Source organism: Pseudorca crassidens, chromosome 13 (genome assembly GCF_039906515.1).
Source record: "Pseudorca crassidens isolate mPseCra1 chromosome 13, mPseCra1.hap1, whole genome shotgun sequence".
NCBI classification, from domain to species: Eukaryota; Metazoa; Chordata; class Mammalia; order Artiodactyla; family Delphinidae; genus Pseudorca; species Pseudorca crassidens.
The window spans coordinates 2844167-3997599 of NC_090308.1; the positions used below are offsets into that span (position 1 = coordinate 2844167).

The window sequence follows — 1153433 nt, forward strand, 5'->3', positions numbered from 1 at the left end:
CAAGTGCATTGTGCGATGTGCGTGTGTGTGCGTTTGCACGTGTGAGCACATGTGAGCACGTGTGTGTGCGTCCGCTCCCCGTGCAACCCGGCAGGAGACGGGGTGGTCATGTTGGTAACGAAGCAGGTGGCCCGGGTGGGCTGCTGGGCGCCAGCCCCGCGGTCTCTCGCGGGTGTGCCACCTGCCACCTCACGCCCAGCTTTTCTTCGTACGGTAATAAAACAAGAAGCTACGCTGTCGGTCGTGAGCTCTGCAACCTAATTTCATCTTCCCTCTTAGTTCCTAACCTGCGTGTGTCAGCCGGTGGGACCCCCCCCACGCACACATCTCTGCCATCGTTTTGGGGCTGCTTCCCCAGCAGGTGAGGGATCTTCCCAAGATCCTACAGCCTCACAGTGCAGGTGGAGCGCTGAATTTCAGGGTCAACAATAACGCCCAAGGAATTCTTTCTCCTGCTCAGAAAACGCCAAGTGGAAGAGACTGAATTGGAGAAAGCATCTCTTACATCCGATGTGTGTTATCTTCTATTGCCACTGTGATAAATTCCCTTAACCTGGTGGTGCTGAACAATTCGTTATGTGATAGTTCTGGAGGTCACAAGTCCGAGATGGGTCCCATGGGGTGGAATCAGGGTGTGGGCAGGGCTGCATTCCTTCTGGGGGCTCTAGGGGAGACCTTTCCAGCCCTTTCCCAGTGTCCCTCCAGCCTCAGAGCCAGCCGCAGGGGCCAAAGCTACGGTCCTCACATCTGTCACCCACCTGGAGCACCCAGGACACGCTCCCTTCTGTAAGGCCAGCTGGTTAGCAGCCTGAATTCCCCCTGCCACCTCAGCTCCCCTTTGCCCCGGCACCAGCACGTGACATCTTTGCGGGGCCCGTCACTCTGTCTGCCGGGCCAGCGAAGATCTGGCCACACGTTTCAGCCTGTGTGTGGTTCACAGGGGGACGAGATTCAGGAGCTGTGTCGCTTTGGGGCTTTGCTTTCTCAGAAGCTGACAAGTTACCTGCCACAGTCTCGTGGATGCCGGACCGAGACGCGAGACTCTGGGTCAGAGCCCAGCCACCCCCATAGCAAACAGCGAGACCCTGTGTGTGTCAGTCCCCTGGCCCCCCGGTCTCACGGGGGTGGTGGAGTGTGGCCCAGGCCGAGGGTTGCCCAGAGGGCTGTGTGACAGCCGGGGCCCAACTTGGGAAACAGCAGTCATTTATAAAGGGCTGCAGGCAAACAGCCATCCTTTGCCCGGGATGGGGACGCAGTCCTGTCTCCCCGGCTGTGCAGTGTCTCGGGGGATGTCCCGCTAACTCAACCGCAAGCGCACACATCCGTCTTTTGCAGGATGTAACCTAGTCCTCCAGGTGCCTTTCATGCAGAGCGTTGTATCTATACTTGCAAATCCAGCTTGCCACTTGTCCTAGGTAATGCCAACCCAGACCACTGGCCGTATTTGCTTCCCAAGATGCTGGAAACATGGGGCGGGTAAGGGAGCCTCGAGCCTGGGCTTCTGGTTTCCGAGGCAGCCCCCGGGTCACCCAGTTATGCCGCCCACCGAATCCCTGGCGTTTTATCCGGCCTGTGACCTCCTAGGTAAAATGAGTAAATCTCGTGTACGAGGGCAGATGGCAGGGCAGCTTGTGACTCAGGATCCCGAGTCAGAGGCTGGGCATGGGGTCGGGCTCTGCTGCCAGTGTGGTGTGGACACGTCCCCATCCCAGGGCTCGGATTCCTTGGCCGTACCAGGGTCGGGGCACCTCCACTGACGGGAGGACAACCGCCCCAGCTGCTTCAGCTTGTCAGTGCTTTCACATAGTGACAGTCATTTCATCCCTGGCATGTGGAAACTCAGACTAAACAGATGACCCCTCGCAGCAGAGATTCGCTCAATCAGAACACATCTCCTGAGCTTGGACCACACTCCCATCGCTGTCCTGAGAGGTTCCTCAGCCACAGGGCAGGGCCCTCCTCTGGTGACGCTAAGCTTCCAGCAGGGGAGGAAAAGCAAACCAGTAACGGCACATAAACGGTAGATGCCAAGGTGGCGAGCGCTCTGAGGGAAAAGCAGAGCGGACCGAGGGGACTTGCCGTTTTATTCAGGAAGGGAATTCAGAACGTGCACTGATCCTTAAGATTTGCTGGTTCTCCTCAGCAACAGATGTTACCAACCTTTCAATGTTGAGCCCATGACTTCTGAATTTTATTTAATTGATTCCCCGATAATGGCTACAATTCAGGATCCAAAATCAAGAACACTCGTTTACGACGTACGTCCAGTGTGGGCACGTGTGTGTCCTTTACCGTGGTGAGGAGAGGCATCAAATAAATGTTTGGCAGAGGAACCACCTTCACTATGCTGTTTTCATCACACCTGAGCTTGGGCGAGAGAGCCACGATTTCCAAACCGCAGCTGTGGTTTCAGCTCCGAAACGTCATCGTTGGCAGCAAGTTCCATTTATTTCGGTGTTTTCCCCAAATTGTATCACACGGGGTTTTCTCTCCTGAGGGAGTAGGAAGCCAGTTTGGCCCCTGACCTCAGCTCTCCTGGGTTCTGCTTTGGGCTGAGGGACAGATTGTGAAATTGGAAACTTTGATCACGCGGAGACACGTCAAAACCCACAGACTTTCAAACCCTGCTTCTTCATGGACTTGGAAACTGGATCGATCAGGTTTGTTTTTAGTCCTAAATAACAGTTGAATAAGTAAGTGTTCAGACTGAAGAAAAGATTTTCTTAAGAGAAATTGAGAGCAGAGTTAAGCTCTTCACATAACTTTAAAACACATTTTTAGAGCCTAAGGTTTTGCTAACAACGTAAACTCTCGCCTAGTTACAAAATATCCCCAGTGAAACCTGGAAAGCGTCCAAGGAAACCCAGACTCACATAGAACTCGATCTAAAAGCCTTTGGTATGAACAGTAGTGAAAGTTTAATGTCTAAGCCCTTGAGAAGATTAATGATAAAATAATAAACATTGGCCTCACAGGAACCGGACAAGCGACTGTCCCTGACATTTTAGACAAAAGGAAGCCAGAGGTCAGTACGCCTCCCAGACTACAGTTCACAGGCTGGGACTCAGGCTCCCACATCCCCCGAACGTTCTAGTGACTCCAGACTTCCGTTTCCTCCAACAAAACCTTCCAGGACCCCCTGCGGAAATGGGAGAAGGCATTGACCCCTGGGCGGGGGTCTCAGCCTCCTGACGGCTGATGGAGGCGCTGAAAGGGGAGGGCCCACTGCACGGGGTGTCCAGGGCTGTCCAGGAAGGGCAGAGCCCTGAGCCACTGTCCGGGAGGTTCTCCGTCGGACGGCTCTCGATCTACTGGTTCATTCACACAAACATTTCCTGACACCAGCTCTTCGCCAGGCACCAGGGAAGCAGACAAATCTCTCTGCCCTCCATCAGCCCTTTTCCTAGTGAGGGGAAACAGAAGAAACAAATCACACAGAGGATGTGGCTCTCAAACGGTACTGAGCATTGTGGGAGAAACAGAGGACAAGGTGGGCAGCGCTGGGCAAATTCAAACAGGGTCGGAGAAGGCGTCACCGGTGGGTCAGCACGCGGCAGTGGAGGGCAGGTACTGCAGGGCAGGGAGGGTCACATGAGTTCATTTCCTCCCCCCAAAGCTTCACTACAGCCTCGGGCACAGAGCAAGGGCTTTCTGTGAGTTTGCAATTGTCACAATGTGCCACTAGAGCGCAGTGTTGAAAGTGTCCCCTCCCTCCCCAGCACCCCTCCCAGATCGCTGCTTCCCTGGGACGGTGCGGGGATGGCAGCTGTCCCCAGTCCTGCCCCTGGTTCCTTATACCCGGTCAGGGACTGCCAGCCTGAGCTCTCGGCAGATCTGGGCGTCTGAGATCTATGTCAACGTTGCCAAAAGCTGTGTGAGAAGCACAGATTGACACACCAGGAACCTACACAGCAACACGTCAGGCTCCTCTGGCTTTGGTTGGTTTTACATTAACTTTAATTATCTCACACATAGGGGAAATTTTACAATTTCACTTTTAAAATGCTCCTGGAGAGGAGCAGAAAAGTTACTTAACAAATATATCTTTATTAGACAGTCTTTCTTAAAACAGGTCTATAGGAAAAACAATTTCAAAAAAGGTCTTTGATGGTGAAAATGGCTGTGAATCAGTGACTCTGGTAACCACCAAGGAGAGACGCTCAGACAATAGATTTGGACACACCTGTAGCTTTAAAGCAACCCTGTGATTTCATGGATCGGCCCTGTTGGAGAAGCAGAACACCATGCGTGGCTCTAAGTTCCAAAACCAACCAGGTCCTACCCTGGCTGGACACCCAAGCTGCTGGCCACTACAGGCTGCTCGTTGCCACGCGGACATTTGCCAAGCACTTCATCCTGGTTCATCAATCCTGAACTTGCGTCTTCACCCCAGCCTCCCAACACTTGCCGCTCCTTCCTGATCCCCGAACTCAGTGGAGACACTTTGACTCACACCATTTCCAGAGGATCCATCCAGAGATGGACCCATCCTTTGGTCCAGAGCCTCTCCCCCAGCCCCTCCCGCATCAACCTTCAGATCCCGCTGGTTCGTCTCCTGAGCCGGGGCTTCCTTTCATTCCCGTTATCCCCGCTTCTCTCTGCTCACCTGGGCAGCCGCACTGACCTACTGACTGGGCTCCCTGCTGCAGCACTGCCCCCCAAGCCCATTGTCCACGCTGAGGCTTAAAATTCTATCAGCAGACAGTGGCGCCCGTAACCCTTCACTGTGTTAAAGGAAAAGCTTCAGCAGCTCTGGTTCTTCTGGAGGAAGTCCAGCCTATTTATCTGATATTTGACCCCCATGACCTTGGCCGGTGTGTTCTCAGCTAATCTCGAGGCGCACCCTGCCTTAAGTTGATAATTCCGTGCCGTCCAACAGGGTGCGCTCCCATCACGGCTGTCTATTTAAATTTAAATTGCTTAAAATTAAATAAAAGTCCAAATTCGGTTCTGTGGCCGCACCGGCCACCTTTCAAGTGCTCCACGGCCGCAGGAGGCCAGGGCTCCCGGCTTGGACAGCCCAGATTCTAGAACATTTCCATGAAGGCAGAAGGTTCCACTGGATGGCACTGTTCTAGTACATTCGTCAGGAGTCTTAGTTACAAACAAGAGGATCCACTTTAGCAGGTTTAAGCAGAAAGGGAATTATTATAGAGGAGTAAGTACCTTGCAGAACTTTCCGGAGAGCAGGCCTGGAAGCTGCACGGCCAGAGACAGCGCACTCTACCCCCTCGTCCCAAGGCTGCTGGCAGAGCCCTGGTGGCTCCCTGGCCACCTGCTGCGCCCAACGCCCTCCCTCACCAGCATCCGAACTGGCTGGGACTCTGTCTTCCTTTTCGTCCGGGCCTGTGTCTGGCGTTCTCTGCCTCTGGCAGCTCTCACTGTGTGGTCCCCGGTCCCGCATCAATATTCCCCACTGGGCGAGCTGTGCGTGGGGGCCTCCTCCCTCCCCACTGTAGCAGGAGCCCTCGTCCACCGCCGCCTCCTCAGGAGAGGTCACCACGCGGCGACAGCTCTTGGCCTGCGACGCAGCCTGGGGGCATCTGACAGACCGGCTTGATAGAGCCGCATTTGTGTCCCCGGGGAAACACTCTCCCCTCGCTCCCCACTTGCAGCACCTAAAGGCACAGGCAAAGCCAAGACACCGGTTGCTCATGGCCCACTGGGTCCCACCAGCACCTGCGCCCCTCCTTCTCCAGCCCCTGGGGCCCGACAGAGAAGAGCCCCAGAACTGCGGTGTCTCAGTGCCCACCGCCTAGGCCGGGACCACACCCCAGTCCCCGCACGGTGACCTCTCCACGGGCGGCCCCGGCGCTGTCCTACCCTGACACCGCCACAGGCCTTAAGGAAGCTGGGCAGGACCCTGAATCCCGGAGGCATGAGCCTTCAGGCAGAATTCCTCAGGCTGGGGGCTGAAGCAGCAGACAGTTCAGGGGGCCGGGGGTCTAAGGTCGGGGCGCCCGCCCCCTCGGTGTCTGGTGGGGACCCGCTTCCTGGTTCAGAGAAGGCTCTGGTCCCTTCGTCTTGTAAGAGCCCCTCCCCGCATGATCCCGTCTAACGCTAAGCCCCTCCCAGAGGCCCCCCTGCACATGCCATCACACGGGGGTTAGGGTTCACCGTATGGATGGGAGGGGATGCGGCATTCAGCTCCCCGCGCCCCCTTGCTCTGAGCCCCTTGGGCAGAAACGACACTGGGTGGGTCCATGGTGACGGGCGCTCGGTGAGCCCACGGCTGTTGTGTGAAGAAGCCTGATGGGGGCCGTCTGATCGCACAGGGCTGTCTAGGAGCTGGGCCCACTCAGCCAGTCGGGGGGGCCTCCCTGGAGGCCATGCAGAAGGTGCCAGGGGGCGGAGACACCAGCTGACACGACACACCTGTGCTGGGCGACCCGCCCTGTCCCTCACCCCGACTCCCAGCTGTTTCTCTAACAAAAGGAGTTTTGGTCCTCTCTGCCATCTCCTCTGCCCCGACACCCTTTCCTGGCGGCTCCTGCTGGGGACTCAGGCCTCAGCTTCTCAGAGACGCTTTCTCCCATGATCCCACCCAAAGCAGCAGCGGGCCGCCTAGCCCGCCCTGTCCATGGCCTGCTCTATCTCATCACCCTGCCTCCCCCTCCTGGCGCTTGGCAGAAGCGCATTAACTCGTTCTCTCTGTCTCCGTGTCTGTCTGTCTGTCTGTCTGTCTGTCTGCTGGAATGTGAGCAGAGTCCTCATCTGTCTGAGTTTCCCTGAACCTCAGGTGCGCCACCTGGCATCTCCCGGGCTCTCAGGCAGCACCCGTGGGACGGATGGAGACTGGAGGGAGACCAGCATGGGAGCAGCGCAGAGACGGTGGGGGGGGGGGGGCGCCATGTAAGATCTGGGGTCACTAGATAGAGAAAACCTCCCCCTTCCGCTCCCCACCCCACCCAAAGTCACTGGAAGACTTCATGTCCACAGCCGGTACCAGCCGTGTGTGAAAATAGAAAAGCACGTTCCCTCTGGCACCTGGAAGTCACAGGCTCAAACCCTGGGCTATTCTGAGCTGCGTGAGGACCGGTCCTGTCCCAGGGGCTTCGGTGAAGGGAATGTGGAGTGAAGTTGGGGCCGTCCTGTTTCTCCCCCCAGGAGGGGAGCTGCGTGACACGTGGGGACCACGGGAGGTGCCTCACGGGTTCCCTCTCTCTCTCGGTGGAAACGTCCAGAGTAACTCTTATTGCTGTTGCAGGCAACGCCTCCTTCAGCTAAATGACCCGAGGACACTGGCATTTGCTTGATAGCATAGACTCCTGTAAGGCTGCATCTTCTCTTTTGAAGTGTAGACCTAGGCCGAGGATAACAGGCGAGGACAGAGCAAATATTAGCTTTTAGATTCGCCACTCAGAACTGCAATCCAGACCACAGGGCATGACCCATGTGGAAGTGTCTTTGAGGTCAAGTCAATAGACTTAACCCAGTCAAACTTTAACCCATTTTGTGGGTGAAAGATTTCTGAAGAAATTGATTGATCTTATCCTGGGTTTCAGTGTTTGTGACTAGTCTGTGTAACCACATTATACTGATAGGGTATGCACTTCAACTATGCCCCAAGGCCACCAGCTACTTCCATCTCTGTCCTTTTTCCCATTTTGAAGATGTGTTAACTGAGGCCTAGTTGGAGCCGTTAGAATCCAAGCTCCCAGCCCACTGGCTTCAGGCTGAGATGAGGCACCGCTGTGGAAAGCTGGCAAAGCTTGTGGGGTGTTCTGCAGGTAAAACAAGGAGAAACCAGGATGGGGCATCAGAGGAAATGATCTGTAATGTGTCTTGAAGAAACTAGCAACCGACACAGCAGGGTGGGCGCTGCATGTTATGATAAAGAAAATTCATATTCATGAAAAATTGGTGACAAGTTGCCAATATTATGTATTCAGAATACACCCATCTTTCAATCGCTCGAAACATCATTTAGGTTTTCAAAAGGTAATAATAATAAACGGATCTAAAACGCACCTAAACATGTCAAATATGGAACGAGATATGAAATGAAGGAAGATGGCATGGGCTGGTCCAAGGCTGAAGCCATGTACCAGGCCAGCAGCTGACTTGCAAAGGTAGAAAGAAATGTTGCCAATTCGTGGCCTGGAAAATAGAGCCCAAGGCGGGCATTTTGGGGTCTTTTAGAGTGTCAGCTACAGGTGAAAAAAAACGGGTGTAATTTCTAACACAATGGATGGCGCTCCAACTATGTTAGCGGAAATCAGGAATTTTGGGGAATTGTTTATTTATTTATTTCGGCTGCACTGGGTCTTCGTTGCTGAGTGTGGACTTTCTCTAGTTGCGGCGAGCGGGGGCTACTCTTCGTTGCGATGTGTAGCCTTCTTATTGCAGTGGCTTCTCTTGTTGTGGAGCACGGGCTCTAGGCCCACGGGCTTCAGTAGTTGTGGCACGTGGGCTCAGTAGTTGTGGCACACGGGCTTAGTTGCTCCACAGCATGCGGGATCTTCCCGGACCAGGGCTTGAACCTGTGTCCCCTGAATTGGCAGGCGGATTCTCAACCACTGTGCCCCCAGGGAAGGCCCTGGAATTTTAAAACATGACACTGATGTTTCTCTTATTGCTTTGTTCCGTTGCGTGATGCGTATTGAAAATATTTGCATCCGGTTTTCTGAAGCAGACACTGCAAAGAGTGTCATAAATAGTTTTTCTTTTAATTGTTCCTTAAATGTGTGCCAATGCTATGACTCATCCTCAGTTTAATGGATTTGTTGAAAGAACCCATTAAGGACGAGGAATGTAATGATGTGTGCCAATGCTCACTGGCAGAGTTTTACTCCTACTTTACCTCCAGTTCAAGGATTTCTTGAAATAAAGGGACTATTTGCCAAATATTCAGTAATCAAAGGCAACAAACAGCTGTGTGATTTGGGTTTTCTCCCCAGCATCACACTGCATATGAATGAGCTAAACCTGAAGCTTAAAAACTTCACTTAAAACGTGAATTTAGGGGGGACTTCCCTGGTGGTGCAGTGGTTAAGACTCCGCGCTCCCAATGCAGGGGGCCCGGGTTCGATCCCACATGCATGGTGCAACTAAGAGTTTGCATGCTGCAACGAAGACCCAGCACAACCAAATAAATAAAAAAATATTTCTTAAAAAAAAAGTGAACTTTTTCACATTTGTGTCCTAGCTAGACAGGTATGAGAATTTATTTGCAATTGAAATTTTTGGACTACAGATCAATAATAATGATTTTACAAAGCTTTCCTAACATGAATACATAGGCAGAACATTTTAATAGTAATAAACAGCATTATGTAAATTAACTGCAAAAACTACCCTCAAACTAAAGAGATGCTTTTCCATTTAGGCAATAACTAACCTTTTTTTTTAAAATTAATTTATTTACATTTTATTTTTGGCTGTGTTGGGTCTTTGCTGCTGCACGCAGGCTTTCTCTAGTTGTGGTGCACGGGCTTCTCATTGCGGTGGCTTCTCTTGTTGTGGAGCATGGGCTCTAGGCGCAGGCTTCAGTAGTTGCAGCACATAGGTTCAGTAGTTGTGGCTCGCAGGCTCCTGAGCACAGGCTCAGTAGCTGTGGCGCATGGGCTTAGTTGCTCCGTGGCATGTGCGATCTTTGCGGACCAGGGCTCGAACCCGTGCCCCCTGCATTGGCAGGCGGATTCTTAACCACTGCGCCACCAGGGAAGTCGGGCAATAACTAACCTTTGACGTTAAGGTTAACACGACTGAGCTGAAACAAGAGTAGGTGAATTTAAATTGAACTGATGTAATTTTGAATTGTCAATGCAAATGCAAATGTTAAAGGAAAATGATTTCTTTTCTTTTTTGGTTCAGTTTTGGAAATTTTTTCAGTATGTTTGGAACAACTTGGGTGTGTAAATATACTTTTTTAAACTGTAAATGCTATGAAATTTAAATACAGATCAAATATTGCCAATGAAAATTTAGCATCTGAATTAAGATTAATTATAAGTGTAAAATACACACCAGATGTTGAAGACAGTACAAAAGAAGAAAATAAAATATTTCAGTGATATATGTTATTGATTATTTTTGAAATAATATTTTGGATATATTGGGCTAAATAGATGCATTATCAAAACTAACTTTCTCTGTTTCTTTTTACGTTTTTAATGTGGCTACTGAAATACTCAGAGCTTGGGTTGTGGTTCCTGTTACACTTCTACGGGGCACTGCTGATCTGGACCGTCCTCCTTCCTCAGGCCAGGGAAGAGAGGGCTTCCGTTGTCCTGTTGTCCTATTAAAATGTTCCACTTACTGGAGAAGCTGGGTCACTCCCTCACTAGTTTCCCTTGACTAGTTCTTCTAGCACCTTCATTTCCTGGGAACTCAAAGATGGACCCACATGCCTAATCAGATTCAGGTTCAAGATGCGGGGTGGGGGGGTGGGGGTACTGTAGGCCAGGTGCTGCCGGGAAGCACTTAAGAGTCAGCTGTGATGCTGAGTAGGTCCAGCTGCATCCCTCCTTGCAAATTTGCATTTTCCCCTTTCAGACCAGCAAATAATCCCTGGGATAACACTGCTGCCCTGCGAGCCCCAGTTCCCGTTCCTTTACTGAACAGGGTTAGCGTCCTTGATGATCTTTGTCTGAATCAATATTTCACGTGGGATTACAGACTGATGTTCTTTTAATTCTGCCATTCCTTCATATTTATTAGCTGGACTCATTCTGAAAAGAAGAGCTTTCCTTCATGACTAGGGCTGTCTGAAATAGTTCATACAGATAAATGCTTCTTCCCCTTTAATTACCAAGAGTTGGTGTACTGATTATGACAAAGGGGTTTCAGGATTTTTGCTGTTTGCTTTTCTGTGCATCTTTTTAAAGATTTTTTTTCTGTTAAGTTTTAAAAAATAACTTTATTGGGATATAATTCACATATCCTACAATTCATCCCTTAAAAGTGTACAAGTCCATGGTTTCTAGCATAGTCACCGATGTGCAACCATCACTACAACCAATGTTGGACCATTTTCATCACCCCAAGAGGAAAGCGTAGACCCATTAGCATCTCTGTTTCCCCAAGCCTCCCAGCGGAGGCAGCCACCAGGCAACTTACTGTCTCTACAGATTCGCCTACTCTTCACGGAAGTGGAATCACAGGACGTGTTCCTTTGTGTCTGGCTTCTTGTACTTTAGCAGTGTTTGCAAGATCTGTCCATGTTGTAGCACCTGTCAGAACTTCATTTCTTTTTATTGCTGGACAATATTCCATCTTATGGATATTCCATATTTACCTACTCACAGCTGATTAGACATCTGAGTCGTTTTCACTTTTTTGCTATTATTTACAGGGCTGCTATGAGCATTCGTACACAAGTTTTTATGAGGATGTATGTCTTCACTTCTCTTGGGTGTATACCTAGGAGTGGAATTGCTGGGTCACATGGTAACTCTGTGTTTAATCATTCAAAGAACTGCTAGACTGTTTTTCAAAGCAGATGCACCATTTTCCTTTCCCACCAGCTGTGCACAAGGGTTCCTATTTCTCTACATCCTTACCATTTTCCATTTTTTTTTTTTTCATTTTCCATTTTTTGATTGTAGCTATACTGGAGAGTGTGAAGTGGTATCTCATTATGGTTTTGATTATCATTTCCGTGATTGCTAATGATGTTGAATATCTTTTCATGCGTTTATTGAGCATTTGTCCATCTTCAGAGAAATGTCTATTCTGATCCTTTGCTTATTATTTAATGGGGTTCTTTGTATTATTGAGTTCTAAAAGTTCTTTAAATATTTTAGATACAAGTTGCTTGTCAGGTGTATGATTTACAAAAATCTCCCATTCTGTGGTGTATCTATCTTTTTGTTTTTCCTTGACAATCGTGAACTCACAAAATCGCATGCATGTTTCCATTGTCTGTAGTCATTCTTTTCAATACTTAGCCTGTCTGTGTTTAGCCAGGGGGAGACCCTCCAAGGACGACTTCCTGTTCTGTCAATACAACACCGACTGTCTTCAAGAACGTCCTCACAGAGGTAGAATTTCAGGTCAGTGTTAGCTGGAGATGAGAGAGGACTTCCCAGGCCCCTGTAACCACTACCCCAGAGTCCCTCACAGGGCTCAGGGCCAGCTCCCCCTGCAGGCTCCTACCACCAGCTAAGCCTGGGTCGGAGCTGGGAGCTACCCTTTGGGTGGACCTGGTTTTCCCCTAACCTGATTTTCCACATATACAGAACCAAATGATCGTGCAGGAGAAGCAGAGATGAGCACCCCCCACCCCCCCACCCCCCACCCCCACCCCCACCCACCCCCGCTGGCGAGCTCTGACCCCTCCGACCTTCCTCCAAGGACAGAAATCCACACAGATAACCTCTCGCCACCTTTGTCCTTCAGGAGAGTAGATAATGCTCAGAGGATTAAAGGGTGGTGCAAGGTACAACCTCTCCCTAATAATAATAATAAAAAAACAAACAACCCAGTAGCAAAAGACAGGAGGGCAGGCGGGAGCCCTTCCCAAGGGGGACGCAGGGAAGGAGAACTGGACATCCCCGCCCTTCTACAGCACAAGCACTGCCGTTGCACACACCGTAAGTAAACACAGCCCGTACTAACAGAGCTGGCCATGAGAGTGCTCTGAACCCGGGGCCAGCCTCCCTCCAACCTCTGGCTTCAGCCATCTGTCAAAGCTCACAGTCTGTCCTCAGCCAGCTGGGAAGCTCTGAGCGCAGCCTCGGCGGTGACTGCCTTTCCTGGACTCGGATGGGCATGCGGGTTCCCACTCACTGCTAGGCCTTTGCAGTCACTTTCGCAAACCTGGGGTTCAAAGTAGCCAGTGATGTCTGCATCTTCACCTCCCATACTCTGTCCGTGCAGGGACCACGGAGGGTTGGGCCTTTCTGAAGATTTAGGAAATAATGTAGCTGGGTTTATCTACTGTTATGTTTTCTTATACATTAGCCCATACTGCCTGCTCCATATTTAAAGCAGCAAAGATACTGTTACATGAAATCCTCTTTGTCCCAACATCTGAAATAGTGGAGAAAGTATGGCTCTCAGAGTAAGAGAACTGGGTTCAGATCCCAGGTTAGCTACTTCGTAGGACATTTATATATTCCTTTATCCAGTATATTCCTATACTTAAATACTCCAGTTGACATTCCTCCACACAATGGGAAACCAATGGAAAGCTCAAAGGCCCAGCTGAGGTCCAAATGGGAAAGCTGAGTCCTCGAGGCCGGCCGAGAGAGGACAGCAGGAATTGGGACAGATGACCTCAGCAGCCTTTCTCCAAGTGCTGTCCCTTGACAATGAGGCGCAGGGCTCCACTCTGGACCTCCTGAGGCTTTGAGGTTGGGGGGTCTTCTGACAGCTCAAGTTTCAGAACCACTGCTTATGAGGGAAAGAAAAATATTAGGGGATAAGACTGAACCACTGAGATCCAGGAGCCCCTTCTCACATGGCAGGGGGCAGACACAGTTTGGTTTTATTTAAAAAGCCCTTCAGTTTCCTTACACCCACCTTCTGGGTTGATGTGAGGAGGAGAAATTACATTTGAAAAGTGCCTCTTGGGACCTCCCTGGTGGCGCAGTGGTTAAGAATCCGCCTGCCAAAGCAGGGGACACGGGTTCGAGCCCTGGTCCGGGAAGATCCCACATGCTGCAGAGCAACTAAGCCCGTGCGCCACAACTACTGAGCCCGCGTGCCACAACTACTGCAGCCCGCATGCCTAGAGCCTGTGCTCTGCAACGAGAAGTCAGCGCAATGAGAAGCCCGCGCACAGCAACGAAGAGTAGCCCCCGCTCAACGGAACTAGAGAAAGCCCGTGCGCAGCAACAAAGACCCAACACAGCCAAAAATAAATAAACAAAGTGCCTCTTGGTCAACAAATGGGAGGTATTAATAATATTATGAATAATAAAGACAGCTTTGGTCCTGCTAGGTCGTACATTCCTCTCTCCACCATAAAGCACCAGTGGAATCTAACGGCCTTCCTGGTGTTATTATGGGATTGCAACATTGCGTATTAAGATATACTTTCACAGAAGATCAAGGTTAGGTGTGACCCATAGACAGCCTAACAGGAAATAAATCTGATTCAATGAAACGATTGCTATTTTAACTCTCAAAGGCATTTTGTTTCTTCTTTAATGCTTTTTATTTTGAATAGACAGCATATGTTCATTTTACACGCTTCAAAAGGAACAAGGGTATACAGTGAAGTTTCCCTCCCTCCCTCACCCCCTTAGCCCTCCCTACAGGTAGACACTAACATTTCTCCTCTATCTTTGGAGACAAATTTATACGTTCTTTGTCCCTATGTACAAATGACTGGCATACTTCACACAGGATTCTGCACCTTGATTTTTTTCCCTATAAATTTTAAAGATCTTTCCATATCAGCACACATAGTTCCCTTATTCTTTTAAACTACCGCATAGCATTCGATGATGGAATGGATGCACCACGATTTATTTGACTCTGTCCCTTTGGTGGATATGTAACTCATTTCCAATCCTTCCATATCAAAAATAATGGTGTTTACATTCCAACTGAAGTCCTTGCTAGAGATGCCCAAGGGTCTCTGCCCCCATGCTCTCATCCGGGGCATTTTAGATGAGGCGGCCGTCTACAGTTTTGGCCAGGGTAAAACATTTACAATAAACAAAAACAAAACAAAGCCCTTAACAGCCGGAGCCTCCCACGCCTCCCTCTCCACGCGGTGCGCCCCACACGTGGCGCTGCGGTTCCCGCGCTGGTCCAGAGCTAGCGGACCTGCTCTCCGGCACGTGTAGCGGCAACTGCGGACGCAGCCCGCGCGCCGCTGCTGCGCTCCTCCCGGCGCCCACCTCCAGTCTGGAGCCTGCAGGCCCGGGCGGCCGCGGGGGCTCGCGGACGCTGCAAAGGCCCACGAGGTGCGGGCGGCGGGTAGTCCCGCGCGCCCTCGGACAATCACCTGCCCGCCCGGAGCGCGCCAGCGCGGGTGCCTGGCAACCGCCAGCCAATCGCCGCCGGACCCCGGCCGTTTTACGGCAGCAAGCCTCGCCCCCACGCGCTGCCGAGGGGCGGGGAGGAGGTGTGCGGCGAGCGCGAGCCAATCCGTGCCGCCGCCTCCCGCCCTGCGCCCTCCCATTGGCCCAGAGTCAGGTGGCGGGCCGCGACCGTACGGTGGGGCCGAGCTGTCGTGAGGCACGCCGGCGAGCGGTTGCGGTGTCCGCGCTGTCCGCTCCGCCGGGTGTCATTGGGCTCCGAGGAGCGGCGCCCAGGGCACCGCGGGCGGCCTGGTGTCTGGCACGGCCATGGCGGGCGCGCTGGTGCGGAAGGCGGCGGACTATGTCCGGAGCAAGGACTTCCGGGACTACCTCATGAGGTGACGAGTCCCCGGGGCCGGACCCACCGAGGGGTCCGGTGTGCGGAGCCGACGCCGCCGGGACGAGGGGCCGCGAGGGTGCGGGCAGCGGGGTGGGCTCCGCGCAACGGGGCGGGGATTCCGGGGCGGCGGGGCGGTGGGTTGCGGACAGCGGGGTTGGGGCTCCCGGCCTTGGGGCGGGAGTCCAGGCAGCCGGGCAGGGTCCCGGGGTAGTGGCGCCTGGGGCTCCGGACAGTGGGGCAGCGGGGCGGGCCGGAGCCCCGGCGGGGGGACCCCCACCCCGGCGCGGGCGGGCGCCGAGAGCGGGCCCGGTCCGGCGAGTGGGGCCGGAGCTCCGGCTCGCTGCACCTGCTTGGCAGGTGTGTGCCCAGGTGTGCGGCGGACCTGCCCCGGGCGCGGGCTGGGAGGGCGCGTCCCGGCATCGCTCGGTGGAAGGTGAGCCGCAGGTGCTCCTTTTCCGCGACAAGGGCACTGAGCCTGCCCGGTCGACCTCGCCCTTCGGATTTCGCAGCTTCAGGACGTCAAGCGTGGGACGGAATCAAATCTAACATACGAATATTCTGCCAACCAAGGGCATACTTTTTAATATTCTGCTTTCCATTAAGTCTTTATTTTCAATGAGAAAGAAAGGGCAGTGGCGGGATGAAAAGCCTACTTCCTATGTTTTATTTTATTATTTGGCTCCGCCGCTCGTCAGGCGGGGTCCTAATCCCGCCCCCCCACAGGGGCCACCTGCGCTCCCTGCATTGGAAGCGCTAGTCTTAACCACTGGACCTCCAGGGAAGTCCCACTTTCTGTATTTTATTTTCGCCTGTAATCTTTTTACAGCTAGCTTTTTATTTCATTTATTTAATATAACTTTAAAACCGTTTGATATAGTTTATTTAGGTGTATACATTTTAGTTTTTCTTTGTGATTTTTTTTTAAACCTAGGTAAGTGTAGGGCTGCAGTATTTTTCAACAGGTTAGTGTAGTAAAGAGGTGAAGTGATGACAGCTGAGGAGAAATAAGTATCTATAGGGTACAGTATGAAGGCAGCTTCATTTTACCAGTAAAAGAAAAAAAAAGGATTTTTTTTTTAATTCTGAATTTTATTGCAAATACTGTTTGCTTGTAATTTTAAAGGGCAGTAGGGTAAGAAAAATAATTGTTTGCCACGTGGTAAATTTGGAAACAGAAGCTTCACTCTTGACTTTCCAAAAATGAACTTTGTGTACTTGCATAGGACCATGATTAATTAGGACAGATGTTTAGTACTGTGGAGCAGAGTATTTATCAGAGTAATGTGCTGGGGAGATCGGAGGAGAGTAGTCATGGGAGGCTGTGTTATTAGTCCCTGCAGTCAAGTTTCTCTATGACTTCAAATATTACCTTAGGTTTCACTAATGTTTCTCCTTTGTATGAGCCTTCCTAATAGTTAAGTACAGCTAAGGGTAAAACTGTATGATGTAATTAAGAATAAAGTCTTATCCATATTAGAAATATGCTGATGATTACCTAACATTCTATTACACAAGAAGAATTTGTAAAATATATGTATTTTCAATGAAGAGAGTTAGCCCTGCTTTTCTACATGTATGGTTTTTTTTACTAGACAGGTGTCTGTGAGCCAGATATTTCAATTGAATACTTTGATATATGGTCTAACCTTTTTTCAAAGATTAAGTTCATGTAGCTTTAATGTTTACATGCCTTTTCTAGTATTGCTTTTATTGTATCAAGCTCTGACTAAATGAGGAAAAAAAGAGAATTGCAGTGTCCAGGAAAGTGCTGCCTGGTAGGACATCCAGCTAGGATTCTGAAGAATGACTTCTAGCCAAGGGATCCCCAGCAGTCAATCCCAGTGGACTTTTGTTACCCTGTCTGTGAGATGGGTTTAATGACAGTGCCCTATCTGGTTGGGTTGTTGAGAAAAGTAAACCAGATGAGGGATGTGAAAATACTTGGAAACCCCAAATCACTACGTATTTCTATTATATCTTGCTATTTTTGTAGCAGAAACATTTTAAAAAGTGTACTCATATGGGAAAAGTTAAAATCTTCAGTGTGAGTGTTACTGAACAGAACTTGAGTCTGTGCACCCGACGCACAGCAAAGCCGGTCTCCTGACACTGGTTGTGGGGAAGGGAAGTGCAGCGTTTACTGCAGGGCGCCTGCCAACCAAGGAGAAGGGGCAACTCATGCTCAAACTCCCAGATGGCTTTCAGGGAGGGGTTTTTAAAGACACATTAGGAGTGAGGGTTGCGGGATGCGTGATCAGTTTGTGGACTTTCTTCTGACTGGTAGGTGGTGAGGTAACAGGGTGATATTTTGGGAATCTTTATGTCAACCTTCTAGTTCCAACTAGTCTGAAGGCTACCTCTTGTGGTGGGAATGTAGTGACCATCCTCCACCTGGGTGGGAGCCTTAGTTCCTGCAGAACAACTCAAAGATATGTGTTAGATTGATATGTGTATCCCTTCAGGAGGAACTAGGGCTCTGTTTTATCGCTGAACTATTGTTTAAGCTATCATTACTTTTCTTGCTTAACTGCTTTTCCTTCTTCCTGCATTCCCTCACTTCCCTCCTTAGCAACTGCTTGAGTCCGCCCTTGGGAACTTGGGGAAGGCCTGGAAGACTCAAGCCTTTTTCTACAACAAGAAACGGGGGGCACAGAGGGGCATTTGTACTCAGGAAGGCCCTGCAGGGTCCTGCTCAGTTTCATGAGGCGTAAAGCTCTGCGATTTTGACTTGGAAATCCTTCTGTGGACTGAACAGGTGAAGTGAGATGTCCACTGGCCTTGTCTTCCCTGCTGCTCCTGGCAGCAGTAGGATTTCATGCCAGCCTGCAGAGCAGTGATTGGGCTGATATCAAAACGCTCAGCAGCAGCTCATTTATTAGCTTTTTCTCCAGAAAGGAGTCACTTCTCCCCAGCATTTATTAGAGGAACGTTTCCCCTGTTTGGTCCTCTAGTCTTCTTGCTTACGGCCCCTGCTTTGCTTTGGCAAATAAATAAAGCCATAAGGAGACAATTTCATATTCTCTTCCAATCAGAGACGGGGCCCTGTGCCTTCTCGCCTTGTCAATCATTTGCACTCCTGAACAACTCAAGCTCTCTAGCGTTGTTTTTACAGCCTGCCGAAGGGGTGTAGAGGTTTTCCAAACTAAAGCTGCTCTAGAATTTTTAAAGTCATTTTATTAACAACATAGTTGAAGTTTTTAGCAAAAATTTAAAGTCATATTTTACATAGATTATAACCTCCTGTCAATTACATTTTATGGATAAGACTGAAATGTCTTTCTTACTAAAGTGAATTTCCAAGTGTATTTTAAAATGTTGATTTTTTTTTTTTCATTGAGGAACAGGAGTTAGAACAGGCTGTAACCAAAGGCAGTGTGTGGACTTTGATTGGATCTGATATGGGAAAAAACAGCTATAAACGGCATTACTGGGACAACTGGGGCATTTAACTTGGGTCTTAGTATTAAACTGTTAAGTAATTCCTGACAGTTTTTGTTGGAAGCGATGGCAGTAGTATTACACCTATAGGTGATGGGTTTGATGATGGGTTTGCAACCCAGCCCATTTGCTTTCCAGCTGTGTAGTCTTGGACAAATTGCTTGGTGTTGGGGCTTTGGTAGCTGTTTGACAACACAGCACAGTGCTGTGCATATTACAAAAGTAAATGTTCTCTTGTTATTGTTATCAGTATTCCATGTTTAATCCCTGGGCTCCCAGTGCTCCTTCTGATGCCTTCCATCCTTCCTTTCACTGATTTCTTCTTACTTACTTTAATGAAAATCTTGAATCAAGAACTTCCTGGATCTCTATTATCGTTTTGTTTTGTTTTTTTTAAATAAACTATTTCCTCACATACGTTATTGGTGGAGTAAAAGAAGATAGCTGTCTCTTTTTTGCTCTTATTCTCCCTCCTGAATTTTGGTTAAGAAAAATAAATTAGATGAGCAACTAAGTTTTCAGGTAGGATGTGTGTTCTAGTGGCTGAGTCGGTCAAGGTCTGTGTATGTTTATCCTAGAGATTTACTCCCCCCCCTCAGAGAAGTGAACAGAGGTGTACGTGCACATATGTATTTGGATATATGTGCAAAGAATGCTTGCTTAGGTAGAACCTAGATCACGAGTATTTGAAAATCAGTTAATCAGTCAGCATGCTCTTGTAAATCTGAAGTGAGTTGGCTGTTGGCAGTGAATATTCTCCAGTTAATGAGGTTATCTATTCTAAGTTATTTTAACTTCTTAGTTTCCAGGAGAGCTTTAAGAATTTATATTTACTACCCAAGTGAGAAGTTGCAGTGGAAAACAGGGAGTCTTTCACAAGTTATAGGATATTAGAGCTGGAATGGACTTCAGACATCAGGTAGTCCAACACTTCACCTGCCATATGGAAAAACAGATCCAAACCAGGCGGAAAAGTTGAGACCCTCTGGACGCCAAACCTGTGAAACCAAAACAGGAATGTCATTAAGATGACATTAAGATTTAAAGGGAAATGGTTATGCACAAAAACCTTTGAAAAGAAGGTTTCAGGTACTTTCTTTGCACCTACTTTTCCTGTGTCTGCCTCCCTTCTCTGCCATGCTGCTTGCATACCCGCCCCTGGCCTTACTTCCCTGCCATGTAAATGACCTTCAGAAAGTTACTGAGGCTGAAAGTGTTGAAGCAGAACTGGCCACAGGAATCTCTTTTCTGCCGTCCAGTTTAGTTTTGACCATCTAAATACAGTTGAATATCACACATTCTGATTGTTAAAACTCCCTCTCATTTTAACTTGGACTAGAAAATGAGGTACAAGTTGCTGAGCGTAACTGAAATGGCAGTGAGCGTTTTCAGCCTGTAGGAGAACTGCAGTCTCGAACGTCTCCAAGCCTTACCCCGCTCTCAGTGATGACATAAACAGACTATGCTAGGCTGCCACTTAGATCCTTTTAGTACTGTGTAAACAAGTTATAAATTACTCACAGTACTTTCAGAGAAAGCTAACAGTTACTGTCAGTAATTTTAGGAAAGGAAGAAACAGATTGGCAATGCCGAGAAGACATTAAGAAAATAAAAATGAGCTTAGAAGAAACCTGGAGCCAAACAAACAGTATTCCAAATTAAGGAGAAACAGAGGATAAAGTTTATGCAGGGTAGTCATCCTCTGTCAACCTCCATCATCATTCTTAACGGGGGAGATCGGTTTTTCCTCCGCAAGAATTCAAGGTCATAAGTGAACCAAGAAAACCCTTATGCATTTTGAGGTTGTTTTAACCTTCACTGAAACAAAATACAGGCAACATACCGAATAAAGAGAAAGTCAAGGGTATTTTCCACACAGTTTTAACATTATTGTCCGCCAACTGCAGTTTGTGTTGCTCATAAGTTTACCTTTCTTTGGAACAGAAGCTAATACATACTAGGAAGCTTTTCTTGTCCGGTTTGGCTCTGCGCAAATATGCTTCTCAGATTTTTTGCCTGAGTACTTGATGCATGTTTTGGACAGTTCTGACATAGAATTAAGGGATGCTGAGTTGTGGCTTTTTGTATTTCCCAGGGATGTTTAGAATAAATTTATTCTCAGATTGGCTTATTGTCATTAAACCACTATTAAAGTGATGTGATCAGCTTTATTTTTGTGGTCACTTTCACATAGGACTTTGGGATTGAGCAGAGTATGATGGCAGAAGTTATTCCTCCTTCACACTCCTTTATAACCTGCCTGTTGTAAAATAGGGTAGAATTTGAACTATTGCACAACTCAAGGAAAGAGTCCTGAATTGAAAACTCAATTATCTCCAAGCTGACAATTTAGATTTTAAGAAACACATCTTTTAAAATATTTTTGTAGGAAAAAAATGTGCCATTGGTAATTTACAGATAAATAAAAGGCCTGTGTTCAGATCCTGAACAAAGGAGAGTGACACCACAGGTGACTATAGTCCATAAACTACTGGATCCTGCCCTCTGACCTGATAAGGGACTCACCCTCTCTGCCGTCCAAACACTGTGCTGAGCTTGGACTTGCTGTGAAATACAATCTTGGCAACGTAATTTGTTACCGCAGTTGAAACATTATCTATTAAAACAGTGCACTTAACATTGAAAGACAGACTCTTTCTAGGCTGTTCGTATTTCATAACAGAACCTATTTGAAGTATATTATTAGCATCGTCAACAACTACTCTCATGCTGGAGATTAGAACCTCCTTGACCTCTGCATCAAAACAACTAGCGGAGCTGTTTGGACGAGACAGTGTGTATAGAGGATTTTATCATTTTATTTCAGTAATTCTTTCAGGAGCTACACTTTCAAGAGTTTGCCTTGTCAGAACAATTAAGCTATATCCTGAAAAGAAGAAATGCCATCTCAGAAGTAAAATTAATTCGACGTATTTCTGAATGGTATTAATTTTAGCATTCAGGAAAACAATTCACTTAACATTAGAAGACCTTTCTCTTCATTCGTTCAGCAAACATTTTCTGAGTGCCTTGTGAATTCTGGGTACCACTTGGGCCAGAGTTTCAGCTGTGAACAGAATATGGAATTACACGCCTATTTTTAGGAGCTTACGTTCTGGTGAGAGGCTGTTGGTAAGTAAAAACGGAAAGTCCGTTGCTGGTAGAATTCTGCAGCATTGTGCTTCTCTCCAACTTGTCATTTTCAAAGAAATGCCCCCTATAAGCCTGTGCTGTCCAGTCTGAGAGCCACAAGCCCCAGGTGGCAGGGGAGCTCGTGGAGGGTGCCCAGTCCAAGCTGAGCTGTGTCGACACCCACCGGATCTCGGAGACTCAGTGCCGAAATAGAATGTAAAATACGTCATCAATAGGTTGTTATTGATTACGTAAAATAGTTAGAAATGTTGGAATAAATAATAAAATTAACTCCTGTTGTTTTTCACTTTTGTTAACATGACTTCTAGAAATTTTTAAATTTCATGTGACTCCTGTTCGTGACTTGCATTATATTCCTGTTGGATAGCTCCACTCTAAGGATTAAGTTTACGTTTCATAAAATTAAGGTTTACTTTCATTAGGTCAAAGTTATTGACCTAATATCACTAGATCTTCTCAAGAAAAAAAAAAGAATATGTGCTCCTAGTGTTGTAGTTCTGTTACTGAAACTTGAACACATGTATGAGGTTAAAGTAACCGAAATCTTACAAAGCATCTGATCTTTTTTTTTTTCCCCTCATGTCTCTCCTGTCTGAACCTCGGTGACTCCTCACAAAATAGTACGGTAAGAACCTGTCGCTACTTCATATCAGGCTTCTGCAGACTTTCTGCATTAACAGAGTATGGACAGGAGACAGCTATCATGCCACATCCTGGGACCTTGTGGGTCCCGGGCTAAGGGCACCTCCAGTGACCCCTTGGTCCTCCGGTTCCACTCTGGACACTAACTTCTCTGCAGGACCAGTGCATTGACTGATGAATATCTGACAGAGCACAGACCAAACATGTATTCCAGGAAAGGGAAGTGAGAACTAGAGTCTTGTACTCGATAGAAAAGATGTATTATTAACTTTCTGTGGTTAGATATTTTAGTAACTAGTGTTGAAATTATCTTTACCTTTTATGTTCTTTTTATGAAATATCTCAAGTATATCTCAATGCTTATAATCACAAGTGTATATATAGCCCTTAACTTGCAGAACGCTGCTTCATATAACCCTACACTCACCACAGTAAAACTTTGAATACTGTCTTGTGACCAGAAGTCCCCCGGGCTGCCTCAGGTTTCAGATTTATGCCGTGGCCTCTTACTACCTGGCCGCAGCTGTGAGCGCAGACGCCTGGCCTGGCTGAGCCCCTCAGGGCAGCCCTGAGTGTGTGCATAATGCGGGGATCTGGGGGCCACCGTGCAGAGTAGAGCAGAGCGGTGGAAAGTGATTAAACAGGCAAGCGATGGGAATAGACTGACGTGGTCAAAAAAAGGAGGAGAGAAACATCACTGGAGTAACAGAGAGTTAAAAGTGAAGGGACACAAAGGGAAGGACAGGAAGGGAAACAGGCGGGTAGGTGAGGAGGGATAGATACTCCATCACCAGAGGTCTGGAGGATGAGGAAGGGGGAAAATGGCCAGGCTTCATCTAGGCACAAGAAGCATTAAAGTGTCAGCAATGAGTAGCTGAGACAAAATCCAGTCTGAAAGCAGGAGGACTAAATAGCCTTCCCCAGAACCTCAAAGATTCTTTATACCAACTGTGCCTGAGGTGCGGCGTCCATAACTCAGGTGTGAGATTGTGCAGTACTCACCATGCTGGCAGTAGAACAGCTCTGACAGTTTTACAGCTATTTAAGGCAGAGGCCTCATGCTTACATTAAACACGTTATGTAAATGTTTCAAAATATTCTTAAATCATGACGAAGGTAATTCTCACTTATTTTTCTTGCATTTCCTTGTTTCTCATTCTTACGAAGTTTTTGGATTTTAATGACTCTTGGTCAGTATTAGAAATGCAGGTCTAGAAAGGTATTTTGCAGTCTGCGTTTATCTTAAATGCTCTGATAGGCAGAAATAAAGCACTGCTTAATGTTCTGATAACTGAAAAGGGTCTTTACCCAACAGTGTGTGGTTTCCTTCATATTTTATTTTATTTTTTGTTTTTCACTTTTTTTGGGCCATGCTGCACTGCTTTCGGGATCTTAGTTCCCCATCCAGGGATGGAACCCGGGCCAGGGCAGTGAAAGCACCAAGTCCTAACCGTTGGACCGCCAGGGAACTCCCTCCTTCATATTTTAAAGCATTATTTGCAAATCGTACATAAATAAAACAATTTTTAATTTAATGGGGAAAGCCCCTGGACTTATTTCAACCTCAGAAGTTAAATTAAATTGCATGTTGCTACTGTTCAACGTGGACAACTTCATTTCGGTACCCTGGGATGGCCATGGTCGTACATGAGAAACTCCTGATCCATTTCTTAAATATAGGCTGTTCCTATTACTTCAAAATTAATTTTCAGTTTAATTTCTCATTATCTGGGGGTCTGAGTGTAGATTTTTAGGTTCTCTGATCTTCATATAGCTCGTATGAGCTGAAAAGCAATTTCTTCCCTTATTAAGTTACTTTCTTCAGAAAAAGTATCCAACTTAGGGTCTGCATTTTAAGAGATGTTGACAAATAAATACCTTAATGAAAATTTGAAAAAAGTTTGATAGATTTAAATGTTACATTACGAGAATGGTTGTAACAGGTTTAAGTTGTAGCAAGAGTGACTTGTGTAAGAATTTAATCTCATTTGAAAATTCTCTAAACGGGACAGTCTGAGATTACTTAGTTGTGATCTGGAAGCTGGTAGGGACCTTGGTAAAGTGCCCGATCCCTTCTGGTTTGGGGCTCTCACCTTGTGAGAACTGCTGATTCATAGGCACATGCTTGCACACTGAACGCCTGCACGGTAACCTTCCCCAGTTAACCGCACACTTCACGTCACTGTTTAAGAGAAGTTGTAGCTGTTCACGCTCTGTCTTCACTTTTCCTCTTCTTTCTCCCCTCATTTTTTAACAGCACTTTTGGGGCCCAGTAGCCAACTGGGGTCTTCCCATTGCCGCCATCAATGACATGAAGAAGTCTCCGGAGATTATCAGCGGGCGGATGACATTTGGTAAGGATGCAGATTGGAATAACTGGGAGGCTCTTCATATAAAATCATAGCATAATACAGCTCCTGCTTACATTTCAAGTGCGTAGCACCAGACACTACAGTCACCATTAGAAAGTAACGTAAAGCGCCTGACGTCATTGATGGGTGTTACTCCTCATGGTAAGGAAGGAAAAGGGTTACTGTAGTTGGAAGTATTTGTTAAGGTCCCGTTTGCCTTTCAGATGTAGTCCCCCTAGTTAAGGAGTGTGTCCTCTTGAACTTTATGTGGAAAAAGGATCTTAAAGTTTACTTGAAGTCCTGATATTTGAACATAAAACTCGTTGAGGGGATTAAATAGCAGTTCTTTCAGATAAGGGACTATAAACCACTCTAGGGGACAGAAAAGGAGGCTAGAACTGATGTCAGTTTACTGACATTATGTTCTTTAACTGTTTAAGTAATAAGTAACAATACGTAACGGGAGCAAACCATCTGATGAGTTTCCCATTCATGGAAGCATCTAAGCAATAGCTTTTATCATCTGTAAAGGTTTTAGCAGAAAAGGTTCTTTTTTTGAGGCAGTTGCCCCTGTCAGCCCTCAGCTGGAGGCTGCAGGTCACTGTCCTGCGTGTCCCCGCAGCCCTCAGCTGGAGGCTGCAGGTCACTGTCCCGCGTGTCCCCGCAGCCCTCTGCTGGAGGCTGCAGGTCACTGTCCCGCGTGTCCCCGCAGCCCTCTGCTGGAGGCTGCAGGTCACTGTCCCGCGTGTCCCCGCAGCCCTCAGCTGGAGGCTGCAGGTCACTGTCCCGCGTGTCCCCGCAGCCCTCAGCTGGAGGCTGCAGGTCACTGTCCCGCGTGTCCCCGCAGCCCTCAGCTGGAGGCTGCAGGTCACTGTCCCGCGTGTCCCCGCAGCCCTCAGCTGGAGGCTGCAGGTCACTGTCCCGCGTGTCCCCGCAGCCCTCTGCTGGAGGCTGCAGGTCACTGTCCCGCGTGTCCCCGCAGCCCTCAGCTGGAGGCTGCAGGTCACTGTCCCGCGTGTCCCCGCAGCCCTCTGCTGGAGGCTGCAGGTCACTGTCCCGCGTGTCCCCGCAGCCCTCAGCTGGAGGCTGCAGGTCACTGTCCCGCGTGTCCCCGCAGCCCTCAGCTGGAGGCTGCAGGTCACTGTCCCGCGTGTCCCCGCAGCCCTCAGCTGGAGGCTGCAGGTCACTGTCCCGCGTGTCCCCGCAGCCCTCAGCTGGAGGCTGCAGGTCACTGTCCCGCGTGTCCCCGCAGCCCTCTGCTGGAGGCTGCAGGTCACTGTCCCGCGTGTCCCCGCAGCCCTCAGCTGGAGGCTGCAGGTCACTGTCCCGCGTGTCCCCGCAGCCCTCAGCTGGAGGCTGCAGGTCACTGTCCCGCGTGTCCCCGCAGCCCTCAGCTGGAGGCTGCAGGTCACTGTCCCGCGTGTCCCCGCAGCCCTCAGCTGGAGGCTGCAGGTCACTGTCCCGCGTGTCCCCGCAGCCCTCAGCTGGAGGCTGCAGGTCACTGTCCCGCGTGTCCCCGCAGCCCTCTGCTGGAGGCTGCAGGTCACTGTCCCGCGTGTCCCCGCAGCCCTCTGCTGGAGGCTGCAGGTCACTGTCCCGCGTGTCCCCGCAGCCCTCTGCTGGAGGCTGCAGGTCACTGTCCCGCGTGTCCCCGCAGCCCTCAGCTGGAGGCTGCAGGTCACTGTCCCGCGTGTCCCCGCAGCCCTCAGCTGGAGGCTGCAGGTCACTGTCCCGCGTGTCCCCGCAGCCCTCAGCTGGAGGCTGCAGGTCACTGTCCCGCGTGTCCCCGCAGCCCTCTGCTGGAGGCTGCAGGTCACTGTCCCGCGTGTCCCCGCAGCCCTCAGCTGGAGGCTGCAGGTCACTGTCCCGCGTGTCCCCGCAGCCCTCAGCTGGAGGCTGCAGGTCACTGTCCCGCGTGTCCCCGCAGCCCTCAGCTGGAGGCTGCAGGTCACTGTCCCGCGTGTCCCCGCAGCCCTCTGCTGGAGGCTGCAGGTCACTGTCCCGCGTGTCCCCGCAGCCCTCTGCTGGAGGCTGCAGGTCACTGTCCCGCGTGTCCCCGCAGCCCTCTGCTGGAGGCTGCAGGTCACTGTCCCGCGTGTCCCCGCAGCCCTCTGCTGGAGGCTGCAGGTCACTGTCCCGCGTGTCCCCGCAGCCCTCTGCTGGAGGCTGCAGGTCACTGTCCCGCGTGTCCCCGCAGCCCTCTGCTGGAGGCTGCAGGTCACTGTCCCGCGTGTCCCCGCAGCCCTCTGCTGGAGGCTGCAGGTCACTGTCCCGCGTGTCCCCGCAGCCCTCTGCTGGAGGCTGCAGGTCACTGTCCCGCGTGTCCCCGCAGCCCTCTGCTGTTACTCGCTGGCGTTCATGAGATTCGCCTACAAGGTGCAGCCTCGCAACTGGCTGCTGTTCGCCTGCCACGCCACCAACGAGGTAGCCCAGCTCACCCAGGGCGGACGGCTGCTCCGGCACGAGTAAGTAGGTCCCGCTGAGCTTTGTGTTCTGAGGAGCTGGGGAGGCCTGTGTCTGTCGTGGGGCGGGCTGTGACTGTGCGGCTGGGGAGACTCGATGCAGAGCAGAAATACGCTGAGAAGCGACTGCGCCGTTGAGACAGTGCGATGAGAATTCACTTATCAAACATGAAAATTAGCATGAAATAGGGTATTACTGTTCTTATGACATCGTGAGTTGAAATACATGTTAACGTAAAGGTGTCTTCTTAAAGCCCTCCAAGGCCTTCGAGGCTGGCGGTGAAGTTTTGTTTCTCATTGCGTTTGTCTTTGTGCTCCTTCCCAGGATGTCTAAAAATGCCTCAGCATAACAATGGAAAATGAAGAACCGGCTTCTTGAAGGGGTGGCATTGCCAGCTGCTGCTGCTGAGTCACACATTCCACCCTAGTGAATAGTCTTGCTAAGAGAAATATGCAGAATGCTATTTTTACTAACCAGACGATTCTTCTAGAAATAGCAGGGAGTTCCCAAACCCACTCTCGGCTGCCTTACAAGTACTGAATGTTTTACTTCTCTTCAGAAAGCATAGCTCAAATATGCGATCAATGTAATGATTCCCAGTGATGGTTTTATCTGCAGTAATATGTATGTTATCTGTTAGAAGTTACCTTATGAAAAACCGAAGAGAACAAAATTTGTAACCATCAGCATTTAAGTACTCAGAAATCCTGACCTTTCGTTTAATGACCATGAGACAGCTGGCAGCTGGCCACATAGCTAAAATCACATTGCCAGTGTTTGAAAAGGTATTTGTATTTCCATGCAGTGTGTATATTGAAATGCTGTAAATTAATGGCAATAAATGATTTAAATATTTGTCAAATGAGCATGATTAAATGCCTTATTAAGAAACTGAAGAACTATATCCCTAAAAGGTCAATTACAGGTGAAATGTGGAACTCCTTGAAAATGATTCAGATGGCTAGGGAAGTGACAAGCTGGGGGCCAGTTTCGGGAAAGCGTCCACATTCCCAGCTATTCATAATGCGCTCTTGCAATGGGCAGATATTAGAAAAGGCACCCAAGCACTGCGCCTAAAACTGCCCCGCACTAGCTGACTGCAGGCTGCCCGGAAGCATCCTGGGCTTGAGTTTCCCCCCGAGGCAGGTCAGCTAACGTCTGTGCTGTTTCCAGGGAAGCCATGGGGCTTGCAGGCCCACAGCACGTGTCGACGGCCTGGTGGCCAGCGCCGCGCTGGGCCCCGGGAGTGGAGGCTGACCTCTGGGCAGGGAGCCAGCTCTGCGGGGCAGGGGTGGACCCGCGGCCCGAGAGCGTCCTGAGAGCACAGTCCTCACGCCTCAGGTCACATCACGCACTTAGTTGGAGTTTTTCAACCTTCACCGTGAACGTGAGCACTGTTTCCCATCTCCTGGCAATAGTGGACGAGGGCGGCAGGCGCAGGGCTGACGTCGGCGGGTCTGTGTCCCAGCACCTCCTCAGCTAGCCTGTCCCCTCTGAATCATTTCTGTCACTTTTTCTTTCCTTCAGAGGCGTTACACCGCTTTCAAAGCGCTTTCGGATGCGTTCTTTGAGCCACACGCAGCCCTGTGAAGCCGGACTGGTGCGCTTCCACACGGGGTACAAGGGGGTGTGCGTGGCGGGGCCTCCTGACACGCGGCTGCGTCTGCCCCGCCACCCGGGGCTGGGGGCCCTCAGGCTCATTCCTCCACAGCTCACTGGAGTTGAGGGTGGTTGAAAGCAGCTGGCGATAAGAGCCCAGATGGGTTTAATTCAGTTAAAACCGTGCGTCCTGCTTAATCTGACATACAAGTAATATAACTGGTGAGAAATTCAAACTATACAGACGCATATAAAGGAGCCACCGCAGCTCGTGCCTTTCTTCCTGTCCCGTCTGTCCGGAGTCACCACTGTTACTTTTGTGGTTTTGGATCTTCCGCTTCCCTTTTCACCTTGGGAAACTCGTCCTACCTACCTGTCTCTAGTGCTAAGTGAGGAGCAGGGATAGCCCGCGGGGGTCAGCCGGGCTGGAAACCGAGATGCCGCCCCAGGCCCGGGACAGATGCCGCCCCAGGCCCGGGAGAGATGCTGCAGAGATGGGAGCAGGAGAGGGCCCGATAACGTCAGTCGACGGTCTGCTTCCCTGAGCTGCTCTCACACCTGGTGAGGAAATGGGGCAGAGGCCAGCAAAGTCACTAATGCTCTGAATGAACACGGATGAGCAGGGCGTGTGCGCGGGCAGAAGGTGTGCGGGGAAGGGGTCCCGTGGGAGCCGCAAGGTGGACGGCCCACATCAGAGAGGGTCCTGAGGGGCCCAGACAGAGGACACGGGTCTCGTACCCTGGCAGTTCCCTGATGGGGTCTCGGGAAGCCCCCAGCTGTCCTCTTTCTCTGAGCACAGTGTCCCGAGTACTGGCAAGGACAGAGGCAAGGATTCCAAGTGAACAATGAGAAAAGGTGGGGCAGGGTGTGCAGTGTTCCACGGCTGGCATCTGACCCCTAATTTCCTACAGCGTCGACACCAACAGGAAAAACTGTGCTCTGGAACAAGATTTTGTAAAGGTTCTTGGTTCCTTTAAAGTGACCAGTGTCTCATTAGCAAACAGGACACTTAAAACAAGTGGGCGTTCCATTTATAAGTGAAACCCTCTTCAAGCAGACTGACCAAACGACATGAAAACCTCGTTGCCGTGGGGACTGGACAGGAGCCCTCCTGGGAGCACCGACTCCAGGGCCTGGGCAAGCTCGGTGCTCTTCCTGGGAACTTAAAGAGCTCTGTCTTGTGGAGACATCTGAAGTGTGTCATCACAGCATGGTGGTCAACACTGTACATCAACTATACTCCAATAAAGTTAAAAGAAAAACTGTGGCTCTTCGGTCTACACTGTGAGAGCAGTGCCTGCTCCCTTCAGGGTGTCCTCAGGGCATCATACCTGAGCATTGGGGGTGTATTAGTAGAGAACACTGCCAGCAATGTCAATACGTAAATACGCTAACAATGAACAGGAGCTCACATTTACAGTAACAACAGCTGCACGGCTAAAACGTGAAGACACAAGGACTGGGCTGATGCAAAATGTAATTAAAGGCCCAATGGTCCTGTGACCGGGCAGGACCCGATGGGGCCTTCCTGGGACAGGCCCCTCCCCCAGGTCCTCTTCATCAGCTCCGCGCTGAAGTACCCAGATCATAGTATCTGATGCACCTTTCCCGAGTTGTCTTACAGATGCTAAAACCGCCACCAAATGGAAGAAATTAACTACCTGACGACCATGGGCACTAGCCCCCAGCCCTACTGGCACCTAAGGATTGATCATGTGGACCCCTGTGACCCCGCCCTGTGACCTCACCATCAACCAGTCAGAACTGTGCACGAGCTGATCACACACCCTGGGAGCCCCCTGCTCCCTCAGCTGGCCTTTGAAAATGCTTTCCTGAAATGCATCGGGGAGTTCGGGTGTTTTGAGCACAGCTGTCTGGACTCCTTGCTCGGCGCCTGCAGTGAACGCTGCACGTTCCTTCCCCACAGCCCGGGGCCAGTGGCTTGGCTGTACCGTGCGGGCAAGTGGACCCAAATTTGGGTCGGTAAAAATACATTTCCAGATTTTTAAATTACCACATATAACGTTGTCTCTAAAAATACTCAAGATCTCAAAATACTTTTCATTTCAAATAATAAAATACAGAGAGAGTTTGAAGCTACGAATGCACTATGCCGCCTCCATGATAAGGGACACTGACTGTCAGGGCCAAAGCGCCACGAGGGCTTCAGCCAAGGAGCATTTCCTTTCTCTGACAAGTCACGGGACAGAGGTGACCATCGTGAAGTACGTCCTGCACTGCCCCATCTTTCCCACCCACAGCGTGGGTCCTGGGCTGGGACGTGTACCTCCCCGGGAGCAAAGGGTGATAAGCGTCGGTGGTGACAGTTGCCACACGCCTCCCTGCAGAGCTCAGTGACTCCTTTTGTCTTTCTACATTTTCATCCAGGATTTCTTAGTCGTTTTCTCAGGTGCATGTGTAGGGAAGGTTTGCAGACAGTAGCGGGAAAGCAGCAAGAGTTGTTACAACATCTGAGGTCCTGACACCCACATTGCATCAGAGTTCTTCCCAGTCATTTTGAGGCTGGAGATAGATGGGCTCCAGGCGGGGCATTTACAGCCAGCCTCCCGGTTACATTTCCTGAGGCGGGAGGCAAGTGGGCTCCAGGCTAGATATTTACAACCAGCCCTCTGTTTGTACTTTGAGATAGAAATAACAACAGGACCAGGGTAAATAGTTGGATTTTGCCTCCTGAGGACACTTTAAGATAACAGTCGCGGCAGGAACAGAGAGGAGCTAACCCTTGTTTGAGTAACAGATCCACAGGTCACGTATCTCCCATCCTTGGGGCAAGGGAGGCATTGCGCATGTGCAGAAAGGCTCCTTGGGGGTCAAAAAGGAGGGGGCACCACCCCATAATATGTGACGCCAAGGCCCCCCATAGGCCTCTGGGCTGGAATCCATCTTGGAAAAAAGTTGCACACGCACGGTGGGGAGGGTCCTAGGGGAGGTCGGGTGTGGAGAAAGATACCAGATAATTGGCCTAAGGCAAACAAAGACCTGGAAGGAGTGTCCTGTCAATGACTTAACCGCCTCTACCTCGCTCCTCCTCGTTGGTGGGGGACACCCACACCCTTTCCCTCCAGGGGTGCATCTCTGCCCTGCTTCTGTCTTAACTAAACAAACTGCTTCTCTGTGTGCTCTCCCACTTGTTGTTGTGCCGTGTCTCTAATAATAAACTTGTGCCTGCTTTTACAGTTTTTGCCTCCTTGAGAAATGCATTTTTCTTTCTTTTTCCCATCAGCATTGTTTATTTTTTTAATTAATTTTTATTGGAGTATAGTTGCTTTACAATGTTGTGTTAGTTTCTACTGTACAGCAAAATGAATCAGCTATACGTATACATATATCCCCTCTTTTTGGATTTCCTTCCCATTTAGGTCACCACAGTGCATTAAGTAGAGTCCCTGTGCTATACAGCATGTTCTCCTCAGTTACCTATTTCATGCACAGTATCAGTAATATATATGTGTCAACCCCAGTCTCCCAGTTCCTCCCACCCCTCCTTCCCCCTTGGTATCCGTACATTTGTTCTCTACGTCTGTGTCTCTACTTCTGCTTTGCGAATAAGATCATCTGTACCATTTTTCTAGATTCCACATGTATGCGTTAATATACAATATTTATTTTTCTCTTTCTGACTTACTTCATGACACTCTCTAGGTCCATCCACGTCTCTACAAATGACCCAGTTCCTTTTTATGGCTGAGTAATATTCCATTGTATATATGTGCCACATCTTCTTTATCCATTCGTCTGACGATGGACACTTAGGCTGCTTCCATGTCCTGGCTATAGTGAATAGCGCTGCAGTGAACATCGGCGTGCATGTGTCTTTTTGAATTATGGGAGAAATGCATTTTTCAGTGGGGAGAAGAGCCAGGGAAAATTTGCTTGTCTGGTGGCTTGCTGGTCTAGCAGCTAGGATTCCTGGTTTCCATCCAGGCTACCCAGGTTCAATTCCTGGTCAGGGAACTAAGATTGCGCTTCAAGCCACCAGCCACTGCTGCCTCTCTGAGATCAATTTCATTGTCTCAAAATAATTTGTTTTTTCGGGCCCAGGAGAGAGCCAACAAGAGCAAAGCTTGGTGACGGGGGGGGGGGGGGGGGGGGGGGGGGGGGGGGGGGGGGGGGGTGCGGTAGCCCCAGGCAGGGCCCTTGCCTTGGAGCCATGGGGGGTGGGAGGAGGGCGGAGGATGGCCTGGGGGGAGGTGTTGGCCAAGGGGTGGCCACGGGGCTCCCAGGATTGTGATGGAGCTCCCAGCTCCACAGAAAAGCTGCATGAGAATCAGCTACCCTCCCTGAGAGCTTTACTACAAAAGCTGATCTCAAAGCCAAAGACCTGCTTGCTGGCAGGCACCTCGGGCAAACGTTCCTTAGGCGGCGGGCACAAAACGGGCTGTTGGTCTATATTCCTGATGGAGCCCGGCTCTGATTCCTCTCAGTTGCTCTGAAGGTCCAGCTGAGGCCATCGAGACAATATTTCAGCCCCAACTAGTATTTCTCACCTAATCATTCATGAGGGCCGCTAGACAGTGGTGTTCTATGTCCAGTTATCAGAGGGCCTTCTATAAACTAGGGCTTTACTCCTTTAACTAAGACTATACCCTAACCTGGACATGGGCCCTACTGAAAAGGCAGGATAAATACTCAATTCTTTCCTTTTCTGCCCAATTTTTAAAGTATAATTGGTTCAATAGCTGTTTCAGTTGTAACACATTATTTTGAATTAATTTTTCTGGCGTTTTCCCTTTTGAGCATAACAGATTCACGAATTTTCATAGATTGAAAGTGTTTTTATCAACAGTGTTTATTATCATTTTTTGGCTCAATTGTCGTAACTTTGGCCACTGGGAGCCCCCCTCCAGGTCTCTTGGGCTTTGATCCCATTAAGCCTCCACGTTTCCTGGCACGATGCCTCCTGCCCACTCTGAATGTTCGCTTCCCCACCATGAGACATTTCTACGTGTATGGGGAGCGCGGGCTCCATGTATATGGGGAATGGGGTTTGCGCCCTACACACGGGCTCTCCGTACCCACTTGCTGCTAGAGGTACAGGGCTTCTTGGCCAGTTCAGCGCACAGTACTCAAAAGGACTTTAAAAAGAAATCATGCATTCATACTGATACTTCCCTGTCAATTCTACTATAGTACCTCTACTTAATTTCTTTCACTTTCGTAATTGAATCTTTTATACTGAATTGCATTATTTCTAACACAAACGTTTCGTTACTTACTTGCTTTACCCAACAATATAAAGAAAAATGGTTTCTCAGTCACACCATTATTACTGTAAACAATGAAACTACTGAATACAAGCCCGAAATTTCCCTTATTCTTTGTCCTTGGAATGAACGTCCCAAGTATGTAGATTCCAAGTAATCGTTCTAAATTCACTTAAAATAATCTTTTGTCTCTGCTACGCAAGCATTTCCCCAATGTAGAGTTCAACACAGTTGTTCATATTTATTTTCAATGTGAAGGCTCTTGCATTCTAGCGGCTGCTAGTTCTTAGAAGGTGGCAGCTCCTGGCTCGTGTTCCTAGTACAGGAATTGGAGGCCAGGCTAACAGTTAAATGACTATCGGGGAAATTCCATCTCTATGATCGCTTCAATTCTCCAGTGTAGACAGTGAAGTCTGTCTACACTCATGGGTTCTGGCTGAACAAATCAACTCTACCTTTTCCTACTTAATTTCTAGTACTGTTACAACCTACATAGTTTAATTTTTTAAGCTTGTACGGACGTGCAAGTTTTATCTTGTGCCCTTTTTGAGCTATCACTTTTCTCTTTAAATAGAAATAATAATATCCAAATTTTCTGCATACCACGCTCTGTATTTTCACACCAAGGCTTACATTATATACATTCAAATAATTCTCAGTTAATATTTTCTTAACCGCATGCAGTCAGTGTTTAATTTTCTTGTAGGGAGATTTTGAGGAGACACATGGTCCCAAGATTCCACAGGGTAAGCAAAGGCAACACATGTAAAAACAAGCTCTCTTTATTTTTTAAATTTTTGTCTGAAATCCTCTCTTCACTCAGAAGTCAGAATGCAGGGTTTGCTTTTTTAATATATTTTCTAGCACAATCAAATACCCTCTAAGTAGTTCACCCACCTCAAACCTTATAGTGACTATAGTTATGTCCTTTAAAATACAAATAAAACACAAGAGTTTAGCCAGACCACATGTGCTTAGTTTGCAAGAGCAGCATCACTTTTGACACAATTTTTGCCAGAAGTCAGGGTAAAGGTCCAAGCGAGCCAGCTGGAAGTCTAATGTGTGCAGCAGTGACTTTCGCTGCAATATCTTTGCTTCTGGCCAAGAGTGAAACAAGAGCACGGGGTGAAACACGTTCAAACAGGCTCCAGTCACCTGCCCTGGGCCTGCCGAAGTCCTTCCTCTGTATTTTTAAACCAGCACTACAGATATAATAATCTGCATTATTATATAGATGATAATAACAGTCTATAATGGATGGATCCAGTCTTTCAAGTTTTGCTTCATTTAAATCCAACCACATTCCATTTTCTTCTAAAAGTCTTTCTAATTAAGCCTCCCTGGCAGCTGGGAGGTTTGGAGGGCTCCCTCTGTGCCACACAGCCTCCCAGGTGACCCTGCGTTTGGAAGCGAGCATCCCAGGAAGCAGGCTCTCCACACAGCGTCCACTTTGCGGGTCCACGTGCAGCTTCCGTCACTGAGAAGGGGCGTCAGTTCCGGCAGCAGATGCCCAGGCTTTAATCAGGTGGAGGCCGCTTTCTCACTTGTCCAGTCACATCGCACGGTCCAGGTGTTGGTCCTGGAAACATAGTCTTAAAACTCATTTCCATTCTGCACGATTCCGTGGTGGACCTCAAAGCATTTAGTAAATCCCTTTTCTGCTTAAACTGGTCCAAGTAGATTCCACTGTTTGCAATCAGCAGCTCTAACCATCCTGAGACAAGGAACGTGACGTCTTAGGCTTTATGTCCACAATTCCTGATGAGACATCAGTGGAGCCGTGGGCATCTGGAAATATCCTTTACGATTAGCCCAGTGTAATGTCTTCTTAGGGAAGGCCAGGGGATGGGGCTCCTGACTCCGCAGGCCCAGAGTGCCTAAGGCTGTGAAAGCACTCAAAAATTAAAATGTACTGGAGACAGAGGTGCAAAACAAAATCCTTTTTAAAAATTTGCAGGAATAAATATACGTCTCACATAGACTGAAAGAGCTCCTGTTGGCAGGATAAGTTACTCTCTGCATTTGACTACAATGAAGAGTCTGGGAGTGAAAGAAATTACAGCAGGAGTCACTGGGACATAGATGGAGGAAGGGAAGGGAGGGAAGGAAGGAAGGGAGGGAAGGAAGGAAGGAAGGGAGGGAGGGAGGGAGGGAGATATGGCTCAAATGGAAAGAATTCATAGAAGACCAAGTAGGGGACAACAGAAAATCCACACCTAGGGACTTCCCTGGTGGTTCAGTGGTTAAGAATCTGCCTTCCAATGTAGGGGACACGGTTTGATCCCTGGTCGGGGAACTAAGAGCCTGCATGCCTCAGGGCAACTAAGCCCCCGTGCCACAACCCCCGAGCACATGGGTCACAACTACTGAGCACGCGGGCCACAGCAGAGGATCCTGCCTGCTGCAGCTAAGACCCAACGCAGCCAAAAATATAAATAAATAAATATTTTAAAAAAGAGAAAACCACACCTAAAAGTGTTACAGCAAAACCCAAGAATATCAAATGAAAGAAAATTCTAAAAGCTTCCAGAGAGAAAGAAGTAATCATCTATAAGTGGGGTGACTAAACCACCTGTAAGTAAGCAGAGTATTATGATGTCTCAGTTTACGCAGGATCATCCTGGTTTACACCGACCGCCCAAGCTTAATTACTGGTAGTGCCCTCTTCACTCTCAAATGTGTCCTGGTTGAACGATAAATTTTATCTTCACCCTAACCTATAAAGGAGTAAGAGACAGACTGGTAGGGAAATGGTACAAGGGGATACTGGTGTAATGGTTTTAAAGTAGTAAAAGTAAAGAACTTTGAATGTCAGGTTTTTTAATCCAAATTGTCACTCAGATGTGAGGATATAAGTATTCTCACTCATATAAAGCCTTAAAAATGTTATCACACAGTGGAAACGCTCTTGAAGGAAGGATTCAGACAAGAAAAGAGACAAATTCAGGAGACTGCTATAAGAGGTGTGGAATTAAGGATAATCAAATGCTTAGGTAAAGTCCACTATAGGACCCAAGTGGGAAACAGACTGTCCATAACAGTCTAGAACTAAAATCTCAGCACTATGGGGCTGAGGGAAGAGGGAGACCAAGGGACATGATCGTGGGCAGAAAATCCTGACTTATAAGGGCACAATAAGATATTTCTAAGTTTACTACTACAGGTAAATATGCATAATTATAGGTTTTAAGTAGAGGGTAGCCACAGTAAGAACGAAAATATAATGTTTAACTTTTTAAACTGGCAGAATACTCAAAATGACCAAGGAAAACAGGAAAAGAGAAAAAAGGAAGCCAAAAAAAATTCAATAAAAGCAAAATATGAAATAAGATGAATCCTAGTATATGGTCACCATAATAATTATAAATAGATAAAACTTACAAATATAAAAGATAAAGACTCTCAGATTGACTATTAAAAAAAATCAATGTCCAATAATATGATGTCTAGAAGAGACATAATTAAAACAGAAAGATACCGAAAAATTGCATATAATGGATGATAAAAATACAAATAAGATGTTAGCAAGTGGAAGTCAATACCACATTAAGAAAATAATTCCCCATGACCAAGTGTGACTTATTCCAGGAAAGCAAAGTTGGTTCAATATTTGAAAATCCATTAATATTATTCACCTATTTACAGATCCAGGAAGACATCATATAATTACAGGATCTCCACATCATATAATTACATCATATAATTACAGACATCATATAATTACAGATGCTGTAAAAACCTTGGAACGAAATTCAGAACACATTCCTGATCAAAATTACTCAATGGATTTGAAAGACGGTTTCTTTTGTTGTTGTTGTTAATAAATTGATTGATTGGTTGATTGATTTTTGGCTGCATTGGGTCTTCGTTGCTGGGTGCGGGCTTTCTCTAGTTGTGACGAGCGGGGGCTACTCTTCATTGTGGTGTGCGGGCACTAGGTGCGCAGCTTCAGTAGCTGTGGTGCATGAGCTCAGTAGTTGTGGCTTGCGGGCTCTAGAGCACAGCCTCAGTAGTTGTGGTGCACGGGCTTAGTTGCTCTGCAGCACATGGGATCTTCCCAGACCAGGTATCAAACCTGGGTCCCCTGCATTGGCAGGTGGATTCTTAACCACTGTGCCACCAGGGAAGTCCCCAGATGCTTTCTTAATATGAAAATAATAAAGATAACATACATATTCCTTGGTCCTGAAGCCAGCATCTTATTTAATGGAGAAACATTAGAGGCATTTTTACTAAGATCGAGAACAAGGTTAAGGATGCCCAGTATCTCCTCAACTATTCAACACTGTATAGGGATACTAGGCAATGCAATTAGAGAAGGGTAATCAAGTACAGGTGTAAGGATTGGTAAAGAAGTAAAAACTCTCTCTTTGGGCTTCCCTGGTGGCGCAGTGGTTGAGAGTCCGCCTGCCGATGCAGGGGATACGGGTTCGTGCCCCGGTCTGGGAAAATCCCACATGACGCAGAGCGGCTGGGCCCGTGAGCCATGGCCACTGAGCCTGCGCATCCGGAGCCTGTGCTCTGCAACAGGAGAGGACACAACAGTGAGAGGCCCGCGTACCGCAAAAAGAAAAAAAAAAAAAAACTCTATATATGATATGACAATATACCAGGAAAACCCTAGAAAATCAATGACAAAACTAACTCAATAAAATAATTTAATGTAGTAGCAAGATATAGACCTCACATACAGAAATCAAGAGTTCTTTTACACAAACAATAACCAATTGGAGGACACGGTAGTAGAGAAAACCCTATTTACAAAAGCAACAAAGGAGATGAAATACTTAGGAATAAAAAAACATGAAATATGCAAAAACTATAGGAGGAAAACTTTAAAGTACTCTGGAAAGACACAAAAATAGACTTGAACAGATGGAAAGACACCACCTGTTCTTGGATAGGATGATTCAAACTTAGAAAAATGTCAGTTCTCCCTAGATTAACTTATGAATGCAGTAAAACCCCAATAGAAATAAAAATATCCATAGGCTTTTTTTATGGAGTTAGACAAGTTAATATTAAAGTTCATTTTGGGGACTTCCCTGGTGGAGCAGTAGTTAAGAATCTGCCTGCCAATGCAGGGGACACGGGTTCGAGCCCTGGTCCGGGAAGATCCCACATGCAGCGGAGCAACTAAGCCCGTGCGCCACAACTACTGAGCCTGTGCTCTAGAGCACGTGAGCCACGACTACGAGCCCACAAGCCACAACTACTGAAGCCCGCGCGCCTAGAGCCCATGCTCTGCAACAAGAGAAGCCACCGCAATGAGAAGCCCGCGCACCGCAACAAAGAGTAGCCCCCGCTCACTGCAATTAAAGAAAGCCCGCGCGTAGCAACAAAAACCCAATGCAGCCAAAAATAAATTTAAAAATTTTTTTAAAGTTCATTTGGAAAATTAAACATGTAAATATAGCTAGGAAAATACTAAAAAAGAAAAACTATGAGGGTGGCTTATCTCTGCCAGAAACCTTTTAAGTTACAATACTGTGGTGCGGGGGAATGAGCAGACAGAGACCAGTGGCAGAGAAAAGGAAGCCCAGGGATAGATACAAGCACATATGAAAATTTAATATACTCAGGTCACTGGGGCAAAGAATAAGTCAGATTGAAGTGGATTCTCAATAGCAAAACAGGACACCAGAGGACTTTGATAAAGTAAGAGAGTGGCATGGACATATATACACTACCAAACGTAAAATAGATAGCTAGTGGAAAGCATCCGCATAGCACAGGGAGATCAGCTCGGTGCTTTGTGACCACCTAGAGGGGTGGGGTAGGGAGGGCGGGAGGGAGACACAAGATGGAGGGGATATGGGGATATATGTATATGTATAGCTGATTCATTTTGTTATAAAGCAGAAACTAACACACCACTGTAAATCAATTATACTCCAATAAAGATGTTAAAAATGAAAAAAAGAAGAAGAAGAAGACAGTCAAAACTCTAAAAAAAAGAGGACTTTGATAAATGTTGCTGGGACAACTGGGTAGCCATTTGCAAATAGACATTGTCACAGTCCTACGTCACACCATACAGGAGGATAAACACCAAATGAAACAAGGACATAAGTGGAAAAGGAAACCATTCAAACACTAGAAGAAACCATGGGTGAATTCCTCTTTAACATTAGTGGACAGAAAGGCTTTTTAACTATGACTCAAAATTCAGAAGTAATACAAAAAAAGGTGATAAATTTGACTTACCAAAATAATTTAAAAATTTTGCATGGCAAAAGCACTATATGCAAAGTCAAAAGGCAGCTGTCAAGCTGGGAGACAACATTTGCAACTCATGTTACAGAGAAAGGCTAATAACTATAATATATAAAAAACTCTTTAAAATTGAAGAACAAAAAACAAAATTGTGATACAAAAATAGGAAAAATACACCATCAGACAATTCACCTAAAAGATATTAAAATGGTACTTAAATGTATGGAAAACATGTTCACACTCACTCATAATTAAAGAAATCAAAATAAAACAACATTGAAATATTTTTTACCTGTCAAATTGGTCAAAATAGAAATGCCCAATGATGCATCGTGTTGTCCAGGCTGTGGGCAAACACACTCGTACCTGTGACTGGTGGGAATGCAAATCTGTGTAATCTACCTTGCGGGGGAATTCAGTGATGCCCAGCAAACCTACACACACGGACTCTGGCCCAGCAATCCTCTGCTTTACCCTGAAGATTCATTCTGTGACAGGCAGGCTCTGCAACGGCTCCCCGGCATCCCACCGCCTGGAATTCAGGCCCCCGTGCACTCCCCTTCTTCGAGTGTTACCTGGACCTACTGACTCACCTCTAATGAACAGAATGCGGCAAAGGGATGGAATGCCACGTCTGATATTAGGCTGCAAAAAGCCTGTAACTTGGGTCTTGTTCTGTCTTGCTCGCTTGCGCGGATGGAAGCCAGCTTCCCGTGGATGACCTGGGAACGGAGAGCAGCCTGCAGCCAGCAAGGCTCTCAGCCCAGCGCCACCACGTGACTGCATCCTACCAACAGCCGCGTGAGTGAGCCTGCACCTGGGTCCTCTCAGCTGAGACCGCCGCCCTGCTGGAACCTCGACGGCGCTCTGGGACAGACCCGAGACAGATGACCCAGAGAAGCCGTGCGTAGATCCCTGACCCCCGGATTCCGTGAGGTGATGAACGTTCATTGTTTTAAGATATTATATTTGGAGGGAATTTGTTATGCAGCAGTAGATAGCTCATAACTCCACATACACTTATGTATATATGTATGTGTATGTATGTGTATATAGTATGTGTATCTATATATGTATGCATTGTTATTCATTGTAACATTATTTGTTATGGAAAAACATGTAGAAAGAACCTAAGTAGTCATTAAGAAAACTGCAGAATACACTGTAGCATTATGCAGCTGTAAAAAAAAAAAATGACCTCTAAGAACCGATATGGATATTCCAGAATATAGTGCTAAGTGAGAAAAGTGAAATACAGAAGGGCACCTTAGAATACCAGCCTCATGTAAGAGAGGAGGGTGACGCAGGAGAATACGCATGTATCTGCTCTTTGTGCAAAAGAAATGCAGAAGCACAAACCAGAAATTAATGAGATTAGTCACCAGCCAGGGAGGTGTGGGAATGGGGTGGAGACAGTGAAGGGAAGGGAATGAGGAGAAGGAGGTGAGGGGAGAGAGACACCTCTGTGTGTCCTTTGGTTCTAGAACAACTCCCTCAAATAAGTACTTAAAGTCAGCCAGGATGTGGGGTAGCCCGGGTGTAGTGCACAGGTTCCAGATGAACCTGGCTGTGGGGAGACTGGATGACACAGGCAGTGAAGCGAGTGGGGAAGAAAATCACTAACCCGTTACGTTTGGAAAACGGTACATCGACTACACGGTGACGCTCAGGACAAAACGATCCACATTCAAATATCTCACTCTCGTTCGGAAATGTGATTCCCAAGGAGTGAGGGTAAGAAATTGTGAACTGAATTACGTTTAATCTAGGATTGAGCAAATATGTAAATACACCACGGATGATAAAAGCCAGGTTTCTCACTGTCAGAAAAAGACAGTTATGAGCCAGGCAAAGGGGAGGACAGGATGAATGGGAGGTGTAAGAATCAACTCATGTTGTCTATATATTGATCCAGTTCTGTCTGCTTGGGTGGCTGAGGGTCAAGGACACCCAGGGGCAGCACAACCTAGAGGTCAGATACCCGCTTCTAAGTATGAGTTTCCAATAAAAGAAACAGTACTCCTTGGAAAATGGTCAACTCCAGCGTGGGGTTAGGAAAACACACGATGAGCTTGGAACATTTTTATGGTGCCAGAAATTAAGGAAGTGCTGAAAAAATCATGAGGGCATATGTTGAAAGAACACAGGAGCCTGCTTGAAGAGCCCCAGTGGCCAAATCTGGGACAGTTTTGGCAATAAAATAATGATAGTAATTACTAACCCATAGAATAAAATCAATACCCATAAGTCCATAGTCATATCAATGAAGAACGAATGAATGAATGGATGAATGAACGAATACACACACACATACATACATGCATACATACATACATGCATACATGCATACAGCAGAGAAGGGACAGTTCTTCCTTACAGTAGAATTACAAAGGTAAATGTAAATGATGGAAATAGAAAATTTCCCTTAGGCTGACACCACAGTAATAATGGGCCTAGGCCAGAACCATCTACTGGTGCTAAACGTGGTGGGTGTGGGCATGATGAGGAATCATAGCTGCAGTCTCAGTGTATCTCCTCCAAGGTGTGTACCAATTACAGATGGGAAAACAGTGACTCTACGGCGAGGACACGCGGCTGACGCCACTGGAATAAAGTTAACAGAAGAGTCGTCCCTCATTATCCGAGGCTGATTGGTTCCAGGACCCCCCTCGGACACCAAAATCCGCAGGTGCTCAAGTCCCTTGTATACAATGGTGCAGTATTTGCATATAACCCATGCACATCCTTCTATACTTTAAATGTCTCTGGATAACTTACAATGCCGATTAAAATGCCAATGCCGTGTAGTTGTAAGTACGATGTAAATACTATGTAAGTATTTGCTGACACCTGAAACTTAAGGTTTGCTTCTTGGAACTTTCTGGAAAAATTTATTTTTAATGTTTTCATTCAACCTCAGTTGGTTGAATCCACCAGATTGGGAACCCATGGATACGGAGGACCGACTGTGTCTGTAATAAGACATATCAGCACACGTCTTTCCGGACAGGATGCACTGAGAATTCTGCGGTATTCTTGCCCCAGAATGCGTAAGCTCAGTGTAATTGTGAGGCAATATCAGATTAGCCCAAAGCAAAGGACATTCTACAGAATCACTCGCCAGGACTCTCCCAAAGTGCTCAGGTTGTGAAAGAGGAAGGAAGCCTGCAGACCCGCTAGGGGCTGCGGAGTCGTGGCCGCTGAACCCATTGGGACTGGGTCCCGGACACAATGAAGCACGTTAGGGGGACAGTTGGAGAAACACGAATAGAGTCCACAGCTTAGTTAATGGTGTTGCATCCACGTTAATTTCCTGGTTTTATCCCTGTGGTCTGGTGATGTAAGATGTCAACATTAGGGAGAATTAGGTGAAGGGTATGAGCAAACTCTACTATAAAAATTATGACATTATAATAACAAGTGTATAGGAAGCACTTAAGACGCTCTGGGTACTTTACATGCCACTATGTTCCCTCTTCCACAGATAGAGACTGGACACAAAGAGGTTAGATAGCTTGTCTGAGATCAGTCACACAGCACGGGGCTCAGGGTTTGAACCCAGGTCTTTAAGACCAGAACCCACCACCCAACCACTAAGCAACATGGTCAACCTCAGTCCCCAGTAATCGTGGAACGTTCACCTAAGACAAGTTCTGTCTGACGTGTTAATTGCCAGTAGTCGCAGCAGCAAAGACATTTGTCTTACTTTACTTGATCTCAGCTCAAGTTCCATAAGAAGAGTACGGGCATCTGCCGTCCAGCTGGAGTTTTCCTAACTGGAACTCAGATAACACACAACAGTCAGAGAAAATAATTTTCATCCTGTGGAAGCAACACAACCAGTACGAGAAGAAGTCCTTCCAGAAAGCCTGGAGCACAGAGCTGCCCTCCCAGGTGCAGGCCTAACCCTCTGCGCTTTCCCCTGTTTACACTGGCACTTGTGGGCTGGTCCCCAGGCAGAGGTGCAAGATCAGGGCCAAAAGAGATAAAGGGGATGCGGCTTCCCTGGTGGCGCAGTGGTTGAGGGTCCGCCTGCCGATGCAGGGGACGCGGGTTCGTGTCCTGGTCCGGGAGGATCCCACATGCCGCGGAGTGGCTGGGCCCGTGAGCCATGGCCGCTGAGCCTGCACATACGGAGCCTGTGCTCCACAACGGGAGAGGCCACAACAGTGAGAGGCCCACGTACCACAAAAAAAAAAAAAAAAAAAAAGAAAAGAAATAAAGGGGATGGAGTCTCCTAAATATGAGTTAGAAAGAAAGAAAGAAAGAGAAGGGCGGGGGGTGGGGGGCAGGGGGGCAGGGGGGCGGGGGTGGGGGGGGACGGGGGGCAGGAGGGAGGAATTTGTATGTCGTCAGTTTTAGCAGCCAATGAAATATTTGGGGTTTTCAATAAAATACACAAATCATTAAGATCTCCTATGCCCTCCACCTGTCTGCAGGGAGGACCCTGCTCTTCCTGTGTTAAGTTGTGATGCCCCAGGGACACAGTCACTGGGTTGGGCTGGAAGAGACTCTGCCCCCGGCTTTGGGAGCAAGGAGCACCTGAAGGAGAAGGTGGAAAGCGCAGACACCTGCTTCTCCTCCCGGATGCAGGTGGTTCCCAAAGCGGCTTTGCCCTCCTCGGCTCTCTCCAGGCTTGAGACTCTTCTGTGGCCAAATTACGCCCCCTTGTGGCCTCACAGATTCAAACCCTGAGGTCATGGAGTCGTGATTTGTGTTCAGCTAACGTTTGTTGTAAGGAATACAACAACACTTTTAAAAACACATACATCCTCCTTATTAGAATCTCCCTTTCGCCTCCTAACATACACATGAAAACCTAGGACGAAAAGCTCACACGTTTCTGAGATTTAGCGTCTGGGCCAGTTCAGGCAGGGCCAAGACTGTCGGAAAACAAAGTGTTTTAGATTGTACAACTTTTATTTTTTTGTTTGTTCGTAACCAACCCTTCTGCAAGAGTGATTAACAATGAAATTCATGCAAAAACAAATCTACCCCTTAACCACCTTCTGCTTCCATAAATATCTCTGGACAGGAAACGCAAGTGTGAGTGAAGAAGACCCTGCATGTCAGGAAGGATGTCTGGGAACCGTCCTCGTGACCTCTCTCCCACTCAGGCCGAGCAAAATGAGCCAGTCTCGTCACCAACGGTCTGTTGATGTGGGTGACGTTTGCTCAGCTCTTAACCAGCTGTAAGACTGCAAGAATGTTACTGAATGAGGATGCTTGCCTTATTTATTTAAAAAGGAGGAAAGATGAGATAATTTCTAGTGAACTGTTGGAGTTATAACTTTTTGTTCGTTCATTCATGCAAAAAATATTTATGGAACATTTACTATGTTCCATGACTCTCCCAGACTCTGGGAATACATAAAGAAAAGGAAACAAACAGAATGACATCGATGCGGTACCTGAGTTCAACAAGCTTACCCTGAGGGGAGCTGTTCCCCCTCTTCACTGGGAAGAGTGTACAGTGTCATGGGCAGGGATACCACAATCACAAGTCCAGACTCTGATCCTAGGAAAACCATGCAAAGAGCTGAGGAAATCACCTTGTACCTGCTCAAACACCTTATAGCTTATGGAAAAATGACCCTCTACTTACTGCAATACACCAACCGCCGGGTAAAGCTGGAGAGCCCCCGTGGACATTTAATCCAGGTATACAGGTGTGCTCCCATGGCAAAGGTTCTAGAAGGATTATTGAAAGGCTAGTTAGAAAACTAGTGCACACATCTCTGGGTTACCCTGGCTTTTATAATAATTGTCACAAATCATCCCATTTACATCAACAGAAACTCATATAAGCACCTAGAATGGACAGTTTGCCGTTTAACTTTTTAGGCACTTTTATCAGCATCAGTTATATTTCCTGCACTTGCAAGAGCTTTTTATACAACATATGAAAAGTCCCTGCCTAAATTCCTGTAAAATACATTCACTGTTCCGATGATAGGAAAACAAAGACAGACTTGACAATCGTAACAGACGTCTAATACATTTTCTGAAGTTGAAATATGCATTATTTTGGCGTAAAGATAGCTTGTGATTCAGTCAGCCCACGTAATGGAGTACCAAGAAGGAGAGTGCTGGGTGCTAAGTGAGACCCCAGCTCATGCATCTTGGATGTTAATATTCTTTGTAGCAGCGCAAAACAGATGTTTCCTTTTAATCTTTGCTTATCTTAACACAAATTTGCAATTCATTTTCTTAACCAGGGAATAGAATTTCCAAAAGATGCAATCAACGAAAAGTGCATGAAATAATATTATTTCTAAGCAGAGACATGAAGTAAAAAAAACAGCAACAGAAAACCTGCACAAGGTCACAGCACCTAAGAGGCCAGGCTGGAATATAATTACAGGTTTATCCAAATAAATGATGCTAATACCCATCATCACTGAGCAAGCGTTCAGTGTGTAGCAGGCGCAGTCCAAGATCACTACTTCACAACATCCCTATCATGTCGGTACTATTATGATTCCCAATTTACAGAGAAGAAAAAGGAGACAGAGACAAATATGAAGTGAACGGGTCATATAAGTGACAGGATTCAGAGACCCAACATTGGTATAAGCGGTGCCCAAGCTGTCTGTAAACTGACTTCCTCTTCAGCCAAACCAGCTTCAAGGACTCTGGGGTATGGGTCTAACTCAGCGCTCTCTGTTCCCACATGAGTCCCCCTGTGGCCAATAGCCTTTTATGGCCACGGCAGCTGTAGCTGCATCTCCCCGCCCCACTCACGCTGGCCGGCTGGCCATGGCTGCTGCTGACGGTGGCTTAGCTCCTGACACTGACCTTGCAGGTGGCCCCACGGTGGTGCTCACTTCTCCTTGGTTCCCAGGCTGACCGCCCCTCTCACACGTAACCTCGGTGAAGCCACTCGAGTGCTGGCTGAGTCCTCTTGGGGAATGGCCGCCTCACACCAGGTCACGCCTGTCCCCAGGGGCAGTCCTGTCCAGTGACGGATGGACGCAGAAGTGGAGGCCTGGACCTTTGCCCTCATGATGGGTTGCCTCGCGGGATGGGCTCAAAGCCTCTGCCTAGACTCTATCCCATTGTCTGGGTGCACACCTGCTCCTGTCACGCCCCTGCTGGGGCTGGTCCTGCGTCCTGCACACAGACACCTGCCGCACTGTCTCCATGGGAACCCAGTCGGGGCAGGTGGTATGGACCTGACCTATCTGTAAGGGAGCCGCACGCAGGTGTGAAAGCCGAGGGGCTGTCACCTGCGTTTCACTGGTCAGCGGGATGGGAGCCACATCAGAGTAGGAGAAGGGATGCCCGCCGAGGGGGGCCGAGGCTTGGGCTCTGCAGAGAGAGTTGAGATGCAGAAAGAAGAACAGAATCGATACAGATTTGGAAAGTAAGGTCTCTGGAATTCGGCAGCAAATCCTTGTTTTTATACAAGTATCCCTCCAAATCCGCCTCCTGAATAAAGCTGCCTCGGGATCTCCCTGTTTCCCTAGTGGAGGCCAGCGCTTGCACACTTCGCTGTGCATCACCCGAGGGGCCCGGTAGCGGGAAGCCCTCACTTCAGGGCCTGAGGCTCTACGCTTCCAAAACAGTCCCAGGTGCTGCCTTCAGGGGCCACGAATGTCCAAAGTTAAAATTCACCCTGTGCTGTCTTGCTTGTGTTCATTTATGATTAAATATCATTTCAAAAATTAATTTGTAACTTCTTCAAGGGTGAGATAGTATCTTTTTCTTCTCTGAACAAAATAACAAGTACACAACAAATGCACGTTAATCTACTAACTCCTTAAAAGGCAGATTGGGTTATTTTTAATTGGATAGTCATTTAGTTGCACTGATACACACTCTTTTTCTATAGATTGCATCCTGGTCGCAGTTACCATGGGAACATATTTTAACCATTCGTGTAATACTGCAGTCATGTTTCCATCATCCAGTAGGGATATAGCAAATGGAGCAGGAGAAATAAATGATCAAAATGCTGGATTTACCTTTGCTTTTAAGCAAGCAACATCCAAAACTCGTTTATAGCTGGTTCACTCATTCAAAGTCGTGTGAGGGTCCCTTGCTTTGAGGAACTAGTAAAGGAGTTTCCTGAAGACCTCAAATGGACATTAATAGGGTGACTGGAAGCTCCATTTACAGCAGAGCTGTGACCTCAGCAGGGATTTTATGGCTGACAACACCACCTGTTGACAGAAAGACAGAGAAAGAGCAGAGTTCTGTTCTTACCTACCAGGCTCTCTGCTCTCTCTCAGGAAACAGGATTTGGGGGTGGCATTTTCTCTCGTCAAGGGGTTTGAGTTGCAAAAACTTTTCCCCTGGGGAATTCCCTGGAGGTCCGGTGGTTAAGACTTGGCCTTTCGATACAGGAGGTGCGGGTTCGATCTCTGGTCGGGGAGCTACGATCCCACATGCCTCGGGTCCAAAAAAGCCAAAACATTAAAAAAAAAAAAAAAGAAGTAATATTGCAACAAATTCAATAAAGACTTTAAAAATGGTTTACATCAAAAAATCTTAAGAAAAACAAAAAAAACCTTCTCCCCTGGAAAGATATAATGCCAACAGATAATCATAAAAAGAATCACCTTTGTGTCTTTCTTTGGAATAACACATTTGAGCAAAATTAAGAAGCAGGATATTTTCCAAAAGAGCAGATCTTTGGGGGACACACCCCTTCACTCAGCACTCAGTGGTTCACGCGGCTCAGTGTGTGAGAAGGGAGCCTGAGGGTCAAAGCACACTGCACACCACTTAGCTCACACATGGCAAAGGTTGGATCTTCTCCTCCTCAGTAGTGGAGGGAGGCCCCGTGAGCACCCACGGCGGAAGAAACGCCTGGCTTATCTGGGCCGTTTGAACGCTCAGCTGTATCTTTCTAGACCTCGCCAGCCCGCTGAAGGGACAGCTACACACAGAACATGCTCAACACATAACTGTTCATTTATTGACACCTAGATTTACTTTCACCCCTACAATGAACTTTAGACGTCGTATTGAGGCAAATTATGTCTCAGATCCTTTAAACATGCTCTCGTTACTGTTACTCATGTATTCATTCTATAAACATCCTCTGAGCTTCCATCACGGGGTGGGGTCTGGACACGAGGCAGTCTAGCGGGATGACCGACCTCGGCCAGGCAAAGCTGGGGAGAGACTGGTGACCCTGCTTAGGGATGGACAGAGCATGAGGAGGGCTCTGGGCTCGGACCCCTGGCCACGTCATAAAAGGTCCGGGAGGGCTCCCCTGAGGAGGAGACCCAGAGGTCAAGTGGGCATTGGCCAAGAAAGGAAGTTTGGAGGAGTTGGGGGTGGGCCTTGGGGGACATGGGAGGCAAGATTTCAAGCAATGAGAACAGGCCTGTGGATGCCGCAGACGCTGAGCACGGAGGCCTGGCTAAACAGGTGGGTCTCCACGTGTGTTTACATGGTGTGCGTGCAGGCATGCACGTACGTGTGCCCCTGTATGTGTTGTGGAAAGAAAGATGTGGTGATGTGTGAGGCTGGAGAGAAGAGCCGGGGCTGGGTCAGGACCAGCTCTGTGCGTTTCTCTAATCTACCCTGCCCTTTGTTATCACGATAGTGCCCTTTACTCTGGGGCTGGAGTGGAGTCCTTGGAGGTTTTTCAGCAGAGGAGTGAGATGAATAGATTTACAATGACCTCCACGCCACGTGTGGAGAACGGCCGGCTGCGGGGCCAGACGAGGGTTTGGCTGGAGCTGACGTCGGCCACTTCTGTGCCGTGTGCGTCCTGGGACAGTGGCGCTGCCAAACCACATGCTGTTTGCCCGCCCGTCTGCCTTCCCCTGGGTGCGGGAGCGGTCTGGCGATCATCTCAGGGGCCCTGCTGACCCGGGAGCGTGGCGACGGCGCCCACCTCCTGTTCCAGCGGGACACTCTGAGTGTCGCCCTTATGGCAGGGCTTGTCAGGGCGCTCGCTTTGTTTCCAGGGGTGTGGTCGGGAGGCAGAAAGGAATGAAGGTCTCTCCATCCCCACCCCTGCACAATGACAGCTGGTCCCCACCCTCTGCCTGGGGCAGCCTCACGGCCTTAACGGGCAACCGACTTGGTTCACTCACAAAGCATTCTGGGGCCTCAGTCCTCAAGGAAGAAAAGCTATTGTGTTGCATTTTGTGCCCAGCTTTGCTATCATGTCCAGAGAAGGGATTAAGGCAAGCTTATGAGACAGTCAAGGGCCCATGATGAACTGTCACCAGCTCTCTCCCAACTCATGGCTGCTGCACTCTTTCTAAGGCCCTTCTAGCCGCTCAGGGGCTCAGATTCCAGTGTAATTTCCTACCTGAATTGTCACTGGAGAGTGTCTGATACATTTTTCTACAAAGTACTGTATGAAACTTAAGAAATGGGAATAGGAAACTTGAGATGTTTTGTACTGTCTTTGTTTCAAAATGCTTAAAATGTTTCCATGGGGAAGGGTTCCCGCAGAGGCTCACCAGGTGTTACCTCTCCTAAGGCCCCTCTGGGAACCCAGCCTCTTTCACCACAGTCAGCTGGTGAAGGGGTGCTGGTTTGTGCGTGGGGCCCCTTGGGGGCAGAGGTCTTGACGTGGGATGGAGTGGCCTCTGGGGGGTGGGCTGGCCCTGGGCTTGCCTCCGGAAAGGACCACGTCTCCCGGGGGGACCTCAGCTTCCCTGACCGAGGGCTCTGCTGGAACTTGTTGTTGCTTCCTTCACTCGGGCTCCCCTGCGGGCTGGTGAAGGGACAGAGGGAGGGTGGGTGGAGGGAAGAGGGAGGAGGGACCATCGCAGGTGCAGAGACCCCCCTCTGGCGGGCCTGGAAGGAAGCGGGGACTCTCATCTCGGGGCCCAGGAAAGATGTTCTCAAGCTTTGCATCTCACCACTTGGGACCACCTCCTGCTTGTCCGGCTGCCTCATGTTTGGATAGGCCATTGCCTCTGGAAAGCCCTGTGGCTGAGAAGCAGGAAGAGGAAGGAAGTAGGAAGCTCCCGGCTTTTGTTCTAGGATTCTGGGCACGAAGTACAAGCTAACTTCGGGCTTCCTTACAGACTGTTCACTAGGATGTGTCAGACAAAAAAAAAAAAAAATGCAGGGTGCAAATAGGAAGAATCTATTTGGGGTCGTAAGAATTGCAGTCTGGGAGACAGATTCAGGGCAACCCCAAAGGAGTGTTCCAAGGAAGAGAAAGGATCAGGGGCTTCTGAAGACACAAAGCCAGGAAAAAAGAAAACAAGCCAGGAGGCTGTTAAAGGTTGCCTGGCAAGACCCGTGACTGACAGTCGCAAGTGAGAGAAGATTTGCCCTTAAGGCATCGTCAGTTGTTTTAGGGCAGGGGTCCAATAAGTAGATAGACTGTCTCAAGTTATTTTAGGGTAAGGGTCCGATAAGTATCTTGCATTTCTGGCAGGTGCTCTGGACAACTTCATCAGGTCAAAAGGTCAGAGTCCATCCAGGCTGAGGCATGCACGTCACCTTCCTCCGTGGCTTCCTGGTTCCAGGTCACAGAGCTCTCTGAGCAATAATGACTCCATTTAGATTTTCCTTTCACAGATGGGAAGGGAGACAGGGACCCAGAGCAGACATTAGACACGATGAAACAACAGTGATGGTTAGAATCACAAAACCCAGCATTTGTTCAGCACTTGGCATGTGGTAGGCCCCGTCCTTACACCTATAGTCAATCCTTGTCATCTGCAGGTTACGTCTGATAAAGTCGCTGCGAACACTGGTTTACGAAGACTGAGGCCCCACTCCTGCAGACATGGGTCAGGGTCCTGCGAGCCTCTGACTGCGCGTTCCTCAACTGATCAACCCATAACCTTGTCTGAAGTGATTCTGTTTAAAAACTTCGTATTCAGTATGTATTATTCATTAATGTGGAACTCACAGACATCAGCGTACAACAGCCTGAATGAAGCTTCTCTAACACATACTTTTTTTCCATAAGCCTTCTTGTGCTTAGGACCCTAGACAGCACTTCAGCACTAGGCTTGGGGGCTATTTTAAACAGTGAGATCACCAAGAAAAGGCACAAGTATGTGAAAAAATGTAGCAGTAAGCAGACCGCAAAAAGGGCGCCTGTTTGCAGTATGAGTTGAAAACAAGAAGGCACATCACGGCCTTGTTCCACCCCAGCCGTGATGGTGAGTGTTGGGTGACTCACTTTTCACTGTTCTGCACATGTCCTGAGTGACTGCGAAAGTGCTTGCAAGTATTGATCTCGGGGTTACAAATAAATTTTGGCATGTAGGTGAATTTGTAATATAGAACCCCTGAATGATGAGGGTCGATTGATGTATTATTTAATCCTCATAACAACCCTGCCAGGTAGGCACTATTATCACCTTGATTTTCGCACATCAGAAAGTGAAACAGGAGTTTAGGTTGACTTGCCCCAAATGTCACAGCTACAAAACGGGGGAGCCAGGATTCTAACCCAGGCAGTCTGACTATGGAGCCTAGACTCTTATTCAATTATCTCCATTGGCTTATGGCTTCAGTAAATTTTGTGTGGTATTTTTTAGGAAACGAAGCTTGGCTCATAGGGCATGAGAAGTGAAAAGGCCCAAATCATATTCTTAAATCTTCAATATTCTTTTCTAAGTAAAATTTCTTACACCCAGGTACAGGTTGAAAATTATGAAATTGCCCTTTTTAGGTTAAACACAATTGGACACTGGCAAATTCCATGGCTCAACCTCACATATCCTTGGAAAGCTTTCTCCCCATTAGTAGAGGTATCAGTTTGTTTCGTCTTTTTGCATACGCAAAACTAAAGTTACTATACTTCAAAAGGAAAAAATTTAGGGAATGTATAGATGTACTCTTATTATAGAAGCACACAGGTTTATTATTTCATAGCATTTTTTCCGCTCCATTTTCTGATCTTTTTAAGTTAAGGACAAAAGAATAGAATCTCACACTTCAGTATAAACAGGCCAAATATAAGTATTTTCCACCTAAAAGATGCTGAACATTGGACTGTTTTATCAGAGCAAGTGTATCATCTGTGTTTCTAGGGGTCTTACCATGTGTTTTCTATCTCATTGAGATTAGATAAAATTCTACTGAAGGCAGTAAGGATGGGCAATAAGCGCCTTTGGGGCTCCACCTTTTAATTGTTACATTTTAGGGAAGGACCGGAGTAGGTGATGTAATAAAACAGAACAGCAGGCACTTCATCACGATCACACCAAACTGGAAAGCAGGAGTGTATTTATGGAAAACTCCTGGATTCTCTGGAATTCACACTGTACAGGAAGCCCTAGTTCCTCATCTCTCCTTAGCAAGGTAGAGAATAAGAGAGAAAATAAGTCACTACCGGCAGACTGAGGAGACGGCTGACTAGTGTCTCCGATAAACCACCTTATCGGGGTTTGGATGCCAGCTTCTTTTATAGCACAGAAAGGGGTTAGAGACGAGGAAGCAAAGTAAAAAGGCCATACGTTTTGCAAATATTCCCTGGAACTGCCAGCCTGAGTGAGGGGATGTGTTAATGTCTTTTTTTTTTTTTCTTTTTGGCAGCCATCTACAGGTGGGCGGGGTGAGACTGTCTCCCTGGGAAACGAAGAGAGGCTCTTTAGTTTAACATTCAGGCAGAGGGGCAGGGTTCCCTGGGGCAGGCCATAATATATGTATATGATTACACCAACAAAAGCGACGAAAAACAAAGGCTGAAATCAAAGAAACAGACGGAACAGGGAGTCGGATTTAGCTCTTCCCTGTTACACCACCAGCGCCCAAAGCCTGCCCCTTGTTCCCGGACTCCCTTCGAGCGGAGATACTCGGCGAACGGCAGTTTAGAACGGAATCCCTGCCAGTATTGGCACAAGGGCCCCAGCCTTCTTCTGTCGGGCCTGGAAGCGGGTCTAGGGCATGGGGCCTCAGTACTGGACCTGAGTCTGCAGACCTAGACTTCTAGTCCCGGCACTGGAGCCCGGGTCCGCAGGCCTGGACGTGGGCCCAAGGCACGCGGCTTCGAGGACACTCGTGAGGATCCGCGTTCGTGGGTCTGTTCATCCAACAAGCAACGGCTGTGCGCACCTCTGGGTCCCGACTCCCGGAGGTCGGAGGCAGCGACTGCTGAACCCGAGCGCGGGAGACCGCGGCTCTCCGCGTCCTTCCCTGACAGCTTCCACCCCGCGGGCCGGCGAGCAGCTAGCACAATGTGGACGCCATACCCCACACACCCCCGCCTGCGACCACAGGGCCCACACAGGCCAGCGGCGGAACCCGACGCGCATGCGCACGCTGCTACGGGGGCCGCAAGGGCCGCGCCGACGTGCCGGAAGCGGGCTACCCGGACTTCCGGTCGACCCCAAGAGGTTCCGGTTTCGGGTTTCTCGGCGGGCGAGAAGGGCCGTTGCGGCCCAGGAGCAGGGCCATGGATAAGCTTCGGCGAGTCCTGAGCGGCCAGGACGACGAGGAGCAGGGCCTGACTGCACAGGTAGGGAGCCTGCCTCCGGCCTCTGGGGTGAACGTGTGTTGGGGCGGGGCCGCGGAGCGTGGGCAGCGGGCCGCTTCTACCTGCAGAGGTGATGCGGGAGGGCGCCACGGGCCTCCCGGGAAGAACTTGGGGCGCTTTCCAGGTTTCCATGTAGTCTACAGAAGCTCACTTTGAGACCCCCCCCACCCCCAATTTGGCCTTGCGACTCTCAGGAACGTACTTCGCTGCATGTCTTCCTTTCCCAAATAACCCATTTGCCCCCACGCTGCTCTCCCCCAGCCTCCGCTTGGTTTTCTGCGCCTGGTGTGGACTTTGAACTCGGGCTGGCAGCGCAGTAGCTGTGCGGGTACTCGTCCTGCCAGCTGCATAAGCTGAAATCTTAAAGCTTCGTTGCATCTGTTAGACCCTGGAATTAAGTGAGGTGTTGTGAGTGTATGTTTTTTGGAAGGAGGGAGACTGGAGGGAGAAAAAAAAAAAAACACAGGTCATTGAGAAGTGAAATAATACTGAATGAAAAGTTGTCAGTTGAGCCCTCATAAGCGGTTTTTTTAAAAAACAATCCTTGTCTGCGTACTTTACCCACGAGACTTGAAAAGGGTTACTTCCTTTAAAAAGAGGGATAAAAATAGTGCAGGAGGAACTGCTTTGTAAGTATCTTTGTCATTTGCATGCAGACAAATTCTTGCCTGCCTGTCACAGAAGTGGAACATTTAAAATGAAACGGTATTACATAAGAACCTTTTATTTGTCCCTTCTCTTGTCCTAACTTCCTTCCTTGTTATAAACAGCACCTCTTGTGAACAGGATTCTGGACTAGTCTGTGAGGGTTCAGAGACTGAAAGCCAGGCATCTGCTCTAACCAGTTTGGCGAATCATAATGGTAATACAAGAACCCATAAATGGTAATATGAGAAACGTCCATTAGGCAGCAGTGGCTTACCCAGCTCATTTATTTATTTTATTTTATTTTAATTGTTTTATAAATTTATTTATTTTATTTTATTTTTGGCTGCGTGGGGTCTTCTTTGCTGCGCACGGGCTTTCTCTAGTTGTGGCGAGCGGGACTACTCCTCTTTGCAGTGTGCGGGCTCCTCATTGTGGTGGTTTCTCTTGTTGAGCATGGGCTCTAGGCGCGCGGGCTTCAGTAGTTGTGGCACGTGGGCTCAGTAGTTGTGGTGTGCGGGCTCATTAGTTGTGGCTCGCGGGCTCAGTAGTTGTGGCTCACGGGTTCTAGAGCGCAGGCTCAGTAGTTGTGGTGCACGGGCTTAGTTGCTCTGTGGCATGTGGGATCTTCCCAGACCAGGGATCGAACCTGTGTCCCCTGCATTGGCAGGCGGATTCTTAACCACTGTGCCATCAGGGAAGCCCCCAGCTCATTTATTAAACCACTGTTTTATGCTTCACGTTATGCTTTAGGTCTGTGCTATACAAACAGTAGCCCTAGCGACATGCGGCTATTTAAATTGAAGTTAAATAAAATTTAAAATTCCTTTCTCAGCCATACCAACCACGTTTTAGGTGCTGGGTGGGCAAGTAAGTTAGTGGCTGATGCATAGGACAGTACATGCTTGGGGCATTCCATTGCAGAAAGTCCTGTTAGACGGAGCTGCTCTAAACCTTGGGGGCGTGAAGGTGGTGGTGCCACTTCTCTTGAGCCCACTCTCTAGAGGGGAGAAAACTTATGTAGAGAAGTCATTGACCAAAGATTGGAGTGATTGACTGGAATGGACAAGTGCGTTGAGTTCAGAAGAGGTGATCATTTATTCATTCAACAAATATTTTGGCGCCTGCATATGTTTGGCTCTGTTCAAGATGCTGGTGTTATAACAGTGACCAAAAGAAAGGCCTCCCCTACATGGAACTTACATTTTAATTGGGGAAAACAGTTAATAAACAAGTAAATATAAAAGTATGTCAGCCAGTGATAAGTGCCATGGAAGAAGGTAAAGCAGGTGGATGAGGTTGGGATCATCTTGTTGTGTTGGATGGTCAGGGAAGATGTGTCTGTTAGGGTGACATTACAGCATAGATCTGAAGAGCACTGGGATATCTGGGTAACCTGTACAAGTAAATATCTCCCAACTCATGCAAATATAGATCCTGAGAACAGGCTCAGCACGTTCAAGACCCGTAAAGAGGCCTCAGGGTGTCTGGAGCCAAGGGCCAGGGAAGCGGGAAGGTGGGAGGTGGGCTCCAGGTCATGTGGGGTGTTGCAGGACACAGTAAGGACTTCAGCCTTTACTCTGAGTGTGCTGAGGAGCTGTTGGGTTTTGAGCAGAGCGGGCATGTGACTGCCTTGGATTTTAAAGGGTCGCCCTGGCTGGTCTGTGGAGAACAGACTGCAGGGGCAAGAGTGGCAGCTGGAGCCTGGTCAGAGGGCTAGGGTAGTGGTCCTGGGAAGAGACCTGGGTCAGGGAGGTGGGAGTGACGGTGGCTTAAAGTGAGAGTGGCCAGCCTCTGTAAATGGTCCGAGTGCAGAGCTGAGGGGTTGGGTGTGAGAGTGCTGCTGGAGGGGCCCGGGTGCCTCTGGTTTTGACCTGAGCCGCTGGAGAGATGGAGTCGCCCTTGACTGGGACATGGAAGGCACACGTTGGGGGGTCATCTGGATGTTGAGTGAGATGCCAGCTAGCATCTGAGTGCAGGTTCTAGAGCTCATGGGAGGAAGTACTTGAGATAACCAAGGGATTGTGGGTAAGTAGAAAAGGGAGAAGGCCCAGGGTTTGACCTCTGGAGCTTTCAGTGAGGAGCTCAGGAGACTGGGAACCTGGAGAAGGCCAGGTCCTGGCAGAGACAAGCTCAGCAGCTCAAGCAGAGCCACAAATGAAGGGGCTAGTTCACCCGCAGATCACTTCCTGCGATGTAACCAGCCCGGGGCTAAAACCAGGGACGGGGTGGTGATCTGGGGTCTGATGGGGCAGCGAAGGCCTGGAGTCAGGCAGTTTTATGGACTCTGAGGTCGGGGGAGGAGGGTGATTGGGAGGGCTGAGGGGGATGAGTCAGGAGGAGTGTGTCCCCTGTTGGACAGGGAGCTCTCCTAAGGGCCTCAGACAAAGAGCCTCGGGGCTGGGGGTGCAGGGAGGTGAAAGGGCAGGACCAGCCGCTGTCCTTGCCTGCAGCTCCTCTCAGGGGCTGTGGGCCCGGCAGCTTCCCCCACATGCCTTTTTTTTTTTTTTTTTTTTTTTGCGGTACGCGGGCCTCTCACTGCTGTGGCCTCTCCCGTTGCGGAGCACAGGCTCCGGACGCGCAGGCTCAGCGGCCATGGCTCACGGGCCCGGCCGCTCCGTGGCACGTGGGATCTTCCCGGACCGGGGCACGAACCCGTGTCCCCTGCATCGGCAGGCGGACTCCCAACCACTGCGCCACCAGGGAAGGCCCCCCCGCCGCGCCTTTTAACCAAGAGCCAGGCCCTCACCCCGCACTTAGCACCCAGGAGTACCCAGTAGGTATTTGTTGAGTGAATCAGTGAATGACTGACTGAGCAGAGGCTGGAGGGTGAAGTCAGGCTTTTTGTCTGTTTAAGATGGAAGAGGCTTACGCGTGTTCACAGGTTGATGGAAGGGGGTCTCCGCAAGAATGTGGTTCACTGTTGTACACGGGGAGAAAAGCCAGCTGTGTCGGTTCCCTGGGACGTCAGGGGGCTTGGCCTCTGAAGCAGGGCGGCCACGTTGGCCTTTGCCCCTGTGCTGTGGTCCGGGGCCAGGAAGGGAGGGTGAGTGTTCCTAGGGTGAGCTTGGTGTTTGGCAACAGCAAGCGGTGCAGGGCATCCCCATGGGGCTTCCGTGTTCTGTGGGAAATAGAGGCAGTGTGTCTGCTGACTGGGGAGGTGCCAGGGCAGGAACTGGAGGTTGAAATGGAGGTGGGTTGGCAGGGTCAGGGGGTGACAGTGAGAAGGCAGGTCCGTGTGACTCCACCCAGAGGAAGAGGAAGGAGGGCTTGAGTCATGCCAGGGTTTTGCTGGTGGATAGAGCAGAAAGGGAACTTGCGCTTTTGTATTGAAGTAAAGGAGGGGATAAAGGGGCCCGAGAGGCTGCGAAGCATCCAGGCAGGAGCCCTTGAATCAGTGCCCTGGGGAGGATGTCGCAGCTGGAGAGCAGTGTGGCCTGGACTTGGAGTGATTTCGGGGAGTGCGAGTCCCAGGGTCTCTGAGTGGAGGGGAGAGCAGAGGCTGTCGGAGAGGAGAGAGTGAGGAACAGAAAGGCTGGGCTGTCAACGTGCATGTAGAAAGCACCCGAGACTCTGCTAGGATCTGGGGCAGGACCTGTGGTCGGGGCTGCTGAATGAGAGAGGATGCCTGGGAGAGCGGTGGGTGACGGCGATGAGGAGCCTCTGAGTAGGGGAGGGGACCCCTGGGGAGGTGGGTCAGGACCGCACTGGAGGGGCCGTGGGCGCCTGCTTCTGTGCTCGCTGTCCTCTCGTCTTTATCTCATCGTCCACCACTGTCTCTGGAGGAGCAGTTCTAGGAATTGCATGTATGCGGTGGTTGCCTTTATTCGAGTGGTGGTGGCCCGGGAGCCAGGCCCAGGTGCCCACGCTGTTCCCTTGTGATGGTGTCCTTCTCCCGGCTTCTCCATCCCCTAGGAAGGCAGCTCGTATCTGTGCCATGGGTTCATTCATTCACCTGTAATGTTGGTGCTGTGGTGAAGACGTTTTCCTCCATTGTTTTCAACTTTTTTTTTTTAATAAGTTCTGGTTCCAGGTGAGGTTGATTTATTGCAGCAGGAAGAGGGCACCGGCGAATGGGAGAGTCGCTCCTGCTCTCACGAGGTTTATTCTTGGCTTCCTCTTCCTTTGATAACAAATAAGTAAAATAACTGGTGGCCACTTCAATGTGTGTTTCTTTGCTAAGACTAAATTTACAAGATCAGAATAGTTGCTGGTTTTGGTGGGCTCCTTCCTGATCCCGTTGGACAAGCACGTCACACCTACAAGCACATGTTAACGCGGGTCTGCGGGGTCAGGGCTCCCTCCGTCTCCCTCATGGACAGGGCAGTGCCTGGTTTTCTTGCATGGTGGGCACTGTATCATTTTCCCAATTGGGAGTTAGGGAATCTGTGATTTGTTTCTGTATCCTGGGCAATCTGAGGGGCTTGCAACAAGTCATTTGCTTGTGGATCAAATATTCCAAATTTACAAATGGAAAGAATTTGTTACATGTTTTGATTTAAAGATCACTTGGCTGATGGTAATGAGAGGAAAAATATCTACTATTTATACAAATGACTCTGCTTAATACTGAGTTGAACTTAAGAACAATGGGGTGATTGAAACTTGTAAAGGAAGTAAAAACAGATGCTTCTTCCACTCTCATAAGTCCTCACGTCATCGTGTATTCGCACTGACCACTTAGAAACCCTGCTTACTTAGGGTACCGTTTCTCCTTTTTTACAAACCAGTAGATTCCCGGTGCGATACGCAGTCTTCAGGGTTTATTCTGTTCTATGTGTATTCTACCTAATCAGATAAAAATGAAATTTAGATGTTTTTATAGGCAGGTTCATTCTTTGTTTAAAAAACAGTGATCAGTTTTAGTATAAACAGATGACATTGCTGGAAACAAGAATGTCTGTGGATTAAAGCAGATTTTAAAAAATATTTAAAATGTGTTCAAAAGTGATGGATGTTACATTGACAGAATCTTTAGTTGTTTTTATCTGCTTTTCATGCTGCATAAGGATTCACAGATCAATCTATTGAGGTAAGGAATTTTGAGCTTTTGCATATAAAACTTTGTATTTTTGCATCATTATTCTTGAAAATACATTATAAGCATGTGGTCTTTTAAGTATATGATAATGCAAGTTAATAATAATTTTGGAATATAAATCCTTATTGTATATTTCTAGTTTCTTGAAACATCTGTTGTTGATACTTTTTCAGCCTTGTTGGGAAAATGAGTTTTAATGGTGTACTTAGTAATGTAAATGTGTACTTACCATTTGCAGCAATGTAGATGGACCTAGAGAGTATTAAGCTTAATGAAGAGAAAGGCAAATACTGTATGTTATTGCTTATATGTGGAATCTAAAAAATAAAACAAATGTGTATAACAGAACAGAAGCAGACTCACAGATACAGAGAACAAACTAGTGGTTACCAGTGGGGAGAGAAGGGGGAGGGGCAATATAGGAGGAGGGGATTAAGAGATACAAACTGGTGTGTATAAAATAGCTAAGCAGCTGAGACGTACAGCACAAGGAAATATCCCCGTTATTTTGTAGTAACCTTAAAGGGAATATAGTTTATAAAAATATTGAATCACTGTGCTGTACAGCTGAAACTAATGTAATATTTAAATAATATAATAATATTGTTAGTACTTCAGTTACACTGTACTTCAGTGAAAGGAAATGTGTGCTTAATCGTTACTGTGTGCCGCGTCATAGTGTGACGTGTGTGGAGTGCGGCCCTGTATAATCTGGTTGGAGTCCACGTGACATGCGGGGATGTTGTCCCCCTGCAGTTGATTCGCGTGCGTTCCAAAGTGCGTTTCTAATAACGGTTGTGAGGACGCCAGGGCTTCCGTGACTTGTAGCTGAGGTTGTCAGATGTGCCCCGTGGTAGACGCTGCGGGGGCTCCCCAGGTCCCAGTCACTGGGCGGACGTGCCCGCCGCCCTGCAGCTCAAGCTGTCCTCTTGTGCTCACGCTGTAGCTCCTGCAGCAGCCTGGGCCCTCCGCCCTCTGCCTGCAGCCAGCCACCAGCTGCTGGGAGGAGGGTTCCAGAAGGGCGGCCTGGCCTCAAGCGGCACAGACAGTGAGGTATGGTGTTCACTGAGCTCCAGCTGCAAGCAGGGCCTCACTTGTCCCTCCCCTTCTCTGTCCAGCTGCCCTCCCTTGCCTGAGGGCTCCCCCCCCGCCCCGCCCCCAGAGAGGTTCCGGCAGGACAGTCCCCGTGTCAGGCTCTGCGTGTAGGGACTTTGCCCAGATGCCCTCGGACATAGAGGTGTTGAGAGAAGGTGTGTGTCTATGAGTCCACCTCAACACCTGTCAACATTTTGCCCGTCTTGTTTCATCTTGCCCCTACTTTTCAATCAATGAGTATTTTATAAGGTACCCCATAGCTTATGTCATTTCATCCACATCAGTGCTTCTCCTGTCCCTAACAGGTGAGAGCTTTCTAAAACCGTATAACACAATAATGCTGTTATCTCACCTGGCAAAGTTGACAGTGACTCCTCAGGACCGTCTCATTCCCAGACCTGTTGATATTCCCCTTTACGGCCATGGAATCGTAATGTTCTTAAGACTACAATGTGCAGAGTAAAACAGATTCATTGTCTATATTAACATGAAGCTTTGCTTTAATGTAGTATAAAGCATCAGGTCGGCAAGTGATGATTTAAAAACACGTTCTGATTCCCCTTCTTTCCTCAGGTCCTGGACGCCTCGTCCCTCAGTTTCAACACCAGGCTGAAATGGTTTGCCATATGCTTCGCCAGTGGCATCGTCTTCTCTATTCTTGTGCGTTAAGGCTGTATGTTGCTCCGTAATTTCTATTTTGTGTGAGACTGATCATTCCATTTAGTCCCAACATGCAGTCCACTTTATCTGGACTGTTCTGATGGGACATATTTAGTCCCCTGAAATAAAGGGGTAGAGATCAATAAAAAGATGCAGAGATTAATATTTTGGGGGGTTTATGGATTGTTAAAATAATTTCATTTAAGAAAGATCAGTGTGTATTAGGGGAGTTGCAGTCAGTGATTTAGATGGGATTTAGATTTTTGACTTGCCATTTATAAAAAGAATACTTAAGTAGAGTGAGATTTACTCAGATGTATAAAGAAAGTTATGTAATGGCTCATTTATATATACTTATATGCAAATAGGCAGAAGATTCAAATTAGCAAATAACATTGAAAATTAACTACTTTTTAAAAAACTATATAGAGACTATATATTAACACATTTATACATAAACTTTATAATATATGTATATTCTATTATTACTGTTCTATTATTACTACAGTAGCACATTTATATTTTAATCTATTACAGTGGTAAAATTACTTTTAAATAACTATAATATCTTAACTCAGGGAACTGGATTACTGTGGCTTCCTGGTGGCATAAAGCTTTTTGCAGTGTTTTATACCCTTGGAAATATTGCTGCCTTAGCCAGGTATGTACAGAAGTTTGGCTTCTCAAAATATTTCATTTGCTATCATTATCAAAATTTTCTTTTCTAATAGGATATATTTCTGTAGATCTATACATACTGTGAATTCAAAATTTACATTCATTCAGTAGATACTTAGACTCCTGCTGTGTGCCAGCTGCCATCATAGAGTGTTCATGGTGGGAATAGCCAGCATTTGGAGGTACTTACTGTGTGCCAGGCCCTATCCTAAGTGTTCTGTGTCTGTCACCCCATTTGTGAGGTGGGCACTGTTATCAGCCCATCTTATAGCAGGGTGTAGTAGCATGGGGCGGGGGGGTCACTCCCCGGGGAGGTGCCTAGTGAGGTGACCAGGCCTGGTTCCCACCCGAGAGTCCTCCGGAGCCCCGGCTTGTAGCTGCCTCGGCGAGGGGACCGTCAGATGCCCAGCCGACCAGCGGCGGAAGCAGATCGGGGGTGGCAGTGCCGGGCCCAGGAGTCAGACAGGGCCACACGGTGGCAGTGACTCTGAGGACTGTGCACTGGGCGCTCAGGGAGTCCCCCCCGGGGGCCTTGGGTGCATCTCTGGGGGAGTTGATGTCTGTTAGTGTAGTTGTCACGTTTACGAGCTCTCAGCTTTCAGAGGTGAGCTCCTGCCTCTTCAGGGACGTTCTGCATCAGAGGTGCTGCCCAGTGCAGAGGCGTGAGCCGTGGCCAAGCTCGGTCCCCTCTCCTGGGCTCGCCCCGATGCCCCTCCTCAGACCGCAGCCTGGAAGAGGCCTGAGGGCGCAGTTGCACACTTTTGCCCTTAGACAGTGCTTGTGGGGCTGTTCTCCCCGTTATGACGGGGAACGTGCGTAGAGGTGAGGAAGCAGTGGCTGAATTGGCACCAACGGAGAGCGGGCTGCCTTGTCAGCCTGGACCGGCTCAGCGGTCGCGCTCACCGGCACTGTGAGTGATTTGTGACAGGCGTTCCTGTGTCTCAGAAGACAAAAGGAGTAACGCTTCCTTCTAATGTTAAGGAGAAATGCAACAGACTCAGTGAGATTTTCTAATTAAACTAACATAGGATTTCTTTTCTTAAAAGTACTTATTTTTACACAGCCGGACAAGTTAATAGCTCCCTCTCTCATTTCTTTTATTTGTTTCAAATAGTACATGCTTTTTAATGGGACCCGTGAAACAACTGAAGAAAATGTTTGAAACAACGAGATTGCTTGCAACGATTGTTATGCTGGTAAGTAAATAATGATACTTTTAAAAAACTTTTTCCGAATTTTTTTTTTCTTTTTGCATTACTTTGTGAGGTACTAATGTTATAATTCTCTTGTTGAATGTGACAGTCACATTCTTCAGGCTGTGTGTTTAAAGAGTTTGGATTCGTAGCATTACCTAAAATGATTGGCTGGGTGAATCCTGTTTTCTTTTGTGTATTCTAACAGTGTGGCTCTGTGTATTGCACGTGAAAATGAGAGCTGCATGTATTTCATTTTCAGGCCCCATGGAGCACCTTAATGGACCCCTGTGTGTACTTTCTGGAGGGTGGGCCTGGAAGACGGGTCACTTCTGGGTCCATATGAGGCTTCTCAGGGAGAGTTGGCTTAATTTTGGTGGCCTGTCACCTGGCCTTTGTCGCTCCCCCGTTGGACTGTTGCACAAATACCTAGGCCTCTGTCTCCACGCCTGCCCCACTGCTTTCCCTGCCTCTCCTCGTCTCTCCCCTGCCTCCTCTGGGGGACATAGCTGTGGAATGACAGTGCAGTCTTTCTGTGTGAAATCATAATAACAGGTTGCTTTGTAAAGCTAAGTAAAACAGAACTTACTGTGCAGGAGCGGTTGTACTGAGTCCTGCGGTGGCGGCTTGAATTAGTAAACATTAGCGCAAGCATTCATAAATCCATAACAACAGCTGCTGTCACTCTCATTCATTCTTGAAACAGTCTCTCTGTTGGCTTAGTCAACGGGTGATTTATTACGTGCTTTCAGTTTACCAAGGAATATATATTGCAGCAGTCACAGACTTTAATACTCAGGGAATATATAAGGACAGCTAGAGTAAGCGGTCTCATTAATTTTGTTCTCTAGTGTGTTACCATGCAAATGAATGCAGAATAGTGTATGCATTTTTGTTAAGCTTTGGAAAAGGCTCAAATTGATGATTTTTCTTTCCTTTCCTGTAGTTGTGTTTCATACTTACCCTGTGCGCTGCTCTTTGGGTAAGTTACCTCAACCATATCTGTTTTCTACTAACTGTGTGGCCCCTCACCAGGTAGACTGTCATCGCACCATCATTTCCAAGGAGCTCAAAGTCTGGTTTCTTAAAACCCACCAAAGACTGGGTGTCCCTAAAACCTAGTTAACAGCTAGGCTTGCAGTGGATTCTGCCACCTAAAACAGACATAAGTGAGCTCGTGCTTGCGTCCAGGTCAGACTGGCCCCTCTCTCAGGCCCAGGGCCGTGAGAGGCCCTCGCTGAGGGTCTGCGTGCTCTGTCAGCTGTGCTGATAGCCTCGCTGTGCTGTGGCTCTAGGGTGGGGGGTGCATCGTGAGCATCAGGGTGTCCACACAGTGAGGAGAAAGGGCCGGAAAACAAACCCAAACAGATTAACACAGAGGGACAAAAGGACTTAAATTATTCTTGCACCACTTATGGATGAGGTGAACGGCTCCTCATTAGCCTTCAGAGAAGTTACTTTATTACAATTCAGTTTACTCGTCGATGCTCCTGATTCTTCATTACATTTGCTTATTGTTCCTTATCCACCTCCAAAGGGGTCTGAGGAGGTTCTTGAGCTCCCAAGAACACTGCACACTTTAAAGAAGATGGGGTGGCATACGACACACTGCAGAAACGTTCATCAAAAATGTTCTGCTTTTAATTTTGATGATTTAAGGACCGGACTTTAGTTATGCAAGAATGCACTTAATACATCATTTCCCAGTGATAACTTAAAAGAATTTTCGTAAACAGTCTTCGCATTTCCCTATGGAAAATTGATTTCTGGTTTGGAAAGGTCCAGCAGTCTGTTTATAAGCAGTAGATTAAAAATAAGTGAAAAAGTAAATAAATAAAAATTTAAAATAAAGATGGACAAGAAATTCTAAAAATAGATCATTTTAAAACAACTGTGGAAACTTTATCTTACATTATTCCAGAAGATCACAATAAAATACAATTTTAGTTCAAAAAATAACTCAAGAAAATGAACAAGTGTGAATGAGAAGGATACGTAAATTCCACATAGGATACAGATCTAATAACCAAGTGGGTATTTTAGAAAGGTTAACCTTGACTTAAAGGACCTAACATGAGAGAGATTTAACATTTTCGGCCTGTGCACATTTATTTCATTAATGTTTAATGCCATATACTTAGCAGCATTTGAATAAATGGAATCAGAGGATTCTAGAAAGAAGATACAATTTATAGATATGTAATTCTCAGATCTCCTGAATCTTAAATTTGTCATACTAGGATTTAATGAAACAAGTTGGAGCTATCGTTTATATTTTTGAAGGGGAGGAACTGAACTTGCTTGTGAAAAATATTTTTTAAAAAAATGTTTAACTCATTATTTCTTTGTCTTTGCTGTTGTCAGTGGCATAAGAAGGGGCTGGCCTTATTATTCTGCATATTGCAGTTCTTGTCAATGACCTGGTAAGTCTTACACTAAATAGAAAGTTAAAATTTCCTAAGCAGTGCCATGCATTTTGTTCTGAGCCTGTAAGCCTAGGAAGGTCATTGGCATTTTACCGGGTCAGGTAAGCCTGTGCCTTGGAGGGGAAGGGCCTCCTGAGAGGTCAGGTGCCTGAGGTCTGCAGTGTGTCCTGGGGGGCCTAAATGTGGGAGAGCTGAGGAGAGTTGGGGGCTGTGCTTGCCCAGGCACACAGGGCTGCGTTCACTTCTCTAACGTGTGAAACAGAAATGCAGGAGGTGCCACACGAACCCTGAGGTCCAGGCCGAGCCACAGGATGAGCCCGAGGGCACGGCGGGGAACCACTCACTGCCTGGTATTGCTGAGCACCTGCCGAGTGAGTTCGTTCTGGTGCCGACTCCTCAGTGAGGCTGCTCTGCCCTTGCCTCTCCCTGAGGCGCCCTCCCCTCTGAGCGTTCAGTCACACCGTCCTTCCTGATCGCTCCCTCCCCAGGCCACGTTCAGGTCCTGGGCTGACGGCCCAGCAAATACGATTGAGTTGAATGTGCCCTCCTTGCACGCTCCCGCGTCAGACCAGAAAGGTGTTCTTCACGTACAAAATATTTCTACGAGTGTTTTTCCTTTTTCTTTAGAGCTCAGTCTTGTTTGCTTCCTTGCAATCGTCAGTAAACCCCTTCCTGACTTTGCTGTTTTAAATTTCTCCTTTTTGATATCACCCAATCTGAGATCAGTGGTTTTTGTTTTTTGTTTTTTGTTTTTTTGCGGTACGTGGGCCTCTCCCTGTTGTGGCCTCTCCCGTTGCGGAGCAGAGGCTCCGGACGCGCAGGCTCAGCGGCCATGGCTCACTGGTCCAGCCGCTCCACGGCATGTGGGATCTTCCCGGACTGGGGCACGAACCCGTGTCCCCTGCATCGGCAGGCAGACTCTGAACCGCTGCGCCACCAGGGAAGCCCCAGTCTTTGTTTTGATGCTGTTTCTGCCTTTCCGCTGATGGAATGTCAACAGATGTTAAATGCAGTTCTCTGCATGTTACAAAAGAACCTTATGATGTTGTTTTACTCTTTTTCAGTGAAATGTGGAAAAATTTAAATCTTTGTTATTTTCTATTAATATGTTGCTTTTTATTGTTAATCTGTACTTAATGATTGCTTTATCCCTGAAGGAGAGTGCAGTTTATTCTGTTATTTTATAGTTTTTATTTTTAAAAAATAACTTGAAAAGGGTAATACAACAGGCTTTTTATTACAGCAGGCTTCAGCAGGCATCAGAATCAGAGTTTTTTTAAAAGCACATTGCTTACTGAGACGCAGTTTCTCATGCAGGAGGTGTGGGGGGGCAGGAATCTGCGTTTTTAACAAGTTCCCCGGTGATGCTGTATGCCGTCAAGGGTCATACTTTGAGAATCACTGTGCAATAGTCTACTGCTTCATTTTTTATGGTGTTAGAATATGGCCATTTGGCAAAAAGGAAAACATCATTCAGTTTCAACGTTCTTGAATTTTTCTTGCAGGTATAGTCTGTCGTACATCCCGTATGCAAGGTGAGCTTGTTTCAATTCTGTCTTGTTTCTGCTCCTCTAATGCTCTTTACACAGATACGTGAATTTTAGTAATTTTCATATTAAAATGTGATTTAAAAGGCTGATTTTGGTTGACTTTGTTCCCAGAAGGAAACTATTTTTTAAATGAGTGGAATAGAAGCTTGCCATATCAAGAAAAAACATGTTGAACAGATGTAACAGGTAGGCTAGGAGTGTACTTCTGATTTACCACCTGAACATTTGCAGTTAGTGAATTTTGGCAAGAGATTCTAGATCCTTCCGCGACTGCAAGTATTCAGTAAATAGGATATGGAGACTTCAGCAAAAATAAATTCTACTTAAAAAAAAAAGAAAGTTAATGAAAAAATGAATCTGATATAGAAATGTTTGTTTTAAGCCAGTAGAAACATATTTATTCTGTATGTCAGGAGGTAATTGCCCTTTGTATAGCAAGAGGTAATTGCTGTTTTCTTGTATCTTTTCAGAGAAATGTACTAATTTAATTATGGAGGAAAAAACAAATACTTAATTGCAGTCTTAAATCTGACCGATTTGGAGGAATATTCTGTTGAGGCACAGCTTTGTTTCTTTGTGAAATTTGGAAACATAGGTTGCATATGAAAAAGAGCAGAATTGTATGCCTGATACGAACAGTGAAGGAAATTGATAGCAGTTCTATTTTTATTCAGTTTCAAATGGATGATTCTTTTTGATGAACACCTAAAAGGAGAAAAAGCAAAGCAGGGTCAACTAAAGGAGAGCAGGCTTAGAACAGGAGCGCAGAGGTAACTTGCCAGTCCTCAGGACCTTGGCTGGGAGAGCTCTTGCTGTTTCTCAACGAGGGGAAAAGGTGCCCCAAATGATGTCCACTGCAGTAGAGCTGGAGCTCACAGCCAGGGCAGGGCGTCTGGGCAGTGACCACCCTCCCCAGAAGTGTCGGGCCCTGCCCTTGAGAGCAGCATACAGTCTGTCCGTACATCTCCAGTCTGTTGGTGCTCGCCTTAGCAGTCCGTATTCATATAACAACAGTTCAAACTAACTGTTGTGAAGAGACATGTGAAAGGCGAATGAGGTTTTTCACATGAATTTTTTTGGAATTCTTAGGGACACAGTTATAAACGTTCTGCTTTTTAAAATCCAGTTCATTGTTTCTTTTTAAAAATACTTTCGTTGTTTTGGGTATTTACATTTATTTCTTCATAATAAAATTAGCATATGTGTTGTTTAAGATTTTGAAATAAATAAATACCATTTTAGCAACTAACAAATTATTTCCATGTCTCAGTTCTTGATTTCAAGTGATATTCAACAAAGTTTTAATTATGGAAAGGTACTGGGGGTTCCGCTGAGTTCTGACGGGAAAAGGTGATCGTGTATTTGTCTCTCGGCAGGAATCTTTTTGCAAGTTCACTCTGGAGGCAGGTTATTATATTGTTTTTCCTCTTTTGTTTTTTCACCAGGGATGCAGTAATTAAATGCTGTTCTTCTTTGCTGAGTTAAAATCAGAAACTCTTTGAAAAGACCATTTGAAAGCTGATGTTCTGTTTTTGGTGAAGTATACTTTTCCTGATACAGTAATCACTCCAAAAAAACAACTGCACTGACCATTTAAGACCATTTTGTATACTGATAAAAACTACATGCTAATTAAACTGTTAAATGCTTGTGATGTTAAATTCATTTTGTGTCATTAAGATGCTCTTCCAGAGATAAGGAGATTTTAATCATTGCCACTTGTAAATGATTTTTAGCCAGTTTTTTTAATCTTTTCTAAACAGCATCTGAGATGTGTATATTTAAGGGTAAACCTATGCTGCAAGATATATTCAGCTTTTTTGGTGGTTTTAAAATGTCTACATTTTAAAAATATCTTATTAAAATAAAAACTTTAAATGTGAAATTTTTTATAAGCTAAAAATTGCTAATTATATGTAATAAAAATAATATATAAATCTTTATAATTTTGAAATAAACCCACACTTGGGAAAAACATTTTCTTGATCAAATTTATGTTTTAAGTGGGTGGTACATTGATTCAGTTGAATAAAATTTAGTTTGGGCACTTATGCAATCTTTCTGCAGAAAAACGAGTAGGATACAATCTCTGTCCTAATAATGGGGCTGAGCACAAGTCTGTGAAGGATGAGAGGCCGAGTAACAGTGAAAGCGTTTATCCATCAGTGTGCTGTTCAGGGTGCGAGCCCGGACACAGAGCCGGTCAGGACGGCCGCCCGAGGAGGCGGGCAGGCGGGGCGGAGCAGAGGAGCGAGGAGGGCTGACCGGCCAGGTTGGGTCGGGGAAGCCGGCCGAGAGGAAGGAGCCGGGCCGCCGAGGAGGGAGAGCCTGCGTGGCCTGCGCCAGCTCGTCTGCAGGGAAATGGCCCGGGCCCGGTGCCGGCACCACACCTCCCTGGGCAGAGGGAAGGCGGCCTCGGTGAGGAGAGCGGGGGAGGACGGGCTCCCGGGAGGGTGTGGGAGAAGGACTTGCTGAGTCGGTGAGGGGTCTGCTGGGGACCAGCACGAGGGCTGGGCTGGTGAGCAGAGAGCAGACACACCCTGTCCTGGACGGGGTCCTCATCTCCAGTCGAGCCCACGGTTGGAGTCATGCTTTAGAGCCACGTGTCCGCAGAGCCGACTGAAAGCCCGTTGCTGTGTGGGTGCAGAGGATCCCGGGACGGTACAGAGCAGCTTCGGGTGAAGACGTGCTCCGTGGAGGTGGGGCGTGGCCTCGGGACGGGGGGTGGGGGGGGAGGGTCACTGAGTCCGCTGAGATGGTGCGGGAGGGAGGGACAGAGCCCTGAGACAGCCGGGCTGCGGCCCCTCGGAGCTCTCCGGCTTCACAGGGACCCTCTGTCCAGCCAGGCGGCAGCAGTGCAGATGCTCCTGGCGTCCCCCCCGTAGCTGCTCCGTGTCCCCCTACAGGGGGTGGGGGGACAGTTCAGTGAGCTTCAGAGCCTGTTGGCCTGGGTGGGACACGGTGCACGTGTGACCCCTGCAGGAAGGGACGGCGTCCGAGGTCTGCCCGCGCCGCGCTGGGCCCTGCCTTGCGTGGAAGTGTGCACCAGTCTCTCGTTACTTGCAGAATTCCTGTCAGACTACTTGCGGCAGCCCTTCGGCAGGGGGGGTCCCCCTTGGGAGGGGGCCTGTCGTGGTCGGAGGTCCGATCCACAGCAGGATCATCGCCAGAGCGGCCCTCACCTCCGGGTCACCGCTGGCCCTGCGGCCAGCCGGCAGCGCGCACGGAGACCACGGCGGCCCGGGCACCTGCCTGCGCCTCCCTCTCGGCCTCCCCGAGAGCAGTTCGTGCTGCTGCGGTCCCCTGGCGGGTCCCTGGGGAGGCTCCCCTCGTTCCCACACGTATGCAAACCTTAAGAGTTCCTGTGTCCCATCGCTTTTGCCAGCTCCTCAAAGGCACTCCCCCCTGAACTTACAATCTGCCGTAACCCCTGAGGGGCCTCCGCTTGAGGCCGCGGCAGCCGTCAGGAGGGGAAGCGGGGCTCGGTGACCTTCACCAAGACTGCCCGCAGCTTGGCCACCCTTTGGAGGACAGCGTGTCTCGGGCGTGGGGTGGCCCTCCCACGTCTGGCTATTCGAGCTTGGACAAGGTGCTTACCTCTGTCAGCTTCCATTTCCTCATCTCAAGAAAATGTCTAAACATGGGGTTCTACCGGTGTTTCCCTGGCAGGACGGCTGGGAGGAATAAAGGAGTGAGCAGTGCCTGGCGGCAGCCTTCTATACACGGACCATTCAGAAAGCCTGTGGGCATCTGTTGGAAAGGCTGCTTTACACTCATCTCTGCGAGCCTTTGGGACACAGTGCATTGTACCCGAGGGGCCCCAGAGTGACCCTCAGGACTGCGGGAGGGGACGCCGAGCCCCACAGGCCCGAGGGCATCAGGATCGCCGTTTAGGAGCTTCCGCGGGAAGCGGTGCCAAGGGTGTCCTGCTGGAAATGGCAGCGATGACAGGGCTTTGGGGTGGCCTCTCAGGTCCTGGGGCGTCAGTGGCTGGCGTCCAGTCAGGAACTGGGCTGGGAGATGACGGGCCCCGTGTGGCAGTGTCCACAGAGGACCCGTGGGGGTCTGGGAGAAGGACCCGCACCGGAGTCGGGGTGGAGCAGGGCGAAGAGACAGCAGCTCCTGTTTGCAGATCCTTCGTCTTCTCTCTCCCCGACTCGTGTGACCCGGGAAGATGGGGACTTCGCTCTGTTCTTCTCTTCCAGTGGTAATTAAGCCATCTCTTGACATATGAACTAGCCGTGAAAACATCTGCAAGGTCATTTAAAATCACGGTCTGCTTCTACAAAGCCGCTTTAAGCCTGTCGTTGCACCTGCAGTGCTGGATTGGGGGTACGGGACACGCACGGGAGTCGCGGCCCACGTGGGACTGTCCGCGTTAAAGAGCGCCGTCCTCAGTGGCCTTCTCGCCATCCTTAATTTAGGCACTTTTCTTTCAAGTGAATTATTTAAGGAACAGCTTACAGCGAGATGCTTTTGTGGGGTGAGGAAGCACATCACGCCACCTGCCTCTCGTGGAGACTGTCTAGTGCTTGTGTTTAACGTGTCATGGGGTGCGTGGAGGTGAGCAGGGGTGCAGTCACACAGAAGGGTTCCGCCCTGAGAAAGCACGCTCACCTGCGGGTAATGTGGGCGGCGAGGCCCCAGCGAGGCACACCTGCCCAGGTGACGGCAGTGGTGCCTCCACAGGGCCGCTCGGACCACTGCTCTTCTGTCCTCCACCCGCATTTCTTTCACTCCACCAGGACTGCAGCCACCTAACTCCATTTCTCCATTCCCGGAAGCATCTGCTGGCCTGGGGTTTCTAAGAAAGCGTTCATCTGCACACACGTTTCAAGCACAGGATAAATAAGACTTACAGCTGCTGCTTCTCCCTGCCCTATGGGAAGACTCTAAGTACATTTCATACATCTAAAAACCTGAGCTTTGCAAGAAAAAGGGGTAATATAAACTGAAGGCGTATCATTTTTAATAGTACAGCTTGTGACTTTTCTTCCTGTATGATCTCATGTTTTTACTTGCTTCCCTTTTTTCTAGGTTGTTACAAGAAGGAACCAAGTATTAAGTTTTGCTTTCAATGGAGGACATGATGATGGTGATGGTTGGCGACATCAGAGAGGTGTTCCTTGTGCCGCCTGGCAGGCAGTGTAGCAGTTCTCAGTGTGGCCCAGGCCAGCGACATGCCTGGGCGTCCCGGAGACCCTTTCAGGGTCCACTTTGGTAATTACCCCGACACTGCACTGTTCACTCTACCGTGAGTGCACAGCAGAGTCACGAGGCTGTGGGCGTGCGATCGCACAGGGATGGAGCACAGAGCCTGCCACTCATCTCTGACTTGTTTTAGAAAATACTATTTTCATTAAATGTATTAGTAAACATTTTTTTTAAAGTCTCGGTTTAAATTCTTTTTTTTTTTTTTAAATCCTTAAGCCAACTATTTTTTTTATCATTAAGTTATTTTTGGCTGTGTTGGGTCTTCGTTGCTGCGCGCGGGCTTTCTCTAGTTGCGGCGAGCGGGGGCTACTCTTTGGTGTGGTGCGCGGGCTTCTCACTGCAGTGGCTTCTCTTGTTGCGGAGCATGGGCTCTAGGCACACGGGCTTCAGTAGTTGTGGCTCGTGGGCTCTAGAGCGCAGGCTCAGTCGTTGTGGCTTGCGGGCTTAGTTGCTCCGCGGCATGTGGGATCTTCCCGGACCACCGCTCGAACCCGTGTCCCCTTCATTGGCAGGCGGATTCTCAACCACTGCGCCACCAGGGAAGCCCCTCGGTTTAAATTCTTAACAAGGTTAACATCAGTAGATAGAGGCCACAGAACAGAAGCTCTTTGGGTCCTGAGAGTGTAAAGGGGTCTTGAGACCCACTGGCGCTGAGTGGTGAGCGTGCTTTGGGCTCTCACTCCCTGGACGGGTATCGCCCCCGCCATGCTCTGGGGCTATTTGGGTAAACCTTCGTTTCTTCATCTGTAAAATGCAAGTGTTACTGCTGCTTCTCTCATAAGACTCTCAAGAGGTTTCAATGCAGTAATCTCGATAAAGCAGATTATTATCTTAATGATGGGAAAAAAGAAAGACTAAAGCAAATAGTATCTGAACAATTTCCTAAATGTTTTCTACTCGCGAAGGCTTTCACAGTAACAGACCAGTGTCACAAGGAAAAATGGAGGTGTTTTCCAGTTATTGGCCAAATTCTCTATGTCTCAGTAATAAAATAGGATTTTTAAAACTAGAATGAGCTTTCCACATTTTAAAATTCAGATTTAGTTTTAGTTCTAGATGTTGGATCTAGAACATTTACTTCTCGCTCTATTAAGTAAAATGCTTTGAATTAAAATATAGAAATGGAAAGAGGGTGTAACTGGAAAAATAAGATTGATTTATTTTCCTTTTTGAAATTTTTCTGAACATTGAAGTATATGCCTTAGTGGAACCAAGAACCTAAAACATTAATGAGGAAAATGAAACATTTCTTGAAATAATGGCTAATTTCCTGGTATTATGGTGCGATCACTGGCTGTAATTTAATCAACTTGTAACTCTGTGGTGATGACCAGTTGATCACACATGTCTGTGTGATAAAGAGCACACGTCCATTTTGGATGTATCTGTGGGGTCCAGGTGTGAAGTGGGAGCATGTCTACAGCCATTATTTGCAGAGCGGGGTCATCATACCACAGCCTCCATAATTTTCAGTTCAGTTTCAAACCTGTGGACCAGTAACCCTCTATAGTTTTACGTGGGATATACTCCTGGATATGCTCTTCTTGGTATTTTATTTTAATGATTGAAATATTTTCTGCATTTATTTGACTCATCCTGGAAATACTTTAAAGGGTTGTTACAGTGAAAAGTCTTTCTCCATACACTGACTGCTACAATAGTAGGAGAAAAACTTACCATTAATTTCCAAACAGTGGAAAAGTATTGTCCTTGTTTATTTGAAATTTGAAAATAGAATAAACATAATTTGAAAATTAAATATCATAAGTAAAAATTGTGGACAGTTCAAATACATATATTTGATTTTTCCTTTCAAATTAACAAGCTTATTTGAAATAGTAAATTTCACATCCTCGAGGTGAAATGTAATCATCGTGTTTTTTGGAGATCAGCTCTTTCTGATGATCCCAGAAACATGTTTGTGCAACTGATAAGCTTACCACAGTATTCTAGTGCTAAGTTGTACTATTTAATATATAAACAGTTTATCCCCAATGTTGTGTTCTGGGCTTGTTATGCAAAATCCTATGTAAATTACGAATTAAATTGTACTATATTTCTTGACTAATCCCTTTTCCATCTGAACGTAAGTTTGGCAGTCTTCTCCTGGTGTGACTTGCCTTACTGGTAACCGTCACCGGCTAGCAACTCAGCCAAACAGAATGTGTAAATAGATTCTTTAACAGCCAGCTGCCCGTGACAGTGCCGAGACCCGTGCTGTCTTCCCAGGCTCCCTCCCAGGCCCTTGCTGGGGTTTCTAGTTTCTAATTTTAGAGGGGCTGGAGGTTTCAGGTAGAAGAGGTCGCGGGCGGGGACCAGTAATGCTGTCATTTGGGTGCGTTGGCAGAGTCTGCGGGCCGGAGTCCCTTCAGAAATGCTAACTCCCCTGTGGCTCCTGGGACAGCAGACCACCCGCCACGAGGCACGGGAACTCCTCTTCCCCCATGGGTCGGGGGGACTGTGGGGCCTTCAGCGGGGAGGGGGCAGAGGAATGCCCTTCCGACTTGGGCGGGTGATGGGGGGCAGGCACTCAGCATTTACTCTCCTGCCTCAGAGGTCTGGCGGATTATAGCCTCCCAAGTCCCCAGGCTTCTGGGCTGGGACAAGACATGGGGGGGACTGGGAGAATCCCAGTGACCAGTCTGGTCAGATGTGCTGGGCAAACTGAGGACTCTCACTTTCTCTTGGGGGAAAGTGCTCAGTCTCTGCTGGTGTGGGTGGTGGAGGCTACTTACCCCCATCACCCCTGCCCAAAGACTGTCCTTCTCCGTTAGTGTGATGGCTCAGACGCGGCTCTGGAACCCCGTTGCTGGTACTGAGGCTCATCTCCATCCCATTGGAGCCGTGTGTTGTTGGGAGGTGTTTCCGCACCTAAGCCCCCATTTTCTAGTAGATTGGAGATAGTCAGAGGGGTCAGGAGAGTGCCTGCCACGTAGCACGTCAGTCACATCCCTTAGCTGTTATAATTATGAGATGCCAATCCACACTCACCTCCGACCCTCACCCTTCAACTGTCATTACTTCTGAAGCAGCCTAAGAATTAGGAAATCGGAAGGAGAGAAACCCAGTCGCTGATGCGGTTACAGCTTTTGAACTGCTGGGGACCCTACTCAAATCGCTGGGCATCCAGCTACCGCTGGGCTGTGCCTGCAGAAGTGGTACCATAGCCCCCTCCTTGTCCTCCGGCCTCCAGCCCACCCCCACCCCCCCATCTTCACTGGCTTCACCTCATCTCCTGCCCTCCACACTCCCGGCAGGAGTGTCCACCTGCTGCCACGGCTAACATACCTAGTCCACACCCACCCAGAAATACCTGGAATAAAATGCACGTGTGATTTCGGGACCTACGACACATATCTTATGACCTAAACGGTCTCAAACGTATTCACCCAGGGCTATGGGAGGAGACAGGTTGCCTCGAGGCCCTGGTGGGGAAGGGGAGAAGGTCCATGTCTGGAAGCTGTGTTTGCATATTTTATGGAGAAGAGGTAAACGGGGGGTGGTGGGGTGGTGGTGGTGGTTTTGAGGGTGCTGGTGGAGATGATGGGGCCTAAACCTACCCCCACCCCCAGCCGTCATGAGAAATGTTTCTGGTCACCTATCAAGTTTCCTTCTTGGGGTGCCTGACCCAGTGGGAACACATCAGAGTAGGCAGGGGGGAAAGTGACCGGTGCCCTCGTGGCCACCGACCACAGAGAGGTGCCGGTGCCACGACAGGAGCGTTCAGAGAGCTGGGCGGGGCCGCTGGGGCCGTTGGTCACATACGAGTGTACCCACATTTGAATGCTCTTAGCTAAGCTGGGGCCATGCCCCACACAACCTACTTACGTTCCTGGGTTAGCCCAGAAGAGCATATCCTATGGAAAATGTTTTTTTGCAGATCTAAACAACCGACAGTTCTCCATAAGTAATGCAGGGACTGCTTGTATGAAACTTTGACTTTATGACGTATTGCTCTGTAATTATTCACTGAATTATTCATGTATTCAACAAACGTTTGAATATCGAAGGAGTGTTTTCGTGTCTCTACCACTAGAATCTAAGTTGACGGTGAAGCTGTCTCATTCATTCTGAACCACTGCTGCAGCAATAAATACTCTCCTTTGCTCACAGGAATCACTCCTGAAAAGAACTTAATGTCTGGTACTTCCTATATCATGATTTCACTGAAACTGGTCTATTTTGCCTATTCAGGGAAAACTAGGTTTTTAATTTTAAAATGACAGTCTTTCAGCAGTGGCATCAACATTATATAAAAGCAAAAGCAGGAAGATTCCCTGAAATGTCTTTTCCCCACCTCTGAGCTCCAGCCAGCTTTCTCCTCCGACACCGGACTGCAAGGCCGGCCCGGCCAGAGGTACCACCCGCCGCCGCCGCCTGGCCTACCATCTTAAAGGCACCGAGAGGCTACTCAGGATTTTCTCTCCAACGTGCAAGGACTCCGCCTAGGGCTTAGGACACGCCCGGCTCTCCCCGCCTCTGGTGGATTAAAACTAGCCCCTGGCGGTGGAAGGCCAGCTGGGAGCCTCGCCCGGTCCAGTCGCTCGTGACACCAGCCGGGCGCAGCGGCTCCTCGCCCCGCCGCGTCCTCGGCCACCGCGCTCGGCTCCTTCTCCCGCCGGCGCGTCTGGCTCGGCGTGGCCCGGGCGGACGGTGCTCTGCCCGCCGAGCCAGGCGAGGAGACCCGAGTCGGGGCAGAGCCCCCGGCCCCAGAAGGGAGGGAGGGAGGAAGGAGAGAGGGGTGCCTTGGCGTGAAGCCCTGGCTGTGGGCGCCGGGACGTGAGGAAGCCGGAGATGCTGCGGCCGGACCGAGGTGGGTGCGGAGCGAGGACGAGGGCCAGACCCCGGCCACCCACGGGGAGGGCTCTGAGCCCCGCGCACGGAGACTAAAGCCGCCCCTCTCCTTCCAGGGCGCTGACGACCCGCCGGCCTGGCAGCACCATGCCGTTCCCGCCCCTGCAGCCGCCGCCGCCCACCCCCGCCCCGGGGGTCCCGGCCGCGCGCCCACCGCCCCGGAAGCCGGGCGCCACCCGCAAGGCGGCCGTGCCCGCCTGCGCCCCGCCGGGGCCCTTGCCGCCCGCCGCGGCCGCGGAGAAGAGACGGCCCCCCGAGCGACCCCCGGTGGTGCTGTCCAGCTCCTGGCCCTCCGCCACCCTGAAGAGGCCGCCGGCCCGCCGCGACCCCGGCCCGGCCTCCCCGCGCGCCCCGCCCCCGTCCGCGCCCGGCCGCCCGCGCGCCCCAGCTCCGTGCACGCCCCGGCCGGCCGGCTCCGGCGACGGCCCCGCGGGGGTCGCCACCTCCGGGGCCGGGCCCGACGCAGCCCTGCGCTTCTCCCTGAGCCTCACGCCCGAGGCCGTGCTGGTCATCCAGCGGCGCCACCTGGAGAAGCAGTTGCTGGCGCGGCCCCGTCGGGCGGCGCCCGCGCCCTCGACCGACGCCGGGCGCCCGCTCGCCCCCTGGCCCCGGGCCCGGGCCGCAGGCCTCGGCCGCCGCCCGCTGCTGCCCAGCGGCCTGCAGGGCCCCGACCCCGGCCCACGGCCCGCTGACCTGCGCCCGCTGCTCAAGGTGTCGCTGCTCAACGAGCGGCACAAGTACGACGACGTGGAGTACGAGGAGGAGGTCGCGGCCGCCGACGAGGGCCTGGTGCGCAAGTGCACCGAGTGGCTGCGCGGCGTGGAGTCGGCGGCCGCCGCGCGCGAGCGGGCGGGGCCCCTGGACGCGCTGCCGCACCTGAGCTCGCTGTGACCGCGCCCCCGGGGGGACTCGGCCTCGCTGACGCCCCGCGCCCCTCCCGGCAGCCGAGGGGCCCACGCGGGACGCGGCCCACCTCCCGCGGGGGCGGACGGCCGCCGACCTCTCCCTGCCGCACGCCGGGGCCTATGGGTCTGCCTTCTGCACCTGCGGGCCTCTTCCACGCCCACAGGTGTCCTCGGGGCTCGTGGTGGGGGGGGGATGAGCGGGGGTGAAGGTGCCTCTCAGCTCCCACTCCTAAGGTTCGCGTAGGTCCCGGAGACCCTCCACGGGGCGCGGGCCCCCGTCTGTGGGTGTCGCTCTGCGGGTGCGCTACGCCAGGTGCCCTGGTCCGAGCAGTGGGTGACAGCCACGTGTGGGTGCGGGGCGAACCAGGAGGGTGGCCGTCTGGTGCAGAGCTGGACATGGTGCTGCACTTAGGATTTTGCTTCTGCTGAGTAGAAACATGTCCCGGGGACTGGAGGGTCTGGGGGCTCAAGTGAACCGAACTTCCCAACGGGAAGGGGGAGGGTAGTGACCACCAGGAAGGTCCGCCTGGAGAGTGGGCGCTGTGACGGGCACAGTGCTCGGTGGTCACAACACTGACTCGTGGGGGCTTTCGAGCCCATGTACACACACTCACATGCTTACACTCACACACACGCACTCAGCTCTCACACTCATACTCGTGCTCTCATGCACACTTACCTCACACTCATGCTCCTACAGGCACACATCCTCACACTCACACTGGTTCACATGCATGCTCTTGCCGGCAGTCCTGTCTCCACTCACAAACCTCACACGCGCGCGCACACACACAAGGCTTTCTGAAGCACAGCTGCGGGAATTGTTTTCAGCGTCTGGGGTAAGGTGTGAGCCGGAGCGAGGCTCAGCTTCTGGAAAATGCATCCTCTGTACTTGAAGTGCTGCTCACAAATGTCTTTTGTGCTACAGAAAGGAAGGGTAGGCAGAGGGAGGGGGCAAAGTGCAGAGAGCTGGACCCAGACGCAGGACAAGATGTGCCGGGCCAGAGAGCCGCTTGTTTAGGGAGAGAAGTGGGGAGTGCAGAGCAGATGTGTGTTTTCAGTATTTTTAACCGCTGTGTGAAAATCAGTGACGTGGTGGCTTTGTACATTTGTATATAGTGATTTGAGAAAAGGAAATTTCTATTATTTGAACAAAGGGTGAGACTCTTCTGCCTTTCAGGGGTCATGTTCTTCTCCACTAACTCCAGGCTGATTTTTCTAGATTTGTTTTTTTCCATGCATCTATTTCACTCGAAGGTTGAGAAGGGGGAAAAATGTTATAATCAGATAAAGCTCGTTATAGAACAGTGTAATGTATTACCTCAGTTTTGGACTTATTTTGTAAAAGTTAATGACTAGTTTGATGTTTATCTCATTAGACTTTAATGTGTCAAGTCTTGATTATATTTACATTGAAGCTTTACATTTTTAAAAACCAGTTTGTATTTTTCTTGTGGAGATCTCTGCTCTAATCTCGCTCTCTCGGGCCAGGCACAAGTCTAGGTAGACACGGAGCATCTAATTTTGTGGGAGCTAGATCAGCCGCCAGATGAGATGCAAAACCAAATACCCCGCCCGCTGAATAGCTTGCCTCCTGTTTGAATGCACAGAGCTAGACCGTCTTTTATTTTAAATGAGTGTATTACTACCAGAGAGGCAAAGTCAGCAATCGTTCGGAGGTGAAATTAAGACACGTGTCTCATGAATGCTCCGGGCACCCCCGGTGGCGTCTGCAGAGCTGGGTCCTGGGGGAGAAATGAAAGCTCGTTCTGGACGTCAACCAGCAGGTTGAGAGTGAACTGTGAATTCAAGGTGGGCAGAGTCGTAACTTGCTCTCATTTGCACTTAGCGCAAATACCGGTGATTAAGAGGCCCAGGGTCCTGCCCATCGTGACGATAACAGCATTTTAAAGACTTTGCTAAAGGAATCGACGTTTGCAGAGCATCTTTCTGCGTCTGCCCGTGTGTGTCTGGGTCCTGCTGCTGCTCATGCGTGGTCTCTGTGCCCCTGTGTTATCCTTTGTCTGTTTCCCTCTCCTCACCCTCCCCCCTTCTCTGGGCTCCTAGCCCCATCTCGCTCTTAACTGGCAGCAGTAAGACATCACACACATTTTTCTCCCTTGCGACGTCGGGTAGAGTTGTGTGCCTTGTTCGTCACTTTAAAAGCAGATGTGTGGAACGTTTATACTACGCTGGTTGACGACCCTCAGTAAAACGCGAGAAAGCTTCTACACATGACACGTGACGTCTGTTCATGTTGTAACTGATGTTTTGAGGATGTTTTCTAAGTCACTGTGCTGCAGCTTCTTAATGCTTAAATAAAAGAGAAATTTGATGACTGTATTTCTTTTTAGGAGGATATTAAACACTGATCAGGAAGAGATCACCGAGATATTTAGAGATCTTCTGAGGGAATTCCCTGGCGGTCCAGTGGTTAGGATTCAGTGCTTTCACTGCCAAGGGCGAAGGTTCGATCCCTGGTCAGGGAACTAAGATCCCACAAGCTGAGCAGCGAGACCAAATAAATAAATAAATAAATAAAGTTCATCTGAGATGGTCTCTCCGTGGTGCTGCCCCACCTGGGGCTCTGGAATTTCCAGGGGTTGGCAAAGGGTCATTGGCCTTAATTACTTGCCAGCAGTGACCAGGATTTTAATAATTCTAATGCTAGTCAAAGAGTATTGAAATAAGGTTGGCAACGGTACTCAATCTCCTGTCGTGGCACAGACCCCCCCATGAAAGCTGTATTCAAATATACTCCTAAGGATATGTTGCAGAGCGTCTTGCTGGAAAGCAGGTGCATCTTTTCCGGAAATAGCAGATGCCAGAAATCAGAAACTTCAGTTTTGTGGTTTCACAAGAAATGATACGATTCTGTGGAAGGTGGTGACCTGTGGGATCTGGTTCCATTAAACTGACTCTGAAATTGTAATTTTGTACCTTTGATGTTAGCATGAACATTTCTGCGAACTGTGAAATGAGCAGTAAAAACACTTGCGTGTTACAGACCTGCGCACAAACGCCTTGTCACCAGTGAGGGGCCCAGCGTGACCTGGTTCAGACCAGCACTGCCTTTGTCCAGATGCTGCCCGGTGAAGAGGGCTGCTGTTCCCGTGGCCTGGCATGGTGGCCCTGTGCTCAGCTTAGAGACTGAGCACCTCCCCAGTTTGGTCCAGGAGAATGTTCACTTGGAGGTCACAGGTGGCCTTTGGAGCCGTCCAGCCTGCTGTTCTTTGTCAGCCATCTCTCATTAAATTTCTGCGTCTCCATCTCTTAAGTGTTATGGGGATAAGAGGACACGGTGGATCCTGGTAAGGATTATGCTGAGGTGTGTGTGTGAAGCGTTTGGGACCACACGGTGCATCCCCAGCTCAAGGTCAGCTGTAATTACTACTTCAGAGAATCTTTACTCTCCAGAAACATGATTCTCTGGCACTTATGTGTGCAAAATCAAAACCCTCCCTGGCTAGAGTATTCCGAGATTTTTCTCTCTAACCATTGAATGCACATGTGTGGCGAGGGCTAAAGATTTATTTCCCTGAGGAGTTTAAAATAAAAACCTGTCTTGTGGTTCACCTCCTTAATTCAGACTTACTTCAAGCCAAACACAAAATTTAGCTCTGAGCTTCCTGGTAGCAAAGGCAAAATTTAAAGTAGTGAGCTGTTCATTTCCATATCTAATAACAAGACACACTAACACATTACAAGAGACAAACCTTTTCTTAGAGGAAACTATTTCTGTGTTATGTATATATTTGTATTACATACAATATGGTAGACCGAATCCTTAAATGCAGTTTCCAGAAGATGCATAAATGTTCTTCATATTACTCTTAGTTCTTAATGAAAGCCAATGGGATAATTTAGTTGCATCCTCAGTTGGGCCGTCCCACGTGATGGAGGTGGATTATATGGAAACCTGAAAAAATAATAATAGAGAGTCTTTAGGAAGTAGTTTTAGAGCTGCTTAACTATTTAGCAACAACAAGCCTAAAACACCAGAAAATTGTCTGCAAATCAGCTCCCAAGCTTTTTGGTCTCAAGACCAAAACCTTTAAAAACATATTATGCTTAAAAGTTATTGAAGGAGGCCAAAGAGCTTAAATCTATGTAGATTATATTTCTATCAATACTTCTTGTATTAGAAATACAAGCCAAGACCCTAGAAGAATCTGGGGACCCTCAGAAGCCCCTGGAGCCCGCTTTGAGAACCACTCGTTTCCACCATGTGTATCCTCAGTTCCTGCTGCCTGTCATCTCTGCGGGGGGTGGAGGCCTACGTCTGAAATCCTGGGGAAGCATTTGAAGACACAGACCATCCAAACCCCATCTAGATGTCCTAATTCAGCAGACCTCAGGCGGGGCCGACTCAGACAGCAGGACCAGCTTCGGGGCAGCTCGGGGCCCAGCAGCCTCAGACAGCAGCTCTCGGGGGCTCTTGCTCCGGCAGAAGGGAACCTGGCAGCCGCGTGGCCTGCAGGGACCACCGTGGGCGACTCAGGCCGACTGCGTGTCGCCACCACTGCCGCCGCCCTTCTGCGTTCTGAAACCCACGTGCGGTGTTAGATTCCCTCTGCCTGAAATGGCCGCAGCGCGCTCTACCTGGTGGAGACGCGCGGGAGAAGACAGAGCCGGGCCTTGCGGCCTCTGCGGGATTCCCGGGGGGGCCTCCCCATGTGCCCCAGGTGGAGCCTCTGCCAGTAGGAGGCTCGGGATGCAGCCCCGGCTGCAAGGACACAGCAGCCTTCTCTCCATCTGCAGATGTAGATGAGTCCTAGAGGGGAAAGCAACTCACACCAGCACCTGTACCACCACCCAGTTGTAGAGCTGACCTCATACCCGGGTCTCCGGATTCAACTTCTTAACCTTCACACAGAGGGTCCAGTGAATGTGGAGGGCACGTGGGCGAGCGTGGGGAGGACCCTCACACGGCGCCCCTTCCAGGAACCTCCCTCGGTGGGTTTTGGGAATCTTGAATTTTCCGTGGAGCATAGATTTAAAACCTTTTATAGACAAAGATCACACCAGAAATCAACAAAGTAGGACACTTACAATAGAGAGAACTTACAAAGCCCTAAGTTGGTTCTTTTTAAAGATTAGTTAAAATGAGGGGCTTCCCTGGCAGTCCAGTGGTTTAGACTCCGAGCTTCCACAACAGGGGGCGCGGGTTCGAACCCTGGTCCGGGAACTAAGATCCTGCATTGCTGTGCAGCGTGACCACAAAAAAAAAAAAAAAAAAAGCGTCTAGTGTGACTGATCAAGAGAAAAAAAACGCACAAATCGCCAAGATCAGAAGTAAGAGGAGGGATTTAACTGCAAATCCCACAGATTTTAAAAGGGCAGTTAGACCGGGAGACAGAAGGAGGCCTGCCTTCCCACCCACCGCCGGCAGTGCTGGTCAGAGCAGGCGCTGGCCAGCGTGTTTTCTTAGTGTTTATTAGTGTTCGCTGTTTATTTTAGAAAAAGTTCCTTTCCAAGGTCAGTATCTAGTTTGCGGAACAGTGAAAGCACCTGATATTTGCATGTCTGAGGCACACGTGTTTATTCTGCATTGTGACTCATTTTGCTGCAAGGAGGATTTTGCTTGTTTCCTTAAGCAAAAGATTAAACAGAAAGCCTCCAACGTACAGTCACAAAGACGCTGGAAAAAGTCACTTCCCTTCTGCAAGGAGCGCCTGGTTTGCGGCCACGTCACTCGCCGTGCGGGGCCTCTCCCGTGCCCTGGGCATCCCCCCTCTCTGCCCCGGGGCCGCTCGGGCTCACTCTTCCCCCACAGCAGGCTGTGCTCTGTCGAGCCACTGGGTTGAGTCTCTGCCCTGGTCCCTGGCGCTGTGATCTGCCTGCCTGCAGCCCTGTTTTGCCTTTTTATTGCATCAGTAACAACACTAGCCTTCATTTCCGAGCTCTGACATTCATCACCAGTTTGGATGAAACACTTTGGCCAATTTTATAGACAAAAGGGGCACCTGTGATGTGTCCCAAGCACTCAGGTATGAGTGGCAACAACCAAACTGTGGCCGGTGCTCCCCGCGTGCTGGGGCGGCAGAGGGGGGTGTGCCCGCCCCTACCCCCGGCTGCTGTGTCCCACGCCCACAGGGAAGCGTCCAGGGAAGTCTGCCCAGGACACCTCCTGACCTGGACTCTGTAGTTTCACGAGTTAGTTTCACTCTGTAGTTTCACGAGTCGGGGGGGCCACACCCTTCAGTTATGATGCTTGTGAGGTGTTACAGTCACCTGAGACCCACGGGTGTGTCACACAGCGGAGGGGTTGGGATGGGGTGATGTGGTCTCCAGGCCAAAAACATGAAAACCTTATCCCAGGGACTTGCTGAAAAGGCGCTCTTAGAAGAAACCAACTTTCTGGGTGAAAGAGAAAGCAGACCCTGAGGGAGACTCAGTGACCCTGAGGGTCTCTGTGTCCAGGTGTCACCCGGTGATGCCGGTGGGCTGGCAGCACGGAGCCCAGTGCCTGGCCCATCCCTGGTCCCCACGTTCTCAGTGACCTCTTCGGTCACTGCCTTCCCGGCTTCCCCCTCTGGACCAGGGCGATGGGAGCTCCGGCCGGGGGGCCGGGCCTGGCACGCGGTCACGCGGTGCTCGCCGTCATTGGGCACAGACCCCTGGACATGACCCCGCTGACTACAGCGCCGCACCAGCAGAGAAGGCCCAGCCAGAGAGTGCTGGAACAGTCTCTTAGTGGTGGGGACAGGCCTTCCAACAAAGGGCTCACTCATGACCAAGCACAGCCAGTACCCGCTGCTGTGCTGTCCCGGCGCCTGCAGAGAAACACCACGGGTGATGGAAGGGCCAACGACAGACGATCAGATGATTTCATCCTTGTTATAGAGCACAGCTGTCCTGGGCAGACTGGCCGGCGGGCGCCCACCGCCCCACGGTCGAAGCCACGTTAAGGAGATGGTTTCACCCGCGTCCCTCACTTTCCATCTCCACAGAAGGCATGTCTGAAAGTCAGGGGCACCTTTTCAAGGACGCCTGTCTGTTCTCAGAGCCTAGCAGCTCCTGGCAGAAATTACACCCCCTCTTCCACTAACAACAGAATAGTTGACCAAATTTTAGAAAAAGTGCCCTCAAAATGTTAAATATGCAGCACAAAGAGAAGGGACCCCTCATGGGTAGAAAGGAAAGACGAACAGATGTCCGGGCGAAAACGGAGTTGTGATTACATGAGTGAGTGATGCTTTGCCATTTGTGGTCTTCTAGAATCACCAGTAGATCCTCGTTAGGAAAGTAAATGAGCTGGGAAATGGCCGGAGTTGGCCTGGGGTACAGATGCTCTGCACCGCCCCGTCACTGAGCTAGGAGTGCACGCGCTTACTGTCAGTGGCGTGAAGATTCTAGTTCTGCCCTAAAACGCAGGTAAGTCTACATACAGCTGTGCAGGCAAGGCCGACAGGGGCCTCTCCTGTCCAGGAGAGTGGCCCGTTTGCTCCAGGACAAGCTGTGGGACGTTTTCTCCCAGGGGGTGGAGTGGGGAACACGATGCATCTGAGGAGGTGGAGGGTGGGCGGAGCGTCAGGGCCAGGAGAGGTGGGATGCAGGATCCGGACAGCCGCGTCCACTGTGGCCGTCGTGTCTGCCAGCCCTGCAGGAGGGGCAGGAGAAAGCCAGTGAGCAGGGAGGGGGTGGGCCCGCCGGGGGCAGGCTCTGTAACGTGCCCAGGGGTCCCCGTGGCCCACCCTCCTGGGAAGGGCACAGGCCAGGCGCCCTCCAAAACCTCCCTCGCCCTCATCCTCCGGGTCCAAGCAAACTCTCCAAAGCTTAAGGCAGTTCTGATCCCTCTGTACGGAAAACACCCTGAGTCCGTTTCTCAGGAAACACACCCAAGTCAGTACCATGACATCATTGTTCAAACATATATTTGAGCGTAAGACATGTTTGGGGGCCCCATTCTTGGGAGGGGCGTGAGCAGAGGCTCCGGGCACGCCTGCTGGCGGGGCGCCCGCCTGGGAGCATGCACGCCACGTGTGTTCAGATGCCGGCCCATTGGCCGGGGTGACTGGTATGTCCCGGGCGGCTCTTTCCTTCTGCACAGCAGCACAGCGAGGCTGGCTGTGCCTCAGAGCCCTGACTGTCCGTTAACTGTGAAGAACCATTAACATCCCACACTGAACCGCAGAGAATGAAGGGCTTGTTCGCTCAGCTGGGGCCGCAGAGCCCACTGTTTCCAGAACGTGACCGCTCGCTCTGGTCGGTATTGGTGCTCCTTCAAGAGATCCGGAGCCCCGGTGCTCAGTGCCGCGGATGCCCCCCCAGGGCACGTGCCATCGTGATGTGCTGGTGCTACCAGGCACACACCCAGGGGTCTTCCGGGACCTTGAACGGGTCACGCAGATTTACTCCTGCACGTCGCTGAGCTGTGAGCGGTGTGTGCTAGTGGGTTATGCTGAGCTGGCTCGTGTTCATTTCCCGGTGGTGCTGGAAGGACCCAGAAGCTGTCCCACGTACCATCTGCAATCCCAGATACGTGACGGAGACAGCGATTCTCCCACGTCAACTGAATAGCAGGCGTCGCACAGGAGGATGATTCCGTCGCAGCTTGCTTTATCAGATTTTTAAAAATTATAAAATTACACATGCTGATCGTGACCAAAGATACCAGATTTTTAAAGAAAAAGTTAGGAGTCTGTGTCGCCAGGATGAACCCAGACTGGGTTCCTTCCAGCTTTCTCCACTCGACCTCAGATTTGCTGTTATCTCTGCTGCTGGGGTTACTAACCTGTGCATTTTGCAAAATTAAAAAACTGAAGACAGATGAAATTATGTGGGTTTTTTTGAAAGCTTATTAAAAATATTCATCTGATATTAGAAAAAAAGACTCCCCCATTTGCCCACCAAAAGACTTTGATGGTTACGGGTGTGACTCAAAGGGGCCCCGGGCCCCGGCCATGTGTCAGCAAAACCCTAGGCAAACGTGCTGGTGGTTGTCAAGGTCTCAGCCACTGGGCTGCAAGCTGCCAGGACAGTGGGCTGTTTGAACAGCTGCCCTGGCCGTACTTCCCTGGGGGCCTCATCCGCACCCGTCGGGAGGAGATGGAGGGGAATGCAGTTGCACAAGCACCACACCCACAAACTCCGGGCTTTCCAGGGACGTTCTGCTTCACTGAGGTTCTTCCCCCACGTCGACTTTACCTCCTGTTGGGAGAAATCGAGGGCCACTGCCCAGGTCAGGCCTCTTTCATTTTTCTCCCTCCTCTTGTCTCCTCTGCCGGCTGGAAGGATCCGGAAGGCCCCGATGTACTCCTCCAGAGTAGCCCCTTCCAGCTCATTGCAAATAAATAAGGGACGCTCCGGTGCACAATAAACACAGAGGGAGGAAATGATCGCCTTTGTTCAGAATTCTCTCTGTGTCTTGGTCAAATAATAATATCTTAAAATAACAAAACCACAATAAAGAATGAGCCCAGGGCAGAGTACATACCTGAACTTGTGGATTAAAGCCACCATGGAAACAATCATAAACAGGAGAACCTTTCCCAAGGTCTCCACGATCCCGGCTTCTCAAGAAGTTGGTTTTATTTGCCTATCAACTAATTAGACTGCAGGACCCTCTTCATTTGGCGTTTCCTTTCTCAAAAAACTTAGTATCTTATAAAAGCTTACGATCAAGTACACAGCTTATAATTTACAGTGAACAGAAATACTAGATTTCCCTGCATAGCTATGCAATATTAAAATCAAAAACATAAAGGATCAGTTGGGAGCAAAGACGCAGGGAAGGCTCCCCACGATCCCGTGATCTTGGTCAAAAAGATTAACTCTCTCTTGTCGTCCCTTTTCTTATTTTCTTCAAGCAGGGAAAGAAATAAGATTTAAACAAAAGTATTTCATGCGTTATGTGCTTGGAATTAAATATCAGTTCAAATCTGAACACTGCTGTGGTTCAGATTGAAATTGGGGTTTAATTCTAAGGATGAAAGAGTTTGGATTAACCCTTCCCTAATCTTCCTGTTGCTTTGGAAGTCAGGAAGAACCACGTTTTTCCCCTTAATTAAGATCTGATTGGCCTTCTCAGCTCCTCTAAATGCATTTATTCATACTGTACTCATATTTAACTCCCACCTTAAGTGTGAGGGTCCAAGGAGATTTTAAAGGACAGGTGCTAACGTAGGGGCAGGGGCTGGGAGCTGCTCTGCGCAGGCGCCTGGCTCTGCCCCTCAGGGCTGTCCTAGAGCCGGCAGTTCAATCCCTGGGGCTCCCTTCGTGTCAGGGGCTCTTCTTGCACAACCTCCAGCCCCCAGCGGCTCTCCCGCTGCACTCGTGCTAATGAAAGCAGACGTCACTGTCACACCTGACATCTCAGTGCCCCCTCCAAGCTGGAAGCGTCCCGGCACCCGCAGCAGAGTTACCTCCCTTTCTGCCCCGCTCTCCCCTGACGTGGGCCGTATTCTGCCTTGAGTTGGAGCTATTTTTGCACCGTTCTTTTCTCCCCTCTTAGACACATCCCCGCCAAGGGCAGGAGCTGGGAGCTGTGACTCATCGCTACACACAATACCGGTCCTGTGACACTTGCTTGAACGTTGTCAGTGTGTAAAAATGCCTCTTGAATGAGTGAATAGTGAATGAGTGAGTGAACGCCTTTTGATTAAATGAGCAATCCATCTGGCTCAATTCACTAATCAGAAATCGTTCGTACAACACCCGTAAAAGGGGACTTGGATTCTCCTTTCTCAGCACGTGGAGAAATCTACAGGCAGGTAGGACCACTGAGCAAACGCTTCCGGAGAATCAGCAATGAAATGCTGTTGCTCTGTTCACCAAGTTTTCTACCCACTAGTTCCGACCGTCCCTCTGATCTGTTAGAGTTTTAGGTGGGGTGGGACTACCCATCACCGATAGACGTTAGCTCTCCAGTTAGTACTTGAAAACTCGCCACGTTCACTCTTCAATTATCTTTCACATCCATCTTTACCTAAAGTATTAAGTAGCCAAATGAGATGGTGATCTGACGACTTCTCAACATGGCAGCAAGAGAGCTGGTAACTCAAAAATCAGTTCACCGGGAGCCCCTGTCCCAGCCAGAGATGTGGGTAGACGAAGTGAGGTGCTTTCTGCCCACAGGGTCGTGATGTGAATGAGGGCTCCGGGCCCCGGGGTGGACAGGAGGATTTTGACTTTATTTCTTTGGTATTGCGTCCTGCTAGAATTAACACTGGAATTCCTACTTCATGGATCCGCTAGGCATAATCTGCTGCTCTGCTTGCCCCTGAGTGGCTCCCACAGTCTGCAGAATGTGGGGTTGCTCTGTGGCTTTCCAGCTCTTGGAAGTGACCAGTCAAGGGTTATCTGGGCAGGAACTACACACTCAGTCCAGTTATTAAGTAAAGACAAACAACTTTTTAACTTTGGTTTTCACCATCCATAAGAGCATTTAAATAGGGATATGGAGAAAGCAAAATCTACTTGTAGGGTTCTTTGGTTTCTAAAAATAGAAGCTAACTTTACTTCAACATGAACAAAAAGAGAGTTCTGAGAAGGTTATGGACTCTGAAAAGAACGGAAGGGAGAGGGGTGAGAGACATCTGTGATGGAGAGGGACAGGTACAAACTTCCAGCTTTAAAATAAACGAGGCTGGGGGGGGGGGCTTCCCTGGTGGCGCAGTGGGTGAGAGTCCGCCTGCCGATGCAGGGGACACGGGTTCGTGCCCCGGTCCGGGAAGATCCCACGTGCCGCGGAGCAGCTGGGCCCGTGAGCCATGGCCGCTGAGCCTGCGCGTCCGGCGCATGTGCTCCGCAACAGGAGAGGCCACAACAGTGAGAAGCTCGAGTACTGCAAAAATAAATATAAATAAATAAATAAACGAGGAGGGGCATGTGCGGCATAGGGAATACAGTCAGTAATATTGGAGCAACTTTGTATGGTGATAGAAGGTAACTAGACTTATCGTGGTGATCATTTTGTAATGCATAAAAATATAAAATCACTATGTTGTACACTTGCAACTGATACAATATTGTAGGATTGTAAGTCAATTACACTTCAATGTAAAAAAAAAAAAAATAGAAAGAATGGGAGGAAAATCTGAGGAACCAGGCTTTGGAGAGGGCGGGACCAGAGCAGGCTCGGGGATCCGGGGCGCAGGCACTAATGGGGAGCCCGCCTTGGCTGACTCTGTGTCACGCCCTGCAGGATGCAGATTTTGGGGAGAAGACGGCTGTGGTTTGTCCTCACCCAGTGGGGGTGGGGAAGTGAGGATGTCTGCCCACAGGAGGGCAGGGTGGATGCCACCGGCCACTGCAACTCAGTGACGCAGAGCACCTGCTCTGCGCTGGGCACCTATGCGCATTGTCTCATGCGGTGGCCACGGGCATTCACTTACCAGATGCAAACATGTGCCGGCACTGGTCTGAGAGCCGGGCGTGCATCACGATACCCCGGCTCTGAATCCCCGGCTGCCTTTGCTGTATTTGGAGCCGAGCCCAGTCTTTCTCCCTGTCGTGACAGTCTTGACCGTAACACAATAGCCCCGAACAGCATCTTCCTTACCGCTTTCACAAGTGCCAGAATAATTTTTTCTTTAACGCCACACACGGTATGTATATGAACTCATTGAATTATCTTGACACCTTGTGAGGTAGGCGCTATTCTGCAGACATGAAGACTGAGGCCCAGAAAGGCTGCTCAGCTTGCCCACTGTCACACAGCAGTGAGCGTGGGAGCGAAGATTCAGCCTGGGCCAGTCTGCTCCTAACTGCTGCTACACGTCCAGTCTCACAGGATTTAAGGATGGAGGGAAGGGGGCTTGTAGATTTATAATCGATAAAGAAATCCCCTTCCAAACGGTTCTGTTTTTCTTTGAGTTGTTAGATCGCGCTCTGCCCTTAGAGTCCCGTGGACAAGGTTTGTGTGGGGTAACAGGAAGCCTCCATTTGAGGGTAACTGTTCACTCTTCCCAGCTGGAGTCAACAAATTAAGTGCAAAAGGGAGGAACTTCAGATGTGTTTCCTGCCACCAGAACCTTCGCCCCTCCATGAATGTGGGTCCACTCAGAGCTTCCCGGCTCCCAAACCTGCCCAAGCCACACTCCTCACCCTCCTGATGCCAGGATTCATGAAAGCACCTGAAAGGATGGAATGATGTGATTGATTGAATAATAAACAGAAAGTGACTTCTATTCCCATACTTATTTAGCCTGATGAGGTATTACCACACTATATTTTTAGTATAATTCTCAGTATCACAAATGCATGCAGCTTTTGAAAATGCAAACACTGGGGGTGTTCCCCACTGCTTACTAATTTCGAGGCAAAACCGAAGGTCCAAAAGCTCAAGGAGCTTTCTTGGAGGAAGGAATCTAACAAGAGCAAGAAAGTTATACAGCAAGGACAAACCAGCACTAAATACCCACATGAACCGGCAGCTGTTGGTAGAACGGTAAATGAGAACAAGGTGTCACCAAGCACTGCTCGTGTGTTGTGACAGCCGGCTATGGAGACGCGCAGTCCACGGTGAGTCCTGGGCCGGGACTGGGGCCGCGCGCACCGGGACTGGGGCCGCGCGCACCGGGACCGACCGGCTGGAGCTGCGCCCCAGAGAGCGCAGAGGGGGGGTGGGCACGCGGGGCACCAGGAGGGCGTCTGGGGTTGGGGGTGGGGGGTCGTCGTCAAAATCAGGGCTGGAGCGAGGCGTGAGGAGTGTGAAAGGGAGTGGAAGAGAGGAGATGGGAAGGACACGGGCATGGGCGCCTTGACCCCTCCCGGGTGAGGCCACCTGGGCACCCTCTGTGCTGGCCCGGGAAAGACTGCTGGCCTGTTTCTCTAGGGAATTAGGAGATTAACATCACGCATGAAAATGCTGCAGCAGGCCTGTGAGGCCTCTTTATTTAAAATAATAGCACCGTGGAAAAACAAACATCACCTTGTTTGGTAGCTTTTGGATTTGTTTTTGTTTTGCAACGGAGATTAGATTGTTATACTCCTCTAATTTTCATGAAAAAAGATTCAAGAAAAAAAAAAGAAATGCATTATATTCTTAAATACTCCTGGCAATAACATGGAGGGTTTGGGGTTGGTTTTTTGTTTTTTTTTTTTTGAGTCATTAAAATGACTTTTAAGTGGCAGTGACATTAAACTATCTTTTTCCTTCCCAGCTGAGTTAATGGCTGTTCTCTGTCATGGGCGGGTGATCTGTGTTCAACCCTGGCTGCCCCTGGGTAATTAGAAACAAAACAGAACAAAACAAGAGACAACGCCCGGTGATTCAGAATCCCGGGATGGCCTGGACATCAGGCTGAAACTGCCCAGGTGATTGTAATGGGCGGCTAGAGTTGGGAATCTCTGTCTAAAACTTTACTTCCCACACTAACCGCCCTGCCTCATGTAGTTCTCTAAATACATTACACACACCAGCAACTTAAAACCCGGGCGTGTATTATTTCCTTCCTCACCATCATTTGTAGAGGAGAAACCTTGGAAACGCAGGTCCCAGGAGAGCGCCATGTTCACGGTGTAATGGGGGTGGGAGGGGAATAGAAAGATATGCAGGGGAATTTCAGTTCCCGATACAAAAACCCGGGGAAGCAGCGTTCTGGCTTTCAGTAATGTTGAAACTTGTCCAAGGCAATGGGGAGAAAAGCCACACATTTTACTGAACAAAACAGAGCCCAGTCGCCTCCAGCTGGTTAGGGGTATGGACAGGATTAGCCCCTTAGAGTGTGAAGCCACAAGGTCCCAAGATATTGACTGGGACTCCCGGCCTCCGGCAGGTAAGGGGTTCTTCCAATCCCATTTAGAAATTAGGTAACTGAATTTAAAGGGAGGCCGAGCAGTCCCTAACAGATCAGAGTGTTAATACACGTCAGAGTCGGGGTCAGAGTCCCAGGGGAGAACCCCTGTCTTCCCACGTCTTGGTTACCTGAGCTTGGAGTTGAGTGGCCAAAGTCACAGTTAATGGCAGACCCTGGACACTGGCCCCAGGCCTCCCGCCTTGCAGGGCCCTTTCATCACTCCAGGAGCCCCTTGCCCCCAGGCCTTCTCTGTGATCGGGACAGACGACAGAGCCTTGAGGGACCCCTCACGTGCACCCTGACTGCTGGAAGAGCTCCTGAGAAGCCCCTGAGTTTCCCTCCGCTTGAAGGTGCTTCCCTCACGGACCAGATCATCTTCTTCGTCATCGTAGGAGCACACGTTATTATTGAATGTTCTCCTGTGGGTACCGAAGAGGTACCGAAGGTCAGCCTTGACCTTCTGACCAGCCCTCCCCCTCCCCCCGGGGAGACTGTCCAGGAGGAAACCGTGTCCGTAGAGTAGCAGCCGCTTCTCTTTCTTCATCCTCCTGTTGGCCACCGTCCCAGCATGGTCTGCGGGGAGGACGGTGGAACTGGGGGTCCTTGGAGTGGCTGTGACCCTGCTCTGGTGTGTCACACCTTGGCGAGTGTCCTCAGGAAAACCGATCCGACTTTGTCCTCTGTCTTCACAGCAGGTGGTGGAGCCCCTTCTGGGTGATGGCGGCTGACTCTCACTTTTACCAAGAAATCGCATTTCCCTCTCTCCCAGTGGCCCCTGCCGCGTCACTCTCATGAACTGGTCATATACTGGATAACTGGCAACAGAGGAAGTAAGTATATTCCAGTTATAGAAATGGAACGGTGCCCCCCTGTCTTCCCCCCTTCATTTGTTTGGGACTGTCTCCATGACGGGCTCTAATAAGGTCAGATTTGGGATGGGAGAAGGTGTGTGGAAATCCAGGGCAAGGCGGGAGTCGTGGAGAGCTGGACACGCAGAGGCACGCGGTGTTTGTGGAGAGACCGGCACTCAGCGACACATCGGAGGGTCTCTGCTTGCCGAGCGGCTAGTCGTAATGAGATAAAATGTTGATGTTGATTTTAACACAATTACAACTTGTTCCCAGCGACAGGTAATATTTTGTGTGTTTGTAAAACGCTGGGCTTCATTCCAAGGCCCCCTGAATACCCTGGTAAAACAGAAATGCCAAGTTCTGCAAAGCTTTGGCGATGACCCTCCCAGCTGGTGCCGAGTCCCAGGGCGTTAGCAGAAGGCATGTGAGTGAAGGTGGGCCTAGAGGGGTGGTGTAAGAATCAGCAGAGCATCTCTGAATTGTATATGATGTTTTTGGAGCTCTGGATGTGGCCCTTCTCAGAAGATGTGGGCCCTGGAGACCGGAGTTTCTCTAACTGTGAACGTGTAATCTGTGAAGAGACCAGATGGTTCCAGGCTCCTTCCCGCATTCTCCCTGTGTTCCCGGACCTCACGGAGGACATGGGTGCTCCTGAGGGTATGGGGCTCAAATCACCCATCCGTCCCTAAGCTGGGCCTCTTCCTCTGACCTGAAATGTCTGCACGTAAGTAGGTGGAGACCCACAGGATCTGGGCGGTCCCTGGTCACATGGGTGGAGCTCCTGAGAAACCTGCAGCTTGGCCTGTGTGTCGGGCAAATGGAAACATCTTGACCGAGGTCCCTTGAGATGGTGCATATCCTACTCTGGAAGAGGACACTTTCCAAAAAGATGGCTGAACCGTTTCCCGGTTCCTGGTCCCCTACCTAAGACGAAGGCTTGAGGTTACATAGCCGGGGGCTGGGAGGCTTCATCTGGAGATGGTCGTTGGTGTTCTGTGGGTCCCGACATAGGGGTCACGGCGGCTGCTCTGGTGGAGACAGACCCTGCCCCACCCCGGCCATGTTGAAGCCCCCCTTAGGTGCCCTCAGGTTCGGAAGTCAAGCTCGCTCCCACTTAGGAATCAAAGGCGCTGCAGCGGCTCCCGGGACACAGGAGTGGCTGCCTGTGGACCCTCCCTCACAGTTCACGACCCAGTTCTACGTCCGCTCATTCTGTCCAGTTTTACACCATCAACCTCAGAACAGGCGGCTTAGGTTTTCCTTTCTGTGAGCCTGACGCTGGGTCATGGGCTCTGTCCTGTGACTTGCCAGGCTGCGCTTCGCCGACGTTCACACCTGAGTCCCCGCAGGAGACACCCTGTGCCTCCGGCCCGCACGCTGTGACCGCAGGCACGGCTCCCCTTTCCCCGCCTCCCTGCAGACAGAAGCCTCCGTTTCCCTCCCCGCTGCAGCACACATCAGCTGAGATGGATCACGCCATGCTACCCTGGATGTCTCCAAGTTCAGTGTGAATACATTTGCAAACACCCGGGAGGGTTAGAGCTTTGATCCTGTGGTGAGAGTGTCCGCTGAGTGTGGTCCTTCTGGGGTGTTGATCCCTACAGCTCGGTGGTGGCGCCTGAGTCACCTCAGCCGCAGGCCAGGCTGCCGCCTCCTCAGCGTCTCCCTTCGAGGGGCCTGGGGCTGGCGGAGGAGCCTGGCAGGGACGGTGCTTAGGGCAGAGGAAAGAACTGTGGTGCAACTTGGTGACAGTCCGCCCGGGCACACGCTGGCCAAGGCCCAGTGCCCGACTTCAGGGTTGGGGGCCGTGCCCCCGAAGTGCAGGCCCAGGAGGGGCAGACAGCAAATGGGAAACAAATAAGACCATCCACCATCCTCTTCCTCCTTGTCACAAGGAATTGCTTCTCTTCTCTTCCACGTGCCAAATACACTGCTTCCTCCCCAAGGGAGACACTCCCCGGGCTCCCAGGCTCCACGTCCAGGACTGAGGATTCCGAAATCCCAGGGGCAGTGCTGCCAGGGGCAGAGGGATGGAATGTTCCTCGATTAGCTCCTGCGGCTTTTCTTCCTGGAAGTAGGTCCCAGGCCGTGTTCTCTGGCTTTTGGCTCAGCCTTCTGGAAGGTTCTTCATTTTCCTGGTAGGGAAACACCCGGGGGAAGAGTAACAGAATATCAAACAAAGAGTTCACTCTACCACATCAAGCTTTGCCCCATCTTAGTACTTTCATTCTATGCTTTTCCCCCTGAAGATTGTTCTATTAGAAGTGAAATACTGATCTGACCGATTTTCTACAAACTATTACTTCCATCGATCAGCCCATTATTTTATTATTATTATTATTTTTTTTTCACGGTACGCGGGCCTCTCACTGTTGTGGCCTCTCCCGTTACGGAGCTCAGGCTCCGGACGCGCAGGCTCAGCGGCCATGGCTCACGGGCCCAGCCGCTCCACGGCATGTGGGATCTTCCCAGACCGGGGCACGAACCCGCGTCCCCTGCATCGGCAGGCGGACTCTCACCCACTGCGCCACCAGGGAAGCCCAGCCCATTATTTTATACGGTATCTTTGCTTCTCAAGTTGTCGGGTGAAGAATCAGGTTTTTTCTATTCTCAATTTCAATGAAAATTTAAAAGACCTACAAAATGCAAGGCAACGTTTTCTCTTATTAATTTCACAGGTGTAAAATATCTACATTCAATTTTCTAAGCAGTTTCTCGTTCCTCACTGTCAGTTTCTGTACTTACGGCCCATGAACCACGCTTGAGCATCATTGTTCTGCTCTTTGTGCGTTTGCACATGGCATAATGTTTAGAATCTTCTAGATGTGACTTTTTTGTGTGATTAGGAGACTGAACTCAGCTCCTGACAAACTGAAGGAGAGAATTTCTCTGGATTAGGAGACTTGCACGGCACACTTTTTATTGGACCTTTGCTTCAGGCTTCACCGTACCTCTATCATTAAGCCCCACTCTATTTAATATTCTTCTGTGTTGTTTTCAGTTAAATCATTCGTTTTACACAGTTCCCAGTCATTCTTCCTGCTTATTTCATGTGCACAACAAGTGTGGGCTCGTTGGATTTAACCCCAGAGGTGCGTGTGTCCACCACAGCACCCATCCTTTGCAGGGTCATTTTCCTTTTTTCTGACTCTGTTTTGGAAAATACTTCCTTAGCTTTGGGATGAGGCTATAATCTAATCCATCTTCCGTTTACTCTGAAAAGCCAGCGTGGTAGTACAGAGGCCAACTGTATTTTGGGGCAATAACCGTCTTGCCCCATCCACGATGCTATGACGTCCGCTGAAAGGGTGACTGCCGCCTTGCTGGTGGACTGGAACGTCCAGATTTCCCTGGTTTTATGTAACCATGCATTCTTTTCACTTTCCTTCTTAGTAATGACATTTATGGAACAAATATTTATTGAGTTCTTTTTAGTGCCAGACACATTGAGTAACAAGGGCTGTACCAGTGAGACTCTTGGCTACAAACAGTAGAAACTAATTCTGAGTAACTTTATAAAAAAGAGAATCGATTGGAGGGGCGGTAAGCAGCTCACAGAGCTGACAAGGGGTCTAGGTAGCGAGCGGGACAGAAGGAGACCGGGTGTGGGCAAAGTCATAGACAGGGACAGTCATCTAGCGCCACGACTGACCCTGCTCCGCTGGGGCGCGGGAGCCCCACTGTATCCTGGCCACCACATCCTCTGCGTCACCCCCTCGGGAATCACATTTCAAGCCAAAGCTCTTGTTTGGGCAGGTGCAGGTCCCACGCCCGGCTGAAGCTGCCAGGACCGGGGATTTGGAAAGAAGGTGGCGGGGGCTTTGACGAGCACGGTGAGTGGGGACAGCAACCAACCATGGGTCTTGTTGAGGGTCTTCCCCGGGGACAGCGCTCAGGGGAGTCAGGGGGCCTCATGTGTCCTGCGGAGGAGGGGACGGAGCCCCCAACCTCCACGTCGCTGATGCTTTATTTTATTTTATTATTTCAAAAGAGTAACCAGATTGCAGACTTTATTCTATTCTACAGAAAGGTTAACAAGAATCAGGTGGAAAATGCTGGCTAGTTTAAAGATTAGTACCAAAAAAAAGATACACTGTTGTTTTAAAAAAATTCCTTCCCTTAAACACAATTACATCACCAGCAAAACGGTCCAGCGAGTTGTTTGAAAGAGATAGGGAACAGAAGAAGAGTATTTATTCAGCGCAACTTTGAGTCCAGACACTGATGCCTGAGGCTGGAGAGCTCTCGGCGCTGGTGGGCGGGTGGACTGCCCCGCGTGCTGGGAGATGTTGACCAGCATCCCGCCTCTGTTCACTGGACGCCACAAGCGCGCCCCCGTCCTCCTGCCTGCGGCCTCCCCACCCCACTCGAGAGTTTTGTTAAAGTGTTAGGTTCCCGTGCCCGCGTCAGAGCTCCTGGAGCAGAACCTCTGGGATGTGAGGTTAGACCCTGTCTTTTCAACAATCTTCCCAGATGATTTTACACACGTTAGAGTCTGAGCGCCGCAGAGATGGGAAGAGCTTGGAAAGGAAGCTTTGTAAGTGCGCACGGAGAGGGTGATTAGATTTCCCTTCTGGAAAGATCGCTCTGGCAGGCGGAGGAATCTAGGCAGGCCGCTTAGAGAGGGTGAGGGCCGAGACAAAGGGCAGCGATGCACCTGGAGCAGAGGGACTGAACCTGAACGCTCCTGGTGGGGGGATTTCACAGGATGTGCGGGTTGATTACGCGCAGGGGGAGGTGTGTCCGAGCACCCCGTTTTCTGATTTGGTTGATCGTGTGATGTTGCCCGAGACAGGGAATGTTGGTGTGCGGGGGACCCTCAGGAGAAGAGAAGGAGCTCAGGTGTGGACACATGGGGCTCCGGGGACTGACGGGACCTCCCGATGGATGTGGAGTTGGGGTGTGGCCCCCTCAGCATCCTGGGGGTCACGGCAGAAGGGCCAAGAGGGCCGAACAGAGCCCTGACTAACCAACTGCACGTGGGCAAGTGGGAGGACCCACGAGGTAGACGGAGGTGAGAGGCCATGGAGACAGGAGGGGAACCAAAGGACCAGCAGCTGAGGGAGAAAACAGGGGAGGGCCAAGGGGTCGGGTGCCACAACGAGCTGGTGGGAGAAGGGCCAGTGGGTCTCACACTCCGCGGATAATTAGTGGCCTTTGCGAGAGTGGTTTCGGTAGAGCTGCGAGGATAGAAATCAGATCACAGTGGCAATAAATAAGAGGCGAGCTGGTGAAGGAGGTGAATGTCATCTTTAGAGGGAATAAGACAGTTGACAGGGGTAGGAGGGGCCTGAGAGGCAAAGGAGGGTTTTTGTTTTATAGCTTTTGGCTGTGTCACTGACATACGATCCACTGCACTTACGTAAACCCATGTGCTTTGGTCAGTTTTGACGCATGTGTGCACCTGCGAAACCATCGCCATGTTCAAAACAGTAGATGTGTCGTCACCCCCTAAATATCCTTGTGTCCCTTTGGAAGTCCTCCCCCTTATCCTCCACTGATTGGCTTTTTGTCACAATAGATTAGTGTGCATTTTCTAGAATTCTATCCAAGAAGTATCTTCCCACATGCACTCTTTACTTTTTTTATTTTTTTATTTTTGCAGTACGCGGGCCTCTCACTGTTGTGGCCTCTCCCATTGCGGAGCACAGGCTCCGGACACGCAGGCTCAGCGGCCATGGCTCACGGGCCCAGCCGCTCCGCGGCATGTGGGATCTTCCCGGACCGGGGCACGAACCCGCGTCCCCTGCATTGGCAGGCAGACTCTCAACCACTGCGCCACCAGGGAAGCCCGCACTCTTTACTTTTTTTTGTCTGTCTTTTTTTTTTTGTTCTTGGAGAATCGGTCTTGTTTCAGGGTGCCAGGTGTATCAATGACTTACCCCTTTCCACTGCTGGGTAGCTTTCCATTCCGTCGAGTGGCCTACGAGCTCTGCTGTCTACGTGCCTCTTGATGGGCACTGGGTCATTTCCAGTCGTTGGCTGTGACATGTAAGGTTGCTATAAACACGCATGTACACAGAGGCACATACACTTTCTCCTGGGTAAATACCTAGAAGTAGAAAAGGGCTTCAAGTGGTAAATGTACGTTTAACTTTTTAAGAAACTGAAGCTGGTTTCCAAAGTGGCTGCACGTTTCACATCCTCACCAGCCAGAGGCAGAATTCCACGCCCTGGCCCACACTTGGTGTGGCCGCCTGTTGACGTTTAGCTGTTCTCTTAAGGCTGTGGTGGCGTCTCACCTTGGTTCTGATTTGAACACCGTCTTCATCTGCCAGCCCTCGGTCTTCTCCGGGAGGAGCGTCTATTCACATCTTTTGTCCGTTTAAAAAACTGGTTGTTTTCTGATGATTAGCCTCATTCTAATCTTAAGGAGTCCCTGAACTCACTGAAAAGGCATCAGATATTTGACGAGGAGAAATCAGACTTAGAACATACTACGCTTACACAGATGCAGCTGTTGGATGTGGTTTTCTTAAACAATTTCCTTTGTCTCTGGTATTTTTGTCCTTATGAAGGTGTCTTCTTTCCTCAGTGACTGAGAGATGAAAATGCAGATACTAGATAGTGAAGATGAAGCAGGCTCTGAATAGAAATACTGAATCTACGTCTCGATGAGACCACTTTACAGTGGTCCCCAGGGGCTGCTTTTGTGGCCCTTCTGTCTCTGGAACGTGAGGAATGGCACTCAGTGCCCTCTCCTTTCATCTTGTTTCCTCACCAGCGAGGCTGGGGAACCCCGGCCCGAGGCTGCTGTCCAATCCTGCGCCACAGGTTCAGGCTGTCACCAGGGAAACAGGGACTGTTTTCTGTTTTTTCCACTCCCCCCGCTCCAAGCCCTGTAAACGCTTTTCTCATGTAACAGGAAAAAACACGACAGTAGAGCTTTGCCTGCTGATGAGAATCGCTGGGCCCCGGGGCGGGTCTCCTGTGCTGGCTTCGGCCCGGGGGCTTCCCATCGGGCTCCCTCCTCCCCCGGGTCTGTGGGTGTCAGGGGCCGGGGATGCATGGAGCCCCCAGACAGCGGGTTCTCACAGGCCCATCGGGGAGAAAGACAGGCTCCTGCAAATGTGGAGACTGCGGGAGCGGTTTGCCATGGCAACCCAGGGAAAGGCCAGGTCTGCACAGGCACAGCCTGATTTCTGTCTGCTCGGTGGGTGAGAGTGTCCTCTCGTGGTTAGAGGGTCGCGGGAGCCTCTCCCGGCCCCCTCACACCTTCACTGTGACCTGCAGAGGAAATGTGCTCTACGCTGGGACTGTGTGTGTCTGAAACAACCAAAATGTAATGATACCACCCTCACCCTTACTGTGTGAAATGCAGTCTCTTCTGCTCTGTTACATTTACATTTTATAGAATATATGTTACATTGTTTTCTCTTCTATTACATTGCAAAATGCTGGCCAGATCCCCTGAATTGGATACGTGGAGTGAGGGGTTGCAGACTTGAGGTCTGGAAAACTGCCCGAATTGACGTGCTTGCGCCGGGCGCGGGGGGCTCAGGCTTCCCTTCTCTCCGCGTCCTGTTTGGCTCTCCTGTCCTCAGCTTCGAGGCCTAGCAGGAGGAAGGATCAGCTAAGGGAGGCGAACAGCCCACGATTCTGAATTCACGCCTGTTGGTTCACAGACTTCCAGGGGGTCAGAGGCTCGCTTTCTTTCTTTCGTCTTTCAGGCGGGGGGAAACTGAGGCACAGACTCACGGCGTGCCCTCCTGTGGTCCCGGCTGAGGTGGCAGGGCCTGGGCAGCCAGGCCGCGGGCTTCCCCAACATCCACTGCTTCCCCTTTCAGGGAGGAAGGAGCGTCCAATTGCAAACGAGAACTTTGCTTTCCAACCCTGAGGTTTTAGTAAAGTTAAGGCTGAAATACATCAGCCTTTAACTGGTCCGCAAAGGCACCAGAACGTCATTGCTTTCTTTCTTTTGCTTTTCTTGAAAAACATTTTGTTTTCAGGGATAAGAGTTAATATTTTTAGGATTTCCAAGTCTCCCAAAGCAGGTCACCTCAAAGTTTAGAAAGTTTTCTGGGGAGATTTCCTCCAGTTTAGAAAGTTTAGGTACATTGTCAAAACATTTTTGTCTAGGAATGCATTTCAATTTCTCTTTATTTTTGTTTTCAAAATTGAGTTCATTCAATTTAAATTCTTCTGCTTTCTTTTTAGAATTTAGTGCTACAAGCTTCTAGGTTGTAGGTAATCTACATGGTAAATCAGGAGGGGCCCAGAGCCATTCGTATAATTACTGACTGAAAAAATAAAACTCTGCAAAGAAGCACAAAATTATGAGAATTCTCACAGGAGTGTAATATTTATTTCAAATTGCAAAAGCTGGTTCTGTGTTTTCCTCTATTTTTTTTCTACCCTGTCTTTTTTTTCTTTCCCTTTCTTCCTCTCTCTCTCTTTCCTTTTCTTTCTCTTCCTTCCTTCCTTCCTTCCTTTCTTTCTTTTTCTTTCTTTCTTTCTTTCTTTCTTTCTTTCTTTCTTTCTTTCTTTCTTTCTTTCTTTCTTTCTTTCTTTTTCTTTCTTTCTTTCTTTCTTTCTTCTTTCTTTCTTTTCCCACTTAATCTCTTTCCTTCCCATCTATCCTTGAGGCTGAGTATGACTGTCTGTTTTGAAATGGCAGCAATATTTCTCTTTAGGCATTGGTATTATAGTCCAGTTAAACATCCAAGCCATTCACCTTTCTGTCTTTTTCTTTTTCACCCTCATCACCCTCACAGCGATGAGGTCTGAGCTGTCCAGAGACCCAGCACGGGCAGGAATTCTGATGAAATGAAACGGAGAGCACCATTTACAAAGATTCCCTCTAAAGTGAAAATATAAAAGGTCCTGGAGTTTAGCAAGGGAATGCTGAGTTTGGATGTGACAAACACAGTCGATAATAATGCCATCTTTCTTTGGGGAAACAAGGCGTTCCTAGGGGTGTGTGGGAACAGCTGCAGTCGGCAATGACCTCACTTCTCATGGGAGGGGACAGGGGAGGTGACTGGCTCCCGGCCCATCCACCAGCCTGGCTCCCCGGCCACTGGGCTGTGCTGACCACCATCAGGAAAGATGACATAGTACCTGCTGGAGACAGAGCTAAGCAGCAACCCCACGATGAGTCAGTGGCTTTTTTTTTTATAATAACAAATGTTTTTTGTCAGTTTTACTTTTTAGTTTCTAATTTCTTTTTTTTAAATATCTTTATTGGAGTATAATTGCTTTACAATGGTGTGTCGGTTTCTGCTTTATAACAAAGTGAATCAGTTATACATATGTTCCCATATCTCTTCCCTCTTGCGTCTCCCTCCCTCCCCCCCTCCCTATCCCACCCCTCTAGGAGGTCACAAAGCGCCGAGCTGATCTCCCTGTGCTATGCGGCTGCTTCCCACTAGCTGTCTATTTTACGTTTGGTAGTGCATGTATGTCCATGCCACTCTCTCACTTTGTCACAGCTTACCCTTCCCCCTCCCCATATCCTCAAGTCCATTCTCTAGTAGGTCTGTGTCTTTATTCCCGTCTTACCCCTAGGTTCTTCATGAGTCATCAGCTTTTTTTTTTTTTTTTGCGGTACACGGGCCTCTCACTGCTGTGGCCTCTCCCATTGCGGAGCACAGGCTCCAGATGCACAGGCTCAGCGGCCACGGCTCACGGGCCCAGCCGCTCCGCGGCACGTGGGATCTTCCCGGACCGGGGCACGAACCCGTGTCCCCCGCATCGGCAGGCGGACTCTCAACCACTGCGCCACCAGGGAAGCCCCGAGTCATCAGCTTTTAATGTAGAATCCACCGACCTGTCGTGAAAGGCCAGCTGATAACAATCCCTTAGGAGCAGAGGCCAAGGTACCTAAGTGCTAATTGCTTAGAAGCAAGTGTCGCTCTGATCCCCTCTCCACACAGGACTCAAAGTCCCCCCAACTCTCTTGCACACAGACAGCTGCCACTTCCCTCCCCAAGTTTCAAGAACAGCTTGTGGGGCAGAAACGGGATCTGCAGTTTGTGGTGGAGTCCTTGTCCTTCATGATGCGAAGTGACCTTGGCCGCACGGTTCCCTCTGCTGGGAGCACCGTGTCCCCATGCAGTGTCCCTGTGCAGGAAACTGGCTTTGCAAATGTTTTGGAAAGCGGGATATTGGCATTTATAGTTGCATAAATTCTCTTTCAAAGCAACAGTTCAATTTGTCAAACTCTCACCAGACAGGGAACTGGGTCTTGGAGCTCTGGACTTGTGCTACTACGGAAACCTCCATGAAATTTTGAGTCAGTGGCATTCCATTCACTCAGAATCAGTATCTGATGCCGAAAAGAAGAAAAGGATCGATGTGAGAGCTGAAATCCTCTTCGGTTACAGCGTTTAAGAGTCACAAACATGTTCATGCATGTTATGTAATCACTGTTGTTAAAGATAACCGTATTACTTCAGGAATTTAGCTCCAGCACCTTAAAATTTACAAATTACGTACTCAGATAAAGTTTTTTCAAGAAAGTTAACTACAGAAAAAGGAGTATTTAATACTCTGTCACACAGGAAATAGCATAATAATTATAATGCTTTTAATAGCCATGCCTTCAATTAAGACTATTTTCTTCTACGAAATACCGTTGGTATGAAAATCTGAATGTTTTCGTTGGTAGGGGACGAAATAGAAATACTGAAAAGTTGAAAACTGGTTTCCTGGCAGTGAAATGAAGTTGCCAAAATCCAAGGAATCTGGACTCGAGGGGCGTGTGGACGGTCGCCAGCGGGTGGGGCGTCCCGTCTGCTGTCTGTTGTCGTTTCAGAGATGGCGCCTGTCCTGTACATCCTGCGCTACGGCTACATTCATGGGTTGGGGTGAGAACCTTGCTTGCAGGGAAGGGACTGACAGGCACCTGGTGGAAACAAACCACTAGAACCACAGACAGAGGATACGTTCTCTCCCTGGGGTCAGGTGGCATGTTGGGAAATGGGGGCGGGCGGGGAGGGTGATAAAGGGTTAAGGATGGAGGGATAAGGCTGCATCCGGAAGCCAGCTGGGAACGGCTCCCTTTCTTGGGCTTCTGCAGGGAACAAGGCTGCCATCACAGAATGTAAACAAAACCAGGGAAGCGTCTGACCACACCAGGGCACACGTGCACGCGCGTGCACACACACACGCACACACACGCACACACACACGCACATCCTCAAAGAGGGAAATTCGGCAGCATAACTGAAGCTGTGTGATCCAGAAGGAGATTCTCCTCCAGCACGAGACAGGGTGTCAGTTTGCTCACAACGACACGCTTTGGGGGTGGGTGTGACACTGCACAGCTGCACGCGTGTGTTGCACGCAGAGCTGGGGGGCCCAGAGCCTTGAGCACGTCAGGGAGGCCAGTCCGCCAGGACGGAGAGGACAATGAAGGCTTCCCTGAGGAAGAGGGAGTCGAGCAGGAGAAGCCCGGTGATCTTCCCTCCCGGGCACAGAGAAGGGCGGTTGAAAACACAGAGATAAGAGAGGGCTGCGCATGGGGGCGCGGGATGGGAGCTGCTAAACGATTAGGGACCACATTAGGTCACACTAAAGCATTTGGGAGCAGCAGGCCACGGGATATTTTTTAAATGGGGCGCTGATGTGATGTGGCCATCGTCCTGGAGACACTGCTCTGAGGTCAGGCGTGGGCACTGGTTTGGAGACCAAGGGCCGGAAGTCCAGGTGGCAGGATTTGCCCAGGTGAGCAAGGCCTGAATTGAGGTGGTGTCGAGGGATGCAGAGGGGATAACGGGTCTCAGAGGGTCCAGATGCAGAAGTGACAGAGCTGAACTGGTTGAGGGCCAAGGAGGGAGGGGCCGAGCACGGTCACCAGGCTCCCGGCTCCGATGCCGCATCACCAGGGGCTGTGCACCCGGCAGGAGCACGCCGGGGACGGTGTGTGCCTGTGAGTCAGTTTGGGCCGTGTTGCCTTCCAGATGTGTCTGAGATGTCCAACTATTTCCACCCAGTGACTGTTACATATTGAAGAGAGAGAAGGTGAGACAGTGTCTGGAGGGCGGGGTGTCTGGAGAATTCCAGTGACAGCGACAGGACAGAGGAGGGCTCTGGGGGGCTGGGGGTTCCAGGTGGGGGGCAGGGGCCGGTGTGAGGATGGAGTGAGACAGAAGTCACTGGGTGAGAGTTGGGTGTTTGGGTAACAGCATCAGATGTGAGATAGGGACCAAGAAGCATCCACAGATTAACTACATGCAGATCACCAGTGTCCTTGCAAGAGCCATGTCCGTGCACTGCGGGAAGGAAGACGAGACTGGGGAGGGTGGACAGATGGACAAGAGACGTGCGGCTGGAAGCAGCTGCGGGGCCGCGCTCTCAGCTTCCACTCTGCAGGGAAGGGAGCAGCTGCCGGGGTCACGGTGCGGTGTATGCCGGCTTTCTTTTCTTTTTTTCTTTTTTTTTAACATGGAAGAGGTTTGAGCATGTTTAAATCATGATGAAGAGAAACGCAGACAGAGAGGCTTACGGCGGGAGAAGACAGAGCGAGGCCCCGGGGAGGTGGGAAGGTGGGGGCACGCCTGTGAGGAGGGGGGATAACGGGAGGGAAGAGGAGGCTGGAGGAGGGGCCGGGTCAAGGCGGGCGCGGCGATGGGACGGGGAGTGGAGGGCTCTGCGGGGGGCCGGCTTCTCCCTGTGAAGTAGAAACTGAGGTCGCATCATGGGGGGGGTGGTGGTGCGCAGCCAGCAGAGCAGGGAGGAGAGAGGCCGCAGGAAGTGGACTTGGGAGCTGGAGACCTCGCTGGGCGGTGGGATCACGAGCCCCGCAGCGCGGGGACCCTGCTGCGCTGCAGGCTGGCCGCGGGGAAGGTGGTCGGCGGGGTCCGCGCGCAGATGCGAGCGCGAGGACGGCGGCGGGCTGCGTCAGGGGTTCGGCCTGGCCACCGAAGGTGCGGACAGCGGCCCTGGCGCGGGCGAGCGTGGAGGGCAAAGGGCCGAAGGGCCGAGGACGGAGGCAAAGCAGGGTGCGCACGCGGCGTGGCCCGGAGCGCTGCTTCTGATGGAGGCTCTCCAGGTGACAGCGGAGGAGGGGGAGGCGGGCAAGGTGCAGGGGGACAGGGCGGGCCTTGCCGAGGCAGACGCGGACGTCACCCGGATCCCCGTGTGGGACGGGCTGGCCAGGAGGCCAGCAGGTGACGAGCCCACCTGCACCGCTCACACTGAACCGCTGGCGTCTCTCTGCCTCGCTGACCAACGATGGTGCGAAGCGGGGCCCAGGGACACCAGCCGTCCACGTGCTTCTGGGGGATGTCACCCACGATGGACTCTCTCTTTTTTTCAGTCAACTCGTTAATTTATTTTGAGACAGTAATAAAGCCATTGCGCGTCAACATAAATTTTTTTACGGAAAAAACCCGCTATATTTTCCAAACCAAAGGAAAATGGCGTTGTTTTATGTTTCTGCAGATTTCTTTAAATGTCTGGCTTAATAGAAAACAGCCAGATTCTCATACCTGCTTCTTCGTTTGATCTGTTAGAAAATCATTTGTCATAAAGCCCCTGGAAAACCCTAATGTGCACTCACGACGGGATGAGAGTGAAAGAAAGAAGAATTTCTGACCGTGGAGAAAATTGGTTTGCTCTCCTGGACTACTCGGAAGGGTCTTGGGGATTCTGGCGACACTGGACCACGTCCTGAGGGCTGCTGGTTCACAGTCCACTACTCTCCGTGCACTGAACTCTCTTAACGACTGAAATGCGGGGAGAGAAGACAGGTGCAGCCTCTAGAACTAAGGGGATCCTCAAAGGAGAGGCAAGTTGAAGATAAAAATGGATTGGGGGGCTTCCCTGGTGGCGCAGTGGTTGAGAGTCCGCCTGCCGATGCAGGGGACACGGGTTCGTACCCCGGTCCGGGAAGATTCCACATGCTGCGGAGCGGCTGGGCCCGTGAGCCATGGCCGCTGAGCCTGCGCACCTGGAGCCTGTGCTCCGCAACGGGAGAGGCCACAACAGTGAGAGGCCCGCGTACCACAAAATAAATAAATAAATAAATAAATAAATAAATAAATAATGGATTGGGGACTGCTTTACCCAGCAAGTGGTGAACTTCCACATCTTATCCCAAGACTCGCAGGCCACAAACAGACGACAAACAAAACAAACAGAAGCCTTAAGAAGTATTTATTAATTTAACAGGAGACGAATCTGTGATAGACTAACATCTCAGAGACATTCCTGACGTCCTTGGTTGGACTGTTAGAGGACGTCCCCGTGCCCCTCATCACGGTCCCTCTGAGCCACGGCCAGGGCTGCACTTGTGCACTGGACGGATGCAGGATGGGGACCCTTTTGTTCTGAGCCTGTGGCCGCCCCTCTAGAAGAAGAGCCGGCCAGTGTCTCGAGGACATTCGTGAGGTAGGGGTGGCTTTCCCAGAAGCAGCCTCCATGTGTCTCTGGCCCTTCAGGTCTCCTGTCTCCAAGGTGACAGTGCGGCCACACAAATGGAATTGCAGTTTCCTTGATTTGGGATCTCAGTACTCTTTTTTTTCCTCAGAGTTTAACAGTTTAGGTTTCTCCTTCCTTAAATTAGTGGCATTCATAGCACCGACCCTCAGGTCAAAATCTGACACAGAATATTCTGTGATTTTAAAAATAGCTTCCCCCAGCCAAATAGACAAAGGTACCTGAATTTCAGATATGGGTACTCTATTAGTTTTCTGTAACAAAGTGACACAAATTGGGTGTCTTCAACAGCAGAACTTTATCGTCTCATAATTCTGGAGAGCGAGGTATGGGCAGGGCTGGGTCCCGCTGAGGCTGTGAAGGAGAATCTGCTCCAGGCCTCGCCCCCGGCCCCAGCGATCCTCAGGGACCCTGAGCTGTAGGTGCATCTCCCCAAGTCCGCCTTCACGTTCCTGGCGCTCTCCCGCATGGGTGTGTCTGTGGCCAAGTTTCTGCTGTTTGTAAGGACCCCAGTCATATGTGATCAGGGCCCATCCTGCTCCAGTATGGCCTCATCCTACCTACTTACATCTCAGCCACCCTATTCCAAGTGAGGTCACCTTCTAGGTTCTGGGGGTTAAGACGTCAACATTGGAATTTTCAGTGAAGGCAAGTCAACTCGTCAGAGTTGCAGTCCAATTACTGTTGCCATCTTTCCTTTATGAACTGTAGCTTGTTTTTTGTGTAATGTGTACCCGGACCTCAGATTTTCAGAGGTTAATTCTGTCATCAGCAGCGGGCTCTGTGAGAGTTACGAAGTTAAAAAATAGATTTCTGAATGCCTTGGTCGTGCTGGCTTTAGTCCTGTTTTGACCAGACCACCGTGTTCTGATGCAACACTAGGAAAGAAACGTTTGGGTTTAATGTGATGATGATTTCTTTTCGTAAACCTCTGTGACATCATTTGGAACCTTGCTGCTTGTGAAATAGAAGGTCTGGGTATATTTGTACTTTAATTATGTGTGACATTTCCCACCTGTTGTATCTTAAGATTTTTCTTCCTCTGAAGCCCTCCCATTTCTGTTACCAGGGCGAAGCCCAACACTTGTCAGGAAGAAGTTTATGGAGATCTCAAGGACTTTAAATAATTACCTTAAAAGCACAGATTCAAGTTTGACATGAAAAGATTTCAATTATATTATGGTATTTCATGATCAAAGTTTAAACACATTCCTTTAAGATGATCAGAGTCGCTGGGTTACTTGAACTTGAAGCTACTGCCTCTCATTTTCTCCTCTGACGGGGTTAGGATCATCACGAGAGTGACGAGGGTTTTCATCAGCTTGTTGGGTTTTCTTTCTTCCTCTGAGCAGTGTAACACACGTTCAGCTCAAGGAACACCATGGTGCCCCTTCTGTGTGCCAGGCTGTGTTCTGGTGGTAGAGATGCAACAGGTGAACAAAACGCAAATCCCAGGTCTGGTGGGCATTGATTCTGGAGGAGGGAGACGGCCAGGAAGTCAGAAAAGTAAAACATTTATGAAACTACATAAAATCTCGGACAAGTAAATTATATATATAAAAATAGTTTGCTAAGATGTAATAAGCAGTATGGAGGAAAACGAAGTAGGGATGCAGATAAGGACCAGGGGTGGGGAAGGCCCAGAAAGGCACATGCTGAGAAGGGGGCTGGAGGGGCCCACGGAGCAGACGCCACAGCAAGGGCAGTGGGCGGCCGGGCTCCGTGGCCTGAGCCTGAGCTGGGGAGGTGTAGGGGCGCAGGTCACAGGGGCAGAGGAACTTCCATGGCAGCAAGCCTCAGGGAGTAAAGGGGCGACAGAGCTGTGTTCTGGAAGGGCAGCGAGAGGGGCAGCCCGGGGACCGTCACGGTGGGAGTGGGCTCTCAGAGCCTCTCTGGAAGAGCCCATCCCAGAAGCTCGCAGTGTTTGTCAAGCACCAGCTGAGTTTGCAACCTTGTGTGGGGAGGATGGTCCAGGGAACCGACAAAGTCACTCTGAGCAGGAGATGATCTCTTCCCGTGGGAGGAGGACACACATGTACATGTCTGTGCGTGCACACACACACACACCCCACGCGCACACACACACGTGCGCACACGCACACTTAGACAAGGTCAACACTGCCAACCTGGATGAGCTACAAAACCATCATGTAAGATTCGATAATGGGCCTCACGACCATTGATTATGTTTCTGATGTTTGTGAAAACATTGGAAAGGGAGGCACAGAGAAGGAAACTATGTTACGTTCCCCATTCTCGACCCAAAAGAACACCGTAACCACAACCAGCTGTCTCACTAACTAGAGTGGCCTAATAAAAGAGACAGACGGTAACAAGCCTTAGTGACGATATGGAGAAAGCGGAGCCCTTGCACGTCGCCGGTGGGAATGTAAAATGCTGCAGCCGCTTTGGAAAGCAGTTGACAGTCCCTTAAAAAGTTAAACATCAAATCACCGTGTGACCCAGAAATTCCACTTCTAAGTATATACCCAAGATAATTGAAAATATATGTTCACGCAAAAACTCGTACATGCTTTTCATAACAGCATTATTCTTAATAGTCAAACAGTGAACACAACCCAAATGTCCATCTAGTGATAAATGGATAATCAAAATGTGGTCTATCCCTACGATGGAATACTAGTTGGCCATAAAAAGGAATTAAGTTCTTATATATCTGCTACAACACGGATGAACCTTGGAAAAGTTTCACCTTTTGCTAAGTGAAAAACTACATCTGATTCTATTTGTATGAAATGATTCTATTCGGATGAAGCATCCACAACAGGAAAGGCTATTGTATTAGTCCGCTGGGGATGCGCTAACGAAAGACCAGACGGGGGCGCTGAGACACTTATTTTCTCACAGGTCTGGAGGCTGGCGCCCCAAGATCAAGGTGTCAGCAGGTTTGGTTTCTCCTGAGGCTTCTCTCCTTGGCTTGCAGACGGCCGTCTCCCCGCTGTGTCCTCACAGGGACTCTTCTCTGTGCACCTGCATCCTTGGGTCTCTCTGTGTCCGAATCTCTTCTTCTTAGAAGGGCAGCAGTCAGACTGGATTAGCGCCCACTGTAAGGGCCTCACTTCAATGATCCTCTCCCAAAGGCCCATCTCCAGATATGCTCACATTCTGAGGTCCTGAGGTTAGGACCCCAACATGTGAACTTGGCAGGAAGGAGGAGGGCACAGTTCAGCCCCTAACATCTTCTGAGACAGGAGAGACAGTGGCTGCCAGGGGCGAGGGGGGAGGGGCAACAGGAGTGACTGCTAATGGGGAGGGGCTTCTTTTGGGGGCAATGAAAATGGTCTAAAACTGGTCCTGGTGACTGTCGCACAGCCTTGTGAATTTAAAAGGGTGAGTTTTATGATATGTGGATTATATTTCTCAATTAAAAAAAACAATATTCTGCTAACCTCCAGAAGAGGTTAATATAGGTGCCAGTGGGAGAAAAACAGGAGAAATAAGGACAAAATTACGAAGAAAGTGTTTCCTGTAGCTCTCCTGGACCTCCTGACTGTTTCCTGGTGCCTTTGCTGAGCCACCTGCTAAGGACTCCATGCTGTTGCCAGGCTCCGAATTCCAGGAAGGAAAAAAGCCAAGAAATAGAACAAAGGTTCCGTGGTGGCTGAGCTCCCCGGGCCCAGCCCTGGTGACGGCTTCTGCGGCAGAGCGGGTCTGGACTGCGGGCTGCTGTGCTTGGGAAGACATTCCCTCTGCAGCGTCCCATACGCCTGGGTTTCCGCTCCTCTCCTTGTCCACAGCCTTCTTCTTTTGTAAAGATCATCATTCCTGTCCTGAGCCCATTCTGTGCCCCAGACAAGCCCGGAAGGGGGTGGTTTGCGGAGCCCTCTTCTGCTTGATAGATTCCCCGGGCCTTGGGGCAGGAGGGCCTCCCTCTGGCGCTGGCGGCTGCCTCTGTCATCTGCCCGCTCATCCTTCTGGCTGTGAGTTTGCACAGACTGAACATCCCAACATTGTAGGGACCACACTTGTTAAGTGTGGGGAAAAACACAACGTGAGCCATGTCTTAGAATAGAAATTATCCTGATCCAAAATTTGATACATTTTTTTAAATGTGTGACTTAATACGTCATGAATCTTGAAAGATCTAAAACAGCGAAGGGAAAGAATGTCAGCAAGAGACATTTTCATGCTGCTGAAGACAAAGAAAATACAACAGGTCCTGCCGGAGCAGGTGGTAGCCATTTGTGTCACAAGTTGAACTTGAGGTCTTTAATATTTGTCTATTTAATATCCTCGGTCCATATGTGACAACACGGCCATGATTAGTGGCGGAAAATATCCCTGTGCCTTTATACTAAAAGCCGATAATTCTGGCAAAATTAAAACTTTCTTTGAGAATATAAATTTGCACCTTCTAACCTTTCAGAAAAAGGTCACTTTACATGAATGCATGTGAAAAATTCACACAGCTCTTGGTCATCCACAGTCACAAAAGAGAACATGAGTTGAAGTCAACCAATAATGTGGAAAATCCAAAGACGTCGCGTATTTTAAATTCTTTCCCTTGCTGTGTCAAGATTTGCGCTAAGTAGCAGAGGGAGCGGCGGCTCCTTGGTCCATGGCGCCCTCTGGAGGAGGAAAGGGGAAGCGACGCGAGGCGGGCAGGACGTCGAGGTGCAGCAGATGTGAGCAGGTGCGCTCCTGGGAAAGCCAGCTGTGTCCGCAGGCGGGATCTCAGGCTGTACAACCGCTCGGGGGTCCTCTCAATTTCAAGTTGAGAAACTCGCATCCAGAGAAGAGGCTGTGTCCACCCTGGCTCTTTGAGGCCAGGACCCTGGAGGGGGGAGACCCTAGTCACTCCCCCCCAACCACCGGCGCTCTAGCGGGACTTTAGGGCGCGGCAGGCAGGTCCCAGGATTGGATGGAGTGAGCCTGAGGTCATCCCGGAGCTTTCTATGTTCTTTTTTTTTTTCTTGCGGTACACGGGCCTCTCACTGCTGTGGCCTCTCCCGTTGCGGATCACAGGCTCCGGACGCCCAGGCCCAAAGGCCATGGCTCACGGGCCCAGCCGCTCAGCGGCATGTGGGATCCTCCTGGACCAGGGCTCGAACCCGTGTCCCCTGCATCGGCAGGCGGACTCTCAACCACTGCGCCACCAGGGAAGCCCGCTTTCTGTGTTCTTTATGAGGGAGCGCCAGGGTTTGCAGCCCACGTGTGTGGGTGGTTTGGGAACACTGGACGATGTTCCAGAACACTGCACAGAGTGAGCCAGCAAAGGCCAGAGCGGGGCTCGGGTGAGGCTGAGGGGTGTGACTGGACGGCAGAGGTTGGAAGCTTGTTGGAGCAGGTGGTACCTGTGTTCGTGTTAACAAATTGAATTTGTGGCCTTTAATATTCCTCTAGTTGATTTCCCGGCTCACATCCTGCCCTGTGTGGCTCGGGCAGCGTTGCTTAACCCCTCTGTGCTGAGGTGTGTATGACTGGAAGTTAGGCTACTACCCACACCTATTATACATCTTGGGTTGCCCTGAGGGTTTAACGGGTTAATTTGTATAAAACACTTGGAACTGTGCCTGCACTCGGCACACGGCTACCACGAGGAAGCTAAGGTCTGTGAAGGTGGTGATGATGAGAGTGTTTGAGCCAGCCTAGCGAGGGTTCTGGGGGCACAAAGGCGATCTTGTCACACAGCGCGGAGTTCAGTAAATGTATTTAAATGTATTTAAAAAATGTATTTGCTAAATTTTATTTGCTAATATTTTGTTACAGATTTTTGTGTCTACAGTTGACCCTTGGACAACATGGCTTTGAACTGTGTAGGTCCTTCAATGGGTGACTAGTTAAACAACCAAACTGGAATATTATTCAGCAGTAAAATGGAATGAACTATGGAGACACTCAGTAATTTGGGTGAATCTCCAGAGAGTTATGCCGAGTGTGAAAAAGAAGCCCCCGAATGTTACATACTCTATGATTCCATTTCTATAACTTTCTTCAAATGACAAAATTATAGAAATGGAGACAGATTTGTGGTGGCCAGGGGTTATGGCGGGAGTGGTGGCAGGGAGGGACATAGATGTGGTTACAAAAGGGAAACACGAGTGATCATTGTGGGAATGGAAACCTTCTGTATCTTGAGTATATCGATGTCTGTATCCTGGTTGTGATAGTGAACCATAGCTTTGAAAGGCGCTATCATTGGGTGAAATTGTGACGCTATCACTGAAAGACGCGATCGTTGGGTGAAATTGTGACGCTATCACTGAAAGACGCGATCGTTGGGTGAAATTGTGACGCTATCACTGAAAGACGCGATCGTTGGGTGAAATTGTGACGCTATCACTGAAAGACGCTATCGTTGGGTGAAATTGTGACGCTATCACTGAAAGACGCTATCGTTGGGTGAAATTGTGACGCTATCACAGATCTTGCATCGTGTGACTCTACAAATAGCTCAAAATGGAAAGTTTAATTAGAAAACAAATTATATATGTACAAATGTATAAAATATATATAAATTATGTAAGATATATATTTATATATGAAATGCTTTAAAACACTCCTGAAATACACACAATTAGATCTGAACAAATTGGAAGACATACAATATTCTTGTATAGGAAGACTCAGCAATACAAAGTTGTCAATTCTCCCAATTTTCAAAATATTATGTAATTCCAAATAAAAACCAAAATTTTTTCCCCTGAAGGTAGATAAATTGATTATAAAGTCTACATGAAAAATAAACAAGTAAGAATAAAGAGGAAAACCTTGAAAAAGAAGAATTTAGTTTGGGGGACAGGGCTAGCCCTTCCAGACATTAAAATACACTATAAAGTCTCTATACATAGAGCAAGGTAGGATTAGCACATCACGGGAACAGAACAGAAAATCGAGACGTTGACCCCTGTGCATATGGAAATTTAGGGTGATAAAGGCATCATCTTAGATCTTAGTGGGAGAAAAGATGGGCTTTTACTAAATGATGTTCAGACACATGGATAGCCTTTGGAAAAATGTAAATTACATCCATATTATCCCTTACTGTACTCAGGATAGATTCCAATGCTTCAGAGATTTGAATGTCAAAAGTGAAACCACTAGTACCTGAAGAAGTGATTGGTGGTATGTCATGTGATCCTAGGCCTATACGTGTGTAGTGCTAAATTTTGAGGCCGATCCTACCACGGAACCTGTGTGGCGTTCCCATCGCTAAGAGCTGTGGATTTGACAGTCGGTTATGTGTCAACTGCATGGACTCAGCACATTTCCGTTCGCTGGTGCCCAGGCAATGAGCGTTCTCACTGTGGTTCATGGCACTGGGTATCCAACATCCTAACTCTTCAAAGAGGAAGAGACTTCACTGAGGTGAACTTCCTCAAAAGTGAAAGGATTAAAAAGGACAAAAGCAACAAGAAGTTAAAGTGCAGTTACACCTTTGATTTAAATAACATTGCTACTCCCCAACTCTGAAAGAGATAAAAAAGGTCTTGATCTGAGACAGAGTACCGCTTTTCTGGGTTGGAGTGTTCCCGAGCGTGGTGGATGACAGCCCGCCGACCACCAGGAGAAAGTGTGTCTCAGTTTTGGAGAGTGAACGTTTCTTCAAGTCCTTCCTCCTATGTTTCCCTGAGTGAGGCTAGAGAGCAATCTGGGAGGTCTTGGCTCCCTCCTGCTTTCTTTCTATCTTCTTCCTGGGCCCAAACGTGTCATTTTTTAAGGTTAAGTCAAAGGGATAAATGTAATTCTCAAAGACGACTGTAAATTACCCACGGCAATAGATTGTGTCCTACATTATATTCTTTTTTTGACTATTTGATTATAAAATAATAAGGCTGATGTTCATGCCAGCTTAAGGGTATTAACCTTATTTCTTTATAATTAAAGCTTGTTTATATAGAACTTTTCTTACCAGAAGAATCATCTATGATGTAAAATAAGAGGGTAGAGACAAATTTTATTTTATTTAAAAAAATCATATAATTAATCGACCTTATTGAGGTGTAATTTACACACAACAAAAATTCACCCATCTTAAGTGTACCAATGGATGACTTTTGACGACTGTATATCTCTGTGGACCTTCACCGTAATCAGGATACAGAATACTCTATCCCTAGTGAGTCCCCTGTGCTGTGGGCATTGTTTTAATGATTAATTCCTAATTCCGGAACATTTCTTTTAGCACGACCTTGAGTGCCGCAAGGACAAGCACAGACTCAGAAACGCTCTGTGTGTGAAGACGCTCCATGAGCAAATGAAGACGCAACGGGTGCAGATGAAACGCCCGACCTTGAATTGCAACAGGACCTTGAGAATCAGAAGAGAAAGGGATTCTGTTTCCCGTCGTGCTTTCAGGCTGGATTTGTTTACGGCCTTTAACGTGCTTTGGGAAGCGACTTTCAGGCTTTCCATCCTTAGCACGTGCCTGGTTACATTTCATCTATTTTGTTAACATGCAAGCCCTTCCAGTTGGGTTTTATTTAGACCCATTTCCCAGATGAGAACTTGGCTGGGACAGGTTAGAGAATCGACCAGGGGCGCAGCTGGCCGGTGGCAGAGCCAGGGTTTGCTCCAGGCCCGTTACTATTCCTCACTGCCTTTGGCAGAATGAGGTCTCAACGGCTGCCGTCCACCCCGCCTACTCCCTCGTCCGTCCAGGCCCGGCACCCCTGTGCCCATTCAGAGTCAAGTCCGTCTCTGAATCCCTTCTCTGTCTGAGTTTCCTTCTCAAGGCTCCCCAGACAGGCTGCCCGAACATCTCAAACATGTTCAAGCCCTAATATTTATTCCTCCCTAATTCAAGGTTCTTCTCAGCAGACTGTGTGCCCGACGGCGGGAGGCCTGGGCCTACCCGCCATCCCTCCGGTTCAGGGAGCTTTCGTCTACTTCCGGCAGCACCACGTACACAGAACCGCTTGTGAAGTTTGCCGGCCTCGGGTCTCTTGCCCATCACCAGCCCCCAAGCCCCCAAGTTCCGAGCACATGGGGGCCTTCTCTAGAGGACGTGACGAATGCACTTTGAGCCTTCGTGGAGTTTACTTGGTGCAGATGAGGGACAAACCATGTAAAAATTTAAAGCAAAGATAAAAAATAAATTGGACAGTATGATGGGAGAGGATACATGCTGTGAAAAAATACAGGGCAGGTTAAAGGATATTTGGGGTGCTGGGAGGGGCTGGCCAGGAGCAGCTCCTTCCCGTGTCCCCTGTGGGTATCTGGGTCCGACCACCCCAGGAGAGGAGCGGCGGGTGCGAAGGCCCTGGGGTATGTGTGGTGTGCAGGGAACAGTGAGGACACCAAAGCGTTTGGAGAGTAGAGACGCCACGGTCAGGGGACGGGGCACGGATCACGTGCCTCCAGGGCCCAGAAGGGACTCTGGCTTTGTTCCGGGTCAGACGAGGCACCACTGCAGGGTTTCCGCAGAGAGTGGTGCAGACCATTAACGAGCTCACAGTTTATTCCCGAGTTTCAGAATCCAGTCTGATGCTTCCAAGTGTTTTTGCCTCTTGCTGTCTGGGTGTCCTCAAGTATATTTATCTGTGCTGTGTTTCCTTTGAATGCAGCACACTGAGGGCAGGAGTGTGTCTGGAACGCGCCCGTCTCCTAAGATGTGATAGCACCTTTCTTTTTTCTGCTGCGCCTCGAGGCTTCTGGGATCTTAGTTCCCCAACCAGGGATCCACCCTGGGTCCTCAGCAGTGAAAGTACCAAGTCCTAACCGCTGGACCGCCAGGGGAAGTCCCTGGCCGTGCACCTTTGTGAGGTTGTGGGGAGACATCACGTCTCAAGAGAATCCAGTGCGCCCCAGGCCACAAAATCCACATTTATTAACTGTGCTGGGCAGGTGGCTCTTGGGATCCGGACCCCACACAGGGCAGTTGACAGGCCTTGGCAAACGGTGGAGGGAGAAGAAGGGCCCACAAAGAAACAAGTGTGTCATGAATGAGCTCTCTGTCATAGGTTGTATTGGGTCCCCTCAAAGAAAGGTGCTGAAGGCTTACACCCAGTAACCCAGATATAGGGTCAGGGAAGGTGTGATTAGTTAGATGAGGTCGTCCGGGAGGGGGACCCTTATCCAGTGTGATTGGCATCCCAATAAAAGGGGAAACCTGGACACAGGCCTGTGAGGACAGAGGCAGAGAGGGGAGGTACCTCCAGGGCCTGGGGTCCCTGCCGAAGACTGTCTGCACCACCGAAAGCTGGAGGGGCCGGAAGCATCCTCCTCTAGGGCCTTGGTTTCACACTTCTGGCCTCCAGGACCACGAGAGGAGCCGTTTCTGTGGTTCTAAGCCCCCGTCTCTGCTGCTTTGTCAGGGCGCGCTCAGAAACCACTGCTCTCTTGAGTGGAGCGTGGATGGCCTCCTCGGGCACGTGTGTGTTTGCTGGGAAATCACACAAAACCTCGGACCTGCCCGGCAACTCCTTCTCTCTGTCTGTATCCAAACCTCATGGCTCTTCCCCGTATGCGGAACCTGTCCCTGGGGTCACCTACCCACGGCCCCGGTCCAGGCCACGTCCCCCAGACGACGGTAGCACCTCATTACCGGCCCTGTTTCACCTTGTGCCACTGCGGTCCCATCTCTGTCGGGTAGCCACACTCAGTCTGGTCCGGGCCGCTCACCGTTCTGGCGTCCTTGCTACCTCCTGGGTCCACAGGTGGATCCCAGGGTCAGAACTTTGCCCAGACAGCCGGCTTCCTTCCCCCTCACCTTCTCATCTTTGTTCCCCTTGCTATGCCTGCTCAGCTGTCCTCCCCACGCCCCGGTTCCCCTTCTGCCCCGTAGCACCGGCCACCCTCCCAGGCCTGTAACTGACTTGGTATGTTTCTCACTGGTTGCCCCACCTAAACTCCACCGGGGAGGAAAGGGTTTATCTGTTTAATCTGTCTCGTTCCTCAGTGCTTCCCGAAAGCCCGCAACAGTGCCTGCCACAGAGGAGGCATTTAAGAAATGTTTGTGAAGCAATGAACAGCTGCATGAATAAAACGGAATTAGAGTTTCTCCTGTGTCTATAGCTTATAGCACGATGTAACCTGTAGTTAAATGGCTTTTATATCCCTACCAGGGAGCAGTTCTGTACAAAGACAACTGCAAAACAAACAAACAAACAAACAAAAAAACCAACACAACTGCACGACCTGAAAGCGTGGGTTTCCCTCACCTCCTCACCCACAACCTGACCCACAGGCCTCACCCTGTGGAGCTGGCTAGGCTTCCTACTGGCACCGATGAGCATAACTCCGTCATCCCGTGTGTAGCACAAACTCCAGTTTTCTTCCCCCTTTTTAGGAACAGTGCGAGCTTGCGGGGGGCGGGGGCGGGGGGCGGTCTGAGAATCTAATGGATGCTGAGAGCCGTGGGTCTCCGAGTTTGGTCCTCGGACCAGCGGCATGGACGTCAGTGGGAAACGCCCGCCCTGACCTGCAGAATCAGAGCCTGGGGGCGAGGCGGGGACGGCAAAGGGTGGGCGGAAGCTCCAGGCGATTCTGGTGAGGCCCCTGGTTCAGAGCCCTGCTCTCGGCGAGCGGAGTGGGGCTAAACAAACACCGGCACCTGGGGACTCTGAAGGAATGCTCACACCTTCAGAAACCTCCTTGATGTGGAGGTCATACTGCAAAGCTCTTTGCTCGCCACCCAACTGGAAGGCAAACCCGGAATTCGTTCCCAGGAGCCCCCAATACCGCCCCCACCCCCACCCCCCTGACAGGCACCTTGATGGGATTTAAAAAATACACCCAAACCCCTTCTGTTGACAATACTTCGTGTCAAATACCGCTGTCCTTTCGGGAGGCTCATTTGCATTCTATTAATATGTGCATAAAACGTTGTCTGGTCTCGGCCCAAATACACAGCCTGGGAAATCAAAGGGAACCTCTTCCCACCTTTTGCTGGCTTCCTCCTGAACAGTGATTTGTTCTAAAACAACTTCCTCGGGAATTTCCTTCCCAAAGAAACTCCTCTCCATTTTAAAGGAAAATGACCCCTTATTCCCGGCTCCTTAACCAATTTCTGACAGGGAGCCCTAATGAGAGCGGGAGTTTGCAACTGGCGTTTTTCCTGCCCTCCTTTTTAAAGCCGTAGGTGAGACCCTTTAGAAAATATTCTGAGGAAATTTAGTGACTACAAAGGACTTGCATTTTGTGTGGAATTTATACGAACACCTAACTAATGCTTTTATTTTGGGGCGGGGCAAACAATTACTGAAATGCGGTAGACTTTGAACCATGTTCCTATGAGGAAGTTATAAAAAGATCTCTAACCAAATACTTATGGACATTAAAGAATAGATTTCCTACTCAGAATAACACGCCATGGTTAAAGGAGATTAAAAATGGTTCCGGAGAGTAAAAATAGAAAAAACCATCAACTTTTAATGCAAAGGTTTAAAGTGTTTAATAACGTTCAGCAAATATTGTCGGTAAAATTTCGATGCTTCCAAGAAGTTAAAATAGGGGGGGTTTTGGACAAAATCTTCCTGTCTCTGAGACTGATTTATTGAAGATCCTAAAGACGTTAGTGGACTTGTTTAGTTACGTCATCTTTCTCATGACCGAGGATGTGAAACTCTTAAAATTTGTACAATTGCAGAGTTAGATGCAGCTTAGAAATCATTTGGTCCAGCACTTTATTTTCCCAGTAGGAGAGTGCGGAGGGGGGTCCCTCCCAAAGTTCTTTCCATGCTCAGCCCTCTGTCTGATCCAGATGCTTCAGAAATCATTCCTTTTTTGTTACAATGTTTAACAAGTTTTTAATCACTGAAGGAATCATTTTCTTACTGGTTGGAAGTGAATGGGATGCACATGTACTGTATCAATATCTGCAATTCACCAGGATTTGGGAGAAGTGATGCTGCCCTGCTTTGCATCAATTTCATTAAGGCTCAACCCCATGAAAAGTGCCTGCACTTACTTGTAAAACCATCCCTTGGACTCTAAAGTCTGTGTTAACTGGACTCTGGAGAGGGGATCTGAATTGCAGTATCCCAAGTTCTGGGCTTTCCGCCCCGGTTTCCTGCTCTGTAAAGCGGGATGTGACTGGGGGGCAGGCCTCAAGGGCTGCATCAGATGATGCCTGGGCTCCTTTGCTCCACTTTCTGAGATTCTCTTCCTATACTAAACCTTCTTGTACCACGACTTTCCTTTGGTCACATTGTCCTTACCTGATTTTCATGGAATTTCCTTAGGCACAAAAGCTCTGTTTTAAAACACATTTTTGTAATTGACTTTTGAGGGATTGGACAGATTTTATACCAAGAAACATTAGAGTGAGTTTCCAACTTGGAAAATGACTCCCCGTTGTTGCCTTGTTTGTGTATTTAAGATATGATTTACATCGTACCTCGAATTTCCAGACTATATGTCTTTGGTACGATGAGTCATGTCTACAATACAGACCTATTTGAGAGGGATGTGGTGTCATTTGGCAAAAGGCAAAACAACTGCTTTTGTTTTATTTTCTATAGATAAGCTAAATATCTTGGGCTGAAATACAAAAAGGTATACTTCATAGCACAGTGAGGTCCACAGTCATTTTCATCATCACCGCATACATAGCGCCTGATTGATGCTGGAGGAATGAACAGAAAGATGAGCGGGGGAAGGTAATGGGTTGGTACATAGGGCTTTGTAAGGAAGGAGGAAAGAGGAGGACCTTTTCAATCAGCTCAGGGAAGGACTTGTATTTTCCAGTGAGAAGCGCCAACACCCAGAGCCAGGAGTAACTTGTTCGGGACCATCTGGTCTCCCCGCCAGGGGCTCGCAGACTCACTGGGGAGTTAGTACATGGCACATGGACAACGACAGCAAGCCATGCCTTTATTTCATTATCTACTTAATTACACTTACACCATGAATATATTCTAAGTTTTTAATGAATGTATGTTGGTTTGAATTAGTTAACATTAAAAATGGGTAATTTCCTCCATAGTATATTTTATTGATTTCTTCTTTCAGCATTTCCATTTTGAAGTTCTTCTGCCTAATTTCATTAGGATGTAATGACACCTTTTAAGGACATGTGATTTGGAGTTTTATTGTGTTACATTTGCTAAATGGCTAAATTTGAATTTGTTTTTACTTTTCGATGGTTTTGATTTTTTCCTTCATTGGAAAGATCTAGACTTCCACATTTAACCAAATTAATAGATATTAACATCAAGCAGACTGTTGAAATAGAATTAGTGGGAACTAGGGCCACACCTCACTACCCACGGCCTCTCCCACCCTCCGCCAGCCCCTCACATGTAGATTCTCTTACCATGTGTGTCAAGAGGGGCCCACGAAGGGGCTTCCTGGGCGCCGCCATCTTTGCTGGGAAAATTCAGCGCCCATTCTTTTTCTTTTCAAGTAGCTGTGAGCATGTATGCCACTTATTTGTCTCAAGCATAGCGTAGCGGTGGTGGCATTTGTTGTTAGGAGGATTAAGTTTCTAGAGGAGAGAGCTGGACCAATGCAAAGCAAGATATTTTGGGGAGAGTTGGCGACAGGCATCAGCCCGTCGATTCTCCAGGGACTGTGATGCCAGGGCTCTTTTCAATGAGCTGGACAGTCATTCCATACACACTGCCAGTGCTTTTTTTTTTTTTTAATTTTAAGCAGCTACGCTTAAATTAATTAAAATTAATTAAAATTTAATTTAATTTTAATTTTTTAAGCAGCTATGCTGCTTGTAGCTTGAGGGATCTTAGTTCCCCAACCAGGGATCGAACCCATGCCCCCTGCAATGGAATCGTGGAGCCCTAAATACTGGACCGCCAGGGAATTCCCATGGCCAGTGCTTTGAATGAAAGATACCAGCCCCGCCCTAACCCAGTCCATAGAAGAGGAGGTTTCCCAACCTCCACTCCCAGAAAAGAAGAACCTGATATAAGAAGAACTTGTCCTCTCAGAGAGTCAGTAATTCCCAAGATGAAATTGATAACTTAAAGCATATTAATATAATAAATGTGAATAATTTAGTAGGAACTGAGGCTTATGGGAAAGTGCTAGCATTTGGCAGACTTTGATGGGTTAGAAATAGCGTATCATTCATTGTTTTCAGCAAACATTTTTCAGGTGGGCATTGTTCTAGTAATAATTGTACTTGAAGACATACCAAACAGATAATAAAAATATATGTATCAGTAATGGAAAAAAGGATTATAATTAAATTATTTCTGGTACCAGAAATAATTGAATCGTTTTCAAAATAATAGAAAATTCTATTTCTTTTGCTACTTTGCATACATTAGGTGAACAACAAATATTTGTTTTATGGGCTTTGCTTACAAAACACTGAAAAAATTGATTTTTTTTTAATCGAAACAGTGCTTTGTGTCAGGGAATCTACAATTTCCTGTGGTCTTGAACTCAGTGGAGAAGGCTATGCCATGAAAAACTACATTGTAACCCAAAAAGAGAGTAATCAGAATTAAATCGAGACAATCCATTCAATACAGTACCATTATTATTTTCATTGCTCTCAGGAGAGTGCTTTTTGCTAGTCATGATGACATTAAATCTGCCTTTATTATTTTGCACAAATGAATGCCTGAGATGTGTGCATATGTATATGTATGTGTGTCAATACATGTGTGTAACTTTTTTTTTTTTTTTTTTGCGGTACGTGGGCCTCTCACTGTTGCAGCCTCTCCCGTTGTGGAGCACAGGCTCTGGACGCGCAGGCTCAGCGGCCATGGCTCACGGGCCCAGCCGCTCCGCGGCATGTGGGATCTTCCCGGACCGGGGCACAAACCCGTGTCCCCTGCATCGGCAGGCGGACTCTCAACCACTGCGCCACCAGGGAAGCCCCCCCGATGTGTATAACTTTTAAAATCGTACTGCAAAGACAGAACAAGATCAACCCTCTCTATCACATCGTTAATACATCCCTGAAGCATCTGTGATCTCTCTCCCACACAGGATTAACTATCCAGCACCCTGAGCCCTTCTGAACTTTACTGATTATAGGAAATAAGCTCCACGACCTTAAATAAACAAAACAGATGTCATAGAGTCCATGTACTGTATATAAATTGATATTGATAAAATTAATAAAAATATAGTAACAACAAGCACTTCTACAGGTCAGACCACCTCTAAGTGCTTTTATGTATCAACTAACTTGGCTCTTACAAAAACCATGTCAGCTAGACACTGTTATTTTCAACTCCATTTTACAGATGAGGAAAATCGAGGTACCATGAAGTGAAGTAACTTGTTAAAGTGATGTAGCTTGTAAATGGCAGAGCTGGGATTTGAACCCAGGCAGGATGCTCTAGATTTTAAGCTCCTAGACACTGTTTCAGTTGACCTTCCAGCCTTTCAAATTGCCTTTTGTATAAAGGCATTCATGTAAGCTCATGCATTTTCCTGGTAGGCAGGATATCAGGACTCTATGGAGACGTTTTATTTTCTGTGCAGTTGGCCAACCAGGTATCTGATTTTGTTGCTGTTGTTTATAACTATGGTCATGATACTCATAGGCTTTTAAAAACTCTTATTTCTATCCAATTCTAACAGATATGTATCTGTTTTCCAAGCCCATGACAGATTAGAAGTAGAGAATTAACATGGTAAGAGGATGCAATAAAACAGTAAGAATGACAGTCTCAGGGCCAAAAAAACCGAGAGAGAAAAAGGCAACCAGGATGGTTTGCGTAGCTCCTGAGATTGTCAGCACAGTAACGCACAGAAGAGTTATTTGTGGACCTAGGCATGTGGCTGAGTTGTGAGAAATGTTTCTCCCTGTTTGAAATCTAGCAAGGCCCTGGGCAGGCCTGGCCTGGGCCCTCACGCACCTCACAGGCCTTTGAGGTGATGAGGAGGCAGGGACCTGAGACTCTGGGGCCCACAGGACCGCAGGGGCACCTCAAGACGAACCCTAGACTTGAAGGATTGAGCCGCCGACTGACAGACAGCAGGAAAGAACAATCGGATGTTTAAGTCATTAAAGTACCTTCCACCTTCCCTTCTCGGAACTTAGGACCGGAGCTGCCCCTTAGTTGGAGACGGCAGAGCTGTGAGCACGTATAGGGGCAACCCTGCCCCTCCCCCTCAACCCAGTGGGGACGAGGCTTGGGGAGGGACACAATGGGCGGCACAGGGAGGGCAGCGGCCCCAGACGGGGCCAGACGGGGCAGCCAGGGGGACAAAGAGTGGCACCTCTGTCCCCAGAGCAGGAAAATAGGCCTCTGGGGACCTGGCCGGCCGTGGCAAACCAGCCACCGGAGGGGGGCGGGGTGGCAGCACACACACAGCGGGCAGGGCTTCGGGGCCGCCACGGGGACAGGCTCGTGGCTTCGGAGAAAGTGGAGAGGGTCCAGCGCCCGAGCGTCTGCGTGTCCTTGAGTGGCTCCCACTCCCTGCCTTCTCCACTCTCTGGACCAGGTTAGAAGGTGAACCCCCTACTCCCCAGTGAAGTCACGAGAGGGAAACGGCCATTATACAGTGCTAATTATCCGTGTGGAATTGTGAAACAGGCTGCAGGAATCAACCGCAGAAAGAAATCCCAAGTTACATAGGCCGAATCTGTAACAAACTGGAGTAATAAACCAGAGGAGGGGGGAAGGGCTACAGAATAAATGCCTTCCCTTAGGTTTACTCTTCACACACCCCAGTTTCAAGCCAGGTGAACAGTGAATAGCACATTGGTCTTTTTTTTTAGTGGATCAATTTGTTCATCTCAATGATGGAGAAGTTAATTTTTGCCTATTGGATATAAATAATAGAGTCAGAGACACAGCTGTTAGATTTAACCCAATAACATTATAAAAACCTTTATACACAATGAAAAGAAACTTCATATAATAAGAAAGACACTGAAATCTAAAAATAATAAATGTGAAAACAGGATAAAAGTTTACATCCAAAATGTATATGGATTGATACTGATAAACATATAACACACTTGGCTAATCAGATATTCAAGGGATATTAACAGTTCCACATCGACAGCAACAACGTGTGTTTACAGATTATATGAAGCCTCATGACCCCACAGTGAGGGACAGAGGGCACATGGCAGAACCAGGACTAGAGCCTGGACGTGAGGGAATAGAAATAACAGACTTCTACATAAAAAAGTTCAACTCGGGCTTCTCTGGTGGCGCAGTGGTTGGGAGTCCGCCTGCCGATGCAGGGGACGCGGGTTCGTGCCCCGGTCCGGGAAGATCCCACATGCCGCGGAGCGGCTGGGCCCGTGAGCCATGGCCGCTGAGCCTGCGCGTCCGGAGCCTGTGCTCCGCAACCGGAGAGGCCACAACAGTGAGAGGCCCACGTACCGCAAAAAAAAAAAAAAAAAAAAAAAAGTTCAACTCAACTGGTAAACTTAAATTAGAGTCACTTGAGTTATAACCATTTTACTATCAAAGTAGCCAGAGTAAAAATCCCCACCCTGGGCAGGCCACGGGGGACCAAGTAAGCAGAGTCCTCATTCTGGGGAGCAGTCTGGTCATCAGATTGTGCTGGGCAACTGTCCCCACTCTCTGATGCAGCAGTCCCACCTGTGAAATGATCATCTGGGGTAGACAGAAAATATTTGTAATAGCGGCATTGGTAACAGCCGAGATAGCAATAACTCTATGTCTAATCATTGGTAAACACACGTATCACATTGCATTACACTTAGTTTGTTTTTTTTTTTTTTTTTCGGTACGCGAGCCTCTCACTGTTGTGGTCTCTCCCGTTGCGGAGCACAGGCTCCGGACGCGCAGGCTCAGCAGCCATGGCTCACGGGCCCAGCCGCTCCGCGGCATGTGGGATCCTCCCGGACCGGGGCACGAACCCGCGTTCCCTGCATCGGCAGGCGGACTCTCAACCACTGCGCCACCAGGGAAGCCCTACACTTAGTTTTTCACATGTTTGTCTCCTGGCTAGATACAAGTTTGAGGGTAGGGACCCTGTATTGATTACTTTTGTGTCCCCAGCATTTAGCAGGAGCCAACACATAAGCAATCAAAAGATATTTATTGACTGGAAATTAGCCGAATCCAGGTAGCTAATGGGATGTAATAATGTTGTCATAATAATTATGTAAAACCTACATTACTTGGAAATGTGCACACAATATAAGTAAAAAATCAAAACACCAAACTGTGCACACCAGCTCCACTCTGTAAACTACAGGTGTCGATGCCCATCACAAGAGGACGCATGGGGCAACTCAGTCAGACCAGCCTGCATTGGGGTCACCGAGAGACCTGGTTCTAGGTCAGTTTTCCCACCTATGAACCAAAATGTCCATCTTGCAAGGTTGCTGTGGGTTCATATTGAGTTCAATAGATCCAGAGCACAGAACAGGGTTTGGCTCATAATATGTTCAATACACAGTTGTCGAATTAGGTAATGAAAGCAGAACCCAGCAGACTGTAGGGGACTTGGAAGGTGCTCAAAAGTGGAAATCACTTGGATTATTTTTTAGAAACATAATGTGAAGGGTTGATGATTTAGTCTTTTATGTTTATTTTTTGTAAAATTCACTATAATAATACACAGAGAAAAAGAAAAAGCCAGGGAAGGAGCTGACGCATTTTTGAAAAGAACAAATGAAAAATGAATGTAATGTTTTAAACTTTATTCAAAATCCTGTTATCTGGGCACCCTGACAATCCAGCTTATCTCAGTCCTTTAAGCCTCTGAATGGCTGAAGTTTTACTTCTTAGATTTCTGGAGTAGAAAAGGGCCTGATGAATTGTTTTTAATTTATACTATTGCCTGAAGGAATCTGATGCGGCTTATGGTAAAGACACACAAACACATATAATGATACCTTTAAAAAAATACCAAAACGAATTGAATGTTTAGGACATTATATTAAATCATCGCTCATTCCACAAATGTTTGCGTCCTCAGCACAAGAGGTTATGACACACGCGCACGACAGCAAGCCCCTCACTGCCCTCTCCAGGGAGGTGCTCTTGCAACACTTCACATGTATCAGTTCAGCTGTCTTCACAACTGCATGGCGTGAGTTCTGCTATTCCCCTTCCCCTTCTGCAGATGAGAAACATGGAGCACGCAGAGGTCAGGTATGTCCCGGAAACCCAGCTAGAAAGCGCGGAGCTGGGAGTTGGGCTCAGGCAGTCTGGTGAGGGAGGCCACATTCCAAAACTCAGGAGATTTCTCAGGAATTCAGCCCAGGGGAGGACAGAGGCACACTGGCAGGCGACGTGTAAAGTAGACATATGCAAATGACCTTTGCGTGGAAGTGAAGATGACCTCACAAGACCACCAGCTGATGTTACTCCGGGTACACGGCTCGCTCGTTTAAAAAGCAGCTGCATCTGTTCTTTAGTTCAGCACATTAGTCCCCTAGGGCTGCAGAACATGTGGCCACACACTGGGCGGTTGATACAAAAGTTTAGTCCGTCACAGTTCTGGCGTCCGGAAGTCTGAAATCGAGGTGTCAACCTCTCCAGATGTGGTAAAACGTATTAAAATTATATAATATATAATATATATATAAATTATAAAATTATATAATTATAAAATTATAAAAGACATAAAAAACATTATGTTTGGGAGGAGAAGCCAAGGACGCGACTGTACAAAGTTCTGATGAGGCCTCAGAAGGACACCAAGGTCGGGGAGTCTAGTCACACCAGGACCTTTTCAAGGGGTTAAGGGGGAGCCTCAGAGCCTATCAACCGATCCTGGGGCCTCTAAGGAGCTTCAGGGCATCGACCCAGGGTCATCGCAGCAGGATCCAGACAAAAAGGGGTCTTCTCCAAAAGATCTATGAGCGAGGTCTTAGTTTCACGGAATGAACCCCATTGAAGTCCATGGGAGACACACGACGTTTCTGAGAAAATTACTTCTGCAAAAACACTGGCAGCTTGGGCATAAAGGAATGAGGAGAGTACAAAGCCCCCAAATTCCACTGTCAGGAAGCAGGCTGAGAAGCTACTCAGCTGCACACCTGTGCTACCTTTCATTTCAAAACAAAGGAAAGACTCCGAAGGTGGAGCCAAGAACCTGGATGGTGAAGCCATGAGAATTATCCTCAGGCCTTAGGCTTAATCAAGGAACTTCCGAGCTCACCCATCCGGCTTCAGAACTGCTCTAGAGCAGAGACTCCCCTTTACCTTCCTTTTTCTCCTCTTCCGAACTGAACTGTCAATAGTCCTCACCTGCTGCATGTACATTGTACATTGCGTGAGTTGAGGACATGACTTTTCAGTTTCACGGGTCCGTAGATGGGCAGAAATTGAACTTAAAGATTATTCCCAAGAGGCTTCTCTGAACTTTGACCTGATTTAAATGAAGAGATTTGGGACTCTGAGTTGATGCTATAAGAGATAAGAATCTTGGGAACCCTGGCAGGGGCTGAATGTCTTTTGCATATGACAGGGACATGAATAATAAAGGCCAGAGGGTGGATGGTGGCAGACAGACTCTGAGGTGGCCCCCTGATTCTTGCCTCCTGGTACTTAATGCCTCCCCTGAGTCACAGAACAGGACCTGTGACTTGCTTCTAATCAATAGCTCACGGCAAAGGTGACAGATATCGCTCTGTTGACCATGGTACAATCTACAAGATTCCATCTTGCTAGTAAACGCATTTTCTCTCCCTTTGTTGATTCTGAAGATGTTGGTGACCATAGTCCCATAACTAAAGGAAACTGGATACTGTCAACATCTTCATGAGCAGTGGTATGCATGCTTCCCCAGTCAGACCTCCAGATGAGAACACAGCCTGGCCAACACCTTGTGAGACCCAGCAGAAGACCCCACTAATCCATCCCTGGACTTCTGACTCACAGAAACTGGGAGCTCATAAACATGTATTGTTTGAAGCTGTTACAGCTGTGGTCATTTGTTACACAGCAACACATAATTAGTGCATGCAATTTATTCCTTTAACACAAGTAAAGGGTGTGATGCCAATAAATGGCAAAAATTTCAATGGCTCTATGATCATTAGTTTGCATCACTATTTTTATTAATCTGAGTATATCTTTAGAATATTTATAGCCCAGTTAATTTATGAAATAGATAAACGTTAAGATTTTAAGACAATCTTGCACATAGTCGTAGTTTTTCTGTAGTTTTTAGCCCTTCAGTTTTAGTTGATAGTTTACTAGATCAAACGTAGACTCATGGGGTGTAAAAGGGTTACTTATTGTGCTTTGATCGCCTACTGTTTACCAGATAGTTCCAGGCACTTTCCAGCCATGATCTTATCCTCCAAACAATCCTGGGAGAAAGATATTATTACTAAGTCTAGTTTAAAGCTGAAAAAACGGAGGGTAGGAGATGTTAAGTAACTTGCCCACAAGGGCAGAGCTTGGATTTGAGCCCAAGTTAGGTGTACCCCCCAAACTTATGTCCTTTACATACATTATGCTGTTTATTTTTTTAAATTTTAAATGTTAGAGAGGTAGAAGATTCTTTTCCCTCAGTTTTATTCATCTATTAACTTTTACCAATACATTTTTTAAAAGGAGGATCTTTAAATAGTTTTAAATTTTCATAATTGTGTTGAACACATGAGTAGTGGAAAGGCAAACACTTTCCTTTATTGTTTCAGCAACTTTTCCAAGTTCATTTTATGAAGCTAGCATTATTTTGATACCAAAGCCAGACAAGGATGCCACAGAAAAGAAAATTACAGGTCAGCATATGTGCAAAAATCCTCAACAAAATGCTAGCGAGGCAGGAGCTCCTTGGTGGCCTAATGGTTAGGGTTCTGGGCTTTCACTGCCATGGCCCAGCTTCAGTCTCTGGTCGGGGAACTGAGATCTTGCAAGACACGTGCTGAGGTCCCCCCCACCAAAAAAAAAAAAAAAAAAAACTAGCAAAGGAGAGAATATTTGCAAATCATATATCTGATAAGGGACTAATATCCAAAATATATAAAGAACTCATACAATTCAATAGTAAACCCCCCAAACAATCCAATTAAAAAATGAGCAGAAGATCTGAATGGACATTTTTCCGAAGAAGACATACACATGGCAACAGGTACAGGAAAGAATGCTCAGCATTATTAATCATGAGGGCAATGTAAATCAAAACCACAATGAGATATCGCTTTACACCTGTTAGAATGGTTATTATAAAAAAGACAAGAAATAGCAAATGTTGGTAAGGATGTGGAGAAAAGGGAACCCTTGTGCACTCATGGTGGGAATGTATATTGGTGCAGTCACTATGGAAAACAGTACGAAGCTTCCTCAAAAAAATTAAAAATAAAACTATCATATGATCCTGCAATTCCACTTCCAGGTATTTATCCAAAGAAAACAAAAACACTAACTCAAAAAGATATCTGCACCCCCATGTTCATGCAGCATTATTTACAATAGCCAAGACATGGAAACAACCTCAGTGTTCGTTGATGGGTGAATGGATAAAATAGATGTAGTACACATATACAATGGAGTATTATTTAGCTATCAAAAAGAATGAAAATTTACCATTTGTGACAACATGGATGGACCTCAAGGGCATTATACTAAGTGAAATAAATTAAATGTAGAAAGATACTATATGATCTCTCTTATATGTGGAATCTAAAAAAATACCCCCCCGCCCCCAATCAAGCCCATAGATACAGAGAACAGATTGGTGGGGAGTTGGAAGGTGGGAGAAATGGGTGAACTGATTTTTTTTTTTAGTAAAAAAAAAAAAAATGTAGCAAAGATTTAATTCAACTAATTAGTTAATAAGGGGATAAGTTGTTAAGACCGATTCAAAAGAGAATCTCACATATGAAGATTTATGTAGTGGCTGGTAAACAGTGAGTTCTCATTGAGAAAGACAAACCTACAAAAACATAAAGGCGCAAAAACCCAGAAGACAGTAGAATCGCCTTAGTGGGGAAATAACCATGCTGCACTGCAATTCCTTTTAGGATTATTTAGTTAAAGTGATATGTGGTTTTAAAATAAAAAGTGATTTGTGGCTATCTCTCCTTAAACTTTACCAATGTTCATATTTTCATATGTATCTATAGATTTATGATTAAATATCTTCTCTTCTTCCTACAAAGGGAACTTATCACATATAAAGAAACCATAAAGAATAATTCTCAAGTCTTAGGTGATGCCTAGTGAATCCTTGCTTGCGGGAGCATCTAATGCAGATTTTTCTGAAATTTACCGTAAGCACTTTCTCACTTTCTTAAAAAAATGTTTAAGGTAAACAGGCTTAAAAGGCAGGTTCTGTTGGAAGCTCCTTTGCATAGCTCTCTAGGTTTCTAAGCCCATCTCCGTGTGTGGTCTGGTGCTGAACACGGGGAGGGAAGATCCTGTGGGTTCCCAGGGCCCAAGTACCCGGGGGCCGAGGCGGACGCGGCAGGGGTTTGACTGGGACGCCCGGGCTGACCGCGGGGTGTCGCTGCAGCAAAGACCTGGCCCATCGCCGAGGCCCGGGCTGGGCCCCGCGGAGGACGCACCGGGACCGCGGGTGCCGCGCCACCTGCCCCGGCGCATCCGCCCGAGTCCGGGGAAAGAACAATCGCTCCGCAAATCAAAGCGAGCTCTAAGGCATCTTAAATAGTTCAGACGGCAGAGTTAAAGTGAGGCCGTCAACCCTTGCTTGACAAACCCATGCTACTTGAAAAAAAGTTTTAAAGAATGGTTTAAAATTTAAGGGCGCACAAAGGAACATTTGGTTATTCAAAAGGACTGATTTTTACGAGAAACTGTTTCAAAAGACTCTCTGGAACGTGCGCTGGTACTCACATCTCCGAGTCCCTTTACCTGGGAGCTGGTGGAGGCCCCTCCCCCTCCCCGCCCCCTCCGCTGAGGTTTCCACTCGCTGCCCGGCAAGGCGTGCGAACGTGCGAGATCAAGGCATCCCAATTTTCTTTTCTTTGTCCCCCCGGGGTCCTCTTATTGGGGACGACAGTAATTGCGGCTTCTAATGGCTCGACTTGAAGGGGACAGAAGAGAGCGGCAGGTTTACGGCCGCCAGCGGGGCTCCGGGAGGATTGGGGGCCGCGGCCGCTTCCTCGACGGGCGGGGCGCGCGGCGGGCGGCTGGTCCCCGCTGCGCGCTCATTAGCGCCCACTCTGCTTAATGGCTTCCTGTGGCTGGATGTTTACTTGTCATTTGTTTTCGCCTTTGTTTCCCAGCTACTGCACCTCAGACTGACCGCGACTTCTCTTTCCTTCTCTACAGCGCGCTGCTGGAGCTGGACGGGCGCCCCAGCGCACAGCCTCCGCGCGCACAGCCGGGCGCCCCGCGGGTACACCGCGTTCCGGCGCCTACCTGGTAGGACACGTGCTGGGGCTGGGCGCACGGCTGAGAATCCCGGGACAGGCATTCACGCTCCGCAGTATTGTGTGTCCGGCCTCAAATGAGCTTCATCGTCAGAGTGACTCAGGAATCGGGGGTCCCGGGCCCCCTCAACGCTTCTGGGGCAAGGCTTTGCTCTTGGAGCCCCTCTGCCCAGGTGTTAGGTGCAAGCAATGCCGGCCCTCATCAGCCCCTCGGGGTCACGTGAAATGCTGGGAGCTGGACACTAGGAGAGACCCGACCACCACGGCCCCCAAACCCTTTACGCTCTTGGGGAACTGTCCGTGCCAAAGCGCGGACTGGTGATGAATCTCATTCCAGACCGACACTTCATTTTGAGCAGAGTCCTGAGAACAGCCCCGGTGAAGGAGAAAGCTCTTCTCTGTAAGGGACCTACCTGGAGGGGCCGCTGCCCTGAGTATCTGAGGAAGTCCAAGTTGTCCACATAAAACAACCTCATGTATTAATAAATGAGGAATTGCTCTAGACATTAGACTGAAAAAATTGTCTGATCGGTGCTGATGTAAGCTACACTGGCAGCCTCCAAAACTTATCCCCCAACTTGACTTGAATGGAAAATTCCACCCTCAAGTTATAAATCCTTGGGTAAATTAGAGGGTTCTTCTGGGGAGGTACTATTTTAAAGAAGTTATTTCATAAATCTAGTTATACCTCCTAAAACAGCCCTTATCAGTTTGATGTGTCCCCCAATTTCTAAGAGATGAAATGATATTTAAAAGAGGTGAGACTCCTGGTGCCTGTTTTCTATGAACCTGGCAAATACGTCATTTATCACAAGCAGCATATTCCTATGGGACAATTGGTTTACAGTGTATGGTAATTCTAGCGTCTCCATGTCAAAGGGAGATAAAGCTAGAAATTGAATTTTAAGGGAAAGATACCTTTATCTACTTCCTCTCATTGCCCTCAAGCCTACCCACCCCTTTCTCCCTTCCTTTCCTAAAGCCCTCCTCTCCCCTGTCATCCTCTCCAAAGAATTCCCCTATATTAACTCCTAGTTACCACTACCTAGGATTAAAGAAAGAAAGGAAAACAGTTTACTACCCCTCAAATTGTTTCCTTTAGTTTTTAAATATAAATACCCCCTAGAATTAAGGGACAGAGACTTTCAAAGACGTTATTTTTTTGGTGTCAGTTACTGTTGAAAATAACCCTTTCCTAACTAGATAGCTGCCAGTTATCCAGATGTTATCCTTTGGTGCTTAGAAATGGGATTTTACATTTCTAATTACCCACTGACATAATTTGCCATTAAAAATGTCACTTTGCTATATATATGTATCAGTATACATACATACTGTTCTTTTTGAAAATAAGATTGTACGGTTGCAAAATGAACTGACCGAATGTGGAATCTTGAAGAACATGAACGCCAATGAGAAGTTTTGGAAGCTGATTCAGGAGGAAACTTGTGGAACAGAAACCAAACAAAAACTCCAGAATATAAAATCAAAAACTACAGTTCAGAGGGAGAACAAAACTACACGTTGTTTTCCCTCAGTACATTACTTGGGCTGCTTCTCTCACCAAAGAAGAAATCCATTTCACTAAAAGTGGAGCACGCACTTCTTGCTCAGAACTGCGCACAAATGCAAATTGCCTGAGTGATGAGAAACCAGGGTTCCCAAAGCCTGCTTGAAGTTTGAGAACATGAGGTTTTCAAGTAAGGCTGCAAGGAAATATGTAAGCTAACTCTTCTTTATTGAGTCATATAACGCTAGTAACATCCCACAGCATCACTTATGCTAATGGAAGCATACTTTTTCAGCAAGTACGAGGTTGCAATCATTTGGAAATAAGTGAAACTTACACCGGCACCTCTGGGTGGCTTGTGGCTCGTTTGGATAAACTGGTTGGTTCAAATGACCTTCATGAGAACCTCATAGAGTTTGGTGGTTGAGTGCCACCTTCCCTTAGGTCTGCAGTATTCTATGATGAAACCCTCTGGATTCTTGCATAAATATTTATTAACTGCTCACCGTGCCAGGACTGGTTTAGGCAATGTAGATACATGGGAAACACGACAGGCTGATAGCCACTGATAGTTTTTCTATGGACAAAATGCTGAGGCAAAGTATTTTGAGGTGCGCATCACCCTTTATTAACTATGCATTCACGTTAATGTCCTGCATGAATATTCTAGTCTCTCTTCTCTAACCTACTGATAAATGGACTATTTCCTGCCATATCAGTAAACAAAGGATGTAGCTCTCTCAGGGTTACTTGACATGCTTCCTCCCGGGCTTGAAGTCCTAAAAATTCCCGCTGAATAAAACATAACTCAAGTTTTAGGTTGTGAATATTTTTTTTTATTTTTATGTTTTGGTTGTGAATATTTTTTAAGTTGACACTACGTTCCGGGTTTTACAGGCAGTATTATCTTTCACATTACCCCATATATGGTTGTGTGCTGTTTCCATAAAAATGTCTAAAGAAATTTTGCTCAAACTTGCATATTTCTTAAGTAATTTGTGCATTTAATCCATTTAACATGAAATTCCCAGAGAAGATTTCAACACCGTCAGTTAGAGTGACTTTTTTTTAGAATGGAAAAATCAAGTGCAAATTTTGGAGTGGTGTGTTGAACTTGCAGCCCTCCTGAAGGGAGGGGATGGCATGCCGGCTTCTGGGGAAGCTCCTCTGAACAGACAGTTATGGAAAGGAGCCAGCGGTTTGATCCCGGTCAGGAAGCAAAGAGTGCGGGACCCAGCCTGGAGCTGGTCGCTGTTGAATGCAGGCTTATGCATGTTCACGCTGACCTGCCCATTTCTCTCTGTAAGCAGGACGTAATCCTGGTAACTCAGGGTGTACCTTTTTGAATGGACACAGAAAGCTGGGCTACCTGAACAAGGGTTTTAAGTTAGAGGTAGAAAGTCAAACAAAAACACCTTCCTCACTACTGAGACCGTGTATGTGTGAAGGTGAAAGATGCAAGTTCTTTTGTGTTGTGTAACAGACCAGTGTGATGAAGGGGTCCTCAGTACCGCTGGGAATCTCAGTCATCGTTGGCAATCAAAGATGTCACAGTTGGGAGCTGAGGCTTAGGTGTCCACCATGAGGGAATCTGAGCACCAGGTTGGCAGCCTGTTCATAGACACTCACAAAAGAAAAATTGTACATTTTCTAGAGAGTACAGGACTTTGATCTAAATAGGTGTCTACAAACGTTGTTTACTAAATTTTGGGATTAAAAAATAATTTATTGAAGTATACTTGATTTACAATGTCCTGTTAGTTTCAGGTGTGCAGCAAAGTGATTCAATTATACATATATGTATATATCTATTATTTTTTAGATTCTTTGCCCTTCTAGGTTATTAAAAAATATTGAGTATAGTTCCCTATGCTATACAGTAGGTCCTTAGTGTTGGAATATTTAAATAGTGTATATAAAATGTGGTGTTTTTTTTTGTCTCTACCGAGATACGTTTCGTTTCTCTCAGAATTTTAAGAATTAAAACGCATTGATATATTTTTTGACTTTTATACAATGATAAATTTAAAAATCTACCAGCAGTTATGTTTATAAATAATAATATTAAATACTGAAATACCAGAGTAAATCTTGAAGAGTTGAAAGGACAGTAAATTTCCAGTTTTGTGCCAAAAGGAAGAACTTATTGTTCAAATGTTAAACTTGGTCTTAAATATTAAGCAGTATATGTCAATGTGAATTCATATTCTTTTCTGTTTATAAGGTAATGAAAATGTATCATATGAAATGCTACAATACACTACTACAAGAGCAAATAGGGCCTTGATAATGAAATGTTCTCTTTCCAGTGTCTTCTCCTAGGAGAAGAGGAACTGGGCTATTGGTCAATGCTGACCAGAGGAAAGAGGTGAGATTTCTCTTATTGATGAAAAGTGTGTTTTCTAATACTATATTTTAATTTTCATTTGGGAATAGTTCTTTGCATGTCTACTATGTTCCAAGCTTTTTAATTACTTAGAATTAACATATTCATTTCGGAGAAGTGGTTAGTGTAATAAGCGTTTTAAAATTCTTACTGTATGCAGAATAATGTTTTGCATCATCCAAGTAGTTTCATTTGATTGATGTAAAAGAAGGAAGTCATGATCCCTGACTCCAAAGAGACTGTAGTATGTCTGGGAGAAAAAACATACACTAAACGTGACTCAAGGAGAATGATGAAATCACCAAATAGAAACGCGTTTAGAGAGAAAGAAAATAAATTATTCTTATCCTTTATTATATAAAGTCAAGGTGAAAACAAACTAAGGAGGTTTCCTATAGATAATAGGTTTCAGTACAGTCTTAAAGGATTTGCTTTTCTAGAAAGGAGAGGGCTCGTCCCGTGTGTCTCTGGTGAGTTTAGGTAGTGTGGTCTCTAAGTTCCCAGCTCCACTACTACCGGACCTGAGAATGGGTTTCTTCTGATAGGATGTGTGTTTTCCATCCTTCTGCCTTTGCTGTCCTGTGCATCGCCGTTCCCTCCCGAGTGGCATTTTAACTGCTATTCCAGAGCTCAGATAACATCTTCAGCAAGAAGCTAGCATGGCCCGGCTTAGAAACTGAAAGACAGGAGAATCTAGGATAGAATGTGAAATATCATGAGCTGTATTTTCATACCTGTACTTCACCGGTTGGGTTTCAAAATGAGATAATTTTTTTGAGTTGGTTCATAGTGTTGGATTTTTATTTGCATATTCAGACATAGCAGCAAGGATAGAGGGACCCCTCAGGTTTGGAGTAAGACAGTCTGGGTCTGACTCCTTGCATGGCTCCTTTACAGGCATTCTGAGCAGGTCCTCAGACCCCTGAGTGCATCTAGGAAGTGGTGATGATCATGCCTATTTCATGACGTTACCATGAGAAGAACCTTAGGGGCAAGTGCCCGGCACACATTCGTTTAAAGACAAAAGTGAAGAGTGTATGCTGTTTAAAATAGATTTTACTTTGCCGTGTATGGTTTTTATCAAATTCTTTTTCTGAACAACTTGTTATGCTGTGTCCTGAACCTTTTCTTCACCAGAAAACTGTGTGGGTGTCTGTGGTACCCAAAGCCGTTGGTGGAGGGCAGGTGTTTCGGTTTGTCTCTTGTCCCTGCGGTGCGCTGGTGGGCCAGCGCACCGGTCTCTGGGCCCTCCTAGAGGAGCCCGGTGGGCCGGGCCTTCGCACCCGGGTGTCAGGAGCACAGCCTTTTCCATTGCTAGACAGGGCAGGATTTGGGGGCCGCTCTGTCAGACGGTTGGAGACGGCTGAAAGTTTAATTTGCAGCCAACATTCGTCTTCTGCCCTGCATTCTCTGGAAAGAAGACAAGATGCTTTCATGACTGCAGACTCAGAACTTCCATTTAACACTTTTCAATCAAGATAAACCTTACATATTAGACTAGGAAGGGTGGTTTTCTCAAATAATGTTAGAAATGTGGAGCTTTTGAAAAAATATCATGATCCACCTGAAAGTAAGGCTTTATTGTCTCTGCAGAAATGAAGAAATTAAAAGTGTTTTTGATGTTAATGGTTTCTGGTCACCCCTCTGCATTCAAAGAAGAAATGAATGAAGTTTCTTTGTCCACATGTACATGCATGTGTATAGAAGTATTTATGCTGGCAACAGTGGGAAAGGTTTTGGTAGGCAACTTATAAGATTTCATGGAAGTTTCAAGACAAGGATGGAAATGCCCTTTAAAAAATCCCCCCAGAAAAAAAAAAAACTGGGCTGGATGGTAAGGCTCTAGAAACTTCCACACAGGAAAGACTCAAACAGGTGACCTGAGCCTGGGAAGACATGTTTAAGGAAGCATAAGTGACCTCATACACTTGGGGTTCTCATGCAGATTTCATATTTAATTCATATTCCAATGAGCATATTTCATATGTATTTCATATTTATCTTAAGTAGCTTCAGAGACCATACTAGGACCAGTGGGAAGTAATTACAAAGAAGTAAATTCCAGTTCAATATAAGAGGAATTTTTTAATGACTAAAGGTTTATCCTTGGTCCAGGCTGACCTTTGGTAACTTGGGAGTGTGGAAGCCTGAAGCGGACACTACCATCCCCTTTTCTCCCTAACTAACCCCCTTCACCCTGCCCACCCTGGAATTTCAGGTTTGAGATGGAGTTTCACCTAAGTGGATGCTAGGTGAATCCACCTCAGTGGATGTTTCTTCCAATTCAAAGTGTATAATCATCTAAATACAGAGAAAAAACAACTAGAAAAATAAAAACACACAATGTGGAAAACAAACACACTAAACAGAAAACCCCTGTACAGAAGACTGCATATATACACTAGTTCATAAACCAGAAACCATGATACACATGTAAGTGCTTGTTAATGTGTGATCCTACAATTAGAGTTTTCCATTTTATAGCTTTCTAGGAGATGGTAAGAATTTACATATATATATTAAAAAATAGCTGAATTTAAATAAGACTTACAGGCTTCAATCTGTGATATTTACAGTGCTATGGGAAAAGGCTTTAGAGAATGAACTAAAAATAAAAAGTATCCTACATATAATAGTATAATAAGGAGCAAAATGGTTCTTATGTTTTTTAATTAATTAATTTTAAAAATTTAATTTTTTTTTTATACAGCAGGTACTCATTAGTTATCTATTTTATACATATTAGTGTACATATGTCAATCCCAATCTCCCAATTTTCATCACACCACCACCACCCCCTTTCCCCCCTTGGTGACCATACGTTTGTTCTCTACATCTGTGTCTCTATTTCTGCCTTGCAAACTGGTTCTCCTGTACCATTTTTCTAGATTCCACATATATGTGTTAATATACGATATTTGTTTTTCTCTTTCTGACTTACTTCACTCTGTATGACAGTCTCTAGATGCATCCATGTCTCTACAAATGACCCAATTTCGTTCCTTTTTATGGCTGAGTAATATTCCACTGTATATATGTACCACATCTTCTTTATCCATTCATCTGTCAATAGGCATTTAGCTTGCTTCCATGACCTGGCTATTGTAAATAGTGCTGCAATGAACAATGGGGTGCATGTGTATTTTTGAATTATGTTTTTCTCTGGGTGTATCTCCAGTAGTGGGATTGCTGGGTCATATGGTAACTCTAGTTTTACTTTTCTAAGGAACCTCCATACTGTTCTCCATAGTGGCTGTATCAATTTACATTCCCACCAACAGTGCAAGAGGGTTCTCTTTTCTCCACACCCTCTCCAGTATTTGTTGTTTGTAGATTTTCTGATGATGCCCATTCTAACTGGTGTGAGGTGATATCTCATTGTAGTTTTGATTTGCATTTCTCTAATAATTAGTGATGTTGAGCATCTTTTCATGTGCCTCTTGGCCATCTGTATGTCTTCTTTGGAGAGATATCTATTTAGGTCTTCTGCCCATTTTTGGATTGGGTTGTTGTTTTTTTAATATTGAGCTGCATGAACTGTTTATATATTTTGGAGATTAATACTTTGTCCGTTGATTCGTTTGCAAATATTTTCTCCCATCGTGAGGGTTGTCTTTTCATCTTGTTTGTAGTTTCCTTTGCTGTGCAAAAGCTTTTAAGTTTCATTAGGTCCCATTTGTTTATTTTTGTTTTTATTTCCATTATTCTAGGATGTGGCTCAAAAAAGATCTTGCTGTGATTTATGTCAAAGAGTGTTCTTCCTATGTTTTCCTCTAAGAGTTTTATAGTGTCTGGTCTTACATTTAGTCTTTAATCCATTGTGAGTTTATTTTTGTATATGGTGTTAGGGAGTGTTCTAATAAAATAAATAAAATAAAATAAAAAAATTTTATTTATAATAAATAAATAAAATAAAATAATAAAATAAATAAAATAAATAAAATAAAACTGTCCAGTTTTCCCAGCACCACTTATTGAAGAGACTGTCTTTTCTCCATTGTATATCCTTGCCTCCTTTGTCATAGATTAGTTGACCATAGATGCATGGGTTTATCTTTGGGCTTTCTATCCTGTTCCATTGATCTATAGTTCTGTTTTTGTGCCAGTACCACACTGTCTTGATTGCTGTAGCTTTGTAGTATAGTCTAAAGTCAGCAAGTCTGTTTCCTCCAGCTCCTTTTTTTCCCCTCAAGATTACTTTGGCTATTCGGGGTCTTTTGTATCTCCATACAAATTTTAAGATTTTTTTGTTCTAGTTTGTAAAAAATGCTATTGGTAATTTGATAGGGATTGCATTGAACCTATAGATTGCTTTGGGTAGTATAATCATTTTCACAATATTGATTCTTCCAATCCAAGAACATGGTATGTCTCTCCATCTGTTTGTGTCTTCTTTGATTTCTTTCATCAGTGTCTTATAGTTTTCTGAGTACAGGTCTTTTACCACCTTATGCAGGTTTATTCCTAGGTATTTTATTCTTTTTGTTGCAATGGTGAATGGGATTATTTCCTTAATTTCTCATTCTCTTGTTGTTAGTGTATAGGAATGCAAGAGATTTCTGTGCATTAATTTTGTATCCTGCAACTTTACCAAATTCACTGATTAGCTGTAGTCATTTTCTGGTGGCATCTTTAGGATTCTCTATGTATAGTATCATGTCATCTGCAAACAGTGACAGTTTTACTTCTTCTTTTCCAATTTGTGTTCCTTTTATTTCTTTTTCTTCTCTGATTGCCGTGGTTAAGACCTCCAAATCTATGTTGAATAATAGTGGTAAGAGTGGACATCCTTGTCTTGTTCCTGACCTTAGAGGAAATGCTTTCAGTTTTTCACCATTGAGAATGATGTTTGCTGTGGGTTTGTCATATATGGCCTTTATTATGTTGAGGTAGGTTCCATCTATGCCCACTTTCTGGAGAGTTTTTTTATCATAAATGGGTGTTGAATTTTGTCAGAAGCTTTTTCTGCATCTATTGAGACGATCATATGGGTTTTTGTTTTGTTTGTTTTATTTTGTTTTTTTGATCATATGGTTTTTATTCTTAATTTGTTAATATGGTGTATCACACTGATTGATTTGCATATATTGAAGAATCCTTGCCTTCCTGGGATAAATCCCACTTGATCATTGTGTGTGATCCTTTTAATGTGTTGTTGGATTCTGTTTGCTAGTATTTTGTTGAGGATTTTTGCATCTATATTCATCAGTGATATTGGTCATTAATTTTCTTTTTCTTGTAGTATCTTTGTCTAGTTTTGGTATCAGGGTGATGGTGACCTCATAGAATGAGTTTGGGAGTGTTCCTTCCTCTGCAACTTTTTGGAAGAGTTTGAGAAGGATGGGTGTTAGCTCTTCTCTAAATGTTTGATAGAATTCACCTGTGAAGCCACATGGTCCTGGACTTTTGTTTGTTGGAAGATTTTTAATCATAGTTTCAATTTCATTACTTGTGATTGGTCTGTTCATATTTTCTATTTCTTCCTGGTTCAGTGTTAGAAGGTTATACCTTTCTAAGAATTTGTCCATTTCTTCCAGGTTGTCCATTTTATTGGCATAGAGTTGCTTGTAGTAGTCTCTAATGATGCTTTGTATTTCTGTGATGTCTTGTAATTTCTCCTTTTTTATTTCTAATTTTATTGATTTGGGTCTTCTCCTTTTTCTACATGAGGCTGGCTAAAGGTTTATTAGTTTTGTTTATCTTCTCAAAGAACCAGCTTTTAGTTTTATTGATCTTTGCTATTGTTTTCTTTGTTTCTATTTCATTTATTTCTGCTCTGATGTTTATGATTTCTTTCCTTCTACTAACTTTGGGTTTTGTTTGTTCTTCTTTCTATAATTCCTTTAGGTGTAAGGTTAGATTTTTTATTTTGAGATTTTTCTTGTTTCTTGATGTAGGATTGTATTGCTATAAACTTCCCTCTTAGAACTGTTCTTGCTGCATCCATAGGTTTTGGATCATCGTGTTTTTGTTGTCATTTGTCTCTAGGTATTTTCTGATTTCCTCAGTGATCTCTTGGTTATTTAGTAATGTATTGTTTAGCCTCCATGTGTTTGTATTTTTTACAGATTTTTTACTGTAATTGATACCTAGTCTCATAGGTTGTGGTCGGAAAAGATGCTTGATATGATTTCAATTTTCTTAAATTTACTGAGGCTTGATTTGTGACCCAAGATGTGATCTCTCTTGGAGAGTGGTCCATATGCACTTGAGAAGAAAGTGTAATCTGCTGTTTTTGGATGGAATGTCTTATAAATGTCAATTAACCTATCTAGTCTATTGAGTCATTTAAATCTTGTGTATCCTTAGTAATTTTCTGTCTAGATGATCTGTCCATTGGTGTAAGTGAGGTGTTAAAGTTCCCCACTATTATTGTGTTACCATTGATTCCCTCTTTTATAGCTGTTAGCATTTGCTTATGTATTGAGGTACTCCTATGTTGGGTGCATATATGTTTATAATTGTTATATCTTCTTCTTGGATTGATCCCTTGATGATTATGTAGTGTCCTTCCTTGTCTCTTGTAACATTCATTTCTTTTTTTTCTTATGTATTTTTTTTTTGTGGCTGCATTGGGTCTTTGTTGCTGCATGCGGGCTTTTCTCTAGTTGTGGTGACTGGGGGCCACTCTTTGTTGCAGTGTGCGTGCTTCTCATTGCGGTGGCTTCTGTTGTTGTGGAGCACGGGTTCTAGTCGCGTGGGCTTCAGTAGTTGTGGCTTGAGGGCTCTAGAGCGCAGGCTCAGTAGTTGTGGCACACGGGCTTAGCTGCTCCGCGGCATGTGGGATCCTCCTGGACCAGGGCTCAAACCCATGTCCCCTGCATTGACAGGTGGATTCTTAACCACTGTGCCACCGGGAAGCCCCACTTTCTTTATTTTATTTATTTATTTTTTTTGTGGTATGCGGGCCTCTCACTGTTGGGGCCCCTCCCATTGTGGAGCACAGGCTCAATACACGCAGGCTCAGCGGCCATGGCTCACGGGCCCAGCTGCTCCGCGGCATGTGGGATCTTCCCAGACCGGGGCACGAACCTGTGTCCCCTGCACCAGCAGGCGGACTCTCAACCACTGCACCACCAGGGAAGCCCACATTCTTTATTTTAAAGTCTACTTTATCCGATATGAGTGTTGCTACTTCAGCTTTCTTTTGATTTCCATTTGCATGGAATATCTTTTTCCATCCCCTCACTTTCAATCTGTATGGGTCCGTGGGTCTCTTGTAGACAGCATATGCATGGGTCTTGTTCTTGTATCCATTCAGCGAGCCTGTGTCTTTTGGTTGGAGCATTTAATCCTTTCACATTTAAGGTAATTATCAATATGTACGTTCCTATTACCATTTTCTTAATTTTTTTGGGTTTGTTTTTGTAGGTCATTTTCTTCTCTTGTGTTTCCCACTTAGAGAAGTTCCTTTAGCATTTGTTGTAGAGCTGGTTCGGTGGTGCTGAATTCTCTTAGCTTTTGTTTGTCTGTAAAGCTTTTGATTTCTCTGTTGAATCTGAATGAGATCCTTGCTGGGTAGAGTAATCTTGGCTGTAGGTTCTTCCCTTTCATCACTTTAAATATATTGTGCCACTCCTTTCTGGCTTGTAGAGTTTCTGCTGAGAAATCAGCTGTTAACCTCATGGGAGTTCCCTTGTATGTTATTTGTCATTTTTCCCTTGTTGCTTTTAATAATTTTTCTTTGTCTTTAATTTTTGTCAGTTTGATTACTATGTGTCTCAACATGTTTTTCATTGGGTTTATCCTGCCTGGGACTCTCTGTGCTTCCTGGACTTGGGTGGCTATTTCCTTTCCCATGTTAGGGAAGTTTTTGACTATAATCTCTTCAAATATTTTCTCAGTTCCTTTCTCTCTCTCTTCTCCTTCTGGGACCCCTATAATGTGAATGTTGTTGTGTTTAATGTTGTCCCAGAGGTCTCTTAGGCTGTTTTCATTTCTTTTCGTTCTTTTTTCTTTATTCTGTTCCATGGCAGTGAATTCCACCATTCTGTCTTCCAGGTCACTTATCCGTTCTTCTGCCTCAGTTATTCTGCTATTGATTCCTTCCAGTGTATTTTTCGTTTCAGTTATTGTATTGTTCATCTCTGTTTGTTTGTTTTCTTTAATTCTTCTGTGTCTTTGTTAAACATTTCTTGCATCTTCTCGATCTTTGCCTCCATTCTTTTTTTGAGGTCTTGGATCATCTTCACTATCATTATTCTGAATTCTTTTTCTGGAAGGTTGCCTATCTCCACTTCATTTAGTTGTTTTTCTGGGGTTTTATCTTGTTCCTTCATCTGGTACATAGTCCTCTGCTTCTTCATTTTGTCTGTCTTTCTGTGAATGTGGTTTTTGTTCCACAGGCTGCAAAATTGTTGTTCTTCTTGCTTCTGCTGTCTGCCCTCTGGTGGATGAGGCTATCTAAGAGGCTTGTCAGTTCTTATCTTATGTTAAAGCAATAAGATATGGTCTAGGAAAATGACTACAGTAATAACACTACATATTTATTAATGTGATATTTCAAGCATTGTGCATGGATTATCCCAATCAGACCTGCACAAATCCTGTGAAATGGTATACCTACTATTTTTTAGTAAACCCATTTTGCAGATGAGGAAATGGAAACTTAGGACAATTGATAACTCACTTGCCCAGGATAACCAGTTAGCACAGCATGGACCCTGTGTCCACGGACCCAAATCTAGCCTGTCTCCAAAGCCCATAGATGTAGCCACACTGTTGTATCACTGTTGTACCGTTCTAGGGTAGAACACGAAATTACCCGATGATGTACAACAAATGCACAGAGAAGGAGCTTATGACCAGTGAGCATTAGTCCACCGACTTCATTATTAACGTTAGTTAATAAAATGATATAAAGTACATTACAAGAAAAGACAGCTACAGACCAATATCTCTCATGACATAGATGCAAAAATTCTCAACATATTAGCAAATCAAATCCAACAAAGTATAAAAAGAATTGTACACTTTGACCAAGTGGGATTTATCCCAAGTAGGCAAGGCTGGTTCAACATTTGAAAATCAATGCATGTAATTCATTAGATCAACAGACTAAAAAGAAAAATCACATGATCATGTGATCAGTATCCTGCAATTTTGTATCCTACAATTTTGCAATTTTGCTATATCCTGATTTTCCAGGATCAGTAGATGCAAAAAAAGCATTTGACAAAATCCTATGCCCATTCATGATAAAAACTCTCAGTAAACTAGAATTAGAAGAGAATTTCCTGAACTTAATAAAGACTGTCTACAAAAATCTACAGCTAAGATCATAGTTAGTGGTGAAAACTCAAAACTTTCCCTGTGAGATCAGGTACAAGGCAAGGATGTCCTCTCCTACAACTGCATTTCAACATCATACTAGAAGTTTGTTTATGCAATTAGACAAGAAAAAGGAAATAAAAGGTATACAGATTGATAAGGAAGACATAACTCTGTCTTTGTTCACAGATGACAGGATAGTCTATTTAGAAAATCTGAAAGAATGAGCAAACAAACAAACAAAACACCTGGAACTAATCAGCAGTTATAGCAAAACTGCAGGATACAAGGTTAATATACAAGTCAGTTGCCTTACTATATACCAGCAATGAACATGTGGTATTCGAAATTAAAAACACTATAGCATTTACATTTGCACCACGCAAAATGAAATACTTAGGTATAACTTTAACACAATAGGGACAAGATCTATATGAGGGAAAGTGCAAAGTTCTCATGAACAAAATCAAAGAACAATAAATGGAGAGATATTTCCAGTATCTCACTGTTGTCAAGATGCCAGTTCCTCCCAACTTGATCTATAGATTCAGTGCAATCCCAATCAAAACCTCAGCAAGTTTTTGTGTTGATATCAACAAACTGGTTCTAAAGTTTATATAGAAAGTAAAAGACCAGAATAGTCAATACAATATTGAAGCAGAAGAACACAGTTGGAGGTTTGACACTACCCTATGAAGCTACAGTAGTCAAGGCGGTGTGGTATTGGTGGAAGAATAGACAGATGAATGGAATGGAATAGAGAGCCCAGAGACAGACACATAAATCTAGCTAACTGCTCTTCAGCAAAGGGATAAAGGCAATGCAGATAAGCAAAGATAGCCTTTTCAATGTTCATGCTATAACAATTGCAACATGCAACAAAGTGAACTTGGGCATAGGCATTACACTTTTCACAAAAATTAACTTAAAATGGATCATAGACCTAAATGTAAAAGGCAAAACTGTAAAACTCCTAGAAGATAACATAGGAGAAGACCTAGGTGACCTTGGTATGGTGATGACTTTTTAGATGCAACATCAAAGGCACAATCCAGGAAATCACTAATTAATAAGCTTGGCTTCACTAAACTTTAAAACTTCTGCTCTGTGAAAGGCAATGTCAAGAGAACGAGAGGGCAAGCCACAAGACTAGGAGAATATATTCGCAAAAGACAACATCTACTAAAGGAGTGTTATACAAAAACATATAAAGAACTCTTAAAGCTCAACAATAAGAAAACAAACAACTGCCTTTTAAAAACGGGCTAAAGACTGTAGTAGACTCCTCACCAAAGAAGATATACAGGTGGGAAATAAACATGTGAAGAGATGCTCCACGTCATATATCGTCAAGGAATTGCAAATTAAAACAATAATGAGCTATCACTACACACTTATTAGAATAGCCAAAATCTGGAACGCTGATAACACCAAATGCTGGTGAGGATGCAGAGCAACAGGAACTCTCATTCATCACTGGTGGGAATGCAAATTGTACAGCTACTTTGGAAGACAGTTTGGTGGGTTCTTACAAAACTATACATACTCTTACCATACGACCCAGCAATCACGCTTCTTGTTATTTACCCAAAGGAGTTGAAAACTATGTCTACACAAAAATCTGCACATGGATGTTTACAGCAGCTTTATTCATAATTGCCAAAACTTGGAAGCATGTCCATCAGTAGGTGATGGATAAACAAACTGTGGTATCTGCAGGCAAAGGAATATTATTCAACACCAAAAAAATAGAGCTGTCAAGCCATGAAAAGACACAGAGGAAACTTAAATGCATATTACTAAGTGAAAGAAGCCAATCTGTAAGTGTACATACTGTATGATTCCAACTGTATGACATTGTGGAAAAGGCAAAACTAGGGAGACCGTGAAAAGATCAGTGGTTGCCAGGGGTTAGGGGTCTGGAGAGATGGATAGGTGGAGCACAGAGGATTTTTAAGGCAGTGAAAATACTCCGTATGATATTATAATGTTGAATGTATGTCATTATACATTTGTTCAAACCCATAAACCACCAAGAGTGAACCCTAATGTAAACTACAGACTTTGCGTTGAAGTAGGTTCATCCTTGGTAACAAATATAGGTCCCTGGTGAGTGATGTTGATAAACAACGAGGCTGTACCACATCTGTACCTTCCCCTCAATCATGTTGTGAACCTAAACATGCTCTAAAAAATAAAGCCTTCATTAGAAACAAAACAAAGCTATAAACCGTAGAACACAACATTTATTTGTATGCTGAAAATAAGAAGGCTTCTTTCTACATTTCCCAATTTAGAAAAATGATAGAAAGTGACTCTCAAGCCCGAACGTCCATTTCTGATCACTGCTTTTGGCAACGTGTAAGTATTTTCCCCTGGAGCCTTTCTGCACAAGGACCCTTCAGGTGAATTTGAAGCCTGGTGGGTGCAGCTCGCACGGAGCTGTGAGAAAGCCTCTCGGCCTTTCATCTGGCCCGTGGGTCTCTGCCGGCCTCGAGCTCCTGTTTGGTTTGCCTGCACCCCGGCAAATATATCTCCGACTCAATATTGTTGCTCCAGAGCTGACCTAAGGAGGAGACTGTTCACAGAAAGGCGAGAAAAAAACAAAGCTGAAATGAGGCAAGACCCCTCTTAACATGAAAAGGAGAAGCGCCACTTGAAATTAAATTCAAAATGAGTTTAAGGTGGTCCCTCTGGCAGTTTGTCAACAGAGAGGATAAATGAGTGTGAGCAAGCCAGGCTTTAGAAGAACGACAGGGAGGAAATTAAAGAAACAGAAAATAAGAGTGGGACGTGGCCAGCCCGCGTAATTCATGCTCGTATCTGTGGCCTGCAGTGTGGGCAGTTGTACCATTTTTGCCTGCGTAGTTTCATGTTTTCTTTCTAAGACCACATTGCACTGGGTTGTGGTTTCTATGGGCGAAGTGATCCAAGCGGACCTGTGAGCACGGTCGCCGGTATGAGGGGCCAGGCGATGTTTAACCAGTAAGCCTCACAGAAATCCCCGAAGGGATGCCCTTGAGATGCTGAAACCAGGTCACGTGGGTGGCAAGCAGCTTGGCCCACGTGGCCATAGGTCTCCTTTGAGAGGCCTTGTGTCACCTCCCGGAAACCCAGACACCAAGCAGCCTTGCTTTTCATAGACACGACAATTGTACTTTCTGCTGCTTGGGGGCAGCTCGGAAGGCCTGGGATGAGGCCGCCTGTCATGTTGGTGGAAGTTGGGCCCCTCCGCCAGCTGCTCAGTGCTTGCATTCTGACACCTAGCCCTTGACCACGTGGGTGGACTGGCTTGGCCGGGAGTGATGTAATGTATTTGTGTGCGCAGATGTGGGAGTATGAGCAAATCTGCTCCTTTTTATATTTGTTGGGTTAGATCCTGCACCCCCATCAGAAAGCAGCACACCCGACCCCATACCTACACGGCATCAGAAGTTTCCAAGAGCGGTCCTGACCAGAGCAACCCCAGCGGACTTTTAGAAATGCAGATTCTCAGGCGCAGAGCACACTCACTGAATCGGAAACTCTGGGCTGGGGCCAGCAGTCTGCTTTAACAAGCCCCCCCTGGTGATTCTGATGCAGGCTCGAGTGTGAGAACCAGGGCCGCGGCCAGCACCCTGCTCGGGGGGTTAACTGTCCCATTTGCTTGTAGGAACGGGGTCCGCTTCCGGACTTGCCAGTGGGCGCCTGCTCGCCTTTAGGCGATGCGCACCAAGGCTGGCCTCTGAAGGTGGGTCTTTTCCATTTTGCCCGCCAGCCCCAGGGGTGGGGGGGCTCTCGCTGCTGCCCCCGCCCCATGCCTTTGCTGTAGGACACCTGCACTCCAATCAGCCGTCAGGTGGCCGGCCTCTGAGGTGTTTCCTTACTGGTGGCAGTGGACTCGGCCTGTCCAGTTACCCGGCGACCAGTGGAGCGCATCGTGAGAAATTCATTGCTGGTTAAGCTGTTGCCCGCTGTGCTAACGCCGCCGACCCTGATTCATTAGCACGAGTCTGAGCCCTGGGGGCTGCAGGGGCGAGCCTGCGAGGTGCTCTCCTGCCGGGAGGAGCAGGGAGAGGAGGAGACTTCCCTGGGATGTGAACAAGTGTGTGTGGGAATCCCGGCTCCGCACTCCCTAGAATACAGGTCCCGGGCCCTCCCAGCACAGGGCGGTGACCAAAACTGGTTCCCAGAGGAGTTTGCGTGTGCTTCCAGATCACATGAATTGCACACACGCTGAATCCTCTGCAGGCCTTCGACTTTAGTCTCACACCCTGTTATTACTGATAACAGCTGCCGACAGCCCTCCCACGTTCTACCCAGGATTCCACGCGCCTTTAGGGTACCCGGTGGGCTTTCAGCTCTTCCTCTGCTCAGTTAAGTGAGATCCGTCGTTTTGTCTCCACAGCACGAGACGTAGAACTGGCACCGGCCAGGCTCTGTGTAAACGCTGTCCCGGGAGAGGAGAGGAGAATTAGCTGGAGAGAAAGCATGGGGAGGGAAGGAGAGGGGAAAGTAGAGAACGTAACACAAGATGCAGAGCAACGTGGCAGCGTTTCAGCCGTCTCTGCTGTGCGGCAAAGTGCCCCCAAGCCCAGTGGCTTCAAACAACACTGGCCTGTTTCTAAGCGCTGTTTGGGGCTCAAGTGGAGGGTTCTTTCATTGGTCTCCCCGAGGTTCAATCACGTGGCTGCATCTAGCTGGGAGCTGGGTTGACTCTATTACATCTGAGATGGCTTTAGCCTTCTTTCTCTCTGTCTCTGTCTCTCTTTTTGTGCCTTTCTCTCTCTCTGTTTCTGTCTCTGCCTCTCTCTCCCTCTGTCTTTCTCTGCCCACCCCTTTCTCTCTCTCTCTCTCTTTCTGGCAGGGCATCCATGTTTCCTAAATGGTGCCTGTCTTCTAAGAAAGAGGCAGCTGAAACTGGCTGTGCTCTTCAGGCCTGGGTTTGGAAGTCTCAGAATTTCACTCTGTCATGTTCTGTGAATCAGGAAGTCACAGGGCTGCCCAGGTGCAGAGGAGGGAAATCCATCCCACCTCTTGATGGAAGCAGCCACATGTCTGTGCAAAGATGGAGAAGTTGGGGCTGCCTCTGGAGACCAGCTCCCAGGGCTGCCAGCCTGCTCCTGTGAACTCCCGGCCGAAACCCTCCCATGGCTTCACGTGTCGTAAAAGCCGAGGTCCTGCCTCGTCTGCAAGCTGACTTGTTTATTTGCTTCTTGTCTGCTGTCTGTCTTTCTTCACCTGGATGCAGGTTCCTTGTGGGCAGGCATTTCTATCCATTTGTTGCCTGCTGTCCTCAATGCCCAGCGTGGTGCCGGGCATGTAGGAAGAATTCAACAAATGTTTCTTGAATGAGTAAAAGAAAGTGCACATTCGAGTAAATCCAGACATATGTTTTTATCTAATTGCCAGATTGTATTCTTTTTTCTTGTGAGTGGCAATACTTTATTTTGGTGTAAAGACAGGAAGCTGGAAAACACACTGTATTTAAAGCTTTCTTGGTCCCCCTTCACACTGTGGAAACCCCTCCCCCCAGAGCTAATCTGTCCAAACTCAAATACTTAAAAATTACAGCAGCAAAACAAAAGCGTAGAAAACGTAAAACTAGATGGAGAAGGTAGCCGGGCCAGTAGTGTCACTTGGTGTGGACGACTGAGGTGCTGAACAGGAGCTTCTGTTTCTGTTTTTTTCTTTTCTTTCCTCCTTTCTCTGCAGAGAGGGCATCTGAAGTGGCTGGTGCATCCAGTTGACAGTGTCATAGATACCGCTCTCACTTCCGCTCACCTGCGAGTTCAGCATCTGTGAACTGGCTCTGCAGCCTTCTCTGGTCTCCAAGGAAACCCTAGAGATACTCTCAGGTGACATTGAGAGCAGATTGTATTTTATAAGCATGCCCTGAAGGATGCTGTATAAGACAATACCCCGTGGGACTTCCCTGGTGGTCCAGTGGTTAGGACTCTGCGCTTCCCCTGCAGGGGGCACAGGTTCTATCCCCGGTCAGGGAACTAAGATCGCACATGCCGCTCAAAAAAAAAAAGACAAGGCCCTTAACTTCTGGTTGTTGTGACATATGTGAGACAGAAAACATCATCCTGAGTCTGGCTGGGTTGAGGTTTTGAAGAAAACGTGTAACTGAGCTGAGAGCCCAGCATGACTGGAGGGGGGTCCCACGTACCCTGGCTACCGCAGTGCGCAGAACTCAGCCTGCACGGGACAGTGGGGCATCGCCTGTGCCGTCATCCACAGCGAACGATGACACAACACCCAGGCCCGCGGGTGCTGGAAGGCAGCACCGTGTGGGACCAGACTGGGCCTGTTGCCTCCCAGGATTTATCAGAGAAGCTTCTCTTCCTGTTAAACTAGTGCTCAATCTTAGAGTGATGGCTCTCGCCTTCCCTGGTATCTTGTTAATTTGTGAATTCTTATCAAGGGAATCTTTTTTTCTCCTTTTTCTGGTTGGTAAACAAAAACGTGCCAGTTTTAAGATGAAATGTTAATATCATATAGCAATAAAGTAGCTTTAGCTCTCCAGGGCATCTCCAGAGCTGAGTTCTTTCCTTCCGTTGCCTTTGTTTTGGGGGGAGTGGTAGTTAAGCCGCTCAGCTGAGAACCTGAGTTGAGTCTATTCACAGAGTACGATAAATGGCAAACACCAGGTTCTAATTCTCGAAGCTTCGTCCGTGACATTTTGTTCAACATTAGGGCCCTTACATTTGGGAGGACCCTTAGTTTTTACACTACAGGGAAGATACCTGCTGATGTTTTCAGACAGGATGGAGGTAAAAACAAGTGATAGTAATAGTGTATCTAGGATGATAGTAATAAGGAATTCTTTTTGCTTCTAAAACACCAAGGATGTCAGAAACACGGGAGAGATTCTTTTAGAAGACCTTTATCTGGCCATTCTCCACTTCTTTTTTTTTTTCACTTCTTTTAAATTGTCATTTTTACCTATCTTTCACAATTTTGAAGACTTTATAGTTTAGCGGTGAAGTTTTGTCAATCCACTCGGTTAGAGCACACACTCGCTCTTAGTGGATAATGTTGAAATCTGCATTTTCCTTAAATGTAAATGGAAAAAAATATTTGTTGTTGATTTATCAGGAATAATAAAACTTCTCTAACTTCAAAAATGAAAAGACAAAATGATTACCATTATGTTAAATATAGTCTAATTTGATTTGACCCAGTTTTAATGAATCTGAAATTGCAAAGTATATTAGTTCAACTTTTCTAATGATAAGTTATTTTTCTTGACAGTCTGTCTGTCCATCCTTATTTTGACCAGAGGGCTGTGCCGAAAGCATATCTAGATATTCTAAGAAGCAGTAAAAGAATACGGCTTTTGGATACTTAGTTCTATGTTTTACAAATGTTGTTCATCGCTAATATTCACATAAAAGAACTTCAAGAACCAGAGATAATTTTCCTCTAAAAATGACGCGAAATAACAGTACATTTGGGGCATCTTATTATGTGCAGGCGTTTGCTACATGTGGAGAAACCAGACAGATATAAAGACTACATTTATTTGAGAGGGGGAAAAGTTATGTCAACTACCAAATACCAAATAGACATGCGACAATACGTTTTTAACTCCAGAAATATTGAAATACATGATAATATCTCCAAATAAGAAGTGTTTTATTTTTGTGAAATGCTTTTGTGCAATGAGGTGTCTCTTCTTCAGAGCTCACCGGCTGTTGGAATTGAGGATTTATTGTTCTTTACAGACCCTGATGTCTCCCCCAGCATCAGCACGGGAGCTATCTCAGCAGCCCCCTCCCTGGGTAAGTGACAGAAGACGCCTCAGTGCGGCCTGGAAATCTTAAGGTTATTTATCCACTTGATAACCAAACCAGGACTGAGTGTGCTGAAAAGCGGTCTTCCTCCCCAAGATGTTCACTGCACAATCTCTAAGTTTGTGGGCTTGATAATTACGCTGTCCCTGTGACGGCCTTTTCTCTGTGGAGATGAAGCTGGCTGTGTATTACTGTCTGTGTGCTTTGTCCTTCATTTTATCAGCATCCTTCATCTGTACTTTAATACTCACCCTAAACGGTTCTTCATTAAACGTGGAAGGAACACTTTAGAATGATTTTTGCAGATGCTGCTAAGAGGTAAAAATACAGAGCCCTTTCTGCAGCTCCCGTAATTGGACTTGTAAAGAATCTTGGAGTTCCAGGGTCCCCCAGGGTTTGGACAACCCCCTAGAATAGACAGAAGGGGGGTGTGATAGGGGTTTTTCCCCCCCGTTTTTCTTGCAGTTTCAGCAGGCAAATCACCCGCTGCAAAGAGTTTCCTCCTTTTTCACGTTGTAAAATAAAAGGTGGAGAGACTGACTGGCTTTTACAAGATAGAGGTGGTGTTGGCGTGAAAAATAAAGTTCCCTAAGAAGAGGCTGCACGCTGTCCCTTCTAGGACGAGGTGTGGACGCTGTGAGCCGCTTCCCGTGCCTGAGCCCGAGGGGCTGAGTCGTGGGTGCTCAGGCCATAAACAGCCTTCAGGGCACTTAAAGCATCTGCCTTTTGTGGGCGTCGCAGAACGCACCGGCTTTCTCACCGCCGTCTGTGCTTTGTGTCTGAGTCTCCCTTTGAACATTTGCCTTGGCTTGTAAACACTGCCATTTATTCACTTCCGGTTTCAAGTCGATGCCATTTTGCCAAATGCGCTTGCGGTCTGTCCGTTCCTAAAAAAATCTTCATTTTTGTTCACCAGACTCGGCTTTTCTTGCTGGTTTTAGGGCCCCCCTGAGAGCGGGCACTTCCGCTGATGACGAGGGCGAGGATGGAGGCCTCTTGAGACCTCACATTCAACCCCAAAGCCCCAAGTTAGAGTGCTCTCCAACCAGCTTCAAACGCAGTTTTCTTCGTTGTTGACTCATCAGGGCTGAGTCAGGGCAGAGGAGGTAGACCCGGTGTCCCCGCCCGTCATTTACAGGGCATCTGAGAAAACGCATTGTTTCAGGGTTTGTTCCTGAGAGAAACTCACCTCCCTACATGGGCTGCTTCCTGGAGGATTCCTCCTTCTTCTGTAGTTCGTGCTTCATCGATTTCTTCATTGTGTGAGGTGAGCAGAAATAGGTCTAAAGATGATCCTGAGCTGCAGTAGGAAGCTGCCTCTGCTTCATGTCACCCCGTTGGCCGTCTGCTCCTGGCTCTTTCTGCCTGGCCACAGGGGCCTCCTGTTCTCTCAGCACAGCAGACATCCTCTTACCCCAGGGCCTTTGCACTGAAGTTCCCTTTTCCAGGAATGACTTCCCGCAGACTTCCCCACGATACTCCCTCACTTCCTTCTGGTCTTTACTCAAAAGGCCGCACCAAGGAAACCATGTGATGTTTCCTCACTGCCTCCACGCCCTGCCCGTATTTAAATCACCTTCGCCTGCCTTGGTTTCCCTTCTCAGCACTTAACCATCATCCAACATAATACACGTTTCATTTATTTATTTTCCTTAGTGTTTTTCTCTACCGTCTACCCTCGAGCATCTTTCTCACTCTGTTACATAGTGTTTTCTGTAATCCCCAGTGTCTTAGAAAAGTGCCTGGCATTCAAGAAATACTTGATGAATAAATGAAAAGAGTCGGGAATTTTCTAAAAACTGTTATTTTCCTTGGCAATACTTTTCATTTTCTTTCATTACACGCAGTCTCTGAACCATAAGCCTGGACACATGAAGACATTTAGCTGTGGACGTGATCACTGGGCTTCCCGGCATTGGCCACGCGGCCCCTCTGTCCCTTCCACCTGTCCCCCATGCTGTCCTTCTCCACCTGTCCAGACGTTTCCCTTGGCCAAGCTGGCGCCTCGCTGCAAACCCTCCCCCATGTATCCCGCTGATGACGTGCGCTCTCCCCTCCAGTTTAGCCCGCACGAGAGGCTGTACATGCCTGGATGGGGTGGGCCGCTTCTTCTGCTTCAGCTCCGGCCCAGGGCTGCCAGGACTCCTCTGCCAGGAAGCACCCGGGGTGGGAGTCCTCATGGCTGGCCTGTGAGCGCACAGCTCGTCTGCTTAGTCCGTGGGGTTTTATCCTCAGCCTCTCATCCCCAGGAGAGCGCTCAGCACGGCACCTCGGACGAGTGTGATTGTGATGATGCTTAGCGCTCAAAGACGGTCTACAAAAGTCACCTTCCTTTTCTAAGAACTTGTCTTTTGGTCCAAAATTCCATTTTAGGAAATCTCTTCTTCCTTTGCAATGAAGAACATGCCATGGCTTGAGAGAAGTGATCAGCCTTTATACTCTTTCATAAGCAATATTAGACCCTCTGTGAGACCTAAATGTGGGCCTTTAGAATGGAAGGAATAAGGGCTAATATATAAAATGAAGAAAAAATAAGTGGTGATAATCATCTCACCAGTGCTGGCGTCTGTTTTTAAAGTGTTTCATTTTCCTTTGGGAATATACTAATTATTATTCAGTTATGTGGATTCAATTTGGAGTGTTTTCACTCATCTTGTTTTCTTATTTAATCCGTGTATGAGACTGTGAATGTTTTTAGGCCTGAACTAGATCTTTTTGTTTTTATCTTTATGTATCTACGTTCTAGCACAGTTGCAGGTACAGAATTAGTAGGACACAATAAATATTCAGGTATGAGGAACGAGTGAATGAATGTGTGAATGAATGAGTCCTAACCCACCATACTGGGTTACGAGGATGATCTATGATAACACGTGTGGCAACATCTTACAAGTTGTCACCAGCGTCGATGATATCGTGGGGCCCTTCATTGGGACCTGTAGATTCGTGGTTTCATTTCAGGGCAAGGTCAGCAACTTTTGAGACACAATCCCTACCGCTGAGAAGGCTCAAAATTCTCATTCTACTCAATCAGGATGCCAAGAGAGAGGTAGGAAAAATCTTCTTTTAAAGCTTACTTACTGCCTACGTATAGGATTTTCTCAATTATGCCTAAGAGCACTTCACTTTTTTAGCTTTGTTGGAAAAGTTTTTAAACTGCAAAGTGCAATATTGTTGAATTATTCTGAGTCAGCCAGTCGTGGGCTTTGAACCTGGTTCTTCCAGTTGCCTGTTGCAGACCCTGGGTAAGTGCCTTCTGTCTGCTGCATCTCAGTTTTCATATCTGTAAAATGGGAGCAGTAATTCCCACCCCATTTGGTTATTAAAGAGTTTAATTAAACAAATTAAATCATACGAAGTTCTGCTCACAAACTTACCACCCAATGACTGTGTTTGCTTCTTTTTTTATTTCTCCAGCTGAGTTCAATTAAAAAAATAATACCCCTGGGCTTCCCTGGTGGCGCAGTGGTTGAGAGTCCGCCTGCCGATGCAGGGGACGCGGGTTCGTGCCCCGGTCCGGGAAGATCCCACATGCCGCGGAGCTGCTGGGCCCGTGAGCCATGGCCGCTGAGCCTGCGCATCCGGAGCCTGTGCTCCGCAACGGGAGAGGCCAAAACAGTAAGAGTCCCGCGTACCGCAAAAAAAAAAAAAAAAAAAAAAAAAAAATCCTGATAGGAGTGTGAAGTAAAGAATTGAAAATAGTGGAAAGAGAGCATTACACTGTACTCTACCTCTGCTTATAAGTTTGTCGTCAGAATAAACTCAGTATTCAGGTGATGCTACAGCCACTTTCTCTAATTGTTTCATAAATGTAAGAAATGGTCCCATGTCACATCGATCCAACGCACAATTTTACTCTTTTACAGGTAGAGCTGGGATGGGAAGGTTTAGCTGATGGGCAATAGATGGGTGCTGACCATCAAAGGTGAGGCCGGCTTTCAGTGTTTCCATAAGCTTTCCTACACCAGGATCTCCTTGCCTGAAGGGGCGCCTGGTTTCCTGCCGAGGGGAGTTAGCTGCTTGCCCGTCAAATACAGACGGCATTCTGCTCACTTAGGCGGTTTTGCTGAATAAGAAGAGTCACGTTCATGCTCCTCAAGATTTCTTTTCCTCAAATTTCTTTGGAGCATTTAAGGAAGTCGGCGAGCCTCTTTTGTCCTCAGATTTACTCCAATAATCTTTAAATAATGACTTGTGTCTATTTTGTAGCGTTTCTCCCCTGAACTTCCAAGTTGGCAGAATCCTCTGGGCCACAAAAAAATGTGTCTCATTATGTTCTATGCAAAGGGATTGAACGAGAAACTCTGGGAAAGTGTGTAGCTGTAGCTGACAGGATGGCTTGCATTTATGCAGCTTTGAAAACAACATTTTTTGTCCTTAGTTTATAGCTTCAGTTGGGAATTTTACATGCAGTTGCCTAATTGTGGCAGGCAACGTGTACTTAATCAGACCCTGCTCGTCCCGCAGGTAAGTTGTCATCTATAACTCAGTGCCTGTCCCTGTTGTGTCCGGCCGGCTGTGAAATGTGGCTGCAGCCCTGGGTAGTACAAATGGCATTAATTACCTCAAACAGGCATAAGCCAAATGGAGTCATTGGTTTTAGGAACTAACCATATCCTCCACTTAGATCAAGGATCAAACTTTTATTCTGCCTACTTCCAGGAAAACACGTTTTGTTATGTTTATATTGAGCAAACATGTCATCAGTAAAACGAGGAAAGTCCCAAACAAACTTTCTTCTAATTTGATTTGCTTTCTATGCAGATGCTCTGCATATGCATAAAGAAATCCAGGCTGATTTTTTTTTTGCCTTAATATCGCAAAATGTGTAAATTCCTCTTCACTCCCAAGTATATAAATATTAAAGTATGCTTAAAAGTAATAGAAAATGCGTAAAGCAGAAATTCTAAAGATTCCAACTTTACCGTATGAGTAGTTTACCAACTGAAAGAGAGTGATGAAAAGGACAGCGTGTAAATTTATCCGTGGAAATCTAAACGGCCTCACTGTTTACTCCTGGTAGAAATCAACAACGTCTGAGATCTTGCTTAAGCCATGTAGTTTATTAGGGAGCACAGACATAATTTAGTGATTAAATAAAGACTTGTCTTCAATTATATCTGAAAAGTAGTTTTGTCCCCAGATGAAACAATCTTTGTGGTTTAACTGCGATTAGATATCATGACTCTTAAAAATGTATATTATTCAATATATGCATTTATTTTAAGCAGGTAAAATGTCTGGGTTATAAGAGGTAGCATGGTGGAGTGGCCAGAAAGACCTTTCAGAAATCAACAGCATTTGAATACTGTTAAAATGTTTAATGTACTGATGCCTTCATTAAGAAAAATGTGACATAATCAATGGTAAACCAGAAATTCAGATAAATTTAAAATGAACCTATATTAGCACTCCAATATCTGAAACCCTGAGAACTCTAGGAACAGGAAGATGGTAAGCTGGAGAAGCGTGGCCCTTCTTCTAGATGTTCTTCTAATTGAGGCCAACATTTTCTGGAAAGGACAGATGGCAGTCATCTTAGATTTTGCAGGCCACGTTCATCTCTGTGGCACCTTTCTTTCTTTCTCTCTTTCCTCCTCTCTTTCTTTCTCTTTCCTTCTCTCTTTCTCTCTTTCTTTTCCTTCCTTCCTTCCTTCCTTCCTTCCTTCCTTCCTTCCTTCCTTCCTTCCTTCCTTCCTTTCTTTCTTTCTTTCTTTCTTTCTTTCTTTCTTTCTTTCTTTCTTTCTTTCTTTCTTTCTTTCTTTCTTTCTTTCTTCCTTTCTTTCTTTTTCTCTCTCTTTTCTTTCTTTCAAAAGCTCTTTAACAATCTAAAAACCGCAAACTTGGCCCACAGGCTATAGCTGGCAGACCTCTGATCTAGTATGTTAACTTGGCGATTCTCCTTTCTGGGCTTAAATTATAGAAGAATGAATTGAAATATGTCTTGCATCTTTTGGAATCTATAAGTACCAAAGCCACCTTCTTTATGATATTGCATTCTTCTGTCTACTACAGGCTCTATTATGTTTCTCCTTATATGCTAGGATCCTACCCCGTGCCTGATACATGGTAGGCTTTCAGAAAATCCTTGCCATATGATAGCATTTCTTATTTTCATCTCATCCTACAGCATTGAAGGGTGACTTCAATTCTGAGAGATGGGTTTTATAATCAGCCTTAATAGAAATATTTTCTTGGGCCACCCCATCCCAACCCTACCAGCTTTCTGTAAAATTTAAGGTATGGACCCCAACAGATACAATTTATCAAAACTGTTTATCACCTCTATGAGCAATAGTTATGTATAGTGCAAACACATTAGAGAGTGAAAATCATTTAAAGGTATAAGATACATTCTTAGCCGCTGAGTTTTAGAATGTGTTTAAGTCCATATCGTGTTTATTTGTTGGGTATCTCTGATTAAAAATAGTGTCTCTGAGGGCAAAACCAGGACTCTTTCTTTCTCTTATTTCTTTCATGCTTCTTTTTTCCTTCATTCCTCCCCTCAAAGTGGCAAAGCACTCACTACTCAGCACACAGTGGGGGCTTAATAAATGCTGCAGACCCCTTGCGCTGGCCTTCTAGACTCTCTCCAAGATGGTTCTTCTTCTTTCCGTTCTCCTTTCTTTTTTTGCAAAAACGCTGCAACCACTTCTCCATTTCTTTAAAAAAGTATGTATTTCTCAATCTGTCAAATAAACACTATATGAACAATTTAAGATTGCTTTAAATAAATTTATTTTCTGTTTTTCCCCCTTTCTTAAAAAAAAAAATATTGGCACTAAGCCATGAGGCATAATGAGCTAGGGGTTTGCAAAGTCTGATTACAATTGACTGACACGTAGTGTATAATTATTAATTTCTTCTATCACTAAAAGAAAAGGAAGAGGGCAAAATTATTACATTCTTACTACTTAAAAAAAAATTTAAGTCCAGTTGACTTACAATCTGTTAATTTCTGCTGTACAGCAAAGTGATTTAGTTATACGTATATATACATTCTATTTTTACATTCTTACTATTAAATACCAGCAGAGATCTGCCATCTTTGAAAACACATATGATGTTTATTCATCTCTCCCAATTTAAGGAAGTAAAAGAACCTGGTCTTGTAGATCTTAGAAGCATTTTGTTATGGTACTTGGTGCTGTTTAAGACATTTTTTAAACTTGGGTTATAAATGTCAGAGTTAATTTGGCTTCCGTCCACTTCCCTCCTTCTGTGGCCTGAGTTTTGGGGGACGTGAGTCCCACTAGAGCTTTCTGCTGGGAAGCCACGCAGACTTAAGGGTATGAGGGGGTCATGAGACTCTGGCCCCCCCCATGCCCCGGCACATGGAGCACGGAAATTTTGGGAATCATTTCAGGAGCTAAAAGCCTTGCTGGGGAGCTGAGCTGAGCTGGCATGGCTCCCAGGCAGGGAAGCTCCGTCCTCCCCAGCTCCTCTCCCGTTTCTCAGCATGGGGTGTCAGGGGAATCATTAAGGGGGCATCCTGGCCTCGGCCTCCCACACCTGCCGGTCCTGGTTCCCTGCTGTAATTTTATGGGCCGTGAGGAGGCAGGTTTGACGCCACGGAACACAGTCTCTGCCAACAGCTGCAGACAAGTCAGCTCACCAGACAGTAAAATGTAAAGAGGGGGAGGGAGAGATAACCTTTGAAGTTTACAAAAAAGCATGACTTTGACCACTTCCTTTTTCCTTTTTAAATTGGTGTCCCAGGTATGTTGAGAGCAGCTATCGGCTAACTTTACAAGGAAAGATCCACTTCCTCCCAACACTTAGGGGCTTCGTGTTTCTCAGCATTTTAACTCCAGAGCTGAGTGGCCTTCATTTCAGAGACGACGTCTGTGAGAAGCAGATGAGAAGTGTGGCATTTTGACTGAGGTGTATATTAAAGGATGATGCACTGAAAATACACACCCACACGTATACAGAGAGCCCTCTGGATTCAAGTTTAAGGTTAAAGGGTACAAGCCCTCACTGAGCCCTCTCATCTTTCCCACGTGTTTACTCTGCATTGGGCCTTCAGGCTTTTGTCCTTTAAAGGAAAAACGCTAAGAAAGGGAATTGAAACTCTGGCGCTATGTTTTCCTCTTTTTTCACATCGCAATTTTAATTTCCCTTTAATGCTTTTCCTTTCTACTTTTCTTGCAGTATTTTTCTCTCTTTGTTTAAAAAAGGAGTCTGGGATTTTCGTTGTTCTGTCACTTTTATACAGTTTAGCATGGAATGTCCCGGAGGGCGTGTGTGTGTGAATCCCATAGCAATGATCTTGGGAAGACCCTGCTGGATTGTGGGATTTGAGTCTCCAGTTTGAACCATGCACATGAGAAAAGCATAAAAGATTCCTTGCAAATTACATAGCATACCTTACGTTTGGCAGCATTGTGATTTCCAGACGTCACTTCATTCATTTTAACAATGCTCCTAACTTTCTGTTTAATGAAATGTAGGCAGAAGGGATCAAATTTAGACTCTTTGATGTTCAGTTCTAAAATAAGAATTAGGGTCATTATAAAAGGCTGTTTCCAGACCAGCATAATGTTTAGAGAGAACCAAAAACACCTCACAGTTCTCTTACGTTTTCTTCAAAACTATTAAAAGGAACATAAATACTTGCATCCTTCTTTGTAGGGTGGGAGTTAACTTAGAGACCAATCCGTGGGTCCTCAGAATTCCATCACTGAAGTGCTCAGTGATGAGCACTTACAACGTAGTTGTTACAACGTAATTGTTAGACTTCAAACCAATCCCTAACTCCCTGGGACGCCGAAAAAGTAAGGCAAGTGGTCTCGACCTCTTCTGTCTGATACTGTAGCCGCTTGTCACGGGTGACAGTTTAAATTTAATGCAGTTAGGTAACATTAAAAATTTAGTCCCACAGTCGACCGGCCACATCTCAAGTGCCCAACAGCCCTGAGTGGCCAGTGGCTATTGTACCAGGCAGAGTGGGGAGGGAAAGTTCTGTGGGACAGGGCTGGCTGGTAAGTGTGTGACACCGTACAACCCGAGAAACAGCACCCAGGGCAGTGCAGGCGGCTGGGCTCCAATCACAACCTTCTTACCCTCCCCTTGTCGTTGAAAGCTTGTTGAATCACTATTACGTTATTTATCACAACAGTTCTGCAGAGTCACTGATTCCTTAAACACGTGATGAGCACTTGCTGTGATCCAGGAATTGTGCCCTAGGCTGGGGACATAAGGACAAAAAGTGTCACGCTAGTGTGCTAGGTGCCTACTGCCTGCCAAAGAAGACCAGCCAATGGACAATTCCCAAATGGAGAAGCAACTCGGACGCTGTACGGAGGGAGCAGGGCATCGTGCAGGGGATGCTTCCCAAAGGAAGCTAAGCCTCAGTGGGGGACAAAAGTTTGTGCACAAATTATTACATGAGAGCGCCATGAGGCGAAGGTTCGGAAGTGGTGTTGCTGAGTTAAGGTGCGTGATGTGTCTACAAGAACTGGTGCCTGAATTGTCTTGTTTGACAATAGAAGAGCATCCGTCTTCACACTTTGGCCAACACTGAGGCGTTTCGATATTGCAAATAAAAAATGGCTAGTTTTGCATTTCTTTTATTACCAGTGAGATAGAACACACTTGCATTATTTCACTGATACACGTTCATAGGTCACTTTCATCATCATCAGTTGGGGCGGTGCACACATATGAGTGTATTGATGGTCTGATTGCTTTTTGATTTCTACGATCTCTTCCTTGGAATGTTAACCTTGTGCCTGCCGTAGAGTTGCAAAATTCGAGTTTGTCAATTCCCTTTTAATGCTTCTATATTTTAAATTTATGGAAGCAACAGATAGTTTTAATTCTTAGGTAATTTAAAAGCTTCCTTTTTTTCCTTTATGCTGTATATCTTCCCAAAGCAAATATTATATAAACACTGACCTATATTGTGGTTCTGCACGTTGACGGCGGTGGGGATTCCTCTGAGGAGCTTGAAGAAATATGGATACCTGGGGCCCACCCAGCTGCCCAGGGAATTCCACCTTGCAGCCACGCGTGAAAGCCATGATTCACGTTTTTTTTTAATTTTTAAAATTTTTATTTATTTTATTTTTTGGCTGCGTTGAGTCTTTGCTGCTGCGTGCGGTCTTTCTCTAGTTGCGATCAGGGGCTACTCTTCGTTGCGGTGCGAGGGCTTCTCATTGCGGTGGCTTATCTTGCTGCAGAGCACAGGCTCTAGACTACTGACTTGTGGCACATGGGCTTAAGTTGCTCCGCGCGGCATGTGAGATCTTCTTGGACCAGGGCTCGAACCCGTGTCCCCGGCATTGGTAGGCGGATTCTCAACCTGTGCACCACCAGGGAAGCCCCATGATTCATATTTTGTAGTAGTTTTATAATTCCATATTCTACGTTTATTTCATGTGACATTATATTTCCAAAATATTTAGCCCTTTGTCTTAAAACCATTTGTTTAATAATCCAATCTTTCCCAACTTCTTTGGAATGCTATCTGTACCACAGACGACACTTTCAAAGACATTTGGGCTTTGTCTATACTTTCTATTCTGTCTGATTCCTGTGAGAGCATCTTACAGTATCCCATAGAATGAATCCTCCCTGGTTACTTTTATGGATGTGGAACTCATGTTTTTAATTTATTTATTTTATTTTTGGCTGTGTTGGGTCTTCGTTTCTGTGCGAGGGCTTTCTCCAGTTGCGGAGAGCGGGGGCCACTCTTCATCGCGGTGCGCAGGCCTCTCACTGTCACGGCCTCTCCCGTGGCGGAGCACAGGCTCCAGATGCGCAGGCTCAGTAGTTGTGGCTCTCGGGCTTAGTTGCTCCGCGGCATGTGGGATCTTCCCAGACCAGGGCTCGAACCTGTGTCCCCTGCATTGGCAGGCAGATTCTCAACCACTGCGCCACCAGGGAAGCCCCAGAACTCATGTTTTAAATAGCACTCATCAAGTTGGGTGGATTAAGTAGAGGGGACCTAGAAAGTCATGGTCTGAATATAATAATCGATAGAGCCATCTGGATTGGTTGGTAGTGAGTTAATATTAAAAGTTGGTTTATTCTTGGCTCATTCAATGCAAATATGTTTAAAGCTAAAATGCATAGTTCATTAACAACTTTTGACGGGGCCAAGGACTTCTCCTTTGAGGTTGGGTCTGCTGATGAGTTTCCTGTGAATTTTCTCGCGTCACCAACAACTTCAATGCATTGTCCACGTTTTAGATTTCTGGTTATGTGATTACCTAAACACCCCCGGCATCCAACCTGACTGCAGAATCCTTTTCAGACTCTGATACAGTTTTCTCGATTGACCCAGTCCGTTGGGGTCTTTTACTGTTATCATGTCTTCCCAAAGCAGTCAGCACGGCGGTTCTTTTTGTTTAGAAATAATTCCCTCTCACAGTCATAGTTTTCCAGATTATGTAAATAGTTCACTAAATTATAAAACTCTGATTATAACTACACTTGGCTTCAGTAGGAAACAAACACAGATGACCCCTGATAACTGTCACCTTGATGGTGGATAGAGCCACGTGGTCACACACGGAGGTCCTGCCACTTGGCTCAGGTGGCCCTGGTGCCTGTTAGTACATTTCAAAGAGCGCTGTGGGCTAATCTGGTTGGGGTTTCAGGGAATTTCGGGGCGCGTGAAGTGGGTGTAGCACGGTGTTGGGAAGCCGTGGGGGAACCAGTGCCCCAGGGGCTGGGAGCATGGATGTTACTTCCCTCCCCACCCCCCCACCCCCGGTCCTGTGCCCACAGGGTGAACTGCTGGGTCCTCCTGAGGGTTCAGTGTGGTAACACCAAGGGACTGTTATGGAACCAGAGCCCTGGGGACTGCCCCTCCCCTCACTCTCTTCCCCCACCCCCATACCTAGTCCACCCGCAGACTTGTGTTTTATACCCCAGACTTCAATGTCGCTGAGGTCCAAGCCTTCTCTCCATCTCCGCATCCCACGCTGGGCCTGGCCATTGTCATCTGCACCCAGACCAATGGCCTCTGCATCCACTCTTGTCCTTGTGATGTGGATTTTCATTAGGATCGTGGCTTCAAAACACACCCAGGATCATGTCAGCCTCCTCTTCAAATATTTCAGTGCTGTCCTGGTGCTCCTAAGATAAAGACGAAAACCCTGATCTTGGTGGGCCCCATGCCCTCAGCTCCCATCTCGCTGGCCTTTGGGCCCTGAGCTGGACGGAGCAGCTCTTCACGGGGAGCCTTGCGCACACTTTTCCCTTCTGCTCCCTCCTCCTCCGTCTGCCTCCTTAGAAAACGCTCATCCTTCGCAGGTGGACCTCGTTCCTGGAGGAGCCCTTCCTCTGCCCATCGTCCCCCTGCTAGTCTAGGTTCTCCGGTGGGGTCCCCATTCTGCTCACCCACCTGCAGCTGCGGGTGTATTTCTGTTTGGTTGATAACATCTGTGTCCCCTGAGGAGCTCTGGGCTCCTTGGGGACAGGAATCCTGTTGCTCGCCAGTGGGCCCACCACGGCTGGCACAGGTCTCAGCAAACGCTCAGATCAATAAATCGTTGATGGAATATTCATCAGAGTGGACGAGAAATGTAATAAAGCCTGTAACAGAGTCTGACGTGTAAGACGCACTTTCACACGTATATTTCCTTTTTCCTGTCCTTTTCGTCAGTCAGACAGGATCATGTTACCTATTAAACGACATAAGCAGCTTTGGGCCAACTGCCTTTGATGTGGAGGGAAATGAAATGGCATCTACCTTCAAAATGATTTCTAGATCATGCGATATAAGCGAACCTGAGAATATGTCTTATCAGATACAAAGACAGTACATTTTCTACAGAAAAGTGGCAGGAGGATCCTACGTTAGCACTGAGTCAACTGCTCTCCATAAACCTTCATCCTCAGTAGCAAAGCGTCACGGTTGCAGACGCTACCAAATTGCAGCTTATTTTTAATTATATTAGACTTTTTTCTCCCCTGTGGAGAGCACGGGGAAGCCAGGCTCCCTTTGATCCCGGGTAGGTATGTTAATGCTAGAACAACAGGAAGCCCCGCCGGACCGGATTGCGTCCCACCCCCATGGCCACCTTCACCCCGCCTGCTGCCACGCCATTCATCTACTCGGCCTGATTAAGGAAACCAGCTCCAAAGGGCCCAGGCCCTCGGTCGTATCGTATCTACGTCAGCTGTATCCTTTCGCAGGAAGAAAATACTTTAAGGGAGAAAAGTTTAAGTGCTTCATTGGTTAATTTGAGTCAACAGTTAGTCTAAGATCTGGAACTTTTAGTTTCTCTTTTGCAGGGTCTGCAAACCTTTCTGTAAAGGGCCGGGGCGGGGATGGGGCACGTCTCACTCTGCTGCTGGGAAGCTCTCAGCCCTGCCTCGGGCCCTCCCCGGGGGCGCCGCTGGAACCACACCCCGCCTTGATCCTCCACAGGCCTTCCCCAGACCGCACACCCATCCTCCCAACTGGAAGATTCCACTGGCGGGCCACCACTCCCAGTCCCGCCCAGCTGCCTGCTGGGCTAAGTCGGATCCCTGGAGGGGGGTTGGCGACCACCCTCTTGTCTCACTGGCCCGAACTTTGTCTCACCCTCCGCCCTCTGACTTTGGCATTTACATTCCAGGCTTTAAGGGTTTTCCCACCACTTAAGTCTTCTTTTTTCTCCCTCACCTGTTCAAAGCGTTCCGGTCAAAGACCACCCGAAGCCACACTCTCTCCACTGTTTCCCACCTTCCCTTTCCCCCAACAGTCCAGCTGCCCGCTGAGAACACGCATCTCCCTTTGCCGGGTCCACCTGGCGTTCTCCTCACCCTGTCTTCTCCTCCTAGCTGCTTGCAAACCCCGACAGTACAGAACACTTGTATTCCTTTTGCATCTTCCCCAGATATGACAGGTTCGTTAAACACGGAATGAGCAGAATAAATCACTGTTCGTGACTTCATGTGCAGGGTTTGCGGATTTGCATCCCCTGCGGTGGCCCAGGGAGGCCTGGTCACCAGCCGCCGTGGTTGCCTTTTAGGTAAAAACTCCCCGGCAAATGGAAGCATCATTCAGAAACGTAAGCCTGGGAGTCAGTGCCCTCCAAAATAGGCTGCTCAAAATTTCTCATTTAGGGGAGGGAGAAAACATCTATCCATAATTTTTTTCTAAAAATAAAAAAGGAATTAAAGGTAACCCATTTAATATACAGGCTGACCCCGGGCTCACTGTCCTGTGTGTCAGTGGGTCACACAGCGCCAGGACCGGGCCAGGAATTGCGGGACCTGGAGTTTATACAGTTCTGGGGACAAAAGTGGGATTTGAGGAACTCTTTACCAAAAAGAATTCATACCGGTAAGTGAAGTACCCTGAGGCCACCCAGTGCCTGGACGGTCAGTCTGAATGTATTGGTGGGCTATTGGAGGTGACACCACGTCGAAATACTTCTCTGCAGGTTGGTGAACAGCCTCTGCTCCCAGGAAATATTTCCCACGTCCCCCATTCAGACCACAGTCCAGCAGCTGAACCCCAGGGACAGCCAGCTTCTGGTCGAACTCTTAGGTATCTGTGCAGTACCGTTTTTAAATCACTTTGAATATCACCCATGGGTGTATACAATAAAGATAAATTCTTAAGAGTAAATAACTTCTTAATTTAAAAATTATGGAAAATCAGTGAAAATGCAATTGCTGATGTAGTGACAGCTTTGACAGGAATTACAGAGAATGAGTCTGGGGCAAGGTTATAGATGCAGCGTCATATGTGAAAGTAATTCATTGCATCATTCCTAGGTAAGCTCACGCAGAATGAGTGGAATCCAGAAACGGGCAAAGAAAAGTAGGATATCGTTAATATGATTATAAAAATAAAACATAAAATATGTCAGGATTGTTATAATGGCATGTGTCACGACATGGGCCCTGACCGTGACACTCTCGTACCCCACAGAGGTGGTTACTGGTTCCTTCTGAACGGAGCACTTGGAAGATTTCAATGTTTGATGAATTATATACCTTTCTCCTACACAGGGAAAGTGTTAGAAATTTGCTGACCTTTTCTGTGATAACAAATGACTGCTAGATTGCTACCTTTTAGAGTTAAAAAGAAAAGTCTAACTAAGATCCTTCAAAGCAAAGATAAAATTATCATATTTTATTATTATTTTCTGCGGTACGCGGGCCTCTCACTGCTGTGGCCCCCCCCCATTGTGGAGCACAGGCTCCAGACGCGCAGGCTCAGCGGCCATGGCTCACGGGCCCAGCCGCTCCGCGGCATGTGGAATCTTCCCAGACCGGGGCACGAACCTGTGTCCCCTGCATCGGCAGGCGGACTCTCAACCACTGCGCCACCAGGGAAGCCCACATTTTATTATTTTTAACTGAAGTCCATAGTTTGCATCGGGGTTCGCTCTTGGTGATGTATATTCTATGAGTCTTGACAAATGTGTAATGTCCTGTATCTACCACTTGAGTGTCATACAGAGTATTTTCACGGCCCTAAAAATCCCCTGTGCTCTGCCTATTCATCCCTCCCACTGCTCAGCCCCTGGCGACTAATAATCATTTTACTGTCTCCGTTGTTTTTCCTTTTTCCTCCTGTCTTATAGTTGAAATCATACAGTCTGTAGCCTTTTCAGATTGGCTTCTTTCACTTCGTAATATGCATTTAAGGTTCCTTCATGTCTTTTCCAGGCTTGATAGCTCATTTCTTTCAGTGCTGAATCATATTCCTTTGTCTGGATGGACCACACTTTATTTATCCATTCACCTACTGAAGGGCATCTTCGTTGCTTCCAAGTTTTGGCTGCTATAAACATCTGTGTGCAGGTCTTTGTGTGGACATATGTTTTCAAATCTTTTGAGTAAATACCAAGGAGTATGGTTGCTAAATCATATGGTAAGAGTATGTTCAGGTTCGTAAGAAGCTGAAACTGTCTTCCAAAGTGGCTGTACCATTCTGCACTCCCATCAGCAGTGAAAGGATCCTGGTCAGCATCTGGAATTGTCAGTGTTCCAGACACTGGCCATTCTCACAGGTGTGTAGTGGTATCTCATTGTTGTTTCACTTTGCGTTTCCCTGATGACATATGATGTGGAACATCCTTTCATATGCTTGTCTGCCACCTGTATACCTTCCTTGGTGAGTTGTCTTTTAAGATCTTTGGCCCATTTTTTAATTGTATTGTTTTCTTATTGTTGAGTTTCAAGTGTTCTTCGTATATTTGCAATACAAACGCTCAGATATGTTTTTGCAAGTATGTCTTCCCAGCCTCTGACGTGTCTGTTCAGTCTCGTAGCAGTGTCTTCCACAGAGCAGCAGTTTTAAATTTTAATGAAGTCCAGCTTATCAATTTTTTCTTTCATGGATTGTGCTGCTTTCAGTGTAGTATCTCAAAAACTCATTGCCAGAGCAAGGTCACCTAGATTTTCTCCTATGTTCTCTTCTAGAAGTTTTATAGTTTTGCCTTTCACTTTTAGGTCTCTGATCCATTTTGAGTTGAATTTTTGTGAAAGGTTTGAGGTCTGAATCTACATTTTTCTCCCCACATGGATGTTCAGTTGTTCCAGCATGATTTCTTTTTTTAAAATTTATTTATTTATTGTATTTTTGACTGTGTTGGGTCTTGGTTGCTACGCGCGGGCTTTCTCTAGTTGCGGCAAGCGGGAGCTACTCTTCGTTGCAGTGCACGGGCTTCTCATTGCGGTGGCCTCTCTTGTTGCAGAGCACAGGCTCTAGGTGCGTGGGCTTCAGTAGTTGCAGCACATGGGCTCAGTAGCTGTGGCTCACGGGGTCTAGAGCGCAGGCTCAGTAGTTGTGGCGTGCGGGCTTAGTTGCTCCGCTGCATGTGGGATCTTCCCGGACCAGGGTTCAAAGCCGTGTCCGCTGCATTGGCAGGCAGATTCTTAACCACTGCGCCACCAAGGAAGCCCTAGCATGATTTCTTGAAAAGACTGTTCTTTATCTGTTGAACAGCCTTTGCTCCTTTGTCAATGGTCAGTTGCGTGGGTCTGTGTCCTGGCTCTTTACTCTAGTTCATTGATCCATTTTTCTGTTCATTCACCAATACCCCATTGTCTTAACTTTTGTAGCTTTACAGTAAATCTGGAAGTCCAGTAGGGTCAGCCCTCTGACTTTCTTTTTCTCCTTCACTATTGTGTTGGCTATTCTGGGTCCTTTGCCTTTTCATATAGACTTTAGAATCAGTTTGTTGATAATCACAAAATAGCTTGGTAGGGCTTTGATTGGGATTTTGTATTGCATCTATAGATCAAGTTGGGAAGAACTGATGTGCTAATGGTATTGAGTCTTCCTACCCATGAATGTGAAATCTCTCTCCATTTACTTAAATCTTCAGTTTCTCAGTTTTGTAGTTTCCCTCATATAGATCTTGTGCATATTTTGTTAGATTTATCCCTAAGTACTTTTTTCAGTGCTAATGTATTGTGTTTTTAACTTTAAATTCCATTTGTTCACTGCTGGTATATCAGAAAGCTGGCTTTTATATATTAACCTTGTATCCTATAGCCATGGTATAATCACCTAATTCGAGGCATTTTGGGGGCTCAATTCTTGGGATTTTTTTACATAGACAGTCAGGTTATGCATGAACAAAGACATTTATTTCTTCCTTCTCAACCTATATACCTTTTCTTTCCTTAAGCCAACAATACAGTGTTGGCTAGGAGTGGTGAGAGGGGAAATGCTTGCCTTTTTCCCGTTCTTAGGGGAAAAGTATCTAGTTTCTCACCGTTAAGCATGAAGTTAGCTGTATTTTTTTTTTTTTTTTGCGGTACGCAGGCCTCTCACTGTTGTGGCGTCTCCCACTGCGGAGCACAGGCTCCGGACGCGCAGGCTCAGCGGCCATGGCTCACGGGCCCAGCCGCTCCGCGGCATGTGGGATCCTCCCGGACCAGGGCACAAACCCGTGTCCCCTGCATCGGCAGGCGGACTCTCAACCACTGCGCCACCAGGGAAGGCCAGCTGTAGGTTTTTGATGTTCTTTATGGATGAGGAAGTTCCCTTCTATTCTCAGTTTGCTGAGACTCTTTATCATGATGGCATCTATCTCATCTATTGATGTGATGTATTCATTGATTTTTGAATGTTGAACCAGCCTTGCCTACTTGGGATAAATCACACTTGGTCATGGGTGTATACTTTTTAAATACACTGTTGGATTTGATTTGTTAATATTTTCTTGAGAAAGGTTTATTTTATTTTATTTTGCCTACAGCTATTAGTTTGCTCCGGCACTATTTGTGGGAAAGGCTATTCCTCCTCTATTGAATTGCTTCTGCACCTCTGTCAATTTGATAATTTCATTCTCTAGTCTGTTTCATTCATCTGTGTGTCTAACCCTTACCAATATCATACCAATATCATATCAATCATAGTCTTGATAATTGTAGCTATAGAGTAAGCCCTAATATTGGGAAGAGGGATTCCTCCCATTTTCTTCTTCTTTTTCATTTTTGGGGGACTGTTCTAGGGTCTCTCCCTTTCTGTATAAATCTAGAATAAACTTGTGTAAGTTTACAGAAATTTTGCTGGACTTTTGATAGAGATTCCATTAAACCTATGGATGATTTTGTGGAGAATTGACTTCTAATACATGAGCATGACAAGTCTCTCCAACCATTTACGTCTTCTTTGATTTCTTGTATCAACATTTTGTTGATTTCTATATTTGACTTCTGTTTCACTTGTCCATTTTTAAGATATACAGATGTAATTAATTGTGTGTGTTTGCCTGTGTCCTGTAATCTTACTAAGCGCATTTATTAGCTCTGGGAAGTTTTTTGGTAGATTGCTTGAGATGTCCTACACAGACAACCACGTATCATCTACAATACAGACGGCTTTATTTCTTCCCCACAAATGGGGATGGCTTTATATCTTTTTATTTTTCCCTCTTATTGCACTAGAACATTCCGTGCCAGGTTGAACAAGGGGGGTGAGCACAGGCATCCTTGCCTCATTTCCAGTCTTAAAGGAAAATAATTCAGTCTTTAACCTTTAATTGTGATATTGGCTATGGGCTTTTAGTAGATACTCTGTATGAGGCTGAGGAAGTTCCTCTCTATTCCCAGTTTGCTGAGAGATTTTATATCACTGGTATAGAATTTGTTCAAATCCTGTGTCTGTATCAATTGATTTCTCAGCCTGTTGATATGGTGGTTTACGTGGACTGATTTTTGAACATTGAACCAGCTTTGCATGTCTGGAAATTCTACTTTTTCATGGTATATTAATTTTTTTATACATTGCTAGATTGGATTTGCTAATATTTTGTCGAGAATTTTTGAGTCTATGTTCATGAGAGAGATTGCTCTGTACATGTTTTTGGAGGGAGGCTGTCTTTCTCTGCTTTTGCTGTCAGGGTAATATTAACCTCATAAAATGAGTTGGCAAACATTCCTTCCTCATCTATTTTCTGGAAGAGATCGTATAAAATTTTGTGTTAATTCTCACTTAAATGTTAGATAAGATTATCTTGTGACACTCTCTGGGTCTGGGGATTTATAAATTCGATTTCTTTAACGGTTTTGAGACTTCTAAGGTTACTAAGGTTATCTTTCTCATCTTGCCTGAGTTTTGGTACTTTGTGGGTTTTGAGAAATGATCCATTTCTTCTATGTTGTCAAATTTATGTGTATAAATTTTACAGTATTCCCTTACTATCGTTTTGATGGCTGAAGGATCTGTGGTGATATTTCCTGTTTCATTCCTGATGCAGTGATTTATGTCTTTTTATTTTTGTCAGTATTGCTAGAGGTTTACAGATTTTATTGAGTTTTCTTAAAGAGCTACCTTTTGTTTCATTGATTTTTTTTCTATTGTTTTCCTATTTTCAATTTTATTGAGTTACACTGTTATCTTCATTATTGCCTTCCTTCTGCTTGCTTTGGGTTTCTTTTGCTTTTCTTTTTCTAGTTTTCTGAGGTAAGAACTTAGAACATCATTTTGAGATTTTTCCTTTCTATGTATGCATTTAGTGTTATAAATTTCCCTCTTAGCTGCATCTCACAAATTTTGATATGTTGTGCTTTCATTTTCATTCAGTTCAATTTATTTTAAAATTTCCTTTTAGACTTCCTCTTGGACCCATGGATTATTTAGGAGTGTTGGCTACTCTCCATGTTTGAAGATTTTCCTTTTGTCTTTCTGTCATCAATTTCTAGCATGACTCCATCTGTCATTGATTTCTACTATGACTCCATTATGATCAGAGAACAAACTCTGTATGATTTCAGTTTTTTTAAAATTTGCTAAATTAAAAAAAAATTATCCAGGATATGGTCTGTCTTGGTGAGTGTTCCATGGGTGCTTAAAAGGAATGTGCATTCTGCTGTTCTTGGGTGATGTTGTTTTATGACATTGCTCAGTTCTTCTGTATTCTTGCTGGTTTTCTGTTTAGAGGTTCTATCAATTGCTAACAGAGGGGTCATGAAGTTCCTAACTGTAAATGTGGATTTCTCTTTTTCTTCTTTAAGTCCTTTCAGTGTTTTCTTCATGTTTTTGAAGTTCTGTTGTTTGGTGCATACATATTTAGGATTGCTATATCGTTTTGGTGAATTGATTCTTTACTCATTGTGCAATGTCTCTCTTTGTCCCTAGTGATTTCTTTGCTCTGAAGTCTACTGAATCTGATATAATGTAGCCACTCCTTTTTTGATTTTGCATTATATATCTTTTTTCACCCTTTTACTTTCAAACTACTTTTGTACTTAAATTTGAAGTGAGTTTTGTGAAGGCAGTGTATATTTGGGTTGTGTGTTTCTATCCATTCTGCCACCCTCTGTTGTCTAATTGGTATATTTAGACCCTTTACATTTAGAGCAATTATTGAAACTTAGGGCTTAAGTCTGGCATTTCAATTTTTGTTTTGTTTCTTCTGTTTCTCATTCCTCTGTTTCTCTTTTCTTGCTTTCTTGTGGATTACCTCCACATATTTTAGAATAGCATTTTTATTTATTTATAATGTTTTCGATCATATCATTCTATATAGCTTCCTTAGTGGTTGTTCTAGCTATTACAACATATATAAGTAACTCATCACAGCCTCCTTATATCAACATCTTACTACTTTGAGTGAAGTATTGAATGTTTACTCCCACTTGGGTACCTTTAACCCTTTTCTACTTTTTAAATAAAATTGTCTTATGTATTTCCTCTATACACATGGAGCACTGCATCAGGTAGTGTTAAGTGTTATAATGTTTGCTTCAACCATCAAATCTAATTTAAGAATCTCATGAGAAGGATAGTCTATGATTTTTACCTCTATTTTTACCCAGTGAATTAAACTGCTAGAGTTGCCATAGCAAAATTCCACAGATGGGGTAGCTTAAACCACAGAAGTTTATGTCTCACAGTTCTGGAGGCTGGAAGTCCAAGGTCAAAGTGCCAGCATGGTTGGGTTCCTGGTGAGAGATCTCTTCCTGGCCTACAAAGGGCTTCCCTCTCCCTGGGTCCTCACATGGTCCTTCCTTTGTGTGAGAGCACCCCTGGTGTCTCTTCCTCCTCCCAGAAGAGCACTGGTCCTATTGGGTTAGGGCCCCACCCTTATGTAACCTTACTTACTATTTTAAAGGCTCTATCTCCAAATATATTACATTGAGGGTTAAGGCTTCAACATAAGGACTTGGGAGGAACATAATTCAGTCCATAACACTCAACCATTTCTTTCCCTTTCTGAAAAAAATATTGAACATCTCAAGAATTTGTGTATCATCTTGTGCAGGGGCCATGCTAATCTTCTCTGCATTGTTTCGTTTTAGTATATGTATTGCCAAAGTGATCCTTCCAATAGTTTTTTGAATACTTAAATAATTCTTGTTGATTGAGTCTGTTTCTCACCATAGAATCTGTTTCTCACATAGATTTTTTTATCTTTATAATATATTGAATAGATTCATTTTCAAAAGCAAGTTAACATCCGCTTGTCTATATTGACTAAATTTCTACATGTCCTTAAAACATTATAACTTTACCAGTGTATTGGAGCAATTGGTGAAATTTAGGATGTAAATTAGATAATAGCGTTATAGCAATATTCAGTTCTTAAATTTGGTCATTTTACTGAGGTTATATAAGAGAATGACGTTTTTATTGGGAAATATATGATGAAATATTTAGGAGTAAACGGTCATTATGTCTGTAACTTTCTCTTAAATGGTGAACTAATAATAATATAATTATATGTATATGTACATACATGTATACATATAAAAACATATGTAAAGAGAGAGAAAGGGAGACACAAAACATGTATTTTATGTGACACAAAATGAAGTATGTTTACAATTGATACATCTAGCTGAAGGACTTATGGGAGTTCATTGTACGATTCTTGTACCCTTGTATAAGTTTGAAATTTTTTCAAAATAAACAGTTAGAAAAACCTTAGAGTTAAAAAGATAATTCCCTCTCAACTTTACCTGGGGATATCATAGATTCCAAGATAAAAATAGCCTTAGTTCTATTTTTCTTCAGTATATTAGCATTACTAGTAAAGATAGAATGAAAACAAAACGACAGTGCTAACTGCAAGTATAATCAATAGTCAGTATTGTTTCCAAGCACAGAAAACAGTTCAACAGAATTTGGTATTTTTGATTCCCTTGGACGGTCCAGTGATATTGTTTAAGATGTACGGAACCTGTGGGAAAGCATCCTCTTCATAAGCCGGTTGACAAGCTTGTTATGAATTAGAAATCATTTGAGACAGAAACCGTAGGCAAATGAGTTCTCTGCAGCTGAAGATTGGAAGAAATCCAACTAAGCTCTTATACAGATATGGCAGCAGATTGGATGGTACTCTGATTAAAGTGGGTAAGCCCATGAAACATTTGTGAACAAGAGCAAGTTTCTGGAAATGGAGGTGACTGATTTGATCCCTTCAGTGCAGGCAAAATTTCAAAATGGGTTGAGAAAATGAATACAGGTCATAAAGGGAAAGCACGTTAAGTGACCTAAGATCTAGACTGCAATATCTAGACATATTTGAGAATGTTTATAAACTCTGAGATACAAAGAATTCTAGACTAAAACAAGGAAATAAAATATTTGAAAACCTTTACTTTTGTTTTGCCTGGAGGGCTGGAAGGATAGGCCTACTGGGGTGGGAGAGACGGGATGCTTTCTGGCAAGTACACTGATCCCGAGGCTAGACAGAGCACACATTTGGCTCCAGGACGTTGGGCCAGTTTGAGAGGGAAGGGACGGAGCAAAACCAGACAGGCTGACCTGGTCCTGAGTCCCAGGGGCAGCGGGTTAGCACAAGAGGATCACAACTAACCAGTTTCACTGAGCATCTCGTGTACTATGAAGTTTTCTTCATCTGGGTACCTTGTACCCCAGAGCAATACCAGGGTACTCTTAGTAAGGAAGAAAATGGGTGACAGGTGTTGGGTGGGCAGCCAGCAGTGAGGCCACCAAGCGAGAGTCCTGGCCACCCGCCGGGCCCGGCAGTGACTCCACACTGACACCGGGCAGATGGCCGTGAGGCGCCTGCACCTGGTGCTCGGAATGCTTGTAGAACCAGCAATGAGAGGAACCAAAACCAATAAGCAGAAAATCGTCAATACTGTTATAGATCTGATACACTGCATTCATACTTAACCAGAGAACAAGAGACCAAACACAGCCGCTGTCATTCTGCATAAGACGCAGTGACACCATCATAATTCAGAGAGATAGGTTCTGGCATCATGAAACCAGAGAGAAGACGCACACATCTTAAAACCGGGGATGAGAAGTTATTACTGAAATTTGGGTCTTGGCCACCCTGGGCTGCATTTGGAATCTTAGCCTTAAATTACAGGGGACCTTGCCCCTTGGCCTGGTACAAAACGGTGAGGCAAGTTTCCCACTTTGTACATTGTGGTGGAAATTGGAGGGACACAGCTCGGCTGACAGTGTTAATAAACTGTGTCATTGAAGGATATTTGTAAAAAGATATCTCACATTTCCCTCTAGGGGCCTTCTTTCTCGGCTTACGGAGCGGAGGGAAAAGTGTGAACAGCGAGAAACTGCAGACAAGTGACCCCGAGGCCCAGAGAAGGTGAGTTGTGTGCGTGTGTGTCCTTCACTCTCTGCTGGACCCTCCACACTTCCCCCCGCCCCCGCCCCGCCGCCCTCCCTCCCGTCCACCTCCTTCCACACTGGGCCCCATGTGGATTCAGCTGGTTCAGCCTGAGAGAAGGCCTGAGGTGGTAGTGGAGAAGAAGAAAAGGAAGGTCACAGACAAATGCTTTTCTTTATCATGAGAGTACCCTCAAAGCCTGGCTGAGGGCTGAGCAAAGGTTCCCGTCCTATAGGTGTTCCTAGGGGGCTACCTTTACTGATCTGCAGCCTCAGACTCAAAGCCAGACACATTGGCTCAGTTTCCCAAAAGCATGTTGAGGTCACGTTAGGATAACCTGAGCCATATTTGAGCTTCTTAGGGTGCATGTGAATTCTTGAAACTTGTGGAATTTAATGAACAAACTTTCTTCCAAAGGCTTACTGTCATGGATTATGAAAGCTAGCATTGGACTCTGTTTAATTCATTTACAGGCTGTAGGTTAAGGGTGTAGCCTCCAGAATTCCCCTAAACTCAGAAAAGGGTCAAAGACCCACACCTATAATATGCACTGTTATATGCACAGATGTGCAAACTTACAAGCACACAGGTGCGTCTCTTGTCTGTCCAATGAGGGAGTTTGAGAAGATGATCTTCGTAGAGACTCATTCAGACTGTAAAATGCCATGAATATACCTGTCTAGAAATCTAGGGACCAGATACCACCACCCCAGTGGGACAAGTAAACTGGAAACACACACACACACTTACTAATGCTTTTCATGTGTAAAACGAATCTTGTCCTATCGCTAGTATAGTCTAGCTTTAAATCTGATTCTTTAAGCAAAGACTATAACGGTAGGTCGTATGCACATGATCTGGGGCTGTCTGAAAGATGGACCCATCTCTTTCCTTACTTCCGGTTTCTCTTCCTGAGTCATCCTTGGCTGAACGAGTGTCCCCCAAATGTGCTGGACCCCAGTGGTCACTGGGGGCCCCTGGTAGAACGTGCAGTTCTAGGCCTTTGCCTGAAGACTCTGGTTTAGTTGGTCTGTGTTGGGACCCAGGAATCTATATTGTTATCAAGCTTCTCAGTGAATTCCTGTGACGATTAGACAAACTTGAGAAATCCTGAATCAATGCACCTGGCTGTGACCACTGGTGCTGATTCGATCTGGCAGACATGAAATTAAAGGATGTTTCATGATCACAGAGCTCCTTCCTTGGAGCACTGAATGAGAATGAGTTCTGAGTTATCCATAAAGTGTCCTCACCAAGGTCTTAGGGTTTGAAAATGCAACACTATGCCATTGATTTCTTAGTCCTTCCATTCTTCTGCCTTGCTGGTCCTACTTGTTTCTTGGTTTATTTTCATCTGTTTGGAATTTTCTCTAACCTGAAATTCTATCCCATGGGACTACTCTAGCTTTCCAGCTATTTCTATGTTTTTTTTTAAAATTTCTCCTCATCTTCTACACTTACAGTGATGTAATTTACATCACTATTTTTGGATTTTTAAACTATTGTCTCAAATACTGCACTTGATACCACCCTTAATTACGCGATGCTAAATAATATCTTTTTGTGTGTACCAATCTTAGCCTGGGGATCTAGATGTCTGTCAGATGTTTTTGCTGTCCAATGGCATCAGTGTTATCTTGCCAACTAATTTACACTGGAAGGCCAAGGCAGAGAAGTCTAAGTATTCATAGCATACCGAGAATATTTTGACATGCATCCAAAAGCATTATAAATGTAAAGTATGGAGAATAACTACTGGGTTTATTCATCATAAGAAACAACGTTACCGAGTCCGAGCTGTACTGCTCTGCACGACGGGCCAATAAATCGAGAGACGAGCTGTTGGGACAAGGAACAGCGACTTTATTCAGGAAGCCGGCAGACGGAGAAGGTGGTGGACTCGTGTCCCAAAGAACCATGTTGCCTGAGTTAGAATTCCGGCTTCTTTTATACTAAAAGGGGAGGGAGTAAAGTCAAACACTTCCTGGTTCTGGTCCACCTCAGGAGGGAATGTGTTAATTTCTTCCTTCCTGCAGTCATTCACAGATGGGCCTGGTCATAATGTTTCCTGTGAGCTAAACAAGGTATTTTAGCTTAATGCTCATGACCTGCAAGGCAGGGTTCCCAAAGATGGGCCATTATGTATAATTTAAGCTTATTGGCAACATCGCTTTAGTGATTAACTTGTAATAGAAGACAAAGGTCCTTCCCTATCACAACAATGCAGGGCACACTGACTGTGTGTAATACGTGAATCTGTGCATTAGAAATATAAAGAGGGATAAGTGCCCTTTTAGACAGTCTTAAAGTCTAGCCTTGGAGGTAAGACATGAACATAAAAAATAAAACATTTCTTTCAGAACAAGACTATGTGTAAATCAGATGAGAAGGATTCTCGAAGTAAAAGGTATCTTGGTCACTTACATCAGATGTGTTCTACTTCCCTTGCTAACATGCAGTTCTCCAGGAGGTAGGTCCCTTTCTAACACATGCATGAATGCCTATTCTGAATACCTTTTGCACAGTCATATTCATGGTGTTTTCACAGGTATATGAAAGAACTGTCACTCCACAATATGGTTTCAGTACTATTTCCCAGTAAAAGAAGCATCATAAATAATCCATAAGAAAGTAACCAGCATAGTGTAAATCTGAAAAGTAAACAGAAGTAACCCCTGTCCTTTGAGGTTGCCGGGACTGTAGCGGGGGAGGGTAGAGAGGAGAGAAAGGGATGGCTATCTTGGAGGATCATGTAACAGCTCCCTTGGGACTGCAAATTGTTAAAGCCTCTTAACTCATGCAGATCTAAAATCAGCGTTGCTCCCACCAAACACGCAAGATTCCAGAATAGAGCCGAGTCCAGCCAATGCACCAGGGGCTCGAGGGTGTAGCCCTCGGCGAGCAAGGCGCCCCAGCTGGGCACGGGGTGGGTGCAAAGTCTACATGTGCACGACTGCGTGATTGGTGGGTAAGGTGAAAAAGCAAACGTTGAAAAGACACATACTGTGATAATGGCAGCGAGGCATAGAGACTGAGGAGAGAAGTTTTGAAAACCTCTGTGTCATCCCCCCGATGCCTCGCCTGCCGGGTCCCCGAGTCCCACAGCGCAGGCGCCCACACGTGGCGCGGCGTCTGGTGTCGCAGGAGCGGCTGTGACGTGGAAGGGCGCTCGGGCGGGAGCGCTAGCCGACCTGGTCAGGGCCGGGCTAGCGTGGAGCTGCAGTCAGTCTGGCCCGGGTCCCCATGCGTGTGTGTGCACAGCCCCTCACCTGAGTGGGGAGGTAGGCGCTGGTCCCCCTCTGCCCTAAGACCGCACTCCTGAGGACGCAGCGTGCAAGGGGCACACAGGGCAGAGCCTGGTCACGGCCCGAGCAAGCGGCAGGGCTGGAACCTGGATCATCGGCCGAAGCCTGGCTGTCTCCAGCTACCCCCGCAAGCAAGCAGAGCACTGGGCTGCCTGGTGGGAGGGCCTGGGGGGATGCGCCGCAGCAGCTGAGGAGACACCTCCTTTTCTCCTTAAAGCCAATGGGATCGAGGCCACCTCGGAATCAGGACGAATTAGGATGATGGCAGCCAACCCTCAAACTGCCGCCTTTTCCAACAAAGAATTCCAAAGCTGCTTCAGAGGGGTTCACCTCTTCCTGGATGTGCAACAGGGAGAAGGGGCGTTTCCGCAGAGATCCTGTTCCTTGGGTCAGAGCTTTGCTCAAATTGAAGGTCCTCTTCCCTTCCCCAGAAGCTGCACCCTAAGCAGGCTGCAGCCCGAGACCACCTCCGGGAGGTTTCCCATGAAGCAATTTCACAGACGTCCAGCTGGAAGGATCCTGCAGATTCTTGGGCAATGGAGTGACTTTCTGGTCATTTGCAGAGAAAAGTGTCTCCCTCTTTTAGTGGCCAATTCAGACCCCCGCTATTAGCATTTGAATCAGGCAGCCGTGCTGTTTTGATTGAAAAGAGAAACCCAGCCTTTGTTGTTGCAATTCAGGGGCGTAAGTAATTTTCTACCCTCCTTTAATCAGGGCAAATAGTTGGGGAAATGGCAATATATGGGAAAAGTGTGGTCTGGCCTCGGAAATGCAAACGCAGCTCCTGTCCCTCCCGCAAGTGACAGCTCCCAGGAGATCAGAGCCTCCCTTGGCCGGCTGTCCTGTCCATAAGAATTCGGCTGAATGTCTTCAGAATATTCTCTTTCTTTGGGTTAAACCAACTCCAATAATTACAGAAACGCAGCAAGACATGATTGAATCATGGACGGTCAAGGTCTCCTTCTCAGTCCGCTGATCCATTTCCTGCACACAAGGGGAGAAGCGGGGAGCTCCATGGCGGGTACTAATGTGACACCAACGCTCTCTTAGAAGCCAAGGCCCCAGCTCCTGGGAGCAGTTTGTAATATTTAATCTGTGCACTTGGGAGACACCCTGTTCAATTTTCTAACGAATAAGAACTGCAAAATTTCAAATTTAAAAAGATTGCAAGACCAGGTTTTCCAAAACCTTCACATGCCTCATTGTTCCTTTATTTCGCTCACATTTTCCCATATTGTGTACGTGGAAATGTGAAGATTTCAGATTCTTAGAAGCGCAGATGACTAAGGACAACCCATCTGGGGGAAAAAATGGTCCTTGCAAAGTTGAGTTTGCAGCCAAACTCAGAGCCAAGGTTAGCGGGACTCCTTACTTCTGCACCAGATACTGCAGCAAAGGCCACCACCCTTGTGGGAAGCTCCTGGCGGCCCTTCGGGGCCTGCAGCTCCTGGGCTGCAAGGATGACAGGCTTGGCCATATCCCCACTGAGCATCCAGCAAAGGTGCCTGTAAAACACCAGAGGTCGTGTGAGCCTGAGGCCCCAGCCCAAGGGAGGGGCCCAGGACCCCTGGCCTTGGCTCCAGTTGGGGGACCAACACAGGCAGCGATTCCGAAGCTGCCCAGCTCCGCTCTGCGTGGCTCTGCTCTGCGTGTTCAGAGACGCAAGGAGATGCTTCTCCCCTCCTCTACCCAAGACCCGGCTCGCAATTAGGAGAAACTGCTCCCGGCATCACAGTGGGCCTTCAGAGGGTATCCGTGCAAACCAAAGCACGTTTTGTCCACTCTTCTAGCTAAAACATTTGCTAGCTTCCTTTACTGCTCCACTTGCCTTTGGATGCAGGCGAAGTCCCTCGTCTGAGACTGGGTTGACTCACTGCCTTTACCTCCCCTTCTTGCCCACAAATCCATCACCCCTTCCAGGAAGCCTTCCAGGATGCATTCCCTCCACTCATTAGCTCCTCCTAAGCTGGGGCTGAAATTGCCCTTCTTCCACGTACATTCTTTAGCTGTTTGAGCTCTGTAAGAGCCTCAAAGGCAGGTACCGCGTCTTCTAATTATTGTGTGTCCTCCCATAAGCCTGAGTACTTTCCCAAGGAAAGCAATTTGTCAAACAGCTGTTCCCCAGGAGGGATAAAAGGCTGTGTTTGTTTCTGCCTCGGTGTTTGCTGTATCGTGTGTACAGAGGCAGACGGCAGGCAGGGCGTTCAGGCATCTGTCTCATCCCAGTGTGAGGGGCACTCATGCCGAGGGAGCCTGACTTGCCCCCCACTGCTGGCGCCCCCCAAGCCTTGCCGTGCGCCCATCTCGCCAGAGCTCGCCCGCGGGGCAGGCGGTCGCCCTGTACTTTGCTTCAGCTGTTCTGGCCTCACCAGGAGAAGCAACGCAGAAAGAGAGGATGAAGCCCCGGGGCCTAGCCTAGGGCCACCACTGGGAGCTGTGACACTGGGCACTTGTCTCACCAGCTCTAGGGTCTGTGTCCTCACAAATCAACCGGTGACGATAACCGTTACACCGCGTTCTCTAGAGCTGCTGTGAGCACGAGGTGAGAGCGTGTGGGGCCTGCAGCTGCCACTGCGGAGGGACATGTCCTTGTCACCATCCCTGTGGGGTCCGAAACTGTGGCCCCAAGGGTAACCCTTGGGTCCTGGCCCCCTGAAGGGACTTCCCCATGAGACCGCGGCCTCCTGGCCTCTGTCCCCATCTTCCCAATCCTCCCAGGATGCAGGCAAGGGAGGGAAGGCACAGCCTGGTGACAAATATTGCATCTGTTATTAGCATTGAGAGGGAGGCGGCAGCTAGTGAGGCCGATGGTGTTACAGGCACCGGGCAAGCACCTCTTGTACGTGTGTCCCTTTGTCCCTCTCTGAGTCACTGGTGTTGCAGACCAGGAAGCAGGCTCAGGGGCTCGTGAGTGCTCTCGTGTCCACAGCAGTGAGCAGCCCACCCAGGCGGGGGGACAGGCGGGAGAACTGAATCCTCACCCCCTTCCGGGAGGCACCCCTCCAGCCATGCGCTCTCCTTCAGCCCCAGACTTCCCGGGTTTAGGCCCAGTTTGTGCCAGGCGTGATTACTGATGCTCTAGAGGAATAAAAGGAAAGCGCAGTTTCTTGGGCTATAATAATGGGTGGATTCAATATGCTTCACACAGAATCCATATAACGTCCACACGTGAATGCACACTGCATGGGGTCGGGAAATGCTTTCTTCCCCCCCCAACCCCCTCGTTTGCTGTTGCTTCTTTCAGGATGGGTATGAGCCAGCGGCTTCCAGCGAGGAAAAATATTGAGGCATCCTAATAACAGCACTGTGTGTTCAAGGCGTGCTGAGCCTGACAGCTTGCTTCTGTGTTTGCTTTTCTCTGTTTGGTGCTACCTTGAGCAGACTGCTGGAGAGGAGCGGCCAGTTTGCAGATGTGGACCCAGAGGGCAGAGCTGGCGGTGTGGTCAGTGTTGTCTTGGTCTGGAAGCTGCACAGTGAGGCTCTGTCTTAGATCTGGGGTGGGGGGCATGGGAAGGGGCGGCCACAGCACAGTACCCTCCTGGCTGCGTGTCAGCAGACTGTGTGGTGAAAGTCCTGACACATCCAGGGGGGCTGCCTGGAAGCAGTGGCCACCATTTATAACTAAGCATGAAAGCACGTCCATGTGTACTGAACTGTGTTTCCATTCTGGGTCTTGATGTGGTGACCAGAGGACAGAGACATTAGTTTTGGTCTTAGAGACATAAAAATCTAATCTTGAGTCTAATTTACAAACAAAATGAAACCAAGCAGTGCCCGCCTTTCTGTGGTCTGATTTTCCTACCACTTTTCTCCATGGACTTGTACAGCCCAGCGAAGCTGCCCCTCGGTAGGCGATCACAGACGGGACGAACCCTGACTTGAATGGTATTTCTTAGCGATAAGGTACTATCTTCTAAAATATCAGGTAGTATACGATGAAAATTTGAAATATGAATAAATACACATTTTAGTGATTGTTATTAGTCCAACTTGACCAAATTCTGTTTTAAAAATTATTTCTCACATTTTGAATGTAATGAAAACAATAACCACAGAAATCATGTTTGCTTCCGATAGCCGGGTCCCGTGTTCCCCAGGGCACACAGGCAGCGTGGGGTGCGGCCCCAGGGAGGTGGCCAGAGGGCCCCCGTCGGGCTGGTCACCAGCCCAAAGCACGGCCTCCCCTCAACTTCCTGGGCTTCCTACAGCCCAGCCAGTGGGAAAAAAGATTCCAATCAGAAAACAAGAAGACACCAGGCGGCCCTGGGTGGCATGTGAGTAGTCTAGAAAAACACCAGAAATGAGAAATATTTGAAAAATAACAAAAAAAAAGAACAAAAAAGCCCTGCTGTTTTTGAGAAGAATTTGGTAGAGAGAGGGGAAGGGAACTGAGAGGTTCTGGTTTAATGTGGCTCCTCCTTAATGTTATTTTATTTTTATTTTTAATTTTGGCTGTGCCTCACGGCCTGCAGGATCTTAGTTCCCCCACCGGGGATCAAGCCCGGGCCCACAGCAGTGAGAGCCTGGAGTCCTAAGCACTGGACGGCCGGGGACGCCCCTGTGTGGCTCCTGCTTTCGATCTCAACCCAAATATCACTTCCTCCAGGAAGCCTTCTGGGATGCCGTAGGGCAGCAGGGGACACGCACTGCCCTCCCATGGCCCTCACCCTTCCCATCTGGTGTTTTCCTCCTCTCATCACCGTGGAGTGATGGATGCTGGCTTGTCCGTCTGCTCCCCTCCTTTCTCCCTCCCCCACCCCACCCCATGTTGGCAACCCAGCGAGGCGGCAAGGGCTGTCTTGGTCCCTGCAGGGTCTCCTGCTTCTGGAATAGTAACTGGCCCACAGAGGAAATCAATTAATTTTTCCTAAATGAGTGAGTAAATGAGCTCCTTCTGGCTCAGTTTTCCATCTATAAAATCTGTGTAATGCCCACCCCCCTCCTTCTCGCCCAGAGGCAGGATGGCGCCGCAGGCCGGCAGGACACGCCTGGTTCAGCTCCTGCCTGACCCTTTCTACCCATGTGACCTTAGTGAGGCCCGGCCTTGGTGTCCTGGTTTCGTGCGGTGGGTACAAGGATACCTACTCCAGGGTTGCTGTGAGGATGAACTCAGCAAGGTAGTTAAGGTGCTTACATAACGCCCGGCTCATGGTACAAGCTCTTTGACTGTCCAGTACGTTGTACAAGATGGGTTGCATCCATTCAGGTGGTGGTGGTGGTGATGTTTCTAGTGTACGATGGTGCACGTCCTCCATGCCAGGTACAACCTTTCCCAACAACCTCGTAAATAACCGGAAGGGGAGGCTTGGGCTGCCCGCTGGGGCCCCATGGGTGAGCCGGCCTCTGACTAGAAGCCCAATTGCAGCCTGGTCGCTGATGGTGGCCGATCGCATCTGTGAGTCCAGATCGACGTTAGTCCCGTTTGACGTGGCAGGCACGGGAAAGCCTTCAAGACAAGACCCTGGGATTCAGTCTCTTACTACTTTGCTCTCTGGTCAACTCCCCTAGTCTTTTGGGGGTCCTTATCAGATGGAGTGAAATGAACAGAATTCAAGTTTTAATTAAGGGACCTTGCACTGTAAAGAGCCCCCATCAGTCAGAGGCCGAGGCCTTGCAGAGAGGTCGGGAAAGCCAGGATTCTGGGGGCTCCTGAGAAAGCCGGCCCACTGCTGGTGAGGTGTCGGAAGCTCCCCTCCAGTCCAGGCCGAGCCTGCCTCTGCCCTCCAAAAATGTCACGGATGCCTTGCTTCTGGGCACGCAGGTGCAGACCCATCACTGAAGACAGGACAGGGTCATCTGCTACCAATTGTCCTCTAGGCGCTGTCTCCTGGGGAAGCCTTCAAATTCTATCCATTTATAGGTGTTTTACAGATATTGACTTCCAGTCAGCACATAACAGCAGATTTGGATTCATCAGTCATTAGTTTGTTTGGATTTTCATGCAAGTTGCGGCAGAGATGATTTTTTTTCCTACACACACAGACACACATACACACGTACACATACACACCCTTATTAGTAACTATTTGTTTTTATTTCTCTGATAATTGATTTTGGTGAAGATTGATTAATTCGTCTTGCTAGAAACAGATGCTGTTTTATCTATTTAGCCAGTACCTGTGGTTCTCAAATCATCTTCCCAGGCAGGATTGTTGAGTATGAAATGCTAATCCAAATTTTATATGCTTTTTCCCCAAAATTTTGGAGAACGTTTCCATAATTTCCCCAGTGGTCAAAATTTCCAATTTGAGATATAAGAGCCTTGTGAAGTTACATGATAAGGATAGAAAGTAGGAATATTGGTAAGGGTGGATAGATACACAATGAGAAAATTTACAGGTAAAACAGTCTTGAGAGAACCACTGAATTGGTGAATCTATTGTCAAACTTAGAGTAGACCAGGGTGCTTAACATCAAATTCAGAAACTTTGGGGGTGTAACCCCCTTAAAATATGTTGTATATGATTATGTACATATGATTTTCTTGGAGACAGGATTCATAGTGTGTGTGTGTTTTAAATTAAGTTTTTAAGGAGGTCTGTGATCCAAAAAAAGTTAAAATCATGAAGTTTTATCCAACGAAGTGGATAAAACCTTTTATTTGCAGAAAAAATTATACATTGGTATAGTAACCATTGTTAATATTGGTACTGCCACCATTTAAAGAGTTTATGTATAGAAAAAATGATTGAAATACAATTTCTTTTCCAGTTTTGTTGAGAAATAATTGACACGCATCACTGTATAGGTTTAAGGTGCACAGAACGATGGTTTGACTTATGTATATTGTGAAATGTTTACCACAGTAGGTTTAGTTAACATTCATCATCTGATATAAATACAATAAAAAGAAAAGAAAAAATCTCTTGTTACGAGAACTCTTAAGATCTACTCTCTTAACAATTTTCCTAAGTATCACTACAACTTTCTTATATACCACACACAGCAGTGTTAGCTATAGTCATCATGTTATACATTACATTCCTAGTGATCATGTTATACATTACATTCCTAGTGCTTATTTATCTTATAACTGGGAGTTTGTCACTTTTGATCAATTTCTTCTAATTCTCCCTTTCCCGAAGTCTTGCCTCTGGTTCCACATATAAGTGAGATCACACAGTATCTGTCTCTCTGTCGGACTGACTTCACGTAGCATCATGCCTTCGAGGTGCATCCATGTTAAGATTTTTTTCTACGTTTTTTTCTAGGAGTTTCATGGTTTCAGATCTTACATGTAAGTCTTTAATCCATTTCAATTTGATATTTGTGAGTGATGTAAGAGAGATGTCAAGTTTTACTCTTTAAATGTGAATATCCAATTTTTCCCAGCACCATTTATTGAAGAGACTGTTTTTCCATTGAGTATTCTCGGCTTCATTGTCAAATATTAGTTGTCCGTATATGCTTGGGTTTATTTCTGGATTCTTGGTTCTGTTCCATTGGTCTATTTATCTGTTTTTAATGTCAGTACCATACTGTTTTCATCACTATAGCTTTACAGTATAGCTTGAAACCAGCAAGTTTTATGCCTCTTTCTTTGTTCTTCTTTGTTCTTCTTTCTCAGAATTTCTTTGGCTATTTTGGGTCTTTTGTGTTTCCGTATAAATTTTATGAGTTTTTTTCTACTTCTGCAAAAAATGCCATTGGAATTTTGATAGGGATTGTGTTGAATCTATAGATGACCTTTGGTAATATTAACATTTTAACAATATTAATTCTTTCAGTCCATGAACATGGGATACCTTTGCATTTATTTGTGCCTTCTAAGTTTTCTTTCATTAACGTCTTATAGTTTTCAGAGTAGATATCTTTCATCTTCTTGGTTAAATTTATTCCTAAGTACTTAATTGTTTTTGATGTTATTGTAAATGGGATTGATTTCTTTTCTTTTCTTTTCTTTTTCTTTTTGTGGTACACAGGCCTCTCACTGCTGTGGCCTCTCCCGTTGTGGAGCACAGGCTCCGTATGCGCAGGCTCAGCGGCCATGGCTCACGGGCCCAGCCGCTCCGTGGCATGTGGGATCCTCCCGGACCAGGGCGCGAACCCGTGTCCCCTGCATCGGCAGGCGGATTCTCAACCACTGCGCCACCAGGGAAGCCCTGATTTCTTTTTCAGAAGGTTCGTTGTTAGTAAATACAATCTTTAAGAGAAGGCTCTGTCTCTTTCCTTTAGGATTAACCTCCCGGTACACGTGAGGGTTGAGCCTACTTCTCCGGGGATGACCACAGTACCCAGGACCACAGTACCCTCGACCCTGGAACAAGCAATTCAGATACACCATGTTGTGGTTGGCTCCTGTCTTTTCTCTGCCCAGAGACTTAGAGGATGTAGTTCCCCAGGAGATCAAAGAACAAGTTAGAGAGGGATTAAAAGCAGGAGATGCCAGAGGATGAGAGACTGTGGTTGGAGCAGGACACTGAGTTTAAGATTTGAGTCCGCACAGTGCTGAACAATGCCTAAGGGCAAGAGTGTGAGCTCCTGCCCTTGGTGGAGTGGGGGTGAAGGTCACTGAGATTTCAGGGATGCTGAATTAGAAGGGTCAGCAGCCTGAAGAGATGGAAAACCCAGGATAATGGCAGGGGGAAAGTGAAGGGGCATGAATTGTTTCCCAGTTCCTTGGTGAATAAGAGCCAACAGCCAAGAACTGCAGTGGGGGGTGGCACATCTCCAAGGCACTTTGCCTTCAGAGTTCGTACATGTAGTTTTCTCCCCTTTTTGCTTCTAGGAGGCTAAGACAGCAAGTCAATACTGGATTAAGTATGCAGATTGAGAATGAGACTGTAGTATCCTACCTAGAAGAAAAGGATGAAGACATGCTGAAACTCCCAAAGAAATAATTAAATGGCAGATTTCCTTTTCTTTAATTCAAAGTTATGAAAGCAATGATGGTACCATCAAGTAAATAATAATATATTTATTATGAATGTGACATTTCCATGGAGAAACCCAGAACCATGAATAAGAACCAGTAGAAATAAGAATCAGCAGAATTAGATTCACACAAAAAAATCAAGATAATGGAAGTTATCAGATGTGGAAAGTAGAATAAGTATGACTGATGCAGTTAAATAACTTTCACAAACGAATTTTAAATTATGAGTAAAGAGCAGGAGACTATGAAAATGAACCAAATTTGTTTGAAAAAGGAAGAAATAGAATTTTTAGAGTGGAAACAACAATAAAAAAAAATATGTAACAAGTGGGTTAAAGAGTAGATTAGACATATATATGAAGATAGAATTAGTGAATTATGTAGATCAACAGAAATTACCCAAAATACAGCACAGAGAAACAAAATGGTGGTAGAACATATAACAGAGCGTTAAGGGACATACAGGCCAGAGTAAGAAAGTCCAACATACGTTTCATCACAGTTCCGGTGGAAGTAATCAAGAGGATGGGGAAGAAGCAATATCTGAAGAAAAAAGTCTAAAATTCCAGAATTGACAAAAGACACCAATCCTTAGATTTATGGATTCCAAAGAACCACAAGAGCAATAGATAAAAAAACAACAGGGCTTCCGAAGTGGTGGCCCAGTGGTTGAGGGTCCGCCTGCCGATGCAGGGGACACGGGTTCGTGCCCCAGTCCGGGAAGATCCCACATGCCGCGGAGCGGCTGGGCCCGTGAGCCATGGCCGCTGAGCCTGCACGTCCGGAGCCTGTGCTCCACAACGGGAGAGGCCACAACTGTGAGAGGCCCGCGAACCGCAAACAACAACAACAACAACAAAACACCAAATGTAAAGTGAAGTTCTTTAAAGAAGCCAGAGAGAAAGGACAGATCACTCACAAAGAAATAACAATTAGAAATACAGACGACATCTCAATAGCAACAGTGAACAAATCATTTTAGTAAGAAGAAATAGAAAAATCCAAATAGTCCTGCAATTATTAAATAAATTGAATCCATAATTTGAAAACCCTCCCACAAAGAAAATAAGAAAATTCTAGGCCCATATGGTTTCACTAGTGAATTTCATCCAAATATTTAGGGGAAAAATAATGTCATCTTTTCTAAGTAAACTCCCCAGAAAATGGAAAAAGAGGGCGCGTTGTCCATTTCTTTTTGCGATACCTGCATAGCCTAGAAGGAAAAAAACAGGCTAATCTCACTCAAGAATGTAGTTGCAAAAATTTTAAACAAAATATTAACAAATTGAGCCCAGTAATATATTGTTTATTTCAGTAATTTCTGCTCATAATGAAAGTGATAGCAAATTATAAATAAGAGGGAAATTCCTTAATCTGTTAGTATATTTTTAAAAAAATTGTAAATAAATAATGTACTTAATGGTGAAATGTTGAAACTGTTCCTTTTGAATTTGGGAACGACAGAAAGATGCCTGTTTATTCCTATTTCTCTTCAAGCTTGGACTGGAAGTTTGACCAGTATAATAAGAAAGAAAAAGAAAAGCCATAAAGTTCATAAAAGATATAAAACTGTATTTTTTAATAGAAAAACACCAACAGAGAAAAGCAAGAAAGTAATTATTATAATTTTCCGGAAAATGTTTAACTTTAAAGGGGAGGTTGGGGCCTGTGATTGGGAAGCGAACCCTCTGGGGTGCTGCGAATGGGCTCTTTCTTGATCTGGGTGGGGATTACTAAGTGTTTGTATTATAATGAGGTGTTATATGAGGTTTTGTAAAAAGATGAAAGTGTTTACATAAATATTATTTAAAATGTGTGATTTTATAAAATAATTTGTAAAATATTCCATTTACAATAGCAGTAAAAATTAATTATCTAAGATTAAATTTGGGGAAAAAATGTGTAAACCCTTTATGAAAAAATTATAAAACATTTACTGCGAGACACTGAAAAAGACCTAAGTAAAAGGAGTGTCATGCTCATGGAGAGAAATACTCTATATTCAAAGATGTCAGTTCTCCCCAATCGGATCTTTAGAGTTAATGCAATTTCAATAATTTTTCATGGAATTTGACAAGCTAATTCTTACGTTTATGTAGAAGAGCAGCCAGTTGTAACAGACAAGACACACTGGAAACAGAAAATAGTAAGGGCTGGGGCTTGTCCTACATGTCAGGCCCTAACTTAAAGCCCTAGAACAATTAAAATAGTGCTTCATTGGCACCAGCATAGATAAAACCATCCATCAATGAATTAGAATAGGGAGCCCAGAATCCGAGGGCCCAGAATCAGATGCAGAACAGAAACTATTTATGGCAGACTTATTGCCGATCTTCAGTGAAACAATGGATGATTTAATAAGCGGTGCTTAGACAATTGATTTTCCACATTGAAAGGGGATCTCTATCTCATCTTATGCACAGAAGTCAGTTCTGAGTGGTTTAAAGTCCTCAACTAAAAAGGCAGGGCTATACAGCTTTCCAAACATGAGAGACTATCTTGGGAGTTGGAATGGCTCTCTTAAACAAAGGCACAAAAACCATAGAGTGGAAAGGAAAAGTGTGACACCTTTGACCATATTAAAATTGAGAATTCCTGTTGGCAAAGGGTATCATCAAGGACATGAAAGACTAGTCATTAAGGGAGAGAATGTTTTACTATTTATAAAATAGCCAAATGATTAGTATTAGCGTTACAAAAAAACCTCCTGTAATTGAATTAAAAAAATTCAATGGACAAATTCCATACGATATCACGTATATGCTATCTAAAATATGACACAAATGAACTTATTTACAAAACGGAAACAGACTGACAAATAAAGGAAACAAACTTACGGTTACCAAAGGGGAAAGGGGGTGGGGGAGGGGTAAATTAGGAGTTTGGGATTAACAAATACAAACTACTGTATATGAAACAGATAAACAACAAGGACTTACTCTATAGCACAGGGAACTGTGTTCAATATCCTATAATAAACCACAATGGAAAAGAATATGAAAAAGTTATATATATGTATAACTGAATCGCTTTGCTGTATACCAGAAACGAACTCAACATTGTAAGTCACCTATAGTTCAATTAAAAGAAAAGAAAAAGATTCAATAAGATGCTCAAAATCCTTAGTAATCTGGGAAGTGCCTTTTGAAACCATGACATTCTTTTTTATACCCTTCAGATTGGAAAAATTGTAAAATTCGACAATATCAAGTGTTGGCCAGGATGCAAAGAAAGAGGAACCTTACTCACTGCAGGTGGCGTATAAAACCGGTGCAACATCTTTTGGAAAACAATTCAGCCAATTCTATAAATACGGAAGGTGGACCTTACCCAGAAATTCCCTTTCTAGGGTTACAGCTCATCTATGGGAACTCTTACTCACGGGCATCACAAGATGTATAAATTTATAGCTGTATGCAAACCTCAGCAGATAACACTGTACAAGTTCCCACAACGATACACGTTTTTCTTTCAGTGCCTTTATTTATTTATTTGGCTGTGCGGCATGTGGGATCTTAGTTCCCTGACCAGGGATCGAACCCCGGCCCCCTGCATTCGAGACATGAAGTCTTAACCACCGGACCGGCGGGGAAGTCCCTTTCTCAGTGCCTTTAACCTCATCAATTCCTCTAGCACCCAAAGGAAGTAGCTACAATAGTAGAATGGTCTGTTTTTAAAAGCCAGCCTCTGAGGTTAATGATGATCTTGAAAGTTATACAAGTTGACAAAAAGTGAATCAGGCAAAGTCCAAGAACACAATTTGAGTCTTCCTACTTACTTCTCTTCTGGAATTACTGTAGTCCACTAGTATAGCTTGGAGTTACAGTTCCACATGAACTCTGTGACCCTGGGGAGACTTCTTCACCTCTCTGATCTACATTTTATTTTATTATGAAAATTTTTAAAAGAAGGAGGATAATAATTCTGTCTTGCATAGGGTGCTTCGGAAGCACAATTAGGATGATGTATTCAGGCTTAAGCACTATTTAGCCTTTGCTTTTCTCTCTAATTACCAGCATCTCCTGCTGGATTGTGAGTTGTTTAAGGATGAGATGTTTTCCTCCTCCAGTTCCTATTATATTGTCATCCTTCGTATTATGAAACTGTTTTTTCAGATTTTTCAAAGTATTTAAGCCAACCAGTTCCCCTCCCCAAACCACACACACACACACACACATGCACACACACACGCACACGCACACACACGCCACATTCCATTTATAAATAGTTTTTTGAACGTGGTGGGTAGGAGAGAGATAAACACATTTGTTTCCACTTGCCATATATTTAACCTAGTTTGGTGGAAACAAGATGAGTTTAAAGTAAGACAAACCAGAAATCCAGCTGCTCTCCATTTTTCCCTCCCTCTAGAGCCTTAGTTTCCTGAATATAAAAGAGGACCTCTCACCACCTTGCAAAGCTGATGTCTGGCTGATAACATATGCGGGACTCCTCGCATATAATAGACCCGAGGTGAATGTTACTTCCTCCTGCCTGTGTTCTCGGGCTGGGACACTTGGACCCTGGAAGCTGTGTGAGTTGAGGTTGTAGAACGTGCTAATCCTAATTTCCAAATGGGTTTTCCCCCTCAGCGGCTTCTTTTCAGCTGGCAAGGTCCCCGTGGTGGGAACCATTGACTGGGGCCCTTTTCTCACCGACATGCCAAGCCCTCCCCTTTGTCCCGTTTTTTACTATCAGTCTGGTACTTGATATGGAGGGAGGATGCATCTTAGCTCCCCCTTCTTGTCGTACCAGCCCCCAGCTCTCCCTCGGGGCGCCCCCCATGGACACCCTCCGGCTCTCTGTTCTCACCCCAGCTGCGGCATTTCTGCTCAGGGCTCCGTCTGTCTTCCCGTCTTTCCCCCTCCCCCAGATAGGCCTTCCCCAAATATCCTTACAATATCTCTCCTTCTCCCTTGTTTTCGTCTTGGTCTATGGTATTTATGGGAATTTCTACAAGAAGTCTCTAAAAGTGCCCCCAGAGTTTCTAGGATACAGTGCAGACCTTTCTAGAGTTCTTCCTATCTAGTCCATGAAGATCCCAGAATCCCACCGTCTCAAAAGCCTGCCCAGTGCCCCACCCCCATACCTGCCTGCTGACCTCTGCCCTCCGGCGTCCTCTTCCCAAACCACAGGGCACCTAGCACACCGGCCTCACCTTAAGCTTTCCCGCCAGACTTGGCCCTCCTGTCTTAACGTCCCCTTTGTTCTTATTAAATAGGTGATTGGGTCTTTGGAGTCTCCACTGTCATTAAAAGTCCAGTCTCTCTTAGTTGTCCTCAGCTTTGCTCCAGAATCAAGGCACTGCATGCTGTTTTTTCCATAGAAAGAGCAGCCTCCCTCCCACTCCTGGGCCTGGGACCTTGTGCTCTCCCTGCTGCTTCCTCTAGGAAGCGTCAGGCTCCTGAACCTCTGGGCTCAGAGCCTGCTGTGCCAGCCCCTCTCACAGCAGCAATCACAGGCTGGCCTCATTTGGGACATAATGTCGGCCTTTCCTGTTGAATAGTTACACTGGGAACCTCAGAGCTGGTCCAGCACAAGTAGTGTATACCAGTCATTCCCAAATCCGTTCGTGTCCCGCATTCTTTCCTATAAGAGAATTGGTTTGGGACTTCAGATTTATTCAGTGTCAAAGGAGGATTTTCTAAAATAAGGTATAGAGAAAGGAGAAATGCCATTTTATAAGGTCACCGATTAAATGATTGGGTAGAGTTCCCGGGCATGATTTCTTGAGTAACTTTATACCCGAAATGATGTTCCTACTGCTTCACCCTCACTGCTTCCCTTGGAAGAGCTGATTTCTTTTCATTCTTGGGTCTCATTCTGTACACGACTCCGCAGGGGACCCCTGCTTTACCGTCTTCAGGACGCTGGGCGATTCAAGTCAGTGAGTAGTGACTCAAGAAAGGCCGCTCCGGATCCCGTGGCTCTTGCATTTTCGTGAATGTTAAGGGTTCATGTGTCGCCCATGTGTTGTTAAAATGCCCCCTAGCAGGTCTCCAGGGAGGCTTGAGAGCGGCTGGGCCCGTGAGCCATGGCCGCTGAGCCTGCGCGTCCGGAGCCTGTGCTCCGCAACGGGAGAGGCCACAGCAGTGAGAGGCCCGCGTACCGCAAAAAAAAAAAAAATAATAAAATAAACAACAACAAAAAGCCCATGCTGGGAGCATCCCAATTTTGCCAATCTAGGCACTCAACAGCAGGAGTTCAGTGCTGGTTCGAGTGAGTAAGACAGACCCTACCCTGCACCTCGCCTGCCCCACAGTGTGGCTGAGGGGTCCCTGGAGCAGCCGGCAGGCTGGGGACCCCCGGGCACCCCGTCCCAACGGAGGAGAAAGAAAAGAGCAGGGAGCCAAGTGTGAAGGGTGAGGGGCAGTGGGGTTATTCCTAGAACTCAGAGGAGAAGCAGCCTCTGGAAATAATAATCGGCAGGAAGCAAAAGATGAATTCAGAAAACTGGCCTTTTCAGTGAGACACAAAAGCATGGCTTCTAAGAAACAGCACCTCAAGGAGCCAGGGGATTGTGATGCAAGGCAGAGGCGAGGGACTTGGGGGATCAGGACTGTCAGAAAACCGAGGCGACAGCAGAAAAAGAAACAGTTCATTGGAGGCAGTAAAAACCAAAAGTGACGGAGAAAAGCAAACTGACAGAGTGGTGTGGGAAAAACATTTCACAAGCCACTTAATACATGCAGAAGAGGCTAAGGGATGAAACAGTGGAGAAGCTGAGAACAGGCAAGGAATCTGATTTGGAAACACAGATAAGGTGGAAACAGAAGGACTGAAATTGTTACCACAACGCAGGCCAGAGCTGAAGACGTGGCTGAAAGGGCTTTCCCGGCCTTCCTGGAAAAACGGGAGAAAGACATTCCACCCTGAAGACAAACTATGAACTACGAGGCCTGAGAAACTCAAGAACCCAGGAGAACAAGCTACCGGCCACAGAAGGGACCATAGTCCAGCCACCTACAGATTTCTCTTCTGCTGCCTGGGATTCCAGGACGGAGGCAACTGCGCTGGAGTTTTACAGAGAAAAGTCACAATCCCAGGCGTTCAGCCTCACCAGGCTTGTTTGTTTGTTTTTGGTGTGTGAACGCCCATCAGGAAACCGTACACTGTCATCTGTGACAAAGCTTTGTGGCCGAGAAAGTATAGGCAGGATGGATTTGGTCTGGAAGCACTTCCTCGGGCTAATAATCCAACTCCACACCTGCCAGGGCCACACCCTCCCGTGCACTTCCGGAGGGAGGTCTGGAAGCTCAAAATGAGAGCCCGACTGCCCTCTTCCTGGGGCTGCAGTGACGGGTCAGCCAGGTCCAGGGCTGGGACACTACTGGGAAAGGCTTTGAGAAACAAGTCTTTGCTCTCTTCCACAAACCAGAGATGCCCCAGACAACCCAGTGGCCTTTGAAAACGTTCAATGCTGTGGAGTCTGAGGAATTATACTGTGCAACTTTAAAGACCATAACAAAATTCAGCGGGTTCCTTTCAGTGGGATAGACAGAAAACCCACTAGTGACAGAAAAGATGTGCTATCAAGCGCCCTTTATATGTTGTCTTAAATTTAGGACGCAAATGCTTTTGTTAAGTCTGCTTAACCAGGATGGAAGAAGGGCTCACCAGAAGAACAGAATGAAAAAAAAAGTTGAGGAAAACACACCCACACATGCAGTGATCAGCGCTTGAGGTTTGCATTTGCATATGCGCGCGCACGCGCACACACACACACGAGCACACACGCATCATGTATCTACAGACATGTACATCCATCATGTGTCCAGTATATTCTACAGGGAGCACAAATTACCTAATCAAAAATCAATTTATTTTTTAAGGAAGAAGAAAAAATAAAAGAAGGAAACTGGAGGGCATGGCGGGGGTCCCACAACGCTGTCCCTGCCCTGACTGCCCTTGAGCCTGTTACGGCACCATTGATACCCGCTCCCACAAGACAAATGGTTTTGTTGCTTGAGAGGAGGGTGGGTCTGGGGAAAACCGCCTCTCTGGGAAATGAGGGGTGTGTGTGTGTGTGTGTATGTGCTTTTTTGTAAAATGTTTCCCAAGTTATTGGTGGAGCCTAAGGCGTTCACTTATTTTTCTGGACCGGCTGGCTAGACTTCCCAACGGGAAAAAGACCTTGGGAAAGAAACATCTGGGGAGCCCTGGCCCCTCCTCCCCCCAAGGAAGCACCTTGTTATTAACTGGGAATTCTTTATAGCTGGGCGGGAGGAAGTTTTTGGCTGTAAACTGTCATGCACGGCAGCCTTCATTGAAAGGACCCGGAGAGCGGAGACGCTTATCCTGAGAACCAAGAACAAAGATCCAGAAAATCAGGCACAGAGGAGAAAGGAAAAATACTAGGCGGTGACAGCCCGGAGACCTCCCCAGCTACGGCGCAGCCCCTAAGCCCCCGCGTCTCGCCCAGCTGCGCGCTGAGCTTCCCGCGCGCCGCTCTGGAACCCTGGACCTTCCTTCTGGAGGGAAGAAATGTCGCTGCTCACGTTTGAGAGCTAACATCCTTTTCTGCCGGGGCTTTATTCTTATTTGTCCTTCCCCCTCCCGTTTGTGGAGCCGAATTGAAATCGGAACCACAGTTACTGGAGCGACCTGGTAAACCCGCGGGTCCTCACCCGCGCTTCCAGACTTTGGGAAAATCGACCCCGAAACATCAGCGCCAGGAGAGCTCCCGCCTCAGGGGCCAAGGAGTGTCCTAAGCTTCGCTCCCGGCCGGGGGTTTTAGAGACCCTCAACTGCCTGGCACCCACGCTTCTTCCCCCTCCACCTCACACCCACCCCCCTTTATTCTAAGTGCGCAGGCTCGGGAGGTCTCAACCGCACAGATGACCTTTAGACATCTTTAATTTCTCCGGAAAGCCCCCCAAAGCCTATGGCCCGAAGAGCCTGGTGGAAGGCGACTCAGCAGGGTCCGGGTGCCGGGAGCAAATGAGGTCCTTTTGCTGCCTCTTTCCAGAAGGAAACTTTCCCCCTCGGGTCAGCTCCCTGGGCATTTCCTTGCATCCTAGACAACAACAACAAAAAAACTGAGAAATGCGACAGTGGCGGGGTGCGCCGGGCCTCGCGACTCCGCAGGCCCCATCTGGAGAGGGGCGGAAAGGTAGCCGGGGGAGCGCGCTCACCCCTCCCCAGGGGGCTGCGGGCGCGCGGTCCCCCGGCATTCTCGACCCCGGAGAGAGCCCGGCCCCGCGCGGGGCAGAGCAGGGTTAGCGCGGGGCGCAGATTCCACGACCTCCCCGCAGAGCCAGCCCCCTTGCTAAGTGCAGGGTTGTTCGGAATGGGTGCCCCGCCGATGCGTGGCTTTTCCCAGAGGGCGTGAGGTGGGGTGAGCGCCGAGCAGACGCGGGGAACCGAGGCTGGGACCACGCGCCCTCTTTACCGAGGCGCGCAGACCGCGTCCCGACGCCGAGCATCTGCTGCCGTTCCCCTTCCTGGGCTCCCGTTTTAGGAGGAATGTTATTGTCTGAAGAGACCCTATTGAACTATTTCCTGCTCTTTGTCACCTTTCCTTCGCTCTCCTCGCGGAGGTTCTCCCCGAAAGGTGATAAACCACTCGAGCCGCGCACGGCCGGGCGCTGCGGCCGGCCGGGTGGGGAGACGCCCCTGGAACCCGGCTCGCCAGGAACGCCTGGCCCGCCCCCTCCCACTCTCACCTTCCGCGAAAGCAGAGACCAGAACCCACAGAAGTGGAGCCACCTCTCGGGTTACACTCAGTGCGCGCACAGACCTCGTCCTCAAAGTCCTGCTTGGATAAGGGGGGAGCGAGGAAACATCCCCCAAGGGGTCGTTTGGTTGATTTGGGCCTATCATCTCCCTCTCGGGGCGCTGGATGGGCCCGTGGGCAGAGACTCCGAGCGTGGGCCCTCCCTTTCCAGACAGGCGAGGGCTGCGGAGAACAGGGGACGCCGGGTGGGCTGATCCATGGTCGTGGGTGTTAGCGGAGTCACCTGAAGCGCCGCGGGCCGAGGGACGTGTCGGGACGGGACCGGGCTCGGTGGCGGGCTGAGCTTTCGGAGGAGCGGAGACCAGCCCGACCCGGGCTAGGCACAGGGCTCGCCCTTAAGCGTGGCTGTGCGCGATGGTCGCTGGCGAGGGACGGACACAGGCTCGGGCGCAGGTGAGAGCCGCGGTGCGACTCCAGGCTGGCACACCTGCGGGGTCCTGGGTGCGCTTCGAGAGAGAGAGATAGATAGATAGAGAGAGAGAGAGAGAGAGAGAGAGAGAGAGAGAGAGAGAGAGAGAGAGAGAGAGAGAGAGAGAGAGGAGAGGGAGAGAGAGAGAGGAGGGCCCCGCGCGCGAGAGCTGGGGAGCTTCGCGGGCAGCCGGGCAACTCCTCGGCGAGGTGCGTGCGGGGCGAGCTCGGGAGCCCTGCCCATCCATCCCCACGCCGTCCGTCCCCCATCCCCTCCCGGCTTTCGGGGCCAGCCCGGCCGCTTTGATGGAGGTGCAAACATTTGGAGGAGGGCGGAGGTGTAGGCGCTGGGCCGGGGCTCGCGGGGCCTGGCTCCGGATTTACAGAAGGCAGGCGCGGGAGCCCATTGTTGGCCCCCCGCCTCCGCGGCGCGCCGGCTGAGTCTGATATGGCCGCTCGCGGCCAATGGGCAGCGGCCCTGGCACTTCAAAGGGCGCGCGGCCCAATCCGCCGCGCCCCCTCGGCGGCTCCCGAGGCTCTATTTATGCCGAGGGGTGATTTTCTCTCTCCAGAGACCTCCTCCAGTAGCTCCTTGCGGGAGTTCAAGTGGAATAACCTTCCCCCCCTTCCCCCGCCCCTCTCCCCCGGATCTCTATCCTCGTCCTCCTCCCAGGTCTGTGCTGGCACCCGGGCGCCTCGCAGGTCTTGGCCCAAGCGGCCCCTCTTCCTGGAAGAGCGGCCGCCTACTGGGGCGAAGGTGGCTCTCGGGTAGCAAGTCGGGGCTTCGGGGGGCGGTGGGGAGGAGCAGGCGGGAGGATGAGCTCCCCCGGCACCGACGGCGCGGGGAAGAGCCTGCAGTACCGAGTGGACCACCTGCTGAGCGCCGTGGAGAGCGAGCTGCAGGCGGGCAGCGAGAAGGGCGACCCCACGGAACGCGAGCTGCGCGTGGGCCTGGAGGAGAGCGAGCTGTGGCTGCGCTTCAAGGAGCTCACCAACGAGATGATCGTGACCAAGAACGGCAGGTAGGCGCGCAACAACCCGGCGTGTGCCACGCGCTCGGGCGGGCCGGGCAGCCGGGCTGGAAAGTTCCTTACCTTCCAACACTTTCTCCCGGTCTTTTTGCTCATTTCCGCTCAGACTGGGGAACAGACCCTTGTGGCCCCTAATTGTCCCTCTGGGACTTCTTCGCGTAATCCTCACTTCTGGGCATGAGGACTCCCGGGGGACTCCCTCGAGCCGCGCCTCGCCCACGCTTGCCCCGCGGGCTGGACCCGAGTGCTGCAACCCTCTGCCAGGTCCTCTCCCGCCCTGCCTCTGGAGGCCGGGGGTGGGTAGTGAGGAGGGCTCCTGTGGATCTAGGAGAGTCCTGGGAAGGGGGGCGCTCGGGCGTCCCCTTTGTAAGTTCCCAAGGGGGCTCCTCTTTGCTCCAAATGCAGATGCCCCTGGCTTCTTCGTTCTAACGGGTCAGATCCGGGGTCCTCCAGCTGCGCTCCTTCCTTTCCAGGAGGATGTTCCCGGTGCTGAAGGTGAACGTGTCTGGCCTGGACCCCAACGCCATGTACTCCTTCCTGCTGGACTTCGTGGCGGCCGACAACCACCGCTGGAAGTACGTGAACGGGGAGTGGGTGCCAGGGGGCAAGCCTGAGCCGCAGGCACCCAGCTGCGTCTACATCCATCCCGACTCGCCCAACTTCGGGGCGCACTGGATGAAGGCGCCGGTCTCCTTCAGCAAAGTCAAGCTCACCAACAAGCTCAATGGAGGGGGCCAGGTAGGTGTGATGGGGTGCGGACACGGGGCGGCGGACGACGCGAGGAGGGGCCCCCCGAGACTCTGCACCTTGTCCCCGGGGAGTCTTGGAAGGGCGCTGCGCTCACGGAGGTGACATCTGCCTTCCTCGGTTCAGCCTGCAGTGTTGTTTATAGTAAACTGACGACGGTAACACCAAGGCCTGGAGAGCGGGGAGAGGGCGCAAAGCCTCCCCTTTGAACACTCAGGCAGATCTCAAGTTTGGGGGAACTTTTGCGTCCTAGCCCTCAACTTTCCTAGGGGTAGAGAAAATACCAGTCTTGATAGTTAAACGGTCACTTTAGCGCTGAATACGTCCACGTATTTACTGCGTGGAGTCTGAACAAACTTGTAAATCTGTCCTTTTCTACAGAACATCTTTACTTGGGGATTGTTCCTGGGAGACCCGGTGTTCCCGTAAGCTGCGATCTCGCTCAAGCATTTAAAGCTGTCTGCAGCTGCCCTGGAAGCCTTAGAACTTTACTCTACCAGGTCAAAGCATTTCGTGATGGGCATTCATTGCCTTTAATGGTGTGCAGCATCTCACATTCCTTTTCCAAACTAGTGGTGAGAGCAGCACCTAATGGGAAACCTACCAACTTCAACAGGAAAGACGTTTTCCTGCGAGCTGCAGGGTCTTCTGCATCTTGGATGTATTTTTCTCCTCCTCAGCAGGACACGTGGATGTTTTCTTGTCTTAACGGTAGGACTTTGATGATCTCCATTCCCGTGTTTATGTCTCTCAGATCATGTTGAACTCCTTACATAAGTATGAGCCTCGAATCCACATCGTGAGAGTTGGGGGTCCGCAGCGCATGATCACCAGTCACTGCTTCCCGGAGACGCAGTTCATAGCGGTGACCGCTTATCAGAACGAAGAGGTGAGAGGGGCGCGGGCAGCCCTCGGTCTGGCGAGTGCTCTGCTGGAGGTTCCCGGGAATGCCAGGAGCCTGTGTGATGATTGTACTTTTAGACTGATAATTAGTGCCCTTTCAAGTAATTTACCGTAACTATAAAATTGGAACAGCGGGAGAAAAGTTTTAAAATAAGTACTCATTCAAGCACTTTCCCCTTTAGTTTTCCATAAAAGTGTCCACTACTAAAGGCTCAAAATGAAAAGATGAATAAAACATTTAGGTTAAAGGACTGTAAGAATTTAAGAACAGGACTTCAGAGAAAGGGGCGGGGGGCCTCTCCTTACTCTGGGAATCTTCCTAAGAGGGTTGGGGGCATCCCTCCAAATCTGTGGTGTGAGGAGTCACCTAGATACAGAATCCAGTCTAGTGCCTGTAAATTCATATCTAAGTCTGACCCCAAAGGGCAGGCGGTTTGTGATTAGCGGGTCAAGGTGTCGGTGGGTGTTGACTGCCAGCTAGAACCAGTCACTGTTCCCAAGCAGACCCGGGTTATGTTCTGAGCCCTGTTTGTCTGGTTGATACACACAGCATACTGTCAGCAGGAGGTTAAACGTATTGTGAATGCCACTCGGAAAGTCAGCCTCTAAAAGCTTTCCATGACTGTGCTCTTCTTTATAAAATATGCTGATTCCTCGGCTACTTCAGATCCAAATAGAAAGCTATACCAGGAAATAATCTGATTGCATTTGAATACTTAGAGGGGGCGCTGGGGGTCCCTGATTTCTTGGGGCCCGATTGAATCCTCTGGCGAATGAGCAACCTACTAGTAAACGCAACTTCTTGTTTTTCAGATCACAGCTCTTAAAATTAAATACAATCCATTTGCAAAAGCTTTCCTTGATGCAAAGGAAAGGTGAGAGAATTCTAACTATACCCTTTGAGCAAAGAAGTGTGCAGAAAGCTGAACTATTGCTGCAAATACTGTGTCTGAATGTCCTCCTTGACAATTCGCTGCACTTCTTTGGCAGAAGCCATCACAAGGACGTGATGGAAGACCCCGGAGACAGCCAGCAGTCTGGGCACTCCCCATGTACGGTTTGTTGCGCTCTGGCCAGATGTATCTTGTTTCAGGGGCTAGCCTGCTGGGAGCTGGAAGCTGGGGATGGAGCAGACAGGGCTTCTGTGTGCCCTTGGGGAGCACATTGCCCTTTGCTGTGCGAGGCACCGGGCCCTGTGTGTTGATGCTGTTATGACTGGTCCTCAACCTACTGGCCCTCAGCCTCTGCTCCATCTGGGCTTGCAGATGCTCCCCCAGCCCACAGGACTCCCGACAGAGAAGCTGGGGAGAAGTTACGGGGGTTCTTTTGCTGTGCTTCAAGGCAGCTCCAACCATGGCCTGGATGGGTGTTTACACCCTGCTGTGTTGGACAAGAGGAGAGCCCGGCTCGTATCCACTTTGAGATGGTTTCTCTTTTTGTTAATGACTGAAAACTGGAGGACCGTGTTTGGGACGATGCTTGTGATCACGTGTGGTTTTCCCCTTAGCCTGCTTCGGTTCTGGGAATGGCCCATCAGCTCATGCTGGAAGCAGTGGAGCATAGGATGGGAAAGTCTGCTTTAAGTCTAGCTTCCTTTAGGAGTTCCATGAGCCAGCGAAGTGATGCAGGTCTGCAGCAGAGTCCGTTAGGAGGAAGGGCTGTGTCTAGCCCTCCTCTCCACGCAGGGAGGGGACCCTGAGAGAGGAAAGTTAGTGTTTGCTGCCCACTTCAGGAGTCTGGACGAACCAGCGTGGCACCCTCCTCAAACTGTGTGTGTTTCTTTCTTTTTCTATTTCTTTTTCTTTCTTCCTCCCTCCCTCCCTGTCTCCCTCCCTCCCTCCCTCCCTCCCTCCCTTCCTCCCTCCCTCCCTCCCTCCTCCCTCCCTCCCCCCTCCTTCCCTCCCTCCCTCCCCCCTCCCTCCCTCCCTCCCTCCCTCCCTCCCTCCCTGTCTCCCTGTCTCCCTCCCTCCCTCCCTCCCTTCCTCCCTCCCCCCTCCCTCCCTCCCTCTCTGTCTCCCTCCCTCCCTCCCTCCCTCCCTCCTTGTCATCTTCTGGACTAATTTAGCAAACAGCTCTCCTAAGTGGCTCATGGGCTGCCGCGTCATAGAGCAGAATATGAACAACGGCTTTGGCAAGTGATGGAGCCCAAACTTTGTGGCCACATCTGGACCTTCCCCTCATTTGAATGTTGTCTGAAGAATTGTTTGTAGTTTGGGAATTGGAGCCAGAGTTGTCGTCCTCCTAGTGGTTGTTTTTCTGATTTCTTTTTTAAAGTTAAAAAGGAAATGGAGAAGAAATTGGCGTTTTAAAGGAGGGCAGGGCAATGTTGGAACAATGTTCTGATTGATGTGTAAGGCGGGGAGAGTGTGGGCCTAAAGCAGAAGAAAGGTGAGCGGAACACGGGTGCCCCTCCAGCCAGGACAGCAGCCCCTCCGTGCTACGGTGTGGGGTGGGACGAGGGGGACGAGGGCCTCCGCTGCACGGCTCGCCCTGTGTGTCCTGAACGCGCCTGGCTCTGAGTCTGAATTCTGTCTTTTTTTACATTATATTCAAGCTCAGGAGGTAGGCCCTGAAAGCTAACCTGCCTGGGCGAACGGAACATCCCGTAAGAGGCCGGGAGGATTCTGGGTGTTTAGGAGGCTTCAGGCTTGGCTGAGGTCGGGGTCAGTCTCCCAGGGTTTCGGCTGTCCTGTGGGTTTAGAAACCTTGGCCAGCCTGAGGCACCTGAAGACTCCGCTGGGTCCTCGGTGTTCCCGAATCCTGAGCAAAAGATCTGCCACTTCCTGGCCTCTGCCCTCCCGTCTTTTGGTAGTTTTTGTTTGTTTGTGTGTTTTGGGGTTTTGGGGGGCCATGTCGCTCAGCCTGTGGGATCTTAGTTCCCTGACCAGGGTGAACCTGGTCCTGGGCAGTGAGCTCGGAGCCCTCACCGCTGCACCTCTGGGGGCTTCCCCTCCTGTCCTTTAAATAATGGAAGTGGTGAAAAGTCAGGCACTCAGCATTCTTCTCTCACAGCAGGGGGGTGGTTGATTCCTGGAACCAGCACCCTGTGTCCACCTGCCACCCCTCACCCTCAGTTTGGAGGCCCCCTCTCTCTTCCCTCCACGCACGGCTGTGAAAGGTACCCGGCCCTGAGGAACCACCGCCCAGCCCCCTACCCCAGCCCTTACGCGCATCGGAACAATTCTCCAAGTAAGTCCTGAGCGGAAGCAGGCCCGGGCTTTGGGGGTGGCCAGAAGACCTCTGGAAAGGGAAAGGCAGTCTGCAGGGCTCCAGAGGGACCTTCTTTTCATGTCCGTGTTACTGCTGGCTCGACCACAGAGACGTCCAGTCCAGGGGGCCTTTGGGGCTGGAAGTGGCCGTTGTTGCTCCAGCGTTCTTACTCCAGGACTGTGGGCCCATGTCTAAGCGCCCAGGTTTGGATATTTCATGAACCCTTCGAAAGTGATGATGTCGGGCCAGCCAGGCACTCGAGTTCCTAGCTTGACTGACACACGGGTGTTTCTCCACGTATGGTACCCGGGTCAGCAGCCCCAGTATCATCTGAAGAGCCCCCAGATTCACGGAATCAGAAGCTCTAGGGGTGGGCCCAGCACTTGGTGGTTTAACAAGCCCCTAGGCGACCCTGGTGCAGGCTCGAGTCCTGTGATCAGCGGGCCAGACCGTGAAGACCCCTGGACCTAATTCTCTCTGACACCGTGGATGCCCAGACTTCATGTTGTCTGGCTCCAAAAGGAGGGAAGAAGTGAATGAACACCATAAAACAATGAAGCAATTAAAGCTGATTGGAAATGAAAGGAGCTTATTTGGGAAGGAAATAGTTGTCCAACCAGAGGCTAGAAGATCATATTTTAAATTTTGCCTGGTTTCTAAAGCCCTTTTAATTCTTAAGAAATAATCCTTTGGGGAAAAGGCAGGTTAAAATTGCATTGATTTTATTTTTAAAGGTAATTAATCCTCAATCCTGTGATTGTAGGATTCCATTTCTACAGGGCAGCTGTTGATCTAATGATAAAGAAAAAGCCTGGGGACTGGAATATATTCAAATATATACATTGGACAATAAGTATTAGCCTCTGATGACCAATTTAGCAGGCTAGTGGACTGTTTTCTCTACCTGATATCGCACACATTTTGTTTTCAACGTTGGGTAGCTCCAGCTATTGGTAGTATTTCAATGCACTTTGTCACTCTTGGAAGATCCCATCGGTAATGACAGTTTCTTACATCCCGTAGCGTATTCTGACAGCTCATCTGCGTGTTTGTCCATGCTCCCATCCCACGACAATTGGTCCAGCCTTGGAATGCCTGCCCACACCAGCATGCTCCCCATGAGTCCGAATGCTGGTTCTCCTACGGGCTCTAGGTAACGTATGTCTGGGGAATGATGCAAACTGTCCCGGGAGTGCCTATGACTTCATGCCGTCTCATTCACTGGCCTCTATTCTGCCCTTCACTTATGGGTGTTGAGTTTTTGCTTATAACTTGACCGTTTAGCCAGGTGTGTCCGGGGACCCCAGGTTACATGAATGCTGTGAGTTCCTGCTTCAGCCTGTCCTCTGGAAAGACCAGTTGCTCCCTCAGGCTGGATGGGAGCTGGGCTGTGACGCAAGGGAACCAGGAACCCTATCCTGGCTTTGCTGTTTACTAGTTCTTGTGATGGACAAGTCTCTTGAGCCTTGTTTCTTCAAGAAAAGGGCACTAGATAACCCCAACCTCAGCCTGTCTTTACAGGGTTATTGGGGTCAGTAGGTGAATTTTGCAGAAATGTTTCCAGAACCTTTTTTGACAGGCGGATTTAAATTAAGGAAATAACTTTGTTGGATTTCTGTGGATATAGAATCAATGTTCTTAACGTATATGCTGGGTAACTTGTAAAGAATGATGACTATTTTCTTAACTCGAAAATTATATAGAGAGAGACTGGCTTAAAGAAATCAAGCCGGTCGGTAAATGTACTGCATTTCTCCATAGGATTATTACAGTAGAGAACTAAAATAACAAACTAGAGGTCAGTGCACATTTTCTAATGAGGAAATGGACTCAAAGATATTAAATGATTGGACAAGTTGGCTTACAGCAGACTGAGTCTGTAGACAAGGCATCTTGACCTCAAAAGCAGAACAGTTTCTGTGTATAGAATATCGCTATTTGCCTAAGATCTTAATTCTTTACTTTTAGGAAACAATTCCTTTAAAATAAGAATCTAATTGTCTACTGTTAAAAGTAAAGCAAGCAATACATAATCCGGGGCTCTTCCAAGGCTCTGAAGGCATCTAGAAAACTGCTGTAAATTGGATGATCTGTGGGTTACAAAGGCCCCCCCCCCGCCCCGCCCCGAGGATGTTAGAGGTTGTCAGTGTATCTCGGAGCCTTGTTTCTCTGCATCTGTAAAATGGGGATGGTAACCTACCTCACTTAACTCGGGCCTGTTTGCACGTTCAAATGCATCTGAAGTGCAGGACATGGCTTGGTGAACTGTATAGCCCACGACAGCGTATAGTCTCATTATTCATTTATAAAAGGATTCTACTATAAGAGAGAGACATTTTCCTGAAACAAAATTGTAGCCTAGTGTCATGCTACTCAAGCCTGTGTTCCCAGACCGGGGGGTTTAATACCCATTTCCAATTCCTTCTTTCAGAGATGGGGAAACAGAGCCTCAGAGGTGGTCGCAGAACAAGGCTAACGTGATAAAGCTATTTAATTGGGGTTTGCTTCCGGGTCTCACTGCTGGTGCACTTCTTCCTGCCGTGGGTCAGGCTAACTAACGTGTGCTGAGATGTGCTGCCCATACAGCAGCCACTGGACGCTCACCCTCCACCACTCGGTGTTTGAGAAGCCTTTCGTCCCCCTCGAAGGAATCACTGCAGGGTGGGGGGCGTGCTAGTTAACGGATACTTAAACACATCCTCTGAAACATCTGATTCAGTATATCTGAGAATTTTGGATTCTGAACATGAGCAAAGCTGGAGTGTTTTGCTCTGCCAGGAGTTATGTCTACGTCAGCAGCCTTTTTAACTATTGATTGATTTTGTTCATTGTTAATACATGAGACAATAACTTCTGTGCACATCAGAGTGTGGTTTAGTGACACAGAGGAAGGGGCCCATTTGAAAGAAAGCTGCCATGTAACCCACTTATCAGGAGTGGGATTTGGGGGGCTTGTTTTCCCCTCCTGCAGCTGACCTGGAGCCCCTTCCCAGGTCTCTGACTTGTCTGTTTTTCCATTTTTCCATTTCAGTCAGTACCCCAGCCTGTGGTCCGTGAGCGGCGGCACTATCACCCCCGGTGCCCAGGCCGCAGGGATATCCAACGGGCTGGGAGCCCAGTTCTTTCGAGGTTCTTCTGCTCACTCTGCCTCTCTCGCCCATCCAGTCTCCGCTCCCTCCTCCTCGGGATCCCCACTGTACGAAGGGGCCTCCTCGGCCACAGATATTGCCGACAGCCAGTACGATGCCTCCGCCCAGGCCCGCCTCCTAGCCTCATGGACGCCGGTGTCGCCTCCGTCCATGTGAGCCGGAGCCTGTGTCTTAAAGATGCAATGACTTTCTCGTGGCAGCAAGTCTTGGTTTGATTGGTAGGCTCATGGGGAGGGGGAAGGGAATAAGGCCTTAAAATAAAGAAGAAGAGAATACACGTTCGTTCGAGAGCCGCACTGACACCACCTTTGTTCATCCTCGGTGGTGGCAGTGCCGTCCTGGGTCCTTGTGTGCTGCAGGTGAATTCAAGCGTGCAAGCAATGCAGCTGGCCTAACTCGCCGTGATTCACAGTAAAATGACTTGCTAGCATGCAGAAACTTTGTTTCTCGCAGAGCACGTAGGTGACTCTGGCACATATGTAAACTCCACTGGTCCTACTCTAGTGAGATAAAAAGCACACTTTTAATTCTCTTCCTTGTTGCTTTCAAGTAGCCTTCAGGTCCCCCTTGCGGCAGGGGTCGCAGTTGGAGCTGAGCTGTGAAAGACAGAATTAAATCATAGCTGAGGACGGCAGATTGTAGTCAAAGTGGAAGTGTCCAGCTCTGCCCACTAGCATGTTTATTTTATGCATATGTAGCTAATCTCTTGTACTGTTAAACCTACAACTGTTTATATTTTTCTCCTGATAATGTAGCCAAAGACAATCAGCAGAAGGCATCTTCTGCAAAATAAAGGCGATGTGCACATTTGGTTGGTCTAGTTATTGTTCAGACTTCTCCTCTTTCGGAATGAGATTTTGCTGTTTGTTGTAGCTGGTGGTTAAGAGCGTCCTGGAGAAGCCTTTCAATCTGTTCCAGACTTTAATATTTGACCTGATCAGTTGCAGGACTGGAAGTGAAATTTGCATGTATTTATTTACTCAATGCTAATGGCCACAAAATGCAAACAATGTTAAAAGATTTTCCAGAGAGTTCAATAGTCGGCACTGAATCACGAATAGGGTAATGGCAGAATGTAGGACATACAGACGCCATAAAGATTAATACGGGATGTCTACCCCATTCTAGCAAAAATACACAAAATGAATTGACAAAATGTTACAGTTTATAAATGTAAAGTGTAGTTGCCACAGTCATTTAAGCAATATGGCCCTTGTAAATATCTTTCCTGCAGGTAAGATTTCCCAGCAGGGAGTCAGAACCGCTTGTGCTAGACTGGGGCAATTTCTCCATCTAGTGGCAGAATCCCTCCTTTAATCCTACTGGTTCAAGCTTGATACTCTGAACCTCTGCTTTCTAACTTAGAATGTAAGTGTAAAGGGCTGTATTTTTACTGTGTGTGTGCCTGCTTTCCAAGTGGGACGTGCTTCTTGTAAACTGTTTGCCGCTTAAAGTTTTTCTGGGTTTTATTCCTACTAGGTTTTATTGCAACTCATGTAGAAATACCCCAGATCAGAAGACTTCTTGATATAAAAGTATTGGAAGAATATTTTTTAAAAAACCAGTGCCCAAGTAGGACTGGGAAGTAAACTGGCCTCAGTGGTCTGGCCCCAGGCGTAAAGTCTACTGGAGAAGGGTGAGGGGCCTTAGGGAAGGAGGTGAGGGGTGGATGGTACACGCTGCGATCCCGGGATCCTGCAGTGCAGGTGTTTCCCAGGAAGCTTGTCTGTCTCCTCCATCACCCTGACTGCTCTCTGAAGGCTGGGACTATATTCCAAGGACCTTCCCCAGCCCCTGTCCCTTCCCGGGCCTTACAGAGCGCTAATGAGCAATGACTGACCTGGGCTCCAAGAGGAGCCTGGGTCCACTGAGACTCGGATGCTGCGGCTTCTTGAGGAGCTGTTCCCAGGAGCACCGCCGGGGGACGTGGCCCTGCCCCACACTGGGGGCTGCGGGGAGACGGAGTCACACAGTCCTGACCCCAGGGACCTTCTACTTAGGGCTTTGACATGGTTGAGTTTCTAAAGGTGACCCAGAGTCCAAATTCAAGGAGTTCCTATTTTAATATACCAAATAGCATCTTCTCAGCTACGCAGCGGGGCAGTGGCAGCCGCATAGCCCCAGGAGCCTGCAACTTGGTACAAAAGGCCTGGATATGAGTGTCCATTTGCCTCCCTTGCTGTTGGGACCCCAGGAAAGTTAGTTACCGCTCCAGAAGTTCAAGTTCCTTATCTGTCAAGGTGGAGAAAGAAAAAACTGGATGGTGTTAAAATGGATCTGTTTTATCCTGAGCACACATCAGGGCCTCAGTTTGTCCCATCGGCCAATTGAAAAATGCTGTGAAATCGATACAAGAAGAGACTTAACCTATAAGGTACCAGGAATTTTCATCAACAGCATACAAAGGAAAAGGATTGTGTCACACAAGAGCAGGGAAAGAGGCCACCAGGGAAAGGAGAAGTAGAAGTTACTGGAATGACAGTATCTGAAGAGGATTTCACGTTGTTGGGAGGGGTGCTGCATCTGAGCCTGGGTGACAGCAGAGACAGCAGAAGATGGCCACAAATAGATAGAGGACAGCTTACGCCCCTTTTATCCTTCCCTGCATTTTAACCTGTAATTACTGTCTACCACGGACGGACAGAAGACCTGTGTTAGCAAACATTATTCTTAAAATAAAATTTGGCTTTAAAAACAAGAAAGGGGACTTCCCTTGTGGCGCAGTGGTTAAGAATCCGCCTGCCAATGCAGGGGACACGGGTTCGACCCCTGCTCGGGGAAGATACCACATGCCGCAGAGCAACCAAGCCCGTGCACCACAACTACTGAGCCTGCGCTCTAGAGCCCGCAAGCCACAGCTGAGCTGGTGTGCCACAACTACTGAAGCCCATGCGCTTACAGCCTGTGCTCCGCAACGAAGAGTAGCCCCCCCACTCACCGCAACTAGAGAAAGCCCGCGTGCAGCGACAAAGACCCAGTGCAGCCCAAAATAAATAAAATATTTATTTAAAAAATAAACATAAAAACAAGAAAGCACTGTAATTACAAAGACATTTATTAATGGGAATAGCAAAATCCCTTAGAAAACCAAAAATACAAGTAAAGCAAAACAAAACCTACAGCTGGACACTTCCATGTGAGCAGGTGCAATGTCCCATGGGTGAATGCATGGGAAGGGGCCCTGTAAGACGTCCGATCCCTGGTATAAGGGCTGCAAAGGAGCACCCACACCTGCTTTCTCTGCAGCGCGTCTTCCTCTGGTGAACGTTTGTATGGACACGTTTTCCCAGATCCTCAATCCATATTTCCTCTTTCCTAAAGCTGGTCTGCTTGAGAAGGGCCTTGAGGTGGAGGGTCCCCCTTCCCAACCTCTCACTACTGCCCCTTTTCCACTTAGAAGAAAGGTTTACGGCCCACTCACCAGCATCTTCATTGACTCAGGTGTAAAAACCTCCGGACATCAAACGAAAAGACAGTTGTTCAATTCTAAGGCCTCATAAAGGTTCCCAAACTCCCCTCCCCAGTAGATCCCACCAAGGATCCACATGGTAGAGGGTGCTCGCTTCCCGCACCCGAACACACATCACTTCTGGCTCCTAGCTTTAAAGTCCCGGGAGAGGATAACAGCTGTCATTTTGGTGCTTATTATGTGCCTACCCCTGTTCTGAGTGCATTGCTTGTGTCACTTTGACCTCCTAAGAAACCTCTCCTCTTCTTACAGAAAAGCAGATGGAGGTACAGAGAAGTAGAATGTCTTGTCCAAGGTCAGGTCGTACAGCCAGCGAGTGGAGGGTAAGAGACGCTCCCGGGAAATCTGAGTGTGGGGCCCCTGCTTGCTCCGGTGTGCTTGGCCCAGCAACGCGAGTCAGGCGCGCTTCCCTGGTCTAATCACGTGGGACCACGGAGGCTTGAGCGGGGTGCACGGAGGTGCCTGCCACAGTACTAGGAGAAAGGTCTGGTGAGCTGTTAGAATCCCAAGAGGCATCTGATACCTTGATGACGGTGTGCACCGGAGACGTGGCTTACCCTGCCTTACAAGGACCTGAGACTGGATGCTGAGGTGTAGGTGGGGCTAGGGCGCAGCGACCAAGATGCTGAGGTGTGAACGGACCGTGAAAGAGTGAGAGCTGCCCGTGGGCCTGCAGAGCATCCAAGCGAGGTAGTGGGTCGCCCCGAACCTCCACGCGCTGCTGTTGCCCAGCCCACCCCCAGCCCTCCCTCCCTCCCTTCGCAAGTCTGTGCTGAACACACCTTATGTGCCAGGCCTGGGCATGCCTGTCGGAGGTGGTGAGGGAGTTTGTTACTTTACCCAAAATTGTGAAGATATCCTCCAAGTTTTCTAGAATTTGTGTGGTTCTTAGTTTTATACTTAGGTTTGCTCTGTACCACACATTTTTTTTTTCTGAGTATGGAATGAGGTAGGGGGTTACTTTTCATTTTTTTTTCCATGGAGATGTCTAGTTGTTCCACCTATGGTTGTTAAAAAAAAATGTTCCCTTCTACATTAGTTAACGAGTAACTGGCCATACAGGTATGGGTCTATGCTTGACTTTCTATCCTGTTCCAGTGATCTGTTTTCCTATCTTTATACCAGTGTTTCACTGTCTTGCTTTTTAATTAATTAATTAATTAATCATTTTTGGGCTGTGTTGGGTCTTCGTTGCTGCGCATGGGTTTTCTCTAGTTGCGGCAAGCGGGGGCTACTCTTTGCTGTGGTGCACGGCCTTCTTACTGCGGTGACTTCGTTTGTTGCAGAGCACGGGCTCTAGGCGTGGGGGCATCAGTAATTGTGGCACGTGGGCTCAGTAGTTGTGGCTCGCGGGCTCTAGAGCGCAGGCTCAGTAGTTGTGGCGCACGGACATAGTTGCTCCGCGGCATGTGGGATCTTCCCGGACCAGGGCTCAAACCCATGTCCCCTGCATTGGCAGGCGGATTCTCAACCACTGCGCCACCAGGGAAGCCCCTCACCGCCTTGTTTTATAATAATTCTTGAATTTAAAGAGTGTAAGCTCTCCAACTTTATTCTTCTTTATCACTTTATAATATATATATACACATACATATATATATATCTTACAAATGGTTATTATTTTTGGTTTAAACCATCAATGTATGATGTAATATTTACCCTTTCTGGTAATCTTTACCTTTTCCTTCAGATCTGGAGTTCCATCTGGGAAATTTCTATTAGCATTTCTCATAGGATGGGAGGAATCCTTTCAGTTTTGGTCAGTGACTATCTTTAGTTCACTTTCAATTTGAATAATATTTTTACCAGGTATAGAATTCTAGTTTGTTTGTTTGTTTATATACTGTGGGTGTTTTTTGGTCATTCCCTTGTCTTCTGGCCTCCACTTTTTCTGGTGAGAAGCTGGACGTCATTCACATCACTATTATATATTGTGCTATACCTATGCCTTTTTTCTCTGATGCTTTTAAGGTCTGTTATTTATCTTTTGTTTCCAGCAGTTTTACTACGATGTTCCGAAGTTTATTTTTCTCTGCATTAATCCTGCTTAGGGTTTGCTGAGGGTTTTGTATCTACGAGTTAGTGTTTTTCACCAATTTTGGGAAATTCTTAGCTATTGTCCCTTGATAGGTTTCCTCTGTTGCATTATCTCCTCTTCCTCTGGGACTCCAATTATTTGCATGTTTGATGTTGTCGCACAAATATTGTTTGCTCCTGCCTGATTTTCCTCTACTTTTTTCTCTTTTTATTCAGTTAGGATGCTTTTCATTGACCTGTCTTCGATTCACTGATTCTTTCCTTTGCAGCATCCAATCTACTATTAAACTTATCTAATGAATTCTTTATTATTAATTGTTTTGTTTCTAATATCTAGCATTCTAGATACTGGTTCTAATTTCTAGTGTTCATGTGTCTGCTGAGTTCATGTGTTCGTGTGTCTGCTGAGTTTAGCTGTCTCTTATACATGCTATCTTTTTCCACTGGATTCCTTAGCATTTTTAACATAACCATTTAAAAGTCTCTGAAAAAAAAAATAAAAGTCTCTGACTCTTAAAAACTCTCTAAAACTTCTGAGTTTATTGACAATTTCCTTTTTTAAAAAACATGGGTCTCTTTTCGTTACTTTTTCACGTGTCTTGTAATTTTCCATTTTCTGCTGGATATTTTTGTAGAAAAGACTAGTAGAGGCTAAAGTAAATACTATTTACCTCCAGACAGAGGCAAGATCTTATTTGGTCAGGCTGAAGTGAGGGGATAAGCCAGTCTGATCTGTCATTCAGTGCAGTGTGGGTTTTGTTGCCGTCTCACTTTGATCCAGTTCACTGCTGGCTTTTACATATTTTGATGGACGGGTCAGCAGAGCCTAGGATTTGAACACTGGCATGGTTCCAGGGGCTGTCTCAGCTGTTTCACATCTGAGCTGTGGCCCTGCAGTCTTGAAAGTCTCAGGACACCTAAGAAGGGATGCTCGCAGCTCTCTTGGGCACCTCTGGCCTTCTGAAAGGGATTCCCTGTACCTGGGTGAGACCCACCTGACTGGACTCACTCTCAGCTCTCATTCCCTGACCAGCTTTTGCTCTCAGCACCCAGTGAAGTGCTCAGTGGAGGCCTATGGGGAACGGCTGGCAGTTGGGAGCAGAATTGATTCAAGACTCCGGCTACTCAGGAGTCTATGTAGCCCATCCAGCTCATGTGCAGATGTAAAAAATTTGACTATTTCTTCTTACCTTCAGCCATGGTAGATTCATCCTAGTGTTGCCATCCGTTGTCACGGATGCGAGCATTCTTGGGTGTCCTCCCTTCTGTGAATGGCTTGTCACTTTCTAGACTTTAGTTCATTTGCATATCTTTGTGTCCTCAGAAATCTGAACAAATTTTGTGATTTTGTAGCTTATCTCCTTTTTCTTATTAAGTTAAAATCAGTGGTCTCAGGCAACTTGTTTTTTATTCAAAACAGAAGCAAAAACTCCTCTGATGTGTCAATGTGTTATTCCCCTATCAAATGCTTTCCTTTTCCTTTCCTCTGACTTTTTTTTTTTTTTTTTTGAGATTTAAATGTCTAGGTATTGAGCTGATTACATTTTCATTGCTCATCTTTACATAAAATGAGATTTTTTTCCTGGCCAGCTATTGAAAGGAAAGTATAAGACCATGCTTTACACTAGCAGGAATTTCCCTTGTTCCCCAGATGTGTGTGTGTACACATGTGTGTGTGTGCATGTGTGTGTATGAGCATGCATGTCTCTAATGGAGATAGGTGAAAAAATGTACTGTACTTATGACGTGGTGTCACTCTTCTGTCTCTATGACACACTTATTCCATCCAATATAACCTGTCTCTGGATATCCTCACTTCCAATTTAACTTCTTGATTTTTAAATTCCTAATGATCATAATTTAAGTCTGAAGTTCTTGAGCACTTCTTTTTGAAGCATATAATTTAGCATGTAATTAAATGTATAGTAATTTGTATTGCAGTCTGACTTTCATGGGTTACGTTAACCACGTTATCTGAGTTTCTGAGGCTTCATCCGAGCAATAACCCAGCTACTATTGACTCTCATTCTCAGGCACTGAGGTAGTGTTCTGGATTCCTTCAGATTTCCCTCTCGTGATTTTGCAAGTCCTTGGGACAGTGCTGTTTCTCCACTGAACGGTGTCGCCAGAGCTGGCTTTAGCCCATATGGAATCCTTGTCATATCAGAGTGAAGACCTGCTCTGGACTGATGCAGCCATGTTGGGTGGGCAGCATGGGGTGCAAGCTGGCTTTCGGCCACAACTCTTCTCTCCCTGGTGCACTCAGACAGACACATCCTGCACTGTTATATACAGTACCTGCCTCACCTGGAGACTCCTGTAGTTTTAAAGATCTGAATGTGCGGCCAGATTATTACATCAAATATTATTACATCAAATATTACATTATTACATCAAATATTACATCTCTGGCTGAACACCGAAGGCTTTCACTGAAGCTGTCCTTGCCTGGGGGCTGCCAGGTTTGCCTTGGAACCCTTGCGGTGTCAAAGGTAAAGGATGACTGGCATATGTGGGGAAAGTGCGCCCCTCTCACTTTTGTATTTCGCTCTGTAAGAGGAGCTCCAATTTTTTTTTTGTTTGTCCCTTAGGGTTTAATAGAATTTTTAGTGAAATGTTTTCTTTTTTTCTAATTCGAAAAACCCTTACAACTGTCTTCTGCCTAAAGAGATATTCACTACAGCACACAAAATGACAGTTAACACCTTGTTCCTGGGTCAAGCCCATCACACCGGGCTCTTCAGCCGTCATAGAAATCAGCTTCTACCAGAGCCTTGGTTAAACAGGTGCCGGTATTTGTGCATGCAATTAGGTACAACTTAGTGCCCCAACACTGGGCCGTGCAGCAGTATCACTCCAAAATCCACTGAAAGCAGGTTGCACGTAGGGGGCCTACACCTACGTGCCTTTCACTCCTGATTCTTCCTTGCAGCCCACCAGAATTCTAAGTCCACGTGGCTCAACGAATATTTTTACTTGATTTAATGTATATGGGATCTGAGGCTCTGATTAGAATTTATTTATACCCAAGAGGAGTATGAGTTTTGCAAAAACCACATGGCCCCAAATAGTCCTGGGTAAAGTTGGGCCTTCTTTTTGCATCCCATAATGAGAAACTGGTGAGGGGTAGTCCAGGATTTACGATAAGGCTTCATGTTGCTGACAGGAGCCCAGATTCTCTTCTCTGCTCCACAGTCTTTGCCACGTTGAATTTAACCCTTATGTTTTCGCCTTGTTCGGGGGGCTGTTACATTTCCAGGCCTCCAGTGCGGGAGGCTGAGAAAAGCTCTACAGACAGCTTTTATAATCTCTGTGGTAACGACAAACAAAGTAAAAGAGGGCTGAGTAAGCTAAGAAGATGTGCAGATTCCTGAAGCTTCTCTAGGAGATGGAGCTTCCAATATGACACGGGTGTTGAAATGTTGACAAGTGATGGTGGTGGCCGAGGGAGTATCTTTCGGGTCCTTCACGAATGATACCACCGTCTATATAACCTTTTGTCCAGCTCCTTCTCAGATGGTACTACATATTGTAGCTTCAACCTCATCCCTTTTCATTGCTTTGAATTTATGCCTAATTTTCTAGAAGCAAGAATTCTGCCTTATTTTCTACTTAGTAATGTTGCTTAATAATATACTAGAAGACAGACCAAAAATGGTTTGAAAAATTACAAGAAGTGTAGAACAGATTTCTTTCATGACCTTGCTCTTCAAATAATCTCCTCCAGCCCAGATAGGGCTTCCAGAGTACTTCTGACTATATCACGTTCTTTTAGGCAACTTCCCTCAGAACGTGGACATACCATTTCTACGGCAATACTTGGACATGCTATTTTCCTGTCAAAGACCAAGCTTTGTTAAAATCACTTTTGTTGATTCATTTTACAGAGACAAGAAAGCACTCCCCCGACACAGAGCTACGACGTCTCTCTGGTAGGAATCGGGGCTGCCCTGAGGCCAGCACACGCGGGGACAGGGGGTGCATAGCTCCGATCTCCCGCTGCAGGCTGCATCTCCGTCCAAGTTTTGTGTGTGTGCTCTGCTCTTAGAGGCCCAGTGTGTAAATGAATGCCATTCCTCACCTATGTAGGAGAATTTTCTCATCAGGAAAAACACATAGTTCAGACAGCGTTGAGGAAAATTCCTTGGGTTTGAGTGATTGATGGAAGGTGGGCTGAAAACCAGGAGGTGGTGCGTATTCCAGTTAAATGGTACATGTTTTTGAAGAAAGTGGCACAACTTCAGAGTGTCTAAAGGGCTCGTTTTTGACATAGATAACTAGCTGTAATTGAACCATGACTTATATCTGACTTTTTAAATAAAGTGTCTCATAAAAACAATTGGCATTCGTGTGACTTGTTTTTAACACGTATTTTCATATTAGGGGAAATGAATACCCTGAGGAATATACCCAGAGAACAGTATTTCGTGAACTAAGAGTGTTTCTGAGATGCTTTACATTGTTATTCGATATATTGAGATGAGATTAAAGAAAGAGCACGCAAATTATTTTAGAATTAGAAATAACCTAGTTTTGCTGTTTTCAAAAGAATGCTACTATGTTGAGAGTATTCAAAAGCAAGAAGGGACTGCATTTTTAAGAATCTTGTATTAGAAACATTGTAAGCACTCATGAAATATGAATTATTTGTTTGCAAGTTTTAGTTTACTGTACTACCAGAAATAAACTGTTTTGTTGTGTTACTTAATTCTGGGCTTCAATTTTTGGTTTTGAAAATGTGTCCACTATATCTGTGTAAGTTTTGCAAGGAATAGATTAGCATAATGGCCTTAGTCTTAATGAATAGCTTCATGTATCTTGTTTCATTTCTGCATGAAGACTGTTATGGAGAAGAACACTGAGTATAGTAAGATAAATTCTATTTTCGAATGGTTATTCCCCTCATGTCTTCTACCTTGGTCGGAATTAGCTGCTTTCTGTAACATGGATGGTTTTTCCCTCTGTTCTTCCCTTACTAACTTCTCACCTTCTGCTCCTTTCATAACATCTCTTCCATAGTTTAATTTTCTGTTTCTATTACAGATATTGACCTTTCAAAAAGTCAGACAGAACCTTGAAAAAGCGTGGTCATCATAGCTCACAGACTCACTCACTCTGTAGACTCACTCTGTGCCAGGAATTATACCTAATAATGTGTTCTTATTTTCTCTCCACACTAACCCGTTGGGGCAAGCGCCGTTCCTACATGCAGTTTATACGGCAGAGCCCTGGGACCTCAGAATACAGCACATTCCCAAATTCAGATGTGAACTACAGAAAACCGGAGGAGGACAAAGGGAAAGCAACATGTCAGTCTTATGCTGGACAGTGAAATGCCCTGCCATAGCTATCTGTCACCACAACAACTTTGATGGGGTAGGGGTCACATAACTACTTTTATAACCTTGCCGCATCTTGGAGTTTTCAGACGCTAGGCCAAGCTTACTTACTTAACGGGTCGCTGAAAGTGAAACCCAAGTCTGTGTCTGTCTCTAAAGCCCGTGACCTTTCCACTACTTCTTGCCCAGGATGCTTGCAGGGACAAGATAGTTACCATGGGACGTGGTCCCTCTCACCTAATGTAACTAAGTTAAACTTAGATTGTTGGATTAGTCATTTTAAAGGTCATTCTACATAACTCTTTTTTTTTTGTTTTAAAGACTCATCTCCCTTTTTATATTTTATTTTATTTTATTTATTTATCTATTTGTGGCTGTGTTGGGTCTTCGTTTCTGTGCGAGGGCTTTCTCCAGCTGTGGCAAGCGGGGGCCACTCTTCATCGCGGTGCGCGGGCCTCTCACTATCGCGGCCTCTCTTGCTGTGGAGCACAGGCTCCAGACGCGCAGGCTCAGTAATTGTGGCTCACGGGCCCAGCCGCTCCGCGGCATGTAGGATCCTCCCAGACCAGGGCTCGAACCTGTGTACCCTGCATCGGCAGGCAGACTCCCAACCACTGCGCCACCAGGGAAGCCTCCTACATAACTCTTTAAAGTGTAACAGTGTATGCTTCAAACGGGATGACACTTGGCTCAATTGTTCAAAATTTCTTACCGTCTAAGTTTAAAGTATTATTGTGAAATCTGTTTAGTTCTTTTCTGTATCGTGGTAAATTAATGCCATGGGTAATGCATTTGAAAACAAGTTCCAGTGAATAACACTGAACGTCACAGAAAAGATTTAAAAAATTCCTGAAGATGTGATGGAACCATATTTACTGAGATGGTTTTCTAGCTTCCTGTAGGTATAAAGCCACAGGGATTTTTACCCCTGGTGTCCATGTGTTCTCGGGCGAGGTGATCAGCACAGGAGAGTGACTGCACGAGCCAGAGTGGTGGCTGAGTTACCTTCTGTGGATGACGAGGTGGCCAGGGTGTCTAATTGTTGCTTTCTGTCCCGCTAACTGAAAGTTGGGTGGGCATAAGATTCTCCCAGGGCGCATCTGGCACTGGTGTGGATATTTTCTTCATGTCATGGCGACGACTCATGAAAAAGTTTCTGATGCAATTTTTAGGAAGAGAACATGTTGAGTTGGAATTCTTTTTTTTTTTTAATTTTTTTTTTTTCTTTTTCCTTGCGGTACGCGGGCCTCTCACTGCCGTGGCCTCTCCCGTTGCGGAGCACAGGCTCCGGACGCACAGGTTCAGTGGCCATGGCTCACGGGCCCAGCCGCTCCGCGGCACGTGGGATCCTCCCGGACTGGGGCACGAACCCGCGTCCCCTGCATCGGCAGGTGGACTCTCAACCACTGCGCCACCAGGGAAGCCCTTTTTTTAATTTTTTAAATTTTATTTTTTTTATACAGCAGGTTCTCATTAGTTACCTATTTGAGTTAGAATTCTTTAAGATGGATTTCTCATTTGTTTCCAAAATACCTTTTAGGCCCCATAACTTTTAATTAGATGTGGCTGGCAGCGTAGAGTCGTCCTTCTGCGTGTGGGTGGGGTGGCAGTGGATCAAAAACGTCAAGGGGAGGAGGGTGATATACGACTCTGCCTACTGCAGTCCTGACTGTGAGAATATTCCCTCCAGACGAGGCAGACAGAGCCCATGTGTGTTCTTGGACGCGTGGTTACTCAGGAGGGTAAACAGCTCTGACTGCAGGGCTCCTCAGGCTGGTTGAGTGACTTGCAGAGGTAACTGTGCACAAGTTAATAGTGGGCCCTTGTTCTGGAGGCTTTACTAGGTTGAAGAAAAGTCTTCCAGTTCTGAATCCAAGGGCAGTGGGGGCAGAGGCGCAGTGGGAGGGAGATGAGCTGGGGCCTGGGGCGTGGAGAGAGAAGGACCGCCAGCACCCGGGGCTGAGACCTGGCCTTTGCCTGACTTTCGGTCCTAAGGATAAACGTTGCGATATGCAGCATTGCCCTCAACATTTCACATATCTTACTGTACTTGGCCGGAGCCAAATAGCATAGCTGTTGTGCATGTGGGTAGTAATTGGTTGGGATTGAATCCACGCTCACCCAGCTCCACAGCTGGTGATTTTCTGTGACTCTAGGTGGTCTCTCTTTCAAGTGCAAAGCACGGGGCAGATAAGGAAGTAATAATATGAAGCTCACAGTGCCATGGGACAGACATGAATTGAACTTCAGTGACTATATGCTGAGCCGCTCTGCTCACCCTCCGCACAGCCCACCACTGCTACCGCCTGACCTGCTCCTTCTTGGTCCTGCTGGCTCTCCCCCAAGCCCCTCAGAGACTGACCCCTTCAGAACTCTCTCCCGCCCCCCATCACTCCAACAGTAATTTGACTTCCTTACTTTACCTCTTATGTAAAGACTTTTTTTTTCCTTTGAGTAAAACTACCAGGATCAGAGACTCTTGTCCTGTGTGTCTGACCTGCAGAAACATTTCGTTTGGTCACCTAGTTTTAAAAATAATTTGAATTTAAATGCCTTTTCCAGGTAGGTCCCATCAATGCCTGTTACTCTGTTCTGCTTTTTTAATTAATTAGCTGTATCTTCCCGGTTCTTGCAAACACTGAATTGAGACCCTTTTATATACAGTGTCATCTGTGGAAAAGAAAAAGTCATTGTCTCACTTCAGACGGTGGTCCCATTTCTCAGGCGAGACCATTACCAGCTTCTTGCTCGGTTGTACTTCGTTTTCGGTGGTTTTTTAATTTTTTATTCTTTTCAGTATTGCATATGTTAGGTTTTGCCCTTTGATTCGATTTGAGAGTCTATATTTTACAAATGAGATTAATCAAATGAAACTAATCTCATTTTATCCTCATTGTTATGGAGGATGTTTTTAGTATTTTGTCATGATTTTTACATTACATTTACTATTTTTATTGCTTATTTAAATCATGTTTTCCACTAAATCGATCTGTGTTTGTTTTTGTGGTTGTTTTGTTTTACTTGTGTACTACTAGTAAGCTGGACATTTGTATTTTGTTCTAGCAGTTACATTTTTTTTTTTTTTGGTACGTGGGCCTCTCACTGTTGTGGCCTCTCCCATTGCAGAGCACAGGCTCTGGACGCGCAGGCTCAGCGGCCATGGCTCACAGGCCCAGCCGCTCCGTGGCAGGTGGGATCTTCGCGGACTGGGGCACGAACCCGTGTCCCCTGCATCGGCAAGCGGACTCTCAACCACTGTGCCACCAGGAAAGCCCTAACAGTTACTTTTATTACTATCCATTTATACTTCCTGTTCTGTCCTTTTATATTTAAGTGACAATTTGGCTTGGTAGAAAATTTATCGGTCACATTCTTTCTTAGAAAACCTGCAGATAGTTTTCCCCAGATGGATGGACCGTTTCTCGGAATTACTCTGGAGCCAGTCTGATACTTTCCTCTGACAGGTGACTTAGTCTTTTTTGTCTGGATATTTAAAGGTTTCTTCTTTACGTTGCTTTTCAGTCACTTGTGAAATGTTCGGTGTCTGTTTTTCAGTGGCTGCTGTGGACTTTTCAACCTAAAGAATATATTTTAAAAATTTCTTCTAACTTGTTGTGTATTTCTGTATAATTTATAGCTTGATAGTTGTCCTGTTCTTTTGGTTCCCTGTTTTGGGGCTATCTGTTATACATTTGTCAGGCATTATATGCATGTCATTTGCACTCATCACTTTTACCTTGACTTCTTTGAATCGTTATTCATTCCCACTCTATTCTGCTTGCTTCTGAATTGTGTCCTAAACCTCACTCCTGTGTCCTAAGCAGTTTTCCGTCCGCTGCCATCCCCATCTGAATTTCTTTGTGTATTACAGACACACTGACTGTAGTTCCAGCAGTCTCTTTGACCTTAGATGGGAGCCTTGTGACAACAATAATAGAGAAGAAATCTAGAAGGACCTGGGCCTCTAAGACATCATGGACCTTCAGTACAAGCCTTGAATTGCCTCCCTCGAGATTTATACGTTAGAGAAAATTAAACTTCAATCTTTTCAATCTATTGTAATTTGAGTTTTCTATTTTATCTAGTAAAACTTGTCTCTTACCTGATATGACATGGATGCATTACAAATTACCTAATTATGGACATTTATCTTATCTGTAATATCTTGCTGCAAAACATTGCTGAGAAAAATAAAAGAAGATCTAGGTAAATGGAGAGATACACTATGTTAACGGCTTAGATTAGAAGCCGATATTGTTAAGACGCTGGTTCTCCTTAATTTGATCTATAGATTCAAGGCAAAATTTCAATTAAATCCCAGCAGGCCTTTTTTGTTAGGTGTTGAAAAGCTAATTGTAAATTTTAAATGGAAATGAAAACGACCTAATATAGTCAAAGTAATATTGAAAAAGGACAAAATCCTAAATGATTTCAAGACATATCATAAAACTACATTAATCAAAGCTGTGTGTTACTGGCATAAAGATAAAAAAGATAAATTAAATAAAAACTACAAAAATAGATCCACATATCTATAATCAGTTGACAAAGGTGCAACGGCAATTCAAGGCTAATCTCCTCAACAAATGGTCCTGGGGCAATTGGTAGCCATATAAAAACAAAAACAAAAGTGTAAACACCTACTTCTCACCATTTAAAGCATCAACTTGAAGTAGGCCCCAGGCCCAAATGCAACAGATAAAACCATAAAACTTGTAGAAGAAAACAGAGGAGACAAGCTTAGTGACCTTGAGTTTGGCAAAAATTTAAAGAAATTTAAACCCCAATGCCACAAATTGTAAAAGACAAAAAAATCAATAAGTTTGACTTCCTCAAAGTGAAAATGTTTTCTGTTTAAAATACCAATACATTGTTATGAAAATGAAAAAGCAAGTCACAGCCTGGGAGAAAATATATATCCAGCAAAGGACTTGTACATATACAGACCTCTTACTGCTAAATTATATGAAAACAAACAACTCATTTAAAATGGACAGAAGATTTGGACGGACACTTCACAAAATAAGATATATAGATAAAAAATAAAAATGAAAATACACTGTATATAATTATTATGGAAATGCAAATTGAAACTACAATGAGAAACCACCACACACCTGCTATCATGGCTAAAATTTAAAAGACTGACTGGAATAAGTATTGACAAAGATTTGGGAACTCTCACACACTGGTGGTAGCAATGTAAAAGTGTACACCTACTCTGGAAAATGTTTGGTAGTTTCTTTAAAAATTAAAGACATGGGCTTCCCTGGTGGCGCAGTGGTTGAGAGTCCGCCTGCTGATGCAGGGGACACGAGTTCGTGCCCTGGTCCGGGAAGATCCTACATGCCGCAGAGCGGCTAGGCCCGTGAGCCATGGCCGCTGGGCCTGTGCATCCGGAGCCTGTGCTCCGCAACGGGAGAGGCCACAACAGTGAGAGGCCTGCGTACAGCAAAAAAAAAAAAAAAAAAAAAAAAAAATTAAAGACATATCTATATGTGGTCCAGCTTTTCCACTCCTAGATATTTGTCCAAGAGAAATGGAAATTTTGTTCCACAGAAATACTGGTGTACAATGCTTACAGAAGCTTTATTTGTACTAACTAGCAACTGAAAACAACCCCAATGTCCATCAACAGGTGAATGGATAAGCATATTTTGGGTGTATCCACACAATGGAATACTACTCAGTAATAGCAAAGAATAAACTATCTATACATGAAATAACACCGAGGAATCTAAGTATAATTATGTTGCATAAAAGCAGACAGACAACAAAAAGGACAAAGTATATTTTTCCATTTATATAAAATTATATAAAATACAGTTACAGAGAACACATCTGTGGTTGCTGCAGGGTGGAAGTTGGGAGGGAGAGATAGCTCACAAAGAAGAAATGTTTGGGTGTAATGGACATGCTCATGACCTTGATCGTGGTGATGACCTCACAGGAGCACACACACGTCACAACTCATCAAACTGCACAAATTGAACACGTACAGCTTATTATATGTTACTTATATACCAGTAAAGCTGTCTAAATTTGAAACAAAAAGAGCTTTCAGATGTGCAGTGGAAGGGTTTGGGAGTGCACAGAGCAGAGGAGAGGGTCTGGGTGAGGACGATCTGGGTGACAGAGTGACTTGGTGTGACAATCTCTTGGAGGAGTCAGCTCAAGCTGGACGGTCCTGGGGATACTGGCCACACCTTTGTCCTGCAGAGGCTGGTGTGGCCCCCCCAGGATGCAGGAGGGCAAAGCCTCCGCAGGGCACTGCTCTCAGGCAGGAAGGGGGCTCTGGGACCTGGGGTGGTGTGGGTGCAGGCAGGCGGCTTGGCGTACCTGGGGCAGGGGTCAAGGAGGTGATCATGTGATGGTCACTTTACATACCACATACATACTCACATACATATATACATGCTCATTTAGGCATACACACATATCCATGCACATAGGTACATATTCATATAGGCTCACATGCACACATATATTCATATAATGTACATATACTTATCTTATACATATACATAATGTACATGTTAATACACACATACATATTCATAAACATATATACATATCCACACACACATATATTTTAATTTTTATTTTGTTTTACTTTTTCCCAACCAAAAGCTTTATTTCGGCAAGGGTGAAATTAAAAGGAAAATAGCGATAAAGGTGCTTTAACTGTGAATAGTGTATACAAGTGCACAAAGAATAACACAAAGAATAAAATGTTTCTTGCTATTTTAAAAGTTCATCTGTCAGGAAAACCCAGTTAGGAAAAACTTAATCATTGCATTTTTAATCTTTATTACAATTAATGAAGTGGTTCTCTCCTCATTCTGCCATTCTGAGCAAGATACATTTCGGAGATAGGAGGGAATTTGCACAGTAAAATTCATAATTAATACTACGTAATTAATGATGAACACACGCAGCCCTGATCGCTCCCTTGCCCGAGTCTAGAAGGGGGAGGGACTTCCTCGGCAGCAGTCCTGTGAGCCTGGCCCCGTGCCCTTGATCCTCGACCCTGTACGGCCGGCCTGGCTCGGCGGAGCTGATGAGACTCACTGCCCACAAAGGACCCTCCTTAGCCGGCTGCGGGCTGAGCCTTCCCCATGCTCCCGGCACTCCCGTTGTCCCCACGCCTCCAGACGGCCCGTCCCCTCCACTGCAGACCTGGCATCTGTCACGTACACCGTCCTCCGAGCCGTGACTCAGCTTCTGTACGTGCCCCACGGTGCCCCTTGGAATTCGGGGGTGACACCTTGCCAGGGTATCCCACGCGCTCTCACTGCGGCGCTGCTCAGATGGACGGGACAAGAAGCTTATGTGTCTGAGAAGCAGGTTGGCTTCATGGAGACGTGCACAAACAAACTGTTATGTGTTGTTTCTAAGTTGTTTGCCCTCCTCCAGGCCTACGAGACCTTGGGGCGATGGGAGGGGAAGTCGGCTGTTTCGGGAACTTGCTGATTTTCACACAGCTGTCATACTCTGGGAACACTTTTTACCTGGGGGAGGGGGCAGAAAGTTGATCCCAGTAACTGGAAAAATGACGCATCACTCTCGCAGGCTTCCCAGGTGCAGCCTCACAGCAGCAGGGACAGAGCTGTGCTTGGTGGGTGACACTCCCAAGTCTCCCACCTGCTGCAGGAATCCTGGCTCCCCTGCTCCCATATTCCCTCACTCCAAGGAAGCACTGTGGAGGGAAGTCTCAGCCCAGCGTGCCCCGGGCAGTCATCACCTGTCACTGCTCTGGCCCCGGGACTGAGTACTGTCACCACCGTCACCGCGCCCTGTCCTCCATAAAGTGATGCTGGTGGAAACGCAGCCGCCCGAGAACTCTGTGGGGTGTCAGAAGGGATGTTGCCTCCCCTGCTGCCCCAAGGCACTTGCACTCCAGCCCCAAGAGGGAGATTTCCCTGGAAGAGTGAACAAGATTCGATGCAGCTGAGGCGCCAGGGGCAGGGCGACGGCGCGGGGTGGGGGTAAGCGTGTTGCTCAGCTAGGTCAGTTTGCCCCACATGCAGCAAAGCCAATGCTGAGATGCAGAGGTTTGCTGCAGAAAAAGGGTTGAAACTCGAGGTAACCATACGAGGAGATGGGAGAACAAATCTCAAATCACTTTCCCCCAAGCTCCCCGGGCCTCAGACCACCCTTTTTCTTTTTCCCATAAGTATCCGGAGCCCTTTGCCTTCTGGAGGAATACTTGAGATTTGCCCAGATGCAACCGCACTACAGACTTCTTCATGGGTCGCGTGCTCAGAAAATGGCAGCGTTAGCCAGCTCTGAGGGTGGATTTTCTGGCTCTCTGACATCAAATGGTCACCTGTCAGACACTCGCATGTGCCCAGTTGGAGGGTAGATGGGTCCCAACCAGTCTTAACCAGCTTGAACTGGAACTGGACACAGCTAACTCCAAGTTCCAGAAAAATAACTCAAGCAAACATCTTAATGTTTAGACTACATGCCTCTTGGAGGACATGCAAGTTTTTGTGAAAACACAGAGCTCAATCAGTGAAGGCAGGTTCATTATTTATTAAACCAATTACAGTTTAATGGATCTAACTGATGACTACCCTGACTTTCAAGAGTGACACCCAGGTCAGTTACGAGGGAGAAGGGAAATGATGGCAGGATTAGGGGAGGTAGTGAACACTGGGGGAGAGCACATCAGGTGGGAAACAGACGAGTGTAGACATGTCGTTTGATGCAGCTGTGAGGTTTACACATGGATTTGTCAAATACCATTTTAGGAAGTCTGAGCTGGGTATATAAATCTGGGAGTTGCTGTGCACGGGTGGATCATGAAGTCAAAGAATGGATGAGTTTCTTAGCAGACTTTGAGGTGAGGCACAGAAGAGGGTTCTGCATGGAAATCGGAGGGACTTTTTTTTTTGACCAAATCGTGCGGCTTGCAGGATCTTACTTCCCTGATCAGGGATTGAACCCTGGCCACGGCAGTGAGAGAACGCCGTGGAGTCCTAACCACTGAACCGCCAGGGAATTCCCCAAGGAGGGACTGTCATTTACAGATCAGAAAGGGCAAGGCGCTGGCAAAGACCACAGGATGGTGACATGGAAGGACTAAAACAGCACTGATGGACTGACAGATGAGGGAAGAGAACTTCAACGGGGACTTAAGCCCCGCCCGGTATGATGAGGACTAAAATGTGGAAGCAAATCCTAAGAACCAGGTTTAAAAGAAGAATTGCTAGAAAAACAGCTCAATTTTCCTCCTGTTTATTCTTATCCGTCTGCAAATCTGCCGCGGCTATTCACCTTGCTCTCTGCAGTGTTTTATTGGATGCTCGATAGCAGTACCCAGAATCAGGATGCCATACGAACCTTGTGTGTCTGGTCCAGGGTCCATCCCGCCCCGGAGGCCAAGAAGCAGTTAGTAAAAGCCAAGAGGAAGCTGAGATGACTCCTCGTAGCTGTCCCTCAGGGTTGAAAAAAATACGAAGGCAGTCTGGCGGTTTGAGGGATTTGGGTTCACTACTGTTTCTTTCCTCTCGTTTTGGCTCAATCCACATCTACTCCTGTCGATAAGAAAGCGTAAAAGCTGGGAAGATTTTGCTTGTGTCGCACAAAGATTAAAGCAAGAAGCAAATAATGGTCTCCATAGGAATCTAGAGACGTAGGAAACGTCTGGGGGAAAAATGGTGCATGGTTGCTAGGGACTGGCTACTGTTCTCTGTCGAAGCTGTGAGTTATCAATTCCGACAAAAATAGCTCACAGGAGCCTGCTGAGTCTGGGCAGAGAATCTCACTGCACCCTCCTGGATGGGCACATGGCATCTCTCTGTGAACCAAGACAGCTCTAGGCACGGGAATCATGGTTTTTGAAGGATTTTCCCTCCTTCTCCATCTGATTCCCCTTTCTTGCATCGCAGGGACACAGGGCATCCCACAGAAACACTCTTTTCCTTGGAGGCAACCTGCAGTGGAGAAAAAAGTACCACCGCAAAGCAAAGGTATTTGCTGACCCTGTCAAGTTTTTCAAACCAGAAGCTTGAATCCTGGATCCTGTGGGAAGTTCCCAGGACATTCGTGGACTCATGACGTTGATTGCAACCATTTTTGTATTGTCTTTTTTCTGTGCACTTTCTTTTTCTTTTTAAAATTTTTATCGGAGTATAATTGCTTTACAATGTTGTGTTAGTTTCTACTGTACAGCAAAGTGAATCAGCTATACGTATACATATATCCCCTCTTTTTTGGATTTTCTTCCCATTTAAGTCACCACAGAACATTGAGTTCCCTGTGCTATACAGCAGGTTCTCATTTGTTGTCTATTTTATACATAGTATCAATAGTGTATATATGTCAATCCCCATTTCCCAATTCATCCCACCCCACCCCTTTCCCCCTTGGTATCCATATGTTTGTTCTCTGCATCTGTCTCTGTTCCTGCTTTGTAAGTAAGGTCATCTATACCAATTTTTGTGCACTTTCCTTTTAATAATTTGTTATAAAAACATATACAAAAATTTCAAAGAATAATGCAATTAGCACCTAATATCTATCATGCAAAATAAAGTCACCTCTCTAAACACCTTTCTGATCGTATTCTCCACAATCCTGACTGCAGGGAACTGTTCTGAATTGTGTTCATTTCCAAACAAACACCTATTTTTTGGCTATTATGAATAATGCTACTATAAACATTTATATATGTTTTGTGTAGACATATGTTTTCATTTCTCTTGAGTATATTCCTAGGAGTCACACTATACAGTCACACTATATTTAATGTTTATTTAATTGAAATATAGTTGATATTATGTTATAAGTGTACTACATATTGCTTTGACATTTGCATACATTAAGAAATGATTACCAAGTCTAGTAACCATCTGTCCCCAACCAAGTTATTACAATATTATTGACCATCTTCCTTATGCTGTATATTACATTCCCACGGCTTATTTATTTTAGTTTGTTATTATTTTAATTTTTATTTATTTTGGCTGTGTTGGGTCTTCGTTGCTGCGTGTGGATTTTCTCTAGTTGCGGTTAGTGGGGGCTGCTCTTTGTTGTGGTGTGTGGGCCTTTCATTGCAGTGGCTTCTCTTGTTGCGGAGCACGGGCTCTAGGCACGCGGGCTCAGTAGTTGTGGCGCACGGACTTAGTTGCTCCATGGCACGTGGGATGTTCCCGGACCAGGGCTCGAACCCGTGTCCCCTACATTGGCAGGTTGATAATTAACCACTGCGCCACCAGGGAAGCCCTGGCTTATTTATTTTAAAGCTGGAGGTTTGAACATCTTAATCTCCTTTACCTATTTTGCCCAACACCACCCCCGCTCCCAGCACCCACTGTTTGTCTTCTATTTCTAGTCATCTGTTTTCATTTCGTTTGCTTGCTTTGGTTTTTGACTTCCACATATAAGCGAGGTCGTGTGGTATTTTCTAGAACATATGGCAGTTTGTTATTTGTTGTCTTTCTGTTGATAATCATTCTGACAGGTGTGACGTGGTATCTCATTGTGGTTTTGATTTGCGTTCCCCTGATGAGTATTGACGTTGAGTATCTTTTCATGTGTCTGTTGGCCATCTGTATGTCTTTTTTGGAACAATGTCTATTTAGGTCCTCCACCCATTTTTACTTTTTTTTTTTGATGTGCAGTAGTAAGAATTCTTTGTATATTTTAGAAATTAACCCTTATTAGATATATCATTTGCAAATATGTTCTCCCATTCAGTAGGCTGTCTTTTTGTTTTGTTGCTACTTTCCTTCACTGTGTAAAAGATTTTTAGTTTGATGTAGTCCCATTTGTTTATTTTTGCTTTTGTTTCTCTTGCCTGAGGAGGCAAACGCAAAATATATTGCTAAGACTAATGTGATAGAGTATACTGCTTATGTTTTCCTTTAGAAGTTTTATGGTTTCATGTAAGTCTTTAATGGTCTTACATTTAAGTCTTTAATCCATTTTGACTTTATTTTAGTATATGGTGTGAGAAAGTAGTCCAGTTTGATTCTTTTGCATGTAGCTGTCCAGTTTCCCAGCACTGTATTGAAGAAGCTGTCATTTCTCCATTGTATATTCTTATCTCCTTTGTCATAAATTAATTGACCATATAAGTGTGGGTTTATTTCTGGGCTCCATATTCTTTTCCATGGATCTGTGTGTGTGTTTTTGTGCTGGTACCATACTGTTTTGATTATTGTACTTTTGTAGTATAGTCTGAGGTCAGGGAGTGTGATTCCTCCAACTCTGTTTGTCTCTCTCAAGATTGTTTTGGCTATTCAGGGTATTCTGTGTTTCCATACAAATTTAAAAATTATATGTTTTAGTTCTGAGAAAAATTTCATTGGTGTTTTGATAGTAATTGCATTGAATCTGTGGATTGCCCTGGGTAGTATGGTAATTTGAGCAATATTAATTCTTTCAACTCATGAGCATGGTATATCTTCCCATTTGTTTGTATCATCTTGAATTTCATTCATCCATCAGTGTCTTATAGTTTTCTGAGTACAAGTTTTTTACTTCCTTGGTTAGATTTATTCTTAGGTATTTTATTGTTTTTGATGAAGCTGTAAGTGGGAATCTTTTCTTTTCTTTTCTTTTCTTTTTTTCTCTTTGGCTGTGCTGTGTGGCTTGTGGGATCTTTAGTTCCCTGACCAGGGATTGAACCCAGGCCCTCAGCATTGAAAATGCAGAGTCCCAACAACTGGACCACCAGGGAATTCCAAGTGGGATTGTTTTCTTAATTTCTCTTTCTTATAGTTCATTGTGAGTGCATAGAAACGCAACAGATTTCTGTGTATTAATTTTGTATATTGTAACTTTGCTGATTCATTTATTAGTTCTAATAGTTTTCTGGTGACATCTTTAGGATTTTCTCTATATAGAATCATGTCATCTGCAAACCGTGACAGTTTTACTTCTTCCTTTCCAATTTAGATTTCTTTTATTTCTTTTTCTTCTCTGATTGCTGTGGTTAGGGCTTCCAATACTATGTTGAATAAAAGTGGTAAGAGTGGACATCTTTGTCTTATTCCTGATCTTAGAGGAAATGCTTTCAGCTTTTTACCATTGAGTATGTTGTTAGCTGTGTGTCTGTTATATATGGCTTTTACTGTTGTATGCTCCCTATATACCTACATTCTTGAGAGTTTTTTTATCATAAATAAATGTTGAGTTTTGTCAAAATCTTTTTCTGCATCTACTGGGATGATCATATAATTTTTATTCTTCAATTTGTTACTGTGTTGTATCATGTTGATGGATTTGTGGATATTGAATCATCCTTGGGATAAATCCCATTTGATCACGGTGTATGATCCTTTTAATGTATAGTTGGATTCAGCTTGCTAATATTTTGTTGTGGAATTTTGTACCTATGCTCATCAGTGATGTTGGCCTGTAATATTTTTTGTACTGTCTTTTTCTGGTTTTGGTATCAGGATGATGCTGCTCTGAAAGAATGAGTTTGGAAATGTTCCTTTGCTACTTTTTGGAATAGTTCATGAAGGATATACTAACTCTTATTTAAATATTTGGTATAATTCACGTTTGAAGCCATCTGCTCCTGGATTTTTGTTTGTTAGTAATTTTTAAAATTACTGATTCAATTTTGTTACTGGTAATTTGTCTGTTCATATTTTCTATTCTTCCTGATTCAGTCTTGTGAGATTGTATATTTCTAAGAATTTATCCATTTCTTCTAGGTTGTCCATTTAATTGACATATAATTTTTCATGGTAATCTTTTATGATCTTTTGGATTTCAGTTGTATTGGCTGTAACTTCTCTTTCATTTCTGATTTTATTTATTTGAGACCTCTTTTTTTCTTGATGAGTCTGGCTAAAGGTTTATCAATTTTGTTTATCTTTTTAAAAAAGAATTCTTAGCTTTATTGATCTTTTCTACTGTTTTTCTACTCTTTATTTCATTTATTTCTGCTCTGATACTTTTTATTTTAGGCTTAGTTTGTTCTTCTTTTTCTAGTTTTTTTTTAGGTGTAAGGTTACATTGTTTATTTAAGATTGTTCTTTTTTCCTGTGGCAGACTTGTATTGCTGAACTTCCCTTTTAGAACTGCTTTTGCTGTGTCCCATAGATTTTGGATCATTGTGTTTCCATTTTCATTTGTCCCCAAGTATTTTTTGATTTCCTCTTAGATTTCTTCAGTGACCCATTTGTTGTTTAGTAGCGTATTCTTTAGCTTCCATGTGTTTGTGGGTTTTTTTCTTGTAGTTAACTTCTATTCTCATACTGCTGTGGTCAGAAAAATGCTTGATATTATTTCAATTTTCTTAAATGTACTGAGGCTTGTTTTGTGGCCTAGCATGTGATCTATCCTGGAGAATGTTCCATGTACACTTGAAAAGAATGTGTATTCTGCTGCTTTTGGATGGAATGTTCCATATGTTTCTATTAACTCCATCTGGTCTAATGTGTCTACTGTTTCTTCATGGATTTCCTGTCTGGATGATTTGTCCATTGATGTAAGTGAGGTGTTAAAGCCCCCTACTATTATTGTGTTACTGTCAATTTCTCTCTAATGTCTGTTAATATTTGCTTTATGTATTTAGGTGCTCTTATGTTGAGTGCATATGTTTACAATTGTTATATCTTCTTCTTGGATTGATCTCTTGATCATTATGTAATGTCTTTCTTGTCTCTTGTAACAGTTTTTATTTTAAAGCCAATTTTGTTTGATATAAGTATTGCTACACCAGCTTTCTTCTGATTTCCATTTGCATGGAATACCTTTTTCCATCCCCTCACTTTCAGTCTGTATGTGTTTTTAGATCCGAATTGAATCTCTTTTAGGCAGCATACAGATGGATTTTTTTTTAAAATCCATTCAGCCACTCTATATCTTTTTATTCTTTTTTAACATATTTATTGGAGTATAATTGCTTTACAATGTTGTATGAGTTTCTGCTGTATAACAAAGTGAATCAGCTATACGTATACATATATCTCCATATCCCCTCCCTCTTGCATCTCCCTCCCACCCTCCTATCCCACCCTCCCTATCCCACCCCTCTAAGTGGTCACAAAGCACTGAGTTGATCTCCCTGTGCTATGCAGCTGCTTCCCACTAGCTATCTATTTTACATTTTGTAGTGTATATATGTCAGCGCTATTCTCTCACTTCGTCCCAGCTTACCCTTCCCCCTCCCCATGTCCTCAAGTCCATTCTCTATGTCTGCATCTTTATTCCTGTTCTGACCCTAGGTTCTTGAGAACCTTTTTTTTTTTTTTATATTCCATATATATGTGTTAGCATATGGTATTTGTTTTTCTCTTTCTGACTTACTTCACTTTGTATGGCAGACTCTAGGTCCATTCACCTCACTACAAATAACTCAATTTCAGTTCTTTTTATGGCTGAGTAATATTCCATTGTATATATGTACCACATCTTCTTTATCCATTCATCTGTCAATGGACACTTAGGTTGCTTCCATGTCCTGGCTATTGTAAATAGAGCTACAGTGAACATTTTGGTACATGACTCTTTTTGAATTATGGTTTTCTCAGGGTATATGTCCAGTAGTGGAATTGCTGGGTCATATGGTAGTTCTGTTTTTAGTTTTTTAACTCCATACTGTTCTCCATAGTGGCTGTATCAATTTACATTCCCACCAATGGTGCAAGAGGGCTCCCTTTTCTCCACACCCTCTCCGGCATTTATGGTTTGTAGGTTTTTTGTTGATGGCCATTCTGACTGGTGTGAGGTGATACCTCATTGTAGTTTTGATTCGCATTTCTCTAATGATTAGTGATGTTGAGCATCCGTTCATGTTTTTGTTGGCAATCTGTACATCTTCTTTGGAGAAATGTCTATTTAGGTCTGCCCATCTTTGGATTGGGTTGTTTGTTTTTTTGATATTGAGCTGCATGAACATTTCTTGTAAAGGCAGTTTAGTGGTGCTGAACTCTTTTAGCTTTTGCTTGTCTGTAACTCGTTATCTCTCCTTCAAATTTGAATGATAGCTTTGCAGGATGGAGGTATAGAGGGTGCAATAGGTCTTCAAGTCTGTGGGACAATATAACTCTTGGTCAAATGTAAAAAGTTAGGTATGTATATTTTAATCCATAGAACAACCACTATAAACACAAGGAATATAGCTGAAAAGACCATAGATAAATTAAAATAAAATAGAAAAAAATCAGATTTTCCCAAAGAAAGGAGAATCAGAGGAACAAAACAAGAAAATAATAATAAAATGGAAGACAAAGACCCCACTATTTCAATGCTTACATTAAATGTTGATGGTCTAAACATGGTAATTAAAAGCCAGAGATTGTCAGAGCAAACTATGTGCTGGTGACAAAAGACATACTTTAAATATAAAGACAAAGATAGCTTGAAAGAAATGGAACAAAAAACATACACCATGAGCAAGAATAAGTACGATATAAGAAAGCTTGAGTGGTTGTTGTAATAGCAGAGTATTACCAGAGACATTTTATTATCATCATAATAAAAAGTAACCATTCGTCAGGAAGACTTAGCAATTAAATATGTATATATGCTTAACAACAGAGAGTCAGACACATAAAGCCAAAATGGACAGAATTGGGACATATAGACAATTCTGCAATTATGGCTAAGAGTTATTATGCCTCTTTCTGCAACTGGTAGAACAGACTGACAAAAAATTAGTAAAGACACAGATGATTGAACAATACTATCTACCACCTTTATCTAATTGATATCTATAGAATACTGTATTGAATAAGTGCAGAATACAAATTCTTTACCAGTGCACATAATACATTCACTAAGATAGGCAATATGTTGGCACATAAAGCAAGTCTCAATAAATTGAAAAAGATCAAAATCTTGCAAAATGTATTTCTGAACACAATGGAATTCAGTTATAAATCACTAACAATAAAATATCTAGAAAACCACCCCCCCAAATATCTAAACAATACAGTTCTAAATAATTCATGGGCCAAAGACAAAATCAAGGGGAAATTAGAAACCATTTTGAACAGCATGACAACAAAAGAAAGAAGCTTATATCTGTGAATGCTTAAATGAGGAGTCTGAGCTTGGGGAGTCTGAGGTCAATGGGTGAGATATGGAATTAGCGGCCATTAGCATGCAGTTGTAATGGGCCAACACACACTTCCCAAGGAGAAAGGCAGAGGCCACACATGGACCTTAGCGAACACTGATTCTAAGGGATGTGCACAGACACAGACAGAAAGGGAGGTAAGAGAGAAGCAGGTGAGCATAGGAGATCTGATTAGCTTCTGACCTAGTTCCGCCAGCCCATGGGCCAGCACAACAAGAATTATCCTCATCTGGAAAACAGCTGTGAAAATGCAGTTCCGCTGTGTCTTCCGCTGCAATAGCCTAAAAGGCCACACGATGGCGGAACAACATCGGCAGTGCTTCCCAGGGCCCAGTGTCATAAAATGCTTGTGTGTTAGCGCACCCTCTTCTGTTGTGTGACCACACACTCATCCACTTACTACGTCGCTTATTGTTCTGACAAATATTTATGGAGTTGTTGCTATGTGTTAGGTACAAGCACTACTACTGAGGGCAAGACAGTTTACTCCCCACATGTGGGATTGGGGTGCAGACAAAAAACCGTAAGTCAAACAGGATAATTTCAGAGAGCAGTAGATGTCTGAGAATAATAGAAATCCACCTTCTGGACAGCAAGTAGTGCTGGTGGAGAAGCAGAGCTGTAGGCGAGACTTGGCTATCACTGTATGGTCAGGACCTGCCGTTCACACACTGACGCACAAATGTCCGGGGCAAGCAACACACACACATCTGACCATCGAGGCTCATACTCACCTTTATTGCTCTTGTCACCCTTCAACACTGAAATAAACAGCTTTTATTTTGCCTAGCTGTGGTTTGACTTTCCTTCTGATGTACGAATCCAGTTTACCTGTCTGTCTATCTATCTATCTACCTACCTATCATCTATCCATCTGTCTGTTCCCGTCTGCCCATCCATCCATCTCTCCATCCATCCATTTAGGGCCCCATTCCACTATCGACCCCCCCACCACCACACACACTTTAGATGCCACTTACATCTTCTTGGGGAGCGTCCCTCTATGTGCTGCACAGATCCTCTCAGGCAAGCAAAATTCAGAGTTTAAATCTACATAAATTGGGACAGGCTCAGTGACAGGAGAGTGGAGAATAAGAAATCATATCTTGGGTTGCAGTTGAAGAAACTTGGGCTGTTATCTAGAGAAAAGAAATCTCAGAGTTTCGGGGCAAAGTCAGGGCAAGGTGAGAGCCTTCCATACCTGGAGTGATTGTGTGAAGGGCAGGGATGGGGTTTGCCCTTGGTGACCTCAAGTGCAGAAGTGAAAACGGCTGTCAGAAGCCGGTTTTGATGGGATACGTGATAGAGCTCTCCACAGTGTTCGGTAGGCAGGGTGCACTGCCCTGCATGTGGGCATTTAGAGAGGGATATGGGGGGTGGGAGAGGTCAAACAGTGGATGGCAGTTCAACCAGGTAACTTTTGAGATGTCTTATCAACCTGAAATTATCTGATTTTTAAGAGAAAATGAGGGCTTCCTGGGTGGCGCAGTGGTTGAGAGTCCGCCTGCCGATGCAGGGGACACGGGTTTGTGCCCTGGTCCGGGAAGATCCCACATGCCGCAGAGCTGCTGGGCCCGTGAGCCACGGCCGCTGAGCCTGCGCGTCCGGAGCCTGTGCTCTGCAACGGGAGAGGCCACAACAGTGAGAGGCCCACGTACCGGAAAAAAAAAAAAAAAAAAGAGAGAGAAAATGAACAAGTCAGGAGTAACTAGAAAGAGGAGTCAGGAAAAGCAGTCAGACAAGATGATAAAGTTGGAGAAAAGCAAGAAGGTACGAGACGGGGTCAGGAAGCCAAGGGGAGGGGCTTACACATATGTACTAGTAGCCAGATTGCAAGGGGCCAAAGAGAGGGGCCGACGCAGGGGCTAAAGAGCAGACAACATCTTATAAACGTGTGCCCAGCGGGGACACGTTAGGCCTGGAGCTGGAGGGAAGGCAGGAAGGAGAAAGGGGTTTTTGTCTCTTTGTCTGTTTGTTTAAGGATTTTGTGAGCAGAGGGGATTTACCGGCAGAGAAGATGGACAGGGAACCGCTGAAGACAAGTGATCATGGAAATACTCAGTTTATCAAGGAAGAGACCTGTTGGTGTTAGGGGGTATTCTTGGCAAAGGTCAGTGCTGTCTGTGAGGTCACCACGGTAAGACAGTGTGAGAAAGGCGGCCAGGAAGCACGGCAAGAGGAAGGACTAGGGATTGAAAACAGAACCGAACCTGGATTTGAACCCTAGCTCAACCTCTTCAAATTGTTGGGATCTTGGGCGAGTCATGTAACTAGAGCAATCTTGGGTTCCCATCAAGTAATATTCAAATGATTGCTATGATTTATTGAATGTTTATTGAGACCCAGCCCTATGCCAAGTGAGCGCTCCCCACGTGTCAGCTCACGGAATTCTTAACACTGCGCGTCTGGTAAAATGATTTCCCGAGGTCGCAAAGCTGACCCCAAGCACTATGGGATATGGGGCCTCCCTAGCTGTCTGCCTCACAGTTGTTCTAAGGGTTAAAAAAATCTTTAATATTCAGAGTAGTTGTGATTATTGTGCTGGGATAAATATGTTTTATTTTATATTACTTATTGTTTCTTATATTACTATATAGCCCAGTGTTTTTTTGTTTTTTTGCGGTACGCGGGCCTCTCACTGCTGTGGCCTCTCCCGTTGCGGAGCACAGGCTCCGGACGCGCAGGCTCAGCGGCCATGGCTCACGGGCCCAGCCGCTCCGCGGTGTGTGGGATCCTCCCGGACCGGGGCACGAACCCGTGTCCCCTGCATCGGCAGGCGGACTCCTAACCACTGCACCACCAGGGAAGCCCTGTTACATCTTTTTGAATGACCTTGAAAAGATCCTGCTGCTTGTTAACAGTTCACCAGCTGCAGCCACGCTGACTTGGTCCACACACAAGCATCACGCAAAGTGCCGGGGAAACACGGGGTCTCAAGCTCCCGAATCCGGGGCTCTACCTGTTTCACCTTTTCTCACAGTGAAACATACTCTTATGGTTCTGGTGTCTCCTCCACTGCTGTCTTAGAGGGATGGCAATAGCTAGGTATCTGTCAAGAAAATAAATAGTGAGTAGTTTATTGCTTTAAAATATGCAACCAAAGCAAAGAGTATAAAATGCAACCTTAAGATGAGTAGGTAACTGAAGATGTGTTTCACAACCTGGTAAGTGCTATAGTTATTAAAAAATGTTATGCTACAGTGCTTTTATGCACTTTTTCAAACATATTTTTTGAGCCCATAATGTGTGTCAGTGGCCTTGCTACATGACAAGGGTAGAATGATGAGCAGATAAAATGGTGTATGTCTTCACGAAGCTTGAAGTCCAGTGGGGCAGACCATATTGGTCACATAATCAATCAACACAATGTCAGACTTTAACGGTGACAAGTGACATGGAGAAGAATGCCCAGGTCAGTGATGGCTTCAGAGTGAGGTGTGACCTCATCCAGGAGACCAAGCCCTCAGGGAACCAGTAAGTGAACTAAAATCTGTTGGATGAGCACAGCTGATTCTTTTAGAAGCTCTGAACCTCATTTTAGGGCTGATTTCGCTCGTTTATTCCCCACTGGTCTTTTGCAGATTACGATTTGCGATCTTGAAGGAAGGGGAGTAAAAACCAGAATTCATCCAGGTCGTTGAATTTCCCTAAAATTACCAACCTTCCCTCCAGTTTCCCATAGAACTTGCCCTTCCTCCACATGTTTAGAGAGTGCTTTATAAAAATCGTACTGTCTTTTTAACGCAATGTAAACAACTATATTGCCAATTATACAGATAGCACATCTATATGAAGAAAATTCAAATGAAACAGAAAATTAAAAAGAATAAATTAAAAATCATTAAAAAACTCGTAGCCACTAAGATTTCAGTAAACTTTCTTTCCAGATCTGTCTCTGTACAAGAACAGACATGCTATATTTTTAAACTTTATTGAAGAAAACTGACAGACACAATTTTATATATGTAGTGTACAATATGACGATTTGATATACATACACAATGTAGAATGTGTACCTAGATCAAGAATTCACACATCCATCACCTCACATAGTCAACTGTGTGTGTGTGTGTGTGTGAATGCTTAAGATCCACTCCCAGCCGCTGTCAAATCTGTAATACAGAATTATTAACCATAGTCACTAGGCTGTGCATTGGATCCTCAGAACTTATTCTTGTAACTGAACAATTATATCCTTTGAGCTACATCACCCAATTTCCCCTACCCCAGCCCCTGCTAACCACCATTCTATTCTGTTTCTATGAAATTTTATTTTTTTAGTTTCCACATATAACTGATACCACCCAGTATTTGCCTTTCCCTGTCTGGCTTATTTCACTGAGCGTAATGTCCTCCAGATTCATCCATGTTGTTGGAAATGGCAGAATTTCCTTTTTTTTTTTAAAATTCCAGTGTGTGTGTGTGTGTAAATATATTAAATTTTCTTTATCCAGTCATCCATTGAAAGACATTTAGATTGTTTCTGTGTCTTGCCTATTGTGAATAATGCTGCAGTAAACATGGGATTACAGACGTATCTTTGAGATCCTGATTTCACTTCTTTCAGATTTATACCCAGAAGTGGAACTGCTGGATCCTATGATAATTCTAGTTTTTACTTTTTGAGGGCCTCCATACTGTTTTCCATAGTGGCTGCACCAATGTACATTCCCACCAGTAGTGCACAAGAGCGTTCCATTTTCCAGCACTTGTTATCAGCAGCACTTGTTATCTCTTGTCTTTTCGATGATGGCCATTTTAACAGGTGTGAGGTGATACCTCACTGTGTTCTGATTTGCATTTCCCTGGTGGTTAGTGGGGTTATGCACCTTCTCATGTACTTGCCGGCCGTCTGCATGTCTTCTTTGGAAATGTAGGTATGGATGTGTTGATATCAATTGTGGCTCCGCGCTGGGCAGCCTTCTTCGTGGTACAACACGCCAGGTCGGTGTTACAGATGGGTGTCATTCTCTCCATGGCTGTGTCGTGGTCCACGGGCAGGGAGGCAGTCCCACACTGCGGACATGAATTCACTGACCCTTTGCAGCATACGAGGGCTGCATTTCTCAAGATACCTTCTCACCTTCCGGAAGTTTAAAAATCTGGTGCCCTGGGACCTTCTTATTTCTGGGAACTCATTTTTCTTGTCCCTTCTCTCTCTAAGGTACTGCAGATAAAGAATTTCACCGAGAGGAATCATGGGAGAAAAAGAGGAGACTTGGGTGAGGACACCCCAGCAGGATGAGGACGGCGCTGGTAGGAATCCTGCAGGCTGGCCGGCTTCCCTCACTGGAGCGCACAGCAGCCCTGGGGCTCCAGGTAGAACACGAAAGCCCACACTATCGCTGCCTTTCGCTGCAACATAGCCTTGGTAAGTTGTATCTTTCCATTGCAGTAAAATGATTGGTTTTGTAGAAAGGCATTGCACGGGTAATTAGGTTTTAAGAGAAAGTGGGTGAAGACGGACGGGGTTTGCTGGCTTGTACTCTGTTAGCCTGCGGGACGTGCCTTCATGTGTGAGAAATCACATCCCTTTGCTTTAGGAGGAAGCTTTTAGCCAGGGTTTTGTAACAGGATCCCATCCAGGTTCCAGTGCTAACTCTGCAGCCCACTTGGTCAGAATAAAATGGGGTATTTCCCTCACTCACGTGTTACTAGTTAAGAGCAGTCCTATAGGTGTCATTAGTTTTGTTTCTTTTTTAAAAATTTTTGTGTTATATTGGAGTATAGTTGATTCACAATGCTGTGTTAGTTTCAGGTGTACAGCAAAGTGGTTCAGTCATATATATACATGTATCTATTATTTTTCAGATTCTTTTTCCATATAGGTTATTACAGAGTATTGAGTCTAGATCCCTGTGCTATACATTCGGTCCTTGTTGATTATCTATCGTATATAGTAGTGTGTATATGTTAATCCCAACCTCCTAATTTATCCCTGCCCCCCTTTCCCCTTTGGTAATCATAAATTTGTTTTCTAAGTCTATGAGTCTTTCTGTCTTGTAACGAAGGTCACTTGTATCATTTTTCTAGATTCCACATATAAGTGATATCATATGATATTTGTCTTTCTCTGTCTGACTTACTTCACTTCGATAAGTTTGGTTTCCGATTTATAGAAAACTTCCCTTCTGGGGAGTGCAAATGTGTTTTCTGTTTATCCTCTTAATCTCTCCTGAGAGATGTTTGGTGATTTCCGACGCAGGGAGGTGAGCTCAGAGCCCAGGGTCCCAGTGACGCACGGCACCATCTGTGGCATCCCTTGAAGTTGGTTGATAATAGGAGTCACGTAAAGCCTCGCAGGTTTGGAGCTCTTTGGTCTTTTTTTTAAACTTTTATTTTATTAAAAATTTTGCACACGGTAAAATTCACCTGTTTTTTGGGGGGGGTACTGTCCTATGGGTTTTCACACATAATGATGCCTGTCACCACGACACAGACAGGATACAGAGCAATTCTCACACCCATGAATTCTCTCCCGCTGCCCCTAATCGCTGGCAATCCCTGACCTGTTCTCTGACCCTAGGGTTTTGCCTTTTCCCAAGAGTCGTATGAATGGAACGGTGGGGTGTGTGTGACACGGCTCCTCCTGTTCTCAGCAGAATACTCTTGAGGCAGGCCCGTGCCATTCTCTGTATCAACAGCTCATTCATTTTTACCACTGAGTCGTGTCCTTGGTGTGGACGGACCACAGTGTGTTCACCCATTCACCCACTGAAGGCCATTTGTGTTGCTTCCAGTTTCTGGTGATTATGAATAGTAGTGCTATAATTATTCATGTATAAATTTTAGGTTTTTGATAAGGTTTTTGTTTCTCCAGGAGAGATACCTAAGACAAGCTGGGCCGCATGGTCAGCAAGTACTCACCTCCGTGGGAGACGGGCCTTTCTAGCCACTGTCCCTTCCGCATCTGCGCCTTCCTCGGGTGACCTCGTTCATTCCATCTACACACGAGAAGGCTCAGATCATGTCTCCATCTTTTGAAATGCAAGTCTGATTATTCCACTGTCTTATTCATGTCTCTTCTTGACCACTCGAACGTGACTGTCCACATGGAGCTCTCCCCGCCTCAGCAAACGGCACTGCCGTCACCCAGTTCCTCAGGCCAGAAGGTCCCCCCGGACCCCTCCCTTCCACTCTGCCTCATCTTCACAACAGCTCTTAAAACCACCTACTTTCCTCCCTCTCTGACTTGCCATCCTGTCCACACCACCAGCGTGTCTGGAGCTGCATTATCACAACAGCTTCCTGATAAGTTTACCTGTTTCCATTCCTGCTTTGCTTACCAATCCAGGCTCCAGACATCAGCCAGAAAGAATTTGTAAAGGTATAAATCAACCACACTATGAGATGCCCCAGCTTCAAGCTCCCAGTGGCCTCCAGTGAATTTTAGGCTCCCACCCTCCTGTCTGCCTGCAGCTCCTAGTATCTGTGCTCCCCTCACTGAGCCCAGCACTCCGGACTCTGTCAGGTTCTAGAACCGCTGCGTTCCTGCAGCAGGGCATGGCGAGGGGTGGGACCCCGTCTCATTGCATGGCTTGCCTTACTCATCCTTCAGGCCTTCCATAGCCACCCCGGGCTACACTCCCAGCAAAGATCGCCCTGCCATTCTCTATTGGAACCTACTTATTTACTTCTCTGGACTAAAAACAATCTGTCACTACTCAATTCTCTTCATTTTTGTTTGTTAGAATCGCTAGACTCTGTGCTCTGTAATGTGCATTTACTTCTAAGGGTATTCAATTCTACTATAAAAGATGAGTAAGTTCGTAAACCATAGGTAAAAAACTTCTAAGGTATTTTAAGAATGGAAAAGGAGCTAGTTAAGTAAAAATTTGTGTACGTGGGCAGAGTTCATAGGTTGTGCTAAGTATAGATAAGTAGTTAGTAGCATGAGAGTGTTAAATAGCAAATAGACAGCTAATATTCATGAGTAGCCTGGGTACTGAATATTCATAGTACATCAAACATACAAAGGTCTTAAATATTCATAATATCCTGGACGATTATATGCAGAATATGCGTGATGCTGAATGCCTACGTCACTAAATACACATGAGCACTTAACATTAACGAGCCCACGTATCAGTGATGCCACGTGCCCTCTTCCCAAGGAGCACAATTAAACCCATAGCTGTTCCTTGGGCTAACTGGTAAATCACAGCCAGGCATACTGGCCCCCGAACTCACCTAATGGAACAGCAATGTGTTATTGGCCTGAGGCACCTTCTTAGTGTGGGCTCCCTTGCTCAAAATTCAACTCTGGTCCTTATAATGGCATCATTAGTGGGAAAGTCTGACGCAGCAGAGTGGGCGGAAGGGGGAGAGAGAGAGAGATGTATAGAAGTACAGATGATAGACAGATAGATAGATAGAAAGATACACGGGACGGAGGGAGAGACAGGGAGATAGACAGAGAGACGTATAGCTATACAGATGATGGATAAACGGGATGGGGGGAGAGAGAGAGACAGACAGACAGATAGATAAACAGGAGAGAGAGAGACCACCACGTACCCAGGTTTCAGGTGGTGCGACCCACCTGCTTGCACCTTATCCTAACTAATGCTAACTTTCCCCACCTCTTTCCATTTACTTCTTGCCCTGTGTTTGTAACTGATGTTAGTAACCTGTGTGACTTGAGCATTTTATTCTGCCTGTGACCTCCGGTATAGCTTACCCAGTAGTGTGCCTGGAGGCTGCCATTGCGTCCAGGTGATTTCCTACATGACCTGCTCTCTGGGGGCGGGGTGGTCAGCTGTCTTCCCCTCTTTTGCATCCCTAGCAGAGTTGTAAGAGTCATTGTGGTTGAATCCCCAGCAAACAGCCATTCTCCCCCCAAATACTGAGCATGAGCTGGTGGTGGCAGTCTCGTGCTCTTTTAGGGATGGGCTGTCGCCCCAACGAGATGGGAGTCTGCTCGATTGCTTTGGGAAAGGTATCTCTGTTCTCAAGAAAGACATGCGCTCCTTCGCTTTCCAGGGTTGCCGTGGCGAGATCTGACCCGTGGAACTGCTTTGGTCATTTTGTGACCAAGCTAAGAAGAAAGCCAATAGCAAGGTGTAATAGGAAAATTTTGCACCGGACGCTTGTTAAAAACAGCAAGACAGATTTTATTTGAGCTCCTGACTTTAGTACAGAACTGAACTCAACTCTGAATGCAGCAAAGACACCTGGGGACTGATAGCTTAAGAGCAGAGTGAGGGGCTCCGTGGATGGGAATTTACTAAGAGGAGCTTGACTAGACATCAGGGTGGGGATTCTCAATAAACTGACTTAGCAGGAGTCTTTGATAAAATCGGGTTCAGCAGGCCAAGGGCAGGCAGGCCACGGGCAAGGCTGGTCAAGACGAGAGTTCAGAGGAGACTGACCGCAACTGGTCGAGGAGAGGGTCTTTGTCAAAGGACAGCAGAGTGGAAAGATCTTTCCATCTGGGACCTTGGGTCTCAGACGACATCCCTAAGAGATTGTGGGCTAATCCCAGTGTATAATTAACCTCTGGTGTTCTTGTCATATGAGATTATAAATTCCTTATATTTTAAGTCACCTTGAGTCATGTTGTTGTTATTATTATTTTGGTTGTAGTTTTGTTTGTTACTTGTAGCCAGAAACATCCTAACTGATAAAACACGGCTTGCCACAGAGTAGGTTGTTAAATATAATTTGGGGTGAATAAAAGAATTCTCCCACATAAATGGCGTGGGTATTTAAAATTAATTTGCTGAAGAGAATTTTTAAAAATCAGCATGTGTATTCTTGTAAAAAATTTCAATGACTTTTATTATTATGGGATTAGACATCTTATATATTAAAATTTTACCAGTATATAGGCATAGAAGGTAAAGACCTAATATACTTACTTAAATTGTTTTACAAAGTATTTTCCAATAACATGGTTTAATTTGATTTGCCTACTCCTGAAGTATGCAGCATGAGTTTTATTATTAAAATAATGATTTTCACTCACTCTTCAAATATTTATTAAGTGCTTGCTGTACATGAACGTGTTGTGCTGGGTGCTGGGATGGAAGGTTGAATTGGACAGTCTGACCCAATGCTCATGGCATGTGCTCTAGAGCAAACTGACATGGTTCTCATGATGGTATGTGTGGGCGGGGGTCATGGAATAACTTCACGTGGTGTGATATTTCGTTAAGACCTAAAGCATGAGAATATGACTAGTCACACAAATAGTTTAGTTGCAAGGATTCCAGAGAGAGGAAACACAGTGCAAAGAGCCCTTGAGGAAAAATACAATTCGGCGTATTCTAGGAAGTGATGAAATTCCACGTGAGTGAGTGAGAGACAGAGCAAATCAAGGAGAGGGTGGAGAGGTGGGTCAGGGCTTATCCAATAGGCAGGGTCTTAAAGGCCATGATAAACAATTTAGGGAAAAGAGATGGGCTGGTGGGGGAGGGGAGCACAGTGAACGCAGAGGACATGTTAGGGGCGGGCAGCCCTCCCTGTGAAAGATGAGAGCCCAGGTTGTAAGGCCTGGAGAGGGATGAGAGGTGGACCGGCATTCATTCTGGGAGTTGGCGTGCCTGGGTTTGCTGGGAATTGGGTGTGAACACGAAGAGAAAGGGGCGGGGAACTGAGCTGTTTCTGTCTGTTTCTGTCTTGAGTAACTGGATGAACAAAGGCCCTGCTGACTGAGCTGGGGGGACTGGGTGTTGGGTGCATATTTTAGGGGAGAAATCCAAAGAGTTTCCTTTCAGACACCTGAGTTTGAGATGCCTGTGATTCCTGTTGGGTAATCAAGTGTGAAGCTTAGAAGAAAGTGTGGACTAGAGATGAACGTTTAGAGCCTCCAGCGTGAAAATGGTAATTGAATTTCTGGGACAGATGAGAAGAAGGCTTAGAATCAGGCAACATTTAGGGCTCAGGAAGGGGAGCAGAAGCCCGCCAAGGAGAGAGCGATGGAGCTGCTGTGCAGGTGGGGCATCCCAGGGGAGAGCCAGAGGGAAGAGGTCAAGGGAGGAGGGGTTTCCAGCTGGTGTCAGCTGGGAAGATGCTCCTCCAGGTAAGATCAGGACAAAAACATAACAAGATGGAAGGTGTGGTGAAAACTGCGAGAACCATGTCCGGGCATGTTGGGGATGGAAGCTAGACCCAAGAGAGACCAAGGGTACATGGCCCAGAGTGTGCAGACAGAGTGTGTACAGAGTGTGTAGACAAACCCATGGAAAGGTTGTCCATGAGGAAAACAGGAGTGGGGTGTCAAATGAAGCAACAGCGTTTAGAATGTGCTGTCCTGGAGAATGACTGTGTCCTGATGGGAATCGTCCAGTGGAAACAGAGAAACTGCTAATGTGGGACGTCCCTGGGATGTGCCTGGGCCGGGGCCCAGGCCACGGATGCGACGTGCTGGGTCCCTGTTGACAGCCAGCATGATAAGTCTCAAAGCCATGCTGATCGGCCCCTGATAATCCCACTTGCAGGTGAAGAAAACAAACTCGCAAAGAGATTAGTGAATCTACCCCAAGTTATGCAGTAGCGGGACTCAGAACTGGTTTGCTCAGCCTGGTCTTGGTCTCTCCGCTCATGGTTCCTGCAGTGACAAGTTTACTTATGAACAGTCAGCCACAGAGCTTCCCTTGAACCTTCTCAGATGAGAAACCTTCTCTGCCCGTGCCTGGGCCCTGCTCCCCCCGAGCCACAGGCAGACGCGCTGGGTGGGGACACTGCTGCCATCGTGCGAGGCCATCGGGAAGGGGGCAGACCAGGTAAGGAGGTCCCACCCAGCCCTCACCTTGGTCACACTGTCCTCCGGACTGTGGAATGAAGGAGGTCTGCATATTCTGGGGGGGATCCTGAACGCGAACCTTTGGCAGACTGAAAGGAGTTTTCGTTATTTGAGATCAGAATGTGTGGAATATTCAACTGGAATAAATGAACAAATAATAGATGGAATCCATGTATTCAACTGGAATAGCTTCAAAATATGACCAAAGATCAAAGTGAATGCATTGCAAACTCCGCTGGTAATACTTCTCCAAGCCCACAGCTACTCTGATTTAATTCTAAGGTACTTAAAAGTAAATCCATGATTAGCCTTGTGTGTGTGTGATTTTTGGGGTGGCCTTTGGAAAACAAATCTGGACTCAAGATTCCTTCCTCCCTCCCTGCCCCCTTCCTCCCTCTATCCCTCCCTCCCTCCGTCCCTCCCTCTTTCCCTCCTATCCTTTCCTCCATTCCTCCCTCCCTTCCTTCCTTCCCACCCCCGTTTCTCTGGGAAGCTAAAGAGCTACTTGGGAAACTGGACCTTGGAAAGCTGACTCTATAATTTATCTTTTCCATCTCTACCCCTCTCTTGGCCCATCACATTTTTTTCTGAGTCTGTGTTTGTCATGATAAGACATTCAAATGAAAAAGGATGATTCCAGATCGTTGTCAAATAAAAATTGTCAAATTCACACTAAGTCTTATTCTGTGTTCCCTCTCAGTGTTTGGAGACGGTGAGGAGGGGTCCCCGAGGCTGGGTGGGTGACAGAGGAGCAAAGCTCCAGGTGGAGGCTTTTGGCTGCCAAGTCCTGTCTATTGTATGTCTGTCTGGATCAAACCATTTACTAAAATTTTTGGATGTTACCTGAGATTTTCCAAAAGGCAGTTGACTTTGCTCATGTTAGGAATTAAATTTCCAAAGCGGGAACGTGTGTCTCCTGCCATTGGCTCAGTTCTTTCAAACTCAAAGAACTAGAATCATTGTTAGTCTGCCCATGTAAATTTTTTAAAATATTTATTTATTGCCCATGTAACTTTTTATAGCAGGGCTTTTATTTCACACACAACCACGCGGGCTGAAAACATGATTAGAATCAGTTTCAATTTAAAACTGAAGTGAGAAATAAAGGCCTCTCATCTCAGATGGGGGGCTGGCCTGAGGCCTAGGTGAGGTCACAGACAGTCATTTTTCACTCAAATTTAAACCGGAAATTGTGTCATCTAAGTTGGCATCTGTAGGACGCATTTGCACTGAACTATGAAAAACACACTTTGCTGTTGTCAACAAAAGTTTCCACGGGGCTAGGTTTTCTGCGTTCAGAGTTTGAAAAATAATTGGGCAGAAACGTTGGTGATCTGAATACGCTGAGTCTAACACGTACATTAACTATGACCAGCCTCTTCTGTCCTTCCTGGACACACGTGCACACTCACACATGCACACACACACACACGCCCTGGGGCAGTCCAGTTAGGCTTGTTTAACAATTACTTCCACGTCCTGAGGAGCAATGCCCTGTATGTTTGGCCCTTTGGAATCCTGGCTCCGCCTCTTGGCGAGAAACTTCCAGATCCTTCCTGATTCTTCATGTGTTTAACTACAAACTGGGGATCGTATCTCCTCCCCCTAGACTATTGTGAAGGCTGTTTGACAAGCACCATGCCCTTCTTCCCTGCTGAACCTCCTCTGAGTTTTGGGGGCGCCCCACTGCAGGGATGGACTTGGCCACAGTTCCTCAAATATCCACCTCCCCGGGTCTGAGGGGTGGCGCGGGCACATCCCAGAACTCTTCAGATCTCAACCCTGCTACGCGGTTAGGATCCACTCCTCCAAGCCCAGTACATTTGTCTTCATTCAGACCGATAGGATGGCTAAAAGTCAACTAGGTGGTACCTCGGAGATAACACTCTGTTTCCTTTCCTCCTGGTCACACGGCTGGACCAGGGTCGCTGAGTTAAGGAGCCACGTGCCTGAGTTCTCCCTGATGGGTGGGGTGACGTCCACACTACAGCCTGGTCCCCACTCTGCCAGCCCCCCACTCTTGCCCATCTGTCACCTGAAGGCAGAGGACCCAGGGCCCCTGGGGTTCCAGGGGAGGGAGGAGCCGTGAGCCACCAGACGGAAGACCCTGGGCCCTGGAGGGACCACGTGCAGCCCCCAGTGCCTCGCCAACCAGGGCTGGATGTGACGCGGCAGTGACACGGGTCAGACTACCGGGGCCGTTATTTTCTGAATCAAAGGCGAGGATTTACAATCTCACTGAAACATGTGCTAAAAGGAGCAATGAGGTAAAGCTTTGAAATTAGGACTCTTCTGGGAAATCCGGGAATACGAATAACGTTCCTTTTCTCAGCCCTAACTAACTGAACGTCAGCCAGAGGCATGAACTGGATGGTACACTGAGAAACTTCCACGGCTCCTCCTTGCCGTCCCATCTTATCTCTAATAAAAGAATTTGCTGCGGTTTGACTCTTGAGAGTCATTTTGGCATTTGCATATTTCACTTTAAAATGTATTCACTGTTCTTTCTTCCCATCTGGGAATGGCCGTTGCTGCCCCATCACCCTGCTGTTCACCGGGTGGGCCCCAGATGAACAGAATCAGCATCTCCCGGGGGCCGGTGGGAAATTCAGAATCTCTGTTCTCACCCCAGATATGCCAGATCAGATCCTGCATTTTAACAAGATACTCAGGTGGTTTGCATGCACATTAAATTTAATGTTTTTTTCCTCTCTCACAACACTCCATAATGTGGTATCTGGTCACCCGTTCTGTGAACTAAGAAATTGAAGCTCTTAGAAAATGTATTTCTTCCCAAGAACCTTATTCCTAGAATCAGAGTAGTTTTTTTTTTTTTTTAATAAAGAAAACATGGAAGCTGTTTTATTAGACTGTAAGGTTGACATAGATTTAAACCAACCCTCACCGTACCTTCAAGTATGAGAGTGATGGACGGACACTATGTAAGGCTGACATACAAGCCCAAGAGTTGTAGGTACCAAAGGCCTTTGCTTTTTATTCCGAGTCTCACCATCATCTCGCTGTCTTTTCTCTGATGCTCTGTAGCTCCGACCTACCTGGAGCCCAGAATAAGTTGATTTGTGCTTCTTTCCATGAGAGCGCAGAACAGTCTGGAAACTGCAAAGCTGGCCACTGATGACCTGAAATGTGGCCACTGTCACAGCCCCTGCCTTGCATGCTCCCTGTCCAGTGGGTGCTGGTGCCCACACTTCCCAAGAGCTTGGCCCCAGAGCAGGTTACCCCTTCCCACCCATGCTGGGGACAGAAATGGCTTTTCTCTGCCTCAACTCTCCTGGAAAGAAAAGGTGATCAAGTGATTCAAACCATAGCAGATGTCCACCTCTATGCTGGCCCTGAAAAGCGATTTGGAGGCTTGTAAAATGACCAGTCATGTGCCATGACTGATTTGAGGGAAGTTGGGTTGTTTATTTTTCCAAGTGGAGGTTCTACCCACGTTTCTGGAAAAATCTAATAGCTGTGTCTCTTAAAACATAGGGCCTCTTGCTCCTACACAAAAGGGGTGAGTCAGCACTTTACCAACTGTCATAGCTATGGGCAACCTTTCAAAGCTTTGGAGAGGCAGTCGATTTTGTAATATTGATTCCAAAACTCAGATTTTTTATTCCTAAGCTGTTTCAACAGTCAACAAAATTGGCCAGAGGAGGCTGCTAGCTGCAATATGCTTAAAGATATTTAAGGGTTGCATCTTCTGTTAAGAAAATCAGACACCGAAGAGAGAAAAAGGGAAAGATAGAAGATTGGCAAAGACATGTCATTTGAGGTTCTTAATTTTACAAGAGCATGTAAGAGGAGACCTTGGGTGATAGAAGTTCCATAACAAACATGATATCACTTATATTTTTACCTCTTTCCAGAACTAACATTTATAATAATACTCTGTGTGTGTGTGTATATCCCCTAAAAATGCAGAAATTGATCTCTCATTTTAAAGTAATTCTGCAAGTTTGCCTGTCTAATCGGTAAGCAGTAAAGCCTGGATAAGTACTTGTTGTTTTAAAAGTGTATGGTTTTGATAATTCAAAAAGACACATGTATCCCAATGTTCATTGCAGCACTATTTACAATAGCCAGGACATGGAAACAACCTAAATGTCCAGCAACAGATGAATGGATAAAGAAGATGTGGTACATATATACAATGGAATATTACTCAGTCATAAAAAGGAACAAAATTGGGTCATTTGTAGAGAGGTGGATGGACCTAGAGTCTGTCATACAGGGTGAAGTAAGTCAGAAAGAGAAAAACAAATATTGTGTATTAACATATACATGTGGAATCTAGAAAAATGGTACGGATGAACTTATTTTCAGGGCAGGAATAGAGACGTAGACATAGAGAACGGACATGTGGACACAGCAATGGGGGGGATGAATTGGGAGATTGGGATTGACATATACACACTACCATAAAACAGGTAGCTAGTGGGAACCTGCTATATAGCGAAGAGAGCTCAGCTCAGCACGCTGTGGTGACCTAGATGATTGGGATGGGGGGGTGGGAGGGATGTCCAAGATGGAGGGGATATATGTATACATATAGCTGATTCACTTCATTGTACAGCAGAAACTAACACAACATTGAAAGTAATTATACTCCAATAAAAAAAAGTATATGATTTTGAAAGATCTAACGCTCTCCCCAGTAGCTCAAAAAATATAAGGGCAGAATACTTTATATGCTTATTAACACTTAGATTTTTAAATGCTTGATACAGATAAAAACTACCCCTTACTTAAAAAAGAAGTCAGATGGGTGTGTTACTCTATTGCTACTCAGCAGTTTTAAATCTAATTTTCCGTTTCATTAAAGAGAATATGGTACAATTCAAAATAAAATTTTTTATTGATGTTGAAATCTGAGGGTAAATTTTTAGTAGAAACAGCAACTCAAGCACTTTTGTATTGATGCAAACAGAAGGGATCTTTGCCATGTTAAAGCTACCAGAATTTAAAATCCTTAGATTAATCTTTGTTATTTTGGAGACTAACTTATTCACAATTAAAATGCAATTGCCTGCAGGAGATATAGCTACTCGGTAAAGAGCTCCACACATAAGGAACTTGTCTGGTATATTTGTCAAGGCTTCACCTTTTAGTTGGTGCCTTGAAATCTGCGCTGCCCATCACTCTAAATATGTTTGTAAAAGTTTCAGCCAACAGCAGGGCACGGGCGTTCACTCATGGGCTGTTTAAAAACCAACAACCCACACCAAGAACTCCACTCCCGACAATGGGGTATGATGTTTCCCAAGGGAATTACGTTCAAATACAACTTCTGTGCATTTCAGGACTCAAAATTAACTTTTCTCCTTTTCATGTCTTTACATATTTTTCCCTACTCTTTTCTTGGTGTGTTTTTCTATTTAAACATTTTGATCCTTTCAGGTAACAGGTGTCAGTCCCCGTGAAACCGGCCCTGCCATGATTTGGAGGGTTGTGTCTTCAATGTGTTGTTAGGATTCCAAATTATAAAACAGTCATAAAAACACCCATTAGAAAAGCTTACGCGCTCTTTTAAAAAAGTATAAAACCACATTGATGAATAACATTAATTCATTGACGAATTTGAAATATTTTGCATCTTACCACATGCCAGGAGCTGTCCTAGGGGGGATTGGCCTGAGGACAAATACCCAGTTTACCCTTAAAGATGTCACATATCCAGAAACGGTAAACACTGAAACGACCAGATAGCAAAAGAGTCATTAAGAAGAGTTTACTGTGCACGTAAGTGCAGTTTGCAAACTAGGAGCTTTCAAACCCCAAACTGATGGGATACTCAGAGGCATGACAGCACAGGGTGGCTTATGAAGAGAAAAGGTGGAGGTTGTTTGCCCTTTACAGTGACTGGTTACTACAATGGGCAGGGGATTCGTTAAAAGTGATTATCTTATACCATTTTAAGAAGATAACCTAAGTTTCTTTTATGAGTATCAGAGACACTCATAAGAAATAACCTAAGTTCAGTTTTGCTTACGTTCATGAAACAAGTTAGATTTAGCTTGGCTTACCTGGCCTGCTTGGTTTTGTCTGCTTGGGAGGGTTTTAAGCCTAGGCTCCCTTTTCTTTTATTTTAATGGGGTTAATGCTCTATTGGAGAGACGGGCTTGTGAATAAAGTTGATGTCTGTGAACAGCGCTGTGCTGGGGGTGTGGACCTGGTCACGTCTGCTTAGAGCTGACTTGCTTCTTGGGGAGAGAAGACGAAATAGCAAATGCGTGGGTGTTTCCCACACACTTTGTCTTTGCACTGTGCCAGGCACTTGAACTTTTACAATCTGATTTTAGTTTGAACAATCTTGGGAGGTGGATACTATTTTCATTGCTATTTACAGATATGGGCAAAGATGGTACTGAAGGGACACAACATCATTTAACTAGTAGATGCTAAGTGCCAAGTCCTGACCTGAATGCCAAAGTCAAAATTATTTTAAAAAATGTTTAATGTGTATTCATTTCTTTTTCCTTTTTGCGTATTCATTTCTATTATAGAAGCAAAGATGTTCATGAAAAGATTCAGAAAAGCATAAAGAAGAAAAAAAATAATCTAAGTTTCCACCAAACTATTTTCTTGCGTAACTTTAATGTTTATATGTTTTATATACATAACTTTTAAATTCTGACAGCCACGTGGTCCACTTGCATTCAAACAAGCACAGTCTAACAATGAGTACAATAATTTGAAAGGAAATCCATTCTTTAAAAGTCTTCCTTGAAGCCCGTGAAGAGAGGTCATGGCAACACTGGCTCCTCCCACAAGACCTCTTTCATTGTCAATTCTTGTTAAATGCTGTTGAGGTGCACGTGTGGGTTCCATAAAGGCAAGTAAAATAGTCAAACTTTATTGTGTGTGACCTTGGGGAGGTCTCAGAACTTGTCTACTTATCAGTTTCCTCATCTGGAGGGGGTCTACTGACGATTAACGAGATAAGTTATGAATAATGCCTGACACAGGGTGGAGATTCAATGTATATTGTTCTATTCCTGGTTTCCCTTCACTCTTTCTTTCCAATAGTTTTTCATGCTGGATTATTGCACAGTACATGGATGAAAAATAATGTAGGTCACAATCCCTCCACAACACTCTAGTTAGCGAGAAAACATATATACAAGAGTTAAGAAGTAATACATAGCTATCTATGATTACAAAAGAAGTATAATGACCATTTCTGCATTCATAGAAGGTCCTGACATGCTCATCCCTTTTGCAGTAATTCACTTAATTCCTGCTCTGATGGGGCAATTGTGCGCTCTAAGAATCCAAGAATCTTAATTAGAATTGAAGGTTGTACTGGGTTGAAAAGTGTCCTGAATTATGAACGCCTAGAACCTCAGAATGTGAACTTATCTGAAATAGGGTCTTCACAGATGTAATTAGTCAAGCGAAGGTGAGGTCATGCTGAAATAGGATGAGCCCTAATCCAATGATGTCTTATATGAAGAGGTATATTCGCACATAGATACACAGAGAGGGGAAGACCGCATGAAGACACAGAAACACACAGGGACAACACGTGACAACGGATGTAGAGATTGGAGTTATGCCCTCACGGGCCATGGAACGCCCAGGATTGCTGGCACCTGCTGGAAGAAGCTGGAAGGATCTATCCTTAGAGCCTTCAGAGAGAGCAGGGTCATGCCGACATCTTGATGTTGGACTTGCAGCCTCCAGAACCATGAAAGGACAGGTAACTGTTGTTCTAAGTCACCCGGGCTGTGGCACTTTGTTGGGGCGGCCCTGGGAAACCGATGCTGAGGGCCTCCAGCCGGTTCCCGCCCGTCCGCAGCTCCCTCACCCCGTCCTCCTCTTCGCCTTGTTGCCGAGCTTTTCTCCATCTGGATGGAGTTTCTCTTCCTACGCTCTCTTCCATCCACATCTCTAGCTCTTCTATGTATTTAGAGGCTCTTCACTAAACCCGCTAAATGCAAGGGCTTTAGAGCAACTATTTCAAAGTCAAGTCCCTAATTTTGGGCAGATGCGTGTCTTTTGTGAGGGTTGTTTTACACAGTTCTTTACTGAAAGGACTTCCTGGCTCTGTAACCACAAATAACTGTGCTGTCCTTCAGCATGTCACTAGTGTCCAGGCAACAGCCTACACAGCCCTTTGATTTATTGAGTCAATCAGGAAGTAACAAGGCTTAACAGTAGATGGTTGATTGCTTTTTTGGATTTGGGGAGGAGGTGGTCTTCGTGGGTATTTGGAGATATGTGCTTTACATTTTTCCCAGTGTGGAGCTCTTTTAGTAATCTAATGCCCTTTGGCAAACTAGCCCAAAACTCAGCGGCTGAAACCAGTAACCGATGGTTTGCATAGGACCCTTCAATCTGGACTGGGCTCAGCTCAGCTGTTCTTCTGCTCATCCTACTTGGTATCATTCGTGTGGCTGCAGGATGACTCCACTCACATAGCTGGTGCTTCTGCTGGAACGGCGGTTTCAGCTGGCAGCTGGCCCAGCCTCTTTCTCTCTGTGCGTGGTCTCTCCAGCAGGGTAGCCATCCTTCTTTCCATGGTGTCAGACTTCGGTTACATCTCAGTGAGCAACTAATAAGGGTCAGGAGCCTTCAGGCCACGTGGTTGTACCCCTGGCTACTCTGTATCCTTCGCAGTGCTTGTTTGCTCTTCTGGTTGTAAGACAAACTGCATAGAAGCCTTGAACCAAGTCTTCATTACAACCAGTTCTTGAACCCAGCCTAGACTTTGTGGGATGGTCTCATTTAAGCTGAAATCGCCTTGGCCATTCTCTGTGTTGTAATCAACCCACAATTGCTTTCTGAGGAAAACTTTGAATCCATCTTTAGATACTGCTTCAGAGCTCCTCCCTATGAGGGGGAGTTGGTCCTCATAGGACCAACTGAATGGTCCAGGGATGGTACCCATCCTGCATATTGACTAGAGGGTATGCAGTCCATCAATTTCCCCTGCTAGACCTTCAGAGAGCTGTGGGCTTGGGTTGCATTATTTTGACCCCCAATAGAATGTCTTTTACCCAGTTATGCTTTGGTTGCTGTGCCTTAAGTCTACATTAGGAAGAGCTGTTTTCCTTTCAAGCTTTTCTTAATGTACAGAAGTTGTCAAGGATACTGTTCAGTACATCACAAAGAATCATCCCATGTTGGGGCTCAGTTAGGTTAACTTGTGTTTCTCTGGAACAACTAATTTTTAAAAATTTTGTTTGTGCTGACAGTTAGGCAATTGATTGTATTTTCCTCTTTTCATTGGTTGATTGGAAGTATGGAACCAAATTTTCAAGTGTTCAGCAACTTATGATACCTTTTTTGTGTACTGACCCTGCTTCCACATTTATTTTGTTTTCTCTCCTATTGTCTCATGTCCCCAAATTCTTATTATTTATTTCCAATTATATAGATATTGTTCTTTATCTTTTTATTCTCATGACTTCTGGTACGGTTTCTTGGGCATGGTAAGTACTTTATGATACATTTTCATTGCCTCTCTTCTGCCAGGCATACTCTCCTCTTACTTAGCTGCCTAGAAAATCTCAAATTACTTTCCATGTTTTAGTTCAACAATGGTAGATAAGCTTTGTGAAGTTTTCACAACTCTTTCAGGAAGAGTTAGGTACTCATTTTCCTATGTAACATGTATTTCATCCCTCACCTCCCAGCCCGGAGGTCTGACCAGAGTGTTATTGCATCACAAATACATATATATATATGTATATATATTTTTTCTTGGCGTGGGGTCGCTCGGGATCTTAGTTCCCTGACCGGGGATTGAACCCGGGCCCTTGGCAATGAAAGCGTGGAGTCCTAACCACTGGACAGCCAGGGAAATCCTGCATCACAAATATTTTTGGGAATTCCCTGGTGGTCCAGTGGTTAGGACACCACGCTTCTAATGCAGGGGGCACAGGTTCAATCCCTGGTCAGGGAACTAAGATCCCGCGTGCCATACAGTGTTGCCAAAAAACAACAACAACAAAAAACAACAGGGGCTTCCCTGGTGGCGCAGTGGTTGAGAGTCCATCTGCCGATGCAGGGGACGCGGGTTCGTGCCCCGGTCCGGGAAGATCCCACATGCCGCGGAGCGGCTGGGCCCGTGAGCCATGGCCGCTGAGCCTGCGCGTCTGGAGCCTGTGCTCCGCAACGGGAGAGGCCACAGCAGTGAGAGGCCCGCGTACCACACAAAAAAACCCCCCAATATTGTTGAATGATTGATGGAGTGATCATAGTTTTTGCTGGGTGTAGCTCAGACGTGATCTACTTATCACATAACTGAGGAGTGCAGGGGTTCTTTTTTCAGTGATGACAGCTGTTAACCCTCCCCTTCTATCCCCACCAGCAGCCCCCAGCAGCCCCACCAAGACGGTACCAGAGAAATTCCTATGTCCACATCTGTATTGACACACATCAAACGGAAGCCTCAAGAAGCCAGTTATGGCTCAGTGCTATTTGCTTTGTACCCCTAAAACTTTGAGCCAAACTAAAAGTGTATCCATTATAATAGGAAGTAATGACAATTATAATGTAACTTTTGGTAAAATGTGCTTAGGTTTCCGGTTCAATAAGTTGCTCTCGGCTGTGTGCAGGCTTTCAGTGCAGTAATAATTTGACAGCCATGAGTTCCCTGAGAGCTCCAACAGTTGGTTCTTTATCCCTTCTCATGTGCAATGCCGAAATTGTAGAATGTGTGATATTTTAAACTAGTTATTTCTACGCGGTACTGAAATATATCATAACCAGGCTACAGGCTGTGAGCTGAGACCATTCACACCTCCCACATTTAGCATTTTCTTGTGTTCCCATAAAGAACTGGTTTTCAAATATAGGAGGAAAAGAAATCCATGAAATCGGAAATATTTACAAAATTCGGAGGTACATATGATTCTGGTTATTTTAACTACAGAAGTTTTGTTCAGGAGAAATCTGTGGAAAAAATGTCTGATGGTTGAAATCTTTAGCATTCACGTATTTATGCATTCATGATTTTAAGAAATACCCTCAGTTTCACAATACTTAATAGTGCCATATGGCTGCTTATTAGAAATTGCTTAAGAATATATGGTCTGAGATAACTTTCTATAAAAAGGGGGAAAAACCCAAAGAAATGGCTTGCTTTTTGAATAGTAGCAATTGTTGGAATGTTTAGTTTGTGTCGAGATGCTGAAACTTTTGTGTTTTCTATAGCTCTAGAAGAGTATATAAAACAGCCATGTAGGTAGCCACTATTTTATCATCAATAATGTGGGAAAACTGCAGAGGAGTTTTATTATGTGGTAGAAAGAGGACTGGGTGGGCAGCTGGGGACATGGGTTTAACCCGACGTTGACCACTGCCCTTTGAGGTGTGACAAAATGGGCTCCAGACACTCCCTTCTCTGATGATCCGTTGATTCCATCAGCGGAGGTGACTCCCTGAGTTCATTTTTAATTTAGAGATTTGAGTGGGCATTTCCTCAGCTTTAGGTGCTGGTACCAATGGTTCTTGCTTAACAAAGAAAGGTGCAAATCGAGGAGGGACAGCCCACGGGTCTGTGGGCATCGCCACCTGCAGCCCTGGCCACTCAGGCCCTTCAGTCAAGGGGTCACAGAGACGTGCCCCTAGAGCGATGTTCCAGGACCTGGTGACCTTGCGTCTGTTAGAGCCGCCCATCAGATACCAGCTTGACAAGCCAATTCTCACCTGAATGAAAGGAAACTGCACCAGTGTGTGCTGAAACGTGTTCTGGGTTTAAAATGCCACCTGGACGACAGCAGACATCTCTCAATTTCTAGACCAAGATAGGGAAAAAGCAGAAAACTCAAAAGACCTCTGACTGGAAGATTTTTGGTCACATTCTTTTCCGGGGACTTATGAACCCTGTAATTGATGGCTTTGTTTCCCTTTCTTGAGGGAATAAAATGGAATTTAAAAACTATATCCATTAAGGCAGTTAGACCAAGATCTGAGTGTTCTCCCTGAGACAATAACTTATACGCAATGCAACAAGGGAAGAAAATGTGTACTCTTGGCAGAATTCTGGTGAGAAGCCTGCTGTTGTCCAGAAAGTCGGCTTGCTTGCCGACTGCGTTTCAGCTGGATGGGGCGGGGTTGGGGGCGGGGGGCGGCGGGAGCTCCCCTCAGTGCCTGACCGTCACCCCAGCCCACTGCTTCTGCCCCAGGGGGCACAGAGCCCAGCCCTCTGAACAGTTACTTGATGGTCTCTCGAGGTGCTGGCTGTGTACAGGAGCCACTGCCCAGTTTTCTGCCCCCTGGAGCGGATTCTGTGGGTGCTGCTACACGTGGGGTGCTGCTTCGGTGAAGTTGCCCCTGGAGCGATTCCTGATCAGTGGGGCTGAGTCTAACCCTAAAGACAGAAGGCAGCTGCAAAACAATGATGGTACCGACCTGAAGGTGGTGGGCGAGATGGTCAGATGGTGCAGTTGACGATAAAGAGCCCCGTGCAGGAAGCGATCCCGTGAAAGCCTGAAGGAGAGTCAACTAAGAGCAAATTCCAGCTGGATCAGACCAGCCAAGCAAAGAAAATAGAGGACGCACTGTGTTTCACACCAGACAAAGGTATCTAGTAAATAAACGAACTAACAAGAAGCCCCCAAAGCCCAGACAAACAGAAACCTTGTTATTTTATCCAGAGCTGGGAAAGCCCGGACCATAGTATATGGCCTACTGGGACACCACAAGTTGGTTGTACCATATTCTCACTGTGACAGTTTTTCCTAGTCTTTGATTGTCTCCAACACCTACCCCATGATTTGACTCGACATAAAATAATTGGTGTGTATGTCCTCAAGTATAAAGCTCTCTTTTTATCCCTTAAATTGTCAACTGTATGTTTTGATCAACAGCAACTATAAATGAGGTGAGGGGAAAAATTGGTTCTCCAAAAATACGCTCTTTTCTTCAATAGTGACATGCTTATTCAAATTTTTAATGTTTTTATGTCAGTAAGTTATTTTCATCTCAGTGTTTAATGATAAACACAAATAAAAACCCTTTATACATTCCTTGATAGATTTTGCTTTTAATTTTTTCATATATTCCTGTCAATTGTAGGGCATTCTCTGTCTTTGAATAGGACTAAATTATCCTAACAAAGCTGATACGGAATAAATTCTCCTTCAAGTCAAGCATCTTGTTGAAAAATTGTACAGGCCACACATTCTTTAAAAAATCAAGTTCATGAAAGACAAAGAAAATCAAGGAGATGTTCCAGATAGAAGGAGGCTAAATAGACGAGACAAGCAGACGTGGCACGTGATCCGGGATTGGAGTCCAAACCAGCACTTTGTCTCCTTGTTTGTTTCTCCATCAGCAGCATTAGTGGGACACTTGGAAAAATTTAGAAAAGGTCTGGAGATTCGATGTTAGTCTGTACCAAGTTTACCTCCTGATTTTAATCATTGCACTCTGATTAGATCGAGCAAGCACTGGTTTTTAAGAAATGCGCACTGGGGCTTCCCTGGTGGCTCAGTGGTTGAGAGTCCGCCTGCCGATGCAGGGGACGCAGGTTCATGCCCCAGTCCGGGAAGGTCCCACATGCTGCAGAGTGGCTGGGCCCGTGAGCCATGGCTGCTGAGCCTGTGCATCCGGAGCCTGTGCTCTGCAACGGGAGAGGCCACAGCAGTGAGAGGCCTGTGTAGTGCAAAACAAGAAAAAAAAGAAATGTACTCTGGAGTATTCATGGGTAAAGGTGGCATTACGTCTGTGGCAGTGTGTTTGTGATGGTGGCAGGTGGAGTTCTAAAGATAAGGACCACCAAGAAAATAAGAGAAAAGATGCAAATGCATGATGTTAAGACTGAGGGTTGCGACACAATCATACGTAAAGAAGAGATCAAGAACATTATAAACATATACTCTGCACAATTCTATAATGATAAACTGGAAAATTTAGTCAGAATATCAAGTCAAATTCTCAAGAATCAGAAATTGCACTCATGGACTTCCCTGGTGGCTCAGTGGTTCAGAATCTGCCTGCCAATGCAGGGGACATGGGTTCGAGCCCTGGTCGGGGAAGATCCCACATGCCGCGGAGAAACTAAGCCCGTGCGCCACAACTACCGAGCCTGCGCTCTAGAGCCCACGAGCCACAACTACTGAGCCCACGTGCCACAACTACTTAGGCCCACGCGCCTAGAGCCTGTGCTCCGCAACAAGAGAAGCCACCGCAATGAGAAGCCCGCGCACTGCAACTAGAGAAAGCCGGCGTGCGGCAACGAAGACCCAATGCAGCCAAAAATAAATAAATAAATTAAAAAAAAATAATTGCACTCATTATTAAGCTTTACTAGTGATTCAAAAAGTACAGGTGACCATGAGACACCGGTGAGTCTCTAAGTGGCAGTTTGCTTATAATGAGGGAAGGCAGGTAGATTTCACTAGGGCTTTTGGCTAGAAAAGAGGCAATCCAGACAGCTGCCGAAATCTGATCAGTTCAGTTCAAGCTCTGCACCAGGCAGTGTGACTCATAGAGGAACATAAAGAAGAGGGCGGTATGTGGGGGGAGAGGGATAGAGCCCTACAGACAGATTATACAAGAGGTAAGTGGTCCACTGAATCCCTTGACCAGGGCCTCTGAAATTGTTTTAATCATACTTTCAGCTGGCACCCAATTCACACACATAAATATAACACTTAAAAAAATCTCCCTCCTCACCAAAACGCTAAATCCCAGATGGCTTTATTGGTAAGTTCTATAAACCTTCAATGAACAATTAATTCCTACTTTATAATGTTATTTCCTGCCAAAGTTAAACTGACAAAAAATTGCACTTTTCATTCTATAGCTAGAAAAGGACAATTCAAGAGAAGAAAATTATAAGTCTAGTTTATTTTGAACACAGTTGTAGATATCTTAAACAAGATACAGCTAAGAAAATCCAACAGCATATTAAAAAAGACACAATAATTATATGACATTTTCACGAATGCAAGATGGTTCACCATCAGGGAACATGTCAGTGGAACTCACCACACTAACTAAGACTCAAGTGTAAAACACATGATTATCTGAGTTGATGTAGAAAATGTTCTTGGTAAATTTGACACACATTTGTAGTGAAAACTGTTAACAAACTAGAAATAGAAAGAGATTTCTTCAACTTGTTAAAGTTATATACCTTGAAAGTTATAGCATACTTTAAACTTATGAAGGTCATTTTAATATTTCCTCCAAAATTGTGAGCAAGAAAAAGACATTCAGCACTACCCCTATTATTTAACATTTTTACTTAAGCTCCTGACCAATGTTATAAGGAAAGAAAAAGAAATAAGGATTGGAAGGAAGAGATAAAGCTGTTGTTATTTGAAGATGATATAATCATTTATCCCCCCCAAATCCAACTATTAAAACTAGGAAAATAATTCACCAACATTTTCAGATACGAGACTTGTGAAATCTTAGCATCTCTCTACAATGACAATACTAACTGAAAAATATAATAAAAATACTATTCCAAATAGTAGTCAGAACTCTAGAGTACATAGGAATGAATCATTAATGCATAGATATGTTATAGAAAAAATATTAAATGTTAATGAATGACATAACATGAAATGGAGAAATGGGGAGACAATCCGTACTCTTGGACAAGACCTATTAATGTTACAAAGATGCTAGTTTTCCCCAAGTTAAAGTACGAATCCAAGACAATTCCACCAAAAAACTCCAGTCAAATTTTTTCAAGGGATGCAAAAACATTACTGTGAAATTTGTATGAAAGAATAAAGGTCCATAAAGGTAAGTAAAACTTGAAAAAAAAGTACAAATAGGGGAGACCTGCCTCACCATATATTAAGACATACTACAGTGTTAAGATCCTAAAAAATATGGGACTTCCCTGGTGGTCCAGTCGTAAAGAATCCGCCTTCCAATGCAGGGGACACGGATTGGATCCCTGGTCAGGCAGCTAAGATCCCACATGCCGCAGGGCAACTAAGCCCGTGCGCCACAACTACTGAGCCTGTGCGCCTCAACGAGAGAGCCCGCGTGCTGCAAACTACAGATCAAAGTCTACTCTTCTTACTGCATTGAAATCTTTAATAATGTGAGGACAGCTATGATTTCTTTTTAAGCTGAACGTTACCAGTTACTTGAGCCTTGCCCAATCAACAACGATTTTGTTATTCCCTGCCCTCACCCCAGGACTCGGGCTGCTCATAATGGAGTTTATGCAAGTTTGCCAACATCCCCTGAGAAGGGTGCCCGCAGACCCCACTGCAGATCTGGGTGGAACAGCCACAGCAGGATTAACATCTCCTTTCCTTCTGGAAATACTTTTAATGTAGCCCAAGAGCACAGTCAAACTTGGGTTTTTGGTCAGTGGATTATGCCAAAGTTGCCCCTGGAATTCTAGAGTTTCTTAATCCCCAAATTTCTTAATTATAAACTGATGTTAAGTTGTGCTGTCCTGGTGCAGAATTCAAACGCAAGACTTGATATGGTACTTATTAAGTTTCATTTTTTGGGATTTAGACCAATATGTCAGACTGCCAAGGTTTCTACTTTTTGTTTTATTTGGTTTTGAAGCCAACCTACAAATTTTACTATCCGTGAGAGCTTTCCATATTGAATAAATGCTACACGCAGATCATTTTATTCCAAGACTGGTTTCTAAGACTGTAGACCGTATTAAAAGCTTTGTGGCGTTCCACTGGAAACCTCCTTCCATATGGCGCTATTCCATTAACCAGTGCACCAAACTTGCGATGTATCCACCAATCTGTACGGTCGTCCAACCTTTATAGAGATGGTTTCCATTAATGAACGAGGACAATGCATTCAAAAATACCAAATGTACTGGGAAGTGAAGTTCATGATCGTTAATGTGATTTTTATTATACCTGAAAGTAATTTTCTTTCTGTAGGAGAGTATGTCTGAAATTATAATGGAAATTAATGAGAAATGTGACTCAGTGTGTAAGCTTTCACTGACACTTTCTGGAAAAGCCATGTAAAGATGTACAGATGAGATGTGGATGAGTAGAGGAGCTGCTAGACACCGTAGAGCTGTTTCTTTAAAAAGATTTCAATGGAAGTCAGATTCAAAGAGCCCGAGAATGAACAGAAGGATCTAGAAAGAGGAGGTATCCATACATTCAGGCAGGTCTGAAGTGAGTAACAGGGAAGCTGGTTTACTACTCCTAACCTGTTCAGCCTGATAAACATTGTTCAAATTAATGCTCTACTTTATTTAAAGGAACAACAGGAGGAAAAAGAAGGGCTGATTAAAGTCACAGATTTTAAAGGAACAAAGGTTTGGGGTGACAGTCCTCAGAAGTTGGGAACAAAATGGGCTGAAATCTTAGAAGAGGTGAGACTAAGGGTGAGCTCATAATTAAACAGGGATGAGACAGAGATAGAGAAAACCAGGGAAGATAGCAATTGTACTGTCCGTCTTAAAAACTGATCAGGACATGCCTGGAAGTTTCCCAGAATAGGGTGAGTGGGGGGAGGGAGGAACATGGAGGCAGAGAATGCACGCTGTGGAACTGTCCCTGAGAATATGGGCGAGAGAATTCCCAGGGACAATGGCGCCATGTTGCCTGCTATGCAGCAGGAACGCTGAGGACCCAGGGACCCTGGGCTCGCCGGTCAGCCAGGTAGCTGTCCATAAGACTCCTTCACTCTTCCTCTTCCTGTTTCTGTTTTTGGATCTTAGGCACTCATGTCCCCTAATTAAACTAGACAGCCAACATAGCGGGAGAAATGTCAGATTAAAGCAAATGCTAGAATAAATGAGATTCTTTAAGAAAACATTTCCTATTTATATCATGAACTGTGTTAGTTTGGGGTTCCCCCCCCCCACTCAATTATACACTAAACTCTCATGCGTTTTGTTGTGTGATTTTTCTATTTGATTTATTTGCACACTATAGTGACAAAGAGGTATACTGTTCAACAAGCCTAACCAAGGAAACTATGGGTCTTCACACACAAAGTGAGAAAAAATAAATTCATAGACCTTAGCAAGCAAGTGAAGAGAACTGGTACATCAGTTGTCATAATCCTCCACTTTGCACTGCTCGACAGCTCTTCTCTGCAAAACCCTTCATCCTCCTTTCAGATAGAAAACCTAAAACCTTAAAAGGATGGGTTCGGGTATTCTTTAAAAATTAACATTAATACCTTGAGAAATAAATGGCTAACTAAAAGTGTCATGAATTGTTACTATTCACACTCAATTCCCATCTTTTTCACTGACCTATTCACAGGTTGAGAGTAAGACAGAAGGGTCTAGAAAGGTCACAGATTTCCTTGTTGAGGAAACTGTAGGAGATGAATTTGAACACTGAGAAGCAAAAGTTAGCTGATAGGACTGGGCAGAAAGAGAAGCGCATGGGAGGAGGTGGAGTGGGGGCTTCTTCCAGGCTGGGCTCTGCCAATGACGTCAGCAGCCGTGAGTTTCCCCAGCTCGACCAGCTGGGCCGCCCAACTGTGCAGGCCGTGGGGTTGGCGTTAAAATATTTGGATACGGCCGAGGAGTGTGAACAGACTCTTAGAATCACAGACTGTTTTTAGCAGAAGCCCTGGAGATGCAATTCCTAGGAGAAAGGATGTTGTCCTGAATTCATTTTTGTCAGTTATATAAATCAAACGATTCTTAATTTCCAATCAGATTTGAATTTAGGAGTGAGGTCTAGGAGTTAAAACCTTTTTTTTTTTTTTTTAATATTTATTTATCTTTGACTGCATTGGGTCTTCATTGCTGTGCGTGGGCTTTCTCTAGTTGCAGCGAGCAGTGGCTTCTCTTGTTGTGGAGCACGGGTTCTAGAACGCAGGCTCAGTCGTTGTGCACGGATTAGTTGCTCCGTGGCTTGTGGGATCTTCCCGGACCAGGGCTCAAACCTGTGTTCCCTGCATTGGCAGGCGGATTCTTAACCACTACGCCACCAGAGAAGCCCCTAGGAGTTAAAACCTTTTGAAAACAAATCATTTTGGAAGTTCTTGTTTTAGGGCTCAACTATGTGACCTTCCATTACGTGCATGAGAATGTTTTTTAAAATGTGGGTAGCATTTGGAGAGAAAGCTAGTCAAGCTCAGTGAGCCCGGGTCTCCACGTCAGCCGCTGACGGAGCGAACAGTTACTGAGCGCCGCCTGTGTTGAAGGCACCCAGCGTACATCCGTGAACAGCGAGCAGAACTCCTGCCCCTCCTGGGATGGAGAGCCCTAGTGGAAGGAAAGAATAACAGAAAAGAATAACATGAATAGGTGAACTGCTTCGTATGCTGTAAGATGGAAATACTACGAACGACAGAGCCGAGTCGGGGTTTGGAAGAGGTGCTGGTGAGGGCTGGGATTAGAACGATAGAGTGTGGGCCTCACTGCTGGACAGTTATTTGGGCAGCAGTTTGGAGAGGGTGACAGAGTGAACCATGCAGGTGTCTGGGGAAGGTGTTCCAGGTAAAGGCCCCCGGGTCGGACCACACTCAGTAGCACTGGGAGATGTGTCCACGGAGGGGTCGGGGAACATAAGGGGCTTTGCCATTGTAAAGTCTCAGCCTTTGACTCAATGGAATGGAGCTCCGCAGAGGGTTTTGAGCCGAGGAGTGATATTATCTCATTTACATTGTTGAAGCATCACTTTGGCGGAAGTCTGCCGCACACCAAGGCAGCGGCAGTGAAAGGGGAAGAAGAGTCCAGGTTCCGGATACACTGCATTTTGGAGGGGGAGCAAACCGGAAGAGGTGGAGGGATGGGTGTGGGAAGCGAGAGGAAAAGATGAGTCAAGACTAGCTCAACGTGTTCGGCCTCGGCTCCTGGAGAGAAGGCGTTTCCATCAGCAGAACTGGCGCTGCAGTGTGATTCTGTCACCCGCTCTGCATCAAGCATGGTGCCACATGCCAGCTGAAGCAGGAGCTAGGTCAGTATTTTTCCATCTCAGGACATGACCAATTACAATTCAGCGATTCTCAACTAGAATTTTAAAACTTCAGATCGAATGCTGTGGTGGGTACTCAGATGCCCCATGACGTGCCTGGGAGTGCCCTCAGCTCAGAGCTGCCTTCCTCACCGGGTGATACCTGTGACAACTGTGATACCTTGCTTAAGGAGGAGCACGTGGCCAGGGCCTGGCTGATGGGGGCACGGAGTCTGAGCTCTTGACTTCAGCTGGGTAAGCAGGAAGGATCCACCTAGTGCCAGGGCTCCCCGCAGGATCGGCCGAGGCCCCGGGGGAGAAGAGCTCCATCTTCTATTCTGGGAACTAGACGGATATCAAGGGTCAAAGCCTAGTGAAGTCCAACTGAGGATACGCTGGGCTCGCCAGGAGCATAGAGGGGGTGTGGGTGGATGGGGAGGGGCGCTAGGATCTGAAGATCTCTGCTGGCAAGGTCCTGGGGCATAGGCAGAGCAGGGAGAGGTCTGGAACCACCAAGGAGGCTCTCTGGGGCTTTCCTTTCCACAGGACATACAAGATGATGACCCAGGGCAGTAGCTGAGGTCTCCAGGTAAAGTGTAGGTCACCTCACACAGCAGGGCATGTCGTAGGCTATGAAACATCCCCATTTTATGCCCAGAGGATTGTATTGCCTATGTGACATTTTCCAGCGAACTATGGGCCATAAACCCACAGATTTTAGGTTTGTTTACCACAGGTTTACATTCAGCTAAAAACATTCAACAGTTAATGACTCCTCTAGAAAATGCCATTTGTCATGAGGTCCAGTTATCAGCGTGTTCAAAAAGAGATCAGACTGGGTCACCTAACTTTTTCCTTTTCTTTTAGTGTCTCCCTGCTAATTGCCTACTGTACCTGGAGCGCTTTGCCGTGACATAAGGTGTAACACCCTGGCAAGGACCCCAGAGGACAGTGGAAACATACAGCTAGACTGACCTGGAATTTTGGAAAAGTGATGGATTTTTCTATTAAGTGAAGCAGGAATGCCAGAACTGCCATGGTAGATGATGGAGGGAGGGATCTTAGAAAAATGGTCACGAGTGGCTATCCAACCGAAGTCCAGAGCGCCCACAAGCTGCTTATGTTTTGTGCAATGTCCAGAGGACACCCATTCACTATGTAAACACAGGAAGTGCTGGGAACTTCCAATTCTAACTCAGATGGAGTAATAGGAACTGGATTTACCTTCTCAACTAAAACAACTATAAAACCAGACAAACTGTAAAACAAGGTTTACAGGTATTGGACAGTAGGCAGCGCAGGAATGAGAGCCCCGGGGAAAGGAGACAAATGAGGCTCCAGAGGGAATTGATTTCCTTGCTCTTTCCATCTTCTAAAGCCACATTCTTTGCATTACTTGACTCATGACCCCTCCCTACATCTGCAAGACCAGCAGTGTATCACCTTCAAATCAACCTCTGCCTCCCGGTCACAGGGTTCTTGTGATTACGTTTTAGACCCATCAAGATAATCCAGGATAAGATTCTTAACTTAATCTCATATGCAAAGTTCCTATCACCATATAAGGTAACATTCACAGATTGCAGGACTTGGATTTCTTTGGGGGCCATTATTCAGCTTACAACGACCATCCAGATTGAGAGCATTGACCTGTGTAGTAGACTCTGTCCAACAACAGCAGTTTTTCAAGTACAACTAAAACATTTATCAGAAAAGACTATATTCTGGGCCATAAAGCAAGTTTAAATAGATTTAAGAGAACTGAGAGCATAAAAGCATATTCTCCTTTCACAACAGCAAAATACCAGAAATTAATAACAAATTATATTGAAAATATCCAAATATTTGGAGACAGAACAACACATTCTAAATAACCATGGATAAAAGAAGAAATCACAAAGAAAGTTTGAAAATACTTTAAATTGTATAAAAATGAAAGTACAACATGCCAACATTTGTGGCATTCACATAAAACTGTGCTTACAGAATTTTTTAGCATTAAATGCTTATATTAGCAAAGAAGAAAGGTCTTAAATCAATCCTAAGCTTCAACTCTAAGAAATTAGGAAAGAAGACAAGTTAAACCTAAGCAAGAAGAATGAAGAAAATGTTAAAGAGAATAGATCAGTGAGATAGAAAACCAGTAAAGAAAACCAGTGAAGCCAGAACTGTGTTATTTGAAAAGGTTGATGAAATTACTAAACTACAGTATAATCAGACTGATTAGAATAAAGTAAAGAACACAAAGTTGACCAAAATCAGATATGAGAGAAGGTCATCACTACAGAGCCTACAGGCATTGAGGGGATAATAAGGGAAGTACTTTATTTCATAGGAACTAATATGTCAACTTACATGAAATAGATTCCTTACAGACAGGAGCTACGAAAGTCACTCAAGAAAAAATTGATAACCTGAATAGCTCTATAACTATAAAGTAATTAAATTCTAGTTAAAAATATTTCCACAAAAACACCCCAAACAAGCAAAACCCTCCAGGCTCAGGTAGCTTCACTGGTGAATTCTATGATACACTTAAGGAAGAAATAGTACCAGTTGTACACAAATTCTTCCCGAACATGGTAGGAGTTGAGACACTTCCTAACTCCACTTAGGAGGCCAATATGACCCTGACACCGAAAGCAGATCAATATACCTCATGATCAGAGACCTTAACCAAATGAATGCTGCCTGTTAAAAAATATAATACATCATAAATGGGTGGGTATGATTTCATGAAAGTAAGGTTGATTTAACGTTTGAAAACTAATTAATATAATTCACCGTATCAAAGGACTAAAAAAACCCACCATATGATCATCTTAATAAATTCAAAAAAGATGTTTACAAAATTTAATATTCATTTTTAGTAAATAAGATTCTTGGAAAACTAGGCATATACATTAATTTTATCACATGATAAAGCACAGCGATAAAAAACCTACAGTAGCCAACATTGTACGTGATGGTGAAAGACTGAATGCTTTCCCCCTAAGATCTGAAACAAGGCAAGAAGACTCACTCTAGCCACTTCTGTTCAACATGATTTTCGAGGTCCTACACAGGCAAGGAAAAGAAAAAAAGAAGCATATAGATTGGAGAGGAAAAATTAAAGCTGGCTTTCTTCACTGACTACACGATTGTCTACAGAGAAAAATCCCCAAGAAACTGTGAAAAAGCTACTAGAACTAATTATTTTAGTAAGGTTGCAGGTTACATGAGCAGTACACAGAAATTAACTATATTTCTGTATGCTAGCAATGACTGATTGGAAATTAGAATTTAAGTGTGAGCCTTTACATGAGCATCAAGAGGTGAAATACTGGGCTTCCCTGGTGGCGGAGTGGTTGAGAGTCCGCCTGCCGATGCAGGGGACACGGGTTCGTGCCCCGGTCCAGGAAGATCCCACATGCTGCGGAGCAGCTAGGCCCGTGAGCCATGGCCGCTGAGCCTGCACGTCCGGAGCCTGTGCTCCGCAACGGGAGAGGCCACAACAGTGAGAGGCCCACGTACCGCAAAAAAAAAAAAAAAAAGGTGAAATACTTAGGGATAAATTTAACGAAATGTGTCCAAAACCTCTATACTGTAAACTAAAAAAAAAAAAAAAAATAGTTGAAAAAAATTAAAGACCAAACAAGTGTAGAGAGATTCCATATTCATGGAACAGAGGAAACAATATTGCTACGATGCTTCCTTTCCCAAAACTGACCTATGCTTTCAATGCAATCCCAATCAAAACCCAGCAGGTATTTTGGTAGAAATCAACAAGCTGATGCTAGACTTTATTGACAAATGCAAAGGACCTGGAAAATCCAAGATAGTTTTTAAAAATTATGACAAAGTTGGAGGACTTACGCTGCTGATTTCAGGGTTGTTACAAACACATTGTGGTAGACGTATGTAGTAGAATTCTATCAGGCAGGATAAAGGAGCAAATCACTCCACCCGAACATGGCTGAACCCCAAAATCATGAAATTAAGCCAAGGAAACCAACCACGAAAGGCCACATACTGTTTGAGTCATCGCTATGAAGTTCTAGAAAAAGCTGAACTGTGGTGACAGAGACCACATTGGTGGTCTGGGGGAGTTGGCATGGGGGTATGGGAACTTTTTGAGGTAGTAAAAAATTCTAATCATGTTAAAAATCCATGAATTCTACACTTGAAACTGTTGAATTTCATTGTGTGTAAGTTACACCCCAATGGAGTTGATTTAAAAAATAAGGAATGCCCTCGTAAGAGGAGCACCAGTGCTACTGCAAGTCTCTGCCCTAATCAGTGACCCCTAAGTGGTGCTATGTCCCCAGCAGCTGTGCTCTATGGGGCTGGGGACAGGGCAGGAAGGACAGTGGTCCCACCACCATCTTGACCCAGTGAATGATCCCAATATCTCAGTGGAACGTGTTTGCGACGTTCTACAAGTCCTGGTTCCCAGAGGGCAGACATTTCTGAATTCCCATCTGGGGACACTGTGAGAGTCCTATGAAAATTCAAGCTGTGACTGTCACCCAGGTGTTTCAAGGTCGTGGTACCAAGAAAGCAGCAGGCAAGGAAAGAGGAGCTGAGCTGGCCTCTGGGAATTGACGGATCTTCGGGAAGAGCGAGGCTGTGGCTTCGCGTGGGGAGGGAAAGAGTGTATTTGTTGTTCAGACGAGCCACTCGTGCTCCTATGCTCAGCTTTTAAATTGAAAAAGATTAATCTTAAACTTACAAAAAAGTTGCAATTCAGAAAATACACAGGATGGTTTTTTACCTGCATCTATTGAGAGTAATTTGCCAAATTGATGCCCTGTTACCCCCTAATACTTTAGTGTGTATTTCCTAAATATAAGGGTATTTTCCCACATACCCACAATACAGCCATTTAAAAAAATTAAAGTATAGTTGATTTATAACATTGTGCTAGTTTCTGGTGCGCAGCAAAGTGATTCAGTTATACATACCTACATATATTCTTTTTCATATTCTTTTACATTGTAGTTTATTACAAGATATTGAGTAGAGTTCCCTGTGCTAGACAGTAAGTCCTTATTGTTTATCTATCAATATTTTACATATAGTAGTTTGTATCTGCTAATTCCAAACTCCTAATTTATCCTGCCCCCCTTCCCCTTTGGTGACCATAAGTTTGTTTTCTACGTCTGTGAGTCTGTTTTCTGCTTCGTAAATAAAATCAGTGACACACGCCTTCTACCTGATCTGCAGACCTCAGTCAAGTTCCACCAGGGCAAGCTTGTTGGTGACAGTTGCAGCCCTCGTGAGGTGGCATTTTAGTGGCAGATTCAGAGCCAACGATGCAGCTGTGGTGCAGGCTTGGGGACCCCAGCTCAGGGCCGTTAGCTCCCTGACCCTCGGATCAATCACTTCATTTTTGATCTTCCTTCCCTCTCCTCCCTTTTCCTCTCTCAGCATTTCCAGCTCTGTAGAACTAAATTCCTCTAGGCTTGAAATACCTACAGTAGCTTCTGTTGTCTCGAATGGATCCTGGCTGATACGCAGATTTAAAGGATAAAAGAAAAAAGGTTTGGCTGCAAACCTTGGTGATACTCACGAGACCCTACAAAGTCCAGGGCTCCATGGATCCTTTCATCTGTCCCCGTGGTTTTCATTAGGTTTACCCGTGAAGATCTCAGTTCTCTTCTGCTCCCAGCCACTTTCCCACCCACTTTGAACTTAGCAGTGAACATGTCACTTGCTTTGACAAGAGCCATGTGTCACTTCAAGGAAGAAGGCTGAAGAGTCACTGCAGATCCTCCACGGCCCTTTTCCTCGCCCGGCTACGGTGCAAGCATGTGCTAAGTTCGGTCCCCGCTGAGCTAGTTCCTAAGTGACCACAGTGAGTAAAGACCTGCCACCTACACACAGTGAACAAGAAGCATGAGCAGGGAATACATATTGCTGTTCCAAGCCACTTAGAAACAGGAGCTGTTTGTCACCGCAGCATAACCAAGACCACTGACGCACACAGTCAGGCTGCCCCTGACCTTTCCCGAGGGCTGCTCCTCACCAGAGCACTAATATGTTTGGACTGGGCTGCAGAAATCGGCGCAGGGTTTGGTGAGGTATCCTTGACTGAAGAGTGGAATTCCCACCTCCTAGAGGTTTGTCTCCCTCTCTACATTTCTGGCCTCCACACTGGCATAAGGAAACTGTACCATCGAGGACACCTTCTCGGGGTAATGGATTTCCCTGAGGCCGGAGAGGCCTTCCCTTGGCACGTTGCAGGCTTGTTTCTTTGTTGTTGTTTGACTTTTGTTTTTTACCACAGAAGAGCTTTTGTTACTTATTTTGAGTGATTTTAAATTTTAAATAAAGAACTCAACATTCAGGAATGCATCATGACATAAAATAATCAATAACGGATCATTCCAGTCTCCTCGTGCATTTAATGATTATACATGTTTACTCTGGCCTCATAAAGATGATGAGTTTGACGGACTCTAGTTAAGATCGTCTTTGAGGAGACAGAGGGGCATGTGTCCTGTTGGTTACAACAAGCTCTTTCCAATCCCAGGGGTGTGTGGATCCTGAAATCCCTGTGACACTGCTTCCCCCATTCTTCCTGCCACTAACCCCTACTCAGATAAAACCTTCTGTCTTAGACAACTTAAAGAAGCCCGCATTCACTTTAAGTTCTCCTATGGTATTTTTTCTTCTTAATCTCAACAAATTGGCCATTGTTTATTTCACTTCACGGTGACGTGTTTAATGTCTATATCCACACTAGATTGTAAAGACCAAGAAGAGAGGGACCACGACAGCAGAAAATAGTTCGCCATGGTATCTTCATCACCGAGAGCACTCCCTGGCACACAGTAATTGCTCAACCTGTATTTTGTTGAATAATTTAGCTGATTAATGAAAAGGCAGGACATACTCATTCCCTTGTGCCTCTGTTCATCACTTAGCATTGCAATACAACTTAGCGGCTGTGTGGCTTTAGATGTGTTGTATAACCTCTCTGAGCCTAGGTTTCCTCCTCTGTAAGATGGGAATAATAATAATACCTACCTCTAATTGGCTTTTTTCTCCCTGCCCAGCATATGAACACACATCCTTTTGGATAGTAATGGCTTATATTATGAGTCGTGGTGGAGGCAACCCGCCTCCCCCCAGAGAAGCCCTCAACCCTGGCAGCAAAGACAAGAGCACATAACCTAAGCCCACCTATCAGATGCTCTCGGCCAAGCTGCTGAATCCCGAGGGGAGGGTCACAAAGATGGAAGGTGGGTCAGGATGGACAGCAGAAGGGGGTCTTAAGCGGACCTACTTCTTGGAGGTGACATTGGCCCCATCCCCGGACCTCGACTGGTTTCTGCTCATTGAGCCTTTTTTCCCAATCTTCTCATAGCTTTTATGAAATACACAATATGCATCCGAAGTATTCCCTTTCTGTACGTGAGGCACTCGATTTTCATGAGTAACGGCCAGGACCCCTGACCGTATGAGACTTACACGATCATGCCAGGAGCACCGTAACCTGGTGTCTGATAAACGCTCGGTACCTGTTAGCTTCTGTGTTATCCACAGGCTGCTCTGCCTAGAGATCCCTCCCAGACACCAGGTGAACAAAGAGGATAGCCCTGCGTGTACTGTCTCACTTCTAATTATACAAATGGGACAAAATGGCGCGGCTGAGACCGTTTACCTGCAGAGCCACAGTAAACATTCCATTTTCCACGTGTCTATTTACGCAATCAATACAGTCATTCAGTAAATATTTACAGATGGCTTCTGTGTGTGACGCCCCATGCTACCAGTCAATGGGAAGCAAAGCAAACAAGAAAGAATAAAAAGAAGGAAAGGAAAGAAGACAAAGAACTGGTGGGGATGGTGACCCGTGACACATCTGGGAGAGGTCTGTAGCACCTGAATGGATTCTGGTGACGTCCACCCCGGGCAGCAGCCTCATTAGCGGATGACATCTGGTCTGGGAAACAAAGCTCTCGGCCCAGAATCACCTCTGGAGGAGGCTGGCGTCCACACGAGCACAGGGTGCTGCTTCCTTACTTTGCACAGCTGGAGAACGCAGTCATGCAGCCCACTTCCTCCTGGAGATGTAGCGAAGAAAAATACGATCATAAACAGGTAGTTGCTCAAAAGTTCTCAGAGGAAAGTTATTCTAGGTTGCATATGATTATCATTGTTACTAATATTAAAAATAACGATGTACAGTTATGATATAAAGATTGACATTTTTGTCCTAACCTCAAATTACTCATTCCTAATTCTCTGGCTAATGATGAAGAAAACGTTTCTTTCCTCTCTAAACAAAATTCAGTGGACACACACACACAAAATGCCTTGCCATTTTATGGTAAATCTTTAAAGGTAGTTTTATTTAAAGCCCTTTGCTTTTGGGAAACTGAGGAGGAAGTATGTTATAGGTTATTTTCTCTCCTGAGAAAAATAAGATCTTCAAAGGTAGTTTCCAGTTTACATTTCAGCATTTAACTGAATTCCAACAGAAATATAGCTAATATCACTCCAGGTGTCACCGGCCAGGACTCTGCCCAGCGTCTGAGACCTGATTCCCAGGACAAAGCCACGGTTTTACTTTATCTAAGTCGAGGAAGAAATACAATCTTAAAGGAGGGAAGAACTTTAAATATGATCTGGCCCAGCTGCTTCACTTTACAGGTGGTGAACACAACCCCCAAAGATAGGAAGCAACCCCCCCACCAGTCCCCAAGTAACAGCCGAGGCCGCTCTCCGCTCCTCCTCCGCTCGTGCTCCGTCACCTCCTGGTTCCGACTTCTGTTCCTTCTCGTTCACATCTCCTTCCCCTCAGGTGGGGCCGGTTGCACCAGAGGAACTTCCTGTGGAAAACGTGCACGGGTTTGGGGTTTATTCCGTGTCCTCTTCTCAGCAGCTGGCGTTAGCCTTGTTGCTAACGCAGTGTCCTAAACCAGTCTCCTCATTTATCAGATTAGCTTCCCTGGTCTTTTTTTCTCAATGCACCAAAGCAAGTGACAGAGCTTTGATGCCCTGGCTAGTCCCTGGTTTGCCCCCTCTGAGGAACGCCACTGACCTAAGTGGGTGGAAAATTGCTACCCCGTTGTCCATCACGCATTAGACAAAGATCATGACACCTGGAACCATTGCTTAATTTCCACTTATTGATACTTCTAAGACAACACAAGGGTCCCTCACGTGTTTAGCTGCTTTAGGAAGACGACCTGTACAGTCATCAGTCTTCCTGAAGTAGTCTGATCGGAAACAATTTGAAAGGGACTACCTCCGCTTCGGCCGTTTCACCAGAGGTGGAAATTCCAGGACCACCCTTACACGGTGCTCAGAAAAAAAATTCTCTGCACCTTTCACCAAAAAGTCCTCTGCTACACGTTTACTGTCAGCAGGTTTTCCAGGATGCTCTCTGCCTTTGATGCTAAGCTCCCCTGGCTGAAGAGTCAGCTCCATAAACTCACTGGGGAACGTGTCCTCTGCGTACACCAGAAACCAAGCATCCCTAAACGTGGGAGTGAAGGAAGGAGGAAAATAAGTTGGATTAGTTTCTGGTAAGGATATTATTCCTGGGGACAGAATATACGCGAACATCCAAATCATGAGTTTGCTTTTATCTATGACAGCTGTGTGTGCTATAATATACAATAAACATTTGATCTTCTGGTCCCTGGCACACAGCTCCAATAAGCCTTCGGATTCCCCGAGTGCTGAGTGCCTCATGCGTGCTAGTGAGATGTGCCTCGACCCTTAGATAGCTTCAGGATGGAGCTGGTTGCCAGAAAGACCACAATTAGAGGGCTGGAACCTTCAGACCCACACGCCCCTCACCTCCAGGGAGGGGAGAGCGGCTGGAGATTGAGTTAATCACCAACGGAGAGTGATTTAATGAACCACGCCTACATAGTGAAACCTCCACTAAAAAAACCCCTAAACAACGGGGTTTGGAGAGATTCTGAGCATATTCTTGTGCTGGGAGGGCGGTGCTTGCAGCTCTACCAAAGCTCCTGTGTTGGGACCCTTCTGCACCTTGTCCTATGTAGCTCTTCATCTGGTCATTCCTCTGTATCCCTTATAACAAACCAGTGGTAGTAAGTAACCGTCTTCCTGAGTTCTGTGAGCCATTCCAGTAAATAACCGAACCTGAGGAGGGAGCCATGGGAACCTCCTGATTTATGGCTTAATGTCAGAAGGGGGACCAGTCTTGTGGGACCGAGCCAGTAACTTAGGAGCTCTGCAGGAACGCCAGGTGGTTAGTGCCAGAATTGATGTGAATTGTAGGACGCCCAGTTAGTGTGCAGAGAGAATTTGTTGGTATAAAAAAAAACCCTATACATTTGGGGTCAGAGGGTTGTGAGTAAACACAGCTCACGCCATATGCAGCATGTAGCCTAGATATTCCACTCTTAGATGTCTACTCTAGAGGTACCTTCCGTGCAGGATATAGAACGCTGCTGAGATCAATCTCATCTTATTAATAAGAGAAAACTAGGTAATCTACAAATCATAACTGTTCATCACGCTGAGTTTGCAAGGCAACCATATCACCCGAATTCCACAGACAAACACTTCCAAGAACGATGGGCACATGGACGGCTTTGCTTTAGGAGAGCAGGGGAGAAAGATGGTTTCGAGACAAGGGGGAGGAGAAATCACCTAGATGTCGCCAAAGTGCTAAAAGCCAAGGGTGGCCAGTGGGCAGCGTGGAACAGCTGGGGGTCTCCAGGCGCAAAGGTGCCTGTGCTCACTGAGCAGCCCTTTGGCTGGGCCTCCCCTTCTGCCCGGCAGGCAGGGGAAGAGCAGCCGGTGCTGAGGGAGAGGCGCACAGCTCTGCCCACTTCCCGGATCCTTTTCTCTCAAAAACAAAAGTCTCAAGTCGCAGGAAGAGAAGCGGAAAACTCTGTCAGCTCCAGGACACAAGCGAAGATCTGTGACAACCAGGGAAGGGAGAAGAGACATTTTCTACTCCTGGATAAGGGGCAACCCTAGGAAACGAATGCATGTGGCAAAGTATCAGGCACCTAGTAGATCTGCAATGAACTAGGTAAATAGCTAGGTGTTCGCCCACGTTCAGAGGCGATTTCTGAAGCCTGTGCCACGGGGAATCTTTGACATGAAGTTCTTACGTTGTACAGGCAATTCCATATGACTTTCAAATGTAAGCGTGAGATGTTTTTGTCTCCTGAGGACGCCGTGGTGCTTTTCAGTTTTCTAGTACTACTTTTTGATCTAATTGTTACTGAATATGTTCCTTTCTCTCAGACTATAAAGAGCTGAAAAAGAGGGAGGAATGAGTGTAATGTCTATTTCAGTCAAGGACAGAAATATACACAGCAATAGCTCTGCTGGTGTATTTGATTGACTCATATAACAACCTTAGGGAACTCAAGACAATTCTCTAGAAAGAGGACTTTGAAATACTGAAACCAGAATGTCCACAGGTCCTGGATCGAGCAGTGAAGCCAGGACCCCACCTGCCAAGCAGACCCCCGTAGCCGGCACCCACGCTCCACACCACACGGCCGCTGCACCCTCTGTTTCTCTCGGGCCTTATTCTGCAATAGCTGGTTCTTAAAAACTGGTCTAAACACTGAATATAAAAGAACCCACTAATCTAAAGAAATAGAAGGAAACTGTGTCAATCAGAGCAAATCCCTAAGATTCTAAATTCTCCAAGGACCCTAAAACATCCCCAGAAGGGACAGTGTCATGAAGTCAAGAAACTCAGACTGAACAGACCTTCCTTTGAGCAAAACTTATCCAGTGGATGTAGTTTGTTTGTTTCCTTCTCATCTCTTCTTACAAAATGGAATGTGTATATTTGCACACTTCTGTGAAGAATAGGAATATAAAATACGACTTCCTTTGTTTTCAAAAAGATTGATGATTTCCTGCTCTGAATATTTTTTTCTAGGTCTAGTAGGAAAACCAAGAGATTTTGGAAGTCAAGAGTTGCTAAATTTCATAAAGTTTAAATTCTTAAAATTCTGTTTTCAACCAAAAATGTAAAGCATTTTGAGATACATTTATTAATTCTAACTTTATTTTTAATAAACCATTGTTTCATATTTAATGAATCATTTGATTAAAAATCAAGAAGGGTCTGTATCTACATGTTATCTTTCAGAGGACTGAACTGTGAAAATGAGTTATTGATCTGGAAAAAAATAATATTTGATCCACACCTCACACCATAAACAAAAATCTAATCCAGATGGATTAAGAACTTAAACGTCAAAAGCAAAACTTTAAAACTGTCCCTGTCATTTGCCTGCTTTTTCTCAGGTCAATTCCCTCCTCCTTCCAAGTTCCTCTTTTTTGTTCCTCGAGGCTGAGGGGTGTTTGCGAACGTTTGATGCGGTTGGTCTCTGGGCTGTCTTACGCTCCTAAATATCTTTTCAACTCTTTCAACATCTTTGTGAGGAGTTCCCCATTTAACATGCCCTCTCTTGAGCTACCTGACAGGCACTCCTTTATTCTGACTCCACCTGCTTGACTGACACAAACTCTAAAAAGAAAAAATAAGAGACTATCATTATTCTATGATGTTGAAACAGGACTTTTGTTTACCAAATGAGACCTTAAAGAAGGTGAAAGTGAGCTAAAAACTGGGAGAATATATTTGTAAAGTGTAACCAACAGAGAATTGATACAAAGAGTATTTAATAACTCATACTAATCAATAAAAAAATGCAAAATCCAACAGGTAAATGGGATAAAACACAGAAGCAGACACACAGAGGCTGTCATGTGAAGAGCTGCTCCGTGTCACTATCATCAGGGAAATGCAAATCAAGGTCATAGTAAGAGACCTTTTTATATCCACGTGATTGACAGCATCAATCAGGTGATCAGTTCAATAGACACTTATATCTTGCTCATGAGAGTGTGCGTTTGGAAAACAGTTTGCCTACCCCAGCGATTTCACACATGTTCTCTAATTGCCAGGAATTTCTTGTTTCATTTTCCCCTGGGATAAATCTGGCATGTGCACTGAAAACTTCCTGAAGTTTAGATCCCTAATTTGGTATAATTTAGAAAACATATACCTTCTGGGCTTTCGGCTGTCTGAGTTCCTGTGGAACATTCAGAATAATGATATTAACAAACTTGAAGTAAGATTCAAAATTGTGTGACACTTGGAGAAAAGCAAGTCCCTACTGCAAGGTGTTATTGTTGTTATTTTAGTTGTTATCGTTATTGTTTTCTGAAGTGTTGTAAGGTTTTGTCCTTTGGGAATCTTGCAAAATTTCAATCCTTAAAGATCTAAGTATGACAAAAGTGCTTTGGTTGCTCGAAGAGAAGGAAGACAGATATTTTTAGATATTGATGGAGAATTTGGAAAGTGTGTCTTAAGAAGTTTTCCCAAACGTCATGAAAGAGACCTTGACACTAGACAAGGAGGCCGGTGGACAGGTGGCCCACACGCCTCCTAGCCTAGTAAGCCGGAGTCCATGCACTTGAACTGGAGAGCAATGGATCCCAAGCGGACAATGGGCTTTCCCAAATAAGGCAACCACTTGGGCTGCAGCCGATCAATGGTCTCCTTGCTTTGCTTCTGCAACTTCTCTCTAAAAACCTCCCCCCTGGCTCCTGTCAGTAGAGGCTCCTGACCACTTTCCATTTGGTGCTGCCCATGTGGATTGATGTTTGCTCAAGTAAACCCTTAAAACTTGAACGTAACTCAATTCGCCTTTTTACAGGCCTTTCTTTGTCACTGTTTGAGAGATGTTAGAAAACTTTAAACGCTTTTCATCATTGTGGCTGTGTGGCTGATGCTTCTTGGAGTGAGTCCTGCACCAAGGTGGCTGCAGGCAGGGTAAGCCCGAGCTACAGATCCACACGAGAGAGAATCAGAGCTGACCCAGCACTGGGGACCTGTTGCCCACTGATGGAATCGAGTGTGGTCAGATGTTGAACTTAGCAGACAGGCCTTCGAAGCAGCACTCTAAATAAATATGTTCAAAATACTCAAGGGGAAGTTTGTACTATTAACAGGAATTTGACAAACTCAAGTACAATGGCGATGGTGGAACACCAGCTGTGGATTCTGATGCTTCCTTCTTGAAGGTACTATTGCTGGGGTCTTTATTGTAGCTCGTCTAGACTAACTCTGTGGAATCCGTTTTCCCCATGGTGTCTTGGCTGGGTTTTTTATTCTTGTTTTCATTTTTAAGTGTGGTGCCCCAGGGGTCATCAACGTGGAGCTCAGTGGTCAGCCGATGACCACTGAGCTCCGACAGCCGAGCCAGTAGGGCTTCCACTATCTGCCAGTAGATGGGAGTGTGATGTGGAAAGCACATTCAGGTCTGTCCTGGCTCTAACCTCCAGTGGGCCCCTTTGCGTCTCCTCTGTGTGTCTGTGTAGGGTCACGGTCAGCTGCTAGATAGCTTGGGTCTCTCCAGGCTCCCCCATGGAACTGTCTCATTTCCTGGATCACCCTGCTAATTTCCTGGCTAGTCTGCTTGTCTGTTGCTTGTCCCTGTCAGGACTACAGCCTCAGGCTGGCTGACCATTGCTCCTCCCAATGTGTTTGCCACTAAGATCTCCGCTCTTACTGACAATACCACTGGGGGTAGGGTTGTTGTTTGCTTGTGTTTTGCACTCCACTCCAAATCAAGTGAGTCTCCTTTAGCAGCAAAGATGCTGGCTTCCATGGCCTGCCCCAAATTGGTACGACTGCCTCACTGATACAGTGGAGAGGGATGGGGTCAACCACAGGCACAGACCCTTCGGACTCCCACTGTTATTATCGGAGCTTCTCTAGGCTTTCATGAATTACCACTTCTCAATTTGTTATATGTTTTTGGTCAATTTTTAGAACCATGAAGTTGTTTCTTTTGTTGTTGTTTGGTTGGGTTTTTTTTGCGGTACGCGGGCCTCTCACTGTTGTGGCCTCTCTCATTGCGGAGCACAGGCTCCAGACACGCAGGCTCAGTGGCCATGGCTCACGGGCCCAGCCGCTCCGCAGCATGAGGGATCCTCCCGGACCGGGGCACGAACCCGTGTCCCCTGCATCGGCAGGCGGACTCTCAACCACTGCGCCACCAGGGAAGCCCTGAAGTTGTTTTTTAACATAATTGTGTCTAGTGTTATTTTTAATTTGTGGGGAGAGAATTTACCAAGTTCTTCACTCTACCATATTAGAAGTTCTGTCCCTTTACTACTTTCCTTAAGCTGGAAGTTAGATCATTGATTTGAAACACTTCTTTCTTAATATAAGCATTTGATGCTATAAACTTTCCTTTAAGCACTGCTTTGCCTGCATCCCACAAATTTTGATAGACTGTTTTTTATTTTTATCCAAATCAAAATATTTTCTATTTTCTCTTTTGATTTCTTCTTTGAAACATTGCATATTTAGAAGAGTGTTGTTCAATTTCCAATATTTGGGGATTTGCCACATATATTTCTGTCATTGACTTCTAATTTAATTTTGTTTTTTTCAGAGAATATACTTTGTATGATTTCAATCCTTTTATTATGGATACTTATTTTTTGGCCCTGAATGTGGTCTGTCTTGGTAAATGTTCCACATTCACCTGAAATGAATGTGCATTTTGCAGTTTTCTGCAGATGTCAGTTGAGACAAGTTGATGTTAGTGCTTGTTAAGACTCCTATGTCTTTGTTAATCTTCTGTCTCCTTGTTTTGTCAGTTATTGAGAGAAGGAGATTGCAAGCTCCAATGATAATTACAGATTTGTCAATTTTTCCTTTCAGTTTAATTTTACTTTAAATATTTTGAGGATATGTAATTAAGTGCAAACCAATTTAGCACTATGTCCTCATGATGAATTGACCCTCTTGTCATTATAAAATATCCTTCTTTATCCTTGGTAATATTCTTGGTTCTGAAATCTACTTTGCCTACTGTTAATCTTGCCACTTCAGCATTCGTTTGATTGGTGTTCTAATAATATATGTTTTTCCAATATTTTACTATTAGCCTCTCAATGTCTTTATATATATATATATATCTTTACCTTTTAATTGAACTGTTTAGACCAGATGACCGTGAACTATGACCTCTGTCCCAAACCCCACCACCTGGATTTGTAAATAAATATTGTTGGATCACAGCCACACCCATTCATTTGTGGAAAGTCGCTGATTTCTCGTTGCAAGAGCAGAGTTATGTATTTGCAGCAGAGGTCATATTGCAGGCACAAGTGTCAAATGTTTACCATCTGGCCCTTGGCAGAAATCCTTGGTTTATACCATTTACATGTACTGTGATTGTCAATATGTTTGTTTAAATCTATTATCGTGCTTTTGTTTTTGATTTGTTCCATCTATTATTTGTCTATCTTCCTCTTTTCCTGTTTTCTTTTGTATTGACAGTTTTTACAATTCAATTGTATTGCCCTAATTGGTTTATTAGTTGTTATTTCTTTTGTGTGTATGCGGTTGTCCTGGAGTCTACTGTTTATCTTAAATTGATCAAATCTACCTTCAGATAACATTTATACTACTTACTGTATAATATCGTGCATATTGGAAGGAACTTATGATTGCTTACTTCCTTTTCCCAATCCTTGTCCCCTTTGCTTCTGTTCTGATACATTTTACTTCTTCATGAGTTATAAACCCTAGAATATATTTTTCTTCTTCTTACGTTAAGCAATTAATATCTTTTAAGTTAATTTTTAAAATGGGAATTATGTTTTGTTTAAATTTTTAGTCTTCTGGGTTGAAAAGTAATCTCATCTCTTTTTCCTGCTGTGATCTTTGACAAATCTTGATGACATTTCAAATTCAAAATCCACAAATGAAAATTGAGTGTCAGTAACATTCAGTCGCTTTCTGGGTGTTTCCACATGTGATGTCTCACTCAATCCTCCTATGAGGATCATACCATTATTCATATTTTATAAATGAGGAGAGGAAGGATCAAAGAATTAAGCAACTTATAACATCAATCTCAGAAAGGCACAGATATTTGAAAACTTATCAGGAAGAAGAAACCTACTAATCATTATCACTGTCAAGTTTAGTGATTCTTAGAGGTAATGCTTTGAAAATTCAACCTTCAGTTGAGCAATGTGGGTTCTGAGTTTTTCCCTACTTGCAAGCTAACACGTCAGCCTGCCCAGACCATGGGCGTTGGTCAACGCGAAGGGGGTTTCTCACTCTCAGCTTTAGCTACAGCCAGTAGCTCAGACCCCCCAACCCCACCCCCATTAGGCAAAACCCAAAGAGGACATTTTAATGTGCAGTCGCTTGTAGTCCAGGAGAAGAACCCTGACTTAGGAAATTTAAAGCGTATGTAATGGGCAAGGGTGCCGTTCGCCGGGAAGGGGACATTACCTTTTTTACACTGGATGCTAAGCACGCCTGCTCTTTGCCGGGGACGAAGATTCTAGCTTTGTTTCCCAAGGCTGTTCATACACAAACATCCTTGAAAAGCTGTCCAAAACAAACGCAGTCAGTGCCTCCTGGGCAAGACATTCAGAGACACAAAAGACCCACAGGGAACTGTCTATCAACGTTCAGCTCTTAAAAAATTTAAGGGATCTCAGGCATTAATGTTTTTCATGATTCTAGCTTCAGGGCCATTCTCTATGTGTACATGCTGGATCATTTACATCTTGCAGGCATCCATCCTATGGTCTGAATGGTTACGGAAAGCATCCATATGGGTTGGGTGTTATGTTTTATTTCTAGATTTGTTACAGTTACTTGCTTCTATAAAACTCTGTCCTTCTGAGTTGGAATTGATTTTGAATTAGCCTTCAATAAGTTACATTCTCAAGACAAGAATGCCATGGCATTTTAGAAAGTGGACTCACAGTTGGCCTGGACCTAAACTTCAACAATGATGTGATTACACGGGACACCCAGCTGCGAGTGATGGAGGTGAGATGAAACTCCAGGCCACTCAAGTCAGCCCAGAGCTCTTATCGTTGCACTCCCCTGCCAATCTCAGGCGTGTCAACAGAAGATAATTTGTTGCTATTTGATAGTAACGGTCACTGGGCTTATTATCTTCACCAAAGTGGGGTACAGTGTTAGTAATCATCAGATATCAGATGAGTAAAGACAGCTAAAGTATAAATTCTAGATTTTTCTAACCTTAAATATACAACTTGATGTCGACATCAATGAGATTAATATGATAAGAGGCGAATCTTCGCGTTTCATCTTGTTACCCAGGCATGCTTGTATTATCTGTAAAAAACAGACCTGCATTTTGAGGTACTATATATGAAATAATCAGCATTGAACACAACCCTAGCATTTTACTATAATTTGGAAAATGCATGAGACCAATACCCTCTTTGCTTTTCTTGGTCTTTCTCTGAGAGTGTCTGGAGAAACCACATGTAGCCTACAATATATTCAGTAGTTTGATACACAAATAATTCCTATCACACAAGACTGTTCATTTTAGGTGATAACTGTATACTAAAATGTCTTATCTGTTCATTAGACGCTCTCAGGTTTTCATCTACTATGATTTTTGTAGCTAATGGAACAGGCTAAATATAAAAGAAAATGTTTACAAGATCTATTATTTTTCCCCTCACACGTGGAAAAATTTAGAACCGGGTCATTCATGAAACTTGACTCATATATACCTCCATGCAGACGTCAATAAAGGCCTAACACCCACCCTTTCTCAACTTAGCCCTTGTGATTAGAGACGATCTCTGTCACGTGCTCACCGTCTGCCCTGTAGGCAATCTGACAGGTGCAGAAGTGTGTAAAGTGAAAAGGACACACACACACATCACACACACGATCTTCTTACCCCAAAGCACCCACAATTAACACTGGATGTGTTAGATGAATTGTTCTTTCTGGTGAAAAGCATAAGAGGGAGAAAGAGGAGGGGACCTAATCATGTCACTTCCCGAACCAGAGCAAGGAATCCAATCGAATGGGCTTTCTCTTCTTTTTTTTACTTTTCTTTTTGTTTATTTATCTTGGCTGCGTTGCTGTGCGTGGACTTTCTCTGGAGCCGGGGCTACTCTTCCTTGCGGTGTGGGCTTCTCATTGCGGTGGCTTCTCTTGTTGCGGAGCACGGGCTCTAGGTGTGCGGGCTCAGTAGTTGTGGCTCGCGGGCTCGGTAGTTGTGGCGCACGGGCTTAGTTGCTCTGCGGCACGTGGGATCTTCCCAGACCAGGCCTCGAACCCCTGTCTGCTGCATTGGCAGGAGGATTCCCTGCGCCATCAGGGAAGTCCTCGGACTTTCTCATTGTTGGCTTGAGTAGCTGCCTCTGTCTGAGGAACCGACCCGAAGGCTGCCAGGACTTTACTTGCAGGAGAGATTGAGGAGTCTCCCCAGAGAGGCGGCCTTGGTCCTTAGTCCTTACCAGCCATAGGAGGTGTGGGAACAGGGGAGATCCTGAGAACATTGTCACTTGGATAAATGCGGCCCATTTCCCCCACCACCAGGATGTCATCTGCCAAAAGGCTGGGGATGACGGAAAAACCAGAACAGATATTTCACTAAAAACTCTGCGTGACCGCTGTGGCAAAAAGCCCCGCTTTGCAAAGTTTGTGACGGAAGGAAAGCGTGTCTCCTGCCGGCTGAGGTCGCAGGCCAGGCTCTGCGGCTGTGGTTTCCAGTGTGAGCGGCCCTGAGCACCAGTGCTGGGTGGGTGGGTGCGTCGGTGAGGGGGGAAAACACCCCGAGATCCTTGAGCCCAGAGGATGCGAGGAAGGGTCCGCAGATGCTTGTTGCTGCGTGACAGTTAGAGCCAATGACACTTCAGTTAAAATTCAGTGTGTCCCAATCTTGGCCGCAACTGGAGTCCCTGGGAAGTTTCTGGAAATAACCTCTGTCTGGGGGCTGGATCCTGGAAATCCGTGGTGGTGGGAAGATCCCTGTTGCTGATGCGCTGGGAACCAGAGCTCTGCGCACAGTGTGGTCCCGAGACCGGCAGCAAGGAGAGCAGGAGTTGGGGGCATCCCAGCCAGCCCTCTGGGGCTCTGCCGCTGTGAAAGTCCACTGAGAGTGGCTGGAAGCTGCCCCCTCGGGAGAACTGCCCTGCGAGGTTGGGGAGCTCTCTGCCTGCTGAGGGCAGTGAGGTACTTGCTCCAGAGCCCCCTGGGCTCCGGTGGAAGCTGGCCTCCCCCTGAGAGCACACCTTGGTTTCACTCTTCCCGGCCCTCTCCTCCTTTCCTCCTCCTGACAGCTGCTCTGGGAACTCAATCGCTACTGAGACAGGAGCCCAGCGTAAGACAAGAGGCGACACCCGGAGCTGGTGAGAGAGGCAGAAGCTGCGGGCCAGCCCAGACCTGTCCGGCACACTCCACACATGAGCAGGATGGATGCCAACATGACTGGCCTGCTGCATCCTGGAGGGGCAGGTGACAAACTCACCTGCCCTGCCCACGCACCCAGTTCTCTGGGTGAGCTCTCCTTAATGGAAACGGAAACTTTAAAGAAAAGAATAGTCTAAACAGACAGCCAGAAGCCGGTATGTGAAGGGAAAGACCATTTTATATGTTAGGCGTGGTGGGCGCAGAGGCCCTACTGTACTAGGGTTTTTGAAATTTTTAAGAACTACAGAGGGAAAAATATTGTCTGCAATTTGTGGTGGGAAAAACACAGAAAATTTGAACTAAATGTTTAACTAAATGTCCACAGAATATAACATTACACCAGCTGGTCTCCTGCAATGTAGCTAAACCCATATATATTTAATGTTGGATGTGAAGTTTTCATCTGTTTGCTCTGTAGTGGCTTGGGACCCCTGCAGTGAAGGATGCCTGAAGGTATAAAAGGTATAAAAAAAACCATAAAAAATGACTCTGAAAAGAGGAGCCCCGGGCAGCTTTCCCTGGAGGGGTGGCAGGCTGACTCAGCTCTCCCCGAACACACCCGTGGGCCGCCCTCCTCCCACTGCCTCTGGGCTCAGATTCCAGGACTTGGAGGCTGAGCGGAGGCAGGGCCAGAAAGAGGCCCCACGTGGAGGTGGGCGCTGGGCCATTCAGTGCCTCCTACTTGCCTCCTGACCTCCGGAGCCCAGTGTAAGGTGGAGAAACAGGATAAGGGTGGGGATGAGGGCCAGGGTTCTCTGTGTCTGGTTTCTGTCGATTTGAGCACGCTGCCCACAGACCAGCACCTACCTTCTCTTCCATTAAACAGGAATTTTAATGTAATCTGAGTTTGGGATGGTTTCTGCCCAGCGCCCACCATCCCCGCCAGCACTCCCTGGCTGGGGGAAGGACTGTTATGGCCGCGGGGGAACAACTTGTCACTTGGCAAGACTTTTAGAACTTGGTGTCTTGAGCGTCACATTTCTTCTTTTTTAGGAATCGGTTTATTAAGTGGACTTTAACTTTGTTAAAGTATAATTTGTACACACTGAAACACACCCCATTTAAGTGTGCCTTTTGATTAGTTCTGACAAATGTATACAACAGTATAACTGCCACCATAATCTAGTTATAGAATATTTCCATTACCCCCAAAAGTTCTCTCTGCAATAAATCAGTCCTCCACTTCCAGGCAAGCCCTGATCTGCCTGCAGTAGTTGGACTTCTCCTCTCTAAAATTTCAGATAAACGGACAAAAGTCTCTATTTATCAGATAAATATGTAATGCATTAATATAACATGATGACTGTAGATAACATTGCTGCATGTTATATAGGAGAATTGTTAAGAGAGTAGGTCCTAAGAGTTTCATCACAATGAAAAAAGCATTTTCCCTCCTTTTTTTGTATTTATAAGAGATGATGGATATTAACTAAACTTACTTTGGTAATCAGTTCAAAATATATGTAAGTTGAGTCATTATGTCATACGCCTTAAACTTTTACAGTGATGTGTGTCAATTATGTCTCAGCAAACCTGGAAGAAAACAAACGGACAAAAGTCAATTCCAAGACCATGTTGAAACAATGATGAGAGGGGACATCTTTGCCTTATTTCTAATCTTAGTAGGAGAGCTTCAAGTTTCTCACGAATAAGTATGATTTTAGCTGTACATTTTAAAAAATCAACCGTGGACTGTACTTTGTTCTTCGGAAGGTTCTTGTTTTGTTTGTTTGTTGATAATTAGCTAACCTGGAACTGAACTGAAATGTCGTTTTTGCCCTCTGCATCCGCTGATATCTCAGATAAATTCTTTTTTAATCTGGCACTTGGAGCACTTACTATATGTGATAAGGTTCATCTATTGACTGTAACCAAAAAGTTTATAAAAATCAGCTTTTATTTTCTCTTATAACTTTTATTTTTAGAATCACTTTAATTCTTAAACTTAATTTTAAAATTTACAGTTTGACATTATTATCTAAATTAGAGAAGTAAATTTATCCCTGCAGTGTTCCTTAGGGTACTTCTTCCCAGCTCTAGGATTCTGTGGAAGACAGCTAGAAATCACTGGCCTGGTTGGACTTCACCTGTGAGCTATTTCTATAGACTAACACACAACGTAGTCGCACATGAGTCTTTACACGACCTGGCACACATCAGGATGAAATAAAAGATCCAGCCACTCAGCTGGTTAATTTGTGCTCAGCACACGGATGGTCATTCCTGCTTCCCCAGATCTCGCCAACTGGAGAAGGACTGGAGGGGCAAGGGCGAAGACGGGTTAAGCTGTGGACGCTGAGCCTGCACCCAGAGTCCCTAGGGCCCAAAGACCCACAGGCCCCCTCTCTTCCTCTCCTCCCCTGGCGTGGGCTCTGCTGTGCCCAAGTCCTCCCAGGTGTCTGAGAAGCCAGCCTCACTGTTGGTGGGTCTGCCCCTTCATCGCCCCATCAGTACCCGCCCCAGGATCAGGTATCCCTGTAGCTGCAAGCTGGTTTTTGTTGAGGCTGCTAATGCCATCAGGCTTGAAGCACTGTAACCCAGACAGTGTGAGAACTCCCGACTTAGTCCCTCTGTTTCTCTTAGTTTCGTCTTTTGAGAAACTCAGGACTAGTTCCTCATGGACTGAGTTAGTTGCCATCCAAATGGTGCAACCCCAAAACATCAGTTGTGTGTTGAATCATGGCCTCTGAAAAGTTATGCTGAAGCCCTAACCCCCGTACTTGTGACTGTGACCTTATATGGAAATAGTGTCTTTGCAACCGTAATCAAGTTAAGATGAAGTCTCTTGGGTGAGTCCCAATCCAATATGACTGGTGTCCTTATAAGAAGAGCAGAGGATGCACAGAGAGTGGGCCATGCGACCACAGAGGCAGGGATTAGAAGCTGGAAGAGGCCAGCAAGCATCTACCCGGTCTCAGAGGGAACACGGCCCTGCCCACACCTTGATCTCGAACTTCCAGCCTCCAGAACTGTGAGACCATACACTTGTTTCCTCCCAAGTGTGGCCCTCTCTTACAGCAGCCCTGGGAAGCTGATCAATGCTCATTTGCTGTCATCTGTTAATGCTTCCCAAGATAGACACCAAACACCTTGGCTTTCCTTCTGCACAATGACTTCCCCACCTTCCTGTCTCCACCTCTGGAAACTTCCTCAAGGTTCCAGGAAACATCTGCTGCCCCTACTTATTCAAGAGCATTAACCCTGTAATTAATCCACGCGTACCCAGGCCCAATGACCAGTTCTCAGAGTAGTTGCTGTGATCCTTCCAGAAAGTCCCCCGTGTGCCCGCATAGACAGCGTTCCCACTGCTGTTACCTTACAACCTGTAAGAGCTACGCAAATATTAATTATGGTTCATTTGTGACCATTTGTGCTCAATTCATATCTCCCATTACCTTTACACAATGAAATACATTAGAAAGCAAATGTAATCACACTTAATCTTAAGTGGTGAAGCCCCTCAAAAATAATTGAGAAGAATAACACGTAAGGATTGACAACACATTAAAATATTTTTTCCACATAGTTTTAAACACTGTTATACAAAGAAAAGAGAAGCAGTACAATCAAGAGATTTATTTCTTCTCGGGAAGAAACACTGACACAATTCCACAGAACTCAATTTGACACTCCGTTTAACAAGAACATTTTCAGGCATGAAATCTCTCTCTAATCTTACCGTGTCAATCCTTCACACAGGAAAAAGCATTTTTAAAACACAATCCTAAAGTCCTTTAATATTTCCTTTTTTTCCCCTCCTCCTTTCAACTAATAAAATTAAAATATACCAAGAGTACGTAACTAAAGCCACGCTAAGGTAGCCAGCGGCGCATGTGTATTGCTGCAGTGGCTGGGACCTGCAGTCACTTTGATGGCAGCGGAACAAAGCACGAGGTGCAGACGTCAGCGGAGCTACAGCCCACTTCCTAACGCGCAGATTACATATCTTGCTCCTGTGTTCCCTCCCTCCACACACCGCGGAGTGTGATAAAAATGAAGATGTAGAGTGTGTACTGAAATATCTAAAGGATACGTATGCACTGAAAAATAAATTATAGGCATTACATGTTTTCTATACAGGACTACTGTTTGCTTCTGTGAGTCTGTATGCGCAAAGGATGTGCTTACAAACGCGTGCGCGCACACACTGTACAGTCCTCCAGAAGGGACAGGATGGGAGATGGCGCATTTAACATCTCGCTGTAGAACGTACATAGCACAGTCCTCATTTTGGCTTTCCCTCCCCTAAGGGCAGTGCTGCAAACGATGTCTGTTTACTGTGCGTCCCCCGGGTGCCGTGGCGCAAACCGCACCAAGGCGCCCTGCTCGCTCGCCCTCCATTTCTTAGTCTCCGCTACAGCGTGAGGAGGCCTTGCAGCTCGGCGCCGATTCGGTGGGTCTCTCCACCCGTTGGCCGCTTCTGCCCGGCCCCTTAGAGCAGGGTGTGTCCGAGTCTCCAGGGTTGGGATCCGAGCTGCGCGCGGGACGCTCTCGGGAACCGCATGGGCGGAGCCAGCCTCTAGCAGGCACCTCCCACCCCATCCGGTCCTTGGTGAATGTCAGTGGCAGGACCCGCTCCTCCGCCCTTACCAGGCGGGTTTCCTCCCCTCAAAACAGATCCTACTCCCCTTTCTCCTCTCTGGCATCCATTTACGTCTGTATCTTCACGTATTTGCAGAATGTATCGTTTCTCTCCTTTGGATGCAAAAAGTAAGCGAATAATTTTCTGGTGGCATTCGTTATGTCTGCTGCTCGAATTGTGTATCGAAATCGTTTTGCAGTAGGACCAAATTCAACTTATTTTGTGCAGTATGCAAGCTGCCTATTGGTATCTTCCACTGAAGTCCATCAATCCACAAGTTAAGATAGGTTTTATATTTATTGCACCTAACCTACTTTTGCAGTGCATAGATATTATTCACATCAGAATATGGGCTTCAACACTGAAATGATGGAGGTTATATTTGAAAGTGTCCTAAGGCTACAATGTCTTCATGCCAATTTCTTCTTTTGTTGTGCACCCCAAATTTCTGGGTACCACATTCAGTGCAAAAGATGTCATCCTGGGGGGCTTCCCTGGTGGCGCAGTGGTTGAGAGTCCACCTGCCGATGCAGGGGACACGGGTTCGTGCCCCGGTCCAGGAAGATCCCACATGCCGCGGAGCGGCTGGGCCCGTGAGCCATGGCCGCTGAGCCTCCGCGTCTGGAGCCTGTGCTCCGCAGGGGGAGAGGCCACAACTGTGAGAGGCCCGCGTACCGCAAAAAAAAAAAAAAAGATGTCATCCTGGGCATCTGTGGGTTACATCCGAATGACGCAAACGAAGCTGTAAGTACTCCTTTTTCTTTTCCTGGTGTCCTTCCTTCAGCTGCTCCTGAGTCCTCTGTAGGTGGCTCTCTCCTCAGTGTTTTTGTTTCCCTCTCTGCTGGCTGCAGTGAAACACTGTGGGGAATCGAGGAGTTGCTGTGATCCCTCTTTCAAAACCCGCCTCCCTTAGCTGGCAAGAGTTGACTTATTAACTCCTATGAAGGAAGTTCACACACATGCAGAGAGCTTGTCCTGCTGTAAAAATGCAAGGAGCAAGAGAAGTCTTGGCTGAAGCCATCCACCCGGGCACAGCAGTGACCAGAGGATCCACCTGGGCACAGCAGTGACCAGAGGCAAACAGACAAGCCTCTCCCTTGTTGCAGTCTCCGGCTGGGACCGCTGCAGTTTTAAGATGAGAAACGTCTGGAATTGGAAAGAACAGACACAACCACTCTGCTCCTGGCTGTTATTTATGGCCATTGAAGGAATTTGGAGGAATGGAGGCCACAGGTTGAGGGAAAGAGAGTTAAAATTATTATGAATTTACAACAAATTAGGCCACACTCTTTATAGCTATTTTATTCCAAGTCCGCTGTGCTCTGATGCTCACTTTTAGTTGAAGGCAGTTTGCTCTTCGTTCTGAGCAGGTAGATGTGGCCCAGGGAAGACCCAGGAGACAGAGCGGTTCTATCAAGGAAGCTCCCGGAGACCTGCTTAAGGAGTGCCCAGATCACCTGCTTGCAGAGGCTCTTGGGTTCTTTGTGGATGACAGGCCTGAATAGATGGAGGTTTTCCTAAGGGTGGCTTCCAGAGGTGGAGCTCAGTTCTGCATCTGGTCCACGTCCGAAAGCCAGCCGGGATATCCCCCCTGAGGGTCCCTACCCCCACTAGCTTGGTCCCTGGGCCTGCCTGTGAAGTTGCTGGGCTTCTGTCTGTGGTCGACCCTACAATGGAAATACCAAAGGGGCTCCTGGGACTATCCCCCTGGGGATTAAGCTGGCCTCCCGCCTTCCAGCGCTCACAGGGGCTCCCCAACTGTCTTGTTTGCCTCCAGGCCTTGATCAGGTACATCAGTGCCTATTTGTCTATTAGAAATCTGCGTGCACAGGGCATTAGCATGCAGCAGCATGCAGGATTCCTGCCGCTCCAGACTGCTGCTGCTGCTGACGTCTTTGCTCCCTGATTTGCATTCATAGCTGGTGTTCTGTTTTGTGTCAATAACACACCCACACAAAAGAAGCCGGGTAGGAGAAGCTACCGACTCTGCACCAACAGCTCCCACCGACACGACGTTTAGCAGCGGTTTGGACTAGTGGTCGGTGGGTCTGAGCCCCCCATTTGCCTGCAAATCCTGTTTTTACTCTGTTCTTGTGTGTGTGGTACACGCAGGACCCACAGCCCTGCAAAGGCTCTTCCACTGATGGCGAGGGCCGGCTCCACCGCGGTCCCCGGCACCCCAGCCGTGCTGGGTGCAGAGCTGCGGTCCTCACCTCGCACAGATGAAATATTTAAAGCTTTTTCTATAAAGGAGGAAAGACAGCTCCGCCCCTCTTTGCGCGGGGGGGCTGAGGAGGGGCGCTAAGCACGTGCCAGGCGTGATGGTCCCAGCGGTTTGATTTATGAGTCTGATAATAAAAATCCCATTAGGCTCCTCTCATTGAGAAAAAGGAGCAGGAGAAAAAAAAGCTGTGTGTGTCACCAAGCGGCATTGACGCAGGCAGCTTTGACGGCAGCAGCCGCGAGCGGGGGACGCGGGGATGGGGGCTCAGGGGGCCCGCGAGGGGCACGCGAGGGCCGGTTTCCTGGGCGCCGCGGCCCGGCTGCCCCGGGTCCGCGGCTGACCCCCCCTGGCGCTCCCCCGTGCGCCGCTGCTCCCCCTCTGTCGCCCCCGCGTCCCCTGCAGCACGCCCCCGCCTTCTCTGCTGCACCTCCCCTTCTGTAGACCTGCATCTCCTGCGGGCCCTTCCCCTCTGTGCCCCCCGCGCCCGCCTCTGCCGCACCACCCCGAGATCTGCCAACCGCCCCATATCCGCACCTGCTCTGCAGCCCCCCAAGCCACGCTGCCGACCCCCGAGCCTCCCCAGCGCCGTCCCCCTTTGCCTGGGAGAGTGCTGGATGGAGGGGGGGGGTACGGGCCTGGAGGCCGCAGGTCGCAGCCCTCAGGGGAAGGGAGCTAAGGTTGGAGACAGGGAGGCACTGCATTTCCCATGTGATCCAACGGGATGCCTAAGCCCGGGGGTTCCTGCCGCCGGAAGCCCCTGCAGACCCGCACACCCCCAGACATGGCCTCCAGCCCCTCTCCGGCAAGCCCATTGGGCATGGCCTGAAACCTACTGGGGTCAGGGTTATTTATTTTTTTAACCTCTTTATTGGAGTATAATTGCTTTACAATTGTGTGTTAATTTCTACTGTATAACAAAGTGAATCAGCTATACATATACATATATCCCCATATCCCCTCCCTCTTGCGTCTCCCTCCTACCCTCCCTATCCCACCCCTCTAGATGGACACAAAGCACTGAGCTGATCTCCCTGTGCTATGAGTCAGGGTTATTTTTATGTTAAAAAAAATTCTTCAGGATAAGAAAAAAGATGAGTGATGCTGTGCTCTGAGTGTGCCTGTTGGATCCAGGGCCCTGCTATCATCCAGGCGTGTTTCTCGTGCAAAGCTCTGGGGCCGAGCCTCCTCTGCTGGGGCCACGTGGGGACAGCCCAGAAGAAGGGTGTTGGTGGGGGAGGGTCAGATGCAGCCGTTGTGGCCTGCAGGTAAACGCCGCTTCTCTATTACAAGGAGCAAAGTTCTGCCTGAAGGGAAACATCTAAATTTCCAAATCAATGGGTTTCCATACACTCTCCACAACAGAATGGCTGGCCAGGTTTACCCTTCTCACAGCGTGCTAGAAGGTCCATCATCTACGACTGACCTCGGCAGCTACAAGTTAGCCTCAGCCGTAAATTCTGACATCTCTCCTCTCATATCCACTTGGTGTGGTAGATATATTACTCGTGATGTCCTCGTGGCATGCAACTTTCCAACTCAGCTGTAGCAGGCAGCAGCCGCGCTGGTGGAGAGAGATTCTGAGAGGCCCTCTTGTTAGAATTCCCTTCATCCCCAGCAAATCCTAAGTATTACCTTAGAATTCAATACACGAGAGTCTGATACTTGTACACCAATATTCAAAGCAGTGTTATACACAACAGCCAAAGGGTGGAAACAGCCCAAATGTTCAGCTGTTGATGAACTGAAAAACAAAATGTGGCCTATCCGTGCCGTGGAATGTCATTCAGCCATAAAAAGGAACAAATTTCCAACACGTGCTACAACATGGATGAACTTGAGGAGAGAATACGGTTAAGTGAAGTAAGCCAGGCATAAAAGGACAAATACTGTATACGTCCACTTACATGAGGTCCCTAGAGTAGGCGGATTCATGGAGACAGAAAGTAGAAGGGTGGGTGCCAAGGGCTGGGAAGTGGGGGATGGGGACTTATTGTCTAATGGGGACAGAGCCGCTGCTTGGGAGGATGAAAAAGTTGGGATAATGGTGACGGTTGCACAACATTGTGAAAGTGACCGACGTCACTCAACTGTGCACTTACAGACTGCTATGTTATGTACATATTTCACCATAATAAACAAACAAGCAAACACCAGCGTCTTCTAGAGATGCTACTTTCCCCGGGTTTCCTCCTCAAACTGTGGATTCTAAGGACGGCACCCCTCAGGCAGGGCACCCGAGTTGCAAACACAAGCTTTAAATGTACCTTCTGTTGCCTTAGAACCCACATAAGGTAAGATACTAAAAGTCACTAAGGGCTTTCGAGGCCTTTTATATCGATTTGAGAATGTTCCAGAGTGGACTAAATCCTTACACCTTCTGGATCTTCCCTGTGATAGTGCCCCACCCCCAAGGCTACTGCAGACATACATTAACGGAATGGATCTGGGGGAAGAAAAGTAATTTCCACTTTTTTGGTTACTGCTAACCTAAGTGCACTAGTGTCATACGGCTACGGTAAGATGGACTCAAATCTGGTGGCTTAAAGCAACATAAATTGACCATCTTCCGATACTGGAGGTCAGAAATCCAACCCCGGTCTCACTGGGCTAAAATCAAGGTGTGGGCAGGGCTGCGTTCTTCCTGAAGCTTCCAGGGCAGAATCCGGTCCTTGCCTCCCCCGCATTCCTCTGCTCCTGGCCCCTTGCACTGTCTTCACTGGCAGCAACGCTCCATTTGCTCCATCCCCTTCTGCCCATGGCTGGGAAAGGTGATGAAATTGAGTTGGGACCACCTGGGTGATCTGTTATTCTCCCCGTCTCAAGGTCCACGCCCCAATCGTACAGCAGAGTCTTCTTTGCCATGTCAGGTGCCACAGTCACAGGTTCTGGGGTCTAGGGTATGGACGTCTTTGGGGCCGTGGTTCTGCCCGACACACCAAGGCTCCTGTGAGGGCTCCTGATTCTATATTAAGGAATATTGCTCTAGGTGAACTCAGCGGCATCAAGTAGTTTGCTCACAACTCAATACTCAGGAGAGAAATTAAGTGAAACTCTCCTGTGTGCTTGATTTTTCAGTGGCTTCGTTCCTGTTTTAGAGCCCTGGGAGTCCTCCTGGCGCAATTGTGGTACCCTGGAATGAGTGGTGTTGACTGGGAGCTCATCTTTGCAGCTGAGACCCCAGGCGACAGTCACCCACCCTGTGTTCAGCTTGCTGGGGGGTTGGGCAACACAGGTCCCCAGGCGTGGACTCCATGGAGAGGGAAGGTGGATGCAGGGCACCACTGGTGACTTGTGTCTCAAGTCACCGAGGGTCTTGCATCGCTGGGGCTCAGGCTTGTTTATTACTGGCCTGTCACCTTCTTAAAGCTCTTAGTGTTTTTGAACAAGAATCCCCGAATCTTCATTTTGCGCGGGGCCCAGCAAATTGTGTAGCCAGCAGTGGGTGGCTGGGACACGCTGCCCGCTGGGGGTCACACGGCCGGTCCTTCTAGCTGAGCCCCGCTCATCACCCTGAGCACTGCGCTGCCCTTGCTGCCCTGAGCACAGTCGTGCCTGGATATTGACGAGGCTGGCTGTCCGGTTCCTGCCGTGGGTGCTGCATGGGGTCCAGGATGGGGCAGGCCTGCTGCCCTTCGGCACTTAGTAGTCAGAGAGAAGCGCTCTGCTGCTGTAACGGGTGACCTGACCATGAAGCCACTCGAGGCTAAGACGAGGGTCACGGTCCTGAGGCTGGCAGCTACTCTTTGTTTCGGTGCGCAGGCTTCTCATTGCAGTGGCTTCTCTTGTTGCAGAGCACGGACTATAGGTGAGCAGGCTTCAGTAGTTATGGTGCGGGCTCAGTAGTTGCGGCTCATGGGTTCTAGAGCACAGGCTCAGTAGTTGTGGCACACGGACTTAGTTGCTCCACAGCAAGTGGGATCTTCCCGGACCAGGGCTTGAACCCGCGTGTCCCCTGCATTGGCAGGCGGATTCTTTCTTTCTTTTTTTTTTTTTTACAGTCTTCCTTTGTTAGCCAACTAAGCTCAAAATAATTATCCTAGACCTTAGGGAAAGATAAAGGATAAGAACCTAAGTACTTTCCACTGGATCAAAGGTGGCTGGTCCTGCACTTTCTGGTAGAAAAATGATCTTAGACCTTCAGGAACTGTATCGGCCTCTTTGTTAAAAGTTCCATTTTCAAATAACTTATTTCTTGGTGAAGATCTTTAAAGAGGGGGCGTGGCATTCTTCTCAAGCCTCTGGGTCCTCTCACTGCTGGCTTAACATAGCCTCCTTGAGGAATCTGCCTGCTTTGGGACCGGAAAGAATATTACAGGCGAAGAGGTCAACCCTTTTATTGTATAAAGATGGAAGATACAGTCCAGAAAGATGGAATAGCATTTCTAGATTCAAACGGTGTGTTAACTGTAGTGGGGATGAAAATGAACAAAAAATGCAAATTTCTTAAATTTCAGTTAAATGTTCTTTCCCCTCATTCTCTTAGAAGTGAGACGTTTCAAAGACTGTGGACGTATAGAAACGATAGATAGATAAACAGATGGCACTTTGTCATTTATGTCTATAAATGACACACACATTTGATCCTTAAACCAAACTATTATGTAGTCGGGGAACATATTGTTTTATCCCCATTTTACAGATAAGGAAATAGAGTCTTAGTGACATCAAGTGACTTCCCCAAATTCACAGAGCAAGAACTTGACAGAATTGAGAACACAAATCATGCCTGGTTCCAAGTGATTTTTTCCAGTATATTTATTACATAATATAGAGGGATACAAGGTTCAGAATGTATGTGCTCCTAACAATGAAATATCAGAAAGAGAAATTAAGGAAACAATCTCATTTACCATTGCACTGAAAAGAATAAAATACTTAGGAATAAATCTACCTAGGGCAGCAGAAGACTTGTACTCCAAAAACTATAAGACACTGATGAAAAAAATTGAAGATGACACAAACAGATGGAAAACTATACCATGTTCTTGGATTGGAAGAATGAATATTGTTAAAATGACCGTATTACCCAAGGAAGTCTACACATTCAAGGCAATCCCTATCAAATTACCAATAGCAGTTTTCACAGAACTAGAACAAAAAATTTTTAAATTTGCATGGAAACACAAAAGACCTGGAATAGCCAGAACAATTTTGAGAAAGAAGAATGGAGCTGGGGGAATCATGCTCCCTAACTTCAGACTATGCCACAAAGCTATAGTAATCAAAACAGTGTGGTACTGGCACAAAAACAGAAATATACATCAATAGAACAGGAGAGAAATACCAGAAATAAACCCACACACTATAGTCAATTAATCTATGACAAAGGAGGAAAGAATATACAATGGAGAAAAGGCAGTCTCTTCAATAAGTTGTGCTAGGAAAACTGGACAGCTACATGTAAAAGAATGAAATTAGAACATTCTCTAACACCATATACAAAAATAAACTCAAAATGGATTAAAGACCTAAGTGTAAGACAGGATACTATAAAGCTCCTAGAGGAAAACATAGGCAGAATACTTTTTTTTTTTTTTTTTTTCAGTACGCAGGCCTCTCACTGTTGTGGCCTCTCCCATTGCGGAGCACAGGCTCCGGACGCACAGGCTCAGTGGCCATGGCTCACGGGCTCAGCCGCTCTGTGGCATGTGGGATCTTCCTGGACCGGGGCACGAACCCGTGTCCCCTGCATCGGCAGGTGGACTCTCAACCACTGCGCCACCAGGGAAGCCCAGCAGAATACTTTTTGACGTACATCGCAGCAATATTTTTTGGATCCGTCTCCTAGAATAATAGAAATAAAAACAAAAAATAAACAAATAGAACCTAATCAAACTTAAAAGTTTTTGCACAGCAAAGGAAAACCATAAACAAAACAAAAATACAACTTATGGAATGGGAGAAAATATTTGCAAATGATGCTACTGACAAGGGATTAATTTCCAAAATATACAAACAGCTCATACAGCTTAAAAAACAAACAAAAAAACCACAACTCAATCAAAAAATGGGCAGAAGACCTAAATAGACATTTCTCCAAAGAAGACATACAGAGTGTCAGCAAGCACATGAAAAGACGCCCAACATGGCTAATTATTAGAGAAACGCAAATCAGAAATACCATGATGTATCACCTCACACCAGTCAGAATGGCCATCATTAAGAAGTCTATAAATAATAAATGCTAGAGAGGGTGTGGAGAAAAGGGAACCCTCCTGCACTGTTGGTGGGAATGTAAATTGGTGCAGCCACTATGGAGAACACTATGGATGTTCCTTAAAAACATAAAAATAGAGGTACCATATGATCCATCAATCCCACTCCTGGGCATATATCCATAGAAAACTCTAATTCAAAAAGATACATGAAACCCAATATTCATAGCAGCACTATATACAATAGCCAAGACATGGAGGCAACCTAAATGTCCATCAACAGGTGAATGGATAAAGATGTGGTACATATATTCAATGGAATATTACTCAGCCATAAAAAAGAATGAAATAATGCCATTTGCAGCAACATGGAAGGACCTAGAGATTATCATACTAAGTGAAATAAGTCAGTTAGAGAAAGACAAATGTCACATATCACTAATATGTGGAATCTAAAAAAATGATACAAAAGAACTTATTTACAAAACAGAAATAGATTCACAGACATAGAAAACAAACTTATGGTTACCAATGGGGAAAGCCAGGGGTGGTGGAGACAAATTAGGAGTTTGGGATTAACATATACACACTACTATATATAAAGCAGATAAATGACAAAGACCTCCTGTATAACTCAGGGAACTCAATATCTTGTAATAATCTATATGGGAAAAGAATCTGAAAAAGAATATATATATATGTGTGTAACTGAATCACTCTGCTGTACACCTGAAACTAACACAACATTGTAAATTAACTATACTTCAATTTAAAAAATGGTTAAAAATGTATGTGCTCAGTTTAGTAGACGAGTCATAGAAAAATATGTTTATATTATATCCTGATAAGTTCATCACACCCCAAGTTGCCTGAGGATAAAGCAGTCCCTAGACCCTAATCTTTCCAGTTCAGTGAACAAAATTACTTCCTTAAAACATTTTTTTTCATTAATACAGATCTGTTTACACTTGGGAAATTTTATTTGTTTTTCTTTTAAAAAGAAAATGACTGGTGGATTGTAAACTGATGTAAACCCCTTGAAGAGAGTTCGACAATATCTAACAAGATTATGTATTTCTTTTTCTTTAATTAATTAATTTTATTTTTGGCTGCGTTGGGTCTTCGTTGCTGCGCATGGGTTTTCTCTAGTTGCAGCGAGTTGGGGCTACTCTTCTTTGCGGTGCATGGGCTTCTCATTGCAGTGGTTTCTCTTGTTGCAGAGCAAAGGCTCTAGGCATGCAGGCTTCAGTAGTTGTGGCACGTGGGCTCAGTAGTTGTGGCTCACAGGCTCTAGAGCGCAAGCTCAGTAGTTGCAGCACACGGGCTTAGCTGCTCCGCAGCACGTGGGCTCTTCCTGGACCAGGGCTCAAACCCATGACCCCTGCATTGGCAGGCGGATTCTTAACCACTGCACCACCAGGGAAGCCCCTAACAAGACTATGTTTAAATTTACTTTGCAGCCCAGCAATTCCACTTCAAGGAATTTACCCTGAAGTTATACCTTCCATAGTATGAAAATGTAAAAACAGAAAGTAACTTATTGCACTTATTTGTAATTGTAAAGTATTGGAGATTGCCTAATTGTCCAAGCATAGGACATGCACACAGTAGAGCTGCTGTCAAAAACTGAGGAAGACACTGAAAAACAATAGGGAGTGATTTCCAGGAGATGTTACTAATCCCAAACAGGAAATTGCAAAAGAGCATATAGAGTATAAGTTTTGTGGAGAAAATAAGAAAACAAACACATCTGCCACCTTTACAAAAGGAAACAGAGTTGAGACAAACCAGAAACAGTGAAATTGGTTTCTAGCCAGGCCTGGGGGTGGTGAGGGGAGATGGAATGGAAAGAATTTAGAAGGAGGGGCCTCTCTCTGTGCATTTAAAGTAGAGTTTTGACTTTCAGAAGCATATTCAAAAATACATGCTCAGAGAATAAAATTAAATCGATACGAACAGGAAGGGGAAACCCCTGAACCTGAAAGGGCAACGCAACAAAGGAATCCTGTCATCCTTCAAAGAAAAGGAAACGGAAAGTAAATACAGAAGACAGAACAAACTGAGAACTTCTGAGCAAAGTGTAGTTTATAGATCACCTGGATTTTGTACGGTACGATGTGGTGAGAGGTGCTGGGGCGAGAATGCAAAACTCATCTTGACCTCCTTTAGTTGTTTTTGTTGCAGGGGTGAGGGCAAAGCAATTATGAAACGTTCAGACACATTATGGCATTGAGCAAGTAACGAAATATGTTGATGTGGTTAGAGTGGGGTCAGGAGGGCTCTCACTGTGCTAAAGGGACGTACACAGCTGCCATGAGAAGGCAAGAAAGACTCCTGAAATATGTAAATGCATGTATATGTGCACACATATGTTTGTCTATGTATGTGTGCATGTGCATATATTTGTGTGTGTGTGTGTGTGTGCGCGCTCACTAATTGCCTAGATCTGTCTGCTGCAAGGGTCAAGAAGAAAGGACACCCCACTAGCAGTGAGCAACCTTGGTACCCAGATCTTGGTCTCTAATACCACTACAAGGACCAGCGTTCCTTGGGGGAATGGCTGATTCCAGGCTGGGGCAAGGAAGGTACAAGATGGGTCTGTAACATTTTACTGTGCCAAAAGCAGGGAAAAGCTCAGAAAATGACAGGGCATTTCGTATAGGCAGGAGCCAGCTTATGGGGCTCTCACTGGTCCTTTTTTTTTTTTGCGGTACGCGGGCCTCTCACTGTTGTGGCCTCTCCCGTTGCAGAGCACAGGCTCTGGACGCGCAGGCTCAGCGGCCACGGCTCACGGGCCCAGCCGCTCCGCGGCACGTGGGATCCTCCCGGACCGGGGCACGAACCCGTGTCCCCTGCATCGGCAGGCGGACTCTTAACCACTGCGCCACCAGGGAAGCCCTCACTGGTCCTTTTATGGACCAAATATGAGGAAATTAAGTGCATGCAAAGATGAATTATAAATCATCAGGCCTAGGACTCTGTGTCCTGAACACTTTAATACTTGCGACATCACGGATACGCAGATACATAAAGTAGTGAATGAGGGAAGAGGGAGGGTTCTTTCCCACCCCACGGCTGATGAGTGAAAGTGGAGGGTGGGCTGGGTTCCAACGCTAAAGAAGCAGGAGTGGACCAAGTTGAAATCCTCAGCTGAAGCCGATTTGGGGCGGAGTATTAGCCAGATCTTCACGTGTCTCTGCACAGACTACTTATTAGTTGCAAGTGAAACAAAAAGAGTGATTACACAGTGGAGACATCAAACAAAAACCTCATCAGGATTCAGACACCCAGTGAGAACTGGGTGGACGTCAGAGCCTCCGACATGCTATTCTGAAAAAGACACAGCCTCCTCTCTGTAGTGTTCCAGCTGAGAACGCATAATCTGAATCCAGTCCTGATGAAACATCTAACTGACCCACACTGAGAAATGGTTTATTCAGAAATGGGGGGAGGGGATATCTATAGTCTTCCAAAATGTCTGTGTCATAAAAGACAAAGAATGGTTCAGGAAAGTTCCAGATTGAGAGCATCTGAGAATAGGGCAATTAAATGAAATCCTTGCCCCTAGACTGCATTCTGCTCTGAAGGGGAGGACGTGTCTAAAAGACATTGGATCAATGGAAAAAACTGGAATATGGATGGAGATGAGATAAAAGTACTTTATCAGTAATGTTCATTGACTGAAGTTGACTACAGTGCTGTGTTTATATAAGAAAATATTCTTATTTTTAGGAAATACACACTGAAGTATTTGGGTGGTAAAGGACCAAGAGGTACAACTCACTCTTAACAGATTAGAAAAGTAGAGAGCATGCAAGTGACAAGGAACATGGAGGTAAGAGTTCATAGGAGGAGAGTCTAAGTAACAGGTGCATGGAGGTGCCTTGTACCATTTTTATTCTTGCACGTTTTCTGTAAATTTGAAGTTATTTCCAAGTAAAAGTCTAAAAAACGTGAATGATGAAATTTAAATAGTTGAAATATTTAGGATGATTAAGTCACGCTACTTATGGAACAGATATGACGTAACTAAAATTTCTGCATTTATATGCTCGGTTTCAACATCTGAACACAATCCACAGCTATACTGTCCTTCCTTTAAAAAAAAAGAGCCTACTCAGAGCTCCACTACTACCTGGCTGTGTTACATTATTTACCCTCATTTTCCTCATTTACAGCACAGCATTTTGGGGCTAGGGGATTAGTCTCATTAGTTAATTGAACGTTCCTTCCAGCTCTGCAAATCAGTGATTAGACTCTATTTAACCCATTCACAGTGTTAAATAAGCTACTTTCAGACTTTCTACATCTGCAATACCCGTTTGAAAATCATTTCCAACAACTTAGAAATTCTTCCAGGCACAGAGATGCTTGTGGTCAGCTGGTTGGTCCAGAGATCCCACCCGTGTGCGCCAAGCAGGCCACTTTGTCAGGAAGCCTACTCTGATTTTGCTTGTCTTCCCCAGACTGTCCTTGGAGGTGGTGAGAAATAATGCTCCATTATCCAAAGATCTCACTTCTTCTCAGAATGAGAAGAACCTGGAAATGCTCTTCCAAGAACCAGGGGAATGGAAAGTCTCCGTGGGACGCAGCTCCACTTGCAAGCTGAGCCTCACAGGGGTCAGGAGAAGCCCCAGGCTCCCTCAGAGCTTTTTATTCTCATGGCTCTCCTCAAGGTGTCCGGAGGAGAACAGTCATTTTGGAAGCAGAAATGTGGAGGGCGCCCCGAGGAAGCCAGGTCACCGTTGGGACGTCCTGACGGCAGTCTCGACGGGACTCCCCCTCAGAGCCCATGTGACTTTCGCTGGCCGGCACCACCGGTTCATCACCCCTTTCCACAGCTTAGACGAAGTGGCCTTGAAGCCCATAGAGTGTCCTGTAATCTGATGTGTTCGTGGGAAGGGGTGGCTGGGGTAAAGGAAGAGGGAAGCCCAGCCCTCACAGACTCGCCTCCCTGGGATGAACGAGGTGGCCTGGCTTATACACCCGTGATCCGTGAGTCTTCACCCGAGAGCCTCCAACCCCCATCTGCTCCGGCTGGCAGGTAACGTGGAGTTTCCAGGTGTGCAAGGTGGGTGACAGATGTTAAAGGGAACTTATTTGTAGCATCCAGCGGAGCCAACCTGTCTGCCCCTTGCCGTTGATCTCCCTGGACTCCTCAGCACAGCTGGGCTGAATTTTCAGATCCTACTTCAGGAGATGGGCCACCACGTATGCATCCTAGAACCACTTCCGTCTTCCTCACCTCCTACATCCTCTCACGCACGCTGCCAGCTCTGCCCACTCCTTCAACTCCGGATCTGTGAAACAGCCTCTCAGCTTCTCTCCCTGTCTCTGGTCCCAGCCCCTCTCCACCGCTCCCCAGTTGTCTTCCTGACACAAATAGGACTTTATTTCATTCCTTTCTGAAAACCCATCCAAGCCTTCAGAATACACCTCCAGCTCCTCGGCGGGGCCTGAGCCTGGGGCACTGGGCCTTCCAAACCACCGCCGGCTCCTGCCTCTGGCCCCAGCCGGACTCCTGGGTGGGGCTCCGCCTGCAAGGGCACCTCCTGCACAACACACAGCCCGGGGCCCCTTCTGCGCCCCTTCCCCTCCCCCATCAGAGAGCCTGCGGGGAGATCTGGGCCTTCAAGCTTTGGCCCCTAGAGCTCAGTGGCTGCTGAATGAATATGATGTTTGGCACATAGAGTGGATGTTCTACAGTTTCAGGATATTTACTTGCTGGATGAGAAGGGGTGTGAACACTAAAACAGGGCTGAAGGGGCTTCCCTGGTGGCGCAGTGGTTGAGAGTCGATGCAGGGGACACGGGTTCGTGCCCCGGTCCGGGAAGATCCCACATGCCGCGCCGCTGGGCCCGTGAGCCATGGCCGCTGAGCCTGCGCGTCCGGAGCCTGTGCTCCGCAACGGGAGAGGCCACAACAGTGAGAGGCCCGTGTACCGCAAACAAACAAACAAACAAACAAAAAACAACAACAAAAAAACAGGGCTGAAGGGAAGGATTGTGGTCTCTGAGGACCCAGGGCAGCTCAGCTCCCCTTTACCTCCTTGTGGCCCATGGCAGGCTTAAGGCTTGGACAGGAAAGAAAAGGCCAACAGGGAGAAAAAAAAAGAGAAAGAAGCAATGGAATAAGAAAGTGAGTGGGGAGAGAATGGAGTCACCCAGAGGTCTAACAGTGGCCTCGGGCGGGGCTCCCACACTCTCAGGTGGAGAGTTTACTTGGGGACCACTGTGGTGGAGAAATGCCCCCGGACAGTCTCTACGCTCACCTGCTTCTATTTGTCACCAAACAAATCCAGCATCTCCTGAATGTGTGGTGAGGTGAGGAACTTCGTGACGCTAAGTCTAGTTTTTAATGCAATTCTAAGCCAAAGCGAAACTCCGTGTCCTCGTGAAGCTAGCATTTCAGTGGGGAGATAGAATAAACAAGGCAAACGAGTAAGCCAGAAGGAACGCCAAGAGGAAAGTGATGCAAGGATGGGGGACAGGAAGAGAGTTGAAGTTTTAAGTGAGGTGACCTCTGGAGGCTTCTCCGAGGAGGCCCCAGAGTAAGTGTGAGAAAGAGGAAGAGAGCTAGTCCTGTGCTTCTTTAGCAGAAGGAGGTCTGGAGAGGATCCGCGGACGCAGAGTTCTGAACGGGTTCTATAAACGGCCAGTGGGGCTGGGGACCAGGGAGTGGGGCTGAAAGGTCTGTTGACGGAGGTGGGAAAAACCGTGGGCAGAGCAGGTTTGGGGTGAGGGTAAAATCAAGAACCCACTTTGCCCTCCTGAGTTTCGGATGCTTTCTAGACACCCAGGTGGCGATGCTAGTGAGACATGAGTAACATTTAGGGGAGAGGTCTGAGCTGAATATATAAATGCAAAGTCTTCAGCGCTGAGACAGGACTTAAAACCAGGAGGCGGAGTGAGACCACCAAGGGGGCAGGTGGTGAGAGAAGATAAGGGGGCCGTGGGCCACTCCAAGGTCAAGAAGTTGGGGGGATGCAGATTCATCAAAGGTAACCCAGAGGGAATGGCCAGAAAGGTAGGATGGAAACCAGGGAGTGTGCTGTCTTGAAAGCCAAGTGAAGGGTGTGTCCCTTGGAGGAGGGAACCGTAGACTCTGACCCACTTGGCTGGGAAGTCAGGCGAGGGGAAGGCTAAGAACTGACCTTTGCACTGAGCAGCCGGGGGTGGCCGCTGACCTGGGGGAGCTGAGTCGCTGAGCCAGAACATCTAAGAACATCTAAGACGGTCTTGTAGGCCTAGGTTCAAGAGCCAATGAGACGAGAGAAACCAGAGACAAGAGTCTAGGGCAACTGCTGGGAGCTGTTTATTGTAAAGGGGAGAGAAAGCGGTGGGAACAGCAGAGGAGATGTGGTCACCTCTAGCAGCGAGAGGGGCTGCGGCCAGGGCCCAGGTGGGGGGGGGAGTGGCCTTTACGGGGGTGGGGTGCAGGCGCACGGGGAGAAGGCCCCCTGAGCGGCAGCTTCTCAAACAGCCTGGGCCAAACCGGGCTCTGAAGGGCTCTGCGGGTCGGTCTCCACACTCCTGGGCTTCTGCTGTCACCCAGACCGCGCGCGCGGGTCCTGGGGTAGCAAAGGCGCTCTCGGATTCCCTCGGCCACACTGTGCTCTGGGTCCCATGGAAGGTTTCGTGCGCGTCCATCAAGCTCCAGCGGGGAGCAGGGCGCCTCAGAACTCCATCCTGCGGGATCCTGAGCGAGAAACGGGGCAGCGCCCAAACGGGGGCGCCGCGTCCCGCTCCGGGCCGGCGCGGGCCTCGCCATCCCTCAGCTCCCAGCAGCAGCACGCGGGAGACGCGCGCCCACGACCCCTGCGAGCGGGGCTCTGGTGGGGCACCCGCCCTGCGATCTTCCGCAACCCCACGCCGCGCCATGGGGTTCGGGAGCGGAGAGCGCGCCGGCTTGTGCAGCCAAGGGTGCGCACAGCGAGGTGACACCCTCGGCCCCAGCCACTGCCCTGCGCCACATGGCCGCTCCCCGGGACCGCCGCCGCGTGGCCCAGGCTGCGTCCGCGTCCCGGCTCTCCATGGTGCTGGGGCCGAGCGCAGCTCGATTCTGCGGTTTGCGTTCCAGCAGGGGCAGAAAAGAACTCCGGGGCTGGAGGAGCCAGAGGGGGCAGGCCCTGGGTCTCTTAAGGATGGTCGTTTGGGGTCCTCCCACCCGCCCCTAGGCGAGGGAGCAAGTTCCCGCGTGGGAGGAGCGCCTCCCGCGAGGGCGACACCCTGCCCACCCAGTGGTCCCCGCGCGCGGTCGTCCATCCATTCACTGCGGCTCCTGGAGCCGAGCGGCGGCCCCAAGACTCAAACCGAATCTATGAATGGGAAGAGGGAAGAGAAGCAACGTCCGTTTCCACTCCCTGCTTCTCCGCCCCCTCTGCGCCTCCCTCCCGACCGAGCGAGTCCAGCGCGAAGTGACAGGGGCAGGGGCGGGGGCACCGCGGGGGCTGCAGCGGAGGGGTCGAGTCTGGCTGGAGACAGCGCTATTTATAAACTCTGGAGCTCCAGGATAAAGAGGGCAGAGCGGAGTCCCCTCCTCCTCGAGCCCCGGAGCCTCGCCGGGCCCCTCCCCAGCGACTTTGATTTCATTACTCCCCCTCCTCCCCCCGCGGGCTGGCTGGCAGGTGCGGGGGTGGGAGCCTTCTCCGCCCGAGCAGCTTTGCCAAAGGTCCGGCTGCTGACGTCGGAGCGCCCGCTCCTGTCAATGAACGGCAGCGGCAGCCTGGGGACTGTCTGGCAACGAGGCTACAGACGTCATCGCCTCCTGTTGGACGCGGGGGGGGGGGGAGGGGGGGTGTCCGAGCAGCAGCTCCGGCTTAAAGGAAAACTCTCCAAGTTCCAGGCAGCCAGGGAGAGTCGTTCCCGAGAGCACATGCGCCCCAAAGCCCGGTGCGCGCGGGCAGACAGGCTGGCACACTCACGCGCACACACTCAAACACACACGCACACTCGCACTTAGGTTCTCTGTAGGTGTGTGGGTCCAAAGTTGCGGCCGCGGGAGGATGAGCTGAAATGGACCGGTCTTCCTTGGCGCCTAGAGCGCTCAGCGCGGCTTTCCCGGAGACCCCCAGATGGACAAGAGGGATAGAGGAATGCCACACACCGCTTAGAGTTGTCTGCTCCTTTTCAGGGGAGATCAGCGCGAAAGGCAGACTGCCCCACGCCTCTGGAATATGCCTGCCGAGTGGAGCAGAAGCGAGTGTTCTTGGAGAGGTCATGAACTTGGGCCACCTGGGCTCACTGGCAACTTGTTGTGCGCAGTTCTCAATGGAGCCCTGGACCCACGGGGCTCCGGGCCCGCCCGCTTTTTTTTTTTCCTCTTTGCTTTTTCTCTCTTTTTCCAGTGTGTGAACTTGAAGCGGAAAGCAGACAGGCGCTTCGCATACTTCGGCGGTGAGTGGACTGTTCCTTGTACCTGTTATTTAACCCTTGAGAGTCCAGAAAGACTCCAATCCAACCATTTAAAAAGTTACCATCGTTTCCCTCCGTCCTTTTCGGCAATAAGAAAGTGTGTGTGTGTGTGTGTGTGTGTGTGTTGTTTGGGGACATGACTGTTTTGGAAGAGGGGTGATGAGTGGAGGTGAGAAAAAAGAGACCTGAGTGGATAAAACCAGAAGACTCAGGGGTGGCAGAGGAGGTGAGAGGGAGGGCAGCCGAGGCCAGCGCCTGAGCGATTGCCTCCGGCTACTGCTTCTTGGACCGAGTTTCCAGCTCCAAGTTCCCTGCAAGGCTGCCCTCCAGCTGCAAACGGCCGCCTCCGCAAGGCTAGACCCAAGGGGGCCTTGGGAGGAGGCCCCCACCCTCCTGCCTCCTTTCTGGGCCTCCTTCCTCAGTTCTGAATGGGGACAAGACCCCTCCCCCTCCCCTTTCTGCCTCGGGCCTCTGTTGCCTCTCTCCTTGGTCCTCCCTGCACCTCCCCCAACCCCTTTTGCAAAAGCTCAAATGATGTCACAGAGGAGGAGGGGGTCCTGTGCCCCTAGCACCTGAAGGCATCACTATATTGCATCCTGCAGCATTTTGTTTTCTTCATTCTACCCAATTTTCCTTGTAATCCACTGAAAATATTCCCTTCCAAACACCATTAACACCCTCCCCCTCCCAACACCTCCCTTCCCAGGACACCAGTCCTTTACGGACAGGGCTAGAAGTCCCCATACCCAGCACCCACGCTATCCCCCTCCTAAATTAGAAAGAAATCAGCTGAGCACCCAAAGAGCCTCTCCTCCCTGGTGTTTTGGTCTCTTTTTCCCTCTGGGCTTACCCTTCTAGTGGAAGGAAAAAGAGGAAGGAGGAAGGAGAGAGGGAGAGAGGGAGAGGGAGAGAGAGGGAGAGAGAGGGAGCAGAGAGCCCCCTAGACGGAGGACTGCTGCTGAACTGATTGTAGGCTCTCTGCGCCGCCTGCCCGCCTGGTTCCTGCTTCCCCAAAGTGCCTTCCCTCCTTCAGCAGCAATTCCTCTCCAGCCATCTCCCTCCCCGGCCTCTCCTCCCCACCTCTTTTGCCCGTCTCTCTCCCCTCCACCTAACCCCACCTTCACTCTCCTCTCCGAGGGGGGAGGCTGGGGGTGCGGAAAGAACACCCCAAAGCCCCAGCCCCGGCAGAGATGTCGAAGAAACGCAAAGCCCTGGAGGGTGGAGGACAGTCGGGGCTCCCAGAGGAGGAGCCCACTGCCTGCTTTGAGGGCGGCAGCCAGGAGGAAGGTAGGGAGAGCCGGGCTGGAGGAAAGGAAAGGAGCCTGCAGGGAAGGTCTGGGAGTTGAGATGCTCTGCAGGAATGCTCCAGCCGGTGCTCGGCAGCTCCCTGTGTCAAGGCAACTTGAGTAGACTTTTCTCCCCACAAATGGGATTTTACATGTGCCTCCAGGAAATGGGGGGCGGGGGAGTGGGAATGTGCTGATTAGGCTGGCATTGAAGACCCAAATTTGGGTGAACTTGAAACTCTGTGTGGAGAAGGGGAGGGTGGGGTGGAGTGGGAGAGGAGGCTGGAAGAGGCTGGGTATGGATTGGGGATGGCTGGCCATTTCCCATCCTCTGCCTTGCTGTCACATACATGGGGGTGTCGAGCTGTCCTGTGGTTCTGTGGCCTGTACTGACGTGTGTGCAGGACGCCTGGGTCTGCAGAGTGGGTGCTGGTGCTGTCCCCTCATGTGTGTTGCTGGCAAGGGGCGTCAGGAGGGCTGCTGCTTCTCCCAGGCTTCTCCAGTCCAGGGATGCTCAGGGTTGCGTCATGTTGAATCCCCATCTGCTCAGGCAGCCCTTTGCATCCTCCCGAAGTTGGAGGTGAGGCTTGAGGCAGATCTAATGGTGGACTGATCTTGAGGGGAGATGCTGTGCTGCAAGCATCTGGGGACTCCTTTCCCTAGAATCAAACCAACGAAAAAGTGAAGATGGGAAATTTCCTATGGAAGCAAAAGTAATTCTTGGATATCTGATTGCCACATAAGAGCAACCCAGTCAGACACCTTTTATTTCACTTACAGTATTCTGAATTTGGTTGAAAGTAGGCCCCAATGGACTAGTCAAGTTCTTTTCTGGGCTGTAGTTCAAACACAAAGGAAATATGAACCAGATGCAAATGTTTTGTTATCGGTTAAGCTGTGGAAGGGGAGGTGAAAGGGCCTGTGGGGGAAAGGTCTGAACCCAGGCAGGGAGAGGAGCTGTGTTTTGGGGTTGCTCTTCTTTTCAGAGGGGAGCCCTGTGGCCTGCTCGGTGGCAGGGGCTGGTCGGAGCACCAGGGGACTGGGCGTGTACCTCCAAAATGGAGTCCATGGCTTTTCTCCTTTGACGTCATAAGAAATACGAAGTCACCAAAGCCCTTCCTGCTCATAAGACATGAATCTCTGTGTCCCCTTGCAACCCTTTGCATGGCTTGTGTGCGTTTTAAAGCAAAGGGTCTGGTTTTGGTTCTCCCTGGTCAGTGGGATTTAATAGAAGCAGGTGAGAGCAATGTCTCCCACTCACCTCAGAAGCGGTTGTATTTCAGTGTCTGCCCATGTTTGGACTTTCTTTGCTCAGTTGTGATCTTAGAGCAAAAGTTAGTACAGCTCTTCAATTAATTTTACTGAAAAAAAGTGGCATTTGGTAAGACATTCAAATATGGCAATGATTCTATCTGAATGGTATTTTGGTATTTTTCCATCTTTGGGGAGAATAATTCGGTATCACCATGGGTGTCTGACAAATTCATCGGCTCTATACTCAGCATTCAGTTTTGACCCGAGGTTACTCTCAAGGTGCATACTATCTATGTTCTTTTGGTTAAGCAACTAGTGAAGTCTATGGGAACTGACATGATTATCCTGGTATATAACAGCCTGGATACATTTTATGCCATTTTCTAATAATTAGTGAATGCATGGCTGGCATTTATAAAAGCAATAAGAATTGTATTTTAACAAACATTTATCGTCCTTTTGGTGGAAATATGTGGTATTAGAATTTAAAAAGCTATGTCCTGGAGGTCCTGCACTAACAGTAGCAGCAAAATTCCCACATTGCCTAGTGTGATAGGACCCGGCCGAGAATATTTTGTAAGTCATGACAGGCAATATTAAGTATTTGTATCTATGTTATTCAGAGATTATCGTAATTTTGAAGTGACTTATGGTACAGATTGGTTTTGTTAGAGCTGAAAAATGTCTACTGATTTTACTGTATCCTTTGCATTTGGCAAATAAAAATGCTACTAGATAATTGCCTATGAATATGTAACTGTAGAAACCATTAAGTGTGGGAATGCTCAAGTACCATAGGATTGTGAATGCATTTCCTTGAGAAATGGTAGTCACGGCACTCACCGGACGTGATGGAGACACATCTCGACATATGTGGGAGGGGGTATGGCTGTGGGTACTTTGACCATGGAAGATGGGGAGGCCAGGTGTAAACCAGTGTTTGAGTGACGGGTGGTGATGCACCTGCAACAAAATGGACAAGGACGCTTACACGTGGTTAAGGACCTGGATCTTATCACCTCTCCAACTCAAGGCTGTGTCTTTCCTTTGAGTCTCTCAGCCAAACTTTACAATATGCACACACTGAACAGGAGAGAAAAGCATTTACATCAGTCTCGCTGACCTTGTGTATCAGAAGGGGTTTCTTTTGAGCTCCAGCAACTTGGAAGGCCGGCGTGTTTGTTCATTTCAACCACTGAAAGCACATTACAGCATCTATTAGATCAAGGCAATTGGAAATTAAGTTTCATTGGGAGTCATTGATTTTAAGACCGTCTGTCAGCAGGTTGTCCTGGTCTAAAGTTTTAAACAGCCAGTAAGCATGCAGGCTGCCTGGAGGGAGTGGAGTGGGAACTTTGAACAGAAGAACGGAAACCATTGCCCCTATTCATGCCCTCACCCGCCACCAATCTGTGCCCCAGTCACGAGGGTAGGTGTCCACTCAGGCCCTAGGTGGCTATTTCCTGTAACGGCTCCTGTCCTGTTAATCATTTCTCTTTAGGAGATTCCTTATGAGATGAAGGTAAGACGGTGAACGGTTGTTGTGAACACACACGGATGGTTCCTTTTTCTCCCTGACTTATTTGCTCAGCTGTGGCAAGGGGACAGTGAAGTGTCCTGTCCTACAGCGGACGTTTATTTGGAAGGTCCGCTGAAGTTATCTGACGTGTGTGCGTATGTGTAAAGTCACGATCGGGACCAGGATATGGTTCTCTTGTGGGCCCCAGCTGGCTCTGTGTCCACCGTGTGTTCAGACTCTACTGATGGGAGATATTTGCATAAAATGTTAAACATACAAAGATTTTGTCTTTACAACTTAGAGAGATCTGGTGTGCAAACGGACAATGCCGGCCACAATTTTCGCTTTGCTTTGCATCTACTGTCTTTCATGGCTTTGAACTTAGACATGAGAGTGTGTTACAGCATTCATCTGGCTGTGAAGGTGATGGGTATGTATGTCGAAGACCATGTGGGAAGAGGCTCTGATGGAAACACTGAATAATTATAATTATTGATCTTATCCCATAGGAAGATACTTCTATTTTTTCATTCTCTTCACATTCCCTTCATATTGGTCCCTTTTCAAGGAATTGTTATCTACTTAGATACTTTGGTCTAATCACATGATGTTGCATTAGTTACTCTACACTGAAATATAACATTAAAGCCTATTTTCCAACACTTACCCTCTAGTTAGAAACCTGTTCTCTCAGCCCCTGTGGGCTCTTCCTAGGCTCTCGGAAACCCATTTCTGTTCTCCCCCTTCCCCACCCACACCCTAACAGTTCTGTATTGTTTTGTCTTCTGACTTTAATTCTCATTTCTCTTAAGATGATTTTTGGATATAAAATGATGTCAAATGTTTATTATTACATTCAGTTAATCTCATGAGTGTTTTAAAAGTAAGTAGTTTCTATCTTTGATGAGCTTGGTTAAGATCCTATCCAGCCCAGTCTTCTGGCTTCCTGTCACTCTGGGGTGTAAAGTCACCCGAAGGGGGCCTCTGCAGTGAAGGAGGTCAGGGGAGGTTTGAACAGAACCCATGACCTACTCATGTTTTATGCTCCTCAGGTTTCCTGAGCCACAGTGAGACTGTCTATGGGTAGCTATTCCTTCATCTGACGAGGTAATGACTGAAGTAAACATTGGTTTCTTAAAATTGTGTTCCTGTTTGACGTCACACTGGCTTTTGGGTTTTGTGGCTTCCCTGTATTATCCACAGGCCATTGGCTTTGGGGGCATCCGGAAACAGGGGCAGGGGAAGTCTTAGCAACTCCGTACCTCTAAAACCAGTTAAAGCTGAACATCTAGATTGTTGACTGCCCTACGTCTACATGACCCCCTAAAACCAGTTGAAATGATTTTTTCCGAACAGATTAATTGTTTTAGAATAGTTGATCAGATTTTTAATTATTATAAGAAAAATCTCTTAAAGGGTTATTTATAATCATTAATATGAAAGAGTGGGCTTGACCCCTGGAAGAAAATCTTGACCCCTGAAGAAAATCTCACAAGCGCACGTTCCATAGAAGCTTGATGGCGAAGAGCGTTGCAGTTCAGATGTTCTTCAGTTCTCACCTTAGTTTCTCTGGCTCCCACCAGGAAGGCCATTTTGCCCTCCAGTGTGCCAAAGCTGGTTGGCGGGGAGAGGAGAGTTTCGGGGAAAAGAAGCACAAAAATACAGAGTAGCATCCGGGGGTGAGTCCTCACACGTGGACCAGAAAGGAAGTCCCATTAGTCTAAAAAGACATGCCTGTTGCCGGGTTCCTCATCTGTAACATCAGAAGGTTGAATCAGATGACCTGGATGGTGACGTTTTTAAGACTTTGAATAGGATTGTGTGAAGAAGCAGGTAAACCATAACCGACTCCAAACGAAATGGTAACTCGCAAAGGAAGTAGATAAGCAGCAGTTCTTGCTGACGTGAAAGGCTGTGGAAGTCACTTAACATCTGCACAATTTGGACAGGCTGGTGGCTGGGGCAATGCTTTCTCTCCATTCTTTCCAGAACTACCAGACACTCTGAGCATGGTGGGGTGTTAACTGAGGGTACCTTCTGATCTATGGTTTAGAAGCAACTTTTTAGGTTGAAAGCAGTTTTGTTTATACTCTGATTTGCTAGCCCCTTCCCTGCCCCCCCCCCCACAAACACCCACCTTCCCCCTTCCCACCAGTGCAGAAACAGGATTGCAAATAAACAGAGGTAAGAGCTCTGTGGAGATATTTCCTTCAAGTGCTTCCGTGACGGAACTTAACCGTGCAAATGGAATCTTGTCTTCTTAGGTAAGCTGAAGTTATCTTCACTGTCTTGGCTGGAGGAGCAGCATTGTTTAGTATAAGAACGGCTCGACTGGGATATGAGATTCTTGTTAAAAGCTCTTTAACTTTCTGTCCTCTTCCTTGATGAATACAATGTGGCAATCACAATGATCAACATCATCATATTATATATATATACACACACACACATATATTATACACATACACGTACATATACACACATGCACATGGTAAAAAGTGTAAATATCACGGCAGGACTTACAGAAAAGATGCAAAATATGTCCCCCTCCAACCCCATTCACCTTTCCCAAAGGTCACCCACGTTACAAGGTTCTTATGACACCAACCAGAAATGTTCTGTGTGTATACAGTCGTCCCTCAAAATCCTCAAGGGGTTGGTTCCAGGACCCACTGTGGATACAAAAACCCAAGGATTCTCAAGTCCCATGGTCAGCCCTCCCTATCTTTGGTTCCACATATGCAGATTCACCCAACTGTGGATCGTGTAGCACTATATGTATTTATTGAAAAAAAATCTGTGTAGAAGTGAACTTGTGCGGTCGCGCAAGGGTCACCTGTGCAGGAGTGCATACGTGATATCCCTTTCTTACACAAACACGAGCATCCTCCACCTACTTTTCTGCTGTACCTTTCTTTATTCACTTACTTATGTATTGGAAATTTACCAGCATATATAGATCTACTTGATTTTTATTGTCTGTATAGTATTCCACGGCACAATGTAACATAACTGATAATTCTTATGGAATTAATCTTTTTATACATAGTGCTATAATAAGCAACCACGCAGTAGTTTTTTGAGCACGTGTATAAATCTATCTGTTGGTGAATTTCCAGATAGAGAAGTTGAATCAAAAAAGATGACAACAATTGAAACTCCACCAAAGGCCTATTTGCCCACACCTGCCCCAATTTTCTTTTGCAGTGATCTACTAGCCCTATGGACACTACACTTTGGGGACCTAAAAATGGAGTGATTAGCAAATGTAAGCAAACTCCTCAAATCAGTGGGATAGCATATTTGAAGTCTCAGAAGTACTAGATGTAGGGCAACCGTAGCACCATGCACTTTAGGATTTATGGGACAGTTTTTCTTCTCCAACTCTCTGTTTAGAGCAGATGTGGATACGATATTGCATTCTGTCCACGTCAGTTACTATAAATAGGCACAGGTTTGTGATTTTGCTATAAATTTATGTAATAACAGGGAAAGAATTATGTTATTTAACATATGCATTGTTATAAAATAGGATACGAATACACCTTCTGGGGAGCCCATGAAAATTATGATTGGTATAAGTATGACTCTTAAATTCTCACGTAACTGTAATGGTATGTCTGGGTTGTGTGACTTTTATACATTTTATATACTTAGATTCTTAAATATTGACAGAATATAAACTCACAAAGGGCAGAGGGGAATGTCTTAACTGGTGTGTTAAGACACTGAGCTTCATCTGGAACTGATAATTCCTGTCTTAGTCTGTTTCATCCCTGTTTTATCTGTTTTATCCCTGCCCCTAATACAATGCCTGTACATATTCTGCGCTCAATAATTTCTTCTTGAGTGAAATGACCAATGTTTCTGTAACTAAGACATCTTAAAGTATTGAGTATTCCATTTAATAGTGACCATAATAATTATACTTGTAAATGGATAGAGATAAGAAGGAATATTTATATTGAGCCGTAAAAATCTTTCATTTGTGAAAGAACACTGGCTTTGAGATTAAGCATGCACAGATGATTAAAACATAGCATCACGTATTTACAAAAATAGTTTTCCTGAGGACTAAATTGATTTTAAGGTATTAGTGCCTGGTACTCATGTGAGAGGACAGTAGGCTCATCTTCCCTCCTCCCACTTTTTATTTTGAAAAGTATTCCATCTACAGAAAAGCTACAGGATGTGTACAGTGCGTGCTGAGGTCCTCTTCACCTAAATCGCCAATGTGACAATGTGATACAGAATCTGACTCCATTTCTGATGGTGGGCTGCTGACAGCTTTCAGATCCCACCACCCAGCTTCCTGTCTGCTCCAAACCTGGGCAGGCTGATGCGACAGCCCACGTGGTCCTTCCATTGGTGCCAGTGGGAACTCAGTCCACATGAGCCCTGACTCCTACGTAAGAATCTCCCAGAACCACCTGTAACCACAGTGAAACCTGCACCTGTTGGCTCTCAAGCCATTTCCAGACATGCTTGGGGGTCTGCACTTCTCCCCTAGCAAAGCCTCGTCATGAGGGCAATAAACTTTCCCACATCCTCTTGGTGCATGTCTCGACATTCGAACCAGATTTTGGGTTGAGGTGGGTCCATCTCACTCCAAGTGATGGGGACAAGCGTTTGGCTACGTTTTCTCCTCTTCCTCCCCCTCCTCCTCCTCTTCTTTCTCTCACAACGATTATTATTTTTGGCTGAACCACTTGAGAGTTATCTGTAGACATTATGATGATCTAGAGGGTTCAGATTTATTTTCTAAGAGCAAGACGTTCTCCTAAAGGACCACAGTCCAGCAACCACACCAAGAACACTTAATGTTGATATAATATTATCTAGTGGGAGCACATGTTCACATTTCCCCAATAATAGCCCGTTTTTTTCCCCCTCAATCTAGGATCCAATCAAGAACCACACATGGCATTTAGTTGTCACATTTCCTTTAATCTAGAAATGCTCCCTGATGTTGACATGTTTGAAGGGTCCAGGTCAATAATCTTTTAGAAATTCCCGGTTTGGATTCATCTGATGTTCCCAAATGATCAGATTCAGGTTAAACATTTTGGACAAGGATACTATCCAGGTGACATTGGGTCACATCAGAGGACACATGATGTCATTAGCGATGTTAAGCTTCATCACTTGGTTAAGGTTGTGTCTGCCAGACTTCTTGCTATATTGCAAAGACAGGTAGAAACATATTCTGATAATTCACTACTTATGCCATGACAAAAAGCTCTTTCTGAAAGTATAAAATGTTGAACACTCAAATCTGCAGTACAAGTCAATTCATAACTATATAAATTTGGATTTTGCTTACATACCTATATATATATATATATTAAATGAATTATAACATTTTCAGAAAGTTCACTTTCTTAGGTGAACAGCGTAATTAATGTTAACATATATCCATACCCAGATGAAGATACAGGACACTTCCTGCATTCTAGAAAGCTCCTTGTGCTCTGTCCCAATAAAACCCCTACTCACTATTCTGAACTCTATTGCCATTAATTGGTTTTCCTTGCTTTGGGACTCACATATGTGGAATCACACAGCACATAGCCTTGTGTCTGGGTTCTTTTCTTCAACATTATGTCTGTGGGATTCACCTACGTTGTTACAGTTGTTTGTTCTTTTTGAGTGCTAAGTAATATGGTATTAATAGTCTACAATCTACTTGTCCTTTGTACTACCGATGGGTATTTGGGTTATTTCAATTTAGGGGTCATCACAAATAAAACTGACATGAAACAACTTGTGTGCATGCCTTTTGGTGGACATAATAAAACTCATTTGTTTTAAATATATATCCTACACACTCATTTTTGTAATAATTTGTGGAATGTTCTTTAGCAGTCATTGGAGCCCATCAATGAAGATGTATGGTTTTCTATAAACATGTCGAATCATGTCTGAATATTATAAACCTTATATTCATGAGAAAAATCCCTGATGCATTCCAAGCCCTTTAACATGGCAACATTTGCAATCCAGGTGTAGGATCTTGATAAATGAACTAGATCTTGTTCTTAATACTAAAAGTCTATACATAATTTTGATTCACAAATATTTGTTATTCTTCTCTACCACGGATGTTGACTTTGATTCTTATTCATTTTTTAATATATTTTAAAATATTTATTTATCTTTGGTTGCGTTGGGTCTTCGTTGCTGCGCACGGGCTTTCTCTAGTTGCGGCGAGCGGGGGCTACTCTTTGTTGTGGTGCGCGGGCTTCTCATGGCGGTGGCTCCTCTTGTTGCAGAGCATGGGCTCCAGGCACGCAAGCTCAGTAGTTGCAGCACGCGGCCTTCAGCAGTTGTGGTACGTGGGCTCTAGAGCGCAGTCTCAGTAGTTGTGGCACACGGTCTTAGTTGCTCCGCGGCATGTGGGATCTTCCTGGACCAGGGCTCGAACCCGTGTCCCTTGCATAGGCAGGCAGATTCTTAACCACTGTGCCACCAGGGAAAGCCTGATTCTTGTTCATTTAAGAAGTATATTGTGCTTGCTTTGCTGGCTCTGAAGGAGGAGGTATTGAGAAGGAAGATGAAATACCCACCAGGTATAGAGTCTTGAGGTGTAGTTGCTCATAAGGAAGATCCTTTTACTTCTGTTTGGGAAAAGCTTACCCAACTTAGGAATCTCTGCCTAGGAAGGTCCATAACTTCGTTTCAAGAAGGGAAGTATAATCAGGAGGCTTAGCTTTCTTTTCCGGACTATCCTTGAGCGCTGTCATGATGTTGATTTTTTCCTCTTTCCATTTTTCTACATCAAGACAGTCACTTGCCTGTCTTATCTGGGGCTTCCCTGGGCTAACTGTGAAGGAGAAGGAAAAAGGGACAGATGTGACTTTATGCCACCCCCTGACCTGCAATACTAAAACCCATGTTTACATAACAGGTGCTGTAGCTGGTGGAGGACTTGCAATCATCCTAACATTTAGCTCCAGAGTATCTCTCAGGAAGGGAACAATCTTGGTTTGGAAAAATGCTTTGGTGCACACCAACTGTAGAAGGTGAGACCCTGGGGCCTCAGGGGCAAGGGCTTTGGTTGCTCCCGCAAAAGGGAGAGTCGCTGAGTGTAAAGAAAAAGAGAATGTGAGAGAGAACAGAAAGGAGGAGCTGTGGGGGCCAACTCAGAGGAGGACCCCTACTAGTGGTGCGGTTGACAGGGAATCAGAACCCAGGAGTGACGGATGGTGACTGCATGTTAATTTGGTAGGTGGTGCAGGCTGTGCTCCTCTGTGTGTCCTGAATTCTTTGATAAGCCTACCAACTTCTTCAACATCTCATTTGTAAATGGAAACCAGTGCAGGGCCTGAGTCTCATGTCTGGGTTGACGTGGAGCAGACCTGAGTGTGTGGAAGTAGCAGCCAGACACAGGTGAGCCCATGGGGTCTTAAGTCCTAGAATATTTTTAGGGCTGTTGGTAGGGCTTTGAGTATCTCCAGGCTATAGTACGCTATTCAGGGCAAATCTCTCAGTCCCAAGCCCTGACTTTGAGCTGTATTTGGCCACATGTTCCCTCTAACTTGAAGTTAATTGGAACATTTTGGTTGTTGTTACAGCTTAGTCTCCTGTTCTTAATACAGTATCACCTCTGGCTTGACATCCAGCAAAAGATTGCACGGCATTGTTAAAACCCTGGTTTCACTTAGACCCAGTGGATTTTGATGACCCAGTTTAAAATCACTGGGATTGGATAAAACCCAGCTGCCTATTGTAAGCGATTAAAAGGATAACTAACACATACAAATAACAATAACTTGTAGAGCAGTAGGAGTTTCATTTAACTTCGTTATGAATGTCCAAAGTAAATATAGGGAAAAATAATTTGTTGTAACATACAAGAAAAATCCATTATCAACTGATAGCATGTTAATTTAATCCATCCCTCTCTCTACCTAATATTAAGCTCTTTTCCTGCCCATTCCCTTTAGTTTTTGTTGTTCAGTCTCTCTGATTGTCAGATTTGAGGTCATTGTCATTTGACGGTCTCAAGTGCAAAAGGATCGCAAAGTGGAACTGAAATGCTGCAGTGACAGGATTTCGTGAAATCCGTGAGAGTGATGTTGGGAACAGCTCCATTTCTGTGCTAAGTCATTGAACATGAGTTAGACTTTCATCTGAAGAAAGAAAACCGGCAAGGATTACTCAGTGTCCCCACTACAATATATTTCTATCCCATTCTGTTTTCTTTCATCAAACATCTTCTGGGTAAGCGCTTGACCTGTGCTCTCTGCTGGCCACACAGGGTCCTGGAACCTTGGGTCACTGTGATGTTTCACTCGTAGGACAAAAATGCTATCTGAGATTTTCTTATTGTGCTTACTTTTTTATAGTCTGCCTCTCCCTGTGAGAATGTGTTCTCCATAAAGACAGAAACCTCTTTGGCCATTTTTTTCCAGTTAGAGTAAAGCCTGGCAAATATTAAGTGCTCTGTAAATATTGTTGAATAAATGTATGAATGAACAATGGAATTCCCTTTTTAGTAGAACTTTTCTGTAGACTTAGGATGCCCAGAAGGTAGTGTAGAAAAGGGCTAAGGGGGACTTTTAGAAGAGCCTCCTAGAGGGACTCTCTGCCCCCAGCTCTCCTGCTTCAGCCCATCCGTGCCGAGGTCCCTGTCAGTTACAAGCGGCAAAATCCAAAGAGAACAAATCTCAGTGGAAGCCGGTTTTCAGGGAGTCCCTGGGGGGGAGTCAAAGGTGGAGCAGTGGGACCTCCAGGGCTCCTTTGCCTGCATGCCCACCCCCAAGGTAACAAGGCAAATGGCAGCTCCAGGTCAGACCTTAGGACCCCAGAGCAGAGAGGAAAGAAAACCTTGACCCGGCTGGCCTGGCCCAAGTATCTCAAAGACAGAATTTCTCGTTCTGACAGACGGGGCAGAGTCCACTTCTCAAAGAAAGTATGTGCATCAGACACAGCAACGCTACCCCTCCAACAAGTGCAGGCAGCCTATCACTGGCCCTTCTCCTACCGGGAAGTCTCCAGCTCTCCTTTTATGCTCTTGTAAAGTACTAACGCTCTCCTTGGGCGTGAGGGTCTGTCGCACTGTAGTCCTGAAGAGATGGCACTGAGATAATGGATGTGCCAATGCATGGTCAACTAAAAGTAGCCACACAAAGGGAAAGCCCTAACATCTTGTGTGCTTCTCCCACCCCTCCCCTTACAGGACCCTCCCGTTCAGCTAAACTGATACTTACTTTCTAGGAGCGCTTATGAAGTTTCCTCTTCCCAGGACTCTGCTCACCACTCAGTCTCTCTTCGTAGAACCCTTCTGCATCCTTGGAGGCCCCTCGGGACATCTACCCTCTCCGTGAGGCCGTGGTCATCTCCACGAGAAGGATGGGGGTGTCTTTCCTCCTGGGTCTGGGGCTCTGGGTGGCCTTAGGCGCTCACCACATTCTGTGTGGCATGAGGGTCATTTCCATAGTTCTGGGATCCCCGTTGGCCTGAAAGATTCTAGAGAAAAGGGGCTGTTTCATATGCATTCGTGTAGTCATTCCAATAAAAGTTACTACTCCATGCGTAAAAGTAGAGGGAAGAGATGAAGAAAGAAAACCACATATATTGGCCTTGATAAGCTCTGCATTAATTACTAGTGATAGTCTATATATGGTGTGGGAAAGCAATTTTTAAATTACTACAAACTTTTTTTTTAACATCTTTATTGGAGTATAATTGCTTTACAATGGTGTGTTAGTTTCTGCTTTATAACAAAGTGAATCAGCTATACGTGCACATATATCCCCATATCTCCTCCCTCTTGCGTTTCCCTCCCACCCTCCCTATCCCACCCCTCTAGGTGGTCACAAAGCACTGAGCTGATCTCCCTGTGCTATGCAGCTGCTTCCCACTAGCTATCTATTTTACGATTGGTAGTGTATATATGTCCATGCCACTCTCTCACTTTGTGCCAGCTTACCCTTCCCCCTCCCTGTGTCCTCAAGTCCATTCTCTACGTCTGCATCTTTATTCCTGTCCTGCCCCTAGGTTCTTCAGAACCATTTATTTTAGATTCCATATATATGTGTTAGCATATGGTATTTGTTTTTCTCTTTCTGACTTACTTCACTCTGTATGACAGACACGCACATATAGTCACCTTATCTTTGATAAAGGAGGCAAGAATATACAGTGGAGAAAAGACAGCCTCTTCAGTAAGTGGTGCTGGGAAAACTGGACAGCTACATGTAAAAGAATGAAATTAGAACACTCCCTTACATCATACACAAAAGTAAACTCAAAATGGATTAAAGACCTAAATGTAAGGCCAGACACTATCAAACTCTTAGAGCAAAACATAGGCAGGACACTCCATGACATAAATCACAGCAAGATCCTTTCTGACCCACCTCCTAGAGAAATGGAAATAAAAACAAAAATAAACAAATGGGACCTAATGAAACTTAAAAGCTTTTGCACAGCAAAGGAAACCATAAACAAGACGAAAAGACAACCCTCAGAATGGGAGAAAATATTTGCAAATGAAGCAACTGACAAAGGATTAATCTCCAAAGTATACAAGCAGCTCATGCAGCTCAATATCAAAATAACAAACGACCCAATCCAAACATGGGTGGGAGACCTAAATAGACATTTCTCCAAAGAACATATAAAATTACTACAAACTTTTGTAGCATTATTCAATAATGTAGTGGACTGATTCAAGTGGTATTTTTCAGACAGTAGAAAGTCTAAGGGTAAAACTTCTTTGCTCCAATGACTTTGCTCCAATGACTGGGTGGCTAATTTCATAAGCAAAAATGCTTAAGTTTTGACAAGAAATTCTGTCATGTTATTGAAGAAGGAAATTGCCCAGATATCCAAGAAGCTTAATTGTGATAGAGAAAAATAAAAAGAAACTTACCTGGAGAACGGTTACTCTATTTATAAATTAAGACTCGTAATGCCCAGTCATTCCACATTTATTTCGATATTTCTGTAAAGGTCCTGCCTTCACCCATCCTTGGATGGTGGTCTCGACAAGTTAATGATGTTGTTAGTTCATCTTTATCTTCCAAGGGCACCTTACTGTACCACGTACATCTTTATTTATTTATTTATTTTTGTGGTACGCGGGCCTCTCACTATTGTGGCCTCTCCCGTTGCGGAGCACAGGCTCCGGACGCGCAGGCTCAGTGGCCATGGCTCACGGGCCCAGCCGCTCTGCGGCATGTGGGATCTTCCCGGACCGGGGCACGAACCTGTGTCCCCTGCATCGGCAGGCGGACTCTCAACCACTGCGCCACCAGGGAAGACCCCACGTACATCTTTAGACTGCCAAGGACTGTTGGATGTTTCTTCAGTACGTTTGTTTTTTAAAAAGACTTCAAGCTTTTGTTAACATAATGCCCTTCTTAGTCAGCTTCAACTAACCTCAATAAACCCTCCTCGTATCTTTCACTCACAAACCATAGGCGGGGATCCTCAGAGCCCTAGATTCCATAACATTTTGGAATGGTCTCAACCAGTGCTTTTTGGATTGTGGGTAGCAACCTCTTTGTGAGTCATGAAATCTATTTTTAGTAAACCCAAATTGTATTTCTAAAAACTGAATAGAATGGGGGAAAGGGGGAAGGGGATGGGAGAAGGGCGGAGGGGAAAGGATGGGGGAAGAGAGGGGAGGAAAAGGGAGGGGGGAGGGAAGGGGATAAGGGGGAAGACAAGGGGTGGAGAGCGTGAGGGTGAGTCCCACAAGCGGCAATTATTATTTAGTGACTTGTGTGTGTGCTCATTTGGTCCTATTGTAAAAATAAATTTCATATTGTGAGTTGAAAAAGTAACAAAACCCTGGTCTAGACCACATTTGACAGATATCTTCATGACAACGGACAGCCCACAACACCAGAATTTTTATGGCCCCTTGGTGAAAAATAATAAATACTTTAAATGAATTCATGCAAATTTCTTTGGATTCAGGACCATCTGAAGAGGGCTCTGAACTGCCTGTGTTAACTGGAAGTGAAACCCATTAACATAGTGGCACCTACGGGGTGCCCAGGTGGTTTATCACATCCCTGCTGTGGTAGCTGCAGTCCTGTCTCTGCTTTACTGTCAGCTAGCACTCCTGTGTGAGCCTTGCCTCCCCAGCTAGATTGGAGACATTGTCAAGTCATGATCAACTCTTCATTCCAGTTCTTCTTCCAGTAATGAGCACGGAGTAGCTGTTCAACAAATGATTTTATGTTAATGACTGAGAACCTGGAACACACCTGAGAAGTGTGTCCCCACGAAGAGGCGGAAGGTGAGAGGGAAGGAGAACAGGAGGACAGGGGAGAAGGTCCATATTTGGGTGCTCCTGTCGGGGCAGATAAGAAGGCAGAGCAGGGAGCCTGGGACCAGCTTGGAGGAAACACTGCGAACCCCTCCGGGTCTTTGCTTTGCGGGGTGGCAATCCCCACCAGGAACTCGAATCCTTGTTTCCCAGTGACTCCACCTAGTGGGTAGAACAAAATGTGCCCCACCTTCCACGATAGAATGAAAGGCACACTTTCCTTTCTAAAATCATTTTCCCGTTCTTGAAAACTTTTCATGCCTAATTCGCCATCTTTATGTGCTTGGGGAGTAGTTATCTGCCTGTGCTTTTTAAAGTTACGTTCTTCTAGGCTTGTTTGATGGAACGTACCTTTTCACCTCACGCCCTCACAGGGGGTGGACTTAGCCTCTGTTATTTATGCCTTGACTGCTACTTTGTCTAGTCTCACTTGTTATTTTATACTTTAAAATGTTTAAAGTTACATCAGAGTCAACGTGATGGGTACATATACTTCTTTAGTTTTCTTCTTTCAGTGTGAAATCTTTCTACTCTAGATTTGATAGGTAAAGAGGTAAAATAATGAGATAAATAAATAAAAGCTCTGTGGCTGCCTACATGCCAATTTGCAAAAATTAATGCCAAATTGTCTCTGGAAACGTCTGGAGCAGCTGCGGTTGTCAGTATTGCTTCACCCCCCCAGGTCTGATGATTTAAACTTTCCATTTCTCTTTGTAAAAATTAGAGAAAATAACTGACTATAGTTTTACTCCCCTTCCTCCCATCATCAGTAAAATATATGTAAAACTTGGTTCTTAATTGGTGAAACACCATTTACAGTTTGGGTCTGAGTTGGGGTCAAGGGAGAAAGAAAAGGAAAACTTCACAGTCACACAATCACATGTTTACGATGTGCAAAGCAGCGGAGAATTGCAATGAGCGATGGATCAGAGTTTATTTTCTCAGCCCTAAGGAATTTTCAATCTTTATGGAAGACAAGGCTGTGTTACAAGAGCCATTAAGTGAGCGACTTCATGGAAGTCATTCAAAGGGTTACAGAGGTTTCTGAGAGGGAGTGATCCATTTCTCCCAGCCTTGGGTGAGTTGAATCATGGACGGCCTTGATGTGCTCATTGCGTAGTGAGGAACCATTCCTCGTGTTTAAGCACATTGGATCTTACAACCAGAGTCTAGTTCTGTGCAATTTCTTTCTTTATTTAAAAGCGATTTCTTTTTTAACAACTTGCAGTAGATTCAGTAAGGGGTCAATGCATGTTTTCCTCAATGCATTGTCTTTGCTGTAAATTTCATTCACTTATTCTTGAATAAAAACAAATGCATTGGTAAAAATTCAAAAGGTACAAAAGCCGTATAATGAAAAATGTCTTTTCTGTGTTACTTAGTCCTGCTTCAAAGTTTTCTTCATATAGATATTGCCAATTCCTCTAAGTTCATTCTTAGGTATGTTTATCCTTTGTTCTGAATTGCCCTTATAAATGTAATCATTTCTTGCACTAAATATTTTGGAGTAGTTCCTTATATATGGTGAATGCTATGGATATTTTTATAAACTGATTTTTAAATTTTGAAATAAACTTACAGAAAAGTTTCAAGCCCAATAGGAAGATCTTTTATTCCCTGAACCATTACCCTGTGCAAGTTCTACAAACTAGGACATTGTCTTACATGAACACTGATACATCTCTACCTTCTAATCTTCCAATCCTTCATGTTTTGTCAGTTGTTCTAATAACGTCCTTAATTATGAAAGGATCGGGTCCAGAGCCACACATGGCATTTGTCACTTTGGTCTCCTTCAGTCTGGAGCAATTTCTCAGTCTTTCATGGACTTTCATGACCTTTGTGGTTTTGAAAATTATGAGCAAGTTATTTCGTAGCAAGTATCTTGGGGGGGGGGGAGAATGTCTTAGAAATGATGCTGTGCTCTTCTTATGCACCTTAACAGGTGGCCCACGAATTGAATTTGTCCCATTAGTGAAGATGTCCACTTTGACCACTCAATCAACTGATTATGGGAGTGTCCTCCAATTTTCTCCATTGTAAGTTACATTTTCCCCCCTCGTGAGTTAGTAAGGAATTTGTGGGAAGGTACTTTGATCCATGTAAATGTTCTTTTCCTTTTCAAACTTTCAGTTATTAATTTGCTGATTTACATAAGTTTGTTTTTTTACTAATAAGTTGTATGAGCTGTTTGTGTATTTTGGAAATTAAGCCCTTGTCAGTCGCATCATTTGCAAATATTTTCTCACAGTCCGTAGGTTGTCTTTTTGTTTTGTTGATGGTTTCCTTTGCTGTGCAAAAGCTTATAAGTTTGAGTAAGTTCCATTTGTTTATTTTTGCTTTTATTTCTATTCCCTTGGGAGACTGACCTAAGAAAACAGGTACAATTTGTGGATTTACATGAGTTTGGACTCTTGCTTTCCTGTTTTATTCAGTGGGTTACAATACATTACTACCACTGTTCGTTTTGAAGCTCAAGTAGTCCCAGATTTGGCCGGTGGGAGCCCCTTCAAGGTGGCTTCTGTATCTTTTGACATATTTATCTCTACCTCAGTCTTGATCTCTATATCTATCTATGCTGAGAGACCAAGGGATGCACACATATATAAACGCACTTACATCTGTACTTTTTCTATACTTGTCTATCTTCAAAATATGGAGTTCATGCCAACATCTTCATTCCAATCCAGTGTCACAAGGTTCATTCTAAGTTTGCTCCTTTTCCATATTTGCATCTTTCTTCTCTGATAAAGGGAAGGAACCTGGCTATATCTGCACCTGTAGCCAGTGCCCCATAACTGTGGCTGCCCCTCCCCTGTGTGGCGCTCCCCTCATCCATCCAGCCCTGACTCCCAGATCTTGGCGCCACAACTTCTGCCCACCCTTGGCCTTGGCGAGGCTGCTTGTCTTGTTGGCCCCTGTCTCATAGCTTTGGGACTGAATTGTTCAGGAAAGTATAGGGTAGAGGAAGCAGAAGAGAAAGAGGAGGAGGGGTGAAGGACATTTGAATGCTGTCTTTGTACTCATCTACTTTACTGACTCTTACGTCCTTTATATTTGTCCTTCAGATTAGTTTTCCAAGTACCTCAGGTGGTCAGTTACAAGAAATGGTAATTTTACTTCCCCTTTCCAAACTGTGTACCTCCTTCTTCTCAGCTGATTGTATGGCTTAACACTTCCAGGATGTCATTAACATGAACGATGATAAAGACGCTATGGGAATGCTTCTTTCATTTCCCCACTTATCATAGTACTTACTGGCTTTTGGGTAGAGACAGGTAAATCCATCAGGGTGATCTTTCTTAAATGCAAACCTGATCACATCACACCCCTGTATCAAACCTTTAGACACATTGACAGATGAATAAAGAAGATGTGGTACATATATACAATGGAATATTACTGAGCCATAAAGAGAATGAAATAATGCTATTTGCAGCAATATGGATGGACCTGGACATTGTACTAAGTGAAATAAGTCAGACAGAGAAAGAAAAATGTCATATGATATCACTTGTATGTGGAATCTAAAAAACAAATGATACAAATGAACTTATTTACAAAGCAGAAATAGACTCAAAGATGTAGAAAACAAGCTTATGGTTACCAAACGGGAAGGGGGAGGGGTAAATTAGGAGTTTGGGATTAACATATACATTCTAATGTACATAAAATAGATAAACAACAAGGTCCTACTGTATAGCACAGGGAACTATACTCAATATCTTGTAATAACCTATAAGGGAAAAGAACCTAAAAAAGAATATATATATATGAATCATTTTGATGTACATCTGAAACTAACACAACATTGTTATTCAACTATATTTCAATAAAAATTTTAAAAAACAAACAAAAAACTATTTAGACAGATTCCCATTGATCTTAAAACTCCCAATGAGGTCAGATGCGCTGCGTCTCCAGCCTTGCCTCTGGTCTTTTATTTTTATGTTAAGATATTTATTTATTTATTTATTTATTTTTGGCTGTGTCGGGTCTTACTTTTTGCATGCGGGATCTTTTGTTGTGGTGTGCGGGTTTCCGACCAGGGATCAAGCTCGTGTTCCCTGCATTGGAAGGTGGATTCTTAACCACTGGACCACTAGGGAAATCCCCCATCTTTTATCAATAGCTTTCTTTTTAGTAACTTTCTTTTTAAGAGTGGACATTGAATATAGAATTTTTTTATCAAACTACTTTCTAGCTCCTATAGGTATAATCATATGATTTTTCACTTTTGATCTATTAATTATTTTCAGAACATTTTAAACCCTCATTCACAAGAAAGCTCCCGATTAGATACAACTGAGGTTTCCCATGTCATTTGGTCAGGATAGGTGACAAAGAATGCCATGGGACTGAGTCTATTTCCTTCTCCTCCCTTCTCTCTCTCTGTCTCTCTCTGTCTCTCTCTCAGTCGTGACAACTCACCATGGTTAACATCTTAGAGGCATGCCCGATTCTGCTCCTTCTTGACTAAAACATAATCAATGTCTTATGTCTTTGGCCCATTTTCTAGAAATGCATTTGCGTACGGAACTCCCATGGTGACAGTGGGTCACCGTGATGGGCCTTACTGAGCGGTTTGGCATGTTGCTAAGGCTTTCTGCTTGTGCTTCACCAGTGTGGATGACCCCACACCGCACAGCCCAATAGGCTTGGATCCGGGTGCCGTACAAAATACAACCATGGCTGTGCATTTGTTGTATTGAAACCTGACTTTATGCAGGTGCACCCTGTACCCCCCACTAATATCGAGCTTCTTGGCGAGTCATCCTCGCTCGCCTTCTTCTCCGATACCTTCCTCAGAGCTGACACCCACTGTCCCTCCTCCATCGTTTCCACTGGGACAAGGACATTGCTGCAGATCAACTCCCTTGATTTCAACCTTTTGTGTCACTTTCCTATAATTTTTGAATGACTATCAACATCTTTTACCTGCATTGTCTCCTAATCTTGGATTTCTCTGTTGGATGCTGTAGCTGATATCCGCCTGCACCGGGATTCCTGTATGTATATTTAATATTGACATCTACATTCCGTGTTTGAGAAAGGTTAGCAAGAGTATAATTTTGAGGAACGCTGTTGTGAAACCTAGGAGGAGACGGAGTTTGTGGGGAAAACAGCTACCCACCTACTCACACATTTAATGAAGCAGGGGAATCACACCATCTCTGTACAAACGCATAAAAAAAAGATTAGAGCCTGGGAAGATAATACCTGAGTAATCGCTGGGCTGTCTCTCAGGCAAAGTTGGAATTCAGTCCGAGAATTAAAGATAGACATGTAGGGGACTTCTCTGGTGGAGCAGTGGTTAAGAACTCGCCTGCCAATGCAGGGGACATGGGTTCGAGCCCTGGTCCGGGAAGATTCCACATGCCGCGGAGCAACTAAGCCCATGCACCACAACTACTGAGCCTGCACTCTAGAGCCTGCGAGTCACAACTACTGAGCCCGCGCGCCACAACTACTGAGCCCGTGCGCCTAGAGCCCGTGCTCCGCAACGAGAAGCCACCGCAATGAGGAGACCGTGCAGCGCAACAAAGAGTAACCCCCGCTCGCCGCCACTAGAGAAACCCCGTGCGCAGCAGTGAAGACCCAACACAGCCAAAAATAAGTAAATTAAATTAATTAATTAAAAGAAAAAAAGATAGACATGTTACATCCAGGAAAATGCCCCGGACATTTTTTTCTTCTGCCCTCCGTCTCATGTACAGATGTCATTTCTTAATTTAAATGACCTTTTTCCTCATATTTGTTTTAAACGTTTTTTCAATCATTCAGGAAAGAAGATTAGTAGTGATGGAGTTCAAAACTTATGGCAGCAAAATAATTTCTTTTTGTCTGTTTGAGTCAACGTTCCTTTTCTCTCCATCCTGCAGCTTGTGACACAGCCATCGGAGTGAGATTCGAAGTCCAGAGCGTCTCTGAGCCTCAGCCAGGCCCTCAGTGATTAGTGAGCCCTTTATGATCCTGACTGTGTCCCTCTGCTCGTTCAGTTCTAGGAACCATGGGCCCATTTCTTATCTCCTCTGAAGACTATACAGGGTTTTACGGCGACTCTTTAGTGCACGGGCCTCACCGCCTTTCTCCTCTTCTCCTTCCTCCTCATTCTCCGCCGTTCCGTCTTTCTCATCTATTTATTTTATTTTCTTTTGCTCTGGTGGTTGGGTGTATATTTGTAAGCTGTGTGAAATCCCTTTTGGCATAAAATCAGGAGAACGTGAGTAACTATAATGAAACAAATAGATACATTCTTATGTAGCACCTGGCACACACTTTACCTAATTCCTGCACCGTGAGGCCAGGGACATGACTGTTATCCTCCCGTCTTCCCCTGGCTACAATGCCTTGCGAAATCGTACCAAAGACTTAATAAATGTCTGGTAAGTTGTAGAGAATTGTTTCTGAGTCCATGTGGCAAAGCAGGGGACTTCCTGCCGCGTGACGGCAGAAAAAGTGAGTGGGATTCCAATACCAGTTACGTTTGAGCATCTTCGGTGTGCTGGCCTGTGTGTGCGTGTGGTGGGGGGGCAGTGTGCCAGCCCCCGGGGGCCCAAAGCCCCGTGGTGTCCCAGACACAGGGAAGTATGCAGACGGCAACGGGAAACACAGCGAGGGCACAAAATGCAAAGGAGAGGATGGCCGGGGCGGGTGATGTTAGCTCCCACGGGTCTCCCGCCTCCGTCTGAATGCCGTCTCCGTGAAAAACACAGGAAACCAGGGTCCACAGCCGAGTGAACATAACCCACAGCGACGCCGACTTTCTCAAGCCTCCACGTTGCAGCACATGGAAGAGGGAACTCTTCGGCTCTTCCTGCAGATGGTGTAATTCCCCATCCCCTACCTCTTCCCCACCGGACGCACATCTGGTTCTGAGAAGTGAGGTGTCATAGAAGTTCAAATGTCTTAGATCTCTTGGAAGATAAAGACCCATCTTTGTAGCTCTCTGGTCTGATGGCCTAAGCCGTGATGTCGGTGTTCAACCATGTTTTCTGAGGACCTCTATCTCCCTAAACTCACATATCCGATGGCATGAAGCAGGGTTGGTGAGTCGTAACAGATGATATGGTTTCCTGAACATTTGGTGTAGTTAAGGCCACACCCCAGGGACTCAGGGGCCACGGCAGCGTCCTCTTCCTCGGCCCGTCCTGAGCGGCTTAGGCGGCTTCTCGGCCCCGACACTGACCCCACCGCCTTCCAACGGAGCCCCAGCTGCATGCTGGGTTGTGGACCACATCACAGAGTCAGCCTGGGGCTCCAGATTAGAGTCCAAGGCCAAGCTCAGACTGGCCCTGGCCCAGACACTTCACCGTGGAGACGCACACCTGGGAGTCAAGAGCACAAACACCAGTCCGCACCAGCTTCTATTTTCTAAGCGGCATGACGTGCAGCCGTGTGTTAAGTGACGGAGAAATAGGCAGGTGAGGCCTTGCTAGCGAAGTCCTGGGTGGGAGCGCAGTGTCCTGGTGGTCACACCCCAGGGAAAGGTTAGGGTCTAGACTGCAAAACCCTCCTGTCCTTTTCGGACAGGGCTGTGGGTTCTGCCTCCAGAGCTCCTCGTGCCCCATAGTCCCAAGTTCAATGCCATGCTGCGTCCATACCTGGGTTTACACTGCAGACTCAGGCGAAGTCTGGTTTATCTTGTGTGTGCTCAGATCAGCTTTTCCTACCGAGCTCTCCACGAGGGCACGGCCACACCCTTCACCGTGTCACCCACCAAAAACCTGGGCCGTCCCTTTCCTTGACAGTTGTGTGGGCCCTGCCCCTGTATCATCTCTCTCCTCTGGGTGCTGACATCTTCCCCGTGCCCGGGCCCCAGCTCGGTCCCTCACTGTGTCACTTGGAAGGCTGGTTTCCCTGCTCAGGCTCACGTGCTTCCCACACCATCTCTGCGCTTCTGCTAGAGAGCTTTCTAAAATAGAACACGTCCACAGGATGCCCTGCTAAACACCAGTGGGGGGTCTTCAGGGTCAAGTTTGGCAAAGGGGTCCTTCATTTGCACTGCCCCCACTCCACCCTCTTGGGCCCACTCGTGCTTCCCACCTCTGGGCCCTGGTACCACCCTCCTCTGCACTTTCCGTCTCCTCATCTGCGCGGTGAGCTTCTCTCCTCAGTAACCACGGTGGCTTCTCCTTGTGAAGTGCTCCTTGATCTTCTCGCAGAGGTGTCTCACCCTTTCACCATCATCACTACACCTCACCTGACACACTCTTCTAATGATTGTCTGCGTTGACCTGTGTGCCCAGAACAAAGTGTTTAAGAAGTACTTTAGCTGTTACTGCGTTCACACATCTACCTAGTAATTACTTGTTTCCATGGCTGTGTCCCCTTCAAGTCTGGGCACTGCTCGGTAACAGGGGCTGGGCCTTATAAGGTTGGATATCCCGTGGGCCTTGTGCCGCAGCCGGCGTGTCGCCAGGGCTCTGTACATTTTTGATGATGACGGGAGAGGAATCACAACTAGTCTCGTGGTAAGTTCCATCAGCGTCACTCAACTGAAATTGGTTGGGTGTTTTTAAAAATTACGAATATTTCAGAGGTATTATGTCCAGATCTTCTCTCTGCCTTTCAGAAAGGAAAGTGGTAAACTGGTAACGATACAAAAAGAATAGAAAAACCAGTGATTAGAGGATAGAGAATTTTGGTCCCACGAGAAAAGAAAGGAGTAGCTCAGTTGCGTGTTCCTTGCCCTCCTGGACTTTACCTCTTTTCTCTCTGAAACAAGGAGTTGTGTGCTGTCTGGGCCACTCCCAGGTCGGAGGGACCCTGATTCGAAGCGCAGCCGGCGGCTTCCGGAGGACAGGACACAGGAGTTTCTGTGGGTGAACTTGGACAGGTTGCTCCCTGTCGCTGCAGGTCTGATAATGAGGAAGTGGGTTACATTTATAGGGAGGGTTTATAGATAGAAGGAAGCATTTCTTGGCAATAACAGAGAGAAAATAATGAGATAGCTTTGCCTGTAGATTTCAAAGAGGTGACTTCCTTGGATTGCTTGGGTTTTCACCTGCTGGGAACCCAGGTAACTACGGTGTGGCCGACACCTTGGCTGTCCCTGCTCTGCCTTCCTTCCAACTCGGTGACCTGCTGTGACCCAGGGGTTCGAATCCAGAGTTAAACGCACAGCACCTGCCCTCAGAGTGCAGCCTGTGAGGTGCCCGCACGGCCCTTGCTGAGAGAGGGCAGAGGGGCTTTACTGTGGCCCCGGTGGGCGAGGAGGTGATGTCTGGACTGGGTGAGGAAGTGCAGGGGAGTCAGCACGTTTGGAAAATTAGGAAGGGACATCTAGACCGAGAGGGAAGCCTGGAAGCAGGAGAGCAGGTTGGACGCGCCTTCCAGCGAGGCCGAGAGACATCTCTGCACTTCTCACCCAGGGCTCTGGCTCCGTCACTGATGCTCCCTGGGCCGTTTTCTTTCTCGGTAAAACCACTAGTCCGTTTTCATGCTGGATGCTTTCAATGAAACGTTCACCACAGTCGCTGGGGCTGGCTTTATCCTCCCATTTTAGACGAGGAAATTGTGACCCAGAGATGTTAGGTCACTAGTGAGAGGTCACACAGCAAGGAGGACGTAGAGCCGGGCTTTGAACCCGGAACCGTTTGGCTCTTGCTATGTTTTAAAGCACCGACTCGTCCTCCGTGAACGTGATGACCATGCACACTAGGCCTGCGTGTGTACCAAGGAGAGGATGTCTGGGGAAGTATCTGGAAACCTGTGAGGCACTTTTCAAATGTAAGGTCTTAGGAACGGAGGCAGATTTACTTTACAGCCAGAGATTTTGTGCTGCCCTGGACTCTAGTATTAAGAATGCTTTCCCTCTTTCCTTGTGTGAGTGTGTATGTCAGCATGTGTGTGAGTTCGTGTGTGTGTGTGTGTGTAAGAGAGAGAGGGAGGGGGAGTAGGAAACCACGCAAATCTTGATCAGTTACTTCAGAACGTTCATTTAAAGGGCGGAAAGGTTGGTTGCATTCTTGTCAGCAGCTGAAAAATTTCCATTCCTGGCGCTTCTCTGTATTTGTCAGATCGGGTGGTTGTATGCGTGTGTGTATGTGCGTGCACGGGGCCACATGTGCTTATTTTATATTTTAACTCGCGAAATAATCAGGTTCAATGTACAGAACCAGCAATGCTACGGGGCACAGTGGACAGCTATTGCTGGTCACATACGTGCTGTGGTACATGTGCAAAGGCTTGTCCACAAGCAGATGGACTTTGTTCCCCCAGGGAGGGTGACTGTGGTGCCGATAGTCAGTGACTGGGGCATCTTGCTATAGTCTCATGATCCTGAATTCATACAGATGATAATGAAGACAGTTGATCTTTTGCCTTTACTGGCTAGTGTAGGACTAGTTGTGATAGCATTCACTGCCCATCTGGGAGCCCACGCTCTGACCGTTGTCTTCCAGACACTTTGCAAACCACTTGCGGCTGACATCCCGTAGCAGGTGACCAGAGTCCGGAACAACTTGGACCTCATCACATCTTGCTTTAGGGCCCAATGGAAAACATCTTTCTTCATGATGTTGTCGGACTGTTCCTTCCCACCTGAGTTGTATGGCGCAGCAAAGCTGAACGTAGCCAAGCAATGAAGAGTGAGTCAGGGGTGGGCGTCCACGCTCCCGCCTGCGGATGTGACAAGCGGGAACGCAGCCCGGATGCCCGGGAGCCTCTCGCCTGTTGGTGGCCCCTGTCCGAGCAGACGCCCCGCTGGCCGGTGGTGTGGCTCCTGACATCTTTCATCGCAGGTTAAAGGTCTTCCCCAAGGGATACACCAACTCCTGATCAGTTTTCCTTGTGATGGTTGGCGTTGGCACAGGTGGTCTTGCCCAGTGGACAGGCTGGGGGCGAATGAACTGGGTTCAAATCTCCAGTGCCTCCCATCCACTATGAAACCTCGGGCAACATAAGTTCTAAGCCTCGGTTTCCTCATGTTTCTGTATCTCCAGGGCTGTTGTGGGAACGATCCTGGAGCACGGGGTCATTGTAAGGATTTGCAATCACATGTGTGAAATGCCTCGGGTAGGGCTTGGTAGCGGCAGTCAGATGACATAAAGTGACAGTACAGTAATGTCCAAGGGTCCAGGCATGAATGTTGGCTGACATCTTGGGCCAACGTCCTTCCTTCACTACCCACAAACGACCTGTTCACCACAGATAGAGAAGGTGCAGGGGGATTTCTGGAAAGGGCTTCATGGGGCTCTGTGCTCTGCAGGAGGGCACGTCTTGCTTGAGGACCTGCTGAAACCTTGTGTCTGGTGGAACCTGAGCCCAAGCCTTGCCATCCAGGCCAAGGAGCCTGTGCAGAGCCCGGGAAGCCCACTGGAGCGAGGGCTCAGGTGGACAGACCGCCTTCTAGCGGCTCCCAGGCAGGTCCAGGGGCCTCTCCAACCAGACCCGGGGGAGTGGAGGGCTGTTGACCAGGCCCTGGCATCCGCCCAGCCCGCAGGTAAGGCTCTGATACCGTGGGAAGCCAGCCACGTCCTGCCCGCCTTGCCCCGTTTGTTCGTTGTGATGAGGTGCCCCCTCATGTTCGTGTAGCCCGTTGGGGTGTGCACAGCTTTCTCCTGACTCTGCAAGGTGGGCCTCGCCCCTTGTCAACCAGGGCGGGAGCCCATCTTACAAAGAAGGAAGGCAGCAGGCCGGCCTGCAGTCACCCGGCTTGTGACCTGGTGCTCAGGACCCAGGGCGGGGCCGCCTCCACGCCCAGCTTAGTGCTCTCTCTGGGCACTCACGTTCCGTGGGTGTCAATGTTTGAATGAGAACTTTTTTTTTTGGCCGAGCTGCAAGGCTTGTAGGATCTTAGTTCCCCAATCAGGGATCGAACCCGGGCCCTCAGCAGTGAAAGCGTGGAGTCCTAACCACAGGGCTGCCAGGGAATTCCCTGTGATAACTTTTAGATGAGTAAACTTTGGTGGCTCTCAGCAAATGCGTCCACACGGATCTCCGCTGCCCCTAGCCTGGACCCCCCCCCCCGCCCCGTCCCCAGACACTGGCCCCCGGCTGGCCCTGGCTCTGGCCCAGCCCAGCTCTTCCGTTGCCACCCCCTGGCAGTGCCTCTTCTGTCTTCCTCCTTCTACCCCACAGACACATTGAAAGCAAGGGGGCAAATTCCAAAGACTCATACCTCATGCCCGCCCGTCTTCACGCTGAGCCTTCCCCTCCTGGGGCATCAGACATGAGCTTCTGTCTCGTCTTCTGCTGTCACTGTGTCCTCCTTCTTCCCTCCCTGCCTGGACTCCACCTGTCCTCTGCACACACCTCTGCCTTCCCAGCATCCAGGGGCCACTGGTTGCTCCTTTTCACTCAGATCTTCATTTTCACCTCATCTGCTGACTCACTCCCCCTCGTGTAGAAATCTGCTGGATCGTCACCTTGTTCTGAACAGCTTCACTGGATTTCCAGCTACTCCCCACCTCTCCTTTCATGACAACTAGCTTCTCTTGGTCCTTAATGTTCTGGAATTGAGTGATGGCGTGTCTCGGTGTGGGCTTAACATTTGATCCAGGATGGAATTCAGTGGAAAATAACCTTCGAATTCGAGGGCTTTCCTTTCTCAGCTCTAGACGGTGTGTTGCTATTTGTTTGCACGCTGTGTCTCTCCCATTCTCTGTTTTCTCCTCCTAGAACTCCTTCCTGCTGGTCCTTTGCATCCCTCACGTGTATGTATACTTTCCATTTCTTTATGGTGTCTTTTTGGAACACACTGCACTTTGCTCTGGGAGAGCTGCTTTGCAATAATTCTCACCACATTATTTTGGGCTTTGTATGCTATTAAGCCCTTATTAAATTTTTTTCATTTGAAGAATTCTATTTTCCTTTCCCGTAGTCTTCGTGGATTCTTGTTTCTTTCACCTGTTCTCGTTCGATTACCCCTTTTCGTGGCTTTGGAGATGCAGTCCTTGCCCTCTAAGCATTCATGCTTACAGAGCAGCCCGGTTTTAGCTTTGGGTGGTGTTCACTCTACCCTGTGTGTTGGGCTCGTTGCCGCTCTCTCATCTCAAGGGCTGTGCTTTCTTGCTAGACTGTCCCTTGCTTCTGTACATGGCGGGCTGACTGCTGGGGAGTGGGCTGAGGTAGAAGGAGTGACCTCACAAGCATATGCCCTTGCTGATTTCAGGAGCTGTGCTGCCTTGTAGGGAACCTTGGCTGCCAAACTCTCGGGGTCACTGCTTCCGGTTGTCCCCTTGGTTGTCCATCCCTGGGCCTGGCCTGTCTGCCAGGAGGCCGACAGCTGGGGAGGGAGGGAGCTGGGGAGAAGGGGCCCCCGGAGCAGCACGAGTTACTTCCAGGGAGTCCTCTTCTCTCACAGCTTTCATTACCCTCTTCATGTTCTTTTCTCTAAAAAATAGAGGATCTGGATGAAATATTACCCAGGGAATCAATTTTCTAGGCTGATTGCCACAAATCTTCCAAAGATAGCCGGTCTCTCAATGTGAATGAGGAAACTAGACATAAATTATCGTGTTTCTTTCTAGAATGGTATGTAATATGTTTCATAGGGACGGCAGTGGATAAATGGCTCATTATATTTTTATGGCAAAACACTGTTTCTTTCTTCACAAAATTATTAGAGACAGAGGGCAAAGCCAAGCACTTTGCAATGGCCCCTCTCCCATCCTCCCATCCGCACTCCTCCCCGCTCGAGAGAAGACGGTTTCTTGCTCGGCAATACGGAAACCATTGGTTGGAGGAACATTTTTTAGGAATGTCCTCACCTTGGCTTCCCACTCCACGGAGCATACTGCAAATTTACACTCTGTTCTCCACGGGCCATGCCTGCCAAGAGCAGCCTGCTAGAGGTGTTGAGCCTGAAACTCTGCGGTGCTTCCAGAAGTAACTCTGACACGTCACCACTCCACATGTGGCCCGACCCGGCTGCTGGTCTAACTCGCCGAGCCTGGTCCAAGAGTGCCTGTGGCTGAAGACTGCGTTTCTACCTTTTCCTTTCAGCCCTCCCGTGAAGGCTATCACCTCTCATTTCTCCAGAAAAAGTGACGAGAGAGGCATCAGGAAACAAAGCCCTATTCATATGTGTAGGGAGCTGAAACTTTTTCAATCATAGGCCAAAGGGATAATTATCGGTCAATACTTCTTTCCGCAGAACAAAAGTTTATTTTGGCTTTTCCCGTTCACTCTGGGCCACTTTGTCCTTCGCTCGTGTGCACGTGAATGTCCAGCCCTTCCGCTCTGGGCAGGTCCTGCTGTCTTTGGTGACGTGAGGCCGAGGGATGCGATGCTGGGAGATCCTGCCTTGAAGACGCACATGCAGCCTATGGTCCTGGAGGGGCCGGGTCTCTGTTCATTAAACCAGCGAATCCTCCTTTTTGCTTCTCTTGCAAGTGAGAAACTCTCCATGTGAGTTCTGATCTGGGAAGGGTCAGAAATACAAGTTTCAATGCTTTTCTACTGAGCTGCCCCAAAGCTAGGCTAACATGAGCTGAGTCGGGCCTGTGGTGTCAGACTTGGACCCCGGTCCCCTGCCTGGCCCTGAGCACTGCAGTGTCTCCAGGGTGATGTGGGCCTGAACTCCTTCAAACAAAACTATTTCAAACCAAGATAGAACCAATCTGTTTAAAAGACGGTTCCTGCTTCTGTGTTATTATCTGTCTCTGAACATGTTTTCCTCCTTCAAAAGCCTTTAAGCTCTGGGCCGGGGGGCTGTATCTTGCACACGTTCCTCATTTTATCCTCCCAAAGCCCAAGCACAGCGCCCTGGGCACCGGAAGCCCTTAACTAATAGGGGGTCCTAGACCCCACTGGGCTCTGGAGTCCAATTGCCTGAACGTCATTCACGTGAAGAGCTTAGCACAGTGACGGCCAGAGGGGGCACCTGGAAAATGTTAGTTTCCATTATTAGTAGGGACAGATGTTCCTTGAGTGAGTCCTTAAGCAGTTTTTCAGGGAAAGGTGTTAGAGAGAACGCTCCCACCCCCGACATCTGACAGCCTCCTGAGTGCATCCTGCCCACTGCACGATGTCTGCACCTGGAGCTGTTTTGGCAAATGCCCCCCTCCTGCACGGCAGGGCTGGGCAGCTGTGGGACTTGCTCCCGGTCCAGCTGCATGGCTGATGGTGACTTACCATCAACCTCTGGGCCGCCCATCACTCCATCAAATGCTCCGAGAGGGCAGGGGTTGAATCATGACGTATGCAGTTAATCCCTCTTGAGGAAAAGATACGTTTGAAAACGCACCACCCTATGTCTACGGCAGAATCTTAAGTTCCCTCTCACCCTTTGATTCTATGACACGGTTGAATTCTGAACCACAGCAGACATGACTTCTCTTGTGCTCAGTGGACAGAGAACGATGTAAAGAGAAAATCCTATAATTCACTGCTTTCTTGTACGAACAGTTATGTTTTGAAAATCAAGTGAGAACCGCAAGAAGATGTGGAATCTGGTGAACTGGGCCACAGTTTAAATAGAAAGTTTAAAAATATTCCTCACACGTGGATGAAGGGTTAGTTTCTCCACTCACAGAAACAAAAAGGATCCTGCAAGTGAGCATCATAGGATTTGCAGTTCTGCACGTGCTGACACTCCACAAAAACTGCTTTTCTTGTACGACTTTCATCATTCTTGTTAGGTTTGTAGAGACATCAGTAAAATTTGGAGCTGGGCAGAACCACTTGACAGAATTAAATCACAGGAAACCACAGAATTAAGTCACCCAAACAGAGGTTTTAGAAAAGGACTAAGTGAAATGGAGAGAAGCTGCCAGGGGTATTGAGTCCTTCTCTTGACTCTTAAAAACAAATGTGGAGAGGGCTTCCCCGGTGGCGCAGTGGTTGGGAGTCCGCCTGCCGACGCAGGGGACGCGGGTTCGTGCCCCGGTCCGGGAAGATCCCACATGCTGCGGAGCGGCTGGGCCCGTGAGCCATGGCCGCTGAGCCTGCGCATCCGGAGCCTGTGGTCCGCAACGGGAGAGGCCACAATAGGGAGAGGCCCGCGTACCGCAAAAAAAAAAAAAAACCGTGGAGAAACAATAGCAATTTAGGTATTTCTCATGTTAATGCAGTATTGCTCCCTCCAGCCTAGATTTGCCTGTGTATTAGTCCTGTGCTTACACAAGTTAAGGAGAGATTGCTGGAAATAAGAGGCTACTATTATGAAACAATTAAATAAATACCTAATAGTGTTGGACATTTTAAAGCTGGAAAGACCTCCGACAATATTTTTAGTCTCTCTCCCTATCTTCTGTTCAGTTTATGAATATGCCCATTTTATAAATGTGACAGTTGAGGCCCAAAAGATTAAGGAATATGCTCAGAAATCGTAACAAAGGAGTATAAACAATACGCACTTGTCTATGTAGCTTTAGAATTTTTCATATGAATGAACGCGTGTACTGTTATGTAAGCTACCAACATACAGCTCAGGGATTGGCAGCTTCCATCTTTATTTGTTGTCGTACCTTGTTTGCACTACACGTTATTACTCTACCAGGTTATTGAGGTTTTTTAAGGATACAGAGTCTTTAAATTCTCTGGTCTTCTGTAGTTCTTTTTCCTTGTCCATATTTTAAAAACACGTCTATACTGAGAAATGACTCTTGAACTCACATTTAAAATGCTTTAATATGTGTCTTATATTAGAGTTTTCTAATGTGGATTAGTGTTTGGTTTTCTATGCTTTGTGCATTGAAATCCTGGATTTTTATGAGAAGAAGAACACAGTACAGACAGAGGGAACAGCATGAGTGGAGGCTCAGGGGCAGGGCGCGTAGCCAGACTGGGGATGGAGAGATGGAGACAGATTGTAAAGATGCTGGACGTCAGGCCAGGGCATCAGGACTGCACCTGGCAGGCGGTGGGGAGGCAGCAAAGGTGTGTGAGCAGGTGAGGGACCGATTTGTTTTGTGTTTCAGGAAAGCTCTGCTCGAAACCCTGGGAGAAATGAATTGAATGTGGGGGGACTGGCAGAGGGAGACAATTCTGAAGTCATCACAAAGATCTAAGGGAGGGATAACGACGCCTAAATCAAAGCAATGGAAGTGGCAAATAAATAAGAAATGCCATGAAAGTGAACTTTTTGCCTCTTCTATGCTCTCTGTGCTTCCAGCCCTACGTTCAGAGACTGATCTTCAACATCAGAAGGTGGGAAACTTGGGTCTTGTACACGCCAAGCGACTAGTCAAACAGGAGGTTGGTTTGTCCTGGCATGTTCAGTGCACGTATTGCTGAGCAGTGATGGAAAACGGGACTGTGGTAGCCACCAGGAGATGTCATGGAGCACGGCAGCCCGTCTGAGCATCTCTTTCCAACCAGGTCTCCCCACGAGCAGCAGGGAGATCCTTGGGGGCTGCGAGGTGCTTAGACGGAGCGCAGCTGGAGCTGTGTCGAGTGTGTTTGCAGCTGTTGTTGGCTATTTATTCACCTGTGGGGTTAGCCAGTCTGATAACCAGTCCCCTCGTCCTTCCCCCTGATCTCCTCTACCACAGAGCTGTGAAGAACTGAACGCTTGCCTCGGAGCCTCCCCTGGGCCCAAAATTGGCCATGGGATGCTGCCTGGCCAGTGAGATGCAAACCAAAGAAACCCACGTAGAAGCTGCAGGGACACCGGGTGCTTCCTTGTAAAGGCCATGCTGGCGCCGCCCCTTCCTGTCTGCCTGGCTCGAATGCTGCCACACCCACTCGGCAACCGTGAGCTGACAGGGACGAAGGTGGCAGAGATGGTGTCAACACTGACGGTGGGAGGGAGGATATGGGGAGACCAGGGGTCTGAGGATGGCACCGGCGGCTGCCGCCCTCCCCTCCTCTTATCTCAGACAAACAAAGCCCCGTTGTGCAGGCTCTGAGAGCTGGGTTTTCTGTTGCTTCAGAGTGTGCTCCTACCTGACGCACAGTGGCTTTTCTCCTTCCTTGGGAGCCAAAGGCTTCCTAACAAGTAGATGTTAAGCCCTGAATATCTAGAAGCAAATCAAGGGTCCCTGTGGATGTGGACGTTCTATAAAATATGCTTCAACTGTTAAATTACCACTGCTTTTGGCTCCAGGTTTGCCAACACAATCTTAATAACATCAGTAATCACAATAGTAGTAATGTCGGATGCGGCATCTGCTGTAATACTTTTATTTTTAAAAATTTAACTCAAAAATTTCCTTCTCTCCATACAAAAACCTGCACATGGGTGTTTTTAGTGGTTTTATTTACAACAGCCAGAAACACTACAGAAGCAACCGGGATGTCCTTCAGTAGGTGGTGGATAAATAAACTGTGTTGCATCCAGACAGTAGAATATTATTCAGCACTAAAAATAGATGAGCCCTCAAGTCAGGAGAAGACATGGAGGAACCTTAAATGCATATGACTCAGTGAAAGAAGCCAAGACGAAAAGACTGCATACTGTATGCCATCAACCGTGTGACACTGCGGAAAAGGCAAAACTGCGGAGGCAGCACAAAGATCAGTGGTTGCCAGGGGTTAAGAGGGAGGGAGGGATGGACAGAGGGAACATAGGATTTTGAGGGCAGTAAAACCACTCTGTACGTGGTTTTACTATATACGATACTGTAACGGTGGGTACGTGACATACGCATTGGATAAAGCCCATAGAATGTTCAACGCCAAGCGTGACCCCCAATGGACCTAAGTTAATAATAATGTATTAATATTGGTTCAGCAACTGTAACACACGTGCCACATCAATGCCAAGTGTTAATAATAGGGAACCCAAGTCCAGGGCAGGAGGGGATGTGTGGGAACTCTCTGCACTTCCTGCCCAATTTTCTGTAAACCTAACACTGCTCCGAAAAAAGTGTATTAATTTAAGAAAATAATAAACTGCTAACAAAGAAACAAATTTCCCTTTCCTACCTCTTGAAGAAGTATTTTAGAAATTAATATTTCATCATTGAATGTTGTAAGGGATAAGTTGGGAGAGCTATGAAGTAAGTGGTTTAAAAGCACTTCTGTGAGAACAGAGAGAAGAAAGGCTCAAAGTTGCAGAGCAAAGCCATGGAGTCAAGCCTAGCGTGTAAAGTTCAGTTAGACGGCTTCCCTGGTGGCACAGTGGTTGGGAGTCTGCCTGCCGATGCAGCGGACGCGGGTTCGTGCCCCGGTCCGGGAGGATCCCGCGTACCGCGGAGCGGCTTGGCCTGTGAGCCATGGCCACTGAGCCTGCGTGTCTGGAGCCTGTGCTCCGCAACGGGAGAGACCACAACAATGAGAGACCGGCGTACCGCAAAAAAAAAAAAAAAAAAATGTTCAGTTAGAAAGTTTCAGTGAACGCCAAAATGGTAGCTCAGCAGCAACTTCAAAAAAATAGATTTTTCATTTTTCAGGTCTCTCTGTTTCGGTTCATAATTTCTCCTAATGCTGGATTTGAAATATAATATTGAGGCGGCCAGGAGAGAGGCTGCTCGGCTGTTTCAAAGTTAGGAGAGGTGTTGGGAAACACACAACTCTGGGTTAGGAATGCGCTGTGGCCACTTTTTGCTCTTATAAAAATAAGTGGCCAAGGAAACACACAGAAAAGTTTTCCTTAGCAAAGTGAGTGGAGCCGCGTTTTCGGGCCTCGTGGCCTTGGGGGACCCGGGCGAGATAGTTCAAGGCAGCCGCAGACCCAAGTCCACACCGGGCTGTCCTGCTGGGGTGGGGTTAGAGGGGTGTGGCTTCCTGCCGCTCCCAAATCCCTTAGGCTTCTGGTGACTTTTCCGTATTTCTTTAAGATGACAGAATGAAAATCTAAGGCAAAAATGTCGCAGGTTTTATTGTCATAATAATATTGAAGGACAAGCTCGATAGAGGTGGCAAGTTTCAGGGGAGGTGGGAAGTGTAGGTGAAACTGAGGAGCTGTATGATTTCCCAGTGTTTTCCCCACATACTATAAAACATAAGCAGTTCATGTCATACACTTATTACCATGATTCCAACATGGAATTCCGGCAAAATCTCATCATGATTGGGTGAACCCGGCTGCCCCAGATGCTGTGCTGTTGTGCTCATTGAGAGACACGGAATTTATTAAAGTTGGGGAGACAGGATATGCACAAGCGAAACACTAAAAATGGTGCCAGGAAGCCCATGGCAGGGGCAGTGATGGCCAAGTGGGGAGAGACCAAGCGGGATAGTGGCTGAGAGGGGGGTTCCGGAGCCGGAAAGCCAACTGTGAATCCCGGCTGGGAAAATCATTCAATTTCTCTGTGCCTCATTGCTTCGTCTAAGAAATGGAGGATACCAGTCCTCACTTCAGAAGGTTACTGGGAAAAGGAAATAATACACGTCGGGAAGTACTTGACACACTGCTGGGAGCAGTACATTGCTGATGAAGGTTAACTCTTTATTATAAATTATTAGAGCAAGTGTGTGATAAAATGCCAATTGAGGAGTTTTGACTCTCTAGCTAGAACAGTGCCTGGCACATTGTAGCTCTGCGCTAAAAGTTTATTGAATGAGTAAATGGATCAAGCATCCTTTATTAAAGGAAAGCAAGGTCCCCACTTGCATGGAGAAGGCAATGGCTTGATCTGGATCTGAAAGACTCAGAATTGTGGAGAGTTGGAAATTAAACCAGAAGAAACAACAGGTGGAGGACACTGCTGAAGGGGGTGATCAGACCTCTGTAAATGGAAGAAGTGGTGTTGGGAGGAGACCAAACCAAAAAGGAGGATCGGAGCCATTGAAGAGGACCTTGAACCTGAGGGTGAGGAGTTGGAATTTCACATCATGCACATGTGGGTGAGGTTCCAGGAAGAGTAATCTAGCATCGCTCATGGAACCAACTGGAAGGGCAGCCAACTGCTGGTGGGAACCAAGCAAGCGGAGGTACTTCAGCGGTGAGATACTGAAGATGTGAACCAGGGCGGCAGCCAATAGCTCAGAGAGTGTCCCGAGGAGGGGGTCTCAGTCTGGACAGGACCAAGTTTGATCTAGCTATTCATCCTAAATTGAAGCCTCAAAGGGAAAAAGAGTACAAAGGTAATACCCTACTAGAAGACATAAAATAAATTCAGAAACAGAGTCAGCATATTGACGTTTGTTCCGTTGCTTGTGATCTAATTTGTTACTTTACAGAGCTGGTGAGTCTAGTATGATTCTGTGTCAGTTCAGAAGTGGTTTTTCAGACCCTTCGCCAGCTGATGGGACACCACGAAACAGTGAGTGTCGCTTATGTCGGTCTCGAGAAAGGCCTGTAGGGCTTTGGTCCCTCCCTAAACTGACCTTTAGAGCTTGAAGGCATATACAATGATGTGACATGTTCGAGCCAGAGATAACCCACATCTTACATCTTTCCAACTTATATGAGCAAATAATGTACAAAGAAATCAGTAACTTTCCAAAAAGGACACAAATACTTTCTCAAATCTGGATAAGAGACCAGATCTCCCAACTTGTACTCCAGTTTTACATTATTTCATTGAATTTTTGCCATTGGTTTCGTTTACTGTGTGGTCTGCTTCACATCCGAGGATTTAACTAGATCAGACTGTGAATCACCCTTTAATACGGATTTCCCGTTTTGCAGTGCTTTGGACTTCCCAGGTTCAGCTGAAGACTGGTACGGTTTAAATTTGTTCTCATGACCACTTCCAGGCTGGCTGCCGTCTTCCTGACTCAAAAGGCCCCTTTTTGCATTCCAGATGGATCTGCTCTTCCTAGGTATTGGGAGTCTTCATGAATGCCCACTTGCAGAAAGAGCTCTCTCTGCGTGCAGAAAAAGAAGGCGCTAAGCAGAAGGAACCACCCGTGGGAAGACTTTGAAGAACCACAGCTTTTGCCAGGATGTCCTTTCTAGGGCAGTAACAAATGCAAAACAGGTAGGCGATGCTCCCACCTTAAGACAAAATTGCCAGAAAGCAAGCTCATCTCTCATCCTCTCGACAGAAAGCATAAGATAAAGGCTGCAGAAGCGCTCGGTGTGCAAACTGAAAATGGTAAAAAGACTATAAACCACGTTACAGTGAGTGAATCATGTTGGATTAAAAACTTACCATCAAACCACATAAGCCTGTTAAAACAGTTAGCGAAGATTGGACTTTTGTGTATGTAAGGATAACTGTTGAAGCATTCTCTGGGCTCTCCTACTCAGATCATAGAGCACGTTTTAAATTCTGGAAATTGGCCATATTTTATAAGTCAGTCTAACTTCACTTTTTAGGGGAGATAATATAACAATAAGGAAGTCCAGCTTAACAGCGATAAAGGAAAAACAAGAGATTGGACTAGATTCGTGCAAAATAATATTTTTTAAAGAAATCTCTTACACCAACATTCTTGTTCTTCCTCATATTTTAGCCCTTATTATTATTCTATGATTATATAATATTTTATATTTTTATTTTCCCATTTTTTTCCCCTAAGTCATTTTTACTTCCTATCAACAACAAAAAAACAGCCAGAATGATGTTGGAACTCAACAGATAACTACAAAAAAGAGAAATTTTATAACATCCGACTTTCTCAGCATTCATATAGGGTTATTTTGGTAAAAATAGGTTTTTTAATCAATTTTCTTAAGGACTGGACTGTTCATCATACTTTGATATTCAAATCATGTTGTTTGAGGACCCTACCCCATCGTCATCCTTGTTGATTCTCTCTTCCCCCATCTGGTCTGACTGTCAGCTTCCACCCTGTCCATGGAGCGTATGGTTAGGGCACATCTCTCACATGACTCACAGGCTTCCTGAAATCTTCCAGCTCTTGAAAGAATTGCAGTTTCGTTTTGCAATCCATTGGCATTGATTTCTGTCTTAACGTATCCATTAGCAAAAGTAACAAAGGCTGACAAGCAAAGGTATTGATGAGATGGTCTGGGATACACGTTCCTGTGGAGTGGGGAAGGCTTGAGTGAGGACTCAATTCCTTAGGTATTCAATTCCTTCGGGAAAATGTGTTACAAGGACTTCTGCTTTCCTACCCAACCTTGTAACTAGGGGATCAGATACCAATTTATTTTCACAACAATACTTCAAGCAAGGTATTATTATCCCCACTCTACAGATGAAAAAACTTGAAGCTGGGAAAGTTCATTGATCTGCACGAGGTCCCGCAGCTCATAAGCTGGTGGCCTCTGGAGCGTGGATGTGGATCCAAACGGGGATGACTCCAAGGCCAGCTCGCCAAGGCCAGGGAGAAGGGGAGGAGCACTGCTCCCTATCCGGAAGCAGAGGAGTGCAGCCCAGTCTTCCCAGGCGGTGAATCCATCAGTGTAGACACCACAGATGGGGCTTCCACTGGGCCTTCCTCAATTCCTCTCACCCTGTGAGGGTAGAAGGAGGGCAGGGGTGGTGTGGCTCCCAGCTCCCGCAAAGGAGAGGCACGGGGGGGTCTGACCCTCAGGCAGTGGTCCTCGAAGTCTGCCCCAGCAGCATCAGTGTCGCCTGGGAATGATAGAGATGTAAATTCTGAGTCCCACGCCCCAAACACACTCCCACTGGTGGGTTTCAGTTACCACTGTGACGTCACTAATGCAGAGTTGGGGAGAGATATACGCACACAACCAGTTCTTCCAAGGGGAGTGGGCAGTTACTTCTGCTGTCACGTGATGTCTGCATTCCTCAGATTCAACCCACTGGCAAAATTGTGCATTAAAAACCACGGGACTTAGAGTAAAATGCAGTCAGGGCCACAACACTCAAGAATTTGTAGTGACACGTAATAGAAAGATAGTAACTCAATAAAAATGGCAGCACAGTTTGTCCATGCTAGCTGGTTGAGAAATGTGTGGAGACTGTGATAGATGTGTCCCTTCGGAAAGGTCACCTTGATAAAGTCTGAAGTTTGCTTGTGGAAGTGAGTGCTTACAGTGCTGGGGCCCCGCCATGCCCAGCACCCTGTCTGCAAGGGGAAGAGAATAAGAGAGGGGGAGAGAGAAAAAAGATCCCAAGAGCAAAAGAACAGGAAACAGAGGGAAAAATACAAAATAGGGGAGAGTACAGGGGAAATTGAGAACAGGGAGGACCGAGGGGGAAGGAGTGCAGCTGATGTTACACAGAAGTAACATCAGGAGGGTCTTCTGAAACCAGACAGAAAGGGTCCCACCAGCTGCGGTGGGGGTGGCTCGTCGTCCTGGTGACCCGAGCGCGTGTGCCATTTGTGTGCTCCTGCTTCTGTCACCTGGGTTCTCAGGGATGAAACACACGTGAGCAAACTGAAATTCACGTTTCGCTCAAGTTGTTTCCTAATGTATCCATCATGCTGGGACAAATCCTCAAGCGTCAGAGCAAGCACCCCGAGCAGAACTGGCTGCATTTACACCCTGGAAATGGGCAAATCCTTCAAGTCAGGGCTGCCCCCCGCCCCCGCCCCGCCCCGTGCACCTGTTAAATCCTTACCAGCACACTGCTGGTTGTAAAACACTGAATGGAGTAGTTGGTATGTACTAAGTGCCTAATAAGTGCCTAAGAATTAATGTACTTTTCCCCAGGCGGAAGGCAAGTGGGATTCACGAAACAAACTGAAACTAGAAAGTAGACCAGGCAAAGCAGGTGCCCCAGAACTGGAGCAGAGTAGCCAGCACAGATGTGTGGGGTCCCGCTGCAGACAGAGAGGGAAATAGTAACTTCCAGAACACATCTACTCTACCATCCCCTGCAGATGCAAAGAGACACTAAAGAAAATGTGTCACAAATTTTTAGCATCTTTTGTAATTATTTTCAAGGTGAAAACAAAACAGGGAATGATAATAAGCTCCAGTGAGACTTTAATTATTTTGTGAAGATTTTTTTTAATCATAAATTGGCATTTCAAACTCTCCTGCCAACTCCCAGTGCATACATGGTTTACTACGCTTGCTTGTTGGCAAGCCCAAATGGGATATTTAATAAATGACTCAGCAGCATACATTTATCGAACAAGATTTTATGAGGAAAAACAAAATGTACGTGTTTTTAGGGTGCTTGCCATCAAGCATGAGCAGTAACATCTAACTCATAAATCATCGTGCAAACAGCATGGCAAGATGAATGCTACATGGATGCAGAAGAGAACAAAGACCACGTGAGTTGGAAGAGAATCCCTCTGCCTGGCGTCTCCCAGAAGTCATCACATATGGTGCGGTATTTGAGTCTGGCCTCGAGAAGAGGGGAAATTGCAGGTGGAAGACAGACTCTGTGTGGAAGGGCAGCAAGCCTGGAGCGTTTTCAAAGGACTGGAATAAGTTTGGTTTGGGTAGACAGTTTATGAAGGGGTATCTCTGTACCTCTTGCAAGACAGTACCTTCATGGCTGTAGAAATGGAGAGACTTCTGTTGGTTTCAGGCAGACTTGTCACACTTTCCTTATTACAGGTTTACTGTTAATGAATTATTAATAGCTCTCATTTACCGATCATCATTCTGAGTGATCATTTTCTCACTCAATCTTTACAACAACCCTATGAAGTCGGTAATATTACTATCCCTCTTTTAGATGAGGACACTGAGGCAGGAAGAGTTTAAGTAACTTGCCAGAAATCACACAGCTACTGAGTTTCAGATTTGGGGGCAAATCCCAGTCGGGGCTCCTAACCGTCCCACTCTACTGCCTGCAGGCAGTTCTCAGGTTGATGTTGGATGATGTTTCTTGAAAAGACACTATGAAGATGAAGCAATTTAAGTTCTGTGCTTTTCATAGAACACATGTTTTCATAGAAAAAAATGAGCTATTATTGCATCAAAATCTGGAGAAAATGAGCTTTATTCCTTTATTTCATCAGTGACAAAGGTTATGGAACTGTGCACATCATTAGCTCATTCCCAGTAACTAATCACGTTTCACTTCGTTCAAGACCTTTTAAAAAATGGAAGCTATGGGCTGAGGGTGGAATGGCTCAGAGCTCTAGGGAGAACCTGCAGGGAGGCACAGGCCAGAGAAGGGTCCTCAAGAAAGAGGATCAGAGCCTGGAAAGGATTGCTCTGTGGGCCATGTCTGCAGAAAGTGACGAAGTGAATCCTGGAAACATACACCCAAATGTATCAGTGCTGTAAGTGAGAGTGGGACCACCAGTCCTGCAGATTCATCATGATGGAAAACCGCACCAGAGCCTCACGTGAACTTTCCAAGAGCAAATGTATAAGAGGCAGGGCTGCTCTTTCCAATTGGTTCCACCTTCCAATAGGAAATGGATTTGGTCACTTTTCCCTGATTATGCTTTCTCCTTGGCCTGGTTGTAGGCAAGCAGCTGCCAGTACGTCTGTGTGCTCCCTGGATTAGCTTCCACTGCATGTGTTTTAATAGTCTTCCTTTTTCCACATTGATTCAGGCCAACCCTGTCTGCAAAGACTCAGTCTAATAAAAGCTTGAGTCTGGGTGCTACAGACTGGAAATGTGCTAAAGATGCCATAATATATGGCTGAAAGAGCCTTTATTCTGAATGCGAAGGAGACACCTGGTAAATCCTCTTGAATAAAAAAACAGCTGGCGCCCATGTGCTCAGCTTCAGGTGTCTCCAGCTTAAAGGTGGGTTGTCATCGCTGTGAGGTTTACCAGTTGCCTCCACGGTGCAGATGTGGGATTGTTGAGAGCTGAGGATCCTATGACCTCCTCACTCCCAGGGCCTCAGTCCCAGGGCCCAAGAACTGGAGGTGGTTTGTACTTGGAGTAATCAACATATTCAGTGGCAAAGGATGCTTCCATTGTTGGAGCTGATTCTGTCTGATTCTCCATGGAGGTCTTATGGCTCCTGTGAGGAGTAAAGAGGGTTTTGGAGCTAGGCAGACTTGGGCTACCATCCGGTCCTGAGTTATGTGAGCTTAAGCAAGTGACTTAACTTCAAGGAGGACCATTTTTCTCACCTAGTCTCCCTCTGAAGATTATTATGAAGACAAGATAATACGTGTAATATTTCAAACATTATCTACACAAAGTATAGATAGAATTTATTTTACAGGAATGAAAATACCAGAAGAAAACAAATGATAAAATGTAAACAATTCATCTGTTTCATTTCTTCTTTTTAAAAATTGAATATAGAAATTTATTATATGTATTTACACAGATATTTTTATACATGCAAAAATATGGGATCTTGGGCTTCCCTGGTGGCTCAGTGATTCAGAGTCCGCCTGCCGATGCAGGGGAAACGGGTTCGTGCCCCGGTCCAGGGAGATCCCACATGCTTGGGTACCGCAAAAAAAAAAAAAAAAAAAGGGATCTCATAATGCTGTTTGTTGATTTATAGATGTAAATATATACACATATACATGTACAGGTATCCTTCACTATATGAAATCTCATTATCTGAACTTGTTATCTGAACTCAAGAAGAGGATTTGGAAAGAAAGGGATATTCGTATACAGTACACACAGCTTTTAGGTTATACATGTTTTGTATGCCTTGGCTCAAGTGACAGTACTTCCTAGAAATATCACTAAGTAAACTGATATACTCTAATTCTTCATACTGGCTGCATAATATTCTGTAGATGTACTATATTCTATTCATTTTCCTATCAATGGTCATTTACTTTGCTTCCAGTTATCTGAGGCTGTATACAATGCTGCAATTAATATTCTTGTCTATACATCCAATGTGCTGAAGACTTTACTTCTCCAAATAAAATTTCATTTCCAATCTCTAAACAGAATTTTCTCTCCCATTTTATCCAATGTGCCCTTCCACACACATGCAGATCAGTTAACCTGTTATTGTTATACCCTGATTACTTCCAGACTTTATTTCTTGAGTACATGCTTGCAAGGGATTCAGAGACAAGTGTTTTGGAAAACTTCAGGGCTCCCCACCCTGAAGAAAGCCCCGGGCAGGTTCCCTGAACTGAAATAGTAGCCCAGGGAGGAGGGCTCCATCATCCAATGAGCACTAGGGCCCAGGGTGTCCTCACCTCAAACTCTTCCAAGCTTAGTAACATTTTAGCCTAAAGTCATCTTTCTGGCATGGTTTCATTCAAAAATATATAGCATTTCAATAAAATAGGTAAATTATATACCGAATAGCTATTTTAATGAAAACAGCAAGAGATATGAGTTGATGTCCTCTCTATTGGAGTTGAAGACTTAACCATATTTCTACAATTTATTCAGGGGTGCCCATAACTGCTAATAAATTCTATACTATAGTTTTATGAAACCGTGTTAGCTTTTGATGACCAGCTGTTCTGGTTATGTCATCGGGTTGTTCTGATTTTGAGCTGGTTTCATCTGGGTGTTTTACCTCGAGTTACCGACGTGTTCATGGTTGTGCTTCAAGGGTGCCAAAGCTCTTGACTCAGTTTGCAAATCTTCTTGACTTACTGGGGAGGCGAGAATGCAGTATATTTAGACTTTTGATATTTATAGACCAGTGTTTGACTTCTAAAGTCTTTATGGAGAGAGACTAAGAGGGAAAGAATGACTTATGATCCATCTATGGCATAGGATCTGTGCATATGTCTGGATTTTTAAACATTTATTATCTGACGTCATACAGCAGAAGCTGGTTTACAGGGTCCTGAATTTAAGACTTGACACGTAAGAATCTCTGAAATTGTCAAGACTATTGTTATTAGCACTTATGAAAAGGCCAGTTTGGCTTAGTGGAAGTAAATTATTAGTTATATCCTGTTTAGACAACTTGGGTAATTTTATTTTTAAATTGTGAATTGCTGCTCTTGACGACAAGCTTTGTGTAACTGACAGCAGCTTATTCTCAGCTGGTTTTTACCTGTTTGTCAAAATGACTATTCACTATTCTTTCATTGAATAATTACTGTTGACTCTCCGTTCATTCAACAAATATTTATCGAATCCTACTATGTGCCAAGCACTGTAGAACCTGTAACAACGTCTTAACATATACTCTTCCAATAAATAAACTCTTCCAATAGATAAATAAATAAATTCCAATAGATATTTCTTTCATAAGTTGTAAGGAATTGCTCAAAACTAAATGTATTACCTTCTCTTCCCAATTCCTCCTCTTCACTCCCTGCCCCATCTGCTTTTTTTTCTTCTTAAAATTATTACCATCCTCCAAAATTTATGAGCTGAAAACCTCAAATCTTTCCTGATTTCTTTCTCTCACTACCTATATCCAAATAATTACCAGACCCTCTATTTTTCCGCCCTAGAAAGATCTCTCAAAAATATCCCCTATAGTAAAAATTTTTAAATCTTCCTAAAAATTAAAAAAATATATATCCCTTCTCCTCAAGTTCCATGATCCTTGCCTTAGTTTAGACCAGAATCATATCCTGCTTGGGCTTTCTTGCCAACAATCTCCTCCCTTAGAAGTCCATCTCCTCTTGGGACTTCCCTGGTGGTCCAGTGATAAAGAATCTGCTTTCCAATGCGGGGGACACGGGTTTGATCCCTGGTCGGGGAACTAAGATCCTACATGCCGCAGAGCAACTAAGCCTGCGTGGCACAACTACAGAGCCCACGTGTCCTGGAGCCTGCATGTCACAACTAGAGAGAGAAAACCTGCACACCACAACTAGAGAGAAGCCCAAGTGCTGCAACGAAGAGACTGCGTGCCGTAACGAAAGATCCCTGTGCCACAACTAAGAACCGACACAGCCAAAAAAATAAGGAAAATAAGTAAATATTAAAAAAAAGAAGTTCATCTCCTCTCTACTGTCAAAATAGTTCCAAATTCAAATTTGATCCTGTCTTTCTCCTGGTTAAAACCAACAGTGGCTGCCCATTGGCTGTAAGATAAAGTCAGATCTCCTCTGGGTGCACGCGATGGCCTTTGTCGCCTAGCCCCGCTTTTCCAGAAACCTTCTACATCCTTCACATGCACACATACCTTCAGTGCTTTGGTGTCTCTGGAACTTTGCCCACACTTCTTCTTCGTTTGGAACCACTTCCTCCCATCCTTCCCCTCTTCCCTGCTCTACCTATAATCTTCTCATTCTTCAAGGAAGCAACCCAAACGTGGCCTCACTGGCCAAGTCTTCCCTGCCCTCTCTTGCTGGTGGTGGGCTTCTCCTTTCTGGAGCGACCACCTTCATGTCTCTGGGGCCCTTTTCACGTGTTGGTTTACACCTCTGCATCCACCACCAGATCGTGTACTTCTTCAGGGAAGGAGCGACATCTTATCCATGTTTGTAGCTTCATGGAAGCAGTGCCTGACACGTAGGAATCTTTCTGGACCCTGAATCTGCCACCATCTTGCATGCTTTACGTTGAGGAAGTCACTTGGTTACATGTTTTCCCCTTTAATGTAATGGAGGTATACTGCCTGTTATATATCACATGGGGTTATATGAAACGTGATAAATGCAATAATTTGTATAAAAGTGTTGCTCAAACTGAAGTTTTTATCCAAAAGTAAGGTATTATTATTATTGCTGTTGTTGGCGTTTTATCCTATTTACAGTTTTGTTACTGAAAGTCGGGTCCAGCTGCTGGCCACTCGAAAACCAATACTTGAGAGGCAAGATTGGTGGAAAGGGAAGTTTGCTTTATTCCGGAGGCTGGCAACTGGGGCAGAGGGTGGACTCGTGTCCAAAGGCTGACTCCCCACTGACCATCAGTGGGCAAGAGCTTTTAAAGGGAAATTTCCGGGGTGTATAGGAGGGGGGAGGGGACCCCATGCAGAAACAGCACAGTCAGCTCTGACAGTCATTTTGAAATTGTCATGCTCATCTTGATTGTATTAAGTACAGTTAGTCTTCAGTTCCAGGGTTGGTTTTTTCCCATTTCTTTGAGGCCGGTTCTCAGAATTGTGGCAGTTTTTGTCGTGGCTACCGTCTGCTCATCATGTAGTTAACTTCTTCCACCTGGTGGGGGTTTCAGTGTCTATAAGACAGCTCACAGGATGGGGCTCAGAATATTATCTATAGCCCTCGAGGAGGAGCTCAAGGTCCTTGACTTTGCTTAATGACTCAACTATTATTATTTTGTGTTCTTTGACTGCTTTACTTTGCTTCTGTATTTTCTCACTTCTCTGATTAAACTTATTCTTTGACTAGAGCTTTTCTACAGACAAAAGGCGGGCGGAGGACATGGGGGGAGAAGTACCATAAGGTTCTGCTTCTTTCAATATTTTTTCATGATTTTCTTTAAAAAATTTTCTATTTTATTTTTTTATTGAAGTATAGTTTATTTACAATGTGTTAATTTCTGCTGTACAGCAAAGTGATTCAGTTATATATATATTCTTTTTTCATATTTTTTTCTATTATGGTTTATCCCAGGATATTGAATATAGTTCCCTGTGCTGTACAGTAGGACCTTGTTGTTTATCCATCATGATTTTCTAATAGCAAACTCAAGGCATGCGCCCACCTCCCTGCTTACAGGAGGGCTGCTACATTGAGGGCGTGTCAAGGTCACTCCTATTGGAATGCTTCTGATGGTACCTCACAGGAATGTCCTCACAGGAATGTTCCACAAGAAATGTGGAACTTATCCCGAATACCAGGGCAAGTGCAACAGTATTCGCTGGATCAATACCAACTCTGCCCTTCCCAGAAACAAGCAAATATGAGGTGGAAGGAGGCATTTGCCCCATCCTTCATCCTTCCTGGTTTCCACGCACTTTCCAGCCACCATGCAATCTAAGCTACAGATGAGGAAGCTTTACAAACGTCTCATTTTCTTTCATTTTGTTCCCTACACCAATCCCTACACTAATAGTCAGTTATTGGATGCCTACAAACAGCAAGGCTGTGGCTGGAATTAATTTCTTGGTGAGCAACTACTGTGTGCATGGACTTAATGCACAGGGTTTAAGGCCGTCCTCCCAACAGCCCTAAGGAGGGAGGGATTATTTCCCTGGTAGGCAAGAAATCAGGAGCTCAAAGAGGCAGTCCCTTGCGGAAGGACACAGCTCTCATGGGAGAAGTTTGGCCGCACGTAGAGCTCTGTGGCTTCCCGTGCCCTCTCCCCACTGTTTAATTCCTCTTCTGTCATTGCAGCAGACAGGAGGGAAGCTTCTCAGTCACAAGGTCCAAAGCTCTCACTTTTCCAACCCCCAATACCGCTTTTGGGCGTTCGGTGTTCAGCGTCTGAGTAATTGCTTATCCCTCTTTTTTAAAAAAAAACAAAATTCAAGTGTAGTTGATTTGCAATGTCACATTAGTTTCAGGTGTACAGCACAGTGATTCAGTTATATGTGTGTATATATATATATATATATATTTTCAAATTATTTTCCCTTATAGGTTATTACAAAACATTGGCTCTGGTTTTCTGTGCTGTATAATAAGTAGGTCATTGTTGGTTAGAAAACAAAGTTATGGTTCCCAAAGGGGAAAGGGGGGTGGGATAAATTAGGATGTTGGGATTAACATATACACACATACGCATTCCTCTTTGAGGTCACAGCATCTACCATAGTCCCTAACACTTAGAAGAAGGTGCCCAACAAATGTCTGTTACTGCGAATGTGGGGGAGCCAGCAACACCGGGACCTCGAGGCCAACCCTGGGTGCCGGCACCACTAGCTTTCAAAGATGAAGACAGCTCGCCTCCTTTCCCTGCAGAGTGAGTGCCCAGCAAGAGACTTCCCCCTTGGCTCCGTCATTGTCACTCTTAAGACACTTCTTTCCTTTAGTTCTAGCAAGGCTTAAGGGCCCCTCTAGATCAAGAGTGAGGGGTTAAGCAGTCCACGGCCCTGTGCTCTGCAGTTAGATGGAGGGTGTCCGAGCACCTCCTGGCCTGACTGCTTGCTAATTCTGCAGAGGCTTCCAGAAGGTTCTGTGGCAACCACATACAAGCCCACTCTTCTCTTGGGCTCTGTTTGGTTCCTCAAACCCTATTTTAGTCTCATCCTTCAATAAATCTGCTCATAGGGTAAATAAAAATGATTCTCCTGCAGAGAACTTTGAGATCTCATTTCTGACTCAGATGAAGACCCTTGAACACGTGTCTGTGAGATACCCACAAAGGTCCAGTGCTTTTCCCCTTTTCTACCTAAGTCTGAGCCTTAATATACTTACTTTTGATATATAATGTATACGATATATATAATTATGTATTAATATTATATATAAATATTAACTATATAGCGTACCTTTTAAATATTACATATAATTTGTGTATATATATATATATTACTTAAAATACAATTAATTTATATTGTTCTCCTTAATAATATGAATGAAAGAAAAGTGAGAAAATACAGACATAACTAAGAGAAGATGCAAGGCCTCTTGAATTCCACCCACAGACCAACACATAGAATAACTGTGTACATTCTTCAGACTTTCTGCATATAGTCATTTACACATTTATATTTTTTCCAAAAATAATGTTTTATTGTGGTTACTATTTATAAACTGCCTTTAAAAAACTTACTGTCTTATAATTATCTTTCCATATCACTAACATATTTTATGTTATCATTTTAATATATACATGTGAATAATTTAACCAATCTTCTGTTGTTGGCTATTAGGCCATTTGTAACAATAATTGTTATAGCCCAATCTTTAACTGCATCCTTAATTACTTTCTTTGGCTGAATTACTGGTAGTTTAAGAGCTGGCCTAAACTTTTTGAAGGATCTTAGTATCCTTCCAATAAGTTTGTTCTATAGCTATAGTAGCTGGAGGAAAACCCAGCAACCTTTCTCCCTCCCTGAGCAGGCCCTGGTGTGCAACTGCAAAATCTGTAGAAGTGCGACCTATTTCTATTAGAAAATTAAATCCTTTTTGACGTGAAGTAGAATGTCCTTATTGGGAAAACAATGATTTGCAGTAGCTCTGAGGTTTAAAGAGTTTGCAGTGACCTGTGAAGTCATCTGAGGATAAGGACAGCCGAGTCTGCCTGAGGGTCCTGGAGGTTTGGCGCTAGGTGGGCTGACGTGTAACGTCTGATCCTCCTCGGGTGGGACACTGTGCTCTAATGATCCAGGGCTGGAAGCCTGGCTTGTTTTGTCTCTCGTGTTGTCCAGTGCAGGGGCCTGCAGGGGCCTGCATGGGGAGTGTGAACACAGGTGTGTCCAATCTCACAATCAGGATTGCTCAGTTAACTGCAAACTGGAATTTTTAAACGTCAACTGAATGTTTTTGACTTTTCCATTTAAACTGGAACATTTGCGTTGGAGAAGAATTTAGACACTGATACAAACACTATGAAAGAAATCAAAATAGCAGTGCTTTCTCAATACTAAAGGACACAAGCGCATTTAATTCTAGGTGAATGTGGTTAAAGGGTGTCTTTTGCTAGATTAGAAGGGATGGATTTAGTGCCAAGCAAGAGCTACATGACTTCTAAGCACAACTGGCTCTGTCAAAACCTCTGGTCTTGCCTTGCCCTGGAGCCTCACCTGCATGTGAAATCAAGGACCACACATCAGCAAGTGCAGCTGATCCTTCACTCACCTCGCTCTGCCAGGGGGCGCTTCAGGTGGAAACCTCAGGCAGAATGCATCTGCGAAACTAACGTCCCGGGATCGTCTCTGCACGCTGGCCAAGAAACCATATTTTTAAAACCTTTTATTTCGAGATAAATGTGGATTTTCATGCATTTGTAAAAAATAATACAGAGAGGTCCCCTATACCCCTTATCCAGTCTTTCCAGTGGTAGCAATTTGCATAACTGTGGAACAGTATCACAGCAGAAATCAACATTATATAAGCAAACCATCTTACTCAGCTTTCACAGGTTTTACTTTCACTTGTTTGCGTATTTAGTTCCATGCGATTTTAACCTATGAGTAGAATTGTTTGACCACCATCATAATCAGTGTGCACAGCAGCTCCGTCACAAGGATCTCCCCCTTCAAGAGAGACAGCTCCCTCCCTTTCTCGCTCTGACAACTGCTAATCTGTTCTCTATCTCTATAGCTTCGTCATTTCGAGAGCGTTATATAAATGGAATCTTATCCTACACAGTCTTCTGAAACTAGCTCTTTTCGCTCAGCACAGTATCTGGAGACTCATCCACGTGTGTCTGTTGCTGCGTAGTGTCCGTGGCAGGGAGGGACCACAGTTTGTCTCACCCACTGGAGGACATCTGAGTTCTTTCCAGTATTTTTATTGGACATCTGAGCACAGGTTTTTGTATGAACATAAGTCTTTGTTTTGTTGGGATAAATATTCAGGAGCAACATTGCTGGGTCATATGATAAATGAATGTTTAGCTTTGAAAGAAACCGCCGAACTACTTTCTAGAGTGGCTGCACCGTTTTGCATTCCCACCAGCAATGTAACAATGATCTAGTTTCTCTGCATCCATGCCAGCATTTGGTGTTATCACTAGTTTCTAAGATCTTACCCATCTGATAGGTGTGTAATGATAGCTCGTGGTGGTTTTCATTTGCATTTCCCTCACCGTTAATGATGCTGACGATCTTTTCATGGGATTATAAACTCCATTATCAGCACACATTGCACTTTTGTACAATGCTTCTTTCCCAGCAATATAAAAAGAAGCAGCTAGTTTGTGGCGTCATAATTAGGGTAGAAGCAGTTTTTGCTCGTGTAATTCGTGTCTGCTACCACCTCCCCAAGCCTTGAGGTAACATCCTGTTGTTTTTTTTTTCTCCTTTTTGGGGAGATTTTCCCTGTTTCAGTGGGTTCGGGTATTTTCACATTTTGCTCCCTGTGAATCGTCTCCTTTACCTGTGTAGACATGAGGGCTTGTGCATAAAGTCCGGCCCCAGAGTTTGGACTACAGGCCTCTGGGATGCTGGTTTCCCGCCTGGGGCTGTGAGGCGTGACTCGTGGGGGAGGGAGGCTGGTTCTGATGTCCTCCAGGCGAAGGCCTCCACTCTCGGCACAGAACCAGTGACTCAACCTTTTGCTACCCATTCACAAGGCTGGACCCAACGTTTCCAAGGTGGAGAACACTTCTGTGGGCCGATCTACCTCCCCCTTGGCAATGCCGTGTCGGCACACTTACCTTCCTGACTCTGAATCAATGCGGGGCTCACGGGAGGGGTCAGAGTCGGTTCAGCTTAACCCTCACATTCTCATAAACTCTCCCGTGCTTTTTCACAAGGCCACCCGAGGGGGTTTGGCTATTCTTGAAAATTCGTGTCATTGCTTGATCAGTTGGAGAGCACGTATATTGTCCTAGTTTAAAAAAAAGAGAGAAAAATGGGTCACTCCCAATCTGCCTATCTAACTATCAAATATTGAAGACACCCTTCCTTTACTGTTTTACTTTTTAATTTTAAGACACGCAAACTCAGCTGAGTAGCCCTGGCGGGACTCATGTACTCTGCCCCTCACCTGTGTTTGCACCACGTGGTTTAAGAGGGGCTGGTGACAAGGGAAGGTCTGACCGCTCATCAGCCATCGGGACGCTAGATCACATTGTTCCTGCTGCTTTGGAATCGGGATGGTCCTAACGGTAGAAAGTCTGTTTCTGCGATAACACTGATTTCATCTTCCATGTGTATGTTTTTTTCTGGTTGGCAATCAGGCTTTTGCCCTCACAAGAGTAGGATTAGAACATAGCATTTGCTTTCACTGTTACAAAGGTGATGTCATAGAAAATTGAGAAATGATAGTTTCATTATCTGTATCTTCGTGGGTTTATATATTCCAAGGGCAGAAAGTAAATATCAGTGATATTTTTCTGTGTAGATGATGTGACTCTCACCTCAGACAAATAAAGGGCATAAACACTCCAAGGTTTAATTCTTCTTTCTATACAGGTAAATATACAAATGGAAAATAATATAGTTGTTCCAACTGCATGGCATCAAACGCTTAGCACAATTAAGCAAAATTCTCCACCATTTTGAAAGAAATTCTTTTAACAGCAACTTTTCTCACCCTGGCTCCCTCTTTCTAGCTACCCCAACTCCAACAGCCCAGTTCCCGGCACCACTGTTGCTTGTGCTGACTCCACACTGCTACTCACCAGCTCAGATCCCCGTGTCCATCACTGTGTCACGCCCTCACTCGCACCCTTGACCTCCCTGCCCGCTTCCTGCCTCACTTTAGCAGGAACTTGAGCGTATTGAAGTCCATCTCTCTGTCTCCACCCGAACAGCTGAAGGTGGCTGGAGAAAACACACACACACGCACCACACAACTACACACACCGCACACACCACACAGCCACACACACACCCAACACACAATCACACACATAACACACACACAACACACAACATACAATCACACAGCACATCATGCACACAACTCCTGGGGCAGAGGAGGAACCAGCAAGGAGCCTGAGGAGACCACTGACTTTGCAGAAAACCCAGCAGAGTGTGGTGTCCTGGGACCAGAGGAAGAAAGCATCCTGCGACGGGAAGGAGGACCGAGGGCTGGTCAGCTGGCACATGCGCCGGTGGACCAGGGAGTCTGAGGACCGAGAATTCACCACCAGGGCCAGCAACACAGGGTCGGTGCTGCCTCTGACAGAGCCGGTCCATGAGGAGGTGGGCTGAGCGTCTGATGGGAGCGGAGCCCGAGAGGGAAGCGATGGGGAGAGACTCAGGCACAGACAAGTCATCAAAGGAGTTTGCGCAAGAAGAGAATAGACGGTCCGGGGGCATGGGGATCTTACCCAGACTCCTGGCATTCAGTTATATCTGCTACCAACAATGGCCAGAATCATGTCTCTGGTCCTGACTTCTCTGTCCCAATGTCCAGACTGTCCACCTGCCCGATGTCTCCACCTGGATGTCCAGCAGAGACCTCAGACCTAAGTCCGAGCCCCTGATGCCTCCCCAGACTCCCTCACCCTTCTGCCTCTCTTATTGCAGCAATTCCGTGCTTTCTCTTGCTCAGGCCAAAGCCCTTGACATTATCTTCGATTCCTTTCTTTGTCTCACATCCCACACCCGATCCCCTCAGAAAATCCTGGGGACTCAGCCTTCAGAAGCATCTGGAATCCTGCCCCTCCCTACTCACTGCTGCTTCCCGCCCCGCCCACTGCCTCTGGCACCTGACCTGCTGCCCCTAAGCCTGCCTCTCTTCTTCCACCTTGCTTCTCTACTGTCTAATCTCAAGCCTGTGCCAACCTAGGTCTGTCTCAGGCCTCAGCTCCAAGCTTGCCAATCCTCCCAATCGCACTTAAAGTAGAAGCCCAAGTCCTCGGAAAGGCCAACAAGGCCGGCCTTGGCCTGGCCTGGCCACCCCGCTCTGAACTAACCCCCGGCTCACTCTGCTACGGCCAACTGGTCTGCAAGCTGACCTTTGGGCACACCGAGCCCTCTCTTGTCTTAGGGCCATTGCACTGGATATTCCCTCCGCCTGGAGCATTCTCTCCCCAGGAATCCCAAGTATCGTTCCCTCGCCCCCTTCAGACCTGTGCTCAAACGTTACCTTTCTTTATGAGACTTAGGCCAACCGCACTGTTCATATTTCAGCTGAGCCGCAGCCCCCTGGTCTTCCTCACCGGCTCTTCCATCCACAGCACTGTCACCTTCTAACACAGCCAGTGAGGTTTAAATTTACTGTGTTATTCCTCTCATCTGACCTCACCCTCAGCTTCTAGAATGTAAGCTCCCTGAGGGCAGGGATCATGTGGTCTTTGTTCCCTGGTTTATCCCTATGTGCTTAGTAAATGAACCACCCCCAGGGCCAGGTAGCTCTCTCTCTGCTCTGTAAATGGACCATTTAAAGAGCAACATGCATCCAGCTTTAAGTCTGTTTTCACGCACAGCCCGTTGGCAGCTTAGACCTGCTTACCTTGGCTCTTACCTCTCAGCTGTTGGCGATGTTCCAGAATGGTAGCGAGGTGTGCGGGCAGGAGCTGGGGAAGCCTACCTGGGGACCCATGATCCCGAGAATGCGATCTCCGTCCTCGTGGAGAGATGGCTGCCCAGGCAGCACCCCTTAGCACCAACAGGCCCACACTTGCCCCCTGCCCGCGGGAGCTGGTTTCCAGTGCCTGACAGCCCACGTCAGAAGGTACAGGCCTTCGCTCAAGGCCAAGCGTGGTGACAAAACGAGCCTTCGGGTTATTCTGTGAGCGTATATATACGGGTTCTTTCTCCAAGCAGACTTGGATCACATAGAGGTTGGAGAAGATGCTGTGGTGTCTTGAAAATGAATTTATTTTACTAATATTGGTTGAGCATGGACTGGCACTCCCCAAATGATGGGGATGCGGTAGTGTAAGATAAAACCCCTGACCCATGGAATGGAACATTCTAGTGGGTTATGCCATGTGAAACAAGTAAGTCAACAAACACAAATAATAACCTTTTAGATAATGATAGAAAAAGGGAGGTGAGGGAGGACCCAGGGGTTATGGGCACAGAAAGAAAGGGTGGAAACATCAAAACCAGTTTTTTAGTCAGTTTCAAAATATAACAAAGGCTGATCATGCCCATTGCTGACTCTGATTTTTGTCCTGGGATTTATAGTAAGCAGGTATAGGAGAGTGTGTGTGCATGTGTGTGTGTGAGAGAGAGAGAGAGCGAGAGAGAGCGAGAGGGAGAGCCTACACTTAGAAGATAAGCATTCGATAGTCAATCAGTATAATTACACCAGGGTTAGAAGACCAGTGGCGTTGTTCTTAAAGATCAGAGTCCTTGTACAATCTCCCTCCAGATCGACAGAGTGCCGTGCGCACAGAAGGCTGTCAGTAAGAATTCTGAAGGAAGGAACAGGTGCAAGAATGCATGGGCGCAGGTAGGTAACAAAGCATTTACTGCGGAGCAGAAAGTAGATGTATGAGTGTGCTTGAGCTGCTTTGGTGTCGATCAGGAGACTTTCTCTGTAAAAGGCCAGCAGTAAATATTTTAGGTTTTATGGGCCATATGGTCTCCATTGCAACTACTCAACTCTGCCGTTGTAGCCTGAAAGCCGCCGCAGACAACTGTAACCAGTGAGTGTGGCTGCGACCCTGAAAAACTGTTCACCGAACAGGCAGAGTGCGAGCAGCAGTGTGTTTAGATTACTGTCGTTTTCTAGGGTGATTAAAGCGTATCTAATGACGCGTGATGTTAGAAGCCAGACCTACAGAGACTCAGAGACTCCAAGGCATGCAGAGAAGGGTCCAGAGAAGTATCCTTTCTACCACGAGCTTTCTGAAAGTTACCAATAGCTGGGTTTCTGCCTTGGTCAGACTTTGACTGGAGCATTAGATTTGCTTTCATCTGCACAATAAAGTGCAAGGATCAGATTGAAGAGCCACGGAGTGATCAGAGTTGTAAAAATAGGATTGTAAGGATAGCTTTGGATGGGTGACCTGGGCTAGCAAACTGCAGTCGGTGGTCAGCCAATCCAGCCAGTGGCCTGTTTCTGTCGAGCTCCCAAACGATGAACGGCTTCTACATTCTCAAAGGGTTGTAAATCGGAGGAGAAAGAGAAAGATGAGGAAGGGGTGGGGGAGGACGAGGAATAAGAGGAAGAGAACACGGAGTGAGAGACTCTCGGTGTCCCTGGAAGCCTAAACTTGCTCTTTGGCCCTTGCAGAGGAAGCTGGCCACCCTCTGACTGGAGAGTAGGAAGACCATGTTGGCAGAAGACACTTGGTCTGTGGAAGGACCAAGCACCGTCTGTTAACAGGAAATGCCAAGGGGTGCCTGGGTGGGCAGGGCTCTGAGCAGCTTCACCCCTATCGGAGCACGTGCCCCCGAGATGCCCGCACTCCCATGCCCGGGTATAGCATCCAGTGAGGCTGCCCGGCTGCCCTGCCCGAGGGATGGTGCGTGTTCACATGCTGGGTGGACAGACGTCACTGTTGGAAAGGGAACGGGCACAGGGACAAAACTCTGGCTCTGATTTCCTCTCTAAAGAACTTGGTCAATCAGAGATGGCAGGCGTCAGATCTCTGTGCTTCCTGACAGAGCATAAGGAAGAGAAAGTTTTCAGCATTAAGATGGGCTTCTAGGGAGGGAACTCCCTTATTTTCCCATGTTTATTCAAGAATAGAGTCAGGTTTTTAAACCTTGACAATTCGCCACGTCTGTGGGTACAAAGCACTTCCCAGAAGAATGTGATTTACATTCATGCTTCTGCTGTTTGGTAGGAGCCAGAGTTTCTGTCATCTGTCGTTGAAAACAGCTCTCTGTAACTTATCATGAGGTTGCAAACACGTCCCTGGAGAGAATTTGAGTCCGTGTCACTTGTATTATTCCTTCCCAGGTGCCCTCACTGCCACCCCTGAGGGAGGCTTCGCGTGGGAACGCCTGGGAGGAGGTGTGGTCTTTGCTCAGGAGTGCTTCTGGAAACAAGAGCATAGCCAACTAGGTTTAAAAAATGTAAACTAACATGCTTTATGTTTTATTGTAGGTAATATATTCAAATGGAATATTTAAATCCATTTTCAAATGCAGGTAGCTTAAGTGCAAAAATCAGTTTGTCATTCAAGCAATTCTATGAGAAAAAGTTGTAAATCTCAGCTGAACTGTTGGCAAGTAAAATAGTTATTGTTTGGAAAGAAGAATTTCTGGCCTTCCTTCTGGAGTCAGGTAATGGGGTTTACAATCAGTTAAGTATCAGTGACATTAAACCTCAATTCAATAGAGATTGACTGTGGTCCGAGGTCTATTTCTGAATGAAAACAAGCCAAAGCATTCGATTCACTTGTTTTAAACCTGGAAATGCATATGGCATTTTAATTATCCATGTTTTCCAACACTATTTGTAACTTGAGAGGATACAACCCATGGGCAGGGGCAGGGCGTATGTGGGAACTCTGTACTTCCTGCTCAAGTTTTCTGTGAACTTAAATCTCTCATTTAAAAAAGTTTACTGAAGAAAAACTACATACATGTTTGATCCCACCTTCAAAGAGTTCTGTATGAGACCATCGTGGTTAAAAATTCCTACAGCTTCTAATATGAGGAATTCAAATTTACTTTATTCAGTCTATATTTTCTTACATCACCCTGGGATTGTTGGATTACAAAGTTATTTTCCTTTTTGGAGCATTGAGTGAATTAATTTCAGTGGGCTTTCTGTATTTACTGAGCATTTATTGGGGGATGGTGAGAATGAGGCCCAACCCCCAGAGGGATAGGGAGCCGGGTCCCTCACTCGGAAGCAGATGGTTGGGTGCCTCAGTGAGAAAACACAAGCTGGAAGGCACAGCGTACTAAGATACAGATCACAGACTTCAGACCATGTAGTTTCCCCTTCAGGTGGAAATTAAATGTACACATAGATTTATAACAGTGGAAGCCAAAATCTTATTCCTAAATTTGCTCCGATTCTGCCTTAGAACTAAGCGTTAGATTTCAGCATCTCCCAGGTACGGAGATTGTGCCAGGATGTGTAGCAGACACTCTTTGCAGCCATTCTCTCTCCCTACTTCTTTGCCGCTGGCAGAATCTCCCTTTGTCCCTGTTTTTACCTCCCGAGTGTCCTGGGATTGTGGCCGCCTCCTAGTCCAGGGCTGAATTGTAATTGACTTAAGACAATCATGGTAATTCAGTTACCCCTGTTAGTGGTAGTTTAGCATGGGCCATGTAACCCAGTCCTACCCTCTGTGGCAGGAGATAGTTGCTGGGAAAATGGTTTTTTCCTAGAATAAAATGAAGTTTGGGGTGCGAGCCACGACCCTCTTCTTCCCTGGGATGAGTGCAGGGATGGGAGTTACTGCTGCCATCTTGCTGCAGTGGAAGGAAATCCAAACAGATTTCAACAAAGCTTTGACTTTGAGCTGCTGAGTTAGCCAACCTCGGAACCACCCAACCCTGAGACTTATGTGAAATACTAAATTCCAACTATTTAAACTATTTTTCATGCAATATTCTGCTCCCTGTAACTGAGAATATCTTATCAACACCAAACTTGGACAAGAGAGATGACTCTTTGAAGATCCCCATATGGTAAAGACAGAAGTGGTGGTGTCAGTTAACAGAGGACATTGTTTTAATTTATTATAACGACAGTACGGTTGGTCCACATCCCACAGAGCAAGTTAATATTTAATTTGTCTGACAACCACTCAGAAGAGACAGAATTGTTAATAATTGAAGACCAAAAGGAATCCATTTTTTGTTTTGTTTTCTTGTTTCCACAATCTTTTAACCCAGAGCCACACAGCATCACTCTCAATATAGACGAGTTTAGTGCACATACAGATCTAACACAAAGCAGGAGAAAGAGGCAGCAGAAGGAAAGCACTGGTGTCTTGTTTTCTTTTCTCTTTGTCATTAGCTTTGGCTGTTCTGTTGTCGTGTAAGATGAAGCCAACAAGAAGGCTTGGCCTTAAATTCCAGTTTTGAATCTGAGTACTTACTGACCCAGTTATAGCAAAAGAAACATGTGGAAATCAAACTTGGAATTAGGTCATGGAGCCTCATGACGCTTGACAGATATTTTATGTTTTTGTTACTGGCAGATTTTGCAGAAACATGTTTAGATCAACAGATTGCAAAGTAGAAACTGGCATTAATTCCCACAATTGCTGACAATATATTTTTAAAGAATATTTAAAGCAGAATCATTATACATTCCCACATTAATGTTCCCATAGCAATGCCACCTTGTGCAAAAGTCATTACGCATTGATTGTTATAGTTTACATCTTAAACTGGACTGAGCATTACCTTCACACCAAAATGTCTTTTACTTGTGGACTCATACATTTTAATTCCAGGACTGTCTCAGACTTTGGATTGTTTCAGAAGTACAATAAAAAAATAGGAACTAAAAACAACGGTCATCAGCATGTCAAAGGTGCTCCGATCTTTGAGCCGTGGTGTTTGAGCAGACTGAGTGATGTATTGAAGAAACAAGCTGGAGAAGCTTTGAAGTATGTGCGTGGCCATGACCTAGGCTTGTAGCAATAATCTTGGCTTTTAGGAAAGCAAAATCAGAGCACATTGGACCATGGGGTCCACTGATGCAGCATTGTCCTATCTGATTTGATGTGCAATGCCCTGGGGCCTCACCGTGCAGGAGCCTTTGAGGGCTGGCCAGGTCACTGGAAACAGGAATCGCCAAAGAGGTAGCAGTGCTCTGTCGTAGGCAGGGGAAGTGTCTTATACCTTCCTCGGTTCTGTTGTCTTGCTGCTTCTCTGCTGTAGAGAAAACATGGCCTGAAGTGTGACAAGCTGCAGCTGGGGCGGGAAGGCCTACCCTCCTTCTTTAGCCTGCTGTGATCTGTAACTCTTCACTCTAGCCTTCACATGGAATATATGGTCTATATCAGGTTTTAGGATTTCATTATATTTTCTTGTCTTATTCTCAAGTTATTTCTCATTCTATTTTATAATTTTCTTAAAATTCACTGTTTTTTTTTTTTTTCTAATCATTACAATTTGAGAGAAGAGACCCTGTCTTCTCTCTCAGCCTCAGCCTTACACTTGTCAAACCTAATGTTTGGCTGGCCTGAGAGGCTGGGTCTCATCCTCTAAGCCTGGTTCTCACACTTCTGGTTGAACATGAGCAGTTAGAGCACACATTTTCCTTTTGCAAAAGAAAGTTGGCTTTGGACGTACTCTGCAATTGTACATTTTCAACTTAGGGCTCCATGCTGATGGTTAAAAGCCCCCTTTGGGTGAATTATAAAGTGCTTAAATTATATTTGATTATTTTGGAAGAAGAATATGCAACAGGACAGTGTTTCTGTGCCTTGAAATCAGGACTGACATTCTGTTCTCTAAATTTCACTTTTTCTCTAGAAGCATCCTGACCACATCTGTCATTCAAACAAACCAGTTGTGAGACGAATTGGAAAAGAACATGGAATCCTTTTCCAAGTCTAGGTTTCTGGTCCTAAATGCACTTTGAAATACTCCTCACTCGTATAACTATCTCTTCCACACATGTGCGTGTAGGATAACTTCCTGTATGAGATTACATACTCATGGAACTATTAATAGAATGAAACCAAGATGGGTGTATCTTCCTACATGTTGGCTAATATCACTTGGTTTGAGAAAGGAGAAACTGGCCTTGGGTGGTTCACGTATCTCATCAACTTTTTCCAGAGTGGCTCCTACTGCCTGAGTTGGTGACAGTATCACTGGACATCTTCCATTTCACCCTCTCCCTTATGCCTTCGTGCAGCTGCAGCATATTCCCCCAAGATGCTGTGCCTTCATTCTGGCATCTGTTCTGCAGCTGGGAGAAATCTCCATGGGATAACATGAAGGACAACTTGCTTAGTGTTGTAAACCCCTTGAAGATGAAAGATGCTTTAACAGGTCAAATCCTGGAATCATGTTTATGAAATTGTCCTCATAACTCTTCACGAAGTTGCACTTGGTACGTTGACCGTCTAAGGCTTGGAGGCAACTTTGAGATGTGGGGACACTCAGGAGGAAATGTCTGTTTGTTTTCCAAGTTAGTTTAGCTCACTGGTGACATCATAAGATCACTGTCACCTAGGCAATGGAACATGTTGCTATGGGAACCTCAAAACTGATAACACTGCTTTAAAATGTTGACAGTTGGAAAAGCCTCCTTTTTTTTCTATGCTCACGTCAATAGAGATGCATGTATTGGGGGGGTGTTTTGTTTAAAACATTAACATTTAAAGTTTGTTAATATAAACTATTTGGAGACAAATAATTTGTGACACTTAAAATATTTAGAATATTGAAAATTTGAGAAAAGTATTATCATCTAGCTGCATTAAAAGTAGCTCTTGTGGGCTTCCCTGGTGGCCCAGTGGTTGAGAGTCCGCCTGCCGATGCAGGGGACACGGGTTCGTGACCCGGTCCGGGAGGATCCCACATGCCGCGGAGCGGCTGGGCCCGTGAGCTGTGGCCACTGGGCCTGCGCGTCCAGAGCCTGTGCTCCGCAACGGGAGAGGCCACAGCAGTGAGAGGCCCACGTACCGCAAAAATCAAACAAACGAACAAACAAAAAAGAAGCTCTTGTGTGCTGGAACTGTCACAGGCTTGGTGAAGTTAGAGTTGTTATAAGGAAGATATAAAATCTCCCTGCAAAGCTAAGAGAAACACAGACATGGTACTTCTCACTCACGTCTTATCCTGGATTTGGGCCACCAATGAGTGATTTATGCACAGACTCCTGATGCATTTCTTTTAGATTTCACTTCCCATCTCCTGAGATTTCCAGGTTTCACAATATAGTTTATTGAATCATGACAGTCTCCTTTCATGAAACCATGACCATACATGCCATATCTTCCCATGCATGTTTATGTAGTCACATGTACATGCATATGTGCATATCTATGTATGAGTGCATGTATATGTACATACATACAGTCAATTCTCCTTGTCATGGTAGGTCTGTTCTGTAGTCACCACAAACATGGAAGCAGTGAACACTGAACCATTGCTCCCGGGGGAAATACAGGTTTAGGTTCCTGCCAGCCTCTGGTCACACATTTATGTTCACTTATAAATACAAAACCTTATTTCATGTGTGTTTTTGTTTAAAGACCCCTTATTTAATATACACTGCTGTTTCGTTGACACTGAACTCATAGTCAAATGCAGTGTAACTCATGCCTGAACAGTTTATCTAACAAATGTATTTTCCCCATAAATCACTACACAGCACTTCAGCATTGGACTTGGGAGCCGTTCTAAACAGTGAAATTGCACGCACACACACAAAACACAAAAATATGGAAAAGGTGGCACTAAACAGACTCCAGAAGGGGTACTTATTTACAGTACGAGCTGAAACAAGAAGGCAGAGTGTGGCCTCGTTCAACCTCAGCTGGGAAAGCATGCATCAATCAGGAGACTCAAATTTCTCTCCTCTCTGCATGTGTCCACAAATGAGCAAAAGCACCACAAGTGCTGACTTGGGTAACAAATAAATTCTAGCGAGTAGGTGAATTCACTCGCAGATATGGAATCCGTGACTGATGAGGACCGACTGTGTGTGAACAGATATAACGTCTTCACACCCGCTGGAAGATCCAGTGGTGAACCATGTGGAAGCAAGGGCAGACCTCTCCCAGAGAGAAGATACTGCTCACTTCCTGTCCCCTGAGAGCTTCCTCTAAGCACCTGGAAATGATCCCCGCTCCCCCCGCCCCGGGCTCTTCAAACACTGGCTTTTACCCTCCTCACGTGGCACTGACCATGCACGTTGGTGTGATGCTTTCTCCAGGTGTGTGACCTGCCATCCCTTCTAGGCTGTGCAGATTTGGAGGGTGAGCCAGGGTCCCATGTCCCATGCAGTTCTCTGCTCCTGGTGGAGAACGTTTGCAATAGAGGAATGCTGGTGCCAGGGCACCAGAGGTGGGCGAGGCCTCATTTGAAAGGATGTTATAGGCCTGGACTCTCCTTTCCACGGTTTATTCATCTCTTTACTGGCTGCCCCGGTCACAGTGCCGATGACAGCGTCATGACTTAGTCCGGAGACTATGCCAGGTCTTGCTTGTACAAGCAGATGGGAGCTGGTCTTCAAGTCCTCATCTGTAGAACAAGATCATTTGTTTAGGGAAAGTCTATGATTCTAAAGTCCTTTTTGGGGAAAAAAAACTTAAATTATGTAATTTTGAGAAACTCAGAGTTATGTAACAAGGTCCTTGCATGCCATTTTAGGAGCCCTGTTCTTTGCGAAAGTGTTCAGGGAATAATGCAACAGGTACCTTTTATGTTTTCCATGAGTAAGTTGACTCATTTGAATAAAAAAGACGGATTTGTTGATGGCTTTTGTTGATGTTTTGGGTTTCTAGAGTTATGAGAATTTTTGAGTTGTAATAGCATCGCAATTCTTAAAAATCCTTTAATAGCATCAAGATGAGATAGGCTGTTCTGTTTTGTTTTTTAGTGATTGACTGGTAGCACCACTCTGGAGCATGTGCTGCACGCAGGGCTCTCTGACGGTTACTGTAATTATACCGGTTCTAGTCCTTACAGTAGGCCTGCAAGGTGCACATCAGGATTCCCATTTTTCAGATGATGAAACCAAGGCTCTGAATAGCTAGGATGTCTTATCAGTAATTCAAATCCAAGTGTCCTTATCCCAAAATCTACATTCTTTTTCTTGGGCTTTCCAAAGTGTAACACTGTAAATGCATGTTAGGTTTTATTTGCAAAATTTGGAAATTATTTTTTGCAATTTTTAACTGCAGTGTAGTTATAGGATCTTCTAGTATATGCGAATAAAGAAATTGAGGAAGTAAATTCATTTTACTAGGAACTAAAGCTTTATCTCTTTTGAAGAACCAAACTAGACTTTTTAAAAAACCCAAGATGTTATTAAAAGAAAATTTCAAATACAGTTTTAATTCTGGCAGTATTGTCTTAAGCTGGTAGACACTACGTACGTCAGTTGCTTTGTGAATCTTCCAAATAGAAAGCACTGTACTTAGCAAATTTGTCAGCAATTTATTTAGATGCCATCTGACTATCTGATGAGCAATCAAAATATTCCCATCTGTTCTTCCGGGAGAGTCTGAATGTAAACATGTCATCCCTTCAGCTCCCGGGCACTGTCTCTGACTTCCTGAGTCTTCTGCCCAAGTAGATTACCTTGTCACCAACACCCCACTCATTAAAGGTTCAGCACATCCTTGAGTAATGCCCACTCTTGGTCACCTTGGATTGGGTCTCAATCCAAGATGGGATTGTCCTATCACGTCACATCACATCACATCACTTCATATCACATCACATCATATCATATCACTCCACATCACATCACACTGCATCACTTCACATCACATCACATCTTTCACTCAACATGTGTTTGTGGAGCATCTAGCCCATGCCAGACACTATTCAAGACACTGGGGACACAATAAAGAGAAAACTAGAGTAAAATCCCTGCCTGAGGCTTACATTCTAGTGGAGAAAAGAGAAAATAAACAAGTACATTTTTAAAACAGTGATCAGTACCAAGAAAAAAATAAAGCAGGGAAAGGAGCTATTAAGTGCATGTGTCTGGGGTAGTATGGGGGAGCAAGTGTTCAAAGTTGGGTCTGGCGGGAGCAAGCTGTGTGGACCCCTAGCTGAGGAATGCTGCAGCGGGGAGCAGCCAGTGAGGGGAGAGTCCTGAGAGGTGAGCTGGGGACGCCTGGAAGGCTTCTGTGAGGCTCCTGACTCTGTGGAGGTGACGCCTGCCTCAGAGCAGCAACGGCCGTGGTGGGGGGGTGTCTGGGGCACTGGGCACACCGTGAAGCCATCAGGCACCAGGACTGCAGGGGGCTCGTGTGGTGGTGAGAGGGGGCGGGTCAGGAGGACTCCGGGATTGAAGTCCTGGGCAACGAGGAGAAAGGATCTCCCATTGACAACATGGGAAGCCTGGAGGAAGTGTGTCAGGGGTGCAGGTTTGAGCACAGCTGGGCTTGCAGTGGGATGTCTGGGTCTGGGGTTCAGGGTTGAGGCTCAGGTGGAAAATTAAACATGGAGTCACCGGCACCGATGCTATTTGAAGCCAGGGGACAGGGAGGGGTCAAGACAGGAAAGGGAAGCAGTTCCAGGGTCAGGGCCCTGAGTTTACGAGCTCTGATGATAGGGGGCAGCAGGAAGGGATTAGGACAGGGGTGGACGCAGGGGAGGAGGAATAACAGGGGAGCAGCCCATCCCGGATTTCGAGTGAGCAAAGCCCTTCAACCGCGTGTGCTGAGCTGTGCCCACTGCTGCTGGACCCTGGTGGGATGGGGACCGGGTGTCCATGGTGGACCTGGCAGTGTGGGGACGTGAGAGGGACTAGAGGGAAGAGAGGACGCCTGAGAGGCCGAGGCCCTGAGGGCACAGGAAGCCCGGCGACCAGTGAGGGAGGCCACGCACGCTGGAGGGGGGAGAGGACGGGATGGAGGAGGTCTGGAGGAGGGCAGAAGTGTGGGGCGCTGTGAGCAGTGGGAGCCCCCCTCCCCCTGGGGCTGGTGACCCACAGTGAGGCCCGTCCAGCAGCACCACACATAAGCCGTGACCACTGAGAGCAGAGCCAGGGATGGGCCCGGGGAGCTGGACACGGGCGGCTGCCAGCCGTGGTCAGTCACAGGGACCGGGTGGAAGTGTCGCGTTACCTGACACTTTCCAGTCAGGCCCCAACCAGGGTCCTCCTGCCTGGCGTCGCTTGCGCCAATGGGAGATGGAGTCCGGTTCCGAAGGAAAGGAGAGCTTTAACCTTTGATCAAACAAGAGAGAGGCCCCAGCTCTAGGGCACACACTTCCCGCTTCCCGACAGGCCCGGGGCAGGGCCGCTTTATAGGGACCCAGTCAGCGGGGAGGGGAGGGGCGGGGCTCTCGAGGGGCGGGGCCGCCGCCCGCCCCCAGATCCAGTGCGCAGCCTCTCTGCACACTGCCCGCCGCCATCTTGAGTTGCCGTGTTGGCCGCCTCTGTGCGCCCTTCGGGGCTGAGGGGCGGCGTCCCGGGAGGAGCTCACGTCTGAAGGGCCCGGAGAGAGGCCTCTCACAGTGCGCGGTGCCCTGTGAGCAAGTGACAGAAGACTAAGCACAAAGGAAAAAAAAAAAAAAAAAGGTTAGATTCTATTTTATTATCCAGATTCTGGTTTTATTTCCCGGGACGTGTTAATGGGCTTCTCCGGGGACGGTTGGGCGGCTGAGGAGAGGAATGCAGCCCGAGGTGGACAGAGGAGACCCTGGTGTCGGGAGAGCCGCGGCGGGCAGGGGGTGGCGCCGGCGGGAGTCGGGGCGGGGGGGCCGGCGGTGAGGTGTTGCGGACGGCGGGGGGCCGGGGGGATGGTCGTGAGGGCCGCAAGGCGGCGGGAGGAGAAGGCGCGGACTGAGGAGCCCTCGCTGAGAGGGCCGTCGTCACAGCGCAGGGATCTGGACAGGGGTCGTGTTTGAAGGAGGAAACCCTTCAGGAGCGCGGGGGGACTACCTGGGGGTCGTTGGGAGAGACCTAGCGTTGGCTTGAAGAAGGGGGTCGGCGCTGCTATGTATAAAGTAGGTAAACGGCGGGGACCTGCTGAATGGCGCAGGGAGCTCAGTGTCCTGTGGGGACCGGTGATGGGACAGAATCTGAAGAAGAATATATGTGTGTGTCACTGAATCCCTTTGCGGTGCACCTGGAACTAACACAGCATGGCAGATCAAGTAGAGTCCAATTAAAAAACAAGTTATTCAGGGGAGGACAGGAGCGGAGCGATCCGTGCATTGACCGTGCTGTGGTGACAGTCGCCGACTTCCAGCTCCCTGTGCGCTGGGCTCTGCTTTCCTCCTGTCCATGACGTGAATGCATCTGACCCTCCACCCCGGGGTGACTGGTCGATGCTACAGTGCGCAGATGCAAGAGGCTGTGACTCGCTTTAACCGGGAGTCTCCCCGCGCGGGGTCCCCAGGGTCTCAGCCCTGGGATGCCAAGAGCAGCCAGCCACGGGGGGACCGACTCTCCCAAAAGCCCTGGCGTGAGAGGAGCTGGGGCATCCAACCCCTTCCTGACTCCCCCGGGGCGGGGCGGAACCCCAGGTGGATGGTGGGGCCCCCCAGATGGGAGTTTCATCCCAAGGTCCAGCAGCAGAGGAGAGAGAGGAGACACAGGGGGGCTTCTAAGAGGAGGCACTCGGGGCTGTGCCCGCTGGAGGGTTCCCTCTGCCTGGAGCACCACCACCTGCACCACTTGCACTTCATAGAGCAGGTGGGACCCCCGTCTTGGAGAATGCTGGTCGGGGGCAAAGCATCGGCGTCTTCCTTTGGCCTCTTCCCATTGACCTTGGGGGGCTTGCTGGCCAGCCTGTGGCCAGGTGTGGGCTTGGCTGGCCTTCTCAAGTGAGGTCTTGCAATGGCAGGAGAGTTGCACCACGAGCTCCTGGGTGGATTCCATCCTTCAGGACCAAGGCCCAGCCTTGGGAGCCTGGTGCAGGCCCAGAGGAGCAATTGGTGGGCTTCTCGGGTCGGCCTGCACCAGCTTCCACCTGGAACCAAGGAGGTGGCCAGTTATAGATGCCTTTTCAATGTTGCTCCCGACACCTCTGTAAAGTATCAAGCCACCGCTTCAGTTAATTTTATCTTGAAGCCATTTTCTGTTTTATTTCCTATTTGCCCGAAGGGATGGTATCCTTGCCCAGCAGACAGCAGCCGACAAGGTGAGCAATCGTAAAAATTTATTATAACTTTGTAAAATTTCTCATTCAACTGCCTCCCATCGTCAACTCAAGACCTATTCACGGAGTAATTAAAATCCTACAATAACTGAAAAGCATCTTTCCTCCTGTCCTCTTTCTCTCTGTGTGGCTGGTCCTGACCAGAGGGCCTTAGTGAGAGTGCCTTCTGGTAAAGTCAGGACCTTCTTCAGAACCTGCAACAAAATTCGTTTTCCCTGAAACAGATGTGGATCCTTCTGCTGCTTCCAAATTCCAACACAACTCTGTGACTTTTGTGTTCCATTTTCTTGACACTCCAATGAATTATCGAGATAAGGCTTTGTATCAAGATAGAGAAGCCAGCTTTCTCCAGACCCTCATTTCTGCATGGAAACCACGACCCCAAATCCCAAATGCATCTATTTGGTCAGCTTACAATCCAAACAGCTATTGTCCTAAGGAAGTGCAGAGTTTGCAGGATCTGGTAACTCTCCTACAGTTTACACCTGCTCTGTTGTCACCAGTTACAGATTACAGCAGATGGCCTGTGGTATGTAGAGGAAGGTGGTAGAGGGGGAATCAGAAGAGAGAAAAGAGCAGCGTTCTGGTTCAGTTTCACCAAGCTGCTGTTAAAAGCGTACAGTTTATCAAGACTCTAGCTTGGAAAATCCCTGCTCAATTCAAAGCCATCTCCCGTCAGTAGATTGTGACACTGGAGTTTCCAGGTACTCGGATAACATCTTCTGTCTACCCTTAGGCAGACTGCCTTTCACCGTGAAAAATTGCATCTTAAACCCCACTGTCAGCTAACAAGTGTGTAACGTGCATTGGCAGCACCTCCAAGTTTCACTGGAATTTCTCATCTGTTTATCATGTGCAGGCTGTGCGTCAAAACTTCCTAATTCCCCTTGCCTGTTTGCAAGGGTTTCTGGACCCCAGCTGGCAATGGAATCCACATTTGTAATAAGCAATTCCCAAGGAAAATTAAGCGCTCTGCTTTCCTTATGATCATTGCTCTTTTCCCTGTATTTCTTCAAAATGGCCCAAGACATTTTAAGTCTGCCATGTGGCTGCTGTCTTTGACTTCTGCTCAGAAAACAGTGCCTCCTGGTTTCCTCATCTGCTGCAAATGGAGAATCTACCTTTTCCCCTCCCAGTTCTTAACCCGAGCTGTGAAGCTGTTGCTAACAGTGATTTGTTAGTCCGTGCTCTCTGGGGTCCAGGGAGAGCCCTGCAGGTGCTAAATGCTCCACCTGAGAAAGGCCAAACCAAACCAAACACCATGGCTTTACCCAGTTTTTCAAGTCCGGTGGCAGAATAGCTCCCACAGGAAACAGAACCTCCCATCAACAGCTTCAGTCTATCCGCCTTGTCTTCTCCCAGTAATTTTCATGAAGATTGCCTGGGCCTGCAAACATCATCTTACTTTTCACATGGTTCTTGTTCCTCCTCTCCCAGGTATTTAAGAGGCTTCCTCCTCTTGTTAGAACAAAACTTGTGGGAAAGTTGACCCTAGTCTTCTGAGGGTTCCTCGTGCTGTCCCCAAACCTGACAGGTACTTTTGTTAGTTTGTTAGTTTAAGTGGCAGAACTGAAGACTTTCCTCTAACCAGCCGACTGGTTTTCCCTCTGCCTCTGAGCGAGCTTCATTCTGGAGTCAGAGATTTCCAGGCACAGCCTGGTAGTTCACTAACCTCTTGATTTAGAACCCTTCACCAGGCTTTTCCTTCACCTCCGCCAGAAGATGAGCCTTAGCCATGGATGAGGACGTCTGCGCCTCGCTGGTAGCACCACTGTTTTCCTGGGCTGGAGCCTCCATCCTGGACCCATGACCGTGCTTACTGTCCAGGCTTAATAGCAAACGTGTGTTACTGGTTGAGAAACGGGAAGAAGAAGAAGGAAAGAAGCGGAGGTAAGGAACCGAGTCTCACTGACAATCCGTAAGCCACAACGTCAGAGCTGTGTGGTGGAAGTTTAGTAGAACAAATATTTGGATGGTTGGCTGAGGAATCATAAAATACCTCTGGTGCATCAGGACTTTACCAGCACTAGTTTCCAGACCCTTCTTTGCTAAATAAAGTAAATGTGTTTACTTGCACTCTAAGCTACTGTGTGACTTGGTCAAATCACTTCACCTCTTCCAGCCATAGTTTCTTCACTGTAAACTGAGAGGATGGGGGTACCCGAGTGGTTCCTGGAGCATCCTGGTCCTGAGGGAGGAAATCTAATATTTGTGGAGCATAAATACTCTTCTTTACCAATCACGGAGCATGTTTGCAGGGGCTGCAAGACAGTGTTGCTGCCTTTCAGGACCCTCTTGTCCGATGGGAAATGTGTGATGGGCTCTTTCTGAACCCCCTGACCAACCCCTCCCCGTGATTAAATAAATTCCAAAACTATTTTAAGAGACCTCAAAAAGACTGAGATGAGAAAGTATTTGTACTTTAGATGTCCCCAAAATGATTCATTTATTGGTTGATGAATTAAAAAAATGTGTGACTGGATTTATTCTGAGATCACAATTCCTTTCTTATGAAATGTTTGCGCAGCTAGAACCCATCTCTTCATTATCCTCTGGGACTTGGGTAAGAATCTCATTTGGAAGTCATTGCCAGTGCGGTGTGTGCCTGGGTCTAAGGATTGCAGACAATGGGGATTGTTCCGGGTGCGTGCGGCCTGAGCTTGGCCAAGTGTCTGAGTCCTTCTGGTCCTGGTTCATACAACTCAACTTGATTACCCACCGTCACATAGTCTACTGAAATGTTTCACCTACATACAGTGTGTCGGCAGCAGTCCAGTGGGGCCTGGGACAGCTCACGACGGAGTGGGGAGGGGTGGGAGAGGAGGCGGAGGGGTCCAGAACAGGCCTCTTCAGGGGAGCACAAGGAAGGTATCTCTCTCACCACTGACCACCTCACAGCACTGTCGGACTTTTTGAGGAAGGGAGGGGGTGGTATGGAAAAATAGCAAACTCAGGATGTGATATACACATTTATGTTTTAGACTTTTTACACGTGTAGCCATGACATTGACAATTGATAAAATGTGTTAATAAAATTAATAAGTATTGGCAAGATTCATATGTTTCTTAAAGAGAGATTAACACATGTAACTGTTAAGGACTGAGTTGCTTGGGAATAACAATTTAATTCTGTCTAGTACTTAAAACAGCCTCTCTGCGTAGATTTTATAGACATGAGTACAAAGTAATATCATTTCTTTACAAATATTCTAAAATTTAGTCTTTTCAACATTTCAAATGATTCTCCTCTATTGGTTGAAATTAGTAAGGTTTTATTATGAAATTATTATTACTCTCGAAAAGTAAAAGAATTTTGTAGTGAAAACATTCAGCTTTGGGTAAAAGGCACAACATTCCTCACAAACATCAACATCATGGTAGTTTGGAAATTGGGTGGTGGTGGCGTTTCCTTTTATACAGTAAGTAGACACATTCTATTACACAAAAGCTCATAAGGATGGTGAATAAAATAATGAAAGATGTGAAACATTTGTATCTAAAGAGGATGAAAGAATTTAGCCACATATGTGAAAGAAGAGCTAAAATAGCATACAAAACCACAAACCCATTAATTAATTAGTGACATAAATTATTCTATGGTGGTCATCATTCCGTGGAAGTCTTTGAATGGGACAGATTTCGTGCTGATGGAAAAGGGGGAAAAGATAGTACATGACTCGTGGGGTTAAATTCTTTTGGGGTGAGATTCCATGGTTATGCACAAATGAAGTACTAAGTGAAAAAAAGTAAGTGAAATTAATGGAAATTTAAACACTCTTATTTAGAGAAAAGGTAAAGTAAAAAAATAACACCTCTTTTACTTACATTTACATTTGTTTGTTTAATAATCTAGAGTATAGGAGGTCCTTGCCATCCAAGGAAACTTGGAACCTGAGAAAGTCCCCTTAGAGAGATTCTCCAAAATCAGGGACCAAAATGATTTCATAAATAGGTAAAAATATTGAGTGGAATTATATTTTGAAAAATTAAAGCAAGTCATTATATCTTACATCATTAGGTATTAATTTCAATTATGAGTTACTTCTTAGTTTTCCTTACTCTTGGCCAGTGACCTCCCTTCATAGTTTACTGCAAAAATAGAATCCACCTTAGAGACTTCCTTATCTTTTTCCTGACTTGCGTACATCCACACCCGTAGAGGTCCCTTTGTTCCCTTCTGTTAAGACATGTGAGATCCCCTTGCCCCTCCTCTGGTGTTCAGGACCCCACCCCCCTCTCTCTTCTCAAGACTTTGTCTTGCAATTCCTCTCTTCTTTACCACCAGTGATTCCCTGGACTTGATCATTCCCTTCAGCATAGAACATGCTCTTGTATCTTTCATCTTTAATAAAACAACCCTCCTGAATCCCATAATCACCTCCAGCTACTTACTTCCTCCTTTTCTGCTCCCCCTTGGAAGCAGATGTTTCCGTCCCCACTTTCTCAGCCTGGATTGTCTCCTAGCCTGTTACATCAGCTTTCATCTCTGGACTCCGAGGAGACTGTCCTTATTAAGCTCCCTAGTGACTGCGTCTTCCAAGTCCAGGGCTCACACCTCTGTCCTCTTGACTCCTCAACAGCATTTCAACATCGTTGACCACTTCCTCTTCTTTGAAGTGTGCTCTTCTCTTGGCTTCTGTGACATCTCACCTCCTATTTTCTCGCTGTTGTTCTCAGTCTTCTCTCTTTGCCAGGTGTTGGAGTACCCAGCCTTTATCTGTATCTACACTCTCTCCCTAAGTGATCTCATCCAAAACGACGGTTTTAAATATTATCTTTATGAAAGTAATTTCCAAAATTTTACCTGCACCTTTCATCTTTTCAGTGAGTATCAGACTATAACATGCAAAGTTTTCTGGGCCTCTCCACGTGGATGTCTAATTGAAATCTCACACTTAACATGTCCAAAGGAGAATTCTCACTTTGTACTCCAATTGCTTTTTTCTCTTCCAGGCTTATACATCTCAATAAATGGCATGAACCTCCAACCAAAGCTAGTAGCCATCTTTGATCTCTCTCCTTCCTTACCTGTGACATTCAAACCTTAAAGAAGTCCTAATGTCTTTACTGCCAGAATCAATCCTAAATCCACCCATTGCTCCCCAGCTCCACTACTAAAAGCCTTGTCCAACTTCTGTCTGAAGTAGCCTTCCTTCTGGTTTCTGTCCTTTTCTCTTGTCCTACCACAGTGTAGTCAGAGCAGTCAATTTTTGGAAACGGAAACCATATAAAACTCAATTGATTAATATTCTCCAATGGGATCCCAATGCACAAGAATGAATATTCAAACTCTTTACCTTACTACTTCTTATAAAATTCTATAAAAGCTAGACCCCATCTAGTTCATCAACATCCTATGACTCTCCTTCACCCTACCTCAATTTTACTTAGGAAGTAAAGCAGCAGGACTTGGTAATGAATTAAATATAGGACATGAGGAAAGAGTGTCAAAATGACCTATGTTTCTGCTTTGCTCAATTAGATAGGGTACTAGTGACCTTGACACTTGTTGCTGTAAGAAATAGGCCACCAAAAAAAGGCTGAAATACAAAAGAATTTTATTTCTCGTTCACATGACAGTGTGTTCCTGATACAGGCAGGTTTCTGCCACTCAGAGATTCAGGGACCTAGGCCCCCTTCATCCCAGCCTGCCACCCCCAGGAACCCATATATCTGCACTCAGACTGTGTAAGGAGAAAAAGTGTGGAGAAAGCACATCTGTTTGTACGTTTTGGTCCAGAAAGGACACTTGGTGCTTCCACTCACCTGCCATTGGCAAGGGCCGTCTGTGAGGCCGTCTCTGGATGCAGAGTAAGGCTGGGAAATATCCCTGGTGGGAAGCCACTTTCTAGAACTCTCTTCTGTGGATGGAGGACACAAATTCCAGTGGTCATGTAGCCAACTCTGCCACAGATAACTGTCTCTGACAGGGAACACAGACCACCGCAGAGAGCAAGTTCTGTGAGGGAGCATCACGCTTTCACATGATATCAAGCAAAGTACAAGAAAAAGAACATACTTCAAGGTGAGCTATCTATGCATATGATGCCAAAACCCACCAATCAGTTTGGATAAAAATCAGTTAGTCAACTGATAGTTTGAGACTTTGAAGCCAGAAACACAAATCTAAGGAAAATATTCATTTCCCAGAAGCTGTTTTACTTCTTACGTATTTCAGCATCACATACATTCAGCCACTGAAGCCCAGATTCAAATCATGACATACATTCTGTGGATCTCTGATGAGATGGGGTGGGTTTCCCTGAACAAAGATTCTGGAAAGACCATGAGCTTATGAGACAGAAGTGTAATCTGCATATGTGGCCAATGCACTTACTGAAAAAAAAAAAAGACTCATCTTTGTTTTACTCAATTTGGAAATAAATATTGACGACTGTTTTCTACAGCTCACACAAATGATGTAAGAAGAAGGATGACCGATTGTTAATAACAGACTGAGACTGTTTGGAAAGCAACTTTGACTACAGAATGTACAAATACCTGGAAATACTCAGACTTCAACAATGAATATCAGATCAGCTAAACCTTTGCACAATTTTTTTTTTTTTTTCGGTACGCGGGCCTCTCACTGTTGTGGCCTCTCCCGTTGCGGAGCACAGGCTCCAGATGCGCAGACTCAGTGGCCATGGCTCACGGGCCCAGCCGCTCCGCGGCATGTGGGATCCTCCCGGACCGGGGCACGAACCTGTGTCCCCTGCATCGGCAGGTGGACTCTCAACCACTGCGCCACCAGGGAAGCCCCCTTTGCACATTTTTATGTGACAGGACTGTGCTTGGCCTTGGGAACAAAGAAACGAGAAACACGTCCCCTCTGGGGAGTCACACCATATGGCAGAGAGGTAGCAAGAAAAGTTGATTATCTTAATGCCCTCTGATTATTTCTAAGGCTGAGTAGGAAAACTCGAGCAGGGCACCACAGTGCAGAAAGGGGAGGACCCCTGGCAGAGGGGGTTTCTAGGTTGAGTCTTAAAGGAACAGCTGAGAGAGTCAGGAGGCCGTTCCAAGCAGAGAAGAGAGCCAAAATCAGGACACAGCTGCACAAATCAGTGTGCAGGGCCATTCTGCACTGGTGGAGGGTGGACAGCAAAGGGTGTGGTGTGGGGAGGGGTGAGGGGGGTGGAGGTAGGCTGTGCAGGCCTGTAGTTTTGCTGAGGACCTTGGGCTTTTACTCTGTGTGCATGGGAGCCACTGGATGTCTTACAACAGAGGAGGATATGATCATTTATTATATTTTAGATGAATTGCTCTGCAAAGTGAATTTGAAGAGATACCTGGTATGGAGTCAGGAATAACAGGAAAGAAAGCCCGTCCTTTCCTGTTTGGTGTGGAGGTCCATTCGTTCATGCATGCATCAGTTCATCCAACTAGTATTTAGGGAACATCAGTGTCATGATGGGCACCTGGCTAGGTGCTGGAGATGTGACAGAAAATGATAACAGGGCCCCATCCCTATGGAGAAGGTGCTTCCAACTGGGCGAATGTTTCCCTTGTGGAATCACCAAAACCTGTCCATCATGAATTAGATTGACAGTTCAGTATGTGTGCAGGTGTGGACCACACTGGGGCTTTAACCCTCTAGATCTCACACTCCCACTCTGGGCTTCCCACTGTGTTGTCAACCATGCCCAATGACAGTGATCTGAAACACGATCTCTCTGCCAAGTAAGAGAGGGCCTGTGTCTGGCTTTAATCATTAGCTTGCTCAAAACTTTAACCAGACTCTGTTGCCAATATTGTGGTTAGTCCAGGGAATATCGAATATTTATTCCATGTAATATTTGCTGTGCTATCTGGTAACCAACTGTGTGTATGAAAAGTGCTGAAGAAAGGTGAAGTTTGCAGTTTTGCTTTGCAGATCAGTGACTGAATTGGCCTTGAGAATGGAGTTTGGAAGGAGGGTTAAACTTTTTCACTCATTTGTCCTGTACTCTTTTTTCTGTTACTAATCAGTTCTCACCGGGCTTGTAAGGTCTTCAGCTTCAGTCCCTCGTCCTTTCCTATTAGGTGTGTGTGTGCAGGAGAGAGAGGTGACTTCATGCTCCGTGGTTGGATGTCTTTACTCTTGAGTGCTACCTGGAAAGACCCCCATGTGCCTCTGAAAACCTCCCTGTGGCTCTCTCCAGCCTGAGGCTGGGGTGGCAGGCCCCCGGGTTTGGCCCAGGTGGTCGGTCGGCATCTGCAGCAGGCCTGTAGGAGTCCTGCTTCCCTCCCTCATGGCATCACAGTCCCCTTTGCTCTCACCAGCATGACTCATCAGATTGTTCTGACCAATCAGCCCTTCCAGATTAATTACCCAAGGGGCCAATGAAAAATTAGTGTATGGGGAGATTCAAAAAGAAATAGGAAAAAACCAGGTTGCTGAGCAACCCGACTCCGTAAGCAGAGGGAGATGCTATTTTTACACCGAGAAGGTGGCTGCAGTTGATTTTGTAGCAAACTCCTGGACTCAGCCAGTAGATCGACCTCCTGAAGACCTTGGAATGAGCTGCACAGCCTGGCAAACATGCACTGGTGTCCTCCTGTAGGTCTCTGTTGAAGTGGGGCCTCTTCAGAAAGGTCTCCACGTTAATTACATCCCTCAGAGTGCCCTGTGCCTTTTCTGCGTGGCACGTGTCGAAATTTGTAACCACAAAGGTATTTTTCTGTTTTTATAAAACATCTCTCTATGCACTGGACTGGAAGCTGGCCCAGGGCAGGTGCAGGGCCTACTTCTGTTTCACACTGTTTATCTCCAGCACATATTACATCGGCTGGTTCACAGTGGGTCTCAATCTTTGTAGAATGAACTAATGGACAAGTGAAAATTAAACTGATATTAGTGTATTGGATCTGATCACCATTAAACGTCATCTCTAGTCAAAAAGTGGGGGAGGATCAAGACCTCAGAGGTTTTTTTCAAGTTGCTGACAGAAGTATTTTTCAGCAATAAAGTACCTCCATTCTGGCAGCTGAGTGCTGCCCCCTAAGTTAGCCAGCATGCTTGCACTCATGGCACAGACCTGTGGGTCCCTGTGCTGCGTGACCGTGCCTGCAGGCCGCCCGCACAGAACAGCAGGGCAGTGACGGCCCAGGGGTGCCCACCACTGCGGGGCAGTAGCAGTGTGGGCCAGGGAGCCCTCTGGATCAGTTGACTTCCGAGAGGAGACCTAAGAAGTGATGGAGTGCCGGGTGTGGCAGACACAGCCAACCACGCTCGCCTCCTGGATCTCCTTCTCCTTTCCCAGCACCAAATGCTGCAAGGCCCCCTCCCAGCCCTGTCCTCTCGTGGATCTTTTCTCTCTCTGCCTCTCTTCACACACCTGTCTCTCCAGGTGGTTTCACTCAGGCTCACGTTTTTAAATCCGATCCACACACAAATATCTCCCAAATGTATATCATCCTCTGGAACTCTCCTCAGAACTTTGGCTTATAAATTCAACTGCCAGAAGCCCTGACCAAACATTAACTCTTTCTGCCTCATGCTTCCAAACCCAGAGGGCTCATCCTTTCTCTAGGCGGTTTGTTTAATTCTTGGACACTCGGGGTTGCGAGGAGGTTCATTTTGCTTCTCTGAGTTCCTTTCAGTTCTGGAACCACAAAAATAAAAAAATGCCCACATTCGTGCCCAACTGATGGTTAAACATCTCAAGGTAGCTATTATGTGTCTTTTTCGTCGTCTCCTCTGTACACATTCTCATATGTTTCCAGGTTTTTAATAAATATTTGCTACATGTGTGTTATGTGTAAAGCACGGTACCGGGTGCTTTGGTTACTGAAACGATGGTCATGGAGTCCGTCCTCTGCATCTCACGGTTCTGTAGGGACAACTGGGTGTGTCCTATATCAGCTAGGACATGGCGAGTGTGCTGCAGCAGAGACCCCAAATGCAAGGGCTCCGATCTGATGAGGTGCTCCTTTTGGGGGGTCTGGGCGGTGGTGTCTGTGTGGCTTTATGGAGGAAGCACATGGGAGCAGGAGTGTGGAAGGTCAGCAGGACTCAGACACGTGGGGCTGGGGAGGCTGAGAGACCGTGTGGGCGAAGCCAGGAGGGACTGGCAGGACCTGTGCAGGGGCCAGGAGGAGCTCGCTTTTGTGGGGTGAGGACCCTACACAGAGGGGTGTCTTAGTTCCCTGGCCGCTGTAATGAAGTGTCACAAACCGGGCAGCGTAAACAACAGAATTTTATTGTCTCACAGCCCTGGAAGCCAGAAGTCTTAAGATTCAGGTGTGGGCAGAGCCCTGCTGCCTCTGAAGACTCTCGGGGAGGATCCTTCCTCACCTCTTGCAGCTGCCAGTGGTTCCAGGCGTCCCTGGGCTCCTGGCAGCATCACTCTGATCCCTGCCTCTGTCTTCACACAGCCACCTTCCCTCTGTGCTTGTGTGTCTCTGTTTTCTCCTCTTCTAAGGACACCAGTCATGTTGGATTGGGCCCGCCCTAGTGGAGAATGACCTTATTTTAACTTGATTGCATCTGCGAAGACCCTATTTCCAAATGAAGTCGCATTCATCCGTGGGAACTGAGGGGTAGGATAGGACTCCAACATGTCTTTTAGGAGGACGCAGTTCAACCCACAACAAGTGGAGAGTGGAAGTTAGGTAGGAGGGTGGTCTCGAACCTATACTTCTCTGAAATCCAAGCTAAGGAGTTCAGACTTTATTCCTTAGGTCAGTGACTCTAAGTCCGAGCTATTCATCAGAAACAGCTGGAAATCTTTTTAACATGCAGATGTCTAGATTCTGCATCAGAATCCCCCAGATATGAAACTTTTAAAGCTCCCCGGGTGTTTTTGATACTTAACCAGGCTTAGAGCCACTCATCTGGCTGATGAGGACCAGTTGAAGGGTTTTTCCTTCTTACGATGTCGGTTTTAGGACACTTCAAAGTCTGGAACAGCCATGTATAAGTGTTTTCTAGTGTTTCCATCTTAAAATGTGGCCCTCCAAATTGAACATAATCCTCCCGCTGTTGTGTGGCCAGCCTGAGCACAGTGGAACCATCACTTATTTTGTTCTGTTTATTCTTCCTCTGGATGTGGTACTGATGGTGGTCCCTTTCACAGTAGACCGATCTGCACTTGGCTGCATGTAGAGTTTGTGGTCTGTTGAGACTCTTCCCATGTCTTTTCCACATGAACAGCTATAAATCTAGGTTTTCCCTATCCAGTACTTGTGCAATTGATTTTTGGATCCTAGATGCAGGCCTTGACATGTATCTCTGTTTAATTTCATCTTGTGGTTTCAGTCAAGTGTTCTAGCCTGTTGGGGCCTTTGTAGTTCGAGTCTGTCATTTATCATGTGAGCCACATCTCATAAGTCTGTCATCTGCAGATTTGATAAACATGTCTTTTCTGACCTGGCCCAAATTGCTACAAAACAGGTTAAACATGTCACAGAGAGAGAGACATATGATATTCCTCCAGAGACGGACTTCCACTGGCAAATACCCTTTCGGTACATAGTTCCTAAATCAGCTGTCGTATTGAACCAACTCTTAGTTAGTCAAGTCATATTTTATTCTCAGAGAATTCTTTGAAACTTCTGTCATCCAGGAGGTGCTGCAAATGTATAATTAGTCCCTGAAGTACAAGTCAAGAAGACGAAAGAGTGGCAGGCAAGGTTGACCAGGGCCATGCATACATCAGTTGGGCTCCACCGAGAAAACTCAAGCCACAAAGAATTTTTATTGTCACCTTTGAACCGAAAGCAATCAATGAGTCAACCAAGCACCAAGTGGCTATATGCTGAGAAACAAATTCAGAGTCCATATAGCACAACTTTTTTTTTTTTTTTTTTTTTTTTGCGGTACGCGGGCCTCTCACTGTTGTGGCCTCTCCCGTTGCGGAGCACAGGCTCCGGACGCGCAGGCTCAGCTGCTACGGCTCACGGGCCCAGCCGCTCCGCGCCATGTGGGATCTTCCCGGACCGGGGCACGAACCCGTGTCCCCTGCATCGGCAGGCGGACTCTCAACCACTGCGCCACCAGGGAAGCCCTAGCACAACTTTTGAAGCTAGAAGCTAGAGCATGGTATTCAGGTTGCTGCAATTCCAAACCCTATTTAAGTTAGAAAAAAATACTTGGATTGTGCAACTGCACGTGGAGATCCTTTACTGAACTCCTACTGTACAGTTGTTACGGTGCTGCATGCTCTGGAGTATATTAACATGTGGATTCCTGGGACAAGAGAAAGACATGAAGGAAGGCGGGATGGGGCTGTTACCTGTGATCTGGCTGCCCAGCTGTATGGACACATAAAGTGAGGAGTTCAGGCTCCTGAGAAGGATGGATCTGGTTCAAACACTAGCACCGCAGTTGATTGCTGTGTGACCTCTGTCAAGATCTTTAACTTCTCTGAGTCTCATTCTGGCCATCAGTTAAGTGTTGACCATAACAGAAGCCAAACTAACAAGATTGTGAAGATGAAATGAGATGTGTGGAAAGAGTCTGACTTAGGAGCAGGCCCAGCACTTAGTGGTCAAAAACGTCAACTTCTATGAAGGTTTGACAAGTAAAGGTAATACGTGATCCTGAGCCAGTAAAAGGACATTAGTGGGAGAATTGGCAAATTTTGAATAGTGACTCAGGAGTTAAGGTAGTTGTATCAGTGTTGACTTCCTGATCTTGATTATTGTACTGTGGCTGTGTAAGATTTGGGGAGGCGGAAGGACTTTATGTTCTTTCTGCAACCCTTTGCAAGTGAGTGGCTATTTCAAAATGAAGTTAAAGAGATGTAAACGTCAACCCTTTTAACATGTGTGTCTCCTCTACTCTATAATCGTCTTCTACTTAAGTGGAGAGACTGGTATAAAATGAGACCATTATAGAACAACACATGGTTGTTACAGATGATTCATTGCAGGTAAAAAAGAGAGTATAACTCACAAGCAAGAGCCCTGTGTTGTGTGTCTGGAGATTCTTCCCAAGTTCATGGTCAGCCTTCCCTTGGACAGAATCATTGCCCTGCAGTGGGGACAGGTCTTCAGTTTGGACAGGGTGGAGACACAGTGCAATTCCCCTGGATTATTTCTGGGAAGGGTGAGGCTGGACACTCACAAAAGGGTGCCCTGTGAGCGGCTAGAGGTGCCGGGCAGGGCTGCACCTCTCAAAGGCCTCACCTCCTGACACCATCAGGGGGACACAGAGCTGAGTGACGACAAACACCTGCATCCTTTGATGCCTTTGAGCCCCCAGATCCATCCACACCTGAAGCTCTGATATGAACTTATCATTGACATGAGCCTGTACATCTCAAAAGAGGTACAAAGACAGAACATAGAAAAAGAAAACTACTCTAAATGTTGAACTGCCATAATGTAATGCTACTCTCATATTGTTTGCAAGAGTCCTTCCAAACATTCTTAAAATGAGACAGAAAATCAAAACCCATTACGGAACACAATGGATGACACATTTTCAGAACATTAAAAGGGGCTGAAAATACTATCCATGGCTGTCAGCCGCTAGTCTTAGAACATGTTCAAGGTTTGCTACTTTAAAAAACCAATCTACTAGAAAGAAAATGGTGGTGGAGGGGAGGAGAGTTTCCTGTTTTCTTCTAAAATTCAAAGGGGTTAAGATAGTCTGGGACAGGGGATGGTGAATAAAACTGAAACATTGTTTAGACCTGCCTGCTGGTACCAGATGCAGATCCCTTCAGAAATATACAAATTAGTTCCCTTGTTTCTTTCTCAATTTGAAAATAAGGAGAGCTCTTCAGCTTTTTTTTTTAAATAAATTTATTTTATTTATTTATTTTTGGCTGCATTGGGTCTTCGTTGTTGCCTGTGGGCTTTCTCTAGTTGTGGTGAGCGGGGACTACTCTTCGTTGTGGTGCGTGGGCTTCTCATTGCGGTGGCTTCCTCTTGTTGTGGACCACGGGCTCTAGGTGCGTGGGCTTCAGTAGTTGTGGCTCGTGGGCTCTAGAGCACAGGCTCAGCAGTTGTGGCACATGGGCTTAGTTGCTCCACAGCATGTGAGATCTTCCTGGATCAGGGCTCGAACCCATGTCCCCTGCATTGGCAGGTGGATTCTTAACCACTGCACCACCAGGGAAGCCCAGCTCTTCAGCTTTAGATGGCGTTATTTCTAAAATAACAGGGATCTAATGTCATTACGTCATGACTCACACCCCATGTATCCTTTTAACTGTCTCACGGGTAGGGGGAGGGGTGCTATCTCATCCTCTGACTTTCTAGCTGCTTCTCAGAGCATGGCAGGAAGGTTCCCTCTACACCCAGGGACACTCTGGAGACCATGGAAATATATATAGAGGAAAAGGAGTAACCTGTTATTGTGTTTGTTCTTAAAGCAATTCATAAGCTTGTTTTTGAGGGCAGTTTCAGGTTCACAGCAAAACTGAGCAGAAGGTAGAGAGTTCCCGTTGAACCCACACACACACAGCCTCCTCCACTGCCTGTTGTATTTGGTACAATCAGTGAACATGCATGACACGTCATTAATGGTGGTTTTAATGTTTTTGTATAAGGAGAGTGAAGAAAAGTGGTTCCTGACAAAACTCATTAACTTCTCATGAGGTCTAAACATAGTACAGTCAAAAATTGAGGATTTAAAACATGACTTAGATAGCTGAAGCCATCATCACGAGGCCATTGATCTGTTATTGGTCATTTCTCACTCCCTCCCCCATCTGTCTATCTACAGTTTTCCTGCCTGAAAAGTAAGTGTCATCGACAAGCAGCCAGGCCACCTTCCTGTCTTATTTTCCTGAGGTCATGTTTTCCAGGGTTTGCTGCCGTCCACTGGAAACAAGATATAGCAATCTCTGTACTCTGCTGGGTTAAAAGTCTGTGAGATGATTTTTTATTTGCAAAATAACACAGAGCCCCTCTTGTTTCCTTGTAAATGATTCCTTAAATTACATTTAGCTAAGGTCACTGCGAGACCGTGGTTTGAACTTGCCGTCTGAAAGAGTCATCACCCTGCGTTGGGCTGGCCACCATCTCTTAGGGTATCCATGGTCCCCAGCACCCAGTGATCTCAGAGAGACAGCAGTGAGCGGTCCTGAAGAAAGATCTCAGTTCCCTGCCCAGGAATTGGACCTGGGTAGCCTGGATGAAAACCAGGAATCCTAGCTGGTAGACCACCAGGGGCTAGAGGCTAGAGGCAAAGTTTCCCTGGCTCTTGCTCTGTTTGAAAGGAAGAATGTTTCAAGGAGGCAAAAACTGTAAAAACAAGTACAGAGTTTATTATTAGAGACACAGTGCAACGTATGGGAGAGCACACAGAGAAGCAGTTTATTGATTTAAGTCAGAAGCTAGCCAGAAATACACAACCAGAGAGAAAGGGTGTGGGCATCCTCTCTAATGAGGAGCACAGTGAAGAGGTGATTGAAATCACTTATGTAGGACGGTCCTTCCGGGCTTTGTTTACCTTTGGCCAATTATCTTGTTTCATTTTTCACACCTGATTGGTCCGAGGACCCTCCCCAAGATGTGTGTGCAACTTTTTGCTAAGATGGATCCCACTGCAGAGGCCTTTGGGGTGCATGTCCACACTGATTATGGGGTGGTGCCCCCTCCGTTTTTGACCCCCAAGGAGCCTTCCTGCACATGTGCAGATGGGGAAGTTTTCCTTGACCTCAGGAGTGGTCATCTTATCTCTTTACTTCAGCACAGCTCAGCTTCTGCCACTAGCTTTGTCTTTGGAGTGTCTGAGTGAGAATGAAGCTTCAATTTTAGTCCACTTGACAAACACCAGCTGTCCAGCCCAAGGGCCCATCTATCTCCTACCTCATCAGCACACAGCAAGTGCTCAGGAAATGCTGGTAGGGGCCCATCTCTTAGGGTGTCCTTGGATTCTCAGCACCCAGCACAGAGCCAGCGCTTGGGAGTGCCTGTGGGGAGGGAGAGAATGATTAAATGAGTGAAAGAAATCATAAGCCTCCGGGTCCCCTGTGAGGAAAGGTTCCTGGGCCATTGGTCTGGGTGGTCCGTAGAGTTTCTCGATACCAGATAGTGTTCTGATTGGAGGACGCTGAGTGGGGAAAGGAAGAGAATTTCTGAGATCCTCTCCTGCACTGAGAACAGGAGAAGCCCAGGGAAGTGCCGGTTTTATCCAGGTCTCCTAGTGTGTGCCTTGATGGGTTAGCAACTCAAAAGGTACCTCGTGAACTAGGCCTCTCCCTCCAGGCTTGCTGGCCCCCCAGTCCCCACAGAAGAGGCAAACCAGGGTATCCACAACTGTTTGTTTTTCTTCTGTGGCGACCAGTATATTAATATTTTACCAAGAAATGGGAATGTCCCTGCTCAGGGATGTGCTGCACATGACCGAACACATTAAGAGACAACTACCAAGAGTGTGCTTTTGGATAAATAGCAGTTTGTGCAAACAATTAATTATCTGGGACTTCTCTCTGGTCCCTGTAACCCGTACTTCTCAGTAAGCAGTGTTGCCCAGTGACATGCATCACGGATCATGCGTTCTCTGCAGGGGTGATGTCAATCCCAAAGGGACAAGAGCTACTAGATATTACCATGGCTTGTGGAACCCTTCCCCACAAAATCTCATTCCTTACCATTTCACCTCTCTTGTTGGGTTTTCTTGGGTATCACACAGGCAGCATTGACCCTGAATTCATGGAAGATACATAAAATGTATGCAAGGTCAGGGTTCTGAAACTGTGGTAAGACGAGTTGTCTGTGATGGGAGGACTTTGCTTTATTGCTTGATCTCTGCCATGTTTATACTGTGGATGTTGTAATCATATATTCTACCTGAGGTTTTTTGTATTTCCTAAACCTGAGGATTGATGCCTTTCAAGTACTCAACTAGTTTGTCTTTACATAGTGTTCCTCTCCTTCGGGAACTCCAATTAAATGTATGTTAGCGCTTGCTTTCTATCCTGCACAACTTTATTTTCCATATTGCAGTCCTTTTAATTACCTTATCTGTAATATAATTCATAGGTGACTGTGCAGAGATCAAGGCACCTTCAAAGAGAAGGAGAAACTTGCTTGAAACTTCATATGAAACTTGCTCTTTTGAATCGGTCCAGGACTCCATCGAAGCCTTGTGATAATTTCATATAAATCCTGGTGTTCCATATCTGTATCTTTGAACCTGTATGTACCATTAACACACTACATTTCAGAGACATCAGAGGCTCATCTAATTTGTATCACCGAATTATAATCATCAGCAGCGCATCATACTGATTTTTAAAAATTCCAATGGAAGCTTGTCATAAAGACATTCACAGAGTTCTCATGTAGTCATCTCAAAAGGGCTATGATGGGGGCAAAAAACCACATTCCTGAGTTAAAACCTTCTGGTTTCTTGCAGTCAGATCCCGCTATGGATATTTAGGTTTTGAAACTGCCTTTTGGCAGGATTCGGCAGTCTTGTAGCGTCTTGAGTTGCCCTACCATGGACATTAACAATCACAGCTCGTCACCGTTTGAAGAGCCAATGTATTTGTTTACAGATTCTCCTTTGTTTAATTTGGGCAAATAAAATAGTTCTACAAATTTTGATTTCATAAATATTACTATTCTTCTCATTGGTACAGTCATGGGCTTTCCTAATCATTCATTCACTACTGTTGTGTTTGGTGCTGTAAAAAGTGAGCCAGAGGGGCCTTTATCCTCACACTGCTTCTAAGAGAGGAAATTGTGATGTGGTTAGAGAGAGGATTAATACAGCCGTGAAGGAGACACACAGCCTCCCATTCCTGTGAGATTAACTGTGGTCATGCCCACGTGGGGGCTACAGACTCTAGTCTTCTTCTGACTGGCTTGGAGGTTGCCCGGGGTTGAAAGTCAGGAACTAGTAACTCTTTCTTGATGTGTGGGTGCCCTGGGGCATCTGTAACAAAGCACCACAACTTGGTAACTTACAAATCAGACGTTTATGCACTCACAGCCCTGGAGGCCACAAGTCCAAAATCAAGGTGTCATAGGGCCACACTCCCTCCGAAGGCTGCAGGAGATGATCCTTCCTGCCTCTTCCAGCTCCTGGTGGCGCCGGGTGTTCCTGGGCTTGTGGCTGCATCCCTCCACTCTCTTCCTCTGTCCTCACACAGCCCTCTTTCCTGTGTGTCTGACACTCAAGTCCCCCTCCATAACTTTGAAGTTGCCTTGTAATGGCCTTCAGCTGATTGTTGGTGCTACCAATCTGGCAATGCTTTAAAACAATTTTCTTTTTATTGGAGTGTAGTTGCTTTACAATGTTGTGTTAGTTTCTGCTGTACAATGAAGTGAATCAGTTATATGTATACATATATCCCCTCGTTTTGTGTCTCCCTCCCACCCCCCCATCCCACCCATCTAGGTCATCACGGAGCATCGAGCTGAGTTCCCTGTGCTATGCCGCAGGTTCCCCCTCGCTATCTGTTTTACACGTGGTAGTGTATTTATGTCAAACCTAATTTCCCAATTCATGCCACCCTCCCCTTACCCCGCTGTGTCCACATGTCCATTCTCTATGTCTACGTCTCTCTTCTTGCCCTGAAACTAGGTTCATCTGTACCATTTTTCTAGATTCCACATACATGCATTAATATACAATATTTGTAAAACAATTTTCTTGTTTAGCTTGTGCTCATAGCGTAAATTTGAACCCCACACCAGGTCAGCCCATGATTACAGAGTTTCACTGGATGCGTATCTTCCCCTCAAGGAACCGAGGCCACCACGAAGTGTTCCCATTTGTGATCATTTGCGGGTCTGATTTTCATCTTGTTCAGCCTCACTGAGCATCTTCTGGGCTCTGGGTTTATGTGGGGGCCTCGTACCTCCACTCACTTCGCATGGGTGAGCCCAAGGCCTGTCTCCGGACTTCCTGGGCGGTCACTAAACCCTCAGCAGTAGCAGACACCGTTAGGGCTGCTCCAGCTCCGGGGCTCCAGGGGCAGCTGGGGTCCACACTCCCGCCTAGGATTTCACTCGTGAACTCAGCTATGCACATACAAGGATTTTAAAAACATTTTATCTAACACTTTTAGTTTGTGACAAGAGCGTTTTCAGGCTGTCTACACTATAATTATTGACAGAGATGAATGCAATTTTATTGTCTTTACAGTTTCCTTGGCACAGTGTATATAGCTCATCATAGGCTTCCAATAAATATGTGAGGAGATGATTAAACACACACGTAAAGTTACATGAAATACATAAAATCTCGTAGTTAAACTTAGTAATTTCTATCATTCCTCTATATAGGTACAGATACATTTGTGCCCCCTTATCCGTGGTTTCACTTTTTGAGGTTTCAGTTACCCATGGTCAACCTTGATGCAGACATATTAAATGGAAAATTCCAGAAATAAACGATTCATAAGTTTTGAATCATCTCTTCTGAGGAGCCTGATGAAACGTTTTCTCTCCATACCCCTCGGGACGTGACTCATTCCTTCGTCTGGCGCGTCCTGCCTGTTAGTCACTCAGCAGCCCTCAGTCATCAGGTGGACTGTTGAGATATCACAGTGCTGGTGTTCAGGTGACCCTGTTTACTTAATAATGGCCCCAAAGTGCCAGAGGAGTGATGCTGGCAATTCAGAAGTAAAGTGCTTCCTTTAAAAAGCGTAAAGGTAAAAAGTTCTTCACTTCATAAGGAAAGAAAAATAATCATATGTGGAGGTTGCTAAGATCTATTGTAAAAATGAATCTTCTATCTGTGAAATTGTGAAGACGGGAAAAGAAATCTGTACCAGTTTTGCTGTCACACCTCAAACTGCAAAAGTTATGGTGACAGTCCATGATAAGTGCTTAGTTAAGATGAAAAAGGCATTAAATTTGTATAACAAGATATTTTGAAAGAGAGACCACATTCACATAACTTTCATTACAGCATATTGTAATAGTTGTTCTATTTTATTATTAGTTGTTGTTAATCTCTTACTGTGCCTAATTTATAAATTAGATAGGTATGTATGTACAGGAAAAGACCTTGTATATATGGGGTCCGGTACTACCTTGGGTTTCAAGGATCCACTGGGGTCTTGGAACGTATCTGTATAGATGTAGATGTAGACGTAGAAACAGGTAGACATCAGACCAAAGGACATGATAGGTTAGTTCGCTTAGTCCTTCTGTCCTCCCTCTCAGCACACACACGCATCCGTGTATCTGCATACGCAGCACACGCCAGGGCTAAGAGCTCAGCAGAACACAACCACTCATCTGGCATTTCCCTGGGCTGCAGGCACACGATGTGAGAGAAGGGCGAATTGGAACAACCCAAGGAGGCTGTCACCAACCACCCCATGCGACCCACGGATCCTACCTCCACAATTTGAAGCTAGTCTCCAGTCCCTCCAAGGGGCTTCCAGGCGATTCCGAGAGGCCACCCTCCCCCAAAGCCCACCGTCAAAACCACCACACACACAGGTTTGCACCTGTTATTTGTGGGCCCCGGTTCTTAATAACCAGACTGAGATCTTTACCTTTCTTTGCTGCAGCTCCCACCTTATGTTCACCTACGTTCACCTATGGATTTTTAAAAGAGATATTAACATGCAATTTGGAATCTTAGTAAGTCTGGAAAATCACAACATACACACCTAAAACTTCCAGTTCTCAGGCTGGCTTGGCTTCTTTATTTGGTATACACTTCCATCTAGTGGTGAGCCATTGCGTAGACGTGCAGCTTACAGCCCCTGTTGTGTAGTCCCCGCAGAGCTGTGTGATTATACCCCACACAACGGCATGTATAAACCTTGTAATTTCGACACCGTATCTGGCACCGTCTTCCCTCCCTCTGTGTGTGTATCCTTCTCCTGTGTTCTTCGCTGTGTTCTTTCCAGTTATCCCCAGAGACCCCACCGCTGAACACGTTTGCAGTAATTTTCTTAAGCAAAACCTTGCACGTTGTCTTGTTCAGTTAATCTGATCCGTTAATGTGGTTGTGATCAGAGGGAGACCAGCCACGCTTGATGGGGGTTAATTCCTCTGCTCCTCTCAGCTGTGTGAAAGGGCATTTTACATGAAATCCATTACAGCAACATTAAGACTAAGTAGTTTGTATCAACTTTAGGTTTCTTTGTGAGATTCAGACAAACCCGTGTGATTCAAATTGAGTTAGGTGTGTGGTGTATTTTCAAAAAATAGTATAGTTGAAAATTTCAGAGACATCATGTGAAAGGTGGAAAATGAAGGATGCCTGGCTCTGGGCTCTAACTGTGCCGCCAGCCAACTCTGTGCTGAGCAGACCACTTAGACTGCGGGGTCTCTCAAACAGGTTGTGACTGAATGGTCCCCAGAACCCAGACCTCATTCCTGTGGTCCCCCGAGTGGTGACTAAGTGGGAGTCAAATTTGGGAGTCAAAAATTTGATGAAAGAGGCTTTTTTCAATCAAAGTTTTTTGAAACTTTGGGGAAGAAACACAATTTTTAAATGCACACCCCCAAGTCCTTCTCCCCCCACCCCGCTCCCCCAGAAGGCGGATGCCCTGGTGCAGTGCAGCACAGTTGCCTGTTCTGGGGAAAGCACTGTCTCTGCGTGGGCGCCTCCACGATCTCCAGCAGCCTCAGCGCCGATGCCAGGTCTGCAGGTCGTGTTTGCACACTGCTCCCCTCCCTCCTCTCACCTGCGGGACCACTGTGTTTGGGGGGAAGGAGGGATTCGTTCAGGCACACAGATGCTCTGGGTTCTGGTTACCTTTCTCTCCGCGGTCTGTACTGCTAGTTTATCTTGCAGCCTCCCCTCGGGACTAAGAAGTTCAGTCAGGGAGACCCGGGATTGGAGCGGGTCCGGCAACGCAGGGGGCGCGGCCTCTCTTTGGGGTCTGGACCGTTCAGCCCGCGTCACACATCCTGAGTGTGGATCGGGGATGAAGCGCCAGGTCTGCTATTTAACTTCCCACCTAGATTAACCCTTGCCACGTGCTGAACGCACTGAACACTGCACTCACCTGCCCCACGTTCCACCAGGGCCCCCAGAGGGTCGATGGCAACACGGAACGTTCCAAACCACAGCCCCGTGGCTCTAGGTCCCACCCACCTTTCCTTCCTCTCGGCCAGTTGACCTCTGGGTGAGGGAGGTGGAGGCTCCCAGCAGCCCCTCCCAAGCCGCCTGGCCCTGCGTTGCTCTCCGCTGTTCCCCAAACCTAAATGGACTCGCGGGTGGACTCAGCAGTGGGACTTGCTAGGCACGAGCACTTGACATGTGCCTGTCCCAGGCCTGAATGCTCTTCACTTCGACCTACTAGTAGCTACCTGGATGCTTGGTTCTGCAGTTCACCTGGCATTCGTGATTGATGTCACGGGCTCGTTCAACCAAGACTAACGTTGTGCTGCTATATGCTGCATATGGTGGGGGCACCTGGTCGGGGTGAGGGGCACGGATGTCCCTTAGCACAGCCGTAGTCTAGCGGACGAGTCAGACACGTCCGCAAATACGCGTAATAAAACCGGAGACGCTCCGTGAGAGATCTCTCAGGGGACCATTGGAATCAGGGTTCCTTCTCTGACATGGTCAGCGATATAGCAGGGGCAGAAGTCGGCCACGTATGCCAGTTTATTCAGTGCTGGAGTCGTGTCGCCAAGATCAGTGGTGTTTTGGCCGAAGAGCTTGTTCCTACCTGAGGGGTCTCAGGAATCAGGGGACGAGATGGAGCCAAGAGGTGAGTGTGGGAACGGGTGCTGGGGGCGCGGCCCTGCTGCAGATCCACCGCAAGCCGTGCGGCAGCCCTTCTGCCCGGGAGCTGTATTTTGCATGTGGTACAGATAATATCACTGGGCAGCATTTTTCCACATGACTTGTATTTTTGCAACAATGAGGAAAATTGTGAAGATGTGTGATGGAGTCGGGGGCAGTTGAATAGTCAGGGAGAGAAAAAAGAATAATTCACTACGGCTGTTTGGACTAATATGATCGTTATTTCCCCCACGATGTATATTTAGTCAAGTGCATTTCCCCAAACCTGGAAATTGCTTGTTGCCCTGTCCTCAGCTAGGAAACTATTTCTAAAAGGTGCGATTTGTTTGTATTTAGAGAGTGTTTTACCGTCTTGCCGGATGGAGTTTAGATGTTATTTATTTAAACATTTCTGGTTTGGAAGTGTTGATTTTTTTTGAAATTAGTTGCGATTTTCCCATTCCTAGTAGCCAGAGCATTGCTCAACATTCTGGTTGAGAAGTGAAGAAGGTACAGTGCCCTGGACAAGCCTAGAAGCCATCCAGGCATCTTGGCATTTTCTTAATGTACAACCGATTTTAAGTCTTTTAAAACTCTGGTTGTTTGCTCTTTTTCTTTTTTGTTTAAAAAAATGTGGCTTACATGGTTTAAAGAACAAAAAGAAAGGCTTATGAAACTACACAGAAGGCTTCTTGAACCTCAAAAGCTCTTACGAAATGACAAAATGATGAGTTAAGTGTGAATGGATGAGGAACACACAGATTAAATTTCCCTTGAGTTGCACATGGATTTAAGAATTAGAAGGAAAAATTTCCTGGCAAAAAGTGCTTGGCCCAGAAAGTTCGATAAATGACTTGTAGTATTTTGCTGAACCTACCCACCTGCTAGCTGAGCCTGTTCCCAATGAAAAGTCTCCACGTGGTATGATTTTATGATTGGAAACTGAAACACTTAATACCAGAGAAAGATGGCATCACTACCCATCAGCAGGCCTTGGCCCAGCTGCGACAGAGACGCTTGAGGTAGGAGCAGAGGAACATAGGAGACTTTCAGAAATGTCAGAGGACTCAATGGGTAGAAATACACGTGGTCAGGAAAACGTTAGGAATCTTGTTGGAAGTGGAGGTGTCCAGGATGAGCTGAGAAGACAGTTCTCTGCATCCAGCAGAGACCCCAACACCTTCTCATTTTGAACTCTAAAAAACAGATACATCCTTCCAGGAGCAGGGGCATCTGTCCACATAGACTAAAGCCCCACTTCTGGTACCAGTTCTGTATCAGTCTGGGTCTAATCAGGCAAGAGAAACCACACAGTAAATTGAGCAGGGGAAATTTAGGCCAGAGCAACACTTTCAAAGATCTAATTCAGTTCATTGTTGAGCTGGAACTGTGAAGAAAATACATTGTATTGATCCTACACTTACTTCCAAAGGAGGAGTCCCAGGGGTTTAGTGGCCCAAGGATGCCGTATGGCATACGGTGCTTAGGGGCTGCCCCCATAGTCATCAGTCACTAGAATAAGGCCTTTGGATGTTACCTCCCTTCTGTCTGAGTGTAAAATGGGACTAATGATCATACCCCCTTGACTGCAGTGTTGTGACAGTGTATTTGAAGTGCTCAGAAGGGTGCCTGGTACCGTAACTGCTTAGTAAATGTCACTACTACTACTTTTTCTCAGTTTCTAGCATGTTTCTGACTGAACCAGGAACCTGCCTCCTTGAGGATGGGACCAGCCAGGGCTGACTTTATCTGCACACAGGGTCCCTGCTTCCCGCCTTATATAACCTGCGATGACAGAAGGATTTAAAAGTGTTTTCCCCACCCTCCTGCCCACCATTAAAATTTCTTTACTCTTTACTTCTAAGTCTTGCCTTTTTCACTGTGTTTTTCAGAGGCAAATACTAAAAATATTTTAAAAATAGAAATGATTTTATTCTTTAAAATGAAAATAAAATGCAAACACCCTTCTGGGGAGCACACCTCGAGTTACTTGTTCCACACTTACTCCTCGGTGTGGATTATTATGTTTGAAAGCCTTCCACTGCATTGTGAAGCAAAACATGGGCTCAGACATTTGTGTGGAGAGGGTGGTGGTGGAGGAGGGGGCTTATAAAGACAGGTATGGAGGATACGCACGAGTAGTAATATATATATATATATTTTTAAATTTTTATTTATTTAATTTTATTTTTGGCTGTGTTGGGTCTTCGTTTCTGTGCGAGAGCTTTCTCTAGTTGCGGCGAGCAGGGTCCACTCTTCATCGTGGTGCGCGGGCCTCTCACTGTCGCGGCCTCTCGTTGCGGAGCACAAGCTCCAGACGCGCTGGCTCAGTAGTTGTGGCTCACGGGCTTAGTTGCTCCGCGGCATGTGGGATCCTCCCAGACCAGGGCTCGAACCTGTGTCCCCTGCATTGGCAGGCAGATTCTCAACCACTGCGCCACCAGGGAAGCCCCATGAGTAGTAATATTAATTCACAGTTTTGTTAAGGGTTGGCTCTGGGAAAGCCGCTCAAGCGATGATAATATTGTTTAGCTGTTTGAGTGGAGAAGGCACACAGAGTATGTCAGCATTTTACTTTGTTTCCTCAAATAATGTCACTAGGAAAGGTAAAGAATTCCGAAGATTCAGCACTATTGTTATTTTCAAAAGAACAATTGAAAAAAAAAACCAATAACTATCTACAGCAAAGGACGTGACTTGGGTTTTGTCCTTACTGCCTGTTCACATGGGCGTGAGTCTGAATGAATCAGTATGGTGCACAAACTGACCTGCGAAGGGCCCAGAGAAGACCTCAGACTGGACACCAAACTGGAAGCAGCCTCAGATTTGAACATTGAACTTGGTTTGGGAAATTACTGATCATGACAGATTTCCTGTAGAACTGAGGCACATTTACATGGAACACATGGAGTTTCTTTGCCTGAGGTTTTTGGGGTTTTAAACAATTCTGCCCTTCTATGTAGGATTCATTTTATATATAATTCAGGTATTACTTAGATTTCTCTGCCTATTGAGTTCAGAACCCAAGTGAAGGTCCTGACCTACCCTCCCGTTTCCTTCACCCTCCCCACAGTGATCGCCCCCACCCCCCATTCTTGGGTCTTTGCAAAAACTGGGCTGGTAATGCTGCAGCCACATGCACACCTGGCTCTCACCTGCCACTTTCTGTAGAAATCCAGTCACACGTGCATCTCCAAATAGACCACCTTCCACCTGCTGGAAAGGCAACCACAGCTCCATCCACATGGCCCCTCAGGAGGTGAGTCCAGCCCCCTCCCCTCCTTGGTGTAAAGCAACCCCACCGGCCCCTCCTCCCCACCCAGTCTTGCATGTTGGAACCCTTGTGAACCAAACTGTCTTCACCTCATATACACATAATCCATAAGTTTGGAAGTAAAACTAGCTATAGTATCAGATCACATCAGTTAATGTAAACCAAGGATAAGCAGTGCAGTGAATATTTTCAAACATGATTTCTTCCCATCCTTTTCCCCAGAGAAGGGAGAAGGAAACCATGCAGAGTGTCACATGACTTAAAGAAAAACGGATAGACGTTTATTCGAACTCTGGCTTCACCTCCTGCAACCTCTTAGCCTGGGCCTGGGTTACTTAAGCCTGAATTACTTAACTTGTCTGACCTTAAATTTTCTCATCTGTAAATGGGGGACACATTTCTACCTCATAAGTTTATTGTTAGGATTAAACAATATGCTATGTGCCACGTATTCAGCTCATAAGTCAAAACACCATAGATAACAGTAGAAATACTAGTATCCTTTTTGCCTGAGGGATTTCTCCAAAGATGACTCTTGATCCAGCTGTTTTTGTAAAGATCTGTTCCTTCCTGTGGTCAGGCCTCACAGGAACCCACAGTGTGTGCCAAAAGCCGTCTAGGAGACGAGGATGCCAACAGGCTGAGACCCGCCCATACACTGGGCGGGGCTGCGTCCCCTGCCTTCTCAGGGACAGCTGAAAACAACAGCTCTAATGTTGCACTGGGTCTGCTCTGCCTCTGAGAGGCATCTGGGAGAGTCTGGGAGGTTTGCTTGACGTTTCAGAAAGACACACTGTGGGTCCAGCGTGTGGCCAAGTGGCCTCCTGCTGCAGTGTCCATGCAGCTGCTCCACTCAGCCCCTAAGGCCTCCTGATTCTCACCTGGTTTGATACTTACAACCTCCATGGTGTGGGGAAAATATTGGTCTATGTTTCCTACACCTGCCATAACCAAAGACCGCTCATTGGGTGGCGTAAAACAACAGGAATCTGTTCTCCCCAAGTTCTGGAGGCTGGAAGTCTGAAATCAAAGTGTGGGCTGGGCCATGCTCCCTCTGAAGGGGAGGGTCTTTCCTCGTCCTTCTACCTTCTGGGGTTGCTGGCAGGCCTTTAGCTTGCAGCTGCATCACTCCGATCTCTGCCTCTGTCTTCACGTGGCCTTCCTGTAAGGACACTAGTTATCGTGGGATGTAGGACTCACTCGAATCCAATATGACCTCAGTTTAATTATATATGCAAAGTCTCTATTTCCAAATAAGGTCCCATTCACAGGTTCTGGGTGGACGTGAATTTTGAGGGAACTCTATCCAGCCCAGTCCGGTTGGGAAATACATCACAGCACGATTATCTCTGTTATGATCCACGAATCCCATAAGTATCAACAGATGGAGAAAGAAAGTATTACTTTCTGGAAAACTGAAAATAGTTCCACCGTATGATCCAACAGTCCCACTTCTGGGTATTTATCCAAAAGAATTAAAATCAGTATCTCAAGGAGGTATCTGCACTCCTATGTTCACTGCAGCATCATCCACAACAGTGAAGGAAAGAACCCAAGTGTCCACTGATAGATGAATGGATAAAGTGTGGTATATACATACAGTGGGATATTATTCAGCCCTAAACAAGAAGGCAATTCTGCCATTTGCAGCAACATGTATGGACCTAGAGGACGTTATGTTAAGTGAATAAGCACAGAGTGAAATAAGTCACTAAAGACAAATACTGCATGATTCCACTTATATAAAGTATCTAAAACAGTCAAACTCATGGAAGCAGAGAGTAGAATGGTGGGTGCTGGTGGCTGGGGGAGGGGATGTGGAGAGTTGTGGTCCAGTGGGTATAAATTTCAGTTATGCCAGATGGAAGATTTCTAGAGATCTGCTGTGCCCCAAAGTGCCTATAGTTAAAGTACTGTGCTGTACACTTCAGAATGTGTTGGGGTAGATCTAATGTCGTGTTCCTGCCACACACACCCCCCCACACACAACAACAGAGACACAAGGAAACTCTGGGAGGTATTGGTTCTGTTACCTTGGTTGTAAGGATGGTATCACAGGTGTTTGCATTTGTCCAAATTATACTTATTAAAAATGTGTACTTCTTGGCATGTCAGTTACCCCTCAATAAAGCAGTTTTTTTAAAGAAAAGCTCCAGAATTAGGAATGATTTCTAGAAGTTTCCGTAGGAGGATTTCCTTCCTTTTCCTCATGGGAGGAGGATGGCCCAGGACTTTTGCTGCCAGGGGTGATGTGCCCCCTGCAAGGCATGGATGCTGTGAGCTGTGTGGGACTTGAAACAACTCCAGTGAATCAACAAATACGGCTCAGGGATGTGTGAATCCCAAGTCCTGTTAACGCTTGAAAACTTTTTAGACCTTCCACCTAAAAATCACATTCATAATTAAAAACAAATTGCTCAACCCAAATAGACCCAAGGTTCATCTCTCAGTCTCTAAGTTGTCAAATAATCTGACAAAGATAGGCAGGGATGGTTCCTAAAGTGGACAAAAGGATGAGGACGAAGGATGGATGAGCTTCATCACCCTGTTATTTAATTCCAAGCCTTCCAGGGTTAAGCAGAAACCTACCCACTTAGAAAACCCTCAGTATCTGAAATACTTGAGCTGACAAGGGGGTCCATCCCAGTGAGCTACTGTGCATCTTGGCCAGAGTTTTGACCAGGACTTGAACCCCAGAAGGACCAGCACTCCTTACAGCAAACATGACCTTTCAGCCACCTGCCCAGCCAGCCAACGTTTCATTAAGGTTTCCATTCCTCCCACAATCCCCGGACTCTCCTAAGGGGGCAGGGAGGAGAAGAATACCTCCTGTGAGGCTTTTCACTATTGCACAACCTTTCGTTCCAGCCTTGTCTCCCTGAGCGCATACCAAGTGCAGGGAAAGGTGAGTCCTTTTCTAGTAAGTGGTCCCCACCGTGAAAGCTGCATCCCATGGAGGCTGTGGAGGGGACCCTAGCGGGGAGGGGAAGTGATCAAAGGGCCACTGACGACAAGGAACCCTGAGAGGAAATTGCTTATTTGCAGCCCCATTCTTGCCTGTGCAGTGTGGTTTCAACAGCTTTGCGTGCGTGTGTGTGTGTGTGTGTGTGTGTGAAGAATGATCGTGTTTCTCAGAGCAACAAAACCAGATTAGGACAATCCATTCTGTGGACCTCTTGCCAAGTTGGAGAGGGTCAGTCTGTGTCACTGGAGTGGGGTCTGAGGCGCCGCCTGCTTTGTGCCTGAAAAGACAAGCGCATGGCAGGTCTGTAAGGTGGGTGGGGCTGGCAGCCCCACAACTTCCACAGATGCTGCTTTTTTCGAGCTGCATTTCTCCTGTATACACACAAACCTATTTGTACTGTTTTTTGGAAGCAGGGATGGAGAAAGAAAATAGAATGGAAGGCATCTTTGTCGTAAGCCTCTTGCTCAATATTTTAAAAATGTCTATGAATACTGTTGTGTAATTGAGGTGCTGTGGCTTTGAAATTAGTAAGGCACAATGCAGCCTTCTCATGCTCAGGATGCTAGACTTGGGGGCCTTTAAACATTTTGGTAAATTATACATAATAAAAATTTACCATTAATAACACACATCACTGTGCAGCCATCACCACCGTCCATCTCCAGGACTGGATTTGGCCTAGACTTTGACGGTAGAGGTTCCAGACTTCCCAGCAATAGGAACTCCGAGTGTATTCTCTCTGGATGGATATTCCATAGACAGGTGAGAGAAGAATTCACATATGAAAGGACTGAAAGGGAAGCTCGGTTGCTGGCAGCTGCCTTCCTTCCACCTGTGATTCCTGCCCTTCTTAGTGGAGACACTTCGCTTTCCCAGGAGGCTCCTGAAGTTCGCAGTGATGCCCCTCGGTCTATGCGGCCAAGTCTCCCGGTGGCAGCCACTACGGTGAAAGCAAAAGGTCTGCTGGTTACTGCTCCAGTTCTCGAGTTCTTGCGAAAGGAGGCATGTGTGATAACTGAATAGAGAGAGTTACCAAATAAACATGCTGTTTTTATGAGCTTAGACACATGATTTCACATTAGTAAAACATTGCCTGCACTGCAGTGGTCCCCAGCCTTTTTGGCACCAGGGATGGGTTTCATGGAAGACAGTTCTTCCACGGGCAGGGTTGGGGCTCATGGTTCAGGCGGTGATGCGAGCGATGAGGAAGCAGCAGGTGAAGCTTTGCTCGCTCGCCGCTCACCTCCTGCCATAAGGCCTGGTCCCTAAAAGGCTGCAGACCGATGCTGGTCCTCGGCGTGGGGGTCGGGGACCCCTGGCCTACAGTATTTAAAAACGGTCCCTCGATTTCCCTCCACTTCTCTTGTAAGTTTTAAGTGTTGAAACAGCTCAAACTCACAGGCAGCATAAACCGGGGGAGGACCCCTGGATGCGCCCATTCAAGGTGGAGAGAGGAAGGCTTTAGCAATCTTGGTAAGGCTGGTTCTTACTGGATCTGCAGTCCAAACTGAGGACTGGCTTACAGGTTAGGGATCTGTGGATGCCCCCCTGCATTACCAGATAAACATGGATGGCCACTCCACCACCCCTAACAAACCAAAGGGTGACGATGAAGTTTAAGCCACAGCAGTTTATAATGAGGAAGCCAGGAGTATGGTGAGCAAAAAAGCCTGCTGAACTCACGATAACACCAAGGAGTGCACTGATGACAAAGTGTCCTGCCAGAAAATGTGCAGGTGCTGCTTCCCGTGTGCACAGAGCGCTGGCTCCAGGAATCCTGAATCAGCCTCAACAAATTCAGTCGCACACACAACTTAATTCACAAATCCCACATTTTCATAACCCCTTAATAATGGCTAAAATGCTTTTAGCAGCATGCAAACGGAAACCCCATGACTTGCGTGCCAGGGGGCCATAACAGACTGAGTTTGGGAGCCGTTTGTGTCCCCTCCAGAGGAGCTGCGGGCCTCACTTTGAGGAGTCTTGCTCCAGGGGTCCAGGGTCTTTGCTGCGTCTGTTGTCTTTTGGGTTTTGATGACTTAGCTTTCATCAGAGGACAGCACTCAGAAGCTTACCCTGAGTTTGCTCACAGCAGTGGAGCACACGCTTTATTGCTCAGGAAGCCTGATGGCTCAGTGAAGCCCAGTGAATATTTACTTTGGGGGCAAAACACTAGAAAACAGGCTTCAGGTCCCTGGGAAGAAGGGGCACTGAGTCCCTTTGGACAATATATAAACCAGATAAACGCCTCCATCTACCTGTTAACATTGGCGCAAAGCTCAGAGCTTAACCTGAGGTGAAATACACCAGCTGCCTGATGTGACACAATTTAGCACATTTATTTCCTTTCTCTTCTTGTCTTGGCATTTTCTTATTTATAGTTCCTCTGCTGCTGACTTCTAAATTTTTAAATATTTAAATTTTTGTATATTTATATTTTATAATTACTTCATCGTATGGGAGTTAGTCATAAATCACCTCACCACCATCAATAAACAAAATGAACACATATATACTATAGTAGCTCTGAAAACAAAATACAGGGACTTCCCTGGTGGCGCAGTGGGTAAGAATCTGCCTGCCAATGCAGGGGACACGGGTTCGAGCCCTGGTCCGGGAAGATCCCACATGCCGCGGAGCAACCAAGCCCGTGTGCCACAACTACTGAGCCTGCGCTCTAGAGCCCGGGAGCCACAACTACTGAAGCCTGCGCACCTAGAGCCCATGCTCCGCAACAAGAGAAGCCACCGTAATGAGAAGCCTGCGCACCGCAACAAAGAGTAGCCCCTGCTCACCACAACTAGAGAAAGCCCGCACGCAGCTATGAAGACCCAATGCAGCCAAAAAAAAAAAAAAAAAAAAAACCTGCTTAAAAAACAAAATACGGATACCAACACGCTATAAATATGCAGGAGTTTAGGGCAAGGTACTTCCAGAGTCCAGAAATAAAGGGAACCTTTGTGAATGCAGTTACTGAAGATACACTTGAAGTGTGAATGAAGAGGTGACCTAAGGACCCCAACCAAGAGGTCAGGACGTGAGCGGACTGGACGTATGGTTGTGTGAGGCTACAGAGGGTCATGAAGCAAGGATGCTGCGTGTCTGAAGGGAAGCGTTTCCACCAGGGGCTGGGCTGTGGGCAGGCAGAGGGCTGGGTGCCCACTCTGTTGCCATAAAGTGGCCTGTCACTGTGGACCCCAAACTACACCTTCACTTCTCCAAACCATCCCCTGCACAGCAGCTGGAGTGACCCTTTGCAGAAGAAAACCTAATCTTGGGCACCTGCTTCAAAGACTTCAAAGACTTCCTCTTGCCCTTAAGGTTTGTCATCAGAAGTTGTGAAAGACTTTGACAGAATCACATGCTATTGTATTATACAAGGGAAAATCCTCAACAGAATTAAAAGGCGAAGAACCAACTAGGGAAATGTGTTCACTATAAACAGAACAAAGGGTTTATGTGGAAGAGCTCTTACACTGTGATCTCTCCACCCCCTCCCCTCAGGAATGGACAAAGGACAGGAACAGAGCCAGGAGACGAAATATTGACTAAAACAACCAATAAGGGTTCAGCATCATTAGTCAAGGACTGAAACGTGAAAGAACCAGCTTTCCCACCCAGCAAATTAGTGATTCAGACTGAGATGTGAACTTTCTTATGCTGCTGGTGGGGATAAAACTTTCACCTTCCTTGGCAAGTATCGAGAGCCTTAAGGATATTTATTCATTTCAATCCACTAATTCTATTTCTGGGAATCTAGCCAAAAAATAGGAATGTGGACAAATATTTAAGTCTAAATTTGTTCATGCAGTATTATAATAGCAAAAAATTAAACATCCAAAAACTGGGAAATAAAGTATGATAGAATATTATGTGACCATAAAATGCCAAATGAAGGAATCTCAGTAAAAGAAAAATGTTCATAAAAGAATGTTGTGCGGAGGAAAAAAACTCAGCCCACACCACCATCTGTACAGCATGGTCCAAGTAAAACCGTTAATGGGGATCATCTAGCAGTTGTGACATAGATTTATCATTTTACTTTTAAACTATATGTTGGTATGTTTTTAGTGTTCTTTAACATGTGTGCTTTGCTTTTTAAACTGGAACAAAAATCAGTAAAAGCTGCAAATATTTTGAACGTAAAAGGATGCTGTGGGGATGTAGATAGCAGTGCCCTGAGTGGTGCTGAGGCAGCAGAGCTGACATTGCCTGGTCACGTGAACATAGGGAGATGAGAGGGTCGGTGTCAGGTGGAGAGAAACTCAAGCTCCTCACATGGCTGATTGGGTGACACCAACAACCCAGAGAAACAACCATTCAGCAGATGTCTTGAGGGGACTGAATAGAGTAAGATCAGTTTGGGAAATGCTGGATTTGAGGCCCCCAGTGAGGCATGGGCAGGTGGTGGCAGGTGTGAACGCATCTCCCAGGTATGACGCACACCTGGAAGAGAACGCAGAGGCGTGGGGTGACGAGGACCCAGGGCTGCAGCCCCTAGAGAAGGCTGCCTGGAGGGAGTGGAATTTGATCCTAGTTGCAGGCTGGAGAAAGGGGAGCCTTCCAGGGAGGAATGAGGGACATAGTCAAAGGAGGAGATCAAGGTGTTTCCACAAAATATCAAGGTCGGGTGAAGGTCTCATTAGAGAGTAGAAAATATGGAAAATTCACCTGCGTCAAGATTTCAGAGGGCTCGAATATCAGAAGTGACTGACAGCCTGGCACTCATTAGGAGCTCTGTTCAGTGCCGTGCACTCCTGCCCTTGCAAAGTCTCGACAGGGCAGCCACAAAGCAGGCTAGATGATGCCCTTATGAAGTGACTTAGTGCATGCTTCTGCTCGTGCTATTATTCCCTTATCAGTCTTATACCTAAAACATGTACATTTGTAATAGTCTATTTTCATTTATGTCTAATGAATGAAAGCAAATAAAACATCTTTTTCCATTTTTAAAACTATTAACTAGAAAACCTATTGAGAAGTCCTGCTTTCATTAACTTTGCAGCAAGGAGACCCCTCTCCTTTACATGCTGGAAGGGTTTGGACCTGGATTGATGTGTCACCGTGGGGTTTTGCAGGGTATCGGTGCCGCAAGCTTCACTGAGCGTATAGTAAGGGCCAGGGACCTGCGCTGCCTGCCTCTTCTGCGTGATCCCCACCTCCCTCCTAGAGAGGACCCGCCTTTCCCGCCTGCACAGTGAGGGCTGACACTGCTCTCACCTGGGCTCCAGGAGTGAGCCCCTCCCCCCTTATCTAAAGCCCACCAGTGCCCTTCATTTCTTTGACCACAGCGATTGGCTCAGGTGGGCGGGAAAGTCACCGAGATGGGAGGGAACGATGAGGGACGACTGTGTTTTCCTTCACAACAAGCGGGGGTACTTTAGGTGATGTGCGAGACGTCACTAGGATAAGAGGAATGCATTTAAACCCACACAGGTTCAGTAGTGGCCTCCAGTGGGACAAAGGCTGTCCTCAGACCACACAGCCAAGGGGACCAGGGACCATCACCACTGCTCACAGAGCTGGAACCCAAACCCCGGGCGTTCAGTCGAGACGGGGCCGGGAGCCAGACCTCTGCCCTGGGTCTGGGTCTCAGCATCAAAGGAGAAATTGCGTTTGCTGAGGGAAACTCCCAGTGCAGGAAGCAAATGAGGTCAAATCCTTCGTAGGCTGGAAAATGGAGAGTTTTCCACCATTACTGGGCAAGGTTGCTCCTTGGCCTTAGGCCTGCCTGAGGGGGAAGCAGAGGCCCTTGGGGGAGGGGGAGTGTCCTCCAGGGATGCCCGCGGGGGTGTTTCTGCCTTCAGATTAAGGCCTTACTTTGAACTGCATGCTCAGGAAAGATTACATCAAAATGATCTCTTTTGCTTAAAGTCTCTTCAATGACCAATTCTTTGAACTCCTTAAATGGTGAGTTCTTAACACATCCCCAAACAAGAATAATATTCCTGGAGTGTTTCTGGGAATGAGAAGAAAGCCCTGACAGCAGAGAGGAGGCTTGGGCTAGCTTGCTTTCTGGCTCGCACTGTCACTTGCTCTCCAGGGAGGGTCAGTTAACCTCTGTCTCTGTTCTGTTGAACATCTGCAAAATGGTGATAATTTATCGCTTCGTATTATAAATTCAGAGCTTGAAAGGCAGTAGTTTTCTTAAATTCATCCCTCCCCTCAAGAGAGAGCAAACATCTGCTGATCTCATTTTTAAAACACATTTGTTTTAACAGCTAGCGTTTACTTTAGGTTTTAAAAGAACTTTCCTTAACTTAGAAAACCCCCCACCAATTTGGGATTAAACTAATGAATATTCTTGCTATCAAGAGACCATCTTGATAGATGTATGTTTAGAGGAGATGTGATGGATGTGTTTTAAAACTTAGATGCAAAAATAACTGTCCCCCTTAATTTGGATGATGAAAATAAGGTGGGCTTTTCTCTTTTTATTTTGCTCATCAATCCACTGAAACATATACTATGAAGCGAAAGGGTAAATACCTAAAAATAATCCAGTATTCTTCACTACTGGATTTTTCTTTTTAAAAATGATCATTTAAGAATTCAAAGTGTGTGCGTGTTTTGACTGTTAAGTATTATGATGAAAATTCTGCTTCCATAAATGGAAAGCATAATACAAATATAGGTTCCTATTATTACCAGCCTTCCCCAAGGGACTGAGGCTGAAGCTTTGTTCTCTGAGCCCCAGCAAACAGCATTTTGTGAGAAAATGAGGCATAAATGGTATCATTGCAACAGCAAACTGGTCAGAAAATATGAACAGCCGGAGCTGCTCACTGGGCAGGGGACAGTGGGGAGGATTACTAAAAGATTGATAAAAATTGCAGCAATAATCCTACCTCACATATAAGACTTCAGATTTTACAGCTCACATAGTGTTGCATTTTCTCATTTTGTCTTCATCCCAACCCTGAGTTACAAATGTGGAGAATGAGATTCAAAGTTGGGAGCTATAGCTAATGAACCTACTTGCTTTTGGGGAAACTGCACAGTCTTTTCCTTGGTAGCAAACTTACCCACATAGTGAAAGAATTTATTTTGCATTAGGAAAAGTGACCAGGGTGCCTTACCTTGGTTCTCAGATCTGAGGTTCAATTCCTGAGACACTCTAACTATGGTGTGAATTTGTTCTGTGAATTCATTTCTTCTTTTGTGCAAGATAAGGAAGATGTTATTACTAGGTTTGTTCAAATTAATGTTATCAATGGTCATTCGCTGACTACAAAATAATTTTTTTTTTTTTTTTTTGCGGTACGCGGGCCTCTCACTGTTGTGGCCTCTCCCGTTGCGGAGCACAGGCTCCGGACACGCAGGCTCAGTGGCCATGGCTCACGGGCCCAGCCGCTCCATGGCATGTGGGATCTTCCCGGACCGGGACACGAACCCGTGTCCCTTGCATCGGCAGGTGGACTCTCAACCACTGCGCCACCAAGGAAGCCCACAAAATAATTTTAAAATCAATGTACTTTATGTAAATTATGGTGCCAAATGTTTAAAAGCATGTGTATTTATGTGTTCTCTTAATATTATTTTGCAAAAGTCTGCACAGTCCACAGTATTAGCAATTGAAATTAGGAAGTAGAGGGAAAACTTAAAACATATCTCCAATCCACTAAAAAAATTCCATCAGATTCTCAGCGGTGTATCTGTGGGTCAGTATGACGCACTTCGTTCCCACTGGGACATTCAAACTTCCTCCCAGTAGCAGACCCCAAATTCCCAAAGGCAACTTATAACCCTGTTTGCTTCCTCACCTCCCCAGAGCTCAAAAGTAGATAAGTAATTTAGCCCAAGAAAGGACACTGGTCAGGGTCAGTAGCGACATGGTTATTATTAAACTGGTAATCAGTTTCCTAGAGAGGAACAGGAAGTGGAAAAAAATGTATTTGAAACAAAGAACTGTGCACAGTTTTTAAGAGTAATACAAAAAGACAAGCGATGCAATCATTAAGAAATGCTTAGGGGACCGACAGTTGGTGTAGGTTGGGATCGGCTGCCATGGGTCCAGACCTCACACTTTATTTAGGAGATAAATCAGTATCTTCTCTAATTCTTCCAAAATGATTGGTGTCTGACATCCTCGTGTATGGATCTCAGTATTATGAGGGTAATGTTAGGAGAAGAGGTAGTTACCCTCTGTCTTTTCTCCCTGAGTCAGTGGCAGAGTTACAACAATTGGACTACAGTACAAGCAACCAGCTTGTTTAACTAAAGCCTGTAATAACTGAGAACACCACATGGGTTACATTTCTCGGTCATCTGTCACGGCCAGTTCTGTTGGGTGGTAGACTTAATGCCTGGTATACAGTAGGTGTCCAGTAGTTTATATTATTGCTCAGCTTCATGCAGGGATATTTGGTAGCCATTAGGGGTGATCTAAGTACTCACAGGGCTGATTTAAGTACTCATGGGGGTGATTTAAGTACTTCACCTTACTAGCCTCCAAAGAATTAAAATCGTAAATACCCGTTGATCAACACAGGCTGAAGCCATTTACATTAGAAGTTTACTCAGGAAAACACTCAAGTCCTAGAAACTGGCACAAACCCTAATTTTCAGTCCTTCCTGAGAATACACATTTTGTTCTTTTCTTCTGTCATCACTAGAACCAAGATAATTCCCTGTGATTTGGCAGGGGGTTGATTTCTGATCTGTTTTCTTCTGCTGTTTTCTTTTGTTTTAACTCAGAGATATTTAAGCCTACCAAATGTTTTATAACTGCTCAGACTGCTTCCTTTATTGGCTTTTAAGAGCAGGGTTTGGACTTCGGAGAAATTAAGTGACTGGTTTACGGTCAAATAGCTGTAAAGGGCAGGGCGGGAATTGGAACAGGATATTCCTGATAACTAGCCCCGGACTCTTTCTACAACAACATACTTGCATAAAGTGGCTTTTGAAGAAGCTTTTATGGATAACGTGAGATGGGCCTTTGGGTTTGGCAGCCACAGTCAGAATTTTAAATGACTCTCATATATTTGAAAGTTGTTGAGGAACTCTTGAGGTAATTAATGCCACAAACATTTATTATGTGTCTGATACATGCTGAGCACTAACTAGGAGATGCACTGGGGCTTCCAGGCAAACTAAACACAGCGCCTCCCCCAGGGTCAGGAGACCAGCACACAGAGGGGCAGGGAGGGGGTCTGCCTAGGAATAAATACGTATGTTCAATAAAAAGGCAAAAACAACCTGTGATGAACCCACTAGCTCATCGTAGATATTGTCAAATGAGGAAGGAAAGGAATATCTAAACATTACTTATTTCAGATGCTGGTATGTTTAAAATAAGCGAGCATGTCGTTCTCATTTGAAGACTAGTTCATCTCTATTTATTAAAAAGAAAACCTAATGTAATGAATTAAGCACTTAAACTAAAACTTCAAACGGGCCAACTCTTAGGCACTTGAGAAGACAAACAAAAATGGGGGAAAGATTTTTTGGAATGTCTTTTCATTCTGACTAATCCTATCTGAAAACTGAAAAACACAGAAATTGGGATAGCAAAGTAAGTGAAGCTGTCGTTCCCAATATTTCCTGTTAGATTTTTTCTCTCCCCAAAGTTACAGCCACCTCTGCACGAGATACTACTTATTTGGGATCCTCAATAGTTAAGAACCAACCGCCTCCCAGTTCTAAGAGCGGCTGCCAAACCTCTGTGCGTCACGGAGCAGAAAGGCTGCGAATGATCATAACGTCCCAGGGAGAAGAGTTCGGAGACTCAACTCAGAGCTGCGATCTCTCTGCCGGCCTTGCAGAATTCAGTTTGAGTTTGCTTTGCTGTGAGGTTCGGCTGCAGTCCCAGGCCAGGAAGAGGGCCAAGGGGGGCACAGTTGTAAGAAAGAAGAGAATTCTAAAACTCCCCATCCGCGCACTCTCTGACCAGTGCACGCTGACCGTCAATTTGGCGTATATAATCTAATCCTGCCGATTTGACATTTAGAGTTGAAGTACCAGCATTTAGAACGAGGGTGGCCTGGATTCTCTAGTAAGCATGCCTGATGTTTTCAGTTCAAGGAAAATAATTTTTAAGTGATTACTTTCGTTTCTTCCTCAAGGCACTCTGCTTTCAAAATGAATAACTGTTCTGACCTACACGTGGCTCTCAGAATCTAGGACTGGTTGACAAGCCCCGTCGTTTAGGCTCCTTTCAGAAACGATGAGTTTCTGCCTGATCTGCTTTTGCCCTCACTGTGAATTCCAGGACCTGTTCGCTGAGGGTGCCCCCACCTTCCCTCACTCCCCAGTCCCTCCGAGCGCGGCGGCTGTGGTCACATATTCTCTCAGTCGGCCTCCTCCAGGCCTTGGTACACCACGCCCTACTCGTGCGGTCACTCTTGCAGATTAGTGACCAGGCCCAGAGGCTACTTGGCCATCAGTTGCCCCTGCAGTCCTCTTCTCACCTCCAAATTATCCTAATGTGATTCTTTAAAGAAAATCACTTTTGAAATTAGAATCCTTTCAATGAAAGGATTGAAAGTTCTATCTACCCTGTCTTTTCACACTAAGATTAATAAAGTTAACTATAATAATATTTCACACAACATTGTAAATCAACTTAACAATAAAAAAATAATACTTCACATTCTCCGAGAGTTTTCTGTTTGCCAGGCACTGAGCTAAATCCTTCACACAGGATCACGTTTGGTCTTCACACAGCAACCTTCTGTGGAAGGCAGGGTTATCATCCCTATTTCATGGAAGCAGGGCAGCTAAAGCTCAGAGAAACCAAATCATTTGCCTGAAAGCACACACTTGGTAAGTGGTAGAGCCAGGCTTCAGAACTCTTTCCACAGAAAAGGTTCTACTGCACCTTCTCTTGCACAGAGGGAACCTGGTTGATAACGGGAAGATTCCATCAGTTACCCTTTCCCTGTTTACTGCACAATAAATCTGCTAAATGTTTTAGAATGAGAGTAGAAACCAAACCAGAGATGCCCCCATTCGGACGTGTACAGCAGGAATCCACAGCCTAGTGTCTGTCTTTGGTGAGACTTTCCTGCTGTGATCCCCGGACTTCAGGAGTCATCCGTGGTCATGAAGCCACGTTCAATGGAAGAGTCAGATCATCCGAAAGCAAGCTATTGCCAAGGGATTCTTTTGGGGGAAACTGCTATTGGTAAGGTCAGCAAATAAGCAAAGCCAATTCAGGAGCAGCAGCCACTTCCTGTCACCCAGTTGGTCACCCCATCGCTCAGGATGACATTCCTAAAATACTGAGGTGCTTCCAGGGTAAAGGACAAGGAACACATGTAACATATTCAGAAATCTTGAATAAATGGTGAGACTTGTTTTTTCCTAGTTTAAAAGCATGTTGCGGTAGACAGAGTAATGGCTTCCCAAGACATTCTCATCCTAATCCCCTGAACCTGTGCATGTGGTACCTTACACGGCAACAGGGAGGCTGCAGACGTGGTCCTAGATGATCCACGTGGGTCCAGTGTAGTCACAAGGGACCTTGTAAGAGGGAGGAGGGCCAGAGTCGCAGAAGGCAATGTGATGACAGAGACAGAGGTTGGAGTCACGTGCTTTGAAGATGGAGAAAGGGGCCGTGGGCCAAGGAGTGAGGGCGCCTCCAGAAGGTGGAAAAGGCCTGGAAACAGATTCTCCCCTAGAGACTCCAGAGGGAATGCAGGCCGGCAACACCTTGATTTTAGCCCCCCTACTACACAGTTTGAATTTCTCACCTCCAGAACTATGAAGATAATAAATGTGTGTTGTTTTAAGCTACCAGTAATCTGTTAGAGCAGCAGTAGGAAGCTCATGTGATGTCAGCTTGTAATGTAGGGGTGAGATGGACCTGGGCACCACGCCTCTCAGTCGTGTACAGGTGTGGAGGCACCTGGGTAACCAGGAACATAAACGTGCACTGTATACAATTAGACTCAGACATACGGTTATCATGCTAGGTACTTAAAGGTATTATTTATTCATCCAAGGTTACAAATGTATTAATTTAATTTTATCTTTAAAATGGCGAAGTTTTTGAAAATTGCTAATGGAGCACAAGCCGCCGAAGTTTCAAGCCTTAGCTTCGCTGTGGTTGGAGCAGCCCTGGAGGGTCAGCAAGACCCCTGGCGGCAGAGGAAGCCTCCACCCCAGGGTGGGACCGAGGGTCCCGGCTAGCTGTCCACCCAAGCCCAGCTCGGGCTCCGGACGTGTCCTGGATGTGCTGGGGGCTCCCCAGGCCCCTTCAGCAGCTGGGACTCCCCGCGGCCCTGCTGGTCTAAGCCCACCTCAGTCTCTCTGTTGGCCTGACTTCCATTGAATGCTGGGGCGTGTCAGGGCCTTGAAGACACCTGCCTTCCTACCCTCTTTCTCACCACAATCTTCCCTCCCCTTCAAGGCCCAGGTCAAGTGCTACCACCTCCCGAAAGCTCTCCGGACCCTCCAGTGAGGCGGGGGTGGGGGGGTCCCAGCCACCCACGATGTCTCCTTTGGCCCCTCTTTCTTCTAGTTCGTTGTTTTATACTCGACTTGCCCTGCCCACTGGTGGCGGAGCCCTGGCGGCCAGTGGGCCTGTCCCCTTACCTTCGTTTCCCCCGGTGCACGCGGCCTCCCACGAGACACCTGAAGAAGGTGTTTGACGGAGGGACTCGCAGCTCCTGAAGTGGCTGCAGGAAGCCTGGCGCGCAGGTCGCACACGACAGGCGCCACACCATGAGATGTACGCCTGACGCCGCCTCGCCGTGCACTTGCCTGCAAGTCCGCGTCCCGCAGACGGGCTGCCCCCTGGCACGCACAAGCCCCCAGAGGAGCCTGCACCCGAGGGCAAGGGGCCAGCAGAGGGGCGCCCAGTGGTGCTTCGCCGGGGCTTCCCCCAGTAACTTGCGCGATGCCCACTTTTCATGGCTTCTCCTCCTTCCCTTTTCCGCACGTCCCGACCCGCCCCCCTGCTCCCTGGGCTCTCTTTCCAAGTAAACAAGCAGCACCAAGTCGCCGGGTCGGGCACTCCTGTCATCTGAGGCCAAACCGAGGCAGTCCTCCGCACGACTTCAGCTGGACCTCCAGGCAGGTGGCAGGTTCTCAGCCCAGCCTCCCTGCCTGCGTCCCTGCCGCCCACTCACCGGTTGCCCCGGTGACCCTGACTCCACGGCACACAGAGCGAAGTGCTGCAGTCCTCAGGCTGGGAAGGACCTCACAGCTCTGAGGGCATACGGACCTCTGCGCGTCCATCTGCACGTCTGCCCTCCACACAATCTGTTTCCTTATTCACGGCTTCTGCTTGCTCAGCCTCAAGGCCTAGACTCGCCTCGGGCCCCAGCTTGTCCTGAGAGCGTGTTTCCAAATTAGCGTTTCCTGAGTGTGGGGACTGTGAGCCATTTGCGGTCTCTGGCCTTCTTCCAAGTGGCTCGGTGGTTTCAGAACACAGGTAGTAAAGCTTCCGGGGTCACAGACATTTTACAATTTGAAATGTAAGGCTGATTATCTTATTCACAGGAATCCAGCTACATTCTGAATTATTGTTGCATTCCTAAAGTTATAGGAGTGCAACAAGAATTACATTCATTGGTTTGATAAAACATGGCTGACAAAGTGAAGTTTTTTACATCATTTCTTTTCTATGTTCTATCACTTATTATGTCATTGGCATTGCTCTTTCTTTGTACATTGCTAATTCACAAAAAATGAATTATGGCACAAACTTGATATCTTGCTACAGTGTAAGCAGTCTTAACATCTATGTGAACACTGCAGTTCCAAGTAATTTCCTGAGTGGAAATAACGGAGTGAGTATGACTCCAATGTGAAAATGGACGGAATCTGCACGCAGGATGGTTTTGGACAAGTAGGTAAAAACAGACATGTTTGGAGAGCAAATATAATAGTAAATTTCCGAACTTGGGCTTTCTTCGTGACTCATTAACTCCTAGTCCTTAATATATTTCTATAATGAAATTTTATCAGCTCTGTGACACCATCAAACACTTTGTCATTTTCATCCAAACACGGTGCCTCTTCAGATAAAGCAAATGAGCACTCAGAGAACGATGCTTTGTGAAATGATCATTTTTACACTAGAGGAAAAGAAGTTGCTAGAACTACAGAGATGTCACTCAGAGTCATACTAGGCAGGGGCTACAGGTGGCAGTACTGCAGACGACTTAGTGACAGCAGCCGCCACCGTAATGACAGGGCTATATTCAGAGGAGAAGCAAAACAAGCTACTGGAAGAAATCTTTGTCAGACGGCACCGTGGGTGTCGCACAACATCAAGGGCAGGGAAAGTGGAAAAGGAGGTGCCGTCATGGGGCGTCTGGTGGAGTCACTGATGTGCAGAGAATAAGCCGGCTCACACCCAAGGACAGTGTGTGCCGCCACCCCTGTTCTTTTGTAGTTGCATGCCTGCGTCTCAGGAAAAAAGGTTCTGAAGTTAATTCATGAGCCGCGAGCTGTGCTGTAACGTGGAAAAAGTGCATGACCAAGGCCCAGCTCTGGTGCAGAGAGGATTTGCCACAGAATCAGCAGCTGCACCTGCATCCCCCCGCCTGCTTCGCACAGAGCAGGGTTGGGGGGCAGGGGGAATAGCTGGAGTTCATCCAGGTGATTCCCTCCCTGGCCAGCCTGCAGAGGGAACAAGCACAGATGTCAGACGTGGTCAGGTAATAGCCCGGAGAGGGCACCTCCTCAGCACTGTCCCTGAGGAAGGGCGGCCAGGCTCTCCACACTGATGTGTGCAGACCGTCAGTGGGAGGCGGATCCTAGGAGCATTTTAAAGGGGAAGAGGTTTAAATATTGTTTTCATGACACAGGTAATGTGCACTTCTGTGATTTCAAGTGGTTTATCTCAGTAATATATTCAGTATCTTGAGTGGCTTAAACCTGCTAAGGATGAAACAACATGGCTTTTCACGTTGGGGCCCAGGCATCAGAGCTTTTTAAGAAGGCCAGCCACCAGAGAGGAGGTGATTTCCTTCCTCATCAAAACAGGGCAAAGTGAGTATCTTTTTTTTTTCTTTTTTTGCGGTACGCGGGTCTCTCACTGTTGTGGCCTCTCCCGTTGCGGAGCACAGGCTCCAGATGCGCAGGCCCAGCGGCCATGGCTCCGCGGCATGTGGGATCCTCCCGGACCGGGGCACGAACCCGCGTCCCCTGCATCGGCAGGCGGACTCTCAACCACTGCGCCACCAGGGAAACCCAAAGTGAGTATCTTTTTAAACCATATCCACATGCTGTAATAAGCTTCAGGTACACTCTGCAAAGTCAGATGAGGAATCACTTGGCCAGTTTCCGAGCTGAATCACCCAACTTCCAGTTCTCAGTCATGATCTGCTCCTTTAGCACAAGAAGATGCATGGCCCTGGTCCAAGCTCGCCATCTGCAACCATCCTAGAGCACTTTCCAGCACTGCTGCCACTACCAGAGCACTACCAGTGAGGCCTGACTTTCCATTTCAGTAGAAGTCGGGGAAGAGAAAAGGGGTCATGGTGAGGACTGGTCTGCAGCTGGCATCACCCACCGCCGGGCTGCCTGTGGACGCTCTGGGGAAATGTGGTCTCATCATTACTTTTATCAGTAGGAAACCACTATTCCTCAAGTGGGGTTATAGAAGTATTCTAAATGTGAGGCTTTATTATTCTTGTTTCCAGAATACAATCAGAACATCTCTGATTTAAGGCTTTTGTTCATGTGATTTGTCAAAGTGGAATACACCAGCCTCCCATTTGTGCCTGATAGAATCACAACAATTCCGTGAAACCAACTCAGATTCTACCTCCTGACTGATAGTCCCCCCGACCCTCAGCACCCAGAGGGTCCACAACGGCCCGCCTAGTGCTGGCACTGCTGGGCATTACTGGGCTGTGAAGTTCCAGCAGGGCTGGAAATGCACCTTTTAACCTTTGACCTTTCCCAAAGGCTGGCACAGTGTCCAGCACATCGCAAGTGCTCAGTTAACGTATGACATACGTCCATTTATAAGAGTATATGGTGGGTAACTGATCAGGAATGGCCAGCGAGCCTTTATCAAGTGGGCAGAACCCCTGGGGGACATCCAGAACCATACATCTGACGGAACCAAGCTGATTCTTGCTAAATAAAAAATAGTTCAGTTGCTTTTCTCTGTTTTGTGACGGATTGTCAATGTAAATTTATCCCAAACCTGAATAACGCTTCGAAGAGTTTTAATACTCGCAAGGCATGATCATAACCCCCCTTGAATGTGTGATAATGGTAATTATTAGGGTAAAGATATAGGTAGAAAGTTGTCTTTTATGTGTAAATTGAAAGTTTTCTTTCCATAGTCTGTTTTCTCTTACTTGAATCTACCTGTTCACTTTCTTTCTCTCCCTTTACACACATAAACACACACACACACACACAGCTCCCAAGAGTAGTAGGACTGACTAATCAAAATGTTTGCTTAATCCAGATCACAATGGCTCACGAAGATAAACAAGTAGACGACTTTTGGTTTATGCTTAAAGTTACCTAATGAGGTGCCTGGATGTCACCAAATATTTTTAATCATTTGAATTCTGACATCATAACCTTGACCTAATAAACATTTTAATTATTGAAAAGTAAATTATTAAAAGTAAATAAAGTATGTAGTTGATAAAACTTGAATACCTTGAACCTGCTGCTTAAGGGGATACTTGACAGAAGGAGCCTGGACCATTAGAGAACTGCTAGGTCAGTCATTTCCCAGGCTGACCAGCAGAGGGCACCCATCCCCAGGCGCCGGCGTTTCCAGGCTCCACCAAACCCAACGAAGACGAGAACTGATTCCACTATGAGTCAGTTTTATTTTGAGAACACATCGTATTTACAGGAAGAATACAACTAAAGTTAATTGATTTTACTATGGTTTTACAGTATGTGAGGAGTATAACAGACTTCTCAGCTATTAACGATAAGAAACTGACTAATTCCTGGGGACTAAGAGGCATATTCTGCTCTGCAGATGTGACCCATGGACTACCCACCCACCCCCCGCCGGGGGTCCCAACACACTTTCGGGGGCAGAGGTCAACGTCTTCTCCTGACAATGCGAAGACATTATTCGATCTTTTAGTAGGTTGACATTTGCTCTGATAGGTGGATGGAGCTGCTGCTGCCCCGGCATGAATCAGGGTCTTCACCACTCTGCTCTCATTGTAAAAAATAGAAAACCGAAAGCTTCACTTAAGAATGCCCTTGAGGGGCTTCCCTGGTGGTGCAGTGGTTGGGAGTCCGCTTGCCGATGCAGGAGACACGGGTTCGTGCCCCGGTCTGGGAGGATCCGACATGCCGCGGAGCGGCTGGGCCCGCGGGCCATGGCCGCTGGGCCTGCGCGTCCGGAGCCTGTGCTCCGCAGCGGGAGAGGCCACAACAGTGAGAGGCCCGCGTACCGCAGAAAAAAAAAAAAAAAAAAGAATGCCCTTGAGGAAGCAGAAAAAATAATTAGTTTTGTTAAACTTTGATGCTTACCGAGGACTCCAGAGAACTTTTGTGTGAATTTTATCTGTTGATACTAATGTATAACCATAGTCGAAATTAATGCTGTGAAAACCATATATGAACTTATTTAAAAGAACAGAATAAACCCATTATATGTAGTATAAACAACAACATATTGCCATGAAAAACAACTGTTTTCAGAAACAGAAAAAAATTAGAGTGGCATTGGTTTACATTTTGCAAATCTCTTTAATGGCTGGCTTAATAGAAGACAGTGGATCTTCAGAAATGCCTCTGCATTCAGTCTGCTGAGATGCTGCTTGGATTGAGGTATATATGAAAGAGGTCCCAAACCAGAGAGCCTGAGAACAGCTGGTGTGGACCACAGTAAGGGGGGTGGAGTGGAAGGAGAGGATGGCCTGCTCTACCTGAAGACACAGGAAAGCTGGGACTCGAGAGATGATGTGAGCTTGTTACTGGGTGTTGGCACCAAAGGGAGTGAGTGGATGGGAATCCCGAGTCAGAACTGAAACAAACGATGGAAATCCAGACCCCCAAACCCCACAGGGGCTGGGAGAAGAACAAGCCTAGCTAGGAAGCTGAGCAGGTAGGGGCCGCAGGGGTCAACCACCAACAGGGAAACAAGGCCTGCAGCAGTTTGCTGGGGTCATGACAAAATACTACCGATGGGGCTTAAGCAGCATGGATTCATTCTCTCACAGTCTGGAAACTGGAAGTTCGAGATCCAGGTGTCGGCCCAGGTGGTTCCTTATGGGGCTGTGAGAACCTTTCCCAGGTGCCCTCCCGGCCTCTGGTGGCTGCTGGTAATACTGGGTGTTGTTGGCTCCTAGAAACATCACCACCATCTCTGCCGTCATCTTCACATGGCATTCTTTCTGTGTGTGTGCTGTGTCCAAATTTCCCTTTTTTATAAGGACAGAAGTGACATTGGATTAGGGTCCACTCACCTCGAGTTAGACCTCATCTTAACTAATTACACCTGCAATGACTCCTTTTCAAATAAGGCCACATTCTAGGAACTGGGAGTTAGAACTTCAGTATGTGGATGTGGGAACACAGTTCACCACACCACAAGGCCTGAAGGAGTCTTCTGACCCGAGTTGTTGCCTAATTCCGTGTGCTTGGCCATTGGTGTGGATGTGCAAGGAGCAGTTGGAGAGACTTAACCGGAGCAAAATCGAGGAAGGAATCATTTCCGAGGTCTCCACACAGCACGCGGCAGAGGCGTCCCACCCCTTCGTCCACCGCTCCTGCCCTCACATGATGCACTGGACCGTCCACGACCTTCACCTAGAAGTGCGTTCGGCAGGTCTGAGCAGAGGGCGTGGCTGCGTGGGAGCTGGGAGAACCCGGCGGACGCAGGTGGACACTGCCGCTGGTTTTCTTTCCTCGTCAGAGAAAAGTCCCGCCGCTGAGGTAGTGGGCAGTGATGTTCCCATCAGACCACTGCCACACCTGGGCACATCTGGCCCAATCACTCGGGGCTGAGCAGTTTTAAAACCCAGGTGACTCTCGAACAGGGAGGGGTTGGGGCGCCCACCTTCCTCGCAATTGAAAATCCAGGCATAACTTATGTGGCCCCTGCCTCCGTATGCGCGGTTCTGCATCTGCAGATGCAACAGCCGGGCCCATGTAGGACTGCAGCAGTTACACTGAAAAAGCCCATGTATAAGTGGACTGGAGAAGTTCAAACGCGGCTTATTCAAGGGTCAACTGTATTTTAATTAGTTGTCAGTAGTTCCAAGCCAAGAGGTTTTATGTAAGTATCTAGACTTCCTGACTGAAAAATCGGGAGCTCTGGCTGCAACTAGCTTGACTCATCCAGAGGTTGGGGGCCCCTGACTCTCACAGCCCCCCTTCTTCTTGGTTCTCTGGCTCTAAGGTCGTGTGAGGTGGCTTCTCCCACAGTGGAATGTGAAAGACCTGGTGTTGGGTTGGGTGGGGGTGGATGGGGCATGTTTGTGTCAAAATTGGAAAATGCTGGGCTGGGAGGAGCACGGGTTCGAGAACAGGTCTCTGTGAAGGAACTGTTACCTTGGGGTGGCTCCCGACCTGCTCCCCTCGTCCTCAGGGGAAAAGCCAAGGTCCTACAGAGGCCCTTGCGGTGGATCCCACCCCCCCCCCCGCATCCCTCTGGGCTCATCTCCTGCCCCCTCCAGCGCCCCGCCTGCTTGCTGTCCCTGGGCACACCACCTGCTTCTTGACAGCCCCACCCCGAGTCCTTAGGGTCTCTGTTCATAGGTCACCTTCTCTAGAAGACCTTCCCCCATGACCCAATTTCACGTTCTCCTCCTCAGCCCACAGACAGGCCTGATGTCCTAAGCCCCCCGGGGGACACACCCTCCCAGTTATCCCACATGGAAGCTGCTCAGGAACAGGGCATGTGGCCCAAGTTGTTGGCTGTCATAATGCCAAAGCACGAACCGTTCCGGCAGGTAGGAGGTGCTCAGTAAACACACGTCAACCGAATCAGTCTGGGCAGGAGTGAGCTGTCCTGCAGGTTGCTTTGTCTCTGTGGTGCATTTATGTCCCAAACTTGCACTTGAGAAAGAAGGAATAAAATGTCATACGGACATTTAATCAGCAGGTCTGGATGACACTCAAGAGGCAATGTGTTGTTGACTGGTGGAATAAACAAAAATCAAGAGAAATGCTTCAGTAATTGGTACTTCATCTCTTCTGAAAGGTCCACAAGACTTCAACAAACTTGACCTACACCACTGAAAAACAAATTTGGATTGAATATAATTTGTCACCAGAAGACCCAGGGAAATGAAATGAAGATTGAGATTCAGGCAAGTTTGTTTAGGTTCAGAGAAATATGACAATTCACACCTCAATGCTTCAGGTTTAAGTTAACTTTGTTCTCTCGATAAATGAAAAAAATCATCTTTTCTCCCTTAACTGCTGCCAGCTGACCCCCCGCCCCCGCCCAAACTAAACCAAAAACCCGTGGGCTTACAGTATGGGAGTCAGCTTGCTTCAAAGCAAGACTCTCTATCAGAAGTGTTGTCAAGGCAGGTCTGTGTTTCTGAAGAAGTCAGCTAATTTGCATTTGAGTGTTCTCAAACTTTTAAGATTCCTGCCCCTTTGTTTGGTCGCAATTTATCTTCTTACTGATTTTTCATATGCCTTACTAACTTGTTCATGATCTTCCATCAGATTGTTTTTATATAAGGCAGGGACTTTGCCATACTTTTGTGCTGTCCTAAGTGTTGTTTGTATTGTGTATTGTAACGATGCCAGAGAAACGTTCTTAACGGTGATAAAAATCTAGCTAATAAATCAGAAGCCATCGACCTCTGATAATTTATAGCCACTTGCGTCAGCTTAATTACACCTACTGTGTCAGCGTAAAGAACAGCTATGCTGGGCTTCCCTGGTGGCGCAGTGGTTGAGAGTCCGCCTGCCGATGCAGGGGACGCGGGTTCGTGCCCCGGTCCGGGAAGATCCTACATGCTGCGGAGCGGCTGGGCCCGTGAGCCATGGCCGCTGAGCCTGCGCATACGGAGCCTGTGCTGCGCGGCGGGAGGGGCCACAGCAGTGAGAGGCCCGGGTACCGCAAAAAAAAAAAAAAAAAAAAAAAAAGAACAACTATGTTCTCATATAGTGATCCCAACTATCACTGCATGTACTGAGGGCTTCAGCAGTGGGGTGCGGCGTTTCTCGAGTTCCTTGCTCATGCGTTGCCGTTGTGTTTTGTGTAAATCCTAAAGGGCAGGAAGTTGAATGTTAGCATATCTGGCTTTACCTGCAGTGATTAGATTTATATGTAGAATAAGAAACTAATTACTTATTTGGGAAGATGCTGTCAAAACAAGGAGTACTGCCATTGGATGCACCTATTCCAAATGCCATGGTATGTCCAACCCGTACCTGGTTGGGAAAGTCATTCAGAAAGAGCAACACCACTACTAACTGGAGGAGCCGCAGGCCTGCTCTCGAAGCCTAAGTACTAGTTTTTAATAGGACAGAGTGTTCAGGCTGCAGGATTTTCTTCCCAGGGACAGGAAGAAAGGAAGGAATGCATAGTTTTGCTTTACTCCCGCAGGGCTTGTGGCATTCACTTCTCATCCAATTTTGCTTTTATTTGGTTTCCAAATTGTCCATCTAGATTGCTCGTTTCCTCCTTCCACAAACTGCTTAAAGGAGAAACAGCTCTCTTTTTTGGAGTTCCTCAGGGAACTGTCTGTCCCTAGGGTTTGAACTGAAACTAGGCTCAGCCCTAGTTGGGGCTTGACAGTGGATTGACAGAGATGGTGAGAGGCGCGGGGGAGGGGGCACCAGGAAGGAGGAGCCCCTGGCGCCTGAAGGAATGAAGCAGTTATTGACATCCACCTTGTCCCCTGGGCCGCTTCGCACTTGCCCTGACGCCAGGTGATGGGTTGTCAGAGCCGTCTGGGTAATTTGCCACTCGGGAGAATTTGTAAGTGCATCAGTCCTCAGTGCTTCAGACAGAGGCGGGTGGAATGATAGTTCTGGGCTTCTGTCAAAATTTGGCCGAGCTTCCTAATCTACAAACCGTGGGGCATGGCTCTGGACCCTAGTTCCGCAGGGCACGGCTCTCCCTGAGCTTCTGCAGCGATGATAGCATTTACTGTAAGTCCCATCTGCTCGGGGCACCAACAGCTCATGGCCAGAAAGGCACAAAGTGCCCATTCTCTGTTAGATGCCGAAAGATGACAAAGATTGACTACATACGAGCTAGCATGTGTTCTGGAAATTGCCCTGAAGGATCTACCCTCCCCCAGATTTACTTTCCCAACTCAGACACCTCTTTGTGTTTCTTTACTCACTGTTAGAATCACTGCATTCTACAGACAGCCATAGTAGGGAATTTTTTTTTTTTTTTTGCATTGAGATATTCCTGTTTAACTAATTAGTGAAAGTCTGGCGTTCTCATACCTAGTCTTTGGTCAGATTTACTGTCTTCTTATCAAACACACCAAAGAGAATATAATGAATCACTTACGTATTTAGCAGACGTTGGCAGATTCATGCACCTTCGGAAGTTGTATGTCAAACGGTACAATTTAATCTTGTTTCGTATGTTTGGTTGATTCCGGAGAGCTTTAAAATTTCCCTTATGAGGTTTAAGAGCACATAAATAATGACCACCAGCAGCCTTTAAGTTTTAGAGAGAAACACACCCCTTGTTGAACTGACCATAGCTGTCTGAACCTACTTATTAGATCCTGACCGTTCTGATCAGCTCTAGCAGTATTTTTCCAAATAAGTGGGTTAAATGTTTTACCCCAGCAATGATGTGCATGAGCCCGGTAAGAGATACGTCGTTCCTGATACGTGTCTCTGCTTTCTTCATGGGTGAGATCAACCATACGGGTGTCGGGGGGATGGTTCCGATGCCTGGTGTTAAACACCGACTTCCCACATTTCATCGCCCTTGGTTTTCAGTATCTCAACTTTATTTCTTCCCAATCCTTTCTCATGGTCACTCAAATTTTCTCTTTTCTTTTTTCATGAGTCTGTGGTTTGCCAAGGTCCCTCCCATAAGGTGCCCTCTTTTAGAATTCCATTAATATAGCCATCATAACCTTGACTTTCGTCATTTTGGTATAATTTGTAGAAAAACATATAAAATGCTATCTTTTCTGTCCGTTTAGACTGGACTGCCTTCTGTGATAAATTTCAAATATAAAAAAAAATTGTTACTGAGTCTACATCACATCAGGTATTTAAGTTTGTACCTCCAGCTTTTGTATCTCAAGTTCACTGGAACCTTTGAATCAGACCCTGTGATATTTAAACCATTTCTCATCACATGCTTTATCTCAGAAGGTTTGTTTGCAGCATGACACAGTGACTCTCAGTACAGCCCACCAAGTAGGTTACAAGAATGCTTTAAATCGGCAGAAGTTGTTAGGTTCAGAATGATATTGTCTGTTCATGTTTCATTAACTCTTAAGCTGTTCTGATATTAAAAAAAAACATAACAGTTGATACTTCCATAAATGTTAAGGTAAGAAAATACAGCACACTGTCCAAAAAGTGCATCCAGGGTGAGTTGATGAGAATCACCTCTTGTGTTTTTTTTGTTTTGAAAAAGAAGTGTGTTGGCCACAATCCAGGCACATCCCCTGGGGACTGGGACCCACGAGTCCTCATTTTAACAAGATCCTAGGCAGTTTTCATAGTGTCGTTTCAGGCTCCCTACTCTACCCAATGATGCTGGTCTTATTATACTGTTATTGCTTTAATATAATTCTTTCAACCTCCTTAAATTATGACTAAAGAGAAAAACAAGAATTGGGGATATTCCTGGAAGATAGAATGAAATTTATTAGGTCAAATGAACAGGGTTTAAAAGCTATCTCTATCCTGCCCTATGGTTTTTAAACATATTGAACTTTTAAGTTAACTTTTATGTAAAGAACTTCAAATTCTAGCCTTATGATAACTCATAAGACATTTCCAAGCTCAGGTTCAATTAGAGGGTGTTAGATATCACAGGTTCATTTTAGAAAATGGATAACGGAGTGACTTGGAGCACCTTAGTTGCTCCCTGTTAAATCTCACTGGGGAGCGATTTGCATATTATGCAACACGCTCCTCTGAGAGTCTTCACGATGAGCTTTTCACAAGAGAGGCTGTGCCTAGAGCTGCTCACAGAACCTCAGTCTGGACCCAGGACACGTCAGCTTTCCTCCATCCTCCCCGCTGTGCTTTCTGTGTTCTGAGGCCCTTTGACCTCGGTATGAATGACCTTCAACTCCACAGCTCGAACTCGGCCCCTCCCACGTTCCGGGCCCTGGTACATATGACTATTTTCTGCAGGAATGACCTAGTTGGTGAAAATCAAAGTCACACTACAACGAAGCTCTGCTCTTGTCCCCTCCTGTGCTGTGACCCCCACAAGCCTCCCCTCTGCTTCTGACCTGACGCTCCCGTTTCAGGACCTTCTAGGCAGCTCGCCCTGGAGGCCTGGGGGCCTCCCCTTGTGGTGTTCAGAGCTGCCTCTGACCCGCATCCTCTGCCCTCCGAGGGTGGGGCAGGCCCCCATCTCTCCTATCTCTCTCTTTGGTGTCTCTTTATGGATTTAGCTCAGTGCTGCCAGGACAGGTCTCTTTAAGCGGTTTGACCGTCCACTCTCCTCCTAAGACTGTCAGTGAGCACCCTGCCCTGCAGGGATAAAGCTCAGGTGTTTATTCTGCTCCCTCCCCCCGCCCCCCGCACCCCCCACGCCTGCCACACTGACATCCCCATCCCTGAAGAGAATCCTCTCCGTGCGTCGCTTTGCCTTCTCTGGATGCCAGTCTTGGCTCTTACACCTCGGGCAGATGCTACCCTGGGCTGGGCTTCCATCCTGTCCGGGATCTTCTCCATCTTCCCAGGGCCTCCTCTTGTGCCCACAGTGGTCTCTTCGTGCCACAAATTCCTTTAGCTTATCCTGTCCACCTGCCTCATTTAGCACGGGTTTTTTTTAAAAGTCTGTGCGGGAGCCTGTCTTTTCACCCGAACTCAAAGGGGTGCTTCTACGGGGTGGGCCCTGACCCATCTTGTCTCCCACACAGGTCAGGTGCAGTGGGGACTTATGTTTTTGTGTGTGTGTGTACACGTGCCACGCCTTATCCCACGCCGTATATCCACATGTTAAAGGCACTGCAGAGTGCCTTGCGTGGGACGGAGCAGTAAACAGTAAACAGCTCTGAATAAATGAGTGACTTAGCTCTCCCAGGCTGGTAACCAGCCACTTCATCTTAGTGTTTCAGTGGCCACAGCAGAGCAGGGCTTCAGTTCACGTTTGTCGAGGGAAGACGAACACGTCTCTGCTTTCAAAGATCTCACCCATCTTCACAGCAACCTTTCAGGTAGACAAGCAGACGTGACCCAGCTTCATTGGGGAAGCAGCCCAGCTTCAGAGAAGTGGAATGAACTGTGGGAGGTTAGCCAGTGGCCAATAAATGTCACAGTGAGAACGAGAGAAGGTGGGCATTCTAACTGCGTGATATCATGTCCGACCTCGGAGGCTGAATCTTGCCTCTTCCACCGCTAGCTTGCTGTGCGACCCTGGTTACTTCACCTCTCTGTGCTGTGTGAGAGAACGATGAGGATAAAAAGAAATGATCCTGCAGGGTGCTTTGTGTAGTCCTTGGTGCCCAGTACATGCTGGATGCAGTTGAGTTAACCTCAGTAAAGTTAAAATCAAAATCATCAACTGTCCCATATCGTCTTCCAGGAGAAGGCCTTGATGAATTTCCAAAGTAAACTTGCATTCACTCTGTTATTCATTTTAACTCACTTGGAGAGTTAAAGTAGGTGGAGGCAAGGGAGTTGGATTTAAATATGAATGCCTACGTTTCTTCAGCATGTGCAAAGATTTAACCACCAAGCTCCTCGCAGTAGTAATTACAGAGCTGTGGAGGGATTCTAATGGGCACATTTGTGGCACTAAGTGGCTCATTTAATGGAAGTCACGCAGTTACATCACCAGGCTGGGTGAAAATAGAGAGATCAACGTTGTCATCTCTGCCTCTGAATTACCCGGCTTTGTCTGGCTGATTGATTGTGACAATCTTAACATTTTTTGAAATGTGTAACGTTATCTTTCAAGTTTTTAATATGTCAAAGGCAAGCACATTAAGATTTTGGTTAGATTAAGTTATCAAGTGCGTATCATTTCAAGAGGAATAGGGCCATTGTTATACTGCGGTGGCCAAAAAATTCGTTTGGGTTTTTTTGGTAACATCTTACTTTTTAAAGCACATCTATAAAATCTTTTGCAAATTGTTCATATATTTTTTTTTTTCTTTCCCCCTGTCCTATCACTTTTTCTAATGTATCTACATGAAAGTGAGAAATACTGTGAAGCTGCAATAGAATCGTGTAGCAATTCAGGTTGAGCAAAAGTCACAGCAAAGATGCAGGACTCTGGGCATAACTTACATCATATTCATAATTAAAATATTTTTTGTTTTCCATTCCAGTTACTTTCACATTAAAGTAAGCAAGGATGTAGTTACCTCTTCCTTCGACAAATATGAACTGAAGCCCTGCTCTGCTGTGGCCACTGAAACACTAAGATGAAGCGGTTGGTTATCAGCCTGTGAGAGCTAAGTCACTCGTTTATTCACAGCTCTTTACTGTTTACTGCTCCGTCCCATGCAAGGCACTCTGCAGATGTCTCTCTCCCTCTGGGCCGTTCTCCCTCCGCACCAGAGGGAGGAGGACCCCAGCAAGTGCCCAGCAACCACAGGGACAGCTCAGATCACCGGGTGCCCAGAGGGGAGGTGTAGGCCTACTCACCGCACTGTCGTGTGGTTCAAAGGGCAGGTAGCTGGGGTCACCTTCTGCAGTGAATACTCTAGTACATTCTGCTCGGAAGCAGCAAAGAGATGTCCACATGCTCAGGCTGGGCTGAGGTCCACCAAGGACTCTCAGAAGTCAGCAGTAACAATAACCAGCCCTGGCCAGCATTGGCTGAGCCCTCTGGGGCAGTGGGTGAGGACGGTTGAGCATCAGGGGCTCTTTGGAGGGTCTGCCTTGTTCCCTGCTCTGCACTTAGTCAATGTAGAGGTTTTCACTAGAGAGCCAGAAAACAAAGTGAGACTGGGTCTTGCAATGGTGACAAGCTAAAAGGAAATTGAGATCCAAAAGTAAATGAGAGAAACGGCTATTCAAAATCCTGAAATTAATTGATGGACACCTACTGTTTGCAAAATACCGAGCTGAGATGCTAAGTCTACAAATGCGAATAAAACCTGGTGGTTTTAAATACAGTCAAATATAACTGAATTTTGAATCCCCTGGTAAGGAAGAGTATAGACAGAGATTATCCAAATTAAGTTCTAGAAAGGCGGTCTCTAAGATAGGGTGCTCTTGTTGAATTTTGTATTTTAGTGTATACTTTATAATGCACATGGTATGTTAGTGTATTGATCCTTTCCTCTGTGTATCATTTGGTAAAAAGTAGACCAGAAATAGGAGTGTATTAAACTTCTTTTGCTGATAGGAATGGGCAATCAAAGTCATTAGAGTACTCTGCATTAGAATATACTAGAAACACAAATGGGCACCCCTAAGGCTCACAGACCCTCCTTTGTGTCTTCCCACATCCCTCTCCTGCAGTTTCAGTAACTTGTGAGAATGTGTAATTAATGAAGTGAGCCAGCACCTTCATCTGGCTCAGTCGTGCTCAACTGCTGTACTTCTGTGGAAATCTGCTTTTCTGATATGTTAATGACTACAAGTGATTGTTGAGGGAAGGGTAAGCAAATAGTATTTCAGGGAAAGAAGGATCAGCTCTAGAATGGTGCCAAAGGAAATTCCTGCTAAGTAAGATAAAAAACCCATGCCTTTCAATGCTCCTTTGTTGCTGAAAGGTGGTTCTTAGGCTACAGACAACACAACCAAGGATGCCCAGTCTGACTGGAGGCATCTGTGAGAGGTTGCTGGGAGATGAGGATGGAGATGAGGGAGGAGATGAGGAGGGAGAGGAGGATGAAGGAGAGAAAGGAAAGAATGGAGAGGAGGATGGAGAGAAGGATGAAGATGAGGATGGAGAGAATGGAGAGGAGGGTGGAGAGGAGGATGGAGAGGAAAAGGGAGAAGCTTGGAGAAGCAGAGGCTGAGAGCCCATATGGATCTGCACTGTGGACTTAGCAGGGAGGACCTTCTCAACTTTGCAGAATCGTTCAACCCTATGAATTGGAGACTGGAAGTACCCCGGAGTCATAGAGATCTTGCGTTGTTAGTTGACCTATTGAGAACAGGGCTGGAATAAAAGAAATCTAATTTACATTTTTATGTAAGTTTCTCTCTCTCTTTTTTTTTTTTTTGGCAGTTTCTTATACTCAAAAAGTCTTGACCACTTCTTGAAGGGAAAATTGGCAATTGTAGTCGATTTCTCATTAAAAGTTTGAGATAAATATGATAGTTCTTAAAAAACCTCTTTATAATTTATTGCACAGCTATGGTGATTATAATTCTTTGAGATCCTCTGCTGAAAGGCACTATTTAAAGCATAAAGTACTTTTGAATATTAACTCATTAATCCTAACGACACCCTTGTGGGGAAGGTAGGTGGCAAAATGACTCACCAATAAGTCAGTGGTAGAGTTTGGCATGTGGAAGAAGAGTTTCTAGACTTTTTAGAAGGGCTTTTTTTCACCAAATTAGTCCTGTCAACTCGGAAGGAGTTCGCAGGTGGGAAACCCGCGGACAGCCCCAGATGTCACATATTTTCATTCAGTCCGCATACTAGTCAGGGCTCTCGTTTGCTCAAACCAGCTCAGAATCAGGGAAGGAACCTATTGGAAGGACATCCCCTGGCTCAGAGTATCATGAGGCGTCTCAGGAACCAGGCCCAGGTCATGGACAGAGGCAGGACCAGTCTGGACCATGGGCACCTTGGATGGTGTGCAGTAAATCCTAGACCCTTGGCTTTTCTGCATCAGTCATCCAAAGTCCTAGAAGAAACATCCAATTGACTGAGTTTACATAATACTGGGTTCTGGATAACAAAAAAGCAAAGCAACAAAAGATATTTGAAAAGGGTTAACCACCCCCCATGTGCTGGGAGAAGATCAGAGCCTGTGGTTACAAGGTCCATAACAGGAGTGAGAGACAGAATGCTGGGTTGGGAGGGGTCAGGGTGGGCTTCCTGGAGGAGGTGGGATCTTACATGGATCTTGAAGGACACGTGACCATTTATCATGCAGGAGAGGAGGGAGATGCTGAAGGAATTCCTTCAGGCCCAAGAAATGGCAAGGTCAATGGCACAGATATAAAGGGGAACAGGTGAGCTTTGCTTTGTGACTGATTTGTGATTCATAGAATAGGTGGCAGGAGAAGGTGGAAGAGGTGAGCTGTGCTGGAGACCTTGGACTTTTCCTGGGAATTAACGAGTATGGCAGTAAGAATTTGATGGCATTTCTTAACAAGGACCACATGGGGAAGCCTGGGGTACTGGTCGACCACTGCTTCTTCAGGTTCATCATGTTCTGGCTGGGTTTTGAGCCTTTGCATGTGCTGTTCCTTCCTGCTGAGACACCCTTCCCTCATTGTGCCTGGCTTCTCTACATCTGCTCTGCAGGAGGGGAGGGGATAGAGCAGCCTTATGGCTAGACATCAAGCCATGAGTTTGGAAGCTGTGGAAAAGAATGTACATCCTTCTGCCCAGTATAATGCTGAGCTACTAGCACAAACTTAATGAATGTTCTTCAAATGAAGGAATGAATATTCCCACAATACGAAGTTGAAAGAAAGAGGAGAACCATCATTTTAAGAGCAAATTCACAGTCTCTTTACTCAACTTAATAACTGAATTTTGAACGCCGGCGGCTCTTTTCTTTAACCTTGACTTGAGCAAAATATCAACGTTAAATCTCAAGTGTTTTGTCAACTAAATATTCAGCCCTGCAGTGACTTGCATTCCCTGCTTTGGGGTACATAACCGGAAGCGAAATTACTGGTTCATGTCCTAATTTTATGTTTAATTTCTTAAGGAACCACCATACTATTTTCCACTGTGGCTGCACCATTTTACATTCCCACCAGCTACACACAGAGGTTCCAATTTCTCCATGTTCTCAGCAACACGTTTTTCTTTTCTTTTTTTAAAAAAACAGTGGCCCTCCTAATGGGTGTGAAGTGTTATCTCATTGTGTTGTTTAACCTCCTAAATGCTTCTCAGCTCCATCCCGTCTCTCCATTCTCCTCCGTGTCATCTGGTTCACTTGGATTGTTACAGCTGTTCCCTGCAGGATACTTTGCCTGCAGTCTTATCCCCTCCCCAGCGCTGACGTCTGCACAGTGGCGGGATGCTGGCCCTGGGGATGGGGTGGGGCGTGCAAAACCTGCCGGCCTCTGCTGCCCTGCCCCCCACGCTGCAGCCTCCAAGCCTCAGCTGCCCATAGCAGTCTGGGCTCGCCTGGATCCTTACACCGACCAAGTCACGATCTTAACGATCGCGTGTCAGTGACTCATGGGCCACAGAGGTGTGAGGCAACAAATAGGTTTTGTCACTATTCTGTCCCCCGAGCCTCACACAGTCCCAGGCACTAAGTAAATGCTTCGCAGGTGTTTGTTGATTCACCGAGAGAAAGAGTTAGTTCAGTGCTCTTCCTGACTCCATAAAGCTCGTCCCTGTTGTCGGCCGGTCCCCTCTCATAGAAGGCTGTCCTCTCTCATCCCTTTGACTTTCTCTCAAGCTGCACCTCCTCCACAGAGCCTGGCCTTCTCTGCTCCAAATACATCTCCTCCTTTGAAGAGCATCGAATCCACTCTACAGTTCACAGAGAAGAGCACAGAGGCCAGCGCACTTGTGTGAAAGGCCCATGTCCACTCACTGGCGCCATCTGGTCTGGCACCAAGTCCGCCAGCCCAGAGCTGGTCCTCAGCATTCCCCCCTCCACCCACCGTTCTCCTCCTGCCTTGGAATTTCACCGCCTGGAACCTGGCTCTAGCACTGTTCTGCCCAACGCTGGCGGAGGTCTTGGTCATATGCTAATGCTCCAACCCCAATCTGGGCAGCTGGTAGTTTGGTATCTCTGACGGATTTACACAGCACTTATTTAGTGGAGTCGGGGAGATGCTGATTCTCTATAAATAAATACAGTGTATCCCTGTATTCAGATCGAACTTTGAGCTGCACTCCATTCACTGAATGTTGCAAAGCATAAGTCATTTGGAAGTATGTTTCATGAGCATTTTTCTGTCACTCATGATAGGACAGTGTTAAATCTTATATTCATTTACTCATTCCTTGGACAGACCATTATGGAGCACTTCTACGCCATGTCCCACCCATGCAGGAGCTTGGGTTCCTCTGCGCGCAAAAGCAACCGCAGCTCCTGCCTGTGGGGCAGGGGGAGGGGTGCGAATAAGCATCTCACCAGTGAGTGTGCAGAGGGGCTGACGCGAGGTCAGGGAAGGCTTCCCTGAGGAGGGGCGCCCGAGTGAGCCCTGGCGGTGGTGGTGGTGTGGCTCGTGTGGCAGCTGACGGGGCCGGGGCGGCCGGGGCACAGGTGGGGGACTGTGGGACGAGACCTCAGGCCTCGGCACTTAGGACATTAATCCTGAGCAGAAAAGCCAAGGGGAACCCTGGACAGCATTTTCAGCCCGGGGGGCCGTGACAGGGTCAGGTCTCCCTTCCAGCTGCAGCTCAGAGAGCAGCTTGGAGGGAATTAGTGGCCCTGGAGACGTCTGGAAAAGAGGTGACAGTGATTGGACCAGGCTAGTGCCGGGGGTCAGAAGGATCTGAGACATTTAGGGGGTGGAACCAACAGAAGTCAGCGTGGGGGGCCGGGTGACACAGAGAAGGTCCAGCTTGTCCAAGTGGACGGTGGCCCGCGGGAGAGGGGACGTTGGAGGGTGTGCGGTGGGCACTGGGCTTGGTCTCCTTGAACCTGAGGTGCCTTTGAGACGTCCTGGGGAGACACCAGGTGCAAATGGGGTGAGGGATGGCCTTCAGAGGAGGGGTCTGGACTCCGCTGGAATGAGGCTGGGAGGAGCTGGGACTGAGCGCAGAGGCGACCCAGCGGCCCTGGGAAGAGGATGGAGAACAGGCGACCTGGGAGTAGTGGGAGGGGGTGTTCACGAGGCTGCGGGGGTCACCTGAGAGGCCTGCTGAGAGGAGGACTTGACATGTCCCTTACATTTAGGAGCAAGAGCTGAGTCCGTGGAGGGCGGGGGCAGAGCCAGACGACTGTGGGTCAGATCATGCGTGGAAAGTGGGGGAGTGGTCAGTGGCTGGGACACATCTCTGTGGACTCAGGGTGACAGGGAAGAGGGACTAGGAGGCAGGCTGGAGGGAGAGCCAGGTTCCAGGAGGCTCCCGCTGGCGTGTACGAAAGAGCTTGAACAAATCTAGAACTCTCAGCAGGAAGAGCCACTGCAGAAGGCGCTGCCTGTAGGTCAGAGGCAGGGCAGCTGCTGGGGTCGGGTTCGGGGCAGGTAAGAAGCAGGAGGGCCAGGCCACAGAGATTAGCCTGAAATAAGACAAACGCTCTATCCTCTAATTTAATAGAAGGGAGGAAAAAAGATGGGGATAGACATGCAAGGTGGCATGACCTAGTAGACCGAGAGGGAAGATGTGAGAAGGATGGAGAAAGTTGGATTTGCAGACAGTGAACCAGCAGGCCAGAAACTGCAGTTACATGCCAGGTGGTTTGCGGGCCTGTTTGAAGTCGTGATCGTAAGTAAGGGCTGACACCAGGGTCCCATTGTGTGTCTTGAAATCAGCCCCAAGCAGCCCCCCATGATGATCCAGAGAAAGAAGATATTGGGCTTTTTTTTTGAGTAGAGGTTTTTCCAGATGATGTGCAGAAATGGGGAGGGGTGGAGTTGAATGTCCCCGTCATGGATCCAACCTGAGTAAGAAGGAAAGGAAGGAAGAGGGAGGGTCTACGGAGTATGACAAAGTGAGAAAATAGACCAACTCCCATGGTTCCTGGGGAGATGACACTGCACAGGGGCTGGTGTTGGGGCCAGAGTCTTAGCTGACCAACCCCGATGACAGAGCTCAAGCAACGCTTCTCCACAGCTACCTCAGTTCTTCTGAGCAGACCTATCCCGGGCTTTGCTGACCAAATGGCTGCAGAAGCTCCAGCCCTCACAGCCACTAGTGCAGAGTCTGGTGCCCATCATCAAACCAAGTGCAGAGCCCAGGACGCTGTCATGTTCCTCCTAATACAGCTGCCCCCCAGGAAGCAGCCCCCCACCAGCGTGCACAGCCCCGCGGGGTCCTGTCTCACAGGAGGTGGCTTTCCCTGGAGGACAGGGGCACGTTGTGAGTATCTGCTGTGCGCCGGGGCCTTTGGCACAGCTGGCATTGTGGCCCACCTGACTAGCAGTATGATCCCTGACGTGCAGATGAGGAGACAGAGGACAGAGTCAGGAGACCTGCCTGACCTCACACAGGTGGCAGAAACATCACTGGAATCAGGACTCAGCCCTTCTAAAGCCGCCGAGTGCACACTCCTGGTGCCACACGTCACCCAAAGCAGCCACAGATTCCTGAGAAACACTGACTGGATGAAAACCAACTGCCCAGGGCTGGGGGAGGAGAAACTGGGGAGTGACGGCAGCTGGGCTTGGGGTTTCTTTGGGGCTGATGGAAGCGTGCTGCAATCAGTGGTGACAGTTGCACAATCTCGTGACTATCCTAAAACCACGGAATTGTACACTTTAAAGTGGTGAATTTCTTGGTGTGTGAATTATATCTCAATAAAAAAGTGGAAAAGTACTATGTCAAAAATTATCTTACATAAAGAATACCAAAGGTCAAAAAACATCTTAGAAAACCCTTGTTTATATCCATCATTTCATGGCTTAGCTTCCCTTCATCCAATAGGCATTCCATTAATGTGGGCTTTTTAGTAACTATAGAAAATGATGAATGGGAAGGTATGGTTTTAAAATTATTCCCCCAAAGGGTTTCAGCGAGGTCATAAATCATGGGAAGGGAACAGAATGGTTTTATGGTGTTTCTCGAACCCCACGATTACAGGAGGGTGAGGTCATCCACTCACTCCTGCAGTCCTCGGGCACAGGAAGGCACCTCAGCTTCCACTCAGAGCTCCTGGCTCTGCTCCGCTTTTACAGATGAAGAGGTGTAAGCCACGCCCAAATCAGCAGATTTCTTAGGGGGACCTCAGGACTCCTTGAGTTAAACATTATTCACGACCGGTGAGGTAACTGGGTGGGTCTGTTTTCTAAAATAACCTCTGGCAGCAAATGTTTACTTACATTTTCAAAGGAAAAACTTGAGCAAAAGATGAAACATGGAACCCACATAGTAGGAAGTAGGGAAAATAATAAAAAGGGAAAAGATTACCAGGTAAGAAAACAGACCACCACTTGAACTCTGTGGCCGTGCGTGACTCTGCAGATAACAGCGTTTCAGAATTGCAGCGTGAAGTGTGTTGGTTATATTCTTAGTAAGCATTAAAATCTCATCCGTCCGTCCAGTATTTCATTTCTCCAGGCCTTCAGATTCCTTGTTTGGAGTTTTCATTACTCTGAAGCTCTGGGAGGATGAGTTTCCATGCTCCTCTCTGGCCTTCCCAAGCCCCACTCTCTAGACGCTCCCAGGAGGCAGTGGCTTCCTAAGGGTCCAGCAACTCTGAAGACCCCGCTTTTCCTCTTAGGCCTGGGATATGGATGATGGTAGACAGTCACCATCCTGTGGCATGATTCTCTCAATGACCCATCTGGAAATAAACCTAGTCCGAAGGGTGCTGTCCGCACGGGATCCACTTTAAACTGATACAAAGAATGACCAGCAGCAGAAAGACACTGTTGCAGAAGCGCGACAACGTAGCGTGAGCATCTGTCCGCAGTCATAGAGATCAAAGGGCTGATCGTGTATTTCCAGCAGCTATGAAAGACCCTGGAGAGGCGATAAACCAACCTCACGACTGGTGAGAACTTTATGAAATGAATACGGTGGGTGTGAGATTCTTGACATTTGGAAGACAGTGCTCTAAAGTTCCTCAGAAACTAGTGAGACCTGGAGTGGGGATACGGTCTAGTAGGATCCTGGTTAATCCACTGCAGTATGACCCCCGGCTCAGAATCGGAAGGCCTGGGCAGGCAGCAAAGAGGGGAAGACATTTAGACTGGGCAGATGGTTTGAGCGATGTCACAGAGCTGATGCTTTCCCTGATAGGGACAAGATCACAATTCAGAAGAGAAAAATTTTGGGGTGTGAGAGTCACTTGTCCAGACCCTGGGGATGGCACGGCCTTAGACTGAACCGCATGGAATCACTAATATTTGACTATTTTTTGACCTACAAAAATGGCAATTTCACATTCAGTTCAAATGATTATGTCCAACGGGCCAAAGAGTTGGGTTTGTTTTATTTATTTATTTTCTTTCAGTGAGGAGGGAGCTATTGAAGGTTTTCATTCTTTGGAGTCATCAAGGAGTTTTTGCCCTTGGGAAGTTACCTTAGGAAAATCTCTCTCTACCTGGTCTACCCTTCCTTCTTCCTGTTCATTCCTGCTCTTTCCTGCGGACACTCTCCTCCTTCTCTTCCCCTTCCCCTCCTGTACACACCTGCCTGCTGCCATTCTCCTCCTGAGCAGACAGCTGTCTCCCCTGGTGCTCTCTGCTCCAGGTGCATGGGCTGATGCACCCAGGTGGCTGCAGTCTTGCAGAGACCTCTCACACTGGTTCAGTAAGCTGAGAGCAAAGAAGCCCTCACTGGAAGCCTGGTGGGAGGCCAGCCCCAGATTCCTTACCTAGTAAGGCTTCTCCAAGGCTCTACGGTGTCCAAGCGCTTAGACCAGCGGGGGAAGAAGAAAGGTGATCTCAGTGGAATCCCAGGTACCCTGTCTTTGCCTTTGCTGCAGGAGCGGATGTGCCTTTGAGGCACAATGTCTTAGAGAGAAAGGAGATCAGGATACAAAGGGAAATTGCCGGATGGTGACCGGTGGAGCGGGACCAGGGCATCCTAGACTAGGCACATCTGCAAGGCTCTGTTCTTATAAAGGGATATCCTGGGGCATCCGGGAGAGGAAGCACAGAGAAAAATGAGAGTCAAAAAATAGTTTCAGCCTCATGATTTGCTAAAATATAGCTTGAGGTCTCGGGATGGCGGTGGGGTCATCTACCAGCCCGTTACGTTGAAAAGACCTGCTTAACTGCTGACACATGCTAGAATCTTTGAGGCTGAGGACATTCCTCCCCGACCCTGGGGCTCACTCCGTTTCCTGCCCACCCACCCCTGCCCCCTGGAATTCTGTCTGCAGCCCATACGTATGGTTCTGGCATCCGTGTGCCCTCTTGGCGCGTGTGCTTTGAGCCCTGGATCCACCGTCATAGCCCTGACCTTGCACGTGGGTTCAAAAGGGACCGAAGTATTAGTGCTTCCTGCCTCCCGGGCACTGGGTTGGAGTTTGCACTGGTCAGGGTCAGACCCCACTCCAGCGACGCTTCCCTGCCGGGAGGGAGCCTGGCTGGCAGGGCTCCTCTCCACACTCCGTGGACCTCGACACACCCACCCTCTCTGCACACGAGTCCTGGGGGACAGCAGCTGGATTTCTCTCCCCTGCAGCCTCCAGGGCAGGGCCAGGGTCAGGCCAGGCGGTGTTCAGGGAGTAAGGGGTGCTGTGCTCTCAGGAGCGGTTCTGAGGCTCAGCGGGGAGCCACCTGCCCATGGCGGCGTAGTTTGTGGAAAGTAGCAGAGCTGGACTCGGGATGTGTGACGGCGAGGTCCCTGCCCACCGAGAGGCTCCCTCTCCACCGTTCTCGCGTTTGTTCCCTGAACTGGCCAGATGGGGCTCTGACTGCAGCGGCAGCCGGGAAGGATGACGAGGCACCCGACCCACCCAGGCACTCGACCACCAGGCAGTGGGGCTTCCGGAGCTGCGGGACTTTGGCGCATCTTCTGCAGCGCCCGCGGCCGCTGGGAGCTGCTCGGGGAGGAGCCGTGACCCTCGGTTAGGAGGTCTGGCCTCCGCCCTGGTGGGGAACCGAGAGCTGCGCGTTTGTTGAGCTTCTCCCCGTGTCTGGGCAGGAGCTCCCACCCCACCGGCGACAGGGCCTGGGTTTCACCTGCGTGCCAGGCCCAGGCTGCTGCCGTGGCCCCGCAGGTCAGGTGCTCTGTGGAGTCACACGGGGGCTCACACGGGCATCCGGAGCCCCTGGAAAGTGGGCCCACTGCCCACGGTGCTCTGCATCCAGTGGTGTGTTTCCTGCTCTCTCTCCAGCCACTCGGGGGCAAAACTGCCCGCTCTGATCCCTCTCCAGACTGGGCCCCTGGTGCTTGCAGGACGTGTGTCTCTACAGGTTGTCTGCCCCTTAGGTTGCACTAAACAGCATGATCTTGGCAGGACAACCTCAGCATCTTACGTCCAGTTTAAGCCCTTGGGCTAATTGCGCACCCATCTGTGAGCCCTCAGCTCCCAGTTGGGGGCCCCGCCTGTGTCTACATCTTTCCTGGGATAATGAACTGTTAGCTTGGCTCCCTGGGATCTGACACCTGACCTTCACCGGCTCTTACGTGGAATGGAAATCAGAACCTTCACAGGGCTGGCCTTTTTGTCCATTGCCGGTTGATACCTGTGCCATGAAAGGAGATGAAGAAAGCTTCTAGGACTCTGGCCTGCTCAGGTCAGCACCAGGGCAGCTGTTCCCTTGGCACCTCTGCCCCCCACATGCCAGCTGACCAAGTCGACACATGAGGCAGGGCGCTGCCTGCCCTCTAGCCTAGGGGTCCCCGCAGTTGGGCAGCTCTGCTTGTCTTGGGCAAACCTCATCAAGTGAAAGCCCCTCAGGTCCCAGTAGGAAGTAGCAGTGGGGCAGCTCCCGCCCTTCCTGCAGCCCCTCCTCCTGGCTCCCGCCCCCTCCTCTCTGTCCAATGGAAGGAATGTGTGATTATCTGTGACAGGAACCAAGGATTTCCCATTTGGCTTAAGAAATACATGTATATCTCTTTTAAAAGAAAATCGTACACTTTCCTAGTGTGGAAGTTGAAGGTCCTCGAAAACACCTTCACTTTCTTAAAGTTCCATGGTTTTCCATCATAAAACAAAACAAGCATGGTTCTGTGATGTGTCTTCTGATGTCCTGTTGGCCTGGCATTAGATGTCTTTGTGTGTTTTTTTAATTGTTTCCTAGCTTTTTTCTTTAAGCAAAAAACAACAACAACAACAACAACAAAAAAAAAAACCAGAACAAAACAATGTGGTATCTTGACAAGTGGAAGAGATAGAGAAATTTTTGAGGTACAAAAGAAGCACAGAGTACAAAGTGCCAATAAGTATCTTAGAAACCAGTAAAAAAAGAAAAAAAAAAAAGATTCCTGCAATTTTTAAATACACAGAAACATAAAATAGTAAAGGTAAATTTAAGTTAGAATTCCTATCCTGGGCAATTGTTTCTTACCAGAAGGGACTGACTTCTCGCTTGAGAGATATGAATCTGTTTTTAAAAAGTTACGTAGGCTATTATGTAGATAAAATGTCATCTGGTTGCCAGTTAGGATCAGTGACTGGACATTCTCAGAGAAAAGGAAAGGTGCTTTTCTATGACTCCTTCTCGAAGTTCAGAGCCGGTTATTTAGGTTTGAATAGAAAAGTGGATGTTAAAGATCTGACAGCTTCATCCTGCTAAGAATGAACACTTTAAAGTTAGCGTCTGGGTTCCGTGAGAATCAGCCATTTGTATCAGTTTGGCCCTGTAGGAATGGGTATATTATTGGTACAAGGAACGGAGAACTGAAGTTTGATCAGCTCTTCATTTGCTTTAATGGTCTCAGCTGCTCAGACCATGCTTCACAGAGGGGACTGGACGTCTCTGTTTTATCGTCCGCACAGAAGGATGGGTCATTAGAAGCTGGTCTGACTCCCTAGGACACTGAGTTCCAGTATCACAGGGACAATTCGTGGGCTGCACAGAGGGAGGCCCCCTTCCACTCCTGAGCATGTGGAGAAGCCACATGTGACGGTTACACGGCTTACCATGGCTTCGTAACGTGGTGTGTGGAGAGATCTGTGCTGACGTCCACCTGAATTATTTTTGGAAAGGACCAGAAAGCTGGCTTTTGAATGTATTCTAGATGAGAGCATTGCTCATTATTTACTGTGGAGGGCTGTTACTATTTTTGCTTGTTTCTCCAATGTTTAGGTAGCATGGCTCCCACTCCAGGGAGAGGGGTGGGTGGCAGGGTGAGATTCTGTCTGGAGACCAAGTTAGAGCCGGAGGAGCCTTCACAGAGGAGTCCCCAAAGCATTTCCTACCGAAAACAGTACAAGCAAGGCGACAAAGTGATGATTCTGTTTTCATTATAACTTGTCAGTAAATTTTACTTCTAGACCTCCAGTTTGAAAAAGCATTTCTGACCCACAAAATGCTCACCAGTTTTCCAGCTCTATGCAAGATACTGAATCTCCACGTCTCATCAACTTAGCTGTTAAGTAAGATTTCCAGAATATTTGCAGGGGTGGGGTCTGGAGTTTCAGCTTACTACCAGGTCTGCCAGGGAAGCAGACCCTACATTTAAATTTTTGTGTTTCCCTTCACCTCTGCAGAATTTCTTCCATGAGCGTAGTTACCTGTTAATGGAGCAAGGATTGCTTTTTTCTTTTTTTTTTAATGCTGTTGCCCTGAGCCCTGGGACGAAGAGTGAGGGTTTCTGCTCACTCTGGCTGAGAGGTTGCAGCACCCACAAAGGCCCAATGAGGGTGACCTTTCTTTTGCTGGAGAAAAAGGAAACACCTCCTACATGGTAGATACCAACATAAAAAGGGATCAGGTCTGCCAACAAAGGCAGCATTTGGGAAAAATAAATGTTCAGAAGCCTTACAGTAGGATCTCTCTCCATCAGATGAAACTCATAGTTCAGCTTTGATTTTGATCACAATCCTGACTGGGGAAAAAAAGTGAATATTCTGCTCTCACAGAGTAAGCAAGCCGGGCTGCTTTGTGAGTCTGCAGCCGATTGCAGGGATCAAATTTCACACTCCGTGTTTCTGACAGTGAAAACACGCCCCTGCCTGGGACAGTAGGACTCTTAGGAAATCATCACAGAAGGGAGCCTGTGAGTGTTTCAAGCAGGAAGGACAAGACAGGCAGCCAAGGTTGGAACCAATTAACGCCCACTCGAGGATATCATTTCACTTAGAGAGTAAATGCAGCCTAGGAGCGCCTAACTTTGCACGCTGGAGCATAGTACTCGCTTTTACAGCGGGACTGCCTGTCTGACAAAACCACCAGCCCCTCAAGGGGGCTTGACTGGGAGAGCAGTGATAGCAGGGGGCCGCTGTGCCCTGTGAGCGGGCTCTTGATGGCGCCGCAGAGCTTCCACGGGCCTGTCCCAGCCACAAGGACGGTGGGCGGGCCTCAACATCCTGGGAATGACAGGACGCTTTTCCTGCCCCGTTTCTCCTTCTGGCCTTTTCTCTTCAGGTGAGGGCCTCACCACTTCATCTTCCTTCCCTCCTCATCCCTGGCCCCCCAGCCCAGACCAGCGCTAACCCAGTTAAAATCCATCAGAGGCAGGGTCTTCAGTATCTGCTGTTTTTACAATACCTCCTAGACTGGCTAACTTGAACTCATTAACATTGATGCGTTGCCCTAAATAAGCCTTTGCCTCCTTAAGAGTGAAAGCATTTTTCTTTGTTAAACAAATGTCAGGTATTACTAAGTAAGGAGATGCTTGTGGGAGGGAGCTGGACTCCTTACCCAGCCCTGAATAGGAAACTGACCCAGCGTTAAGGCTGTGGGCACTCCCTGCCCCCACCGCCAGCCTCCTTCCCTTAGGACATTGGTTGTTGCTGCTGAAGGGTTAGTTCCAGCTTTGACAAGTCTGGTTAAAAGATGCAGCTCTAAGGAACAGACAAAACTGCATTCAGATTCTCAAACTGAAGTATTTCTGGCTGTGCAATCTTGTACATTTTACCTCAGAGCTTCAATCTCTTTATAAAATGGGAGTATTAACATTATATATAATTATAATTATATATGTAATTATGTGTGCACATACTTATAAATGTCAGATACATATATATATATATATATATATATTTTTTACCTGTTTCACATTTTTTTAAACCTTCCTTAATAGTCCCCAGATAGCATACTTATTTTTCAGACCTAACTTGCTCTCACGTTGGTATGGAATGATTTTCATGCCCTAGGCTTTGAAATTCTTCCCCACAAGGAGTTTACCTGTTTATATTCCATACCTACTGCAGAATCCAGCCCATAATAGTAGATATTCAATAAATTAAATAATGATGCTGCTTCTAATTACATTTCTAAAGAAGGAGTATGCCTTAGAACAAATCATTTTCTCTAGATAGAATTGTTTCTTTCTTGTTAGAGTTCCACTTCTTAAGCCTGATTTTGATCTTTTCTCTTCTGCAGAAGGTTGGTTCCAGCAGGCTCTGAGTCACTGGGGGAGTTTTCTGGCATTGAAATAAGATCTGTATCTTCCTGTGTTAGTCTGGACCAGATTCCTTACTTTTGGGAGTTAATGGGCAATCATTTTTTCTCATTAACCTTTAAAATGCATTAGAAAGAAAAATAGACTTAAAGCCATGTATCAAAATAAGTAATGTGTGTTTAATAATATCATCTCAATTTTTAGCAACCACTGAAATACTGTTGTAATTTGGATCCACTTAGTGACGGAAAATCCGTTCCTAAGTTTAAACGTTCCTGTGGGTTGTTGGCTTTAGTGGTCGTTGCGTCTTGGGGGAGGTGGCATGGGAAGCACGGCCGAGCGTTTCCGTGGGTTGGAGAGAAATGTTCACCGTTCGCGTGGAGCGTGGGGTGCAGGTCCGACGTCACTAGCAGAGCCCCCGCCGCTGCTCTGTGTGTTTTGACTGCCTGACGAGTGCGGGGCTGAGACATGGGCGCGGCCATTGCCGTCATTCCTGCGTTTGTCCTGGCCGGTCTGGCCTGGCGCGGGGACGCGGTGACCTTGGCCGCGGTGGAACGTGCGCGCCCAGCCTGCCCTGCGCCTGTGGGACGTGCCGGTCCGGTCTGGACGCACGCAGTCCCTGCGCCCTCCCGGGCCGGGCCGCCTAGGGCTCTGTCCGGCCCGGCCGTCGGGCCACCTCCTGGGCAGGCAGACGACCCGGAGGCAGGTGGCGCCGCCCCAGGCGGGACGGGCGGCCCCCTCCCGGCCCCTCCGACGCCCAGACTCCCCCCCCCCCCCCCCCCCCCCGTCCTTCCCCGCTCTGTGTCCTCTCTGTCCTTGCTCCCTGCCTTTCCCCTCCCAGTCACTTCCCGCTGCGCGCCCCCTCGGTGCCCCCGACCCCAACTCCCCGACAGGGTTTACTCGCGACCTTCGCTCCCTGCGGAGCCCACTCAGCACGTGACGTCGCGCCGGCGCTCACCCCGCAGGCCGGTGCGCTGGACCGAGGAGCACCGTCCGTCCTGCGCCTGCGTGCAGCTCTGGGCTTGGTACCTGGGGGTCTACAGCAGCGTGTTTTGTTTTGGAAGAAGAGAGAAGGCCAGGACATTTCATCAGCTCTGTGAATAAAGAAATCCAATTTCGGGAAAACACTGGGAGGAAGACCTGAAACTTCAAAGGCTGACACAAAGGAAAACCATTCTTTTGTAATTTTGTGATAATAGGGAGTTAGGTGTGTGGGGTTCATTTCTAAGAAGCTTGAGAATTCTTTTTCTTTTGAAACTGCATTTTGATCAAAATTATGGCTGTAATATTTTAGAATTTCTGAGGAAAAAGGGAGTTTCTTGATACTCATTTTTAAGGCCTGGCCTCATGAGAAAATCATGAAGGCGGTGAGGTATGATAAAAAGAGGGAGTGGCTGGGGCTGCCGTCTCTCGGGGTTTGAGGTTTAACTCGGGCGATTGGAAGGCGATTCTTCCGTGTGGTGGGTGGAGAGCCTGCCCCCCAGCCCCAGACTCAGGGGCAGCCACTCCTGCGGGGTCCTGAGAGCAGGCACCGTCGTGGAGGCTTCCCAGGCACGGGGACCACGGGCCAAAGATCCTAGCTGGAGGCCAGCTAACCAGCGGGAGGTCGGCCAGGGCAGATCCCGGGTCTTGCTGTTTTCCTTGTGGGCCTCGGCCGGCTTTCCGGCAGTTGTGTTTTTCTGTCGTGACTCTGTGGCCGACCAGATGGCCTGAGGAACCCAGGTGGAATCTTCTTTAGACTGCATGTACGGGCTGGGCTCCAGAGTCCCCGGCTTCAGGTGTTCCTTCCTCAAGTGTCAGGGAGCTGCAGTGTGGCTGGACTGTTCTCAGTTGGCCTCAGTTGGGGTTTGGGGACCCCACAGCTTGAGGCCCATGGCATGATGGGCGGTGGCCCGTGCCCGCAGATCACTCGTCCTCCTTGTGTTGCTAAGAACCACTTCGCCTGAGACAGGGGAAAGGGCTCCTAGGTCTCCAGGGATCTGTCTCCGTGCTGGCCATCCATGCCCCCCACGGCAGTGACGGGGAAGTCAGTTCACACGCTGCGACAGCGGTTCTACCTGGGGTGGGGTCGCCCATCTCCCACCACCTGGTGGAGCCACCTCGGGCTAGTGACTCCAGGCTGACCCTGGTTTCAGGCGAACAAGTGGATGTCTGACACCTGCTGGCGCACAGGGCCTGTGCTGGGTTCCTTCTTCCTCCTATGCCCAGTAGCCACGCCACTGGGGCAGACGGGCGTCAGGACACGGCCCAGCTATCTGCTGTGCGGCCCTGGGACGATAGCGGGCAACTGGAGCTGCCCTGAGTCGCCCCCAAACGGGCCTGGCCTCCCAGTGTGGGTGGGCGCGAATCCGGAGCTCTGTGAATTGACGAGAGCAGCGTGGATGAGAAGGCTGCTTGAGCGTCCTCGCCGATACTGTTTCACTCAGTTCGGTCAAGAGGAACGTTTCTCCATTGGGCCCAGCTGCCTTCCTAAGACGTCAGAAACTTAAGGAGAAGCTTTCGCATCTGAGTGGCTGACCCAGCTGCCCGCACACAGGCGCTGAGCCCTGCTCTGTGAACACGTGGGGTTTTAGGGGTGCGGCGATAAACACAGGAAACAAGGCCCCTGCTCTCCAGAGCTCACAGCGAGGGAGACAAGCGGTAGAACTCAGAACAAGTAACCACGTGGTGCACTGTCAGTGCTAGTCGGTGTTGACAGAAACCAGGAGTGAAGGGCCGGGGAGGGATGGGGTGTGTGTGTGAGCTGGGGTTGCTTGTGAGGAGTGTTTTCGGTAGGGGACCCTGGAACAGAGATCTGCACAGTCCTGGCACCGCCTGGAGGGAGAGTGTCGGGGCAGAAGGAATAGCAAACACAAAGGCTCCGAGCCGGAAGCAAGGACGCCACTGTGTCCGAGTGTCGCGGGGTCAGGAGGCCTGGGCTGCCTGTTGGGCTGAGGCGAGTAGAGCAGGGAGGAGCCCCTGCAGCGGTCTGGACTGGAGGAGGTGGGCCTGGCCCAGGCTGGGGGGACGTGATGAGAGTTGCTCAGACTGGAGCCGTGTTTTTAAAGTGGTTTTAGTTTGTCACAGGAACGTGCATGTTAGCACATAGACACCGTCTCCAGGCATCGACATGCACCTTCTGGCAGTGACGTGAACAGCTGAGAGCTGGAATGGTATTACTTTGCCTTTGTAAAGAGTGGAGCTGCCGCATAAAAATGTGATCTGCCCAGGTCTCCGTGGTTTTCCCTCCTCGTCCAAGGCTCTCTCATTTCCATGAGCCTGACAGATTAACCCAGATATGTCATTGTTCTGAGAGCATCCATCGAGGGGCGAATTTAAAGAAATGTCTAAATAATGCAGTAAACAACTGTGTGATCCAATAGATTTAAGATAAATAGTTGAAGACAAATGAATGCAACTGTTCAAACAATTCAGTGGGTGAGAATGAAATGGAAATCAATTTTTTGCAAGAAATAAAAGATAATAGATTGTCCTGAAAAAAAAATCAAGACATAAAGCTGCTGAAAAACTCCTTCCAAGAAACATAAAGAAGGCACCAAATACTTTGTGATGTTGACGTGTTAAAAAAGGTCTTTGAACCAGGTTATGATCTGCATACACAAATACAAATACAAATAGCAGTACGTCCTTTGTTCTGAGGTGAGGATTGAGGTAAAGTGACTTGCACGAAGTCGGGAGCCTAGGTATTTGGTGAATAAGATGAATAAGCCCTTGGAAGGTCCGGACAAGAAGATTACGATGAGCTAAACATAGATTGTGAGGAAAGTGCATTTTCAATGGTTGTCCATATGAATTACATAACAATTATGTAACTTTACCCAAAGCAAAAGCTTCTCAAATCCATATTACCCCCATCAAAAGCTCATTCATAATTTGGTCATGCTATCTGATATTTTGAGACTGATTTTTTTTGCAAGCAATTTTTTTCTTTTGGTTTCATCTGTCACCCCCCTGGGGAAAGACTCAGCCTTTTTGAAAATTAAATAACTATCAAAACTTAAATTTTACTGAAAATAATTAGTCATAGGAGAGGAGGGCTACGATTTCCAAATACCCGCTGTGTGCCAGGCCCTCTCTGTCTTCTCAAGTGACCTCCCAGCCATCCTATAAGGAAGCACTTGAGTCACCAGGAGATTGGATAACCTTCTAAGGATTGCAAGGCACTTAAACAGCAGAAACATAGATTTAACCCAGGCATTTCTAAATTCAAAATCCACGGGACTTTGAAACAGCAAAAAACTTTCAGGCAGCAGTAAAAAGGATCGCCATCAGTGAATCAGGGCATATTGGAACGTGTACATGTCATTTAAGCATATATATTTAAGTTTGAGGATGTGAGATTAAAAGGGAAAGTTTTTGCCAAGTTCAGACGCTTCAAACTCAGAACACCATCGGACTTGCTTAGACTTAAAGTTGACCTTTCTGAAGTCATCTCCTTGCATGAACAGTGATTTCCTAACCCTACCTCCCATCCTTCAGGGCTAGAATGTCATCACTTCTAATCACAAGGTGAAGACAGTCCAGTAGCTCACTCAAGTCAGGTAGCTGACTCCGATCTTTCTATTCTGTCAAAAAATATATATATATATAGACAAGCTGGAACACATTAGCATAACTTAAACTTGTCTTCTATATTTAAATAATGCCATCTCCTATGTTCTTTTGCAATATCATAATTATCAGTAATTAAAATGTTAAATGCTTCATCATCAAAGTGGTTTCCATTTTTTTTCTCCAGGCTGTCAAGACAATGATTTTTCACTTTAGTTCTGGAAGGGGAACAGGGAAGGAAAGGGCTTGTTGAGGAGAAGCAGGTAGGGAAATTGAATGTGAGGGCGGAGCTCTGAGAGGCTACTTCAACATCACTGAAGCACTGTTAGCCTGGGTCAGGAATCCGGCTCAGGATCTGCTGTTAGAATCTAAAGCTTATGCGTCTGAAATTAGTTGCTTCTGCTCTGTGTCCTTCCTTTCAATTCTGGGAATGCATCGAGCAGGGAGCAGCCACTCAATCTTTTATTTGCTGAATAGCACTAACTATGAGCGACCACCTGCCCCATCACAGCTGACTCCCAACTGTTTCGTTCTTTCTGTCACTAGTAATTTACATTTTTGAGGAAGAGAGAGGATTGGGAAGTTTTTTATGAGTTTGGAAGACAGATCATAGATCAAGCTGTCTAAGTCCACACTAACCACTCACTCTTTCACCAAGTATTTATTGAGCACTTACTATCTGCCAGGCTCTCTTCTAGGTCTTTCCACTGAGCATATAAGTGGTTTGTGCCATGCTATAAATAGTGCACTTAGAATGTGTAATACTGAGCTCCTGATTTATTTTTTTGAGAACAAATTGGGAAGCATGACAATAGCCTTCCTTGGGGTTTTCATTTTGTTTTTGGTTTCTGCAATGGAAAAGGAGTGCTTGCCTTCATTCCAGGTATACATCTGCTTCTCTGCTAGAACAGACTTACTGCAAACTCATTAAAAAGGAAGAAGTCCTGCTCTGTAGTGGAGTGATGGGAAAGCCGATGAACAAAAAGTTATTCTGGATGGTTTACATATTCACAAGTTGGTGAAGGCTGAATGAGACATTGGATCTCTAAAAAAAAAAAAAATAGTTTTCAATGCTACATTTATTTATTCGACAATTATTGATCACCTACTCTGTGCCTTGCACTTTGCATGTTGTTCCTGCTATGCTGTCAAATAAGACCCCCTTCCTGAGGGGGCTTACATTTGGGGGTGAGGGTTGGACAAATAGAAAAGAAGCACTAATCCAGAGGAAGAATATTACAGGTCACCATCCCTGGTACCACCTTGGTTACTAATTAAAGTTCAATAGAATCGATGGAACAAGAAGTTCCGTTTCAAATTATCTCACTGTAGTTTTGTTAAATGTGGTCAAATACTTGTGTCTTGTATGAGTATGTTTACAGTCATCTTGGGGCAGCTGGCTTTGTTGCAGAAACTAATAATTTAATAAGCCTCCTGGAAGTTGAGCGAAAGATTTAGGAATTACTGTAAGACTGAGATTTATTTTCTGGGTGTTGATTTCTAATATGCATAGTTATAAATTAATTTTCTCTTCAATACTAAAGTATTCTTTCCCCTTTAAAAAGCTGATTCTAAGATTCTGTTCTATATAAAATCCACTTATACGATATTTTCTTGAGCTATAAGTTTTGAGCATAATGCTATCTTCAGGCATTGTATAGTCTTAGCTACTTTTCAGTTATCAAAAGCATGAATAGATTTGTCATGCCATATGTGATTAATATTTGGTTTTAATTGGTTGAGTTGATTAGCACTTAATAAATAGCTTTTAGCCATCATCGAAGTTAAAATGTTGACAGTGCCATTAATTTGATTTACGTCTAATGGAATAATAGTCTAATGTGTATTGATTCCAGATTACCAAATAGCCTGTCAAATTTATTTTCTCCACTCACCATATCATAGTATTTTCCCCAATTTTAAAGCCATTGAATGTTACTGCAATGAATATGCAGTATATTATGACTAGTAAAGAGATTGCTTTGGACAATACGCAGTGTAGTTATGAAAGTATGTTTTCAGGGAGAGTTCATCTGAAAGTGTGATTGATTAGTGAAAGAACTGAGGTCCATTAATATGTCATTTTGCTTCCTTTATGTTAAATAGTAATTTACGTTTTGCTTTTACTGAAGTAAGCTCTTGTGCAAATGCAACATTCCATGAATTTCAGCCTGCAGGAGGGAAGTGTCCTGGGAGCCCTGTGGTTCTGATGGGGCCCCTGTTGGGTGGTGTCTTCTCTCCGGGATGCTCTGAGCCACAGGACTGTTTTTTTTTTTTGCGGTACGCGGGCCTCTCGCTGTTGTGGCCTCTCTCGTTGCGGAGCACAGGCTCCGGACGCGCAGGCCCAGCGGCCACGGCCCACGGGCCCAACCGCTCCGCAGCACGTGGGATCTTCCCGGACCGGGGCATGAACCCGTGTCCCCTGCATCGGCAGGCGGACCCTCAACCACTGCGCCACCAGGGAAGCCTGCACAGGACTGTTTTTTATACTCCTTTAAATAAACTAGAGATCAAGGTTCACATTTAATTATAGAGCTGATAACACTCACTTGTTAGAGAAATATAGACCTCAGGAAGTATGGGGAGAGAGGAGAGGAAACAACTGATTATTTATGATGAACTTTTGAAGTGATCCTGGTGATTTGTGGCAAAAGCTTACAAAAGATTTCCTGTAATAATGAATATGCACTATAGGAGATTTTTGAAGTAAAAATTAAAATAAAAATTCCTAATCCTACATCAGTGATAATAATCCTGTTAGAACCTTTTGCTACAGATTTTTGTGGTATATATATATACATATATATAACAAAAATAAATCATACATGCCCTTATAATCTATTTTTTATTTAATATAGCAAACATTCTTCTACACCATTTTTAATGGTTGTATTTGTAATAATAGACATATATTTTGCCAAATATAATTTGTAAGATTTAAAAGATACTTTATTTAAAAAATTCCCTCCTGAATTTTATATTATTAACTTGTGTTTGGGGAGTTACAAAAAAGATTTTTTAAAATAGTGCCTTGGGTTACTGAATAAAGTATTAACCAAATAGGTTGAATAACACTGAGACAACCTAGCAAACATCTCTGAAATTATTCCAGCCTATCATCTGTCCATCTATTCACTTAAAGAAACTTTTCTTTTTTTTGTTTTTTAAATTGAAGTATAGTTGATTTACAGTGTGTTCATTTCAGGTGTACAGCAAAGTGATTCATATATATATACATATATGTATGTGTGTGTGTGTGTGTGTGTGTGTGTGCGTATATATATATATATATATTTTTTTTTTTTTCTTTTTCAGGTTCTTTTCCATTACAGGTTATTACAAGATATTGAATGTGGTTCCCTGTGCTATACAGTAGATCCTTGTTGTTTATCTATTTTATATATAGTAGTATGTATCTCTTAATCCCAAACTCCTAATTTATCCCTCTCCCCATCCTTTCTTCTTTGGTATAACCGTAAGTTTGTTTTCTATGTCTGTGAGTCAATTTCTGTTTTGTAAATAAATTCATTTTTATCATTTTATTAGATTCCACATATAAGTGATATAATATGACACTTGTCTTTCTCTGTCTGACTTACTTCACTTAGTGTGATCATCTCTAAGTCCATCAATGTTGCTGCAAATGGCATTATTTCATTCTTTTTTATGGCTGAGTAATATTGCATTGGATATATGTGTATACATATATATATATATATATATATATATATATATATATATATATATATATATATATATATATATATACCACATCTTCTTTATTCATTCCTCTGTTGATGGACACTTAGGTTCCTTCCATGTTTTTGCTATTGTAAATAGTGCTGCTATGAACATTGAGGTCCATATATCTTTTTGAATTACAGTTTTCATCTTTTTCTGGATATATGCCCAGGAGTGGGGTTGCTGGATCATATGGTAATTCTATTTTTAGTTTTTTAAGGAACCTCCTTACTGTTCTCCATAGTGGCTGTATCTAATTTACATTCCCACCAGCAGTGTAGGAGGGTTCCCTTTTCTCCACACTGCCTCCAGTGTTTATTGTTTGTAGACTTTTTGATGATGACCATTCTGACTGCTGTGAGGTGATATCTCATTGTGGTTTTGATTTTCATTTCTCTAAAAATTAGAGATGTTGAGCATCTTTTCATGTGCCTCTTGGCATGTGTATGTCTTCTTTGGAGAAATGTCTATCTAGGTCTTTTGCCCATTTTTTGATTAGGTTGTTGTTTTTTTTATATTAAGCTCTATGAGCTGTTTGTATATTTTGGAAATTAATCCCTTGTTGGTAGTATTGTTTGCAAATATTTTCTCCTATTCCGTAGGTTGTCTTCTCATTTTGTTCATGGTTTCCTTTGCTGTGCAAAAGCTTTTGAGTTTAACTAGGTCCCGTTTGTTTATTTTTGCTTTTATTTCAATTACTCTGGGAGACAAACACAAAAAATGTATTGCTATGATTTACATCAGAGTGTTCTGCCTACATTTTCCTCTAGGAGTTTTATAGTATCCAGCCTTACCTTTAGGTCTTTAATCCATTTTGAGTTTATTTTTGTGTGTGGTGTTAGAGAATGTTCTAATTTCATTCTTTTACATGTGGCTGTCCAGTTTTCCCAGGACTACTTATTGAAGAGACTGTCCTTTCACCATTGTATATTCTTGCCTCCTTTGTTGTAGATTGATTCACTGTAAGTGGGTGGGTTTATTTCTGGGCTCTCTATCCTGTTACATTGATCTTTGTATCTGTTTTTATGCCAGTACCATACTGTTTTGATTACTGTAGCTTTGTAGTATAGTCTGGAGTCAGGGAGCGTGATTCCTTCAGCTCCATTCTTCTTTCTCAAGATTGTTTTGGCTGTTCAGGGTCTTTCATGTTTCCATACAAATTTTAAAATTATTTGTTCTTGTTCAGTGAAAAATGCCATTGGTAATTTGATGGGGATTGCATTGAATTTGTGGATTGCCTTTGGTAGTATGGTTATTTAACAATAATGATTATTCCAATCCAAGAACACAGTATATTAAAAGAAACCTTTCTTGAACTCCACCTGTGTGGCAGAATGTGTGTCAGGTACTGGGGATGTGGGAAGGGCGATTTGAGAGGCTTACCTGGATAAGCCCTCAGCTGGGGCAAAAAGCCTATATTGCAAAGCCACTGAAATGCAATATAGTAAGAGTGTCAGTAAAGGTTTGGGCCAAATACTATGAAAACCAGAGGAGGAGCAGTGGGATCTGCCTGATGGGGTTCAGGACAAACTGGAGTGGGGATCAAGGCACTGGATGAGGCCTGGAGGATGAGTGGATGACTACTCTTTGGAGAACTAAGGAGAATAACTGCAACCTACAGTCAGATGGGGATGTGCACAAGATGTAAGAATGTCTCTGAGAGGAGCTCTGCTTGTGGCAGTGTTGAGGGTGGATGCAGGTGATGGAAACAAGAGGCAAGAGAAACACGGATGGTGCCACTGATGAGGAGCTGAATTTCACAGCAGAAGTGGCATTTTTAAAGAAGCAAGAAGTGCTTAGGATAGAAAAACTGAGACCGGCAACTGACAAAATGTGGGCGGTGAGAGGAGGAGTTGAAAAATCGCAGCAAGGTGTGCAGATGGGGTGCACACAGGGTGAAAAGGAGTACAGGTGATGGAACAGGTTTAGGAAAGAAGATGAACTTGGCTTTGGAAATGTTGAGTTCGAGTTGCCTGCAGGACATCACACAGCCAGTGGAGAGGCAGAACTCAAGCTTAGATGGAAGCTTCATAAATGTACTTAGGGAAATGCATATATTTTTCAGCTATACATTAAGCTTCTTGTTCAGCCCCTTACATTTCATATATATTTAATCGACATTTTAAAACCTAGAAGTAAAGAAATCATGAAAAGTTTCAAGAGTTTAGATGGATTTGAAACTCAACATCTGCTAAACGTAAGTTAATACTGTCCAACAGAACTGACGTAAAAACAGGAATTTGTCTTCTATTTATCACTTTGAAAGACGTTTTCACCATTAGTATCCAAATAAATTATTGAGAACATTTAGCAACCATTTTTGGAAGCCCTTCAGATTTTGCTGCTCATTATTAAGAGAACAGGCTCATATGAAATCTGCTCTGAGTCTGAAACAATCGTTCATACAATAATATGATTCTTTCTTTAAAGTCTATGAATCTCATTTTTACATTTCCCATAGGCAAACTGATTTGATAGGACCACATCACACCTCTAAACTAAAGGCTAACCATAGTTAACAAATTTATACATTTTTTCTTCATAAATTAGCTTACCTCCTGCTTTTAGTGTTGTGTTTGGCCACCCTTACCCAGGGATTGAAAAATACTTGAACTTAAAGACTTTAACTGACTTTCTTTACAATTCCCCAAAGACATGCATTTTTCTTTCATTGCCATTACATCCAAGGACCACAAAGGAAACAAACCTAGGCAACCTAGACTAGCAAATGAGTAACGTTATTTTAAGTTTCTTTTGCTCTTTCTCCTTCTTCATCATTTCCCCCTTTTGGTTCTTATTTAGAGAGGACTCTGGGAGAAAAGGTGGTTGTATATGGGAGGAGGCAATGGAATGAGGGTGGGGATGGGGAAGAAGTGACAGCTGAGTGCGCCGACAAAAGCTTACAAATGAGTGAGAGAGACCACAAAAGGCAGAGTCTCATCCCTCCATTAGCCAGTGACGGCCTCTTTGCAACTGAGTTTCCCGTCTGTAAAATGGGCTAAGAATGCCTACCTCTGAGAGCAGGTGTGAGAAACGAATGCCGTTTATGTGTGATGTGTTCGTGTCAGTACCTGGCGAATGATCAACAGCAGGGAAGCATTATCCTAGGAAGTGGAACAAATAGGATTGGATAGGCTTGCTCTACCCTTCATTCTGCAAACGTTGGAATTCTATGGCACGTTTTAATTTCATGTGTACAGTCTCATTTGCCACCAGATCCCTGTGAGATAAACAGCAGAGCATATATTATTTTACAGATCAGGAAATTAAAGCTGAGTTTAAGCTGTTTTTTTCTAAACTCACTGGCAAAGTCAAAACTTGAACCCAGTTATCCTATTTCCAAATCCAGTGTTCCTTGCTCCGATCTCTGTCTCCTGTCTCCATTCCTGTGAGATGGCAGGGACTGGGGAGGGTTCTGTAGAACAGTAGCTCTTGCTTGCTTGATTCATTTTTACACCTATGGCCCCCATACATGATACTGCGTGTCTGCTGCTCGACCTGACGTTCAAGACCATCTTCAATCTGACCTTAATATTCAGCATATCATAAGCATACCTCTAGCTTATCACTTCCATGGGTGGGGGGCAGTATCTGTGGACTGGCTGCCCCCTCCAGTTGTCTCTTCTTCTGAGGAGCATCCTCCCCCATCCCACTGCCTTTCCCTCACTGCAGAGCAGCAGGCTGCAGTCTACACATGACCCTGCCATTCCCCGTGCCTCAGTCCAGGGGTGAGGCCCTGACCCACTGGGCCAGTGAATAACCTCTTCAGTGGCTGGAGCAGTGAGATCTGATCTCTATAGCTGCCAGTAGCCCTGTTCTCTTCCATATGAAACACTCCGGTCTGCTGTGGGAAGCAGGGTGCAAACATTGAGCAGAGCAAAGAAGAAGCAAGAGGTGGGAAGAGCATCTTGAGAGTTTTTGAGTTCTGATTTCCAGGTATTTGCCCTTCCTGTAGCTTGGGTATTGAGTTTTCCCTCTAGGTTTCTTGTCTTCTGTTTTCCTGTGACACTGGCTTATGCTGTGTTCCTACCATTTGCAACCAGAACTATCTTAACTGCTCCAGCATCGCTTCTCTCCAGCTTCTCACCACCCTGTAATACCCCATGTCCATCATTCCTTCTTAGGGGCTTCCTCCTATCTGCACTCTGCTTCCTATGCCCCTCGCCGAGTGCATCTCCACCAGGAAGAAAGCTTGCAGTTCCGTTTCCTCCGTGAGTTCTTCCCCGGGGCTGTGCTTCCCTCTCTTTCTCTCTCTCTGCTTGCGGAACACCCACGGCGCTCTGCACCAGTTTGGTGTTGGCTTCTGGTCAAAGCCTTATCAATAGATTTTGTGCTGCTTGCAATTATTTGACTGTTTTGTGTGTATCTATTTAATAAACACTTACATAGTACCTAATACTTACCAGGCAGTGTTCTAAGAACTTTTCAAACGTGAATTCATTTAACCCTCATGACATTCCTACTACTGTCCCCATTGTACAGAGAAAACCCTGAAGCAGAGCCCGAGTTCCCATGGCCAGCGAGTGGAACCCTGCACGTCAAGCAGGCTCTCCCCCGAGCGCCTGCTCCTGACCACTTCTGAGCTGCTTCTCTCTCACCAGCTGGAAGCCTTCATAAGCTTTGTGACTGTATCAGCTCCTTTAATAATATCCCCTATGGGAACTAGCAGAGGGAGGATGTAGGAAATGATTGATGGATAAATATTAAACTGAAGCCTTCCTCATGTTTCTTTATCAGGGGCTGACTCTCCTCTGGGAACAGGCAGCTTTGGGAGGGCTGAACCTGGAGGGACGAGGCAGGGAGGGGAGTGTGGTGTATGAGGCAACTCAGCTGAATGAGCCCCGGATGGGGTGTCTGATGCCTCAGCTGGACCATCCTTCATACCCTGTGGACCAGAGCTACCCCCTCCCCCACCACACCAAGTCTACGGTGAAAGGGAACAGAATGGGCTAGTAGGAACAACTATATATATACACTTTTTAAAGTACAATATTTCTATCGTTCTGTGAGCAAAGGAAATAAAACTGGAAGTTGGAAAGCCAAATATAGTCCTCAAAGACGACCAATCTCTAGATGACATCACACAGCCAGGACCTCAGCACCTTTCTTGAGCTTTGCCCTCTTCCCGGTACCCCTCCCCAAGCCTATGCACATCTGCCTCTTCACTCAAGTTCAACACTGTCATGATATCCATGCCCCAAGCTGGGTGACTCAGCTCCTGACTTCTCCCTCCCACCGATCCCTCTCCCATCAGACATGATTGATCTTGCATTCTTTCCTCTCTGGGCATTTTCCTTAACAGCAGTGTCACTGATGAGTTAATTGATTGCTAAACTATTCTCCTTGACCTCTGCCAAATGTGAGGTCTAGATTTTCCTAACAAGAGTTCAAAACCCAGCTAAAATGCCTACCCCCTTAAGAATAAAGACACCCTGCCCTGCATGACTTGGGGCAAAACAGCAGGGAAGGGATTCTTTTGCTGTTGTCAAGTGAGGGACTCACTCAGCCACTGATATTTATGGAGCACATTCATTGTTGAAGGAGCTGGGCACTGGAGTGTACAATGACGAGAAAGATTCATTCCCTGCCTGTTTTATCTGTTTCTGCATGTAACGTTGACCTTGACCGTGTTTATTCTTCTGTTTGAACAGGAAACTGGAGATAAAATCATATGCATTTTTTTTACTGTCAGTCTCCTTTCAGAATCATAGGTGCACACAGAGTCCATTTTCACTGTATGATTCTTTCATCTTTCTGGTGCCAAGGATCATCTGCAGAAATAGCTCAATGAACCTCAATATTTGATTTGTCAGTTGCCCTATAATACCAGACTTACTGGGCACAGCAGAGGAGCACAACTGATGCCTACCTAGCCTTGCAATGCAACAGAAGGAATTAAAGATCCTTGTATACTTTCCGTTTGTCATGGGCCGTCTTATTGTTTGCCCAGCTATAATCATTTTCCACATGGGTTTGGCTCTTTTCTTAGGGTTTTTTTTTTGTTTTTGTTCTTTGGTTATAGCAAAAGAACACCAAGCTGAGGAATATGACTATATGAACAGTTTTCTAGAAATTCTATATTTTGATTTCTACTGTATTGTATTCCTACGTACATAAGGAAGTAGGAATTTTTAAATCATATTAAGTGAATCAGAATTTAAAGAATATGGAAATCATGGAGGAAACTGTTGTAAAATACTTTATCAAAAATAAATATGACTCCCTGTTTTTCTCCATTGGTCCAATAATTTAACATTAGGATGAAATCTTTTCAAAAATGTATGAATCATTTTATAGGCTTTTATCTATTGTTTCATTTGATATTCATAATAATCCTGCATGGAAGGCAAGGCTGGGGTCATTTCGTCCCATTACATGGTCAGTGGAGGGGGGTTTGAAGCTGCTGGGTGGCCTGAGAAGCTGGGTGGGTAACAAGCAGTACAGTGAGAACCCAGGTAGCCTGACCACCCATGTAGTGTTCTTTCCAACCCTGGATCAGGTTCCCAGTGCTGCAAGCCCACAATCCCATACCCAAAACCCTCAGGGTCCAATGTAGTTCCAAATTCAGAATTTTTTAGATTTTTAAAAGGCAATAAATATATCACATCTTTCATAACACCCTTGGCACCCTCGTATCAATTTAGGTCAATTTGCTAGAGCCACCCACCTCAGAGAGCATGTGGTCGTTTCAGATTGGCTTCTTTCACTTTAGAAACAGGCATTTGAGGTTCCTCCATGTCCTTTCTTGGCTTGATAGCTTATTTCTTTTTAGAGCTAAATAATATTCCTTTTGTCTGGATGTATCACAGTTTATTTATCCATTTACCTACTGAAGGACATCTTGGTTGCTTCCAAATTTTGTCAATTATGAATAAAGCTGCTATAAAAGTGCAGGTTTTTGTGTGAACATAAATTTTCAACTCATTTGGGTAAATACCAAAGAGTGTGATTGCCACAGTGTATAGTAAGCTTATGTTTAGTTTTGTAAGAAACTGTCACACTGTTTTCCAAAGCAGCTGTACCGTTTTGCATGCCCACCAGCAGTGCATGAGAGTTCCTGTTGCTCCACGTCTTCGTCGGCATTTGGTGTTGTCGATGTTCTTGATTTTGCTTATTCTAATAGACGTGTAGTGACATACTTATCATCTCATTGCATTAATTTGTGTTTTCGTAATGACATGTAATATTGAACAAGTTTTTGTATGCTTATTTTCAATCTGTATATCTTCCCTGGCGAGTTGTCTGTTCAATTCTTTTGTCTATTTTTAAATTGGCTTCTTTGTTTTCTTATTGCCGAGTTTTAAGTGCTCTTTGTATATTTTGGGAAAAGTCCTTTATCAGATATGTGTTCTGTGAATATTTTCTCCCATTCCGTGACTTGTCTTCTCATTCTCTTGACCTTGTCTTTCACAGAGCAGAAGTTTTTAATTTTAATGAAATCCAGCCTTTCATTTATTTGTCTCATGGAACGTGTCTTTGGTGTTGCATCTAAAAAGTCATCCTCAAACTGTAGGTCACGTAGGTTTTCTCCTATGTTTATCTTCTAGAATTTTTACGTTTTGCATTTTACCTTTAGGTCTGTCACCCATTTTGAGTTAATTTTTGTGAAGGGTGTAAGGTCTGTAAGTTTGTTTGTTGTTATTTTTGTATGTGAATTTCCAGGTGTTCTACCACCATTTATTGAAAAGAATATTTTTGCTCCATTGTGCTGCCTTTACTTCTTTGTCAAAGATCAGTTGACTGTAGTTATGTGAGTCTATTTCTGGGCTCTCAGTTCTGTTCCATTAATCAATTTGTCTATTATTTCACCAATACTTCACTGTCTTAATTACTGTAGATTTATAATGTCTTGAATTCAGGTTGTGTCAGTTCTCCAACTTTGTTCTTCTTCAGTATTATGTTGGGTCTTTTGCCTCTCTATTATAGAGTCAATTTGCTGGTATCCATAAAATAACTTGATGGAATTTTTATTGGGATTGTATGGAATCTGTAGATCAATTTAGGAAGAATTGATATCTTGACAATATTGAGTCTTCTTATTCACGAACATGGAATATCTCTCCATTTATTTTTTCTTTGATTTCATTCAACAGTTTTGTAGCTTTCCTCATATAGATCTTGTACATATTTTGTCAGATATACCTAAGTATTTCACGTGGGCATCAATTTAAAGTTACGTTTATATAGGATATCCTTAGAGCAAGCTTATCCTTGTAGCGTATTTGTGAACTAATCTTAGTAAAAACTTATTTAACCTCTGTCAGATTCAATTTCTTCTTTGCAAGGCAAAACTCATCGTGCTGTCTTTGCAGGTTGTTATGTACAGAGTAGAAATGAATATAAAGACTCTCTAAGTGATCAATACATTGTACCATAAGAGGTAGCAATATTTGGAGAAAATATATAGTTTCAAACATTCCTGTTTTTAACTTCTGATCTCCAATTTATATTTCACTAATCATTAATTATGATATTGTCATCTTAAACTTTATTAAAGCAACTTGAAACTTTTGAAAAAGCCCCTGTTCACATTAAAAATAGCTCGGCTGATCGGTCAACTATAATCTTGCACTCCATGAACAGTACTGGTGGTGTGAAAAAAAGCCAGTGTTCTTATTTCACCTAGAGTTGTAGGAGGACACTTTCTTTCTTTTTTTTTTTCTTCAGGATCCTCAATGTTTCTTGCTTGACCACTAATCGATTTTGCTGAACTTATTAAAAATATTTTTTTCTTTAAAACACTGAACCTGGAAATTAGAAATAGCATACTTTGTGTGCACAATATATTATCATCGTCTGAAAAATATTTGTCTGCTACCTACCGCATGCATAATACAATATCTGAGTGGACAGAAAGTAAGTAGATGACAGAAAATGTGTTTGCAGCTTTCCTGTCTCCCAAAAGAACTTGAGGTTGTTTACAATAAAAACGTTGTCTCATTAAGATCAAAGACCGGGGAGTTCCCTGGTGATCCAGTGGGAAAGAATCTGCTTTCCAGCGCAGGCGAGGAGGTGATCCCTGGTCAGGAACTAAGATCCCAGATGCCGAGGGGCAACTCAGCCTGCATGCCACAACTATTGAGCCTGGTTGCCTCACCTAGAGAGCCCGCAGCCGCAAACTACAGAACCCACGCTCTCTGGAGCCCACGCACCACAACTAGAGAAGACAAAACCCACAGGCCGCAACTAGAAAGAAGCCCGCGTGCCACAAGAAGAGCCTGTGCGCCGCAACAAAAAAAAGATCCCGCATGCCACAACGAAGATCCCGGGCGCTGCAACTAAGACCTGACGCAGCCAAAAAAAAAAAACCAAAAAACAAAAAAACATCGAAGACCATGAGCATAAGACAAAATTAAATGAACAACTCCATGGAAGTGGTAAAGGGAGCAGTTTGTCAACACATTTCAATTCGGAATGGATGTTGCCTCTGAGCGCACACTCTGACCCGAAGGTCCCAGCGGCTGAGCAGAGAGCTAAGTGCAGTGAACGTCAACTCCCTGCTGTTGTCAGCAGGCAGCCTGTGAGAAGGCAGGAGACACTTCATGCCCTGGGGAGTCAGACTCCAGCCTACTGTGTACACCGGACCCAGACGGGAGACGGAAACGGCCAAGGAGAGGGAGACCACAGAGATGGAGCCCAGGAAATGAACCAGGTTGGGAGATTTCATTAAGCAGCCCTTCTAGAATGACTTGTTTATTTAGGTGAGGGCCTGGGGACAGAAAACGTACTTCCTGGGATTCCAGACAGGCCAGCTTGGCCTCAGTGGAGATTAGTGATGAAGTGAAAGGAAGGGTTGAAAAGACAATTCGAGTGCGATTGTCAGTGACCTCTTGAGTCCAGTCTAAGCAGCTTGGACTATAGCTTCTGGGCCGTTCTGTGCTGGCTTTTTTTCCTTTTAACCAGAAAAATGTTAAATGAAAATATCTTAAAAAGATTAATCTAGGAGTAGTTCCAGGATGGTGTTAGGAAAGGCACTGGGCCAGACAGCCTGGCTATGGTCGGACAGAGAGAAGGAGGTGAGCCGTGAGAGACATTTCAGAGGAAAGAAGCCATGGGGGGACAGTTACGGGGCAGAAGAAGCCAGAAAGGTGAGGGGCACACAGCAGGCTGTACTTCTGCCAAACAAGTTGTTTGAGGAAGGGAAAGAGTTTTGTTTTAAAGAGGTTGACTTTGAAAGGATGGTGGTCAACCCTCCAGCAGACAGAGGCAGAACGCAGGTGTTCAGGGCCACGCATAGCGATGGATGGTATAGTTAGGAATTACCCACGTGGACATGATAGTTGGTCAATGACAGTTAAGCATTCTGAAGAAGTAACTCTGGAGTGAATAAAAGGGCAAACGCAAGACTTTGGGGCACAAGTAGCCATCAAGACCACCAGGAGAAGATGCCCGTAAGGGAAGGGGGAAACCTCGTTCCCACGTCCCCCAGTAAAAGAAAGGCAATGGTCATAAAACAGTCAATGAGTTATCACACCTCAAAATACTTAATCAGATCCGAATAAACTTTGGGCATTTTTCTTGGACAAAGTTGAAAGAAGGAATGTCAGTGGACAGTCAGATGCTGGTTGCAGAGCAAGCCTGTGCTCTCTGCTAGTCTGTCAGAATTTAACGTTTTCTTGTAGGTCAGGAGGGAGTAATTCCTGTTCACCTCTCCCGAACCACCTTCCCTGCCAAATGTGAGGCCAGAAAGTGTGGATGTAGAAATCCTCATCCTCGGGGCAGGCTGCTAGATGCGCCTGTGGTCCAGAGGGGAGTCTTCAGAGAGACGTGGGAAGGCTGCCTGCCAAGCCTCTCACAGGTCCCGCCAGCAGATTCCATCATGTTGCACAGACAGTGAATTTATTTATCATCTAGGGGGGAAAATCAAGTCTGTTTTCTGCGGGGGGGTATTTTTGTGTTTTCGGCTGACTTGGGGAATTCATTTCACAGGTTGCATCAGTAGTTCTTTCTGTGGAGTCCCCTGCTCCCTGCACCCCATTACAGGCTTGATCCCAGCATGCATGCTAGCATTTCACCTGCTGATGGAGCCCTGTAGAAAACAAGTGGTTCAGCCTTGTCTTCTACAAATATTAAAAAGTAGACCCTAGGCATCATTGTTTACTTGCTAGGTTTGTCCACTAAGTACCCAACATGCTTGCTGGGAGCCAGACGTGGCGCTGGGCCAGTCAGAAAACTCAAGAGTGCTTGCTGGTCTGTGAAGACGGAGTGATTGAATTCCTCCTGCAGTGTGAGTGTGAGGGGCCTTTGGGAGAATCGCTAAGGGGAGAGCAGGCAAGTGGTCTGGGGTGGTGGGTGGGTGTTGCTACGGAGATGCTCCTGCAGGGGACTCGGCAGCAGCTCAGAGCTCAGGGGCGTGGGCTGTGACGTCAGTAGGAGATGGAGAAGGTCAAAGGCCGGTGAAGGAAGAGCCTTGCTTCCTAAAGGAGGGCAGTTGAACTTGACCCTGAAAGCTACAGGGAATTACAAAAGGGGGCTAAGTGGGAGAGCAGCAGGTTGGGGGTGGGTTGGATGGGGTGGGGCTAGGGCACAGCAGAGGCACTTAGGGCCACGCCGTTAGCCCAGGGCTGCAGGGGATAAAGGGTCCCTGACATTTCAGATTGCCTCTTCCGGGAGGAGCAAAGCCTCGCTTTCTCAGTGGAACGGCACGTCTTAGAGCCTCCCGGTTCAGAGCATGTGGTTCTCTGCTACATGAACTGTATACACTTACACTTTAGTCCCGTGGCAAATAATACTTAGCGTGAAATAATTTGTTTCAAAAGTCTGTAGTGTGCTAAAACTGAGGATGATTTGCTGACAGGAGTTACTTACCTCCTTAGCTGTGCCCAGTGTTGGCAAAACGTTTGATGTAGAGTGCTCTAATTATATTTAATGTCCACATTGCCAGTATTATGTCAGAGAATATTAGCAAGCAACGATGCCTTTTACTTCACATGAAAGAAAATCACAGCCTGTCCTTTTAATACACAGCCTCCATCATTTCAAATGGAGAAGAGTGCTTTCAGCTCAGCTGGATTTAAAGGGTACTTTCCACGTTGACACGTGCAAAGGCCATAGTGTAAATCAGTTGACATAGTGATGGCTTCACGTTCTGATTGCCCTCGGCAAGTAAATATGAAAGGGATCTTTGCCAGGAAATTTGAGTACCTGTATTTATCTAGACTCGTACAGAACAGCCAGAACAAGAAACAAGGTAAGCTATGAGAAGTAACAGAGATAAATGCTTCCTGAGAGTGAGCCAGAAAGGGAACTGGAATGATTTGTCAACACAACTACAGAGCAAGAGATGAAAAAGTAAACAAAGGCAGTGAAGGTGAGGCAATGGAAATTTGGCTGTGCACAGAAGGCTCCCTCGGCCTTCATTGAAGGGCTTCACTGATGGCTTTCAAAAATATGAATCCTTTTCCTTATGTTGTGACCTTCTTCCTCTCTTAGTCCTGAAGAAATTCTCAGTTCTCTACATACTGGCACATTGGAGTTAGTGGCAGGAAAAAATGTGAATGTGGTTTTACAGACACATGTGGAAACTGGCACCAGGCACACCTAACTCCAAAAACAGTCGAACTCAAGCCACACTGAGAATGTGACCATCACCGACTCCCACTGACCGGGGCAGGGGGCGACCTCCTGTGCGACGAGCCATCCGCCAGCAGTGCAATAGCTTTTGTGTCTTCAGCTCGAATCTGAATTTCTAAGAGGATTTTGGGAACTTAACGCATGATCTTTTCAAATTTCTAAAAGCTCTGAATAACTAGAGGTTGACGTTGAACTTGCCTCTTCTTCTTTCCAACTTAATGGCCAACGTTTCCATGACCATGCCACTCATTTGACCTCATGCCATCGTGGTCCCCAGTCTCCCTCAAGTCTTGGGCCCAGGTCCGCTCTGCAAACTTCCTTTTCTACTGTACGCCCGATCGATCTGCTGTTGTCACTGCTTTCCTGCCAAGAGAACAGGTTGTAATCCAGGCCTGCTGTGCTGTGCGCAGGGCAGGAAGGCAGCTGATGGGAGTGAAATAAGGAGTGATGTGTGGAACTCAGGACTTAACACTAATTTTGTACAAATGGGGAGAGGCTCAGGGAGAGGCAGAAAGTGATTGCCTCTGTTTACTAAGTGAAGATCCCAACAGATGAATCAACTTCCTGTACTGTCAACACACATCCTACTAGTATCAAAAAAGGGCAATCTGCATGCATGTCCCACATCTGTATATTTAACTTATGGATAATGCGGACTTTTTTTCTTTTTGAGAGAGAGGATCAAACACACACGTTAATAGCCGACTGAAGGACTGTCTTTCCCCTTCCTCATCTCAAGTTTTCTCTTACATTCGGACAGGCGTACGACTGAAGCTGCAAGAGTATACGCTGGTCCTAAAGAACTCTTTGTGATGGAAAGACTGGAAACTTGCAAAATATATTGGAAAATGGGCCTCACTGTGGTATATGGTAGACCATGCAGCGTGTAGTTATTAAGTGCAAAGAAATAAGGTTGTAAGGGGACAGTTTAAGCACTTCAGTTATAAGGATTTCTGTTGTTTTATCATCAACACGCCTTTTAAATTTACTAAATAAAACCCAATATGTAAAGCAGTTGATTCTGGTTCTGAAGGTGCATTTGCCGTCAGCGCATGAGGTCCTAGCAGGCTGAGGCTCCCAGTTTCTAAAGGAAGGCCCTGGAGACAGGGAGCCCCACTGAGGAGAATCCCCACTACGTAAACAGTGGAGTCTGGGTTGTGTCGGGAAGCACGCAGAAGAGTACATCTCAGGATGGAGACAAGTTTGTAAACAGGAAGTGAGCCGTAGGGTAATGAAGACCCCCAGTTCCAGGAGGACCTGGAGCAGGCTGGGTGGCAGAGTGTGAAACAGGTAAGGACGAGTGGGTACTGGGCGCTGAGACCCACATTCATGTGCCGCATGGGCAAGAAGGGTGGGGCCCTTGGACACAGGTGCTCCTCTAACATCAAGTGACACCCAGATCCTATGTAGGAATCCCTCATCATTTGTGGTTTTGCCATAGTTATGCACCCAAGACTAGAAACTCGTCTTCTACAAAAGAAGACAATATTTACTGCTCCTGACTCCAGTAGACTTATGGGTATGTCTGTGAGGTCGTTTACAGAATTGCCTGTTTAAACTCTGGTGCTGGAATATGCAGAGAGGAGGGCAAGCCCAGAAAAAGACGTTCTTATTCATCTGATCCTTTTGTAAGAGGCCAAGCAGTTACACAATCATTTTGACAAGCCTTTAACTCTTTAACAGGGGATCATGGAAATGCTCAAGACATTAAATTTCAATCCAACAGTGGCTGAATCAAATGCAGTCTCTGCTTAATAAACAATCTGGGAGGAAAATCAGCCTCAGTCAGAACACCTCAACCATGTTTCAGGAGAGAGGTCACTTACTGGGGTCAGCTTTTAGTCATTGAAAAGTCTGTTTTATTTTGGAAGTAGGTGCCTCTGGAAATCTGATTTGCTTTTCATAAAAATATCCTCGATGCTATTTTTATTATTTATCTCTGACCCATTATTTTTTATGACCCTCTGTGTCGAGTGGCCTGGGTTTTGCCGGCTGTGGAACATTTCAAAAAGTAACCCCTGGGGGTGGCGAAGGATGGCCATCTGTAGATGATGTGCAAAGTCTGCAGCCTGGCAGAAATTGACTAATTAATTAGGCCCACACTGACGTTTATATTCTAAAACTAAAAATGTTTATTTTAGTAATACTTGCTGACCACTGAAGAGATTTGAAGACCTAAAAAAAATCCTAAAATTTATTTTCAGGTCAAAAGAATGAACACAAGTATGCTGCTCGAATTTCCAAGTTTACTAAACGTGGTTCCCAAATCTAGCGGCTCTGGGTGAGAAGGGTCACTAGGCTGCTGGACTGACGGTGGACGTAAACATGGTTCCCAAATCCAGCGGCGCTGGGTGAGAAGGGTCACTAGGCTGCTGGACTGACGGTGGACGTGCTGACATCAGCACACGCTAATCTCCCAGTATGTGCCTACAATGAAGGTGGCCTCCGAGATTAAGGGTGGGCACAGAGCCGCAGAAGAGCCTCCGTGTGGGCATCGAGAAGAGCAGGGCCCTGGGGAGATGAACCATACCTCTCCTTATACATTGCTGTCCCCTTTCTCTGCCCGTGGCCCTGGGAAGGGATCAGACAGCCCCAGGAGACACCCTGACAGTGGAACGGGCAGACAGGCTTATCCTTTCACAGACCTTTGGATGTGTTAATGCAACGGCCCCATCAGATGAACAAAAACAACTGCAATGACTGAAGAGAGGTCAGGGCTTCCACGCTGGACAGACCAAAGCAGTCGGTGCTTTGCTCCGGAGAGGACAAGCGGGCGGGGGAATTAGCAAGATTGTAAAGCAACCCAGGCTGTAAGAGGTGGATCGTGGGTTTTCTTTTTCATCACATCCCAGCATTCTGGAAGTAGGCTGACACCTCTTAAGTTGGAAACAATTTCATTCATTTTTTTCCGATGGTAAATGTATGGGGCCAGTTGTTGCATGGATTCCAGAAGAAGTCGAGGAATGTGGATATTTGAGATTTCCTGCTGTTTAAGGGACCTCTTTGTCAGGCTGTCAGCCAGGGCCCCACAGAATGCCTTGGGGTTGAAGGGAGCAGAGGAAGAGGTAACACTACTGATCATGATACGTATTACTGGAGATACGCTTTTCCACTTGACCCTTACAAGAAGCCTAAACTATACAAGATTATTATTTTTCTTTGGTTAAGGGACTAGGCTAAGAGAGATTAAATCATGGAGCATTCTGTGCAGAGCTCAGGAACTGGGGCCAGCATCCTGACCCAGAGTGGTGACTGTGAGCCCGGCCTCTCCGCTGTCTGGTCCCTACAGAAAGCTGGGTCCCAGGTCCTTACTTCCTGTGTGTTGCTTTGCAGACTCTCCCAAGTTTCAATCAATTCTTTAAATGTTTAATGATGATAAAGGTGGCACATTCCAAAAAGGACAAAATTAACTTTGCCGAGTAACACCTAACTCAATAGGAATAATATAAAGACATATTGGTCACTTGCCCTGAGAGGAGACAGCCAGAAGGGGAGGGCCCTGATGCGATTTCTGTTTCAGACCATCTAGGACCCCTTCTCTTCCCTCCTGTCACCTTAAAAAGTAGCTAAATATACTTGTAAATAGAGTTAAAAGAGATTCAGGGCTGGGGAGGTGGTTGGTGTGAGGACTGGGGAGGAAGGGACTGGGTTTGGAAATGGGGAGCGAACCCTTAGGAAAGGGGGTGACCCAGATACCCAAGGACAGGACCTACCCCTCTGATACCTTCCATGGGGTGGGGGAGTGCGTCTCTCACCCCCCACTGGGAGCCTTCCCGCTTGCAAACATCCATTTACGAGCGCGGGCCAAGGAGATGCCCTCGCGGAGGGTGGCTCGGGCTGAGTCTGGTCCCTGGGGCCCTGCACCAGGTGAAGGTGGCCCAGGCCATCACAGTCGCTGCGCCATGCGCTTCCGCTTGGAACTTTCTCCTCTGGGACAGATGGGTCTTCCTCGCCCTGGGACCTGGGCGCACTGGAGGTGCTCTGCGGTTCGAAGCTCTCTCCCGCTTTAAAAGGCAAGACAGGTTTCCGCACCTGGCCCTCAGCTGTCTCTGCAGCCAGAGCCCCCAGCCCTTGGCTGCACGCCCTGCCCTCGTCCAGCACCCTCAGTGCAGGGCTGTTCCCCTAACGCCGCTGCACTGGGACTGCTCGGATCTCACCTGACATCTCTCCTACGAGCGCCCCGCAGTGCTCAGGGCTCCCTCCTCCCTCACCCTCCTGCCCCTCACTTAGGCACCCCGCCCCACACCCCCAGCTGCACACCCCAAGTTCTCAGTAGCTTCTTGGCCATTCAGAGGAAATCGACCTTGGCCACATGGCCAAGGACCCCATCTTCCCCGGCACGCTTCCTTGTGCTGGGCTCTGTCGTTTGATTCCCCTTCTGCCGGGTGCATCAGCCCTCACCACCACCCAGCCTTTGATAAAACAACGTGAACATTCCTGTCTTCTTTGTCAGCATAGGGACCAAAAACCAAACAAAACAAAATAACTGAAAGCAAATGAATGACTGAAAGTGGGAAAATTATAATATCAGGATGGAATTTGAAGCACATTCCTGTAGCAGCTGTCAACATTTTAACGTGGATTTAGAAGAAAATATTACAGTGTGAGGATGTTTGAATATAGAATGAGTCATTGTTTTGATAAAATATTTTCCGTTTAATATTCCCTATCAATCTGCCCTATCAACTCACCCTCCAAACACACCTATTTCCTGAGTTTTTAGTATTTCATTTTTTAAACCAATGTTTTTACTCATAAAGTAAAATTCAGTTGAAGGATACTTCAGTTGGTTAAACATAGGCTTGTTTTCTGTGTTTCATTTTTTTAATTGAAGTACAGTTGATTTACAATGTTGTGTTAATTTCAGGTGTACAGCAAAGTGACTCAGTTATATATATATGTATATATGTATATGCATATATATATGTATTCTTTTTCAAATTCTTTTCCCTTATAGGTTATCACAAAATATTGAGTCTATTTCCCTGTGCTATACAGTAGGTCCTTGTTGGTTGTGTATCTTATACATAGTGGTCTGTTTGTTAACCCCGAACTCCTAATTTATCCCTCCCCTCCCCCCGCCCCCCGCCTTTCCTCACTGGTAACCATAAGTTTGTTCCCTATTTCATTTATTTATTTATTTGGCTGTGTCGGGTCCTAGATGTGGCTTGCGGGATCCTCGTTGCAGCACGCGGGAACTTTCGTTATGGCGCACGGGCTTCTCTCTAATTCTGGCACGTGGGCTTAGTTGCCCTGCGGCAGGTGGGATCCTAGTTCCCTGACCAGGAATGGAACCCACGTCCCTTGCATTGGAAGGCAGATTTTTTTTTTTTTTTTTTTTTTTGCAGTACGCTCACTGCTGTGGCCTCTCCCTTGCGGAGCACAGGCTCCGGACGCTCAGGCTCAGCGGCCATGGCTCACAGGCCCAGCCGCTCTGCGGCATGTGGGATCTTCCCGGACCGGGGCACGAACCCATGTCTTCTGCATCGGCAGGGTGTCTCCTGCATCGGCAGGCGGACTCTCAACCACTGCGCCACCAGGGAAGCCCCTGGAAGGCAGATTCTTAACCACTGGACCACCAGGGAAGTCCCTCCTATTTCATTTTTTTAAGTTCTTCTTCAAAGTCGTCTACTGTTGCATTCTTGGTGTCAAAAACAATGGTTCTTTCATTTAGAAAAGGAGAGAAAAGCAGAGGCCACGGGTGTCACACGTGAGGCAGATGGGGTGCGCTTAGACGGCCCAGCTCATTCCTGTGCCAGTGTAGGGGGTGTAGGGGAGGGAAGTTCAAGTTGCCTCCTCCTGCCTAGGCCGGGTAGGAAGGGGAGTCCCCTCAGGCTAATAACTGCACCTGCATGCATGGAGCAGTGTGTGGAGGCAGGGAGATGATAAACACCCCGTCCAAAGGCATCTTGTGAATGGAATGTGCAGCACAGGCAGCCCATGAAGACGTCCTGTGAACATTTTATATACAATGTCCATTTTTAGCGATTCACCGCATGAACTCTCTCATAATTTTGCACATTATTTACTCTTTCAAAGATTTATTAAATTCCTACTTTGTTCCAGCATAGGTTGCGTGCTGAGCATTTAAAGGTGAACAAGACTCATTTCTACCTTCATAAAGCTTCTTGTCTAGTACAGAGACATAGACATGAAAATAGTTTTAAAGATATTTTTAATTTTTTTCTTTCTCACAGCCGCCCTCCTGTATTTAGTTGTGGATGTGATTAGTACTGGTTCCGTAGGGACACAGAGACATGTTGGTGAAGTTAGATATATGACTTTGGAGCTGGGCCAGAAATACATGTCTGAAGGCCCTTACACGTAAGAAAGAGTTGAAATCATGGGAGGAGTTGAGATGACCCAGCGAGAATATGTGTAATGACAAGAGAACAGAGCAAGGGTGTAATTTCAGAGATGTTAAGTGCCTGAATGATGAATTTTGGGAGGTTACCAGTTATATTGAGATGACTCATCTGGTAAGACGGGCTGCACTATAAAAAATATGCCCCTTGGTGCCACTAACTGTTGGTTTCAAAAGGTGGAATATTATCAAGTTCAATCATTCCTTCCATCTATGACTCAAGCAAGTTGTAGGTATCTGTCATATCTTCAACGTCATGCCAGACACAGCGGTTTTCTCCACCATAAAACCAAGCCCTGCCCTCTTGAGATTTATAATTTATTTGCCAAAATAAATCTAACCTGAAACAACTGAAAAATTCTATGGGATGCTGTAACGAGGGTCGCCGTAAGCAGGTGGATGATACGCTGAACAGAATTAACTGAAAACCGTGAAATCAGGAATGGCTTTACAGAGAAATTGGGATGAACGGGGTCAGGTCAAGTAGGTAGAACTTGGACAGGGAGAGGGGATTCCAGGTAGAACATGCTGGATCAAATCCCTTTTTAAATTGTATTGAGGTAACATTGATTTATAACATTATATAAGTTCCATGTGTGTGGCATTATATTTCTACTTCTGTATACAACACAGCATGCTCACCAACAGGCTCCACCATCACCATACAGTTAATCCCCTTTACCTGTTTCACCCTCCCCTCCTCTTCTGCCCCTCTGGTAACCACTACTCTGTCCTCTGTATCTGCGTGTCTATGTTTTGTTTGTTCACTTTGGTTTGTTCACTTATTTTGTTTCTGTTTGTTTATTAGTTTGTATATTCCACGTACAAGTGTACAGTATTTGTCTTTCTCCATCTGACTTAAATAACTTAGCACAATACCCTCATGGTACATCCATGTTGTCACAAGTGGCAAAATTTCATCTTTGCTGAGTAGTATTCCATTGCATATATATGTACCACATCTTCTTTATCCATTCATCTGTTGATGGGCGCTTAGGTTGTTTCCCTGTCTTGGCTGTTGTAAATAGAGCTGCAGTGAACATGGGGGTGCATGTATCTTTTCAGATTAGTACTTTTGTATTCTTCGAATAAATACCCAAAAGTGGGGTACCTGGATCATATGGTAGTTCTATTCTTAAATTTTTGAGGAGTCTCCATAGTGTGGATTAAACTCTTGAGCCAAAGCACAAGGATGGTGGTGGAGGGTAAAGACACCTGCCTTGCAGTCTCACACACGTGAAACATACCTGAAAGCCGGTGTCTTTGAAGCTAAGCTTTAGGGCATAGGCCTCATCCACACAGGCCCCTTTTAAGGCTTGTTACCTAATTTTGGAGTCATAATTCTGTAATGTTTTTCTTAAGGACTATCCCCATGATTTTCTAAGCTCCAGGCCTGACCAACCTGGATAGATCCCTGGTCACACCTTTGTGGGAGCCCTTCCCAAGGCTCCCAATTCAGATTGTCCTTTATGTGTTTCCATGCCAGCCTCTCCTAGCAGGAAAGCTTTTCACTTCATCATCTGAGTATCACTGTAGGGGCCTGGTAGAAAGTTCACTTAATAGGTATTTCAGTCCAGATGACCCTAGAGCCAGGTCCAAGTTGTGAAGTGTTGAAAGTGATGATGGCTATATTAGTACCTCCTCAGCTTGGGGATCAGAGCTGATGGAGTAGGCAGGGGGGAACCATTTTGAATTGCTGGGTGTGGAGTGGAAGTCGTGTGGGAAGAAAATGAACCCCACAGCAGGATGCAGATGGCAGGGCAATGAGAGAATCAAGGGCAGGGGAGGAGAGGCTCAACCTGAACACTGGCAGAGGTTGTCCCGTGGTATCTGGCACTGTTTATAACTTTTGGACTCTGGTAGTACAGATCTTTTTGTTCAGCATAATTATCAGTGACCATGAGACTCACCTTCATCCGTCCCTTCTCTGCATGCCCTTTTCCACTGTTGGTACCGTAACTGCCCACTTTAGTGCCTACTGGGTCACCTGTAGGAGAGGCTGTCTTATTCAAGACCCTAAAAGACCATTGATAGAAGGCCGAAACCAGAAATAACTGTCCTTTAGACAGGCTTTCATTTTGATCTTTAACGGGGGAACATGAAAGGCTTAAAGATTCAACCCTAGAAACATTTTTCCTATGGCTCTATGACAAAATATATATCAAGAATTATCTAGTAGAAACATAGTGTTGATCTGGCTTGAAAATGAGTTTAAACTTGTGACTGCTTGAATCTTTGAATCAGGACAATTAATATGTCCTAGTAATTTAGCAATTTCTTTATATCCAAACAAAATATCGCCTTAGAGTTCCTTAGCCACGCCAAAGTGAAACGATGAATGTAAAAAGAGGGGAGGGGGATGCTGTTGAAATGCCATTCACTTTGATGAAGCTGATGTGCTCAGACTCCACTCTAGCCCCCTGCATGAGGAAGGTCTCTGCAGAAAGAGACAGCGGGTTTAAGGATTCCAGAGGACAGTTCAGGAAGCAGTGATGATGCAGAGATCTGAGCTGACCAGCTGACTGCTAAAAACTCCTGCCTTTACAATGAGCCCCTGATCTGGTGTGATGGCTGTAGTTCTAGACCAGGATCCAGGACAGGGAGACTCATCCCAGCTCTGTCACGAGAGCCACTTCACCTCTCAGTAGCCGGTTGACTCATCATTGCCGTAAGAGCAGTGGTGACTCCCCTCTCTGCGTCCTCTCAGGCTGCTGCTGCCACACAAGTGGATTTAACTTGGTGCTGCAATCTGCAGATGTGGAGGACCCGCAATACTAACCACTGCACCCATTGCTCTGGGGCTACCGGATGGGACATGTGTTTCAGCTCTGCCTTGATCACTAATTGACAGTTTGACCAGGGACAAGTCCCTGCGCTTCCCTGAAGCACATCAAGCTACCACCAGGTACACAGACCATAACCCGCATCTTAAGTGGCAGGTGGAGTTGCAGCACACAGGTCACTCCTCGCTGCCGGGATTCTGGCAGAGGCTCCGAGGCCCTGCTGGCCACACTGTGCGGGGTTTCCTTTGTGGCCAGAGGGGCTTTCACTCCAGAACCCTGCGGGCAGCACGGCTGCTTCCTGTAGGTGCCCCCAGATTTTTGGCCCCCGCCTGTCTGTATCCACCTCCCATGGCAGGGTTTCCAACCCACAGGGTGCAATTCCCCAGTTTCCTTACACCTTTACCAGCAGACCGTCTCCAGGCTCCTGTGACATGACGCAGTCCATTATGAGAAGATGGAGCCTGGCTTAGGCAGGTCTCAGCCCCTGACAAGTCGCAGAAAAGAGTCTAAGCTTTCTTTTCTCCTGCTCTCGTTCACGGCTCCCAGGATGATACCATCCTGCCTGGGGAATCGCGTGAGTAACTTGCGTTTAAAAATGTTCCTTAGCCTAGTTTTACAGAGCTATTAATCCTGGATTCTGAGTACATCTGCTCAGAAAGAAAGCCCCAGGGATCTCACTCTCACACAAGGAACGACTGAAATCTGCTCCTGGAAAAGCATAAATTCCAAGACCTCCCTCCGCCTTTGTCTTTAATACGTGCTCTCACAAGAACTAAGGCGAGTAGCCCGACGGATGGCCCAGGGCAGCTGCAGGCCACACCACCAGCGAGGCGACCTGGTTACCGAAAGGAGGCATGGGCTGCAGGCCAGGAACAAAGGCCTGCGCTTCGGAGGGTCCACACTTGAGGGTTCAGTACTGATGCTCCCAAGTTAGGACCTGTTTAGTAAGGACAGTAATATCCGTGGAAGAGGGACAGAGACATCAGGGTTAGGCCAGTGCTAACCTCATCTGACACAAGTCTAAAAAGAAAATCACCATCAATTTCTGAAGATCGTTAAAGATTAAGTGGAAAAATCTCCTAGTTAAGAAGACCGTAGGGAAAAGTAAAATGTGGTGTGAACTGTGCACACTGATGCTCACCGCACACCTACTGAATGGATGAACTAATTAACAGAGGGGTGCAACACTGCTCTGTGGACTGAAATCCAAAACAGAAAGCGTGTTTCCAAGCCGCTTCTAGGGAAGAACATAGCTGCTATCTGCCTCTTCAGTGAGAGGAGGAAAATGAGGTGACGTAAGCTGTCACCAAGAAGCAGGACAGAGATTTGCCCTTAAAAATATATTTAAAAAATTTTAAAATAAAAGGGGGAGAGATAATTAGGAGTTCGAGATTAACATATATACACTACTGTATATAAAATAGGTAAACAACAACAGGGAATGACATTCAATATCTTGTAATAACCTATAATAGTGACGAATATGAAAAAGAATATATATATATATAATATATATTTATAAATATATAAAACTGAATCGGGGAATTCACTGGCAGTCCAGTGGTTAGGACTGCTGTGCTTCCGCTGCAGTGGGCATGGGTTCTATCCCTGGTCAGGGAACAAAGATCCCATATGCCGCAAGGCCAAAGGAAAACAAAAACTAAAACTAAAACAAAAAAACTGAATCACTTTGCTTTATACCCCAAACCAACAACATTGTAAATTAACTATACTTCAATTTTTTAAAATGGTTAAAAAAAAGTTTTGAAAAGGAACAGTTATCTCTAACCTCTGCTCTTCTGTGTAGGTTAGAAATCCTACCCAGGTAGTCATTAGTTTTGTAAGATTTTAAACCCACCAAAACATATAAACAAAAAGCCCTGGAAGCTGGCAGAGGTGGGGTGACCGGTGAAAGCACAGATCTATCCTGATTTTCTGTCCACGGCATCTTCTGTTTCACAGATTTTCATTCACTGCAGAAGCTAGATTAGAGCTCTAAATCGGAGACAGGGTTTGCAGGCTGCCAAGGGAATTCCACTTTTGCGGTCTTTTTTTTTTTTTTTTTTTTGCCAAAATTTAAATTGGACCATTAATGTTCCCATGGAGCCTCTTTTCGCTAATTTTTATCATTAATAATCATATCCTCACTGAAATTAATTCAGCAACTCTTAGATGCTACTGGTTTAAATATAACTTTGATGATTAATGTCATTAAAATATTATATTTCCATGTGAGGATTTTCAGCTTTTCCCATGAATGATGAGGCAGCTTCACATGTGGTGGTGGATCCCAGGCTCCTCTTTCCCAGCCACAGGCCCGCTCTGAGCCACCACTTAAAGAGATGACTGCTATTTGCAGACTTTGGACAGCGGTGTGGGTTCTGCAAACACGTGAGTGGAATCTGTCTTCTTGTGAGGTCGGGGAGCGGCCAAAATGGCCAAGTTCTGACACACGTGGGACAGAATGCCTTAACTCTGGGACCCACTGGATCAAACATCAAACATTCAAAAGTCTCTACTGACTTTGTACCTTGTTTCCCCATAATTTCTCTGTTATAGTTTTTATCCTGAGTTTTCTGTTACAAGGACCTGATTTCACAAAATCTACCTTATTCACTTTTCATTAGCAAATAGGCAGAACACAGTCAGGAACTTTACTGTGTATTTACAATTGTTCACGAAGATTATATTTTTGAGAAATGTAATGTTAATAAAATCTGAAACTTTAAAGCTACCTAAGCACGGATATTTAAAAATTTTCCAGCTAAGCACGGACATTTTAAAATTGTATATATATATATATTTTTTTTTTGCGGTACGCGGGCCTCTCACTGCTGTGGCCCCTCCCGTTGCGGAGCACAGGCTTCGGACGCACAGGCTCAGCGGCCATGGCTCACGGGCCCAGCCACTCCGCGGCATGTGGGATCTTCCCAGACCGGGGCACGAACCCGTGTCCCCTGCATCGGCAGGCGGACTCTCAACCACTGCGCCACCAGGGAAGCCCCTAAAATTGTGTATTTTTGAGTATGTATGAAAGAGTAGTGGGATGTCTGCCCCACTGCAGGGCTTCAAGAGCTATTTCTTCAACTGGATGGACGCAAAAGACAAAAATACTAACTCTATAAGCATCTCACTTCAAGCTTTCCCCAGTAATGGAATCCGACCTGAATTTACTGACACCCTCACCTACCTAGTCTGCTGTATTCTCAGAATAATTAGATTATATAGTATCACATAAAGTAGAGAAAACAGAATACACAGAAAACCATAACGAGTGAGCAAACTGCTCCGCTCTGCTCGAAACCAAAAGCATTTGGTGTGTAAACGTTATGTTTGTCTTTCAAGGTCAAAGATTAAGAATATCTTCCAAATATACATATTGTCATTTTAAAACTGACTGCAATGCTTTAATCATTTGCTAAATTTTCAGACTGTAATACTCCTGAACTTACGATCATATTAAAATTTGCTTACCATAAAAAAGAATAATTACTATGAATGATTGTAAAATATTGAGTAAATAAAACATCTTCAAACGATGGTAATACTTAGAAGAAAGAGAGAATATACACTGCTCCCCCTTTGGATGTGACTGTCACCCCCAAGTCGTCATTCTGACCATTGTAAATTACAGGGAAAGGATTTACCCTGTCTTTATAGGAGGGACTGTAGTTTACCCTGGATAACGAGGAAAAGCTCTCTATTATGAAAAATGCAAGCTCTTATAAATGTAGGATAAACGATAGATTTAGAAAATAACTATTTCGCAACCCCCAAGGAAGTAATAAATCTAACAAGGATCAAAAATGGGTTCAGAACAATTAGAGGAAAGCTGCTGAAGGACAAGATATTCTCTAGGCACACCATAAAATAATCACTCCACAGATTGCTTATTAATTGCAAATAGTAAAACCAAACCCATACAATGGGGGATCCCACGATCACGACTTAACCAGGTCATGAGACAGAGCATCGTGACAGTGTGAAGTGGACAGTATCACCTAGGAGGTGTCCTTGCCTGAACAGTTCACTCGATCAAGCCTTCGGACCAAGGTCACCGCTCACCTATTTGCACCTATTTCCTATTTCCTGCCTGGTATCCAGGTACAATTATTAATAAGGGCCCTTTTTACTCTCATAGGTATTCCAGTTAGGAGGATAAGTTATATGGTTACCCTGTTTAAATCTAACTTCTAGTAAACAGGAAATACAAGTTAAAGAAGAAGCAGTTAAATGACACTATGAGGAAACGATCAGTAAAATCCAGAAAGTGGAACATTCTACAAAAGAATTGGCCTGGTTTCTTCACAGCTTCAATGTTGTGAAAATGAGGGGAGTGTAGGGAACCAGGGCACGAGGCTTTATTGATTAAAGGCACTCAGGACTCATAACAACCAAAATGCAATGCATGAACCTTGATTGGATCTGGGTTTGGAATAACAAAAAATAAAAGTTGCTATAGAAGACATTAAGGAATAATTGGGGAGATTTGATTTTAGATATTCGAGAATAATAATTATTATTATTCTGTGAAATTTATGTGAAAGGGAGATAGTATTGGCTACTATGTTGGAAACTCACTAGTTGATTCTCACACATAACCGTATGGTTGTATATATACCACTCAGGACTGCTGGACATACTACTACTTGGCTGTACCATTCTGGGGAAAACTCCATTGGCCCAGATGGGTAGGCAAATGGCTAACGAGACTGACAAAATCTCCTCTCCAATTTTTGGCTGAGTTGAGAGGTATTTCAATGCAATCTACTTATAGAATATTCCTGGTCAAGAGTTCTCTTTTGACTGTGTTGAATTCACCAACTTTTTATGAGCAAGGGCTTCAGATGAACATTGAGAACGTAAAAGCCAAGGAACACCAAAACCCAAAAAACGAAATACATAGTGTAGCTGCAGGGCCGATCCAGAGGACAATGTGAATGAGCGTCGGGAGCGGAGGACTACAAGACAGTATTCTTTTTGACCTCAGTTGTGTACCCAGGTCACTATAAGTAAGGACATTCCCCACACAGGAGAGGAATGAATGTCAGAGACGCAGTCTGCTGAACTCAGCTGACTGCATCGGTCCATTTTCACCCCTGGAAGCCCCCCGCCCCCTGCGATGTTCCATGAAGACCCCTGAGTGGCCAGCACAGCCCATACTGGGCGCCGCTGTATGGCAGCCGATGAGGGTCATGGGCAGTAAAATCGCTGCTGGAAATGCATTTCTTTAGACAGCTTAATGGCCAAGTGAATGTGCAAAGGACAGAAGGGTTAGAGAATTTCCAGAGGGAAGAACAAAAGAAAAGTGGAGGGGAGCAAACAGAGAGACGAGGGCGTAGGCAGCCACCCTCCAGAGGGGGTGCCTTGCGTCAGGCTCTTCAGAACCACCTCCAGGAAAGTCAGTTCAGGCACCTCGAGATGACAGGAACAATAGCTGGCAGAGTGGGGTACGGAGATGCAGAAAAATTAACTCCCTTTTTGACATCGAAATGACAGTTCTGTTTTGACAGAGCTCTAAAATAAGCTCATGTCACATAAGGTTTTCTTTTATAATAGAGTATCTATATAACTTTAATTTTTTCTATTATAGGATTGTGTGTGGCTCAAAACAATAGGCAAATTCATGTTTATTCATTAATAATTTTGTAGACCATTTTCATTAGCACTGTAAGTTCCTTATTCCAGAAAGTTTCACTTACTCCCAATTATTTATGCAATTCAATGATAAAATCATTACTTCACTTTAGACCTGCCCTTTAAAGTGCAATGATGTCTGGCAGAAATCAATTCTCAGAGGATCTTATTGTTTCAGTATTAGGTTGCCTTTTGGCTAAATGAGAAATTCATTCTTGTGAGTGCTTGAGTGTGTGTGTGAGCAAGTGTGAATGTGCACGAGTGTGGGTGCGTGTGCGTGTTTGAAGGTGAGGGTGAGTTGTGGGTGTGAGTGTGCAGAGTGGAATTGCATTAACATAAGCGAGACCCTGGGTTGTGGAGGCAGCTCAGGCTTGGGATCCTGACTCTGCCACTTACCAGCTTTGAGTCACTGGGCAGGTTTTAATTTTTGTGAGGCTCTGTTTTTGGATCTGTAAAACAAAAATTATACCTATTTTACACACGATTTTTTGGAGGTAAAATGGGGTGATATGAGTAAGATGTCAATTCCAGTACCTGGCCCATAATAAACACTTAATAAATTCAAATTACTGTTATTTTGTGCATATTTCGTTTTCGTTAGATGTAGAAATCTTTCGAACAGGTCTTTATTCTCTTTTAACATTGGAGAGCTATAAACAGAAGTTAAAATGCAAAATGCCAGCCTTTGGCCCACGTGCCTAAATGCCTATCCTTAGCTCTGTTTGCAAGTTGGTGGAGCCATTGGCTAGCTCAGAAGCAGCTGCCCACTTTCCTTAAAATCACGAGTAATGGGGTGTGTGTCCCTGATGGGGCGGGTAGGCAGGGACACCCAAGGAGGAGATCCAGCAGCAGGCCTGATGAGAGCAGCTTTCACGTGGTACTAATGATCTGTAGTTGCTTAAACTGCTGTGAGTCTCAGTCTTCTCATTGGTAAAGCTCATCAGGCAGGATGGTGGGGATCCCCTCAGCTGATGGAGAGCAGTCCCTGGTGCTGGGTGAACTCCAGGGCACCATGGCTGACCTCACCCCCATGCTATAGTGTGCTGTAGCTGAGAGGAATAGCAAGGGGAAAAAACTGTCCTCTTGTCAAAAAACCTTGCATTACATTTTTATTTCTGATGACGGGATTTTTGAGTCTGTAAAGTGGAATTTTATCGTCTTCATAGTGAATGATTCCTTTTCTTATAAGGCCTGTGCCTTGTGATAGTTCTCAGTCATTAACTTATTGTAAAAAGATGACATTGATTTTTGAACTATCAGCCATGTGGGCCCAGCCCTAAAATAGATTATTCCCGTTGGTGCCCCTACTTTTTGTATAGATTTTATTTTTTAGGGTAGTTAATAGGTTTACGGAAAAGGTGAGCAGAAAGAACAGAGCATTCCTTATATCCCCTCTTCTTCTCTTCTACTCCTTCCCTGCAAAGGTTTCCCTTATTACTAACATCTTGCTTTAGTGGGGCATATGCGTTACAATTGATGAGCCAATATTGATACATTATTACTAGTTGAAGTCTATAGTTTATGTTGGGGGGGGTCACTCTTGATGTTGTACATTCTATGGGTTTTGCCAAATGCAAATGGTAGGTAATGCCATGTACCTACCATTACGATATAAAAGAGCATAGTTTTACTGCCCTAAAAATCCTCTGTGGCCCACCTACTCACCCCTTCTTCCTCCCTGGCAGCCATGATCTTCGCATTGTCTCCACAGTTTTGCCTTTCCCAGAATGTCTTGTAGTTGGAATCATACAGTATGTAGCTTTTATAGGTTGGCTTCTTTCACTCAGTAATACGCACTTAAAGTTTCTCCCTGTCGTTTTATAGTTTGATAGCTCACTTCTTTTTAGCGCTGAATAATATTCCATTGTCTGCATGTCCTAGTTTACATCCTGGTTCGTTCGTGGTTTTGGCAATTATTAATAAAGCTGCTATAAATATCCGTATGCAGGTTTTTGTGTGAACCTAAGTTTTCAGCTCATTTGGGTAAATACCAAAGAGTTAGACTGCTAGATCTTATAGTAAGATTATGTTTAATTTTGTAAGAAACTGTCAAACTGTCTACCAAAATAGCTGCACCATTTTGCATTCCCCATGTGATGAATGAGAGTTCCTGTTGCTCCACATCCTTGCCAGCATTTGGTATTGTCAGTGTTTTGGATTTTGGTTATTCTAATAGATGTGTAGCGACACAGTTGTCATCTCATTGTTTTAATTTGCTTTTCCCTAATGACATATGATATTGAACATGTTTCACATGTTTATTTTCAATCTGTATATACTTTTTATTGAGGTATATTTGATTTACCATATTATATTAGTTTCAGGTGTATAACATAGCGATTCAAAAGTTTTATAGATTATACTCCATTAACAGTTATTATAAAATATTGGCTGTATTTACTATGCTGTATGATATATCCTTGTAGCTTGTTTATTTGATACATAGTAGTTTGTACCTCTTAATTCTCTTACTAATCTTTCCCCTCCCCTTTGCCCTCTCCCCACTGGTAACCACTAGTTTGTTCTCTATATCTGTGAGTTCTGTTTCTTTTTTGTTATATTTGGTAGTTTGTTTTATTTTTTAGATTCCACATTTAAGTGATAACATAGAGTATTTGTCTTTCTCTCTCTGACTTATTTTACTAGTCATAATAACCTCCAGGGCCATCCATGTTGTTCCAAAGACCAAATTTTCATTCATTTTATGGCTGAGTAGTAGTCCATTGTATATCTATACCACATCTTCTTTATCCATTCATCTGTTAGAGGACACTTAGATTGCTTCCATATCTTGACTACTGTGAATAATGTTGCTATGAACATGAGGTACATGTGTCCTTTCAAACTGGTGTTCTCATTTTCTTTGAATTTACACCCAGGAGTGGAATTGCTGGATCATATGGTAGTTCTATTTATAGTTTTTTTTTTTTTTAAGAATTTTTTGAGGAAACTCCTTGCTGTTTTCCACGGTGGCTGTACCAATTTACATTCCCACCAACAGTGTATGAGGGTTCCCTTTTCTCCACATCCTCGCCAACATTTATTATTTTTGGTCTTTTTGACAATAGGCATTCTGACTGGTGTGAGCTGATATCTCATTGTAGTTTTGACTTGCAGTTCTCTGATGATTAGCAACGTTGAGCATCTTTTCCTGGACCTGTTGACCATCTGTATGTCTTCTTTGGAAAAATGTCTATTCAAGTTTTCTGCCCATTTTTCAATCAGCTTGTATGTTTTTTAGATATTGACTTGTATGAGCAATTTATATATTTTGGATATTAACCCCTTATCAGTCATGTCATTTCCAAATATTGTCTCCCATTCACTAGGTTGTATTTTCTTTTTTTGATGGTTCCCTTTTCTGTGCAAAAGTTTTTGAGTTTAATTAGGTTCCATTTATTGATTGTTGCTTTTATTTCCTTTACTTTAGGAGATGGATCAAAAAAGTATTGCTTCCATTTATGTCAAAGAGTGTTCTGCCTATGTTTCCCTCTAGGAGTTTTATAGTATCTGGTCTTATATTTAGGTCTTTAGTCCATTTTGAGTTTATTTTGGTATATGGTGTGAGAAAATATTCTAATTTCATTCTTTTACATGTAGCTGTTCAGTTTTCCCAGCACCACTTATTGAAGAAACTGTGTTTTTTCCATTGTATATTCTTGCCTCCTTTGCTGTAGATTAATTGATCATTAGTGTGTGGGTTTATTTCTGGACTCTCTATCCTGTTCCATTGATCTATGTGTTTTTGTGCCAGTACCGTACTGTTTTGATCACTGTAGCTTTGTAGTATAGTCTGAAGTCAGGGCGCATGTTTCAGCTCCGTTTTTCTTTCTCAAGATTGTTTTGGCTATTCAGAGTTTTTTGTATTTCCATATAAATTTTAGAATTATTTGTTTTAGTTCTGTGAAGAATACCTTTGGTATTTTGATAAAGATTGAATTGAATCTGCCTTGGGTAGTATGGTTATTTTAACAATATTAATTTCTCTATTCCATGAACACAGTTTATCTTTCCACCTGTTTGTGTCATCTTCAATTTCTTTCATTAGTGGCTTATAGTTTCCTGAGTACAGGTCTTTTATCTCCTTGGGTAGGTTTATTGCTAGCTATGTTATTCTTTTCAGTGTGATTGTAAATGGGATTGTTTCCTTAATTTGTCTTTCTGATAGTTCATTGTTAGGGTATAGAAGTGCAACAGATTTATGTATATTAATTTTGTATGCTGCAATGTTACTGAATTCATGGATGAGCTCTAGCAGTCTTTTGCTGGCATCTTTAGGATTTTTTATATGTAGTATCATGTCATCTGCAAACAGTGACAGTTTTATTTCTTTCTTTCCAATTTGAACTCCTTTTATTTCTTTTTCTTGTCTTGTTGCTGTGGCTAGGACTTACAATATTATGATGAATAAAAGTGTTGAGAGTGGACATTGTTATGTTGCTCCTGATCTTAGAGGAGAAGCTTTCAGCTTTTCACCACTGAATATGATATTTGTGATCATATATGGTCTTTATTTTGTTGAGGTATCCCTCTATACCCACTTTCTGGAGAGCTTTTTATCACAAATGGATGTTGAATTTTGTCAAAAGCTTTTTTTGCATCTTTGGAGATGGTCATATGTTTTATATTCTGCAGTTTGTTACTGTGGTGTATCACATTGGTTGATTTGCAGTTACTCAACTATCCTGGCATCCCTGGGATAAATCTCACTTGATCATGGTGTGTAATCCTTTTAATATATTGTTAGATTTGGTTTGCTAATATTTTGTTGAGGATTTTTGCATCTATGTTCGTCAGTGATATTGGCCTGTAATTTTCTTTATTTGTGATATCTTCGTCTGGTTTTGCCTCATAGCATGAGTTCAGAAGCATTCCTTCCTCTGCAATTTTTTGGAGTAGTTTGAAAAGGACAGGTGTTAACTCTTCTCTAAATGTTTGGTAGAATTCACCTGTGAAGCCATCTGGTCCTGGACTTTTGCTTGTTGGGAGTTCTTTTTTATTACTTATTCAATTTTATTACTTATAATATGTCTATTCATACTTTTTTATTTCTCACTGGTCAGTCCTGGGAGATTGTACATTTCTAGTAATTTGTCCATTTTTTCTAGGCTGTCCATTTTACTGTCATAAAGCTGTTCATAGTAATCTCTTATGATCCTTTGCATTTATGTGGCATCTGTTGCACTTCTCTTTTTTTCATTTCTGACTTTATGGGGTTTGGCCCTCTCTCTTTTTTTCTTGATGAGTCTAGCTAAAGGTTTATCAAGTTTGTTTATCTTTCCAAAGAACCAGCTCTTAGTTTCATTGATATTTTCTATTTTATTTAGTCTTCATTTTATTTCTGCTCTGATCTTTATGATTTCTTTCCTTCAACTACCTTTGGGTTTTGTTTGTTCTTATTTTTATAGTTCCTTTAGGTGTAAGTTTAGGTTGTTTATTTGAGGTTTTTCTTGTTTCCTAATGTAAGCTTGTATTGCTATATATTTCCCTCTTAGAACTGCTTTTGCTGTGTCCCATAGATTTTAGATTATTATGTTTTTGTTTTCATTTGTCTCAAGGTATTTTCTGATTTCCTGGTGGGTGGGGCTGTGTTAGTTAGTTAGTTGCTAGTTAGTTGCTTGACCTGAGGAATTTCAGTATGGTGCCTATAGGCTGTTGGGCCAGGGTGGGGCTGGGTCCTGAAGCTCATAAGCTAGAAGGAGGATTCCACAATGGTGCCCACCAGCACCAGTGTCCACGTGGTAGAAGGAGCTCCCCAAATGGCTGCCACTAGTGTCTGTGTCCCCTGGGTGAGCTGCAGTTGTCTCTTGCTTCTCTGGGAAACTCTCCAAAGTCAGCAGATAGGTCTGACCAAAGGTTCTTTCAAATTACTGGTTCTGCCCTGGGTTCCAGAGCATGTGAGATTTTGTGTGTGCCCTTTAGGAGTGGAGTCTCTATTTCCTCCAGCCCTCTGGGACTCCCAAAGTAAGCCTCACTGACCTTCAAATACAAAGGTTCTGGGGACTTGTCTTCCCAGGGCAGTACTCCCAGGCTGGGGAGCCTGATGTGGGGTTCAGACCCCTCACTCCTTGGGGAGAACCTCTGCAACTGTAATTATTCTCCCGTTTGTGGGTCACCCACCTGGGGTAATGGGTCTTGACTATAGTGTGACTCCACCCCTCCTACCTGTCTTGTTGTGGTTCCTTCTTTGTATCTTCTGTTGTAGAAGATCTTTTCTGGGAGATTCTGTTTTTTTCATGGATAGTTTTCTGTAAATGGTTGTAATTTTGGTGTGCCCATGAAAGGAGGTGAGCTCAGAGTCTCCCTACTCTGCCATTTTGGGAGCGCCCACAACTCAGTCTGTACACCTTGTCTGGTGAGTTGTCTGTTCAGTCCTTCTGCCTATCTTTAAACTGTGTTGTCTGTTTTCTTATTGTTGAATTTTACGTGTTCTCTGTATATTTTGGACAGATATGTATGTTAATATTTTTTCTCAGTCTGTGACTTGTCTTCTCCTTGTCTTTACATTGTCTTTCACAGAGCAGAAGTTTTTAGTTTTAATGAAGTTCAGCCTATTAGTTATTCCTTTCATGGATCATGTCTTTGGTATTGTATCTAACAAATCATCCTCAAACCACAGGCCACCTAGCTTTTCTCCAATGTTATCTTCTAGAAGTTTTCTAGTTTTGCATTTTAACTTTAGTTCTGTGATCCGTTTTGAGTTAATTTTTGTGAAGGATATAAGGTCAACATCTAGATTCATATTTTTGCATGTGGAAATCCACTTATTCCAGCCCCATTTTTGAAAAGACTGTCCTTTTCCCGTTGAACTGCCTTTATTCCTTTGTCAAAGATCAATCAACTCTATTTGTGTGGGTCTATTTCTGGGCTCTCTATTCTGCTCCACTGATCTATATTTGTCTGTTCTTTTGCCAATACCACACCATCTTGATTATTGGATCTTTATAGTGGGTCTTGAAGTTGGCTAGTCACTGTTCTTTGTTCTTCTTCATCAATATTGTATTGGTCCTTAGGCTCATCACTCTCACACAGCTCTTGTCCCCCTGGATTCTTAGTTAGTTCCACCTCTGTCTGTTTGGCTTAGCCTTACTCCAAGCCCTAATTAACAAAGGACACCCCACTTCCTGTCCAAAGCCAATCCCTTCCCCTAAGTGCCTGAGTATTTCTCTTCCAGTTCTGAAAGGATGTTGTTTTGACACCAGTGTCTTTTTCCAATCATATCAAGCCCCCTACTCTATGGATGCCTTTGCATATAGGTGGGTCTCCATTGTCTAAAAGGAAACACATTTTCATTGATTTTACTTCTCTGTCTGTGCCTATGAACAAGCAAGGTCCCTGAGCTCAAGGAACCAACATTCTAGTTAGGGATTGGAGTCAGTAAACAAAAAACTAACAACATGCATCTGGAAGTAGTAAGTATCAGGAAGCAACATTACCATGGAAGGGCTATGCTACTGTACAGAGAGTAGTCAGGGAAAGCACCATTTGAAGAGACAGTCAGGTCAACGAGGAAGTAAGCCCAGTGGACATCTGGGGGCACGTGCTCCAGGCAGAAGGAACAACAAGTACAAGAGAACGTGCTGTGTGTACCCAGAGGTGAGCATGGAGGCCAGAGTGGCTGGAGTGCAGCGAGCAAGAGAAGTGTGGAGGGGGCAGCAGGGAGCCAGACGGGACAGGACCCTGTCGACCAGAACCAAGGCTTGGACTGTATTCTGGGTGTTGGAGAAAAGCCATTGCAGGGTTAGTACAGAGGGGCGACATGATAAAACCTGTATTTTAAAAATATTATTAAAGATATTGTTTAGATAATAGCACACAGGAAGGCAAGGAAAAAGCAGGGAGACCTCTAAGGAGGTCTGATTCAGGTGATAGAGGATGCATTTTTAATCCATTTTGCAGGCAGAGCCAGTCAGATCTGTTGCTAGATCAGAAGGGTGAATGAGGGGAGAAGAGTCAAGGCTGACCTGAAGGTTCTGGCCTGAGCCACTGGAAGGATGGAGTTTCCATCTACTGAAATGGAGCAGAGGAGGAGGTTTGCCTGGGATCGTCAGGAGGTCATTTTGGATGGTGTTAATCTCATATGAATGTTTCATCAAAGTGGAAAAGGTGTGAGAGGTTGGATACTCGAGCCTGCAGTTCAAGGAGAAGTCTGGGCTGGAGATGTAAACTCAGGTGTGGTCAGCATGGAGACAGCATTTAAGGCCGAATGCCAGTGGGGTCCCTGAGATGGAGAATCAGGTAGAGAAGAGCAGTGGCCCCAGGACTGAACCCTGTGGAATTTGGGGCAATGAAAGGAATCCAGCAGTGGAGACTGGGGGGAAAGGTGCCAGTTCCTAAGAAGAGCCAGGGAGAGTGGCATCCTGGAAGCAAACAAACATCTCAGGGAGAGGGTATGCCACTACCAGGGGCTCCTGAGTGGCGCAGGATGAGCGCTGATGACTTGCTATTGGAAGGGGCTACAAGGGAGACCTGGACAAGGGTGTTTCACCGCGGTGGGGGCAGTGCCGATGCACGTGTGCTCCTCTCTGCACCCTTTTAGGAGATGCCCTCTCTCCCCTTGATCCAGCAAGAGGCAGAACACAAGGGGCAACTTCAGTGACATCTTTCTGTCTGACTGAGGAATTCATATTAGAGGTTGGAACCCTGCTCTGAATGGTTGGTGATTCCTAAAAGTGGTCACATTTGTCTTCAGTGGATTAGGGCAGGTGGGGAGGGGACAGCATTCCAGGCCTGAGAAACACCGCATGCCGGGTCTGGGCACATGGAGGAAGGCGGCTCTTCTGTGGCACTGACGGCGGTGTTGGAGGGCAGGAGACGAGTCCACCTTCAGCAGACAGGCAGGGCTACATGGTGAGGGCTATGTTGTCAGGCCTGTAACAGCAGGAAATCATTGAGGGTTTGTACCCCATGATGGGAGTGTTAGACCTATGCCCCGCAGAGCTGGCTGCAGAACCCCACGCGGGGGGGAGAGTGAGAGTTAGATGAGCTCCAAAGTACGAAGTCTCTGAAAACACATATTTCACTGGAGTGTGGTTGAAGAGATTCTGCTCACCATGTCCCTGCAAGGGAGAGAAGAAAGGATGCCTTTCCTAAACTCTGAGTGTGGACTGGGGAGAAAACACTATCATGTCACAGTCAAGAGACCCTCAGTATGGCAGCGTGAACTGGAGCAAAGCTGGGAGGGATGCGGGCCTGCAGAGCTGTAGAACTGCTCATCCTTAGGTAGAGGTTAGCGGTGTGGGGAACTTGTGACATCACAGCCCCAGTGGGTGCATTTAATGTAAACAGCCTCCCTCAGCTCTCACAAGGTATCATAGGACCATTTAACAGATGGGGAGACTGGGGTTGTGACAACTGCACAAGGTGTTTAGTGCCACATAACTTGTAGAAAGCAAAGCAGAGTCTCTTTGAAGTTTACAAGGAGGTTGAATTATCCCACTAAGTTTTAAGTCTTGGACTTTAAATGGATGGTAATCCATCCTTCTTCTTCTGGCATTAGGGCTTATTATAATAGAAGACCTGTGAGACTTTTCGAGGTTAAAGGGTAACATTTGCTTCAGGTCTTCCCACAGGTACCAATCCACCAGGAATTCTCCCTGGTACTGAAAAGTCCCAGCCCCAACCCTACCTGACCTCATTTGAACTTGTCCAAATGGGACTAAAGCAATTATATACCAACAGTCACCTTTACTTATCTTCATCCCATCTTGTCTGTACAGTTTCCACCTAAATCCTGTTACAGTCATCGCCACTCAAACCCAATCTACCTCGTCTATCCCAATATCCATCATTTTCCCACCCTCTGACCAGCTAACTTGGTCTGTGTGAGAAAAAACAAAAAGAAAATTACTGGGGACATTGGAGCTTCACTAGAAGGTTGCTATTTGGCTGGTGATTTTCAAGTGCACATTTAAATAAGAGATTTAGCATCACTTGCTATTTTTTACGTTTCACTCCTATTGAAAATAGAAACAATACCTTTCATTTCATCTTTTGTTCTATATTATTCCATATTGGAAGATGAAAGTTTGAATTATTTAATTTTATTCAGTTTATATCAATTCTTAATTTCCTTACCTTTGTAGAAAGGGCTAAAAATTGAAAAGAAAAGAAAGGATTTAATTGTCAAATAGAAAGACCAGTAGAGTAAGCACACAAGCAGGAAGTTAATGAAGAAAAGTAGAAAGGAGAGGGCAAACACCCACAAGGTGGACATGGGAGTGGGTTGTTTGATAAACAGTCCTGAGGGCCAATAAAGTTAGTTTTACACCACACTGAAGTAGGCGCATTACTAGTCAGATGAGCTACAGACACACTTTCGTACCTGCATTGCCTTCTCTCACTTTCTCCTGACACCAGTTCATTCACTTCATATCATCAACCTGGGTTGCTCCTGGCTTTCAAGTTAACTAGCAGGTGGAACTTGACAAGTCGCTTAACTCTTCTGTTCTAATTCCCTCTTCTCTAAAATGAATGGGGTGTAATTAGATGGACTCTCTTCCATCACTCCTGGTTCTCAAACAGTGTTTTTTCAGACTCTTTAAACTGACCTAGCAACAGCCAGTTAAAGGTTTGTAGAGCAACGATTCTATGACACTTTAGTACTGAGTGTGAGATTTCTCTAAACCAATAGTCTTGCCATGCCCTGATGCTTTCCTTCTGTGCTTCTGGGAAAGAAATCTTCCTTCTTGAAAAGAATCTTCTTCTTCTCTTCTATGATCAATGCCCATCACTCCTCTAGAAACCAGGCTTAAAAAAGAATTATCAAACTACTAAAAAGCCTCCATCTGAAAAGGTGACCTCTTTTTTATTGTACACATAGCTGTTTCTTAATATTATTCATTCATTCTGTAGAAATGGTATGAATGAGTAGAACTGTGCCACATTACATGCTATGGTAGAGGATAAAAATCTAAACTATCTGTTCCTGACCTTTAAAAAGAATATACCCTAGTAGGACTGATAGGACACACATTAAAAAATCATAGTAAAGTTATGACTGTGATAGTAACTTACATTATATTCTGTAACAGCCCCCTGGGTCTGTGCAGCTGGATGGTTATGATAAGATGCTCTCCTGTAGAGTTTTCTTATCTCCAGTTAAGCAGATACTCACCAAGCCCTTGCTAACTGAATACTTTATTTCAGATTGCCAGGTAGCCATAAAATGGTTACTGCCTTCAAGGACTACATAATTTTTTAGAGTATGTAAGTCATTTACTCATCAATTTTTAAGGCAAGAAAGTGTGTGTGAAACATCAGAGAGTATTACAAAGTAGGTGTTTAAAACCTGCGGTAATATGAAAATAACATACTAAAATCTATATTTATATAGGTCATTTTGTTCTTTTCTTTGTATTCAGCAGCATTTAAAAATTGTACATAATTTACTTTGGAAATTTGACTACATGATTTACTGGTCCACACAACGGGTATCAATTAGGTCATGAGGCATCTGTAGAGGCAGTAAAGATGTCACTGGGCACACAGTAAGATGTGGTTCTCGATGTTCTTCTGAATAGGCGTCTTAGTTTCAGAATTAGTTTATGATGGATACTACGTTATATGTGGACCCAGGGGAAATATGATGGATTGAGTTAGCAGAGTTCCAAGTTCCACAGGAAATGACAGGGGAGGGTTGGGTAATTGAGTCCAGTGTTCATCTCTGAAAGGTCAAATGAAACACAGTGAAACCATATTGATCTTTAACTTTGAGTGTAATGCTTGGACACGTCAGAGCTGCCACTGGGCTCAATCTATTTTTTGGGCAGTTTGTAATCCACTTAATCAGATTTCCCACACCTGGTCCCCACTCTAGACCCTCTGACTAGGTTATAGAGTGATTTTCAGTTAGGGTGACCAAATCAATTTCTGTGACTTGAGATGAGATAAGGTGGTGTGTCTATGGCAATGCCTGGGAGGCAGACTTAAATTAGTAATATGATTTCTCTGAAGCAATAAATCAAATTCACGGGGAGGATGACAGTGAAATCCCGGAGGCCAATTAACTTGTCAGTGATTCACATGACTTTAGTCCTTTTACTGAGCTATATGCTAACTTCGTGATTAAATTTTGAATTATTAAGAAACTTTTGATTTAAGGACTTCAAGGTGAACATACTTTAATTAGAACTTTCAGATTACACTTAGTTTAGACAGCAGATCAACTACCTTTATTCCCACATTCCTGCATATTTCTCCCTTCTGTGGACTTTTTTGCTCTTAATTTGGGACAATGTATTATTTGCTATGGCTGATGTAACAGATAACCAAAAATGTAGTGGACTAAGACGACGAGAACTTATTACCTTACAGTTCTGTGAGTTAAGCAGCTCAGCGCCGGTCCCACTGGGCTAAATCAAGGTGTTAGTAGGCCTCTTCCTCCATCTTGAAAGCCCACAACATCTGGTCGAGTTTTTCTCATGGAATATCACCCTGACCTCCTCTTCCATAGTCAAGTCTCCCACTGTCTCTCCTTCTATCTTTGCCTTCCACTTTTAAGGTCTCCTGTGATTACATTGCGCCCACCTGATAAATCCAGGATGATGTCCCCGTCTCAAGATCTGTAACTTAATTACATCTTCAGAGGCTCTTTTGCAACATAAGGTAGCATTCACAGTTTCCAGAAATTAGGACATGGAATTCATTTGGGAGGGGTCCTTATCCTGCTGACCATAAGCTCTCACCTTAATGTGATGGTTAGTGTGTGTGTACTTCATCTTCTCTACTACCTAAACCCCTGAAAGGATGATAATATTATTGTCTTTGCAACTCTGTGAATTCTTTTTTGTTCATTCTGCACCGATACCCAGGCTTGGGGCTGAATGCACCAAATAAGGAATAGCAAAGCATCACCCAGAGTTGTACCTGCCCATGGTCAGACACCAAACAAATACAGAAAGTTCAACAACAAGCAAATGCTAAGTAGAGCACAGTCAGTATCAGATATTACAGCAGAAGAGTTGAGAGTCAGAGACCTCCGGCAAATTCAGACCAACAGACGACACCAATGCGGGAAGGTGAAGCTCGGTACTGTGCCTTGTGCACGTAACCTCAGTAGTTATTTATTATGAGGATTTGGTGACTATGAAGAGCGCAGAGATGGTCCGAATAAATCCTCATAGATGATGCTGTCCTCTGGCGTGGACGTTGTTAACCAGGGATCTGCCTTCCTGGGCTTGTCAATTTGCTCTCCATCCGCCTGAGAACCCAGTGCCGGATGGTATTTGCTGGGCATCTGCAGAACTGTGCTATTTTACTTTACCATTTTCCATTTATAACTTTCACAGACTTTCTTTTTTTTTTTTTCTGTAACGCAGGCTCTAATGTATTATCTGGAAAGTGCAGCATTTCAAATTAATCACATTAAGGGGTTATTAACTGTTCTCTTATGATTTACCCGTTTTGGTTTGGTATGAAGATAATTGTTACAAACTCATTTTTGTCACTTTACTAGATTCAGCATCTCTGTTATTTTCCATATTGGAATTCATTAAGCATGAAACTTCAATTACGTTTTGAAAGAAAGTGACTGGCCTTTCTGAATATTAAAGACTATTTTATTGCATTTTCACCCTGAATGTTGAGGCAAAAAAAAGTTACTAGACATTATTATTTTTATTATTTGTCGTTGTTTTTGCTTTCTTTACAAGGCTTTTTTTTTCTCCTTTGAGATTATAGTGAACATGGTCACACCACAAGTAAAGTGAGAAGTAGGACAGAGAACGCTCTGAAGGCTGATTTGGTCATCTGAGAGCATTAAAACTGGAATGCTCGGAATAAGATTGTTTTTCTGTTTTTGTATTTTTATTATTTGTCAAGTTTCAGTTTCCTTAGACAAACTCAAGGCACTTTGCAATTGAATTCAAACTTGTACCACTTAGAGATACAAATGTGAATAATCTGAGAAGGGAAAAATTGAATATAAGGAGAGGACATAAAAGGCAATAAAACATTCAGACTTGAGGCAAGACAGGCATCTGTCCTGAGAAAGGGAACTTATTCCAAGTAGCATGGACTCTCTTATACAAGATAAATTTAAAATTCCAAATCCTTTCTGTGTAACAGCTGCTTTGATGTATTTGAATAGCAACATCTGTGTTCTCTTTGCTTTGGCGTTAGTTGATTGATTGTCTTTCCCGATGCAAAAAGGGAGATTTTCCTGGTTTTTGAGTGCCGAGTAATTTTGGATTGTATCCTGCATAATGCTTCCCATGTCTTGGGCCAATGGGAGGATAGAAAGAGAAAAGGGCAGTGGTAGTCTCTGCCCCACTCTCGGATCACAGCTCCATGGTGGGTAGAGGTGGTGAGCAGCTGTAGAGGACTTTCTCCTGAGCTGACGGCAGGGTTGAGGGAGGATCATTTAGAAGAATGGAGACCTAGAAAGTCTTGGAGACTGAAAAGAATGAGCCAGAGGAAGAGAGGTGTTGACGTGAGAGGGAGAGGATTATGGAAGGAGCAGTTTCAGAAGAGGTGGTAGAGAAGTTCTGGAATAATTTGAAGTTCCACACATTCACCATGATATGTTTCTCTTATTTCCTTATTTCCTTTGCTCGTGTTTTTCCTTCTCTATAAAATAGACTCTTCCTCTTTGCTCTGCCAGATCCCACTCACCTCCAGGAAGTTGTCACTGAGCACCTCCTCCCCCAGCCCTGAAGAGGGTAGGTGTCCTTCCCAGGTGTGCCCTTTAATAGAATGCTTCTCTGTCTTTGAACTCACCAGAGCAGTTTATAGTTGTCTGTCTGTGTTCCTGCATGCCCCACTTACTGTGAGCCCCCTGTGGGCAAGAATCATGTCTTATTCAGTTGTATGTCAACATCACTCTCTCTCTCTCTCTCCATATATATATATATATATATATATATATATATATACACACACACACACACACACACACACACACACACATATGTAGAGCACACATTTAAATTTTTCCAAAGTATAAAAAGGCTAAAAATTAGGAAAATTTGAGAATATCCATACTAAGTCTCTCTGCTTCCCTCTTCTCCTGGTGAATTACAGCGACATCCAAATAGATCCAACAAGTTCAGAAGTTGGTACAGTCATTGGCCATTTTTGCTCATTTCTGTGAAGTCAAGCTACTGCAGTAAAATGTACAAGGCAAATGAACGTTTATAAATATAATAGAATTGCTTTCACTCTAACTCCTTACAGAACACAGAATTTTTTACGTACATATAATAATTATTAGCAGTAATTGACCTTAACAATGGCATTACTCACTTTAAATTAACTTTTGTGAACTCCCTCCAGTTCACATATATATATGTTTGTTGACTGAATACAAGAGCAGATTTTGTAGGTGTGAGACTATATGAAGTAGCAGGTGAGATGGTTGTGGTGAATTGAGAATGTGGTGAGTTCTGAATGCTGGGGTTGAAGTTTCCTCAAGTGCTTATAAGGTCTTCCAAGGCAGTATATTGAAGGATCAAGATGAAGGTCACATGAGTTCTTAAAAATCATTTATTCAGAGTTAGAGCATATGATGATTCATTAATGGGTAAGTGAAATGATGCTGAGGGCCAGAAAGATGTCAGCAAAAAGGGTGGAGTGGAAAAGTGCAAGGAGGGCCCTGACCTCATCCTGGAGGTCGGTGGGAACATGGCAGGACATTGTGGGGCGCGTCACAGATGATGAAGAGAATGGAAGAGGTGTGGTGAGATCAGAATGCTATATGAGAGGTTATGTGGAGTGAGGGTGGTGTGGAATGGCCCTGTTAAATAAGCTTTTCATCCTTTAAGAGACAAGCAGGGCATGATGTATGCTCTGTGACTGTGTGTGGACTGGTGCAGGGCATAGGCAGCAGTGAATTGGAAGGTGGCAAATGGTCCTTTCTCAGCAAATCAGAGAAGGAGGGGGAAGTGGGAGAAGCAGCTTGCTGCGGCCACGTGGGAAGGTAGGAGGTGAAAGACAGCTGCAAGACAGGAACCCATACTGCATCATGACAGTTGAAAGTGAATTCAGATCTGCTAGGGGTCCAGGGATGTGTCCAGTGGCTTTAGAGGCAGCCCGAAAGTCCATCAACAGGAGGATGGAGGAATGAAAATTGTTTTATTCGCAAAGTGGAACGTTAGACAAAAGTGAAAATGGCTATGTCATCTACACTCTATAAAGTGGATGAATCTTAGAAACAGAATGCTAAGTGAAAACTAGCATATTATGAATATGCTGACATTGTTTGTTGAAACCCCAAACCAAGCAAAGCTAAACAATGGATCATTCAAGAAGTACATATATATGTGATAAAAATGGTTTCTTTTAAAAATATATTTATTTATTTATTTATTTTGGCTGTGCCAAGTCTTAGTTGTGGCATGTGGGATCTAGTTCCCCGACTAGGGATCGAACCCAGGTCCCCTGCATTGGGAGTGTGGAGTCTTACCTACTGGACCACCAGTGGAGTCCCAAAATGCTTTCTTTAAAAGGAGGTAATGATTAACCCAAATTTCAGAAAATGAGGCCCTCTGGGAAGAAGTTGGAGATGGAGCAGGGAGGAGCAGGCTAGCGCGGCAATGAGAAACCTTGTTCCCGTTCTGCGTTTGATGACTGACTCACAGTGGTCCATTTATTCTCATGCTTCATAACTTACTGCTGTGCTTTATACAGATATTCTTTTGTGTGCATTAAATATTAAATAACAATAAATGCAGATGTCCAGGGGGAAGAGACCCTTTCCATCTTATCCATCTTCTGAGTGGTTTTGCACGTCTGGTACTTTCCCTAGACTAGGGATGGTAACAGGAGAGCACCTGCCTGTATTTAACAGAAAGTTCACCAGATTTACGTTCCTGCTTAGAATGACTCAGAATCATAGTTTATCCTTCCTAGAGGTACACTGCCGTTGATCGCAAAGATGAGGCTCTGGCTGTATTCTCATGGGTTAAATCAGGGGTTCCCAACCCCTGTTAGGGACCGGGCCGCACAGCAGGAGGTGAGCAGTGGACGAGGGAGCGAAGCTTCATCTGTCGCTCCCCATGGCTCGCATGACCACCTGAACCATCGCCCCCAATCTGTGGAAAATTGTTTTCCATGAAACGGGTCCCTGGTGCCAAAAAAGGGTGGGGACCACTGGGTTAAATGATCAGTGCCTTGGTCACAACCATTCCTTAGAAAAGGGTCATATGTGAAAACTATGATAGCAGCAGAGAGAAACCGCTCATTTCTCAGGAGAAAAATCAGTCCACTGCATCCCTTGAAGACCCATGATGTTTGTCCCGTCTCCCTCTATGCCTCCTCAAATAAATTACATTCTAGGAAAGCAGCTTTCCTGCTACTCCAACACAACCTTGAGTCCACTCTCCGACCCGGTGGCCGCCCCATCTGCAGTGCCAGCCTGCCTCCATCCCACCCGCACACGCCAGTCCTAGGGAGGGAAGCCGAGGTTCAGCGGCAACTAACACTGGACCCAACACTGCTCTTCAGGAAACTGGAGGGCACCAGATACTAACATTGATTCGTGTTTTGAAGATAACAGGGGAGCAGGATCCAGATTCTCTTTCCCTTACCTCCCTACTTCATACCCACTGCTCCTTATTTTTAATTTTTATTTTTTTTAACAAGAGAAAAAACTTATTTGTATGCATTTGGAGCTTGCAAAAGAAGTAGCTCTTTTTTTCACACACACACACACACACACACACACACACACTGTATTTTATTTATTTTTATTTATTTATTTTTTTGCAGTACGCGGGCCTCTCACTGTTGTGGCCTCTCCCGTTGCGGAGCACAGGCTCCGGACGCGCAGGCTCAGCGGCCATGGCTCACGGGCCCAGCTGTTCCGCGGCATGTGGGATCTTCCCGGACCGGGGCACGAACCCGCGTCCCCTGCATCAGCAGGCGGACTCCCAACCACTGCACCACCAGGGAAGCCCTGTATTTTATTTTTACAAGAGGTAAATAAACTGACACCAAGCATTGTAAATGGATGACCACAACAAAAGCAACGATTGCAATTACCAAACACGAAACACACTCACACTATGTCATAATATTGACATTCAGTCCAGGAATCCTCCACTGCAACAGCTCCTTTACTTTGCTGTGAAAATTGATTTGTATGCTTTTTTGCCACTGAGTCCTTGTGGGATTTTTTTTTTATTCAAACAAAAATTTGTATTCAAAAATTATAATCATCCTCATCAGTTCACTCAGTCCCATTCCTTATTTTTAAAGTGAAGAGAATGAGAGGAAAAAACCCACACATACATATGATTAATTTTGTTATATGCATCCTTACGTGGAGGGAAAAATCTTGCTGGAAAAACAGCCAGGAGACTTAAGTCCTGCTGCTGATTTGAACAAACCTTAGGTAGTTGTTCACCCTCTCTGAACCTCAGTTTCCCTGTCTCTAAATGGAATGATACGTGCCCTGCTAACCCCCCTCCACTCTGCTGACTTGCCTGTGAGTTTCTCAGGGATCAGGGACACGGCCTCCTAAACGTTTTCAGAGCTGAATACAAGGCCCTCGTGGGATGGAAAGGAAGGAGGGAGGGAAGGAGAGGGAAGGGGAAGGAGGGAGGAGGGCAGTTCAACCACAGACCGTGAAGAATAGTGCATGGAAAGGCTTTGTGAACTTGAGAGAGTTCACAAAAGTTAATTTAAAGTAAGTAATGCCATTGTTAAGGTCAATTACTGCTAATAATTATATGTATATAAAAAATTCCCTGTTCTGTAAGGAGTTAGAGTGAAAACAATTCTTTTATATTTATAAACATTCATTTGCCTTGTATATTTTACTGCAGTCTTTTGAATTCATAGAAATGAGCAGAAATGACCAGTGACTGTACCAACTTCTGAACTTGTTGGATCTATTTGGACGTCACTATAATCCACCAGGAGAAGAGGGAAGCAGAGAGACTTCGTATGTTTGGTCTCAAATTTTCTTACTTTTTAGCCATTTTATACTTTAGAAAAATTTAAATGTGTGTTATTATATATATGCATAATTAGTAAGAAAAAGCTACTTGGTTTATAAAATTAACAGGACTCATTCTGAAAATGAGTTTATTTTAATTAGTGTGGATTTCACAGCTACAAAACTTTGATGAGAAACAGTTTGAGTATTTTCTTCTCATCAAGTAGAAGGTTTTGAAAATAGTTAATAAATAAAAGCATCTCAATACTATTGGCAAATCTCTCTGATTTCTTCTCAGATATACCAATGTGGTAAAATTATTTGAAGACATTGGCAATGTGAAAGCTGATTAGATTTATTATTCAAGTGAATTTTATAAGAATATGAAACCATCCCTTTCTGGAAGTAATACTAATATTGGCCATTTTTTTCTAGCTGAAAATTAAGTATAAGTCTTAAAATCTAATACTAGTTGAAAGTTGAATATGAATTAATTTTGTATTTTTGCTAACTATGAGCTTTACAGGCATACTTTAATAACTAACCTTAAAAGGTAAACCAAAATGCTTAAAATTGCTTCGACAAAATGATTTGCTTTCAATCAGAAAGAATGAAAATTCTTTCTATTAATCAGTAGCAGAGGAATAAAATATGGGCAGTCAACATTAGGACTTTTTTCTAATATCCCCAAAGTAAGATTTTATTTTCCCATTAAAGGTGCAAACAGTATGTTATTTTTTCCTCAAGGAATTAGGTTGTACGTCCTCAGAGTAGTGGGTACGTTTCATGAATAGGGGAGGTGGTGAGTCACAGGAAGCAGGCTTGTTTTCAGCTGATGATCTTTTAAAAGTTCATAAACAGCAAATATTCTTCCTGTTGCCAAAATAATGGATGATTTAAAAGTCAGGGTGTTAAATGGTTGCTAAGGAAGTGTTAACGATGGACGGTATTGTGCCGCCAAAGTGGTCGTTATGGCCACTCTACATGTTAGGAAAACGTCAGCTGTTCTGCAGAGGTTGGAGTTTTACCTGGCATCCTCTCCACGGCAGTGATTACCATGCTTGTTGTAGCAACAAGCCAATTCTGAAATGGTTTTGAATGGTTTGCTCTTGTTTTCCCCATTGACTGTGTTGTTGATAATATTACTGAGATAAACTAGAAAAAACTTTCCACTTGGCCTGCTGGAAGTATCCACATTTGTATTTAGTAGAATGTGGATTGTTTCCAAAGACCACCAATAAGCAGCATCAGCTTCCACATCACTCAGCCTAACACCATTTCCCAGGCTGCTTGTGGTTTGTCTTAACTTTTCTTTTCTAAATAATGATACGGAAAGGTGCCGAAAGTAAAGTAAAGTACGTAGCCCCTGACTGTCCTCAAAGTCATGGCCATTCTGTGTCATGCCCAAAGAGGGTTCTTTCACGCTTATTTTTTTAGAACAATTAAAGCAACAAAAAACTAAAAAAAGAAAATTAAAGAAAGTAATAAAACAGAGCTGTATTTCAGCCATCCAGAATTGTGTTATAATTTTGTCACAATAGTTCCAAGTAATGATCTTTTCCTTTCAAATAAAGAAAAAAGAAACAATCTTTTTCTTTCAAGTAAAGGAAAGATTATCAGTAACATTGGAATTTCTTTCTTTTTTAAAAATTTATTTATTTATTTATTTATTTTTGGCTGCGTTGGGTCTTCGTTGCTGTGCGCGGGCTTGTCTCTCGTTGCACCGAGCGGGGGCTACTCTTCGTTGTGGTGCACGGGCTTCTCATTGCGGTGGCTTCTCTTGTTGCGGAGCATGGGCTCTAGGTGCTCAGGCTTCAGTAGTTGTGGCATGCGGGCTCAGTAGTTGTGGCTCACGGGCTTAGTTGCTCCGTGGCATGTGGGATCTTCCTGGACCATGACTCGAACCCGTGTCCCCTGCATTGGCAGGCGGCTTCTCAACCACTGTGCCACCAGGGAAGCCCGGAATTTCTTTCTGATCCTGAGGCCCAGCCCTCTCCTGACTCTCCAGAGCAATGACTATTAGGAATTTGGTCTGTTATTTTCCAGGCCATTCTATTAAACTGTTACATACATATTCAAGAACATATATTACGTAGTCGTTCTACGTGTGTTTTAAAAATACACCTAAAAACGCATATTTATTTCTATATGTCCCTGCAATTTGCTTTCCCCCCTCAGCATTCTCTTAAAAGAGATAGTTCTAATTTCTAGTGTTGCAAATCTATTCCTAAGAACCTTGCTATTTAATAGTTATTTTTAGAGTGAAATTGAGATGAAAAGAAAGCACAAAATTAAAGATAATCGCGTCCATGTCACATCCATCTACCTTCTCACTTGAAGTTCTTTCACTTTACATTGACTTCTTACTTTACTTTTTTCTTTCTATCTGGCTTTCAGAGGGAGAGAGTGTTTAAAAGGTCTCCATTTATTGGGGGTTCTTGAAGAGACTGGTTACATGTAAGTCTGAATTTCTCAGACAATTGAAATGCCAGATCTTTTTTTGATGGTAGTCTTTCTGAAATAATGTCTTAAACAATCTCAGCCTTAAAAATAAAAACAAAAAACAAACATAAAACCCCTGAAACATGTTGAACATGCTTGTTGAATCATATGATTTAAGATTTTCCAGGGTTGGGCTTCCCGGGTGGCGCAGTGGTTGAGAGCCCGCCTGCCGATGCAGGGGACACGGGTTTGTGCCCCGGTCCGGGAAGATCCCACATGCCGCGGAGCGGCTGGGCACGTGGCCATGGCCGCTGAGCCTGTGCATCCGGAGCCTGTGCTCTGCAACGGGAGAGGCCACAACAGTGAGAGGCCCGCGTACAGAAAAAAAAAAAAAAAAAAAAATTTCCAGGGTTGAGAGCTGTTTTTCCCTGTTGCACTGATGGCCCCATGTGATTTCTTTTCTTATATCTAGATTTTATGGTGTTTCTGTCTGTTTACTTATTGTCACACTGACAAAGTCACTTTTTGCTCTCATCTTTGGTTAAGATTCTGGAAACCCTCTCCTTCCTTCTCTTTCCTGCTTCTTAATAGGCCGTTACTTGGAAATTTTGGCCATAAACTATTAAACCGAAACTAGCCTTCTATCAGTGGGGAACTCATTTAATGCCTAAATTTGAGTCAGTGGCCTCTTTTCTGTCTTATTTTTGGTTCTTGGCTGTGTCCTGGTCAAAATTACTGAAGTTGAAGATCTGAACTTTTCTCTGTAGGAAGAAAAAATAAATATTTGAAAATTAGAAGTGTTTTCTGTTTTTTAAGCTAATACTTCTATTTGAGAATATGAAAAAAGTAATGAAGCGATAGGGAACAAGTTGTCATTGCAAAATATAAGAACAGCTTTTCAAATATTGTCTCTCCTAGCAACACGAGGCAAACTTTATGCTGAACATTATTTCGATGTGGAAACTTCTAAGAGGACCCGTAATGTCAACATGCATTTCTCAAATAAGTAAAAAAGAAATATTTTCAAGAAAAAATGTGATTATTTCTTCTGCCAAGGATGGAAGAGACCAGTTATGCATGTGCATATTTTAAAAATAATAATTTGTGCTGATTGAATAGAAATAAGTAAAAGCTCATTAACTTGAACCTGAAGTAATAAAAAACCAAAAATTCAGAGGGATGCGTGCTTTCACAGATCATTTTGCCTATTAAAAAGTGATTTGGCCCAGGGAAATGATAAAAATGAGTTTGTTGAAAGAATCAGGTTTCTAGAGATGAAGAACTCGCTTTACTGATTTCTGTGAAAATGATGGTTGGTTCACAGGCAAGTCCGGGAATGTGTGCGCTTTGCAGGGCTGGGGGCTGTGCGTCCATGTCACAGTGCATGCCTCCGAATATCCCAGCATTGCTGCTTCTGAAATAGACTGTCCTTCAGACTTTTCACTCTGTCCAAGTCTTTGCTCCCCGTCAAAATCAACAAGCACAATCTTTCCTCAGTTATTATAGGAAGAAAAGGGGGTCAGAGCCCTTGCTTCCCTCTCCTCCTACCCCCGCCATTTGTTTTCCCAACTAGACTCATTTGGAGAGTAAAGTACTAATTAATATTGCAATAAGAAGTGGTCATAATCACTAGATCATAGAGTTAGAAAGGGAACCTAGAGGTCACCCAGCCTCCCATGTTTATAGATGAGGTGATGAGACCCAGTGAAGGAAAGCAGCCCTGCGAGGTCCAGCTGCTCACCACACAAAGCGGGTTCCCATCAGGCAAGGACCAACGTTTCAGAAGGACTGAATGGAAATTGGCAGAGGAGGGTCCCGGATGCCGCAGTGAGAACTTTGGATGTGATGCGATATGATGTTAAAATAGATACTAGGAAGCAGCAGGGTTTTGAAAGAGGAGTTAAAGGTTAAAGGGTGGGGTTTCTTCCTTCTTTTTGTTAGGGCTTTACTATAGGTGAAAGGTGGCTATGAAAATGTTGAGGAACCTTAAAGGAGCATTTAGTCTAATTATGCTGCATAATAAACAAAGTGCATCCTATTTGAACATGAAAAATAATCCCTATAAAATAGTTGGTAGTTTCCTTGTCAGACTTTTTCAAATCACACAATGCTTTATTCTTTGTCTTGCCAATGGGACTAAAAGCAGTTTGTATTTGTTTAAATAAGATATTATCAGAGTTAAACATCATTTCAGTTTCCCAGAAATATTTAAGGTGGATCTTTTAAAGAAATATTTTCAAACACAATAGAATATATATGGTGGCGTGAATGTTCAACTTCTGGTGGGGGAGCAAGGCGACTTCTGAAAATAAACCCAGCAGCCCTCCCCTGACGTCAGTCAGAACCCACCAGCTACACGTTCCCAGCGGGTGCACCAGCCCCAGTCCCTCAGCCAGTCAGATGGACGCAGTCCACAGTCCAGTTCCACTACAATTGACCAAGTGTGGCTGTCGTTAGGCCCCTCGTGCTGTTCTAGTGCAGCCAAGGTTACACAGTCCACGAACTTCCCAGGACTGCCACCAGCTTACAACCTAGGGCCTAATGAGGTAGGAGAGAGAAGCAGGGCTTTAAAATTTTTCCTTTTGCTTTGTTTGCTTCTTTTCTTTCTTTCTTTCTTTCTTTCTTTCTTCCTTCCTTCCTTCCTTCCTTCCTTCCTTCCTTCCTTTTTTTTTAAGTGGAGATTTGGTAGAGGTGAGATCAGGATCTTGAAATTATATTATTTGCCATTGTCATGAATGTATTATTTGTTTTATTTACAGAATTCTTGAGGAACATAAGCTTTGAGGGAGTAAGTTTTATTTCCTGTTTATTTCGTGGGAGTGAGCAGAAATCTCTCTCTGGTCACTTCACCCGTATTGGAATCCGGTTGTTGGATCTGTGACATCGGGCTTATGCTGATGAGCCTGGAAGCATTACAAGTGCGGGTTATACTGGAACCACTCACGAGCCTGTGGGGCTAATAGCAAAATGGAGCTGTGCGAACACTAACAGCTGTGAGAGGCTTTGCAGTGTGGTTTAGCAGTCGGTGTCCTGTGTGATGAGATGCAGCCCTGCCAGAACTGGTTCCTGGGCCCCCGGGGCTCTGCAGACACAACACAATGAAGCTGGTTCAGCTCCCGTGGATTTTTATACTCGCTTATTCCATAGCGACCCCCTAGAGGCTCTCGGGCTCTCCTCACCATTTAATAAATACAGAGGCTGCAAATATCTGGGGTCCTGTCATTCAGCCACAGATTGTACTGGGCACGACAGGTAAAAATATTAACAAAACAGGAGCCCTGCCCTGGAAAACTCAATCTATCAATCAAATTCTACCAACTGCAGTGGGTCGCGTTAGGAGCATGGTCTTTGGGAAAAGAATGAGGGTGTGCCTGGCAGGGAACGGGGACTGCAGGCCAGAGGGACCGACAGCAGGATGAATGCGGAGGAAATTCGAGGCAGAGGCATGGACTGGGCACGTTAGCAGCAGCGATGGGTGCGCCCGGGAAGGATCAGCCAGGGGTTCCAGTGCTGTGCTCCTGAACTTTGCATTTTCTCCTGCAGGTGATGTCTTGACATCACATGGTTAGAGAATGAAGTGACACACCTGTGTTTTAGAGCCCTCACTGTGCGGGGACATGGAGGATGGTGTAGAGTCCAGCTTGAAGGCTAATAAATATTTTTAGAGCAGAGGTGATGAAACCCAAGCCTGAGATGACACCCCTCTTGCCCACTCCCGGGAGCATGGGCTGTGTGTTGTATGAACAGGAGGGGAAGTAGGAGTCCAAAGTGACTCCATTGTTTCTAGGGTGGAAATTCAGAGCACATCTTCAAGCTTGTGAAACTTACCTAACTTCTTGAAATAAAAGACTGCCTATTGTGTATGACTATCTGCACAGAGAACATTCTGGAAGGATAAAGGGGGAAATTTTTTTTTTAATAAGCAACTATTTTATTTTTAAATTTATTTATTTTATTTTTATTTTTGGCTGTGTTGGGTCTTCATTTCTGTGCGAGGGCTTTCTCTAGTTGCAGCAAGCGGGGGCCACTCTTCATCGCGGTGCGCGGGCCTCTCACTGTCGTGGCCTCTCGTTGCAGAGCACAGGCTACAGACGCGCAGGCTCAGTAGTTGTGGCTTATGGGCCTAGCTCCGCAGCATGTGGGATCTTCCCAGACCAGGGCTTGAACCCGTGTCCCCTGCATTGGCAGGCAGATTCTCAACCACTGCGCCACCAGGGAAGCCTGGAAATATTGTTTTATCTAGGCAGTGGATATGGGGATTGGGGGTTGGCAGGGAGACTGGCATTTCCCATTTAACACCTTTCTGCGTGTTTGCTTTCTACATTTCAGAGCATATTATTTGGCAGTTCTTAAGTCCCTGAGCACTGCCTGTGGACCCTCACCAGACTCTGTTCTAGTCCTGAGAAGAAAGGACCTACCTTTTTTTTTTTTTCAGTGCTTCTGCATTAGGTTGCCTTTGTTTGTTTTCATTTGGTCATATTTCTATTGCAATGTTCACTCCTCTGTGTGTTACTCAGGAATAGAAATGGAGACTAGGACCGCCTGGAGGGGTGGGATAGGGAGGGTGGGAGGGAGGGAGACGCAAGATGGAAGAGATATGGGAACATATGTATATGTATAACTGATTCACTTTGTTATAAAGCAGAAACTAACACACCATTGTAAAGCAATTATACTCCAATAAAGATGTAAACAAACAAAGAAAGAAATGGAGACTAGGATCTTACCAGGACTCTTCTTTTTAAAAATTGACATATAATTTACATATAACATATTAGTTTCAGACATATAATTTATATATAACATATTAGTTTCAGACATATAATTTACATATAACTTATTAGTTTCAGACATATAATTTACATATAACATATTGGTTCAATAGCCAGGACTCCTTTTTGAGTAAAGAAATTGTTTTCTCTAGATATTAATATATCTGTCAATATTTTCTGGAATTATATTATAAGAAAAAATCAAAATCACATAGTAGATTAAGGATGATCTCTTTATCTACAAGGAATTATGTCTGTAGAGTTCTTTCCAATTCTCAAGATAGTATGTTGCATAAGTAATTTATTTTTGTATTATACACACAAACTCATGAAGACTAAAGTGTTAAGCAAGTGAGCAAGATAGTTTTTAGAACAGAGCACTGAGGCCCCTTTCTCTTCTCTGGTCCATGTTATAAAATGCTTTATACTCTTTGTCTAGATATCAGACACTGTACTGTTTCTTTGCTCACAGACAAACTTGCTAATGTTCTACATTTCTATCTGAATGTGATTATGTGCTTTCCAAGATTTTCACAGGGTATAAAAAAAAACTATTAGCAATTAAACTTTTGCTTAATTTTAGTTACATGCTTGGCAGCGTATAGGATATATTCAGCCAGAAGTCTGCATATATTCTTCTCTTTGGCAGAGAGAGAGGAAATGAGTCTTGAGAGATGCATCACTATTTAAATTAACCAATACAGATTACCACAGGAGCTAGATCTCAACTTTTTCCTTTTTCTGAAATAGCTTACAATTTCAGTAGACAGCCTCATCTACTCTAAAATGTATTTGTTTTTTAAGCAGATTATAGCTACCAGATGATAAAGGTGTGGCATCGGCAGGGCAGCCACCAACTACCTGTGGTTATTTAAATTTAACTTAACTAAAATTAGATAACATTAAACATTTAATTCCTCAGCCAGCCTAGCCACACTTCAAGCACTTAATAGCCACAGACGGCCACTGTGTGGGACAGCACAGATATAGAATATTCCAGCATCTCCGAAAGTTCTATTGGACAGCACTAATCTAGAGTAAGCATATGTCATAAACAGAGTCAAAAATGGAAAAGTTTCTGTAATGATTTGTGTAACGGAGGAAAAGATGCAGTTTCATGTATATTCTTTTTTTTTTAACTTTCAAAATTTTATTTTTGGCTGCGTTGGGTTTTTTGTTGCTGCGCTCGGGCTTTCTCTAATTGCTCTTCGTCGCGCTGCGCGGGCTTCTCATGGTGGTGGCTTCTGTTGCGCAGCACGGGCTCTAGGCGTGCAGGCTTCAGTAGTTGCAGCACACAGGCTCAGTAGTTGTAACTCGTGGGCTCTAGAGCGCAGGCTCAGTAATTGTGGCGCATGGGCTTAATTGCTCTGCGGCACGTGGGATCTTCCCGGACCAGGACTCAAACCCGTGTCCCCTGCATTGGCAGGCAGATTCTTAACCACTGCACCACCAGGGAAGTCCTTCATGTATATTCTTTACAGAGCGGAATATAAAGTGCACATCAGTACTTCACAGTTTACTGTGTTCTGTTTTCACTTAACGTGTAACATGTTTGAGTTTGTGGAGCTCCATGCTTGGTGTGTTTTATTTGCCTTTTTAGACAAAAGGAGGAAAGTATGAGAATAATAAGGTTAATGACGGTCACAGTGTTTCTCTGATTTAATACAGCAAGATCTGATTCAAGTTCAGACACAGCGCTCCTTTGGGTGGAGTTAGGACATTAACTGACCTTAACTGCCATTGAAGGAAAAATGATTTAAGAGGCCAATCTTGATTTCCTACCTTTTCTTCCTAGTATTCTTTGGATTTCTAACCCTCGGTTATCATAATTTTTATATGTATCATATATATGTATATATATATTTGACCCTTGAATGACACAAGTTTGAACTGGGTGGTTCCGCTTATGTGTGGATTTTTTTCAGTAGTAAATACTACAGTCTATGTGATCTGCAGTTGGTTGAATCCACGGATGCAGAACTGTGGATACGGAGGAACCACATATTGAGAGGGCTGATGATAAGTTATACTCAGATTTTCAACTATGTAGAGGGTCAGTACCCCTATCACCAGAGTTGTTCAAGGGTCAGTTCTTTCTCTCTCTATATGATATGTTGAGCTTCCAAAGCGCTTAGAAATGTTACAGGATAGGATTCTTTCTATAGGTGTTCTAATGCTATTAATGATGTTGGATAATTTTCTGTTTCCCTGTAAATATGGAAAAGTTTAAGAGCAACGTGAAGGACATTTAAAGTAAATTACTACCTTACACTATATACAAAAATTAACTCAAAAGAGATCAAAGGCCTATATGTAAAAGCTAAAGCTGTAAAACTCTTAGAAGAAAACATAAATGTAAATCGTTATGATCTTAGATAGGCAATGGTTTCTTACATATGACACTTAAAGCACAAGCAACAAAAGCAAAAAATAAATTGTACTTCATCAAAATGAAAAACTTTTGTGCTTCAGAGAACACTATCAAGAAAGTGAGCAGACCAACCTGCAGGATGGGTGGACATGTTTGCAAATCTTGTACCTGGTAAGGATCTAGTGTTCAGAGTATATAAAGAACTTTTGCAACTCAACAAATAACCCAATTTTAAAATGGGTAAAGGATTTGAATAGATATGACTCTAAAGAAGATATACAAATGGTCAGATAGCACATGGAAATATGCCCAACATCATTAGTCACCGGGAAATGCAAATCAAAATCACAATGAGATACCCCTTCACAGCCACTACGATGACTAAAATAAAAAACAAAAACATCAACTGTAGACAAGGACGGGGGAATTAGAACCCTGTGCATTGCTGGTGGGAATCTTAAAATGGTGCAGCCACTGTGGAAAAGAGTTTGGCAGCTCCTCGAAAAGTGAAACGTAGAGATAGTATACAACCCAGCAATTCTACTACTAAATATATACCCAAGATAATTGAAAGTGTATAGTCACACAAAAACTTGTATTTGAATGTTCAAAGGAGCAATATAATAATAGCCCCAAAGTGGAAACAACCCAAATGTCCATCAACTGATGGATAGAGAAACAAAATAAGGCATATCTCTACCATGGAATATTATTCAGCCATGAAAAGAATGAAGTACTAATACACAATCACAGAGGACCACATATTGTATGATTCCACGTATATGAAATATCCAGCATAAGCAAATTCACAGAGATGGAAAGAAGGCTAGTGTTTGCCAGGAGCTGGGGCACGGAAGGAATGGGGGTGACTTCTACAGGGGATGGAGTTTCCCTTGGGGGTTATGAAATGTTCTTTAATTAGATAGTGGTGATGGTTGTGGAGGCCTGTTAATACTCTGCAAGCCATTGAATTGTGCATTTCTTCTTTTGCCGCGCTACGTGGCTTGTGGGATCTTGTTTCCCCAACCAGGGATCAAACCTGGCCCCCGGCAGTGAAAACATGGCGTCCTAACCACTGGACCACCAGGGAATTCCCGAACTGTGCACTTTTAAAGGATAAATTTTATGGTATATGTATTATATCTCAAGAAAATTTTTTAAAATAAGTGTGTAATTCTTGGTTTCTCTTTTTAACACTTAGTGTGATAATATGTAAGTTTTTTCAGTGCCCTCTGACCCAGTCTTTTAGGGAACGTGAGTGGGGGGGAAAACTCGATAAGAGCAAGTGTCAGTGTGAATGATAATAGCAAAATCAAGTCCATGTTTTTATGTAGAAACATAAGAAAGCAGCTCTTTTCACTTTAGCTAAAAGTATAAATTATAAGTGGAGTGTGTTATTTGTAAGCGAGAAAATTTAATTATAAAACAATGAAGAGTTTGAAAGACTCAAGTAGTTAGCATCTTTTTTAGTCAAAATTGCATGTTATGTAATCTTTCAACGGCTATATAAAAAGAGCTCTGAACCACATAGGATTTTCACACGTCTCTAAAGTTTTAAATAAATGGAATGATTCTGAGTGCACTGGCAAACTATTAAACACATTTATTTCCACTTATTTGTCACTGTCTTTGCATTTATATTTAAATCTCTGAAGCGCCTGCTTCTCTCAGGAAGGGGGAGCAGAATCGTTGCAGAGCTGCAGGTCTGGCGGCTCTATTTCCTGGGTTATATAAAATCCCAGCCTGGACAAACTGCCTGCAGGAAGTGTTTGCCACGTGACAAATGAACAATAAAAGTAAGGGCATAAAAAATTTAAAAATTCAGCTAGTTTACAGAAGAAAACGATTGCATGGAGAAGTGACCTTAATCTGCAAAAGACTTCAGACTATCTGCTAAGGTTTCCAGTTCATTCTCTAAACTTTATACAGAGTTTTTCAACTGGGCACTGAACCGCGGTCTCTATGCCAAATTGTGAGGACAAGACGAATTGAACATTAAACTTCTTGCTAAAGCCTTATAAGCAATGTGTAACTAAATAATATAATCATATGTAAGAACGAATCTTTCCAAACTAAAAAAAGCTAGCTCTTTGTAGGCTAAAGGTTTTATTTCAAGGAAGTATTGGTGACTGTCCTACCACACATGGGATGTGCAAAAGCAGCCAGAAATACACCCCTTTCTCCTGGGTCCTGTCATCGTAACCTGTCAAGGACTGCTACTCACTGCTTTCACGAGCACACATCTCTCTACGTTTCTCTCAGTGTTATTCTGGAGACAGTTGCCCAGAGGACAGTGGAAGTGGAGTGAGTTAGGTGGGGGAAAGGCAGCAGTATGTATGGTGACATAAGAAAAAAGATGTAGCAAAATTTTTGTGGAGGTATACTTACTTGATTCGTAATCATGTATTTGTGTTCTCACTCACTTAATTTGTAAAGATCCGCTGTATGAGTGTAAGATATAATTACAGAACAAGTCTACAAAATTAGAAATTACCCCCCTTTTCTCTTCCCCACTCTCACCATCATTTTTTTTCCTTAATGTTTCTGAAATCTGAAGATCTGGTGACCACTGACAGAGTAAGTTGTAATGAACCTTTAAAAAGGCATTACTTAAAAAGACCATTCAGTGGATTTCCGTTAAAAATAACTAGAGAGAGGATCACTTACTAGGCATACAGTTACTTCTTATTGTAGGAGGTAGTTCTAGCCACACAATAGGATGTACTTTAAACTATTTATTTTATAATTTACATCTCAGTTTCCCTAGAAAGGGAGTTTCTTTACTATATATTAATTATAGCAGATAAATACTCATTTAAAAGATTGTAATATATTTTAATTATTTGCATCAAAACACTAAGCGTTTTGTATTTCTCATAACCGAGACTGCTTTTTCTAATCTGCTGTTTTTAAGCATCTGTTGGTGACCTGATGTCTTAACCTCATGTAGATCATCTTAAATTTAAAGAAAAAGTCATGCTCATATATTAAGCAAAACTGAGGGGCAATTTAAAATTGTGATGGATCCAGCAGAGAGATTGCAGATGACCAGGTGATAGAACTTTCAAGGGAAACTGAGATGTAAATTATAAAATAATTATATCTTGTGTGGCTAAGAGGGAAAAGCAAAGCTTTTTCTCTCTGTCCTTGAGAGAAAAGCAAAGCCTTTTCTCTCTGTCCTTGAGAGAAAAGCAAAGCTCCATGTCCTAGGCGCCACGGACTGATGATTTGGATCCCCAAACGGGCAGGTCCTGGCTTTACCGATCCTGTGTCTGGACAGGAACTTGAATACTACGGGAATCAGCCTTCTGTGCTCAGGTCCTGAGAGTAAGTGGCAGAAGGACAATTGTTGGGGACGTGCTCCAGGCACCTCAGCGCCCACGTTTTTGGTACTGCGCTGGGCTTGTTCAGAACCACTGAGTGAGCAGTCTCACTGTGAGTCGTGTGACCAGGTGAGGTGATCGCTGGGCTCTCTGCCGTGACCCCAGGGAGCTGCACCTGGCGTGAGACAGAGGTCTTCTGTCCTGCCTCTTCCAAATGCGGTGTGCTTTCCTCTTTCCTGTCTCTTCTTCCACAAACCTCCCTCACCCCAATTTTTTCCCTTTACTGTCTTTTGAAATATTAAACCCCATCGTTCCTTGGTTTAAATCACTGTTTATCAGCCATTCTTCCAAATTACTAGGTGAAGAACACCTTTGAAGCTTATTTGATAATGAAGACTAGACACCCTGCTTTTTTTGGGGGTAGGGGCCTCTCACTGTTGTGGCCGCTCCCGCTGCGGAGCACAGGCTCCGGACGCGCAGGCTCAGTGGACATGGCTCACGGGCCCAGCCGCTCCGCGGCATGTGGGATCTTCCCAGACCGGGGCACGAACCCGCGTCCCCTGCATCGGCAGGCGGACTCTCAACCACTGCGCCACCAGGGAAGCCCGACACCCTGCTTTTTGTGCTATATTTTAAGGAAAAGAGTGATTCTAACAGCAATGTCTTTGAGTGATGGTAGAGTGACATTTATAGAGAGAAGTCTGATGAGAAAGACTTGTTTAAACACATAGAGCTTTTTCTTCAGATGCCCGGCCGTGTGATCGTTTCCAAGGCCTTACTTCCCCAGGGCAACTGTTTATTTTACAAGTCTTATAAGTAAGTTTAATTAAGCACTTTAAAGTTGATAACTTGTAATTATTATTTTACAACATGGTGAGAGTCAGGCCCCTGTTATCATGAAATAATAATTGCTACTAAGTGATTTCATTAAGAGTGCTGTTTTTCATGAGAATGCATACACAGAAAGATTCAGGACTCTGACTCTCCTGCCAATCACAGGTCCATGTCACGTCAATGCCATTTGGTTTACTGTGAATGCAGGACACAAGCACCTCTTCAGAGAAGTTCAATAGAAAAAGAGAAGTATTTTTAGGAATTTATTTCTGCTTTGCCCTGTCCTCAATGGAATCACATCCAGAGTGGAGGGTGGGGAGGTCAGGGGATGGCTGTGTCTTTTTGCTTGTTGTTTAATATATAAGATAGACGCAGAACACTTCCAAGACATAGATTTGGACTTTTTCTTCTAACACTCCTAACTTACGGATTAACATTAAAACTGACAAAAACCGCACAAGTATTTTCAAGTGAGATTTGTGTGTGTGTGTATGGGTCTTTATTTTTTTAATTTTTAGCTTTATTGTAATACAATTGATAAGCAAAATCGTAAAATATTTAAAGTGTGCATCATGGTACACATATTAGAAAATGATTTGTAAGAAAAAATCAGGAGAATTTTTTTTTAACTAAGTGGCTATTGATACATACTGTTTTATTGAAACACATAGTACAGCTCCCACATCCCTCACTGACTTAGAAATAGAAACACTGACACTGATTGTCAGATGCCCACTGTTCTCAAAGACCAAAGACACTGACACTCATGGCTCTCTGCCACAGTGCAGCTTGGATGTGTAATTTACGTTGCTTTCAAAACCTTTTTTTCTCTCCTGAAACTGGTTCTCATTAATAATGGCTCTAAGGAAACAAGCCTTCTAATATGGCTGTGAATTTCAATTGCCTATAATACTGGTCACAAACTGCCCAATGGTTTTATTTGGACATGGTTAGTCTTTATGGAACTTCAAATATTGTTCACATATTCGAAGAACTAAAGCAGGTCTGTCTATATAAACTCTTTTACTACTTGGGGTTTTTGTTCAATTTTAAACATGAACATTCATTACTGAAACAAAAATTGACTTTTTGTAATATTTCTAGATGAAATTCAAGATACAGCCCATCTGAGAGAAGGTTGTTTGTTGTGCCACAGAAATCCTAATTCTAGATTGATTAAATGATTTGATGTAAGATAGGAGTTCAGATGGGAGTGATATATTTCTATTTTTGACCCCAAAAGGGTGACTAGCTATGTGCTTTCCATGTTTTATCTAATTAATTCTTAAAACAACACAATGAAGAAGGTCTCATTGTTATTGCCATTCTGCAGATGAAGAAACTGAAGCTTTAGGAGGTTAACTGACTTGTGCAAGTCCACATTGTAAGTGGTGTGGAGTTGCAGCTCTCTGAATCCAAAATCCATGTGCTTAGCCACCAAAAATAATAATAAAAAAACACACACAACATATGTATATAAAGTATGTTTTGGTTGTCCATACCTATAAGAACTGTTATGTTAAAATTTAAATATTTTTTTTTTCCAAAAACTACTTCTAAATCAGTGTTTGTCTCCAATAGCACACTGATTAGTATTAGTAGTATTAGTATCCCTAGTACTAGGTCTTCATTCCTCCATACCAGGAAAATGATTTGTTCTAGTTTGCTCTCTGGGGAGATGTCTCCAATCTGTTTTTCAAAAACATTGGAGGTTCAGTTGCACAGTCACTTATCAAGCGCTATGTTCCTGGCACTGCATTACAAGTGAGCAAGCTCTAGTGCCTTTGGCAGCCTGGCATGTACCTTAATTATGTCTCTCACTAGTTGGACGTGTTTGAACTTTACTAAATGATGAAAATGAAGCAAATGATTGTAGAAGAATTATTGTCTATGTTTTCTTATATCTAGTTAATTGTAACTATGCTTACTTATCTCAACATGGAAAAAACTGTGTAACCATTAACATTTCAAAGTACCACAGCATTGTAAACGCTGAGGAATTCTTTACTACTGTGAACTAGATGAGATTCTGTCACTGAAAGGAAGTTATCCAAAACTTTAATAAGCTTATAATAAATTATTGAAATTCATTTAGCTTAAATTTAAGCAAATTTGCATCCGTGGTGGGGCAAAAAACTAAACACTAAGATTAAAATTATGACTATCCTTTAAGAAATAAAACGTGTGAGTTCTGACACTGTTATTTAAAACGAAAACAAAGTTGTATACTTGGCCTAGGTAAAGGAAAGCTGTTCATGTGAGCCTTCTGTATGTGAAATAAAATTCCTCTTTTAGAAGTTGTCTGATGAGATACCATCAGGTGCCCCTCCCATCAGGAGTTTGGCCCTCTCCCCTTGTTAGTGGCTAAACTACCTGAATAGAGTCCAAAGGTGGACACTGCCCATCTGCCTACCCTAGACGGTGGTGAAGTACGTTCCTTCACCTTAACCTACCAACTCCCAGGGAATTGATGCCTAAATTTGACTTGTTAAAGATGCAATATAAGATAGCACTGACTTACTGAATACATTTCCGACAACTCTGATTTGTTTCGGTTACCTAAAATTCAGGTAATCTAGTTTCATGTCTTGCTCACAAAAACATTTCATTGATAATCAATTTAAAGCCTATGAAAATTTCTCTCAAATGCTAACAATATACTGTAATAATGCTGACCTAGTTTAGTAAAATGTGAGTTACATGTTTCAAATAGTTCTTAGTTATACATGGATACACACATTTAATGTGCGTGTTATATAGGAAATGAACAGGCATTTCCTAATGTGATATAATTTTGGTATTGACTTTCTCGCAAGAATGAAAGAAAAGGGCTTCCCTGGTGGCGCAGTGGTTGAGAATCTGCCTGCCAATGCAGGGTTCGAGCTCGAACATGGGTTCGAGCCCTGGTCTGGGAAGATCCCACGTGCCGCGGAGCTACTAGGCCCGTAAGCAACAACTACTGAGCCTGCGCGTCTGGAGCCTGTGCTCCGCAACGAGAGGCCGCGACAAGTGAGAGGCCCGCGCACCGCGATGAAGAGTGGCCGCCAGTTGCTGCAACTAGAGAAAGCCCTCGCACAGAAATGAACACCCAACACAGCCAAAAAAAAAAAAAAAAAAAAGTGAAAGAAAAGCATCAGAGGATACATAACTCTAGATAATGTACTTCATATTTTAAGTAGCATCTCTTCAAAGGCCATTTCCTTACAGATATTGACATTAGAACTGATATGCTCAGAGGCCCTTCAGTGTTCTAACCTGAAGGGACAAGTATTTGAGAATTTTAAATACTCCTGCCAGGTTGCTGTATTAATTATGACTCTTTGGGGTACAAACGACAGAGCAAGTTACACTGGTTATCCGTTGCTGTGTAACAAAAGTGCCCAAGTCCTGGTAGTTTAAGGGGCACACACTTCCTGTCTCTGGGCTCCAGCGGGGGAGGAGTTGGGGTGCAGCTCAGCAGGTCCCTCTGGCTCTGGGCCTCTTGCACCTCTCATCCCACCGTTCACTGCCAGGCTGGCCTCTCCCCAGGGCAGTGCCCAGTGCAGAAGCTCGTGCAGAGCCGCAAGGAGACGGGAGGACAGGCTGAACTCAGCCCCCAGCGGCCATCCAGACCTCTGCTGTGTTCCAGCCATCAGAAGCGAGTCACGGGTCCAGCCCACCCTCGAGGGGAGGGGCGACACAAGTGTGACCCCCAGGAGGCGGGCACCACTGGAGCCACCATGGGAATGTGTTAAGCAGATAGAGGGCCCCTCATGGTATCTGGGCCTGAAAGCAACACCACCTTCCTGGGCGGAGAGCCAGGGAAGAGTGGCTTCCTGTGAGCGAGCACCCAGTGCCCTGTGGACAGAGACGGCGCCCACCAGGCACCCCCGTGGGCGGCGGCCCGCCCCCCGGTGGGGGCGCCCCAGGCCATGTGACACCTGAAGGAGGGGTCAGCTCAGAGCCCCAGTTTGGTTTCCAGCAGCAGCTGGACAGAGCACGACGTCTGTGTGCTCCTGGGAGTTTGTGTACCGGGAGACGTTTGCGAAATAAAACGAACATCTGCGCCTGAGACAGGAGCCAAAAGACGCGCCTGAAACGGAACCGAAGGAAGCCGGAAGCCCTCACCCACGCCGGGCAGGCCCGACCGGAAGCGGAAGGCAAGGTGAGCCCCCGTCCCTCCGCCCTGTCTGCCTGTCGGCCGAGCCGAGGGCTGAGTCAGCCACCTGGGACCCTGTGTGCGGAGAGGGAACCGCCGGCAGCCATCTCGGGCCCAGGGGCGGACACGGAGCCTCGCGAGGCCGCCTGCAGCCCCTCCGAGCTCCTTGCACCCTCTCCTCCAGCCGGCCTCCTCCTCCCCCGACTGTGGCCCCTAAGAGTCCAGGAAAGTTCCTCGGTACTCCAGTCCTTTCTTGCTTTTCACTTGACAGTGTTTTACCACTTTGATTTGGGGAATTGAATTCAGATAATTCCCACTAATCGTTCCAGCGCGCTCACCGCTCCTCCGTATCTCTGTGACCTGCGGCTCTCATCCAACACCTCCTCACGTCAGCATCTTTCCAGTGAACAAAAGCCGGTTCCGTCCCCTTCCTCCTCTGCACGGTCCCCATGCAGCCCCCCGCCCACCCTGGGCCTTCGTCGTGTCAAGGCTTCTCTCCCTTCAGATGGCAGCTGGAGAAACCTGTCAGTCAGCCAGGACCAGGAAGCGGCACGCCAGCAACCCCACGTCTCGGCTCTGCCCCTAAACACGGCCCATGAGTTATTCCAGGACACTTCAGGAAATGTGAGTGCCTAATAAATGCCAATCCTGAGTAAGTCAGGGTTTGAGTTGGAAGCCTGAGACATTTCGGATTCAGTAGGTGGCGTTTCTCTCTGCCCACTTAGTAACAGAAAAGGTAAATGCTAAAAAGCAGAAATCTGAAGAGCAGACGTTTTTCACACACCGGGAAAAGTGTAAAGAAACTAAATCTGATAGGTGGCCGGAATTAGTTTGTAAGTGTACCAGTAGGGAAGTGGGTAAAAAGGTGCCTCCAGCTGGAAAGATTTGAGGTCTGACCAATACTTTAGGAGCTCTTAGTTGCCTGTTTTGGATTTGTTGTTTCTTAATAATAATAATTATTTATTAATAATAATAATTTAATAATTTCTTTACTGGAAGAAATAGTCCATGGATGATGATGATGGTGATACCGTCGATAAAGATCATGGTGATGATGATGATGAGGGTGGTGGTGATGGTGGTGATGGTGAAGATGGTAGCAATGGTGTTTGGTGATGGTGATGATGATAGCTGTGTCTAAACTGAGCACTTCGTATGTGCCAGATTCAGTTCTCATGTGCATTAACTCTAATGTGCATTAACTCAATTCTCATAGCAGCTTTACAAGATTGGTACTAATATTATCCTCACTTTACCTATGAGGAAACTGAGGCAGAGAGGGGCTAAGTAACTTGCCCAAAGCACACAGTGGTAATGGCATATATTAGAAGTCCTAACCTGAAGTCTATGAATTGAGCTACACTCAGCTGCCTCTCCAGCGGGTCCCTCAGGATAATGTAATTCTGTTTCCTAATCATAGTGCCTCTTCACAGGTGGATCTAGTCACACACACACACACACACACACCCATCCCAGAAGTGCAGTGGGTACTCAGATTTCAACACTGGGCTTCTGGAACCTCTGTGCAGACTTCCATGGCGGTCCAGTGGTTAAGACTCTGCGCTTCCACTGGGAACTAAGATCCTGCCTGCTGCACTGCCCCCCCCCCCCAAAAAGTCATCTTCACTTGAACCTCTGTGCACTTCTGTACATCTGTTTTCTGCTGTGAGGTTTGCCTCTTTCCAGATAACTGCCCCTCATCTTTGCCTTTGTAGAACTGTTGGTAGTTGTTACTGTGAACAGTTTGCTCCTACAACCCACATATTTAACTACTTCCTTTGGCACAGGCAAGAAAACATAAATATTTCTGTCATGTCCTTGACTTTGAAATAACAGTGGTGGTATTAGCGGAACCAGAGGCTGAAATACACTGGAAGGAAAATATTTAAAAGGGGAAAAAATACAATCCTTACAGTTCCAGCAGGGAGAGAGTATGCATTCATGCTACAAAGTTAGAAACCACATGACGAAGTAAGAGTACGAGAACACACACTACACTCTCCTTTTTCTTTAAAGCCTTAGGTAGCTTAGCACTTAATATTTTCTAATGGTTTGTGTATCCATTTTCAGGGCAAGAGCCATCGCAACACTTCTGTGTTCCAAGTACCTAACCACTATAAATAGTAAAAGTGGAATTGACAACTGAATGCTAGTGGGCCTTTTTGGAGACAAAAGATCCATGTTTAAGAACGAGGCCCTAGAGTATTTTCCCTGGGTGTCTGGCATTTCTTTTGCTCATTTTCCATTGGGTTTTTGATGTCTTCCCTAACAGATTTCTGGTTCTTTAATATTGCTGGATACTGGTCCTTTCCTATTTATATTTATATTCATAAGTATCTTCTTGCTGTTTATGTCTATTTTGTTTTAATTATTTATTGTTCCTTTTGATGAACGGTAGTTTTTAATTTTAAAGTTCTCACTTTTGTAACCATTCTTTTTATGATTTGTTCTTATAGAACCTAGAGGTACCCCCCCAAATTTTCTTCTAAGCGTTTTGTCTTTTTATATTAAGGGCTTTTTCCCATCTGAACTGTTTTTTGTATGGGGTGCAAGGTAGGAAGCTGATTTTATTCAATATGAAAAACCAGTTGTCCAAGCACTGTTTATTTTAAAATGTATTGTACATTTGTCATATTTTAATTTTCATTGATGTATGAGTCTGTTTCTAGGTTCTGTCTCTTATTCCTTGGTCTGTTTGTCATTTCTGCACAATTATCTTATTGTCTGATTCACTATAGATTAAAATAAATCTTGATGTCTGGTATGGCAAGTGCCCCAACTTTTCCTTCCTCAAAATGATCTGGGCTGGTTTTGACCGTTTGTTCTTCCGCAGTAACTTTAGAACATCTTCTCGAAAAGCCCAGTTGAGAATCAGGTTGCATGGAACTTTCAGATTAGCTTGGGAAGAACTGATGTCTTTATAATGATGAGCTCTCCCACTGCATGACTGTGCTATCACTCCATATATTTAGGCCTTTCAAGAATGTTTTTGAATAATGTGATCATAGTTTTCAGCTTAAAGATAATTAACACCTTTCATTAGATTTAGTACAGTTACTCTGTAGCTGTAGTTGCTATCAAAACAGCATATTATTTAAATTACATTTTCTAAATAGTTGTTACTAGCTATAGGGAAGCATTTGGTCTTTTATTCAACACACTTGAATTCATCCTAACAATTTGTCTTTCTGTTTCCTGAGGCTCTATATAGTTAGCAGTATGATCTGTAAATATGACAGTTTTATGTCTCTCTTTCCAGTAATTCAAATGACTTCTTTTGCTTCTGTCCGTGACTGTATTGAGTATTGACAGTGCTGGTGGCCGTCTGTGTGGTGTTCCTGAGATTAAATGAAATGCCAGGAAAGGACATAGGAAAAAAATTGTAAACTAGTCCCTCCTGTGAATATATAAGCAATAATTCTTTAAAAAAAATAGCATATTGAACCTGACTGAAGTTTTAAAAAATTATGACCAAGTTGCATGGACAGTTTCACATTGTTAAGCTGACGAATGTTGACGTAATCTATCACACCCATCGAGTGAAGGAGAAAAGCCCTGTGATCATCTTAATGGCTGCAAGAAAGGATTCAGCAAATTTTATTTACTGCTTATTAAAAAAAAAAAAAAACCTTCAAGCAGTCATGATCATGCCTTAGTTCTTATGCGTAGTTATTTTCAACATATTAACTATTCTAAATATTGTCCTGAAATCAAGCTAAATGGTCAGAAAGTTGGCTTTCTGACCCCCGTGTAACTTTGTTTCTTTTATGGATTTGCACTCTTGAGTTGTGTGATCGCTGTGCTTTGGGAGGATGCTTGTCATCCTGTGTGCTTTAGAGATGTTACTGAGTGTAAGTTTGAGTTTTGAGCACAACTCTCCAGGCCTATCCATTTTCTTCTAGCAAATGGTCTTTTTTCAATCATGTGCACGCTGTGAGCTTGGTGTACATTTTCCTCATGACCTCATTCGCCTGGGAGCTCAAACATATGCTGGTCCTATAGCCACTTTCTTAGAAAGTAGAGCAAATAATTTGATGTTGTGGGCCCTGGATTTTATTTAATGTTCTTAAATTTACTTCCTGAGGTCTCAGTTTCTTCTCTATTAATTTATCCTGACCTCTTTTACCGGGTACTTTTTAAAAGGCGTGTTTATAAAACAACATTTAGAAAATAAATCTGAGGCGAGTCACCTAATTAGTACGTTCATCCTGTTCTTGTCCTTCTCTCAACCAGATGTTTAGTGTCTGGATCACTTCTTTTGTGCTTATGACTTTCTGCCTTGACTTTCAATGTTTCCTGGCCTCCTAAACAAATTGCAAAATACTTGAGTGCAAGGTTCAGTTCTAATATGTCTTTCCCACCCCTTGGAGCCAAGAGGCATGTACCAAGCACTGAGCTAGAAGCGTATGAGTGCCTGCCCCTGATCTTATGCTAGACTGTGTAGAAGTGATTGCAGAGAGGCTTACGTGTAATAAGACAATAGCTTCAAAGTTGTAAAAGTGTTTATTAGCGATTAGAGAAAGGTAAGGTCAATGTTGGTTGTAATCAATAAGCCACGCCTGAGTTTTAACATTATTTGACTAAATTTTATGTGATGCATTAAACACATTTATGGTGAAGTAGTGGTTTACTGGGAATGAACTAAGTTTTCTAATCATATTTGGGTCAGGAGTTTATTTTTAAGTCAAGAAAATTGTAAAAATATTATTCTGATTAGTTTTAAAAGGATATGTGTTAACTCTTCAAAACTGTTAATTTTCTGCTAATGGAATCACTTTAAGGGATTAAAAATTAAAAGCTCAAAGACCTGAATTGTGTACCATGAAAACCAGTACAACTAAAGTACAACTAAAAGTGAAGAAAAAATCATGGACAAACATCTGTAATAAATGTGATGGTCAAGGGTCAATATATACAGCACATTATACAAGTAGCAGAAAGTAAAGAGTGTGTGTAAATGTGTAAAGAAAGTTCAAAGACACTTTATGTAAAGAAACCATGACATGAACTTTCCCACAACTCTAAGTGCCTGATGTCAAGAGATTATTTTCATTGAACTCATTTAAAATGATTAAATTAGCTTGTATCTAAATAAAAGGGAATTAAAATACCAATGAGCTACAATTTTAATCCTGTAAAACTAGCAAAAGCTATTCTAAAAATGAAATTGAATGTGGGAGAGTCTGCAAGGAAATAGGTATCCTGAAAAATTACCAATAATATTGTAAATCAGAATAATACTTTTAAGTAAAAACATTTGTACACTTTAGGCCAGGAATCTCACTACTAGAAACTTATCAAAAATAAATAACTTAACTATTAAAAAGGCAATACTGGTCCACAATCCCTTATCCAAACCCTGGGCCAGATGTGTTTCACAGTTCAGGCTAATTTTTTTTTTTTTTTTTAAAGATGATATGATGTATCTACTGTCATGACACCACAAGGGTCTGAGGTGACACCTTATATTGAAACACACTGATATCTCTCCTGTGGAACATGTAAGCAAGATAATGACTCGCAATGAATTTTGAGTTTAAACTTAAGGGAAAATAATAAATTTTGCTTTCAAACTTGTTAAAAAAATTTAGGTTTTAGTGCTTTTTTATTTCATAAATATGTGTAAGACTTCATCTCAAAAAGATATTAATACCAGTATTATTTCTGTCACAAACAATATAAACAAACTACGAAACAATTTAAAATGAATATTATGGAAAGTCTTAAGCAAACGTTGGTGGCGTAACTCAGTGAAAAACTAGGAAGACTAAAATTAAAATTAAGGTAACTATGTACCAATATGCAAAACTGGTTTAAAAATGTTTAAAAATTGGCTCCGTCTTTACTATGAGATCTTTAATTATTGTAGACATGAAAATGCAAGCTTGCCTGCGTCATCTGTTCCAATGTGTTTGCTCCATAAGGATTGGATGAATTTGGAATTCTTTTTTCTGTAGACATCACTACTTATAAACATGGATTATGTCAGAAATTTGTAAAGAATCTAGGGTCTTATATTATTTCTGCTGTTTTCCTAGAGGGACTGTAAAACCACTTATTTAAAATAGGCGTTTCAAATAGATTAGCCTGAACCCTCCATTTTACCCTAAAGGCAATATTGGGAGGTGATAAATCACCATCCAAAAGTCACAATCAACTCTCTGGTTGTATATTCCCCGTGCATTCCATTTTCCTGTGTGTGGATAAACATAGGTGATACCGCCTATTCAGTTTGTCCATGTCCTAGATGGAATGTTCATTAAAATAAAAATAAAGTTGGCCTGATCACATGGAACCTCTATTTTCTCATCTCTAAAATGAGGATAGTACCACTCACTAATGTTCTTGTGGCAGATTAAATCGGGAGCCAGAACATCTCCTTTAGAATCCTGGCTTTTCACTTGCTTAGCTCTGTGATGGATGCCGATTTAGTAAGTGGCCTATGCTGTGCTGTTTATTGTATTGAAACAATACAGTAAGCTGGAGGGTCTGCAGTATGACAATGTCTACACTACCTGCAGGAGCACATTGATCCGGTTTATGAAGTAAGAAATCGAGACTCATGAACACCGACTGAAATAACTCAGATCTCTCCTAGAGCTCCTTGCTTGACGCTGCAGGCAGAGGGTGGAAGTATGGACAGCCTTGTATGAAAATTAAAGACGAGCGGGAGAGGTACTTTCAAAGTAGTCCTCAGAGTAGAACTTGAGAAATGTGGTCTAGTTAGTAGGATCGTGCCAAAGCTAACTTCTTAATTTTGCTAAAGGTGCCGCGGTAACGTGAGGTGTTAACAGCAGAGGCTACAGGTGACAGCATACGGTAACACTGGGCGCTATTTCTGCAGTTCTTCTATATGTCTAGAATTACTGCAAAATGGAAAAAGTTTTAAAAAGTGACATATCCGGGAACATTTATGAAATAGGTCCACTAGAATATCGTGGACTTTAGTCCTGGTGCCTAGGTAGTAATTAGCACATCATAGGCACACAGTTACTATTAAAAGAATGAATGACTCACTCATTCCAGTAATAATGAATGACAGCTAAGATACAGGCTCATCATTAGGCTCTGAAACAGCTTACTGGCAGCTTTTTTTTCCTCTATAAAAAGATAAGGGAACATCAGGGCAGGCATTAATTGAACACCTCCTTGCAAGTGTTGGTTACAGGGTAAATTATCTAGTGCATTCTTGGTTAACCCAAGCAGGCAGTGGCTGAGTTTCAGTTTTCTGTCCGTGAACTAGGAAGGTAAGCCTGTACTTCCATGGTGGGTCATGGTATGTGTGTCAGGAGGTGGGACAGCACAGAGAAGAGGGACAGACAGTGCTGGAAACAGGATATCTAGGAGCCAGTCATCAGCACAAGGGTTCCTGTCCAGAGCACTGTCTTGCTGACCTGATTGCAGGCCAGTGGCCGGAGATCGAAGTCTAGTCTGCTGTGGTCATCATTGTTAGATACACATCAATCTCTTTTTCTCATAAGTGTGTCTAAACATCGTAGTCCGCAGCCAGAGGCAGGGTGCAGTGGTCTTGCTGCTGTGTGGGGGCCCCTTGACGTGGCCTATGGATGTGGCTGTGGAGGGCGCGTTCTGGAGTCCGACGTGGAGGGCGCGTTCTGGAGTCCGACGGGCTGGGTTTGGCTCGGGCTGCCTCTCTCATGGGCAGATTGCTTAATTTTGCACTTCATTCTCCACCAGTGACAGCGGGTAAATGCTAGTGCCCCATCTGAGTGATTGCTGTCGTAATCATGAAGAGATTTTGGAGATGGAAAGGACTGGAACGGAGAGGCACTTGATATCATCTGTCATTAGGGGGACCGCCTTCAGTTCTGATGGGGAGACCGAGGGGAGGTGCAGTAGCACAGAGTTTGAAGGCATACAGGCTGGTCTAAAGTTAGGTTTTGACATTTCTCTGAGCCTTTGTTTTATCTTCTCTAAAACTGAAGGAAATGATATTTACAAGGTCAGTGTGGCAGTTAAATAAGGTAGTGCATAACGGGTCCTTAGGCATCACTAGATGCTCCTTGCCATGACGACTGCCCTGACCTGTACCAAATACACGTGGCTTAGTTTAATCCCTCTGCTCTTTCACGCCTCGCTGCCAACATTTAATTGCAGTATGCATTTTATGGTCTCAATATGTCATCTTTGCAAATGAAATATCAGAGAAATGGAGGTAAAATCTCTAGAGAAAACCCTTTTGCCTATAGTTTGTGATCTTGTAAATTTAGAAATCATGCTCTGCAGATTTTCTTTTAAAAGTAAATCATGAAAGATATAAATAAATCTTCCCGTGTACCCATAATCAATCCCATTTCCTTCCTACCCTCTCCGTAAGAATCCACTCACCTAAATTTAGCAGCTTTTGTTCACGTGCGCATTTTAAAACTTCTACTGCATGTAAGTAGATTCCTATATAATACATAGTATTGCTGTGCTTACTTTTAATGTTATAAAATGACATCCTTTTCAAAAAAAATGTATTGTCCATGGGGTAAAGTTGCTAGGTAGTAAGATACGCCTATACTCAACTTTACTACTTGCTGTCAGATCCCTCTTGAAATTAACTGTGTCAGTATTAAACTTCCATCAACAGTTTTGGATGATCTAGATCTCTGTCAGCATTTGGACTTGTAGCATTTTTTAGTTGTTACCCATCTAGGAAATGTAGAATGCTACATAAGCATAGAATGGTTTTGTTTTAACCACTGCCAGCAATAATAATAATGGCAATGACAGTGAAGCTGGGTCACGGTCTCTTTCTCAGACACGCCTGTGTGTCTGCCGTCTCCCTTGGATTTGCTCACACAGTTGCTGCTGTCATTCTGGCCACCACGTCCTTCTGAGTGCAGTTTCCACCTCCTGAGAGACATTCTGAGCTCGAAGCTGCAAACTCCCTTAGTCCTTGTATTCCTGGAGTAGTCTTTATTTTGCCCATACTCTAATAGATTGAGTAAAAAATTCCTGTTAATGTTTATTTTTCATCAGCAGTTTGAAGATACTATTTAAATATTTTCTGATCTGTGAAGAAGTCCCTGTAGCCCCATTTCATTCCTTCACAGGTCAAATGACTTTCTTCTCTGGCTATTTTAATTTTTTTCCATTGTCTTGCGGTGTTGTGTAACTTCACTAATAAGAAATACGTGATGGTTAATTTTATGTGTCAACTTGACGGGACCATGGGATGCCCAGATGTTTGGTCAAAGATGATTCTGAGTGTTTCTGTCAGGGTACTTTTGGATGGGATTAGCCTTTAACTTGGTAGACTGAGTAAACCAGCTTGCCCTTCATAACATGGCTGGGGCTCATCATCCAGTTGGCTGAAGCCCTGACTTGAACGAAAGACTGACCCTCCCTGAGTAAGAGAGCATTCTGCCAGGTGGCCTCGGAGCTGGAACGTCAGCTCCTCCCGCTTCTACGACAGCTTCCAGCCCTCACACGCAAACTGGGACAGACCATAATTACGTGAGCCAATTCCATATAATAAATCTCTTTATATGTATTATTGGTTCTGTTTCTCTGGAGATCCGTTGCTAGTACAGAATGAAGTTAAATACCAAGCACGTGGGTATTGGTCCTGCCCAGAACTGTCGTACTTCTCGTCTGAGGGTTCTTGACTTTGAACACTCTTGAGAATTCTCTCCCGTTATCTCTGAGAACATCTTCTCTGTCATCTTCTTTATTTTCTCCTTCTGGTGCTCCGACTAGGAATGTGCTGGAAGTTTTCCTTCTATGTGCCTGGTCTCTTACGGTTCCTTTCATGTCTCCTAGCTCTTTAGTCCAGCTGTGTTCTAGGTAATCCTCAGTTCCACCTTCTGGTTCACCAGTTCTCTCTCATTAACTTCATCCAATATGCTGTTTATTTCTTTTTTTTGTTTTCAGTGACTATGTTTTTATTTCCAGAGGCTATGATTTGGTTCTTTTTCAAATCTGCCTCTTTCTTCATAACACATTTTTCTTTGTAGTTCTCAATCCTTTTCTGTCTAAGAATTTCAAGTAGACCTATAATTTTTTTCTTGTTCTAGTTTCTGAAATTTTGGGAATGCTTGTCTTTGCGTTTGCTGTATGTGCAAAACCTCCCCTGTGTGTATTTTCCCTCCCGTTTCGACATCTTTTTCTGTGGGAAGCATGTGTGCCTTAGGTGGTAGCCATGTCCCTCCAGATGGATTGTATTGTGTTTTTAGCAGGTGGCCAAGGAGCGTCACTCCCCCTGTGAACCATCCTTAGGCTTTTTTTACCCCAGGGGGTGGGTTCCCACACACACGCAGACACAGAATAAGTTAGATTCTGACTCCATGCAGCTATCACGTTTTATTCCTCAGAGACCTTTCTTTTCACCGAGACCAGGGAGACATGCGCTCTTTGTAGCCTCTCCCTTCCAGTGAATAGATCTTTCTTGTTTCCTTCTTCCATGGCGACGTAGCCTCTGAAGAGTCCCACTTCTAAGCTGATGTCTCAGCTTCATTTCCCCAACCTGCATGGACCCCAAGCCTCAGGCCGTATCCATGAGCAAGAAGTGAAAGTTGCCTGTGCACTTGGGTGTTTCATTTTGGATCCTCCATGTAACCCGTGACTGTAGGTGCTGTGATTGACAACAAGGCATCGCTTCGTTCCCCTCCTGACCAGATTGTCATTTTACGGTGCATCTGTACAACAATTTTTCATATGCGGAGCTTTCTTGACTTCACTGAAAGCTCTGTGCAGGAAGAAGAGATTGTGAAGTACAGAAAGTAACGAGAAAGTGGCATTCTATCTTTTGAGATAGGAGAACAGCTTAATTTTCTCCTGTCAAACAACTGGGTGTTTTAATAATCCCAGCCTTTTAAAGTCTCAGACTTTTAAGTTTCCTTACATCTTTGACATGATTTCTCTTTGCAATTCCACCCACACCTTATGAGCATAATAATGTGCTAATGCTCTATTCTTCTACTGTGCTTTTTATTCAGAGAATTCCAAGCACTTTATAGACGTTGCCATTTATCCTGACAACACCTTTGCACGCTGTGGAAGCTAGTTGGTTAGTAGAAAAGTCTGTTTAGTGGAAAATGAGGACCAGGTAGCCCAAGTGCGACAACATTGAAAACAAAATATCATATTATCCCATGAATAAGTTCACACAGGTGCAACTAGAAACATAGGAAGAGTCTTCCCCCACTTTCCCAGCTCAAGGAAGCTGTTATTAACCTAAAACAATGTACAAGAAAATACATCACCCTCCTGGATACTCTTCAAAGAAGAGATTTAATATGATAGCTTCTTGCTCGCTTACGTTTTATGTCTCGGGTCTTTATGGGACATATGCCTGGTGAGGTTTTTCAGCAAGACGAGAGCAGGGCTTACTAGGATAATTGTAGCGGGAAAGAAACCAGCACATCTGTAGCACTGACTGACAAGCTGAAGGGCACAGAGGGCGTGCTATTTCTGGAACAGTGCAGGCTTCATTGGCAATAAGAACCCATGGAACTTGGAGCAGGTGGTAGTCAGTCATCCAGACAGTCAACTGGCATCCCAGAGAACTGTCACTGGGAACCAGGGACCTAAGAACTAAAATACCAACGGACTCCTGTAAGACAGTTGTCAAAAGATGAAAGGCTGCCAGGATATCATTTGGAGTTGGCTTAAAACTGTGAAAAACCTGTGGAGTAAAGTAGGGTTTAGGGGCACGAAATAATAGAAGGGCTAAGGCTTTTGCTGGCAGAAAGCTGGTCTTGTTGCTTCAACTGAGTAAACTCTTATCTTCATGTTTCCTGAAAGCTACAGCAAAAAGAGAACAGGATGAGTTAATTCATTCAAAATGAGAGGGTACTCACTATGCGGTCCATCCTGCAGTAGGGCTGGTGCAGCTGTAACTTTCTAATAAAAAAACACTAATTTCCCTGCCAGAAAAGTTAATTTTGTGAGCTTCACATAAAGGGATCTGAAAACCATGGGCGTGTCTTCAGTAGTGGTTTTACCCAATGTATAGAGATATCTTTATTGTCTACTTCTTACCTTGACCCCTGATACCAGGTGAAAACAAAATACTGAGTTTTCTGCAGATCTAATTTCTTGTAAAGGTGATAACTCTTTTTGAGCACTTACTACATACTAGGCACAGTGCTAAGTGTTTTAATGCCTGAACTCATACAGTCCTCACAATAACACAGTGTAGTGTGTCCATCTTGCAGATAAAGAAACTGAGGCACAGGAAGGTTAGATAACTCACCCATTGCCACACTATTGAAAGTGGCAGAGTTAGGGTTCAGACCGAAGTCTTGGCTTTAGAGGGTGGGCGTTTTAGTGCTCTGCAGTGTTTCCTGGACCAGTAAAGCTTGCATAGAGCTTAGAGAATTATCCCTGAGACACACTCAAACTTTGATCCCACGTGACATTTTTATTGGTTTGCTGTTACTGTTTTAAACTAACTATTAGGTTTTCTCTTTATAAAATTAATACTTATTGATGGGAGCAGTTCATTTTTCCACTCTTCCAGTTACTGATGCAAACCCTGGAGTCATTCTTCTCTCTGCTAATTCCCCTCCAGCCAGGCTGGTCTTTGCTATTCCTCCAACACCCAGGCAGACTCTGGCCTCAGGACCTCACACCTGATATTCTGCCCTGCACCCTCCTCCACAAATATTCACAAACCTCCCTCCTTCAATCCCTTCATCTCTGCTCAAATGCCCACCTGGCGAAGGAGGGTCCAGATCCCTCCCCTAAGCTGCAGGCCCCTTCCCAGCATGGCTCTCCTCCATAGCACCTGCCACCATATCACACCCTGCCTGCCTGGCTCTGTTCCTCTACTGTCTGTCTCTCCCAGGGGCTGAGTTTTGCCTGTCATGTTCTCTGTCACGTCTCCAGGATCCACAGGACCATGGTTCCATCTGGGGATGCGGGGCCATAAGGAGGGGACCCCAGCAGTTTCTGGAGTGTGGTGGTATTGTGTCGCTGGCTTGAGTACATGAGTTCTGAATTATTTGCTCACGTTTTTGTGTGCATGCTATAGTTCGGATAATGCAGAAGATACTCTGGGGTCAGAGGAAGTGATGTATTTGACAGGGGGACCTGAGAATACAGAAGGACTTCAGAGCAAATGTGGTTTTTGGGTTTAGCCTTGTAGAATAAGTGGAACACTCTGGTAGAAATAGAGGAGGGCTGTGCAGGTGCTAAAAAGGAGTGATTTCCATTCAGCTTTGTCTTTGCTTGGTCTCAGGATTCCCTACCCTTTTCTTTTTTTTTTTTTTAACCCAGTCTTGAGTTTTGAGTGGGCTTAGGGTTGTTTTTTTTTTTTTTTGGTCATCTTTTAATTGGAGTGCATCTTCTAATAATTTTTTCAAAAAACGTATACAGGTGTCATATTTATTGAAAATATACACACATAATAAGATATATATATATATATATGTCTATCAGTTGCCTTCAAAACACAGCTTGACTGTATAGATCATTCTATCACAAACAACAGAAATTGCCCCACAGTCTCCAGCTTGTGATGTTATCTAGAAGTCTGAAGCTGATCTAGTTTGCCCTTAAAATAACTGTAGACTTTTTTCTGCCTGGTAATCCACTGCAGGTATGGTTATCTGAGAACAGATATGAACACTTTCAATATTTGCTCTCCCCTTTACAATTTCTTCAAAATGCCCACCTCTGAGATACTCACCACTGTAGACCTTGCTGAGCATATGGTTTTGAACTGCTTAAATCAGAGGTTTATTAAGACTCTGATTCCGTTAATACAGTGATCACCAGGAACTTTGGACCCATGTGGCTGGGCGCCACGGCTATCCATTGAGTACCCCCATTAGGTGAGTATTGGGTTACTGCCCCCCAGTGGTAGGAGCAGGTGGTGATTATTTATTATTTTGTTATTATCTTTGTCTCCTAACACAATCCTTTTTTAAAAATAGATTTCCAACTCTCCATATTTGAAAAGCCTGCTTTAAGTAATTTATACAAATATTATACTGTTTTATCTCTTCATGTCTGTAAGTTAGAAGGTAAAATCAGGATGGAAAAAATCGGTTATATTTTGGGTATTTTCCATCTGAAGAAGGTTGATATTCAGTTTTACTGAAATTAAATTTTCACTGGAAAGCTTTAAATACATCCATTTGTTCCTGATCTCTCTTTAATTAGCTTCATTCCAAATGACAGGTCTTCATCTTTTATGATAAATGTTTATAACTCTTACATAATATAAATTAGGCAATAAAGAAAGCAGAGTCTCAAAAACTAAGGAGTCAGAGACCAGTCACGCCCCACAGATGTTGATCTGTTTGGTCTAAGAAGTGGTCTAAGTCTCCTTGGGGGATGTCATTGCCTTTAGATGTTGCACACAGTCTCTCCCAGGTCAAGGCCACCGTTCTCTGTTTTTATTCCAGGGTATTTTACAGTTTTATGTATCTTATCTTCACTCTGGATGGCTTAAAATGCATTTTTGCCTAAATATGTTGTCCTTGCAGCATCCCTCTTTTTTTACCGTTCCAGCTTTTCCAGCGTTCTCACAGTCATTAGCGTATTACATGTTGGGGGCAGTTTTTCTGCGTGGTGAAAACTGGTGTGTTGGAATTGTGAATGGATTCTTTGTCTTCAAACCATCACATTTCTCAAAATGCGTATTGTTTCTGGCAAACTCCAAGTGGAAGCAGGAAAGCTAATCTTTGTGCTGGGTCAGTGCCATGCACCCACACATCACCTCTGAAGGGAGGGGTGAACCCAGCTTACGTTTGTGCCCTCTTCTCCCGGCACGTGTGTAGATCTGTGAGTTTCTTCTTGTGCCCCAGAAGCTGCTCCAAAGGTGCTTAGAAGAATAGCTGGATAAAGTGCAAGTGGTGGTGTGGACTCTGGTGGGAAGCAAGCACGAAAGAGTGCCGGCTGCTCTGAGGGCTCCCGCTGGGGGATGACCTTTATTTCTGGGTGCTGGGCGTCAGAAGAAACCTTGCCCAAGCAGTGTTCCTGGGAACTGCCCTATCTCGTCACTGTCTTATCCCCTGAAAAATGTATGTGTTAGGGGTAGGCGGGGATTCCTTGAACTGTTGGATTTTTGCCTAGTTTTCTGCTGAAGACTAAGGCCTAGTTGTCTGAGAAGAAAAAAATGTAAAATCCCTTTCGGTTTTTTCTCCCCCCTCATCTCATTTTTGCAAACGTACAAAGCAGCTTTGAATTTTGGTCTTTTCAGCAGCATAAGATGAAAAGCAGCTGGACAAAATAAAATGTCTTCATTTTTCTTTAGAAACATGGATTATTCAGGTTATGTTTCATTAAATAAACAAACAGACTAAGATTTTTCCTTGCAGTGATCAAGTGACTGGACAAGAAAGCAAATGATTTATTCATTTCTTTTATAATTTTCGATCTCCTGGCCCTCTTCCTCCTATCTGTTCCCTTCAAATTTCCATAAACGTTTTGAATTCTTGAGTGTACCACTGTGGCTTCAGCCTTAGGAAAATAACCAGTGAGCTGGCCCACTCAGGAGACACTCCCAGGGCTATCTGTCAGTTAGGGGCCGGCTTTCTTGTAGTGATTCCTTCCTGGACCCTGAACTCGGTTCAGGGAGAGGGAGGAAGAGGAATATAGGCGTGGAGAATTGTCTTTTTTAGAACATCCCTGGGCCCCTGGAAAGGCCCCTTGTCTTCAGCAGGCATGCGTTGCACACGCTTCACCGGGGGTGGTCTGGGTTCTCTGACAAGCTCTGTGTGCTGCCCTCTGATGTGAGCTCCTGAGATGGAATCATGACACAAAGGTAAGTAAAATTCGGCTGCGCCGTTAGTACGTGGTTTGGAGGAGGAAACTAGTGTCAATTCTCAAGAACTCTCCTCCGTATTAGTCACTGGTCTCCTGTGGTCAGTGCTTGTGTCTGAGGTCAGCCCTCGCTCATGCATGGTGGGGTCCAGTGTGTCGTCATCACAGCTGGGGAAGCGTTTCCTGTCCAGCACGGGGCCCACAGCGCAGACTCTGGCACGGAGGCAGGGTGGATGGAAGGGCAGACATGCCTCAGCGCTCTCTCCTGCTGTGCCCTCAGAAGAGCCCTTTCCCTTGGGCTATTGACACAGTGGTGTATCGCATTTTATTCTCACTAGACTTGCCCATCTGTCCTTGGGGTGCTTTCTGTTTTGTTGGTTTGGAGCACGTTTGGGCTTCTCTGTGATCTCCAGTTTGGTCACGAATGAAGTGGAGCGCTTTTCCCAAAGGGGAGTTTCAGCTTGTTTTCCTTTCATAGGCAACTGTGCTTATAAAATACTGTGCTGTGTGTTCAGCTCAGCAGGGGACGTCCTGTGCTAGCCTATGTCCTGATGTCGGGAGGGCCGGGTTTGCCCAGGGAAGCTGATTCTCAGGCTGTGTGGGATCTAACCACTGGATACCCCCAGCCCCGCTCTTACAAGCAAATCAGCAAAGATTACTGGCCCAGAGTCCTTCTAACTTGAAACCACTGGGCTTTTGCCACACCCCGCCCGCCACCTCTCTCCCCATGCTTAGCTCCGTGGTCATTGCTTCAAGTTTTTGCTGACAATGCTTAACTTATATTATCTGAGAACTCATTTATCTTGCTTATCACCAATGTAAAATTTTGAATATTTTCATCTAACTGTTGAGGATAATTCTTTTCCCCAGGAAAAAATTTCTTTGTTTCCTCATTTTTTTTTCCCAACATGATAGTGTTTTCCAGTTCTATAAAATATTTATCAATTTATATATTTGATTGCTTCAGGGAATAGAGGATTGCTGGACTTCCTTTATCTTCCTCCCTCTTTCCCTCCAAGGGCTGGAACGTTGCAGGGCGTGAACATTCTTGTGGGATGAGTTGCCTTTGTTCATTGAAACCCTGGAAATTTGTCCTGTAAATGATGTGACTCCTTGGTTCTTCCTTCCCCTGCCTTGCATGTGTACTGAAGCACAATATATTATATACTTGGGGCTTCCCTGGTGGCACAGAGGTTAAGAATCCGCCTGCCAGTGCAGAGGACATGGGTTCAAGCCCTGGTCTGGGAAGATCCCACATGCCGCGGAGCAACTAAGCCCATGCGCCACAACTACTGAGCCTGCGCTCTAGAGCCTGCAGGCCACAACTACTGAGCCCACGTGCCACAACTCCTGAAGCCAGCACACCTAGAACCTGTGCTCCACAACAAGAGAAGCCAACAAAAACACAACACAACCAAAAATAAAATAAATAAATAAATTTTAAAAATTCTCTTAAATATATATATTATATACTTGTCTATATAAAATCAAGTAGAAATAGAGCTGTTATTCGTAAGAGCATATTCTCTTAGCAGGGAGTGTGAGCCTCTGAAGAAGACAGAGTGTGCTGATGTAACTCAACTTCTGTAGCTTGTACCAGGTAGACAGGATCCTTCAAAACCATTGCACTCATAGCCAGATCCTTCACCAGACAGAGAAACTGCCACATTGAATTTTGCAGACGATGACATGGAGCTGCAGATGACACATCAGACACATGTTGATGGTCAATTGTGGCAGAAAGAGTGTGTCTGTATGGGAAGCAACAAAAGAAGAGCATGGAGGCAGAAAGGTGGTGGCAGGGGATGCCTTCAGTCAAACACTAAGAGGAAGGGATAAGTAAACATGGTTGGTTTTTCCAGTAACTACTGAAAAGCAATGGCAACGTTAAGAAGAATGAGCGTCAAGAAGCAGCCGCACGCTTTAGGGTAAACTGTAACCAGTTCCTCACGCCACACCTGACTGCACGAGTCTCGTGGATGCCACAGGAAATGATCTTAAATGCACAACCTGCAACGGCTCGGTCTTCTCCGTCCCTGAAGAGGGAACCTGCATCTGCCGTGTTGAGAAAGGCGACGCTGGAACCTGATGTTGTCCCCGTGACTGACCGGCAGTCTCCTGACTTCCACGTGTTTAACCTGCTTACTGCGCCCTGTTGTTTTCACTCTGCATTTCCTTCTACCTAATCGCTGGTAATACAAGTAAACCTCATTTGATTATAGCCGTTTCCCAGTAAATGTGGAAATTTGAACAGACTTCCGTTAATTTCCCTTGTAAGTATAGCTTAGAGGAATTATAAGGACCTGGTAGGCGTGATAAAAGAAACTTTGAAATTACACTTGGCATATTCAAAGGCTAAATGACTAGATGGATCTCACGAAGATATCAGAAAGAAACACTACTATATCAGGTTTGTAAAGACAAGATTACAAGCCTGATTTTTAGCTGGTCTTTTTCTAACAGTCTAGTTGTTTACCTATTTGTCTATCAAAATGATGGTAATAGGAATAATAATTTAATTTTGCATTTGTATAGCTCTTCTAATTTTCTCGCCATACTTTTCACATCTGTGACACCCTTGGTCTCAAAAGGGCCCTGAGGAGAGCAGGAAAGATTTCATTAGCTCATTTTATAGATGAAAAATCTGAGCCCCTGGGATATTAGACTTAGAGACTTCTAGTGTCTTTTTCAATTCCAACATCATAATGCTATGAGTTTAAATAAAACTCCAATTTTGCATAGTGAGTATATGGGGAAGTCTGCCAGCGTCTTCCTAGTGTGACCCTGTGTATGCACACAATAAAGGTCATTTTATATGTAGTGGTTTGCTGAATAATCTTCAAAGTTTTATTTTTGATGAACTAACTACATGCTACAAACTTTAAGCCTGTAGCATACACGGAGAAGCCTGAATAGTCCTGATTCTAGAATAGCTTTTACATAGTTCATGGCATGCATTTCTCAGTGAAATAAAGTTTCTTTTTTTTTCAGCATCTCTCAGAGGAATTTTATTATCTGAATAAAATTCACAGACTGACCACCAAGGGAAAATAAAAAAATAATCAGACCCTTATTTTATTCCTTGTTTGTTCATATACCTTCAAAACTGGCTTAAAAATGTTTAATCAATTTGAGGCAGCTAATCAGAAACAGCATCTGTGTTGTCAACGAAGCTCAAAATGAGATAGTTAAAATTCAGGTCCTACCTTACTTCTGGAAGAGGCTTGAAGTCATGTACTCATTTCCCTGCTGTTTCTAAAATGTAGAATCTAACGTATGGAATTGTTAACAACTATAGCAAAATATGCGGTATTTGGATCACTGGGAGATTCAGAATCTGCACAGCCCACCGGGGGCTTTGGAGGGTGATGGACACAACTTGGATTTCCAGCTGCACTGTTTCCACCTGTGCCCTTGTGAGCACATGCCTCCGCTGAGTGTGAGCACGTGGAATTTCATGGGGAAGGGGACAACGAATGCTCACTCTTTTTGCAGGATATGTCGTGTCATAAATGAAAGGACTCAGAGATCTTTCCATACTAGATAGTAAGCACTCACCCCCATCTCCTGAGAAAGCAAAGGAGAGAGAAAGCAAGGGGAGGGGTGGACAAAGGAGAAATTGGGGTTTGTCTAGAGTGAATCTCAGGAATTGTGATTGCCGTCCAGGTCAGAGTTCCACAGCCTCGCTTGCTGGGGACGCTCACCTCCGCTGAACCGCCACAGCCCATGCGATGGTGTCTCTGGCCACGTCTGCTCTGAAGTCATAGCTGTGTATTTATCCCCTGCCCCGGCTGGATTGTATGTAACTGTAGATAGGAGGCGGACGGCTAAGCATTCACGTTATTGTCTGAAGCGGAGGGTGATGGGGCTGTGTTCATGTTTTGTTTATATTGGATTGAGAGGAATTATTGTGTCGAAGTCAAGCAAAAATGCTGTCCAAATTAAGCTTCTGGGTGGAAAATATAGATTTATTTATTTGGGAACAAATTTCATGAAAGGATTCATAAGGTCGGTGGGCCACATTGTTTTACCTGTGGAGGTGTGACATGATGTGAACTGATTTATCAGCTCAGCAGAAGTAGAGACCCTGAACTTTGTATATACCAGGCTTTGCAGGTGTCTTACCTTACCTGGTATTGTTCTGGCATGAATATGAGTAAAAATGAACCCTCTAACGCTTGTGTCATAGTTATAAACCAGTGGGGCAGGAGTAGGTCGAAGGGAGCCACAGATAATGGTAAATGGGTAGGTGTAGCAAGGAACCCGTCATATTTGCTTTATATCACAGCACTGGACATGCCTTGGAAATAGATTTCCATAAAGTTCATCCAGTCTCAAGATGAGGTTAATCTGGTAGAATTACCCGACGTAATCACGTAAATAATTCCTTACCACTCAAAAAATTGCGGGGAAATATATTTGATGAAATATATAAGTTTGTGGTTTAACGCCCATGTAAGAAATCACCTTGGAATCCCTAGGTTTAGAAGGAGTGTAATGCCATGAGAACTGTAATTTAAGCACCAACAATTTGTAGCTTGACGTGACAAGATTGTACTCAGTAGTCCTCAGAGGAAATTTTTAACGGCTTTAGTAATTTTATTATTCTCAGCCTCCGTAATTTATATATTAGTATCTTTTTGTATAGACTCTACTCGCTGTATGTTATTTAAAACAATCAGTGAATTAATTAAAGGAAGGAGTGCAAACATGCATGAGATGGGTGATATTTGTGGACCCGTGAGTCTACAGATGGGGCTCGCACGCTTACTGGGTGTGAAGCGTGGGAGTGAATGTGGTAGAGGAGGTCAGTGAATGTCCTTCTTGTTCTGTTTATTTTTCCTGCAAAGAAGCTGTTTACCGGCAAAAGCATCTGGATTCTGTGGCTTGTTAATTCACTGTGGACCCCTGACGGTGTCTGGAACCACTTATGATGTCAGTGTGTAAGTGGCATTTAGAGTAAGGGCAGGAATGAAGGGTGACAGAGAAGCCTCCCCAGAGCAGCTGAGAAGTTCAGATCTACCATTCTTAGAAAATTCTCTTGGGTGTTAATTCATGCCCCAAAGTATCATTTACTTGGAAGCACATAAAAAGCAATACAGTGTTTTCAAGTTAAGAAGTAATGAATTGGATTGGGGATGAAATCATTTCTCACCAACCACTTAAATCAAATATTTTTGAAGTGTACTTTCTAGCTCAAGGTTCAGAGGAAGTGATAAAATGCATTAAATCATAAACCCTTCACACTAGAACTTGGTCTCAGCCAACAGGGCAGAAAAGCCATATGACTTTGCCCCCCCCCGTTCCCCCCGACAGGGGCCCACTTCTAATCCCAACAGTGCAAGGCAACCCATTTTATTTTTGAATATCTCAATTTGAATTAGAAAGTCCTTTATAATGAGTCAGTCTCTCTCTCCATTTAACTTTTTTTAATCCTCTACATTTAAAAATGTCTAATGTATTGCTGTTCTGTATGATGTTCTAATTTTTTTTTTTTTTTTTTTTTTGCGGTACGCGGGCCTCTCACTGTTGTGGCCTCTCCCGTTGCGGAGCACAGGCTCCGGACGCGCAGGCTCAGAGGCCATGGCTCATGGGCTTAGGTGCTCCACGGCATGTGGGGTCCTCCCGGACCGGGGCACGAACCCGTGTCCCCTGCATCGGCAGGCGGACTCTCAACCACTGCGCCACCAGGGAAGCCCCTGTTCTAAATTTTTAAGACTACAGACAGTGCCCACATTATGATGGTTTGGCTTAGCATTTTTCAACTTTACAGTCATGTGAAAGCAATACTCATTCAGTAGAAACAGTACTCCGAATTTTGAATTTTCATCTTTTCCAGGCTAGTGACATGTGGTATCATCTTCTCTCATGATGCTGGACAGTGTCAGTGAGCTGCAGCTCCCAGTCAGCCCCGAGATCATGAGGGTAAACAACCAGTACACTTAACCATTCTGTTTTTCACTTTCAGTACAGTATTCAATAAATTACATGAGATAGTCAACACTTACTATAAAACAGGCTTTGTGTTAGGGGATTTTGTCCGACTGCAGGCTAATGTAGGTGTTCTGAGTACATTTAAGGCAGGCCTGGCTAAGCCACGATGTTCAGTGGGTTAGGTGTATTAAATATATTCTCGACTTAATGGTATTGTCAGATGATGATGGGCTTATCAGGTCGTGGCCCCTTCGTCAGTTAAGGAAGGTCTGTGGTTACAGATACCCATACTCTCCATGTGATTGCTCTTTGCCAGTTTCAAGACTCTGCATAAACACAACCAGTGACCTCCTTAGACCTTGGAACTGAGAACGATACTGCATACGTGGCCTGGCCAGAGCAGAGGGTTGGTTGTGACAGTCTTCCGTTTCTTGAGACTGGACTTGCATACAACTCCCTACCTCTAACCAGTCACATCACATCATCTACTGATTTTCTGTGATGGAAGTGAGGACTAACTCTCCTGACACTCACTCCCTCCATGCACCCTCACGAGGTCAGTGTGTTGAGATCTCAGTTATTGGCTAACGTGGTGGCATTTGCGTTATTTGGTCCATGTAAATATTCCTCATGCCTGAGCCCAATAGGGTACCTGGATTCCATTTCTTCTCTTGCATCACCTTTATTTTCCCTTCAATTAGTATTAACCTTGTTTTATGGGTGCTTTGTGTTTTAGCTATATCTTAGTTTGGATTTTTTTTTTTTCCAGATGCTCTAACAGATTTGTCACAGCTAACAATACAGTTTCCAAATTTATTCCAAACATGTTTAAAGCACAGTACTAGCTCGGTGGTCTTTTCCCTTGGAGCACTCCCCCACCACCTTTAGCTCTGACCCACCGGAAGGGCTACATGTGTTGCACGCCTGCTGCCCTGGGAGCCCCTATCATCGTCAACCTGGGACAGACCTTGGGAGCTCCCACTGTCTCGTGTTTCTCTTTTCCTTAGTGTGCTCCCTCACTTTGTCAGATCCCATCGTCTAGTGACTTTCTGACCAAGAGTACCTGGGAGATAAACGTTTTGAGACTGTGTATGTCTAAAGATACCTTTTTTCCTCCCTCCATGATATTTTCAACGGATACAGAATTCCAGGTTGAAACTCCTTTTTCATCTGAGCTCTGGACACTTCACTCCACTGTCTTCTAGTGTCCAGTAATGTTCTTGAGGAAGAGAACACCATTCTCCTTCCCTTTCCTGTGTTTGTGGCCCCTTTCCTTCTCTGGGAGCTCTTGGGCTCTGTTCTGGATCTCCACTGATAATAAATTTCACAGTGATGTGTCTTGGTCTCTTTAAATTTATTGTTCCAGGCATGTGATGTACCATACAGTACAGAGACTTGGATGCTTCAGCCCTCGGTTATTTTCCTGTATTATTTCTTTGATAATTTCTTCTGTTGTTGTTCTTTCTGTGTTGAATGAATCCTTATATTTTCTTATGTTTTCTCTTCTTTCGCTATTTTTGTATTTTTGCTCTACTTTCTGAGAGAGTTCTTCAGTTTTATCCCTGAAATTCTCCACTGATTTGTACCATTTTTAATATTCTATTTTTAAAAACTCCCTTCTCTAGTTGTTCCTTTTATAGCATTCTTTTTACCATGAATGTAATATATTTTCTTCTCTCTCTGAGAATATTATAGTGTTAAGAACTGTTTTCCTCCCTGTGTGGTCTCTTTCCAAGGTTCTTTAAACTATTTATTATTTTAGCCTCAGTCTTCTGTGTTGGAAGCTTTCCTTGATTATCATATTATCCTTCATCATCCTTTCCTACTGAAGAGTGAGGCGCTGAAAGCCAACAGGACGCTCCAGCGAAGTGGGGAGGAGAGTCAGCGATCTTGGTCTGGTGAGCTTGCTGTAGAGTGACTGCCTAGGGACACCCTCACAAACGTCAGAACGTGTAGGTCTTTTCCTTGGTACTGTTCGGTTTCTTCAGGGAAAAGTGTTCCCGTGTCTTGTCGGGGCAGGGGTGGGGCAGGAGGATACCCCTGGAAGCGTGCACTCCAGCAGCAGGATGGGGGGAGGCAGTTGGGGCAGTGGTGGGCACCTTAGAGTCTGAAACACTGAAATGCTGACTCTCCCTGTGTTCCTGTCGGTCTAGAGCTTCAGCTCTGCCCTCCTGCATGTACAGTGTTCTGAGTCCTCTATCCAGTCAGTGTGTCTGAGTTTAGAGTCTCTCTGGTTTAGTTTGTCCCAAGAATAAATCCTCTGTTTCTTCTAGGGATGGGGGAAAGTACCTGAGGGGCTAGACTCTCAATGTAAGGCTTTCAGTCCAACCTCCCTTGTTTAAATCAATGTCTCAATTCTTAGAAATACGTCCTTATCACAGCTTCCATCTGAAAATTATGGAAAATTCACAGCAGGACCTAAAAATCTTGCTGTGACCCCACTGGCTTGGCATTGAGAGTGGGAAAGATGCTGGCCACGCACGGAGAATGATTATAGAATGTGTGAGAGTCAGGGTGAGAACCTTAAGGAAGAGCTTCACTGAGCACGCGGGAGGCGGAGCTGGGCCTGAGGACCAGGGATAAATATGCTGAATCCCCAGGACAGAGAGCGAGAACACTTATTACTGTGAGTGTAACACAGACAGGTTTACTTTCATACGTTTGTGTTAAGGAATTTCCTCCAAGGGTTTACTTTCAGTGCTTGGTTTGTCAGGACATGTACTAAAACTGGAACTATCCAGGGAAGGTGAGCATGGCCCGTGTGCAAGGGTGACAAGTAAATTTGTGCCATATTTTACATTTTCAAAGAAATTAACTCAAAGTTGACCAAATACCTAAACATGTGAGCTAAAACTATAAAACTCTTAAGAAAAAATAAAGGAGAAGAGCTCTATGACATTGGATTTACAGTGATTTCCTGGGCATGACACCAAAAGCATGGACAACAATGACAAAAGAAAGGGATAACTTGGCCTTCATCAAAATTTAAAACTTTTAATTTGGGGCACAATAAAAAAGAGTGAAAAGGCAGCCCACAGAATGGGACAAAATATTTGCAAATCATATATCTGATAATGGATTGATATCCAAATTGTGAAAAGCACTCCTACAACTCAACAACAACAACAAAAAACAACCTGATTAAAAAATGGGCAAAAGACTTGGATAGACATTTCTCCAGAGAAGATATACAGATGTCCAGTAAGCACATGAAAAGGTGCTTAACATCACTGAGCATTAGAGAAATGCAAATCAAGACCACAATGAGATACCACTTCACATCCCTTAGGATGGCTGTTTTAAAAAAAAAGGGGTGGGGGAAACAAAATAACAAGTGCTGGTGAGGATATGGAAATATTGGACCCTTGTGCATTGTTGATGGGAATGTAAAAATGATGCAGAAGCTGTGGAAAATAGTATAGTGATTCCTCAAAAAATTAAATATATAATTATCATATGATCCAGCCATTTCACTTCTGGAAATATACCCAAAAGACATGAAAGCAGGAGTTCAAAAAGATAGTTGTACATCCATATTCACAGTAGCATTATTCACAATCGCCAAAAGGTGGAAGCAACCCAAGTGTCCATCCAGAGATGAATGGATAACAGAATTTGGTATATCCACATAGTGGAATATTATTCAGCCTTAAGGAGGTAGGGAATTCTGACACATAACTACAACATGGATGAACCCTGGGCATTATGTTAAGTGAAATAAACAAGTTACAAAAAGACAAATACTGTATGATTCCACTTATATAAAGTTCCTAAAGTAGTCAGATTCACAGAGATAGAAAGTGGAATGGGGGTTTCCAGGGCTCGGGGTGGAAAGAATGGGGAAATCGTTTTTAATGGGCACAGAGTTTTAGTTTGGGAAGTGAAAAGACTTGGAGATGGCTTGTGGTAATGTCTGCACAACAGTGCGAATGTACTTAATGCCACAGAACCAAACCCTTTAAAAAGGTTGAAATGGTAAAATTTTATGGCAAAATGTTATGCATATGTACCACGATATAAAAACATTTTAAATCAGGAATAGCCATTAAAAAGAAAAGATTTGTGTTCACAGATATTTCATCTCACTCAAACGTTCAAAACCATCCTTTTTTTTTTTTCTTTTGGCTGCTTTGGGTCTTCATTGTTTCTCACGGGCTTTCTTTAGTTGCTGCGAGCGGGAGCTGCTCTTCGTTGCGGTGCACAGGCTTCTTTTTAAATTTTATTTATTATTATTTTTTAAACATCTTTATTGGTGTATAACTGCTTTACAATGGTGTGTTAGTTTCAGACGTAGAGAATGGACTTGAGGACACGGGGAGGGGGAAGGGTAAGCTGGGACAAAGTGAGAGAGTGGCATGGACTTACACGTACTACCAAACGTAAAATAGATAGCTAGTGGGAATCAGGTGCGCAGGCTTCTCATTGCCGTGGCTTCTCTTGTGGAGCATGGGCTCTAGGCGTGCGGGCTTCAGTAGTTGCAGCACGCGGGCTCAGAAGTTGTAGTGCACAGGCTTAGTTGCTCCGCGGCATGTGGGATCTTTCTGGACCGGGGATTGAACCCGTGTCCCCTGCATTGGCAGGTGGATTCTTAACCACTGCACCACCAAAACCATCGTAGTGCTTCCTCTCTCTTACTTTTCTTCATGAAAGAATTCTCTTTGTCTTCACCCATTGTCCCCTTTTTCCTAAATGCAAGGAAAAGAACTGTCTTCCCTCCTTCCCTGAGGAAGGAAAAGAACTGTCTTCCCTCCTTCTTACTCCTTCATCCAGTTCCCTCACACAGCGACCAGGCTCTGAACCCTGGTTGCTTGTCCATAAACGTGAGGCCCTGTCACCATCAGCTTCTTATTCCCTCACTAAAGCCGAGCTCATTAGCCTAAGAGAATGTCCTCCTGCAGCACGCTCTCCATGCCGGCCACCACCCTGTGCCCTCAGCTCCACGTCTCCAAGTGTTGCACTCTTCTCAAGACGGTTCTCCACCACATCTCCACTCCCTGCCGTAGCACCACTGAAACGGTTCCTCAGGCCTAATCCTCTGAAACCTGCTTACAGCAAATGATAGCATTGCCTCCACGATCCTCCTGAAAGGTCAGGTGCTCACTTGATATCAGATCCTGCGCACGAGAACTGCCCCTCGGCGGTCCCTGTGGCTCACGCTCTATCCTGAAGCACCCTCTCTCTCTGCTTTGCCCTGCAGTGTGCATGAGCTCATTGAGAAAATAAAAGAAAATGAAGGAGCCGCTATAAAAAAAAAACATACTGTGAATTTCACAAACTGAATCAATTGTAAAGAATTTGTGAATTTTACAGTTGTGGAAACTTACAACCCAGGCCTTGGTGCCCAACTGTCAGAAGGGCTCCCTGACTCTTGGTAAGTGCAGGACACAGGGCTGGCACCGGGGCACCTGGGGCTTCATCAGTCTGGACGAGAGAACACATAGTGTTCTCTTTCTGTGGTCTTCCTGTTAGAACTCTGCTGTTCGTGCCGTTTGTCCTCAGTGGGTGAAGTTACTCTGTGGCCTAGGGCCTAAGCGGGAGGCCTTGTGTGGTCAAGGAGCCTGCAGTTCACGTTACCTTGACTCCCAGGAATGGTTTATAGAAGACAGGGAATCCCGACTGCTCTGGTGGAACAGAATCAGGCTGGGGAGAAAGCGGCTTGCCGTAGTAACCTGAGTGGATCCGTAGCGGAGGACACAGATGCTGGGAAATGAGCTTTGAGCCTCACACTTTTGAGAACGCAGTTAGAGCTATTTGGTCACCCTCTGTTTTCTGTCAGGCAGCTTCATCTCGTCTTCTTTCCTGGACCTTGGTCCACCTGATTGGTCCTCCGTACCGCCAACCCCTCACACTCTGGAAGAGGCTTAGTGTGTGTACGAGAGTGTGCACGTGTGTGCGTGTGTGTGTGTGTGTGTGTGTCCCCTCTTTTCACCTCTCCCCCTCCTTCCTTCCTTCACTCCCTTGGAATCTGTTACTCGCCGACAAGTCCCTTCCTTCAGGAAAACGTGGTCTCCTCGGTGGCCCCGAAACACAGCATTCCTGGAATCTGCTGAATGGTTTCTTTGGGGAGAAAATGTCTAAACTCGAGATTGGCTCAGACTCAGATGATGTTTCTCAGCGCGTGTGCGGCTTCTGCTGGCTGAATTTCCAGTCTGTGTGCAGCATATCGTCTAGGATTAATGTTTTTCAGCTTATTATTAAAAATCGTTAAATCCTGGTTTTCATCTGTGTAAAGATGTGGTTGCTTATCTCAGAAACGTTTGTAATCTGTATGTCCCCAAGCCTCACCAGTTTTGAGTGTGAACAAGGGCACAGTACCAGTTATGGCTCGTGAGCGCACACGGGTGTCACCAGCTCCCAGCCCCAGCGCTTGCCGAGGTGCCGTTTTACTCCGTCTCATTCTCTCCCTGGTGCCCGCTGTCCTCAGGGCTGCCAGCCTCTGCTGCGCGTGTGCGCCTGGGCTCCTGCCAAGGGCCCATCATCCTGCTGGTCCGGCCCCAGAGCTCCCAGTTCACACAGGTCTCTGCTCAGCTGAGCTGTGCAGGGAAGAGCAGTCGCCCCTGGTGTTCTGCTGGCCTACTTGCTGGGCCGGGGAGTCCCTGGACCCCCAGCGCGGCTCCCTGGGTGTTCACACACACGCTTTCTTCTTTGCGCATCACTTTGTACGCAGAACAGTGACTCCCTACGGCCTTAGATCCTGGGCTCAATCCAGCTAGTCACAGCGGATCCTATTTCATTAATGTGTGAATTAATGGAGTTCTCTCAGGGCCCCCGGAGGTCCCCTTTGTGATTCAATTCCTGTTTTCCCTGGTGTGACAACCAGCCTGTTTGTGCCGGTAACGCAGTGCTGGACATGATCTCAGTTCCACGCAGGGAGGGTCCAGGTCAGTGCAGGGAGGTGTCACCTGCCCCACCTGCCCCGGCTTTTCAGGGGGAGCGACCCTCCTACCAACCTTTAATGTCTGTCCTTCTTCTGCAGTCTTCATGGTTGAGTTTCAATTCGTATCTATTCCTCTTATTTTAGAAAGAAATTTTGGCCCTGGTCTTTTAGACACAGTTATCATTAGAACGTCCTAAAATTTTAAAGGAATATGTGATCTGCCACACAGGGCTGGAGGCTAGAGGGGTCAGGAAAAGCAAACCTGTGGCTGCCTCCACCTCCAGCCCCGCCCGGCCTGGTGGTTCCTGACACTCCTGCCTCAAGGACTCTTGGCACATTGGGGGTGGCCTGAAGTAGGCAATATCCGTGGCCTGCCATCAAGCCCATATGAGGCACGTCATGTGACTGGACCGATACTGCACGGGAAATATCGAAACCGAGACGAGACTACTAGTCATCCAACTCCAGCATTCTCCGTGTTGTGCTTTTGTTTCCACACAACTCTAATTACTCAAAATGTTATGCCGATGGTTTCATGGGTGCATACGTAGATCACAATTTATCCGAGTGCTCTCTTTAAATATGGGCAGTTTAGGTGTCAATTATACCTTCGTTAAGCTGTCTTAAAATAATTCATATGTTATGGGACATTTTAATCCGAAATATTTATTACATATCAAAAGTCATCCTCTCACCAATAAAGCATCCTAGAATCTGTACATAGGACTTAGAAATTATTTGTAATCGGTTGTTGTATGATTTTTCACTTCAGACATGTGACCTCAGCTTTCTTGTTAGTTATTTACACATCAAAGGTAAGAATAGCAACACAGAGACCCATGAACACTAGTTAATAGTTGCACGCACACAGATGTACCTGGCAGTCCTGGTTCTACCCCACTGCCCCACCGTGCTGTTGCTGGCGTGGAGAGGGCTGGATTAAACTTTTCAAAGCACTGATGTTTGGCGTGGTTCTGGTCTTATTTGCTCTGATGCCCTTTGTCTCAGCCGCCTCTGCTCCTCTCCTCAGTCCTTGCCTTTTTTCCCGACACACAGTGCCCAGCTCTTCTGCCCATGATGTTCGGTGGTCCCCACCTCAAGAATCTTCCTTAATGACAGCAAACCTCATGACCCTGTGGGAAGAGACCAGTCTGAGCCCGACATCGCCCTGTGACACACTTCTGAATCGAACCCCCTGTGTCTATAGCACCCCAGCACACTGCCATTCTCCCAGTGAGAACAAGTACACCACACTCTGTACGTGTGTTCAGTAACTGGGAAGCTTCTCCCAGCTGTTGCCCCTCAGCTGGCCAGATCAGCCCTGCTGGTGTGAACCAGCATCTGGGTGCTTTAGACGCAAGAGGTGTGCTAGGAAGGTGTGGTCCCCCAGAATCGGGACACAGAGGGCACTCTTCATTGCTCCCTTGTGGTTTTGCTGCAGCACTGGGCCCTTGAGGGCGAGGCTCTAGGAAAGTGGTCTCCAGCCCTTGTTAACCACGATGGCGTTCACTGGCACAGCTCTGTCCTTTGGAAGGGTATCCAAGGCCCTGGGCAATTCCCACTGGATCATGGGAACTCTGTCCCCATCCCTTTCTCTCTAGAAAGCTCTTCAGATTGCACACGAGAGAGATGAATCTACTCATTCTAATTTATTTTCAAGAAAAAGTGAAACCTTTATTATTAAAAATCACATTTACTGTTACAAGTTACTTTCAAGAGCAGAAGAGCTGAAGTTGCAAACTGACCCAAGCCACTTAGGTATTTTCGAAACCAGGTTCTTAATGGAAGATGCCCGTGGGCCCCAGTAGTTAGAGCTGGGTGAAGGGTACAGGGTGCCTTTCCTATCTCCCCACTCCCCAGGTATCTTGTGGATGAAGTAAATCTCAGACCAAATCCTGCAACTGAGATGAACCTTTGTCAGGGAATGGGCACAGGGACACACAAAGGCAAACCATTTACCTGTGATTGGAGACTTCCCAGGAGAGCCCCACTCCCGGTGGTGAGTGCTCTGCCCACTGTCATCTTGGGCATTCTGCTGGCCTCTCATGAAATGTTCACTCAGGAAAGGTCAGTACTGTTCTAGCAGCAGCATTCAGCTTACCTTTGAGTCCCACCAGATGTTAGATCCCTCCACTTGCAGCTCCCAGAACTGGAAGGAATTGCTGCAGTCTTTTACCTTCTTCGTATCACCGTGCAGAACCCCAAATCTTCTAACCAGTTCGTCCTTCTTGAATTCCCCTCATTTCACCACTGAAATGCCATATCTATACCCATTATTCTGATGACAAACCCTCCAGTATGACCAGCAATAAAGACAGTTGAAGAATCTGTAGCGGCCACCTGCGGAGTGTGAGATTTCGATGCTTCTTTCACATATGAAACGCTTCTGAAGTGCGTCATTGATCAGGTGCTCAGATGCTAACTGCCTACCCCAAGGACGTAGATTAAAACTGGCTAACGACGCAACATCACGCTGTCTGTACTAAAGGCTGTTAGAGTGAATTACAGATAATATACCACCAACATCACTGTGTCACAAGAGTGCATCTGAGACCCAGGCCTGAGGAAGGAACAACACAATTCTGGGTTCTTAAAGAGGTTTGTGGTTAAGCTGAACATAGGTCGGCGCTGCACTGAACAAGCATGTTAGTCTAGCCCTTCACCCTCCACCTTCCCTCTCGCCCTCATCTCATCATCTCCTGACGCACCAAGACGCACATACACTCACATTCCCTGCATTTCGGGTCCTGCCGGAGGTGCTAGACGGTGCAGGCTGACCTGATATCCCCTTAGGAAAACCTGCCAAACTGAGTCTAACTCTTAAAGCCACCTGCAGATAGCTAACTCTCAGAGTCCACTGTACATGACCAGAAGCAGGATGTTCTAGCCAGTGTAAGTTTCTGACCACAACGGCTCTGAAGCCACAGTTTGGCGCTTGTGTGTGTGTGTGCGTGTGTGTGTGTGTGTGCGCGTGTGCGTGCGCGCGCGCTCCTGTATTGAGGGGCAGTTGCAGCCCTGGTCACACTGTGTAAATGACCTTCCTGGGATTGGAGACTTCCTAGGAGAGCCCCACTCCTGATTGTGACAGTACATTTCACTAGTAGTTGACATTAACACCATACCCTGTTGTTCTCTCCAGCCAGCTGCCTCCCCTTCACACTTAAAAGTGGGAGCAAAGGACCCGCTTTGCTGACACTGAGAAGCAGGCCAGACACCCAGGAGCAGATGAGCAATGACCCAGCAGAAGGCAGCCTGGACTCTTGTGATGCAACAGGTACAAGGAAAGCCCCGCTGTGACGTTCCCCCTCCCTTAAGACTGTCTCTACCTTCCCTGATGATCCCTCTTCATCTGAGCAGGGGCTTCGTGGACAGTGGCCAAAAAAACTGTCTGTGATCGGGAAAGATATGGGGATTCTCCACGTTAGAATAGTTGCCAGGAACACAGAGGCAGTCTTGCATGAGTTTTCTAAAACACCTGTATGGCTTTTTTCTCTTTCACTTATTTCTCCTATGTTTGAAGGTTTATTTGACCAGTATACTTGCTCTTTACCTCTCTTTTTTGCGAGTCGGATCAGGCATCTTCTTGGTTGAGTAGACAGTGAGATGTCTGATGCTTGTGCTGAGGGGACCAACAACAGTCATGAGAAGGTGCACGGCATGTGGGCTTACTGCGGTAGTCGCGGTCTCCTAGACCAGTAAACAGCTGAGAAATGAGCCCAGCAGCCTCCGGAATACGGGAAGAGGAGATGCCACCAACAGTGGCTGAGAGGAGCAGGAAGGCCAGGCATATGGTGGCCCAGAGGCCAAGAGGAGGAAGCATTTCAAGGAGAAAGCAAGCAACGGTCACAGAGGCCCCAGGAAGTTAATGGTGGACTTGGCAGTGTGGATTCCAGGCGGACCTTGGGGAGAGCTGTTCCGTGCAGGGACAGGAGGAAGGCCTGAGGTCCCAGGGCAGGACGGGGGGAGCGGGACGGGAGGCAGCCAGTGTGGGAAGCTCTTACAATGGGTTTTGTTTTATAGAACAAGGAAGTAGGATGATAAGCTGGCAGGGGAGGTAGGGATCAAAAAGGTTTGTTTATTTTGTGTGTTTTTTTTTTTTTTTTAAACATGGGGCAGGGCAGATTGATTGAACCCTATCAGTAGCAAATGTGATCATCCTACAGCCAGGTGGAGACTTTCTCCTACCTGTAGAAGTCTCCAAAGCAAAATCAGTACCTTTTCAGCCTTATCGTAAGAAAAAGGCTGCTTATCCCTCCAGTCAAGAGACCTTAAAGCAAAAACAATGCCAGGAAGCTGTAGATAGACAGACAGACAGACAGGCACACACACACACACACACACACACACACACACACACACACACGTGCAAATTCAATTCCAATGTCAAATTCAGTTCCAGTGGGGAAACCAATAACAGCATCTTTACATTTTTGGGTAGCCACTTGCCCTACGTGGCTACTGTAATTTAAATTCGTCAAAATTCAGTGAAATTAAAAACTCAGTTTCTCAGTCAAACCACCACATTTCAGGGGCTCAATAGCCATATGTGGTGAGTGGCTACTTAGGGAAGAGCATAGAAGTGGACTATTTCCTAGTCACATTCTGTTGGATAGGCTGCTGCGAATCCTAAGGGAAAGAATGTTCTTAAAGAAAGACTGGCCTAGAAGAAGAGGAAATATTTGTTGGAGAAGGGAGCAAAGCAAACTGAGAAGGGATTTGCCAATCCTGAATAAAATGTAAGAAAAACATAATGAAAGCAAGACCATGCATTTGAAGAATTAGGAGACATGAAATCATAGGTTGCTCATGAGAACTGAAGAGGTGAGCACCAAATCGACAGCTGCTAATCAGAGTTTATTGTAAGAGAAAGAAATCGAATGCAAAATCATCAGTAAAAATACAGTAAAGGCAGCTCCAACAATTATATTTTAGTTTTTTATTTGTAATTCAATTTTTTGCAACTCAGAACAGGATTCCCTTGAAACTGAGATAGTTTAATAATTCACAGAGGAGGTTTCTGCCCCCCGCCCACCACGGTGTCCTTGAACGCTGGGCTTCTTAGCACATTCAGGTGTGACTTCTGAGGCTTAGAGAGGCTAGTTTCCTAAAAGATGGAAGGACACGTAGGAGGTGGACCTTTGAGTCCTGGCTCAGTGCTCTCTCTGGGATCTCGGTGGGCAGGGGCCCTGACTAGAGTCTGGGCACCCTGAGACTTGGTTCTGAGCAGAGATGAGGGGTTCATGCCAGCCCCGTTTTGGAGCAGATTCAGGGCTAGGGGAGCCACTGTGCAGCCTGGAGCAACCTGGCTCAAGGTCCAGGGACCAAAACGTGGTGTCTGATCATGATTGCTATTAGCACCATTTCAGCTACATTTGGGGTCAAATAGGATTTCTTGGGCTTCCCCCTAGTAATTACCATAATTTTAAGACTACTATTTTCATGGAGAAATATTTTGTGTTTTAAACAACTGACTTGAAATAAACTTCTGGCTCTCAACTTTTATATGTTAACATTCCTAGTTAGGAATACAGCATTAGCATTTTTCAAAGACTTAAGCAAATTCTGAACTACTTACTTGATAGGGATAGCGCTGGGGTTGAGGCTAAGAATAGTGTTTCATCTTTTGAAAAATCTTCTTTCCTTGAATGAAATCATGTAAAACTGTTACTCATAAGTCTTTTTCTCCCTACAGTCTAAATGGTAGATGAAAATAGGATTTTAATATCTCTTAATATTGGTTTCCAAAGGATCCTTTTATCGGGTAATGAGAACTAATTATCCGCCAAAGTTTCTTGCCCTTTTTGTCTTGGCTACCAGGAAGCTCCTAGAAAAACGAATTGATTTAATCACAGTCTTTGAAGTTTTCATGAGGAAGGTTTAACACTGAGGCCAAAGAGAGTTATTGGAATTGAGTGAGAGAACAGGATGGGGGAAAGGAACAGTGACTCTGGAGTCTGACTCTGGTTCAAGCTCTGTCCTTAGCTAAGAAGGACCAGAAACTCAACTTTATCAGTTACCCTACATAAATAAGTATTTCTGTTGGGTAATTGACTATCATCATAAGTATTTATCAGAACACTAATTTATTTTATTTATTTATTTTTGGCTGCATTGGGTCTTTGTTGCTGCATGTGGGCTTTTCTCTAGTTGCAGTGAGTGGGGACTACTCTTCTTTGTGGTGCGTAGGCTTCTCATTGCGGTGGCTTCTCTTGTTGTGGAGGACGGGCTCTAGGCGTGTGGGCTTCAGGAGTTGTAGCACGCGGGCTCAGTATTTGTGGCTCATGGGCTCTAGAGCGCAGGCCCAGTAGTTGTGGCGCACGGGCTTAGTTGCTCCGCGGCATGTGGGATCTTCCTGGACCAGGGCTCAAACCCGTGTCCCCTGCATTGGCAGGTGGATTCTTAACCGCTGTGCCACCTGGGAAGCCAAGAACACTAATTTATTGACTTATAATGTCAATGATCTCTTTGTGGTAACCAGAATGTTCCTGTTTGTAATCCATGGAAACCTCTTTCCTGATATTGAGATATCTAGGAAGCCAAAATACTAATTAGCAGTTTGCTTAGGATTAAGGCAAAGGGAAATAATATCTTGAGGGATGTTTCATCCAAACCATAGTAATATCATTGCAGTACTGTTGCTGCCTAGTTGAGAACATTTTTCTGGTGACAGGGATGCTTTTGCCTCTCAGACTTTATCTTTTCCCTTCTCTACAAAGCTAAGCACTACTAAAATGTGCTTTTCTGACACCACTACACCATGTCAGCTGTCCCTCTACATTTTTCTGATGCGTTTCTATCGCCAGTGTTGTTAGAGTGCTGTACTAGGAGGATGGCTGTCCCACTGGGAAGACGATCATTCCCAATACCTCCATGTTCCTGGAGGGGCGTGGCCCTGTCCACGCTTCCTTCTCTCTGGCAGTGCCTGTGTCATTATTGTAATCAATCGGACCTCCTTTTTCTGGGGGGGGGGGAATTCACATTTTACATGCAAATAAATAAAATTTTCAATATTTAAATGAAGTGTTCATCATTAGCAAATGATTGCTTTAGTTATTGTCTTAATAACCCATAGGCAATTGTAATATTTTTTAACGTTATGGCATCTTTTTAAAAAACAGACTCCGTATTTCACCTTTTATCAAAATTATCTAGTACCTAAAATTATAATAGCCATGTTATATATCAAAAATCGGTAACCAAAAGCTGTGTATGAATAATTTTCCCGCTGAAGGTCTGCTTATTGTCAGTCGTCTTTGAGGCCACGTGAATCTGTAACAACAGAGACCATCTGCACAAATGCTTGAATTCCTGGCATCTTCCTTGCCACCCCAAGAAGTAGTTTTTAAAGACTATTGTGGCTTTGGCACCATGCTAGGTGCTATGGGGAACATAGCCTAAAACAATCTCTGTACTTTAAAAGGTTTTACGTTACAAATCCTTACAAGAATTCCTGAGTCCGGTCTTCATGGAACTATCCCAGGAATCTGGGTGGTTGACAGGTAGGTGGAGCATTGAGAACTGGAGTGCTGGGTGCCGGTGATGCAGGAAAAGCCACCAGCTATAGCATCAAGGTTTGTTGTGCTTTGCCCATGAGGACAGTAAGTTCTGCAGTGAAAAGGGGATGACCGCTGAAAGGAGATGATGTAAAGGGCAGAGACAGGAAAGAGGAGAATGAGGGGAAGTCACGGATGTATGCTATAATTGTATATTTGGTTACGGGCTATTATCAATTGATGATGGAATTCATTTGTTATATCTTTCTATACTATGGCTTTTTTTTCCCCTTGACCAAAAGCATGAGATGATCAAATGTATAACAGGAAAGATGTGTTGGTTTATCTGTTTGGTTTTGCATCTCTTCGTGTGTTTATTTTAATCTCTCACTGTTCTCCAGATCTACAAAAAGGGATATTTTCTGTTCAGTGAAGCCTGCTCACAAAATCTAATCATCAGGGCTTTTTGCTGTTGATCAAATCCCATTGATTTTTTCCCCCTCTTAATGGTCAATACATTGGTGAATTTGCAGGTGTGATGGTAAGGACAGAAATGCCTCTGAGGAGTGTTAGTGGCGACAGATAGGACGTATGTAAACTCTGTGTGAACTCTTCTTGGAAAGGACACTGTGCAGAGAAAGCCAAGGTTGCAGGGAAGTTTTAGCATCCCTAGCGTTTCTGCTGTCAGCTCTCCTCGAAGTTATCTCAGCCACACCCCGTCCTCTGGCAGGCAGGCAACGGTGGTGCTGGTCGACTCATAGTTTAAGTGGGTACTCCGAGGTCTCTCCTCCCTTTCTTTCCTGATCTCCATGCTACTCTCCCTTTCCTTGAAGGAGCGCACGCAGGTCCCTCCAGAGCTGTTGGCACTGTGCGCATCTGTTCGTCTGGTGGTAGGTATTGTTCAACACCCACAGCGTTGGCTGGCCCAGAGCCTGAGAACTCGAGCCCGTTCCCAAAAGTATATAGAATTTCTCTGTTAGGGACAACATATTGTGTGTGACACTGCTGCAGCTGAGTTTACTCCCTCCTTGGTGAACATGTGTGAATATGTTTGGGTGTATGTGCAGCAGCCTTGAAAAATGTGTGGGGAAAGAAAAGGCTAGAAGCTGTGTTTTCCATGACTTGTCCCACCCCTTCTTCCTGGTGATCTGACTTTGTGACTCGCGCAGTCACATCCTTACTGCCGAGGGACTAGCTACCTCCACTCCTTCTTAGAGAATCTCAGGGGATGTGAAAACAGGAGAGACAGGCTGGCTGGTCCCTGGTTGGCTTCTCAGCCCCGCACCATCCCGTAGCCATTGGTGAGGGTCGGAGGCGAGGGGCATCCGCTGTTGAGAAGGACTGATGGTTAGGAGGTGCCGAAGAGGCAGGATGGAGACGGGGGGCTAGGAGGTCCCAAAGAAGGTCAGGTCACATTTTCTTGCTTTTGGCCTAAGCCCAGGATTTACAGAGCTGAAGAGTAAGGTACACAGTCGTTGGAGTAATTCAGCAAATTGGACAGAGTTTCTGAGCTTTCAGATGCATAATGTTTCTCATCTTTGTTCTCAAAAGAGAGCATCAGATCAATCTCCATGTTCCTTTAACTTCACATCTACAACAACTTTTGAACTTACTTTTGAAAGCCTTGAGCTGGTAGTCTCTGCTCTGCTTTGTGTTTCTTTGGAACTCACGGAGGGGGAATGTGAATTCACGGCAAGAGTGAGCACAGAAGGAACCCAGTTGTGTCTTATCCTTGTGCTCTCTGTATGGCTTTGTCCACAAAACCCTCTTATGGCTCTAAAACTTGGCAAAGTGACACCCGTGTTTTTGTCCCACTTGCCATCCCTGGATGAGGCTAAGCAACAGCTGCATCAGCTCAACATCCCAACCACAGAACTCCTCTGCGACGTCACTTCTTAAGAGGCTTGGAACGCACACCGGGTATCAGACAATGTGACTGCAGGGTCTGCCACTCTAACAGAAGTAGGGAGTGCCTGCAGTTTTGTCTTATTAAAAATAATTGTTTGCAAGTTTACAAACAACTCCAGAATCTGACCTTTGCAACACAACACAGTCTTCCCTTCTCCAAAGTGAGTTGTTTTTGAGTTAGTGAGATGTGTGCACTTTACCTCTAAGAGACACTCTCTAGTTCTTGTTCAGACGTATTTCAGATTGCATAGCAAGGTGGAGAGCGTTCTGGTGGCCAGAGATCGCTGCAGTGGGTTCTCGTTGGTCTGCTCATTTTCAGTATGTGACCTTTCCCAGAGCACGTCCTGGTTCTGAGAGGTTTAATCTTGTGTAATAAGAATATCAGAGACCCTGTGTGCATTTGGTTCCAGCAGATTAGATAGTGAGGGCGCATTATTGTAATGAGCCGCGCTCCCCCCTCAGATGACGTGGGAAGTCCAGCGATCGCGGGCCAAAGGCCAGCTGCCAGCTCGGCTTACTCAGTGCAGAACCGAGCCTGCCCTTGTCCTCTTCTGCTTCTCGCTCCTTTGAATTGTGTAACGCTTGTCAGCTTAGCACATTTGTGAGTGTGCCACGTGCTGTCACTCTCCCGCGGCGGGTTGGTTGATCTTAACGGTCTACTTCTTGACACTCAAATAGGTTTCTGAACGTTTCCTATACGTGCGTGTGTGCCCCAGATGGCAGCGTTGGCCCATTTCGGTGTGTGATTGCTGCTCTCCAGGTTGTGGAGGGATGCTGCTGGCCCATGTGCCCGAGATTAGAATCAAGCCCTTAGGGTCGGCTGTGAGGTCCTTACTCAGGCAAAAAGCCCATTGACGTCAGCAACCGGGGAACGTGGTCTGGTTTCATTATAAGTTAAAAGTGTTCGCCGTCAGAAGGAAATAGAGAAAGGGCAGGGTGTTTTTAGAAAATTAGTTTTAAAAAATGAACCTGTTCTCTGCTTTGTGTGGTTTTTCCTTTGCAATTTACTGCACACAGAGTTTATCCTTAAGCAGACTCTCTGTCTCAGGGCATGTTCTGAACTCACACAACCCTGACCCTGACTGTGAGGTGGCTCCATCCATCAAGGGCTCAAACATTGTTTGCCTCTTGAAGGAAGGATAGACATACTCTAACATAGCTGGGGTGGCCCTGCCTACCTCCTGACCGCCCCTCTGACACCCGAGGCTGCAGCACCCAGGCCCGGACTGCCTGAGGGTTCCCTTGCACATCTCCTTTGTAGCACGTGAGGGTCCCTCCACATGTCTAATTTCTCCTCCCTCAGTTTATCAGACAGTCGTTCCTCAGGACTCATCTCAAGCCCATGAAGCCTTCCCCCACCCCTACCCCCACTCCACACACACACATTCTCCAGGAGGACGAAAGCTGATGTCTTCCCCTCCGGGTACCAGCACATCTTTTTCTTACATCTCTTGGTATTGTGCAAATACTTCCATCAGCCCCCTCTCCAGACTGACTTTCCTGATGGCGGAAACCATCTTATTTACTTCTGTATCCCCAGCACCTACTGCAGTGTTGGAACATGTTAGAAATTCAGCAAAACAATTTTTGTGGCATCGAAGAAAGCGGCATCATCCAAGCTGGGATTGGCACAGAGCTGCCAAGTGGTCAGACCCCTCCTGAAAGAGTACAGAGGACAGCAACGGTGGCCCATTCTGCTTGTGGTTTTTCGGTTCTGAACACAACCAGAGGACAAAGGAAACGCGCCTGTGGAAGGCGTGGAGTCACTGGAGACCAAGTTGGGGCATTTGCCTGAGCAGTGCTGGACAGGTGGCCCTTCTGTAAGCTTTCCTTTTTCCCAGGAATTCACGCCCAGGCATCTGAAGTCAGGGCATTTTATTTGAACAAAATCTCTCTCTTTCTGTCTATCAGTAGAGCCATGGGGTGTTTTGTAACTGATTTGTTTATTCTAAATATGCAAGGCATTTAACTGAGGTACTATTACCTAGGAGGCACAAAAGAATCTGATATTGCAAATAGGACCTCTGTCTTTGTTCTCCTAATTATTATACTGACAGAATGCAGGTATCAGACATAAGTTGAATATCCTACAATTTCCCAACCAGTGCGGCCAACGAACCTGCGTAAATAAACCCTTCAAATGTCTCACTTTTTCTCATTGGTGCTACCTATAAAATCATCTGCATGATAGCTTTATCCTCTAGGAGAAAAAAATCATGTGAACATTAAATTGTACCTTTTTCTTCAGAGGTTCTCCTAAGGATACAAGAAACCTAGTAAGTTGCATAATGTATATGTGGTTTTGACATCAGAGATAAGCTGATGGTGAAATACTTCCAGTGACGGTATACTTGGCAAATACTCTTACCACTGGCACTTAGAAGATGAGATTTCATTCCAATCATGGTAAACTCTGAGCATTATCTTTATAAATAAAGTAGGTATAAAACTGCTTAGGATAAACCATGTAATCTGCAGCAAAAGTTAATTTAAATTCAAATCTGACTTTCTAATTTTCTTCAGTCCCCAATCTACACAATATATTGGGTAATGAATGACATTTTAATTCCCCCCCCCCCCCAGTTCTCTAACATCTGTATGATGTTACCTGCAAAGAGTAAAGGAAAAGGACATGCTGTGTATGTGCTAATGTTGGGAGATGCTAAGAGAGGTGATATTTAAAAATAAAAAAGCTTTCTTGAGGTATAATTTGCCCATTTGAAGCGTGCAGTTAGATGGTTTGGGGCATATTCATAGATATGTGCGACCGTCACCACAGTCAATTTTGGAACATCTTCATTACTTCAGAAGGAAACTGCATGCCCTTTAACTCTCACTCCCTAACCCTGGCCCCATCACCCCCACACGTCCAGAAGCAGCCGCAGATCTACTGTCTGTCTCCATAGATCATCCTGTTCTGGACTTTCAAAGGAAAGGAATCACATAGTATATGGTCTTTTGCAACTGGCTTCTTTCACTCAGTGTAATGTTTTCGAGGTTTATCCATGTTGTAGCATGTGTCAGTGCTTCACTCCTTTTTATGGACAAATAATATTCTGTTTGATGGATATACCACATTTTGTCTCTCCACTCATCAATTGATGGACATTTGGGTTATTTTCACCTTTTGGCTATTGTAAATAATGCTGTTATAAACATTTGAGCTTTGTTGATTTTCTCTGTCGGTTTTCTGTTCTTCGTTTCATTAATTTCCACTCTAATCTTTATAATTTCCTTCCTTCTGCTTGCTTTACGTTTAGTTTGCTCTTTCCAGTGTCTTAAGATTGGAAGGGTAGGTTACTGATTCGCAGTCTTTCTGCTTTATTGATTGTAGGCGTTTACAGCTATACATTTCCACCTAAGCACTGCTTTAGCTGCATCCCATAAGTTTTTTTTTTTTTCTTTTTTCTTTTGCGGTACGCGGGCCTCTCACTGTTGTGGTCTCTCCCGTTGCGGAGCACAGGCTCTGGACGCACAGGCTCAGCGGCCATGGCCCATGGGCCCAACCGCTCTGCGGCATGTGGAATCCCCCCCAGACCGGGGCACGAACCCATGTCCACTGCATCAGCAGGCGGACCCTCAACCACTGTGCCACCAGGGAAGCCCATCCCATAAGTTTTGATATGTTATGTCTTCATTTCATTTATCTCAGAGTATTTTCTGATTTCCTTTTTAGTTCTTCTTTGACCCCTTGGTTGTGTAAGAGTGTTGCTTAATTTTCATCTATTTGTGAGTTCTCCAAACTTCTCCATGTTGTTGATTTAAAATTTTATTCCATTGTGGCCAGAGAACATACTTTCTATTATTTTTATCTTTTTAAATTTGTTCTTTTATGGTCTAGCATATGGTCTATCCTGGAGAATGTTCTATGTGCTCTTGAGAAGAATGTGTTCTGCTGTTAGGTGGAGTGTTCTGTAGATTGAGTTGGTTTATGGTGTTATTCATGTCTTATGTTTCCTTGTTGATGCTCTGTCTCATTATATCCATTATTGAAATTGGGGTATTGAAGTCTCTAACTATTATTGTTGAATTGTCCTTTTCTCTCTTCAGTTCCATCAGTTTTTGCTTCATATATTTTGGTGCTATGTTATTAGGTGCATATATCTTTGTAATTGTTATATCTTCCTGATGGATTAACCTTTTTATCATTATGAAATATCACTATTTATCTCTAGTAACATTTTTTTTTGTTTTAAAGCCTATTTTGTTTGGATATTAGTCTAGTCACTGTGCCTTTCCTGTGGGTGCTTTTTGCCTTATATATCTTTTTCGTCCTTTTACTTTAAACCTATTTATATCTTTGACTTTAAAGTGTATCTTCAGTAGACAACAAATAGTTTTCTTAATCCATTCTGACAGTCTCTGCCTTTTAATTGGATTGTTTAATCCATTTACATTTAATGTTATGATTAATATAGTTGGATTTAAAAAATTATTTTATATTGGAGTACAGTTGATTAACAGTGTTGTGTTAGTTATAGTTGGATTTAATTCTGCCATTCTACTTTTGTTTCTATGTAGCTCATGTCTCTTTTGTTTCTCTATTTTTCCTTGACTGCTTTCTTTGACATTGCATAATATTTTCTGAAGCAGCATTTTAATTTCATTAATAATTTTTTCATTCTATTTTTCTTTTCTGATTTCAAACCCCTCACTCTTTCTACTATATCAAGCCACTTCTCACATTTATGATTACAAGTAGTGTTCCCTCCATATGGCCCCAGTTCAGGTTGCCTGCCTTCTCCTTAGGTAGTAGCCCTTACTAGGGTTATTTATCCCAGTTTTCATTTTTTATAACACTGGGGAAAGGACTAGAATTTAAGGATTAACCTAAGTGTTTCAGTCGAGACAGGAGATTGCTAGCTAGAGCCAAAGGGCCTCCTGCTGTGACTGTTCAACCAAAGGTGCCTTAAGCAACTAGTAATTGTTACTGAATGATCTCCCTGGTGTTTAGGTGAGGCATTCATAACACCTAAAATTCAGTTAGGGGGAATTCCCTGGCAGTCCAGTGGTTAGGACTCCACATTTCCACTGCAGGAGGCACAGGTTTGATCCCTGATCAGTGAAGTAAGATCCCTCAAACTGTGTGGTGTGGCCAGAAAAAAAAAAAAAAAAAAAAAAGGTTAAAATTTAGTTAGGTACTAAGGAAATATTGGATTTTTTTTTTTTTAATAATAGGAAATTGGGATGTTCAAGGAAAAGGAAGGATTCACTTCATGAGTTTAATTCTACAAAGCCAAGCCTGAGGAATAAAATAATTCTCCGAGGTGCTTATTATTATGAAGGTTGATAGGAACCAATACTCACTACTCTCAGCAGGAATGGTGACTGAGTAAGACTGGAATGTTTTCTTTTTATCTTTACCCTGTAGTCACAATTAATTTTTTTTATTATGGTAAAATATCCATAACATAAAAGTTACCATTTTAATCATCTGAATATTATTCCATTGTATGTATATACCACAATTTGTTGATCCATTCATCCACCAGCAAACATTTGGTTGCTTCCACCTTTTGGCTGTTGTGAATAATACTGCTAGGAATATGAGAGCACAAGTATGTTTCAGTCCCTGCTTTCACTTCTTTTGGGTATAAACACAGAGGTAGAACTGCTTAAAGTTTTGAGAAGTTGCCATGCCATTTTGCATAGTAGCTGCATCATTTTACGTTTCCATCAGCCATTAACAAAGGTTCCAGTTTCTCCACATCCTTGTCATATAACATTTGTTATTTTCTTTTTGTTGTTGTTTACTTTAGTTTTTTGATAATAGCCATCCTAGTGGCTGTGTAAATTGGTCACTGTACTTTTGAGTTACTTTTTAGTGGTTGCTCTAAGGCTTACCATATACATCTTATTAGAAGCAGCTTCAAATTTATACTAGCTTAAGTCCAGTGATATATAGAAATGTTACTCCTATATAGCTCTATTCCTTCCCCCCTTTTGATGGTATTATTATTATACATACTAGATTTATTATAATACAAGCCCAACAATATGTTCTTATAATTATTAATTTACGATCTGTCATCATTTCCTTAGCAATTATAGCTTTGCCCCCACCCACTTCCTTTGTGCTGTATTGGCAAGTACATTATAGTTCTGTCACATTTTTTATGTTACAGGACCCAAAATATATATCTATTATTTTATATAATTATTTTATATAGTTGCTATTTTAGTGAGTTAAGAATCAGAAAAAATATGCATTTATAGTGTCTTTTATAATTATTTCTACTGGTCGTCCTTACGTGGATTAGAATTATAGTCTTTAGGCTGAAGAATTCCTTTAGTATTTCTCATAAAGCAGGTCTGCGAGCAACGAATTATCTCAGTTTTTGCTTTGGGAAGATTCTTGATTTTCCCTTTGCTTTTGAAGTCTATTTTTGCTGGGTATAGAATTCTTTGTTGACAGGTTTCTTCCCCTTTGAGCACTTTGAGTGTGTTATTTGGCTGCCTTCTGGACTCCATTGTTCCTTCTGAGAAGTCAGCTTTTAATCTTTCGGTGTTCCCTTTTATGCACTTCATTTTTCTCTTGCTTTTTTCAAGGTTTTCTCCTGTCTTTGACATTCGGTATTTTTACTGTGATGTGTCTATTTGTGGGTCTTTTTGAGTTCATCAGATTTGAAGTTCATCAAGCTTCCTAGGTGTGTAGGTTATGGTTATAGTTTTTCGGTAAATTGGAGGCATTTTGGCCATTATTTATTTGAATATTTTTTCTTCTCTTTTCTCTCCATCCTTCTGGTACTTACATTATGTGTGTTGGTGTGCTTAATGGTACCCCACTTTTCTATGAGGCTCTGTTCGTTTTTCCTTTTCTTTTTTCTCTCTGTTCTTCAGCTTGCATAATCTCTATCAGACTATCTTCAAGTTTGCTAATTCTTTCTTCTGCCAGTTTATATCTACTGTTGAGCTCCTCTAGTTGATGGTTTTATTGTACTTTTTGACTCCACAATTTCTACCTGGTTCTTTTTCATAAATTTCTCTCTCTTTTCTGACATTGTGTATTTGATGTGACATTGTCATTATGCCTTCCTTTACGTCTTTAATCATGGTTTTCTTTAGTTCTGTGAACAAATTTATAATGACTACTTTGATATCTCCTATTAAATCTGACATCTGGTTGCTCTCACAGGCAGTTTCTGTTATCTGTTTATTTTTTACTTTCCCTTCCTCCCCCACCCACTTCCCCAGTGTGTGGGTCATACCTTCCTGTTTCTTTACGTGTCTCATAATTTTTTGTTGGAAACTGGACATTTCAGATAATATATTGCAGCCACTCTGGCTACTGGTCCTCCCTCTGCCCAGGGCTTGCTGTTGTATTTGTTTGCTTATTTGTTTAGTTATTGCTGGATTATTTTAGTGAAGCCTATTCTCTCTCTCACACACACACACACACGCACACATGCAACACATGTAGCATAACCCTATGACTTGCTCCTCAGCACACACACACGCAACACACACACGTGCACACACACAGCATAACCCCCTGACATTGCTCCTTAGCACACACACGCACACACACACACACACACACACGCACACACGCAGCATAACCCTCTGACATTGCGCCTCCACTGGAGGCACAGCTCTTCTGGTGTGCCCACAGTCGCGCTGGGTGACAGTGGTACTGGTGGGGCTCTCTTCCTGCTTTCCTTGACTAAACAGTTGTTTAACTCCACTAATTGCGTTGCTGGCTGATTGCTCAGTAGCTTTCAACAATGCCTAGGGATAGATTGATTTACAAACTGATCTAATCAAATTCTGGCTCCTTTGAAGGAAAAGTTTCTGAGGTCATGTTTGATATTCTAACCCTAGGAGGGCTCCCACCAGCGATCTTATCCCCCAGTTCTTGAAAGCAGGCAAGCCAGCCTACAGCCTAGACTGTCTCTTCCTTAAAACCACAAATCTCCTCGCAGTTGCCTTTTGCCACACCTCCGTTGTTCTAGAGAGCGCCCTCAATCTTAAACTTCTCCAGTGAAAGCAGTTCCTTCCTCTTCCCAAGAGATGGGAGCTGTTTTACAGCCTGCTTCTGCCCCCAGGCCAAATCTCTGAACCAGGGCTCTGGGGCTGAGAGTGGGGACATTGGCTAGCTTCTCTGTGTGTGACACTTCTGCTCTAGGGGCTGAGTGCTTGTAGGGGAGGAGAGGTAGACAGCAGCCTGGGGTCTTCTTAGCTCACCTCTCCTGGCTTGGAACCTCCACCTCGCAGCTGGAGGAAGGGTGACTGAGGCCCAGTATTCTGAGCATGCCATGTCCAAGGGAGAGCCTCCATTCCATGAATGGAGTCTGGGCTGAAGAAGGAAGCCTCACCTTTCCACTGTACTCACCGGGACTTTGCCTTAGCCACAGGGAGCTGGGGCAGGATAGGAAACACTGAAGTCGTCTCCCCTCCACCCCTGGGCCCCTGGGAGCTGGGGGAGAGGGAGCCCTGCCGCCTTGACTGCAGCTCTCTGAAATGGAGTCTCCACCTTGCTGAGCTGGAGGGAGAGAGTGAAGATGCAGTCTAGTTCAAGTATCACAGACTCTCTCCGTTCTTAACAAATTTCTGTAGATTTTCTTGAATAGATGTTTCTTCATTTGTTGTATGCTCTTAGGATCATTTGTAGAGGCTTTAAGTATATGCTTTTTGGGGTTTTTTTTTTTCACAGTTTTCCCCAGTTTCATTGGGGAAGGAGCCCACAGAGCTCTTCACACTGCCAAGCCGAAAGTTGATCTCTAAATGATGCACCCTTAGTATTATGCATACTGTTTTTCTTAGGGGAAAAAACCCTCATTTGTATCTCTATATAGAAACATTGTTCACTTCAGGGGAAAATGTGTTACAGAAATGGGGCTGAAAAATAAACATCACTTTCCACTGACTTCATTTTCAAATAAGAGATTTATTCTTAGGGAGAAAAACGTCCCATAATTAATTGAATGAAAGGCTATGGCAAATACAGGGGAAAGCTACCAACTGGTTAAAATTGTGTTTTTAGGGAGTTAACATTCTCCACGAGTAGGTTTTTGTTTCATTTTGGAGCCTGATTTTGTTCTGATTTTGTGTCTTGTCTTTACTGTCAGTGCTCCCTTCTCATCCACCCTGTGTCCCAGATAGTTAAAAAGCAACAAAGCAAAACCTTACTGGGTGATATTTTGACTCAGAGAAGCTTCTAGCTCAACAGGCACTTACAGACCGTGGACTGCACTCTCCTCTTTTCTCATAAGTGAGGAAATGCAGTCCTCAGGGGTAAGAAGCCCCTTGCAGCCATCATCCCAGCATCCAGAGCCCTGGTCTCCCAGACCCCCTGCTGCTTGCTACCCCACCTGTTGCTGTTACAGGACACTCTGGGGGTAGAGTCAAAGGGCGGTGAATCCCAACCTCCAGCATTATGTGACTCACCAGTTTTGTTTATAGATCTGACCTCCACTCCATGTGATAGCAGATTACTCCTGACTTCTCCCACTGCCGCTCTGACCCCTTCATTCCCAACATGCTGATGGAGGGGGCTCCATCACATGGCCTTGTAGCCGCTACAGTGAAACATGGTGCACAGTGACCTGAAAAGTGATTAGGTATAAGGCTGAGGCTAATGTCAAAAAGTTAAAGAATTTCCTACTTCCCTGATTTTGTAAGTTTGTCTCTGTATTTAATTAACTTGTAATGAGATATACCTGTGCACTGCCCACAAAGGCAGGAAGCCTGTTACGTGATGAGCCACCTTTCCTTCTGGTTTATGTTACATTTACAGTGCCTTGAATTATGTACACATTATCTAATATTGTTGTGCACAGATGTTGTGTGGTTTTGTGAGATGTTTCAACCTGGATCCATTAAAAGTAAAATATTTACTTCAAACTAGATTTATGAAATTCAGAATACATTTTAGAAAAATAATAAGTTGATTTCACATAACTGTATTAGCTAGCAGGAAAGAAAAACTTTAAAAAACTTTTATGAGCATTATGGGAACAGCAAGCATTATTTGAAACCCGAAAACTGCTCAGCAAGGCCCTGTGAATGTATTAGTTTGCCTTCTTGCCCGAAGTTAATTGGCTCCACAAAAAAATTAATTCCTGAGATCAATTTTGTTGGTGCCAACATGTGGGGAATACAAGGCTGTCCTTTCAGATTGGTGAGAATGATTCAAACAAATCAGATTCTTAAAACCAATACTATGTGACTTAGAGAACTTACAGGTTTTTAAATAATAGTCAGAAGAGAAGCCACGATGGTGATGTGGAGTATTATACTTGGCTGCTGTGTATATTCTAAAAACGTCACTGTGATTTTAAATGTTTCACTTAACTCACGATTTCACACAGTATTCTCCAGAATGAGAATCTGAACTAACTGTTGCATAGATGCCCAGAGTGAAACTCAACGCACTAAAGCCAGTGCTTCTAAATCCCCGATTCAGAGATTCAACACTTAAAACAAATCAGGGGGCGTAATGGTTTTTTTAAAAAATTAAAATGTGACACCTAGAACTGGTACATCTTTTAGGCCATTGATGGTTATCTAGACCTATTCCATCCTCTCTGTGACGTTAACAAGATAAGAGAGGAACCAGTTTCCTGCAACCTGTAAATGTACTGCAGGCTTGTCTCTGCAGCACAGCCACTCTGGATTTAGTTGGAACCTAGAAATAAAACGCAGTACTCCACCGCTTCTGGTTGTATTAGACAACACTGTTTTATTCTGTTAGAAAAGGAAAGATTGAAAGTATGTGATCAAAAGTGCTCTGGTAATTTCTAAATATGAATTTTCTCCCAAATGCAAAATCTGTTTAAGATTTGCAGGATTTGTTTGTGTGCTGTATGTGTTACTGTGAAGAAAATGCTTTCTGGACTAAGGGTTTAAAGAAAAACGCTTCTCTAGATATGCTTAACTCCTGGAAGTTTTAGCCAAAAGGCAGAGGGAAGGACAAGCAGAAGAGAGAGGGCAGCGGGATCCTGTTGATAGTGGTCATGAAGTGTGGCCCCTGGGGACAGACAGGATTCCCGAGCCAGCGACCCAGAAGCCTGAGCCCATCACTGCCCGAGGGAGCAGTGGTCTTTGTAATGCGGAATTAGAGGGAGCAGTGGTCTTTGTAATGCGAAATTATCATGATACAGGGCACGCCAAAGGCCCAGTCATAATCTTGTCCTCATTCACAGATGCCCAAAAGAGGTGGGAGTGCCTTTTCCTCTTCAAAGCACAATGGTCTGCTACAAAGTTCTGCCCTAAAATACAGGCTAGGTAAGCCCTTTGTCCCACCCGCTTTCAGCATAACTGTGGATCTGAATATAAGGAGAACTTGGCAGGTGCTCTCCCAGCATCAAGCACCTTTACGATCTCACAACACTCTATGAGGCTGGGATTCATGATCAGCTGTCCGTAAAGGCAGATAGATCTGGGGTTGGAGCTGGGTATGAACCTGCGTCGAAATCCCCCTCGCTGTCACAACTCATCACCTCCCTGCACTTTTGCATGAGTGGAGTCTGGTGAACACAGCACTGTACTGCTCTAGACTATATTGGTCTATATTTGAGGGTTAGTCCTGCCACTAGTGAGGTACTTTTAACAATTATATCTTTTAACTTATAATTGCCGAGCAAAGGGCACCTATTCAAGGGATGGTTCATTGTAAGGTGGTTCATTTCTTCACTTAAAGAAAGGGATGATGTAAGCTGCCTGCTTGTCAGTTCATTTGGTGTACAGTCAAAAAGTGTAAGGGATATAATCAAAATCCATTAATTCAGTAAGCACTTAATGAGTGCTTATTTCAAAAGTGTAAGATAAAATGGTAATAAACAGGACCAATGCAGAGTTTAGAGCCCAGTGTTGGCAAGATGAAGAGCCGGGAGCTTGGGCTCCTTGGGGAGCTGAGCTGCGCAGCTCAGGGAGGGGAGGCAGCCCCCGCTGGGACTCCTGATGGGCGCCTGGGGGCTCCGGGAGGCCTCCTGAGCACACCTGGGCTGCGGCAGCAGGAGCTGGCCCTAAGGAAAGGAGGAGACTTGAGGAAGGGCACCCAGGGAGCTGGAGGCTGTTCTGTACCTTCAAGCATCTGTAGGTGGTGGCAGACGAGGCCGGAAAGCCCCTTGAAGACCCCACGGGCACGCCAACAAGTTTGGACTCGTCCCCAAGGACCAAGGGGGTGGCCAGATCAGATTCGCCATTTCTGGAGCTCACTCTGGCTTTATAAGGAAATGAATTGAGGAGGGCAGAGCCAGGAAGACCAGAAAGCAGGCGGGCTGGAGTGATGGCAATCTGTACAAACATTTGATGTGAGAACTTGTGGAGAAGCATGCCAGAAGAACAGCGACTGAGCAGCCCAAAGCCAGAGACTGTTCATTTTCTATTGGGATGAGACCATGTACAAGATTGGAAACTGTCGACTGAAAAAAAAATGCACAACCTAAAAGTTGAGAATCATCTTTTATTTGGCAAACAAAACTGAGGATTTAAGCCCGGAAGACAGCCTCTCCGATAGCTCTGAGGGACTGCTCCAAAGAGCTATGGGGGGAGCCAGGATATATAGGAGTTTTGCAACAAAGACCAGGTAGTCAGAACATCAAGAGAGTACTGTTAAGCAAAGAAAATCAGACATCTCAAGCTAAGGAATTTAGCGCTTTTCTGTATATGGGAAGATGCAAGAGTCTGGGCTTCTTGAAATCATTCCTTTGACATGCACCTTAGCTCTCTAGGGCCGGCATCCTGTTCTCTCCCATCCTGGTCCCCTCAGGGTGCACCCTTGGGGGCTGATGCTGTGGCGGAGGGCTTGGCAGAGGGCAGATCGTTTGTCTCCATCCTGAGCTCCCGCAGGGCTCATCTTGGGCTGCAGCAGTGGCTGAGGGCTTGATGGCCTCAGCATCCTTTGTTTGTTGATAGGCAGGGAACAGTTTTCATTAACAAAGCCTTAGGATGAGGTTTAAACCAGCTGGGAAATTCGTAGTGGTCCCTGCAGAGCAGCCCTGGGGGTCTTGGGCTGAGACTATTTGACACTGAATTGAAATAGGAGATGGCCTGTGGAGGAAGAAGCGTGAGCTTTGGCTTGAGACGGAACTGGATTCAAATCTGAACTCGGGCAGTTCTGCTGTGAGACCAACAGAGAGCCACAGGGTCTCCCAAGTGCAGGCACTCAACATTCCATAGTTAACATGCTCAGCAAATGAGACCACGCACGGCATATAAAGTACCTGGTTGGCAAAAAAAAGCAAAATAAGCTCTATTACTTACTAGGGAAAGACACAGCTGCCCGTGATGCCTGCCGAAGACCTGCGTTTACCCACATGTTGGCAAAGCCCGAACTCGCACCAGAGAGCGGCGTTCTGTGATCAGTCACCTTTTTTCGGGGACACGCTGGTGCCGGGCTCTCTAGAGACAGGGCCTCGTTTAACCTTCGCAGCAGCACTGGGGCTCCTGTTGCCCCGTCTGTCTTGAAGGCACTCGAGCTGAACTGCCCCACAGGCTGTGTGGGTCTTGTCCACATTTAAACCCAGGTCTGAGAGATTCTAATGCTTAGATTAATTCTACATGAATTCCATGCATAAGTTTTCTGTACTTCTGCTTACATCCCATACACATCCTGCATAAGCAGTGCCAGTAGGGGATGTTTTTTTAGTCTTCATTTCTGGTCTTTTGTTTAACGCATGACAGATTTTTTAAAAATTAATTTTATGACTTTAAATAAAAAACATAAAAAGGGGTATTTGGGGAAGTCTCACTCTTAACCCTGCTCCCTTTCACCACTCCCATCTGTTCCTAAACCCATGCGTGTGCACACATGTGCACACGCACGGTGCGAAGGGTGGGGGGAGAGAGGGAGAGAGGGAGAAGGAGAGGAGAGAACCACTTCTATTCATTTCTGCAATAGCTTTCCAGAGTTTCTTTAAACAATACGTGCAAATATGATTATATATTATTTTTCTCTCTTATACAAAAGGTAGCATTCCGTATTCACTGATCTTCATCATGTTTTCCTTAATGTGTCCTGGAGATCTTTCTAGATCAGTATATATTCCATTCCCCTGCTTGGCTGCCCCAGTGGTTATCTGATTAGAATATTACTATTTAAGAGCATTCAGACGATGCCCTGCCGGCCCACAGAGGCTGCTCTTAGCTGGGCTTCCTGCCTTAATTTCTAGTTGAGGGAAATCCCGCCAGTTGCCAGCTACCTATTCTGAGGCTTCGTCAACTGTGCCATTAAACCACTGAATACTGGTCCATATTAGAGGGGGCTGAGATAAACCTGTGGATTTGAGATCCATTGGAATTAATGCTCAAGTTAATTCCTCAGTTTGCATTTTCTTTCCCTTGACATTTCTTCAAAGGCATGTAAACCTATTCTGTTTAGGTTTTTCAAGTGCATCACTAGGGGAGAGTTGCAGAAGCTAGACATAAGTCCCACTCTTGTGAGAAGATGTATACCCATACATGGTACCTGCTGTGTGTTGTCAGAGTCTCAGGTGAAACCACACCAGCAGTCTACATTTGTGGGACCCGCTAGCTGGCCCGGGCTGGTGGCTCAGGGCGGGATCTGTGGACTCGGTCAGTCCCAGCTCAAATCTCCGCTCTGCCACTTACCGGCTGTGACTGCGGTGAGCTCGTCACCTCTGTCCACCTCAGCCTGCTAGTCTTCACCTCATGAGGCTGCTGAATTGTGAAGAGTGACTATTTGGGAAACACTTAATGTCTGGCAAGAGTGTCCTGCCTATAGCATTTGCTTAAATAATAAAAACCTCTCAGGGAACCTCAACCTCTGTATCTAAGGCTACCCATCTGAGTGTGGAGCCAGCAACAGTGTTTCATGGAAGCACTGTGAGACAAAATATAAAGGAATGACTTAGAAAAGACAAAGCCTGCTACGTTATACAAATGTTAGTGCATCTCTGCAGTTTATACTTGGAGACAGAATCGTTTTAACGTCGGCCCCTCGGAATCACTACCAAACTAATGAACATTATTGAAAACTGCATCCTGCTAATGGAACTAGTGGGAAAGTTAAGGTGGTCGATGATATTTAAAGTAGTCTCACTGAGTGGAAACTTTTATTTCATGAACTTCTCGATTTTGCAGTTCTTCTCTTCTTAAGAGAGTGAGATACAAGGTATTGATGCTCATCTTTAATTTAAAGAACCGCTTTAGGTTCCCCTAGTTTGGCAACTTTGATCCGTAGTTAAGACATCTTCATAAGTGACGTGGAAATACAGCTTCCTCACAAAGAGCATGGCTTGGCCGGAGCAGCAGCCTGCCTGTGGGCATCGTGTGGGAACTTGCAGGGCGGGATAGGTGCTTTAAAGTGGCTGCAGGATGGGGTGGAGTGTAGGCGCACTGGGGGGTGGACAGAAAGGAAGGCAGGTGCTGGGGAACAGCCATGCTCTGACTTGTTTTTGCTAAAACTTTGAATAGAGAGAATTTTGAAAGTCATTTAAAGAACTGTTGTTTTTGTTCTAGTGTTATTTATGTCAGTCTCCTTAACATCAGACTGTTGTACATTTTCCAAAACGTTCCTGAAGCACGCATAATAGCATTCAGTGGAGAAGGTGGCTCTGCAGAGCGTTTAGGTAAGAGCTCACGCCTGGCTGGGCTGCGGAGGTCCCGTCCCATGAGAATGCTAATGCCCACAAGAGCCAGCAGACGAGTGGGTGATGCCCGTGCTCATATCTGTGCCCTGGTCTGAATGGCAAGCCTCCATTCAGACACTGCGTCCACCGCGTCTCTAAGGGTTTTCTAAAAAGCACTTACAGAAATGTGTTGGAAACAAAAGGACAGATACAAATACAGCTTACGATTTGATTGGAAAAAAGGCTATTGTTCTTCCTACCACATGCATATATTACAGACCTTCGTGTTAGACATTGTTGTACTCTGCCCTCTCTATGTGTCATCCTAAATGCTGACGCTGCAAGAATTCAGTACTCACCCTAATGTTTAAAATAGGGCCAATAAGCCAGAGTCTGGGAGTAGAGCGTGGCCACGGCTCTGCCCTGAGCAGCAACAAAATGAGGGGCTCACCTGAAGGTAGGAGAGGCCTCATGTAGCAAGCATGGCGGCCAAGATGGGAAAGAGCAGACATGCAAGGAGAGCCAGACTCATGGGGAAATCAGATCCGGAAACGTTGCTGTCATCGTTCCCCAGGCACCGTGCCCAACATGAAAGACCCAAGAGTTTGCGGTTTGAGACTCTAAACACATCTTACGTTGGGACCCCCGAGGGCTCCTCGTGGGACGATGAGTGGTGCCTCGTCAGACAAGTGTGACTGCAAAGCTAGTTCACAGGGGCCTTAGTAGGCAACGTGTGTGTGTGCGCGTGTGCGCGTGTGCACTTTTTGTTGTTTTTTTAATCTTTACCTGACTTTTCCTTTGGGATGCCTGCTGTCTGGGCTGTTTCCTAGAAGGCTGTGTTGGTGATGCCCCACCCGAAGGTCTTCAGTGTGTCCTGAATCACATTCTGTCTTGTTCATGCTGCATCTGTCCACCTGTCACCTGAGATCTGCGTCACTACTCTGGTAATCAGTCCCTTTCAGAAAACTACCCCCCTCATCCCGAGTTATTGTCTGTACATCTTCCTGTCATCCATTCATTCAGCACATGTTTTAGTGAATACGTGCTGTATGCCAGGAGCTGTGCTAAGTGTCAGATACAGTGATCCACGCAGACCTGGTCCCTGCCCAACGTTTGCATTCTAGCGGGGGTAGGTGAGGGGTGAGGAGAGACCCAGATCAGAGGGCGCCCCGCCCAGACCTGAAGGTGCAGGTGCAGCTCGCCAGAAGCAGGGACGCACCAGCTGACATTAGCCAGATTCTGGACTGTCGCTGTTGATCTTCATGTTCCCAGGTGATGGTAAATACGGTGTCTACATGAATTGGGCTGTTTTAATAATTGGGGGAAAATCAGCCAGTCAAAAACTAGATCAAGGACAACTTAGCATGACTTCATCATGGCCATTGGAAACAGATTTTCCAGAAGGACACCCACCGTTCTGTGAGTGATTATACACTCCTCTGATGGCAATAAATGATTTCAGAAAAATTAAACTCCTTATCATTAATACACATGGACGGGTCATCAAGTTGGTTTAGGCGGTCGCTTACTTATCTACGCTTCTCACCCCCTCCAGTGGCTCTGTTAGGGCAGAGCACGTAGTGGCGGCCAGTGCCTTTGTCAAACCCACCCATTTGGTCTACAGCTGCTGTTGACTCTGCAAAGGTCACACCTTTGCTAAGCTGATGCAGCTCAGAGTTGATTCTGAGTAAACGACAAATGTATTTCAAAACACTCATAGATGTTGCCTATATCCGTCCACAGTTTGCTGTTTTTAGAAGAAGGAGAGAAGTATATGTAATCACCATAGATTCCTTTATAGTTTTAAGGAAGTAGTAGTGGTATGCTGGCCCAGCATCCTCAGTGTCACCTGGGGACTTACTAGAAATGCATATCCTCAGCCCCACGCCAGACCTGAATCAGAAGCTCTGGGGCAGGGCAGTCTGTTTTGCAGAGATCCTCCAGATGATTCTCAACCTCTGCTTTAAGGGAAAACACACACATACACACACATTTCCAAAACAATTATTATTATTGTTATTTTTTGTGGTACGCGGGCCTCTCACTGCTGTGGCCTCTCCCGCTGTGGAGCACAGGCTCCGGGCGCGCAGGCTCAGCGGCCATGGCTCACGGGCCCAGCCGCTCCGCGGAATGTCGGATCCTCCCGGACTGGGGCACGAACCCGTGTCCCCTGTAGCAGCAGGTGGACTCTCAACCACTGCGCCACCAGGGAAGCCCTAAATTGGCTTTTAAATAGAGCTAAAATACCACACCCCTCTTCTCTTCTCCCTTCACCTGGCGTGCATTTTGGTCTCCCGACCTGTTGCGGTTGTTGCGGAATTCAGCTGAGATGATTGATAGGACAGCCCCTTATTCTGAACACCCCAGGCCACGGTTACCTGACGTGACCACATGCCACACACTTAAAAAATACTATCAAAATACCCTTGGGAAAATTCAGGAGTCCCAAACTGATCCTTTCAATGGGATTTTTTCCTGGACAACCTCCCATCTTCTTTCATCTTCTAATGTACTCCTTAACATAAAAGAATCTGGAAAAGTCTGGCTGACTGCTTTAAAAGCTGACTGCTTTCTTCTCTTTCTAGAAGAAAACAGACCAGATCCTTGGGGATGACAGTTGATTTGGTGGCTGTTGCTAGGGTAAAATTTCTGCCACGTGTAAATAAGAATGTGATGCTAATTTATCATTCAGAGAGAATTTTTTTCTCTTTTGGTAAGGGCTAATGTGCAAAACCTGTTAGTACAAAGGGAGAAAGAGACAGAGAAGCTGAGTGTTGGCGGAGGAGGGTTGTGATCTAGTGAGTTGGCAGCGAAAGGGTTTGAGATTAAAGCAGCAAAGGACGCTGGCGGGGGCTGGGGGCTGGGGTTTGGCACCGAACACGCAGCACGAGAGAAAACTGTTGCCATGAGGCAAGCAGAATAGGAAAGGGAGACAATTTTTACTCACTTTATTTTGGAATCCAAATAAAATGGTTATGAGGATTTGCGCTTTCACACTTCCAGTTTAAATTTAAAAAAGAAATCCCAAAAGGTTATTGCTACGTAAGAGATAATACAGATGCATTTCCCAGAAATACAGAAGACCAAGTTCTGAATACAGGCTTAACAACAGGGAAGGAATCATGGGGAAGTGTTCTCCAGAGAAACAGAACCAAAAGCGTTGGATGGCGGGGAGGGGAGAGACAGAGACAGACAGACAGACAGGGAGGAGAGCCAAAGTCTCCCTGTGTAAATGTTAATCTCATCTAAAAGATGCCTTCCCTGCAACATGCAGACCAAACATGGGCACTATGGCGAGGCGAATTGATGTATAAAGTGAACCATTGCAGGAAGGAAGAGCATCGATAATTTAAGCAAGATTTTGTACTTTTTCTCTGAAAGTTGTTATCAAAACAGTTCCATTTCTTGGGAATAAGTTAGTGCCCGTCCTGTGGGAGGAGATGGCCCTTGGGGCCGCCAGTCACCTTCAGCGCTCTTTGAACGTCTTCTTTCACCCACTCCTGAGGTTACAGGCCCATCCTGACACACAGGGAAGGAAGCACAAATGGGGATTGTCACCTTGTCAGGCTCCTAGCACCTCCATCCTTCCAGAGCAATTCAGGAAAAAAAAATACGTGAAATGTGGATGATTTTTTTAAAAACAAAAGTCGGATCATGTGAGTCCACCAGTTCCCCCATTTCAGGAAGGAGGAAAACCAAGGTCAGTGGCCTAAACAGCTCGCAGGAGTGGGTCACCATTCCGTTTCTGCCTCCTGGCCATGGCCGCCCCTCCCCCCTCAGATCTGCTCCAGGCTCCTTTTTGAGAAGCCACACACGGGTCCTTGTGGGGCCTTCACACAGACTGTTCCCTGGAGCACTCTTCCTCCCACACGCCACAGGGTCACCCTCATCTCCTCAGGTCTTGGCTCACACACCAGCCTCTTAGTGAGCCCCGCCCAGCCACTGCTGGAAATCTGCCAGCACCTCGACCCACCTCACTGTACCCGCCCCACCTGCCACATTACACAGTCGCCTTATTCGTGTTATTTGTGGCTCTGTATTCTCCATTCTGGAGTATAGGCTTCATAAGGGCAGCGGTTTGTATCTGTTTGGTCCACTCATGTATCCCAAGTGCCTGGAATAAGGCCTGGCACGTAGCAGACACCCAGTTAATTTTTGTCGACTGAACACGTGAGTGATTTCCTAGTGAGCCGCAACAGTTGGTGGTCAGCTGCCGCTAAATGCCTCACTCAGCATTTCTGGGTTTTCCTCATTGGCCTGATTGAGGCAATCTTGGGAAGGGATGGGAGTCCTTTCCACTTTGCGAATATCCTCTGGGGGCATCCGTGCATATGGGCACGCCAAGAGTATGTGTACATCTGATTTTAAATGGTCTTATTTCAGCTAAATATAGAATGTAAATCATCCAAGGAAAATTTGAATTAAATATATTAAATACTTCTCTCTTCTTCTCAGTACACAGAAAATACTTAGAGAATTATGTACTTTACTCTTATCAAATAAAAATAAATCCTTACTTTAGACCCAGGCATAGGTAAGCACTGGTAATGACTTGCCAGCATGCAGTCTCATATTTTTTTTTTTTTGCGGTATGCCAGCCTCAGTGTTGTGGCCTCTCCCGTTGCGGAGCACAGGCTCCGGACGCGCAGGCTCAGCAGCCATGGCTCACGGGCCCAGCCGCTCCGCGGCATGTGGGATCCTCCCGGACCGGGGCACGAACCCGTGTCCCCTGCATCGGCAGGCGGACTCCCAACCACCGCGCCACCAGGGAAGCCCCATGCAGTCTAATTTTATTTACACTTTCCAGTGACTCAATGTGAAGTTCTGTGGTTTGGTCTCTTGGCTTCAGAAGTGTCTTCCAAAACAAAAACAAGCAAACAAAGCAGATACTTAAATCTCAAGCTTTCAAACGCATATAAAGAATGGCCTATTTGCCGAAGAGCAAATTCACATTAAAAATATAGCCATCATTTCAGAGCAGGCAGAGATGTAGAGAAAACCCTGGACTATCAGATTATCTTGATGTCTTCACCTCTCTTCTTATCACCATGATGGCTTATTCTAAAAACTCCAGCTTGAAAACTTTGCTCCCTTTTTCCAGAAGAAAAGGCCCTGGTTGCAGGGATTTGCTGTGTGCTGTGGGCATCTGAATGGAGAGCGCTGAAACTCAGAGAGGAGGCCGAGGGCTGAGTGGGTAAGGAAAAGGCACTTGGAATGGAACCACCTTTCTCCGAGCTTCGAGAATTGGCGATGGGAGATGCCCACAAAACACATGAAGCATGCGTACCTGGAAGCCGGTGTTGAAAGTTAGTGTTACAGTGTTCACAGACTGTTGGCTGCACTCTGCTCTGTGGTCTCGTTTGGAAGAGCAATCTCTGGGCACTTTGAGTCCCGGTGGCTTCTGCCCTTCTTTTGTGAGAGGGTCAGTGGTTTTCTTTGGCCTGGTTAGGCCCTCAAGAATCATCAGTTAGGCTAGCTCATTAGCTAAAAACACAGTTCAGTCTGAGTTGTCTCATTTTATGGCCCTAAGTAGCAGGCCCCAGGCATGGGGCACTGGCTCTGTGTCAGGCATCCGTCTAACAGCCTCCATGCACTTTCTCTCTCAGTCCCCACAGTTACGTCTAAAATGACTTGAAAGAGCTGCCAGGGTGTGGCAGACCCAGGATTCAGAACCAGGCTGCTCTGACTTCACAGACCCATTTCTTTTTTCCCTTCTTTTTCCTTAGTAGTATTTCTGTCTGTTGAGTGCTTAGGACATGCCAGGCACCATGTGAGGCATTTCACACACATAGTCTTCCATAATTCTCACAGCAACTTTAGGAGGTGAATGCTATTATTGTTCCCACTTTCAGGATAGAAAACGACGCTCAGAGAAGTTCTGTATTTTGTCCAGAGACACACACCTGGAAGGCGGAGTAAGCAAGGTTTGAACCTGGGCAATTTGTCTCCTCAACAAAGACACGAGTCTGCAAAGCTCAGATTCTCCTTCCCCACCAGACCTTTGTAAAGGTTGAGTATATACATGGACACAAAGAACACTTTAATTTAAATGTAAAATTAGAGATTTTACAGGCCACATACTTTCACTATAGCCAAAAAAAGATTAAAAATGATAATAATGTGACTGAACATATTCTTCACTACTTGGAAATTGATAAGCATACTCCTGTATAACCCGTCTATCAAAGAGGATATTAGAACTGAAATTAGGAATCTAGAAACATACGAAAGGGGGAATATTTTATTTTGAAGACTGTGGGATCCCCAGAAGTTCAATGTATGGAAGGAAATGCCTTCAATATGAAAGAAGAAAGACTAAAAGGAGCTGAGAACACATCATAACAAAGTAGAAAACAGACAAAAAATGAAAGCGCAAAGAGAGAATTCAGAACAGCCGAAACTAATAACATATAAGAGAAAGTTCAAGTAAATATGGAAGCTGAGTCTTTGTAGCTGGAAGTGGCTGAGGTGGCCTGAGTTGTGGGCGGGGCCTCAGCATCTCTGAGGGGCCCTCTTGCCGCCATAGTATGGGAGCTCCTGCTCTTTGAGGACCTTAGCCCCCGTCTTTCCAGAACTGACAAGCTGCATTGGTCTAATAGAGCCAAACCTGCTACGGCATGAAAGGAAACAATTAAAAGTATTTGACGGCTCTGCTTTTCTTAGTTTGGAATAGTGCGCCTCACAGTGGGGTTACAGGTTCCTGACATGTGATGCTGGCTTTTGTAAATCAGATTCCACTTAAATGCACTTGGGAAGCTTGCACACAATAGGGAATCTGCGTTCCGTTCACCTGTAATGGTGCATGTCCTCTTCCCTTCCCTCAGTCTCCTTTGTCTACTGATAAAGTTGTATGTTCTTCAGAGTTGTGCTGTGCTTGCTGACTGCTTATTCGGCAGATAGGCCATGATTTATAGACCCTCTTTAAATTCTTTGCCACTCAAAGCTCATGTATCACCACTGATTTGGGCTTTTGGGAGGCAAGCTTTTGGATTCGTCTGTTATTACAAACTTTGTATTTTGTGATTGTGAATCTACGCTTTTACTTTCCAGTTAAGATCTGCCCTCCCAGATAGACTTCACAAACCGTTCCCCCATCTAGCCTGTACTACCACAATAACAATGTCACAGTGCAATTACCAGCACAGGAGTTGTGATGGTAATTCTTCTACCCTATTATGTTTTAAAATAAGATGTGACTTACAAAACAAATGAAAGATTTGAAAATTAAATTCTTTTCACTAATTATGCTTTCTTCAGAGTTATACTGTGTTCAGTAACTGTATTCTGGGTGAATTCACCTAGAAATGACAGTTCTGGGACATGTGAAGTGTTTGGTTCCAGATTTAATTGCCGTGAGCAGTGTGGGCCCACTGCTGTTACCTTATTTTAATCTGCTGTAGAAGGAAGTGGGGAAGGACTCTTTTATACCCAACAAAGACTGGCAACTCCAGTAGCCACAGTGAAGTGCTGGAGTTATGTTAAAAGGCTTTGGTCGAGCTAGAAGCCATTGCTTTGTAGGACCATTGACCCAGGAGATGTATATGAGTAATGCATACTTGTATGCAGTTAATGAGTTTCTGGTAAACTTTGTGGAAGTACTCTTTTTTAAAAAATTTTGTTAACATCTTTATTGGAGTATAATTGCTTTACAATGGTGTGTTAGTTTCTGCTTTACAACGAAGTGAATCAGCTATACATATACATATATCCCCATATCTCTTCCCTCTTGCGTCTCCCTCCCTCCCACCCTCCCTATCCCACCCCTCTAGGTGGTCACAAAGCATCAAGCTGACCACTACCAAATGTAAAACCGAAAGCTAGTGGGAAGCAGCCGCATAGCACAGGAAGATCAGCTTGGAAATATTCTTTTTTATAATTAGAATCAAGTTCTAAATGCACGATTCAAAGGGGGTACTTTGAATCATAGATCTATCACTTTGTATTGCTCTCTCTTCTGAAAACTTATTTATATTGGATTTGTTTAAATCAGAGTTCAAAACACAAAATCAGACTTCACCTGTATTTTATGGTTACTTAAGAAATAAGATTTGACTGCAAACAGATGGATCGATTTTCATAGCATGTATACTAACCCAGCTATAAAGTCGGCCTATGTAATGCTAAGCTTGCTTTTATATCAGAAGAGCATTTTAATTGAGCCCTCTTGAAAGTGATCTCACCTTAATATATACAAAAATTTGGAAATACTGAATGCAGACATCCTGCCTTGGAGAATAAAGCACACATTACATACCTAAAGGGGAAATCAAAAGGCCTAATTTGCTTTCTGTAGCTACTTTTCATCAGGTTTATAATTCGTGTGCAAAGTCTACAAATGGACCTAAATCCCAGCCCATAAAAGCCACCTCTGAGGACTGTTACGTGCAGTTATGGGAGGTAAATTAACTGTCTTTGAGGGCAGTCACAGTGAACACACTCATGGAGAGACACAGAAAATAGTCACGTCAAGGGGGCAGAATGAGCAACCCGTTCTCTCCTGGGCTGACTTAACTCACAAGTGCTGTGTGGATGGCACATGATCAGTTCCTGAGTTAAGTGGGCGGGAGTACCTGGGCTGCGTCGACGCTCTTCAGGGTTAGACATACTCAGTGATCACTCCTGGGGTATCATGCTCATTGTCTCCCGAAAAAATTAAATTACCAAGTTTGCCAGGCTTGGGAAATGAGGGTCGGGGAAATTTAATCAACATAGTTAAAAAACAAAGCAAAACAAAACAAAACACAAAACAAAAGCCAGAAGAGGGTTTCACTGTAGCCTATCATTGGGTGATATTCACGAAAACAAATAGACTTTGGGAATTTATAGCAAAGATCATCTGCTCTTTATTCTTTAAAAATAGTGAACTTCTTTTTGCCCAAAAGGGTGATTTAACATTGACACATTGAAAACCTATGAAATCCATCTCTTTACTATTGTAGCGTAATGTGAAAGGTAGGCCATGGGTATACAGTATCTGTGTGTTAAGACTCCAGCAGTTAGCAAGAAGGCAGGGGAACACGGTCAACAGAGACACCACGCCGCTATCAGATAATATGATCAAGGTCTCCTTCGTGGTGGGACCCTACCGTAATTCATTTAAAGGGGCCCTGCCGCATGAAACTGCTCCGTTTGTTTGCATACATTTGTCTCCGTTCTTGTTCCTCATGTAAGGCGTGTATAGTGTCGGCAGTTTGGGGTATGCTAAGACCCCAGGGATTGTAGGCCCTCTCTATCACCTGTAACCTGGGCAGCTTCCCCAGAAATGTTGCCACCGCTTTTAGGTAACTCCAGAAACAAGGAATAAGGCAGTCATAGGAAACACTCATGTTTAAATTAAGGTGACTATATCACCATTTATTTGTCAGTTATATAAGATTGTCAGGTAAAAGTCACAGTCATTTAAAACTTGGTTTTAATTGTTCAGTTTCATTTTTTTAACCAAGTAGAATTTTTCAGAATGCACGTTAACATTTCTAAACGTTTGTTATCAAATGAGTTGAATCTGGGTTAATGATGTTCCACTGTCTTTCTCAGTGCACCTGTGGTGAGGACTTTACACTATGGATGGGAAAACAGCAGCTGAATGGTAACTATGGTATAAATGCCTTAAAGCCACCCTTTGTTTTCTGTATTTCACTCAAACGCATTTTTTGCTGACTCATATTAAGAAGTGTATTAGGTCTGCACACGGTATATGTCAGCCTGTACACCATCGTGGCTCACGAGGCTCATGTCCGGACCAGAGGTCCACCCTCACACCCTTTGGAAGGAGAAGATGGGCAAAGTCTACACAGAACGTGCCACGTTACTCGCCCCTCTGAAGCTCTCTGTGTCTGATTCCCCACGAGCCACCCTAACCATCCGTGTGCGGCAGGATTGTCTTCCTGGCCCCTGCCAGGTGGTGCAGCTTTAGCAAATGCAGCTTCCAGATGTTCCCTTCCTGCCCTGTTCAACCACAAGTGTACAGACTTGGACTTGGGCCAGCTGGGTCCTTTAAAAAAAGGACCAGCGTAACATGGAAAGCAAAGCTAACAAATTATTTAACGCCACTTAACCTTGGTGTGCTCTTCTGTAAAGATGGCATTTGCCTTGTCGGCCATAGTCATGTCGCTCAGCTGGAAGCTCTCAGGGCGCAGTAAACTGAAGAAAAGTAAAACGGAGATTTATTACGGAGATTTCCAATCAGGAGGATACGTGGCTTTTTAGTATATTTTTTCAGCTAGGGTTGATACGCTAAATAGTTGGGTTTTGTTGCTGATAGCAGTGATGGTGGGTTATGTGAGTAGGGCAAGCGTCCTTACAAAGGACTGTTTTTTAAAATACTTATTTATATGGCCGAGCCGGGTCCTAGTTGCGGCACGCGGAATCTTCGTTGTGGCATGCAGGGTCTTTAGTTGTGGCATGTGAGATCTAATTCCCTGACCAGGGATCGAGCCCAGACCCCCGCATTGGGAGCACGGAGTCTTAGCCACTGGACCGCCAGGGAAGTCCCCCGTAGGACTATTTTGAACACCAGTAGGCAGAGTATGGATTAACGTGCCAGGAGCACGAGACTCCTGGGTGGAGACTTCTGGAAATTCCCTGTGGAAATCTCTTCCTGTGGAAATTTCTCCCTCTCCTGGAGGGAGAAAGAGGGAATTTTCACACACACCGTTGCAGAAATCTAACTGGAGACCGGGGATCAGTGAAGGGGCAGATTTGAACTCAGGGGACCTCCAGGTGCTTGGCCAGCACTCTCCTGTCCTCTGTCTGAAACAAGGAAATCCTACCACGTCACTGCTCACAGGTCAGGAGCTAGTGTGAATGCGGATGAGCTCCCTGGGGAGGAAAGCCCACTTTTTGACATTGCTTTTGTTGATGACTGCAGTATGAATTAGTGCAGAAGATAAAACAAAATTACTAACCCACCCCCCCACTCTCAACCAAACAAAAGGGATGTGTCCAGAGGTTATGGAAGATACATTGTCTCAGCTTCCCCTTTCTTCTGCCACAGGTCTCTGGCTTTGGGTCAAGTCACACAGACAGCAAGTGTGGCTGAAAAACCAAGGCTGCTTACCTTTTGGCTTCTGTTTGTTTTTTTCTGTGATAAGAGTCCTTTCAAAATTCTAGTGATCGTTCACAACGTGTCGCTTTTCCAGACTCCGGATGGTGTGTATGTCAACAAGGAGGGATGACTTAGTCTGGACAAGGACCGTCTGTATTATAAAACCCGAATCCTGAGAACAGTCTGGGCGCCGTGTGTCTAACGTGCGTAGCGCGCGTCAGCAGCCTAGGGCGCTGGACTGCCGCATGAACCTCTCGCTCCATCTCCTTTTTTCCTTTGGGCACTTTTGTAAGAGGAGCTCCGGGAAAAACCTGTCTTCGTAATAAGTCAAGGCCTGACGTCAGAACAACTCAGCCGTGTGAATGAACGTGGCCTCTGCTGCATGCCCTTAAATGCCCATCCGATACTGGTCCAGATCAGAACACTTGTGCCCCAGGCCATGCCGTGGTTTCTCTTGTTTTGTTTTGAGATGAACAGAAAGGAATCACATTCTCTGGATTAAGTGAGCCATTTTGATCCTCATTTTTGAGACAAATCCGTAAGAGTCAACAGTTTTGCTTTTTCCCATAACTGCATCATAAACCCCTTGTATAAATGTCAAGGCACATTGTAAGAATATGGCTATTAAAATAATGTTTGCAAGGAAAGGATTCCCAAACCACAGATGAAGACCTGCTTATTTCAAATGACTTTAACAATACACAGTTCAAATATCACATGATAATTTGTGTGGGCGCTAAGGTACTCATCATGGGGGGACAGACTTAGTAGGAATTTTGACAACCTTTTATGAAACTCTCTGCTCGTTGTATGTCAGGTGGTCGTAGGGGTCAGAGAATCTAAGCCATTCCCTAGCTCATCCTTTTTATCCCTGATGCCCCCATGGTCACGTTCTACTTAAGTGCTTTAAATTGACTTGGCTCTCTTAAAGAAGTATTTCTTTCGTTTAGGCCTTTTATGTATATAATTATATATAAATATATGTAATCTCTCATTCAGCTTCTGTGTGACTCTTAAGACAGCCTCAAAGGAAATTGATTGTCGGACTTGTGAAAGTTTGGTGATAGTGTTGATTATTTAACCAGAACTCACTGTTGTGTTCTACTTTGTGTGTTTTTGAGAAGTGAAAAACTGCTTCAGCATTCTACAAATCTCAATGGGTTTCTAAAGTGATTCAATATTTTTTTAAATGGCAACATTTTCAAAATTTAGTTCTGTGTCATAACACAGTAGTGCTATATAAGAAAGTAAATGCTCACAGGGTTATCACAGGAACTTTGTATTGATTATATAACTTAAGCAGGCCTTTTAACTGCAGTCTCCTAGGGTCTAGATATTCACAGCCATTAAGCGGAGCTTATTTTCATGAGGGAATTAAGTGTTTGCTCTTGATTAATGAAAATGTCTACTTGATCTTGTTATTCATCAAGAGACACACTTACCCCCTTTTCAGAAGGTATGGATACCTAAGGAGATTTATTTGGAATATTAATGTTTTAACAATTGGCCTGTTATCAAAAACATTCCCTCATTGAAAATTAAACACTATTTTGGCGGTTTTTAATGAAAAATAATATAGTGTTGTTTAATAACATAAAGCAGTACTAAAATTGTAGTTTTCTAGTTAATTTGTTTGGATTCATAAAAATAATTCAATCAAAACTGCAGATTTAGGAATATTAGGGCTGAAGAAGTTGTTTTCATCAACTCTGGTCTATTTTCAAGGCAGTCCCATTCAGTGTCTTGACTTTATGATAATATTTTTCTTACTAAAATTATAATGCCCTTTTTAAAAAATAGGCCTGACTACAACAGTACTGTAAGAATGGACCTGTCACTTTAGTCAAGATTTGTTAACAACGATGCTAATAGAAACTTGTAATCAGTTGGCATGCAGGTGACAGGTAGGGGAGCGAACACTGAGTGCCTCTTGTGTGCTGGCCTTTATGAAAGGTTATGAGTGGCAAGAGAAGCGTGACTTCCAATATCAGGCTGTTTAAAATAAAATTGTCAGTGCAGATTATACGTGCATTAAATTTCTTAAGAGGTTTAGTGCAACACGTTCATATATGCAGATAAAATGCATTAGTTCTAGGAGTCTGGACAGCAAAGCTATGATGGATTGCGGATGAGAAAAATTAAAGGAGGCTTTGAGAAAGAAAAACGTAGAACTAGTAGTGAGGGATTTGGGGGACTGGGGAGGGCATGGATTAGTCCCTGGCAGCTGAACTCCACTTTTAACATGCCAGACAAGGAATAAGTTATCTTATTAGAATGCAGAGAGTTTGTGTGATATATGTTGATAATTGACTAGCAGTTAAATGGAAAAGTCTGACACATGTTTCTGTTGAGCTTGGGAGCAAAAGACATTTGCTTATGAATTATTTTGCTCTGATAGCTGTGTATTTTAAATAAGTCACAAAAATTAAAATCAAAGTAAAAAGAATGTGTCTTTTTATAGACCTTATCTATATAAATAGAGGAGTTTAACGTTTAATCAATCTTTGTCTTATATCTTTATAAAGGTTACTAGCATTTTAAAAGTGAAAACAGATTATTCAAAAATCAGTTAGCACTGTAAAATTTACAGCTGTAAGCACTAATGTTAAAAGTTGTAAACTAAAATCAATTAAGACGCAGGCCCACATGTTGACCAAAGAGTTCATAAAATATTAATTATATTTATTGTAAACCTACCTCTTAGGCTATTAAAAGGGGTTCATGGTTCAATTATCATAAATAAATTTTATAATTTTATGAGAAAAGCAACATTTTAACATTTCTTATTCTCTTCCTTGACCCATATTGTAAAATGTTTTTAAGAACATATCTTTCAAATTAGATAATAATCAGGCAGATATTGTTTCCTCTATATATGAATTATTATGCATAAAATACTAAAATTAATATAGAATTAACGTAATTGAAAAATAACAGCATATGGAAGAATACTTCGAGAATTTAAATATACTTATAGTTGCATAGGTCACTAATATAAGGTTTCATTACCGATATCAATTTCTTCCTTGATCATTTTCCTTGCTAAAGGGCAGAGACAGATGCTTTACATTCTTTTGAAATGCTGAACTACTAGTAATGATCATCATAATTTTGGCACCTTTCCTGGTGTTAGCCTCTCTCTTAATATTCTTTTAGTTTTTATTCTTTGCAGTGCGGGCTGGCGTTTCTTCAACTGAGAATGAGGAAGATTGTTCATTTCACAGAGGGTGCACAGTCGTGGTGTGACCTTCTGCCATTGCTCTTCTTTAGCTGGAGTTACAGCTAATAATTTCAGTTGTGCTTAAGCTGTGTTGTAATCTGATAACATTTTGACATATAGCTTAATTGCTAATTTTATGGGGGCTATCAGAATGCAGAGTGCACTTAACTGTGAGCCAGCGTGTTTATTCCTAAAAGGCTTGGAGTAACAAATGTTTAGTGACAGTCTTCTTCTGACATATCACTAAGGAAGCTCAAAGCGAAGGAAAAGAATCCCCAAGAAACACATTCTACAGGTGTTGGCAACACCTGAACACAGGGGTGAGTGACAGCGCCTTTATGTCTATGTGTTTGTAATTTACATCTTGACTACACAATATTTGATGAAGAAAGGAACTGTGGCTGGGCGCCTGTTAGACTTATATTAACAGAAGTGGACTCCAGCATTAAGTAGGGAGAACACTTAACAGATAGATGTAACCGATAATCAGTAAACTCCTCATCGTGTTTCTTTTCCGTTGTCAGGCTTTGTCGTTTTTAATTTGTCCAGGAAATGTGTGCCTTCCAGCAATCATTTGGAGAAAAGAAGGAAGAAAAATAGAAAGAGGTTTCAGTAACCCAAAAAAGGGTTACTGAAACTTCTAAAGTTTGCGTCCTGGTTTAACAAAGAACCGGAGAACAAATATTTGTTTTCCATCCCGCGCCCTGCACCCTGCGCTCCTACGGCTTAATTCAAGTTAAAGGCAAATTTTCTTGTAACAGGAAAGTCACTTTAATGACTCCAGAAAGGCAACTAAAGAAACTTAAACGACAAGTAGAAACATTTTGCCTGTAAAAGAACGAACGGTAAACACTCCAAGGAGAAACACGTCCTCCCCAAACCTGCGGGCAGCCCAGGACACCCTCCCCGCGGGGCCGAGTGCTTAGCCCGCGCGAATTGCCAACTCTCATGAAAGTAACAGGTGTCAGAGCTGCGCGGCCCAGAAACGTCAGCCTGGAGGCTGCAGCAGCAGACCAGGCAGCACGGCTCGGTCGTTGTCGTTTCTTCTTCGCCGGAAAAAAATTGCAAATGCCACGGGCAAAATCCCCCCTCAGTAAGGTAAGAACCACCAGAATCTTTTGCTTCTTCCGCAAAGTTACGAATTCCGATCCAGTGAGTGCCAGGGTCGGCGCGCGTTAACAAGCGACGGTCCGAGTCCGCCCCGCAGTCGCGGAAACGCCCGGGTACTTTGGAGAGGGAGGGGAGCCGCACAGCCTCCCAGGCGCCCCACCGGCCCAGTTTGGTGCAAATACCAGTATGCCCTTTTCCACTGTGGGTGTCTGGATGGGAGTGGGGAAAAGCAGACCAGGGAAGAATCTGGAGTACGTTTCAAAATAAAAACACCAGACTACTGGACGGAGGGAAGAAAAAGTTGAGGGCGAGAAAAGACCCCCCAGGCCAAGCGCACACTGGGGGCCCCGGGCCCTGCGTCACCGGAGCGGCTGCACCGCCGCGCACGCCTAGCGCTCAGGTGACCGCCTTGACCTTCGCGGAAGCTGGGCATCGGCGCGCGTGCTGCAGTCCTGGGAAGGTGACCTAGTCCAGGGAGTCTGGACAGCCCGTCCCACCGTGGGTCAGCAGGCCCGCCGCCCCGGCTCAGACCCGGAGCGCTGCGTGGGCCCCGCTGCGCGCGCCTTCCGGACACCGACACCAGCGCATCCGTGCGTGCAGCGCTCCAACTTTCCTAACTTCTGGCAGCCGCTCCTGGTTCTGAGCTTCCATTGGGCGGCACAGTTCTCTTCAGTAGCAACCGTGTGGATTGGGGCTGGGGAAGGAGAGACGGGCCGTTGTCCAGGAAAGCCAAAGGTGAGGACGCGGTCCTGAAGGCTTTGGAGTGATGGTCTCCTAGTTTTTAACCAAGGGCAGCCATAGTTTGCCCTTTCCATTCTCTAACGTGGCCGGGGCAAACTGGGTTGTGCACACAAAGTTCCCTATAAAGGGAGTACTGGGGACGAACCAGGTTTCTAAACCTTAGCTTATTGGAAACAGTATGCCTTGAAGGGAACTCCAACCAAATGTCTTGAGTTTGCACTCTCCTGGGAGCTCTGAGCACAGCTCAGTTGGAGCTGCTGGCCCGCCATCAGTAGGGCTCCCGGGCTCGGGCACGGAACAGGCCGACGTGGCTCGCCCAGCAGTGCACAGCTGGAGCGGCTGCAGGGCGGCGGGTACCGAATGCGGAACACTAGGATTTGAGAACGCCTCGCAGAGACGCAGCGTTTCTCGGTCCTCCCTCCCGGGCCTGGGGCGCACTGTTAGCAGAGAGCCGCCGGGGTGCGGGGCCCGGCGCGTTGAGGCCGAGAAGCTGCGGGGCGCGCTACGTGGGCGCGGGCGGTGGCGGCGTGGGGAGCGCCAGCTCCGCCAGTGGGCGTCTTCTGCAGCCGCTGCCGCCTCCACGGGCAGCGGCACTGCGGCGCTTCTCTCCGCTGCTTTCGAGCAGTCGCGGAGGCTCCGCCAGCGGAGCGCTCACACACCACGCCACGCTTGCTCGGCAGCCCCTCGCCCCGGCCCGGAACACGCCTCAGGTCCTCCCACACCCAGGGCGGAACACGACGTGAAGACCGGGCCGAGAGGGAGAGAAGGGCTAGATTGACTGTCGGGCCGAGTGGCCTCGGAGGGCTGGTTCTGAGGGGGCGGAGCCCGCCGAGTCCCGGCCCGCCGCGCGCCCCTCCTGCCCGCGGCCGGCCCTCACCGGCGGCCCGAGGAGGAGGGCCATGGTCGGCCCCGTGGAGCCGCTCGTTCCCCGCCCCCAGGCCCCCCTGCCCGCGGCCGGGGACGAGCCCGGCCCCGGCAAACTCCGCCCGGATCCCGGGGGCAGCGCAGCCGGCGGGGGGAGCGCAGCGGTCCAGGGCCCGGCCCCCGAGTAGCCTGGTCGCGGCCGGGCCGAGCGCGCCGTGTCCCCGCGCCCTCCCCCCTCTTCCGCAGGCCGCGCCAGCCCCGCGGGGGGCCCCGGCGCCCTGCCTGCGCGCGGCGGCTGGGTCGCAGCCCGCGCTCCCTCCGCGCCAGCCTTCTCCTCCCCTGTCCGCTCCTCCACTCCATCTTCCTTTTACTTCTGGCCGCCGCCCCCTCCGCCCCCTCCTTCTCTTCTCCCCTCCTCATCTGCCTTTCACTTCCCCGTGCGTCTCCCAGGAAGGGAGGGCGCGGCGGCGGCGGCGGCGATGCTGGCGGCGGCGGAGGAGGAGGACAAGAGGCAGCTCCCTTGAGCGTCCCCCCCGGCAGCAGTCACCGCGGCGGCGAGCGGCGGCGGCTCTTCCTCTCCCCTGCGCTCCAGGGCTTGCTGCTGCCAGCTCGCGCCGGGCCCCCGCCGCCGCCGCCGCCGCCCCGGCTCCCGCTCGGCCCGGCGGTCCTCCGCGCGGGCTCCCACGGCTTCCCGGGCGCCGGCGGGGGCTGCCCCGGCCCCGGCCCCGGTCCCAGCCTCGGCGGCGGCGGCCGAACTCCGCGGTGGCCGCGAGGCGCCGGCGCCGCCCTCGCCGCCGCGTCCCCGCTGCTTTTCGGTTCCGACATGGAAGATGGACCTTCTAATAATGCGAGCTGCTTCCGAAGGCTGACGGAGTGTTTCCTGAGCCCCAGTAAGTGCCTGGCTCCACCTTTCCCGCGGTGGGCGGCCGGCAGGGTGCGTGTGCCCGGAGAGTTTGGCGGCCCGCGGGCTTCTCTGGAGGGGCGGGGGGCTCGGCCAGCGGCGGGACACCGGGGTTTCCCAGGCTCCGCGTGCGTGCGGGAGAAGGGTGACCGGGAGAGCGGCGGGAGCCGAGCGTTTACAACAGGACGTGCTGCCCGCCTCGGGGTCCCGGTGCTGTTTCTGGCCACGCTTGCCCTGCACGTCTTTATACTCTCAACTCTGTGGCCACTGACGCCAGGCTCCTCTCTTTAGCCTGCGGCCACTAGGCTGGAGTCGAGGCGCTTCTTTCCGCTTGGGGTCCCGCCCGCTGCGTCCCCAGGATAGGGGAGGGCAGGCCAGGGCCCCGGGACCCCGCGCTCCCAAACGTGAAGGCACTCGCGGTTCCCCGGGCTGGGTGTCGGCGCCTGGCCGCTCTACCCCCGGTCCCCTCAGTGACCCTGTTCCAGAGCGTGGACTAGCCGCGTGGAAGTGGGTGCGCCTCCGCCGAGAGTCCACTTTCTCTAGATCCTGGGGGTTAGCTGGTGGTCGGGATGGTAAGGGGAAGGACAATGGGGCGTGAGGGTGGAGGCGAAAGGTGCCGCCGGTTCGGATCCCGGCCCCCCCCAGCCCCCACCCCGGGATCACGGCCACTCCGCCTCCCCAGCCCCGGGATCGGGGCTGAGAGCGCGCTGGAGCAGGGGTGGCAGAAGGCGTGTCACGGGGGAGGGGGACAAGACTGAGCAGAATCGTCAAGGCAGATATTTGCTAGAAGGCAGGAGGCGGGAGATGTTAAGGGAAGAGGCGCCGGGTGCACAGAGGAGGGGGTCGCCGTTGTCTTGGATGGAGGGCGAGCGAGGTGAGGACCGGAGACCTGGGGCGGGGCGGGGAGGGAGGTCGCGCCCGCGGAACACCGGGCGACTCCGGCGCCAGCCGGGGCGGGCGCGGCCCCTCGAGGCCCTAGGCGCGGGGCTCCGGCGCCACCGTCCACCGCGTGCGCACCCGAGCCTTTGTCTGCTTCTCGCCGGGGAACCGCGTTTCCGCGGCGCCTTCTCCAGGCAGACTCTTTCAGGGTTGCTGTTGCGGCTTCCGTCTCCCATCTGCCGCTCACTCCCCAGTCCCGGCCGGCCCGCGCCTCCTGGGTACCCGGGGTCTAACCCCTCCTCGCGGCCGGAACTTGTCTGGGCTCACCGCCCGTAGGGCGCCTTTGGGGTGCAGCCCCTGGGCGTGCGAGCGTGTACTGTGCTGCCTGGCACCCCCATCCCCTCCCCGCCCAGCCCCGCCCCGCCCCGAGATCCCGCCTCCCTGGCGAGGTTCAGTCCGAGGGGGCCGCGTGGTCCAGCGGCCTCTCGCTTGCTGGCTGTGTGGAGCTGCTGGCGGCTGTCTCTGCTCATATCTGCCGGTGGACCCGATAGGACATCGGGGCGTGGGCCCTGGACTCGCAGCTGACTCCGCCATCCTGTAGCCTCCCGTAGTCTGACCCGCACAGCAGCTCCCAGGGGTCTGCCTCCCTTGGGCCCCACCTGCGGGTGTTGATTAATTCAGAGATGTTGCGGTTCAGGGAGGACATGGACTGGGCAGGAGTGGCCTCGCCAGCTGCCCTTGGATGTGTTAGGAATGGACATTTTTATTTGCTGAAACAGAGCCCTAGTGGCCGTGAACTGAATGAAGGTTGCGGGAGAGGACGGAGCTCCCAACCAGCTCTGACTTGTGTTGGGTTAGTCTGGGGCCTGGAATTGGGGCTCCTGTCTTCCCCCCTTCTCCTGCACTAGTGATTTCCTTCTGTAAAAAATAAACATCTACTCTTTACAGTTGGCAGCTGGTGGGGTAGGAGGAGTGAGGGTGTGCGGGTCAGAGGCTGCCACATCTTGCATATGAACGTTTTGGTCAGAAGGCTGTGCTAGGGAGACCAGCTGTGCAGGGGTTTTCCTAAAACGAAGTTTCTGTTTGTATGTTGTTACTGCTGTTTGTCTAGGGTGGGGCAGGTTGTGAGGGATACTGGGGAGAAGAATAAAGACGAACAGCTCGGGTGGGATGGAGATGTCCTAGGGGAATCCCTAGCAGGCTTTCCTTTTGGAGAGACAGAGGACCCGGAGAAGAGGGCCATCTGACCCCATTTCCCACGCCCCTCACCTCTGTGGGGAGTTCCCACAGGGAGAAGCCCGTGAATATAGACTCAGGAGTTGTTGGGTTTTTTTGTTTGTCTTTTTCTCTAACCAAGTCACAGAGAGGTAGCTTGGGGTTTGAATAGGAACCAGAGGTTATAAAAATCTTCTTTGGGATGTTACTAAGGTAGTAAATACTAAGGTTCTTTTAAGTAAAATCTATTATTAGACCCACCTCACTGCAAAAGTGGAAAAAGGCTAGATGGCGACTTTAAGGACCATTGCCAGTTTCTGCTGTGACCCTGTATCCTTCACGTTGGGGGACTCTGTTTCTGTCTGTTGCTGAGTGACAAGCCACATTTGTGTGAATGACTGAAGTACCTGAAGCTTGGCAGACTTTTTTGATATTTGTCAATAAAAGTGAGTCTTTTTGAGAAAACTTTGGAATTCTGGAAGAATGGAAAAATGCCCAAGCATATACAGATGTGTCGTGATTGGCGCATGTTTATTTCTTTTTTTTCCCTTTCAGTTTGATCTCCTCTAGGTCTAACAAGCAAGTTGTCATGTAAAGGCTGCTGGGTCCAACTGTTGTTTGTAGGAATGCCTGCTTTTTATCAGCATCAAAGAGCAAAATTGTGTTTTAAAAGTATAATATCCTAGTTCCATTCCTGTCCATTTTGGCTCACACAGATTCACTGGTTCGCTCAGTAACGCACAGAGCAAACACTTACTAAGAGCTACTGCCACTTGCCAGGCGCTGCCCTAGCCGGGCTGAGGTCTAAGAGGACGTCACCCACCAGGAGAAGAGAGCTCCTAGAAGCAGGTGCAGCATTGATGCCCAGTGCTAGAAGGGTCAGTGGTCACTCTACATCCCTATCAGGGTGTTGCTGACTTCACCTCATCTGCCGTCTACCTTTCTTTGCTGACCTCTGAGCTTGTCCTCAGGCACTGGGCTCGAGCACTTTACTGCTCTGAGAGTTGTTGCTGGTTGGAATAGAAAGCAAGCCTCGTGCAGGGAGAGCCCAAATGCTCCCAGAGCGAACTGAGAAGTCCACTTGGCAGCGGTGTGTGTGTGTGTGTGTGTGTGTGTGTGTACACGCATGCACATACACATAGGAAAGGAAATCCAAGAAGTTGTGCTTCGATAGGCCAGTAGGAGCTGCATTCAGTCTTCCGGAGGAAAGAGCTTACCTTGAGTACACTTGGTGCCGTGGCGGGAAGTGCAGGAAATATACCTGGCGGGCAAGGACTTTACCAGTCGAGTTGGGAACCCTGCCTTAAGGACTTCCAGAAGTTAAAGGAAGGTCATTGTCTTTCTGTCCCTCTCACGCATGCTCCCACCGCTCTGCTACTGTGTGTTTCACCAGTTGGCTGCTCCGAATGATGCAGAGTGCTGTAGAAAAGAAAACTGTTGGTCAGTGAGAGATCAGAGACAGCAAAGCAAAACGAGCTAGGAGAGATTTGTTAGTGCAGGTGGGAAATATTCAATACTTCTTCACACAATTTGTATATTTCTCAAATATTCCGAACAGAATATGTGTATGTGTCTAGGAATCCTAGACTTTAAATATACTCCGCATCCATCACCGACCACTGTTGCTCTGTTTCTTGAGACTTAAGATACTGTGTGGCCAACACTTGAGCAAATCGAGCAAATGTGTCTACCGCATGGAAGCTACACTGGACTTCACGTTGAACCTGTTTTTATGGACCTGTTGAGACTGGGACTGCAGAGGGGTGCAAGGCCAACAACACAGCAACCAAACTGGGTATAACTCATTAATAGCCAACTAACAGGTAATTATTGAGGACCTATTCAGTGCAAATCATTTTAGGGAGATGCAGATAATAAGAACTAGTCCCTCAAAGGACCTGAAATATAGATGGGATACCTACCAAGATAACCAGCAAAGGAAGGCTGTGAACTCTTCCTGCCAGGCCAGGGTGCAGGTCAGGAAATGACCAGGCGTAGTGGAGGTGCCTACGTGTGTTTTGGCTGGAGTGATCAGGGCTTAAATCCAAAGGGCAAACTGTTTAAAGTGGGTGGAACTATTTAGATTCATTAATTTTAATTTCATGAAATTCCTCTTCTAATTTCAAAAAGCTTCCATGAACAAAGATAATCCCTAAAAATTTAAATGAGCAATGGTGGAAACAGTAGAAGATGGTGCCTTCTACAGTGTCAACCTGATATATTAACTTTAGGTAATTTCTGCATCTAAAACTTTTTCTACCCCATTAAGAAAAATGAATGCAGTGCGATAGATAAATAAGTGATGGTAACGTAGCATGGTGACTGTAGTTACTAAGACTGTACTGCATATTTGAAAGTGGCTAAGAGAGTAGATCTTAAAAGTCCTCATCACACACACACACACACACACACACAATGCAGCGTGCTAGATGATTACGAGAGTTCGTTTACGATAAAGCAGGTTAAACTGGTGTGGTGAACATTTTACCAGTTAATACACTGTTAGTTTTTGTTTGTTTAAAAGCAGCTCATGCGGTCCCAGGAGGAAAGAAACTATAATTTTCATGAGAAAGGAATATTTCTGTCTTAAAAGGAGAACTCTTAGTTTTAATTCAAAACATTTTAATTTCCTTTTAAAATGTAAATCACATTCCTTCAGCTGATCTACGTCTGTCTAAGGGAAAGCTCCACAGTGATAGAATCGCTCAAATCTTACAAAGGAGGCAGAGGACACCTAGCACTCTGCTTTTATTTGTAGCATTTACCACTTTCTGGAGTTCTCGTGCTCATTTACTGGCCCACTTGTTTATCTGCCTGTCTTCCCTGTGCAGAAGGCAAGCTTGGTGCCAGCCTGAGGGCAGTGGCTTGTCTTCCTTGGTTACATCCCTGAGCCTGTAAAGGTGGCGGACACATATATGGAGGGAGCTCAGATATTTGTGTTGAAAATTCAAAGATGAGCGGAAATGAATGACAGCGTGGTGTCTGCCTTCAAGGAGCTCAGAAGTTGAAGCCACTCATCGAAAGCGTCCTTGGTCTTGGCCCCTGTCCTGAGGAGCCAGAATTCCACCGTGGGTGAGAAAGAGCCAATGTGGTAAGGGCGCACGGCCGAGCACAGAGACAGGCCAGCTGACAAGCAGGTTCCCGGCGGAGGCGGTGCAGACGCTCCAGGACCCGGAGCTGAGCCCCGTCTCCTCTGAGGGCTCCAGAAAGGTTCCAGAGGAGATGCGCTGGGTCTTGCGGTGGAGGGTGCTTCCAGCCAGGGCTGGGGGGAGCCGGGTTCTGGGGAAAGCCTTTCTGGCCAGGGGAGGCACATCGGAGGCTGCTCTCAGGAGGCAGGTGGGGCGAGGCCTGGGGAGGGAGGCTGGCGAGGCTGAGAGGATTCTTCTGGACTCACGCCGAGGGCCTCACAGTTACCCTTTGAAGGACTCTACAGAAGAGGTGAGGTAGGAAGGCAGGAAGCCCACCTTCCGTGGGGGAGCTGGGCTCGTGGGCGACGGAGACAGAGGGCTCAGGCCTGTGGCGGACACCCCAGGTGAGAAGAGGTGGGCCTGCGCCAGCCAGCCAGCACGCGGAAGGCGGCCCGAGGCAGGGAGGACGGCGGGCGGCCGGGTGAGGTGAGGGCAGAGGGCCGCTCGGTTCTTGACGGGGGGCTTGGGCTGCGTGCAGTGGCTGGGTCCTGAGAAAAGAGGGGTCGGCGCTGAGCCCCTACCCTGGGCCGAGCGTCGTCGGTGCCTACGTGCCATGGTGGAGACGCTGAGCGATCAGGCGTACAGCCGTCAGGAGGATCCAGTGCCATGAGGGTGGGCGGGTTTGAGCGGTCGTGAGGGTCTCTCTGGGTAGAGGAGGTTAAACTGCAGGTGTTAGAGAAGGAGCGCCCCAGGCCGAGGGAGACCCAAGGCAGCGAGCGAGGACCTCGATGCTGGGGCTCTGACCCAGGGGAACACCGTACCTGTGGAACGAAGACCACGAGTGCCTCGGGCCAGGTTAGCGCTTTGTAAAACGTGCACTTTACTCCCCGCGCAAGGGGCAGGTCCTGGAAAGTTCTAAGCAGGTGGCTGATGTGTGATTTGTGATCTCAGAAGTTCATTCTGGTGCAGTGTGGTGAGTGAATCTAGGGTCTGAGGTGGAAACGGAGGACCCGAAGGCCACCACGGTAGCCAGGACAAGAGACACTGGTGGCGTGGACTAGGGCGATGGTGACGGAAGTGGAATCTGTCGAACCCCATACCTTCGGGAGGTGTTAGAACATGTCAGACGAGCGGGCGGGTCAGCTGCTTGGAATAAGGGGGAGCAAGGACCAAGAATAGGGCCCAGGCTTTAGCTGGAGCACAGGCCGCAAGGTGGAACTGTGCCCAGCGCGGGGAGCTGGCAAGGGGGCCGCCAGGGACCAGGTGTCCCGCTCGGCTGTGGTAAGTCTGAGATGCCTGCTGCACGGTTTAGTGGAGGTGGTAAGAAGGCAGTTGGGTAAGTCAGTCTGGAAATCAGAGGGTTGATAGACCAAGACCGGAGAATAAAGACTATAGTCATGGTGTCTAAAACCCTGGGGCTGTGTCCCCCCCTGAGGGTCTGCAGATGCTCTACGTGACCGGGAGGGCTTCGATGGAGTCGGCTAAGAAGCAGTCGTGTGGTGCGGTGTAGGTGCTCCCCAAGTCTGATGAGTGACAGGAGGGAACCCTGCAGAGGGAGCTGATGAGCTTTGTGACTCTCCAGGTGGGCGTTGGAGCCATGGTTCTGAATGGGAACCTGAAGTAAACAGGGGGAGTGAGAGAAGGGCAGGAGTCAGAGCTGGCAGAAGAGGAGGAGCCGTGGAAGCCCTGAGAAGGAGTGCGAGAGCACGGAGGTGAAACGGGCCAGGATGAACGTGCCGTGCAATTTGGAAGAAGAACCTCGAGACAGAGGCAGCCAGGGTGCCACCAGTGACCTCTGTCCAGGGCTTCCGAGTGGAGTGGCAGAGGCGGAGAGCCATCTTCAGGGGCCGAGGAGCCGGCGGGGACGCATCTGTGTGGCACTGTAGTCCTCAGAGAAGGAAAGGGGAGACGTCACCCCGTATCTACAGGGAGAGAAGAGCTGGCTTTTCCCCACGTAGGACTGGCTGGAGAGTGTTTATTTGTTGAGGAAAAGGAGTTTGAAGAGTAGGAAAAAAGAGAACAGAATAGAACCTTAGAGAAGCTGGGAGGAATGGAATGTAGTGGGCAAGAGAAGGCTTGGCACAGCAAGGGGACCTTGTCCTCAGAGAGAACGGTGGGAAGAGCAGGTGTGGGTGCTGAGAAGGGTTTGGGTGGAGAGAGGGAACGGGGAGAATTACAGCACCTTCACAGGATGCTCTCTTCCCACTTCCTTGACTGGACAACCTTGTGGGCATCTGGGAGTGAGTGGAGTGGGAGGGCCAGCCCCGAGGGGGACGAGCTGCCCGGGGCCACGCAGGAGTCGAGAGCACGACCGAGGGTCCTGTCCAGGCTGGAGAGGATGGGCTAGTGACTGGATGGTTAGCTGGGGGATGGGAATGAGTGAGAACTTTTTTTTTCTTTGCAGTACGCGGGCCTCTCACTGTTGTGGCCTCTCCCGTTTTGGAGCACAGGCTCCGGACGTGCAGGCTCAGCGGCCGTGGCTCACGGGCCCAGCCGCTCCGCAGCATGTGGGATCTTCCCGGACCGGGGCACGAACCCGTGTCCCCTGCATCAGCAGGCGGACTTTCAACCACTGTGCCACCAGGGAAGCCCGATTGAGAACTTTTTAGAAGGGAACTGATCTAATTGAAGGAACAGTTGAGGAAGACTTATCCATCAGTGGTGTGTAGAGAGGCTTGCGTGAGAGGGGACTGGCAGAGAGCCTGTGCACACACAGAGTACGCTGAACACTTGTAAGCTCTCAGTACACATCTTGGTGAAAAGGGCCCAGTGGGATGAAATCTGAGAGGTGTCTTGAGGGAGAAAGTGTTTGGTATGTGGAGCTGAGCAAGGCCCTGGACAGAGGCAGGAAGGTAGGAACTTACAGTCCGAATCCAGGAAACAGGAAGTGGGATGATTTGATGGTGGTGAGGGCTTCACGCAGAAGAGAAGCGAAGGTAAAGCTGGTAGGATGGAGCAAGGAAAGACTGTCAGGTCCTCCCCGGAGGTCGTTCGAATGTGTCACCGGGGAAGGGGTGGGAGGTGCCGAGAGCACAGTGTTATCAGATGGTGTGGCACACAGATGTTTATCGCGGGTCTGCTGTGTACCACTTGCTGTCGTAATCACCAGTAATGGATATGTCCAGACCCATCCTTGCCTTCAAGGAGGGATGCGGACAAGATAAAAGGCCATCACGGACAGCGGATGGAGGAGTGCGTAGGTGTGAAGAACACTCTTTAATGGCATCCACTGCCCACTGTCCACAGGGCCATTTGCTTGATATCCTGAGCTCCGGGCCCAGGTCATGACGTCTCCTGCGACAGGGTTTCCTCCCCGATGCCAGCTGCGGGGACCCCTGGAGTCCCGCCCCGCTCCCCAGCTTGCTCGCCGGCCCCGTCCGTGTCTCCCTAATGCCCGGTGCTTGTAGTCATCCACGCTTGCGGGTGCTCCTTGGGGGCAGGCAGCATGTTTTATTCTTTTTCTTAACCTCAGTGCCTAGCACAGTGCAAAGCACAGCAAGTCTAATGTATGAGTAAGTGAAGGTGTTTAAACGGGAGAAAACGATCAAAGCGGTCCTTTAAAAATGTTAGTTTTTGCGAAGGAAGGGAATAATAAAATAAGTCATGTGGTTGATACATTTTGCTAGCATAACTTGAAATTCCACTTGATTCTTTTTTCTTTTTCATGTGATCCAAGTACACTGTTTGGCACCAATGACCAGGGCTTCCGGGTTACTGAGAGCACAGCGTGTTTGTCCGCCTGAGCTGCTGGATGGGGAGCTCCAGGGGCGGCACCAGGAGACGATGGGAGGAGTGGGGCATAAGTGTGTAGGGCATTTTGGATGCCTCAGCTTTAGTTCCTGAGGTGGTGATAAAGAGCTTTTTACTTTGACGAAAACATTTTCTACACTAGGAACGAGAAAGTGTTGCTTGTGAAGTGCTGAAACAATGCCATGTGTTTGGATGTGATGAATTATTTAAAAGAATACAAGCATATTTGAACTTGTAAGTTGGTAAGTACTCTGTAAGGAGCAATTTTGCATGAAGAGCAGGTGACTCCTGGAGCAAAGCACCATGAGTGTGTGGTGTTCAAGTTTACTTCTCTGTGCGTGACGCAACTGTGTGCTTCCGTATTGGAGTTTTAGCAGCTTCCAAAATAAACATCTAAAATGATATCCAGAAGGGCTTGATTACTATGGTTTTCTAGATTTGGTAATTATATATTTATCTTTGCTATTAGGATTACATACATTTTCACATTTTCTTTTTCTCCCAGGACCAGAAGTTTACTTTGAAAAACATTCTTGTGTCCTCAGTCATCACGCCTTTTTAGGATAATACTCTTTGTGTCTCATGATTAAATATGTCATCTAATTATTTTTTTAATAAAACTGCAGTGATTAAAACAATGTGGTACTGGCGTGTGAATAGACAGACCAGTACAACAGAACAGAAAGGCCTTAGAACAGAGCCAGACTCATAAAGGAATTTAATATATTTTAAAAGTGTCATCTCATATAGGAGGAGTAGACATAGACTACTGAATAAATGATTTGGGGACAACTAGGTAGTCATCTGGAAAAAAAATAAAATTAGAGCATACCTTTTACTATACCTCCAGGATAAATTCCATATGGATCATATATTTAAATATATATTTAAAGATATACCATAGATGCTGGCACAAAAACAGAAAGATAGATCAATGGAACAGGATAGAAAGCCCAGAGATAAACCCACGCACATATGGTCACCTTATCTTTGATAAAGGAGGCAGGAATGTACAGTGGAGAAAGGACAGCCTCTTCAATAAGTGGTGCTGGGAAAACTGGACAGCTACATGTAAAAGAATGACATTAGAACACTCCCTAACACCATACACAAAAATAAGCTCAAAATGGATTAAAGACCTAAATGTAAGGCCAGACACTATCAAACTCTTAGAGGAAAACATAGGCAGAACACTCTATGACATAAATCACAGCAAGATCCTTTTTGACCCACCGCCTAGAGTAATGGAAATAAAAACAAAAATAAACAAATGGGACGTAATGAAACTTCCAAGCTTTTGCACAGCAAAGGAAACCATAAACAAGACGAAAAGACAACCCTCAGAATGGGAGAAAATATTTGCAAATGAAGCAACTGACAAAGGTTTAATCTCCAAAATTTACAAGCAGCTCATGCAGCTCAATATCAAAAAAACAACCCAGTCCAAAAATGGGCAGAAGACCTAAATAGACATTTCTCCAAAGAAGACATACAGATGGCCAACAAACACATGAAAGAGTGCTCAACATCATTAGTCATTAGAGAAATGCAAATCAAAACTACAATGAGATATCATCTCACACCGGTCAGAATAGCCATCATCAAAAAATCTACAAACAATAAATGCTGGAGAGAGTGTGGAGAAAAGGGAACCCTCTTGCACTGTGGGTGGGAATGTAAATTGATACAGCCACTATGGAGAACAGTATGGAGGTTCCTTAAAAAACTAAAAATAGAACTACCATACGACTCAGCAATTCCACTACAGGGCATATATCCTGAGAAAACCATAATTCAAAAAGAGTCATGTACCACAATGTTCATTGCAGCACTATTTACAATAGCCAGGACATGGAAGCAACCTAAGTGTCCATCAACAGATGAACGGATAAAGAAGATGTGGCACATATATACAATGGAATATTACTCAGCCATAAAAAGAAACGAAATTGAGTTATTTGTAATGAGGTGGATGGGCCTAGAGTCTGTCATACAGAATGAAGTAAGTCCAAAAGAGAAAAACAAATACCGTAGGCTAACACATATATATGGAATCTAAGAAAAAAAAAAGTCATGAAGAACCTAGGGGTAAGATGAGAATAAAGACACAGACCTACTAGAGAATGGACTTGAGGATACGGGGAGGGGGAAGGGTAAGCTGGGACGAAGTGAGAGAGTGGCATGGACATATATACACTACCAAGTGTAAAATAGATAGCTAGTGGGAAGCAGCCGCATAGCACAGGGAGATCAGCTCGGTGGTTTGTGACCACCTAGAGGGGTGGGATAGGGAGGGTGGGAGGGAGGGAGACGCAAGAGGGAAGAGATATGGGAACATATGTATAACTGATTCACTTTGTTATAAAGCAGAAAATAACACACCATTGTAAAGCAATTATACTCCAATAAAGATGTAAAAAAAAATTAAAAAAAATAATGTACCATAGAAGGAAGAAAAATGAGGAAATTCCTTTGTAGCCTTGGAGTAGGAAGAGCCTTTAAATGTGACTCAAAATCTGGAAGTAAATAAAGAAAAGATGGAGAAGTGAGTCTACATTAGCAAAAACACCTTGATGGCCCTAAATACCATAAGCAAAAATCACAATATATTCCTGCGCATCTCCCATGCGGTGACGCCCTCTGACTTCCTGTGCTGTCTCTATCCTGCTTCCTACAGGACAGCTAGGGCTCCAGCAGCACCAAACTGTTCTTAACCGTCAGCTCTAGAAAAAAACTAATATCCCACATCACAGCATAGGGCCAACCTTCCTAACATATGAAGAGCTCCTAGAAATGCTTAAGGAAAAGAACAACCCAATTAAAAATTAGTCGAAGGATATGAACAAAAAGATGCTCAACCTCATTCATGATAAGATAAATGCCATTTAAAATCACACTGAGGTACCGTTTTCTCCTGTCGGGTTTGCAGAAATTAATAAATTTTATAACACGCTATTGGCAGTTTTATGAGGAAGCAGGTACTACCATGCATTCCTGGTGGGAACATCCACTGGTACAGCCCCAGAAGTGGGCAATTTGGCAGTATCGATCAGTATTAAAGATGCATGTACCCACTGAATCAATAATTCTACTTCTGGGAATTTATCCTTCAGATAGACTCACACTTGGGCAAGATGGTTTAACAAGGTATTAATATATTGCAGCATTGGTTGAAGAGAACGTTTGAAGAAAGCACCTGAAGGCCTACCTGTAGGGGCCTGGCTAAATAAAATCTGTAACAGTGAAACAAAGGTACTAAAGCTCGTCCAGATACATTGCTACATGAAAAAAGCAAAGTGTAAAGCAATGTACACATGTACGCACACACTTTTGTGTTAGAAAGGACAATAAAAGCGTATACCTGTGTGTGTCTGTGTTGCATAAAGAAACGGGGCAGAAGCTCAGGGAAGTGCGCACAGCACTTTCTCTGCAGGACTGGTGGAGATGGCGGGAGTGGGAACTGAGGGGCTGGGAAAGGGATTTGTAGGGAGACTTCAGTGTATACCTTTTATATTTTTTGATTTTTGAATAACAATTTATTACCCATTCAAAAATTAAATTTAAAAATAAGTACGATTTTACTGCGATGCCGTTTAACTAATTGTAGTCGTCCTACTTTGTGGTTGACGTTATCCTTTTTTTTTTTATTGTCCTCCTATTGAGATCATAGTTGATTTTTCAGCCCCTGAAGTTTGTTCACTTGATTTCTGCCTTTCTCTAGCCTCCCACTTACTTCTCCTACACAAGATCTCAAAATGTCAAACCATGAATATTAAAAAAAAAAGTCACATGCATCAATACCTCTCATACTTACCAACTCCTTTTCTACGTCATGCACAGATTTGAAAATGGAAAAAAAAAATCACTTCTATTTTAATGTAATTTGTGACTCTGATAGAGTCTATGGATTCACATTTAAGATATGAACTATTGTTTACACTGTTGGAGAGCTGCCCAGCCAGCTTCATCTGGTAGAAATCACTACATTTTGGCAAGAAACTGAACGTCTTCCCTGTGAAAACGTGGGTTTTACATCTTAGCGCTTCTTAAGTGAGTGGAAATGTAGCTTCGAGTTGTCTTGCAACTTAATAATACCCCTCAACAGGGGCCACAGCAGTTCATTATAATTTATTCTCCTTACAGTGATTGGATTTTTCCTTTTGAGCAGGGACAGTGTGAACTCATGCATTCATTCCTCAGCAGACATGTATGTGCTGAGCCGCTGTGGGAGCCGTCTGGCGGGACCCAATGGAAGCCTGCCCTTGACCTCAGAGACCTCGCTGACCAGCAAGGGTAGAGCCCTCCTTCTGGCTGTGCCTTTGTGGTGGAAACATTCTTTAGATTCTCACCTTTGATCTATTCTCTGATTTTATTTTGGGTTTAAAGTTAATATTCACCATTTCTCTCAGTATCTAAGTGGGTTTCTTTCTAACCTCCTTAGTTATCAACGCTGCTGATTTTCCTGTGTTCTGCGTATAATGTTGACATTTTTCTTTGTCTTATCGCTTAGTATTATTTCCTCCTGTAGTCCACCCATTGGTTTTATTTTAGCTGCTACTTCCTTCCTAGTTACTGGATTTTGTGCAAACCCTTTTCTAACCTTAAATGTCAGCCTTCCACTACCCTAACCAAGTTCTCTGACCCACATATTCATGCTTCCGGGGTCTTGACACAGTTAATCCATGCTACACACCCTAGCCTTGGGGATGCAGACATTGTCAGCTTGCTCAGACTTAAGCCTCTTTCTTGAAGGCACGGTTTTCCCATAGTAGCCAGGTTTTCAGGGAAAGCCCTGATGATTATTGCTCTTTTTTCCTGGAGTGAGGCATGTGCATCAGGTGTGTGTGTGTGTGTGTTTGCAGGGGGGTGGAATCCTAGTCCTTTGCTGAGCACTGCAGATACTTTCAGAGGATTTTCAGGTCGCTGGGAATGCCTCTATGTTAAAGGTTATTATTATTATTATTTTTGTTTGCGGTACGCCTCTCACTGTTGGGGCCCCTCCCGTTGCGGAGCACAGGCTCCAGATGCGCAGGCTCAGCGGCCATGGCTCACGGGCCCAGCCGCTCCGCGGCATGTGGGATCTTCCCGGACCAGGGAACCCATGTCCCCTGCATCGGCAGGCGGACTCTCAACCACTGTGCCACCAGAGAAGCCCTAAAGGTTATTTATTAACGTTAATGCTCTAGTTTAATTGCATTTCTCCTAAGATCCTACCATAGCTGTAGAGTTTTGACACCTATGTGTCTTGTAACTGTTCTGTTCTTTTTGTCAAATGGGCCATCATTAGGAAATTTGTCATTTTTTTTTCTAAGTGATTTTTGGACTCTTTTTGTTCTGTGTTGGCACATTTTTTTTTAATGCATCCTGGCCAGATTTTCAAGATTCCAGATTATTACGGCTTCTTGTATCTGGGTTATGGTCTGGTGAGAAGTACCCCATATTGCTATTACAGCAAGGTACCAGGGTGTGGGACGACACAGTCTTTTTGCAGATGTCATTATGAGACAGAGATCTGCCCTGGGGAGGGGGTGTGTGTGGAGAGAGATACAAACAGTTCATACTCTTGTTCATTTTTTCTTTCTTTGTTGATACACTGCTGGCCCTGGTCAGTATTTCCTAGCGCGTTGGGACTGGCGACTTCTCAGTAAGGAAAAGCAGAGAGTCTGGGGTGTTGAGAAATGGTTCTGTGTCGCTGTTTGTTAAGCAGATGCCGCGGACACAGCATAACATGGTGCTTGTGGAGTTAGGCAAGCCCACGTTGGAGCGAAGATGAAATGAGATGATGTGTGTCCATTGTTGGCAATAGCGCCTTGAACAGAGTTAGTGCCAGAGTACACTCGCTGTTCTGACGTCCCTGGGCTCTGAGCTAACCCTGTGAGACAGGCTTTGCTGGGAGGGAAGCACGGCAGCCCTGCGAGGGCATCATTTGGCCAGGGAGATGGTCAAGTGGCAAAGGGAAGTGAAGAAAAAGGCTGCCTAAAGCATCCGATTGGCTGGGAAAGGTGTTTCTTTGTCGTTACAGGAAGTACAGCTTCTGGAAACACTGATACCAGGAAATGGCTGGAGCCTTAGAGCAATTCCAGTTTCTTGGCAAGGAGTTAAAGGAAAGTGTGTTGAAAATAAAAGGGAAGAATTTTTGGAAAGAGAAAGAACTGAAAAACAGTGATTGTCATTAGAATTCTTGCATTTAGGGGAATCTGTTATTTGAACGGCTAATCTAATCATTTTCCCCGTTTGTGGAGCCTCTGCAGTTGCAACATCTTTGACCTCCATTTTCTCGTGTCCCTGAACTGTTCACTCTCACTTGGCCTGACTAAAGAGGGACGTTTCTGTGGGGCCTCCCTGCTGCTTCAGTTGAGCGGGAAAGTGCAGCAGCCCCGGATGCAGGGACAGACCTCACGTGAGGCGTGTGCCGGCCCAGGATGCAGCTCCCACGTCTGGGCCTGTATCCAGAGGACAGGATAGATTAGATTTGGTTTGTACGTATACTGTTTCCTTTGCACCTGGCTCTTTATACGCTTCAGACTTCTGTAGAGTTTTGGTCTATATTCTTAGTTAACTACGTGAATGGTCTTAGTTAGTCCTATGTATGTGTTACATTTTCTGTAATTTAATAGGCTCTGACTTGGAGAAAGGTGAGAATGTGCCCATGAACAGTTACCTCCTTAAGGGTGAATTTTGAGGCTACACTTGGAACTATTTTAAAAAACATTCTGCATCTGGTTTACATTTATCTGAAACGAAACTGTCAACGAGTTATCTCATTTTCATTGAAAACTTTACAAATAATTTGAGGAATTACACTTTTATCTGTTATGATCTTTTGGAATTCTTTAATACTATGTAGTAGACATGTATATTTAAAAAAAAATACTGAATTGGCTTCTGCTTTACCGCAGAGAATAGTTCATAAAAATTGAAAGAAATTGCAGACGGGCGTTCAGCGGTGCGGCCGTGGCAAAGGCTCCTTCCCCATCGTTCTGGTCTTTGTATGGAGACCTGGGTGATTACTGTCATGATGCCGAAATTGCTCACCTGTTCATCTGTCTTTCCTTGACACTGTGAGCTTGAAGTTTGCTGTCTTTATATCTCAGATGACCAGCGGAGTCTTCAGTAGGAATCATTCACTAAGTGTGTATTGAATGAGTGAAGGATTTCCGAGAAGCAGGAGGGTGCACTGGAAACATGTACTTTGGAAAAAGAGTTGGGTTCAGATCTCAGCTCTGCTTAACTTCTGAGCTAAGCTCTGCTTATCTGTAAAATGGGTGGTCAATACATGTTAGCTTCCCTTCAGTACTTTTCCCCAAAGAAGAAAGAGCAGACCTAAGCCATAACACTTTGGAATTTTCTTGAATTGTAACAAGTTTAGGTTTGTAATGTTTTCATTTTGATTTTATGTTACGTATCAGAGGCTCAGCTTAGTTCTTTTGCATTAAGAGAGACAAGAAAATGCAGAGCAGTTTTCAGAATTCCTTAAAATATTGCCTCTGATTCTTAAAAGAGTCTGTGACTTAGCGGAAAGGTCTGTAAGGAAGCGTCAGGGCTGGGGCTGCAGGGCCTCCACCTGCCGCAGAGCTGGTCCTGGGGGCCCGTGTGGCCTCTCCCTGAGAAGACTGACGCAGGGTTCAGGATTTGACCTGAAAACCCAGTGGTTTCCATTGCTGGGTGATTTTGCCTCCTTTATTCTCCTTTCTTACCTTACGTAAGGCTATCGTCCTCAAGTGGAAGAGTCTGTGAAACCATTTGTGGTTGGTTTGGTAGCGGCTTCGGGTGGAGTCCAGTGATTGGCTGAAGCCAGTGGGAGGTTGAGGGGCTCCCAGCTGGCCACTCCTGTAGGTTTTCCAGAGTAGAGTGTGGTTGCATTGCTGTGAAATCACCCTGCACTCACACCTCTGACTCCAGTGGTTCTCTTAATTACTACGTTTCCCTTGAAGAAAGATTTCGAAGAGCTCTAGTTTTTTTTTTTTTTTTAACATCTTTATTGGAGTATAATTGCTTTACAATGGTGTGTTAGTTTCTGCTTTATAACAAAGTGAATCAGTTATACATATACATATGTTCCCATATCTCTTCCCTCTTGCGTCTCCCTCCCTCCCTATCCCACCCATCTAGGTGGTCACTAAGCACCGAGCTGATCTCCCTGTGCTATGCGGCTGCTTCCCACTAGCTATCTATTTTACGTTTGGTAGTGTATATATGTCCATGCCACTCTCTCGCTTTGTCCCAGCTTACCCTTTCCCCTCCCCAGATGGGAATAAAGACACAGACCTACTAGAGCATGGACTTGAAGAGCTCTAGTTTCTTTTTTTTTTTTACATCTTTATTGGCGTATAATTGCTTTACAATGGTGTGTTAGTTTCTGCTGTATAACAAAGTGAATCAGCTATATACGTATACATATATCCCCATATCCCCTGCCTCTTGTGTCTCCCTCCTACCCTCCCTATCCCACCCCTCTAGGTGGTCACAAAGCACCGAGCTAGCTCCCTATTCTATGTGGCTGCTTCCCACTAGCTACACAGACCTACTAGAGCATGGACTTGAGGATATGGGGTATGCGTAATTTCTTTTGGCAGAATGCTTTAAATTTTTTGTACAGTTGAACTGGCTTGGAGAGATGATATTGATATATCCTTTTTTGGGGATAACTAGATTAGTTTACACAGAGGCCAATGACCTAGTACTCAGAATGGCCAATTTGTCAAGAAACCCCTGTTGTCACATACATACATGCCCGTCTTTCTTTTTTTCTTAATGTATTGATTACGGATCCTAGGGAAGATTTGGATATGCAGCCTGACTTATTATTTAGATATGTTAGGGAAATTTTTCCAGGGTTTACATACTGAATGCATGCTAAATATATTTGTGTAATAATATATATACATTACATGTGATAAACTGTTATTATTATTACAGTGCATGTGTAATAGTGATGAATGAATTATGTAATGGCTACATTAAAGGAGAAGCCTGAGGGGAAACCACTGGGCCTGTCTTCACGTGTGTGATGCCCAGGGGTAAAGGCAGCCTGTAGGGATGCTGGAAATGCCCTCGCTCAGGGGAGATGACAGGAGGACCCCAGGGCTCTCTCGAAATGGTGGGAATTCCTCATCAGCTGTCTTCAAACTGGTGTGCCCACTTCCAAGAGGGGACTTGGGCAAAGGTTTTAAGAACTTAAGAAAAGGATTTAAAGAAAGCAATTGTTATGTCCTCAGTGTTCATATAGACTCTTGAAAAATGAATTTGCTTCCCTTGCACGATTGCGCTTCTCCCACTTGCAAAAGAAGAAAGGCTTCCCACTTTCCTATCCAGAGTTCACCATGGCTTGTTGCCCCGGGGTGTAGACGTGGGTCCTGAACCATCTGAGAAGGCTCTGCTCTGAGGGAGAAGGCTCAGCTCTGAGGGAGAAGGCTCTGCTCTGAGAGAGAAGGCTCTGCTCTGAGAGAGGGTCCGGGGAGAGTGAAGGGAGCAGAGCTCCTGTGGACGTGCAGACTCTGCTTCTCACGTTAACCGATCACTACCGAGCTCCTTGTGTGTCTCCATCCGTCCTCCATCTTCGAATTCTAACACAGAAGTGAGATGCAAGTTAGAATGTGTATCTAGATTATAAAATAATTCTTTCAGACCGAAATTAGGTCTGACTTAGTTATTTCTTGGCATGGCTTTCCAGTACGGCTGTGTGGTGGACAGACTCCATTGACTGAATGAACTATTCCTCAGCTCCAAGGTTTTGATAGAAATACATGTAAGACATATTTGTTGTAAAAAAAAAAAAAAGAAACATGTATCATTCACATCTATTTAAACCTGTGATAAAAATTCTTATGTGTCAACGTAAGAATGCGTGAGAGGTACAGTTTCTTCTGGAAGTAAAATACGCCGCAGAGGAGTGAGTAGATGTGAAAGGTGCCCTTGACCTGAACTGACGTGCTGCACGTGGGTGAATTACCTGGGCCGTGGTGTCCCCCACCTAAGAGTACCTGAAAGCCCTAAAAGGTGGAGGGAAAGCCAAAAGGGTAAAGATGACAGGTGGGGATTATGCTTGAGGTTTGGCTGACAGATGTCTTCAAGACCAGAGAGGACCCCAGAATTGTCTTCCTACTGTCAACCAGCTCCTACCCCTGGTGTCATGACCAGGGGGACTGTTTGGGATTGCTTTGCAGAGCTCGCCCTCTGGATATCTCTGTGGTGCGCTGTTTATTTGAAATTCCACGTTGATGCACTTCAATCCAGTGAGTGTCTTTTGAGGGCTGCATGTTGTCCATACAGAGGTGAGCAAAGCTGGCAGCGTCCACAGCCCCGTGGCCCGTGGTCCAGCTGTCCAGGCAGACCTACACCAGCATGCTGGACCCGTGTGCCCAGGGGCTGAGCTAGACTGCGCCTTTGACCCCCTGGGGAAGAGACAGAGAGAAGGAAGAGGCTGATTAGCCGGTGTGGATGCTCTGAGGAGGAGGGAGGGGAGTGCAGGTGCCCTGCAGGAGGAGCAGTGGGTGCAGAGACCTGGGGAGAGGGCGCTTGTCACCCAGGTGCACGTGTCTGGAGCTGGTGTCTTGGGGCCGTCTCGTCACCGTCACAGCGACACGCTGCAGTCCCCACAGAGTGAACAGATGGATCACACGTGCGTTTGTGACAGCACCTCCCTGATGGATGAGGAAACCAAATTCACGGGAGGCCACGCCCTTAAAATGGGGGTTGACGGCCGGAGGGCAGATGCGGCCAGCAGTGCTGCCACAGCCGCCTGTGGAGGCCTCCAGTGACCTGGGGAGTTCCAGGGATAACAGCGCTTTACAGACCTGGAAGCGTTTGCAGTTTGTTCAATCGTTTTATATTCATGATCTCACATGGGTTTTTTTTTGTTGTTATTTTTTTGAAGTATAATTGACTTACAATATTATGTTAGTTTCAGGTGTATAACAGTGATTCGATATTTTTGTACATTATGCAATGATCAACTCAATAAGTCTAGTTACCATCTGTCACCCTGCAACGTCATTACAGTATTATTGACTGTACATTTTGTCCCGGTGACTTACTTATTTTATAACTGGAAGTTTGCTTTTTTGGTTCTTAAAATAGTCCCAAGAGGACAAATTGTAAGCAAAGAGAGGCGCAGAGGCGCAGACCTGGGCCCCAGCGCTGTAGACACAGTGAGCCTTGCTGCATGCTGGCTTCTGTACCTGGATGTACTTGTGCGTGGTGACCTCCTTGTGCGTTACCACCCTGAAATGGGCTGCCTCTGCCTCCGTGATCCAGCCTTTCTGGGAGGGGAAGCTTTCTCAGATTCCTCATGTGTAACTTTTAAAGCATCTACTTTTCATAATTTATTTTACATAGAAATCTTCCAAAAATGTGTGATGCCTTTCTCACCTTATTAGATGTATGTTGTTAATCTAATATTTTCCCTTTTATCCTGTGAGCATCAATTACTGTTCTTTTATAATACAGGAGTGCCTTAAAGAACTCTTAAGGTTTATGGGTCTATAGGCTCTTTTAATTAATAATCTCAGACAACTGTGTATTTTTATTTATCTTTCTTGCAACTTTTAAGGTTTTTCTTCCCCTTTTTTTCTCTGTGGATCCACGGGCATCAGCCATAGAGGCTCTCCTGTCCTCCCGTCCCTAGGCAGCTTGCTTTCCATCTCCTCTGGTCAGGAAAAGCAGACACCACATTTGTGTGCAGGTTACTAGCCCTAAATATGGGAACTGCAGGCCTGCCCGTGGATGGAGTGCACCCACTGCTTGCTGATGTCACTCCTGACTGCGTGGAGAATGGTCACTGGAGTAGTGACCTTGGATGAGTGACACTGACTATGTGTGCATTTTCAGTATTTCCCGAGAGCCTGCTGGGCAAAGTAACAATCAGGATAAAGTTATTGTACTTATTGGGTGAATTATGTCATTCTCTGCCAAACTTATAAACTATTTTTAATAAGTAATTTTTATTAAAAATGTATAGACCATTATTTACACAATCCAGGTTTGATTTAAATTTGGATCTTACAGAAACAACATTGCATAGTTTATCAAAACTTTATTTTATACATCTGACATCCAGATGAGAATCTGGTGTAGTTTCAGTCCTTTGTGACAAGAACTTTTGGAAGAGAGGAAGAGGGAGAGCCTCACAGCAGTTACTAATAGTTAATAGTAATGTATAGGTTATTACATGGAAGTTCTCCTTAATTTTTACTAGTTTTTGTGTTCTTTACATTTTCTTTGTGCTAAAGTAATTAACCGCTTTTCTCGCCATTTTGGAATCAAGTGAGTAAGCTTGTTTAAATTTCACAGTACAATTTGTTGATAAGTAACGTGAAATTTTTACTTTTAAACCTTTACAAACCAAGAATAGTATAGTTGTACTTGTTTAATATGTGTTTACTGAGTAAATGATGTATTATGGTTGGTGATTTGAAAAAGGTGTAAAATCTTAATATTACATATAAAATAATACAGAAACAGAAAGGCATGTGACTTTTAAAAGATTTAAAAGAAAATGGTATATAAAAGCCGTCAGAACTTTTATGATTTGAAATGTCTTAGCCATTTAAAAGCATTTTCAACATCTAGAAATTTCACGCTGTCTGCATGTCTTGTATCCTAATGGAAGAGAGTGACTTGCATGCAATTTAAAGAACTTTGCTCCATTTGATGTTACATAGGTTATTTTTTGTCTCCCTTCATTGTTTATCTTTTATTAATCGCAGTTGAGAATTGTAATAGGTATGACTTCCTATAAGAAATAAAATTAGTTTCTGAGTTTTCAGTTGTACAAACTAAGGTAATGAATGAAAAGTCATAATAGCAGCAAGTCAATAAAGTACAGGTATCAGAGTGTAATGTAAAGAATGCATGCCTTGGAATCAAATGGCCGGAGTTTGAATACGGAATAGTTTAAACACTGGTCCCTCCACCTGCTGGTTATGGATGGCCGGGCAAACCACTTCATTTCCGAGGGTTTTCCCCAATCTGGAAAACGGTGGCAATCTTACTATCTGCCCCTCCGTCTCCTTCCTCCCTTTTTGGTCAGGATAAAGATGAAATAATGAACGTGGAAGTGCTTTGTAAACTGTAAAATTCACCACCAATGCGATGCACCCTTAGGGTATTGTTACAAAACCTGGGGGACAGAGAATATATAGTTAATAGTTCTCACTGTCATATAGTGGTTGAGTGGCAGTTTTGTGCTCTAGGCCCTCAGAGACCAGCCCCCCCTCAGTACAGTAGTTAATTTGCCATTGTTGTTCACAGGCTCTATTTTAGATTGCTAGGCGGGCAACTAAATACATACCTTGTACAGTGTGGGTGACTTAACCTTGGGATGATGAACTTAACTTTTACCAGTATGACTAGTATACATTTAAATGATCAAGTTTTAAGATTTTATAGTATACGCTTTTTAAAAATCTTACTCTCTTTGCATTTATCTGTGTAGTTATGTTAACAGCATAGAATATACAGTGTAAGTGTTCTATCCCAAACGCCAGTGCAGATGAGGTGATCTGAGCAGAGGAATAGGATTATGTGTATCCTTTCAGAATGCAACACAACAGTGCAGTAATTGGTATACGAAAATTAAATTATTTTTCTTTTAATGATAGGTTTTCTTTGATATCAAAATAACTGAGCCCTTCCTTCCTTCCTTCTACCCTCCCTCCTTCCCTCCCTCCTTCCCTCCCTCCTTCCCTCCTTTCCTTCCTTCCTTTCTGTTAAAATTTCTTTGCATTTAGTTTTGACTCCTACTGTGCTTACTCTGAATTGTAAAGTGGAAATAAAAGGGAAGGGTGGATGTGCTGCATATTAGAATCATTTCCAAATGGAAAAGGTTAAAATAATTTCCTTTCTTTCTTTCGTCCTTCCTGCCTTCCTTCCTTCCTTCCTGCCTTCCTTCCTTCCTTCCCTCCTTCCTTCCTTCCTTCCTTTCTTTCTTTCTTTCTTTCTTTCTTTTGGCAAAAAGTAGGAGGCTTTACTCTGAGGCATTTCACAAAAGGCATGACCTTAGAATCTGATTAGATATCCATTTTGAGTTGGACCTTTTCCCTCAGCATAAAGAAATCCTGACCCATTTTTAGAAGCGAAGTTATTGACAGCATTTACTAACAGCAAGTACTGGATGGAGGAAATGAGGACCTATGGGAAAGTGGGATTATGGAGAATAATTGCTACAAAGCGTTTTCTTACTTCAAGAGGTAGAAAAGGCACGTTTTTAGAAATTATTTTTTGGCTGTAGGGAATTCAAGCCAGAGTTTGCCTTCTGCTTTGGCACCCTGCCTTTATTGTAAATATCATTGCCCAGGGAATTCAGTGAGAACTCTCGAAAGGCTTTACTGGGAATCTGGGAGGATCTCCCGCCTGTGCCCGGGAGCTGCACACTCAGGTCTGGGGGTGCCTGGCCCTTGCGCCTCTTCTCCGCATGTTTGGATAAGAAGAAATAAGAAGTTTGTAGTACTGGGGCAAAGCCTCTTACACACCATTAAAAATGCGGCCTTTGTGTTTGTGGTCCTGTGATGCTGCTTGACACACAGCAGGTGCTCCAAAGGGTACTTACTGAATATTGACTGGAGGTAGCATCTGTTTTCTCATGGCAGATACGGGTACTTTTCCAAAGCCTGTGTGTGTACGTCACTGCCATCCACCATGAAGCTTAGTTTTGGGGACGGGACAGATTGCACCCAGTCTTTCATGGTCAAGTACAGTCGGTGCATGTCAGAGATAGATTTATCTGGTCATAAACACACCTCGAAGCCCGGGCGGGACTGGGTGGGTGGACGATGTGGGCAGTGGCTGGAGGAATGGAAGCCCGGGGGAGGCAGGGGGCCACTCTTTTGCCGGTTCTCTCTGTGTCAGCCGTGTTCCTGCCCTTGGCGTTCGTACTTGCACTTTGGTTCAGGTGGGGAAGTGCCTCAGCCCTGACCTGTCACTTACTGTCTGTGAGCAGTTAGTTGTATAACTTCTTTTTGCCCCGTTTATCTCATTTATAATATCGAATGCAAAGAAGTACCTTGTTCTTAAATTGAACTACTTAAATAATTGGAGTCAGGGCAATGCACTGAATACATATCAGCTATTATTTCCTTTATTGAGGATTTTCAGGTTAATTATCTCAAGTGTGATCATAGCCATCTTGCTAGAGAGGCAAGCTATTGTTTTGCAGATCATAAAATTGGTTTTGAGGTGTCAAGTGGCTTGGTGACACTCACTCAGCCTGAGTGGAGGTTTTGACATTGCCACGCCCTCCCCGTAGCCTGCCCTGCCTTCCTCCCGGGGTGAAGGGTGTCTGGGCCCGGGGCTGGTTTGGGAAGCAGGGCTTTTGTACACTAGATGGAATCATGCCTGATTAAAGCAAGCGAATGGGTGGCATCAGAAGCTGATTTCTATACCTCCAGTTAATTTTTCACATCTATTTTCATGTGGGTGCATAAACAGCCTATCCAGTTTTTGTAGAATAATTGCTTGTGTAGCAGATTTCTCTGCTTGAATAGTGAGTGTTGCATTTACTGTGGGAAGTAGACGGGAACAGACAGCTGCCGTTCCTGGGATTCACTTGAGCCCACGGTACGTCTGGAATGTGAGGTTTCCTGTCAGGGCTGCTTTTGCCTGCATTCTTCCTGTGAAGATTTACCAAAAAGCTGTAAATTGTAATCAGATTAGGGTGCTTCTTTTTGACGATGGATTTTTTTTTTTTAACATCTTTATTGGAGTATAATTGTTTTCAATGTTCGACGATGGATGTTTATCCTCAAAGTTATATATCAATGGAAAGACTATAGATACATAAATGTAACTTATCAAATTATATTCCCATAGTTTCACCCTCAATTTTGCCCCTCAAAATAATTGTTAGAACTTTGTTTTGAGGTGTGTGTGTGTGTAGTGTGTCAAAATTTTCTTTGTACGGAGCCAATGAACTGGCTTGTATGTTTGTTAATACGACAAAATGTATGGGGGCAAGCATATGGGATTTATTTCCCAGGATTCTAACCCACGGATAGAAATATGGGATTCTTTTGATAATATGCGTCACATGTCCCAGGTGAACAAGAGATTTTTTATTTACCACATGAATGTAAATGTCCACCTATAGATAGAATTATGCATTTGAAATTTGTAGAAAAAATAAAGGACAAACACTAAGGGACTTCCTAGAGGGCATGGGAACAGCTTGCATTACATCGAGACACTTAACAATAATGATAAGCCTTAGCTTGTGATATTTGCAGTTATTGCGAACGTTACTGTTTGAAACACTGCAGCCAGGCAGATTACTGTAATTATATAGCATTTAATATTTTTCTGTTAAGAAAGTAGAATCTTTGGTTCTTATTAAAATATGATATTCCTGTCTCTTTATTTTTTGTTCCTAATTACTCCTCAGATGGTTATTAAAAGGTATCTTCTTTGTTGAATGCTTCAAATTATATATCTCAGCAAAGACTATGGTCTTTAACATTTTTTATTTGAACAGACCTATGCATTTATTTGAACGTAATTTAAACTGTTCGCTCTGAGGAGTATTTCCAAATCTCTGAAAAAATTTTACAAAATGCATACGTAGGAAAATGTTTAGACTTGTCACAAATCCCTTTTAAAGTAAGTTAAAATAGATATAAATGTACTCTAACTAAAGCATCCACTTGTTTTATTGTATGGCATAATTCTGAATCTGGTATGATACTTGCCACGGACAGTGGTTTCCTAAGTTAATTGTCTATAAATACAGACCTAAGACGTTTTGCAAGTTTCTTTACCCACTAACTGATTTAATGGACTGACTGTGATTGTACAATCAGAAAGAAGCTGTATATTATTGAACTCCCCGGCTTCCCAAAGACAACAAACACACACACACACACAGGCACCGTTTGACTTGGTACTGATCTGTGATGGTGTGCTTATGCCAGGACTAAACTCATGCCTACGTTCAGCCTTGTAACCTGATAAATAATAACACCTACTCCTCACAAATGACAATAACAAGTAAGATCCCTTTGTGGATATTCCCTATTCTGACGCCTTTTATAAACCCGTTCCCTGTGCTCGGCACGTGCCCACAACACTCGTTTCTCCTGGGGTCTTCCTTGCCTGTTTGTCCCTCTGATGCTGCCACCAGCTTGGGGTGGGGCCGCGGCTGCTTCTCGGTAACTGTGAGGTGGCCTCTGTGAGGAGCGCGGCGTGGCTGCTCAATTTTAGGAAAAATATCCCCTCTCCCCGCTCAGCCCTTAATAAGGTGCATGAGTCTTCGTTTCACAGACCACAGCCTGGAGGAGCTGTAGTCCAGCCACTTCTCGGGAAATGCAGTAGGTCAGTGATTGCCACTTAAAAGCTGGAGTTAGGACAGGCCGGAGGGCTGTGCTGCACGTGGACTCTGGACCGTGTCCCATCGGACCCGTCAGTGTGAACACGGCTCTGTAGGGGGACGTTATACTGAGGTTGTGTCTACAGAAAGTTTGCTGCGAAAGACCGGCAGCTGGGGGACGTGTTCATTCTTTTAGTACCGGGAATATTGTTCTGTTTTTCCAGAACAAGTGGTCTGCTTCTATTCTGTGGATGCCGAGTTGTGTAAACGAGCAGTTTGCGTTCTCACCTCGACTGCTGAAAGTTTGCAGGCAAATGTGTCGCTTATCTGTAGTGTGTGTCGCTTTCTGTGGGATGCGTTTTGTCTTATCCGCATTCGTGCTCTTTTATTTCCCTATTTTTGCTTTCTGTTTCATTTTGCTTCATGTGTGTTATCTTGCGTTTTCACTACTCTTGGTGTATACTTTCAGTACCTACTCTGGGGCAAGGCGAGGTAAATAATCTTCATTTATTCATTATTTAGTACAGTCTTGAGATGGCAGGGTGTATTATCTTTGTTTTACATAAGAGGAACCAGCAGTTTTAAGGTCACACAGCTAATAACGTGAGTGGCAGGATTCAGGTTCAGCTGTAGGTCCCTTTCCTGGAAAAGCCAAGCTCATTCCACCAACCATGCTGTGTTCTCTCTCAGGAAAACCAACAACTACAATGTGACAACTCGGGACACTCCACAAACACAAATGAACTTTGCCTGTGGAGCTGCAAACACATCCACGCCCCAAGCCAAGCACATCCAGATTGTCCAGGCTGACCCCATAGGGTTCTCAAGGCGCGTGGGCCCTACCCCACACCTGCATCGGAAGCTCAGACAGAGCAGGGGGCCCAGCACCAGCTGATGCACTCCTTACTTTGAAAACCACTCAGTATTATTTTTTAGAGAAAAAAATTTGTTTCCTTAAATAACGGGCGCTTCAAGTCCGTGTACATTTGAATTCAATTTTTAAGGATTCAGTTTTTAGACACCGCTTCCATAACATATATGTTGGGTGAAAAGAGTAAGTTTTAGAAATAAAAATGATCTGTACTATTCCTGTTCCTCAATACTCCTCCAAACTACCGGTCCCTGTTTCCTTTGGAGAAGTGAACGCAGGGTTTTTTTTTTTGTATTTTTTTTCGGTACGTGGGTCTCACTGTGTGGCCTCTCCCGTTGCGGAGCACAGGCTCCGGACGCGCAGGCTCAGCGGCCATGGCTCACGGGCCCAGCCGCTCCGCGGCATGTGGGATCTTCCCGGACCGGGGCACGAACCCTTGTCCCCTGCATCGGCAGGCGGACTCTCAACCACTGCGCCACCAGGGAAGCCCGAACGCAGGCTTTTTAAATGTTTACTTGTTGTTTTCTTTTCTTAATGATTCCATCCTTTCTCTTTTCCAAGGGGAGTTTTTTAGTGTTTTTTCCAGCCTGCCATTCTGTAACTATAGAGAAAAAGCTAACCTATCAGTAAAGATTTTATAATATGTTTACAAAGGACATCCCACCTGAAGATATTGAGGAGAATCCTTTGTACTCAGCCCTTTGGTTGCAATGCTCACTGACATCAGTACGTGCTCTCGTGGGCTCTTTCCTTCCCCTGCCACGAGGAGCCCCACAGCTTTAATTTTCTTGCACATCACTCTGATCCCCTTTCTGCACAAAGGAAACCGGGCCCCCACGTTCCTGAAGCGTGTGCTCCTGTGAGCGTGCGACGCCCTCATCGTGGAGAGGCAGCTTCTGAGCTAGATTTCAGGGGCATTAACTTAATGGAGGGGGTGCCTTATTATTCATTATTACGGGCCTTATGATTACTTTCTCCCTGGCGTTTTGTTTGGATGTAGAGAAGTAACCCTATGTCTCACAAGTGCATAAACCACGGGCATTGACTTTAGTGTGCAGTGTTAACATCAGACCGAGATAAAAAGCTGCGTTTTTCTATACAATGACTTTCTTTATTCTCTGAAGTGAGCATGGTACCCTCTTTACAGAAATTGTGAAATAATCTCTTCCGCATTGATTGACTGAAAAACACACACGGTGATGGTGATGTTTTAGTCATGCAGCCCCCGGATCTTGGATGGAAGGAAGCCCTGTGCCTTCAAGCTACAGCTGGGAGCCCATCTTGGCAAATCTGAGTAATTCCTGGGTGTGTAACACTAAAGAGCAAAACAGATGTTATAGAAGCATGTCAGTCAAGATGTCCTGGAGCTGGTGTCCTGTAAGCCCTCCAGGTCTCGTTCTAGTTGGAGTTTATGTGCCTGAAGGAACCCTCATTCCCATATTTGTGACTAAAGTTATTGCATGCAGCCAGCCTCTTAGGCTCTGGTGTGTCTGACTTGTGCAAGGACAGCCTTCCCCACACCACTTCATCCCCAAGGGTTGTAGATCTGGGCAGAAATTCTCCCCCCCACCCCTGAGATTTACTGGGGTACTGGGACCCAAGTCATAGGAAGTCCATCTTTTTTTGTTCTTAATTTGAAATCACAAGATACGGCGATTGTGATGAACCCTTATCTCACAGCTTCTTGGAGCTGATAAGAATCAGAGCAGAGTTCAGTTTTCTTTCGGAGTCTCATTATCAAAACAGTGCATTTCATGATGGTTCTCTGAAGTGTTAGAAGTTCGTTCAAATTACAGTGTAAGAAATTTCTCAGGGGAGAGAGGGAGCCCACTGTTCTCTGTCCTCAAGGGCCTTCTGTGTAGCTGTTATCTGCCATTTTGCCATCAGTCTCCTATCTGAGCTTTCTTATGAGCTTTAAACTCAAACTGGAATTCCATTTCGTTTGATTCTAAAGCAGCATAGCTTCTGTGGCTTCCTGCTTAGCGAGGGATGGCATTCACCCCCAGGCCTCTGTAATCTCAGCCTCTTAATATCCTTTTTTATTTTTAAAAATCTTTAGTTGTGTCACTATCCCCTTGAGTATTAGGTACTGTCTTTTAGTGGTGGCTGTTTATAGTCTAAGGGTATAAGGATATTTTTGTTAAACTTAGGTTTTATGTAAGATATAATTTCTTTTTTTTTTTTTGCGGTACGCGGGCCTCTCACTGTTGTGGCCTCTCCCATTGTGGAGCACAGGCTCCGGACGCGCAGGCTCAGCGGCCATGGTTCACGGGACCAGCCGCTCCGTGGCATGTGGGATCTTCCCGGACCGGGGCACGAACCCGTGTCCCCTGCACTGGCAGGCGGACTCTCAACCACTGCGCCACCAGGGAAGCCCATAAGATATAATTTCTGAATGACATTTGTAAGACATTTGCAACCTCCATAGGCTACTGGTTTGGGGGATGGTGTTCCTTTCTCCCCTCTTTACTCTTGGTAATTACTAACAGTTCTTATTTCTACGTATAATGTTTTGTTTATCCATGGTTTTGTAACAGTAAATTTAATCTTGTAATAAAAAACATGGAGAAAGGTATTTAAGACACATAATTAATGGCATACTGTAATTAGTAAACCTGTAGTGAAACAGATAACGCAGCATTCATTTTTGGAAGGAAGTTATTGATGACAGTTTACTTTTGTCCAAATTGTCTCATTCAAACAGTCCTAAGGGGACTGACTTTTTTCCCCCACCCCTGCTCCCAGGTCGCTAAGGATGATGTATACATTTATGACACGTCAGATGGTTAAGTTGAAATTAAACCCTCCTTTAGTCCATCAAAAGAGAATAGTTAGGTGGCCTCATACATACTGCACAGGAAAACAGTAATTCCAGTTATTTTGACACTTATTTTATTGTTAAAACAAAATTCATTGCACTGGGGCAGTTTGCAGGAGAGCTAGACAGAGCTTTAGGCTTGGATCAGTGAGAACTCCACCCAGCTGATTCTGCAGGAGCTGTCCCTTGGGTTCTGTCTCTCCAAGATTTCCTTCATTCTTCACACTTTCTACTCAGAAAACTTAATGTGTGTACAGAGTCTCAGACTTAGGTCTTTTTCTAGACTGTCAGCATCATACTGTCTGTGAGATTGCTTCAGCTTTTCCCCATCTGTATGTAAAACATCCAGGTTGTCAAGTGTACATTTCTCTAATCATTCACAGTAGAAATATTCTTGTTTCCAAATATGCTCTGAAGTGTGTCCTACCAGTGTTAATTGTGGTGGTCAGAATCCAAATGCTCTAGTGTGTAATGCAGAGTAAGAAATAGGACAAAGAATGAAAAGGAAAAACTTCCTTCAAAAACAATCTATATGGGAAATGGACTCTAGATATGACACCAAAAGTACAAGCAACGGGGCTTCCCTGGTGGCGCAGTGGTTGAGAGTCCGCCTGCCGATTCAGGGGACACGGGTTCGTGCCCCGGTCCGGGAAGATCCCACATGCCACGGAGTGTCTAGTCCCGTGAGCCATGGCCGCTGGGTCTGCGCGTCCGGAGCCTGTGCTCCGCAACGGGAGAGGCCACAACAGTGAGAGGCCCGCGTACTGCAAAAAAAAAAAGTGCAAGCAATGTAATAAAAAATAGATAAATTGGACTTCCTCAAAATTTATAACTTTGGGGTATTAGGGGACACTGTCAAGAAAGTGAAAAGACAGTTGATGGAGTGAGAGAAAATATTTTGAAATCATGTGTTCGATAAAGGTTTAATAGCCAGAATATATAAAGAACTCCTACAACTGAAGGATAAAAGATAACTCAGCTAAAAGATGGTCAAGGGACTTCCCTGGTGGCGCAGTGGTTGGGAGTCCACCTGCCGATGCAGGGGACATGGGTTCCATCCCTGATGCGGAGGAACTAAGCCCGTGTGCCACAACTACTGAGCCTACGAGCCACAACTACTGAGCCCACGTGCCACAACTACTGAAGCCTGCGTGCTAGGGCTTGTGCTCCGCAACAAGAGAAGCCACCGCCATGAGAAGCCCGTGTACTGCAACAAAGAGTAGCCCCCGCTCGCCACAACTAGAGAAAGCCCGCACGCAGCAACGAAGACCCAACACAGCCAAAAATAAATAAAAGTAAAAAAAAAGATGGCCAAAGGACTTGAGTAGATATTTCTCCAAAGAAGATATACAGATGGCCAGTAAGCATATGAAAACATGTTGAGCATCATTAGCCATTAGGAAAATGCAAATAGGGGTGGAATAAGGAGGGTGTGAGGGAGACGCAAGAGGGAGGGGATATGGGGATATACATATGCATATGGCTGATTCACTTTGTTATACAGCAGCAACTAACACAACACTGTAAAGCGATTATGCTCCAATAAAGATGTTAAAAAAATGCAATGAAATACCATTTCACTCCTAATATTGTACAATAGGTGTAATTTAAAAATGGAAAGTTATTGTTGGTGAGCATGTGGTGACATGTGGACCCTCCTGCACTGCTGATGGGAATGTAAGACGGGGCAGCCACGAGGGAACAGTGTGGTGGTTCCTCGGAAAGCTAAGCACAGAATTACCGTATGACCCAGCGAGTCCGCTCTTAGGTATACGTCCAAAGGAACTGTAATCAGGGACGCAAACAGATACTTGTATGACAATGTTCATTGCAGCACTATTCACAACAGCCAAAGGATGGAAACATCCCAGATGTCCATCGACAGATGAATGGATAAACAAAATGTGGTACATACATACAATGGAATGTTATTCAGTCTTCAGAAGAAAGGAAAGTCTGACACATGCTGCAACATCGATAACTATTTATTTATTTTACTTTTTATCTTTTTTGCAACATGGATAAATCTTGAAGACATTATGTCAGATACAAAAGGATAAACGTTGTGTGGTTCCACTTATATGAACTATCTAGCATAGGCAAACTTATCAAGACAGAAAGTAAAATGGAGGTACCAGGGGCTGGGGGGAGCAGAGAATGGGAATTTATTGCTTAATGGTTACAGAGTTTCTGTTTGGGGTGTTAACAATTTTTGGAACTAGATAATGGTGATGGTTGTGTAACATTGTGAATGTCATTACTACCATTGAATTGTACTCTTAAAGAAGGTTAAAGTGGCAAATTTTATGCTGCATATTTAATAGTAGTGTGTATATTTAATAGTGTGTGTATATCCTAATTTATCTTCCCCACCCCATCCCCCCATCATCCCCTCTGGTAACCATAAGTTTGTTTTCCACGTCTCATATGATATTTGTCTTTCTCTGTCTGACTTACTTCACTTAGTATGATAATTTCTAGGTCCATTCATGTTGCTGCAACTGGCATTATTTCATTTTTTCATGGCTGAGTAATATTCCGCTGTGTATATATACCACGTCTTCTTTATCCTTTATTTAAGACATGGAAGCTACCTAAGTGCCCAGTGACAGATGAATGGATAAAGAATATGTTCGCATATTTTTTTTACCACAATTTAAAAAATGTTATGTACCAAAACCATTGAATTGAACACTTTAAATGGGTTAATTGTATGTTATGTGAATTATATCTCAAGATAGCTGTTAAAAAAAACCCCAAATAATACTGATATTTCAAGGGACCTAGTTGACTTTGTGACATTTAACGGTGAAGGAAAATTCCCCGTATCCTGATGTCTGTCATGGAAAGCTTGACCCCATTGATCCTACTTCTCTGCTTCCATGCTCAGCCCTGCTTCCTGGGCCGTACAAGTGGAGGGAACCTTTTGCTAAATGTTCATGCAGACACATGAAGGGCCGCAAACGTCTACCTGGAGAAATTTCAATTCCATTCAAACATGCCTCCCTTAGTAGTTTATTTAAGAGAGAGCGGGAGGGAGGGAGGGTAAAAGAGAGAGAGAGAGAGGAGTCTGTGTCACTATACATTAAATTTCATGGAATAATCACAGTCCATTTTCCACATAACTACAGTCCTTACATACATTTAAATCAGTGTCGAAATAGCCCTACTTGGATTCTCTGGTTTTGTGCTGAAGTTAAGAAGATTTCAAGGAACTTGAAGTGTTGTTTGATGAGGGTTTCACGTTTGATTTTTCCTAATTGTGGATGAGTTCTTCATATTGACAATGGTGTTTAATTGGAACCAAAATGAAATCAGTACAGTAAAAATGGTTTAATATGATAACAATTTATTCTTGTTCGTTTTTAAATTGAAAGCAGTTGCTAATCCTGAGCTGGTTAAAATTCTCTAGTGAGCATTAATTTAAAAAAATCTCGTAACTCAAACTAGGCAACTTGAAAGTAGTTTTTAATATTAACGTATACACGCTGCTATATATAAAAAAATAACCCACAAAAACGTGCTGTATAGCACAGGGAACTATACTCAATATTCTGTAATAACGTGTAAGGGGAAAGAATCTGAAAAAACACATATATAAATATAAGTGAATCACTTTGCTGTACACCTGAAATTAACACAACAGTGTAAATCCACTGTACGTCAATAAAAAAAAATATTCATGCTTTACTTAGAAAGTTTATAAACTAATTTATATCTAATTAAGAAAATACAAAGTTTGGATTTGAAAATGTCATTCAAGTGACTTGTTTTCTGGCTTTCTGAATTCAGTATTATGATATTTAAAGACTCCAGGTCGGGGCAAACGGTTTTCTGTGGGACCTTAGCTGTATGCTGTTAGGATCACACCTCACTGTGGCACACAGCCTTCTGGGATTCTCCTTTCTGGAGGCATCTAAGGAGAACGTAGGATCCATTCCGTAACTGCTTGCTGGAAGTCCGGTAGACTTGGTGCCCTGCCTTGGAGTTCGCTGCTGCTTAGCCTACAGCTCTGTCTTATCTGCTCACGCACTCCCTGCACAGCTTAACTTCTCCAACTCTTAGGAACCCTTCAGAAGTTTTTCTTCAACGCTTAGTCATCACATCCTCCCACACTCTCTGCCCACTTGCACATCAGAAATACTGAAACAGTGTCAAGTCATTCATCTCTGTATTAAAAAAACAACCAGCACCGCGAAAATCTGGGTATCAGGGATTCTGACAACTGTGATGAAAGTCTGGGCTTTTTAAACACATACGTCCGCTGCCCTCAGTTAAGTAAGGGGCCTTTTCACTCTCTAGATTTTTTTTTTTTTCAATCCAGCACTTGGATTATTCAGAGCATTGCAGTGCTTTTTACTGTGAGGGAAACATGCAATAGTGAAATCCTGGTTATCAGTCATTCTGGAGGTTTAGACCAGCTTAGTGAATTTCACCACCCTTGAAGCACCCCACTTGAAAAACTTACCGTTTTGGATGGGAATGTTTTAAATTTTGCTTAAAAGTTCTGCGTGCTATTCTGACTTCCAAATCAGAGCAAACTGATATCACTGAGCGTTTTCTTGATAGAAATAACAGAAATAACAGAAATCAGTGCATCCTTACTCTGTGTCAGGCACTGTGCTTAGCGTTTTGCCTGGATTGTTTTATTTGCACCTCAGTCCGTCCCTGTGAGGTAGTGGTGATATCCTCATTGAATATATAAGGAAAATAAATGTCAGAGGGATTAGGTGACTTGGCCTGTGAGCACAGAGAGTTTCAAAACCCAGGCAGGCTGATCCCAGAGTGGCACTGTTCTCTTAATTTTTTCATGCTTGAACACTATCACTTCACACTAGTCTCTTAAATTCCGATGGTTTAAGATTTTTATCATTTACAGCTGTTTGTGTTTGTTATGCTGATGTACCGTGGCACTGGTTTATAATCCACATAAGCAAGGTTTAAGATTATGTATAAAGCAAGAATAAACCACTTTCAAGTAAAAGATTGAGAGGAAACCTTATTAGTAAATTGCAGTCATTGAAATCTGGAGAATTTGTCTTCCCAAGCTACCATTCCTTTTTCCTTTAAGTAACTTTAAAATATATTAATACGTTTGTACCATTAAAAAAGTTTCTGTTTCAAACGTGCTTCCCTTGATGACATTTCTGGCAGCTCCTTTTTGAGGGTGTTTAGGTTGCTCTGGTTTCTTTTCTCTCCCTCTTCCCATTTCCCTGCTTTCTTCCCTCTCTCTTGGTCTTCCTGCAGTTCTTGTTTCATAGGTTAAAAGGCATAGGACGTGATAGAGTCCCTTGGCATCTAAGTTGATTGTAAAGAAATTTTTTTTTTTTTTTCCGCCGTGCCCTGCGTCTTGTTCGGCAGTGAAAGCGCAGAGTCCTAACCACTGGACCGCCAGGGGATTCCCCAAATTTCTTCCGTTTACCGGGTTTCTTTCTCACATGAACTTTTCAACGGAAGGTGTTTTCTGTTGGCTCCACTGTGTGTGTGTGCGTGTGTGTGTGTGCGCGCGCGTGCCTGCGCGCACGCACATGTGCATGTTTTACCATAAGGCTTTTATTAGGTATTTTAGGGTGAAGAGAAAGTGTATTAGTCATGGTTTTCCAGGAAAACAGAACCAATCCCAATTAGAACCAGTTGCAGCTGACCTAAAACGAATGCTATTCCTGACCTCTCACTTGTGTTAGAAAATTCCACTTAAAACTATGAGCAATCTTAGAGGCTCTTATTCTTCGGAATAGTCTAAACCAAAAAACCAAAGTATCCACCCACCAAATCACAGAAGTGGTACCCGCAACAAACAAGCAAACAAAAAAGAACCAGTTGTGTGTGTGTGTTTGTGTGTGTGTGTGAGTGTGGAGAGAGAGAGATTGATTGATTGATTGATTGATTTTAAGGAGCTGGCTCACATAATTATGGAGGCTGCAACTCTGAAATCTGTATGGCAGGCTGGAAGTTCAGGTAAGAGTTGGTGTTGCAGTCTTGAGTCTGAATTCTTCAGGGCAGCAGGCTGGAAATTCAGGTTGGGTTTCCGTGTTGCAGTCTTGAGGAGAATTCCTTCTTCTTGGGAGAAACCTCAGTCTTTGCTCTTAAGGCCTTCGACTGATTGAGTGAGGCCCACCACGTTACGGAGGGTGACCTGCTTTACTCATAGGGGCCTGATTTAATCACATCTGAAAAAAGACTTCCATAGCAACGTCGAGTCTGGTTTGACCAAACACTTGGGTACCATGGCCTAGCCAAGTTACCATGTAAAATGAACCATCACAGGAAGAAAGGAAACAGTTTTGGACAATTATCTATGTGTTAGAAGCCTTAGGTATGATAGAAAATGAGGGGAGAAACCTCTTGGTATCAGGGATTTTGTCTTCTGTATCAGTCTCTTATAATCCTTTACTGACAATTTAGATCTTATGCAACCTGTTAGAGATCCTGATCTGAGAGGTAAAAGGCCTTTTCAGTCCCAGAAAGAGTCAGTTTTGACTTTCCGAATTTTATATTGTGAGCGTTATAGGCAAGTCATACTGTAAGAAGCGTAGTCATTTTTAAGCTTAAATTTGGTTATGTGATGCTTTCCTGAATGTCAGTTCCAGTTTTTAAATTTTTTAGTTCTCTAAATGTTATGAATGATATCTTTAAAATATGCAGTTTGCTTCACCGTATAGTTTTCATCACAACAGTTACATTTGATCCGGGTCTTCAAATTTTTTTTTTCTCAAATTGTTTCAGGACGATATATGGAATAAGAATTGGAGGTAAGAATCAAAGTGTGAGCAGTTGTACCTTTCTCTGCCCTTCTTGTCCTGATACAGCATCTGCTCTGGAACCAAAAATTGAGTCCGAGAGGTCTGGGCTCTTCCATGAAACTCGCCAGCATGTGAGGTAGCGTTCTTCCTTCCTCATCCTTTGCCTTTGGCCACCCCGCTTCACACCTTATCCATTCCTTTACTAGGACATTTGCTCTCTTCCTTTGGCCTTAAGTAGCTCTGCTCAGCATTTCGCCAGGTCCTGGGCTGCTGCTAGCCTAGGGAACAGTCAGGTTTTCCACAGCTACCTGGTTACAGACCCTCAGGGATGCTCTGTGGCATCAGTAAGCACAAAGCTAGTAGGCAGCTGCTCTAGCTTCGACATGTCACAAGGTATTTCATTTGGACACTGACGAGACGCATCCGCTCTTCCATTTCTACTGCCCTTCGTCACCTCCCCACGTTTAGGCACTGCTGGGATGGGGTGGCGGCAGGAGCGGAGACATGAAAGAAAACAAAAAACCCTGCTTTACTTGGTGTCTTTATTCTGTGAGCACAGAGATTGGTCCTTGGTATAAAAAAAAGTAACATGACCCAGAGTATTGAGTGGCCTGTCGATTTTTTTATTAGATGGAGGGTAGGAATTGGTAGGAAAATAATACAATTAATGGAGGCGAGTAAAGGGATACGAGTAGGGAAAGATTAAAATGTATTCTCAGCTTCTTTGGAACAGATTCTTCAGTTTAGAAATTATTAGAATTCTGCCTTACTGTTGGTTGAGACCTTGAAAGTTAGCGCAAGGGTAGCTAAGAGTCAGTTATTACAAGCTCAGAGTGACTGGGCGCCTATGAAATATATCATCTTGTGTAATCTCCACTGCTGCCCTGCACATAATCCAGGGATTACAGATACTGCAGCATGCTCAGGGGGTTTAGGTAACTTATTCAGGGTGCTCTGTGGTGAGTTAGAACGCGGTTGATCTGGCTCTCAGGATGACACCCTTGATCACTACCCTGCATGTCTTTCTCACGCTGGCCAGGGGCTGAGCCAGGCCATACTCTTAGGGCTCTTTGGTTACCTACTAACACTGCTTTTTTCTTTTTTAATGCTCACCCAACACACTTCATCCTTCACATCGTGTTGGAGGGTTTTGTGCTTTTTGCTGTGAGCTCTCATGTGAACATGGCTATGACAGGAGGAGGGGAAGCCGGTAGAGGTCATCACCGTCTGGCCCAGGGGGCGTCGGGTGATGGGTGAGGGGCAGAGCTGACATTTTTGTGTATCAGTACAAACTGCCCTTGCTGGAGGCCTGAAAAAAAATCGTAGGGGGCACCAGAACCCCCTCTTTGTGACTGTGCGGAAAAGGACCGTGTAATTCTTGGATTCTCTAGTTCAAGTGACTGTTTTCTCCCTCTGTGTCTTTGGTTCTTCCTTCACATAGACCACTTTCTACTGGAGCATGTGAGCCATGTGCCTGCGAATTGCAGCCAGTTTTATGCTTGGTGTTGAGATGGGCCCGCTGTGGTGTGAGGAGACCAGGACTGACATAGGCGGCCAACACAGGCCACCTCCGGAAAATCCTCACATGCCTTTTCTGTGTTTGCAGAATGGGTGGATTTCATGTGTGATGTAGTGTCCCGGTTTCGGGGTTTCGGATCCAAGAATTGCTATCAGAGTGAACTTTGCTCCTGTTTCTCTTTTGCTTGTGCAATCTGCAAGTTAAAGGTCAGTTATACTAACGTAAAGTAAAGAAGAAAACCCAATTACTAGACAATTATATTAGTCCAAGTGATTTACCAAGTAAAACAGCAGCAAATACACATGTAAACAATACGTATTATGTATCTATACTTACATATCTATACCTGTACACAGTACATATTATATAGCTGTACTTACATATCTATACCTGTACACAGTACATATTATATAGCTGTACTTACGTATCTATACCTGTACACAGCACATATTATATAGCTGTACTTACATATCTATACCTGTACACAGTACATATTATATAGCTGTACTTACGTATCTATACCTGTACACAGTACATATTATATAGCTGTACTTACGTATCTATACCTGTACACAGTACATGTTATGTAGCTGTACTTACATATCTATACCTGTACACAGTACATATTATGTAGCTGTACTTACATATCTATACCTGTACACAGTACATGTTATGTAGCTGTACTTACATATCTATACCTGTACACAGTACATATTATGTAGCTGTACTTACATATCTATACCTGTACACAGTACATATTATGTAGCTGTACTTACATATCTATACCTGTACACAGTACATATTATATATCTATACTTACATATCTATACCTGTACACAGTACATATTATATATCTATACTTACATATCTATACCTGTACACAGTACATATTATGTAGCTGTACTTACATATCTATACCTGTACACAGCACATATTATGTAGCTGTACTTACATATCTATACCTGTACACAGATTATTTTTGCTCTCAAAAAAGTAGGGTCACTATATTCTTCTCTGAGGATGTCATTGGTCAGTTTTCAATCTTTAATGTGTGCAATTTATTTTGGAGGAAAAGCAGCCTTAGGTGCTGTGTGATTATTCCTCTGTGCTTCACTACTGAGGATTATGTGAGTAGCGTGGATCCTTAAAGCTGAAGCCCAGTGGGGTTTATTCTGCTCATGAGATTGATTTTGTGTTTGCTTGACCTTTATTTTGGCTAAATCTCACGCTGCAGTTGCAACTGTGCCCGTTAGGCCGGTCTGCTGCCTGGTCCTGCTTGGCCTGGGAGTTTCCCGGTTTCAGTACAAAATGTCTCATGTCCTGGGAAACCCCTCAGTCCCAGGAAAGCCGAGAGGGTTGCTTACCCTAGGGCCAGACTTTCCGGGGAGCACATTGCTGCAAACGCCTGGCCACCTCCTGGCCCTACCTTAGTGCTGACAGTTGGTAGCTGATCACCTGTAACAGCTCATTTTAAGTTGTTCGTGCAGAGTTGAAAGGTGTGGCCCTGCTGTAGATATTGTAACCCCTAAAGCTGACCCCTTCCTGATTTCTAGGCACTGCTTTGTTGGGTATTTTGCCTTTGCAAGGGGTCAACTTGCCTATGTCGGAGTCAGAGGACAGGAAGGAACCCTGCCCCCTTTAGAAATGGGCTTCACCCTTTTAGGCTTGCCCTGCTTGTTTTCCCAGAGGTTCTCCTGACATTTCAGGACTTAAGGATGTAAACGTAACCACACTCGAGAAAGCCTCTTGCGCTTGAGAGAATGTCAATCCTATGTCCTTACGAGTATCTCTCGTACCAAGATGTATTTTCTTGAAGTTGTGCTCTTAGTTTTGATTCTAGGCATCTAACACAGGAATAGTATTGACTAATTCTGCAAACATTCAGGAGATGTCTGCCAGTATAATTAAATAAAATATTTATTTTAAATAAAATATATTGAAAAAATGGTCTGTTGCATATTTGTATTGCTTTCAATTTTTGTGTGTGTGTGAAGATGCTGGAGATGTACAATATGTGTGCCTTTTTCTCTTCCGTTTAGAAATCAACTCTTTTATTTGTGTAGGAAACTGTAGTGCACATTAACTTGTTGGATTCAGGAGAAACTGATTGTAATAAGTTGTCTATTAACAAAATAATTCATTGTGCTAGAAGGAAGCTAGTCTTTTTGAAATTCAGTGGCTGTGTAATAATTTGCTAATAGGATATTAATTTGACATCCAAGTGCACGTAATAATGATATTGGCTTTGCCTGTATATGGTAATATCTTGTTATAATATCTTGTTATGTATCTCATTACATATATATATGTGTGTATATATGTTATATATATGTATGTGTGTGTGTATATATATATATATATATATATATATATGACATACACATCATGAAAATATCACAAAGAAACTTTAGAAAAGGCCACAAAAGATCTATCCCCTTTAGGCTGTCTGCCTAAAGAAAACGTTTCCCTAAAGGAGTGAAAGCTACTTGGGGAAAAACTGGAATTATTCTTTAAAAAGTGTTTACTGCGGCTGCCAAGGATCAGTTACTTCATGAACTCATGGGACGTGTGCTGAAGGTTGCTCCCCGGGACCTTGTGCTGTTTCCTTGCTAAATATGGTTTGGGATGTTTGCCCCTTCAAACTAGGCTTTGTGCTAAAGAGAGCACTTATTTTCAGAATAATTTTATAAATTGATTCCTGAGAGGTTTCTGGGTGAGGAAAGTAGAAAATACCGCAGCCACTGCTTACCTGGATTTCTGGTAACTTGCGTTCCTGTCACGTGGGTAAGGCCAAACGGGGGACTAAAACACAGCTGACCTGGGAAATGTCTTCTCTTCAGTTGGAAAGAATAACAGAGGAAATTAAGTTTAAGTAACTTACTAGAAAGTCAGTATTTTCAAACTGCAAATCAGGTATAAAACAAAAGGAAGAAAACTCAAGTTTGTGGACAAAAATCAGGGTTTTAAAATATCTAACGTGAATCAATGAAAATAGATTTTGCTTTATTTCCCTCCGTTTTGTTCTTCAGGGTGTGATTCATGCATTCCCCTGCAATGCTGCAAACACAGCAAGGACGCAGGGTTAGATCACAGGAACTGGAAAATGAAAGTGACCATAAACGGGTAACGGTGTGTAAGTGGGTCCTGAATGAGGCGCTGAGAGAAAGCAGCATACATGTGAAAAGACATTTGAATTTTATTAAAATCAACTGAGTAGTAACCTAATAAAATGAATCAAAGCTGAATGAGTAAGCGTTATTATGCATAAAGTATTTCTTTGCAAAAAGGAGCTTTAAGATAGAAATTTTGATATCCATCATATTTAAAAGAACCTCAGACTCACACATCTAATGCTTTGTCATTGTTTTGTTTTAAATATTTCTTTTAAGAAAGCAGCAAAGCAATAATATCTCATTGCTTTCATCATAGCCTCATAATCTTCACCTTTCACTTCTGTTTGTCACTCGTGGAAGAAATCCAGGCTTACCTTTATCACTTTGGTATCAGAAACATTCCAGAGTTTGTTGAGAGTACCTGAATAAAAAGCTTTTTTGGAAGCCTGACATTTAAAATGATAGGTTTTACATAATTATTATGACTTTAATTAGCTACCTTATCAAATTTGTTTTATCTTAACATAACGAAGGGAATTTATTTATTTTATATGCGTGTTTGTAAGTTCGGTGCAATGAGTTTATACCACTTTGCTTAGATTCTTATTTTGTCACACCCCTTACAGTGAACAGTTCCCTCATCCAGTCCTTATTTCTGTTTGATCAGTCACTGCACCTGCATAGGGATTTTAACGTATTTTCTCTGTTTTACTTCATTTAATCAGTTATTCAGATGTTTACTGGCTGCCTCTTGTGCAACAAGAACTCTGCTAGGTGCTGGGAATACATCAGTGAACAAAATAAAAAGTAGTCCCCGTTTCGAAAGAGGCCCAGGGGAGAACAGCTACCGCAGGCTGGGCGCACTGGGAAGCTTCACTGGAACAAGGCACATCCTGATACGTGGGCTTAAAAGATACGTGGGCCTTAGGCAGATGGGGGTGGAAGTGGGGGGTGCGTTCGGCGTGGGGAGGGAGCCAGTTTACAGCCAGGCCACAGGTCAGGCTCCCGTGGTATGTCCCAGTGTCCTGGGGTCACTGTCCCTGTGCTTACAGTAGGGAGGTGGGAGGATGAGGGGAAGCGGAAGAGGTGATTTGGGGTGGGATTGGGGGAGGCTTTCTGAGCCACAACCACAGTTTTGATTTTATCTTCAAGGCACAAGGACTGGCTGAAGACTCTTAAGGAGGGAGTGTGAGGAATAAGGTCGAATGAACATCGACAAGGACGACTTTGGCATTTTTGGCCACTGGTTTGGAGGGGCACGAGTTAAAGCAGAGAGGAGGCAGCAGAGTGTTTAAGACCCAGTCACTGGCAAAAGGGGTGGAAATAATGGAAATATCTGAGAGGTGTCTGATGGCATCAGCACAGCTTGGAGCTGTGGTGTCCTGTGGCAGAGAGGGGAGGATGGCGGGGGCCCCGGCGGACCTCCAGGTGTCAGATCTGGGCGGCGAGGAAGGGGTCCCAGGAGGAGGGCCGGCTTGGGGAGTGAGAGGAAGAGCTTCGCTTTGGCCAGCTGAGTCTCAGGTACCTGTTGGCTGGACAAGTGGAGAGCGCGGGCTGGTGTTAGCAGTTCGAGCACGGGTCTGAGGCTGAAGAGAGAGAGTCAGTTGTGAATGAGAATATCGCTGTATCTTTAACTTTTATGCTGCCTTTGGAAGAGGAGCTCTGCAACAGATTGACTCAGGTAACTTCACCCTGAGCTGTGACTAATAAGTTCCACGACCTCTGCTTTACAGTTCTGTGGGCTTCCTCAGTATCCACGAATAGGCAATTTATTGACTGCAATCAAATAAGTATTTGGTTCATCGTCTGCTGGGTTATGGAGTGAGACATGTTAAGAAAAATATCGAGACACACACAAGGAATGTATAACATCACTCTTCAAAAGGCAGCGTCTATTGGGAAAATAACATTACCGGCTATTACACCACCTGATGCAAGGAACAGAAACAAAGGGAGACATTTGGGTTTCAATTTAAGGTATGAACGTAGGAAAGAACTCTAGTAAATATAAAAGAGAGCTGTCTCCTAAATAAAAATATTCTTTTCTGTTGGAGTTTTAAAACATTTTATATGTCAAGTTTGAATGCGGTTTCCTCTTTACACATTGCTTCTGGTTACAGGTGTAATAAAGGATTTCGCTAGTTTCCACGTCATTCTGTTTGAATTTCTGCCCTGTTGATTAAAATGGTTTTTGATGTGTGGAAGCCTAGATATTTCTATAGTTATTCATGAAAGAAATGTAGTGAGGTGAGAGTCTTTTGCTGGAAAAGATGTTTCTGGGCTATTTTAGTACCGTTTCTCATAGTCTACTTCAGTTTGCATTCTTGGCATTAGATAAAACCATGTAGGTTTGTTTCTCACACCACTTTCTAATGTGAAGACTGTTTCAAAAGTGTGTGCAGATAAGGAGAGTGTACCTGATATTTGCTGACATGTGTTGGGTTGGGGAGAGGAATGAAAAGACCCTTCCCTAGGATTGCCCTACTTTGGAGCAATACAAGAATAACAAATGCTTCCCATCAGAAAATTACTGTCTGTTCTCTGAGCGACATAAATCTCATTTGGTCTACCTTTAGATTTATAATAGGTAATTTAGCATGCATATTCTTGTGTTGATATTTTTTCATAATGATGTTGTTCAGTATATGATGTTTCGAAACCCTAAACGAGATGAGTCGTCTTCTGTGTGTGGACAATGTATGTTTTCAGTACCAAGGAGAAGAGGACACATGGGTGCGTGAAAGAAGTGGGGGAAGGTTGTATCCCATCTTGGCGACTGGCGGAAGTTGTCTGCAGTAGTTACTGATGACAGTGTAATTTTCAAACGGAATTTGGCAGGTCTTCATAGGCTGGGAAAGAGAGCTGATTTTTGAATGAAGGACACAAAATACGCTAAACAGCACACGATCTTTGTTTTACTTATGGTTGCATAAAACAAACACAACTTGTTTAATCCAAACATTGTGGCCGGCTTTCTTAGAGAAAATTATATTAATATTTATGGGGAATTTTCTGCATGTTGCTTTCAAGGGAATGAAACTGTGTGACGGCTGCACTGATAAAGAGATAGGTTTGCAGGTAATTGCTCAGAGAGTAGGTAAGTTTTAGAGAGAGTATTCCGTGGACAGTAGTAACTATGGCTCACCTGTCAGCTTTCGGTCACAGCCCCCGCACGCCTGCTGGGTTAGAAGGCGTGTGTCTCGGGGCTGGACCTCACAGCGTCCCGTCATCCGGTGCAGGGACTCGACCACGGCAAGGCTCATCAGAGCCCTTCCTCGGGTCTGGGAGGGGCCGCTGGGGGGAGGGCTTCTCTTGTTCTGCTGAGGCTGGTAAGCAGGGGTGGATTTGCTCGCACTCGTGTGGAGGAAGCTTGTGCTTCAGTCAGGATGGGCTAGGTTAAAAACGCAGTAACAAGTGGCCTGGAAACCTCAGTGGCTCCACAGAATGGTAGCGTATTTCTTTTTCACACACAGTTTTCCGCAGGCCCAGATGACAGCTTCGTAGCTCCGTGCTCTTTGCTTGCTTGCTTGTTTGCTGAGCTAGTATGAACTGATTTCGTCTCTTGCAGTTGAAAGGGTCTTTTGAGAAACATACTGGAATTTTGTCCAGTGGAAAGGAACACCACCTTAGGAGAGAGAGATAAGCGGAGCCAATGGTTAGGAATGGCATTAGGATTCACTGTAACGTGGGTACGGGCCCTCAGCTGCTTCCACTGGAAGACTCTTAAGTTAAAACTTAGACTAATAGTTTTCCTTATTTTATGAAGGGAAAGCTGAGGTGAAGTGACTTGGGCCTCCTGTTAAAGGTCAAATAGGAATGTAAGGACTGGGGCTTAAACCAGAAAAAGGGTTTCCGACTCCACATGCAGTGATTTGTCCATGCTTTACAATCTCTGTCTCACAAATAAAGGTAGAAAAGTTTTGAGGGCCTCGCTCATAAAGCATCTAAAGAAAAGGCAAGTGTATATGAGGTTAGCACACACAGTAGGCGCGTTGCCCACAGGTTGGGAATTGTATTTAAAAATCCTGTAAGTTATCGTTGATGGCAGCAGAAGCACCGCTTGAACTGGAAGAACTTTTTCTAGAATAACAGAGGGTGACTCTTTGCCGGGACAAGCGTTTTGGCATCATCTCATAACACAGAGGTCATGTTGGGGTCTGTGCTCTGTAAACTCAGCTGACACCAGAGACCCTGGAACTCAATTGGGGGTGAGTTCCACATGCCTGAGCTCCCTTCACTCCGCACCCGCCCAGCTCCAGTCTGAGTCGGCATTTGAATAATTACATTAGAGCTTTGCGGTCCACACCCCATCAAAGCCTGGGACGGGCGGTGCCAACTTCGCCTCGTTCTTCCAGCGAGGGGAAGCTGCTCCTCGTGGAGATGGCTGTGCACTGTAGGCCTTTCATGTCCTATGGTTCATGAATTTCCGAATTTCACTTTCTTCTCCATCTAAGTGGGGAAAATACTTTGAAAAAGTTGTTTTTCTGTTTCCAAGTTGTGAAGCAAGAAAATAGATACAACATGAGTATAATTATGACGAGGTAACAACAGAATAAATATACTTCCTCTTGGAATATGAAGAGCCCTAGGTTGATCGCATTCAATTGCAGATACTATCATGCCAGTCTCCTCAGTTCCCACCACTCGTGTGACCACTGACATAGCGTAGAAGCCCTTTGCAGTCTGACGCAACCTGCCTTCCTCAGCCCAAGCTCCCGCCGGGTCTCCACACACTCCGTGTTCCAGCCACACCACGCGGCAGGCGCTTGTCTCCCAGCCTGACTTACTGTCTGCTCTCTGCCGACCTTTGTACATTCTTCTCCTGGTGCCTCCCCTGAGCCTTTCTCCCACTTGCTGTACCTGGTACGCTTACTGCTCCAAGAAGCGCTCTTCTGTTCCCACTGTAGTCACTGGTGATGTGGGGTTTCTGGGTTTGCCCCTGGTTATGAGGTAAGATTGCATTTCCCCATCCCCTTCAACCTTATAATTATGAGACTTGCCATGGCCAATAAAATGTGGAAGGAAGCGAGCTGTGTTACTCAACAGTGGACGTCTTTGATAGCCGGTGCACAGTTTACCATGTTGCCTTCCCCCGCCAGGGTAGGTAGGGATGTTCTAGACGCTCATTTTGAGTGGCTGAGTGAGAACAAAGTAGGGGTAAATCCCCAGAACTTCAGTGGGCAAGTGTAGTGAGTGAAAAGAAATCCTTGGTGTTTTCAGTTACCAAGATTCTGGAAGAGTTTGTTACTTCAGTGAAATTTAGCTCTTACTGACCGATGCATGCCCCCTGTAATGAGCTTCCCTTTCCTCAAGGTTATTGTAACTGCTGATGGCATTTTTTGAGAATTTACTGTGTCTCATGCTCTGTGCAAAGTTCTTCATTTGTGTTGTCTCATTGAATCTTCTCAGTAGCCCTACAGGAAGTTCTTTTTATCACTATTGCACTTTTAGGGAAACTGAGGCTTGGAGATGTAATATAATTTGTTCAGGGTCATGCCGTGTGTCCCTGGAGCCTGTGCTTCCAATGACTGCTCTCCCTGACCCCCTGGGCCGCAGTATCCTGCAAGTATCCCTGAGCTCCTGTTGTGGGCCCAGCTCTGTACTAGGTCTGAGGATGAAAATGTGAATCAGAAATAGTCTCTGGGGCTTCCCTGGTGGCGCAGTGGTTGAGAGTCCGCCTGCCGATGCAGGGGACGCAGGTTCGTGCCCCGGTCTGGGAAGATCCCACATGCCGCGGAGCAGCAGGGCCCGTGAGCCATGGCCGCTGAGCCTGCGCGTCCGGAGCCTGTGCTCCGCAACAGGAGAGGCCACAGCAGTGAGAGGCCCGCGTACCACAAAACAAAACAAAACAAGTCTGTGTCCATGAGAAGATTAGGATCGTACAGGGAGAGAGGGACCTGTAAGTACCATGAAGTCTTAAAAGTAATGCAGCATAGTGGGTACTCAAAGATTTGGAATCAAAACCTGTCCCCTGCTGTATGGTCTTGGGCAAGTCCTCATCCTCACACCCACCCCCACTTCCTGACTTCTATTCTGTCATTCCTAAAATGGAGGAAGTTTCAAAATTTTATAAGCTATAAAATTCAGAAGCCCATCTACCTCAAAAATAGCATTCACATGAACAGATCAAATATTTAAAGTCCCTGGCACTTGGCAGCCTACAGTACCTGGTAGTTCCCAGTTGATCTTGTTGTTTCAGTAGAAGATTGAGGAGAACATGAGGAAGGAGCCCTCCATCTGAGAGAAAAGGAGCCGGAGAGTTTCATGGAGGAGGTGACGCTGGGCTTGAGCTCTTGAACAGAAGTGCACGTTACTTACAGGAGGTGGGAAAGGGAAGCACGTTCCAGGCTAAGTGGAATAGCATGAACTAAGTCATGAAACATTCAGGGAACTGCAAGAAATGTATTATTAGAAAAATGCAGAGCACAGTGGAGGAAATGGCGAGAGATGACGTTCTGGCAGGTGTCCCGGGCCGACCGAGTTGCTTCAGCTCTGTTGCTCAGGCCTTAAGGAACCATTGGGAGGGATAAATCTGCGCTGTGGCTTTTTTTTGTTTTTCAAAGTGTGGATTCAGGAAGTGTGGAAGCAACGTCAGAGATGGATTGGAGGGGGTCACAGATGAAGGAAAGGAAGCCAATTAGTAGACTGCTGGAGAGGGAGAGATGATAGTCTTAAATTAAGGCAGAGGGGATGGAATGGAGAGATTAGATACAAAGCAACATTAAAGAATGAAAGTTGAGAGACATATTCCTTTATACAATTTCAGGAGTGAGGGCAAGAAAGGAGCCCAGGAGAGCTCCCGAGTTTCGGATTCGGTGACTTAGATGTTTGTAATAAAGACTGGGAATGCAGAAAGAGTTCTGTTTTTTAACTAGCAAATTTTCTTTTTTGTATAGGGATTATTCACTTTAAAAAATAAAACTACGTGAAAAATGCTCAAAGTAAAGGAGGAATTCTACACCCCATACGTGATGACCCTGTTAGTTTTCCCCATTTGTTTAAAACCACATGTCTGTGTAATGATCATCTTAAAAATAGTACCTTTTGCAGGTTTCTTTTGTCATTTAATAGCACGGGATGAGCAGCTTTCCACTTAAGTACATAGAGATGGATCTATTTTATTTACTAGTGTAAAAGGATAAGTTGTATTTCATTCCATTTATAATGTTTCTGTTTACTTCTTTATATTTGCCTTTACAGGTAATGCTATAAAGGATACTCGTGTATCTATCTAAAAATTGTGATAAAGTTTACAAAAAAGAAGATGTCCCCTGCATCGGCTGGTAGGAGGGACTCTAATTCTTAAATTCAGTGGTAGGGAAAACCCTCCCTGTTTGTCATATATTCTTTTTTTTTTTTTTTTTTGCTAATCTCAATAATATTTTCTTTATGTACGTGTCTTGATTGTTGTACTTTCCATGTATCCTAGAAGGAGCACACGGTGTAAAAATTGGCTTAAACAAGTAGAAATACTCTCAGTTTGGATGATAATTTGTGTGTTTTTATTACCCGCTTTAGCTAATTGGGGGATAGTATTCCATTGTTTGCTTATACCACCTTTTGTTTTTTTCATTCCACAGTGTATAAACATTTAGGTTATTACCAACTCTTTGTTATTTATTTATTTATTTTTTAAAAAAAGCTATTTCGGGAACAACACATCCAACACTGAACTTGCCCTGTTTCACTAGTTAGTTTAGTACTAGTTCTCTTTGCAGGTGTCAATGTGCCAATGACTTCTCCTTGCTTGGAGGCGTGCTTCCCACCTGACCCCATCCTTACTGGTACACTGTCCTCCCGGACCCTCTGCAAAGGCCTTTCCTCTGAACAGTGTAGGAGGGGCTTAGCGTCCGAATGCATAAGAAGAGGACACTATGTCTTCAGGACTGTGTGCTGGCAGGAAGACCTCTCTCTCTTACCCGAAAGCCTTCCTACTGTGGACACAACATGGGGTATTAGAAGTGTCATTTTTGCTACTGTTACTTCTCTGATTCTGTTTTAACTGTTTCCTGCTAACAACATGTGGGTTACAACTGCCTTGGGTCTTATGTCACTAAAGTACAATGCTAAATTATCGTAAATGTCAGTGAGTTTTTAAAGGGTTGCCATGGAGTATAATCCCATGAACCTTTTGGTGCATTAATTTTCCCTCAGTCTGATTGCACAGCAGAATCCTGTGGGAGAGTCAACGTTCCTGTCCTAGACTTATTCATGCAGACTCTTCAGACAACACAATTTTTTTTTTTTTTTTTTTTGCGGTACGCGGGCCTCTCACCGCTGTGGCCTCTCCCGTTGCCGAGCACAGGCTCCGGACGCGCAGGCCCAGCGGCCATGGCTCACGGGCCCAGCCGCTCTGCAGCATGTGGGATCTTCCCAGACCGGGGCACAAACCCATGTCCCCTGCATCGGCAGGCGGACTCTCAACCACTGCGCCACCAGGGAAGCCCCAGACAACACATTTTTAAAAAAGATTCTCATGTGTTACCAAAGCTGGTTCATGGGAGATCTGAAAAGGAGGCATATCATTAGTAACTATCATATATATATATATATATATATATATATATATATATATATATATATGTATATATATATATATATTTTAACATAATTCTTCCGTCATTTTGTTTGTTTATTTTTGGCTGTGTTGGGTCTTCGTTTCTGTTCGAGGGCTTTCTGTAGTTGTGGCAAGCAGGGGACACTCTTCATCGCGGTGCGCAGGCCTCTCACTATCGCGGCCTCTCTTGTTGCGGAGCACAGGCTCCAGACGCGCAGGCTCAGTAATTGTGGCTCACGGGCCTAGCTGCTCCGCGGCATGTGGGATCTTCCCGGATCAGGGCTCGAACCCGTGTCCCCTGCATTGGCAGGCAGATTCTCAACCACTGCGCCACCATGGAAGCCCAGTAACTATCATATTATATAAATATTTTTTCTAACATGAAATTTGTTTTTAACTTATTTCCCTTCTTTTGAAAGTTAACCTAATTTTGTTTTCATATTGGAGAAAAAAACGACTTGCAATGCCACATAAATAAATATAATATGAACTAGTTTAGACTTCATATTATCTTTTAATTAGCGCCTCATACCTGTATAAGACATAATTCAGGAGCACTGGATTTTTGTGAGGTTGAACTTTATACCGTATGGGTGCCTATTTATGAAGAAGAACACAAATGTCTAACTTTTGCAAATTTCACAAAAATATGTGATCATGTGAAATTTTGCAAATTTCACAAAACCTTATCATTACGGTCTTTCCCGGGAACCTGGAGGGGCCTGTCCAAGTGCTAGGCCTTGAAACTTAGCTTTTTGGTAACTCATCCTCTACCCCAAAATATTGTTCCTAGTCAGTTTCCACAGTGGCTGAAGTTGCATGTCTGGGGGGGCACTCCAGTGGTACATTGCTTTTTCTGGAATTCTTCCAGTAAAATTGAAACTTCTGAGAGAGACTGAAACAGTTAAGCCACAGAGACCAGTAGGTTTATTCTCCAGGCCGACTCCCATGGGCCGCAGCCAAATCCTGGAGTGTTTTGTTGAGGAAGGGTGTGATATAGATCGGGGTGGTGGGAGGGGGAGGGGGAGTTGTCTGTAGGGTGGGGGGAGGGGGAGGGAGACCCGGGGTGGGCCAGCAGGACTTGTTTTCTGTCCCTGCAGTTTGTTACCATTGCCTGACCCCTTAGCATGAGTTACTTTATGGATTTATGATATTACTTTTCCCTGTCCTTGTAAAAGCCTGTGGAGAATGCTGGGGCCTAGAGAGTAGTGAAGAAAGAAGAGGGCAGTGGATCTGGAGGAAAAGGGCTGGATGAAAGTGAAAACTCAGACCCAGAGACAAACTTGTTTTATCAGCCTGTTTAGCTCGGTAGATCCTGATCTCAAGTGTTTGTTTGTAAAAATATTGATTAGAAAAACAATTTTCTCCTTTGTTTCTGACATCTATCATATAACAATAATTATTGCAACCAGGATAGAGTTGGGTTAAATGCTGTAGTAGTAGGTATGGGACCCTTTATATTTGAAGACTTTGAGAAGAGACAGTATAATCATAAACTCTCAATAACTCAGACAGACCTGAGAGACCCTACCTATTATTTAACTCAACTAAGAGCAATAAGTAAAAATATCAGAAAATAGCCTGCCTGACTACTCTCTGAAAAATTTTAGAAGGACTAAGAAGTTGTCTGTTCGCAAGTTCCTTTTTCTTTTTAATATTTATTTATTTATTTATTATTTATTTATTTTTGGCTGCGTTGGGTCTTCATGGCTGCGCACGGGCTTTCTCTAGTTGCGGCGAGTGGTGACTACTCTTCATTGCGGTGGCTTCTCTTGTTGCAGAACACGGGCTCTAGGCGCGCGGGCTTCAGTAGTTGTGGCACATGGGCTCAGTAGTTGTGGCACTCAGGCTCAGTAGTTGTGGCGCACGGGCTTAGTTGCTCCACGGCATGTGGGATCTTCCTGGACCAGGGCTCGAACCCGTGTTCCCTGCATTGGCAGGCAGGTTCTTAACCACTGTGCCACCAGGGAAATCCCTGTTAGCAAGTTCTTAATGTAAAAATGTCAGGGGATGAGGCATCCAGAGACTAGGAAGTCTTGAAAGCAGGTACTCTTGTGAAGTGAATTTGAAGGATGGGGCAACTGGACGTAAGTATTGGAGTCTATCAACTTTTGTGTATTGGTGTCTTCATCTCTACCTCCTAGAGAAGTTGTAACCATGACATGTTGTAATGCCACTAGTCACATGAAACATTACATAGAACGTAGCAGGCACTCAATAAATGTTAGCAAATCGTGTGTAATAAATTATGTGTGATAAGAACTGTTTGCAAAGCAGAATGCTAGGGGGAGGGATAAATTGGGAGATTGGGCTTAACACACACACACACCACTATATATAAAATATGTAACTAATAAGAGCCTACTGTATAGCACAGGGAACTCTATGCAATGCCTTGTGATGACCTACATGGGAAAAGAATCTAAAAACGAGTGGATATGTGTATATGTATGACTGATTCACTTTGCTGTACACCTGAAACTAACACAATATTGTAAATCAACTATACGCGCATAAAAAAATTAAGAAAAAATAATGCTCATATTATCGCATTTGAGTAGGTAGAGAAAAAATATTGAAGTCATACTTAATCTAAATCTTTGAGCACTAGATTCGGCTAATATTGCTTTCAGCAGCAGGTATGTTTTAAGAATTAATTCCTTATTTGTGAGGCCAGACTGGAGCGGACAGAGAAGGAACAATGTTGCAAGTACCAATTTGTGATTGCGCTTGCTGAAATCCTGGCAGAGAAGTTAAAGGCAGTTAATAGGCCCTGTGGGAATGTCTGTGGGCAAATGCTGTCTGTGTCCTTGCTTAAATAGCCTCAAGACCTTGATGGAGTACACCCTGTGGGAGTGAAAGGTGTGCTGAGGGAAGATATGGATATAAATCTGCCAGCGACAGCTAGAAAACCCAGTGAGGAAAAAGCTAATACAAGGGGAGGTGCACCAGCTGAGCTGGCGTGCAAGGCAGAGGGGAGGGAGGGGCCTCCGTGACAGGAGCCCAGGAAGCGGGACTTGCTACGCTGTCCCCGGAAGGGCACAGTAGAGCAGTTTAGCTGGACCCGTGTGTCCACACACACACGCACTCGCAGTTTGGTTCCTTGAACAGAAGCACAGACCCTCAAAAGGCAACCAACCCACTTTCCCATCAGAGTAAGTTTTACACTGATCTGAAAACTGTTAGTGACCAGGGCTCTTGGCCTCCTTAGTCAATAGAAATCAATCAGAGGCCAGACAAGAAATCCAGGCAAGGCTTTACTGGGGCCCCTGCTGCAGCAGGGGGCAGCGAGAACGAAAAACACGTTCCCTGGCTTGCTCGCTTGCCGAGGGCAGGGGCGGTGAGCTGGGGGTAGGGGGGGTCCGGGGCTCGGCAGGAGGGGTGGCTTAGGCGCTTCGCCCACCCCTTTGGTGGTGTGTCCAGGGGGCGTGCGCAGTGCCCTGCTTCTGCTCCCAGCTCTTCAGAAGTGACAGTTGGGCTTTTTGGTCTCTTTGTATCTTGTGGTCCATAATTTGCCCCGACTGCGCAGGGACGCAGTTGTTGTTAGTCCCTTATAGTTTTTTTTTTTGTATTTTGTTGCTGGAGGAGACGTTTGTCCGGGTGCAGGCACTGCAGCAAAGGGGCCCAGGTCCTAGGTCCTAGCCTGTCTCAAAGTCAACTTTCCCAAGAACTCATTCCCTGCCATTTCCTACCAATCGGCCTTTAGAACTGTGTGCTGGCTGGCCTCGTGCTCCCTACCAAGTGGTGAGCACCTCGGAAAAGCTCAGGGCCCCTTGGCCATTCGTCGCCATGCTGGAGCGCTGAAAACCCCGCGAGGCTTCCCTGGAACCCCCTGAGAAGTGAAGATGATCGATTGTAAGGTGTCAGATTCTCCCTGGGGTGGGAAGTGTTGGTGGAGAGAGACTCAAGCCTCTGGCTGGGGAGAGGTAAGTGAGGTGTGGTGAGGTGAAGGTTCCGGGCTTGAACTGTGATGTCAGCGGCCCTGGAGGGAAGAAGCTTGTACTCAGCCCACGGCAGTTGGAATCTGTTGGAGGGCGGTTGGCCAGTCCTTGGCCTGAGAGACTTGGGCAGCAGGAGACCCCGGCGGTGCATCGACTTTCACTCCAGGTGCAGAGGAAGTAATCTGAGGACTCGTGCAAGTCCCTCTTCCCAGGACGGCCTGCAAGCCTGATTCCAGGCCCAGGAGTCAGGCTGCCCCAGAGGCCGGAGAGGCCAGCTTAGCAGCTCTGTGCTGTTGGCCAGAGAAGCACTCCTGCGCCCGCCCCCGCCCCCCAGTGGCTGATGGCTAACTGGGTGATGGCAAGATTCTATGGTGAGGTGGAGCCTTGTTCAGCCCTTACTGTGTACCGGTGTGCCGAGCCTGTTTAGAAACCCTTGGGTTCTCTTAAGTAGCTGTTTTGTGGTATCATAATGTAATGGGGACACCTAGCATTTTCCTAATTAATGTAGGTTAAGTGATAGGAGCAGTGGCTTCAAGGGTTCCTCTGACTTTTCATTATTCTAAAAGGCCAGGAGAGAGACAGATGAGAAAACAAAACCAAAAACTGACATTAACACAGTTTATCAGAGAGAAGCTTGGAAAGAGGTAGAGCGGAAAAAAGGGGAAAACTGTAGAGGCACTGTGCATTTGTGGAACAGAGAGAAATTCAACCCCGTTGCAAGGGAGTGAGTGAAACTGAGCAAGGGCTGCACATAAAGACTTGTTTGCCTTACGAACGCGAGGGCTGACACTTTGCAACTGCTTCTCTTCGTTTGCTTGTTTTAGTATGCTTTTGTTTTCAGCAGAGCATTTATTACTCGGCAGAAACACCGGCAGGAAGGCAGGAGTTGGCATAAAATTCATTATGATGATGTGTATTCTTTACAATTCATCCATAATTGTCCTATAATGTGGCATTTCTAAGATTACCAGAGTGAAATAGAGATTAGAATGTCTGGATTAGAGTTCGGGTTAATCTGGACGTACTTTATGGTAGGGCTGTTTCTCACCTCTTTTGAAGTGTTGGAGAGGCACCTTTGGGTAGGGTAGAGCATGCATGGGAAGGAGAACATTCCGTAAGAGACAGCTGGAGAGCTCTTCCAGAGACAGAAGGGGATGGGGTGATGCGAAGGTTGTTGTGATGTGCTGATCTGGTCACTTTATTTTACATAAGCTAAGGTCCAAAGCCACACTCCTAGCTGAGAGCGAAAGCAAGTTTCTAACTCCTAATCCAGGGTAAGTAGTTTAAAGTTCTCCTAATTTATTTGACAAAGGCTATAGGGATAAGGATTTTTTTTCTTTGAAAATTGATTTGTGATTCTACTCACTGTATGAGCTTAATAGAAAATAGAAGAACCTCAGGAACCATTTATTGAGCAGTTATGTTCTAGGCAGTATATTGAGAATTTTACCTGCATTATTTTTATTAGTCTTTACAGTAATTCTTATAAGACTGGTACAGTTATTATCACCGTTTTACAGATATGAACCTTAGGGTAAGTCCATTGTCCTACATCACACAGTAGGGACCATACCATCTGTACCCTGATTATAAATGAAGGGAAGGACTTCCTTTTTCGTGATGTGGAACAACTTCTGTACCAATGACTTAAGTGTGGAAGACTGTAAGCAGTTTTGCCAAAAAGTATTTTTTTTCATTTATTTTTTCTGTTTCAAAAGATAATTTGACAATAAGTTGCCACTGCATTTGCATGTAACTCTTAAAAGTTATATTTTTAAGGTCTCTTTCATATCGTTAGTCTTCTGGGGCTCTCTCCAAGATCTGGAAATAAGGAGAACAGAAATTAAATATCAGTAGTAAAGTTTACTTTCAAACTGTTACAACAACTAATTTTCCCATTCTCAGATGCAGTGAAAGAACTGCCAAGATGTATGTCGGTATTTTCAGATCTAACCAGCAAATGGACAGGCTTGGAGGTTCTCCTCAACACAAAATAAGTGGGAAAAAAGTCTTGTTAAATTAGACTATGAGTGGTTTGTTGGTCTGATTCATGGCCTTGAGTAAGCCAGGAGGCCAGGGACCAAACTGTTACTTATGCTGGTGAAGTTCTTGTTGTCATAAGTGTTTGGTTCATAGGAGACATCTATTTCACTCTTCCATGTGGGTCGCACACAGCAGATCTTAGTTGCCCTTTCTCTTCTTTTCCATTATACTAGCCTTGCAGTCTTTTTTCTGTTAGCTTCTAATTACATTCCATTATATATAAAAATAGGACTTCAAGGCATATGAGGGACACAACTAGACTGTAAGTAAACCTACTGTCATTTAATTTTTTCCTTGTCTACTTTAGTTTGACATTGCTAAGATCCGTCCACAGCTACTAAGCAATCTGGAAAATAATTAACTGGAACAAGTAATACAGACATTCTGTTTCTAAAGTGGATTTGTTTCTGTCCTACAAAACTTTCCCAAGTCTTTGTTTATGCGCTACATTTGGACTTGATGGACTTCTTCTTCCTATTAATTACAGTAGTCACATTAAATATCATATACTGTTCTGTACTCAACACAGATAACCTAAGGGAGAAAACATTTTTGTGGCTAAAACTTGAGTTCTGTGTAGGAAAATGCTTGGGTAAAAATACAACCAAAAGCTCATTGGCTTACTTTTCTACATATAGTTTGTTTTGAGAATTAAGATAACTTCATGATTAGTTCAACATTAAAAACTGATTAGAAGAAAGTGGCTTAAAAAAAACACAACCCACAAGGGAAATTTTTTTTTTTTTTTTAGTTATTTCTGAGATATACATTTTAAAGTAATAACTAGAATTATGACTTATAACATTATACCAGAACATATAAGAGTTTTAGAAATTTCATGTAATGTCTGAAACATTTATATTAACATATTTCCATACAAATAACCCAAAGAAAGTTTAGTATTAGTTGTTTTGTTTGTTTGTTTTTTTATACTGCAGGTTCTTATTAGTCATCAATTTTATACACAACAGTGTATACATGTCAATCCCAATCGCCCAATTCAGCACACCACCATCCCCATCCCACTGCGGTTCCCCCCATCAGTGTCCATATGTTTGTTCTCTACATCTGTGTCTCAACTTCTGCCCTGAAAACCGGTTCATCTGTACCATTTTTCTAGGTTCCACATACATGCATTAATATACGATATTTGTTTTTCTCTTTCTGACTTACTTCACTCTGTATGACAGTCTCTAGATCCATCCACATCTCAACGAATGACTCAATTTCATTCCTTTTTATGGCTGAGTAGTATTCCATTGTATATATGTACCACAACTTCTTTATCCATTCGTCTGTCGATGGGCATTTAGGTTGCTTCCATGACCTGGCTATTGTAAATAGTGCTGCAATGAACATTGGGGTGCATGTGTCTTTTTGAATTATGGTTTTCCCTGGGTATGTGCCCAGTAGTGGGATTGCTGGATCATATGGTAATTCTATTTTTAGTTTTTTAAGGAACCTCCATACTGTTCTCCATAGTGGCTGTACCAATTTACATTCCCACCAACAGTGCAAGAGGGTTCCCCTTTACTCCACACCCGCTCCAGCATCTGTTGTTTGTCGATTTTCTGATGATGCCCATTCTAACTGGTGTGAGGTGATACCTCATTGTAGTTTTGATTTGCATTTCTCTACTAATTAGTGATGTTGAGCAGCTTTTCATGTGCTTCTTGGCCATCTGTATGTCTTCTTTGGAGAAATGTCTATTTAGGTCTTCTGCCCATTTTTGGATTAGGTTGTTTATTTATTTAATATTGAGCTGCATGAGCTGTTTATATAGTTTGGAGATTAATCCTTTGCCCGTTGATTCGTTTGCAAATATTTTCTCCCATACTGAGGGTTGTCTTTTGGTCTTGTTTATGGTTTCCTTTGCTGTGCAAAAGCTTTGAAGTTTCATTAGGTCCCATTTGTTTATTTTTGTTTTTATTTCCATTACTCTAGGAGGTGGGTCAAAAAGGAACTTGCTGTGATTTATGTCAAAGAGTGTTCATCCTATGTTTTCCTCTAAGAGTTTTATAGTGTCCGGTCTTACATTTAGGTCTCAAATCCATTTTGAGTTTATTTTTGTGTATGGTGTTAGGGAGTGTTCTAATTTCATTCCTTTACATGTAGCTGTCCAGTTTTCCCAGCACCACTTATTGAAGAGACTGTCTTTTCTACGTTGTATATCCTTGCCTCCTTTATCATAGATTAGTTGATCATAGGTGCGTGGGTTTACCTCTGGCCTTTCTATCTTGTTCCATTGATCTATGTTTCTGTTTTTGTGCCAGTACCATATTGTCTCGATTATACTGTAGCTTTGTAGTATAGTCTGAAGTCAGGGAGTCTGATTCCTCCAGCTCCGGTTTTTTCCCTCAAGACTGTTTTGGCTATTCGGGGTCTTTGGTGTCTCCATACAAATTTTAAGATGATTTGTTCTAGTTCCATAAAAAATGCCATTGAAAATTTGATAGGGATTGTATTGAATCTGTAGATTGCTTTGGGTAGTATAGTCATTTTCACAATGTTGATTCTTCCAATCCAAGAACATGGTATATCTCTCCATCTGTTGGTATCATCTTTAATTTCTTTCATCAGTGTCTTATAGTTTTCTGCATACAGGTCTTTTGTCTCCCTAGGTAGGTTTATTCCTAGGTATTTTATTCTTTTTGCTGCAATGGTAAATGGGAGTGTTTCCATAATTTCTCTTTCAGATTTTTCATCATTAGTGCATAGGAATGCAAGAGATTTCTGTGCATTAATTTTGTATCCTGCAACTTTACCAAACTCATTGATTAGCTCTAGTAGTTTTCTGGTGGCTTTTTTAGGATTCTCTATGTATCGTATCATGTCATCTGCCGACAGTGACAGTTTTACTTCTTCTTTTCCAATTCGTATTCCTTTTATTTCTTTTTCTTCTCTTATTGCCGTGGCTAGGACTTCCAAAACTACGTTGAATAATAGTGGTGAGAGTGGTCATCCTTGTCCCATTCCTGATCTTAGAGGAAATGCTTTCAGTTTTTCACCATTGAGAAGGATGTTTGCTGTGGGTTTGTCATATATGGCCTTTATTATGTTGAGGTAGGTTCCCTCTATGGCCACTTTCTGGAGAGTTTTTATCATAGATGGGTGTTGAATTTTGTCAAAAGCTTTTTCTGCATCTATTGAGACGATCATATGGGTTTTTGTTTTGTTTGTTTTATTTTGTTTTTTTAATCATATGGTTTTTATTCTTAATTTGTTAATATGGTGTATCACACTGATTGATTTGCATATATTGAAGAATCCTTGCCTTCCTGGGATAAATCCCACTTGATCGTGTTGTATGATCCTTTTAATGTGTTGTTTGATTCTGTTTGCTCGTATTTTGTTGAGGAGTTTTGCATCTGTATTCATCAGTGATATTGGTCTGTAATTCTCTTTTTTTGTAGTATCTTTGTCTGGTTTTGGTATCAGGGTGATGGTGGCCTCATAGAATGAGTTTGGGAGTGTTCCTTCCTCTGCAGTTTTTTGGAAGAGTTTGAGAAGGATGGGTGTTAGCTCTTCTCTAAATGTTTGATAGAATTCACCTGTGAAGCCATCTGGTCCTAGGCTTTTGTTTGTTGGAAGATTTTTAAGCACAGTTTCAATTTCATTACTTGTGATTGGTCTGTTCATATTTACTGTTTCTTCCTGGTTCAGTCTTGGAACATTATACCTTTCTAAGAATTTGTCCATTTCTTCCAGGTTGTCCATTTTATTGGCATACAGTTGCTTGTAGTAGTCACTTAGGATGCTTTGTATTTCTGCAGTGTCTGTTGTAACTTCTTTTTCATTTCTAAATTTATTGATTTGAGTCCTCTCCCTCTTTTTCTTGATGAGTCTGGCTAATGGTTTATCAATTTTTATTATCTTCTCAAAGAACCAACTTTTAGTTTTATTGATCTTTGCTATTGTTTTCTTTGTTTCTATTTCATTTATTTCTGCTCTGATCTTTATGATTTCTTTACTTCTGTTTACTTTGGGTTTTGTTTGTTCTTCTTTCTCTAGTTCTTTAGGTGTAAAGTTAGATTGTTTGCTCGAGATTTTTCTTGTTTCTTGAGGTAGGCTTGTATAGCTATAAACTTCCGTGTTAGAACTGCTTTTGCTGCATCCCATAGGTTTTGGATCGTCATGTTTTCATTGTCATTTGTCTGCAGGTATTTTTTGATTTCCTCTTTGATTTCTTCAGTGATCTCTTGGTTATTTAGTAACGTATTGTTTAGCCTCCATGTGTTTGTGTTTTTTACGTTTTTTTTCCCTGTAATTGATTTCTAATCTCATAGCATTGTGGTCAGAGAAGATGCTTGATATGATTTCAATTTTCTTAAATTTACTGAGGCTTGATTTGTGACCCAAGATGTGATCTATCCTGGAGAATGTTCCGTGCGCACTTGAGAAGAAAGTGTAATCTGCTGTTTTTAGATGGAATGTCCTATAAATATCAATTAAATCTATCTGGTCTATTGTGTCATTTAAAGCTTCTGTTTCCTTATTTATTTTCATTTGGATGATCTGTCCATTGGTGTAAGTGAGGTGTTAAAGTCCCCCACTATTTTTGTGTTACTGTCAGTTTCCTCTTTTATAGCTGTTAGCAGTTGCCTCATGTATTGAGGTGCTCCTATGTTGCATGCATATATATTTACAGTTGTTATATCTTCTTCTTGGATTGATCCCTTGATCATTATGTAGTGTCCTTCCTTGTCTCTTGTAACATTCTTTATTTTAAAGTCTATTTTATCTGATATGAGTATTGCTACTCCAGCTTTCTTTTGATTTCCATTTGCGTGCACTATCTTTTCCCATCCCCTCACTTTCAGTCTGTATGTGTCCCTAGGTTTGTAGTGGTTCTCTTGTAGACAGCATATGTATGGGTCTTGTTTTTGTATCCATTCAGCAAGCCTGTGTCTTTTGGTTGGAGCATTTAATCCATTCATGTTTAAGGTAATTATTGATATATATGTTCCTATGAGCATTTTCTTAATTGTTTCGGGTTTGTTTTTGTAGGTCCTTTTCTTCTCTTGTGTTTCCCACTTAGAGAAGTTCCTTTAGCATTTGTTGTAGAGCTGATTTGATGGTGCTGAATTCTCTTAGCTTTTGCTTGACTGTAAAGCTTTTGATTTCTCCATTGAATCTGAATGAGATCCTTGCCAAGTAGAGTAATCTTGGTTGTAGGTTCTTCCCTTTCATCACTTTAAGTATATCATGACACTCCCTTCTGGCTTGTAGAGTTTCTGCTGAGAAATCAGCTGTTAATCTTATGGGAGTTCCCTTATATGTTATTTGTCGTTTTTCCCTTGCTGCTTTCAATAATTTTTCTTTGTCTTTAATTTTTGCCAGTTTGATTACTATGTGTCTCGGCATGTTTCTCCTTGGGTTTATCCTGCATGAGACTTGCTGCGCTTCCTGGACTTGGGTGGCTATTTCCTTTCCCACGTTAGGGAAGTTTTCGACTATAATCTCTCGAAATATTTTCTCGGGTTCTTTCTCTCTCTCTTCTCCTTCTGGGACCCCTATAATGCGAATGCTGTTGCCTTTAATGTTGTCCCAGAGGCCTCGTAGTCTGTCTTCATTTCTTTTCATTCTTTTTTCTTTATTCTGTTCTGCAGCAGTGCATTCCACCATTCTGTCTTCCAGGTCACTTATCCGTTCTTCTGCCTCAGTTATTCTGCTGTTGATTCCTTCTAGTGTAGTTTCCATTTCAGTTATTGTATTGTTCATCTCTGTTTGTTTGTTCTTTCATTCTTCTAGGTCTTTGTTAAACATTCCTTGCATCTTCTCAATCTTTGCCTCCATTCTTTTTCCGAGGTCCTGGATCATCTTCAGTATCATTATTCTGAATTCTTTTTCTGGAAGTTTGCCTATATCTTCATTCAGTTGTTTTTCTGGGGTTTTATCTTGTTCCTACATCTGGTACATAGCCCTGTGCCTTTTCATCTTGTCTAACTTCCTATGAATGTGGTTTTAGTTCCACAGGCTGCAGGATTGTAGTTCTTCTTGCTTCTGCTGTCTGCCCTCTGGTGGATGAGGCTATCTAAGAGTCTTGATGGGAGGGACTGGTGGTGGGTAGAGCTGACTGTTGCTCTCAAGGCTAATTTTCTTAATCCATGATTGTATGTATGGGTTTGTCATATATTTATCTATTTGATATTCATTTACACAACAGATATTAGGAGCCTACTGTTTTAGGAATTGGGAATATAGCAGTGAACAGATTAAAAAAAAAAACGCTCTGTGCTCCTGGATACCTACATGATGGGGGTGGGCGGGTAGACAGAAATAAACAAGTGAAATATATAGAGTGTCCGGTTGGTGATAAGCGCTACAGAGAAAACTACAGCAGTGAGGGGGGATATAGAGTGTGGTTATAATTTTAGCTGATATAAGCAGGGAAGGCTGCACCAAGAAGGTAAGATCTCAGCAAAGATTTCAAGCAGGTGAGCCAAGCAGATTGCTGGTGACAAGGTTTTCAAGCAGAGGGAACAACCAGCAAGGCAAAACCCTGATCGGAGAGCATGGCTGGCATATTTAAAGGCTTTGCAGGGAGGCCAGTGTGAGTAGAGGAGAAAAGCAAAGATGGTGGAGGGTGTGCAGGCCCCCATTAAGGGTTTTGTCTGTTCTCTGCGTAAGATAGGGAGCCATTAAAGGATTTTAAGCAGAGGAGTGATCGGACTTACTAAAATCACCCTGGTTGCTGCTTTGGGAACAGGCTCTAAGGAGAAGAAGGGTGGAGCCAGGCAGACAGGTCAGGAAGCCAGTGAGCAATCCAGGCAAAGGATGATGGTGGCCAGGCCGCAGCAGAGGCAGTCGACTGGATGAAAAATGGCAGGTTGTGGATACTTAAAGGTACAGCTAACAGGATTTCCCAATGGATTTGGACGTGGGGTGGGAGGGAAAGGCATGAATGATGGTGTCAAAGTTTTGGCCAAGTTTCTTGGCCAAAGTTTTGGAAGAATGGGGGATCAGATTGGTGGGAAAATCAGGTGTTTGGTTTCGGACATGTTAAGTAGAGCTATTGAGTAGGCTTTTGGCTAAGTTATGACAGAAGTCTGGGTGTTAAAACTTGATTAAAATGGGCATTGATTTTCATTTGAGGCTGTTGTAATGGACCACAGGCAAGCATTTCATGGATATTACTCATGGTTAATTTTATTCAGTCATTTAAATTGACTAGAACAATAAAATAATAATAATCTTTTAATTTTGGTTGTTCCATGGGCTCATCTTTATTAACTTTGCAGGCATCCATCCCTGTAATAATTGTAATAATTTTCTTGACTATAATACAGCCAAAGACATCTAGCCATCTTTACTGTAACCGTGCTGTGACACAGCTTTGGTTGTGGTGGGGTATTCTAGCTTGAATTTCATAAGGACTAACATAGAGACAAGTAGGTTAGGAAGAGGAAGGACTGAGGCTGGGGCAGGTAGGCTCCAGGGCTGGCCCTGAAGGGGTGCTGCTATTTAAGGGAGCAGTCTGCAATCGGCTGCACGTAGACTTTAGAACCAGTGGTGGTTGAGGTTGCCTGGCTCCTGTACTCAGAATAATCTGGGTTTGAGAATCAGGTGCACTTGGTTTAAATTTCAGCTTTGGCAATCACTAGATACTTGACTTTGAGAAAGTTATCAAATTTCTCCGAATTACGGTTTCTTTATCAGCGGATTGGAGATAACCCTAATTTCGTGATCTGGATCTTGTTTACCATACCAGCTTTATCTCCTGCCACCCCTGTATGTGTGACTTCTCTTTCAAATTATGCAGGAGAGTATATGGTTCTCTGGCTTAGCACAAATTCTTATTGCATCCCATAATGTCAGTTCTATTTTTGGAGATCCTAAATTTGCTCACTAGGTTCAGATGGTGTCCACCAGATGTCTCTACTATAAAGGTATCTTTTTTCCTTTGTAATGAGTAATCTGTGGAATGATACTTTGAGATGGTGTGAATATCATGTTTCTAACACCCTTTCATTCAGTGGTTTTAGCATTCATTGATTATCTTTGCTTGAATTTTTACTTTGGGGCCTACAGAATGATGATTTTGAAGAATTGTATTTGTTGTACATTTAAACCTTGAATTATCCTTATAGGCTAGGTGAGCTCCCCTCACCACCCACCCCCAATCCCCTGCTCTCTCTCTCTTTTTTTTCTTGTTTTTGTTTTGCTTTGCTTTGTGTATCGTCATGGATTCCTTTTATACTCAGTGTTATGATAATACATTCCAACATTTATTCTTTTTATATTTAATATGTTGCAATACATTGCTGTATTTATTATTTCTGATCCTCAAATTGCCCTGTATTTGGGCAGTATCAATTCTCTCAAAACTTTTCCTCAGCCCATTTAACATGTCTCCATTAGCCTTAGACACTTACTTGCCCTTCTAGCACAAAATTTTCCATAATTATTTTATACTTTCCTGTCTCAGACCTGGAATTAGCCGTTTCTCCAAGGAGCCCCAGTCCTGTTTAATGGGGAATGGTAGTTAGTAGCCAAGCCCTGAGCACCAAGTGTGCTCACTGCAACTTGGCTGTTATTCATTCTAGGCCCTTTCAGTGGGTAAAGCTAGAAGTTTATACTGCGAGCTCCAATGCAAATCCAATACCACAGGGTTCTTCCTCACTATGAAAGGCAGTTAAAAAAATTATATCAACTAATCAGCATAGAAAGCAATTATTAGAAAGTCGATGTATTACAGGTTAGTGTGACTCAATAAGAATCTCATCTTATGGTACAAGTATTAATATTGATGATTTAGCTCACTTAGAATAATATCTTTTGTGGGCTATGGTAGAACAAGAAATCCGAGGAAAATTTTTGTTGTCTTTGGAATCTTGACTTGATAACTCTTTGCATCCCTAACTTATTCAGAATGACTACATGATGCATAATATTAGTGTCTTTACAAGTTGGATAGTTTAGGAGTACATTTACCGTTTTAACATTTCTTAAATTATAGCATAAATATATTTATTAAAACATAAATGTTTACTAATAAGACTTTGAAGAAATTGAAATGTGACTAATGTAATGTCTTAATATTCGCTGTAGATTTTGTTGATGTGATAGGCAACATATGAATTTTGACTTTTCAAGTTTCGTACCCCATATTTGTGCTGCTTTTGTTCATTTTAGAGTATAGAATCATATCATCAACTCTCTTAATTAGAATATTTTTAAAAATTAATTTAAAAAATAGAGGTAGTATTGGTTTATAACATTATGTAAATTCCATGTGTGCAACATTATATTTATACTTCCATATACCCTACAGCATGCTCACCACCACAAGGTTAGTTTCCATCCATCACATACAGTTGACCCCCTTTATCTGTTTCACCCTCCTCCCTGCCCCTTTCCCTCTGGTAACCACTACTGTATTCTCTGTATGTGTTTGTTTTTGTTTGATTTGTTCATTTATTTTGTTTGTTTTTTATATTCCACATGAGTGAAATCATACAATATTTGTCTTTCTCCATCTGACTTATTTCACTTAGCATAATACCCTCAAGGTCCATCCATGTTGTTGCAAATGGCAAGATTTCATCTTTTTTATGGCAGACTAGTATTCTAGTGTATTTATATATATGTATCATAACTTTTTAATCCATTTATTCATTGATGGGCACTTAGGTTGTTTCCATACTTGGCTATTGTAAATAACGCTGAGACGAACATAGGTGTGTGTATATCTTTTTAAATGAGTGTCTTCATATTCTTTTTTTTTTTGTGGATATTCTTTGGATAAATACCCAAAAAGTAGGGTTGCTGGATCATATGATAGTTTTATTATTAATTTTTTGAGGAATCTCGATGCTGTCTCCATAGTGGCTGTACAAGTTTACGTTCCCACCAACAGCGTATAAGGGTTCCCTTTTCACCACATTCTTGCCAACACTTGGTACTTCTCGCCTTTTTAATAATAGCCATTCTAACAGTTGTGAAGTGCTATCTCATTATGGTTTGCATTTGCATTTCCTTAATAATTAGTGACATTGAACATCTTTTCATGTGCCTGTTGGCCATCTGTATGTCTTCCTTGGGAAAATGTCTCTTCAGCTCCTCTGCCCATTTTAAATTGGATTGTTTTTTTGTTGTTGAGCTGTATGAGTTCTTTATATATTTTGGATATGAATCCCTCATCAGATATATCATTTGCAACTATCTTCTCCCATTCTTGGTTGTCTTTTCATTTTGTTGATGGTTTCCTTTGCTGTACAGAAGCTTTTTAGTTTGATGTAGTCCCTTTTGTTTATTTTTGCTTTTGTTTCCCTTGCCTGAGGAGTCATATCTGGAAAGATATTGCCAAGACTGAAGTCAAAGAGTGCATGTCTTATGTGTTCTTCTAGGAGTTTAAAGGTTTCAGGTTTTCCATTCAAGTGTTTAATCAATTTTGGATTGACTTTTGTATATAGTGTGAGATGGTGGTCTAGCTTCATTTTTTTTTTTTTTTTTTTTTGCGGTACGCGGGCCTCTCACCGCTGCGGCCTCTCCTGTTGCAGAGCACAGGCTCCGGACGCGCAGGCTCAGCAGCCATGGCTCACGGGCCCAGCCGCTCTGCGGCACGTGGGATCCTTCCGGACCGGGGCACGAACCCGCGTCCCCTGCATCGGCAGGCGGACTCTCAACCACTGAGCCACCAGGGAAGCCCCTAGCTTCATTTTTTTGCATGTGGCTATCCATTTTTCCGAATACCATTTATTGAACAAACTATCCTTTACCCATTATATGTACTTTGCTCCTTTGTTGACTTGTAATTGTCCACATATGTGTGGGTTTATTTCTGCACTCTCAATTCTGTTTCATTGATTTATGTATCTTTTTCTGCTAGTACCATGCTGTTTTGATTTGTAATATAGTTTGAAGTCAGGAAGTATGATATCTCCAGCTTTGTTAAACTTTTTTCTCAGGATTGCTTTGACTATTCAGTGTCTTTTGTGGTTCCATATAAATTTTAGAATTTTTTGTTCTATTTCTATAAAAAATGTCCTTGAGATTTTGATCAGAGCTGCATTGAATCTGTAGATCGCTTTAGGTAATATGGACATTTTAACAATGCTAATTCTTCCAATATCTGAGCACAGATCCTTACATTTATTTGTGACTTCTTCAATTTCTGTCAACAGTGTCTTATAGTTTTCAGTATACAGACCGTTCACCTCTTTGGTTAAATTTATTCCTAGGTATTCTTTTTGTTTTGATTGTAAATGGGTTTGTTTTCTTAATTGCTAGCTCATTGTTAGCATATAGAAATGCAACAGAATTTTGTATGTTGATTTTGTACCTTGAAACTTTACTGCATTAATTTATTATCTCTAATAGTTTTTTGGTGGAGTCTTTAGGGTTGTCTATATATAAACATGTCATCTGCAGATAGTGACAGTTTTACTCCTTCCTTTCTAATTTGGATACCTTTTATTTCTTTTTCTTGCCTAATTGCTCTGGTTAGGACTTCTAATACTGTGTTTAATAAGAGTGGCAAGTGGGCCTCCTTGTCTCGTTCCTGACTTTAGAGGAATAGCTTTCAGTTTTTCATCATTGAGTATGATGTTAGCTGTGGGTCTATCACATATGACCTTTGTACATTCCTTCTATACCCACTTTATTGAGAATTTTTTTAAAAAATCATAAACGGGTGTTGAATCTTGTCAGATGCTTTTTCTGCATCGATTGAGATGATTGTATAGTTCTTAGCCTTCATTTCGTTAATGTGATGTATCATGTTGATTGGCTTGTGGATGTCGAACCATCCTTTCATCCCTGGCATAAATCCTGCTGATCTTGGCATATGATCACTTTAAAGTATTGGTCTATCTGATTTGTTGAGGATTTTTGCGTCTATATTCATCAGAGATACTGATCTTTAATTTTCTTTTTTTGCATTGTCCTTGTCTGATTTTGGTGTCAGGGTGATGTTGGCCTTGTAAAATGAGTTAGGAAATGTTCCCTCCTCTTTAATTTCTTGGAAGAGTTTGAGAAGGGCAAGTATTAAATCTTCTTTGATTTAATGTTTGGTAGAATTCACCTGTGAAGCCATCTGGTCGTGGACATTTTTGTTTTGGGGAGCTTTTTGATTACTGTTTCAATCTCTGTACTAGTGATTAGTCTGTTTAGAGTTTCTCTGTCTTCATAATTCAGTCATGGGAGGCTGTATGATTCTAAGAATTTGTCCATATCTTCTGGGTTGTACAATTTGTTGGCGTATGGTGGTTCATAAGATTTTCTTATAATCCTTTGTATTTCTGTAGTATCTGTTGTTAGTTCTCCTCTTTCATTTTTGATTTTATTTAGTAGAGCCTTCTCACTTAGTGAGCCTAGCTAAAACTTTGTTAATTTTATCTTTTCAAAGAACCCAGTTCTTAGTTTTTTTAATTCGTTTTCCCTGTTGTCTTTATAGTCTCTATTTCACTTATTTACATTCTGATATTTATTATTTCCTTCCTTCTACTAACTTTGGGCTTCACTTCTTCTTTTTCTGGTTCCTTTAGGTGTAAGGTTAGATTGTTTATTTGAGATTTTTCTTGTTTCTTGAAATAGGCTTGTATTGCTATAAATTTCCCTCTTAGTATCACTTTTGCTAATTAGAACATTTTAAACTATATATATATATATATATATACACACACACATATATATAAAAGAACATTTTAAACTATATATGAATATGAAATGATTTGAATTAACACTGATTATGTTGCAATGAGTGTTTATTATGCTAGTATGGCATTTTGTCTACTTATATTTTGAAATATTTGATATTTTTGTTATGAACACATAATACAATCTTTTAAATGAAAAACATTGCCGAATGACTGGGTCAGCTTTGTGGATTAAGTTCTTTTCTTTCTTCTGGCAAATAGCATAAAATCCATTGAAGGCAATCTCAGGTAGGTTATATTCTTAATTTATGTCATGCTAATATATATTCAGCTGCCACTTAACGATTTTTGATCTTTCGAAGAGCCATTTAAGCTCTTTGTTTGCATGTCCCAAGTGTGAGGTGAACTTGACATTGCATTTTGACCAGGATCGAGGAGCAGGGCAGGACTAGGTGAGTAATACTTATAACGGTTCAAATTTCTGGGAACCCATTCCATGCTGCCGCTATTGGAAAACCTGGTCTTTGAATAAAAGGCAGCAGCCAGAACTGACAGGTTTACTGTGGTAGAGTAGAGCAAAGAAAAATAAAAAAATAAACAAATAACTTCTATATTGACACCAACTACAGTTGCACCAGTTGTATTTCTCTTTTTTTTTTAATGTTTTATTTATTTATTTCCTTTATTTTTTTGGCTGCATTAGGTCTTAGTTGTGGCACGCGGGATCTTTATTGAGGCACGCGGGATTTTTCACTGTGGCGCACAGGCTCCTCGTTGTGGTGTGCAGTCTTCTCTCTAGTCGTGGCATGCAGGTTTTCTCTCTCTGGTTGTGGTGTGCGGGCTCCACGGCATGTGGGCTCTGTGGTTTGAGGCACGCAGGCTCTCTTGTTGAGGTGTGCGAGTTCAGTTAGTTGCGGTGCGCGGGCTTTGTTGCCCCGTGGCGTATGGGATCTTAGTTCCCTGACCAGGGATCAAACCCACATCCTCTGCATTGGAAGGTGGATTCTTTACCTTTGGACCACCAGGGAAGGCCCTGCACCAGTTGTATTTCAAGTACAAAACTTAAACTTCATCCCAGGTTCTGCCTTCAAAGAATAACAAACAAAGGTTGACTGAAAATACTTGTCAGGGAAAATGCTTGAAATCTATTCAGCTGTTTTGGGGGTTATGAAAGAAAAACCTCCTTTTTGTTGGCTGTCAGGACTCACAGACAGGAAGGTTGCAATATGATTCCCTTTTTGACCATGCTATCTAATTTACAGTGAATTATGTACAGTTAAAACCTTTCCCCTTTCACTCCACCCTCTGCTCTTACTTCTCTTCCCAATGAAAATACCTCTTTTGTTGCTTTACTGCTTTTGTAATCCAGATGACTAATAAGATTCAATGGGAAAGTATCCAGGAAAAACAACTCTGTCTCATCTTCTTACTTAGTTTGGTGTAAACAATTTGTTAATTGAAGGGAAATAACTCTACAAATTTATAATTTCATCCTGATTGTTGTAATTTTGAGTTAAATGTCTACACTATTTAAAATTATATTTCTTTAACTTAAGTCATTTTCAGCATCTGTCCAAACACTGAAATGTATGCATTAAAAGAAGAAAAAAGGGCTTCCCTGGTGGCACAGTGGTTGAGAGTCCGCCTGCCGATGCAGGGGATGCGGGTTCATGCCCCGATCCGGGAAGATCCCACATGTCACGGAGTGGCTGGGCCCGTGAGCCATGGCCGCTGAGCCTGCGCGTCCGGAGCCTGTGCTCCGCAACGGGAGAGGCCACAACAGTGAGAGGCCCACGTACCGCAAAAAAAAAAAAAAAAAAAAGAAGAGAAAAGAAGGCTGCAGTATTGCAACTGGTGCATCGTAAGCCCTCAAAAGGTGTTTGGGTAAATATTAAAAGCATAGAAAACTCTATATGTTTGACATATGTTTGCATTATAGTTCAGTTTAATTCAAGAAGTATTTCTGCCCTTGGAATTAAGAGTGTGACTCTGGAGGCGGACCCCTGGATTTTAACCCCAGCTTTGCCACTGACTCGCTGTGTGACCAGCTCTTCAGCCTTCCTCTGCTTCCGTTTCCTCTGCTTCTGTTTTCTCATCTGTAAAATGGAGGGAATAGCAATTCTCATCTGAAAGAATTGTTGTGAAGAATAAATGAGTTAATATGTGTAAAACAATACAGTGCTTAGTCCATGGTTAATACTTAATAAATGTCAGCCATTATCATTATTATGACTACTTTCCTGTAAATCACTATTACCTGACTCTTAATTAGTAAACTTGCGAGAAAAAAAGCCCAATCCAAGATTTTCTTAAAATAAATACTGGTGTTATTTTATATGAAAACCAATTATTAAAGATTATTTAGTCATTATTCTTCTATCTGAACCTCTTCTATTCTTTATAAACATCCCTGAAACATATTCACTAACAATCCAAAAATTTATCTTATCCTCAGATATATACAACTGAAAATCCAAATTCTTGAATTAACTTTCAGAAGAAACTTTATACTTTTTTATTTTTGTCTTAAAGAAATAATACAGTATGCATATTTAAGCTAAACATTTTGCCTCTTGAAGTGTTTTTCTTTAACTTAACACTCTTTAAATTTTCTTTAAATTAAACTTAACACTTTTAAATTTTAAATAAAACTCAAAATTTTTAATATACTGTATGTATGGACGTTTTGAAAACCTATTCCCTCAATTTCTAGTTTGTTATTGAACTTTCAAGTCATACCACATTGCAGATAAGTTAGTTAGCCTGAGCATATAGTCTAAGACTTTCTTTTTCCAAATTCACAGTTTTTCTCATCCATCCACTTGGCTTTCCATCGGTCCATTCATCCATCCATCCATTCTCCATCCATCCAGTAACAAAAATTTTCTGTGTTCGGCACTTTTGTGTGTCTGTGGATAAATGTAATTAGTTTAGAACATGAGAATAAAATGAACACCCATGCAGTAACAAACCACTGTAAGAAATACTAACTCGATTTTTAAAGTTAAAAGGTTGTAATGTTCACTTTTTACAGTTTTTGATTGTCTGTTTTACTTACACCTAAGATAAGGAAATAAAACATTTTTCTTAATTATAAACCAATGTATTTAATTAATTTATTTATAGTCATATACTTTTATAGTTTTTTCTTTTTTTAAACAAATTATTTTTATACAATTTTTAATTAATTTTTCTTGGAGTATAGTTGCTTTACAATGTTATGTTACTTTCTACTGTACAGCAAAGTGAATCAGCTATACGTAGACATATATTCCGTCTTTTTTTGATATCCTTCCCATTTAGGTCACCAGAGAGCACCGAGTAAAGTCCCCTGAGCTATACAGTAGGTTCTCACTAGTTATCTATTTTATACGTAGTATCAATAGTGTATATATGTCAATCCCAATCTCCCAGTTCCTCCCATCCCCCTTCCCCCTTGGTGTCCATACATTTGTTCTCTGTGTCTGTCTCTATTTCTGCTTTGCAAGTAAGATCGCCTATACCATTTTTCTAGATTCCACATATATACGTTAATCTATGATATTTGTTTTTTTCTTTCTGACTTACTTCATGCTGTATGAGTCTATAGGTCCATCCATGTCTGTACAAATGACCCAGTTTTGTTCCTTTTTATGGCTAATATTCCATTGTATATATATATATATATATACCACATCTTCTTTATCCATTCCCCTATTGATGGACATTTTGGTTGCTTCCATGTCCTGGCTATTGTAAATAGTGCTGCAGTGAACACTGGGGTGCATGTGTCTTTTTGACTTATGGTTTTCTCAGGGTATATGCCCAGTAGTGGGATTGCTGAGTCATATGGTAGTTCTATTTTTAGTTTTTTAAGGAACCTCCGTACTGTTCTCCATAGTGGCTGTATCAATTTACATTCCCACCAACAGTGCAAGAGGGTTCCCTTTTCTCCACACCCTCTCCAGCATTTATTGTTTGTAGATTTTTTGATGATGGCCATTCTGACTGGTGTGAGGTGATACCTCATTGTAGTTTTGATTTGAATTTCCCTAATCATTAGTGACATTGATCATCTTTTCATGTGTTTGTTGGCCATCTGTATGTCTTCTTTGGAGAAATGTCTATTTAGGTCTTCCACCTATTTTTTGATTGGGTTGGTTTTTTTTTGATATTGGGCTGCATGAACTGTTTGTATAGCTTAGACATTAATCCTCTGTCAGTTGCTTCATTTGCAAATATTTTCTCCCATTCTGAGGGTTGTCTTATTGTCTTGTTTATGGTTCTTTGCTGTGCAAAAGCTTTTAAGTTTCATTAGGTCCCATTTGTTTATTTTTGTTTTTATTCTCATTACTCTAGGAGGTGGGTCAAAAAGGACCTTGTTGCAATTTATGTCAAAGAGTGTTCTGCCTATGTTTTCCTCTAAGAGTTTTATAGTGTCTGGCCTTACATTCAGGACTTTAATTCATTTTGAGTTTATTTTTGTGTATGGTGTTAGGGAATGTTCTAATTTCATTCTTTTATATGTAGCTGTCCTGTTTTCCCAGCACCACATATTGAAGAGGCTGTCTTTTCTCTATTATGTATTCTTGCCTCCTTTTTCATAGATTGGGTGATCATAGGTGCGTGGGTTTATCTCTGGGATTTCTATCCTGTTCTGTTGATCTATATTTCTGTTTTTATGCCAGTACCATACTGTCTTGATTACTGTAGCTTTGTAGTATATTCTGAAGTCAGGGAGCCTGATTCCTTCAGCTCCGTTTTTCTTAAGATTGCTTTGCGGTGGTGGGAAGTCTTTGTTGTTTCAGGGTTAGTGGAAGCCTAAGCATATTAGAAATTGATAGAAGGGGATAAAGAGAGTTTGAAGACAGGAGATGTAGAAGGGAGATACTTGAGTGAGCAAGGCAAAGAAGTAACGAAGAACCAAGAGGGGTACCTAGCTGAGTTAAGAACAGAAGGTAGAGAGAAATGTTGAATAGGAAAAGTGAAGGATGCTCTCAGGAGGAAGAAAAAAAGGTCAAGTCACATGTCAGGGAGATAATTATGTGTCTGGATGTTAAGAGTAATGTAGCAGTCTTGGTTCAGCTGCTTTGGGATCAAGATAGGGAGTCATCTTGGGGGAAATACAAAGTATTGGCATGACTGTGCATTTTTCTCTAAACAATTAGAAATACCAGTGAAAGGAATTGGATGGTGGGTTTGCCTAGTGTTGGGGATATGCAAGGGATTCTGTGGTGGTAGTTAAGCCATCATTGCAGTAATTGGCAAAGGTTTACAGACTCAATAGTGAGATAAAATTAATTCTAATGGCAGAGAAACCAGGTGAACAGGAGCCAAAGTGTACAGTTGAGGGCAAAGACCAGGCTCAACAGGAATGAAAGAACAAGGCATAAGGATAGGAAAAGGTGGATCAGTCTGCTAGGGCTGCTATAACAGATTACTATAGACTGTGTGGCTTAAACCGCAGACATTTATTTCTCACTGTTCTGGAGGCTGAGAAGTCCAAGATCCAGGTGCTGGCTTGTTCAGTTCCTGGTGAGAGCTCTTTTCCTGGCTTGCAGATGGCCCTCTACTTGCTGCATCCTCACAGCAAGAGAGACTTGGCATCTCTTAAGGACACTAATCCCGTCAGGAGGGCCCCACTCCCATAACCTAATTACTTCCCAAAGGCTCCAGCTCCAAATACCATCACACTGGGGGTTTAAACTTCAGTGTAGAATTTTGCGGGGTTACAGTGCAGTCTGTAACAGAAGGTGTGGTCAGACAGGAATTTTGTCATGGGGGAGCGAGAACAATTTTTCAATCCATGATTTATGACCTCCAACCCATATAGAGGAGTATTTGGGTGCAAATTAATTATTTATTCTAATTTAACCAGTAAGCTTGAAGGAATAATAAGCAGTGGGTTTACTGTAATTTTATGTCTATAGTTTTATTAGCTGTATAACCCGGATGACAACGTAGTTTGTGATGTGTAGTATTTTGAGATATAAATCATCATGTAAAGGTACTATCATTTTTTTATAGAGAACCATTTAACATATAAGCCGAGTTGAGAATAGTAAATAAAAATTTGTTTTGGACATTCAAAATATAAGTGTTTATTACATTGACAGAATTAATTTTTACTTAGCAAGTATGATCTTTCCCAAATATTTAAAATTTGTTTTAAAGTGATTTTAAAATAAATTACAGTTTTTTAAAAAATTAATTTTTAGGTAGTTTTTATAAGTCAGTTTATCTCTGCAGGAGACTCTCAGTCCTGGTTTGAGTGACGTGACTGAGCTGCACCCGGGTGGTTGAGTGTATCTCTCTGCCTCTCAGATCTTGTGTTTAAGAGTTGCGAACATTGGCGAACACTTGAAAACAGTTTAAATCTCAGTCCCAACCCCCAAATGACTGTTTTAATGGAACTAGTATAAGAGTTACATGTACATTTTCTAACAAATTGCTTTTTCTTTAACTCTTCTAAGTGGAATATAACAGAATCATTCTTCTGGAACTGTAACTTTGACATACATTTGCGTAAGTAGGAGGAGAGGTGGTCGTCATATAGCTAGAGAGCCTTTTTAAAAGAACTCTCTTTCTCTTAAGGTTGAGTTTGAGGGCAGAAACTTTCATTATAACTAACGTATCACGTTGGACTGTTTTTTTTGTTGTTGTTAATAAGTGGCTAAAACCTGCTTAGCTCACAACTGTAACCTATACCCTCACAGTTATACACCTTCCTTCCCCCCAGGTTTGCACAGTAACGGTGGAAGTGCCAGACACTGTAAACTGATAAGATAAGCAGCACATGGTCCACTGCCATGAGCCAGGGGTCCCTGCTGGGCTGGCTGACGCACACAGCCCTCCCCTGATGTCAGACAGCTGATAAGTAGCGCCTTGGCTCCTTTCCCGCATTTTGTGCCAGAGGGAGAAAAGGCTCTTTGTCTGAAAAATCAGCTCTATTGAAGTTTTTTTTTTTTTTTTTTTTTAACATGTTATTGCTTTGCTTGACTGTAGGCCAGATTCCTGTCTGTTTAAACCATTTAATATGATTTCTGAGTTGTTTGGCAGAAATGTTGGTCAGCAAAAATATGTTTAACTCATTATGCATGATTTCTGTGATATATTTGTTACCACTTACAAGGCGTCGCATTTGTTTTTGTATTTTTTTGTGGAAAAATAAGTGTGGCACATTAGATGATACCTGGGTATCACCCCAGGTATCTTAATAAATCTATGAGGAGGGGGAAAAAAAACAAGTATTGACTAGGATCAATTCAGCAGCCCTTAACATCTGACAGGCCATTCGTCTCAACACACTTATTGGTGTTTATACTGAAATAGGAGAAATCTTAGTTTCATGGGATTGAACCGTTAAAACTGGTGATAATCTACTGGTGTGTACACCAAACATATTCTCTCTCCTGATTAAAAACATCCAGATATCAGACCACACTCTCGAGCCAAATTATCATCACAGTGATAAGGTCTGAGCTTTATATTATCCGGTAAAATGTCTGCTTGACTATATTAATGGCTATTATGAAATCCTTGAGAATAAAGAGAGCTTCAAATCTGTAATTTTATGACTGCCTTGTTAAAAAGGGGAGCCCAAGGTGCCTACAGCAAATTGAACGGATGGTCTGCAAACCTAAACATCCTAGCACATTTTATATCAAAATTATTAATTATTAATTCAGAGATCAGCTCAGGTTAGTGAAATTCAGATTTTTCATTATCATCTAGATTTTCTATTTCAGAATACACGCTTTTGAATAAAGTTAGCGTGAGAACTCTAGATTACATTGGTAAGCACGTACATCCAATTGGAATAATGGAGAAGGGTAAAATATGTTGAAAATGAAGAAGCTGTGAAGAATGACTGTTTAATGTCTATGTTTTTGTCACTCAGGAAGGTGAGAAAAAGTGCTTTGGGAATGTATAAATGCCACTGAATTCCTAAAGTTTTATTTTGAAGCTGTGATATTCTACTGCGGCCACTTTTCTGATGACATAGTGTTGTGTCTTCTGCTAATTAATACATAAACTAATGTTTTATATGTATGTGCTAGCAGTAGCTAACAATTTCTGAGCACAATTTTAAAACATTTTCATCTCATATCCTCCCTTAATCCTTAAAACAATCCTATGAGGTATAGATACTATTTTTGTCTCCATTTTACAGATGAGGAAATTGAGGCACAAAAAGGCTAAATAACTTGTCAGTAACTCAGTAAGTGGGAGAGCTCAGAGAAGGACACTGATAGTCTTTCTTTAACACACAGATTAAATAGTGTCACAGTGACCAGAAAAATAATGCACCTTTTCTTTGGCTGCCAACTTAACTATCATTATAAGTGATTAAGTATTGAGGAAGGGAACTGGAGCTTTAGAGATAATAGGTGACATTTATGAAACTTTCAAGAAAACAGATATGTTTGCATTGGGTTGACCAAAAAATTCATTCAGGTTTTTCCACAAGATGTTACAGAAAAACCCGAACGAACTTTGGGCCAACCCAATATTTAAATTTTTCTCTAATATAAATGAACACAGTTCTCTTACTTCTGTGCAGCAAGTTTAAATTAGTGTGCAGAACTTAGATGTTTATATTCCTAATTGTGGCATTTCTTAGTCACCAGGGAGAAACTGGGTCATTAATTATTATTATTACTTTTTAATTTCTTAAATTATTTTTTAATCATTTTTTAAATTCAAGTATAGTTAATTTACAATGTTGTGTTAGTTTCAGGTGTACAGCAAAGTGATTCAATTTTACATATACATGTATCCACTCTTTTTTAGATTCGTTTCCCATAAAAGATTGTGACTTACTTCACTTAGTGTGATAATGTTTAGGTCCATCCATGTTGCTGCAAATGGCATTCTTTCTGTCTTTTTTTATGGCTAATATTCCATCGTGTGTGTGTGTGTGTCTGTGTGTGTGTGCGCGCGTACATGCACACATACATACCACATCTTCTTTATCTGTTCATCTGTTGATGGACACTTAGGTTGTTGTAAATAGTGCTTCTATGAACATTGGGGTGCATGTATCTTTTCTAATTAAAGTTTTCTCAGGGTATATGCCCAGGACTGGGATTGCAGGATCACATGGTAGCTCTGTTTTTAGTTTTGAAGGAACCTCCATACTGTTCTCCATAGTGGCTGTCTCAATTTACATTCCCACCAACAGTGCAGGAGGGTTCCTTTTTCTCCACATCCTCTCCAGCATTTATTTATTTATTATTGTTTTTTTTTGCGGTACGCGGGCCTCTCACTGTTGTGGCCTCTCCTGTTGCAGAGCACAGGCTCTGGATGTGCAGGCTCAGCGGCCATGGCTCACGGGCCTAGCCACTCCGCGGCATGTGGGATCTTCCCGGAAAGGGGCACGAACCCATGTCCCCTGCATCGGCAGGCGAACTCTCAACCACTGCGCCACCAGGGAAGCCCTCCAGCATTTATTATTTATAGACTTTTTAATGATAGCCATTCTTACTGGTGTGAGGTGATAGCTCATTGTAGTTTTGATTTGCATTTCTCTAATTATTAGCAGTATTAAGCATCTTTCCATGTGCCTGTTGGCCATCTGCATGTCTTCTTTGGAGAAATGTCTGTTTAGGTCTTCTGCCCATTTTTTGATTGGGTTGCTTGTTTATATATAAATATATATAAAATATGTATATAAAGATATATTTATATATGTGTATATATACATATATATATATATATATATATATTAAGCTGTATGAGCAGTTTGTATATTTTGGAAATTAATCCCTTGTCAGTAGCATCATTTGCAAATAGTTTCTCCCAGTCTGTAGGTTGTCTTTTCATTTTGTTTATGGTTTCCTTTGCTGTGCAAAAGCTTTTACGTTTCATTAGGTCCCATTTGTTTATTTTTGTTTTTATTTCCCTTACACTAGGAGACAAATCCAAAAAAATGTTGCTGCGATTTATGTCAAAGGGTGTTCTGCCTATGTTTTCCTCTAGGAGTTTTACAGTGTCCAGTCTTACATTTAGGTTTTTAACCCTTTTCGAGTAAATTTTTATATATGGCGTTAGAGAATGTTCTAATTTTCTTTATTTTACATGTAGCTGTCCAGTTTTCCCAGCACCACTTATTGAAGAGACTGTTCTTCTCCATTGTATATTCTTGCCTCCTTTGTTGTGGATTAATTGACCATAGGTGTGTGGGTTTATCTCTGGGCTGTCTATGCCATTACATTGATCTATAAGTCTGTATTCGTGCCAGTACCATACTGTTTTGATTACTGTAGCTTTTAGTGTAGTCTGAAGTCAGGGAGCATGATTCCTTCAACTTTGTTTTGGCCTTACTTTCCCTCAGAGATAACATTATCCACAGCAGTGATATTGACTCTTAAACATAGGAAGTTTTTAATATCTCAGTGCCAATTATAAATAGTGTGTGATTTCTTGTTCCATTCTATTGGCAGGACTTGATTCCTTAGATTTCCCAACATAATTTCATGGCATGTGCTGTTTCAGTGTATTCATATTTATCAGCAAAAAGCTAGTAGAATAAACAAAGAAGGTAACCTGCTTGCTAGGTGGGCAAGGCAGAGGGCTTCGTTCCCACAGACTCAGGTTGTTAGCTTGATGGCTAACAAACAGCCTGGGTCATGACATGCACAGCTTTTCCTGCCCTGGTGGATTCAGTGTCATATGGGTATGTTTTAGATGGGATCAAAATAATGAAATTACTAGAAGTAAAGGGAACATCTCATTATGATAGTGATTTCATTCATTTATTCCTTCAATTCTAAGACATTTATCAAATGGCTACGATGTGAAAGTGAGTTGAGTCTCTTTATTTGTGGATTCTGCATTTGCAAATTTGCCTACTCACTAAACTTTATCTGTAGCCCCAAAATCAGTACTCACAGTGCTCTCATGTTACCCACGGGCGTGTGCACACAGAGAGCAGTGGAAAATATGAGTCATCCTACACACACGCTCCCAGCTGAGGCCGAACAGTGCCATACTCTACCTTACTGTTTCAGCTCTCACCCTGTAAACAAAAGTCCTTTCCGTGGTATATTCAGTGCCACGTTTTCCCCATTTTTGTGCTTTTTATTGGTGACTTCACTGTTAAAAATGGCTTCCGACTGAGCACTGAAGTGCTGTTTAGGCTTCTTAGGCACAAGCCGGCTGTGATGGGCCTTCTTATGGAGAAAATACAGGTGGCAGATAAGCTTCATTCAGGAATGAGTTACAGTGCTGTTGGCTGTAAGTTCAATGTTAACTAATCAACAGTATATGCTAAATGAGGTATACTTATTATATATTTAAGGTATCTTTAAATAGAAACACACATAAAACAAGGCTATATATTGATCGGTTGGTGAAAATGTTGTGACAGAAGTTTATAGGAACCAAACCCTCTATTTCTCCAAGGGCAGTGTCTCAGTATTCACTAATTTAGTGTTTGCTTTGGATTTATAGAATATAACTACTGCTACTAACAAGAGTCAACAGTAGTTACAGGCTCTGGGAATAAGAAGATAAATAAGTTATGGTTTCTGTCTTCAAAGATCATGCTAATGGTGGAGAGGGTCTTAAGTTAAAGTTTAGAAAATTGATGTACCGAAGATCCCATATAGCATTGGTCTTTTCAGCAAAGACTTTGAAGACTTTTGGGGGATGGGATGCTAGTTTATTAACTTTATTAAAGGGAATTGAGTTATTCCTGTTTTAAAATGAAGTAGTACTTGAGTATATTGGTTTTGACTTGGAAAACATTTATCTTAAAATATAATTTTTTGATATTAAATAATGAATAATAAATAATGAATTAATAAAGTAAAATAATGAATTGCTGTAATTTCAAATATGTATTGTTTGCAAGTGTATAGTAAATCACATTATTATATGCATTGTGTTAGTTCTTAGTCAGAACTCTCCCATTTATCTTGATTGTTCTAGTGAATGCAACTAAATTTAAGCATTAGGAAGACTGTAGTTATGCATTTGCCTGGCTCAGATATCAGATCAGATTAATAGTCTTTTTCTGCATGTTTATTATTGGACACAATATTTATGCATTTATTAGAAAGATTCATTCTGCCTTTAAAAACAGTTTTAGAAATAAGATTGTCAGAAAGGAGAATGTATTGGTTTGCGAGGGCTGCCGTAAGGACATCAGTCACATTGGATTCTCCATCTGTCCTTCTGCATTTTATTACTTCCCATTGTCTTTCAGCATGTAAAATGCAGGTCTGAGTTAGTGCCTGTCCATTTTACTTCTTGAGCCAAACTGCCTCTGAGAATACTCTCCCGGTGGTACTCCTCTCTGCTCTATTTAACATTAATTCTGTAAGGAAATGTGGGCCAAAAAATATGAAACCAATAGTAAAGCAATTACACTCCAATAAAGATGTTAAGAAAAACAAATAGACAACAAGCAAGGAACTGCCGTATAGCACAGGGAACTCTACTCAGTACTCTGTAATGACCTATATGGGAAAAGAATCTAAGAAAGAGTGGATATATGTGTATGTATAACTGATTCTCTTTGCTGTACAGCAGAAACTAACACAACATTGTAAATCAACTGTACTCCAATAAAAATGAATTAAAAAAAAAAAGACCAATAGTATCTCCAGGGACGAGTCAGCATCAGCAATAAAGATTGCCCACAAATGAGTGCAGTTTAGTTCAGCCCTTAGAAGAAAACTACTTGCACTTGTGTTTCAAGTTTGTGCTTCCAGCTTGGCAAGTCTAAGTGTACTCTTTCTTTCATGGGGCACCACTATAGTAGGAAACAAGGTTTTGGTAAGAGACTGCAAATTTGCCTCCCTTTATGCAGATGTGTTCTTTTCCATAAAACAGTTATTAAGCATAAACCATATGCAGAGCGAGCCAACCTTTAACAGAGATTTGCAGATTTGATTTGGTATTTAAGGTAAACGTAGACGTTGAATTCTTTTGTAAAGCAAAGGAACCTTTTGTGAAGCACATAATAACTCATCCTTTTAGGAAATTTAGATGTTTTACACCCTGGATTTACTTAAGGTTGTGCATGATAGGTGTGTGTAGGTTTTCTAAAGATCCTTCACTCTGTAAGGTAAACCCAGATATTGTTTGACTGAAGGCATAAATCTGAAAAAGAAGGTGGGGCAAGGTAGCCTAGGTGATGTTACACAGTGCTGACGGTTTACTTTTTTTAAGAAAATGCAATGATCATAAAACCGCATAAGGCAGGTGTTATTACTTCTATCAGACAGAAGATAAAACTGAGGCCCAGGGAGATTAAATAATTTATCCAAAGTCACACAGTTAACCAATGTTAGAGCCACTTTTGGGGTCCATGTCTGCCTGACACCAAATCCTTACTTTTTCCCTAATCAATCATCGGTGTTTTATTTTTACTGCTCCTGGGAACAAAAGCCAGGACATGTCAGCTGGAACATAGAGCCAAGCTACTGTACAGAGCAGTGGCTCTGGGGGGCTGCAGGAGAGCATGGTGGGTTGAATGGTCCCTCCCCCCGACCCCCACAGAACCTGTGAACGTTACCTTATTTGGAAAAAGAGTCTTGCAGATGTAACTAAACTAAGGATCTCGAGATGTGTTCATCCTGGATTACTTGGATGGGCACTGAATCCAATGACAAGTGTCTTTACAGGAGAGACGGGGAGGGAGATCACACAGCCAAAGAGGAAGCGGGAGCCTGCCCAGGAGGCCTCAGGGCACAGTCACCTTCCCTTGTCCCTCGGCCAGAGTGAGGTCCGCCCGCCCCGCCCCGCCCCGCCCCCAGAACTGTGAGAAAACGAATTTCTGTTGCTTTAAGTCGCCCGGTTTGGTTTGTGGTGACTTGTTATAGTAGCCACAGAAAACTAATGCAAAGAGTAATCTCTGATTCTGAAACACCCCTGAGATGGGTGTGAAAGCCTGGCTTGAGTCTCCACTCTGCTAATGGTCAGTCAGTCGTATATTCTTGGGCAGATTACTTAGCCTTGTTTCCGGTTTTGCATCATAAAAGGGGATGAGAATAAAAGCCCTAGCTCCCTCAAGCCTTTTGTTAGAATCACATGAGACAATGTACTAGGTGATCTATAAAGGTTTAAAGAAATTATGATGATGTACATCACTTTATAGAAATCAAAAGTGTTACTTGTCTTACACGTCAGTCACTTAAAAATAGTAATGTCAAAATCAATTTTTAAGTAGGTTGGCAAAGTTGGAGCATGTCTTTTGAATACTAATACAGTCTAAGAACACTCTTGAAGGAGAAGAAAACACAATAAATTTACTTCTCTATGTGGAACCCAGGACAGAGGATGGCAACCGAATGGACTGTCAGTTAGTTTCTGCTGTGCATTTTAATAGCCTAAATTAAGGGAAAGAGATCTTGAATAAGCAGGAAAACAAAAAGTCCTCAGAGCAGTGCTGTCCAATAGAAATGTAATGCAAACCACATATGTAAGTTAAAATTTCCTAGTGGCCACTTAAAACACATGCACCCCAATGTTCATCGCAGCACCATTTACAATAGACAGGACATGGAAGCAACCTAAATGTCTATCAACAGAGGAATGGATAAAGATTTGGTACATATATACAGTGGAATATTACTCAGCCATAAAAAGGAATGAAATTGGGTCATTTGTAGAGACGTGGATGGACCTAGAGAGTGTCAGACAGAGAGAAATAAGTCAGACAGAGAAAAACAAATGTCGTATAATAACGCATATATATGTGGAATCTAGAAAAATGGTATAGGTGGTCTTAGTTGCAAAGCAGAAATAGAGACACAGATGTAGGGAACAAAACTGTATGGACACCAAGGGGAAAGGGGTGGGATGGGAGGAAGTGGGAGACTGGGATTGACACATATACACTACTGATACTCTGTATAAAATGGACAACTGATGGGAACGCACTGTATAGCACAGGGAACTCACCCGATGCACTGTGGTAACCTAAATGGGAGGGAAGTCCAGAAGTGAGGGGATAGCTGTGTGTGTACGTCTGATTCATTTTGTTGTGCAGTGGAGGCTAACACGACATTGTAAAGCAACCATACTCCAATAAAGATTAATTAAAACAAATTTCCTAGTGACCCCTTTAAAAAAGTAAACAGCTGAAATTAATTTTAATAACACATCTAATCTAACCCAGTAAGTCGTCCAGTTATTTAATATTTTTCAGTTACAGTCTCACTGTTGGCTTTGAAATCCATATATATTTTACACTTACAGCACATCTCCCTTTTGGAGAAGCAGCTTTTCAGGCGCTCAGTAGCCACACGTGGCTAATAGCTACTGTGTTGGACAAGCACAGCCCTATAGACTTTGTGACAGAAGAATGTGTTTCTAATTCTTACCCCAGAAAATGTCAAGTTTCTGGGGGTATAGGAGGCACTTGGTGAATGTTTGTTGAGTGATCTAATAAGCACCTGTGTATTCTTATAGAGCCTTTATTTTTTATCTTCAGAGGAAATTATACCTATTAATTACTTAGTTCTTTTACTAACCCTAACCGTTAATGAGCTCCTGTTATGTCGTAGGCATTCTACTTAGAGCAGAGGATCCAAAGGTGATAAGTTAGAGTGTCTTGACTTTCAGAGAGATTAGAATCTTGAGGTCAAAACAGATAAATCGATCATTAACAAGGTAAAGTGAAAGATGGAAGCTGATGTCGTAGAACTTTGGATTTGGATTCAGCAAGACTTGGATTTGGATCTTAGTTTTGGTACTTTTTAGCCTTGTGACCCCAGATTATTTATCTCTTGAACCCCCTCTATTCTTATTGAGAAAAGGCTGATAAATGCCAGGCACTTATTAGTAAGCCCTTAATAAATGATAATTTTTTAAAAAGTATTTTAAAAGTAACTTTCAAGCCAGCTAGTTTCCTGATCTGTTGAGGGTGTAGGGAGAGATTGGGGCAGGTTTCACTTAGGAGAGGCGCGGATGCTCGTGTGGAGATGGAAAGGCAGTGCTTGCAATGCGGTCAGCCACCTGAAGGCCTGAGGAGAACTGGTTAAAGACATGACAGTTTTTCTAAGTAGCTTTTAACCCCAGGCTGTATAGTTTTCATAGTTTTGTAAACCCGGGTTCGAATGTCATTTCTACCACTTGCTAGTTCGCAGTAATTTAACCTCTCTGAATTTTGGCTTCCTTGACTGAAAAATGAGGATAATCTTACCAAAGCCCTTACCGTGCCCCCTTCCTTAGGATACCCACCTTTCCGACTTCTTACAGACAGTAATTGAAAAACAGTTTAAAAATGGAATCACACAGTATTTACGCTTTTGTCTTTCGCTGCTTTTGTTCAGCGTTCTGTCTGTGCACTTCACCCACACTGTTGCACGCAGCTGTAACAAGTTCTTATTGTTATATGGTATTCCGTTGTGTGAATATACAGCTTTCTTTTCTATTCCGTTGACGAACGTTTTGGTCTTTCCAGGTTTGGGCTCTCAGAAAGAGTGCTTCCTTGAATATTCTAGTACTGTGTGTGGCTTTTTTTTTTTTAAATTTATTTTTCTTTTGCGGTACGCGGGCCTCTCACTGTTGTGGCCTCTCCCACTGCGGAGCACAGGCTCCGGACACGCAGGCCCAGCGGCCATGGCTCACGGGCCCAGCTGCTCTGCGGCACGTGGGATCTTCCCGGACCGGGGCACGAACCCGTGTCCCCTGAATCGGCAGGCGGACTCTCAACCACTGCGCCGCCAAGGAAGCCACCTGTGTGTGGCTTTGATGTTCAGAAGTATGCAGTGCTGTCAGGGGGGATTGCTGGGACATAGGAGTTGCATATGTTCAGTTTCACTAGATGCTGCCCAACACTTTTCCAGCGTGATCACGCCGATTTATCCTCCCGCCAGCAGCATATGGGAATGAGGGTGGAATTTTGACTTGCTCGTTTTGCCAGCGCTTACTCACTAAAGCTGGGATTGTTTTTTACGAGTGTGATTAGGATCCTGTCACTCCCATGCTTCAGTAAGCCCTTTAGTAGCTGTCTTTGCCTTCAGGACAAAACAGTTTATGGCTTACCAGGCCTGTTGTTATCTGACCCTGGCTTTGCTCTACAGGTTTATCTCTAGAATCTTCTCTTGGCATTGTACTTCTCAGCCGGAGTTTGTTGCAATATCCCCCCCCACACCCGCCACCCCGCCACCCCACTCCCAAACACACACACTCATTTCCGGACTTTGACCCATGCTGTTCCCTTTGCCAGAAGGCCTTCCCTCTCCCCCTTGGCTAACCCTCGTTAGTCCTTCAGTGCCCAATTTAGATATCACCTCTGGTCCCCCTGTCAACAGACTTTTCATATGGATGTTTGTGACTCCCTCACTAAATTTGGAAATGACAAGCGAAAAAAAGCAAAAACAGAAACAAAACAGCAAAAAAAAAAAGGGAGACTGTACTATTGTTTGATTTCAAGACAGACCCACTGGGTTTTAATTCTGCCTTTGCCCTTTACTAATTAGACCTTGGACAAATATTTTATTCTGACTCTCAGTTTTCTGATGTGTGATATGGAGGAGAAAGAGGGGGAAGAGGAAGGGGAAAGAGGACAGAGTGGGGAAGGTGGGAGAGAGGGAGGACCGAGGGGAGGACGAGGTTTAGATGTTGGGAAGTTTGCAGTAGGGAAGAGCACTTAGAACCTGGCGCCTCGAAAGTGCTGCGTAAATGTTAACTATTATCATTTGCTAACACTGAAGTGCTTTTGCACTTTTACTCGCTGATACAGGCGGTTCCAGACCGTACAGTTTATTTTTTGAGATCATGATCTGCTCTGCTTCCTCTGGAGCTAGGGACCAGGTTCCAACACTGAGAATGTGGCTGCTGTCTTCAATACCACTGCCCAGCAAGGGAGTGGATGGGACAATGGCAAGTAGAAATGCACAAAGCCCTTCTGTTTTTAAGTTGCATTTTTCTGGATTTAATGTATTTTGGTTGCTGTAAACATCTGACTATTTTCCAAAATTCTGACAAAGTTGATTCTGACAGTTTTTGCTCTATGGAGGGTCAGGCCTTTTGAACTCCCTACTTTGCCATTTTTGTTAAGGTCACTCCATCTATAAAAAACTTACAGCTAATATTATACTTTATGATGAGAAAGTTGTTATTTTATAACTAAGATGAGGTACAAGGCAAGGATGTCCCGTTTTGCTGAAACCATGCACCTCATATTGGGACTTGAACCCACACAGCGGGGACTCGAACCTGGCTGAAACCCATGGTCTTCCAACTGAGATCACATACCTGGTTTGAGGACTTCATGAAGCTCAGGTTCTTGATGTCTAATTGCAGAAAGAATTCAGTGAGAGTCAAGGTGATACGTAAGAAGTGGATTTGTTTAGAGAGAAACACACTCCACAGACAGAGTGTGGGCCATCTCAGAAGGTGAGAGAGGCACCAAGGTATGGGGGTTGTCAGTTTATATAGGGCTGGGTAATTTCACAGACTAATGAGGGGGAGGAGTATTCCCGCTATTTCTGGAAGGGGCGGGGATTTCCAGGAATTGGACCACCGCCCACTCTTTGATGCTTACTGTCGGCCTTGGAACTGTCATGGAGCCTGTGGCTGTGTCATTTAGCTTGCTGGTGTGTTACAGGGAGCGTATACTGGGGCTCAAGGTTTAGTGGAACGCAACTTGGACCCATTTGGTTCTAATCAGTTTATGTCATGTCCTCAGCCTGTGTCATTCTTTCAAAGGTTGTGCCCTGCCCCCTTCCCTCCTGTTTGATCACCACTCCTTTTCAACCTTGTACTGAAAGACCTAGTTAATGCAATAAGACAAGAAAAGGAAAACAAGGTATCCAGACTGGGAGGGAAAAAAATAAGTCTTTTTTCACAGATGTTGTGATTGTCAGTGTAGAAAATCTGAAAGAATCAACTCCTGGAATTGAAAAATCTCCTGGAACTAATAAGCGATTATAGCAAGGCTTCAGGATATAAAGTTAATATGCAAAAGTTAGTTGCTTTCTTCCGTACCAGCCATGAACAAGTGGAAATTGAAATTAAAAACACAATACCATTTACATTAGCACCTCCAAAAATGGAATACTTAGATATCAACCTAAGAAGATGTACACAAAATGTATCTGAGGAAAACTGCAAAACTGAGTGAAATCAAAGGAGAACTAAATAAACAGGATATTCCATGTTCATACATAACAAGACTCAATATTGGCAAGATGTCATTTCTTTCCAACTTTATCTATAGGTTCAGTGCAGTCCTAGTCAAAATTTCAGCAAGTTACTTTGTGGATATCGACAAACTGATTTTAAAGTTTACATGGTGTGGCAAAAGACTCGGAATAGCCAACACAAAATTGAAGGAGAAGAACAGAGTTGGAGGATTGTCATCAACTGACACCTTGACTTAACTATAAAAGTACCGTAATCAAGAGCGTGAGGTACTGGTGAAAAAAATAGACAGATAGATCCGCGGAACAATACAGAGCCCAGAAATAGACTCACATAAATATAATCAACTCATATCTGACAAAGGAGCAAAGGCAATAAGTGGAGCAAAGATAGTCTCTTCAGCAGAGGGTGCTTGAACAATTGGACATCCACAAGCAGAAAAAGAAATCTATTCACAGACCATAAACCTTTCACCAAAAAGTAACTGAAACTGAATAGTAGACCTAAATGTGAAATGCAAAACTATAAAACTCCTAGAAGATAACATAGAAAAAGTCTAGATGACCTTGGATGTGGGCGATAATTTTCTAGATACAGCCTCAAAGGCACAATCCATTAAAGAAAAATTGAGAAGGTGGGCGTCACTAAAACTAAACATTTTTGTTCTGTGAAAGACAATGTCAGGATAATGAGAAGGCAAGCTACAGACCGGTAGAAAATATTTGCAAAACACACATCTGATGCAGCACTATTATCCATAATATACAAAAAGCTTTTAAACCTCAACAGTAAGAAAACAAATAACCTGATGGCCAGCAACCTTAACAAGCACCTCACAAGAGAAGATATATATATATGGGTGGCAAATAAACATATGAAAAGATGTTCCAAATCATTTGTCGTCAGGAAAATACAAATGAAAACAACAGTGAGTTACCACTACACACCTATTAGAATAAGTAAAATCTAGGGCACTGACAATACCAACTGCTGGTGAAGATGTGGAGCGACGGGAGCTCTAGTTCACTGCTGTTGGGAATGCAAAGTGCTGCAGCTACTTTGGAAGACGGTTTGGTGACTTTTTACAAAATGAAACATCTTACCACACAGCCCAGCAGTTGTGTTCTTTTACCCAAATGAGTTGAAAACCTATGTCCACCCCAAAACTTACACATGTATGTTTATAGCAGGTTTATGTATAATTTTCAATCCTGGAAGCAACCAAGATGTCCTTTGATAGGTGAATGGATACATAAACTGTGGTAAATCCACATAGTGGAGTATTATCCATTACCGGGAAGAAGTGAGCTACCAAGCCATGATGAGACATGGAGGAACGTTAAATGTATCTTACTAAGTAAAAGAAGCCCGTCTGGAAAGGTGAGATACTATATGATTTTGAACTACATGACATTCTGGAAAAAGCAAAACTATGGAGACAGTAAAAAAAATCAGGGGTTGCCAGGGGTTGAGGTGGGGGAGGGATGAACAGGCTGAGCACGGTGGGGGGGATTGTTAGGGCAGTGGAAGTACTGTGTATGGTACAGTAATGGTGGACACATGTCATGTCACATTTGTCCAAACCCACGGAAAGTACACCGAGTGAAGCCTAATGTCAACTGTGGACTCTGGGTGATGCCAACGTGTCAGTGTAGGTTTATAGACTGTAACAAATGAACCCCTCTGGTGGGGATGTTGGTAGTGGGGGAGATCACACGCACGTGGGGGGCAGGTGACATATAGGAAATCTTTGTACCTTCCTCTCAATTTTGCCGTGAAACCTAAAACTGTTCTAAGAAGTTGTCTTTAAAAATTGCGTTGAGTGTTTTGAGCTTATTCTCTTAGACTTGAATATATTGCAATAAGCGTCACTGTAATTATTTTCCCCTAAGCACTCATATTAGCCCAGGGATGTGAAAATGTACTATTTTTAAAGACACCCTTGACCCTGTTAAAAATATTTCCTCTGCAATTTTTTGGACTAAAAATTTGTAAGAACCTAGCAGCGTGTTATAGTGTCAGAGACAGGAAACGTCTTTTATCACCAGTAACAGTTTGGAATTCAGCATGCCATTTGAAAGCCACTGAAAGATTTTAAAAGGGCCAGGGGGATTTTTTTTTTCTTTTTAATGAAAAAAAGCAGAGACTTAGAATTCTTTGGGAGAGATGGGATTGGGTTGGCCAAAACGTTCTTTCGGTTTTTTCCGTAAGACGGCTCTAGCAGCACTTAGTTGTCTTTAACTTCATTTGAAACAGTTTTGTTAGATTGTATGTGACAGCTGTCACATCAGCATGCATTTAAAAAAGACTTACCAAAATTGGTGAATTTTTGTGTAGCCATTTTAAAATTGAAGGTGGAAGAAAAAAAGCAACATTTTCGGCATATTATGCTTTATCATTCCAAGAACGGTAAAAATGCAACCAAAACGAGCTTTGTGCAGCATTTGGAGAAGGTGCTGTGACTGATCAAACGTGTCAAAAGTGGTTTGTGAAGTTTCGTGCTGGAGATTTCTCACTGGACGATGCTCCACAGTCGGGGAGACCAGTTGAAGTTGACAGTGATCAAATAGAGACATTAATTGAGAGCAATCAACTAACGTTGATTGTGGTATAACTACCACACGGGAGGTAGCCGACATACTCAAAATACCCAAATCAAGCGTTGGAAATCATTTGCACCAGCTTGGTTATGATGCTTTGATGTATGGGTTCCACCTAAATTAAGCGAAAAAAACCTTGACCGTATTTCCACATGCGATTCTCTACTTAAACGTAATGAAAACATTCCGTTCTTAAAACACCTTGTGACGGGCGATGAAAAGTGGATACTGTACAATAATGTGTAACAGAAGAGGTCATGGGGCAAGTGAAATGTAGCACCACCAACCACACCAAAGGCCGGTCTTCATCCTAAGAAGGTGATGTTGTGTATATGGTGGGATTGGAAGGGAGTCCTCTATAATGAGCTCCTTCCGGAAAACCAAACAAACAGTTCATTCCAACCAGTAGTACTGTTCCCAATTAGACCAACTGAAAGCAGCACTTGATGAAAAGCGTCCAGAATTAGTCAACAGAAAATGCATAATCTTCCATCAGGATAAAGCAAGACCCCATGTTTCTTTGATGACCAGGCAAAAACTGTTACAGCCTGGCTGGGAAGTTCTGATTCACCCGCCATTTTCACCAGACACTGCACCTTCAAATTTCCATTTATTTAGGTCTTTACAAACTTCTCTTAATGGAAAAAGTTTCAGTTCCCTGGAAGACTGTAAAAGGCACCTGGAACAGTTCTTTGCTAAAAAAGATAAAAAATTTCGGGAAGATGGAATTATGAAGTTGCCTGAAAAATGGCAGGAGGTAGTGGAACAAAGGGGTGAAGATGTTGTTCAAGAAAGTTCTTGGTGAACATGAAAAATGTGTCTTTTATTTTTACTTAAAAACCGAAGGCACTTTTTGGCCAACCCAGTATTACAGTAAGATGTGGGACATTCAGCTTTTACTGTTCTAGTGCACCTGTTTGGTCACGTAGCTTGGCCTTCCCCTTATTGGTGATCTCCCAAATTCCTTCCAGTTCTAAGACTTCAGTTTTATATTCCATGTTGATTCTTAGCAGTAATACTTTTATGTCTTATTGAGAAGTGGAATTATGCTAATAAAATATTCTCAGAATTTTTAAATATATTTTCCTTTTTAAAACTTGGAAATATCACATGGTTGGTTCTCCTGGGAACCAGCCCTCACCCTTGGGTGGAACCCAAAGGCCACCTTCCCTGAAGCCTTCTCAGGAACTGAGGACAAGAGACTGAATATTATTACATTGCTCTTATCACTCAGGAAATTCCAAGGGTTTTGGGAGCTATGAGCCAGGAACTGTGGATGAAGACCAAGTATATATTTTTTCTATAAATTGAAGTATAACACTCACTAAGTTTTTGGACTAGGCAAGGAGAAAAATCTGTCTATAGTAGGTCTGTCTAGCCCACATGGGTGTGGAATATGCCAGGGCAGGTGGCCACCGGTGATGTTTTCTACGATTACGTCTGAATGAGTTTGAGGAAAGATTTTTGAAATAAATTTATTTGAGAGATCTCTGTTTTTCAGGAAGATGTTCCTAGTCCAAACATTTTATTGTTGTTTGGTCAGGAGTGTGGAGGGATCTTGTCTGTCCTTGTTCGCCCTCTTGCGTTTATGTGCGCTTGAGGATGAGAAGCAGGCCTGCAGAGCCTTGGCGGCCTTGCTTCACTCAGCTGCCAGCTCTTTGTGTGGTCAGAGGCACAAACACCAGCCCTGTGCTTCTTGCTTCTCTCCACAGCCCTGCTTTGGAGAACAATCTTGGACTTCTCAGGAAACCTTTGCTCAAAAATCCACTATTTAACAGTCTTCACTGTAAATACTTGTTCTGAAGTATAGGGGTTTGAGTTGAGGATTTTTTGTTCTGGGATTTTGGGGGAGAAAAATTTCAGACCGAGGGTTTGGTGGCTAAGAGATTTTAAAATTTCTTCTGCAGAATCTCAAAGAATAGTCCCTTCCCTTTGAATGCTGTGTGTTTCTGGAGAGAAAGCTGGCCTATGTGGTTGAGGGGGAGGGAGAAGAGTGGGGGGAAGAGGACGGGAAGGTATAGATGTGTATATTCCTTCATCTGTCTCATCATCACAACTACCGTTTCTTTGAGCCAAGTTTTATGTCTTTTCCATACGTCAATTTTAACTCTCATCAGAGCCATGAGATGGGTGTATAATTATTACTCATAGATCAGAAAACAGGTCAGAAAGCCTCCCTAACTTGCTAAGTCATTCTGCCTATTAGTGGCAGAAGCAAGAGTTTGAAATGATTTTTGTCTGATAAACATGCACATATATACCTTTTAAAGATATTTATGTATTTATGTATATATTTATATGTACACAGATATAAAATTAGTATATTAGATATAAAATTAGTATACACTACTGGCATACTCATTTGAACTTTTTGGAATAAGAAAAGCACCTTCTGGCAAGCCCCCTTTTATTCTCCCCCATCCCCCGAAGTAAGGCATATTACCTTTCGTAAAAAACAGTATCACATTTTAACTGATGTATTTTGAATTATTGGCAACGGCTGCACCTTTAGTATTATATTTCCTGTGATAACAGACTTGCACTGATTTGTAAATAATAGCATTCATTTGCAAGGTGGTTTGCAAATGTAGACTATCTCCTCGATCTTGGGTTAGATTGAAGATAAACTGGCCCAACTGGGGAAGAGACCTTGGTCTGTTGTACAGTGGTACAGCTGAGAAATGAGAACTACATCATAATGGTATAATTTACTCAAAACATAGAGGACAGTGGTTTCATTATTTTATTATTATGTCTTTAATGTGGTCTGAATTGTGGTTTCTTACGAGGTTTCTACCCAAGTGTCAGAGGAAAGGTGAAAGCATACCTGCTTGGGCTCTGTGTCTGTAGTTTGGTTACTTCCTTACTTCCCCAACTCCCAACCCCAAATAGATGTTGGCACCCGGAATTCCTCATCTTTACCTTTTGTATCCCCACCCAGAACACCTTCTTCTGCCCCGCCGGAGACTCTTGTATCCTATTTTGAGAATCACAGACTTCTCCAGTTTCTAAATGTGAAACAAAACCAATTTGCCTGTTGAAGTTTGGGTTGAATTCTTTAGGCTTAAGGCTGCTTCTTATTATTAGTTCAAAGAAATGACGGATAATCAGCTTGTAAGGTGTAGTAGCTGAAATAGGGGAAAATCCATTCATTCAGCAAACATTTGAGCACCTCTCTTTTTACACACCACATACCGTTCCAGGTGTTGTATATAGAAGTGAGTCAAACCCACAAAATGTCTGTTCTCCTGAAGCGGAAGTTACAGTCGGGGTTGACGGAGAACAGATAATCCTGTAAATAATTCAGACAGTTTCCAGCAGCGTCAAGGGCTAGAAAGGATGTAAAAGCAGCTAGAGTATCGAGAATGACTGTGGAGTGTGGTGGGACCTGCCTCAGTGGGTAGGCAGGTCAGGCTGCTCTGAGAAGCACACTTGAGCGGAGACCTGAGAATTGGAAAGGAAGTTGTTAAATCTAGAGAAAGGGAGTGGAAGGAAAAGAGAGCAGAAAGCTCACAGGCCCTCAGGTGTGAACCGCCTGCCTGGACTTGGGTACCTGAAGAGCAGGGGGAGGGGTAGGTAAGCTGACCAATTTAACAGAGCTCGTATGAATACACTAGAATGAATAACTATGTAATAAGAAAATACGTTCTTATGCACTTTTTAGCCTCTTCAGATCTTAAAGGAAATGTTTGATGAATGTAGTGATCATAAATAAACTTTATAATTTCAAAACCGTCTGGACGATAAGAATTCGTACATGAATATATTATTGGTTCTTTGGTACAGAGATCCTGTTTAATTTCCTCCCAAGAGAGTTCTGCATACAGTTAAGTACTGAACCTTTCCTATAGAAAGTATAGTTTTTTAGTTTCCTAGGCAACACACAAGGATCTACAGTATTATAGCGTACTGATTGAGAAGTGGACACTGTGGGATCAGGATAAACCACCTAGTAGCTATGTGACTTAACCTCTCTCTGCCTCAGTTTTCCTATCTGTAGAATGGGAATAAGTAGAAGCAGTTATGCCTGTAATGATTGCATAAAGTGCAGAGTACCATGCCTTCACATTGGAACAGTCAACAAAAGTTTTCATTGTAATTTTAGGATGGGATATAGTTGACACTAAAATAATTTACACAGAGGCTGTAAGTTGGCTGGCTTATTACTCTCTCCGACTCTTAGATATTTATCCTGCTCCTTATCTGTCTCCCTTTTAATTTTGTTCCTTCCCTGCCCCTCCTCTTTGCTATTTGTTAAGACTTCATTAGGGATTAAATAAACTTGGTTCAGTGCTGTTCAGCTTGGGGTCCTAATAATCCGCATTTACACTGCAACTCGGTGCAGTTTTTCCTAGTCAGCAGTACGTTCTGAATTAGAGCTGGGGTGGCAGGGGTGGCACGTTTTCTCTCATTCATCTTCTCTTTGCTGTGGTTATTGAGCATCCCCTCTCATCTGGAGGTGGGCGCCCACTCGGGGGTGAGTTGATGCTTCCGGGGAATGTGAGGGTTTTGCTGATGGGGAGCAAATCCCGGCAGTGGTCAGAGCAGCTGTTTACCGCGCAGGAGATGAAAGTGGACATCTGTACTCATTTCTCCTTGTTCATGCTGACATGGATACTTTTGGGTACCCCTTGTTCCCTAACATACTTGGGAAATAAAAGCACATTGCTTGTGTTTGTTTATCTACAGTGCCACAGGAAATTAGCGTCTAGATCTCATTACTAACTACACATATATCGTATTAGTAGACTTCCCTTTTATTTTGTTTTGGGATATTTAATTTCCGTACACCATGCTTTTAAGTACTGAAATGATCCTGATTGGAGTATTTTATACACTTGTCTTTATAAAGTCCAAATTATATGAGGAGAGACACCGTATTTTGATGAATTAAAAGTAAAGTCCTGGATTTCTGAAATGTACCTTAACATGCATTTCAAATTTACTTCCTTCCCCAGTGTGTGGTTTACAGATGCAGAGAGATGGAGATAACATCAAACCATTTTCATAACAATGAAAGAAAATAGACGTCTTTCAAAGAACTTTCAGCTAATACAATGTTCAAATGTTTAAAAAAATTAAAAAGACAAATCAGTCTTCCGTGAGGATGTGCTTTAATTTACTTTTCCTGGTTTGGTGATTGCATCGCACAGAAAATGGTTTCCTTGGTTACACGAGTCAATCTACAAATCTCAGCTCAGTGGAGGAACCAAATATGGTGTATGAGCTTTAGGACATTATTGAAGCAAAAGGATTAGATTCTCCTTTAGATGATGGGACCACAGAACTCCTTGAGAATCTGAGGAAAGCATGTTGAGCCTTCCCCAGGAAAATGTACCTATGTTCAGGAACGCAAAATGCCACAGTTAACCTCAGGGAGGTATCTGGATATATGAATATGTGAATTTGGGGGACTACAATTCAACGTATAACGTTCCCTAAGTGATTTTTAATTGCCATAATTTCAAAGGCCTTCTGTTTCAGATGGTTACTAGAAGTCCTAAAGTCCAGATGCCAAGATACTTAAATCAGTGTTATATCAACATCTTCAGCTACACTTAGCACATCTCCATCAGTTATCCAGGCTGTACTTTTCAGAATCTCAGTGTTCTCCATCTTCTTAATTTTTTTCCCTCCCTTCCTTTCTTTCTTTTGCTTACATTCTTCTTAAACTTCGACATGTGGGAAAGCTTCTAGTATCAATTCAGGAGACACTTATTGAAACCAGGATTTCTCAACCTCAACACTATTGATACTTTGTGCGGGGGGGTTCTTTGTTATGGGGCTGTCCTGGGCACTGCAGACTGTTTAACAACATCCCTGGCCTCTACCCACTAGATGCCAGTACAACTCCTCTTTCTTCCCCCTCCCCCCCAACTGTGACAGAACGTCTCCAGACACATTGCTAGATGTCCTCCTGGGGACAAGGTTGCCTCCTGCTGAGAACCGCTGATTTACACTTTACTATGTGCCAGGCCAAGCACCGGGGAATCCGAAGATTTGACTCTGACAACTCCCCTCCTCAGGTGACTCAGGTCACCGACACTGTTTACACACGTAGGCCGTGCAGGGCCGCAGAGAACAGCGTATCAAGGAAACTCATAGTCAGATTGTGCCAGGGGTGAGGAGGGAGTAGAACAATCTGGGAATCTAGAAGCTAAATTAAAAAATCAGCAGCTTTTTCACACGTATCTTGAAGAAATCTTAGCTGTTGTTTCTAATCGTTAGGAATTATCTCTGATATTCTCTAGACTTTTTTCATCTTTTGTCTTAAATTGCACTTTAAAAAATATTTATCTGAAAGCTATGTTGAAGAAGAGCTAATACCAGTGCCTGTGCTTTCATGTAAGATAGTTGGAGAATTGAGACCTTTCATTGATTTAAGAAGATCAAATTCATTCCTTTTCTTCACGGATATAAATTTAATAACTGACTATATTCTGTTTCTTTGTGATAGTACACCCTACATTTGAATGTAAATGTACATTTTGTTTCTAGCTTTTGAAATATTTTAAACATTATAATTGTTTTGATTATTAAAATCATAAACAGCTATAGTGAGTTTAGTGAAATAATGATGGCCACGTGCTCACTTAGTCATTTCTATGGCCAAGGAGCAGCTTTGAGAGAGTACAGTTGCTTTTCCTGACAGTCCAAAGAGGGAGGTCATGTCACCGTTGTTTTGTTGTATTTTTTAGTGCAATTACATTAGGAAATCAATTTTAATTTTGGAAATCATTTTATCTGATATTATTCAATTGCATTATAATATTTAAATCATTTAAATTTCCAATGGAATTTTGAAACAATGCACAGTGGCACTAAAAAGTAACAAAAATGACTTCCTACATGACTCATGAAAACTAATTTTAATACTTCATAAAATTTCGTATGTTGAGGGAGGGATTTTCTGGGTTTAAATATAGAATTGAAGTTAATATGGTTAATCTTTTATGAGTTCATGTTGGTGATTATTGGCCTAATTTCTCTTATCAGTGGTCAACTTAATGTTTTAGGGGAATCAAGACCTTACTATTCGAAGGTATTAAAAGCTCTTTCAGCATTGCAAGTCAGAGGCATTTTGACCTTAATTGCCCTAAAGGGTCCTACCGATTTTTGCTTGCTCTGTTCTTGAAAACAGGGAAAGTATCAAAATATTTATATAAGCAACCTACAGAACATAGGGGCATGGTGTCATATGTGTTTGTAGATGGGCTCAAAATTTTGTTATTTGGATAAAGTCTGGTTGAGCAACGAAGCCAGGATTTGGAGACAGAGGATAAAGAAATAATCTTTTCAAAACTGTAGTCTTGGGTGAACTCCTTTGTTGTATGATGCCTCTTAGATTTTTAAAAAATGGTCCTTCTGGAAGACAAAAACTGAGAGCTTTTATTTCTTACAGAGTTTTTGGCTTTGTTTTTCTTTTAACTTCCTGGAAGAAAAATTGCTCACGGTTTCTCCCTCCATGAAGGATATGAATCTTTTTTCTATTTTAAGAGATATCATAAAGCCCGTATCGTGCAGTAGAGTAAGGTGTATTTTTAGTATTTCTTTCCTCCAAATGCATTTCTCTAACTTGTCAAAGAGCAACTTGTCAGCTTTTTTAGATTTCATTTTTATCCCCAGAAATATTCGTTGTTTGGAGGTCAAATTTATTTCTCAAATAAAAACGCACTGACTTAAAAAAAGAATGTTTCGTTTATCTCTCTGACCGGATTTGGTAAATAATGGTTATAATTTGGTAACTATTAAAAAATAATGCTAACATTCTATGACTCCATAGTTCTTTAGATTATGCAAAAATATGTCGTTTTCTTACGAATAAAATACATAAGTTAAATGAAATTTGATGATCTGCAGCAATTGCAGTTTTTTCAATTTATAGTTAAAGATATGTGTCATAATTCTTCTTCTCAGAGATTTACTTCTAAAACACCCGAAACACATTAATTTAGTATGCCTGAAAAAAGCACAGTGCCACTCTTTTACAGCAATAAATGGTATGCTTTTGTCACCATTTTCTTTTTCAGAGGTTTTCTTTCAGACTCTTCTGCCCAAATTCCAGACTCTTATGGGATTTTAAACAAGTCTTTATTTGAACTGTACACTTATTGATATAAAAATCAGCTTACTGGGTTTTTTTAATGAGGAGTTGTCAAAAGACATACGCATTCATTCTTTCAACAGATAATTTGTTGGGTATTTATTATATGCCTGGCACCATTCTAGGCTAGGAATAAAGTAGTGAAGGAAAGAAAACTGGTCTATAAACTATATATACCAAAGGGAAAAATAAAGTAGAGAAGAGGCTCTTTATGTGTTTGTTTTGAATGGCAGAATTGGCAGTTTCAGAAAAGATACCAGGGAACCCTCACTGAGAAAATGACAACTTGAGTGGGTTAAAGCCTGGAGGAGGTGAGGGACCGGTCCTTGGGAAAACTGCGTTAAGAGCGTCCCACAGGTCAGAGACCTTCAAGATGGTGGAGGAGTAAGACATGGAGATCACCTTCCTCCCCACAGATACATCAGAAATACATCTACATGTGGAAAAACTCCTACAGAACACCTATTGAATGCTGGCAGAAGACCTCAGACTTCCCAAAAGGCAAGAAACTCCCCACGTACCTGGCCGTGTAGCTGACAAGGTCTTGGTGCTCCGGCCAGGTGTCAGGCCTGTGCCTCTGAGGTGGGACAGCCGAGTTCAGGACACTGGTCCACCAGAGACCTCCCGGCCCCATGTAATATCAAATGGCGAAAGCTCTCCCAGAGATCTCCATGTAAACGCTAAGACCCAGCTCCAGCCAACGACCAGCAAGCTACAGTGCCGGACACCCTATGCCAAACAACTAGCAAGACAGGAACACAACCCCACCTGTTAGCAGAGAGGCTGCCTAAAATCATAATAAGGTCACAGACACCCCAAAACACACCCCTGGACACGGTCCTGCCCACCAGACAAGATCCAGCCTCATCCACCAAAACACAGGCACCAGTCCCATCCACCAGGAAGCCTACATGACACACTGAACCAACCTTAGCCGCTGTGGGCAGACACCAAAAACAACGGGAACTACGAAGCTGTGGCCTGCGAAAAGGAGACCCCCAAACACAGTAAGGTAAGCCAAATAAGAAGACAGAGAAACACTGCAGATGAGGGAGCAAAGTGAAAACCCACCAGACCAAACAAATGCAGAGGAAATAGGCAGTCGACCTGAAAAAGAATTCAGAGTACTGATAGTAAAGATGATCCAAAATCTTGGAAATAGAAAGGAGAAAATAAAGAAACGTTTAACAAGGACCTAGAAGAACTAAAGAACAAACAAACAATGATGAACAACACAATAAATGAAATTTAAAATTCTCTGGAAGGAATCAGTAGCAGAATAACTGAGGCAGAAGAATGGATAAGTGAACTGGAAGATAAAATAGTGGAAATAGGTACTGCAGAGCAGAATAAAGAAAAAAGAACGAAAAGAATTGAGGACAGTCTCAGAGACCTCTGGGACAGCATTAACAGCACCAACATTCAAGTTATAGGGGTCCCAGAAGAAGAAGAGAAAAAGAAAGGGACTGAGAAAATATGTGAAGAGATTATAGTTGAAAACTTCCCTAATATGGGAAAGGAAATAGTCAATCAAGTCCAGGAAGTACAGAGAGTCCCATACAGGATAAATCCAAAGAGAAACACACCAAGACACATATTAATCAAACTATCAAAAATTAAATACAAAGAAAAAACATTAAAAGAAGCAAGGGAAAAACAACAAATAACATACAAGGGAATCCCCATAAGGTTAACAGCTGATCTTTCAGCATAAACTCTGCAAGCCAGAAGGGATTGGCAGGACATATTTAAAGTGATGAAATGGAAAAACCTACAACCAAGATTACTCTACCCAGCAAGAATCCCATTCAGATTCAACGGAGAAATTAAAATCTTTACAGACAAGCAAAAGCTAAGAGAATTCAGCAACACCAGACCAGCTCTACAACAAATGCTAGAGGAACTTCTCCAGGCAGGAAACACAAGAGAAGGAAAAGACCTACAATAACAAACCCAAAACAATTAAGAAAATGGGAATAGGAACACACATATCGATAACTACCTTAAATGTAAATGGATTAAATGCTCCAACCAAAAGACATAGACTGGCTGAATGGATACGAAAACCAGACCCCTACATATGCTGTCTGCAAGAGACCCGCTTCAGACCTAGGGACACATACAGACTGAAAGTGAGTGGATGCAAAAAGATATTCTATGCAAACGGAAATCAAAAGAAAGCTGGAGTAGCAATTCTCATATCAGACTAAAAGGTGGTTCATTGAGAAGATAATCAAAATTGGTAAACCATTAGCCGGACTCATCAAGAGAAAAAGGGAGAAGACTCAAATCAAAAGAATTGGAAATGAAAAAGAAGTAAAAACTGACCCTGCAGAAATACAAAGGATCATGAGAGATGACTACAAGTAACTATATGCCAATAAAATGGACAACCTGGAAGAAATGGACAAATCCTTAGAAAAGCACAACCTTCCAAGGCTGAACTAGGAAGAAACAGAAAATATAAACAGACCAATCACAGGCACTGAAATTGAGACTGTGATTAAAAATCTCCCAGCAAACAAAAGCCCAGGACCAGATGGCTTCACCAGCAAATTCTATCAAACATTTAGAGAAGAGCTAACACCCATCCTTCTCAAACTCTTCCAAAATATAGCAGAGGGAGGAACACTCCCAAACTCATTCTATAAGGCCACCCTCGCCCTGATACCAAAACCAGACAAAGATGTCACAAAGAAAGAAAACTACAGGCTAATATCACTGATGAACGTAGATGCAAAAATCCTGAACAAAATACTAGCAAACAGTATCCAACAGCACATTAAAAGGGTCATACACCATGATCAAGTGGGGTTTATCCCAGGAATGCAAGGATTCTTCAATATACACAAATCAATCAATGTGATAAACCATATTAACAACTGAAGGAGAAAAACCATATGATCATTTCAACAGATGAAGGAAAAGCTTTTGACAAAATTCGACACCCATTTATGATTAAAACCCTCCAGAAAGTAGGCATAGAGGGAACTTACCTCAACATAATAAAGGCCAAATATGACAGACCTACATCCAACGTCATTCTCAATGGTGAAAAACTGAAACCATTTCCTCTAAGATCAGGAACAAGACAAGGTTGTCTACTCTCACCACTATTATTCAACATAGTTTTGGAAGTTTTAGCCACAGCAATCAGAGAAGAAAAGGAAATAAAAGGAATCCAAATCGGGAAAGAAGAAGTAAACCTGTCACTGTTTGCAGATGACACGATACTGTACATAGAGAATTCTAAAGATGCTACTGGAAGACTACTAGAGCTAATCAATGAATTTGGTAAAGTAGCAGGATACAAAATTAATGCACAGAAATCTCTTGCCTTTCTATACACTAATGATGAAAAATCTGAAAGAGAAATTAAGGAAACAATCCCATTTACCATTGCAACAAGAAGAATAAAATACCTAGGAATAAAGCTACCTAAGGAGACAAAAGACCTGTATGCAGAAAATGATAAGACACTGATGAAAGAAATTAAGGATGATACAAACAGATGGAGAGATATACCATGTTCTTGGATTGGAAGAATCAACATTGTGAAAATGACTCTCCTACCCAAAGCAATCTACAGATTCAATGCAATCCCTGTCAAACTACCAATGGAATTTTTCACAGAATTAGAATAAAAAATTCCACAATCTGTATGGAAACACAAAAGTCCCCGAATAGCCAAAGCAATCCTGAGAAAGCAAAATGGAGCTGGAGGAATCAGGCTCCCTGACTTCAGACTATACTACAAAGCCACAGTAATCAAGACAGTATGGTACTGGCACAAAAACAGAAATATAGATCAATGGAACAGGATAGAAAGCCCAGAGATTAACCCACGCACATATGGTCACCTTATCTTTGATAAAGGAGGCAAGAATATACAATGGAGAAAAGACAGCCTCTTCAATAAGTGGTGCTGGGAAAACTGGTCAGCTACATGTAAAAGAAGGAAATTAGGACACTCCCTAACACCATACACAAAAATAAACTCAAAATGGATTAAAGACCTAAATGTAAGCCCAGACACTATAAAACTCTTAGAGGAAAATGTAGGAAGAACACTCTGTGACATCCATCACAGCAAGATCCTTTTTGACCCACCTCCTACAGAAATGGAAATAAAAACAAAATAAACAAATGGGACCTAATGAAACTTCAAAGCTTTTGTACAGCAAAGGAAACCATAAACAAGACGAAAAGACAACCCTCGGAACGGGAGAAAATAGTTGCAAACGAAGCAACTGATGAAGGATTAATCTCCAAAATTTACAAGCAGCTCATGCAGCTCAATGTCAAAAGAACAAACAACCCAATCCAAAAATGGGCAGAAGACCTAAATAGACATTTCTCCAAAGAAGATATACATATTGCCAACAAACACATGAAAGCATGCTCAACATCACTAATCATTAGAGAAATGCAAATCAAAACTACAATAAGGTATCACTTCACACTGGTCAGAATGGCCATCATCAAAAAATCTGCGAACAATAAATGCTGGAGAGGGTGTGGAGAAAAGGGAACCCTCTTGCACTGTTGGTGGGAATGTACATCGATACAGCCACTATGGAGAACAGTATGGAAGTTCCTTAAAAAACTAAAAATAGAACTACCATATGACCCAGCAATCCCACTACTGGGCATATACCCTGATAAAACTATAATTCAAAAAGAATCATGTACTACAATGTTCACTGCAGCACTATTTACAATAGCCGGGACATAGAAGCCACCTAAGTGTCCATCGACAGATGAATGGATAAAGAAGATGTGGCACATATATACAATGGAATATTACTCAGCCACAAAAAGAAATGAAATTGAGTTATCTGTAGTCAGGTGGATGGACCTAGAGCCTGTCATACAGAATGCAGTAAGTCTGAAAGAGAAAAACAAATCCTGTATGCTAACACATATATATGGAATATAACAAAAAAAAAAAAAAGGAAAGAAAAAAATGGTTCTGAAGAACCTAGGGCCAGGACAGGAATAAAGACACAGATATAGAGAATGGACTTGAGGACACAGGGAGGGGGAAGGGTAAGCTGGGACGAAGTAAGAGAGTGGCACGGACATATATACACTATCAAATTTAAAATAGATAGCTAGTGGGAAGCAGCTGCATAGCACAGGGAGATCAGCTCAGTGCTTTGTGACCACCTAGAGGGGTGGGATAGGGAGGGTGGGAGGGAGATGCAAGAGGGAGGAGATGTGGGGATATATGTGTATGTATATGTATATGTATAACTGATTCACTTTGTTATATAGCAGAAACTAACACACCATTTTAAAGCAATTTTACTCCAATAAAGATGTTTTAAGAAAAGAGCTTCCCAGGCAAGGACCCAACATGCAAATGCCCTGAGGCAGCGTTCTTAGTACCTCTGACCAAGTGCCTGGAGTGAAGTAAACAAGAGGGAAAATAGAGAAGTGAGGGGTCAAGGGGGTCATTTGGGGGAGGGACTATTATTTTGAAGATACGGGAAGCCATTTGAGCCAAGTGACGTGATCTGACTTATATCAGTATTTTCACAGCATTGCTTTGTTGCTGTGTATAGAATAGAAAGAAGGAAGGCAAGGGTAATAGGGAAACCATTTAGGTTTCAGGAAACTACTGAAATGTGTGGGTGAGTGAGCTTGTGGCTAGAACCTGGACAGCAAGAGTAAAGGTACTGAGTGGTTGGATTCTCGATTTAGAGCCCACTGGACTTAGTGACAGAGAGGGGAGTTAAGGCTGACTAGAGAGATTTTGGCCTGAGAAAGTCAGAGAATGGAGTTTTCATTTATAGAGATGATGGAAACCGTCAAGGAGAAGGTTTTGGAAAAGTCTTATTTTGGAAATATGTGGATTAAACAATTTTAGGTAGAATGTTGTAACATGAGTGTATTATTAATTTGTTTTTAAGACACACTATTGTAACTTTATAGTCAGTGTCAAACTTAGGTATATGTGTCTTATCTTTTTTCCATTTTCAAGATTGTTCTGGTTATTCTAGGTCTTTTGAATCCATAGCAATTTCTTATAAAAAGCTGTAGATCAGTTTGGAGAGAATAAATACCTTAATGATACCAAGGCTTGTAATCAGTATATATAGTATATCTCTCTATTTAAGTGTTCTTTAATTTGTATTTGCTGTGTTTCTAGTTTTCAATGTATGGATCTTAAATTTATTTTGTTAAAGTTGTTTCTACATGTTTTATTCTTTATGATGCTGTTGTTTTAGTTCATTTTTCAATTACTTCCTACTAGTGTTTAGAAAAATAATTGACTTTTACATATTTATTTTTATCCTGTGACCCTGCTAAATATGCTTATTTGTTCTAGTAGTTTCTTGTAGATACTTGAGGATTTTCTACCTACAAGGTTATGTGTGTTGTTTGTGAATAAAGACAGCTTTCCCTCTTCCTTTCTAATCTGTATGTTTTTACTTTTTTTCTTGAGTCATTACATTTTTTTTCTTGCGTTAGTATACTGACTGGAACCTTCAGTACAATGTTGAATAGAAGTGGTGAGAGCAGACATCTTTGCCTTGTTCCTTGTCTTAGAAAAGCATTCAGTTTTTTACCATGAACTATGGCTTTTGCTATAGGTTTTTTATAGATGCCTTTTATCTGGTTGAGGAAATCTCCTTCTGTTTCTATATCATGAGTGGATGTTGGATTTTGTCATGTAACTTCACCTGTATCGATTTAGGTGATTGTATGATTTTTGTATCATAACTTTATTGTTATGAGTATTAACTTGCTATGTTATGTTAATTTATTTTTGGATGTTATACAAACCTTACATTCCTAGGATAAGACCCTCTTGATTGTATATTCCTTTATATATATTGTTGGATTTAATTTGCTAATATATGTATTTTAAAATTTATTTATTTTATTTATTATTTATTTTGGCTGTGTTGGGTCTTCGTTGCTGCACGCAGGCTTTCTCTAGTTGCGGCGAGTGGGGGCTGCTCTTCATTGCAGTGCACGGGCTTCTCATTTCTGTGGCTTCCCTTGTAGCGGAGCACGGGCTCTAGGCGTGTGGGCTTCAGTAGTTGTGGCTTGCAGGCTCTAGAGCGCAGGATCAGTAGTTGTGGCACACGGGCTTAGTTGCTCCACAGCATGTGGGATCTTCCCGGATCAGGGCTCGAACCCATGTCCCTTGCATTAGTAGGCGGATTCTTAACCACTGCGCCATCAGGGAAGCCCTAATTTGCTAATATTTTATTAAGGATTTTTGCGCTGCATTCATGAGGCATATTTATGTTTGGTATGAGGGTAAAATAAAATGCCTCATAACAGGAGTTGGGAAATCTTCCCTCTTGGCTTTGTGTGGGATTGGTATTATTTTCTTCTTAAATATTTTAGATAATTCACCAGTGGAACCATATGCTTTTTAAAAAAATTTATTCTCAGTAATTTGCTAACTGTTTAACTTTTCACAGGGTTATCCTCCCGTGGGCTATTCCTTATGTACCTGCTGTGTCTGCTAATTGAGCCTTTGATATGAACACCTTTTAACCACTTATCCTCACTCAGTTAGGTATTTAACCCCCTTTCTAACTTAAATTTATGATATTTGCCCACTTTTTGCATTCATTGTTATTTTAAAATTCAAGAAAATTTAAGAAACCTTTTTGAATAATATTATACCACAAATTGAGCTAATTTAAGATACTTGGACTGGGAATCTCTGCTGCTGTGGACTGAATTATGTTTCCCCAAAATTCATATGTTGAAGCCCTAATCTTTACTGGGACTGTATTTACAGTAAGGACATAATTCAGGTTAAATGAGGTTATAAGAGTGGGCCCCTAATCCCATGGGATTAGTGTCCCTATAAGAGGAGATACCAGATAACTACTGTTCTCTCTCCACCATGTGAGGGCGGCCTCTCCAGAAACCAAACTCTGATGGAACCTTGACCTTGGGCTCCCCAGTCTCTAGAACTGTGAGAAAATAAACTTCTGTATTTAAGCTGCCCAGTCTGTGATATTTTGTTATGACAGCCCAAGCTGACTAATACATCTCCTTTATGCTGTTACTTTTGGAATGTGTTTTCCTAATTGTGCTGTCATGTAACTGAATACCTGATAGGGTCTTCTGCGTGGGCTCTTCAAGAATCCTGGATCGAATGCTTGTTATGGTCTGCTGGGAGTGTTACAGTAGCTAGTTTTGTGAATGCTAGTTTTCACAAACTATAACCTGTCAGGAATGTTCCACCACCTGTTGGTGTGCTCCCTCAGAATCACGTACATATTCCTCACAACTGTTAGTGTCTTTCAGTGCTAACGTGAGCTTGGGAAAGTAGAGATTTACTTTTCCAAGTTTGAACTTCCATTAAACAAAAAATTTTTAAAACTTTAACAACAGTTGGCAGTTATGCTTTTTGTTAAACTGTATACGGGTCCCGTAGTTTGGGAACTGTATTATATTCCTTTTTACTTTTAAGTGGATTAATGTTAAAAATAATCCAACTTTCAAAGGAGTATTTACTATTTTTGCATAACAAATGCCACAAATTTAGTGATTTAAAACAATGCCCATTTATCAGCTCACGGTTCTGTGGACCAACAGTCTGGTGTTGTGTGACTTTTTTTTGTTTGTTTAGGGTATCACAAGGCTAAAATTAAGGTGTTCACCTTACTGAGTTCTCATCTGGAGGCTCTGGGGAAAGTTCAGCTTCCTAAACTCGATCTCGTCATTGGCAGAAGGCAGTTCCTGTGGCAGTAGGACCAAGGTCCCCTTTCCTTGCTGGGCCCCCAGAGTTTGACTGCATTCCTTGACGCATGGCCCTCTGTCTTCAAGGCGGCAGTGGAGCTCTGAATCTTTCTTGTGCTTGAATCTAGAACTTCCCTTTCTGCCACCAGCAGAGAAAATTATTTGTTCTTCAAGGGTTCGTGTGATTAGGTCAGACCCAACTGGCTAATCTTCCTATTTTAAGGCCAATCTACAATGTAACATAATCTAATCATGAGAGTAAAATCCATCATTTTCAGTCCTGCAAATTATGCAGGGTGCGTACACCAGAGGAAAATCTTATGGGCATCTTAGAATTGTGCCTGTCACAAAAGGGTTTTCTGTAAGTGAATATGTCTGTGATTTTGAATCTTGATGATTTGAATAAAGAGGGACTGATCAAAGTATTTACTATGCAATCCAACTGACAAAAACCTATACATACGTGTTTTACGTTTTTCTAGAATGACTTAATCTTTCTAATGAGACAGTGTATAATACAGTTTCCCTCCATGATTTAAAAAATAGTATAGGGATGGGAATGAGCATTTTCTTTTGCTATGTATGACGCAGTGCAGTATTCCTGAGAAATCTAGTCCATTTGTAAATCTGTCATCGATACGAGTGGCTTCCAAAGTGCACACCTCTTGGCTTCTACTTCCTTCTTCTGAGCTGCAAACTTATATTTCCTGCTGCTTACTGGAAATCACCGCATAGGTAATCTGATAGGCAACTGCATTTCAGCAGATCTCAAACCAAAACCATTTTCTTTTCCACGCATCTTTCACTAACTCCTGTATCTCCTATGACTGTCCGTTACCTAAGCTAGAAATGGTGGAGTCACCTTCGATGTATCCTACTGCTTCATTGTCTTTTTAATTTGTCACTAGTTCGTGTTGGCTGGCCTTACCCAGGATTAAAGAGAATTTTAAAACTTTATAAGGGTAAGGATATTGTTTGTTTATTGTATATCAACCACATAGATATGCTGGCTCACAATAGGCTCTCAATGAACACTTATTGAGTGAATAAATGAATCTCAGTGTTTAGAACTAATCATGTCAGCCAAACTCTGTGTTCAGTTAATGTACCTTACCAGCCTTGCAGCGTGGTTATCTGTCTGACCACCCCTCTTTCTACTCCTTTCTGAAGTCCCTCAGAGTTCACTTAGAGATTTGTCTTCAGCTGACTTTACCCCCTCCGCACGCTGTGAGCTGTGCTTATAGACTTGCCCATGGCCTCCACACCGCTCTGGCTCTCTCCAGTATCTAATTGGCTTAACCCGGGTTTTGGCATCCATGCCTGTGTGGTCCTGCCTTCCTGGAAGCTCTCGAATTAGACCTGCTTTGGTCCCTTTGAGTTTAGTGTTCAAATACACATTCTGGTTAATATGGTGGTTAGCGAGACAATTTATGGATTTGATGGTTCTCAGTTTAAGCACTCATGGGTATGTATAAAATGTGTTACTATTCTGAAACACACCTAGATGAAATGGTCTTTAGGTAAATAAAGGTTTTGTGAAGTCAAATTACATTTAAACAGTAGCATGATTAGATACCTGTAAAAATCTTAAATCTCATAATATTTCTTGATATAAAGGTGCCCACTGTTTTGATGAAGGTGGATAATTATTCATTCATCACTTATTGTGTGTTCAGATCTTTGCATGTATTGTGTCCTTGTGGAGTAGGTACTGTTATTGGGCTCATCTTTCGTTTGTGAGGCCAACAAGGCTTAGCAGTTTAAGTGGCTTTTGCTTGAGGAACATAAGCCTGTGCTTCAGCGTACATCTGGTGACTCAGAACCTGGAGGACCAAGGCATGCTGCCTCCCACAGGTTACTGTACGTTTACAGGTGAACCTGAGTTAAGCGGGTGAGCGTCTTAAACCCTTTGTGCTACAAGGTATGTGCCTGAACGGCTGCCTCTGTTGTAGGCTTCTCTTCGCTGGTGTTGTTTTCTGAGTCAGGAGAAGGGTAAAGGTTGGTGTCTTAAGCCTTCCTCGTGGTTCTACTCCAAAATCATTGTTTTCCTCCATGTCTTATCACTTTGAGCAGCTGAAGTTTTTATTTGGCTTTCTCAGTTAAAGAAACTTTCATCGATATCCTCAACCAAGGGAAAACATAATTTCATTTTGGTTTAGAAATACAGCAGTGTGGGATTTGCCTTCTGATAAATGCAAATTACGAACAATGAAAACGATGTCTTCTTTGCAGCCAAGGCACCCTTCAGGCTGTTAATTCACTTGAAATGAGCAATCAATTAGGTAGGTCAAAATCCCAGCAGTATGTTCAATTAAGGATCATTAATTGACTCCTTTTTAGGGCATAGGCAAATCTTCTTTCAGTAAGAAGGTACTTGGGTAGGAAGGAATTATTTAGGTTATATAGATAGACAGATAGAAGGCAAGAATAATGATTACAAGGCATTTAAATATTTTTTTAGCTTTATTGAGGTATTATTGACTTACATGTATCTGTAAGGTATACAACGTGATGACTTCAGATATGTATTTATTGAGAAATGATTACCACGATAAGGTTAGTTAACACCTCTATCCCCTCACATAATTACCTTTTTGTGTGTGTGTGATAACTTTTAAGATCTACTCTCAACAACTTTTAAGTATATAATACGGTGTTGTTAATTACAGTCACAACACTGTATATTGGATCCCCAGAATTTATTCACTAACTCATCTTATAGTTGGACCCCGTTGACCAATATCTCCCATATCCCCGACCCGCGAGCTCTTAGCAACAACCAGTACTCTCTCTTTGAGTCTGGCTTTTTTAGATTCCACATACAAATGAAATCATACAGTATTTGTCTTTCTCTGTCTTATTTAACTTAGCATAATGCCTTCAAGGTCCATCCATGTTGTCACAAAAGGCAGGATTTCTTTCCTTTTTATGGCTGAATAATATTCCTCTGTGTGTGTGTGTGTGTGTGTGGTGTATCACATCTTCTTTATCCATTCATCTGTTGATGGACACTTAAGGTCGTTTCCATGACTTGGCTATTATGAATAGTGCTGCAAAGAAGATGGTGGTACAGATAGATCTCTTCAAGATAGCATTTATTTCCTTCAGATATATACCCAGAAGTAGGACTGCTGGATCATATTCTATTTTTAGTTTTTTGAGGAAACTTCACACTGTTTTCCGTAATGGCTGCACCAATTTACATTCCCACCAACAGTGCACAAGTGTTCCCTTTTCGCCAACACTTTTCATCTCTTGTCATTTTGATGATAGCTATACTAACAGGTGTGAGGTGATACTTCACTGTAGTTTTCATTTTCATTTCCCTGATGATTAGTGATATTTAGTACCTTTTTATGTACTCATCTACTGACCATTTGTATGTTTCCCTTGGAAAAATGACTATTCAAGTCCTTTGCTCATTTTTTAATTGGATTTGTTTTTGCTATTGAGTTGTATGAATTTCTTATATATTTTGGATATTAACCATTTATCAGAGAGTTTACAAATATTTTCTCCAATTCTGTGGGTTACCTTTTTGTTTTGCTGATTGTTTCTTCTGTGCAGAAGCTTTTCAGTTGGATGTAGTCCCACTATTTTATTTTTGCCTCTATTGCTTGTGCTTTTGGTGTCATATCCAGAATAACTTTGCCAACAACAATGTCAAGAAGCTTTCTTTTCCCTGTGTGTTCTTCTAGATGTTTTATGGTTTCAGGTCTTACATTTAAGTCTTTAATGTATTTTGATGAGTTAATTTTTGTGGGTGGTGTAAGTTAGGGGTCCACTTTCATTCTTCTGTGTGTGGTCATCCAGTTTTCCCAACCCTGTTTATTGAAGAGACTGTCTTTTCCCCATTGAGTCTTCTAGACTCCCTTGTCAAATATTAGCTGACTGTATATTTGAAGGTTTATATCTGGGCTGTCAATTCTGTTCCATTGGTCCGTGTATGTGTTTTTATGTCAGTACCATACTGTTTTGATTAGTATAACTTTGTAATAAAGTTTGAAATCAGGGATAGTGGTGTCTCTAGCTTTGCTGTTCTTTCTCAGGATTGCTTTGGCTCATTGGGAGTGGGTCCTATGAATTTTAGAGTTTTCTTTTATTTCTGTGAAAAATGACATGGCATTTGCTTTTATTTTCCTCCTTGGTTAAAAAAAGAATGATATCACTGGCTATGGGGTTTGACAGAACTCCAAAAAAGCATCTCATCTATTTGTTTTTATTATAACTTTGGAGCTATTTTAATGATATTGAAAACCATTTACATCTCTCACATTTTAACCTTTATTCATTGCATATAAAGGACTTTGCCTTTCTAAATAAAGAAGCCAAAATGGAAATTAACTTTAGAGCCCATTAAACCCTTCCTTTATTTGATAAATGGCAAGAAGGAACTGCTGTATAAATCCTTATGTTTATAAACTCACGTACACCAGCCCATTGTGGGGTAGAACTCTGATGTAAAGATTTCATACTATAGTATATACACAGGGATCTGTTTCCAGAATTGGAGCTACGTTATAGGTGGATTGAAGGGTGTCAGAATTAGAAAAGCATATTCAAGAAGTAAAGAAATTCTTGTTTTTCAGAAAACTTCGTATAGACATTCAAACCGTTTGGATGGAAAAATAAACGTGAAAGTAGTGTAAAAGAAAGCAACGAATCTCATCTGGTCTCAGGGAGGATTGGGAACTTGAGTGGGAGCTGTGGGCTACTGAGAGGTGGGGTCCATTGCTTGGACACTTGCTTTCCGGCCTGCGTGCATCTGTGATCTTGCAGGGCTGGGCACAGTTTGCAGCAGCACATCTGCACATCTGTGAAATCACGTGAGAAAAATGATGACTCATGGATTAGTTCACTAATTGATGATGGTCCCTGTGTTGGGGATTCCCAGGACTACTTCTGAGTTTGGTGATTTGCTAGGAGGACTCCAGAACACATAGTCATGCTTATGGTTAAGGTTTCTTATAGCAAAAGTGCCAAATCAGCAAAGGGGAATGGTGCACAGGGTGAAGACGGGGGTGGGGGGGATCGGGCACGAGCTTTCAAGAATACTCTCCCAGGGGGGCCACACAGGACTCGGACAATTCTTCCAGCAACGACTGTGACAACACGTATGACGTGCTGTCTACTAGGGAAACTCATTAGAGACTCAGTACCCAGAGTTCCTGCTGGGGGCTCCTCGCATAGGCACCATCTGCCTGTCACTGTCCAGAATTGCAGCCTCCCAGAAGGAGAGCAGGTGTTTGGCATAAATCATACTGTTTGCACAAGCGGACTAGGCCCAGCTGCCGCTGGAAACACTCTCAGGGCCGAGTTCCCAGGTGCCAGCCTTGCAAGCAGCCTCTCAGAACAGTTTCAGGCCCGCTGTCAAGTCTCTTCTGCACGGAGCCAGGGACTGTGCTCCGTGGACAGTGGAGAATGAGACAGATCAGCTGTCCTCATGGAGCTTATAGTCTACCAGGAGAGGCTGACGTTTAATAAGAGAACAATAGGGCTTCCCTGGTGGCGCAGTGGTTGAGAGTCCACCTGCCGATGCAGCGGACGCGGGTTCGTGCCCCGGTCCGGGAAGATCCCACATGCCGCGGAGCGGCTGGGCCCGTGAGCCATGGCCGCTGAGCCTGCGCGTCCGGAGCCTGTGCTCCGCAACAGGAGAGGCCACAACAGTGAGAGGCCCGTGTACCGAAAAAAAAAAAAAAAAGAGAACAATAAATAAATAGGGACTTCAGCTTGGGGTGAGTGATTTGGAGTATGAGAGAATCACGGAAAGGGCAGTGAATGTAGAGTGTGTGGTCAGGGAAGTTGCCTCTGAGGAAGTTGCTTTGAAGTTGGTGAGATGTCTCGCTTAGCCAGGGGAAGAGTGGGCAGACATCAGCAGAGACCACAGATGGGGAAGGGCTTGGCGCATTTGAGGAAACAGAGGAAGCATGGGGGAACGTGGGATCTTAAATTAGGCTTATTTTCAGGGCTAGCCTGTGGTTCCAGGTGGTTTCTGCTCCAAAGATTTCTTCCTGCCTTCTTAGCAAAGCCTGAGGTTTAGCAGTCAGATTTCTCAGTTTATAATTTGAAGTAAAATGTGTAATATCACTCCAGACTGGGAGGCAGCACTGATCAGTAGCAATCCCGTTAAGGTATGATAAGCTCAGATGGAGAAAGTGTCAAAAACAAAAGGCAATTTGCCTTTAAGCGGTAAGCTCTTGGGCTTGTAGCTTTGTTCCAACCTTAATTACTGCTTTTGTGGTGAAGAGAAAACTAATTCAATTACTTCTCTGTGCTCATTTTCCTTTTTTATACTTTGAAGATTAGAATTTATTTTTCAACCAGTATTTATTGATCATTTACTATGTGCCAGATACATGATGCTCTGGGGCTTCAGTGAACTAATACATGCCACCGTTGTAGCATAGAATCATATGCAGAGAGAGCGTCGAAGTGAGGCCAGCCGTGATTAACGAAGGCTCTTAGCTGGTTTATCCTTTTGTGAGGGAAGGAGATTAAGTGGTTGGAGCAGAGGTGAAGCGAGATCAATAACCAGTAGGGAGAAGGTGTACAAAGTTTGTGTTGGGGAATAAACACAGAAGGTCATGCTTAGAAGCATACACATGCAACCCAAGAGAACGCTTACCTGCAACTTGTGTGAACACACACACACACACACACACACACACACGCACAACTTCTCAAAGCGTTGCCATTGAGCACCGTGACTGTCCGCCACTGCTTAGTATGACATGAGATATCTTGTTTTAACTTGACAGATTTTGTTATTAAGGCACGAAAATGATTACTGTACAGTTAGAATATTTGCTCTTTAAGACATGTATTTTGGAATTGTCTTTTGAAGCTAATGAGAATTATCTTTGCAGTAAATTGTTATATACGCCTCTCTCCTGGATAGTGTGAGAAAGTGATGACACCTCAGACTGTAAGGTGGAGACCACTGGATTCCCCTCTCCTGAACCTCCAGTTACAGAAGCTTTTATATCCTAAAAATTTCTGCCTGATATCGAAGTACAATTTGGTTTCCTAAAATGTTAATTCTAGTTTTGTCCCCTGGGTTCATACATGGAAAACAAAAAACAGAAAAGAAAAACCAATCCAAATTTCTTAACCTTTTTTACTTAACAGCATTCAGATTAAGCAGTAATAGTGTCCACCAGGGATCTTGCGTTCTCCCAACTAAGCATTTGTAGTCATTCCCTGACTCCTCACGTGACATGCGTTTCAGCCCCCTCACAGTTCAGGTTATTCTTTGACAATTGAGCTAATGTAGCACAATATTTAATAGCATGAGAGGTTTTGTTTTGGTTTGGTTTGTTTTTTTTTGGTGGTTGTGTTTTTTTTTTTTTGGTGGTTGTTTTTTTTTTTTTTGGTGGTATGTGGGCCTCTCACTGCTGTGGCCTCTCCCGTTGCGGAGCACAGGCTCCGGACGCGCAGGCTCAGCGGCCATGGCTCACGGGCCCAGCCGCTCCACGACATGCGGGATCTTCCCGGACCGGGGCACGAACCCATGTCCCCTGCATCGGCAGGCGGAATCCCAACCACTGCGCCACCAGGGAAGCCCTGGTTGTTTATTTTTAATCAAATGCTATCTTACGGTTGAATTACGACTTTAAGAATCTGAAAATTATTTACTTATTCTTCACGCCTGGAGTAAACATAGGGAAATTATAAAATTGAGACAATTATTGTGATCAATCAGAGAAAGCACTATTAGTAATGTATACCTTAGAATTTTAAAGTATACGGTTTCTTCTAGTCTAGCCGAGATGAGCTACAGTGAGATAATGGGGCAGGAGAAGACTTGATGATAAGACCCCTAATCTGAGAAGAAAGAATTCTTTTAAGATTGAGAAGACCTGAGTTAGGGTAACATAAGGGCACTGTGGAATGGGGCTCAGGAACCACAGCTCAGGAACAGGGGTGGGCGGTGGGAGGGTGCTGGGCTCCTGCCGTATGATTTTGACTGCTTTTTAAGAAAAGAATACAGACATGTATTGGGATTTTTCTCCACAAATTAAGGTAGCAGAATTAATACTTGAAAAATTGTGCTTTTTCTCATTTCTAACAACAGATCCTTTAGTACTTACAATTAATTTAAAAGTATCCCTCTGAGTGAGAAAAACAATAGTTCTTTAGCCTCTGATTTGAAAGTGATTTTCTAATTTTTTATGAATATAAAGATGGTAAGATTTCAGAAATAAAAAGTTCTTCAGCATGTAGATACCCACTTTTAGAATAATAATTTGTTATAAAGACACATTTACAGGTATATCTGGTGAACCTAAATGTATATCCAGTTGGTGACAAAATCAGAGAGAAGAATATTCGAAGTGACTTTAAAATATAGTCATGTGTACATTTCTCGTGAGATATATACTAAAGGAGAAGAAAACCCACCTTATCTGTTTACAGCACTCATACTGTTACATGTGTATTGTATGATAAAACAGATGAGTAGTTATGTAATCTAGTCCGTCATTCCTGGAACTGAAACACCACTGCCCACCAAAAGGAACCAGAGATCCTAAGGAAAATTGTCGGTATCCATATCTGGGGCAGAAAATGCACAAGCTGAACCTGAAACACCCTATCCTCGCAGATTGTAAGGAAGCCGTCAAGAGCTAGTAGATTCTTGTCACAGTGACTTGGGAAGCAGCCTGAAGAGGCTCCTTCCACTGGCCAAAGGATGGGACAGTTTGAGTACCAGCAAGGAAAATAATTACAATGGAAGAAACAGATCAAATTTGTTCAAATCTATGGGTTCATAGTAGTAATATTTTTAGTTCCTCACCTACAGGAGAATGCTGCTGAACCAACTCATTGTGAAAACTGGTAAATAAAGTGGAACAAATTTATCCTGTCTTATCTCAATGAACTAATAACCAAATACTAGATGAGGTGAAGTTTCTCTTTGTATTATTTCAGCTAGTACATGGAAAAGGCATTATAGAATTAGGAAACCACCATTTTCAAGGCATAATGAATCAATAGCTCGTAGATCATCAGTGCTGCTAATGTCACAAAGAGAGACAGCCAGATGGTGTCAACCTTTTGACAGAAGAATACAATGCCGCTTATAAAAATTGACTACTCACCTCCATGTTGAACCTCAATCTGCTGAGGTCTCTAGATCTAATGTCAGTTTTCAGGAAATGCAGAGGGAAGATGAACATGCTAAACAACACAACAGGGGTACGGTCAGAAAACTCCAAACTCTAGAAAACCATAGAACAAAAGTTCTGTTTTCTTCAGTAATAAATATATGGGGAAAACAAAAAAGATAGGGGGGGAACCTATAGGATAAAGAAACCTATGAAAATACTGAACAACTATAACTGCAGCATGTAGACCTACCTGGGTCGAGGTTTATGCAAACAACCTGGTCAAAAAATATCTAGAAAAATGGTACAGGTGAACCTATTTGCAGGGCAGGAATAGAGAGGCAGGCATAGAGAATGGATGTGTGGATGTGGGGCGGGGAAGAGAGGGTGGGATGAACTGGTAGATTGGGATTGACATATGTGCACTGCCATGTATAAAACAGATAGCTAGGGGGAACCTGCTGTATGGCACGGGGAGCTCAGCTCAGTGCTCTGTGGTGACCTAGATGGGTGGGATGTGGGGGAGGGGTGAGAGGGACCTACAGGAGGGAGGGGATGTATGTATACATACGGCTGATTCACTTCGTTATGCAACAGAAACTAACACAACATTGTAAAGCAACTATACCCCAATTAAAAAAAAATATTGAGAATTAGAAACTCAAACACTTGGATATTTGATGGTTTTAAAAATGATTATTAATTTGTCTTTATATGTGATAATAGCATCTTATAATCTGTATGCAGGCAAACTATTGCATAGATGAGAGAATGTAGTTCATTAGTGGAAATGAAGTATTTTTAAATATATTGGTTCAAATGTTCATGTTACCTTGGAATAGACATTAGTATCTATCTGTGTGATTCACTGTGTGGTTTATTGGTGGCAAATTTTTAATCACTGGATGCTAGTGTGTGCTAATGACAGCTGTGGTCTGATCCCACTGCTCTCATTGGGTTTGTTTCAAAGAAACACTATAACCAAGTTTTTTATGGACATAAACAAAATGTACAGGCCATGGGAAGCTATGGAAACATTAAACCAAAGTCAGACAAAAACAAAAGAAGCATGATTTCGTCATCCATACATCTGCCATTTTCCAGGAGTGTAGATAATTATTTCAGGGTCTTATATTCTGGGTTGGTCCTGTGTTGGCCCAAAGGTCCTTTGCAAAATTGCATGTTAATAGGAAGTAAAAATGGATAAAATATTAGAAAAAAGTGCTTTGTTGGCTAAGAAAGTTGAGCATACTTTAAATGATAAAACAAAAAAATGGACATTTTAGAAAGTTTGGAGTTTTAATGCTAAAGAAATGAAAAGTTACAAACCTGTGATTTGATTCTGTGGAAAATCGAAGAATTGGCTTTCATACAGGTGAAAAATGACTTTTTGGTACTATCGATACTAGTAAATGTACTCAGCAAAAATGCTGTATGTGGATTAGCTCACTGAATTATTATGACACTGTGAGATAGCTATTATTGTTCTCATTCCTATTCAAATCCCATTCCCATACAAATAAGAAGCCAGGCTGAGAGAGTTTAGGTGCTTTGGCCAGGCTCAGGCCCAGGTGAATAGGTGAAATGAGGAAACTAACTTCTGCTTTTTATCACTTTTAATCACCAAGACATAATGACTCCCCCTGCCATTCTCATGTTGAAGGCGGTAGTTATTTTCATGAAATGTGAATGGTGACTTGGGGAGAAAAATTGTAATTAGGTATTTTGAGACATTTGAGATATCAAGCTATGTAATAACATTTGCACTCTAAAAGGATCTTACAACCAAAATGGTCTATTTTCCATCCCATTCTCTCCTACATACTTAAATCCAGGATTTGATTAATTTCTTTAGAAGTTTACTTAGACATCACAGCCCATTTATGACTCAGTCGATCTTTAAAAAATATTTTGAGTAATTTATACAAAGTAAGTGTCACGGAGTGGGGAGTCATGCTGCACCTTCTTGAGGGCAGAGTATCTGCATAAATTATTTGGAATTCTGTGTGGCAGATTTGTCTACTCTCCTCTGTTTGTTCATTTATTTATTCAGTCATTTATTTATATCAGTATGAACTCATGGATTCTCTTAGTCCATTCAGGCTGCTGTAACAGAATACCACAGACTGGGTGGCTTACAAACAACAGAAATCTGTTTTTCACAGTTCTGGAGGCTGGGAAGTCCAAGGCCACGGTGCACCTTGGTTGAGTGAGGACCCTCTTCTGAATCACAGAGTTTCTATGTTCCCGCATGGTGGAAAGGGGCTTGGGATCTCTTCGGATCCACTTCTATAAGGCACTAATGCTATTCATGGGGGTTCCACCCTTTGCCTCTCACACCTGGCAACCAGTGATCTTTTTACTATCTTTTTCTATAATTTTGCCTTTTCCAGAATGTTGCATAATTAGAATTATACAACATGCAGCCTTTTCAGACTAGCTTTTTGTACTTGGTAATATGCATTTAAGGCTAATCCATGTCTTTTCATGGCTTGCTAGCTCATTTCTCCTCGTTGCTAAAGAATATTTAATTATATGGTTATGGCATAACTGATGTATCCAACTTGCCTTTTTTAAACCTTTTTAATTTTTTAAAATTTTATTTATTTAAAAAATTTTATTGGGGTATAGTTGATTTACAATGTTGTATTGGTTTCTGTCGTACAGCAAAGTGAATCAGTTATACATACACATATATCCACTCTTTTTTAGATTCTTTTCCCATACAGGTCATTACAGAGTATTGAGTAGAGTTCCCTGTGCTCTACAGCAGGTTCTCATTAGTTATCTATTTTCTGTATAGTAGTATAGTGTGTATATGTCAATCCCAGTCTCTCAATTTATCCCTCCCTGCCTTCCCCCCGGTAACCACTTTTGCAGGACATCTTAGGTATTTCCAATTTTGGTCGATTATGAGTAAAGCTGCTGTAAACATTCACATGCAGGTTTTGTGTGGGTTAATCAGTGGGGTACATACTTGGTAGTGTGACTGCTGGGTCATATGGTAAGATTATATTTAGCTTGGTAAGAGACTGCCAGTCTTCCAAAGTGACCACCATTTTGCATTCGTACCAGCACTGAAGGAGAATATCTGTTACTCCTCATTCTTGCTGAAACTGATAGTAGGTTTTTTGGATTTTAACCATTCTCATAGGTATGTAGTGGAATCTCATTTTTGTTTAACTTCAACTCACAAATGATCATCTTTGCATATTCTTATTTGCCATATCTATAGCTTCTTTTGCAAAGTGTCTATTCAGCTCTTTGACTCATTTTTAATTGCGTTTTTTTCTTGTTGAGTTTTTTTTTTTTTTTTTTTTTTTTTTTGCGGTACGCGGGCCTCTCGCTGCTGTGGCCTCTCCCGCTGCGGAGCACAGGCTCCGGACGCGCAGGCTCAGCGGCCATGGCTCACGGACCCAGCCGCTCCGCGGCATGTGGGCTCTTCCCGGACCGGGGCACAAACCCGCGTCCCCCGTAGGACCGGGGCACGAACCCGCGTCTCCTGTATCGGCAGGCGGACTCTCAACCACTGCGCCACCTGGGAAGCCCTCTTGTTGAGTTTTAAGCATTCTTTGTATATTTTAGATACGGTTCCTTTATCTGGTATGTAATTTGGCAAATAGGACTTGTATAATATGCACTAAGATGAAATGAAATGACAGTGAGTCAATTATGCCTTTATATTTTCAGCCTGGGTTTCTGGAAAAAACGGAGAGTAATAGTAACAGAAAACAGAAAGTTGAGAGTTAAAATCACTTTGGGAATAAGTGGGAAGGAGATGACTCATGTAGTTTTGAGTCAAGATGGAGCTTGAGGTGATGGAAGAATTTCCAAACTAGAGATTAAAAATATAATAAGATTTTGCTGTCATCATCATAGATTATTGTAGAGAAAGCAGAAGTAAAGAGCAAATAGAAGTTAGGATAAGAACCATATTGTGTCACAAAAGTGATAGAAGGAAGTTTTAAGAAGGAATCAAACGTTGAATATGTACCACTATGACGGACATAATGAAAGTATGAAAATTGCTTTGTCTTCTTGAGGTCAAGTCAGCTGTCAGCTTACTTCTATATTCTGTGCCTTTTGTATCTGGGGACCCAAACTTGCTTTGTCAAGAGAGCTCTCTCTCTTACTTTAATGAGTCTCTTATCTTTAGCACCTTGTAGAATTTCTCAAATTGAATTTTACGTCACTGAGGCTCTTTTGCAGGGTGAACGTGGGCTGGATCTTGTTTTTTTTTTTTTTTTTATCTAATACAACTACATAATTATATATATATTTTATATATATGAGAGATCTGTATATCTATATAGTTTAAATTGATTTTTTAAATACTGAATTCATTGAAATAAATCAGTTGCCTTCTCAATAATACCAGTCTGTTGTAGAATCATACAGTTGTGGCTTTAGTCCCCAGCAGAATTAATTAATATGTATAAATTCTGTGCCTTGTCTGTGCTAGAAACATGCAGCCTATTCCCTGAAGTCATAAAGATATACTTGCTTTTTCTCTTTTCTGCATCTAAAAGTACAACTTTCCATTGTCTTTTTCACCTAACCATCCTTAAGGATGGTAATTTATTGAATAATTCACAGAGAGTGTACAGTAGTACAAATAATTACAATCACTGAGTAATAATTATTGATAGCCTATTTGTGATTTTGAGTTGTTTAGTGAAATGGCATACCAACATGAAGCATCAATTTGAAAACATGTAATTTTATATTTTTTAAGTGAAGATATGTAAAAGTTCTTTGCTTGAAAATTCTGTGTATATTCAGCCGTTATTATTAGACTATGAAAATTATTTCAGTGAAACTGACTACATATATTGAATATCAACGAAAAAATGTCGAGTACTTTGAACTGAACATTAGTTTTATCATTGGATTTAGTGACCCTGAGAAAAAGGAGAATTGGTGTTGTAAACAGTAAAAGATAAGAACTTATTCATTAAGCATGTTTTTTAGCACCTAAATTGTACCAGTGCTTTATTCTCCCATTTGATACTGTTGCTAGAGCTTCACTTACCTTAAGTCTTAAATCTATGATAATTACTTACAAAAAAGTGGAAGCACTTTGCAAGGCTTAACCAAACAGCAGTGGAATACAGCATCAGTTCAGATATGACACTGAAATTTACTGTTGCAAAACAGCTGTGTAACATGATGCAATATCTATAGTTTAAAATTGCTAAAGTTCTAACTTTACTTTTCTCCCCCTACTTTTTCATAGTGGTAAAATATAAATAACACACAATTTGCCATTTTAACCATATCAAGGATATAATCCAGTGGCACTAATTATACTCACTATGTGTGCAACCATCACTCCTGTCTACTTCTCAAACTTTGTCTTTACCCAAAGCAGAAATTCTGTACCCGTTAAGCAAATAATTCCTCATTCTCCTCTCCCTCGGCCCCTGGATGCCCCTAGTCTACTTTATCTCTATGAATTTACCTGTTCTAGATATTTCATGTAAGTGGAAGCATATAATGTTTGCCCTTTGTGTCTAGCTTATTTACTATATCATTCTTAAGGTTCCTCCATGTTGTAACAGGACTTCATTCCTTCTTATAGATGAATGATAGTCCATTGTATGTATATACATCTTTTAAAAATATTTCTATGCTAAATCAATCTGCGTAAATGTCATTTTTCTATATCTTTGATGTAAATGAAGATTTCGTATTGATTAATTTTATTCTTTTCAATTCTTTTACAGGTTTGACAGATGAAAAAGTGAAGGCATATCTTTCTCTTCACCCCCAGGTATTAGATGAATTTGTATCTGAAAGTGTTAGTGCAGAGACTGTAGAAAAATGGCTGAAGAGGAAAAACAACAAACCAGAAGGTAAGATCCCATTCAGATTGAATGTGGATTATTTTCTATTTTATAGTGACAAAAAAGGTATTTAATACATGCTAGAAAGTAAAATATTAGTGGTTTAATTCTGTAAGAATTTTATTCTGTTTAAAAAGATAACTTAAAATAAGTTAGCATGAGGGGAAACAAATACAAAATACAAAAGGATGATCTTTAAGAAAATGCCTGGCAAAGAATTGAAAATTTATTTAGATATGACCACGTTGAAAAACGCAAAAGTCAATATTAGACTTGATTTTATTTAATGGTTATTATTGATTATAAAAATATTCTTTATATACTTCAAAAATAGAGTTATATTATTATATTTTGCAAAATGAATTATTCAAACAATTTTTGTATGTGCACAGTAGGAAATGAACTCTTGACTTGCATTAGACATTTTATTTACACTCATAAACTTAAGATGTGGTTATGTTTATGGAAAAAAGAAAGGTGGACTCAAAAGGAATGTGAAATCAAATAAATTTCCCCCCAAATTGAATCTATGTTAATATATTGGATTTGGTTATTCTGGTATAATTTTAATTTTGGATTTAAATGAATTTATATTTGGCCAGTCATGACTTCTCATTTCTATGAATGTTGCTTTTATAGTGGAAATTAAAATTTATATATGATTCTAACTACATGGAGAAGTTTTATATTAAAAAAACTAAAATATTTACTATTTTTCTGGAAACTTTTTTTGTGTAAAAAAATGCTACATTTAAAGTTCAAAAATGACCATTATTAAAATATTATGCTGTAAGACCTATGCTAATAGTGTGCTGCCTGGAGCTGATTTTCCTCACTCTATATATGAAAGTTTCTATAATTTTCTTACATGATTTTTATAATAAAAAAGAGGTGGATGTTTTTAAAAAGAGAGTTTTTGGTATTGAAACACAAAGTTGTTTTTAAAGTGTCCATGGGTAGGTGTGAATGTGTATGCATGTATGTGTGGATTGAGAGGGAGGGAAAAAGGGAGAGAGGGAGAGAGGGAGAGAGAGAGAGAGAGAGAGAGAGAGAGAGAGAGAGAGAGAGAAATATACCTAAATCAGAGACGCATATTCTTTTCAAAAGGATCATGGCATTAATAGTAAGAACAAAGCTTGACATGGCATGTTTCATCTATTACAAACCTTACACATTTCAAAACAGTTCTAGATGTCTGAAACTTTCAGAAGTGTGACTGAGTTGTACTTAAGGCAACCTGCTATATAATGGTGGACAGTAATATAATGCAAACATATACGCTGTCAACATTGTTAATCAACTACACTTCCATATAAAATGAAAAGTTAAAAATATATATTATGTCTCTGAGATATGAAATCGAGCGTAGGTCTTAGAAAATGAAAAGAATTACATGCTGTTTTAGTGTTACAGTGATAGTTAACTTTTAAAATTTTATAAATATTTGAATGTCATTCCACATCTCCCGAATCTGTTTTCTATATTAGTTAACCAAATAATACTTTAAACCTCTTCATACATATACTCAAGAGTTAAATGATTATTAAGAATAGCAATGTGTAACTGAAACAATACTCAGTTATGCTGGAAGAAAAACTTGTCCTTATAAGGAGATGATTTTGACAGTGACCCTGTGCCGGGCTAGAGACTGTTGATGCCACCGAGAATGTGAATGGATCGTCCACTCGGGGCTCACTGTCTAGTGGTGGGGAAAGGCATAGAAGTAACCACAGCACAGAATGCATCAGAAGTAAAAAAGGATGCAAGCAGTTTGCAGTGGAAGGGCATTGAAAGGAGTCTTTAATTCTACTGCTGCGGTCCAGTAAGACCCTTTTTACCTCCTCTTCCAAGGAGTTTATCACAAGACTGTGTCTCATTACATCTGCTTTATATCCAGTGAGATTCTGTAGCATGGCCCCTGCAGACAGTTTAAAGGCAAGGGTTAGCACTAAACTTGTGTGAGTAGCATGGAAAAAGCATTGCCCAGTCTTCTTTGCGATGTAGAAAGCCAGTTAAATATGTTTATTTCATTTATATAGTCATGGATTAAAGTAGTGGTTCTTTGAACCATCTCCTTTCTTTTCCCTCACCCCGCCCTTCTCATTATTATCCCTTCATTGAAAATGTCTTGAGGAAGAAAATTTTTGTCAGGAGGATTTTTTTTTTTTTTTTTTTTTTTTTGCGGTACGCGGGCCTCTCACTGTTGTGGCCTCTCCCGTTGCGGAGCACAGGCTCCGGACGCGCAGGCCCAGCGGCCATGGCCCACGGGTGCAGCTGCTCCACGGCATGTGGGATCTTCCCGGACCGGGGCACGAACCCGTGTCCCCTGCATCGGCAGGCGGACTCTCAACCACTGCACCACCAGGGAAGCCCAAGGTCAGGAGGATTTTTAGGGCGTGTTTCTATTTCCAATGTGTGGACCCAGGAACAGAAAGTGTGACAGCTAGAAGGTCTTGGAGAATATTTTGTTGAAAATGAGAAAAGCCCATCCAAATTATTTCATTTTGTGTCAGTTTAGTCAAAGAAAATGAAGTAAGGAAAACTGCCGGAATAAGTAATTTGCACAACACTTTGTACATTATAAGTACTCGATAAATATTTATTTAATTTATTTTTTTAAACACTGATAAACCAGCCTCGTATGGAAATGATCTACATTATGGGGACAGAAAATCGTGTAAAGGCATATTCTGCTTAGAGGAAGATCCTATATGAAAATTCAAATTTTTAAACAAATGAATAAAGGGGTGATTATTTAAATTACAAAATTATATTTGCCTTTAAAATGATCAGCTTTCAGACTGCTTGCACGTGTTTCTTAATGATGACTGTGCTATCCAAAAAGCTAGTTTTTCTTCAATCACTTAGCATTTTATTCAGCACCTACTGTTTGCTTGGTGCTCAGAAGGCAAAACTTAAAAAATAGAGAACGCATGACATTTAATTTAAACTACGGTAATATTTATAACAGACTAATATTGTGTGACCGTAGAGCAGTTGTAATTTTCAGGACAGCTCACATATATTGACCCTTTACATCTGGTTGAATTAATGAAGGTTAAGTAAGCTCATGTTCATTTGGCAGATGTTGGAACTGTGCAAGGGAAGCTAAAGGGTCACTAACGGTCCAGCGTTTATCACAAGACTGTGTCTCATTACATCTGCTTTATATTCAGTGAGATTCTGTAGCATGGCCCCTGCAGACTGTTTAAAGGCAAGGGTTAGCACTAAACTTACCTGAGTGGCATGGAAAAAGCATTGCCCAGTCTATCACGTGTACCTGTAAATGTCAAGTAATTAACAATGAAAATGTTAGTGCTGTCAGCTGCCTTCAGTGTTTACAAGAATGGTTTCTTTTTTTACCCAGAGAATATAGTTACATTTTTTCACCTCTCCATGATTCTGGAGATGGGATTTAATTTTCATTCAAATAAAACTGTTAGATATTTCATACTGAGAATTAGTGGGATTTAATTTATGCCCTCCAAACCTATTATATACAACCTAATATGTGGATTAAGTAGCATTTGCCCTACTTGGTATATACCATACAGTTTCTATGCTAGTGTATATAATGTAGCAGGATAGTAAGTTAACAGAGCATGAATTTGCCAAAGCATACAACGTTAGAAGACTTCAGTCAGTAAGACTAATCAGTGATGTGTTAACTATTAGGACATACCAGGAATAAGAAAAAACACGTAATTGAAACAGTTTACTTGGTACTTCATTTGGGGCACTTTCTCTCTTTTCCTTAAAATTACGTTGTCTCAAATGGTGAAATTACATTTTCACATAGAAGTTTCATATTCGTTTTCATAATGGAAAACAGAAAATGTGTTGAGGGTTGCATGCCTTAATCTAAATTACAAATAAACGTGAGTTCACCATCTGGTAACTAGAAGGGGGATAAAGTTAATATTAATTCATTTGTAAAGAGTTACTTGATGTATTGCGTTAATTCTGTTAATTGTACATGTTACTGTTAAAGGTGTATCTTTAATATATTCTTTTTGAGAGTGTTTGGGCTCCTTAGCAATCCAATCAAGTTGATTGGGATTTTGATAATTTCAAAAGATTAAGTCAGGGCTTCCCTGGTGGCGCAGTGGTTGAGAGTCCGCCTGCCGATGCAGGGGACAGGGGTTTGTGCCCCGGTCCGGGAAGATCCCACATGCCACGGAGCGGCTGGGCCCGTGAGCCATGGCTGCTGAGCCTGCGAGTCCAGAGCCTGTGCTCCGCAACGGGAGAGGCCACAGCAGTGAGAGGCCCGCGTACCGCAAAAAAAAAAAAAAAAAGATTAAGTCAGATCATCACAAATATTTTTAGTGATTATGAAACTAATTCAAATAAATTTAATAGCTTTGTTATAGACTAGATTGATTTCTGAAGCAATTTTTATATTATCTGTAAAGATCCTATCGGTGGTAGCTATTATTCTTTCATTCAACATTGTTACTACATTTCCTAAATAAAAATTTTGTTTGCAAGGGATTCTAACTAATGAAAATGTTATGAGCTAACGGAGTTTTGAAAATACTTTGTTTTTGTTTCTTTTTATAAAAATTATATTTGTTAATTGCACATATTATAGATAAAGATGTGTAATAGAAGTCATTGCATCTATTTAATATAATTTTTTCGGCATTTAAAATTTTGTTTCATATAACGCAGATTTTTGAAAATAAAATAAAAAGCCTGTGAAAGATAAGTGATATAACCATTTCTGTGTGTGTGTGTGTGTGTGTGTGTGTGTGTGTGTGTGTGTGTGTGTTTTAATCTACCCCTTAAAAGCTTCCTGAAGATTTAACATTGGTCTGGATTATTTGACCAAAGGTTGAATAATCATTTTTAGAAACATTCATTTGAGTGGTGAGTTGCAGCTGGAATGTGACCAGGTACTACTCATTTCTCTAGCTACTTATTCAGCATGCCAGTTGACAAAGATCTGTGTAGTACCTACTATGGGAGTGTAGTTGGAAAACAAGGAATATAAATTTGATTCCCTCAAGGTCACTTTCTGATAGAGGAAAACAGATAATAAACACATAAGCTAAGAATAAGATTTATTTCAGTATTTGTTGACTGTGTATATTTGAAATCATCTAGCATAAGTTCTAGCAAATAGAAATTTTTAGGAGAATTAGATTTGTTTGAGATTTTAAAATCCACATTGTTTGCTTTTGGATAGACAGAGCCTATGTTTCATATTAAGCATGTGTGCCTGTCCATCTGTCCTGTCCTGGGCTCTTTGTAAGTCACAGGAGCACTACTTCTCTGTTTACTGCCCTTAAGGGACTCATAATCTTGTGGTGTGGAAAGAAGATATGAAACTATGAGAGTATAGCAACTGAGGGTGTATAATCAAGTGTTAAATTGTGTGGTATAGTTTATCAAGGCAACACTTGTGAGAATTGGGGTCATTAAGAGGTAAGAAAATTGAGAAGGCTTTTTGTAGGAATTGGTTTTTGATTTAGGCAACTTGCTCCCCAGATCACCGCCAACATCACTTGGGAACTAGTTAGGAATGCCATAGGTTGGGTCTTAGCCCAGACCTCCTGAATCAGAAACTCCTGTGGTTGGACCAGCAATCTGTGTTTTAACAAGTGCCCACCATGGTCCCTGGCCCCAGCCCTGGCCCCGGCCACAGCCCCCATCCCCGGCCCCCGGCCCCGGTAATTCTGATGCAAGCTAACACTTGAGAACCACAGCCTTGGGCACTGGGGTGGGGGCCTGTGGAGGAGTAAGTGTGGTGCTGCTGGGGAGCAACAGGAGAAAAGGCAGGGCTGCAGGACTTGCTGGGATTTCCTTCTGGGAGAGGCTGAAGAGGGAGGATTTGTCACAAAATTCTGGGTAGAAGCAAGTTGATAGAAAGCAGTAGGGTGGTCGAAAGCAAGTTGGCTAAAACAGCTCAAATAGAAGTTTGGTTAAAGAGAATACGTTCAGTCACTCTTCTTTTCTTTTTAGAAAAGTTTCTGGATTTTTGTTTGTTTGTTTGTTTGCTTTTGTAGTGCTGGCAGTTTTGATGTGCTGTGGAGTCACTTGGTATAGATTTTACATCTGGAAAATATTTTTTCTTATTCTAAGAATGGGAGAAGTTGCTGTTAAAATTTTTGTCTTTCTACTCTCATTTTATTTTAGCTATTTATTCATGTCCTGCATTGACTGTAACAGGAAAAGCAGAAACAATGTAAAAATCCAAAACAGGTGTTTAATTGATAGCTTTGCTGAAGTACGGTGAGTTGCAGAGCTACGTATATTATCACATTTTTGCAAGATAATAATCACACATAAATGCATAGACAAAGGGCTAGTAAAATATATGTCATTGTGGTTGTTTTTGGGGATTTATAGGTGTGTTTATATCCTTATATGTGTTGCTGTTATAATAAGAAATAATTAGAAGAAATATTAAAAGAAAGTTTTTAGAGTTTTTCTTATATGGAGGGTTTTGCCCCAAATTTCAGTACTTCTAATTCAGTTTAAACCAGTTATCCACTGCTTGTTTGGCTACTTTTCTGTTGCAAGGGATAATAAACATTTATTCTATATTTACTAATCCCTTTATTATTGGCTTTTCCTCCCCCTCCCCCATGTGTTATCTTCGGTGACATAGATTATCACATAGGAAGTTGGTGGCTGAAATGGGGTCTAGCAAAGCACGCAGCTTAGTTTTTTCCCAGAGTCATCATTTTGGGTTTACAAATTATTTTACTCAAATTTACCAAATATCTTCTGTATGTTTAGCATTTGCTAATAAGCATCAGACATGAATTCAGTTGTAATGGGATTTGCTGTCTAAAGGGGGCAAAAAATATTAAGTAATTTGACCATAATTATTTATATCAGTTATATAAGTTTTTTCCTTGTGATGAGAACTTTTAGGATCTACTCTCTTAGCAGCTTTCAAATACCATGCAGCCGTGGTAACTCTAGTCATCATGCTGTACGTTGAATCCTCAGTATTTACTTATCACATAACTTGAAGTTTGTACCTTTTGATCCCTTTCACTCAATCTCCTCATCCTAAATCAGTTTACAAAGTGTTAAGGTTGAAAGCTTTTTCTTGAAGGTCAGGCACAAGACAAGCTTGTCCACTCTCACCACTTCTATTCAACATGGTACTGGAAGTCCTGGACAGAACAATAAGGCAAGAAAAAGATATAAAAAGCATCAGAATTGGAAAGGAGGATGTAAAAGGGTCTCTATTTGCAGATTACATGATTTTATATAGAGAAAATACTAAAGACACTGCCAAAAAGTTGTTAGATCTAATCAGCTAACTCAGGAAAATTGAAGAACACAAAAATCAGTAGTGTTTCTATGCACTAACAATGTATAATTTGAAAAAGAATAAAACAATCTCATTTACAATAGCATCAAAAACAATAAAATTCTTAGGAATAAATTTCACCAAGGAGGTGAAATACCTCTACTCTGCAAGACACTGATGAAAGAAATCAAAGAAGACACAAATAAATTGAAAGGTGTACTGTGTTCATGGATTGGAAGAATTAATATTGTTAAAATGTCCATACTACCCAAAACCATCTGTAGATTTAACGCAATCCCTATCAAGATTGCAGCGGCAACTTTTTTATAGAAGTAGAAAAAAAAATCCTAAAATTTACGTGAAACCATAAAAGACCCTAAATAGCCAAAGAATACTGAGAAAGAACAAAGTGGTAGGTATCACACTTTATGATTTCAAGGTATAGTACTTAAAACAGTATGGTACCATATGAAAAAAGACAAATAGATCAATGGAATAGAATCAAGAGCCCAGAAATACACCCAAACATATGTCAACTAATACTTGACCATGGAGCCAAGAATACTAAAAGGAGAAAAGACAGTCTTCAGTAAATGGTGCTGGGAAGATTGAATTTTCACATGTAGAAGAATGAAACTTAGACCCCTGTCTTATACCATTCACAAAGATTAACATAAAATGGATCAAAGACTTAAATGTAAGACCTGAAACCATGAAACTCCTAGACAAAAACAAAGGAAAAATAGCTTCTTGACATTGGTGTTGGCAATGATGTTTTAGATATGACATCTCCAAACACAAGCAGCAAAAACAAAACTAAGCAAGTGAGACTACATGGAGCTAAAAGCTTCTGCACAACAAAAGAAACAATGAATAAAATGAAAAGCCATCCTATATAGAATGGGGAAAAATTTGCAAACAATCTCATAAGAAATTAATACATCAAAATAAGTAAGGAACCCATTCAATTCAATAGCAACAACAGTAAAAGAAAAAAAATAATCCAATTTAAAAATGGGCAAAGGACCTGAATAGACATTTTTCCAAAAGAGATAATGGGAATAGCCAACAGGTACATGAAAAGATGTTCAACTTCTGGAATCATTAGGGAAATGCAAATCAAAACCACTTCACCCCTGTTAGAGTGGCCATCATCAAAAACACAAGAGCTTTGGGACTTCCTGGTGGTCCAGTGATTAAGACTTCATGCTTCCACTGCAGGGGCATGGGTTCGATACCTGGCCAGGGAACTAAGATCCCGCATGCCACGTGGTGTGGGCGAAAAAAAAAAGACCAAGAGCTAACAAATACTGGCAAGGATGTGGAGAAAAGGGTATCCTAGTGCACTGTTGGTAGGAGTCCAAATTGGTCCAGTCACTGTGGAAAACAGTATGGAGTTCCTTAAAAAAATAAAAATACTATTATCATAGGGTCCAGCAATTGCACTCTTGGGAATATATCTGAAGGAAATGAAAACACTCTGTCAAAGAGATATCTGCACCCCAATGTTTTCCTGCAGCATTATTTACAATAGCCAAGACATGGAAGCAACCTAAGTGTCCACTGATGAAAAAATAAAGAAGTTGTGGTATATATATTACAACGGAATATTATTCAGTTATTTAAAAAAAGGGGAAATCCTGCCACTTGTGACAACATGGATGGACTTTGAGGGTATTTTGCTAAGTCAGAGAAAGACAAATGCTGTAAGATCTCACTTTTTTTTAACGTTGAATCAAAAAAAAATAACTGAAAAGGAGACCAGATTTGTGGTTACTAGAGGTTGGGGGTGGGGTGATGGGAGGGGGGATTTGGATGAAGGTGGTTAAAAGGCACACATTTCCAATTATAAGATAATTAATACTAGGAATGTAATGTAAAACATGATGACTATAGTTAACCCTGGTATGTGATACACCAGCTGTTAAGCGAGTAGACTGTAATGTAAGAGTTCTCATCACAAGGAAATTTTTTTTCTTTTTTTCTTTTTTAAAATTTGTATCTATATAAGATGATGGATAGAAACTAAACTTACTGTGGTAACCATTTCACAATATATGTAAGTCAAATCTTTATGCTGTATACCCTGAACTTGTATAGTGCTGTATGTCAATTATATCTCGGTAAAACTAGAAAAAAAATCTTTTAAAAATGTGCTAAAAAGGAAGGTTGGTGTTTAAACTCAGGCCTGAAGGATGAATTTGCTATTTTTTTGGCTGCACTGGGTCTTCGTTGCTGCGTGCAGGCTTTCTCTAGTTGCGGCGAGCGGGGGCTACTCTTCGTTGCCGTGCGCGGCCTTCTCGTTGCAGTGGCTTCTCTTGTTGCGGAGCACGGGCTCTAGGCACGTGGACTTCAGTAGTTGTGGCGCGTGGGCTTCAGTAGTTGTGGCTCGCGGCTCTGGAGCGCAGGCTCAGTAGTTGCGGCACAGGGGCTTAGTTGCTCCGCGGCACGTGGGAATCTTCCCGGACCAGGGCTCGAACTCGTGTCACCTGCATTGGCAGGCAGATTCTTAACCACTGTGCCACCAGGGAAGTCCAGAATTTGCAATTCTATTAGAGGAGAGGGAGAAAGAGTTGGAGGACTCCAAAGGTGGAAGGGGTTTTGTTGGAGAATTGTGGAGGAGGAGGATGCGGGTGTGAGCAGAGAATGATCCTACAAGACTGTTCAGGTCATATTTAAGGGCTTTGGATTTTATCTTGAGAGTAACATGAAGGTATCAAAAGATTTGAAGGAAGTCTGATAAGACATATTTTGAATGGATTTTCACAATCTATAATATCTTGTTTGGTATGAAAAAAAATCAATGCAGTGAAGTTTCAGCCTCTGGTCAGTTGTCATCTTCCCAGAACTCATCAGCACATCTGTCTGATGGTTTGTTGTGTCAGTATCAGTTGATAACTTACTTGCAGATATCTTAATGCAGTAGCTCAGTATTTTGAAATGGAAGCCAAAAGTGTGTATCTCTAACGTTTATGAAATATCAAGGAATAAAGTTTTGCTGGGAACTTTTTATAGAACCTGTATGACTAATATTTTCAAGTGGAGTAAATAAATGTTCATGTTGGTTTTGGCACGATTTAAAACCTAATGGTAGAACATTGAATGTATTTGGGGAAAAGTGAACATTGAGTGAACAAGATTCAGGAAGAGAGAAAGCACTCATTTCTTTAATCTGTATAAATCACGAAACATTATCAAGAATGACTCATAAAGCACAGAACATTGAGAAGAGACACAACAAAACAAGAATGGTTCTCAAACTTCCAAAACAATTGAACAGAAAATGATAAAAATGATGAAAGGAATGATTTATCTTGGAGTAATTTTATAAACAAATGTAATCAACAAATGAACCATTAATACTAGGGATGTTTTAGAAATTAATCTCAGACTAAGGATTTTAAAAGTTAAGGGTCCTTAGAGTAATCAGAGTTGAAACTCCTTATTTTGGAATTTATGTGATGTTCTTCACTTAAAGAGTTTACCTAAAATATATATAAACAAGCGTATTTATTTTCCTAATTATATATGTATGAGATTTATTTGAGATGGACTTATTAGAAATATTTCTCACAGCCTTGAAATTGTTTTTAGACATCAATGGAGGCACTCAGATTTCAGTGTGGTTTATAATGGTCCTTACACTGTAGTGCCTATTCAGCTTTCTATACATTCTTTTACTGTGGGGCTAAGAAAATTAAGTTCTAGACTGAGTCCTATTAGAACTTTCTTCATAAATTTTTTATATGAAAGTATAATACAAAGAAACTTAAAATGTGTTAATTTATTGGCAATTTCTAAGATACGTGACTTCAGTTCTTTTTCTGTGTTTGATACTCTGAGGAGGAAATTAGAAGTGACTTTAGAAGCAAAATACTTTTTCTGATATTTTTTCACATAAAAAGACGTATGCATTCCCCATACACATTTAAAAATGGAACATGTAGCATATATTTAAATTATTTTTGTTTTAAGAGTTGCAAATCCATTTCTTAGAACAGTATCCTGTTATGCAGAATTCTTGCTCTAAATATTCATTGAAGGAAGGAATTCACTTAAGTTAAATATGGACATGCAAAGTTTCAGTAAAACTGGGGATTACCAATATAAATCAATCAAAGCTTTATGAAATGAAATTAGTGCCTGGCTAGTAAACACTTATAGAAAGAATGAATAAGTGAATGTAGTGAAGCCCATAAGATTACAGAAATTCCCTATACTGTTTTGTAAAAAGAAAATTTTAAAAACTGGTTTTTATGTTATTAAGGAAAAACAACAATAACAATACTCTAACAGGAAAGAGCAGGTATAGGAGATGCTCCTATGGATAAAAAATATATATATTAACTTACTCAAATAGTAAAAACAAGCAGAGATCTCAGTAAAGTTATAAATTGTGTAAAAAATGAATTTTTTCAAATGATAATGGCGAATAATAATGTGGTACTTATTTGCCAACTACTATTTTAAGTGCTTTAGATAAATTAATTCAGCTAATCCTTACAACAATATTATGAGAAGGATATTATCACCATCTCCAACTTACAGATGAGGAAACTGAAATAGATCTGTAAAGCATCAGAGCTGGGATATGAACACAAGTATTGAAAGCAGGGCCTGGGGCTTCCCTGGTGGCACAGTGGTTAAGAATCCACCTGCCAGTGCAGGGGCCATGGGTTCAATCCCCGGTCTGGGAAGATCCCACCTGCCACGGAGCAACTGAGCCCGTGCACCACAACTACTGAGACTGCACTCTAGAGCCCGCGAGCCCCAACTACTGAAGCCCGCGTGCCACAACTACTGAAGCCCGCGTGTCACAACTACTGATGTTCATGCACCTAGAGCCCGTGCTCTGCAACAAGAGAAGCCACCGCAATGAGAAGCCCGCGCACTGCAAAGAAGAGTAGCCCCCGCTCACTGCAACTAGAGAAAGCCTGAGTGCAGCAACGCAGCCATAAATAAATAAATAAATTTATAAAAAAAAGAAAGAAAGAAAGCAGGACTTGGAAGATATATTTATACACGTATGTGCATCATAACATGATTAGCAGTGGCCAATGGTGGAAGCAGCCCTAGTGTCCACTGATGGATGAGTGGATAAGCAAAATGTGGTCTATCCATACAGTGGAATATCATTCAGCCTTAAAAAGGAAGGGAATTCTGACACATGCTACAACATAGATGAACCCTGAGGACATGATCCCATCACAAAAGGACAAATACTGTGTGTTTCTACTAATACGAGGCACCCAGAGTAGACAGCTTCTTAGAGACAGAAAGTCTCTAAGGTGGTTGCCAGGGGCTGGGGGAGGGAGGGATGGCGAATCAGTGTTTAACGGGTACAGAGTTTCAGCTTTGCAAGATGAAAAAGTTCTGGAGATTGATTGCACAATAACGTAAATATAGTAAACACCACTGAACTGCATGCTTGGAAGTGGTTAAAATGGTAAATTTTATGTTGTGTATTTTATCAAAAAGTTTTTACTTAAAAATTTAAAAGAAATTCCAATCAACTATCACATCATTTAGGAAGCCTTTGGGGGACACTCTCAGGTTGATTAGATGAGCCAATTGCTTCCCATGGCACCCCGGCTTGCTCTCCTGGCTCTGGGATACTGTGCATAGGAGTAAGTCCATGGTTTGTGAGGCTTGAGAGAGACCCTCTTGAAGAAAATTTGGTATAAAAGCAAGTATTTCTTTTCTTTTTTTAATTTTAATTTTATTGGAGTATAGTTGATTTACAATATAGTGTTAGTTTCAGGTGTACATCAAAGTGATTCAGTTATGCATATACATATATTCATTCTTTTTTAGATTCTTTTCCCATGTAGGTTATCACAGAATATTGAGTAGAATTCCCTATGCTATACAGTAGGTCCTTGTTAGTTATCTACTTTATATATAGTAGTGTGTATATGTTAATCCCAAACTCCTGATTTATCCCTCCCCATTCCATGTTTCCCCTTTTGTAACCATTAGTTTGTTTCTGATATCTGTAAGTCTGTTTCTGTTTTGTAAATACGTTTATTTGTATCATTTTAAAAAATTAGATTCCACATATTCATATGATATTTTTCTTTGTCTGACTTACTTACTATGGTAATCTCTAGGTTCATCCGAAAGTGAATATTTCTTTGGACTGGGAAAATAAATGACCTTAAATTAAGAATTTTTAAAAGCTGAAAAATCTACGAACATTACACAAATCCAGAAAATTAACATAATACTGTATTAACTTTAGTTATTTCCACTTTTGAGGAATTGTGAATAATACGAATGCAATTTTAAATAACTCCCTAGAAGAACAGTTTCATGGGAAATGCTGGGTCATGTTGCTTTCACTGGAGTGTTTTTATTTGTTGACTTATGTTTTGGTCTTTCTGATGAGAGTTTAATCTTATCTCTTGGATAGGGATTTTTGAGTCTTCTGAGTCCATTTAAGACATCGTAAGATGTGTTTAGATGTGCAAAAAATATCATCTGTTTCATACTTATCCTACTTAGCTTCGATTTCTTAGAGATTTATTTTATTTACTAGGTTTCTAATTGTAAGAAGGAATCATTTGGTGGTAGAGCTTTCCAGGATTGGCTAAGCCTCTAATCTCTTATGCAATGTTTGACATAATGGGCAATATTAAATGTTCACTTAATGAATAAGAGATTGAATAAGTGAATGAATAATTCACAAGCACTCTAATGTATACAATGAAATTCGTTTTGATTCATGGTAAGATAGTGATATAAGGTTATTATCTTAGCTCATATATTAAAAATCAGCATTTTGTATTACTTTGAACTGGAATCTTTAGAGTAATTCATATATTGCTTACCACAGAAAATGAGTCACTTGTTAGTGCCCAAGGACACATTGTCTAAAGGTAGCTGTTATTTTATTCTACTATGTCCTTGTAGTTGTCGAACATGGTAAAAAGGGAGTAATTATATATGCAATTCAAAGTGAAATATGATATTTATGATTATTTTAAATATTTTTCAATTGCTGTTTTCCTTTAATGATTTAATTTGGATACATGATAGAGGGGAAGGGTGTGACCAATTTATTCTAAAGCCCCAGAAGCTCTCATAGGTCTCATGTTAACCTCACTTTTCCATTCGTTAATGAAAAATTACTTCTGGAAATGTAAAAGTTGCTTATAATTTGTTCTTGCTTTTTTTTTTTTTTTGCGGTACGCGGGCCTCTCACTGTTGTGGCCTCTCCCGTTGCGGAGCACAGGCTCCGGATGCGCAGGCTCAGCGGCCATGGCTCACGGGCCCAGCCGCTCCGTGGCATGTGGGATCTTCCCGGACTGGGGCACGAACCTGTGTCCCCTGCATCAGCAGGCGGACTCTCAACCACTGCGCCACCAGGGAAGCCCTGTTCTTGCATTCTTAACATGCAAAGTGGTGTCAGACTACTAAGTGCTTTTATACTGTCATCAGAAATAGTGCCAGCAAGTAAGCTTTCATGTGTGATGTGGTAGTAGAAGGTTCTTTGATCTGGATCAATAAAAACAGGTGAGGGACAGCCTGTTTTGGATGTGTGTAGATCTTTGGGAATAATGTAACTCAATAAAGCAATCATTAATTTGACAGTTTAGGAGTTTTATATTTTTGAATATCAGGGTTAGAATAGGGAAGCAGTATGGTGGTTATAGGTAATTACGGTCAGAAAATATCATTAAAATTGCCGTATTCAGACAGTTTGCTGTAATTCTGCTGTTCCTCTGGACTGTTTGTAACATTAGAATGATCCTATATTTACCTTCTGATTCTTACTATGCTTTCATGCTTCCTGAGACAGTAAATTGAGTTGTAAAAAGTTAATTTGACTGAACGTATACATCTGTGATGCTGTTGGGAGTATATTTTAAAAAGAAAACCTAATAGGGATACCATCATTTGGTTGTTAACTCTATAACTTATTTCTGGAGAAGTTCGAGAATTAACTTAATTTCAATATTATTGTAATTACACTGTAATTATACTCTTATTTCTTGGTAATAGCACACAGGTAGACTCAGTTTCACGTACAAAAATACTAATCTGTTACTTCCTGACTGCCACTCCAGCATGGTGGGCTTCCATAAGTATTTGTCGCACCACCTGCAGGAGGTGTAGCTTAGGTTAGCTATCAATTTATACAGTTACGTGGTTATTGTATTCGTTATCCACTCATTTATTTGTTCACTCTTATATTTACTACATGCTGGTCAAAGCGGTTCTAACTAAATCAAGTGATTCGGTGTATGATTAGGCCGTCTGGTCTGCCAGCCCAACAATGTTAGATGAAAAGTTGGAGAATATTACCTTTTGTAATTTATTGTCATTTAAAATATATTTATCCTTTCCTTATTTTCTTAGCAAAAAAAAAAAAACAACACACAGGCGGGTTCTCCTCATTCTAGTAGATGTTCTACTGCAACCAAATTTTGGAAATGCATATTTGTTAATGAAATTAAATTTGTTTCACTTTTAAAGTCAAGTGCTGAAATTAATTTCATAATATTTTCCTCTCTTTTTGATAGATGCAGTTGAGGTTCTGTTACATTTAATTATCAAATAAGATTTAAATCCTGGGATATATTTATTTAACATAGGTTAAATTAGCTTTGCCCAAGAAGAACCTGATTTCTACTACCAGATAATTAAAAAAACTGGAAACAATAGTTTCCATAAGTTTAGAAGGGTGGCTTAAACTGATGTTGAGGATTCCCATTTCATTGTGTTTGACTTTATGTACACAAGTACTTCATGACTTAATGGACATGTAATTCCTTCATAGCAAACTTAATGGACATGTAATTACTTTGTAGCAACAGATGTGCTGGGCCTATTTTAACAGGAATTTTTAACTTGAAAGCATCTGTTTAATCCTAACTTTAGAAATAGGGAGAATTTTGAAGATGAGAGGAATACGGGTAGAGCACAATTTTGAGGGGGCAGTGCATATTGGGAGTCCAGTTATGGACATGTTAAGTTTGAGATGTTTATTAGACATAAAAATATAGGGTCAGATAGGCAGTTGGATATTTGAGTCTGAAATTCAGAGTACGCTTAGGGCTGAAGAAATGAATTTGAAATCATGAGCATATAGACAGCATTTAGAGCCACGAGACTGTATGAGTAAGTGTAGACAGAGGTTCAAGGACTAGGCGCCCTGTAGAATTTCAACATAGGAGTTTGAGGAAAAGGATCTAGCAAGAGAAACAGAAGGGAAGTAAGTGTTCAGTGAGCTAGGAAGACAACTGAGAGAGTGTGGTGTCCTGGGAGCCAAGGGCAGAAAACCTATGGGATGGAGTGAACAGCCATGTCAGACGCTGCTGGTGAATCAAGTGAGATGAGGATGAAGAAATGATCGTTTACTATAGCAATGAGGAAGTATTAGTGATTTGGCTAAGCGCGGTTTTGGTGGAGTGGTACAGTTGATTGGGGTGGGATTAAGAGAGAGTGGGAGGAGAGGGCTTGGAGGTGAAGTGTATATACAAGTCTTTTTTTTTTTAACATCTTTATTGGAGTATAATTGCTTTACAGTGTTGTGTCAGTTTCAGCTGTATAACAGAGTGAATCAACTATACATATACATATATCCCCATATCCCCTCCCTCTTGCATCTCCCTCCCACCCTCCCTATTTCCACCCCTCTAGATGGTCACAGAGCACCGAGCTGATCTCCCTGTGCTATGTGGCTGCTTCCCACTAGCTATCTATTTTACATTTGGTAGTGTATATATGTCAATGTTACTCTCTCACTTCGTCCCAGTTTACCCTTCCCACTCACCGTGTCCTCAGGTCCATTCTCTATGTCTGCGTCTTTATTCCTGTCCTGCCCCCAGGTTCATCAGAACCATTTCTTTTTTTTTTAGATTCCATATATATGTGTTAGCATACGGTATTTGTTTTGCTTTTTTTACTTACTTCGCTCTGTATGACAGTCTCTAGGTCCATCCACCTCACTACAGATAACTCCATTTCTTTCTATGGCTGAGTAATATTCCATTGTATATATGTGCCACATCTTCTTTATCCATTCATCTGTCGATGGACCACTTAGGTTGCTTCCGTGTCCTGCTATTGTAAATAGAGCTGCAATGAACAGGCTGTTCATTGTGGTACATGTCTCTATTTTAATTATGATTTTCTCAGGGTGTATGCCCAGTAATGGGATTGCTGGGTCGTATAGTAGTCCTAGTTTTAGTTTTTTAAGGAAGCTCCATACTGTTCTCCACAGTGGCTGTATCAATTTACATTCCCATCAACAGCACAAGAGGGTTCCCTTTTCTCCACACCCTCTCCAGCATTTATTGTTTGTAGATTTTTTGATGATGGCCACTCTGACCAGTGTGAGGTGATACCTTATTGTAGTTTTGATTTGCATTTCTCTATTTATTAGTGATGTTGAGCATTCTTTCATGTGGTTGTTGACAATCTGTATATCTCCTTTGGAGAAATGTCTATTTAGATCTTCTGCCCATTTATTGGATTTGTTTGTTTGTTTGTTTTGATATTGAGCTGCATGAGCTGCTTGTAAATTTTGGAGATTAATCCTTTGTCAGTTGCTTCATTTGCAAATATTTTCTCCCATTCTGAGGGCTGTCTTTTCGTCTTTTTATGGTTTCCTTAGCTGTGCAAAAGCTTTGAAGTTTCATTCGGTCCCATTTGTTTATTTTTGTTTTTATCTCCATTTCTCCAGGAGGTGGGTCAAAAAGGATCTTGCTGTGATTTATGTCAAAGAGTGTTCTTCCTATGTTTTCCTCTAAGAGTTTTATGGTGTCTGGGCTTACATTTAGGTCTTTAATCCATTTTGAATTTGTTTTTGTGTATGGTGTTAGGAAGTGTTCTAATTTCATTCTTTTACATGTAGCTGTCCAGTTTTCCCAGCACCACTTATTGAAGAGACTGTCTTTTCTCCATTGTATATTCTTGCCTCCTTTATCAAAGATAAGGTGACCATATGTGCATGGGTTTATCTCTGGGCTTTCTATCCTGTTCCATTGATCTATTTTTCTGTTTTTGTGCCAGTACCATACTGTCTTACTGTAGCTTTGTAGTATAGTCTGAAGTCAGGGAGTCTGATTCCTCCAGTTCCATTTTTGTTTCTCAAGATTACTTTGGCCATTCGGGTTCTTTTGTGCTTCCAAACAAATAGTGAAATTTTTTGTTCTAGTTCTGTGAAAAATGCCATTGGTAGTTTGATAGGGATTGCATTGAATCTGTATATTTCTGTATATAATCTGTATATCTGTATATTTCTCCATCTGTTTGTATCATCTTTAATTTCTTTCATCAGTGTCTTATCATTTTCTGCATACAGGTCTTTTGTCACCTTAGGTTTATTCCTAGGTATTTTATTCTTTTTGTTGCAATCGTAAATGAGAGTGTTTCCTTAATTTCTCTTTCTGATTTTTCATCCTTAGTATATAGGAATGCAAGAGATTTCTGTGCATTAACTTTGTATCCTGCTATTTTACCAATTCACTGATTAGCTCTAGTAGTTTTCTGGTAGCATCTTTAGGATTCTCTCTATATAGTATCATGTGATCTGCAAGCAGTGACAGTTTTACGTCTTCTTTCCTGATTTGAATTCCTTTTATTTCTTTTTCTTCTCTGTTGCTGTGGCTAAAACTTCTAAAACTATGTTGAATACTAGTGGTGAGAGTGGGCAACCTTGTCTTGTTCATGATCTTAGTGGAAATGTTTTCAGTTTTTCACCATTGAGAATGTTGTGGGCTGTGGGTTTGTCATATATTACCTTTATTATGTTGAGATAAGTTCCTTCTATCCCTACTTTCTGGAGAGTTTTTAATCATAAATCCGTGCTGAATTTCATCGAAAGCTTTTTCTGCATCTATTGAGATTATCTTTTGGTTTTATCTTTCAGATTGTTAATATGGTGTATCTAATTGATTGATTTGCATATGTTGAAGAATCCTTGCATTCCTGGGATAAACCCCACTTGATCATGGTCTATGATCCTTTTAATGTGCTGTTGGATTCTGTTTGCTAGTATTTTGTTGAGGATTTTTGCATCTATGTTCATCAGTGATATTGGCCTGTAATTTTCTTTTTTTGTGACATCTTTGTCTTGTTTTGGTATCAGGGTGTGATGGTGGCCTCGTAGAACGAGTTTGAGAGTGTTCCTCCCTCTGCTATATTTTGGAAGAGTTTGAGAAGGAAAGGTGTTAGCTCTTCTCTAAATGTTTGATGGAATTCGCCTGTGAATCCATTTGGTGCTGGGCTTTTGTTTGTTGGAAGATTTTTAATCACAGTTTCAATTTCAGTGCTTGTGATTGGTCTGTTTATATTTTCTATTTCTTCCTGGTTCAGTCTCGAAATGTTCTGCTTTTCTAAGAATTTGTCTATTTCTTCCAGGTTGTCCATTTTATTGGGATATAGTTGCTTGTAGTAATCCCTCATGATTCTTTGTATTTCTATATTGTCAGTTGTTCCTTCTCCATTTTCGTTTCTAATTCTATTGATTTGAGTCTTCTCCCTTTTTTTCTTGATGAGTCTGGCTAGTGGTTTATCAATTTTGTTTATCTTCTCAATGAACCAGCTTTCAGTTTTATTGATCTTTGCTATTGTTTCCTTCATTTCTTTTTCATTTATTTCTGATCTGATCTTTATGATTTCTTTCCTTCTGCTACCGTTGGGGTTTTTTGTTCTTCTTTCTCTAATTGCTTTAGGGTTAAGGTTAGGTTGTTTATTTGAGATATTTCTTGTTTCTTGAAGTAGGATTGCATTGCTATAATCTTCCTTCCTAGAACTGCTTTTGCTGCATCCCATAGGTTTTGGGTCATCGTGTTTTCACTGTCATGTGTTTCTATATTTTTTGATTTCCTCTTTGATTTCTTCAGTGATGTCTTGGTTATTTAGCCTCCATGTGTTTGTATTTTTTTACAGTTTTTTTCCTGTAATTGCTATCTAGTCCTATAGTGTTGTGGTTGGAAAGGATACTTGATACGATTTCAATTTTCTTAAATTTACCAAGGCTTGATTTGTGACCCAAGATATGATTTATCCTGGAGAATGTTCCATGAACACTTGAGAAGAAAGTGTATTCTGTTATTTTTGGCTGGAATGTCCTATAAATATCAATTAAGTCCATCTTGTTTAACATATTGTTTACAGCTTGTGTTTCCTTATTTATTTTCATTTTGGATGACCTGTCCATTGGTGAAAGTGGGGTGTTACAGTCCCATTCTATTATTGTGTTACTGTTGATTTCCCCTTTATGGCTGTTTGCATTTGCCTTATATCTTGAGGTTCTCCTATGTTGGGTGCATAAACATTTTCAGTTGTTATATCTTCTTCTTGGATTGATCTCTTGATCACTATGTAGTGTCCTTCTTTGTCTCTTGTAATAATCTTTATTTTAAAGTCTTTTTTGTCTGATATGAGAATTGCTACTCCAGCTTTCTTTAGATTTCCATTTGCATGGAATATCTTTTTCCATTCCCTCACTTTCAGTCCGTATGTGTCCCTAGGTCTGAAGTGGGTCTCTTGCCGACAGCATATATACTGGTCTTGCTTTTGTATCCATTCAGCCAGTCTATGTCTTTTGGTTGGAGCATTTAATCCTTTTACATTTAAGGAGTTATGTGTGTTTCTATTACCATTTTCTGAATTGTTTTGGGTTTTTTGTTGTCAGTCTTTTCCTTCTCTTGTGTTTCCTGCCTAGAGAAGTTCCTTTAGCATTTGTTGTAGAGCTGGTTTGGTGGTCCTGAATTCTCTTAGCTTTTGCTTCTCTGTAAAGGTTTTAATTTCTCCATTGAATCTGAATGAGATCCTTCCTGGGTAGAGTAATCTTGGTTGTAGGTTTTTCCCTTTCATCACTTTAAATATGTCCTGCCAGTCCCTTTTGGCTTGCAGAGTTTCTGCTGAAAGATCAGCTGTTAACCTTATGGGGATTCCCTTGTATGTTATTTGTTGCTTTTCCCTTGCTGCTTTTAATATTTTTTCTTTGTATTTAATTTTTGATAGTTTGATTAATAGGTGTCTTGGTGTGGTTCTCCTTGGATTTATCCTGTATGGGGCTCTCTGTGCCTCCTGGACTTGATTATTTTCTTTCCCATATTAGGGAAGTTTTCATCTATAATCTCTTCAAATATTTTCTCAGTCCCTTCCTTTTTCTCTTCTTCTTCTTCCAATTGGAATGTTAGTGTGTTTAATGTTGTCCCAGAGGTCTCTGAGACTGTCCTCAATTCTTTTCATTCTTTTTCTTTATTCTGCTATGTGGTAGTTATTTCCACTATTTTATCTTGCAGGTCACTTATCCATTCTTCTGCCTCAGTTATTCTACTATTGATTGCTTTTAGAGAATTTTTAATTTCATTTATTTTGTTGTTCATCATTATTTGTTTGCTCTGTAGTTCTTCTAGTTTCTTGTTAAACGTTTCTTGTATTTTCTCCATTCTACTTCCAAGATTTTGGATCATCTTTACTATCATTACTCTGAATACTTTTTCAGGTAGACTGCCTACTTCGTCTTCATTTGTTTGGTCTGGTGGGTTTTTACCCTGCTCTTTTATCTGCTGTGTGTTTCTTTGCCATCTCATTTTGCTTAACTTACTGTGTTTGGGGTCTCCTTTTTGCAGGCTGCAGGTTTGTAGTTCCCGTTGTTTTTGGTGTCTGCCCCCAGTAGCTAAGGTTGGTTCAGTGCATTGTGTAGGCTTCCTGGTGGAGGGGATTGGCGCCTGTAATCTGGTGGGTGGGGCTGGATCTTGTCTTTCTGGTGGGCAGGGCTACATCTGATGGTGTGTTTTGGGGTGTCTGTGAACTTAGTATAATTTTAGGCGATCTCTCTGCTAATGGGTGGGGTTGTGTTCCTGTCGTGCTAGTTGTTTGGCATGGGGCGTCCAGCACTGGAGCCTGCTGGCCTCTGGGGGGAGCTGGGTCTTAGCATTTAGATGGAGAACTCTGGGATGGCTGTTGCCAACTGATATTACATGGGGCCGGGAGGTCTCTGGTGGTCCAGTGTCTGCAGTTGGCCCTCCCATCTCTGAGGCTCAGGCCTGACACCAGGCCAGAGCACTGAGACCCTGTCAGCCACATGGCTGAGAAGAAAAGGGAGAAAAAAGAAAGAAAAACAAACAAATTAATTAAATAATTCATATAAAATATTATTAAAATAAAAAATAATAAAAAAAGAGAGCAAGCAAACCAATAAAGAAATCCACCAATGAAAACAAGTGCTGAAACTGTACTAAGATATATATAAAAATCAGAAACAAATCAGTCACAGACAGCAAACCTCAAGTCTACAGTTGCTCTCAACATCCCCCACCTCAGTTTTGCATTGATTCGTTATCTCTTCAGGTATTCCACAGACGCAGTGTTCTTCAAGTTGATCATGGGGATTTAATCCACTGCTCCTGAAGCTGAACAGAGAAATTTCCCTTTCTCTTCTTTGTTCTTCCCTTTCTCTTCTTTGTTCGCACTGCTCCTTCAGTTTTGGATTTGGGCCTGCCTCGGGGTGTAGGTCGCCTGAGGACGTCTGTTCTTCACCAAGACAGGATGGGGTTAAAGCAGCAGCTGATTAGGGAGCTTGGCTCATTCAGGCCGGGTGGAGGGAGGGGCACGGTAGTCATAATTGGAATGCAGGGTGAGCCTGCGTTGGCAGAGGCCAGCATGACATTGCAACAGGCTGAGGTGTGCCGTGTGTTCTCCCAGGGAACTTGTCCGTGATTCACGGGACCCTGGCAGTGGCAGGCTGCACAGGTTCCTGTGGAGGTGTGGAGAGTGATCTGTGCTTGCATACAGGATTCTTGGTGGCTGCAACAGCTGCATTAGCGTTTAATGCCCGTCTCTGTTGACTGAGCTGATAGCCGTGGCTTGTGCCCGTCTCTGGAGCTCGTTTAGGCGGTGCTCTGAATCCCCTCTCATCATGCACCCCAAAACAATGGTCTCTTGCCTCTTAGGCAGGTTCAGACTTTTTTCCAGACTCCCTCCCAGCTAGCTGTGGCACACTAGCCCCCTACAGGCTGTGTTCATGCAGCCAACCCCAGTCCTCTCCCTGGGGTCTGACCTCCGAAGCCCAAGCCTCAGCTTCCAGCCCCGCCCGCCCCGGCAGGTGAGCAGACAAGGCTCTCAGGCTGGTGAGTGCGGGTCGGCACCGATCCTCTGTGCGGGAATCTCTCCGCTTTGCCCTCTGCACCCCTGTTGCTGTGCTCTCCTCCGCGGCTCCGAAGCTCCCCCCTCTGCCACCCGCAGTCTCCACCCGCGAAGGGGCTCCTAGTGTGTGGAAACCTTTCCTCCTTCACAGCTCCCTCCCACTGGTGCAGGTCCTGTCCCTATTCTTTTGTCTCTGTTTTTCCTTTTTCCTTTTGCCCTACCCAGGTATGTGGGGAGTTTCTTGCTTTTGGGGAAGTCTGAGGTCTTCTGCCAGCGTTCAGTAGCTGTTCTGTAGGAGTTGTTCCACATGTAGATGTATTTTTGATGTATTTGTGGGGAGGAAGGTGATCTCCACGTCTTACTCCTCCACTGTCTTGAAGGCCCACCCTGTATATACAAGTCTTAAGGCTTGTTGTGAAGGAGAAGAGAGAGGGCATGGTATCTGAAGGGTGTGAGGGCCTTTCTTTTTTTTTTTTTTTTAACATGGGTGCATGGGTTTTGTACTGACAGTATTCCCAGGGCAGGTAAGTTCATTACCCACTGGGTAGGATACATCGCAGTATCTACCACAGAAACCAAGTGCAAGAAGGTCAGAATGGTTTAGAATTCACATTTCAACCCGTCTGTAAGAAACTATTATATGCCAAGTGGTGGTTTCATTTCAAAGCAGAATATGTACAGTTTTCTGAAAAGTCTATGAAGTACTCCTCCCTTCTCTAACTACATACGTATCTTTATGAGTTCAGATTTTCTTTGATTACTTCAACCATAATAACATGCCACAAAAAATTAGGTTCAAGAGTCATTTTAAAAAGAATCTAGCCTTTTAAATTAGGCAGACTTTACAAGGATTTATAAAAATGTAAAAATATACCCCTCTTCCCAGTAAAATTTTCTTTGTTTTGGAAAATAGTAGTTTTTTTGTAAAAATTTGTATGCGTGTTATGTGTAATGGGATTATTATTATTTTAAAAGTAATAAATACACATTTAAAATGCCTGTTTTTATTTCTATTACAGCAAATATCAGTACTTATAAAAGACATAAATTAAAAGCTCTCTGGGCTCCTCATTAATTTTTGAGTGTGAAGGAATGTAAGATTAAAAACTGAGAACCACTTCAATGTAAGAATCTCCCAGATTTCCCATGGCTGGCTTTTAATGAAAGACTAAAATCTTTTAAGAAATATGGTCTAAAAAAAGAATTCTAAATACTCTGTGTAAGTACTTTATGCAGTAGAGTTGTTCATAATGTATACATTCATTTAATTTCTTCAATTCTATAATATATTAACATTATTTTCTGATATTGTTTAGCATATAAAATATGATGTATTTGTCTTACTAATAGCTAGGGCTTTTGTTAATTAAAAGGCAATTCAATACATTGTGACATTTTTTATTTGCTCAAATTCATTAGCATTCCCATCTTAACTAGCATATTTAGATTTTACATATTAGAAGCAAATCTAGAGGGTGGAAGTAAAGGGAGAAGGAACTTTTGGGACAAGTATTGTACTTAGAAGCATATAAGTTCTAGCATTTGTTTTCATAAAACAAAAAAAAAATCACTGTGCAATCACTATACAATTAGTATCAGTCATGTAACTGGAAGTGTTGTATACTTACTGCCTTTTAATGAAAATATTCTAGTCTATAAAAAATATGCTTCTTAAAAGTCTTGTGCCAATAAATGACCTGCCTCTCATGTAATCTTTTTTTTCCAATTTTTAAAATAGTGATAAAATGCATATAAAATTTACCATCTGAACCATTTTTTAAAATTTTTTATTTTTGCGGTACGCGGGCCTCTCACTGCTGTGGCCTCTCCCATTGCGGAGCACAGGCTCCGGGCGCGCAGGCTCAGCGGCCATGGCTCACAGACGCAGCCGCTCTGCGGCATGTGGGATCTTCCCAGACCGGGGCACGAACCCGTGTCCCCTGCATCGGCAGGCGGACTCTCAACCACTGCGCCACCAGGGAAGCCCATCTAAACCATTTTTAAGTATACAGATCATTGATATTAAATGCATTCATAATGTTATGCTACCATCACCACCATCCATCTCCAGAGCTCTTTTCTATACCCATTAAACAATAACTCCCATTCCCCACTTCCCTGTTGCTCCCAGAAATCACCATTCTACTTTCTATCATTTTGACTAAGTATCTCATATAAGTGGAATCATACAGCATTTTATTTGTGACTGGCTTATTTGATTTAGCATAATCTTCTGAAGTTTCATCCATGTTTTAACATATATCAGAATTTCCTCCCTTATTAAAGTTGAAAAATGTTCCTGTACGTATACACTACATTTTGCTTATCCGTTCATATGTTGATGAACACTTGGATTGCTTCCATGTTTAGCTATTGTGAATAAGGCTGCTATGAACATGGTTATACAGATATCTCTTCAAGCTCCTGCTTTCGATTCTTTTGGGAATATACTCAGAAGTGGAATTGCTGGATCATATAGCAATTCTATTTTTAATTGAGGAACCACCATATAGTTTTTCATAGTAACAACACCATTTTACATTTTCACCAGCAGTGCACAAGGTGCCAGTTTCCACATCCTCACTGACACTTTTTTAAATATTTTTGATAATAACCATCCTAATGGGTGTGAGGTGGTATCTTGTAATTTTGATTTGTATTTCCCTAATAATTAGTGATGTTGAGCATCTTTTCATGTGTTCATTCACCAGTTTCCTGTCTTCTTTGGAGAAGTGTCTATTCAAGTCCTTTGCTCATTTTTAAATCTGGTTGCTTATTTGTTTCTGAGTTTTAGGAGTTCTTTATATATTCTGGATGTTAATCCCTTATCAGATGTGTTATTCAAAAATATTTTCTTCAGTTCTGTAGGTTGCCTTTTTAATCTGTTGATAGTGTCTTTTGATGAACAAATTTTTATGCAGTCCAATATTTCAATTTTTTCTTTTGTTGTCTATGCCTTTGGTGTTGTGTCCAAGAAATCACTGATAAATCTAATATCATGAAGATTTTGCCCATTATTTTCTTTTAAGAGTTTCATAGTTTTAGCTCTTACATTAAGGTCTTTGATCCATATTGAGTTAATTTTTCTATATGATGGTATGTAAGGCTCCAACTTCATTATTTTGCATGTGGATATTCAGTTTTCCCAGCACCATTTGTTGAAAAGGCTGTCCTTGCATCATGGAATGGTCTTAGCACCCTTGTCAAATTATTTGACCGTATATGTAAAAGTTTATTTCTGAGTTCTCTATTTTATTCCACTGACCTACATGTCTGTCTTTATGCCAGCACCACACTGGTTTAATTACTGTAGTTGTAAAAGCAGAAAGTGTGAATCCTCCAGCTTTGTTCTTTTTGAAGATTGTTTTGGATTTTCAGGGTCCCTTGAAATTTCATATGAACTTTAGGATAGGTTTTCCTGTTTGTTCACAAGTCATCTTTGGGATTTTGATATGGACTGTATTGAATCTGTAGCTTGCTTTGGGTAGTATTGACATTGTAGCAATTTTAAGTCTTCCAATCCGTGAAAGCGAAATGTGTTTCCATTTATGTCTGCTTTAATTTATTTCATCAATGTTGTGTAGTTTTTATGTACAAGTCTTTCACTTCCTTTGTTAAATTACTTCCTAAGTATTTTATTCTTTTTGATGCTAGTGTAAATGGAATTGTTTTCTTAGTTTCATTTTTGGATTGTTCATTGTTAGTGCATAGAAATTCAGTTGATTTTTGTGTGTTGACTTTGTATCCTGCTACTTTACATTTATTAATTCTAATAGTGTGTGTGTGTGTAATCTTTAGGGTTTTTTGCATATGAGATCATGTACAAACAGAGATCTTTTTACTACTTCTTTCCAACTTGGATGCCTTTTATTTCTTTTTCTTGCCAAATTTTGCTGGCTAGAACTTCCTGTACTATGTTGAATAAAAGTGTTGAAAGTTGGCATTCTTAAATTTTTTTTTAATTAATTAATTAATTTATGGCTGTGTTGGGTCTTCGTTTCTGTGCGAGGGCTTTCTCTAGTTGTGGCAAGCGGGATCCACTCTTCATTGCCGTGCACAGGCCTCTCACTATCGCTGCCTCTCTTGTTCTCTGTGGAGCACAGGCTCCAGACGTGCAGGCTCAGTAATTGTGGCTCACGGGCCCAGTTGCTCTGCGGCATGTGGGATCTTCCCAGACCAGGGCTCGAACCCGTGTCCCCTGCATTGGCAGGCAGATTCTCAACCACTGCGCCACCAGGGAAGCCTGAAAGTTGGCATTCTTAAAGGAAAGGCGTCTCTTTTTTATTATTGAGCATAATGTTTGCTGTGGGTTTTTCATATATGGGGTTTCATTTTGTTGAGGTAGTTTCTTTCTGTTCTAGTTGAGTGTTTTTATCATGAAAGGGTGTTGAATTTCGTTAAATGCATTTTTTTGATTCAATTGACATGATCGTGTTTTTTTTTTTTCCTTCTTTCTATTAATTTGGCATATTACACGGATAGATTTTTGTATGTTGATCCATTCTTGCATTCCAGGAATAAATCTCACTTGATCATGGTGTATAATCCTTTTAATATGATACTAAATTGAGTTTGCTGGTATTTTTTGAGGATTTTTGCATCAGTATTCATAGGAGATATTGTTCTGCAGTTTTCTTTTCTTGTAGCTTCTTTGTCTGGCGTTGGTGTCAGGGTAATGCTGGCCACAAGCAGAAAGTTAGGAATTAGGAAATGTTTTCTCCTCTTCAGCTTTTTGGAAAAGTTTGAAAAGGATTGGTGTTAACTCTTCTTTAAATGTTTGGTAGAATCCACTAGTGAAGCCATCAGGTCCAGGGCTTTTCTTGGTCAGGAGTTTTTTTATTATTATTATTGATTCAATCTCCTACTAGTTACAGGTCTCTTCAGATTTTCTTTTTCTTCACAATTTAGTCTTGGTGTGTTTTGTGTTTCTAGGAATTTTCCATTTCATCCAGTTCATTCAGTTCGTTGGTGTGCAGTTGTTCATAGTACTCTCTTATAGTCCTTTTTATTTCTGTAGAATCAGTAGTAATATCCCTGGTTTTGTTTTAGTAATTGGAGTCTTCTTTTTTTTTCCTTAGTCCATCTATGTAGGGTTTGTCAATTTTGTTGACCCTTTCAAAGAATCAACTTCTGATTTCACTGATTTTCTATATTGTTCTCTAGTCTTTATTTCATTTAGCTCTGTTCAAATCTTTTTTTATATCCTGCCTTCTGCTGGATTGGGGCTTATTCTTTTCCTAGTTGCTTTAGTTCTAAAATTAAGTTGTTGTTCTGAGATCTTCCTTATTTTTTAAATAAGCATTTATAGTTATAAATTTTCTCCTTAGCAGTACTTTCACTGTGTCCCATACATAAGGTTTGGTATGTTGTGGGGTTTTTTTTTTTCATGCATCTTTAAGTGTTTTATGATTTCTATTGTGATTTCTTTTATGAGCCATTAGTGTTTAAGAATGTGTTGTTTAATTTCCATAACTTTGTGAACTATCCAGCTTCTCTTTTGTTATTGATTTCTAACTTCATCTCATTGTGGTTAGAGAATATGCTTTGTATCTATCTTTTTGGTATATTGAGACTTAATCTGTGGACCATCGTATGGTCTGTCTGTGAAATGTCCCATGTGCACTTGAGAAGAATGTGTATACTGTTATTGTTGGGTAGAGCGTTCTGTATATATCTGTTACATTTAGTTGGTTTATTATGTTATTCAAATCCCCTATTTCCTTGCTTATCTTCTGTCTGATTGGTTTGTCCACTTTTGGGAGTGGGGTATTAAAGTTTTGAACTATTATTGTGGAACTGCCTATTTCCCTCTTTGATTCTGTTAATTTTTGCTTCATATGTTTTCATGACCTTTTATTAGGTGTGTAAATGTTTGTAATTGTTATATCTTGTTGCTGTATTAAAATTTTATTAACATATAATGCTCTTCTTTGTTCTTTATAAACTTTTTTGACTTAAAGTCTATTTTATCTGATATTAGTATAACCACCCTTGCTTTCTTTTGGTTATTTGCATGGAATATCTCTTTCTGACCCTTTATTTTCAATTTATGTGTCTTTGGATCTAAAGTGAGTTTCTTATAGATAGCATGTATTTGTATCATGTTTTTTTTAAACCTATCCTTTAAATCTCTGTCTTTTGATTAGAGAATTAAAATCATTTACATGTAAAATAATAACTGATAAGGAAGAACTTACTTCTATTTTGCTATTTGTTTTTCCACATGTCATATATATTTTTCCCTTATCTCCTGCTTTTTTGTTGTCTTTTGTGTTTGTTTAATTTCTTTTTGTGACCCATTTAAATCCCCTCTCATTTCCTTTTGTGTATATTCTTTAGCTATTTTCTTTCTAGCTATTACTACGCAGATTACATTTCACATTCTAGAGTTATAACACTTGAATTTATACCAGCTAAACTTAAATACAATACACAAACTTTACTCCATTAAGCTGTATCTCCACCCCTTCTAGTTGTTTGTCATAAAATTACTTCTTTATACATTGTGTACCCCAAAACATATGCTAATAATTATCTTAAATGCATCAGTCTCTCAATTATGTAAAAAACAAAATGTGGAGTTACAAACAAAAGTTACACTAATACTAACTTGTAAACTAGTTTTAAAAAAATATTTTAGCCTCAAATCATGTAGAAAACAAAAAGTGGAGTTTCAAACAGTTAAAATAATACCAGCTTTTATAGTTTCATGCCTGTTTTACTGAGATATTCATTTTTTTCATGTGACTTTGAGTTACTATATGATGTCTTTTTATTTCAACTTGCAGAACTCCCTTTCTTGAAGAGCAGAGCTAATGGTCATAAATTCCCTTTTGTATCTGAGAATGTCTTAATCTCTCTTTCATTTTTGAAGTATAATTTTTACTGATATAGGATTCTTGGTTGATAATTTTTTTCTTTCAGAACTTTAAATATGTTGGCCCACTGCCTTCTGGCCTCCAAATTTTCTGATGAGAAATCTGTGGATAATCTTACTGAAGATCCCTTGTGTGTGAAGAATTGCTTCCCTTTGGCTGCTTTCAAGTTTCTTTGTTTTTTAAAAGTTTGATTATAATACATCTTGTATGGGTCTCTTTGAGTACACCTTACTTGGAATTTGTTAACCTTCTTGGATGTTTATATTTATGTCTTTCATTAACTTTGGGAAGTTTTCAGAGATTTCTTTAAAGATTCTCTACACCTTGTTTTCCTCTTCCAGGACTCCCGCAATGCATGTGTTTGTTCGTTTAGTGGTGTTCCACAGGTCCCTTAGGCTCTGTTTACTTTGAGTATGTTTAAACAGTCTTTTAAATTCTTTGTCTATTGATCTTCCATTAGTTCATTTTTAGGGAGAGTTTGTGTTGATCTGTTTTTTCCTTTGAATCGACCATACTTTACTGTTTCTGTGTGTGCCTTGATTTTTTTTTTGTTTAAAATTGTATATTTGAATGAAATACATAACTCTGGAAGCCAGATTCTCCCCCTTCCCTAGGATTTGTGATTTTTGTTAGTTTGTTTTTCAATTGCTGCAAGCTATCTCTGTTCTGAGGATCAGCCTAAGGTGTAAGCTCAAAATGTTCTTGGGTCTTTTCTGAGCCTGTGTCTTTACCTGAGCATGCATGGTATATGCAGTTGTTTTTGAATGTTTTTAATGTCTTTAATGCTTGGCTCACAAGGGGAGGGGAAAAAGAGAACTGGCCTTTTAAGTCCCCTGATAGTCTCTTTAGCCAGAAGAGAGGGCCTTGCAACAGTTGGGGGAAGTGTAACAACAATGGATGCCCACTGTTTTGCCAGCACCTCTGAAATCAGAAACAGCAATCAATGACCAGATTGTAGGCCCTTGATATCTGGAGGAGAAGGTCATTTTTGCTCACGCTGACTCCCGCAAGCTGTGTGCAAACTGCTATAGGAACACTGCACAGCTGCCTGCCATGGGAGTAGGGGGAAGGTAGCTGGTACTGTGCTAAGAGCCAACATCGACCAAAATTAACTGTAATTTACTATCCAAGCTTTCCCTAGAAGTTACAAACCTTCAATAGACTCTAGACTTTCAAAATAATTACATCCAACAGACTCTGCCAGTGCAGTTGTTGTCTAGAGGGGGAGACTAATTTTCAGAATTCTCTCTGTCCCTTCATGCAAATCTTGTAATATGATGTATTTTTCCCATTAGTTTGTATTTCCTTGTTTTTAAGATGTAATTTTTACCCCAACTCCTCATTCATTAAAAATCCTTTGACACAATAAAATGAAGTAGCATCAGTTGTATTGTAAATTCTAAATTTAAAAATTTTATCCATAGTGTTAATTTTTATTGCTTTGAAAGACAGTTTACAACAAAACTAGATCTTTAATACTTTGCTACCTAATCTGATTTTATATATATAAGTAAGTAGTGCTTACTTTTCCTTTAAGTGAGCTGTTCCCCTCAATTAAAGTTCTGAAGTTTGGACCCTTATGAACTGTACCACCATTTCCCAAACCTCTTCAAAGTAAATCTGTGAAACAGATTTTTTAGAAAATAATTGTGAAGTGTTTCATACATGTAGCTTTAGGTCCATACAAATTACAGAAATAACTTGTTGAGCATTTACATAATGTGTTGAAAAATCAAAGTTTTACATGACAACAAAATTAATGACAAATATAAATGAAAGAACCAGCAGTATGTTGGAGTGGCTTGTATTGGCTCAGCCAGTTGATACATTTTCAGGAATTTTATGACCCAGATGATATCAAAGTTGGTAGCTTGAACTCAGCCATGGGGGAAGTATTCACACCACAGCAATCAACAAATGCTATCAATACAAATCAGAATTTTACTTCTTTTCCTTTGATAGAGCTGGTAAACGTTTACTTACAGAGCAGTGAATTCCTCCCACCCTAGTCCATGACAAGCTACCAACGTGAGGCCACCAAACAGGGAATTAAGAAGAGAGAAGCAGTAGCACAACATTATATAGTATTTCTATCATACAGATACAGTAGATCTCAAGGGTATAGATAACAGTAAAATGTCATAAAATAATTAGAGAATGATGAGTTTTCAATATTTATTACCTTTAAAATATATTCTGTTTAAAAGTTTATATAATTAAGTTTTTAATAATGGCTATTTTAACAACCATCTTGACAAATTCTTGAAAGTTTAATAATTGATTCTTTCGAGCCCATGCAAGCTGGTTTCAGCACACGATAGGACTATTTATACCACAGAGACTGGAAAATGCTACAAATCAAAGCATACTTTCCCCAAGGAGTGATTTGTTAAACACTTACCAGCTCACCACTGGAGATAAACCCTACAGTGATTCAGAGGTCTGCCTAAAATCAGCAAAAATTTTTAGAGGGTCAGTGATCCTGGGTCATTGCCTGCAAAGTAATATGGAAATTACTACATCTTGCACCTCCCATTACAAAACAGTTAGCATACTCCTGGTAGTCTGTTCAGGTCTGGAGGAAGCAGAATTCCTCCAGGTCTGGAGGAATTCCACACCTGAGAACACGCTCCACCCTATATGCTGGATAGCACAAAAGGCTGGGCTTTGACTGGGACCCAGAACAAGCTCAGTCTGCCTGTAACAGATCCAGGCCATGATGCAAATGACTCTGCTTCTGGTGCCATATGACCCAGCGTATCCTGTGATGTAAGATGTGTCAGTGACGAGAGGGACTGGGTGACACAAAGGGGTATGGAGGTTATGCTTGGTCCTGAGGTCATGCACTTGGGCACCTATTTGTGACACTTGCCTTCTAGTGATGTTAGATGGGCAGGTTCCACAGCAGTGGCCTGCTTCATTAAGAACATCCCTAGGACTTCCCTGGTGGCGCAGTGGTTGAGAATCTGCCTGCCAATGCAGGGGACACGGGTTCGAGCCCTGGTCTGGGAGGATCCCACATGCCGCGGAGTAACTGGGTCCGTGAGCCACAGCTACTGAGCCTGCGCGTCTGGAGCCTGTGCTCAGCAACACAGAGGCCGCGATAGTGAGAGGCCCGCGCACCGCGATGAAGAGTGGCCCCCGCTTGCCACAGCTAGAGAAAGCCCTCGCACAGAAACGAAGACCCAACACAGCCAAAAATAAGTAAATAAATAAATTTTAAAGTAAGCTCTCTAGGACTAGTTTCTCTAAAAAAAAAAAAAAAAAAGAACATCCTTAAATTAAACTGATGTTTTTTCTACGAGTGTGGGAGAGCCTTAAAAAAGTTATTCAACACTTAGCATATTTTGTTACCATTTGTGCTTGTTGCCTAATATTACACAAAATACTTATATTTTTTGCTACTGTATGGCATAGAAAAAAATTACAGCGACTACTAGCACAATTTGGAGTCATTGCCATGATTTGTGCTATAGCCACAGGCTGTTTTAGCAGAACAAATGTCAACACAGTTGTTCCAGGATAAACTGTGATACTTGAAAAAGTTACTCAGCTCTTTGAATATTTCAGCACCGCTTGTATTTGTTATCCAATATTCATATAAAAGGTCTTTGATGATTCTTATGTTCTGATTTTAGACAAATGTAAGGAAAACAATGACACCAGCCACATCTATAGGTTCATTCATTGTAAGGCAAAATTACAGCTTCGAAGATACTAATTCAATCTTTACGTTTGCAACTAAGTCTTTAATGAGTTACCTTATCACTGGAAACATGACAACACTGTGGATTCTTTTGCTGACTTTTCATGCAGCAGGCATTCAGCTGTGCATTTGTGTGTGCCTCTCTGGTCAATACAATAACAGTAACTTACCCTGAAGCCAGTGGCTTTGACATTTCTAGTTTGAAAAGCTATTCCAAACAATTTTGGGCTTTTAAAGAGTGCATCATGTCTACATTTAAAGTGTTCAGTTCTATTTTCTTTATACACTGAATGATTGGTCTCAAAATAACCTTGCAACTTAACTGGTACCGCAGTACTATTTGAAAATGTTCTGTTGCATAAGACAGGATAAGGTAAATCTTTAAAGCCAGGATAAGGTAAATTATTAAAGCCAAGAGAGTGATCTTCTATCATATTTTTGTTTCTTATTTACGGTTTCACCCTGTTTCTTTGGAGTAGATTACTCCCTTCCATGAGTCAGAGAATCTTCTGATAGGTCCGTTTCATCTTTTTCAATATCTTTAGACATAAATAGTGCAGCTGTAGGTTGAGAAAATGAGTTTACTGTGCCCCCCTTTTAAAGCCAATGATCTATCCTTAAATATAAGAAAATATACTATATATGAATTTTATATTTAAGATAAAATAATTAAAATATTAAATTATAAATAATAATAGTTTTGGATGAAGTATACTTTTTCTGTGTGTATGTAGATACAAAGAAAACTTGGGAATTCAAATAACTATTTATTGGATGTTAATGAAGTTGCAGAGACTGTAGCAGGTGTGACCAAAGGTAGCAAATAAAAGCACTGTGAAAGGATTGAGAACATGAATTAGCCTCTGAATACTGATATGCTAAAGCTATGGCCTTAAAACATTGTAGAAAATATTAGCGTACAAAGGATGCATTCCACGAATCATGAGAGGACATATAGCCTCTGAAAAGTACGATGTACGCTTGTGAGAAAAAGATGAATAACATTTTAGTGTGATTATGAAAATATCAATAGTTTTTACCTGTGAGCCCTCTGGATTTTCTCTGGGAGGCCAGAGGTCTCTGAAGTACATGTTGATAATTGCTGCTACTCAGTGAAGATGATGAGTTTGAATGCAAAGCTAGACTTCCAGCTATGGCTGAGTGAAGAAAGCAGCAAATTCTCTTCTCAAAAAGCAATTATAAAATGGACAGTCATGGACAAAGCCAGACATTTTAGTCTCTGGATATCAATCAAAGGCATACGACAATTCGAGAGGCATTTATGGTGTGTGAACTGGGACATTCAGGTAAGAACTGTGGGTATTCGTCATGTTATGGCCTGGAGCTTCTTCCATTACTCCCTGTCCCCTTGGTTGGAGCAGAGGTTCTGACAACTTCTCTGCCACAGGTGAAAGGGCTCACTCAACTTGGAGGCCATCCCGTCTCCCCCACTCACTGGAATTTTGGGGGCCACTGAGTGACGGAGGGTTGGCAAACAGCCGAGCTGTGCCAGCCTGAGACTTTAGTCAAGATTGAGGCAAACATGCTCCTGGCTGAGGACATGCACACGTTCCTGGAGAAGCTCCTTGTCTATTCACAGCTTCTGCTGGTCACCCTTGGAAAGGGCCCAAACAACATAAAACTCAAGCAGACCTGAAAACGGTTTGAATTTTGGATTTGATCCCCTTCTGATGAACAGACCCATCAGCAGTTGATGGAGGAGGAAAAACTTCATGTCAGAAATTAGACGACTTGAATGAAACAGATTCCTGGAAAAATCAAATCACCAAAACTGAGGCAACAACAAATAGAAAATCTGAACAGGTCTTCAGTGATGAAACATATTCCCACAACCAAAAGCTTGTTTCCAGATCACTGTACTGATGGGTTGTATCAAATATTTTAAATGGAATCATACCAATCCTTCACAAACTCTTTCAGAAAATAGAGGAGCGGGAAATGCTTCCCAACTCATTCTATGAGTAACATATTAACCTGATATGAAAACCAGACTAAAACAGCACAAGAAAAGTATAGATCAAGTCCCTCCTGAACATAGATGCAATAATCCCTAAATAAAATTAGGGAACCGAATCCAGTAAGATATAAAAAAGATGGTATAGTATGACCCAGTACAAATACCAGTGGGTTTAATATCAATAAATCAATTATTTAAATTTATTAAAGTTAAAAAAATGATCAGCTTAATACAGAAAAAGCATTTGACAGAATCCAACATCCATTCATGATAAAAACTCTCAGAGAAGTAGGAGAAGGGAACTGTTAACTTGAGCAATGAGAAACAAAAAGTATCCAGATTTAAGTGAAAAAACTAAATCTGTCTTTTTTCCACAGATACATGGTTCTGTATGTAGAAAATTTCAAATATTCCACAAAAAACTACTAAAACTAATGAATGAGTGAGCAAGGTCTTGGGATTCAAGGGCCAATATACAAAAAAAAGTCAGTATACAAAAATCAATTCCATTTCTATCTACTAGAAAGGAACAATTGTAGATAAATTAAGAAAATAATTTCATTCATAATAGAATCAAAAATGAAAAGCTTGGAATAAATTTAGCAAAAGAAATGCAGAATTCATATACTGAAATCTATAAATCATTCTGAGAGAAATGAAAGAAAAGTCTAAATAAATGGAGACAGATTTTATGTTCATGGGTTGGAAGATTCAATATTATCAAGATGACAGTTCTCTCCAAATTGATCTATAAATTCAATGTAATACCTATCAAAATCCAGGAGGTCTTTTTTGTACAAATTGAGCAGCTGATTATAAAATGTAAAGGACCTACAAAGAGCCATAATCATTTTGAAAGTGAAGTTTAGTATTGAGGAGTCACATTACTTGATTTCAAGACTTACTACACAAATGATATTTCAGACCCTTTGTCACTGCCATAAAGATAGGCATATACATCAATGCAACAGAATTCAGAGTCCAGAAAAAAATCCCTACATGGTCAAATGATTTTCGACAAAGGTGGCAAAACAATTCATTGGGAGAAAGGATAGTTTTTATAGAACAATTGGGTATCCACATGCAAAATAAAAAAATACCCTTTCCTCATATTGTAAACTACAATTAATTTAATATTGATATTGTATCTATTTGTAAGAGCTAAAATTCTGAAATTTCTGGGAAAAAATATTCATGATGTTGGGTGAGGCAAAGAGTTATTTTATACAATACCTAAAGCATGATCTGTAAAATGAAAAAAATTTTTTTGAAAAATAGACTTCATTAAAGACTAGTATCTAGAATATATAAAGAATTCTTAAACTCAATAAGAAAATAAATAACACAATTTAAAAATAGACAACAAATTTGAATATGCATTATCCCAGAGGAGATATGCAAATGACCAGTAAAGGCTGCTCAACATCATTAATTATTAGGGAAATGCAATGAGATACTGTTCTATGCTCACTAAGTACATTAAAACAGGCAGACAATGTCCAGTGTTGATGAGCATATGGATAAACTGGAATCTGTACGATTCACTTTTGGAAAAATAAAATGGTAATAGCGCTTTGGAAAACAGTTGGTCAGTTTCTTAAAAGGTTTAATTTACCTCATTACTCATCAAATCCACTCCTAAGTGTCTATCCAAGAGAAAGGAAAGTGTGTCCATACAAAAGATACGTATACAATTGCTCATAGGCGCATTGTTCAGAATAGCTCCAAACTGAAAACAATTAAAATGTCCATCAGCTAGGTAAATGGATAAAAACAAATGTGATATATCCATATAATGGAATACTATTTGACGATAAAGAGAAATGAAGTACTGATGCATATTCTGACATCGATGAACCTCAAAATATCGTGCTAAGTGAAAGAAGCCGGATGCAACTAGCTCCATTTTATGTGATTCCATTTATGTGAAATATCCAGAAAAGGCAAGTCTGTGAAGACAGAAAGCACATCACTAATGTGGCTGGGCTGCGGATGGGAGCAGAGATTAAATGTAAATGGGCATAAGGGAACTTTCTGGGGGATGGAGTGTTCTAACCTGGATTGTTGAGAGGGTTTCACGCCTCTCTAAATCGACTGGAATCACTGAATTGTATACTTACATTGGGTGAATTTTATGGTATGTAAATTCGACTTCAATAAAACTGCTAATGAAAAAACAATATCAATGCACACTTCTTAAGAGTGGCTACAATTAAACACACCGACCGTATTGTTACAAACGTTTCTTAGAGAAAATGTGGGCTAAATTCTCTCACAAATCTGCATTTTAAGATGTAGCTTTACAGCACGACCACTTTAGGCTTGTTGGGAGGAAAGGTGAGGTCAGCTGTGCCACACCTGCGTCAGAGTCTTACCAGCTCTGGCAGTCTGGCTCCCACTCAGCTCCATCCTTCGTCTTCCAGAAGATCCACCTAGTTCTCTCAGTGTGTCTGTACCCTGTCCCCAGCCCATGTGAATAGATTCAGTGGGGTTAAACACCTGTGCTTGTCCTATGGGGAGAGCAGAAGTTTGGGTCCATTCAGAGGCTCTCTCTGATGGCAGCAGCCTCAGCGGTTTATCTTCTTGCACGGGTGGTCATATCCTGCCTCATTCAAACTGCTGGCTTCCTTGACTCCTTCAAAGACATTAGATCCTTGGCTCTCCAGCCTTGTACTTCCCTACTAAACCGCCTGTGGTTGCAGCCCTGCCAGAACCCCGTTTCTTCAGGGCTTGTCACTACTCTGCATCCCTTGCTTGTTCAAATCCTTGAAAGGACATTGCCTTTTATTGGGAACTCTCACTGTCTTTCCCCTTTGAAACGTGAGTCCACTCCAGAGTTTCCCTGGATCTGATCCTGAACACTGTCTGTGAACTGGGCTGAATCTAGAAGTTTTACGATTAGACTGTCCCACTCCTCTCCACTTTGTTCACACGTACCCAGAGATAAATGCAGGTGTCTGGAATATCCTAATCATTGCCAAGAGATGGCCTCTTTTTGGCAGTTGGAACACGTAGCTACGGAGTCTGGTGACCCAGGTGACAGTCTAGACCGGCAGTAATAGGAGAGACTCTAGTATTGATTGATTTCAGTCAACAGATAGATAAGGAACAACTAGTCCATGTGCAGGCAGGAAACTAGGCACGGGAGGTACAGCACTGAATAGAGTAGAGACAGCTGTTTGTGTCATGGAACTTAGTTTATTTTAGCAAGGAAAGGGATGATTTAACATGCAGACAGATGGAGTAATGGAGAGTGAGGAGGGTCATGATGGGGAGCTCTGGATGGGCACTGGGGTCAGGGCAGTCTTTCAGCAGGTAGGGAGGCTCTGGTTTCATAAGATTGGACTACATGTTCTCCAGGGGACTGTTTAGCCACAAAATTTTACATTTTGTGAATTTTTAAAAGGAAAATGTCTAGCTAGGTATTCAAATACTGTTGATTTAAACCAACCATCCTACTGAGGAAAGGCTTTGCTTTTAAAACACTTAAAAAACCAGCAATGATGCCATTTGAAACCAAAGATTTAGGTCTTAAATTTATTAGCACGAAAAATATACACATATACACACAGGAGTGCATGCAAGATTGTTTCCTTTAGTATCGTATATGATACTGGGAACCTTTCCGTGTGTGTGTGTGTGTGTGTGTGTGTGTGTGTGTGTGTGTGTGCGTGTGTATGATTAGTTCAATCAAATAATATAATTTGGCCAATTGACTTCTACGTAGTTATATGCAATGTAGCATATACTCTGTGGAGCAAAACTGCACAGCATGGTCATAACGTGTTGGTTATCCGTATATTTACTTACATATAAAGATGTTAATAATATAATTTGGCCAACTGACTTCTGCTTAGTTATATACAATGTAGCGTACGCTGTGGAGCATAACACTGTGCAGCATAGTCATAATGTGATGTTATACCTATATTTACTTACATATAAAATGTTAATATTATAGTTTATAAAAGCATTCTAAATATAGTTTAGGTCGAATGACACTATTTTATGAAATGTGAATTATATTTACAGTGTATTTAGGCATAGAAAAAATACAGGAGACACCTAAAATTTCAATGATGTTTAATTCTGATTTTTGTATGGTATTAAGTGATTTAAATATTGTTTTCATTTATTCATATTTTGTAGTCTTTCTCTGCCCTTTACATATTTATATAGTAAAAATGAAATAATAAAATTTGCATTTATGAACATGACTGGAAGCCATTGTAATATTATGATTTGATTTCTTCAGATATTTGCAATGTACTCATCACAATCTTACAGACATAAAAATAATATATACGCCTAGGAAAAGTTGTTTGAACCATTCCAAATAGATGTTGAACTACTGGACTATAGAAACATAATTTTACCCACTGACTTTTTTATTTTGTTTTTTTTTCTTTTTTTGTTGTCTTTTTTTCTTTTTTCATTTTTTTCTCCTTTTTACCCATTAACTTTTTCTTTTACTTTGTTTAATTTATAATGTTTTCTTTTGTTGTATTTCTTATTTTCAGAAATAATTTATGTATTTAGACATTTTTGCTGCGAACATTCAGGTTACTGAATCTCTTAGCATTATAATGACAGATCAATAAGGAGATATAATTTATTTTTACAAGGATCATAAAAGTAAAAATAATTGAAACAATTTTTGAAAAGTTTTATCCAACATGTATTAGGTAGGCAAGTTAGAAATGATTAAAGGGGCTTCCCTGGTGGCGCAGTGGTTGAGAGTCCGCCTGCCGATGCAGGGGACGCGGGTTCGTGCCCCGGTCCGGGAAGATCCCACATGTCGCAGAGCGGCTGGGCCCGTGAGCCATGGCCGCTGAGCCTGCGTGGCCGGAGCCTGTGCTCCGCAACGGGAGACGCCACACAGTGAGAGGCCCGCGTACCGCAAAAAAAAAAAAAAAGAAAGAAATGATTAAAGAAAGGGTGTTTCTGGGGAGGAGGACATTTGTTTCTCTAGAGATCACATGAAAAACTGGGGTGTATGAGAGAAGGAACAATAGGCTGTGAGAATTCCTGGTTTCTTTTTTTTTTTTTTTTTTTACATCTTTATTGGAGTATAATTGCTTTACAATGGTGTGTTAGTTTCTGCTTTATAGCAAAGTGAATCAGCTATACATATACATATATCCCCATATCCCCTCCCTCTTGCATCTCCCTCTCTCCCACCCTCCCTATCCCACCCCTCTAGGTGGTCACAAAGCACCGAGCTGATCTCCCTGTGCTATGCGGCTGCTTCCCACTAGCTATCTACCTTACGTTTGGTGGTGTATATATGTCCATGCCACTTTCTCACTTTGTCCCAGCTTACCCTTCCCCCTCCCCATATCCTCAAGTCCATTCTCTAGTAGGTCTGTGTCTTTAGAGAATTTCTGGTTTCTTATCTTAAATGTGTTTAAAGGGTGCGGGCTGGCCTTGCTGACGATTGTCCATGGGTTTCTCACTGCCTTTGCCATTATGACGATGGTCTTTTTTTAGAAGAGTTTGTGCTTCCATAGTCTGTTATTTCTCCCATTGCCCCTTTGTCCTCCAAACCACTGCAGGCCACACACTTATTTTTCTGCATTCATTCAGTAGCCACTTTTAAGTATCTACCATTATCTGGGAGATGGGGTGACCTTCCCGCCAGGGATGGTCAAGTCCCACATTATCTTTTAAGAAGCTTTAGGTGCTATAGATCACTCTAAAGTAAAATAAGGTAGACTGAAACTGTCTAAATTGTCACCTCAAAGAAATTTAGAAATAGGAGATAGTTTTGTTAAAGGCATAGTTTAGTCTACTGATCTATATTTAGTTTCTCCTCCTTTGTCTAAGGATTTAATAATTGAAGACAACTAGAAGATTTAAAGAAATGATTGTGCTGCTAGCCATTCATTCACTCATGGAGGATAACAATGGAATAAAAAAGAATAATAATCTAACAGGAAAAAAAATCTTTTCATTTCCTCATAAGATCCTGGGGAGATGTTGTTTTATATGTATTTGATATACTTGTCTACAAATATCAGGGTTTAGTATTTTACTATCTAACAGTATTAAAATAAAACCACCTATCGAAACCTTTTGTGATTTTTTTCTTCTTCCTATAACATTAGTGAACATCATATTTTCTTTCTAAGGTGGTAAGAAGAAAATTATCATAATATTAGTTGCCATTTTGGCCTCAAACCTCCAGGTTATTTTTATATTAATATCTGTGTTCCCATTTCCACAGCCTTGAACCTTCTGAAGTGTATGGTTAGGTGGGTTTATATTTTGAAATGTTCATTTGATTTGTTTACTCATTTTAAATTATTATCAACATTTTATGAAAATAGTTTCTGGTAAATTAGAAGAGCTCATGATGTCACATATGAATGAATTCTTTGACCTATATCAGACAGTTGTTTAAATTTTTTTAAATTTATTTTTTTTTTATTTATTTATTTATTTATTTATTTATTACGGTACGCGGGCCTCTCACTGTTGTGGCCTCTCCCGTTGCGGAGCACAGGCTCCGGACGTGCAGGCTCCGGACACACAGGCTCAGAGGCCGTGGCTCACGGGCCTAGCCGCTCTGTGGCATGTGGGATCTTCCCGGACCAGGGCACGAACCCGTGTCCCCTGCATCGGCAGGCGGACTCTCAACCACTGCGCCACCAGGGAAGCCCTAAATTTTATATTCAGTATAATAGTGGCTTCAGGTCTATTATACAAGGTATTGATTTTATTTATACTTTTGGTGCTGTGGTAGATATGAAATTATTAAATCTGTTCATTCACTGACTGAAGAAATTATATCTTTTGATATTTTCAGGCTGAGAACATAGTGGGCATTGAATAAATATTTATTCATAATCATCACTAATAAATGTATTTACTGTATACTCATGGATAAATATGATCAAGTAGTTATATATCCAATCATTCATTTAACAGATATTTACTGAATTGTCTACTTCGTGTCAGAAATAGTTCTAGGCACTGAAAATATAGAATTCTACAAGAGGTATTTTTGCCCTCATTAAACGTTCACTGTAGTGTGAGTAGAGGGAAGACAGACAATAAAATAGTAAATTAGCACTTTTTATATTATGTTTGAGGTATGAAGAAAACAAAAGCCAGGGTAAGGGACAGATGAGAGGCTGTAATCTCTATCGGGTATTCACAGACATAGAGCTCACTTTGTTGACTAAGGTGGAAATGCCTAGGCACGTGGGACTTCTGTATAATGGGAAATCCCAATGAACATTATTTTAGAACTAAAATAGAAACACATTTAAGTGTATGCAATAAGAAATGAAAGAGATAAAATGCTAAAATTTCAACCCAAGGGAAATATTTGGGGAGTTGAAGCTTGTGTACCCAGACTTTATGTAAATCTTGTTGTGTACCTGAAATTAGATTTAAAACATGATTATCTAGGCCAAGTGCCTCATACCTGAACCCCCTATGCCTATTTTATTTGAATATATTTCTTTTTATAGATCATTCTCAGACCTATGATTAGGAATCTTCTTTTTTCTTTTTAATTGTGGCATAAAACGAAAAGGAAATAACAGGAAAGAGAATCACATAAATAGTGGTTTTCATGCTGTGTTCCTTAGAATTATGTACTTCTACAGAAGTGCTTCAGAGGCTCCAGAAATGTTTCATTCAAATTTATTTTAATATTTAAAACTATAATAAAATAGTAGGGATGTTTAAATGTACCAAGTTTTAATCTATTGGAGACCACCAGGAGAATAACTTTGTGTTGTTGGTTCAACTTATTTTTAAGAAGAACTCAGATAAAACTTATAGCAACCTATCTGTATATTTGTTTGAACTTCTTATAAATGTGTCATATTAGTCAAGGTTTGGCTCTGTGCTCTCAGCTTTTTAAAAAAAAATAGTTTCGTGCATATTTAATCACAAGAACATATACAGGAGTTGACTTATTGTGTGTTTGGGTGTTTCTTGTTATAAGAAATTTGTATTTGTGTTTGTTATATATTTAGTGATTTAACATTGAAAGAAAAATTTGTAAATATATCTCTTTTAAGCTTCTGAGTCTTTTTTTTTTTGTTTTCTTAGATTTAAAAAAAAATTTTTGGCTGCGTTGGGTCTTCGTTGCTGCGCGCAGGCTTTTCTCTAGTTGCGGAGAGCAGGGGGGCTACTCTTCGTTGCGGCGTGCGGGCTTCTCATTGCAGTGGCTTCTCTTGTTGCAGAGCACAGGCTCTAGGCACGTGGGCTTCAGTGGTTGCAGCACACGGGCTCAGTAGTTGTGGCGCACGGGCTTAGTTGCTCCGTAGCATGTGGGATCTTCCCAGACCAGGGATCGAACCTGTGTCCCCTGCATTGGCAGGCGGATTCTTAACCACTGCGCCACCAGGGAAGTCCCCTGAGTCATTTTAATCAAGAGACTTTTGAATTTGTAAAGCAGTCTATAAAACAAGCAAACAACAAATGCCCTACAGCAATATCTTTTATATCTTGGTACTTATGTGAGCTGTTACGGGTCTCCAACAAAATTCAGAAATGAACCTGATCCTCAGACTGATGAAGACTACAGATGTCCTTTTCTTCTGAACTGGTTTTAACATTTTTCTCCATAACTGTTTGAAAGCAATTGAACTAAGATTTTCCCCAGGAATGGGAAATAATAACTTTAATACTACCATGAGAAGAAATAATGATTCCAGGGCACCAACCAGTAAGGCCAGCATCCCTATAAACCTGCTACAAGAGGGAAATTCATTTAAATGAGTGTCTTCTGGGAAAACGGGCAGAATCATTCTAAAATACTCTTAACATGAGAAATAACATATACTTGTTAATTTCCTAGTTACCCAAGGGCCAGATTAAAAAGATTTGTTGCAGTCAAGGGATTTTTCAGGGTTATAATATCGCCCATCAAACATCAAAACATGAGATGCCCAAGACTCTGAAAAAATTCGATAACTTTCAGTTTTACATGCAGTAGTGAGTCCCTGGGAAGTCAGTAGATGTCCTTGACACTGTGCTATGGTTAGTTTCTGCTGCTCCAGGCATTTTGCTGAACACTGTTTTTACCTTTATCGGCATGCAGTCATAAACAGTGCCAGGGAATGTTGAAATAAGTACGTGAACTTATTTGGTCTTGTTTACAGTAAGAATTCAGAAAACGTGGGACTCATGAATAGAATGAATGCTTATTGTTTTTATGTGTTTAAATAATTGAATATGGTTGTTTTAAAAATTAGAGTAGAATAAATTTGGAGCAAAAACCAAAAATAAAAAAAAAAGACTACAGATGTCCTCCATGAACGTCTGTTTCAAAATTTTAGGTTAATCAAATAGCTTCTTTGTTCTCATTTGTTGACCTTGTAATGTGATATATAATAATTTTTAACTCTGACAATAAATTTTTCTAACAAAACACATGTCAATTAAGGTTTGGTTATAGATAATAGAAACCAATCTAATTTAGCTTAAAGAGAAAGAAATGTATTGGGCAACTTAAAAAGCATTGGAAGGGCAGGAGGGGTCAACTCTAGGTGGAGTTACCAAGACTGCCAGTCCCAGAATTTCACTTCCTCAGCTGGGACAGGAAAAATTGCTCCCTTGGCTCCAGGAAGCCCAGAGAGGCAGGAATCTGGTGGCTGTGGATCCACGCTTTCCCTGCTTTCATGCTCCCACTTCACCCCATTCTGAACTCAGTCTCCCATTAGCAGTACATCTGATTAGATGCAAGGAAATCTGACAATGTGCTTTTTCACTTTCCAGCCTGTGCAAAACAGGAAGGAGCTTTCAATGGAGGTTGGAGTTATATCTGCCGCTATATTTCTTTTAATCTATTTAATGTATTGGGTTATTCCATATAAGACTTCATTTGGAAATAAAAACCTGCCCTGTTAGAAAAAGTTTGGAAACTAGTGATACAAGCACCAAAATTTAGATTGTGATATTCAGTACCAAACACTGTAGATCTTCTGATAACAAGTGGATGGCTCCGCCTGTCTGTAAGCACGTTGATTTGAAGCCCCTAGAATCTGCTGTCATGGCTGCACCTGTGCTCCAGAACCATAGCCAGTGTGTTTAGAGACGTCAAGTTTATTGGGATCATAGTAGAGATGAAGAATATTCAATCATTTACCTCAAATAATGCTGTAATTTGTTTTTAAATTCTAGGTATTTAATACTATAGCTATGTTTGGTTATTTTTTATAGTGTTAATAGAAAGTCATCGGGCTTCCCTAATGGTGCAGTGGTTAAGAATCCGCCTGCCAATGCACAGGTTCTTCCCAGGTCCGGGAAGATCCCACATGCCGCGGAGCAACTAAGCCCGTGCGCCACAACTACTGAGCCTGTGCTCTAGAGCCCATGAGCCACAACTACTGAAACCCACATGCCACAACTACTGAAGCCCGCGCGTCTAGAGCCCGCGCTTCACAACAGGAGAAGCCACCGCGATAAGAAGGCCGCGCATCGCATCAAAGAGGAGCCCCTGCTCGCCGCAACTGGAGAAAGCCCCCACGCAGCAACGAAGACCCAACGCAGCCAAAAATAAAAATAAATAAAATAATAAATAAATTTATTTTAAAAAAAGACATCATAGTGTTGGTCTCTAATGCATTTTTCTATTTTGTGGTTTTTTATTGAAGTATAGTTGCTGTACAATATTGTATCAGTTGCAGGTGTTCAATGTAGTGATTCACAATTTTTAAAGGTTATACTCCATTTATAGTTGTTATAAAGTATTGGCTATATTCCCCGTGTTGCACAGTATATCCTTGTAGCTTATTTTATACCTCATAGTTTCTACCTCTAATGCATTTTAATTTAGGAATGTGACCTCTTGTCTCTGCTTAGTGGTTATCTTCTCGAACTTCCAAAATAATATTCTAAAAAAATTATTTCTCCCTGGGCTATACTTGTTCTACTGATCTCTACTCCATAGGATTCTGGAATTATTCTGTTACCAGTTCTTTTATCAATTTCCAGAGAACTACAGACACAGCATTTTTTAATTCAACAGTCTTTTCTGCAAATAAATGTTTGATTCACTTTTATAATTGATTATTATTAATGGATGCTGAAGAATAATGAATTTCATAACAATATTTTAGCCTTCCTTGTAGAAGTCGAGCAGCAGGATTGCTTTGGATGTGCAGAAGAAAATGTAATTTTGTTTTCTTTATCTGATTTTATGCTGCTTATGGATGACATTTCCTACTGGTAGAAAACATATAATCTCAGCGATTGAAGGTCTCAGTTACTTCTGCTCTAAAGCCTACTTTTTTGCATTAACTTGGTCTCTTTTGGAACTTGGTATTCTCCATACTTAGTCTTAGCTAAGTACCTAGGACTAGCATTATCAGAAGGTGTCAGACTGTTGTCCGAAGTGGCTGTGTGAGAGTTCCAGTTTGGGACAGCTTCTTCCTAAATTTTCTTTCTTCTCTCTGACAGTTGGGCACGTAGGGAAACTAGGAAACGAGGCAGTGATGGTGAGCAGCCTTTGGCCCTTTAACACCGTCCTCCTGGGCTCTGTTGAGCTCACTGCTCAGGCTGCTCAGGCTAACATGATGCAGGGCCTCTTAATTCCCGGGGAAGCGGGACAGGGCTTCAGCCGCCTGCCAGCCCTCCGCGTGGACTCCTGCTGCTGCCGTCAGGCCCCGAAACCCACACCGAGTTCCCAGCGACCCATGGCTGGAGCGGCTTTGCCCTCCCCGTGAGAGTCCCTCGGCTTGCTGCCTGTGCCCTCGCGTTCTCCAGTGCAGCTGCTGAACGCCTGCAGGGTGCTTTGAGGCGGGCTTGAGGGAAAGGAATGATGCGGGTCAGGTTGCGAGGTTCGCAGTCAGTATGGAGGAGTAACTTGGAGGCTGGGGACGGTGGGAGAATGGAGGGAATGCAGGACACGTTAACGTTCCCTCCCCGCCCCCAGTGCCCCCCCAGCCAGCACTGAAGTGTAGGGCCGGAAGATGTTCTAGACAAGACGGTATCCTGAATGGTCCTGGCGCCCGCTGCACGAGGAGCTAAAGCCTAGGGCGAGTCATGCTTTCCTGTTCAATCAGCTTTAGTAAGGCAGGATTACATACAATAAATCTGACCGATTTTAAGTATGCAGGTCAGTGAGTTTTCGGGAATGTATTGTGTCATGTAACCATCAGCACATCAGCATTGCTGTCACCCCAGAAAGTCCCATGTGCCTCTTTGCAGCCGAGCTCCCCTGCCTCATCCCTCTCTAGTCTCTGGCAGCCTCTCAGCTGCCTTTGTCCTGTTTACGGAGTTTCACGTGAATGGAATCATACAATAGGCAGTATTCGCGTCTGGTTTCTCTCACTTGGCGTGATGCTTTTCAGACTCGTGTCTGTGGTGTGTATCAGTGCTCTGTTCATTTCCGCTGCTCAGTAACATTCCTTTATTTGGATGTATGACACTTTTAGCAATTTATAAATTTCCAGTTACTTCACATTCTTTCCTTTTAACTTTACCAACCTAATGGGTATGTGATGGTATCTCATTGTAGTTGTAGTTTGCCTTTCCCAAACAACTAAAGATGGTGAGCATTTTCTTTTTTTTTCAGTGAGCTTACTTGCCATTTCTATGTCTTCTTTTGTGAAGCATCTATTCAAATATTTTGCCCATTTTAAAATTGGGGATATTTGTCATCTTAATATTGAGTTGTAATATTACTTTGTATACTCTGGACACAAGTCCTTTATTAGATATATAATATTATGTATCTCCCAGATTGTGGCTGTTCTTTTTTTTTTTCCTAGCAGTGTCTTTTGAAGAGCCAATGTGTTTAATTCTGATAAAGTCTGTTTTATCAATTTTTTCTTTTATGATTTTTTTCCCTAATCCAAGAAATAAATTAACTCAAGATTTTCTTTCATGTTTTATAGTTTTCACTCTTTTGTATATGTTATTTCAAATTCGTTCAAGTTAATTTTCCTATGTGGTGTGAGATAAGGGTCAAGAGTTTTTGTTTTGTTTTTCTATATGAATATCCATTTATTACAGCAACATTTGTTAAAAAAGATTATTTTTTCTCCAGTGAATAAAACTTTGGAAGCTTTGTTGAAAAATCGCATATATCCATATGTTTATTTCTGGATTCTCTATTTTGGTTCATTATCTACATATCTGTCATTAGGTTGTTTCCATCACACTATTTTATTTTTGTTTCCAGCTTTATTGAGGTATAATTGACAAAATTGTGTGTACTTAAAGGGCACAACATCAACATCACTAATCTTCAGGGAAGTACAAATAGAAGCCTGTTAGGGAGTCTGTTACCAAAAGACAAGAGATAAATGCCAGTGAGGATGTGGAGAAAAGCACTATGCAGTTGTGATTGATACAGCTTTATGGGAAGCCTTAGAACGCAGTGTAGCTTCTACAACTTCCTTATTTTTCAAAATTGACTTGGCTTCTCTGGGTCATTTGCCTTATCATGTAACAGGGTATCTTTCTCTATTTAGGAGTTAAATTTCTCTGATCTTGCATCTTGTGATAAGTGACTGAATAAAATAATGAATTCACTTATTTATTCTAGTAGTGGTATTTTGGTGTGTTTTGTTTTGTTTTGCAGATTCCTTAGGACTGTCTACCTAGGTTATCATGTCATCTGTGAATAAAGACTTTTTTTTCCTTTCAGATCTGTATACCATATATAATATTTATATTATATGTAATATAAATTATATAACACACACTTTTTTGTCTTATTTTTCTGGCTAGAACCTTCAGTACAATGCCTAATAGGGGTGGTGAGAGAAGATATTCTTGCCTTCCTCCCCATCTTAAGGAGGAAGCATTTGGTCTTTCACCATTAGGTACGATGGTACCTGTAGATTTTTCACAGATGCTCTTTATCAGGTTAAAGAAATCCGCTTAAATTCCTAATCTGCAGTGAGCTTTTATCCTAAATATTTTATCTCTGAGATCACAGTCTTTTCGCTGCCTGGTGGCCACTGTCTAAAAACGTTCGTTTCATGCATTTTGTCTGGTTTTCTAGTTGTTGATGATTGGAAGGCCATTTCTGTTTCAGTTAATCCTTCATGAGCAAACATGGAATATTATTTTAATACTATAACTAATGTCACCCATATCAAACTTCAGACAAAGTGAAAATGAATGTTCAGTGATTCATTGCTATAAACTGCTGTTACTTTTAAATTAAGTAAAAAGTCTTAATACGGAATTATTGACAAGTCATTACTTCTTAACTGATACCAGAAATGTTGAAGAAGTAGGGTTGTGGTAACAAGAAAGAGTCAATATGCTAAAAATTGTAGACAATTAAATTCTTTGTTCAGTTCTAGTATTTTTTTGTTGGTGTCTCAAAAACATGAAGTATTTGCCTTGTTTCTTTGTTTTATTCCTTTGGTTGGTATCAATAATAAATAAAATGTATGTCCAATATAAACGTACATATTCCTAGAGAATAAGCAATTTTCAGACAGAGCTGTACTTCGTATAGGGCCATCCTCACCCCCATGGTTCAGCTGCCCACTCCTCTGCTAAGACCCCTTTGCTCCCACTGGCCTGAGCAGACTCTGTCCCTGAGGGTGTTTCCCTTCTTGGCCTGTCAGCTGGTCTGAAGCAGAAAGAGAACTGCTCACAAACGTCAGCTTTCTGCAGATTTTTTTTTTTTTTTTTTTTTTTTAGCAAAATGAGACTCTTTAAAAGTTTTACCGTTTTCAGTGTCACAGAAACAAAAAAGAGAGCCAGTGTCCTAAACTTTGTCTATCGCACACTTGAAATATACTGCAGAATAAATAGAGTGAATATGAAGTAACTTCAGAGAAAAATAATAAAGCCCTTACTTTAATTTTTCCTCTGAACAGTTTTAGATTAGAACTTCCAAGATGTACAGATTGTTAGCAGTAATTAGGCTATAACAGACAATAGTAACAAAAACATCTTCAATCAAAAGTAAAGTAAAAGATTTGCACAGAACTAAAGACTTTTGTATCACAATTTCCAATTTATTTTATTTATCTTATTCATGTTGTTACAATTCAAAATGATATGATTGAGTCAGTAAAATTTAAACCTTTTACTGAGTTCTTAACGTTTATCATCTATTTAGGCCCAGGATCACCTCCTGTTTTCGTATCGGTTAAGATCTCTGGCTAGAGGCTCTTCAGTGGGGCTAATGGCAGACTCTGGGAGGGCTCACGCCAAGGAGTACTTCCCAGAACGTCTGCTCCCAGTGTCCTTGTCCCCATGGTGAGACACAGCCATCCCCCGCCTCTACAGGAGACCCTCCAGCACTAGCAGCCATGTTGCTGACAGGATTTCGGTGCTCCAGCTGGGTGTCAGGCCTGAACCTCTGAGGTGGGAGAGCCAAGTTCAGGACATTGGACCACCAGAGACCTCCTGGTCCCATGTAATATCAATGGGCCAGAGCTCTCCCAAGGATCTCCATCTCAACGCTAAGACCCAGCTCCACTCAACGACCAGCAAGCTACAGTGCTGGACACCCCATGCCAAACAACTAGCAAGACAGGAACACAACCCCACCTGTTAGCAGAGAGGCTGCCTAAAATCATAATAAGTTCACAGACAGCCCAAAACACACCACTGGACGTGGTCTTGCCCACCAGAAAGACAAGATCCAGCCTCATCCACCAGAACACAGGCACTAGTCCCCTCCACCAGGAAGCCTACACAATGCCCTTAACCAACCTTAGCCACTGGGGGCAGACACCAAAAACAACGGGAACTACAAACCTGCAGCCTGCGAAAAGGAGACCCCAAACAGAGTAAGTTAAGCAAAATGAGAAGACAGAGAAACACACAGCAGGTGAAGGAGCAAGGTAAAAACCCACCAGACGAAACAAATGAAGAGGAAATAGGCAGTCTACCTGAAAAAGAATTCAGAGTACTCATAGTAAAGATGATCCAAAATCTTGGAAATAGAAAGGAGAAAATACAAGAAACATTTAACAAGGACCCAGAAGAACTAAAGAACAAACAAATAATGATGAACAACACAATAAATGAAATTAAATTATTCTCTGGAAGGAATCAATAGCAGAATAACTGAGGCAGAAGAATAGATAAGTGACCTGGAAGATAAAATAGTGGAAATAAGTACTGCAGAGCAGAATAAAGAAAAAAGAATGAAAAGAATTGAGGACAGTCTCAGAGACCTCTGGGACAACATTAACCTCACCAACATTCCAATTATAGGGGTTCCAGAAGAAGAAGAGAAAAACAAAGGGACTGAGAAAATATTTGAAGAGATTATAGATGAAAACTTCCCTAATACGGGAAAGAAAATAGTCAATCAAGTCCAGGAAGCACAGAGAGCCCCATACAGGATAAATCCAAGGAGAAACACACCAACACACATATTAATCAAACTATCAAAAATTAAATACAAAGAAAAAATATTAAAAGCAGCAAGGGAAAAGCAACAAATAACATACAAGGGAATCCCCATAAGGTTAACAGCTGATCTTTCAGCATAAACTCTGCAAGCCAGAAGGGAGTGGCAGGACATATTTAAAGTGATGAAAGGGAAAAACCTACAACCAATATTACTCTACCCAGCAAGGATCTCATTCAGATTCAACAGAGAAATTAAAACCTTTATAGACAAGCAAAAGCTAAGAGAATTCAGGACTACCAAACCAGCTCTACAACAAATGCTAAAGGAACTTCTCTAGGCAGGAAACACAAGAGAAGGAAAAAAACTACAATAACAAATCCCAAACAATTAAGAAAATGATAATAGGAACACACATATTGATAACTACCTTAAATGTAAATGGATTAAATGCTCCAACCAAAAGACATAGACTGGCTGAATGGATACAAAAACAAGACCTGTATATATGCTGTCTACAAGAGACCCGCTTCAGACCTAGGGACACACACAGACTGAAAGTGAGGGGATGAAAAAAGATATTCCATGCAAATGGAAATCAAAAGAAAGCTGGAGTAGCAATTCTCATATCAGACAAAAAAGACTTTAAAATAAAGAGTATTACAAGAGACAAAGAAGGACACTACATAGTGATCAAGGGATCAATCCAAGAAGAAGATATAACAATTGTAAATATTTATTCACCTAACATAGGAACACCTCAATACATAAGGCAAAACCTAACAGCCATAAAAGGGGAAATTGACAGTAACACAATCTTAGTAGGGGACGTTAACACCCCACTTTCACCAATGAACAGATCATCCAAAATGAAAATAAATAAGGAAACACAAGCTGTAAACAGTGTGTTAAACAAGATGGACTTAATTGATATTTATAGGACATTCCAGCCAAAACCAACAGAATACACTTTCTTCTCAAGTGCTCATGGAACATTCTCCAGGATAGATCATACCTTGGGTCACAAATCAAGCCTTGGTAAATTTAGGAAAATTGAAATTGTATCATGTATCTTTTCTGACCACAATGCTATGAGACAAGATATCAGTTACAGGAAAAAATCTGTAAGAAATAAAAAACACATGGAGCCTAAACAATTCACTACCAAATGACCAAGAGATCAGTGAAGATATCAAAGAGGAAATCAAACAACTACCTAGAAACAAATGACAATGAAAACGCGATGACCCAAAACCTATGGGATGCAGCAAAAGCAGTTCTAAGAAGGAAGATTATAGCAATGCAATCCTACCTCAAGAAACAAGAAAAATCTCAAACAAACAACCTAACTTTACACCTAAAGCAATTAGAGAAAGAAGAACAAAAATACCCCATGGTTAGCTGAAGGGAAGAAATCATAAAGATCAGATCAGAAATAAATGAAAAAGAAATGAAGGAAAAGATAGCAAAGATCAATAAAACTAAAAGCTGGATCTTTGAGAAGACAAACAAAATTGATAAACCATTAGCCAGATTCATCAAGAGAAAAAGGAGAAGACTCAAATCAATAGAATTAGAAACAAAAACGGAGAAGTAACAAATGACACTGCAGAAATACAAAGGATCATGAGATATTACTACAAGCAACTATGTGCCAATAAAATTGACAACCTGGAAGAAATGGACAAATTCTTAGAAAAGCACAACCTTCCGAGACTGAACCAGGGAGAAATAGAAAATATAAACAGACCAATCACAAGCACTGAAATTGAAGCAGTGATTAAAAATCTTCCAACAAACAAAAGCCCGGGACCAGACGGCTTCACAGGCGAATTCTATCAAACATTTAGAGAGCTAATACCTTTCCTTCTCAAACTCTTCCAAAATATAGCAGAGGGAGGAACACTCCCAAACTCATTCTACGAGGCCACAATCACCCTAATACCAAAACCAGACAAAGATGTCACAGAAAACAGAAAACTACAGGCCAATATCACTGATGAACACAGATGCAAAAATCCTCAACAAAATACTAGCAAACAGGATCCAACAGCACATTAAAAGGATCATAAAGCGTGATAGTGGGGTTTATCCCAGGAATGCAAGGATTCTTCAATATACGCAAATCAATCAATGTGATAAACCATATTAACAAATTGAAGGACAAAAACCATATGATCATCTCAATAGATGAAGAAAAAGCTTTTGACAAAATTCAACACCCATTTATGATAAAAACCCTCCAGAAAGTAGGCATAGAGGGAACTTACCTCAACATAATAAAGGCCATATATGACAAACCCGCAGCCCACGTTATTCTCAATGGTGAAAAACTGAAACCATTTCCACTAAGATCAGGAACAAGGCAAGGTTGCCCACTCTCACTACCATTATTCAACATAGTTTTGGAAGTTTTAACCACAGCAATCAGGGAAGAAAAAGAAATAAAAGGAATCCAAATCAGAAAAGAAGCAGTAAAACTGTCACCGTTTGAAGATGACATGATACTATACATAGAGAATCCTAAAGATGCTACCAAAAAACTAGAGCTAATCAATGAATTTGGTAAAGTAGCAGGATACAAAGTTAATGCACAGAAATCTCTTGCATTCCTATACACTAATGATGAAAAACCTGAAAGAGAAATTAAGGAAACACTCTCATTTACCATTGCGAAAAAAAGAGTAAAATACCTAGGAATAAAGCTACCTAAGGAGACAAAAGACCTGTATGCAGAAAACTATAAGACACTGATGAAAGAAATTAAGGATGATACCAACAGATGGAGAGATACACCATGTTCTTGGATTGGAAGAATCGACATTGTGAAAATGACTCTACTACCCAAAGCAATCTACAGATTCAGTGCAAGTCCTATCAAACTACAAATGGTATTTTTCACAGAACTAGAACAAAAATTTTCACTATCTGTATGGTAACACAAAAGACCCCAAATAGCCAAAGCAATCTTGAGAAATTAAAATGGAGCTGGAGGAATCAGGCTCCCTGACCTCAGACTATACTACAAAATGACAGTAATAAAGACAGTATGGTACTGGCACAAAAACAGAAGTATAGATCAATGGAACAGGATAGAAAGCCCAGAGATAAACCACACACATATGGTCACCTTATCTTTGATAAAGGAGGCAAGAGTATGCAATGGAGAAAAGACAGCCTCTTCAATAAGTGGTTCAGGGAAAACTGGACAGCTACATGTAAAAGAATGAAATTAGAACACTTCCTAACACCATACACAAAAATAAACTCAAAATGGATTAACGGCCTAAATGTAAGGCCAGGCACTATAAAACTCTTAGAGGAAAACATAGGAAGAACACTCTGTGACATAAATCACAGCAAGATCCTTTTTGACCCACTTCCTATAGAAATGGAAATAAAAACAAAAATAAACAAATGGGACCTAATGAAACTTCAAAGCTTTTGCACAGCAAAGGAAACCATAAACAAGACGAATAGAAAACTCTGAGAATGGGGGAAAATATTTGCAAACGAAGCAACTGACGAAGGATTAATCTCCAAAATTTACAAGCAGCTCATGCAGTTCAATATCAAGAAAACAAACAACTGAATCCAAAAATGGGCTGAAAACCTATATAGACATTTCTCCAAAGAACATATACAGATGGCCAAGAAGCACATGAAAAGCTACTCAACATCACTAATCATTAGAGAAATGCTAATCAAAACTAAAATGAGGTATCACCTCACACCCATCAGAATGGCCATCATCAAAAAATCTACAAACAATAAATGCTGGAGAGGGTGTGGAGAAAAGGGAACACTCTTGCACCATTGGTGGGAATGTAAATTGATACAGCCACTATGGAGAACAGTATGGAGGTTCCTTAAAAAACTACAAATAGAGCTACCATATGACCCAGCAATCCCACTACTGGGCATATACCCTGAGAAAACCATAATTCAAAAAGAGTCATGTACCAAAATGTTCATTGCAGCTGTATTTACAATAGCCAGGACATGGAAGCCACCTAAGTGTCCATCGACAGATGAATGGATAAAGAAGATGTGGCACATATATACAATGGAATATTACTCAGCCATAAAAAGAAACTAAATTGAGTTCTTTGTAGTGAGGCAGATGGACCTAGAGACTGTCATACAGAGTGAAGTAAGTCAGAAAGAGAAAAACAAATACCATATGTTAACACATATATATGGAACATAAAAAAAAAAGAAAACTGGTTTTGAAGAACCTAGGGGCAGGACAGGAATAAAGATGCATACGTAGAGAATGAGCTTGAGGACACAGGGAGGGGGAAGGGTAAGCTGGGACGAAGTGAGAGAGTGGCATGGACATATATACACTACCAAACGTAAGGTAGATAGCTAGTGGGCAGCAGCCGCATAGCACAGGGAGATCAGCTCGGTGGTTTGTGACCACCTAGAGGGGTGGGATAGGGAAGGTGGGAGGGAGGGAGACGCAAGAGGGAAGAGATATGGGGATATATGTATATGTATAGCTGATTCACTTTGTTATACAGCAGAAACTAACACACCATTGTAAAGCAATTATACTCCAATAAAGATGTTAAAAGGAAAAAAAGATCTCTGTTGACATAGCAGTGTGTGATGTCCAAATTTCACGGAATTTTGTATGCTCCAGAGAATTTGTGAAATCTAGAGGTGATCAATACATTCTGGGATTTTTTTCCCCATCCTCAGAAAACTCCTAGACCATGAGGACTTCGATGCTAAGCCCTTTTTTGTTGACTATTGTTATAAATATGATAGGAAAGCTTTGGATTTCTCATATCCCCACATCCTCAATATTGAAGCATCATTATAAAGATATGTTTTAAAAGGCATAAAATATTGTAAGAGTTTTAGGAAGCCTCAATAATTTTTTTATTTATAATTTTTACCTATCTATTATAATAAATTTTTAAGTTCCTTAGCTGTTTCTAAATAGTTACTTGAAACTATGAATTTTGGAAGACATTATTGAATATAGAACTTCCCATGCTAAAAGGTGACTAATTCTCCAAATGTTAACGGAGTTTACATTTAATTACTTTGGTTTCTTCTGTCAGAATGATAGAATTGCTTCTCTATTTCAACAGCTCACATGTTATCAATTGAGAAACTAAGATCAGCTCTGCCATTTGCCTCTGGGAGAGATGTTGCTCAGGTTGCTAACGGTGAACCTTACAGTGAGTTACAGTTGTCACGAACATGATACCAAAGCAGAGTTCAAAGACACAGAATCCACACAGCTCAGGACATTTAGAGATAGCTAAGTTCTATAACGCAATATATAGAAATGGAGAGAAACATAGTAAGTGAATGTTTAATGATACCTAATGATTGTTTAATGATAACTTTGCTTATATATATATATATATATACACACACACACATATATTTGTAGGTATAAGGAAGGTACTTTGTAAGTTATTACATTATATACAGAAGACCACCTGCAATTCACACAATGCCTTTTTAAGCCATCACTCTTCATTTATAGAATTGGAAAGCTTCATGGACTAACTCTCACTAGGAATGGTCTCCTTCTGTTTATATAGAAATAAATGTAAAGAATAGACTACGATGGGCTGTGCTAGAAAATGTGATTTTGTAAGTTACTGAAACTCATTAGAGTCCTTCAGGGAAAAAAAATAATTTTTCCTGTTTTGTGATATAGCTTGTAAACTTATTATTTCCTCCCCCCCTTTTTGACCAAGACTACAATAAGTATATAGTTCTTTATACTGTCCAGTTATTTAGTGATTTGTAGATTATTTCATGTTTCCTCATCAGTAACTGCAAAATAGAGGGTTTATTGGCAAAAATCAATCCATCTGGTACTTCAGGTCTTGATTACATGGCTCATATTCTTCCATAAATTCCTGGTTTTTAGCGTTAGAAAATTGAAGTAAGAAGCATAACAAAAGTGAAGTGATTTGAGCACTATGTTTAATAGTTAGGCCACGAGATTTTAAACCGTTGGCAAAGGTAACAATCTCCTAATGTTTTACCAGAACGTTGCTGTCTGTATGCAAAAGAATCATTATATCTTAATCATTTAAGAATCATTTTTTGAGATGCCTCCACCCCCCAGTAATGTAAAAGAAATATTAGATGTGGCCTCTTGTCTCCAGGAACTTGTATTCAGTGAAGAAGTTAAGTCATTCGTATGTATATAATTATCCACACAAAGCAGAATGTAGTCAGTGCCAGGTTGAATGCAGAGAAAGAAAAGTGCAATTTATTGAGAGCCCGCTCTGTGCAAAAACTTTGTGTACATTATCTCACCTGATCCCAGCACCTCCTGAAGTGACCTCATTTTATACATGTGAGATTACCAAGTTTGGAAGGTCAAGGAGCCCATGTATGGTTTGTAAGTGAAGCTGAGAGTTGAAAACAGATCTCTTTGGACTCTGAGCCTATCTTCTTTTTTAATGTAGCAGTCTGCTCTCCTCACAGGAAAGGAGTGTGTGAGAATTCTGAGGGAAGACATATAGTGGGCCTATGTGCTTTTGAGAGGGCCTCGGAGACAAGATACAAATTGAGCTGAGTCTTGAAAGACTTCAGTGTGTGGGAAGAGGGAGGAATCAACTTTGAGGAAACAGCAGGCACCCTCATGCCTCAGTGTCTTTGCTCAGGCCGATCCCTCCGCATGGAATGCTTTTCCCTTTTCCTCAGCTGCTTCTGTAGCCCATCCCCTGGAGGAGGTCTTCTCTAACCACACTTTCATCTGCAGCCTGCCCCCAGCCACTCCCCCCTTGCTTTCTGATCCTTCTTAACCTGGTCTACTTCGTTACCACTTCCAGCTTGCTGTATAATTTAGTTATTTATCACGTTTATGGACCATCTCCTGCCTTTAGAATAAAGCTTCAGGAGGACAGGGATTACTGTCTTTTTTTGTTCTCAGATATATTGTAGGCACCGAGGATAGTGCCAGGAACTTAGTTATTGAGTAGGTGCTCAAAAAATACTTGTTGTTGGAAGGTATGAAGATTTTGGGTTAAGAGTGAGCAAAGCATATTTGGGGCTCTAGTAAGACCAGTTGAGTCCTGTTGTTACAGATTCCAGTTGGAAAAATAGAACCAAATTGTGAGGACTTGAATCCTAAGCAAAGGGATTCGTTTATTTTTGGTAGGAATCGGAGAGCTTTCTGAAGATTTTATTTTAAATAATGATGTATTGATTTAATGATATAAAAGTAATATCCTATTAACATTTTATTACATTTCCTTCATTTCCTTTCCTCATTTCCTTTGGAGGGCTTTCTGTTTCACCTGGTAAAATTGGCTTAATCAATAGGGAAATAAACTGTCTCACATATGAAGAAGCTTTTAGGTAAGACAGTCTTCAAGGCTGGCTGATGAAATTGGTTAGAAATGTCTCCAGAGATCCAGCTTTTCTCTCTTTCCTCTCCCCCAGCTGCCCTCTCCTTCTGCCCAATGCTCTGTGCCCGCCTCCCCTTCTCCTCTGTTGCCCTTGCTGGGTTATTGTTTGGGGTTGACTCCTCTCATGACTACAAGTGGCTCCTGCCACCAACTAGGGCCAAAAGCTACCTTTTTGTTTGCTCTCAAAGCCATGGAATTGAAGTCCTCCCCTTTGGTATGATTGAGCCAACTGAGACATTTATTCAGTATCTGGCCGTATTAGACATCTGATAGATATTTGTGGATTGAGTCGTCAAGATTGCATTGTTAGAAGACACATAGCTGTCTCTAGACAAGCTCCATAGCTGTGCCAGAAATGGCTGGAGGAGGCGGAATGGAGCCGCACCAGCTCCTAAGAGATGGAGGTTTGTATAAACGATGGCTGGTTTATTCATTTTCATGGGAAATACATATTTCCCACAAGGAGAAGACAAGTATGCTCCATTTACATTATCTGCAGAGACTGCAAGGCAAAGTGAGATGGATAATCTTGAAGGACTGAGGTGCAGTGACATCTTTGCAATGATCCCCAAGTTCTCTATCCTGTGGTCCCTGTTTCTCCTCTCTGGATACATAGTATCGATGCGTGACTTCTTAGACTTCTTTTCTTATAACTACAGGATGAGCACTGAAAGCCGAGAACTTAACCGTGGAAGGTTTAGTCAAAATAACTTATATTGTACTTCAAGGAAATGATAATCGATCTAAAAAGTTTTCTTTTTAACAATATTAAAACACATTTATACATGTATAAATTATACACGACCATAATTGTTTTCATTTCAGACTTGTAACATGATATACTGAAGAAAACATAATTTGTAATTGAAACCAATTTGTGTGTCTATGTATATAATTTATAAAATGTGTATGTGTTTACATACACTTATAGATTAAATACATATACATATATTTTAACTTAACCAAATCATGGACAATTTTTCATGTCAATAAATAAACATAAACATTCATCATCATTTTTAGCAGCTGCAGTCTTGGATTATGTTGAATCTGTTTTCTTTATTGTAAAAAAATATATATTCTTTTTCAGTAGGAGGATTTTAAAAGATCAACAAAGAATAAAATTACTTAAGGATCATGAGACTCAATCAAAACTCTTTAATGCTTGGTTTTAAGTGGACCTTTTTTAGATCTATAATAATTTATTAAACTAATTTTGTTATTCTATTTGTTATTTTTCTTTATCACATTTTGTTTTTCTTTAATGGTATTCACTTTTGTCTATAGTTTTTATGCCTCAAATAGTAAGAAAATTTAATAATTTCTTATTGATTCTAAAGAATATGAGTTTCAGTGGAATTTTTGTCTACTCTGTATTTCTGGAGCTCTTACTTCAAGGCTAAACCCCAGAGTAAAGACGAATATTAGAAGCAGACACAGAACTTTAAATCAGTCATCGTAATGTAAATTCCTTTAAGTTCTGCTTATAAATTTGGATTCATTCCTGAAATCCCATTTCATATTAAGAAATATCAAAATTGATCACAAAAAACAACGTACAAATGTGTGCACAGTTATAAGGATTTATAAAATATTCCAAATTAAGTACTTGCTGAAAGGTGTACTTACTAAGAAATCCTCCAGGGGAGTTTTTGTTGCATGAGCTATTCTTCCTAAGGCTTTAAAAAATTATTAAAATGATGCTTACATTGAAGACGGTTTCTTTTTTTTTTTACAAAAATAAATTTCTCTTTAACAAGCATCAATATTCCCTTTCTGAAATTATCTAAAATTTTTTCTTGTTTATTCTTCCCACTAGAATTTAAGCTTCTTGAGAACAGGGTTAATTAAATGCCTAGCACATAGTGCATCCGTAGTACACATTTCCTGAATAAACAAATGTTTACAGAACCCTAAAGCCACATAAAAATTAGTGTCTGCTGTTGCTAACATTTTTGTTGCTAATCTGATGCTCATGAAGGACTCAAAATCTCCCACCCATGGCAGTTTCCTTCTTTTCCATGATTGCCTGTCCCTTCACTTTTAAGTGAGCTTCATTCCTGAACCATGTGAAATGCCACTCAGACAGTTTAGCTGGGGGTACGTGTTGGAAGTGTACAGAGACGTTCCAGAGTTGTGGGTTCTTAGGAATCATTCTAAGTTGTGGTCTCTTAACCTTACATTACAAATGTTTTTGTGGAAAAGAATATTTTTCAGTATCAAATTATATTGATAGGATGTTGTCTCACTTCAGGCTTATAAGGTGGCAAAAGAAGTCAGACCCCTTGCCAAAAAGTAAGGCAGCAAGTGACAGGCCATGTGGGCTTCTGACCACAGTGCACGCTCTGAGCCACTAGCTGTGCCACCTCTGCTATGCGGTCATCCTGTCCTCTCCATTGTGGACGAGAAAGTGAATAGATTGTCTGCAACATGCTGAAACTTGCCTTAGGCAAGAGAGTTCGACAAAATGAAAATTCCAAGTATAGGAAATAGGAAGGAAGCTTCCCTTATCCTAACAAATTCACTGGACCCATTAATTTCCTCAGCTAAAAGACCATGTTCCCTAAATGGACTTGACATTCATTTAACAAAAATTGTTTGGCTTCTAAGTTGGAGAAAGAGATAGATGATTTATTTCTAAATCTGTACATAAGGTGAAGAATCCAGAAATAAGTTATAGGTAGCATTTTTCTTTCAAATACTTTGTCCATAAAGCAAGAAAAAAATTGGTTTTTATAAATACTTATCAGTAGAGTTTCTTATGCACACTCAAGTTTGAGAAGCACTAAGCAAAACTAAAGGAAAAAGCAAAGGGGACGTTTATGTACAGATGTCTGGACATTCGAGCTCTTCTTCCTTTGAACTAACTTTCAGATCGTACTGATGACTGGAGAGTGGAAGGTGCCAAAAGGTCACAGCTTGAAAACTCCATTCAGTCCCACAGTAAGCTTGTTCACACAGCTGCTGCTTTCCTTTGCATGTTTTAATCAACCTTGAATTTTCAACCCTGTTCATTGAATTTCTTAGATAAAAATTAAAAACAATTTAAAACATATATGCCTCTACAACTTTATAATCTGTTAACAAATTTGTCATGATGATTAAATCAAAGAGTCCCATCTTCAGAGAGGTTTAGAAAAGAATAAGAGGTTAGGAGTTAAAGAATAAATGAAAATGTTTCTATGATGTGACTTCAGTGTATAAGATAAAATAAATGTTTTTCCTATAACATGGTTACATTCTTAGGGAAATCGGATGCAATGCTCAAACCGTTATGGAACAATTATAAGAAAAATATATAAGCAAGTAGGTATTAATACAGTAATACAAAAAAATAGGAACTGCTTATTGAACGCTTACTATCTGATAGTCCCAAGCTTGCTAATTTTGAAAAGGTTCCCAGGTAAAGGCAACATGCAGCAAGTTTTGAAGTCTAATTTACTTTAAATTATGAAGCATCCAAGGAGCATGATAGATGCGATATTTTTGAAAGATAAACTGGGTGGGTGAGTGTGTGTGTGTGTGTGCGTGTGTGTGTAGGCATGATTGCGAGGGCAGATATTGGATTCAGGGATCAGCTTAAAGGTTACTGGTTGATAGGTGATTTGGAACTAGACTTAATGTTGTTTGTGGAAATGGATGGTAAGCAGTAAATCTGAGAAAGATAAGAAAAAAGAGGAAACAAAAGGACTCAGTGGTTTAGTTCATAAGAATATTGAAGGAGAAAGAAGGATCCCAGCCCTGTCTGGGCTTGTGAACTTTGTCAGTGTTGAGATAGGTTAGGCTGTGCTTTTATGTAGAATACATTAGAAATCTGCTGTGTTAAGTGTGTGCTGGTGGTGGTAGTTAGAGGGGGTTTGGTTGCTAAACAAGGCACAAGATAGCAACAGCATGAAATTAAAGGCTGCCTCCCTGTGAGCGGTCTGGAGAGGCCCAGCTCCAGTCACCCTTCCTCTGGAAGGGCCATATCAACACCTTTTCTCTGGGTCAGAGCCAGTTACTGGGCATGGGATACTCTTAACCAGTGGACCTAAAGTGGGGTCTTGGACAGTTTGTTTCTTGTACCCTGCTGGTGGACACAGGCATATTCTTGCCCTGTAGCCAGATTCGTGGCGAGAGCCCTTCAGAGGGCCTCAGCTAGACCAGGTCAGTCCATGAGTCTGATTTTACTAGTGAAGAATGCTGACGTGCTGGTACAACCCCCCCGCCCCCGCCAACTCCTGGGACCCGTGGTACAAAGCAGCACTATTAATAGGTGTGTTTCACGCCTTAACCAGGGAGCCATGCAGGCACATGTCTTATTTCAGCAAATTAGAAATGCTGGAAATAACCCTCACAGCGCAAGTGCCAATGACCATTTGAGATATTCATGTGGGTTGTGTCATTTAGAATGTTGCAAATATTACAAACCCTTTCTAGGTACGTGTATTTGATAAACCACAGTGTAGCCATATTTCAGGTACTACCATTTTAGAAACTCTAAAAAGGTACTCTTGAAAATGACTGGCAAACTGTTGTGTTATTTCATTTCCCTCCAAAATTAATACATACATCTAGCTCTAAGCTTACTGTTTAACTTTTATAGAGTTTTAAAACCAAATTCCTAGATTTCACAAGCGGAGGCATTGCAAATAGCCTTCTAGTTTATTGAGCGTGAATGACATGTTCTGTATTTCAGAAACTACTCAGACTTTCTAATTGTATTTTTTCTCCCTTCCTTCTCCATCCCCCAGATGAATCATCTCCTAAGGAAGTCAGCAGGGTAAGTAACGTGAATATCATTTTTGGTACCACAATATAGGAAATAAATTCTTTTGTATATTTTCAGTGCGCTAACGTGTTTAAGTGTTAGAAGAATAATTACAAAAAGTGAGTGCCCTCTCCAGCGTATCACTCATCAGTATGGAGTAAAGCCAGTGAGGAGAGAGGTGTGAAATTGGAGGCCTCAAACTGAATACAGCTAACAGATGCGTTCCATTTGGCCTGCCCATGCTTATGGGGTTTTCTGAATTTTTTGCCAACATTTAGATGTTGAGAGAGTGCATATTAAGATTGGATTTCTGGCTTCTCTTGAAAAACCATAAGATAAGGCAGCACTGACACCGAGTTCCCATGTGGCGACGGTCTGCTCAGGCCGCTTCCTCACCGTCCCCTGCTCAGTGGCTTTGCACGTGTGCTACTGGGCTAACCCTGCCTTTAAGTTCATGCACCTTCTTTCTGGGAGAACAAAAGGTGACAACTCGTGAGCTGAAGACGTGATGTTCTTCGGTACTTTTAGAAATACTAAATGCATCGTTCTCACGTTCAAGAGAAACACTTAGTGTTAAAGTTATGAGACTTAAATTTAAAAGCTTATGGGAAATGAGTATCGAGAGCATTTTAGCATGCCATGTTTAATGCTACAAAATTATAATTCTGTAATTACATATGAAAAAGAATCTTAACTATATATCCTGTTTACAGATAAAGATCTTAAAATGTGGATTCAGTGTTGAAAATAATCAGAATTGTATCTGATGCAACCTTATGTAAGAGATCACTCTTTATCATAAGATATAAACTGAAGTACTGTTATCAGGATCACATATATAGATCTATTCCTTTATTTTTAATTATCTGTAGAAAGGAATCTTTAAAATGACAAGGACCATTGTTGGAGACTGGGCAGAATTTCTTCTGTCCCTAGCAACCTAACAGACTCGTAAGAGTTCTGTAAGTCTCAGGGTTTTCCTGGGAACATGCACTATTAACTTCACATTTACAGGATTCACACCTGGAAAGTTCCCAAGACTGAGTGCTTCGAGGTATATTAGGGGACAGAGGGATCAGCCTGGAATTTTACAGCTACTGAGAGCAGCAGAAATGGCTGAAAAGCCATGTTTGAGGATAAAAGAATATTCTCACAAGTGGACCTGGGCCGTCATAAGATACTGGGGTGTCGATATTGGCAAAGCTACTGTCTCAGATCTCTGAGATAGTACCAGGTGTCTATAAAACCAGGACAGTAGGAAAAAAACCTACAACTTACTCATCAATATTCTTGTTTTAGAATAACTTTAGTTTATAGGGAAACCCTGACCTCAATTTAACCTTTATAGCCTTCAGAAGATTTTAGACATTGTTGTTGTTTTTGAGAGAAGTGGGAAAAGAGATGCCCAGAAAGGTGATTTCAACCCACCCCATGTTTTCCTTACACCCTGTTCTGCTCACAGCAAAGACCAGAGCTGCCCTTCTGATACCTTGCTTATTTCAATATGTTAACTCTATCCACCTGTTTGGTGGAACTCGCCCTTCACCTCCAGGGTCCCCCAGTTTAAAGAATTTGTACCATACTCTCTGTCATAACTGATTTTGTTACTGCAGCTCACTCTTTCAATTATAAGCCAGGTTCTATTTGGGGAGAACAGCTATATAGACAAGGAGTAGACTTTTTAATTGAATGCATTTCTATATATTTTAGTTATGCAAAATATCGCCACAAGACATCTTGGATTCAGATTGCCACCTACTTCTTACTATGCCAGTGCCTTCTTCCGGGTGAAGAGAGAAGAGATGCAGACAATACCACACACTATCTTTAAGCCCATTAGAAATGATGATAAACTATACATAGTCATTTTTTCTTTGCTATTATTTTATAAAATTCTTTTACTTTATACCAAATTTGGAGAAAATGCAATTCCAGGTGAGAAATCATAATTATATGAACAGATAACCTAGAATAGTATCAGTTGCCAGGATCTTTAAAAGTTGTTTTTTTTTGGGTTTTTTTTTCTGAATATACCCCAGATCTTGGTCAGTTCTGATACATAGAATTTGCATTATAAAATAGTATACCAATGTTTTAAGTTAAAATTAAGCTTTAGAAATCCTAGTGCAAACTTTTGGTAACTGGTGACTGGCCACAGGGCACATCCATTGTCAAAAGCATGCTCTTGAGTGAGGCAGATTCTTACCCCTCCAGGCAGTTCCGGTTATTGTGACATACTTTCTCACTTAGCGCCAAACAACCTCTCTTTAATTGCCATCGACTAGTATTGTTTTGACTTTTGTAGCAGCTCCAAAAAGGCTATACCCCCTACTCCATACAGAGCTCTTTAATTAGAGGGATTGTGTTCTGTCTTTCCCAGTGAGACACACTCACTTAAAATAATTTTTTTTCCCGTGGGCCTCCTTAGGGTCTGGGTTGACATTCTCTGGACAGAGTATGCATTATTAATATATTTTTTAGAAGGTGGAGGCAATGCCATGACGTTATAGACCAATTGTGGCTTGACCCTGGTAAGACGAGGTAGGCCAGGTAGCCCTCGGACACTATGTATCTGTAATAGGGTTTAGGGAGAATTAGCTTTTCCAAGAAACTATAGGACATTCTGGTTATTGATCCAGAAATGGAAGATGTTTTTTCCATGAAGTCAAGTCAGATCTATAAGTCTGAAGCCCTTTCTCCGTCCCCTCTTTCTTCCTCTCTTTCTCCTTCCATCCCTCCCTCTCTCCGTGCCTTCCTCCTTACCTGCCATTCCATAGACAAATATTTCTTGGGCATTTATATGCCAGGCACTGTTCTAGGTTTTAGGGATACAGTGCAGAACAGTATTCCAGTTATCATAGTATGGAAGGTGGTGGTGGAGACAGTTGCAAGTTTTTTTTAATTTTTATGTATCAGGCAGTGATAAATATTATGATAAGTACATAGAAGAATAAAGCAGAATGAGCTGATAGAGAGTGATGGTGGATTAGGAGTGGTCTTAACTGTAGAGACAAAGCCAGGACAGAGGATGTGGTGCTAGGGGTGTGAGTGTGCAGCCAGGGATGGCTCACCAGGGTAATTGAGGAAATATTATGGGAGATGAAGGAGGGAACCATGCTGAGAACTGCGGGAGGAGCACTCCAGGCAGATGGCACAGCAAGTGCAAGGGCCCAGAGGCAGGAAGGTTCACGTTACAGAAGGAGGTCATCTGGGCCAGAACTGAATGAGTGCAGGAAAGAGCCCTGGTCAGAGAGGTTGAGGCAGGAGGGGGGTCTAGAGGGATGTGGTAGCTGTCATATCTGTGTCATTTGTTTTCATCTAGTCAGCGAAGTTAATCTTTTATTTGACTATTATTGTTGTTGTTGTTGTTAAGTGGTTCCAGCTTCTGACAGGAAAAGAGAGAGAAAACAAGATAAGAAGAGTATTTGGGTCCTGAGTGCTAGAATATGAGAAGTTTAGCCAGGTCTAGAATTCGTGGGTACTGTCTTTGTCGCTCAAAATGCTGTAGATACGTTTCATTATATTCTAATTTTTATATAGCAGTTTTAGTCTTATGAAATATGTCCTGAGGAAAAACACTGATTCAAGGCTACTTGGTCAAAGGACACAAATATTTTATGACAATTAATATACATTGTTAAGTTGGTTTATCAAATTATTGTTCCAATTTAAGGTTTCATTTTAACCCAATTTGATTAGCAATTATATCTCTTCTTGTGTAAATGGCATGCCATTATTTTAATATTTTTTTAAAGCAAATAAACATATTGCCATATGTTAACTATGTTTCTTTTTGTGTGAATTGCATCTCTATGTCTTTTGCGTGTGATACATTCAAAAGAACTTCTCTGCTATAGTGTAAATCACACTTAGATTTGAATTTCTACTTTGCCACTCTTCATCTGGGTGACCTTTTAAAAAAATAACTTTTAAAAGGCTCAAATGTAAAATGGGGACAAAATCTACCAAACCTAAGGTGTGCAATAGGATGAAAATTTATATTCTTATATTCATTTCTAGAACACCAAAAATAAACTTTTTAAAAGCAGAGGGAATTAATGAAAAGAAATTAATGGCCCACAATTTAAAATACAGTCTTGATTAATAATGAAAAAGATATTTTCTTAAATAGATCAATAAAATAGGCTGTGTTTGGCAATCTGTTCAAGAAATAAGAAAATAACAAATATTAAGGAATGCGAAAGGAAAGATAACTATAGTACAGGCAACAGGGCGATTATTACTCATTTAATAAGGAATAGTAGATACTAATGCATTTGAAAAATTAGATGTAATGGGAAATTTTAGGGAAATTATAAATTATTAAAATTGATTGAAAAAGAGTTAAGAAACCTAAATATATTGTTAACCAACGAAAAAAAACTGAAAAGTTATTAAAAGACCCCCCTAAAATGGCACCATACCCAAAAGCTTTTACTGGATAATTCCACCAAACATAAAAAAGGAGAAAATTCCTACATAATATAAAGTATGTATTTCCAAAGTTAAGAAAATAACTTATCTCACTCAAGACCGAATTTTATTCCTAAAACAAAAATTAGAGCATTATACAAAATAGAAAAAGTATTGACCAGTTTTACTAGCGCAAACGTAAGTGCAGAAATCTTAATAAATTCGGCAGGACTTTCATTGCCAAGGGTGGTGGCAGGTAGAGGCTAGTGCGGTCATCGTGGTGAGAGATGAAGATGGCTTGTCCCCGGCTGATGAGGATGGAGGTGGGGAGAAGTGTTTGGATTTGGTAGACTGAATTCTACGTATATTTGGAAAGTAGAGTGAACAAGAACTGCCGATTAATCAGACGTCTGGTATAAAAAGAGACAGAAAAGAGCAATGATCGCATCGAGGTTTTGCCTGAGCAGATGGAAGGGTGAGTTGCTACTACTTAGATGGGAGTGTTTGCCAGAGGGGCAGGTCAAGGTGTGTGTGGAGGAGGGGGAAACAGAAGCCACTACTGGGTGCTTAGTCTTAGATGTGCTAAGTCTGAGCTACTAGTAGATTTCTAAATAGAGATGTTAAGTAGTTGGCTGGGTATATTTAAGTCTGGAGTGTAGGGAAATGATCTGGATTAGAGATAGAACTCTGAGAAGTCTTAGTAACATGGACGAGTTGAGAATCATCAGCATGTAGGGTGGTATGCGGAGTGGTGAGGCTAGATGAGATCACCTAGGAAGTGCCTGTGGTTTGAGAAGAGGATAAAAACCAAAGGCCAGCCCCGGCACAGAACATTTAGAAGCCTGAGATGGGAGGAGGCCCTACAGAGACTGAAGAGAGGTGTCCAGGGGGCAAGAGGAGGACCAGGGGTGTGTGCATCCTGGCAAGGAGGAGAAATTGTGTCAAGACAGAGAGAATGATCACCGGTGTGTTAAATGCTGCCTGTGTTTCAAGGATAATGAAGCCTGAGAGCTGACAACTGGATTTGGCAATGTGGAGTCATTGGTGACATAAGTAAGAGCTGTTTCACTGGAGATATTAGGTTGAGTTTGAGAGAGAGAGAGAGAGAGAGAGAGAGAGAGGAAAGAGGGAGAAGGAGAGGGAGAGGGAGGGAGAGGGAGAGGAAGAAGAGAGATTGTAGGCAGCAAATAAAGACAATTGTTTTACGGAGTCTTGCCTTAAAAGAGAGAAGAGAAATAGGGTGGTAGCTAAATAGGGAGCTGAGATATTTTTCTTGAGATACAATTGACACATAATCTTTCGTTAGTTTCAGGTATACAACATAATGATTCAACATATGTGCATAGTGTGAAATTATCCTCACAATAGGTCTAGTTAACATCCACCACCACACATAGTTATAAATGTCTTTTTCCTTGTGGTGAGAACTGTAAGATTTACTCCCTTTAGCAAGTTTCAAATATCCAATACAGTCCTATTAATTATAGTCACGATGCTGTGCATTATATCCCCAGAACTTACTTATTTTATAACTGAATGTTTGTATCTTTTGACCACTTTCCAGTCTCCACCCCTGAGATATTTTCTTTTTAAAATGTTTGGTTTGTCTTTTTAAAAATGGGCTAAATGACAACAGAACTATACTAACGAAAATAATACAGTCGAGAGAGAAAGCATGATGATCTGGGACAGGGGGCAAGTTGGCTGCTGCACAGCCCTTGAGTGCTCAAGGGGCCTCACCCACCTTCGGCAGCCTCCCCAGGACACATCAAGTCTTTTCCTTCGCAACTAATTCCCATTTACTCACTTTCAATTTCTTTTTATACCATATCAGTCTTAAAAAGAATTTTTAATTGGTTATCAGAAAACAAATATAACCAAAGAAACAAAATAGGGGAAGAAACAGAAGAGGAGAAATAAAAATTGGAATAGTCAGTACTTTTCTATGAATAAGCAGGCTGTTAACTTCCAGTTACGTGAAACTGAACCAAAGTAGGTTGCTTCACTTGTGTAAAGTTGACCTTAAAAATAAAAGACAGTTATTTTACCAGCAAGGTATCTTTTTTTCAGGAGTAGCAGAGAATTGCAATTTGGGATAAGAATGTTATAGCAAAGACTGTAAGCAAGTCCAGACAAAGAAGAGGAATGGTCTTTTACAGAGGAAAAGGGGAGGTTTGGAGGGGCTCTTGATAAGCAAGGAGTCCACTGGAGGAAACTGCGAGTTCAGAGTGTAGTGTCTTTTCATTGGCTGAGTTGTGACAGTCTCTTGTTGGCTGGGCTGTGCCTGGGCGGGGTGAAGATTTTCTTTTCTTCTACTGGGTAGTTAGGTAGTAAGCAGCCTTCTCCCAGTTGGAGATGCAAGGTAGTCTCTTCCTGTTTGGGGTCTGCATGAGAGTTCCCCCTTCTGCCCTTAACTGATTCCAATTTAAATAAGGTTTCCTTTATTTATTTTTACATGTCTTAGGGAAGGATACCAATCAATTATTCTTAAGGGCAAAGTTTTTATTGTCATTACTAAATTTCATAAAAGTACAAATCTGTTTATATAATCTTACATCCATCTTTAGTAAGTTTCAGAGACATACTATTAAAATGTGGTTCGCTGTTCAGTAAGTGAAGGTGATATACAAACAGCGAGAGTAGGTAGACACATGGCAGAATTATCTGGAGTAATGTTTCATGTTACCTGTACCCCGCCTCCAGCTGATAATCACGGGGCTCATGTGCTGTGGCCCAAGGACAGAAGTTAGAATGTGTGGAGAAGCAGACAGAAAGCATGTCTTCTAAAATCTCCCTATATATAATTTACTTTAATCAGGATTTGGCTAAGAGGTGGGGTTTGGACAGTTGAATATGATACTTGGAAACAAGGCCCTAGAGGACAGGCAGGTCACCGTCCCATTGATTATCAGCATATCTGTAGGACGGAGAAGCCAGAGCTGGCAGAGATGTAGCATTCCTATCAGGGAAAGTGAAATTCTGGCATTTTGGATTTTAAATATCAAAGAGCGCAACAAGTATTTCTCACCCTGATGGAAAATCACCCACTTTCCTGAGGAATACTGGCTGGAAGCCTGCAAGCAGGGTCTGTGTTTTCCATATCACACCGGTCAAAATAGCTTCAGGCACTCCAACTTGAGTTTTGTGGAAACCCCAAAGAAAATGTCTCATAAAGCATGGCATTGTTTGTTTTAGCTAAATTTCATTTCACAGGCTTTGCCGCTAGTTATTAACTATAGCCATAGAAACCCGTGTGGAGTATCAGTTCTAAGCACCTCGGTTTCCTGAGAGAACTAGTTGCAAAATATTTCCCTATGTAACTGAATGCATCCATCTGCTCTACGAAAATATTTCATTCTATTTACATACTGGAAAACGGTGGTCAAAGATAGTGATTTTTGTTTGCTTGTACTAAGGATGAAACCCATAATCTTAACAATAAATTAAACATACCAATCATCTGTCTATTAAAGTTTGTTCCTGATCAATGATAATAAAATGATATGAGTGATGTATAGAAGAATACAGATCCTATTAATCATGACGGTGGTGATTAAAAACAATATCAAACCATTATGATAATTCTTTTAAAAAATGGGAACTGAACACATTCTTCTTTCACAAGATTTTAAATTATTACCTGTTTTTTAAGACCCTTCTTGGCAACCACAACTTTATTTTAGAATATAGATGCTGAAAAGTGTTAACAATGGAGAAACAGTATTAAGCTGTTTGGTCTTAGTAGAGTTTGGTCTTGGCCACAGAACCAAAGGCTAATTAAAGGCCATTGTTTTGTGCACATTTCCTTATTGAATGAAAAACGAAAATAGTAATGATCCAGCCAAAGAGTAGTTGTGCATAAAATCCAGTTTCTCCTAGATCGCAGTTTATTACATTAAAGGTGGCAACAAAGTCATAAATATGTTTCATTTTTGCCGTAGATGTTATCACAAGCTGATATTTTCTTGTTTATCACTTTCTCCTCACTGGGATTTAAATTCCATGAGCGTTAGAGCCTTATCTGATACTTACAATAGTGCTTGACACGTTGGTGAATAAATATTTGTTTAAAAAGACTTATTTACTTACTGACATTCAGAAGTATACCTACTAGGTAAAGCCCTTAGATACATCTTTTGTTTCTCTAACCTTCTCTTTATTCATCTTCTCCTGATAACTTAATTTGTTTTCTATTAGCGGTCTTAAGTGATTTGAATCTATTTTACTTGAGTGATTTGAAACGATTTTATCTTGAGTGATTTGAAACTATTTTATCTCCTGGAGTCATTCTTCCTAAATTAAATTTTTATTATGAAAAGCCCTTTCATCTCATGGACCTTTTTGCCCTAAATTAAATTAGTTAATAATAGTCCTTTGAAAACTTAAGTGTTCTTTAGGAATATTAGTTTTTATTATTTCTGTCCTTGTGTTGAGCTGATGATGTGTTTTCAAAAGAATGCCTCCCTCATTTATAGACTCTCAGCCTGCTTGCTTTCGCCGCTTTTAACGTGAATTTACTGTCTTTCGTAAGTGTAAGCTGTGATCATTCTGTCCTCATGTCCTGCTCGTTGCTCTCCTGCCTTCCTCCTGTTTTCTCCATCCTTTGCAGCTTTTCGTAAGACGCTTCCTCTGAACTAGCGCCACGTGTAGGCTTCCCTCTGCACTCAGTTATGTGGCAGGACAAGCGAGGCAGCTTCCTCTTAGTGTTAGGATGGGCTCAGTTAGTTAAGATGAATATCTACTAATCCCTTGCTTGCTGTTGAGGACTTCTTTTAAAATCTTTTAAAATAAGCATTTGCAAAAGGGTCAGTAGCACCCTCTTTCCTAGCCCTGTTCTCTTTTTCTCCCACGATGCCTTTGAGGCCACAGGTTTTCTTAACTGTTCATTGCGATTGCTCATCCTTAGAGTAGTTAAAATTCTTCTGCCTATGGTGTTTGTGTGAAGTAAATGACCTATATTTATAACTTATTTTCCTCTAAAATACTCAAATCATTTTGATAACTTGATCTTTAATATATAACATTGAAAAATGTTTGCCACTTTCTTGTCAAGTTAAACATGCATTTACTTTTTGACCCAGGAATATCCCTGTCATGTATTTGCCTAGTATAATTTTGTTTCTATTTTTTTCTGAGAATTAAGTATTACTTTTTAAAAAATTTATTTTTTATTGAAGTATAGTTGCTATGCAATATTATATAAGTTACAGGTATACAGTTTAGTGATTAACAATTTTTAAAGGTGATACTTCATTTATAGTTATTATAAAATATTGGCTATATTCTTCATGTTGTACAACATATTCTTGTAGCTTATTTTATATGTAATATAATAGCTTGTACCTCTTAATCCTCTACCCCTGTATTGCCCTTCCCCACTTCCCTCTCCCCACTGGTGACCATTAATTTGTACTCTATATCTGTGAGTCTGCTTCTTTTTCATTTTATTCACTAGGTGTATCTTTTATATTCCACATATGATATCATACAGTATTTGTCTTTCTATTTCTTATTTCACTTAACATAATGCTCTCCAAGTCCATCCATGTTGCTGCAAATGGGAAAATTCACTTCTTTTTTACCGCTGAGTAGTACTCCATTGTATATATATAACACATCTTCTTTATCCATTCATCTGTTGATGGACACTTAGGTTGCTTCGATATCTTGGCAATTGTAAATAATGCTGCTATGAACACTGGGGTACATGTATCTTTTTGAATTAGTGTTTTTGGGTTTTTTTGGATATATACCCAGGAATGGAATTGCTGAGTCATAAGGTAGTTTTATTTTTAGTTTTTTGAGAAACCTCCATACTGTTTTCCACAGTGGCTGCACCAATTTATAGTCCCACCAGCAGTGCACAAGAGTTCGCTTTTCAACAACATGTGTTATTTGTGATTTTTGATGATAGCCATTCTGATAAGTGTGAGGTAATATCTCACTGTGGTTTTGATTTGCATTTTCCTGATGATTAGTGATGTTGAGCATCTTTTCATGTGCCTCTTGGCCATCTGCATTTCCTCTTTAGAAAAGTGTCTATTTACTTCTTCTGCCCAATTTTTAATCAGTTGTTTTTTTTCATGTTGAGTTGTATGAGCTGTTTATGTATGTTGGATGTTAACCCCTTATCAGTCATATCATTTGAAAATATCTTCTCCCATTCAGTAAGTTGTCTTTTTGTTTTGTCAATGATATCCTTTGCTGTGCAAAGGCTTTTAAGTTTAATTAGGTCCCATTTATTTATTTTTGCCTTTGTTTCCTTTGCTCTAAGAGATCCAAAAAATATTGCTGTGATTTATGTCAGAGTGTTCTGCCTATGTTTTCCTCTAGGTGTTTTCTGGTATCTGGTCTTACATTTAGGTCTTTAATCCACTTTGAGTTTATTTTTGTGTATAGTGTTAGAGAATGTTCTGATCTCATCCTTTTACATGTAGCTGTCCAGTTTTCCCGACACCACTTACTGAAGAGACTGTCTTTGCTCCATTGTATATTCTTGCCTCCTTTGTCATAGATTAATTACCTATATAAGTGTGGGTTCATTTCTGGGCTCTCTATTCTGTTTCATTGATCTTTGTGTCTGTTTTTGTGCCAGTATCATACTGTTTTGATTACTGTGGCTTTGTAGCTGTAGTCTGAAGTGGGGAACCATTACTCCTCCAGCCCTGTTCTTTTTCTCAAGATTGTTTTGTCTATTCGAGGTCTTTTGTGTTTCCATACAAATTTTTAAACTATTTGTTCTAGTTCTGTGAAAAATGCCATTGGTATTTTGATAGGGATTGCACTGAATCTGTAGATTGCCTTGGGACGTATGTCATTTTAACATTATTGATTCTTCCAATCCAAGAACACTGTTTATCTTTCCAAATGTCTGTGTCTTCTTAAATTTCTTTCGTCAGTGTCTTATAGTTTTCCAAGTACAGGTCTTTTGCCTTCTTAGATAGGTTTATTCCTAGGTATTTTATTCTTTTTGATGTGGTGGTAAATGAGATTGTTTCCTTAATTTCTCTTTCTGATAGTTCATTGTTAGTGTATAGAAATGCAACAGATTTCTGTATGTTAATTTTGTATCCTGCAACTTTACCAAATTCATCGATGAGCTCTAGTACTTTTCTGATGGTGTTTTTGGGGTTTTCTGTGTATAGTATCATGTCATCTGCAAACAGTGACAGTTTTACTTTTTCGTTTTCAATTTGTATTCCTTTTATTTCTTTTTCTTCTCTGACTGCTGTGGTTAGGACTTCCAAAAGCATGTTGAATAAAAGTGGCGAGAGTGGACATCCTTGTCTTGTTCCTGATCTTAGAGGAAATGCTTTCAGCTTTTCATCATTGAGTATGATGTTAGCTGTTGGTTTGTTACATGTGGCCTTTATTCTAATATAATTGAAAACCTGTGTTCACAAAATGACTTCTGCAAGAATGTTCATAACAGCTTTATTCCCAACATTCCAAAGCTGGAAACAAAAACATCCCAGATATCCAACAATAGTAGAACAGATAAACAATTTGTGGTATATTTATACCACAGATGCTACCAGAAATAGAAAGGAACAAGCTACCAGAACACACACCAACATGGATGAATATCAATAATACTATGTTGAACAAATAAAACAAGATTCAAAATAGTTCATGTGTGTGATTCCATTTCCATAAAATTCTTAAAACAGGCACCACTCTAGTGGGAAGATGGTTAATTAAGAAGGACCATGGGAGGGACTTTATAAAAAGATGAAATGTTCTATACCTTTATTATTATTGCTGAGATGTTTATTATTTATTTTAAAAATTACATTTATTTTAAAAATTATTTTCCTTTTCTTTTCTTGACAAATAATAATTGTATATGTCTAAAGTATACGGGGTGATGATTTGATATATGTTGTAACATGATTACCACAATAAAGTTAATTAATACAGTCATCACTCACATAATTACTTTTTTCTTTTTTTGTGTGTGGTGAGAATGCTGAAGATCTACTCTTAGCATATTTCAGGTATGCAATACAGTATTCAGGTCTTACATTTAAGTCTTTATTTCTAGTTGATTTTTGTGTATGGCATATGATAAGGGTCCAATTTCATTCTCTTGTATGTGAATATCCAGTTTTCCCATCAACATTTATTGAAGTGACTATCCTTTCAATGCTGTGTATTCTTGTTGCCCTTGTTAAAGAGTAGTTGACCTTATATGCATGGGTTTATTTCTGGGCTCTCTATTCTGTTCCATTTGGTAAGTGTCTGTTTTTATGACAGTACCATACTGTTTTGATTACTATAGCTTTATAATATAGTTTGAAACCAGGACGTGTGATGCTTCCACCTTTTTTCTTCTTTCTCAAGATTGCTTTTGCTATTCAGAGCCTCTTATGGTTCCATACAATCTTAGGATTGTTTATTCTATTTCTAGGAAAAATGCCACTGGAATTTTGATAAGGATTGCATTGAATCTGTAGATCACTTTGGATACCACTGACATTTTAACAATATTAATTCTTCAAATTCATGAGTATGGGGGTATCTTTTCATTTATTTGTGCTTTCTTGTATTTCATTCATCAATGTTTTATAATTTTTAGCATACAGATCTTTTACCACCTTGGTTAAATTTATTCTTAAGTATTTTATTCTTTTTCATGCTATTGTAAATGAGACTGTTATTTAATTGCTTTTTCAGATAGTCTGTGAATAGTAATGCAACTAATTCCTGTATGGTGATTTTGTGTGTCTTAATTAGTGTATATGTTACAAGAATGTATCTGTTTGTCAAAACTTAATGAATTGTACATTTCATTTTTGTATATTTTAGTATTTCTTACATTTACCTAAAAATCTAAAACATATTGACAACTAGTTAGTAGGTTTGCTATTTTCAGTGACATGGCTTAACAATTCCGAAACTACTTCTGTATGTTCTAGGCTTGAGAAAATATGTAAATATGTTATAGTCATTGCCAGTAAGATATTTCATTGTTGGGTAAGGAATTACAGATATAGAAATGGGGAATATTAGAATGTGTACACTGTGGTGTTTGGTTGAAATTGAAAGTATCAGTAAGAACTCATAGTTTTTAATCTTTTACTCTACATGTATTTATAAATAAATAAGTAAAGAATTACATATTTATATATATGTATATATATATTTACATAAGGCCCTCTCATATATATATATATATTGTATTTGTGTCGATAAGGAGCCTAGAAGCAATGACAGCAGTGGGCACATATAGCTCCAGCTCTTAGATTTTAAATGTCATTTACCACTAAAAGGATCTAGGACTTCTTTTAAGAAACAAAAATGGCTGGTTCAAGCGCTAGTAAAATATTTGATGAGAAAGTAAGAAAGTCTTGAAAGCATCATGAAAATTTGTCAAAAGGGCATAGGAGATATCTTAAAGGGCTTCCCATTGGTCAAATCTGGGACAATTTGAGCATTAAAATGCATGTATAACAGTATTAATTAATATTAATTACACATGTTGAATAAAATAAGCATCTGTGAGTCCAGGCTCATGTAAATGAATGAATGAGGGAAAACAGAAAGCTCTTCTTCCCAGTAGAATGCCAAATAGCAAATGTAGGATGGTTGATAGTATTCTAACTTCATCACCTCATTGTATTGTTGCCGAAAACACAGAACCTGAATCTAATCTTGAGAAAATATCAGACAAATCAAAATTGGCCCATATTCTTCAAAAACATCAAGTTCAAGAAAGGCTTGAACACAGAAAGGCTGTGGAATTGTTCCACATTAAAGTATACCAAAAAGACACGACAGCTAGATGCCATATATGATCCGGAGTTCAAACCTGGACCACTGAGCGGGGGATAATTATAAAGACATTATTGGGACAAGGTATGAAATTTGAATGTGAATTTTTTAAATTTTAATTTAATTAATTAATTTTTTATACAGCAGGTTCTTATTAGTCATCTATTTTATACATATTAGTGTATACACGTCAATCCAAATCTCCCAGTTCATCCCACCCCCCCCCAATTTCCCCCCTTGGTGTCCACATGTTTGTTCTCTATGAATGTGAATTTTTAATTAGCTAATATTGTTGTAGCAATGTTAATTTTTCTGATTATGATAACTGCATTGTAACTATGTCTCTCACATTCAGTGTACAAATTCAGTGTATTCTCTTAATATTCTTTTTCTTAGGAAGTATATACTGAAGGTTTGGGTAAAAGGAGCATACCAACTTGTTCTCAAATATTCAGAAAAAAATATTTATTACTGTTGTGTGTATATATGTGTGTGTATAGATAGAAAAGATGGAGCAAGAGAGAGAAAGAAGAAGGAGAAAGAGAAAAAGAAGGAGGAGAAGGAGAAGGAAGGAGGGAGGAAGGAAGGAAGGGAAATAATTTACCAAGAGTATAAGGCAAATATGACAAAATGTAAATAATTGTTGGTATGCGGGAGTTTCATGTACTAGTCTTGTAGTTTTCTGTAGGTTTGAAATTACATCAAAACAAAAAGTTATTTTTTTAAAAAAAAGGTAAATTTAAAAAAGAAACAGGAAAAATCTAAAGAATGATGATGAGAAGATATTATTCAAACATTGAGCTTCATACTGGAAACTAAGAGCTCATTTTGCATGCTTTTAAGTGTTTATCCAACTTAACACCCATGTCACTCTGTTTTCTAGTGTGTTTGTTACAGTGCTTCGAGATATGTCAGTAACCCCTCACAGAGTCATGGGCTCTTGGGGCCAGCAGGCATCACAGACTTCATCTTGTTCTCTCTCCCATTCCATTCTTGAATTGCCTCTAAACTCTTGTGGTGGTCTTCCAATCTGTGTTTAAACGCCTAATTCACTTTAGCAAGTCTGAGGACATTTACTCTTCTGGTGAGACCAGGTCTCAGCTTTCTTTCTGAACCAAGAGTTAATACTTCTCCATTCATTACCACTGTGTCTCATAAAATACTATTTCCCTCTGGCTGAAAGAGTGGCCGTTCCCCTGCTTCCCAAACTGTGTTCCAAATGCCGTTAGGCACCACAACAAACCCACAGGGATGATTTAGGACATACTAATGGGATTTAGGACATCCCATTGTTTCATGGGAAACAATACCGTCTGTCAGAGCTTGCTGGCGCTCACAGTTTCAGTAGTAACCTGACATAGTTCCCGGTTTTAATGTTAGGTCACTACAGTCCTGTCAATGAAGTCATATCTCTGCAAATCCATTGTTTTAGTGGTTGTTCTAATGAAAAGCAAGTACTGCATGAAAACCAGCGTGGAACAGAAAATGAGGTTGGCCATGTCCAGTTTGATTCTAAGGTTTATACCGCCCAACTCATTGTACCTTAGAGTTCTAACTCATCTTGATTGAGGAATGTCTCAGTGATACTCAGTATATACTTTATATGGGTTCTTTTAATAAAGGCAGTGGTGAAAGGACTTTGTGACGTTAAAAATGCTGTGCAAACACAAGTTCTTAACAACTTCATGAATATACTATCGTAATTTTCTATTAGTCAAGACATAGAATTGAAAGTTTATTCAACTAAATGGAATTGATCCCTTAGTAAACTTTCTTCATCATGTTGTTTCCGTAAGAGAAGTGCGTTTTTGGATGTTCATCTCCACTTGTTGCGTCTTCCTTCCCTCTCGTGTTAGGGCTCATGACCAGCAAGATGGCCATAAGGCTAAGAACCAAATAATAATTATTCCTGTTATTCACATTTATATATAATTTAAAGTTTTCAATATATTATGGTTTGAACGATCCACTAACTATGGATGTACGTCTTTAATATTTTAGAGGTAATATTACATTTGTATAGTTTAGTAATCATAATTAAACATTTTTCTCTTATGAGATTTATGCAATTGTCATTGCTTATCAAAGCGAACAGGGTGTACTAACCCATCTGTTAGGTTCAAGATTAGAATTTGAAGTTTAATATAAACAACAACAAAATCGAGGTCATAGATCATCACAGAAGGTTACTGTTGAAAGGTATTTTAAAGACAATATATTTCAATCTTCTTGTTACACAAAAGAAAAAAATGAAGCCCAGAGACTTGAAAGGAAATCTCATGATAAACTGTCCATAACCCCAAATGTCTTCTTGTTCTCACTTGTGTGTGACAACCCATTTCCTGTCCAAAAGAGATGGAGAACAGCTGGTCATTAATGTCAGCGCTGCATTCTGGTCATTTTAAAGGGCCTATTCTCAGAATTACATTGTCAGAGAAAAGGGTCAGTCTGTATATCATTTTTATAGGGACTCCTCTATTGAGTGACTAAACACCCACCTTAAAACTAGCTAAAGTATCCCTTCCCCACCAAAAAGAGGGTATATTCGAAGAATGGATTGATTCATGAAAAAGAAATGCCTAGGGATAGAATTTTAGGCTTGAAGGCTTTTGCATGGCCGGGTCTAGGGGTTCAAAGTCTGTCATTAAGACTCAGTCTCTATCTCTTGGCTTCAGTCTCAGATAAGCTCTTTCCCAGGACTTTGGGGTGGGGGGGTTGTAGAATGAGTGGTTCTGATGAGCGGTAAGGAAGAAAGGGTATATTAGAGTAGAATATTTTCTCTGGAGTTCTTCAAAACTTGCAATAGCTCAAATAGGATCTTTTTACAGATGATAAGAAACAACAAAAGCTTTTGCGACCCCACACAATGCTGTCACGTTTTGTAGGCATCGGAATTTCAAGTGTTCTTGATTCTTATGCACATTTTCACTATCACTCTGCTAATTTCCCCTTCGCCCAGTGCACAGTTACCCAGCTTAAAGACAGCAGACCTCTTTGGGGAATGTAGGAAGAAGCACTGTAAAGTTGGGGCTGTGAATCAAAATCCTTCCTCAAGGGGACCTGGTCTCCCCTGGCTTTATTCAAGAAGTTCTGTGAAGTGGCTCAAGTCTGGAATTCATTGAGGTACCTGACTTCCTGCTGTGGTAATTAAGTCAGATTTTTGTTCACTTAACCCAGAACTTCTCTCTCCAGACAAATGAAAAAATAGTAGGTCGCCCTATCTATTTCAGTTCCAGGAACACTGATCGAGTGCTTGATCCAATGTCGAAGAGCTCTACTGGCCAGGTCATTCTGATAGCAGCTTCCGTTTTGTCCATTTTGCTAACAGTACCTTATCTCTGGAGATTATGTGCTGCCTCTTGTCCCCTCGACGCCAAGATCCCATCTTCTCAGTGAAGCAGGGGACCCTGTTGGAGGGCGGTGGTGCCCCTAGTCATCCGAGGCCCACACCGCAGAGCTCTTCACACAGGCCAGGCGGGTGTGGCCTCGGGATGCATTTTTCATGGCCTTGATGAAGGGAGTGCCCATGGGATATAGATAGGGGATGGGTAAACGGGTCGTACAGGACAAATCCACTCTAGCATTTCAGTGTTGCCAAGGTTGGAATATATACCAGGGAAGTTCTGGTTTTCAGCTTCATTTAATGTCAGCCATTTGGGGGAATAGGTTTTAGCCAAGCAAGCGCTGGCGCACTGAAGCCAGTACTTCTGCTTTTTGCACCCGTATAAATTTGCCTTCCACCATCGTCTTTATTCTAGCGCGTTCCAGCACCTGCGAATAGCACCAGCCTATGCCATTCTCCTCTGTTTCCGAGGTTTCTATACATCAGCTAAATCTAATCCATTCCCCTCGGTGTGTACTCATCTCTCGACAAGCCATCCTTGATACTTGATTTTCTGGGTAATAGGTCAGAAGCCAAGAGAGGTGGTGGATGATGGGCAGACCTCAGCCCTTACGGGTTCTAAGTTTCATTGGAGTCTGTCCCCATATCTCATGTCACTGAACCTTCCCTTCCCTGACCATCCTATTTAAAAGGTAGCCCTCTCCCTCCAAAGGCATTTACTGTCAGCCGTCCCAGCTCTCCTTTCTGCACCATGACCACTGCCTTCCTTCACACCGTGTAGATTACTTATTCTCTTCCAACGGGAATGTAAGTTCCTTGAGGACTGGAACTTTATTTTGTTCATGCTCTAGCATCTTTTGTTTCTAGAAGTGTTCCTACGTATAGTAGGTTGTCAGGATTGGCTGCGCATGTCTGTGGAATGATTGACTGACTGATTCGGCCATTCTTTATTCATTTCACAGGTGTTTACTGAGTACAGTGCTCAACAGTAACAGGAAGCAATAGGCCTGCTCAGAGGGAGAGAGAGAGAGAGGGCGAGAGAGAGAGACAGAGAGAGAGAGAGAGAGAGAGAGAGAGAGAGAGGTGGCTTGAGACGGATTCCGAGGCAGAAAATAACCACATCTTGCAGTGCGAAGGCCACGCTGGGAGGAGGCTGTTGTTCTAAGTACAGTGGGAAAAACCCCAAGAGTGTTTTGAGCCACAGAATTTTATTTTATTTTAAAGTTCGCCATGGTTGATGTTAGGAGAAGAGGCTTTAGGAAGGCAAGCTGTGTAGCAGGGAAGCTCCCTAGAAGACTGTTTTCAGCCCTTTGAAGAAGACACAGTGCTGGCTATAGCAGTTTCGCTTCCACCTTCTTCCCAGACCTTTGTCCACCTGCTGTTGTTCTGCACCGCGGTGCAGCCTAGGGCCACGGGCTTGCAGCGGGGCTGCTGCTACTACGGCGGCGGCTCCTGAGCTCGTTCTAGTGGCAGAGTTGAGGTCAGACTAGAGTGGTCGCCACGTGGACCCAAGTGAGTGGAGAGTAATAGACTTTGTTTCACCCGGTGCGATGCACGGGGGGGCTTTTCTAGCTTATTAGGATGTTTCATTCAGTTAGCGAACTTTCGAACTGTTTTTACTGATCTAGTTGCCTGATACATCATATATCAATATAAAACTTCAGAAACAAAATTGTAATTTGTAACATTCGATGTTTTAGCATAAATAAGCATGCATGGAGTCTATAGATAATTCTGAGTAAGTTGTAGCAATTTTAATTTTCAATCTGTGTTTATAGTAGATCATAATATTTAAATCATGCTCTATAAAAGCATAATGAATAGCTATTACATAACATAAAGCCATATATATTAATAGTATGTTTTACAAACTAAGGAATTTTTATTTTATTATATTTAATTATGTCTTTTCTTTTATTCATAGTATCAAGATACAAATATGCAGGGAGTTGTATACGAACTAAACAGCTATATAGAACAACGGTTGGATACAGGAGGAGACAACCAACTACTCCTCTATGAATTGAGTAGCATCATTAAAATTGGTAAGAAACGTTTTATATTCCTCCTAGTAGAAAAATTAAACCGAAGATAAAGTTAAATTATGTTCTCTTCACTGATGATATATAAGCATATGTACATCGTTCTTTCCGGTTGATGCCTATATTATTGGTTATCCAGTATTATGAATATCCCTTTGTCTAGTTTTAAATACTTTAAAAATTAAATGTAAGTCTCAAATTTAAAAAATATTTTCTAATAGTTCTGATATGCACATTTTGACAGATGTATTATTACATAGTACATTGCTGTATGCATTTGCGGGTGCCACATCTTAAAAATTGCAATAGCTAATATTCTAATTATGTGATTCAGTAAAGCCATAAATTATTTTGTTCAGTTTACTGCATGACCGTTAATTTTGCTAACAAATCCATTCAAAAGACTCATATTTGAGGTCTCACCTTAGAGAGTTCACGCATGTTATATTCTTCCATTGAGATTAGTTTCTTCCTTTTTTATTACTTTGGCAGCCACAAAAGCTGATGGATTTGCACTGTATTTCCTCGGAGAGTGTAATAATGTAAGTATCTAAATTTAGATATAGGTGCTCTAGATAAGAGAATGTTATAAGCTTCTTTAAAAAGATAAACTATTATGTTACAAACAACTTAATAGATGTATCATAATTAAGTACCTTAAAGCTCATTTTGTATTTTGTTTCTATATGTGGTTATTACCAGTTGGGAATTTTGCCAACATGGTGACATTTAGGCATAAAATCATATATTTTTTATTGTTTTGGTTTTGGTTTGTGGTATCCTATTTTCTGAATGGCGTTTCTAGACTTACTGTTTGGTATAGAAGGTCTTTCCTCACTGTGGGCTGGGATGTCAGGGACAGTCTATGCCCTTTTTTCACACACAATCCGCAGTAGAAGAGAATGAGAGCAGAAGTTTTATGTGAATATTCTAGATAGTTTTTAAGATGACTCTCAAAGTGCAGGGATGGAGTTGCTACGTATAGATTCCTGAGCTGTGGCGGCCGTGGCTCAGACTGTTTGGTGGCATGGGGCTGCCCAGGGGTGCCTGGTCCAGCCTTTGGTGCGCCAGGCAGACCCTGTGTTTCTGGTTTGACTCACTGCAAGCACAGTCCACTGTCAAGTGCAGCTTGCATAGGCACTTTCAAAAGTATTTTGAGGCATTCCATTACTGGCATCTGAGTTTTATTATGGTATTAACACATATGTAACATTTTAGAAAAATGCTCTGAACCAATACACCTATATTCATAGCCGAAATATATAAGACTCCGTTACAAGGTTATTCTGCAAACTTTTACTGTGTATTTCTTGTGCGTTTGGTATTGTTATTTGAGATTTGGGATGTATTTTTGCAATGTGGTATTTGTTTTTGTGAGTAATCAAAACTCACAAAATATATAGTATAATATTTATATAATATTCATATTATATAAAATGTTAGTAGGAATAGAAACACAGTAGTCTGAGATTTTTAATAGTATTCATGTGCAAAGCACAGCAGTAGTTGCACTAAAAATTTATTTATTGGCTGAACGACTTAGCTCATAACTGATCCTCTCCATTTGCACGGCCCTCGTTTCCCCTTGCGTTGTGATATCTATGTTACAAGATTAAAAGCTCTTTAGGACAAGGACCTTTCCTTATTCATTTCTGTATTCACCTAGCATCTCTCCTAGTGCCTTTCGCATAAACAGTCAACAAGAGGGTTTAGTAAATTGAATTATTCACAATTACTCCCACTTGTAAATACTTTATGTTTTACATACCGGTCGTATTTTAGAATGGCTGAGCTACTAAAATAGCAAACAGATCTCTTTCCTCTTCATTCCAAAAATTTGTTTCTAAAATTTGAGATTTTTACTTAAAAATCAAAACTTCCTTTCAGAAAATTATTATATAATTTGCCGTAATTTTTATGATTTCTGGTATGTTTATTATCATGTAACTGTGATAGTCCGCATCTCATTACTCCTTCCCCGACATCTCCAGACAGACCCACAGGGGTTGGCCATGGCAGCCGTGTTTGTTTCATGTGACCCCTGACCTTCAATCACAGCTCTTTGTGACCCAAACGGGGACCAGTCAGATTCTCTACTGAAACCTGGATCGTGGACTCAGCATTCTAGCTGTTTACCTGAAAAGAAATGATATGAACCCTAGGCCGAGGCTGCCACGGTGGGTCGGCCCTCTTCTGCTCCACGTGAAGGAGGATGGGGAGAATGGGGAGACCTTGTGTGCAGAGGTCGAAAAGCGACGGGTGCCCCGAGGCCTGGGTCTGCAGTGTGGGCACCTCCAACGGTGCTTGACTCTTGGAGCCCGGATTTAGACTCCCAAACCCCATGCTGTTAATCACTTGACTATACTTTTCACTTCATTGTTTGCATACTTCTGCGTGATTATGATTTAGAAAACACTTCTGTACCTATAAAATCCAGAATGTAATTCTCTGTATATCAATTCTAATTCTTTCACTTTTACTTATCATTCCCTTTTGTAGCTTAATTGAGGGGGGATGCCAAGTCTTTTCAGGCTTTAGTTGGCTTCTTATTCTAAACCCCTCAGGTCAGTTAATATACTCTATGTGGTTCTCTCTAGGGTCATTACTCCTTTCTCTCCCGCATCTCAGGGGCCAAGTGTATCCTGTTTAACTGTATAACCCTAGGAGCAGCAGGGTACATAGCAAAACTGTAGCTTTTTCTGACCTTCCTAAGTCAAATTCCACTCTGCTATGCTTTCTTTCTTTCTTTTTTTTTTCTTGCGGTACGCGGGCTTCTCACTGCTGTGGCCTCTCCCGTTGCGGAGCACAGGCTCCGGATGTGCAGGCTCAGTGGCCATGGCTCACGGGCCCGGCCGCTCCGCGGCACGTGGGATCTTCCCGGACCAGGGCACGAACCCGTGTCCCCTGCATCGGCAGGCGGACTCTCAACCACTGCGCCACCGGGGAAGCCCCTGCTATGCCTTCTTAATGTCATATACTTCTCCTTCATAGAATTTAGCTGAACCTGTAATTACATATTTATCTGTGATTTGTTCGGTTATTTGCTTATCTGGCTTTCTCACTAGAATATAAGCCTCACGAAAGCAGAGACCTTGTCTCCCTGGGAGGATAATTTTCGGGGATAATGACTGTGTTCTGTTCACTGTATTTTTCCTTTTATGCATTCCACATAGGTAGTGAGGCCCTCGTTACTTCCTTAACCCAGTGGTTTCTCTGGATAGGAAGAAGACATACTGTCTGAAGTCTGAAGTTCACTGAGGTGTTTCTTTAGATGTATCTACCTAATTACCAGTTTCTTTGCTCTTCATTTCTTCTTATATCTCAGGTCTGACATTTGGAATCAGTTTTTTTCTGTCTCGGAGAACTTCCCTGAGTGAGAATCTGCTGATGTGAAAGAAACTCTCTCATTTTTGTGTGTCTGAATATATCTTTCTTTCACTGCTTTCTTGAAAGATATTTTTGCTGGATGGAGAATTCAGGCTGATAAATATTATCTCTCCATATATTGACTATAATTAGTTACATTTTGGTGGTTTTTAGATTTGTCTCAGTCCTTCATTTTTCTTTGTCCCCTGGACATATTTTCAAGTTTATCTTTTATTTCTTGAAATATGACTATACCTCTCTTGTATTGTTTCATATTCTTTCTGAAATTAGTTTCTTGGCTTTTGTTTCATCTGCCTTTCATCGATGGTGACTTATATGCTCATGCCTTTTATTTATTAACCATAAATCATATTCCTTTGGCCCTTTTAAATGGATATTATTGAGGCTATTGAAGTTCCTTTCCTGTTATATTTCTAGAGATTGGATATGTATTTGTTTTTGTCAATCACCTAAGGCAGTATCAATTCAGGACAATTTTAATCAAATGATCTAGTTGAGATTTTTTTTCAGACTACTGAGTGGTACAGATTCAAGCCTCAAATCCACATGATGTGCAGTTATTATTTTTCAGAGGAGATTTTTATTTTCCCTCCAGCAATAAATCCAAGATAATCTGGTTTCCTTGTAATCCCCTTGCAGCTGTAAGTATATTCACCCTTCAAACTAAGATGAGCCCATAGCCCTTTGCTGGTCCTGGCCCCATCCATGCAGCTGAAAATCCACATAAAACTTTACAGTCGGCCCTCAGTATCCACGGGTCCACATCTGCAGACTCAAATCAGCCGCAGATGTGCAGTACTACCACGGCATTTATTGAAATAAATTAACGGATCCACACAGTTCAAACCCATGTTGTTCAAGCGTCAACTCTATATCTAGGCTTTAGTTGATGCTCTCAAGAAAAAGACAGTTTGGGATTTGCTTACCTCACGGGGTTCCTTTATCTGCTTCCTTTTAGATTTCTGTGGATTCCTCCATTCTTCTCAGCCCAGCAATGCATTATAAAATATTTGTGAAATATACTTTATCCAGCTTTTAAATAATTTTAAAATTGTTTTTTTCAGGAATGTCAAATTATCTAATCTGCCATATTGCTTGCAACAGATGTTGACATACTTCTAAAATGTAAGCTAACCATATTAAATAAAATAAAACATTTTTTTTAACAATGAGCAGATACATGTATATTTTCTTATATTTCTTCCTTTGTACGTGAAAGGTAGCATATTATAGATATTTATCAATGTTTTTAAAAATTGTCTCTGGATTTGGAATCATAGTTAGAAAGTGTTTCTTAATAACTCACTTTCAAAACAAAATATGTATACTTTAGTGACAAAATTATAATAATGCAATCCAAATGGACTGAGATAAAATTTTTAGTCTATATGAATAAATACCAAGGATTAAGACAGACATGGCAGGGACTATAACATTCTTATACTTATAAAAGTATTAATTTCTTTTTTCGTAAATGAGAATCAGTAGAAAAAATTTAATTTCTGAAATTGATGCATTGAGGAATGTAATTTAAATAATATTTAAATACATCAAAAGTTATACTAGGAGAATTTAAAAGCCACATTCATATTACCAGAGAGGAAAAATTTAAAGAAAACATAGAAAGTTTAGGAGATGATAGAAAACAACCTAAGTGGTATTAAAGCATTAAAAATAAAGCATAAAATATGATTATCACAATCATTTTGAAGATAATTTAAAAGATAGTAAAACAATAGAGTGAAAATGACAAATTATGAGAGGATACTTATATTAATAAATGTGAAAATCTAGATAAAATGGACAGTTTTTGAGGAAAATATAAATTGCTCCATTTAATGCAAATGATGATAGAAAAGTAATAGACCAGTAAATGGAAGAAATTGAAAGCAGTGTTGAAATAATGTGTTTTAAAAAGCTGGTAGGACATTTATTTAACACTGTTTCTTGAGCCCCAGCCTTGGTCAGGCAGTCGCTAGCCGTGGGGCACATTGATGAACCAGAATCGTTTCCTGTACTTCTGTACTCACACTCCACTGGAACAGCCCTTCAGGAGAGAGAATTCCTGTGCTGTCTACACTGTCTCAGAGCTTGGGAAGAGAAGGCAAGTTTCCCAGTTAGCAGCTTAGTTTTCCAAAGAATTTTGATTCTGGAGTTGTATTGTGTGAGTTCCAATTCACCACTTTGGGACTTTGACAAGAGTCTTAAACTTTCTAAGTCTGAATTTAACCTCCATTGGTTAAATGTTACATCATGCATGTTATTTAACAGACCATTTCAGACACCTGCCATATACCAAAAACTGTGCCAAATTGCTGAGCATACAAAGATAAATAAAAAATCATTCCTGTCCTCAAAGAATGTACAACCAGTAGGAGAAATCCCCAGTTAATCACAGCACGGGACCTTACGTGCGAACAGAGAGGAACCAAGGTGTTGATGGGGCTGGCAGGGGAGCTGGGGTTGGTGACACTGAAAATACCTTGGACGATGAGCCCTCTGGTGGAGCAGGGCTTAGGAGGCCTCTTCCTTAATAGACAAGAAGGGACAGTAAAGGAAGAAGCAATTTGTGAGAAATCTGGAGCTGGGAAAGGAAGCCTTTTGTGTTCTGACCAGTACCAGTGTCTGACACATAACATATACAAGGTGCTCTTGAAATGTTTGTTGGGCAAAACTGATTTTTCCATGATTAAGATTTTGCTTAATTCACTTTTTAATGTTTCTACAGGTTTTCTCTTTCACACCTAGTCACATACTCCACTTACTATGTAACATTTTTTATAATGTCATTACTATAGTTTTTCTTGTGTTACCTGTAATTAGTGGTTTGTGAAAGCTGGAAACCTAGTGATCTCTAATTATACGTCAAACTTTATAATTCATAAAGTAAGTTCATAGATAGCGTTTGTGTATTAGCTTAGAAACCAGTTTACAGCCAGTAGTTTAGAGTAACTGTGTGACTTTGTTCAATGCACAATGACTTTAGTAGGCTTATTTCTAAGAATTATGCTAACGAAGTTAGGCATGTGGTTCAAGGTCCAGTGTACGTGGGGTTCCTGGCTCACGCCCTCTGCCCGGATCTACATTCATCTACTCTCCAGTGCCATCTAGTGTCTATAAGAAAAATAACTTAATGGTAAGCCTAAATAATGTTTTTTCTTCTTAAAAAGTGGTTCCAAAATTTAACTGGTTGTGAGTTGAAGCCTTAACATGCAAGTGAAGTTTCACGAATCAAGTGATCTTTGAATCGTTCATGGAAAGAAAGATGAGAGCAACTGTTTACCAAGTGAAGTAGACTTCTCTCTTTAGTTGATGTCAGTGAATCAGAGTTTCCCAATTCAAAAAATCCTGGTTTTTAAGAAATAATGTGTGATAATCTATTCCATGGCTCTTTTCCCACCAAATCTATTTCTCAAAATTAGATTTTTTAACTAATTTGAATGCTTTTTAATCCTTCGTTGAGCCAACTTATTCATTATGACTACCGTTACCAATCTTCTCTAGTTTAAATTATTTAACTTTAGAAATACTTATAAAAATGTACTGTTATCACAAAAATATTGGGTAGTTCATGAGTTTCTTTGAAATATTGAAAGAGCTAATTCATCCCCTACTACTGCACGGCCTCGCCTCTGGATTGATTTCTAGCTCTTAGGCCAGTGTCCTTGCTTGTGTTGGGAGGGGAAAGGCCTAACAACAGTCAAGCCACCTGCAGAGCTGTCAGGTGGGAATGAAGGTGCAGAGCATCAGTGGGCAGGTGCACGCCCTGAATGCAGTGATGCTCTTCTCTGGAAAGGGTAGAGGTGGTTGAGGTTTGAAACTTTGAACCTTTTCCTTGTTTTTAGTTTTCGTGTAGTTTTCATCTCTAGCCTCTAAAAAATGTTTGTGTTAATAAAAGTTTTCATAGATTCATACAACATTAAAGCAGAAATTAATTTTAGAGACTCATTTCAATGCTGGATGTTATAGATTGTAAATGTATGCATAATAGTCTTAATACGTTTAAAATGTTATATAGTGATGTTTGATGAAAGTTTTCATTCATCCACCTATGAAAATAAATAGTGAGTATAATCTTTTTCATCTTATTAATCTGAACATCCCAGTCAAATTCTTATGTCAAAATTCATAATGATTGGCATGGAGGAGTGGAAGGTACAGACCACTGGGTGTAAGATAGGCTTCCGAGGATGTATTCTACAATACGGGAAATATAGCCAATATTTTGTAATAACTTTAAATGGAACGTAACCTTTAAGCATTGTATTAAAATTTTTTTTAAATACGTCTTTAAAAATTCATCATGATTGATTTTGAAAAATAAAGCCCTTACTTCATTTTTAAGTTTCTTTAGAACTTACTTACACCCATCAGTTGTTAATGCATTAATGCAGGCCCTTCACCAATGAAAAATGGAAAATATGTCTTATAAATTACGATTATTTTGAAACATGAAGAACCCAAGCAAGACTCGCCTTGCCAGATCACAACATGTACTGTAAACTTACGGTAATTAAAATAGTGTGCCAGGCAAATAAACCAAGTGGTACAGAATTGAGAGTTCAGAAGCAGACCCAAGTGTACTTGGGGATTTAGTATATGATGAAAGTGTCAGTTCAGCCAGTGCGAAAAAGAAGACTGTTCGATACACAACTATCTGTTCGATTATTTCTGTGGAGTAAATAAAGGTATATTTAATAAACTTTTCTCCATTCCTGAATGCATGTAAAATTTAGCCTCTAATTTGGTGGTTCGTTATCGACATTGTCTGTTTGCAGTAATAGCCGCCCGTCAGCCTGTTCCACTACAAAGATCATACAGAATATGCTATTGCAGAGCACACAGTTCAAACCAGTGATTGACCTTTAATCAGAAATGGAGGTCACGGACGGAGCTGTTGCACAGGTGAATCGTAGGGAGTTAAAAAAAAATGCCACCCAAAAAGAGTAGGAAACTACTAAGTGCACAGAGGAGAGAAATTGAAGCTGTAAAAACATCAAAAAACAGGTGTCTGTCTAGGTTGGTCCTCATTTTCCCTTCCTGTCTGAGCTTTTGGCCTTCATATGACAACTTATTCAAAATTTTGTTAGCACTTGCCCTCAGCTCTCATTTGTAAACATTTCTGTTTGGTAAGTATGAACAAAAATCATAACCTAATTAGTAAAACAAGTATAAAGTTCCCGCTGTAAAAAATTATTTATTTTTTTGATAATTATTTTCCACAAGGAGTTTTCTACATCAATCAAGTAATTGAAAGATTTCTAAATCATTTATTTTCAGCAAATCTAGTACGTAAAATAGCTTTCCATATACCCAAGGTGCAGTATTTGCTTGTCTGTTTCTTGTGCATCATATAGAAAGCCTACACAGAGGCAATAAATGTTTTATATTAAATAAATGACCTAATAACCTAGGAATGTGTGTGTGTAAGCTATTTTGTCATATTGAATTATGAAGCTAAATGAAGATATTATTATGAAGATATTATGAAGATACTATTAAATCCAGCCTTAAAGGGCATATAGCAAAGTCATCCAAAAGAGATATCTGTTGTATATCTTCAAACAACAAACAAATAAAGTCAACAACTATTTTAAAAAAATCCAAAGCTTCTGTCGGGAGCTTGCTTTAGAGTTTACTTTCTATTGCTGTCATGGGAAGTTCTTTAAGACTTAACTGAACGATTCAGGTCAATTTAAGTTCATTTCCTGCAGTTCTGACTCTGGTTGAGTAAAGAAACATTACTCAGCATCCTTCTTACGATTAACTTTGTCATAGTTTGGAAAAATCATTGTCAATTCTGACTTTTATTCAGGCTAAATATACCATGTCCTTTAACATTTTTTCTTGCAGTCATCTCTCTTCCTGTTCTTGGATCATTTCGCTACTCTCTCTCAAACTTAAGAAGGGGTGACACACTGAATTGTATTGCCACATAGATACTAAATCTAATGAAAGTCTTACTTCGTTTATGTCATATGTATATTGGTGCATTATAGTAACTATAAAAACAGTGACTTATTTCTAGCCTCTTTAAAAATAAAGTGCATTTGTCATTTATCATCTTACGTGTAGCTGAATTGTAAAAATCTTTTTAAAGTGTGTAACTTGTATTTAAACATTTTAAGCTTAATCCTTTTTAAAAGATGCATTCAAAAAGCATTTTTCACAGGCATAATAGTAAATTGCTGCTTAAACACAATCCTAACTAATGTAGATATATTAATGAATAAAAATATTTTGAACTTAACTTGTAATCTTTAGGTAATGACGACTTACTTAAAGCAGATGGGGTGAGAGCCAAAGCTCTTTTCTTCCTCTCTGCTCCCAGTGACTGAAGTAGCTCAAGTTTATAGGGTTCACTCTCTTGTGACTGTAAGATTTTACTTGAAGAAAGGGCTCTTCGACATTACGAAGCTTGAAAACCACGTTGTCTAAAAAGTAATAACCACATCCAACTCATTGTCCTCAGCTGGACCTAGCTTAGTGCTAGCAAAGCATTAATGGGAGCATCTTTAGTTTCAGAGGATTGCCTAACACTCAATGCTTCAAAAGGGCATCATCCTTAAGTCACAGCACTCCAATTAAAAATAAAATAAAAGTATAGTGTTGGGGGCTTCCCTGGTGGCGCAGTGGTTGAGAGTCCACCTGCTGATGCAGGGGACACGGGTTCGTGCCCCGGTCCGGGAAGATCCTACATGCTGCGAATCGGCTGGGCCCGTGAGCCATGGCCGCTGAGCCTGCGCGTCCAGAGCCTGTGCTCCGCAACGGGGGAGGGCACAACAGTGAGAGGCCCGCGTACGGCAAAAAAAAAAGTATAGTGTTGGGAGAATTTAGCAGAACTTTAATATTTTTCAAATTGAGTAGATAATCATAATACAGTTATGTCAAAATATTGCTCCCCATGCCCAGATGACTTGTTTGGATGAGCAATTCTTATTTAGTAGAAATTTATTTTAAAATATAATTTGGTTTAGTCAAAATAACAGATCATATTTTTAAAAACATTTCTTTTAAAATAGTTTCAAATGTTACCCTCCCACCTAGTCTTTTGAGACGGAAAGATACACCCAGCTTTGTCCTTTCTTTTTTTTTTTGGTGTGTGTGTGCAGAGAAGAGCACAAATTTTACCAAGAGTATTCTGAATCTGTAATTTTATGGGCAGGTCAGTTTTAGGAATGGAGTGGTTGAGTATTAAAAATAGAAATAATGTTCTGAAAAAGATTTTTAATGAAAATGAAAAAATATAACCAAATCACGTTGACCTGTAGTTACAGAGCCATGTGGCAAGTCTGTAGGGCGGTGGGGTGCAGTGTGTCTGTTTCTTGTGTGATAGTTTCTTGAGCCCAAGGACAGCTTACATTTTGTTTTCATTTTATTATTTTCTGTGGATAAAAATCGGAGGCTATTTTAAGAGATTTTCTGCACCTAGACATTTGTGTGGAGTCCTGTATCTAGCCTGTGTGTTGTGTGCGAAGGACATATGAAAGAGAATTTCACCTCAGATGCTCAGTTTGGTCACGCAAAGCACCTTTCCTCATCTTATGTCTCTACTTTTCCTTGGCTCACAGATTTCTCGCGATTGTTAAGTAATCTTTTCGTCCTGTGCCAAAGACTTTCCTAAGTCTATAAAACATATTCCTTTTTTCTTCCTAGAGCCTTTGTGTGTTTACCCCACCTGGAATCAAGGAAGGAAAACCCAGGCTCATCCCTGCTGGGCCCATCGCCCAGGGCACCACCACCTCTGCCTATGTGGCCAAGTCCAGAAAAACGTTGCTAGTAGAAGACATCCTTGGGGTAAGTGGCTTTTTACCCTTTGTGACATTCGTAACCTGAAGTATTTAATTAAGAAAGATAACATATACTCTTGATGTTATAATTTAAGCCATTTTATAACAGCTTTAAAGCAAGATACAGATCAATAAATGCATTTGTATGTAAACTAATTCTTTGTACTCCAAGAATTATATCTTACGTACCCCTAAGATGTTGATTTGAGTAGTTGTTCTTTCAACATTTGCCAGTATAGTTAAGCATAAAAATGTATACTCATGGTCATATAGACTAGATGATTACTGTTTTATGTTTCATATCCTAGCAGGATATATGTGAATAAGTCAGCTATTGCTGTGTGACGAACTACCCCAGATTTTATTGGGGTCATACAGCCACCACTCACTGTCTCTGGATTGGGCCATTCTGCTGATCTGGGCTATCTTTGACTGGGCTTGCTTATGTGTCTGAGATCAACTGGCCATCACTTAGGAGCTGGCCAGTCTTAGGTGGCCTTCGATCTCTGTGTGTGTCTCACCACCCCATCCAGTAAGGCTAGCGTCATGTTCTTATGATGGTGTTCTTATGATGGTTCTTATGGTGGCAGGTGTCAGAGAGAAGAAGTGGACACACGCAAGTGACTTTTCAAGCCTCTGCTTACATCAAATTCACTGCCCTCAAGTTAGCCAAGCAAATCTCATGGGAGGCCCAGACTGAGTGTAGGAGGGTCTGACCGAGGCCATGGGTACAGAGAACAGGACAAAACAGAGCCCTCAGAGCAGTCTGCCACAGTGCACATGCACACTGTGATGAAATGTCACTGCATGAGCTCAGACTTTGAAACTGACAAGCATACAAACAAGTATATAGGTGTCATGAATTTGCTCTGAAAAAGTACTAAATTGGAGTCACAAAATCTAGATATTAATTTTGTTTTTGCCACTATCTATCTGTATAGCCTTGAACAAATCAGGTTACTAGTTACTTTATCAAAAATAAGAAAAGAAAAAGTGCTAAAAATAAATGTTTCACAGTATAATGTATATAGACAATAATACTGTATTATAATCATCAAACTTGCTAAGAGACTAGATCTTAATTATTCTCACCACAAAAAAGAAGAGATAATTATGTGGCTTGATAGAGGTATTAACAATGCTACAGTGGCAACCATATTACAATATATAAACGTATCAACACGTTGTATACCTTAAACTTCCACAGTGTTGTGTGCCAAATATACTTCATTTCTAAGAAGTAAACGTAAAAAGTAGATACTGTATAAGTTGTCATTTGAAAATGTTCTATTGTATGTATATGCAAGCTTTCAAAATATCTGTAAATTACAAAGTATAGATTTATACCAGTCTATTCATGAAAAGCTTCCTGTAGACCACAGAAATTGAATACATAGAATTGACGTTTTGATATTAATTCATTTGAGTTTCTTGTGTTCCTTTGAGTGATTTTGCTAAGCTAGAAAGTTAAGTCAAAGAGCCGATTCATCTCTTATGATAGGTAATTGGTAATTATTGGATGATTTGAATATCTAATATGGGCCTTTGAGGTTCAGTTACAATGACTTTCATTAACATATGCTTTTGTGTTATTCTAACCTTAAAAATAGAAGGGAAGAAATTTTATACATGTAATTTCCTTCCTATGGCCTTTACATTTGGAGTAATTTTCACTTGTGACCTTATACCTGTAAATCCCTTAGTTCTAGTACACACCAGGTGAGGAATAAATGAATGTTAACCGTCATAATTACTTTTATTATTGCATGAAGTTATGTATATTCATTCACTAGTTAAATTCTACTGTACAATGATAAAGAAACATTAAATCCATATTTGGGTATAAGTTCCTCGTTGCTAAAGATCAGCATTTTCTTAAGCAGTATTTATAGTGGCCGTGATCATTTGGTTTTCCTTTGAAAAGGACTGCTCATTACTGATGACGAGTATAGGGAATTTTCTGATAGAATCATAACTTGATGATTCCGTTACTTTCACTGAGTTTATATCTTTTACCCTTCTGTTTTTCTAGGATGAACGATTTCCAAGAGGTACCGGACTGGAATCAGGGACGCGTATCCAGTCTGTTCTTTGTTTGCCAATTGTCACGGCGATCGGGGATTTGATCGGCATCCTTGAGCTGTACCGGCACTGGGGCAAGGAAGCCTTCTGTCTGAGTCATCAGGAGGTGAGGCCTGGACACTTCCCGTGAGGACTTTTAGTTGCACCTAGTTCGCTGAAGGTGCTTATTAATATTGTTCTGTTAATAAATGATGAATATTTAATGAGGGAATATTTAAAACCGTAATTTGCTTAATAATATTTTGATACTACTACTAACGATTTTTTAAAACATTTTTTTTGTCTTGCAGTTGTTTAGAGAGGAAACTCACTCAATATAGCGATATAGAAATTTATAGTAAGTTATTTTAGTAAGGATCCAATTTAACAACAAAAATAAAATACCATATTGTGAATCAAATGAAGTAGTAGGATGGCTTTGGAGAGTTTTCACATTCTAGTTGACCCCTTAAAAATGTCCTCTTCCTAGAGTATGTCCTGAATAGAAGTAACAGCCTCAAACCCATTTGGGAAACAATAACTTCCGTTCACTGTTCCCTGAACCGGAACGGCTCAGTCCTACTAAAACCAAACAGTACATGATCTATCTGTCAGACGAAGTGTTCACCCAGGTCCCTCCGTGGCCACTTACCAAGATGACCTGTCTTCTGCTGCTCCAGCCCCTTCCCTGCCTGCAGCCATGCTGGGCCCTCTCCTGCACACAGCCTGTGCCTCTGTTCTCCCTCCCCTTGCACTGCGCTTGTCCTGTACCCAGCCCCAGCTGCCTCCTTCAGGAATGTGCTCTAAGGTCACCCTCTCTGATCAGGCTTCACTGAACACCGCACACAGATGTGAGCGGCTCCTGTCCCTCTGTCGTGCCTCTTTTCCGCTATAGCCGCATCACCAGCCAGTATAACGTGCGCTTCACTTTATTTTCTTTCTCGCCCTTCTCTCTTCCTGCGCAGCAGCTGTGAGCTGTTCTGTTGTTCATGCTGTCTCTCCAGCATCTAGAACAGCGCCTGGTACCTAGTAGGCACCCAATAAATATTTGTTAGATGGACGAAAAATCAAAGAAGTGGAATAGCTAGACGTTTGAGCGCTTGTCAGTGAAGTCTGGGAAACACTTCCTCATTCTAAAGTGGTCATTAGAGGCCTTTACAGTAGTATTTTGGTTGAACTGAAAAATAATTATTTTATCTTAAAATCATTGGATGACAGCTCTCTTAATCAATTTATCTTCCTTTTTAACCCAAAGTAGGAGGGACAAGAGAGCATTAAACTCAATAATAAAGAAGTGGGAAATATAAAAGAGAAACTTTATATATATTTGACTATTCACATTTGGCAAAATATTCAAAAATGCAGCGATCTTACAAAATTGTTCATATATGTTTATGCTAGAGTCCTTCGCTGGGATGTCTGCATGTGACTGATAAAAACTTGCTTCATACTCTTTTTTTTTTTTTTTTTTAGGTTGCAACAGCAAATCTTGCCTGGGCTTCAGTAGCCATACATCAGGTTCAGGTGTGTCTTTGGGATGTTTTCACAGGGGCTTCCTAGGAGAAAAGGGTGTTTGGAGTGCAGCATTGGGGAACGGAATGGAGGTTAACAAGTAACCCAGTGCTTTGTTTTTGGATATTAGATATTTTGTTGTTTCTAAAATGTTTGATCTATTCGCTTATATTTACTTACTCCCTGCCTTAAATATTTTCCAATTAATTATTTTTATATATTTACATATAATGTTAAATTATTTATGTTCCCTATCATGGTTTTTGTTTTCCACTGAAAGCCCAGGAATGACCTCCTCCTGGCAGTAACACTGATATTTTTATGACTCCATTTCCTAAATTAAAACATCCCCTAAACTAAGTGTTATATGAAAACATTAATCTTAAACATTAATTGTTATTTAAGATACCTGATTCTCTTGAAAATGTGATCTAATTTAAAAGATCACAAACTGCATGGAGTTTTCCCGAGAACTAGAACTAGAACTAGGAACATGGCAGCAATAGAATTCTATTTTGTATCTTCCACTTTTTCTCGTTTTGTTCCTTTAAGTCCATTTCAGCAAACTCAGGTTGATGAGGAACTGTCTGATAGGGAGAAAATGTATATATATTTCAGGATAATGGTATGAGAAGCAAGGGCTTCCTGGACCTGACAGTATTGAATGTAGGTAGGATATGCACCCAAGTACAATTTTAAAAGCATTGAAGTAGTGATTGTGTTATGCCTTTTTAAATAAATAAGGTAAATAGTATTCTGGAATTTTTATTCTTAAATAAGCAGAACTCCCTTAAAATTAATAGCCATTATTTTGTATGGCAGGTATGCAGAGGTCTTGCCAAACAGACTGAATTGAATGACTTTCTACTCGACGTATCAAAGTAAGTGTTCATTTCTAGGGATGTGGTAGCTCTTATTGATCAACAGTTTAGATTAAGTGCAGGCTCTGACAGTGATAGATTACTATCTAGTGCAGTCAGTAACAGAAGACCAATCTTTAATAGGCGAGTGATAAGGTAAGTATGGTCGTTCGTATTTTGGATCACAGAGTTACATCCTCATCCACGTTCACTTTACAAGTGAAGGATCGCAGATGTATATGTGATGATTTTAATTTACAAGCTGGTATATATTTTCTAAACAGATTCACTAGAAGGTGTTAGAGACTATCTAGAGAGATGCACTAAGTATTGATATTTCTATTTTCATAGGAGAAAACTGACAGCAGTAGAAGGAGAGGAAATGTCCTAGTTTATTATTTTCCAAATAGTCCTCTCTGGCCTTTTCAACAAATGTCAGTACATTAAAACAGACTCTTAATATGATCATTTTAATTATCTCATGTATAGTAGCTCAGATATCATTCTCCAGAAAATGCTCCATTTCCCTGAAGTTTGACCTAGAAAAACTCCCTTGAGCTGGCAGTGGAAGCAATTAGAGATATTTATTAAATTTCAGGTTCGTAGTGGGTTTGCTTGCTACAGGGAAGATCTCGTATCTATCTGACCCATCTGCTTAATTGTTGAAATCTAAAACGCCCCAGGACATGGTAACTTCAGGTCCCATCCTCTGACAAGTTAACTCAAGGTGTGACGTACCTGTGCCTCCAAGGCCTCCAACACAACTCTGTGTTCTCACTCACATGTCACCCTGGCACACTTCATAACCAACTCATCACCCAGTCTAGTAATCCTCATCACTAATGATTCTGAAGTTGCTGCTTTGTGCTTTGGAATATAAAATTAGAGAGGTATGGGACTGAGGGAGTGCTCTATTGATCCCCTAGGCCAACTATCTTCTTTGAGATGGAATTAAACAGTATCTCTGGGACACATGATATTACGACTTCAGAAACACCTAGGAAGGGAAGCTGTGCACGTTCTCGTACTAATGTATTTGAATACTTTGCAGGTCTCCCAAAGTCCAATTAAAACCCTCATGTGACACCTTAAATCTGTTCCCCAGTGGGAAACCCATTTGCTTCCCCCTGTTGCTTGCAGGATATTCCTCAGTGGATGGTGTAACGAAGCGTATTGGTAGCTTCAAGCCAGATGATTTCTCTTCTAAAAAAAAGACATTGTTTATTGCTATAACTTATCTTAATCCTGAATACATTACTAAATTCTCACAAAACTAAACTGAAAGCAGTACCTTGCCAGTCGGGTCTATATTAAGAGTATTTCTTTATAGATTCCCTGTAACACGTGCCTGTTGATTCCTCTGTTTCTCTGGTCTACATTTTAATGTATGTACCATATGCCTCCCAAATATTTACTTGCAGTTCAAAATGATGAATATATATTTTACTCGTGTAAAGTGGTCAGGTCCTTGCCATTATTTGTATTCTGAGATCTCGTCTCAAATGAATTGCCTTGCTTTCTTAGTACAGTTAAACTACATTTTAACTTTTGAGTTTTTCCAGTGATAATTTACATTTTAGCATATTAAGGAGATTTAGCAAATTTAAATATTTTTATTTTCGATCAGAGTTATTTGTGAGGTATTAAGTTTGATGAAACCAATTTTATTTCTTCATAGTTTTAGTTAAATGCCCCAAACCTTCTCCCTACCTTGAATACTTACTGATAAAATAGTTACTTAATGCAGCCTCCGGAATTAGAGTCCTTATACTAAAGTCAATGATAAACTTTATTTCTCTCTTTACAATAATATTATTGGTTGTTTCCACAAAAGGACAAAAATCAAACAACATATACCTTTATGTTTTTTATTTAAATGTAGACAAAATTGGGAAATGTATTCAAAGTTTAACATGTTCTTTGTTCTAATAACATTACTTAAAGGTTTTATCTTCCTTTTTTTCAGAACGTATTTTGATAACATAGTTGCAATAGATTCTCTACTTGAACACATAATGGTAGGTTGCCTTCTGTTTGGAAAATGACTTGATTTAATCCTGAGATTCATGTCCTAATATGTGGTGGAACATTTTATTGTACGGGACATACGTGCTCTTTTAAATATGATGAAAGGGTGGTGCTTAGTGATCTGGAGGTGTCACCTTGATTTATTTGTCACTTCTGTTAATTTTGGAGGGGTTTTGAATAGTGTTTTGAAAAATACCTCAGAGTTTTTGATTATTTAGTGGAGAGCTAATTTGGAAAAACCTTTAGTTTCTTTTTATGATTTCTTCAGAATACCTTTTGCATATAGGTTATATTAGGAATTTCCAGTGGATTCTTCCTGATCTTGAGGTTCATTCTACTTAGTTTTAGTCTTAATTATTTCTCTCTTCTAGAAGACTCACAGGCAACTGTGGTTGAAAGCCACATGAAATAGAATTTTTTTCCGCCACGTGTAGTGTTGCTGCTTTAGTGCTCTGGAGAGACTCCACTGAGGAAGTGGCTTCTAGTAGTCGAAGTGATGTGCATGTGTACCCATGGGTGCCAGGCTGGCTTGCTCGGTGCTGTTGGTGCCCTGTTGTCTATTTTGATAAATATTCTTTCTCCTTCCCATCTTCCTGGTCTTTCTCAAAATATAGTAATCCTGTGCAACAAGGGTTTTTTCACCTCCAGGTTTCTGATGTGCACTGATCAATTTCTCTTTGATACCATGGCAGGCCAGGTATGGAGTGTGATATGCTCAGTGTCTTGTAGAAACAGACAGTTTACTGAGGGTAATATTAGGGGTTATTACTTTTACACATTCTTTCTGTTATTAATTACATTGATGATTTTACAGTTGACCCTTGAACTGCATGGGTTTGAATGGGTCCACTTAGGCATGGACTTTTGTCAGTACTAAATACTATAGTACTACACGATCTGCAGTTGTGGAATTTGCAGATGTGGAACCGTGGATCCGGAGGAACCGCGTATGTGGAGGGCGATGTAAGTTATATAGGGGTTTTTGACTGTGTAGAGGGTCGGTGCCCCAACCCCTGCCATGTTCAAAGTTCAGCTGTATTTGGACAAAAAAAGAGAAAAATTGATTGCACAGTAAAAAAAATAACTCTTTGGTTGTGACACAATTTAAGGAATCTGTAAAGCAATGAAAAGTATTAAGAAGAATATGAAAATATGTAGATATAATATGGATCAACATAGAGCTTGTACAAGGAGTATCGACCAGTTCTTGTTATTATTAATATTATACTTTAAGAAACAGTTTTATTGAGATATAATTCCTGTATGTTACAATTAATCCATTTAAAGTGTTTAAATCAGTGGTTTTTAGTATATTCACAGACATTTGCAACCATCACCAGTCAATTTTAGGACATTTTCATTACTTCAGAAGGAAACTTCATACCATGTTAGCTGTCGCCTCTCTATCACCACATTTTGGCTAATGCAAATAGTGCTCTTTTGAACATTTGGGTACAATTTTCAGTTCTGATACCTGTTTTCAGTTGTTTTAGGTAAGAGTGGATTTGCTAGGTCATATGGTTACTCTATGGTTAACTTTTTGAGGAACAGCCAAACTGTTTCCATGGCACTTGTATCATTTTACATTCCTGCCAGCACACGGGTTCCAGTTTCTCCACGTTCTCACTAGCACTGGTTATTATCTTACTTTTTGATTAGTGCCATCATAGTAGATGTGAAGTGCTATCTCAATGTGTTTTTTTTTGTTGTTTTTGTTTTGCGGTTCGCGGGCCTCTCTCTGCTGTGGCCTCTCCCGTTGCGGAGCACAGGCTCCGGACGCGCAGGCTCAGCGGCCATGGCTCACGGGCCCAGCCGCTCCGCGGCGTGTGGGATCTTCCCGGACAGGGGCACGAACCCGTGTCCCCTGCATCGGCAGGCGGACTCCCAACCACTGCGCCACCAGGAAAGCCCCTCAATGCGGTTTTGACTATAGCATTTCCCTGGTAACTAATGATGTTGAACATCTTGTCATGTGATGAAAGATTCAGATTCATTGGCTGCTTTTGACTTTAATTTTTAGTGTTATGTTCTAAGATTTCATCAAGTATTATAGATACCACTCCCTTATGTGATGTATCATTGGCAGACATTTTCTCCCATCTGTGTATTATCTTTTCACTCTCTTGATAGTATCTTTTGAAGCACAGAAGGTTTTAACTTTGATGAGGTCTAATTTATCTTTTGTTGCTCAGGCTTAGCTTCTTAGCTAAGAATCCATTGCCAAATCAGATATTATGAAAATTGACTCCAATATTTTCTTCTAAGAGTTTTATAGCTTTAGCTTTTACATTTAAGGTTTTGACTTATGTTAGTTAATTTTTGTTTATGGGGTAAGGGTCCAGCTTCATTTGTTTTGCATGTAGCTCTCCAGTTTTACCAGCACCATTTGTTGAAAAGGCTATTATTTCCCCTTTGAATGTGGTCTTGTTAGAATCGGGTGAGCGTAGACAGGTGGGTTTCTTTTTAGGGTCTCGGTCCTGTTCAGTTGGTCTATGTGTCTAGCTTAATGGCAGTACCACCATGTCTTGATTACGCTGCTTTATAAAAGTTTTGAAATCAGGACGTGTGAGTCCTACAGATTTGTCCTCCATGTTCAGTTATTTCGTTGGCTGTTTTGGGCCCCTCGCAATTCCATATAAATTTTAGAAACCAACTTGTCAGTTTCTACAAATAATTCAGATGGGATTCTGGTAGGGATTTTGTTGACTCTGTAGATCAATTTGGGGAGTATTGCCATCTTAATAATATTAAGACTTCCGGTACATCAGCATGAGATGTTCTCCATTTATTTAGCTCTTCTTAATCTTTTCAACACTGTTCTGTAATTTTCAGAGTACAAGCATTGCTCTTCTTTTGGTAAAGTTGTTCCTAGGTATTTTTCTTTTAGTGATATTAGAAATGAAATCGTGTTCTTAATTTTATTTTCACATTTTTCATTGAAAATATATAGAAATGAAATTGTTTTTATATTTTGATCCTGTATCCTGCAGCCTTGATGAAGTCATTACTTCCATTAGTTTCCTAGTGGATTATTCAGGGTTTTCTGTCTGCAAGATCATGTCATCCATAATGAGTTATAGTTTTAGTTCCTCCTTTCTAATCTGTATACCTTTTTTTTTTCTCCCTTGCATAATTGTTCTGGCTAGATCCTCCAGTACAGTATTGAATTAGGGGATGGTGAGTGTGGGCATCCTTGTCTTATTCCTGATCTTAGAGGAGAAGCATCCTTTCTCCAGTCTTTCACCATTAAGTAGATGGATTAGTTGTGGACTGTTCATAGGTGGCCTTGATCAGGGTGAGGAAGTTCCCTTGTATTCCTAGTTTTTTGAGTATTGTAAATATTAATTGGACGTTGGATTTTGTCAACATCCATTTTCTCTGCATTTATTAAGATGATCATGTGTTTTTAAATTTTTAGCCTATTGCATTCCTGTGATGTATCCCTCTTCATCATGGTGTATGATTTATATTGGAACTACCTTAATTTAATAAAATCTTAAGTAGAGTTGATACCTTTAGCATATGTAGTCTTCTTATACAAAAACATTGTCTTATTTTCAATTAAAAATCTCTCTAGATTGAATGTGTTGACTTTGATTCCCCATATTTGCTAAGCTGCTTTTTTTCAGTTTACAGTCTTGGATTTTCAAGAAAGAAAATCGTTTATAATGATATAATGAGAGCAGTGGTTCTACTTTTCCAGTGCTTACACTATTTCTTTTTTGTTTTTTAATGTATTCGCTAGGACCTAAGAACACTGTTGAAAGGAACCAGTGAGAGTGGATATAGTTTTCCTAATGTGCATACTGTTCCTCAGTGGGGGGTGATATTGACATTTTAGGCAGACCCTCTCCTCCTCACACAGTACTGGCCTGAGCATTGCAGGTGTTCAGTATCTTTAACCTCTGAGAACTAAATGCCAAGAGCTGCTCATCACCAGCCGGTCCACCAGAAATAGAAATGCCTTCACCGTTTTCACATTCTCCGTGGACAGGTGCTTCATCGGCTAGTTGAAAATTAATGCATGAGACTTTCCAATTAATTTTTATAAATTTATGGACACTTTAAATATTCTTCTGCTCTGTACTTAAATTCCCTTCCTCATCTGTAATTCAATTAATGAATATTTTCTCCCACCCTCCCTCTCTCTCTCTCAAATCAGACTCGCCTTGATCTTGTTTGTTCATTTGGACTCTTTGGTGTAAAAGCCAAAAGACGTCAACTACCTAACTCAGATTAGTTTGAGAGAATAAAAGGAGGGATTTCTTGGCCCTTATCACTGAAAACCTTGAAATTTCAGACTTCTGTAATTGCCGGACCTGGGGCCTCAAATTATGTTTCCAGGAATATGTCCTTCTCTGTCTGTCCAGCTCACGTATGTGTGGTCCATGACAAAACACAGCATAATTTTACTTCTTCCGTTTTTGCATTTTAATCTTATATATTTTGGGGGCACAACCAGATATTTTAAGTCTTTTTTTAATTCGCTTTTTTATGTTACACCTGTAACTCCTTACATATCATTTCCTAGTGAATTTTACAGCTTCATTATAGTTTTAGTGGGTTCTTTGCTCATCACCTTTTCTTGTACCCCAAGTCTTCCCATGCTTTCTTGAATTTATCTATTTGTTTATTTTTGCTCAAGCTCATCTGTGTGCTTGAGAAATGTCTTTATTTTGCCTTATGACTGAATGCTAGTTTGACTTGGTAAAGAATTTTAAGTTTAAGACAAGTTTTCCTCAGAAATTTGAAGATATATTTCCACTGAATTTTAAATCCTCTGTTGCTGTCAAAAATTATCTTCCGCTTGTAAGTAAACCTGTGTGCGTGTGTATGTGTGCATGTGTGTGTCTGTGCGTGTGTGAGAGAGAATGTATGTAGGAGCGGGGATGGCTTTTAGAATGACCTTCTGAGGCTTGGAGTTCATCAATATTACCAAAATATGCCTAGGATTTCTTTATTAACTCTTTTCCAGTATGTGAGTGTCATTTCAAACTGGAAGTTTAATATTCGGGGAGAATGAAGAAGTAAACGTGCTTAGAGTCACTCATCTTAAAACAGAAGTCTTTCTTATTGCATGTAATTGTTTTCAGTTGATTTTCTTGACTTTTCAACATACTCAGTAACCATTGTCACCTAACAGTAAAACTTTTGTCTCTTCAAATATGTATACTCATGCGTTTTTTACCTAATTGTGTGTTAATACTTATAACATGTCTTTGTCTTGTTCATAACTTTAATGTCTTAATTGGTTAATTCTGGTATTTTATCATTTTGTATGATGAGGACTGATATGGTCACATATTATCAGGATGTGTATACATACCGATATATACACATGTACATATATATTTTTTCTTCTCTTCCCATTTCACTAAAACTTTATCATGAATAATTACTGAATTTCATTACATATATTTTTTGACAGCCATAAAGACAATCATATGATTTTTCTCCTTTGTTTTATTGCTTTATGAGCTATAACAATAGACTTTACAATACTGGACAGTTATGAATAGAGTGTAATTTTAAAATATGGAAATTTAAAAATATTTATTCCTGTTTGACTTGCTAATATGTGTATTTATAATTTTCCTTCTGTTTCCAAGGTAAATTGGTCTGTGATTTTCTTTTTTCTTTGTCAATTTTTAGTATCAGTGACATAGCAGGGGTTGTAAAAATAACTGGAGAAGTTTTGTTCTGTCTGAACTTAAAACGATTTAAATTAGATGGGACTTTATTCGTGAAGACTCTTAAGTAATTCGTATTTGAAATCATTTGGGCCTGCTGCCTTTTATGGGAATAAATTATTTTTACAGTATTTCAATTGTCTTTATGATTCTGATTCCATTCAGATTTTTCAACTCCTTCTAAATTCATTTCCTTTTTCTAGAAAATTGTCCATTTCATCCAGATTTTTATAACTATTGACCTAAATATGTACCCAAGTATCAAGCAGCCAGCATGACCACTAAGGATGCAGATGTCACTGTAGATAGTTTATTATGACTTAACTCAAGATCGCGTGAGTGTGCAGAATAAACGGGTGATGGTTCTGGGTTCGCCAGCAGTGACACCCATAGCTCCCTTCCCACCGTCACATTGTCCCTCCTCCTCAAGTATTTATTGAGAGCTCTTATATGTTCTAACCTAAGGGCTGGCAAATTCTTTTAAGGGCCAGTAGTAAAGTTTTATGCTTCGTGGGCCGTACTGTGTTGCAACTACTCAACGCTGCTGTTGTAGCAACTGTGAACCATGCCTAAAGGAATGCACGTGGCTCCGTCCCAGTGAAACTTTATTTACAAACACAGGCAATGGGGTGGATTTAAATGGCCTGTGGACTTTAGCCGTCCTCTGCTCTAGGCCTGGTTCTGGGCGTTTGGGATACCGTGGGGGAAAGGAAGCAGTTTCCACTGATGAGGTTCTCATCAGTCAGCTTGTGGCCAAGACAGGTCACCTGGAAATTCTGACACTCATAATGCCCCGTACTTGGTCCACGGCGTATAAGGCACAGCCAGTGTTTGCTGAGTGAACGAGTACAGCTTATAATAGCAGGAAAGACAAAGATACAATATGAGAATGAACCGGGGTACCTAACCCACTCTGATTTCTTTTTATTTAATCTATAAGGTATTTTTACATGAGATTATATGTTTTCCTCTGACCACAAGGTGGCCTGTGTCCCTTTTGCGTAGACTTTGTGTGGCTCTTTTTCTCTGAGAAGTAATTCTTTTTCTCTGAGCAATAATTTCATGTCTATCATCTTGACGTTGCCAGAATTCTGAATATGGGTAAATACAATTTTTTGTGACATACCTGTAATCCCAGCCCACTGGGGACAGTGAGAAATGTTAGGCATTAAAGACATACTTGTTGAAGGGAATTGATGAACAAATGCATGACAATATGAATCCACAATTTTCCATTCAGAAATGGTAAGTCATGTTTGATAATAAGAGCATAGGCCATGGAAATAGCTAGTATGAGTTCAAATACCAGATCCGTTTACTAGCCACGTGATAGCGGACAAGTTAAGTGACCTCTCTGTGCCTCAGTTTTTCTAATGTGTAGAAAGGAGGTTAAGTTTCCTCTGAATTAATATTGTTATTGTGAGGATGAAGTGAATTAATGCACATAAGTCTATGAAAACTATCTGGCACATAGTAAACACTTACTAATGGTTACACATTATTGTTAGTGCAGCAAATAAAATGCAGCTGATGTAAATATGAACACTGTGTGTCTTATTGGACACACATTTCATACTTTTTACAACTGGTATGTTGTAAACGCCAGCCGGTCAGAATGGATGCTGGCCTGAGAGCTGACAGAGGCTCGGACTAGGGCATCAGGGAGCCCTGAGAAGCTCTGGAAAAGTAGCCAGGGTGGCAGACAGGCTCTCAGGGAGAAAGGCCAGTAGCTGCTTTCCAGCCCACCCAGGAGTGCTGTAACATTCCCACATCTGCCCCCACAGCGTGGGTGGAGAGCGGCTGCCAGTGTCGGCACCTTGACAGTGACAGAGAGTATTACTTTTTGTATTTATATGCCTATGTCTATTTAATTATCATGCTAATTTCCTACCCAGTTACAGTATAGACTAGCTGAAATTTATATTTATTTCTGATAAAGTTTACCTGTAAACTCTGTGACTCTCTCATCGGCTTACTCTTGTTTTCTCGTTTCCCTTTAGATATATGCAAAAAACCTGGTGAATGCCGATCGTTGTGCGCTTTTCCAGGTAGACCATAAGAGTAAGGAGTTATATTCGGACCTTTTTGATATCGGAGAGGAAAAGGAAGGAAAACCTGTCTTCAAGAAGACCAAAGAAATAAGGTACAGCTGGAAGTAGCGTGTCAGTCGCTGTGCTGGCGGCTGTGCAGGTGCTCTGTTACCCACTTGTCTGTGCCTATTCACAGGTGTGCTGACAGTACTTGTCATACTGTGATATCATTCCCACCAGGACCCGCCTCCTGAAGGTAGTGCTTCTGGGAATGACCTTGCAGTGCCAACGAAACCGCGCCTAGGAAGCTTTAGCGTCACTCCTGGAAATGCCGTCTTCCGGAGGCGGTCCTTTTGGAAATCATGTTGGAAAAACTTACTAGTGCTGCCAGGTAGGTAAAGGTGCACCCCACCTGGAGTCTGCAAGGTTTCCTGTGTCTAGGAGCAGGTGTACTTAAACAATCCGGACCCCACCCTTCCCAGCTCATAGCGCTGTCTCAGAGTCCAGACCATAGTGGAAATTGACCTGGTATACTTGGTAACTTCAGCACATTATTCTATACCCAACAGTTGGCTTAATCGATCACAGAGAACACTTTTGTTGCATCTTGAAACTGCAGCCTTCTTCGTTCTTTAAGTGGCAGCTGTTGTCAGTTAGGTGAACAGAATGGAGTTTGGCTGGTAGAGGTGCGGTGGCTCAGTCCTATGACATCTGGGCACCTACAAGGGGTACTGTCACAGAACCGCTAAGAAGCAAGCATAACATTCAGAAATGGTATTTTTTTTAGATATTTGCATTTCTTTTGCTTTATATTGATATATATCGTTTACCTACTTTTCCGCATAGTACGCTAAAGTGCCTTGGTAGTTACAACTTGCTAGTAAAATGCTGTTCCTTATTAATAAGAATTGCTATTCACTTGGGCCGTCTGTCATACAAGGAAACATGGAATGTGGTCTGCACTGGGCCTCACTACTGCCCACCACTGGGTGCTTCCCATTCTATCGTCCTGGGGTAATAGAACCTATATTCCATACTCACATAACTCTGACTTACAGGCACCATTTAGGTTTTTTAAGAAGTGTTTTAGTTTTAGTTTGTTTGTTTAGAGCTCAGTAGATCAGTCTGGATATAGTCATTTAGGTAAAGTCATTTCTCTTGCTGAAGGTTTGAGTGTTCCATAACAGTGCTGGCATCGATCTCATTTTGAAGACATTAACTTGGGAGCCTGTATTTACAAGTGTGGGAAAAACAAGTGAGGGGGATATGGTTGGCTGTAGCTCTCTTGGCTGACCAAGCGATGCCAGCCATTTATGGGAGGACTGGCCCCTCAGTTATGGCTTCCACTGACCCGAGATAGCAAACCACACCGAGCTACTCCTAGACCAAGAAAATAAGCATAAACCATGAAGTGGATTCTGCTGCTCTGCTCAAGGCACTCTAATTTGTTGTGGTCATGTTGTTCAAAGCATAAGAAAACCGGGGCGAAAACAACCTCGCATTTTATGCTGTGCAAGGTTGGGTTCACTTTTTGGTTTTAAGAAAGTTAGTTCTCTTTGGTGTCAATTCTCCTTTGAATTTTCCTTAGGGAAATCCTTAGGGTGGAGCTTTATTTCAATAATGATTATTTTCTATAATGCTGAAAATGTAATATTATGGAAGTAATTTTTGAGCTATTGAAATATGTAGATATTGTGATTGTAATCATCTTAACTAAATTTTGAATGAATCCATGTTTGATTATAATATCGTAATGAGAAAACTATAAATATAAGAATATTTTTAACATCTTTATTGGAGTATAATTGCTTTACAGTGTTGTCTTAGAGTATATTTATGTATAAAAATGCTGATATTGGATATCAAAACATTTAAGTGTAGTGAGATAATGCCTGTATTCTGGCTGTTTTTAAATTTAACAAATTAGAGGAGTAAAAATACTACAAATTGCAAATTGTGTTATTTTGGTATAGTACTTGTATTGCAAATGCCTTAAAATTCAAGTCCTGTATCTCAAAGATCACAGATAACCTGTGGTTTTGGTTACATGGGTGGTGGAACGTACCCTGGCATTGACCTGCATTCTTGTTTTTATTGTGTCACTAATATTTTAAGAGTGTTGGCAAGTTATCGAACCCATATGGGTCTCAGTTCACAGTGAGAATTAACTAAGAAAATTTATGTTGAAGCATCTTGTAAATTATAAGGTATTTTGCAAATATAAAAGATTATTATTGGTCAGTGCAGGAGAATGCTAGTTAATTTTTCAATTTCAGCTTGTGATTCAGTATAATTTAATACATCGTGAATTATATCTTAAAACAAGGTTCTCAAGTGGTTACTCTGCAATGTTTTTATGCTTTACCTTTATGTATTTTATAATAATATGATTTAGAGTATGTAAATGTAAAACTAATACAAGCATTTAAAGTAAAACAATCTGTTTTATTCAGTATTTGGTGGTACTGAAATGTCTCAAATTATTTTACATCTGTATTTTAATGAGCATGTTCCTCTTTTTTGTATGTGCAGATTTTCAATTGAGAAAGGAATTGCTGGTCAAGTAGCAAGAACAGGGGAAGTCTTGAACATTCCAGATGCCTATGCTGACCCACGCTTTAACAGGTAGGAAGGAGTTTGTGTCTCCGTCGGTTTCTCCTTTCGGGTCCCGCTTGGCCGAAGCCTCTGAGGTAGAGCCCTAGTTCTTCGCGTCCCAACTCAATTTTTTTTTCCCCACTTGGTGCTGTTATACTGTCTTTGAACCAGCTTATTATCAGTAGTCAGTGTTTTCGGGTATTTATCAATATAAAATGATGGATTCTAAACCATTAATTATCTCCAGCTTCAGGGGTTTGAAATGTTATAAAAATAACTAAAAAGCAAGAGTTTAAATTTATAAAGTTACTTTTCTTCATTGTAGTGTCATCATTTTGTCCTGAGCATATTCTTTATCAAACAATACCTTCAAAGGCTGTAACACATAGTGATAAAAGTACTTGTTTTGAATCCCGGTTCTGTCCTTTATTGGCTCTAGAATGACCTGGAGTAAGTTACTTAATCTGGAGCCTCAGTTGTTTTCTCATCTTTAAAATGGGCACAGTAATACCTATTTTGTAGGGTTTTTTTTTTAAGATTAAGATTTTAAGCTTTTTAAAATATTCATAAAAGTTCTGGCAACTTTATATGACCCAAAGTAGGAACTCAATAAGTTGCAGCCTTTGTTGGATATTATTGAAGTGGATATTAGGATTGCTTATAAAGATTTTTTATTTTGTTCTGAGTGTCTTTGGAGAACTAGAAACCAGTTTATGTAGTTCGATTTTAATAAATGTCTCAAAATTGAAACCCCAAGGTTGACGCCCTGACCACTGAAAGTAATGGCTCACATGTCTTGGCGGCAGTGCTCTGTGCATTCAGACACTGGGCTTCCTTCAAGAGACAATTAAATACCATAGGCAACAGGAGGCTTTTCAGGCGTCTGATTGATTAATGTCAGATATTCATGACTCGCATATAAACACAGCTGTATCCCCGTAATAGATTTTATCAATACGTGAAGAGTATGCTGAAAATCTCAGGTTTTTTCTTAAAGGAACCAACTTGCTATTAAAGTACTTAAATATTGAAAATATTTACATATCCTTATATAAAGCCTTTATATAAAAATGTATGGATCAACTATTAAGAACCTGAAAAGGCAAGCGACAGATTGTGAGAAAATATTTGCAAAATATATACGACTGTTCTGAAAAACTCTCTTGAAAACGGAACAAGTTCGTTAGAATATTTTTGAGAAGGTTTTAATAAAACACTTGCAGATGTCACGTTGTCTTTGAATTTAGACGCTAACAGTTCCATTACAGTTAGTTGTAAGAGAAGCAAAACTGAGTTGAGATTTACGATAGAACGTGCGGTTTATTTTCTTCTGCCTGTTCTTTCTTTTGTCGTCTTGCTCCTTGGCTCTCGCGCAGAGAGGTGGACCTGTACACAGGCTACACGACCCGGAACATCCTGTGCATGCCCATCGTGAGTCGGGGCAGCGTGATAGGCGTGGTGCAGATGGTGAACAAAATCAGCGGTAGTGCCTTCTCTAAGACGGACGAAAACAACTTCAAAATGTTTGCTGTCTTTTGTGCTTTAGCCTTACACTGTGCCAATGTAAGTAATACTTTTTAAACACCTTTTTTACTACTCAATATGAAATTTTATAACCTTTTAAATAAAGGTTGTTTTTTTCTTTCCCCCACTTCTTTTAGAAACCCCAAACAGCGATTCCTGGTTGTGCATGTTTTAGGAAATACCTTAAAATGCCTTGGAAGAAAAAAAATCTCCTAATTTTTACACTTATTTCAGTGTGTGAATTTGTTAAAAAGAAAAATGAAGTTAACCTAAGGGTAAAACGTTCGAATGTAAGGTTTACATTTCCTGATAATCTACTGATGTGCATGAGAGGGTTATCCAAACCCTTAGCGTTTGTCACTTGTACCGCACTTGAGACTCTTGTACACAAAAAGAGAGTAATGACTCATGTCTTGACACGAGCCCGGAAAGTTTCCTTTGTGAGGAAAAGTGAGGCGGCCACTCAGCACATTTGTCAGATGCCTTGTAGATGTGAACTCATTTAATCCTCACAACAGCCCAACCCTGTTTACTGAATAATAAGATGAGGCCCCATTTATTTTATGAAGTCTCACTTTAAAACAGTTGAACATATATCTTTCTTTTAAATTTTTATATTTTAAATGAATTAAACATTTAGTATTCTATAAACTCTAGTAATCCTCTAATGACATCACTGGAATTTTGAAGTTAAGGAAAATTTTAGTAACCTTTTATAAAGCCAAATCAACATCAATGGGAATTATCACCTTAGTAGTTTAGAGAAACTGTCTTTTCGGAAATAGGACGGAATTCCATAGGACAAGCACATAACTAATGGAAACAGTTAAAAGAGAAACAAAAATGGCAAAAAAAAAAAAAATACTCTGGTGACTAGGGATAACTGTTTACAGTGCGATTAGCGCTGTTTAGTAGAGCACCCGTCCCCTCTCTGCATCACCCGGGCCCTCACGTGGGGATGTTTATTGTTACTCGGCCCATCGGAAATAAGCTAGTGCAGTTGTCAGACACTTCTTACTTCAAACATTTTCTGTACCTATGTGTCTCCTCGTACATAAAATATTGACAGTATACTTTTTTTTTTTTTTTTTTTGCTGCACCACTCAACTTTTGGGGTGTTAGTTTCCTGACCAGAGATTGAACCCGGGCCCTTGGCAGTGAATACGTGGAGTCCTAACCACTGGACGGCCAGGGAATTCCCTACATTTGTTCTGTTTAGTTTAAAAGTTTCAGAGAATGTAATTTCCAGTATATTCTAAATATTGATTTTCACCACTTTTAAATGTATTCGATGGACTCTATGTATTAGAACAACTTGACATTTATTATATTTTTTAAGTCCATTTAAAAAACAGAATGACTAGCTCTTAGGACTGAAAAATTTAGCATCATTTTTTTCTCTCTTTGAACATGTGTTTCTGTTATGCCACAAAAGTTTATTCTAATCTAATATATTTTATGCTTTATTTTGTTAATTACCCTAGGATAATAGTCTAAAACAAACATGTATAAGAAGGATTACAAATGAATTTTGACCTATAGTATTATGTCATTATTACTATATATGTGATCAAAGCAACCATGTTATTAAATTTTGATAATTATCAAAAATGAAAAGTACACATTATTGGAAACTGTTGTTTCTTAATGAGATGGCTGTGGCTTAGAACAAAAATAGTTAATGTACCCATTCTTAAATTTTACCTATCATTAGAATGAAACTAGGCTTGCCATAAATTTTTTACACTTTTTATTTTGAAATAATCTCAGACAGAAAGCAAAGTTACAAAAATAATACAAAGGATTTCCTTATACCTTTACCCACGTTCCCCCAAATGTTAATATATTAAATGTTAATATATTAGCATTTTTGCTTTGATATTCTTTCTTTCTCCTTCTCTCTCCTTCATTCATAGGTATCATGTTTTCTCTGATACATTTGAGAGTATGTTTCAGACAATATGTCTCATAACCCCTAAATGCTTCAGTTTGTATTTTTTACAAACAAGGACATCTTCTTTTTCTACTGCATAATTAAAAATAAAGAAATTCACCTCGGTACTGTATGAGTTTGTTAGGACCGCCATAACAAATACCACAGACTGGGTGGCTCAAAGGACAGAACATTGTTTGTCCACAGTTCAGGGGACGGGAAGTTAAAGGCGAGGGTGCTGGCAGGTTCGGTTTCTTTGGAGGCCTCTCTCCATGGCTTATGGACGCCTTCCTCATCCTTGCGTCTTCACGTGGTCTTTTCCCTGTGCAAGTCTCTGTTCCACTCTCCTCTTCTTACAAGAACACAAGTCATGTTGGGTTAGGGCCCACCCTAGCGACCTCATTTTACCTTAATCACTGCTTTAAAGTCCCCATCTCTAAGCACAGTCACATCGAAGGTACTGGGGAGTAGGGTTGCGGCATATGAATTTGGGGGGACACAATTCAGCCCCTGACAGGTACTGTACTGTTGTCTAATCTGCAGACCCCTTTAATCTCCTTTAATCTGGAGCCCTACCTTACTCTGTCTTTCATGAGTTGGGCATTTTTGAAGTGTGTGGGCTGGTGTTTTGCAGAGTGTTTCTTCTTGGGGTTTTGTCTGGCATTTCCTCATGACTGCATCAAGGTTATCATTTGACAGGACTATCGCAGATACTGTGTTCTCGTGGCAGCCGCTGCGGGAAGGCTCGTGGCCCATTGCTGGTGATGTTGACCTTTACTACTCTGTTACGGAGGCATCTGCCTGGTTTCTCCACTGAAACGTCCTTGCCCCTCTTTTCACTATTTTAGAAGAGAGTTTACACATAAGCCTCGATATCCTTTGTGCTCTCTCTCCCTGTCTGCATATCAGTACCTCCGTGAAACGCCACGGAATGCCTTGCAGCCATTTCATTTCCATCTTTGGAACTTTGTTCTTTGACGTTCTTTCACTACTCAGCGTCAGTTTTATTTGTCCTTGTCGCTTTTATTTTTAGGGAAGCCGTAAGAATTGTGTTCGTTTTGGGTAGATGGGACAGGAAGAGTTTTATTATGCCAATTACTCTTAATCTGAACACCACCTGAGCTGAGAGGCCGAAAAGTACTGACAATTCTATCATCAAAAATTATTTTCAATGAATTATCAGCTGAAAATTTATTTAGGTCCACCTTCAGTGTCTTATGAAAGCTTTAGAAACCACTTTTAGACCTTATTAACACCAGTATTTAAAATTTTAAATTATCTCTTTGCTTTAAGAGGTTTTTGTATTAGTGCAATTTGAGAAAGGGGTGATTTGAAATGGGATGTGGGAAAAGGTCATTTTTAGGTAAATGTACGTGTGAAAGTTAAGGTGGTGGAAATTGATCCTCTTATAATCTATCCGTGTCTTCATGTATCCCTTGAAGAACTACTGTGCACTTCCCAGAATACATAAGTGTCAGTTTCAGTACTATGGAATTGATTCAGCTGTGCTGTGAGACGAGCTAGCCCAGTGGGTTCAAAGCTCTTCTGAACGCTGATTGTTGCATCGTGAAACCTGGACTCAGTCACGATTAAATGATTATACCAAGCTGAATACCAAACTGAATCAAGAAAAATAACCCTCCTTCTGAAAAGTCATGAATAAGTTAACAGGCATTCTATTTTTACGTTGATTATTTAGGGTAAAGTTAGTGGAGTTTGTCTGTAGTGAAACAGACTTGTAATTTTTTTTTTTTTTTTTTTTTTGCAATACCCGGGCCTCTCACTGTTGTGGCCTCTCCCGTTGCAGAGTACAGGCTCCGGACGTGCAGGCTCAGCGGCCATGGCTCACGGGCCCAGCCGCTCCGCGGCATGTGGGATCCTCCCGGACCGGGGCACGAACCCGCGTCCCCTGCCATCAGCAGGCGGACTCTCAACCACTGCGCCACCAGGGAAGCCCTGTAATTTTTATAAACACTTTGAAACTCACCAAAATTATTTCTGCTCTCCAACAATGACAGGTAGTGTATGTGCCACGGTTGTAGTAAGTCATCGCCCGCTGGCAGGCTCCGGATGTAAAACTCTCCCAGGTTGAGCAGACCCAGGGCTGGTTGCCTTGAAGGTGCATGTTGAAATCCGAGTAATGCAGCTTCAGCTCTCTGTGGAGTTAATTACCACTTCTTTTAACTGCAATATTTCTTCTCCTCATGAAAGCTTAAAAAAATTCTATAGTTTTTGACAGTTTCTCCAACTCAAAAAGTGTAACAGCCTCTGATGCTGCAGCTTCAGGGTACCTCTTCTTCTCCGCTTCCCTTCCCTGGCCTTCCAGTCTGGGGTTATTTCTGTTCCAATTCAGAAAAAAGACCAATTTACATACGTTCTTTAAAGTAATACTCGCTTTGTTGAAGCAAGCATCCTTCTAAAGAAGAAAGAAGAAGCAAACAGCTCCCAATTTATGTCAGTTTCAATAAGCCAGCAGTTGGTTTCTTTACAAGAGCTTCTCAGCGCTTTCTTCAGCTGAGGATGTCAGATCGTAGACCTCTAGGGTAAAGGCCAAGACCTGGATTCCTGTCCTCACTCGGGCGCTTACAGGATGTTTCTTTGAGCAAGTCTGCTTCGCAGTTTTGAACATTTTTTTCCCCAAGCATCTTATGAAGCTTCGTTAAAAACAACAACTTGTATTAGCGTTGTCCCAAGCAATTAATCGTTTCCATGGCTCCCTGCTTTCCCTCAATGCTCTACTTGTTTCTAGAGAAGGTACATGAATATTTGTTTAGATCTCAAATACGAAGAAGCGTTGTGCAGTGTGAAGGGTCTTGTAATCGCTGGCTACTGAGTCAGACTAAACAGGTTGGTCCTGGGAAATTCAAAATATTTCTGCTCCCGCACAGATTATTATATCCTTAACAGGAGCATTTTACCACATGTAAAAGGCTTCTAATACTGAATGTGATCATGTGAGAGCATCTCTTACTGTTCAGCTCAGTGGTCTTGTTTGAGTGAAAAGCCTGTCCTGGAGGCATATGTCTTTATTCTTCTTTAGTTCATCTGTAGATCTCTTAGGTTACACCCCTTTTATTGGATTAAAGGGGCACGTCTCTGACTGGCAACATCTCCATTTTATCTTTGACAGATAATTGATAGTACTGTCAATGGAACGGTAACCTTTAAAAAGAGTGAAAGAGATTTTTAAAACTAAAAGAGCCAATTAATTTACTCATACATGTGATTTTAAAGAAATAATTTGATATGATGCAAAAAGCTAACAGGATAGTAAATACCTCTTATATCTTTTGCCTAGAAAAAAGGAGTCCTTTAAAAGCAGATTAGCTGTGTACATTTTGAATCGAGAGACATTTAACATTAAAGGAAGGTGGAAAAAATCGTTATTAAGATGAAACCAATTGGCTAGGAACAGATTTAATAAATGGTCCAAACTTTATTCATTCCTGAATTCAACCACCAAGTACTGCGTGTCTTTTCTCTACCAGAAGGTGACTATTAAGGTGACTGTAATATAAGAAGTCCTCCTAATCGATGTAACACTGACTCTGGGACAGGCACTATTGTGGACACTTGACGTATAAAAACTCGCTTCATTAGTCCTCCAGCAATCCTGAGTGAGTATCATTAGCTCCACTTGACAGGAGGAAGAATGGACACGTAGCGTTTAAGTGAGTTGTGGAAGGTCTCACAGCAAGTGTGTGACAGAGCCAGGCTCTGAATGTGTGTAAGCCTGGCTCTGCAGCCCTGGCTATGCTCTCCTTCACTTGTCTTTAAGAAAGACAGCATTGTAAACACTTCTACCTAGGATTTGGTCAAGGAAGAAATATCATTTGCATTTGGTGCTGTGGTTTCCATAAACTAGAATAACCACGCAGGCAAAGGAAGTCACACATCAAATGGTGTATTTTTTCAACAGGATACTTTTTTTTTTTTTTAACATCTTTATTGGGGTATAATTGCTTTACAATGGTGTGTTAGTTTCTGCTTTATAACAAAGTGAATCAGTTATACATATACATATGTTCCCATATCTCTTCCCTCTTGCGTCTCCCTCCCTCCCACCCTCCCTATCCCACCCCTCCAGGCTGTCACAAAGCACCGAGCCAATATCCCTGTGCCATGCGGCTGCTTCCCACTAGCTATCTACCTTACTACGTTTGTTAGTGTGTATATGTCCATGACTCTCTCTCGCTCAACAGGATACTTTTAATCACTCAATTCTTTTTTTATCAACTCAGTTCTTAGGGGGCGTAAATCTGTTGATTTTTCCTTGTGTTGGTCTCTTCTTTCTTGGATTCATTCATTCATTCATTCATTTACTTATTTACTTGATCTTTACTTATTTACTCAAATTGATCCGGAATTACTTGCCCTGCGGGAGACTTACATGACCTTTTCTCTTCACAGAGTCCTCAGTTCAGTAACTGGCCACAGCAGCCACAGCGAGGTCTCTCGTCCCACACGGGCCTTCAAGTCCCGGACCACGAAGCACAGCCTGTGCTGGGTCTGGTGTTTCTCTCACCCACTGCAGCACTGTTTTATGCCGCTAAATACATAGCACAGGGTTTCTTGCTCATGCCCGTGTGGAGTGTGCCTTTCATTTTAGGTTTATTTAGGGGACCAAATTAATTTTATTAACGATATCATTTAATACTGTTGACAAACATCATATTGAAAATTTGTACTCTAGCAAATACTTTGTCAATTAGGTTGGAAATGTGAATTGTAGAAAGGGGAAAAGAGTGCACAGTTTATAACAGCAGAAGTTAAGTTACTTTTATCTTGTGGATTGCCCATACCCAGTGGTATGCTGGTAAAGCCTGCTCTCTACCCAAGAAGAGGCCTTATTTGTAGCGTTCCCCAGTTTCTGTGGAGTGCGGGCTCCCACTACGGACTCTCTCAAGCTCCCACATAACGTACTGAGTGCAGACTTGCGTGGCGATGCGCACAGTCGGCACTTGCAAGACAGCACAGATGCCCCTGCCACTCAAGAATCCTTCACCAGACTAACATCAAGGAGCCAAATGGAGTGGCAGCAGTGCTGGTGTCATCAGAGATGAGCAGATGGTAGCTGCCAACAGCACTGAGAGCTTAACGGCACTTGACCGAGTTTGTTCTCAGTTCCTTAAGTGTGTTACTGCACTGAACCCTCACATTCTTCCTGGCTTGGGTACTGCAGTGTCCACAGTCTGTACCTGGGAGACTGAGGCACAGAGAATTAGGTAACTTACTTAAAGGTGTACCGTTAGTGAAAGTCGGAGAGGAGATTCAACCCAGGCAGGTGATCCGGAGTCTGGTTCTTAGTTGCTTTACCTTTAAGTGATTCCAGGCCTGTCATGACGTGAATAATATTAGGGCATCCTCCAGACACCACCATGTCTACTCAGAGTGATGATGATTGTAGAAATAGGCACAAGAGAAACATTCTGAAGCATCAGTAAGTATTCTTGGATGCCAATATTTATAAAATTATAAGTGGTGGCATTTTTACCATGTGGTAGAAATATGCTAGGTTATACTCCTGTTTCCAGGTCCTCTTTCTTCTGTCTTTTGTGACTTTTCCATATCCTAGAGCCTAAGATTGAAACACCATCAGAATAAATGGCAGCCACCTCTCCTTGCGGTCTCTTCCGGCAGGACAGGGAGCCCAAGATTAACTACTCAGCTGCCATAGGCAGTTCATGCAAAATCAGCTTAGGCCGCATGGTTTTCTACTTCATTCATAATTTGCAGTAGGTGGCTTCCCTGGTGGCGCAGTGGTTGAGAGTCCGCCTGCCGATGCAGGGGACGCGGGTTCGTGCCCCGGTCCGGGAAGATCCCACATGCCGCGGAGCGGCTGGGCCCGTGAGCCATGGCTGCTGAGCCTGCGCTTCCGGAGCCTGTGCTCCGCAACGGGAGAGGCCGCAACAGTGAGAGGCCCGCGTACTGCAAAAAAATAAAATAAAGAAAAGTAATTTGCAGTAGGATGAATATGGTAAAATCATTTACTAATAATATTACATTATATTATTTTCTACTATTCATATTGAAGGTCATGTAGAAAATGGGGACCAAAGTAGCTATAAAATTTGCCAAAACTAATTATTTTTTGCCGTAAAGTTAAAATTCACGTTACTTCCCTACACTGAACACAAAATAGAATAAAAATAAAATAAATAAATCTAAATTGAATAATTTATATATTTGTAAACATTATAAATTTATTGAAACTATAAATATAAGTTTATAAATAAAAATAATAAATAAAAATATAGCTTATTCTAATTGGAGGTCATAAACTTGTAAAATGATAAATGACAGTATTTTTGTGAGAGTTACGTGAAGTAGTGCGTGCAAAGCACTTAGAACGCTGCCTGCCACAGAGTTAGTGCCCACTAGTATTCACGACTGTAACAGCAGTATTATTTTGCTGCCTAACGTATAATAGCTACTTTTACTAGCACCCCCCCCCCATAGAATTACACTGAATAACGGGTAATACCGAATCACGGTAAATACTGAGTAAATCCTGTTGACTGTTCACCCTCCTACAAGAACCTACAGTATCATCTCGAGTGGAAGGCAAGTGACAGTCCATTGCGGGGTAGGAGGGAAATGTGAGAACTTCTTTTAGGTAAATGATATTAAAGAAACTACAGTTTCTTGATTGGTCATACACGGATGTAGCTTTCATCCAGTTCATGCGTCAGGTGGTTGTGTCTTGTCCAGAGTGTGGAGTCCCCTGTGACAGAGTGGGCCTTCTACAAGGAGGAAGAGGTGACAGTGGTGTCCAGCCTGCACTTTTAAGCCCCATCCTGGCTTTTCCTCAACCATATCAGGAGGACAGCTTTGCAATGTACATTCATTTCCATTGTACCACCAAGGATTTGCTGCTATGAGGCAAAGTACTTGGAATAGTTATTAAATTCACTGATTATTTACACATATTTCTTTCACAAAAAGGTAACTCCAAATTGCTGATCTTTTCTGATGACAAATGGCAATGTTTTGTTACTTAGAAGACATATTCAAAGAAATAAGCATTTAATCTGAACTTTCAAATTGCAAGTAACATTAACACTGAAAAAGAAGATAATTGCTTTTCCAAATAAACTCGTGCCACAGAGTACTTTGAAAACGGATGTTTTCATCACCATCATGTGACTTTTTTGCTGAAATTTGTGTGTCACATATACAAATTATCACATACCTTTACAAAGACTGGGAGCAAACTTTTTAAAAAAACTTTACTGGGGTTTATAAATATACTGTGAATTGCATGCGTGTAGAGCATACGGTTTGACAGGTGTGTCTGCCCACAGCCCAGTGCAAGCGTCACCACATCGAGATGGCGGATGTACCCATCACCCCCTCAAGCTTCTGGGGCCCCTTTGTGATCCCTCCCATGGGACCCTCCCCATCTTCATCCCCCAGTTTCAAGCAACCACTGACCTACTTTCTATAACTTACTTTGCATTTTCTAGAACTATTTTTTATAATTGGAATCATAAAATCTGTGTTCCTTTTTACCTGGCTTCTTTCACTTAGCACAGATTCATCCATGACATTGTGTGTGTACATAGTTCATTCTTTTTCATTACTGAGTATTCCATTGAATGGATATGAGCTGTTTATGTAGCCACCTGTTGATGGGCATTTGAGCTATTTCATTTTTGGCTGTTGCAAATAAAGCTGCACATGTCTTTGCGTGGGCGTACGCTTTAATTTCCCTTGAGTAAATCCCCAGAACGGTGGGGTCATCCAGTGAGGGGATGTTTAAGAGACTGCCAAACCGTTTTCCAAAGTGGTTGTACATTCCCAATATCATTGTGTGTGTTCCAGTTTCTCCACATTTGCCATCTCCATGTCTTCTTTGGTGAAGTGTCTTCTCAAATCGTTTGCCTAATTTTTGTTTGTGATTGTCTGTTTTTTTTTAATTGAGCTTTAATAGTTCTTTTATATATTCTAGATACAACTCATCTGTCACGTTGCTTATTTGCAAATATTTGCTCCCAGCGTTTGGCTTGTCATTCTCTTAACAGTTTCTTTCTTATTTTGAAGAAGTCTAATTTATGATTTGTTCTTTTTATGATCATGCTTTCAGCACTGTATCAAAGAAATATTTGCCTAACCTAAGACCACAAAGATTTTCTCCTATGGTGTCTTCTAGAAGTTCTATAGTTTTACATTTTGAGTAAATTTTTGTGTATGGTACAAGGGAAGGATCAACATTTGTTTGTTTATTTGGCCCACCGGTGCCCACTGATCCAGATCCCTTTGTTGTGTAGACTTCTTTCGCCACTAACTCGCCTCTGCACCCTCGTTGACAACCAACCGACCATATACGCGTAGGAGTATGAGGCTCTCCTGATGCACTGACCCCTTTATCATTTTGAAATGACCTTCTTTATCCCTGGTAATAGTCTTTCTCTGAAATCTACTTTATTTGATACAAGTACAGCCATTCCCACTTTCTCTAGCCTGGTGTTAAATATCTTTTTCAGCCTTTTACTTTTACCCTATCTGAGTCTTTATATTTAAAGTAGGATTCCTGTAAACAGCGTGAGTTGGGGTTTTGCAATTCTGTTCAATCAGATAACCTTTTCTTTTGAATGGGGATATTTAGACCAGGCGCATTTTATGTTTAGGTATAAGTCCATCAACTTGTTATTTGTTTTGTTTGTTCCATCTGTTTTTTATTTCCTTTTCCCTCTCTGTCTTCAAAAGTTGAATTTTTTTTAAAAATTTATTTTATGAAACAGCTTTTAATTTATTAAAATCTTCACCATGAATGATTTCATTGAGTGTCATTGGTTTTGAACCTGATTGATAATATATAAAGACGCAACTGATTAGTTTGCAAGATTAACTGATTTACATCAGGGAAAATGGAAATTTGTCTGAATTTCAGTCAAAAGTGTTAGTCATTAGGGAGCAAAACTAAGTGTGATATTTAAGAACAGTCAATACTACCTTTATTCCATCTGGATCCGCATACTTTTTGGCATATTCTTCTCCAATAGTACAACTGTTTCTAAGTATTAAACTTGACGCCACCATCTCACAAAGTAGTAAAGAAAAAACTTGACAGTTGATAACATACAATTACAGTGCTTCATTTCAAAATATATAATTGTTTAGTATGAACAAAAAGAGTCTTGTTTACTAAGTAAATAAAATAAAATATTTTAAAAATATGTACTTTTTATTTTTATCTTTTTAAATTTCTATTTTAGCTTGTTTCATAATATAAACAATATATTAGCACAGTGCATGTGCATATAATTGCTGAAGGAGTATACGTTTATTACGCATGCATCTTTAAATTTATCTTACCAGTAAAGAACTTTACAATCGAACATTTTTCAGACTCCCTGGACTAGAGGACCTTGAGATCACCAAGAATTAAGCTAAGTATTTTTAAAAGGAGACACAGAAAAAAATATCTTAACTCTTGTCTCATTTAGTCTCTGTCTCAGTCCGTTTGTGCTGCTGTAACAAAATACATGGACCAGGTGGCTTATAAACAGCAGACATTTACTTCTCTCCATTCTGGAGGCTGGGAGTCCGAGAATAAGGTACCAGGTAATCTCTCTACCCAGAGATAACGTCCGGCAAAAAGCCATTTGTTAGGGAATTTAATAAGTCTTTTAAAAAGGAGATATAATTTTTTTGAAAACTATTTGTATCTTCAAAGTCACATGTGTCATGGATATCTTCAGTGTACATGGAAATATATATATAGCAATAGTAGTCAATGGAAAGTAATAGTGAATCCAATTATAGTTCTGATTTTTTTATACCAAATTCTGAACTTTAATGACAAAACTACTTTAAACATTCTTTATTTTTTCTCTGTTGGATTTGCTTTCCAGATGTATCATAGAATTCGTCATTCAGAGTGCATTTACCGGGTCACCATGGAGAAGCTGTCCTATCATAGCATTTGTACTTCAGAGGAATGGCAAGGCCTCATGCATTTCAACCTTCCCGCCCGTCTTTGCAAAGAAATTGAACTGTGAGAGTTTTGTCTTGTCAGTTTCTTCAGGAACAGATTTTTAATTTGATTGAATTTAAAGTGAAATGGGTTCTAGAATTAGAATCATAAATATCATATTACATGTGTGGTTTCTTGTGTTGCCATTTTCCCCTTGGAAGGAAGGAAAGGCCAGATCTCTTTATCTTTTAAAAAAAAAAGTCTGAACACCATTTTGAAATGATTTAACCTAAATGTTAGCTTTTGTCTTTAGTCTTTTGCACACTTTACACTATGTAATATTTAATATTCAAAATGACATTTAATATCAGATAGCTGAAAGTTTTCATTTCCATATAATTTTAAATTTACAAATTAAATCTGAGAATTTAGTAATAAATAGTTCAACTTTCACACTTTGTTTCTAATCCTATGCTAATGTATTTGATACTGGTGGTAGGACCTGCCCATTAGAAGTACAAGCCAACACTACTATATAACTACATAAAAAACCTTCAGAAGTGATCCAGAGCTGATATTTGTTTATACTTGGAAACAGAGTATTCTTAAATTAATTAAACAAGGAGGCCGTTAGACTGATGTGACTTTAATGCCCTGGCGGCCTAGTAAACGAACCTGTAAATCTAAACCTGTAAATGCCTCAAGGTAACGAGATGGAAATGCTAAGGATAGCCAGTTCTGAACAGCCAACTAGGCCTTAAGCTGTAGCCAATCAAATACTTTCTTTTCTTTGCATCTTCTCTTTAGATGTGTTTCCATGGCTCCTGTCACCAAAGCACTCAACCGCTTTAAGTTGGTGGTGCTCTATTCAAATGGGTTTTTGCTCAAATAAACTCTTAAGATTTTTAATATGCCTCAGTTTATCTTTTAACAGTATATGTATTATATAGTGTGTGTGCGTGTGTGCGTGTGTATATATATATATATATATATATATATATATGTATATATATGTAGCTAGTTCCTGGCACAGAGCTCCTTTTACTCTTGTAATTCCCTGAGTGATCTGGGTGAGAGAGGCATCTTTTGTTACTCAAACGAAACCTCTTTCAGCCACCCTGAGTTTTTGAGTGGCTCTCAGAGGATGACGGCCAGTTGCCAGAGAAACCAGCCTATGATTAGAGGGTTGGAAGTCAGCCTTACCCTTGGACTCCTTTCCAGGGAGAACTGGGGATTAAGCTAATCACCAGGGATCCGTGATTTAGTCAACCGTACCCATGTACTGGAACCTCCAAAAAACCCTAACCAAGGGGTTCGGCGAGTTTCCAGGTTGGTGAAGGCATCAGGTGCTATAAAGGGGGTGCCCCCAGAGAGGCATGGGAGCTCCGCAGGCCTCCCCCTACCTTACCCTCCCCCACCTTACCCTCCCCCTACCTTATCCTCCCCCCTACCTTGCCCTCCCCCCTACCTTACCCTCCCCCCTACCTTGCCCTCTCCCCTACCTTGCCCTCCCCCCTACCTTACCCTCCCCCCTACCTTGCCCTCCCCCCTACCTTACCCTCCCCCCTACCTTGCCCTCCCCCCTACCTTGCCCTCCCCCCACCTTACCCTGTGCCTCTCTTTCGCTTGGCTCTTGCTGCGTTGTATCCCTCATAGTAAACCGGTGAGAGTAAACACAGTGTCTCCCTGAGTTCTGGAACTGTCCTAGCGCATCATCTGACCTGAGGAGGGGTCGTGGGAACAGCCGATGCATTAGAAGTGTGGGTGGCCTGGGCCTGTGATTGACGTTTCAAGTGGGGGCAGCCTGTGGGCCTGCGCCCCTAACCTCTGGGGTCTGCGTTAACTCCAGGTAATGACAGAATTGAACTGAATTGCAGGAAGTCAGCCGGCGTCTGCAGAGAACCGGAGAATTGCTTGGTGTGGAAAACTCACACATTTGGTGTCAGAAGTGCTGTAACGCGAGGAAAATGGTCTCTTTTAATACTTTCCCGTTCTGCTTATTTGGGTTAAATGTTTGTAACCAAATTAGCACATGAAGGATAGGTAATAACTTCGGATGTTAATATTTATGAAACTTTTCTCTGGATTAAAGTAGGAAATAGACTAATTTTCATCTCAGAAAATTTCAGATGAGCTCCTGCCCCGTATCTGTGAGCTGTGCAATGTATGTGTAGGGCTCATAATATAATTATTTTGGACTTTGTCATTGCTCTGATAACAAACACAACGTTCCTTTTTTACAGATTGCTTAATAAAGAATTAAGCAATGGCTTAGATCTTGGACTAAGTTCCTGAGGGAATGTGTGGAATTTCCTCCTGGAAACCTTTGAATACAACAGAGATGTGACTGAGAGAGGCAGGAAGAGGGGGCCGAACTCCTAGTTTTTTTTTTAGTCTCTTGATAGGCAAAAAGTTAAATTACTCCCTTTACTTGTTATTATGTTTATCCTAATTAATTACATTTACTCATGACCTGTGCTTTCTGTTTATTTCAGGTTCCACTTTGACATCGGTCCCTTTGAAAACATGTGGCCTGGCATTTTCGTCTACATGGTCCACCAGTCCTGTGGGACAGCCTGGTATGTGTGACCCACACACTTGCTTTAAAATCCTCCTCCCCTACCTAAATGCCTTGCCACTTTTTTGGTTGATAATTACCTTAAATATGCCATATAGAAATTGTTTTTCTAGATATTTAAATTAAAAAAGGCTAAGATTATTGGACAAATGTGCAGCCTTTTTAGATTCCCTCAGAGGCTGCCCCTTGGTTAACAACCAGGTCTAACCAGGTGATCAGAAGGATATAGGTGGAGCTAAAAGAGACAGAGGTTACTTCTCAACATAATTGCATACTGTTTTTAGGTGTGTTTTGGAATGTACATGCACATTTAACATCGACTTTCACCTTTAACTTCGATATATCAGTTAAAACAAGTGTGAAAGAAACAGGTCTCCTAATTCAAAGTCTAGTCCTTTGTTAGTAATGAAGTTATGTTGCCCTTTCCTTGCAAATCTCTCTCCTCTCCTTGTGGCCTGTCCCAGAGGCCTTTCATGACTTTGTATCTGTTTTTTTTTTTTAACAGCTTAAACACATACTTAAAATGCAAGGAATAATTTTCTTTTTTCTTTTTTTACTAATTTAGTCATTAAGTGGCTTATAGAGGCTCTTAGCGTCTCTAGAACTAAATTGTCACTTGTTTCCTATTGAATTCTGTGTTTTCTCTTATTTCCATCAGTGACTTTTATAAATTATTGTCTCAAAAGGATGCACACAGGGTAACTAATGCCACTTACTTCTTAGATAGCAATTGAGAGTTTGACCAGTTGAAACTCTTAAAATCACATACCTCACACTTCAGGGACATTTGAACATTTTCAGTGGAGAAAGATAAAGGTTACATGTATTTAGAAGTTTTATGGACTCTCGTCTCTTTGGTATTTCGGGGACCCCTGTTTCATATTGATATGCCTTTGTCTTAAGCTGCCTTAAATCCACTGAGAGAGTTGGTGGGGCTTTAAATACGTGTAACACATGATACACATAAAAATTTATAACCATATTGTATGATAAAATACGTCATATTCTTTCATGGACTGCGTCAAGATTTGGATATAGCCATCTGCTACCACCGCTTAATAATTTGAGTGTCCCATGGTAATTTGGATTCCTCTTGAAAGGATCATCACTCACCTAGGAAATTCTTATAGTATGCATGGTCGCAGCTTGTGAATCTGCTTTCTGGAAAAACTTAGCTAAAAATACCCTTGAACAGGATGATGATACGCTGTTGTCTGTTGAGCACGATGGGATGCAGGAGGTGCTTGAAAGCTAAGGAAGAGGTGGCGGGTGTTCATGATGGGTAACGGCAAGCTGATTCTGGGATTTGCTCCCCTGTGGGCCCGTTACCGTGTCAAAGCACGAGCCACCAAAGAGTCTGCCTCTCTCACCTGGCTGGAGAAGCAGTGAGGAGGTTGGTGAGTGAGGCCCCCGTGCTCCTGCATCCCGTCCCCGCGGAAGTGTTCACCCGTGCAAGCGCGTACAGGACAGACGTGCACATCTAGTGGTCTCCTGGAACGTACTGGTTCTTTACCAGTTTCTGTCATGACAATTTCTTTTCCGCACAGCTTTGAGCTTGAAAAGTTGTGTCGTTTTATCATGTCTGTGAAGAAAAACTATCGTCGGGTCCCTTACCACAACTGGAAGCACGCAGTCACGGTGGCACACTGCATGTACGCCATACTCCAGAACAACCACGGGCTCTTCACCGAACTCGAGGTGGGTGTGCACACGCTTTCTCTCTCCCGCTTCAAATAACCTGAGTGGGTTGAAGTACTCTGTGTCTGGAGTACGTTTATGAAATAGGCGACTCTGTGTCATTCCAGGACAAATTTGGTTCCGTAAATTCACAGAAGCACACTTTTTAAATTGTTGTACCCGAGCATTTTCCCTGTTATTTTGTATAAGGAATGTAGATACAGAAATTCCAACTTCATCAAAATATCCCTCAAGGAAACACTCATTTTTGTAGTCTTTCTTCCCTATTAAAGCTGAATTCTTCTGAAAGGATGTACACAAAGTGAATTGTTCTCTTTGCCCTTATGCCCTGGATAATGGAGACATATCCTACCCATCTGAGAACCCAGAGCATTAAATACAATTAAAACATAAATGCTTATCTGACCTTCTCTAGCATAAGGGAACAGGGGCTCGGCAATGTTCCACTGATTCACCGGACTTTACGGACTTGGAATTGGTGACGCACTCAGAGAAGATTTGGGGACACCTAGTCCATTCATGCACTGCTGTCGAGCCCCTTCCTTGAATGCCCAGCCCACGTTTGGTAATGGGGCGCCTTCGCCCCAGCTGTGCTCCTCCCAGACGGGACCTTCCTGATGGCCTCGCTGCCCTCTCTCCACAAGGTCCCAGCAGCCCTATGAAAGCCCTAACTCGAATCCACCCTTCTCTCCTCCTGCTTTAGGACACGTGAAGAAAGGGAGCTGTGTCTCTGTGATAAAGAAATTGTGCTTCTCCTGAGGTCATGTCCACCAACACTAGAACCCTGAGGTCCAGTCCTGTCCTTTCCATCCTGTCAGACCAAATTCACAATTTGGGTGGGAAACTTGAAAGACGCATTTTAGAAAAAAAATGCTATTGTAAAGAGTCAAAACGTTCCTTTTTTTATTAATAATCTTTAGATGGGGCTTAGCCTAATAAATTATTTATCACACACACACGATGAATTTTTTCTTTTTTAATATAAATTTTTCTAAACAATTTTCCATTTCATTGAACCCCATATTTTTGAAAATTTCAGTATTTCTCCATTCACTTCCTTTTAAGAAAGCAATTTTATTATCTTTTCTGCCAAAAGTTTAGCCTGTAAGCTTGAGAATTATAGAAATTATTCTTTTGGATTATGTTAAAATTTATATTCAAAAATGGGAACATTTTAAGACAAATGAGATAAGTTTTGTTACTACATATTGACTTCCATTTAAGTTTCTAGAATTATATCATTCTGTTTCTCCAGAAACTTCAGGTCTTTTGGCTAAAAATAACCCCCAAATAACATACATAAGTATTTAAAATATATTTTGTAAGGTGCATATGTAATCTCTAGTAGAGCTTTAGAAATGATCCTTTGATGTTTTTAAAGGAAAAGTTAACAAAGGTAGTTCTTTACTTTGTAAGTTATTTTCAGATGCTTGATTCTGGCATGCACTTGACAAAACTATTGAACATCAATACAAATAAAATAGGTTAAAAGGAATTAGAAAGCTTTTATCTATTGTGCCAGGTTTTACAACCTTGACATTTCTTACCAGATTCATTATGGCTGACGTTGCAGCATAAAATATGGGAACAGCCCCCAAACCAAACGACCCCCAGAACATACACAGTTCAGTGTCTTAAGACCTCCGAACACTTAGGGTTGGTCCCCTGCCTACCGCATAGTTTAGGGGTGCGGGTGCCCGGGGCGACCTCCCCGCCCATTAGGTGGCAGGAGAAACCAGCGCGGCTCGGCGAGACTAAGGCAGCAGCAGGGCGCAGGCGCAGTGCTCCGGTGGGGCTTTGTGCAGGCGCCGGCCCCGCGGCCGGTGGCGCCGCGCACTCCGGCTTCACGCCCTCCTCGATGCTGCCCGGGCTCCTGTCCAGAGCCGCCCTGCCAGTTGCCCTGGTCTCAGAGGTCCCTGCCCTCGCGGTTCTTCCCTCCCCCGCCCCCCGCTCCGTTAACTCGCTCCCTCCGCGCTGGGTCCTCCGCAGGCTCTGCATCCCGTGCAGGTCGCAGGCTGTGACCTCCACTTCACTGCACCCTCTGCCTCTGCCTCTCCGCTCGGCTCCCTCCGGATTTCTAGGCTCTTCTTTGCCGCCGGCCCCTGGTGGAGCCCTTGTGCTGGCCGCCTGCAATTCCTCTCCTCCCCTTTTCTCTGAAACCAGCTCCGTCACCCCCCAGAAAATGCTCTGGTCCAGGGGCCGTGCGGGTCCAAGGGTCTGAGCTCAGTTTTCCTCTTTGCGTCGCTGTTCTCACGTGGCTCCCAGGACCCCCAGCACCCTCGGTTCCCGAGCGCTCCTCCAGCCCGCTCCCCTTTCAACTTTCCCTTCTCAGTGAAGACCCCGTCCATCAGCGTCTAAGGCTGATGACCTGGCCCTCAGGCTTGGCTTCCCCTCCCCCGCTCGCCATCCTGCCCTCCTTTCTTCTCATGCCCAGCCTGCCAGAAAGCTCTGTTGATTCTGCCTGCAGAATCTTCCAGACTTTAGTCATGTCTCCTAAGCCTGCGTTGCTAGCGTCCTGGTCTAAGCTTCTGTTATGATTTGCCTGAGTCACGACGAAAGCCTCCCCCAGGTCTCTCCCACCCTCCTGGAGTCTGTTCTCAATACAGTGGCCAGCGTGGGGATCTTTAAAGAGCGTCAGCTAGATGATGTCACTGCTCTGCTGAAAACCCCGCCATCGGTCCCTGGATCACAGATAATACAAGATCTTTACCCTCCCCTCCCCTGCCCTGCCCTCAGGTTCCTCTCTGTCCTCCTCTCCCCGCAGCCCCTGCAGTGGTCAGTCCTGGTCATGTGACTCTGGTCCTGTGACTCGCAGGCAGGCTCCCCTGCCAGGATGTGCGCTGGCTGAGAGCCCCGCCCCCGCCCCCACCCCCGGGAGCCACCTGCGTCTCCCCTTCACCTGCACCTCTGCCTGTCTGAGGCCCATCCTGACTGCTGTACATCACAGCCACCCGCCTCTCACCTGTCCCCTTCAGCCTGCTCTTCCTTTTATCTTTTTGTATACAATTTGCCATTTTTCACATGCTGTATGATTTACTTGCTATATTCCTCATTTATGATAGCAGTAACATCGTTAGAATTTAATATTGAATGGATTTTTAAGTGAAGAACTGATACTGTCCTCTCCTTTTGCAGACTTGCTTTATCTGTGATTCTTTGGAACATTTCTCTAATTTGATACCACCTACCCTTTTTACCAGAGTCGATCAGGAAAACTCAAGGATAATTTGATTGTTAAGTTCCTAAGCAGAAAGACAAAGAAACTGGTTAAAAAAGAAGTTAGATTATCTGTTATTTCAGGCATTCATGAGCATGTTGGCTGCATCAGTGACAGAAGTCAGTGTGATAAGAATACTAACCATAACTTTCCTCATCTCCCATTTCTTTGTTTTGAACATCTGTGCACTGTGGTTTCTCCTTAAGCGCAAGGGACTGCTAATTGCGTGTCTGTGCCACGACCTGGACCACAGGGGCTTCAGTAACAGCTACCTGCAGAAATTCGACCACCCCCTGGCGGCCCTATACTCCACGTCAACCATGGAACAGCATCACTTCTCCCAGACCGTTTCCATCCTTCAGGTGAGGCGCCCAGGGCCACGTGCCTGACCGCTGCCCCGTGTGTGCGTCGTCTTGTCAGAGAGACCCACGGTTTATACGTAAAAGAGGGATATTCTTCTGGCTTTCTTTAGAAACAGCAGCTACATCTTATCGTAAAACCTTTTTTAAAAGATTTATATATATTTTGCAATCACATTTGATTTTTAAGTACGTTATACCCTAAGGCAAAGTTTGTTTCACGTAGTTAATTTAATCTACATGGATCATCATGTTCTTGAACCAGAATGTGTTGAACAACGAATCTTGAACGTTAGGCGAACAAGATTTTAAGTGCATTGAAGCTCTTTTATTTTTTCTTTTGTGTGTTTTTAAATCGAGTTTTCTTGCTTTTAAGATGTCCTTAGTGACTGAGCTGGATGCTGACTGGTCTCCCTTCCCTGTGAGATACGTACGCTCCTTCTTCACTTCAAACCTTTTTCTCAAAGTCATCTTAACTACGTAACTATCGCCTCGTAATGCTTTGACTCCTCTCACAGACAATTTTTAAAATGTGATCTCTGTTTGACTTAAGAATAGTGGACCCCGTTTCTTCCTCTCACTGTTAGCACCTCAAAATAGGAAGAGAAATCTTATTAGATCTTTTGATTACATGTCTACGGGAAGGATTTGGAATTTTCAAGGTTGTGACACAAAGCCCCGGCAGGACCTCAGCAGCGCCTGGCTGTGGGCGACTTGCAAAGCAGAAAGGTGTCTGCCACTTGGTGCAGTTTTCCTTTCTTGTGTAGCCCAGCCCTCCCCTGACCACCCAGGGCTGTTTTCCTCTCCGTAGCTTCTCCTAGTGGTGCCTCATGGTCCCAGCTGTCCCAGTGATTGGTAGTACTGCACACTCAGATCTTTTCAAAACCCAGCAACATGTACGTGGTCAGGCCCCTTTTCCTCAGGGCTGAGAAGGTAAATGGTGAGCTCACTGAAGTTCAGGTGCTCTTCTGATGACCTGCGGGGTAGAGTGAAAGGTCTGTGAGATACGGAGTCATATCCGGCAGGTGGCTGAATGTCCCCCTTGCTCCCGGGCTGGTTCTATCCCTGAAAGCAATAGGTAGTCACCATTCCCGATGTTCCCTTGGCAACAATACTTTATTTTTTAAATGGTGTATGTTATGTATGTTTGGCTGATAGATAGATACATGCATACATACCTAGAAATTTAGGCAGGATAAAAGATGTGTGTGGATATATGTATATGTGTATGTGTTTGTATGTGTGTATGATATAGATGCATGTCTCTATATATGTGTGTGTATAATAGGTGTATATACACACACATGTATATTAACACACACATGCATTAGAACATGCTTTTTGTAAATAGACATTTATAAAACTTTATGACAGTTTACATCTGCTTTCCCCTTAGGCTATTTATTTGCCCAGGAAGAAGGGTCTATGCCAGAAAGGACATCAGGACGCCTTCATTTAGGAATAATTAGGACTCCTGGGCCCCATGTGCATCCTGTGTCCTAAATGAATTCATACATGTGACTGTGACAGCATTTCTGGCAACTTAATCTGCAAATGAATTTTAATAGCCTTCCTGAAGTTCCCTCAGAAAACCTATTTTAAATATAAGAGAATTTACAGTGGCCAGGGTTGCAAGGTACATCGCTGCTGGATGGAATAAGATATAAACTGTGTGATACAGCAGTGATACAAAGCAGAAGGGGTGGAGAGGGTCTGACCCAGCCAAGGAAGACTTCTGGCAGGAAGACTTACTCCGTTTGCCGCCGTTGACAGTGGAGGTGGCACAGAGCAGTTTGTCGCATTTTCAGCAAACCCTCAGCCACGTGGGGGCTCTGTGTTCCATGATGCGGTGTTCCTAGAATGACCAGAGCATCATCACGGGGACTCAGGCAGTGAATTAAGTTCAGGCACGCTGCTGGCATCCACAGAGTTGTTGGAGGGTAGTTAGATTCCGAGTATTAGAGAAGGCATTTCAGTCACTGGTGGGGGGAACATAAGGGCACCTTTGTTCTTGTGTCTTTAGAGAGGTGAGGTTCTCAGCAGACGAATGGGATGGGAAGCTGGCTAGAAGAACCGTCATGGCCACAGGTTCAGCCCACCAGTTAAAATCTGAATCTGTATCCTGGCTTGACCAACACCTCCTGTGTGAGCTGTGACAGGGAGAAACATAGGGGGCATAAACTCATGGCCCCATCTTCATGGGCAGGAGCATGGCGGAGGGCCCCTTCATTTTCTGGAAATCTCTAGAATCTGCCGACCGTACATGCTCACGATAGCTCCTCTGAGTTTTGCTTCTCAGATCCATCTAACTGCCTCGTGAAATTCGTTTCAGTAGCGAACGTATTTATTCACTGTCTCGCAGCTGCCAGCACATGTTTCAGTCCCGGGGGGACAGGGATAGCAAAAGCACAGATGCCTGTTGCGTCCACAGCTCCGCCCTCAAGCGGCTCTTCTTGCCGCTCCACCTGGCCGGCCTCCTGGGATCCCAGCCATCCTAACAGGCTGTGGCTCTCACGCCTGTGTGTCAGCCTGGGGCACCGTAAGGTTCTGTTTCCAAACGCTTGAACTGTGTTTGGCGTTCAGTGTGGCCACAATCGTGCTGAGTTACTTTACAGCTCCCGTGATGGTGCCTCCCTTACCCCACGGGCCAGTGACCCTGTTAGAGTCTTTCCCCCTCACCCTGCCCCCAGCTCCAGTCACCAAGCCCTGCCAGTTTGAAGTTTTGTCAGGACACCTCCAGACTTGACCAATTAAGGTGATATCCTTGGCCGAGAGTAAAATTTAATTTCAACATCCAGTCACTGAATTATCAGACAGAACAATATGTCATTACGTCACATGGAGCCCTCTGATAGGTCTGTCCGCCCAGTGGTCAGGGTAGGGAAGGGCTTCTCCTTCGGCGTCCTCATCTCCGCAGGCAGCCTTCAGCGCTCTGGCTGCACAGAGGATCGCAGTCCCGAACTATTCATCCTTTGGCAACGTGGCCAAAGAGGAGATAAAAAAATTCACCACGATGGTTAGAGATGGTTCCCCACGAGGCCTCCTCAAAGCTGTGTGTGTGTGGCTCTGTGTGTGTGTGTCTACAGACCACAGTCTCGTTAACCCGAATGCCGACTTTCAGTGTTGTTGCCACAATTACTTATGGGATAATCTGGGCGACTGGGGAAGCGTGGGGAAGAGGCCCCCTGTGTGACCACAGCAACCTCAGCAAACAGAAAGGGGAAGTATATTTAAAAGCTAACCTCAGTCCTTCACACACTAGCACAGAACTATTCACGGTACAGCACGGCAGGAGGGGTGTATGTTCGTTCACACTTGCCTTCACTTCCATCACAGGGAGAAAGATGCAGTGGGCAGTTCCACCCGCCCCCGCCCCGAGTGGGCAGTGGGAGGAGACTAAGTCAGGAATGAAGTAAGGAGAAGTGTGAAAGCATCTAGAGGAAAGATAGGCTCAGATTCTTAACTTTTGCTGAGCTGCCCCTTGTCTCAACATTGGGTCTCAGGACTGTTTTCCCGGTGACTGGGGCCAGGGGCTGCGTACAGGCCGTGAGGGGCATTCATAGGAGACAGAGTTCCCATTTGGCGCCTGTAGTGGATGCTGAACTGGCCCCTCTGAGCGTACAGTCTCCTACATGTCCGTCAAGGACCTTTCCCGAGTGACATCCCAAATTCCGCCTTCATTAGACGTTGTCTGTTTGACTGACTTTTCCCCCAGTTTTTTTTTTTTTTCTTTTTCTTTTGCGGTACGCGGGCCTCTCACCGTTGCGGCCTCTCCCGTTGCGGAGCACAGGCTCCGGACGCGCAGGCTCAGCGGCCATGGCTCACGGTCCCAGCCGCTCCGCGGCATGTGGGATCCTCCCAGACCGGGGCACGAACCCGTGTCCCCTGCATCGGCAGGCGGACTCTCAACCACTGCGCCACCAGGGAAGCCCCTTTTTCCCCCATATTGATCACCACTTCCCCAAACTTGTGGTTCTCAAATTTATCTTCCAAATATATGTCTGAACATGTTATTCTCCTTTTTTTTTTTTTTTTTTTTTTTTTTTTTGTGGTACGTGGGCCTCTCACTGTTGTGGCCTCTCCTGCTGCGGAGCACAGGCTCCGGACGCACAGGCCCAGCGGCCATGGCTCACGGGCCCAGCCGCTCCGCGGCATGTGGGATCTTCCCGGACCGGGGCATGAAACTGTGTCCCCTGCATCGGCAGGCGGACTCTCAACCACTGCACCACCAGGGAAGCCCTGCATCCCGGCCTTTTTAAAAAACTTTTACTTTAGTTCTTACCATTTCTGTATTAAATTTGCCTCAGCTGCACGGAAGTGTCTGTGCTTCCAGCGAACGCTCAGGGTCTCATGCCTCCTCTGTTCCTCCACCGGTCCTTCAGAATTCATGTCGCCACCGAGAAGAGCGTCCCATGTGCTCCCATGGTCTTCACTGACCTCATTCGTGGGGACCATGCTACTCTATTTTTTGTGTACCACTGAACAGCGAACGCCTTAAAAAAAATGAACTTACGTTGTTTAGGACCTTGGATATAGTAGCTACTAATATCCTTACCCAAAGTGAGACGCTACAGACTGAATATCTGCTCAATGAGACACACATTCCTCATTTTGTGGTGGGAAAGATACAGCTGTGGCAAGAAAGCAGTGCTCTAACAGTGAATCAGAACGCTGAGAATCCTTAGACCCATCATGTTTGAGAGTTAGGAGGGACCTTAAGGACCATCCGCCTTAAAGACCTTAAAGTGTGTCCCCGATAAGTCTCTCAGCATCAGGACCGTTTCAGCGTTGTTTCTATTCTCTCGTACATATCTCACAAATCTCAGCTACTTAAGCAGCTGAGCCTTTACAAACAGAGCCCACTCGTAAGCTTTCACAGAGGTAAGAATTATATGCTCCTTACCTATTTTGGGACTTTAGAAACATTGCTGGGTATAAAATGCTTGTTATTTTATGCTTGATTGATACAACATGGGATCAACTGCCTTGAATTAATACAAACTTTAAACAGCGTAACCTGGAATATTAGTTATAATAAACTTATCAGTTGGTATATAAAAGCATCTTATTATTTTGTGAGGTTTTATTAGGTTGTTAACTAATGTGAAATTGGAGCTTTCAAAGCATTTTCAGCGTTTATCTGCTGTGCTTGGTTGCTGTATCTCCCTTACTGTCTTTTGTTTTGGTAGGAGCAAAGTGTTGATAAATATATACTATATTCTCTTGAAAGGAAGGGGCCATCTATTGTTTCTTTTTAATCACTTATTCCCTTTACTCTTGTAAAATGTTGAAGGAAGTAGTCCAGCTGTTCATTATAAAGGTTCACTGCTGAACTTTTCCACCTAGTTTCCCTTTAATATCGAAAAGTAAAGTAAAAAAAGAAATAATGAATCTGAAATAGCCAGCAGAATATACAGATCCTTTAAAATGGGTCTTACTTTGTCTTAGGTCGTGGACACTTTTGAGAATCTGATGAAAACACGTGTTTATGGATGCCACACTCAACGTACTATATACAGTTGTAGTGAGTTCATTGCTCTGTGGTCCCCAAGAGAATTTATAGAACCCAGGCTAAGAAGTCCCTATTTTAGAGAGGTTAAAACGTAAAATCCAACAGTATGTGAGAATATTTTATGTGCTATAATTTAATAGTTTGTTGGTGATAGAGAGAGTAAATCATATAAATATAGATCACACGTGATTCCTCTTCAGACGACCTGCCAAGAGCAGATGTGTGCATGCGTACCAGCCAAACACATCCAATGTGGAACATGTGTATGGGGGGGGAGCCCAGGTCACAGAGCATTAAGTGCTGAAGCAGAGGCCAGCTGCTTTACTTGAGTTATGATCAAAGCAAAGCAGCTTTCTTAGCACAAGTCAGAGTCAAGATCTCTTTCTTGTAACTTTGTACAATACAAGTTTAGAGTTGAGGTTGAAAGGGGCTTGGAAGTTAATTACCTTCCCAGTGACTAAGTCCCCACCCCTTGTCTCCCATCAGTTACTAACCAGCCTGTGTTTTGAATGTTTCCACAAACAGCATCCCATGCATAGTTCACCTGGTAACTCTGAACATTTAGATGGTTCTTCCTTGTGTTGAGCTGAAGTCCTGTCCTTATCATGTCCACCTCTTTGGCCCTATTGTATTTATGAAGGCTGCTTCAAGTGAGATCACATTACTAAAAATTACTGAAATAACCAGTTTATATAAGTACTGCAGTTTTTCTTTAGTCAAATAAAAATGTTGTTAATGCTTCAGCAAATACTTCGTTTCAATTAGATATCAAAGATGCATTTAAATGTTATAATTTGAAAGTGCAATCGTGTGTTTGAAAGTGCTTGATAACCTTAGAGCATTCTACAAACATGTCCTTACTATTATCATTGTCTGAAAAAGAACCAACTAGAACTAACTCCATTTATCATAGGATAATTTAAATATAAATGTAATACCTTTAAAGTAAATAATACAGGAAGATTCTGATAACTGAAAATAAATGTGGCACATACAACCTTATTTCAGAGTAATAGGAAGCAGACGATATCTTAGTGAGATGTCTGATTTTGTAAAGAAATATACTTTAATAATTTCAAGTTTGTCATGTAATTTATCAGTCAATATATGTAGCTTAAGACAAGCGGGAACAATTAAAAATCAGTTTATAGTACAACTGTGTTGACTAATGAATCATTAAAAAATAATTGATGAACCCACAAATTGAATATCTACCTTTTTTCGTTTGAACAAAAATGACCCGTTTTAACCTCAACTACAAATAAAACTTAAAATCCCGAGGAAGAAATTATTGTAAAAAGTTTTTAAAAGATTCATATACAGAAGAATAATTATGAGAAAACAGAATTCAAATGACCAGTGTTTGGTCTTGTTTAGGGTGATGATCTGCTGGGTCCATCTCCCATGAGGACAGAAGACAGGATGGCCTTACAGTTTTTGCACCTCAGGGATTTGTGCTTTATGTAAAAGCATTCTTGCCTGTAGGGAGAGTTTTTAATATGCCTAAATTTTATGTTCAGGTCCTGGGACATTTTCTTCTATGATACAGAGAAAATAGTTTATTAATCATGAGGCTTGCGGAAGTGGACAAATATATAGATGACTTTTTAAGCCCATTAATTTCCAGTATAATGTGAAACTTACCGAAGTTCTTAATTAGTTTAAAAGGAAAAGTCTTTTACTTAAATATTTTGCATATTCCAGTCCTTTAATTCCTTACTAGAAATATCCCAAAACTAGGTGTATATTTAAATCACTGGGATTTTATGGTGGGAAATGTTACGTAGTTTAAATAGTTCATTGAAGTGGTAGCTTCATTGTTGTATCGTGAAGAGAAACCAAAACATTAATTTCATTAGTCATTTCAAACTATCCTTTTGTTCCCCCAAAACCTGTCCTGACCAAATGCCATTGACTGACTGTTGTTTCAAGTAACTGAAAATGTCATTAGATTGGAGCTTGTGCTTGTTATTGGTGGTGTTTATTTGTATTTTTTCCCTAGTTGGAGGGGCACAATATCTTCTCCACCCTGAGCTCCAGCGAATATGAACAGGTGCTTGAGATCATCCGCAAAGCCATCATTGCCACAGACCTTGCGTTATACTTTGGAAACAGGAAACAGTTGGAAGAGATGTACCAGACCGGATCGCTAAACCTTAATAATCAATCACATAGGTAAAAATAATTTTTGAAAGTTTATTAGCCCAGGAAGTGTCATTTGGAATAAATTTATATTTAAAAACAAAAATGTAATTTGGCATAAATTTATATTTGAAAAAAGAAATGTAAAAAGAATTTATGTGGTTTTTTTTGTTTGTTTTATGTGCACTTTATATTTACTTTGGATATTTCGTTTTGACAAGATTGCTGACAATGTATTGTGAAGGTCACTAAAACATGAATTAGAATTGAAACTGGTCACATAGGAATGGGTACTTTTAAAGGGAAGTCATTTTCCAAGAGGCCTCTCCTTGAATTTATCACAGTCCAGCGTTTGGTCATTGACCTCACAGACTCAAAAGCAAATGAAAATGGATTCATCAGAATCCAGATCTTATTAACCAAGCCAATGCGATTGATCTATAAAACCTGAATTCCATTTTATTGATCTGCAAGCATACATTCTAGTTATAAGCATCAGAATATTGGCATTCAGCGTGGTCACAATCCTTCAGGAAGCCAAGTGGCAATCCAAGGTTGGTTTGAACATGAGGTCAGAACAGAGAGAATGAGATTCCTTAAATGTTCTAATGCATCAGGCTAAGGTAGTTTGATTCCTTTTTTTCTGAGAAGGCGTGACTTGCCCGCTGGTTTCAGAAATGTATCACGTGTTTTCATCGTGCACCTGTCCACCCATCTGTCCATTAGAGCTCAGTCCACTGGCTAAAACCCCTCTTGGCCTCGCCGGTGTGTAGGTGGTTACCACCAGCTTTTCTTTGTAGGACTTTCCTTTGGCTGTTTCCATGTCTGACTAGGTCCATCTTAAGTGATGCCATCTTTATCTTTAGATTTGGGAACGCTTGTTTATTGGTTCATCCTAGTCTTGGTGAAGTTGAATCTATTCTTTTTTGCTCAGATGCTTTGTGTATCTCCTCTATGATCCATTAAGGTACTGATCATAACATTTCTTTCTAGAGAAATCTGCTTTCAGTTCTTAGAAGCAGTTCACTCAGGTACCCCAAACACAACACATTAGGTCTACAAATGACTAGAGACAGATAAGTAATAAATAAAGTTGACCTCTTCAAGAATATGATCATCAGAGTTTTTATGGGGAACCTTCTTTGAGGAAAAAAATATACATCTTAATTTTACAGAGGGCAGTCTGGACACATTGCCAGCACCCTCCCAGGGTTGGCAGAAGGGTCAGTGTCATGCAGGACAACACACCCTCTTCTGCCTGCAGCCCAAGGGATGCGTGCGATTTAAAGTCTTCATGTCTGTAGAAATGGGAGTTTATCCACGGTTCTCTTTCTTATGGCAATGGTAAGACTGGAGAAATATGCACTGGGTTAAGGTATCCTTTGGCTTGCTGAAAACTATGTGTATACATTGTTTTTAAGTTATAAATAAGAGTCATGTAAGTAGTAACAAGTTTCTTGCATATGATTTTAGCAAAATGATTACAATAATGATATTCTTATAAAATAGAAAATTTAAAAATCTAATTGCAAGTAATATTATACTTGGTGCTTAATGCACATGCACATGTTAGTGGTGTATACTGTATAGTTATGATGATTAAATCACTTTAAAGGTGTTGCATATTTGTTTTAAGAATTCAAAGAGTGCAGGTATATACAAGAAAAACAATAATAGAGTCGGCCGTGGGTGTTCGTTCCCGGAGCCCCTGCAGGTACCAGAATACGGGTATTACGTCCCTTGTATAAAATGGCCCTGGACGATGAATAGGGTCACTCTTCCGTCTGCACAGAGCGGATGAGAGACCCGGCGGTCCGCTGGGTCCTGTTCTGCAGAACCAATAGAACCATGCATTCTCCTCTGTTTATTCTAAGCTGTTTATATGCACAAACATGCATCTTTAAACAAAAACATGATTACAGGCCTTCCTCGGTATCCACAGAGAATGTGTTCCAGGACACCACCTGCATAACAAAATCAGTGGATGTTCAAGTCCCTAAATCCCTTCGTCGGCCCTCGGCCCTCGTGTCCGTAGGTTCCGCCTGTACAGGTTGAAGCAACATAGTACAGGATCCGAGGTCAGTTGACTCTGCGGATGCAGGACCCACAGATGAGCAGGGCCGACGGTATACCAGATGCTTGCCTATTTTTAAGAGTTATGTGACATCACGTAGTATGGAGGACTAGCTAAAGGCTCACTAAACCTTCCTCCTATTGATAAGATGTTTCTAGAATTTTGCACCATAAATAATTCTGCAATAAACTCTTATAAAGTCATCTACTGTCCTTTAAAAATATATATCACATTGCATACGGTGCTAGAAATGTAGATACATGTTAAATTTTCTAAAAGGACGGTAGAAATTCACACTTCTCCTCACATAGGGTGAAAACTGTTTCTCTTTAAGTATGCCATTCTCTGACAACTCCCTGCATTAAAGATCTTTTCATGTTTGTTGACTTTGTTCCTACTTCTGTTTGTTCACAACTTTTGTGTAATTTTTGTTGAATTCTTTACTTTTTTTATAAATCAGTTTTCATTCTATATTTTTGTTAAGGATGTTAACATTTTCTCTGTTATGTGTTACACACATTTTCTTAGGTGCTTTTCAAAAGTTTTATTTAGATTTTATTTTAAATACAAAGAAATTTAATTTCTTGAAGCCAAATCTTTCATTTGTTTTTATCAAATCTGGTTTCCTGTCTTGCTTATGAAGACCTCCCCTATCCTCAAAGTAATATAAATTGTACTTAAAATTTTCTTTGCATATTAATGCTTCTGGAGTTATACTTTTTATGAACATAACTTTATTTCTTCCTGATGAGTTGAATCAATACCATTTAATTAACAATCTATTTTCTTCCACTGAATTGAATTGAAGTTTCATATAAATTCAAATACTTCTTTGGACTCCTTAAGCCATGTAATTGTTAATTATCTAATCCTCGACTGTGATCATACTGTTTTGATTATTGTAACTATGTTGAAATTTATCATACATACCTGGTAAAATAATCTTCATCTTTCATTTACTTTCCGAAAACTTCATGGAAATTGTTACTTAGTAAATGCATTTTTTACATTTTTATAAGGAAAATTTCAAACTTAAGAAAAGTAGAAATTATACTAAAATGTATACTCATACCCACATTCAAGAATTATTAACATTTTAACGTATTTTTTGCCTTTATTTTTTGACTGTGCCACTTCCTTGTAGATTATAGACATCATGACCCTTTATTTCCTTCATAGTGAAAACTTAAAAAAGAAAAAGAATATTTTATCATGTTTGTTTTCAATTAAAAATATCCACATTGGGATTTTGATTGCAGTTATATCGCATTTATTTCTTCACTTGTAAATGAGAGTATATTGGCTTCTCATCCAAAAGCATTGACATGACTTTTTAGTTTTGGATAACATTTTATATAGTTTATTTACACAGATCCTATCTTTTTTTAGTTAAATTATACTGGTCACGTTATAAATGTTATCACTTGTGAATGTGTTTTTTCCAGTTTTTAATGGAAATACAATTTCCAGTATAAAAAAGTTATGAATTTCTATATATTTCTCAATTTTGCTTCATGTTTTTAGAAACTGTTATTAGGTGCTTATACATTTGTGTATTTGTTATGTCTTCTCTATGATTTATCCTCTTGTAACTATGAAATTCTCTTTTTATTCTGTTAATACTTCTTGCCTTAAAGTTTTCTGTGTCTAATAGCCACAGCAGCTTTCTTATGCTTACTTATTGGCATGTCATATTCTTTTCCAATCCTTTACTGTTACCCTATCTGCATCCTTATATTTTAAATGTGTCTTGTAATCAGCAGTAGTTGAGACTTTCAGTGGTTGCTTCCTTTAGGACTGTCAGTTCGTTTGCCTTTAATGTAATTATATTTATGTTTGTCTCATTATCTTGTTTGTTTTCTCTTTAACCCTTTGTTCTTTGTCCTTCCTTTCCTGTCTTCACTGGAGTTAATGAAATGTTTCCTTTGTTGCTGTGTTCTATATCTTCTATTGGTTTTTATTGTTACGCTTGTATGTTTTCAAGTGGTTGCTCTTGAGTTTACATGAATCTGCATTTTTCAGTCCACCTTGAATTAATATTACTCCATTTCTGTACAATGTAACAACCTTAAAAAGACAGAATCCAGTTATGCCCAGTTTTGTCTTTTATGCTGTTGTTGTTAAATATTATACTGCTACATATGTTGTATACACCACCAAGGTTGCTAATACTTTAAATTAAATAGTTAATAGATTATTAAAGAATTTTTTACAAAGAAAAAGATAATCTGTCATATTTTCTCATATATATACCATTTCCAATGCTTTGCATTCATTTGTGTAGATCCAGATTTCCGTCTGGTAACTGTTTTACCTCAGTCCAGACAGCAGATTCTTTCAGCCTTAGTTTATCGCCTTTATTTTGGCTTCACTTTTCCAAGATATTTTTGCTGGATTTAGGATTTTGAGTTGACAGGCTTTCTTTCAGCATTTTTAAAATGTTATTCGGTTGTCTTCTGACCTCCATCTTTTTCTTTTTTCCCTGATGAGAAGTCAGCAGTCATGCTTATTGTTATTCTCCTGTATGCAGCGTGTCTTTTTATTTAAGATGTTCTCTATATCCTTGGTTTTTCAGCACTTTGTTTATAATGTGCCTCAGTTTCCTCCTTGTACTTGTCCTTCTTGAGTTCCTCTGAGGTTTCTGGGTCTCTGGGCTGCTGATTACAGGAAAACGTAGTAAAGTTTTAACCATTTTTCTTCAAATATTTTTTTCTGTCAACCCGTTATTTTTCTTCTGCAACTCTAATTGCACATGTGACAGATCACTTAATACTGTCTTACAGGTTATTAGGGCTCTGAACTGTTTTTTCAGTCATTTTTCCTCCCTGGGCCTCCCTGGGTAATTTGGTATGATTCGCCTTTAATTTCAATGATCCTTTCTAATGTTCTCTCCAATCTGTTGTCCATTCCATCCAGTGATTTATTTTATGTATTGTGTTTGTCAGTTCTGAGATTTATTTGGGGTTCATTTTTATAGCTTCTGTGTCTCTTTTAAAATTCCTGTCTCTTCACCCATTGTATCCAAGTATATATTTTCCTGAGATTCTTTAGTATATCTATCAGTTACTTAACAATGCTTGTCTTCATTTCCACTAACTGAGTCCTCTGTGGGTCTTTTTTTGTTGACTTTTTTTTTTTCTGAGTCATGGAACACATTTTTCTTTTTCTTTAGATGTCTAGTAATTTTTTAATTTATATGCTACATTGTGGATAATATGTATTCTCTGTTATCTTTCTGGATCCTGTTATCCTTCTCTGAAGATAATTGACTTTTATTCTAGTGGCCAGTTAAATTTCTCATGGATTATCCTAAATTTATGGATATGTGCCTTAAGCATTTTTTGTGTGGTTCTGTTTCTGTTTTGGCCTTGGTCCTTAGGTCCAGCCAAGGATTTGAGGGGAATATGAATGCATATTTGGGGACTATCGCCTTTGTGGCTCTCTCCTGTCCAGGATTTTTCTCCTCAAATTCCATGTGCTCTGACAGCCCAGATGCTAACCTCTCCACCATACTGTGACTTTTTGGGGGCCTCTAAATGTCTCATACCACAACTGAGCCATAATCTTAGCAGAAAAGCTAATAAATGTGGATTATGCCCAAAGGTTTTGAACTCCTTTCAGTTTCTGCCTGCTTTTACGTACTCAATTGCCTTCAATGAGTTGTTTTTAAATTTTGTTCAGAATTTATTCCGTCATTACTAGAACTCTAAAAATGTGTTTTCTAGCAATTTTATTATGTTTTCTGTGTCAGTTGAAAATATTAATCTCTTGGATTTTCTAGGCATACTTTCACATCATCTACAGTTAAATATCATTCGTTCCACTTTTCTGATATCGATACCTATTTTGCTTTCTCATCTGACTGTATAATTAGAACCTACAAAACAGTATTGCATTATGGTGAAAAAGCAAGTATATCTAATATGTGTTTGATTTTAATTGTAGTGATTTTAGATTTTAATTTTTTGTGTGATTTTTTTGGTAAATTATTTTCATCTGGTATGAGTTTTTTTCTTCATTTCTTGTTTATATTACTTTTTATTAGGAATTTTATCAAATTCATATTTCAGTGATAATATGATTTTCCTAATTTCTGTGTTATTGATTTCTTATTTTATTAATAGATTTTTAAATTTCCTAATTTTGTGCTACCACTGAGTTCCTTGTACTCTAGTTTCCCATGGAATTACTTTTTTAATATACTAAGGAAGTCAATTTTTGCTTTTTTTTTTTTTAGCAAGTTTATGTCAAATCCATTAATTGACATGTAGTTGTTTTTCTGTATGGTATCATAATTTGCTATTAAGATTATGATAGTTATGAAATTAAATTTCTCTCTGGTCTAGAAGGGTTTAAATAACTAAAGATATCCATTTGGGGAAGTTTAAATTATATTTATTTGTAAAACCATTACAGTCTGGCACATTTTTTTAATGGAAGATCTTTAACAAACTTTTTAATGTCTTTTGTGGTTTGAGGTAATTGTTTTGGTTTTTCCATTTTATTTCACCTCTTGGTCAACTTATTTTGCTAGAAAATCATTTTTCCTTTAGACTTTCAAATTCACATAAAATATTTACACAAATTATTCTCACTTAAAATTTATTTATCTTACTATATCTGTAGTTATCTAATTTTCAGTATTTTTATTTCTCCCTTTGTTTCTTAATCAAATTTGTCCTTTCATTTTAATTATTCCTTTTTTACAAACTTTTTAAAAATTTATCATTTCTTTCTTGTGTGTTTGCTCTTTCATTAATTTTTTTTTTTTTTCGGTACGCGGGCCTCTCACTGCTGCAGCCCCTCCCGCCACGGAGCACAGGCTCCGGACGCTCAGGCCCAGTGGCCACGGCCCACGGGCCCAGCCTCTCCGCAGCATGCGGGATCCTCCCAGACCGGAGCACGAACCCGCGTCCCTTGCATCGGCAGGCGGACTCCCAACCACTGCGCCACCAGGGAAGCCCTCTTTCATTCATTTTAACTTTTATTTTTATACCTTCTTTGTACCTTAGTTGTTCCTTTTCTTATTTCTCAAATTTCATAACAAAACATATATATGTATTATTATCTGACTACTAATTGAACTGTACCCTGCAAGTTTTTGATGAAGCATTCTTCTTTTTCTTAGTTTTTAGATAATTTTCATTTCTGTTTCCATTTCCTCATTGATGTAGAGGTTAATTTAAAGGAATTTCCTAATTTCCAAGTACTTCGGGTATTTGCTTACTTTTTGTTTTGTTTCTAAGGGTGCTACTTTGGATCCTTAGAAAAGGATCCAAAAGAGAATACGACGTATGAATTCTCATATATATCTTCTAATTTTTTATAAGATAAACGAGTGATTAAAGCAAAAATAATAATTGTACTAAGGTGAGGTTTATAGCATATGTAGAGATTAAATATATGAAAACAATCGCACAAAGAATGAGGGGTACCTAGAATTATAGCGTTATAAGGTTCTTATGTTTGTGAAGGGTGAGAGTGAAGTGCTAAGTGGAACAGTATTAAATTTATGTGTGTGTTATAAGTATGTATATTGTAATGTATAGAAACCATGAAAAAATAAAAGTATAGCTTTTTTTAAAGAAAGGAAAAACGAATAATAAAAAGTACATTTTATTAGCCCACAATGCAGCAAACGGAAAGCAAATATGAAGACAGTAGACTTGAACCCAATCAAACTAACAATTAAACGTAAATGGATTAATACCTCAATTGAAAACCAAAAATTATCAGACTTGATAAAATAACAAGACTTAATTATATGTTATATAAGAAATACACACTCTAAATAGGAAGACTCAGATAGGTTGAAAGTAAAATGATGAGAGAAGATATAGCATGCAGACACCTTAAAAAAGCTGCGTGGCTGTAGTAGTATCAAACGAAGTCGTTTTGAAGGCAGAATACTGTGAGCCAGTAAGAGGGATAATTCACCACGACAGAAGGGTCAACGCATAGAGAGAAATAACACTGCAAAATGTGCGCGCGCACCTAATTAACAGAGCTGCAAAACACATGAAGGAAAATCTCACAGAACAGAAAAGGAAACTAAACAAAACCATAGTTCAAGAGTTTTACATTTTTCTTTAAGTAATTTATAGAGCAAGTACATAAAAATCTAAGGCAAAGGAAAAATCAACACTGTCAACATAACCTATTTTATATACACTGAACACTAAAAAATGACTACACAGTCTTTTCAACTGCAATGGAATATTTATAAGCTAGACTGTGTGCTGGTACCTAAAATAAATCTCAATAAATTTCAAAAGATCGGATTCATAGAATATTTTTTATTGTGATGGAAATAAAAATCACAATAACCTATGTAGAAAAGCCCTACGTATGTGGAAATTAAACAACACACCTCTAAATAACTCATGTATCAAAGAAGAAACAACAAAGGAAATAAGAGAATATTTCAAACTGAATGATAGGGAAAACAAACTATCACAATTTGTAGGATTCAGCTAGAAGTTTATTTTTAAATGCCTGTGTTAGTCAGTGTGTTAAGATGACACCTTAAGCAGCTAGAAAAAGAAGAGTAAATTAAACCCTAACTTGAAATGAATAATCAAGAGAGGAGCAGAGCAATAAAATGGAGAGCAGCAAACAACAGAGGAAACCAATGATGCCAATAGTCGGTGCCTTGAAAATATTACTAAAATGTATAAACCCCCAGCAAGCCTAAGTAAGGAAAAAGGAGAAAATACCAATCACCAATACTAAGAGTAACAGAGAGGATATTGTTACAGAATATGGGCAAAAAGAGGCAGTAACAGATTATTATAAATAATTTTATGCTAATTTCAAACAGTTAAAAATGGAATAATTCCTTGAAAATTACAACTTACTGTACATGAACCAAGATGAAACAGAAAATCTGAATATCCCCTTAAAGAAATTCTATCCTTAAACAGAAAATTCTCCGGGACCTCATGGTTTCACTTGTGAATTCTATCAGACGTTTATGGAAGAAATAATATCACTCTTACACAAAATGTTACTGAAAATGAGACTACTACTTACCACTTTATTTTATGAAGCCTGAATAGTACTGATACCAAAAGCTGACAAACACGTTACAAAAACAGTAAATTAAGGATCTATATTGATTGACATGTATGCACTGCTATACTTAAAAGAAAATGCCTTTCCATGAAAAAATAAAGATCTATATTCCTTATGGACATAGATCCAATTCATAACAAAGTATAACAAATTCAGTCACATATTCAAAAGACAATATAACGAATGGATTTTATCTCAGGGATAGAAAAGTGGTTTAACCATTTGCTAATTAATATAATTCACAGTAATGGAACAAAGAAGAAACACCATATGATCATAGCCAGTGCATTATACTGAAAATAAGTAAATAAATCAACAAATAAAGTTAGAAAGGAAAAAGTAAATCTTTCTTTATTTTTAAATCACATGCCATCTACTAAAAAATTCCTCAGGAATCTCCAAAAAAATCTACTAGAATTAATAAGTGACTTTAGCAAGTTCACAGGATACATTTAAAAATTAATTTAGTTTATATATGAATATTAATTGGAAATTCAAATTAAAGCAATTCCATTTGCAATGTCATTTAAGAAATAAATTTAACAAATGATATAAAATCATTTAAAAATAAATTTAGCAAATGATAAAATACATAACATTTCCTGAGAGAAATAAAGAATACTAAACGACTGGAGAGATGTATCATGATTATGAATTGCAACCCTCAATATTGCTATCGATTCTCTACAAACATTCCTCCAAAACTGCGATTCTAGTCAGAATATCCACAGGCTACTTTTTGTAGAAAGTGACAAACTGACCTCAAATTTATCTAGAAATACAAAAGACCTAGAATAGTCAAGGCAATTTTGACAAAGCAGAGACAAATTGGAGGACTTATACTATCTGATTTCAAGACCTACTATAAAATAACAGTAATCAAGACTGAGTGTATTGATGTTAGCGTAGACAAATGGGGACAGATTACAGAAGACCCATTCTAGGTAGCCTGTTGATTTTCAGCCAAGGGGCCGAGATAATTCAACTAGGGAAAGGATAGTCCTTTCAACATTGCTTTTTAATTACGGAGGTTTCAGATGGATGATAGACTTAAATGTAGAAGCTAAAATTATAAAATTTTTAGAATAAAACATAGGAGAAAGTCTTCATGACCTTGCAAAGATTCCTTAGCACACAAAAAGCATTAACCTTCAGAGATGTCCGTCAAAGGGTACAAACTCTCAGTTATGAGATTAATAAGTTCTGGGGCTCTAAGGTACAGCATGGTGATTACAGTTAGTAACACTGTACTGTACACTTGAAATTTGCTAAGTGAGTGGATCCTAAGTGTTCTCACCACACACACACACACACACACACAAAAGGTAACTGTGTAAGGTGATGGATGTGTTAATTAACTTAATTGTGGTAATCATTTAACAATATATACATATATCAAATAATCACGTGTACAACCTAAATATATGCAACTGTTTTTAGTCAGTCATGCCTCAATAAAGCTGGAAAAAACAAAACAGAAAAGCACTAACCTTCAAAGAAACAAACACATGATAGATCGTCTTCATCATATTAAAAACTTATGATTTTCAAAACAGCTTTTAAGGAAATGAAAAGACAAGCCACAGAATGTGAGAAAATATTCTCAATATTTGTGTTTGATAGCAGTCTTATATAACTCTTACAACTCAATAATAAGACAAATAATCCAAGTAGAAATTACATGAAAAAATTTCCTTTTCAATTTATTTAAGAAAAATTTGACTGACTTTAAAGGAGATTAAGTATGTTAGTACAGATGCTATCAAGTGAAATACAGTATGTGGAGTGTACTGTCTGAGATGTGAGCGTGTTGTGTCAGAGGCTCTTGAGGGATCGGCCAGTAAGTAATGGGAGAAGGGAGCAGAGACACCAAGGGAGACACCCAATTCCACAGCTACAGATTCGGTACCTTTCAGTGCCAAGACTAGGGCGAGCGCTGGGTGTGCAGCAAAGAGCCAGACATCCCCTGGCCCTGCTGTCCTGGTCCTTCCAGTCTAACAGGGAGGTGGATGCGTCAACTAAAGAACACTACAACACATTAAAATAAACTTGTGTTCTAGAAAACTCTTACGGGATGAATTGTGTCGCCCCACAGATTCGTATGTTGAAGTCCAGGTTCCCAGAATGCGACAGTATTTGGAGATAGGGCCTTTATAGAGGTGATTAAGGTAAAATGAGGCCATGTGGGTGGGCCGTAACCCAACATGACTGATATCCTTGGAAGAAATTTGGACAGAGATGTGTCAGTGGGGAGACCATGTGAAGACACAGGGAGAAGATGGCCATCTGCCAGCCAACAAGAGGAGCCTGGAACAGATCCTTCCCTCATGGCCCTCAGAAGGAACCAACCCTGCCAACACCTTGATTTGGACTTCTGGCCTCTAAAACCGTGAGACAATAAATTTCTGTCACTTAAGCCACCCAGTTTGTGGTACTTTGTTACGGCAGCCCTAGCAAACTAATACAGAAGCTTAAGTGAGTTTTTGTCTTCTGCAATCAAAAGAGCCCAACTGACCCTGGGAGCAAATAGTCTTGAGTTTGGGAAGGCACGAGCCTGGCCAGGCCTAGAGACTTCACGGGGCTTCCTGGGGGTGGGGTGGCCCCCGCTGTGCGCCTGTTTGGCTTCACTGTCACCCCCATCCCCACTGCTTCCTCACCCCGGCCCACAATCCCTCCGACCCCAGACACTCATCTCCCGCCCTGGGTGGGAAGTAAGTGGTTAAGGAGACTCCTGCCTCACCCCTGCCCGGTCCTGGCCTCCCTGATGTTCTAACCCTCATCAGCCGTCACAGTCCTGTGGGAAGGGCTGGGTTCACTGCCAGGAAGAGAAACTCCAGGGATCCCACTTTCTGCTTCTGGGGATAAACGGGTGGAGTGAGATTCTCCAGCCCTGACTAACGCGAGGTCTCATGGAGAAGGGAAGTTGAGAGAGTCACAATGACCGTACTGAAGAGCAGTTGAGCTCTTCCACTGCAGCATTACCCGGAATCAAAACCTGCATGATTTGATCCTGTTTGCGGTCGCAGCTGCCGTGAACTAACACCCAAGCCATCGGAGCAGGGTGAGTTCAGTTTGTTTGGTAGGATATGCTGTCTGAACCCATCTGGGCCTGGTGATTTCTGTTTTGGAAGGTTATTATTTATTGACTAAATTTCTTAAATAGATACAGACCTGTTTGGATTGTCTATTTCTTCTTGTGTAAGTTTTGGAAGATTGCATCCTTTAAGAAATTGATTCATATTATCTAGGTGACCAAAGTTGTGGGCGTAGAGTTGTTTATAGTACTCCTTCATTATCCTTTGAATGTCCATGAGATCTGTAGTGACGTCCCCTTTTTCATTTCTGATATTAGTAATTTGTATTCTCTTTTTTGCTTAGTTAGACTGGCAACAGGCTTATTGCTTTTACGGATCTTTTCAAAGAGCCAGCTTTTAGTTTGTTTTATTTTCTCTGTTGATTTGCTGTTTTCAATTTCATTGATTTCTGCTCTAATTCTTACCGTTTCTTTTCGTCTGCATATTTGGATTTAACGTGTTCTTCTTTTTCTAGTTTCCTGAAGTGGAATCTTAGATTTTTAATTTTACATCTTTCTTCTTTTCTCTTATATGCATTTAATGCTGTAAATTTCCTTCTAAACACTGCTTTCACTACATCCCACAGATTTTGTTAAGCTGTGTCCTCATTTATGTTTAGTTACAAATATTTTAAAATTTCTCTTGTTTCTTCTATGGCCCATGTGTTATTCAGAAGTGTTTTTTAATCTCTAAGTATTTGAGGGTTTTCCAGCTATTTTTCTGTTATTGATATCTAGTTAATTTCACTGTTATCTAAGAACATACATTGTATGGTTTCTGTTCTTTTAAGTTTGTTAAAAACTGTATTTTATGGTCTGGAACATGGTCTGTCTTGGTGAATGTTCCATTTGAGTTTGGAAAGAATGTGTCTTCTGCTGTTGCTGGATGAAGCAACCTACAGATGTCAGTTGTATCATTGATGAAATTATTGGATTCAAATATGTCCTGATTTTCTGCCTGCTGGATCTATCCAGTTCTCATAGAGGTGTGTTGAAGTCTGCAACTATAGTAGTGGAGCTGATATACTTTTCCTTGAACTTTGATCAGTTTTTGCTTCACCTATTTTGATGCTCTGTCGCTAGGGGAATACAGGTTGAGGACAATTATACCTTCCTGGAGAATTGATCCCTTTATTCTTATGAGATGTTCCTCTTTATTGCGGATACCTATCCTTGCTCTGAAGTCTGTTCTGTCTGAAATTAATCTGGCTGCTCCCATTTTCTTGTGAATAATGTTAGCCTGGTATATCATTCTCCACCCATTTACTTTTAGTCTATATGTGTGTTTATAGTTAAAGCGTGTTTCTTATAAGCAACAAATATTCAGGCCTTATTTTCTGATCCACTCTGATAATCTCTTTTAATTGGTGTATTTAGATCATTGACATTTAAAGTGATTTTTGATATAGTTGCATTAATATCTGCCATACCTGTTACTGTTTTCTATCCTTCGCACTTGTTCTTTGTTCCCAATTTTGTCTTCCACTTTTGTTCTGCCTTTCGCACAAAGGCTTGGACGCAGATATTCACGGCAGCATTATTCATCATATATCTAAACCAGAAGCAGCCCAAAGGTCCAACAGCAGTGAATGGATAGACAGTTTCTGGCACTTACTCAGTGGAATACTGTACTGTTCAGCAATAAAAGAAATTAGAAACTACAGATTCATGCAACATCATGAAGAAATCACACAGTCATTATGTTGAACAAAACAGTGCCTACTCTATGAAAACATTTTTACCAAATTCTAGAATAGGCCAAACAAATCAATAGTGTTAGTGATTGCGGTAGAATTCAGGCTGGCAGGTGTTGGTGTTGGATAAGGGATATTGAACGGGAAAGGGCAGAAGGTGTGTCTGGGTCATGAAAATGTTCCCTGTCATCACTGGTCTGGTGGTTGGACTGTATACATTTTCATACTCATTGAACTATATCTTTCAAATTCATGCATTTAATTCCATGTAAGTTACACCTAAGTTAAAGTATGAGCAACGAAAATGTACAATGTAGAAGTATGATTCTGTGATAAAATATGATACACTTTTGTTTCAAGTGTTTTGTTCTTAAACAAGGTAGAGTATGTCAATTATATCAGTAGGCCTTTAAATGAAATCTTTAAAAAAAATTAAATAGAATGGTCCTTAATTCACCAAATGAGAGCAAATCTCATTTCTGTGAGGTGATTAGGAGTTGATGAGCTCATAGAAGCAGTTCACAGAATTCTGCATGGTACTGAGCAGCTTTTAATCTATTTTAGTATTATTAGTGAATTCAGTATTCATGCATTTGACACGGCTTTGTTGGCCTTTCATAGATTTTCTTGTGAGGATTCCATAATGACGTATGTAAGAAATTGCATAATTTGAGCCATTCTGCGTTGTCCTAGGAAATGGTAGACATGGAATTCAGCCACGGGGGCATTTTACAAAGGCTCAGGTCTGCCCTCGCCGTGGGAAATGTTTATCTTCTGCTTTCTATTTTCTAGAACCTTTACTACACTTGAGTTAACACAGACATCATTTCCCCTGTGACTAGGGTATGTATTCCACCACCTCTGTCATAGACACAGGTTCGCTCCAGATGTTCTGTACATGGCATCGTCTATAACTTGACAGCTGTTTCTCCAGTGAGAGCTGCAGTTTCCAGAAATAGCTCCATTGAGCATTGTACGAAGTGGACAGATATCATCTCCAAATTAGGCTAGTTTTTACATCTAGCTCCTTGTTTTCTTGCTCTAGCAATTTCTGCTCGAAAGAAACATGGCAAGGGCTCTCTTTCCTGACTCTGCTGGTGCATTCACGGGGCAGGTGCCTCCAGGGCTGGCTGGTCCACATTCACGGTGGCCGGGGGTTCTCTGCATATGGTTTGAAAAGGATGCTTCTCCAAAGCTGTTTTCTATCTGTTAGTTAATGTGCAGTCTATAAGCTGGAAATATACTTTTGAATAAAGTTTATTATGTTATTTTACTGTCTATCTTTGCTTAACAGTGTGGTACCCTTCTTTGATTGTGAATTCTTGTTCTCTTTCGGGACCCTGTTCCAGCAGCACTTTCTGGTGCAGGCGTTTACTTCAGCCCACTGATGTTCTTCTCCTCTTATGTGAATATCCAACTTAGTTTAGTTTGTTTTATACCTTTAATAAATTATTTATCTGGTATTCGACGTTTTGTAGTTAAATATATGATTATATTTCTTAGAAGATAATTGTTAAGAGATAGTAATTGTAATTGCTCCAATAGATAGTTAATAAATGACAGACATGGCCTCTCCCTTTATACCTGGAATTAATGCTAAAACACAAAAGATGCTACCATTGGTCTGAGGACATCAATGGCAGACTTTGGCCAAGAGTGAAGTAACCTAATATCTAGAGAAGTGCAGCGTTTATTTAAATTAAGAATCACTGTATTTCTAAACCATAAGCAGAGAGGTTAACAGTACTTACAAGAGCGTTTTATGTAGTTACATGTGCATATCCATGTTAAGCCTAAAAATGTTTAGATGGATATTTTTTCTTCCCTACCAATTATTTGGTAAAAATTAATATTTAAGATTAATATTTTTCATAACAATTCTCAAAGTACTGATATTATCTTTATTTATTTTGTGATATTTTTGTGTTAAAATCAGGGTGACCAGACTCCCTAGTTGGTCTGGATCATTCTCAATTAATACCTGTTGTCCTGATATAATTAATATTAGTGCTCACTTTCACTCTCAAAACTCTCTTGTCTCAGACATAAATTATCATGGCATAATGTCCTGTTGAGCATAATCAGAGGACAGAATGTCACGTGATGGAAGTAATTACATTCCAGGCTTTTGTCCACTTGTTGGGCCCAGAGCTACGGGTAACTGTGACGCCGCTGAGCATGTAGGAGGGTTCAGTATTTGTCGAGCAAACAAATAATCCAAAATGACAAAAAATGAAGAGTGTAGGTTTCATAATGTGATCTTGTATTCTTATTATATCTTCAGTGGCATTTTGTGTCCTGGTAATTTACCAATATTTTACATGTCCTGATGAAGCTGGAAATCTGCCCTTCCTGGCATCCAGTCCTTTCTGAAGAAGGACAGTATCATGTCAGATATCTCAACTCTCTGGGTTTTTTTTCACAAGTATTCTCTAGAGCATGACAGATAATCATTTTATATCAAAAGGTATAGTGTATTCTGAATGAAGCCAGACGGCCGCATGTGCATTAAGTGTTTTATCAGTTAGGAAGGCGTTTAGTTTACAAAAGATAAATCCTAATGACTAGTGTCTCAAAATATAAGGTTTTATTTTTTATCCTATTGTAAAGAGTCTGAAGATAGGTAGTTGCTGGCTTAAGTTCAGCTGCCCAGTGATGCTTTCAGGAAGCCAGGCTCTTTGTGTTTTTCTGCTCCCTCGTCCTTGGCGTGTTGGCCTCTTATTGGTCTCTTACTTTTGGGTCAGCTGGACTTTACACAGATCATTCTCTCATTTTATGGCTCTCTCAGTCTTTGTTCCACTCGGTCTGGAGCTGAATGTCACGTGATCTCTTCATCATTGCTGGGAGTCCTAATATTCTGACACTTCTTCCCTACCTTTTGTCCTTACCACTGGTCCTTGCCACCTGCCCTTTGACATTTACTATTATGACTATTTTAAATTAAATTTTTATTTTATATTGGAGTATAGTTGATTTACAATGTTATGCTAGTTTCAGGTGTGCAGCAAAGTGGTTCAGTTAGACATATACACATATCCATTCTTTTTCAGATTCTTTTTCTCATGTAGGTTATTACAGAGTATTATATTGAGTATAGCTCCCTGTGCTATACAGTAAGTCCTTGTTGATTATTTTATATATAGTAGTGTATATATGTTAACCCCAAATTCCTAATTTATCCCTCTCCCCCTTAACTTGACACGCCCTTAACATTGACTATTATGTCTTGTATGAACTTGACATTGTAGCCACAACTGTGCTTGAAAATATTAGGTTATTTTCTATTTTGAAAATGAAGCAACCAGAGACCAGATATGTATGAAAGTCATTGCCATGTGTCTTTCAAAATCAGATGAGTGACTCACTTTTATATTAGACATACATACAGTTTTATTTTCACAAATATCTCACATTTAGTAATGAGTATGTTCTTTAAACTTTTTAAATAACAGAGCCTGCCAAGTGACTTTAGGGCCCCAGAAATGAATTATTAGATCAGTTTAAATCTAATTTATAAAAGGGGACTTGCTAGTGACATAAAAGATGGAGAGGAGGAGAAATAAAGTGCACCAAAAAGAGAAACAGAAATTGTAAACTAATTTATTCCTTCACTGAAAATGTCCTTCAATACTCTTTCCCTAACCACAGTCAAACCACAGTTAACCACAACTAAAATGAATGTCACATTCGGAAACCAGCTCTGGACTCAAGGCAAAGGGTAGCTTAGTTTTTCCCTGAAACAGCTAGCTGTCCCCTTTTGACAAAAACTGAAGAGAACATCCATAGAAATCAGAGCACTATTCTTGAATTACAGCATCTTTCTTAATGGAGGAAAACATACAGTCTTACCTAAGGACCACTTAACAAACATTATAAAAGATCAAATGTTTTTTAAGTTATGAAATCAAGTTAAAGTATCCTTTTAAATGTTAAATGACAAATATATGAGTTAGTAGTAGCTTTTATAATTTTTATTTCCATGTATTTCATGTTGGAATTGCCTTCCTCAAACATGTATTTTAAAAATCGACTAAGTGCAGAATTTTATCCTTAAAAGCTTTCGGAAATATGTGAATGAAAATGCTTATTCTCTTAATCTCAGGGAATATTTGTACCCTTCAAAGACATTCCTTTGCCACCATTCTTCCGAAGTCTTTCCTTAATTTAGATTTAGGTGCACATCAAAGAAAGGGTACGTTAAACACCTGACCAATTCTTTAAACAATTCAGAAACAGAGCTAGAAAAGATGTACACTTTCACACGGCTACTGCTCTGTACTTTGTTCGTGTGGTTTCCTTTATTCTTAGACCGTAATGCAGTTTCCTGTAGCATTTTGTCAACGTGACACCAGTGATGTGTCTTTACCTGCAGTAGTAAATGTACGAGGGCCTCGTTCTGCTAGGTGTGTGTTTTATGTTTCAGCCGAAGAACTTGAAATGTAGGGGAACTACTTTCTAGCGTGAAATCACTGATGTCTTCACTTGATTTAAAGTAATACAGAGTTGCCCGTGTTAGGAGGTCAGAGTCATCAACTCTGGGACTAACACAAGGATTCTGTTAGGCAAAGAAATTTTAAGTTAGAATAAGTTTTTAATAACGTCAAATCCCTCTGTGAGACACATTTGCTCAAGACTGATTCTGCATTGACAGATAATTTCGTTTTCTCTCTTCTTAATGGTGTTTTTCAAAAAGCAACACAGGGTTCCACAAAAATAAGAATTGAGAACGTAAAGTTTACTGAGTGAGATCATCACTATATCACGCTGATGTTTATATTAAAGAGTTATTGTTTGTGTCTTTGGAAGCAGTAAGATTCTGAAATCTTGTCTATGATTTTGGTTCTGCACCTGTTCAAATAATATTCTCAGAATCTACAGCATCCTTAGTCCAGTTTAATGTCTAATAAATTAACCAAATAGGTCATATTATGAGAGAAGTACAGTAGTTTTTATAGACGTGATTTAAGTTAGTACAGTGATTTAAAAGTCCTTGAGGATAAGTTTTAAAACAAGAAAAAAAATCATTAAAATGATAATTTAAGGGAAAACGGATTTAACCTAGTCTCTTTTCCCATGCTATGTATGACCTAATTTTAAAATAAAGGGATTAAAATAAGGCTAGATGACAGTTTCTAAGGAAAACATCCACTTGTATACCCCCAAGCACTTGCTTTTTTTTTTTTTTTAACATCTTTATTGGAGTATAATTGCTTTACAATGGTGTGTTAGTTTCTGCTTTATAACAAAGTGAATCAGTTATACATATACATATGTTCCCATATCTCTTCCCTCTTGCGTCTCCCTCCCTCCCACCCTCCCTATCCCACCTCTCCAGGCGGTCACAAAGCACTGAGCTGATCTCCCTGTGCCACGCGGCTGCTTCCCACTAGCTATCTACCTTAGGTTTGGTAGTGGATATATGTCCATGCCTCTCTCTCGCTTTGTCACAGCTTACCCTTCCCCCTCCCCATATCCTCAAGTCCGTTCTCTAGTAGGTCTGTGTCTTTATTCCTGCCTTACCCCTAGGTTCTTCATGACATTATTTTTTCTTAAATTCCATATATATGTGTTAGCATACGGTATTTGTCTTTCTCTTTCTGACTTACTTCACTCTGTATGACAGACTCTAGGTCTATCCACCTCATTACAAATAGTTCAATTTCGTTTCTTTTTATGGCTGAGTAATATTCCATTGTATATATGTGCCACGTCTTCTTTATCCATTCATCCGATGATGGACATTTAGGTTGTTTCCATCCCCGGGCTATTGTAAATAGAGCTGCAATGAACATTTTGGTACATGACTCTTTTTGAATTATGGTTTTCTCAGGTTATATGCCCAGTAGTGGGATTGCTGGGTCATATGGTAGTTCTATTTGTAGTTTTTTAAGGAACCTCCATACTGTTCTCCACAGTGGCTGTATCAATTTACATTCCCACCAACAGTGCAAGAGGGTTCCCTTTCCTCCACACCCTCTCCAGCATTTATTGTTTCTAGATTTTTTGATGATGGCCATTCTGACTGGTGTGAGATGATATCTCATTGTAGTTTTGATTTGCATTTCTCTAATGATGAATGAAGTTGAACATTCTTTCGTGTGTCTGTTGGCAATCTGTATATCTTCTTTGGAGAAATGTCTATTCAGGTCTTCTGCCCATTTTTGGATTGGGTTGTTTGTTTTTTTGTTATTGAGCTGCATGAGCTGCTTGTAAATCTTGGAGATTGATCCTTTGTCAGCTGCTTCATTTGCACATATTTTCTCCCGTTATGCGGGTTGTCTTTGGTCTTGTTTATGGTTTCCTTTTTATTTAACCACTTGGTGACACTTTACTGACCTGCTCTAACAATTACAGTTAAGACGCCTCCTGATAGAAGTCTGGTCTTTGAGCAGCTCTTTCTATATGCACACTCTAAGATAAGCAGGACGTGCATTTGTTTTTTTTTTTTTTTCTGTTGTTTTGGTGACAGTCTTGTGCTGGGTCCCCAAAGCCTAATGGCATAGATTTTCTTAGATTAGTAGAAATGTTGGCTTTAAATTCATTTTTCTATTTCTGTGCAATTTAATACTTAAATGGTTCAAATTTCAAATGTATTTTTCCATGTGAACAACAGCTTTTTAGCTCCCCCTCTGGGCTACTCCCATGTGCTGGGCGCCCTCCTTTTGGCCCCCAGATCCACTAAGCTTGTCTTCCACTTTGACCCCCAGGAGCAAGTCACTCAGCTCCCTTGCCCTCGCTCCAGCTTCCATCTGGATTCAGCCACGGGTGGGATTGACCAGAGATCAGAGGGCAGGAGGAGAGAAGAGTTGGTGTGTTCATTCCCCTCGCTTCTTCCTTGTGGGTCCCCGGTTTAACAGCGCGTCTGGGGGCAAGACCTCAGGCCCTTGCTAGCTGTCCTCCGTCCCTCCAGGCGCAGGGTGGGAACCTGCCCACTATCACTGGCCCTCAGTGCCTTACTATTCCTTGGTTTCCCTCCAGGCCATGCGAATAGTCCCTTCAGTCAATCCTCCAATTCTCCTGGGTGTGTCATCTGTTTCAGGTCAGGATCCTGGCTGATATAACCTTGTATTGAAGCAGGTATTAAAGTTACTGTGTTTTACAACTGGACTATGTTTCTAAATTTTTCTCCCACTTAAAGACTTAGTTGGTATGTGGGAGGTTGCAATGAGGTCAGAGCCTAGTAAACAGTGAGGGTAGAGAATCAGAGGTACTGAGTATTACATTTCCAGCTCACTGTGGAAATCCAGCCAGCCTTTCAGTCTTTTTGAATTCCAGTTATTCACACAGTGAGTAATTGTAATAATAATCGTATGAGAATTCATTCTTTGTTTATCTTCACAGTGCTACCTGAAATCTTTTATAAAGTTGCTTATATGTTTCATCTGCATGGTTCTACTTCTTTTCAAATAGGACATTGTATCCTCGGCTAACTAACTTTACAGAGTCTGTGGCATGGGATGAGGGGGCAGTGGGGGAGAGCTGGGGCTTCCTTTTTGGCCACCAGTAACTCCCCTGAAATCCTGCAGGCTGTGTGGTTTCTTTTCTCTCCCTTTTGTAAAGTTCAGTGATTCTGTGATCGTGGGATGTGGGAAGAGAATTTTAAAATAGGCTGGCACTGGGAAGGTGGACGTACGCACTGGCGAGAGGCGCTCACTTTCAGGTCGGAACCTTTGCTCACCTGTGACAGGTCCTGTGTTTTAAGTTGCTCGACCCGGTCTGGGATGGTGCTGGGGGGAAAGACAGGGAGAGAGATGTCTCTTATTGTAACTCCTGTGGATGTTAACGTATTTCAACTCGGCTCTGCCTCTAACGACTAGAACCCTCCTACTTTCTTTGTCTCCACTACTGTCACCTTAATTCAAGCTGCCGTCCTTGCGCATCTGGACTGCTGTGTGTTCTCCTAAACAGCCTCCTAGCAACCTTCCTCCCCCTACAATGCTACAGTTCATCCTCCTCTGGGCAGAGCTGAGGGATCTTTTTAAAAGTGTGTCATGTCGCTCTTCTACTCCCAGCTGCCAGCATCTCACCGTCAGACTTGGTCCTGTCTTGTCTGGAGACTTAGCAACGGCCTGGCACCTCCTCACTCCTGCGTTTCTGCCAGACTGGCTTTCTCACTGTTCCTCCAGCACACCTCACCTATTCCCATGTTAGGACTTGTATGCACACTGCCGCCTCTACTGGACTCTCTCTCTCATCTTCATATTTTTGCCTCTCTTAAAATATTTATTTATTTATTTGTTTGTCTGTTTGCACTGGGCCTTAGTTGCGGCACGTGGGCTCCTTAGATGTGGCATGTGAACTCTTAGTTGTGGCATGCATGTGGAATCTAGTTCCCTGACCAGGGATCAAACCCAGGCCTGCTGTATTGGGAGCGTGGAGTCTTATCTTCCCTGCACCACCAGGGAAGTCCCCTAAAATATTTTTTATATAGACTTGTTGAGTGAAAATCTTTACCTTATTTTTTACTTCTCCCCGTTGGAACATTAGTTCTACAAGAGCAGTGCGTATTTTGTTTACTATTTTCGCCGTGCCTGATACATACAGGCATTCAAAACTTTTTGGAATAAATGAATGTAGTCAACCCCCCCCCCCCGAAATTACCCCCGTAGGAACCATCTGTGATAGAGGCGTTGTGCTGTGCTCTTACTGCGGTGCTCTTAGTCAGGGGACTTTGCAAGATCATACCAAGAGCACAGTTGGCATAAACTCCATCCCTTTCACAGTTGGTTATTGGAATGCATTATGAATTCGGTCTCTATACCATTAGGTCTATATTCCACTCAGAGAAAGAAATAAAACAATTCCAATTCAGGTTAATATTTCTGGAAAACCATGACCATCTAGCTGATTTGTCATGGAGAGTAAAAAATGAGTAATTTTTATTTACTAAAGGTATTTGGTACAAATTTTCTTATCTGTCTTATTTTTTACTTGTTTGGCTCACAGTAAAATACTCTTAAATTGTTTTGTCTAAGTAATTTTGATAGCGAAATCTAAAGGATGACTAGATTATAAACTTTTCAACCCTAGCAGTAGCAATGCTACCACAGAATCATATCCAGTGAGAAAGTTGGCTTCACTTGCTTCCCAGTGCCCAGTTCTATTAACATTTTTTCATAGATTTATGAGATAAGAAATCTCTTTTGAGGTAAAGCTTATTACAATATTTAGCCAAAGGAAATCAATGCTGATTTTTTTGTGTGAATGTAGATTGAATGAGATTGAATTATTTCTATCTCATGAAATAATTATTTGTTAACAAAATAATAGGTTTTTTTTCATGTTCTATTTCTATTTAAATGAATTTATCTGTTGAGCAAACAGATAATATACTTGTTGCTTTAGAAGCCCAAATCCAGAAATAAATCTTCTTTTAAACCACAAAGTGCTTAGGAAACTACCTCATCAAGAAACGATGGGGTTTCCTGATCATTTTAAGGGATTTGCATCTTCACATGGCATCTGTTTTGGGGTCACAGGATGGGTACATGTAAGTCTCATTGATGTTTTTAAAGTTATCTAGGCTTCCCTGGTAGAGACATGATACCCTTTTGACATGTGTCCTTAATGAATAGTAAAGTTGTAGAAGATACCATTTAATTAGGCTAATGGGCTAAACGAAATTGGCTGATGGGAAATGAAAGAACCTTAAGAATGATTGGCATCAAAGGAACCTGCTTTAGGGAACACCACTAAATCAGAGACTCTGCCCACGCGACAGACAGATGCTCTTACTAGGCTGTGGGCCTGGTGGGCAGGCTCAGGACCCAGGGAGTACTGTGCCCACAGATGGGGATTGTCTGTGCACCTCCAGGAAATAAGGCGACCTTGAGTAGCAGTGGAGTCCTCAGACGCATTAGAATTTAGGTAGGAGCTGGAATTATGACACCTTCTCACTTGTTATGTGGTTTTGTGTCTTTCTCGATAATTTTCCTTTTATTATTATGTAATTTGCTTTGTAAAAGTTAATGTCAGTAATATTAAAAGCTCTTAATAACTTGTACTTAGTGCCACCGTTAAGTGTAGACTTCATTTAGGGTGACCTCATGTCACTAGACCAGACGCATTAAAATTATAGGGGATATGTCTGTTTGAATTCTTTTAAGCAATTTTTATCTTTCTCCAAGAGGAAATATTAAGCCAAACCATATTTAGAATAAAAAATCAGACCTAGAACACATAGTTGTGAGTGCAAAGCAATTGAAAAGAAAACTCCTTTCAGTTGGAAAGTTGGAGCTTGTAAAGTGTTTGGAGACATCACATTTCTCTGCAGGTGGGGAGATGGGAGAGAATTCTGGGAATCTACATCTACTCTGGCCTTGTCTTGAGCCAGTTATACCTTGAAGAAATCATTTCATTTATTTGCACCTCAGATTTTCCTTATATAAAATGAAAGGATTGGGACTTTTTTCTTCACGGTTTCTTCTCACTCTAAATTTCCAGAATTCCACAGAAGTCAAAATCTGGTTTGTGGCAGTAAAATACAGCAGGGGATTTAGATGGTATCAGGGCCATGCCCACATAATATTTTATTTCAACAGTAACAACCAGGCAGCAGGAACATAGGATATACTCTTCGTGGAACTAGGGACAGAGTGACTGATGTTCTTACAATTAAAGTTCTTTCATTCTTTATTTTCTTGCCTGTTAGCTGTATCTGCTCTGTAACGCTATCGTTCCCCCATCATGAAGCGATGCCCACTTTAGGCCTCACTCACTCCTGAAAATACAGAAGTCTTTCCAGTTGTTCTTATAAATTTGCAAATGCTGCAGTGACCAGTTTTATATTATTGTGTTCTAGAGACCGTGTCATTGGTTTGATGATGACTGCCTGTGATCTTTGTTCTGTGACAAAGCTGTGGCCAGTAACAAAATTGACGGCAAATGATATATACGCAGAATTCTGGGCTGAGGTACGTCCTTGATTTTTATATGAACATAGATAATATCAAGAAATGAGAAACAATTGGGAAGAAATTAAATATAAGGATAATTTAGTCACAGTATCTTAGTTGCTCATGTTTATGTTTACTTAAAAAACTATTGTTTAGCATTTATACAGGTATGAAGGAAGAACAGTCATTCTGTTACATCTGACTTGAATATGTGTGTAAACTCTCTGATCTCCACTGAAATAGTTCAGGAACTGATGCCCTGAACAGTAGTGCAACAGTTTTCCTTATTTAATAGCCAATCTTTTGTCATCCATCCAATAAACTGTATTAGGCCATCTCCTTTATGACAGCCACTGGAAAACGTACTAAGAGGGACCCACGATATCACGGGCTGTATGTGCCTACAGCTAGAAATTCGAGAGACTAATCACGTTGTACCGTAGAAACTGAGATGATGTAAATGTACCAAATGGTCAATTCAGCTGAAATTATGAGTTCTGTAGAATATGTGGGATGTTAATCCATGAATTCCTGACATGAGAAACAACCATGTGAATTACTTTCATGAATACCTTTTCTAGACTGAATTATCCAAATTATCAGAAACGTGTGTTTACTCCTTGATTTGCCATGAGTAAGTAGAATATAATTCTCTTATTCAAATGAATCCACAAATACTTAGATCCCTGCATGTTCAAAGATTATGGAAAAAAACTAAAGTATTTGTACACCTCATTTGTTCTGAAGAAGTAAAAGTAAATTTGGAGGACAAAAAGTTTGGTAGTTGATGGTTCAGACCATAAATCTCATCCATGTAGAAGAGTGGATGTAAAAAGTAAAAAACAGTAAATCGTTCAGCTAACGATTAGTAGAAATAGTCTATAATGTTGATCTGTCTTAGAATTGTAAAGCCAAAGAATTTTTGTTGGGTGAAGACCACGGGCCTTGAGTTGAATATACTCATGGGGTTATTTCTCAAATACACAATGCATACATTGTGTAGGCATCCTCTTGCACGGTTTTTTTTTTTTCTTTATTTTATTGTGTGTGTGTCAAAATCTAGTTACTATCAGACTCAGGAAGATTGTTTTTAGATGTACATGTCTGAGCTGTAATGACTTTATTATCACAGTCAACTTAATTTGCATGTGTGTCTAAAAGTAGTAACCTAGAATTAATTCTATAAACACCACATAAGAAAACTTGTCTGAAGCTAGCTTATTGTTTTGCAAATACTTTTATTTATTTAACTATGACATACTTCATACCATAACAACTATATCTGTATTCTAAAATACGAATCGAAATGTGAGAGACATGTAGGCTTTTTCCCTTTCTATTCCCCGTTGGTTAAACAGTTCACAGGGAGCGATTAGCTGCCAGTATCCTCATAGATGACGTCTGCAGGGAGCTCCCGGGGTGGAAACAGAAACGTAATCACCCAGACTTGCCAGTTGATCTCCTAGACGTTCATAAAGTCCACGCTTCTCACCTCAGCCCCGCACTCTCTCCCACTTCTTCAGAGCTTCACCAGATCCCGCCTGGGTTACTGCAACATCTAACTGGGTTCCTTGCCTTTATCTTTTAAAATCAGTGTAGCAGTGATTAAGAGTATAGTCTCTGGTGTCATGTTGCTTGAGATGAAATCCTTGCCTTAGTACTGAGACTGAGCCCTCAGGCCAGTTCTCTGACTCATCTCTGTGCTTCGGTGACCACGCTTGCCGGTTCAGGACGACTTTAATTCTGTTTATGTCAGTACCACACCTCCCGTCTTCCGTCTCTCCACACTGATATGATAAAGATGAAAATCACACGCTCGATGCAGCAAGCCCTCTGCCTCTCCAGGCTCTCCCACATTTCAGCCCCTCTGTCCTCTGGGTCCCTGACCGTGCTGTGCAGTTTCACCTGCCTGGGGCTCCCTCCCTCACCCCTGCGGCCCCTCACCCCTGAGCCCCAGACACCCCTGTGCTCCTGCACACAGGGTCCATGGTGTCCCGTTGTTTTCCTCGTCAGCATCAATCCTTATTCGGGTACATATTCAAGTCACTGCTTATTTTAAATCTTTTTATATGTTGGGCTTGTGAAATCCTTGAGCAAGGGGCCTAGTTATTTTCATTCACTTAGGACATAAAAGGAAAAAAGCTTGAGAACTACTGCTGTTCATATTTAAAGCAACAACACCAGAGCAAACTCTATACTTCAAGTGCCTTTAGTAGTCAAGGCAAGTGTCTTTGTCCTGCACGCAAACATTCTTAACGAGGGTTATAGTAATTTGTCTCTAGACCTTATCTTAGCACATTCAGGGTGGTTGTAGTTGTTCTGTGCTTTGCATTTCTGAAAACAAGCATAATTAAAATAAAATAATAAAATAATTAAGAAATGTGAGGGAAGAGTGTGAGGTATTCAGGAAAAATTTTAACAATCTTTAACCTTAAAAAATAAATAAAAACAGTAAGATAATTTTTAAAATCTATAAAACGGGGATAATAATATCTAACTCATAGTATTTCATGAAGATTAAGTGAAATAATAGTACAAGTTGCTTAGCCCAGAGCCTGCGATATCATACAGCTTTAATAAATATCTGTAATTTTTAACCTCTATGCTGATGTCTAGCCAGTTATACTGTATCTTTACTGACATGTTTTAGTAGACTATTGTTTATTATTGATGTATCAATATTCCTCTTTAAAGCCTAGCTCCACCCGGTGCATTGCATGTGAAAAATCATCTGAAGAAGTGAGATAAAGACCTTGCGGTTATCTCACATTTTGTTCTTGTGTTCCACCTCACACATTTATCTCCTCTTATTACTAACTTTCACTAACTTCTACAAAATGAAACCAGAAGAGATGGCTAGGTTTCTGGTAATTCAGTACAGGAGAGGAATATCAGGATAAAACCCTGCAATAATACATTACATTTTTTATTATTCTGACATTTGTTTGGGTCCTTAAGCAGCAACATTATTCATTTTGAAGAGAATTAACGAACAAAGGGAACAACTCATTAATACCAAAGTTTTATAGCAGTTTATAAAATTGAGAGAGCCTCGTTTTCCCCTGTTTCTCCCAGGGTGATGAAATGAAGAAGCTGGGAATACAGCCTATTCCCATGATGGACAGAGACAAGAAGGACGAAGTCCCACAAGGCCAGGTATGAATTGTGTTGTAAAGTCCAATCGTTTACAGTGGCCATAACAGCGGATATGAATAAAAAGCACATGCAGTCTTATAGGACCTGGAACCACCTGAAATCTCCATTTAGACGGACTTGGAGGATAGTAAGACCACGAATGGGAAATCCTAGCTGGATTTAAAGGATTCTCAGCTAGCTTTGTCATCATCACCTCTTCTACGGATGAAATTGCAGTCAGTTGCAGGCTTTCTTTTCTTACTTGAAATAGAGGGGATGGATGAATTTGAATTGTTGATATTTTTAACAAGCAGAAAATATTTTGTCATCAAATGTACAAAGATATTTTTTGGAGAATAACATTATAGATTTTGATTAGGTCCACTTTTCCTAACAAATAATGCATATATTTTAGTACATTTTGAGTTCTGTCTTACCATAAACTGGCACTAATTATTCTCTTTTCAGGTCTTACTACATAATTTATGTTAATTTTTTATGTTTCGAGAGCTCTTGTGCCTTGTTAGTTTTGCATGTGTGCATGTGTGGTGTGATATATTCCTTTTATTATGGTCCTTTTAAACTCTCAATCTTCTAACATCATAATAAGGATGTTAGTTATGGACAAATAATATAAAATTCAGTTTAGAAAACATTTCAGAAAATTCACAAGATGAAGGTTTTGGATAAGTTCTCAAATTTTCCTACTTTATTTATTTAAAGTTAAGTTATTAACTCTTAATACAAAAGTTTAAGCTTGTCCACAGCTCTTGGAGGGCACAGCCCAGCAAGAGGTGGCGTGATTTTCTCGCCATCATTGCCTCTGGGGAGCAGTTTACTTGTTCGTATCCTTAACCAGTTCTTCTAGCAGGAGGCCCACTTTCCGTCTCTGCTGACTGTGTACTGACATACCTACCACGCATGCTGCAGTTTAGTTTTATTTTAACATTGTTTGTGGAACTTTCCCGTGTAGGTCATCACAGTGATTATCCTTTCCTGTCTTGTGCCTGCTTTTCATGTCACGTTGTAAAAGTCCTGTCCCACCCTGAGATTATATAAACATTTGCCTATATTTTCTTCAGTTATTTTTTTTATTTCATCACTTTATATTTAATTTGTTAATTCGTTTGGAATTTATCTTGTTATATGGATAAGATAGGGAGTCGATGACGTTAGCTTTTCCTTGTAAATAGTTGAGCACTCATCCCAATAGGGTGCGTAAGAGAACTGAAGATGTCGCCAGGGAATGAACTTTGTTCTCCTGTTACTTCACTAAGAGTAGTATGTTTCTGCCAAAATCCCAGATCCATTTATAGTATTAGAGAATTTTAAATACAATATTTCTGTGATCAGCTAGTACTTTACCAAATATATTGCTTCCGACTTGAGATTACTATGAAATTATTCTTTGCCATAAAAATAAAAGACTCTCCTTCCCAATAATTAGTCTCTCTCTCGAGACCTTCTGCACCATGGCATCTGCTAAATATTGACATAAGAAAGTCTGTGCATGAACTGTAAAGTTAAAAATGGAAATGCATTTATTCTAGCAAGATGACTCTGATGATAGACTTTACACCAGGAGAAAGCAGAAAGGAACCAAGTATATTTGACTCTTCTATATTCCCTGGTGTGTCTCACCGAAATTCAGTTAAGAAACCGGTAAGCCATGGTTTGCCGGTCACTTCATCTAAGGAGCCAGTTTTATCTTGTACATGTTGTCAACCATTAGGGCAGTTATTTGTAGCCAAACAGTCTGTGTTCTCTGGTTAATCATCCAGCAGCTCTTTTCCATGTGGCCTTCAAAGGCCAGTTGGGGCCCTCATCACTTATGTGCACAGTGGCCCAGAATAATTCCTAATAAAATCTTTAATATATTTTTAAAAGTATCACAGACTAAAAACTTTAAATTCCGACGTATTGAGAGAGCTGTTACCTGAGAGGGCTATGATAAAGTCAGTGAGATTTGTCGTAGGTCCAAAAAAGGGAGGAAGGAGATGAAGAAAATTTCAGTAAACCCAGTGGGTACCAAAGCTAAGAGTAACAAATGAGACACCCAACAGTGGGTGATTCCTGAGTATTAAGTTGGTGAAGAGTCATCCGTGTAGAAGAATAGCAGATTTGACTTTGAAATGCTTAACACTTAAAGTACTCAATTTGACCAGAGATAAAAATAGGACCTGAGTTATAACTGATCTATAAAGAGAATCCCATTGAATATTGTACTTGGGTTTTAGATTAACTTCTTTCTATGTTTTAAATTTTTATGTTTTACTTTGTGAATGTATTTCAATGAATTTTTAACCGTAATCTGCAGTAGTGTTCCTTGAGCCAAAGATTGCTTAGCAAAACCAGAACATTTCGTTTTTTAGGTAGGCTTGAGAAGTAGCAAATTCACTTGAGGAGCATAGCGCTACTAGAATTGCTAACGTGCAGCTGTGTTTCTTGTCCGTGATTTTTGCACTGAGGCAGCTTGGATTCTACAACGCCGTGGCCATTCCCTGCTACACCACTCTCACCCAGATCCTCCCGCCCACAGAGCCTCTCCTGAAAGCCTGCAGGTATGCACAGTAGTTCAACCCGGGATGCTATTTTGTAAAAGCTAAGAATGTATAGGATTTTATCTCCAAGTATATATGTGTCTTCACTACAGTTTACAATGAATGGGCTGTGCGTTTGCCTGTGTAACAAGGATACATCAAGAGTATTTATTCATAAAAAGTTTTCAAGTTTTGTTTGTTCGTTTTTATGACTCAGAGGTCCCCGCCCAATGCTGTTTTGAAGGAGACAATAATGTCTTTTCTGGGCTGCTGGTTTGGAAAGGGACCCAGTTTAAATCACACAGTTTATCATTTGAATGGAAGAGATGGAATCTTGAATGGCATCTTCTTTAAGTTTCATTTTCTTCCCAAAAGAAATGCAAGCCATCAACAGTTGATCAGAACAGATTTCTCTGTGTCCTCTCATCATCTTTTTGGAGGGCTAAACTCAGCTAAGAACGTTGGAAATTTTTTAAGATTTTCATCTTACTTTGAAAGGAAATTCCTTTGGGGAGGGCGAACGGTGATGAACATTGGCTGTGTGAGTTGATTCTCTGCAGGGGAATTGGTTTCAACACGATTTTTCTAACCACTCAGCCAGAACCACACTGAGGGGCTGGAGTGGTTGCACCGTTGAGGGGAGGAGAACAGACATGTGACGAGATATTTGTAAACAAAATCCGAGGGTTTAGTGTGCTCCCATTCTCTGCTGTGGAAACTTGTCTGATGAACTCATTCTTTAAGGAAAACAAACTAACAAGCAAGAAAATTTTTAAAAGATCCTGCTTTTTCCTTTTTAAGTGATTCTCTTTCTTCTCTGCTCCTGATGCAGGCATTACTCAGAAGTTCTTTTCGTCCAAAAATTCTCTGTATTTGCGCGAAATATTTAGAACCAGCAGAATGAACGCTTGCTATTATTATCAAGCTCTGGGATTGTTATTCAGCTGTCTCAGCAGTTTTCGTGCCTTCTTGCTACTGTGGACTTGGCTAAACCGCATAATCCCTTAAAGGCCATTTCAATATGATTAAAACTTGAAAAATTCATCATGTATCATTGTATCCAAGGAGACACAACAAACTTAGTGGGTGTTTTTTTCCCAATATATAAAAAAATCTCTTCAGGTTCTGGGAAAATGATACCTGATGACATAGGACAAACGCTCAAGTGTTACATTTTTCAGGTTATATTTTAGGGGTTTCTTTTGTCCAAAGGTATCTTAGCAGGTCTTCTTTGCATGAGTTTTGTGTTTGCTACTGATAAGGTTCCCTTCTGATTTTGACTTCGCGTGTGAGAAAGCAAGGTGCAAGGTGGGGAAATGTCGAGGAGGCCTCTGCGAGGTTAGCCGGGCCAGCAGGGTGGTGGTCAGGCAGCCGGAGTTCTCACGCCATCGGAGGAGAGGAAGATGCTGCAGCCCTTGAGCTGCAGATACTGAGAGGGGAAGATAGGAGGTGGGGGATTGAGGCTGTGTTTGAGACTAGAGGCCACCGGAGCACAAATACAACCTCGTAACGAGGAACTTTCAAAAGTTTGTAGCAGGTGTAACTTATGGTGCCTTTCTAATACATGACACGGTGTTCAAAATAAGGCTTCTTCCCGGTCTCGCATGTGAAGGGGATGGAGCCGCCCCGGGGGGACACACGCTTCCCCCCATGGGGTGGGAAGGCCTGGCCGGAGGTGTCGTTGGTGGATGAACTTGCGGCTCCGGGCCCCCTTCCACCCTTTCCTCCCATCCCACATGTCCTCGGTGGTCACCCGTTGGCTCAGTCCCCTTTCCAGTGAATCGCAACTAAGAAACGAGCTGGTGGGACGGGGCTTTGGTGGTTGAGGCTCCTCTGAGGAGACTGAGCAGTGGTGCCGAGTCGGGGGACGGGCTGGGAGCCTGCAAGCTGGTTATAGTCAAGGTCACCAGAGTCAAAACGACACCCAAAAGCCGTCAGGCTGAGTTATGCCACAGGATGGTGCGGATGATTGTTGGGACAGAGTCCAGAAATCCTTTCTGAAACAGCCCCTGTCGCTGCGTCTCTTATTCCAGGAATAACCTGAGCCAGTGGGAGAAGGTGATTCGAGGGGAGGAGAGTGCCGTGTGGATCTCGAACCCGCCGGCGGCCCAGGGGACCTCGGAGAAGCTGCCCGTGAAGATCGATGACTGATGGCCGCCCCTGAGCCCTCCCACCTGAAGATGTTCATCTTGCTTCTTTGACTTTTCTTCCTTTTATTTTTGTGGGGGGAACCTACACCTGGTAACTGGGATGCAGACCTCTTCAAGAAGGTACCATCAAGTAAACACATCCAGCAGACGGCTCCCTGCCAGGCTCCTCTGTACTGCGTCACAGACGGTGATCAGCCAGGACCAGAAATCCGCAGCCCCAGTGACTCCTTGTGAACTGGCCTTTTCTAATGGGCTAATATAGCTGAGGCCTTAATGGAAACGGACAATTGTTCGGAAGGGGGTACTTTTCCACTGTATCTTTCCAGTGAGGGTTAAAACGGTACTATTAGGATATTGTACTTTGGCTTTAACACCAGTGTTGCTTTGATGTTGTTGGTTATAAATAGGAACTTTTACGTGTTACTCTTGTGGATGTTCATGTGTGACCTACTTGTAATTAGCGTGAATCATAGCAGACAGCCTCAGACACGTGGCATCGAGGTTACAGAGTAAGAAGCGCCTTTCTGCAATCAGTGATGGAAAATCCATCCTTCTTCAGAGCCGCATGAACTAGAAGTTAGGTGGACTTAAAGCGTGTTCTGCAAGCTTATACTACAGGGCTTAGATGAATACATTTAACACTAAAGGAAGCAGATTTTCTGTCCCCTTGAGACGAGATGCAGGTATACATCATACTAAGTCTCAGAAATCCAGGTATCAATTCCAAAAATGTCAGAGAATATTTTTTCTTGATTTTTTTCTTTATTGTAGTCTTGGCAAATTTCCTAAACCCTTTACATAAAGAACAAAATAAAAGCAAGGCATACAATTTTTTTTCAACGGACAAGTCTTACGGATGTCAAATGTGAATTTTTAACAATGATTCTTTGATGTTTTCACTCGATGTCATTGCAAAATCTTAAGCTCACATTCCAAGTGAAAGGGTTGTTCTACAAATTATTTAATGACAAGACCATACATTTCTCCTAAAGTCAATTAAACCGCAACATCTAAGCCTCCCGGAGTCTCCACTGCAAGCCGCACATTCAGCTCTTGTTCGTACTCCCCTCGTGCTCGTGCGCTCTCGACGGTCTTTCGTAAGCTCTCTGCCCTCGGCAGCTGCCTCGGGGCCCATCTCTGTTCTCTTTGCTCTGCTCAAGGTCAGATATCTACAGAGACACCTGCGTCTGCAGAGTCTCTCCTGTATCAGTTTTGGTAGGCTCATATTACTCTACAGTGTAAATGTTTTGAAAAAATATACAAAAGTAATAGTCTGGACCCCCTCCTACAAGGATTATAAACCAGTCACTTCTGGTGCATAGTTAATGCTTTAAAGATTTTTAGCACAATGACATGGTAACCTCCGAAGCTGTGCAAGTCCTGACCTGAAGGAATTAGAGTCTCAGAAGCGCTAGGCTGAGCCATAACAAATGGCTTATCCGCGATCCTCGAAGCAGGAAGCTGGAATATGACTTTCAACAAAATAAATTTTTAAAAATATTCTTCTCCATATCCAATACTATACACATTGTTGTTCATATGAGCTTGTTTTTTGCAAAAATGATGAAATCAGGTGTTTCTATAATATGGTTTATTTGTGTTGCAGCAGAGTTAGCTATACATAAACATAGTTCTTATTTTAAAATTAACACTGTGTGTTCAGTTTCCTTATGGGCTTCTGAAAGTTGCCATCTTCCTTACATGGAGCTCCATTTGCTATTATAATTATACAATACGAGGTAAAATGAAATAACAAAAGAGAGAGAATACCACTGTGGCTAGATACACACACACACACGGATGTATGTAGCTGTGCACACACAGACATTCATGTAGGTACACACATGTATGTAGATACACACACACATATGTGTGAGAGAGAGAAAGGGAGAGAGAGGCAAACACATCTTTGAAAAGTAAAAATCAGCCCCATTCTTCAAAAAGTGATTTTTCATGTTGGAAAATGTATGTGGTTTGATATAGGGCTGACTAGAAAGAGTCCTTTCTCATGTTAATGTATTCACAGAACCGAATTCTAAAAAGTTGCATACATCCAAGCTTTCTACAGCCAAATGTATGAAACTGGACCCATGAGATTCAACTTTAATCCCAAAAGTTACTTAGGTCATCTAACTGAACCTGGAGACTGAATTGCAAGGGGAAAGGAAATATCATTGAAGACTATTGTTTCATTAAAAGGATTTTAAAAGAGTGCATGAATTCTGCTTCTTGAAACAGACAACAGTCACGGAGGAGGAAATGCTCTGGCTATGTTTGCATTTTTAAGGTTGCTGTTCTGACATGATTATTAGAGAAAAGTATCTTATTTTGGCATACCCAGGTGTATTGCATTGTGTGACCTGTACTTTGAACAGTAGTTTCCCAAAGAAACGTGTATGGAGTTATCGGTTGGTTGATTTCTTGTGAAATAGTCATAATAGAAGCAAAGTTTGAACAAAGGACTGTATTCTAATGTAAACTGTTACTATTACTTTTACCATGTGTAAGATTGACTTAGGAATCATAGATTTACCTAAAATGAAAGGGCCTCAGATGCAGTGATATTTAGTTAACAATCTGTTTTGGAAAACACACAGTTAGGAGTATTTTGTATCTCGGCGGATTTATTTAGCAGACACGCTTTTGAGTTCTGTTTCGTCTTTTCCCCAGATTTTTTCTTTAAAGGGCAGATGGTTTTTATGGCCAAAAGTTTTGGTGAGTTTCTCATTAAAGTGGTATTTTATATTGGGCCAAAGTTTCCCTGTTCAGTATAAATTTGGTAATCAGCTGTGAGTATATGTAGAATATTTGATTTGCAAAATTTTTTATTGGTTGTGCTGATTTATAATAGATACAGTTTTATCATCAAATGCAATTATTCCATTCAGAGATAGTGAATATATTTTTTAACTAGAAATTTTCTTGGAAATGCATGCTAACAACGTGAACTATTGAACTTGGGCAGCGGAATAAAATTCTAAAAAATGCAAGTATCTGATTAATTACTAGTTGTGATTTAATTAAATAGAAAATCTTAAATACAATTAATGTGGAAAGGAATTCTAAAAAATGACCCTTTTTTTTTTTTTTTTTTTTTTTTTTTTTGCGGTATGCGGGCCTCTCACTGCCGCAGCCTCTCCCGCCGCGGAGCACAGGCTCCGGACGCGCAGGCCCAGTGGCCACGGCTCATGAGCCCAGCTGCTCCGTGGCATGTGGGATTTTCCCGGACCGGGGCACGAACCCGTGTCCCCCGCATCGGCAGGCGGACTCTCAACCACTGCACCACCAGGGAAGCCCACAAATGACCCTTTTACTAGGGCAGGAATTGTGATCCATTTCCCAGCTTTAGTTATTTCTGAGAAGCACGTGAGAAACCAATGTTGGAAGAGAGACCAGGTTTTGAATTAGTCACACACCGTTGTCCTCCAGCCTGACTCTTCTTTCAATGGAAAAGCATCTGTGCAGACAATCACGGTACTGCTCGGGGTGACTTGTTCTCACAGCAGCAGAAACAGAGCTAATTCAGAACTAGATCCGCTCAGTGTAGGTTTCCTCTCTTTAGCATGCTTTTATGCAGTCACCCGCAGTGAGTTTTGCTTTCTTGGTCTATTCAAGCACAGTAGCTATGTTTGTACATGATACACATAGATGCATAAATCCTTAGCTTCCTGGATTGCTTAATAGATTTAGTTTTGAGTATTATGTTGCTGGTCTTTTAACCCAGAGTAGGGTTTGAGTTTTAATAGGACTAAGTGATTCACCACCCCTCGGCCTGTGCCTTTATTTTAAACTCTGTAATCTTACCTCTTCATTCATATATTCATTGTTTTGCTTTCTTGCTTAACTATAATTAACAACATTTCAAGGGACACATCCATGGTTAATGTTATCAAGTGGAATGAGTTAGGATCATTCTCTCCTTATCAGATTTCTATCCCTTATTTTATTTCATTCCCAGTCACCCTTGTGACCATAACCGATGAACTGTTCAGATTCAGTCTTTTTTGCAAGAACTTCCAAGAACTGTGACACTGATTATGATGTGATTTTGTTGGCTTTTTCAGGTACATATGCATGATTTAGATTTTGAAAATCACTTCTATCTTTGTATATTTCAAATGTATTTGCTTTCTACACTTGGCTGATTTTATTCAGGATTTAATTCTTTAAAAACATATTCATTTAGTCACCTTAGTGTATCCCTTCTATTGCAAGTATTAATCTGATTTTAAAATCACTGTAAAATGTAAATTAGCCGAGTATGCTGTCAGTGATGGTTTCCCCAGGCTTGTCTGTAGTGCATGGCTAGTATATTTTTACCTTTGCATTAAGTATTTATCCTGATACACATTTTGCCAATTTCTTTAAGCACTTAAGTTTAAATTAGTGATACCCAATGCAGTGCTTACACTTTTTGTTTTTCGTCTTTTTTTTTTTTTTTTACTGGATATTTTGGTTGTCTGAAGCACTAGATACATTTATGTGATGATAAGAATAGAAAAAAAGGAAGAAAACAGTTTTGATGCTGTTCTGGTTCTAAATTGAAAAGATGGGACAAAGTGAAAGACAAGAAACACGTTTGAAATCCAAAGAAGTATTACTACCTTCACCCGAACTCTAAGCTTTTCCCTTCTCTGACTGACAGTGGAAGGTCCTGCAGAGCTGACCGCCCTGAGAGGGTGCAGACCTGCGTGTACCTCTGCTGGGCACGGGTTAGCGTTACCCCAGGACCCAGGCCGAAACTTCCAGCCAGATCACGCTTGCCAATTAGGGTAGTCGGTTTCCACACGTCAAGTTTCAGCTAGTACTTTTGAGGAACCGTACATTCACTGAAGCTTAAGTGGAAAGGTTTTATTCCTATTGCAGGATAAGTTTTAAAAGTGTGTTATCCAGTACCCTAGTCCACCTAAAATATCACCCTATCCTGGGCATTGCAGCTTCTGTTTTTTCTTTAGTTCCCAGTCCTGTGCCGTATCGCAAATATACTGTGTAAACGACATATGGGAACACTCTTCTCCATATGACCTGTTGTCTGGTGTATGCCCTTTATATTCACTTAGTGTGCACACTGAGAGTAGATGTCGTTGTAGAAGGTGTTTCTATACCACACCCCCCACCTGTTCACCAGAACCCACCCAGTGACCCACTGGAAAAAGTGTGCGTGCCCAGAACACTGTGAAACAGTTACCAAAATTTGTAGAAATGCAGCATCTTGACTCTTTCTGAAAAGAAGGGGTGACTTTTTTTTTTTTTTTACAAGTCCTTATGAACAAAGGAGATCCTCTATCCCTGCCTAGCCAAGGCAACTAAGAGTTTGCTGGTGATAATCTCCTTGCTGACCAGAAGCTGCTGGAGTGGAATACAGGTTACAAGCTGTCAAAAATACAACACTCATGATAAGCTGATTCGTAGAGTCAATGGATCTGTATCCAAAGTTTTAATGGGCTCACTTTTGGAAGGAGAAGGAATTTTGAGTTAACAATGTCCAACTTCATTACAGTTAATAAGTTATAAATTTAAAAATATTTTATATGTATGACATATAAAAACTTTGTAAAATGCACAAGTGCAATAATTTAAAGAGGTCTTAATTTTGCATTTATAAATTATAAATATTGTACATGTGTGTAATTTTTTCATGTATTCATTTGCAGTCTTTGTATTTAAAAGAAACCTTTACTGTCATGTTTGTATAATATAACAATAATCACTGATTATAACCTAGGCAAGTTGTAAATAAATTCATAATTCAAACAGCCAGTATATATGCATATATGGGTGTTACTTTGCAAAATCTTTGTTTTACTTACATGCTTAGAGCAGCAAGAAACCTTTGTTGATATGTAATTATACATTTAAAGTATATATATATGTATGATACATGAAATATATGTAGAGATGTTCATAATTTTAATGGCTATCCTTCGGTGTGAATAATTGAATACAAGAGTTTTTAAAATATCACCTTTCACGTTTATCATTTGTTCTCACGTGTGGGGAAGGTAAGAGATATTTGCAGCTTCATAAAAGTTCATGTGCAAACACTCCAAGGCTTGTCTGCAGAGGAGAGACCAAGTTCACACTGGAGCAACGTGGGATGTTTGCTTCAGCCATTTTCTAGCAGAAAGGATGAGACAACATAAAACGTTAAAGTTTACACGATGATTTGTATTAACTCCACTGTGTCATTTTAAAAGTGAAAAGACTCTTTGGGAAAAGTGTGGTCTTTTAGAAAGACTGCTTCATGTTACAAAACTCATGAGCCCCAGTGCCAAGGCTGGTTCCTGAAACAGCTTCCCCGCTGGCAGGGCTCCCAGGACCAGTCCAAGCCCACATGGCTTAAGAGTGGGAAGGACTCCACGGGGCGGGCGTGTTTACACTAAGCGCTGGGATTCTCTCTGCTAGGAAAAAAAGATGTTCTCAGCTCAACTCACAGTATCCTCATGGCTTCATCTTTAAAACTCCGCTTAAAGTAATGGTGTTTATTTGGCACTCTCTGCTTGCCGTCAGGTGGGCAGGGAAATGATAACTATTTAAGACCAGAATGTTAAAGCTGAATCGCATCCCAAGACCCTCTCGAACCAAACACATATTAGAGCTACATTTGGGAGTGAATGAAATAAATGTTTCCTGGAATAAAGACCTGTTGCATTGTTAAACATGGGTGTCCACGGCCTTGTTCCTTGTTAAGTAGACGAACGTAGAAAGACCTTAAAATGGAATTCTGCACACCAAACTCTTACGAATGGACTGCTCTCCGAGTGCACAGCACTGTGCATGTTGTAGACAAGATTTTTGTTCGATATTCATTTCCTGTGAAACTGTATCAAATGTTTACTGTGTTAAAAATAAATTTCATGAGCTAATATCTCCAGAAACTTATTTGGTAATCGAGCGTGCAGATTGGTTCTCTGTCAGGCTGATCTGAATTTGAACCCTTATCTTTATTACACAGGTTTGACTTTTCCATCAGACTTACCATAACCGAGAGCTATTTTCACACCAGAGGAACCCTAAAAACACAACACTATTAAGCAAACATTTTTTCAGCAAGTGTGTCGGGCGCCTGATGTTCCGGGAAGTGCAGGGAGGGGCGGCTGGGAGTCCAGGGCAGGACGCAAGTCTTCCTTCCCCGAGGCCTTCTGTCACCTTACTGTGACTTGCTGTGCCCTTGTCCCCTCCTGTGATGACTGTTTTCAGAGGCCCAGTTCTGGGAGAGACAAAAGGGAAACGACATATTTTTTGACCTGAGAATCTCACGTATTTAACAAGACAGTTTTTTAAATCTTCCAAATAATACACGAATGATGCGGTTTGCAAGAGGACGGAGGCTGATGAAACAGAAACCTCTCCACCCTCCCCACGGCCCTCTCCCACCATCACGTGAAAGGGAGCCGTTGAGATTTGTCCTCGATTGATGTTGAGGGGAGAAAGGAAAGGGACTAGAAAAGAAAACCAGGCGTTTGTGTGAAACACCAACTTCCAAATGTTCATTTGGTAACGGTATACATTTCGATAACGTCGGCCTTGTTGATGTCCGTGTCATTAATTAGGTAGAATTCTTGCTCAGAACGATATTGTTAGAATAGGGTAAATGCTCAGTCATCAACAAAAAAGTCAAACATTTTAACACCCAGAATGACTAAGATACATTATTATATTAATGTATGGTAAGAAAATAACACACACCTGCTTACTTGGCAGTAACTAAAGAAGCCATGCATCAAAGTACCTGTTTCCTAAGCCTTCCTGGTAAACTGAGTTCTGTCCTTGTGAAACTATGACTGTCAGAGTTTGGACTTGAGGGTCACTGGTTTGACCTTCCACCAGCAACTCGAGGTCACTTACTCGCCACCTCTGGTAGATGGTCCTCCAAGTGGACACTGCTTCAGGGGTGGAGAACACGTTCCCATCATGCAAACCAGACCATTGCCCGACGGCTCTGGCTGCCAGAGAGCTTTTGCTAAAGTTGTCCTGATATCTGTAGCTTGATGATTTTTCTTCCGAGACGCTAGTTCTGTACTTGCAGCGACACAGATACCTCCACTTCCTCTTTCATCGGACCGCCTTTCAGTTACCTATCGGGACGCTATCTGGCCTCCTGCGCTCAAGCTAGTCTCATTTAAAACAGTGTAACTTGGCTCAGGGGCCCGTGCAATTCTCGACATCCTCCCCATAGGAATTTGCCGGTGGCCTTCTGCTGGGCCTGTACTTACTAGAGAACCAACTGTCGGGGTCCTCAGCTGGCACTCTGGGTGCATCTCCTACCCCTCCCGTCTCCATGGCTCTGTCATCCCAAGGCGCACCTGTTCTTGGCTCTTCCCACGTGTCCTCTCACGAACACGCCCCATAATGATCTCTCTCAGGATAACCTCCGTCTGGCTTCTGCTGAGTGCATCCTGAGAGGCACGAGTGTTCCCTCGTCTGTTCAAGAATCTCTGTTCCTCTCGCTCAGTGATCTGCTCCCTCCTGACTGTGCTCACTCGGGACAGGGACGCACCCCAAGCCCGGACGGAAATAACAGAGGTTAACATATATTGAGCACTTACTATGTGACTGGCCCTCTAGGTACTACTTGGATCAACTGAGTATTCGACAATTCTATATATTATGCATGCTGTTGCCCCCATTTAAAGGTGAGGAAAATGAAACCCAAGGAAGTTAAGTAGCTGGTGAAAGAGAAAGCAGGCTGGGCTCGTCCAGGGCCAGAGACCCACCCACAAGCACCCTGCCGTCCTGGGTGAGCCTGGCTTCGCTGCCTGCTGGTAAAGGGCGCCTCTTGACTAACGTAGACACGTGGAACCTTGGAGGCGCCCGTGAAGACCGGCCCCAGAGCACATGGTGCTTTATAAGCAAGCCTCCTTCCCTGCCCTGCCTCGGTGAGGACCTGAACGGGGACTCAAAGGGGAGAAACCGCACTCAGCTGTCGATCTGCAAAATCACACGGGGAAACTCAGATGAAGTCTTAAGAGAAACGCTTCTATGGGTGTTTATAAGCTGACAGTCCGGCTGAAAAGAGTTGTCCCCAAACCGTTCTGTCCCGGTACTGAGGGTCGCATGGACCCGGGCAGGACGGACTGTGGAGAAGAAAGCTGTCGAGCTGTCAGCGTGCCGTCTCCACCAGGTGAGAACCGTGCAGGGGGGGATTCACCCCAGACCTGTTCTGTGGAATCTGATCAACTGGATCCTGGCGCCCACTTTTTTCCTAGAGCTTGGAGAGTGGGTGCAGGTCGCAGCTGAAGCCTCAATCAGCCTGCGGGGCGGGCTGCCTGGGCCGCTGGGTGAACACAGCCCACGTCCTGCTCTGGGGGTCACAGCCCTGCTCTGGTGGGGGGGGTCACAGCCCCGCTCTGGGGGGAGGGTCACAGCCCCGCTCTGGGGGGTCACAGCCCCGCTCTGAGGGTCACAGCCCCTCTCTGGGGAGGTCACAGCCCCGCTCTGGGGGGAGGGTCACGGCCCCGCTCTGGGGGGTCACGGCCCCGCTCTGGGGAGGTCACAGCCCCGTTCTGGGGAGGTCACAGCCCCGCTCTGGGGAGGTCACAGACCCGCTCTGGGGGTCACGGCCCCACTCTGGGGGTCACAGCCCCGCTCTGGGAGTGTCACAGCCCTGCGGACCTCCTTCCTGTGACGGCAGCACGTGCTGAGTGGTTAGGGGGTAAAGGGGAGGGACACTGCCTCCGAGAAACCAGCCAGAGGAGCACAGACTGGCTCAGGGGACATCCCTGAGCACAGATGGGCAAGGACCAGGCAGGAGAGAGCAGCCATAGCTCCCCCCTCGCCCCCCAACCAGGCTACAACCCAGCACAGCCCGCTCCTGAGCCCGCATGACAGCACCCACCCCGTTACCCCGCACCCCCTGCAGCCACACCCAGAATTCAGGTGGAACGGAGCAGGGAGACAGGCTTTTAATTTGACTGATTTAAAACCCAAGGGACTTCAGGACACACTAAGTTTACTACAACTGACCCCATCATGCCTGAATTCAGTTTCCACATTGGACAAATCAGGAAATCAAGGCACGTTAAATACAGTTCTAGAAAACTAGTTACATTTTTTTTTTTTTCACTGAATTCAGGGCCAGTGAAATGTGTCTTTGCTATCTTGATATAGCTTATTCTGGGTTTCAAATTCTTCGTTCCAATAGTTTAGAGATTTATTTAACTTCTACTTTGCCAGCGTTGGCCTGAGAGTGACATGGAATTTACTAGAGTGAACACGTGCGTCTGTGCGTCACAGTGTTGACGAATCATAATGCGGTGCTGTCACCAAGGCGGAGTTTCCTCACTAGGGGAAGTGTTAAAATTCCCTTTGTAAAAGTTGCTTCTCTTTCAGAATAAAAGTGCTACTTTTATTCAATATCCTATTAACATTCACGGTCCAACTGAGTCAGCCCAGGAGGATGAGTCAGGGTTCCCCAGAGAAGCAGAGCCAATGGGCTATACACCTGCACGTGTCTGTACGTACGTACGAATGTCTATATATATCCCGCTGGCTCTGTTTCTGTGTAGGACCCTAACACACACACGCACACGCACACACACACACACACACACACACACACACACATTTATTACGAAGGATTGGCTCACACAATTACGGAGGCTGACAAGCCCCACCATCTGCCGCCTGCAAGCTGGGGACCCAGGGGAGCTGGTGGCTTAGCTTCTAAATTCTAGTCTGAGTCCTATGACCTCAGAGCCAGGAGCAGCGATGGTGTCAGTCTCATTGCAGGGGCAGGAGAAGACCAGCGTCCGGGCTCAGGGTCAGGCAGAGGGAGCAGCCCCACCACCCCTGCCTTCTGTCTATTCTGGCCCCCAGCAGCTTGGATGGGGCCACCCCCACTAGGGAAGGTGATCCGCTTGATGCTGTACCGATTCCAATGCTCACCTGATCCAGCGACAGCCTCCCAGATGCGCCGAGACTTCTGTTCAGCCGAATATCTGGTCCCCGCAGCTCAGGCATTGACACGTAACATGGACCCTCACATGGACCCTCACAGCACGATGGTGCTTTCTTCTATCAATCAGGGCGCTGACTGTTATTTGTAAATCGTTCTCCAGCTCACAGAGTCCTCCTCGGATCTCTGCTCTTTATGTGTGTGCTGCCTTTTGTTTTGGCCCTTTTGCCTCCTTCCAATGTGCGCTGTAGAATCCAGCTGCACACTGCCCTGCTCCGGAGGCTTTGGCCAGTGGTACTGCCACTCGGGCGCTCGAACAGCTCTGCTGTCATTTCCCTGGCTGTGGTGAATTCTGACCGCGAGTCTGGCTCTGTTCCAGGCACTGGGCATCCAGCCACGAATGAAAACAAGAGAAACACTGCTTTCAAGGAGTGTACATGCAAGTGTGGAAAGACGGATGAGAAGCGAGCAAGCCAGACAGTACATAACGTGTCAAATGGGGACAGCTGTGAGGAAGAAAAGCAGGGCGGGGGGTGAGGGACAGGGGGGGATATCTCTAATGAGGTGGCATTTTAGCAGATTCCTGATCAAGTGACCTTGGGGTAGGTAACAGTTGCTTGGATATGACACAAAAACTATCAGCGATAAAACAAATAGATCAATCAGACTTCACTAACATTAAAAATATTTGTGCTTCAAAGGACAAAAAGTGAAAAAAGTGAAAAGACAACCCCCTACAATGGAAGAAAATATTTACACATCATAAATGCGATAAGGGACTTGTGTCCAAAATATATAAAAAACTCTTTCAACAATAAAACAACAATCCAATTTCAAAATAGAAAAGGATTTGAATAGATGTTTCTCCAAAGAAGATATATAAATGGCCGATGAGCACATACAAAGTTGTTCTACGTCATTCGTTGTTCGGGAAATACAAACCAAAGCACAATAGTGTACCGGGTCACTGCTACTGCAATGGCTAAAACCAAAAAGACAGACAATAACAAGTGTTTGGCAAAGATGTAGAGAAACTACAGCTATCACACGTTGCTTGTGGGATTGTAAGATGGTGTGGCCACTTCGGAAAACAGTTTGGCCATTCCTCAACATGTTCAACTTAGAGTTTCCATATAACCCAGCTATTCCCCCCCTAGTTACATATTCAAGAAAAATAAAAACTTATTCATACAATACCTTGTACACACATGTTCACAGCAGCATTACTCATAATATTGAAAAAGTGGAAACAAACCCAATGTCTGTTAACTGGTGAGTGTATACTCAGAGGTGGTCCATCCACCCAATGGAAAATTATTGAGTCATGAAAAGGAATGAAGCGCTGAGACCTGCTAAAACGTGGGTGAAACCTTGAAAACATTATGTTCAGTGAAAGAAGCCAGTCATAAAAGACCACACACAGTATGATTTCATTTATATAAAATGTTCAGAGGAGGTGAATTCATAGAGATAGAAAACTAGATCAGTGGTTACCAGGGGCTGGGGGACATGAAGATGAGGAATGATGCCAGTGTGTAGAGGGTTCCTTTCTGTGATGACGAAAAAAACTGTCCTCAAAATAGACAGTGGTGATGGCCGCACGATTTTATGAACATACTGTAAACCACTGAAATGTGAATGTAGCACTAACCACTGAATAGACACTTCAAAAGAGTGAATCTTATGGTATGTTAATTATATTTCAATAAAACTTATGGAAAAGAATGTGTAATTGATTATGTTACGTTGGATACATTACAAAGAAAAACCTACAAGTCCAGAATGCTCCTCAAAACAAAAAGAAGGAATAAATCCAATAGGCAGTTTTGGAGGTGACCACAATACCAACTCCTTTCTTGAAAAGAGGCAATTAAAGGTAAGAATAAAATACTTCCCTCTTTAGGAGATGAGATTCCAAACTGATGAGGGAAAGCCCTTTTTACAGAATTGCATCTCATCAGTGTGGATGACATGAAAGTGGAAATAACCATTTGCAACCCCTCGGAGCTAATTGATTCGGGCGAGGAATATCCCCGGATGCGAAAGATTCTTGGAAACCGGGCGGCTTCATGACCTCAAAGCATTACCTCGCAGCATCCCTGCTGATCACAAAGGGAAAACGCATCACCACAGTAACAAGATACTGTGTTCGCCCCTCCAGATGCAGTGATCAGACTTTACATTACTCATAGTGGAAAGTACAGATCACCACCCGTGAAGGACTCTTACTTACCAAGATGTTTTGACTTAAATATACTTGGGCCTTAGACTCACTTCCACTTTGTAGGTGATATAAGGCAGGCAGCACAAAACAACCACAGCACAAAAGAAAGAACCAGGCACACCTCAAAGTAGACGGTGCATGAGACAACTGGCCTGGTCTTCTCAAAGGGCCACTGTCATTAAAAAAATGGAAAAGTGTGACTGTTTTAGGTGAAAAAAGCACAACTCTGTGACTATATTAGAAAGCATCTAATTGTAAACATTAAACGGGTGAATTGTACACCATGTAAATTATATATCAAAGCTGTTTAAAGAAAGAGGCAGCAACTAAATGTATGGGTTCCTGTTTGAAAATACAGCTAAGAATGATATTTTGTGGATGATTAAGGAAAACCTGAATATCGGGCTAGGTATCAGCAGACAGAAAGCAAAGACTTACTTTTCTTCAGCGTGATAGTGTCCTGTGGTTATGGAGGAGAAGGCAGGTGCCGTAGTATTTAGGGTTAAAGACTTGTGATGTCTACCACCGATTCTCAAAAATGTCAGCAAAAATGATGGAGGGAGAGATAAAGTGAATAAGTCAAAATGTTAATATTTGAATCCAGGTGGTTGTTTAGTCTACTGTTGTTTTTTTGAAAGAATAGTACATGGTACATTTAGTGGGCATGAGTTTTACTCTACAGTATAGGTGTATAAAAGTGATAATTTTCAAAACTCAGATCTGACTGATCATTCCCCTTCCCGCCAGCTGGTGGGAACATCACCCCTTTTATCACGGGCGACCTCCTCAACGTCGTGTGAGAGCCCCCAGCTCTGGGTGCAGGGCGCCTCTCTGCTGGGCTCCACACTGGGTCCCGAGGACGTGCCCTTGTCCAGGGCAGTTGGAGAGCAGGATTGGTGCAAGGCCCTTCTGAGATGGGGTCCACCCTGGATATCTGGGGGTCCACTCTGATGTCCTGCTCTTTGGACGCTATGAGAGACGAGTGCCGCTGGAGGAGCCCCACCCACTTCTCCTCTCGAGGCCTTGGACCCTCCTCTCTCTGTTCTACTACCCACTCCATCCCCACCCCACAAAGGCTCTTTTCTTTTCTTCTCGCCTGGGCACACTTCCTCCAATGAAATGAGGTTTCCAAAACACACACTAAAAACAAGAAAGGAGAGTCACTCCATACAAGGTCAGCTCTCTGCCTGCATCATAAACCTCCCCAAGAACTGAGAAATCTGGAGGACAGAGCACAGATTCTATGGCTGTAAATTCCCCTGCAAGGCCCCCAATCCCACCACCAAAACCAGAGAAACAGCTGTGGGTGCCACTCCGTTTAAGGAAAAAGATGTTTTACGAAGGAAGTTCATTTAGCATTTCTCAAAGCATGTTGCACAGAGTGGAACCTTGAAGAAAAAAAGGTCTGTGATGAAATAACTTTGGGGGCTGCTGGAAGGAGAGAATGGGTGAAGACACTCCCACTCCAGCAGATGCTGAGTGTAAACCCTTCTCAGCATTGGCTCAGACTATCCGTCAGGTGCATCTTGTGCAGGATGGAGAAGGTGGCAAACAGGCACAGGGTTGTCCAGGGCCCCATCACTTGGCCAGGAGCCGGGAGCTCTGTGCCCTGCCAGGCGGGCTGGTGACAGCCTGGATTCCTGGCTGCAGAGTCGCACCTGGAACCAGACTCCATCTCAACTTTAAAATATCACTTAGACGTATTTCTCTTATATTGATGTAAACTCTGGCTTGATTTCTTATGAGAGTAACAGTGTTCCCCCACTTTTCTCTTCCACATCGCTGGGAAAAGGGCCATTGGACGAACAGAAGGAAGAGCCCTCCTCTTCTGCACCCGATCTGCCTTCCCCAGGAGACCTTCTCACTCGCTCTCAAAACCCAGGAGACTCTGATAGATTCCTAAGGCTTGTCAACCGGGCAAAAGCGGCCGGTTCCCAGCGGTGCAATCACCACCGTCTCTGGGTTTGTTTTGGGGAACCCACAGGCCGCCATGATTATTTTTAAAGGTGAGCAACTCTTTATCCCGATGAAAAACCAGCGATGCAAAGGATGAGTCAGAAACAGGCCGTGTAGGGAAACATCCGGATGGTTTGTTTCCTGTAGCGACAGGGACCGTCTTCCTCCGGCTCTGCCTGCGTCCCTTGGGAGGGTCCTTGTACCTTTCAGACATGTACCGGATGGTGGAATTGAATGCCCCCCGTCAGTAGGTTCTCAACCTTCCCTTCTCCGCGGCCCTTTCCTTAGCCATGCTCACATCTCTCCAGTCGTACAACATCAAACAAACAAAGCCCATCACACCCCAGGGCAGCACCATCTACAGCGCCTGCTCTGGCTCCCACCATCCCTCTGCTGTCCCGACAGAGACGGGTTGGGAGCCTGGGTTTCACCTCTACCTGGATGGAGCCTCACCTCCCGTTCCGCCTCCGACGCCAGAAGCCTCTTCCTCTGGCTCTGGGTGTGGCAGGCAGGGTCTCAGGCCAAGCGTCACCTCCTCTGGGGGCAGATTCCTTGGCCAAGAGGAAGCGAGGCTGCAGGTGGAAGGAAGACTGCTGGGCAGCTGACCTTAGCCAGAGGTCATGGCCTGCGCTGTCCCCTGAGCCCAGGATCACAACGGTCCTTCTAAGGGGGAGGGGGAGGCAGAGATCTGTGATGTGATGTGAGGAAGACTCAACCAGCCTTTGACCATCAGGCACTTTTTTTTTTTTGCGGTACGCGAGCCTCTCACTGTTGTGGCCTCTCCCGTTGCGGAGCACAGGCTCCGGACGCGCAGGCTCAGCGGCCATGGCTCACGGGCCCAGCCGCTCCGCGGCATGTGGGATCCTCCCGGACCGGGGCACGAACCCGCATCCCCTGCATCGGCAGGCGGACTCTCAACCACTGCGCCACCAGGCAAGCCCTATCAGGCACTTTTAAAAATAGTTTTCCTTCAGCTATACTGAGATACAACGGACATTCAGCACTGTGCACGTTTAAGGTGTACAGCACATTCCCAACCTTTTGGGGTCTTGTAGTGACTTTGCCCTCAAGTACCACCTAAAAATAAAGTGATGCTGCAGAAAAGCACTGTTAGGGCAGAGTCGAGGCTGCACGTGAGAAGGTGTGAGCTGCGTGGAGACAGGACTGTTATGGGTCACCCGGGCAGCTGCCCCACTGCGTCTTCCCACCTCAGCAGGTAGTCCACTGCGCTGCCTGCGATGTTCTCTGACTACCACCTGTCCCATCAACAGTAGCTATAAAAAGAAGCACAACTGAGTTATTTGTAGTGAGGTGGATGGACCTAGATAGAGTCTGTCATACAGAGTGCAGTGAGTCAGAAAGAGAAAAATACCATATCCTAACCCATATATACAGAATCTAAAAAAAAGGTTCTGAAGAACCCAGGGGCAGGACAGGAATAAAGACACAGACGTAGAGAATGCACTTGAGGACAAGGGGAGGGGGAAGGGTGAGCTGGGACGAAGTGAGAGAGAGGCATGGACATATACACACTACCAAATGTAAAATAGGTAGCTAGTGGGAAGCAGCCGCATAGCACAGGGAGATCAGCTCGGTGCTTTGTGACCACCTAGAGGGGTGGGACAGGGAGGGAGGGAGGGAGATGCAAGAGGGAGGGGATATGGGGTATATGTATACATATAGCTGATTCACTTTGTTATACAGCAGAAGCTAACACACCATTGTAAAGCAATTACACTCCAATAAAGAGGTTAAAAAAGTAATAAAAAATGCGAGGGCGCCTTTGCCTTAGAAAGAAGTGGAGTCACAGCCGAGGTTTGCTTTTATATGTATTTAAGATTGGAAAAAACGAGAGCACATTTGTTTTCCCGATGGAAATGTTCCATCAGGTGGAGGGAGGGAGGGAGGGAGAAGGAGAGAAGGGCAGGGGCAGAGGGGAAGAACCACACGTGGGGTGCGGACCCCAAAAAGGCAAGCAGGCAAGGCAGCGCAAAACCCCGCTGTGGGCCTTTGATGGGCGAGACTTTCTTTCCTCCACGTCCGGACGGGGTGGGATCGGGGTGGACTTGCAGCCAGCCCTCCTTTCAGTGTGTGGACCTGGAAATGCCCGTCTTGACTCTTACTACTGCCCTGTCACCGTCTACAATACAGCACCAGAGTTATGCTTCTCAAACAGAAACCTGTGCTCACCTCTCTACTGTGTAAACTCTTCCAACAACTCCTTGTCATCTACGGGACCAAACTGAATTTCCCTCGTGACGCTGGCCCGTGCACCCGGCAGCTCTCAGCATCCCTACATTTCCGCATCTTCCCCACTCGGGCTGGCATGTAATTTCCGTCTCACCTCAGGTTCCCTCTACGCATCTCTGTTTCACGCCTCCAGAGCCGAGGTCACAAAGATGTTTAAAAAGTCGGTTCAACTTTGCCCATTTCTGCTCAATGAATTCTAATAACGGAAAATGTTTACTTTTTCCAAGCCATTGGCTGTTCTGACCCACCCGAGGCTCTCCTCCCGCCCCCGGCGCTTCAGTCTGGGGTCCTCGACCACTCCCTCCTCTGCGCCTTTTCCTCTGGTCTCCGCAACGCTCAGATCGCCGCGTGCGTCCCCTAAGCTGTCTGTCTCTTCTCCACTCTGCATCTTCAGGGAATAAATCGTGCATCTCTGCAGTCTTGGCAAAGTGACAAGAGCAGACAATATTCTTTTTCTTTCTGGACGCGGAGTAGGATGGAGGATGCGGGGACACGAGCTGGGACGGCTGCATCTCACCTGCGTTCCGTCGTGTTTTAAGATGTGCTCCAGCGCCACCTAGAGCTGAAACACAAAATAGACCATCCATCCCGGTGGAAGTAACTCCAAGGTGAGCCATTGTTGATTCCTACACAGACGTCTGGCCTCCAGGAAGACGCCTGTGGTTCCGGCAGATCCGTTCGCTGCGCCCATAACGTACTACTTAAATCCATTTCTGCTTCAGACACTTCGTTGAAATATTTAGCAATCGGAGAGCCGCAGGTGGGCTTCTAAGCCTTGCTATTGATTTGACCAACGACTCCCTGAACTGTAGTGTGTAAGGGGTAGGTTAATTTACTTTATGTGTGTCCATAAGACTTGACTTGGGAGACACTTAGGTCTTGGGGACAAATGTATCATTTTCTTTCTGATCTAAACCAAGACTGTGCTGTCCACGAAGAACGAGCCCGGGCTGAAACTGGAGGCCGCCCACCAGCCGGGGCTGACACCCCCCAGCTGTCTCTACCACGGCCTCGGAGCCCTGTTGCTTCAGCCTGCCTGTGGGGCGGAGTGGGGACACCTCTGCCACCTGACTGCCTGCCCCTACAGGGTGGAAAAGGTGGGGTGCTCTGTCTACAAAAATAATCGGCCATTTTACTAAACCACTAAGCGGTTCTGAGCAGAAGAGCTCACTGTTTCATCTCCAGTAGTTGGTAACATGGCAACCTGGATTGCCACACGTTTGCTCTTAATTTATAATTAACTGAAGGCGGGAACTTTCCTCTCCTGGGTCAATGCTTAGCTAGCCTCGTGTAATGTGGGCCCTTCCTGCCAGCATTTCTCATTATGGTCGGATGCCTAAATACTGTGAACGTTGGAGAGAGAAGATCAGTAAACATTTTCGTTATCTTTTTCCAGGTTAAATTCAAATACACCTGATTAGGGAGCCGTCTGAGCCTGCTAGGGTCGTGACAACTTCATGGTTTCAGAAAGGCTCACATTTAAAGTGTCCGGCCAGCATCAGTGGAAAGAAAAGAAAACTACGGTGTGCCCTGAATGTTTCACAGGCACTGCCTTCATCCTCCCAATTCTGTAAGGTCAGATTTGTCACCTTTGTCATCTGGAGCTGGTGAGTCGTGAGGGCTGCTCAGCGTGATGTCTCCTGAGAATAGAGGAGGCAGCATTCCACTGCACTGAATTCCCTCTGCCTGGAAGAAATTTAAATTGAATACAGTGTTTAAAGATAAGAATCTTAAGAGGGTTTTAGAGTTTCCTCCCTTGACATATGGGTAGCCCGAGGAAAAAGCACGGACTTTGCAGCCAAATGTGAATTTACATGCTTTTGTTCCCTGCTAACTGATCAACGGCAGGTTACTTCACCTCACGTGATCTCAATTCCCTACTAGGAACTTCGGGATAATAACACTAAAATGACTAAATGATCATTTAGAGACTGGCACCGACTATGCACTAGAACTCCAGGTACAGTTGGATGGGTCGTGCACTGTACAATCTGTACATCTCCATAGAGGATGCCCAACGAAAGGCCACTTACCTTTGGCTTCCTGGGCTTTGGAAAGGAATTAAAGGGTGCAAGGGCATTTTGATGTTTTTCAAATCACAAAAAGGAAATTTTAAAAAGGAATTTTAAAAAGGAAAACAGGCAAGCAAACCTAGTACTCCCTGTTCAAGAAGGCCAGAGGCATATGAGGAGGTCAGAGGAGAGATCCCTTGGCAGGGGGCTGTGTGCCCTGGTTGCCCAGCAACAGAGGAGCCCTGGGGGAGGGACTTGGAATGTTTGTCTGTCTCCAGGGCAACTCCCAGCCTCAGCAGCTGCAGTGGGAAGGTGGTGATGGCTGAGGATTCGAAGCCTGAATGTAAGTGGACATTGAGTGTTTCGTGTTTGGTGTTTGATGTTTGATTGCCTAGGAACCCAGCTTCTCTAACCCAGTGTGAAGAATCAAAACCTTTCTTGTGGCTGCAACTCAGCTCCTGGATCACCAGGGTTTAGGATTGGATTTGGGGATTGGAAACTTCTCAGAAAATCCAATAATAAAAGGCAGAGAAAGAGGTCGGATGTGTGTGTGTGTGTGTGTGTGAGTGTCTTCTGGGAGGAGGGAGGATGGGGGACATTTCTAGATGCTGTTAGTATGTTCTTTTTTATAAAACCACATTTCAGGATTTTTTTTAGCACACGGCCCTTCCACAGTCTTGCTAAACAACCGCAAACCACAGGAGCTCCACACCGCTGCGTACAAAGTGCGTCCCCATCTCTGATTTAGATTCATCTCTCTGGAGGCTGGGTTAGTGATTTTACAAACGGGGGGCAGGCTTCGCCCTGGGTCTTCGGACTCTGCAGCCCTTGCTATCTCATCACACAGCGTGCCTGAAAATGCTGATGATTCAGATGAATTTGGGACAGAGAGAAAACTTGTTGGATTGAAGCAGTCTGAATTATAAAATATTTTAATGGGATTTTATTACTTCCAAGTGCGTTTGTACTGGCCTCTGTGCATTGGTTAGTGGGCAGGTGAGACCATGGGCTGTGGAAGCAGCTTTCCAGGAGCCGTGCACACCTGATTAACCACCTGTGTCTCAGTGTCCACATCTGCAAAAGGGGATGGTAAGAGCACCTATCTCCTGGGGCCATGGTGAGGACTAAATGAGCTAGTGCATGTAAAGTGTTTAGGATACCAAATTTAAGTACTCGTTAAATTTGCCATTACTATTACTGTTTCTTCAACAAGGTAATGAGTCTAGTTCAAGGGTGGCTGGACCATATTTCTGTTTTTTAATTAATTCATTATTTATATTTTAATTTTTTTAACATCTTTATTGGAGTATAATTGCTTTACAATGGTGCACCAGTTTCTGCTTTATAACCAAGTGAATCAGCTATACATATACATATAGCCCCATATCTCTTCCCTCCTGCGTCTCCCTCCCACCCTCCCTATCCCACCCCTCTAGGTGGTCACTAAGCACCGAGCTCATCTCCCTGTGCTATGCGGCTGCTTCTCACTAGCTCTCTATTTTACATTTGGTAGTGTATATATGTCCATGCCACTCTCTCACTTCATCCCAGCTTACCCTTCCCCCTCCCCATATCCTCAAGTCCATTCTCTACGTCTGTGTCTTTATTCCTGTCCTGCCCCTAAGTTCTTCAGAAGTGGGCCATATTTCTGAACGTCCTCAAATGTCTCATGGAGACTTTCAGCCAGAACGAGAGCTTCCCTCACATGCACACTGGAATTGGTCTCAGGGATATGGCCCAGTCAACGCACTGCAGGAATCGCCCAACTTAACAAATAAAGGCGAACAGCAGCCGGTGTGAGTGCAAAAGAGTCTTGGAAATGTTCGCTGCTTAAAACGTGATTTTGTAAGTTCTTTGACTATTTCTTCTGCGTGCAATTACTCAACATACTAATTGCGTTTAAGAAAAACCCTCTTCTTTATAAAGAATATAAACGATCGTGTCAGTCCCCTCCCTGGGCGAGTGTTCTCAACACTAGGAGGGAGAAGAATTTCTAATTGTGCTACTTTAGCTCTTGTCAAGCTCCTGTCTGCTTCCAGGTGTGTTGCCTCCGTCGTACCGATCATTCAGACAGTTCTGCACAAAATACCTGTTTCTTTGTGTCCCGTGAGGGTGTCAATGTTGTTCCCGGGAGAGGTGGGCGGGAAGGAGGTGGGCGCCCAGAGTAGAGCTCATGAGGTTGAGACAGAACCTCCAAGCCCACTTTGCCGGAACATCCGTGTTAACGTCCCTGACTCTCAGGAACTGCCCTACAGAATTAAGTTCATAAAGTAACTTCATTTCGCGTGTAAAAGTACAACTCGGTGGTTGGACGTAGAAAAGCATCTCACCTTATTTTTGTATTTCTTAATAAGTACATAATCTGTAAATTAAAAGTAGGAAGAAAAATTAGTTGCCAGGCAAACCCCTACCAGGTAAAGTGGGTAGAAGGCCAGAGTCGGTGTTCGGTGCCAGTGAGGCTGAGATGCCCGCATTCCAGCCGTGGGAAGTGCAATGGACAGCGGTGGCAATTCTTCGGTCGGTCAGCCCTGGAGGTCATCCTTTCTTTAATAGGCAAGTAAAGAAACTGAAGTCGCACTTCTCCATAAGGTTGGGAGGTGTCATTGCTTTCTTCCGTTTAGGGTCCCTGGGGGACGGAGATGGTGGGCTCTGGGTGGTCACCCGTCACCTCTTCTTGCAATGCCTGCTGTCCTTGAAATGCCAGTTCTGTCTAGGGATTTTGCTGCCCCTTCTGCTGGCCACTAGCTTCCGCCACCCTGTCATCACTGTCCCACCCTTCCTATCACAGATCAACTAAACCTACATTCCACTCACTGTCCCAATGTATTAGTTTTCTGCTGCTCCTATAACGGATTACCACAGCTTAAAGCAACACAAATTTATTAGCTCCGTTCTGTAGGGCAGAAACCTGGGTGAGCTCAGGTGGCCTCTGTTCAGGGTCTCACTGGGCTGAAATCAAGGTGCAGGCTGGGCTGCCTTCCTTTCTGGAGGCTCCAGGGCACAAACTCCTTCCAGGATCATCAGGTCATTGGCAGAATCCTGCTCCTTGAGGTTGTAGGACTGAAGTCCCATTCCCTTGCCGGCTGTCAGCAGGGTCCACTCCCAGCTCCTAGGGGCCTCTCTCTAGTCCCTGCATCTGGACCCTCCACCTCACAGCTCCCAATGGTCCTGAATCCTTCTCAGGCTTAGAATCACAGAACTCTGCCCTCTCCTTCTGCCACCTCTCTTTTCTGACTTCAGCCAGGGAAAGTTCTCTGCTTTTAGGGATTTATTAGACTGGATCCAGATAATTCAGAAAAATCTCTTTATTTTAAGGTTATAACTTTAATTAAATCTGCAAAGTCCTTTTGTCAGGAGCATGGCTTAGGAGGTGGGCATCTTTGAGGCACCATTATTCTGCCTTCCACTCTCAACCAACTTAAGAAAGATAATTGACATAAGATCTCTTTTTCCTTTCTCAGTCAACACTGTAATGTGTGCTTCTTCCACAGCACCTGTATTCTCCCTTATCACAGGTGTTCATATCTTCTTCCTTATCGGACTTTAAGATTCCTGGTGGGACATTTGCTTTATCCCCTAAGAGAGAGAGCGCACAGTGTGCGGTACAGAATAAAATTTTAAATTATTATTTAAAATTCTGAAAACATTACGTCTTTTCCACATTTATTCATTAAACTAAACAATTACCCCTGATCTTTTCCCAAAGATGCTAGTGTGAATACAACATAGTTATTTCCCTTGAGGAAATTTAAGAGTCATAGCAGAAGTGTATGGGAACAGTCCCAATGCCATCTGCTGGGCTCAGGAAAGAAAGATGACAATCTTGAGAGGAGTTTTTAAATATCCTCCAGGTGGAAAAGATGGGGCAGAGCAAAATAGCCAGAAGGAGAGGGTCCACATGGATGGAAACATGCCCCTTGTAGGCTCTGTTAGGAGTTGGTAGGGGCCACAGAGCACAGGGAAGGACCGGGTTGTCTGAAGCCTGGCACCCCACCTGGCCTGTCCTGGTCTCTGAATTCTTGCTAATAACACATTCCAGGATATTTGCTGACTTCAGGGTGGAAGTGGGGGAGACAGAGCACAGAAAACACAGGTGGTGTAGGATGTTCTGGAAAGAGACCAACGAGATTTCCATGGAATGCCAGGGTTCCCAGAGTTCAGATAACACAGGGCAGTGATTTCTCATAATTTTGATGTTAAAGACCTGTTGCTTCTATTCTGAAAAAGGTGAGTTACTGAAAAACAACACCCCGTGTTTAAAAATATCAAATGCTAATAATGGTTGAAATATCTGTTAATTCAAATCTAGTCCCCCAAACCTATTACTGTATCTGCCTTATCAGTATCTATTCAAAAAGTTGGTTTGGTTTTACTTAAAGCAAATTTATTCCTTGATCATTTTGTAAAAAATCACATTTTCCATGAACCCTTTCAATTTTTTTTCCCTGGTTGTCAGCTTGAGATGGCAGTATACGCAAATCACAATGTTTACAGTTAGAAAAATCATTAAAATATTCATTGCTGAGATGGGACCCTTGGTACTTATCATAAGGTCTTGGCAGAGAGAAACGGAATCTGGATTCTCCAAGTCTAGTGACACAAGTCTTCCTGCAAACTAAGGAAAACAAATTCTAAGTAGGAAACTGATTTTACTAAGTAATTTGCTGGTGGCTCTAACTCATTTTTGGAAATAGAATAAACAAAGGAAAACACAATTGAGTCATCTCCTCCCATTTTCCAAAAAGAGTGGGTCTAATGTGTGTGATGGTGAATTTTAGGCGTCAGCTTAGGTGGGGCTACAGGGCTGGATATTTGGTCAAACATGCTGGATGTTTCTGTTGAAGGTGTTTTTGGATGAGATGAACGTTGAAGTAAGGAGCCTTTGAATAAAACAAATTCCCCTCCATAGTGTGGGTGGGCCTCATCTAATCAGTTGAAGATCTTAATAGACCAAACACTGACCTCCCGCAAGCAAGAGAAAATCCTCCAGCAGGAGGTATTTGGACGTGTCCTCTGTCTCCAGCCTGCTACCTCCCCTGCAGATTTTGGACTCTCCAGACTGCATAACTGTGTGAGCCAATTCCTTACAATGAACCTCTGTCTCTATATATTCATCCTGCTGGTTCTGTTTCTCTGGAGAAGCCCAACTGATGCAATGTTTTTTTAGTGCTTTCTTTGCGTGTTGGTGCGCTTGATGAATTATGATTATCTGTCTTGAAAACTTGTTCTATTAATGTTTTAATATTTCCTTGATACAAATGAACTTATTTACAAAACAGGCTTGGATTGACATGTACACACTGCTATATTTAAAGTGGATAACTTTACAGTACAGCTCAGGGAACTCGGCTCAATATTATGTAACCTAAATGGGAAAAGAATTTGAAAAAGAATAGATCCATGTATATGTATACCTGAATCACTTTGCTGTACACCTGAAACTGTCACAACATTGTTAATCAACTATATTCCAATATAAAATAAAAGGTTAAAAAGAAAAAAGGATTTCTGGCTGAAAAAAAATTTTTTAACATTTCTTAATTGGTTTCTTGGAAGTACTAAACTACTTAGCAAGGAAATTCTCAAGGATCCCATTGCTAGAATTGTTTGCTCCAGGATCCAACCGCACAGGAGGGAAAGGATGATTCTTTTCCACCTGGGACAGTGCAGAGGGAGCCTGGGCTCTGGGCTTGGGGTGGGCAGAGCCCTGGGGTGGCCTGAGTTCCCTGCCCCCTGCTGTACGTGCCCAGCACAGATCCCAGGACCGAACATGAGGCGAGCACTCTGGTTGCACTGCGTCCCATGGCACCAATGACCTCACGGCAGGGAGAGTGCAGGGTGGGCCTGACTTGATCACATGAGGTCAGTCACAGGGGAGGAGTCAGAGGGTGAGGCCTTGGGAAGTATGCAGAGTGCCCTTGCTGGCTCAGGGATGAAGGTGGCCCGTGTGGCCAGGAAGGTGGGTGGCCCCAGGAGCCAAGAGTGACCCCCGCCAAAGGCCAACTAGAAGGTGGGGACCTCTGTCCAACACCTGCAAGAAACTGGCTTCTGTCACAACAGGACTGAGCCCAGGGTCAGATTTCCCCTCAAAGCCTCCAAGGACCCAGCTAGGCCCGCACCCTGATATCCTCGTTGTGATCCTGGCGTGGAGAGCTCAGCCCGCGGGCTGAAGTGCTGACCATGGAGTAGTGCGCTAGTCTGGGGGTGTGAAGCTTCTGGACGTAGGGGGCTTCGCCACGCAGCACGAGTTGCTGTTACCCCTCCTCATACCCTCTGGGCCCTCATTTCTTCTCTCAGGTGGCAATGGAGACAATGACATGTCCTGATTTATGGTCCTGCTTTCAGACGTGGATTGGCCAGAGGAAGGGGTTTGGTGTGGGTCCCAGAAAGCCCTGCCCTGGCCCCCTTTGCTCGAACCCAGCAGTTAGGGTAAAGTTGCTGCATTCAGAAATCAACGCTGCCACCTGTCAGGTGCTGGGACTTGAGTTGATCACAAAACTCCCCTCGGCTCCCCTGTCACCAAAGGGGCCTAGTTACAGGCGGGCCTGTCGTGTGGATTGAGGGGGTGTGGCAGGTGTGGATGTAGGTGAATCCTGGGCCTCTGAGAGCTCAGGACAGGCCCTCAAGGGCCCCGGTGGGCCTGGTTCCCTGCCTTGTTCCCAGGGCCCCTCCCAGCTCGGGTAACAAGGCAGTGATACGATGACGTCTGCTGGCTGATTCCTCCAGCGTTGTCTGGGAAGGTCGTGCACCAGGCCTGCCGCTCCGTGAGCATCTCAGCGACAGCCCAGGAAGAAAGCCCTCCCCCGTGTCTCGTTGGAGCCTGGGTCACCCCTGTCCTACCAGAAGCGTGAGAAGGTGCTCCCTGGACTGCAGTCCTTTGATAAAACTAGGTGGCCTTTACGGAGTGTCTACTCCATCCATGTGCTCGTTTGCCGAAAGCAGCTCCATTTGGTTGGCAGTCAGCCCTTCAGAGGAGGACGGCTCTCCTCATCGTGCAGAGGACGGGGCTGCTTCAGAGAGGTTATGTAAGGTCTTTGCACTCACACAGTTAGGAACTGATTCAGAAGGCCGGCGTTTCCCAGTGCCCAGACGGACTCCTACCTCCGGGACCCTTTGTGGAGGGAGCTGGGCCCCTGTCAGCACAGCCACAGGTTTCACTCTGTGGCTCGTTTCCTTCCTACGCGGGGCGGGGGATGTGTGAACGCCTCATCAGTCATGGATCCGTTTGCTCAAGGACTCCTGAGATGTTCAGTTTTAAGGGAGAAAGAGAAACACCTTTACTTATTCCCTAGCATAGCTGTCTTCAAGCGTCATTAAGAATTATGACCATGCCTTTAGATTTTTCTCCCAGAGCCTTTGCTAAGAGAGTAAGAAATGCCCTGTCGGATCAGAATCGCCTTTTCCTTCCTCCTGGCTTTGCGGGTCCTGGGCTTTCTGAGGGCGGCTGCCCATCACGTGCCCTGGTTCACCCTTCGTCTGCAGTCAGACTGGCCTGTACTCTCTCCTCTCTGTATGTGTGGGTCCTGCTCTGGGAGAGGTATATGCCCGCTCAGCCGATGCACACAGCCCCCTTACAGCCTCTTTGTGGAGCTACAGTGGTATTTAACGTTCTTCTTGTCTTTCCTGACCAGTTTACCTAAGGTGGAAACACTGTGAGACACCAGGTGTTAAGACTCTGTGCAGTCTAAGGACACTTCTGAACAAACTCCAGAAGGACCACAGAGATGATGTCTACAGGTACACCTCCGGACACCTGAACCCCAGCAAGCTCTACAGGCCTCTGGAGACAATCCTGCATCACTGGCCCAATGCCAACAGGCCCAAGGAGGCGATCGTCTTGGGAGGAGAAAAGCCATCTGACAAGAAGGCTGAAAAGATGAAAGGTGCTTTAGCTTATTTTGGCATCAACACAGCTGTGGGCCCAGACGATGCCGAGAACACACCACTCTTCAGGTATTTGAACCCTCTGACACGTGGTTCCCACGCTTCGGAGGAGGATTCGATTCCAAAGAAGGGTTTGAGAGAGGAAGGTGCCCCCGAACGGCCAGAGAGAGAAGAGCTCAGATGGCCCAAGATGAAGGTTCTGAAGTACAAAGAAGTGAAGTCCAGCCGTGAGTGTGCGATGTGGCCCCCAGGCAGGGACGAGTTCCTGTACCTCAGCTCACACTTGGCTGGCATAACAAAAGCAGACAAGTACAGGAAGTTCATGAGTTTCCAGAAACAAGTTCTTGCAAAGCAAGATGTCTTGAAGAGGGACTTCACTGGGAGCAAGGTGGCGACGTGCCATGAAAAGAAGCTGGAGCAGGTAAGGAGGGCAGTTCTGCGATGCTATCGGTACCGGTGCCAGTCCGGGGAGTCTAAAGAGTGTGGGCGGGGCTTCCCTGGTGGCGCAGTGGTTGAGAATCTGCCTGCCAATTCAAGGGACACGGGTCCGTGCCCTGGTCTGGGAGGATCCCACATGTCGCGGAGCAACTAAGCCCGTGAGCCACAGCTACTGTGCCTGCGCGTCTGGAGCCTGCGCTCCGCAACAAGAGAGGCCGCGGCAGTGAGAGGCCCGCGCACCGCGATGAAGAGTGGCCCCCGCTCGCCGCAACTAGAGAAAGCCCTCGCACAGAAACGAAGACCCAACACAGCCAAAAATAAATAAATAAATAAATAAATAAAGATTGTGGGCGGAGGCTGGCTCTCCGACACTTCACTTACTTTCCCAGGTAGGCTGGAAAAGGGCTGAGAATATCCCACGCGATGTAGATGGTAACAGGGTGAAATCAAAGAAGGTTAAGTTTGGAAAGTGGTGCCTTGGAGGTGATGTCGTCATGGAGAGTAATGGATGCTGCAGAGCAGCTACAGTCAAGCAAGTGCCCCTGCGACAGCAGAAGCACCTGAGGAAGAGGTTGGCCTAACTCACTATGGAAGAGTGTGAAGAGAGGGCGAGGAGAGAGTTGAGGATGCAGGTGAAATCCACATAGGAGCCAAGCGGTCTTTAGAAGGTAGTTTGGCGTCGTGGGACATGCTGCCGTGAGCGACCGAGGGCTGAGAGTGCAACTTAGTGATGGGAAGGGTGAGGATGCAGGGAAGGGTCTACATGTGAAATAACCAGTGATGAGATGTTTGGCTGAGAGGACTGATAGAAAGAGAAGGACCTTGAGGACACTGCAGAGGCAGAGAGTGAATCCCTGATTCACAGGATGCAAGGGAACAAATAAAGAAAAATCAGGCAAACATAGGTTCTCAGCCCCAGGTGGTTTGGCACTCAGCTCTGCTGAGACCCAACGCTGGGGAGCGGGACCTGTGTCCCCTGATAGAAAGCCCCGTGGGGTGTCTGATTCCTCAACCTGAGAAAGTAATCAGAAAGGAAAACGAAGTCATCCTGAAACGGGCTGGTTCTCTTTTTCCTCCAGAAGCTCCAGAAAATATGTGTCTGTGACCCTGAAGAGTTCAACAGACTACAGGTCTTTGGAGAAGTCTTTGAAGATATTTGCAATAGTTCTTTGATATTTGGTGATATCTTGAAAGAAATTAAGGTAAGAGAAACATGCTTTTCCCAGATAACAATTGAGAGCCATGCATGATATTTGCACACATGAGCTCTAGCCTCACAGAAATTCTGCCGAGTATCATGGTGTCCATTCTACACATGAGGAGAATCATTCACGGAGCCTTGAAGGAATCTGCCTACAGACACATGAGTCATAAATGGGTCACGTGAGATAAACACCCAGCTAGCTCACTCCTGAAGCCCATATATATATACTAAAGCTTCCTAATTGTAGATAAACTCTTATAAACTGCACGTATGTAACACAGACACTTCTATGGTTATGCAGATATAATTTTATATGAATCTTTAAGGAGTTTTAAGTTTGTTGTGATTTCATGGTGAAAGTGACCATCACATCATAGCTGAGTTGGAATTAGGTTGCTTGTGGAATCTGCTATTGTCCAAGTCCCCAAAACAGGCAAGGCTTAAAAGCAGGGTGTGGTGGTCTGCCCTCCAGAGAACATCTCCATCTCTGGAAGGTCAGTAGGACCCAAATCCACGGAGCATCCTAGTGGCAGGAGGTCATATGTTGTACATGTGTCAAGGTATTTTGTGATTCTATCCTGAAGTCCTCAATAGTTAATATTCTTTAAAGATGGTGAGATTTTGTACATTTTAGTATGTATACTATTTAATATACTGTGGGAGCATTCTTACATTTTTTTTTTTTTTTTTTTTTTTTTTGCGGTACGCAGGCCTCTCACTGTTGTGGCCTCTCCCCTTGCGGAGCACAGGCTCCGGACGCGCAGGCTCAGCGGCCATGGCTCACAGGCCCAGCCGCTCCGTGGCATGTGGGATCCTCCCCGACCAGGGCATGAACCCGTGTCCCCTGCATCGGCAGGCGGACTCTCAACCACTGCGCCACCAGGGAAGCCCCTTATATTTTTTTAAATGATCTGAACTGGTATCCTTAGCCTCTATTTTATTTACATATGCAAAGAATATTACATTGTGCTGTAATCTCATAACACATTTCCAATGGATCTTTCTTTCTTCTCTCCTTTCTCCCTTGCTTCCTTTCTTCCTTCTTTCTTTTCTTCTCTTTTTTGCTTTCTATAGGATGAATATGAACTCTACATGTTATTACTTCTGAAGACCCAGCCCACAGAACAGTGTAAGGTAACAATCAATCATGCAAGTCTTAAGTAGAACCTATTTCTTCATATTTCCTGAGCCCTGGAAACCTGTCTGAATCAAAGAAGCCCCATTTGTGCCTCCATAATTTAGAACAGCTGACACTTTTAATAGGAATTGGCTTTATACTCATGAAGGACACTCCAGGTAAAGGCAACAGTGAGGGATGGGCGGGGTAGGCACACACGTTTCTTGTTTTTTGCAGTATCTCTGGCCACCAGTTCTCCATGATCTCTGCAGGCCTGTCCTTCTGTAACCCAGTCCTCGCGTGTCTGCTTCTCTCAGAATCGGCCCTCTCTCTCTCCTCACTCTCTGCTGGTAGATGAGATCCCTTACACGGATGGCTCCTGGCTTTGTATGCATCTCCCCAATCTTTCCTGTGAGTTCCAGATTACAGTGTATCCAGCCAGTGTCCCCCTGGAAGCTGACACTTACGTGTCTGAGTCGGCAGGTTACAGACCTTAAAATTGGGAGATGATCTTGAATTAACTGGGTGGGCCCAATCTAATCACACGAGCCCTTAAAAGCAGAGAACTTTCCCTGGCTGAAGTCAGAAGGGAGAGGTGGCAGAAGGGGAAGTCAGAGTTCTGTGATTCTAAGCCTGAGAAGAATTCAGGACCATTGGGAGCTGTGAGGTGGAGGGTCCAGATGCAGGGACTAGAGAGAGGCCCCTAGGAGCTGAGAGTGGACCCTGCTGACAGCCGGCAAGGGAATGGGACTTCAGTCCTATAACCTCGAGGCACCAGATTCTGCCAATGACCTGAATGATCATGGAAAGAGTTTGTGCTCTGGAGCTCCAGAAAGGAAGGCAGTGCAGCCTGTACCTTGATTTCAGCCCAATGAGACCCTGAGCAGAGTCCAAAAGCCACTCAGATTTCTGCCCTGCAGAACAGAGATAATAAATTTGTGTTATGACACTAAGTTTGTGGTAATCTGTTATGACAGCAAAATGAAAGTAAGAATATGTCCCACAAACATCTCCAGTTTCCAACACTGTTGTTAAGCTGCTCTTTACTGAATATTTGCTGCCGTAGTTCGTGTGTGGTCCTTGTCTCCTGATGCCTCCCCAGCTCCTTCCAAACTGCACATTCTGCATTTTCCCAATGAGGTGAAATAGTGTCTACCTGGAAGCTGGGTGACCTCTTGGCAAATAAGGTTTGTGCAGATGTAATCAAGTTCAGATGTGGTCGTTAGGGTGGGTCCTAATCCAATGACTGGTGTTCTTAGAGGAAGAGGGAAGTTTGGACACAGACACAGCATGGAAGTTGGAAGCAGAGATGGGACTCTCTGGAGTCCCAAACCGTGGAGTAGCTATAGATGTTAATGGCTTGGGGATATAGAGGGTGCTACGTTAGTAGTTACTGGAAAGCATGGACAGTTGTTACCCTCAGGGGAGAGCGAACAGCCCACATAAACTGTGGCTACCTCCTCTCACTGTGCCAACTTCCAGGGGTTCCCTCTAGGCTTAAGCCACACCTGTGGATGTTAATAAGGAAGATGGGCTACAGGAATGATGTTATCACTTACAAAACTAAGAGAATATAGCACTGTAGCTAGGATGACTTTTGACATTTTCAATAAAGTTTAAAAATTCTATCTTATAAATTGGGAAGAAGAATGCCTTACTTTGTCTATGAAAAAAAAATTCACAGCCTCATAAGGAAGTCTGTTCTAACTTAGCTCTTAATCGAAAATCACATGTTTGCATGGTGTTCTTTGTTTTGAGCTTTTCGTGCTTCAGAAAAAAGCTTTTGTTTGGCAGGAATAAGCAATGGCTCCAGCTGGGGGTCTACCCTGTTCTTTACTTATTGAAGTTAAGTCACAAAGGAACATATATGCCTATATCCCAATCAAACACCAGAATGAAAAATTCCCCAAGGCATCAAGGCACTAGATCCTTCTTTCTGCTTCTGGAAACTTGGCAGCCCGTCACTTAAGAAGGCAGAGACCTTTGTTTCACCACATTTGAGAAGCATCACTTTATATCCATGTATAGCTATCGAGTTAATATCGTTTCTCACTAATTAGAAAAACAATTGCAGTGCTGATAATAATGTGCTCGAAGCACTTTATTCAGCACTTTCCTTCCCCCACACAAACCAACAGTGAAATCCCACCACTCTAAATTTCTTAGGAAGATAAAAACTTAAAATTAAAAAATATATACCTTACCCAGATCTTCACGTGGCTATCTATCCCTCCTCTGATATTCCTCCCTCCCTTCTGTCCTCCCTATTTACCTATTTTGACTAGAATTTGTATTTTGACTCAGGACATCTTGAACACACTGTATTAACAGAAAAAGGAAAATCCTAACCCTTGCTTTGTGTTTGTCTCACCTGTTACGGCCTCATTCTGCCCAGACTTTGCTGACTCACATCCAGGGGCTGGAGACGAGGAGGGTGAGGACCGCAGATGTCGGCCAGGCCAGGGAGGAGCTGAGGGCACTCGTGATGGCCATCAAAGCAGCCCTGGACCGTAATGACAAGTGAGGGTTGATCTATGCTGGGATTACACTTATTTTACAATGTCTTAAAACCATGTGACAAGCATATTTTACACTTTTTCCTGCCTTGTTGGGTGTGGCACCCTGCCTTTATCAACACCAAGCTGGTCGCCGGGTGTCTTGCACAAACCGTCACACACGTGACTAGGATGTTCTACTAAATCTGGTGTTTCTATGAGGGGAGTTTGGGGAGGTTTCGGAAGGAATCTCAGGCCATCTTCAGTTGTCCGCTGAGGATTTATTGTGGGCTGAGTATGCTGCAAATTCGAGACAGCTTTTAAGAATGCCCTAGTTATTTTTCTAACTTAGAAAATCTTTTAACCTCTGTGATTAGTCTTTCAGGGTGAAACCACAATGTGATAGGGTATAATTTTTTAAAGAATTATAAAAAAGATGAAAGTAAATCTGACACACTCATAGTATGCTCAAGCAAACAAAACAAGAAACAAAAACCAAAAATCAAAACTCGACCTTCAGTGTAACTAAAAGACAGAAAGTGTCCTAATTTCAAAATACCTGAAAATAGAAAATAAACATTCTGTGCCAGTGAAACATTATCTACTCTCTCTCTGCAAAACTTGGTGAAAGCAAGGTCAGTCTGGGGCAGAGAGAAGAATGGAGTTAGTAGAAATCCTAAAATTGTCTTAAAAGCACTGTGTGAGAGAGAGTGAACCACCCAAAGTGAGAATACTGCACAGGTTACTGGGAGGTCCACCAGAGCACTGACTCAAAAGAAGGGGACATAAAAGTGAGTGTGGAAGCAAGGAAACAATTCTGAGATGATGATATGGGTGAGAAGAGGGTTAAGACGAAGTGATCAGCATACTTGGAAGAGAAAAATTAGCAAGGGAGAGAAATTTAAAACCCCTGAAGAGAAGAAAATCAAAGGGCACACAACCCCTCCCACTACTGTTTTTTTCCGTCTCTTCAAAAAAAAAAAAAAAAAAGGAAACAAAACAAAACAAAATAAAACCCAAACAACAAAAACAACAGTATAATTTGCTCTGACAGAAAAGTGTCTTCTTGAATTAAGAATCTCACAAATTAGGAGCCCTAACCATAAAAATGCAGAGTCTGTGTCCACACAGCTGACTCTAAAAAGAAAACAGAAAATAAGGACCCATATGATTTAGCTGATGAAAATCCCTAACATCTGACAACAACAACAAACAGCTGGAGAAGAAAACTGTGCCACAGCCCTGCAAACTAAACCAAATATTCTCAAAAGAGCATTTCAGGGTATAAAAACAACCTTGCGTCATAAATTTAAAACCTAAACACAGAAATCAACAGCAGCAAAAGAGGAGGCCATGAAACAAGATTTGACAACTGAGGAAAGACAGTGAAAAAGTCAAAATTATATTATAGATCAAGACTAAACTAGGACATGTCCAGGGAGGAATTGTTTTGAATGAAAATGTAAAAAGGGGCATTAGAAAAAAGCAAGAAACCATCAAGAGAATTAAAACGTGATAAATAAAGTAAAAGAGTTGGAGAAAATGTGGTTGAAATAAAAGACAGGCAAAGAAGATCCAACTTATATGTAATGGACGTCCCCAGGAAGAAAAACAAAGCAGTGAAATAGAAACATAAGTAAATTTAGAACTGTAACACATTAAAAGTTTTTCTTTTTTAATTTATTTTTGGCTTCATTGTGTCTTCGTTGCTGTGTGCACGCTTTCTCTAGTTGTGGTGAGCGGGGGCTACTCTTCATTGCAGTGCATGGACTTCTCATTCCGGTGGCTTCTCTTGTTGTGGAGCACTGGGTCTAGGCATGCGGGCTTTAGTAGTTGTGGCATGCAGGCTCAGTAGTTGCGGCACGTGGGCCCTAGAGCACATGGGCTCAGTAGTTGTGGTGCGTGGGCTTAGTTGCTCTGTAGCATGTGGGATCTTCCCGGACCAGGGATCGAACCTGTGTCCCCTGCATTGGCAGGCAGATTCTTAAACACTGCATCACCAGGGAAGTCTCATATAACACAGCACATCAAAAGTTTGTGGAGACTGAACCCTCTGAAATACATACTGAAAAGGTTTTTACCATTATTATTAACCCACTTAACCTTAATTTCTTAAACTTGGAGTCATAATACTTTTCTGTTTCTTTTAGTCTGTCATAAAATGAGTTAATGCGTACGAAAATCTTAAACCATCAAGCCCCTTGTAGACAAGGCAGTGTTAAAACATTTGTGGTGCTGATGTTTTTCACCAAATCACAGGGTTTCCCTCAGTATGTGCAAGACTTATTTGATTCCTTTTTCTCTCTAAATCTATTAGAGATAGTCAGTGTAGTTTATTTTGAACGAGGAAGAAGATACAAAGAGATAACAAAGGTTTTATTTCCTCTTTTTAAAATTTCTTGTGTTTTATTTTTAGTGGATTTAATATAGTGGAATTTGTAAATTGTATCTATGGGATACAATCATAATTAACAGGGAAAATGCAACATGTATTCCAATATCAGTAGGATTTTTCCACTATTGGACTCATTGTTTCATTATTGGCTTCAGAGTGTAAAATGCTAGGTTTTTTACCCCCTTGCTTCTTAAAAATTCAAGTCACAAAGTAATATCAATAAATGCTGTAAGACCAGCTCCTTTACCAGTGGCTTAGGCAATCTTGGTAAGAAAGTATTCTTCTGTTTATTGAACTTGACTGATCCAGGCGCTCATACATCTTCAAATCACCTTTTTTGTTAGAAACTAAGAAGATCTGTTCTTATTTCTCAATTTTAGGACTGTTGTATAAAATAGACAAAAGGAAAATGGTACAAACAGGGTTCTAATACATCACTATGTTTTCTCACCAAACCGTAGACTCAGAAGTGAATTGGAGCTGGAACGCATGTTGCTGCAATCCACTAAGAAGAGATCAGGTGAGTGACCGTGTGATTGATCTTCTGACGTGACTTTTGCTGTGACCTTCGGGTGAGGAATCTTCAAACCTTGTCCACTGTTCATGGTCTCTTCTGTTAGTTGTTTGAAAGGGTTTTTCAGAGAGATTATTACGTTTTATTCCCTTTTTCCCCCATCAAGTTCTTTAGAAATTCAGTAAGTTTTCATTTTATCTGAAGTGGTTTAAATGAAATACTTTAAAGACACAAGGAAGCAGTTGATTTCTTTAAGAGATTATGTCACGGCCAAGATCATTATCCCAGTTTCTGCTGCTTTGGGCACTTTGGGTTATTGAGTTTCTCTGTAACAGGAGACGACTTGTGTGCATTTCATTTTCCTCCAGGATCTTTGTGGGTTTTAGTGGAACATTGAATGAATTCAGGACCTTATGTAGCAAGAATTAGGTCAAGCTTTGACCAAGATATTTGGAATAGATTCTAGGAAAATTGACCAAATGATATAAATATGAGAGTCAGCTCCCTCGAGGAAGTGCTGAAGGACTAAACGCTGTTGATTTTAGAGAAAGTGTCTTGAAATATATAATAGTTTTTAGGGGCGGGGGGCAGACAGTGAACATTTCAGCGCAACCAAGTGAGATGGAAATAGAGGAATCGGGGCCATGGCCTGTGGTTTCCAGGGTAACAGCAAGGAAGACAGCCCAGCCTGGTTTTCACAACCTTTACATCTTTATTCCTGGATCAGAGGAGTTAGCTTTTCCAGACAACAATGAGTTTCTGTCCAGGTCTGGGGTGCCCTCTCTTGCAGATGGTCCTCAACCTGCCCATCACAGCGACCCACTCACATGGCTGTCATTTGAACCGCTTTCATCTCAGCTGCTGCCTGTTCACTGGGGACAGTGACAGTGCTTCCCTCAGTCATTAGGAGGATTCAGCCTGATGACCTGTGTGAGGCAAGAGCACAGGGCCAGGGCCTGGCACAGCGGAGTTGCTCTGCCTGTCAGCTCCTTCTTGTATCATTATTATATGTGAACAGGAACACACAGTTCACAGGAAATTAATTACATTTTGTGAACATTTATGAAGTAACATAAAATAATTTAAAAATATTAAAAGATTTTAAAGATATTTAAACATAAAATATTTTAAAGATATTAAAAATTATCTCAAAATTAGATACGCAACTTAGAGTTTGATTAAATAACCAAAATAAGTTCAATTAAGTATGCCGCTCATTAATCTTTACTGTTTACATTTATGATTCACTCAAATGTCATTTTTCCTCCAGGTTTGTTCCACACTAACTCATCCTGGAATCACTTTTCTCCTCTCGGCGTCTCTGAGGCTGTTCTCACAAGTCTAACCTGTTTTGAGACTGGTTTTGAGAAGAAATCTGGTGTCCTGTATTCTTCCTCCTTTATTCTTTTTCTAAAGTTTTCTCATTCGCAAGCCTTCTCCAACCATACACATTTTCTGTGGCATTCCCCCCATTTTGACACGACAGTCTTGCTCTTTAGGTAAAAAAGAGGAACAGTTGGGTCACACTCCCTTTGGCTTCTTTGCTGGCAGTTAATTGTTTCAGGTGAAACCCTCAGGTTAGATCAAGGTGGGGATCAAAGACTTTATTTTGTAGTATCTCTCAGAGTTCGTGTAGAGGCTTAATGACTGTTTCTGCTCTGTTAGCTCATCATGTATCAAAACTTACCTTCTCACTTTTCCCTTCTTCCAAATTTGGCAAGTTTGAGTGATGGCAATGACTTGGGTCCTTCTTACCTATGTATAAGTAGGCATGATCGCTCTTTCTGCCTTTTTTCCTGTCAAAAAGGAGTAGTCATTCTTTCTCAAAAAATTAAAACCTCCCACTCATCAGAATCTAGCTGTGCTGCTTGAAAACAAAGCAGCCTTAGCAGTGAGTTACTCTCTGTCTCCACCGCCTCTCTGTACTCCTTGAATACTGATATTGATTGGAGCCCAGCATGTTTTTGGTTCAATCCACATGTCTTTGATTCTAAATCTCTTCCCTGCTAAAATACATTTTTAGGCTTAAGATCTGTATATGCCACTGCCTACTGGACTTGGCACGTGAGTGTCAACTCAACAAGTCCAAGGTTGGGTTCGCTCTCTCTCTGAATCTTCATGTCCTTGGAAATTTCAATGAAATGGCATCTCCAAACGCATGGCAGCTCAAGTCAGAACACCACTGGCAGGCGTCTTCACTCTCCTCCCTGCAACCATGTCAACAGGGCTTGTAGTAAGTGGCCGTGGCCAAGTTGGGTTTAAACCCAGCTCTTTCTTTAAAAAGCCTTCAAGTCAGCTTTGACTGATTTCTTCACGCAGGTTAGAAGACCTTTCCTGATCTGCCCGCTGTTCCTTTCTAGTGTCATTTCTTCATGTCTCTCACCGGTCCTGCAGTGCCCCCAGCCTACTGTGTAACTTTCCTTTTACTGAATGTGCCAAATTCTGCCCTTCCGCCTCCTCCCCACACCCTCCCGCTTGTCTGACTGCTGTTCATCCTCCTGGTCTCAACTTAGTCACACGTCTCTGGTAAAGTCATCCATCCACGCATCTTCCCCACACTGTGTTAGGCACTCAATAAATACTCATCAATTACATAAATGAATTAAAGGAGTAATCCCCCCATTCTTGGATTAGATAATTTTTTCCTTTTATCTCAGTTGCTATGCCTTTACTGTTTATATTTTTAATAGGAAAAGATTCACAACATAGAAAAATATATAGATACCAAGGCAATGAAATACATATACTTAACTTGGATCAGATAATTTTTATGGATGTGCTTGAAGTTTCAGTTACATTATAGTTTATATGCAACATACATAATATTGTTAATACATAATGTTGTTAATAAGGACTAAGGTATTAAACATAGAATACTTTGCTTTTATAAAATATTCCAGAATCACCTGAGAAAAATGTAATGAAGGAGGAGTGCCTTACTCTTATTGAGAAGGTTGAAAAAAAGAGGTGTGAAGTGCTTAATAAATGGGATGAAATTCAAACTCTTGAAAGAGAAATTAAAACAACTTTGGTTCATACTGGAATTTTGCATATCACCGAGAAAAAGATTAAAAGCTTAGAGGTATGCAAATTGTTTATTTGAATGTTTACATTGTTCTTTTGCTGGAAGACCTTGGCAAACACATGAAGCGTTTTGATTTTGCAATAGGGAAAAAAAAAATAACATAACATTTGGTCCAAACATATTTTCCTTTCAAAACACTTATAGCAAATGATTAGAATAATTAAGACATACAGCTAAAACAACAAAAATGAAGGTGATAAAAATTCTGTACAGCTCTGTTAAGGGTCAAATTGGATCTCTTTCAGGTCAGTTGACATCTCTTAAAACTTAACAATTTTGTATAGAAAATGTTTATCATAAAAATTACTCCCATAATTCAGTGTCTAATATATACTATGTAGTTTAATCTGAAGCCCAGAGAGGCTAAGTGACCTGCCCAACTTGACACAGAATACAGGTGGCAAAGCTGGGATTCAGTTTAATTCTTCTGGGCCCCAGAGTCCTTATACTTACTATTGAGCCACGTAGACTCCATACAAGTTGTACAGTTATGCTGGAAGATAGGATTAGTTACTGCCATTGAGGGTCTACTATATTAGACTTTATCAATTGTTGCTAACCATTTTCTTGATAAACAATAAAATATAAATTATGATCTATGTTTTGAAATGCTATGATGCCCAAACTTTTAATGTTATGACCTAATTTTTATTTGTGCAGAATCTGACTCAATACAACTTCTACTTAAAGAATTTATAAGTGATATTTGAATATTCTTTTCTTCCTGGTTATAGAGTTACATATATTTTCCCAGTACTACCTTTTTTTCTTTTTAAGTCAAATTATAAAGTGTATAGGAAGGTGGGGGTGGTCTAAACCTGTTTTGATTTCTCTCTCTCTATTTTAAAATAATCTGTTCAGATTTCCTTCTGTGTTTTCATTTAGAGTCTGCCCCTTCCTTTTTAAACTAAAACTGTCTTGAGAAGAAACACTAATTTATAGTTGAATTTTTAAACAGTGAAAACGAGTTGTAGCTTTATGTATTGTGAGCATGTTATAATGCAAAATCATGTAAACTTTTCTTTCATAATTAAGACCCCTTTTAAATGGATTGAACCTAGGAAATAGAAGATTCCCTATAATTATTCCATATCAGTAATTTATAATACTTTAAATATTTATTATTTATATTTGGCTCCTTAATTCAGATACTGGAGGGTACCATAGAATTGCATTTATTATCCTATTAAGTAACTGGTATCTGGATCTGGATTCGAAATGTTATTTCTAACCAGAAGAAAAAATAACTAAACATATCACGGATTTACAATGCACAGATATTGCTGTAAACAATACAAAAATACTATTTCATTTAGTTCCCAACAACCCTAAGAGATAGATGCTGTTAGTAACCCTCTTTTTCAGATAGGGAAACCAAGGCACAGGTATACTAAGTAACTTGATTAAGCTCACGGCATCAAGTAGTAGAATTAGGATTTAAAGTCAGCCCGACTTCTTAATTTACATTATCCAGCCTCATGATGCAATGGTGAATCCTTTTCAATATGGTGGATATCTGGAAGAGCAGATATCCTTTCTTCATCATTATTTTGCTCACAGTTATCTTGGATATTGTCATTTACAGTATTAACTGATTTTTCAGTTTCAGTAATAATACTCTTGGTATTTTTATTGTGCTTCTAATGAATTAGAAATTCATTAGGGAAGAAGTGACAGCTTTACAATGTGAGCACTCCATCTAGGATCATTTTGTATTTGTTTATTTTAATGCATTGGTCTTAAATATGTTTTATTACTTTTGTTCTTGCGACGTTTTGGTATCTGTTACTATTGTGAATGGCAACTCAAAATTTTTTTCTTAACATTACAGTTTATAATCAGTTAACACTGATATTATGTGACTTATTGCTGTTTGTATTTTTATACTGTATCTGGCTATCTTAAAAATTCCATTATTAGCTCTGATAGATGAGTAACTCTTCTACTCCGGAACTTCCCTAAGCTTCTCCAGTTTTTTGCAACATCAGCTTCCACCTTCTCTAGTTTTTGACCCAGAGGGCCAGGATCTTTCTGTTTTAATAAATGTCCTTCAAGTCATGCTTTGTTTATTCATTGTTTTTAAGTGGTGTGCTGCTGAATACTTTTGAAATTAGAATAACAGCATTCACGTAATACTTTTTGTTCCATAAATGGGGAAAAATATTTAACAAATATTCTTAACCAAGTATCTTTCTTTTCAAACCATTTTTCCTTCAGACTGAAACTATAAAGTTGGAGACAGAAAATAAAATTTTAAAGAAGAAAATACAAGTAAGTTTGTGCAAATCTATGTTTTTCAATAAAAATATTCCCCCTAGTGCCTTCTCGTACTACGTCATAAACCAAATATGAAAATATATGCATAATCTTTCTAAACGATAACTTTCTCTCATGCCAGGAATATCTCGCTATGCAGACATTAGCTTAAAACTGGACAAGTGTAAACTAATGTGTTAATGAAAAGAAAAGCATTCTTTTTTTACTAGTTGAATGTGTCAATCAGAATTGACCATTTCTCTAACCCCTCTGCACATAAAAATTAATTGTAATGAGTTTATTTGGTGACAAGGAATGTAATGAACTGGCTCCCTTAATGACTTTCCAGGATAGCCCTCCGAAATGCATGGTAACAATTTGTTGTTTCGTAGATGGTAGTGCTGCCTTAATTACATATGTATTATATATAGTATGAAGTAGTATGCTATGCCTGATCTAGAAGTGGTAATGCATTTGGATGTAATCGGCAACGTCACCGCCATTACCCATGAGCAGTATCATGCATTATACATGACCAAGTGATTTCTGATTCTTGGTAGTTTATTGAAAACCATGTGAAGCGGATCATGGGGAAGAGCAAGCTGAGTGAGGGGGAGCAACAGTGAGTACTGATGCCCTGGGAAAGGAACTGTCATAATAATCTGATGTTGAAACTATCAAGATCGTCCATTTACAACTAGATTACACTGGACGGTACTTTTGAAGCGTTTGCATTCCTGAGTGTTCACTTCACACATGCATGTCACACATCCTTTCCAGTGCTTAAGAATGCTTAGTCCAAGATTTCAAGCTCCACTGTATATATTATTCAGCAATCTAGAAATAAATTCTTTGGACAAAGCTGATGGATTGAGGGTGAATCCTCATGGACAGGGATCAGGAAGGTGGGGAGACGTGGGGCTCCGAGTGGCTTCTTTTCTCAAATTATATGGCTTTCAGTGATACTGAATCTTTGAAACAACCTATACAGGTATGATTCTGAAAATTTTAATTTAAAAATAAAATGCTGATTTGTATTATCTGTTACACACGTTTAGATTTTATAGAGTTAATTTTTGTTTGAGTTGGTACCATAGTTTAAATCTCAGGATTTGGAAAGCCTGGGAAAACCATTGATGGTTTAAATATGGAAAGAGCTTATTGTATCAACAAGTAAAAAGACGTTTAGTTGTTGGTGGCGTAGGTTCAATGAAAGCATCAAGGAACCAGGGTTCTTCTCTCTTCCTTCCCTGCTTTCCTTATGGATGGTTTTCCTCCTCAGGGCCTCAGCGTGGCTGTCTTCAGGCACTGGGTCCGTGTCCCATGTGGGAAGAAAGGGGAAAGTACAGGACAGGTGGTAAAGAGCTTCTCATTATGGGCTTATTCTATTGTATTTAGGAAAGAAAGCCCCTCCCAGGGACTTCCACCATATCTCACTGGCCAGCACCACATCCCAAGGCCACCCTTAGCTGCAAAGGAGTCAGAAAACAGAACCATTCCACTTGCCAGTTTACATGGCAGAGAGAGGAGAAAAGGTGTTAGTATGGGTGTTGACTGAGCCACACAGGTAGATCCAGGCTCTGTGAGGCCTTGTATTATCCCCAAAGGAAAAGAATGCAGAAGTACAAATACAAAAGAGGGAAGATTCCTTCCATAGTCTTGGCAGTGAGAATGAACTGACCTGACGTTTAAACATCATTATCGTCAAGGTAAATCTACCTCTGCTGCCACACCCTACTTAGCCTGGAAAATGTTGCAGGGGACTGTGCCCATATGTAGAGAGAGAAACTTTGCTACATTCAAGGCCAAAATTCTACTACAAATATCCTTTGAAAGAAAGTGGAGGGTTGCAAAGTCTTACTCTAAGTTTTTGAGTAAATGTGTCCTAAATAGATGTTTATTTTGAAATTTTCTTTTTTGCTTAATGTACTTTTTTCTAACCCATTGTACTCATTTGTTTTGTATTTTAAGGAACCTTTGGGAATTTATTAATGAATTTGTAAAATTAAAACAGACAGATAACTCTTAAGTGACTGGAAGAATGACCCAGGAAAACTCACGGCCACCATCTACATAGTGTGGCTGTTTGCAGAGGTATAAATTACTGAAGATACATTTCATTTTGTCAGCTTTAATCTCCAATAAAATTAATGTGGTATATGTATCCTACTCAAGATATTGAAATAAGGACATGTATTCATGTGATTAGTTTTACTTTGTATACATATTCATAAAAATAGTAGTTCTTAGAGTATTTTCTGCTTCCATTCAATAACTTTCTCCAGGAAAAAATACTTTCAATTGTTTGATAGGGATAGGAAATTCAGCACTGCTGCAATACAGATTAAACTTATTTCTTATTTGCCAATGCAAGTTTATGTATAAGCATTTAATAAAATGTAGTAGTCATTGAATAAATATCCGTTTAATGAAATGACACAGTGCTCTACTGCCGTTACGAAACTACCATGGGGCTTTGCACTGCACATGACAGCCTTTGGACCTGCACTTTGCCTATAACATGGTCTGAACACTCAGAGTAAATGCAAGTCCAGTTACTTTGGACAGCTGTATATAGGGCTGCAGTGAAGATCAAATGTCAGTGATAGGTATAAACATGAGGGTTTTAACCCTAACTTGGAACTGTAGGGTTTGAGGTTAGAGAGAGAGAAAGAGATAAGCAAGGTTTACTTTCTATGGACTGGAAGGTGTGTTCATCACAGGTCTCCTTAAGGTGTCCATCTCTTCCTAGGGCCTGATTCCCTCTGCTTTCAGAGACACAGGGGTGGCAACTGAAACAGAAACATTTTACCATGTATAGAAATAAATTAGACTTTATTAATGTTTGTTGAGTTCTCTATGTACAAGCTGCTTTCTATGGGTTATTTATGTTCTTTGGAATCTCATTGAGTAGGCACCTGATATCCCATTACACAGGGGAGAGAATGAAAATGTAAAATGGTGAGTTGATTTGCTTAAAGTTCACTTAAATAATAGAACTGGGATCTAAACCCAGGTGTGGCTTTTGCTCAGTTCCTAAACTCTTATCACTGTAACGTGCCATGTCATTTTGACACATCATCAGTCAAGATATAGGGAAATGAATTTCTGCAATGTCAAAGAGTGACATAAAGACCACTAGAACTAAAAACAGACCAACACACAAAGCTGCATTTATTTGCTTGTCAAGAAAGGGAGAGTTATTCACTCAAGAGACGGGGTCAGGGAAGATCTACTTTGGAGGCAGAGAAGCTGGATGTAGAGGCAAAGGGATGTGTTATTCCATGTTATGAGGGCTACTGTATTTAGAGACCAAATGGATTTGTGGGGGAGGAGTGGAGGGGCAGGAAAATCCTTCTTTTAATTGGCCATTATTCTGGCTAATGCCACAGAAACACTGTTTTTGAAGAGATATGAGATAAACTATAACAAACCTTTGTCAAGATCAAAGTCTTGTAGCAGTCACTTTGGTATGTATATCCTTGGGACTGGTTAATTTTTCTTTTAAAAAAGTCATCCTACTATTCATCCTACTATTCATTCATTTATTCAAACAACATTCATTGCTTGTCATCCTATTATTCATTCATTTATTCAAGCAACATTCATTACATCAACATTCAGGTACATTTCAGACAATATGCTAGTTGCTGGAAGTATGGGAAAGAAGACACAGTCCCAATCCTTAGGGATCTGCTGCACAGATTTCTGAACAGAATAACAACAAAAAAGAAAGTCTGCTAAACCTAAGTGCACACAAGGACATGGATAAGCTAAGTCTTACCCACTGCTGAAGTGAGTGTACATTGATACGAACAGGTTAGAATGTAATTAGGCCACAAGTTGTGCTGGTCAGCGAATATCTGTGTTCCTAATGTGTCCCAACCCCCCTTGCAGGAAGACCAGGTAACACGTTTGAGCCAATGTGGGAGGGTTGTGATAACATATTACAAGAAAGGTGAGCACCGGAAAGATCAACTTATTTGTAAAAATAAATAAAAAGGAATAATACAAAAGAGTCAGAAATTTGGACTTCTTACTATGAAAAAAAAATGACTGCTTTGAGTCCAAAGATGTAAGAGATGAGATTATAAAATCTCTGTAACTTGACTGACCATGTGAAAATAAAGAGTAAATTACAGGTGTGGCCTTTCCACCAAAGCCCCATTGCTTCCAGGAAACTGTCCTTGAATTGCAGATTAGAGCTGGGCAGTGGGAAAGAGAAAGCAAAGAAAAAGATCTGAGAGCATCTCTAAGCAAACAGTGGTCACCTGGAAGTGACTGGAAGCAAATGGAGTGGACATCTAATGAGTTTTGAGGGGAGTTTTACTGCCAAGGAAATTGGAAACCTAAGGCAAGAAAGTCCATTGCTGTTCAAAATCTTGAACCATCCTTGGACCCTGAACTTCAATGAAGAGGTGAAGGAAGGAAGCTGAGAAAACGTGTATCTCCCAAGGAAGCATGTTCCGGGAAGCCCACTTCAAACGTGTCCAAGTGGGGAACAAAGGAAGGCCAAGCCAGTGACAAGGACAATGAACAAGATGGTTCCATTCAGATGCAGAATCAGTACTTAAACCGAGCACTTCACCCCATGCTTCCTAGGGACCCTTACAGTATCTCTCTGCAGGCCCTCAAAACGCTGCACAGCAAGGGCCGCTATGTGTATGTTCTATTCTCACCTTTTTTTAAAAAAAATTATGTATTTTATTTATTTATTTTTGGCTGTGTTTTGTCTTTGTTGCTGCACTCGGGCTTTCTCTGGTTGCGACGAGCGGGGGCTACGCTTCGTTGTGGTGTGCAGGCTTCTCATTACGGTGGCTTCTCTTGTTGTGGAGCACGGGCTCTAGGCATGTGGGCTTCAGTAGTTGTGGCTCGCAGGCTCAGTAGTTGTGGCGCACGGGCTTAGTTGCTCCGTGGCATGTGGGATCTTCCGTGACCAGGGCTCGAACCCGTGTCACCTGCGCTGGCAGGCGGATTCTTAACCACTGCGTCACCAGGGAAGCCCTATTCTCACCTTTTCTGTATGAAAACACACTTGTACATTTATTGCAATTATTTCTGGTTATCAGCGGATGGGGAGACTACAGGGTATCCCCCAGTGGTCGTGGACTTTGAGCTGGATGCAGTGACTGGATGGGAAGTCGTCTCCCTTAGAGAGTTTGGGAGTCGCTCCATGCCAGGAAGGAAGTGAGCACAAAGATGCTGTTACTCAGAGTGTGGATTGTGACATAAACATTTCCCTGTTGCAACATCAGTAAGATGTAAGCTTTATTACAGCTATATATATTATACATGTCAATAGGTATCAGGATTAACTTGTTACTGCAGCATAACCTATCCTGATCTACCATGAAGGTTGACCCTAGGGAAGTCCCTGGCGGTCCAGTGGTTAGTACTCCACACTTTCACTGCCGAGAGCCCGGGTTTGATCCCTGGTCAGGGCACTAAGATCCCATTATCTGTGTGGCTGGCCAAAAAAAAAAAAAAGTCTGACCCTAAAGAAGAAACTCATGTACATGTACCCAAGGAGATTTCTCTCTCTCATTTGGTCTGTCTATTATCTATCTATCTATCTATCTATCACCGATCTATCTATCTATCTATCATCTATCTATCTCTATCTATCTGTCTATCATCTGAATACCTATCTATCAATGGTCACTGTATAACTGTGATAGTGGAAAATGGAAGCAACTTAATGGTTCCTGAGTAGGGTAGTAATGGTCCTGGTGATGAAATCTTTCAATGGAACACTATAGAGCAGTTAAAAGAAATAGAGCTATATATGTTAACATTGTTAATATCAAAAATACAATGTTAAGTGAAAAAAGCAAGTTTCAAGAGGATACATATATCGTGGTATCATTAATTAAATATAAAATTAAACAAATAAACAATTATTAAATAAAATTAAACAAACATATAATTAAACACACATTGGTATGAAGCTCACGAATTCTAGGATGTCGATTAGCTGTAGGGAAGAAAAGAGAAGGCATAGCTAGCTTTAATGGTTTAGTATATCTGTAATGTTGCATTTCTTTTAAAAAAGAAAAATTTGAAGCAGATATTCCTAGATACATTCCTAATGTATGTTTAATATTGATAGTGGATTCACAAGTATTGATTATATTATTTTCTATACATTGCTGTACAACTATTACGCTAGCACCTAACGTGTATTCAACACTCACCGTATACTAGACGCTAGTCTATGCGCTTTACGTGTGTTCATTTAATTCTCACATGACCCCATGTGGTAGATTACAGTTATCATCCTCATTTTATAGATGGGGAATTGCTTATTTAAAATGTTTCACAATTTAAACATATTTTATAAAACGATGAGTGGCATAGCCCCGTTATGGGGCTGTGGTGTAAGTATTTGTAAATGGTATAAGGAGAGTAAAAAGATGGACCCAAAGGATTCATGAGCACTACCCATGGGAGAGAAGGGTCAGAAAGGCCTGATGGCATTTTGGAGCCCTTTGTTACCATGAAGTTACCAGGAACAGTACCGCCCTCCCAGCCTCTTCCTGCGCCCAGTCCTGCAGCCACGATCTGGTACTCGGGATGGAGTGAGAGAGAAGTGGCCCTCAAAGGCTCACACCTTCCCCCATGGAAGATCATGAGCTGTCTTGGCCCTCAGCTGGGCTGCCCTGGGAGAAGGATGATGTGGTAAAGTCAAACTTCTCCTCTTACCCACGCGAGTGCATCCAAACTTGTGTTTTTTGCTCCAAAGTTGTGCAGGACCTTCTCCTCTGGAAACCTGGACTTCACAGGCTCCCTTGACTGTAGGTGATTGTCTAAGACAGCGTTTTTCAAGGGCTCCCATGGCTGAGAGGGGCTGGTGCTGGTTCGTGGGCCCCAGCAGGGTGCACACCTGGGACCAAGGTCTGCCTGCCTATCACCAGGTGCATGCGTGGGCGAGGCTGTCCCTGGGTCCCTTGACATATGGTGCTGGATCCCACAGCTTCCACAGAGGCACCTTTGTCTGCGGATGAACCATGAATTGTTGTTGTGGAGTCGGGGTGGGGGAAGAATGAGGGACATATTATTCAACAATGATGTTGACATCACTCCCTGAAGACTGGGTTGTATCGCAAATCTCACAGCATTTTGGAAAGAGTCTATTGGGTGACATAGATTTATTTATTTTTAAATTTTTTATTGGAGTATAATTGCTTTACAATGTTGTGTTAGTTTCTGCTGCACAGTGAAGTGAATCAGCCCTACACGTACACACATCCCCTCCCTCTTAGACCTCCCTCTCCGCCTCCCATCCCACCCATTTAGGCCATCACAGAGCACCGAGCTGAGCTCCCTGTGCTATACAGCAGGTTCCCACTAGCTATCTGTTTTACACACAGTAGTGTATTTATGACATAGATTTATTTAGATAAACATTTAACTGTCCAAGTCCCAACTGTTAGGATATAGGAAGCAAGTGCAAGGTCTCCAGGGGCTTGGTGGTGCCAGGAGGGTCCATCAGAGATGCTGCAGGAATGCTTGGCTTTGAAAGGGAATGAGAATCATAGTAGAGAGAAGCTGGGGTCATAACAGAGATGTCTTAAGCATTACGTTTGAAGTGAGGAAGGAACAGGAGAATCAGTTGCTTTCTGTGATGAAAGTGGCCACTGGAGTCCAAGGGAGTGGGTGGGGGGTATCCCAAGGGTGAGCAGGGCGTGCTGGCATTCGTGAATGGGGACCATGGGCCACGCTTTCTCTCCTACACACGAAAGCCACGTTCCCCAGTCCTCTGTCTCCTACAGGTCACCCAACAGGCAAGCTTCAATTTCCTGCGGGTGGCTTCTGCTTATAGACAGGGGATCTCAGCCTGTAGCACTCTCCACTTGTTTCTGGGCACAGGAGAAGGTGTCTCACATCTGTTTCTGAGAGGGTTCCTTTCTGGTAGGCCCTTCACCAGGCGCTGTGTCTCCCCCTGAGCTCTCCTTTCCCCCGCAGCCAGCACACCACAGCCCTCTTGCAACGCGAGTTTGCACGAGTTTGCATGGCCGAAGGGAGCTAGGAAGCACATCTCCAGCATGCGTTATGTCCTGTGCAGTAGAAACATCCACACAGGATTGCTTTCACGCCTTCACCACGTGAGGTGGTACAACCTTCTAGGCAAAACATATTCACTATTTACTTTTCCATGAAAGGCAAAATTCTAGACCACAGTCTGCTCATGGGTCTAACTTGCCTATTGGAATTGACATGAATCTTGGCTTTTAATCTTGTCTGTGTAGTTTTAAACCTTTATCTTGATTGTAGAGATAATACTACACATGCTATCATCCCAGGGATCTATCTCCCAGAGATACTCATAATATTGACTCAAGGGATGACCTTCTGGATGGCCTTCTATGTAATTGGTGCATATACATATCTCTATAATAGGCTTGTGCACTTATATTAATAATTAATGATAAATTGATTGCAACTATAAATTAATAAGTGCATACATATTTTAACAAAACTGGATCAACTTATTATAACTTTGAAACTTGTCCTTATTTGACATTATACTAGCATCATCTTTTAAAATAAGAACATGAAAATCTGCTTTTTTGTTGAATGGCTACATCGTATTCTATGGTGTGGCTATATTTTAATTGATTTAACCATTCTCTCATGGATTACTCTTAGCTTGTTCTCAAAATCTTTTTGCAATGAAATGGACGTTTGCAACTGCCATGAACAACCTTTATTTGAGACGGTAGTGTTTTAAGATAAACTATTCAAAGTAGGATTTCTACGTAAAATGGTACATGCATTAATTTTTTTCTAGCTTTGTTAAATTTGGCCCAAATCGTGAAACTGTAATTTGGTTGTACCAAAATTAAACCCTCATCAACCATAGAACACCCATTTCACCTCTTTGTAACTAGCAGCTATTGGAGTTATTCTTTCTAGTTCAATCATTACTCACAATTATTTATTGAGGACATACTGTGTGCTGGATGCTATCCTACTTGATGGAGACACAGCTGTAGATGCCAAATACAAAGCCCCAGGAGTCCTGGGCTCAGGAACCCCAGTTCCTGACCAGTTCCTGACCAGTTCCTCACCAGTAAACTGGTGAATAAGTCAGATGGCAATTAGTGCTATGAGTGAAAGTAAAGCAGAGGAAAGGAGACAGGGTGTGTGGAGGCGAGTGAGGACGATGCCATTCCACATAGAGCGGTGAGGGAAGCTCTCCCTCCTATCATTATATTGGAGCAGACACCCTAAAGAAGAGAGGTGAAATCATACAAGGGTCTGGTGAAAGAGAGCACGTGCAAAGGCCCTGGAAACAGAAGGACGTGGGACTTCAAGGCACAGCAGGGGTGTCCATCCAGTACTGCTCGCGCTATCATCCCAAGAATAGGCTCAGCAAGGAGGGAAACGCAGCAGAAAGGAGGGAGCAAGGGAGAACGAGCAGGGAGAGATGCCCGGAGTTAGGGCATGGCTTCTACTGTGAGGGCGACGGGCAGTCACTGGGGGTGAGAGTAGAGGAGAGAGGACCAGTCTGTCTCCTGCGTAAGGGGCTTAGATGGTGAGTTTTATGGGTCAGACTATGCGGGCCACAGTGCCCAGGGATTTAATCAAATACTGTTGCGGTGTTGGTGTAAAGCTATGTGGTAGCTGGGGTTAACATCTACCATCAGTTGGCTTTAAGTAAGGGTGATCACCTTCCCTAATGCCGGTGGGCCTCACCCAATCAGTTGAAGGCCGTAAGGGCAAAAACAGGATTCCCTGTAAAAAAGTTCTGCCTCAAGACGGCAGCATCTACTCCCACCTGTTTCCAATCTGCTGGCCTGTCCTATAGATTTCAAGCTTGCCAGCCTCCACATGGCATGAGCCCATTCCTTTAAAAATTCATTTTAACATGTATAGCCTACGGGTATCTTTCCCTGGAGAACCATGGCTGATACAGGCCCCAGGGCAGAAACCTTCTACACAGGGACCCCACGAGGAGAATTTTCCAGGAATACAGGCAGGAGGTGATGCTGAGCCAGCCAGGAAACTTGGGAGTGGCGAGAAGTGGTCAGATGTGCTAGAAACTGGGGGTAGAGGAAAGCAGATCTGAAGGGGAAATGGCAGGATTTGCTCATGGTTTGGCTCTAACGCTGGAGGGAGAGCAAGGAATCTAAGGCCACTTTAAGGCTTTTTGTCTGAGCAACAGGCAGGAGCTGACTGTGGGAAGCATGGGTTTTGGGGAAATGGAGAGAGTGCAGTGGGAGGGAATTATGAGTTTTTAGTTAATTTAAGATTCTTGAGCTTTTAAAAATAAATTTTATCTGGCCATTTAATGTCTTCTTATTAAGAAGACCAAGCATCTTAACATATGCATGTTAGCTATTCTTTTCCCCCTTCTCTGTATTTTTTGCATGTGGGAGATACTCAATAACTATTTTTCATTGCTTATGGGCTACTCATTTATGTCGTGCCCAAGTGTTTTATGGGTTTTTCATCTGAATTCTGTGTGACTTGGCACACGGACCTTGTGTAGCATTCAGCAAGTACAAAGCATTGATTTCTGTTTGGAATAACAGCAATTGAGACAATTGGACTTCAGTTGTTAAGTAATCATGAATTTATTCACCTGTCAATTGTACACAGAGTGTATTCTAACTTTTTTTTTTTTTTTTTTTGCAGTACGCGGGCCTCTCACTGTCGCGGCCTCTCCCGTTGCAGAGCACAGGCTCCGGACGCGCAGGCTCAGCGGCCATGGCTCACCGGCCCAGCCGCTCCTCGGCATGTGGGATCTTCCTGGACCGGGGCACGAACCCGTGTCCCCTGCATCGGCAGGTGGACTCTCAACCACTGCACCACCAGGAAAGCCCCAGAGTGTATTCTATTAGTACTACTTTATTTAATTAAAACCGCAAGAAAGTTGAAATTATTTTTTTAAGGCGTGTGCCTGCTTGAGTGGGGTTCTGAAGTGTGTGGATGTGTATGTTTTCACTGTAAGGGGTCAGGCTGGTTGCCCCACATGGCTGGTTGGAGCACAGCCAGCTCCATCTGGAATTTGGGGGGCCAACCTGTAAATAGGTAACAGCATTCTGAAGGAGGAGGGGGCAACGTGCAAAGTTCTCATGGTTCTCAGAGCTGATTAGAACCTCTCGAAAGCATCTGGAGAGCCCTTCTTTCAGGAAAATCACATTTTGTTCCCATTTTGCAGATGAGAATACTGAGTCTCAGCTGTAGGTGGCTGGGGGCCCAGGCACCAAGATGGTCCATCTAGGTGAATCCACGTCCTTACCTGCTTGTGGAAATCAGGTCAGATGTATCACCGTGGAGGTCCACACTGTGCCTTTTGTGGACAACAGATCTCGGCTTGGGCCAGTGACTAAGAGACCTTTCCCTCTGTCCTGAGCCACAGGACACCTCCATAGCCCCACTTCTTCCACGCAGCTTCAATTTCTGCTACTGGCCTTCATTCCAACTTGGCAGAAAACAATTTTTAAAATGATACAAATGAACTTATTTACAAAACAAAAGCAGACTTACAGATATTGAAAACAGACTTACAGTTACCAAAGGGGAAAAGTTGGGGGGGGGGAATATATCAGGAGTTTGGGATTAACATATACACACTACTATATATAAAATAGATAACCAACAAGGACCTACTGCAGAGCACAGAAAACTCTACTCAATATCTTGTAATAACCTATATGGGAAAATCATCTGAAAAAGAATGGATATATGTAAATATATGTCTAACTGAATCACTTTGTTGTACTCCTGAAACTGAAACAACATTGTAAATCAACTATACTCTAATAAAATTTTTTAAAAAACAAAGAAAACAACTAAGACCGGAAGTCATCTGATCAGAGCCATCTTTATGTCCTGCTCTTTGCTGACAAAATCATCCATATTCACAACCATCGTTGCCGCCTTCCTCGAATTTACCAGGTGTCCTGATCACAGTAAGAGCCCAGTGCCGGGCTCGCTGTTCTAAACAGAGGAAGGGGCTGCTATTATCCCAGCCCCGCAGATGAGGAAACCGCGGCACAGGAGGTGAAGGACTCGCCCAAGTTCACAGAACCTTGCGGCCAAGCCGTGCTGTCTGGCCCCGGGGCCCTGCTCCTAAGTGCTGCTGTGTAGCCTCTGGAGTCCAAGCTCATTCCACGTGGGAGACTTTTCTGCCCACATCCTCATCCTGCTCTTTCCTTCCCTGGCCCCTCGACTCAGTGGTGTCTTATTTCCTTATATTGTCAGATAGCCCTTTTCCATCGGTTCCTTCACATCAGGGTAAAAATGCCTAAATCTCTCCTATTAAAAACAAAAAGAACCAGAACTTCTTGACTCGATAGTCTTCTTAGGGGAAAATCTTTGTTTCAGAGTCGAGCTTCTTAACAGACCGTTTGCCTGCACTTTGTGGGTTTGCGAGCAGACATCCTGCCCTGTGTGCCAGGGACTGCAGTTGGCTGCACACACATGAGTCAAACAGAGGGTCACTGCCTGAGCCCATGGAGCCTGAGGGTCTGCGTGGCACGACAAGGTGGCAGGTGAGCACGAGCGTGCAATTTGCTCCTAACACACATGGAATGCCCAGTTCCTTTATTTCTAAGTCGAATTAAATTTGGCTCTGAAACTCTTATCCACCTGGTAGAAAGATAGCTCATATCAATTATTAGAGTTCCTCTCTCCAGCTACTCTTTTGTGGGTATAAAAATCTTGGGGGTAATTTCTTTTCTAAACATTGAAAAGACAATTTAAAAATTTATTTGGAAAAGTGAAGGACCAAGAATCAAGGACATACTTTACCTGACATCAAAACTTACTATAAAGTTGATCAAGAGAGTATGGTATTGGTAAAATGACAAAAAGTAGAGACCAGAAATAGACTCGCTCCTATATGGTCAGTGTTTTTGAAAAGGATGCTAGAGCAATCCCACGGCAAAGGAAAAATATCTTCAACAAATGGTGTTAGAATAACTGAGTATACGTAAGGGGAAAGTGCTTTCTCAAGTTCTACTTCACACCATCCAGGAAAATCAGTTAGAGATGGGCCTACACTTGGCAATAATGCTAAACAATAAGCCACCAGAGGGAACACAAGAGAATATGTTCATGAGCTTGGGCAGCAAAGACATTCTTTTTAAGTGAGGACACAGGAAGCGTGGGAAAAAAAAGTAAAAGGCAATGTGGAATTCTGGATTGGATCCCGGAACAGGACAAAGACAGTAGTGGAAAAACTGGTGAAACCCAATCAAAGCTGGTAGTTTAGATACCAGTTGTGGACCAGTGTTAATTTCATAGTTTTCACAACTACTACAGTTTTCATGCACTGTAGTCACGTAAGATAATAACATTAGGGGAATCTGGGTGAAGGTTCTTAGGAACTCTCTGCACTTTTTTATACCTTTTAAGTAAATCTAAGAATGTATTATTTTAAATGTCAGAAAGCCCAGAGGCAGGCAGTTTAGAGCTGATCCAGTGGCTCCAGTGTCCTCGGTATCCAGGTTCTGTCCATGGTTCTGCTGTCCTAGTATTTTGGTTTAATATTTAGATTTCTTCCCTCATGGTAAATTTGCCAAAGAAGAGAGGCATTTCATGTTATTCCTCGTTTTTGTATCAGGAGGAAAATCCTCCTGATTAGAGGATAATCTAATGGACCTATGTTGTATTTAGGATAATCGATGGACCTATGTTGACACACCATCACCTTAGGGGTTCACTCTTGGTGTTGTTCATTCCATGGGTATAATGACATGCATCTACCATTATAGTACCATGTAGAGAAGTTTAACTCACTGTCCCCCAAATCGTCTGTACTCTGCCTATTCATCCACTCGCTAACCCCTGGCAACCACTGACCTTTCTACTGCTCCACAGTTTTGCCTTTTCCAAAACGTCATATAGCGGGAATCATACAGTATGCAGCTTTTTCAGATGGGCTTGTTTCACTTAGTTGTATGCATTTACGTTTCCTCTATGTCTTTTCATGGCTTGATAGCTCATTTCTTTCTTTCTTTTTTTTTGGAAATTTTTTTATGTAGTGCATATTTTTCTTCTGGTTTTATTTTTTTTTTAATTTTAATTTTTTATTTACTTTTATTTATTTATTTTTTGGCTGCGTTGGTTCTTCTTTGCTGTGCGTAGGCTTTCTCTAGTTGCAGCGAGCAAGGGCTACTCTTCGTTGTAGTGCACAGGCTTCTCATTGCGGTGGCTTCTCTTGTTGCGGAGCACGGGCTCTAGGACACACGGGCTTCAGTAGTTGTGGCATGTGAGCTCAGTAGTTATGGCTCACGGGCTCTAGAGAGCAGGCTCAGTAGTTGTGGCGCACGGGCTTAGTTGCTCCACAGCATGTGGGACCTTCCCAGACCAGGGATCGAACCCATGTCCCCTGCAGTGGCAGGCGGATTCTTAACCACTGTGACACCAGGGAAGTCCAGCTCATTTCTTTTTAATGCTGAATAATATTCCATTATCTGGAGGTATCACAGATTATTTATCCATCACCTAGTGAAGGAAATCTTGGTTGCTTCCAACTTATGGAAATTATGAATCAAGTTGTTATAAACATTCACATGCACATTTGGGTCATTTGGGAAGAGTATATTTAGTTTTGTCAGAAACTGCAAGACTCCTTCCAAAGTTGTTGCACAATTTTGCATTCCCACCAGCAAGAAATGAGAGTTCCTGTTGCTACACATCCTCATCAGCATTTGGTGTTGTCAGTGTTCTGGATTTTGGCCATTCTCACATGTGTGTAGTGGTACCTCATTGTCATTTTAATTTGCATTTCCCTGATGACAAATGATGTAGAGCATCTGTTCATATGCTATTTCCCATCTCTATATCTTCTCTGATGAGGTATCTATTAAGATCTTTTGCCATTTTTTATTTGGATTGTTCATTTTCTTATTGTTTAGTTTTAAAAGTTCTTTGCATATTTTGAATAATAGTCTTCAAACTTGAATTAAAAACATTGACCAAATGGCAGAATGAGTGAAATAGCAATAACTTTAATCAAACACCATAGTCTTTTTTTTGTGAACTATTTTTATAAACTTCATTAATTTGCACTTGCAGTTAGTGAGCTCATTTAAAACCGATTTATAATATGTCTTTATCTTTATAATGTTGAATAAAGCATTCTGTTCAGAATGCTGAACATCCTAACTTGAATCTGGTCCCATATTTTAATTTGCTCTAGGTCCATTCATAAATGTAAAAATAAATTGTTAAGAGGAACATTTTTGCAAGAGTAAACTACGATTTTTCAGCCTCCATTGATTGTTATCATGGAGACTTGATCTAAAATTTTCACTTTATCATCCGAATTTGCTTAGCTTTGGCTCTCAGCTGAGCCTTCTAGTTATAATATTTAAATGGATATTATGTTTTATGTTAAATATATACAAAATCCCTTGGATCTAACTGATTCAAAATTTATGACCTTAAGAACTATTTAATTTGGTCTATGGTTGTGCCATTTCTCCCATGTTTTCTTCTCGCAACGCTTAACAGCATTTTAATTCCAAGATGAGTTTTTAAATTCTGCTATCAGTGTGTGTTGTGGATTTGTTCTTGTACCTTTCTTGCCTGGAATAGTAAGAGTCAGGGCACTCTGAAGGGTTTTCCAATGTCCTAAGGATGCAAAACTGTTCTGAGCTGCAAACAGAAAGTGAAAGAGCACTGCCTTCCAGGAAGGGAGGAAATAACTATTGATTTTAAGAGTGTCCTCATAGAGCACTCTCCAAGACTCACTCCCTCTTTACTTATAACTTCCAGTTGCTAAGCAGCGGCTTTTTTTGGATCTCAGAGTCTACTCTTATTTGCAAGGGACTCAACGGTGTGTTAACAGCGCTTCTCTGAGCATTTAACTTGTGTACGCTCTAAGCCTCTGGAGATATCCATTTCTGACTCTTCAATAACCTTGCCCCATCAATCAGACTCTCTGTCCTTTATCTTTAATCGCTCCTTTCCTGGGTCTTTTCCCTTAACTTGTAAACATGGCCAAGTTATCCATGTTACAAACAAACATACAGCAAGGAAAAAGAACAAACTTCCCTTGATTTTACTCTGCTGTAGTGTGGGCTGCCTACCTAGCATCTGTTACCCACTCTGCCTTCCTAAAAGAATCCGTGTTTTTCAATTGTGTTATACTTTTAATTTTTTTCCACCGTACCCACACCTCCTCCACCATAGCCCTTGTAATGTGGCAGACCAGACCTTCCTTCTACATTCAAGAGTGGATCCCAAATTCGACCGCGCCAGTGGGTCTCAATTTTATCTGAACATTAGACTCCTCCGCGGGAAATTAAGAAAAAATAGATGCCTGAGCTTCAACCTGGACTAATTAAATCGAGAGATTGGTGAGACTTGGGTATTAGAAATTTGTATAAGTTCCCCTGGTTCTTCTGACGGCTGAGCTGGTGCTTTTGACTTTATCCCTCCCCAGTATCTGGGCAGGAACTCAGGCTGAAGCCTGGTATAGGGGACTCTTACTGTCTAGGGGTCCAAGACCTACATTGGACCAATCAGATGAAAGCCAAGGATGCTACTGTGCGGTCGGGAGCAGTGTCCTCTGGCCCCCGAAGGTCAACAAGGAGGCAAGTTGCTCAGTTGCTGCTGACAGCTGTCTGGCAATGATGAAGAAGGACATCAAGAGAGCAGCATAGACACACAGAGATTGGCACAGGGAGGAGAGGGGCATGCGGACTGTGAACTGATCTGACCACAGTCTCCCGAAGGCCACCCACCTCTGCCTTCTCAGTGAGTTTTCTTATTTGAGCCACATTGACTCAGGCTCTACTTCTTGGGGCCTTCTTCACGTCATCGCTTTCCTCTCCAAAGGGTTTAGAGCCGCTGTCTTCTGACCTCCTCACATCCAGTTGAAGGGCTGGCATCAGACGTTAATCCAGGACACCTGACACTGTTCTTGGTCCTTTTCATTGGTCCCCTGTTCATCCCGTTTCACGCTCTCTGTCACAAGCACCCATTCCTGGCCACACAGAGCATCACACCATCTCTGCTTTAATGTCACAGAGAAGGTTTCTCAGCCTAGAACAGCCTTCCCAACCTTCCTGCTACAGTAAGTAGGATCTATCTTTAAGAATCAGATGTTCACCTTGTCTAGGAAACCGTCCTAGGGGCACAAAGCCCCTCCTGTGTACACATTGTCACCGATGTGGTGATTTTCTGTTTGTGGGTCTGTGTCCCCCCACAAGAGGGGTGGCTCCTTGAGGCAAGAGCCACAAGTCATACTTGTTGCCTTCAGTATCCTCATAACACGTAATGCGTTTTGATGACGCTATGGGTTGAACTGTGTTCTCCCCAAAGATGCTGAATTCTTAATCCCCTGTCTCTCAGAATGTGAACTTATTTGGAACTAGGGTCTTTGCAGGTTATTAAAGATGAGGTTATAGGGTGGGCCCTAATCCAGTATGACTGTGCCCTTATGCAAAGGGGAATATTGGACCCAGACCCGCACACAGGGAGAGCAAAGCCAAGAAACCGCCAGGAGCTGGGAGAGCAGCCTGGAACAGAGCCTGGCTCTGCTGACACCCTGATTTTGGCTTCTGGCCTCCAGAACTGTGAGAGCATCATACACTTCTGGTGTTTAAGCCGCTCAGTCTGTGGCACTTTGTGACAGCAAAGTGCAGGGCTATGTTCTGAGGCTCAAACCTAGACGGGCCCTGCTCAAAATGGTGTAAATATTGGATGTGACTTTTTACTTGTGAATTGACACTCCTCATTTTTAGTTAAGAAAATTATCTTTTAACCTAAATTTTGTCTAGATTTCTTATTCTCTGGTCTTTTAAGAATTTATGTTAGACTTTTCTGAAACGCAAGCATCGTATAAGCAATTGCATATTTAAAATTTATTTCCAGGTAATTATTTGCTTCACTGTATCTTCCATTTCAAATTCTCTTGGTTCATTGAAAGTAATTCAGGTTTTCCCTCTCTACAGACCATGCTTTGCTAGACATTTTCTTACACTTTCAAAACATACTGAACTCAGAGTCCTTGGCAGAAATGAGAAAATAGTGGTGAACTTCTCTTCAGGTAGTAAAGTGAAACTGACCTATTTGATTTTTCAAATCTCAAGGAATTTACACACAAATACAGTTGATTTACACTCTTGTAAAACGGCTGAACAGTTATTATCTAGTTGTTTCAGAAATGCAAGTATTAGCTTATTCTTTCTGAGAACATTACTCTTCACATTTGTACAATAGTAAGCCCATTTGGCTACTGTATTTCCCTTTCACCTGTAAGGCTTAGGGCATGAACGTTCATGTCCCCTAGTCTAAATTCCATACTTTCAAGTTTCCTTGGCTTGTGCAGAACAATGGCTTTTGGAGCTAAGTTAACTCTCATTGGCATGTTATCCAGAATATTACAAAGAAGAACCCCAAGTATTTGATGGGACCTTCCTATCCCTGAACAGAGGCTAATACAGGTGACCTTTCCGTCTCTGCCCTGGCAGGGCCGGGGAGGCCAGGTGGAAGGTTACCCTTGTGTTAGTGCCTTAATGTCCTCCAGTTTCCCTCTTTCAAAACGGGAGGTGGTAATAATAACTCACGATAACTACTGTGAAGGTCAAGTCCCAGATAATTGCTTTGGCAATATCAGTAATTGTGGTGAGATCCCCTTCAGAGGGAATCCCACACCCACCCCTGAGTGGGCAGCAGGTTACTGGGCACCAGTCCTCAGTGTCACAGGATGGACACCTGAGCCCCAGGAATGCCTAACTGAAAGCACATTGCACGTCTGCTGTGGGCAGCTGGGATGCTCAGGGAGCCTGTACCCAGCCCTGAATGATCCCACCCAGGAGGGCGGAAGCTGGGGTATTTATCGCCAACTTCCATCTTGCGTGGGTTGAGAGTTGCTTCTGGGGGTGCATCATGACCCTGGTGCTCCTGAAGGAGCCAGCAGGCCTCTGTGGACAGAGAGAGATCTCAGGAGAGGGGCCCAGGGGTGCGTGGGAACTTCCCGCCAAGCTGCAGGTGACATCCAGGGTGGGGTGAGGGGCTCTGGGAGGGCAGGGACCGTACATGATGCTACAGGGAAGGGAGAAAGGCCAGGAGAAGCCGGACAGAGAGGACACAGTGCGTAACTGCAGACACGCTGAGGTGAGACATGCCGGGTAGCCCCTGGGGACTGAGAGACGCTTCAACGCCAGACTCGCGTGTCTGAGCTCTGGCCTGTAGGGTCCTCATAAAACCTCTCCTTTGGCGGTTCGAATAGATATCTGTCACTTGCACCCAATAGCCTGATCAGAGCACCTTTATGATTTCACAAATTCAAGCATTGATTCATACGACTTGACTGAGTGCTATGGGGCCCCCTCTGCAGAAACAAATATTCACGAAATACGGGAATTGCTTCCATTGTGTAGAGCTGTTTAAACTAAAACCAGTTATGATTCTTGCAAAAGGACGAGGAGATGTTAATATGCAAAGACATGTCTTAACATATGTGTGGAATTCAGGTTTATATATTAGCGTCCTCGGAAATGAGCACCCCTAGAGAAAAGTGTATTGTCTGGATCTGGTGTGCCGGCCTGACCTTGTCACCTGCTTGTCACGGGCTGGAGGTTCTGCACTGCCTCGGTCACCCTATATGGAGGGTTCCTGGTGACATGTCCTCCTCCCTCTGTCAGCAAAGTTATCTTTCTGTATCCTGGAGTGGGGGGGGGGGTCAGCCTTGATACTATGCAAGAGGCTTCTTCTGCTTTTGGAATTTTTATTCCCCCCGTAGACACCTCCAGAAATTCTTAAATTTCTCCGAGAAAGATGACTCTTTTTTTGCAGATATGATTACCTCTCTAAAGAAACATTGTTCCACATGTCTAACCTAAAGGCATATTTACTGCAGTTTAAGTGAATTTTTGCTGCAGGCAGCAGGGAGGGTTAGCAATTTTGATACTATTGCTAACTTTGAAGCCGCTCCCATTTTTGTACATTTCACAGAAAATATGAAGCCCTGAACTGGAAACAAAATGAAACTTTGTGACGAATGACACAGTCCTACACATCACACATTGCAGTTTCTGGGTAGATTTCGCTTTAGTTATGGGTGCATGCTGACAAGAATTCAGGGCTGACCCTTACAGACTCAGGCTCACGTCTGCGGGTGCTTTCAGCCTGCTCATCCAGGAAGAACTTTTATCTTCAGACTTGGTGCACATGCCTAAGCCCCTCTGCTCTCAGAAAACAGGAATACTTTGCAATCTATATAAATATGCTAATTACACTTTGACTGAACTTTACTTATATATTGTAGATGTTGTAATGTTGTGGAGCGCAGACATGCAGATCGTCCGCCTCTGCAGAATCAGAGATCGAACATCTGGGTTGGCAAAATATTGGAAAGACAGGGATAACAAACATTTCCGTTTCTAGCTGTCTGTGTCCCACCACCTTTCCTCATCTGCTGTGACAAGAACTCATCAAGAGAGCAGGGACAGACACCGAATGTCACGGGCCCTGTTGAAAATACCGCCGCTTGTTTTGCCCTCAGAGTAGATCCAGAGTCACACTGCTATCACTTGTCAGTACCACCTGGGCACCACCTTGCACTTGGCCCGGGTTATATTTTTCTGGGATTATAGTGATTGCCTCCCACTGGTCCCCCTGCTTCTCTCCTTGGTGCCCCCAGCTCAACACCCAGAGGGATGCTTCCGAAACGTGGGGCAAGCACTTACTCTGCTCACAGGCCCCCTGGCACCCAGTCCTGAAGAGTAAATTCCCAAGTGTTTAGGTGCCTGTCTGGCTCTCATGGCTCCGCCCACCACTGTTCTGCGACCCCCTCCTCCCAGTTGGTTCCAACCAGAACACTCTGGCCTCTCCCTGTGGACTGAGCCTCTGCTCAGGGTGCCCTGGTGGGGCCGTCCATGACTACCTTACTCAAAATTACAGCCCTCCATCTCCCATCCTTCATACCTGCTTAATTCTTCCCCCAGACATATAGATCATGCAACACCCCAATTAATTTACTTATTGACTCTGTTTATTGCCTGCTTCCTCCCAGCCTGAATGTCAGCTCCAAAAGTTGTAGATTTAAGTTGGTTTTGTCCACTCTGTCCTCCGAGCCTAGAACAGTGATGGGCACAACGAATTTGTGACACTTTTTCTGATGCTTTATGTGTCTTGTGTACCTCAGTTCCTCTAATCCTCCTTCCACCCGTAAGAGTAGGTACCCTGTTATTATCCTCACTTTATAAAGAGAAAGCTGAAGCGAGCCCTGCAGGGCCTAACAACTGACTGAGATCCTGGGGTCTGTAAGCAGGGGAGGTGCCCTGGCTCCAGAGTATGTGTTCTTTTTAAATTTTTTTTTTAACTTTTTATTTTATATTGGAGTGTAGTTGATTAACGATGTTGTTTTAGTTTCAGTTTCAGCAAAGTGATTCGGTGATACATATACATGTTCTTAAGTCTTTTATCACCACTCAGGAGCCAGGGCGGTCCACACCTCCTCAAGTTGAGTGTTTTCCCTTCAGAGCTGGGGCCCCGGCCTGGGCTCAGTTCATTGCTTTGGGTGAGTTTCGGCATCTCCATTGGTGGACAGTGGTTGGTTTGCTCCAGGCACACAGATGTTTAGAGATATTTAAAATAAGCTTTATTTTATCTATACATATCTTAACTCCCTTCTTAACAGGAGGCTCTAAGGAGCTCTAAGTCCTGCTCTTATATCCTCTTCATGTCCTTTACTTCTCAGAAGACTTCATTGTAAGAAAACTTGACTCCTGCTTTGCCATCTGCTTTTTGTCCCATTTCTGTACCCAAACCCCAGTTTTCTCTTTTTCTAATTATCCCCAGGGGGAGACAGTGGAATTCCATATATCCTAGAGTTGTAATCCTTGCCACTGTTGGGAAGATATTCATAAATAAATGTATGCGTACTAGAATTTTGCATAAGTGCAAATATTTGGTTGTGGATAGATATTGAATATGATAGTTGAGGCATAAAGTAAGCATGCATTATGAGTACAGTGGATAATCGTTAGGAAACATCAAATAGATGAAATAGTCATATTTTCATAGGAAGATTTCTAACTATGGATTATTAATTGGATCTGTTGATTGTGTATCTCCAACAAATTCCACACTTTTTCTCTACCTTATTCTTCCATGTGCCTCATACAATGTGACCCACTTCTGCTACCTTCCTTTGTTCCTGCTTCACTGTTTCCCCCCAGAGTATTTATCACCTTCCAACATGCTATATTATTTACTTACTTATCTTTCATCCTCCTTTGCCAAAATTTAAGCTCCTTGAAGGCGTGGGTATTTTTGTCTTGTTTTGTTTTGTTCACCAGTGTATCTTAAATGCCTTGAAGAGTACCTGGCATGTAGTAAGAAATTAATAAACATTTGATGAATGATTGAATTCGTTGTTAAAGGGTGCTCGATCTTTATTTATCATAACATTTTAATTTAAATTAAAGTCCTTTCTTAACCTTGACCAAACCGAAAAGATATAGACTCTGACTTATCAACCACTGTTCCTCTAACACATGGACTCAAGACTGTGCCAAAATACAGAAGCTTCGCATAAGATTTTCTGAAAGGGCTTGTTATTATTATTTTTTTAACCTAGCATAACTTAATTATAAACTCTTCTTGCAAAACACCATAATTGAATAAAATATACTGAAATGTGCAACTTGATTTTTCCTAGTAAAGCTATCAATCAAAGCAAAAGTTTTTACTGATTAAAAAATTGTATAATGTTTGCAAACTCATTGCAGAATTTTTTAGATTACTTCTTTCTGCAAGTGAAAATGAACACATATAGGATATGATTAGATAGCTATGAAAAGATTGAATAAAGAAGGGAAAAGTATAATATAAAATACAAGACAATGATATAATACAAGAACAATTTCAATTTCACTTCCAAACTGATTGATTGATGCCTCCTATGTGAGAAGCACCGTTTTAGTGCCTATGGAGAACATAAGGCAGAACGAGATAGTCTTTTCTTTCGGCCGCTTGAATCTTGGGGGTTGAAGTGGCAAACACATCTTATTTGAAAGGGCCAAGAGAGAAAGAGCATAAATTCAATTCTCAATATTCAATGGTTTAAGGAATTTACAGATACTTGGAAGATAATCTGGGAGCAACAATGACAATTACAGGTAATTGAAATAAGGGTAATATGGCAAAAAAAAAAACCCTCTATCATATTTAACGTTGCATATTTTCTGACAAGAGGTCTTTTGTAATCTCCTGTATTGTTACTCTGTGTGTCATGTATTTTTAACTCTGGTAGCCTTCAAGAATTTATTTTTACTTTTGACTTTTAGCAGTTTGAAGATGATATGTCAGAGTTTCTGCGTGTCTAATAATTTTTGAGTGCTGAGTATTGTAGACTTGTAGAGACTGAGCTCGTCTATGGGTCCACGTTTCATCTATAATGCTTTGAGTATGGCACGTGAAGTCAGTGCAGTCAATATCTGAGTTGGATTTAGGTTTTATTGTTGCCCTGGTTCCACTCACTGCACCCCTAGCTTCAAATTCTGTTAGTATTGCTTTGTGTTGAAGGTGGTGGCTGGTATCCTGAGGACTTTTCTCAGGTTCATCCTCCATCTTCAGCTCTTAATCTTTGCTGTGCTCCTATGCCTGGGGGGCTGGGTATTAGTTTCCCAGGCCTGCTGTAACAAATTACCACAAACTTGATGGCTTTCAGCAACAGGAATGTATTCTCTCACAGTTCTTGAGGCCAGAGGGCTGAAATCAAGGTGCCAGCAGGACCATGTTCCTTGCAGTCTTCCAGGGGAGCATCCTTCCTTGCCTCTTGCAGCTTCTGGTGGCCCCAGGTGTTCATTAGCTTGTGGCAGCATCTCTGCAATCGCTGCCTCTGTTACCGAGTTCAAGCTCATACTGCTCACCGCACGACAGGCCAATAAATTGAGAGAAAAATTGCTGGGGCAAGGAATAGCGACTTTATTCAGAAGGCCAGCAGACTGAGAAGATGGTGGACTCGTGTCCTAAAGAACCATCTTGCCTGGGTTTGGGTGTTCCTTTCTTATATAGAACCAAGTGGGGTAGGTGAGGAGGTAAAGTAATAAAGGTGATAAGTTGTTACAAATATTTCCTGGTTCCAGCCAGACTCTGGAGGGGATGGGTTAATTTCTTCCTTCCTGCAGCCATTCACAGGTGGGCCTGGTCAGGATGTTTCTTGCAGCTAAACAAAGGTATTTTAGCTTAACTTCAGGCATGGGAGGCAGGGTTCCTGGTGATGGGCCATTATGTGTAATTTAAGTTATAGGCAACATCCCTTTAGTGATTAACTTGTAGCAAAATCAATAGACTACGAAGGTTAAAGTAAAAGAAACAGATCCAATATGGAGCCAGATTTGTTCTTCCCTGTTACACCTCTGTCTTCGTATGGCCATCTTCTGTCTGTGAATGTCTCTGCCTCACAAGGCCTTTTCCACTCTGTATGTCTGTGTTCAAATTCCTTTTATAGACACCAGTCATTGGATTAGAGCCAACCTGATCCAATAACCTCATTTTAACTTGATAACAAATCCAAAGATTCCATTTCCAAATGAGGTCACATTCACAGGTACTAGGTGTTTGGACTGACATATAGTTTGGGGGGGACACAATTCAACCCAATGCTCTCACCCCCCTCCCAGTGGTAGATTGTTGTCACTTGTTCCTCGGTGCTTGCTAACCTGGTGGGGGGCACTGGGAGGGAGCATTTCTCTGTTTCCCAGTGTAGCCTCAGTCTTAGGCTCTATGTACCTGAGTCATGATTTTTTTTTTTCAGTGATTCTGGGAGGTCTTTCTTTTCTTCCCACAGTGGTAAAAGACCTCACTGAATTGATTTAGGATCCTGGGTCCAGGAGTTTTCCTTCACCTTCCCCGGGACAGAAGGCTTTTGTTCCTTTTACTCTTTCCCCAGCTGCAATGGGTCATCACGTGAGCACTGGGATTGGCCGGGTTCTAGTAGTGGCTTAAAGCTTAATTTTCAGAGGGGAGGAGTCCTTTTATCTTGTGCCTTTTCTACACTAGTAAACCATCGCCTCCCCCAGGCTGCACCAGAGCCCATAGCTCTCTCTGTCCTGCCTTTCTGGGAGGACCCAGCAGAAGTATGTAAGGATCCAGCGAGAGGGTGTGACCTCCTCTTGTGTCTCTGGCTTCCAGAAGTTCTGTATTCTCAGGCTTGCCCACACAAGCCTTTAGGAATTTCTACAATCTTTGGATCGATTCTTGGCGCCTACTGTTTCTTCCCGTGTTCTGCTACCAGTGAGCCAGGTCCATCACCTCTTTCCTTGGATGGTTATGCTTTTCTGTAGATTTTAGGTTATTTGCTCTGTGACCTTAGCTCTCTGTGGGGATACCATTATTATGTTTTTGAAATTATCTAGCTTTTTCTTGTGGCTGGAGTAGGAAGAATGTTCTTCCCAGCTTTCTGACTCCCAGGCACAAGGAGAACACCTTCCTTCCGTTGTGTTTCCAATTGCAAATCTCTACTAATAGCTTCGGACATATTTTGTCAATAGAGTAATTTGTTTTTACAAACATAATCCTCATGTGTTAGAAAATCTTGACAGGCCTTTTGAGTCATGTGAGAGTCTAATGATTATCTAGCACTGCTTTGGGATCCTATTTACTTAGAGATCTAATTTGTTGAAACTTGGTTGTACTTGCAGGATGTAGCCACGATGAACATCAAGACTCCAGACCCACTTCTCAGCTTTGTGTAACAGCCCTTGGGAATTGAGAGGGAGGGAGGTGTTACCATGGAAGCAGTCAGGCAAGGGGTCCCAGGTAACAGATCGCACTGATCTACTCCTGAAAATCATCACTGTTGAGAACTGTAGCTTGGAGTTGCTGCTGCAGTGGCATTTTGGGGCTTATTTGTCTGTTACCAGGTCATTATCATACCCATCCCACACTCACCCTGCCCCACGCTGCCTACTCCCCACTTCCAGCTTGATATTTTTATTCTCAAACCAAGTCATTTAAAATAGTTAAAAGTATTTTCCATTTTGCATTCCATTTACACTTATCATTTTTACCCAAGACTTTCTATGGAGACACTTGAAAACATAAAGAAATGTTTATAGTGAAAGGATGAAATATTCATTTCAGATCTCACTTTCTCTCCAGGAGTGTATGGGATACATTTGTGATTGCCAGCTGGAGTGCCACCAGTGGAATGAATGGGTAATAGGGGTAACTATGCAGGAGAGAATAGAATAGAGGATTTCTAAAAAATTGGGTATCTGGAGGTGTTATTGAAACGTTTTTGAGCTACATGAAATATTTTATCAAAGTTTTCCCTGAAGTAATTGCTTACTTTTGAAAAGCAATGCTATTTTATTTAAATTGGCTTGAGTCTCATGGGTAAATGAAATATAGTATGCAGACATATGAAGGAATAAGGAAATTTACCGCTATTTAATTTTGTCAGGTTAGGAGTTAGAGAATTCAGCAGAAAGAAATAATAGATTTCACTCAGCAACTCATTTCAAAATTCATGGGTTCTTTACATTATTTATTTTGTAATAATAATAAAACACTTTTATTAAAAGCTTTCTATTCTATTCCAGGAAAACATAAGTCTATTCCTATGGAGTTGTTCAAATATTTATTCAGCCCCCTTCTGTTTGTTACACACTGTGATGAATAGAGCTTAGCCCCTGTCATCAAGTGGTTTAACATTTCTCATGTAACTGACAAGAGTCCAAGCTAGATTTACACCCATTTTTCATTTCCTTCAGTGGATAAAAGAAAGAGTTCTTATGGCACTGTGTATTAAGTCTTATAAATGTCTTTGTGTTTTTATAATATTTTACCTGTTCAAATGGAAACTTTAGGAGTCACCAGGGTTTTTCTTCTAACCAGTTTGACTTTTGAATTCATTTGGATTGATTGAATTGACTGGTGGTTTTGGCTCTGAGAACACATAGACAAAAATCATTTTCTAGCTGATCTTTAGCTAAAAATGTCAGTCATATAAACTTCCATATAGTTATTATTCTCTAGCTTTTTAAAATATCATTATTTTATAGACCACTTAAATTTTCTTGCCCCTATTTCCTATTGATCCTTGGGACACTGAAATAGTTTCAAGGTCAATTTACTAAATTAAGTATGTTGTGCATTTCATTTGCGTCCTCTTTTTAAAGCCCTTAGAAAAATGTCAAAATATTTGCTGTGAAGTCACTGATCAGGATATGTTTGAGGGGCAACTTTAGAGTTTCATCAGTAGGGAAGGTAGGACCATGTTCACTTTTAGGGAACACCTGTAGCCTAAAGATGGAACTTGGCACCAGGAGAGTCCAAGAGGACTTTGATCCTAGTGCTACCTCATTCATAAGGCATAAGTGAATTCATAAGTGCAAAAACCTTCAGATGTGGCCAGTGGCTTTCTATTATGATCAGCTTGCTAGAGGTCAAGATTTAGAGAAGGAAAGGATCCATTTCAGCGAATAAATCAGGTGATAATATTACAAGGGTCATGGCTCTTTGAGTCTAATAAAAGTAGCAGACTCTAGGAGAACTGATGCTGAAATTGCAGGCTTAATCATCTGTCCACTCTGATGGTGTATTCTGTTCCTTTGGCTTGTGGACATTCTTATACACCTTATTTCCTGGCTAGGTGAGGGCCCTTTGAATGCTCTTTCTCAGTGTGGTTCAATGACCACCTGCATCAGAATCTTCTCAGATTTTGGAAAATTTGGATTCCCTGCTCCTATTCCAACTCAGAGTCTCTAAGGGTGAGGTCTGGGAATCTGTATATTTCCTCTGCTTCTTGAGTGAAAATGTCTCCTTCATTTTGGGGGGCCTCATTTTCCAGAGTTTTAAATCAGGGGATTAGACTGGAATGTGGTTCTGAAGGCCTTTCCCCAAAATGTGGGATGCAGGCACAAGTCAAGGAACGCTGACAGCCCCCAGAAGCTAGAAGAGACAAAGAATGGATCTTCTCCTAAAGCCCCTGTGGGGAATATAGCCTTACCAATACCTTGATTTCAGATGCTGGCTTCCAGCACTGTGAGAGGATAACTCTCCGTCATTTTAAACTACCAAGTCTGTGATAATTTGTTATGGAAGCCACAGGGAGCTAATACACACATTCAGTTTTCACTGAATATCAAAAGATAACTTCCTGGGGATTTTCGCTTTTATCACTTGTTGGATTATCTGGGATTAGATCTGCCTTCTTACTCTAAAAATCTAGAAACTGAGTAAAATAATGAAAGAACTGCTTACAGACATTGGGCAACAGGCGATGTGGTACTGTGTTCCCTGAGAGAAGAGAACAAATGAGGGGGCCTTAGAGCAGGAGGGAGGTCACCAGTGAGTGTTGATAGCTGGAGAGACAAAAAGGCTGGAATCTGCAGGACAGTGGACAGAAGAGTTGTGAGCTGTGCAGAGAAAACATTCCAGAAGTCTGCTTATGTGACTCTTTGAATCTTTGTTAAGTACTTATCTGAACATCTGTACCTGCTCATGTGTACTGTACACTTGTAGTGTGTTGATGAAAAATTAATCAGTTGATCTAAGAAACCATTGGAAAATTTTATTCAAACCAAATTTGAGGATTGTAATCTGGGAAGAGCATCTCAGAGAGCTCTGAGAACTGTTCCACCCATTAGAAGTCAAGACACGGTTTATATAAGTTTTTTGAGACAGAGAGCTGTGCATCAATGGATGTACGTATTATTGACAGTTCACACAATCCAGAGCTAAGCGCCACATGGCCCCTTACGAGATCAAGAAGGAAGGTTACTTTTAAGGAGTCGTCGTGTTGACGTTGGGAGAATGCTGCTGTTTATGGTTGAGCAGGTGTTCCTGCTGATGGGGGAGGTCTGGTTGATGCATAATGCAGATACACAATGTGCAGTGGAGGGAGAGGAGAGGCCAAAGGGCAGAGAAGAATTTTTATGTTTAAATTTTTCTTGTCTTGCCATAAAATATGAATCTTATTTCACAGGTGTGATGCGTATCATTAGTAAACAGGACAACGCATCCTGAAACCGTAGAGAGATATTCCAGGATACTTGCTCTGTCAGCTAAAGTGAGGTGTCCACTGTCGGCATGGATGTGGTGCAACAGGTACAGTCATACACTGCTGGTTGGAAGATAAAATGATATAACCACCTTGGAGCAAGTTCAGGCAGCTTCTTATAAAGTTATTATACACTCACGATATGACCTTGTGAATTTACTCCAAGGCATTTCAAGAGAAATGAAAAGACTTGTGTACAAATGTTGACTGACTTATTTATAATTACCCCGAACTGAAACTACCTAGACATCCACCAGGTAAAGAACGAATAAACACAATATGGTATATCCATACAATGGAATACTACTCAGCAAGAAAAAAGATTAAGTTCATGGTACATGCAACATGGGTAAATCTCCAAATCATTATGGTGAGTGAAAGAAGTCAGGAAGCAAAGCAAATATATTGTATGTTTCAATTTATCAAAAATTTGAAACCTGGCGTAATATAAAAGAAAGCGTATCCGTGGTTAGGGCTGGTATGGGGGGGCAGCGTGGCAAACAGGCACGAGGGAAATTTGGGGGGTAATGGAACATTTTATTTGTGGTGGTGGTGGTAGCGACAGTTTTGGTTGCATTTGTCAAAATCCATTGAACTGTACACTCAAAATAAGTGAATCAATAAATTTGATGAGTAACATGTTTCTCATGAATTTTTATTGAGAGTTCCAAGTAAGTGTTGAAGAGCCCATGGGGATGGTTGAAGTTGGGCTAAGTTGAAGACCCCTGCCACCCCCTCTTCTTAGTTCAGTTCTCTGGAACATTCCTTCTTGGAATACGGACACCATCCTCTCAAGAAATAAAGATCAAGTTTTGTGTGTCAATTTTGAACAGAAGATTTTCTTTGCATAATATCAACCACAAGATGGCAGAGCAGCCTGCTTTACAACATTTTAAAACGCTCCATCCAAATTCAGTTATGTTTGCCTTATTGTTATGATCCTAACAACGATTATTTGGCGTTTTGGTTGGCAAACGTCCCTCCGAGGCTGAGAGAGAGGGCTATCCTTTCAACCAGGGACTCCCAGCCATACCTGGTTCATTTGAAGAGCTGTGCACAGACAGCTTCCGTTACCCTTACATTTCTATTGCCCTCCAATGCTCAGGGAGCGCCAGTGTAGAGAGAGGCAAACCTTATCATGGCCATGCACCACTTAGCAGGCACTCCTGCTTGTTTGTGACGTCAGAGGTTTTGAGATGCATGTCATAATAATTTGATTCAATACACACTGTTATGACAAGGTCGTCAGCAGCCGGGTCAAGAGGCTGCAGTATTATTGAAACTCTGACTTGGAATGCTTCCGTCACTGGCTTGCTGTGCCCAGAGCGCCTTCTTTCACACCTGCTGCCACCGTGTAGGGGGAGGAGGGGCAGGGAGGGGAGGGAGGACGACCACAGAAGCACATTACTCCTTGGTGGGCACAGGAATAGACGCTGTCTTCTTCTTTTTTAATTTTATCCAAGTATGGCTGACTTACAAGGTTGCGGTAATTTCTGCTGTACAGCAAAGTGACTCAGTTATACATATATACATATATATATTTTCCCATTATGGTTTATCCCTGGATATTGAATAGAGTTCCCTGTGCTCGACAGGAGGACCTTGTTGTTTATCCATTCTAGATACAATAGTTTGCATCTGCCGACCCCAACCTCCCAATCCATCCCTCCCTCACCCCCGCCCCATTCCTTGGCAACCACAAGTCTGCTCTCCAGGTCTGTGCAGACTCTCTTCTGTTGGCCCCTGCTGCCCAGGTGCTGGGCAGGCTACGGGCGGGGATGACCTCTAACTTAAGACCTGAGTGAGAGAAGTTCTCTTTAATCTTCAGCGTAATTTTGAACTCTTTGGACTAATTTAGTCTTTAGCCTAATTTTCAAAATATACTTGGACACTTTTCTTCTTTTATCCTCCCATAGACTCTTCGTTTCCACCTCATTAAACGCTTCCTTGGCTTTCTGACACCTTATTTACTTTTCATCATTTTCTCTGATTCCCCTCTTCACCTCTCCCCTCGTGTTCCCTGCCTCAGTGCTTTCCTGGAAAGACTTCTTTTTTTTTTCATTTTTGAACAATTCATTTCTCTACTTTGCCGTAAAACTTTACATTACTACAATGAAAGTATTTAGCTATAGTCAGTGAAGAATCTTAAAGACTTCACAATACACTCACATATTTAAACAGTATCATCAGATGAGAGAAATAACAGCTGATTGATGAGCATACAAAAGGCATATTGCAGAAATGTGACTCTATTGCTTGTTATATTATTGTTGTAACTGGGATGTTTTGCAATTATGAATGTTTATTTGACCTTTTATATGGCTGGGAAAATATATTTATTGTTATTATTTCGATGTAGTTTACTAGTAGAGGATACCAAATGTGTAAAGTCTCACTTACTGGATTTACATGTTTACAATAATATTTTTGAAAGGAAATATAGCTTGTTCTTTATTTCTCTTTCTCTCACATATTCAAACACATGTATACATGGGGGATATGTGTTCAATTATTCAGCCAATGGAACTTATTTATCCTCACACTGATAAAATCAGCCTTGGAAAACTTAGAAATGACTAAGAATAGTAAGAATGGAGCATTTAAATGTTGTAAAGGTAGTAGCTATGGTGAGACAAAGCATAAATATCAGCAGAAAAGTATTTAAAAATCTTTATGAAAAACCTTTGAACTTAGAAATTATACCCAAGAAAATTAGGTATAAATTTAGGTGCAGTGTAAGAGTTGTTCAAGCCTTCTTCCAAATGATTTAAAACTAATGTTTATTGCATTTAGATTGACTTTAATGAGAAAATATATTTCTTAAGTGAGAGCACATTTTTCTCTCTGATAAAGCAATATATGGAAAGTTTATTTCTCAAATGAATTTGAATATAAAACTCTAAAATTTTATTTTGGTTCATTTTTACCTAGAAGAGTTGTCTTGCAACTGATGGACAATGGATATTATACTGTGTGTTCCACAGTAAATAATAGAGGTTGGAAGAAAACGACACCTTGAGCATCTATGCAAAATAAATGACAACTTGTGATAGTAAAGCCAAAAAGTTATTAGAGGTTGACTATAAGATCAATCGATGAGGGAAGTCAATGAAACCATTGGAAAGAAGCTCATGAAGACATGCTTAAAGCTACTAGGTTTAAGGGAACTGAAAATTAAAACCACTGTGAGACATACCTTATAGACTACCTTACAGGAAAATGAATGACCATGCAAGGGCTGACAAGGTTGTGGAGGACCTGAAACCCTCATACAGCACTGGTGTGACTGTAAAATGATACAATCACTTTGGAAAAGGATTCAGCAGTTTCTCAAAAACTTGAACATACACCTCCCACATAACCCAGGCATCTTACTCTTAGGTATTCAGAGAAATGAAAGAACACGTCCTTGCAAACATTTGTACACACGTTCATAGCACCTTTATTTGCAAGAGCCTCAAACTGAAGAAAACCTAAACGTCTATCCATAGATGAATGGATAGATATATCCATACAATGGAACATTATCCAACAATAAAAAGGAATACGCTATTGATATGGGCCACAAATGGATGAATCCCAAAACACGATGCTGAATGAAAGAAGCAGGAAGGATATATTGCATGGTTTCACTTTGAGATGCAAACTCACCTATAATGACTGAAAGTGGGTTACTGGTTCTTGGGGATGGAGGTGAAATGAAAGGGGCAGGAGGGAAGGATTTCAAAGGGGCAGAAAGAAACTTTGCACATGGTTTTTATTTCATAACATTGATTACAGGATATAAACTTGTGAAAATTCTTAAATTGTACCCTTTAAATATGCACAGTGTACTGTATATTAGATAAGATATCAACAAAGCTGTTAGAAATATAAAAAAAGTAATAAAGAAGTAATCTACTAGAGAATATGTTCTAACCACCTCCAAATCAAATAACCATTACTTTAGAAATGTTATGGCATGATGCCTGACTTTGTTAACCTGAAGTGATTTGCTTCCTGGACGTTAGATCCACAGCCCGTTCAGTCTTAGGCTCCAATGGCTCTGTTGCCTGCCTGTTGTTTGTGACGCATTGTCCTGACCAGCGATTCCTCATGGACAGTGTATGTCCTGGTTGACTGCTTGTATTACTTTGTTCCTAGAACCAAGTCAGTAATTCCGAATTCTTTGCTCCTCCCTGTGTGTGCACGTGACCTTCATGGTTCTTCTATTTTCTTTATCCAGTACGCACAGCTAATTTTGTTTATAGTGAATCTCAGTGATGATGTGTTGTATTAATGCTCTGAGCAGCCTTGGTCACTCAGGGCAATGTTCTTCCTCTGCCACACCGTGTCCAGAGCAGCCAGCAGGCCGCCTGCAGTCTCCCGAGCCGGAGGATGACAGCCTCTTACCTGCCATGTGATTCCAGACCAGCACTAACCACGTCTCCTAGGCTCTGGTCTCATGGTGTCACACCCTGGAAATCCTTACATATATAATGGAATATTACTTGGCCATAAAGGAGAAGGAAATGATGCCATTCGCAGCAACCTGGATGGACCTGGAGATTATCATGCTAAGTAAGCCAGACAGGGAAAGACAAATATTATATGACTCATTTACATATATATATATGTAATATATATAACTGATTCACTTTACTGTGCACCTAAAACTAACACAACTTTGTAAGTCAACTCTACTTCAATTAAAAAAAATACTTAATCTCAAAAATAAAAAAACAGCATTTGCTGTGTGGGCAGGGATATGGGGTATGGGAGTGACCGCTCTGCAGTCCGTCCCGCTGGGGGTGAGGGAGCGGCGTCCTGTCTCGGCGTCCAAAGTCCCCTGGAGCAGGTCTCATGGCAACGCGTGCTTGGGTCTGCGTCCCGTGGGCTCCGAGAAGCCTTGGGGATGAGGTCCGCTGCTGGCACCTGTCAGGTGTGAGTGGCGTGGGCTGCACTGCCTGTCCCTCTAGGGCCGGGGCTGCCCTGGGCTCTGAATCCGTGCGCCAACGTGAGCTACTCTGTCGCTTTGCGCTCCCCCGTGGGGGGCGGGGGGCGTAGCAGCCCGGGGAAGCCAGGGGCCCGCAGTGGAGCCTCTGCCCGTGGTCTGCGCACCGAGTCGGGCTGAAATCGCGTGGAGGGCAAGACACGATCTCTGAAGCACAGGGGGCTCCCGACCTCTGCCTCGGGGCCCCGCGAGGCTGCCACCTGGGCTGCCTGCCGACGCAGAGCCTGGGGTCTCGGACACAGAGGGCCTCTGTCTGCAGTGCTGGTGGGAGATACCTAGGGGGAATGAGCACGTTTATTTTCTCTTGGGAATTAAAGCAAAATAACCAAGCAGATCCTGTTATACTTGCTGACTTCTATTCAGATTCTATATTCAGACACTAGTATTTAACTTGCCACCCTGGCTGGCCTGTTCGTACCTGTGGAGGAGAGCCAGGTCCTGCGGCAGACAGGCCGTGAACACCTGGCGGTACCTGACCAAGGCAGAGCTCATTGGAGATCCTCCACGCTGTGCCCTTCCGGCGGCTTCCAGGGGGCAGGCACTCCAGCCTGTGGCCTCACTAGAAGGCCAGCTGACCCCTCAGAAGGAGACCAGCTCTCCCCAAGCCAGATTTTAGGCAAGAAAGGCAGATGGAGCAGAAAGGTTGAAAGGCAGAGGAGAGAAAGTGACAGGATGGATCCAGTTATATTTTAAACCGGGGTCTAAATATTTCAGAATCTTAAGTGATATGAAAGTGACATAGATTTATATTCAGCGTGTAGCCTCTTGGGTACCTAGACGGAGAGGACCTGGATGTGGTGGGGAATTTTATGTCAGCTTGGCTGGGCTGTGATGCTGGTTGTTACATCACATACCATCTAGGTGGTGCTCTGAGGTTACCCCGTAGATGTGATGAACATTTGCAATCACTCTGCATTTGGTTTAGGTAAAGCCCATTACCCTCCATCATGTTGGTGGGCCTCATCCAATCAGTTGAAGGCCTGAAGAGGCCTCCTGCAGAAGAAGGAATTTAGCCTCAGGATCCCAACGTCAGCTCTGCCTGCGTGCCCAGCCTGCCCTCCTGCCCTGTAGATTCTGGACCTGCCAGCCTCCACGATCTCCCAAGCCAATTCCTTAAAATAAGTCTCTCTCCCTCCCTCTCTCTCTCATTGGTTCTGTTTCTCTAGAGATACCTGACTGATACGGCATGGGAGAAAAAGGGTTTGAAGACAAAAGAGGATGTTTTCATAATTTGCTGGCATAAAATTGGCTTTTTGAGCATGAAGAGACACTTGCATCCTTTATGCTGACTCCAGGGGAAGAGACCCAGGTTGGGTCTCCACCGCCCCTCTTGCCAGCCTCTGAGCGGCTTGTGTGGGATTGCCTGTTTTTTCTGGAACTCGTGGACTCCCCTGTCGTGGCCCCAAGGCTGGTGAACCGTGGCACGTGATCCCGCAACACATGTGTCTTTGGGGCACACTCCTCCAATATTTAAAGAGTTTTCCTCACAATCCTTGGGATTAGGATCTGCAGCAATCCCAGCTCTCACTGCAGGAGTGGATTTGCATCTTTTGGGAAACATTCCCCCCGTCGGCTGGCGGGGTCTGTTCCAAGCGTTTGTTTTGGAGGCGTGTGTGTTGAAGCTTTTCTCAAAAGGATCCAATATCACACTGACTTTTCCTGGAGGCAGGACATGGCACCAAAGGGACTCTTCTTCTGATTCCACATTAAATACAGCCTTATTTCTGTTTTCTCACCACCTGGAAAGAGCTACTCTGGGTAGTCCTGAAGCCTTCAGATTTGGCGGTATTTAGTCGTGCTGGGTCAATATTCCTCAAGTTTGATCTTTCCAGTTTCAATGTGAATTTTACATCCTCTTTTCAGCATACTTTGTTTTTCTCACAAAGGGCTAGGATTCAGCCTTTGATAAATTCTCATCTGCAGAAGGGGAGTCAAAGGAGAAAAAAAGCACTTGGACCCTTATAACAAATAAGGTTTTACCGTGCGATGGTTTTGAAGTTTGAAGGGTAACACGCGCGCGCGTGCGCACACACACACGTGCACTTCAAACATGAAAAGAATTTGAAATAAATCAGGCACCATGCAAAGGGATGGAACTCAGAGAAGAGGATTCTGTAAAGGCTGTGACAAGCCTTTTCTTTACTCTCTCGAGCTGATTGTTTGTGCCCCTTGACACACTGGCATCAGGAGTAGTGAAATTCTGACAGGCTAATTCGAGCTGATGGTTCCAATGAAATGTACATAAGGCACTAGTTATATTTAATGACAATCAGGGCCATTTTTCTGTTTAAAAGCAATCCATTTATTTGGTCGCCTGTGAGTGCAGTAGCCCTTTGGAGGGACCTAGAGACTTAGACCCAGTAGGACAATGCGGGGGGTGAGACCAGAGGGCAGAGAGAAGGCCCTGGCTATTGGCTGCTTCGGGTCACCCTGTGGGCAGGGCCTGAGAAAACGCAGGATGGTGACACACGCTTGCATTTGACAGTAAAAATGGGCTTACACCTTGCCTGGGTGATTTCAGCCCTATTTCGCAAGATCTTACAGATTTTGACTAGCAGAGATTCAGATGGTGATTTTATTTGGTTATAAGTTCAGCCTGTGGCTTTAGGTAGAAAGTTAAAAGTTAATTCCACATGGATTCCAGGAAGCACTAAGTGTCAGCCCAGAAAAAAATCAATAAAATGAGAAGGGGGGGGCGGAATATATTTTGCCAGTAGGTGGCAGTATCGAACCAGGCAGAGCACAGCTTCCTGCTGGGCTGCGACAGGGAGATTAGAGCTGTATAAAATTTCCCGTTAGCATAGAAGGTGAAGTCAAGGGTTGTAATAAAGACCACTTTGAGTCTTTGAAAATGCCGCGTGTCAGCAGCAACCAACACCGACCCTTTGAAAGAAAAGCCCAGGGACCGGCTCACCGAAGAGTGTACTGAAACAGTGTCCTAGTTGAAATAATGTCTGATGTCATGCGTGAAAATAGACAGATCGCGGCTGTTTATGTCGACCATAAAGTGGTCACATTTCTTAGGCGTCTGGAAGTTATTTCATTTTAAAAGAGAGAGGCATATTAAAATAATTTTTATACAGCTTATTTTTCAGAAAGATAAAGAAGATATTCTAAATAATATATATCTCCTAAATCTTGCGTGTGCCCCTCAGGAACCCTAGTGCTAGAACAGCAAGGTCAAGGTAGTATGTAATTACAGTGCCAGATGGGAGACTATTTCTGCCATCCAAAATTCTAATTTAGTCCTTCTCTTCATCCAGCACTAAACTGACTCAACCTAATAGAACCACACACGGCCAACACCACCACTGCTGTGTAGCATTCTGATTTGTGCCTATCTTGTAACATTTCAGAAAAGCCACATTTTTAGATTGAATGAACATGAAATAGGAATGGTACAAGAATAACTAAGTTCCAGAGAGACTGCAGAAGATTTAAACACAGTGCAAACTAGCCTGAAATGGTACTCTGACCCTATAAAACCTTACCTGGGGGAGGTGAGGTGATGTCCCGATTGGTGAGCTGTCATCCTAAGCTGCTATTTCCTTAATGTTGAGACCGGACTGTCCTAGCAAGATTTTTGTTTGTTTGTTTTGCTCAAAAATCTTTATTGAGCCAATTTATTTCCCCCTTACTGAAAGCGATCATCAGCTAAAGCTGTAGTAAAACCCCCTTCCCCCCAAATCGCTATCGTTTCTGGGCAATGAAATGGAATCAAGTCAGAGGTGTGCTGTTTTCTAAAACAGTGGTCCAGCCATGAGGACTTGGGGATCTCGCTTCCTTCCAGAGACATGTGTTAGTGCCATTTTATTAGGGAACAGTAAAGTTATGGGCAGAAATGTAAGAAATAGGGCTGAAAAATTGGTGGGAGAGAGAGCTCGGAAGAATCCAAGTGTGGTCAAGTGAAACAGTTGTGCACTGGGCAGCCCGATTTCGGGAGCCCCATATTTTGTTTGGCTTATTTTTTTCTTGCCAGAGTGAACAACTATTGATACGAACCAAGTCAGAGTCCTGCAGAGGCAACTATGGCAATTTTCCAAATGGAATTTAGGCTTGGTCAGTTTCATAAACTGCGGTAGCTAAATTCTTCATTATTACTCATTTGGCCTCTCAAATTAATGCTGCTTTATTGCAGACCTCCAAATTCACTCAATCCCAATGCATACAATTACTGCTCCAGGCAAATCTTTTACCCTAATGTTCTCCTTGTGAAAAGAGTCTGGATTTGGAGTTACAATCTCTGACTTCATTCCAGGTCTATAATTTGCTAGTTTGGGCTCCACTTCTGATCCAGACCTGGCCAGGCCATGATGATTCACTTCAGGACCGTCCTTCCCATATTTCTGGACACACTGGGAAGGAGAGGGGTTGTCAGGCTCTCTGCTCTCCTCTGTGCTTCGAGAGGGTTATCCTATCATGATTCCTTAACAAATGCTTCCTTTTTTCGATCGTCACCATCTGATTACATTGTCCTTTTCAAGCCCTCATTGGTCCTGGTCCACTGACATTTAGCCTATCCGGACACCTTCTTTGGAGCCACAGTGAGGCTCTCTACCTTGTCATGGTAGGGACAGAGTAAAGGGACAAAGTAGGTGATTAAATAGTTAATCCCACTAACGGATCCTAAGTAAAGGAAACAGTATGGGAGACCCCTGTAACTTGATGATCACTCAAGAAAGCAGGTTTGCTTAACCACAAAACCAAGCAGGCTTGTTTAGCAACAAGACCATGCAACAGAAGCATGCGACATGCCCCCAAACAATACAACAATGGTGGCCTGAGACCCACATCCTGCCCAGTGAGTTCAGTAAGCTGATGATTCCTAAGACATGCTCTTCTGGGCACACTAAAAACAAAAATATAAGGAAAAGGTGACTTTACACTGAAATCTGAGAAGATTTACCATATTTTAGCATATGTTACCAACTTTTTGCTCATTTTTCCACGGCACCATGACAGTCCCAGTTTGACCGTGTAGGGACAAGAAAACTCCCCCGCCCAACATGGACGAGGGGCACGGGCTGATGATGGAAGCTCGACATCTACTCAAGAATGAGGAAGAAGGTGGTCTTCTCCCCCTCCCCACTTTCCTTTTGATTATAAAACTGTAGCCCACTAAGTTCTCAATGTGGCACTCTCTTGCCTGCCAGCTTGTATTTCTCACAAGCCTCCTATTCTAATAAACTCTTTCCTTACCTGTCACTCTGCCCCTTACTGAATTCTTTCTGCATCGAGACAGAAGAACCTATGCTCTACTAAGTACCGAGATGCGTTCTACCAGTTTTAGTCACGGGGCCAGTCGAGTGTCGGTTAAAAAACGGGTGGATGTCCTGGAACACAGCAGTTGTGACGTTCTGCTTGTGGACGTACCACAAACTCATGCTTTCTCTCCGTAGCCAGCTATCTGTCTTCCTTTCCAACCATCTTAGAGTAAGAAGGATCTCATTTCCAAGGCTAACCCTTCCAGTTGGCGTCTCTGTGTCCTTCGGGATTGTATTCTTTTAATGTTCCCTTTTGTTCCTCTTTTATCTCAAGGTCCTCCCTCCCCACTGCATCTCCTCTGTGCCTGCAGACATGGGTATTTCCCACAAGAATAAAAATGGGTAAACATTTCCCTGGAATACTGTCAAGGATCCCCTCTCATACCCAAATCATGGCCTTTTCTCTGGAAACCACCTCCAGGAGTCAGCATCCTACCTCTGGAGTCACGTAACTGGTATCCTGATTTCTGCTTACATCCCCTCCATTCCATTCCACACATCAGCATGCGTGATTTCTTTTAAGCATAAATTCATTATGTCAATTAATGGCTTAACATACTCCAGTTACTCTTAGAATAAACACCAAGCTCCTTACCGCATTGCCCTGGACCCATTTGCCATGGAAGGCTTGGGTTGTGACAAGCACTGTGACCTCACTTTGTGTTGCTTCATCTTGTCTGTACCCCTGCAGTCACCCCAGTCTGCTTCTACTGTCACAACGCGTTGAGTTCTTCACACCACAGAGGCTTCCCATTTGCTGTTCCCTCTCTTGGAATGTTCTCCCCCAACTCTCCTCAATCTTATAGAAACTTGCTTCTTTCTTTTCTGGCACTTAACATAATATTTAATTAGTGAACTTGTTTAGCTTCTGTCTCTTCTAGTAAAATGTAAGCCTCATGAGGGCAGGGATTATTTCTGTTTGGTTCACTCTTGTATTCCCTGCACCCACTCAGCAGGGCCTCTGGTATATTAAACACACTCAGTAAACAATTTATTGATCTAGGGAATTAACAAAGGGACGGATGAAGTAATTAACCCTGTGACCTCAACCAGCCATCTGCCATGTGGACATTTGTCCACTGAGCCCTATTACCTCTGCTGCTGTTCTGTGAATACTCATGCTTCTCCACGCCATTGATTTAATGAGAGCTAATTCTGAAGATGCAGACCTCATTTCACCTACTCAAATTATTCCACTCTTAATCAGCTTAGCCTAAGCTCATCTTTCCCTTTTCTCTGAGTCATAGTATATGTGTATATATATATATACATATATATATATATAGTATATATATATATATATAGTATATATATAATATATAGTATATTACCTTGTACTATTTACAAAATAATTTTTTCATGAAAACATGCTTTGTTCTTTTAACTGGATTATGGGCCTTGACAACAAAAAACGTGTTTAATATCTTTTCAATTTCCTAGAGTTTTTAGCACTATAATGACTGACTGCTAGACTTGAAAAGGAGGATGATGAAAGACACTTACTGAATGTTTAAGCTTTCATCAAGATGGAATAAATCATATAAGAGTGACTTTCCTAATCTTTATATCCTTTGCTCCAAGATTTCCTTCCACTGTGATGAAAAAAAAATAGAATATTTTAAAAATACTAAATAATCTGTAATATACTTCAGTGGATATGACAAATATGGCTCAATGTAGCAGATGAAAATATAGTGTCAGCAATCCTTGTACCTTATCTTTTGAGGAGAAATTCTTCCCCTTTTCTTTTAATCTCTCAGGTAGGGTTGGAAACTACTTACCCAAGAAAATCAATGGAGGGAAGTCATTTGGGAGACAGACTGCTGCCAGTTTTGGATCAGAAGAGGTTTTCAAGTGTTTTCAGACAGTAAGGTAGAGCACGGTCTACACATGGTGGCTGGGGTGCTTGTTTGTGTGAATATAGCAATGCTGCTACAAAATGAGTTCATCATATTGCACTCATGTAATGATGTGGATTTGGTGAGACGTGCTTAAAATCAGTTCAGTGTCACCCACTGTTGGAGAAAAAAAATTCTGAAATTGTTTCAAACAGCTTTGTGGTTTGGCTCTGATTCAATGGGGTAGAGTGATCTAAACCACTTGTTACCACTCTAGTACCCAGGAGGCTGTACAATGTCTTCTAAACAATATGTACTTGAACAAGGTATCAAAGGCCAGCGCCATAAATTGAGGATTAAAAGGTAATACAGAAGGAGACATTTGGGACAAGTTAGAAATTGAAGGATAAGTATAGAAACCCTACTTGAAAAATGCCACATGATAGATTGTCACTCGGATATAAAAAAATAGCAAACACATTCCCGGGAAAGAGTTGGGTTAAAGCCAATTAGTCAAATTAGAATTGGAAGCAAAGATTAAATCAGAAGTCAGAGGAAAGTCTCAAGTGCTCATGGAACATTCTCCAGGATAGATCATATATTGGGTCACAAATCAAGCCTTGGTAAATTTAAGAAAATTGAAGTGGTATCAAGTATCTTTTCTGACCACAATGCTAAGAGACTAGATATCAATTATAGGAAAAAAAATCTGTAAAAAATACACACACATGGAGGCAAAATAATACACTACTGAATAACGAAGAGATCACTGATGAAATCAAAGAGGAAATCAAAAAATACCTCAAACAAATGACAATGAAAACATGATGACCCAAAACCTATGGGATACAGCAAAAGCAGTTCTAAGAGGGAAGTTTATAGCAATACAATCCTACCTCAGGAAACAAGAAACATCTCAAATAAACAACCTAACCTGACACCTAAAGCAATTAGAGAAAGAAGAAGAAGAAAAACAAACACCCCCCCACAAAGTTAGCAAAAAGAAAGAAATCATAAAGGTTAGATCAGAAATAAATGAAGGAAATGAGAGCAAAGATCAATAAAACTAAAAGCTGGTTCTTTGAGAAGATAAACAAAATTGATAAAACATTAGACAGACTCATCAAGAATAAAAGGGGGAAGACTAAAATCAATATAATTAGAAATGAAAAACAACAACTGACACTGCAGAAATACAAAACACCATGAGAGAATACTACAAGCAACTATATGCCAATAAAATGGAAAACCTGTAAGAAATGGACAAAGTCTTAGAAAAGCACAACTTTCTGAGACTGAACCAGGAAAAAATAGAAAATATAAACAGACTAATCATAAGCACTGAAATTGAAACTCTGATTAAAAATCTTCCAACAAACAAAAGCCCAGGACCAGATGGATTCAAGGACAAATTCTATCAAACATTTAGAGAAGAGCTAACACCTATCTTTCTCAAACTCTTCCAAAATATACCAGAGGGAGGAACACTCCCAAACTCATTCTACAAGGCCACCATCACCTTGATACCAAAACCAGACAAAGATGTCACAAAAAAAGAAAACAGCAGGCCAATATCCCTGATGAACATAGATGCAAAAATCCTTAAAAAAAATACTAGCAGACAGAATCCAACAGCACATTAAAAGGATCATACAATGTGATCAAGTGGGGTTTATCCCAGGAATGCAAGGATTCTTCAACATATGCAAATCAATCAAGGTGATAAACCATATTAACAAATTGAAGGAGAAAAACCATATGATCATTTCAATAGATGCAGAAAAAGCTATCAACAAAATTCAACACCCATTTATGATAAAAAAACCCTCCAGAAAGTAGGCATAAAGGGAACTTACCTCAACCTAATAAAGGTCATATATGATAAACCCACAGCCAACATCATTCTCTATGGTGAAAAACTGAAACCATTTCCTCTAAGATCAGGAACAAGACAAGGTTGCCCCCTCTCACCACTATTATTCAACATCGTTTTGGAAATTTTAGCCACAGCAATCAGAGGAGAAAAATAAATAAAAGGAATTCAAATCAGAAAAACAGAAGTAAAACTGTCACTGTTTGCAGATGAAATGATACTATACGTAGACAATCCTAAAGATGCTACCAGAAAACTACTAGAGCTAAACAATGAATTTAGTAAAGTAGCAGGATACAAATTAATGCACAGAAATCTCTGGCATTCCTATACACTAATGATGAAAAATCTGAAAGAGAAATTAAGGAAACACTCTCATTTACCATTGCAACAAAAATAATAAAATACCTAGGAGTAAACCTACCTAAGGAGAAAACAGACCTATATGCAGAAAACTATAAGACACTGTGAAAGAAATTAAAGATGATACAAATAGATGGAGAGAAATACCATGTTCTTGGATTGGAAGAATCAACATTGTGAAAATGACTCTCCTACCCAAAGCAATCTACAGATTCAATGCAATCCCTATCAAACTACCAATGACATTTTTCACAGAACAAGAACAAAAAATTTCACTATTTGTTAGGAAACACAAAAGACCCCAAATAGCCAAAGCAATCTTGAGAAAGCAAAACAGAGCCGGAGGAAGCAGGCTCCCAGACTTCAGACTATACTACAAAGCTACAGTAATCAAGACAGTATGGTACTGGCACAAAAACAGAAATATAGATCAATGGAACAGGATAGAAAGCCCAGAGAAAAACCCACAGACATATAGTCACCTTATCTTTGATAAAGGAGGCAAGAATATACAATGGAGAAAAGACAGCCTCTTCAATAAGTGGTGCTAGGAAAACTGGACAGCTACATGTAAAAGAATGAAATTAGAGCACTCACTGACACCATACACAAAAATAAACTCAAAATGGATTAAAAGCCTAACTGTAATGCCAGACACTATAAAATTCTTAGAGGAAAACATAGGCAGAACAATCTATGACATAAATCACAGCAAGATCCTTTCTGACCCACCTCCTAGAGAAATGGAAATAAAACCAAAAATAAACAAATGGGACCTAATGAAACTTAAAAGCTTTTGCACAGCAAAGGAAACCATAAACAAGATGAAAAGACAACCCTCAGAATGGGAGAAAATATTTGCAAATGAAACAACTGACAAAGGATTAATCTCCAAAATATACAAGAAGCTCATGCAGCTCAATATCCAAAAAACAAACAACCCAATCCCAAAATGGGCAGAAGACCTAAACAGACATTTCTCCAAAGAAGATATACAGACTGCCAACAAACACATGAAAGGATGCTCAACATCACTAATCATTAGAGAAATGCAAATCAAAACTACAATGAGGTATCACCTCACAAAGGTCAGAATGGCCATCATCAAAAAATCTAGAAACAATAAATGCTGGAGAGGGTGTGGAGAAAAGGGAACCCTCTTGTGCTGTTGATGGGAATGTAAATTGATACAGCCACTGTGGAGAACAGTATGGAGCTTCCTTAAAAAACTAAAAATAGAACTACCATATGACCCAGCAATCCCACTACTGGGCATATACCCTGAGAAAACCATAATTCAAAAAGAATCATGTACCACAATGTTCATTGCAGCTCTATTTACAATAGCCAGGACATGGAAGCAACCTAAGTGTTCATTGACAGATGAATGGATAAAGAAGTTCTGGCACATATATACAATGGAGTATTACTCAGCTGTAAAAAGAAATGAAATTGAATTATTTGTAGTGAGGTGGATGGACCTAGAGACTGTCATACGAGTGAAGTAAGTCAGAGAGAGAAAAACAAATACCATATGCTAACACATATATATGGAATCTAGGGGGAAAAAAAGGTTCTGAAGAACCTAGGGGCAGGACAGGAATAAAGACATAGACGTAGAGAATGGACTTGAGGACACGTGGAAGGGGAAGGGTAAGCTGGGACGAAGTGAGAGAGTAACATTGACCTATATATACTACCAAATGTAAAATAGATAGCTAGTGGGAAGCAGCTGCATAGCACAGGGAGATCAGCTTGGTGTTTTGTGTCCACCTAGAGGGGAAGGATAGGGAGGGTGGGAGAGAGATGCAAGAGGGAGGAGATATGGGGATATACGTATATGTGAATGTATAGCTGATTCACTTTGTTATACAGCAAAAACTAACACACCATTGTAAAGCAGTTATACTCCAATAAAGATGTTTTAAAAAAAAAAAAGTCAGAAGAAAGAACAAGGCAAGGAAGCATGTAGGAGAAGTTCCTGGGCCACTTGCTTCTCTCTAAGAGAAAAGAGAATATAGCAGATTGGATTGGACTGTTTTGTTGCTCTCCGACAAAACTGTTTGCCTATTGGGAGAAATCCAATTCATTCACTTGATAGAGACTGTCTAGAGCACCAGTTGGGTTCCTGGTGGTTGAGATTCATCAGTGAACAAAAAACAAGATTATTGTCCTTCTGGAGTTTATATTCTAATGGAGGTGGTGGGAATGTGAAGACAGAAAGTAACAAAGACATATTTGAATATTTAATTTGTAACTTGTTAGAAGATGAGTGCTATGAAAGAAGACACATACGGGGGCTTCCCTGGTGGTACAGAGGTTAAGACTTTGCGCTTCCACTGCAGGGGGCGCAGGTTCAATCCCTGGTGAGGGAACTGAGATCCCTCAAGCTGCAGGGTGCCACCAATAAATAAATAAATAAATAAAACAGTTTTTAAAAAGAAAAAATACATACAAAGTAGGGTCAGGTGGATTTGACGTGGGAAATGAGATAGGAGTCAGGGTGATGAGTGTTTTTGTTATGAACAACTCAGCAAAATGTGCATGTGAAACTAATGTATTTTTCTCACTGTTTTTCCTTTTCAGGGTGTCAACTAGTTTGGCATGGAACATGGGCTAACGTTAGCATGATTATCAGTCTGCAGCTAATATGGGCATCTAATACGGAGAAAAAACTCGATAGCCTAAATCCATCTAGTGAAACCATGAGTTGAGTACAAAAGAAAGTGGGCAACAAGTATGGATTAAGTGGCAACCACCATCTTCAGATGGAATTAAGTATATTATTGATTCTCCAAGTTCCTCTCCCTGGTGGGAAGCCTGGCAAAGTTGGCCTGGTGGTTATATGTCCCAGGGGACCTGGATGGGTAGGAGGAAACACCTTTGACTCTCAGCCTTATATTTATGACCTGAGGGACATTTAATTTGGGTTAAGCTTAATGTTTGCTGACATTAATCACTTGGGGCCCTATTTCCAAATGGATTGTCAAGCAAGCTGAGTCTGAGCCTCAGCAGTGAAACTAGAGGGTAGAAAGCCAAGAACTCTCACAGGCGTGACAAGAGCAAGAGAAACAGGTGGACAGAAGGGAAATCTTGTTAACCTCAAAGACAGAGTGCATGCTCAGATTATGATGGTATAATCGTAAAAGCTTCAGGTAGCGTAGACCCGAAGGAGAGTCTATAGCCTTCTCTGATTTATTCTGGAAGGTATATTTTTAGATACCATTGTCCATGTAATAGCTACGAACTGGCACATTTACCTGAGTAGAAGCATTTGTTTCTGATGTTACATGTAGGTGAAGAGGCTTGTGTAATTATAATACGACCTCAATATTTGGGATGGAGGTTGGATGGGTCCTAAGCAGTGACTTTACTCTGACATTGTCCTGTCCCTGGATCCTACATGGTGGAGCTCTCAGCCAGCTGTATGAAAGGCTAAGTACGAGAGAGAGAGAGATTATTCTACAAGGCAAGGCTCCGGGGCTTGTTCTTTTCCAGTTTTCTCTTTTTCTTCCATGATACCTGTGATGGCTAATCTTATGAGTTAACTTGACTGGGCCATGAAGTGCTAGGATATTTTGTCAAACATTATTCTGGTGGTGTCTGTGAGGACCTTTCTGGATGAGATTAACATTTGAATCTGGAGACTGAGCAAAGCATATCACCATCCCTTATGTGGGCAGCTTCATCCAATTAGCTGAATACCTGAATACAGCAAAGCACTAACTGTCCAGCCAGTAAGATGGAATTCCTCCTGCCTGACTGTCTTCAAGCTGGAACATTGTTTTTTCCTTGCCTTTAGACTTGAACTGTATGATGGGGGAAAAAAAAACTCAGTTTTTTCCTTCCCATGTAGGGAATAACCCAGTTCTTCCCTACCGTGTGTCCCCAGAAAACACTTCACTTCTGACACTTCTGGTTACAAAATGTATGGAGGTTTTCCCCACACCAAGCAATTCTCTGCGACACCAGCTCTGTGTCCTATAATTTAACTCAATTCTGACACCACTGACTTGGACAGAGCATCCGATCCCCCAGGTTAAGGGCTCAGTCCCACAAGACTGCCTCCCCTCCTCCACCCACCCCCCACTTCAGATGGTTGTCGCCAGCCTAGGTTATCATCTGTGGTTCTGACCAATTGGTTACAGATCAGAGATTCCAATGATTCCCCTCCCTGGGTTTGATTAATTTGCTAGAGCAGCTCACAGAACTCAGGGAAACACTTATTTACATTTACCCATTTATTAAAGGATATAATAAAGGATACAAATGAACTGCCAGATGAAGAAATAAATAGGGTGAGGTCTGGGAGGGCCCTGAGCACAAGAACTTCTGTCTTCATGGAGTTGGGGTACATCACCTCCCAATGCGTGGATGTATTTGCCAGCCTGGAGGCTCACCCAAGCCCATACTATTGGGGTGTTATAGAGGCTTTCTAATGCAGGCATGGTGAATTATTATCTTCATTTCCAGCCCCTTTTCCCTCTATGGAGGATGGAGGTGGGGTTGGAGCTGAAAATGCCAAGCTTCTAATTCGGACTTGGTCTTTCTGGTGACCAGCCCCCATCTAGGAGCCTACTCAGACTCACCCCATTAGTACAAAAGATGCTCCTAGTTTTCTTACCATTGAGGAACTTACAAAGATTTTTATAAGCCCCGTGTCAGGGACTGAGGGGCAGAGATTAATATATATATTTTTTCTATTATCTCACAAACTGAAACATTGGGTTTTTCCGGGTGTTGACTCTGCCAGCCCCTGGACTCGAACTACGTCATCAGGATTACCGGGAACTCCATAGTGACAAACCCTGTGGTCACCTCTCTTTTCACAGTACATTTGACTACTTAGTATTATCTGATGCAATTGACATCATTTTTTTCCCCCCTAGATCAGAGGTTCTCAACTGGGGGTGATTTTTATACACCATTTGTTAGTTGGGAATGTCTAGAGACATGTTTTGTTGTCCTGATGGAGAGGTACTACTGGCATCTAGTGGGGAGAGAATAGGAAGCCCTCACAACAAAGAATTATCCAGCCCAGCATGTCAGTATGAAGTGCCAAGGTGCTGAGGTTATCTTTTATTTGTAACTGTCTGATGGTTTCAAGGGATGTTCCTGTCTCATTTGCTCTTATCATCTTCCAGATAACCTCTAAATGTTAGAATTTTATAAGATTTGGTCCTGTACTTCATTTTCCATTTATATTCTCTCCATGGGTAATCGAATACATTTTCCTGTTTTAAAATACTATTGGTATGCTGATTGTTCTAGCTTTAAACACCCGATGGCCTCTAGACTCACATATCTAATTGCTTACTTGACATTGCCATTTGAATGAATAATGGGATCACAAACTTCATATGTACAAAATATAATTTGAATTGCTTCACCAAACCTGTTTCTTCTCCACTTTTCCACTTCTCTGTAAAGAGTCCCACAACTTACCCAGTACATAAAGCTCTATCCATCATGCTTGGTTCCTCTCTTTCCATAGCCCTCTATAGTTTGTACATTAGCAAGTCATATCAGCTTTATTTATATTTCCTGATTTAATTGAATTTTTTCCAGCATCTCATCTAAGACATCATTAAATATTGCCTGTATTTCTTCAATTACTTCTAAATGATCACTCTGCTTCTGCTCTTGCAACTTATTACCTATGTAGGGTCCCTAAGTAATATTTCAAAACCATAAATCACCTAGCTTCTAGTGAGTTATACTGTATTTATTAAAAAGACTACATCTCCTTACTTGGCCCACATGTCCTGAATCATTTGACTGCTGCCCATCTCTCTCACTGCACTAATTGCATCAGCAGTCGTGGTATAGATGGCAAAACAGCCCAAATATTACCCTCCCCAGATTCATGACTTACTGAAGCTTATCCCATCAAAAGATGAAGTCTATTTCTCTCCCCCATGAATCTGTGTTGGCCTTGTGATTGCCTTGATTAAATGAGTGCAGCAGAAATGATGGTGCATCCGTTCTGAGTCCTGGCATCAGAAGGCCTACTGTGCTTCTGCTAGCATCTCGAGTCACTATCCAGACACCATGACAGCTGCCTGCTGGAGGAAGAGAGACCACGTGGAGCAGAGACTTGCTATCGCCTTTGAGGCAGTCCAAGATCAAGAAGCCCCCAACAGACCCAACAACTGACCACAGATCCAGCATGGGTGAGCCCCACTGAGACCAGAAACACAGTCTATCTCAACTTGCCCAAATTGCTGACTCATGGAAAAGTGAGCCACATTAATAGTTGCAGTTTTAAAGAATTAAAGTTTTTTTGGGTAATTCGATATAGAGCAACACCAGCTTTCATTCTGTTCCTCTAACCAGAAAAAACGGTTCCCTCATCTGGATGGCTCTGCACTTGCTCTTCCTTCTGCCTGGAATACTCTTCTCTTAGCTCATTTTAGTCATAGTTCTTCTGAGTCTTTGTGATCAGGAAGAAACTATTTAAAAATTTTGCATGGGTTATCTTATTTAATGCTGATGACATTATTATTTACATGTTTCCCAATAAGAAGACTGAAGTACCACAAGTAGCCTGTTAGTTTTCTCAGTGAACCAGTTGGCGAACTGGGACTCAAGTCAGGAGAATTATGATTCCAAGAGCCCATGCCATTTATTCTCCCTTTATGCATACACAGTAAGATACTAATAAATATTTGTTAAATTAAAAAAAATGTGTAAGTGAATGCATAAGGCAAATGTGTGGCAGAAACACAAGAGTAGCAACCTTCTTTTGGAGACTGTGCTGGGGGACAAAATGTTTCTTAAGAACTTTTCCAATCATACATTTTTAGTATTTAAACATAAAGGGAGGGAAACTATATTAAGGAAACATTGAACATTAATGATCATAATAGGTTTATTGAATGATCTGAGCTCTGAGTACTGAATAAAGAAGCAACTTCTGTTTTGACTGCACTGCACGGCTTGCAGGATCTCAGTACCCCGACCAGGGATTGAACCCTGGCTGCAGCAGTGAAAGTCCGGAATCCTAACCTCTAGGCCACCAGGGAACTCCCCACAGCAACTTTTTCTGACTCATGTCAGAGGGCCCTCTCCCTAAGAACAAAGACTCTGGCAAACACTCAGTCAATTTCAGATACTGATAAAATTTCACGCACAGAAAAGACCTAAATCGAAGCTTCGGTTTCTCATTCAATTTAAACTCTCTTTTCCACAGGTCTTCTGGCCTAACCCAGGAGCTTATGTAGGAAGAAGGTGTGGTTTGCGTTTTCCTCTTTCCTCCTTTTCTTCTCTTAGCCCTGGTTCTTCTGGCGCCTCCAGGGTGAGCAGAGAGAGGAGTTGTAGGAATGTAAAGGTCTTGCTTGACTGGTGTCATTGCAATCTGGTATAATACTGATGTTTCTGCTGTGAAAATGCAGACACTTCAGTCTTGGGGTAAAGCTCATACAGCTTCTTTCCATTGGTGTCGCTTCTCCCTGACAAGCCATTTTTGGGACGGGCTCTTTCATGGAAGTTCATGGGCTACTTTCCATGGTGACTACTCTGGCCCGTGGAAAGCACTTGGCAGGTCACTCTCCATGTAGCTACAATTTCTCACTCATCTATCGCAGATACCTACAGCCAAACTCTTGCTTTTGGGTTTTTCTAGATAAAGGTCAATTACTCAGTCTCTATGCCTCAAACTTTATATGGTGGATGTAATGCTTCCTTTTACCTGACTTGAATTAGAGGAAATATACCCTTTCCTGGATGGGGGTATAGGACACACAGTACTCTTCAAACATTTTCCAAGGAAATCCTCCTGGTCAGCCTTCTCCCTTACTGATCAGTCTCCTGTAAGTACCTGGCCTGGGGGAGAGCTCCAAAGAGCTTTCATCGTCTTGTGTGTGACTTGTTTGTACTGGCTGGTGTATCTCTTTCGAACATGGGGATACTTAAAACCTAGAGTCCTTAGCAGCAATTCTTACTGGAAAAACCTAATTTAACATGTTTAATAACTTGGTTCCCTAAAAGGTAGCTTAGATCTGATCGCTGAGCAAATCAGTGTTAGGAGAGTTTGACAGAATGGGCTGAACATGGCAGGGTTAGGCAGGGTCCGGCAGGGTCCTAATGAAGGACCCAGTATGTTCCCAGTAAGTTCCCAGTATGTGGGAAGAAGACCGTATGCTGGTGGAGGCAAGGCAAAGAAAGCTTCTCACAGGGTACCAAGTGCGTGCCCAGAATAAAGATCATTAGTCTAGTCTTCACGACAATGTCCTGCAATATCGTTATTCTCATTCTACAGATGAAGAAACTTAACGCTAGTTATATTATTTTTACTGTTTTCTAGACAAAGGAGAGAACAAATACTTAGATTGGTAACCGATGAAAATATTATCACCCAGTAAATAGGTATTTTGCTTTCTGTGTTCAGTTTGATAAACCATTTTAATTACACTGCTTTGTTCATTATCTGCACTCTAATGAGTGAAATGATCGTTAACTTTAATGTTCCATACGTTGCTTACTTTAACTTTCATGTTTCATCTCACATTGAATTCTCATCTACCAAGTGACAGATAAAGGTTTTCAGTATTGACAGGAATTGACCACTCGAGTTAATTCCCATGCTGATGTAGTTAAAAATTTTACCAGTCTGGGCCATTTAAAATAAGAATGCATGGGAACATACGAATATGCTCTCTTTTTGTCCCAATCCTCCCCCAGGTTCTTCTAAAATGACCCCACTCTTGCCAACTCTACTATCTTCTGTATTCATCTATTTCTATGGTGTTTATCTGTGGTATCTAGACTCTGAACAAATATTCATTCAGACTGAGGCAAAAACACTCAGTGTAAGATTCCAAGGGAAACCAGTCATGCACTCTTTATCTGGACACATACAGAGAATGTAAAAATAGTTGTCAAGTCCTTTTTTGTCTGTGTAAGAGATAAGACACTTTTTTCTCACCTTCCAATTTATCATTGCCCATTGGAATGTTTATCCAGTGTCAGGAAAACAACCCAAGCATCTATTTTCTACTTTAATAGCCTGCCAGACACAGGTGCCCAAATAGCTTTTATTTTGAACGATATCCTCATTTTTATTACATTTACTGTTTGTTGATCATATATCACTTGACATAACAAACTTGACTGTGTTCTTAAAATATATGACAAGACATGATAAGGGTTTAGGTTTCAGATAATTTTGACTGAGTGGTGTTGGATTCTAGCACTGCTGAACCAGACTGAGACTTTTCCTGATGGGAGAAATGTGAATACATTAGAATCAAATGTTCAGCCTTTCGTATCTGAACTAATGGGATGCAGAATTTAAACAAAAAATAATCACAGCAGCACTGTCAGCATTCCTATCGGAGAAGCAGCTGTGCTAACACACTGCCGCCCCTCTCTTCCAAAACCTGTCTACATGTAAGATGTCAAAGGGTCACATTTGCTTACAGCTGTGATTCCCTGAGATCTTTCATCAAGATAACCAGCTTCTGGGGAATACGATCAGTATTCATTTATCTCTGCAGAATGTTCAGTTTAGAAAAATGAAATGCCTGTATGAATTAAGATTTAAGGATACTTGAAGCCAAGCTGAAATCTCTATTAATTAATTTTTTTCCACACCATTGTCTCATCTGCTATAATAACATAAACATTAAATGCACACTAATGCAGTAACACTGAAAGATAAAGGCACAGGAAATTGTTTAGGTTTAGGAATAAGACAGAAATGAACTTTTATGGGGCAATTATTAATATTTCCCATGTGTATGACTTGAAGAAAAAGAAGATGATGTGTCTTGACTAAACTGTCATTGTTCGTCAGCTGCAGTTACAAAGGTCGCCATGTCAAGGTAGGGAGTGTGAAAGCCAGTTGATGTCGGCGGTGTGACACAGCTGTCTGTTAAGACTTTTCCTCAAGCGGAAGATGCCAAGGGTGAATGCTAAAATTGAAATGGCATCAAGAATATTAGGGCCACAGAATAGAATTACTTGAACTAAAAATTGACCTGATCATGAGGACAAATGCTCCCTATCTTATGAAAGTGTTTTAGGAGCTCTCCAAAAGAATTTTCTATCACGTGTGCTGACTCAAGCAGCTGCAACTTTCACCAGCTACAAAGCTCTCCTCGCCCTGAGCTGTTCTTACTGCACATAAGAATTTTGACTCAGTACCTTCATATCTTGTTTGCTTACCACCACAACCTCCATTGTTTTCAAGAACACCTTTAGGATTGAATTTCCCCATGTTTTGTTCCAAATAAAGTTAGTTCAACTGGGGAGAGCTTTGGGCGCTATCTGTAATTATGCCTTTCCTCTTCCTCTGGACAACAATCTCTGTACGACTGCTCTGGAGCTGGGCCAAGCACAGTACCACACTTCTCTGAAACACCCTGCTTCACATGCGTGGTGCTGGGCTCAGGGGAGAGCAACTGGGGCCCTGGTATCCTCCACCTGCCGTGCTTAAGGCCGAGCTTCTGCGTTATGAGTGAGAATTGGGTAGATAAGAGTCTCAGATCCCTCTGTTGCCATTGTCTGGAAGAAAGCCCTCTACAACATGGATCTGGGGCTTTGGTGAAAAAACACTGGTAGCTTTCCCCTCCTGGGGAGATACCATAGCCAACCACTGGGAGCTGGGGGGGAGAGGAAGCTGTGTGTCCTCTCCTGTCCCCATACATGTGGTGCTTCTGTCACTATGGGTAAAGGAAAGAGGAGGGAAGGAGGGGATCATGGCTCAAATACTACAGACTGTTTCTATTCTTATTTAGATTTCATAGATTTTCTTGACCAAATGTTTATTTGTTTGCTATATACACTTAGGACAATTTCTAGAGACTTAAAATTTTTTTTTTTAAAGAAAAGTTTCACCAATCATGCTCATTTCATAAGAGAGTGGGTCCTTGCTTATGCTACCAAACCAGAAGTCATCCTCATGTATGGTTTTTAAAATTAACGTTATTAATGTATAATTTTCTTACAATAAAAGCACCCATTTTCAGTGCATCTTTTGATGAGGCTGACAAATTGATACACCTGTGTATCTACGAATGCAATCAGTAGGTAGAGCATTTCTGTCACAACAAAATAGTCCCTGTGCCTCTTCCCAGGCAACTCCCCAGCAGTGACCCCAGGCAGCCACTCATCTGTTTTCTGTCTCTACAGGTTTTTCTTTTCTAGAGTTTTAAGTACATGGAGTTATATAGTATGTACACTTTTATGTCTGCATTCTTTTACTCATCACTGTAAATTAGAGGTTTATTCACGATATACCTTGTAGTAACAGTTCATTCCTTTTTATTCCTAAATTGTATTCCATGGTAGCAACGTGCCACAATTTGTTTATACATTCACTTGATGGACATTTGAGTTGTTTTGATTTTTGGTTAATTCAAATAAAGCTCTTATGAACATTCTTTGTGCAGACACATGTTAAATACCCAAGATTGACATTGTTTTCCAAAGTGACTGTACCATATTGCATTCTTGGAAGGAGTGGATCAATTTTCCTATTGCTCCACATCTTAACTCTCTGCATTGTTTTAAAAATTTGAGTCATTCTTGCAAGTTTATAGTAGTGTTAAATTGTAGTTTTAAGTTAGATTTACATAATAGCTAATGATGTTGAGCGTCTTTTCATGTGCTATTTGCTGTCTTTATATAGCTCTTCTTTGGTGAAGTGTCTGTTCAAATCTTTAGCTTATCTTTTTTTTTTTTTTTTTTTTTTTTTTTTTTGCGGTACGTGGGCCTTTCACTATTGTGGCCTCTCCCGTTGTGGAGCACAGGCTCCAGACGCGCAGGCTCAGCGGCCACGGCTCATGGGCCTAGCTGCTCCGCGGCATGTGGGATCTTCCCGGACCAGGGCACGAACCCGTGTCCCCTGCATCGGCAGGCAGACTCTCAACCACTGCACCACCAGGGAAGCCCTAGCTTATCTTTTTAACTGGGTTTTAAAATTTTTTATTATAGAATTGAAAGACAAAAATATTTTGGTTGTAAGTTCTTTATTGGATACATGCTTTGGAAATATTTTCTCCCAGCTTCTCTGTTTATTTTCTTAAAAGTGTTTATTGTTATGTCTTCTGGGAAAATTGATCCCTTTATCATTGTGTAATGTGCTTCCTTGTTCCTGATAAATTTCCTTGCTTTGAAGTCTGCTCTGTCTGAAATTAATATAGCTACTCCTGCTTCCTTTGGATCAGTGTTATCATGGTATAATTTTTTTCAACCATTTACTTTTAATCTATAATTAAATATATTATTTAATTATATTTAATTACATTATTTTAATTATATTATATTAATTTTATTTAATTATATTATTTATTTATATTATTATATATTATATTTAATTATATTATTTATAATTATATTATTTTCATAGGCAACATATATTTGGGTTTTATTTTTTGATTCATTCAGATAATCTTTTAATTGGTACTTTTAGATATTTGATGTTAAGTTGATTACTGATATAGTTGAATTAATATCTACCATACTTGTTACTGTTTTCTATTTGTTGTCTTGTTATTTGTTCCTATTTTGGTCTTCCACTTTTTATGCCTTTTGAGGTTTTAATAAACATTTTATATATGGTTCCATTTTCTCTCCTTAGCATATCTGTTATACTTTTATTTATTTATTTATTTTTAGTGGTTACTCTAGTGTTGGTAAAATACATTTACAACTAATTCAAGTTCACTTGCAAATAAAACTATATGGCCCTACAGGTAATGTGAGTATCTTATTTTTTTCTTTTTTCTTTTTAATTCTTTTTGTTATTTTGAGTATCTTATAATAACAAAATAATTGTAATTTCTCTGTACTGTCCCTTGTATCATTCCTTTCATTCATTTCAATTATACATAAGATATATACATAAGCATACATAATGGAATACAATGTTATTATTTTGAACAAATTGTTATTGGTTAGATCAATTAATAAGAAAAATAAAAATTTTATTTTACCCCCATTTACTCCTTCATTGATATTCTTCCTCTCTTTATGTAGATCAGAGTTTCTAAGCTGTATTATATTCCCTCTCTTTAAAGAACTTATTTTAACATCCTTTCAGTTTCTGTTTCTGAGAAAGTCTTCATTTCTCCTTCACTTTTAAAAAATTTTTATTTATTTATTTATTTATGGCTGCATTGGGTCTTCGTTGCTGCGTGTGGGCTTTCTCTAGTTGCGGTGAGCGGGAGCTACTTTTCGTTGTGGTGCGTGGGCTTCTCATTGCGGTGGCTTCTCTTGCTGCAGAGCATGGGCTGTAGGCACAGAGGCTCGGTAGTTGTGGCACGTGGGCATAGTTGCTCCATGGCATGTGGGATCTTCCTGGAGCAGGGATTGAACCCCTGTCCCCTGCATAGGCAGGTAGCTTCTTAACCACTGCACCACCAGGGAAGTCCTTTTCTTTCACTTTTGAAGGATAATTTTGAAGGGTACAGAATTTTAGGCTGGTGATTTTTTTCTCTTAGCACTTTAAATATTTCACTCCACTCCTAGCTTGCATGGTTTCTGTGAAAAGTTGATATAATTCTTATCTTTTTTCCCCTTTAGGTAAATTGGTTTTTATCCCCTCTGGCTTCTTTCAGGATTTTTTTTTCTTTACCTTTGATTTTCTGTACTTTGAATGTAATATGCCTAGGTAGATTTTTTTGGGACATTTGTTCTGCTTGGTGTTCTCTGAGCTTCCTGGCTCTGTGGTGTGGTATCTGACATTAATTTTGGGGAACTTCTCAGTCACTACTGTTTCAAATATTTTTTTCTGTTCCTTTCTCTCTTTCTTCTCATGCTATTCCCATTATGCATATGTTGTATAGTTTTTAGTCATCCCGCAGTCCTTGGATATTCTGTTTTATTTTTTTCAGTCTTTGCTCTCTTCACTCTTCAGTTTTCGAGGATTCTCTTGATATATCATCTAGCTCAGAGATTCTTTCCTCCGCTGTGTCCAGTCTGCTAATAAGCCCATGAAAGGCATGTTTTATTTCTGTGACAGTGTTTTCACCTCTAGCATTTCTTTTGGGCTCTGTCTTAGGGTTTCCATCTCTGTGTTTATATTCCATTAGAGTCCTTGGCATGTTGATGACAGTTGTTTGGAATTCCGTACCTGATAATTCCTTTATCTTTGTCATGCCTGGTTCTGATACTTTCTCTGTCTCTTCCAGCTGTATTTTCTGTCTTGTAATTTTTCCTTCATAGCTGGATATGATGCACAGGGTAAATAGGTCTTTAGTAATGTGTTGAGGTTTGGGGCTGGGGAAGCATTCTATAGTCCCAGGTTATGTTGATAAAACCATGTTTACTTATGCTTATTTATGGCATTTAGAGGTGGGGATCATGAAGATTCTGGAATGATGCCCACATTTTTTGGGTGGTGCATGGCCGGGTACTTCCGTGATCATTGAAAAGGGAATTTTACAGGGAGATGCTTGTAAGAAAGGCTGTCACTTCAGTTGAGGAGGTGTTGTCTTTGAGATGCCCAGGTGCAAAAGCCTTGTAGGTATTGGGTACCCCAATAGATATCTGAGCTGGAGAAATATATTTAAAACTTATGCACCTTGGGAATGGAGAGAGAGAGAGTGATTGCTTTTGTGGAATGATGATTCCAATAAGGAAAGAAAAGTTCAGTGTTTTGCTTTGATTTTGACAGAAAATCAGCACTTCTAAGGTGAAATTCATCTTATGGCATGTAGAAAATGCTCTTTTGTTGAATCATTTGTCAGGGTAGAGCTGCTTTTTGAGGCAAATCCAATATTTATTTATTTTGTACCTTGTCTTGTTACTAAAAGCATTTCAAGTGGCTTTCAAGGGTGGATGATATGTGACAATATTAAGGACTCGATTACAACACGAAGAGGAAGGAGGAGGAGGGAGGGAAGGATGATGAGAACAAACTGCAGACAAGGATCACGTTAAACATGTGTTACTAAGGCCTGCATGTATTCTCTGATTGAGTCCTAAGGCATTCTGGTAGTGCATGTGGCCAAGATTATTTGTATGTAGTCTATACTTAGAATTGGAACTGCTCTGGGGCTAATGTCAGGTGAGAATTCAGAGAGCGTGGTAAAGAATTACACTCTATGTAACACAACATACAAAGTCCTCAGTAATGTTTTTATGGTAGTTACTGAGTTTTATTACTGGGGGATGCTTGTCCCCCACTCGTGATGTTTCCCTCCAAGTGGAGAATGCTTCATTATAGAAGCACGTCTGGCCTCTCTCCATCCTCTCATTCCCTTTCTGAGCTGGTGCAAAGCAAACCTTGGCATGAAGAGTACAGTGGCTTCACCCTCTCCTTGGGAGTAAGGTGTCTGCTGGGATACAGACTTCCCTCTACTCTGAGTTATCACCTATTACAGGGGAATCCCTACAGCCATCAAAAATAATGGGAAATGATGCCAGCCCGCTACTGCCTATGACTGGATCTGTGAATAAATCCGAGTAATCCCACTGACTGAAAATTCTTTAATATTTGTTTATCAGTCAAAAAATAGTATGTTGGATTTCCGCCTGTTTGCTTATTTTCTATTTCTCGATTGGCTCAGCTCTCACATGGGGAAGAGATGTTTGTTTACTTACTGAAACCCTTAGAAATGCAATAATTTTCACAGTTATTTATTTTAAAGATAATCAATGTAAGCTGATATCATAAAAAGAAAATGCAACTTAGTAAGTGATTCCACAAGTGTGCAAATTTGACGTTGGTACCGTATTTTGCTGGATTTTCTAGATCTTGAAATGTATTGTAGAATATCTAGAAAACAGTAGATGGTCTGCATGACCTTGAGTTTGCTTTGTTTGCTGGAAAATAGTCAAAGAGCAACTTGTTTGAGAATCAGGAGACCTTTATTGCAGTTTTACCTCTGCTTCTGGATTAACGGTTGTGGCAAGTCAAATGACATCTTGGGAACTCATGCTTCTGATTCTCTAAGGCTCTGCTTCCTAAACCTGCAGTTCATCACACTTTCTTGAGAGCTTATCCTGTGTTGTGGCCCGAAGACTCTGGGCCATAAATTCTTGTGTGCACTACTTGAATCTGGATTTGATCAGCAGCTCAGGAAGAGAGGTTTTTCCCACTCTGAGAATCCCTGATTCCCTGAACTTTCCAACTGATGGATGACATTTTCTGTCTCATCCTTAGTATGTCACCCGTCACACCATTCCCAACATCATCTTCACAGGTACGTTTTTATGTAAAATATATTCTCAATTGAGTGGTGATATGGTACCTGTAGCAGGTTGCGTACAGCAGAGTGTGGCATCGTGTTCTTACGATCACCCTGAATCTGAAGACTCCAGAGGAAGCAGGGCCGGGAGACTCGTCCATTTTGAGTAGTGCTGGGAGTGACGCACAGCCCACGGTTTTAGTGGCTAGTTGACAGGACCTGGTTGCTGTGAACGGGGCCCCCCTTGGTTCCCTTCAGATCACTCATTACTCATCTGTGCCCGGTGCTTCATGAAGGAACAAATGCTGTCCTCAGCTCGGAGCCTGGGGCCACCCAGTGGAACTCCCACAACGCATCCTGTCAGCCGGGTGCTCCTAGACATGAATAAGGAATCTTTTAGATAAACTATCTTGTCAATCTGCAGTTTGCAAATTTGCGTAAATAGGATTTTTGATGGGATGCCTTGGAGCAGCCCCACGTATGCTTTGTCAGTGTGCTGTGCTAATCCACAGAGAACTGTTAGGATATTAATAATGTCGCGGTGTGCCAAGCTCATTTCTAAACCAATGAGGCAGATCTTATGGAAATGGCAGGGTACAAGGTGGGGAGCACTACAAAGATAGAAGAAAAGGGATTCACTGGGTTTTTTTTTTGTCTATAAAAGGACAAGAGATAGATTATTAATCATTTGTTGTCAGTTTTCAGACCCCTCTACAAGGTACTGTTTGAATCACACATGATTTAGAGAGGAAATGAATTGGACAGTTTATCTAGTCAAATCTCTTCACTGCAAAAATGAGGAATATGGTCTTTAGAGATGTGAAGTGATTTTTCCAAAATAACACAACAATTGATAATAGATCCAAAAGTATAGGATCATTTACCTTGTGAAAATAGTAACGAGATGTATTCTTCCTGTCAATTTCTGACCCTCTCTGTGGAAGTACTATTTTTTCATTTCTCAGCTGCCATATCAGACGTATATATTATCTGATGGTTTCCTAATTTAAGCAACAAATGCATTACCTTCTTGTAAATCTTTTCCCCAACGACTTATCAAAAGTGATACTCATGCCATTGACTCAGTGGGTTTCAGAGACAGAGCAAAGATTGGTGACATGTAACCGCAAGGGACTCAAAGACAAGAAAAGTCATAATATTAAGGAGCAGTCCATAGATCATTCAAATATGCATTTCTGGAAGGAAACTGGAATTATCCACTTTTAAACAGGGAACATTAGAGAAAAAAAGACTGTGAAATGCTGATTGAGATTGAGTCTGGAAAGCTTGCTTTGTGCAACAAGTAGCACAATATTTAGTTGTTTCAAAATAGGTAATACAGAGTAAGGTTCCAACATATTATTTAGACATTGCTAATTAAAGATGGAGGCTCTGGAGTTCAAATTAGTAGTCATTACAGAAAACAGTAGTGCCCAGAAATACATGTTCTTGTTACTCTTTTTTTCCTCTTAAGGAGGTTAAATGGGTTGAAATTGGCCACAGTGAAACAGGTCATGTTACCATCTTACAATTCACATTTCCTGTGTTTTCACTCATGGAGGAAGAAATAGGATATTGGTTTGGGACAGAATTTGAATAAAACTTGTGATCCTCAAACATTCAGTGTTAGCCCTTGGTTACAAATTGGCGGGAAAGGGGATGTTTATACATCTCAGTGTCAGAGCAGGTGCACGTTGGTGCTGCACCTGAGATGAGGTAGAATGTAGCACAGTTACCTCTCCAGGTAGCAAGTGGGATGATGACTTTTTTGTGACATTTTCAGAGGGAAAGTATTTTTTCCTTCATAGACCTTTGGTATTTACTTTTTGAATCATGCATTAAATCATCAGTATTATAGTTTTGAGAGTAACAGGGCAGGACTTCAACAAGAAAAATATTCCCTCACCCTCAAATGCATGGGCTCATTAACCCATTCATCGCGTTTCTTGCACACCTGCCATTACAAGGAGCTCTGTCAGGAGCTACGGGGACTGTGAAAGTGAATAAGGTATGAATGGGCTCTACACCCAAGGTCAGAATAAGAGGTGTAGATCTCTTGTTACTTTCTCTACTCCATGTGTTCAAACATTTAGATAATGTCATAATATGCAGAAAATGTATTTTCTTCCATCACACCATGGGGATTCACCTCGTAGGGTTTGTTTTTCAAATTTAACAGCTCCAGAACTTGTGAAAAAACGATGACTCCCCCCACCCAACACCCCCCTTTCCAAACGGGACACTCCTGTATGCTGTCTAGGTCACTACCTCACACAATTTCTGAGGGTCAGCGTTCTGGGAATGGCTTAGCTGGGTGCTTCTGGCTCGTAGTTTCTTGTGAGGTTGCAGCCAGTCTGTTGGCTGGGGCTTCAATCATCTGAAGACCTGATGGGGCTGGGAGATCACTGGCATGGCTGTTGGCAAGAGGCCTCGGCTTTTACCATGTGATTTCTTTGTGGGGCTGTTCAGGACTTGGCGACTGGCTTCCTGTAGAGTGAGCAATCTGAGAGAGAAAGAGAGAGAGAGAGAGAGGAAGTGGAAGATGGAAGCACAGCACCTTTTACACTATCATCCCAGAGGTGACGCACCATTACTTCTGCCATTTCTATTGGTCGAATGGACCAACCCTAGCACAATGGGAGATGTGAGGTCTGGGGCCATCTTAGAGCTACCATGACTGGGAATGGACTGAATAGGATTGAAGATCCCTTTAGTCCTCCGACTATCTGATCTTTGAATTTATTTAGAGAATGAGACTCTTTTCTATTTGGCCCCATTAGATGAAAGTAAGAAAGGTTCTAATACACTTCTCCTTTGTAATAAATGGTGGATGCCAAAAATGCCTTATAATACTCCTAATGAAATAGAACATACTTTTGTAAACTTTGGTCTCTTAGTCTATGGCCCTTATAGCCCACTGAATATGCTGGAGCTTGGTAGAACTAGAGGTATTCCTCTAAGCTGGAGGCTAGGACCAGAACACCTGTGCAGAGATGCTATGGGAGATCAGAACCCTAGTAACAACTAGACACTCACTGTGTGGTGCTGAGTCCTGGACAGTACAGACGGTGGGCAAAGCAAGTGCGAAGTCCAAGCAGGTGAGGACAGAAAGAAACTTGGACAGAGATTTACAAGTGAGTCAAGGAGCAAGTGGGTCTAAATCATGTTCCTCAGAAAACTGACTTTGACTTGTGTGGATAAGTCTGGGTGAAAATCATGGGGGTTGTTCTTTCTGTTGTTTTCCCAAAGCACCTTTTCACCTGTTCAAATAATTCCAGCCCCAGCTGGCATCCAGGCATGGTGCAAGGTTCTGTCGTGTCGCCAATATAGGGCAATTGCATCTAATGAGATGGCGGCCCATTGTAGGATAAGGTTAGTGTTTATGTAAGGTTATATTCCATCCTGAGGCTGTAAGAGGCTTACACAGCGGTGGAGATCTGCATAAATGTGATTAGCTTCAGCTAATTAGGATCCTTCTAAAGCTGAGAAATCTGGATTCCAGAAGCAGAGATGAGAACATTTGGACCACTTTACTGAATTACAAAGCAGCTTACATTTGCCTGTGGCCGGTGCTTGTTTAAATCCTCAAATAGTAAAGGCTTTAGCTGAGGATATTCAGTCTGGCCTGAACAGAGCAGCTGTCTACAAAAACCGTGGATTTATCCGATGGGGTCTCTAAGGTTTTGATTGTTGGACTATAATTGTTCCGATGGAGTCCGCCCCATCCAAACCATGTAAAAAAGGCGAGAAGGCCCACTTTCTCTTAGAACATTGAAGAAAGAAGAGCATTTATTAAGATGCAACCTGCTTTCTGGATTAAGAATGGCAGAGGTGCTTCTTTCCAGGTGTTAGATTTGCCTAGAAACCACGGCTGTCCATAACAAGTGGAGAGGTCCTGCTTTTCTCTAGGTTCTTCCTGCCTTGGGGGTGATACTTACATAGCACCAGACAATCGTCTCTTCTCATCAAGTTCAGTCGCTTTGGGGTTCTGCTGAGCTTTCCGCCATCCCTTTGTTTTGCCCGATGAGCTGAAGAGCTGCGTGTTTCAGGCCCTCACACGCTTGCAGAATATCCTCAGCTTTTGCTTAGGTACGTGTTCAAAATCCCTCTGATATGCAGCCTTAGTAACTGTTTCTGGTCTCTGTGTATTGGAATATGTGCTAGAAAGGAGAGCTGCATATCACCCCAAGAATAGCTCCTGTAGGTATGTGTCTGAAGGCCCCTCTCCGCACTGAGTTCTCTGCGGCTAAGGTGTGGACAGGACTCTTGTGCTGATTGGGAATATGGACTGGAAAATGGGCCTTTGCTTTGAAGCACTGTGATGCTGCCTAGGTAACCCCAGTAAATACTTCCCTCCAGAAATTCTGATCCCTCCTCCAACTAGTGCAAGCAAATGTCTGCACCGTGGGCACACACACCATAGATGCAGGGTTAACTATATCCAACTTTGTTGTGTCTTAGACTACTATTAGCTTATTTGCTTAGAAGTGTAGAATAGTGGTTAAGGACTCCAGCTCTGGGGTCTCACTTCAGCTCTTGGTGTCTGAAGCTTGATTCTCCTCAATGTTTGACCTTGAGTGAATTACTTAACTTCTCTGAATGTCAGTTTCCTCATCGTCAGATATCTATCTATCTATCTATCTATCTATCTATCTATCTAATGTATCCTCTGTCTATCATCTTTCTCTGTCTGTCTCTCTCATACCTGTGTATCTCTATTGACTGTCTATCACTACATCTATCAATCCTCTGTCTCTCTCGTACCTCTGTATCTATCTGTCATCTATCTATCTGTCGTCAATCTATCAGTCTTCTATCTATCATCCACATCTATCCATACCTCACAGGTTGTTGTCAGGATTAAACAAGTTGCTTTATGCAAAGTGATTCAAACAGTGCCTGGCCCATAGGAAATATTTAATAAATGTTAGCTTTTAAAATTGTCTAGTGGCACCCTTAAAATCACCCATTTTATAACAGCCAAGTTTTTCCTTCTCCATTTTCTCACTTGCATACATGCCCTGCTGTCTTGCTTTTATCTTTAACTGTTGTGTATGTGTTCATTCCTATCTGAAGGGCATGAAAGGAAATTGGAAATGCTGTTAATTTTGACTAATAAGTAGATCTACATATTTAACAAATTTCCAACCAAAATCATAATGCCTTTCCTTTCATAACTAGGCAGCACTTTTTCTGAAGTTCCTAATGAAGAAGTGTATGAAAATAAAGATATTTTTGTAAATGAATAAGAGGGCTGCTTGCCATACAGGTGAGACATTGCATTGATGACCCAGGGTGAGGGATTGAAAGGACTCACAGACTCCACAGGGTACACAGGACACATAAGTGAAGATAAAGGATGCAGCAAACAGGAGAAACTGCTGAAGGTCACGGTCACAGAGGGGTTCCGAATGTCCAGGTGCAGCTACTTTCCCTCCATCCCCCTGGTCCCTTCTCACCTTCATGGATGTACTTTATGAACCACTGAGAAATATAGCTCAACATCAGAGGAAATCAGTGAGGAAAGGGTAAAGTAGTCAATAAATTATAACAGTGTGTTCTAGGCATTTGTTGTTTTTCTGGAGTCATCATTTCTATTTTATGATATAAGTGACCTTTAATTTTACTTCCTGGTAGCCCAGGGACTCTTCTGATGGTCATATTGCATTAAGATACCAAGAATACATAAATTTCAGGGAAAATACATTATTACAGTTCTCTGTCAAATTTTCAAAACTATGCTGTCCTACATGACTTCGGTGCTATAGGTATTGGAAGTAAGACCAAAAAAATGAGAGAGAGAAAAACACCATATTTTCTGTTTTATCCTAATTTTTACTGGAAGTCTATGAAGTTTACTAAAGAATCTCTTTTTATTTTATTTTTAGATATTTTCTTTCTTTTTTTTTTTTTGCGGTACGCGGGCCTCTCACTGTTGTGGCCTCTCCCATTGCGGAGCACAGGCTCTGGACGCGCAGGCTCAGCGGCCATGGCTCACGGGCCCAGCCGCTCTGCGGCATGCGGGATCTTCCCGGAGCAGGGCACGAACCCGTGTCCCCTGCATTGCCAGGCGGACTCTGAGCCACTGCACCACCAGGGAAGCCCTAGATATTTTCTATTTTAATAGAGGGCAGATGTCTATCTTATCATGAACTTTAACACCAGTATTATTCCAGTTTCTTTTTTTATACAGCAAAGTTTTGATAGGCATACTTAAAAATGTCCTTTAAAGATATACATTTAAATGTATTTATCATCTTCAAAACCTTTGTTACTATTACTTGTGCTTGTTGAGTAAGGCACTCAATTTTGTCTTCCAAGCTTGTTTCTAGGACAGGAGTTTCCTTGGAGACCGAGCATAGATATGCTGGTCATTGGAAAATTGTCTATTTTCTCATTATTATAAAATAATATATTGGCATTCTGTGTTGCAATCTGCTGGTCTGGCCTCTGGGAGCCAGGTTCTTTTAATCAGTTCCCCAGGGCTTTAGTTAAATGCTCTTTGTCCTCCAGAATTGAGAATAAAAGGAGCATTTTACAGCAGATGTCAGAGACAAGCTCATACCACACAGTGAATAGGGTGCAGTGCATATGAAGGTTGCAATGAACAGCTTTTTACTTCTTTGGTCAGAAAACTCTAAGATTCCACAATAACTTTGTTTCTAATGTTATCATTATATCTCTGTTTATTAGTATTCTAATGACCAGTTCTCAGCCAAATACACTTGCATATTTCAACAGTCAAGATACGTTTGCAACAGAAAAAGTGGGTTTTTTTGGTGGATAAAGGCAAATGAGGACTGGAGAAGATGTCGTCAGCACAAATGTGCTCTCTTTCTGCTCTTCATGAATTAGAAAGCTTCGTCAGTGATTTCCTTTAAATTATAGGCTCCTAATCTTACCACCTAGCAGTCACATAATTACCAAGTCCTTATCTGTTGCCACTAATTTTCCATTTGTAACGTGTCCATTTTGGGATGAGAGAAGAATGGCACAAGGGATTCTCAAATAAGAAAGATAATGATAAAAACTTCAAATGTTCTGCCAAACAAGAATAAATCCACTCTCATTTCATTTCCACACCATCTTCTTTTCTATATCACAGTCTGTCCTAAAGACTCCTGCAACGGCTGAGATATTAACAAAATATGGCTGATGTTTCAAAGTCAAGTTCAAGTTTGGCAGCAACACTGAACTTGATATAATAAAATAAAAGAATGAAGCTATTCAGTCTTAAATATTAATGGAAAGATCTGTTGGCTTCCTTCTTTTCTTGATGGTAACTTATAAGCACCTCTTGCTAATATGAATAAAACTCTTTAATTTTGCATGTATATGTAAAGTATTATTGATGTATATTTAATTATATTAATTGAGTTTTATAGATGTTTTATATGTTAATTTCACAAAGCAAAACAGGATAACTGGAGAAGGAAAGTCATGTGATATTTAAAATATAACAAACATGGAAAAAACACTTAAGAATATTGAGACTTTAAGATGAGTTATTGTTCTGAGCCAGCCTGATCAGAGGTAGTGTAGGGTGACGGAAAAACACTGGGAAGGAAGTCAGGAGACCTGGGCTTATTGTGATGTTTTTTCTGACAATTTTTTAACTGTCTCATTTTCTGCATTGGGAAAATGACTGTGTTGGGTTATTAGGTCTGATGATGTCAAAACTCTCAGAGTTCAAACATTACCTGATATTTTCATTCCTCGTGTTGTCACTAAAGTATAGGGATTTTAAAAGCTTGATGAACTAAAGGTGAAGAATCACACAGAACCATTGTTTAATTTTGTCTGATGACATACTTCAAAGTAAATCATAGTCTGCTTCAGGAACTGTGCTAGGCATTTCCATTAGCTATTCTCCTAAAATAACTCTCCATTTAACAGCTGAAGAAACTAAGAGAATTTAATTGAGTTTGTCAAGGTCGCACAGGCAGTGAAGGGCAGGCAGAGTTGGGATATGACCTGATCTGCTGTCTCTGAGTACAAAGCTGTTTCCCTAAATCTCTGACTTGGCATAATATTTATATCTAGATTATGACAATATTAATTAATGTTACACTGATGTTTTTTACTCGTAAAATAGAAAGTGATGTGTAGTACAATTTGAAGAAATGCTGATGGAACGACTGACACTGATATTGAAATTACCTTTTATGAAATGATTATTTTGGAAACACGTTTCATTTAAATCTTGCCTAAATTTGCCTGCATTATTAACTTCTCACAGTACATTAGTATAACTGATAACAGAAATAAAACGGTTTTCCAAGTTCCCCGCTCACTGGTCAGTATTTACTGACATGGCCATTATCCCAGTATAACTAATAGATGGGTTCAGAGATGAGCAACAGTCCATAGAAAAGGGAAGTGGAAGTTTTATATGGGGAACTAGACTAGGGATGTCTTCCCATCCACTGATCACTGATACAGTGGATTCTTGTGACAAAATAAATTTTGTGGTTTTAAAGTGAAAAAAAAAAAAGATTTTATTACTAGCAAGAAAGGAAAATAGACACTGGGAAAGAAATTGAAGTCCCAACATATATCAAATAAGGTTCCAGAAAGACATAATAAAGTAATGGGGAAGGAAGTTTTCTGGAATTGAAAAAAAAAAGACATGAAACTTCAGTATGAAAAAGCACAATGTCTCAATAACAACAAATAAAAACACGTTTATTCATAGGCACATTGTAGGAAAACTATTATGGGCCATCAAATATGAAAATAAATATCTAAACAGCTATCAAAGAGAAAAGACAGAATGTCTACCAAAAATGACTATTGAAAAGTCTACTCTGCAGGAGAAATGAACATCGCAGGACAATAAAATGCGTCAGCTATAGTGTTAGGGGGATAATGGTAACGACCTGAATAGAAATCAGGAGAACTATGAAGAAAAAGACAAAAAACATGTCAGAAGTGAAAAAAAAAAATTATTGGGTGGCTTAGAGTGAATCAATTGAAATATACTAAGAAACTTTGAAGAAAGGCAGAAAAACAATGAAGAAGATGAAAATGTAATAAAAGTGAAATGTTCAGAGGGAAAGAGTTTGTAATTGAATGCAGGAAAAATGGCCCCAAGTAGATATAATTGGAGTTACTGAAGAAGTAAAACAAAATAAAGGAAGAGAACCAATATTTAAAATAACAATCTAGGTAAATTTTCTGGGAAAGACTGAAGTTTATTTCTTGAAAATGGCCATTGTTTTCCCAGGAAATTGAACTGAAATCACTAAACCTGAGAGAAAGCCTATTAAAAGTATTCATTGGACTTCCTGAAAAAAAAAAGTTACTGATGTGGTTAAATGAATTAGGCAAACTTGAGACCAAGTAGTCCTCCAAGTAAAGGCTTTGGGAAAACAACACTGAAGGTGCGGGAACTCAGGGGACAGAGTGGACACATGGGCTGCGTGAAACATCACCGAAAAGATGTCCATCATCAAGTGGGGAAGCCTTAGCAAAGAATCGATGCTGATAACTTAATCCAGTTAACTGACGAGCTAAGATTAAAACAAGAATATGTTCTGACAATGTAGAAAGAAACACGTAAATAATGGCAATTAGAGGAAGAGACAAAGGGAAATTGGAGTAAGATCATTGAAAATAGAAAATCACCGAAAATAGGTGTGAGTCAAACAATACAATTTAAGCCTCACAGACCTAATAGTGGGGGTTATGTAAGAAAACAAAAAGAGGACTCTGTGTTGTAAAAGGTATAAACATACATTTAACAGCTAGAACAAGTTTAAGCCTTTGAAAAATACCAAAGGAATTTAAAAAGTAATAACAGAGGTGACTCCCCATATAAAGAAACAATAAATATGACATAATACATACAGGTATTATAACAAAAAAATTATGTGACAGACCTGAGACCAATATATCAGTCATATCAGTAAAAGGTGAATGGGTTTGACTCATCTATTAAAGCTAAAATGGGACTTCCCTGGCAGTCTGGTCCAGTGGTTAAGACTCCACACAACCAATGCAGGAGGCATGGGTTCAATCCCTGATCAGGGAAGTTCCACAAGCCATGTAATGCGCCCCCCGCCCCCCACAAAAAAGCAAAACCATCTTCACAGTGGCAGATAAAATAAAACCCCGCTCTATGCTGTAAATAAAGACACACCCAAGGCACATTGATTCAAAAAGCTAAGAATAAAGGGATGAGGGACTGTATACCAGGCATGGAAACAATAAGAAGATTGGTGCTGCAATTCTGATTTGGGATGAAGGAGAATTCAGGCAAAAGAGCATCATATGAGGTTACTTTAAAATGCTAAGAGTAAAAATTCATAACCAAGAAATGATTATCTATGCCCCAAACAGCCACTACCTGCACAAAGCAGAAACTACAGGAGATGCAATGGGAGATACACATAAACACACTAATAGTAGAAAATTTTAACATACCACATGGTGAAAGACAGGTCAAGTGCACAGGTAAGTAAGAATATAAAGGATCTAAAAAACATCTAGAATAAAGTAGCTCTTATGTATATGTATATATACCTATATCTGTCTATATCTTTATCTATGTATCACTATATATAAAAATATATCCTGAAAATAGAGAATATACCTTCTTCACAACTGCACATAGGTCATGTACAAAAAGTATGTAATTTTGATTATATATCAGATCATCAAGAAAGCATTTGTAAGTTCTATGTAGTAAATATATTTCAAACAAAACTCTTTAATCAAAAAAAAAAAAAAACCCTCCAAAATCCTAGAAATTTGAAAAGGAATTAAAAACTCCTCAAATTCCTTCTATTTGGAAATTTAAAGCCTTCTATTAAACAACTATGGGAAGAAGGGAAATATGAATTGAAATTTCAGAATTTCTGGAAAAAATAATAGGAACTTATATTACATGTCAGAATCAATGGGATACATTTAAAGCAGTGACTAGAGGAAAATATATAGCCTCAAATAGCTCTAGCAATGAAAGCAAGAGTGAAATAAATGTATTTACAATTTAAAAAGTTATTCAAAGTACAAGGTAAACAGAACAAAAGCACAATAAGAAAATAATAAAGAAAAATTAATGAGGTTTGGAACAGAAAAATATTGGATAAATCTAATAATCCAAAATGTTGGTTCTTTGCAGATATCAAAAAAAAAGAAAGAAAAGAAGAAAATCCACTGAACAATTTCATCAAGGAAAATGGGAGAAAGCACATCTATACAAAATATTTATTGATACAGAGGAATTTGAAACAACATAAAACACTTTTACACCGCTATGGAAATATATTTGAAAATCTCAGTGAAATGAACAGTTTCTTAGGAAAATAAAATTTATCCAAGTTAATCCCAGTAGAGACAAAAAGCTTCTATTCATTCCTGTAGAAGAAATAGGAAAGTTATCAAGGCCACAAAAAGCACCAGGCCCAGATGCTATCACAGGGGACTTCCACCAAATCATTACATGACCAGATAATCTCAAAGTTAAAAAAAAATCGTAGAAAATGAATGAAAACGTCTAAATTCATTTTATGAAACAAGATTAACATTGACACAGATATGCCAAAAATAAAATATAGATCAATGTTGCTTATGAATATAGTGCAAAAATACTAGTTACAATATTAGTAAGCAGGTTGAAAACCACGTTAAAAGTAAGTACACCATGACTAAGTGAAATGTATACTATGAATGCAAATCTGATTTAGTATTAGGAAACCTTTCTTTTTTTTTAATTTTATATTTGGCTATGTTGGGTCTTTGTTGCTGTGCACAGGTTTTCTCTAGTTGCAGCAAGCAGGGGTTACTCTTCAATGCAGTGTGAGGGCTTCTCATTGCGGTGGCTTCTCTTGTTGCAGAGCACGGGCTCTAGGTGCGCGGGCTTCAGTAGCTGTGGCTTGCGGTCTCTAGAGCGCAGGCTCAGTAGTTACAGCACACGGGCCTAGTTGCTCCGTGGCATGTGGGATCTTCCTGGACCAGGGCTCGAACCCGTGTCCCCTGCATTGACAAGCAGATTCCTAACCACTGCCCCATCAGGGAAGCCCAGGAAATCTATTAATATAACTCCCCATACTAATGAATCTAAGAGGAAAAATCATGTAATTATATCCAAACGTGGTTTAAAAACTTTGAATTTGGCAAAATTCAACACCTGTCCTATTAAAGACTTTCAAGAAAATAAGTACGGATAGGTACTTTCTTAACATCATAAGATATAAATACCTCAGTCTTAACATCAGACTATTAACGGGGAGGAAAGAGGCATTCCCTTCGTGGTCAGGAACAAAGCAAGAATATTTAGCAGGTCATGGGAAGCCAATGCAATTAAGAAAGAGAGAACAATTACGGACACAAGACTTAGAAGAAGAGTAAAAGCACTATTAATAGCTGATATGAAAGCATGCTTGGAAAGCCCTAGAGAAACAATAACAAAACTGACTCAAACCATGAAAGGATTTATCAGGGTAGTAGAATATAAACTTTGCACACAAAAGTCAATAGTCTCCATATACAGAAAAAAATAACCAATTGATGGAGGAGAAACCTCCATTTATAACAGCAACAAAAAAGATAACATAGGAATAAATTTAATAATTTAAATGGATTACATCCATCTATTAAAAGACAAGTATTCTCAGAATGGATTAAAGAAAGTCTAGGTACATGCGGTTTAGAAGAGTTATCTATGTACCTAAAATACAAGGATATAGAAGGGTCGAAAATGTAGAAAGGGAAAAAGATAAACCATGGAGTTATTATCTTAAAGAAAGCTAGATTAGCTATAGCAGAAAAAAAAGCTATGGGGAAAAGAATTAAGGAGAATAAAGGAGGAGATTTCTTAGTAATAAAAGCAATATTTCCTCAAGAAGATATAAAAATCATGTCCCTTATTCACCTAACCTCAGGGTTCCCTGTGCTCTACAGTAGGTCCTTATTAGTTATCCATTTTATATGTGGTCGTGTGTATATGTCAATCCCCATCTCCCAATTCATCACTTCCCCCTGCATTTCCCCCTTGGTGACCGTAAGTCTGATTTCGAGATCTGTGACTCAGTTTCTGTTTTGTAAAGAGGTTCAACCGTATCAATTTTTATTAGATTCCACATATAAGTGGTATCATATGATATTTGTCTTTCTCTGTCCCACACCCAGCTTATTTTTGAAGAGGTTCAGAGACGCAGCTGGGGACACTCCCCTAGAATGCAGGGTGGCTCAAGGGGCTCACATTCTTGGGATTCTCCTGCTCTGAGTTCCCCAGATTGGCCAAGAAAGCAGGCACCTCATCCTGGCGAGGTTTCTGGAATTTCCACACTGCCTTCAAGTCCCAGCTCACCACAAGACTTGAAATTGTCCCCACAGGTAATCCAGCCTGACAGTGGTCCCCAAGGAGCTGAAAGCACAGCCAGACTTGGGATGGGTTTGGAGGCTGCCAAAGGCAATCCTGAACTAAACTCCTGGCTGGACCCACAGTGGGGTAAGACACCTCAGGGACAGTGCAGTGGACATTGTTTTTATTCTCTGCTCTGAAGTTTTCTTGTTTTCTCCATGTCCTGTATCGTAAATGATGCTTTCAAGTGTTTTCTCCTGTCTCCTTTACAGATGATTTTTTTCTTGAGGATAAGCAATACCACCCGTACATTCCCACATCACACAGAGCACAGTGCCTCACGAGAGACGCACACTCGGTAAGGACTGGTGGATTGACTGGATTGCCACTCCATGGGTTTTCTCATATTGTCGCTTGATCGTTACCCTCGTATTTTAGCAAAGAAGATTACATAAAAGAGTACAGGAGATTCCAAAGCAAAGAACGTAATTGCAGCCTAGTGTGGGCAGATCTGCCAAAGCTGACTAACAGGTACAGCTGTTCAGGCTTTTCTGTACTAGGCAGCTATGGCATATTTTCAAACTCAAATTATATTTGCATTTTCTTGGGTTGACAAACCAAGTTCACCGTGTAAGGTTCACACTTAGGATAATAAAGAAAAAGAAAAAGCAAAGCTTTTACATCTTGCAGTTTTTTTTTAGGTCAACACCAGCAATTAGGAGGCAAAAAGGAGGTGGGGAGGAGGGAGAAATAAGAAGAAAAACCTCAGCCCTGCTTTATAGAAATGTATCATACATGTCTACTGGAATATTTGACCAGAGCTGAAATGCAGCTTTTGGATTTAGCAGGAAGTTTTGCTGTCTAACCGGCAGGCAACTGGCAGCCCAGAGTCCAGCAGAGTCTACTCCACAGCAGCTGGCCCTGGCTGTAACAGATATTCTCCTATCAGCTGAGAAGTGGGATTAGAGAGCAGTTAGGGTCTAGTGGAATCTAATCCAATATACTTCAAAATTTTATTTAAAATAGATATTTTATAAAAAATCATCTACTTAATTCACAACCCAGTGGTGTAGATTTCAAATTTCCAAATCCACTTGAAATCTATTTAATTCAATAAATAAACAATCAAATAAGCCAATCGCTGTACTAGGTATGGACATTGCTCTGGACATCGCCAGGTTATGCCCTCCAGGAGCACGTGATCTAGCGATTCTTCAGAAAATATTTTCCACTGTTGATTTACATGCTGGCATATCTGAAGATGAGAAGCCATACGGTTCTTGGAAAAGGGCTTGATTTCTATGCATCCTGGGTGAGTTCACCACTGAGCTTATCCAGCACATATGGATTTTTCTTGGAGGGTCTTCAGTAGATACTTTTCAGAGGTGCTGAGAAGGTCACTGACGTCCTTAAGCACTTATCTTCCAGGTCTCCGTCATAGTTTGAATTCCAGGTGTTAAGGGCGACGAGCCCTTTAGAATTTCTCCTTGTGCTGTTCTTACCAGTGTTTGGCCTCCCATCTCATGGCACACACTGGAGCCATTGGGACTTCTGTCCGGTATGTTGTAATTTCACCATAGCAGTCGCTCTAATGCTGATGTCATGTGGCTAAATGTACTTCACTAAGTACCTTCTGATGCCATCCGAGCACTAAAATGCCACTCTGTGGTGTGTTCTCTTGACTTATGATATCGGTCTCAATGCTTTTGTTTTTGTAAGAAGAAAAATATTCTCCACATTTTTTTAAGAGGGAGAAAGAAAATCTCCCAGAGCAAAGACATCCCTCTCTTGAAATGCTGAGGGGCGGAAGATAGTGGTCAGAAAGCTGTCTGAGCTTTTCTCTTATAGATGGATCCCTGACTTTTCAGTACCTAAAATGCCACTCTCATGTGACAACTTTTATAAGAGGAAAGGCTATACCTTGGCAGATTACAACATGTTTTCATTCATTCACCGTGAATCTTCTGGACTCATTATTGATAAAAATGAGCTGGCCTTCCTTTAAAGAAAGACTAAGTGCTTTCCATACAGATAGGATCTTTGGTCCTTTCTATTTTAGAAAAGCACATAGATAAGAGTTTTGATATTTTCTCTGGTCCTGAATGCCTTCCACAGACTGCAAAGGTTACCAGTAGCCATGAAGCAGCACAGAGGATGCCGGTCGGAGTGGTGTCTGCTGCCTGGCCTCCCTGTGCTGTAGGACCTGCTAAGGCCAGTGATGCGGGGTTTCTGCACCTGGCACTGGGGACTCCCACCTCCTTCTACAGGACCTGCTGCCACCTCTTGTTACACAAGGCAAGGCCGCAAGGGAACCTCTTCCCCTCAGTTTGTGTCACACCCTGGTGTTTTGGGCTCCTGACCTGTCATTCATTCATGCAGCAAGTATTTATTTATGTACCTGCTCTGGCCTGGAAACCCTGCAAAGTCTTGGGATGATGCATCAGTGAAGAAATAGACAGTGATCCCTACCCTGATGGAGGTTCATATTAAAGTGGGACCAAAGCATCCCGTGTGTGGAGCAGAGTCTGGAGAAGCTGATTTGGGTGAGAAATCAAAGGAAGGAAAGGGGCGAGGGACCAGCAAGTCCTGGTGGAGAGCAGGGGCGGTCATGGCTGTGGCTAGAGGGGGACCACAGCCGGCCTTCCTCCCTGGCTGCCCGTCCTGCCCAGGGCTCCTTTGGTGTCACATGAACCAGGAGTAAGGACCAGAATCACTCACAGGAGGGTGAGGCAAGAAGCCAAGTGTGGACGAGGAAACTATGAGCCTTTCTCCAGAGCTGTGTGAACAGACCTCCAGAGGAGCCTCTCAGTGTCTGTCGGAAGCCCTTATCCAATGCTTGGAGCTTTCTTTTCCCTTGTTGCTTAGAGTCACTTTGTACTTTATGAGTTCTCTACTCCAAAAAAGAGGGTGAATTAGTGAACTGTTAATGTTTCTTATGGCTTCAGCAAATATAAAGTCTGTATATAATATTTCAGAGCATAAGGTATCAGGTGGATTACAAATACGGACCTTTCTAATCCGTGGTCCAAATCTAGTCCGATGGTTTCTGGCCCTGGCGAAAATGTATTCTTCTGGAAAAATGTAACACGGAAACTGGATCAAACCTGTCTGATTCCACTCCGGGCAAGTGTCTGACACACATTCAAGCTGGGTTGCCCACAATGCTCCTGTGGGCTGAACTAAAGGCCACGTCTTACAGTGTGAAATACGGGGAGGACTGTCTGAAAGAGGGGAAATCTCCGAGAGACCTAATGAAAATACTTCCAGGGGCTTCCCTGGTGGTGCAGTGGTTGAGAGTCTGCCTGCCAATGCAGGGGACACGGGTTCATGCCCCGGTCGGGGAGGATCCCACATGCCGTGGAGCGGCTGGGCCCGTGAGCCATGGCCGCTGAGCCTGCGCGTCCGGAGCCTGTGCCCCGCAACGGGAGAGGCCACAACAGTGAGAGGCCCGCGTACCGCAAAAAAAAAAAAAAAACAAGAAACAAAAAACTTCCAGTGCCCATCCTGGCCAGAACATCTTCCATCAACTATTATTTGGGGAAGAAAAGTAACTAGACCAAGGAAGATTAAACTCATGCTCATTTGTTCTGAACTTCTTTTCAGAAGCAGTTAAAAATTCAGAATCAAAATCTTCCTCTGATTACAGGACAATAAGTAGTGTATCCCTTTGTCTCCCCATCCCTTTCTATTTTTCTCTCTCTAACATCACGGAATTGACTGATGACATTTTAAACTTAGGTGGTGATGATTCAAATTCCTTATGATGGAAGAGATAGACAAATATGCCATAGCTGGATTTTGAAGGCAAAACTGTGTGTAATTGAATATTTGCTTTCAATACATGTAACTTGAGGATCTAAAATAATTAAGTAATAATTTATTCAACACATATTCAGTCAGTGCTTATCAAATTCTTACCATGGGGGAGGTGTCCTCTGTCAGGCCCTAGGGGTTAATAAGATGACCAAGAATCTGTCCTTTTTCTTTAGAATCTTAACATCCAATCAGGGAGCCAGGCATGTCTGTAAACGATTTTACTCCAATGCAGATATACAATAAGTAAGACACAATATAATACTGAGGGTAAAGGAAGGGAGAGGTCAGTTTTATCTGTGAATACTTTAAAAAAAATCTGTGTAATAGCTTCTTAAAGAATCTAGAACTGGAGAGGTCATTTTAAAGGTGCCTGGAATTCAGAAGGGCCATTCAGGCAGAGGAAACAACTTGAAGAAAGACAAAGGACTGATTATATTAGAGGGAATAGAACTTCATCAATTTAGGGGGCTTTTAACTACCAGAATGAAAAGTTTGAAATAGAAAGCAACTGACTGTTTTATAACAAAGGGGTGGCATTGTCTGCTCTGTATTTATGGAAACAAACCTGATGATGGTAGCTGTAAAGAGCACAGATTGGGAAGAAGCAAGATGATAGGAGGAGAGCTATCAATTCCAGTTATGAACCTGGGCAGTGGCTGCAATAAGATAAAGGTGGATGCGAGGAAGTGGATTTAATGATTGTTCAGAGTGGAATTAGAGAGGCATTGACGATATATCTGAGTAGGAGTAGTTTGCCATGTGTCTGTGGGGATTCTGTGATAAATTCTGTTTAGAAAATGTTGTTTCAAAGGTTTGGGAATCTTGTATCAAGATGTTAATCAGGCAAATCAAAATGTGTTTTTGGTGGTGCAGTGGTTGAGAGTCCGCCTGCTGATGCAGGGGACACATGTTTGTGCCCTGGTCCAGGAAGATCCCACGTGCTGCAGAGCGGCTGGGCCCGTGAGCCATGGCCGCTGAGCCTGCACGTCCGGAGCCTGTGCTCCGCAACGGGAGAAGCCACAACAGTGAAAGGCCCGCATACCGCAAAAAAAAAAAAAAAAAAAAAAAAAAAAATGTGGTTTTGGAGCTCATAAGATAGATCAAAGCTGCAGACAGGGTTTTGTATTCCATCAGCTTAGTATTGCTAGTGGAAGCCTTCAGAGTAGAACATATTGCCAAAGGAGAATCTGTGGAGTGAAAAGGAAAGAGAATGAATATTAAGGTAGGTAGCAGCTATAACAATGATGACAGCCACAGAAGCAACTAAACCCCTACGTCAACGGCTGTGGCAGTGAACTTCCCAGACGGCCCCGAATGATTCTCAGCTCCTGGTGTCATGTCTGTTTTGGTCAAATAATGTCCCCTTGCAAAATCCTGTCCCCCTGGAACCTCAGAATGTGATATTTTCTAGAAATAAGGTTTTTACAGATGTAATCAGGTTAAGGTGAGGTCATACTGGCTTGGGTGGGTCTGTAAATCCAATGACTGGTGTCCTGACTGGTGTCCCTATAAGAAAAGGGAGATCTGTAGACACAGAGTGTAGAACCCCATGGGAAGCCGCACACAGAGACTGGGTGATATATCTTAAGCCAACGACAGCCAAGGATTGCCAGCAACAACCAGAAGCTAAGAGAGAGGCAAGGAAGAGATTCTCCCTTCCAGAAAGAAGCAGCTCTGATGACACCTCGATTTTGGACTTCTTGCCTCCAGAGCTGTGAGAGAATGCTAGTTTAAGCCACCTGATTTGTGGTACTTCGCTACAGCCGCCCCAGGAACTAATACAAGGCCCTGTGCTGTCCTCTCTCGCATTGGACTGGGCTGGGCTGCCTGACCCATGGGATATTGCTGGCATGACGTGTTGCTTCCACCTTGCTCTCTCTTGGAGCGCCCTCTGCGGGGAGCCAGCTGCTGTGTCTCAGGACACATAAGCAGCCCAGTGGAGAGGTCTTGGGGTGAAGAACCGCAGCCTCGGCCAGCCACCAGCACTGACTTGCTGGGTCAGATGTCGGGCCACACTGGAAGAGATGCCCCAGCCCAATCAAGCCTTCAGACGATTGCAGCCCAGCCAGCATCTTGCCGGCAGCCTCCCGAGGGAGCCTGAGACAGACCACCTGACGAAGCTGACTGCAGATTCCTGACCCACGGAAATTGTGCAAGCTTATAAATGCTTGTTTTTTGAGCTGCTAACTTTGCAAAATGACTTTTACACACTGAAACAAAATGGATTCTCATTTGGAAGGGCTTTTCTTTTCCCTTCTCCATGGCTACACCTAAGGCAGGTATGGGGAGTACGCTCTCCTTAATGACTGAACATGCAGTTTGCTTTGGGCTTGTTCAACGTCTAGCTCCTCAAGGCTTACCTAACAATCATGTTTTTTTTTTTCATACCAGAATCATGGTTTCCTGGGCAACACCTTCCCCTTAGAAACCATCATGCTTCTGGCCTGTTTCCGGTCAGTTGTGTGCGGGAGAACCGTATCCAAGTTCATTCCTCGACGTGTCTTTCATCTTTTCTTCCTCCTTCCATGCTTCTTTAACCATATAAGCATCTTAAATAACAGGCTTAGGGGTGGAGCCTGGTATTGATCGCAGCTCCTGGTCACTCTGTCCAACTGAGGAGTCTTATTAGCCTTTGTTGCCCAAAGCTCTAATCAATCTTATTCTCTTCTATTTGGGCCAGAAGCACTTGGCTTTTCTTTATGTTCAGAAGTTCTGTATTTCCTTTAATTTCAGCTTGAAAACCATCGATGTTTTGCCTAAGCTTATTTCATACGTTGCTAAGGGCAGCCCAAAGCAGCGCAACACATGATGTTCTGACTCTGCTTTATTTATTTCCTGCTTATCTAACCAGAGCATATGGGTCAACTTCAGAGTTTCTAGATGTAGGGGATTCTGTTCCTTACATTTTATCCAGGGACTCAGGCTGCCAAAGCATTGTCACCTTGACATTGCCCTCCAATGTTCAGCCAGCACACATGTAAAGAAGATGGGGATTATGCAGAGAATATTTTTATGGGTCTGGTTTGGGGCATATATAGGTCATTCCCACCGGCTGTGTGTGAAGCTGGGAAATGTAGCCTGACTGTGGCTTAAAATACAAGGAAATAGGATTGATGGTCAGCTAGCAGCCCCTGACGCAGGTATGGAATCTTGTAAAATACTCTCACTTAAGGAACAATTATCAGAAGAAAGAAAAGACGACATTGAAGATGAAGCTCTTAGAGCGGGATGAGACGCAACAGAATCCAGTGACACATACATACATACATACATACATACATAAACAAAACAAAAAGAAACAAGGAAAGTGATAATTCTAAGGACTGAGGGTCAGGTTTTGTGTTTAAGTCTGTAAATCTCCCTTGTCACCACTTATATCTTCAGAAAAATACACTATGCACATTACATATGTGTATGTATGTATATTTAGAAATGGGTTGAGATTAAAGGTTGGGTTTATGCAGTAAATTATAGAACAAATTGCTAGTTACACATACCTAGACCATCTTTGATCTTAAAGCTACATTGGAAATATCGGGTGAAATAAAGCATACTCATATTAAAATTATGTCCACACTGGTTTCAAAACAAGTTGATTTAGTTAAATTGACCAGTTCACCAGGCTATGTGGTGGAGATGTGAAGAACGAAGGCTCTGGGTTCAGACAGACTTGGACTAGAATTCCAGCTCTGCCTCTCTCCAGCTGTGAGGCCCCCTGGGAGCCTCAGCCTCCCATCTTTAAAATGGGAGTAGCAACCGTAGTGCTTATTTTGTACAGGCTTTGATAGGATTGGTTAAAATAATACATGGAAATCAATAAGCATGGTTCCTAGAACAAAACAAAATATACAATAATGGTCATTTTATTCATTTTTAAAGAAAGGGTCCAAGCAGTGGGTGATTGTAGCTGGAGCACAGCCTCTAGGGGGTTGCAAAATTTCCCACCTTCCTTCTCCCATAAGGAAGTGGCATGTAAAGGAATATGGTGGAAAAATTAACCCTACTATGACTAGGACTTTTATACTTTCATAAGTAAAGTAAATAGAGCTTTTGAGTGGAAAATCCAAGTGGTTCAAAGAGGTCTTTTCCATGTCCCTTTTTGATTTCTTTACCATTTAGATTTTCATCTTTTATTGTATTCCTTTTCCATGGGAGTAGTGATGAAATGTGATCCAGGATTTCCTCCAACCTGGGAGAAAATACTTCTCTCATCCCTCTTTCTACTAACTCTGAGTTATAAAGGCAGGTAGTTGCAACCCAGTGGGACGCAGGAGACAATAAGCATGAGAGAAACCTCTTAAGGTCACATTTTGTCCGGGCTTCAACCTGGAGGTAAAATCAAGATTTCTTAATCTGACTCACGTTACCACATGAGGAGAATTTACAGAGATATGTGGCTGAATTTCTAGTAATCACCGATGTGTGAATTTTTGTGGAGTGCCTTTTGTGACATGTGCCCATAGAAGACTAGCAGAGAATGAATTTTCAGAAATTCTGATTCCTGGCTCTCTTCACAGAAGAGAATAATAGTGATAAGTGAACAAATAAAATGAGTAAATAAGGCTTCCACATTGAACTGTATTTTGTTCCCTTTCTTGTGCTATTTTAAAAATGTCTACATCCTATCTATCTATCAATCATCATCATTTATTCACCATCTATGTATCTTTTATTTTAGTAACTGTTGGGAAACATTAATCATTTCTAACCCATACATTGGAGATTGCTTGATAAAGTACTTCTTTAAGTACTATAAATGGCCCCAGAATGTCTTTTGTACATTTATTCATTTCATATTGAGTACATTTGCTTAGGGCAGTTTCTAAATATGATTCACTGTTGGAGTAAAGCAATTGTTGTACCCCTTTCCTATCATTATTCAGGCTGCCCTTATGTTAACGGGTAATACGGTTATGTCTAATTCTGTGCTATGCACTCAATAATGTTTTGAGGTCTAAGTCACAATTAAAAGTGAGCCCAAAATACCAATTGTATATCAGAGCATTAATTCATTAGCTTCTTTCTCAGTAATATTTTTATGATGTTACTTGTTTCTATCCTAATTTTAAAAGAAGATTGATTTCATAGTAGTGTCTATTAGAAATAGAACAAATAAGGAAAAATTTATAAATTGTTACATAAAACAATTATTAATACATTTTATATTTCTAGTTGTTTTATATTTCATGTAAATACACATATATAAACTTATGCTTATATGGTGAAAAAATTTGCTTATACAAATGTATATGTGGAGGGCAAAATTGGAATAACTCTGTACATGATGTATTGTTCATAATAGGGTCATGAATCTTTTTTTGACTTAACATGACATTATGAGCATTCTTAAATGTTATTAAGTAATTTAAAAACATTTTCTAATAGAATTACACTTTAGATTTACAATTTAATCATTTTCTGTTATTGGTGCTTTGGTTTTCTGTTATAAATAGTGCTGTGAATGATATTTATTATTATAGTTTCTTTATAACAAATGCTAGGAAGTAACATTACTGATTTAAAGGGTACAATCTTTAAAAAAAGTCTGCACTGTCTCGCACTCTCACCAATGATACATATTCACAAAATAACTCTTTATACTAAGTATTTACTAAGATTAGAGGTGAATATAATGCATCAGTGTTTCAACTTGTATTTCTGTAATTACGCGTAAGATGGAATTTTCCCCATATTTTTATCAGGCATTTGTATTTCTTTCATGAACTGTCTTTACTTGGCCTTTGCCCAATGCATATTATGGATCTCAGAGAGATTAGATTAATAGCATCAAGAAAATAGGACGGTTCCATTATTTTCATGTTCAATGTTTTCATTGATTATTGGCACAAATAGAGTGATCTTCCTCCCTTCCCTACTGTGTTCTCTTCTCTATCATCTCTTTTGAAATATCATACTCATAGAAAACAGAAAGTAGGTGGGGTAAAGGGGGGGACTGTCGGCAGAACATTGGTCACAAGTCAGGGGCCAGGAGGAGTGTGGTGAGGGGGAGAGCTCTGGAGCAGTGCATGCTGGGATTCATGGTGGGCTCTGTGTTTCATTGGTTGGGAGTATTGGGAGGTCCCGCTCTTGTCCAGCAGAACCCACCTGGATGAATGTCTACTGAACATGAAGATAGAGGGAAAGAAACTATGTCCATCAACTTATTCTGCACCTGAATATCCTACGAGGAATTTTGATTGTCATCCAAGTGGATGGGGAATGAGTCAAAAGCAATGCACATGCCTCTCCTGTTGGTACAGAATGGTTCTGTTGAGAAACTGCCTTACTTTAACACAAATAAACAAGGGTTCTATGGAAGACCAAAGGGGCAAGTGAATGACATCTTGAGTCATAGAGGGAACTTAACATTCTTTTCAATTGTTTTATTACATGGATAAGAAGAAAAATGTAGAAAACTGCTAAACATTCTTAATAGGTTGTACGATAGAATGAACTCTCAAGACACAGGGGCTGCTATACATTGGAAGAGAAGAAAGAGGATAAAAACTGAACAGGGGTGAATAAACATGGAGATGCGTGAGTTAAGAAAGGACTGCAGTGAAATTTTTAAAAATGTAATAGTACCTTTAAGTCAATACGAAGGGTTCATTTACAAAATGATAACTGTATTTTGGAGTAATCGCTTCGCAATCTCTTTGAGAAGAGATTCATTCCTAAATCCACTAGGTATTTTTCTTTTCCTTTTTTTAAAAAAATAGACTTTATTTCTTAGACCAGTTTTAGGTTCATAGAAAAATTGAACAGAAAGTACAGAGAGGTCCCATATGCTCCCTTCCACCACACACGCACAGCCTTCCCTCTATGGTGTTTTTCTTTTTAGTTATGAGAACTTAGAAAGATTCTGGAAGTATTGAAGAAGTATGAATCTTTTACATTCAAAGGTGCAAAAGCTTAAGTTGGCTTCCTTCTTTTCCTCTGCACCTAGTTTCAGAAGAAAACTGTGCCGTAGTCAACATTTATGAGATAAATTCTTGCTACCCAAGAAGCACGTGACCAAAGAAGTTGTTTTTTACTCAGGAGGGCATTAAAGACAGTTACAGATGTACAAGAACTAGGAAAATACACTGTAAATTTGTTATTTTTATGGTAAAAAGAAACCTTGGAAACATACCAAGATGCATTGAAGCTATGACTTTAAAAGTAACATATTTGGGGCTTCCCTGGTGGCGCAGTGGTTAGGAATCCGCCTGCCAATGCAGGGGACACAGGTTCGAGCCCTGGCCCAGGAAGATCCCACAGGCCACGGAGCAACTACACCCGTGCGCCAAAACTACTGAGCCTGAGCTCGAGAGCCCACGAAACACGACTACTGGGGCCTGTGTGCCTGGAGCCCGTGCTCTGTGGCAGGAGAAGCCACCGCAATGAGAAGCCCATGCACCCCAATAAGGAGCAGCCCTCACTCGCTGCAACTGGAGTGGGCCCGCGCGCAGCCACGGAGACCCAACACAGCCAAAATTAATAAATAAATTTATTAAAAAAAAAAAGTAACATATTCATGGCTCAAAAGGGCTTGCAAGTCTTCCCTTCCTGGATTTCACCAGAGACTCTGGAATTTAGCTGAGCTGTGTATTCTGACCAGTACTGCAGGTGGGCCCATGCTGGATTTTCCTCACTGGTTACACACCTGACTACTCTTCTCACGACGATCCCTTTTCTCAGCCATGTTCTTCCCCCCATACATGGAAACAGAATCTAACGCTCAACTTTGTGTCCACTTCTTATGATTACTCCTTTTTCTCTTTCACTACTCACCAATTTTGGTAAAATATTTCTCTAATTTGAACTCTGAGACTGGAAAATTACTTATTTAAAAAAATCTAATCTTAACTCCTTTTCAAACAATGTTGTGAAAGGCAACAAAATGGCCATTTATAAAAGAATTTGAATGGTAATTTTATTTTTTTTAAACCTCCTTTTGATTGATTTATACACTGCATATGTTAACGTTAGGAAATACAGATAAACTACTTATTAATAGATATTATTTGTTTCCAAATGTCTTCTGTTTCTTTTCTGTCTGTAACCTATGCCTAGAGCAATGCTATCATTCTAAATATATTTAAACAAGCATTCCTGGCAAAAATTCTGGAAGGAAATATTAGAAGTAATTATCTATTTAAAGCCCTAGAGGCGTTCCTTCTTTTCTTCTACACTGTGTGTTTCAAATTCACTTAGTTGTCCTGAATTTTTAATTTGGAAGAAAACAGTTATTTTATTGATAAAATAAAAGTTATAAAAATACAATTTTAAAATGGCTTCCATACTTTAAAAAGAAAAAGAATTGACATTTTGAACCTGTGATGCAAGATTTTGAGCAAGATATAGATTCAAAAGTATCATAGGGCTTCCCTGGTGGCGCAGTGGCTGAGAGTCTGCCTGCCGATGCAGGGGACGTGGGTTCGTGCCCCGGTCCGGGAAGATTCCACATGCCGCGGAGCGGCTGGGCCCGTGAGCCATGGCCGCTGAGCCTGCACGTCCGGGGCCTGTTCTCCACAATGGGAGAGGCCACAGCAGTGAGAGGCCCGCGTACCACAAAAAAAAAAAAAAAAAAAAAAAGACAAAAGTATCATAGAGAACTTAAGTTTGCCCAACATTTCTGTCTACTCTTTTAATAGTAAAAAATAGGCAAATATTTTGAGTGAATATTTTTAAAAATTATATGTTTAAACTGTGGTACTTTACAAATTTACAATATTTTTAAATTAAAAACTCAACAACAGAATTTATTTTGAAGTGTAAATTAATATTTTAAAAATCAAGTTTGGAAAGTTTTCAGACTTTTAAAAAATATTCGATCCGCCCCTTTCTTTCTCTCTTCTCTTTCTGGGATTCTCATTATGTGTATGTCGGTACCATCAAAGTGCCGTAAGTCTCTGAGACCCTGTTCATTTTTTTAATTCATTTTTAATTTCTGTGATTTGGAGTGGACCGTATTCATTGACTTATCTTAAAGTGTACTGACTGTTTCTTCTGCCAGCTCGTCTACTGTAAGCCCCTCCAATGAACTCTTCAGTTCTTTCATTTTTCAACTCCTATTTAGACTTGGTAGCTTTTTCTAATTTGTATCTCTTTTTTGATATTTTCTATTTGTTTTCATATTTCCTCTAATTCTTTAGACATGGCTTCTTTCATTTTTGAACATATTTATAATAGTTCATTTAACATCTTTGTCTAGTAAGTCCAACAGGTGGGCTACCTGAGAATTTTTATTGACTTACTTTTTCCTGCACAGGGGCCATACCTTATAGCTCCTTTAAATGTGTTGTAATTTTTTTTTGTTGTTATTGAAAACTGGAATTTTAAATAACACAATGTGGCACCTCTGGAAATGATATTCTCCACCTGCAGTTTTCAGAGTTTGTTATTGTTGATTTTCTTTTCCTGTTTGTTGCTTTTCTTTAATTACTTTCTTGAACTAATTCTGTAAAGTCTGTATTCTTTCTCATGTACAGCCACTGAAGCTCCTGACCTGCTTATCTTAGTGGTCAGGTAATGGTTGTACAGAGATTTATTCAAATACTTTGACATAATACTACAGTGTTTGCTACTGAGCTCTGTGTTTGTGTTGGGGATCTGTCTACAATGGGTCTAGAGTTTACAACTCTGCCTCTGTCTTCCCTTCATACTTGCACAAAGTTTCAAGGTTCACCGAGATAAGTGTTTATGATCTTCTAAGGTCTTTGCTGGGAATGCATACAGCCTTGCATATGCATGTTGACTTCTAGATTTCCAGGAATATGTTGGCATTTTTCACAGCTTCTCTGGATATTTCATCCCTCAGATTTTCTTTTTATTTTGTGAGCCTCTTGTTTTATCCAGATATTATCCCTTCCTCAGGCAGCTATGATGTTAAACAGTCACCACTGGTTATTTTCAAAATATGTCTGGAGGAAAAGAGTTCAGAGTCTGTGACTTCTGAGTGAGGTTCAATAAAGAGAAGTCCTGAAAGTGGGGGGTTTCCAGGGAGCTTCCAGACAGGTCAGATTGTGACAATTCACTGAGGATGGAGCTTTGGGAGTTCCAACCCAGTTCTCTCCCATCCAGAGGTGCCTAGACTGCTGGTCTTCAGATCTCCTGCAGTCGTGAGACTGTTGATTCTCAAGGCCCCACGAAGATGGGGTGAGGAAGATGGCAACAGAGCAGGTTAAAACACCCAAAACCTCACTGTTTTTACTGAAGTCCTGTCATTTTCCTTGAATAAACTGGATTGTTGCAAGCCTTTGTTTAATTTCCAGAGTTCTGAAAAAGATGATTTGCCATTTTTGCTAGTGTTGTCGTTGATGTTGTGGAGGAACACATTCTCATAAAGTGGTCCTTACTATTATAAGTGGTCCTTACTCTATTATTCTGGATGTTGTATACCCCTCTCCTTATTCTTCTCACCAGGAACATGGAAGACATGTCTGGGGGTGAACAGAATCTTGTTATTATGAACACAACTGTCCCACAGTAAGGATAGCAGAGCAAGAAGATAAATGGGGTCTAAGTCTTTCATGTTGTTGAACCATTGAATCAATCCTGCACTGGGATTCCATTTGTGGAAGAGGAAAAAATCCCTTATTTTTAAAATCATTGTTTGATGTCTGTTATTTTTGTTGCCATTACTAATAACTGAATGCAAGCGCAGCCTGGCTTATGGCATAGAACACTTGTTTAATGAATCATTTTTGAAAAGCATTAGTTGATTGATAATCCCTAAGCGTAGGTTCACTAGGGAATGCTACCTGGATGGCAGTTTATGATAATTTACTGAATAGATTCATTAGATATAAATCTATTAGAGACGTTCCTTGAAGGAATTCAGTAGGCAGAGCAGACCTGGAGGAGGAAAGTGTCAAAGCATGGCATGAAGAATGGCATCGAGGCAGAGAAGTGGGAGATACAAAAGGGGATGTTGGGGAAATGCAGGTTCCATGGTGGGAGCTGAATTAAGAAAGTTATGCTGAAGTCAGTTGTCAGAAGGCCTTCAATGGTGTGCTAAGAAGGTGGTTTGGTCCTTCTAACATATGCAGATTTGGTGGTGGAGTCTGTCTTTTCCCAGACGTTAAGAAACATTTCCTTACAGCTATCTTCAGTCTTTGCTTTAAAAGAATGAGAGTTACACACCACAGTTTCCTGCCTGCCAGGTCTCAGCGGGCATGGAGAGATAGGACCAGTCCAATTTCAATGTCATTGTTTCTTCTATAAGCACATTAGCGCATGATCAGCAGTAAACATGGAAAACTCATCCCACAGCTCGATAAATACCTGTTGAGAAATGCCAGCCTTCCTAGGGGCAGCTTCGTCTCATAAATGATGGGAGCCCTAATGATAAGGACCACTCCATAAGTGCGAATTGATGGGAAAGAAAATGCATAAAATATTTAATTTAAATTCTTCCCAATCACATATTACTGTTTCACAGAATTTCTCCACAATAATAATCTTCCGTGTCACTTTGAAGCAAAGCAACTGCATTAAAACTGTTTAACAATTTTTAGTAAAATCTCTAACATATAGAAATGGAAAATATGGGCTTGGCTAGTCTTTCTGTCATAACTTTGGAAAACAGATCTTATGAAAAAAATGACATTAACATGAAAATATCACTGCATATTAAGTTTGCTTATGATATATATGGCAGTAGCTAGTAGAAGACCCCAAAACAGAGATTATTATCAATTAACTAAGCCTGATTCTATGTTTAAGCCATGGAAGGTCCTTATGAAATATTATTTTTATGCTATTAACATTCCTACCTGTAAACTTAATGAAATTGAGAATCAGTCAGGACACATTCTTTCTGGTGGGAGCATACCAAACCTCTTAGTTATATATTTAAAAAGAGAAAATAATGGTTGAGAGGAATTAATCTTTTGCCTATGTGGACAGTAAGTGTTGATGTTTGCGGTTCCTTCAAAACTTGCTTTTACATCAGCTTTCACATGTCTTCTTCAATATTTAATGAGGTCATAGCTTCACAGACCTTCATTTGCAAGCTCTAGTTGGATTGCATGACAGGAACACTTATTTCCCATGATAATCTGCCTTGTGTTCTAACCAAGAACCTTCTGAAACAATCATTTCTCTCACTAAAAAATAAAATGTTGAAAGCTCTAAGTTTCCGTCACCTAGCCTCCACACATGCTGTTTCTAAGTACTTCTACTGTATTCAAAAGAGGTCTGGAAAGAATGAAGAATTAATATCTTTTTTCCATTTCAATCTGAAAAATAGTGTTTTCCTTGTGAGTAATTTTAGATAGTGCTGTCCAGTAGAACTATCTGCAGTGACCACTGAACACTTGACATGTTGTTAGTGCAACTGAGGCATTCTTACTTTTTTTTTTTTTTTTTTGCGGTACGCGGGCCTCTCACTGTTGTGGCCTCTCCCGTTGCGGAGCACAGGCTCCGGACGCGCAGGCTCAGCGGCCATGGCTCACGGGCCCAGCCGCTCTGCGGCATGTGGTATCTTCCCAGACTGGGGCACGAACCCGTGTCCCCTGCATCGGCAGGCGGACTCTCAACCACTGTGCCACCAGGGAAGTCCTGGATATACTTTTAAAAAATATTTGCCTCCAGCAAGTGGATTGACTTATAAATTTTTAAGCCCCTCTGAAAGAGAAAAAAATTTAATTTTGAGGAAGTTCAATTTTTAATTTTTGTGAATTTGTGTATTATCTTAGAAATTTAAAAAAAAATTTAAATTAAAGTTTTATTAAATATACACATTAAATATGGAGAAATTGACAAAGATTTATAGGAATCATAAATCTGTATCCATTAAACAAGAGAACTTCCAAGTAAACTTATAAAGGTTTATAACTTAAAAAAATTATTTTATGGTTTTAACCATTTCTCTAAATTGAAGTATAGTTAATTTACAATGTTGTGTTAGTTTCAGGTGTATAGCAAAGTGATTCAGTTATATTTATGTATTCTTTTTCAGATTCTTTTCCATTATAGGTTATTGCAAGATATTGAATATAGTTCCCTGTGCTTTAGAAATGTATTTTTTTTTTGCAGTACGAGGGCCTCTCACTGTTGTGGCCTGTCCCACTGCGGAGTACAGGCTCCGGACGCGCAGGCTCAGCGGCCATGGCTCACGGGCCCAGCCGCTCCGCGGCATGTGGGATCTTCCCGGACTGGGGCACGAACCTGTGTCCCCTGCATCGGCAAGCGGACTCTCAACCACTGCGCCACCAGGGAAGCCCTAGAAATGTATTTTTAACCGACAGTAATAAATTATTTTCATCTGTTTAGTTCTCAGAATATTATAGATTTAGCTCTGACATTTAGTGCTATGCTCTGTTTGAAATTTACTTTTGTTTGCAGTGTAAGGTGAGAATTTAAGTTTATATCTTCCCCTTTTCCTTCCTTCCTCTCTCCTTCCCTCCCTTCCTTCTGTCCTTCCTTCCTTTTTCTGCATCTATGTATCTAGATGTTTCAACACCAGCTGTTGAAAAGTTCTTCTTTTACCCATTGAATTACCTTGGCAACATTGTAAAATATTTATTGACTGTACATGTATGACCTGTTTCTGGACTCTCTATTCTGTGTTGTTAGCTTGCATGGCCACCTCTGTATCGTGTAGAAGCTCCTCCTAAAATCAGCTGGGTGGATTATGCTGTGTGCAACTAAGAATGATGACTAGGAGGTACACTTTCCATCTAACTTAATTATAAAATTTTGCTCTGAAAAAAATGTTCATTTTGGTTTTTGAAAAGTCCGTATGACAGTATATAACTCTTGAGATATTAGAGATGCTTAATGATAAAGCTGGTTATAGGAAAGGAATTTTCTTTTTTCCACACTACACGATTTTGGAGTTGCTTATTCAGCAACAAGGCAGGACAGTCTTTTGATTGTCCTTAGTCAAGTGGCTTACTTCCCTGCTGAGGGAGCCTCATGAGTCACTGTTCAGTTCTACCAAATGTAAGAAATGAGATACCCCCTTGTGAATCAGAGGAAATCTGGTGTCTGCCCCCTGAAGTGGATTTGAAGCTAGTTAAACCCACATAAAAGCTTAGAAAAATAATCTTTAGATTTTTTTCACATCCTTAATTTCATTTTTACTTTAGAAAAAACCAGTAATTCTTTTGGGAGAGATGAAATTTTAGGCTAAAATTAACTAGTTAAAAACAGGCAGGAAATTATGATGGCTTTTGCAGAGGACGTATACATCGTACAGCTCTTAATTCCTTCTTTGTTTTCAGAAAACACCATGAAGCACCTGTCTCTTGGTTTCTCCAGCTCTTAGATTATTCCACGTTTCATCTCTTACCCAGACAATGCAAATCTAGCATCCCCTATTCTCACTTTAAAGTTTCACAACACCTAGTAATTTTGGCCCTAGGGTTTAGGTAGAATCTACTATCTGGAATTTATTTTACCCGTTGACAATCTTTTATTCAGGGATACACAATATACATTTGCCTACCACATCCACCCCATTAATGTTTACACATTCATGAATGAAGAGAAAGTGGTGGGCACTTTAAAACTTAGATATGGAAGAAGGCACACATTCTGAAATTGACTTGCCTCTTATCTTGCATTTGTTTTACAAGCATATCAATCTTATCTTTCTAGCTAGATCAAAACTATTAGCAGTTCGGGCCCTGGACCTTAACCCATTACAGAATGCCTAGGATATAATTCTCTCTCTCATTATATCATTCTCTCTCTCTCATTATATCCTAGGATATAATGCCTAGGATATAATAATGCCTAGGATATAATTCTCTCTGCCTTTGTACTCTTAGAATTTTCATGTACTTCCACTATCACACACATTACATTTGCTGTATACTGTGGTAATTTGTAAAAATCTCCCTGAGAGAAGGGATCTAATTTTTATATGAATTTTTCTTGAAGCCCTTAGCACAGTAAAGCATGTAGCAGATCTTTATCAAATCTTTGATGAGTAGGCTTAAGATAGGATAAACAAAGCATCAAGATTTCAGAATAGAGTGATGAACCAAGAATAATAAAAATTATGTGAATTTTCCTGTTACTGTACTCTCACCCACTTCGTGTAGATGGTTCAAAATTGTCCATTTCCTAATTTATATAGTTTGCTTAAACAATAGGTCTCATCTTCATCCTTCTCTCATTCGCATCTATCAGTAGAAAGAATATATTTCTTTACACATTTTACACATATTACATTTCTTATTACATGTAAAACTCAACTACTGTTTAAATGTGCTAATGCCTCTTATTAGGAAATAAAATCTTAAGGAAATTCACCTTGAGATAAACCCACAAATGACAAATAAATCAAAATTTCTTAATAGGTCTTTCCTACACAATATTTGGTTATTGTCTGTAACATAAATTCAGTTGCATACATATCTTTGTACATTTAGAGTATTTTGGTCTTATAGCTACATGTGTACGCACACTCACACATGCACACACACACAGCCAATTCACCCAAATGTATTTATGTTGTGTCTTTATGTTGAGTGTCATTACTTTTCTTTAAAGATATTTAGGGTTTTTTTGTTTTGTTTTGTTTTTTACAAAAGCTTTAACTGGAGTTAGTTTCTCCAGGCATTCCTCATGTTTTATGTTACTGGACTTTAATCTAGGACTAGAATTTTGTTGCCAGTCTTTTAGATTTAAGCATTAGTTAAGACATCTAAGAATTAGACTTCCCATGGCCCAAGAGCATATTGAGTGATGTAACTTATAGTTAAAAGAAACAAGAAAAAAATAGTGCTGAGTAGAGCTATACCAAAGAAATGATCCATTTATTACCAACAATTAAAATAATTTAATACATTCATTTTCTTATGAAAAGGGACAAATTAAATCCTGAGTAAAATTTGAATGTTTGACTAGAAATCCATTTTGTTAAGGAAAACAATTCCTATACCTTAAAATGATACTTTGTTAAATCCACAGTATTAAGTTGTTGTTGGTGGGAATGTGGTGAGGACCCGGGGGTTTGTGGGTTGCGCTGAAGAAGGTAACTAGAAGAAAGCACCAAATGAGCTGAAAAATAAACCGTTCCACAAATATTGAAGCAAAGGATGGGTGACCACTGGGAGATAAACTATAAATACTTTGTTATATAGAATGTGCTTTGACTGGAGAGTGGGTTTATAAGGAATTGGCATTGGGAACACAACCTGACCTGCTAGTGGGACATTAGTCCATAGGTTCACACTGTCAATTTACTTTATTGATGTTTTCTATCTTGATGATATTTGCAAATTTTATGCTTTTATAGAGCAAATGCATCTCACAACTTACAGAACTGAGTTAATTAATATATAATGTCATATTTTATGTTCTGTCATATTTTTAATAAATGCTTATAATTTTTCCACATGTATTGGGATTTTAACTTGTTATGGTGGAAATTTGGGGATTGGAGATAATATTGTGTCCTTGGTGTTTCCCTCATTCTATCCCCCATATATGATCAGGACCATGGACAGCACACTAATGGTGATAGTTGATTCTAAGCTTTCTGTTAACTTGGATATTTTAATGATTTAATGATTTTAATCTCCCTCTTCCCTAGGGAGGTTAGATCTTAGTGTATTGAACACCATGGTTTTTATGCACAAATTTCTAAAGAAATAAACTAGAAATTGTACTTGATTAATGAAGAAAGAGTTGAATTAAGAACTTTATTTTACCACATTTCAACTGTAAGATTGTCTCTGTTTTTACTGTTACCTTAGTTTATATCACTGCTCTCTTACACCTTTTATTATTGCATTCTTGAAATTCATTTTCCATGGGTACACAGAGTTTTGAGTATTTTATAAATTAATCAGGGATAGATTTCTTAGGGTTTTCCAATTTAATTATGTTTTAAAATTTATCTAGTTACTGAAAGTCATTTGACATCATATTAAACTACTTGACTCTGAAAATTGTGTTTTGGAAAAATTGAAATATTGAACGTGCAAATCTTCAAATGATCTGTAGATTTAATTCTACATTGACATTCATAAAATTAAAAAATGACAGATTTTAATCTGACTTTATTGGGTTTGACACTTCCATCCATATTCAGAGCACCCTTACCTCCAGATTCAGGAACTTAAATACCATTCCACACTGAAAAGAAGAAGGACCACTTAAATAAATGGCTGCTTCTAGGTCTGGGGAGCAGTATAAATTTTGGACATTTTGTCATTTCAGAAAGCAAGTAAATCATCAAAGACGACTAGAGGAGTCTTCTTTGAAGTTTTTCCATTGTTAGAATTAGGCTCCATGCTTGATCTTTAGCTCCATTTGCCTTTGGATTGCAAAATATGAAAATTCGTTCAAATATTTTCAAAGGAGTTCACTGACCTTCACATTATGCTCTAAATTGTGCTGAATAGATCTGTGGCTGCCATTTTCTCTCTTCAAGGAATCTATGGCCCTTAGCCATGTTCATCCAAGTCTATAGACCTTAAAATTACCAAGTTCCCCATGTTTTTCAAATGACAGAGGTATTACAAGAGCTAGTGTGTTTCCTTCTATGTTTATCCAGATCTCGTTTATCAGAGGTAGATGCCTTAGCAATCACACATCTACTTGCTAAGTTCTAGCCATACTCCACCCATCACCAATCATAAAAACCTCATTGCCTTCAGGTCTGCCAGGGATCCGATTCCAGAACCCCATACCAAGATTCTGTTTCTAGAGAAGTTGATTGTCACCAACCAACTTAAACTGAGTTCTCTAAAAGCCATCCCCAATCCAGTGTTCAGAGCATGTGATTTACAGTATTGAGTGAATGCTCTTTGGGAAAAATCTGTAGCTTGTGAAGCAAGAGAGAGCAGGGGGAAAAGCTGAGCAAGCTGCTCTCAGGTCAAGCCTAGTGTTGGCCTGACCCACAAAGGGAGCATAATCCACACCAGGGAGTTGCTTCCCTCTGCCCACCTTAGGCTAGTGAGCCAGGCTTTCATGCCCCTACGTAGCTTGGTCATTGGCTTTAGGCCATCAGGTGTGAGATGGTGGGAGCAATTTCCCAGGCAAGGTGGCTCTGTCAGTTGTAGGTAGTTGTCCAGAGAAGGGGAACAGCTATAAGCCATCAGCATCCTTCACCCACAGTTCCTGGGGGATGTTTGCTGGACCAATAGCGGTGACCAGGGCAGGCCAGCACAGCATCATCCTCAACCAGGTAACAAAAAGTATGGGACAGAGAGAGAAATGTGTTAAATCCAGAATGTGGGTGTATTAATTTGCTAGGGCTACATCACAAATACCCCAGGGCAGCTTAAACCACAGAATTTTATTTCCTCACCGTTTTGGAGCCTGAAAGTCCGAGATCAAGGTGAGGTATCAGCCAACTTGGTTTCTTCCATGGCCTCTCTCATAGGTTGTAGATGGCTGTCTTCTTTCTGTGTCCTCATGTGATCTTCCTTCTGTGCACCTGTGTCCCAATCTCCTCTTCTTATAAAGAAACCAGTCAGATTGGTTTATGAACCTCCCTTCCCCCAAGGACCTCCTTTTAACTTAACTACCTCTTTAAAGGTTTTATCTCCAAATACAGTGACATTGTGAGGTATAGGGGATTAGAGCTTCAATACATGAATTTTGGGGGAGCACAATTCAGTCCAAACAGTGGAAAATTCATCAGGACAAATAACCTAATCTCTTCAAATAGTCCAAAAAAGAAGGGGGAAAGGGAACTTGTTATAGATTAAAAGACATCAACAAAATGTAGGATATGGGTTTTCCTGAAATCTAATTCAAATAAATCAACAATAAAAAGACATTTTTGAGTGAATTAGGGAAAATCATATTCAGATTGGGTATTAAAAGATATCAACAAATAATTTTAATTTTGTTAAGTGCACTAATGGTGGTTCTGTTTTTATAAAAACGTTCTTATATGAAAACAGGTACTGAGCATATGTGAGTGAAATGATACACTGTCTGGGATTTGCTTTAAAATAGTCTGGATGTGCTCCCTCCACAAAAGAAAAGCTGAAGGTGTATTAATGAAAGAATAAAGGTAAACATTATGACATTTTTGAAACTGGGTGATTAAGCGTTCATTATACCATTTTTTCTATTTTTTTTGCTTTTAAAAATGTTCATTAAAATGTTAATTAAAAATAAATTAAAAATCATGTTCAAATTGTTCCATGAAAGAGACCTATTCCTTTAGATCAGTAAGGTTTTCTATTACTCTGCTAAACAGGATCCTCACCCATCTATGCTGTCAGGACACTCCTTCAGGGCAGCAGTTATATATCCTTGGGTTTTCTTTTTGCCACTATTGGACCTGTATCAGGCCTGCCCATGGCATTCCAAGTCTTGATTTTAAATATTCTTCAGACTCTGCTTCTAACTCAGCTTCTCACTTGCACTCACCACATGCTGACCATACTCCTTTCTCTCACTATATTCTCCCATGTGTTAGGGTTATCAATATATTTGCTTTATCTTCCCTATTAAAAAGGGTGTTTTCTGAGGGCAGGGAGCATGTTTTGTTTATCTTTTATATCTACAATATTTTCACAGGCTCTTGCATAAAGTAAGTGCTCAATAAATATGTGAATTAGCTACAAATTAAAATGTTAAGTTCTTCTTCTTCTTCTTCTGCTTCTTCTTGTTATTATTTTAGTTCCTATTAAATGTTATACATTAAAATATTTTTTTGCATGTAATTTTTTTGTCTCACTTAATTTGGATACTTTCCCCAGGATATTTTTTTTCCGAATAACTTTGACTTCTAAATTTCTCATATTATATTTGTCAATATAGATATTAAATAGATTTAGATATAGCTATCATACAAATTTAACAGGCATAGGAAAAAAGATGGCACAAATGACAATAGAAATTCCTTCTGAATACTCTAAAAAACTCTATTATTATAAAGAGTTGTGATCTCCACACTGGTTGATGGCCAGTGTGTGAAGGGCTCATAAACATTTACAGGTTGAATTAACATCTACTCAAGGTCTGTACTTTAAAAAGGGCCTTCCCCCCTTGACCTATTTAAAAAAATTTTTTTCTTGATGTGGATCATTTTTAAAGTCTTTATAGAATTTGTTACAATATTGCTTCTGTTTTTTTTTTTTTTAATGTTTTTGGTTTTTTGGCCCTGAGGCATGTGGTCTCTTAGCTCCCCGACCAGGGATCAAACCCACACACCCTGCATTGGAAGGTGAAGTATTAACTAGTCCCCCTAGTTGGCTCTATAGAAGGTAACAATCCAAAGCTTTAAATTTCCTACAGACTGAAAGCCAGTGAAATGCTTGGGTCTCTCTCTGTCTCTCTTTGTCTCTCGATCTCTGTCTTTCCCTCCCTGTCTTTAAATCTAGTCACAGGCAGGAGGCTTGGAACCTCAGAAGCAGGTGCTGGTGACAATTGCTCAAATATTGGCACATTGGTCTGGCTTTTAATTCAGAAATGTTCTTTTCATCCCTATCATCTGCCAGATGACAGCAAACTGCCTTGCCTACAGGTGCCTGGCACCTGCAGCCATAGGGTAAGAGGCTTACAGCAGCCACCCACCGAAGTCAGCAATGGAATACTTCATCCACTTAAGGGCAGAATGCATGGTCCTGCTTGTTTGACCCTTCTTGCACACAAAAGAAAGGAGCAAACCTAGAGGCTAAAATGTCTTGATATAGTTTACGATTTCACTTTGGAGTTTGGGTTCCTTCCCCTGCAGATTTGGTTTTCTTCTGCTTGCAGAATCTCTCTGTTGGCAGCCTGAATATTGCTGAGCTTTCTGATAAAATTCGGGTTACAAAACTAAGTCCCAGCTGGAAGACAGACCCTTTGGCTTTTGGAGATTCCTTATTGTGACACAGGTTTGCTTCTTTTCATGTTTTCTGTGCTTGCTCTGTTTTGACCCTTTATTTCTTTGGTGGTAGCCTGGAAAATCTAGCATGGCTAAGAAGTGTCATATTCTAGAAAGATTAACTCATAAAATAACTTGTATTGATAGGCAACCTATTGGAATTTTAAGAATCCTTAGTAAAGAAAGAATCCTGGGGATTGTTTCTGAAGTTTCAGCTGAGGAGCCCAGGATTTATATCAATGCCACTTTATTCTTATGATTTCAGCTATTTTTTTCCTTTTAATGAAACAGGCAAACAAACCAACAATATGCCAGCTTGGAAAAAGGGCTTAAAAATGTCATCACATAAAATGAACTTCCAGTTACCTTTGACTTGCATTTCCTTTTTTGCCACCTAGTTTCTATTTGGATCCAATTACGCTAAAATAGCAACAAAAAAAACAAAAGCAGCTTCATTATTTCCCAGCCTAGGAAACACGTGAACCATATGGATCCCACACTGAAGTTCTGATATTAAATCTATGGCAGGACATTCACTTTTTATGTCCAGAAGATCAAGCAGATGGAGAAGCCATTTTACGTGGGTGGGAGACTCCTATTTGAAGCACCGATAGCTGAAATAATAACTAAATAAATTCAACAAAGAGGTAAACTGTTTTCAGGTGCAATTTTTCTTTCCTTTTATAACTTTACCAAGTATGAAAATTCACAGAAGTAAAGACACAACAGAGAAGAAAAGCAAAAAATATAAAGTTTCTATGGAAAGTGGTGAGAAAACAGCCATGGATCAGCGGGCTATAGAAATCACAATGATTCTGGTGTGTCCATCAGAAAATGCCACAAGAAATATCCTACATTTATTCTTTCTCTTCAGTTCCAAAGGTAGAACAAGGTATTAAGAATATTAAAAAAAAATGTATGTGTATAGTTTGCTTTTTCCAGATTAAAAGAGGAAAGATTCATTTTCTCTTCTTCTAAAATGTAATTAAGCATACACACACATGCACATAACATCAGAGACGTGCACATACATGCACACACATCCACATGAGTACACGTGTATGCATGCACATAAGCACACACACAGATCACCAAACAAGTGCTGGTTGCAACAGCTCTCAAATGGCAGTAATGGATTGTACCAGATGGCGCAAGGTGGGAACAACTCTGCCAGTGAGTGATTTGTGTTTTTTGTTGTTATTTCAGAAAGTAGAAAGTATATCAAGTGGAATGTAATTTGTTTCTATAAGAGGAATGGGTAATTCTTTTGCAGGGTCACTGATGTATGACGAAAATCGCTATACTTCATTAGACTAGCTTGTCATACACTGTTTAGTGGAAATACCTTTTCAGCTCTTTTGTCAGTTATCCTGACAGACCAGAGAGACCTCTATTTTTCAGGAAATATTCCATTTTACAATGGAAAAGGGAGTTGTAGACTGAGAGGGAGTGAGGCATAAACACATGTGGAAAATATGTCTTCACAAGTTTCATTGGAGTATATTTCAAAATGCCTCAAAATGAAATTTAAGGCAATGTTTTCCAGAATATGATAATTCAGAAAACCCTCAAGTCTTTGGATTCTACAAGAAGGCTACACTGACCTGTTAACGTTAGAACAGTATTATTTTCATCTAACTCACTACTAATATCTGATGCTGTTGTAGTTTATTGAGGGTTACACCAGGGTAGATTGTGTATTAGCTTATAGGTTAGCCTTTTCTCAACACACTATTATTTTGCTGTTTTTGTATTTTAATTCTGGCATAGATAAGAGTAGCCATATCCCCTAGAATTAAAATGCAAACATCTATTTTTAATGCAAATTTTCTCATCTAAGAGAAATTTCCCCTTGACAATGCTGGCTCATTATATATGTGGCTAATAAATAGCAATTTATGCCTGATATTATGGAAAGGAAGTCACAAAAAGTCTTTGACCTCTGTGGACCAAAGTAGATAAAACAGGATACTGCAATTAGCAACTAATGTAAGCCCTGGAGAGGTATAAAGAATGAAAAGAGGTGTACACATTTTTCTTTGGAAGGATTTTAAGAGAACTAAAGCAAAGAAGGATATAAAAGTGGTGAGATAATGGTTTCTTTTATATGTCTACCAGGATAACAATGTCCATTGTTATCTGTGTAAAAAAAATTCATTAAACGTCTAATGACACACCAAAGGATAATAATACTAATTCAATATTTTAGCCCAGAAATCATTTACAAAAGTTGTTAGCACCATAAAATTCACCTTGGAAAGTTAGATTCCATCAATATTTGCTAGGACAAGGATTCCAATCATTTAAAGCAGGGCATTCCACTGTTTTAAGAGATGGAAGTCAAATTCTTTGTGGACTTTTGTGATATTCTCATTGTCTCTTCAAACTATAATATTGTTTATTTTTTGAATTTCAAAGAAATTAATTTAATTTAATTTTGAGGATCTTTGAAATACACAAACATGCTCTTGAAACACCTGGCAAGAGTAGCAATGTCATAAAACCAGGCTTGGAACTGCTGGCCTATGGGAAGAAATTACACAAAGAGTTAATGGGATAAATTTCTAAGACTATGAATTTAAAGTAATAATGTTATAATTTTTCACTGCCAGATAACCAAACCCCGAAATAGTGACAAATCATAAACATACAGAATGTCTGACCATATGGGAACAAACCTAGGTGTTCATTATCCAGGGCTTGAAAGTGAACATTATACATGCCTCAGACCCCTTCATGCTGTATAGTAATCACTACCTCCCATTCTTTTCTTCCCCATGGGTAACCATGGTAACCATGACATGGGTAACCATGACATGGGTAACCATGACGAGGGTAACCATGACAACCATGACGTTGACTTCTAATATGATGGACTAGTACTACTTTTTGTTTAATGTAACACAAAAGGAATCACATACATGTATTCTTTGTATCTCATTTCTTTCCCTTACTATGATGCTTCTAGGTTTCAGTCTGGTTGTTGTGTGTACAGGTAGTTTGTTCATTTTCATTGCTTTGTAATACTCCATTGTATTTCACAATTTCTTACTACATCTCACAATTTATTTATCATGAGAAAATACCACATAAACCCTGATTGAAGAACATTCCACATGTCTTTTTTAAGACTTTTGGTGCCCATCTATATGCATTTATGTTGGGCATACCCATTAGAGTGGAGTTGCTCTTTCTACAGTACATATGCATTCAAATTTAGAAGATAATGCCTTAACTGTTTTCCAAAGTGGGTTCCAATTTACCGCTTGCAGAGTGTGAATGTTCCCGTTGCTCCAAATCGTTGCCTCTTGTCCTGTGAGTCTTTAATTTTAGCTATTCTGGCGAGTGTATAGAAAAATCCCATTGTGATTTTAACCAAAATTCCTTAATGACTCATGACATAAGTATGATTTCTATTTTGGGGAGGTAATTTTCTCATTGATTTATGGGAGGTGTTTTCAGATTCTGGAGACTTGTTACTACGTGGGCTACAACAGTTTCTCCAATTTTCCAGCTCACTGTTTTACCCTCTGGAAGATGTTGTTTGATGAATATAAGTTCTTAATTAAAATGTAGTCTCACTTATCAGTCTTTTTCATTATGGGGAACTTTCTGTGTTCTATTAAGAAGTAGCTGCCTACTCCATATTTAAATTTAAATTAAGTAAAATAAAGTAAAAATAAAAATTAAGTGATCCAGTTACAAGAGTCACATTTCAGGTGCTCAAAAGTGGCTAGTGGCTACCATGTTGAATGGTGCAGGTAGTAAAGCATGTCCATCAGCACAGAAAGTTCTATTGGATGACACACTTCAAGGAGTGCTGTTTTTTTACCTTTCACGTTTAGAACTCCAATCCATAAGGTAAAATTTTTTCGCTGTGGTATGAGGCAGATGTCATTTTACTTTTTTGCCATATTGGTATCCAATTGACCCAGTACAATTTTTTTGAAAAGACGGTTCTTTCTCCACTGCTCTGTGGTACAAACTTTGTCATAACAAAGCGTCCACTTATGGGAGGTTCTGTTGGTAGACTCTTACTATTTTATTTCTATTTATGGATCCTTATGCCAATAACACACTCCTTTAATTACCGTGGCTTTATGTAATTCTCAACATCCAGTAGCTTGTCTTGAAATAATCTTGGCTTTTCCCTTCTGTACAAATTTTAGAAATATCTTCTGAATTTCTACCAAAATGTTAATTTTCTAGGGATTTTGTTAGGATTTCATGAAGTCTGTATAACCTTCTTGAGGAGTGGGATGAGGCATTCAACATGCTGAAAGAAAAAGGATTGACAGTCAAGAATTCTATATCCAGTGAAACAATAAGAAATTAAGACAATTTCAGATAAAGAAAAACTGAGAAAATTTATTACTAGCAAGGTTTCCCTATAAGAAATGCTAAAGTGAGTTCTTTAGTCTGAAATTACAGGACACTAGACAATAACTCAAATCCACATGAAGTGATAAACAACACCAGTAGATGTACATACACATACATCATAGGTATATATAAAAGTATATACATAAAAGACTGTAAACATGATTTTTTTGTTTTAAAATATTTCTTCTCCAGTAAGACTCACAACCTTGAGCTAGACTTATCAAGAAAATAAGAGAAAAAATTCAAATGACTAAAATCACTAATAAAAGATGGGACATCACCACTGACCTCACAGAAATAAAAAGGATTATAAGAAAATAGTATGAACAAAGCATGCTGACAAATCAGGTAACTTAGGTGAAATGTATAGATTCTTAGAAAGGCAAAGATTACTGAAACTGGTCAAAAGAAAGAGATAATTGAAAGAGACTGATTACAAACAAAGAGATTGAGTTAGTAAGTAAAAATCTACAACAACAACAAAAAAACCAAGCCCAGATGACTTCATTGGTGATTTCACCAAACATTTAAAGACTTAATGCCTATCTTTCACAAACTTTACCAAAAAAGTAAACAAAGAGAGAACACTTCCCATCTCATTCTGTGAGGCTAGTATTATCCTGGTGTCAAATCCAGACGGATAATACAATAAAAGAAAACAACAGATCAATATCACCTATAAATATAGATACAATATTCCTGAACAATATAACGCAAACAAAATCAATCAGCATATAAAATGATTATACATCATGACCAAGTGGGACTTATCATTGGATAAGAAGGTTGCTTCAACATCTGAAAATCAATGTAATAGAACAATGGACAAAACCACATGAACAACTCAATAGATACGAGAAAATCATTTGACAAGAACCTAATCTATTTTTATGATAAAAGCACTCAACGAACTAGGAATAGAGGAAACTTCCTTAACCTGGTAAAGGACATCACGGCCAGTAAATCTAATATACTCAATTGAGAAAAACTGAATGCTTTCCCCCTAAGATCAGGAACAAGACAAGTGTGCCTGCTATCACCACTTCTATTCAACGTTGCATTGAAGGTTCTATCTGGTGCAATTAGGCAAGAAAAAGAAATAGGAGGCATCAAGTTTGGAAAGGAAGATGTATAACTATCTCTATTTGCTGATTATATAATCTTGTATATGGAAAATTCTAAGGGTTCTACAATGGGAGAATGCAAGTTAAAATCACGATGTGATTGTTACCACTTCATACACACTAGGATGGCTACAGTAAAAAAAGTTAAGCAATAACACCTGTTGGCTAGGACTGAAAGAAATTCAAGCCCTCATACATTGCTGGTGGGGATGTAAAACAGTGTAGCACTTTGGAAAGCAACTTTTCAAAAGGATACATATAGAGTTACCATATGACCCTGAAATTCCATTAGTAGGTGTTGTGAAAGAAACCCAGTCACAAAAGACAACATATCTCATGATTCCACTTATGTGAAATGTCTAGAAAAGGTAAATACATAGAGAGAGAAAATAAATTGGTGGTTTCCAGGGACTGGGGCAGGAAAAGAATTGCAGAGTTACTGGTAATGGGGACAGAGGTTTCTGAGGTGATGAAAATGCTCTAAAATTAGTTATGGTGATGATTGTGCAACTTTGTGAATGTACTGAAAACCCACTAAACTCTGTATTTTAAATGGGTGCATTTTGTGATATATATAAACTATATCTCAATAAACCTGCTAAAATTAAAAAAAAGTAGAGCCTCTGGATTATGCCGTCTTCCTTCCTTTCTTTTTGATAACATATATGGAGTGTAAGTAATCACTTAAATTCTGATGAGGCTTGTTTCTAGCTTTGTTTATCTCAATTTTGCTGGTCAATTTCAGTTTTGCCCTTATTCTGAGAAGGTGGCCCTTCTGGTGTTTATTAGGACTGCTGTACCTTGGCCTGAACGCCAACATCTGTTAGCATTCTTGTGGCATTCTATTCCTCTTCATCAAAAATGGCAAATGTTGTCAGTAGAAGTGCCAAGATGAATGTGAAACACCCCTCGTTGTGTTTCCCTTCATAGAGGATCAGAGCCTCTCAATTCTTGCCTGTGTTGGCTACTCTTCAAAGTTTTTTAAAGTGTTTTTTTCTCCAATTCTCCAGATTTTATGTTTCTTTTTTCCAGCAGGAGAGATAGTAACAAACTGATGCTCTATGATGAGAACTGAATATCCCCCTATAATGACTGATTTTAGCCTAGAGAATTGCAAGACCCCCTGTAGTAGATGCCCTTTGTTTTGACACAGGAATAGCATGGACTTCCTCTGCCTAGAGGAATGTATGTTTCAGAGACTACTTGGACCTCGATTCCAACCAGGTGACTTGAGTGGGAGCTGCCAATCAGAGCACTCCACTCCTCAGGTCAGCCAATCAGAATCTTTCCCAAGTTGTAAGCCCTGTAACTAGAGAGAAGAATATTTTCCTCTCTGTGCAACTCTTTGAAAGAAGAATATTTTCCTCTCTGTGCAACTCTTTGAAAGTGTGAGTCCTGGAGGGAAAAGTTCCAGCCTTTGGGTAAAGGAAACTTGTAAAAGGAAAAGGTGGAGTTGCTGTACAGAGAAGGTAAACCATGAATGAAAGAATCAGAGAAATCTCTGGTTCTTAATCTTCACTAGTTACACTCTTTCCTGTGTAGTTAAACAAATACATTTATCTTATTGTGAAGTTAGTTCATTTTTTTTCCTGTCCTAAGAAATGAGCCATTTGATTTGTGGACCACATGGTGATTTTTGTGCTTCTTTTACACAATGATTTAGGAAATTTATATGAATGTTGCTTTTCTTCCCACAGTTTGGGAATCGTCAATATAGGCGTTAGGGAGAAATAGAGTATCCTTTATCGAAAGAAACGCATTCCTGGATTTATGTCTCAGAGAACTGAATTTGATCACACTTCAATAGATGAAATAAGGAAGAGTCAGAAGTCAGCAAAAGGAATTGAAAAGTTCAAGGTAAATTAAAGGAATAACAAACTATGGAAATTGCAAAAGATATGGAAAACGAAAGAACACTGGTTAAAGAAGAATTTTGGAAAGAGAGCTGAAAGGACCTGTATACAGATGAAAAAAGAAAAATAGAATTCAAATTTTAGAAAATGCTAAGAATTGTGATAGGAAGAGTAAGATAAAGGAAGAAATCTTTTGCATGTGTTTTCTTGGGGATCAGTCATTGAAAATATTGGTGAAAATCACATTTCACCCTATTCTTACAAGATCTAAATATGGACTTAAGACACCAGAAAAATTAGAATTCATTTATTCTTTCCTCTCTCCCCATTCTCATTTTTTTGATCAGTCTACTGTATTGCTTTATTTCACTATAGGTTTTGAGATATGGGGAATGTTATAGCCCCAAGCTTATCTGTAACTACAATGGATTGTTAGCGGGTTGCAAGCACTTCTGAAATAATACTTTTCCTCATGATGTGATTTTCCTTCCTCTATTTGGAAAGAGGTAGCACCTCATATTTCTGCACATCTCGGAATGAACAAATTTCATTTTTCTAATCATGGCTTAGATGATAAAAGAAAACACAATAGCATGTACCAAAGAACAAATGAAACACTTTCCTGACTGGCTCAGTGTTAGAACAATGACAAAGCTGTGACTGAAAAATAACCTAGTTTCTTATCTGTTTAACAGTACGCAACACATTTGATTCTAATTTTGTTGTTTCTCTGTCATCTTATCTATGTTCTAGGAAATTATATCCTAAAGTTTTACTACAATGAGAAGAAATATAACCAGGATGCATACAGTGGGACTCTTGAACATGTGACATTTAAAGGGCAATAGAATGCTAATGTGGCTAATAAAATAGAAAAATGGCTTTATAACAGGCCACGTGAGGATCCTAGCTTCTCCTTAACTTATAGACTGACTAAATTTGACAACTTAGTTTGTAAAGATCGAAATAGAGAAGCACCATGGGTTCAAAATGAAGTAACAGTAAAACAAAGACGTTTCTTACATTTCAATAAACAGGTTGTCAAGTTCTTCTTTTTTTGTAAGGCAAAATCTATTGGGAAAGGGCGGAAGAGTGTTCTTCTGTGAATGTGGTGGTCTATAATGATTTTTGAATTATTCTGGAAGGCAAGCAGTTGCAATACAAAAATAATCCTTCTTTGGTAATTGATTGCTGTACTTTCTTTTGAAAGCACAAAATTGGCTCCAGGGCTGGCATGTTACCACATGCCAGTGAGTGCGAATATTGATAACTATAGTCTATGAACTCAGCAAGGTATCCATTGCCATTTTTGCCCTCAGTGCTTACATTTAGCATACTAAAACTAGGTCTCAGCAGCTGGTACGCCTGTGCTCAGAGCTGAAGATCAGGCAACTGGGTCTGTCAAATGTCAGTGTACTTACATGGGCACATTGAGCGAGAATATTTGAAATACGGATGCTCCAGAAGTTCTAGGACATAGAGTTACTCTAGCTAAAGCCTGTTTTAAGGAGAAAAAAATGTGTTCATTCACTCACTTGTTTATTAACTCAAGAAGCATTTTTACCCAGCAATCCCACTAGTGGGCATATGCTCAGAGAAAACTATAATTCAAAGAGTCATGTACCACAATGTTCATTGCAGCATTATTTACAATAGCCAGGCCATGGGAGCAACCTAAGTGCCCATCGACAGACGAATGGATAAAGAAGATGTGGTACATATATACAATGGAATATTACTCAGCCATAAAAGGGAACGAAATTGGGTCATCTGTAGAGGTGTGGATGGATCTAGAGACTGTCATACAGAGTGAAGTAAGTCAGAAAGAGAAAAACAAATATCGTATATTAACTCATATACGTGGAACCTAGAAAAATGGTACAGATGAACCAGTTTGCAGGGAAGAAATAGAGACACAGATGTAGAGAACAAACTTATGGACACCAAGGGTGGAAATTGGCAGGTGGGTGGTGGTGGTCTGATGAATTGGGAGATTGGGATTGACATATGTACACTAATATGTATAAAATGGATAACTAATAAGAACCTGATGTATAAAAAAATAAATTAAATAATTTTTTTTTAAAAAGAAGCATTTTATGCCATTTAATTGTCACCAAACACCAGAAAAAGGAGTTGGGAATGAAGCCATGAACAAGAACCAGTCTCTAGAAGCTCACAGTGACTCTTAAAGGAGCAATGAGAATCAGGAGACCCTGCTGACCTGGACCTTTTGTCCCCACTTGTTCTTCCATCTGAGGAGGACATCTGAGCATGGTCATTTGGTATGGAAGCCAGGGTCCATTGTGAAAGGTTGTAAGTGAGCCAGTGAACCTTCCGGCTTGGCAGAGCAGGGCAGGAAGAATCAAAGCCTTTCATGCAATGGCTGCCCTGGCAAAATTTCTGTTTGCTCCTGTCAGGCACTATTGCTCCCTCTCTAACCTGCTTGCGCCTCAGGAGGCTGCCCTGCATGAGCTGAGTCAATGGCGCCCTGGCTGGGCCCTCTGGCTGTTGAGACTCACCAGGAGGAGACTGGAGCTCAGCCCCTGGACTCCCCCGCTGTTGGCTGCATCACTGTCTGTCTGGACAGCTGTGTCGTACAGCTGCATTGGCTCTCTCCAGGTTTTGGTAGCCACTTCCTCCCTTCATGTCCAGCTGTGTCAGCCCCAGGATGCCTCACTATCTCTTGTTGATTTCTTAAAACTCCACACAGTTTTATAAATTGTCCCATTCGGGAACTTTTCTCAGTTATCCTGCTTGGATAGACCCTCTGTCTCCTACCTGGCCCTGACTGATACATAATGGTGGATTCAGCGACAAACCAGCAACAAACCAAGAGTGATGAGACACACCCAGTGTGGCACTGGCTAATGAGGGGTCCTGTGTAGTCTCCAGGGCATTACAGAGGCAGAGGCTTGGGGCGGAGTTTGGATGCAGGCTCTAGTTGGTTGCATTTCTTTTTCTTTTCTTCTTTCTTTCTTTCATTCTAATAATTGGGTTGGAAAGGTCCTTTTTAAAAAAGTGTTTAAATTTTTATACAACTTTTAAAGGTTACTCTCCATTTACACTTATTACAAAATATTGGCTACATTCCCTGTGTTATACAACTTATCCTTGAGGCTAATAGTTTGTACATCCCACTCTCCCACCTTTATATTACCCCTCCCCCTCACTGGCAACCACTAATTTGTTCTCTATATCTGTGAGTCTGCTTCTTTTTTGTTATATTCACTACTGTGTTGTATTTTTTAGATTCCACATACAAGTGATATCATACAGTACTTGACTTTCTCTGTCTGACTTATTTCACTTAGCGTAATACCTTTCAAACCCATCCACATTGCTGCAAATTTCATTCTGTTTTATGGCTGAATAGTATTCCATTGTATGCATGTTAGTTGGTCTCATTTCTGCATTCATTAGGAAGAGGTGATATATAATTGATAATCCACTAAATTTTAAATTAGGAGAAAAATCATGTTAATAAAGTTTTTGCAACTAGAGAGAGCCCTTGATGTTGACTCTCTGTGAAGCCTATTGAAGACCCTCTGATAAATCAAGAGTAAAAAATCTAACCGTGTGACTGTTAGAAAAACCCAGAAGTCCACTACTCTATGTTCAGTTTGAAATTAACTTTTCTATGTTCAATGAAATTTGAAAGGATGATGTAACAGTTCAAATGAGTGTGTCCAGGCCAATTTTTTTCTATTACCTCTGCAATAGGAAGTAAGTCTCTCCACAAAAAAGAGGTTTAAAGTGCTTCTCCCATCACTGTGGAGTACAGGAGACTGATACTGGCAGAGAAAAGCTGCTAGTTTGGCAGAAAACACTGGCACAAGGCAGAGAATGACATCCGTACACAATCATTTCTGTTAAGCAAAGCAGGCAGCCAGAACTCTGCAAATCTTGATGGTGGGAAGCAGAGTCTTTAACAGCTGTTCTTTGAGTACATAGATAAAGTGAGGTTAACAGCTTGGGGCAATAAGTAATAAGAACCCTTAAGGAAGGAACAGACATGCCAGTGTAAAGAGTGCATAGAGCGAATATCCTAGCAAGGAAAGAAGAGTCGTTCACATCTCTGTTCTCTTGGAAAAACTGGTCAAGGATTAGTGAAAATGATCACAAGAAATCCCTGTATAGTATACGACTTTACATGAGTACAAGCCTGCAGTTCACATTTCTTTTTTTTTTTTTTTTAATTTATTTTTGGCAGCGTTGGGTCTTCATAGCTGCGCAAGGGCTTTCTCTAGTTGCGGCAAGCGGGGGCTACTCTTCGTTGCGGTGCGCGGGCTGAGTGAGCTGAGTACTTGTGGCTCACAGGCTTAGTTGCTCCGCGGCATGTGAGATCTTCCCAGACCAGGGCTCAAACCTGTATCCCCTGCATTGGCGGGAGGATTCTTAATCACTGCGCCACCAGGGAAGCCCCTGGCATCTCACATTGCTAATTTCATTTTCCACTCTTCTCAATAAGTCATTTTTTCATCTTCAGAAACTTTCAAGAACTTGTCTGGATATTGTTACATACACGTTTGTACCTTTCCTCTCACACCCACACCTGTGTCTAAGTTTAGAAAGGAAATGTAATAAAGTACTGCTAAGGCATCTGCTGGTTGCATAGGTATCTAGAATTGCATCCCCTACTACGGACTGCGGTCCGTACATGACTCTCCTCCCTTGTCCCAGCTGCGTGGACCAGGTGTGGACAAGAACTCCATCTGGGATCATAACTTTTCTCTCTGGGGATTTAGAATTGTGACCCAGGACCGTTTGCTCTGTCTCTGAGTGTGGCTGAAATTGAAAGGAGTGTGGCTAAATGGTGATGGCATGGTGCTTCCAGGGTTGAGGGGGTCACAGTCCTGCCTCTGACTCTTTCTGCCAGAGCATTAAATTGTGGCCACCTAAGAGCCACCAAATGCAGTGTTTTGTCCTCCTTCCCCACAACCACTGGCTGTCACATCAGCCAAGGAGAAATGGCACATTCTTGACAATGGGAGACCGGGGGGTGTGGGTGGAGAGTTGTTGTGGAGACTGTGCACAAAGGAGAGGAGGATTTTCCCTCTACAGCCTGGGTAGTAAATAAACTCCAGACTGTGGAAAGAAAACAGCTTTGGAGGACAGAGTTTGGAGAAGAAAGGAGAACTGGGAATCACTCCACCTACCTAAGTCCCTTAGATTTCCCAGAGAAAAGGAGGCAAGATACAGCATCCATTAATTTAGTGAGAATAAGAGAGGAGGCATATCAGTCAGGATTAGGTTTGGCAAAAAGTAACAGGAAAAGATAATAGTGAATTCAATCGAGCAGAACTTTATTTTCTTTCATATAAAAAGTCTGGAGGTAGACTGCCTGGGGTTAGTTGGGCAGGTTTATAGTGTCAGAATCCAGACTCCCTCTATGTGGCTGTGATGCTTAATTTCATTTGTCAACTTGGCTGGGCTATGGGAACCAGTTGTTTGGTCAAACACCAGTTAGATGTTGCTGTGAAGGTATTTTTTTAGATGTGATTGATGTTTTCAATCAGTTAACTTTAAGTAAACTGTAAGTCAATTATCACCCTCCATAATGTGATTAGGACTCATCCTGTCAGATGAAGGCCTTAGGAGCAAAGACTGAGGTTTGCCAAAGAAGAAGGAATTCTGTTTCTAGACTGCAACATAGAAATTCTGCCTGAATTTCCAGCCTTCAAACTCAAGACTGCACCATCAACACTTACCTGATTCTCCAGACTGCCAACTTGCACTATGGATGTTGGACTTGCAAACCCCACAATGGCATGAGCCAATTCCTTAGATGCTAATCCACTATTGAGAGCAGCTGATGTGAAAACCTTTCCTGCACCACTGGGGGTGAAGGCAGACATATGGTAATGGAAAGGTGCCTCCAAGGTTGGGAGGGGCACAGCTGTGCTGCTGACCCTTTCTCCCAGCTGGAGAGTGGCACATACAATAGCCAGGTGTCCCTCACAGTCTGTGAAGTAAGGGGCTCCTCCCAGCATGAAAATGGAGGTACACGTGCTCGGCAACCTCACAGAGATGGGTAATGAAAATGCAAAACTGGCCCATCACCACCGTCCAAAGGAATATCCAAACATTGTCCAAGCTGGGAGAACATGTAACTCAGGATTTCAACAACACACAGTATTGGGAGATTCCCGGGTGGGGGGAAGAAAACCTATCCCCACTGTCCTCCCAGCCCCCTGCCTTCCATATTGTACCATGAGGATTATTCCAAAGAAGGCGAAAGGGGGTCACTCACTGAAGGATTATGGTTTAGACGAAGAGTAACTTGAAATCTCAAAGAACTTATTTGCCAAACTACACTGAGTTTTAAGTCAGAAATGGCTGTTGAGTGTATCTAATGTTTTCACTGTCAAGTGGAAATGGAGACTCAGATCAGTAGTAGAAATGAGGAAAATTGTATGTTATTTTCTTTCTTTCTTTCTTTTTTGGCATGAGATGACATAACCTAAAACTAACCATTTTAAAGTGAATGGTTCAGTGGCATTCGGTAAATTTACAATGTTATACAACCACCACCTCTATCTAACTCCAAAACTGACTTGCTTTTCATCACCTCACAAGGAAGCCCTGTAGCCGTGAATCAGTTGCTCTTCATTTCTCCCTTCCCCTAGCTCTGATCACCATCCATCTGCATTCTCTCTGTGGATTTATCTATTCTGGATATTTCAAATAAACCTATTCATACAATATGTGAATTCTGTGTTACTTGTCCTTAAAATAATATTTTGAAATTTCATCCGCATTGTACCCTGTATCAGAACTTCTTTCCTTTTTATGGCTAGTATCTCATGGTATATATTTAGCACTATTTGTTTATTTATTCATCCATTGATGGGTATTTGAGTTTTTCCATCTTTTGGTTCTGGTAATAGTGCTGCTATGAACATGCATATACATCGATTTGTTTGAGTACCTGTTTTCAATTTTGGGGGATACTTCCCATGGAGTAGAATTTCTAGGTCATAGGGTAAGTCTATGTTTAATCTTTTGAGGAAGCACCAAACTTTTTTCCACATTGCTGAACCATTTTCCATTGTCAGCAGCAATATATGAGGGTTCTATTTTTTCCACATCCTCACCAACATTTGTTATTTTCCATTTTATAAATTATAGCCATTATCGTGGGTGTGAAATGGTACTTCTTTGTATGTTTGATTTACATTACCTTAATGCCTAATGATTTTGAACATCTTTTCATGTGTGCATTAGCCATTTGTGTCTTTTCTTTGATGGGATGTCTATTCAAGTCCTTTGCTCATGTTTAAATTGAGTTGTTTGTCCTTTTGTACTTTAGTTGTAAGAGTTCTTTATATATTCTGGACATGAGACCCTTATCAAGTAGAAGATTTGTAAATATTTTCTCCCATTCTGTAGGTGCTCTTTTGTTTTATTGATAATGTCCTTTGATGCATGAAAGTTTTTGACCAGTGAAGTTCAGCTCATCTATTTTTCCTTTTGTTGCTCATGCTTTTGGTGTCATATCAAAGAATCCATTACTGATTCACTCCTATGTTTTCTTCTAAGAATTTAATGGTTTCAGTTATTATATTTAGGTTGTTGATTCATTTTATGTTAATTATTGTATATGGTATGAAGTGTCCAACCTCATTCTTTCGAATGTAGAAATTCAGTTGTGCTGACATCACTTAGTGAAAAGACTATTCTTCCCCAGTTGAATAGTCTTGGCACCTTGTGTAAAATCGATTGGCAGGAAAATTGTATATTTTTGATACACTCAGGGTGTGATTAAAATCTATTTATCTTTTACATTAAACCCAGGGGCTCTGAGTAAACAATATCCTAATTCTGGAGCATGAGGAGGAAGCTAGTCTGGTGTGAGAGGAGATTGAGACAAAAATACAAAAGAAAGAGATGTAAGAGATGCAGAGTGCCTGTCACTCACCAGTTTCTGCTTCCAGTCTCTCCCTGAGGTACAATGCTGTTCCTGTCCTGGGCTTCCTGGTCACACATCTATTCTTATCATAAGTTCCACTTAACTTGCAACTAACAAGATTTCCTTTTATGTAGAATTAATAAGTCTAATCAAGAAGAATCAATTTTTTCATTGTACCCAAGAAAAATGAAGAGATAACTATGCTGGAATTACTGTATTTAATCCTACCTTGGGGAGATATTTATATACAATTACATGAATATTAGAAAGGAAGAATGGCCAGAACATAATATGCCAACAATGTTAAGGCTAGAAGTGCTCTTATGAGGCCATGGAGACTCCCTCTGAGCAAACTAATCCCTATGCTCTCAGACAGGGGCTCCTAGACTCTTACTGACAGTGGACATACCTTGATCAGAACTGGCACTTGTCACAGACATTTGATGTGGAGTTGCCAGGAATCCTTGATTCTCAGGCAACATCTCCACCTGCTGATTTTGTCCAGAATTTTTATATCCCATTTCCATCCTTTCGATTATACAGGCTTTGTTTTTGACTGAGGAGTGGTCATTAAACAATGAGTCAGACTCCATAAGTCTTATATTAAAACATTTTTCTTTACTTTATTCATATTACATAGTCCTTAAAATTTTTATTCCACAAAAATTTCTCCTTTCCTTTTAATTTTTCCAACATGACCCCCTTTCCTCAAATTTTAATATAAACATTTTATTTTGATATGAATTCGCAGTGTAAAATAATTCAAAACCTACAGAAAAGTTGTAAGAATAGGTAAATAAAATCTGTATATTCTTTATCCTTTATCCTGATTTACTAATTGTTTACATTTTGTCCCATTTGTTTCAGTGTCAACTCTCCCTCCTTCAAAGAGAGGGAGCAAGAGAGGGAGAGAGAGAAATTATATATAATAATAATAAAGTTATAATTACACGTTAAATATATTATATATATATGTATATCTTTATCTTATTTTTCTGAACCATTAGAGAGTAAATGGAAAACTTAATGCCCCTTTAAATATGTTAGAATGTATCTCCTAAGGAAAAGGACATTCTCTTAAATAACCATAGTACAATTATTATAATCAGGATACTTAATATTGATGTAATACTACTATATAATTCATGGGCTAGATTGCAATTTTGTCAATTGTCCCAATAATGTCTTCAACTTTTATTCCTTGAGGAATTTTTCAAGGAATATAAACAAAACATTCTTAAAAGGTTTAATTATTTTATTTTATTTATTTATTTACTTTTGGCTGCGCTGGGTCTTCATTGCTGCATACAGGCTTTCTCTAGTTGTGGCAAGCGGGGGCTACTCTTCCTTGTGGTGCGCGGGCTTCTCATTGTGGTGGCTTCTCTTGTTGCGGAGCATGGGCTCTAGGCATGTGGGCTCAGTAGTTGTGGCTCACAGGCTCTAGAAGGCAGGCTCAGTAGTTGTGGCTCACGGGCCCAGCCACTCCGCAGCATGTGGGATCTTCCCAGACTAGTGCTCGAACCTGTGTCCCCTGCATTGGCAGGCGGATTCTTAACCACTCTGCCACCAGGGAAGTCCTCAAAGGTTTAATTTTTAAAATTTGCCTTCTCTGGCTCTTTTCCCCTCCAACTTTATGAACTCTCCTTTGCTTTTTCTGTTGATTTTCATGGCATTCAGCTTCTGCCTTTGTGGCAATGAGTTCCCAGTCAATACATCTCCCCTGATTTCCAGAGACATATATCTCTATCTGCATTTTCCAAATGTGACTTTCGTCATGTAGACCCATAGGAATTACCAAGTATTTGGCAAGAGAAGGGATGAATGAATGAATATATTAATTCTTGTATCATGGGCTCATCGGCTTCTCCACAAACCTACCCAACTCAGAAACCTGGACATTTTGTCTCATTTCTTCCACAAATAGTCAGTCACTCCCTATTCTCCATGATCTGTCTGAAGTATTTTTCATTTCTATGCTATGGTCTAAACCATATTCTTAACTCCTATGCTCACGTCCATTTTCTTTGGTAAGAGCAGAGTTCCCATTGGTCTCCCTGATTCCAGCCTCATCTGTTCCACACCACTGACAGAATGTTCTCCATCACTTACAAATCTGATTCTTTTACTCCTTCCCTCAGTGTTTTTCATAGAGAATATTTCTCAGTAGAAAATGCATTCTCTCTATCATGGTAGAAAAGCCCTATGACTAAATTTCTGTACTTGGCCAACTTCATCTCCATCCACCACATCTGCTCTGAGCTTTATGCCTCTGGGCCCTTGAGTCTGTAATTATTTTGTCCTGGAATGTCCTCTTTACTGTCTTGTAGAAACTTCTCTTCACACACGATTACTTATTATATTAACTTTTAAAACACAATTGCAATTTGAGTAATTACTTGCTGTAATTTGCTGCTGTTTACCAGTTGAATTTATATTTAGATGTCAAAATTTTTGTAAAGCTGATGTTACATTGAACCTGGTCTGGTTGTTATTAAAATAAATTAGACTGAGAAAGATTCATATCAAGAGAAATTTGATCCCTACTATGGCCATCTGAAGGGACTATTGAGGTCCATTCCGAAACAAAGTCATGTAAATCAAAGAATCTGACAAGTGATGATGGAAAATTCAGCCAGAAAACTAGTGTGGTGGTCTAATGTGAGGTAGGGGGAGGTCTACCTGCAGGAAGCATGAGGCAGTGAGGAATCTCAGCTGAGTGATAAGTAGAAGTTTAGGTAGGTAGACAGATGGCCTAGCAACGTATGTCCTCAAACACTGGAGCTCTATCTCAGGGCAGGGGCCACGGACAGGTGGATACCAGCTAGATGCAGGAAGAGCTGTGGGTGTAGATGCTCAAAGCAAGGCGGAATCCTAGTCCCACAGGACCACATGTACTGGGAGGCTGGAGTACTGAATAAGGCTTTAGGCGTAAGGAAAAAGGCAGAAGCTCAGGTAGCTCAAGTGCTACCAGATCTGAGCAGGATTTAGAGGTGAGCATGATTTGGTGCTGATGCTGGACTGTTAAGCTCCTTGAATTTCTCTGAGTCAGGGATGGTGTAGAGACTGAGCTGTCTTGATCCTTCTATGTAGGACCAATGCCTGGAGTCTGATAGAGCAGGGAGTGGCCGGAGAGCATCAGGTTATGTTGACAAGTATAGATGTTTCATGAAAGCACCTACTCCTTTACCAATGAAGTCATTTGTTATTTCCCTTTCCAGTCTTAAAATCTCACCTGTACTCCAGTAGTTATTGAAATAATTGTTTGTGACTCAGTTTCATCAAATACTTTTCAAAGCAGATTGAGTCAGTATCCTGCTGATTTGAAAATGAAGGTTTTTAAAATAATCTTTGAAGAGGTTTTTAATTAAGCATGTAGTAGAGAACAAACAAGTGAAAATCTAGTGTTTCAACCAAATCTTACTGGTGTTTGTTGTTAAAATGAGACATCTCAAAGTAGCACATTTCAGAGACCTGCAGTTCTTTTAGTATCTTTAATCATTCTTTTAAAAATACTGGAAAAAGAAGAAACATGTTCCAGAAAATTAGAAAATAATGAAGACTTTGTAAAAATAGCTGCTGTTGAAATTCAGGTAAAGGCACACTTGGATAATTTAAGCAAAATAAAATTAGTGGTTCCAGATGGCATTGAATGCAGTGCTGCAGCTGAACTAACTAAGAAACAAATTCAAGTACTAAAGAGTATTTTTAGAGTACAAAAATAGAGACCCAGGAAGGTATCAGAAGATCAGAAGATAGGAAGTAGTATACGTCTTTTAAGAAGAGAAAGAATAAGTGTGGTAATTATCCTAAATGTATAATTCTTGTTAATTTTATAGGAAATAGTAAGATAAAATAGCTCAGAAATCCAGAGTCTAATGGCGTTTTTAAAAATAAGGTTCATGGGCTTCCCTGGTGGCGCAGTGGTTGAGAATCTGCCTGCTAATGCAGGGGACATGGGTTCGAGCCCTGGTTTGGGAGGATACCACATGCCATGGAGCAACTAGGCCCGTGAGCCACAACCACTGAGCCTGCGCGTCTGGAGCCTGTGCTCCGCGACAAGAGAGGCCGTGATAGTGAGAGGCCTGTGCACCGCGATGAAGAGTGAGCCCCCCTTGCCACAACTAGAGAAAGCCCTCGCACAGAAACGAAGACCCAACACAGCAAAAATAAATAAATAAACTAATAAACTCCTACCCCCAACATCTTCTTTAAAAAATAAAAAAAAATAAGGTTCATCAGTTTGGAAATGTTGATGATAATTCTTTTGGCGGAAGTTCTGTTTCCCTTTCTCATTGGGTTGTGCTCTTTTGCCCACATTGGACTACCTTTCTATTCCCACTTCCTGCTTCACAATTTCTGTTCCTTTGAATCTTGGTTGCTCAGGGCTTTTTTCCTCTCTTATTGACCTCTGTCTTGCTCCTTATGTGAGATCATTCACTCCCCTGCCATAGGACACCATCAGGATTAAGTGAGACCAGGTGTGGGGTAGCCACCCATGATGCTCCATTGTGTGTTCACTCTCCTCCCTCTCAGCATCTTCCCTTCCCTTCCCAGCCTCACATTCTACTTCTCGGCGGTACTTACTTTGTCTACTCACTGCCCTCTGATTACGAATTCCAGTTTCCTAATTCTGTGAATTAAGTTAACCAAACATATATCGAGCATCTCTCTAGTGAAGACACCAGGGTGGGATGTGATTAACCTGAGGGTACCTGCTTGGCTTACTTCCACCTTCCCAGAGTCCATAGTCTCTGCTTCAACATTCCACCTACTCGTGATCCCACACTTGGAAAGCCGCTTTCCTCTTTTTCTCTGATCTTTCCCATCACTCCACCTCGGGAACCCTCCAGGGTCCTCATCACAGGACCTTTGCTTTACCTTGAGCCTCCAGAGCAGCATTTCCTGAACATGGCCTGAAAAACACTATTTCTTTGGACCTCTGATCTTTTTTTTTTTTCATTAAAACAGGGTTATGTGGTCAGACACCTTGGGGAGTTGCTGATTTAAATGAAGTTAATCGAGTTTCTTTGCCACAGTATTTCTCAGAGCTTTGAATATCCTAATCTGCATTTGGAATCCTCAAGTAGGGGTTACACGGTGTGTACAGTTGACTTTTATATTTGAGTACAAACCTGATTTCAAGGAACGACAAATGGGACTTGTGTTCCACAAAACACACCTTGGAAAAAAACCTTATATCATCCATTCACCATACTTTAAAGCATTTGTTTCTATTAGGTTTATAAGTCCATTTCTGCAATTAAATTGACAGTTTCAAATTTTTGAAGACAGTGCTTTATGCTTCTTGGTGCCTCAAAAACGTGGCACACTGTGGCTTGTCTGCTTTACACAAGGGACAACTTCCAACAAAAAACAAACTACTGCTAATCAAGAATTTATCATCTGCAAGGCCAGGGCAATGCATCATGGGGACTGTGAAGTTATGATTCATCTTGCACTTCCTTGCTTTCATAATTAACATTTTGCTTGTTTGACGCTTTAGAATTTACCTTGTACTTTTAAAGGAAGTGTTTTATTTGAGCTTTTCAACAATCCCATGATGTTGGATAAGTGTTACTCTTCCAACTTAGTGAGTAAACTGAGTTCCAGAAAAGTTCACCAACTGGAGTGATTCTTCATTAATGACCAGAGCAGCCCTGGGTGCCAGTGCCTCTGCTTTGCATGCAGGAAGCTGTCCACAGCATCAGGGAGTCCTGCGAGAGTGTTCACTGTAGGGGGTCAAGAAGTTACCCCAAACACACATAACACTAATAACTACAATATTGGCGTTTGCTGGAGGGTAGATCATGGAGGGCAACAGGCTTGCAAAAAGCTTCACACAACTTTGCATAACTTTGCACAACTAACAAGTTCGATGTGGTGTGATGAGCAATTAGACAAACAGACCTTTGCCAACTATAAGTTGTGTGATCTGGGGGCAAGTTGCCATCTTTACCGGGACCTTCGTGCACCAGGTAGAACCCAGTACGCTGTATGCAAATCAAGGCGTTTATTTTGTCTCTGTTGCCATGAAAACACGACCACATTTACCTGAATCACCACTTGCACTTTTTAAAGGCACCCAAATAAGGAATGCCCCTTATTTTTAAGAAGAATCAAGTTTTCTGTCCTAGAAAGAAGTCAGAAATGTTGATGAAATTATACAAAGTTATTGGAAGGGCGTGAACTGAAGAATGTGGGTTGGGAGTGGTACTCATAATTCACATTTGGCAAATGATGATAAAAATACAATAAAAATTAAATCCAAACATATGGGAGGAGGTGGCAAACTTAATATAGAAATACTATAATTAAGTAGGGGCAGTACATAAATTCAAGAAAAAGAAAGGATTATATTTACAAATGGATTAAAGCTGTGAAAAGCAAGTAACAGACTATAAAAAGTTTTGTATTTATTGAGGTAAGAATAGGTATTTTGAATTATAGAGTTTTATAAACTTTAATAACTCACTTTCATCTACTTTTATATTTTGATTTGAAAGTTTTATGAATAATACTTATAAAATTATATTTTTAAATTTTAGGTGGGAGGTATGAAATTGTCTTTACTTTCTAAAAATTATTAGCTTTCTCAATTAGTAATGCAGAAATAATGTAGTTTTCCTGGGTAAAAGGGATATTAATGCTTAAAAATTCCAGCAAGGATCAAGATTTTAAATAGATACAAGGAAGTTTGCACATATGAAGAAAATTTTAGGTTCTTTCAATATCTTCATATTTTTGCTATCTTTGTTTAAATCATTGTGAACATAAAATTGTGTTGAAAGGAATTTTCCTCAGTTTGATAGCCTTTTCAGTTTGGGGTTTATCACTATTTTCTATAGTAATTGTTCATTAGTGGACATCCTGTTTACTGATAATGTTTGCAGGAGAACTTTGAATTGGCTTTTAAAACAACATATGAATGACATATTACTAAAAAACATTTGGCAGTCTGTGTAGCAGACAGTGACAGCCATGCCCATTGCCGCTGGGTGTGGTTCCTGTTGATGACGTAGAAAAGGGGTCAGCAAACTACAGCCTGCAGACCAATTGGGCCTGCTGCCGATTTTTGTAAATAAAGGTGTTTTGGAACACAGCCATGCTCATCTGTTTACACATTGTCTATGACGGCTTTTTCACTGTACTGGCAGAATTGAGTCATTGTGACAGCTGCCTCACGGCCCACAAAAACCTTTTACTCTCTGGCCCTTAACAGAAAGTTTGCTTCTCTGACATAGAGGAGGTGTGGTAGAAATTTACTATTTTTCCCTGTCCAGTACCCAAGTTTCCCTTTTCTGGTAGCAGCTCATGATTTCCCTTTGGGGAACTGACCTCCTATACTTTCGACCCTTATTCTTTGATGGGTCCAATCCTGCTCCAACTCCAGGAAGGGGCACCTGGCCCATCCTTGGCCAACCAAAGTCAGGGTGATCGGTTCAAGGAAGGGTGCTTTATGTGCTTTGGGCCAACTCAGAACCTTTGATAAAGGTATTTTCTGTTAGGCAAGAGGGCTTTTTTATTCCTAAAAATTTGCTAAATTTATGGGCGATAACTCAATTTCCATGTTGAGAGAGGCTGCCTCAGAATGAGGCTAGCCAAAGTACAGCTGGTCCAGCACAGAAGAGGAAAAGATAGGGACAGAAATAAAATTATAATGAACTATATCTGTATGTATACATGTCTATCTATTATCTATCGACCAAATTCAGATAACATGGCTTGTTGCCTGGAATCTAGCTGTACTGGGCCTCCCTGCAAATTTAGACCGCACTTTAAGTTGTGTTTTGGTCTCTCCCAAATAAAGCATCCCAGTGAACACAGTGTATTCTCAAGTTGGGGTGGGGAGCAGGGAGTGGATAGTGCACTGAAGAAAGAATCTTCCAAAATCATGACAATAAAAGCTGTAGAAAACAGTCAAAAAGTCACTATCTGGCAGCGGAAAAATGATGTCAAGGCAGAGAGAAAATCACTTAGAGCCAGATGCTTATTTGCCTTCTCTGATGCAAAACAATTGACGTGGGAATCGCTGGTTCATAGGAACTGGGGCGTTGGGCTCCTCTCTGAGAATGTGACAGACACGGTGAGGTTGCCAGTTGAATTCAAAAGGCCTTGAAGTAAGATTTTTAAAACAAAGCCCTCCTCAAAAGCATTCCACTAAGTGACAGAGTGACCACATATTGCAGGATTCCATTTGTATGATTTGTCCTGAAATGCAAATTTATGGAGACAGAGGGTGGACCAGTGATTGCCTGCTGTTGGAAAAGGGAATGGGAATTAGCTGGAAATGGGCATAAGAGATTTTACTGGGGAGATGGAAATGTTCTAAAATTGATTTGTGGTGATGGTTGTATCACTCAGTAAAGTTAATAAAAATCATTTGAAATGGGTGAATTTTATGATATGTAAAATATACTTCAATACAGTTTTTAAAAAATAAAGAGGTACAACAGATAAAACTAAGATGAAAGTGAGATAAGTAGCAATGCTTAAAACAGAGTTTTATTTAAAAATATTGTTCCTGCTAAGTTGGTACATGGTGTTGATAATATCACTTACAGCCAAATGCAGTATATATACCTTGGTTGAATCTGGTGAAGAAAGAAAAACAATTATACGAGACATTCTTGGGACAATTGGAGACATTTAAATATGGATTGGATATGATAGTATTATGGAAGTATTTATTTATTTATTTATTTTGGGAGGCTGCACCGTGCAGCTCTCGGGATCTCAGTTCCTGGACCAGAAATTGAACCTGGGCCACAGCAGTAAAAGCCTGGAATCCCAACCACTAGGCCACCAGGGAATGCCCTAGAAATATTTTTACTTTTTTAAAATCTGAGATGTGATCATTATACCCTAATTTTATGGGAGAATATTCTTTTATTTTTTTAAACATCTTTATTGGAGTAATTGCTTTACAATGTTGTGTTAGTTTCTGCTGTATAACAAAATGAATCAGCTATATGCATACGTATATCTCCATATCCCCTCCCTCTTGCATCTTCCTCCCACCATCCCTATCCCACCCCTCTAGGTGGTCACAAAGCACTGAGCTGATCTCCCTGTGCTATACAGCTGCTTCCCACTAGCTATCTATTTTACATTTGGTAGTATATATATGTCAATGTTACCCTCTCACTTCGCCCCAGCTTCCCCTTCCCTTCCCCGTGTCTTCAAGTCCATTCTCTACATCTGTGTCTTTATTCCTGTCCGGCCCCTAGGTTCATCAGAACCATTTTTTTTTTTTAGATTCCATATATATGTGTTAACATACAGTATTTGTTTTTCTCTTTCTGGCTTACTTCACTCTGTATGACAGTCTCTGGGTCCATCCATCTCACTACAAATAACTCAATTTCATTTCTTTTTATGGCTGAATAATATTCCATTGTATATATGTGCCACATCTTCTTTATCTATTCATCTGTAGGTGGACACTTAGGTTGCTTCCATGCCCTGGCTATTGTAAATAGTGCTATAAGGAACATTGTGGTACATGACTCTTTGAATTATGGTTTTCTCAGGGTATATGCCCAGTAGTCGGATTACTGGATTGTATGGTAGTTCTATTTTTAGTTTTTTAAGGAACTTCCATACTGTTCTCCATAGTGGCTGTATCAATTTACATTCCCACCAACAGTGCAAGAGGGTTCCCTTTTCTCCACACCTTCTCCAGCATTTATTTTTTGTAGATTTTTTGATGATGGCCATTCTGACCAGTGTGAGGTGATACCTCATTGTAGTTTTGATTTGCATTTCTCTAATGATTAGTGATGTTGAGCATCTTTTCATGTATTTGCTGGCAACCTGTATATCTTCTTTGGAGGAATGTCTATTTAGGTCTTCTGTCCATTTTTGGATGGGGTTGTTTGTGTTTTTTTTGATATCGAGCTGCATGAGCTACTTGTATATTTTGGAGATTAATCCTCTGTCAGTTGCTTTGTTTGCAAATATTTTCTATGGGAGAATATTCTTATTCTTAAGAGAGCACGCTGACATATTCAGGGTAGCAGGATAATAATAATTTTAAAAGCCTGACATTTACAGTATTTCATTGTATCTAATACTCCAACTATTGTAAGATACATGATTATTATTTATACCAGGAAAAGAGAAAAACATTTCCAGTAAAAATGATACAACACCTTCACACTAAAACAAAAGCAATCAACCAAATAAGCAAAGACAAAAAAACAATCTTCTGGACTAAAACAAGGTTTTGGAGCCACAAACCAGAGGTGCCTGAAAAACCACTGGGAAGATGCAATCTGAATCCTCCTACTTCTTTATCCATCGTGAATGAAGTAAAATACATGGAAAGCAGTAATATCTGGGCGGCTTATGAAGTTTTCAGCCCCAAATGCATTCCACTGATTTAACATTTGTTTTATGTAATGATTTATTATTGAGAATTATTATTCAATAACTTTAAGAGTGGTAGCAAAAATGTTGAGTTGCACAGCACAGACTGATAAGGAGGCTGGGAAATGTACAGTCAGCTCATCAAGGTCAACGTGAGTAAAACAGGGACTTGGGGGGATGTGCTGGAGGGATGCACCTGGCACATGCTACTCACACCACGATGAGTAGAACCCGATTTCTGATTTCTGCAAAATCTCACTCTAATGTGGACCACACTAATGAGGAAGATACCCAGGCAAACGAGAAAGGAGAGGGATGCCATGCAGCTGAATCTTTCAGGGTCCTACTTTCACTGCCACTTAAAAAGAAGGTTAGGTTAAATATAGGCAGTGAATGAATTAATACAGAAGTCAACAGAAAGTTGAAAATAATGGAAGGGGAAGACGTATTAGGAAGTTGTAAAGAGAGAAACAACAGTCAGGAAAGGGATGTGTATGTCTGTGTGGGGAAGGTGTTAGCTGAAGAGTGCATATTTTTAAATCTTGGAGATAAGTAAATGAAGCTACAAACAGTTTATTGATCCTCAGGAATATGTATATATATATATATATATGTAATACACACACATTCTTTACCTGGAAAACTGAACAAGGCAAAAGTGAAATATGTCTGACTTTTTTGACTAAAGACAAAAAATGATATAACGTAAAAGTAGTTTGTTGTTTCTCTTCCTATTACCGATGACAATTTTAATTAAATAATTATTTATGTAATTATTGGTCTACAGTCTATTGCTCTACCAGACTACAAACTATGTGAGAACCAAACTGTGTCTATCCCCTGTATGGTCATTTCCTTAACTCTAGCTTGTTAGATTGCTCATGCTGATTCAACAATTTCTTAATGAATGAATGGATGTAGTTTCTATCAGGTCAAAATATTTCAGAAGAATAAATGCTCCATAAAATATTAATGTAAAGACGTAAGGGAACAAAATGTAGTAGAGAAGCTAACACAGTAAATCATTTTTTTGTCAAAAGAATAAATGAGCTGGTCTGTGTGACAGGAACTAAAAAAGAAATGTAGGAAAAGGTTATTTAAAAATGTGAGTCCTCTAGAGGCTGATGGTCAGACAGTTTTTATAGAAGTGAGTTTTGGGGGATGAAGAGGATTTTGCCAGGGACTAAGGAGTGAAGTTTAACCCAGTGAAATTACTTAGATACGATCATTCCTTGAGGTTTGGAATATCATTGTGTTGGTTGACTAGAAGCAATGGCAAGTGGTTTTGCATGGGTGGGATGTGAGAAGCATGGGGGCGGGCAGGAGGTGGAAGACAGCCTGAGAAAGGGGTTATCTGGAGACCAAAGAGAGTGAGGGGAGTGACCCCTGAGGAAGGGTCAGGCAGAGTGCAATCACCAAGACAGTTTACCTGCCAAAATTTCTCTGAAAGTGATGGAGGGCCTTTGGAGGGTTTGGAGTAGGAAGAAATATTATTAGTTTTGTTATTTAGAAAGATGAGTGTTTTAGTAATGTGGAGAATGGGTTACACTGGAGACCAATAATCCTTTTATGAAGCAAAGTTATAAGAACTTCATATAGGACATTGGTAATAGCAATAGAAGGAACAACTTGAATAGATCTTAAAGTGACTTTGTAACCTATTGGGTATGGAGTTTGAAGGAGAAGTGAGTGTCTCAGATAATAATTCTTGCCTTTTTAGAGTTCATGGGCTTTTGAGAACTAGATTAAATGTTGACTTGGAAAATGTTATCAGCACACAAACACACACATTTTTACTGAGAGATTTGGGGGAGGATTTCAATGATCTACAATACATCCCTCTCAACACGGCCTTGCTCCACCCCTGAGGTTCATTTAAATTTAATCTCTGTTAAGAACCCCTGGTTTAGGAAAACTAGCTGAAGTGAGCCTGAGGTAGACTGCTGCACAAAGGAGTCATTACCTGACATAGGAAACAGGAACGAAAGTGAAGTTTGGAGGGGAAAGATGACATCAGTTAAAGAAATGTTGAAACCTAATAGATACTACTATTAGTGTAGCTAAAAGCACAGGGTGTAAGCTAGGAGGACTATTTTGTCTGAAATAATCAGTTAATAGGTGGTATTCAAACATCAGAAATAAATAAGGAAGTCTGGGAAGAACACCGAGAGAAAAGAGAAGTGAACAAAGGATAGAATCTTGAGGGACATAAGAGAGTTCCTTAAAATATACTGAGAATTGGGCAGATAATCAGTAATCCATGCTGCTGATCTCGGAGAGGCAGCAGTGAGCAGTGGCATGAAGCAAGATCTTAATTCCTTGCCAAGGAATTGAAACTGGGTAGCCTGGATGAAAACCGGGAATCCTAGCCACTAGACCAACAGGGGCTAGAGGCTAGAAGGTATTTTTCCCTGGCTCTTGCCCCCATTGAAAAATACATTTCTCAAGGAGGCAAAAACTGTAAAAACAGGTACAAGTTTATTATTAGAGACACAGCACAACAACAAGTGGGAGAGCACACAGAGAAATAGTTTGTTTAGTTAAGACAGAAGCAGGGCAGAGATGCACCCCTGGAGAGAAAGTGTGTGGGTGAGTGCAGTGAAGAGGAGGTTAAGTCATTTACAGGACAGTTCTTCCAGGTCTTTGTTTACCTTTGGCCAATTATCTGGTTTCTTTCTCCACAACTGACCTCCCCTAGGACCCTCCCTACCATGCTTACACAACATTTTTCCAAGATGGATTCCAACCCAGAGGCCTATGGGGGGAATGCTTGGCATCACATATCATGGGGTGGTGCCCCCCAAGGAGCCTTTCTGCATTTGTGCAGTGTCTCCCTTGCCCCAGGGATGGGAGATACGAGACCTGTGGATCTATTACTCAAACAAGGGTTAGCTCCTCTCTGTTCCTGCCATGACTGTTATCCTAAAGTGTCCTCAGGAGACAAAAGTCCAGCTATTTACCCTGTTTCTCTTGTAATTTCTTTTTCAAAGTGCAAACAGGAGGCTGGTTGTAAATATCTAGCCTGGAGCCCACCTATCTCCTATCTCGGGAAATGCAAACAGGAGGCTGGTTGTAAGTGTCTGGCCTGAAGCCCATCTTTCTCTCTCCCCAAGAAATGTAAACAGGAGGCCAGTTGTAAATGCCTAGTCTGGAGCCCATCTATCTCCTGCCTCACTACTTAAAGAAAGGTAATTTTGAGAAGAATGGGTGATCTTTTAAAAATGCCTCAAAGAGACCAAGAAGTTGAGAACTACACAGTCTCTTGGGCCTGACAAGTGGAGGCCATTGGTGGTGGTTAGTTACTAAAAGTTGTGTCATTGGTGTGGGTGGAGCTGAGCTAAGACCCAGACTGCAGTGACTTGAGGTGTGAATGGGCACAGAAAACAAGGGGAGACAACAAGTGCAGAGTCTTTTATTTTGAAGAACTCATTTGTGAAAGGGAAGGCCAGGAGAGGTGTACTTAAAGAGAGACACAATCATTGTGGATTCGTTACTAAGGTAAATTAAGACGTTCAAGGTGCATCCACTGCTTCCTGCCATGGACCCTGCCTTCAGAAGACTGGCACATGCCCCACTTCCAGACAGACCAGTAGCTGCGTAGACTCTTGAGTTGACCCAACTGACAACCACTGAAGTAAAGAGTCATACTGGATTGCATTTTGTGAGGCTTTCTACTACTGAATGTGTGCTAGCAAAAGCAGAACTTCCTCTTAAATAGAATTAGTACCATGAATTCCTAAAACAAGGGGGTTATTGTTTACAACATCATCCTGCATTCTTTATCCATTTTTCCCTCATAAATAACACATATGAGTGTTTCAGCTATGTAGTCAAAATGGTAAAAATGCTCCTTTGAAGTGGAATAATCTTTGAAATTTTTTTGTCTCACTCAGTGTGTTTAGAATGCAGTCCAAACAGAAAAGAGGTAAGATCTAAAGTTATTAGTTCTTCATTTTAATTAACATGACTTTATACGTTTTCATCTATATGAAAAATAGACCCTCGACAACTTCTTTACATATATTTTAGGAGCAAATGATAGGTTACTTTTACTATCTATATATTCTATACTAAAATTTAAAAACTGTAGTTTTGAGTAATGCACTTAAGTTCATAACATATAAGAACCTCACAACTCATACTGCTATTTGTTTCTCCAGGCTACTCAACATTTGTGTATTTCAATTATGTCTTCCTTTAATTGTCATAATAGCAGAACACTAGGCATAACTTCTTATTCCTCAATTCTTGTCTCAGGAAGTGTGCTTATTCTCTTATTAATTAATTAATTTATTCCTTATGTTGAAGCCAAATCTGGCCTCTGTACCCCGACACCAAATTAAATCTTGGAGACAAGAGTTTTGGGTGAAGTAGAAAAGAATAGCTTTATTGCTTTTACAGGCAAAGAGGGGCCACAGCGGGCTAATGTCCTCAAGACTGTGTGTCTCCACCTGGAAGGGGTAGTGAGGAGTCTTACAGTAATGGTTCAAAGAGGACATGATGAGCTCGTGGACATTCTTCTGATTGGTTGGTGGGGAGGTAAGTGGGAGTCGGCATCATCAACCTTCTGGTTCCAACTTGTCTGGGTTCTACATGCTTGTGGGCAGCATACATTTAACTTCTCCCACGGGGTGAGGGTTTCTTTATCTGCAAAACAGCTCAAAGATATTGTTATGTGTATCCATTGAGGGGGAGCCAGGACCCTGCCCCAAGGTTGCACTATTGTTTCTATTCCCTTGTTTCCATATCTGCTCCCTTCCCTAATTAGCAACTCTTTGAACCTGCTCTGGGAACTCAGGGAAGGTCATGGAGGCTGAATGAAGCCTATTTCCTGTAATCAAGAAATGGACACAGAAAGGCTTTTGTTCCCAGGACCCCCACAAGGTCCTGCTTGAGTTTCAAAGTCAGAGTTTATTATGTGCGAGGGTACTAGAGAAATAAAGAAGGAAAAGGGAGACATGGACTCTACTTGCATGTAGTAGCTAACCATTTTACAAATATGTAAGTGGTGGCAGGCATAAGAGAAGAAAAGTGCAAGGTGTTTAAAAAAATTTTTTTATGGAAGTATAATTGATTTACAATATGTTAATTTCTGCTCTATATCATACATAAATACACACACACACACACACACATATCCTTTTTTATATTCTTTTCCGTTATGGTTTCTCATAGGATATTGAATGTAGTTCCCTAGTGCAAGGTGTTTTGACAGTGTGAGGTGGGGAGGGTCTTCTCTAGTTCTGGAGGTTTAAAGAAAGCCTTCGTGAGGAAGCAGCACTGATGTCAGTACTTGAATGAAGAGCAGGGCTTGGCCAAATGAAAAAGTGATGGAGAATATTTTAGATAGAGATGGTAGTGGTTATAGAGGACCTTGGAACATTTAGGGGACGAAAGGAAGGCAACTGTGTCAGGGGATTAAAAACATCATGGATGAAATGAAGGTGAAGGTAGTCGGGGACCGGAACATTCAGGACTTCGATACAGACAAGATGACAGTATGTCTGGGAATGATGTCAGATTTGCCTTAAATGATCCCTCTGACTTCCAAATGGGGAAGAGAATTGGGAGTGCAGGAGTGGCTGCGGAAAACTGTTTGGGGACCATTGCAGGTATCCAAGAGAGATAATTAGGAGGTGGAACAGAGCTGTGCAAGGGGATGATGAGAAGCTGACAGAGTGGGACAGGTTTGAGGGAAATTCTTTTGGTTATGATGAGAGGCAGACAGCTGGCAGTGGCAGCCTGGCTTCTGGCATAAGCCCCTGGGTGGATGGAGATTCCTCTACTCAGGTGAGGGGCACTGAGGGAGCAGGGGAGGGTGAGTGGGAGCCTGAGTTGTGAGAGGATAAGGTGAGAATCAATAATAATTTAAACCAGTTTTGGTTTGTATCAGAAAGCAACAGTATTATTTTATCTAATTAACAGTAACAGTTGAGCCTATGATATTATTTCCTTGATGACATTTCAGATAGCTTCAGGGTCTACTGACGTGAAGTAGATGCTGCAAACTGTACTGTGTTTTTAAAAGGCACATTTAAGACAAAAGGGGGTTATTTTCCTCTTTGGTTCTTTTTTTCCTCTATGGTATGAGATGACCTGAACTGAGAGAATAAGCAGATAAATTCAGTGATGATGATTTCTTGCTGTTCAAATGGCTCTCTGACCTGTGCCAGGGGAACACTTAGCGGTTTCGCCACAGCTCCCTCCACGGCAGTGGTCCCCAACATTTTTGGCACCAGAGACCGGTTTCATGGAAGACTATTTTTCCACGGATGGGGGGATGATGGTTCATGCAGGAATGCCAGCGATGGGGAGCTTCAGATGAAGCTTTGCTCACTTGCCTGCCACTCGCCTCCTGCTGTGGGGCTGGGTTCCTAACAGGCTGCGGACCTTACTGGTCTTCAGCCCTGGGGTTGGGGACCATTGCTCTATGGCATCCGTGATGTCAGTGAAATCCTCTCCTTAAAAAACTATTTCAAAAATGTCCACCTGTTTCAAGGGTTCCTCAGCAGAGAATATCACAATGAGGACATTCTAGGGTTAGGATAGCAACGGAGGGTGTGGGAAATTCATAGAGAATATACACAGTATTTCTACTCAAAACCAGGAAACAAGCTATAAAATAAGAGAATTTATTGTAAAAGAAATCTTGGAGGAAATTTTCAGGATTAGTGAAAATATAATCTAGACTCTCATGGCTTCTAAAGTGGAGACGTTCATGTTTTTAGGGGTACCAGGGATGTCCTGCAAGAGCCAGAAATGCCTTCAGAGATGCTTAGGAGGGAGCCCCTCATTCACTGCTCCAATGCAGTGTATGAACCCATGGGAGGTGTACCCAGCGCCTCTGCCCCCCTGCATACAATTTGATGCAACTCTCGGCAACTCCCACTGGTGTCAAAAAGTGGGATCCCATGTTAGAGCGTATTGGCTTATATTTTCATAATTTGGAAATTGTTAAAGGTGACTCTCAGTTGATTTAAATAACAAGAAAATGCTATTTCTTAAATGTTTGTGTGCACTCCTCTGCATATTGGGTCAACCTCACTACTACCGCTATGCTCCTATGTGTGAAAAAGTTCTGTTTCTGGTTGTACAGCAGCTGGCTTTAATCCAGTGAACAAAAGATATAGGAGATGTGGGCTGGCAAAGAAAAATACCTTCAAATATCTGCAAAGCTGCCAATTTTTGTGCCTTTACTTCTTTCAGAGTGGGGTGCTGATTGCCTTACATCAACATAGTGCCATTAGCCAGTTGTGTCTTTTCCTTAAAACCTAATATATCTTATCCTTTCCTGGTAAAGAAAACCCTTTTTCTTTTCTTTACCAGATCAGTAAGAGTTAATGCTATTATTATTTTTTTAAAAGTCTGAAAATGAAATATGATCCTTAATGCTGCCTACATAAAGCTACAGCTATTTCAAAATCAGGTTTATTATCTTTCCGAAGGAGAAGAATACATTGTTTCTGCTTGGCTTGTCCAGGGAACATCTTAGACTGGGTTCTAAATTGTGCTGTTTTCTGAGTTTCCTGGTAAAAAGAGATTTAAAATGAACATGACACTGATGAACTTCTGGCATTGAAATTTGTGCTCCTATACAAGGGATTTAAACATTTTGAAGATTTATGAAATTTCATTAGGAAAAAAATGTTTTGCATGGCTCAATAAAGATTTCTAAGATCTCTTAAAATCTTTAGATTAGCACGTATAGCTACATCATTCAGAAATTTATTTTAGGCCATTACTTACCTTCAAAAACGGAATAGGTTTGGATGGACCAATATCTGTGACAATCAAGCATGCGAATTGCATCAGGCAGCATACTGTAGTGATTTCATTCACTCGTCCATCCATCCATCCATCCATCCATCCATTTCTTATTTTGCATATTCCACAAATATTTATTGAGAGATTTCTAAGAACTTTTTTTTTGTTAGTTTCTGGGTGCAAAGAAAAATAAAGTACATGTTTTACTCATAGTGTTGTGGGAAGACAAACATACAAACAAACAAGTATAATGTAGTTTAATTCTAGAAAATGATGGGAAGTGCCCAAATCAGCAACATATGATCTTGAGAAGACCTTACTCTCCCTCTAGTCCTTTCTGAAAAATGACTAGAAGAAATGATCTTTTGTCCCCCTCCAAAAGCATTAAGTATCTGTTTAGGACACACCCACTTCTGTGATTATAGATCCAGGGGTAGGGGGCATTTTGTGTACACCAAACATGAAGACTGCAGCGACTTGAGGACTTCAAATCAAATTTTAGGTCACTATTATTATCATAAATGAAAATAATAACTAAGTCGTAAAGCACTTTATGGATTTAGAAAGAGATTTAACACTTAGCCTTTTAAACTCAGACCTTGTACAAAATCTGTTTGTAATGGCTTATTCATGGTAATTGACATTTTCAGGCAGTGGTTTAAATTGAAGATGCATGGTGTTAGGAAACAAAACTGTCAATCTTGCCATCATAAAAGAATAAGACATTCAAAGATATGCCATTAGGAAAGAAATTATATCCCTAAAGCAAAAATCTGCAACTGTGAAATATGTTCAATCTTAGAAAACACGCTATAAAAGAAAGTAACATATTTCAAGCAGCATATTGTAACTGATGACTGTTAAAAGTGAAATGCACAGGAAAAATTTTTTTTAGGATAAACGTATGTTAGTTGTCCAGGGCAAATCATCCAGTCTTTACTGCTTCGCAGACAGTTCTGCCATTTCAGAGGCTTTGGGAAAGGATCTCATAAAAATTGATTATAAAATGGCAGTTCCATTCTAAGCCTCAAGTCTTTAGTGTTTTGTTATAAATATTTATGGTGAAGCAAAATTGATTATGCTTCATAAAACAGTAATAGTTATCTACATAAAATTCAGTCTCTGTGATTTTGTTTAACCATTGCTGATACATAAACATTGCTGGTCTATAGTAAGGCTTTATTCTTCCGGCTACAAAAATTACCCAAATTTGGAACTATAGTCAAAACTACATTCACCTAGGAAGTCACCTGAAAGAATTATGCCTTAAGTTGACAATTCAGTTGTCATATGTGAATTCTTGTAACACAAATGTCACAATTTTTTCATTTGTTTCTACATCAGATACCTCCCCCAAGGAGAGAAATATAACTCAGTTACCTTGTATTTTCTACTGCAGGAAAACTTTAATTAGGTGTAAATGAGTTTAAGAAATGAATAATTAACTTCTATTGAAGTTTAAGGAGATTGCCTGATCTGGCCATTCTATTATGAATTTAATCTGGAAAAGGCTGGATAATTAGTGTTCAAGGAATTAATGCCAGAGGCTGTCCTTCTCAGTGTTCACACTGAACAAGGTTGAGTCAGCCAAAAATTTAATTCTAGAGTCAACTTCTCAGGGCTCAACAGACCATAGTGTACAATTTTACCATGAAATATAACCCAGAAGAGTTTGATTGTTCTCTTTGCTTTGGGAGGTTATCATTATGGAGTCTTGGTCATCCTTTGTGGAGCCTATTGAATACCTGCTGGTCCATGTTTCTTGGATCTATGATTTTAGAGCACATTTTCAAGGTTCATTAACAACCATTCATGCATTTCTTCATCTATTTATTTGCCTTTTATTTCATACCTACGATGGCTTCATAATGTGCTAGCTGCTGGGGATAAAAAGTTAAACCAAACCCAGTCCCAAGTCTTAGAGAACTTACAGAGAGAGAGAGCCAGAAAAGTACATGAACAGTTTAAATGCATTGTGACAAGTGCTGTGTTAAGAGTTCTAAGTGCTAAGAAACATTGAGGATGCAAGCCCTAACTATACCTGATGAATAGTAATGAACAATCTGAGCCTTTATGAATACTTTTTCTGGCAATACTCAATCACATGGAAGGAAGAAGAGTGGGATTAAGGTTGGGGACATGCAGGGCAGTGCTGTGAATCATTGTAGAGGAGACCTGTACTTGAGATGGTGTATATGGATGCAGCACTTAGAAAATTTCACTTCTCACCTACATATTTGATCTTTTGCTCTACTTAGTTAATGTGTATTAAAAATTGAGAAATTACAAGGTACAAGTTGATATAGAGGGTAAAGGTAAAAATAAAATAAGACATAGATCCTTCTTTTTTATAGTGTATAGTTTACTGTTAATAACAGAAAAATTATATTTTGGAGATATTGAAGTATAGAATTTCTAAAAGCCCTGACTTCTAGGTACTTCAGTAGTACAACTATATGAAGCAGGTACTGTTATCCCATATCAATGTCAGGAAACTGAGCCGGGGATGGGGGAGGTATCACTTAGGGAGCTGTGTCAGAACCAGGTGTGGTTTTCAAACTGGATATGCTCTGTGGAGATTCTGATTATCCACCTCCCTGCCCAGTGTGGAAGTGAAACTGAGCAGGACTCTACGGGGCCCACCCGGATACAAATCCTTTCTGTGCCCCCCATTTCCTGTTTGTAGGAAATATGCCTCATTCAACCTCCTAGACTTTCCCTGAGTTCCAAAGGGCAGATTCAAACAGTAGCTAATCAGGGAAGTGAGGGAATGCAGAAACAAAGGAGGAGCAGTCAAGAAACAATAGTGTAGCGATTAAATCAAGATCTTGGTTCCTCCGCAAGGGATATACATAACAATATTTTTGAGTTCTTCTGCAGGAACTAAAGCCTCCACCCAGGTGGAAGGGGGTAACTACTTGCTGAGACCCCAGACTGGCTGAAACTAGAAGGCTGACTATTGAGAGTCCTGGAGCCCCGCCCTGTTACCTCCCCACCAACCAATCAGAAGAAAGTCATACACCCTCAGCCCTTTACCCCAAATTTTGCCTGTAAAAACGTTTCCCCCAAAACCAGCAGGAGTTCAAGGTTTTTAAGCACAAGCCACCTGTCCTCCTTACTTGGCCCTGCAATAAAATTTCTCCTCCAAACTCTGACTTTTCGGTTTGTTTGGCCTCACTGTGCCTTGGACCCACCAACTTGCATTTGGTAACAGAAGAATCATTAATAAGTCACTGCTGCTGATGAAGGAAGTCCCCCTCTAAGATATGATGTGTAGGGAAAAAATGTTGAGAACTGCTGGTTGAATCACTTTGGAATGAAACTGCTTTTGTGAAGAGTACTGTTTTATGAAAGCCACTGCCATAACTTAAATAATTGTTTTATGGAGATTAGTTGACTGCAGAAACTTAATGAAATAAAAGATATCTTAACTTTTTTCAACAATTGATTCATCTTGGGGAAATAAGACTATATTGCATTCTTCCCCTTTGAACCCTTATGAAAGGAAATATAAACATAATTGTAATGTATATAGGTGGCAGAGGGTAAGGATATGGGAAAGACAAAAACATTGAAATACTTGGGAAAAATCTCCACGATTAACTTAGATTATTATATAGGCTATGTTTCAAATAATGCTCTAGTTACACAAAAAGTAGGAATTAAATTGAAACAGATCAAAATCACAAATTATCACAGAACCTATGAAAGTTAAAGCTGGTCTAGCTCAAACAGGAGCTTTGTTAAAGATATATAATCTTTCATGTAATCATAAAGTTGCAGCAACTGGACAAGACTTTATTTAATATAACAAGTGTGCCACCGGCAAAGGGCATTTCCTGTGGCCCCGGGGGCGAGACTTCTGGCCATGCCATTTTGGGAGTCGGGACCTTGCGTCTGTGTATATTGCTGGGGACCTCACATCTGTGGGCTCCCACGTGAGCAGGGAGGCCCTGCAGGTGGGGGCATTCACCTCTGGGCCTTTTTGGGGCTGGAATCAGGGTGGGGCTGTGCCCGTGGGAATCTTCATTGCCCCTCCTTATGGAGTCAGAGGCCAGCATGACAATGATGACCCTGGGCCAGGCCAGTGGCCTCTGAGGATGGGCTGTGATCTTCATCTGGGAAGAGTGGGCATAGCCAGCCCGACCCAGAGGGAGGACCTGTGCAGGGAGGTGATGCTGCACACCCACTGGATCACCAGAAGGAGCTGTGCATGGGAAAAGAGGTGCATCTCCTAAAGCACTAGTCCAGGACTTGTATCTCCCAGGTCCTTCATCAGTGCCTACCTGGAGTTGCAGGGGGCCCCGCATGTCTGATGGAGTGGACAGGATGCCAGCCATGGCCATCAGCAGTCCTAGGGGCCTGGCCCTGTTGCAGTTGGACTTCCTGGACCTGGACATATCTTTTTGTTTAGCCCTCTGGTTACCAGCAGACAAAGCTCTGCTGAGAAATGTTTACAGAAATTTGGCTACAAACGGAGGGGTGCGGGGGGCGGGGTGGACTAGGAAGGGAAAGGCTTATGCTTCAGGGCAAAACTTCACCGGCGACAGATGCAGCATTTAGAAGGAAAACCCATCAGAGGTGGACAAGGACAGGCTGATTTGTGAAGAGCTGTGGAAACCACACATCAGAGAAGCCTCTTGCGTGGAAAGGACTTCCTTGCCAGCTTTTCCAGCACCTGGTGAGGGAGTCACATGGGAGACCCACTGTGTGGTGGTCTTCCACACTGTGCGGAGGCACTGCCAGTCCAGTGAATATGTGAAAGATTCAGCTAAGTCCTCACATGTTCAGCACCAGAGGATTCACACTGGAGAAAGGCCTTATGAGTGGCCAAGGCAGAGAAATCTTTAGCTGCAATTCCAGGCTTGTTGAGTACTGGAGAACTCACACTAGAGAAAGGACTTAGTTTTTCAATGAATGTGGGAAAGCCTTCATGTACAAATCCAGGTCAAGAAAATCTACACTGGAGAACAGCCTTATGACTGCAGCAAGTGTGGGAAATTCTTTAGCAGCTGGTCTGGCCTCCTTCAGCTGCAGAGATCACATTGGAGAAAGGCTTTATGACTGCCACAAATTTGAGAAATTCTTTAACTGCATCTGGGTCTCATTCAACGTGAGAGAATCCATGCTGGAGTAATGAGTACTTATGAATACAACAAATGTGGGAAGTTCCTCGAACGTCTCATTAAACATCGAAGGGTTCATACACGTGAGTGGCCTTGTAAGTGCTGGGAATATGGGGAAGCCTTCAGTACTGGGTTCCTCTTCCTATACCACCAAGTTCACACCAGATGAAACCTGTATGAGTACAGTGAATGTGGGATAGCATGCAGTCAAAGTTCTACTCTGATTAGCACCAGAAATTTCACAAACTAGATAGTCCTTCCTTCCTTCCTTCCTTCTTCCTTCCTTTTTCCTTCCTTCCTTCCTTCTTTCCTCCCTCCCTCCCTGCCCCCCTTCCTCTCTTCCTTCCTTTCTTCCTTTCTTCCTTTTTTAAGGAAGTAAATGTGGGAAAACTTTTAGACCAAGATCTAAACTCTTTCAGCACCAGGAAGTTCACACAGGAGAGGGGCCTTAGTATTACAGAGAATATGCCTTCTCCTTTCTCAAGGTAACAGTTTACAACAGAGAGCAGCTTTGAGAGTAGCCTTTATTTTGGAGCTGTCAGCCAGATGTTGAACCCCATTCACCCAATCCTCCACATGGAAACGGTCCCTATGAGTGCCGGGCATGTCAGAGGCTTTCTGGAGCTGTGGTGCAGTTTTTGGCCTGTTCATGGAGTTTACTAGTTTTGTCTCTATTAGCTCCTGTGGCAGAAGTCACCTTAGCTCTATCAGCTGGCAGGTTTCCAGGTTGCACTGGCCACTTCAGTGTTCTAGAGAAGACAGACTGTCCTCTCTCTCCAGTCTCTGGAGAGGATCGTGAGTAACCTGGGCTCATTTGTTGCAAGGCCTACAGGCTCAGGTAGGAATTGTATATTATATAGGAGCCCTGGGAGTGTTAATAGGGAGTGCGTTAGGCTACACAAACTAGAAGGAAGGCACCTAGTGTGAAGGTGCATCTACAGATGCTTCCATGAACATGGCTCTGCAGGGTGAGGGTCTGCAGAAATTCCCAGGACCTGTAGACCGGTGTCTCTCCTGTGCTCAGTGTTACTGGAAGCACAAATAATCTAAAGCTTTTGTGGATTACTATAGGCTCTATGGACTAATCATCTAAAGGCCATTGCTGTATAGGCCAGAATGTGGGGATTCAGGGAAGGTAGAACCAATAGCCCAGCGATGTGACATTTGTGACACAGCATTCTTGACGACCCAAATGGAAAGGGCTCTCATTGCTTACTTGTCTTTGTAGCCAAGGTTGAGGACAGAGATGGTGGAGTGAACATGGGGTTACCCAATCTTCTGTTATGCTAAAATAAGGGGTAAATCCAGATTTTCCTGTGTAATAATTTTTTTAAACATTTTATTGAGATACAGTTGATACACAATAAACTGTACATACCTGATGTATGTGAGTTTTATAAGTTTTGAAATACACATTTATGGAACAGATCATCATCATAATTGCAATGAACATATCCATCACCTCCAAAGTTACCTCATGTCCCCTTACAATCTGTCTTTTCCTTCCCTCTCAAGCTTCACATCTCTAGAAAACCCTTGATTTATTTTCTTTTATTGAATTGTTTGCTTCCTCTAGACTTATAAAGTGTTTATTCTTTCTTCTCTGATTTCTTTCATACAGCATAATTGTTTTGAGATTCTCCCTTACAGTGTGTATGAATGGTTCATTCAATCTATTGCTGAGTAGAATTCTATAAGATGAATGTACCACAGTTAATCTATTTTTGTTAATTGACATACGAGTTTTTAGCTTTTACAAATAAACATGCTATGACCATGAACATATAAACCTTTATAAGAAAATATACCTTTATACTCCTGAGTTAATGCCCTTGTCAGAGAGAACATGAACGTTTAACTTTTTAAGAAACTGCCAAACTGTGTTTTAAAATGTTTGTACCATTTTTTTCTTTTTGTTTTTTGTTTGTACCATTTTATTGGTATATTTCCAAGAGCAGTGTGGATCAGTGGCTGTTCCTAAATGTCCTAACTTAAAATTTCCATGGTAGGTGGTTTTAACTTTTTCTATTCTAGTAGGTGTGTATTAGTAGCTCATTGTGGTTTTAACTAGTATTTCTCTAATGACCCATGATTTTGAGCAAATTTTCATGTATTTATTTGCAACCCACATCACTTCTTCGGTGAAATGTAAATTCAGATCTTTTGTTTATTTTTAAATGCATGTTGGTTAATAGTTCTGTTTTTATTAGGAAGAAAACAGTGAAACAGCAAAGAAATGTTGAAACTTCATTCATTTATCAATGATGTCAGTGACTTCTTTTCTGAAGGGGTAATATTTTTTGAATAGTAGATGAATATTTCATCAACTTTTGTTCTATTCACAATGTAAAGCTACAGATGTGGTGTAATTTTAACTTTCATCTGCCTTATTAATATATTCTCTACCACTTTAAGTCTACACAGTTAATTAAGCAATAAATCAAACTCTGAAAATAATTTAAAATAAAAATTAATAAATAACATTCCATGTCAGACATTTAACACATATAAGTAAGCAAAGATGCATATTCGAGGATGCTTACTCTGGCATTTTTATAATGAAAATGTAGAAACAAATGTTCATTAATAGGATATAGGTTAAATATATTATAGAGGATCCACATCAGAGAATGCTCTCTAATGTGGAAGAGACTGAGGTGGGTTTGTATGTGCTGCTATGAAAGGTTTCCAAGATACATTGTGGGAAATGCTATGCAGAGTATGTTCATATTTGTGTTAAAAAGCACCACCTCTAGAAATGGAACTAGGTGTCACTAGGGTCAGTGAGGGTACTTTCAGTTTACATTTATACCTTCCTTTAGTAATTTACTATGGCTGGGCATTAATTTATGTTGAAAACTAAATATTTATATATGGAAATCAGTTAAGAGAAAAGAATGTATAATTTAGAACAAGGAGTGAGGTTGAAATGTAGTCATGCATGTAATTCCAAATCAACAAAGTCGAAATTTTAGTGACTCATTAGACATGTTATAATAGTATGATTAAAAAAAAAAAAAAAGATTTACTGTACTGTTAGTGAAATCACTAACTTGTATAGTTCTATGGAAAAGCTAAGACCTAGGAAGTCAGGAGCCCTGAACTCTAAGCGTGGCCTGGCTAGCTGAGGTGCCATTCACACATCAGGTTTAGTTTAAAAGTGCTTGGGGTGTGAGAGCAGATAAGGCCTCAAAGTTTAAAAGTGGAGCCAATTGAAGAGCAGTTAAATATGAAGACATCTCCTAAAAATTATCTACCAATCAGAATCTTTCAGGCCTTCGTGTAGGTTATTTTGTTGTGTTTTTGGGGGGTTTCAGGGTTTGTTTTTTTTTTTCTTTTTGTCCTATGGAGGGTAAAAGGATCATGTTACACCTGAAAAATCATCAGCCCTACTTATGAAAGTCCCAGAAAACAGTGAAGATTCCTGATGTCGTTCGATGTTGCATCGAATGACAATTTACTGCTCTAGTAGGCTTTTATTCAGTGATTATTGAATTGGGCAGCATCCAATCTAACAGATAGAAAGTTGCTATGGAAGAGCTGTACAAAGAGAGATTTTTACAGACCAAGATGAGCAGGAACAAGGAAGTTATACTGGGTATTTGCTGATTGGATTACTGGATTACTCTCCTTATGTGGAGCAAAAGGAATTCTTGGAGTGGGTCAGGTAAGTTGTGCTGAGCAGGAAAGCACTTAGTTGATTTGTTGCTGTTTTGTAGGTTGCTGATTTGTTGCCCTTCCTTTTCTGGGAGAGCAAACATAGAAAACCATTGATGTGAGGTTTAGCATGAGTGACTCCATCTTGGGCTTAATCTGGTTACTTTAAAAGGTGTGAGCCACAGGGTTCCCTGTCTATGAGTTTCCACTCTTTGAGTTTTCAAACAATCCTCTCTTCATCTAAATTCAGACTTTCCAAATATACATGTCAATGATCATGTGATCCTTTGTCATGTTTTATCACAATGTGTGTGTGCCAACATGTGCATTTGTGCAGTTTCTGTTTTGTTGCACCTTAAGTGGCTTTAGATCTTTCATTTATTTGGTACTTGCTTGATTTCACTTCCAATTTCACTTAAAGATAAGATCCAGGAAGTGACATTCCAGTGGAACAGTGAAGAGGTCATTTCATGCCTTGGGTAATAGTGGCAGATTGCCTTCTCTTATCTTGCGGTCGGGCTCTGTTGGCTCATTCTGGGCTTGAAACCAGACCTGTGATGCTCGTGCTTGATGAGGCACCAGGTCCTAGAATCAGTCCTAGAATCACCAAAAGCTGATAGCCCTTTTGTTCTCTAAAATACAGTCAACCTGGTCACTCATGGTCATGAGAGGTCTAATTTTACCAAGGGAAGAGTGACCAGACTGTGTCCAGCCAAAGCTCGAAGGCTTACTGGCTCATAAATTCAAAGGCAAAATAGGACTTTATTTACCCAAACTTTGTTTCTCTGAAACATTTTAGTATCTCATCTAGTTTACGATAACGCACATTTATTGGAAAAATACCAGTGTAAACAAGATTTCTTTGTAGGTTTTTTCCCCCCAGTTATGTGCTTCCATGATGTAAACTTCAAAAATGACCAGGAACATGGGTTTCCCTGGTGGCGCAGTGGTTGAGAATCCGCCTGCCGATGCAGAGGACACGGGTTCGTGCCCCGGTTTGGGAAGATCCCACATGCCGCGGAGCGGCTGGGCCCGTGAACCATGCCACTGAGCCTGCGCATCCAGAGCCTGTGCTCCGCAACGGGAGAGGCCACAACAGTGAGAGGCCCGCGTACGCAAAAAAAAAAAAAAAAAAAAAAAAAGACCAGGAACAAAATTATTTACATCTCTTACCCTAAACCTTATCTTTACAATCATCTTTTTATATACTTAATATTTAAAAACTTTACAAATTTAAACTCAGTTTCAAAATAAATTTTACTTGCTAAATAATTTTCACAATTTCTTTTTGCAATTGTTTTAACTACAAATCTCAATTATATTCGTTACTTTCTGTTAAAAAGCCATGACAATTTTCTAAGAGAAAACATTAAGAATGAACTCCACACGGTACATAAAGTACATTTTCAAAATCCTGTGGGGCAGTTGTTGAACTTACTGTTTTACAGATTATAACACTGAGCTTTCCAGAAGTTAAGTGATGTGAAGGTCATGGGGACTTGGGAAGCATACCTGAATGTTTTCCACTAAATCCCACATCATTTTTCACTCTAACACTTTGGGAAATATTCCAACTGAGAAAGTTAAGAGGCAATTCTCCTGTATAACGATGTGGTTTCAGTGAAGACATATGGACTCTCTAGTGAGGATCAACATTGTATTGGTTAATAATGTTACCTATGCAACTAAGATATCATTTCCTATAGAATGGGAATGTTGCGACCACTCACAGATCATTGTATAAAGGCCTAGTTCTTTTAAAAAGGAAAGATTGAAGCAGTTTCTGCAAAAACTGCAAGAAGTAACTGAGAAGAAAAGAGAAATTATGGAATATATTAAGGTAATAATGTCCAGTGATTAGAAGGAAAATTAAGATATTGGTACAAGCAACAAAAGGGAAAGCAGAGGATGAAGAAAACCTGGTGCTCAACATCACTAATCATCAGAAAAATGCATATCAAAACCACAGTGAAGTATTACGTCACCTCATACCTGTTAAGAGTGGCTATTATAAAAAAGACAAGACAAAAGAAGTATTGGCAAGAATGGAGAAGAGGGAACCCTTGTGCCCTGTTGGTGGGAATGTAAATTGGTGCAGCCACTATGGAAAACAGTATGGAGGCCCTTCAGAAAATTAAAGATAGAACTATGATCCAGCAATTTCACTTCTGGGCATATATCCAAAGGAAATGAAAACAGGGTATTGAACAGATATTGAACACTCCCATGTTCATTGCTACATTATTCACAATAGCCAAGGTATGGAAACAGCCTAAATGTCTGTCAATGGATGAATGGATAAAGAAGAAGTTACATATATATTCAGCCATATTGGAATATGGAATATTATTCTGCCATAAGAAATAAGAAAATCCTGCCATTTGCTACAACATGGCTAGACCCTGAGGGCATCTTTCTGTGTGAAATAAGCCAGACCAGAAAGACACATACTGCACAGTATCATTGATATGTGGAATCTAGGAAACAAACAAGTGAACAAAAAGTCAAACTTGCAGAAATAGAGTAGAAAAGGGGTTGCCAATGTCTGGGTGGTGGGTGGGAGAAATAGGGAGAGGTTGGTAAAAGGTTACAAACTTTTAGCCATAAAATGAATAAGGTCTGATGATCTAATGTATAACATGGTAACTATAGTCATAACACTGCATTGTGTAATTGAAATTTACTAAGAGTAGAACTTAAATGTCTCACCAAAACAACATCAACAAAAACAAATATGTGAGGTGATGGATGTGTTAAAAAAAAAAAGAAAGAGAGAAAAGAAAAGAGAAGAAAGCTTGATGCAGAAGGTATAGAATTAAAAAGAGTGAAGAACTAAGGAAAGTGCATAGATGAAGGAATTAGGGAAGGTCAGAAATGGTCACAGCAACGCTGATACTTATAGTAATATGTGCTATAAGCCCAGTGCACAAGGGGAGAAAATAAATGGTAGCACTGAGGAGAGACAAATACCATACACCATTGGGGCAGAGTAGTCAAAGTTCATTCTAGATAAATGTTTTACCTTAACTCTGTGGGATGTCAGCTCTCATGGTTTATCTGATGAATGAGGTTTGGGGAGCATAAAAGGATATGATTCATTAGGGAGCAAGCAAGTATGTAAACATGAACTTGGGGATTTTGCACACTGTTGGTAGTAAGTCCTACACTCTATGATTTAGTTATATATTAAATCATTGTGTGTGTATATATATGTTTCACAATAGCCAAGATATATAGATATAGATACAGATACAGAAATATGCATACACATGTAATGAAACATTTGAGTAGTGAACTTTTTATAATGAAGTGTTTTAGGCATGGACATGTCTCTAAAAACAATGATACCTTTTCTCCAGTAAACATGGTTAAGAAATATATGTATTTCATCTTTCCAGAGTAAAAATACAAGTGGAGTGTATTCTAGACTTTTTGGGAGTTATACTCATATATAAAACATTATTCCTTAAAAATTGAGGTCTGACTATGGGAGAGGGAAAGGGGGGAGGCTAAATAAGGTCAGAAGAGTGAAATTACAATAGCGCAGGTAAATGAGGTTGTAGCAGAGGAGTAACAAAGAAGCATGAGGGGAAAATTGAATTAATGAACATAAATAAAAGGGGTAAGGGCAGATTCGGAATTGTAGGAAGCAAAAACACGGTGGCTTCATAAAGCCCATGAGGTCAGTAAAAAGGCAAAGAAAATTTATAAGAAATGAATGGATGAAACTTCAGAACAATCCAGGAGGAATGACATACATAAATAGGAAATAAAGTTTAGATGGGGAAACTCACACTAAACAACACTTTACCTGGAAGCGTGACAAATCACAGTGCACAGAGAATGATGAGGTAAAATAATATTAATAACATTAAGACCATGAAATCTACGGACAGAGACTGTGTGACTTTGAAAACAGTAAAGGATCTATATCGTTTTCCTGTCCAGATTCAAACCAAAGCCTAAGGGAATGATGTGTAATGCCAGAATGAGTAGGATTGAGTGAATTTCACTGAAGTTTTTCTATGAGGAATTTATATGTGGCTGCCATTAACTGGATGCATGGTTTCTCAGCTATGATTTTTATATTGCTTTTTGGAACAATATTATTTAGAATCACTTCTTGACTTTCATCATCTTCAAGCTTATGTATTCACTATGCTTTATATAATTTTGATAAATTGTTCTGTAATTGTTCTGTCATTTCATGTTACATCTCCCTGAAGATATTTTAAGTTCTATGAGGTTAGGGACTTTGTCCTCTATTTTTTTTTTTTTTGGTATGCGGGCCTCTCACTGTTGCGGCCTCTCCCGTTGTGGAGTACAGGCTCTGGACGTGCAGGCTCAGTGGCCATGGCTCACGGGCCCAGCCGCTCCGCGGCATGTGGGATCTTCCTGGACCGGAATTCGAACCCGTGTCCCCTGCATTGGCAGGCGGACTCTCAACCACTGCGCCACCAGGGAAGCCCCAGCCTTACATTTATGAGATAAAACACACTTTGTCATGAAGTATTGTCCTTTTTATATATTTGTGGATTTGATTTGTTCATACTGGTTAAGCTTATTTTTGTGAAAGTTCATCAGGGATATTAGTGCATAGTTTTCATTTCTTATAATGCCTTTATCTGGTTTGCTTTGGTTATAAAAAATGAATTGCTGTCTTTTTTGCCTCCTCTAATTTCTGAAATGATGGCAGTATTTATTTTTTAGTCTTTGAATTAATTACTCGTGATACCAGCTAAGCCTAGAATTTCCATCCTGGAAAAGTTCTCAATAATGAGTTCAATTTTTTAATATGTAAAAGGCTATTAAGATTTTCTATTCATCTTCAGTCAACTTTTTAAAAGTTGTATTTTCCAAAAAGTGTGACAGTTTGACTATGTCATTAAATTTATTGGCAGAAAGCTGTTCATTTTGTTCCCACATTTACCTTTTAATGCTTGTAAGATTTGTAATGATATCTCATTTTTCATTATGATTTTAGTAGTTTATGGGCTTAAAACAACTTTTTATTTTTAATCTCTCTAGCACTGTGATTTGTTATATTTTCCAGTTGTCTGTATTCCATTTCATTCTTTCTGATCTTATTTTTATAGCTTCTTTTCTACTATTTACTTTGGATTTAATGTGTGCATCTTTCTCTAGCTTATTAAAGTGAAAACTTGAATTCTTGATTCTAAATGTTTGTTTTCTAATACAAATATTTAGAGTTTTGACTTTCTCTTTAAACATTGCTCTAGAGGCATTTCACAAATAGCATGACTTTATTTGTTTTCTAATACAAATATTTAGAGCCATGACTTTCCCTCTAAACATTGCTCTAGAGGCATTTCACAAATATGACATGTTGTATTTTTTATTATTGTTTAGTTCAAAACATGTTCTAATATCCTTCATGATTTCTTTGTTGATCCATAGATAATTTAGAAGTACGGTGCTAAATTTTCAAATGTTTGGCAATTTTTTAGGTATTTTTATTAATGGATCCCTAGTTTAATTTCACTCTCATCAGAAAATGTACTCTATATGATTTCAATCATATGAATTTTATTGAGACTCTTTTTTCTTAGCTAAATATATATTCTATCTTGGTGACCCTTTCATGCAAATTTGAAAAAAGAAATTGCTTCAGTTGTTTGGTTTAGAGATTGTTACAGAAAGACTTAAGCTTACCTCCAAGCTTTTGCTTACTGGTATTTATGCTTTAATGTGATTCCTTATCCTTGAGGTTGGGTGGGACCTGTGACTTGCTTTTAACTAATAGAATATGACAAAGGAGAGGGTTGTTACTCTTGTGATTATGTGATTATATTATATAAGACTCTGTCTTGCAGACTCATCTTAGAGTCATTCTCTCTCTGTCTCTGTCTCTCTCGGTCTCTGTATATCTCTCCCCTTGCTGGATTTAGTAAAGCAAGCTGTCATGAATTCTTTAGCTGTCAGGGAAAGAATTCTGCCAATAACTGGAGGAAGTTTTGAGGTTGGTACTTCCCCAGGCTAGCCTCTGATGAGACTGCAGCCCTGTCAACACCTACACTGCAGCCTGATGGGACCCTGAAGCCAAGGACTCAGCTAAACCATGCGCAGGACCCTGACCCACAGAAGCCACAAGATGATAAAAGTGTGTTGTTTTAAGCCAGTAAATTTCTGGTAATATGTTACGTAGCATGCACATGTTTGCCCTACATTACAGTATTTTATCTTTAAATGTGACTTAAGATAGTTAATGCTGTTCAGATATTCCTTTCCCTTATTAATTCTTTATCTTGTCCTTTTTTCTATTACTGAGAGAGAGGTATGAAAATCTCCAACTATTACTGTGGGTTTGTCTATATCTTCCTGAATGTCTGTCATATTTTTCTTTGTGTATTTTGAAGTTCTATGCTTAGTGTGATATTAAGTTTTATATGCCAACTTGGTTAGCCTATAGTTCCAGTTATTTAATTAATACTTATCTAGGTGTTGCCTTGAAGTCTAGTTTGTCTGATATTAATAGAGGCATTCCAGTTTCATTATGCCCCCTGTTTGCATCGTATAACTTTTTTTTTTTTTATCATTTTGCTTCCCAGCTATCTCTAAAGGGTGTTTCTTGTAAATAGCATCTAGTTGGATTTTATATTTTTATGCAGTCTAATAATTTCAGCTTCTTATTGAAGTGTTTTGTTATACATAGTTTGTCTATGTTATACATAGACAGCATATCTCTCCCACTGTGACAGCAGACAGGTAGCTAGGTGTGAGCAGAGACATGGGGACAGGGGACAGGTGGCAGGAAACCACTCATCTTGTAAACAGCGGGGGTCCATAGGCAGGCAAAGAAAAGCAGGAACCTCCAGACTGACAGGAAACCACACATTCTGGGAGATAAGTGTCGGAGGACCGGACAAAGAAAAGTGGGGAAAGGCGGGAATCCCCTGCGCTTGAATGTAACCTGTTGCCCATTATTCTCTCATTACAAGAAAAGTAGCCTTACAAATAAGACATACCCATCATGTGCCGACACCATGACATGTCTGATCTAAGCTAAATAAGGACAAAAATCCCTCCTCCCCTCGGGAAAATGGAGCTGGGATGAAAATCAGGGAATACGACCCCCAAACTCCTTCCCCAGTGAACGTTCCACCCCTTCATTTGCATATGCCCCTCATCACAAGCTGGCGCAAGAAACCCAGGGCGGCAGCTCCTGACCCGTTCTGCCTGCTCTCCCTCTGAGAGCATATCCTTGCTTAAATAAACTCTCACTTTGCTTTCCTAACCTCTCTGCTTCTTCTCCGAATTCTTTCGCGATGAAGAAAGAATCTTAAATTCACCGGGAACTGACATTTGCTATGCAGCATAGTTGCATCAATTGTTATCCTCCTACCTATCTGAAGATACGAATGGTGCTTTAAAAATTCCATTTATGGTGCTTTTTATTTGTCTTTGGTGCCTTTCTTTCTCTGTTCATATCCAAGAGTAAATCCCTAAAAAGCCCACTGAAAGCTCGGTGTGCCAGGCAAGCCTTGTTGAGGGGATGGCGCTCATTTAGAGTCATCAAGTGGCAAAGCAGATGTCTTGCTGGGTGGGCAGGGTGCGGAAGACACGCTGTATGTGGGAGGGATTTGTCTGTGGCTATTAAGCTTCTCCAAAGAGGATCCTACAATATCCTGTCAGGGGGTGACATGAAACAGGCAGCTAGCCTTCTGGGAGTTTGTCAGGGAAAGATTTCTAAGTCAACACAGTCCAATTACAGAATTTAATCTCCCTGTTTTCAACCTCTCACCTCCGCCCAGGTCTCCGCCGTATCTCATTTCTCACATCCATGTTCCGCCCCAGGTCGAGTCTTTACAGAAAAGAAACTTTCAGTCTCGTGGATTGGAGGTTGGTGGTGCTGGTGTGTGTAGAAGGAGCCGGGGTCCATCACCTCTGTGTGGACACCTTTGCCCTCCTCTGCGCTGCAGCCCACCCCCAGCTCCCTCACACCAGGGCCTTGTGCTTTCTCTGAGACATCCTGGAAGTCTCTGGAAGTTTCAGCCAGCTGCTGGTCTCCAGCCCCTCACCTGCAGACCGCCTTGTGCAAGTCCAGTAGCCACTCTCTTTGTGTCTGCTCTAGTGTTCTTTGTTGCTTGGGTTCACACCTCTTTTACTCTGTTACTGTAATATTTGTAAAGCTTAGGAGGGAGAGGGGCAAATATGTGTGTTCCATCCATTATTTTAAACTGGAGCCTAATATTTAATTCCCACCAGTGCTTTGCAGTCTTTCCCCCCAGTGCCCCCGTCCTCCTGATCAACATCATTACTAAAAGCACGTTGTGGCTTTACATCATGCACTGCATTGTGCTCTAAATAGGTGCTTGTCTTGTACACACTCCTAAACTGTTCTTCGGGTAGCCAGGGACCATATTTTGTAGTTTTAACTTTTCATAGAGCCTTCACTTAGCAGAGGAGCAGTAAAAAAATTGTAAACAAAGATAGTAACTTTGGTACTCTGAGTAACAGCGTTGGATGACTCTGAGTGTATGCTGCCGTTCTTCTGAGAATGTTACCTTTTGAATCAAGTGCTTAAGTTCCTGTATGTTAATTGTTATGTGATATACATGACTGTACACACTCAGTTGTGTATGTATAGATATAGAAATAGATACACACATGCATACAAATATGTATACGTGAGTGTGGATGTGTGTGTGTGTGAGAGAGAGAGAGAGAAAGAGACTGAGAAAAAGAGAGAGATACTAGTACAGGTAATATTCTAGTGATATTCTGGTTTATTCTGACTCAGTTAAATTGACTTTGATTTTAAAGCCATAGAGTACTTACATAGATCACATGCGTGCACAATCTTATTCTTGAACATTTGAATATGACTTCATCAGAAGTTTATAAAGTTTAAAGTTTAGTTTAAGAGTGCTGGGAATGGGAGGGTTTTCTGTGAATAAAATTTCATGTTTCCAAATCTCACATGGGCAGTGGGAACTTTTTTCATTGAATATATATCATCATTTTCAGTTTACTTTTCGGGAGAGGTTTTCTCCTCCTCCTTCCCTCCAGGACAATGTCTCTACAGTTCTACAGATAGAAATCTCTTATAAAATGGTTCTTACTAGAGGTAATTTTAATTTATCCTTTTTTTAGTAAGCACGCAGTATTTGATCAGTACAATATAGCACAGTTAGAATATGCACAAATATCTCTTTGTGTTTATTTTCATCCAATTTGATTTCTCAAACTTCTTATGGTAAATTTATTGAAAACCTGGTCACACACAATACCTATTTCTAAATTTGTAATTCCCTAAATATCATATGACACTTAATATTTTTTACAAGACTAAATTTTTCAGTTTTTAATACAGTAACCCATTTGAGAAGTGTTCCGAATGCAGAAACTCTCAGCCTCTCTCTGATGCTAAATGCTGCGAGACATTTTTCTGTAATCTCAATATCAGAGGTACAGTTTAAACTTGCAGAGAGGTTAATAATTATAGGGCTCTTGGGCCATGGAACCGACAGCTTCTCGTGCCCTTGAATTCTGATTTTTTCTTCACCAGGACCCTACATTTTCATTAACAGCTGATGCATATTTTAAAGTTGTAAGTGAGTAGCTTCAGGCAGTTGCAGAGAAAAATGGTTCTTTTCTGATTTCATCTTGTCTTCCCGTTCATTTCTACAAAGTTTCCCCTTCAGTCTAAGCATAGTTCTGCCACAGAGAAAAGCAGAGTGCAACGTGAAGTCCAACAATCATGTTCTTTTTCTAAGATGACACAGAAGCTATATTGGATTGGTTAAAAGTTTTTAGAGAAAGGTCGTTCTCAGCTGAATTATTTCACCAGTTTATGTGGACAACAAAAACTATAATTCAATGTAAAGACGGGGAACCATTCCTATAGCATTATATGTAATCCTGTACAAACACACCCAACTTAACATTCCTATCCTCAGACCCCCTTTTGCTGTATCAATTTATTCCATTTCCCTTCTTACTCACTGTTAAAATACTTTACATCTTTATTCTTTTTTTTCAGATTTTGACTTAAAGTATATAGTATTTTTCCACTTTCATTGAGAAATAATTGACATACATTAATAAATTTAACAGCATAAATTTAACATTTACGGCATGATGGTTTTATTTACATATATTATGAAATGATTACCACAGTAGGCCCAGGTAATATCCATATCCTCATATAGATACAATAAAAAGAGAAGAAAAAAAAAGGAAAAAATCTCTCTTGTGATGAGAACTCATAGGATTCACTCTCTCCACAGCTTTGCTAAAGATCACAGAGCAGTGTTAACTATTGTCATCATGTTGTACATGACATCCCTAGTACTTATTTATCTTATAACTGGAGCTTTGTACCTTTTGACCACCTTTCTCTAATTTCCCCTCCCTCCACCCTGTGCCAGTGGTAACCACAAGTCTGAGCTCTTTTTCTATGAGTTTGTTTTCTTAAATTTTTTCTGTTTGTTTTAGATTCCACATATAAATGAGATCATGTACTATTTGTCTTTCTCTGACTTCTTTCACCTTGCATAATGCTCTCAAGGTCTGTCCATCTGTCACAATGCTAAGAATTCCTCATTTTTCTATGGCTGAATAACATTCCATTGTACCTACGTACCACAACTTCTTCATTCATCCGTTGATGGGTACTTAGATTGTTTCCATGTCTTGGCTATTGTAAATAATCCTGGGGGTGCAGATATCTTTTCAAGTTAGTGTTTTTGTTTCTTTGGGGTATTTTCCCAGAAATGGAATTTTTGGTAGTTCTAATTTTTTGAAGATTCTCAATACTGATTTCCATAGTGGCTGTACCAATATACAATCCCACCAACAGTGTAGAAGGGTTCCCTTTTCTCCACATCCAAGTCAACATTTGTTATCTCTCATCTTTTTGATAATGGCCATTCTAACAGGTGTGAGATGATATCTCATTTTGGCTTTACTTGGCATTTCCCTAATGACTATTGATGTTGAGCATTGTTTATGTACCTTTGGGCCTTCCTATGTCTTTGAAGGAATACCTGTTCAGGTCCTTTGCCCATGTTTAATTAGGTTATCTGGTGGTTTTGTTTGCTATCGAGTTGTATGGGGTTTTAAAAATATATTTGGGATATTAACCTCTTATCAGATATATAGTTTGAAAATATTTTTTCCCAGGCTGTAGGTTGTCTTTTCACTTTACTGATGTATTCTTTTGTTGTGCAGAAGCTTTCTAGTTTGATATTGTCCCACTTGTTTACTTTTGATTTTGTTGCTTGTTCTTTAGGTGTCATGTCCAAAAAAATTATAACCAAGGCCTATGTCTGGTAATTAATCATCTGAGAACACTAAATTTAACAAAAGGTCACGGCTGCAATTTGACTGGGCATGGAGTTCTGTATAAATCAGAGAGGTAACAGAGTCTAGATTACAGAGACTTGTTGAGTGGCATTGTTATTAGCGTTGCTATATTTAGCAAATAAAAATACAGGATACCTAGGTAAATTTGAATTTCAGAAAAACAACAAATAGTTGTTGAGTCCAAGTTATCCAACTTGGTATTTGGAATACTGTTACCAAAATTCAGCCTCTGTGCACCGGGGCTGGATTAAATCTTGGAGACAGAGTTTTGAGTGAAGTAGAAAGAAATAGCTTTATTGCTTTGCCAGGCAAAGGGGGCCACGGCAGGCTAATGCCCTCAAAATTCTGCGTGCTGTCCTGGAGTGGGTAGTGAGGAGTCTTACAGTGTTCAAGGAGCAGGGCCTGATCAGCTCAGGAGGATTCTTCTGATTGGTTGGAGGTGAGGTAATTGCGAGTCAGCATCATCAGCCTTCTAGTTCCAACCAGTCTGGGGTCTACGTGCTTGTGGGCAGCATAGAGTTAATTTCTTCCACCTGGTGCGGGTTTCAGTATCTGCAAAACACCTCAAAGATCATGGCTCAGAATATTATCTATAGCCCTTGAGGAGGAATTAAAGGTCCTTGACTTTGTTTAATGGTATTATTATTTTGTCTTGCTTGATTGTTTTCCTTTCTTTCTGCCTTTTCTGATTAAATTTATTCTTTGACTAAAGTTTTTGTATAGACAAAAGGCAGGTGGAGGATATGGGTGGAGGTCTATTCTGGGAAGGCCTCACAGGGTCCTGCTCGGTTATAATACTTACACTAAAAATATGAATGCTAAACATATATAATTTATATACTCTTATACTTATCCCCTTGATTGTGGCGGCTTCTTACGATGATGTTTTTGATGACCTTAACAGTTTTGAATGGTACTGGTCAAATATTTTGCAGAATGTCCCCCGACTGGGCTTTGTCTCATGTTTTTCTCATGATTAGACTGGAGTTTCGTGTCTTTGGAAGGAAGACGCCAGAGGCAAAGCCTCGTTCTCATCACAACGTATTAGCATGCCATCACTATTGCTGTTGACCTTGATAACTTAATTGAGGTAAATTCTCTTTTAAAAGTTATAATCTATTTTGATAATTTTTTTTTTTTTTTTTGCGGTACGCAGGCCTCTCACTGTTGTGGCCTCTCCCGCCGCGGAGCACAGGCTTCGGCCGCGCAGGCTCAGCGGCCATGGCTCACGGGCCCAGCTGCTCCGCGGCATGTGGGATCTTCCCGGGCCGCGGCACGAACCCGTGTCCCCTGCATCGGCAGGCGGACTCCCAACCACTGCACCACCAGGGAAGCCCTATTTTGATAATTTTTAAAACAAAAATTGTCCTGGCATACTGCTTTTCAAATTAATTAACATACATATTGCTTAATACCATTTATCAAAGGACCTAGAGGCTAAAAGATCCAGAGACAGGGCAATATCCCCGGTCAGACAGATGGGAAGTCAGCCAAGAATTCAGTACCTTGGCTTCTTTTCTGCTACTCTGGGAAAAATGAAGTAACTGAGTAAAGGTCCTAGGCTGCCAGGTCCACTAGGCAGGAAATGAGGGACATGACACAAAAAGGGAGTTGGATACATATTTCTTTGGATCAGAAGGTGATCCTTGTTTATATAACCAATCAATTGTATAGATGCAGGGAGATGAGACCAAGAGATACTTCCGCTCAGCAGCAGGGGTGTGTAACTAACCATTTCTGCCTCTTTCTTACCCAGGGTAATAGATAGTCATAAAAGCTTGTGCTTATCCACTACTACATGTGGTTGAGAATAGACAAATGGTAACGCTGGCCAGACTCTTACAGGTGCCAGTTCTATGAGTTGGTCCTCTTTCTAAATCTGAGGTCTTATATCAGGTTGTACCTTGGCTCTGTGTAAAAAAAAAAATTATGGCTAATGAAAAGAAAGGGGAGTGGTTAGTCACGGAAATGGAGTCAAGGAAATGGAGCCAATAAATGGATAATGGATAATGCAAAAAAAAAAAAAAAAAAAAAGGAAAGAAAGAAAAAAGAATATCTAATGGTAACCAGTACTTACTGAGAGTCTGAGAGCAACAAACTGAACATATTGTTTAGCTGTATTGCAGATGTCCTTAAGAGAGAAGCCAGCTGTTTGTCTGCAGAATTCCTCCTTTGTTTGAAGATGAAGGCCCAGGATGGAGTCCAGCACATTTAGGGGATGTTTCATCCAGATATGCCTGGATGATGCCAGGAACACCTTGTAGATGAACACTTACTTGGCATAATTATAATGTTACTTTGTCTTTTGGTTCCTCTTCTAAAGCTGCATCTCTTATAGAGGACCCGTCCCAGATTTAGCCATGCCTGGTGTCTCTCTGTCTCTCTCTCTCTCTCTCTCTCTCTCTCTCTCTCACACACACACACACACACACACACACACACACACACACACACATGCATTACTGAAATATTTTAAAGCAAATTTCCAGTTTATTTATAATTTTGCTGCTATATGATTAGTACGTACCTCTTAAAAATATGAGCATTTTCTTACTGAGCCATAATGCTTTTATCACACATCAAAAATAACAATAATTCCTGGTAACATTTAGTATTCATTTCACACTTGAGTTTCTCTGATTATCTCAGAGATAGGATTTTACAATTGGTTTATTTGAAGCAGAATTCAGAAAGTTCATCCATTACATGTGTTTATTCAATCTGTTAGGTCTTTTTAAATACAATACAATCACCCCATCAATTTTGTTTTCACGCCATTGACTTGAAGTAACTGGGTAAATTACCTTGTAGAAAGTAACAGTTTCTTGATTTATTGATAACTTCATGTAGTCATTTAACTTGATCCTCCATCTTCTGGATTGCCTGTAAACTTAAAGCAAGCTCTAAGGGATTTGTTAGATTAAAAGTTAACTTATCAGAGGACAGACCCCCTCTTGGGTGGTGCTGTATACTTTGATAGCATCACAGCCTGCCTGGTGTCCCACTCCTACTGATGCCAAGATGAACCACTGTGTTCGGTGGTGGCAGCCTAAACCTTCCGTGGGAAAGTTTGCCTTCTTTTATCAGGTGATCATCTTTGCCTGAATTAATTATTTTATTTAAATGTTGCAAAATAGTTAATTTTTTAAACTTTTTATTTGATACTGGAGTATAGTTGATTAACAATGTTGTGATAGTTTCAGGTGCACAGGAAAGTGACTCAGCCATACATATAGATGTATCCATTCTCTCCCAAACTCCCCTCCCATCCAGGCTGCCGCATAACATTGAGCAGAGTTCCCTGTGCTATACAGTAGGTCCTTGTTGGTTATCCAACAAAATGGTTATTTCTTTATTCTCTCATTTCTGTAGTTATTAGTTGGAATTTTTCTCTAAAAATATCTCTCATGAGCTAGAATTCTTTGATTACATTGAAGTACATTTCATACAAGAGTGACAGAAATATATTTAATTCATTTCCTTTATCTGACAACTTTCAGAGTGAGAAGCTGGTGCCTCTAGCAGCACTGTGATTCCCTGCCCACATTCCCGTAGGGTTAGCATTTCAGCACAAGCTCCTCTCAGCTCCTACCAACAGAAACTGCACCTCATTGCCTGACAACTTTCTCTGGTGACCAGACCTCACTTTGCCTGTAACCATAGCAGACCAGAGGGAATTAATGCTGCCAACCCCCTTCCTCCTTTCTGCTTTAACCAATACCTGACAGGAACAGGTGAAAAAAGACCCAAGATCCTTCTCTCCCAGGTGAGATATCTCTGACACGTTTGTTCTACACTGGCTTCCAGAATCCTCCATGAGGATCAAGCCCCAGTCCAGCACTGGGACAATTAGCTAATAACAAGCACTCTACACATGTTCTCAACCTTCCCTCTTTCTCCATCTTACATCCCCACGCTTTTGCTGGTGTTTCCAGGATTATTTTCCAAATCAACTGCGTACACACAAATCCTTGTTCCAGGGTCTCTTTTGTGCAAGACCGAAACTAGAATGATGTCCTACTTTCTGTCAAAGGCAAACAGTGCCTTTGGTGCTTCCTCCACTGGTTCCCTTTTTTCTTCTCTCTAGCTTTTTCTCTCTTACTCCCCTTTAAGTAATAACATTCCATTTATGGATTTTATATATGCTTTGTGTTTCAGTGTATTACAGTCATTTTGAAAATACTCAAATTGTCACATTTTCAGTCATTGGCAGCCTTTTCCATGTTATGTCTTTAGTCCTTTCCTTGCACTTTTTTTTTTTTTTAAGATTTTATTTTCTATAGAAATTTTAGGTTCATAGCAAACTTGAGTGCAAAGTACAGGGAGTTCCCTGTCCCACCCCAGGACACACACAAACCTCCCCTGCCATCCCCAAATGGTATGTTTGTCACAAAAGATGACTCAGCCTTGACACGTAGTTATCACCCAAAGTCTCTGCTTTACATTAGAGCTCATTCCTTGTTTTGTACATTCTATGGGCTTGGACAAAGTTATAACAACATGTATTTACCATGATTGTATCATACAGAATAGTTTCATTGCCTTAAAACTCCTCTGTGCTCCACCTATTCATCCCCTCCTTCTTAGCCCCTGACAACCACTGATCGTCTTACTGTCTCCATAGTTTTGCCTTTTTCAGAACATCATGTAGTTGGAATCATATAGTAGCTAACTTTTTCGGACTAGCTTCTTTCACTTAGTCATATACATTTTAGTCTCCTCCACATCTTTTCATGGTTTCATGGATCATTTCTCTTAGTGTTGAAGAATATTCCACTGTCTGGATGGACCATAATTTTTTATCCATTTACCCACTGAAAAATGTTTTGGTTGCTCCAAGTTTGGGCAATTATGAATAAAGCTGTTCTAAGCATTTGTGTGCAGGTTTTTGGGTGGACACAAGTTTTCAGTTCGTGAGTACATACCAAGCAGCATGATTGTTGGATCGTTCGGGAAAAGTATGCTTGGTTTTGTAAGAACTGGTAGACCATCTTCCAAAGTGGCTGCACACTCCTACCATCAATGAATGATCGTTTTTATCACTCCACATCGTCTTCAACTCTTGGTGTTGTCAGTGTTCCAGATTTTGGCCCTTCTAATAGGTGTGTTGTATTATCTCATTATGTTTCAATTTGCTTTTCCCTGATGGTTAGGTGTCGTTCAGGTGTTTCACTCATTTTCAGTCCAGTAGTTGTATTTTTTATTGATGAGTTTAAAATGTGTTGGAACAACTCATTTTGTCCTAACTGATGAGTTGGGACAACAGTCCTTTATCAAATGTTTCTTTTGCAAATATTTTTTCCAGTTTCTGGTTTAATCTTCTCGTTCATTTTACTCACACTTTTCTCAAAGTTTTTTTTGACAGGTTAACATACACTAAGGAAAGTGCACAGATCATAAAAATACAGCTAAATAAATGATTACGTGGTGAATGTAGTCTTGTAGCCAACACCTCAGGAGTTCTCATGGTGCCCTGTCCAAGCAACACTCTAGATAAACCCTATGCTGGGTTCTGTTACCATAAATTATTTTTTGCCTCTTTTAAAACTTCATAGAAATGGATTCATTCTGTGTCTGGTTCTTCGGTTCAAGGGTATACTTATGAGCTTTATTTATTTTTGATGGATAGTGGTAATTCATTTATTTATTTTCATTACTGTATTTCATTGTATTAATGTAGCACATGTTGCTTCCCATTTTTCTGTTGTACATTTAGGTTGCTTCCAGGGTTTAATTATTATGAATAAAATTGTGATGAATGATATTGGACAAAGTTTTGAGGGTATAAATAAAATTTCTTGGGTAGATACCTAAGAATGATATTACTGATAAGTCAGTAGGTATACGTTTAACTGCGAAATTGCAGTGGTGTTTTCAATTCCTGCTAGCGATGTACGGAAGTTTCTGCTTCTATACAGTAGTTTTCTTTTTTAGCCATTCTAGTGGGGTTGACATTATTCTAGACATAGTTTTTATACAGTGGGCATGGTTTGCATTTCTTTGATGACTAATGATGTTGTGTACCCTTTTATTTGCTTACTGGCAACTCATATTTCTTCTTTTGTTAAGTATTTGTTCAAATCATTTGCCAACTTTTAATTGAGTTTTTTTGTTTTTTATTGTTGAGTTATAGAAGTTTTTAATATTCTAGAAGTAGGTCATTTGTCAGATACATGGAATAAAAATATTTTCTTACAGCGGATGTCCTTCCTGTTAATTATTTACCAGTGGCTTTTATTGAGCAGATGTGTTTTAATTCTCTTTTTTCTTTTTAGTGTTGTTGAAGTCCAATTTACAAATTTTGTTTTATGGCTATTCCTTTTTCTGTGTTTTCTAAGAAGTCTTTATCCCAAGGTACTTACCTACTATCTACCTAACTAGCTAAACTAACAGTATACATAATGGACATGCTTATTTGCATATTTGTATATATTACACTTAACAGTTAATATATTAAATATTTTAAAGAACTCAGCATGCAGTTTATGTACCATCGATTTATTTATTTTAAATGTATTTGGTTATTTTTAGTGCATCCATCACCACAATCCAGTTCTAGAACATTTCCATCACCCCAAGAGCATCTCTCAGGCCATTTTGCAGTCATTCCTCCTTCCAGCACCGTGTAACTACTAATCTGCTTTCTATATCTGTGGATTTGCGTTTTTGGACATTCATATAAAGAGAATCATACAATACTGTGATAAGTAGAATTTAAAGCGCTTTTCATGACCTCTCTCCCCTGGTATTATAATGATGGACGCTGGTACTTTATATGACAAAAGAGAGATTATTCATGGGGGCCTAATCATATTAGCGTTTAAACACAGAGAGTTTTCTCTGGTTGGGAGCAGAGGGAAAGACAGAGAAGAGATTCAAAGCCCTAAGAGAATCTGATGAGCCTTTGCTGGCTTTGGAAATGGAGGAGGCCCCATGCGGGGACAGAACAGCAGCCTCTGGGAGCTGACAGCCAGCAAGGAAAGGAGGAGCTCTGTGTTACAGCACCAAGGAGCTGGGTCCTGCCAGCAACTTGAATTGAAACCAGATTCTTCCCCAGAGTCTCCAGATTAGTGCTCAGTCTGGCTGACACCTTGACTTCTTAGCAGAAGATCCAGCTAGCTGTGTCCAGACCCCTAGCCCACAAGTGGAGGAGGAGTGTTGTGTCAGCTGCTGAGTGTGTGGTCACTTGTCATGTAAGAACAGAGAATGCATTCACATATATAGTCCTTTGTGTCTGGTTTCTTTCACTTACATTGAGGTTCATCTATGTTGTAGCAGGTATCAACGTTTTATTCATTTTTATTTATTTTATTTTTTTAAAATTTTTTTTATTTTTTGCATTACGTGGGCCTCTCACTGTTGTGGCCTCTCCTGTTGCAGATCACAGGCTCCAGACGTGCAGGGCCAGTGGCCATGGCTCACGGGCCTAGCTGCTCTGCAGCATGTGGGATCTTCCCGGACGAGGGCACGAACCCGCGTCCCCTGCATCGGCAGGCGGACTCAACCACTGCGCCACCAGGGAAGCCCTGTTTTATTCATTTTTAATTGCTGAGTAGTATTTAGTGCAGTTTTAAATAATTTTAATAATACTTACGTTTAAGCAGTTAAAAATAGACATAGGAAAACACTTCAGTGTATATATATTTGTAGTGTTAACACATTCTGTAAATGTTCAGAGGGGTAATATGGGTAAATTCATATTCAACAGAGTTAAATTTAGTTAGCTTTTATGTATGTAGTTTTATAGCTTTTACACTTAAATCTATGATCAAACTCAATTTTTCTCATATATCAAAAATTATCATTTACTGGTAAATTCCTACCCCCCCCCAAAAAAAATCACATTTAGAGGCAGTGACTGTGGCCTCTGACTTTGAAAAGTATGGGAGAATTCATTGTTAGAAATACCTATTTTACTTGACAGACTTGAATCAGGTTGATGAAATAAGATTTACTTTGTATTTTAAGGCTTCATATTTTTACATCCTTTTAATAGAAAATTTAGTTTGTTCTACAACTGTAGAGAATACAACCTAATTGTACATAAAAAAGGCACATCACTGCTCTCCACATCATGTTTATCAAATTAGTCCCTGAGACTAAAAATGAAAGGATATACAGTTTGCAGATAGAATAAGAAAATGTCTATGAAGCCATAGTGAAAAATACTGTAAGTGGTGCAAAAAAATAGGAATGTTGTTGATGTGTGGTCTATGGTCACATAAGGGTCTTGCCTGTGGTCACGACACTTTGTCTCTTTCTGCAAATGTACTTATTTCGATTATTTACACTGAGAGAAAAAATAGTGTAAATTAGAATTTGAGGCTTGCTTCCCCAATTTGGACATAAAGTTGTTTCACTGCCTTTTGTTGAAGAAACCTTTCTTTCCCTATTAATTGTTTGATTTTTTTAATTGAAAATCCGTTTTCCATTTAAATGTTAGTATAGTTGTGGACTGTTGATTCTGTTTCATAATATACTTGTCTATCCTCATTCAAATCCCACACTGTCTTGGTACCTGTCACTTTATAATGTCTAGAAATCAGTTGGTGCAAATCATTCCCTATATTGACTTCTCTAACCTATAATCATAGTACATCTCTCTCTTTTTTTTCTTTTTTTTTTTTGCGATATGCAGGCCCCTCACTGTTGCGGCCTTTCCCGCTGGGGAGCACAGGCTCCGGACGCGCAGGCTCAGCGGCCATGGCTCACGGGCCCAGCCGCTCCGCGGCATGTGGGATCCTCCCAGACCGGGGCACGAACCCGTGTCCCCTGCATCGGCAGGCGGACTCCCAACCACTGCGCCACCAGGGAAACCCATACATATCTCTCTTGATTTAGGATTTCTTTAATTTTGCTCAACAAAATTCTGTAAGTTTTTCGAAGAGATCTTGAATATCTTTTGATGGATTTATTCTTAATCATTTTAAGTGTTTGGTATTATTATAAATAGTATTGCTTTTAAATTTTATTTTCCAATTGTTCACTGCTTACGTGTAAAATTACAACTGACTTTTGTATATTGATCTCGTATTTTGTTACCTTGAAAAATTCACTTACTAGTTTTGTTTTTGTTTTTTTTTGTAAATTCCTTTGGATATTCTACTTATACATACACATTGTCTGTGAATAAAGCCCATTTTACTTTTTCCTTTCCAATCTCTATATATTCACGATCAAGATTATCCAAAAGTGGTATGTTTGTGTATTGGGAATAGTAATGCTGTTTGGGTTTGCCCAGAGTGGTTCTACCTCTGTCTCGGAAACTTTACAACTTTGTTTTCCCCATCCAGGACCCCTTCTATGTAAGAAGAGATATTTCAGTTTTCTATGCGACTATGCTGTCGAAGGGAGAGATTAAGTAAAATGACCAAGTCACGTGGTTATTAAATTACTGAGCTAGGATTGGGAGATCTTTCTGATTTCAAGGCCATTTTGCTTTAGAACCATTATGAATGGTTCTAAAATCACTGAACTTGTGATTTGTCTAATAACCATTTTATAAGTTGCCTGCACAACACGCACATTTGTTGTCTTCTATATCATTGATAAAAGTTGAGAAAACAGAAAGACCTCCTATCCCACAAAGTAATGCATGATATTCAACCAGCTGTAAATCCACAAATCCACCCAAGCAAATATCAACATTCCTTCATGGGTCTCATCTTTAAAAATTACTAGTAAAAGCCCTCTGACATGGATGTATAATTAATGAAGGCGATACTGTATAATAAGCACTAGATGGACCCTTAAGTTCCGATTTACAGTGTCAGAGCTGTGCAGGTTATGGGGCATGGAGCAATGATGTCCCCATGAGTCTGATAGGCTGTTGAGCAATCTTTGTCCCCTGATTTATTTTTGATTTATGAAAGGGCATTTATCAAATGCCCTTTGGGTATCCACTCAGCAGTGAGCGTAAATTTAAAATACAATAAATGCTTCTTCTCTGTAACTTTTTTCTAACATACTGAGAAAAGAAAATGCTACAGGGAAACAATTTAACAGAGGAAATCATATGAGCATTAGACAGTCATTAAAAGTTGTGTACTGGGAAATATAACTGGGTTTCACTGAATATTTAATCAAAATTAATTAAAAAGAAATCTCTCACAGACTCTTATTGACTCTCTCTGTGTATACCTAAATAGTGTTAGATACTGTGGCAAAACAAGACTTCACTGGTATCTCTAAATAATGTCTGCCTCACTATTGATATTATACATTTTGTTTCTGAAATATGGGGTTGAATCATAGATGCATATAAAATTATAGCTGATGATATAAACTCTGTGTTGTCATGAGACATGCAAATATAAAAATGTTCTTTGTGATTTCGCTTTTACATTTTTAAATTTCCATAGCAGTGACCTATAAATAGCTTTGCACTTCTGAGGTTGCACTTGACGGGGAGGGACTGGGGGATGAGAAGGGAGGGGATAAGGATCATGAAAACATCGGCTGGACCACTGTCACTCTTCAAGGCCACAAAGAGAGTATGGTGAACCAGTGACCAGTGAGATGTTGGAAAGTGAAACGAAGTAAGAAGAGGTGTGTTAGGAGAGCTCTTGAGTGCCAAGGCTAATGCTTGGTTTCATTTATATCCAGGGTTCCCCTAAATGTAATATAAGCAATATAAATAGAGATAGAGATGACACTGATGTAGAGAGATAGAGCTAACTAAATAATACTGTGGGTTTTCTTTTACATCTTCCAATGTCATTGACTCATAAACATCGTTTTCAGTGGCTCAAATCTAGTGAATGTACTATAATTTACTTAACCACGTTTGTGTGAATGGATTTCCACAAATAGAACTGATGTCAGAGCTTCAGCTAGAGACTCTTTATTATGGAAGCAGTAAGAATTTTTTAGAGGTCTAATGAGGGAATTGGGAAATAATCATTTGTTCATCAATTCCTAGCAAAAATAAATCATGTTTAAAGGCAGTAGCTGGTGGCCTCTGCCTCTGGAAAGTACATGAGAATTTATTGTTAGAAATATGCATTTTATTGAAAAGAATTGGATCAGGTTGATAAGACTTATTTTATATATTAAGACTTTACATTTTTATATCATTTGAGGAAGAAATTTAGGTTTGCTCTAAGATTGTAGGCAAAAAGACACAGCACTGCTTTTTACTATCATGTTTACCAATTTAGTCCCTTGAGGCTAAAAAAATAGATATACAGTTTGCAGTAAAGAGAAAATATAATTATAAAATCATTATGAAAAAGTACTGGGAGTGAGGCAGAAAAAAAAAAGGAATGCAGTTGATGTTTAGTCTAGATTCATACAAGAGTCCTATCTGTGGTCACAACACTGTGTCTCTTTCTGAAAATGTATTTGTTTCAATTGCTTACACTGAAAGAAAAAAAAATTATTTAAGAACAGTGGTGTCTGGAGACAATTTTTGGTTTTTGTAATTGGAGAGGGCTACTAATAGCATTTAGTAGGTAGAGACCAGGGATGCTGATAACAGCCTACAATGCATAGGACAGCCCACTGCAAACTGTCCCCCCCAACAAAGACATATCTCATCTGCAGTGTCCGAAGGGCTGAGGTGAGAAGCTCTGATCCAGAGGAAAATGAGCCTTTCCCTAATTTGCCTAAAGTTCTATATGGACCAGCAGTGGGCCTCTGGGTCTGGTACTGCCAACTTCATAAATAGAGTCTGAAGGATGTGTAGCACAGCTCTAACAATTTTTAACTGTACATCAGTACTTCGGAGCATCCTCCGATGCATAGGCCCTTTGAGCACTTCCATGACAGGCAGTAACAGGGATAAAGGAGATCTTATTTAGGCCTGCATGCAGGGAAGTGCTCTTCCTTAGTGATTCTTACTGAGACTGCTTTAAAATACTTGGACAACTAGCACTTAACCACATAGTGTTTACTAGTCAGGTCATTTTAAGGCTAACATTTTCTTGCTGATGATATTACCGACAAACAGCTCCATGGAGCCCATCTGCCCCTGGAAAGCATCTTGCTAAGCATAAACTCCCACCTGAAGGAGATGAGTCAGTGTCTCTGTGTGAAAACAGAAATTTCTCCTGAAAATAACAGTTTGCATGGGAATGGAAATATTTCATCTCTTTGAGAGAGAAATGTTAGAAAATCAAGAAAATTTACCACACATTTCTTCAATATACTTTATAAACTGAGGTTTGCCTTCCAGTTGAAGGACGAATTAATTCTAAGTTCACAGGGACAGGAGATTCATTTCCACGAGGATTCAGTAGCCAGGTGTGAATGTGTGAGTGTGTGTGTGTGTGTGTGTGAGAGAGTGTGTGTGTGTGTGAGAGAGAGAGAGGGCACCTTTTTGTGGTTGCCTGTGTGCACACACGTGAGTGTGTAGTGTAAGAGGGTGCATCAATGTGTGTGCACACACGTGTGAACACGTGCCTGCGTAGTGTTATAGACTTCTTCAGAGGGAGCAATCCTTGTATACTAAGACTGAATGCTTTGTAAACGCACACGTGGAGAAAATGACAGTTCGCTGACAGCAACTTCTCTGTGAGGGAGCATTTCCTTCCTTTGATACAGTGCTCTATCATCTCTAGGAATTAGGACGGAACAGAATGGGTCATTGTAAAAGAGAGCACATAGACCTCTTTGATTATGATGCTTTTCCGATGGTCTTACACCTGAAGATCACTTATTAATTGTGTAGTGCTAGGTAGCTGGTACGCTGTGTGAAAGCAAGGACCCTTCCTTTACATGTCTTTTCTTCTCTGTTTTTTCTTCCTTTGGCACCTAATACAAAAACCAGCACACAAGGGACACTTGAAATGAACTCAGCCCATATTTATTGTCTACTGTACACCAGTCGGTATGCTAAGGACTGGAGTCCCAGTGATGAAAAAGGCTGAACTGCTCTATGACATGAGAGCCCATAAATAAAACATGCAATGTGATAACTGCTGCTACTGATATGGACAAAGTCCTGCAGAAAAAGTTAAGGCAGTTTAGAGTTAAATTTTGAGATGCAATTGGAATTTTTCTTGGAAGGGAAAGAAAGCTAAAGAGGAATTTAAGGTAAGAAAGATCATAAGGTAGTTTATAGCGGCCAAAGATAATTTGCTTGTTTTGGAAGAATTTGCTTATTGTTTCGTACATATGTGTCATCAAGAAATGTTTCTTTCTTTCTCTCTGTCTTTCTTCCTCTCTGTCTTAGACTGCTTGAGCTGCCATAACAAAGTATCATGGGCTGGGTGACTTAACCAACAGAAATTTATTTCTCACAGCTCTGGAAACTGATGAGAGCTCTCTTCCTGGTGTGCAGACAGCCGCCTTCTCACTGTCTTCACATGGAAAATGAGAGAGAGAGAGAGAGAGAGAGAGAGAGAGAGCGCTCTGGTCTCTCTCCCTCTTCTTAAAAGGGCATGAATCCATCATGGGGGCACCACCCTCATGACCTCACCTAATCCTAATTATATCCTAAAATCACCACCTCCAATTACTACCGCTGGGGAATAGGGCTTTAACATACAAATTTTAAAGGGGCACGATGTTCAGTCCATAACCTTATCTGTCTATCATTTACCAGTTTATGAATTAGCTATACATATTAGGCTGTTTGTGAGCTCATTCTGAAAATGGTAGGGAACAATTTCAGATTTTTATACAGAATGAGGAAGAATTACATGAACAGACCTGTATTTTATAAAAGATATTCTGGTGGTAGTTTGGGAGGATGGGTTGGAAGGACAGAGTTGCTCATGTAATGTGCAGGAGATGATGAGGGTCTGAGTGGCAGAGCAGCAGAGATCTGGAGGGGAGAGGATGAATAAAGGGAAAATACAGAGATAAGATGAATAAGAGCCACTGATTAAATGAATGTGGAGTGTAGAGGGAGATTGAAAAGCCATGGATATTTCTAGATATGGTAACTGTGCATCTGGTGATGTCACAACGAGACAGTGAACACAGAAGGAATGTAAAATATTTACAGGCAGAAAAAAGACATAGCCATGGACATTACACTGTGAAAACTGAGCTCGTGAAAGAGCACGGGATTTGAAGTCAGGCAAATTTATGTGCAAACACAAGATTTCTCATCATTGGGTGAGTCACTTACCTCTTCACTCCTCTGTAAAATCGGGATAATTGGGCATTTTTCTGACCCTGTTGTAAGAATTACAATATATAGCTTATATTGTCCCTGAGTCATTTTCTTTGAAGACCCTGCGGCTGTGCCTGGAACATAATAAACAAGCAATTAATGTTATCTATTATTACATAACTTTTTTTTCACTCATCATGATAAATACATTAGTAAGGAACAGGTATATTGCTCTTGCTCTATAAAAGGCAAGTTCTCATATCTTTCCAGAGAGCAATACACTGAGTTTTCAAGCAACATCCTCTGAATAAAATACTACTATTATTTTTATTTTAGAGATGAAGAAAGTGAGACAGAAAATCCAGTAAATAAGGCAGAAGAGGGGAAATCACTAAATGAGTGATTTTCACTAAGGAGTGAAATAGGAGATCAGGCAGAAGCAAAGGAGGAAGCATCAGGAAAACATGTGTCAAGTGCCTTGACAGGTGGAGGATGAAGACAGAGAAGATACCGGGCTGTGTGCTGAGAGAGGGAGTCCCATAGGGGTTGGGAAGGAAAGGCAGGCAGCGATGGGACTGAAACACCGATGGAAAGCAATGGTGTAGAAACAAACTGGGTGAAGACCAGCTTAGTAAAGAAATAAAGGAGAGAGAAAAATGAGAGCCAGACACAGAGAATGAATGTGGAGGAAATAACAAATTTTCATTTTCCTGTTTAATATCTAAGGTGATCCTGTGATGAATTCTCTTCAGTTATCTTCGTTTTATAAATGAGAAAAATGAAAGAAATGAGAGACAGCATCTTGCTTAGGACAACCCTGCAAATCCATTTATGGTGGAGTTTCCATTAATATACAGACATTGAGATTTCTCAGGCCACCCCACTGAGCTCCACATTTTACCACTCTGTCTTTAACTGAAGTAAAAAATAAAAACTTCACAATTTAAGGCAATTATCGCTCATTTAATGTCTGCAGAACCACTTTGTTAGCAAGGAATAGCACAGTATGTGGGCTCCGCATACCAAAGCTATTGCTTTCAAAATATTTTCTGGATTATATCTCTACACAAACTGCTTATATTTTCTTATTTATAGATATTTCAGTTACCTCTTATTCTCTATACATTCAAACTGAAATATCGTACAATGGTAGGACTTTGATCGTTAAATTATGACCCTTTCTGTCTTGGCGTGTATGAAGCCGCCAACATGGAAAAGCAACGTGAGGACTGCCGGCTGTTTATTTTATTTTTATTTGAGGACTGGTATTTGACTCTTGCCTGAAAAGACTAAATATGAGACACTACGGCTGGCCAGCTGTAGTGGGAAGGTTGAATAAGGAGGGTTGCGCTGTGAGAGAGCTGCCCTTCCACCAAAGAGACATGTTTTTCAGGGCTTATATAGAGACCCTATGGGAAAATCCTGCTTGTTTGTACCACCTGAGGGGCAAGAGCGTGCAAAAATTGAAGCCTGGGACAGGAGAGTCTTCAGCAGGAAAGAGCCGTCACTGAAGCTGCAGAAAGAAGGAACCTCAGGTGAACCACACAAGCTTGAAAACCAGGTTACTTCCACGCCCAGTGCGCCAGCATCAGACTACATCTGTCCTAGACAAGGAGCACGTTGCCTTCCCTCCAGCCCAGGGGTGTGATGGTGCTCAGAAAAGCTGCCCGTGTACATCTCTACTCATCTCTGTGCTCAGTGATGCATATGCTGGTAGCATCAAATCAGCTCTCACAGGAGCCTTTCTACCAAGGACATCAGCAAGCACTATGGATCAAGATCTCTCTTATTCTTTGGAGAACTGGCTGTTGAACATTTACCAGCACCACTGCTTTAACCTCCTCTTTCCTTCACCCTGGCCATGAAGGGGTCCCTAAAAACTGCAAGGTGGAGGGGGAAAGGGAAAAGGAGGGATTCTCCACACACGACTTTCAAGCCCAAACTAGACCCAAGTTGGGGAAGGCAGAGAAACTGAACAATCAGTGAACTTGGAGTTATAGACTGATTGTTGGCTAGTGAACTTAATGAAAACTAGGAGGGATCCTCAAAGACTAAAAGACCTGCCAGAATTTCTTCAGGAGCTAGAAAGTAGGAAACTGTCAGGGGGTGTATAGTGAGTACAGTAAGTGGAAAATAAGTACAGTTCATATTTTTATATATTAAATGCATCTTTTTAAACTGGTTACAACTTGATGATACTTTCCCATGGCAATTGAGTCAGAGTAGCGTGGTATTTTTGTGACTTAGAAATGACATGATTAAATATCATTTTATATATCAGGGGACTACTCTTCTCCCTAGTTACTATGAAATAAATGCTCCCTGTAGCTCTCATCTGAAGTTTCGAAACAACCATTTCTCTAGGAGTCTGTGGTTTAAGAACCTTAAAATTAGAAGAAACCTTAAAATAGTAATATCCATGTAGGGACTAAAGCTTCTGTGTTTCATCGCTGAAAATAGCTAGAATGAGGACAAAACAGATGAGGGGTTGTGTTTCCATCCTGTATGTCAAAAACTTCAAGGAAATGCCACTTCAATACTAACACTGAGAAAAGGTCAGAAAATCTCTAGAAGATAACCTTCCTTGAACCCATCAGAGAGCAGCCAAGTGTTCCGAAAGGTGAAGGCTGCTCAGACTGTCCAAGGAAATTAAGGGCACACGAACTGTTCTGCCTTTAGCGGAGTGCGGGAGAAGTGGGTGGCCCTTGTAAAAGAGGGTAAGAAGAAAGCAGCTAAAAAGTTTTAACAAATTCTTAAAAGCCAAGTGTTGGCCCGACAACAGCCTAAAATAACTGGGAGCTGGGATGTGAGAAGAGTCTACACTCACTTTCGCTCTTTCTTATGTTTCTACCAGGTGCTCCGGAGGAGGACAGGGCAAGGGGCTGGGGAGACTCCTCCCTGGATGGTGCGGGCATCCCAGCGATGATCAGTTGCTGCTGGGGCCAGCTAAGAAATATCACCCACCTCCTCAGACCCTTCTCTATGTGAAGTCAAAGCCTATGGTAAAGGGAGATGACCCTCCAGCTTCCAGCGCATGCGAAGACTACTGCTTCTGGAAGAGGGGTGTAAGCAAAACGCATCTGAGAATGCTTGGTTCCTACCCCCTGGGTGCACAGGGCTTTCCGAGAATGAGAGCAGATCAGAAATGGCTTCTGAAAGCTGATGATGGAGTGGAAACACTGAGAAAATCCCTCTGTCACCTGAGCCCAACACCAAGCACAAGGAGCAGCAGTCCCCTGCTGCAGAAACTTGAAGCCTGGGTGCAGTGCCAGTGAGGAAAGTAACCACAGAACCAAGCTCAGCTCAACCAACCAGCTTGAATCAACCTTCCACACGAATGGTCTTAGAGAAGAGATGGGCCAGTTTGGGGGTATAAACAAAATTTACCTCAGTCTCTATCATTTTATTCTATACAATGTCCTATATTCAATTAAAAAGTGAGAAACACAATAAAAACAAAGATAAAAAATAAAGTGTGAGTTAAAGAAATCAACAGAACAAAATTTAGAGAAATCCAAAATGTTGGAGCCACCAACAGGGACTTTAAAATAACTATGCTTATTATGTTAAAAGACAGAGTGGAAAGTATATAGTTCAACATGTATGACTAGATAGGGAATTTCAGTGAAAAGTTGGAGACTAAAAAATAATTAAACAGAAATACTATAAATTAAAAAATAAACAGGGGCTTCCCTGGTGGCACAGTGCTTGAGAGTCTGCCTGCCAATGCAGGGGACACGGGTTCATGCCCCGGTCCGGGAAGATCCCACATGCCACGGAGTGGCTGTGCCTGTGAGCCATGGCCGCTGAGCCTGCGCGTCCGGAGCCTGTACTCCGCAACAGGAGACGCCACAACAGTGAGAGGTCCGCGTACCACAAAAAAAACAAAAACAAAACAGTATCAGAGAAGAAAAACTTATTCCATGTACTTATCAGCAGGTTGGGCACAAAAATGGAATTAGTGAATTTGAATTAGTAACAGAAATTTTCACTCTGGATTATAGGAAAAAATAATATGAAAACATAGAGCATTCAAAGGCTGTGGGACATCAGATTGTCTAACATAATTGGAAGTGGAATTTTAGAAGGAGAGGAAAACGAGAAGTGAAGAGATAGTGAAAGTTAATGAAGAAACTAAACCACAGATCAAAGAAACTCAGAAACATCCCACATCCCCTGCAAAAAAAAAACCAACCCCCCCCCCCAAAAAAAAAACCCTCCACAACTAGTCACAACGTAGGAAGACTCCAGGAAACCAAAGATAAAAAGACAAAGCACTGAGGAACTTCACCTACACAAGAACAAGGAAAACTTAACAGAAGTTTTCTAATGGGAAACTGTGGATAAACAAGCAGACTTGCACTACAAGAAACATTAAGAAAATTCCTCAGGTAGAGGATCATGATAGTGGATGGAAATTTGGATCCAAACAGAAATGAAAATCACTGGAAACAGTAAAAATGAGGATAAAGATAAAATATAGTTTGTGTCATTTTTAATTTCTTCAAAAGAAAATTGTTTAAAGAAAAAGAGTAACAATGTATTGCACAGTTCATGACAAGCGTAGAAGTAAAATGATTAAAGCAATAGCATAAAGCAAGAGATGGGAAATATGGACGTAAAATGGTATAAAGTTCTTATGACTATATGTGAAGTGGTGTAGTATTATTTGAAGTTAGATTACGATAAATTAAGAGGTTTCTTTTAAGCCCTATATCAGCCAGTAGAGATAAAATAAAATCATAAAAATATTTGTTAACCAAAAATAAGTTAAGTAACGAAGAAAAAGTAACAAAGAATCGTGGGGAAATAGAAATAGCAAAATGGTGTGTTAGATTCCAACCATGTTAATGGTTACATTAGATTTAACTGATCCCTCAATTTTACTTCTAAGTATTTACCCGGGAGAAATGAAAACTTATATCTACACAAGGCTTGTACATGAACGTTCACAGGGTGATTGAGAAGTTCTTTATCTTAATTATAGTGTTTGTCACACAAATGTGAACACTTGTCAATTGTGTACATTTTAAACTGTAACACTTTAAAGAGGAATATTTTACTAAGTATAAAATATACTACATTAACACTCACTTAAAAATCTAGAATAGGTAAAAATATTATTTCAGAAGCTATAAAATAAAACATATCACAATTATATCAAAAATTTCAAAAAGTATTTTTAATCATTAAAATATAATTTTATTTTACTTTGGGTATCATTTATTCATGATCATGATTTGTGTATACTTGTCTATGTGTATGAGGAAATGGTGTAAATTTTAAAACAAACAATTTAATAATAGCAATATTGACTATTCCCTAGAAGTTACATATTCATCATTAAACAATCAATGCTCCTATTAGGACATATGAAGGAATAAAAAAATTTGTCACAATATTGTGACAATCTAAAATATTTTTCGTATTTTCTCAAATTTCACCATTTTTTCTTTAAAATAAATGAAATGTACTTTTCCTCCTTCCCTCATAAAGCTGTTATTAAATCAATGCATTTTATAATTTATAGCATTTTAGAAATAAAGAAACTAGCTAGTAGTTCAAGAATAAAATGCTGCATATTGTATCTTTTAAGTGCACTTTGAATTAATTGACCAGTCTAGGAAATGCAGAATAACTTTAAAAATACGTTGCTATACCCATTGAGGTTTGTCCTTTTATGACCAAATTGCTATGTGATGCATCTTGTTTTTTTGTCTCAAAACATTTATTTGGATTAATTTCCCCCTCTCCTCCAATACAGTAAGCCCCTAAGATCTATAAATTGAGTTTACTTGACTTAGCTTTTTCCAAACATCTGGACCACATTCTAAATATACAGGTAAGGGGTCCCAATTGGTGGGCATGACCAGTCCCAGATCAGATTAATATTGAGTTGTCCTGACTGTATATACAGTTGTTACATTTCAGAAAATAAACTGTCACTGACATCAGAAAGCTCAATGAAACAACTCTGGAAACAGAGAAGAGATAGTTTCAGTGTTTTTGCTTTTGGAGATTGAAATTGCCCCTGTTTTTATCATTATTAGCAGACCACATTTTCCTCCTTAGGGTTGGAGTATAATAGCAGGTTCCTTCTCTCATGAAGCCTGTCACAATGGCAGTACAATTCTATACCACAAGATACTTGCTTCTCCTTTAAAACATTCACAGATTTTATATTGCATCTTGAAAAAGTAATCAGGCTTCCCTGGTGGCACAGTAGTTGGGAGTTCGCCTGCTGATGCAGGGGACACGGGTTCATGCCCCGGTCTGGGAGGATCCCACGTGCCGCGGAACAGCTGGGCCTGTGAGCCATGGCCGCTGGGCCTGCGTGTCTGGAGCCTGTGCTCCGCAACAGGAGAGGCCGCAGCGGCGAGAGGCCCGCATACCGCCAAAAAAAAAAAAAACAAAAAGTAATAAAACATGAGATACAGGTTTATTTTACTGGATGAAATGAGATACTTTACTCTTAGCAGTAGAAAATGACACTGATTGTAGAGGACAGATAATGTGGTAATCATCTCACCAAAAAGTGCCATTGTTCCTGGAATTTAGACTTTGAGAATCCACCCTCAGGAGGTAAGCATAACTGTTCACTCCTTAAAGCAGGCTATGCAATGATTTCCTTCCAAAAAAGACAGTATGAAAAGGAGGAAAAGAACAACCTTACAGTGGAGTAACCTAACAAACACTACCTCAGCCAGGTGGTCAAGGTCAACATTAACAGTGATGATAGCAGGTACCCTTGATGTGATATTGTGAGCATGACTTTTATCTTTGTGATCTTCCTCCTCCAAACCCATGAGCCCAGTCTGGTGTTGAGAGAAACATCAGAGAAATCCCAGTTGAGGGACCTTCTAAAAATAGTTGATCAGGACTCTTCAAAACTGTGAAGAATATAAAAAACAAGGAAGTCTGAGAAACTGGCATAACCAAGAGTAGCCTAAGGAAAGAGGTTGACTAATTGTAATGTGGTATTCTGGATGGGATCCTGGAACAGGAAAAGGACATTGTATATAAGACTAAGGAAATCTAAATAAAGCATGGATTTTAGTTAATAATAATGTGTCAATACTGGTTCATTAATTGTGACAAATATACAATATTAATGTTAGATATCAATAATAGCAGAAACTGGGTGTGGGGTATATGAAGATTCTCTACACATTTTCATAATTTTCTGTAAATCTAAAATTGTTCTGAGATAAATTTTATTTTAAAACCTTGGGGAATGCAGCTATGAAGTGTGTTACTCCATTCTATTTCAGTTAATCTTGCTCTATTTGAGCATTCGGTGATGTCATTTACTAAACAGAGAATTTTATTTTATGTGTTTTAACCTAATTTGACATTTACTTGCTCAGATTCACTGTTTCCCATTAGTTGTTGGCAGGGGTTGTGCTCTCATCCATCTCACCAAATGCCTTATTTTCAGCACAATATTTAGTATGAGGAGTGAGTACCACCAATGCTTTTATTGGTTAATTTGACCTATTTAGAATCATGTCCTGTGTCAAAATGAGTCTTGGAGAAGATTGAGTAAAACTCCTTGTCACATCAAGTTGGTGACAGTTCCAGGATTAGAAGCCCTGCTTGCTGAAATTTGGATTTATTGAACTTTTCATTACAACCTAACTCACAAAGTAATAACCCCACTGGATCACATATAGTAATATACAGTTTATAATTAATACAGTTTTTCAGATAACAACAATTTGTTTCCCTGTCGATATTAACATTATTGGCTTGCTTCTAAAATAGGATTCGATCTTCTCAAAAGAAACAAATAGTCACCAAAGGAATACTGTTCTTGAATTACTGAACACCATTGAGAAATTGTCATTGCCTGGAATGTCTTCTTCTTGTTCTTTTACTTTTTAATATGGAACATCTCTTACTAAGCTTAAAATAATTTTAGTAATTATAAATTCAATGTAAATTTGAACATTTTTTGATAATATTTGACATGCAGAAATTATTTAGAGCAGAAAACCACTGGCTTGTTCTTCCTGAGTGTCAAGAATCTTTTATCTCCTGTTTGGAGATAAGTTCCTTTGCCTCAGACTTCAGAGCACTATTTGGTGAACTGGGACATTCTGTTAACATATGGTGTCCACATTTCTTAAAGGAATAAGTTTAATATTAAAAAAAGAAACAGGACTTCCCTGGTGGCACTGTGGTTAAGAATCCGCTTGCCAATGCAGGGGACATGGGTTTGAGCCCTGGTCTGGGAAGATCCCACACGCTGCAGAGCAACAAAGCACGTGTGCCACAACTACTGAGCCTGCACTCTAGAGCCTGTGAGCCACAGCTACTGAAGCCCACATGCCTAGAGCCCATGGTCCACAACAAAAGAAGGCACTGCAATGAGACGCCCCCACACCACAACAAAGAGTAGACCCTGCTCGCCACAACTAAAGAAAAGCCCATGAGCAACAACAAAGACCCAATGCAGCCAAAAATAAATAAATAAATAATTTAAAAAATTAAAAAAGAAACAATTTTCTCTTCACACAATGTTCAGAATAAGGTAGCAATTTTCTATTATAATTAGATATAAGCAGTTTAATGACAGTTGTTATCAAATGAGCCATTAACAGTGTAGTTCCAAACATCACAAAATAGGTTCTGCTCTCAGTTGAATCTGTGGGGTAGCTATAATTTGATATGAAACTCCAAATTAAAAAATATTTATCCCTTTCTTCTATTTTGTATTAATTATTTTTGAGAAGAGTTATGGAGGCTTGAAAGAGTGTAAGTTCAGTGCAGCTGAAGCATCTCATCAGAGTTGATGGGCATCTAGAGATTTAATTGGATCTAGCCTGGAGTGGATGTTAAAATCAAAATGTTTACGGAGGACCTTCAAGATGGCGGAGGAGTAAGAGGTGGAGATCACCTTCCTCCCCGCAAACACATCAAAAATACAACTACATGTGGAACAATTCCTACAAACACCTACTGAATGCTGGCAGAAGACCTCAGACTTCCCAAAAGACACCTGAGTGTGACCTACATGCAGAGGCGGGGCCAGATCCAAAGCTGAACCCTGGGAGCTGTGTGAGCAAAGAAGAGAAAGGGAAATCCCTCCCAGCAGCCTCAGGGGCAGCAGATTAAATCCCCAAACTCAACTTGAGGTACCCTGCATCTGTGGAATACATGAATAGACAATGGATCATCCCGAAATCGAGGCAGTGGAATGTGGGAGCCACTGTAGACTTGGGATTTCCTGTATGTGACTGACTAGTTTCTGATTTTTATGTTTATCTTAGTATAGATTTTAGTGCTTGTTATCATTGGTGGATCTGGTTAGTGGTTTGGTTGCTCTTTTCTTTTTTTATTATTACTTTCTTTATTTTTTTATTTTAATAAAATATTTTTTATTTGAACAACTTTATTTTATTTTTTCTTTCTTTTTTTTTCCTCCCTTTTATTCTGAGCCATGTGGCTGGCAGGGTCTTGGTGCTCCTGCCGGGTGTCAGGCCTGAGCCTCTGAGTTGAGAGAGCCTAGTTCAGGACATTGGATCACCATAGACCACCTGGGCCCATGTAATATCAATCGGTGAGAGCTATCCCACAGATCTCAGTCTCAACGCTAAGACCCAGCTCCACTCAAAACCCAGCAAGCTCCAGTGCTGTACACCGCATGCCAAACAACTATCAAGAGAGGAGCACAACCCCACCCATTAGGAGAGAGGCTGCCCAAAATCATAATAAGTTCACAGACACCCCAAATCACAGCACTGCACATGGTCTTGCCCACCAGAAAGAAAAGATCCAGTCTCATCCATCAGAACACAGCCACCAGTCCCCTTCACCAGGAAGCCTATACAACACACTAAACCAACCTTACCCACTGGGGGCAGACACCAAAAACCATGGGAACTGCGAACATGCAGGCTGTGAAAAGGAGACCCCAAACACACTAAGTTAAGCAAAATGAGAATACAGAGATATATGCAGCAGATGAAGGATCAAAGTAAAAACCCACCAGACCAAACAAATGAAGAGAAAATGGCAGTCTACTTGAAAAATAATTCAGAGTAATGATAGTAAAGATGATCCAAAATCTTGGAAACAGAAGAGAAAATACAAGAAACATTTAACAAGGACCTAGAAGAACTAAAGAGCAAACAACCAATGATGAACAACACAATAAATGAAATCAAAAATTCTCTAGAAGGAATCAATAGCAGAATAACTGAGGCAGAAGAATGGATAAGTGACCTGGAAGATAAAATAGTGGAAATAAGTACTGCAGAGCAGAATAAAGAAAAAAGAATGAAAAGAATTGAGGACAGTCTCAGATAGCTCGGGGACAATATTAAATGCACCAAGATTCGAATTATAGGGGTCCCAGAAGAAGAAGAGGAAAATAAAGGGTCTGGGAAAATATTTGAAGAGATTAAAGTTGAAAAATACCCTAACATGGGAAAAGAAATAGTCAATCAAGTCCAGGAAGTGCAGAGAGTCCCATACAGGATTAATCCAAGGAGAAACATGTCAAGACAGATATTAATCAAACTATCAAAAATTAAATACAAGAAAAAATATTAAAAGCAGCAAGGGAAAAGCAACAAATAACATACAAGGGAATCCCCATAAGGTTAACAGCTGATCTTTCAGCAGAAACTCTGTAAGCCAGAAGGGAGTGGCAGGACATATTTAAAATGATGAAAGGGAAAAACCTACAACCAAGATTACTCTATCCAGCAAGGATATCATTCAGATTTGACAGAGAAATTAAAACCTTTACAAATAAGCAAAAGTTAAGGAATTCAGCAGCACTAAACCAGCTTTATAACAAATGCTAAAGGAACTTCTCTAGAAGGGAAACACAAGAGAAGGAAAAGACCTACAATAACAAACCCAAAACAATTAAGAAAATGGTAATAGGAACATACATATCGATAATTACCTTAAATGTAAATGGATTAAATGCTTCAACCAAAAGATATAGACAAGCTGAATGGATACAAATACAAGACCCAAATATATGCTGTCTAAAAGAGAGCCACTTCAGACCTAGGGACACATACAGACTGAAAATGGAAGGATGGAAAAAGATATTCCATGCAAATGGAAATCAAAAGAAAACTGGAGTAGCAATTCTCATATCAGACAAAATAGACTTTAAAATAAAGACTACTACAAGAGACAAAGAAAGACACTACATAATGATCAAGGGATCAATCCAAGAAGAAGATAGAAAAATTGTAAATATTTATGCATCCAACATAGGAGCACCTCAATACATAAGGCAAATGCTAACAGTCATAAAAGGGGAAATAAAAAGTAACACAGTAATATTAGGGGACGTTAACACTCCACTTTCACCAATGGACAGATCATTTGAAATGAAAATAAATAAGGAAACACAAGCTTTAAATGACACATTAGACCAGATGGACTTAATTGATATTTATAGGACATTCCATCCAAAAACAACAGAATACACTTTCTTCTCAACTTCTCATGGAACATTCTCAAAGATAGATTATATCCTGTGTTACAAATCAAGCCTTGGTAAATTTAAGAAAATTGAAATTGTATCAAGTATCTCTTCCGACCACAACACTAAGAACACTAGATATCAATTACAGGAAAAAACAACTGTAAAAAATACAAACGCATGGATGCTAAACAATACACTACTAAATAACCAAGAGATCACTTAAGAAATCAAAGAGGAAATCAAAAAATACCTAGAAACAAATGACAATGAAAACACGATGACCCAAAACCTATGGGATGCAGCAAAAGCAAATCTAAGAGGGAATTTTATAGCAATAAAATCCTACCTTAAGAAACTAGAAAAATCTCAAATAAATAACCTAAACTTACACCTAAAGCAATTAGAGAAAGAAGAACAAAAAAACCCCTCAAAATTAGCAGAAGGAAAGAAATAAAAATCAGATCAGAAATAAATGAAAAAGAAATGAAGGAAAAAATAGCAAAGATCAATAAAACTAAAAGCTTGTTCTTTGAGAAGATAAACAAAATTGATAAACCTTTAGCCAGACTCATGAAGGAAAAAAGGGAAAAGACTCAAATCAACAGAATTAGAAAGGAGAAAGTAGAGGGAACAACTGACACTGCAGACATACAAAGGATCATGAGAGACGACTACAAGCAACTATATGTCAATAGAATGGACAACCTAGAAGAAATGGACAAATTCTTAGAAAAGCACAACTTTCCGAGACTCAACCAGGAAGAAATAGAAAATATAAACAGAGCAATCACAAGCACTAGAATTGAGACTGTGATTAAAAATCTTCCAACAAACAAAAGCTCAGGACCAGATGGCTTCACAGGCAAATTCTATCAAACATTTAGAGAATAGCTAATACCTATCCTTCTCAAACTCTTCAAAAATATAGCAGAGGGAGGAACATTCCCAAATTCATTCTACGAGGCCGCCATCACCCTGATACCAAAACCAGACAAAGATGTCACAAAGGAAGAAAACTATAGGCCAATATCATTGATGAACATAGATGCAAAAGTCCTCAACAAAATACTAGCAAACAGAATCCAACAGCACATTAAAAGGATCATACACCATGATCAAGTGGGGTTTATCCCAGGAATGCAAGGATTCTTCAATATATGCAAATCAATCAATGTGATAAAACATATTAACAAATTGAAGAATAAAAAACATATGATAATTTCAATAGATGCAGAAAAAGCTTTCAACAAAATTCAACACCCATTTATGATAAAAACCCTCTAGAAAGTAGGCATAGAGGGAACTTACCTCAACATTATAAAGGCCATATATGACAAACCCACAGCCAACATCATTCTCAGTGGTGAAAAACTGAAACCATTTCCACTAAGATCAGGAACAAGGTAAGGTTGCCCACTCTCACCACTATTATTCAACATAGTTTTGGAAGTTTTAGCCACAGCAATTAGAGACTAAAAAGAAGTAAAAGGAATATAAATTGGAAAAGAAATAAAACTGTCACTGTTTGCAGATGACATGATACTATACATAGAGAATCCTAATGATAATACCAGAAAACTACTAGAGCTAATCAATGAATTTGGTAAAGTAGCAGGATACAAAATTAATGCACAGAAATCTCTTGCATTCCGATACACTAATGATGAAAAATCTGAAAGAGGAATTAAGGAAACACTCCCATTTACCAATGCAACAAAAAGAATAAAATACCTAGGAATAAACCTACACCTGGTGAAGGGAGAATATGTGTTAGCCCCACCTTTAACCCTGGCTGAGCAGGGAGACCCAAACCACATGGAGGGTAAACTTCCATCCAACCAGCCCTTTACTATGTTTGCACAGACCCCTCACCTCCAGCTCTAAAAGCCTGGCATAAGGAAAGATGTGCTCATGTCCAAGAACTAAACAAAAATGCCTTCGTAGCTGCTGTCCTATACAACATATCCATCTCACAACAGAATATCATGAGGTATGACAGAAGTCAAGAAAATACTCACTCTGAAGAGACAAAGCAGTCCGTGGATTATCAGAACCAAATATGGAATTTAAGATAACTATTATTAATATATTACAGCCATTAATGGAAAAGGTAGACAGTATGCAAGAAGGGACAGATAATTTCAGGTGACTCGCAACTGTAAAAAATAATCACATGAAAATGTTATAAATGAAAAAAAAGCAGCAGAGATGAAGAATTCTTTTGTCAGTCTCAATGCAGGCTCTACAAATCTAAATAAAGAACAATGATCTTATACATAAGTCAATAGAAATTACCCAAACTAAAACATACAGAGAAAAAAAGAATTAAAGAACAGAGCAGAGAGTTCTAAACCTACTGAAAATTTTCAGGAGGCCTAATATATGTATAATTGGAATTCCAGAAGAGAGAATAGGCATAAACAAATATTAGAAGAAATAACAGACAAGGACTTGCAAAATTGTTTACAGACACAAAACCAGATAGCCAAGAACACCAGCTGGAAAAATACCACACAAACAAAAAAAACCGAACAAAACCAAACAAAAGTTAAAAATAAAAACCAAAACTCCAAACTAAACAATAGAAAAGTTAAAGTAGCTATATTAATTTCCAATGAAAATGTTTACAGAATGAGTAATATTTTCAGGGGTAAAGACATACATTTTATAATGATAAAGAGGCCAACTATCCAAGATGCCATAACAATTATATAACAAATACATATATTGGTAATTTAGACAACATTTTTATGTAATGCTTGCATAGAGCACACGTGTTTGAGTGCACATGTTGCACTCAACTCAAGCATTCTCTCATCTCTGTTCCTCAGTGTCTCTATCACTGTCACCACCAAGTTGCTGTTATCTACATCAAACTGTTATGGAAATATTTTCAACTTTATTAATTTATAAGCTACAAATTTTCTTTAGTTATTTATTCATCGTTAATTCCCATATATCTCACAATATCTTCCATTTCTTCCTGGGGTATTTTGCTCTGAGTGTTTTTAGAGAGGGTGTTTTTATTTCATGCTAATATCTAAATGATATTTAACTGGATATAAAATTCTAGTTTGCTTCACACAATATGTTTCCTTCATCTCTTTGAAAGTACCATTTAATTGTCTTCCTTTAATTACTATTTCTATTGAGAAGGCTAATAAGACTTCCTTTTCAGGTGTTCAATTGTTGAAACCTTGAAAGCCTTGACATTCTCGTCTTTGATGTTTCAAGATTTCATTCTCATAGGTCTAGTGTGGATTTTTTTTTATTTTTTAACTAATTTATTTTTTTTTTGCAGTATGCGGGCCTCTCACTGTTGTGGCCTCTCCCGCTGCGGAGCACAGGCTCCGGATGCGCAGGCTCAGCGGCCATGGCTCACGGGCCCAGCCGCTCTGCAACATGTGGGATCTTCCCGGACCGGGGCACGAACCCGTGTCCCCTGCATTGGCAGGCGGACTCTCAACCACTGCGCCACCAGGGAAGCCCTAGTGTGGATTTTTAAAATCTGTATCTCCTATACAGCTCTCTGTGCCCTCCTGTAATCTGTGAATTTTCATCTCTCTTTCATTGGGGTTTGATAAACTTTCTCATTTATCCTTTGTACTAGTATCCTATTGCTGCTGTAACACATAACAGCAAACATAGTGGCTTCAAACACAGACACACACACATACACAGACTTATTCTCTTACAGTTCTGGACGGCAGAGTCTAAAATCAAGGTGCTACAAGTACTGTGTTCCCTCTGGAGACTTCAGGGCTTTTCCAACTTCATTCCTTGGTGTGTGGTTCCTTCTCCACCTAACTCCAACCTCTTGCTTTCATCATCACACCTACTGCTCTATACCCAGATCTCCTCAGCTTCCTTCTTGTAAGGGCATATGTGATTACATTTAGGGCATAGCCAGATAATCCAGGGTCATGATCCCATCTCAGGATCTTTAGTTTAATCATGTCTGTGAGTCTTGTCTGCCATGGAGGGTCACATTCTCAGGTTCTGGGGATTTGGACACAGCTACCTTTTGAGGGACGGTTATTCAGCCTCAACATCACTACTTTGAATAATCGCTCCTCTTAGGTCTTGTTTGTTATTTTTCCTCTACTTCTACGACACATTTTGCTAACGCTTCTCTGTTTATCCATATCTTTAAACCCAAAGTATTGGCATCCAAAAACCGCTAGGTTTCTCTTACATCCTATCCTCCCAGTCTCAGGAAAATCTCTTTTTTTCTCCTCCACCTGCTTTCTAAGGAGTCCCTGAGCTCTTCTCTCAGGGATACACAGAATCATCTCTTTAAGGGGCTTGGGTTTTACAGAAAGAAAAGAAAGAATAAGGAAAGAAGGAAGGAAGGGAGGGAGGAAGAAAGCCTTGCTTCCAGCTACATTGTCTTTCCTTCTTGCCATAAATATTCCCTGAGAAAGAAGCATATTGTCTGACCATCTGCTTGAAATGGAGGGAAGGAAAATAGGGAGAAAACACACAAACAACTCACTGCAGTTGGAAGTAAAAGAGCTGAGTTTAAATCTAGGTTTGGAGCTTAATGTGTAAAGCAGAGATAGTGATGCCTACCTCACAAGGCTGTTAAAAAATAATCATTGAACCTGAAAGTGCTATGCAAATATATGTTGTTATTGTTTTATACTGTTAGGGGCAAAAAATGATTCCATTCCTCATTCATTTTTGTTGTCTTTTTTTTTTTTCTGGTTGTTTTTGACTCGTGATAAAGACAACTGTGGCTGAGTGAGCGGAAAATATATTTGTTCTTTTAAAATTGAGGGAAACACGGTTCAAAAGCCATTTTTTAATTTTCATGAAATAGCAGTGGATTGACCTCCACTAGATTATTTTGCTGCAAAGCTATGTGAGACTAACCTCAATGAGGCAATTGATTTTCTCATAGTTCCTTATGAAGCTTGTTAGGCAGGTTTCACAGTAGAGTCCATTACTGCATGGAGAGCCATTGGCCCTTTTTATGACTGGCAATATAAAAGGTTCATTAGCTTCCCGCACTTACACCATTCAGAGAGCCAGGGCCCAGAGACCAGGGCAGGCACTGGGCAGAGGCTTTTTTCTTTCTGCTTAGTAGCACATTTTAATGGACAGTAAATCACCACCTTCACTTGTCTGCCAAGGAATCCTTTGCCAAGGAACAAACACACACACAGAGGACATTAGTGACCTGTTCGTTCCCTCCTTGGTGTGGTTATTAAAATTTCACAGTGGCAAAGGCAAGAGATGTTTAAAGAGATGTGGAGGTCATCTATCTTCCCTCCCCCACTTCATGGACATATAGCACGAACTGATCAGTGAAATTTTGCTCATTGATTTAGTGTAAATATTTTCCAACTTAAGTGTACATGTTTCTTATATTTTAAACTAGCTTTTCCTAAATAAAAGAAAACTGGGGAGATATATATATATATACACACACACGTATATATTATATAGAAGCATTACCAGGAAGAAAAATTTAAGAGCTGAGAAGCTCTTTTTCTTCTTAACTTGCCAACCAAATACTTGGGGAAAGTACATTTTTACATCTTTATTGGAGTATAATTGTTTTACAATATTGTGTTATTTTATGCTGCATGGAAGTATAGTTTAAATTCACTAGTGACATGGAACTCTGGCCTTCCTAAATAAGAAAGTTCACAAAACACTCAGATAGATTTCAGATGGCCTGAAAATCCCAGGGACTTTGATTCCTTAACCGTTGCACTGCAGTTCAACATTTGATTCACTTTTAAAATTTAATATATAAGAAATAAATATATATTCCTTGGAAAAAATAAAACATGCAGGGTAATAAGAAACTATAAAATTTTCTAAACTATACTGTGTAGAATTTGAAACATTTCTATGCCTATACTTACTTGTATATAGAAGTTTTGTTTAAGGACTTCCCTGGTGGTGCAGTGGTTAAGAATCCACCTGCCAGTGCAGGGGACACGGGTTCGATCCCTGGTCCGGGAAGATCCCACATACCACAGAGCAACTAAGCCAGTGCACCACAACTACTGAGCGCGTGTGCCACAACTACTGAAGCCCACACCCCTAGAGCCTATGCTCTACAACAAGAGAAGCCACTGCAAGGAGAAGCCCACACATGGCAACAAAGACCCAATGCAGCCAAAAATAAATAAATAAATTTATTTTAAAAAAGTTTTGTTTATTGTTCCATGTATACCAGGAACAGCATTTCTGATTAATGAATTTAATCTAATCATCATTCTTAATGTGCATTATTATATAAAATCATTATATATAAATATAAATTTTATATATAAAATTACATTAATTCACATGAAATTTTAATAAATGTCCTGTTATGTTCAGCTTAATTTTTTCCATCTCCTCTTCCTTTTCTTCTTCCATATAATTTTGCTATTTTAAATACGAGTAGAATAAGCATCCTTATGCTTATGCAAGTATGCAAGCATACAATGTGTGTAGACTGGGTTTGAATCCTGGCTTCATTCTGTAGATAGCTGTGAGAACTTGGACATGTTTCAAAACTGCTCTGAGCCTTTAGTTTCTTCATGTGCAAACGGGGATACTACCCACAGGGCTTTGTGACAATGAACTTAAATACAACTTGTGAGGTGTTTAGCACTGTTCTTCTAATGTAGTAAAAGTATTGTAAGTGGTAGCCATTATGCATTAATTCAATGCATAATTGGGCGTTTCTCTAACTACTTCTTTGGAATAAATCCCTAGAAGTAGAACTGCTGCTTTCCTAGTAGGATTCTTACTTACGAAGATCATTTGATGTACACTTAAGTGGTCGGCCAGAAACCCTGTGCCAATTTGCACCCTAAACAGTGTGCTTACATGTAAATTTTCACTTATTCCCACAAATATTAGGTATTTTCATTGATTAAAACATTTAGTAAAAGATTGTCCCATTATTAATTTCCATTTCTTTGGTTGCTAGTGAGATTGCATTTTTTAACAACACTTACGTGTGTTCTCAGCATCTGTATTTCTTCTTTAGTGGTTTGTTTATTCATGAATCAGCCTGTTTTTCTAGTGATAACAATTTCTGTAAGTAGTAAGAATTGTAACCCTTTTTGTGACATAAGTTGTCATTTTTTTTTTCAAATTTTCGTTTACTTTTCATCCTTACTTATGTTTGTTTTTTCAGGGCTATACAGGTTTTTCAATTATTTACGTTATCAAATCTCTTAGTCTTTCTCTCTAAGATTTCTGCCTTTGGGGTCATAGTTGGAAAGTATTTCTCCATCCTCTAGTTGAAATCAGAATGCCCTCAGATTTGCTGGGTTGTTGCTTTGTTTTTATTTAGAATTGCCAGGGAACACCTGCTTTTGTGAGAAGATTCCAAAAATGTTATACACTTAAACCAACTGTGCTAAATATTGATGTGGGTCACCAAAGGTTGGAGTGGTTTTAGGGGTCAAGAATTAGTGAGAAAATGCCCAAATATCAGTGTGAATTATTGTGATTGTGACTTTTACACAGAGGCCAACGATCTCCATTATGGATGGTGTTAACGCAAACATTTCCTAGAATCTGATTTTACCTAGCTGTTAATAGAACAAAAAGAGCAGGAACATTTCTTTAACCCCAAGATTATATAAATATTAATCTATATTATCTTCTAAAATGTGGTTTTTAGTATGCAATTCAATCTTTAATCATATAAATATTGTCGTGATAAAGCTAACAAGAAAAATCTATAATTTTATACATTTTTAGTTGGCTAATTGGCTCAAAATGCTAACCATTTATCATTGATTGAGATAGCATCTACTTGCCATTTTGTTGAATATTAAATTTTGCTTTTGTAACTGGGCTTAGTGTTATTAATTAGATATTATTTTAAATTAGGTGGTCCTTAAATAAAGGAAAATACAATATTTTCCTTAGGTCAGTACTTTCTAACTTAAACTCCTCCACATATTTCAACATTTTGCTTTTTTCCTGCAAAACGCTGTTTAATTATATGAAACTATGGATTTATGACCCCATGACTATGGAAAAACAACTTGTCTTTCTACTACAGTAGCTCGTGGAGCAATGTTAAAACATTAGCACAAATAGCCACAAGGCACATTCAATTGCAAAATTATGTTAGGAAAAGTGCATTCATGTCTCCAGTTCTCTACCTCCCTCCCTCCTCCTCTCTCTTTATACGGAACTGATATGATTACAGTATAGGACTCTGTAACTTCATATTCATAGTAATTGCCAGGCACTGTTCCTCAGCCTCTATGGTCATATTGTTGTTATACCTGGGGCCACCTGATATATATTTATAGGACGAGTCTCACCTTCGTTTCAAGGATTAACTTTAACCATATGTGGAAGACATTTATTATATCTAGCCCAACAGCATACAAGTTACTTTGAGTGGAGCTGTGCCTATTTACCCAATTCTGAGAATTTCACTTCTACTTTCTTCAGCTGAATTAGAAATTTTCCTGATCGCTAAGTGATTCTATGATTTGGCTCTACCTCATTATAAGTAAATGCTTTCCTTCTTACTACTACCCTTCTCCCCACCTCAGACTAAATTCTGTACGAGAACCTAACCCAGCATAGGGTCCTCTGGCCAGACTTCCCTGATGCTATTGGTAGAGTCATCTGCTGCCTAACATTTATTCACTAAATATTAAATTATGTTGGAATCTTTGACACTGAGCTGGCTCCCATTACTATTTAGTTGGACTCTTTGGATAGCTGTGTTCTCAATATGACCTAGTTCCTTTCTCTTCAACTTGTGTTGTACATCAATAAATACCTCTAGTCCTTTGCTTTTGTCCCTCTTGATCTTTATTGTCCTGCCATAGTTAACATTGTTCTGCCTGATTCTACATTATGATATGTCCATTTTTAACACTGCATCTTTAAATCTAGTTTTCAGTTTTGTAGATATTTTTTTTATTTCCCCCAATACAGACTAATATAATAAAAATAAAATTGCATTCCTACTGTCAGAAGGAAAGGTAAAATCTTTTAGGTAGTCTCAGAAAGTGAAGTTACGTGATATTATGGTGTATATTTCTTTGTGATAACATTAACTAGTGAATTTAGAATGGGCTGCAGAGCATGGTAAAATTAGAGCTAATTTCTAGATTAAAAGTGGGATTACCTGGAACTTTTTCTTTCATCTCTTACATGTAAAGAGCTTAAAAGTTGTCACTCCTATCCTTATAAAATGAAAAATCTGAACAAACTGAATATCAAGTACTTTTCTTGGATTCCTCAGAGAACTGACGTCACAAGGCAAAGTACCACCACAAAATCCAGAGAGATAGGAAAATCCAGAGTTATAGCTGAAATATACTTACTTATCTGGAGCAGAAGCCTCTGGAGATTTGAAGTCGTAGAATATTTAAGGGGGGTTGGAACTAAGAAACACTCTTGGATTTCACAGCCCAGAGACACAAACCCAGTGAGAATCTGAGATTTATTCATAATATTATGAAATGTTTCTCCTCTCCCACACGCTATTACCACACTAACAGAGCTCCAGTTACAGCTGAAAGAGCTGCAAGGTGCAGACTGTCTCTGAGGAGAAGTATTTAGGGAACCTCCAAATTAACAAGGAGACAAAAGCAGGGACACCAGAGGAATTTGAGGACTTTGGCACCTACAACTGCAGCAAAGATGAAATAGCCAAACTCCCAGCCAGAACACAAAACTTCACCCTAATGTCCATTTACATCAGATCCTATTACCTGGTACATTGTGTCTGAATTTCAATGAAAAAATATAAAACGTAAGGAAATATACAGTTAAGAGACAAAACACACACCAGAAGCACACACAGATATTGGAATTATTAGATAAAAAATTTAAAATAACTACTATGATTAATACATTAAGGGCTCTAATGGAAAAAGCAGACAACATGTAAGAATAACTGAGTAATATTAGCAGAAAGACAGTCTAAGGAAAAAATCAAAAGTAAATGTTAGAAAGAAAAAGTAAAAGATGGGCTCGTAAGTAGATTGGTTATGGCTGAGAGAAGAATTAGTGAATTTGAAGATAAGTCAATAAAAATTTTTCAAGCAATAATGCAAATAGAGAAAATTAAAAAAAAAAAGAACAGAATATCTCCAAATCTGTGAGACAATTTCAAAGTGTATAACTTGTATACCAGAAGAAGAAAGGAGAACAGAGTAGAAAAAACTCTTTGAAGTAATGATGGACAAACTTTTTCCAAAATTAATAACAGACAACAAGCTATAGAACAAGGAAACTGAGAGAACAACACATAAGATAAAAATTTAATAAATTATACCTAGGCATAGCATATTCAAACTTCAGAAAACCAAAGACAAGGAAACAATATTTAAAAAGCCAGGGAAAATAAAACACCTTAAATATAAAAGAAAAAGAGTTGTCATCAGAAATTGAACAAGCAAGAAGAGACTGGAGTAAAGTATTTAGAATGTTGAAAGAAGAAAACCCCTCACCAACTCTCAATTACCTATCCAGCAAAAATTTTCTTCAGAAGTGAGAGAGAAATAAAGACTTTCTTAGATAAAAAAAATTTGAAAGAGTTCATCACCGGAGGACCTACAATGAAAGAAATGTTAAAATAATATTTTCAGGGAGAAGGAAAATAATTTCGATCATACACTTGGCTCTACATAAGGAAAGGAAAAGCATCAGGGTAGGAATAAGTAGCAGTAAAAATCTTTTATTTTTCTTATTCTTAATGATCTAATTCTAATGATCCCAAACTGTTTAAGGTAATAATAGTAACAATTTATTGGGTGATTATATTATACAAAGTAGGTGAAAGATTTGTACACTGAAAACTATAAAACACTGATAAACAAATTGAAGACGTCATAAACAAATAGAAAGATTTCCAATGTTCATGGATTAAAAGAATTAATATTGTCAAAATGTCCATACTACTCAAGGTGATTTATAGATTCAGTGCAATCCTTATTAAAATTCCAATAGCATTTTTCTCAGAAATATAAAAAAATCTAAAATTCATACAGAATCACAAAAACAACATAAATAGCCAAAACAGTCTTGAGAAAGAAGAACAAAGTTGGAACATCACACATTTATTTCAAAATATACTACAACAGTATAGTAATCAGACAGCATGGTACTGGTGTAACAAACATATAGGGAAATGGAATAGACTACAGAGCCCAGATATAAGTCCATGCATTTACAGTGAATTGATTTTGGACAAAGGTGTCCAGAACACATAATGGGGAAAGACAGTCTCTTCGGTAAATGGTGTTGGGAAAACTGATTTTCCACATGCAGGAGAATGAAATTGGACCCTATTCAATCCATATACAAAATCAACTAAAGATAGATGAAATAATTAAAAACCTGACACTATAAAACTATTAGAAGAAAACATAGGAACGAATTTTCATGACCTTGGCTTGGTTTTTCTTTTTGAATATGGCTCCAAAAGAAGAGTGAACAAAAGCAAAAATAGAATTACATCAAACTAAAAATCTTCTGCACATCAAAGAAGACAGCCAACAGAGTGTAGAGATAACCTACGAAAGGGGAGAAAATATTTTCAAACCATACATATGATAAGAGATTAATATTCAAAATATATGAGGAACTCATACAACTCAATAGCAAAGAAACCCTATTAAAAGGTGGGTAAAGGACCTGGATAGGCATTTCTCAGAAGGAATACACACAGATGGCCAAGAGATATATGAAAAGATGCTCAACATCATTAATCATCAGAGAAATGTAAATCAAAATCACAGTGAGATATGACCATACACTATTAGAATGGCTATTTTCAAAAGGACAAAAGATAACAAACGTTGACAAGGATGTGGAGAAATGGGAACCCTTGTGCACTGTAGATGAGAACGTAAATTGGTTCAGACTCTTTGGATAACAGTATGGAGTTTCCTCAAAAAAATTAAAAATAGAGCTACCATATGATCCAGCAATCCCTCTTCTGGGTATATATCCAAAAGAAATAAAATTACTATGTCAAAGAGATATCTGCATCACTATGTTCATTGCAGCATTGTTCACAATAGACAAAATATGGAAACAACTTGATCTATAGATTCAATGCCATCCTAATCAAAATCCCAACAAGTGATTTTGTAGGTATCAATAAACTCATTCTAAGATATATATGGAAAGACAAAAGACATAGAATAGACAATGCAGTACTAACGAAGAACAAAGTTGAAGGATTGACACTAAGCTGATTTCAAATCTTATTATAAAGCTATAATAGTCAAGAGAGAATAGAATGGTAAACAAATACATATAGTTCAGTGAAATAGCATCCAGAAGTTGACAAAAATATTGCCAAGGATCAAAGGCAATTCAATGGAGAGAGGATAAACTTTTCAACAAATGGGGGTAGAACAATTCACTGTATATAGGCAAAAGCATTGACCTAGACTGCAAACCTTACAACTTTCACAAAACTAAAATTAAAATGGACCCTAGGCCAAAATGGAAAATGGAAAAATATAAAAGTTCTAAAAAAAAAAATAGGAAAAAATGTAAGAGACCTAGGTTTGGCAATGAGTTTAAGATAGAACATCAAAAGCACAATCCATGAAAGAAAAAAATGAATAGGTTGTACCCAATTACAATGAAAAATTTACGCTTTTCGAAAGACACTCTTAAGAGAATGATAAAACAAACACCGGACTGTAGAAAAAATTTGGGAAACACATATCTGATAAAGGAATTGTATTCAAATTATGCAAAGAATTCTTAAAAGGTAATGTCAAAAAACCAGAAAGATGTGAACAAAACCTCACCAAAGAATATATAAGGTGGAAGAGAAGAATGTGAAAAGATGCTCAACATCATTTATAATTAGGGAAGTGCAAATTAAAAGAAAAAAATACAAGCTATTACACATGTTTAGAATGGCTAAAATCTAAATCGCTGACATTATCGAATGCTAGTGAGGATGCAGAGCATCAGGAACTCTCATATATTGCTGGTAGGAATGCAAAATTTTACCACCTCTTTGGAAGATAGTTTGATAGTTTCTACATAGCTACATGTAGCTTTATCATACAATCCAACTTTCACACTCTTAGTTACTTAACCAATAGAGTTGAAAATGTATCTCTACACTAAGATGTACACATGGATGTTTATATCAGCATTTTTTTGTAATCACCAAAAACTGAAAGCAAACAAAATGTCCTTCAATAGAAGAATTCATAAACAAACTGTGGCGCATCCATACAATAAAATATTATTCAGTAATTTAAAAAAATAAGCTATCAAGCTATGAATAGACATGAGTGGAGCTTAATACATATTTCTAAGTGAAAAAAGCCAGTCTGAAAAGGCTACTCACAGTGTGATTCCACGTCTATGAAATTCTGGAAAAGACAAAACCATAATGATGGTAAAAAGATCAGTGGGTGCCAGGGACTTGGGGGCCAGTGGAAGGGTGTTAAAGAGATGAAGCGCAGGGGATCTCTTTATGATATTGTAAGGATAGACACACACAACTATAAATTACATTGAACTTTACAGCACAAAGAGTGAAATTAATGTATGTAAATTTTAAAAGAATCCTTTATGAGGTGGGAAGATTCTAGGATGGAATGCAGACAAATGAATGTGACAAAACAATCTAACTGTATTACGAATGTATCATATAACATCTCTGAAGGGGTGAGTGAAATGGTGCTGACCTGAGTTCTGTTAGAAATGAGAAGAGTCTGTAAGGTTAAAAACAAAAGCAACTACACATAGGGACTGCATACCAGATAATAAAACTGTTTCCCACAGGTTAACAATTCTGATACAGTTATACAGGTACAATGAATTAGATAATAGGTAACTAGGTGGCAGAAGGTGAGAGCCAGGTTTCTCACAGCTAGGGAAGGAGGTTACAGATAAGCAAGGACCTCACATTTCTGGATTTCAAAACATATTACAAAGCTACAGTAATCAAAAGAGTATGGTTCTGACATAAAGACAGATGTATTGACCAATGGAACAGAATAAAGAACCCAGAAATAAATCCTTGTGGATAAGGTCAAATGATCTTTGACAAGAGTGCCAAGACTACACAATAGAGAAAGGATAGTCTCTTCAACAAATGTGTTTTTAAAACTGGACATGCAAGTGTAAAAGCATGAAGTTAGATCCTTATCTATGTAAAAATATTAACTCAAAATTAATTAAAGACAAATGCAAGTCTTGAAACTAAAATTGCTAGAAGAAAACATCATGATATTAGATTTGGCAATGATTTCTTAGAAATGATACTAAAGCACAGAAAATAAAAGGAGATATAGACTAATGGGACTACCTCAAACTTCATGGCAAAGAAGACAATAGAGTAAAATGGCAACCTATGGAATAGGAAAGAATATTTATAAACTATATAGCTGATAAGAGGTAATATCCAAAATATATAAGAACTTCTACAACTCAACAAGAAAAGTAATGTGATTAAAAAATGGGCAAATGACTTGAATAGCTATTTCTCTAAATATGACATACAAATATCCAAAAGACAAGTGAAAATATTCTTAACATCACTAATCATTAGAGAAATGCAAATCAAAACCACAATATATCACGTCATGCCCATTAGAATGGCTACTGAACAAAAAAGAAAAAAAGAAGTAACAAATATTGGCAACAATGTGCAGAAATTGGAATCTACTCCCTGTGCACTCTTGCAAGCAATGTAAACTGGTGTAGCCACTAAGGAAATAGTATGGAGATTCCTCAGAAAATTGAAAAATAAAACCATCATGTGACCCAAAAAACCACTGCTGGATATATATCCAAAATAGTTGAAATGAGGATCTTGAAGAGATATTTTCACAAATATATTTATTGCCTCATTATTTAAAATTACCAAGAGGTAGGAGAAACCCAGATGTTCACTGATGAATGAATGAATAAACAGAGTGTAGTATATACATAAAGTGGAATATTTTAAAAAAAGGAAATCCCATCATATGCTACAAAATGGATGAAACTTGAGGAAATTATGTTAAGTAAAATAAACTAGTCACAAAAGATGAATATTGCATGATTCCATTTACATCTGGTATCTGGTCAAGTTAGAAACCAGAAGTAGAATGCTGGGTGCCCAAGGGAGGGGGAGGAAGAGAAGAGTCATTCAATGGTTACAGTTTCAGTTTTGCAAGATAAAGAAAGTTCTAGAGTTCTATTACACAGCAATACACATATAGTTAACACTACTGTGCTGTACACTTAAATATTGTTAAGATGGTAAATTGGATGTTGCAGGCGTTTAACAATAAAAGAAACTACAAAAGAATTTACATTTGTTTAAAGCTTGTTATTACAGCAAACTTTGTTATTATGGTAATTCTTTCTCTGTTGAGATTTTATCTTTGCAATAAAATATCTTATAAAAATACATTTTTAATAAAGTATTGGGAAATTAAACTTCATTTTCTTTATTTGATCAACAAAATGTGATGTGTTCCAAACATATTATTTTTAAAAATATCAATACTATGCTGCCTAGAAGAAACTCATTGTAGGAAAAATAATATTTTGAAAAGTTGAAAATTAGAGATGAAAAAGATATGATAGGAAAATAGTAAGCAAAAGAAAGTTATTATAGCAATATTACTATTATAAAGAATATTACTTAATGCAAAACTACCCTGAACAAGGATAGAGGCACTTCATACTGGTAACAATAAATTCTCAACCAAGTACAGATATCATCATGAAGTTGTATACATTAATCAAAAGAATTTTAAATACATAAAACAAACAATTACATAAAAAAAACCTTACAAACCAGGGACCTAATAACTTATTTATTAACTTTCTCTCAATAACTCATAGTTTGAGTTTTCAAGTCAGCTGTGGAGGAATAAGTTTCTTGTAGCAGCGACTGTCCAGCGATGGAAGCATCCAGGGTGATTGGTTGGCAGCTGGTTCCTCACTCAGGGGTCAGTGACATTTTGGTGGTTTCATGGTGTTTGTCCAAGCCCAGTTTGCCAAGTTTCCTGTTAATTTTGGAAGATACCTGGTGTTTCTCAATAGACTCTTTTATTGCCTGAGATAAATCAACAAATAAACAAAAGGAATAAGTGGATAGATATGTGAATAGACATAAAATAGTAGACTAACAATAATCATAGATAAAGAATATTTGAACAAATAAACATACTTTATCATATATCTATATAAATACATTTATAGATTTACCATTTACACAAAAATTAAGAATATGTATTATGTTTAAGAGCACATGGAATACCTAGCAAGAATAAATGTGAAAAGACCCATAATCCCAATATGAGGAACATGAAGAGGATATAATTACAGATTCTATAGACATCAAAAAGATCTTAAGATGATATCATGTGCAATTATGTCAATAAATTTGAAAGCTTAAAAGAGATGGACAAATACATAGATTTGGCTGGCTTTACTGGTAAATGTTTATCCTCTCTGACTCAATAGTTATTGGTTAAATGGATGCTAATCGCATTAAAATAGCCTCTGCACTATATCTTCTTAGCACTGTGAGTTATTAGAAGCCTTCTTGTGCTTTATTAGATTTGTAGGAATTTCTCTAAATTTTTTGTTGTAGTTTTCTTTTTTAATGTGGAAACCTATTTTCTACATGTAAGAAGCTGATTATTATTCACATGAAATACTTTTGTGTATCAATTGATATTATTACCTGGAATCAATGTGTTTGATTACAAAAAATTAGCACCTAATACATAAAATAAAAATTTTAATGTACACAGATATAAACCGTTTAAGGACAAATTTCTTCTCTGTGGGGAAATACCACGTATCCTTTTCCTCATGGATGCTGGCTCATGTATCTCTCAGTATGGCGCCATTGCAGCAGTTAAAATGTGTACTCACAGATGTGCCTAATACGAGAGGTTGTCATCCACAGGCACTTTGTAAAGTCGGTTATGGAAACAATGGGGAGTAACTACTCTGGAACTTGGGAAGCAGCAGGTTTTGATTTTCAACTGAACTACTGTCTTCTTTTCTAGGGTTTTCTTTTCCTCTTCCTCCTGTGATTCAATTATGCTTTTCATCTGTGTTGCATGCAATGTGATTGTACCCTTCTAGATTATTGCGTTTTATGAGATGGAGTAAGTTGCATGGTGCCCTTTGGACCCCACACTGGATTTACGTTGCTTTCTTATTTGAGAACTGCTGCTGTATGGCATTTCCATTCATTCCCTGGAATTGTAAGTCAGGCAAGCTCAGGTGCGTGGGGCTGTGGATCACTGCTACCCTGTGTGCTAACAGATCGAAAAAGGCATAAGGGCTGTCTTTTACAAGTGAAAATGAAATGCAGAATTCTTAGCTTATGAATGCTTTCCTAATACTTTTCTGATCAACAAAATTGGACTTTTCATGGGAAGTCATGATTGTTTCCAAAAGTTTTTGGCAAATATTACCAAAGCAATTTAACAGTTTCCCATGAAACTTGAGAAAAGTGGATGATTCCCTTACTTCTTCTCCGGTATCTTCAACATCAACTCCTGTCCTTTCGGGAAACAATGGGAACTAACTTATTAAAATAATGTTTTAAATTCTCATTTCTACTATTCTTTCTCTGAATCCACAAATACACGCATGCACATCCTGTGTGTGTGTGTAAGAATATGTATAGGTAAAAAAATAACAAAATGAACACCAAAATGTGAAATATTCCATAAATTTGCATCATCCTTGAGCATAGGCCTTATTAATTTTCTCTGTGTGGCTACAATTTCAGTGGCCCACATCACATATTATGAAATAGTATCTTTCTGAAGGATACTTGATGGTCTTTAACTCTTTTACTATTATAAACTATAATTTAAATAAATCAATATTCATAGAATATGCTGCATGTTTAGAATATTATGAAGAGGATACATCTATTATAGAATCCTTGTGTTGCAGAGTGCCTGAAATGTATGTTTTGGTTGATATTGCCAAATTGTGTGCTCTAAAGTTTGTCCCAATTTAATCTCTCACCCATCCATTTATGGGAATGTCCACTCTGTAATGATAAATATTCAGATAAGTTCGGGCATTTAAAAAATAAACTGGTGGCACTTATTTGAGATGCCATTGACTCTACATTTATTGGTGAATAAATAGTTATGATATTATACAATCTACATACTTGAGTTTTTAAATATTTATTTCAACATCATTTTGGGGGTTTTAATAAATTTTCTAACTGGTTATTGCTGGTATTTAGAAAAATAATCATTGAAATATAATTGTAGACTTTGACACCTTTCTGCTGCCATCCGCTGCATAAATCATTATGTGTGAAACCTCATTGGATACTGTGACCTTCATTATTAAATGATGCGTCCCTTGATCTCATTTAACACATTCTCCCTGTGGAAAGTCTACTCAGCTTTCTTTTTGTGAACATTTTTCCTGGAGATTTTCTGCTCATTTTTTGGGGGGGAGGAGAGGGTTCAACTTTTTGTGTTTGACATATAATAAAATTGCATTTCTTAACTAAGTCTTTGAGTTACTTTATTTTGATAAATGGATTTATTCCGTATTTATTGATTGATATTGAATGGATATTTGGACTTAATTCTGAGACCCTGAATTTGTCGTGTTTTTTTATTACCTTATATTTAATTAGATTGTATATTTAATAAGATTCAACACACTCCACAAATGAACCCTGGTTTTCCGCATAAGGTCCTGGTGAATTAGAAACATTAATGCTAGCATTTGAAAAACTGATTCTCTACTTTCCTGCAGTAGTACCCATGCTATGTGTCTAGTAAGCTTGGAAATTCAAGAAGCAATAATTCAACCCCCTAAAATATGGGTAGCAACTGGCTTTGTCAAATAAGCACTGCTTGCGTTTATTGGTTTTTAGTTTTAGGTCCTTATCTATTACATTTAAAACTTGGGAAGAAAAAGAGGTCAGTTGAGTGGCTTGACTGTTCTTTCCACATCAAAGTATGTTACTAGGCCTACATTAAAAGTGGAAAACCACATTCTGAAATCCATTTCCAAGATTGTTAATTTTATGTGCTGCTAATCACGCTGCAAACTCCAAAGGAACAATTATGAATAATGGCCAAATATTAGTTACTGAGACTAGAACAGAAATGAAAAAAAATTCTGTTTATTCCATCAGTAATTTGTGGTGCTTCTGGCAACTGATAGAAATTTCTTGTTATGAAACACTAATTAGTTTGTCAGCTAGTTTACTTTATGGACTGGCTAGATGTTCTTTTTTTCTCATAAATATTTTATTACTTCGGTTAAGTAAATAAGGGTTCTTAAATAACTTGTGTTTTGCTGTGTAGCTTATCTATGAATTTCAATGAACTTGGCATGGCTCTCTTGCTGGGAATCCATTTGTGAAAACCCCAGGCTGCACTTGGGAGATGGCTTATAGGTCTCCAAAACCCCTTGTACCTCTGTCATCCCAAGTGCCTGCCAGTGAAGCTTGAAACCCCAGGAAGTCGGGCCTCCTGTGGATGCAGCTGGAATGAGAGCCTGTGATCTGATGGAACCACCCTGGAAACTGTGTGCAGAGGAAGCTTTCTCAATGTTCCAGGCATGGAAACAGACCTTGGGAAGAGCTCCTGTTGCCAAGGAGCCACATAGCTCATCATCCCTCGTTGTGGAGATATCAGCACATGCCCCATGCCCCATGCTGAGTCCCCTCAGTACTCGCTTTTGATTAATCTCCCCTTCTCTTATTTAAATTTGGTGATTGAATTTGAGAGAATTAAAATGGATTCTACAGATAAATATCACTACTGGAACAGAGTACGTGGAGGAAAAAGACCTCATGTTACTGAAAAGACACATTTGAGACAGGGCAAAAATGCTAGGCTTGACTGTGAAGAGCAAAACCTTCTTGTAGATTATTGTACCTGTAACTGGAAAAACAAGCATTTTGAAGTCTTATTTGTGTTTGTGTATGTATGTATGCATGTGTGTATGTATGTATGCATGTTTGTGTATATGTGGATATGTATGTGTTACTTTTATTCATCCCCTTCAGAGCAGCTTCATTTTCTCCCTCAATATTTATTTTCTTTTGGAAAATTTACATTTACAGTGCTATGATAACTGTACCATCATTCCCTATAGCTCCAGCTTAAAAGGTACACAGGGTCAGTTCATTTGTAATTGAACCACCAGAGTGGTATTTTGTTGTTGTTGTTATATTAAATTTGCAATCAGAATAAAAACTCTACATCTGGTTTTCACATACAACAGCTCTATTGAATGGCATGCACTTGAATTTTACGTAGCAAGGGTATTTGAACAGTTAATTTTCAAGTGTATCTTCTGTTGAATGTTTTGTTTCAAGAAAGAGTGCTTAAAACTTTGTGGACTTCAGTTTTTGATGTAACTGTAGCCTTCTTTATGGGAAACCATAAGCAACATGGTAGGAGCAGGCTCCCCAGTGGGGTCTCTCGCCACCTGCAGATGGCTGCTTTATCACATTAAAGGCTTGGATGTAGGACTCTCGTGTTCTCAGATATATTGCATGGGCAGCATTTTCTAGAGCACTGTACAGTAGAAACTAGAAAAGGCAGTATATTTCCCTAATGTCTGTCTGGTTATATCACTTCTGTATTATTGTTGAAAGTTTTTTATTTTTATGATGTATGAAGCTCATAATATTTATAGATAAATTAGTACAGTTATATTATTGTTGTGGTAATGCCTATTTTCATTTGGAAATATCAGTAGTTAAGTATGCACATGAGGGAAGACTTCTGGTTTACTGCAGTGTTCAGTCCTAGTTTTTACTTTTATTCTTAAAACATTAGGATTTGATCTCAATTTTATGGACCTAAGCTCTGAGATTTGCAGAAGTGGACAGATAGTTTATATTTATATATTGCAAATTCTTACACACTTCAGCATTGATGTCGTATTATATTTTATAAATGATAAAAGCTCTGTACAAAGGCGGAAAAACAGTGGGCTTGGATTGCCCTTTCCATTACTGAGCCATGTCATGCTGGTTTCTTCCCTTTCTCTGGATTTCTTTCCTCATCCTAGAATAATGGCATCTGAGTAGATGTCATCAGCTTCATTGTTAGTTATCTGCACCCTTCATTTTTGTGAATAGAGATCCATCTCATTTTTTACATTAGACATCTAATAACAAATATGAAATTATAAAATACTAAAATATAGTTAACACCACAATGACATTAAATATATTTTAAAACTTCTTTCAAAATTCTAATAAAGGTGGCTCATAGGCAATAGGAATCCAATAACTGAGGTCGACCAACTTATAAGAGATCATTCCCAGTAAAAAAAAGTTGAACATGTGTATTACTAGAACTGACCTATTTATATACACACATTTCTATTTTTATTGATGTATGTGAATACTTAAAGTGAAAAAATGTTCTACATTTGGAATGAAATTTTTGAAAAATGTCACTGTTTTTAACCATAGCCAGTTGGAAAACTCACTCCTGTGAATAATTGTAAACCTTGCATATGTGTTTATCCTGAGACTTTTTTTTTTTTTTTTTTTTTGCGGTACGCGGGCCTCTCACCGTTGTGGCCTCTCACCGTTGTGGCCTCTCCCGTTGCGGAGCACAGGCTCTGGACGCGCAGGCTCAGCGGCCATGGCTTGCGGGCCCAGCCGCTCGCTCCGCGGCATGTGGGATCTTCCCAGACCGGGGCACGAACCCGCGTCCCCTGAATCGGCAGGCGGACTCTCAACCACTGCGCCACCAGGGAAGCCCTATCCTGAGACTATTTTTAGTTTCTCTCTCGTTATACCTTTGTTAAAATTTTGTAGGTAATTTTTTATTGAATTATAACAATGGTAGTGGCACTCTTCTGAGTTTATATTTTTGCTATGCATTTTCAAACATCTGGGCAGTGAGTAGCTATTTATTTTGTTTCCCACTGATTCTACATAAATATTCAATAAAGAATAATTTTATTTACCAGCTATGGAACTATTTATTCTACAGCAACATTTTTCTTTGTTTTTTACCTAATTATCATCTTGTAAAAATCTGACTTCTGACGTTTTTTGGCACCTATTTTTTCATAATCATTTAGGAAAACCTGAAAATTCCTTTAAAATACCAAAGCTCTAATCCAGAAGGAAGGAATGAATTTCCAGGTGAACTGATCTCCTGTTGCCTCAACTTATTAAAAAAGACGGATTTTTAAATACACATGAGAAATTGTTAAACAGTCGTTGCCTTCTACATATGCAATTGCTATATTGTTATTTAAGGATGCTATGTGCATCCACTCACGTTACTGCCATTGTTTAGGCCATGTGTATAACACCTGCAAAATTTTCTTTGGAGACTGGAGCATCGGCTTCTGAATATTTTAAGTGGTAGTAAACTTTTGTCTTGCATGTGTATGTATGTGTGTGTGTGCATGTGTGTTAACTCTTGTTATCCAGAGTAGAAAAGTGCTTGGTGCTCAACCTGTAAAATGCTATTAGGGATTGGAAATGAGATGTGCTTATAAAATAATGAACTTTATTTCATCTGTGTCTTGTAAACTGTTTCTTAAGTCAGTTCTCTGAGAAATGTAATAAAACCTCTTTGAACAACAGCAGCTTCATTGTAACAAGTGCATAGCCTTTTGTAATGAATGGTTTACATGGAGTTGTACATGATAAAACATTGATTCAGGTTGGCTTAAATAAAAACAAAATCCGTTAGATTAAATGACCAAAGGGACTGTCTCCAGGCATGGCTTGACCCAGAGATTCAAATGTTACCTGCTCTTGTTTCTACCTCTTGGCCTACCTCAATTATATTGACTTTGGTTTCTGACTCCGTTTAAGGCCCCCAGTCAAAAGTTCAAGTTGGACGAAATAGAGTTTGCTTCTTCCTGGCTGCTTTAAAAAAAATCCCGAGATTTACTCTTTGAGGATCAAATTGGATTGATGGGGGGTAGAATTGCACTATTTGATACTATCTGGTCCATGTATCTATCACTAAATCTACTGGACGGGAGGAGTTTGACGTGTTATTGGCTAGACCTGGACTACATTTTCCATCCCTAGGCTGGTGTTGGAGCCCTAATCCAGTGCCTGCAGTAGGCGAACAGGACTCTTACTTGGTCCCTCTAAGCACAATCACTGTTAACCTAATTAAGGAAAATGGATGTTGGCTTGGTTGGAACAAACGAATGGCCAGAAGGTGATGCATCTGAAGCCAAATGTTTGGACTTCTATTGCCAGAGAATGGCTTTCCAGTATTGTACAGTTAACAACATAAAAATTTACATATGAAGGTCTGTAAGAAAAAGTTAGATTTAAAATTAGTTTTATTAAAAGTAATAAAGAAATACATGGATTCAAATTCATGCTTATATTAAATTTTATTATTTCCTCTCCATTCATCATACCCTGCAGAAAAAACTACAGGTAAGGGGCTGGCCTTATTATTATTTTTTTTTTTCAGGAAAACTGTACATACCTACTTAGGCACAGCTGAGTGTTTAGAGATTTTTCCCAGAATGATTTGAAAATTAAATAGTCTAATTTCTTTATTATCATTAATTTAGTTAAAATCTGTAGGTTATCCATATATTATCATGCATTTATCTTGAAGTTTTCACTCTTTTGGACTTTCTCTTATAATCAACTTGCTCTTGTCCTTTTATCTGATAAAAGATAGGTTAATACTCAGACAGTTTTTCACTATTATATAAGTGACAATTCAGTGTCCATTTCCTTTTTCCATACAGTACATTTAGATTAATTCACAAAGCATCCCTTTTCTGAGGGATAGTAGCTACTCACTATATTTCTCTCTTTCCATTATAAAGTAATATAATACTACTTATTTTCTAATTTCCTGTTTCGTCATTACATTCAACCCATTATCTCATGAAGGTGCTCTGAGAGGATAGAGAGAATGGAATAGTAGGGATAAAAGAGGAAAACTTGGCCTTGCTTACCAGCGAAGTTTTGGGAGGACTGATTGATGGAGTTTTGCATTATTGGTACTTGTATTTTGCAGCACTGGTGCTGTTTTTTATGACCTAGACATACAACACTTACGCAAATTGAAAGTCAGTTTTAGAGGGAAAAGAAAAATAATAGAGAAAGGGATATACATTTTTAAATTGAATTGAAGACATGTCATTTGTTGCCTAATTTAGGATTCACAAAGATACTTAGAAAATTCCTGAAAATGCTCATATCCGATAGTCCTTGGTCTTCCAGTGTCTTGCCTCCAAACCTAGCAAGTCTTCATTGTTTATGCCTTAAATTTTCTTAGTGTTATCTTTGGTTGCAGCATTTGCCTCATTGCATCTGACTTATATAGTCATACATGTGCCCTGTTTGACTCTGAGCTCCATGACAGCAGGCATTCGGTATCACTGATTTTATATACCAAATTTCAGCTACTCAGGGTAGCCATTCAAAAGTGTACAGAATTTCTTATCAGTGTGCCATTTCCAGAATCACTGTTTTTCTATGCTTCCAGCCACCCACGTATCCTCCTGAAAAACAGTGAGTAAGTAAGATGCTTCCTAAATCAGTGGACAATTAAAGTCAAGTTACAAAGGGCATTATATGTAACATGAAGAGTTCTTTCACTTATTTTTCAAAGGAATTAACAACCATCTATAGTGTTTATAATGGTAAAAAATTAGAAACACACAAAAGCAGAGAGAAAGTTACTGCATACTTATCACACAGCTTCAAAACCTATCAACTCATGATTAACCTTGTTTTATCTACACAGAACAGCACACACACACATTTTCTCCATCTCTAAGATTATTTAAGGCAAAGGCAAAATGTAAATTTATTTCATCCATAAATATTTCAGTGTGTACCTCTAAAAAATAAGGATTCTGAAAGAATATAACAATACTATTATCTCACTAAAACAATGAAAGTAAATTTTAATATTAATAACCATTTAATATTAATAACCAACTACTGAGCCTGCGTTCACTTGTCTCATAATTTTAAAATTTATTTTTGGAATTGGCATCAAAATAACATTCACACATTGACATTAGTGGATGTGATTCTTTGTGTTTTTTTTTTTTTTCAGTACGCAGGCCTCTCACTGTTGTGGCCTCTCCCATTGCAGAGCACAGGCTCCGGACGCACAGGCTCAGCGGCCATGGCTCACGGGCCCAGCCGCTCCGCGGCATGTGGGATCTTCCCGGACCGGGGCACGAACCCGTGTCCCCTGCATCGGCAGGCGGAATCTCAACCACTGCGCCACCAGGGAAGCCCTGGATGTGATTCTTAAGCCTCTTTTAATCTACATGTACACCTTAAAATTCTGTTAATCCAATCATTATTTATTTATTCATTCTTCATTAATTAGCTGGGACAGTATCAGGAAAACATTCTCATCATATTTGGTTATGCTGAGATAAAGCCCACAAAAGAAAGACAAGGTAAAGGCTTGACTTTTTTTTTTTTAATTGAAGTCTAGTTGATTTACAATGCTGTGTCAATCTCTGCTGTAGAGCAGAGTTACTCAGTTATAAATATATATATATATATTCTCTTTTTATTCTTTTCCATTATGGTTTATCACAGGATATTGAGTATAGTTCTCTGTGCTATACATCAAGACCTTGTTGTTTATCTAAGGGTTTGACTTTTTTCAGCTTTTTAAAAGTTTAGTTTTCAAAATAATGAGTATGTTCCCTAGCATCCTTAAAGGTAACCAAAAAGCTTATTTGTTCATTTATTTTAGTATTTTTAAGAATGAAGAGATTTAAACATTGTTGTATTAAATCCACTGTGGTTTATTATACTTATTGATATTCAGATTTTGATCATTTTTTTGGCCAGTAAGAGCCTCTTCAATTTGGCTACTGGGTCCTTTTATAAAATTTTATTTTATGGAAATATAAAATTCATCTATCATTCAGTGTATAGCTCACTGAATTTTCACAAATTTAGAACACCCAGATCAGGGACTAGATGGTTACCAGAAATTAAGTGGGGAGGGTGGCTGGAGATACTATTTCTGCTGATTTTACAAAACCGTTTCCATTCATCACAAAGGGGGAATATGCAAAAAATCTCTTGAGAACAAACTGGTTAACTCTGCTTGGTAGAATTGGGAGTCCAGGGTCTTCCTTCCATCAGAACAATCTGGTACTGGAATGTGTTGACAGATTCTTAAAAGAATTCCGGGACCTGAGACAATTAATATTTGCAGATGATGAGCAATTTTTATGGAAGAAGTTCTTTCACAACTTATTTTTATTAGAAGAGCCCCCCCTTACATAATCTATTCTTGACAAAATTTCTCTTCTTATATATGGGTCATATCTCTGTATTCTAATCTGCACATGATTTTCCAGTTATGTATTTCAGGGAATGAATCTTCATTTACCTGATCAGCTAAGGAATTTTCAAACAGGAGTGTAAGTTGAGGTAAAAAGTGGGAAATCAATATTTATTAAATACTATCATGTGTCAGGTACTGCCTTTGGTACTTTCTATAAGTATCACAACTAATCTTTACCAGAAGCCCCTAGGGAAGTAATAGTCTCCATTTTATAAATAAAAAAACGGAGGCTTTGAAAAAAGTAAAGTGGGACTTCCCTGGTGGCGCAGTGGTTAGGAGTCCTCCTGCCAATGCGGGGGACATGGGTTCAATCCCTGATCTGGGAAGATCCCACATGCCGTGGAGCAACTAAGCCCATGCGCCACAACTACTGAGCCTGCGCTCTAGAGCCAGTGAGCCACAACTACTGAGCCTGCGAGCCACAGCTACTGAAGCCTGCAGGCTTAGAGCCCGTGCTTGGCAACAAGAGAAGCCACCGCGATGAGAAGCCCACGCACCGCAATGAAGAGTAGCCTCCGCTCTCCACAACTAGAGAAAGCCCGCGAGCAGAAAGACAACAACAACAACAACAACAAAACACAGCCAAAAATAAATAAAAATAAATACATTAAAAAAAAAAAGTAAAGTGACTCATTCAAGAGCACACAATTGGCAAGTGGTTGATCCTAGAACTAAAATCCTTTCTTCTATAACACACTTTTTCCTCTTCAATCTCAGGCTGCAAGGGGAGACACTGTAGTAATAACCTTTTAAAGTGGACTGGAAACTTGCTCCAAAGTGTTCTGGTATATCTCATTGGTAAAAATCAATGTGTCCACAAGAGTCAATTCTATTAAAGTTATGATGGTAAATTTACTTTATTGGTATTAATTATGGTACTAAATTTACAATACCCTATCCCAAGGAATCAGTGCTTGCCTGTATCTACACAGAGTCCTGAAGACGTAGGAGAGACACAGAGGTACCCTGTACAATGCTTAGTCTACACTTACTCTGCCTACAGGGTAATCATCACAAAGGGCTGTGAGGCTCATCCCATTAAAAGTGAAGTCACAGAACCAATGCCAAGAAAGGTCCAGGAGGATGTTCCCATGTGGCATGGACAATTGGTCTGCGGGAAGGCTGTTTCTCCTGGGGTTACTTGGCAAAAGAATCATTGGAAACATTTTCTCATGCGTAATCTGGCTTTGAATTTTGACTATACCCCGGGAGTTTCACTGAGGATATATAGGGAAGTGAATAACAATTACTCTCTATTTTTGTTGTGGGACCAGCTGTTACCCCCATCCAGAGGCAGCTCTATCAGATAATAGTAAAATTATCAATGGAGGATATACACTGGTGGTTGAGATAACTGTCAGAAGACAAGCATATTATGTATGCCAAGGCGACTGTAATTCTACATTCTTTGTGGCATCAGTTCATGCGTGTAGTTTGCATCCCACAGTGATTTTGCCAGGACTGCTTTTCATATTAGTAAAGCACTGTTAGGTTGAGGATTTTATCATCTATTGATAATTTTATTGTTAACCAATAAAATGTAGTTTTTAATAATTAAGACTAAGAAATTGGTCAGAAACAAAATTTTGAACTGAGAGTCTGTTCCATGAGGTTAATTCATGGGTTCTTGTCTACCAAAAATCAGAATGTAACAGAGAAGTCCTTTGAAGCACGTGACAGAAAGAGAGCTTCTCTTCTCAGTTTTAACAGTTGAAGAAAACTTCTCCAGAACACACACCAGCCTAAATGTAGCTCAGGCGTCTGGCTACTTCCTAAGAGAACAGCTGCTGCTGTGTCTCACTCTCCAGGGACAGAGAGCTAATACCTCGCTCACTCCTTCTGGTCTGTTGTAATTCGGTAACTGAAAATCAGTTCATCCACGAGGAAATGAAACTGATGGAACATTATCTCTGAGATCCAAATGATTTTCTTGTTTTCATCCTTTAAAGATAATCTCTGTCATCATTGCATATCCTTGCAGAGTATGTTCAAAGTAAGAGATGGTACCAGATAATCTAGGCAATTTGTAGTTGGATTATCATAGGTTTAGCAGACAGTACAGCAGTACAAAACAGTTTCACTGGGCTTGAATGCATGATACAGACTTTGACAACTTTATCTTTCATTTATTCCCATAGGAAAGCTAGAACTTGGGCATTTGAACAGGGAAGAGTCTATAAACTCTCCACTCTCTGTCTCTTCTGAGTGCCAGTGACCTTTCAGGAAATGAGGAGATGGATTATCCCCTTTCTTCACTCTATATCAAAACTTTGTCTCAAGAAAGAGTTGTAGATTAATTGAGAGGTGCGAATGACTGAAAATTATATTACACTTCCGAAAACTGTTTTCCTTTTGGTAGGTAAAATAACTTTAATCTAAAAATAAATATTTCCTGAAGAACTTTAGGAAAAGCCTGTTCTGCCAAGGACACAATTTAGTAAATAAGCCCACTCCCAATAACATACACTCATTCTGGTATCGGTCTATGCAAGATAAACTTTACCAATGTTTTTGACTTTTGCGATGGATTTTCTATTTCCCTGTAACCTTGGTTTAACTCTAGGAAAATACAGATCATTCTCTATTGATTTATGAATAGGAATGATAGTTCCAGGTATGGGTCATTAATTTTGGTCACTCAGTCAGTAACAAAAAATCATATTGAATAATGATCTCAAATCAAAACACAAGTGTTTGGTTCTTGGTATCCTTGTTTTAGGTTTTTCCATATTGCTAATTTAATGATTGACATCAACTTACCAGTATTCATTTAACAAGCCTCAGACTTAAATCATGTGATTGGGAAGACAGCCCCCAAATAGGAAACTTGGTTCCCTTGTGATGTGATAGATATGAAATATTATATTATTGGAGGCATAGAGAAAGGTGTATATCTTTACCTTACCTGTTTCCCTGTGTCATCAAATGACTTCAAAAGCTCTTTGGTCGTTTTTAGTTTGAAACAATAATTGGCCCATTGCATCTGTGATTCCTCCTCTTAAAACACACTCCCTCCTTCTTGTCTGACAGGATTCTCTTCTGTCCTTCTGGTCTTAGCTAAAAATACCATTCTCTCCCTAATATAGGCACTTTTCACCATATTTTTTGTTTTCATTTATTCATAACAATATAATCCTATCTGAATTTATGTTATTTTTGTTTTCTTGTTTATTGTCTGTATAGCCCCATTTGAATGCAAACTCCATAAGAATAGGGTTCTCTTCTCCCTTATTCACTGAGATGTGCACAGGGTCTAGATGAGATCAGGCACATAGCTGGTATTCCACAAATATATGGACGGAAGGATGGATAGATGGATGGGCGTGGTTGGGTTCCTATTACCTTATGTGCCTGGATTAAAAAAAAATACACTTTATTTATTTATTTTTTTACAGTAGCTTTAGGTTTACAGAAAAATTGGACAGAAAGAATAGCGTTCCCATATATTCCCTTTCCCCCTGCCCTCAGGTTCCTATTATTAACATCTTGCACGTCTGTTATGATTGATGAACCAACACTGATACATTATTATTAACTAAAGTCCATAGTTGGCATTAGGGTTGACTCTTTGTGTTGTGCAGGTCTATGGGTTTCTCCAAATGCACAGTGCCATGTATGCACCATTACAGCATCGTACAGGATACTTTCACTGCCTTAAAAAGTCTGTGCTCCATCTCTCCATCCCTCGCTCCCCTCCCTCAACTTTTGGCAACCAGTGGTATTTTTATCGCCTCCATAGCTTTAACTTTTCCAGAATGTCATATAATTGGAATCATAGTTATACAGCCTTTATTAGCTATGTTTTTTGCTAATATTGTCTCCTAATCTGTGGCTTGTCTTTTCATTCTCTTAGCAATATATTTTGCAGGACAGAAGTTTTAAATTTTAATGAAGTCCAACTTATCAATATTTCTTTTGTAGATCATGCTTTTGGTGTTGTATATAAAAACTCATTGTCAAACTCAAAGCCATCAATATTTTTCGATGTTATTTTCCAGGAGTGTTATATTTTTATGTTTTACATTTAAGTCTATGATCCTTTCTGAGTCAATTTTTGTGAAAAGTGTAAAGTCAGGGTCTAGATTCATTTTTTTTCCATGTGGATGCCCTGTTGTTTCAACATTATTTGTTGAAAGACTGTCCTTTCTCCAGAGAATTTCTATTGCTCCTTAGTCAGAGAGCAGTTGACTATATTTATGTGGAACTATTTCTTTGTTTCTTTTTTTGACTTCCACTTTTTTTCTGCCTTCTCTGATTTTAACTGAGTATTTTATATGATTTATTTTTCTCTGTTCTATTAGCATGTCAGTTATACTTCCTTTTTAACTTTTTTAGTGGTCACCTTAGTGTTTGTAATATACAGTTACAACTAATCCAAGTCACTTTCAAATAACACTATATTGCTTCATGTTTAGTGCAAGTACCTTATAACAGAGCTCTCCTAATTCCTCCCTCCCACCCCATATTATATTTCATTTCACTTATCCAAAAGCTACAGTCACTGAATACATTGTTGCTATTATTATTAGAAAAACTGTTCTGTTCAATAAATTAAGAATAAGAAATAAAATATTTTATCTTCATTTATTCCTTATCTAATGCTCTTTCTTTTTAAATGTAGATCTGAGTTTTGAACCTGTAATTTTTTTTTCTCTAAAAAACTTCTTTTCACTTTTCTTACAAGGTAGGTCTTCTGGAGGTATATTCCCTCAATTTTTGTTTTCCTGAGAAAGTCTTTATTTCTCCTTCACTTTTAAATTATAATTTCACTGGATACAGTGAAATTTTGTTTTTTTTCTTTCAACATTTAAAATATTACACTCAACTCCCTTCTTGCTTGCATGGTTTCTGAAGAGGACTCCAATGTAATTCTTATCCTTGTTCCTCTACAGATAAGGTTTTTTTTTTCCCTCTGCCTTCTTTCAGAATTTTTCTCCTTGTCTTAATTTTTGGCAGTTGGAATATATGTCTAGGTGTAGGTTTTTGGTATTCATCTTGCTAGGTGTTCTATGAGCTTCCTAGAACTGTGGGTTGGTGTCTGTCATTAATTTTCCAAAATCCTTAGCCATTATTACTTCAAATATTTCTTCTTTTCCTTTCTTGCTTTCTTTTTTGGTATTCTTATTATGTGTGCCTTACATCTTTTGTAATTGGCTCACACTTCTTGGATATTCTGTTCCATATTTCTCATTCTTTTTTTCCTTTGCATTTCAGTTGGGAGGTTTCTACTGACACATCTTCAAGGTCACTGATTCTTTGGCCACGCCCAGTCTATTAATAAGGCCATCAAAGGCAATCTTCATTTCTGTTACATTGTTTTTCATTTCTAGCATTCCCTTTTGTTTCTCTCTAGAGTTTCCATCTCCTTGCTTGTATTGCCCATATGTTCTTTCATGTTGTTAACTTTTCCATTAGAAGCCTTAGCATATTAATCATAGTTATTTTGAATTCCATGTCTGATCATTCCCAAATCTTTGTGATATCTGAGTATGGTTCTAATTCTTGGTTTGTCTCTTCATACTTGGCTTTTTCCTTTTTGGCATGCCTTGTGACTTTTTTGTTGAAGGAGGACAAATACATTAGGCAAAAGAACCAAGGAAGACAGTCCTTTGGTGTGAGGTTTTATGTTTATCTGGTTGGAAGTTAGGCTGTGTTTAATGTTTGCATTAGCTGTGGGTTCCTCTCTGAGGTTAAAATTTCCTGTAGTGTCCTTGCTTTGTTTCCCCTATTTTCTCTAGGTGTCCCTAGAACCTGTGAAGTAGGATCTGGGGCTTGCAGTTCTTTTAGCAGCAATCTCCTGTTACTATGTTGAAGCTTTATTGATGCAGAGGTAAAAGGTTGGCAGAGGAAGAATTCTATGGTCCTAAGATTAAGACCTGGTCTCTTAGTGGGCCTGAGTTGGGTATTTCCCTTCCCCCAGATCAGATAGTTTTCAGAAAAACCCCAATAAGCTAGGTTCTAGTAAAATCATCTCCCTTGAGGGCAGACCTTGTGAAGGAAAACAGACAGCTCTGAACTTATTCCAAAGCTGTCACTTTTCCTCACTCTCTGTAGGAAGTACTAGGGACTTTTCCTCAGATCTTCATTCTGAGACCATCGGAAGCTCCTGGTAAAACTCAAGAATGTGTGAGGATCTTCAAGTCTGAGGTCTTTAACTGTCAGGCTGCTTTACACGAAGGCTCCAGCATTTCATCAATTACATTTTAAAGTATTTCTACTTTAAATGTTTAAGCAGCTTCAACTATGGGTTTCTGTCCAGGGAAACCATAATTCTCTGTATTTGCCTGTCTGTCCCTCCAGTTTTCAAGGCAGCGATGACTGCAATTCTCTGATGAATATGTAAAAAGTTGTTAATTTTCATTTTCTTCAGCTTTTTTTCTTGTTATGGGGATGGGAATGATGACTTCCAAGCTCTGTACATGTCAGACCAGAAACCACTCAAACACTCGGCAAGGATTTTTTATGAGAATTAGTTAAGTACCAGGAATAATTGTCATTTCATTTTATTATTGTAGATGGATGGAAGGAATCAGAGTGAGTATAGAAGTAATATCTAGGTATGGATTGAAGCCATATCTCATGTTTTCCTTTGACATGTTTAACTTGTGCTGAAAATTATGAAATACAGATCTGGAAATATGACTGTTTAATTTTCAGTTACATGTCTGAATTCATGAATTGAAATTAGATTGTATTTATATATATGTAATATAGACATATGCTATATTCCTATATGTTAATATTTATATATTTAATGTATTTTATTTATTTATATTTAATTTCATATATATTTATGTATACACTATTTACCACCTTCTGTAAGAGAAAAAGGAATTAAAGGAGCTATAAGTCAACAAACTTATTAAATATACTGGGTTGAACAAGACAGGTCTGAAGCTCTGTTTCAGCCCCTCAATCCAACATCTTTATTAGTCAATGACCATTTTGTAGAAGTGGCCTAACTTGATGGATAAGAGCACATGCTTTGGATTCAGACAAACCGGGAACAAGTTTCACAACCACACCTGTGAACTGAGCTTTGGGCCTCAGTTCCTCATTTATTAAATAGTAATATTAATAGCATTTACCACATATGACGCATTATTGTGAATAAATGCACACGGGTGACCTGGAGCCTAATATGTTGCAAATACATGTTTTTATTATTGATGTTTTGTCATCAATGGCATTATAGCCATTACCATGCGTATTGTTTTTACTGCTCCTTGACAGTTTTGTCACTTTTTGTTCAACTTTAAAGGAATTAAAAAACACAGTTGAGCACATAACTTAGGTGTGTATCCCACAACCTCCTGGTTTCAACATTCTTCTGTTTCCCAAAAACTCTAAGATGAATATCTCCAGCCCAGAACTTTTTTCTAGGCTCTGGAACCATATTCCCAACTTTCTGTTGTTTTTCTCTATCTAGGAAATTAGAGAAAACAAACTCAATAGCTCATTTTCCCTACAAATCATTCTTGACACATTAAATTAGCAAAGGTTTTAAAATATAGTGAAGGTTGATAAAGAACAATGAGTTAGTACTTCTATATATTGCTATGAGAGTTCAAATTCCGTTGTGAGAACATTTTAGCTGTGTGTAACAAGATGATTTAGATATTCTTAACTTTTATGTCAATATTTCTACTGCTGGGAGTCTAGCCTAGAAGAATACTCTAAAATGTGACAAATATTGCTCTAAATTTTAATTATTTTACCTCTATTTATAATGGAAAAATTGGGAAGAATCTGTAGGTCCAATTATTGGGTAGTGGTTATATATATTTTCATAGTATAGGAAATAGCTAGACAATGGTAAATGAAAAGTAGTCAACATAATCCATCTATATTAATGTTTCAAAATAAATGTATGTATGCACAGTCAACGCATTCATGAGGAAAAACCTGAAGTAAAGACTTAACTTGTTAACTACGTTATAGCTTGAAATGAGGATATTGTCAAGTGTGATTTTCTTCTTTATGGGTTTCTCTAATTTCACATTTTATAATTCTGATAAATTAAATATTCTTAGAATACTATAGAAGAAGGGATAGCCTCATAGTTTGGAACCACTCTGTTTTATAAAGACTGTCTGCTCTCTTGATACTTTTGTTCAGACGTGAACAGCTGGAGGCTCAAGCAGTGTACCTTGTGATTTGTCTGTGGTATATTTTTAGGGTTATTATTTTAATGCTTATTTAGTGTCTCCCATACCTCAGGCAGAATAGTACAAATTATAGCTCTCATTTCTAGTGAGAAGAGTGAAAAATGGTCTGAGAAAAATGAGAGGGAAAGGGGGTAGTGTGGGCTGAGCTCCTGGGTGGCTATGCCCAATTTTCTTGTAGGCTTCTTCTCTGGGGCTCTTATACCGCACTTGGAATGTGCATGGAGATGGTCGTTCTCCCGCCATGCCTCTGCAGTTCCTGGAGTTTTCCTAGAAAAGCAAGAAGGAGCAGAGCATGGTGCTCTGGCGTTGAGCAGGATGGGGGTGTGCCCGATGCTGCCAGGAGCCCATGAAGAGAGGGAAAGGGCAGAGGGGACCCAGACCGGCATTTTATTTGCATTGCTCTCTCTGGATCTAGACACATCGCTGTTTTTCTTTTGCCAGTGAGGAAAGGAGGCTCTGAGAAGCTGACCAGTAGGTGGCGTGCTCTGCTTTGTTGGGATAATACAGGGATCTTGTCTCCACTCACCCCACCCTCATTAGAGTGAGTGTGGGCTGCAGCCGGGAGCTCACAGGGGGTCAGCTGGTCTCGGAGGGAGAGAACTCAGGAGGCCTGTGGATCAGTCTTCTTTTCCTGCAATACCACAAGTCATGGGCTTCTTGCAGCTGTGATATTCCACTGGCTGGTCCCCTCCTTTCCCTGCAGTCGGGGTCTCTACACTGTTGCCAGAAAGCAGCCCTGAGCCTGCTTTTACCTTGCACAAAAAAACACCAGTGGCTGAGAGTCTGAAATCTAACCCAGCCTGGCGTTCACATCTCTCCACATCTGTCCTCAGGCAGCCTTTCTGACTTTCTTTCTCACTGTTCTCCCGCGAGCACCCTTGAGACCAGTCCAGGGACACCAGCATCACCCTCCTCTTCCCGACATCACTTGTGCCCCTACCTCCGGGGACCCTGCTCCGGTTCTGCCTGGAACGCTCACCCATACACGGCACATCTTTCAGGAAATAGCAGCAGTGTCGTTTCTCCCCAGCTGGGAAATAGTTTTTCCGTTACTTATGCTCTCAAAACGTCTAATTTACATGCTTTTGACTGCGCTATTCTCTTTCTTTATGGGGGTGCGATGGGGACAGCTTGACAAAGCACAGTGGTTTCTGTCTGCTTGTCGACCTTGTCACCCATCCCATATGAACCTAAGCCGAGCCCTTCAACTGCCCTCAGCCTCTGATTCCTCATCTGCAAAATGGGGAGATCACTGGATTGGTGTTAGGAACACAGTGATACAGCCTTGTACCTGCCACGTGGCAGGTGCTCCCAAATGTAAGTTAAGGAACTGCTACAATGTTGATCAGCTGCACTATTAAGTGCTTTCTGTGTATTAGATCATCTCATCTTTATAACTTTCCCATGAGAGGGCGTATCGTCATCAAGATGATGAAACTGGGGCACAGAGAGATTAAAGGACTCACCCACGCTCATGTGGCAATGAGGGCAGGGCAGCACCCATTCCCTCATGGTTGGTGGTGGAACCTGCACTTCTAACCTTGCCCGAATGGGGCCCTCTTGCATCCCTGCCTGCCCCAAGCCACCTTTAACCAGGTAGCCCCAGGACAAGGGAGGGGCCAGAGATTCCTTTCATTCCTTTAGGCAGCAACGCTGAGGACATAAAGAAAAGTAAGTCTGTTATCTTCAGAATGTGGAGACAGCATGGTGGAGTTTTTCTGCAGCCAAAATGGTCCATATCTGAGTAGAGGTGGGGAACAGGGCCATTGCCAGCCTCTCCCCGTCTGTTTGCAAACAGATCAAAGCCACATAGCACTGTGACCCTCCACCTTCATCACAGCGTCCACTCCACAAATGTGCAGCTGTGTTAGTCGCCGCATTGTTCTATCACAAGAGGGTAGCATGGTGACTAAGTCCTGGCCCTTTAACCACATTTTCCTCTTTAACTCTTCAGCTGGGATGAAGCTCAGTGAGTCCATCATATCCGTAATTCATTCTACACAGCACTGCCTTGGTGGGCTGCTCTGGCCACCTGGATCTCCTCCGTGTTTTCCCATCTTTGCTAATGACCAGGCGTCTCCATGAGTCTTGTTACTCAGCCCCATGGGATGTTTAATAATCAGGTCTTATCCCTTTTCTTATGCAGAAGACATATCACCAATGTAACATTTTTATGACATTTATTTTAGAAATGAATTATTTTTCTATGTTTTATTTAATCCATTTTATCAGGATGACAGGAAAGAATACATTTATTCTGTTCTAATATAAATATTCATTGGCCAGTAATCCAGGGACTTACACACCAAGACAGAGAAACAGGATAAAGAAGTGTGCCTGCTAAATATATTACTGGAGTTGTGCATAACTGGAAAGGAGAAAGATGTACCTCCAGGTATTTATAAACTTTTAAAACATTATTTCCCAGAGGAGCCCTTACTGCCAGCTTCTCTTTTACACAGAGAAAAGCAGTGTTGTATCCCAGAGCCCTTTAGGGTTAGTTTTCTCAGCTCTCCCCATTGGGTGGTAACATTAAAATATCTATGTGCTCCACTGAAAGACCTCAAATATATCCTTTCCCCCTCCTACCACAGCTGTGAATGCAGCTCGGGAAACGGTAGGAATTGCAGCTTCCCCCCATTGTAATTAGTCTACTGCGCTCCAACCTTCCCGAGGTTTTCCATGCTCTTTACAGATGCCTTGTTTCCATTTCTCAGGCAGTGAGATCAAGCAACACGCCCCCAAAGGGCTGTGATCCCAGCTCCTGGTCTCAGCATCCTGGGCGTTCCTCCAGGGATCCCACCTAAGGCAGTGAAATTGCTCAAGGCAGCGGTAATTAATTTCTCCCTGCTTATCCTGCACTCCCCTCTCAGGATATGTGGTCTCGGAATCGACTCCCTGGTCTTGTACTTTGTCACAATCCAAATTAGCTTAATGCATGACAGAAATCTCATCTCGACCTGACCTAGAGGTAGCAGCCAGACTCTAGGGAGAAATCAAATACCGAGTCAGTTTGAAAAAAAAAAAAAAAAGAAAAGAAATACTGCATCGAATTTATTTTCAGCACCTTTGAGACCGGAAAGGGAGAGAGAGAAGTAGCGCTTCACTGCTGGATGAAGGTATGTGAGCATGCTCACAGAGTTATTGAATGTATTTTTTGGACTTTAACCAAATTTTGGCAAAATGCAAAGTGTTCATTGATTGACTGCATGGGGGCAGAGAATATCATAAAGTAACAACTTAAGTCATTACATCAAATTTATCTCCAGTTCGCTCTTTTAGTTCTACCTTGCTCTCATGTGTATATTATTTAAATTTATTAAATGAAGGGCCAGGAGACATTCAACACATCACACACCTGTTGGGTTCACAATGTCTTCCCCAGCGTTTCTGCCGGTCTTTGGCATGCCTGTTTCCGGAAATGAATCAGAACACAGAGAGAGGGCTAGTTGACACGTCTGCGAGGCTGAAGGTGAGCTGTGACCTGCAAGGAGAGCTGCTCTCTTAATGAGAAAACGGCCAAACGATCCTGTGCGGACGCGCGGGCTCGGGTCTTCTCGACGCCAGCAGGTGGCAGCAGAGCCTGGGCGTCCGCCTGGCCCTGGGCTTCGGCTGCTGTAAACGCCCTCCTCCGTTTCCATTCATCTTCACTTGTCAGATTCTTCATAAGTGCTTTCTGTAGACCGACCCTGAAATTGCATCATTTAATCCATAATCTTATATTGACAACATTTCTCCCTTTTACCGCTTATCAATGACATTAATTCAGAAAAAGCAGGGACCACCGATAGCTTTGGGCAGCCCTCTGCAAAAAGGAGATATTCATTAAAGGCAGACGCAGCGCAGGGACTGCCAACTTGCTTGAGATAAAGAAGTGGATTGGAAGGGAAAAGGGGAAGCACGCCGGAAAAATAATAGGCACTTTGTACTTCTTCCCTTCCTTTGCTTTTCTCTAATGCGTTTTAGTTGGCATTCAAAACATAGATTTTCGGTTGAAGATGCATTTGCTTAGATGTCCAGCTGAATATTTTCCTACGCTTAATAAAACCCTATCTGATGTAATGTTTTAATATGCCTTTCCCCAGGATATACAATCAGAAATCGGTGTCTAGGACTGAGTCTCATATGGTAAAAATAAGCCCTGAAATACCCCAGTCCCTTTTAGTGAAGTCTTCGTGGTCTCATGATTGCACAGAAGAGACGTTTCTCAGAAGAGACAAGATGTTATCAAAGTGAAGGCTACTGGCATACCATGGGTTTAATTATCAGCGTTAAACTGATGAGTGGAAGGAGGGGGGAAAAGACAGGTTTATTATTTTTTTCCTCAAACTCTCTAAATTTCCGGAAGCATAAAATAATGTTTTGATTATTAGGAAGATTGTCATGCTCTCCCGAGACTCTAGATGGTGCTGCAGAATCACCCTGTACCTTCTGTACACCGTTTATTACAGTTCTTCTTTTCATCCACTTTTTTTGGGCGTCCAGGGGTACTTACATCAGAAAATATACTGAAAAGAGCACATATTTTTTTTTAAAAAGGCAATGTTGTAAAATAAATCACTGAGAAATCTGCAGCATTGGAGGTGATGAACTAGATGTGCATACATGTGTTTAATTCCAGGCCCCATAGTTAGAATAATTTTCAGCTGAGTCAAAACGTTTTAGAAGTATTTACTGGTATTATGATGCAGCATTAATGAATTATGCTAAATTGAAATGAGTTTTTCATGAAACTTACCAGCAAGTAAAAGGAGGCAGAGTTTGTGGTGATGTAGGTGCCATGTGCCTTTTTGCTCTGAGCTAACCCTCTGGGTGAGGGTGTCGTGTAGTTATACATCTGCATGTGCGCTGTAATTTCCTTTTAGTGAAGAAGCAGGTCTTTGCACAGGGCAATGCCTGTGGTTCAAACACAGGCGCGCACACACAAGCCTACACACACCTGGACCAGGTTTCCTCAAACAGCAATGCCATATGTACTGTTTAGAAAGCACACTGTTGCCTTTACAGAGAACAAAGTAGTTACTTTTGCCTTGTTGAGAACAAAGTAGTTACTGTTACCTTTACAAAGTAGTTAAAAACATCTTTCTTCCTGTTGAGGTATGGTGAGCCGAGGAAAAAGAAAGCAGGACAAAACTAAAAAGAGAGTAAGGCATGACTATTTACAGAAAATTTCATGTGACTATTTACAGAGATATTCAGGCAGAAAGCGGTTCCTTGCCATAAATTACGTGGCAGTGGCCCCTGGGAGAGGGTCTTCCTTCTTCAATCCTGTGTTTGCTGTTGGGTAAGCTGTTGCCATTAACCTCTTCAGGGTATCCTGAGCAGGTCTTTGAGATGCACTGTGTAAATTCATTTTCCACGCTCTTGATTTCATTATTTCTAACCCACCTCCCTTCCGTTCACCCTCCACCAACAGCAAGTTTTACCTTCATTATCTCCAACACTTTCTTTAAATTCAGTCCCCCACTTTCCTATCATGGAATAATCCTCTTCTTTTCAAAACACACACACAACACAAACGGTCACTGTGTACCAGATCCTGTCATGTAAACTCTTCATCCCATGACCTAACTTTAATCCGTACATCATTCTTCCCCAGGAGGTATCATCCCCACTTTATCAATGAAGATAGTGAGTTTCTGAAAGGCTAAGCAACTTGCCAAGGACTCCAAGTCTCACTTCCTCACAATAGCAAGCGTTTATCTCCTGCTCACGTGGTACACGTGGCAGCTGTGGATCAGCTACAAACACAGACGCCCTCTCGGTGCTGCTCCAGGTCCCTCATCCTGGGGACCAGTCTGGACATCGGGGCTGCTGGTGCCCGTGAAGCTCCTGTCAGATGTGGCACATGTCCTGTCCACTCACGTCCCATTCGCTGACCGAAGCCTGTGTCCCGCAGTCCCAGAACTGAGGAAGAGGGCATATAGCGAGTGATGGCGAAACACGAGGAGACTTGATTGAGAACAATAAGACAACCTACCCCATGCGTGTGATTGCCCTGCAGCGCTGCCTGTCATATGAGTCCCGCTTGGGCCGGACGCCCTCTGAGACCAGCCTCTGAAACTTTATCAGACAGAGCAATGCCCTGTTCATAGGAAACATTGTTCAAGTGCTTATTGAACTGAACGGAACCGAACGAGATATATCTATATCTATATATAGATATATAGATATATATATAATAAATTTATTTTTTTTTGGCTGCGCTGAGTCTTCGTTGCTGCACACACGGGTTTTCTCTGGTTGCGGCGAGTGGGGGCTGCTCTTCGTTGCGGTGAGCAGGCTTCTCATTGCGGTGGCTTCTCCTGTTGCAGAGCACGGGCTCTAGGCGCGCGGGCTTCAGTAGCTGTAGCTCGCGGGCTCAGTAGTTGTGGCTCGCGGGCTTAGTTGCTCCGCGGCACGTGGGATCTTCCCGGACCAGGGCTCGAGCCCATGTCCCCTGCTTTGGCAGGCGGATTCTTAACCACTGCACCACCAGGGAAGCCCCCCGAACGATATTTAATTAAGGACAATATACGATGAGAGAAGCCAATGGTCATGGAGATGACATAAAGATCCAGCTCAGCTTCTCCACTTAGCAGCCCTGTGTTTTGTGGACGCTGCTTAATACATGCACCTCACTCTCCTTGTCTGGTAAAAAAAAAAGTAGCAAAGCCTGTCTTCGAGAGTCGGTGCAAAGATGAAAAGCAATGCCTGCGATGCCCTGTGTACTTAAGAAGCCTTGAGCACATTTTGCTAGGCTATCATGTTCCGTCCATCGAGAAGAATGTGATGGGCAGTTCGGTATAGGGTGGCTGCTTTGAAAATCCAAGTCTTCACCTCTGTGAATGTATCACTGCCATTGGCTCTAAAGTTAGGAAGCACAGAGTTCGGTATATGGAATGTCACCTATCAGATTATATGGCTGCAACGTACATGTAGACTATGTATATATCCATGTATCAGAGAACTTATAGAAAAGATTGTCCCAAATGAAGAAAAATGTGTATTTCTTTTCATCCTGTAATAGAACATTAACGGAATACTAACATAAACACAAGGCGTTTGGGAAAAGATGGGTGGGATCTCCTAGAAATAAAAACACCCAATAGTTACAATGTGGTAAGAGCGCCATCAAAAGGGAAAATGAAGCCATTTGCCACGAATGCTTCTTTTTCCTCCTGGAAACCTGGTTTTCTTCCATGGAGCAATGCATGTTCCAAGCCTGTGCAGCCTACTGTAACAGATTGCTTTGCATTCATGTATGTTACCAGTTGTCAAGAGACCTGTGTTTGGTTTGAGATAAAGTTTCTTTCATTATTTTAAAAATTTTATTGTAAGACATATATACAGAACAATGCACAGAATAATAGAATACTACCTTCAGAAATTAAATATTATCAGTATGACCAAAATCTCCTTCCCCAAGTATATACCTTTCCAATGATACTCTCCAATCTCTTGTTCCTGAGAAAAATAACTTTGAATTTGGTGTTTATCAGACCTACACTTTTATAGTTTTATTTAAAAAATGCATGTATCATTAAACATTGTAAGATATAGTCGTATATTTTATGTATTACATAATTGATATTATTAGGTCAGATAAATCCACGTTGATGTACGAGGCTGTCGTTCTTATATTTTCACTGTGGTGTAGTATTCCATTTGTGAAAATATTATGAAATGTGTACTCATTCTTTTGGTAGCGGATATTTTTGTCATTTCCATGGGAAAAATATAGACAATGAGCATTCATTGTGTATGCCCATTTGTGAATATGTATTTCTCTGTAGTATTAAGATTAAGGAATAGGTTTGCTGAGCTATACGGTATTTGTTTCTTCAGCTTAATATTGCCAATTAATTTCCAGTGTAATTGTATAAAGTTGTATGTTGCTTTCCATTCTTGATAACATTTAACATTTTAATTTGTGAGAAATGAATTATTGTATTTAAAAATACTTTTGATATTGACATTTTTTTGTAGGTTTACTTCATATTTGGGTTGGTTTCCTTTCCTATGGTCTGCCTGTTTATCTTTTCTACCCAGTTTTTATTGTGTTGTTTATCTTTTCTTATTGGCCTGTTATGCTGCTGTTTACAATGTAGAATCCAGTGTGTTTTGTCAGTTATATGCATTGTAAATGTCTTCTCCAAAAATGAATGCCATCTTTTCACTTTCTTATGGTGTATTTTGATACAAAACTTTATAGTATTCATGAAGCTGAATTTATCAGTCTCTGTTGTGTCACATTTAACAAATAATTCCCAAAATTATAAAGACATCTTCTATAGTTCCTTCCAATGTTTTAAAGTTTTTTTTTTTAAGTATTTAATCTTTTGTGTAGGGTGTTATATACAAATCCATTTTACTCTTTCCCACTGTATAATAGACAATTATCTTAGCATTGTAATTGACACATTTGCATACCGATCTGTAATTCTATTTCTGTGTGAATTTTTCACGTTCATAACTTTATAGAATCTTGATATCTGGTAGGGCAAAATCTCTCACATTTTTCTTCTTGAGAATATTTTTGACTATTCTGAACTATTTTTTGTTCTGTGTACATTTCAGACTCTGCTTGATAAGATCCATGATATGTTTGTAGATACTTTTCATTTTCTATGTAAAAATTATAAAATCAGGGAATGTGACAGTCCCTATAACTCTTGTTTCTTTTTCTTGCTTTTGTGTGCCAAATAGGACTTCAGTAAAATGTTGAATAAAATTGGTGCTAGCGTATACTATTATCCTCTCCCTGGTCTTAGAGGAATTGTTTCAGACTTTTCATGGCCATGCATCTTCTTTGCTGGAGGCTGTTTGTATTTTTGTAGTTAGTTTTCTTAATGTTAAAGGATATGGATTCACTTCTAGCTTGCTAAGGTAATTATTACGAGTGAATGATGAATTTTATCCAATGCTATTCATTTATGAATTACATTAATTGACTTTCTAATTAGAAACAAACATTGAATTTCTGAATTTTCTAATTTGAGCATAATACGTTTTTTCATATATTCCTAAATTAGATTATATAACATTATATTAGGAGTTTTGCATTTATTATAATGATTCTGGTTATGATTTAATTTCCCACATCTTTCTCTCCATACTAGATTTAGTATTATAGTTTTTCTAACATCACAAATTGGAAATTATTTTCTCATTTTTTTCCCTAGAAGGGCTCGTATACATCGGAATCAACTTTGTCTTGAATGTTTAGTAAATTCTGTTAAACAGTATGGGTTTGGCGTTTCATTTGTGAGAAGAATTTAAATTATTTAATTGAAATTGCTTAGGGTTATAGGACTATTTGGTTTTCTATATCTTCTTGAATAATTTTGGAAAGTTGTATTACTACAGAAATTTGCTCCTTTTGCCTAAGCTTTCAAATTCATTGATATAAACCTGTGAATGATACGCTTTATTAGCATTTTAATGTCTACAACACCTATTGGATTGACCTCTTTTTATTCCTTAATGTTAGTTTTTTTTCTCTCTCTCTCTCTCTCCTTCATATCTTAGAGACATATTGGTTCAAATGCCACTTTATAACTTTGTTGATCATTTCTACTCAATACTTATTTTTCTCTTATTAATAATCTCCTCTTCTCCTTATTATTTTCTTCCTTTAATTTTTAAAAATTTATTTCATTGGTTACTTCCCATTCTGACTTCTTAAGCAGATTAATTTTCAGTCATGACTGCAGCTAAAACAGTAATCTGAGGTAAATTTCTAGCCTTAAGTATGTATGTGTATATATTTATTTTAACCTAATGTACATCTTTAATCTATGAGTTATACAAATTGTTTATCAGTTGCCAGAGGTTTGTTTCTTTCTCTAGTTAGATGTTTAGATTTTGATCTACCTTAATTGCACTCGGGTTGAAGACTGAATTTTTAGTATGTTATTCCTTTGAAATCAGTTGTCACTTGGCTCATAGATTTTTATATGGTTAATTTTCTAAAATTCTCAGTGTGGCTTTTAAAAAATATGGTTCTTGCTGTTCTTAGTTCAAGCTTGTTCATTGCTTAATCTTATCTTTTCACCCTTATCTATTTTAGAATAAGATGCTAAATTATCTCATGTTATGGAGGACTTACCAATTTCTCCTTGGAGCCCTATTCATTTCTCCATTATTTATTTTGAGGTATGTTAAGGAGTGAATTCATGCTTAGAAATTTTTGTTTTTCCTGGTGAATTAACTATTTATATCATTATATAATTATCCTTTCTTGTAGAGTTGAATGTCATTCCTTAACATTTCTATTAACTTTAGAACTTTACAAGGTAAAGTTCTTGACCAATGCATACTGTTTCATACTTTTACTTTAATATTGTCTACTTCCTTATGTTTTAGATCTGTCTCTTACAAACAGCATAGAATTTTAGAACTGTAAAATTTGATTACATAACTTCTATCTCCTAACTGGAGTACTCAGTCCCTTTTTCGTTGTGTTTAGTCAGTTATTTGGATTTACTTTACTGTTTTGTGTTTTCTATTCACCCTCTTCACCTTCCCTGTGATACTTTTCCTCGTACATAGGCAGTTTGTGGAAGCGAGATGCAGCTCAACAATGTTGTGCTTAGCATCTGGCTGTGGTGTGGGACCCAGGTCACTGGCATGGTAGCCCTATGAGTTTTAGTAATGTGTGTGGCTTCTCTGTAGCCACGTTTCTTCATCTGCTAAATGTGAGTGTGACTATCTCGTAGGGTGGTTACGAGTACTAAACAAAATACATTGTGGAAACTGGCTCATACAGTTCCAGTCAGACAGCAGATGTCCTTTGATGAAATTCACCTCTTCCACTCCATCCGTGGTGACTTGGAAGGCATGTCGGCAGAGCGAACAATAAAACTATGTTGTGGCCGAACAAACAATCCTGTTCTGCATAGATCCTACTCTTCCTAATGATAACAATACTAATAATAATATGAAGAAGTTAAGTGAGCCCTTAGTATGTGACACTTGTGCACTTAATTCTTGCAAGAAGACCTTTTTATTTTCACCTATATTTTCTTTTTCAAAAATCTCTTCTGCTGAAACCTTAGAATCACGTGATTGGTTTTGTCTGGAAGCCCAAGTCCTTAGGAAGATTTAGCACCTTCATGTAATCTGATTACCCACATCCAAAGTCACAGCCCATTGGTGAGCTGGGGAGCAGGATTCAGTGTCCTTGTGCAGCAGCTGGAAGTCGCTGGTGTAATTCACATGCACTTGCCTTGGGATTAGGTGATTATCCGCCAAGGATGTTTTTCCCTGAACCTGCCATGGCGTCATAATGCTCCCCTGGGAAGTGCGGAGTCAATCATAGTGCATTAGGACCGCTGTTTCTCCTCCCCCGGCTACGGTTAACGCCTTTCTTCAGCCAGGGAACTGCTAAGTGGAGAAAGTACAGCATTTCTGTTTTCAGACTTCAGACCAACTAGAGCCCCTGATGTGTGTGGAAATGAAAGAGGCTATCATTTGACACCTCCAGGATGCACTGATCACCTGTGCTGTGAACAGAGCCAGCATGTCTTTCTGCTCTTGGCTAAAGACATGAAATAGCATGTGAAGATTTGTACAAGTAATAGAATTCACTTGTAGTCGCTCTTCTGAGCAGTAATTTCCTCAATCAGATCTCCTTTGTGGGATTAAAAAATGAAATAAATACGGACTGATTTGTCTGATGTCAGTGAAGAAAGTCTAAAACCGGTAACTAGTCTGCAGATATGAGAGAGAAATCTCAACAGCCCAATAAATTCTGTGCTTCATTATTTGTTATTCATCACATGAAAAAACACAAATGAAAAGACCTGACCTTTTCCAGGCAGTAGCACTGCTCTGACAATAGTCAATAATAACAGCTAATAGATGTGCAATTTAAGATCTGCCGTATGATGATACATTTGTAAACACATTTTTTTTTCCTACAGGATGTGAGGAACAATCTACTGTCAGCAGATATAAAAATAAAATATCTCCTTCCTGCTGTTGTTATCCCTCTCCTATAATCAGAATTCGTGGGAGATTCATCCAG

General features: G+C 42.8%; 6 protein-coding genes, 5 long non-coding RNA genes, 2 other non-coding genes and 2 pseudogenes across 20 annotated transcripts; 10 read left to right on the top strand and 5 right to left on the bottom strand.

Annotated features, from left to right (window-relative positions):
- The first annotated feature begins 15118 nt into the window (after window positions 1–15118).
- Window positions 15119–28230, top strand: MPC1 (mitochondrial pyruvate carrier 1). Of its 3 annotated transcripts, XM_067701566.1 has the most exons (5): window positions 15119–15316; window positions 16571–16574; window positions 24809–24905; window positions 27235–27367; window positions 27690–28230. In XM_067701566.1, exons 1-5 carry the CDS (start codon window positions 15246–15248, stop codon window positions 27712–27714), a joined length of 330 nt encoding a protein of 109 aa, XP_067557667.1. In that variant the 5' UTR covers window positions 15119–15245; the 3' UTR covers window positions 27715–28230. The 3 variants fall into 3 exon arrangements, with proteins under 3 accessions (XP_067557667.1, XP_067557666.1, XP_067557665.1); XM_067701565.1 differs by lacking the exons at window positions 15119–15316; window positions 16571–16574 and adding an exon at window positions 20046–21892; XM_067701564.1 differs by lacking the exons at window positions 15119–15316; window positions 16571–16574 and adding an exon at window positions 22252–22534.
- A 16522-nt stretch (window positions 28231–44752) lies between these two features.
- Window positions 44753–50407, bottom strand: LOC137204349 (uncharacterized). The gene is made up of 3 exons (XR_010933562.1): window positions 48373–50407; window positions 46011–46096; window positions 44753–45923 (listed from the first exon to the last, which is right to left on the bottom strand). It is a non-coding gene; the product is annotated as an uncharacterized lncRNA (long non-coding RNA).
- A 4240-nt stretch (window positions 50408–54647) lies between these two features.
- SFT2D1 (SFT2 domain containing 1) lies at window positions 54648–70089 on the top strand. 2 transcript variants are annotated; one of them, XM_067701569.1, is made up of 9 exons: window positions 55131–55708; window positions 60479–60501; window positions 62179–62265; window positions 62844–62926; window positions 64058–64139; window positions 65083–65118; window positions 66501–66559; window positions 68068–68097; window positions 69558–70089. In XM_067701569.1, the coding sequence occupies exons 1-9, from the start codon at window positions 55684–55686 to the stop codon at window positions 69595–69597; spliced, it is 465 nt and encodes a 154-aa protein (XP_067557670.1). In that variant the 5' UTR covers window positions 55131–55683; the 3' UTR covers window positions 69598–70089. The 2 variants fall into 2 exon arrangements, with proteins under 2 accessions (XP_067557668.1, XP_067557670.1); XM_067701567.1 differs by lacking the exons at window positions 55131–55708; window positions 60479–60501 and adding an exon at window positions 54648–54806.
- Window positions 70090–70847: 758 nt separating this feature from the next.
- Window positions 70848–73501, top strand: LOC137204351 (uncharacterized). 3 transcript variants are annotated; one of them, XR_010933564.1, is made up of 3 exons: window positions 70848–72675; window positions 72858–73053; window positions 73150–73501. It is a non-coding gene; the product is annotated as an uncharacterized lncRNA (long non-coding RNA). The 3 variants fall into 3 exon arrangements; XR_010933565.1 differs by having other exon boundaries at window positions 70848–72444; window positions 72553–73053; XR_010933563.1 differs by having other exon boundaries at window positions 70848–73053.
- A 3775-nt stretch (window positions 73502–77276) lies between these two features.
- Window positions 77277–81420, top strand: PRR18 (proline rich 18). Its single transcript, XM_067701570.1, has 2 exons — window positions 77277–78139; window positions 78237–81420. The coding sequence occupies exon 2, from the start codon at window positions 78268–78270 to the stop codon at window positions 79069–79071; it is 804 nt and encodes a 267-aa protein (XP_067557671.1). The 5' UTR covers window positions 77277–78139; window positions 78237–78267; the 3' UTR covers window positions 79072–81420.
- Window positions 81421–85905: 4485 nt separating this feature from the next.
- On the bottom strand, window positions 85906–88898 carry LOC137204920 (uncharacterized). The gene is made up of 2 exons (XR_010933907.1): window positions 88525–88898; window positions 85906–86688 (listed from the first exon to the last, which is right to left on the bottom strand). It is a non-coding gene; the product is annotated as an uncharacterized lncRNA (long non-coding RNA).
- Window positions 88899–105635: 16737 nt separating this feature from the next.
- LOC137204353 (uncharacterized) lies at window positions 105636–120025 on the top strand. The gene is made up of 3 exons (XR_010933566.1): window positions 105636–106644; window positions 108067–109014; window positions 117209–120025. It is a non-coding gene; the product is annotated as an uncharacterized lncRNA (long non-coding RNA).
- Window positions 120026–176804: 56779 nt separating this feature from the next.
- On the bottom strand, window positions 176805–176908 carry LOC137205151 (U6 spliceosomal RNA). Its single transcript, XR_010934014.1, has one exon. It is a non-coding gene; the product is annotated as a U6 spliceosomal RNA (small nuclear RNA).
- Window positions 176909–202331: 25423 nt separating this feature from the next.
- On the top strand, window positions 202332–210711 carry TBXT (T-box transcription factor T). Of its 3 annotated transcripts, none has more exons than XM_067702912.1 (8): window positions 202332–202537; window positions 203020–203284; window positions 204048–204182; window positions 205010–205071; window positions 205187–205248; window positions 207209–207385; window positions 208430–208559; window positions 210438–210711. In XM_067702912.1, the coding sequence occupies exons 1-8, from the start codon at window positions 202332–202334 to the stop codon at window positions 210709–210711; spliced, it is 1311 nt and encodes a 436-aa protein (XP_067559013.1). The 3 variants fall into 3 exon arrangements, with proteins under 3 accessions (XP_067559013.1, XP_067559014.1, XP_067559015.1); XM_067702913.1 differs by having other exon boundaries at window positions 207212–207385; XM_067702914.1 differs by lacking the exon at window positions 207209–207385.
- Window positions 210712–310545: 99834 nt separating this feature from the next.
- On the bottom strand, window positions 310546–311994 carry LOC137204922 (putative uncharacterized protein FLJ36797; annotated as a pseudogene).
- Window positions 311995–312056: 62 nt separating this feature from the next.
- On the top strand, window positions 312057–895130 carry PDE10A (phosphodiesterase 10A). The gene is made up of 23 exons (XM_067701571.1): window positions 312057–312629; window positions 554845–554979; window positions 716327–716455; window positions 780813–780841; window positions 800284–800404; window positions 800894–800943; window positions 811445–811585; window positions 813611–813766; window positions 815113–815163; window positions 815974–816032; window positions 817978–818029; window positions 825730–825872; window positions 828292–828384; window positions 829731–829917; window positions 841669–841811; window positions 844226–844309; window positions 845856–846006; window positions 849430–849585; window positions 857097–857269; window positions 881953–882064; window positions 885122–885202; window positions 887654–887742; window positions 889755–895130. Exons 1-23 carry the CDS (start codon window positions 312410–312412, stop codon window positions 889870–889872), a joined length of 2673 nt encoding a protein of 890 aa, XP_067557672.1. The 5' UTR covers window positions 312057–312409; the 3' UTR covers window positions 889873–895130.
- Window positions 313838–357356, top strand: LOC137204912 (putative transcriptional regulator encoded by LINC00473; annotated as a pseudogene).
- On the top strand, window positions 547526–547632 carry LOC137205156 (U6 spliceosomal RNA). The gene has a single exon (XR_010934019.1). It is a non-coding gene; the product is annotated as a U6 spliceosomal RNA (small nuclear RNA).
- Window positions 895131–895854: 724 nt separating the features above from the next.
- LOC137204355 (uncharacterized) lies at window positions 895855–901076 on the bottom strand. Its single transcript, XR_010933567.1, has 3 exons — window positions 900759–901076; window positions 896851–897081; window positions 895855–895988 (listed from the first exon to the last, which is right to left on the bottom strand). It is a non-coding gene; the product is annotated as an uncharacterized lncRNA (long non-coding RNA).
- An 8452-nt stretch (window positions 901077–909528) lies between these two features.
- Window positions 909529–932620, top strand: C13H6orf118 (chromosome 13 C6orf118 homolog). The gene is given in 9 exon segments (XM_067702915.1): window positions 909529–909553; window positions 916842–917515; window positions 918612–918734; window positions 919811–919870; window positions 922249–922373; window positions 925205–925263; window positions 928158–928339; window positions 930560–930613; window positions 932570–932620. Coding segments are annotated over 9 exon segments (1353 nt in total).
- Window positions 932621–1153433: the final 220813 nt, after the last annotated feature.

Bases quoted from the DNA above. Each gene is read 5' to 3' on its own strand.
- MPC1 (XM_067701566.1), top strand. From the start codon at position 15,246: ATGGCGGGCGCGCTGGTGCGGAAGGCGGCGGACTATGTCCGGAGCAAG. The intron at 24,906-27,234 runs GTAAGGATGCAG...GTGTCCCCGCAG, and splicing joins CAGCGGGCGGATGACATTTG to CCCTCTGCTGTTACTCGCTG. The intron at 27,368-27,689 runs GTAAGTAGGTCC...GCTCCTTCCCAG, and splicing joins GGACGGCTGCTCCGGCACGA to GATGTCTAAAAATGCCTCAG.
- SFT2D1 (XM_067701567.1), top strand. From the start codon at position 54,744: ATGGATAAGCTTCGGCGAGTCCTGAGCGGCCAGGACGACGAGGAGCAG. The intron at 54,807-62,178 runs GTAGGGAGCCTG...TTCTTTCCTCAG, and splicing joins AGCAGGGCCTGACTGCACAG to GTCCTGGACGCCTCGTCCCT. The intron at 62,927-64,057 runs GTATGTACAGAA...TGTTTCAAATAG, and splicing joins AATATTGCTGCCTTAGCCAG to TACATGCTTTTTAATGGGAC.
- PRR18 (XM_067701570.1), top strand. From the start codon at position 78,268: ATGCCGTTCCCGCCCCTGCAGCCGCCGCCGCCCACCCCCGCCCCGGGG.
- TBXT (XM_067702912.1), top strand. From the start codon at position 202,332: ATGAGCTCCCCCGGCACCGACGGCGCGGGGAAGAGCCTGCAGTACCGA. The intron at 204,183-205,009 runs GTGAGAGGGGCG...CTTGTTTTTCAG, and splicing joins CCGCTTATCAGAACGAAGAG to ATCACAGCTCTTAAAATTAA. The intron at 205,249-207,208 runs GTACGGTTTGTT...CTTCTCTCACAG, and splicing joins GCAGTCTGGGCACTCCCCAT to CAGGGGGGTGGTTGATTCCT.
- PDE10A (XM_067701571.1), top strand. From the start codon at position 312,410: ATGCCTGCCGAGTGGAGCAGAAGCGAGTGTTCTTGGAGAGGTCATGAA. The intron at 780,842-800,283 runs GTAAGTAACGTG...TTTTATTCATAG, and splicing joins CTCCTAAGGAAGTCAGCAGG to TATCAAGATACAAATATGCA. The intron at 846,007-849,429 runs GTGGGTGTGCAC...TTTCTCCTTAAG, and splicing joins GGCTCTTCACCGAACTCGAG to CGCAAGGGACTGCTAATTGC.